This window comes from Giraffa tippelskirchi, chromosome 12 (assembly GCF_054371585.1).
Source record: "Giraffa tippelskirchi isolate mGirTip1 chromosome 12, T2T-mGirTip1v1.2.pri, whole genome shotgun sequence".
Taxonomy (NCBI): domain Eukaryota; kingdom Metazoa; phylum Chordata; class Mammalia; order Artiodactyla; family Giraffidae; genus Giraffa; species Giraffa tippelskirchi.
In genome coordinates, this window is record NC_137286.1 from 19,671,966 (window position 1) to 20,606,781 (window position 934,816).

At 39.4% G+C, this 934,816-nt stretch overlaps 3 protein-coding genes and 3 long non-coding RNA genes across 13 annotated transcripts; 4 read left to right on the plus strand and 2 right to left on the minus strand.

Annotated features, from left to right (window-relative positions):
• The first annotated feature begins 2,668 nt into the window (after positions 1-2,668).
• Positions 2,669-615,438, plus strand: LOC145528812 (uncharacterized). 8 transcript variants are annotated; one of them, XM_081547827.1, is made up of 12 exons: positions 2,731-2,791; positions 43,180-43,272; positions 94,419-94,560; positions 104,780-104,851; positions 137,457-137,514; positions 138,848-139,850; positions 142,157-142,229; positions 336,792-336,917; positions 373,751-374,312; positions 426,255-426,297; positions 520,601-520,674; positions 539,728-541,825. In XM_081547827.1, exons 6-9 carry the CDS (start codon positions 139,770-139,772, stop codon positions 373,843-373,845), a joined length of 375 nt encoding a protein of 124 aa, XP_081403953.1. In that variant the 5' UTR covers positions 2,731-2,791; positions 43,180-43,272; positions 94,419-94,560; positions 104,780-104,851; positions 137,457-137,514; positions 138,848-139,769; the 3' UTR covers positions 373,846-374,312; positions 426,255-426,297; positions 520,601-520,674; positions 539,728-541,825. The 8 variants fall into 8 exon arrangements, 1 of the variants encoding a protein (XP_081403953.1); XR_014070713.1 differs by lacking the exons at positions 2,731-2,791; positions 43,180-43,272; positions 94,419-94,560; ... (3 more) ...; positions 142,157-142,229; positions 539,728-541,825 and adding exons at positions 91,307-91,493; positions 127,694-127,831; positions 593,410-593,584; positions 608,324-608,437; positions 612,396-612,461 and having other exon boundaries at positions 373,751-374,301; XR_014070710.1 differs by lacking the exons at positions 2,731-2,791; positions 43,180-43,272; positions 94,419-94,560; ... (2 more) ...; positions 138,848-139,850; positions 539,728-541,825 and adding exons at positions 91,307-91,493; positions 199,120-199,311 and having other exon boundaries at positions 520,601-520,866.
• Positions 570,118-572,076, plus strand: CLEC14A (C-type lectin domain containing 14A). The gene has a single exon (XM_081547826.1). It carries the CDS (start codon positions 570,174-570,176, stop codon positions 571,644-571,646), a length of 1,473 nt encoding a protein of 490 aa, XP_081403952.1. The 5' UTR covers positions 570,118-570,173; the 3' UTR covers positions 571,647-572,076.
• On the minus strand, positions 584,627-904,465 carry LOC145528813 (uncharacterized). The gene is made up of 7 exons (XR_014070717.1): positions 904,110-904,465; positions 882,108-882,186; positions 829,698-829,813; positions 821,858-821,925; positions 680,122-680,224; positions 586,073-586,275; positions 584,627-585,363 (listed from the first exon to the last, which is right to left on the minus strand). It is a non-coding gene; the product is annotated as an uncharacterized LOC145528813 (long non-coding RNA).
• Positions 620,264-622,645, minus strand: SSTR1 (somatostatin receptor 1). The gene is made up of 2 exons (XM_081550345.1): positions 622,585-622,645; positions 620,264-622,152 (listed from the first exon to the last, which is right to left on the minus strand). The coding sequence occupies exon 2, from the start codon at positions 621,806-621,808 to the stop codon at positions 620,636-620,638; it is 1,173 nt and encodes a 390-aa protein (XP_081406471.1). The 5' UTR covers positions 621,809-622,152; positions 622,585-622,645; the 3' UTR covers positions 620,264-620,635.
• On the plus strand, positions 689,406-701,118 carry LOC145528815 (uncharacterized). The gene is made up of 2 exons (XR_014070719.1): positions 689,406-689,536; positions 700,110-701,118. It is a non-coding gene; the product is annotated as an uncharacterized LOC145528815 (long non-coding RNA).
• On the plus strand, positions 809,622-828,577 carry LOC145528814 (uncharacterized). The gene is made up of 3 exons (XR_014070718.1): positions 809,622-810,191; positions 827,956-828,093; positions 828,423-828,577. It is a non-coding gene; the product is annotated as an uncharacterized LOC145528814 (long non-coding RNA).
• Positions 904,466-934,816: the final 30,351 nt, after the last annotated feature.

Here is a 934,816-nt window from a genome sequence, read left to right on the forward strand (position 1 = left end):
GATGTGGGGCGATTTTAAGAAATTTTAAGAAAATCTCTAGGAGATTCTGTGTTCTCCTTTGTATTGGAAACAAAAATGAACATGTCCTTCAGATGATTGTTGTGTATATTATATCTGTGAAGTACATAGTGTTTGGCTTAGTGACTAACACTGTCATTAAAATAATTACTATAAATCATTGTTCCTTATAGCTATTGGTCATACTGGGGGCTCTGTGTGGTGTTGGGCAAATGATACACATATCCAATAAATTGATCTTATTATGTATTTCTTCAAATATCATCCTTTTTTTTTTTTGGCCTATATATGATTGGCCAAGATGCAGACATGTCAAAATTCTCTACTACTATTGCGTTGCTGAAAATGTATCCTTGTATGTCTGTGGACATATTTCCTGTGTATGTTTTCAATACAATCCTAGTTGGCATATAAAGATTTGACTGTTGTCCATGTACTAAGGACTATATCACTTATTAATGTAAAATAATCCTATTTGCCTTACATAATGCTTTTGGTCTTATATTCCTCTTAATTTGTTATTAGTATTTTCATCACTGCTTCTTTCTCCTGTGCCCTTGTTTTTCATACATTTTCCTTTCCTTTTACTTTTTTCCTTTTTATGTCACTTGATATTATATGGGGCTCTTAAACACAGCAGTTTGGGACTCGATCTGCAATCCTTTGACTTAAATATGTTTGGTGTTACCTGTCATCTTGTTTCATGTTTTGTTTTCCCATTTCTGTGTGTTTCCATTGTTTTGAAATATGGATCTAATTTTCTTTGCCTTTATCTTCCTTCAGAGATAGTCACATACATATTTAAATTTTGCTAGTGGTACTTAGCTTTCAAAGTTTTTCAAAAGTATTCATAAATCTACATTTCTGTAACTCCCAAAGAGTAAAAACATATCTTTGATTACCGTTTAGAGTGGTTTAAACTCCACTCCAACTTCTCCTTGAGGATCCCTGGGGGCTCAATGGTAAAGAATCTGCCTGCAATGCAGGCGATGTGGCAGAAGCCATAGGTTCCATCCCTGGGTTGGGAAGCTCCCCCGGAGAAGGAAATGGCAACCCACTCCAATATTCCTGCCTGGGAAATCCCGTGGACAGAGAAGCCTGGTGCGCTACAGTCCCTGGGGTCTCAAAAGAGTCAGACATGACTTAGCTACTAAACAACAACTACTATTTTCTCCTTGCTCGTTACCCCTCACCCACCCAGTTCTTCTTAATGAAATCTGAGTTTTAAAATTTAGATTATCATACAAATTTTAAAAATATTGTTTCTTTCAATAATGTTTTTTTCTAATTGTAGCATCAGGAATGTTTTGATATTGCTTTAGTTTCTCTTTTTAAACTCTTCCTAGATGATTAAATCCATCTTTCAGTCATTTTTGGAGTTCTGGAACACTTCTATGTTTACTTCTTTCTAGGCTTCTTCCCTTGGCCAATTGAAATTGGTTTTCAAATGTATATTTTTAAAAAGGTTTTAAAAATATGACTATAGTCTCTGAAACACCCGAGTTTGTTTTATTGCTTTCACAAGTATGGCGACAACTTGGCTGTATGTATGAGAAATGCTGCCTGCCATACCAGTAAAGGAAGGATGCCGTGGCCATCAAGAGAGAGGCCACTACAGCCACGCCCAACCATGCTCCCTGAGGGGATCCAGGATGGACAAAAACAGGACACCGACCCTAGACAGTCTATCAAAGACAGGATTTCAATGAGCCCAGACTCTTGCATCTTCCCCTACATAGAAACGTGCTAAATTAATTAACTTCAGATGTCTGATTTTCTTTAATTAACAGTGATCTTTTGATATTCCAACCACCTGGTTTTTGTTGCAAAGCTTATATATACCCTAGCTCCTCTCTAACTTCTGCTGGAGCAGTCTCTTTGAGCTAGCTGAAAGCTTGGCTTAAGTCCTCAGGAAATTTTCAGAATAAGACACAATTATCAAATTTTAGGCTTTTTTTTTTTTCCAGTCAACAGCTGTGTATAAAATTCTTGGATCACCATGAATTTCCCCTCAGGTGTAGCAGAGCAGAGACAAAGTCGTGCACACCTGCGCCTCAGAGTGGCCTGGTCCCTGCACTGGCACCATCGGTGGCCCGTTGGGTTGCTGCCTTTTCCCCAGCAAACACCTCTGCACTGACTGGGCTTTGTCCTTCAGGCTCCAGCACTGAAGGTGAAGAGAGCAGAGAGGGCTTGCGGAGGACCCGGCCCCTGACTCAAGGTCATCTGGGTTCCCTGGGGGACGACTGTGCAGGGCACGGCCCTGGTTGAGTCCCTGCGGCGCCGGGTCACCAGGGCCAGGCAGGCGGCCGACTCCTTAACGTGGTCTATGTGCTTCGCGAAAAGCCGAGGGCGACCCACGTTGATGACTGGCGCAGAGTAGCAGTGGGCTCTGTGGAAGGCTGAGGCTGTGTACGGAGCCGGGCTCTGTGCACCTGTATCCCCCCGGCGCCCCAGGCCGCAGCCCCATGGCCAGAAGGCCTGTGCGGAAGAGGCCGTCCGGTGCTGCGCTTGTACAGCCCACCCGCCGCCTGCGCTCCGAGACGTGGTCTAAGACCCTCTCTGCCACGCCCGACTGCTGAGTCTCAGGTCCTGATCTTCTGCGCAGCTCACGTGCAGTCCCCACGTGCCGCTACCGCGGGAGGTGGGTCACGGGAAGCAAGCGGGTCACGTGTGGCCCCTGCGGCCAACCAGGAGCTCCGGCCGGAGCCCGGCAGTCTTAGTGTAGCTGGTGTCCGCCCGCAGCAGCGCCTTGTGCCCAGGCTCGGCTCCGGTGGTAAGTGTTTTGTACTAAATATAGGATGGCTTTGATTGTTCATTGTTTCACAACCTAGTTATATCCCATAGAGATGCATGATCTGCTTTGAAAGGCTTTTTCGCAAAAGAGGGTTAAAAAAACATACGGGGTCATACATTCTGAACAAAATAACTAAAATAGCATACTATTTAAGGGTCATTGTCGTTGGTTATTTTGTACTTTATTCTGTAGAACAAGGGCAAACAACCTAGAAATTAATTAGTGTTTCTTACCAGAGCGTATGATTGCTACTCCCAGTTAATACCAAGGTAAACTTGACTTTCTTTTATAAAGAACATTAAGTAGAAGGTGTTTTTTACCTCTTCAAGCATGACTTAAAGTTTTTTTTAAATCAATTTTGGACTCTGTAGTAAATATTGAATATGTCTGGTTTTGTAATAAATGACTCATAGTTGTTGGTTCAGGAAAATCTATATTTTTAATTCTGTTTAGTTTGAATAAATGCTTTTTGTAATGAGTGCTCATGGTTAGAATTCGATTAAATGAACTCTGGAAAAAAACAAACAAAAAAACCCAACCAAAAAATACCCCCAAACAAATAAATGAAACAAACAAACAAATGAAAAATGAATTTCTCCTTAAATATTTTAAAAGATTTTTTTTCCTCTGTCCTTTGGCCTCGAGTGTTGCAGTATGTTTTATTTTAATCCAGGACAGGAAAAAAGAGGGGGCAGTATTGTATAGTGTTTCAGAGGACTGACTTTAGTACTTAAATCTCACAGACAGAGATTTAAGGTTTCTATCTGCCACTCACCTACCTACCAGTCATAAGATCCTGGGTAAGTTAGGCTTCAGTTTTCCCACTAGCATGAAGGAACCCAGTGATGGTATTTAACCTCATAGAGTTATTGTAAGCATTCAGTGAGTTAATTTGTATATTTAGCCCAGTACTTATTGTTCTGTGCTGTGCTAAGTCCCTTCCGTTGTCTGACTCTTTGGGACCCTATGGACTATAGCCTGGCGGGCTCTGTCCGTGGGATTTCCCAGGCAAGAATACTGGAGTGGGTTGCTATGCCCTCCTCCAGCAGATCTTCCTGACTCAGGGATTGAACCTGCATCTCTTAACATCTGCATTATCAGGTGGGTTCTTTACCACTAGGGACACTTGGGAAGCCTTCAGTACCTATTACGTTACTCATTTATTTACTTTATTTTCCCTTCTTTCTGCTGGGGCTTTTTTCGAGAGATGTCAGTTGTCTGAATTTCAATCTTTCCTTTTCTCTTTCTTCTGCTGTCATCATGTTACCTCTTATTGTTTTATATTTTATAAGAGTATACAAGTTCAGGAACTTCCCTGGTGGTCCAGTGGCTAAGACGCTGTGCTCCCAGCAGTGGGCCTGGGTTTGATTACTGGTCAGGGAACTAGATCCCACATGCTGGCACAGCCAAATAAATACTAAAAAAAAAAAAGGTATACAAATTCATTCTTTTTTTCCTTTATCAAACCTTCATTTTCTCCTAACCTAGATTTAATTTTGTTAATGTGTTTCCAAAACTTTTTAAGAATCATGAAATGTAATGCACATACAGAAAAGCATATATCCTAAATGCACACAATGAGAAATTCTAAGAGAATAAACCAAAGTTTATTCTCTAAGAAGGAGGTTAGAAACAGAACATGGTGGCATCCCAGGCGTCTCCACATGCCCCATCCCTAGGACAAACTCTTTGTTCCTTTCAAAGGTAATGGTCTTCTGACTTTGATGGTAATCACTGCCTTGCTTTCTGTTTTTTAATCATTTGGCAGCCTACATATACATCTCTAAATGTCACAGTTTAGCTTTTTGACTTTATGTATAAGAAATCAGCTGATGTGAATTTTTTGTCTGGCTCCTTCCATAAGTCATTGTATTTGTGGCATTCGTCTTTGTTGGGGTGAGTAGGTGTAATTTGCTTCATTTTTGTTGTATTTGTGGCACTCGTCTGTGTTGGGGTGAGTAGGTGTAATCTGCTTCATTTTCGTTTCTGTATGGTAGGTATCTCATTGTTATGTACATCGCCATACTACCCTGTCCACAGGGGTTGGGTTGGGTCCACATAGTTGGGTTGACTATGGTTTTTGGCTACTAAAAAAATGCTGCTATAAACATTCTCTAAAAAATTTAAAAAGTACAAATTATATACATTTTAACGTACACACCATGATGATTCGATGTACATATACATAGTGAAATAATTACCACAGTCAAGCTAATTAATATATTTTTCTTTGTATAGTTTCATTTTTTAAATGATTAGATTTTTTTTTTTAATTTATTTTAGTTGGGGGCTAATTACTTTACAATATTGTAATAGTTTTTGCCATACATTGACATGAATCAGCCATGGGTTTACATGAGTTCCCCTTCCTGGACCCCCCACCCACCTCCCTCCCCATCCCATCCCTCTGGGTTATCCCATTGCCCCGGCCCTGAGCCCTTGTCTCATGCATCGAACATGGAATGGTGTTCTGTTTCACATATGATAATATACATGTTTCAATGTTATTCTATTACTTATTATTATGATTAGAGTACCTGAAATCTAAGCAAGTTTTTAGTATCCAATAGAGTATTATTAACTTTAAATTTGTATCCTGGTGCACTCGGTGATATTTCTTAGGGTAAATATTATATATCCACTAGAATGTTTGTTGGCTAATAGAGCACACAGATAATCAAGTCTAGTAGATATTTTCAGACCATTTACCAGAACAGTGCTGTGTGCTATAGTGCTTTTAATTTCCTTAAAACTATTCATTTGACCCTCTCATTTCACCCTGCTCTTTCCTTGTCCAGATTCTCTTCGTTAGATCAGATGTCTTTTTATATTGTTCTTGAAGACTAATCAGAGTTTGGAAATTTTCTACTGGAATATGAAGAGTTTATTTTCAGATGTTAGGTCTTTTTTTCCTGGACTCTCATATATGTTGTTCTCTTTTTCTTTATCCTGTATTTTTTCCCCTCATAGACTCATGTTGGTTTTTTCTCCTTTTGTTTCCTTGAACAAAGTGAGATGAATCCAAACTCTCTATTTGTCATCAGATAGGGTGAGTAGACTTTTTCTTACCTCCTCACTCATATCTTCCACAAACTGTGTTGGTGTATTGATATGGTTCAAAGATATTTGGGTATGATCTCTTTTTCACAGGGTATGTGAAGGGCCGGTTGCTGCATTGCACTTTCAGCCCAGTTTCCCTTTTCTAAGCGGGCGTTTGTTCACTTGACATCCCGTTTGTCTCTAATGCTTGATTCTGTGACATGTGAATCGCTACGGTGCACACAAGCTATGATCCTCAGCATTGGTGTTCATAGCAGAGAACACAGATGTCACCAGTCCCTGCCCCCATCTCCTGCCACCTCTGTACACATGCTTATTGTCCCACTACTTTCTGGTGCTTACTGTCTCTGCCTGGATGCAGAGATTTGGAGGAGTGAGGTAGGGAAGGGGAGCCTTGTGTGGTTTTGTGTTTCACACACAGAAAAACACCCAAGGGGCACAGAAGGCTTCGTCTCTGTTGGCTGCATTCTTTTTTATTTATTTTTCTTTTGGGCTGTGCCGGGTCTTGGTGGCTGCGCTGTGGCTTTCTCTAGTTGTAACGAGCAGGGGCTACTCTTGTTGCCGTGTACACAGGCTTCTCATTGCGATGGCTTCTCTTGCTGTGGAGCGCAGGCTCGAGGCACGCGGGCTTCATTTTTTTGGACTCTGAGTCAGGGGACTGAAAGTGGGATAATATAAATATCTTTTTTGAATTTTAAATGAATCTACAAACCTTGGTGTGGGGGTTAGTGGTTGGCAGGAGCCTGAGGCAACCCTCTGGGCAGCTGGTATTATTCTGTCTGTTGATCTGTATGCTGGTTACACAGACGAGTTTGGTTTGTGAAATTCATTGAGCTATATGCCCTAATGATGTGTGAACTTTTCTATACGTTACTCCAATAAATAGTTTTTTTAAAGGTTAAAAACAATTTTTGGTCATGTATTTTTTTTTCCTTAAGTGGCTTCTTTTTCATGATTCACACCAGAGTATGTGGTGTGATGAAGAGCAATTAGGTTTTTCTCAGTGTATTTTCAAATGCCTTGGGCTTTGTGTTGATTCCACTGATTGTGGCATGAGGTTATTGATCACTTCATTGTGAGTGCAGTGGATTTAGTTTTATATTTCCATGGGTTATTAGTGAAGACATAGGAGCATCTTTTTGGAGGCTGTTAACCAGATTCTAACGCACTCCAGTATTCCTGCCTGGAGAATCCGCATAGACAGAGGAGCCTGGCAGGCTTCAGCCCATGAGGTCACAAAGAGTCAGACATGACTGAGTGACTAATCACAAAACCAGATTCCACACTGATCTGGAAATTATAACACATTATATTTAATTATCAAAGTAGAGAAGCAGGGCAAGGTATATATGCTTGAATCTACTGTACTATAGCAGCTGGAAACATTATACTAAAGATGCATTAGTATCTGTTCAAAGAACCAAGCCTAAATCTACCTTGTTGTTGTATGGGGTAATGGTACAGTTTTAGGCTGACTGCTGAGATTTAAAAACTCACCTTTTGAGATACTAAACTGGTTTTACACAAGTCAGCATTAAAGAAGATGGTTGATGACATCTAGTGAATTGAAGATGTCAAGATAGAAAGTCCACATAATTAAAAATGTATCATCTTTCACATACCATTAGCATGACATGTGCTCTGAAGGGTAAAAACTAACAGTTTTTCCTGAATTAGTTATATTTTTAAATGGACCAGAACAGTAGTTTTCAAACCTGACTGTGCATCAGAATCAATTGGGGAGCTTGTACAAAGTACATATATTTTTGCTGTTACACCAGACTTACTGAGCCAGCATATACGTGGATGCACCCGGATATGGGTCAGCATTGTGATGCATTGGACTGGGGCACATAGCTTCTCTTCTTGCTTTTCTAAGCTTCTGGGATGTTATTTTTTCTTTTTTCATGCATTCTGCTTTTTCTCAATCCACTCTTTATGAGTTTTTTTAAAGATTTATTTTATTGAAGTATAATTAATTTAGTGTTGCATTAATTTCTACTGTATAGCAAAGTGATTCAGTTATACATATTTTTGTGTACATATATGTACATTCTTTTTGTATTTTTTCCATTATGGTTTATCACAGGATATTGAATATAGTTCCCTGTGCTATACAGTAGGACCTTGTTGTTTAATCCCTTCGATACATAGTAGTTTGCATCTGCTAACCCCAAACTCTCAATCCATTATCTTTATGAGTTTTTAATGTTATATTTGTTGCTATGGCAATTTTGTAGCAAAGCAATAACAAATCAAGAATTTCATTCATTCATTAATTTACTCAATCAATATATATTTTCCAGGTACCTTTTCCCAGTTATCTTTTATTACATTATAAATCTGAAAACTTAATTGCTTAAAATAGTAAGACTTAATTTTCTTATAGTTCTGCAATATGGGGTCACCTGGAGAGTTCTGCTGATGTGCTGATGGTCACTCTGGTGGCTCAGTCAACTTGTAGGTCAGGTGGGGCTTGGATTAAATAGGGACACGAAGATGGCGGGGCCTCTCTCTCTCCAGCAGAGTCGCCCAACTTTTCATGGGTTCAATGGACTCAAAAGCAGAAGTTCCAGGTCTTCTCAAGGTTTAGCCTGGGAACTGGCACAGTGTCACCACCACTGTATTCTATGATTAAAGCTAATCTTGAGGTGTACACTAGTTATGGGGAGGGAAGCACATGAGTATGTTTAAATCAGGAGTTTTGGGTCACTGGGAGCCACTGGTATATTAATAATAGATTGTCACAATGATTTCTGCTGTGGTAGATATTGACAAAGGGGTGGAGATAGAAGGAAGTGAAACTGTTGTTGAAAAGTTACGTTCTAGTTGGAGATAAGGTGAATATACAGGTATTGTTAAATAACGCTGAATTAAGGCTATAAGACCTTAGACAAGTGCCAAATTCATCCTAACAGGGGATAGAGGGTCAGGCAAGGTCACAGATATGTGGTAAATGAGGTAGATTCTTGATAGACAGGTAGGAGTTTCCCTTGGAGGAAGAAGGTAGGTTGTGTGCCTAAGTGATCATTAAGTTCTATAATAGTTCACACTCCTCAGCTGAGATGTTTTTTAAAGTCCTTTCTGAACAGCTGCTTTGTTTTAGAACCTTTCTAAGCCACCACCAGTCCACAGAGGCATTTCAATTTGTTGGGCAGGGGTTAGCTCAGGAGGGAAAGAACTGTGGGCATGTGTGTGGTCAGAACAAAAAGGATAAAACTTGGCAAATCAGGGTTAGGGTTATTTTAGGGTTCGTCTACCTTTAGAAGAACATGCATTTGTAGCTTTTGCAGGAATGATGCCTGTATTTTCATTGCTGGAGTTTTCCAAAGGCCCAGTTTTCCTAAGGCTATCTTTTGTTCCTTAAAAAAAAAACTTTTTTTTTGTTTATGTTGAGGTAACATTGGTTTATAACATTATGTTAGTTTCACATGTACAACACTGCATTTCAACTTCTGTAATGGCTACAGGGTGCTCACTGCCAAAGCTTCAGTTTCTGTTCATCATCATACAGTTGATCCTCTCTATCCATTTTGTTCCCTCCCTCCCTTTCCCGCTGGTAACCTCTACTCTGTTCGCTGTATCTACTTGTTTGTTTTTATGTGGTTTGTTTTGTTCATATAGTTTGTTTTTCTGTTTGTGTTTCCTTTTTGCATTTCGCATGTTAGTGAAATCATATGGTATTTGTCTTTCTCTGATTTATTTCACTTAGCATAGTGCCCTTGAGGTTCATGTTGTCACGGATGGTGAGATTTCATCTTTTTTTTTTCTAATGACTGAAAACTATCATCTTTTTAATGACTGAAAAGTATAATATACATACACAACACACACACTGCACCTTCTTTACCCATTTACGTGTTGATGGACATTTAGGTTTCCATATTTTGTCTAATGTAAATAGTGTTGCATGATCATAGGGTTGCTTGTATCTTTTTCAATCTGTTTTTGTACTCTTTGGATTAGAACTACTGTATTATACTTCTGTTCTTTTTTAAAGGAGTCTGAATACTGTTTTCCATTGTGGCTGTGCCAATTTACATTCCCATCAGTAGTGTATATGGGTTTCCTTTTCTCCTAACACTTGATATTTCTCCTCTAACATTGATATTTCTTATCTTTTTTAATCTTCTGTTTTAAAATACTGTTTGCCCCACAAAGTAGGATTTTCAAATTTGAAATTCTATTTTTGCAAAGAGACCAATAGTCTCATTGTTCTATATCTGACTTTATATATGGAGCTTGAATTTTTAGTCACACCATAGATATTTGATGCTCATAAATGACCTGACTTGACACACAAAATCTCCATCCTTGAGCAAGTATCATGGAAAGAACAAGCATTTAGTGCCAAAGGATCTAGGTTCAAGTTCAGATGCTTTAAGTTCTTTAACTTCTCTGGCTTTCGGTTTTCTTAAAGTGAAGTGCATTTCTATAATAATATAAACTTTCCTAACTAGCTCATCAAGTAGGGCGAATTAAATGACATAATGACACATAAATTACACAATTATTCTCAAAACAATTTGAAAAAATGAGTACCATATATATGTTTTTTAGCTACCTCAGTTCCTTTATAGAATAAAAGAATATTGCTTGCTATTGTTATCCAGTATCTGAATGGTGTTAACTGAATCAACGCACAAATTTAGAAAAGCTCCCCTCCCCTGGATCAACTGGTTATTTGACCAATGTGAGGCTGACTAAATCATAATGTAACTGTTAGCTAAATTAACCACATGTGTATTGGTAACCTAAAATTCAGTTTGCTAGAGATAGACTTTTAAATCTGCAGAAGATGTTTTCTTGGTATCAAGTGTCAATGGCTTCAATTCTTGAAAACCCCAGTGAACACGGCTAAATGTTTTTTGTAGGCTGTCAGACTGAGAACAGCTTTGAAAGAGCTTAGTACACTTATGTACCATCACACTGAAAGCTCAACTGGTTATCACCTTTCATAAAATGAACCTTCAAGCGGAAGTTTAAACTTGTCTTATTTACTTTTTGCTTTTATCTTATTCCAGTAAAGTCAGAAGAAGGTCCTTCTTAAAAAACCTGACATACTCTACAACAAGGGTTGGCAGAGTATGGCCCCTGAGCCACTTCTGGCTCCCTGCCTGCTTGTGTATGATCTGCAAGCTAAGAATGTATTTCTCAGTTTTAAATTGTTGAAAGAAAAATCAAAAGAAGATAATATTTTGTGATACATAAAAAGCATCTGAAATTCAAATTTCAGTACCATAAATAAAGTTTTATTGGAACTCAGCCACGCATATTCATTTATGTGTTGTCTGTGGCCGCTTTCATGCTGCATAGTTGAATAGCTGCAGTAGAGACCATGTGGCCCACAGAACCTGAATTTGTACCATCTGCTCCATTACAGATAAAGTTCACTGGTCCCTGCTGTAGGTTCTTCAGAAAGGAAGCCGAGCGTCTGGAATTTTCCCTACAGCATAAGGAGTGGCTGACATTTGGGATTTCCAGATAGGGAATCAGGAGCATCTGGGGTCTGTCACCCTTGAAAACACTGTCTGTTGTCCCCAGAGATGAAAATTTCCTCCACTGTTGATGGAAGTATCCAGCTCTATAGAGCCTCTGAGGCTTACACAGGGCTTCTCTCTCTCTTTTTGTAAAAGGAATTTTCTTATTCAGTGAGTGTGTGTAGAATATTCACTAACAATGTGTGTCATAATAGGTTGGAAGATGAAAAATAGTGAAAGTCTCTGATTTCCAAGAACTTACTGTCTAGGTGAATGACGCATATAAATCATCATTATCGACGGTATTGGTGCTAACTTGAGAGGATGATTTGTGTGTGTGTGTGTGTGTGTGTGTGTGTGTGTAGCACTGTTGGTTTTGGTATCAGAATCCCTCCTTTCTTTTTGAGATTCTCCCTTCCTCCTTTTCAGTGAGTGGATTTTGGGTAGAACTGATCTTGATCCCTGTTCGAGAGGTGAGCATCTAACTCAGGGCTGGGCCTCCTACCAACAGCCCTGGGACTTCTCCTAGAGCTCTGGGAAGGAGAGTCCTTTTCTCCTGGGATTTTCAACTGTTAGGATTATATAAGCCACCTTGTAGGGAGAACTTGCTTGAGAGAGAAAATGCACAGAGGGAAAGCAGAGCCAAAGGGATGGAGAAGGAGGTAGAGAGTCCACTGACACTGTTTGAACCTCTGGACACAGCTAGGCCTTAATTCCTTTTCTTTTCTGCCTTATGAACCAGTGCAGTTCATTTATTAGACTTCTTGCCAGTGAAAGAGAAGAGAATGTGGGCTTGAGTACCAAGATGAGTTTTATAAATAGAGTCGGAGAGTCAGAGATCAAGATCAGAGGGAGCTATGCAAACTGGGGAAGTTGATGTTGAAGAAGTGGACTTAGCTGGGCTGGGAAGGATGAAGGTGTAGGCTGAGAAAAGGAGGATGGAAGGGCAGAGGAGAAGTGTATGGAAAGAAAAATTTCTTCCATTAATGAAATGCAAGCAATAACATGTGAGAGGGAGTAGATTAAAGCAATCTAAAAGCCTAGTTAAGTCTTGCAGAAGTGGAAGTTAACTAGACTTCTTATCCCAAATCTTCATGCCTTCAAACAGTTCTTTTTCATAGTAAAGGCAGGCTAAATTTTCTCTTTGAACAGTATTTAGGAAGAAAAATGAAATGGAGAAAGAGAAAGACAGTAGTTATTAACTAATTCTTTCAAAGAGTGGTCTGGATAATAACAACAACAAAATGCTTTGCATCCATCCGGGTTGAACAGGGCACCTCTGCTCAGTCCACCTGAGTTCAGTGCACCTCAGGGTTCAGTCCAGCAAGTCTCACAGACACAGTAACACCAGGTACAATAATGTCAGATCTGGCCTTTAGCATTTAAAAGGGAGATTTGACCTTTAAATTTTAAAGGAAATGAGAAACAAAAGGATTACATAATTAAAAATCTGTTTCTGTCTCTTAAAAGCAATTCAGTTTAGGTCAGGAGCCAACAGGCTCCCTTTCCCTCTAATTGTTTTGTCTTGGCTCCTGGAGCCCAGTTCTTGTTTCTCCTGTGAATAGCTCATTAGTGGTGGGCAGATGTTCCCATTGGGTGTGCCATGTTAAGGGGAAATAATAGAGGCAGCATTGTCATCCAAGAGACATTAGTACTGGCTCCAAAATAGAATGATAAACGAGAACGTGGCCTCTTTCACGCCTCTTAGCAGCCAGCCCCCAGCTAGGGTTTGTTTTCTATTTGACCTTTTTGGTAAACGTGCTGTTAAGAAGCACGGGACAGGGACTTCCCTCTCAGTCCTGTGATTCAGACTCAATGCTTCCAACACAGAGGACAAGAGTTCCGCCTCTGGCGGGGGAACTAAAAGCCCATACGCCATGTGCCCCACCACACCCCCCAAGAAAGAAAAGCATGGGGCAGAAATGTTCAGTCCTGTTCAGTTGGTAGGATGCTGAGACTGTCCCCACCTACCCAGGTCATCTCACCTTTAACATTCAAAAAGAGAGAAAGTAGAAATATTAAAAAATATCATGGAGATGGATGTTTGAATATAATTAATATTAAATCAAGAGTAAACCACTAAACCAATCACTTGTAATTCTGAGGATACATGACAAGTCATTGAAAAGTATAAAAGATTAGTTAAAGTTTTTATTTTTGACTAGGTAATAAGTAACAAGTTTCAAATGTAAAACAACACAAAGAGGTTTATCTCTGTCTCCCATCAGCTCAGTCATTATTCCCCACAGGCAAACACTGTTAAGTTTCTTATTTACCCTTTCAGATAATTTTTATGCACATGGAAGCCAATCTGATATATCCTTTTGTGAATAACTGGCTGCATACTTTATACATTTTCTGCTTCTTCATTTTCCTTTTTCACTTAATAACACGTTAAAGATGAGAAGCCTTATGATTTTAAAAGAGCACTATATGTGGACTCTAGAGGTTTATGTACAAATCTCATCACTGTATCTATAGCATAACATTGCCTGCTTTTAGAAAGAGACACTAGTACAAAAAAAGCAAATGCTGGGTAACTACTTGAATGATAATCTTCAGCCACAACTACTCAGTTTTCTTTATGGCAGCCTTCTTTATTTTTTACATTTGTAAGTCATATCTCTTATAGAAAAAAAAATTGAAATAAGCAAGAAGAAGGAAACCATTCATAATTTTTGCCTCTCAAAAATATCCATTTTCATCTTGGTGTTTATTGAGACTCTTCCCTTCTCCTCTTTCTCCTGTAGTTTTCTCCTTCTTTCCCTGTGGATACATATACATTTATATGTGCAAACATACATGCTTTAAAAAGGAGATCAGATTGTTCATGTAGTCTGTGATGTGATTTTCTCTTCTAACAACTGTCCATGTCAATGAAAACAGGTGTATACAATAGCTTTAAATCACAGCCAGTTACTCTAATGCATGGACCATCCATAAATTATTTTACCAGTTACAGTTCAGCAACTTCATGCATTTACTATCATAAACAGCTTCAAACTCTACAACATTCTTAAGTGCTTAATGTCTTATTGACAGGAGATATTCAGATACTTTGCCAAAACACATTTATTTCTCCTTCATTCTGTCCCCCCACTTCTTTTCCTCTTCTCACTTCCCTGTGTCTCTTTCTTTTTTTAGAAACACTTCCATTAGCAATGTATTTCATTCTGTTCTGGTAAGATACCAAGCCTGAATCAGGATGGGCAGCTGGCTAAGGAGGCTTAAGAGGATGCTTTAACAGCTGCTGGTAAGGAAGAGTGGCTTCTGCCTCGCCAGCTCCCCATGGTCATTAAGGCGGTGTACAGCCCTGCCTTTCCACACGCCCCCCGCAAGCTGATGCGTGTCATCCTTCTCTGATGGTGCCTCTTTTCTCTTTCAGAGTTTGTCTTGACACAATATTTTCATGAAAGCTCACTAGTATAAAAATGCAGCCATGTGACCTAAATAATTATCCTCCCAAGGTGATTATTTAGAAAGACAAGACTTGTTTGGATGCAGAAGTTCTGATATGTTTGTTCGAAACAAGAAGCCTCACTATCTTATACTAATGTTAGACGTTTCATCAGCTAGAGTCCATAGGCTGCAGGAGTTGAGACTTACGGGAATTAAACAAAATAAGGACTACTTTACCTGAGCCTGCTGGAGAAGAAAAATACACTGGAATAGCGTGAGAACAGCCATAATTATATCAACATTATGTCTTAATTTGCATCTCATCTTCCAGGCAGGTCATGCTGGGTAGCAGAAACAATTAGCATTTCATAATGTAGTAATCCTGTGTTCTAGAAAAACAACCCACATGTGAAAGCCAGACTAATGCACAGAATATGATGCTGAACTCACCGGCACCGTGTTTGGTTCCGTTAGTGCATGGGTTGTCCTTGCTGAGGCAGGGGAAGCACAGAGAGTTTGGAGATAAGGGCTTCCCTCTTTCGAGGAAGATGCACGCTAGTGTAGTAATTTTCCTTCTGCTCTTTCAGTGTGGTGTTGGGTATTTGTGTGTGTTCACATCTGTGCTTTTGGGCTCAATTCTCCATTCTTTCTCAGTTAATTAACAGTTTCTGTGAGCACAGTATCACAGAGGCAGGAGCCTTTGTTGCTGACAAAGGCTGTACACCTGAAACTAACACAACATTGTTAATCACTCATACACCAATATAAAATAAAAAGTTAAAAAATAAGAAATATGGAGGAATTTGAACCACTTAACAAGAAAGAGACATCCATTAAGTTGTGTTTGAAGTGAGAGATCCAGTTTACTTATCCCTTTGTGATAACTGACTTATTGTCATCTCCCAGATCACCTGGCCTTAAGGTTTGAAAATTGGGGTGTTATTTCCTAGCTATGAGTTGTTAAAGTAAATAATCTTTCTCACTTCAAAGACAACTTAGTAGATGTCTCTTTCTTGTTAAGTGGTTCAAATTCCTCCATATTTCTTATTTTATTTTTTAAACTTTTTATTTTATATGGGAGTATAAGTGAGTAATTAATGTTTCAGGTGTACAGCAGAGTGATTCAGTTATACGTATACATGGATCTATTCTTTTTCAAATTCTTTTCCCATTTAGGTTGTTACATAACATTGAGCAGAGTTTCCTGGGGTATACAGTAGGTCCTTGTTGGTTATCCATTTAAAATAAAGCAGTGTGTGCGTGTCAGTCTCCAGTTCCTCCATATTTCTTAAAAGAAGTACTGTGTATATGAATGAGTCATTGATACTCCAGACCTCATCTTTCTAACCATTTTAATGTGGCATGAAAGTGATAGTGTTAGTCACTCAGTCGTGTTCGACTGTTTGTGACCCCATGGACTTAGCCAGCCAGGATCCTTTGTCCATGGAATTCTACAGGTAAGAATCCTGGAGTGGGTAGCCATCTCCTTCTCCAGCGGGTCTTCCCGACCCAGGGATTGAACCTGGGTCTCCTGCATTGCAGGCGGATGTATTTTTTTTTTTAACATCTGAGCCACCAACTGCATCTGAGCACAAGACTTGCCTGGAATTTAATTCTAAAGGTTTTCAGGTCTTCTGGCTAGATAGCCTGCATTTGCTTCTCTGGATTCCCTTTCCTCTCTTCTCCATTCTGCTCCACATCCCAGGAGGATGACCTGTAGAAACCCTTCAGTGGGCTTCTGTGACTTCTGGTTGGGTTCAGCCCTGGCAGGAAGTTGGAGGGAGGGAAGTTGGGGTGTTGACCTCCCCAGCTCGCTCCCTGCAGACCAGTGTTACAAATCATGATGAAACAACTGAGTGCCTACTTTAGATTAGGACCTACTTGCCACCACTTCCAGAAGATAGAGAAAAAGCAGAGCCTTTTTGTTGTTTCTTTTAATGTTTCTGTTGTTAATTCCTATGGAGAGGGACAAAAGTGAATGACATTATGAAAGTCTAAGAAATCTTATCTAGGTCTTCAAGTTGTTGTTGCTGGGCTGTAGTTCCTGACTCCTTTTTTTGTAAGTTATAACAAGATCTTTGTGTTTACTCATATTGAAAAATTATGAAGAATAACAATTCATTTCTAGGTTGACTTCTATATATATTTAATTTTAACCCCAGTAATAGTACCATACAGAATGTATAGCCCTCGGCCCCTCCAACATGGAAAATATGAATGGACATATGTGGCATGGTTGCAATATTCAATCTGGTCTTTTAGCCATCAGTTTGAGGCTCCATAAAATCGATTTAGTGGAGACAGATATTGATCATGAAGGCAGCTAATGCAAAGAGATCAGCTCTGCCCATTTCTCCTCATTTTCCCAACAGCTCCTCAAGGTCAGGGACTGGGTCTGCCTCTTTCTGTAAATCTTCATTAGGTGTAGGACAGGATGTCCACAGAGGGAGACCTTCCAGGTGCCCTTGAGAGAGGCGAAGCTATTAAAGGACTCGGTGAGTTGTTTTGACTAAAAGTGAACACAGCATCTTGAAATAGTGACTGGATAAACCTGACTGAAAAAAACATGCATGTGAAAAAGTGGGAGAGGTGAGATTGCAATTGTGGGTTGAGAATAGCCCAAGGAAAGCCTGGAAAACCAGGTCAGAGAGCTGGAACTCTGTAGAAAATGAAAAGGGATTAAAGGGAATTCCAGATGTATTTCTCTTCCATATACTGGAAGGAAGCTACAGGGAGCTTGGGAGGGAAGAAAGACAATTTAGAAAAACTGTCTTTTCTCAGTTCTCGTCTGTCTCATGTCAGTTCCGTGAGGGCAGGGGACATATATTTTGTTCCCTGCTGCACCCTCAGAGCCCACTGCAGTGGCTGCACAGGATGGGTCTTCTGGAAATGCCCATCTCCCCTTCTTTTCAGGTTTTTATAGAAAACTTATAGTAGAAAGAGCTAAACTCTCCACCTGTTTTTGTTTTTAATCCCAATCAGGTAACATTCTTTGTTTTTCCACTAGGATGCTTAAAATCTCCTTGATAGCACCTTCATCTGGTTATTATAGTTTTCTTTTTTATTTACACTTAAGGGAATGCACCTGATGTAGTTTTGCATTTAATTTTTATATTTGAGTTTTGATACTAAATATTGTACTCATAATGCCATTTTGTGACATAATGTAAAAGCTCATTTTATTTTACTTTCTATTTTTTAACTTTTCTAGCTTTTTGCCAGGGGTAGCATGCAGGATCTTAGTTCTCTGACCAGGGATCAGATGCATGCCCCCTGCTGTAGAAGTGCAGGGTCCTAACTGCTGGACCTCCAGGAAAGTCCTTAAAGCTCATTTTAAAAAAGGAAATAAATTTACTTTGTTTAAAGCTTAAGACATCACATTTTTATAGTAATACATTTTGTATATGCATACATATTCATGTCTTGTGGTAAATTCCCAGGGGATTATATCTGAAGTAAAACCCTCAGGGACATTTTGTGTGTTAAAGATATAATTATAGTGCCAAACTACAAGCAGATCTTTTCCAGTTTAACCAAGGATGGACCTCAGCTTACATTTTTCATTTTATTTCAAGATATATTAGTTTAGTAAAAAACTCAAGGAATTAAGATATTCAAAAATTGATCTTTTTTTTTGGTTACTAAAGCATCATAAGCCAAAATTAATGTATGTTAGTGGTGATAATTTGTCTACTCAAGCATTTTAGTCAGAGAGCATTAGAGTTTCTGAAGAAAAGTTTCAAAATTATTTAAAATGTAATTCATCTTAAAAACCACATTGAGAGCACTGTTTTTACCTGTCATTTGCATTTTACTTGCCTGTCACTCACACCATTAACTCCGCTGAGACATATGTGCAAAGATGCATTTTTCCTATGACCATCTGGTACTATCACACTGACAGTCACTTACCTGGTTACTAGCCGTACTGTGTGGTTGTCACATTTTTTTCTTGAGAATTAACTTGATGGGCTAATTTTTAAGATTTACCAATAACGTGGGCTGAATTACAAGCTGCCACTAAAATAGCAAGTCTTTATAGGATGGGACCTCTTTTTCTTGCTACAGAATCTCTCTTTAATGGGTATCTTCTGCCTGGAATGTATGTCCCCTTCTTTGTCTGTTTCAGTCTTGCTTTTCTATGTTGCCTGATACCCAGCGCACATTAAAATATTTGTTCATCGAATGAATATGTTCGATAATTAACAGGAGAGGAGATTTTAAAGCCTGAGGAAGCAACAGAAAATAAGTTAGTGTAAGTGTGTCCATTAATATGACACACCAATTATATTCAGATAGGGTAAAGTTGTTAGGAGGCTAAAGGGAGCTGGCAGTGTTTTATTTTCTCCAGGCTAAGGAAGATAAAATCCAGTAACTACCAGGGTCATGTTGGGGGGAAAACATACCAGAGTAGAAGAGATACTGTGAAAGCATCAAAAGGATGCCTCTTTTCTCTCTCCCTCCTGCTCCTGTTCATTCATGCTGACCGCTGAAATTGGTCAGGACCCATGCTTGGGGTCTTAATAGTGGTGTCTGAGATGTTGAGTGGGAGTGGGTTGTCGCTGATTTTGTGAATTTGCTTAATCAGATTTCATTTATCCTGTAGTATATTTGCATACACGGTTGCTGAGAAATAATAATTTATCTTTTTTTAAAAAGTGATCTTGATCCAGAATCTTGAATTCTGATTATATATTGTGGAGATCATCAGGCTTGTCACTGAAACTAACAGCAGTAATCTGGGATTGGAGAAAGTATTCTTAGCGAGGATCTTAATATTAAATGTAAAAATCTTAAAAAGAAGATCAATGATCCCTAGGATTAGAAGAGACTAAAGTCCCTAGTGGGTGAGACATAACATGGCCTCTGCTGTTGACTCTACACATAGTAGTTGCTTAAAAAATGCTGCTGTTATTTGTATTTCCAAGTGCTGAATTTTGAATTATCTTTGGGTTATATAATTACAGCCTCAAAAATGATATATTTGTAGATTTTTTAAAAGAATGTTAGCATTTCTATTTTTTATTTATGGAAGGGAAATAAACCTCACTCCTTGTTTTTATTCTTCCCCAAAGTTAAGTTACTCTTGGTTACATTGGATGCCTTGGGACTATTTGTTAAATTCTATTTGGGCTCTTATTGGTTGGCAGGAGGGCAGGGGTTATGGTGCATCATTTTGAAAGAAACCTACTCTTGATCCTGGGTTGTGAACAATGGTTTACTCTGTTTTCCCTTGGCCACCACTGTCACTGGAAGCACAAACTATCTTTTGAGTAAAAAACAATTATACACATCTTGATTATATATTAATTTGTCCAGAAGATGTCGATTTGTTTTATAACCCAGATATTGAGAGGAAAGGATAAATCTGTGGAGATAAAAGTAGCATTTGAAATAAAATTTCTTAAATTCACTGATCTCAGCTTGTCATTCTTATTTGAAATGATAAAAAAAATACCTTAGGGAAGAATGCAGATTCTGACTAATGATTAAATCTGAAGGCAGCATGGGACAAAGGAGTTTGAAACTCATATTATTTTATTATTGTCAATAGCAGTCACACAGACAGACAGGAACACCTAATAGATACCTCCTTCAGTAAATTTATGAGTTAATCTGAATTAATCTTTATAAAATCCTGTGAGCCATCTATACCTGGACACTCCGCTGAGCAATCCATGAGAGGCCACATGGCTTTGTCGTAATTAGAAAGGAGAGTTGGAGCATGGTGTGCTGTGTGCAATCATAAAGAAGCCTCAGTGCACTCTGCTGTGATTAAAACGCCAAGATATACAGAGAAAGAACAAAAGGCTCTATATTAGAATTCTCTGGCATGTTTAAGAATGAATTGAGTGGCTCAGACCTAAAGCTATCATACAGAACATTGATTAGTCAAAACACAAATGTGAGCAGGCCCCAGACTGCCGTTAAGAAGAATAGACTAGCACCAACGCTGTACTGACGGGGCTAATTTGACTAAACTCTGAGGCAGGCGAAAATGTGAGACTCAGTTTCCTTGTCTCCAAAATAAGACTTTTGGATTTAGATGATCTGATAAATATCTTTTAGGTTTAAAATGTCATGAGGGTATATGTCTAAGATTTAGGGATTCTCCATTTTCTTGGCTTGTAAAATGTCTTTTTGGGCTTCCCTGGTAGCTTAATGGTAAAGAATCCGCCTGCCCAAGTTCAGTCCCTCGGCCGGGAAGATCCCCTGGAGAAGGAAATGGCTACTTACTCCAGTATTCTTGCCTGGGAAATCCCATGGACAGAGGAGCCTGGTGGGCTGCAGCACATGGGGTTGAAAAGAGTCGGACATGACTGAGCAAATCAACAAGAACGGCAAACCACAAGCTGTCTTTCGGGCTCCTCCTCCATCTGTGAGATGTCAGCCTTTCCTCCCCATCACGCCTTGCTAAGGGGCTTCACCAGTATCTGTCTCTCACTCAGCCATGGATGTTTTTATTTTCTCTGTCTCTCTCCTCTCATGGATTCTTCTCCTTCAGGACCTCGTAGGCCAGAAACGTAATTTGTTCAAATGATGATTTTAGTATGTTACCTCTTCCAAAATAGATCTCCATTTACAGAGGGATGTATGCATGTTTCCCTTTCTTATTTCCTTTTGTCCTTGCAGCATTAAAATTAGACAGTGAAGCTGAATTCTCTACTCTCAGGAAAAAGACGTATACAAAAAAGTAGAGAGAGAAGGAAAGACTTCACTGAGCTTCTGTCTAGATTTAAACAACAACAGCAATGGTACTAGAGGGAATAGACACAGAATTCCTGGATTTTAATCGCAGGTGTTAGTTGCTGCTTCAGATAATGGCTTAGAAGCTCCTGTCAGAATAACCTTTCCATAGATAACTATAAACACCACATAAAATGGAAAACACAATCATCTGAAGGCATTAGAGAGCAAAACCAAAGTAGGCACGTTTGTATGTGTTTTATACGGACATTTAGAGGAAGGGACCAGCACTGAGTGGGTTTTCAGTTTCTTATATTAATAGATTTTAGCCTGGAGGAAAGTCCCAGGCTGGCACACTCAGAAACCAAACCATGGATAGTAAACCCATAGCTTTACTGGGCGGAGAGGGCAGTGGCAACCCCACTCCAGTACTCTTGCCTGGAAAATCCCAGGGATGGAGGAGCCTGGTAGGCTACAGTCCATGGGGTCGCTGAGCGACTTCACTTTCACTTTTCACTTTCCACTTTCATGCATTGGAGAAGGACATGGCAACCCGCTCCAGTGTTCTTGCCTAGAGAATGCCAGGGACGGCGGAGCCTGGTGGGCTGCTGTCTATGGGGTCGCACAGAGTCGGACACGACTGAAGCGACTTAGCAGCAGCAGCAGCCTTACTGAGGACAGGATTTGAGATAACCCTAGCAGCTGAAGAGTAAGGCAGGAAGTAAGAGCCATGGAGAGGGAGCCCCAAATTCTTTGTATCAGTTGCCCAAATATCTAGATGGGCCCTGAATGACACATAAAGAGCTGAACTGAGATTTCAGAGTTTCGAGTTTGAGTTCAGCCGAGGTAAGTTTTTGTCAAAACAAACAAAAATAAATCTCTCTAGAGAAACATAACTAATCAGAGTCTCTGTAATGTATCATTTATCACATCCAGGTCAATTTAAAATTATTAGACACAAAGAGACCTGAAAATGTGACTCACACTGAAGAGAAAAACTGACCCAAAGATAGTTGGATGTTGGCTTTAGCAAACAAAGATTTTAAAGCAGTGATTATAACTATGTAAAGGATATAAAGGAAGATACTTCTGTAATGAATAGTGATATCTCAGCACATATACTGAAATTACAAAAAAGAACCAATTTTTACTAACCAATTCTAACTAAATTTTAGAACTGACAAGTATAATACATGAAATAAAAATTCACTGAATGAGCTTAATACTTGATTGAAAATGACAGAAGAGTCAGTGAACTTTAAGATAGATCGATAAAAATTATCTCTTCTGAAGGACAGAGAAAAAAGGTTTAAAAAAATGAGCAGAGATCACAGACCTGTAGGGCAGTATTATGGCTGATTCATGTCAATGTATGGCAAAAACTATTACAATATTGTAAAGTAATTAGCCCCCAACTAAAATAAATAAATTTATTAAAAAAAAAAATAAAGTAGGTTGAAAATAAATGGATGGAAAAAGAGATACTGTGTGAACTATAACCATAAGAAAGCTGAGTAAACTGTATTAATATCAGATAGACTAGACTTCAAGACAAAAGTTATTATTAGTGTTAAAAATGTAACAGTCATAAATGAGTGTGTACCTAATAGTACATGAAACAAAACTGGACAGAATTAAAGGTAATAGCAACCACTAGGCACTTGAGAGTTTTCTAGATTCCCAAAGCTTTTCTTACTGTTATTAAAATTCAGAGGCTGATGGACTAAGTACAAATAAAATGAACCTGAAAATAGAAAGAATGCAGGATGTGGATATTTATAGGGAGATGCCCAGAGTGTAAAGATTTGTGCTGTATTTCCCATAGCATGGTACAGGAAGATGGAAAACAAAGGGGAGAGAAATGGATAATCCTAGGGAAGCCTCACTGAGTCCTCAGATTTTCTGAGCCTGCAGGGCCATGCATAAGTGCCGAGAGGGTTGGTAGGCTAAACTAGGGCCCAGGTCTGATTGAGGAGGTTTCAGAATATGCTGCCTTCAAGACTGGACTGGAGTTGAGGCAGGAACTGAACTCATATTTATCAGACACCAGTGCATGATGCCCTGTGACCAGGTAGGTGAGCTAGACGCTACTGGACCAGGTACTTCAGCTGCCAAGATTTCTTATGACCACCTTAGGAAGTTCTGTTATCTTCAGAGGAGAAGGAAGGTGGAGGGGAATGGGAAACTCTTGAACTGATAGAATACCCAGTGAGACAGGTATAAATCAAAAGTGGCAAGACTAAGGAATTGAAAACATTTTTTAAATGTTGAAATTGAACAGCTTGTAAAAGTACATAAAATGTATGTGTAGAGTTTAACAAATCATTCAGATTAAGAAATAAGACATTGTGAGTACTTGAAAATCTTTTAGTATGTTCATTCATGGTCACAGCCCCCTTCCTTCCTCTTAATGGTAACCACTATGTTGATGATTGGCTGTTGTTTCTTTTTTAAAAAATAATTTTACTACCTACATAAGAGCAATCATGCCATGATTATTCTTGTATGGGGCCATGATTACATACACACACATTTCTATAATATGTGTAACTAGGAATGACTGCTGGGTCACAGGATATGAACATCTTTGCCATTACTGAATTTTGTCACACTGTTTTCCAAGTGGTTCTACCAGTTTTCATGTCCAGTAGTGTATGCAAAGAAAAAGAAAAGCATGAAGGCAAAGTGGTTATCTGTGGAGTCCTTGAAAATAGTTAAAGAAAGAAGAGAAGTGATAAACAAGGGGGAAAGATAAAGATATATTCAGTTAAATGAAGATTTCCAAAGAACAGTATCAAGAGATGAGAAGACTTCTTCAATCAACAGTGTATAAAACTAGAAGAAAACAACAGAAGAGGAAAGACTAGAGATCTCTTCAGGAAAACTGGGAATATCAAGGGAGCATTTTGCCCAAAGGTGGGCACACTAAAGGACATACATAGTAGAGACCTAGTAGGCACTGAAGGGGTCAAGAGGAGATGGAAAGACTACACAGAAGAACTGTACAGAGAAGATCCAAATGAACCAGATTGCTCCGATGGTGTGGTCAGCCACCTAGAGCCAGATATTCTGGACAGAGAAGTCAAGTAGGCCTTAGGAAGCACTGCTATTAATAAAGCTAGTGGATGTGATGGAATTTCGGTAGAACTATTCAAAACCGTAAAAGATGATGCCATCAAGGTGTTGCATTCAATATGTCAGCAAATCTGGAAGACCAGCAGTGGCCACAGGACTGGAAAAGGTCAATCCTCATCCCAATTCCCAAGAAGGGTAGTACTAAAGAATATGCTAACCATCGGACAGTTGCACTCATCTCCCATGCTAGTAGTTCAGTTCATTTGCTCAGTAGTGTCCGACTCTTTGCGACCCCGTGGACTGCAGCACCCCAGGCTTCTCTGTTCATCACCGACTCCCAGAGCTTGCTCAGACTCATGTCCATGTAGTTGGTGATGCCATCCAACCATCGTCTGTTGTCCCTTTCTCCTCCTGCCTTCAATCTTTCCCAGCATCAGGATCTTTCCTAATGAGTCCGTTCTTTGCATCAGGTGGCCAAAGTATGGTTATGCTAGTAAGGTCATGCTTAAAATCCTGCATGCTAGGCTTCAGCATTATGCAAACCAAGAACTTCCAGATGTCCAAGCTGGGTTTAGAAAAGGAAGAGGAGGCAGAGGTCAAATTGCCTACATTAGTTGTATCACAGAGAAAGCTAGGGAATTCCAGAAAGATATCCATCTCTGTTTCACCGACTACGCCAAAGCCTTTGACTGTGTGGATAATAAACTGTGGAAAGCTTTTAAAGAGATGGGAATACCAGACCATCTTACCTGTCTCCTGAGAAACCTGTATGCGGGTCAAGAAGCAACAGTCAGAACCCTATATGGAACAATTGGTTAGTTCAAAACGGAGAAAGAAGTACGACAGGGCTGTCTGCTGTTACTTTGTTGAGTAACATGCTGAGCACATCATGAGAAATGCTGGGCTGGATGTGTTACAAGCTGGAATCGAGATAGGTGGGAGAAACATCAATAACCTCAGATATGGGGATGATACCACTCTAATGGCAGAAAGCGAAGAGGAACTAAAGAGCCTCTTGATGAGGGTGAAGGAGGAGAGTGAAAGAGCCGGCTTAAAACTAATTATTAAAAAAACTAACATAATGGCATCCAGCCCCTTTACCTCATAGCAAATAGAGAGGGGAAAAGGTTGAAGTAGTGAGGTTTCCTCTTCTTGGGCTCTAAAATCACTGTGGATGGTGACTGCAGCCATGAAATCAGAAGACATTTGCTTCTTGGCGGGAAAGCTAGGACAAGCCTATACAGTGTGTTGAAAAGCAGAGACCTTACTCTGCTCACAAAGGTCTGTATGGTCAAGGCTGTGGTCTTCCCAGTGATCACATATGGTTCTGAGAGCTGGACCATGAAGAAGGTGAAGTGCAGAAGATTTGATGCCTGCAAACTGTGGTGCTGGATAAGACTCCTGAGAGTCCCTGGGACAGCAAGGAGATCAAATCAGTCAATCTTAAGGGAAATCAACCCTGAATACTCATTGGAAGGACTGATGCTGAAGCTGAAATTCCAGTATTTTGGTCATCTGATGCACACAGACAACTCATTGGAAAAGTCCCTGATGCTGGGAATGATTGAGGGCAGAAGGAGAAGAGGGCATCAGAGCATGATGAGATGGCTGGATGGCATCACCGATGCAATGGACATGAACTTGGGCAAGCTTCAGGAGATGGTGAGGGACAGGGAGGCCTGGCATGCTGCAGTTCGTGGGTCACAAGGAGTCGGACACGACTGGGTGACTGAAGAACAAGCGTATGCAAGTTTCCGTTGTTTCACATCATTGACACCTCTTTTTTCTGGTATGTCAGTCTTTAGTTCTTTTTTTTTTTTTTTTGCCAGCAACGCTTGCAGTATTTTGCAGTCTTCATTCTAAGATGATGACTTTCCTTTCCATTTCTCTGAGAAAATAGAATAATCAGAAGAGATATGCCACATTCCCATCACTACTTCTACTTGCATACCTGCATCAGTGCCCCTGCAGTTTGCCTTTCCTCCCATTATTGTGGAGGAACTGTTCGTGCTCTTAACTGTGACAGTCATCCCACTTGTGCCTTAGATCCCATCTTTTGCATTTACTCAGGGATATTGCTGCATTAATTCTGTCCTCTTTCTTCTGCACCATCATTTCCCTTTCCTCTATTGGATTGTTTCCATTAGTAACAGACAGGCAACTATTTCTCCCAACTTAAAACAACAGCAACATAATGATAATGCAACAGCCAGCAACTGCTCCATTTTCTGCTTTCCTCTGTGAAACTTCTACAGAGTTGCTTCTGCTTGCTCTCTCCAGTTCCTCACTTCTCATTCTACTCTTGTCAGTCACCAGTGACTGCTGTATTGCTAACTCCAGTGATCACTTCTCAGTCCTTATCTTACTTGATCAATCAGCAGTATTATTATCACTCTTTCTTTAAATTTCCAGGATACTTCTACTTTCTTGATCTTCTTTGCTGGTTCCTCTTCATCTTTCTCATCTCTTAACATTGGATAGTCTAGACCTCAGTACTTAGATTTATTCTTTATTTTTTCCCTCTTCACTGATAAACTTATCCAGTCTCATGGTTTTCAGTAGTATAATTAAGCTCACAGCTCCTAAATTATATTTCGTTTCTGAACCTGTTCAGGGAACTCCAGATTTGTTTATTCAGTTACTTGAGAGATTAACTTGGATGTCTAATAAATTCCTTAACATGCCTGAAACCAAACTCTCAATATTTTCTAGAGTTGTTATACATGTGTTTTGTGCAGATTAGAGAAAGACTTATCTTTCTCTAAACAGAAGCTCCTTGTGCAGGGTGCACAACTTTGGCTCCCCCCGCCTGTTTTTGCAACTTTTCCTTCCCCTAGTTTTCTTTTCAGCTAATAGCAGCTCCATCTTGCTTGTTGTTTTAGTCAAATATTTTTGAGTTATCCTTTGCTTCCTTCTTCTTTCCAGCCATTTCCAATTAACCAATAAGCCCTGGTTGATATATTCAACTGGAGAAGAGGGAAGAGATTTGTAGTTATAGGAAAGCAGAAAGACAAGGAGGCCAAAGAGCATGAAACACATTTGAGGCAGCTCTTCAGCCTTGCCAAGATTCCAGCCTTGCCACTGGAAATGTCTACCTTTCTGTCTTTCATAGCCCAACTCATCTTTTACAGCTCAGCTCAAATAGGATCTACTCTGTTGAAATTTTTTTAACACTGTTTTAGGACCAAACTATTCTTTTTACTACTTTTAATCCTTTGTGTCGGTTTGGTTGTTGCCTTGGTTTCCTTATCTGTATGTACAATGCAGGCATTGAATTACCCAATTCATAGCTTTATGAGATTAAATGAATACTTATAAAGTGCTTTGAATAGCACCTGGCCCATGGGTAATATAAAAAAAAGTTAGCTCTTTTGATAATGCTGATGATGTCACTGTCTTTCTAGTAGATTGTGTGTCTCTGAGAGTCAGTGATGTTATCTGAGTCACCTTTGGATGCCCGGCTTTTTTGTTTTTTTGCTTGAATTTATTAATTTTATGCAAAAATTTCCTAAATGCCCACATTTATACAGGTTGGGAAAAGCCCTTTTTGGGCCACCTAGACATATGACATTCTACAATACACTTTTCAACATGAAAAAAAGTATACAATATTTTGAGTCCAGGTGCCTAAAAAGTTGCGTGTTATTTTCTCTGATGGGGCAGTGCTTCGCAGTCGGCCTGGAGAGCAGCTGTAGTCTCTGTTTGTGGGACTCATCATTGCAGTTGTCTCTCGGTAGCTGGGTATCTGTGGGCAACTGGGTCCAGGCTCTCTGTGGGTTCCAAAACCTGAGGATGCTCCATCATGTTAAATGGCACTGTACGGTCAGTCCTCTGAGCCTGTGGATTCTTAATCCAGGGATTCAGCCAACCGGAATTCTGTCTATGGTTGGTCTAATCTGCTGATGTGAATACCTTAGCATACTGTTAGGCACAGAGTAGATGATCAGTGTTTATTGAAGAGGTGGATTCATAGTATTGGGCATGCAGATGTGATTGGATAGACGTGGGTACGTGGAGGCAACAGTGGTGCATTGGAAAAAATGATGGAATTAGATTTTATGGCAAAGCTCTGGCTCAGACTTCACCAGTTGCATGACCTTAGGCAAGCCCCTTAACCTTTCTGAACCTTAGTTTCTTTAGCAGAATATATCTCAGGGTAATATTTTAAGGACCACTGGAGGTAATGCATAAAAAAGTACTTGGTAATCTATAGTTTATGACGCAAATTAAGGTTGTTTTGGTATTAAGGTTTGTAATTCAAAAAATATACCTAGTGTAATTATAGAGCAATGAGACTTAGTGTAAATTGTATAAGAAAGTCAGTCCTGTCATTTTATGCTTATGTTTGTTATATTATCTATATGGATCTCTTGACTCTTCGTCTGGAAAGGTGATGAATGGCTTATGATTACTTTTTGTGCACATACTGGAGGCTGTGAGAACATTTCCACACTCCGTTCCCAGAAGGTTATTTTTTTTTTGGCTTGCTTGAGTAGTCACAACTGAAGTCTGTTGTTCTTTTCTACATGGGTTCTTAGTTTTCTCCCTTAGAAAATCAGTTTGTGAAAAATTATGTAGGTTGAGCACAAGCAAACATTTTGAAAGTAATTTGTAGGATTAAATTTTTAAAAACCTAATTAAGTCAGTGAGATTATAGCTTTTTTCTCCCCCAAAATAAATTGCTGGATGAAGAAATCTACATGAAAATCCCTGACACTTGACTAGCTTTCTCTTAGGTGAGTTTTTTCCCAGTCAGTTTGTGTACAGTTATGAGTGGTCAGCTTGAAATCTTATCAGATAGAACCCACGCCTCCCACTTTCCTCACTGCTGTGGCTGCTCGTGCTGGTGTTTTCCAGCAGATCTTGGCTGTTAGGTCTAGTGCAGTCTTCGAGCAGAGAGGGGCTGCTCAGATACAAGCTTTTTGCTCATGCAGCTGCATCTTATCCCATTTGTTAAGGGTTTCTTCCATGTCTCCTCACAAAAGTAAATAAAGAACTATTTTTGTATTCTGCTGTTATCCTTTTAAACCTGGCCATGTTGAAACATAATAAGCCTAGTTTCTATGTTGTAGTATTGATTACATTTCAGGCCCTGGGTATTGGTGATCTGTCTCATCGTTTGGTGCTTAGCAACATTGATGACACGACCCAAGGAGCTGTGAGTGTCATCTGTGGCAGTTGCAGATTTTACAGTCATACTAAGGCTTATATATTACCATTTTTTTTTTCTGAAGGATGTGACCCAAACATGACTACCTTGCAACTCTTTAAGGTATTTTATTGCTTTTAAACTTATTTTGAGACTAACTGTAGTTATGGTGGTTTCAAGAATATCTCAGTGTTGTTAGAGTAACCCTCAGTTGAGATTCATTCATTTCTTCATTTCACCCAGGAAGAGTTATATAGAAGGATCTCTGCTTATTCTGTGTGAGAAAACAATATCTAATATGATAGGATACATAGTTTTTTATTTTTAAAATTGAGCCAAAGTTCTCATATATTCTTGATAATTCAAATTTGTGATTAGGGAAAGCAACATGATATCCAAATTCTAGTTATAAAGTCAGATGACTCTTTAGTTCCTGTCATGTGTACGTGTATGTGTGTATATTTAACACTCCTTTTCCTGGGGCAGTGAAGACCTTTGACTCAGAAGAGGAAAGTCAGGAATCAGCAAGGAAAATTAGCTTATCTTTCCACATAGGTGATATTGCTTGCAGTGCCATTGGCTACAAAGAATATCCTGGAGGTCCTCTTGTAGGAAGTGGCAGCTTGACCTGTTTTGAAAGATGAGTGAGAATGAACTGGATTCAGAAGGTGGAGGGTGATATTGCTGGCTGAGGAAGGAGTGTATAGAAACACAGCAGGAAATATCACATGTAATTGGGGAATTGTATTTGGTCTGGTGGGATCAAAAAGAGAATGTAGGGGAATGGTGGGAATGAGCCTAGACGCACAATTGGGCAAATAATTAAGTTGTTGCTGAAGTAATTGTCATCAAGATCATCAGTAACATCATCACCACCTTACCCTCACACCCACCATCATTGTTATCATCCTGACAAGTTGCATACCAGGCTCAATTAAGGAAGCAGCAGAAAGGCAGATGTTGGGGCAGTCTAATCTACAGTATTTGGGGACTGCTTTGATGTGGGGTGACTTATGCGTAGATGCTACTACTACTACTACTAAGTCGCTTTAGTTGTGTCCGACTCTGTGCGACCCGATGGACGGCAGCCCACCAGGCTTCTCTGTCCACGGGATTCTCTAGGCAAGAATACTGGAGTGGGTTGCTATTTCCTTCTCCATGCGTAGATGGGTTGTTGTATTTGGACTGCTTGTGGGACATCCAGTAGAGCTGTCAATCAGGAATATGGGCACGCGGGACTGGAATTCAACAGAGAGGTCTGGGATGCAGATGCATTTTCAGAATCATACTTGAAGCCTTTCTTCTTGTGTCTCTTTTTTACAAAGTGTGTAGGAGAGGAAATAAGAGAAGAGAGAGCAAGTTATATTTTTGGGCTGGGGGGCTTGAAAAAAATGTTAATGTTGTGGAAAGGAAAAAGGGAAAGAAGAGAGTTCATAAAGAGGGCAAAAAGGACTAAAGGGGAATTGGAGAAAATGTGAACAGCAGAAAGAAAAAGAAAGTTCTTTTTTTTCTTTTTTAACTGAGTGCCTGTTGTGTGTAGTCACGTGCTAGATACTGAAGAGACAGAGTGAAAGACTGTGTTAGGTGTTGTGGGCAATGCATGATGAGTCTGAGAAGAGTTCCTGTTTTCAAGGAACTCACAGGATTTTAGTGAGGAGAGGCACATAAGCTGCTAAGAAGAAGTAATAGGAGGGAAAATGTAATGGCACAATGGTAATAAATTACTCCTAAATGGAACTGGAGAAGGCTTCTTGGAGATGATAACATTTAGGTGGACACTGGGTGGAATGTCTCTCAGGGGAAAAGAGAGGGAGGACCTTTCTCGACTGGTGATGGTGCATGAGTGTTATCTACTAAATTGTGTTCCCACCAAATTCATATGTTGAAGCCATAACCACCCTCTGACTGACTATATATTTAAGGAGGTAATTAAGGTCCATTGAAGTCAGAGGGTGGGACTCTTAGAGGACAGATGTCTTTATAAGAAATGAAGGAGACAGCAGAGCTCTCTTCCTCTTCATGTGCTCACAGAATAAATTCATTTAAAGGCATAGCAGGAAGGTGGTTGCCTGCAAGTTGCAAAGAGAGCGTTCAGAAGAATCTGAATTTGCTGACACCTTGATCTTGGAGTTTTTGCTTCCAGGATTGTGAGAAAATAAGTTTCTGTTGTTTAAGCCAGCAGCCTACGGCGTTTTGTGGTGGTGGCCAGAGACTAGAACAGTGAGCAGCTCATAGAGGCACACAGTGTATTTAAGGGAAGATGAGCAGCTCTGTGAATCTGGAGACAAGGACATAGGAGGGGGTGTGGTGGGAGATGAGAGAGTTAAGTGCATTCTTTGCGTAACTGTATAACCTTGAAGGCAAATGGCCACTTGGCTTAATACCGCTTGGGTTTTGAATACTGATCATAGGGTCCTGTGAGCAAAAGGAGCAGAACTGGGAAAATTTGGGGGCTCCTTAAGGAGGAGCAGAGCTAATGGTCAAAATAGATTTACGTCACAAAGGCACTTGGAGTAGCCACCCCTTATAATGAAGACCTGAAAATTTAAGATTGAAATTAAAACATGAAACATTTCTTACATTTCCTAGTAGACAAGATCTGTTACTATATAGACATTAGATATGATCTGTTTCATTTTGTGATTTTTGGATCTTTGGTTAGTAGTATTTGAAAATCAGTTTAAGGGTAGCATTGAAAGCACCATCCAGGTGACTATATTCATTAATTTTGTTAGTGTCAGTGAATGGAATGCTTACACAGGCAACCTCACTGAACCCTGGTGAAAATGTTCCTTTTCCGTTGTATTGAACTTGTGAGTTTCAGTGTTGATATGTTGGTTGTTAATGCTGCTGCTGCTGCTAAGTCGCTTCAGTCGTGTCCAACTCTGCGCGACCCCATAGACGGCAGCCCACCAGGCTCCGCCGTCCCTTGGATTCTCCAGAAAAGAATACTGGAGTGAGTTGCCATTGCCTTCTCCGGTTGTTAATGCTAGTCTGGGCCAAGTCAAAGTCCTGTACAATGCAGCCAGCATTCCCTTGAATAATCAACTCTCATTTAGAAGGAAATGGAAAGTTGTAGATTAAACACTAAAGGGAAAGTGGTGACAGATGTTTAATTGGTTGCTTTCTTGTCACTTCTTAATGTGTGAGATGCCCTTACGAGAAGGGCTAGAGTAGACTGAATGGAAACAGCCATTTAACTATCCTCTGACTCATCCTTATGATAGTATTCATTTCTCATTTTATTTCTAATGTATTCACTGTTTATTACAATTTTCAGCATCTGATTGTAGACAAGGAGTAACTGCCCCCCATATATTTGTCATTGTTTGAAAAGACAATATTGAGTGAATTTTATACTCTCTCATCACCCATGAAGTACAGAAAACTAAGCATGGCCCAGCCTTCAGAAGTTCAAAGAACTTGTTGCTTTCATCCTGCACCCTTCAGATACTTCTGACCTCCTCGGATGAAGGTCTGTTATAAACACACAAGCCAGGCACACTGTTCGAGCTGATTTTCTGTAGTGTTCTTCAAGACTGTCAACAAGTTCTCTTCCTGTTTCTGCCTTTCATTTTTGATCTACCCCAGCCTCTGAAACCCATCTTTCTGGCCATGACCTTTGGCATGAACTTGGGATTTGTTTTCTGGCTTTATGCAATAATAGCTGCTAGTAAAAGTATACTTCGGTCTGTGGAGGGGACTGACTGGAGGATTCATCACTCTAAAGCCCACCTGCTGAATGGGGTCATATATATAAAGAATTGTGCGTGGAACCTGGCATCAGGTAATGGTATATGTTTCAGTAAATGTTGATCCCTTGCAAGTTTTCCATGCTTAGCATTTTCAGATGTCAGAAGGAGAGGATGGTAGAGGAGAGACAGCTGGCTGTTTGTGTACAGAATCAGAATTGAGAAGGGAGATTTTGGAATGTGAACATTTTTTTTTCTTTCCTTTGATCCATCACAAGATCTAGTTAATTCTTCCTCCTAGACGTGGCTACTGGAGTTGGAAACGTGTGTTCAAATCAAAACTCATGAGCTATGTGACTCGGAGAAAATTACTTAATGTCTTGTGCCTCATCTGTAAAATGGAGATAATAATAGTACCTAACTGAGAATCGTTGAGATGGGTAAAAGACATCACATGAAAAGCACCTAGAAACGGAGCCTGGTTGTTAATGAGGGCTTAATAATATTAGATACTACTATTGTTCCTATTATTTTCTTGTTATCCACAAAAGTACCTACCATGTAGAAATTTTTTTGTTATGACTGTTGTTATTATTGTTACCCACATTAGTAATTTTCTGTAGACATAAGTGAAACAAATTCAGGGGTACTGTTTTCTGCATTATTCAGTTCAGTTTAATCGCTCAGTCATGTCCGACTCTTTGCGACCCCATGAATCGCAGCAGGCCAGGCCTCCCTGTCCATCACCAACTCCCGGAGTTTACCCAAACTCATGTCCATCGAGTTGGTGATGCCATCCAGCCATCTCGTCCTCTGTCATCCCCTTCTCCTCCTGCCCCCAATCCTTCCCAGCATCAGGGTCTTTTCAAATGAGTCAGTTCTTCACATCAAGTGGCCAAAGTATAGGAGTTTCAGTTTCAACATCAGTCCTTCCAATGAACACCCAGGACTGATCTCCTCTAGGATGGACTGGTTGGACCTCTTTGCAGTCCAAGGGACTCTCAAGAGTCCTCTCCAACACCATAGTTCAAAAGCATCAATTCTTTGGCACTCAGTTTTCTTCACAGTCCAACTCTCACATCCATACATGACCACTGGAAAAACCATAGCCTTGACTAGACGGACCTTTGTTGACAAAGTAATGTCTCTGCTTTTTAATATGCTATCTAGGTTGGTCATAACTTTCCTTCCAAGGAGTAAACGTCTTTTAATTTCATTGCTGCAATCACTATCAGCAGTGATTTTGGAGCCCAAAAAAATAAAGTCTCTCACTGTTTCTACTGTTTCCCCATCTATTTGCCATGAAGTGAAAGGACCAGATGCCCTGATCTTAGTTTTCTAAATGTTGAGCTTTAAGCCAACTTTTTCACTCACCTCTTTCACTTTCATCAAGAGGCTCTTTAGTTCCTCTTCACTTTCTGCCATAAGGGTGGTGTCATCCGCATATCTGAGGTTATTGATATTTCTCCCAGCAATCTTGATTCCAGCTTGTGGTTCTTCCAGCCCAGCGTTTCTCATGATGTACTCTGCATATAAGTTAAATAAGCAGGGTGACAATATACAGCCTTGACCTACTCCTTTTCCTATTTGGAACCAGTCTGTTGTTCCGTGTCTAGCTCTAACTGTTGCTTCCTGACCTGCATACAGGTTTCTCAAGAGGCAGGTCAAGTAGTCTGGTATTCCCATCTCTTCCAGAATTTTCCACAGTTTATTGTGATCCACACAGTCAAAGGCTTTGGCATAGTCAATAAAGCAGAAATAGATGTTTTTCTGGAACTCTGTTGCTTTTTCGATGATCCAGCAGATGTTGGCAATTTGATCTCTGGTTCCTCTTCCTTTTCTCAAACCAGCTTGAACATCTGGAAGTTCACGGTTCACATATTGCTGAAGCCTGGCTTGGAGAATTTTGAGCATTACTTTACTAGTGTGTGAGATGAGTGCAATTGTGAGGTAGTTTGAGCATTCTTTGGCACTGCCTTTCTTTGGGCTTGGAATGAAAACTGACCTTTTCCAGTCCTGTGGCCACTGCTGAGTTTTCCAAATTTGCTGGCATATAGAGTGCAGCACTTTCACAGCATCATCTTTTAGGATTTGAAATAGCTCAACTGAAATTCCATCACCTCCACTAGCTTTGTTCGTAGTGATGCTTCCTAAGGCCCACTTGACTTCACATTCCAGGATGTCTGGCTCTAGGTGAGTGACCACACCATTGTGATTATCTGGGTCGTGAAGATCTTTTTTGTACAGTTCTTCCATGTATTCTTGCCACCTCTTCTTTATATCTTCTGCTTCTGTTAGGTCCATACCATTTCTGTCCTTTATTGAGCCCATCTTTGCATGAAATGTTCCCTTGGTATCCCTAATTTTAATAATTTATGCATTGTTAGTCTTAGTTAAATGGCACATGCATTTATTCATGTGTATGTTACTAGACCAATAAAAATGCACAATCTTATTTCAGCTTTTATTTTTGGCTTCTCTTTTTCAGAACCACCAGAAGCCATCTCCTAGACAGGTGAAGCCACTTATCTCTTTGCAGCTGCATGCAGAGACTTGGCAGCCAGCATATGAGATGCTTGGCTGAGACAAATTTTGTATTGGAGTCAGATTTACAGCATGATGCCTTGACTGCTGATGCCTTGAAATGACCCATTTTTCTCCCCAGGCTTTGAATCTTTTTTGCTGGTACTGGACCTCTGCTCGTTGCTTCCCCCACCTATGGATCGTTCTCCATGAGTTACTGCTTGCCTGTCTTTCCTCTCACTGTGAATTGTTTTTGAGTCCTAGCTCTTGTCTGTAAAATCTCATCCCTTGTCGTGTTCCTGGTTTCAAGTAATTGCATACTGTTTATCTTGCTAGCCTGGAGGCTGACCCTTCTGTCTTGACTCTTGATTCTCACCTGGCCTCATATTATCGGTAGCCTCTCAGTCTAAACATCTTCCTGGTCCTACTGACCCATTACAACTAATTCTGCCCAGGTGACCAAAGCCTTTCCTGAAAAATTGCTGTGGCAGATACACACCGGCCAGGTTTAGTTGCCATTTGGTAGTTTGTTCTAGAACATTCTGAGAGAATTCTCTGCCTTGCCTTTCATGAGAAGTGAGTCAGTGTATATTGTTCATGCACAAATGAAAGGTGGCTGTGAATTTTTATCCTTGAAAATGGATCCTTGCCCTGTTGGGGGAGGGGTGTGGGTCAGAGAAGAGGTCCTAGTGACCTGGCAGACCCATACACATACATTCTTTACCCCAAATAGGGGGCATTTCTTGTTTTGTTTCCTTCTACCCCCCAGATCTGTATAGTGCTGGACACTTTTTTGAGAGAGTAAGTTTTGTTTGTGTCACAGACTCAGGGAGTCTTTGATGGCTTGTGACAGGTATTGAAAATGATGGGACTGGGGTGCTGACAGGTGACTCATGCATATGGATGTCTTCTGTGATTGTACATAGCAGTCTGTCTGGGGTTATTTATGGTAGCATTGTCATGGCGATCAATGAGCAGTAAACAAGGCTCTCAAAGCCGTAGGGAGAGTTTTTACAGCCTTTGTAACCAACTGTGGAACCTTTAATTTATTTGTTTGTTTATTTAATTAGTTTTTTAAAAGTTAGATTCTCTATTCTTTTTTTAAGTTTTTATGAAACAAAACTCTGAAAATTAGGAAGTGTAAGTCATTGCCTATTTTCTTATAAAATTTACGGGTTAGATCTTTTTATTTGTGTGCTTAATAAGTTTTCTAAACAGAAAGGTACAAATTATATTCAAAAGTTAAAAATAATCTTGGTAACTTTTAAAAAATTAATTAATCTATTTTAATTGGAGGCTAATTACTTTACAATATTGTAGTGGTTTTTGCCATACATTGACATGAATCAGGTATGGGTATACATGTGTCTGTCCACCATCCTGAACACCCCCCTCACCTCCCTCCCCATCCCATCCCTCAGGGTGGTCCCAGTGCACTGACTTTGAGTTCCCTGTTTCATGCGTCGAACTTGGACTGGTGATCTATTTCACATATATTAATATACATGTTTCAATGCTATTCTCTCGAATCATCCCACCCTCACCTTATCCCATAGAGTCCAAAAGTCTGTTCTTTATATCTATGGCTCTTTTGCTGTCTCACATATAGGGTCTTCGTTACCATCTTTCTAAATTCCATATATATGCATTAATATACTGTTATAGGTGTTTTTCTTTCTGACTTACTTCACTCTGTATAATAGGCTCCAGTTTCATCCACCTCATTAGAACTGATTCAAATGCATTCTTTTTAATAGCTGGGTAATATTCCATTGTGTATGTGTACCACAGCTTTCTTATACGTTCTTCTGCCGATGGACATCTGGGTTGCTTCCGTGTCCTAGCTATTGTAAACAGTGTTGCATTGAACGTTGGGGTACACGTGTCTCTTTCAGTTCTGGTTTCCTCGATGTGTAGGCCCAGCAGTGAGATTGCTGGGTTGTATGGCAGGTCTATTTCCAATTTTTTAAGGAATCTTCACACTGTTCTCCATAGTGGTTGTACTAGTTTGCATTCCCACCAACAGTGTAAAAGGGTTCCCTTTTCTCCACACCCTCTCCAGCATTTATTGTTTGTAGACTTTTTAATAGCAGCCTTTCTGACTGGCATGAGACGATACCTCATTGTGGTTTTGATTTGCATTTCTCTGATAATGAGTGATGAGCATCTTTTCATGTGTTTGTTAGCCATCTGTATGTCTTCTTTGGAGAAATGTCTGTTTAGTTCTTTGGCCCATTTTTTGATTGGGTCGTTTATTTTTCTGGAATTCAGCTGCAGGAGTTGCTTGTTTATTTTTGAGATTAATTGTTTGTCTGTTGCTTCGTTTGCTATTATTTTCTCCCATTCTGAAGGCTGTCTTTTCACCTTGCTTATAGTTTACTTTGTTGTCCAAAAGCTTTTAATTTTAATTAGATCCCATTTGTTTATTTTTGCTTTTATTTCCAATATTCTGGGAGGTGGGTCATGGAGGATCCTGCTGTGATTTATGTCGGAGAGTATTTTGCCTATGTTTTCTTCTAGGAATTTTATAGTTTCTGGTCTTACATTTATATCTTTAATCCATTTTGTGTTTACTTTTGTGTATGGTGTTAGAAAGTGTTCTAATTTCATTCTTTCACAAGTGGTTGACCAGTTTTCCCAGCACCACTTGTTAAAGAGGTTGTCTTTTCTCCATTGTATATTCTTGCCTCCTTTGTCGAAGATAAGGTGTCCATAGGTGCGTGGATTTATCTCTGGGCTTTCTATTTTGTTCCATTGATCTATATTTCTGTCTTTGTGCCAGTGCCATACTGTCTTGATGACTGTAGCTTTGTAGTATAGTCTGAAGTCAGGCAGGTGGATTCCTCCCGTTCCATTCTTCTTCCTCAAGATTGCTTTGGCTCTTCAAGGTTTTTTGTATTTCCATACAAATTGTGAAATTATTTGTTCTAGTTCTGTGAAAAATACTGTTGGTAGCTTGATAGGGATTGCATTGAATCTATAGATTGCTTTGGGTAGTATACTCATTTTCACTGTATTGATTCTTCTGATCCATGAACATGGTATATTTCTCCATCTATTTGTGTCATCTTTGATTTCTTTCATCAGTGTTTTATAGTTTTCTATATATAGGTCTTTTGTTTCCTTAGGTAGATTTATTCCTAAGTATTTTATTCTTTTTGTTGCGATGGTGAATGGAATTGTTTCCTTAATTTCTCTTTCTGTTTTCTCATTGATCGTGTATAGGAATTGGAGAAGGCAATGGCAACCCACTCCAGGACTCTTGCCTGGAAAATCCCATGGACGGAGCAGCCTGGTAGGCTACAGTCCATGGGGTTGCAAAGAGTTGGACATGACTGAGCGACTTCACTTTCACTTTTCACTTCCATGTATTGCAGAAGGAAATGGGAATCCACTCCAGTATTTTTGCCTGGAGAATCCCTGGGACCAGAGGAGCCTGGTGGGCTGCCGTCTATGGGGTCACACAGAGTCAGACACGACTGACGCGAGTTAGCAGCAGCAGCAGCAGCAGCAGCAGTATATTGGAATGCAAGGGATTTCTGTGTATTAATTTTATATCCTGCAACTTTACTATATTCGTTGATTAGCTCTAGTAATTTTCTGGTGGTGTCTTTAGGGTCTTCTATGTAGAGGATCATGTCATCTGCAAACAGGGAGAGTTTTACTTCTTCTTTTCCAATCTGGATTCCTTTTATTTCTTTTTCTGCTCTGATTGCTGTGGGTAAAATTTCCAAAGCTATGTTGAATAGTAGTGGTGAGACTGGGCACCCTTGTCTTGTTCCTGACTTTAGGGGAAATGCTTTCAGTTTTTTACCATTGAGGATAATGTTTGCTGTGGGTTTATCATATATGGCTTTTATTATGTTGAGGTATGTTCCTTCTGTGCCTGCTTTCTAGAGGGTTTTAATCATAAATGGATGTTGAATTTTGTCAAAGGCTTTCTCTGCATCTATTGAGATAATCATATGGTTTTTATCTTCCAATTTGTTAATGTGGTGTATCACATTGATTGATTTGCAAATATTGAAGAATCCTTGCATCCCTGGGATAAAGCCGACTTGGTCAAGATGTATGATCTTTTTAATATGTTGTTGTATTCTGTTTTCTAGAATTTTTTTGAGTATTTTTGCATCTATGTTCATCAGTGATATTGACCTATAGTTTTCTTTTTTTTGTGGCATCTTTGTCTGGTTTTGGTATTAGGGTGATGGTAGCCTCATAGAAAGAGTTTGGCAGTTTACCTTTCTCTGCAGTTTTTCTGAAAGAGTTTTGAGTAGGATAGGTGTTAGCTCTTCTCTAAATTTTTGGTAGAATTCAGCTGTGAAGTCATCTGGTCCTGGGCTTTTGTTTGTTGGAAGATTTTTGGTTACAGTTTCATATTCTCTGCTTGTGATGGGTCTGTTAAGATTTTCTATTTCTTCCTGGTTCAGTTTTGGAAGGCTATACTTCTCTAAGAATTCATCCATTTCTTCCAAGTTGTCCATTTTATTGTCATATAGTTGCTAATAGTCTCTTGTGATCCTTTGTATTTCTGTGTTGTCTGTTGTGATTTCTCCATTTTCATTTCTAATTTTGTTGATTTGATTCTTCTCCCTTTTTGTTTTTTTGATGAGTCTGACTAATGGTTTGCCTATTTTATTTATCTTCTCAAAGAACCAGCTTTTAGTTTTGTTGATTTTTGCTATAGTCTCCTTTGTTTCTTTTCGATTTATTTCTGTCGTAATTTTTATGATTTCTTTCCTTCTTCTAACCCTGGGGTTCTTCATTTCTTCCTTTTCTAGTTGCTTCAGGTGTAAAGTTAGGTTATTTATTTGATTTTTCTCTTGTTTCCTGAGGTAAGCTTGTATTGCTATGAACCTTCCCCTTAGCACTGCTTTTGGTGAATCTCATAGGTAAAATCAGATTCTTGATTCCTGTCCTTTTCCAGTGTTCACATTTCTGTAAATGATACTTTTTAGCTGAAATCTTTTTTCTTCAGAGTATTTATATGACTATATTATATATTTATATATGTTTTTTAATCTGTCTCCATTTCCAGTATGTTAATCCCACAGGAGCAGGAAACCTAACTGTCCTGTTCATAGTAGTATTGCTAATACCTAGGGTAAAGACAAGCACATAGCAGGCACTGATATGTATTTGTTGATGTATTGCATGAATGACTACTTAAAATGCATTAAATAGAAAAGGATGCATAAAGTGTTACCACTGATTAACTCTTGAAGGCAGAATAAGGTGATATTTTAGAGCTCTTCTATGTCTGTGTGCTTAGTCACTTCGTCACTCCATCATGTCCAGCTCTCTGCAGCCCCATGGACTGTAGCTCTCCAGGCTCCTCTGTTTATGAAAATTTCCGAGGAATAATACTTGATCAGGTTGCCATTTCCTCCTCCAGAAGATCTTCCTGACTTAGAGATTGAACCCATGTTCTCTCATGTCTCTGCACTGGCAGGTGGATTCTTTACCACCAGCACCACCTGCGAAGCCTGAGCTCTTCTGTTGTCCAGTTTTTCTCACTAATTATTAAAATTGGTGTAGAGAGACTAATTTGTAAATTCACTGAATTTTAGAAAGTCATGTGTACTGTTATTTTTAATAGTCAGAAAAAAAAGTAAAGAATGAAACTGGATAGTGTGGTATAATAAAGTTCACTTCAGTTCAGTTGCTCAGTTGTGTCCAACTTTTTGTGACCTTATGGACTGCAGCACGCCAGGCTTCCCTGTCCATCACCAATCCAGAGCTTACTTGAACTCATGTCCATCGAGTCGGTGATGCCATCCAACCATCTCGTCCTCTGTTGTCCCTTTTCCTCCCGCCTTCAATCTTTTCCAGCATCAGAGTCTTTTCAAATGAGTCAGTTCTTCCCATCAGGTGGCCAAAGTATTGGAGTTTCAGCTTCAGCATGAGTCTTTCCAATGAATATTCAGGACTGATTTCCATTAGGATGGACTGGTTGGATCTCCTTGCAGTCCAAGGGATTCTCAAGAGTCTTTTCCAACACCACAGTTCAAAAGCATCAATTCTTTGGTGCTCAGCTTTCTTTATAGTCCAACTCTCACATCTATACATGACTACTGGAAAAATCATAGCTTTGACTAGACAGACCTTTGTTGGCAAAGTAATGTCTCTGGTTTTTGATATGCCGTCAAGATTGGTCATAGCTTTTCTTCCAAGGATCCAGCGTCTTTTAATTTCATGGCTGTAGTCACCATCTGGAGTGATTTTGGAGCCCAGGAAAATTAAGTCTCTCACTGTTTCCATTGTTTCCCATCTGTTTGCCATGAAGTGATGGGACCATGGCAAGTGATGGATGCTGTGATCTTAGTTTTCTGAATGTTGAGTTTTAAGCCACCTTTTCCCTCTCCTCTTTCACTTTCATCAAGAGGCTCTTTAGTTCTTTTCACTTTCTGCCATAAGGGTAGTGTCATCTGCTTATCTGAGGTTATTGATATTTCTCCTGGAATCTTGATTCCAGCTTGTGCTTCATCCAGCCCAGCGTTTCGCATGATGTACTCTGCATATAAGTTAAATAAGTAGGGTGACAACATACAGCCTTGATGTACTCCTTTTCCTATTCGGAACCAGTCTGTTGTTCCATGTCCAGTTCTAACTGTTGCTTCTTGACCTGCATACAGATTTCTCAGGAGGCAGGTGAGGTGGTCTGGTATTCCCATCTCTTTAAGAATTTTCCACAGTTTGGTGGAGAGTTCTGACAAAATGTGGTCCACTGGAGAAGGGAATGGCAAACCCCTTCCATATTCTTGCCTTGAGAACCCCATGAACAGTATGAAAAGGCAAAAAGATAGGAAACTGAAAGATGAACTCCCCAGGCTGATAGGTGCCCAATATGCTACTGGAGAACAGTGGAGAAATAACTCCAGAGAGAATGAAGAGATGGAGCCAAAGCAAAAACAACACCCAGTTGTGGATGTGACTGGGAATGGAAGTAATGTCCGATGCTGTAGAGAACAATATTGCTTAGGAACCTGGAATGTTAGGTCCATGAATCAAGGTGTAGTAAAAGGACTGTATTATTAATACATCATCAGAAGATCAAGCAAAACAATCATAAATATTGACAACAAAGTAAATTATTTAGTTCAGCTATCACTCCAGAGAAATAACTCCTCCTAAGATGGCAGTGTACTATCCTTGGAGAAGTCTTGTTTCATAAAAACTGTATCAATAAGGTTAAAATCACAGAGTATCTAATTTTAGGAAACTTTGGTTCCAGTTTCCTTCATTCAAGTTGCATTTGTTTTTACCTTATTCTAATTTCAATTTTTGTTTTTCTGATTTTAGAAAAATAGTTGGAATTCTTTATGAGATTGAAATTTCTGTTGTGTTGAATGAAGCCAGGCTTATACTTTGGAGATCTTGTGTTCATCCCACAAGGTATATGATATGATTTTAAACTCTTTACCCAAAAGAAGTCTTTGTACCTCTTTGCACCAAAAAACCTCTCATCCTATTTTCTGTATTTACATTGTTTTATACTGTGCTATAAATTCCTAGTAAGCCAACTATACTTATGTTATTAACTTTGGTCAAGTACCATTCACTTCTCTATAATTAAAAAATGTTACTTTGAATCTCAACACGTGGAGAATGGGAAGGAAAGAATAATTTACAAGGAAGAGTGGAAAACAATCCTTTCATAATATATTATTACTTCAAGTATACCCTAGGGTACTAAATATGAAACAGCCTTGATGGTACATGTTTGTTAAATCCAACAGATAATGACATATGTGTAGCTGTAATGAAAAAAGAACAACTCATTTTAATAGCTTCACTAAAGTAATATTACCTCCAGCATTAGAAACATGATATTTCTCTGAGCATATGCAGTTATTTTATAGAAACAAAACTACTGTTCATGGATGTTAATAAGATAGTTTCTGTCATGTACGTTGTCTTTTTAATATTCAGGTAAAAGTCTTGTTAAAATGACTGAAAACATGCATATTTGGTTATTAGTTAGCATTTGAAATTACAGTAGGTATTCATGATAATGCTTTGGGGCTAATTTAGGTGCAATTATGGAATCTTACGACTGTTCATCCTAAACAGCACATGTAGTCAAATAGATAGTTATAAAACAATTCTAATAGGGCAAATAGCAACATAGGCATTCCTATCTTTATTCCACAGTATGTCATGGTGTTATTATATGCTTCCAAAGGGAACTAAGAACTATTAAAACTATGACAAGGATAATAACATGTCCTTAAAGCAAAGCTCTTGCAGCAGATTGGGTTTTCAGTCAGTCTTTCCTTCCTCCCTCCCTCTCTTCTTTCCTTTTTTTTCCTTCAGTAACTGTTTTTGGAAGGCCCATTATCCATTACATGCTATACTGGCTCCTGGGAATAGAGTAGGGAGTAAAACCTTTCTAACCTTGTAAAGCTTACAAACTAGGAGAAGACACACACATATTTATTGGGTAGCTAGTCTGTGCCAAATACTCTCCAGTAGTAAAAACTACAGACAAGGGCAATGAGGTGGAAAGCACTTGGTATGCTCCAGGAACAAAAAGTAGGCAGACATGATCAGTGGATTGCATTGGACCAGAGTAGAGGAAGAACATAGATCATTGCAGGCATTGAGTGAGACAGAATGATGGCTGGAGCTCGGGTAGTGGCAGAGCATCTGGAGAGAAGGGAACAGATGTCAGATCCACTAAGGGGGGTATAATTGACAGAATATTCAGAGGGTACCCTCAAAATATTGAGGTCTTTGACTTTGCTGATCCCTCAACTGCTGCTGCTGCTGCTAAGTTGCTTCAGTCGTGTCCGACTCTGTGCGACCCCATAGACAGCAGCCCACCAGGCTCCGCCGTCCCTGGGATTCTCCAGGCAATAATACTGGAGTGGGTTGCCATTTCCTTCTCCAGTGCACGAAAGGGAAAAGTGAAAGTGAAGTCGCTCAGTCGTGCCCGACTCTTAGCGACCGCATGGACTGTAGCCTACCAGGCTCCTCCGTCCATGGGATTTTCCAGGCAAGAGTACTGGAGTGGGGTGCCATTGCCTTCTCCGCTGATCCCTCAAAGTCTACTTCAAATCTGATTTTCCACAAAATTCTGATAATTTACAGTTAAAAACACCATTATTCACTACATATGCGGTCAGCTTTATGTCCATTGTGATAGACATATAGTGGCTTTTATTGTTTTGCAGTATATCTTTTATCTACCAGCTTGTTAGCTTTTGTAACTTTGTTTTATATAAATTAGTAATAGTATTATATATGATGGTGATATAATTTATAAATACATATGACTTCCCTGGGTGGCTCAGTTGATAAAGAATCTGCCTGCAATGCAGGAGATGCACGTTTGATACTGGGTCAGGAAGATCCCCTGGAGAAGGAAATGGCAGTCCACTCCAGTATTCTTGCCTGGAGAATCCCATGAACAGAGGAGCCTGGTGGGCTATAGTCCATGGGGTCGCGAGAGTCGGGCATGACTTAACTACTATACCACCAACCACCATCAAAAATATATATATTTAAATCTTGAAACCTAAAAAATGTAAATCAGTGAACAATTAAGGATTTTGTACAGGTACTCTTTTCCTGGGGATTTTTAAAATAGAAAGTCAATTTCCACTACATCCTGGCACTACTTTTAAAGAGAGCATTTGTCAGGACACAAATCATAAAAAGGGAACAGAACTAGGGCTTCCAGAGTAAATCATTCTATTTCCTCTACAAGTTTTATCCTGTCTTTTATTTAGAACTTGGATAGACCCTCAGATATTCCTAGTATAGTAGAGTCATAGCACTAAGCAGACTTAAGGAAGGGAGGCTTTATTAACTTCATCTTGCTTTTTGCTTCATTTATAGACCTTGATCCTAATTCCCTTTTCCTTGAAATCTCTTTTGGACATTATTCTATACTTTTTGGAAAATCACTAAAGAATTGTTCCTGAGAATCATAGGAATAATCTTATGAGCCCTCAGCAAGACAGTTTTAAGGTGAATAATACCAGATTCTCTGCTTCAACAACAATGTTTTATCTTCTGTTGAATCTTCATCTCAGTGATTTGCAATGGTAGTCATCAAATAATATGATGGAAAAAGGGATGTGGCTGGAGATGAGGCCAAAGAAGGATGGATCTTGACAGATGGAACTAACTTCAAAGAGAGGAGAAAATTGATTTTCGTTTGTGCTAAGTGTACTTGGAAATAGGTTGTAGTCTTTATCCCATGAGTGTATTAGTCTTCATATATCACTAAGTCCCTTGGGTAAAATGGCTACTACCACTGCGGTGCTTGTCACATCAGATTTATCTAATGCATTTGATGCAGAGTTTTATACTCCTCGGTCAATGTGGCATATGAATCCATCTTTTTTTGTGTGTTTTTAAGGCCTTATCTCGGCCAAAAAAATCTGTATTAAAGTCTCTAGAGCAAACCTCGGAGAAAGGTACGTGAATATTGTTCCAGGTTGATTGTTATTGGAATGTAGATGCAGGACTTCCTATTGTGAGATTAATGAAGAAAATCACCCACCATTGTCCACGTTACTTGGCAATTTATTCTCTCCATAATGGAGAGAAGTAAAATTCAAAGAACAGCAAAGAATGCTTAAAGGGACTCACTGGAACTGATGAAATAGTAGGACTTAATAAATGAAATTATAAAGGTTAGATCTGCACGAAATCTTAGATGCCATTTAGGTCTGTCTTTTTATTTTACTGAGAATCACAAATCTGGATAAAATCTCCTTTACCCCAGAGTCATAGCCAGCATCCCTTTTGTAGGGGCTTTAGTTGGTTTAGAGCTGGGCTGAGACTCAGGGAGGGTCATGACTCCCTTTATCCTATTCTTCGTGTCACCCTCATCTATCTTGAAGCTTGAAGTATTATTACTTATTGAAATAATCTGTGAGGTGCCTCCCTGTCTAACCTCCTTCCTGTCCTTTCTTGCTACACCCTCTCTACTTTCTGGTGGGTTTACTCATCTCCTGGGACCAGAGATGCATCAGCCTGTGTTGGTTCTTACATTTGTCAGATGAATGCTCGTTTCTTGAGAACTCACGCCCTTCCCCTGCTCTCAGTCTACAGTCAGCTCCATTTGACGGCCTCTATTCTGCGCAGTCAAATCCGACTTAGGCCACAGAGATTTCCCTTCCTTCTCAGTCCTGACAGATTCATGGTTCCTCAATTCCTAAATGGTTTGCAGTTTCTAACTGTGATTCCCAAAGCCCAGCCAGTCTTCAAAATAACTGGTAAGGTTTTTAAAAAAACTTATGTAAAAATTTATTTTAAATATAGATTCTTGGGCCCTACTTCCAGAATTCTCTTTTGAGTAGGTCTGGAGTAGAGCCCAGGAATCTACTAAAAAAAATCCTCACTCCCCCTCCCCCCTAAATAACTTCTGTGTGATTTTCATGAGCAGGTAGATTTGGGAACCAATGATCTAAAATACTTACTAATTTAAAGTTTGTCCTGTGTGAAGGTTTTTTTCATGTGAGTTCGTTTTAAATTCCAACCTGCAAGGTGAACCTCAACCTGCAAGGTAGGATAGTAGAAAGGGAGGAGAGTGGTCAGATCTGTTTGTAAAAGGAAGTGAAGTTTTTCTGCAAAAGAAGTGGTGGGAAGGAAGCAGGCTCCTTGAAACCATAGCTTAGTGTCTATGATAAGACAAATCTGGTGAAAATTAAAATGAAGGGAGACTCTTAAAGATATTTCTTAGTTAATAAGCATCACTTGATACTGTGAAAGAAAAAAGTGCTTTAAAATCTAGCACAGCTTATAGAGTTTCAGTGTATATGTATTGTTTGGACCTTAGCAAACACTTCTGGGGACCTTTTCAGTATTGCCTTTACTTTGTTTCTTTACTAAATTTCCTTGATTCTCAAATTTCTGTATGTGTCCGAACATCCTGGGGGCTTGGTTAAAACTCAGTCCTTGGATTCAGTAGGTCTGAGTTGGGGTTTGAGATTTGCATTTCTAACGTTCCCAGCTGATGCTGTTGCTGCTGGTTCTGGTTCACTGCTGTAAACTTTTTGTTTTTCACTTGACTTCTAGGACTTCTTTCTCTTGCTGCCCTGGCCAGTCCTTCTAGGTGTTCTCTGCTGAACACTCCTCTTCTTTATTAATTTGAAATTGTGTCACAGTATTGGGGAGTGCTCAGTTCTCAGACTTCTTCTCTATGTACACTTACTCCCTAAGTACACTTACTCCCTAAGTGTTTCTTTCCATTTTCGTGGATTATATACCATCTATATAAGCTCAAATATATGCCTGTAGCCCATCTTCTCATTTGAATTCCAGAATTCTGTGTTTACTTGTCTGCATGGTATTTCCACTAGGGGTCAAGTAGGCATCTCACAGTTCACTTGACCAAAACTGAACTCCTGATTCCACTCCCCAGCCTTCTCTTCTTCCTGCCCTCTTCATCTCAGGAACAGACACAGTTGTTCAAAAGGCTACAAATCTTGGAGTCATCTTTAGTCATCTTTGTTCTCTAATCTCATGTCATCCAATCCTATAAACTTTACCTTCAATATATATCCTAAATTTGATCACTTCTCACTTTCTGCTCCAAGGTGTAGCCGGTTCCTGAACCATTAACAAGGAATCTAATCTACTCATCTCTCATCTGGATCAGTGTGGTTGGCTGCTAGATGGTTCTCTCTGTCTGTTCGAAACATAACAGCCAGAATTCTTTAAAAGTATCAAGTCAGATTATCTCAGTTACCTGTTAAAAATCTCCAGTGGTCCTTAATCACACTTGGAGAAAATTCCAAGTCCTTATTGTTTGCCTCCAAGGGCATGGGTGAATTTGCCGCTGGTCACCTCTCTGATCTTGACTCTAGACCATACTATATGAATTTGCTGAATGAATACATTTGACAACATGCATTTATGATAGATGGGTTTGGAAGTTTGCATGAATGCAGTAAGAAGACTTTAAAAAATAAGAAATGACTTTACAAGTAGTAAATGACAATGAAGATTAAACTTGGAAATACAGTACATAGTCTATATAGATCAAGGACATAAGCTCAAAGGCCTTTGGCATCAACAGGCCATGTGGAAGGATAAAATTGTTAGGTAAGACCTTAGGCAATGGCAAAGATGCTGGTGGACTGGGCAGTGTATCCTGGCCCAAAGGTATCCAAATCCATTAACAAGAAACCATCCACACTATGTTAGCCAAAGCTAAAACCAAAAACACTTCTAAATGCAGAGCAGAATTCTGCTCCAACTGTCAGTCTGCAACTGCTGACAGCATACAAATTCTATGATAATGTAATTGTAGTCCTTCTAATTACTTTTATAAATGTAAACGTGTGGTATAAGTCACAGAAACTGCACTGAACAGGGAAGGTGTTTAGCCTTTAGGGTTCTAGAAGATTCTCATTGACACATCTGTGATTCTGGACTAATTAACTGTTGAGGGATTCAAGTCATTCATATAGATAAAAATGTCTCTCCTTCGGGTACAAACAGATTTATGTTTTTAATTCCCTGGGATGCACGTGCCTTTTAAAGTTATAAGTAATAAATATGATATTTTAAAGCACTTTGACTTAGAAAAAAGTCTCTTTTTGCATGTATTTTATTTTTCCTCCTTTTTTCTGCCTAAAGAAACATAGGCATGGTTTCAGCCACATCGTTCATTTTAATCCATGTGCTGTCCATAGGAAATGCATAATGAATGTATTGATGAATTACCATGCAAGCCGAGAAGCAGCATGCTGGTTTGCTTGAGGATTCAATTAAAGTTGAACAATGTTATTTTGAATAATCAAATGCTGTTTTGAATAAGAAATTCAAGTAAACAATGCAATTAGTAAAAAGTGATGTTGATGAAGCTGAGTAGGTCTACCTTTATATATTTATATTAAATATAATTATATATATCTCAAAATTTCAGAATTGAAAAAATAATGGCTTGTGGGAATGGAAAATTTATATTGGAATTAATAATATATTTCTGAATAACAGCCAAGATGTCTTTTTAGTTTGCAGTAAGTATATAACTTTCCTTGATAATATAGGTTTAATAAAATTTTAATGTTTTTATAGTGCTATGTTTAGTGATAATGTTGAAGATTATCCCTGCCCAGTAGGCTGCTGTGTTAAATGTATATCTGTAAATAAATAACATGTATGTCCCTGTTTGTCCTCTCCATAAGACTATTATACTATATGTATGATCTGATTTTTTTTCAAATAGGAAATATTTGAGCTAAGACCTGAAGATTAGAATTCACAGACATAAGAAATATGGTTGTTGGGATGTTTGTGAAAAGCAGAAATGGACATTTTTCATAGGACTTGACTAGAAATGTGGCCAGGGAAGTGTAGTCAGTAATACCTCAGGGCAGAGAGTCCCAGACAGAGAGTATCTGAGTGGAAGGGAAGGGCTGCTACTGTCACGAGGCAGCCTTTGACGTCACCTCATTGTGTTGCTGCTTTCTGCCCACTTTTGTTCTCTTCTAACCCCTGCCCACCTTCACTCTCTTACAGTCCCTGCCCGGCCACCTCCCTAGATCTTGAAATGGTAGCATATCAGATTGTGAATGACAGTTTGAATCTACTCATGTCTTTATGAAATGAAAGTTACCGGTAATATTGAAAAAAAGACCAACTTTTCAAACATTGTGGGATGTTTGAATCGTGCGTGTGTTAGTCACTCAGTCACGTCCGACCCTTTGTGACCCCGTGGACCATAGCTCAACCAGGCCCCTCCATCCATGGAATTCTCCAGCAAGAATACTGAAGTGGGTTGCCATTTCCTTCTCCAGGGGATCTTCCCAACCCAGGGATTGAACCCGGGCCTCCCACATTGCAGGCATGCTCTTTACCATCCAAGCCAACAGGGAAGAAATTTCTATAATTTATGATGTATAATTATATCTAATAGTTTACTGTTGTATAGCTTGGTTATTAGCAGACTGGTAAAGGTGCCAACACTGAGAGCACTCCAGGTCATAGGTGGTTCTCATGGTATCTAAAGTGATGATTGAGCTAGAGCCACAGACAAAATGGCAAAGTAGAAGTTAACTTTGGTTCCCACCCACTACTTCTTTGGTTCACTTTTCTAGCAGTCAGAGGAGAGGATAGTGATCTTCATACTAAAGTCGTCTTTGATAGGTCTGGCTTGGGGTTAGGTGGATGATGGCGTCACAGAAAAGCAGAGGTAGTGTGATGGTGGCATGTCCCAGGCATGGACAGGGACTTTCTGAAAGGGTGGAGGAGTCATGGTTTAGAGAGCAGTTGTGGAGTGAGGAGGCTCCTGCACCCTTCTCAGCTCTGAGGGATCTGGAATGATGAGCAGCCTTTACCCAGATGGTTGTTAGAGAAGTGGAGTCCTTAGTGGGGAGCCAGGAGAAGCACGTGGGGTTCAGAGAGGCTGTTTCTGCGTGCTTGCTCAAAGGGAAGCGAGCCGCATCTGGGTCTCAGCATGCCAGCTGTCATGGGTGAAGAGAGAGGATTTTCCAGTCAGTCACTGGTAGTCTGGGCTCTTACTCATTCTCTCTGGGCATTAGTGGAGGTGCAAATAGCTAAAAGGCAAATCTGTTGTATGGATCTGCTATAATTGCCCTCCTTGGACATACCCTTTGTTTCAGAATAGTTTTCCAACCCCACGTCATAATGTAAAAGTTTATTCTCGAAGTGGTGCAGATCTCATCTATGGGGGATAACAAGATTCTTGGCTTCTGCTTTTCCCTTTATTGTTGCTCTCCTTCCACTGTGCTTCAGATTGCTTAAAGAAAAGAGGTCAACCACCTGACTACCCCATTCCTGAACTACTGCCAACTGTTGGTAGATGCACAGCATCAGCAAGAACTTCCAAGGCCTCATTTGCTTTATAAAACCTTAAAATCACTTAGTGATGCTTATCAACAGCTAATATTAATGGATAATTTTGAAAAACACAGATGTCTTCCCAGAACTGACAGCATGAAATTAGTGTAGACTGGGCCTTTTTCTTGTTAGAGAATGTTCCTAAATCTTTATAAATGTTTTTTATAAAGTGGTTGTTTATAAAAATTGTTGCTAAACAGGCCACAGAAAATCTGATAGATTTGTTTGGATTGTGTAGGCACCAATCATCAAACTGTCATCTTTAACTATGAGATCAGCCCCCTGGAGTGAGCTGAGAGAAGAAATTGTGCTATATATTTACTCTGAACACAGTAAATACTGATGGCTGCTTTGGTTTTATTTTTGATTTTGGTTGAAGTCAAAAAGTTTTGTCTGAACAGCCCTTGATTGTTAAGAACTCCCTGTCTGGATACATATAGCAGTAAATATTGTATTCTTTGAAATTTTATGCTTAAATTTAATAGTATTTACCCAAGTACTTATTACACATAAAACTCTTCAAGCTAAGCATTTAGTGGGATATATATGTATATACATTTATATAATTATAAAATATATTATATATATATATATAAATTTCAAACTTCAAATTGGATCTTAAGTGTTTCTGAATATATGTATATATATGGTGGCGGTGGTTTACTCTTGCAACCCCATGGACTGTAGCTCGCTAGCCTTCTCTGTCCATGGGATTTCCCAGGCACGAATGCTGGAATGGGTTGCCGTTTCCTCCTCCAGGGGATCTTCCCAACCCAGGGATCGAACCCACAGCTGCTGCATTTTAGGTGGGTTGTTTACTGCTGAGCTACCAGAGAAGCCCTACACCCCCCCCCCACACCCCCCCCCACACCCCAGAGAAGCCCTACACACACACACACACACACACACACACACACACACACACACACACACACAGAAGCCCTACACACACACACACCAGAGAAGCCCTACACACACACACACGCACACCAGAGAAGCCCTACACACACACACACACACACACACGTACCTGTATCTGTGTATATATAGAACAGCAGAAAAGCAGAAATATTATCTTTTAAGATAGCTGGTATGGTAATTTTTTTTAAGAGGCTGATTGCTTTCCCTGAGGAGGAATTCACTGATCATCTTCTTGAGGGATCTGAGCGCATATTGTCAGAGCTGAGTGAGAAAAAGAGGCCGGGGCTCCCTTGTGCGGGATTCCTTTGTTTTAATTATACCCCAGTGTTACCCTTGGCTTTGCTTGGAGCTCCTCCAGTTTAGTAGTAAACTTACTTTCTGCCTATCCCATGTTTGCTGGAAGGAGGGGAATTGGGACTCTATTCTTGATGCAGAGTTTCAACAAAGCCCTCATTGTTAGTCCTGTGCCACACTTCATCTGTGAGGGAGACTGTTTCTTGTTCCTGAAAATTTCTTGACCATCTGCTTATCAGTTTCCAAAGTTTGTTGACATTATTTACTGTCATTTCCTTTACCAGACTTCTTAGTATTTTGGGTTTATTAGTGTTAATTCCTTTACTTTTATCTTTTGGGGTTTTGAGAAGAAGCAGAGATAATCCCTTTTACACAAAAACGTGTGCAGTTACCTATATTTAACCCTGTGGGATCTTTGAACACAGCCTCAATAACCGACATCTTCACAGCATTGTTCCCAGACCATTGCATGTGTCATGTGTCGGTTGGAATGATTCTCAGCTTATCTCATCTGTGCTGCGTATTGACACAATCAGAAATTTACTGTTAAATAGCACCTGCCATATATCAAGTCTGAAGGACAGTACATCATTCTGTGGGGTATTTTTGTGTCATTATATGCTGTAGTGGCCTTGGTACCTTCTCTTAATACTCCAATGTGGAGAGTAGAATCTGAAGTGCAATATAAGATTTTAATAAGACATTCAGTTGGCTTTTAAGGAATCTGGACTCCGGGTACTCCACTGAGGGAGCTAAGAACACACATCAGTAACTGTAATTCAGCAAATGAAATACCAAGTACTACATAGTAAGTCTTGAGAAGGTACTCTGAGAATTCAGAGGAGGGAAAAATTATTTGTGATGGGAAAGACATGAAGATCAGTGATAAGTGGGTATCATACCTGGAATAAAAAGATGAATAAAAAGGGCTTTCCAGGAAGAAGGGGAAAATGTAAAAAAAGAAAGGACTGGAAACTTGAACACTTGAGTATTGCATTTACTAAAATTCTTTGCTTTTAAGATACCAGATGTTGAAAAATAATCAACTGTTTTATGTATTTTTAGGAAAGGAAAAGCCCCACTCCCAATTAATCTATGAGACCATGTATTTTCTTCATAATTTAAATTTCATTCTTATCAAGAGGATTCTTTTAGATTTATATAGACATTTTATCATATTTTATTGTGCATTCATAAAAAGGAAAATATAGACAAAATAAATTGAGTAAGTTATTTCAGGTAGGTTTTAAAATTTAGAATCTGATTCTTCTGAATCATTAAATCATGTAGAGTTTTTGGGGTCCACATTCTTTCAAAAGGTGTTATCCTTGTATCTTCAGGTGCTTCAGTGATACAGCAGTTCTTAACAGAGTGCTTTACTCTTGACTTTGTATTTTATTCTAAGTCACAGATCTCAACTTTGTGGGTTTTGATTCAGGTCTCATCTTGACTTTATCAGGAGATAGCAACAGGAAGTGCCTTCTTGATCTTACCAGAAGGTGTTAATGGAAGATTTTCTCATAATGACCAGGACTTTCTTTAAGTGATTCTCCTGTAATTTGTTGTCTGAAGTGTTGAGGGGTTGCCGTTTTTTCTGGTTCATGCCACTAGGAATAATGACTGAGTTCCTGTATGTGCAGGCAATGAGAGTTTGCCATGACTGGCCTGACTGGAAGTGGTTGTAAGAGACACCATTAATATGAGGCATACACCCTGATTATAGAAATGTTAATGTATGAAAAACTTAACATCTTAGAATTAATGAGATGTACTGTGATTTGAAATTAAGAAGTTCTTTGTTGTAATTGAGGGATAGCTGTTTCCCTCAGCTTTTGTAAGGTCAGAGGTGTCCTGTACACCATTATATGCTCCGAGCCTAGCATGATGCATGGCCCAGAGCAGATGGGCATAAATACAAATGGAGTAAATGAGTAAAGGATAAGAAAGGGCAAGTGGGTCTCTTTGTCTAGAGATACACTGTTCAGTATGGTAGCCACTAGCCACATATGGCTATTTAGAATTCAGTTAATTAAAATGAAGAAAACTCAGTTGAACCAGTGATACTTCAGGTGTACGATAGTCATAGATGGCTAATGGCTACTGTATTGTACAGTGCAGTACATTTCCTTCATCACAGAAACTTCTTTGGATAGGCCTGGTCTGGAACATGAAGGAGAGTACTGAGAAAGGATGGAAAGGGATTTTGGAGATTGATAGTCACCCTGGGAAATTAGACAACATGATGCTCAGTCAATTGAAACATGAAAATACATGTCTGGAATATCCTTAAAATAGTGTGCCTAATTTTTTTAAACTGAATTTATCAGATACTGGAGTACTGAAGCTCTGCAGCATGAATCTTTCTAAGGAATTCTTAGATTCTTCTATCTAGCAATAAGAAAACCCCCAAAAAACTACTGTAAGTGCTGTGTAGCCAGGAAGTATTGTAGTTTGTAAATTGCAGTTGTCAACTTTTGGTTTCTCCTGTGACTTACTCAGAAGCTTTCAAAACTGTTTGAGGCAGGGTTGTGTGTATGGTAGAAGGTTTAGAATCTTACGGGCAAGTTAGCACCAAGAGGGATATAGTAGAGATTAGAGGATACAGTGAATATAGTAGAGATTAGAGGAGATGGAAAATTCAGGGAACCAAATATGTACTTACATTAGGAAAAACACCCAGTCTTTCCCTTGTGAGGGGGAGAAACCTGCTCTTCACCTCGTGTGTCTTTCTTTCCTGAGCGTCTCCTTTACGTTCGCCCTCCTGCCACACTCCACTCTCACAGCACTTCTGACCTCACACGTGTGGACTTTTTCCCCCACACCAAACAATTCTGTGACACCAGTTGGGTGTCCTACAGTTTAACTCAGTTCTGACACTTGCTGGGAATAGTGTCAGATCACCACGTTAAGGGCTCAGTCCCACAAGACTGTCCCCACTTCAGATGCCAGTTGCAAGTCCAGGTTGTCACCTGTGCTTTCAGCAGATTGGCTATAACTTAGAGGTTCAGATGACCCTTTCCTGGGGTTGGATTAATTTATCAGAGTGGCTTATAGAACTTAGAGAAACACTTACTTATGTTTGAAAGTGACAGTGAATGTCGCTTAGTCTCACAATTTTCTCTGTGTAGAATTCAGATTTACTTTTAAGCTAAATGGTTCTCTAAATCACTTTTTTTGTTTGTTTGTTTTGGTGAGTGCTGAGAAAATTTATTATGCATTGTTTTTTGTTTGCAGGTGAAAAACACACTTACTCTAAATTAATTATAAAATTAGGACCCATCCATAGCTCAGCTAACTTCTTTATGTAACTCAAGGCACTAAATAAAATGGGAATCTCTCCTTTTTTTGTACTCTGTAAGGTGTAATCAGCTATTCCAGCAGCTATGAGTATTTCAGCAGCTAAACAGCAGGCTTCTCTGAGGGTCTTTACTTGGGCAGAGCGGCAGTATGACCTTGGGGCTAAGAGCGTGGACCCTGGAGCCAAGTGGACTGGGTCACATCCTCGCTTTGGAGCTGTGTGACTTCAGACAAGTCATTTATCTCTCTGTGTGTCAATTTTAGTCTTTAAAGTGCGGATGATAGCAATAGTAGTTCTGTTGCATGATTGTTACGAATATTAAGTGAAAATATGTATAAGATCATTTAATAAAATGAATAAATAAGTAACATGGTAAATAAATAAACAATAAAAGCTTAGAACAATACTGGGAGCAGAGTAAGCCCTATGTACATGTTTGCAATTATTTTCTGATATCATTCCAGGTGTCTTCTGCGAGGCTGAATCATTGAATGTCTTTTAGGCACGTTCATTTTCATTCCCTTCACAGGAACTTATATCTGGTATGACAGTATGATCTGTGCATGGAGATGGCAACAAAGGAAAGTTTTACAAACACATTTTCTATACCCTTTGGGGAGAATTGAGCCCAGAAGATAGCAGATTTTATTGTGATAGTTTTCTGCAACAGAATATTCTGGTTAACAATTTAGTTCACAGTTGTTTTGGGGGATGATTTGACATTTGTAAAGTGAAGTACAGGAATGTCACTTGAAAGACCACATGGTGTGTGTCAGAATCTGCCAAACAAAATTCTAGACAATTGGAATAGACATGGAAGGATACAGAAATGCCTTTGTACTTTCATGACCCAGGTAGCCTTCCCACCTTTTCTGTTGTAGCACGAGCAGTTACTTACATCCCACGTATGTGACTCTCTGTGTTAATTTTGTGAGTAAAAATAAGAAAACAAAAGGTGGAAGAATTCTGTTGGACATCTAAATCTATATTGTACTATCTCCCTGATTTAGTAAGTCTCTCCCTTTTATTTAGTGATTATAAAATAAACACTTGTAAAAGTATTTACAGCTTCTGGGTAAACTTATCAAAACATACATTTCATGAATTCTTTATTGAAACGGAAAGCAGATTGGTGGTTGCCAGGGTTCAAGGGGAGGGTGCAGTAGGGAGTAACCATTGAATGGGTACAGGATTTTGTCTGCAGTGAGGAAGATGTGTTAAAAATAGAGAGAGCTTGTGGTTGTATATATTTGAAAGTACTAGATGTCACTGAATTTTCACTATAAAATGGTACATTGTATGGTATGTGTTTCACCTTCATAGTGAGAAAGCAAAAACCAAACCAACACACAGACAAGTTTCCAAGTCCCAAGTTTCCCAGGCTATGGCCTCACAAAACAATAGGCCATTTGCTTGCAAAACAGAACAGAAAACAGAAGGATAATCTTGTTATTTAACGTTTAAAATTGTTAGGTGTGTTTATTACTTTCCTGGAAGATCATGGTTTATATTGCCACCTCTGAGGCTTTGTGACTGCAAATGTTTGCTGACTTAAGGGGAATGTCAACAGTTCTGTTTTCTTATGTCATCTGTATAGTTTTTGCTCACCAGTATGTTGTTTTAACTTTAGATAAAGATATTTTTACCTCTTGTAAGAATAGATTTGATTGTGTTACTATGTTCCCTTAACCATGGCTTATGGGATTTAATAACTTGCACTGTATATATTTTTTGGTTTACTGTTCTCTCTTCTATCATGTTATGAGTATATATTTGTTAAATCTGAAACATGTAATTTAGCATCAGTGGCATGCATCCTTTTGGTATGGTGATCAGAGACTTGTCTTATAGCAATAAACAAATTGAGACATGAGTGCAGTTTCTAAGCTAAGCTGATGATGATGTTGATTTATATTGGCTCATACTTAATCTCTGGGAAGATATGCTAGCTTATACAAAAGCTTTTAGCAACTAATATTGCTTTAAAAAATCTTTTAAAGTCCTGTGACTCAGGATCCTTGGGCCCACAAGATGATGCTATATAGACTAATGGTTTTTGTAACCTAAGAGTCTGTGTTGAATCTGCAATTTATTGCTGCTTTATCCAGTTCAGGTGAAAGTATTCTCAGTTTATGGGAGAGCAACAGATGTTTAACAGAAGTCTTTGGCCTATTACCATAGTCCATCTGAAAAAGAGACTATGATCCTTTGAGTCTCAGTCTCCTACTTGACTCACTTTAGGTTTTTTAAAAAATATTTATTTGTTCAGGTCTTATTTGTGGCATGTGGGATCTTTGATCTTCATTTTGGCATGCAGGATCTTTTTTTTTCAGTTGTGGCATGCAAACTCTTAGCTGAGGCATGTGGGATCTAGTTCTGTATGTGTGTACATGTTAGTCACTCAGTCATGTCGGACTCTTTGCAACCCCATAGACTGTAGCCTTCCAGGCTTCCCTGTCAATGGAATTCTCCAGGCAAGAATACTGGAGTGGGTTGCCATTTCCTTCTGCACGGGATCTTCCCAACCCAGGGATTGAACCCGGGTCTCCCACATTGTGGGCAGATTCTTTACCATCTGAGCCAATGTAGTTCTCTGTTCAGGGATCAAAATCTAGGCCCCATGCAATGGACCACCAGGGAAGTCCTACTCTAGATTTAAATCCAACTCTTTCACCTACTGGCTGTGTGCTTTTTGATAAATTGCTTAATCGTAATCCTCAGGTACTACTTTAGTGTTGAGCTAACAGAAGTACCTCAAATACAAGGGTACTGCTCAGATTTCATGTGATAAGTATAAACTGCTTAAAGTGAAAGTGTAGTCACGCAATCATATCTGACTCTTTGTGACCCATGCAGGCTCCTCATTCCATGGAATTCTCCAGGCAAGAATACTGGACTGGGTAGCCATCCCCTTCTCCAGGGATCTTCCTGACCCAGGGATCGAACCCAGGTCACCTGCATTGCAAGCAGATTCTTTACCATTGAGCCACCAGGGAAGCCCAACTGTATATTGGCTTCCTTGGTGACGTGGATGGCAAAGAATCTCCCTGCCAATGCAGGAGAATGCCTGCAGTGCAGGAGATGCTAGTTCAATCCCTGGGTTGGAAAAATCCCCTGGAGAAGGAAATGGCAACCCACTCCAGTGTTCTTGCCTGGGAAATCCCATGGATAGAAGAGCCTGGTGCCGCAAGAGTCGGACATGACTGAGTGACTATACAACAAACAACATTTGTTGTTTACAGTTTACAACATTTGTTGATATACAATTAGCACTTGGTTTATTGTAGTTGGGTTTCCCTGGTGGCTCAGCTGGTAAAGAATCCACCTGCAATGCAGGAGACCTGAGTTCAATCCCGGGTTGGGAAGATCCCCTGGAGAAGGGAAGGGGTAATTATTTGTTTATCTAGAAAGTTGATCAGTATTTCAGTTCTGCCCTGTTGGCCCTTTGCTAGTTGGTAAAAGATACGGGTATTTTATCCTTGCTTTTGAGACATTTGGCACTTACCTAGAGGTCTTTCCCCATTTCTGTATTAGGGAATCTTGAAAGATGAGACATTGATAACTGAACTCTTAAATTTCATTGCTCACTCAGAGGGAAAATTTATTCTAAGTCTACAGCTGAAACTAATATAGGCAGTAATCATATGCATCAGAAATTAGTCTCACTCTTGTCTGGGAAGAATGGGATAGGGGGCTTTTAAAAGACAGTCTGGTTTCTAGAGTTACCAGTCGACATCTTGTTGTTATTTTTCAGCTTGTAACAGCAGATAGAACTTGCAGCAGCCATCCTATAACCTTAAGGGAGAAAATCATACACCAAGAAAGGCAGAGCAAAAATATAGAAGGATCTGGGTCCTTGGCAACATACGAGCCCAGTAGAGATTCCTTTAAAACTTGTGGCTGGAAATAACGGAATCGCTCTTGAGTGAGGTAGGCTTTTGGTACTTGCTGCTGAATGCAATCTTAGCAAATTCTTCAGGTGCTTTCTAGTGACATTTAGTTAGGGACATTTAAGAGGTATAATGATTTAATTCCACGGAGTGACTCTCATGGTGGGCATATTGAAAATAAATTTTGCTGGGACTTGGTGTCCTTGAGCCTTCATCCTGGCTGAGTAACCAAGTAGAGAGCTAACCTTCTGCCTGTACTGACTCTGTGGTTGCCTCCTATTAATTTTTTAAATTTATTTTTAATTGGAAGATAATTGCTTTATAATGTTGCTGGTTTCTACTATCCAAGAGTGTCAGTCAGCCCCAAGTATTCGTATACCCCCTCCCCCTTGAACCTCTTCCTCCCCCTCTAGATTGTCACCAAGCAGCAGGCTGAGCTCCCTGTGCTACACAGCAGCTTCCCACCAGCTAGCTCTGCTTCACACGGCAGTGCATATATTTCACTACTACTCTCTCAGTTCGTCCCACCCTCTCCTTCCCCTGCTGTGTCCACAAGTCCATTCTCTACGTCTGTCTCTCTATTCTGGCCCTGCAAATAGGTTCATCAGCACCATTTTTTAAGAGTCCATATATATATGTGTGAACGTGTGATATTTGCTTTTCACATCCTGACTTACTTCACGCTGTATAACAGGCTCTAGGTTCACCGCAAAAAGGAATGAATTTGAGTCAGTTGAACTGTGGTTGCCTCTTAATGTAGTTGTGTTTCTGTGGTGAAGCTAGCTAGTGGAACAGGGAGTCAGTTGAAAAATTATGTGAAAAAAGAACCCTTTCCACTTTTCACACAAAAAGAATCTTTGTTGTGTATTTAAGCAGTGCTTTTTTATTGAGATATTTAGCTTGGTCAGTAGAAAGTCTAGTCCTTTGTAGTTAATGACATTAAAATGTTCTCTTTTTGCGCATTTATTTTCTGTCCGTGGATCTGTTAATCAGCTTTTTCTTTGCATTGCCCCAGTACCAGGTCACTGTTTTGCTCCAGAGGCACTGTTGTGTTCTATGGGACTTGTGCCCCTAGAATTATGCCACAGCAGTGCTTCTTCTGGGGGAAATGATGGCTTCTACCTTGAAACCACATATTACAATGGCTTTTCCTAAAGTATTTCTCTTCTTTGCTTATGAGATGACAAAACTTTGCCCAGCTCAGCCTCTGTTGGTTCCACTTATTCATTATTTTTGGAAATGGTCTGTTTTCTGGCAAGGATACACATTAATCTTAGGCAAGTGAAGCATTTAGTATCTGGGCATCTTTAACTCTTTAATCATTTAATCAAATGGTTGGAGAGAGTATTGATTACACCTTCTAGCCTGGAGAAAATGAGGAGTCCATCATGGTTTTTGGTCGGCATTTCTCAGAATTTTTTTTCCACTCTGCGTTTTTCAATGGTTTCATTGTTTGCTGTTCTGTCTCATTCTTAAGGTAGCCAGAATACTATTTTTTTTTGACTAAAGTGAGACTCAAGTAACTGAATTTCTAATTATTATTGTGAAATATTTTCATTATCTTCCATGATTTTCTCTTCTACAGAGTAATTGCCCTGAGTTTGTCAAAACTATTGATTTTTTAAAAAAATTGGTGTCCCTTGTTTGTTATTTAATGTTAAATAACATGTATCTTTTTTGTTCTTCGACAAGAAATTATTTCCCATGTGTAAGCTTTGTTCAGCTTGCACTTAGCTATTTTTATTATTCCTGCCTTCTGTTCATCAATTTAGTGTAGAGTTATTGGAAAGAACATAATGAACTATACTGGAATTCAATTAGAGTCTGTATTTTAACATGTTATGCCTCCCTATTTTGACAGGTTTCTTGGATGCACAGCAGGGAATTAGTATTTCACAAATGTGCAATATGCAATTTTCATATATTTGATTGAAAAGTTAATTTTTATGTGTAGGGAAATTTCGAGATAGTTGCATTTGGTAAATACTACAGCTATTATTGAATGAATCTCTTTCACATGATAACAAAGCTATAATGTTTCCCATTTGTTATTTTAAAAAAGTCCTAAAGACAAATTGAGGCTTTTCTATGTGTTGTTTTTTTTTTTTTTTAATTAAAAAAATTTATGGTTGGCTGTGCTGGGCCTTTGTTGCTGCATGGGCTTTTCTTTAGTTTCAGGGATCAGGGGCAACTCTCTAGTTGGGCTTCTCATTGTGGTGGCTTCTCTGTTGCAGATGGGCTTAAGTAGTTGCAGTATGTGGGCTCAGTAGCTGCAGTTCCTGGGCTCTAGAGCACTGGCTCAGTAGTTGTGGTGCACATGGTTTCTTTACCACTGAGAGAAGGCCTGTGTTCTGTTTTACAGACATTTCAGGGTTGTTTGCTGAAATCCTCATCTTTTCAAGTTGTATTAGTGCTATAATTTTAATCCTCTTACCAGGGCATCACAGTGGACAAGTCACTTCATGCTGGAAGAGAATTAACCATTTATTTTTGTTTAACCCATTTTGTATACTAGTACTTTTTTGTGTCCTGATTATGTGATTTTTAAGTCTATTTTTCATACAGCTCATTGATGTTGTTATTCAGTCATCCAGCCATGTCTGACTCTTTGCAACCTCATGGACAGCAGCACCACAGGGCTCCCTGTCCCTCACCATCTCCTGGAGTTTGTCCAAGTTCATGTCCATTACATTGGTGATGCCATCAGCCATCTCGTCCTCTGACGCCCTCTTCTTCTGCCGCCCTCAGTCTTTCCCAGTATCAGGGTCTTTTCCAACGAGTTGGCTGTTTGCATCAAGTGACCATAATATTGGAGCTTCAGCTTCAGCATCAGTCTTTCCAGTGAGTATTCAGGGTTGATTTCCTTTAAGGCTGACTGGTTTGATCTCCTTGCTGTCCAAGGGACTCTCAAGAGTCTTCTCCAGCACCACAGTTTGAAGGCATCAATTCTCCAGCACTCTGCCTTCTTTATGGTCCATCTCTCACAACTGTACGTGACCACTGGAGAGACCATATCCCTGACTATACGGACCTTTGTCGGCATTATTATTTACTAATGTGTGTGCTGTGCTCAGTTGGTAGGTAGTGACTGACTCTTTGCAGCCCCATGGACTGTAGCCCACCAGGCTCCTCTGTTTATGGGATTTTCCAGGCAAGAGTACTGGAGTGGGTTGCCATTTTCTTCTCCATGGGAACATTCCAATCCAGGGATCAAACTTACATCTCCTGCATTGGCAGGTGGATTCTTAAACACTGAGCCCCCTAGGAAGCCCGTCATTAATAATAGACTCCTTTAAAGTAACAGATTTTAATTATAAAAGCAGCATGCAGTTAAAGTATAGATAAATAAAATGAGGAAATGTAAAATTCATCCTTAATCCTACCACTCAGAGATAATGATGAATTTATTATGCATTCTTAGAGTATAATATTAATATTAACTATATAGATTATTACAGAGGTGAAATCATATTATCCTGACTGTTTTGGAGTCATCTTTATTATTTAAGAGATAGTATACACCTCATCAGTTACTATTTTTAACTATCATTACAGATAGGAATTAAAAACTTTATTTCTGTAATAAAATACATGTTTAATATATAATAGTAAAAATGTGGATGGTAGTAATGAAAAAACAATGGTTAATATAACCATACAGAGATACATTTTGATATCATTTTAGTCTGTATGTACTTGAGTTTTTAAAAATGAATGTGTATCATACTCAATGGTAAAAGGTTGATGGCTTTTCCTCTGAGGAACAAGACAAGGGTGTCCATTCACCACTCTTATCAACACAGTATTGGAAGTCCTAGATAGAGCAGCTGGACAAGAAAAAGGAATAAAAGATATCAGAATTGGAAAAGAAAAAGTAAAATTATCTCTATTTGCAGATGATATGATTTTATATATAGAAAATCATAAAGACTCAACCAAGGGAGTGTTAGCTCTAGTCAATGAACTCAGTCAAGTTGTAGGATACAAAATTAACATATAAAAATCAGTAGCATTACTATATACTAACAATGACATTTCTGAGAAGCAATTTATAATAGCATCATAAACAATAAAATACTTAGGAATAAGTTAAATTTAAGGAGATGAAAACCTCTGTGCTAAAAACTGCAAGACATTGATGCAAGAAATCAAAGGAGACACAAATAAATGGAAAAGTGCCATGTTTATGGATTGAAAGAAATAATATGTTAAAATGTCAATACTACCAAAACCATTTCTATAGATTCAGTGTAATCCCTATGAAGATCTCAGTGGCATTTGTTATATAAGTAGAGAAAACTCTCTTAAAATAGTCAAAGAAATCCTGAGAAAGAAAAAAGTAGGAGATTTCACATTTAGATTTCAAACTCTACTATAAAACTATAGTCATCAAAATAATATGGCACTGGCATTTGTTGTTGTTCTGTTACCAAGTCTTTGTGACCCCATGTACTGCAGCACACCAGGCTTCCCTGCCTTCACTATCTCCTGGAGTTTGCTCAAACTCATGTCTGTTGAGTCGGTGTTGCCATCCAACCATCTCATCTTCTGTGGTTACCTTTTCTTCTTGTCCTCAATCTTTCCCAGCACCAGGGTCTTTTCCAGTGAGTTGGCTCTTCACATCAGGTGGCCAAATTATGGGAACCTCAGCTTCAGCACCAGTCCTTCCAGTGAATAATCAGGGTTGATCTCCTTTAGGATTGGCTGGTTTGGTCTCCTTGCTGTCCAGAGGACTCTCAAGAGTCTTTTCCAGCACTGGCATAAAAATAGACAAATAGACCAATGGGGCAGGATCAAGAGCCCAAACATATATGGTCAACTATAGTATTTGACAAGCGAGCCAAGAATACTCTGTGGAGAAAAGTTAGTCTTTTCAGTAAATAATACTGGGATAATTGGGTGTTTATGTATAAAGGAATGAAACCAGACCCATATCTTATACTACTCACAAAAATTAATTCAAAATGACTTAAGACTTATATGTTAGACCTGAAACCATGAAACTCTTGGAAGAAAACATTGGAACAAAGTTCCTTGACATGGGTCTTGGTAATGATTTTTTTATATGATGCTTAAAGTATAAGCAACAAATGAAAAATAAACAAGTGAGGTTATATCAAGCTAAAAAGTTGTGCATAGCAAAAGAAACCATGACCAGATAAAAAGATAACCTACAGAATGAGAAAAATATTTTCATATTTTGATAAGGGGTTATATATCTGATATATATAACCCCATATATCTGATTGGAGAAGGCAATGGCACCCCACTCCAGTACTCTTGCCTGGAAAATCCCATGAACGGAGGAGCCTGGTGGGCTGCAGTCCATGGGGTCACTGAGTTGGACACGACTGAGCGACTCCACTTTCACTTTTCACTTTCATGCCCTGGAGAAGGAAATGGCAACCCACTCCAGTACTCTTGCCTGGAGAATCCCAGGGACGGGGGAGCCTGGTGGGCTGCCGTCTATGGGGTTGCACAGAGTCAGACACAACTGACGCGACTTAGCAGTAGCAGCAGCATATATCTGATAAGGGGTTAATATCCAAAACATAAAGAACTCATATAACTCAATAGCAAAAACTCAAATAACCCAATTAAAAATGGGCAAAGGACCCAAATAAAAGATCGAAGAAAGAAGGTACATGAAAAGCCAATAGGTACATGAGAAATGCTCAGTATGACTAGTCATTAGGGTAATGCAAATTAAAACCACAATGAAATATCACCTCATGTCTGTTAGAATTGCCATCACCAAAAGGAAAAGAGATGACAAATACTGGCATGGATGTTGAGAAATGGAATCCTTGTGCACTGTTAGTTGGACTGTAAATTGTCACAGCCACTATAGAAAATAGTATGAAAGTGCCTCAAAGAATTAAGAATAGAACTACCATATGATAACAGAAGTTTCACTTCTGAGAGTAACAGTGCTTTATGAATGTATAAAAGTTAAGAGAATAAATCCTAAGCATTCTTATCACAAGGAGAGAATTCCTTTCCTTTGTTCTTTCTTAAAAAATTACATGTATATGAGAAGATGGATGTTAGCTGAACCTATAGTGGTAATCATTTAATAATATATGCAAATAAAATCATCATGCTGTATGCCTTAAATTCCTGCATTGATGTATGTCAATTATTTTTCAATGAAACTGGAAAAAATATGTGTATATATGTCCATATTTATAAACAATATACTTTATATTCTGTTTTATGTGTGCATTCAGTAAATTGTATGTAAAACTTTTATTCTATAGACATAACTCTTAATAATTATGCAATGATTATACAGTACATTTACATTATTTTACATGCTTCCATTGACCTTGCTGAACATATGTATTTCAGTATATGTTCAGCTTCTGTTGGGTAAATTGTAAGGTTTTTGACAGAGAATGTCAAAATGCTCTTGGAAAGGTTGTACCAGTTGACACTCTTGGCAGCAGTCTGTGAAGCTTCTTTGTACTTCATGTCCTTACTATCACTGGATTTTTCCGAGTGCCTTTGACTGGAGCTAACAGGAACCGGAAGATGGCATGGATGCAGCATAGCTTGGTTTCAAATCTTGGTTCTGATGCTTACCAGTTTTGTGACACAGAGCACCCCAGAGGGCTTCCATTTCTTCATCTGTAAATTCAGCTAAAAATGCCCGTTTTACAGAGTTATTCTGAGGATTAAATGAGATAGTAGATATAATGCATTTAGCTGTCTCTGACAATTAAAAAGCAGTAAACAAACATTAGCTGTTTTATTAATTACATATTTAAAATGATGTGTTGATACATTGGTTTGATGTTGTCATCTTGTTGGTTTGTATATTGTTGCCTCTTAGTTTGTTATAAACAAAATTTTTTCTGTTTGACTCTTAACCATCTTACCTGTCTCTTGAGAAACCTGTATGCAGGTCAGGAAGCAGCAGTTAGAACTGGACATGGAACAACAGACTGGTTCCAAATAGAAAAGGAGTACGTCAAGGCTGTATATTGTCACCCTGCTTATTTAACTTATATGCAGAGTACATCATGAGAAACGCTGGGCTGGAAGAAACAAAGCTGGAATCAAGATTGCCAGGAGAAATATCAATAACCTCAGATATGCGGATGACACCACCCTTATGGCAGAAAGTGAAGAAGAACTAAAGAGCCTCTTGATGAAAGTGGAAGAGGAGAGTGAAAAAGTTGGCTTAAAGCTCAACGTTCAGAAAACTAAGATCATGGCATCTGGTCCCATCACTTCATGGGAAATAGATGGGGAAACAGTGGAAACAGTGTCAGACTTTATTTTTTGGGGCTCCAAAATCACTGCTGATGGTGATTGCAGCCATGAAATTAAAAGACGCTTACTCCTTGGAAGGAAGTTTATGGCCAACCTAGATAGCATATTTAAAAGCAGAGACATTACTTTGCCAACAAAAGTCCATCTAGTCAAGGCTATGGTTTTTCCAGTGGTCATGTATGTATGTGAGAGTTGGACAGTGAAGAAAGCTGAGCGCCAAAGAATTGATGCTTTTGAACTGTGGTGTTGGAGAAGACTCTTGAGAGTCCCTTGGACTGCAAGGAGATCCAATCAATCCATCCTAAAAGAGATCAATCCTGGGTGTTCATTGGAAGGACTGATGTTGAAGCTGAAACTCCAATACTTTGGCTACCTCATGCAAAGGGTTGACTCATTGGAAAAGACCCTAATGCTGGGTAGCATTGGGGGCGGGAGGAGAAGGGGACGACAGAGGATGAGATGGTTGGATGGCATCACTGACTCGATGGACATGGGTTTGGGTGGACTCTGGGAGTTGGTGATGGACAGAGAGGCCTGGTGTGCTGCAATTCATGGGGTCGCAGAGAGTCAGACGCAACTGAGCAACTGAACTGAACTGAACCTACCATCTTAAAAAATCATGTCATATATCTGCTTTATTTTCTAAATCTTGTATCAGCCCCAAACAAATCCTGACCTAAGATATGAAATGTTACAGCACCATAGGGACTAATCCTGCATACCTTATAGAATGAGCCACTGACATTAATCATCTCTTGCAAAGCTAATTAATTCAGAGAAAGGAGAGCAGCTGGAGAGCATTTCCTTTGTAAAAGTTTTAACAGCCATAACAACACTTTATTTGCAGAGCATAATTGTGGACTCCAGAGTCTAACTCCATCCCTCTAAATACACGGCAGCACATCTTTCAACAGCATGAGGTAGTTGAATGCTGAGAAATAGCCACTGGCAGACTCAGCAGGCACAGAAGTTTGTGTGGGTAGGGTGTGTTTTCATAACAAATTCAAAATTGAGTTTTTAGCTAAAAATTTCAAATGAGATAAAAATGATGCCATCTTCAGATGGTTCTACTGGCACTACAAATCTAGTTTTGAGAGCATCAGTCAACTCTGCATAGATACTCCATTCAGTAGTGGTGTGGACAAAGGGAATACCTCAGAGCAAAGATGCCAAGAAAATGGAAGTCCGGTTAGTCTAAGAACGAGTAGAAGGAACCTGAAATGTTCAGCTTGTAGAGAAGATTTATAGAAATTATAGTAACAGACTTGGTCATAGTAACAGATGACACTTGCCCCATCTTGGGTAGAAGCAGGACCAATGGGAAAGAAGTTGCTTCATCTTTAGAGAGGTAATATATTCAGGGGTTCTGAGGAATTTGTGGTCCTGATAAATTGTTGATATTTTTATGCATAATTTGTGAAGCAACCAATTTTTATCTGAATGTAATCATTTCTTTTCATAGACACAGGTATATTAGATTTTGCTTCCTCCCCACCTCCCTCCCTCTCTTCCTTCCTTCCTTTTTTTTTTTTTTTATAACAGTGTTGGGGACATTGGGAGAGCTCAGTTTCATAAACACACAATGATACTAATGCGTGTGGAAGAAACATTGTCTGGCCCAGTAGAATCTACTAGGTCAGTCCTGAGATGGGACAAGGGGAATCTGCTGCTTGTACTACCTGAGTACATATGGCTTTAAAGCAAAAAAAGACACAGCATTCCTCATTACTGTGTCCTAGAGGGCCTAAAAACTGCACTTGTGTACTGAGGCAAAGATGCCACCTAGCATGATGTCCTACAACAGTGAACACTCAAAAATATTCAGTGATGAGAGGGAGGGGAAGAAAGAGAATGATGAGGATGATGGCTGTGAAAGCAGTGGATGGAGGTGATTACATGATAGTGATGACAATACTTTCTAGTTTTGAAAATTTAAGGAATCAATTTTTATATATTATGGGTAGAATTAGGACTCTTTGGGGAAAGGCATCATCCTGGAGCAGATTTTCAGTTTCTTTTCAAGCAGTAAATTTTTATATGATAAAATTCAACTGCAGGTTTTATCTGATAGAAGTCAGCTGTACCCTCTATTTTTTGGGCATCCTGTACACTTGTCAAAAGGCCTTGGGCATCAAAACTTGGATAGGGATTAGAGGCACTATAGCAGGCCTGGCCTCAAAAATTCAAAGTTGAAGGGCCTAGAGAGGGAATGAAACCAGAATTCTGATAAAAGAAGCATCTTAGCCTTCAAGCCAAACCACACCTAGAGCCCTACCGAGGTCCACCACCCAAGGAGTTAGTGTGTCCCCAGAATCCACCAGGAGCTCAAGGCCAGGTAGTTACGTTCTTGACATCTTGGTGCCGCCCGGGAGTGAGCCCGTCGTGTCGCCTCTCTGCTTTTCCTTCATGCTTGCTCTTCCTTTCTTCCCTCCTGGCTCAACTTTCCAGGGCTGCCCTTTCTTCCAGCACTTTGACCTACATTCTGACCTTTTAATGCTAGCAGTAGCATTAAATATCCTAATCGTAATAGATTTTACACCCAGAAATGTAATACTGCCATGGAAACATCTAAAATATGCGACATTGGCTTAAGGCTGATTGGTGGTCAGTGAGAATTACTGGAGGCTGAAAAACAAAGATTCATTCAGTACAAGCTCCTACTGGGTGCCTTGGTCAAGGTAATACAAGAAAGAAATGAGCTCAAGTGGGGAAGCAGAAATGAAAGAGCATAGAGGAACGGGTTTTTCTATTCAGACACTGTTATAAGTTTCTTTAAATAGTCCTTAGTTCTCACAAAAAATCTGTGAAATTTACTAGTGGTGTTTTTGCACATAAGGAAAAGACCTAGGGAGTAAATAATGTGTCCCAGATCAGCTAGTAAATGGAGGAACTTGGACCTGAAGTCTTGCTATTTAAACTCCAAAATTTACCTTTTCTAACAATATTCTCTGGTTAATTTTCAGAATTTGTTATGTACTCTGGCATCTGGATTACAATATTTCTCTTTCCCTTGAACTCCTTTCAATCTGGTGGGGCTAGTGATAAAGAATCTGCCTGCCTGCCAGTGCAGGAACCATCATGAGATGTGAGTTTGATCCCTGGATCAGGAAGATTCCCTGGGAGGAGGGTGTGGCAACCCTCTCCAGTATTCTTGCCTGAAGAATTCCATACACAGAGGAGCCTGGGGCTGTAGTCCATAGGGTCGCAAAGAGTTGGACACGATTGAAGCAATTTAGCATGCATGCATCTGTCAATCTGGGTGTTTAAAATATCCATCTGGACAATCCCTCCAACTCCCCAATTTGCAACTGTTTTTGCCATTTTTTATATCATGATCTTCACCTCCACACCACCTTGGTATGTTACTCACAAGGTCTCTTATAACCTTTCTCTCCTCTCATTAAAGAAAAAAAGACTTAACAAACAATTCCATTTTGCAAACAGAACCACAAAATTTCCTGCTTCCGTAAATACCACATTCTCGATATTTCTGTTCAAATCCTTCCAGTTTTTCCTTTGGTCTATCATTCCCCCACCTTGTTTCTCTTTATTAAAAAAAAAAAAAACTATCTAGGACCTGCCTTACCCAGTGAGTAATTTAAATTATTCTCTCACTGAAACTTTCAGCTCTCTTCCTGTCTGTTTTCCATGGCACCCGCTTATCAAATTTGCAACTCTAGACCAATGTAACCATCTGCCTTCTGATCTCACTCACTGGAGAAAACTGAACAGTTGCATCCATTGGTAAACTCCCAATTATGGCTTCCAGTTGTGAAACCATGGTCTCTTGGCTCCAAATCTACCCTTCTGTACTCTGCTGTGAGAAATGGCGTATCTGTGCTGGAGCTGAGACACTGAGAGCTTCATTTTCCCCATTCTGTAGTTGATCCATAACGAACACGAGGGGACTTGGATAGGAGCAAACCTATTCGATACTCCAGCTCTTTTCAGGGTAAAATATAATCTTATCATTTCAATCCATCATTTTTGAAAGTTATAGGATGAGGTACTAATGTGAGTTAAAGAGCTCTTATTTTAGATAAGAATATTAAAAATTGCAAACTTTAATGTACTCTAAATGTAATACAGGTAAATGTAATGATCTAAAATATTTAGATCTATTTATCAAGAAACATGAACTATTTTAAATTGATAAGTTAGAATGAGGCTTTTCAACAAATAATAAATTGAAAATGACATTATTTTGTGTTCGATTTTAGGATAAAATAGATATTTAAGAGTAACTTAAGTTCTGACATTTTGAACGAGTTAAAAGCCTTCAGAAGAGTTATAAGAATGGGACAAAGAAATTTTTTCCTTTGACCCTTCCAAGAGCAGGCTGAAGACATAATGCCCCATCACATTATTTGGAGGTATCTAAAATAGAAGAAAATATGTGCGTGTTTTAAAAAACCTGATGTATGGAGTTTTTGCATTTTGTGCTTTAAATAAAAAGCATTTGCTTTATTTGGTATCTTTTTGTGTGTTCTGTTTCCCCTCTGATGAGAAAACGTTTTCTCCTTCTCTTTTGTAAGCACTTTTCTGTACTGCTTTGCAGGTGTGGATAACCTTTATTTCCAATGAGTTAAAATACCACATTTAATGTAACTGTCACTCTGTTTCATCTTGCATCCTAAGTCGTGAGTACTAAGTCACTTCAGATGTGTCCGGCTCTTTGTGACCCCATGGACTGTAGCCTGCCAGGCTTCTTGGTCCATGGGATTTCCCAGGTAAGAATACTGGAGTGGGTTGCCCCTTCCTACTCCAGGGGATCTTCCTGACACAGGGATGGAATCTGCATCTCTTAGGTCTCTTGCATTGGCAGGTGAGTTCTTAACCACCAACGCCACCTGGGAAGCTCTGTTTCATCTTCTTAATCTTATTTTTTTTAAGTATTGAAACCATCTTGAGGTACTATATAAAAATCTTTATCAGAGGATGTAATTTCAGTTCAGTTCAGTCGCTTAGTCGTGTCCGACTCTTTGCGACCCCATGAATTGCAGCACGCCAGGCCTCTCTGTCCATCACCAACTCCCGGAGTCTACCCAAATCCATGTCCATCGAGTCGGTGATGCCATCCAACCATCTCATCCTCTGTCGTCCCCTTCTCCTCCCGCCCCCAATGCTACCCAGCATTAGGGTCTTTTCCAATGAGTCAACTCTTCGCATGAGGTGGCCAAAGTATTGGAGTTTCAGCTTCAACATCAGTCCTTCCAATGAATATTCAGGACTGATCTCCTTTAGGATGGACTGGTTGGATCTCCTTGCAGTCCAAGGGACTCTCAAGAGTCTTCTCCAACACCACAGTTCAAAAACATCAATTCTTCGGCGCTCAGCTTTCTTCACCGTCCAACTCTCACAACCATACATGACCACTGGAAAAACCATAGCCTTGACTAGATGGACTTTTGTTGGCAAAGTAATGTCTCTGCTTTTAAATATGCTATCTAGGTTGGCCATAACTTTCCTTCCAAGGAGTAAGCGTCTTTTAATTTCATTTTGAGGTGAAATGTGAAAATTACTATCACTTTTATGCTAAATTTGTTGCTAATGTTGACGTTTCTTAAACTTGCTAAGTTTAACCAATAGTCCATAATGGGTGTAAATTAAGCAGGTGACTATTGAAAATAAAAGGACTCTACAGCTGTTTGGTGGCCACGTGCACTCTTGCAGCTGGCTGCGTTCAGCAGTGTGGGAAATAGGGTTGTGGATGTGCTCTTTGTGTCCCTGCTACTGATACCCATGCAGACTTGGATCATTCTTGGAGGCTCTCAAAATGCTGTTTTAAAGCTTCAGGAGGTTCATGCATTCCAGGTTAAGCCCCTTTCCTAAACTGTTTTTTTTTTTAATTGAGATATAGCTGATTTACAATTTTATATTAGTTTCAGGTGTACAACATAGTGATTCAAATTTTTTACAGATTATACTCCATTTAAAGTTATTATAAATTCTTGGCTATATTCCCTGTGCTATATTATACTATTGGCTTTTATAGTTTGTAACTAAATTTAGAAAGTGGCAGAAAATGGTTAATTCCAGAGCAATAAGAAATCAGGTATTCACTTTTATTTTTTTTTTTAGTTTCTTTCTTTGACAAGAGATTTATGAGAACAGATCTACTTCTGAAACATAATTTTTATCACCTTCAAGACTTAGAGGATTGATTAAAATGATTTATCAACAAATAACCATTAAAAAAAAACTGATTTCAAATTAGTCTTCAATTTTCCTGTTATACAGCAAGTGTTTATGTCAGAAACCAGGCCAATGTTTTATGCTTTCTGGGCACCCAGGTTCTGAATTGTCTGGGGCATGTGCGTCAGTCTTGGGATTTGTGATGGCAAGCATCCTGACCTTTAATAGTAATAGGGTGATTTGATGGTTATCTGATTTCTAATGAAAGTGACTTTCAATTTCTACCTGGTGAGCTGATCAATTTGAGATGTGCTTAGCAGTAAGGAGGAAAGTCAGATTTCAGACTTTGCCCACAGTGCCTGTTGGGCTTTGTGTTGAGGACGGTGAACAGAAACCAGTCCATTTTGTGGTGAGAGTCCATTTGGAAAACTCAGAGAAAAGGCTGATCTTAGATGAAAAATGAATAAAGCCAATGACTGAGCTCAAAGACAGTGAGAAAAAGAGTAGTTAATTATAAGACTGAGTCTTAAGGATTTAATAATGATAAATAATAAAGCTTAATTTAAAAGGCATAGAATTAATCATTTTGCAGCTCAATATTCAAAATGTAAAATTATCCTATATTTTAGATAAGAAAATCATTAATTGATATATTTTGTTCCAGATAATATTTTGGGGTTTTTGTTTTGCATGTTATTGTCCTGCTTAATTTTTAAAATATTTTCTCAAGAAGGCATTGACTATACCATTATCTAGATAAAGAGACTGAGGCTTTATTAAAGCAACAAAATTAGGACCTGATACAGCAGAAATTTGAACCCAGGACATATTGGTGTGACTCCAGACCCATGCAATTTCCATTCTCTGTGTTGCCTTCCTGTAGGGCCTGGATGGTAAATTCTTGGGACTTCCATTAGAATGAGTCACGTTACTATTGTTTGCATTGCGTTAGCTCACGAATCTGTTTTTTAAGGTTTATTTTTAAATTGAAGAATAATTGCTCTATAGAATTTTGTTGGTTTCTGCCATACATCAGCACGAATCAGCCATAGGCATCTGCGTGTCCCCTCCTCCTGAACCTCCTTCCCACCTCCCTCCCCCTCCCAGCCCTCTAGGTAGTCACAGAGCCCCAGTTTAGCTCACAGATCTTAATGGCTTAACACAGTAGACCTTGATCTCTCATCATGTCAAGCCTAAAGGAGGAGGTGCCCTAGGTTTTAGTCATCAGACTCCCATTGACAGTGGCTCTGCCCACTTAAGCATGTTATTGCTTCTAAGGTTCCTGGAGGTGTGGACATTTGGCTGCCAGATTTAGCAGATACAAATACTGGATGCCGTGGGAGGAGATCACTGAGAGGACCTGACTGCTGGTTGACCTGTGAGCTGGATCCAGGCGTGGCAGGCTCCTCACCCCAAGCCTGTCCTTGGAATGTACGCTGTCTGCCACTGCCCCCACAGGGGGAGCCACTTTCAAGGGTGCAACTTGGGGAGGGAAGTGTGTTGTTGAGACTGTCTGGGTGATACATGGGACTAAACCCAGTTACAGCCTCTGTGTAAACTTTAAAGTGAGCGAGGAGATTTACTCATCCTGTGACCACCCAAGGCAGGCCAGGTAAGTAGTGTCCTTGCTTATTAAACCTGCCGCCTACCAACCGGGAGCAGGCTGCCTCTTTTTTCAGTCTGTCTTTGCCCTCTGTGCCCGGAGATTGCAAACTGACAAAAGGTGAGCCGGACAGGCGACCAAAGAACTGGGTCTTGGGACCGAGGCATCCCTGGGGGATATCCCGAGTTGGCCATCCACCTGTCTGTGGGGCGGGGTGGCTGCGTGTGAGATGCTGCAGACCACTGTGTGAATATGGGAGTGGCCCCCAAGACACTGACTGCTTTAAGGTCCTGTTTGAGGACCTGCACACGGCACTGTAGCGTGGAATGGAAGGAGATGGGGTGCTGTGTGCTGGGCTGGCCTCTGCTGAGGGCAGCTGATCTGGACACTGATACTCTACCAGAGGCTTAAGCTCAAGTTAGACAATCAGGAGGAAATCGGAGATGAGAGAAGGACTTGGAACTGTGCACTACTCTGCTGGCGTTGGGGCTGGCAGACAAGGTGGAAGAGCAGGATGAGAAGTCAGAGACCTCAGTGTGCCGTTTTGCAAAGCCAGGAGAGCGCGGACTGTCTCGGATTGAGGTGTCAGTGCTTGGGATGCTAAGAGGTGGGAACCCTGGGAAAGTGAGGGGAACAGAGAGGAGGATGTTGTGGTGATTGAAGTGAAACGGACAAGACGCTGCATGCTGTCTGCTCCCTGATCCAAAGGAAAGCCAAAGCACAGTGACAGCCACAGCGGTGGGACCGTCCTGGGTTCAGGAAGCATTGACGATGAGAGAATATGTATTCTGCTGAGCTTATTGACACAGCTGCTAGGTTCCAACAAGAGGCCAGGAAAGTGTCCAGGCCAGGTTTCGTGTGGCTGTGGAATCGGGTGGGGGTGGGAGGCGGTTGGTGGCGTTTCTCTGATGAGTGGGGGAGGCAGAGAAAATGAACAGCATGACCACACACCCTGCCCTTGGCTGTGCCTGCACAGCGGGGTTGGAGTGGGGTGTTGGGGTTCAAGGTACTCTTTCCCTCATAGATTGGGTTATTCTAGCTTGCAAGGACACTTGGCTCAAAGAGGGGGATCTTCCTGAGCACATGGGATCCTGGAAATCTGTAGAGAAGGTACGACAAATCCTTAGGGAGCTGGGAATGAAACAGGCCATCTCTTGTCTCTGAAGGCCCTGACTGGGCCTCGTTCATGGCAGGATGAGGCCAGGATGCTCCATTATGCCCCCAGTACCTGCTCTAGGATCCTCTAGGACCCATGGTGAGCCCAGAAGTGGCATAAGGTATTTATGATGTTGGGCAATCTGCTGCTAATCTGGGGGAAGCTGACAAATAAGTATGGGAAAGACCCAAGACACAGCAGGAGCTTGAAAAGCCAGGAGGCTATCCCAGTCAGCTGTGAAGAAAGAGTCTGGTGAAAGTACCCTGGAAACAAACGTGGTTTGACCTCATTGCCAGTGGGACCCTCCATAAAAGGATAGTCCAGCAACCCAAGGGCTGTGCTGCTCAGCCCGTGACAAGCCTTACAATCTGAATACCAGTTCAGCTCTGCCCCACCGGCTCCTGCCGTACCTTCTTCCCTGCCTACTCCACCAGCGGCCTCAGGGACGCAGTCCTATTGGGTGTTGCCTCCCATGCCCTGGGTTGAGAATGCAGGCTCGTTTTCCCTCCTGAGGATGAGCATTGAGGGCAGCTGGAGGCCTCATGCTGAGCTCAGTAGTCCCTGGTCCCCCAGAAATAAGTGAAAGCTAACAGCTTTGGTTGATACTGGGAGAGAATACAGGGCATCTCTCAGGAGTTTTCTGGTGCCCTTAGTACCATCAATAGTTACAGAGGGCACACGGTTGCCATTAAGGAAAGGTTTCTTTGATGCCGCATCCTGGGTGTTCTGGGCTTCCCAGGTGGCGCTAGTGGTAAAGAACCAGCCTGTCAGTGCGGCAGACTTGAGAGATGTAGGTTCGATCTTTGGGTCAGGAAGATGCCCTGGAGGGGGACATGGCAACCCACTCCAGTATTCTTACCTGGAGAATCTCATGGACAGAGGAGCCTGGCGGTCTACAGTCCAGGGGGCCACGAAGAGTCGGTGACGACCAAAGGGACTTGGTGTGCGTGCGCTGGGCATTCTCCCCTGTGAGAATATGAGATTTTTAATCTCTCCAATACCAGAGGACAAATTGAGCGCTGATATTCTACAAGGTCAAAATCTGCTAACCTCCGGTGGCAAATTCTGCCTCCAGGTCAGAGTAATCAAACCAGTGCTGAGGGGATGTTCCAGCTGGGAACCAGTAAATCTACCACTCCTGGGAAGAGTGGTAGCTGTCAAACAATATAAATTGGGAGTTGGGCATAAGGAAAGAGGAGAAGCTATCCAAGAATTGTGCTGAGTGGGTATTGTACACCCCGCACACAGTGCTTTCAGCAGCCTCGTATGGCCCGTAAAAAGGACAGATGGCTCACGGTGGATAACTGTCTTCTACCAAGAAATTGTCATTAACCACAGTGGCTGTGCCCCAAAGTGCCGTCACCGTAGATCCTTTGCTCCTGGTCCTAGGAGTAACTGTCTTCTACCAAGAAATTGTCATTAACCACAGTGGCTGTGCCCCAAAGTGCCGTCACCGTAGATCCTTTGCTCCTGGTCCTAGGAGTGTACTGTGCTGTACTACACTTAGTCAGCGCTTTTTTTCAATAGACTCCTGGCCTCTGAGTCACAAGACCAGTTTGTCTTCACAGGGGAGGGGCAATAATGGGCCTTTCAAGTGCTTCCCCAAGGCTGCCCCTGCAGTTCATGTTGTGGCATGGGATGATAGCCTGAGATCTATCTCTGTTCTCCTTCCCCACATCAGTGAAACGGGCCCATTGTATTGATCTTATAGTGCTGGCGTGTGAAGACTTACCTCTGCTGCAGGGCACTCTGCAGATGTTTCTGGAACATCTTCCAGGGAGAGGATGTGTCCTGAACCCACAGATAATTCCCACGCAGTTTTTGGGAGTCATCAGGTTGGGTATGACAAGTGTTGTCTCAGAAGCTGGGATTGATAAGGTGCCAGCCTATCCAGCCCTTAAGAATGTGAAAGAGGAGCAAGCCTTCTGGGGATTTTGGGGTTTGCTAGGACTTCCACTTCCTGTCTGGCAAAGTGCCTTCTTCCCTGAATGCTACCTGGGTAAGATGGGCAGGTGTGGGACCAGGGATCAGGGCAGGAAGCCGCCTTTGGGAGGACAGTACTGGCAAAACAGATGAAAGTGCTGGGCCTCTCCCAAATAGGGCTACCATTTGAGTTAAACATGTCTGTGATTCCATTTTGAGCTAGAAACAGAAAGAGAGAATCCCTAGGATATTGGTTCCAGCTCTGGAAAGGGGCAGAAACCCAATATACCTTCACAGGGGAATAGCTCTTAGCAGTGTACACAGCACTCCTGCCTAGTTTTTAAGTGTTAGTTGCTTAGTTGTGTCCTCTTTGCAACCTCACAGACAGTAGCCCGCCAGGCTCCTCCGTCCATGGAATTCTCTAGGCAAGAGTACTGGAGTGGGTGGTCATTCCCTTCTCCAGGGGATCTTCCAGACCCAGGGATTGAACCCATATCTCCTGTATTGCAGGCAGATTCTTTACCGTCTAAGCTTCCAGGGAAGCCCCTCCTCCCTAGAACCTCTTACAAAGGAGCAACAGATCATGGTAAGAACTCCCCTTACCATCAAAGGGTGGGTTGAGGATATGTCTCATTAACCCACCTCTGCCATGGCTCAAATCTCCACTTTGGCTAAGTGGCCTGTTTGCAGCAGAGGAGCACCCTGTCCACCACCCACTGTCCCTAGAAATGAGGGTGCCGTGTAGAGTAGGTAGAGCCTTTAAATGCCCCCACCTCTGTATCTTTGGCAGCCCCTGCAGCCTGTAGAGAGGGAGTAGGGGAAATGCCCACTGATGCCTGGTATACAGATGGGTCTGGTTGCAGCAACACAGTCACATATACTGAAATCACTATTCAGTCAAACACTGATGCCAACTGGATGAAAACAAGAATGAAGTGCAGTAGCCAGTGAGCTGAACTCAGGCAGGTTTGACTGGTGATCACAGAAGAGCCTGGGCCATACACTTTGGGCTGTTCTAAAGGGATGGACCCTGTGTCTTGGACAGTTAGAAGCTGGAAGGTGGATGATCATGGATAAACCCTCCCGCGATCAGGGTATGTGGTAAAACACCTGGGCTCCCCTGCTGGAGCCTGAGGCTGTCCTCACGGTCTTTTACATCGTGTCTCACAGGCGCTGACACCCTCGGCAGTCAGGATGCTGATGCCCTGGTCTGATTGTGAGTGCTAGCAGCTGACCCTTCGGTAGATACGGCTGATTGGGTGCATAGAAAGAACACCCACTGCAGCTCCTGGTTGGGAGGGCATAGTGCCAAGGATGCCGAATTGTCCTTGAAATATGGTGACTTGGTTAATGCAGTTAACGGCACGGCCTGTGTATTCTAAGTAACACCCGAGGCAACTGCCAGTGGAGTCTGCGGCCATACATTAGAGTTTCCAACCAGTGAAGGGTTGACAGATTACACTAGCCCCCTTCTCCATGAGTGAGTTCTCTAGGTATGCCTAGGTTTGTGTGGACACCAAGTCTGGCTTAATGCAAGCTTTTTCCTGTCACCGAGGAAACCAGGCTGCTACCACTAGGGGATTAAAGAAGCTGAATATCATGTGCAGATACATTGTCAAATGGATGGTGATCAGGAATTAAATTTCAAAAGTCATGATATACAAGACTGGGCAAAAGAACGTGACATTGAATGGAGGGTCCACCTCCCTATAACCTGCAAGCAGTAGAGTTGGTAGAAAGGAAAAATGGAATCGTAGAGCAGCAGATTAAATTGCTAACAAGTAATCGCCTTGGTCATGTGGACTAAAGGACTATCCCAGGTTTTGACACATTTCAATGATCAGGCAGACTGGGGCCCTTGGCTGAGACGCCCGATACCATAAAGGTCTGCGTGTGATGGGAGATGGCCATTGTCCTGACTCTCATTGAGGGTCAGTGTGCTCTGCTGCTGAGAACACCACGTTCTGTCACCCCTGGGAAAGGCGTTGACTATGGGGATTTGCAGTGTGCTCTCCTGTGAGGTTGGATGAGTTACTTAGAACCTCTGGGTGAGAGGGGAACTACTCAGTCTCCATTGGGAGACTGCTGTGAACTGGACCTGTTGAAATGCACTATACCTGGAGTGGAGCACACACCACTGAAAGAAGGGAGAAGGTGGGGATCCTGGCCTGGGGCATCCCGCCCCCAGCCCATCTCCTCATACCTGACAGTCCTGCCTCCCCCTCCATAGTGTGTGGTCTGCACAACCAGGGCAAGTTCCTAAAGCCTCAGCCACATTAACATCTCAGGACCAGGCCTCAAGTGTAATTTTGGTAGAAGGAGAAGACATCCCCATACAAGTTCCTACTCAATATCTGTCTTTTCCACCTTAGACTTCTGTTCCTTATAGTGCACATAGAAGCTCTTACTAAGTTCACCCCGCAAGCTTTAAATGGTAGCCAGAGAAGCCTGTCCTTACTGAGCACTGAAATGTCTTAATGAGAAAGGCTGTCCTGAAGATGTGATGGTCTTGGACATTACTGCCGCCTCACCAAAAGGCACCTATGCCGTTATCCAAACAATGCTGTTTGTTCATCCCTGATGAATATGGCAATGTATCATCTTTATTAAATCACATGAGAATACACGTAAATGCCCTCAGTGGTCTGACCTCTAGTGTAGGGCACTTATTAAACCAGTGATTCAGGTCATGGTGGGAAAAATCATTACTTATTTTGGGAATCATTATTTTAATCTGTGTTTTCTCTTGCATGTACCTGTACCATTCCTATGGGGTCTGCCTCCGTGGTAGCGAGATGGCCACCAAACAAGCCATCTCTGTGCTAATGAGAGCCCTCGCTGACAAGCTCAGGGCACTTTTTGAAGAGGGAACCAGTCAGGAGTGGGGAATGTTGGAGAAGGTCATTGAGAGGGCATGTCCCATGAGCTGGGCCCGAGTGACTGGAGGCTTCCACCCCCTGCCCTGTCCTTGGACTCTGTTCTGCCCACCATTCCCACAGTGGGAACCAGGGTCAAGGACACTTGTTGAGACCATCTGGATTGTATATGCGACTGAACCCAGTTAAGCCTCTGTATAAACTTTTAAGATTCCAACAGGTGGGTGCAGAGAGCAGTTTGTCTTACCCAAGACAAGCCTCATGTTTAAGTTCCTTTGTTTAAACTTCTAGCTGCCCGCCTGGAGCATTCTGCCTCTTTGGTCTCTCCTTGCTCTCTGGGTACTGGGCCAGTTTGTGAACCAGCAGTCACTAGTTGAGTTTGAATTTCAGATAAATGATGAATAGCTTCTTTTTTAAGAAATTGAAATATAATTGATTTATAATGTGCTAATTTCTGTTTAGCAAAGTGATTCATTTATATATATACTTTTAAAAATATTTTTTTCCATTATGGTTTATCACAGAATCTTGACTATAGTTCCCTGTGCTATACAGTAAAATCTTGCTATTTATCCATTGTGTGTGTGAATAATATGCATATAATAGTTTTCATCTGCTAATCCCAAACTCCTAGTCGATCCCTCACCCACCCCTTCCATCTTGGCAACCACAAGTGTGCTCTTTACGTCTATGAGTCTGTTTGTCTCAGAACAGTTCAAATAACTTCTTAGGATAAGTATGTCCAATGCAATATTTGGGATATTTACATTTTTGATGCGTTTTATTTGCTAAATCTGGGAACCTGAATGTCAGTGCCCCTGATAAATATAAGTAAGTCCCAAATATTTCTTGGGACATGCTTACACTGAACCATCATTTGTTGTTTTTCTGAAATTCAAGTTTAACTGGATGCTCTGCATTTTATCTGGCAGCCCTAATTGACCTCAAATGGAAGATGGAATGGTGGATGAGCATGGAGCACCTCTTGGAAGGTGTTTATAGGCCAGGTCTGAAAGTGGCATACCTCAGTTCTGCCCATATTCCGTTGGTAACAATCTGTCTGTGTTATAGTCTCACCTAGATGTAAGAGCTAGGGGTTGAAAATGTAGTCATTGAGCAGACATTTAGCAACAGTATTATGCATGGAAGGCTGGCACAAGTTGTAGACAGCTAATCATTTCTGCCTCAGCACATGGGCAGATATCACATGCCAGATTCCAGGTGGGTCTGTGTCTGCATGTGGAGGCAACATGTCATAGTAATCGAGCACTTTGTCCAGACAAATCTAGACTTAAACCATAGGTCATTTCCCAACTAGCTGTATAATATGTGGTTTGGGCAAGTTGCTTTAACTCACTGAGTCTATCTTTGCATTGATCAAATGGAGATTAAATAGAGCATCTTGTGAGAGTTCTTATGAGGTTTAAATCAGATAATCCATGTAAAGTGCTTTGCACAATGTCTGGGAGCACATCATGGAAGCTACTTCTTCTCTGGGTCATAGATATTGTCATTCTGTTTACTTTGTATCTTTTCTGTTCCTAATTTTTCTGATGTCTTGTTCAGTTGCCCAGTTGTATCCGACTCTTTGTGACCCATGGACTGCAGCAACCCAGGCCCCCTGCCCCTCTCCATCTCTTGGAGTTTGCTCAAGTTCATGTCCATTGCATCGGTGATACTGTCCAGCCATCTCATCCTCTGACACCCTCTTCTTCTGCCCTCAATCTTTCCCAGCATCGACTTTTCCAATGAGTCATCTGTTTGCATCAGATGACCAAAATACAAGATTCTGATGTCTAAGAGAAGGTAAAAATTAGTTTCAAACCGACACTGTAGAACTGGTAAAGCCTGGTTTTTAGGTGCTTATTTTGTGAATTATGGCAGAAAACAGAATTATAATTAAAAAATATATAAAGGTGGTAAAAGTTAATATGCTTTGTGTTGATAATAATTAAAAACTATGGAGAAGCTGAATATCTGCTTGGGTAAGGAAATATTTTCAAGACAGGAAAACTGTTAAAAATGAATGATAAATAATGAGTATGCATTACTTATCAGATATAAATATTTACCTAGTTTATTCATACACACACAAATTGTTACTCTGACTTCTCATTGCACTGCCTTATAACTTTTTCTGAGCATGCTTAGTGCTTAGAACTAAAATTATGTCATTCTTCAGAATGATGGGTCTTATGAAGATTTATCTGTCAAGTAGCCAGCTGTGTAATGGCAGGTCATTCAGATTCTTCCTCTTCTCACTTTAATTTACTTTCGAGAGAGGAATGGTTGGCAAGGTTTAAGCAAGCATGATAAAGACTAATTAAAGAGTTGTTCCTCAAATCTCCTTGAAATTAGAGGTTGATTCACTGAAATAATTCATATTTCATAACCCAAAATAAGCAAAACTTTGAATCTTTGCAAGAAAATTGAAGAGCTATATGGATTACCCAGTTCTTTGCTGTGGAATTGTGCAGTTGAATTTAGAATATAATAGAATTTGTGTTTCCAATAAAAGCAACTCAGAACAGCTTTGCATCATAAAACTAAATTAGACCATAACTCCCTCTAATTAGTTTGGATAGTAATATTTTTAGTCCTTAATCACACCTTTTAGTGACGAATTCTGAAGTCTTTAGAATAAAGGTCTATTGTCTTACATCCTTGGAGGGGTAGTTCTTGAGAGGGGGTGGAAGGGTAGTTCTTGAGAGGGGGTGGAGGGGTAGTTCTTGAGAGGGGGTGGAGGGGTAGTTCTTGAGAGGGGGTGGAGGGGTAGTTCTTGAGAGGGGGTGGAGGGGTAGTTCTTGAGAGGGGGTGGAGGGGTAGTTCTTGAGAGGGGGTGGAGGGGTAGTTCTTGAGAGGGGGTGGAGGGGTAGTTCTTGAGAGGGGGAAGAGTGACACAAGAGGTGATCTAAGGAATTTTTTTCATTGTTGAAATATGGAGCTATTTTATAACTACTTGTTCAAATTTTTGCCATGTACTGGAGCTGCCTTTTCACGCCATCCCAGGGTGTAGAGACAGCAGAAGGAACACTGCCCAGAGGGACCCCAGAGAGGAATGACCCAGGCAGGAAAGGTGGTTCATCTGTAAGATTCATTGGCCTGCCTTTGCTAGTGGCTCCCACTACTCACTAGGGCGTTTCTGTGATAGCGTTCCTTCTTTGAAATGGGCCAGAAAATGGATGTTGTGGAGAACCATAAGAAGTGGCAAAGAGGTGACTGGACTACTCAGAATGACTTGAATTGAGGCCGGTGAATTTTATACACATCACCCAGTTGTTTGCATCAGCCTTTCATTTCATTTCCAGAACCTAGTTTGTGAGTTTTTAAAAATTGAATACTTAGAAGTATGATATAACTGCTCATATATATTCTGAATCATGATTAATGGCAGAACATATGATAATGGTCATATATTTCATTTTCTGGAAACTTCGTTAAAGTTATGAATATCATTTGTAAAGTTGTACAGATATCCTGTGGTGGCAATAGCTGTGCTATGGGGAAAAGCCCTTCTCTCAGATGATTTTCTATATCTGCTCTCCTCTTTTCAAGAACTTGTCAACATTTACAGATCAATTCTTTATTGTGTGTAAAAGCCATATCACGTTCCTTATTGTAGTCTTCAAATCTGTCTCCCCTTGATACCTGCTATTTCCTAGGCTGAGAAAAGTGTCGTTAGACTATCACCAAGGTTTGGTTGCAGCACTTTAGAAGCAGTGAGGAGATGTGAAGATGGTGAAGCGATTGGAGCATCCTCAGGGAGATATTTAGATGGAATCTCTGAGAGTATGTTTCAAACCAAAGAAAAGAAAAGTGAGACAGAAATTATTCTTTGATTTCTGTTCAGTGTAAATCTCAGGACAGGCTTATCAAAAGCAAGTTTTTTGCTTTGCAGTTAAAGGCCTGAGTAGAACAATGGGACTTGAATCTTCTCAGCAGTGACATTTTCATCAATGACATTAAGAATGTATTGAAAACCTGAAGGGCACATGAGAACAAAACAGAGAATGTGTCTGTGGATAGGGTGAGGTGGGTTTTGAGGATGGAAACTGCTTGGAGGGCTGGGGTCAGATGTTCTCAGAAGACTGGCAGTGATCCCTTTAGACATATTTATAAAAAATGGTGAAAATTAACTAGGCAGGCTTATCTGTTCCTATTGCCCTAAATGAGTTTTATCTTCCAAATATGTTTAAACAGTAGGTAGCTAGGTTGGGAAAGGAGGAGCCCTAGTGATAAATGTGCTTAGTCTTCTGTTTTGTTGTTATTGAAAAGTTGAATTAAACCACAGATTCTGGGCAAATCATTTTAGTATGATTAAAAACATTCATTATGTTTCCCTCCTAAAAGCAGCTTCCCTAAAGCATGGAAAAATGTTAAAAATGCATTCACATTAAAGTCTGATTCTTTTTCTAAACTGGAGGACACAAAAGCACATTAAAATTTTTTTCCAGTGAACAGTCATTAGAATAATTAGGAATTTGCTGGTGATGAGTGTCTAGAGGGAACATGACCCTACCTTATCTTTTAGTTTTCTTCTCATAAAAACAACATTTGGTGATAACCCAATCCCTGTGATTGCAATAGAAAGTTTATAGCAAGTAAAGTCCATGGACATTGAGGTTGACTTGACCTTGAAGTAACAATTCCACATTCCTACAGTTCATGAAAGGGAGGAAAAAACTTTTAAGTACATGATTACTTAGACCTTGTTTGTGAGTTATTGGTCTCACCTGTATTTCTGTATGTCCTTATTTCTTTTTGTACCATTTCATGTCTCAGCAGCACCTTTACCATATTTTTATTACATGTTATGTGTAGAGCATTGTTTTTTTTAGTAACAAGTAAGATGTTCTTCCTCTCCCAGCTGCAATCCAGCTGAGGTCAGATATTGACTGGTGGATCTGTAGATAGCATTATTAAAGAAATATCAGCTAGGAAGAGGAAACACCCCCTGAAGTTAATGGATTAGCATAATAGTTTTCTCTGACTCATATAAATTCCAGAACCCTTTGTGGTAGACAGAATAATGCCCACCCTCACCCCCCAAGTCCTAATCACCTGAACCTTCCATGGCAAAAAGAACTTTGAAGATGTTACTGAGTTAAGGATCTTGAGATGGAAAGATTACCCTGGATCATCTGGGTAGGCCTAGTGTAGTCACCAGGGTTATTCGAAGGGAAGGAGGGAGGCATGACAGATGCAGAAGGCATGTGATGACAGAAGTAGAGCGTCCAAGAGAGAAACTGAAAGATACTATGCTGCAGGTTTTAAAACCTGGAGGGTGGGTCCATGAGTTATGCAGATGGTCTCTACAAGCTCTAAAAGGGAAAGAAACATTCTCCTCTTGAGTCTCCAGGGAGATACAACCCTGCTGAACCTCTGTAGGACTTCTGACTCCTGAAATGTAGGGGAATGCATTTGCATTGTTTTAAAAAGCCGGTAAATTGGTGGTGATTTGTTACAGCAGCCACGGGAAACTAATATACTTTCCATGTGGTCATCCAGGGACCCAGTCTCCTTTTTTAAATTTTCTTTTTTGTTTGTTTTTTGCTCCCACCCCATGCGTTTCTCTACCAGGAATTGAACCCCTGCCCCCTGCCTTGGCAGCGTGGAATCTTAACCACTGGTCTGCTGGGGTGGTGCTCCAGTCTCCTTTCTTTTATGGCTCCACCAGACCCCAGGCCCTTGGAGTCTGCTACAGTCAGCCAGTAGGTGGAGAAACGATGAAGGATGGTAGTGGGAGGTTTTTTTGCACCAGGGTGATATGTGGCAAACACAGTTTATATTCACATTCCATTGTTTTCACTCATGCCAAGATGTCATACTGACTGAAATTCTCTTTTATACTTTATGATCACTTTTATCAGTCTGAGACTCTTCTTTATGTCATTATACACTCCTGTCCATGCAGCTGCTCATGCTAGACATCTGGTAGTCATTTTTGATACCTCCGCCTCTCCTCGTCTCCTACTTCTAATCTGTTACTGAGTCCTGGTGCTTCTACCAAACCTCAAATGTATCACTTTACCTCATCTCCACTGCCACCATCCTCTTCCACATACCCATGAGGCTACAGTCAGTGTGGCTGTGCATTCAGGAAGACGATGAAAACTGCTTGGTGAGTAGGTAGTCTGTTTCTGCAATAGATGCCAAACTGAGTAATCAGCTGCTGGTCATTATTTTTTCATCATAGCCATAATTTGATATTGAATTTTAAATAACTTTAGCTTTTCAAAGTGTTAAATATTGTGAGGGTGAGTCTTGGTGTTTTCCTCATTTTAAGGATGCGTTAAAGGTCTGTAGTGACCTCAAGCCCTTGAGATGAAGGCAAAAAGATAACGAGCAAATTAAAAAAATTACATTCATGCCTCTAATGGTAAATTAACTTGACTGATATGAGCCAGGAAGCCTGGGGTAGAAGTGAACAAATTCAAATAATTAAGTTCACGCTCTTTCTGAGAAATGATTTTGCCTTCATGTCTCAGCACTATTGATGAGATATGTTGGGCCATGAGCATCAGCCTTGCTTATTACTTTCTTCGGTGTATTGAACAAGTTAACGCCCTGGGGAGCATGTGAGTAGATGCTGTGAGCCTTGAAATATTACTCTGCCACACTTTACCAGATGAGTTTGATCTGAATACCAGATGGTGGCACCTCATTTGTATCTTCACAAATATGTGATTCTTTTATTTTTTTCTAAAGAAGAAATATGCATCATACTGATCCCAGAAAAATATAAAAGTGATTGTATTTTTCTACAGTCTTGCCTCATCATTCTGTTTTAAATAAGTCATATTACAACATTTCTTGTTCAGTTGCTCTGTAGTATCTCTTTGCAACTCCATGGACTGCAGCATGCCAGGTTTCCCTGTCCTTCACTATCTCCTGGAGTTTGCTCAAACTCATATCCTTTGAGTCAATGACAACCATGTATTACAACATATATGTTTAATGTATATTTTAAGATTTTAAAATACTATTTTGAAATATTCCTATATTTTTTATGCTATCAAGTGACATGTGTTCATACTAAAACAAGTAGAAGGAATAGGTAAAAGAGTCCATCATACTGATTTAGAAAATACTCAGTTCAGTCACTCAGTCATGTCTGACTCTTTGCGACCCCATGAACTGCGCAGCACACCAGGCCTCCCTGTCCATCACCAACTCCCTGAGTTCACCCAAACCCATGTCCATCGAGTTGGCGATGCCATCCAGCCATCTCATCCTCTGTCGTCCCCTTCTCCGTCTGCCCTCAATCTTTCCCAGCATCAGGGTCTTTTCCATTGAGTCAGCTCTTCGCATCAGGTGGCCAAAGTATTGGAGTTTCAGCTTCAACATCAGTCCTTCCAATGAACACCCAGGACTGATCTCCTTTAAGAAGGACTGGTTGGATCTCCTTGCAGTCCAGGGACTCTCAATGAGAATCTTCTCCAACACCACAGTTCAAAAGCATCAATTGTTCGGCGCTCAGCTTTCTTTATAGTCCAACTCTCACATCCATACATGACCACTAGAAAAACCATAGCCTTGACTAGATGGACCTTTGTTGGCAAAGTAATGTCTCTGCTTTTTAATATGCTGTCTAGGCTGGTCATAGCTTTTCTTCCAAGCAGCAAGTGAGTGTCTTTTAATTTCATAGCTGCAGTTGCCATCTGCAATGATTTTGGAGCCCCCTAAAATAAAATCTCTCACTATTTCCATTGTTTCCCCATCTACTTGCCATGAAGTGATGGGACCAGATGCCATGATCTTAGTTTTCTCAATGTTGAGTTTTAAGCCAACTTTTTCATTCTTGTCTTTTGCTTTTATCAAGAGGCTCTTTAGTTCTTCTTCACTTTCTGCCATTAAGGGTGGTGTCATCTGCATATCTGAGGTTATTGATATTTCTCCCGGCAATCTTGATTCTAGCTTGTGCTTCATCCAGCCAAGTGTTTCTCATGATGTACTCTGCATATAAGTTAAATAAGCAGGGTGACAATATACAGCCTTGATGTACTCCTTTTCCTATTTGGAACCAGTCTGTTGTTCCATGCCCAGTTCTAACTGTTGCTTCCTGATCTGCATACAGGCTTCTCAAGAGACAGGTCAGGTGGTCTGTATTCCTATCTCTTTCAGAATTTTCCACAGTTTATTGTGATCCACACAGTCAAAGGCTTTGCCATAATCAATAGAGCAGAAATAGATATTTTTCTGGTACTCTTTTGCTTTTTTGATGATCCATCAGGTGTTGGCAATTTGATCTCTGGTTCCTCTGCCTTTTCTAAAACCAGCTTGAATATCTGAAAGTTCATGGTTCACGTATTGCTGAAGCCTGACTTGGAGAATTTTAAACATTACTTTACTAGCGTGTGAGATGAGTGCAATTGTGTGGTAGTTTGAGCATTCTTTGGCATTGCCTTTCTTTGGGATTGGAATGAAAACTGACCTTTTCCAGTCCTGTAGCCGCTGCTGAGTTTTCCATATTTGCTGGCATATTGAGTGCAGCACTTTCACAGCGTCATCTTTCAGAATTTGAAATAGCTCAGTTGGAATTCCATCACCTCCACTAGCTTTGTTCGTAGTGATGCTTTCTAAGGCCCACTTGACTTCACATTCCAGGATGTCTGGCTCTAGGTGAGTGATCACACCATCGTGATTGTCTGGGTCGTGAAGAACTTTTTTGTACAATTCTTCTGTGTTTTCTTGCCACCTCTTCTTAATCTCTTCTACTTCTGTTAAGTCCCTACAATTTCTGTCCTTTATTGAGCCCATCTTTGCACCAAATGTTCCCTTGGTATCTCTAATTTTCTTGAAGAGATCTCTAGTCTTTCCCATTCTATTGTTTTCCTCTATTTCTTTGCATTGATCGCTGAGGAAGGCTTTCTTATCTCTCCTTGATATTCTTTGGAATTCTGCATTCAAATGGGTATATCTTTCCTTTTCTCCTTTGCTTTTCACTTCCCTTCTTTTCACAGCTATTTGTAAAGCCTCTTCAGACAGCCATTTTGCTTTTTTGCATTTCTTTTTCTTGGGGATGGTCTTGATTCCTGTCTCCTGAACAGTGTCACGAACCTCCATCCATAGTTCATCAGGCAGTCTGTCTATCAGATCTAGTCCTTTAAATCTATTTCTCACTTCTACTGTATAGTCATAAGGGATTTGATTTAGGTCATACCTGAATGGTCTAGTGGTTTTCTCCACTTTCTTCAACATAAGTCTGAATTTGGCAATAAGGAGTTCATGATCTGATCCACAGTATTTGGTCCATATTCTTCTATAAATATATTGATGTATCCTTCTCAGGAGCCCACCTTTTAAAGTATTCTTACCTGTACCCAAGATGCTATACTGAAAAACCATTTTCTTCAGACTTGGTGATCTTCTTATCAAACGCCTTCGTATCCACTTCATTATAGGATACTCCCGTGTACACAGTTCTTATGCTAGGTATCTGGTAGTCATTTTTGGTTCTTCCCTCACTTTTACCTCCCACATCCAATCTGTTAACTGAGTCCTGTTGATTGTAACTATCTTTATCCAGTTTCTTTCATCTCTGTTGCCACCACCTGCTTGCTCGTCCATGCATGTATTTCTTCCTGCCTAAAATACTTCCCTTTCTCCATATCCCTGTCCCTAGCTCTCCCAAGGCTACTTTCTTACTCACCATTACCTTCCTAATAACTATTTGCCCTTTAGATTTCATTTCTTGGTATCGTTTCTTCCAGGAAGCCTTTTTGGATTAATGCACAGAGACTGCCTTCTGTATGCTGTCTTAGCACCATATGCATATCTCTGTCATACAGCTTAATACCACCGTATTGCATTTTGTTTACTTATCTATACTCTTCACTGTGTTCCTAATGCTTAAAAAATTGCTCCCCTTGCAGGATGGTCATACATTGTTGAATGGATGAATAAATAAAGTAGGAAATGAAGCTGAATGGTTAAATGGGATCAGTTTTGACCTCTGAGAACTGTATCGATTTTTTAGTAAAGGAGTGATGTAGAAACACGTAGCTTTGGAACTGGCAGTATTATGGAGGACAGATTGATAAGAAATGAGATAAAGTAGAGAGTCCTGAGATTGTTGCTTGATCTCAGAGTGAAGTAATGAGGACATTGACTTTTGTTATTGGGAATAAGAAGGTATGAATGTGAGAACGCTCAAATGAATAAACAAAGACTTGCTCCTGGTCACCGTGGGGTTAGATAATATAAACAGAACTCTCATGGTTCCATTCCAAATAACAGAGAGAGGACATTTCAAGAGAAGAGGTGTGATGGTTACCAGCTGGAAGGACACTTTGAGGAAAAAATGTGGACAATCACTAAACGTAGCCCTTTTCTTTCCTGCCACCTGCTCTTCAGTAATGTAGCTGCCTGGTTGAACTCCTTCTGTTCGGGTTACATGTTGTGGCCAGCACAGCAGGTAGGGATCGAAAGTGTTCATCGCACAGTTTGGGAAAAAGAAACTGGAGACAAAATTAAAGGTTTAAAGATGGGACCAGGGGACTCAAGACCTCTTGGGTCAAGAGCCCTGTTCCTCGGAGCCACATCACTTTTATTTAGTGTCTTGGCAAGCAGAAAGTATCTGTTGTGCTACGATGAAGTCAGCCTCCTGTGTCCCCGGTCACGTCTCCCGTTTTATTGATTACTTCAAACTATTTTTGTTATTTTTTTTGTACAAGAGGTATCACCTAGCTGGAGGTCATGGACCCGCACGTGCCTTGGGAAAACACCTCAGTGTGTGCACAAGCAGCGCTCTGGACTTCCACTGCCCCAGCGCTCCAAGGCCCACACTGTGTTTTCTCTTAGCTTAGCAGGGCGTGATAACCCCAACTGATCAACCGGATGTACTTTTATTTGGGTTATGCTGTACTGCTGCATTTTGCTTTTATTCTTTTCCCATGGTGATTTTCTCATGGCTTAGCCAGAGCCACAGGTGGCTGACTGTTGACCCCTACAGTTACACAGACTTCCCAGGGGGAGGGGAATCTCACTGTCCCTCTGGGTGGTGTATTTATTCTCCCAAGAGCTGCTTTTTGTTTTTCTTAGTTTGCATTTTAACACAGATTAGTTTCAGAAGTAATATAAGGAACTGCACACAACACAATCTGTCATCCAAAAGTTGGAAAACAGAGCCAGGAAGTTAATTCCTGGTGTTTGCAAATACTGAGGAAACACTCCCAAACAACATATGTACTTGTATGTAGGTCATGCAATGGATCATAATTATAAACAATAACATTTTTAGCAAAAAGGAAAAAAAGATGTCAACAGAAAGCCATAATTAATGAACAAGTATTTAAAATTGGCTTACTATACTCAATGTATTACTGTATTCAAACAATATATTGAATGTATAACTATATATCAGTAATTACTATTGTGTAGGATATGTGTGTGCAAAGAGTATTGTTTGATGTATGTGTAAGGAGTATAAAGAGTAATCTTTGCTCTCATGGAGCTTATACAGATGAGAAAGTAAGTTGTAGTTTTGTGGAAGTATAAATAAAAATACGACAGTAACTGATTTAATGTGTAGTTGTATGATTAATTAAGGCTTTGAGTTTTAGGTAGCAAGTCAACTCAAGGAGGAGAAGGCAATGGCACCGCACTCCAGTACTCTTGCCTGGAAAATCCCATGAACAGAGGAGCCTGGCGGGCTGCAGTCCATGGGGTCACTGAGTCGGACACGACTGAGCGACTCCACTTTCACTTTTCACTTTCATGCCCTGGAGAAGGAAATGGCAACCCACTCCAGTACTCTTGCCTGGAGAATCCCAGGGACGGGGGAGCCTGGTGGGCTGCCATCTATGGGGTCGCACAGAGTCGGACACGACTGACGCGACTTAGCAGCAGCAGCAGCAGCAACTCAAGGAAAATTAAGCAACAAAGGGGAATTTATAGTGAGGAGACAGGACTATATCACAAGAGCGGGAATGCATCAGGGACTCTGAAAAAAAGCTGGAAAGATTGGAAAGCCATTAGCTCCTTTCTGTTTTCCAGCCCCTCACCCCTCAACTGACTCATTTCCTAAGGTGCTCCAGAGTGCCTATATTGGCATGTGGCAGACTGGTTATTTGATTCCAAATCAGATTTTCAGTTGAAGAAATCTGATTGTGTTAATTGGATTGAGCATCCATCCTCAGTCTCACCAACCATCGTGTGTAGAAATAGAGCTGTCAGGGTTCGGAGACCATTTTCAGAGAAGATACCCATTATAATGTAACTATTTTGTTTAGGAGTATCTATCCTTATTTTTATCATCAGTCAGTGTGGCTGAACCATTAGATTCCAAATGGATGACAGTTTCCGGGGTTGGAAAAATAATGAGGACTTGTCATGGTGACCCATGATTTGGTCAGAATTTCTGTTTTGTGCTGTGGAGATTTTTTCTATCGAATGGATGTTTGCACATACATTAATCACAGCTACTCTTGGTGGGAATGTCACTCTGCCATCTGTCATATTAGCTAATAGTCATGCTTTTCTTCCCTGTATTTCAAAGTAGTGTAGGATTCCATCTTTGTTACCAAATTAACTTTTATTAAGTATAGCAGAGACAGCCTCAGCATTGAGGACAGGTCTGTAAATGCTCAGGAGAGCACAGAAATTTTATTACTTATGTGTGGTTCTCGCTCCAAGTTTTAAATTATTTGCATTCTCCCCATCTTCAGTTTCTGATAATGTGATGCATTTGGTAGGGAAGTATATGAAAACTGTGGTTCTTTCAAAATGTCTTCTAATGTGACGTGGGACAAAGTGGACACAATGGCAGTATAGCGCAGGAGATGGAATGTTTCATTATAATTCAGATGGCTTGAACTGAACGCTGAGAAAATCTTGGGTGGTTATTAAAATTGTCCTTGACAAGATCTTGATAAGGAGGTAATGTGTGTGATGGCATTTGTTCAAGTTGCCTTTTGAGGATTCATTTACTTGATGTTAGTTCCTTAACCTTTTCACTAGTTTATTACTTAAATACATACAGCCAAACTTTTTATCTGGAGAGTCTATAAGAAGTACTGAGTATGGTTTCATGTAGGACATGTAGGTATAATGATTCTTTTGTATTACCTTAGAAAATGGAAAGGCCCTGGGAAAAATTAAAATCAAAGAATTTTTTTTAAAGAAACTTCCAATAGGAAACTTAAAAATTAAAGAGGACTTTTATGTTTGTATGTTCAGAAATAAAGTCAAGCTATTCTTTTCTCATCTTTAAATGAACTTTCAAATGGGTGAAAAGCTGTTAACCACAGGGTTTGAAAGTAATTGGAGAATGTAATATGAAAAACACTTTATATTATTAAAGTCCAGGAATGTATATTGCATACAACATATTTGTTTCCAGGTAGAATGCTTATTCCTTCATTCATTTTTGGCCTGGCCATGGAGTTCCAGATGCTTATGATCTCATGCTAGGAAAATGAAAGAAGTGGAATTACAATGAGATTTCTAGAGTAAGAAAGTGTTTCTTCTTCACTGTGGATCAGGTGAGTGAAACTGATGGGTCCTGAGCTGAGACCTTGCTATAAAAGTAAGACCTCAATTTACTACAGCTTTAATGGCTCTTTTTCTGGGGGCTCATGTCGATGTAAGTGGCATAGCGTGTGACTTATCTGCTTCTCAGATCAGTGGGGGGACTTGAAGAAGCTGAAGCAGCAGATTAATCTGGTTCCATGTGGAAATTAATGCCTGGAGCCTGAGTGACACAGCTTAGCATCTTTCTGTGTCCCTGGGCTACTTGCTGATGGCATTCTTCATTTATTCACACAACACATTTTTATTAAGAATCTAGCAGTGGCTCAATCCATATATGTCAAGCACTCTAGATGTGCATTGATTTAAGATTCTGACTATAGATTAACAACACCAAAAACTGCCTAAAACAGGAAAGAAAGGGAAAGGGAAAGTCGCTCAGTCGTGTCCAACTCTTTGCGACTCCATGGACTGTATAGTCCGTGGAATTCTCCAGGCCACAATACTGGAGTGGGTAGCCTTTTCCTTCTCCAGGGGATCTTCCCAGCCCAGGGATTGAACCCAGGTCTCCCGCATTTGCAGGCAGATACTTCACCAGCTGAGCCACAAGGGAAGCCTAAAACAGGGGTAACAGGTAAAACAGAAGCTTATGAAAAGGCTTCTAAATCTCAAAAAATTCATTGTTACATTGGTTAGATTTTAGAGTTTGTGTCTGACTCTGACACTAAATTGTCTTGATTAATCTACATCAAGGATTTGCCTCAGTTAACTTTGTAAAAACAGTTAAATTTGTTTTAGTCTTAGAAGATTTGTGCTATAGTTATGCTTGAATTATAATTCACCCCAAGTATTGAATACACACTATGTGTAAGGCATTTTGTTAAATTCTCTGAGGACAAAAGTACATTTGTGTGCTGTGCTAAGTCACTTCAGTCCTGTCTATTTGCGAGGCTATGGACTGTAGCCTGCCAGGCTCCTCTGTCCATGCAGTTCTCCAACAAGAATACTGGAGTGGGTTGCCATTTCCTCCACCAGGGGATCTTCCTAACCCAGGGCTTTAAGGAACCCATGTCTCCTGTGTCTCCTGAATTGCAGGTGGATTCTTTACTGCTGAGTCAGCAAGTGGTGCATTGTTCTTTTTCTCAGAGTTCATGGTCTAATAGTGAAATTGAGATGTATGAAAATATAATAACTCCTAGTGGACTGTGATAAATGCACATACAGCAAAATTAAGTTTAGCTGTGTGAGTTTATAGTTTCATATAATAAAGCAGCTCCAAATACCATTTTTGGAATGATTTAAAGTTTTCCTTGTTATTTTAGATTAAGGAGAGCCTGTGTGTGCACACAGGAGCACATGTTTACACTGGTGTGCTGGTGAAGGCACTTCGCTATGTCCATGTGTCTTGCTGGATTCTGTGTGTGATATAGTGGAAGGCAGAGGACTAGATGTGATTTTTCTTTATCTTTCTGTGTGACATTGGGCTTATCAGATATCTTTGGGTGTTGTAAATTGAGGGTGCAGGTAATTCTCCTGGGTAAAGGATTGTTCTCTAGGTCAAATGAGTAATCAGAAAAGGTATTTTGGAAATGATTAATCAACTCTAAGGAAATGTTTTCCTTTAAGGTATTCTGTCTAATTCTATGCAAGCATTTAAATATTATGAAGGGTAGTTGCTTTATGATGATAAAATGTTATAGTTTCCTTGTACACATTAAAAAGCCATAAGTGTTTTTAATTGTCCTTAATTCTCCATGGCATGTTCATTTTCATTCTTAATGACTCCACATGGTTCAAAATTAATTTGCATCCTTATCCAATGTCATATCATGGCTCTTCGATATACTTTGATATACTTGCAGAATTCTGTGATAAATCTTAAGATGCACAAAGATTTTCTTTATGTGCATATTAATAACTAATTATAAATATGACCCAAATTTTATAGTCTTTATCCCCCACCTCATTCTCAAAGGATAATCGTATATAGCTTTCACATAATAACTAAAATACTAGACTCAATTGAAATAAAATTAATTCTTATAAATGAAGAGATTTACAAATTCTAGGTCATGTAGGACAACTGCTTCTTAGTAACCCTTAATTTAATGCCTGTGCTGTGCTGTGCTTAGTTGCTCAGCTGTGTGTGACTCGTTCCAACATCATGAACTGTAGCCCACCGGGCCCCTCTGTCCATGGGGATTCTCCAGGCAAAAATACTGGAGTAGGTTGCCATGCCCTCCTCCAGGGGATCTTCCAAACCCAGGAATTGAACCCAGTCTCCCACATTGCCTGGATTTGACTTAACACAAAATTCTTCTGTGGAATGAGGATACACTGCTGGACTTTCCTGGCTTGCTGGTGGATGAACAGACTGAATAAGGCTTCAGCAGATGCTCTTTGGGACTTCATTTTAAATTTTTTACATAGTTGTTATGATTTTAGACTATCTAGTCAAAAAATCATTTTTTTTTTCTTCTCTAAGCGGAAGAATTGATGCTTTTGAACTGTGCTGTTGGAGAAGACTCTTGAGAGTCCCTTGGACTGCAAGGAGATCCAACCAGTCCATCCTAAAGGAGATCAGTCCTGGGTGTTCATTGGAAGGACTGATGTTGAAGACGAGACTCCAGTACTTTGGCCACCTGATGCGAAGAGCTGACTCAATGGAAAAGACCCTGATGCTGGGAAAGATTGAGGGCAGGAGGAGAAGGGGACGACAGAGGATGAGATGGTTGGATAGCATCACTGACTCAATGGACATGAGTTTTAGCAAACTCCGGGAGCTGGTGATGGACAGGGAGGCCTGGCATGCTGTGGTTCATGGGGTTGCAAAGAGTCGGACACGACTGAGCGACTGAACTGAACTGAACTGAAGGAACCACAGAGCCTTAGCATGATGCTGGGTTATAGATAGGATGGAGAAGTCAGATAGTAACTGGAAGAGGTAATGAGGAGGTGACTTTGGAGCTGGCTAGGAGATAAGGTGGCTTCTGGGCTTCAGTCTTGAGTGGAGAGACACAATGCAGAAGGCAAGAGCACTATTGAGTCTGTCAAACTCTTGGGTAAATTGAAAGCGTCTTTTCTTAGCAGGAGCCATCAATTTAGGAAAGGAGCAATTAGGTGACAGCAGTAGGATACTGAAAAAGCAATTCTCGCCTTTAATTTGAGAGTCAAACGAATAGGAGAGAAGTGATGGTAAACTAAGCAGTCAGGAATTGTTCAGATGTGACTCTATAGGGTAGAAAGATACTAATCTGTTTTTAAGGAGGAGATTTTCAGGCTTTTTTTAAGAAACATAGTTCTTTCTTCCAAGTGGAATCTTACATGGCTTCTTACATTCCCTGTGTACCCCTTTCATTTATAAAAGAAGTTAAAGTACAATTTCTGCAATTTGAACCGGGGAAGGGGGCCCATCCAAACTCATCTTACTGACATTCTCCCTGGGGACCGTCAAGTAATCTCTTGGAGCTTGAGGGTTCCAAGACCACAGTTTAAAAACTGCTACCTCAAGTTATAAAGGAAAACAAATGTTGAGACCAGAAATACTACTAACTCTATAACTTGGTCAATTTACCTAACCTTCTTAAACCTCGGCTTTCTTATCTATAATCTGGGCTAATACTGTTTACTTTGTATGGTTGATGGGAGGATTAAATTAGATGAGCTAATGGATTTAAGATGCTTAATACCATGCTTGATACATTGCAATGACTCAGAGCAATCAGGTATCTATGAGACTCAGTTCAATTTCATTTATCAAATTGTTTTTGAACCTCTTGCTTCCAACTGAAATAAACCATGATGTGTCAGTTATTAAGTTACTGTCTCTCTCAGCTCAAAACCTACCATCCTCCTCTTGCCTACTCTGTCATGTCAAAGCTGGAACTCTGTGTATCACATTTCTGCTTAATCAGCAGTCTCCGTGTTGGGCTCTGCCAACAGGGGCGCCAGCGAGAGTGCAAGCCGGTGGAGGGAGAAGGGACCTGCGCCTTTCTGTTGGTTCGTGCAGGCTTCTTGACTTTGTCAGGGTCATCCTTACCTCAGTTTACCCTGGCCACGGCAGCTGAGTCCAGCAGCAGCAGTTGAATCCGGTTTTCATTTCACTAATACTGGCGGGATCAGCCTTCTCCAGCTCCCTCAGAGACACCAGCCTCAGGAAAAAGAGTGCCCCCACCTCAGCGGTCTGGGTCCTGGGCACACGAGGCCGCCCTCAACAAGCTTCTGAATTTTAATAATGCCCCCATCTTCCTGCAGTTGTTACTCTGTGATAGCTTAGAGTTCTCTCTGCCTTTTCAGCTATTCAATATACGATTAAAAATCACCCATATTAAATTCTATTAAAAATAAATGTGGCTTCTCTGCCCCAGCTGGACCCTAACAGATACTGACACCTGTTCCCTCCTTTGTTTCCCTTCTGGGATTTGTTTTTGGGTCCCAAGTGTCTTCATAACTAAGTGGTGCGTGGTAAGTCCACGCACACGGTAAGTCCAGGCAGCCTACTGACTAACACTACCTGAGTATCTCTCTTTGGATTCCACCACACTCAGTATTTCCCAACCTGTATTCATCATCTTTGCTCATTGCCACACGTGCAATGAGTTCCTTCTTTATATTGGTCTGCAGCATCAGTGTGTGCTTTTATTCATTCATTTGCTACACCATGTGACTAACAGGATGTTAGTTCTTGTTTAGTTCCCATACCAGCGATTGAACTGTGCCTGCAGCAGTGACAGTGCGGAGTCCTAACCACTAGACCACCAGGGAGTACCCTCAATGTGTGCTTTTGTATGCATGGAATTCACAGTGCTCTAAACTTGACCTTTGTAGCAACTGAACCAATGTGAACAAATGAAAATTACTAACATCTTGAAACTTCAAGTTGTTTTAGCAGCTGAGATAAATTTTTGTTTTCAAGATATTAATTCATTTTAGAATTTGAATCTTTAAAAGTTAATAATCAGAACAGATACACTTGATTAAGAATTGGGAAACCCAAACCCTGTTCCTTTTGTTTCAGACATTTTCACAACTCATTCGTCTTTCACTTTCTCCAATAAAATGGGATTAGAATAGTTGCTCCCATATATATCAAAATAAATTTAATATATACATGAACATACACATTAAATAATGTAGCAAGTTATTATGATTTAAAAAAATTTAAAATTATGTAAAATTTTAACATATTTTAAAGACTTTTCCCTCTGACTCTAATGAAAACAGATGGGTCCAAAGCACCATCTATAAAAGGAGCGTGAACTATACTTAAAATTTTAGACAGTTCCACTTAACATAAGAAATTCATTGCATTTCACCAAATAAATATTATTGCCTAAAACTTGGGAGCATTTGAATTACCTAGTTATTAAATAATTACCTGACATAATTGTGTTTTTTTGAGAAGCTATTCCTGTCTTGCATAACTGTGTTTGAAAAAAGGAGTCTTTGGTATAAAAGAGTGATGCAGCAACTCAATTTCACTGGCATAGAGTTGGGGGAGGGATGAAGAGTTATTTTATTTCTAATAGGGAATGGGTGAGGGAACAGATCAAGTGATGAATTTTAAATTATTTCAGTTTTCATGCTGGATCAGTGTTTGCTATTGCTGAAATTTTTCTTGAGTAATTTTAGTTTTGAGAAAATTAGAATTGATTTACTAGTAATGTAGATTCAGAATGGAAACAACCAGAAGCCATGCTGAATAATAAACTAAAATCTAGATTTCTTGTCCCAGTGTTTAAAAGTCACCATTTTTTGAAGAAAAAAGTGAACTGTGGTTAACCCAAATGTTTATAAGAGTGGATATGAATTATGTCTATAGTGTAGCAAGAAAAACTTGATGCCCATAATGTGCCAGCTTATTATCAAAGAATTCAGTAAAACTCCAATGAAATTCCAAATTGTTCTTCCTTTTAGATATAGTTAGGAATTGAAATGCCATCAAATGAATTCAATTCTGCATGCAGTGAACCAGTTATTTTTATTGGAGAAACAAACAATTATATAAATATCTTCTGTGAGCAAACAGGCAGTTGAATTTCAATGATTTAGATAGCTTTCTTTTCAATTAAAAAGATTATGGAATGAAGTTATAAGGAAATTCAGTAAAAATAATAAAAATACATTTGTAACAGATTCCAGCAGTTATTTTAGGATAATGAGATGTTTGGTTTCCTTTTCTGAGTTTTTTCAGTATAGTTTTTTTCAGTTTTTTCAATAATTTGAATTATTATTCATTGGCCTCCTCAGATTTTCAAATGTATAAGGATTTCTAAGAATATATATCAATATATATATTTCCTCTGTATTATGTTTAGCTACAAAGAAATGCCAGTCATTTGGCAAACATTTATGAGTTTTACTGTGTTCTGTAAACAGTCGTAGGTCTTGGGATGGGGTTGAGGTTAGAAGATAGGGGAGGAGGTACAAAGATGAGGACCACGGCCCGATCAGATAGCCTTTACAATGAAATGTGGGAACCCTGCAGTTTCATAATTCACCATGAGGGAGGGGATGGGGAGGGAGGTGGAAGGGGGGTTCTAGAAGGGGAAAACATGTACACCCATGGAGGATTCATGTCAATGTATGGCAAAACAAATTAAAAAAAATAATAATAATAAAAAAAATAATAGGAAAAAAAAATTCACCATGGTTCTTAGGGAAATAGTGGGAAAAAAATGAGACAATTGGAGTTAAGAGTTCTTTATTTTCCATGTTGGCCACTTTCTGGCCATAGTCCTATTGATTTTGTGTTTGTCTGTCAGAGTATGCCCAGAAACCATAACTTGGAAGAGTGCATATGAACTTATCCACCTGTTATTACCCATCTGTAGCAAAGAGAAGGTCACCAATACCTTTCTCCTTTTTGACTAGACCTTATGGAAACAGTTGATTCCATCAATGGGATCTGCAGCTGGGAAGATGCTGAGCAGGGCTCACCACCTAGAGGGGTGCACAGCAACCCCGAGGCCTCTCTGTGATGGCTTGGCCGGTTGGTTTGGAAGTGATTCTATCCTGTGGAATCACTGTTTCTGCTGTAAACAGATGTACCTGTGTATTATGTTTAAAAATAAAATAAGGAAACTAGTGGTACATACATATACACAATGGAATATTACTCAGCCGTAAAAAGGAACACATTTGAGTAAGTTCTGATGAGGTGGATGAACTTAGAGCCTGTTATACAAGGTGAAGTAAGTCAGAAAGAGAAAAACAAATATAGTATATTAATGCATATATATGGAATCTAGGAAGATAATATAGATAAACTTATGTTCAGGGCAGCCTGAAGATGCAGACATAGAGAACAGACTTGTGGACACAGGAGGAGGAAGGAGAGGGTGGGATGAATGGAAAGGGTTGCATGGAAACATATACACCACCACATGTAAATAGATAGCCAGTGGGAATTTGCTGTATGACTCAGGGAACTCGAACCATGGCTCTGTGACAAACTAAATGGGTAGGATGGGGTAGGAGGTGGGAGGGAGGTTCAAGAGGGAAGGGACATATGTGTACCTCTGACTGATTCATGTTCACCAGTATTGTAAAGCGATTATCCTTCAATTAAAAATGGACAAATTAAAAAATAAGTAAAGTAGAAGCCAATATTTGACATTAGTTTCTGCTTTATTGACTATGCCAAAGCCTTTGACTGTGTGGATCACAATAAACTGTGGAAAATTCTGAAAGAGATGGGAATACCAGACCACCTGACTTGCCTCTTGAGAAATCTGTATGTAGGTCAGGAAGCAGCAGTTAGAACTGGACACAGAACAACAGACTGGTTCCAAATCGGGAAAGGAGTACGTCAAGGCTGTATATTGTCACCCTGCTTATTTAACTTATGTGCAGAGTACATCATGAGAAACGCTGGGCTGGAAGAAGTACAAGTTGGAATCCAGATTGCCGGGAGAAATATCAATAACCTCAGATATGCAGATGACACCACCCTTAATGGCAGAAAGTGAAGAAGACCTAAAGAGCCTCTTGATGAAAGTGAGAGAAGAGAGTGAAAAAGTTGGCTTATAGCTCAACATTCAGAAAACTAAGATCATGGCATCTGGTCCCATCACTTCATGGCAGATAGATGGAGAAAGAGTGGAAACAGTGGCTGACTTTATTTTTCTGGGCTCCAAAATCACTGCAGATGGTAACTGCAGCCATGAAATTAAAAGATGCATACTCCTTGGAAGGAAAGTTATGACCAACCTAGATAGCATATTAAAAAGCAGAGACATTACTTTGTCAACAAAGATCCATCTAGTCAAGGCTATGGTTTTTCCAGTAGTCATGTATGGATGTGAGAGTTGGACTATAAAGAAAGCTGAGCGCCAAAGAATTGATGCTTTTGAACTGTGGTGTTGGAGAAGACTCTTGAGAGTCCCTTGGACAGCAAGGAGGTCCAACCAGTCCATCCTAAAGGAGATCAGTCCTGAGTGTTCATTGGAAGGACTGATGTTGAAGCTGAAACTCCAATACTCTGGCCACCTTATGGGAAGAGCTGACTCATTGGAAAAGACCCTGATGCTGGGAAAGATTGAGGGCAGGAGGAGAAGGAGATGACAGAGGATGAGATGGTTGGATGGCATCACCGACTCAATGGACATGAGTTTGGGTAAACTCTGGGAGTTGGTGATCGACAGGGTGGCCTGGCGTGCTGCAGTCCATGGGGTTGCAAAGAGTCGGACACGACTGAGTGACTGAACTGAACTGAACTGAGAAGCCAGTATTTGACATTAGTATGAATCTTTCAGGGAATCTTTCATTCATTTGGTCCTTCCTGAGTTCTGAAGCATCTCATACAGGGGAAAACATGCTAGTGCCACACTCTGGGGACATGATGAAAGACTTGGTCTCTATCCTCTGAAAGCATGGATTCTATCTAGGAGGAACCCGTTTGTACTGTGGTAATGGCTTATTACAGAATGGCTTTGGGCCAAGTTTTTTCTATGAGGTTGCTGAACTTCTATACGTGTTTTGACCAAATTGAGCATTTTCCACAAGGCACTTGACAAAGTTGCAGAACAAAGAGCAGACTTGGTGGTATGGAGTGATCTATTTCATATATGACCCTCCTGATCAGAGCCATAAACTTTGCGGGTCAGCCAGTGCATTTCCCCCTACAGGATAAAACCATCTGGGGGGAGGGAGACTCAGCCATATGATCTCTGTCTCGCCCTCTCCAGTTAGGTGATGTTAGAGGAGAAAAGATTGGAAATGATTAGCATGGAAGAGATATAATGACTCTGTGATTAGGTCTCAGACTTCTTCATAGAGCTCCCCATGCCTCTCCTCCATACACACACTCATGCTAACTCCTGACTGGTCCTTGTTAACAGCAGGGCTGGTACACCTCGGCTGTAGGGCAGAATGGGGTATAGCTATCCTTTCATTTCTCTTTAAAGCACAGAAAAAGGAGGCTAATTGCTCAAGGATATAGACTGGTTATCAAATCAAAACTTTATTTTTTGTCAGGTCTCAACCATCAGTTCATTGTTATCACATCAGACTCATAAAACATTAACATGTCTTCTATTTTTCTTTCTAAGGACCTTTCCAAGGACCATTAATAGTGTAGTAATAGTACACATTAATAGTGTACTAGTGATATTAATCGGAGAAGGCAATGGCACCCCACTCCAGTGCTCTTGTCTGGAAAATCCCATGGACGGAGGAGCCTGGTAGGCTACGGTCCATGGGGTCACTAAGAGTTGGACACGACTGAGCGACTTCATTTTCACTTTTCCCTTTCATGCACTGGAGAAGGAAATGGCAACCCACTCCAGTATTCTTGCCTAGAGAATCCCAGGGATGGCGGAGCCTGGTGGGCTGCCGTCTATGGGGTCGCACAGAGTTGGACACGACTGAAGCGACTTAGCAGCAGCAGCAGCAGTGATATTAATAGTGTACATTGAGAAAACTTCCAAACATAAACTGACACTTTGTTTTCCTTTTCTCATCTCCAAGATGAGCTCATTATCCAATAGAGCTTTTAAGAAATGTTCTTTATCTTGTTAAGAGAGACCATAGCGCATCTGCTATGGTTTGAATGTTTGTGTTTCTCCCAAATTCATAGGTTGAAATCCTAGCCCCCAAAGGTATTGGTTGGTGGTGTCTTTGGGAGGTGATTAGATTAGGAGCTGGAACCCTCATGAGTGGAATTAGTGCTCATATAAAAGACCCTCAGAGAGCTCTCTTGATTCTTTCACCATGTGTGGATACAATGAGAAGGCTGAAATACAGAAGAGAGCTCCTACCTGACCATGCTGGCACCTTGATCTCAGACGTCCAGCCTCTAGGACTGTGAGTAATACATTTCTATTGTTTATAAGCTACCCAGCCTGTGGTATTTGTTATAGCAGCCTGAAGGGACTAAGACAACATCTCTGTTATAACAGTAACTCGAAGCTGTCTTTGAATGTATACCTTTAATAGTGTCCTTATCTCTCAGTGTTGCAGAATCTGCTTCCCTTCTTCCTCATGGACCCTAAGCATCATGAGTGCAGAGATCTTATCTACATATTTTCAGCACCTGGTATGGTGTGTAACTCATGGTAGGATCCAATAAATAGGTGGTGAGGCAGTATTTGTTGAATGGAGTGAATGTTTTAAAAAATTTCCAAGTTAGAATGGAATTCCATTGTATGATTTTTGTTTGATTCCAATTTGAAAGAAGTCATTTTCCTTGTCTGAAAGATTTGATAATGTCATTTTATAATCTTTTGATTAAATCAAACGTACCAGCATTTCCTTTCAAATATTTCAGCTTATTGTTCTGTAATTTAGTGATCTCTCTCTTGGTAATGAGGAGCTCTGAACTCTAAAAGACAAAAGCTCTACATCATTCAAATGTATTATACTCAAAGCAAAGTTTCTCTTCAGATACGAATACTACATTTCTTAAATCAAATGAAAGTTAATATTAACATTCACTGAAAAGTTTTTGTTCCCGTTACAAGCCTTTGACTTTCATTTACTCGTGACCTATTTTTTTCATGACATTTAAGTAGATGATGCCCCTTTTCAATGAGTAATGGGGAAAAGGAGGTAATGAGGCATACGTGGAAAGAGGTAATACAGATGGAATAAGTGATACAACTATGACATTGATATTATCACCATAATCTGTTTCAACATGATGATTTAAGGTGATTTATTAGTATTGATGGTATTTATTCACCTATAACCTGCTAATAAACATAGAATGATGAGTCATTACTGTCAGGGTATGAGCTTCCTCAGAGTTTTTGTTAACGGCCAGTGATATTTACTGTGTTTTGAGGTGGTTGTTCATAAGACTTGAAAGAATTTGTTGACTGCAAAATGTAAAATAATAAACTTTTTCAGATGATTGTAATGGACAAATCTAGTTAATTTTGAAGTATACACTTAGTATTTAATGTCATAGATTAATTTTTATGTGCAAGCAGTTATTAGGTTTAAAAGCTATTCTCAAGCAATAAAATTTACTCATTTTAACAATTTTCTTTAATTTAAAAATATACTGTTCTCTTCAGATCAGATATACAAAGCTGCTGCTGCTAAGTCGCTTCAGTCGTGTCCGACTCTGTGCGACCCCATAGACGGCAGCCCACCAGGCTCCGCCATCCCTGGGATTGTCCAGGCAAGAACACTGGAGTGGGTTGCCATTTCCTTCTCCAATGCATGAAAGTGAAAAGTGAAAATGAAGTCGCTCAGTCGTGTCTGACTCTTCACAACCCCATCGGCTGTAGCCCTCCAGGCTCCTCCATCCATGGGATTTTCCAGACAAGAGTACTGGAGTGGGTGGCCATTTCCTTCTCCAGATGTACAAAGCATGTATTTTATAAACATCAATATCTTTCCAAAGTGATTGGCTGTGTTTTTCTCAAGGTTCAGTAGAAGATTAGGAAATCTATAACTTATCCAATGACTAAGGATAAAAATTGCCATCAATTTTAGATTTATTCTTTGGATATTATGTCTGTATCTCTATCCTAATGGCTAGATGTTCCAGAAATGAGTTGCCTCCATCCTGGCTTGGGACTTATACTCAGGTGGAGGAGAGGGAGAGGGAGAGGGATGGGTCGGGACCCTGGGATCTGTAAGTATTGAGCTAACATGTAAAGTCCTGCTTCCCATTTCTTTTTCAGAATGTGATAGATACTATTGGGATAAAAATAATTCTCTGGGATGAAATAAAATGAAAATTATTCTAGCATTAGTACTAAACTTCTGATTAGTTAAATATGGCAGTGATTGATGAAAATGTCCATTATTGACAGGAATGTTAGTAGTGGAAAAATGTTTTCAACCTGTCTGTGAGACAGTATTGCATTATTACCTAGTTATTTCATTAAAGGTAAACATTTTATTCTCTAGATTCATATTTCACTTAGAGTCAAAGTTGAAAAATATCGTAATTAATCTCAATGGAATTTGTGTCTCTGTTCCGATAAAGGTCATCTAAATTTTCCCAGATGTTATGATTAATTTTCATTATTGCTTTTAGCTTATCTTTCTTTCTAGTTCCCCATTTTCTTTTTTCTGATCTCACCCTGTTCTATCAGAACGAATTCCATTTCTTATGTAAGAAACAAGGAAGGATTCAAATTACTTGCAATTGTAGAGTTTGTTTTGAACCTTGTTCCCTAGTCCTTTTTTTGGCTGTGTGTCTCCATTTTCTGGGGCTTCTCAAGTGGTGCTGGTGGTAAAGAACCTGCCTGCCAATGCAGGAGATGTAAGAGATTCAGGTTCAATCCCTTGGAGGAGGGCATGGCAACCCACTCCAGTGTTCTTGACTGGAGAATCCCGAGGACAGAGGAGCCTGATGGGCTACAGTCTATGCGGTCACAAAGACATGACTGAAGTGACTTAGCAGCATCAGCAGCCCCATCTTCTCCTCTTTCAGAGCCTTGTTCAGTTTACTTTTACTATTGTCTTTTACATTGAGCTGTTTGGAAAAATGAAAGCCCTGAGTCTTTCAAATATTATTCTTGTGGCGCCCAAATTTTCTGAGCGTTAGTAATTGATCCTTTCATTTCCAAGCTTAATTTGCAACTGCTTTCCTCTTGGACTTTATTATGGATATTAATGGAATTTTTGAAGTGATTTTACATAAAGTGAGGATTATGAGTAGAATGTTATATTGAATTTAAACTATCCTGACCTTCCTAATTTGTGAGACTGTTTAAAGTGATTTTTAAATAGTAGGGCACATGCTTTACAAAACTGGTTTATTACAAGATGAAGGAGCTAGGAGAATGTACTAAGCAGTAACTTGTCAGCTCTGTATAGATAATGCTGTGTCCTGATGGTGGAGCTAAGGAGCTTTTGTGGGAGGGGAGATTAATATTTTACCAGACTAGAGAATATATCCAAAATATTTGGAGATTTGAGAAATGAAAACTGACTAATCATAGTGATTTATCTAAACCCTTTTTGAATTCACTAAATTTTTAGGCAAGTAGGTGTTAGGTACTACTTCAAGAAGGCTACTTCACTTTATTCATTGGTGTTTATTTATCTTCAAACTATTTCAATCATTAAGAAAGATTGGCTTTGGTAAACAAGTGTATGTCCATTTTTCTAATGTTCTATGATCAAGATCACATTGTAGCACAACCTTTATAACATATTTAAAAATATTTTTAGTAAGAAATATTTTAGACATACAAAATAATCGTAAGCATAATGTATAAATCAGGGTCCTGAAAAGCTAGGACAATTTGTGGAGAGCTTAATAAGGAATTATTAACCAGGTTAAAGGGCTTCCCTGGTGGCTTAGTGATAAAGAATCCGGCTGCCAATGCAGGAAACATGGGTTTGATCCCTGAGTTGGGAAGATCCCCTGGAGAAGGAAATGGCAACCCACTCCAGTATTCTTGGTTGGGAAATCCCATGATAGAGGAACCTGGTGGTCTACAGTCCACGGGGTCCCAAAGAATCAGACACGACTTAGTGACTAAACAAAAACAACAAGCCCGAGTTTGAGGAAACCTGGGTGACTGTGTTAGTGACCGTCGGGCGGCAGGGCATAGCAGCTGGTTGTTACCCCCGGCCTGGGGGAGTGTGGTGGACAGCCGCTGAGATGGCCCCTCCCACCCCCTCTGCCCAGTAAGCAGGGTGTTCATGCCCTTGTGTGTTCCCTTCCTCTTGAGTGGGGGCTGGACCTAGTCACTCGCTTCTAATGAATTGAACTTAATGGGACATAACTTCTGAGTTTAGGTTGCAAAAGACTTGCTTGTTGTATCAGTTGCTTTGGAGGAAGCAGGCTGCCATGGCTTCAGCTGCCTATTGAGAAGCTGTTACTACAGGAAGCTGAGATTCCTCAGCCCAGCAACCTGTGACACCATAATGAGTGAGCTGGAAGTAAATTCTCCCTCAATTGAGTCTTCAGATGAAACTGCAGCTCCTGTTGACCCCTGGCTTACAGCTTTCTGAGAGAACTTGAGGCAGAGGGACTCAGAATCTGTGAGATAATAGATGTTCATTGTGTTAAGCTTCTGAGTTTGTTACGTGGCAGTAGATATCCTATACAGAGGGAGCAGTTACTGGAGGCAGAGGACTGTGCGGAGATCTCCTGTTAGGAGCTGTGACTTTCAGTCCAGGGTCACACTCAGTTTGCAGGAATCTGGGATTACAGGTACCCTGACTTCAGTTCCTGTCTTTTCGATCCTGCTGGAGCTCCATATTTGCCAGACCCAGAGATAAGGCAGGAGGCAGACCACCTGGGTGTGCCCACCATGACTTGACGAAGAAGGGGTGAAGAGGCAAGTGGATCTGGAAGCTATGTAGCACATGCAAAGAAATGAGCCTTTTTGTACTTACCATGCGACCTGAGAAACCGCTGTACTTCTTACTCAGTCTAAGAGACCACTGTTGTAAATATAATTGAAATCCTCTTTCCCTTCCCTGAGTGCATTCTTATCCCTTCACCCAGAAATAGTTGTGATCTTCATTCTGGGGTTTATCATTGTCATGTAGGCCTTCATTCTGACTATTTAAGTTTCATGATCAGAGTGGCCTATAGTGCTCCAGGAATGTGCTAGAACAGTGTCTCATTCTTTGATTCTCTTACCTTGTTACTTTGGCAAATGGGATCGCTGATCTTTGTGCACAAAGGTGGCCCTCTTCAAATTCTGCTGGCTGAGCTGAAGAGTAACACTGCTCTGTTCTTTCATCAGTGGAGATGTCAGCAAATGTTTACTGTAATGGTCTAAAAAGGAAATACTTTAGGCTTTGTGGGCTGTATGGTCTCAGTTCCTGAGAGACCTCTGTATCAAAGTGTTCACCTCTGGCATCATAATGGAAATCAACCATAGACAATATGAAAATGAATTGCTGTGACTGTAAGTTAAGAAGAATTTATGTACAGAATCAGGAGGCAGGCAAGAGTGGGCCCCAGGGGATGCATCCTTGGTCTCTAGCATCCCTGAGGAAATGACAGTGGGATTAGTCATCCTGGTGTCACACATGACCTCCAGAGGAGGAGATAGTTTTAAGTATGAAATCCGAAAACAGTCATAGTCCCCTGGGAGAAGCAGCTGTGTTTAGGGTCTCCTCTAAGAATGGGCAACACCAGGGAGAGGGAGGTACGCCGGAGCCCTTAGGGGAAACTGATCTCTAGGAGGGAGCAGGGGATGCAGGAAACCAGGGGCAGCACTGGCTCAGGTTGAGTCAGAGGCAGGGTGGGTGATTTGGAGAGTGAAACAGCACAGCCAATGCCCGTGGGCTGGTGTGGGTGATCACGTGGGTGGTGGCTTGACTGAGATCTCAGAGATGTATTCCAGAGGCACGAGTGCAGTGCACTGTGGGCAGCACAGAGCTGAGTGATTCTGGGACCACAAGCAACAACCTGCTCTAACACAGTTTAGAGCATCACTGAGCTGACTCCCGAAGAGCCCTGGTGGGGGACAAACCTGGGGAGGTTTGTGTGTGTGGATGTAGGGGGTTGGACATGAGGTTCTGTAGGGAATTTTGAGCTGCCAAACTTCTGATCAAACTGTTGTGGGACACTTCTGTGCATGCGTGTTCATCCACTCAGTCGTGTCTGACCCTTTGCGACCTTGTGGACTATAGCCCACTAGGTTCCTCTGTCTATGGTATTTTCTAGGCAAGAATACTGGAGTGGGTTGCTATTTCCTTCTCCAGGGGATCTTTCTGACCCAGGGATCGAACCTGCATTGGCAGATGGATTCTTTACCACTGAGCCACCTGGGAAGCCCCTCCTGTACCCACAGGTGATGGGTAAGGGCACAGTTTGAGGTCCTGGGGCATGTGAAGATTAAATAAGTAGCTGATGGTGTTTTCCTTACACATGCTTCCCAGTCTTTACGTACCCTGAAATGTCAGTTTTGCTTTTGTTTCTTCTTTTCTTTTTAAAACTTACGATTTAAAAGAGTTCTGTGAAACACAATCCTGCAGTATGTTCTGAAATAAAACAAAGGAGTTCCATAATCAAAGTTTTTTAAACAATGACGTTTCCCTCTAAAAGAAGAACTCAATTCCTGGGTATAAGATATGGAATTAATAGTATTTTAACTTTGTTGCTAAGAGCCAAATGTTGGAGTTCTTCCATTGGAGAAAAGTGCTTCATTTAAAGTAGTTGGGAGTGGATTGGCATGGATTGGAAGGAAAAGAAAACCCAGTCTCTTCCTATGGATTCACAACATATGCTTAGAGATTATGAGAGGCCTTAGGGTAAAAATAGTAACTATAGTGAAAATCTGTCAAACTGGGTTTAATTTAGAATTTTCCAAATTTATTGGGCCATATGTCTCTTTTCTAACATCCACTGACCTTCTGTAGAACCAGTGTTCTAAGGAATAGTTTTTGCCTTTAATCCATTTCTCTAGTTGTGATCAAACCCTTTGGCATGGGGTTGCAAAGAGTCGGACATGACTAAGCGACTTCACTTTCACTTTTCGCTTTCATGCATTGGAGAAGGAAATGGCAACCCACTCCAGTGTTCTTTCCTGGAGAATCCCAGGGACGGCGGAGCCTGGTGGGCTGCCGTCTATGGGGTTGCACAAAATCGGACACGACTGAAGTGACTTAGCAGACTTTATTACAGGTTTTCGCAGTCTCTTGATATTTTTGAACATCGCCTCTAAGAACTTTAGATTTTGACTTCAAAGGGAACACGAGGATCATCTTGATAGAGGGTTGACAGGGCTTGGTAACGGCCTCGGTGTGGAGAGTGGAAGAACAGAATCAGGTAACGCTCCGGCTGCCGGCTTGTACTCCTGCCCAGATGGTGAGGCTTTTTCTGGAATGAGGAAGTCTGCAGAAGACACAGGTCAGAGATGTGTCATCAAGAGCAAAGGAGAAGCCAGCTGGGTCAAGAACTGCTGAGAAATCAAACTGAAAGGTGGGAAAGAGAAAAATTATTTAGCTCTGTGCTGGATGAGGCACTATGCTTAATGCTTTAATACATGTAGTTCTTATAAAAATCATAGGGAGAAGATATTGCTTTATAGATGAGAGAATTGGCTCAGAGAAATTATGTAACAAACCCAAAGACAAACATCTAGTTACTGGTAGCAGGAATTCAAACAGAAGTCTTTATTCTCTGAGTGTACTCTTCCTTCCCAAACTCTCTCTTTCAGTATCAGTGTTTGCATTTTCATGTGGCTGATCAGCAAGTTTTGACCATTCACACTTCAGCTCAGTTCAGTCTCTCAGTCATGTCCAACTCTTTGCGACCCCATGAACCGCAGCACTCCAGGCCTCCCTGTCCATCACCAACTCCCGGAGTCCACCCAAACCCATGTCCATCTAGTCATTGATGCCATCCAGCCATCTCATCCTCTGTCGTCCCCTAATGGGACTGGTGATAGAATCAAGGTTCGATGCTGTAAAGAGCAATATTACATAGGAACTTGGAATGTTAGGTCCATGAATCAAGGCAAATTGGAAGTGCTCAAACAGGAGATGACAAGAGTGAACATCGACATTCTAGGAATCAGTGAACTAAGATGGACTAGAATGGGTGAATTTAACTCAGATGACCATTATATCTACTACTGTGGGCAGGAATCCCTTAAAAGAAATGGAGTAGCTGTCATAGTCAACAAAAGAGTCCAAAATGCAGTACTTGAATGCAATCTCAAAAACGACAGAATGATCTCCATTCGTTTCCAAGGCAAACCATTCACTATCACGGTAATTCAAGTCTATGTTTTGACCAGTAATGCCGAAGAAGCCGAAGTTGAACAGTTCTATGAAGACCTACAAGACCTTCTAGAACTAACACCCAAAAAAGATGTCCTTTTCATTATAGGGGACTGGAATGCAAAAGTAGGAAGTCAAGAAACACCTGGAGTAACAGGCAAATTTGGCCTTGGAGTATAGAGTGAACAGGGCAAAGGGTAATAGGGTTCTGCCAAGAGAACGCACTGGTCATAGCAAATGCCCTCTTCCAACAACACAAGAGAAGACGCTACACATGGACATCACCAGATGGTCGACACCAAAATCAGATTGATTATATTCTTTGCAGCCAAAGATGGAGAAGCTCTATACAGTCAGCAAAAACAAGACCAGGAGCTGACTGTGGCTCAGATCATGAACTCCTTATTGCCAAATTCAGACTTACATTGAAGAAAGTGGAGAAAACCACGAGACCATTCAGGTATGACCTAAATAAAATCCCTTATGACCATACAGTGGAAGTGAGAAATAGATTTAAAGGACTAGATCTGATAGACAGACTGCCTGATGAACTATGGATGGAGGTTCGTGACACTGTACAGGAGACAGGAATCAAGAACACCCCGAAGAAAAAGAAATGCAAAAAAGCAAAATGGCTGTCTGAAGAGGCCTTACAAATAGCTGTGAAAAGACAGAAAGTGAAAAGCAAAGGAGAAAAGGAAAGATATACCCATTTGAATGCAGAGTTCCAAAGAATAGCAAGGAGAGATAAGAAAGCCTTCCTCAGTGATCAATGCAAAGAAATAGAGGAAAACAATAGAATGGGAAAGACCAGAGATCTCTTCAAGAAAATTAGAGATACCAAGGGAACATTTCATGCAAAAATGGGCTCAATGCAGGACAGAAATTGTAGGGACCTAACAGAAGCAGAAGATATTAAGAAGAGGGGGCAAGAATACACAGAAGAACTGTACAAAAAAGATCTTCACGACCCAGATAATCACGATGGTGTGATCACTCACCTAGAGCCAGACATCCTGGAATGTGAAGTCAAGTGGGCCTTAGAAAGCATCACTACGAACAAAGCTAGTGGAGGTGATGGAATTTCAGTTGAGCTATTTCAAATTCTGAAAGATGATGCTGTGAAAGTGCTGCACTCAATATGCCAGCAAATATGGAAAGCTCAGCAGTGGCCACAGGACTGGAAAAGGTCAGTTTTCATTCCAACCCCAAAGAAAGGCAATGCCAAAGAATGCTCAAACTACCGCACAATAGCACTCATCTCACATGCTAGTAAAGTAATGCTCAAAATTCTCCAAGCCAGGCTTCAGCAATACGTGAACTGTGAACTTCCAGATGTTCAAGCTGGTTTTAGAAAAGGAAGAGGAACCAGAGATCAAATTGCCAACATCCGATGGATCATCAAAAAAGCAAGAGAGTTCCTGAAAAACATCTGTTTCTGCTTTATTGACTATGCCAAAGCCTTTGATTGTGTGGATCACAATAAACTGTGGAAAATTCTGAAAGAGATGGGAATACCAGACCACCTGACCTGCCTCTTGAGAAACCTGTATGCAGGTCAGGAAGCAACAGTTAGAACTGGACATGGAACAACAGACTGGTTCCAAATAGGAAAAGGAGTCCGTCAAGGCTGTATATTGTCACCCTGCTTATTTAACTTATATGCAGAGTACATCATGAGAAACGCTGGGCTGGAGGAAGCACAAGCTGGAATCAAGATTGCCAGGAGAAATATCAATAACCTCAGATATGCAGATGACATCACCCTTATAGCAGACAGTGAAGAAAACCTAAAGAGCCTCTTGATGAAAGTGCAAGAGGAGAGTGAAAAAGTTGGCTTAAAGCTCAACATTCAGAAAACTAAGATCATGGCATCTGGTCCTATCACTTCATGGCGAATAGATGGGGAAACAGTAGAAACAGTGTCAAGACTTTATTTTTTGGGGCTCCAAAATCACTGCAGATGGTGATTCACACTGCATAGGATAATAATTTTTAGCTCTAACTTCTTAGCCTAGTACTGCTACATTTTGACCTGGTTATTCCTTGATGGAGGGTGGGAATAGACAAGATATTTCCTATAAAGATTTTTGGAGGAAGACTAATGAAATTATAATTTATTAAAAGGAGGCTATAAAATGTAACTATCGGGGAATTCATCCTCTATTAATACAAAAAATATGGCATGCCATAGTTCATTCTGAAGTTTATTGCCACAAATATTGAAGAAAGCATGTTACAACATTATATTGACATCCTACATCCACCAATAACTCAAGTACTAGGAAATTTTGCACTGCTGCCAGTCAAACCATAATTCTTGGTGTAATTCCCAATAAATGTTGAAAAACTGATGGATGAAAGCAGTGTGATGTAGTTGAATATTTGAGCAAGGAGGTGTTCTTGCATGTAACCAGACTGTTCTAGAAGGTGTTTAAAACTTGCTTTCAAAAATGAGTCTGACCTCTTCAGATATTTTTCCTTGGGATGTTCTAATATGTTGCAATATAAATAATTCTAGGTTGGCCAGGTTGACTAGTGTCAGGCCAAACTTCTCAGTTTTGTCATAGGTAGGCTGTGAAGTGTGCTTCCCTGGTGGCTCAGACGGGGAAAGAATCTGCCTGCGATGCAATAGACCTGGGTTTGATTCCTGGGAAAGGAAGATCCTCTGGAGAAGGGAATGGCTACCCACTCTTGTATTCTTGCCTGGAGAATTCCACGGACAGAGAAGCCTGGTGAGCTACAGTCCATGGGTTGCAAACTGAGTGACTATCACACACAGGCTGTGGAGTTGATGATTACAAGCTGGTTATTCCTGTGTGTGCAGCACCATTTGCTTCTACCAATTGTTCAGTTATTTCTCAGATGATTATATTTGGCTGCTTAAGCCCCAGATTTTTATAGAATCATTTAACTTAAGATTCTACTACCTAGTAGGCTGAACCACAAGAGTATCATTTTAGTTTATCATTTTTTATATAACAAAAACCCTTTTGTGTACATTTCAGGGAAGGAATATGGAATAAATGAAATCCTGGCTCTACAGCTGCTATGCTAGGGTCAGTTGTTTTGAAATAACACAAACTGGCACATCGTGGAAGCTCAATAAATACAGTGGTTGATGCTTTTGGTGTTATGGAGAGTGTTTAATGTATTAGGTGACTGTTCATCCTTTTCCCTTCTCACAGAGATACCTCTGATTTGATCTGTGCTGCCCATGCCTCCCAGAGGCAACTGCTGTCCTTCTAGGGGACGCAGTAGAGTATAATGTTGGGAACAAGACCTCTGGAGCCAGCCTCGGTTTGAATCCCAGCTCCTGCTAGAATAACTGTGTGACGTGGGCAGGTTGCTTAACCTTTCTGTGTCTCAGTTTCCTCAGCTGTAAGATGAGGCAGATGATAATAGTGGTCCCTACCTCATAGGGTTGTTATGAAGTTGTTATGTGTGGCACATAATAAATAAAATCCTGGGAAGCTTAAGTCACTCTCCTGACTTGGAGTCTATCACAGATCTGTTGTTTGTACCTTCACTCTGCTGGTGGAACTCACTCTCACAGTTACACCTTGGATCCAGTCACCGCTAGGAACTCATCTGCTTTTTGACCACCACCTTCCTCTTTTTCACTGTCCTACTTCCCAAGTTCCGTCATCTTCAGCTCCTGAAGATTTGTGAAGATTTCCAATTTCTTGACATTTTCTTTTGCCTTCTGCTGAGTTAACTTTCTCCTCTCTTTTACGTGAATGTTCTAGACCTCTACAGCCAGCACATTCAGTTTTCTTGCCCCATATGTTGTACAATGTCAAATCCTGGGTCAATCCAACAGAAAGTCTTCTCTGGTTTTATTCTTGGGCTTCTGAACGTTGATAGAAACCAGGAACAGGGTGGATTGATGTCACTATAAAAAATTAATGTGTCCAATCCTAAGTTGATCCACACAGTCCCTGGGTGATCCTTATAGTGCCTGTTTCAGCTCCCTTTTCTACTTACTGTATCAAGTTTTCCCAACATTTATGACTTTTCTCAGCCTTCTACGCCAGACCTTTTTCCTTACTAGTGCCAGGCGGTATGAACACTGTTCACTTCTACCGCTAATTTTTCAAAATAGTCTTCTTCAGCATATATTTTTTAGCTCCCTCCTTTTTCCGGAGCCCAAGGTTAGTTCCACCGCTGATTCTGTCTGCTTTCATTGCCTTTGGCATTCCAGTCCTGCAGTGGCCTCTTTTAAGTCTTCTGCATTTTGAGTCTCTTACTTAATACACCCTAATACTATGCTTATGTTTCGTTCATCTTACAAACCTAACCTCATGACTCTCTGTTTCCCTCTAGTTGATGCTCCCTTGTGAAGCATGGCTGAATTGTCTTCAGTTCCTCATCTCATGTGTATCCCTCAGCTTCCTGCATCTGACTTCCCTCTTATTTTACCAGTGGCCATCTGTTTGCTGATTCCACGGGACCCTTATCCTCCATTTTACTTGACCACTTTACTGTATAGTTAGAGATTTCCTATTCAAAACTCCTTCTTGTGTTTCCCTCGTTTCTGGTTTTCCTGTTCTGGCTGCTCATTTTAAAACTCTGTGGCCTCATTTCTCTTCCTGCTTCTTAAATGCTCAAAAGGGTTAGTTTCCCAGTTTCTCTTCTGACTCACAAGCTCTACTTACATACTTTATTCCACTTTAAAATCAGCCCATAAACCAAAGACTTCTAATTTTATACTCTAGCTCCATATCCAAATCGATCATGTGATTTCCTAGACCATTAATAAACCCAGACTGATCCTTATTAATGAATTCAGAGCTCTTGTGATCTGGCCTCTGCTTACCATTTAAGCCTGATCTCCTGACACATCTGTATTCTGGACACATCTGGTTCTCCAAACGCAATGTGCTGTCTCAGTACTTTGAACATCCTTTCTACTCTAATTCACCTAGAAAGCTCCCACTTGTCTGACAAGACCGGTTCAATTGTCACCTACTTTGTGAAACTTTCTCTGATTCTTTTTCCACTGTTTCTAGCTCAATTTCATAATGCTCCTGTGTTGAAGTATCCTGTTCACATGTCATATACCCATTCCACCATATGGTAAGTGTTTATGTGTCTGCTTGCTCTAAGAGGATATGAGCTGCTTTAGGCAGGAATTTAAGTTTTGTGTGTTTTAATCTTGTGGTCATGTTTATCCTTATATCCTAATACATGGCACAGAGCCACCGTACAGGGTAAGGACACAAAGATGTTTACTGAATGAACACAATGACAATGCCTTCTGTCATTCTGAGTGTTATCACCTACATCTACTCTTGCCCAGCATAACTCTCCTGTACCCTTGAGGACACTGGCTTCAGCACTTCCGATAGGGGGATTTAAGGACTTTAATCACAAAGGGTTTTCAACTCATCTGGGTCACAAGAATAGTTTTGTACACTTTTTAAGGCAATGTGTGTGTATATTTGTAATTAACCATAAAATATAAGTCCTGATCCATGTACCAAAATTTTGAAAGACATCAAAGAGAGGTTACCTTAATGAAAGGTTGAATTGCCAGTATACAGGGAATTAGGCAGCAGGTCTTTCCAGAAACCCAGCATGTACAAGCGTCAGCTTTGTCTTCTGATTCTGTTTTGAGTGGGATTTTTTTTGTCTGAGGTTGATGCTTTGGGAAATTTGTGCTCTTCCCTGGGTTGAGTGGGGGCTCTGAGTGTGTGCAGATTGCTGACTTAATGAGTCATGGGCTGGCCATGCCTATAACATTGGTGCCTTGCATATACTTTGTGCTCAGTATGAGTGTGCTGAGTGAATAAAGGAATGAGTCAGCATACGTTTGGTGGCACTTCTTGTGAGGAGTGAGGAGACGTGTAGTGATAGGATGTGGCCCATGTGTCATAAAAGTCTGGTCTACATGCGGTCTCCAGCTGACATTGGTATCTGTGAGGATTCTTCCCTTTGGTCCAGAGCTCTTGAGAGAGGAAGACTTGCTGGTGACCTCTGGGCTGGCCTCCTTTGGGGACACAGCTATTCTCCTCTGTCCTCAGCTACAGGCTTTAAAAGATAATTGACCACCTGTTGTTTTAGCATCTCAAGTTCCACAATCCTGAGGACTGTTCTATTTTGCTCCTCTTTCACCTCCTTGGGGCCCATTTCCTTTAGAGAATTGGAATCTCAACTGAATTAAATGAAGTCTTAACTAAAACAAACCTGTCAAATGCTCTAAACAAAACACAAAGGGAAATATATTCAGCTTCTAAAATGATATTATTAATAATAAACATAAAGAAAACAAGCATTTGAAATAATATAGATGAGAGTATTTTTGTAGTTGTTGCTTAGATAATTCATGGTGGTTAGATTTTAAAAAGTAGCCTCTACTCCAGTATGTCAAAGGAACTAGGTATTAGATCTCTATGAAGTTTTTCCTCTAAAAGAGCTTACATGATTAGTACAAAAACATAGAAATATTCAGTAATTAAATGAATTCTTGACTGGGTTAAGTGACAAGTAAATTTACTAACACTGGTAATTTACATGGAAATTAGAGAAATTGCATTCCACTGAGATTTTTTTAGAAATGATTAAACATGTAAATTCAAATTTAAATTATTCATAGCTACAGTAGTTGCAGTATTAACTTCAAGAATTATTAAAAGTAAATGTTTTGCTAATTTGACAAACCATATATTACATTTATGATAATCAAAGCATTTCAAATCTTTAATATGAGTTGTAGACCCCAAACCTTCCTGCCCTACATTGCCACCAAATAGTCTAACTGTTTCATGACCTCTCCATAAGCCTCCTAAATTTTTTATAACACGATGAGGACCGGACTGTCCCTGGGGTGAATCTTTCTTTGTGAAGACATTTTCCAAGGGGAAATAAGCCCAGAAATAAGATTAATGCTATTCTGTCCATCATGCTTAATATTTTAGCACATCTGTTATTTTTTCTGCTTCTAAATTCAGAGGATAGGCTATTTCTGTTCCACTCATAACCCCAAACAGCTTTGGAAAAAACCCCAACTTTATATAGTAATCCTAAATTGGAACTGTAGTGTCTAGTTGCTTGCCACAGCTGCACAGGCAGAGTGCATTCACCCATGTTTGGAGACTAAATGCTAATCTGTTATGCGTCTAACTTAGGAAATAAGAGACATTTCATATTCAACAATCTTTTCTTTCTTTGACACCATCAAAAGATTTGTCTTGTGTCTATCACAGATAAAGTCATAAGTCAATTAACGTTGCTTTCTAATCAGCACATCAAAAGATTGATTTAGGGTACCATTTCATTAGGAGGTCTCAGCACATGAAGAGGATATTAATGTTAACTCTCAGCCTTGGGAATTAGAGTATGCACAAACATAAATGATCACTTTGCTAAGTTTAACAAAATTGTAGGTGTACAAACTGAGGGATGAAATTAGCCATAGACTTTTAGAGATGCATTAATTAAACACACCTTTAAGTTGGTACCAGAAGTATCAATATAGACAAAGTGCACCGATTTCCTTGTTAAAGATGGATGCCAGCTGCTGCAAAGACATTCCATCTGACATTTCTACTTCTGCTGTTAAAGGCTGACCCATGTTTATCTGAAATACTCAGGTAATAGAGGCTAAGCTTCTTTTTCTTAACTGAATTTTGAAGACAGTGATTTTTGCTTTGTATTTCCATACACTGAACTGATGGCTTCATAGGGGAATGGATCAAGTGATGGAGACTAGTGATAGCCTGAATCTTTTCTAAAATACCAGCCTGGGAGTTTCTTTTGGTTTGTAGATGGTTTTGTGCTGGTTTGTAAAATGCATTTTGTGTTACTTGTGGATTTTAAAGATTGAGTACATCTTTCTCAACTTGCTTGTTGGCCAGCAGAAGTAGACAAAATTGAACTTAACCAATGAAGGGGTTAATTTTAAAGGTAATGGGAACAAATTTATGTGGGAAATGTTTAGGAATAATAACAGGAAAGAGTTTAGGGAGAAAGTGTAATTCATGACTATGGGGGAACAAGTTTCCCAAAGAGAGGTGTGATTAAAGAAAATAAAAGACTAAATTAATAGGGAGTGTAAAATTTTACAGAGTGTCTTACTGTTGAGTTGAGCCACGTCATCTGAGATTTTCTTTTCTCAGCCACCTGTGTCACACATAGCTGAAAAAAGCAGTGTGGGAAAGTTCACACCACCAGAGTAGGAAAAAAATCATGTTTTTTTGGGGTGGCAAAAAGTGAGACAGTTCTTGGCTGGCTGTTCTGGTTTAAGAGAATCTGGTGAAAGGAGCTGCAAGGAAAATCTACTTTTCTTCTTGAAAAGCTGATTTTCTCCAGGAGAAACCCTGAGGTGAAAATTGCTACTTTCACACTACCCTTTATATTATATTAATAAATGCCACTCTGTTAAGTAGTAATTAAAATAGTACTTGTTCAATTCTGTTTTATCACATATTGTAAAAAGAGTGGAGATAAAACTCTCATACTGTCTTTTTGGATCTTTTAATCTTTGGGCTTATAAATGTATACAAACAAATTGGATTCTGTAGGGGTTGTTATATTTATTTATTCATTCATTCAGTATTTATTTATTGAACAGTAGGTACTGGAAATATCATGATGAGAGATAGTCTGTTTCCTTGGGAACCCACAGTCCAAAGAGGGAAGACAGACAAGTATATACAAAATTGAAATACAACGTTGGGAGCTCTGCCTGAAGTATGTACAAGACAATTGGGAAAGATTATCAGGGAATAATTCACAATTACAATTTTAGGGGAGACTGAGGTATTGACAGTCAAGCTAGGCCTTCAAGGTCAAAGGATTTTTCTGGATGAAAACATGGACTGGGCATTCTAGGCAGAGTAAAATCCTGGAGGCATAAAAAGGCTGATGGGTTAAATGCTGTGATAGGCTTCCTTTTCTCCCTTTAATGGAATTTCTTCTTGAAGGATATATAGTTTTAAAACATCTTTAAATTCTGAAATGGGCTTGGTTATGGAAAAGAGCAACAGGAGTTGTCTGGTTATAGGGACCCATCTGGGAGGGTAAATTTTCACTGGGGATACCAAGTAGGCACATTTGTTGCTTTGATGTTGGTGAATTTTATTTGCCCAAGTAGAATGGAGGAAAACAGTGTAGAGTGATGTCTGGAAAGTAAGATGAGGCATTCAGGGAGGGTTTGGGTCCTTAATGGTTTGTGAAAGAGATTATCAGAACCACAGCTCTAAAAGAGAAGCAATTCAAACGCCAAACATCCTAGTGTTTACCAGCAGGAGATTTAGTTTGTACTGCAAGGGAGTGTGGACTTACCCCAAAGCAAATACACAGTTGTGTGTGTTTTACTCTGCTGAAGGCTCTTGAAATCAATTTCTAACCCATAAAATAGAAGTTTCCCAAACCAAATCCGCTATAGACTTTATCTCTGTAGAAAGGCCAGAGCTGTTACAGGAGGGCAGGATGGTAGATCAGGAGGCTTTTCTGTTTAAATATTTAAATAGATTTCTATTTGAACAGCTAAATGAAACCAAACTCCCTTTCTTATCTCAATAATTAAAAAGAAAATTGCTGAGCTTTCTTTGCCAAGTGTTCGTCCCATTTCCCCCTTTCTTGAGCATTCTTGGGATATTCAAGTGCCTTTGGTTTGGCTTCTTTTTGGAATAACGCAAGCAGTCTCTCAGCAAGCCGTATTTCCAGAGTAACCATGGCCCTGACTTCACTGCTTCTTAATGAAGAACAGACTGACTTAATGATTAATTGCTGCATAAATGGCACTGAACCATTCCTCAAAGGGCCTGCTCACTGAGAGGGAACTTTCTGGGGTTCAGCACTTTTCTTCCTATAACTGACAGCTGGAGATCTATTTCTCTTAATGATGTTTGTATCCGAAGATGCCTCTTTACTTGTATTAGGCAGGAAAGTTTTAATTTCTTAAAAAAAATTTTATTAGACTCTAGTTGATCTACAATGTTGTGTTAGTTTTGGGTGTATAGCAAAGTGTATCAGTTCTATGTGTACATATATCCACTCTTTTTAAGATTATTTTCCCATAATAGGCCATTACAGAATATTGAGTAGATTTCCCTGTGCTGTATAGTAGATCCTTATTAGTTATCTATTTTACGTATAGTAGTGTGGGAGAGTTTTAATTTTTGATGTTAGGTCTTATCTCTCACAATTTCCCCTGATAACATTTTCTGTGAATTTTCCTCTCTTCATTTTTTCATTATTTTTGTAATTCATGATTGTTTCAGAAAAAAATTAGAAAAATGCAGATATACACAAAAATTAAGAATAGCTGAAAGTTTTGCCATCTACTGATTACAGTCATTAGCATTTTGATATATTATTCCTGACCTTTCTTCTTAAAGATATGTGTATATGAAATATGTATTTACAAAATTAGAAATACATCACATTTAGGTATATGTATATGTAACCCTGAGTCGGGAAGATCCCTGGAGTAGGAAATGGCAACCCGCTCCAGTATTCTTGCCTGGAGAATTCCATGGACAGAGGAACCTGGCAGTCTACAGTCCATGGGGGTCACAAAGAGTCGGGCATGACTGAGAGACTGAGCGTGCGCGCGCGCGCACACACACACACACACACACACACACACACACACACACAGTGTATGTGTGTATGCATCTTACTGTTTTAATCTATTATTGACATATTTTCAAGTATAAATTTATAGTTTTGCAGAACCAACGATTGGGACCATCAGTTCTTTGAAGCTCTTCACTTTCCCTGGGATCATGGAACTTTGATGGCATTAATATTTTATATTTCTTTGGTACAGTTATAGGTCCCAGCAAGATTGACATAAAGCCACTTAAAATTATGGACATAATAAAAATGATACAAATATTAAAGCAAGTCAGGACCTCTATAAAACACCTATAAAGAGATTTACCAGTCTTTGTTTCTTGTTTAATATCCTGCTTATCCTTTACAACCTACCATGAAAGTGAATATTTTGCACTACTGGCCTTCTGTAAATAGTTTATGACCCTGGGGTTTTCTGGGGTCCAGCACACCAGGGGTTTAGAAACACCCTTTCAACGAAGACCAGTCTTGCACGGTAGGTTCCAAATTTGCGTTTGTTTTTAAAAGGATACCAGCAGAGGGCAGCGCTCCTCCAAGACATAACTCACCACGGTTAAGGGCTGCTCTAAAAATACAAACCAGCACACTATTTTACTGGAACATTATTCGCCTCTTAGTGAAATATTTTAAGAATATAAAGTCCTGACATTATATGATGCAAGCAATATAGCGAGAGTGAAATATTTATTCATTTAATAAACTTTTATTGGTCTTGTACAAATGCCATGCAGTAGAAATATTTGTATATATATTTATATAAATGTAACACCAAATATGCACAAGACCAGGGGCTTCCCAGGTGGTGCAGTGGTAAAGAATCTGCCTGCCAGTGCAGGAGACCTGGGTTTGATCCCTGGGTCAGCAAAATACCCTGGAGTAGGACATGGCAGCCCACTGCTGTATTCTTGCCGGGAAAATCCCATGGACAGAGATGCCTGGCGGGCTACAATCCTTGGGGTCACAGAGTTGGATGTGACTGAGTGACTGAGTAGTACACAGTGGCTAGCCAACACAATGTACATACGCAGCATGGACATCAGTGTTGACTGACCTTATCTATGAGGCCATGCTCGCTTCTCACACAAAAAAGATGATGCTAGAGGAAAGGAGGATGATAGAGAATTCGTAGGGAGGCTTTAATTAACTTGACAGGACACATGACACATGACAGGACAGACCTACTGTTAGACCTGAGTTGTAGCCCAGAGGAATCATTTCTGGGGGAAGACAGTGTAGAACTTTGCACTGAACTATACCTTCCATGTTTCCAACTGCTCAAGCCTCTTGCTTAATTAACACACGTTTGTATAGAACGGTGAAGACATTCAATCTGCTAGAAGAACTAATTATTGATGATTCTTTTATATTTAAACCCCTCTCTTTCTGCAGCTGCTTTAGGTCTGTATTTTGGGAAGTATTCACAGGAATTACACAAAGGAGCTAGAATGGTGTGTGTTCATGACGCTTAGATAAAGTTCCTTGGTCTTTGTTTTCCTCTTTTTGCTTGTCTAGATCAGGAAGTAGTTGGCAACCAACCACAACCAAGGTGGCCACATTTGTTTTCTTTTGACTAGTCTTTCCCTAATTGGATAATCATCTGCTGTATAGTTTTAAATGAAATTTAGAGGATCTTCCTCAGCAAGGAAGGAACCCAGAAGCCAAGAAAAGGGAGACTGCCGAAATAGGAGAAAACCAAACTGCTGTTGCAAAGAACCTTCCCATCCAAGTGACTAAAAAAAAAAAAAAAATCCCACAAAAGCTTTTTCTTCTCTCCTGTTAGGTTGCAGGCAGTGGTGGGCTGCAGGTGGACCATGTGGTCATTCAGGAACTCAAGCCCTTTCCAAGTTGATAAGTCCCAGAGTGCCAGTTATCACTTTATTGCCTTTAAGCTCCACATTCACCTTTCATGAATACGTATTCTGTGATATTGAGCAGAATTCCTTTAAGCATCTTTCCTTTCTAGCGTGCAAGATACGAAGCTTTCTCAGCAGAGGGTGCTGGATGGACATGGCTGGAGGGAGGGGCTGTGTGGTTTCTGGTGGTTGCTTGGTAGGTCAGCAGTGTGGGTATGAGGACATCCAGTAGAGTTTTGCTCCGAATGTGCACCAGACTGAGAGGTCCTTGGCCACTTACAGACTCAGATCGGACTGGTGATAATTTCCCGGGGACCTGCTTCACACAGAAACCGGCTCCTGAAGGTCCCTGCCTGTGGAGGTGCCATGATTCCCTTTGCAGACCTGTGCCCCAGGCCCACTCCACCTGTGTGCCTCTGCCACCAGGCTACCAGCTGCCATTGCCTGTGCCTGCCTGTGCTCTGGAGGGATGCTTCCTCCTCTTCTAGTGGCAGAGACTAGCTCTGGCTTGGGCAATCAAGAAAAATTCTCTCCTCTCTGGTGGGCTGAACTCTACTTCTAAATGAGGTCTGAATCCAGCCTTAGGGAAAGGGGCCCTTTCTAGGCTGGACTTGGATGTCCTCCCCCAAGGAGGACCCACTCTAGGGTCCCTTAGAGTGTTTTGTTATAGTTACTTGTTTATCAGTTATTGTTTATAGTTATTTGTTTATTTGAGTTTAATAATCCTTGGTTTAAACTTAAACTTATCCTTGGTCTCTGTTTCTGGATTGGATCCTGACCGGTACATGTGACTTTATCACCTCTTAAGATTTTGTCCTCTCATGGTCAAAACTGGGCTGTAATGTTCAGGTTCCAGCTGGTGGAAGAAGAAACAGAGCTTGGAGAGCCCTTGGCTACTTTTTGAGGCTCCAGTCTGAGGAGCATATTGCTTCTGCTGACATTAGGTTGGTGAGAGTTAGTCCCAGGCTGCACTTAACTGCAGGGGAACAGGAAAGTATAGTCCAACCATGTGTCAAAGAAGAAAGCACAGTAGATTTTGGTGGATGACTGGTAGTCCACCATAATTATATAAAAATAAAAAAAAAAACTCTATTGCAAAAGATATCATAGGCAAAAGAGAACCATAGACTAAGAAGTAAGTTTGTAACTCATATATAAAGATTAGTAGAAGAGTTTTGAGGGATGTTAGCCACTTACCAGATGAAAGGTTAATATCCCTCAAAAGTGAAAGTGTAAGTGAAGTCGCTCAGCCGTGTCTGACTCTTTGCGACCACATGGACTGTAGCCTACCAGGCTCCTCCATCCATGGGATTTTCCAGGCAAGAGTACAGGAGTGGGTAGCCATGTCCTTCTCCAGGGGATCTTCCCAATCCAGGGATGGAACCCAGGTCTCCCACATTGCAGGCAGGCGCTTTACTGTCTGAGCCACCAGGGAAGCCCATATCCCTCAAAGGTATCCCACAAATTGATTAAAATAAAAAACAAGCCAATAAAAAAGAATAAATACAGTAGAGGAGATATTCAACCTCAGGAATAGTTAGGGAAGTACAAATTAAAGCAGTCATGAGATACTACTTTCCATCTATCTTATCAGTAAAAATTAAAGAGTAACAGTAGCCATTGAGAGAATATGCACTCATTTCTCCCTAGTAGAACTATACATTTCTATAACATTTAGGAAAAGTAGCTATATGTCTAAAAATAAATAATACATGGGCTCTTTTACTGGTGAGCCCCATTTTTGAAAATCTATTTCATTGAAATAAAAACTCCAGTATGTAAAATGTTTATTGATGTATTATATAGAAGCAAAACTCTGGAAGTAACCTGAAATTGTATTACATCCATACTATGATTTATTATTCAACTGTTAACAAGGATGAATCTGTCCTAAATTTCTGATCTTTATATCCATTATATATACACAAAGCCAGTAAAAGTAATATTCAGAATAACATGTATAAGAAAAAACATTTCTGTGCAAGTAAATAGCCAAGAAACTTTATACATGTATACCTGTGTTTCAGTATGTTTTTATGAAAAATGTACAGAGGATGTATGCAGTGCTGTCATGGAGAGCAAATAGAGAGGGTTTGGAGGATGATTAGTTAGGTTTCACTGCTGGTGTGAATCTTTTTTCCTTTCATTATTTTTGCAAAAGAGAGAAATGGAAAAGAAACATGCCCCTTGACAGGTGAAAAATTTAATCCCCGACCCCCACCACCTGCAAACCACCAAGGCCTAGAGAGAAAGAGCTCATCTGAGTTTCATAGTTGAGTTGTAAACTTTGCAGTGTTTAAGGAATGGTTAGTTTTCTAGAAATCTGATTCACTGAAACCCTTGGGCCTCGGGAAAGCAAATCAATACCTGTCTGTCTGCCTTGGTGGTTGGTTTTGTTGATGCTGTTGTAGACATGTTATTTTGCTGATACGGAGAAAAAGTAAGCACTTCCTAAGAGTAATGGGGAGCTAATTGCAGACCCAGGATGGAAACTCTCCATCATCAGATGCCTGAGTTACTCTTTGTTTTCAAATTCTCCTCTTCATCACAGTGTATGTTTCTACATGTGAAATGAGGTCATTGAAGGAGCCCTGAGTCACAAAGAGCACGTTTGACGTTGTTTCTCTTGTGGTGGTTCTTGAAGATTTTGCCGTTTCCTAGAATAAGGATGTGGAAAAGTCATCACGTGGTGAGTTATTCTCGATTCCCCCCTCTTCATCATCTCTCTACCCCCAATCTGCTCTTAGGTCCTGTTAGTTTTATCTCAAATATCTCTTGACTATATCCATCTCCTAATTTCTCAGATGGATTATTCAAAGAGCCTCCTGCTATGTCTTCTGTCTTCTATTCTTGCCACTTACTGAGCATCTGGAGTTTGCCAAGCTCTGTGCTATTTATTCTCTATAGAGCAAAAAAGATAAAATTTTAAGCAAGAAAATTAGATCCTGTTTCCCATTGTGCTCAGAAATAGTCCCCAACTCTATGGTGCCCTGTCCGGCTTGCTCAGCCTGCCCCTGCTGCTCCTTACAGCCTCATCTCGTGCCTCTCTTGTCTTCCCTACCTTTGTATCACGTGGAGTGGTCTTTACCTTCAGTTCCTTGAACAAACTGAGGGCTTTCTTGTCGTCGGGTCTTTTAACCATTCATTTTGCAGAAATATTCTCTCGGTTCTGATAAAGGCTGACTATTTCTCATCCCGAGATCTCAGCTTAAACATCAGCTCCTCAGAGAGGGTTTTCATGCCCACCCTATCTAAAGTAGATGTCCTCTACTCATTATTTCCTACCATAGCATCTTTTGTTTTGCTTCACCTACTTATTTGTTGGTTTCCTTATACTTTTGTCTATAATCTCCATGTGAGTATGGGTCATGTATTTTTTTTAAACTTTAAAAAAAATTTATTTATTTAAATAAATTTATTTATTTTAGTTGGGGGCTAATTACTTTACAATATTGTAATAGATTTTGCCATACATTGACATGAATCAGCCATGGGTTTACATGTGTTCCCCTTCCTGGACCCCCCACCCACCTCCCTCCCCATCCCATCCCTCTGGGTCATCCCATTGCCCCGGCCCTGAGCATTTGTCTCATGCATCGAACATGGAATGGTGTTCTGTTTCACATATGATAATATACATGTTTCAATGCTATTCTCCCAGAACATCCCACTCTCACCTTCTCCCTCAGAGTCCATAAAATTGTTCTATGCATCTGTGTCTCTTATTCTGTCTCGCATATAGGGTTATCGTTACCATCTTTCAAATTCCATATATATGCATTAGTATACTGTATTGGTGTTTTTCTTTCTGGCTTACTTCACTCTGTATAATGGGCTCCAGTTTCACCCATCTCAGTAGAACCGATTCAAATGTATTTTTAAAAAAAAAATTATTTATTTTTAATTGAAGGATAACTTCTTTACAGTACTGTGTTGGTTTCTATGAAACATCAACATGAATCAGCCATAGGTTTTGGGTCATGTATTTTTTCTTTGCTCAGACCAGTGCCAAACAGTGTCTGGTCTACAGTAGATGCTATTAAGTGAAGGAGGCTACACTTTTCCTTTAGCGTAATCTATAATACATTCTTCTTCTGGTTAGGAATTTCTATATCTATATTAATTTAATAATGGATAATTCCATTTTTTGAGGTTCAGAATAAGAACTTTCAAATGGGATTCTTCTAGTTTTCCAAAGTGCATAATTTAACGTTTATAGTTAGATACCCTAGTACCTTTAAAAATGTTAATCAATGTTGACCTAGAAATTTGCACATTTTTTTTAAGTTAATGTGTTGACAGTATTTCTCGTTATAGGTTCTACTTAGTAAAATATGTGCACCTGAGGATTTACACAAACTTTATTTTCCCCCTTGAACCAGAAAGAGCACTAACCTGTAGGCCCTCTGTAGGTCCTTGATCTGTTTTCCGTTGCAGACATCTCTGCCCCTCTCCAAGATTTCCCAGGACAGATGAGCTGGAGAAAAAGTTTAGCCTGTGTCCCAGTGAAGACTGTGGCTTGTAGCTTAGTCAACCTCGACTCATGGTGCTTTCTGATTCCTCAGGGGATCTATACGTGTGCCCTGTTGAGATGTTATCAAGTATGTTTTGAGTCTCCCCACCCATTTTCTGCTTCATCTTACCCCCAGCTCCCAGCTCAGTGCTATATACCTTGGGCTGAGATAGGAACAGGCCCTGAGACTTCTCAAGCAAAAATGCAGCATTGTTGCATAGCAGGCAAGAATTCAGTTTAACCTGGCATAAACCAGCTTCTCAAACTCGTATTTTCCGTAAATCCACCTCCCTGCAACTTAACTATCTCTATTAAAGATGCCCCTCTCCTCTGAGTCACCCAGGCTCAGTTATTTTTCATTTATTCTTTTCATCCCTATGTGAAATCAGGTGTTTAGAACTTTCAGTTCTATCCTGACAGCTTATACTTCTGTTTCTTTTGTTTTTGCCTCTACTAAGTGTTGTATTGTTATCATGATTGCTTGGACTACTACAGTAACTTCCTAACTGGTATTCACCCTTTTTTCTGTTTTTCTCCTTTCCCCAAGCCATGCTACGCACATACTGGCAGATTAATCTTCCTAAGCATGGCTCTGATAAAGTTACTTGTTGCCAAAAGGAATTCAATAGCTGTTGATTAGTTATGGGTTGAGTCTGAGCTCCTTGCTGCTCTGCTCAGTGTGGCTTCAGCTCGCATTGCCGTCTCACTTCCCTCTATTGCGTATGCACTCTGTGTCCTGCTCAAATCGGACTTCTGTGTTTCCCGAACGTGACCGGCCTTTTCCTACTGCTCCCCTTCATTCACGCAGTATTTGTCTACTGGGTTGTCCTCTGTCATCTCCGCTTGCTGAAATCATATCTGATTATTAAGATACAGTTCAAAAATGTTGCTTGCTTCATGGCTCTTGCAATAATTCCCTCAGTGCAGAGCCACCTCTTCCCCTTGTTCCCATTCTTAAGGCGGGCCTGTTAGTTTTCTCGTGCTGTCATAACTAATTTGGAGAAGGAAATGGCAACCCACTCCAGTATTCTTGCCTGGAGAATCCCAGGGATGGCGGAGCCTGGTGGGCTGCCGTCTATGGGGTCGCACAGAGTCGGACACGACTGAAGCGACTTAGCAGCATAACTAATTATGACAGACTTGGTGGCTTAAAACAGTAGAACTTTATCATAGCTTTGAAGGTGGTAATTCTGAAATCGTGATGTTGGTAAGGCCATCCTCTCTCTTAAACAATCTACGAGAGGATCCTTCCCTGCCTCAAGTGGATCTTAACTTGATTACATCTGCAAAGACCCTAGATAGAAATAAAGTAACATTCACAGGCGCCAGGAGCTAAGATTTCAGTGTATCTTTTGGGGGGTGGTGGTGGTATGATTTAACCCACAACAGTAGGAGTTTGTTTTTTCTCCTTCCTGGTTTAGTCTTGACTTCGCAGACGCAATGCGGCTTTGTGTTTTGGACAGGAAGCCAGAGTTGGTTCTGCTTACTTCAAAGTACAGCTGTCTCCTTGAGTCCAAAGTGTTTTCTATCCCAATTCTGATCCACAGGCTCAGAGAGTTCAACCCACTCCAAGTCATTGCATAGCAAAGACAGCTGGCACCCTGTCTAGACTCCACCTGCGTTCCTCACCAGGCAGTCTCCAGGTCTACGGGTATTTTTAGTAGAACTTGATCTCTCTCTGTCTGTCTCTCAAGGCTGAATTATAGAAACCTCATTTCTGCCCTGTCAACCAATTTATCTCCTTTTTCTCTTAGAAAAAATGTTTTCATACCAAAATGTCACATTTCTGTGTTCTATGTTCACTGCCTGTGTTATTCCAGAAACATTTCTCTGGCTGTGATGAAAGTATGCAGACCTCAAGGCAGCCCCTTGAGGATGTCCAGAGTGGGGAGACCCAGGTTGGGGTGTGACATATTGCAAGTGGACTCCACAGTCCAGGAAACTGGCTCGTTCAGTATTTTACTTTTGGCATGAATCAGGTTAATGTGTTGAATGAAAAACAAACTAGGTATGCACTTAGGTGGGACAGATGTCAGAAATAATTTATTGTTGGTATTCTTTGTTAGTTATGAATCATTAAGAACTATTTCTACAGCCTTTCTTAGCTTTGAAAACTTGATCGGATGCACTAACCAGAATGGCTTTTGTTGAATAAGACTTAGAATTCCTTTCTTAGTACAAAAATGCAGTCTTATCATTACATATTTGAAGAGTTACACAGAAATTGGGGTATAATCATATACAAGTACATGGAAACATTCTAGTAGAAAATGAAAACATATGCCTGATGAAAACAGTAGGAAACATGTCAGCGTTTTATAATAGAAAATTGTTGGAAATAACCAAAAATGGACTTTCATAGTGTAAACAGTAAACAAGTTCTGTTAAAATCAATGTCTTGGATTTTTTGTTTTCATGCTCAGTGACAGTTTAACATCAGTTGAAGTTAGCTTCCTGCCTGTGACAAAAAGAGGAGTCATTTTATTCTGAACTATGTATTTTCAGCCTCCTCTTTTTGGTATGAATCATTAATATTAAAGTTGCTGTTGACAAAATAAAAGGCAGAACTAGGAATGGAATACATTAAAGAAAACACTATGTTGCACATATGATGTGGAATACTTAAATAGATGAAATAAAAGCTGCTCTTTTGCAGAAAGCTATTCTTCATGAAACTTAGTGCCAGGAAAAGATCAATGTCTTCTATTTTTAGTTCTCTCTACTTTGTTCCTCTAAGGGACAAAGATGCTACACAAGTCCTAATAGAGTGAGACAGTAAATCCAATGTTGTCATTTTAGGAGTTTTTTATACCTCTCCCGGACAATTATATTTAAGTGTCCAAATAAAGATGGCTGACTTTCATACATTTGGAAGAGCAGATGACTTTTCTTTATCTATCAGTTGACTGTTCTGACTAATGGAGACCCCAGATGTAGCCAATGACCTTTTCAAACAAGGACAGAAGATAATAAAGGAGGTAGTGTGGGCTATTCCACTTCTCAGTAGAAGAAATAGCACAACTAGGGTTGTGCTATTATGGGTTTACTGCAGTTTGATTTCTTTGGAAAAATGGATGGTGATGAAGTTGGAGTTAAAGAAGTTCCTTTGAATTCCCAGTTTGAAACCATCAGCCTGGGATTTGTCTCAGCACTAGAATTCTATGATCAATCATCTTCATTCTTCCTCTTCTGGGACTTAAATTTTGCCCTTAGATTTGGTTGAAAGGTACCCTTGTTAATACTATCAAAGGGACTTGAAAATTGCTTTGGAGTTTTGGGATCTAATTTGACTGGGAAATAATAGAATCCAAGACTTTAAAATCTAAGTGAAACTGAACTTTTTATGAGGCAAAGCTACATTTGAAATCCTTTCGTCTTGATTTTGCTAAAAATTAAGGCACCCAAATTAGGGTTGTCAAAGTAGAAGAGACCATAGGTGAGTCTCTTGTCAGAACTCTGATTTTACAGCTGAAAACAAGCAGGAAAAGTGACGTTCCAAAAGCCACTAAGTTTTTGTTTAGTGTAAGTGACAAGATAGCATATTCCTTTGACTTTCAGCCCAGTAACCTTTGTGACACACATCTTGGTTAGAAGCTTTAGATTTAAAAAATGTTGTTTTCTACTCTTTCTGTGGGGTACACACTGAATTATGCTGTGCAAATCCCCTCTCCTCAGGACTAAAACATTCACTTTTACCAATTTCTGGGAATGTTAGTAGCTGACAGCCCTCACCTGAGTCTTTGGGACTTACCCTTGGCTGAAGAGAGCTGTGTTCATCATGGTCATCCTCACTTCCTGTTAGGGAAGACATCCCACATCCAAAGATTGGTCCATGTGGAAATAGAGCTTTCTACCTATATAAAAGCTATATAAAAGGTTGTCCTGTCCCTCCCAACACAGGACAACCTCAAAGGGTCATTCCAGCTCCAAAGCTTCTTATGGGATTAGCTGAGGCTTTTGTTGAGATTTTATTTTCTTAGGCTCCAAAATTACTGCGGATGGTGACTGCAGCCACGAAATTAAAAGATCCTTGCTCCTTGAAAGAAAAGCTGCAGTAAACCTAAACAGCGTACTAAAAAGCAGACATCACTTTGCTGGCAAAAGTCCATATAGTCAAAGCTATGGTTTTTCCAGTAGTCATGTACAGATATAAGAGTTGGACCATAAAGAAGGCTGAGTGTCAAAGAATTGATGCTTTCGAATTGTGGTGCTGAAGACTCTTGAGAGTTCTTTGGGCAGCAAGGAGATCAAACTAGACAATCCGAAAGGAAATCAGTCCTGAATATTCATTGGAAGGATTGATGCTTGAAGCTGAAGCTCCATTACTTTGGCCACCTGATGCAAAGAGCCAACTCATTGGGAAAGACCCTGATGCTGGGAAGGATTGAGGGCAGGAGGGAAAGGGGGCAACAGAGGATGAGATGGTTGGATGGCATCACCGACTCAGTGGACATGTTTTTGAGCAAACCCCAGAAGATAGTGAAGGACAGGAAAGCCTGACGTGCTGCAGTTCATGGGATTGCAAAGAGTTGGATGTGACTTAGCAACTGAACAACAGCATTGTTGAGATTGCTGTAAGTTTCTCTTCATTGTCTGCCCGATCTTGCTGTTTTCACTCCTCTGCAAGTGTTGATCCTGAGAGCACACCTCAATAATTGTCCCCCACATGAACCTCCACCTCAGATGTTCTCTCCGGAAACCTGGCTTGTGGTTATCTTCTAAGTTTGGATTGCTTCCAGCTGGAAGCAAATCCAAAACCATACATTGATGGAAAGAATCAATGTATGGTTTTCCCCAATGGATCTTAAGCCTAGGTTAGTGTCATCATCCAAAATAGTGTGAAGTGTTCCACTTGTTAATTTAATCCATTATAAAAAGACACCGCCTTTAGAGATTATCTTTTGTAGCTTGGTGCCTTAAAATGTGACCCCTTCTTCACTTTCATAATTAGTGCTGAAAAGAGAAAAGTTGTAAAAAGGTGACTGATTAAAAGAATAAACAGAAGAGCAAGAAGAGAAAAAGAGCTCAACAGTCTGTCTTAAATATAAGAATTCATTTTTTCTTCTACTAAAAATAAAAAGAGATATTCTAATCTCTGTGGCTTTAGATCTGGACAAATCTCACTGCTAATAACTTAGTAACTTAGTGGCTGGGAACCTGAATACTTAATAAATAGTGATTTATTTTTATTCTAACAAAATCTTGATTCTTCCCATTTCTATGGAGCCAAGACAGAAGTGATTCAATATGATCCAAACTCACATTTGCATAGACCACATTGTGTGGTGGGACTGACTTGCTACACCCATATCTACCATGGTTATTTTTGATATTCAAAATAAAATACATGTAGAAACAATGCCAGGAAAGTAGAAAAGAGAACAGTTTCAAAACAAAATTCCTACCAGCTCTCTTTCCTGTATAATTGTGCAAATAAAATTATGATCATGGACTATAGATTTTATTTTGACCAAGTTCATGCTAGCAGTATGCAATGAAGAACTGAAGCAATTATCTGCATGATCAAAGTATTATATTACTTTCATCTTTAAAAAACAAATTATTATGATTATCAGGATATGTGTTTCAATTACACTGATTACTCTATTGAGGGAGATCAGGTCAAAGTAATTTCTTTCTTTTGTTCTTGATTTTCCCACAGTTAGACAAACAGGGAAATGGTATTTCCATGACTGTAATTCACCACAGCACGAGGTCAGGTCAGGGAGAAGAAAGAACAGTTGTTAGTAAAATGTCTAATGTGGACAGGGAACTTGGCCAATACATTCATAAATTAACTTGTTTACTTAAGTGAATTTATCAGCACACCTTTCTCTCCCAATTACCCTTAACATTTGGTTTTCAAGGAAATCCTCCCTGTTGGCTTACGCACCTGCTTATGACTCTTCTAATTTGAAAGAATAAAAAATTCCTAAAACAGACCTCCCCAGATCCTGTTTCTCTGCCATTCCTCTTCTGTCTCTGTTGAAGCTCAGTAAATGTTATCCATGATAAGTGTTATTATTATCGTCAGTCCTAGGTATTGAAAAGTATGTTTGCTGCTATTAGGAGAGGAAACTGTTTTCTCATTATAAATTGTACCTATTTATCTTTGATATACAGCAATGATATTAATGTTTGGATATGTAATTTTATCTGCTATTTATTGAGTTCTCCCATTAATTTTATGAAATTTACAGTTGATAATTTGGTTTCTTTTCAATACTTTTGTCTCATTTTTATTTCATGCCTCATTTTATTGACCAGTATTTTTAGAATAATGTTGTGTAATAAGGGAGCAAAGCATACTTTCTTATTTTATTTATGATTTTAATGAGAATGCTTCTAGTATTTCACTACTAAGCATGTATTGACCTTTTGGTTTGGATAGATATTATCATATTGAGAAATTCTCCTCTTTTTTTTGCAAAACAAAATAATTTTTAATTACTTGGCGTTGAAGAAAACATGACATTTTTAATTCTAGGGAAATTAAGAGACAGCACAAAGTAAAAGTATAGATTAAAGTTTTAAAAGATTAAAAATCAGTAATAATGGTAGTGAATGGGTCTTGAAAATTGCTGAGGCAATAGTGGGTGAGATTTTGGGGGCAAATGAAACACCTAATTGTTTATGAATAAGAGACTAGCATGTAGGGGGATAAAGGTGGGGTGGAAAGTGATACATATGTGTTTACATAACTTGTATTTAAAGTTGGAGTATAGTTGCTTTACAGTACTGTGTTAGTTTCCACTGCACAATGAAGTGAATCAGCTATATGTGTGTTTATATATCCCCCCACCCTTTGGGCCTCCCTCCCAATTCCCCTATCCCACTCATCTAAGTCACCAGAGAGCACCCTCATCACTTATCCCAAACATTTTATATTTTGTGTTATTCTCTTAGGCTTTTAAGTCTTTTCTGTATTGATTGGGCCTCTATTCGTATATTGTATTTTTTATTTGTTGTCTTTCTTGAATAGAATTTCCAAGGATATATATTTATTGGTTTATTAAAGGTCAGATCTTAACATATGTATATCAGTACTATTTTATGTTTTCTAATTTATTTCTCTATTTATTAATTTCTACATTTATTTTTTATCTTTCTTATGTTTTCCTCATTTATTTGGATGTTTTATTTGTGTAGTTAGTTAATTTATTTTTATTCTCTACTGTTTTTTTAATGACCAAATCAAAACATTTATGGTTACATTTGCTTCTACAAATAAGTTTTGTCACATAGCTTAGTTTTGTTGAAATAGTGTACTCATTGTCTTTATTTTATAAATAATATGATATAGATTTCTTTTTCACTCTAATATTTATATGGAGAAGTTACTTTTTTTCCTGTATGGTTTTTATTTTTGTTCAAACTCTCAAGATTAATATCTAGCTTTATCACTTTGTGTTCAGAGAATGTGGTCAGTCTGGTTTCTGTTTTGGGGGATTTATCTAATTTATAGCTTAGAATATAATTGTTTTGTAATTGTTTCACTTTCCAAAGCAAATGTAGTCTCTGAGAAGGACTAAAGTTTGATATTTGCCTACAAATTCAGTCTTATTCATTATATTTGAACACATCTTCTTCTCCACTTAATTTGTTAGGGGCTGAGAGAGTTGTGTAATTATATCTGATCCTTGTGTTTAATTTGAGTTCCAGTGCTCATAACAGTTCATGTCTTTTATATCTTTATTGTGGTTATACTTTTGGTAAAAGCTTCTTGATTACATTTAATACTTTTTGCCTTGAATTTATAAAATCTGAAATTAATGATTATTTCTGTTGTATTTTTTACTAGCTTTCCCCTGAAGTTTGTACTCAATTAAAATTTTTTAATCATCTTCAATTTGTTGTAGGTGAGTTTATTTTAAATCAGCTTATGATTACATTGTTATTGTATTTTTAACTTTGATTTAAAAATGGTGTTTTGATATGTCACTGACATATCATACAATTTTTGAAAACATGCTAAGTGAAAGAAATCAGTCACAGAAGACCACATATTGTATGATTCCATTTGTATGAAAGACCCCAAATAGGCAAATCTGTGGGGACAAAAAGTAGGTTAGATTAATTTTATAATATAGAGTCTTTTAAAAAATTTTTAAAGATCCGGTTGCAATTTTATATTAGTTTCAGGTATACAATATAGTGATTCAGAATTTTTATAGATTACACTTCATTTAATGTTACTACAAAATATTGGCTGTATTTCCCTGTGTTGTATAATACATCCTTGTTGATTATCTATTTTATACATGGTAGTTTGTATTACTTAATCCCCTCCCCCTGTCTTGCCCCTACACCCATCCCTCTCCCCACTGGTAACCACCAGTTCTCTGTATCTTTGAGTCTGTTTGTTTTGTTACATATATGTATTTGCTTCATTTTCTAGATTCCACATATACGTAATAATATAGAGTACACTTGTCTTTCTCTGCCTGATTTACTTGCCTAATCAGAATACTCTTTAGGTCCATCCACATTGTTTCAAATAGAATTTCATTCATTTCTATGGCTGAGTAATATTTCGCTGTATATATATGTATACCAAATCTTTAAGTATAGTTTTTTAAAATTTATTTTTATTGAAGGATAATTGCTTTACAATATTGTGTCAGTTTCTGCCATATATCAATATGCATCAGCCATAGGTATACATATGTCCCCTCCCTCTTGAACCTCCCTTCCACCTCCCACCCCACCCCACCCCTCTAGGTTGTCACAGAGCACTGGTTTGAGCTCCCTGAATCATACAGAGAATTCCCACTGGCTATCTTTTTACATATAGTAGTGTATGTGTTTCCATGACACTCTCTCCATTCATCCAACCCTCTCCTTTCCCTCCTGTGTCCACAGGTCTGTTCTCTAAGTCTGTGTCTCCATTGCTGCCCTGCATATAGGTTTATCAGGACCATCTTTCTAGATTCCATATATATGTGACAACATACAGTATTTGTTTTTCTCTTTCTGACTTACTTCACTCTGTATAATAGGCTCTAGGTTAGTCTACCTCATTAGAACCAACTCAACTGCATTCCTGTTTCATGGCTGAGTAATACTTCATTGTGTATATAAGTAGAGCTCTTTTTTAAATAGAGGGCTTTATTCCTGCTTCTTATATTGTATATAATTAATTTCTTTTTGGAATAAAATATAATGAATTAAATAACTTTTAAATACATACAGATACAGTTCCCGAAGAACGTTTTCAAGTTGCCTGCCGGTATGTGTTGGGTCTTCTGTGGGCTAGATAATTAGGAAACTGGCACATTCATGTGAATTGAGTGAGATTTCCCAGAGGCCACCTCCTCCTTTCCAGATGCCATCTGACAGTGTATGGTTTGGGATTCTGGGATTTGTTCTGTGTGATTAGATGTTTCCTGCATGTGTTTATTACATATTTAACAGTGTCTTAGCACTTTAAAGAGATATCATGACTGGGCAACACAGCTGATATTGCACAGATACCCACTGTGGAAAATACAGAGGAAATTGGCTGCATTGAAGAAGGCAAAACACATGAGTAATAGTAGTCAGTGCTGCCAAGTTGGTAGCGGAGAGGTAAGTCTGGGGCACCACTGATACGGCCAGAATTCCTATAAAGGGAAAGATAAAGAATAAAGCAGCCAGTAATATGACCAGTGATATTTACAGCTTGCCTGGACATTTTCAATAGATCTTCCCCCTACAAACTCCTCATTTTTTATGGCCCTTATTAAAATATCAAAAAGACATGTCTGCTTTTTCCAACCTACTGAAACATATCCCTTTGCCTCTTATTTATTATAAGAAAATTGTAATTTATTTTGATTTTCTTACTGCTTCGTATGAATCTAAATAAGGTATAAATTGAGAGATGAGTGTTTTATTATTGCCGATAAATGTCTGATCTCATGCTGGGCTGAGGAAGCTACGGCAGAAACTCCTGGTAGATTGCTAGCTGCCCAACCTAAATTCATTTTCTCCTTTATCCAAGGAACAAAATTCTTATTTGTCTGCTTGCATGTACGTGTAACTTTTGCAGCTGGCCAAATTAAAGCTAGCCTTCTCTGTGGCTGGGTGCATCTATGTAGGCGAGCTGGAACGAGAAGTAAGCACTGAGCTTTGAATGAGGCTTTCAGAACATCTTCAGGAGCTGCCTCGGCTGAGAAGCATGTCTCCTATTGCCTCCTTTCCTGTTGCCTGGAAGGTATATGTCAAAGCTATGGTTCTAGCAGTCATTTTGTCTATGGGATGGCCTTGAGAATATGTTTTAGTTAGTGGACCATGAAGACAGAGGATGCTTGCCCATGGAAAAGCCATTAATAGTCTTGGACTAGATATTATGGACTTCTCATAACTGATGTAAACAAACTGTTATCTTGTTCAACCCTAATTTTATTTTTTTCCTAGTACATTTGCTGATCTTAACAGATACATTAGGGCTTGTCTGTGGCTATGGGACACTAAACACAGGCAAGCCAAATTTTGTATTCTGGGTGAGGAGAGGTTTTAAAACATCTGAAGTATATAGGGAAAGGCTCTGGATAAACAACTAAAGATGAATCTGAAGTGATGAAGTGAGAGTGAAAGTCACCTAGTAATGTCTGACTCTTTGCGACCCCATGGACTGTAGCCTGCCAGGCTCTTCTGTCCATGGAATTCTCCAGGCAAGAATACTGGAGTGGGTTGCCATTCCCTTCTCCAGGGGATCTTCCCAATTCAGGGATCAAATCTGGGTCTCCCGGTTTGCAGGCAGATTCTTTACCATCTGAGCCACCAGAGAAGCCCCTGAAGTGATGAGATAAAGCTAAAAGAATAACTCTGTGTGGTATTATATGATAGAGAATAAGCAAGTCAGAGCCAACAGGTCTGGAGGGAGAGCCTAGTAAGAGCTCTGAGAATCAAAATAGAGAGGGTTTGTTTTATGACTCAGCTGTGAATCAGCTTGAGAAGTAAAGGGAAAGCATAGTCTGATCCTTTGCATCATTGGAGCAAATCTTAGAAAAACTTCAGTGTAACGTAGATTGTTCAAAATTTCACTGAACGATGCTCTAGACTGTTCAGGCACCTGAACACAGCTGCGTCAGGACTACACCACCTCTTGCGTGAAGCCTGACGTTTCCCTAGGCTCAGAAGTTTAGAGCCCAAGGTAAAGGACAGGCTCTTAGTGGGTTGGATAGAATAGTACTTGTTTAAAGATGGAATAAATATGGGACTTCCCTTATGGTTCAGATGGTGAAGAATCTGGCTACAGTATGGGAGATTCGGGTTCAATCCATATGCCTGGAGGAAAGCAGTTGGAGATGAGTCTTGGGGATGCAAAGTTTCATCACTCTGAAGGGTGCAGGTACTGCTTCTCCAGCTTTCACTGTGGGCAGGTAGTTTAGGTATTTGGGAAGGAGAGTCAGGCATGACTCCTCCTCCTCCAGGCGTGTCTTCTAAAATTTAGAGCCCAGGGGAGATTGTAGGAAAAAATCAGTTGTCTGTCAGTGTGTCCAGAGAGGTACAGTATGTTATTGATAAATAAACTGGTCTGCTGCTGCTAAGTCACTTCAGTCGTGTCCGATTCTGTGCGACTCCATATACGGCAGCCCACCAGGCTCCCCCGTCCCTGGGATGCTCTAGGCAAGAACACTGGAGTGGGTTGCCATTTCCTTCTCCAGTGCATGAAAGTGAAAAGTGAGAGTGAAGTCGCTCAGTCGTGCCCGACTCTTAGCGACCCCATAGACTGCAGCCCTCCAGGCTCCTCCATCCATGGGATTTTCCAGGCAAGAGTACTGGAGTTGGGTGCCATTGCCTTCTCCGAAATAAACTGGTCAGGGTTGCTATAATATAAGAAAGTGAGCCTTCTGGGTGAGTTAATCTACTCAAGTTCCATGATCTCTTACTTGAAACCCTTCAATGTGTTCTGGAATTTCAAAATATCTTGAATTTTAGAAAGGATGAATATTGCATATCGTATAATATTCCAGCAGAGTATGTGGCACTAAGCTGTAGTCCAATTTATTAATGTTTATGCAACAAAATGACGAATATTAACACTTGAGGAATTAAAAAAACCCTATAAATCATTTCACATCACTTTGCCACCAAATGATTTACAAGAACATCTTTTCTGTTTTTAGAGTTTTATAAATTTGACATTGTGGTTAAGGCACTATGGACCATTCCTTCTGGAGGAGCATTCTGTTCGTGTGAGGGGTTGAGGTCTGATATTCAGTTCAGTTGATTATAAAACTGTTTCTCTTAAAACATGGTAACCATTTCTCCATTGCCTATGTATATTTATTTGTATATATTATTGTATATTTCTGTATTTATTTGTAGTTAACTTGTTTCTTTGCCTAAATGATTATTAGATTTTTTAAAAATTATAGTTTAAAAATGTGCCAGGATATATTTACTTATTAACTTGGGTGTATGAGGAGTTCTTTAGATATGTATACATTTCATCTAAATAGGTATTTTCCTTGATTTATTTCCTTTGTACTAATTGTTGTGCTTTCTTCTTAGGGCCCATCTGTGGTTCTTGGTTTGCAGCTTCGTTCTTCATCCTCTGGATCTAGTATGTCCTCCCTGTCTCCAGGTATTAACCCCTGTTCTTCATGTTGTGGAAGAACTTTTTGTACTTTTTTTTTCCAGAGCAAATTCCACAGTAATGTACATTTAACTCTCAGTGCCTTGTTAGCTTTCTTACCTCATATTTTCATTTTCATTTCAGTCTTTTGTTGTTGTTGTTGCTTCTCCTTTAATCCCTTTATTTTTTCATGTCATCTCAACATATTCTTAGACTTTCAGGTGTTACATCCTATTGTCAAAAGTTTTTTAGAATGTTATCTTGGTTTCTCTAGCAAATTATTTTCAGAAGTCTGCCCATCCCCAGAATCTTTAAGATAATTTTGTTGTTGTTGAAGTTAAAAAATTAGATCCCAGGGGACTTCCCTGGTGGTCCAGTGGTCACCTCTGCACTTCTGCTGTTGAGGGCGTGGGTTTGATCCCTGACTGGGGAATTGAGACCCTACATGTTTTGTGGTGTGGTCAAAACATAAATTAGAAAAAAACAGATTCCATGCTATTGTTGTTTTTCTTTTAGTTTCTACTACTGGATCTGCTCTTTGGGTCTAGGTGTCAATCTTAGCTCTTAGATTTAAAGCAGTAAGGCCAGTTGATGGATGTAGCCCAGTTCTGTGTCCGTCAGGTATTTATATGGGGCAGCTCTGCTGGACATAACTGTGATTGTGTCCCATCCCAGTGCTTAGTTCTCTGATGCTTTGAGACAACAGGGAATACAGAAACCACAGCTTTCCTCTTGCACTGTAACAGGGCTCTTCCTGTCTTGCTTTGCTTGCTAAAGTTCATTTGTGAGACATATTGTTTCAGAGCAATGAGCCATTTTTAGGCCTCTCGAATTTTCTGACTGGATTATTTCTGGGCGTTCATAACCCTGGCAGGTAGGAATATGTTGTGTAAGGGTGGAGGTGAGGGTGAGGGAGGAGGTAGAGTAGGGGTTAGGAGTATGTGGATAGTTCAGTAGCACTTTACTGTTTTAAAAATCAGCAGTTTTGTCTAAGGTTAATTGTCCATTTTGCTCTTTGGTTTATATGTAGTCTCTGAATAAAGGGATAATGGAGAGGGACAGTTTTTCAGTTTTCTTTCTGGTAGGAGGGGATTTACATTTCATGAGACAAAAAATGGGTTATGTGACAATTGTTTCATTTTTGTCTCAATCTTTCTCATTCATTTATTCAGTCTATATTTATTTAGTCCCTACTATTGCTAGGCTAGGCATGGCTTCCAAATGTTGGGGATATAACAGGAAACAAGAAAGTGCTGTCTCTAATGGAGTTTATTGCCTAAATAATAAAGAGAAATATATATATATAATTTTAGAAAATGAGCTATGACAAACCTAGACAGCATATTAAAAAGCAGAGACATTACTTTGCCAACAAAGGTCCATTAGTCAAAGCTACAGTTTTTCCAGTAGTTATGTATGAACGTGAGAGTTGGCCTATAAAGAAAGCTGAGTGCTGAAGAATTGATGCTTTTGAACTGTGGTGTTGGAGAAGACTCTTGAGAGTCCCTTGGACTGCAGGGAGATCCAACCAGTCCATCGTAAAGAAAATCAGTCCTGAATATTCATTGGAAAGACTGATGCTGAAGCTGAAACTCCAATACTTTGGCCACCTGATACGAGGAACCAACTCATCTGAAAAGACCCTGATGCTGGGAAAGATTGAAGGCAGGAGGAGAAGGGGGCAACAGAGGATGAGATGGTTGGATGGTATCACCAACTCGATGGATGTGAGTTTGAGTGAGCTCCGGGAGTTGGTGATGAATAGGGAAGCCTGGTGTGCTGTAGTTCATGGGGTTGTAAAGAGTCAGACACAACTGAGTTATTGAACTGAACTAAAGTGGTATGAAGCAAATAACACAGGATGAGAGTATAGATAGGGGTAGTGGTGACTGTAGTTAAGGAAAGGCTTTTTGAGAAGATTGTCTTCCAGTCTTAGTTTTTGGGAAAAGTATGAAAGCTCAGCTTTTTCAAGGTTTTCAGTAGTCATAGAAAGAATGAGATGTTATATCAAGACCTGGAAGGCATTTAAGATGGGAAATATCTGAAATCATTTTCATGGCAGTGTTTCATACCTTCTCTGTGTGTGTCCTTAATTAATTGGTGAAAATTTTTAACACTGATGACTGGATGCTGGAGAAGACTCTTGAGAGTCCCTTGGACTGCTAGGAGATCAGATCAGTCAATCCTAAAGGAAATCAACACTGAATACTCATTGGAAGGACTGATACTGAAGCTGAAGCTCCAATACTTTGGCCACCTAATGTGAGGAGCTTACTCATTGGAAAAGACCCTGATGCTGGGAAAGATTGAAGGCAGAAGGAGAAAGGGATGACAGAGGATGAGACAGTTGGATGTCATCACTGACTCGATGGACATGAGTTTGAGCAAACTCCAGGAGATAGTGAAGGACAGGGAAGCCTGGCGTGGTGCAGTCCATGGGGTTGCAAAGAATCAGACACAACTTAGCGACTGAACAACAATGAGTTGACCACATGCTGTGATAGTAATGGAGTTAATATTGGAACTCAGACATTCAGATTTCCTTGTGTTCTCTGTTGAACCATCCTTTTCCCTCATTTTTACCTTTTCATAAGAGCATTAAAGCAGCTATGTGTTTTTCCTTTCAGGTTAGATTTTCTAGTGTCATAACTCCTTTGATCTTTTCTCTAGACCATTGCAGGGTGGATGTGGTGCAGTGAAATGTGTTGGACTTTTAAGAACTCACACCTTTCAATGTGTTCCTGTGAAGAACACTTGGCTAGGAAGAAAGCTTTCCCTAGGGATAAGGACAGAGCAGATGTTTTGTCCTAAAGTTAGGAGATGTTTTACTTCCTATCAGAAGGTAGCTCAGAGTTATGAAGTTAGTTTCAGTTTTCAAAAAAATGTCTGCCTACAACATAAATATTTTATGAGCTTTAAGGATACTGTCACATAAAATAGATGTTTCTACAAAATTGCATTTTATAATAGTGATATAACTTATGGGATTTTTTGAGATTCATGGTTTTGAATATTTGTACTGTGTAGCAGGAGCACATGGATCCAGATGTAGCAGGTAGTTCTCATTTCTCTCTAGAACTCTCCCTTTAAATCTCAGCACTGCCTTTTCAATACTGATTATCAGACATCAATCTCTTCTATCACTTTCTAGTTTGGTCATCACCAGTCACTCTCATGGTTATGACTGTTCTATTTCCTAGGATTTCTAGAAAACATTTTCCATAACTGGACAGGGTCTTCGGTTTGTTATGTCCTCTCACAATTGCCCCCTTTTCATTTTAGGGAGAAGAGGGGAAAATTGAACAGGAGAGTGGAATAAGAACATTTTCCTCTAGTCTTATATTCATATATTTTCAGGAAAACTTTTAAGGCGTGTTTATTAAAGGGAAATATAATACTTGGTTTACAAAGATAAAGTGCAAAGGAAGTAGTTTTCTTAAAGTCCATTAATTTCACCTGCTTAACTTTTATGAGACTGTGGCCCTTTATCTTTCTTGGACAACTTCCCTGGGACTCTTTCCAGACTTCTGAGGGCCCCTTACACTTACCTCATCCTTCTGTTACCATTCACATCCTATCTCTTCCTTTTAGTGTGGGTTAGTTCTTGTTTCTCCAAGAGGTACTTATTTCTACTGTCTCCTTACATTCACCTGTCTAGTTCTTTAGCATTTGAGCTAATTGCCCATTAAACCTGGAACCCCAATTATTAGATGCTTCAAAATAAGCTTTCTTCCTAAGTAACTGTCCTGACCTTAAATTTTTCTATGTGGTGAAAGGATATGCAGGCATCCTCTTGTACCAGAGAAAGGGAAGAAAAACCATCAGTTAAGCTTCTATCTTGAAACAGTCTGAATGTGTTTATGTTGTCATGGATTTTCAAAGACTTAAAATTGACTTCTCCATCCAAGTCATTTGGAGCTCTTAGAATACTCAGCCAGTCAACGATTGTTTTTTAAGTACTAGTATTGTGCCAGGCTCTGAAAATACAAAAATGGACAGGAAAGAAAGAATCCTTTTCCTATAGTAACTGCTGTTCTTATTTGAGAATTAGACTGTAAATGCCTGAACCAAAGTAGTATATAAGAAGCTTTTAAATTCATCATTTCTGAATATATAAGTATCACATCGTCACATCATGCACCTTAAACTTACAGAATATTGTATGTCAATAAAGCTTATAATATGCAGAAATGTTAGGTTCCCAATCTGGTAGTTGTTAGAGCAAAATTATGGGCCAGAGATCTCTGGGGGGTGGGTAGCAAAACAGCTCAAAAAGAGGACGAACAGAGGAAGGTAAGTACACACAGTGAATACTGCAACCTGAGAGATCGGCCTGAAATCATGGATCCTGACTCCCTGTTTGGTCACCCCAAATAAGTTTACTTTTTTTCCCCAAATCATGCAGCTGACACTTCTTGCTGAGAATAAGAGGAAAGAGTGAGTGTTTTTTTCCTATAATCAATCAATCGCTAGTGAAAAATAAAATGAAGAACTTGAAAGTTCTTCCAGATAGCATATGTATGTCTTTATAGGGAAGTACTTTGCTATTAAATCAATCTGTGCAGTTTGGCCAGATAATTCTCCTTTCTAAGTTGATTTTGTGACTGAACTTTTATTATATTTTGAATGTGGTATGTAAGTAAGACAAATGTAAGATAAGTTTGGAGAAGGATAGTATTTGGCGTTATGTTTATTGTATGCAGTTAGATATTTTTTCTATTTTGAAGTCCTATTCTCTTTGTTCTAACATTTATCTTTCATCTTAAAAAATTTTAACAGGAAACATTTAAAAGGAGTTGTTTTACCGTGACATCTCGGCCAAGGCACTTGTATTGTGGCAGTTTTCTAACTGTGGTCAGATGAGGTGTGAAGTACTTCTTCACAGTAATAATGATGTTTGGCTCTCCCAATTTGTCTTTTCATGTAATTTTAATGGATGTACTCCATATTCACTTATCCCTTGTTTTCCTCAGTCTATGCTCTTTTTAACCACTTGCTTCCTAGCGGAGCATGGAAAGAATGAACTCCTGAATCACTCGTGTCACTCAGCAAGGTCAGTTATGATTGAGTCAACTGGAAACTGTCCTTGGAAGTCAACCTGAATACGTTAGGCCAATAACTCCAGTTTCTTCTAAAGAATAGCAAGGAACTGATATCTGACTGAAGTGTGGAGGAAGGCGCCACGCAGGTGGGAATGCCAGGGCTGATAGAAGGGCGTGGTAAAATGAAGGCCCTCTGTAGAGCAGGGGAGCGTGTACTTTTCAGGTACAAGATTTGGAGTCCGACTTGGTTCACATGTGGTCTCTGCCACTCACCAGCTGAGTGATTTGGAGCAGATCCTTTCTGAACTTCAGTTCCTTCATCTGTGAAACAGAGACCTTGATGTATCTGCTATATATGATGACTGTATTCTTTAAATGAGTGTATTTGTAAGACACTACATATGTAGAATAGCACAAAGTAAGTGCTCCATATGTATAAAGACAAAAATAAGAGAGAGAGAGATCCTGTCCTAATATATTTTAGTTTTCACACTTTCACCTAATAAGGAGAAAACACTTCAAGGATATTGGTTAAATACTCAAAATGGAGTTAAAGGTGGACTGTGCAATACAGCCTAGTTAGAAGAAAGATGGGAAGGGCAGTACTGAAGAAGCATCCAGGTACTGACTGTTTCCTAGCATCTAAATTGGATCAACCAATTTAAATATCTGAGTATTTTCAATAGTCCTGTATAAGGCAAGCATCCATAATCGACCACTAGTATTTAAATTTGTATTAATAAGGAAAAAATAAAATCAGAATACTTCAGAGGGAAAAAGTTATTCATGGGTTGACATAAAAGAGATACAGTCTTATAGTATATCAGGTTCAACAGCTCTCTTTTTCACAGATCACTTTGAGTCCTTGTCTTCTGATTCGATAGACACTTTCTGTTTTGCTTTCTCGTCGTCTAGGGCAGCACTCTGGTGTTCGGTGAATATTCATGATGACTGATTTCTGCCCAGTGACAGCACTGCACTTAGACAGAGAGGTTCTCACTGCTCATTCAAAATCTGTAGACCATATAGGGTTATCGTTACCATCTTGGTCGACAGAATAAGAGACACAGATGCATGGAACAATTTTATGGACTCTGAGGGAGAAGGTGAGGGTGGGACGTTCTGGGAGAATAGCATTGAAACATGTATATTATCATATGTGAAACAGAACACCATTCCATGTTCGATGCATGTGACAAGAGCTCAGGGCCGGGGCAATGGGATGATCCAGAAGGATGGGATGGGGAGGGAGGTGGGTGGGGGGTCCAGGAAGGGGAACACATGTAAACCCATGGCTGATTCATGTCAATGTATGGCAAAAACTATTACAATATTGTAAAGTAATTAGCCCCCAACTAAAATAAATAAATTTATTAAAAAAAAAAACAAAAAACAAAATCTGTAGACCAGAATTAAAAAATCAGCCTGGCTAATTCACGTGCTGAAAAATAATATGTTTACACAGAATGCTTATTTGGAATATACAGATCCACAAAATTCCTTTTAAAAAAATTTCAAACATAGCAATCATATTTAAAAGGGGGGTTTCCTGTATAATTAAAGCAGCTTGCCTACCTTCCCGTAATGTCAGGAAATTAGCCTCATACGTGAAAGGACCCTGCAGGTGTTGTTTCCTAATTTAAGGGACAGTAAGTCCTTGATAGGTTTCTCTTTGACTGTTCACACGTTAGAAAAGCACTCTGTATTAAGATGGGGTGGCCCATTGCTGAGGGATCTGGAAGAACTTCATGATGCCAGCGCAGCAGCTGGCAAGATAGTTACATCAACACCTAACAAATAATCCAGCTACTTAACTGATGTGCTGCAGATTTTAAAATGCAGAGAATGAAAATTTTTGGAGTTCAGTCATTTATATCTAAACTTGAAAACATTGCCTTGGATTCAGAATATGCCAGCCGAGTTGGAAATGTGAATGCTGGCAAAACCAGTGTGCATTGGTGAGTTGAGATGTAAATGATCAGAGAATTTCAAATTTCTCAGTGAAAGGCGCTATTGCAAACAAAGGAAAGAGGTATGAAGTCTGTTGGTACCAGATTGTGTGACCATTTGTAGTTATTTTAAAAATGTCATACCTCTCAAGGCTTTTTCATGTTAATCTGTGTGTGTGTGTGTGTATGTGTTATATGGTGTGTTTTGGTGGAGTTAGGAAGAGGGTTTGTCAATAAATTCCTACTTTAATGATAAACAAAACCACACCAGAGTGGTATGGCTTAATCAGAAACCTGGGGAAGAGAGGATTAATTTGGGCCTACGTGGGCTTCCCTGATAGCTCAGTTGGTGAAGAATCTGCCTGCAATGCAAGAGACCCTGATTCTATTCCTGGGTTGGGAAGATCCGCTGGAGAAGGGACAGGCTATCCACTCCAGTATTCTTGGGCTTCCCTTGTGGCTCAGCTGGTAAAGAATCTGCCTGCAATGTGGGAGACCTGGATTCAATCCTTGGGTCTGGAAGATCCTCTGGAGAAGCGAATGGCTACCCACTCCAGTATTCTGGCCTGGAGAATTCCATGGACTGTATAGTCCATGGGGTTGCAAAGAGGCTGATACAACTGAGCAACTTTCACTTTCACATGTTCCCAGATGGCGCTAGTGGTAAAGAATCTGCCTGCAATGCAGGAGATGCAAGAGACATGGGTTTGATCCCTGGGTCAGGAAGATCCCCTGGAGGAGGGCATGGCAACCCACTCCAGTATTCTTGCCCGGAGAGCCCCATGGACAGAGGAGCCTGGCAGGCTACAGTCCATAGGGTCACAAAGAGTTGGACATGACTGAAGTGACTTAGCATGTATAATACATCTTATGTCTATTTTCTCATAATTAAGAAAATAATTTTTTAAAAGTATAAGATTGTTTTGAAAAAGTCCACATTGTTATCTTTTGTCTCTCTTTGGTTTTTTTTTCTCCATACTAACTCATGATCCTCATTTTCATAAGCCAATTGGTCAATGTTATTTTATATGAGGAAGAGGTTATTCCTAGAAAATTCTGGGGTTCTCGTCAATAATTCATCTTGTATAATATCTAAATAGAAAGGCCTTTTGAAACCATGAACAGAAAGCTTTTATGTTTTTTGAGCATCTTTACTGAAATTACTTTTTACTTGACACTTGTAACTTACAGGATTTCAAAAGTAATAAATTCGGAATTTTCAAAAAATTAGAAATATCAATATGCTAATAACTGAATTCTTTCAATTCTCAATATTTTTAGGTCATAATTTTAATAACTTGGAGTTCAATTCAGTCACTCAGTCGTGTCTGACTCTTTGCGACCCCGTGAATCGCAGCACGCCAGACCTCCCTGTCCATCACCAACTCCCAGAGTTTACACAAACTCATGTCCATCGAGTCGGTGATGCCATCCAGCCATCTCATCCTCTGTCATCCCCTTCTCCTCCTGCCCCCAATCCTTCCCAGCATAAGAGTCTTTTCCAATGAGTCAACTCTTCGTATGAGGTGGCCAAAGTATTGGAGTTTCAGCTTCAACATCAGTCCTTCCAGTGAACACCCAGGACTGATCTCCTTTAGGATGGACTGGTTGAATCTTCTTGCAGTCCAAGGGACTCTCGAGAGTCTTCTCCAACACCACAGTTCAAAAGCATCAATTCTTCGGAAGCGTGACTTTGTCTTCTAGCTTATATTTTTTTTGGTGATGTAAAACCCATTTTCTTTTATTCAAAAAATTTCACTTTAGGTCCTAAATTTTCCTGAAAATTTCCCTTATCTCATGTAGACTTTGATTTCATTCTTGGGTCTTAATCTGCTTGTTAAGTTATATACTCAGGCAACTTTGTGATTTAGAGCCCTCTTATAAAACAGTCTGAAAAAGGTCAGATTTTTGGTGTGCAGTTCAGAGAAGTTTCATAAAGTTTAAAGCAGACATGAAAAGGTTATACATTTATAGGTGTTTTCTGTTTTAAGCACATTTCAGTATAGCCTATAATACAAATAAGTATAAAACAAGTCAATTTTTTATCCTTCATGGTCCTATAAAAATTACCCACCGGAAGTGGTTTTTCTCTCTTCATGGAAGAAATCTGGGAGGGCCGCAGGACTTTTCTGGTGGCTTTTTAATAGTCCTAAAGTCACATCAAGTTCTTGATAGTCTCAGCTCAGAAAATAGATACCCAGTGTCAATGGTTCTCAAAACTCTTTAGTGTGATTAAATATCAACTTTTCCTCCTCTCCTGGAAAGGACCTAACACTGAGGATAGAGGGCAAGAAGCTTTTTGTTTTCTCATATACTTCCTGTTAACCAAAATTTCAGAAATGGATACCTGATTGACATAGAAATGCTGTTTATTTGGGGTTTGTTAGGACTGCAGCCTGGGAGACAGATTCAAGGAACACTTGAATTGTGTTCTGCCAGACTTGAAAATGAGGGAGGCTTATAAAGACAAAAAATCCTGCAAGGTTATAGTTAGTTAAATGAGTTATTTATCAAGAATTATAATTGGAGCTGGCAAGAATTAAGTAAGGACTGGTTGAGGTCAGAAATATTTGCATAGTTAAATGGGGAGACCCTGAGAGATGGCATTTGGTAGATTTTTTCTGAATATGGCTGGTGGTGTCCTTGGGTTTGGTACAGTTCAGTGAAGTTCAAGTTCTCATTGTTGCAGAGACTGTCTGAGACCAGATCCTTAATGGCTATTTGACTGTTTTTGTATGCCTGAACTGTGATTACTCCATTATAATTTCAATTTGTAATCATTCCTTATCCATTTGCTAGTTTTGGAGTGCAGGGGGTGGGGAGGAGGATCTGGACATTTTCACTTGAACAGGAAGTGGCACATGATGGTGATATGCTGTAATGTAAGAGCCTACCAATTAGCTTTCTTGATTGTAACGTAAAGTGCCTGACACTAAGCTTTTGATTGTGGAGACATACATTTCAAAGACATCCATCTTAAATAAACCCATTGCCAACAACACTAGATACTTACAGAGCTAGATTGGTCCACCTATGTAGTTCCTCCTCTTTGGAAAGCTCTGGTTGACCTAGGTAACTGACCATTTGGCATCTTGCTTTTCCCTTCCCATGCTTTAATTCCTGCTCTTATGTTTTAAGTTCACCAAGAAAGAGTGAACCTATGAAACCCTGGGCACCTCTCACCCTCAACCCCAGAAAATGCAGTGCCCCAGGTCTACAGTCTCTCCATCTCTACCTGTGATGCCTCAGGCATGCTGTGTATTCCCCAGGACCTGTCAGTAACAGACCTTGTGTTTTCAGAATTCCCTAATGGTTGTTGCTGAAGTACATCTTGAAATCATAAGAACCCCAAGGGCCAGATTGGCTGCAATACTGGCTTCAGTGGGGTAAATGTCTGTGGCAGCTCTGCACAGGTAGTTCTAGCCTAGGTGACTGTCCCAGGCATTTCTAGTGATGGCATCACTGTTGATAGGCTGATGGGCTTGACAGACATGTAAGGCTGCCCTAACCCTGCAGATACTTTTGTGGGCACATCATGCCTCCCTCATGGACTCCTTTGCCTCTGGGTTGCTAGTTCTCAACAGCTCCTTCCTTCAAGACCTTGGATCGTTTGTCACCGCTCCTTCTTTCTGTGTAGAATTTAGATGGGTAGGACTTAAAACAACTTCAGACTGTTTCACCAGAATAGTCCACATCAGGAAATTCTCCCACATTCTTTAATCCACTGTGGGAAGGCAGAGCTGTTTCTTTCTAGATTAAGAAGCAGATCTTCAATTTGCAGCGGCCAAAGTGTTGACCACCTTGTCACTCTTCCTCCTCAGATTTTCTGGCAGGAGTGTCACTGTGTTTCCCAACCAGACAACAAAGTGACAGTATTTTGTCATAGACAACAAGGACTGATGAGATCACGAACCATTTGATGTATATAATTTGCAGTAATTGACTCAATGAAGACATGGAAGCAACTTTAAGATAATTTTTTATAATGAGATTTTTACCTTAACTATAAATATTCAGGACTCTGCTTAGGGCTTCCCAGGTGGCTCAGTGGTAGAGAATCCACCTGCCAATGCAGGAGATGCCAGAGACACGGGTTCTCTCCCTGGATTGGGAAGATCCCCTGAAGTAAGAAACGTCAACCCACTCCAGTATTCTTGCCTGGAGAATTCCATGGACAGAGAAGCCTGGCGGGCTACAGTCCATGGGGTCTCAAAGAGCCAGACAGCACTGAGCACAGCACGTACTGTTTGCATGGTTTGAGTTGGTGGATTCTAGATCAACCACAGAATGGATGATCTCTGTAAAACTGATGATGTGAAGCGGATGTCCCACCATGGTTCTAGGTATGCCAAGATGTTGATCCACTCATTCCTCAGGGTGGCCAGGAGGGACTTGGTACAAATTTTATTATCTTCTGTGTATGTAATAAAAATGTTGGGAAGACTTGTACTATACTTCATGTTAATGAAAGAAACATTAACATGAAGGTTGAAAATCAGTTAAAAAAAATTGAACTTAGTAAAATTTCATTATGGGCTCTGGATATGCAAATTGCTATTAGTAATTACTATGATGAGTGATATCCAGTGTCAACTCTATATAAATGTCAGCAATTAACAGTATATATTATATGTTTTTGTCATCTCCAAAGCTGACTGGTTTCTACTTGTTTTGAAAATATGTCACTCTTATTAAGGAAGACCTATAATTTGTCAGCATCAATCATTTTCAGATTCTGCTACATAGGGTTTAGGTGACAGGTTTTACAGTGCTAGCCAAAGTTTAAAGTCTCTTATTTGATGACACAAAAATTCTGTCACATAGATAATTAGCAATGATCATGTACCTTTGCTAAATCTTTGGATGTACCAGTCATTTTCATTCATATTATTCTCATCTAATCATATTTCTACATTAAATATTGGGCTAAGTTTTATCAAAATTGTCCAACTAGATTAAAATTTTTTAATATTTTATGGAAGTGAAATCTTCATTGTTTTCATCATTATATGTACAAAAGATATTTATTTCCTTAATTTTATTTGTGCAGAGATGCTAAAGATAATGACTAAGTGTAATCAAAGTGTTTATATCTTCTAGTAGATCAAATAAAGAAACATTTAAAAATTTTAATGTACTTTGATATTAAAAAAGAACTCTACATTTCTTTTGCCATTGAGACCATTGAATTACCCTGCTGGAAGCCAGATTCAGTTCTGTTAAAGTTTTCTAATCAGGGCTGTGAAGTTAAGACTATCTTTTCCTACCTTATTCTTCTAAGGAGATTGAAGGAGTGTCTCAGTGACAGCTCCTAAAATTTTAGAGAGGGAATAGAGTTCCAGAGTGAATGATTTGGTTCTCATTAAGAATTTTAAAAATTGTGGAAGATGGAGAGTCCACTAAGTTTGACTTGTTCATTTTTCCCTCTGATTCAGAATTACTTCCGGATAGAAACTTAGTTGAGCAAATTGACAGGTGTAGTGAACTACTGTCAGGCGGACTGCTTTGAATGTGAAGGGAAACATGCTTTCCATTTTCTCCCTATTCTTAAGAGTGATGCAGAGTTTTGATGCACAGAGTAGGCTCAAGTGATGTTTATTGATTGAATGAACTAAAATTTGTAAATCCTACATATGCCACCTTTAAATGACACTCAAATAATGAAGCACTCTATTCAATAGTCCCGTGACATCAAATACTTCCCGAATTGTACCATTTAACTTAAATGTTTTGATGATTTTAGATGTAATTAAAGAAGTATAACTTGTACCAGCTTGAACATCTGGAAGTTCACGGTTCACGTATTGCTGAAGCCTGACTTGGAGAATTTTGAGCATTACTTTACTAGCATGTGAGATGAGTGCAATTGTGTGGTAGTTTGAGCATTCTTTGGCATTGCCTTTCTTTGGGATTGGAACAAAAACTGACCTTTTCCAGTCCTGTGGCCACTGCTGAGTTTTCCAAATTTGCTGGCATATCGAGTGCAGCACTTTCACAGCATCACCTTTGAGGATTTGAAATAGCTCAACTGGGATTCCATCACCTCCTCTAGCTTTGTTCGTAGTGATGCTTTCTAAGGCCCACTTGACTTCACATTCCAGGATGTCTGGCTCTAGGTGAGTGATCACACCATCGTGATTATCTGGGTCGTGAAGATCCTTTTTGTATAGTTCTTCTGTGTATTCTTGCCACCTCTTCTTAATATCTTCTGCTTCTGTTAGGTCCATACCATTTCTGTCCTTTATCGAGCCTATCTTTGCATGAAATGTTCCTTTGGTATCTCTAATTTTCTTGAAGAGTTGAAGCTGGTTTTAGAAAAGGCAGAGGAACCAGAGATCAAATTGCCAATATCCGCTGGATCATCGAAAAAGCAAGAGAGTTCCAGAAAAACATCTATTTCTGCTTTATTGACTATGCCAAAGCCTTTGATTGTGTGGATCACAAGAAACTGTGGAAAATTCTGAAAGAGATGGGAATACCAGCCCATCTGACCTGTCTCTTGAGAAACCTGTATGCAGGTCAGGAAGCAACAGTTAGAACTTGACATGGAACAACAGACTGGTTCCAAATAGGAAAAGGAGTACGTCAAGGCTGTATATTGTCACCCTGCTTATTTAACTTCTATGCAGAGTACATCATGAGAAACGCTGGGCTGGAAGAAACACAAGCTGGAATCAAGATTGCCAGGAGAAATATCAATAACCTCAGATATGCAGATGACACCACCCTTATGGCAGAAAGTGAAGAAGAACTAAAGAGCCTCTTGATGAAGGTGAAAGAGGAGAGTGAAAAAGTTGGCTTAAAGCTCAACGTTCAGAAAACTAAGATCATGGCATCTGGTCCCATCACTTCATGGGAAATAGATGGGGAAACAGTGGAAACAGTGTCAGACTTTATTTTTTGGGGCTCCAGAATCACTGCTGATGGTGTCTGCAGCCATGAAATTAAAAGACGCTTTCTCCTTGGAAGGAAGGTTATGGCCAACCTAGATAGCATATTTAAAAGCAGAGACATTACTTTGCCAACAAAAGTCCGTCTAGTCAAGGCTATGATTTTTCCAGTGGTATTATATGGATGTGAGAATTGGATGGTTAAGAAAGCTGAGCGCCGAAGAATTGATGCTTTTGAACTGTGGTGTTGGAGAAGACTCTTGAGAGTCCCTTGGACTGCAAGGAGATCCAATCAATCCATCCTGAAGGAGATCAGTCCTGGGTGTTCATTGAAAGGTCTGATGTTGAAGCTGAAACTCCAATACTTTGAGCACCTCATGCGAAGGGTTGACTCATTGGAAAAGACCCTAATGCTGGGTAGGATTGGGGGCGGGAGTAGAAGGGGACGACAGAGGATGAGATGGTTGGATGGCATCACCGACTCAATGGACATGGGTTTGGGTAGACTCTGGGAGTTGGTGATGGACACAGAGGCCTGGCGTGCTGTAGTTCATGGGGTCGCAAAGAGTCGGACACGACTGAGCGACTGAACTGAACTGAACTGAACTTGTATATAATGCCTGATATGGATTAAGATCAACAAAATAAATTGCATTCATTGAAGCATCCTTTATATAGTTTCTTCATAATGTAATAAACATTTCCTTCTCTCATCAATTTTAACACTTATTCAATGTATAAAGTCACAAAGTCCAAATAATGCAGCTTGGGATATACTCTGACAGCTTCACAATTATACTCTAGTGGCTCAAACAGAGTGTGTAAAAGGCACCATAAACTTTAGTTCTTATTGATCAGTAATTACGTTTTCACAGTGAGAGCAGCAAGAAAATTCAGAACTTAGGTGTCTTCTTAACATGTACATGAGTCGTGAGATGAAAAAATTGAGAGATTTAATGAAAACTAGGACTTCTCAGAGAAGTATAACGATAATGACCATCTTTTCTATACAGTCATTAGGTTCTCGAAGGCACAAAGGCAGGCTTGATTTTATACTTGAGAGTACTTACCACGATAGACATCTCACACTGAAGTGTTGGAGTTTACTTTATTTACAGGAGGAGTCAGTGACACAGGCACATTTTCCTGAGAAACCGAGGCTGAGATGGGTATTTACATGCTGAAAGTTCGTTGGGAAGTAATCCAGGGGATCGACAGCTGTGGGGTAGTGAAGGAGGCAGGACTGAGAAGAAGTCAAACTCCAGGGCAGTTGTGTGATGATTTTTATATGTCAGCTTTACTGGGCCATGGGGTACCCAGATATTTGGCTGAACATTATCCTGAATATGTCTGTCAGGGTATTTCTGGATGAGATAGCGTTTGAGTTAGTGGACTCGGTAAAGCAGAGTACCCTTCCCATGGTAAGTCAACCTTATCCAGTCTGTTGAAGACCTGAATAGAAAAAAAAGGCAAAAGTAGGGAGAACTGATTTGTTTTCTGTCTATTTAATTTGGGACATCAGTATTCTGCCATTGGACTGAGCTTTAGAGCATTAGCTCCTTTGGTTCTTAGGTCTTCAGACTCAGTGAAGTACACCACTGGTTTACCTGGGTCTCCACCTTGAAAATGGCAGGTTGAGGGACTTCTTGGCTTCCATAATCTTGTGAGGCAACTCATTATGATAAATTATCATATATATATATATATATATATATATATATATATCTCCTATTGGGTTTATATCTCTGGAGAACATTGACTAATACAAGTTCTAACGGGGGCCTCCATTGATCCCACAGAGAATTCTGGAGCAAGAGTGGCACTTGAGAATTCGCCCTAATTAAGACACGATAGCTGAATCTTTGCGCCCCTAGGGAAGAGGTATGATTTTGAGTGAGGTGGCTCCCTTTGAGAAAGGAAAATATGGGAAAGGGACTCAGCTGAAAGCTGTGGGCCACCAGCACTCTCAGAAGTTGGGAGAGTGAGTGATTCGGTCCTGGAGGAGGAATCTGGGCCTTGCACAGTGGTGTCTACTACTGTGTGAGTATGTGTGCATACTCAGTCGTGTTAGACTCTTTGCAACCCCATGGATTGCAGCCCATCAGCTTCTCTGTCCTCGGAATTTTCCAAGTCAGAATACTGGTGTGTGCTAAGTTGCTTCAGTCATGTCTCTTTGCGACCCTGTGGACTGTAGCCCACAAGGCTCCTCTGTCCATGGGATTCTGCAGGCAAGAATACTGGAGTGGGTTGCCATTTCTTTCTCCATTACTGGAGCGGGTTACCATTTCCTACTCCAGAGGATCTTCCCAACCCAGGGATTGAACCCGAGTCTCCTATGTCTACTGCATTGGCAGGCGGATTCTTTACCACTGCACCACCTGGGAAGCCCGTCTGCTACTGTGGGTTATCATATGAGAAGTCAGTGGAGAGAACTATATCTGGAAGTGGAGTGGCTTTGTCGGACTCAGAAGCCACCTGCCATTCTCAAAGCAGTGTTTGTGGAGGAATTGTAACCGAGCAGGACCCTGTGGGTACCTTTGTCAAGTTTATAATTAGCCCCTTTATTTCTTTTGTTATTTAAAACTTATTCTCCTCAAGATTGAGGAGAATCAAAGAAAAGGAGGGGAATTGTAACCAAGCAGAGCAGGACCCAATGGGACCTTCCTGGAACAGGCCTTCCCCCATTTCCTCTGCTGTAGCTTCTCGGGGAAGTATCTAGATAATAGTATTTGATGCAAATTTCCTAAGTTGTTTTGCAGATGTGAAAACCGCCCCACCGGTGGAAGAATTACTTGATGACTATGAGCACCTGTAGACCCAGGCCTCCTGGAGCCTAAGGACTGATAACATTAACCCCTGTGATAATGTCTACCACCCTGCTGCCTCCCCATCAGCTAGTCATTGAACTGTTCAGGAGTTGATCACGTCACTCTCATCGGCCCTTTAAAAAGATTTTACCAAAACTCTGTGGGAAGCTTGAGGTTTTTTAGGACATGAGCCACCTCCTGTCCTTGCAATAAACCTTTCTCTGCTCCAAAAAAAAAAAAAAAGCAATGGAGGATATGGGTTCAACAAGTAGCCTTTTTTAGTTCCTCAAAACCTCGATATATTATGTTTTGCAATCCTTTTGGAATTTAAAGTTGGAGTTTTGAGAGATATAGAGCCTTTTCTAATAGATGTTGAGGTTGCTTTTTTTTTTTTTTTTTATCAATTACTCTGTTAGGCACGATTCAGTATGGGATTACAACAATAAATAAGAATTAAGATTTCCCCTAGGTTATTGACAACATATTGAAGTGAATTTTCAGTAGTGGAATAGCAAGCATTTTGGTAGATTATGGGTGAAGGATGGACTTATTTCCATTTTGAAGAGTTGGTTTTCAGTGCCTCCCATATCCCACTGCATAGATGGTTAACACACTCCTCTTATTCTCAGAGTTATCTTTGACACTTTCATCAGATATGTATCTCTTTTGAAGTCTCTGAACTAGCAGGGAGTAATAATACTAGCACTTCTCTAGCATTTTGCAGTTTACAAAGTGGAGTATACCTTCATCATTATTAGCAAATAAGAAAACAGAGACCCAAAGAAGTTGCATAGTCCGCTCAAATTCTACCAGCAGAAAGTGCTCAAGTTCCACTGCCAGAAAGTGGTAGAAGCAGCATTTCAACACGATATGGTCTCCCTGTACGACTCTGATCACCCTGTGGAACTGCAGGGGACCTACAGGAGGATACTTGAGCGCATATCCTCCCACCAGGTGAATCCCCTTTGTCCGAAGTTTTCCTAACACCACGGAAGTAGTTAGTGAAATTATGAGAAAGAGTATTATGTGTGTGTGTGTGTGTGTGTGTGTGTGTGTGTGTGTGTGTGTGAGAGAGAGAGAGAGAGAGATTGATAAATCTTATTATAAAGTATTTCCTTATCTTTTTTCAATTCAAGTGTGTTTCCTTTGAATTTGTTTTCTAGATGAAGAAAATTCACTCGTACCTCCTCTACTCATGTTTTATTTCCTTTTCCACAAAGTCCTATTTTCTAATCTTGTTGCTCTAACCATATCCTGCCTTTCTCTTAGAGCCTGGAGATCAAACTGGAGGTCTGAAGTTTTATTTCTTGTACTCATAACCTTGCAAAGGAAAAACCATTGCCAAATGTAGTTGAAAGATTACTGTCTTAAAAACTTTTTCTTTTGAGGTAATTGCAGATTTACTTACCCTTGCAAGAAACAGTACAGACAGGTCTAGTGTACCTTCACACAGTCTTCCCTGGTGTAACATCTTGTGTACCTGTAGCACAGTAGCACAGCCAGGCTTACTTTTTATAACTTGCTTGATGTTCGTGCTAAAGAATCTATTTTGTATTGTGTGGCTAATTCATTCTCTTGTTAGAGGCAGTCAGTTCAGTTCAGTCACTCAGTCGTGTCCGACTCTTTGCAACCCCATGGACTGCAGCACGCCAGGCCTCCCTGCCCATCACCAACTCCTGAAGTTTGCTCAAACTCATGTCCATTGATTTGGTGATGCCATCCAACCATCTCATCCTCTGTTGCCCCCTTCTCCTCCTGCCCCCAATCCTACCCAGCATCAGGGTCTTTTCAAATGAGTCAGTTCTTCGCATGAGGTGGCCAAAGTATTGGAGCTTCAGCTTCAGCATCAGTCCTTACAACGAATGTTCAGGACTGATTTCCTTTAGGATTGACTGGTTTGATCTGCTTGCAGTCCATGAGTCAGAGGCAGTAGAGTGATTGTAATCTTTGGAGTCAGAACTAAGTTTGAATATGAAATCACTGATTGGAAGTTAGAAAAATTGCTTCACTTAGTTTCCTATTTTGTGCAGTTATTGTCTTAATATAAAAACATGTCATAAAAAGCAAGTTGTATTGAGTGTAAAATCTATGTAAATTATAGAGAACTATGCAAATGATGGCTTTTATTAGTATAGTTTATTGCATACTGTGCCTAACATGATGTTTGGGGGTAATATAGACAGCAGTTTCTTGCCCATTGTTTTACCAAGGAAAAATTAAATAAAATTATTTATACAGTTTCTTTCAATGCCATGGTGGTTAAAATCTATTATGTTATGTTTTTTCTGTTTTATAAATCAATTATAAGAAAAATATCTGGAGGAAGTAACAAAGAATCAAAGTTAAGATCATTTGCAATTCCAGAGCTGCCCTTTTTTTTTTTTTAGATAAATAAGACATTTTACCTTCTAAATAATCAGATAATCTTTTTCACCTACATAAGAGGTCTTAGGTGACATCACTGGCCATTGATTTAGGTATTCATCCTTAAATAGTATCCTTTATGTGGAGACCATGTGACAGAAATCTTTCATTTCTCTATTAATAAGTTTGTGCTGTTTCTAGGTTACTTTTTTTTTTTTAACCAGTGAACATTGAATTTTATAACAGAGCATGTTTAGTCTCCTTTAATTGCCTATTTGGTGGGTCAGAAACAGATGTGTAACCCATCTTTAGAATTCTGTGAGGGGATGGAACTTCTTGGCAAGCTTTTTTTTTTTTTCAGTACTAAACTTACTCAGGGCGCCAATTTTCTCCCCTACCCTCATTTTCCCTTCATCTCCATTTCTTTATTTCTTGTTTTATATTTTTAAGCCTCCTTAAATCCTTTATGGTGCAAGGTGAAGTTGACATAAATAAATAATAGCAGTGTCTTAAACTTCAGCCCATGAAGATGTACAGACCACTCATTGTAGCTGTGTTTGTGTAGTAGGTGCTGCCTGTGCAGAAGGAATTTAGTAGTTGCTCCAACATGCTGTCCACAGACAGTTTACAATTCATGAGCCTAAAATTAAATTGATATCCTAAAAATCCTCTCAAAGGGAAAATGTGCTTTAAACTTCAGTTGTAAACATGATAACTAATTGTGGGTAATAACATTCTGGAAGGTAAATAATTACGTTGAAGTATTATCATGTGATTTCACAATGCAAGGGGCTCAGCCCTGTGAGCAAATATTAAAATGTAAAGTATGAAGCAAACACAGATAGATTTGTCAATTTTATATGTTTGAACAATCAGGTTTGCCGCTCACTGTTGCCACAGCAACCAAGCTGCCTATGTGAAGTAAGCAACTAAATTTCATTGCTCCTTGGTGTAAAAATAGCAGCTGTTAATGGTTCTCTCTGTTGGAGCACATCATAAAAAATTTTAAATATACCCCCACACACTGTTATTCCAATCCCAAGCCAAAGCTGATGGTCAGTGAGGGTGACCAGCCTTTTCAGTTTGCCTGGGACTGAGGGGTTTCCCAGCACATGGGACTTCCAGGGCTAAAACCAGGACAATCCTGGGAAAACTTGAACAGCTGATCATCCTACCAGCCCTCCTCAGTAGTTAGAGTCACATTTTATGTTGCCCACAGGCACACCTTATTTTGTGGAATAGAGTAAGTTATGAGCAGGAAAACAGTACTATGCAATGCTATTTGGGGATATTATGCAGCGTGCAGGAAGGAGAGTCTAAAGGCAGGGAGGCCAGTTAGAAGGCTGCTTCAGAAGTTCCAGTATGAGGTAACACAGATCTGAAATGGCCCCCTCACTTGAATAAATGTGCCATGTCACACCCTAGTGTGTGATTATAAAATAAGGCGATCCTTCCTTTCTCTAAAATTAGGATGAGATACAGAACTATTAAGGCTTCTCAGGTGGCTCAATGGTAAAGAATCCACCTGCCAGTATAGGAAATGCAGGTTTGATTGGAAGATCCCCTGGAGAAGGAAATGGCAACCCACTCCAGTATTCTTGCCTGGAGAATTCCACAGACAGAGGAGCCTGACAGGCTACAGTCCATGGGTTGCTAAGAGTCAGACACGACTTACTAAACAAGAACAACAATAGGCCTGTTAACTTGATTGTTGTTGTTGTTCAGTCACTAAGTTGTGTCTGCCTCTTTGTGACTCTATGGACTGCAGCCCGCCAGGCTCCTCTGTCCTCCACTATCTCGCGCAGTATGCTCAGATTCACATCCACTGAGTTGGTGATGCTGTCTAGCCATCTCACCCTCTGCTGTTCTCATCTGCATTTGCCCTCAGTCTTTCACAGCATTAGAGTCTTTTCCAATGAGTTGGCTCTTTGCATCAGGTGGCCAAAGCATTGGAGTTTCAACTTCACATCAGTCTTTCCAAGGAATTTTCAGGGTTGATTTCCTTTAGGGTTGGCTAGTTTGATCTCCTTGCTGTCGAAGTAACTCTCAAGAGTCTTCTGCAGCACCCCAATTCGAAAGCATCAGTTCTTCAGTGCTCAGCCTTCATTATGGTCCACCTCTCACATCCATACATGACTACTGGAAAAACTGTAGCTTTGTCCAGACGGACATTTGTTGGCCAAATGATATCTCTGCTTTTTAATATGTTATCTAGGTTTGTCATAGCTTTCCTTTCAAGGAACAAGTCTCTTTTAATTTCATGGCTGCATTCACGGTCTGCCGTGATTTTGGAGCCCGGGAAAATAAAATCTGTCATTTTTTATTTGTCTGTCACTTACTTATTTACTGTCACTGAAAAATAAAATTTCCCCCCTTCTCATTTGCCATGAAGTGATGGGACCAGATGCCATGATTTTAGTTATTAGATGTCTCCAAAGGTATGCCTCATATAGGCCCACAAATCAGCCTATTTGCTGCCATATGACATCTGCTTTGTGCTGCCCTTGTGCCCTCTTGTCCATGCCTACTCCCTACAAAAGTGTTTTTGCTGCTGCCAGTCTTGAGATGCCAGTGCCTATGCTGAGAGTGCTCCCTTTGGATGCTTCCAAAGCCACTGCTTCTTGGAGTGGTGAACATTGCTGTTAATATTTTTCACTTTTTAATTTTATTGAAATATGGTTGATTTACAATACTGTATTAATTTCTGCTGTATGGCGAAGTGACTCAGTTATGCATATATATTCTTTTCCATTGTGGTTCATCACAGGATGCTGAATATAGTTCCTGTGCTATACTATAGGATCGTGTTGTTTATACATTCCGTATGTAATAGTCTGTACCTGCTGGCACTTCTGATTAGTGGCATCCTCTCCAACTCTGGGTCACACTTTGTCACTTTGACTCCAGTCCAGTTCTACTCGTGCCGGAGTCACAGAATCTCTAACCTTTTTCTCCAAAGAGGCTCAGAGCCAGCTCAAGAGAAGGGCCAGTACCATTCTGTCCCCTCCAGGGCCCTCATCTTTCTAACAGCCCGTCTCCAGTAGAACTCTTTCTTCCTCTCTATTTACAAAACCAAGGCTCCCAAGTTTATTAATGAAGACAACAGGTTGGAATGGGGAGAATGAAAAGGAAGAAACGAGATGTTGTTAATAATTTTTGAGCAAGGACTCAGCCTGCCAGAATCACTGTTTCACAGACATTGTTAAGGATAGAGTGGCATTCTTTTTTTAAATTGAAGTATGGTTGATTTATAACATTAGATTAGTTTTGTGTATACCACATAGTGATTTGATATTTTTATAGCTTATAGTCCATGTAAAGTTATTATAAAATATTAGCTATATTCCCTGTGCTGTACAGTACATCCGTGTACCTAATTTTATACCTAGTAGTTCATACCTTCAGTCCCTTTCCCCTATCTTTCCCCTCTCTCTACCCCTCTCCTCACTGGCAACAATTAGTTGGTTCTCTGTATTTGTTTCTATTTTGTTACATTAATTTATTTAATGTATTTTTTTAGATTCCACATGCAGGTGAAAACATACTGTATTTGCCTTTCTCTATCTGCCTTATTTCACTAAGAATAATATTTCATTATACATGTATATGTGTGTGTGTATATATATATATATTTATGTGTCGCACAGTATCATCTTTATCCATTCATCTGTTAATGGACATGTAGGTTGCTTCCATATCTTGACTACTTTGAATAATGCTGCTGTGAACATTGGGGTGTATGTATCTTTCTGAATGCGTGTTTTCATTTTCTTTGGTTATATTCCCAGGAGTGGAATTTCTGGATCATATGGTAGTTCCGTGTTTAGTTGTTTGGGAAACACCCATACTGTTTTCCACCGTGGCTGCACCAGTTTACATCCTGAGGTGGTGTTTTTCACTGGCGCTTCTCATGGCCAGCATCATAGATATCATTGAGTGCCCTGGGACATACTTTTGCAGCAACTCCTTTTAAACAAATACGCACCACGCTCTAATTCACCACTAAATACAAGCTCTGATGTAGGTCAAGACTGTAAACACAAGAAAGAGTTGCCTTTGTAGGAGAGAGCAGAGATTAGAGCTAGAGGCAGTGTGGACATCTGACTGCTGTCGGCCCACTTTGGATCTTCGCTTTTCCCTTTGAATCGTGCCTTCCTCTTGAATTTGTGTTATGTTACGGTGTATTTAGTAGCTCCTCCTTCTCCCTTCTCCCAGTGCTACATTTTCCTCTCGAATAGAACCCAGAGCAGAGGGAGGCATGAGGTCAGCTGCTTAAGTCTTCTGGCCCAGTCCTTAAAGAAGTGAAATATAGTGGCTAAAATCCTGGGTGTAGACTGTGTGGTTAATACATCCTAGTTTTTTCCTCTCTGCCTTGATTTCCTTCTTTTTAAAACAGGGATTAAAAATCACAACTAGAGCCAAGTGAGAATTATATAAATTACTATGTGCAGCAGTTAGAATAGAGTCAGGACGTAGGGAGCACCGTGCGTTTGCTGTTACTGTCAAGCCAGTTGTTTGGGAGCAGCTGTGCAGTCTCATGTGGCAGAGACCACTCACCAGTGCCAGGCATTCCACAGACTCTAAGTGAAGTGAACGTCGCTCAGTCATGTCTGACTCTTTGCGACCCCATGGACTATCATGGAATTCTCCAGGCCAGAATACTGGAGTGGGTGGCCTTTCCCTTCTCCAGAGGATCTTCCCAACCCAGGGATCGAATCCAGGTCTCCTGCATTGCAGGCAGATTCTTGACCACTGAGTTATCTGAGACAACACAAAAGCTAACAAATGCCTTCTTTTAGGTGGAATCATTTAGGTCTTTACAAAGATGGCTATAGCTGATGGTGTGTAGGGGTGATTCTTGTGTTAGCATTTTTTTATCACCTACTTTTGATTGGACTTCCCTTGTAGTTCAGCTGGTAAAGAATCTGTCTGCAGTACGGGAGGCCTGGGTTTGATCCCTGGGTTGGGAAGATCCCCTGGAGAAGGGAAAGGCTACCCAACGAGTTCAGTATTCTGGCCTAGAGAATTCCATGGACTGTATAGTCCATGGGGTCCCAAAGAGTCAGACATGATTGAGCAATTTTCACTTCACTTCACTTACTTTTGATTAGAAACACAAATGATGATCAAGAACCCTTGCATTAATTTAATAACACCATGTTCTAATATTGGATAAACCAGATAAAAATGTTCAGATTATATAAGTAGAAGAACATTTCCAGTCCTCTAAATTGAAATTTTGGTATGAAACACAAATTACCCAAGGTTTTGCCTATCTGTGGGTAAAAATGAAATTCACATCCATCATAAAATAATATTAACATAATATTATTATATATGTTAACACAAGGCTTCCCTGGTGGCTCAGTGGTAAAGAACCTGCCTGCCAGTGCAGGAGATGTGGTTCGATCCATGGGTCAGGAAGATCCCCTGGAGAAGGAAATGGCAACCCACTCCAGGATTCATGTCTGGAAAATCCAATGGACAGAGGAGCCTGGCAAGCTACAGTCCAAAGGGTCACAAAAGAGTCAGATACGACTTAACGACTAAACAACAACATAGCAACACAATAATAAAATAAAGTGGACATTGATAATGTATGCGCTACTGGTGGTGTAGCTCCACTTCTGCTAATGCCATGGAAGGTGTCTCTTTTCAAGTATTTCTAGCACGTGCCCACAGAGTGCCTCTCACGGACTTAGGAATAGGTCTCCTCAGGTTTTTCCACTTAACGTTTGCTACTCTGAGAGCATCTGAAGCAGTGCTTCACCATTGTCCTGCCCCACTGTCCTTCCCAAAAGAGTTAATCCCTTCCAGGAGCATTGTCTTTTAGCAGTCCTTGTGGTGGGAGGACAACATTCCCTTCCCCTGTCACTGAGCGGAAGCCGTGCGGTGGTCAGAGGAGGACCGGTGAGAGGTGCCTGCACCCACAGAGGTGAGGCTGCTCTATGGCCTGCACAGTGGTGACACTCGTGTTCAGTGGAGGCTCTCCTAAGGAACCTCTCCTAAGCCTGTGAATTACATGCTGTATTCTGCTGGCTCCATTTTCTTCCCCTGTGTACCTCCAGGCAACACAAATATTGAGCTTACTCAAGCCAGGGGTGAGGAAAAACCTGTAAAGACCCAAGAATGGACACCTAGGCTGTTCCTGTCCTTATGTCTAATTTAATGCTATTGCATATCTCCAGTGTTAGAGTCAATACCAGCTCTTGAGTAGGCCCACTTAATGCCATCATTAATCCCAGGGGGAGATGTTGATGATAGAAAGACAGTTTCTCTTTTTCTTGACAGCCAATCTGCATTTAATTTTTTCTTAATTTCTACTCATTCTGTTTAAAGTCTTTGTGGTGTTTACAGTTTATGGAAAGAGTGCTTGTAAGCTGTTCTTTCCTTAGGCAAGCTAAATGTGTTAAATGATGTTATTTTTCACATAGACATCAATTCTTTTTTCCAGGTTGCTTTTGATGTTCTTCTTGGAGCTTACGGCAGTCTGTGTATATTGAGGTAGACCTCAGTTTACAAAATAAATGTATTGCTGAAGATTGTGTTCAGAATTCTCAAATTAAATCCTACTGTTATTTTGACTGATTCATAAAATTGGAATTGTGTTTCCCTGCGGGTGGAGGGAAATCCCATAAAGATCTTAATTAAAACTTTTGTTAGAGAAGGGGTGAACATCAAGGCTACTTTTGTACTGTACTACGGTACTTCCTGGGTTATTAGTTTCAGTGTTGGTTAATTTGAGGTTTCACAATAAAACTAGGCTGTCCAAACATTTTCCATGGTCTTTTGGCATAGCAGAAAAATACTGGCTATCTTTCTAAGCTAGTTGTAGTACATTTGCTAGTTTAACAACCTCTGGCTTTTGGCCCAGGAGAGATGGTACCAAGAACCTTTTTTTTTTTTAAAAAAAAACAATGCCAGTTAGACCTAATGAATACATTTTAGACTTTTGAGGATACCTGGATATTGAATACCCTGGTTCTGTTGCCTCCATGAGAATATTCTTTGTTTCTACTGTTGCTCTATTGTTGGGTTCTGAAAGGTGATAACGCAATACGAACGTGATACCACTGAGAGTTGAATAACACTTATTCATCAGTCTAAAGATGTGATTTTCCCTTAACTTCATTAATGTGGTTTTGGTCAGTTTTACATCTAGCTGATTGATTTTTGTTACCAAGAGAATGTTTATTTCCCGTGTGTGTGTGTGTTTGTGTGTGTGTGTGTGTGTGTGAGAATAGGGAGGAAGTAACTATACACTCAGCTATAGACGGTAAGCAGACAGGAGCTAAATATAACAACTGATAAGAATGAGAGGAAATACTGTATTTAGAGAACATCCTTGCTGAAAGTGCTAGATGGAAATAAAAAACAAGTGGCTGTTACTTTTCTATAAATAACTTTCTAGTCACATTTCTCTTCTCCTTGTCTATCTTACTGTCCCACATCCACATTATTTTTTCTTTTCTGTTTTATTTTTTAGTTGCGGCCTGTAAAATCTTCTAGTTTTGTCATATGGGATGTTTAGTTGCAGCATGGGATTTCTGAGTTGTGGGATCTAGTTCCATGACCAGTGATCGAATCCAGGCCCCTTGCATCGAGAGCGTGGAGTCTTAGCACCAGAGAAGTCCCCATATTATTTTCTTTTTATTAATCATATTTTTTAGTTTTTCTGTCCTCTACCACATGCCTGACTTCCTCAACTTACAGTCTTTCTGATGGCTGGTGGGTGTTACGTTAGACATCGTGCACTTTCCTACATTTTATGTTGACGGGTTTTAACCACGTTTCTGAGTATGGTTGGCAACATTTAGCCTCTTCAAGGAATAAAATAGAAGGAACATGTAAAAGAGATGGCAAGAAGATGAAGGGATGACTGGGACTGGAGAGCAGAAAATGGGTGATAAAAACAAAAAGAAACAAGAAGTTCATATTAGTCAGTGTGAGAGTGACTGTGAATAGACATTCAGAAAGCTCAAAATAATCTCTCTTATTCAATTGCTCTGGGACTTGACATTCCATGGAGATAGATTGATCCTGAGGGTTCACTCCATAGGCATCCTAATTTTTTTTTCATTGAATTATAGTTGGTTTATAATGTTGTTCCAATCTCTGCTGTATAGCAAAGTGACTCAGTTATACCTATATAGACATTTTTAAATATTCTTTTCCATTATGGTTTATCACAGGATATTGAATATAGTTCCTTGTGCTCTGCAGTAGGACCTTGTTGTTTATCCATCCTTCATATACTAGTTTACATCTGCTAATCCCAAACTCCCAGTGCTTCTCTCCTCCCCTTTGTCAGCCACAAGTCTGTTCTCTATGTTATAGGCATCCTAATTTAAAATTTAAAATGCAGACATTCTTAACACGTGCGGGCCCTTTCCAGAAAGTCTTCCATGATAAAATACATTTGAATACGAAGTCACCTATTAGGGTAATTATTCTCTCTTAGGTAGTTAGGATCTGGGCACCGAAGGAAATGAAGGTTTGAAAAAAGTGACCTCATCTGGCCCATGGCTTTAAAAACCATCTGTGTGATGATGGTTCCCATTTCATATCTTCACTTCCAACCCTGAACTGTAGACTGCCTACTAGACATCTTTATTTGGGTGTCATTAATTAGTGTCTCAAACTCAGCAAGTTTGGATCTTCCAAGAAGCAAATGCAGAGATGGGGTTAGAGGTGTGTTCCCCCTTACTGGGAAGAATGCTTGTGAGAAAAAATAGGGGGTGGTTACTGGAGGAGAGTGGGAGGCCCAGAGGAGTCTGGAAGAGTTGTCAGACTGCGGTGCCGGGCTGACCCAGGTAGGGTTAGAGGGAAGGAGGAAAGGTTGGGTAGGAAGTCACACACTTTGATACAATTCTAAGAAAATTTCTGCAAGGTTACTGTGCAAAGTCGGCATCAGAGGAGTCCTGCATCTCTTATGAACGGGCATGACAGTATCCCTAACAGTTATCAGCGGGGAGTAGTCGGGAGGAAGCATGACCTTGATGCAGATTTGGTCCAGGGGCTGGGCCATCCATCAACACACGCCCTACACTTGGAGATCTGAGAGGCATGGTTTTTTTTTTTTTGAGAGGCATGTTTTCATGGTTGCCGCATGTCCCTAGACAAGCTTTGGATTATTCCTCACATCTATCACTCCAGAAATTCTCCTCTCCCAATTTCTTCTTTCAGTCAGTGTTGGCTCAACTCCACTATCTGCTTGTCAGCCCCACTGTCATCTAGTCTAACATCTCACTTCTGCTATTATCCATGTCTCTTTTTCACAAAAAGCTGTGTTCCCTTGAAAATACAAATCATCTCATTACCTCTATGCTCAAAATGCTGTCATGGCTTCCCATCTGATTGAAAATTAAGTTCAAATTCTCTACCAAGAGCTTTATTCTCTTTCAAGAACACAAACTCATCCTTGCCTCAGGGCCTTGGCACTTTTGGTTGCCTTGGCTTTGAGTGTTCTTTCCTCAGATATTCCCAGAGCTCATCCTTTCAGGTCTCTCCCCAAACGTTACCTGATCAGAGCATCCTTCTCTGGCCAGTTTATATTACTCAGTCTTCTTCCATAAAATTCAGTACCATATATTTATCATTTTGTATTAATTGTCTGTTTCCCCTAATTAGAATATATGAGCTATGAGGGCAAAATCTTTATCTGTTTTATTTACAACTATTTCCTTAGCACCTGTCATAAATAGATTTTAAGTAAATATTTATTGAGTGAATAAATACAGTTTTAAAATGTACAAAATTTGGACTATACTGACCATATATTCTGTTTCATAGCATTACATTTTATAATCTACATTTATGTAGTATATCATAAACATTTTCTAGTACTTTTAGTGTTCTTCTACAGCATAGTATTCCATTTTATGACTGCAGTTAATTACATTTTATGGATGTGCTGTAATTTACTTAACCCCAATTATATCCAAAATTTTTGACTCTTATGTGAATAATATTATAATGAACATCATTGCCCTTAAAATCAGTGGGGACATTGACTAAATGTATCTTGCTCATTATTCTATCCCCAGTGCCTGGTAAATACTTTTAATTGAGTGAATGTATAAATAAATATGTAGAAAATATTTGACTCATTTTGTTGTTTCTTTTTTTTTTTTATTATAAATTTATTTATTTTAGTTGGGGGCTAATTACTTTACAATATTATAATAGTTTTTGCCATACATTGACCTGAATCAGCCATGGGTTTACATGTGTTCCCCTTCCTGGACCCCCCACCCACCTCCCTCCCCATCCCATCCCTCTGGGTCATCCCATTGCCCCGGCCCTGAGCCCTTGTCTCATGCATCAAACATGGAATGGTGTTCTGTTTCACATATGATAATATACATGTTTCAATGCTATTCTCCCAGAACGTCCCACCCTCACCTTCTCCCTCAGAGTCCATAAAATTGTTCTATGCATCTGTGTCTCTTATTCTGTCTCGCATATAGGGTTATCGTTACCATCTTTCAAATTCCATATATATATGCATTAGTATACTGTATTGGTGTTTTTCTTTCTGGCTTACTTCACTCTGTATAATGGGCTCCAGTTTCATCCATCTCAGTAGAAACCGTTGTTTCTTAAGGTAAAAGCTTATAAGTTGAATCATCACTTTTTAAAAATTTGAGGTATAGTTTATAATATTACATAATTTTCAGATGTATAGTATACTGATTAGCAATTTTTAGAGTTTGTAGTTTATAGTTATTATAAAATAACTACATTTGTAGTTATTATAAAAATAATAGTAATTATATTATTAATAATAGTAGTTAATAATATTATAGTATAGTATAGTGTAGTATTAATAATAGTAGTTATTATTGTTAATAACTAATATTGGTAGTTATTATTAAAATATTGGCTATATTCCCTGTGTTGTATCATATAGCCTTGTAGCATTTATTTAATTTATAGTTAGTTCAGACCATCTCCTGCCTCTAATTTGCTCTTCCCTGCCTCTCTCTCCCACTGGTAACCATTAGTTTATTCATATATCTGTGAGTCTGTTTCTTTTTTATTATATTTGGTAGTTTGTTTTATTTTTTAGATTCCACATATGAGTGGTAATATATAGTATTTGTCTTTCTCTATCTGACTTATTTCACTAAGCATAATACCCTCCAGGTTGTTGTAAATGGCAGAATTTCCTTCTTTTTTATTGCTGAGTAGTATTCCATTGTGTGTGTGTACATATATACATCCAAAATGTGTGTGTATATGTATGTATGTATGTGTATATATATATATATATATATATATATGTATGTATATAATGTGTATATACACACACACACACACACATATATTTTGGATGTATGTAGTATACACACACACATACCACATTTTCTTTATGTATTTACCTGTTGATGGATGCTTAGGTTGCTTCCATATCTTGCCTGTTGATTGTAAGTAAGGCTGTTATGAACTTGGGAATGCAAATGTATTTTTGAGTTAGTTTGTTTTCTTTGGATATATTCCAGAAGTGGAATTTCTGAATCATATGTTAGTTCCATTTCTAGTAAAATTTCCTCTTGAGGATGGTCACTTTATGTTTCCACCAGCAGATTATGAAGTGCTTACTATTTTGTTGAAAACATTCAACAAAGTAAAACATTTCCAATTTGACCAATGACATTATCTCATTTTAATTTGCTCTCTATCATTAACAGAGAAGTTACATTTTCATCGTAGATTTATTGACCATTTGCATTTCTACTTTAACGAAACACCTGTTCTTGTCCTTTGATATTTCAGGTGTGGTGGAAAGTATGGTTATGAGGCCTGGTTCTATCATTCATTAACTGTCTTGTTTTCATAAGTAACTTAGCTTATCTGAACTTCAACTTCTTAACCCTAATGCAGGAAAAATAGTGGTGCCTGTCTCCTGGGGCTTTCTGTGCAAGTTGACAAGGGATCTGGGCTGGGGTTAGCCTCATGCTTACAGTGCTCTCCTTACTGTTAGGATGGCCCAGGGGAGTTGGTTGTTAAGAAAAAAAGTTTTTTTTTCTCTTAAGTTGTAGTAAGGAGTAACCGAGAAAAGGCACGTAAAATGCACAGCACAGTTCCTGGTTGCAGCCCTGTGGACTGTAGTCTGCCAGGCTTCTCTGTCCATGGGATTCTCCAGGCAAGGATACTAGAGTGGGTTGCCATGCTGTCCTCCAGGGGATCTTCCCGACCCAGGGATCAAACCCAAGTCTCCTGGGTCTCCTACATTGCAGGCAGATTCTTGACCACTAGCGGCACCTGGGAAACCTTTCTGGTACAGAGTAGGTGCTAATAAATGGGAATTCCTGTGGCTGCTTTACTTTATCTCTGTTACACTGTGCTCTTCTGGGGGTGAGTAGCCATATTTCACAAATCATTGGAATCCTGGGGTCTCGTGGAGTGCCTGGGATACTAGTAAATAGTAGAGCTTTAGCTACTCAATCAACGTTTGTTGTAAGATAAAAGATTGTATAAACTTTTGGTAACTGGGGGACTCTTGTCTTAGCTAATGTCTCTGTCTCCTGATTCAGCTCCTTGTTCATCTTGTCTTAGAGCATCTAACTCGGGTTCCCAGGCCTGCTTGACCTCAGGTCAGCCAAGCTATGGCATAACAGTTTCATACTACTCAACAGAATTTTCAGACCTGATTTCTTCCTAGAGAGTTGTGGGCTGTTTATGAGTTGTTAATATAGAGAGTCAATAGAGATGTTATTTTACGTGCTCTTTTTCCCATCCCATAGGTATTTCATTGCACATTGTTTCTCCATATCTAAGAATATCCTTATTATGTTTATTTAATCACTTGGGAAACACCCAGGAGAAAGCAGAATTGCATTTATCCATAAATAACCAAGGGAACTTCGATCACTGATGGCATTTTTTTTGCCCCTCCAGATATCCTTTAGAGAGATGCCTTAGAAAGATAGATAATGAAGTATGAGTAAGATGGGAAAAAAGCCAAAGACACTAAACATGCTTTGGAAAATAAATCAGAGAAAGGACCTAAATTCATGAAATCAAATCTTCCATTAAAATATTTTTTTTCTCCCTGATGCCATTACCCATTTAATTTCACTGTGCTGGTCTGTTGGGGTTTCTAGAGGTCTCAGTTTAATTTAAGAATTTCTTATGGCACCAACCAGCAAAACCAGAAAGCCCAGCACAGTGAATCCTTTGACTGCACTAATTATATTTATTGAGGCTGTGTTGAGACAGTGGTCAAGCTTCCTTTTGGGAAATAGTTACTTGATGGGAGATTTAACATTTATAGTTGACATTCCTCAATTAACATAACTATGGCTAGAATCATTTTTCTTTTTTATCATTCTTTGCCATGCCTTACTTAGTCACTAATGCCGTCTGCTCTGAGCAACCTTGATAGATGAGGCAACACGCTTGTAAATAACTGATATATTTGTAGTGCTTGCCAAGTAAGAAAGGAATGCGTCTTTGCATTTCAGTGTAACTGGAACAGATGTCTGAACATTTTAAAATGTGGTTGATGTTGCAAATTAAGATTTTGGTCATTAGAATAAATTAAAATTTCTACCTAATCAGTTTATGATGTGGTAGTAAACAGTGTTCACATGGTGGCCCTCCTGACAAGTCACCGACCATCTGGAGAAAATGCAAACATCCCTCTCCAATTAATTGTTTGGAAGTTTAAAAAATATGCAGTATAGAAATATTTGGTCTCCACAAAGGATAATAGGCTCAGTAGTATGTAACATAACTCTAACACAGAAAATATAAACTTATTGTGTAACAGTACAGAGATGAACCCAAGTCGTTTGTGTCTTTATTTAGCTGGTTTATCTATAACATGACTAGTTTCAGTTTTAAGAATATAAAGTTATATATTCAAACACCAAGATAAGACAGCTTTTTAAAAGTGAGAAAATAGAGGTAAAGGGAAAATATTATGCCTGGAAGTAGAATGTCTGGGCAAGAGGCACATAGTAAAAATATGCTGTGCAGTTTTTTTTTGTTTTTTTTTTTTTTGCCAGAGGAAGGTCATAGTTTGAGTGCTGAACTTTCTGGCAGCCAACAAATGGAAGGAAACATGATTCGTTACATGATTCACCATGTTCACAAGATGAAAAGAAAACACGTTGTGTAGAAATGCAACTATTCCTGAAATGGAGACCAATGAGAATACTGACTTGACTGATCCTTGACTGATCCTCATGAGAGTACACTGCATAATTAGGGAACAGTATTTCAGCTCCAAAAATATCCTTACATTAAATACAGGGAGTCACTTCAAGGACAGATTCTTAAGTTACCCTAACATAAGCCAAAGGCATCGTGCTAATGTGCAAGCGAAGATCTGCACAGTGTGTGTGCAGTGAGTTCCAGTGGGATCTAGGGTTCTGAGGCCACCAGAAGCTGGCTGTGTGAGCAGGGAAGATACTCAGCTCTGTTTGTGACCACGCAGTGCTTCCTAAAAGAGAGGCTTAAACTGAGTGTTGAAAGCAGAGTAGGGGCACCCAAGGTAGATAGGCTGGTATGCTATTTTGTAACATTTAAATGATAATTTAATTTTGCTTCAGTTTTCTTTTATTATTTTAGGTAAAGATTTCTTTCAAAATGACATTTGTTTTTTCTTTTTGAAAATTTAAAAGACATGGTTTTAGAACATTTAAAAAGATGAAAGTTTAAAGAAGAAAATAAAAATCACCCAGATATAAAAATGATTACTGATTCCTATATTGTTTGTTTTTTTGTTTGTGTGTTATGTAGGTACATATATGTGTTTCAAAATTGAGATCATACTGTATGTATGATTTTGTATGCTATGCTATGTCACTTCAGTTGTGTCCAACTGTTTGTGACCCCGTGAACTGTAGCCCAGCAGGCTCCTCTGACCATGGGATTCTCCAGGCAAGAATACTGGAATGGTTTGTCATTTCCTTCTCCAAATATATGATTTTCCACCTTTTAAATGTAACATTATATCTCTTCTTAAGTACCTTTGTTTGAAAACTTTAAATAGCTACATATTATGAACATTCATAGTCATTTTGGTGGTTTTTATTGTTTTCTAAGTAAAGCCATGCTGTGGTAAACATTCCAGGGCATAACTTTTTGAATAACTTCTGATTATTTACTTCAGATAGGTTTTCTACGTGTGAAATTATTGAGTTAAATAATATAAATATTTTTAAATCAGTTGATAACTATTGGCGAATTGAAGATGTTTCTGCTTTAGTTTATATAAAACTTTGTGCTTATATGTGTATTTTTCCTTTTATTTTTTATTTTATATTGGAGTGTAGTTGATTTACAATGTCGTGTTAGTTTCAGGTGTACAGCAAAGTGACTTGGTTATACATATACATATATCCATTCAGTTTTTAGATTCTTTTCCCATGCAAGTTATTACAGAATATGGAATAGAGTTCCCTGTGCTATAAAGGAGGTCCTTATTGATTATCTGTTTTAGTGTGTATATGTCAATCCCAGACTCCTTATTTATTGCTCCCCTCTCTTTTCCTCTTTTTTTTTGAAGTCTGTGAGTCTGTTTCTATTTTGTAAGTAAGTTCATTTGTATCATTTTTTTAGATTCCACATATTAATGATATCATACGATATTTGTCTAACTTTTCACTTAGTGTGATAATCTCTAGGTCTATCAGAGTTGCTGCAGATGCATTATTTCCTTCTTTTTATGGCTAAGTAATATTCCCTTGTATGTATATGTCACATCTTCTTTATCCATTCATCTGTTGATGGACATCTAGGTGGCTTCCATGTCTTGGGTATTGTAAATAGTGCTGCAATGAACATTTGGGTGCATGCGTCTTTTAGAATTATGGTTTTCTCCAGATATATGCCCGGGAATGGGGTTCCTGTATTATATGGTACATATTATATACGTACGTGATTTTACTTGTCTACACATATGTCTTTGGGAGTTTACTTTATTCTTGTAATAATCACGTGTATTAGTAAAGTCACATTTTTTTTTTATAGAAGAGAAAACCTATATAGAGAACAAATGACTTGCCTGAAGTCACAAAAAGTATCTATGTGTTTTGCTTGCAGTGAGCTGTTTTGTTTTTCTTCTTCATTCTGCTTGAGTAGACATTACAATGGTATTTTAAAAAATTGTTTTCTTCTTACATGGAAATCACAAGATGGCCTGGTGATTTATTTTGGTGTTTCTTTTTATTATTACCTTGCCTTCTAAATGGTAAAGTTATAGATGAATTATAAAACACCCCTTGGTGGAATGGGATTGCTTAACAGAGATATGAATTTTTCTGCAAGATAAATTATCAAGGTGATCTAACAACAGCAGTAGCAGTCTCTGCTAAGACTGTCCTGAAAGGATGCTGGCACATTTCAAGCATAGTGTTGAGTGGCAGTGATGATGGAGCTTCATTTGGCAATCCCAGGTGGTGATATTCTTTATAACAAGGAATGGTGAAATAAGGCAAATGCATCAATGGTTCGACTAAATAAACATTTTCACTTCAAACACTGCGTTGTCACAGTAACGTCTGTTTATTCCCCTGCATTACTCTATTTCATAGAATTCCGCAAATTTCGTTCCAGTGTTTTTGTGAAGTCACATATTGAAAGAAACATTTTGCTCCTTGGACACAATCAAAATGTGTGAGACAGCAGCGTCCTGAAGTCTGCTTGTAATACTTTTTTTGGTTCTGTGTCAGAGGCAGCTTCATAGGAGAGGCCAGTTCATGTGAGGTCCCCTGATCGTCCAGGACACAAATGGGGCTGCACCTGAGAATCCTGCTCAGGACTTGAGATGGTAAATAGTGAAGTTTGCTTCTGCTGCTGTTGGTCGCAAAAGGCTTTGAAGATGAGAATATTCAATGTCTGTCTTTCTTTCTTTCTTTTTTTAAATGAGGCTGTGGAAAAGGACTCGGATCTTAAATGTGAAAATGTGAATCTAAGAGTCTTGATCCATCAGAAGTTGATCACCTTGGAACAGAACACATTGCCATCTATAAAACTGGGAATGCAGTGGCTTTCAATTTTAAAAGTCTTTCAGGGTACAGTTTCTCTTAGTTCTCCATGCAAATGTATTCCAGTCAGATAAGGGGGAGGATCTGTTATCTGTACAAATTTAATTGTAACAATGCATTTTCTTTAGTTTATTAACACTTATATAATCAGCATATGAGTAGATAAAAATCCATCTGGACATTCTCTTTGGTCATGTATAAATGGTATTAAAATACAGTATTTCTCCAAATGCAGACTTACTGGATAGCTTCCCAAAGGAAATGCACAGCCCAGTGGTTTTAGTGCATGAGCTCATTAGAGTGTGGCTCATTACTGTGGAGCTCAAAATACAGGACACATACAGGACATCTGTGCTCTGAGTCTATTACCGAGTTTTGGTTTGTCTTATCTCTGCAGCAAGGGGTGTCACTGAACCTGGTGATTACATCTCAGTAAACTGCTGGTCTCTTCTTGTCCTTGCAGAAAGCTGTACCCTAGAGTTGTGTGAAGCTGCCTGTTCACGCTCCAGGTCTCTTCAGCAATTAATACCAGTATGTGTGAACTGATGTTTTACCTAGTTTGTAAGAAGTTTGCCTTGTCCCCTCTCAGCAAGTTCCGCTTTCTTCTAGTAAAGCCTGGGGTTTCATATCTGGGCAGATTCACACATTTACTTTAATTTTGTTTCTGGATATATATTGATCCTTTCTTGTGGGAGTCAAGCCACTGTTTTATTAGGAAGCGGAAGCTTTTGTTTGAAAAACTAAATCCTCTGCCTTCAAGGAGGCCTCAACAAGATCTTGTTATTTTTTAAATAAGAATCTTTAACGTCATTTTCTACTTTTTGCTTTGGTGCATCCTTGTTATTTTGCATTCATTGCTGCTATTGTCAAATTGGCATAAGTTTTCTAAGTATGTATAATGCTTGCTGGGTTTTGGAAGGCAGGTAGCTTCCTTTGGAAAGCTGGTTATTTAATTAATAGAGGTAGGAAAGAATAACACATGTATATTCGTAATCCTAACTGGGAGTTCATCTATATCAAAAGCTGGGTGACACTTTAAGTATTGTGAGAATTTAGAGATTGTACAGTGGGTGAAGCAGCTTGGAAAGAACATAATGTGTGGGGTGAACAACATACTGTGTGGTGTGAAGAAGCCGTTTGATTAGGGTGGGGTGAGAATGGCAGGGATCTATATTGAGTGGTGGTGGGAAATATATATAGGGTTGGTGAGGCCTCAATGCTGAGGCCAAAGAGTTTGGTTTTGATTTAAAAGTAACAGGAATATATATTATCATTTCTGAAATAGGAAGATGACATAATGACTTTAGAAAGATTTATATGACAGTGTTGTGTAAAAATAATTTATAGAGGGAGAATGTAAAGGCAGGGTGAAATTTTATAAAGTCATTATTCATCTATTTCATGGTCTTCCTAAAGGTGTCCTAATTTGCCCTTTGGTTTATTGTGTATTCTTAGGGTACAGATATTAAGCTTGTTGCTTGAGATTGTCCTTAATAATTGACAAAGCTGATCTATAATGCTCTGCACTGATCAGCTTTTCAACACTGTGCTTGTGATTTACCAATGTATATTATTTTAAGGAGGGGCTTCCCTGGTGGCTCAATCAGTAAAGAAACATCCTGCAATGCAGGAGACCTGAGTTCAATCCCTGGGTCTGGACAATCTCCTGGAGAAGAAAATGGCAACCCACTCCAGTATTCATGCGTGGAGAACTCCATGGACAGAGGAGTCTGGTGGGTTACAGTCCATGGGATCACAAAGAGTTGGACACGACTGAGTGACTTTCACTTCATTATTTTCAGGAGTCTTCAATAGATGGCTTACACTTGCTTTGTGAGTAGATATGTAGAAAGTTCTGGAACCATTTTGAAACTGTAAAAGTCAGAATAGGCTAAGTTTGCTGAAGTAACAAGCACCAACCAAATCTCAGTGGCTTAACACCATAAAAGCATTTCTGGTAAATGTCTATTTATGCTGACTATGGTGAGTCATTGCAGTGACTCAGTGAGGTCACTCGGGCCCTTATCTCGCTATGTGCCTCCATACTTGCCAAGGCAGGAGAAGAGGAACTTGGAAAATTATGTACTGTTCCTTAAGGCTGGAGGGATACAGCTAAGTTTTAGTCACATTTCCTTGGCCCATGGAAATGACCTGGTTATGCAAAACTTCAAAGTAGCAGGGAGTACTATGCCATCATATGCCCTAAATAAACGAAAACAGGGTATGTGTTAACATCTGTGATGACCACCACAGATATATAACCTCTTTCAAAGCACTCATGAGCATTGAAAGACTGATATCTTTCAAATAAAATTATTTTACTGAGAAGTATTTCATCCACTTCTTAGGTTTATAGGCTCACAGGCCCAGAGCAAATTAGAATTTTAATATAAATGGACAAAGTGACCCACAACATGACTTGAATATGATTCTCCATTATGAAATGGTAAGTATGAGAAGAGAGTGTAAAAACTTCTTGTCATGGAAGTTTAGTAGTAGACCACACTTGTGTTCTATAAATTTGAGTTCAGAAAGGTCAGTATCTTTTGAACATAAACTTTAGATGGTGAAGCAATTTAAAGAGTGTATCAGTTCAGTCGCTCAGTCATGTCCGACTCTTTGCGACCCCATGGACTGCAACACGCCAGGCCTCCCAGTCCATCACCAACTCCCAGAGTTTACCCAAACTCATGTCCACTGAGTCAGTGATGCCATCCAACCATCTCATCCTCTGTCGTCCCCTTCTTCTCCTGCCCTCAGTCTTTCTCAGCATCAGGGTCTTTTCAGATGAGTCAGCTCTTCTCATCAGCTGGCCAAAGTATTGGAATTTCAGCATCAACATCAGTCCTTCCAGTGAATACCCAGGACTGATTTCCTTTAGGATGGACTGGTTGGATCTCCTTGCAGCCCAAGGGACCCTCAAGCGTCTTCTCCAACACCACAGTTCAAAAGCATCAATTCTTCGGTACTCAGCTTTCTTTATAGTCCAACTCTCACATCCATACATGACTACTGGAAAAACAATAGCCTTGACTAGATGGACCTTTGTTGGCAAAGTAATGTCTCTGCTTTTTAATATGCTGCCTAGGTTGGTCATAACTTTCTTCAAAGGAGCAAGCGTCTTTTAATTTCATGGCTGCAGTCACCATCTGCAGCAATTTTGGAGCCCCCCCAAAATAAAGTCAGCCACTGTTTCCACTGTTTCCCCATCTATTTCCCATGAAGTGATGGGACCGGATGCCATGATCTTAGTTTTCTGAATGTTGAGCTTTAAGCCAACTTTTTCATGCTCCTCTTTCACTGTCAACAAGAGGCTCTTTAGTTCTTCTTCACTTTCTGCTGTAGGGGTGGTGTCATCTGCATACCTGAGGTTATTGATATTTCTCCTAGCAATCTTGATTCCAGCTTGTGCTTCATATAGCCCAGCGTTTCTCGTGATGTACTCGGCATAAAAGTTAAATAACCAGGGTGACAATGAACAGCCTTGACGGACTCTTTTTCCTATTTGGAACCAGTCTGTTGTTCCATGTCCAGTTCTAACTGTTGCTTCCTGACCTGCATACAGGTTTCTCAAAAGGTGGGTCAGGTGGTCTGGTATTCCCATCTCTTTCAGAATTTTCCACAGTTTATTGTGATCCACACAGTCAAAGGCTTTGGCATAGTCAATAAAGCAGAAGTAGATGTTTTTCTGGAACTCTCTTGCTTTTTCAATGATCCAGCAGATATTGGCAATTTGATCTCTGGTTCCTCTGCCTTTTGTAAATCCAGGTTGAACATCTGTAAGTTCATGGTTCATGTATTTCTGAAGCCTGCCTTGGAGAGTTTTGATCATTACTTGGCTAGTGTGTGAGATGAGTGCAATTGTGCAGTAGTTTGAGCTTTCTTTGGCATTGCCTTTCTTTGGGATTGGAATGAAAACTAACTTTTTCCAGTCCTGTGGCCACTGCTGAGTTTTCCAAATTTGCTGGCATATTGAGTGCAGCACTTCCACAGCATCATCTTTTAGTATTTGAAATAGCTCAACTGGAATTCCATCACCTCCACTAGCTTTGTTCGTAGTGATGCTTCCTAAGGCCCACTTGACTTCACATTCCAGCATGTCTGGCTTTAGGTGAGTGATCACACCATCGTGATTATCTAGATCATGAAGATATTTTTTGTACAGTTCTTCTGTGTACTCTTGCCACCTTTTCTTAATATCTTCTGCTTCTGTTAGGTTCATACCATTTCTGTCCTTTATTGAGCCCATCTTTGCATGAAAAGTTCCCTGATTTTGTTGAACAGATCTTTAGTCTTTCCCATTCTATTATTTTCCTCTATTTCTTTGCATTGATCACTGAGGAAGGCTTTCTTATCTCTCCTTGCTATTCTTTGGAACTCTGCATTCAAATGGGTATATCTTTCCTTTTCTCCTTTGCTTTTCACTTCTCTTCTTTTCACAGCTCTTTGTAAGGCATCCTCAGACAACCATTTTGCCTTTTTTGCATTTCTTTTTCTTGGGGATGGTCTTGATTCCTGTCTCCTGTACAATGTCACGAACCTCCATCCATAGTTCTTCAGGCATTCTGCCTATCAGATCTAGTCCCTTAACTCTATTTCTCACTTCCACTGTATAATCATAAGGGATTTGATTTAGGTCATACCTGAATGGTCTAGTGGTTTTCCCTACTTTCTTCAGTGTAAGTCTGAATTTGGCAATAAGGAGTTCATGATCTAAGCCACAGTAAGCTCCCAGTCTTGTTTTTGCTGCCTGTATAGAGCTTCTCCATCTTTGGCTGCAAAGAATATAATCAGTCTGATTTCGGTGTTGGCCATCTGGTGATGTCCATGTGTAGAGTCTTCTCTTGTGTTGTTGGAAGAGGGTTTTTGCTGTGACCAGTGCGTTCTCTTGGCAAAACTCTATTACCCTTTGCCCTGCTTTATTCTGTACTCCAAGGTCAAATTTGCCTGTTACTCCAGGTGTTTCTTGACTTCCTACTTTTGCATTCCAGTCCCCTATAATGAAAAGGACATCTTTTTTGGGTGTTAGTTCTAGAAAGTCTTGTAGGTCTTCATAGAACTGTTCAACTTCGGCTTCTTCGGCATTACTGGTCGAGGCATAGACTTGAATTACCGTGATAGTGAATGGTTTGCCTTGGAAACGAACAGAGATCATTCTGTCGTTTTTGAGATTACATCTAAGTACTACATTTCAGACTCTCTTGTTGACCATGATGGCTACTCCATTTCTTCTAAGGGATTCCTGCCCACAGTAGTAAATATAACGGTCATCTGAGTTAAATTCACCCATTCCAGTTCATTTTAGTTCACTGATTCCTAGAATGTCAAAGTTCACTCTTGCCATCTCCTGTTTGACCTCTTCCAATTTGCCTTGATTCATGGACCTAACATTCCAGGTTCCTATGCAATATTGCTCTTTACAGCATCAGACCTTGCATCTATCACCAGTCACATCCACAACCTGGTATTTTGCTTTGGCTCCATCCCTTTATTCTTTCTGGAGTTATTTCTCCACTGATCTCCAGTAGCATATTGGGCACCTACTGACCTGGGGAGTTCATCTTTCAGTGTCCTATCTTTTTGCCTTTTCACACTGTTCATTGGGTTCTCAAGGCAAGAATACTGAAGTGGTTTTCCATTCCCTTCTCCAGTGGACTCATTTTGTCAGACCTCTCCACCATGACTCATCCATCTTGGGTGGCCCCACAGGGCATGGCTTAGTTTCATTGAGTTAGACAAGCTGTGGTCCATGTGATCAGATCGGCTAGTTGTCTGTGATTGTGGTTTCAGTCTGTCTGCCCTCTGATGCCCTCTTTCAGCGCCTACTGTATTATTGAGGTTTCTCTTATCTTGGACATGGGGTATCCCTTCATGGCTGCTCCAGCAAAGCACAGCCGCTGCTCTTTACCTTGGACGTGGGATATCTCCTCTCGGCCACTCCAGCACCGCACAGCCACCGCTTGCTGCTTAAATAGTGTATAAGTAATCACAAATATTTATTACATAAACACATGCTATGTATGCCTACATACTTATATATTACTTAGTTAACAAGTGAAGAATGAGTGATCCGTTGTGACTATGGATCTCTGTATATTTAGCATATATCCTGGATGACCTTGAGAGCATAGTATATGAATTTTTAAAAATTTATTTCTTAATTCGAATATAATTGCTTTACAATAATCAGTATATGAATTTTTAAACTTTTAAGTTACAGTATGAGAAGGAACCTCTTTTAAATTTATTCCGTAATTTCTTCAGTTATGTGCAACATACAATTTACCATTCCTGATACAGTTTGGATAGTATCTGTTTTATCCTGAAATCACAAATTCCATGAAGAATCATTTTATTTGATGAAATTGAGAGAGTCAATTCCAAGGCAGGTTGATAAGAAGTCTGGGGGTCCCCAAGGAGAGAGGGGTCTGGGATTCTCAAGGAGGAGGAAAGGACAAACTTTTTTCCCCTCTATATTCCTTTTCTTAGTCACATAAAACATTTTTTTTTTTAAGTCTGAAACTGATGATTACATAACAAACAACTCAGTTTAAACTCTGTACTAGGGATTATACAACAACAGTGTATCCTGCTGGAGGACAGTTTCTCCTTCCTGAAAACCTTCTGACTAATCCTGATATCATAGAATGTATATTATGGGAGTGGGTCTGGTAGGGTCTTTCTGTTGTTAAATTCTAATACTGTTATCCTAAAATGTAAATTGTGGGAGTGAGTCTGGTAAAATTTTCACAAAGTTGAGACATTTTTTTGGTTTATTGTAATAACTAATTAAAAAAGTATATAACTCCCTTGCTAATGCTGGCAAGGTGGGGGGCATCCTTTGTCCCCCTTCTGATGTCTATGTCAGACACTTTCTCTGTCCCTTCTCATACTTTAGTAAAACTCTGCTACACAAAAGCTCTTGAGTGATCAAGCCTGGTTCCTGGTCCCAAAGCTAAATATTCTCCGGAGAGCATGAATCCGACATCGTTCACCATAAGCTATCAAAATTAAAGTGAGGTCCATAGGGGCTGGCTCAGAAGACAGTCCTGACAGCAGGCTGTGGGCTCCATGTGTTAAGCAGCATCCCTCTGTGGCCATGTCTGGTGATCTCCAGTCAGTGCTGAGTGCTTCAACCCTTTGTGTCCTTAGGAGTAGCTACTTGAAACCTACTGTGAACACACGCAGTAATCAAGTTCGAGCCTCTGCTAATAGGTATGAATAAGTATAAACTTGTGATTTGTAATTGTTTACATATACCCATATATTTGTATAGCAAAATATGACCTATTCCACTGATGTAACTTGGGTAAGCTTAAGATAAACGCTGACATTTTAGGTTTCGGGTATTGAGGTTAATGTTGCTAAGAACATTATGCTACTGTTTGGAGTGGAAGAGAATGCATAGCCCTTCAAGATCGTGTAGAGCAATTGTGTTATTCTAATGCCAGTACATTGACAATAATACTAAGCTCAGTATGTCATTCTGTTTTGTTAATAATTATGTTGGGGATGCTTGTAATAGTTATGAGTTAATAGATGGTGATTACACTGACTATGGTATAATAACAATAAATATGAAAAGATAATTTTATGTCAAGTTTCAGAACTGAAGTATAAAATTGTGAATCGGTGACTGTTAAGGATATAAAATAAAGGGTGCTTGAATGAGTAATATACCTAATTTTAGCTTCTCCATTTAACCTGACTACAAATGATTTTCAAATACTCAGTAGTAAGTGGACACAAAGCTATCCCAAAGCTCTTGAAAATTGCAAAACATTGATGGCACCAAAAATCACCCAATGCCATGTTATTAGTACCTTTGGTGATGTAGTTGAGCTGACCAACTTAGAATGTAGACATCTCACTATGGATTCTCCATAAAAGACTCAGGAAAATTACATATTTCAGAATTGTTTCATCAACATGCAACCGAGTGTGTTCTGTACTTTCAAAAGAACTGACTGTCGGTAATGATTACAAAATAATATGTGTTTCTCCAAATGCATGTGTGTGCACACACATAAGGATGAAACTTTGTCAGCAGTTTATGTTAAAATATCAAAATTGGTTGTCTCCTTGAGATTTTACACTGCAGAATATATTAGTTTGTTTTGACAGCTTTCAGGTAGGCTTCACAGCGTGACCTTCTGCCTCTGTTGTCATTGGTAGGTTACCACCTTGAGGATTCATCTCAAGTGTCTCCTAAGTATGAATGATCTTAGCTCTTGTTTTCCGCTTATTCCTGTCTCTGGCTTTCTTCCATTCTCCTACAAGATTTTCCTGGGAAGTTGCATTATTTTCATTCTCTTTCAGTTCAGTGATGTTTCCTATAAGAATGCAACTTAATGTATGTGGATGTTGCAGACAAGCCACGAAGGTAGGTGAGGCATCGCAGGATTAACATAGGTATACCTCAGTGCTCCTAATAGGATTCCTATCCTAGCCACTATTGTACACACACATACTGATGGATAGGTGAGGAGGGGAGGTGTTAAAGTAACTGTAGATTAGGTCCAAGTTGAAATTGCTCATGCTAAGCCCAGTGTCAGCAACCAAAACTTAAATTTCTATGCTTGACTTTCCCAGATAACAAAGGCATAAGTCAACTGATCAACTCTTGTTGGCTCAGCACAAGTTACCAGCTCCAAGATTTCCCTTTGCTCTGTGTAAGAAAAGTAATCCAACTTTAGCCAGTCAGCAAATGCCAAATATAACTTCTTTGTTCCTGCTCACTGTGGTCAGTAAAAATCTTTTGGTTTGTACAGCTCATTGGAGCTCCTTTCTATCTGCTATACTGCATGCTGCCTGATTCATGAATTGTTTGATAAAAACTTACAAGATCAGTAAGTTGTATGTGGGAGAATTTTCTTTTAATAGAAGCAGGGACTTGGAAATGCTGTAGGTGGTATGAGGGCAATCGACAATGGAGTGAAATCAAGATGGTTTAGAATGCTGGTGGTATACTAGGTACCTTTTCCTAGGTTGCCAATTACGGAGATACATCATCTTACTGCATCATGCATATTAAGGCTGAGTCTGCTTACACTGATGTATAGAACCACTTCTGCAGATCATTTAAACCAAAAGGAAAAATCTCACTGCTCTACTTGAATTTTCTTGATGGTGTAAGCAAACATGTATTTTAGGTCATGAATTATGCTTCTGCATAATTTCTAATCTCTTCTCTCCATCATTATACTTTTTTCCCTTGAGCTTTTCACAAAACAACATTTGGGTGAAATATAAAAGGAATAGAAATGTATATCAGAGACTTAGATTTATCTTAGATTTATGTCTTATTATTCAGGTTACCACCTAATTTTCTCTGGGGATATCACAATTTTGTGTACACCCTAGATACACAGCCATTTGCTTATTTTCTTTGTCACTGTGTATGATATTTGCTATACACTTTGGGAAATGCCTCTCACATTTAGGAATGTCACTAGCCATCTACAAAGGGATAATATTTATATTTTTTGACATTTTTAATTTAAACTTTAAACTTTTAGAATAGAATCCACTAGCGATTGACATACAATGTCAAAAAAGCCTAGACTGTCTCCATTGGCTATGAAAGTTAGAAATGGGATAGTGTGGATAATATACAAAAGCCGTTCTTGATTGAGTCTGTATTTTGTCCATTTGTGCTATTTGCAGGCATATAATGCTTCTAATAAAAAAATTAAGGTCACATTATGGAAACTCAGAATAACAAGGGAAATTATCTTATTTTCTAATTCTTCCCTTTGACTCTGCAACTCTTCCTCCACCATGTGGAGAACATTATTAACATAGATTTATTCCACTTAGGCTAAGCTTTACCTATGCCTTGGGTTCATTGATTATTTAGTGTATGTTTAATTTAGAAAGAGGAGGTGGGAGCTGACATTCTGGGTTTTAACAGTGGGATTTGCATATGTGTGGGCACACACATGGTTGGATATGCAAAGGGAAGACAAAGGGAAGGGGAAGACAGTTTTCTCAAGTTGTTTACCCTTCCAGCTCCAAGTAAACTGTACACTTTCAACACATTCAGATGAAAAGCCAGGGACAACCTCTGGTAAGGGTCTTCCCAGGTGGCGCTAGTGGTAAAGAACCCGCCTGCCAATGCAGGTTCAAGCATAGGGTAGGGAAGATCCCCTGGAGGAGGGCATGGCAATCCTCTCCAGTATTCTTGCCTGGAGAATCCCATGGGCAGAGGAGCTTGGCAGTCTATGGTCCATAAGGTTGCAAAGAGTTGGACACAGCTGAAGTGACTTAGCATGCACCTCTGGTGATTCTCTGCAAACTGCAGACCCCTCTAGGAGATCATTGAGATTTGAGTCTAAAAAGATCAAGTGATTCCTGCCAGAGGCTTTTTTTTTTTTTAATAAATTTATTTATTTTAGTTGGGGGCTAATTACTTTACAATATTGTAGTAGTTTTTGCCATCCATTGACATGAATCAGCCATGGGTTTACATGTGTTCCCCTTCTTGGACCCCCCTCCCACCTCCCTCCCCATCCCATCCCTCTGGGTCATCCCATTGCCCCAGCCCTAAGCATTTGTCTCATGCATCGAACCTGGAATGGTGTTCTGTTTCACATATGATAATATACATGTTTCAATGCTAAAAAGAACTCAAACAAGATATCATATAATCTCCTCACTGTACTACTGTTTTCATGACAGACTTTTATCATATGCTTTGATAAGAGTTCAGATGGTTCTCGATACCTAGTGCCACTTTTGCTGATTCCCACTTGCTGAGGCTGGTAAGCTGGGGAAGGAGGAGGCCTGGGCAGGACTTAATCAGAAGTACTTACTTAGAAGTGATTAGAGATAATATCACTGCAAATAATACCAGACTCTTGTGAAAGAAGTGAAGGTCACACATAGACATGATTCAAATAACGAGGGTACAGTTAATGCAAACTAAAGTTATGCTGGGACCTGTCAGTGCTCCCAATTACCTTTGGATCAAGTAGATTCTGATTAATACTTCCTCAGAGGTTCTCTTGGATCTGTCTTCTGCCTACAGCTCCATCTTTTTTTTTTTCTGATTCCTAATTCCAACTCTACGTTAGGCCAGTGAACTTTATCCATCAACAAGATCCATCCACTCAGAGTCTTGCTCTCTGTCACCTCTAAGCCTGTATCCACAGACGCTGCCTGGCTGACCGTCCAGCTCAGGGAAGCAGCACTTTGTTTAAAGGGAGAGTCAAATCTCTAAGGAGAAATGTGGAAGAGGCTTTAGCAGCCAGCTAAGATTTTCCAGTTAGAGGAACACTTAAACGACATGGAAAAAGAGAGAACTTTCAAGGAACAATAGGTAGCTTCCTGCATCATTCACTTCAGTTCAGCCACTCAGTTGTGTCCGACTCTTTGTGACCCCATGGACTGCAGAACGCCAGGCTTCCCTGTCCATCACCAATTCCTGGAGCTTACTCAAACTCATGTCCATTGAGTTGGTGATGCCATCCAAACATCTTATCCTCTGTCATCCCCTTCTCCTCCTGCCTTCAGTCTTTCCCAGCATCAGGGTCTTTTCTAAGGAAATCAGTTCTTCGCAACAGGTGGCCAAAGTATGGGAGCTTCAGCTTCAGCATCAGTCCTCCAATGAACATTCAGGACTGATTTCCTTTAGGATGGACTGGTTTGATCTTCTTGCGGCCCAAGGGACTCTCAAGAGTCTTCTCCAATACCACAGTTCAAAAGCATCAGTTCTTTGGCACTCAGCTTTCTTCATAGTCCAACTCTCACATCCATACATGACTACTGGAAAAACCATGGCTTTGACTAGACAGACCATTGTTGGCAAAGTATTGCCAATCTGAGGTTATTGATATTTCTCCCAGCAAACTTGATTTCAGCTTGTGCTTCATCCAGCCCGGCATTTCACATGATGTTCTCTGCATATAAGTTAAATAAGCAGGATGACAGTATACAGCCTTGACCTACTCCTTTCCCAATTTGGAACAAGTCCATTGTTCCATGTCTGGTTCTAACTGTTGCTTTTTGACCTGCATATTTATTTGCTTCTTGACCTGCATTTATTAAGGGGATGTTGTTAAATATGATCTGTACTTGATGACCTAGCAACTCACTTATAGATATATAACCAAGTGAAATGTAATTCCTGTACATTTTCAGCAGAGACATGAGTAAAATATTCATAGTACCAATATTCACAATTGCACCCCCCCACCCCCAAGTAACCCACACACCCACTAATGAGAAAGTAAATGAACGCAGTGTATTTTAATCTTACAGTGGCAGGTTATAAAGCAATCAAGACAATATGGTAACATACAGTAATATGGCTGAATCTTTTTTGATTGCTTCAAAAACTATTAAAGACTATATTTCAGAGCAGTTTAAAGATTCACAACAAAATTGAGATGAAAGTACAAGAGGTTTCATGTATACCCCTGCCTTCACACACACATATCCATTAGTAAAATGTCACACAGAGTGTTTTTTACTGTCCTAAAAATCTTCTCTCTCCATATTCATCTCTCCCCCATGAAACCCTGGTTCAGACCACTTATATTCTTGTTTTCTTCATAGTTTTGCCTTAATATGAATGAATCTTAGCAATATAATGTTAAGTGAGAAAATAAGACCTAAAAATTACATACAAGGTGATACATTTATGAAGTTAAAACAACTAAAAAAAAAAAGAAAAAAATTAGGAATAAGTATAAATTCAATACACTTATATAAAAAGGAACTCGGAGAATGAGTAACATGATATAGGATAATGGTTACCTGTGGTGGAAGGAGTCTGGGTATTAGGTTGCATCGGGACCATAGAGTTGCTGTAGATTAATGTCAGGGTCCTACCTGTGATCATGGGTGTTAGATTCATAGCTGCTTATTGCATTGTTAAAACTAACGGGACTTCCCTGGTGATCCAGTGGTTAACACCAATGGTTAAAACTTCGCCTTCCAATGCAGAGGGTGTGGGTTTGATCCCTGGTAGGGGAGATAGGATCCCACATGCCTCATGGCTAAAAACAGCAGAACACAAACAACAGAAGCCGTATTGTAACAAATACAGTAAAGACTTTAAAAATGGGTACATGGAGAAAATCTGTAAAAAGAAAATAAAACTGACTAACCAACCAAGTAACTAGAAGTGAGGAGAAAAGAGCAAGTCCAGTGTAACACACTGTGTCCTCTTAATGAGTACCCATGGGAAGATTTTCCTCCAGATTGAGAAATCTGAGCTTCTTCTGATAGAATGCCAGTTTTTTGTCACATTAACTCTAAGAGTGTTCTAACTGAATGCACGTCCCTCTTTTCTTTGACTGCTGGAAAGCTCAGAGTCAGATTTACAGGCCACCTTCAGTAATTATACAAGAACGTATGGTATACATTTTTGTGTCTAACTTGAATTTTGATTTCATCTTATTATTTTACATAGTTTCTCTTAGTTTTGATTTTTTTTTTGGTCTATGAAAAAATACCTTTTCTGGTATGTTTTTATATGAGCCTATATGAATTCCCTTTACTTAGAGAATATAAATGAATAAAAACAGACTTGCCTGTTATTGGACATTATCCAGTATCATTTCATGAGAATGAGGATGATTTCTGGCGATGGGTTTGTATATCGTTCCATAGGTATTGTGTTTATTGTGTTTTCCAGTTTGAAGGAGAGGAAGTCAGCATGTTTGTTAGGATTCATCTGGGGAAATGTACTAGATGGGTTCTACTCAAATATAGACTTTTATAATAATTTTAAGCAGCTCTCTGGAATAGCCATCATACTATGAAAGTCATCTCTTAGTTGTACTAGTTATATAGATTTTAAGTTAAACTATAACTTCGGAAAATGATGTAATGCATTCAAGGGTTGAAGACTGGCACAGGTTGAGAAATGGAATTGTTTTTTCTTGGGACAAGCGTATGGTCACTGACAAAACCTGGATCTAAGTTATTGGAAGTAATGTTTCCTTGAGTCTGGATTGATGGCCTGTTGACAGTAGACTTGACTCTCTGGCAGAGAAAAATTTCCACATGGGAAATAATCTTATCAGAAGATGGTCTTGTCCAGGATTGGTTTGTTTTCATGGTTTCCCCTAAAAGGTGCTTACCTATCTAGCTTCAGGGTCATGTTTACAAAATTAAGAAAACTAACACTTTCCATTGCACTATATTTTAAAAACTATTAATATTTTGGATAAACATGCTATTAGGGAATATATATCACATTCTTTGATAAATTTATAAATTTCTAGAAAAAAATTTGTAAAAATTTGCCAATGACCAAATTGCAATATGTGCACTGAATGTGATATCTCTGAAATCATCTGTGAATAAAATTTCTGCTTGATACATCTTTATAACTTTTTTTCTATTTGAAATCAAAGAATTTAGCTGTTTCTTGAGTGTATCAATAGTTTGATATATAAATGACATTAAATGGAACACTAGTAGAAGCATAATTTTATTTTGAAATAAGCAATAGAGTTTCAGGAGATAGTTTCTTCTAATGTTATAATATTTAGGAAGAATTAAACATTTAGATATCTATTTCTTCTTCATCACAGTGATGTAGCAGAAACCCAGTGCAGAAGGAAGAAAGCTTTTCTTATATGCTAGTGTGTGAAGTGAATTCCTGGCATTTCAAGACATAATTGGTACAAGGCAGTTAGTTTATTTGAGAACGTGTTGCTAATTAGACTAAAATCCACAGTAGCAACATTTAAAAGGTTTTGCTTCTTCTAAACTTCTGCTGCTGCTGCTGCTGCTGCTAAGTCTCTTCAGTCATGTCCGACTCTGTGCGACCCCATAGACGGCAGCCCACCAGGCTCCGCATCCCTGGGATTCTCCAGGCAAGAGTACTGGAGTGGGTTGCCATTTCCTTCTCCAGTACATGAAAGGGAAAAGTGAAAGTGAAGTCGCTCAGTCATGTCCAACTCTTAGCAACCCCATGGACTGCAGCCCACCAGGCTCCTCCGTCCATGGGATTCTCCAGGCAAGAGTACTGGATTGGGGTGCCATTGCCTTCTCCAAACTACTTCTAAAAGTTTTGCTTCTTCACCCTGCCATAGATAGTACCACATTTATCAGTCATTCTAAGGGGACAGAATTTTAAAATACTGTTTGTATGTGAAGCGATGTGGGAGGTGTAGTAGAGAATACAAAGATTAGTCAAATATAATTCCTGCCTTAAAGAGAGTACAATTCTTAGTAATAAGGAGACCAACATGTGCATATATTGCAAGGATGTAATGGTGTAAGAGCAGTATAAGGTGGAAAGGCTCATACTGGTCTTGCTAATCATAAAGGCTTTTCTGGATAAGGTAAGCATAAGCCCTGGTTTGCCTGGGATAGTCCCAGTTTTTATCTGTCGCACCGGGCTAACTATTAACAGGATCCAACCTCCACCCTCCATTCTCAAAAGCATTCCAGTTTGGAAGGTAAATTATTTGGCCATTCTGTTTATGGAGAAAGCAGCATTTAAAATTGTTTTTGAAGACCGAATAGGATTTCAACAAACAGAGCTTCATATTATGGGGATGCCAAAGATGGATTGATCAGTACATATCTGGAGGGGTGTGGACATCAGGGAAAAAGCCAAAGAAAGTGTTAAAGAATGTTAATACCCCTCTGTGGGCAATGTGAAGGAAGCAACATCAAGAAAAGCACAGGCATAGGAACTGCACGTTACACCTGGAGAAGTGCAGGTCACGGGTAGTGATGGGTAAGTGGTGGGAGATGAGCCCAAGCAAGTGGTCAGAGGCCAGGCCTTTGGAGGGTTTGCATACATGCAGGGGAAACAGGACTTCATCTTGTGAGGAATGAGAGAAGTGGTGGTAGAGTGTCATTGAAACACTTCGGTCCAGAGTGTTCAAACTGAACACTTGGTTCAGTTTGGTGTTTGGACCAAACTGAAGTTTGCATCCAAAAATGTGGTGACAGCTTGAAAAATAGATTAGAAGAGTATGAATTTAGAGACATTAGAAGGTGAAGGTGTTAGTTGCTCAGTCATGTCCAACTCTTTGTGACCCCACGGACTGTAGCTTGCCAGGCTCCTGCTGTTCATGGAATTCTCCTGGCAAGAATACTGGAGCAGGTAGCCATTCCCTTCTCCAGGGGATCTTCTTGACCCTGGGATGGAACCCAGGTCTCCTGAATTGCAGGCAGATTCTTAACCATCTGAGCCTTTAGAGACATTAGAGCCAATTAAAAGACCATCGCAGTTGTTGAAATAAGAAAATAATTGAGGTCTGAACCATCCAAAAGAATTTCTCTTAGCTCTTGACCTGCATTTAATTCTGCTTTTAAAACTGAAATTTAAACAAAACTTCAATAGTTATAAAAACTTAGCCTGAATTCATGAATTTAGAAAAATAAACCTTATTTTTATTGACTGGAATTAAATTCATTTTGTCACGCCAGTGACTTTAAAAAACTTAAACACCATTCAATGTGTTGTTTAGCTTATGAGCATGGGAAACAGAATACATTATGTTTGCAAATGAATCCTTAAGGTATGTATATCCATACGTGAAAAGTGAAGTGTAGTATTTATAATTGTGTTATCTCTGTAATTCAGAGTTTAAGCACTTAGACATTTTTGAGAAAGGCAGGAGTTTTAGATCTTAGCTGGTTGAACAATAGCCTCAATTCTCCATTCTGTTTTCTGTTTAAAGGATCTTTGAATAAAACAAACTTTGATGGGAAAGGCCTTAGGATTTTGTCTACATCCTCTGCCTCCCCCTGATAAAGTGCTCTGTATAGTGAGTTGGCAGAAGGAAAGAGTGAAACTGTATTTCCTTAACAACTCATGTTCTTTTGGTTGATCATAAAGACTTCCCAGGTGGCTCAATGGTAAAGAATCTGCCTGCCAATGCAGGGGATGCAGATTCGATCCCTGGATGGAGAAGTTCTCCTGGAGGAGAAAATGGAAACCCACTCCACTATTCTTGCGTGGGAAAAATCCCACAGACAGAGGAGCTTGGCGGGCTACAGTCCATGGGGTCAAAAAGAGTCAGACTTGATTGAGCATCTGAGCACACACTCCCAAAGCTGTAATAACCCTTTGAGCCCTGGATGACTCGTAAAAGTGCAGTACGACCTTAGATTTGTGCCCTCCTGATCTGCCTTTAACCAAATGGGTTGATTGCTTTTTTATATTGCATTTTCATGACTACAGTACGGCTAAGCAGCCATTTTGTTCTTTGTGGGATTTCAAAGAGAAATGGGCTGTACTGAATATATGCAACACATGTACTGTGGAACTGAAGCAGTTGCTGAATAATTGAAGATATAGACATTGTTCCTGAAATATCTGGATATTTGAAGAAAGAAAAACTCTTTTTTGGTTGACATGAATTATCTGAACTATCGTTTTTAATCTTTCATTTTGCTTGGTGTGCATAGACAACTGAAATGTTTACTTAAAGGCTTGCTTTAGTCTTGCTTTCCAATCTCACTGCTTTCTGACCATCTCTGCTTCCTCATGGGATAGAGGCAGTTGTAAGCCTAAGATTCTGTGATTTTTCCCACCAATCTTAGCATCTACCTAACAATGTTCATTCAATTTGCTTAACATAAACTTCACCTTCATCTTATTCAACTTTCCTAGGGATTAATGTAATACTTTACACACTCATTTCATTTAAGCAGTAAATATATTTAATTGAAAAAAGCCTCACTTAATGGGAAAAAAGCACAGAAAGTATGATAATATATACTCCTTACTGAGCACCTGTTATATGTAGGGCTTTTTACATGAGTTAGCCAAAGTAATCTTTATAGCACCTTTGTTAGACAGGTATAATTATCACCATTGTATATTGAAAGTGCAGAGATTCTCAGGACAGGGATTGAACCCATGACCTAGTTTTTATGACACTCTGCCTTCACAAACACTAGGCTGTATTTCATGCAGGCTTTTGAACCAGTAAGAGGTGATGAAACAGATTTTAAAATGTAACTTGTGGAGTTGGTCTTATGTGGGACCCCATTTTCTTGAGAGCTTTCTGTTATGTTCTCATCTGCTTATTCTAACAAATCTCTAACAGAGATGGAATAGTCCTTTAGTTCTGCAATAGGCTTTCCTGGTGGCTCAGTTGGTAAAGAATCTGCCTGCAGTGCAGGAGACCCAACTTCAATCCCTGGGTTGGGAAAATCCCCTGGAGAAGGAAATGGCAATCCACTCCAGTATTCTTGCCTGGAGAATTCCATGGACAGAGGAGCCTGGTGGGCTACAGTCCATGGGGTTGCAAAGAATCAGACACGACTTTCACTTCAGCAAAGGTGGGAAGATTGTCATTCTGACCTTCTCATATGCACACGTAGAACTGACTTGTTGTAGAACAGCATTTCTTTGTCTAGCAGGTCTATGCAAAGGAACTCGGACTTTTGTTATTTCAAAGGATGAAAATAAATAGAAATAACCTTAACTCTTTATAACCACTCTTTTCTTTCTTCATAAAATGGGTATCTTATGTGTTGGGTTGTTACTAGGAGTCTAATAGCTCACACATAAATTGCCCTATCAAAACCCAATGTACTACCGAGCTCTTTTTCTTTTTTTTTTTTCCTACCGAACTCTTTGAGATAATTTAAAAAATCAAATCCAGTCTGAAATTCACTCTATATTAATATTTTTCCTCTCTGTGTCTCTGAGTTAGATTCATTATCAATTCAGCACTGAAAAAGATAACAGGAAATTGCCTTAATAAATATTCTGACCTTCTTTACTTTAAATACATGAGAATTTTGGAAAAGGCTTAAGTGATGCCCAGAACTGTGAGGTTTTTAAATGGGAGAATTAGCACCAATTCTGAAAAACATGACCAGTCTTGGCTTTAAAAAATAATTGATTTTGGTTATATTGAAGAGAGTTGATTAGACTGTGTCTAGTTGTCAGACTCATATATCACGTTTACACTAACCCTTATTTTTTAACACTTGCTGAGCAAATTAGCATTACAGAAAAGGAAAAAAAAATGGGGTATAAATAACAGTGGAGTTCGAAAAGATGCTTGTCTTTAATACATCCATATATGTATCCTGAATATTTAAATCTTGTCCCTGAACCTACAGATAGTTCTTCTCTTCACTGCAAATATTATTTTGGCTTGAATGTTTGCTCTACAAGATGATAAATGAGTCAAATTAGCTCATCCTTGGTTGCAGTCTTTCCAGACAGAGCAGCTCTTGAGTTTCTATGGTTTTGAAAGTTAAATTTTTATATCCCACATTAGCAAAACCTGTTCATTTTTTAGCATGATCCTACAGGGTAAGATTTTTATATAACTGGAAAATTTTAGACTTGGAAGTCTTTGTACCTTATATAAACTCATAGGTTGTATAAGAATAAGGAAGGCAAAGAACAGGAGATATCTGAAGATGGTCATGAAAAGTGAGGAGACCAGAATTACCAGTTACTGCAGAGGAAACTGTCATTGCCACAGCCAGGCCCACAGGCTTAAAGCCACAGAGAGCCAGATAAATTGCTTATAATCTCTATCCTATATGTTTTATATTGAAACTCTTTTTAGTTTAAGAGGTGACATCACAGAATCATAATAACAATAGCAAATATTCACTGAGTGCTCTGTGCCGAGCATCTTTCTAAGCCCTTTATCAGTAGTACCTGCGGGGTATGAACCATGATTAGCCCCATTTCACAGATGAAGATACTGAGGCACAGAAAAGCAAGTCACCAAAAATCACGCCAATTAATGGACTTGCTATTAGATTTTAGGGTGTTGATTCTACACCTTGTATTGGTTACCCCTAAATGTTAACTATGAAGAAGAAAAATTTTCATATTCACTTCTCTTCTCAGTATACCTTCTGTGGAAGTGGCCTTACTGATAGCTTTCTGTGCTTTCTGTTTCAGGTCTTGACCTAATTTTTATTGCCAGGTCCTTTTCTGCTTACTTAGCAGCTTGCCTGCTTTCTCCTGTTTGCCAACCACCAGGGAGAAGATTTGGGGGGCTTTCCAGGTGCTGGGTTGGTGTGGGATCTGACCCAGCAGTCTTCATGGGACAGTGCAGCACAGCCACGCCTTCACTGGCAAGTTCATGGGCTCCTCCCCTCATGAATAGTACTGTGACCTTCTCATCTAAATCGAGGCTGTGACTTGATTCTAGATAATCCTGTTTCTTTATCCTTTTTCCTTACCCAGATGATCAAGGTTTAAATTTATTATGAGTGTAATAAATAAAACTTGCAGAATCTTTGGGATTGTTCAGCCTGTGGGAGTAAAATATGCCTTAAGAGTGACTTCCTTAGCACAGCTGATAGTCAAGACAGATGTTGATTCTTTCTCAGCGCGGAAGCTGCAGCCTGAATATAGTTATGATCAAAACCCGAAGCATTTCACAGAGCCCACCCGTGCTCTGAAGAGTGCAGACCAACTATTCAACATTTATACTCTAGGAAAAAGGAAATAACTCTCAGAAGCGTCCAAAGAGAGTGTGTATGGTGATCCATCTGTAAATATGGCTTGTTTACAATATAATCGTTTAGAAAAGAAGGATTATTTATAGGCCTTTCTTGCAGATGGTACATGGCTGGCGTATGGATGAATTTGCATGCTATTTGTGCTACAATTCATTGAGTTCACACTTTCATGACATAGGTGTTGAGCCATCTGAAGGCTATAATGAAAACAATAGCAAATCCATGTAGAAAAAAATGTGTACTGTCATATCCCCTTGATGATTTCCTTTCCTTTGAGAATTACCAATGGTAAAGACCAATAAGCTAAGAGATATTTTATTACCTACTTCCCTCCTTTCCAGAACTTTTTGAGTGAAGATTGTTTTCGTGTGTGGCCTCAGCATTTGAGCATCTTGAAATCAATGATGCCTCATATCTCTGCAGAATAAAGAGAGGTATAACTCTCTGAAGTTAAAAGATGCCTTTGAAAAGCACACACACTGGACCAGAAGTGATGGTGGCGAGATGGGATAGAAGAGGCTTGTTTAACAGAAAGTGAGAAGACCCTCTGTAGGGAAACTGCATTCCAGTTAGAAGTTGAAGAGGAGAAACATTTAGACGTGAAAAGATTTCTGGGTAGGTAGTTTAGGTTTTGCTGTAATTAACTGTGAGAAAATAAGTCGGTTACCCTCTGTGAGCTCTATTTAAAAAAAGAAAAAAACTGAGAATGATCTGCCTGTTTCAGAGGTGTGTTGTGAGGACCAGACAGAATGGTGCTTTGTGAAGTAGATATTGAAATGTGTTCTCATTAAATTTAGTTGCATGAGATTGTGCTCAGCACTTCAGGGGATGAAATATGAATAATACTTGGACTCTCACCTCAAGCTAATTGGGTAAGATAAAATAAGCACCTAAATAATTATAACTAGTAGATTGCAAAACCAGTAAATTGTTTTATGCAAGTCAGAGTGATTTTCACCATTTAAGATAGGATGTCTCTACCGCAGTGGCTCTCAAATCTGTTGTGCGTTAAAACATACCTCTGGGAGCTTTTAAAACATTTGAATGCCCAGCTCCCAGTTCCAGAGATTTTGATTTAATTAGCCTGATATGCCCCATTCACCTCCTCTGCACATTCTCATTAAAAAAAAGCAAATGCCCCAGATGTTTTTAATATTCAGTGCTTCTCAAACTTTAACTTCATCAGAATTACCTGTAGAGCTGTTAAGCCTTTGCTAACTGGGCCCTTCCTCAAGATATTCTGATTCACTAGATCTGGGAATGGGGTGAGAATTTATAGCTTCTCAGAAGTTCTTGGGTAATACTGATCATCTGCAGATCTACTGCCGAGCCAGTACATGCGTTTAATTTTATTGCAATGCTGTTTTATGCAGTACACATATGTATTTTTTCTGGCTGAATAAAGTGGGCGTACACACAAGTCCATCCATTGGTCAAGTGGTAGGAATAGTTTCACAGGTGGAAAAATCAACACTGGGACCAAGTGAAGAGAATCTCACTTGATAAACAGATAAACCTGCTGGGAGAAAAATGTCTTCATACAAAGAATGCCCACTTACAGATTTACTAGTATGAAATTGTCCTCTAGGAAGAGAAGGGATGATTTAGGGGTACCTGGTAAGCAATGATGTGTTCAATAAAGGACATTTCGAAAGAAAGTTTTAGATTTGGAAGGGAGCTCAGCTTCTTTTTCTCTGGCAATATCTCCCTAAGCAACAGAATGAATGATTCACCTTTCCAATTCCTTGGGTATCAGAATAGCTAAAGCAACATAGCATAATTTTCAGAAATAGAACCCTATTAAACTTTCACAGCCCATGTAAGATGCCAGTGAGAAAATGTGCAGAATTGATCATTGTGTCTTTATTACTTGAAGAAGGATAGAAGGGCACTCAAGGTTGATTTGAGTGTTAGAATGTATGAATTTGTCTATTTCCTGAAGAGTGTAAATCCTAAACGTCCATGAACAGCAGTAACAGGAGACTCTAGGGGCTTCAGTCACCTTGAAATTAGGAAAATGAGAAATTTGCCTTGCCGATTTCTTCCCGAGGGTGAATAGTTGAGAGCTGAGGCTTTGCAGATGTGTGGACGGAATAACAGCAGTGAGAAGAGCTCATACTTTCCTATTTTATCACCTTTTTTCATCATAAGTATGTTTTATGAGTGAAAGACAGGAGGCTCTTTGCCAGTGTATCCTTTTTCTTTGCCATACCCCACCAATCACAGATTGACTGAGAAAAAAAAACAGGTTTTAAATAGCTATTAAAGTCAAAATAAAGGAAAATTGCAGTTGAAAAAATATCTGATAACCTTAGTGTTAAGCATGACAAATAAAAACAGCAATATATGAACTTTTCCTTGTATTGCAGTGGAATAGATAAAACCCAAGTAAGATTTTTATAGACTTTTGCTTCTCCATTCAGAGTTGCAGAGGAACATCTGTAGTCTTACCAGATCTGAATCATATTAGTTCAGGATAACACTGTTTAAGGCAAGAATATTATTAAGGAAGACTGAGATGGTTAATAGGGTATAAATGGAGATTATATTTTGAAGCTGCCATTATGATATAGCTTATATAGCCTACAGTGTTCAAAAAGCCTTTTATAAAGGATCACTTAAAATAAGACAAAAGACTAGAAATGATAAAATAAATACTAAAGTAGCATCACAGGCACAGTCATATTTTTTCTCTTTATCAAGTTTATAGTGAAAAAGAACTTGCAGCAGCAAAGTTCCGTGTTTAAATAGGGGCTTAAATGCTTGCAAACCTCTTTTTCTGGGCTGGATTATATCCCGTCAGGTAAGTTGACATGTGAAATCTGGCACTCCGGAGGAGGTCTTTATTCCTTGGCTTTCAAAAACATCATTTACTTTTGTACCTCGTCCCAGTTCTTCTTGCTCTTGTCCAGTATACAGACTTCTCTTCTTCCATGGCATCATTCTCTTTCCCCTGTGTCCACACCTCTTTCAGACATGCCCGCATAACTTCAGCGATAACTTCTGTGTTGATGACTCCTTAGCTCTTTTCCCCAGACCCAGAGGACTTGCTTAAACTCCTGTGTGTGATCGCTGCTTGGCTAATGCCTGGTTAGCTCTGTTTTGTGGGCCCTTGAATTCAGTGTTCTGATAACCACATGCTTGTTGCATCTTCTGCATCCCCTGTTTTGGTTAATGGTGGCATGATTCTTGCTGCTGAAGCCAAAAACTTGATAATCATAAAGAATGGTCCCTCTTTCACCTCCTTCAAATGGTCATTAACTTCTGTTATATTCTACTAAATGTCTCTTGAATCTTTTACCATGACTCTTTAAAAATGTTAATTTTATTAAATTTTAAAGATCAAATTTATTAAGTTTAAAAGATGTACAGGAAAGTACAAGGAAGAACAATAGCAATCATCCATCCTGTTTTCTTCCCATTCTTACTGCCTTCACTACTACCACCTTCAGTTCTTCACCTGGAGTATTCCAGTAGCCTCCTTATTCTGTTTTTATCCTTGCCTCCCTAAAATCCAGCAGCCAGATTATTTAAAAATATGAGTCAGGTCAAATCATTCCTTGCTCAAAATCCTCTCTTGGCATCTTGTCTCATTCAAGGTAAAAACCAATCTGCTTACAAGAGAGCCCTAAAAGACTTTTTATTACTGTCCCACTGTCTCTTGACTCTTTGCCCAACTCCTCTGACCTCACCTGCTACCTCCCTCCCCCTGGGTTTTCTGTGGTCTTGGAAGATGTCAAACATATCCTCACGTAAGGTCTTTGTCCTTGTTTTGTCCTTGCTGCTCCTTTTGCCTGGAGTACTCCTTCCCTTAGATATCACCATGACTTGCTCCTTCCCTTCTTCAAGTCTCTGCTCAAATATTACCTTATCATGAGGACATTTCTAGCCACTCTGACTCTAGAGCATTTCATCTCACCCTCACCTGGAGTAAACATCTGATTTGTCACCCAAAACAGGATGCTTTTGAGATTGAAAAGAAACCCCAGTCAGTTAGGAAGTTGAAACAAGAGTCATAAATTGGGACTGGCCCTAGCAAACTGGGGCATCTGGTCATCATGCTCTTAGACAGACTTTTTTTTTTCATAGCCCATCTTATCACTTCCTAACATAGTACATGTTTACTTTCAATGTGGTCTTTGTCTGTTCTCCCTTCCTTAAAGCTTCTTGAAGAAAGGGAATTTGTTTTCTTGGCCATTGTATTTTCAGAACCTTGGACAGTACATTATACATAATGATGCTCAATAAAGATTTTTAAATAGATGAATGAATAAATCCATAGCTCTGGGATCCAGAATTAGCCACTGCCAGCATCTTGGAATATTGGTTTTTATTTTTGTAAAAATGATAACCATGAGTTATCAAATCAATGCTGGAAAGTACAGCCCTTTCCCTCCCATCACATCTCCTAGAAATTCTCATTAAGTAACTCTTATTCTAAATATCTTCCATGTGGATAGAAGATAGAAAAACTTTAATAAAAATAAAGTCATATTATTGATTGTATTTTCCAAATGATTGGTATTGCTAATTTTGCTTGTATTTAAAAGTAGAAAAATAAATGAGTAAAATTAATTGTTGAAATTCAAATAAATATTTATTTCACATAGAGACTTTATTTCTTAAGTAATCTCTTTAAGAATGGAAAAAGGGAATTTTCAAAGCACTGAGTGGTTGAAGCCATTAAAAAAAAACTGTTTTGATTTCCTGCTTTGAAAGATGAAAAAACTAGCACTCTTATAATTTGTACACTATTTTGCCTCCCTCCTGAGTTTTATTAGTTATATTGTTTTTGCATTGAATGGATATAATAGTTACAACTCCCATGGTTGCTTATCATTGGTTTTATATTTAAACTGATTCCATCTCACTACCAGTCTCTTTATTACAAACACTTTATTCTGAAGATCTTTATATCTATCCATCACCAATTTGTTGAATTTCACCATTAGGCAAACTTTCTAAGAAATGCCCATGGCTACTGTATTATTTGAGTTATGTTTTTGGGATACACTTTCTTACTGAACTTAAACACAGTGTGTCCTTATCTTCCAGCATCTGATGTTACAGACACAACCTGCCATCTTTTACCTTGTGAAGAAGGTCCATACTCCCTCCCCTTACTTGGTTTTTGTTTGCCTGATTCTACAGTTTTTTTTTTAAGTTAAAAAAACTGGATTTGTTTTAGAATTGAGTGTTTTGTTTCAAAATTTCCTAGAACACAGTGTGCTGTTTTTTATCTACATGCTCAGTTGTTTCTCCATTTTTCAAAAATTTTCTTTTATTTTACCTTTGGATGTTTTTCATTCACTGAATTCTGTTGGGTTGATCAAAAAATTCATTCGGGTTTTTCTATACTATGTTATGGAAAAACTTGAATGAACATTTTGGCCAACTCCATATGTCAACACATTACCCTTGTGTTGGATAATTTTTGTATTCTATTTCTATTAGCTTTTGCCTAATAGTTTTACTCTGGCTTTTAGTTTTGAAGGCACTGCGATGATCTTATCCCTTTTCTGTGTTAACTAATATGACTTTTAGCTGTGTCTATTCTGCTCCTTGTTTCAAATTAAATTATCTCATTTCATTCTTTTATCAACTAGTCTTTGGACTCTTTGTTAAAAATTGATTTTCTTAAATTGTTTTATGACATGAAGGAGTTAATTGTATTGTATTGTTTTACTCTGTTGTTTAAATTATTTTTTTCTTATAGCTTGGTTTCTTTTCTTGGCTTTTGCATGCATATTCTTTGCATATGTTTCTGTAATATCCATGCCATTTCATTTTACCTTACTCAAGCTTGAGTGGTTCTGACTAGACAGTCTTTTTTAATCCGATATGATACAGGTAACTTGATCCTCTTCCTAGAATACCTTGAAAGCCGTTCTTTATTTTTTCTTTCTCTCAAGTGGGGTGATATTTCATTCTCTCCACTTTCCTGTCATGAAAGGAAATGGCAAGGGAGAAAACTCAGCATTCTCAGAATATTCAGGCACTGCTCTTTCTCCTGAAAGAGTGTTAAATGCCACGAAGCAGAGTTCTACTCCCTCACCTGGCAGAGGGTGTCCCATCCTAGAGCTTCACCATCACTTTTACAATAACGAGTAGCTCTGGAGCCTTCACTTCTGAATGAATGTTAGCACCATTTCTACCTTTCCTGGTTTTACTTGTTTCTCGTCAGTGGTTTCCATTACATTTCAGGAAAATGAACCAGATAGGGATATCCAATCTGCACTCTTTTTTCCAAACAAGATCTGCCATTCCCATACATATTCTTTCTGCTCCAGTGAACACCAGACTTCTTGCAGAGAGCTGCTGCCTTATGTTCTTCCTCTCTCTATACATCTAAAATTATTTTTCCTCCACCTAACATGTTCTTTCTCTTCCCCTCTTTGTCCTCTTCTTTGCCATTGCCTTTTCTGACCAGGGAACCTTTACTTATCTTTCTGTGTTAGTCGCTTAGTCGTGTCTGACTCTTTGCGATCCCATGGACTGTAGTCTGCCAGGATCCTCTGTCCATGGAATTCTCCAGGCAAGAGTACTGTTGTGGGTTGCCATTTCCTTCTCCAGGGGATCTTCCTGACCCAGGGATTGAACCCAGGTCTCCTGCATTGCAGGCAGATTCTTTACCATCTGAGCTATAGGGAAGTCCCCTTGCTTATCTTTAGCGACACAGCTTAAATGCAACTGTTCCCTTGAAATTTAAACACTTTTTTTTGATTCCCACAGATTTAATATGTAGACTTTTATCACATTGTGATAATGTATTTGTATATCCGTTTCCATACTAAATTCTGATCACTCTCTCCCTGCTGAAATGTTACTTAATATTTGCTTGTGGAATAGGTGAACAAATATCTAGCAGAATGGAATGCTTTCTCAAGTCTTAAGTGTTGAAATATGCATTTAAAAAACCACCTGCAACAGCCAAGGACCTTCATGTCACAGTCTTCATGTCACAACCACCTTGAACAAATATGTATTGTGCACATCTGGGTGTGATAGATCAAAATCTCTAAAAATGAAGAGGTTCATAGGTTGCATATTCTTCATTATCCTTGCCTTGTTTTTTAGGATGATCGTCACTTTCTCAGGAGACATTTACAGGGCACCTAAAATAATACCACCTTATACAGGGATCTTCAGGGCAAATACCTGTGATTTTCTTGGTTTGGCCACAGTGCTTATTCACTAATGACAATGAGAAAATGCCTTTAGAGGATGGAGGAACCCTGTGTCTCCTCAATATAAGTTACCCTACAATGTGAGAAAATTGATAACGCCTTTCTCTTCTCCTCTAATGAACAACATAATTAAATATTTCATTTATTTTCTGAAATTACTTATTAGGGTCTTTCTCAAACAATGGCATTTAAAAAGAAGATTACAAGAAACAATGACTGAAATTATTTCCTACAATGCCTTTTGACTATCAGAGAAAAAATATAAATAAAAAATACAGCTAGAGATCCTTAGTAAGTGGAAAAAGTGATGCTCAACCTAGAGTTGAGGATATTTTTCAAAGCAAAATAGCTGTATCCATTATCCTGCAATATGCAATAGTGTTAGACCACAAAAGACATTGACCACCTAAAATTTATCACAAATGGGTAGTTAGTCTAAAGTTTCTTTCAATTTGAAAGTTCTTATACTCTGATGAAATTAATGCTTGTCTACCAAATGTCAAAAATGAACTTAATTTAGTACATCAAACTTGTAACAACACCAGCAGACACTATTGTCACATGCAATTAGATATAAATTAAACTGCTTTTAGAAAGTGTTCACAGGACATCAATAAAAAGCTGAGTTATTTGTATTACTCATATAAAAGGACTAGGTGAAGAACATACATCAAAATGAGGTTGTATTCCCCTTAGTAAAATGGGAGCTATATTTGTTATCCTTATATGATTAATAGAGTAAAAATTAGCCTAAGGTTTTGAGTCATAAATTTCTATTGCTATGTGAATTAGATTAGTAATTACCAAACTTGATTCAAATCCTCATCTTTTTGGATATGGACACAACTTAGGATCAAGGTGGGTAAATATTTTGAGTGAGCCAGTTTCTCAATAATATCTGGAGCAATTTTTTCCCAATAGTATAAACAGTACTTGAGACTCTTCTCCAATTGTTTAGTATGTCTTCAGTGATCCACCTAACATTATAACTAGAAATACTTATTTTTAGACATCATTTTGAGGTTCTTTTAGGATAAATATAAGCAAGATTGATGTGTAAGGTCACTTCATTGTTACTCTTTGGTTGTCTAGTAATGTGCACATGATACTCAACCCACTATTTACATTTCAATCTTTAGGATCCAGTAAAATTCATCAGTGGCTTTCCTTTCTCTAGAACTTCCTCACACTGACTCTAGAGTATTATTTACTGCAGTAGTTTCTGCTGCCTAATAACTCTGCTGTCAGTAACAGATATCATGATGATGAAGTTGCAAGTCTTTAAGTAGCCCCTATGGATTATATAGTAAAATGCTATTTGGTGTCATTCAAGTGAATTTTCGTTTGGAGATATGATTTTTAAACTTTCTATTAATTCACTTTACTAGCATTAAAGACTATTTCTGTCTTTTATTAAAAGGGTCTCATGCTCTTTTATGTAGTTGTGTCAAGTATGCTAAATAATTTTTGACTTGTTTAGCCGTTTTTGGAATTAAAAAAATAAGAATAATATTTCACAGTAGAGACAATTGTAACTATATAAACCTGCTGGGATTTAAAAACACCTCATTCAATCTCTGACACTATGCTTCCATATGGATGTTGTATTACTCATCCTGAATGTGTCATTTGCTTCTAGAATCTGATTTATATGTCTATGGAAGTTGAGCATGTTCCCATTGCAGCCATGAATAATGAAAGTTTTGAAAATTTAGCCAGTAGCATCAAGCTGCTTGGTTGTATAAGCAAGGGTAAAAGAGACTTTGAAACAAATAAGCTTTTTTATTATCACATTAAATATATATGTTACAACATAAAATATCTCAAGGTTTTACACTGCACGTACATAAGACCTTGAAGATGTCTTTTTACAGAGTACAAAACCTCATAAACTGTTCATCTGACCAAAGAATATCCATCTTCCCTTTGTGATGGAGGGAGAGAACTGAGTATAAGACCATGTCTAATGCAAACAGTTCTTTCCTCAAGGCATAGTTCTCTGAAATAGTTCACGTTAATGGCTGCCTTCATTTATGTAGTCATTGTACTTTTGTGGATGAATCATGATGACACGGAGAGAGGCTCTGAGAAGGATGAGGGCATGGCAGAATGATTTAACAAATGTAGAAACTTCTGCTCCATCACAGAATTGGTCTTGGATCAGGTTATGTCCACACACGCAATCTAATCTGAATGTTTTAATTTGTCCAGTGAAATTGGAAATTCACCCTATCCCACCACATTAAGACCAAAAACATCTCTTTTGAAATAGTCCAGAAAGATTCTTTGTGTGTTACGCAGCCTTGGCCTGTCCAGAGATGGTATGGACCTAACAGAAGCAAAAGATACTAAGAAGAGGTGGCAACAATATACAGAGGAACTATGCAAAAAAGATCTTAATTACCCAGATAACCACAATGGTGTGATCACTCACCTAGAGCCGGACATCCTGGAATGTGAAGTCAAGTGGGCCTTAGGAAGCATCTCTACGAACAAAGCTAGTGGAGGTGATGGAATTCCAGTTGACCTATTTCAAATCCTGAAAGGTGATTCTGTGAAAGTGTTCCACTTAGTATGCCAGCAAATTTGGAAAACTCAGTAGTGGCCACAGGACTAAAAAAGATCAGTTTTCATTCCAATCCCAAAGAAGGATGATGCCAAAGAATGTTCAAACTACTGCACAATTGCACTCATTTCACATACTGGAAAGGTCATGCTCAAAATCCTCCAAGCTAGTCTTCAACAGTACGTGAACCGAGAACTTCCAGATGTTCTTCAAGCTGGATTTTGAAAAGGCAGAGGAACCAGAGATCAAATTGCCAACATCCGGTGGATCATCGAGAAAGTAAGAGAGTTCAAAAAAAACGTCTACTTCTGCTTTATTGACTATGACAAAGCCTTTGGCTGTGTGGATCACAACAAACTATGGAAAATTCTTAAAGAGATGGGAATACCAGACCACCTTACCTGCCTCCTGAGAAATCTGTATGCGGGTCAAGAAGCAACAGTTAGAACTAGACATGGAACAACAGACTGGTTCCAAATCGGGAAAGGCGTATGTCAAAGCCGTATATTGTCACCCTGCTTATTTAACTCATATGCAGAGTACATCATGTGAAATGCTGGGCTGCATGAAGCACAAGCTGGAATCAAGATTGCTGGGAGAAATATCAGTCACCTCAGATAGGCAGATGACACCATCCTTATGGCAGAAAGTGAAGAAGAACTAAGGCGCCTCTTGATGAACGTGAAGAGGAGAGTGAAAAAGTTGACTTAAAACTCAGCATTCAGAAAACTAAGATCATGGCATCTGGTCCCATCACTTCATGGCAAATAGATGGGGAAACAATGGAAACAGTGAGAGACTTTTATTTTTTTGGGTTCCAAAGTTGCTGCAGATGGTGACTGTGGCCATGAAATTAAAAGATGCTTGCTCCTTGGAAGAAGAGCAATCACCAACCTAGATAGCATATTAAAAAGCAGAGACATTACTTTGCCAACAAAGGTCCATCTAGTCAAAGCTATGGCTTTTCCAGTAGTCATGTATGGATGTGAGAGTTGGACTGTAAAGAAAGCTGAGTGCCGAAGAATTGATGCTTTTGAACTGTTGTGTTGGAGAAGACTCTTGAGAGTCCCTTGGACTGAATGGAGATCAAACCTGTCAATCCTAAAGGAAATCAACCCTGGAATATTCATTGGAAGGACTGATGTTGAAGCTGAAACTCCAATACTTTGGCCACCTGATGGGAAGAACTGACTCATTTGAAAAGACCCTGATGCTGGGAAGGATTGAAGGCAGGAGGAGAAGGGGATAACAGAGGAGATGGTTGGATGGCATCACCAACTCAATGGACATGAGTTCGAGCAAGCTCTGGGAGTTGGTGATGGACAGGGAAGCCTGGCGTGCTGCAGTCCATGGGGTCACAAAGAGTCGGACACGACTGAGTGACTGAACTGAACTGGCCTGTCAAGGATATCAAGCACTGTTCTCATTTCTTTACAGCAGTCTATTCATAAGAATGCTCTGTGCATATTTTGTGTTACAAATACAGTAATGTTTGACTCAACAACTATTCAATAATGCTGCTTTTAGTTAGGCTTAAGAATTCTAGTTATATTTAATAGGGTTGTGCATGCTCAGTCACTCAGACGTGTCCAACTCTTTGTGACCCCATGGACTGTAGCCCGCCAGGCTCTTCCGTCCATGGGATTTTTCAGGGAAGAATACTGGAGTGGGTGACCATTTCCTACTTCAGTAGGTAATAGGTAAAAAATGTCAAAGCTGATTTATGTCCCAGTTACCTGCTACTTTTCATTGTAAAATTAAAATCACATGAAATAGGACAGTGTTGGTTTGTCTGACTTTGCTGAGCTATGAGAAAGAGGTTAAAAAATTAAAGGCTATTACTTTTTCCTACAAGCTGGGCTTATTTTTCCCTAATCTTGTGATGAACCTTATACTATATTTATTCATAGATGGGGATTAAGCAAGAATATAAAGCTGGAAAAAGAAAAGGATAAAAATGTAATGAGAAAACATAAAAGGAACATAAATAATAAGAAAATATAAAAGGAAAAGTTTTTATCTATGGGTTCTTTTTCTAAATAATATCTGATGACCAACTTGACTGGTGAATTACTCCGCCCCCTCCCCCTGACCTCCCCGCCCCCTCTCCCCTTCACTTTCACTCCTCAGCCCCAGTCCCAGCATCTTAGTTGACTAAACTTAAACAGTTATTTTGTTACACAAACATTCTCCATAAGGAAGTTATGTTGGAGGGAAAAAATATAACTCCAGCCTATTTTAATACTTTTATGAAGACATATATACATTTATAAAGAGCATATAGAAGTGTTTTGAATGTACCAAAAGGTATACATGTTTACTTTTTTCATCAGTTTTATATTTTTAAGGTTTATTATGGTTATATATTACTTTTTCTCAAAGAAAGGATTAAAATAAGAGTCAGTGCTTTTTTTTTTTTCTTGGAAACTGATGTGCCAACATTTCTTCATCATTCTGAAAGTTATTTTTTCATTGTCTGTGCAGTAAAAGAATTGCTCAGTTCAGTTCACTCATTGAGGAGAACAGTCAGATTGGTTGAAAGAAAGTAGAGAAAAAGCTGCAGCAGGCCTTGGCATTCTGTACGCAGGGCAAGTCTGACTGCTCCAGCCTGCTCTCACTTCTCACGATCTTGAGTTCGCTTCTTCTTCTGATCCGTATTTGGGCTACATAACTCACACTCTGTCCTCATCTCTTCTCCTTCCTTCATTGATGGGCAGTTTGCGTGCATGTGTGCTAAGTCGCTTCAGTTGTGTCTGACTCTGTGCAACCCCATGGACTATAGCCCACCAGGCTCCTCTGTCCATGGGATTCTCCAGGCAGAAATACTGGAGTCAACTGCCATGCTGTCCTTCTGGGGATCTTCCCCACCCAGGATGAAACTTGTCTCCTGCGTCTCCTGCCTTGGCAGGCAGTTTGATGCCACTTCCCAGGGCCACTTGGAAAGCCTGATGGGTAGTTTGGTTTAGTATAATTTTAGCCTCATCACCAAGGCAAGAGTTATTCTTCTTTCTATTCTGGGACTCAGAATAGGAATAATTTGAGACCCAGGGGAGATTCAGAGACTCCCAGGTACTCTCTGATCCTTGTATTTCTACCCCTTCCCTACTTCTGAATTCTTATGCCAGTGTGTAAGTACCAGTCACCTGGAGTCATGCAGTTGTTGCAGGAGAAGTAGTTTGGATATAGATAGCCTAATATTTGTCTTTCTTACCAATTCCTCAATGTAAGCTAACTCAGTAAAGAAAATAAAATGTAGAGAAAGAAAGAAACAGATAAATTAAGTGTGTGTAAGGCACCTAACACAGTGCTTGACACATAGAAAGTTCATAAGAAATGGTAGTTATTGTGGAGCTCTAAATGTGATAGTGGAGTTTATTTTCAAGTTTTGTTTATTCTTATATTTCTATCTCAAATTCAGGACATTAAGGAAAGGCCAGGAAAATGTTTTTGTTTGTTTGTTTGTTTAGGCGAGTAAAGAATGGGGTACTGCTTTCTGAGTCACTGCTCTTTTCCCTTTTACTGTTGGGGGCAAACAGGATGCCTGGGAGCATTGCAGCACTAAGTCCCAGAGGACAGAGAAAGGTGAGAGGCAGGGAGAGAAGTGAGGAAGGAAGCTGCTGTCACTGCTACAAATGTATAGCAGGTCCATGGTGGCTCAGACAGTAAAGAATCCACCTGCAATGTGGGAGACTTGGGTTCAATCCCTGGGTTGGGAGGATGCCCTGGAGGAGGGTATGGCAACCAACTCCAGTATTCTTGCCTGGAGAATCCCTATGGACAGAGGAGCCTGGCGGGCTATAGTCCATGGGGTTGCAAAGAGTTGCACACGATTAAGTGACTAAGCACAGCTCACGATAAAGAGAATCACTGATGGCAGCAGCTGTTTTGAAAAAAAAGACGGTTGGCAGGAAAGAGAATTATATAAGGAAAATTTGTTCTTGATTTTCTTTTCAAAAATGTGTGAGGGATAAGAAAAGCACTGTAAATACAATATACTTAACTCATATTCTATGATTTATTCTTTAAAGAACAAATATCATTTGGGACTAGGTATAAAAAAACTAATTCATTTCCATAACGATCACACAACTTTGTTATAATTGCATACTTTCCAAGTGACCTTTAAGCTATGATAATGTTTGAAGTTGGCTTTCCCAATGGATGAGTTGCAATTATAAGGCAATAGCTGTAATAGCTCAGGTCACAAGTGGAATAATTGAATATCATTAACAATGACATTTGATTACGCTTCTTCATTTTTTCCAATGATATGTCAGGTTCCTTGTGAAATCAGAGACCGTGGGGATTCATTATTGCTAGAGTTGATGGTATTGCAATTTTATAACCATCTAATAAATTAGCATTTAATACTGAGGGATTTCATCTTAAACTATAAGGTTGCTTTTGTTTTAAAGAAGACTTTTGCAGAAGAGAAGCAAAAGAAATCATTTAGAAAATTCAGGAGATAAAAACCCTATCCTAGCAAGTGAATCTTGGATCTTTGTAATTGTTTGGTTTGTCAGAATATCATTTGTGGTTAAAAAAGGTGGGGGAGAATTAAATGTCAGAAATCACCAAGTCAAAATTCTCTTGACTTCACCAGTTTTGTACTCTGCTGTTTCTAGTGTTTTTTCACATACTTCTTGCTCCATCCTGGTTATTCTTGTTCTTTTGAAGTTCATTTCCCATGCTAAAGCATTAGTTGCTCAGTCATGTCTGACTCCTTTGCGACCTCCTAAGAGAATCCCTTAGAAATTAAAAGACACTTGCTCCTTGGAAGAAAAGCTATGACCAACCTAGACAGCATATTAAAAAGTAGAGACATTACTTTGCCAACAAAGGCCTGTCTAGTCAAAGCTATGGTTTTTCCAGTAATCATGTGTGGATGTGAGAGTTGGACTATAAAGAAAGCTGAGCACCGAAGAATTGATGCGTTTGAACTGTGGTGTTGAAGAAGACTTGAAACTCCCTTGGGCTGCAAGGAGATTAAACCAGCCAGTCCTAAAGGAAATCCGTCCTGAATGTTCATTGGAAGGACTGATGCTAAAGCTTAAGCTCCAATACTTTGGCCACCTGATGGGAAGAACTGACTCATTTGAAAAGACCCTGATTCTGGGAAAGATTGAAGGCAGGAGGAGAAGGGGACGACAGAGGATGAGATGGTTGGATGGCATCACTGACTCGATGGACATGAATTTGAGTAAGCTTCGGGAGGACAGGGAAGCCTGGCATGCTGAAGTCCATGGGGTCGCAAAGGGTTGAACATGACTGAGTAACTGAACTGAACTGGAGAGAATCCCTAAATATAAAGTTCTGTGTAGTCAGAATTCTCTCAGAAATGCAAATTTGTATGTCTGTCAAAGAAAAAATGTTTATCACATTTTTATCATTTGATTGTTATTATTTTATTAGGTCAGGCTGGTTTGGGTTAGGATCATCACAGCCTGAGATTTTTGTTTTAAATGTTCTTTAAATTAACATATTGACATATATTTTTGGAATTCCATATTTTGGCTTTTCCATCAACCAGAGTCTATTTTGGGGGCTTAAGGGCATTGTTTCTATTTAAAATGAAAGGAACATGTAAATCAGGCTCAAATGGCTAATGCATGTGTGCGTATATACACGTGTAACTGCTTTCACCATAGTATGTACCAACAACTTGCTATAATGAAGGGTTGGGAGTTCATCGTTGATAAAACATAAAATTTCTGACTTAATGGAGGCAATTGCAGAGCACTTTGCTTTATTGTTAAATCTAATATTTTAAAGTAAAATGATTTATTTCTCATTCTTTTACTACATACCTTTAATATCTTTTCTTTCAGAAATAGTAAAGTCAGTATCATCAAATATGTGGATGAATTTATAATAAAACATTTTACATTTTATTTGTTGACATTTAGTCCTCTGAAAAGAGTGCTTAATTTAGTATTAAGTGGAAATGGGTTGTTTTCAAAACAGCAACAACATTGTATTGCACTGACATGGCTTCATGGTTGTCCTCTAAAAGCCAGATGACTGAAGGATTTGTACTGCATATGGAAATGTCAGCTGTGGTCTGATGTATCAATGAATGTTTACTTCTCTAATCATTATTCCAGAGTTGCTTTCACTTTAAGATTACATCTTTAATATCGCATGAAAAATTTAGACAAAATTTGACAAATTTGGTAGTACCTCCTTATGGTTCTTTTGGAGGAAGGGGGCCTGATTTATTTGCATACTTATCTAATGTCAACGGTTTTGATTTTTATTGCAGATAGATTTCATTGCTGTTAGTTTGACCACTGTATTCAAACCAGTTAATTATATTGATATGAAGATAAATTTTAAAGGAGACTATAAAGTTAGCGATGTTTATAGCTATATGAAGTCACATTTTCTAGCATGTTGTTGTTTAACCTTGAGTTACTAACATCAAGTAAAGGTGAGGGTGACTCTTTTTTTTTTAATTTATTTTTAATTGGTTTCTGCTGTACAACAGCGTGAATCAGCTCTAAGTACACATATATCCCCTCCTTCCTGAGCCTCCCTGCGTTCTTTGCATCCCAGCCTTCTAGGTCATCGCAGAGCGCCAAGCTGAATTCCCTGTGCGATACCGTTGCTTCCTACTGGCTATTATTTTACACATGGTGGTGTATAGACGTCAGCTCTGCTCTCTCAGATAAGGGTGATTCTGAAGTAAAAGCGCACCAGGTGATATGAGTGACAAAGCTGGCCGCTCATGGATGTCTCAAAAAGCATCTATATCTACATCAGTGGGTATATTTTGAGGCAGCTGAAGACTGGGACTGTATGACCAGAGTAGATCACCTTGGTTGTGGGAACATGGTCCTCAGAATCACTTTGAAATATCACTAGAGTCCAACAGATATTTTCTCAAGACTTAGAAGACATTAAAATATTTTAATTTTTTAGAAGTTTAGAAATTTAGAACCAGGAATTTTTAAACCTTTTCATTTTCAACCCCGATTCTTAATATTTAGGGAGAAAGAGAGAAAAAGATTGGCAAATGAAAGAGACAGAATTCAAATCCTGGTTATTCATATGGTATCTCAGGTATATAGTTTTCTGGAAATGAATATACACAGTATTAATCTTCTTACATGATGGCAAAGTAATAGATCTATCTGAAGCAAAAAGTATTTTTAATATTTTGCCAAAATTGTTATTGCATCTGTCTATCATCTGTCATTTGTTGCTGAACCATTTAGATACAAGGTGAAGAAAGATATCATGACACTTCACCCCAAAATATTTCTGCATCCATCTTACATGCCACAATGCCCTTGTCACACTGAAGATGATCAACAGTAATTCAGTCATACCAATTATAAACTTTTATATTCAAATTTCTGTAATTTTCTCCAGTATGTTTTTAAGAGCTGAAACGAGTGTTTTGATATAATATTATGCCAAGTGAATCAAATTCTCATATCCATGTCATAATTATATTTTGTCTAAATAGTCACTGGCCACTGAATAGACTTGTTTCCATGGTCCCAAGCCGCCAACTGAACCCAGTTGAGTAATTTGCTGGAATGAGGAATACTAACTGCCAAAACCAAAGAATGTTAATCAGCTACCAGCCTGACTATGATTTCCACAGTGCTAATCACTTGGAAAAATTGCCTCTCATTGGCTCAGTCTATAGATAATTACTAATTGAAAAGCATTTAGAATAGTGAGGAGGTGTATTAGCATGTTAATAGGTCTTTGCACCCAAAGGCTTGGATAAAAAATTATGAAGACTGCATTAGCCAGATGGACAGGATTAATTAGCATGCTGCTATTACCTGGCATCCTGTGGTGGTTGAGGGTAGACAGAGTGACCATAACCATTTGGCATTGTCTGTTTGTCCTTGCTCTTGGTGGTGAGAGACGGGGTTTTATTCTATAGTTAGAGCACTAACTGAGAGTCAGTAATTCTGGATACTAATAAATAGCCAAGCATTTAGTCCTTTTGTACTTTGGCTAAAATGTATCTTCATGTGCTTCAATTTCCTTCATCTGTAATAAATGAAATGGGAAACTCATTTAATCTCTTTATGCATGTTTTGTCATCTGTAATATGAAGAAGCTGAACTAGAAAATCTCTAAGGTTCTTTCCATTTGAGATTTTATGGGACTGTGTAGATTCATGCCTGGTAACAGATCTGGAATGGGAGGAAAAGTAGGCTAAAAGCAAGAACATTTCACTAAGCCAATATTTCCAAATGAAAACAGCCTATAAACAAATATACCAGGGCTGCTGGTTTTATGTTTCCCAAGCCACGCAGGCTGCCTTTTTGGCCTCCTGCGTAGATATCCTTCTCAGATACGTAGATGGTTGTCTTGCTTATTCTCTCCTAGAACTGTCATTTCTACCCAGGTACTGTGGGAATCCTGAGAAGAGAGGAGAGAGGAGCATGGGACACTCTATTGAATTCAATAGGAAGAAGGGATGTTACTTCCAGATTTCTTTATCTGTGGTTTCAGTTGTCTGAAGGTAAAACTATTTGACAGAGTAAAATTTTTCTTCAGTTATGACATGAAGGATCTAGTTTGTGTTAAAGGAATATTTTCTTCAATGAAGACTTTAATGAGAGATATTTCTCCTGTTGAACATAATGACTAACATTAAATGAACACTTCTATTTCACAGGCATAGGGTTAAATGCTTTACAAAGATTATTAGTATGTTATAGTTAATCCTTATAAAAACAGCATGCCATTGGACTTTTAATAAATAGCCTCATATAATAGATTAAGAAACTAGAGCCTAGAGAGGTTAGGCCCCTCAACTAAGCAAGAGGTGGAGCTGGAATTGAAAGATAGGACAAGCTCTTAAAGTGCTCACTGCTATTCCTGATGCTATATCTAAGGTTATAGAAGGCTTGGTTCTTTGCTAAGCAATATCTACAGCTCCATATCTCTGATAAGAGACCTGAAAGTTTCAGAAAATTCTAAAAGTTTTCCTTTGTCTTACTTGCTCGTTAATTGTTAATTGCTCCTGTTGCCTGTAGCATACACCTCAGTAGCTTCTTAACTTTCTAGGCTGATGTTGTAGAAGAGATTTAAGAATCGAAGGGTTGGTTGCCGAAGTCCATTCTAGTTTTGAAGGTCTTTAACAAGGTCCATTCTAGTTTTGAATGTCTTCAACTCATTTGCTACTCATGGCATACATACACGTGAGTTAAGATAAGGATTTCAGTGCTGGCAATTAGCCCCATCTCAGTGGATGTCCCTCACCCGTCACTTTGATGTCTCACAGTTAATAGGCAGCATTGATAAGGCATGTTCAAAAATCAAATACGTGAGGTGTTACTTGTGTAGACGGTCCGTTGTTCTCTGTCACGATGAGATAAGGGACAGCACCGCTATGACCGTGGTTTGGTCAGGAGCCCAGTGTCGCGCTCCTGCTGTGTTTTGTCGGCTCCCCAGAGCACCTTTCTCTACTCTAACAGGGACTCATTAGACTGCATGACACTTAAAGAACAGAATTCAGTTACAACTTGTGGTTTTATTTGAAGAACTTTTTTTCCTATACATCAAAATTTAATCAAATTAAAGAATGGAGGAAATTTGAAAGATGTATTTAAATAACTATTTCGATAATAATTAATTGTATATCCATAAAATACATGGCACTTCACTGTTCATCTCAGTTAAAGTACCCTGGTATCTGTCCCCAAAATGACTGACTCCATTGCTGTAGATCACTGATAACCTGGTGTATTCATCGGTTCAGATATTACTACAAAATACCAAAGACTGGATGGCTTGAAACACAGCAATTTATTTCTCATAGTTCTAGAGGCTGGGAAGTCTAAAATCAAGGTGCCAGCAGACCTGGTGTCTGGTGAGAGCCTGCTTCCTGAGTTGCAGATGGTCTTTTTGTATTTTCATAGGAAAAACAGAGGGAGAGGAAGCAAGCGCTTTTGCTTGTGTCTCTACTTATCAGGGCACTAATTCCATCATGAGATGAGGACTCAACACTCATGACCTAATTAACTCCCATCTCCTAATACCATCTTACTCTGGAGGGTCCAGGAACATGCAGTTCATTAATCTAGTTAATATATTAGTAATAATAATGGTAACTTCCATTTATCAAATACCTCCTTTATCCCAGATCCAGGGCCAAATATTTTAAGAATATTGTCTCAGTTAATCTTCAAATAGCCTGATGAGAGAAATACCAAGTTTTTTAAAAATTCTTTTTTTTTTTAAATTTCTTTTTAAAGGGAAAAATAAAACAGTTAAAACAAGTTGAACAGTAAAGAACTTAAAATGAAAAGCAGTTTTGCACACTATTTCTCTCTACTGCAAATTCCACTCTTCCCCAGAGGTGACCTCTTTTAACTGTTTCTAATTCCCTTGAATATTTATTTTTAAAACTTTAGATGTACGCTAATTCTTCTGTTTAATAAATTTAGTGAGCTCTATATTGTGTTATTCCATTCATATGAATTGTTCCGTTCATCCAGAATTGGCAAAGCAACAGGGGCAGAGAGCACATTAGTGGTTTCCAGGGTCTGGGGTAGGGGAGAATGGAGAGTGACTTGATTGCTTAGTGGGTATGGGGTTTCTTTTTGGGTTGATGAAAATGCTCTGAAGGTAGGTAGTGTGATGGTTATGCACATTATGAATATCCTGGTAAATTATACAGTTTAAAATGGCTAAGACAGTGAGTTTCATGTTGCGTGAATTTTATCTCAATAAAAAAATTATATGGCTCTCTAATTAGAAGTCACCTATGTTATCCTTTAACTTATCTGTGTTTCATACTTATATTATTATTTTAAATGATTTTTATCATCTTCTTTCTAGAGTTGAGAAAACTGAGGCAAAGAGGTTAACTTTCCCAGTCAGTTCAGTTCAGTCACTCAGTCGTGTCTGACTCTTTGTGACCCCATGGACTGTAGCACGCCAGGCCTCCTTGTCCATCACCAACTCCCGGAGTTTACTCAAACTCTTGTCCATTGAGTTAGTGATGCCATCCAACGATCTCATCCTCTGTCGTCCCCTTCTCCTCCCACCTTCAATCTTGCCCAGCATCAGGGTAAGATTAGCCAGTTCTTCGCATCAGGTGGCTAAAGTATTAGAGTTTCAGTTTCAGCATCATTCCTTCCAATGAACACCCAGGACTGATCTCCTTTAGGATGGACTGGTTGGATCTCCTTGCAGTCCAAGGGACTCTCAAGAGTCTTCTCCAACACCACAGTTCAAAAGCATCAATTCTTCTGCGCTCAGCTTTCTTTGTAGTCCAACTCTCACATCCATACATGACTACTGGAAAAACCATGGCTTTGACTAGATCGACCTATGTTGGCAAAGTAATGTCTCTGCTTTTTAATATGCTCTCTAGGCTGGTCATGATTTTTCTTCCAAGGAGCAAGCATCTTTTAATTTCATGGCTGCAGTCACCATCTGCAGTGATTTTGGAGCCCAAAATAATAAAGCCTGTCACTGTTTTCACTGTTTCCCTAGGTCTTATAAATAATAAACATAGCATTTGACCTGAAGCAGTGACTAAACAACAAAAAAGTGTATCCCCACAGGCTGCATGTATAACCACTGTTTTCACCATTGCCTTCCTAGATGGCACTTTTGGTGGCTGAAACTATGTAAGTGAAAAGGGAGTTGACTTTTGATAAATCTTGTAATTGTCTAGAGACAGAAAATTTATCTCATACGTTGAGGAATTTTGCTGAAAAAAATGATATTGTTTCATTTCACCATGATCACCCTAATTATTATTAGACTTATATGTATGCTTTACTGCACATGAAAATAGGAGTCCACTAGTGGATTGAAGAAATGCCATTAAATTGATTGAGGGATTTATTGAAGTAGAACCAATGCAGTTTGGTGCATGAAGGGGTTACAGTGGCTTCCTTTCAATATCTGTTTAAAGAATTGATTTGAGAATTAAGCAGTTACAGGTTTCTCTTACATTTATGCATGACCCTTGACTGCTAATAGTATGAGTCAACTGTATTCCATTAGCGATCTTAGCAGCAAAGCTAAGATGTATAATTGATTGTTGGTGTTGAGTGAATATGTCTAATAAGCAGCTGGAAAGGAAGTGTCTCTATTCAGTTTCCAAAAGTGATAGAAGTAGCCTCCTTTTATCATTGCAGTGAAGGGCAGGGGAACACACACAATTCAACAAGCATTAGATTCCAACAGTGAAACCACTGAAGTAGGTTTTGTGGGGACAAAGATGTACAACACATACCCACCCTTGAGAAGTTTATAGTCAATCAGATTGGCTGGCAAGATGTACATACAATGTGGAACTCCTAGGGTACCTCGATTCAGGGTAGAATCAAGCACGTTCTGTTTTCTGTAATGCCGGTTATAGTACTAAGAGAATCTAGAAATATTTTTTCTCTTGCTCTTAGTGTATAAAATACATTCTGTCTTATTTTTTCCCCCCAGCTTAAATAAAATACCTCTCCCCACCACATCCCTTTTCACATACAAATACACCTTTTGAAAAGAGTGTGGCATGGTTTTTAGGAGTATGAGCATGGAAGGTTTTGAATCTAGTTTCTGTCTTTTGCTAACTCCTGAAGCTTGGTTGAATTACTTAACTTCATTAAGCCCCAGCTTTCTTATTTGTAAAATAAAGAAACTATTGATTGTTAGCTTATAGAATTCTTGTCAGGGCAGAAAAGATAATGTAAAGCATCTAGCAAATTGCCTAATATATGACAAACAGTGACAGCTTTTATTATTGTTATTAATAAGAACATTGAAGAAATTCTTAAAAATGAAATATTCCTGAATCTGATTCCCAAACTCAGCAATTGAGAACATTTTGGTGTATTCCAGTCTTTGAATATATGTGAAATTTCTTAACAAACATAACTGTAATTTCTCCATTAGCTCAAAATATCGATCTTTTCCAATGGCAAGGATTCCATCTAATGTACTTCTTCAACCCCTTGTGCACAGTGGGAATCTAATAATTATTTGTTGACAAAATAAGTCCTCTCTTGACTCTCTTCCTTGGTTACCTTTAGCTCTCTCCTGCCTTTCACAGATAAACTTTCTAAGGAGTTACCTGTACTTTTGAACTCCCAGATGGTCCACAGAGCACAGTGATTGAATTTTGGTGTCTACCACTTCCCTAAGTAGCACTTACCAAGGTCATCATGCCTTCCTTACTCCTGCTTAAAAGATGCTTTCATCCTTACCTTCTTTTTTTTTTATAATCCTTACCTTCTTATTGACCTTGGAGGCACTTGGGTGCTGTTAACTGCCCCTTCCTTCTGAAAATACACATTCTGGGTTTTCCTGTCACTTCTCCTTTCTGTGTTAGCTTCTCCAGGGTCTTCTCTAACTTTACAGTCAAAATGACTTCTATGTGATAAATTGTGTTCCACCGAAATTCATGTATCAAAATTCTAACTCCTGGGGGCTCAGGATGCAACTGTGTTTGGAGATAGGGTCTTTTAAAAGGTAAAGTTAAAATGAGGTCATGTGGGTGTGCCCTAATCAATCTGACTGTTGTCCTTGTAAGAAGAGGAGGTTAGGGGACTTCTCTGGTGGTTACGAACCCACCTTCCAACGCAGGGAATGTGGGTGTGATCCCTGATTGGGGAACACGCCACAGGGCAACTAAGTTGATGTGTCACAACTAAAGAAGCCTGCTGCAACTACTGAGCCCAGGTGCCGCAACTAGAGAAGGCCTTGCACAGTAACCAAGACCCAGAAAGGCCAACAAAGAGGAGGTTAGGACGTAGGCACAGACGGAAGACCAGGCAAAGGTACAGGAAGAAGGCGGCTGGCCACAAGCCAAGGAGAGGCCTCAGAAGAAGTCAGCTGAGCTGACATCTTGTTCTTGGACTTCTAGTTTCCAAAACTGTGAGAAAATTGTCTGTTATTTAAGCTGCCCAGTCTGAGGTGTTCTGATAATGGCAGCCTTAGCAGACTAATGCAGTGACCTTCCAGACAGTGAATCTGATTGTGTCACGCCCCAGTTTAAAACTCTAAGCATTCTCTACTAAGCTACAGATCAATAGTAGTGTTCTTGCGACAGCTCACTTGGCCTTCCTGACTTGAGCCCTGGTTTTCCACTTGTCACCACATGCCATTCATCTTCGTGGTCCAGCCGTTCTGCACTGCTTTCCTTGGTACTCAGGGCTCCTCCTTCTGTCTGACACCCCCCTGCTCCCCTCCTTTTCCTGACAGCTTCTCTTGGCTAACTTTGGGGATCCTTCAGAAGTCACCTTGGGCACTGCTTTCTCCTTAGCCTTGCTGTGGTCACCTAGCCCTAGCCCCTGCATTTACTTCCATCCAGCACTATCAAACTGCCAGAATTACCTGGTTGCTTGTTTGTTTCCCCTCGTGGCATGTTCCTCCCCCAACCATCCTGCCGTAAACTTGATGGCAGGGAAAACATTCCCTTCACTAGTGACACCAGGGACTGGCAGAGTACCTGGCATACGTATGGTGGGAACTTAAGGTTTGTTGAATGAATGAGAACCTAATGCTTAGCAGAAGAGAAAAACATTTTCCTATTTCTGATTGTTAGCTTAAAAACATTGGATAAGAATATTAAAGTTACTAATTTTGTACATCCGACTTTGAAAAATTGTCCAATCTTCTGTACTCAAGTTCTTGGACTCTTTGTTCTGGGAAGTACCCATGGCCATGAGAAAAATTCAAAACAGACAGCATATCAGTGTGAAATGGTATTTTATTGTATCTTATTCCTTCCATCCCCACCCTCCTCACCTCCCTCTCTCCTTCTCTTCCTTCCTTTCTTCCTCCCTTTCTCCCTCTCTATTTTTGGCCTATGTAGAAACCAGTAAACAGAAAAATTCAAAATGTGTAATTTTGGAGATGATCAACTACCTTTCTGAAACTATGTAAAAGGGGGGCACATAAGGAAAATGAGTCCAAAAAGTTTGGTTTTCGTATGGTAAATTTAACAGATATTTTTAGCACTGGAGGTGTCATCAACCAGAATTGCTAGCTTAGAAATTTTTTTTTTTAATGCTGGTGAAAGAGAGTGGGTGGATTTGCACATAACAAAACTCTGGAAGAGTTTTCTGTGTGGACCCAATTCTACAAAAGTACTTGGAACCTAGGATATGTAACTCTTTCAAAACCTTGGCATTAAAAGTTTGGCAGTGCACACCATTCAAAGGGGAAGAAGGCTCTGCATTAGAAATAGCTGCATGGCCCTAAAGAAATAGTTGTGGTGCTGGCAATGAGCCAGAATGAGAAAAAATTTCATCTGCTAATGATTAACATAATGTTTATTGTTGAAGCTAGTTTTCTGTTACAGCAGAGTTGTAGCTCAGAGTTTCTGAATACACACATGCACACACACACATATATAGGCCTCCAGGCACAGTCAACATTTAAATTTTTTCAAGCATCCCACGCACTGAGGATATTCATAAGCATTGAACTACAGAGAGTGAAAACTGAAACTTAGCAAAAAGATACAGACCACCGGTATATTTTAAATTTTAAATATAAAGAATGGAACCCCCTGTCCCAAATAAACTGGAGTATTACAAGTTACTCTACATTTTTTGAAATAATAATAAAATCCGGGAAAATCAAACTATTCTTTAGTTTGAAATTAAGAACAAAACCCAAAATACCAGCTTCTAAAAGCTCTTACAAGAATACCCTTCTATGTATTTAAAAATATTTGCTTTGCTGATTTTTTTTTATTTTGTTGACCACACTTGACTTATGGTACCTATAAAAATTGACACGCTTTGGTGTCCGTGAATTACCAGAGCAAAATTTTATCAGAGCCTGATGCTGAAGCACTCTGTAGTTACTGTTATCAAATGCTGAATCTCATTTTAAGGATGATAAAAGGCCCCTAGTATTAAAACACTAGCTTTATAGATGATAGATGAAAAATGTATTTTGTGATAGAACATGACTTGCTTACTATGGAAATATCTCCAGCTGCCTAGAAACGTTGCCTGGCAACCCTGGAAACACAGAAAACCTAATATCCTCTTCAAGTTGCTTGTGGGTAAAGGGATTATTAAAAATATCAGTTAAAAAAAAGGACCACAAAGTTTTTTTCTCAGGCACCATAACAACTAATACTTTCTGGTTTGATAGTGCCTCTAGGCCCCTTTCCCACACAATTTCAAGTGGTTTGCTTGTGCTCTCCCATAAATGCTCGAGTTTCTAAGTCTCAATAGTACAGAAAAGAGAGTGCTTTGCAAAGGTCATGCCCTTGCCATTAGAGGATTGGGCCCCTCCCGCCCCCGCCGACTCTGGGCAGCTCTTGGCCTTGGTGAGCAGCAGCCAGCCAGCAGTGCCCGCCAGCTTTGATTGCTGCCTGCTTTCCCAGCTGCCAGCTTCCTTCAGACCCAACAGTTTCTGGGAGGATTGCAACTGATTTGTAGTTGGCTGCCACCCTGGCTTGTCTGCTGATGGCCAAGGCTGTGGGCAGCTTGTTCCTGGAAGAGCACCCTCACCTCCTGCCTTCTGGTCCGATGCCTTTGTTTCTGTCTGCACGTTCCACTCAAGTGATGGCACATAACTCTGAAAGGCTCTTGCCTCCGTGGCAGGCAGATGTGTGCTCCGTTGTTAGCAGAGTAAAAGGGCCACATGGGCTGTGGCTTTACTCTATTCAGAGTCCCTGTTTTGTTCACAGGATTAGAAAATTGTCTAGTTGGACAAATATATTGATGAACGTTTTTGCATCACAGAAGATAAATCTTCCTAAGTTAATGTGAACAAATGAGTTGTTTCCACACTGAAACTGAATATAGCTTTGAGTGTGAATATATTCTCCTGATCACCTTTCAAAAGCCCATTTCCACTTGGATTGGAACTACTCTTAACAATTATAATAGCACTGGCAATAATAAAGATAGCACTTTAATATTTATATTACTCCAGTGTTAGTCACTCAGTGGTGTCCGACTCTTTGCAACAATCTGTAGATGTCTTGGACACCTGTGTTCACATAAGATCTGCCTAACTGCCTTTGAGAGGGGCAGTGTTATCTCTGTTTTATAGCAGTAAAAGGGTTGCTAAAAGAGGTAAGATGACTTGTTCAAAGGTCATTAGCTCGTAAGTGTAAGGAGGGTTCTTGAGCCTGAGCTTTCTGGCTTCCTGTCCAGTGTGATTGTTAACATTAACTGGTGAATAGACGGGAGGCCCATCTAAAGGAGAAAGTGCAGATGTGAGTGATATAAAGACCCCTGGACTGGAATCTCCTTTATTATTTGGGGGAAATCCCAAGCTCTGTGGACCTGGACTTCTCCTTCCATTATATTGAGTTAAATTATCTCTGAATCTTAACATTCTTAATAAAGAATGAAAGTGGCATAAAGCAAGCCACAAACCGGTAACCATGGCTGTGAAAAGCTTCAGACATAGTGATGGCACGTTGATGGTTCCTTAAGGAAGCAATTCCTGTTTTCAGAATCAGTTTTCATTTAATTTCTTTTCATCAAAATTACTTTTTCATCAAAAGCCTGGAGAAATGAAACTTATCAGTCCTAATTTCCTGCCCCTTTAATGTTAATGCGGTGCTTACTTTTGCCCTACCTTCTGCTAAGCACTTCCTGTGTGTTACCGAGTTAATCATTTCAGCAGCTCTAAGAAGGGGCTGGTGTAATATGTCCATTTCATAAAAGCTGCAGTTCTGATGGTTGTGTATCTGAATTTTCCCCAAGTTCCACAACAAAGAAGTTTCAGAACCACGATGAAGCCTGGCAGGCGGACCGCCATCTAGGGCTTTTGCTCACTGGAGATGCTTCACTCTCTCCAGGGCTTGACTGTGAGGGGACACTGTGTGGCTGACTCTTTAACAAGGAGGCCTTCATTTTAAGAGTTCATTTGAACTTGACTTATCTATAGTCAGGATGGATTCTGCATGAATTTACATGGGTTTCACTATATATCATTAAGACCTGGGCCATATTATATTCCTTCCTTTCATTTTCAATATTTTTTCTAAGGTGGGCCTCCTCCTCTACCCCTGTCCCCCACCCCCAGACGTTTACATATATTCCATTGATATGCAAGAGCTTGACATGGACTCATACATAAATGATGCAATTACAATTTTTTCCTCTCCCAGTCACCTGAACTAGAAACCTTCTGTGAGCCTGCTCATAGTTTGGCTTACTCAAAGGTAGACTCATTATAGTTTCAAGAAACCCTCAGGCCAGATACTTTTTCCTAAATCATATAGCCCAGAGCTTCTAACAGTGTGGCCAATGGACACATGTATCACAGTCATCTGAGGATCGTTTTATCATTCAGAGTTCTGAGGACTACACCTCAGCCCAATGAGTCATAGCCTGGGAAAGTGTAATCCTGGACTCTGCTTTCTTAACGAACTGCCCAGGGGACTGCTGAACACTCTTCAACTTAGGAATCCCTGAGGGGGCATCTTATGTCCTTAAAAAAAAATGAGTTGCACGCATGGTGCATGATGCCTACCTTCTCCATTTCACATCTTCCTTCTTTTCTACCTGGCATGGGAGCTATAAGGGCCTCCTCACCTTCTCTCCATTTATCTCTTGCTTTTTTCTGCTCTCATTTCTTGCGGCCTCCTTTCTGCCTCTCATGTAAGGAAGAACCAGAGTTATGCAGGAAAGAGCTATTTGCTCTCTGAATATGTGCAGAATTTATATAGCACTTGTATAACTTTCAACTTGGTAATTGTCCAGTATGGTCTTTGAAGAGGTGCTGTGCATACTTCACAGGCAGCTGAGTTTCAATTCCACAGAAATCATCAGTCATTCCCCCTTCTGGGCTGGATGCTGGCATCTCTGTCAGTGAGAGTCACTAGACCTTGAATGTGAACATTCAGGGAAGATGATGTTCCCGTCAGTTGCCAGGTAAGGTACAGATCTACAGCCTTTTGAGCCTCGTTCAGACTGGCCTCTCACTCTTTCTCCACTTATTTGATTTCTTTTGCTTTCTTTTACTCCCTAGTTCCCATAAGCCATACCCGTACTCATCCCATGAAGAACTCTTTTATTGCATGCTTCCTGTAACTCGTCTGATATCCATGGTAACCAGGCCACAGCTAGAACAAATGCCACAAAGAGGTCCCTTGGAAGGACTGGACTGTCTGTATTCTTATAATCTCTGTGTGTGGCTGTTTACATAGAAAATGCCAGAGCCAGAAAGAGAGAAGTAGGTAGGTTATGATGTACAGAGCTCTACTCCTCTGCCATTGCTTGGGTTTGGTAACTTCATCTCTGGTTTAACTCAAAATCCTCATACCTTTAAGATTGAACTGGCTGTTCACAAACACTGGAGTGCTTGTCTCTTTCTGTCTGCTCAGCAACATAAAAGCATGATCCAGAATATGTTCTCACAGCTCCTTTAGGCTCTCCTGGGAGGTGAGGGCTGTATGGGGAAGGGTACTGAGAGTCTGGGTCACATTGCGTATTCTCTTCCTTTGGAACATCCCAGTGAGGAATCATTTAAGAGTGGAATATTGCTAATTTAGCTTAACTCACAGTTATTCTATCATCAAAAATTTAATAACAGAGCATTAATAACCATCTGTAGAATTCTCTGGGAAATGTAGCTGAAGGACCAAGGAGTTTTGTCATTGAACTGGTAGACTAACCATAATTTTTACTTGTGTCCTTCCCTCTTTGGATCAACCATTGGGCATTTGCTCCTGTGTTAGAGGAAGCGTAGAAGAAAGGTCCCTCTGTTAGGAAGGGGCTAACAAGCTCTTTCCATTTCCTTTTAATTTCAGGATGTGCATTTTATCTGACCCTGACACTGTAGGCCATCTCCCATGTTGTGCTCAGCCGCTCCGTTGTGTCCAGCTCTTTGCAACCGCCAGGCTATTCTGTCCATTGGATTTTCCAGGCAAGAATCCTGGAGTGGGTTGCCATTTCCTTCTCCTTCTCTCATGTTGTACTAGCTACCTTTCCAAGCATCAGCCCTCCTGTGTTCCTGAACATCCTCTCTAGTCTGGCAACTTGCTGTTTTATATATGCAGCGTGCTTTCTCCCTTTCATGACCTTCCTCATCCTGTTCCCTGTGCTTGGAATGCCTCCATTTCCATATGTCTCTTTTTTGAAGCCTTTCCTGATCAATACCTTCCCTTCTCCCTGCTTCATTATCCAATGAACTCATTCAGCACGTGTCCACTGCATGCTTATTGCATGAAAGCCTAGGTTGGGTCTTCATGATACAGCAAGAATGAAGACAGACCTGGTCTCTGTTAGTACAGAGGTGTGATTCTCTGTCTTTGGAACCCTATCTCACTTTGCTTACTTTGCCTTACAGCCAAGTGTGTTTACTTATTACCTCTTTTTATAATTCTTATTTTGAAGCAGTTTCAAAGTTACAGTAAAGTTAAATAGTACAAATAGCTCATAAGTATCCTTCACTCAGAGACTCCATTTTAGTTACTGTCCTAGCAACAGGATACAATATAAGATCATGTTTTACCCTTAGTCACCATGTTACACCCTTAGTCATCATGTTACTCAGATCTCCAACTTGGAACAATCCTTCAGTCTTTGACTTTCCATGAAGAGTTTAGAAGATTACAGGCCAGTATGGGTTTGTGTGATGTTTCCTCACAATAAGACCTAGAATTTTGGGCCAGAATTTTCATAGAAGTGATGCTGTATTCTCATGTCATCCTTTTTGGGGCCGTTGCTGATCACCTTGTCTCATTGCTGGTGGCATTAGCTTTCATCCTTCATTGAAATGGTATACCCTGGGTTACCATTGTAAAGTTACCTTTCTTCCTCTTTGTGCTGATAGATACTTTGTCAAGAGACACTTGGAGACTAAGTAAAATCTAGTTACTCAATCCATATTGATCTACTCATTTTAGCATCCATTGATATTTCTTGCCTGAATTATTTGCTCACTCTAATGGCTACCAAATGGCAAATTTTCTAATTCACTGCTTACTAATTGGCATTCTGTACTATGTATGTATGTGTGTGTATTTATTTCAGTGTGTACTCAAAGATTTATATTTTATTCAATGAGTTATAGTAGTTAATTACAATTGTTATTTATTTTGATGCTCAAATTGTTTCAGATTGGGCCAGTGCAGCTTCCTAAAGTTGGCACACCGAAAGACTATACCTGCATCTTATTTCCTTGCCCTCACCACCCTGGAATCAGCCACTTGTCCAAGTCCTATTTTGTTTGCTTGTTTTAGTGGAGGAGTGGCATTTATTAATAAAAGGCAAGAACTATGTTAAGTGGGCTTTATTACTACTCAGATGTTGCTGCTCTTAGGCCCTCTTAGTGGACAGAGCAAGGGAGTCTATGTAAGTATATAATATACACATACATAAACCTTACATACTGCAGACTTGTATCATTTATATATATACATTTACATCTCTACATATTTCTCTTTTTAGATATATTTTAATCATCCCCCCCACCAACCCCGACCAGCACTAGTTTTCTCTGCTTCTCCCTTTTCATATTTGTACCTTCCTCTTCTGACAGTAAAAGGCCAGGCTCCCATTATCCTCCATGGATTTACATATTGACCCAATTACCCAGTCTCCTGACTTCCTGGGCTCCCACACTGCTCTGGTGGGCTCCTTTATGTTGACCCTGGATATCAGGGAGGGGGAAGGAAGGCAGGTTCATCACCTTTTGTGGGTGTGTAAACAAGAAGGTGCTTTTTAAAAAAAATCACATCTTGACAAATTGTAAAGTGCCTCTCATTTGTCTCTTTTTTATTCATACATACAGAGATAGATACATAGATACAGATAAGTGTAAACTTGTTACTTTCTGTTAAAATCAACCGATAAAAATGATGACTCTATTTGAATGAAGATTTCATAAGCTTTTTTTTGTTTTTACCTTCTTGTCTTGACACCAAGGGTACCACTTAACAATAGTCATTTGCATACATGTTTTGTTCCTACCCCAGGGCTCTGAGCTTCTTGAGGTCAGAGGCTGGCTTTTGTCTGTTCTTGAGTCAATGGAAACCCTTGCACAGTGTTTGGAGCAGAATATGTCCAATTTGTTAAACTGGTTGTTTTCCTTCTCTCAGAACTGACCAACTGTTCTGCAGAATTGATTGAACTTATTCATTATGCTGACATTGCATGCAAGTAGCTTCAGTCTATACAAATATTTCACCTGTAATGTCTTAGGAAGCTTGTCAGAAATGCAGAGGTCAGAAGTTTATACAATAGAAAATCTTTAATAAACAGGATAATGTCCTTAGTTTGGAAAACAGGAAGAAAAAAATGTGAATGAAACAGAGAGGCATTATAGAGATTCATATTTACATAAATTGTTGAGTATATTTACTTTTTCTAGCACATGAAATTCTATGCAGCAAATAAATTCTGTTCAAAATAGAAACAGTCGATTAAGGAGATATATACATTTTTTTACAGTGAAAATTATAAAATAGAATAACAGTAAATTATAAAAAGTAAGTTTTAAGCTTAACAATGACTTGTTATAGGTATAATTTGGCTTGAAAATTTCACATTTCACACTGCTGGCATCATGCCTGGTGAATCTTCACCAAGTTTTGAGTGCCTGTTTATGCTGTGTTCAAGTTTTGTCAGCGTCAAGTCCTGCTATAGGAATTCCCCTCTCCCAGTAGTTCTGAAGACTGTCTGTAAATCAGTTATCATTCTTATTATCACAGCCATCTTCTTCTTTTGAAATCGACCACTATCCTATTTGTTCTGATATGGATAAAAATCAAAATAAAAACAAAACCCCACTCAGGTACCCTGTGAGTCATCTGCCCCTACCCACCTGTTCCCATGTCCCCATGCCCCTCTCCTCACACTGCCCCTGGGGAAAGGCTGTTCCCCTGACATTTTTGTTTTTTTCCCTCCTCAGCTTTTTTCCAGCCATCTTCTTAAGATGACTTCAGAGTGAGTCTTCCCTGAAGTTTTCCTTCATAACCACTGTTTTCACCTCTCTGCTGGCCTCATAAATTAGATATTAGACCCAATTAATTTATAGTCTACTTGAGACAGATTAAATAAATGATGACTGACATCTGATAGCACATCAGCTAAGGTTAAAAATGCAGTTTACAGCTCATTAAACTGCACGGAAAAGTCAGCCTTTAATAATTTTATAAACTACTAAGCTAGGTTGCCAAGAAGCTTCTGGTAGACTTGCTTGAGGCAGAAATGTGCACATATATATTTGAAGAGACTAAACAAGATATGAATTAATGTCCTCCTTTTTCCTGGCAGTTCAGTTCAGTCACTCAGTCATGTCTGACTCTTTGCGACCCTGTGGACTGCAGCACGCCAGGCCTCCCTGTCCATCACCAACTCCCAGAGCCTACTCAAACTGACGTTCATCATGTCAGTGATGCCATCCAACCATCTCATCCTCTGTCATCCCCTTCTCCTCCCACCTTCAATCCTTCCCAGCATCAGGGTCTTTTCTAATGAGTCAGTTCTTTGCATCAGGTGGCCAAAGTATTGGAGCTTCAGCTTCAGCATCAGTCCTTTAAATGAATATTCAGGACTGATTTCCTTTAGGATGGACTGGTTTGATCTCCTTGCAGTCTAAGAGACTCTTAAGAGACTTCTCTAACACCACAGTTCAAAGCATCAATTCTTCGGTGCTCAGCTTTCTTTATAGTCCAAATCTCACATCCACACATGACCACTGGAAAAACCAAAGCCTTAACTAGATGGACCTTTGTTGACAAAGTAACGTCTCTACTTTTGAATATGCTGTCTAGGTTGGTCATAACTTTTCTCCCAAGGAGCAAGAATCTTTTAATTTCATGGCTGCAGTCACCATCTGCAGTGATTTTGGAGCCCAGAAAAATAAAGTCTCTTACTGTTTCCATTGTTTCCCCATCTATTCGCCATGAAGTGATGGGACCGGATGCCGTGATCTTAGTTTTCTGAATGTTGAGCTTTAAGCCAACTGTTTCACTCTCCTCTTTCACTTTTACCAAGAGGCTCTTTAGTTCTTCTTCGCTTTCTGCCATAAGGGTGGTGTCATCTGCATTTCTGAGTTTATTGATATTTGTCCTGAAAATCTTGATTCCAGCTTGTGCTTCATGCAGCCCAGCATTTCTCATGATGTACTCTGCATATAAGTTAAATAAGCAGGGTGACAATATACAGCCTTGACGTACTCCTTTTCCTATTTGGAACCAGTCTGTTGTTCCATGTCCAGTTCTAACTGTTGCTTCTTGACCTGCATACAGATTTCTCAGGAAGCAGATAAGGTGGTCTGATATTCCCATCTCTTGAAGAATTTTCCATGGTTTGTTGTGATCCACATAGTCAAAAGCTTTGGCATAGTCAATAAAGCAAAAGTAGATGTTTTTCTGGAACTCGCTTGCTTTTTCTATAATCCAATGGATGTTGGCAATTTGATCTCTGGTTCCTTTGCCTTTTCCAAATCCAGCTTGAATCTGGAAGTTCATGGTTTATGTGCTGTTGTAGCCTTGCTTGGAGAATTTTGAGCATTACTTTGCTAGCGTGTGAGATGAGTGCAATTGTGTGTTATTTTGAACATTGTCATTGCCTTTCTTTGAGGTTGGAATGAAAACTGACCCTTTCTGGCCCTGTGGCCACTGTTGAGTTTTCCAGATTGCTGGCATATTGCGTATAGCACTTTCACAGCATCATCTTTTAGGATTTGAAACAGTTCAGCTGGAATTCTGTCACCTCCACTAGCTTTGTTTGTAGAGATGCTTCCTAAGACCCACTTGACTTCGCATTCCAGGATGTCTGGCTCTAGGTGAGTGATCACACCATCATGTTTATGTAGGTCATGAAGATCTTTTTTGTACAGTTTTTCTGTGTATTCTTGCCACCTCTTCTTAATATCTTCTGCTTCTGTTAGGTGCATACCATTTCTGTCCTTTATTGTGCCCATCTTTGCATGAAATGTTCCCTTGGTATCTCAAACTTTTTCCTGGCATTAGTGAGATATTCTAGAATTGAAGATGGACACCTATCTGGTTTGTGAAATTATAAAAGATGTATTTGTCTCATGGTGTTGTCTGCATAATGGGAGTAGACAACACATTTCATGTTCCACTTACAGGGTTAGGCTTTCATGGAAAATTATATAGATAAAGTGTCTCTGGACAATATAAAATCTCTTCCCATTCTCTCACAGTTTAGCCTTTTCTGACTACCGTGCAACTCACATCTTATAGAAAATGGTGGCTACCACTCTCTGTAGAAAGGGAAAATTAAGCTGTAGATTTGTCCTTAGTGGCCTTTCTTTGGTGATCTTCATTCCCCCCTCCTGAGTTCTTTACAGTCAGGGATATACAGCCTGCACTGGTGAGAATTAAAATTGTTCTGCCTGGATTAGTGTGCTAAGAATAAGTGTTTGTCTAGATGTCCAGGGTTTATACATCAGAGACTTGGTGAAAACTGAATCTAGTTGTGAAAGAATATTCTTTTAGGGTAAAAAAGATGTGGATTGTGATCTTGGTTCTTTTCCTTCCTAGCAAGTTTTTTCACCTCTCCAAGTCTTTGTTTTCTTATCAATCAGTTGAGGATAACAATAGCAGAGAATGATTGTGAGGGTCCAATGAGATAATGTCTACAAACTGCTTCACCCAGTGCCTGATACAGAGTAAATGTTCAGGAGTGTTAGCAACTATTAAAACTGTAGAAGACATTTGTGGAAGAGGAAGAATTGCAACTTTAATATCTACTCACACCGTATTCTCTGAATGAGACTTTAAAATTTTAGGTCAAAGGATAATACAAATTATTACAGGGGAAATAATAAGCTCTTATATAAAAATATGAGAAGTTAGTGGTTGTTAAGTAACCATCTTGAAAGAGGAACAGATGAGGAGAGGGATGCAGGCAGACAGTGAGGTGTCTTTGGGATATTCACTGCTTTCCCTCATTCTGGATGCTCTTCCCTTTCAGTTTGGATCTTTCATGGGGAAGTCTTTAGGATTATAATTTTAAGGCTTAATCAACTCCTGTTACTAAACGACAAAATACAACATAATGACCCTACATAGAAGTCTTCATTATGCCATGCAGAGGGTCATACTTTCATAAACAACTCACTCATTTAAAGTTCTTCTGAGTTTGAGTTCTTGGATATCTGGCTAATGGTGTAAAGCCAAACCTAACTGATGTTTTCAACAAGCTTCTTCTTTGCTTTAAAAAAGATGCTTTCCGGATTGCTTGAATGTCTAAAGGTATTTAATTTATCAGATCATTTATGATGGTAATAATAATAAAAACATACTTGTTTAGAGTATGCAATTTGGTTAAACAGATGCTTGATAATTTTAAAAGCTGTCAGAGCATTTACTTGCCTGTGTGCCAAGTCACTTCAGTCATATTCAACTCTTTGCGACCCCATGGGTGATAGCCCACCAGGGCTCCTCTGTCCATGGGATTTTCCAGGCAAGAATACTGGAGTGGGTTGCTGTGCTCTCCTCCAGGGGATCTTCTGACCCAGGGATTGAACCCACGTCTCTGATGTCCCCTGCCTTGGAGGCAGCTTTTTTACCACTAGCACCACCACCTGAGAACCCCATTTCCTTATGGCATCACAATTTAAAATAAAAAATAAACAGTCTGTTGAGCTGAAATGTTGGGTGCAATAGATGTAAAAATAAAGAATTTAAGGTACTGAAAGGTAACTTACTTTTTAGTTGCCATACTTGTCAGTAGGTCTGGTTGGGGCTCAGAAGGGATTTAAGATGTGTCCGTGTGGTCTCAGAAGGCTGAATGTTTCTTATGACCTCTACATTTCCATGTTTCCACTCAAACCACACCTCCGTGTACTCAGGAGGTCATACGGAGCACCTTACAGAGATCACGTGAAGAAAGATGTCATTGGCCATAAGGTTTATTCTCGCCCTTGTTTGTGGCTATCTCATAGCCCTTGTGATATCTCATTTCCTTTCAATAAACAAAAAATAATTTTTCACCATGGTCAATACGAGTGTATTCATTCACATAATAGAAATAGATTGTGAGCTATCTTACAGAAGTTTCTGGGCAGAAACACTTTTGAAGCAGACTCTAAGCTAATGGGAAGAGCTTGTCAAAGTCCTAGGTTAGATTAGCTCTCTGAGGGCAGGGCTGGTTAGGGATAGTCTACAGCAGCTTGTCATATTCTGCTGCCCAAATATAGTAAACACACCCATTGGGAAACAGAACTTAAAGATGGTGCCATCAATGACAAATCCAGCCCGTCAGCGTGCAGTGATCACTGTTCCCACCATCTTGGTTCTACTCTTTCATTCTAAGGGGCAAATGAGTTCTGAGAGTATTTATGTTCTATTCGGACTAACTAATTGAGATTTTGGCCTTTTTCTCTGGTTGCCTGTTCCTTTACTTAAAATTAATTTGTTACAAGGCACAGTGAGTTAATTAGTATGATTAGCTCCCTCATCTCCACGCTTGCATTTTTAAGAACCTTAAAGTCAAGGTACTGCTTACACAGATGATTATTTGCAGACAGTTAATTCTTGAGTTATCGTCGTGGGATGACCATTATCATATCATTAGCATGTCTTCTATTTCTTGATTCACTAGGAAGAAGCATTTTACTTTTACATCCTTGGTGGTGGTTTAGTTGCTAAGTTATGTCCAACTTTTCAACTCCATGGACTGTAGCCTGCCAGGCTCTTCTGGCCTTAGGATTTCCCAGGCAAGAATACTGGTGTGGGTTGCCATTTCCTTCTCCAGGGGATCTTCCTGACCCAGGGATTGAACCCCAGTCTCTTGCATTGCAGGTGGAGGTTTTACCAACTCAGCTACCAGTACATTCTTAGAACTTACATTATCAGTAAATATTAGTGATAAGCTTTCTGCTCTGTCAACATTTTTGTGTTATATACTTTTGAAATATGAAATTTAAAATTCCAAAAGAATTGATCTCCTGTTCATTAGTTTAGGAAGATGGTGGTGGTCAGCTTTTTAATTCATTCATCATAATGAATAATCACTGAGTTTTTAACACACTTGTTGAAAATTTGAAGCTGAGTGGAAAAGTGCACCACTAGGGGCCACTCTGATCTTAAAGCATAAAACAACTAATGACAGTTGCAACAATGACAAGGGAAGTGATAGCAAGAGAAAATCTATCTGTAGTGAGATAGATGTAGTTTGTGTGACTTTAATATCTTAAATTTGGGACATCAGGTTTCATGCTTGATGAGGATTTTTCTTCAAAAGTGATGTTTTTCAGATGTTACCCTTAAGTACTTTTTATTAGCTGACATTACTAAATAATTTCTGAATTCATCAAATTTGGAAATACTGCTAACTTTCACAGAGAAGAAACATTTTGTTTGTTGATTCCAAGACAGGGAATAATCAATTTAGCACTGATATAAATTTTTACTACCACACTGGGCAAGCTATTATATATTCTATTCTAGCTTGATTACCCCTAAAGAGATAATAAGATTATCTGACTCTCAGGAGTGACATAAGAGAGAGTTGGTTAAAGTGTGCAAAGTGTCCTGATGACAGTAACTGTTAAATATGATTATGTAAAGCAATGTAATGATAGTAAAATCAATGAAACACTTGAATGAAAGAGTTGTTTGGTGATCAGCCTCATATTAAAACATCAGTCATATATGGTAAGTAAAAGTTCTCTCTCTGTAGAATATTTCTATATGAGGAAGGCAAATAAAATTTCCCAAGTTGTTAATATTTGACTTTAATCACTGGTTTGCAAACATCCACTTGAAGTTCAGACTAATCTGATCAATTTAGGACTTCTGGGGGAAGAACTGTGAGGGGGTTCTTTTCACCTAGAAGACTTTACTGGGGAAGTCTATGAAATTCTTGATTTTAATTGTTAGCAAAACCTAAACTTATGTATGCAGGTTAAGCAGATATGCATATTTGGAAGTTCATACCTTTCATAAGAATCTCAAAGAAACCTATGATCTAAATAAAGGTTTTTCTCACTGTCCTGGGGTTTTCGATGGTGGCAATAATTAGCATCATATAAAAGGGCTTGGTTGAGGGCAGAAGCAAGGGAGAAAGAATATCAAAAGCACTTTTAGTGGGGGGAAAGTGATGAAAAGTTCACTGGTGATCTAAATAGGATCTTTGGTCCTTGCATGCATTGTAGCATATGTGACTTTACATGTATAAGAGGACCAATAATTTTTTTTTAAGCTATTTTTAGACTCATATCTTCCTCCAACTGCTGCTTTTTTGTTTCTGCCCTTTCACTCTCAGAATTGTGCTCCACTATTTTCTAGCTTTCCTGAAAGCAAGGGCCTGATTGAAGCAAATCACTATACCTATCAAAATCATATTGTATTGCTCGATGATGGATGGGCCAGTGGGTGGGCAGCAGTTATAGAGTGATTTTTCTTGGACTTGGAAGGTTTCCAGGGAGAATGAAGAGGGAAGATATGAATATTGAGGAATAGGCAGAACTTGTGGATTCACTAAAATAAAGAGACATTGCTTTGTGGAAGCCTCTGTTGAGATGGCCAGAGTGCAGTGTAGGTAAATGAGCTGGCTACAGTCCTAGCCTAGAGGGAATCAGAGCTTTCTTCAGTAATGGCTGGGATTGTGTCTGGAGACACATGTAAGAGGAAATTCATATTTTCTGATTGGCTGACTTTGAAAAGTGAATGCTTTCACATTACAGTAGCAGAGAGATTTGGGGCACTCATCTCTGTCCACATCTGAGTAGAATACTGATCCATGCCTGGCTTCAGGCTGTTCAGCCAGTCAGTTTCAGGGCCAACACTACTTCTGACGCTCTGCCCATTCAGATGGGGCAGCTTCTTTTTGGTTGTCTTTATTAGGTGGCTCGACATTGCCTTTTCTGTGCTTTTCTTCTATTACGAGCTCCAACACAAAACAGAATTATTGAGTCTGTGTGGTCCTTGGCACCTAATTATTTTCTTGTCTCACATGCTGCATTGATATATCCAGGTTTCCTAACATGTTTAATTACAGTTCACTGTGAATTTAATTTACTTAAATCTTATTTTTAATCAATCAGATGTTTAAAACATTAATAACAACAGCATGTGAAGATTGTACTAAAGATTATAATTCAAGAGAGTATATCTACTTAGACTATTAAACAGTTATTAATGGTAAAGAAAAGAAAGTAATAACAGAAAAACATACTTAAATTGAATTAACTACATGCCAGGTACTGTTCTAAGCACTTTACATTTTTTTACTGATTTAATTGCCACAACAAATATATGAAGATGATACTGAGGAAGGATAGAATTTAGATATAATAGAGTGTTATACTAAAGTCTTATTTTAAAAAGAGAAGCAAATACCTGGATATAAATGAGAATAGCACCTTTAGTTTGGGCTGTTGTATGTCCTTATTTAGAATCTCAACTTAAGGTCCCCTGAGTTTGCAGCTGTCAGTTTACAGCTGACAACTGTCTCACCTGGTCTGTCAGTCAGATTCAGAAAATAGCAAAATTTTCAAACAGTTCATTAAAAAATCAGGCTGTAGGAAGCAAATGTCCACATATGGAATGGCTTCGGTCTGTTGAGTAAGGAGAAGAGGACTTGATGAGAGGCTTCATTGCTGTGTGAACTTTTCTCTAGTTGAAGCGACCAGGGGCTACTCTCTAGTTACCATGCGCAGGCTTCTCATTGTGGTGGCTTCTCTTGTTGCAGAGCATGGGCTCTAGGATGTGCGGGCTTCAGTAGTTGTAAGACATGGGTTCAGTAGTTGCAGCTCCTGGGCCCTAGAGCACAGGCTCAATAGTTGTGGAGCGTGGGCTTAGTTGCTCCGTGGCATGTACTATCTTCCTGGATCAGGGATGGAACCTGTGTCTCCCACATGGCCAGGTGGACTCTTTACCACTGAGCCATCAGGGAAGCCCTCAACTTACTTTTTGTCACACATTTTTGGAGGGCATTGGGAATTAACAATAAACCCCCGTTGAGCTTATTATATATGGACTTCCTGGAGTTTCCATGAGCAAGAGGGAAAACCTGTAGGAGGAGAAGGCTTGGTTTGGAGTGGGGAGAAGATTAGGAGCTCAGATTAAAGATGCTTAGTTTGAAGTTTCGATTAGATATCTTAGTGGAGATGTTGAGCAGGAGGTTGAATATATAAATCAAGAGTTTAAGTGGGAGCCTGGGCAGAAGGTATGAACTTGGGAGTTTTGGTAATTATTAGTGCTATTCACCACAATTTCCATTTTCCCATTTAATATGGTTTCATCTTACAACTGTACTTTTCTAGTCCTGGTGGTCCTATGACCTGCTCTGTCCAATTAAAGTAGAGTGGGAGTGATGTGTCTTACTCCTGGGTGGAAGCTCTTGCAATCAGTGCACAATTTGCCGGGGTGACTGGCAATGCTTCAGATGGTAGCAGCTCTATCAGCTTGTGTCCAAGAGAGGGGGCAATGTGGGGTAGATCCCCTAGGTAACCTACTGTTGACAGGTAACGTGAATGAGAACCTTTTATTAAACTACTGAGATTTAGAATGGTTTGGTTACAATGGCATGACCTAAATAGGAGTCATGATAGGTAGGCAGATAGATGTGGATATACATATAGACAAGTATAGGAAAGAGCAGTTCCAGAGCAAGTAAGCCTGGAAGTATTCCATCATTTAAAAGTTGGGTGATTAGGAAGCAGCAGCTAGGAGACTGAGAAGAAGAAGCTTTGGGGAAGATGTACCCTGAAAGTCAAGCAAAAAAAGTGTTTCAAGGAGAAAATAGCATTCAACCATGTCAAAGGTTGCTAATTCAGGTAAGAAGAGGAACATGGATTTTCATTGTAGATATCATTGGAGAGCTTGGCAAAAGCACTTTGGCATGAGCATAATCTGGAGTGAGATTAAACAGGAAGAAAGAAATTGGAGAGAGCAAGTATATTCATCTGTTTCAAGGTGTTGAAATGGGGCCATAGTAGAGGAGGGAAGTGGAATCATGAGTGTTTCTTTAAAAAAAAAAAGATGATAGAAATACTGCATGACAAGTCCCGATGGGCAAATTAATGATGTAGGAGGGAGGAGGGATTTATGAGCAGGAGAGATGGAATTGGATCTAGTGTTCAAATGGAGGGTTCAGGCTTGTTAGAAAAGTGCTGGTCATGAATTTAAAGTAAGACCAATCAACACAGTTGTATGTTTTTCTCCAGACACATTCAGCTGTGTGGCTTCAGGTGTGGAGTAGATGAAGAGTTGGATTCAACTAGGAAGTGATGACTTGATTACCGTTTTAAAGTGCATTAGTTATTCTCAGTGTGGGAAATCAATAAGAGGAGTGGGTTTAATAAAAGTAAACAAACCATCAGCTGCCCTCCCCTGAGATATTTGAAAGAAGATATTTCTGACCATTTAGGGCCAAAAGAAACAGCAGCAAAAACAATAGCTGTGAAAGTGTATTTCTCAAGAAGGTTGAATGGTTTCTCTTCCTTCTGGTCTTCAATAAAAGACTAACCTCTCTCTGACCAGAAGGGGTTATAGGTCCTTAAATAAAGAAAAGTAAGTAATCAGACTTGACGATCCAAATATCTCCTGATTCTGATTGTGTTAAAAGTAACTAATAGCTTTTTGTGTGTTAGTTATTCTTTTACTCTTGGCCAGTCCAGCATATTTAATCAGTTTTTGACAGAGGCCTTTTACAATGGCAAGAAATAACATCAGCCTGGGGTTTTTTAATCTAACTCCAGCTAGTTATTGGCCCAAGTTTTAAATCTGTGTGGAAAATCCACAGTGAGTGAGATTAAAGCAATGAAGTGAGAAAAATGAAAAAATTTCATCAGAGGGAAATGTGTCCCTGGTCAAATTACCAATTCTTAGGTGCATATATAACAATTTAGCAACAATGAGTTTTTTGCAATAATTATAACAGGCCTTGGCAAGGAGTTTTAGGTTAGAAGAGAATTTCTGTTTATTATAAATCAGACTGTTATGATGTGTTTTATTCAATTTGTTGGAGTTTCATCTGGAACACTGAGTCAATCCACTGATGAGGGGAAGAGACATTGCAGAAAGGAACAAATCTGGGTCTAGTTGGCTGTATGAGCTGAAGTCAGCTGTGTCCCACTTGTTTGGAGTGTTTATATGAAATAATATTAGGGCTATTTATATGAGATAATATTAGGCAGAGAATGCTGGGGGAACATTGTTGAAACCATGCAAAGCCATGTTTCAACTATATCTTTGAAACTGGCTAGTTTTATAGTAACAAAAACACACTTATGATAGCATGTTAAGCGAAGTAACCGAGCTAGCTATTTTATGTATAATATGCACTCAATTGTTTTCTTTAGAAGGTATGGGAAAAAATACTAGAAGGAACTGTATGTTAACAATGTTTGTCTTTGAGTGTGTGTGGTCAGGCCATTCAAGGTGACTGTTTTCTTGCTCTCTGTAACGCCCTTGCTTGGCCAGTTTCTGCGTCACCTACACCCTACTCGCAGGACTTTCCAGTCCTCTTAATTTTAGGGCTTACTCAGTAACTGCCTCTGTGCTTGTCCCCTGCCCCAGCTACTGGTTTCCCTGGTAAGTGATGAGCCAACCTGACATCAATTCCTCACTTCTTCCTATAACTGGTAACCTTTCCACATTCCTCCCTGCCCTTGGTGAATGCTGCTGTCTTCTGTCCACAGTGGGGTGTTGCTCTAGGACTTTGATTAGGACTTGTAAGTTTCCCTCTGTTGGCTGTCTCCCGGCACTTTCTTTGGTCTTGGGGCTGGGCAGTTACACGGCTTGCTTGCGTGAGGATTGCAGCCCGACAGTAAGATTGGACCTTGAAGCATTAAATTTCAAAGACAAAATATTGGGAAAAATATTTGTCAGACACTTTTACTGAAAGTAAAAATTATTTCTGGATTTATTTTTTAATTGAATATTGTTTGTGTTATAATTTGTACACATACATCCTGATAATGGAGATTTACTATATGGTTTTTGCCTCCAGCACTGCACCAATGATGGCAGGATATACTTTTAGATATAAATACTGTAAATTCTGTTTCAGGAAACCCACAGATATACGTTTATAACATATAATGTATTTATTGAACAAATGTTATGTGTCACGTACTCTATTAGGCATTGACTATTTCAGACACAGTGTCTAACCTCATGGAGCCTGCAATCTAATGGAGGGGGTACAGGCAGACCTCAAATGTATTGTGGGTTAAGTTTCAGACCACTGCAATAAAGTGAATATTGCAATAAAGCAAGTCACCCAATTTTTTGTTTCTTTCCCAATGCATGTAAGAGTTACGTTTACACTACAGAGTGACTATATATGTACATATATCATTCAACTAAAAAATGCTAACCATCTTCTGACAATGCAGGGTTGCCATAAACCTTGCTCTAAAAACTGCAGTATCTGTGAAGGACGATAAAGCAAAGTGCAATGAATGAGGTCTGCCTATATTAGTTTTCTGTGGCTGCAGAAGGAATTGTGATGCACTTACAGACATAAAACAGCCCACATTTATATCTCAGTTTCTGTTTTTGGGGAGGTTGGTCCTCTGCTCAGGGTCTCACATGGCTGCAATCAAGTTGAAGGTTTGGCTGCATTCTTGTCTAGAGGCTCAGCTGGAGTTGAATTAGTTCTCAAGCTTACTTGGTTGTTGCTAAAATTTATTTCCTTGTGCTGTGTGACTGAGGACACTGGCTTCTTGCTGGCTGTTGGACAGAGACCATGCTCAGTTCTCAGCTCCTTGCCATGTGGGCCTCGCAATGTGTGGGCTACTTACTTCTCCAGAGCCAGCTAACGAGGGAGGATCCCTGGAGTGAGTCTGTAAGCAGAATGGAGTCCTGTATAATGTAATGTAATCACGGGAGCGATATCCCATCACCTTTGTATAAAGTCTGTTGGTCAGAAGAAAGCCACAGCCCCCAGAAGCAGCTAGTCATTATCACTGGCCACTGGGGCTGTCCTGCTGGGAGCACTCTGAGGGACCTTGTAAAATCCACCTGAGAGCTGATTACAGCTCTCTCAGGGTTGGTCAAGGGTTGCCCCATGCAGGGAGAATTCTCACTTCAGTGGGTGTAGACGTTTCAGTTCTCAGAGGTGTCTCTCTTGGGGGCAGCAGAGAAGCCCGGGAAGGACAGTGATAGCTCCCTGGAGCAGCTGAGGTGAGGTGTGATCAGGTATGTGCAATGCCAGTTGCCACAGCAATGACTGCAGTTAAAGAGGGTCCAGAGGATATGAGCTGGGGAGGAGTGCTGATGGGCACAGCAGCGAATGGGAGAGCTGAAAGTTAAGGCTTTCTGACTCCAGCTGGATCACCATCTCCTGAACTTTAATAATAAACCTTTTTTTTTTTTTACAGGTATTTTCTTTCTTCTTTGCGCTGAAATTCTCTATTTGATTCTCACTGCTTTTAGTAAAAACACTTAACAGTAGTGCTTCTCAGAATCTAATGTGCATACAAATCACCCAGGGATCTTGTTAAACGGCAGATTTTGATTCATTACATCAGTTGTGGTCTTCTAGTCCGCATTTCTAACAAGCTCCCAGGTGATGCCGATGCTGCTGGTCTGCAGACCACACTTTGAGTAGCTTGGTCCTAAGGTAAGAATTGAAAAGGCATAATTAGGTTGTATATTTGAATGAATTGAATAAAATAAGGTGTGATGCACCTTGAAGTTGCTAACTCAATTTCAGACAGAGCCTTTATCAAACTTACTTGCTTTCTTTGTAGCCTGAAAGTTTATAAAACCTTTTGAATTTATTTCAAATGATGATTTGAATAATATTGCTGTATAAACCTCCTAAGGAGGTTCATAATGCTTTTTATAATCTTGGCCATCTGATCACTGCCTTCTGGGGGCACTAGTTCCTTACAGGAAAATAGTAATATACTAGTAATGTGAAAAATCTAATACTCCCCTCAGAACATCATTTCTTCTCTACACGTACATCCTCTTTACAAACTGCATTTCTTAAACTGAAATAACAGTATCATTAGTGTATACTGAGCCTTTTGCAGCTTTCTCTCTACTTCCTAATGGGATAGACATTGAATTTCAAAGTCCTGCATCACCTGCTGAGAAGTTTTATTCTGGGAACGTTGCATTTACTACTGACTGGTTCAATTTGATTAGATTTTCATTCATAATATTTACAATTCCATAGAAGAACTAAATGAAGTAATCTCAGAGATCCTATCAAACATTTGTGTAGTTCTCTAAAAGATGGGTTTAACTTGTGCACTGTGGTTTCTGAAGAAGCATTTTGAAAGGAAATATGTAAAAACATACCTCTAAAGTTTAGCTAATTGAGATTTTAATGTTGTGATGTGATACAGAAGATAAAGAGCAGACTGGAACCATGGAGACTTAAACCCAGTTTTTTTTTTTTAATTTTTGTGAAGGTGCCTTTTCTTCTCTTGGGTTATTATTTATTTGCTCAGTGTTTAACACACATCTATTGTGCATCCACTGTGAACGCTGACATGGATTCCAGGTATGCAGTGAGGAACAAAACAGAGCTCCTGACCTCATGGAAGTTACCCCTGGGGGGAAGGTGGATATATAGAGGAAGTAGACACACAGATCTGTGTTTGATTGTGTAATACAGTAAGTGCTATGAAAGAAAGTCTCCCTGTAGAGTCCTAGGTCAAGAGAATGCTCATCATATTTGAGAAATTAAAGAAGCCATGTCTCCTGAGGTGTGAAGCCAATGAGGATAACATTAAAAATGCTTTTATAATGCTCTTAACATACTAGACCCCATGCCAAGAGTTTTATTGACCTTAAGTTTTTACTACCACCTTGTGACATTAATACATTTATTGTCTTCTTTTCATAGATCAGAGGCACAGAGGGGATAAGCAAGTTGTCTGTTGTTTCATGGGTAGAGGGTTTGAACACAGAAGGTCTTCATCACTGCCTTACCAGAGGAAGAGGGCAGGGCTCGGGCAGGTCACACAGGCTGGCAGCTTGGTCTTCCCTTCGCTTTTTATAGTAACATGTGGCTTCAAAGTTTTAATCACTGTGTGAAAGAACAGGAAGTTACCTGACTTAATTAGATAAAAAGAGTAGTGAAATAAAATAATAGTTTTTCATAAGACAATGTGTAAGTAAACTTTCAAAATGCACAGCCATATTGTCATTTGCAAAGATTTCTCCATGAAGGGTTGCATGTGGAAGAAAATAGCCACAAAGTATTTTCACATCTTGGCATGGATGATTCTTTTTCTGATCATGGTATTAATATGCCCTTCCTATAATTCATGAAGGATGTGTAACATACAACCCAATGAGGAGACCTAGCTCTTTTGTGTTTTCTAAGGCAGGAAAGCTGTGCAGGTGAGTTTAAATGTCATAGCAAGCAGGTTGTGAAGAAATGGGAGTGTTGTATTTTTTTTTTTTTTTTTGTCATCCAGTGTAGATTAGTTTTTCTGTGAATTTATTTTAAGCTTTATTTAATTATTATAAACAAATATATTTAAAATGTTTAGATTTAATTTCCTACTTATGCCACATGCATTTCCCAGCGTAGAAACCAAGCCTTTGGCTATATGATTGCTGTCATAGTTCTGCAAGTGACAGAGCTGTGAAAGAGAGCACAGCAAGCGCAGGGCTTCTTCATGTCACACAGAGCAGTCCAGAGCCTTCAAGCAGCGAGAGTGTCTGATGAGAAACTCAGAAAGAAAGAGATAAGGGGATCTGAAGTTTCATGGTCTGCTTTCCAGGGCTTTATCTTTTGTGACTGGGTTTTAACAAATGTCATGGTTCATAGTGAGCAGAAAGAGAAGGAAAAACATGAGTAAACTACAAGCCGGGTGATATGCCTTCAAGAAGCTTTAAGTTGCCCATTGGGATTTTTGTTTATCATAGACTTACTTGGATTTTCCCCTTTAAGGATGAAAAGCAAAGTTGAGATATCAAGTGAATTCCCCAAGGTAGTAGATCAAGGTGGTAGCAGCAGAGTGAGAACAGGTGCCCAGCTCTCCTGACTCTTGGGCGGTGCTCTCTGCCGTGGGGTCTGGCATTTGTGTGGGATGGTGTGCTTTAGGGTTTCTTCAGACAGAGGGCATGAAATTAGAAATACAGTACCTGGTGTTTAAGGAAAAGACATACCCAGAGAACACAGAGAAGCCAAAACTTATGATATATGGGGTTTATGAAACAAAGATAGTTGATAAAAATAAGATGTATGAACAATATCCTACTATTGGTCTTAAAAATAGTAAAACATCTTGGTAAGGTGACACCCATGATCCTTCTTTCTGACTTAATCTTTTTAAAGACTAAAACACCTTCCAAATAGATATTTTGCATTTGAAAAAGATTAGGGTCAGTTCCTGAATTCATTATGCCCTTATCCATTCTTGCTCTCCTCTTTCCTATGAGAACCCAGAATGATCTAGTGGTGTGCTCCTGTGTGAAGCCCCCTCAGGCCCCACTAGAGCTGTGATGCCCCTTGGGTCTGCAGTGGGAGAGGTTTGTGCAGGGTGCAGGGAATAAGCCTTTTATTATTGCTGTGTGCCTGCAATTGGAAACAGGGACAGTGATAAAATACTTCTCTGTACTGGGGCTGACTGCACCTTCCCCTTCCATTTGGTTTACCCCTGCCTTAGGGAACTGTGAACAAGCCAAGTCCAAGGGAAGGGGAAGGAGAGAGGTGTAGGAATTTTCACCTGGATGCTAACATTTGCTTCTCTACTAGTCTTCAGACTGGCACCTAGAACATCCAAGAAAATCAATTAAACAGTGAATAGTACTAATGTAAGATATAAGATTTTGTTACCAATGTTAATAGAATAAAACCATAACTAAAAAGTTTTCCTTTATATAGTAGAAAATATGTATAAAAGATAACAAAAAATGATCACTTCCATAGTAACAACAAAAACTTTAAAATATCTCAAAATAAATTTTACCTCCAAGGCATAAGATCTATATGAAGGAAAACTAAAACTTTACTGAATCGCCAAAGAAGATGTGAGTAAATGGTGGGGCAGATCATAGTCTTGGTGGAAAAGGTATTTCTTCCCTCTATCAGTATAATGCAATTTCAATAAAAATCCAATAGAATTTAAAATATGTACTTATTTATGTATTTGTTTTTATTTTTGGCTGTGCTGGGTCTTCGTTGCTGCCTGCAGGCTTTCTCTAGTGCAGCAAGTCGGGCCTACTCTTTGTTGCGGTGCTCTTGCTTCTCATTACAGTGGCTTCTCTTGTTGTGGAGCACAGGCTCTAGGTGCATGGACTATTAGTGAATATAATAAGTGCTCAATAAATGGTATTTATCATCAATAATTAATATTGTAGATTCCTGTTTTTAAAATTTTATTTTGTTATTTTTTCCAGTTTTGTTGAAAAGTAATTGATATATATGACTGTATAAGTTTAAGGCATACAGAATGATGGTTTGATTTACATATATTGTGAAATGATAGCCATAATAGATTTAGCTAGCATTGGTATTCTTGTATAGATACAATAAAAAGAAAGGAAAGAAGAATAAAGGAAAAAGTTTCCCTTGTGATGAGAACTGTTAGGATTTACAATTAGCAGTTTTCCTATGTATTGTATCATAGAGCAGTGTCAGCTCAACTTTCCTGTATGTTGTATCATAGAGCAGGGTCAGCTGTACAACATGTTGTACATTGCATCTCTAGTCCTTATTTATCTTATAACTGACAGATTGTACCTGTTGACCACCTTCCTCCAATTCCCCCTCACCCCTTCCCTCACCTATGGTAACCCCAAGTCTAATCTCTTTTTCTATGACATTGTTTTTGTTTTATTATTTGTCATATACAAATGAGATCATAGTGTATTTATCTTTCTCCAACTCATTTCACTTAGCATAATACCTTCAAAGTACTTCCATGTTGTTACAAATGAGAGAATTTCCTTGACCTTTATGGCTGAGTAATATTTCATTGTATTGTATACCACAACTTCTTTACCCACTCATCTACTGATGGGCTGAGTGACTTCACTTTCACTTTTCTCTTTCATGCACTGGAGAAGGAAATGGCAGCCCACTCCAGTATTCTTGCCTGGAGAATTCCAGGGACGGCGGAGCCTGGTGGGCTGCCGTCTATGGGGTTGCACAGAGTTGGACACGACTGAAGCGACTTAGCAGTAGCAGCTACTGATGGGCACTTACGTTGTTTCCATGTCTTGGCTATTGTAAACAGTGCTGCTATAAACATGAGATGGCAGGTATCTTTTATAGTTAATGTTTTCATTTCCTTTGGCTGTATTTCCAAGAAGTAGAATTGCTGGATCATGTAGTGGTTTTATTTTCAATTTTTTTGAAGGTCCTTCATACTGTTTTTCATAGTGGTTATACCAGTTTACAGTCTCACCAGCAGTACACAAAGGTTCCCCTTTCTCCACATCCATGCCAGCATTTATCTCTTAGCTTTTTGATAATGACTGTTGTAAAGATAGGAGGTGATAACTCATGGTTTTAATTGGCATTTCTCTAATGACTGGTGAGAGTTGAACTGTGAAGAAAGCTGAGGGCCAAAGAATTGATGCTTTTGAACTGTAGTGTTGGAGAAGACTCTTGAGAGTCCCTTGGACTGCAGGAAGATCCCACCAGTCCATCCTAAAGGAGATCAGTCCTGGTTGTTCATTGGAAGGACCTGATGTTGAAGCTGAAACTCCAATACTTTGGCCACCTCGTGCGAAGAGTTGACTCATTGGAAACGACCCTGATACTGGGAAGGATTGAGGGCAGGAGGAGAAGGGGATGACAGAGGATGAGATGGCTGGTTGGCATCACCAACTCGATGGACATGAGTTTGGGTAAACTCCGGGAGTTGGTGATAGACAGGGAGGCCTGGTGTGCTACGATTCATGGGGTCACAAAGAGTGAGCGACTGAACTGAACTAAACTGAATGACTAGTGATGTTGAGCATCTTTTCATGTTCCTGTTGGCCTTTCATATATCTTCTTTGGAAAAATGTCTATTCCCAAATGTCCTTTGCCCATTTTTAAACTAGATTATTATTATTACTTGCCATTGAGTTGTATGAGTTCTTTATGTTTTGAATATTAACCCCTTATCAGATGTATGATTTGAGAAGACTTTTTTCCCATTCAGTTGGTTGTCTTTTCACTTTGCTGGTGATTTCTTTTGGTGTGCAGAAGCTTTTTAGTTTGATGTAGTCCACTTATTTATTTTGTTGCTCCTGTTTTAGGTGTCATATTAAAAAAGTGTCATATTAAAAGCTTCTTGACCCATGTCAAGGAGCTTTTTTCCTATATTTTCTTTTTTGATGGTATTCTTTTCACACTTCTCCTTTGCTCATGCATTGATTTTCTAATTTTGTTTAGTTGTCTGTGTTTTCTTGTAATTCACTAAGCTCCCTTAAGAGAATTATTCTAAAATTTTTGTTTGACAGTTCATAGATCTCCATTTCTTTTGGGTCAGTTATTGGAGTTTTATTAGTTTTCTTTGGTCATGTCATATTTACCTAATTTTTTGTCATCTTTGTTTCTTTTATTAATATCTGCACATTTGAGCAATGAGGTTCCTGCTCTAGACTTTACAGATTTGCTTTGGAAGATATAGTTCCTTACCAGCCAGCCAGTTTGGATTTCTGGGTGTGTCTGCTGGTAATGTCTTTGGTTCAGTGGAGTCTGCTTTTTTGGGCTGTTTTGGGTTGAGGCTTCTGTTAGAGCTCTGAGATTAGAGGGGGAGGTGTGAACCCTGGATAGACTTGGCTTCCTACCCAAGTGAGGCTGTAGAATGGGTTCCATGGCTGCCTAAATTCTCTGATCAGATTTCCTACCTAGTTAGGACTGGGCACTATATTCAGTGGTAGATGTTCTGTGAGTTAGTATTTCTGCATTGGCAGGGTGGCAGGCCATGCCTAGGGCCTATACAGCCCACTGTTTGGGGGCCCAGATCACGCCTGAGTGTGCAGTGACTTCCCTGATCAGGGGAGGTTTGCTCTGCAGATGAGGGGAGCCATGTGCTGTGTTCTCTGGTCGGATGCTACCGTAAGCAGGGCTGTGAGATGGGCCACACAGTTTCCCGTGTGCTCTGGTTCGGTTCCCTGCTTGGGCAGGCTGAAGGCTGTATTTAGCAACAAGCAGGACAACACATTAGATTCTCTGCCTGGCCTAGCAGGAGAAGCAGCCCTAAAACTGGTAAAACTTTTGTTTGCTGTCTTAACTCAAGCTGACATGCACTGCTAGTATTCTGGCTAAATAGGGCCACTGGTTTTGCTCTGCAAATTATTGACTCTGTCATCCTCTTGGCGTGACTGCTGATGGGCTGCTAAGCTTCTAGGAGTTGTTGCCTGTTCTTTTGGTCAAATGGGGCCTGAAGACACTCTCCACAGCAGGTAGGGCTTTGTCTCAGTCTTCTTGCCTGGACTTGAGAGGCATGGGGAGGGGCCGCTCCAGGCTACTCTCAGTTTCCCAAACAATCCCTCCTGTTAGGAAGGGCCTCTAGCTACCATCAGCCTTGGCTATGAATTCATCTCCCTGCTTGTGTGCAGCACAGGATGCCTCCGTGCCTGGTATAGCTTTGCTCAGGGGGCCGCCAGCTCCGCTTTCCTGCCTCTTGGCTTGAGCGCTGATGGGCTGCCCAGCTCCCAGGAGTTGTCACCAGTCCTCTGGTCAGTAGGGGCTGGAAGGCACTGTCCACAGTGGACGGGGCTGTGACTCAGCACCCTGCCTCCATGTGGGCAAACCAGGCTCCAGGGTCAACAAAACTCATTTGAGGATCTGATTCAGAGAGATCTGGACTCCACTCTGTTCCCTGGTCAGACTGCACCCCAGCTTGGTTCTGCAGGTGAACAAAGCCACTGGTTTGGGTTGCTGCTTGGGCATTGCAGGTATGAGCTTGATCTGCCATGGTCCATGTGTTGATTGTTGCAAGCCCATCTTCTTCTCTTTGCAGGTGAACAAAGCCACTGGTTTGGGTTGCTGCTTGGGCATTGCAGGTATGAGCTTGATCTGCCATGGTCCATGTGTTGATTGTTGCAAGCCCATCTTCTTCTCTTTTGTCACAGTCACATTCCCAGTATCTGGGCCCTGCAGATGCCCCTAAAATCCCCATGGGGGAGGCCAGAGTAAGGGTTTCCAAGAAGTGACCCAGAATGCTAGGGGAAGATTATTGTTCCCCCGGGTTCTGTTTGTCCACTGCAGGAGCCAGAGGCTCAGCTGGCCCAGTGTTGTCCTGGGGGAGGAGCAGCAATGCAGGGAACGTGTAGCCCGTTCTCTCAGCCTTCTAGTGCAGTCTGTCCTTGTCTGTGAAGTGCAGGGCTTCTTCAGCTCAACCCCCTGCTCGAAGATTCTCTCAGTAGGGTCTTGTTCTTGTTCCTGAGTAGATGTTAGTTTTTTTTGTGAGGCAGAGTCAAGTCAGGAACAACTTATGTTGCAGTCTTGGTGATGTCACTTCCTATGCTATAGTTCTTTAAATGGAGATATAATTGACGCATGACATTGTGTAAGTTTAATGTGTTGTACAGTGTATGGATTTGGTACGTTTATATATTGCGATATGATTACTGCTGTAGCATTAGCTAACACCTCCATCATGTCACCTAATTATCATTTCATTTTGTGGTGAGAACATTTAAGATACAGTCTCCTAGCAACTTTGAAGTGTGCAATACAGTGTTGTTGACTAGAAGCACACTGCTGTGCATTAGATCCCCAGAACTTACTCATTTTCTAACCACAAGTTTGGACCCCTGGTAACCACTGTTCTACTCTTGTTTCAGTGCATTTGGCTCTTTCTGCACATGCGCTCATACAGTATTTGTCTTTTTCTGTCTCTCACTTAGCATAACGGTCTCAAACCCCATGCACGTTGTCGTATTTAGACACTGCAGATTTATTTATTTCACAATTAGGAACAGATGATGACTATTATGCATTTTAAAAAGAAGTTCAGAAAGTTGAAGCAAAGTGAAAATCAAGTGTGAGAATCACTGGGACATGAACAGAGTACATCAAATATACCCCATGAAGTAGCAGCCTGCAGTAGTAGTCCGATTAAAAAAGAAAATCACAATATAACACTTACTGAATTCTTTCTCCGTGCTCACACTGCTTTAAGTACTATTCAGTTCTTTTTTCACCCCACGAGGAAGGTACTACTTTTATCATAATTTTACCAATGAAGAAACTGAGGTACAGAAAATTGAAGTTACGCATTCAAGGTTGTAGAGCTGATAAGCAGCAGGGCTGGGCTATGAAGCAGTCTAGGTCAGTCTAACCACTGTACTAGACGACCTTCTCATGGGATGAGCTCTGCATGAGTCATGTGTGATAAAAACAAATGAATTGCTTAGGACAGGCGCAACAATTCTTGATGCTGAGACAAGAAATCCATTTCTCCTGAGTGGCCTCATGAAAGTGACACTTCTTAGTTTAATGATGAGCATCCTCAACAATATCCTTACAGCAGACACACTGATAAGGTTCACAGAGCTGTTTATTATGGTGCTCTCTCAATGTGAGTCTATGGCCTTGCATTATACAAGTCATTGAAAGCCTTTATGTCCTAAAAGAGCCCATAAGTAGAGAGTGAACTGAATTGGTTACTGGAGGAACACTGGCACAATTAAGAATCTTTAAAATAATTCTCTTTTGTACTGAATCATCTTTAAAATAATTTAGAGGAATCAAATGATTGGGGGTTTTGCATAAACTTGAAACTCACTCGGGACTGCTAAAGGGGGTAAGAAATCTCACTCACGGGAATAAGATCACAGTTTCTACTATTTTTCAAAAATTTTGATCTGTGAAAAATTCAAACTGTAAGATGTTGAATGGAATAACATAAAACGTTGAACACACTTATGAAATTGAAAGTGATCTTTTTGGTTTGCAGTGGGAAAAAGGATATTCATTAATTTGGTGTACTGCTGCTGCTAAGTCGCTTCAGTCATGTCCGACTATGTGCGACCCCATAGACGGCAGCCCACCAGGCTCCCCCGTCCCTGGGATTCTCCAGGCAAGAACACTGGAGTGGGTTGCCATTTCCTTCTCCAATGCATGAAAGGGAAAAGTGAAAGTGAAGTCGCTCAGTCGTGTCTGACTCTTCTCGACCCTATGGACTGCAGCCCACCAGGCTCCTCCGTCCATGGGATTTTCCAGGCAAGAGTACAGCATGTGAATAACTCAGTTGTCATAGAGTTTAAATCTCTGTCAGAGGTTGGCCTCTCCAGAAGCAGACACTGAGATGGAGTTTGGGTGTAAAATGGAAAAGGAATGGAAACATAGCAGGATTGTTTGCATGTGTGTGGGCTAAGTCGCTCAGTCATGTCCGATTCTTTGTGACCCCACGGACTGTTGCCTTCTAGGCTCCCTGGTCTATGAGATTCTCTAGGCGAGAATACTGGAGTGGGTTGCCATTTTCTTTTCCAGGGGATTTTTTTTTTAATTTCTTTATTTTTAATTGATGGATAATTCCTTTACAATATTGTGTTGGTTTCTGCCATACATCAACATGAATCAACCACAGGTATACATATGGCCCTTCTCTCTCAAACGTCCCTCCCACCTCCCACCCCATCTCACCCATCTAGGTTGTCACAGAGCATGGCTTTGTGCTCTCTGAGTCATATAGCAAAGTCCTGCTGGCTATCTGTTTACATATGGAGTGAGTATGTTTTCAATGCTACTCTCTGCATTTGTCCAGCTGTCTCCTTACACTCCTGTTGTCACAAGTCTCTTCTCTATGTCCGCATCTCCACTGCTGCCCTGCAGATAGGATCTCCCAACCTGGGCATTGAACCCACATATCCTGTATCTCCCTGCATTGGCCGGAGGGTTCTTTACTGCTGAGGCACCTGGGAAACCCAGTAGGATTGTGCACGTTGGGGAAAAAATGGCCTTACATTAGTACATATATATTGCTTGGCTGGATGCAAATTGCCCTGCAAAGGTGTGATCTGCAGAGAAGCATCTCTTCCCAGCTGAGGCCAATCCTGAAGGAACTGACCCCTGGAGGCTGACTGCTGACTGTATTTCCCACAACTGGGCATAAAGTCTTTCCTTTAAAGGGGCTGTAGGTAATGCATCTCTGTTTCTACAAAAATAAGAAACAATTCTCTATACTATTTTTAAGAGATAGTAGAAACATTAGATTTTTTTTTTGGTAAGTTTCAAATCTGAAGTAGGAAGTGACCTTGAGAAATTTGGGTCTTACTAAGATAATCATGATGGTGTGATCACTCACCTAGAGCCAGACATCCTGGAATGTGAAGTCAAGTGGGCCTTAGAAAGCATCACTACGAACAAAGCTAGTGGAGGTGATGGAATTCCAGTTGAGCTATTTCAAATCCTCAAAGGTGATGCTGTGAAAGTGCTGCACTCGATATGCCAGCAAATTTGGAAAACTCATCAGTGGCCACAGGACTGGAAGAGGTCAGTCTTCGTCCCAATCCCAAAGGAAGGCAATGCCAAAGAATGCTCAAACTACCGCACAATTGCACTCATCTCACATGCTAGTAAAGTAATGCTCAAAATTCTCCAAGCCAGGCTTCAGCAATACGTGAACTGTGAACTTCCAGATGTTCAAGCTGGTTTTAGAAAAGGCAGAGGAACCAGAGATCAAATTGCCAATATCCGCTGGATCATCAAAAAAGCAAGAGAGTTCCAGAAAAACATCTGCTTCTGCTTTATTGACTATGCCAAAGCCTTTGACTGTGTGGATCACAATAAACTATGGAAAATTCTGAAAGAGATGGGAATACCAGACCATCTGACCTGTCTCTTGAGAAACCTGTATGCAGGTCAGGAAGCAACAGTTAGAACTGGACATGGAACAACAGACTGGTTCCAAATAGGAAAAGGAGTACGTCAAGGCTGTATATTGTCACCCTGCTTATTTAACTTATATGCAGAGTACATCATGAGAAACGCTGGGCTGGAAGAAACACAAGCTGGAATCAAGATTGCTGGGAGAAATATCAATAACCTCAGATATGCAGATGACACCACCCTTATGGCAGAAAGTGAAGAAGAACTAAAAAGCCTCTTGATAAAGGTGAAAGAGGAGAGTGAAAAAGTTGGCTTAAAGCTCAACGTTCAGAAAACTAAGATCATGGCATCTGGTCCCATCACTCCATGGGAAATAGATGGGGAAACAGTGGAAACAGTGTCAGACTTTATTTTTTTGGGCTCCAAAATCACTGCTGATGGTGATTGCAGCCATGAAATTAAAAGACACTTACTCCTTGGAAGGAAGGTTATGGCCAACCTAGATAGCATATTTAAAAGCAGAGACAATACTTTGGCAACAAAAGTCCGTCTAGTCAAGGCTATGGTTTTTCCAGTGGTCATGTATGGATGTGAGAGTTGGATGGTGAAGAAAGCTGAGTGCCGAAGAATTGATGCTTTTGAACTGTGGTGTTGGAGAAGACTCTTGAGAGTCCCTTGGACTGCAAGGAGATCCAATCAATCCATCCTAAAAGAGATCAATCCTGGGTGTTCATTGGAAGGTCTGATGTTGAAGCTGAAACTTCAATACTTTGGGCACCTCAAGCGAACGGTTGACTCATTGGAAAAGACCCTAATGCTGGGTAGGATTGGGGGCGGAAGGAGAAGGGGACGACAGAGGATGAGATGGTTGGATGGCATCACCGACTCGATGGACATGGGTTTGGGTAGACTCCGGGAGTTGGTGATGGACAGAGAGGCCTGGCGTGCTGCAATTCATGGGGTCGCAAAGAGTCGGACATGACTTAGCGACTGAACTGACTGAAGCCTGTTTTATGGCCTTGCCAGGTAGTGCTAATGGTAAAGACCCCCGTCTGCCAATGCAGAAGACATAAGAGATGCAGGTTTGATCTCTGGGTTGGGAAGATCCCTTGGAGGATGGCATGGCAACCCACTCCAGTATTCTTGTCTGGAGAATGCCCATAGACAGAGGAGCCTGGCAGGGCTACAGTTCATAGGGTCACGAAGAGTTGAACATGACTGAAGTGACTTAGCTCGAGTGCGTGCAAGTCTGTTTTATAACTATAACCAATAATAACTTATTGCATTAGTTTCCTGACACATATGTTGAGAGTGGGTGGCTGTTCAAACTGAATGAAGAATCATGATCGTTGTGGGTACCTACTGGTATGTGGTCAGTTTCTAGTGGGATTAGTGAGTGTTTCAGTCTGCTTGGGTGCCATAACAAAATACCACAGATTGAGTGACTTAAACAACAGAATCTTATTTCTTAGAATTCTAGAGATTGAGAAGTCCAAGATCAAGATGCTGGAGAGAGAGCTTTCATTCTGAGGCCTCGTTTCTTGACTTGAATGTAGCTGTCTCATCTTGCTGTGTGCTGACATAGCCTTTCCTGAATACGTGTGCGTGGAGGGGGAAAGAGAGACAGAGATAGAGAAAGAGAGGGAGAGAGGACAAAATATGAATCTGAAAGCAAGAGATCCCTCCCTTCCTCTTCTTTAAAGGCCATGAGGCCTATTGAATTAGAACTCCACCCTTATGATATCATTTAATCTTGATCTTCAAATACAGTAACATTAGAAGTTAGGATTTTGACATATGAATGTTGGAGAGATATAATTCAGTCTGTAACAGTTGGTAAATAACTGGAGAACAATGCTTAGGACAGGGGTAAGCAAACTGTAGCCCATGAGCTGAATTCAGCTGGTGGTCTATTTTTGTATGGACCATGAGCAAAGAATGTTTTCTTACATTTTTTAATGTGTTAAGTTGCTTCATTCCTGTCTGATTCTTTGTGACCCCATGGACTGTAGCCCACCAGGCTCTTCTGTCCATGGAATTTTCCAGGTAAGAATACTGGAGTGGGTTACCATGCCCTCCTCCAGGGAATATTCCTGACCCAGGGATTGAATCTGCATCTCTTAGGTTGCCAGCATTGGCAGGCAGGTCCTTTACCACTAGCACCACCTTTATAAACAAAAAGTCAAAAGATATAATATGGGGCATGCTATATGTAGCCCACAAAGCCTAAAATATTTACTCTTTGACTCATTACAGAAAAAGTTTATCAATACCTGGCCTAGAGTCATAATCAGACTTAGTTGCAGATAAACTTTTTGAACCCAGTTTCTACAGCTCAAAAAAATGAGAATTAGAAGTTATGTTTATTACACTCCTTTGTTATTGTTCAGTCATTCAGTCATGTGTAACTAACTCTTTGCGACCCCATGGACTGCAGCACGCCAGGCTTCCCTGTTCTTCACCATCTCACCAAGCTTGCTCAAACTCATGTCCATTGAGTTGGTGATGCCATCCAACTGTCTCATCTTCTGTCATCCCCTTCTCGTCCTGCTTTCAATCTTTCCCAACATCAAGGTCTTTTCCAGTGAGTTGCCTCTTTGCATCAGGTGGCCAAAGTATTGGAGCTTCAGTATCAGCCCTTCCAATGAATATTCAGGGTAGATCTCCTTGCAGTCCAAGGGACTCTCAAGAGTCTTCTCCAACACCACAGTTCAAAAGCATCAATTCTTTGGTGCTCAGCCTTCTTTATGGTATAACTCTCACATCCATACATGACCCCTGGAAAAACTGTAGCTTTGACTATATGGACGTTTGTCGGCAAATAAACATCTGTTTAATGCACTGTTTAGCTTTGTCATAGCTTTTCTTCCAAGGAGCCAGCATCTTTTAATTTCATGGCTGCAGTCACCATCTGCAGTGATTTTGGAGCCCAAGAAAGTAAAGTCTGTCACTGTTTCCACTGTTTTCCCATCTATTTGCCATGAAGTGATGGGACTGGATGCCATGATCTTAGTTGTTTGAATGTTGACTTTTAAGCCAACTTTTTCACTCTCATCTTTCACCCTCATCAAGAGGCTCCTTAGTTCCTCTTCGCCATAAGGGTGGTGTCATCTGCATATCTGAGGTTATTGATATTTCTTCCAGCAATCTTAATCTTCCAGCTTGTGCTTCATCCATCCTGGCATTTCTAATGATATACTCTGCATATAAGTTAAATAAGCAGGGTGACAATATACACAAACAATATGCTTGATGTACTCCTTTCCCAATTGGAACCAGATGTTCCATGTCTTGTTTTAACTGTTGCTTCTTGACCTGCATACAGGTTTCTCAGGAGGCAGATCAGGTCGTCTGGCATTCCCATCTCTTTAAGAGAATTTTCCATAGTTTGTTGTGATCCACACAGCCAAAGGCTTTAGCATAGTCAGTGAAGCAGAAGTGGCTATTTTTCTGGAATTCTCTTGCTTTTCCTATGATCCAACAGATGTTGGCAATTTGATCTCTGGTTCCTCTGTCTTTTCTAAATCCAGCTTGAACATCTGGAAGTTCTCAGTTCACGTACTGTTGAAGACTAGCTTGGAGGATTTTGAGCATGACCTTTCCAGTATGTGAAATGAGTGCAATTGTGCAGAAGTTTGATCATTCTTTGGCATCCCCCTGCCTTGGGATTGGAATAAAAACTGACCTTTTCCAGTCTGTGAGCACTGCTGAATTTTCCAAATTTGCTGGCACGTTGAGTGCAGCACTTTCACAGCATCATCTTCTAGGATTTGAAATAGCTCAGCTGGATTTCCATCACCTCCACTAGTTTTGTTCGTAGTGATGCTTCCTAAGACTGGACTTCGCACTCCAAGATGTCTGGCTCTGCATGAGTGATCACACCATTATGGTTATCTGGATCATTAAGGTCTTTTTTGTTTAGTTCTTCTATGTATTGTTACTGCCTCTTCTTAATATCTTCTGCTTCTGTTAGGTCCATACCATTTCTGTCCTTTATTGTGGCCATCTTTGCATGAAATGTTCATCAGTTGGGGCAGCAGATAACTGTTTCTTTCTTTTAAGGTTATATATTAGTTTATTTATTTTTACTGGAATATAATTGCTTTACAATATTGTTATGGTTTCTTTAATGGATAATCAAAGTGTGAGGATCAACCCAGTTGAAGCCTCTTGAGTTGTATTCGTAGTCATTTTAGGCTTTTCGTTCTCAAAAATGATGGCTCATGTACCCAGTAAACAGTGGGTGAGCAGCATGCAGCCTCCTGAGAGTAGTGACAGAGATGCCTTGGAAGGGCTGGTTAGGGGGAGTGCCTCGACGAAGCTGTAGGTGCCCGAGAGATTGGTAATATGAGTGACAGGAGTGCTAAGGAATGATGAAAGTATAGGTGAAACTAGAGTAATCTAGATGGTGGTCTAGTAGAGTGACCACAAGAAAGGAGGCCATGTGATGAGAAACTTGATTGTGTTGTGGCTGATAACTTTAGAAACCCAGATATATATATATATATTGAATGCTTTGGGAGGGTCTGTTTTATTGAAGTTTTACTTTGTTCCTTTCAAGCAATAAGAAATTACTGGAAAATTACAGGCCATTCACATTTAAAGGATTTTACCCTGTGGACCTTACATGGTCAGTGCTACCACCAGGTAGAATTCTGGTCTCTAACATCTTACTATCCTAGAATCAATAAGTAATATGTCAAGGCTAATTGGGAGTCTCTAATGAGGAAAAAGAATAACAATCCAAATGATGGGATAAGATAATCTCTGACTGATTGCACAATTGTATAATAGATATGAGATCAAGGATAAATTCATTTGTAAATTCCAAGTGCACTCAACAGAGTTTAACAAAAATATAATTTCAGATCTAGTATTTTAAAAGTATGTTTCTTTAAAAATTCCAGTTATGGCTCCTGTTTTTCTTTAGGTTATTTTATTAAAGCAACCAATAATTTGAGGCCATAGCTACAACTCAGCTGAACAAGAACTCAATTCTGTAAAATGTTTTTTGCTTCATGGTAGAATGCTGCTGATATGGCTTTAGTTTATACCAGCTTCACTGAACTTAACTTGTTTAAGCAGAAAGGATCCTGCCCAAATCCCTGTTGCTTGACAACCCCATAAATGCATGCTGGGTGTTGACTGTTACTTTAGAAAGAACTCCTTAGTTGATCATTTGGTTCAGCGACCCGTGTTATAATTTTTTTTCTCATCTCATGCTTTATTACCCATTCAAAATATTTTATTAGAACAGAGAACTGTGTCCATTTTGTTCTTGAGTTTTTACTCAACTAGACTCACTGTTTCCTCTTAGAGAAAATTTCACATAAAGGAAAATGAAAGTGAGCATGGTAAATTTTATTTTATTTAGTTCTTGGTTGATGTTTTCTACCAACTGAATTTCAAGGGCATTCACACAAAACTTATGCATTTATATATTAGCTATGTGAAAGTGAAAGAAAGTGCCAGAAAAGAATCCAACATAAACTTTCAAAAAGGGGGAAAATTTACTGAATATTAAAGGTCATCTAGCTGCCTGAAGAGTTGTACAGAAAAGGTCAGCTCCTGAACAAGGCAGAGTGTAGAGGTGCATGAAGTTGTCCAAATGTTTCACCTTTAAATCCTCTACAAGAGTGGCAGACAGTAGAAAAGATTAAGGCAAAAGACCGAATAACATATGATGTCCTGAATGTTTGCCAGGAGTGTAGGCTTCTCTTGGCTTGTTGAGGTTAATAGGACTGGAAGGAAAGCTTCTGTAACTGGGCTCTCTGGTCAGCCACGGAGGGGGAGAAAGATTCAGTGCTCACAGTTAATGCTGTCGTGCATCTTCCATTGTTTTCTTGTGTTAGGCATTCAGTTGTGCCCGACTCTTTGAGATCCCGTGGGCTGCAGCCCACCGGGTTCCTCTGTCCACGGGATTTTCCAGGCAAAGATACTGGAGTGGTTTGCCATTTCCTTCTCCAGTTGTTTTCTTAGAACTATAATGAAAACAAGGGTATGGCAGGTCATGAGTTTTCAAAAAAAATCACAGGAGTTTCAAGATTTATTGTTAGCAGGGATATTTGGTCAGGGATTTAAAAACTAAAGTATAATTTTAAAATATTGTATCTTCTGTTGTCGCAGATATATTTCTGGTTAGTTTTTCTCTTTTATATCAGCAGCTCTCAATTGTGTATGATAATGGGGTCGGGGAAACATGAGAAACAAATCCAAAGACAGGAAATTCTTAGTTCTCAGTGGAGCCCATAAGCCTGTATCTTCCAGCATTCACCTGTGACTCTTAGCTGCTGATAGCTGTGTCTCATTTCTTCATTTCTTTGTTCATTCTCTGTTAAAGATGTGTGCTGTGCTTCATCACTCAATTGTATCCGATTCTTTGCAACCCCATGGACTGTAGCCCGCCAGGTTCCTCTGTCCATGGGGATTCTTCAGGCAAGTATACTGGAGTGGGTTGCCATACCCTCCTCCAGCACATCTTGCCAACCCAGGGATCGAACCCAGGTCTCTGGCATTGCAGGTGGATTCTTTACCATCTGAACCACCAGGGAAGCCCCCTGTTAAAGACAGTGGTGGACAATAAAAGAGCCAGAAAAATAAGGGTATAGGGCCTAGATAATGAATCAATTAACTGGGTAATCAGGCCTTATAATTTCATGACTCATTATGCAGTGAAATACTGCATTTGAAATACTGACTATTCGTTTTATAAATTATGGACTTCCCTGATAGCTCAGTTGGTAAGGAATCCGCCTGCAATGCAGAAGACCCTGGTTCAATTCCTGGGTCAGGAAGATGGGCTGGAGAAGGGATAGGCTACCCACTCTAGTATTCTTGGGCTTCCCTTGTTGCTCAGCTGGTAAAGAGTTCATTTTATAAATTTTAAAGAAATTTTAGATCCTAACGCAGTCTTTACTTTTCAGAGCAACTTTGACTTGGACAATACAATCTCTTAGTTTTACCCAAGGAGAGGGTGTTGTCTCAAATAATACATTTCATGAAAGTAGAGATTAATTTTATATTGCTAAGGGGAAAAACTAGTACCATTTTTCCCATCATTCAATGCAAAACTCATTATTTATTGAGGTATGTTCTATGTACTATAGCACTACAGAAGAGTTAATGAAATTTGAATGTCTACCATCATGGACATTTGGAAGAGTACCTGCCAGACCCTGTGTAGGTTTTGTATGTGTTTTTATACATTTAACAATAAAAAAGGAGGAAGTGGTTGTTACATCCAAATCTTTGTGGACTTTAAATAAGGATTATTATTAGTTATCAATGTTATTTTAGAGTTAGTTCTAGACTCTTCATCATGGCATTTAAGGCCCTTGAATATCTAATCTTCATTTTCCAGAGCATGAATATATGCCTGCTGCCACCTGCATTTGACTTTTGTCAATTTTAGTTGAGATTCTGCTGGAAGTGACCTCTGGGTTTCCTGGTAATCAGCATAGAGAATGGGGCACCAACTTAATGATTCTGCGTTCTTGATGCTGGTGATTTGAAACTCCATATTGGATGATAAGAACTGTTTTGGATGAACTCTGTTTGTAGCTGCCCCTGCCCATTGTGGTAGGATTGCAATTTTGTCTTCTGCATTCTTTTGAGCTAGTGTCTCTAGGATTTGAATCTTGTATATACTAAATTGGACTTCTACTCTCTGATGAAATAGTTAATACAAACTAGAGTTAGTTTATGTGAGTCTGTCCACAGAGCATGTGTTGGTATTCTTTAAAAGAATCATACCTACCTTAACATTAAAAGTATTTTCTTCACTAAATGTGGCTGTCATGATTTTAGAGTGAAGATAGATGGATATAATTTAAATGGATATAATTTCTCAAATCTTTAAGCCTCAGCTAACCCTATTGAGCCTACACTTTTATTTCAAGATGTTGAGGCGGGGAATTCAACTGTCACAAACTCACAATAATACTCCTTCAACATTTATAGTCCTTGGCACTTACTCCTCAAAGGTAAAGGACACCTTAAGTGGCATTATTTTGGTTTCCAGATTAAAGAAAAAGTAATTCAGAAATCTCCCCCAGACTCTTAATTTTCTTTTCAGAGAACATACAGATGTAGAAAGGAGAATGTACTAAACCTCCATATATTGATAAATCTCATCCAATTAAAACAATACTAAACACATGGGTGATTTTGTCTTAACAGGTCGTCATCTGGGGTTATTTTGAAGCATGTACCAGACATAAGTTAATTTCATTTTAAAGCATTTCAGTATGAGTATATCTAAAGACCCTTTTATCTTTTATATTAAAAGAAAGTGACAGGTTATAAGTTCTTTAAAACAACCCATATAAGTGTGTAGTATTAACATATTTTCATTTTTATTGGATAAATACTTTAGTGGGATTGCTGAGTTTTATGGTTAGTGTAGATATAACTTTATAAGAAGCAAACAAACACTTTTCCAGGTGGATGTACCATTTTGCATTCCCACCAGCAAAGCTGAGGAGTTCCATTTTCTCCATATCTAGTTCATCACTTGGCACGATCAGTCTTTTTAACTTTAGTCATTCTAGTAAGTATATAGTTTACTTCTCATTGTAGATACAATTTGTCTTTCTCTGTTGAATAATTATGTTGGATGTCTTATATTCCACTTACATATCTACTTGACAAAGTGTCTGCTAAAATCTTTTGCTGATTTTTATCAGTGTTTGAGTCAGTTGTTGAATTGAAATGGTTAAAAAACATAGTCTAGATACAAGCCCTTTATCAGAGGTAATTTTTTTCCTTTTACTTATTTGCTTGTGTTTAAATTGAAGTATCAGTTCAGTTCAGTCGCTCAGTTGTGTCCGACTCTTTGTGACCCCATGGACTGCAGCATGCCAGGCCTCCCTGTCCATCACCATCTCCTGAAGTTTACTCAAATTCATGATATAACATTATATTAGCCTCAAGTATACAGTATAATGATTCAATATTTTTATAGATCACAAAATTATCACAATAATTCTAGTTAACATCTGTCATTATACATAGTTACAAATTTTTTCTTGTGATTAAAACTTTTAAGATATATTCTTTTAGAAACTTTCAGCTATACAGTGCAATATTATTAACTGTTGTCACCATGCTATACATTACATCCCCATGACTTATGTATTTTATTGCTGGAAACTTATACCTTTTGACCCCCTTCACCTATTTGCACCCCCCACAACCTCGGCATCTACTAATTTGTTCTCGTTGAGTTCAGCTTTTTAAAAAATTCCACATATAAGTGATATTATGCAGTGTTTGTCTTTTTCTGTCTTATTTCTTGAACATAAGGCCATTAAGACCCATCCATATTTTAATAAATGATAAGATTTTCTTTTTTTTTTATGACTGAACAATATCCCGTTGTATGTATGTACCACATTTTCTTTATCCATTTGACGATCAGTGAACGCTTGGCTATTTCCATGTCTTGGCTATGGTAAATAAATAGTGCTCCAGTGAGCATGAGTACGTTATCTGTTTGAATTAGTATTTTCATTTTCTTTGGACAAATACCCAGAAGTGGTATTTGTGGATTGCTGAGTCATATGATGATTCTATTTTTAGTTTTTTTTGGGGGGAATCTCCATACTGTTTTCCACAGTGGTTGCACCAATTTACATTCCCACTAAAAAGGTGGGAAAAATAGGGTTCCTTTTTCTCCACATCCTCACTGAGACTTGTTATTTCTTGTCTTTCTGATAACAGGCATTCTGACAGGTGTAAGGAAATATCTTGTTGGGGTTTTGACTTGCATTTCCCTCATGATTAGTGATGTTGAGCATGTTTTCATGTGTCTGTTGGGCATTTGTCTGTATTCTTTGAAAAAAATGTCTGTTTAGATCCTCTGCCCATTTTTCAACTAAATTGTTTTGCTATTGAATTGTTGAGTTATGTATTTTGAATGTTAGCCCCTAATCAGATATACGATTTCCTAATATTTTCTCCCTTTCAGTAGGTTGCCTTTTTACTTGTTGATAGTTTTCTTTTCTATGCAAAACCTTTTTAGTTTTATATCATCTTACTTGTTTATTTCTACTTTTATTGCCTTTGCTTTCAGTGTCAAATCTAAAAAATCATTGTTAAGACCTGTGTGAAGGAGCTTATTGTCTGTTTTCTTCTAGAAATTTTATAGTATGATGTCCTATGTTGAATTCCTTAATCCATTTTGAGTTAATTTTTGTTTATGGTGTAAGATACTGGTCCAGTTTCATCCTCTTGCATATGGCTGTCTGGTTTTCCCAACACCATTAATTGAAAAGACTGGCTTCTCCAGATTGCATATCCATGACTCCTCTGTCATAAATTTTGTGTGAATTTATATGTGTGTTCTAGCCTTGTTCTTTCTCAAGATTGCTTTGGTTATTCAGGGTCTTCTGTTGTTCCACATTAATTTTAGGATTGTTTATTCTATTTCTGTGAAAAATATCACTGGCATTTTGATAGGGATTATATTTAATTTGTAGATGTCTTTGTGTAGTATGGAAATGGCAACCCACTCCAGTGTTCTTGCCTGGAGAATCCCAGGGGCCAGGGAGCCTGGTGGGCTGCCGTCTATGGGGTCGCACAGAGTCGGACACGACTGAAGCGACTTAGTAGTAGTAGTAGTAGTAGTATGGACTTTTAAAAAATTAGTTCTTCACATTTGAATCAGTTCTAATGAGGTGGATGAAACTGGAGCCCATTATATAGAGTGAAGTAAGTCAGAAAGAAAAACACCAATACATTATATTAATGCATATATATATATGGAATTTAGAAAGATGGTAATGATCACCCTGTATGCGAGATAGCAAAAGAGACACAGATATAAAGAACAGACTTTTGGACTCTGTGGGAGAAGGTGAGGGTGGGATGATTTGAGAGAATAGCATTGAAACATGTGTATTACCATATGAGGAATAGATCACCAGTCCAAGTTTGATGCATGAAACAGGACACTCAAAGCCGGTGCACTGGGACAACCCAGAGGGATGGGATGGGAAGGGAGGTGGGAGGGGGGTTCAGGACGGGGACACATGTACAGCCATGGCTGATTCATGCCAATGTATGGCAAAAACCACTACAATATTGTAAAGTAATTAGCCTCCAATTAAAATAAATAAATTAATTTAAAAAATTAGTTCTTTAACCCTTAAGCATGAAATATTTTTCCATTCATTTGTGTCTTCTTTATTTTCTTTCATAGAGTCTTATAACTTTCAGTGTATAGATCTTAAACCTTCTTCGTTAAATTTATTCCTAGGTACTTTATTTTTCTTGATGACATTATAAATGAGATTGTTTTCTTGATTTCTCTTTCTGATAGTTTATCAGTGTAAAAAATGCAACAGATTTTTTTGTATTCTGCTATTTGTATTTGTATTCTGCAACTTTAATTTGTTTATTAGTTTTAATATTTTTTTGGTGGTGTCTTTAGGATTTTGTATATGTAGTATCATATCATCTGCAGACAGTCATGGTTTTACTTCTTTTTTTCTAATTGGAATGCCTTTATTTCTTTGGCTTGCTTAATTGTGCCAGCTAGGACTTCCATTACTATATTGAATAAAATTTGTGAGAGTGAACATCCTTGTCTTGTTTCTAATCTCAGTGGAAAACTTTCATCTTTTCATCATTGAGTATAATATTAACTATAAGCTTGTCATATATGGCCTTTATTATGTTGAGGTATGCTTTGAGCACACCTTTCTCCCACTTTGTTGAGAGATCTTGTCATAAATGGATGCTGGATTTTGTCACATGCTTTTTCTGGATCTGTTGAGACGACTGTATGATTTTTTCCCTTCATATTGTTAATGTGGTATATCAGATTGTTTGCTTTGCAGATATTGAACCATCCTTGGAATGAGCCTGGAATAAATCCCAGTTGACCATGATGTATGATACTTTTAATGTATTGTTGAATTTGGTTTGCTAATATTTTTTGAGGATTTTTGCATCTATGTTCGTTGGGGATATTGACATGTACTTTTATTTTCTTATGGTATCCTTGTCTGGTTTTGGTATCAGGGTAATTCTGGCCTCATGGAATGTGTTCGGAAGTGTTTCCCCCTCATGTGTTTTTTTTTTTTGGGAAAAGTTTGAGGACGATTGATGTTAGTTTTTAAAAAATGTTTGGTAGACTTTTCCTGTGAAGCCATCTGGTCCTAGATTTTTGTTTGTTGGAAAGTTTCTGATTACAGATTCAATCTTCTTACTAGTGTTGACCTGAAGCAAATAGATTGTCAATTATTTCTCCAGAAAAGATTTTTTTTCAGGATCCAATAGAGAATTGCAATTAGGGATCTGTAACTTTGGTAAGCCACTTTGAAAGTCTGTACACAGCAAGAGAAGGGGAATACTTTTATAAGGGATAAAAGGAAGCTGGAAGAACTGTAGTAAGCAGAATCCGTGGCTTTTTATTGTTTAAGCCCTTGCCAGGAAAGAAAAGAAGTCTTTCATCTTCCTATTGGGCTCTGCTACAGTCATAGGGTACAGAGTTCTCCATTCAGGTCTCCCAACTCTACTTAACTGAGCTTTCTTTTAATTAACTTTGTACATTTTCCTCTCTTCATCAAGCTCTTTCTCTGAAAGCATTGCTGGTCAAGAGTCAGTTCTTCTAGTTTTAGCAGCCTTTCTTCCCTCAGGGTCAGGAAGGACCTTTCTTGGGTATAGTGTCTCATGTTGGAAGGAAAGTACATAGATCGGAAACAAATAAATGTTACATTCAAGTAACAAGGAGGGTCAGAAGGGAGAGCTCTCAGACACTTCTTATTTAAAGTTCATGTGTTATCATTGAATTGGAGAGCATCTAAAGTGTTTTGACATGATCAAAGATTTGGTGGTAAACTTTCCACAGACATGGTCTGGGAACCTTGAGAAAGCTGTCTCATCAGATGTTGCCTGCTTCAACTCCAGGAAAGCTTTACTTTGGGTTACCAAATGATATGCAGGTCTAGTCAGGCTTCGGAGCTTTCTCTGAGTATGTCATATTAATCCAGGAGTCTGTTCCTTGGAATTTTTGATCGCACAAGGTTTGGTTAGCAATTCTTGATAGGGTCCTTTCTAGTAAGTTTGAAGAGAGTTCTTCTGGAGGTGTTTTTCCAATAGATGAAACCTGTAGTTTGCAGGGTGTGATGCTTTAAGGTCTTTTTCTCCTGAGGGTGCACTGTGAAAATATGGTTATTTTCAGTAGAAGCAATTAGAAGCTTTTAATATTGGAGTAGCTCTCCTTTTATCAGCTGTGAATCAAAAGAAGCAAGAACAAGTGCATTGGGCATCCTGTGACCATCTCAAAGGGTGAGAGTTTATGAATTGCAAGAGAGGGCGTATCTGGGAATTAGAAGAACCAGGGTATTGCTTTTGGCCAAGGCATTGGGAATACATCTACAGATTTTGCCATTTGAGTCTTCATGATGCTGTTAGTGTGTTCAGTTAAATCAGAGGATTGGAGATGGTAATCACAGTGAAAATGTTGTAGGCCAAAAAGGCCTACAGGGCCAAAAGCAGACTTTTGAAGCACTTGGCCAATAAGATGGGTTCCTACATGATTACAAAGTTTGAAAGAAGTTCCCCAGTTAGGGGTATTCTTTTCCAAAAGACTTTAGCCACAGAGGAAGCAGTAGCCTGTCTGAAAAGGAAAACTTCAGTCCAGTGGAAAAACACATAGACCATGATTAAAACATATTTATATCCATTAGATGGAGAGGGTTGTATGAAATTCATTTGCCAGACTTTGAATTGTCTGTGAGGCAGCATAAAATGTCTGGGAGCTAACCAGCCAACAAGGACCTACTGTATAGCCCAAGGAACTCTGCTCTATGTCATGTGGCAGCATGGATGGAAGGGGAATTTAGGGGATAGTGGATACATGTATGGACTTCCCTGGTGGCTCAGATGATAAAGAATCCACCTGAAATGCAAGAGACCTGGGTTCAATCCCTGGATCAGGAAGATCCCCTGGAGGGGTATTCTTGCCTGGAGAATTCCATGGACAGATGAACCTGGCAGGCTACAGTCCACATGGCTGGGTCACTTTGCTGTGCACCTGAACCTGTCACATCATTGTCAATCAGCTATACTCCAATACAAATAGAAAGTTTAAAAAATAATAAAATATAAAAATATTGGAGAAAAATATCCAAGAGCAGTATGAACAGGCTTCCCTGAACAAATAGGATGAAGGAGGTAAGGATTTTCTGTGGCCTTGGTAATATTTTCTTACCAATATTGGTTCACAAAACCTCTAATTTTGTCAGTAGATCAATGATTTAATGCATGTATAGTAGTGAGGAGTGGGAATTTCAGAGTTTCTTGTAGGACTGAGTTGTTATTTAGCCCAAACCAGAGTTTTTCCCTTTTATAAAAAAAAATCGTTGAAGTTCCCATCTTGTTTTTCATTTTCTGAAGCCAGTTATCAGGCTAGATTTTCTAAATTATCATTTTGGGAAATATTCCTTTGGACCATGACAGAAGTTTGGCTTCTGTTGGTTCATTTAAGGTCATTATTTCTTATAGAAATGTCGGCAAGGTGATTTACCTTAGCTTTCAGGGAGTCAAGTTTAGAATGCCCTGGAATTTTAATAATAAAAGTGGCAGGTGAAAGTATTGCATTCAATAATTTCCAAGCACAGGGGCCATTTCTAATTGTGTTTCCAGTGGAAGTAAGGAAGCCACATTATTTCCACAACATTTCAAAATCATGAGCTATTCAAAAGCACATCTACTATCAGTATTAATATTGGCAATTTTGTTCTTGGCCAAAGTGCAAGCCCTTGAAAGGGTGTATAATACAGACTGTTGGGCCAAAGTAGCCATAAGGAAAGATGCTGACTCAGCTATATAAAAGGAGTTGCAATAGCATACCCAGCACAATATTTGCCATTGTCATCTTTTAAAGAAGAACCAGAGTGAACAATGAAAAGACAATGTTGCATAGTAGAATTTCCTGTAGATCTCTATGATGACAGATGTCAGAAGGTGATCCATCAGCTTTAAGCAGTACTGAGGTGTTTTGTTGGTGACAGAGCGGACAAGGGTAGGTGTGCTCAGTAGCTCAGTCATGTCCAACTTTTTGTGACCCCATGGACTGTAGCCCACCAGGTTCCTCTGTCCATGGACTTTTCCAGGCAAGAATACTGGAGTGGGTTGCTATTTCCTACCAGGGGAATCTTCCTGACCCAGTGATTGAACCCATTTCTCTTGTGTCCCCTGCATTGGCAGGCAGCTTCTTTACCACATGTCATCTGGGAAGAGTAGCCAGGTTAAGGTTATTACAACATAAATGTGAGGATCAGTTAACAAAGGGTGAAGCTGCTGACTGAGAAGTGTTGAGTGTGGTGACAATTCAGAAGGGCTTCTACAGCATGAGGTACAAAAATGGTTAAAGGGGATCCCACAGTGATTTTCTTAGTGGCTTTAATCAAAAGGGCAGTGGCTATAGTGGCAATAAGGAAAAGGGATGTCCCAGTGCCACAGAGTCCATTGCTGACTACGATACTAAGTGGGTTGATGGTGGTCCCACTGTTTTTGGATGAGTGACCCAAGGGCATTTGTTGCCTTTTCATGTACAAAAAGGAAAAAGGGAATCTGATAATTGGGATGCCCAAGAACAGGTGGGTTTCTTCAAACTCTCCTTGAAGGTTTTGAAGACTGTATCTTCCAGTTATTCCCATAAAATGGGATTGGGGTTGTTATTGCTGAGTAAAACTTACAGAGTTTTGGCCATAAGAGAGAAATTTAGAATCTGGTTTCGGTAATAACCAGCTAGCTTGAGGAACCCTCAAGTTGGTTCTTAGTTTGATACTTTAGGAAACTTAGGACACTAGGAAGTCTATCAGATCTAGGTGTGGCATTGTTCTCATTTCAGATGCCCTAAGTATCAAACCTGGGTTTGAAACTGCAGTTTTTCTTTGGTAACTTTTCCCCATTAAGGCATAAATAAGTTACAGTAAAGAATTTTCTTTCAATGGGAATGGATGTTAATAATGTATGAGTGTTAGGTACAACATGGTGTCAAAGGATAACAATGCTATTTATTGCTAGGAGGTCCTAGACAAACCTCCACTCTTGCCCCTTATGTTTTCTAAGTGATAAAATGAGTGTTACAGGGGTTAATACAAGGGATGATGAGGCCTTGAGCCTTATAAACTATTATGTGATTTATGCCTTGAAGGGCTTCTTACAGGGCATTTATTAATTCTGGGAGGAGGTCTGCCTGAATTTTGACAAGAGGTGTGCTGTGAAATTTGCCAGTGTAAGTTGGAGATTTTGCCTGTAAGAAAAGTGATAGCTGATTCAATAGAAATAGATGATCAGTGATTCCAGAATTTGTTCTAGTAGAGATTTATTTGTTTGGATGTGGAACAAATAAAAGGTGTCACAGGGTCATTTAATTCACCAGGTGGAATACTTTGGTGACCGCTTTCAATTTCGAGAATTATTTCCCTCTGTTGGGAGAAAGAAATTCTGGCATGATCCTGCTCTTTGAAGTCTTGGCCTGAGAAATGGATAGAGATGGGTGAACTAAGGAGAAAAGAGTGTGCATCTCTCTCAAAGGGCCTAAGTAAGAGGGAAAAGACTTGGAGACAGGACTTCTTGAAGTTCGTTAGACACCCCTAGTGTCTGTTTTAGTACTCTAAGGCAGGGACCGTGCTATGCTAGTGGGGCTGAGCACCAAGAGCATGGCTCCACTGTCAGTTCGGACTAGAGGAGGTTCACCCCCAATCTGGAGGAATGTTTCTGCGAGCCAGGGAAAGAGGAGGATTGGGAAAGGCCTTGTAGTTCCTCAGAATTACAACAATGGAATTAAAATGTTGGAGAGTCTGGTTAGAGGCGGAAGGCACCTAAAGTGCTTACATTTGTAACATTTCACTTTTCAGTGCCCTGGCTCTTTACAATAATGGCAGAAAGTAGGTGGTTTTGGTTTCATTTAGGGGTTTTCATTTCATTTTCTGGAGTTGGAGACTAAGAATTTTGGCAGGCTTCTTTCCAGGTGACTCATCTGGAGTATGAGAGAGCTGGTTTGCCAGATAGACTAAATCTGAAATGGACATAGTTTCCCAGTGTATCCTGGTACCTTTTGTTAGAAGTGAAAGTTCCCAATTCAGCATGTTAATGAACATTGAGTTAAAATCACCTCAGGTGGAATTATCATCTGAAGGAAGGCCAGACTTTTCTTCAAAAAACATTCTGAAGTTGATTGTAATAATCACGAGAAGTTGATCATCAGATTTTTGTATACACGCCTGAATTTTGTTTGTTAACAGATTTTGGAAAAGCCCTAGGAATTGCTTGATGAGGTTCCCTAGCAATTGCTTGAGCCTGCCTATATACTAAGTTAGAGGGCTGAGCTCTCAGTTGTAATTCTTGAGACCTTTCCAAACTTCCCCACTTAGTGGCTTTTATATAATGCTGATCCTGGCCTTCCCCAACAAGCATATGAACTAGCTAATATAAGTCAGAGAAACCAGTTTGATAAACTCTAATGTCTATATTAAATTTCTAAGAAAATCTGTGAAGATCTTTGGTACTTTGGGAAAATCTTTGTCTATGGCTGTCAGTTCAGCTTTAGTCCAGGGAGTAGAAAAAATTAAAGGCTTAACTTCTAGATTCTCAGAAAGCTTAATTTTTAAACAGACAGGTTCTGACAAGTTCAGAGTAAAAAGGACTGGGAAGAGTTTCAGAGAAAAGGGGAGATTTGATGAGTGTGGGGGATTTGAAGGTATAGTAAAGACATAAGGAGTATAGGAGGGAAGGAAGAAGATGGTGCCAAAAGTGGAGTCTGGCCACAAGGAGCCAAGGGAGAGAGAGAAGATGGAACCAGAACAGGATCTGAGACAAAGAAGCTAAGGAAGCAGAGCCCGAGGAGACATTTTATCTTTCTTTAGTCATTTGTTTGCCTCAGTTAATATTAAAAAAGTCTTTATTTTGCAGAGAGGCAATTTTAGACTCCTGCTAACAGTGAGAAGCCTCAAGAGAGCAATTGAAATAAGCATTCACTCAGTTCTGGGAACTTGTGAATTATTGTAGTCCAATTTGGAGATTTCAGACGTTCCTTATAATGGCCCTTAATATTGTAAATGTCATTGCCTTTAGTTCAGTTCGCCCATTTAGTTAGAAATGCACATGAGGAAGAACCATGGTTTTTAAACATAAAATTGGCCAGAGTCCCTGTGTGTGTAGTGGGGTGAGGGGGTGCCCTCAAAATATAGATAACTGGAATTCCATTTCCTAGAGGGTAAAGAAGTTTCAAATAGTTTAAACTGTTTACAGCACAAATGGCTCAATTCAAATAACTTGCAAGCCTGAATACCAGTCAATTCAAGGGAAACAGCTTGGTTCCAGAGGAGCCAGGCCAAAGGTTTTTTTTTTTTTAGCCAGTTTCAAGAGAATAGCCTTTCAAAATGAATAGATTGAAGGCTGAAAACCTGACCCCATTTAGAGAAACAACCCTATTCCTGAAGGAAAAGGCCAAAGTTTAGCCAGCTTCAGTGAAACCGTCTGGTCTCAAAATCAGATTGAAGCACCACACATGTCCTCACATGCAGAATAAGATCTTAAGCAGAAAGAGGTAACCTTTAAATAGATCCTGAATAAAGCCTGGAAATCCTGAATAAAGCTTCAAATGTTAAGAGGGCACGAATTCAGATCCAGGAGGAAGACATACCTTCAAACCTCAAGATCAGCAAGAAGGCAGTGAGCAGTAGTGGAATCAATTGTGGGCACTGCATCTGTCTTCTCATCAGCCCCAGAGCTGACGGGGGTCTTCTCTGGCCCTTGCACAGGCCACCAAAATGTTTACCTAAAATAAATAGTTGGCCAGATATTTTTCCAGCAAAGATGGGTTTATTTGGGATCAGTAGAGAATTGTAATTCGGGGTCTGCAACTGTGGTGAGGTATGTGTAAGTTCCCACATGCCAAGGGAAGGAAAGTACTTCTCTAGGGAGGAAAAGGAATTTGGGAGGGCCTTAGTAGACATAGGCTTCCCAAGTGGTACTAGCAGTAAAGAACCTGCCTGCCAGTGCAAGAAGTGCAAGAGATGTGGGTTTGACCCCTGGGTTGGGAAGATCTCCCGGAGAAGGAAATGGCAACCCACTCCAGTATTCTTACTTGGAGAATTCCATGGACAGGGAGCCTGGCAGGCTAGAGTCTATGGGGTTGCAAATAGTCGGACACGACTGAAGCAACTTGGCACACACATAGTAACAAAGAGTCCCTGGCCTTTCATTGGCTGAATCCTTGCCAGGAAAGGAGTCTTTCTTCTTCTTGGGCTTTGATATCATCTTAGGGCACAAAAGCTCTCTCTTTGGCTCTCCCTACCCTAAATGAAATTTCTGTTGATTATTTTTTACACTAGCTCTTCTATTCATGATTTATTATTGATATGTTGTGTGTTTCTAGGAATTTAACTCTTCTAGGTTGTAAAATTTGTTGCCGTGTAATTGTGCATGGGAATATTTCTTGTGCTGTAAACTACTTTATCTGACATTGATGTAACCAGGTTTCTTGGTATATCTTTTTTATACATTTTTCTTTATCTATGTTTTTATATTTAAAATTGATTTCTTAAAAGTATAATAAGCCTCTACTATTTTTATCCAACCTCTGCCTTTTGATTATTTAGACCATTTAATTTAATATAATGATTCATATAATGGGTATATATCAACCAATTTGTGATTTAAGAAAAATTTTTGTCCCATCATTTTGGTTCTTTTTATCCTCTCTTCCTGCTCTCATTTGAATTGAATATTTTTGATTCTCCTTTTCTTTATCATTCTCATATATGCCTCTTTGTTTTATTTTTATTGTGATTGATCTAAGCTATACAATATATATCTTTATCTTAGCACAATTAACACTCAAATGTTGACATTTCTGTTGGCAGTGGAGTTCATCAACTTTTGTTGGAATTAAGTCTATTTTTAAAGGATGTTTTTTCCTGGGACTAGATCTCTATGTTGAGAGTTTTTTTTTTTTTTTCTTTCCTTTTAGCACTTTAAAGATGTTGCTGTATTATCTTCCAGCTTGTACAGTTTCTTATGGAAAATATTTAATCAATCTTACCTTTACTCCTCCATATATAGTCAAAGCTATGATTTTTCCAGTAGTCACACATGGTTGTGAGAGTTTGACCACAAGGAAGGCTGAGTGCCAAAGAAATGATGTTTTGAATTGTGGTGTTGGAGAAAACTTGAGAGTCCCTTTGACAATACGGAGATCAAACCAGCTAATCCTAAAGGAAATCAACCCTGAATATTCATTGGAAGGACTGATGCTGAAGCTGAAGCTCCAATACTTTGGCCACCTGATGCGAAGAGCCAACTCACTGGAAAAGACCCTGATGCTGGGAAAGATTGAAGATGAAAGGAGAAGAGGGCGGCAGAGGATCAGATGGTTAGACAGCATCACTGACTCAGTGGGCATGAATTCAAGCAAACGCTTGGAGACGGTAAAGGACAGGGAAACCTGAGGTGCTGCTGTCCATGGGGTGGGAAAGAGCCTGACACAAGTTAACGACTGAAAAACAAACAAATACAATGTGTCCTTTTTTTCTGTGGCTGCATTTAATATTTTCTCTTTATTACTGTTTTTTCAGCAGTTTGAGTGTGGGCTTCCTTGATGTGGTTTCATTTATGATTGTTCTTCCTGGGATATTCTGAGATGCTTGGATCCCTGGGTATATTAAAAAACTCAGAAGGGTCTATTGTTTTACCCTACTTGCAAGCTAACAAGTTAGCTTACCTTAGTTTTCAAGGAGTGCCTTATTTCTCACACCAAAAGTAACTAGAGTATGAGCATTTCTGTCAGTCGCATTTCTGTCAGTCGCATTTCCTACAAGGTAATGTGAAGAGGTCCATGCAGCACCTAAACAATTCAAGTGAGCAGTGTTATAGGCAAGGATCCAGAGCTTCGGGAACTGGAATCTTTTATAACGAGAAACAAGCTACCTTCCCTTTGCTCTAAAGGGTGATATTAATACTGTTTCTATCTTCCAAGACTGTTAGCAAACCTACCCTTTTTTTCCCCCAGAAGGAGACACTATCTTCCAAGGCTGTTTGATATACAGACATCTTTCAAATGCTAATTCAGAACAAAGGTGGTTAATGTAAACTCTGAAAAAATGTGAAAGACCCAGGGAGAATTATTTCTCTATGGTACATAATTTTCATCAATTCTAGCCTTTCTTATTTTCTTTTTCTGGGCTGTGCTGGCTTTTTCCTGCATGAGCTTTCCCTGCAGTTGCAGTGAGCAAGGACTACTCTCTAGCTGCGGTGTGCGGGCCTCTCATTGCAGTGGCTTCTCTTATTGGGGAGCACGGGCTCTAGGGCACGTGCGCTCAGTAGTTTTGGCTCCCAGGCTCTAGAGCACAGGCTCAACAGTTGTGGTGCATGGGCTTTATTGCTCTGTGGCATGTGGGATCCTCTTGGATCAGGGATCAAGTCTATGCCTGCTGCATTGGCAGGCGGTTTGTTTACCACTAAGTCACCAGGGAAGACCCCTCGCCATTGTTTTTTAATTTTTTCTCTGACTCCCTACCTCTTTTAGTACTTCAAACATACATATTTTAGAATGATCGATGCTTTCCCACAGAACCCAGCATGGTTTAGTTGTGAGTTTTTCTTTCAGTATTTTTTTTTTTTTAACTCTGCTTATTTTGGGTAATTTCTATTTCTGTCTTTTCAAGTTTGTCTTCTCTTCTGCAATATCTAATATATTATTAGTCCATTACAGTGCTTTTTTATTTTAGAGATTTTATCTCTTGAAGTTCCATTTTGTATTTTCCGTTTATCTTTTCATGATATGGATGTTTCCCTCTACCTTCTTGAACTTATGGAGTATATTTATAGTCAGTATTTTAATGTCTTTATTGGCTAACTACATCATCTTTGTCATTTCTGACTTTCTGTTGTTAGATTTTTTTCTGGTTATGGTTCATATTTTTCTACTTCTTTGTTTGCCTTGTGATTTTGTATTTTATGCCAAACGTGATTTTTACAGTTTGGAGTGCTAGGTATTTTCTTTTTATTCTTTTAAATAGTGTTGAACTTTTTACTTTTTTTTTTTCCTGTTATGCAGTTAAGTTACTTGGATTCAGTTTGTTCCTTTCTTGGCTTGTTTATAAGTTCCTTAGAATGGGTCCAGACCAGCCATTGTCTAAAGCTATTTTATCTCCACGACTAGGATGATACCCTCCTGGGAATTCTAACTGATGTCCATGTATTATGAAGTCTTTACACTTTGGACTGTGAGAACTCAAATGATTCTTAGCTTTGTGTGAATTGTGGCTTACTTCTCTCCACTGGTTCTTTTCCTACCATCAGAGACTTGCCTTTTATTTACCTATATGCCAGTGGTTGTCAGAGATTCAAGGGAATCCGTCTGCAAATCTCTATTTCTCTCTCTGTGCAGCTTCTTCTTTGTTACTGTGCGTCGCAAACTTTAGCTGCCTTGGCCTCCCTGGATTCTAACCTCTATCTCCTCAACTCAGCAAGGTTGCAGGGTTTCCTCTGGGCTCTCCCTCCTTGCAGGGCCTGGACACTCTGGCAGTAAGTGGGGGCAGTAGTAGTGAGGCTACACTCATTTGTTTCTTTATTCCTATTTATCACTGCTCTTCACTACTTGTTGTATAATATCTGAAAACTTATGTATATTTATTCTTGTTCTTTAGTTGTTTATGTTAGGCAAATCATATTCTTTTTATCTCATCATATCTGGAATTAGGCGTCTGTCATTCCTTCTTAATTTATTAACTGGAATAATTCTAAAAGAGTAATTTTCTTTCATCAACTCCTTGGGTATCCTTTGTACAGTTTATTTAAAAGAGGCTTGATTCTTTTCCTTTGCTAGTTTGCAAAGTGATGTGTTTGTTTCCTAGTACCTTCTAACGGAGACCAACAAATTTTAACATATTATGAAATTGTAATTATATTTTTATGTGTCTTAGTATATTGCAGTTATTATTCTTATTGATGCTTAATTTCCTTCATCTTTGGCCAGTAATAGACTCTGCAGTTTCACTCTTGTATCCTTTTGACATAATATTATTAGTCTTTTATACTACCTTGCTTTTCTGTCATGACAAGACCTATTGTAGATGCTAGGAGACTCATGGATTCCTGATATCATATTTTCATGAATTTTTTCCAGTCTGAGACTGCCTATGTGAGTACAAGTTGGATATAGACAAAACTGCATCATTTTTGTTGCATCAGCAGTTAATTAGCCTATATGTTCAGAAGTTAGTAGTAGATAACTATCAAGTTCTGGAAAATAACCAGGACATTACACAAATCAGAGAGCATCATTTAGTGATGAAATTATGAAAGATAGACTGGTTAATTAAATTATGGATCATTTTTTAGACAAAAGAAATCAGAGGGATAGCACCCAGGACAAAACTGAAATGGAGAGACAATTAGAGTAAAGATCTGGAGGGGCTGGATAGAGTGGCAGAAACCTAGTTAAAAGGAAAGGAATTAAAAACAGAAACATCTGGTAGAAAGGGTATGTTTAAAATGGTGGCTAGAAGGCAGAGCCTACGAGTCCCCAAGTCACTGGAGCTCCCAGCAGGAGGGAACCATGAAGCGTACTTAGGGAAACCTCATTATATTCATCATAATGTCATAATAAATACATCTGGGTGAATGAAGCTAATGATGAGTGACATGAAGCTATTAATCTGATCCGGATTTCCTCTTTGTAGGTAGGTCTACAGCTAACAATAGCACACCACTCCAGTACTCTTGCCTGGAAAATCCCATGGACGGAGGAGCCTGTTAGGCTGCAGTCCATGGGGTCGCAAAGAGTCGGACACGACTGAGCAACTTCACTTTCACTTTTCACTTTCGTGCATTGGAGAAGGAAATGGCAACCCACTCCAGTATTCTTGCCTGGAGAATCCCAGGGACGGGGGAGCCTGATGGGCTGCCGTCTATGGGGTCACACAGAGTCGGACACGACTGAAGCGACTTAGCAGCAGTAGCAGCTACAGCTAACACAGAGACAGAACCCTTTTCTTTGATAATCAGGGAAATTCTCTTCCAGGGTGCTAGACTCTATCCCTCTTAATTTTTCATTTTATACTGTGCAGTCTAGTCCTCTTGTGATAGTTAAGTTAAAACACATAGTTATTAAGTGTCAACTTAGCTGGAATCACAGTGTGATCACATTTCTCTGTATTTGCACCCACATCACTGTGATTAGGTTTTTGGCTCTTGAAAACACTCAGAAAAATCTGAAACCAAGAGTCTCTTGGATGGTGTCGTTGGTATAGATGGCATCTCATCATTCCAGTTGGATTCCTTCTAGTGGCACTCCCATATGGTAACTTTAACTGCAGATTGGAGAGTAATGCTTTCTGTCCTATACACCTCCAATATAGATACTTAAAAGATTTCTTAGAGTTAAATAAATAAATATTTTTCATATATATACTGCTTTTGAAGCACTTAATTCTGATATAAGCCTAAATAAGATACATGTGATTGAACATCAACTATGTTTTGTTGATTTTATTTGATTTAATACTTAGTTTTATTCATAATTTCCTGATTGTTTTTGATGTTTATATATCACCTTTGCCATATAGGTATGCTCTACTCTTTTTTTCCTTAGTATTGGAACATTAACTGGAAAAATTTAAAGTAGGTAAGAAGGCATTTTATATGGTCATTTTATATTAATTTTCTTTTTGGCTATTATATTGCTTAACACTAAAAAGATTATTCCATAAAAGAAAATTGACTATAAAGTAAGCCTGCTGGATAACACGATTTCAAATTCTGAATCAAAAGGTTGGCTACCCTCATTTTCATTTTATCATTTTACATGATTACATTTGCATTATTTGAATACATGTTCTTTTCTCCTATTTGATTATGCTTTTCTTTGAGTATGGTGATATTATTTTAATTATAACAGTTTATGTGCATTGAATGCTTACTCAGTACTAGGCATTATGGTAAGCATTGATAAAGATTATTTTATTTAATCCTTATAGCAACCTCATAAGGATAGGAATTTTTATGACACTTACTTGACAGTTGTGAACATTTAGGATTAAAGCACTATTGTAACTTGCCCGAGGGCAGACATTCGGTTTGCAAACCTGGGCTGTTTGATACCAAAGTCCATAATGTCATACACTGTGCTAAACTGATGGGGATATTAATAAGAATTACAATACTTGTGTTTAACCACTGATAGGTTAAATGTATGTATAGATAGATACACATATAGATATAGATAGAGTGTGAGCAAGAGAGCAAGACACACATACGTGCACAAACACATACACATTGTGATTATATTTTAAAACTAGTCCTGGAAATTGTGTTTCTAATGTTTATTTGGGAAACTTCGTATATTTCTGGTTTCTGATTTGTACTTTTTTTTAAAAGTTTCTTGTGGTGCTTGGAAAGCTCTGATGTGCATCGATACTGAAATCCTCCACATTCACGGAGAGCCTGTTTAGAAAAATAAATATGCTAGTGAATTTATTAAAAAAATGAAGTTATTTTTAAAAATCGTTGGTGATATGGAAAATTTTCAAAGAACCATCCACTTACTCACTCATTTATTTATCATCTGTATAGCATGTTGACCTCCAGATGTGAACTTCCAGATGTTCAAGGTACATTTAGAAAAGACAGAGGAACCAGAGATCATTTTGCCAACATCCACTGGATCATTGAAAAAGCAAGAGAGTTCCAGAAAAACATCTACTTCTGCTTTATTGACTACGCCAAAGCCTTTGACTGTGTGGATCACAAAAAACTGTGGAAAATTCTGAAAGAGACTGGGAATACTAGACCACCTCACCTGCCTCCTGAGAAGTCTGTATGCAGGTCAGGAAGCAAAAATTAGAACTATACATGGAACAACAGACTGGTTCCAAATCGGGAAAGGAGTATGTCAAGGCTGTATATTGTCACCCTGCTTATTTAACTTATATGCAGAGTACATCATGTGAAATGCCAGGCTGGATGAAGCACAAACTGGAATCAAGATTGCCGGAAGAAATATCAATAACCTCAGATATGCAGATGACACCAACCTTATGGCAGAAAGTGAAGAAGAACTAAAGAGCCTCTTGATGAAAGTGAAAGAGGAAAGTGAAAAAGTTGGCTTAAAGCTCAACGTTCAGAAAACTAAGATCATGGCATCTGGTCCTATCACTTCATGGCAAATATATGGGGAAACAGTGGAAACAGTGAGAGACTTTATTTTCTTGGGCTCCAAAATCACTGCAGATGGTGACTGCAGCCATGAAATTAGAAAATGCTTGTTCCTTGGAAGAAAAGCTATGACCAACCTAGATAGCATATTAAAAAGCAGAGACATTACTTTGCCAACAAAGGTCCATCTAGTCAAAGCTATGGTTTTTCCAGTGGTCATGTATGGATGTGAGAGTTGGACTACAAAGAAAGCTGAGTGCCGAAGAATTGATGCTTTTGATCTGTGGTGTTGGAGCAGACTCTTGAGAGTCCTTTGAACTGCAAGGAGATTCAACCAGTCAATCCTAAAGGAAATCAGTCCTGAATATTCATTGGAAGGACTGATGCTGAAGCTGAAACTCCAATACTTTGGCCACCTGATGCTAAAAACTGACTCATTGGAAAAGTCCCTGATGCTGGGAAAGGCAGGAGGAGAAGGGGATGACAGAGGATGAGATGGTTGGATGGCATCACCAACTTGATGGACATGAGTTTGAGTAGGCTCTGGGAGTTGGTGATGGACAGAGAAACCTAGAATGCTGCAGTCCATGGGGTCGCAAAGGGTCGGACATGACTGAGTGACAGAACTGAACTGACCTGATAGCATATTGACACAAACATACTTTTCACAGACAGAAAACATGTCTAGGAAGATGTATAATGAGGTTTTTTTTAAATAGCAAATTATTGACAGTGACATTTGCTAATTGTTGGGGCTAGGGGTGTTTTAAATTTTTTCTTTCTTTTTGCTTATTTTTTTCCAAGTAAATATACTGAATATATATTGGGATAGACATAGGAGAAAACAAAGAGAGATTGTTTTTTAATTTAGAGAGCTGTTAACATTAAACATGATCCTCCCCTGTGGCAGAGCAATTTAGGGCTAGCCTTTTAGAGGTCACTGTTGGGGTTGGGACTATTTAGTAATGAGATACTCTTAGGGCACAAAACTTAAGGGTGTATCAAAAAAACTCAGTAATAAAAAGAATAATATTTTAAAAAGAATATTTGAAAATATTCAATATTTTATAATATTTAAAGAAATCAAATTAATGCAAAAAACACACTCTGAACAAAATATCAAAAATTTAAATAAAGGCAGGTTCAGACAGGACTGTGATTAGAGATGAGTCAGGTGAATTGTGGTAAATCCTGTGTTTATGGCTCATTTTTAATAGAGTGAATTAAAGTTTTCAATAAATTTTATTTCCATAGGGCAGGAAAATTAGTTACACAATTAACTCTAAGAAAAATTCTTTGGCTTCTTATAGCTCTGCAATATTTACTATGTACCCAAAATAATGCTTACTGCAGTTCTTATAGTTCTGTCCTTAGGTGACTGAAGGTGTTTCAGAAACTGTCTGTGGTATAACAGACATGGCTTGTCATTTCTCAGCATATATAAAATACATTTCCTCAAACATTTTTTTTCGGTGAGCAACTCACTATAATATAATAGCTTTGTACAAAACAATTTCTTGTGAAAGAAGATGGTACCTGTGACTGAGCAGTATTTGTTGAAGTGCTCTTTAGGGAGTTCATGTTTTGTCTGTCTCTTTGGTCCTTTTAAATAGAGAGAACAAAATAGACCCCAATCCCTGTGTTTCTGCAGTAAAGGTATTTAATCGCTTTTGAGTAGCAGAGGTTTCTAATCTTTAGAGCGAAATCAATATGATGCTCTTTTAGAGACTTCTTTCTAATGCAAAGAAAAGAACCTTAAATTATCAGTGTTTTCACTTAGAAAGAAGATGGATGTAGAAAAAAATTGTAATGGAAGGTGAGAATTCATGTTTCACAGATAGTCGTTAGGTTCTTCTTTTTTTTTTTTTTTTTGGTTAGAATTAGATTAAAAATTTCCCCAGTCATATCAAAGTCGAAGTGTCAATATCTCTGAACAGCTGTAGGTTGTTTCAGAGTAGATGCTTTCTCATTTTTTTAAATTTATTTTTTCTTTTCTCTTCATCTCTTTTTTCTTAACTTCGTAAAGGGCTTTCCAGAATTTCTTCCTCCTCACTCTACAGCAGAGAATTTGCAAAGTGATTTATTTAGACTTGTGCGTCTTTTCTGATCAGAACACCAAAAATGATGTCTTTCTTGGGCTATGCTTACATGACATGAGAATAACTAAAAAGTGAAAAATACTGCAGCTACCCTCATGCCAGCCAAGCAACAACAAAGAATTCTCAGTTAGAAAGCTGCCTAAATCCCTTTCCTACAGTAAAATGAAAATCTAGATTCATTTTAATAATATTTTTCACAACTCACTATTCCCATGATAATCTAATCAGCATTGTCAGATTGCCAGTTTAGTAATTCAAAGGTTGTTTCCATTAATTAGTTTTATAACCAGATGACTTGACTCTCCTGCTGCCATATGAAAACTAGCAGAGATGAATATGTTGTGCTTAACAAAATAAATAACTGCTGAATTTGAAAAATGGAGTCAATTTGTCTTCTGTCTTCAGTGGCAGATGCGAGATGACAGCTAAATGAGTGATCAGTCCATGTAAGGGGAAAATGTACATCAATATTGCCAACAAGTGCCATCGGACACACATACATAATTTGATAGGCTGACATACTTCTGTAGGTAAGCAATGTAAAAGCCACTAAAATTATGGTAATCTTGATCTATGGTGAGGAACTTTAAGCCCTTACTCATTGATTTATCTAAGTACTGAGTGCTCAGGGCTCAGTTGTGTTTGACTCTTTGCGACCCCATGGACTGTAGCCTGCCAGGCTCCTCTGTCCATGGGATTTTCCAGGGAAGAATACTGGAGTGAGTTGCTGTTTCTTTCTCCAGAGGATCTTCCCAATCCAGGGATTGAATCCATGTCTCTTGCATTTCCCGCATTGGCAGGCCGATTCTTTACCACTGAGCCCCCTGGGAACACCCATCTAAGTACTGAAGGAGTCTGTCTAGTCAAAGCTATGGTTTTTCCAGTAGTCATGTATGGATGTAAGAGTTGGGCTATAAAGCAAGTTGAGTGCCAAAGAATTGATGCTTTTGAACCGTGGTGTTAGAGAGGTCTCTTGAGAGTTCCTTGGACTGCAAGGAGATCAAACCAGTCCATCCTAAAGGAAATCGGTTGTGAATATTCGTTGGAAGGACTGATGTTGAAGCTGAAGCTCCAATACTTTGGCCACCTGATGAGAAGAATGACTCATTGGAAAAGACCCTGATGCTGGGAAAGATTGAAGGCATGAGGAGAAGGGGATGACAGAGGATGAGATGGTGGGATGGCAAAACCAACGTGATGGACACGAGTTTGAGCAAGCTCCAGGAGTTGGTGATGGACAGGGAGGCCTGGCGTGCTGTAGTCTATGGGGTCGCAAAGAGTCAGACACGACTGAGCGACTGATCTGAACTGAACTGACTGAAAGTTTGAGTCTTGCCCTTGGGCACTTTCTCACATACCTTCTATTCAGGATCACTTCCTTGGCAGGGTCCTCAACTTTCCTCAGGCCAGGTGACTGTTAAAAGGCACAAAGAAGGCATCCCTTCCAGGTCCTGAAAGTCATTGTGAACACAAACTCTCTCCTGCTCAGTTTTCATTACCCTGTACAGATTTGTCAAAAGCCTATGTCATGCCAGAATCTAACTTGGGGACTAGTGCTACACAGATGAACAGTTGACTATCAAAATCCCATTGGAAAGAAATGAAATTTATGGGAAAACATATTGACTGTATATTCTTCAACAGTACTGGTTCCAAACCGTTTGGTGAGTCACAGACTCTTCTGAAAAAGGAAAGCGTTTATACAGGTATTGCTCCTTGGAAACTTCAGATATGCACAAACCTAACTGAATTTTGCATTCAATTTTTTTGTATATAATTTTTCTGTCAGTATAAGGATAGATGGATACGGACCCCAGGTCAAGAAACGGTTCTAGCTTTTCTCATTTTTATACATTCAGGAGCAGACTGGCCCTCAGGCCACTTCTTTTTTTCTTCTGTGGAAGTCTCTGTAACCGAATTGCTGTACAGTGTTTTGCTAGGCGTGGTACATGGTGACTTTGGTAGACAACTGACAATCTACAAACTGACAATGATACTGTATCTACTATAGGAGTGTTTTTGAATACTTTGCTTACTGTACTTAAATAGTTGTCTTATCAGGAACACAGAATACATTTTTCTTCAGAACTAGTACTTAGAAAATTTGCTTTTTGAGCAACTGGATTGATTTTATTTTAATTACAGACATAGTGAAATTGATTTGTATTAATATTTTCTTGGGTGAATTATTTGCTGGAAAGCACAGAGACAAATTTGCAGTGTATCTCCAATAGTTGCTCAGTTGGTATCTTTGTTTCTTTATAGCTCACATTATTAAAGAAAAAAATGAAATCCAAGTGAATTAACTTGGAAAAATATCCATGATATAATGTTAAAACATGAGTTGCAGACTAATGCACAGAATAGGATAGCATTTTTATAAAACAAACAGCCCCCTTATGTATTAGTATGAGGATAGAAAGAAATTGTAAATGTGAATTATAAAAGAAGGGAAGTTAGAATTGGAGAATCAACACGGGGAGAGTGAACTCTTTGTTACCTTGATATTTAATTTGTGACAACAAGCATGTTTCAGTAGAAAGATTAGCCCCGTAAACAATCCGCATTCTCAAATGAATTAGTTTCTGTCCTTCTAGTAAGGGGGTCAGATGTGTAAACTGGCCATTACAGTGTAATGTGGTAAGGAGAGTGGCAGAAAGGGCTGCTGCCACAAGCCAAGGAACACCAGGAACCACCAGAAGACGGAAGAAGCGAGAGACGGGATTCTCCCCAAGAGCTTTCTTCTTTAGAGTGTGGCCCCAGAATGCCTTGATTTCAGGTGTCTGGCATCCAGACGGGTGAGAGATTGAATTTCTGTTAAAACCACCCAGTTTGTGGTTGGTTGTTAGAGTTGTTCTAGGAAATGAACACAGAGTTTAATAAGAGAGGCTTGGGTGGGAGGGTGGTTAGTGAGGGTGACCAGCCCTGAAGGGGACACTGCTTTGTGCTCTGACTCCTTACTTCTTCCACTTTCTTCTTTTCCTCTGTCTTGGATTCAGAAGGTCCTTCCTGATTCCCATGGGAGCAGGATCTAGAGCCCCCGTGTTCCTGGTGTTGGCAGTGAGCACATGGACACAGCGTGTGGGGTTCATCTGTGAGTCAGAAATCACTTGAAGTATAGAGGAATTTAAAGAAACACAGGCATAACAACTAACCAGTGTGGTGATGGTTATTCTTTGCTTAATTGTAAAAATAAGGCCTGTTTGCCATTGGGAGTATCATTTGCAGAGAAAAAATTAATAAATTTCTTAAAAATGTCTTATAATCATGTTTGCACAATTGATTTGCTTAGTAAATTATTTTGTAGAGATGGTACAAACTTAGTCCCAACCTGGCTAATTTATGAGAGTCTAATTTAGTTCATTCAAAATTATTGACACTTTATTGTAGATAAATGCAAATCACATATTTGCTTTTATGTTTGCACTCAACTTTATTGTAGGTCATATAAATAGAATAAATTAAGAGAAAATACCTTGGGACAAATAATGATATGCTCAAATACACTGATGTGCAGCTTGCTTCAAGAGTCATTTTTGCTAACCTAAAAACTTTTAATCCTTCTCTATCTTTATGGAAAATGTGTATCTCTAGTTACTAATTAGAATGCTCAATTTAAAAAATGTTGAATTATTCGCTTTTAGCTGTGTTCCATATAATCAGTGATTGCATTCTCTTAAAAAGCAGACATAATCCTAGTAAATAAAAGTGATTGAGACTTCCCTGTTGGTCCAGTGGCTAAGATGCCAAGCTCCCAAGGCAGGGGACCTGAGTTCGATCCCCGGTCAGGGAACTATATGTCACATGCTGCAACTAAGTTTGCACATCACAACTTAGAGATTGCATGCTGCTACTAAAGATTCTTCATGTGGTCAGTCACTCAGTCATGCCCAACTCTTTATGATCCCATGGACTGTAGCCCGCCAGGCTCCACTGTCCATGGGATTTTCCATGTAGGTTTGCCATGCCACAACTGAAAGATCCTGTATGCTGCAATGAAGATTGAAGATCCTGCATGCTGTAACTAAGACCCAGAACAACCAAATATACATATGCACATACACATATACACACACACACATATATTTTAAAAAGTGATTAGAACATCCCTAGAACACTGCAGACTTTGTTCTTTCTATTTCACTGTGGCATCTGTGAACAGCTATAGACAGGGGCTGTCTCTGAAATGCAAATGGTGCTTTGGTTTCATATGAGGCAGGAGCTCCTTTCAGCTGTAGAAAGAGGGAATTCTGAAGCTCTTTCCCATGTTTATACAGAACTTTTAATACCTCCTTGCAAGGGGAAAAGTCCAGATGAGTTTATAACTGCTTTATTATTATATTATTATAATTCCCTTTAAACTATATTATGATAATTCTTTATTCTCTGTAGTAAGGTAATTTTTGTCATCTTTCTTCTTGTTTTTATTCTTCTTTTATTGTCCTTGGTATTCCATTTGTGTTTTTGATACATGATGATGTTTTTAGTTTGGTTCTGTTGTTACCATTGCTAAATTTAAAACTGAACTCTATGAATTAAAATTGTTGTTCATGAAGTGGATAATAAGTAGATGATACACAAATAGATCAATAGATAGATGGCGAGGGAAAGATGCATGGGGGTAGAGTCTCTCTTTTGATGGTCTAAGGTCCTTTTTTTTCATTTAATTAGGTAATATAGTCCTGTGATGAGGGTTGCTCATTATCTACTCCATTCACTTTATCGATTCAATTTATTTACTTGGTAAGACAAAGATGATAAAATGCAGTACTACCTTATTGAATGTGCTTTATAAACCATGAGCTCTGCTTGTAACATGTTGGTCAAGGTCCATTAATTAATCTGGAAAGTATTGACTAAGCCTCCAACTTCTCACTTTATAAAATCAGCAATACAAGATAAGGCTTAGATATGCAGAGAAGGTCTGGCATTGGTGAGAGATTGTGAGACATATGCCTTATGTCATTTGAAGTCAGAATCACAAGAGAACCAGAGAACCAGGGAGTGACATAGTAGATTAAAGACTGGCACTAATTCTGGGGGAGAATTAGAAAATCTGATTTCTACAGATGTTTGGAAACAAGATTTTAAATAGTTGTGAAAGAAAGTTGTGCTCACTTTTATAGCTGCATTATAAATGTAAGAATTCTTGAAAGGACTTATAAAGCAATGAAGCACTTGAGTACCTTAAAGGAAATTTAGTTTTGCAGAGAGAGGTCTGTAGACTCACTTAACCTTAATAAATGAAATCTTCAGCAACAAGCTGTAGGAACTCTGGAGGTAAGAGAGTGACTCCCGTTGGATGTTCGCTTAAGGCTTCTAACTGGGGTACATGGGCAGCTGTCTCTCATTCTTCCAGATGCTGAGATTGTGCTTGGTGGCAGGTGGGTAAAAGCAAGAATGCCTCAGGTTGCACTGAGGTAGATTGCTTTCAGAGGAGAAAGTCAGAGTAGCGTAGTAACTATATAGTCTAGATAGGTCAGACTCCTTGTGTCAATTCTGTCATCTGTGGGATTGCTCATTCTGCTTTCCCAATCTTCAGCCTCCATAGGAGTGGTTCTCAAGGCATAGTTGCTAGGTCAGCAGGATGAGCATAATTTGGGAATTGATAAACATGCAAATTCTTGGACCTCACCCTGTATCTACTGAATCCAAAACTCTGGGGTGGATCCAGCATTCTGTGTTTTAACAAGCCCTCCAAATGATTTTGATCCATGCTAGAATTTGAGAAGCGTGGATCCCTGCTATTCTCTCTGCTTGTTTTACTTTCAAGACCTGATTATTTTTTTTTTCCTTTTCTTAGGAGCCTCCCACATTTACAGGACCTAAGAAAATACCTCGTACATACGATGTACTTGATAAATAGTTGCCTTATGAATGCTCAAAACTCTCAGAGATTTTGAAAGAAAGGATAATGTCTTAATTTGACTTTCTAGCACCCTCCCAGCCATGGTACTTCTGATCACCTCTGCCCTTCACTAGAATTGCTTTTGTGTTTTATGTCATACAAAATTTCAAGTGTTCCATAAATAACAGCAAAACATGGAACCTGCTCTCAGGGAGCTACAAGTAGAGTGTGGCAACCATCTCAAAACAATTACACTAAAGTGTGCAGGTGATGTGTTTATGGTGAGCATTCTTCCAAAATTTCTTAGAATAGGATCATCATAATTATTTTATGTACTTTTCCTCAGAAATAACTGTATTTCTCTCTGATTACATGTTCCACATTTTGGTTCAGAAATTACAATGCCTATGGTCATAATAAAGCTAATGAAAGAAGGAAAATGGGTATTTAGAGAAGTAAGGATTTTAATAGAATCCTTAAACTGAAGAAAAGACACTCAAACCATTCAGGTATTTTGACTTGGGTTAGGAACAGGGTAGTAGTTTGAGAATTTGGAGAGCTATGGGATCCTTCCAATTTAATACAATTACTTACAGCAAAGGGACGTGTGTTGGAATGGTACAAGAGTATGGGTTGAAATCCCAACTCTACATGTATTTGCTGTATTAATTTCAAGTTATTTAATTTCTCTGCGTGCCCAGTCACATAGCTGTATCTGACTGTGATTCCATGGATTGTGGCCTGTCTTCTGTCCATGGGATTATTTTTTGAGCAAGAATACTGTAATAGGTTGCCATTCCCTTCTCCAGGGGATCCTATATACTGACTTCTATGAGTTTTCCAATATTTGACCTTTGTAACCCACAAAAATGGAAATTTCACATGATTCAAATCAATATCTACCTCAAAGAATTGTGGGGATTTGTGAAGTCAGTATATAGGATGCCTGGTATATATAAATTTATATATAAATGTTCTGAATTATTTTTCAGAACATTTTTAGTGTGGAAGGGGCCTGGGTGTTTTTTTTTTATCCTGTATTTACTACTTACGTGGATGTAAAGATGTAATATCTTATATGTGTGTTGTTAATATTTTAAGTATTCACAATTTAGTGTTGGTACTTGTCTTGAAATGAATTTTGAATTGCATAGAGCACTTACCCCTATTTTGCTTTGGTTTGAGCAGGGATAAAAATAATGTAAGGCTGTCAGCCTTTGGTATATTAAAAAACATTATTCATGTTTTCATTTAGGCTCTTCTGCAGGACACAAAGCCTGAGCAATGGGTGTAAAATGGCTTTAACCCGTCAGCAGCAGCCCTGTTTCCGCTATGGAGCATCTCTGCTAGGCAGGGGCCTGTCACATCTGTGTCCGTGCCATACATTCCACACTGATTGAAGTTCAGTCCCCAAATACCAGTTAATAATAAGAAATAGTTGGTTTTCAAGGAGGAGGCAAGAATCTGTGATAATGCTTTATAGAAAACAATGTCAAAATTCATGACTTGCTGCCTGTTTGGAAAAGAAGGCAGAAAGAGAGCTGGACATGCTGCATGTTTTTATTCACTGAAAAAATAGTCTTTGCAGCATTATTATCCTTGGGTGTTGGCATTGAGCAGGGCTGGTGGAAAGGCTTATTTCCATCTTGAATCTTTATCCTCGAGTTAGGGTTGTGTTGGGTTTTCCATCGCTTGGTAACAATATCCAGTTCTAGGTTGAAAACTCATGGGACGTCTTATGGTTGCCAGAGAAAATCATCTAGAATGTGTCATGCCTGCCATTTGTTCAGGCAGTATTTTGTTAATACTGATTCTCTTTTCATTTCTCTTCTCTCTCAGTCAGCATTTAAACAGTTGTTGTTGAAGGAGGAAGAGACGTAGTGTCCTCATGCCTATCTCACTTCTGATTCATCTTTCTTCCCTCGATGAGATCTGCAAAAGAGTCTCAGTGATTGGAAAAACGGCATTTTGAAATTTCAGCTCTTTCTTTCTGAAATTTTGTTTTTTGCTTCCAACCAGAAGGTAGATGGTGTAGGTGTGGTGGAAAGAGCTTAGAATCAGGTGGTCTCACTGACTCCTATTGATTTCACTGGTAAAATAAGGGGGTTTGGATTATATTATGAGCATATGAATAAATGTTTCATGAAGTCCTTACTAGCTCCAACAGTTCATATTGCAATCTAACTCTATTTTATCTTAAATGAAAGAGAAACATCGCTCTTCTCAATAGCTTTCTTGCTGTGACTTTGGAGACATTACTGTTTCTTTTAGCAGCTAAGGATGGCCTCACTATAAAAACATTTACAACTTGACTCTAAGTAAGAAGCATAGAGTAGAAAGAGCATGAGATTTTATGATCCTTTTGAGTCCTCAGTACCTGACACATAAAAACGTACCTGTTAAATTTTTTGCTGAATAAGTCATATGGGAAGTTAGGAAGTGTGGATTCTATTGCTGAAGCAGGCTGGCTGTGTAACCTCAGCCAGGTCATGACGGCCACCTGGGCTTGTGGTGGGGAGGCTGTCCTAGGTGCCCACAAACATCTTTCCTAGGTTTAAAAGTCCGTGAATCTGGATCCCCAAACAAATTGCTTTTTAAAAGCTTTGTTTACACTTTTCCATAAGCACTCGCATTTTGAACATTCATGAAATGGAACACAGTTATGTTTTAGGATGAATGTTTAAACTGGTTGCAATGAGAACACCGATAAATGTTAATTAGATTAACCAGCTCTCATCTGGAAACTCACAGGATGGAAACACTGATGCTTTAGTTTGGTTCCATTTTGAGGAGCAGAGCTGATGTAAGGAGGGAAAAGGGCACCAGGGGAAGAAAGGGTAGCATGTAGTGGTGTTGAGCATGGGGCAGTGGAGCACTGAGAAGTGTGAAGACAGATGCTGGCGGGGTGGGAGGAGATGTTGAAGAGAGGAGCAGGGTACCTTGTGATGTCTTTGGCCAAGATACAATCAGGCAGAGTCCTGGTGCTGTGTGCCACATATGTACTTGGCTGCTTACTCTTCCATGTGGGTTTGTGGCCACTAATTCTTAGCAGTCATGGTCTAGTTGTTTGTACTTTCAAGATTTGAGTCCCAGCAATATGGGTGCATGCTTAACCTCACTCTGCTTCAATCTCTTCATTTTTAAATTGGGGACAATAATGGGGATTATGTGACAGTATGTGCAAAATACTTAGGTTAATGTTCCATGAATGTTAGCTTAATATTAATAAACATCAAAACATTAGCTATTATTATTTTTATTATTACTACTACTATCACTCATTCTTGGAGAAGGCAATGGCACCCCACTCCAGCACTCTCGCCTGGAAAATCCCATGGACAGAGGGGAGCCTGGTAGGCTGCAGTCCATGGGGTCGCTAAGAGTCGGACACGACTGAGCGACTTCACTTTCACTTTTCACTTTCGTGCATTGGAGAAAGAAATGGCAACCCACTCCAGTATTCTTGCCTGGAGAATCCCAGGGATGGGGGAGCCTGGTGGGCTGCCGTCTATGGGGTCGCACAGAGTCGGACACGACTGAAGCGACTTAGCAGCAACAGTAGCAGCAGCAGCAGCATCACTCATTCTATTCTTTTAATAAGAAATAGACCAGCTCACTGCTTAAATGGAAGCATGCAGAGTGTTGGCAAGGTAGCTCCTGCTTTCATCCCAATTCAGTTCAGTTCCGTCACTCAGTCGTGTCCAACTCTTTGCGACCCCATGAACCACAGCACGCCAGGCCTCCCTGTCCATCACCAACTGCCGGAGTCTACCCAAACCCATGTCCATTGAGTCAGTGATGCCATCTAACCATCTCATCCTCTGTCGTCCCCTTCTCCTCCTGCTCTCAATCTTTCCCAGCATTAGGGTCTTTTCCAATGAGTCAGCTCCTCACATCAGGTGGCCAAAGTATTGGAGTTTCAGCTTCAACATCAGTCCCTCTGAAAAAAACACTTTCCTCTCATGTGACTTTAATTCATTTTATGGCAATCTCATTCTCTTGGGCAAAATATTTCTCTCTTACTGTGATACTCTTTCAAAATGGAAATATTCACTGTGGGAAGCATATTAAGTCCATAAGATATTAATATTATTATGAAATAATATCTAGAATGTCTTTTCTGTTTGATGAGAGAGAGCAAATGAATATGAGTGACTTGAAAGGTGGAGTGAATTAGATCCAGGGAGGGGAAAGGATTATGTCCTTAAAGGGCAATAAGAAAGTGGAAGTGAGTAGGAGGACTAAAAGAAAAGCAGCCATCAGCAAGGAAAAGTGTCTCTATTTCAGACTTCTGTTCGCAAAAAGGCTGCAATTAGTAGACTGTAATTTCATGAAAATTTAGATACAAGACAATTTTTTGTAATTCCCACAGTAATAGCCTTGGGACTTAGTATTTTTTACATCTTAAATTGAATCTTCATTTATATTTGCAAGAAAAATCTGCAACTTCTCTTCCTTTGGATATTTTGTTGATATCTCCAGTTTTCTGCCATTTTTGTATATTTAACAGAGACACAGTGGGGCTTGCTCATTATGGATCTGATAGTAAAACAGGCTGTAAAAGATAAAAGAGGTGGAGACCAAAACATCACCCAGGGAATTCTGTGGCAGAGCATGTGATTATAGGACCCTGCAGTCAGAGGGCTCTTGAGGATGATTAATTCTAGTCATCAGAATGAACAGAAATATGGATATTGGCAAAGACAGAAGCTATGTGGAATATCTTAAAGGTGATTTCAGAATGGAAAGTCTTTATATGAAAAATTGGATTAACATCGGATTATTTAAAGTCAGTGCATTTTGGAGTTATATACAACCATGAGTAATTTAAAAGCTAGCCTTTGATGGAGAGGAGAGGCATTGGTCTTTCCCCTTTTCTCGCATCACCTTTACATCCCAGAAAGCAAGTGCTGCTCCTTCCATCAGTCCCTTCATGGTCTCCTTGTACAGTCTAAGTCCATTTCCTCCAGAACACTTCTCTTCATGCTGCTAAACATGGCTATTATTCTTACTTCCTAACTATCTGGACCTCTTTATGGACACTCTAAATTTGTACCTGTTTTTCTTGTATGTTATTTGTCTGCATATCTAGATTATAAAGTCTTTGAGAAAAAGAATTCCTATATCCTATACAGTGTATCATTAATATGGGCATAATAAATACTCAATTGTGGTCGAGTACAAAATTCACTTTTTATAGGGAAAAATTTAAGAGTATCAATCCAAATTAAAATGAATTTGTCTCCCTGGAGTTGGTGACTTGAGAGTAAGGAATGTCATCATATTGACTAAGCAATTGCTAGTGATAAACCAAAGTTCGAGTATGTCAGTCAAAAATTTCATTTTAAATCAAAAGCAATAAGACAATATTTGACTCCATTGGTTCACGCATCATAATGATACTTGCCCAGTGTATTATTCTGTTTTCTTTGAACTGAAAAATTTCTGCTGATATCAAAGTTTTGGGATTTCCAATGTACTAGAATGATTTTTCTTTTTTACCAATAGGCATGGTTATTTAACTTTAAGGGATATTTTAAATATAATTTATTTCTAAAAATTCTCGGAATGCTAAACAAATTCTTTAAGATTTGGCATGTAGTTCATGCCTCTTTATCTTAAAACCTTATTTCCTTTCACACAATCCAGTTATGTTTTCTAATGATTTATGTAATTATCTGGTGTCTAATATTTCCCTAAATGTCCTAGAACTTGAGGGTTGATTTTAAACAAGTGCAGTAAGACTCAGAGAAGCCATTGGATCCAGGAGAAGGAGCATCATGTTAGAGGGTCTGGGCTGTGTCCAGAGTCTGGCCCATTCTACGCAGACAGTGGCTGAGGGCCTTGAAGTGGTTTCTCTTTGCTACATATCTGAATGAAACTTAGTCTAGAGTATCTGAGGTCTTTAGTAAAAACGTCTTACCCAACATGGGTGGACTTAACCTCTTGGCCTGGAACAGGAGGTTCACAGGCCTCACCTTCTCTGAGGATCATAGCCGGGAGAGCAGGTCTGGCTTTATTCACGTAACTGCCCCCATGGGGTGGGGCAGCATGGACACTTTCTCTCCCCAACTGCACTGCTTTGCTTTTCTAAAGGACTTACAAGATACAAGATCCTTGGGTAGCAACACTGCAAGAGTAAAAATTTAGTAGAGGAGGGACACAGAATACATGAATTAGTATCAACAGGTTTCCTTTTTTTTGTTTTTCTGTTTTGATCGAGATTTTGCTTTGGACTATCTAGAACAAATCCTATGGTGATTTATATTTTGCAGTGTAAACATTGTAGGATGTCCTATCCTATAATGTTTCCAGCAGTATTGTTTTCCTGTGATGACATCTTAATCAAATCCAGCTCTCAGTGCATTGTGAGCTTGAATTCATCACTCTACTGCTCCCTCAGTCCATGTGTATTTGTGACATAGGTGTCCTTCCCCTATGACGGCATCTATCTCAAACTTTCAGAACACCCAGATCAGGGGAGGGGAAGTTCTGTGTCCTGAAGTTCTGTGTCTAGAACTTTTTTTTCAGTTTTATTGAGATGTAATTGACTTATAATGTTGTATAACTTTAAGATGGGAAGTCCTGGTGGCCCAGTGGTGAAGAATCTGCCTGCCAATGTAGGAAATGTGGGTTTGATCCCTGGGTCGGGAAGATCCCCTGGAGAAGGAAATGGCAACCCACTCCAGTGTTCTTGCCTGGGAAATTGCATGAACAGAGGAGCCTGGCAGGCTGCAGTCTATGAGGTTGCAAAGAATTGGACATGACTTAGCAACTAATTACAGCTTAGCAACTTAACAACAAAAAAGATGTGCGCATAATAATTTGAAATGTATGTATATTGTGAAATTATTACCACAATAGAGCTACTCATTGTGGCATTATTCACAATAGCTAAGATATAGATACAACCTGTCTAAGAATGAATGGATAAAGAAAATGTGGCATCTATATATATATATATAGACAATGGAATATTATTCATCCATAACAAAGAATTGGAGAAGGAAATGGCAACCCACTCTAGTACTCTTGCCTGGAGAATTCCAAGGACAGAGGAGCCTGGCGGGCTACAGTCCATGTGATCACAAAGAGTCGGACACCACTGTGCGACTAACTGTATAACAAAGAACAAAATCTTGCCGCTTGTGACAGCATGCGCAGACCTAGAGGGCACTATGCTAAGTGAAACAAGTCAGGGAGAGAAAGATAAATACTATATGATCTCACTTATATGTGAAATCTAAGAAGTCGCACTTAGCCTTCAGCCTTTCTTTAGTCTCCTAGGAGGGCAAATTACTGCCCCTCCTCCTCTTGCCCTCCCTGCTCCAGCCTCTCAGGGCGGAGTCCCACCATCTGCCAGCATGCTCTGCTCCTACCTCCAAAGAGAGCAGAGCAATACCCTTTGCATATTTTTAAGCTATTGATTTTGCCTGATATTTAGTATTTTTTGTTGTTGTTGACGTTCAAAGCTTCCTTAAGTAACTTGAAAGGATGTATTTGAAACAGAAATATGCTAAGTTTGGAACTCCGTATTTAATATTTAAATTTTCTTTAGAATTCTTATTTGCATGCTATGTTGTTGCATTTAAGAGATAAAAAAAACCAAGTCAAATAAGATAATATATTTGGAAAGTGAGACACCATATAAATCCAAGGTATATTAATAAGAACCTGGCAGCCCTCCATGAATGCCAATATTTCTTAATGTATAAATTTCCTATGATGCATTCAAAAGATAAAATTGATTAAAATAATCATATAAAATGTGACACTAATTAATCTAAAACATTATATGCTATTTTAATAAACATTTATTCAGTATTGTCTATGTGCCTGGGTACTGTTTTAGAACTAGGGATATTTAAAGAATAATCATACATGGCCTCTGTTCTCCAGAGCTGTTCTTAAGAGCTCAGAGTCTAACCAGGGACGTTACAAGGATAGAATTAACCACTTTGGGGTAACAGCATAGGAATTCTAAGAAGATTCTTATTCTTGAAGCTCTAGGAATGCTTTATATTGAGATCCCCTCTTTACAAAGCTAAGTGGTTTGATACCAGGCTACACAATGGATTTAGAGCTGGGTTGAATACGAAGTCCCAGCATTCATGTTTTTTTCTCTTGTTCTTCATGCTGAAGCTACATAGAACTGAAATCCCAAGCAGCCCACTGGGATTAAACTTGTGAATTTAATATCAGACTGGAAGGTGAAGGCCACTCTACATCTCAGATGAGGCCCTACAGCCTATAAATGAGCTGAAGTTCACATTTTTCTGGGTGTCCCATGTTTTCTCTGACAGCCCTGTTCCGGTCCAATACATGACAGCTGGCGGTGAGTGCTGAGGAGAAGGTGAAGCCAGGGCGGACCATGAGGAGTGCTAAGAAGGTGGGGAGAAGGGGCTGCTGTTTACAGCAAGATAGGAGGACAGGGGAGGCCTCTCTGAGGCCGTGTTTGATCAGAGACCCGCAGGAGGTAGTCAGTGAGCCATGTGGCTGTTTGGGGGAAGGGCATTCCCGGCAGCAGGGACAGCAAAGGATGCTGAGGTGGGAGTGTGGCCGGTACTTTCAAAGAATAGCAAGAGGGCTGGAGGGCTGGAGTGGAAGAGCAAGGGGAGGAACAGCGCTGTAGGAGGTCAGAGGAGTAACAGGAGCCAGATGGCGTAGAGCATGTCAGGCCGTTAAGAAGACCTTGTTTTTAACTCAGATGGGAAGACATACGAGGATTTTGAAAATAGTGGTGACATGATTTGAATTTCTACTTAAAAAGTATCACTTTGGCTGTGTGTTAAGAAAGGACTGAAGGAGGAATTTGGGAGACTCTAGTAAAAGCCATTGTAGTGATCCAGTAAGTAGTGGTGGTGACTTGGCAAGACAATGGCAGTAGCTGTGATGGTGATAAGTGATTATGTATCACCTACCTGTATCTGAATATATTAGAGAAATTGAGAGAAGGGAAGCTCTTGTGAAGCCCTCTTTGTTAAAAGATATGGCAGATGGAGGAGCATGTAACATGACTGGGGACCCCAGGTTGGTTTCTAGGTGGAGGTGATGGAGTTGAGCCATGGATGCTGACTGAAGTTGTACTTGTGGAAAAGAGGATGAGAACCAGTCCATTCTGCTTCTTTCTCTTGTTCCTACTGGTGAAGGACCCCTCCTTCTATCTGAAGTCATTCCTACTGTTCTGTAGTTCATTCCCAAGGAACTGTTGATGACTGTTGCTCTTCCAGAGGCAAAAGTTCTGCCTCTAAAAAATAATAATGTTTTAATTTAATATGTATTGTGTGTGTTAGTTGCTCAGTCATGTTCAACTCTGTGCTACCCCATGGAGTGTAGTCCACCAGGTTCCTCTGTCCATGAGATTCTCCAGGCAAGAATACTGGAGTGGGTTGCCATTCCCTTCTCCAGGGGATCTTCCTGACCCAGGAATCGAACCTGGGTCTCCTACATTGCATACAGATTCTTTACCGTCTCAGCCGCCAAGGAAGACTGATATGTATTATAGATAATATTAAAATAATACGATTTATCTCATTTGTTTATAAACAGCTGTGATTCTCAGTTTTTCCTTTTTATTGGCAGTGTGTGAACTTCATACCTCCCATTACATATTTTTTGATATTATTCTGTTTGAGAACAAACTACTTTAGCAGGATAGTATCCTAGAGTTGCTACAGCTTTTGAACCCCATTGTACATGTGAGGAAGTAGTTCTAGAGCATAAAGTTATTTACAGCTGTACTCCCTGCCTCTTACAGAGGTCTATGTTACATGCTTTAGTTTTGAATTGTTCTGAACAGTCTTTTGATTTTAAAATTTTATTTTCCCCAGTATACTTTTAGGAGATGAAAAATCTAAACAAGAAAATATTTCATAATAGGAGATTAGCTGTGACTTAATATTGTCTCCCAAATACACTTGATCCTATGGACACTAGTTCCTTCCTTCCCTGGTGAGGGAACTGTTTCTCTCCATCCTAACCCATTTTGCTGATCCTCTGCCATGTTCATTTTGTTCTTTCTAGGCAGAGGTGAAGGTGACACTGAGGTTTACATTTTTTTTTTTAATGTGAAACAGGTGTGGATAAGCTCCCACCTCAAATTTTCTTTGAAGGAGGAAATACATTTTCCCTGCCAGAAGATGTTATTAAGAGATTAAATAAATTTTAAAGAGTGTATTTATTTTAATAAAAAATCCTATTTAGTTTCTAAATGGTATGTATGCATTTGTATTCTACATTATAGAAAAACAGATAGTACAATAGCTCTGGATGGATATTTGATCACTCTTCTCCATACACAACTGTAAATGAGTGACAAGCAGATGGTGTCTTATTATCTCCATTGGAGAGCTTTGAATGCAGCCTGTAAGCCTTTGAATGGTCTGTTTTGTATCTAGATGGAAAACGTTTAGCTCAGCCTTTTTTCCCTTCTTTTTTTGCATAGACACATTACTAGGCTGTATTAATTCTGAAGAATAAACTGACTCCTATCTCTATACTTGGAAAAATGCTCACTTTGGGAATAAGGACATAGATTTCACATTGTGGATTTGGAGTCATAATAAACAGCAAAGGAGTGGGAATTTGAAAAATGAAGTCAACAGGAAATATGTCAAAAACTAATAAATGTTGATATTCAGTTCAGTTGCTCAGTTGTGTCCAACTCTTTGCGACCCCATGAATCGCAGCACGCCAGTCCTCCCTGTCCATCACCAACTCCCAGAGCTTACCCAAACCCACGTCCATCAAATCGGCGATGCCATCCAACCATCTCATCCTCTGTCGTCCCCTTCTCCTCCTGCCCCCAATCCTTCCCAGCATCAGGGTCTTTTCCAATGAGTTAACTCTTCACATGAGGTGGCCAAAGTATTGGAGTTTCAGCTTCAACATCAGACCTTCCAATGAACAACCAGGACTGATCTCCTTTAGGATTGACTGGTTGGATCTTCTTGCAGTCCAAGGGACTCTCAAGAGTCTTCTCCAACACCACAGTTCAAAAGCATCAATTCTTCGGCGCTCAGCTTTCTTCACCGTCCAACTCTCACATCCATACATGACCACTGGAAAAACCATAGCCTTGACTAGACAGACCTTTGTTGGCAGAGTAATGTCTCTGCTTTTTAATATGCTATCTAGGTTGGCCATAACCTTCCTTCCAAGGAGTAAGCGTCTTTTAATTTCATGGCTGCAGTCACCATCAGCAGTGATTCTGGAGCCCAAAAAAATAAAGTCTGACACTGTTTACACTGTTTCCCCATCTATTTGCCATGAAGTGATGAGACCAGATGCCATGATCTTAGTTTTCTGAACGTTGAGCTTTAAGCCAACTTTTTCACTCTCCTCTTTCACCTTCATCAAGAGGCTCTTTAGTTCTTCTTCACTTTCTGCCATAAGGGTGGTGTCATCTGCATATCTGAGGTTATTGATATTTCTCCCGGCAATCTTGATTCCAGCTTTGTTTCTTCCAGCCCAGTGTTTCTCATGATGTACTCTGCATATAAGTTAATGTTGATAATAGACACAGGCAAATTAATTAAGCAGAAGCTTATTCCAGTGGCTATTTTATGAGTTTTTTGGTGGATTAGGCCCATTATGGGTGGAGCCCATCTCTTAGTCATTGCCTGATATTGTACTCTCCACCCTCCATACCATTTTTGCACTCATACCACCTAGCACCATGCCTACCTAGAAGGAATTTCATTAAACTTGTTGAATTATTGAAAATAATTGATTTTAGTTTAATTGGTGCAACATATGAGCTTTTTGTGCACTGGATTCATATGGTTAATTTTTCAATGTATCATGAAATATATTGATGCTTATACTTTAATTTATGATGACTGCAAAGCTTTAAATGTCTAAGAGAACTCTGTTCTGATGTAATGTAGTCTTTTAATAAAAAGTATTAATTACAGGGATTTATAAATGTAGTTCAGATTTTATATTTCTGTAAGTCTTTATATATGAATATATGAGCCAGTAAAATAACTCCTGACTTGCTCCAAATATTAAAAATTTACCTTGATATTCAGATCGATAGCATTGGATCTGTTCCACACTGTATTAGCTTAGGCTGCTATAACAAAATACTGTAGATGGAGTAGTTTAACAACAGAAATTTATTTCTCACAATTCTGGAAGCTGGGAAGTCCAAGATCAAGGTGCTGGCCAGTCAGTTTCTGATGAGGGTTCTCTTCCTGGCTTTCAGATGGCTGCCTCCTCCCTGCGTTCTCACATGTCTGTACACAGGCAGTTCACCTCTCTTTGATATCTCTCCTTATAAGAGTAGTACTCATATCAAGAAAGCTCCACCTTCCTGACCTTTTCCATCCTAATTACCTCCCAAGGGACTCATCGCCAAGTATCATCCCACTGGGAGCATCAACACGTACATTTTTGGGGGTGGGGCACAAATACAGAGTTTGTAACACATGCAGAGCACATTTCTTATATATCTATGGTGACGACCCTGACTTCTTCCTGTCAGCTTCTTTGGCCTTAGACATTCATGCTGACCCCTAAGATGAGATAAGAGAAAGAAAATAATTGGTGAATGAGGAGAATGAAATGAAAGTACAGTGGTGGAACCACTTAACTTAGATGACAGTTGGGAGTAGAACCAATAAAGGGGTCAGAATGTTATTAACCAATGGAAAAAATTTTTAAATCCTAAAGCATATGAGGCTTAGTCAGACAAAGGATGACAGTCAGTGTACTGAAATGGTGTTGAGATGCTTGCCAAAGAACTTCTGGAGCAGCCACCACAGCAGATACCAGCCTCAGGGTACCCACATGCTTCTCTGGGAGTATATCAGAGATGTGTGAGGTCTAGGTGCTAACAGGTGTTTGCCTCTCTTCCCAGAGTTTGTCTGCCCCTAAAGAATTCCAGGTCTATATCTCTGTGTGGTTATTTACTAGTTGTGGTAGCCACAATACCCCAGCAATTGCTTTGCTTCAGTAGTTCAGGCAGATGTAGCCTAAAGAGCATCTTCTCAAACTCCTCAGGTCACTCTGTCTAGGGTGTGAAGACAGCTCATTAGCTAAGAGTTTTTACCCTGGCTTTGTAGTGATGACAGGGACATTAAGAGTCTGGAGTGTAGCTGCAGAGATGTGCAGCCTCTGTTAATGAGAACATTGGACATATTATTTTAACACTATAATATAGTTAGTGAAGCAATGTTTCCATTAGATAAAACTTTGGGAAGTCTTTATCAGTCCTAATAGTCCCTCTAGACCTAATAGAACACCAGAATATTATTTCTCATGAGATCTGTCCAGCAAGATTTGAGTTTTCTTTCTTAGTGATATCACTGGTGCAAGCTACCATATGAGAGAAAGGTCAACCATAGGACAAAGAATTAAGCTTGTGAATCCTACCCTTGGAATTCTTCCTGGAGTGTGTCTTTTTCTACTAGTTTACTCTGTTTCTGGAATTAAAAGTCAGTAGCTGTGGTTAGGAGAAGCTATTGATTATTCAACTACTGTGCTATTTTGTACACTATTAGTTACCTCTGTTAATGGGAGATTCTTTAGGTTAGGAATCATGGGTTATTCACTAGTGTATCTGAAACATTTAGCATTTCACTGAATGGAATAATCATGAATGAATGAGATTTTTCTAAAAACAGAGGCAAGATTAGTTCTCAAGAGGAAAGTTACAGTATTTATATTCCTTAACTCTGAGACAAATGAAAAAACCCTTCCTTTCAAAATTGGCATCAGTGGCACACCATGTTCACATCAAAGGTTGATTTTCTCCTCTCATTTCCTTTCAGCTTCCTGTAATGGGATGATTTTAATACTCATAACAGATATCATATATTGCATACTTATTAGAGTTTAAGAACTATGATATACACTTTAAATTACCCTAAAGATAATAACACTGGAAATAGTTATTATATAGCTCTTGCTATGTGCCAGATACTAAGTGCTTTATATATAGCTACTTAATATCAGTTCCATATTGCAGATGGGAAAACGAAGGCATAGAGAGGCGTGTATGGACCAGTCAGCTGGTAGTATGCAGTCAGACATTGAACTTAGCCTCTGTGCTGGCTCCTTTAAGCCTTTTTCAGTGCTGTCTCCTGTGTGCTAGGCTGCCTCCAAGGCTGTCACTGGTCCTTCTGGTCCTTTGGTGCAAATTAGAAAGAAGCACGTCTTCCTCAGTAATAAGAAGTTTTACAAACATAAAGCCATTGTTTAGGAATTATGCAAATTAAATTATTAAACATAAAATTATAGATCTTTTGAAGTTTTAGTCAAACTTTGGAAAAATAGCCCCTGGGATATAAAAGTTTATTTCATAATACACTTCTTTCTTTATTGGAAATTGAATTACTCATGACAAATTGAATGCTTTCTCCAGTATCTCTTTTTCTGTAGAAATGGTTCCTAGATTTGTGCGGCATCTCTTTTGTGATGTGTTAGACCTTAAGGGGTTTATGCATTTTAATATTATGAAGATATTTTTCCCACTGATGACTAATATTGAAAAGGTTAAATATGTCCTGAGAGCTACAAAAGTATTTGGATATGAGTCTGGTAAATTATTGCTGAAAGTACATATATGTGTGTATATTTGAGATATTTATTCTTCTGTGCATAATGCTTTTGAAGAAAAATCTGCCCATAGTATGCATGTTGTTATACAAGTCTTTAAAAAAATATAGTCAATGAAATCGACCCTCTTAACAAAATTTTAAGTGTACAGTGCTGTTCGTAGTAGGCATAATGTGATACACTGCATTTCTAGAACTTTATCGCCTTATATAACTAAAGCTTTAAACCTGTTGGATAGCAGTTCACTGTTTCCCCTTTCCTCAGTCTCTGGCAACCACCACTCACTCTGTCAGCTTCTGCCATTAAAAGACGTGTAGCATAACCGATCAATCACCAGAGAGAATGTCATATTTTCACGAATAAGTCATTTTTTAAAATAAATTTAAATTACTGATATCACAGCAGTATTATATTCTTTCCTATGGTCATTAGTTAATTCAAGTTGTAAATTTTTACAACATTGCAGTAATTCACATTTGTTATAATTTTCAAATTATATATGTCATCTGAACAGTACTCAAACTGTGGTATGCATTTAGCTCATCTGAGATCATATTAAAAAAATGCAGATTCTAACTCAGGAAGTCTGGTGGGGCCGGAGACTCTGCAGTTCTAACAGTCTTGCAGGTGAGGGTGATGTTGCTATAGTTTGTGGACTTTGTTAGCAAATATCGAGAACTATGAAGAGGCCATGATACTCTTCATTTTCATAAGCTTTTCCTTTAAAGACAGTGTTGTCATATCCAATATAAGAAAGAATTGCTTTTGAAACAATTTTAGATCATAGCTGGGCTAATAGAGGGATTTATAGGTGAATTAAATCTTCCTCCTTTTTCTGGTAATTCAGTGTTAGAGAAATTGGTGTCAGAGCCAGGAAAATTTTCAACTGGTTCAACATCAGTGATATCATTTTAGTAAACAGCATTGCTTCATGTTTCTTCAAAGAATTTCTTATTGCTTTGAAGAACATTATTGATTAAGGTTTGGTTCCTGCACATATGCATATAGCATTAAATAATATCAGTGTTGCAAGAGGCTGAAATATTTAATGGCAGTTAATTTTTGTACTGCCAAAACTTCATAGCTAAGAAAAGTCAATTGCTGTATTAAGTGGGTAATGATATAGTAATCTCCAATTTATGCCTAAGTAGTATTTATTTTGTATGTTATTGATGGGAAATGAATATTTGTTGTTACATAATGATCTGTGTCATCATGAAAGTATTTGTAGATTTAAGAACTCAGAAATATTCTGATCCAGTAAACAAATAGCAGATGGTATGGGCTGTGTTATACAGCATCAATTTAACCTGTGCACTAATACCAATAAAGAAATTTTTGCTCACATTTTTGCTCACAAGACCTGTAATTTCTTGTGCAAAAGGACAGATTATTTTAGATGTTTGACCAACAAGGCCTTTTGACTATCAATCATGTTTGTTCTTTGTCAGGGAATATCCTAACAAAATATTCTGATTTTGTTAGGATAAGATACAATGCTGCTATCTGTTAGAAAACTGTCATAGTTCATAGGCAAATTGCCCATATTTTGAGTCAGTAAAGTTAAAAAGTATGTCAGTAGTTCAAAATGGTAAAATTGTCTCTGATACGAGTGATGACCTCTTGAATATGGCGTCTCTGTGCCTGTGTGCATGCTCAGTTGCTCCAGTCATGTTTGCCTCTTTGCGACCCTGTGGTCTGTAGCCCACCGGGTTTCTCTGTTCGTGTGATTTTCCAGGCAAGAATACTGGAGTGGGTTGCCATGTCCTCCTCCAGGGGATCTTTAAAGTGCATAAATTGACAACCCTATGTGGCAGCCCTGGCCACCTCCCTCGGCATCTTCCATCCCAGGGCTGTTTTCTCATGGTGTTTCATATTGAGATTGTAATTAGTGGTTAGATAGTGGATGGATAGTGGTTCCCTCACTCCTGGCATCTCCACTTTCCAGATTAACCTCAAAAATTCAGTTGTAGAAAACCAGCTATGACACCTGAAGTCTCTCCACATGCAGTAGTGATAAGATCTGCCTGCGTTTCTACATGGAGGCCTATTGGGGAGGGAACTGATGTTGGTAGATTTTCCATCCATGGAATTTGTAGGTCAGCTGTTGAGCAGAAAGAAGGGGAATTCATGCAGGTCTTTGAACAGTCTTGATTTTCATGTGATCTTGACTAGAAATGCCATTTTGTGGTACTAGTATCATGGCTGGAATGAAACGGGAATCACCTAGTCCCCCCTTTGCTCCAGTGTAGGAATCTCCTTTCTAGCTTCCTTGAGTACCTCCCTTTTAGCTGAGGCTTTCCAGTGATGGGCTGCTCAGTAGTTCATTTCATTCCAGAGGCCCAAGTCTATTTACTAGAAGTATTGACCATATATTAGGGTATCTTAATTATCAGTTAATTAATTACTGGTTTGTAACTTTATTCAAATAATTTTTTTTCTGAAACAGTAAAACTTTGATCTTCTTCAAACATATTTATCAAAGGTGAATCTAAAGTCCACATTTAGCTACAAAGAAATATATAAAAGCAGAATATAGGAATACAGAACTTCAGAATTGGGAGAAATTATATAATGATTTATATTTGAGGTTTTCATTTTCCCCCTCCCCCCACAGATGTTTAAGTATAGTATTCCCCTTGTGTGCCAACTTTAAATATCAAACGAAAATCTCTTCTAGTGTAAGAGCTGAATTGCTATCAAAATCCCACTGATAATAAATACTCTGTGGAATGTAACTGGTTGTATAGAAATGTTTAAGGTCATTTAGTCTTATTAGCAATAACGTCAATCAATATACACTGAATGCAGTGGATGCTCACAGAAATCATTAAGCTGATTGTCTTTGGGGAATCCATGTTGCATATTTCTTTTCCAATTTACTATGCTCTGTCCGAGGCTGCCTTTTCCCCTTCTTTTTCTGGTTCTTTTAATATTTTCACTTGAGATCCATAAACATCTAGTCAGAATTTAAATTGTGGAAGGATCCTTATGGGAACTCTAGCTCTAAACTTTCTTCTTCCTTTTTAATCAGGCCCCTTTTTTTTGTTGTTCCTCTGAAAGATTTGGGCTTAGTTTGAATAAATCATAATCATTGTCGTTCTTAGCTGTTAACAAGAACAAAATGTGGCTTCATGCTGGCCAGCAGTTGTGGCGGCAAGAGCACGTGGCTGCGCTGTGCTGCTGAGGAGGGCTGTGAGCTTGGCAGCTGTCTGACGAATTTGGACCCACCCTTCCTCTCAATTATTCCTGGTGGGGAGGACAATTTACAGAGTGTAAAAAAGGGACAATGCGCCCTATAATGGCCAATTGCAACTTGGCCTCAGGCTTAAGGATGTGTTTAGAGCACTATTTCCAGAGGGCACACAGAGGTATCAAAGCTGGAGCAGTTTTTCACCAAAAGTTTTACCCACCTTTCAAATACACAGTCTGTAATAGTTCTCAAGACATTGAGTAGGAAAGTTGGAGTCACAGTGAAAAGAAATCCTCATGGTTCTACTTTTTCTTTGATTCTTGCTTCTTTCAACTGTCTGTGTCTGTATATAGAAGCAAAGCAACAAATATTAAGTAAATGCCTATGGAGAATTCTTGAAGGAAAATAATCAAGCTAAGAGAAAATCCCTACCTTCTATTAATGTATGGCCTAATTGGAGGTAAAAGGATGAGAGAATCATGTGTGAAAAATTATTCAGGCTCAATATATTTCTCTGAAACACAAAAAAAAGAGCAGGGGTTTATAGCAAAGAAAGTTTTATGTACATTGCAACAATTTACTTTGAATAGCATCACTTTAAAATACTGTGTCATACTAACTCCATTCATTACATAAATATTCTGATGGTGCCAGGTTGTTTTTTTTTTTTAACCTCCTCCAAATTCTATTTTTCGGGTGATCTTTCTCCTGAAAGTGATGACAAAAACTAGTCGGGTCATATGTTCTCATTTATAGTTCAGAAATTTTTGTCACTATTTTAGTTTTATATTTTCTGCTAACTTGAGTGTGACCCTAGGCACTCCTCTTCAGTTCTGTATTTCTTGGATTCCTAATCTATAAAATAAACTGCTTTATCTGGTTTATCCCTGAAGTACATTGAGGTTCTTAAATGCAATGATTTTGATATTTATATACAGAGGATGAGATGGTTGGATGGCATCACCGACTCAATAGACATGAGTTTGGGTAAACTCTGGGAGCTGGTGATGGACAGGGAGGCCTGGAGTGCTGCGGTTCATGGGGTCACAAAGAGTCAGACACGACGGAGCGACTGAACTGAACTGAACTGATATAGGTAAAATTCTTTTGACCTTAGAGATTTTTTAGTAGTGTCTATCCAGATCTTGAGTTTTTTCCTTAAAAGGTTCTTTTAATTAGAAAAGTAGTTTATGCTAGTCAAAGAAAATTAAAATACAAATGAGAGAAAAAAGGCCCACCTGCCAGAATAACTGAATAATCATATATGCTTCCCTTTCCACTTGTTCAGTGGCTAAGTCATGTCCTACTTTTTTGCAACCCCATAGATCATAGCCCACCAGGCTCCTCTGTCTGTGGGATTTCCCAAGCAAGAATATTAGAGTGGATTGCCATTTCCTTCTCCAGCGGATCTTCCTGACCCCAGGATCAAACCTGCATCTACTGTATTGCAGGCGGATTCTTTACAGAGTCCCAGGGCTTTGCACTTATACTGTGTCCCAGTGCAGTGAGAGTCCTAGTGATGGTGATCTGACGGCACACCTGAGAGATTGTCACCGCACACTTTTCATCATCCTGGGCACTGGATACTGCCTGACCAGTGAGTGATCCAGTTCCAGAACCTCTCCTAAAGGGCCTGCTTTCTAAAACCATTAAAAAAATTTTTTTTTTTACTACTTTCTTCTCTTTACACTTTATTGATATGAACCCTTTTATCATGATTTCAGGATTTTTCTTCTTTTCTGACATAAGCACTTATTTTTCTCTCTAAGCAGTTTGTTAATTGCATCCCACAAATTTTGATATGCTGTGGTTTTAAATTTTCATTCAGTTCTAAATATATTCTAGTTTTCTTTGTGGTGCTTCTTTGACCCATAGCTTACTTATAAATGTGCTGTTTAATGTGTAGATACTTACAGATTTCCAGAAAATTTTCTTATTATAATTTCTAGTTGTAGTCCGTAGACTGTTGTAGTCTGATAAATACTTTGTAGGATTTTAATCTGCCATTTATTAAGACTTTATCTTTACCATTTACCTCTCTTTATTTTTTTGTATAGAGTCAGATTTTCCTCTGGTATCACTTTCCTTCTGCTTAAAGAACTTGCTTTAACATTTCTTGCAGGGCAGGAGCTAGTGATAAATTCTCTTAACTTTTATTTTTCTGAAAAGTATTTGTCTTTATTTTCATAAGATACTTGTCTAGCTGACAAAAGAAATCTAGGTAATGAGCTTCTTTCTTTCAGTGTTTTAATAATGTCTATTATATTCTGGCTTGAATAGTTTTTGATAAGTATGTTGTCATTTAAATCATTGTTTATATATAATGTCTTTTTTCCATCTGGCTATTTTTATGATTTTATTCATGGGTGCTTAACAATTTGATTCTGATATGCCTTGGCATTTTTAAAAATAGTTCTTCTAATTGGCATTTATTGGGCTTAGATCTGTGTTTTTTTATGTGCTCTTTCATCAACTTTCAAAGAGGCCATTGTTTATTCAAATATTTTTTTCCATTCATGCCTATCTTCTTCTTACGCCTCAATTACATGTATGTTAGAATGCCTGATATTGTTCTTCAGATCACGGATGTTCTGGGTTAATGTTCATTTGGATGGTTTCTATGGCTGTGTCTTCAAATCTGCTGATTTTTTCTTTTGTGGTATCTAATAAAATGTTAATTTCATCTGGTGTATTGTAAATTTCAAGTTTATTTTTCATCTTTAGACTTTTTTTAAAATATACCTTCTATTTCTCTTCTCAGACTGCTCACATATCCCTCCCTTCTTAAAATACAAAGCATTTTAACATCCTTGTTCACTAGTACTGTCATCACTGTTTCTATGTCTGTTTTTCTATTGGTTGATATTTTCTATTATAAGTTAGTTTTCTGCTAGTTGCATGGCAGTTTTTTATTACATATTAGATATTATAACTTGTACTTTTCTGGCGTTAGATTTTGTTTTCCTTTTAATATTATTGGATTTTATTTTTGTATGCAGTGTATTTACTTTATATCAGTTGGAGTGTTTTATATTTATAGCTAATGTAGCCCCACTATTTAGGCAACATACTTTTGAAGATTTTACTTGATTCCTCACCTATTATAAGATCACAAACTCTTCCCAGATCTGTGTGCCTGGCTCTGTGTTGACCCTCCCCCCCGGCTCCCCGCTGCATCCTGGTAACTACCTCCCAGGACATAAGCTTGGTCAGTAGTAGGGCTCTTCTTGCTTGCTTCTCTTCTTTCATGGATCACAGTCTTGTCTTACTTTTTGTCCATTGTCTTAAAATTGTCATTTCATATATTTTCTAGTTGTTTATGGTAGGAAAGTAGCTATTGTCCATCTTGGTTACCAGAAAAATCTGCATTATTGTTTTTAGAAGTATATATTCATTTTGTTTAGTCTCTCAGTCCTGTCTGACTCTTTTGTGACCCCTTGGACAGTAGCCTGCCAGGCTCCTCTGTCCATGGGATTTTCCAGGCAAGATTACTAGAGTGGGTTGCCATTTCCTCCTCCAGGGGATCTTCCTGACCCAGGGATTGAACTCACGTCTCTGTATCTCCTGCACTGTAGGCGAATTCTTTACCGCTGAGCCACTGGGGAAGCCCTTAGAAATATAGTTTCTAATAAAGTGTGCTAATTACAGAATATTCTCAGTTTAACTTCAGTCTTGCAAAAGTGTTGATGCTTGTTTTAGGACCTTTATGGTTTTTGTCTCTTTGTTTTATCAATTATTGAAAAGGTGTGTTATGATTACAAATGTGTCTATTTCTCCTTATCATCCTTTAACATTTTGCTTTTTATACTTATAGTTTATGTTATTAGCTATTAGAATTATGTCATTGTTATATTTAGTAATGTTTTATCTCCTATTGAATTGAACCTTCTGAAATGTGAGTGACCTACATGCACTAAATGTATAATTAAACCCCAAACCTTACAACTAAACCTTACCCCAAACCTAGGATGACAAATAATCATCCTATTAAAATAGTAATAAATTTCTTCTCCATTTCTGGTAAAAAAAAATTAGTTAGAAAACTTACATATATATACACATACATACATACACAGAATGACTTTCTTTTAAAAATAAGTATTGCTTTGGAAATACTTCTAAGAAACTAACTACCTTAAAATAATGGTATGTATTTTTTATATAGTTTCTTGTCAAAGACTTTCTGAAGTAATTTTTTCCTCTGTTGCAATTTCAACTGATAACCTGGGACATGGAAAGAATAAGTATTTTATCAGTACTCAGTCACTTTTTGTTTTTTTCTACTTCGCTTTCAGAAAAGAGGCAACCAAATTTTAAAGGCCATCTCACATGTAGCAGAAATGTAGCAAAATTGCAGAATATTGATACACACAACAAACATAACAAATTTCAAGCAGATTTTGATGACAGAAGCAAGTAGTCCTGTAGTCAACATAAATTGGTAGTGAAAGATTGAGATCTTTGATCATGATCACAAAAGAAAACCTAGAATGAATATGGCAGAATAGAAAATACTGAAGTACCTCACAGCACTCCAGTCCTTTGTAATGTTGGAAGATCCTCAAATCAGAGTCTGAATCCTTGATTTCATTTGCTGGGTTATGTTTAACCCCTCAAATCTTCTATGAATGTAACAAAGAATATAAGTGAATAATCCTGCCATCAGATTTTCTGCATGTTGCATTTTTATGTCACATTTTGTCATTAAATCTTTAATTTCCCCAGAAGTAAGCTACTTTGCTGCTGGTACTTGCGCATATCTTCCATCTTTACTTTCTTAGGAATTAAAATCAGGAGTATTGTCAGGGTCTCCCTAAGAAGTCGCCATATCTGTTCTTTTTCAGGATTTAAGAGATGATTGTCTTGAATGTCACTGCAGATGGTGACTGCAGCCATGAAATTAAAAGATGCTTGCTCCTTGGAAGAAAAGCTATGACCAACCTAGACAGTGTATTAAAAAGTAGAGACATTACTTTGCCAACAAAGGTCTGTCTAGTCAAAGCTATGGTTTTTCCAGTAGTCATGTATGGGTGTGAGAGTTGGACCATAAAGAAAGCTGAGCGCTGAAAAATTGATGCTTCTGAACTGTGGTGTTGGAGAAGACTCTTGAGAGTCCCTTGGACTGCAAGGAGATCAAACTAATCAATCCTAAAGGAAATCAGTCCTGAATATTCACTGGAAGGACTGATGCTGAAGCTGAAACTCCAATACTTTAGCCACCTGATGCGAAGAACTGACTCCTTGGAAAAGACCCCGATGCTGGGAAAGATTGAAGGCAGGAGGAGACGGGTATGACAGAGGATGAAATGGTTGGATGGCATACTGACTCGATGGATAAGAGTTGGAGCAAGCTCTGGGAGTTGGTGATGGACAGGGAAACCTGGTGTGCTGCAGTACATGAGGTCACAAAGAGTTGGGTACAACTGAGTGACTGAACTGAACTGAACGGCCTTGAATGTAATGTGCTTATCATTGCAAATTTCTTGAAATGATTCATGAATAACTGGGATATTCCTCATCTCATCATAGCCCCTATTATTTAAAAAAGTAAATGGAATTTTAGAATGCTTGCTTTCTGCAGAAAATTGATTCAGTATCTACTCTGATAGCTGGAAACCATGGTGGCCCCAGAGGTTTAATAAAGAACCTGAGGCCTGCCAAGTGTCCCCAAGTCTTGTAGACTTGCCTGTTTTGACTTGGCGTTCTTGACTTCCAAAACATATATCATGCCTCTTAAGTCAGCCAATGCTCACAGGGCATAACTTTTCCCAAGTTTTGAATTTGTATCCTGTAATTCCTCATTATCTTGACATAGTGAAAGTGTTAGTTGCTCAGTTGTGTCCAACTCTTTGCAACTCCCTGGACTATAGCCTGCCAGGCTTCTCAGGCCATGGAATTCTCCAGGCAAGAATACTGGAGTCGGTAGCCATTTCCTTCTCCAGGGGATCTTACTGACCCAGGGATCGAACCCAGGTCTCCTGCATTGCAGGCAGATTCTTTACCATCTGAGCCACCAGGGAAGACCATCTTGATATATCTTTGATGCTTTTAAGATTTTTAAATAATATATTTAATCAAGCTTTGTGTATCTTTTTCCCCCAGAGTGTGATTTGATTTGTTTAAATTACTTAGTCTTTTATTACCTGAAGCAGAAATCTCATGCCTTTCATTCCATGTTCTTGACTTGCTTTTCTTTCCTGTCTTCCTCTCTTCCTCCCTCTCTCTCTCTCCCTTTCTTCCTTCCATCCATTTTTAAAATATTTCAAAAGAGTACATGGAAAGTTAACCTTCAGAATTCTTGTCATTCTTTTGCTTTCACATTTGATTGGTAGTTTGATTATGTATAGAATTGCTAAAAAATTGTTAAAAATATTAAAAATGATAAGTCATTTTATTTCAGAATTTTGCATACTTTATTTCACTATTTTCAGCATTTATTGTTGCCAATGAGAAGACTGATACCATCCTGTTTTGGGTTCCTTTTTATCTATAGTGAATCTTCTATTTCTTGGGAAAGCTAGCATTAGAAAAGCCCTCTTAATATAAATCTATTTAAATTGAATTGTTGGGGGAGTACTGTTTTCTGATAAAAAATAAACGATAGCATAGTATGATATTTTCTAAGTTTGTATTTCACTTTTGGCACAATCATAAGGATGGTAATTTCTGCAAAAATATTTCAAGACTTCCCTCCAGAAGCCTGTCTTAAAGCCTTTGATTTTTAAATGAATCTCTTGAAGACTTCCCTGGGGCTTCCCTGATGGCTCAGATGGTTAACAGTCCACCTGCAATGCAGGAGACCCAGGTCCAATCCTTCCTGGGTCAGGAAGATCCCCTGGAGGAGGGCATGGGAACCCACTCAAGTATTCCTGTCTGGAGAATTCCATGGACAGAGGAGACTGGCAAGCTACAGTCCATGGAGTCTTAAAGAGTCGGACATGACTGAGCTTCTTCTTGTCTTTGACTCACTTTGACTTTTTTCTTGCCATTCTTCTGATTGGTTTTCTCCTCATCCAGCCTTAACTGATCTAACTCTTCTAATTCATATTTAGTAGTAGCTTTGTTGGTGACTTGGGTCACCCCTATGAAGTCTAACATCTTTTCAAGATTTGCAATTTTAAAATCAATTTGTGCTATAATTTATTAATATTATTATACATTTATTAAATATTTATGACTTGCTTATTTTAATCATATATATATATATATATATATTACAAATTCAATAAAAGATTGACCCAAATAGACTCTGATATGATTGGTGAGGACAGATGTTAGTGTGACGTGGCCTGAGTATTTGAGTCAGGACTAATTTTATAGGTGGCCAATATGTGTAAAATTTTTGACCAATGACTGCTTCCCTGTGCAATCTCCTGGCTATAAGAACTCAGATAATGAATACAATCAGATAACAGAGAGCTTCCACAGTCCTTTCCTGGAAGTTTCTGTGATATTCTCTTTATCTTTGGTGTGTTACAAAATTTCATGGCGATATTTCTAGGTATTGGTCTTCTCATTTATTCTGCTCAGCATTTGCTTCTTTCAGTGTGAAGCCAGGTGTCTGCAGTGCTGGAACATTTGCTTCTTTGCTTTTATTTTATCTGACAATATGATTCATCTCCTTGCCATTTTCTAAAGATTTTAATAAATCTCTGGTCTGCTAAGGTCTCTCTCTCTCCCCTCTTTGGTGCTTCTGTGTGCTTGCTAGCTTTTGTATTTCTTGATTATCCTTTATACAGGCATTTTTGAAGAAGACATAAAAATCTATGTCAATAGTCTACTATGTAGAACCAGAAGAATCAGGATTATTTATGTTAGATGCAGAGTGCTTTTGAATAAAAATCTCAGTCTCTCTCTCTTTATGTATATATATATCCAATAATAGAGATTTGATATATATATATTTCCCCATACCAAATACATACATATATATATATATATTGCCCCATACCAGATCTGTCGCTCTCTCTCTATATATATATATATCCACACACCAAATTTCTATTACTGGATATTTAGGTTGTTAATGATTCCTCATAATTGTTTTAAAAGTGCTTCATATTAATTTTTGATATTTCTGATTTTAAACTCTCCCTTTCCTCTGGATGCATATAAAAATTTCTACAGAAAAAATGCTATTTTAACTCAAACTTATATTCTATAGCAAACAAATATTCCACTCTTTCTGAATGGGAGAGACTGACTCCTTTGGGGCCAAATAAGAAGACTGAATATGAAAGGCTTTTGACAGCCAATCTGGAGAGGCATGAATAGTCAGAGAAAAGTCTCCATTTTTCAGCAGTGTAAACTCAGCCTAAAGGAGAGAATGATATAACTGCTGACATTGAGAGGCTTACATGCTAAAGGCAACGAAATTTTCCCCTCGCCGAAGGGTCTGGCTGTCATCCTCAGGAGTGGTTGAAAAGGGAGCAAAGGGAGACATTCTTTATTAGGGGTCGTTGAAACACGAGGTCAGTAGAAGGGGGTTTTGGCTGCCTATTAGGAAAGAGACACATTTTAAGATATTATTTATGGATAAAATAAATATTTTGAATATGAGCCTCAAATCAGTTGTGCTCAACAATCTAACATTGATTCAGTTTTGAAGTTTTTCATCATTGATTTACACAACAGGAAAATGAGCCAGAAAGTATATGTTGTTCTAACGGTAAGGTGGTGGTGTTGTTCTGATGGTAAGCTTAGCTAATGACTAAGCTGCTGAAATCTTTATTAATGGAGTGACATTCAGAGCTCAGATATTTAAAAAAAAAAAAATAGCATCATAGTCTGTAGAAGGGCTTCTCAATAGGATGTGGAACATTAATCCTCCAGATAGCACTTGTTTCTTTAAATGCTCCACTGCTCCAGATTAATCAGAAGGGTGGATGTACTGAACTTTAAGTTGCAGCCACGCTTTCTCCCAGGAGCTCTAGATGGCATGTTCCAGGGGAAAGAGTGGCCAAGATTTACGTCTTTGTGTCCACAGTCAGAACCCAAAAATGGTATAAAAGAAGCTTTTGGTAAAAGGTGAAAATTACTATCGCTGTAAATTAATAATCAAAATTATTGAAATTGAGCACAACTCAAGCTTTAATTTTCTTTTTCTTTAATTTTGTTAATTAATAGATAATGGTTCTCCTGACCAACGGCAGGTAAATCTGCTTGTCTGTTAAGAGGTACCCCTGTTGATCTAGTGTCTTATCTTTGAACCAGTGCTAGGCTTTCCAGGGAAGTTCTGACTATGAGCTGACTCAGGAGCAGAAAGCTCTAAAGCTACTCTGAATCAGCTGGCATGAGGTGCAGTAAAGAAGATTGGGCCAGGAGTCAGAAACTCTAGGTCTAATCTTGGCTTAGCCACATTCCATCTCATCTGTACAGTGGGGTTAATAATGCTAGCTCTGCCTAACTACAAGACTGTGAAGAATCAGTTCAGTTCAGTCACTCAGTTGTGTCCAACTCTGAGACCCCATGGACTGCAGCATGCCAGGCTTCTCTGTCCATCACCAACTCCTGGAGCTTGCTCAAACTCATGTCCATCACATTGGTGATGCCATCCAACCATCTCATCCTCTGTTGTCCCCTTCTCCTCCCGCCTTCAGTCTTTCCCAGCATCAGGGTCTTTTCAAATGAGTCAGCTCTTCACATCAGGTGACCAAGTACTGGAGCTTCAACTTCAGCATCAGTCCTTCCAGTGAGCATTCAGGACTGATTTCCTTTAGGATGGACTGGTTGGATCTCCTTGCAGTCCAAGGGACTCTCAAGAGTCTTCTCCAACAGCACAGTTCAAAAGCATCAATTCTTTGGCGCTCAGCTTTCTTTATGGTCTAAATAGGACTAATGTATGGACAATGTGATAAAACAAGGTATTAATATTTTTACATACACTGGAGAATTTCTGGGATCCCACTTTGAGAAAGAAGAAGAAAATGCCTTTTTGTCTCTCTTCCACTTATAGGTTCCTGGGTATGTTAGTTGGCTCAGGATGATATAACAGACTACTGTAGATCAAGTGACTTTATGAACAGAAATTTGTTTTCTCCCAGCTCTGGATACTGAAGTCCAAGATTAAGTTTCTGGCAATTCAGTTTCTGGCTCAAGCCTTCTTTCTAGCTTGTAGATGGCCATGTTCTTGTTATGTCTTTACGTTGCCGTTAATTTTCCATGCTTTTTAGTGTCTCATCTTTTTTTCTTTTTAATTATATTTAATAAGGACACAAATCCTATCAGATCAGGGTCTCACTGTTACAACCTCACCTAACCATAACTACTCCAAATACAGTTGCACTGGTGGTTTGAGCCTCAACATATGAATCTGCAAGTGGGGGAACACAAACATCCAGTCCCTAACATTAGAAAAGATTATACTGATCCAGGACCTATAGCCGTGGACTGATAAATGTCAGTGCCTCAAATAAGGCATCAACAGAGAGAAAAATGACCATGTGCTAATGATTTGCTTTCCAGAACTTCTCAATTAGCTTGTCTGTGAAGACTCTTCCACTCTTGGCTGGTACTTGAAAGAAGAACAAAATGCTTAAAATTTTGAGATGCCTCTGCTAAATACTTTTATACAGTTTGGATGTTGTCAAAAGCTTTTCAGAAATATTGGATTCAGACATCTGTACTAGAGTCATCATACTTAATTGTTTTTGTTGATTGTCCCATTGCATATTTCTTAAATAACATCAGTTACCTACTTTATGTTTGTGGAACCTATGCTTTAAGGACAGAAAATAAAATGATGCAATTTTGATTCAAAGTGAGGTTCCTCTATGTCACCCATACAAAACAGTGGAGAAAGATCTCTTCTTTAAAAATAAATGTGTAAAGGAGGAAATTGAAAACAAAATATTTAGAAAGATGCATTCTTTTAGCCCAGTTAGCACCATTTGGCATTTATGTTAAATGCATCCTAACACTTTGCATCCTAACACTTTGCATCCTAACACTTAGGATCCTGGGTGGGAGTAGGTGCTATGGTGAGGTGACAGTGGATTGTGTCCTACCTTAGGGCCAGGGAACAGCTGAAGGGGAGCTCATTCTGAGATAATGGGGTCCCTGAGAAGACAGTGGTTCCAGGAGCATGGGGTACTCATGAATCAGGCTCACTTCTGAGGAATCTGCCAACAGGCACAGGCGTCCTCATTCTTGGCTTAAATTCAGAGTGTGTCTTTGTCTTTGGGAGGAGGATTGTCCTGTATAAACTCGTCTGCTGGCCAGGCTAACATGGTAAAGAACTGGGCTCAGAGAACAAGGCAGAAGCTTAGTGACCAGAACTGTGACACAAGGTCAGGCTAGAATGTATGAGTGACTTGCTTCTGAGACTGTGGAGGGGAGAGTTTTAATTCCTCCCTGAGAGGTAGAACATGATGTCAGGAATTTGGGCTACTCAAAGACAGTTCTCCTGCTGCTCTCTGGCTAAGTTTTAGTTTTTCTGCCTTTTTTGGGCTCAGAAGATTGATGTGTGTTAGCCTCAAATGACAGAGCTATATTTTCTTAGAGAGACTTTTCAACAAACTTTAAATAACTTTATAGTTGTGTGTAATTTTAGGCAAAGCTCCTGAGGACTGATAATTTACCAAGGTTCACAAAGCATTTTTAAGAGCAGAGTCAGAATTAGAAGATAAATCCATTTTCCTTAATGAAAAATATTAGAAAACAATCATATAGATACAGACAGTTTTTGCTGTGCTATGTAAGAACCCAAGAGCCTCTTGATGAAAGTGAAAGAGGAGCATGAAAAGTTGGCTTAAAACTCAACATCCAGAAAACTAAGATCATGGCATCCTGTCCAGTCACTTCATGGCAAATAGATGGGTAAACAATGGAAACAGTGAGAGACTATTTTTTTGGAGCTCCAAAATCACTACAGATGGTGACTGTGGCCATGAAATTAAAAGACGCTTGCTCCTTGGAAGAAAAGCTATGACCAACCTAGGTAGCATATTAAAAAGCAGAGACATTGCTTTGCCAACAAAGTCCGTCTAGTCAAAGCTATGGTTTTACTACTAGTACTTTGGCCACCTGATGCAAAGAGTTGACTCATTGGAAAAGACCCTGATGCTGGGAAAGATTGAAGGCACGAGGAGAAGGGGATGACAGAGGATGAGATGGTTGGATGGCATCACTGACTTGATGGACATGAATTTGAGCAAGCTCTGGGAGTTGGTGATGGACAGAGAAGCCTGGCATGCTGCAGTCCATGGGGTCACAAAGAGTTGGACGTGACTGAGCAACTGAACTGAATGCATTATTTAGTTTGGTGAGCATCCTTCTTTATGTTTCTGAAACAGAGTGTTAAATGAGACTCCGTCTTGGTTTTGAGTTGAGGCCTCAAAGCTGAGAACAAAACAGTATTTGCTGAACATCCCTACAGTCCAGAATGAAGTGCTGGGGCACCTGTGCTAGACACACTGAGGATGTGGTCATAAAAGTATGAAAGCACGGAGTGGATACAGTGGGACTGCTGGACTCTGAGGTACTCTGCACCCCTCCCCTCATTAAGGAGGAGGACAGCCAAGTGCTTCCTGCTCACCTCAAGCTTGTGGGAGGCAGAGCTTGACGGTGGAGAACTGAGGACCCATGGATTGGTATCTTCCTCAGGTTTAAGGGCTCTGAGGGTGAGAAGCCATTGGGCTGGGTTTGGGAAAACCTGAGTTTCCACCAGTGGCTGGGTGGTGGTGTTGCCTCAAAGGCCATGCAGAGGAAGGGAACATCATGAGAGCAAGTCTTCGGAGGCTCTGTAGGTAGTGGTGGTAACAGATGGCTGTTGATAGGATTTCAGCAAGAGTCTGTGTGGAGTGGGTCACCAGAGAGCTGGGGCTGAGGTTGTTGGGGTTTGGAAGAGGCCAGTGGAATTATAGGTATCACCTCTGTCCTGCGACATGCAAGGAGAGGCTTCTGATGAGGGATTCTGAATGTCTGAGAAATCCTCGGAAGTACCTTGAGAGTGTAAACATACACTCAGTCCAGACAACAGCCCTCCCCTCACTCCCAGGGGTTCAGGAGCCATGGAGCAGGGTGGGGCTGTGTAAAGTCAGGCGAGGAAGTGAAGCAGATGCCAGCGATCACACTGGCTGCCCTCGCTGCAGGCTTCCTGGGCTGCAGCAGGCTCGAGCTGGGGACACTTTAGCTTTGAAGGTTGTGCACAGTTTGATTATTGCTCTAAATTACATTTTTCAGATACTGAAAGAGAAAGTTCTTTTGGCTAAAAGTGACCTGAGGACTTTTTAGTATGTGAGAGTAGTCAGAAAAAAATTACGAGATTTTCTTGAGATTTCATCCTTCAGTAGAGAAAGAACTAGTCAAAACAAAGTAGTTTAAAGGAGTGTGTGTGTATGTGTGTGTGTGTGTAAATGGAGGGAGAGGGCAAAGCATAGTAGTAGTACAAATCTGTACTGTTTGAGGTGATGCTTAGTCAGGTAAATGATTACACCTTTGTGGCACCCTGGATAAAATCCATCTGGTATCTATCAAGCTATCTTGTTAGAGATAAAATAACCATGCTGTCGCTATAAAGTAAGCATCCTGAGAATCAGTTTGATGTCCTTTTCTCTATCATATAATACAATGTCTGTCATATAATAGCTGCTTGATGAATATTTGTTGAATGAGAAGCTACTTGAAGGTAGTAGCGCTTGGTGCTTAGTAATTTAGGTTCTGAATTTATAGAAACATGGGTTCAAAGCCCGGTTTTCTCATTTGCTATCTCTGTAATTTTAGGCAACTTTTAGATGTTTATTTGTGCCTCGGAATCCTCTGTTGAAGATAAATATAGTGTAGTAGTATAGTAGCGCTACCTCACTGGTGTTTCCCAGAATTATGTCACATAATGTGATAGGATATAAGCACGTGGCCTGACTTGTTAGGTAGGTGCTCTCATTATGTAAATAGACATCGATTATCCTATTTTGTAAACGGATGCTGCATTTCAGACTTCTCCCATAAAGAGCTGATACTCTGTCCAGATACCATTGAGTTGAGTTAAATGTGAGCAAAACTGAAAATGTTGCCTTTACGAGTCAAAGTGCTTTCTCCTTCCCTTCTTCCTCCCTGTCTTCCTTCCCTCCCTCCCTAATTTTTAACCGTCTTACCTTGAATGAGGTATGGTGAGGCCAAAGCATCAATGGAGAGAAGCCAGAGGGGGCTGTATAGTTTGTTGGGCTCACAGACCCGTGGGCAGAACACAGCACACAGAACTAGGGTCAGCCACAGGCAGAGGGAGAGAGAGACCTGCGGGCAAGTGCCTTTATTGTGGTTTCTGAGGGAGAGAACGCATGGGGCAGGGCAAACCGACTCAGGTTTGGCTAATTTGAACCATGCCAGCCGACTCGGGGCGGGGGCATGGGGGCTGTTACTGACTGCTTGGTCCCTGACCCTGGGGCAGTTAGAGCAGGTGTATATTGGCCCCAGCATGTGAGAGCTGATAATGGAGGTTAATTGACTGCTCGAGAAGCAGAAATGGCCAGCCTCTAGCCAGTGCTTCAAAACTGGGTCAAGAAAGCGTTTAAAAAACCTCTATCACGTTGCATAGAGTCACGTGTTAGCAGGAATTGAGGCTGAGGTTTCTGCTAGGTAGGAGAAATCATCGCGTGCTCATTGTACTTACTGAGTACTGCAGATGCCCTCCACCAGTTCAAGGCTCTAGCAGCCTAATACCATTCTCCTCAATTCTCTTTTAATGTGTGGTAATGTCCGCCTAAGGGGTGAGCAAAAGGATTATTGTTACTTAATGTTTGCTTAGCACAGCACATTTGGGAAATGTTTCAGAATACCCTATGAATGAATTCTGAGGCCCCTAGAAGTTGCAAGTATGTCTAAATATACATATTTATTGCACATTTTCCCACTAAAACCATTGGGTTTGCATAAACCATAGATTGGCTCATAAGTATGAAGGCATTCAGTTTTTCAAGTCAGCATCTTCTCTCTGCTGTCCTGTTAGAATATATGTCACCAAACAAGGGAGGCATTGAGGAAACATGATGTTTATGCTGTTTATGCTTATGCTGTTTTACTTTTGTTGTTTCTTTGTTTTGTGCTTTTGGAAAAAATGAGAGAACAAAAGGAGGTGGAGATGGGGAGTGAAAAGTTCAATACAGTGTAAATTTGTAGTATTTACTGATTACAGTAGAAAACATAAGTCCTCTTGCCTGTTATTTAAAAATAGATCTCTGAACACGTCTCCCACATTCCTATGAAAAGTAACAGCCACTCTAGTGTTCCAAAGAAACTCCTAGTTATTGGATTTCTATAGTGAAGAATTATTTCAAACCACCTTACCTTGCTTTTAAAGACTACTTGCAATCTTGATACATTTTCACATTACTGGAAGTAAATTATTTTTAGTTCAACTTGTCACAGTTGACAATAAACCTAGATTCTGTTTTGAATGTACATTTTCTATAAACATCTAATTATATAGCCAGTCCGAAGATATGGTCTATGGTTTTTTACATAAACTGTAATAAGAAGGAAATTTAAATATTATGAAACCTCTATTTTATAAGCTTCCTGTTACCAGACAAATATGTCCACTCATATAAAAAGGATATTTCATTTAAAAACTTGAAGTCACTGAGTAAATACTATTATAGTATGCAAATAATTCAGATAAAATTTATACACTTAGAAATATTCTTACCTACTAAATGAAAACTTAGAATGAGCTGCAGGAATAGTTGTAATAACATATACAGTCTGTATGTTCACAGATGACATTTTATTCTTAAGGTTTGAAACATTCAAAGAACCATGGAGTATAGAAAGAGTGCTTCCGGAGTCCTTTCCTAGTCATTACCAGTCATGTGACCTGGGGCAGATTTACCTCTCTGAAGGTCATTTCCTTTTCTGAAAAAGAGGGAAGTATATGAAATAATCTCTAAGGTTTCTTATATAAATTGCCATGATTTTCCTTTTATAAGTTATTTTTAATTTAGGAAAAAGTAGATAAAATGTATGGTATGGTATAAAATATGAATTTCCTTGTATAACAGGAAATCATGAACTTTGTTGTGGCATGAATTTTTTTTTTCTCAAAGTGTACAGTTGGAAAAGCGGAAAAGCGCTGACATTTATATGCATCTGTGAAATCATTGCCACAGATTTCCTTATGCCTTTCTTTCCTCCTCGTCCTTCTGTTGCCCATATCTAGGCAACCATTGATGTACTTTCTATTGCTGTAGTTTAGCTAGCATTTTGTAGAATTTTGTGATAAATGAGATCATACAGTATGTGCACTTTTTTTTTGGTCTGGCAGTTCTGTCACGCAGCATGTTATTTTGAGATTCATTGGTATTTTTGAATGTGTCAGCGGCTTAATTTTTTATATTGCTGACTGTTATTACATTGTAAAACTATCACAGTTTATTCACCTTGTTGATAGATGTCTGCATTTTTTTGGGTTTTTATCTGTAATAAATAAAGCTGCTATGAATATTCCTATATGTCTTTGTATGGGCCTATACTTTCTCCTAAGTAAATATCTAGAAGGGAATGGCTACCTTTTATGGTAGATGTCTGTTAAGAAACCACAAAACCTTTTTCCAAAGTGATTGCACCATTCTACATCCCCACTAGTAGTGATGAGAGTTCCAATTCTTCCACATCCTCAGTGACAACTGGTATGGTCAGTCCTCGCATTTTAGCCATTCTAGTGGATGTGAAGTGGTATCATATGGTGGTTTTAATTTGCGTTTTCTTAATGATATATGATGTTGAACATCTTTTCATGTGCTTATTTGGCCTCTGTATATCTTCTTTGTTGAAGTGTCTGCAGAGATTTTTTTTCCCCATTTTTAACTGGATTGTGTATTCTCTTATTGAAATGATTTGAGAATACATGAGTCTTTATGTATTGTGGATTCTTACTTTTAAAACTTACTAGGTTTGGCCACAGCAGTACTCAGTCTAGAGCTAACAATCACCCAATATTGAGGTAAGACCCTTCTATGTTCTCTGCCAAATGCCCTGTGAATCATGAGGTTGCCTGGTCTGTTTTGGTAGGAACAGGCGTTAGTCACTGACCTGTGGGGAAACCAGGCACTGTTACTTCTAACTCTTTGGAGTAGCTCTTTCCCTGGCCTTGAGTAATTTCCTTAAGAGTATGTGTTGATCAGGAATCAATCAAATACTTGGGGAGAACTACCTGCAGTTCTCCTGAGTTCCCTTTCCGTGCAGTTTCCGTCCTCTGGCCCTCTATCCTGAGATTTCTAGGGGCTTTGATACTCAACTCAGGGAGTCCGCTGGCTCTTCTTGATTTCCCTGCCTACTGCATTGTTGGAAACTCGAGACAGTAAACTGGCACGATTTGTGGACCTACCTTGTTTGCTTCCTATTTCTTAGGGATCACTGTCCTTTTTTATCTGATGTCTAGTGCCTCAAAATTTTTTTACATGTTTTTGTTGTTTTATTTTCTTTCTTTCCTTTTATATTTTTTTAATTTTGATGTTTCAAGCAAGAGGGTGAATTTGGTCCCTTTTACTACATCTTGAGCATTCTTTGGCATTGCCTTTCTTTGGGATTGGAATGAAAACTGACGTTTTTTAGTCCTGCGGCCACTGCTGAGTTTTCCAAATTTGCTGGCATATTGAGTGCAGCACTTTCACAGCATCATCTTTCAGGATTTGAAATAGCTCAACTGGAATTCCATCACCTCTGCTAGCTTTGTTCATAGTGATGCTTCCTAAGGCCTGCTTGACTTCACATTCTAGGATGTCTGGCTCTAGGTGAGTGATCACCCCATTGTGATTATCTGGGTTGTGAAGATCTTTTTTGTACAGTTCTTCTGTGTATTCTTGCCACCTCTTCTTAATATCTTCTGCTTCTGTTAGGTCCATACCATTTCTGTCCTTTATCAAGCCCATCTTTGCATGATATGTTCCATTGGTATCTCTAATTTTCTTGAAGAGATCTCTAGTCTTTCCCATTCTATTGTTTTCCTCTATTTCTTTGCATTGGTCACTGAGGAAGGCTTTGTTATCTCTCCTTGCTATTCTTTGGAATTTTCTTAAAATCTTAATGTGAGCCACTGGCCATATTTACTTGCTCACAGTCTCACTGTTATTAACATTTTGGTATATATTCCTCCAGTTCTCATGCTCTCTTTTTTTTGGACAGGTTTATTGAAATACAATTCAAATACTATATAATTAACCAGTTTAAATTATGCAGTTCAATGATGTTAAATACAGTCACAGATGTGTGCAGCCATCACCACAATTAATTTTAGAATATTATCATGTAACGAAAAATTCTTTATTTATCACCCTTTCATCCCCTACTTCCCCCACAGTACCCTATCCTGTTACCCAGCAACCACTAATGCACTTCCTGTCTCTATAGTGGTACCTCTTCTGGACATTTTATATAAGTAGAATCATGTAACATTTACTCTTTTGTGATTGACTTCTTTAACTTAGCATGATTTTTCAAGGTTCACCCATGTTGTTGCATGTATCAGTATTTCATTCCTCTTTATAACCAAATATAAACAACAGATACTTGGATTATTTCTGTCTTTTGGCTGTTGTGAATAGTGCTGCAAATAACCCTGTATGAAATATGCACACATATTTGAATACCTATTTTTAATTGTTTATAATCTATGTCTATGAGTGAAATTTCTGGATTGTATGTATCTTAACTTTTTAAGAATTGCCAAACTGGTTTCCACACTGGCTGTATCATTTTACATTCACACTAGTAATGTACGGGTGTTCAAATTTCTCTGCATTCTTGCAGATACTTCATTTTCCAAGTTACAAAAACATAGTAGGTATGAAATGGTATCTCCTTGTGTTTTTGATTAACAGTTCCCTAATTATTAATATGGTGAGCATCTTTTCATATACTTTTTGGTCATTTGCTTATCATCTTTGGAAAAATGTTCAAGTGTCTTGCCCATGTTTTAATCTGATTGTTGAATTATAGGAGCTCTTTATATACCCTGGTTATTACACCATTATTACATATATGGTTTGAAAAAATTTCCTCCTATTCTATGGATGTCTTCTCACTTTCTTAGTAGTAATCTTTGATGCACAAAAGTTTTATTGTTTTATTTTGTTGTTGTTTTTCTTTTTTAAATTGTGTTTATTTATTTTTAATTGATTGATGATTGCATTACAATATTGGTTTGATTTATGCCATATATCAACATGAATTGCCATAGGTGTACATGTGTCCCCTCCCTCTTGAACCTCCAGCTCACCTCCCACCCTTTCCCAGCCCTCTAGGTTGTTACAGAACCTCAGTTGGGTTCTCTGAATCATAAAGCAAATTTCCATTGGCTATTTATTTTACATATGGTAGGTATATGCTTCCATGCTACTCTCTCCATTCATCTCACCCTCTCCTTCCTCTCCCCTGCCCTTGTCTATAAGTTTGTTCTCTATGTCTGCATCACCATTTCTGCCCTGCAAATAAGTTCATCAGTACCATCTTTCTAGATTCCATATACATTTGTTAATATATGATATTTTTTATCTTTCTGACTTACTTCTCTCTGTGTAATAGGTTGTAGATTCATCTACCTCATTAGAACTGTCTCAAATGTGTTCCTTTTCATGACTGAGTAGTATTCCATTGTATACATGTACTACAGCTTCTTTGTCCATTCATCTGTTGATGGACATCTAGGTTGCTTCCATGTCCTAGCTATTATAAATAGTGCTGCAGTTAACACTGGGGTACATGTATCTTTTTCAGTTGATGCACAAAGGTTTTTCAAATTTTGATTAAATTCACCTTACCTATTTGTTCTTTTATTGCTTTTGGTGTCATAGGGCTTTTCAGGTGTCATAGTGGTAAAGAATCTGCCTTGCAGGAGATACAAGAGACATGGGTTTGATCCCTGGGTCAGGAAGATTCCCTGAAGTAGGAAATGGCAACCTGCTTCAGTATCTTGCTTGGAAAATTCCATGGACAGAGAACCTGGTGGGCTACAGTTCATGCGATTACAAAGAGTCAGAATTGACTGAGCACTACTCCAGTTTGGTGTCATATCTAAGAAAACATTGCCAAATCTAAGGTCGTGTAGATTTACCCCTGTTTCCTTCTACCAGTTTTATAGTTTTTATGCTTACATTTAGGTCTTTAGTCCATCTTGAATTGACTTTTGGAAGTGGTGTTAGGTAAGGATCCAACCTTACTTTGTTGCATGTGGCTATCCACTTGTACCAAAACCATTTGTTGAAAGGACAGTTTTTTTTCCATTTTATGATTTTAGTATCCTTGTTGAAAACCAGTTGACCATAAACAAATGTCTTTATTTCTGGACTCTAAACTCTATTCCATTCGTCTATATGTCTATCCTTATGCCACTCTGCACTGTTTTGACTACTGTAACTTTGTGCAAGATTTCAAGTTAAGAAGCACTAGTCTTCCTTCTCTGTTCTTTTTTCAAGGTTGTTTTGGCTTTTCTGGTTCACTGGGAATTCCATTATGAATATTAGAGTCAGCTTTCCTTTTTCGATAAAGAAGTCAGCTGAAAATCTATTAAAGATTGCGCTGAATCTGTAGGTCAATTTGAAGAATATTGATGTCTTAATAATATTGTCTTCTAGTTCATGATCATGGAATGATTTCCATTAATCTACGTCTTCTTTAATTTCTTTTGATAATGTTTATAGTATTCAGAGAAGGCAATGGCAACCCACTCCAGTACTCTTGCCTGGAAAATCCCATGGACGGAGGAGCCTGGTAGGCTGCAGTCCATGGGGTCGCAAAGAGTCGGACACAACTGAAGCAACTTAGCAGCAGCAGTAGCAGCATAGTATTCAGAGCATAAGTTTTGCATTTTACTAAGTTGGTGCCTAAGCGTTTTTTTCTTTTTCAATGCTATTATAAATGAAGTTTTCAAAATTTCACTTTTGGATTGCTCATTTGCAGGTATGTAGAAATATAATTGATTTTTATATATTGAACTTGTATCTTGCAAATTTGCTGAACTCATTAATAGTTTTCTGGAGGATTCCTTAGGATTATTCACATACAAGATTATTTTACCTGTGAATAGAGATAGTTTTACTTCTTCCTTTCCAATTTAGACAAATTTTATTTATTTTTCTTGCCTAATTGCTTAAATTAGAACTTCTAATGTGATATTGAATGGAAGTAACAAGAGCATACACCCTTATCTTGTTCCTGATCTTACAGGGAAGGCGTCCAGTTATTCACCGTTAAGTATCCCCTTAGCTTTGGGGGTTTTGTGCAAGTCCTTTATCATGTTATGGAAGTTCCTTTGATTCAAGTTTGTCTAGTGTTTCTATTATGAAAAGGTGTTGGGTTTAATCAGATTATTTTTCTGCTTCTATTGGGATGATCATGTGTTTTTTTTTTCTGTCTATAGAGGGTATTACATTGATTTTCAGATGTTAAATTACCCTTGGGATAAATTCTACTTGGTCATAGCATATAATTCTTTTATTATGTTTCTAGAATCTTGCCAGTATTTTGTTGAGAGTTTTTATATCCATATTTATAAAATATATTGGTCTGTAGTTTTCTTTCCTCATAATGTCTTTGGTTTTAGTATCACAGTAATACTGGCCTGAGAATGAGGTGGGAAGTACTCCCTCTTCTGATTTTTGGGAAAGTTTGTGAAAGATTGGCATTCTTTAAATGTTTAGTAGAATTCATCAGTAAAGCCATCTGGGCCTGGATTTTTCTTTGTGGGTAACTTTTTGATTGCTAATTCAGTCTTTTTATTTGTTATAGGTCTGTTCAGATTGTTTTTCTTCAGTTGGTTTCAGTAGTTTGAAATGTAACTTAAATGTACATCATAATTTTACATATACTGTAGATTACTTCTAGGCCTTCTAGTCTTTTGTGTAATCATCAGTCTATCAGTTCTTAAGACAAATATCATACTGCTTTTACTTATTATTATTTTAGCATTTTTAAAGCCTCTAGTAACTAGAAAAGAAACTTCCTTCTTGTTATTTCTTAAACTTTTTTTTGTTGGCTACTTCTGTCAGTTTATATTCCAGATGACCATTAAATCACTTTGTCACATCACCTCTGTTCCCTCTGCCCCCCCCCAAATTTCTTTATTAAATCTGAGATAAATTCATATACTGTTCTGAGAAGGACTGACAGTTTTCAATATTTTATGGACACATTGTAGGTACTCTGCTATCCTCTAACTTATTTTTATGTGTTGCTGGCCACCAGACTCTTGAACTTCTTGAGGTGCAATGCTTTGTGACTCTTTCCTCTTCTCTTTCTTCTCACTATCCTCCTACACCTGGGTTTTATCTCTAAACAATCTCTTGCCAGTCGGTCTTATTCCCCTTCAGGCTTCTCACAGAATAAATATTTTTGTCTATCTCCTTCTTAGAAGCATGTTGACTACCAACTGTTTAATTCAATCAAATAGACCTTTACTCTGATTCCAAAGATTTCTTCAACTGTCATTTGGTATTTCTGTCTTACTCCCACTTTAAGCCACATACTATTCTACCTCCCCTGAACTCAAAATTTGTGTCCTTCTCCTGTACCTATTGGTTTATATTCTCTACTGTAGCAAAACAAATCTATTCGCATTTATTTATTGTAGCAAAGCAAAATTTACCAATGTTTACCTACAGGAGACCATACAGTCATTCTATCTTGCAGTATTTGTTACTTAATCTTGTCCATAAAAATGCATATCCTCTCCATCTTCCAACCCCTGCTCAAAACACACTTGGGACAGGAAGTATGTTTATTTTAATGCTACTCTAATCATTCTAACAGTTTTTTATAATGATATTTATCTAATTATAATTGATTGTATAGATGCCTTAAGAAAATACAATGTACAAGCATGATAATATATATAAAATCATGACTGCTTTTATAAAAATGATGCACCACTGGATTCATTTAAATGTTATTTTATTTTCTGGAAGCTATAAAAATTGAAACAGAGAACTCTTGTTTCCGAGAGTGAAATCACTACATACTTATAAATCAGTACTTACAACTAAATAAAATAAATTGCTTTAAAGACATGGAAGAATGTTAACTTTCATATTACATTTAAAATGTACAAAATTTATTATTTAATACTTTGGCATTATATATTCTTTATAAAACTATTTTTCGGTATTCATAGTTACAAAACAGTTACTGTGGGTATAGTCTTTTAAAAAAATTTCTCTACATCAGTCCATGAGAAGTAATGTATTAAGATCATTGTGTCATTAGAGAAGTTTCTCACCTAAATTCACCCAGTGTGGGTATTAACATAGAGCAGGGGAGAATAAAAACAGAGAGGGATCCGCTTTATCTTATGGTAATCAGAAAAGACTTCCAATAGATAATACTTACTGTGAGTTTTGAAGGAGAAATAGAAGTTAGCTAGACAGTGTGGAGGGAGACATGAGTGTGTCAAAAATAGGGATGGCATATGAGGGGTGTGTGTGTGTGCACATGCGTGAGAAAAGGTGACAATTGTGAGAAACTGCTAATAACTAGTACTGCTGGAACAAAGGCTGCAGATGAGATTATAGGGGAAATATGGTCTGAAAGCCAGGCTGGGCCACGTCACGAAGAGGTATGTAAACTATAACAAGAAGTTTGGCCTTTATTCTCCAGGCAGTGGAAACTTGCTTGTGGTGGTTTCCGTTGGTATATTATGAAGCAAAAAACTGAAATTCTGCTTCTTATATATGGGCAAGGCAACTTTATTTATATATTTATTTTTTTAAAAACAGCACAGGCCCTCCTCTTATGAGAAGAGTGTCAGCAAATCAGGTTCACAACTGACTTCAGTTTTTCTGAGTTCCTTAGATTTTGTTCCTTTGCAAAGTACTTTTATCTTGTTTTCAGAAATCCAAGTATAGATTGTTTACTTGCTTCCAGCAGCTATTTTTTTCCTTCACAGATTGTCTTTGAATGTGCCTTTCAAAATGGTGTTTTCCAATTTGATTCTCAGAAATAAGGCCCTGAGCATAAAAAAACATGAATTTTTTTCATAGAAGCAAGTGAGCTTTGTTTCTTTCCTGATGCACACAGACGGTTTCAGGATGTATCAATGCTGAGAGCCATTTACAGGCAGAAGTTGTTTTGATTGTTGGCAAGCCCTAGAGGAAAGAGGAGATTAATGTTCCATGTCATTCCAAGCATCAGATTGGAGGAAGGATTTGTAACTATGATGAATGTTTTAGTTTCAAATATAAGAGAAACTTAACACCTTTGGCTCCATCTGTGCAGTGAGTCAGTGATGACTAGGAAAGCCCCTAGGGCCTCAAGGAGGGGTGAGAGGCTCACTGCTTACATTGTGATGAGGTGGGGAAGGAGCAGTGACTGTTCTCCAATCTTTTAAATTCATGACACTTTTAAAAGTTACTTCGTATAATTGTAGAGTTATTTCTTGAGGGTTTCCTTGTTTGTTTGTTTTTGGTGCAAAGTCAAGAAGACTGATAATGAAATTATGAGGAAGTAGCTCCAACCATTGAGGAGTGAAGGATGGAGACCAGCCCCTGTGTCTTCACTGTTAAGAATGTGCTCAATAGAACATGAAAGTTGCACTGCACATCAAATCCCCTATCTGATCATTTCCTTAGAAAGTCTGAGTGACTGACTCTTTATGCCATACTGTGACTTGGGAAGAAAAGTGGCAAAGAGGGGAATAGAAAGAAGGGTTAAACTTGAGCGTTCAGAAGGTGATTTTGTGAATTAACTAGTTTGGGAGAGGAAATGTACCCTTTGTAAAGTAGGCTATTCTTTTTTTTATTTTTTTGATTGTTTCTTATAATTTTTGTGTAAAGAACTTTACAAATATCAGCTTAAGATGGCTGAAAAAAAAAGATAAGGAAAAGATATTTTGTTTGAATTGAAATCTGGGGCAGAATTTAAAAAGGAGAATCATATATCCTTAGGATCCTGGTAAAATAATGGTCATGGAAACCACAGTGAGAAAGTTCTGCAAAGTGAAGTTTTGGAAGTAGTTAAGGATCACTTGTACAGTTACCCTTTCACCAAAAGATTGTCCCCTGAGTTCTTCTCTGCTCAAAACTGGAAGGGATCTATATAAACATGGGAGGCTATTTCCTTGGAAAACTCACTTAGACCTTAAGAAACGTGCAAGAGACTGTTTCAATAAGGTTCATGAAAACAGCATCAAGAAAAGGAAATTACTTGCTTTAATAACTCTGACATTATTGATGTTGTGAATGTTTTGCATTCTCTTTGGTGATTTGCATACAGATGGGGCCATGTGGAGTTAGAACTATGTTCCTTTGTGTTTCTTTCCTTTTCTACCAGTATAGGAAAATGAATCAGATGTGCAGATCAAATTGCCCTAAAACAGCCAGTGATTTTATTAGTTTTAGAGAGAAGTTAATCTAAATATAGCACTGGGATTCGAGTTGGAAGGATAGTGTTCTGCTTAACACTTTATCTTGACCTAGCGAAACTTACATGTTGCCATAGGATTTAGGAGCTGATGGAGCTTAAAGATCATGTGGTCTTAGTGGGGGGTTTCCCAGGTGGCTCAGTGGTGAACAATCCGCCTGCCAAGCAGGAGACATGGGTTTGATCCCTGGGTCAGGAAGATCTCCAGGAGAAGGAAATGACAACCCTCTTCAAAATTCTTGCCTGGGAAATTCCATGGACAGAGGAGCCTGGTGGGCTACAGTCCCTGGGGTCGCAGAAGAGTTGGATATGACAGAATGACTAAATGACAACAAGTCCAAGTGGATCAGGACTTCAGTCTCCCGACTTTGAGTCAACTTTTGCCTCTACATTGTACTTTCTCTGTTTATAATGTGGAGAGCACGGTAGCTATCACTTAAGTTTATGTGTGTGTGTGTTCAGTTGCTCAGTCGTGTCCAGCTCTTTGAGAACCACATGGAATGTTGCCCACCAGGCTCCTCTGTCCATGGAATTTTCCAGGCAAGAATATTGGAGTGGGTTGCCACTTCCTACTCCAGGGATCTTCCCGACAAAGGGATCAAACCCACGCCTCTTGAATCTCCTGCATTGGCAGGTGGGTTCTTTACCACTGCACCACCTGGGAAGCCCAATCAGTTAAGTTTAAAGAACTTAAAAAGTAGATGACCATGGCAAAAGGAACTCATCCCAGCCAATTTAGAATATGTTAAGTCCTCTATGAATGTTGTAGTCAGTTCATGCGCTACTATCTGAATGGAGAAACTGTTGCACCAGACATCTTCTCTACCTGTCCGTGTAGACTTGAGGACCCTTGAATCTTTGAAGCCTTTAGGAACACATCTTAACATTTCAGACATGTCAATACAGAATCTTACCAATATTAACCATTCTGAGTCTCAAATTTCTCTTTATAAAATGAAGTATTAAAAGTTGTCCTTTTCTCTTTTAAGAGTGTGATTTTTGTTCATCATTCCACCTGTGTCGAATGCTCTCTGCTTCTTTTCTTTACTTGTCCTTCCTTGAAAACTCAGCTCAAACCCCACTTCCCCAAAGTTTACTCATTTCCTCAGCTTCATTTAGATTGCTATTCAATTCTATTTTTTTTTGTAATTTGTTATATTTATAAACTATACACCATGAGTGTGTGCGTGCTTGGTCACTAAGTTATGTCTGACTCTTTGCAACTGCATGGACTGTAGCCCTCTAGGCTCCTCTGTTCATGGGATTTTCTAGGCAAGAATACTGGAATGGGTTGCCATTTCCTTCTCCTTCCTAAAGCAGGGATTGAACCCACATCTCCTGCTTGGCAGGTGGATTCTTTACCACTGAGCCACCAGGGAAGTTCATACTCTATACAGTTCAGTTCAGTCACTCAGTCGTGTCTGACTCTTTGCGACCCCATGCAATGTTATTGTAAAATGTTGACTATATTCCCTGTGCTGTATTTTACATCCTTATGGCTTATTTATTTTATATCTAGCAGGTGTACCCCTTACCTGCTTTACCCCTACCTCCACCCCTCTTCCCTCTGATAACCACTAGTTTTTCTCTGTGAGTCTGTTTCTGTTTTGTTATATTTGTTGATTCATTTTGTTTTTAGATTCCACATGTAAGAGAAAACATACAGTATTCGTTTTTCTCTATCTGACTGCATAATACCTTCCAGGTCCATCCATATTGTATTCAGTTCTTCTGGTTTGTTGTGTTTTTCCTGCATTGTGCTTTTTAACAGTGTAATACTTTATTTAAGTTCCAAATTGCAAGCTTTTAGAGAGTGGAAACTATGACCTCTCCCAACTTTGCATTTAATTTAATGGATCTCAGAGTGCTTAGTACATACTATATTTTTAGTAAATAATTATCATTTTGATTTTATAAGGTAATATAAATTTTTTTTACAAAAGCACTTTGGTAAAGCTTAGAAAATTGAAGTGTACATTAAGACATTTCTTTTCAAAGTGCAGCACATTATTTATTTTCTTAACTGGGTCTCTTACTATTTTAGTTTGAAAGTATAACTATAATATACACCTATAGAATTAATATCTTTAATATTAATTTATCTTTTGTTTTAAATAAACTCTAGCATTATAAAAATGTAGTCAATTATTTTTGGTGGCAGCTTCCGGGTTCAAAATTTTATTTTATTTACTTTTTTATTTATTTATTTTAGTTGGGGGCTAATTACTTTACAATATTGTAGTGGTTTTTGCCATACATTGACATGAATCAGCCATGGGTTTACATGTGTTCCGCATCCTGAACCTCCCTCCCACCTCCCTCCCCATCCCATCCCTCTGGGTCATCCCATTGCCCCAGCCCTGAGCATTTGTCTCATGCATCGAACCTGGAATGGCATTCTGTTTCACATATGATAATATACATGTTTCAATGCTGTTCTCTCAGATTGTCCCACCCTCACCTTCTCCCACAGAATCAGTCCATCAGACTGTTCTATGCATCTGTGTCTCTTTTTTTGTCTTGCATATAGGGTTATCATTACCATCTTTCAAATTCCATATATATCTTGAATTTGTGTTCAAATGATAGTTTTTATATTAAAATTAAAATTCTGAAAATAAAATATAAATGTGTATATAAGCTGGAAATAAAATAAGTGTATTTTTATTGAAGCGACTCTAAAGAACTAGTCCCTTCAAAAGAGATCAAAATAAGAGACTACTTTGTTCTATACCTACTAGATAAAATGGTAAGTACAAAGGTGTAGCTAGTGTCCATTAGGACTTAGAATCTTATGAGGTGATGAACTCTGGGTTTTTATGGGATTTATTTCCCAACCTCTGGTTCACATATATTTCATTAAGGCATCTAAAGTACTTGCTATTTTTGGCTCATTAGCTGCAGTCAGCAAAATGTCATCAGGGTAATGGACCAGTATATTCCTTTCTTAGCGCTGCTGTAACAGATCACTGCAAGCTTAGTGTACTCAAACCATACACATCTATTATCTTACAATTGTAATGGTCAGAAGGCCTAAAATCAAGGTGTTGACAAGGCTACATTCCTTCTGGAGGCTTTACGAGGAAATGCACGTCTTTGTTTTTCCCAGTTTCTCTAGGACGGCTGCATTCCTTCACCTTGTGTCCCTTCCTCCAGCTTCAAAACCAACAGGTGGACACACCTGCAAGTCAGGCCTCTCTGTCTCTCTCCCTCTTCCTCCCTCTCCATCTCTGTCTCTCTTACTTTTTATTCCATCATCATGTCTTCTTCACTCTCTTGTTTTCTCTGATCCTCCTGCCTCCTCTTAAAATGACCTTGTGATTATATTGAGTCCACCTGGTTACTTCTGGATAAACTCCCTTTTCAATATTCTTAATCATATCTTCAAAGTCTCTTCTGTCAGGTAGGTAAAATAGTCACAGGTTTTGGGGATTAGGATGTAGGTATCTCTGTGGTATCATGTTTTCTTCTACCACAACCTGTATGATATTGCCTGGAATGCCAAGATAATCAGATCCCCATGGGCCATATTATGGCAGGGAATACAGTTGCTGTATTGATGGTTCTGAGGCATACTGATGACCCTTCTAAGTAAAGCAAAATTTTTTTCATGATTCTTAATTGGCATGGAGAAAAAAAGCATTTGGTGAGCCAGTACCTGCATACCAGGAATCATAGTTGGTGTAATTTGCCCCAATATAAATATTATTTTGGAATAACAGCTACAGTGGAGTTAACACATGGTTATTTATGATTGTTGTTCAGCCGCTCAGTCGTGTCTGACTCTCTGCAACCCCATGGACTGCAACACGCCAGGCTCCTCTGTCCTCCACTATCTCTGGTAGTTTGTTCAAATTCATGTCCTTTGAGTCAGTGATGCTATCTAACCATCTCATACTCTGCCACCCTCTTCTCCTTTTGCCTTTAATATTTCCCAGTATCAGGGTCTCTTCTGATGAGTTGGCTCTTCACATGTGATGGCCAAAGTATTGGAGCTTCAGCTGCAGCATCAGTCCTTTCATATATATTCAGAGTTAATTTCCTTTAGGACTGACTGGTTTGATCTCCTTGCTGTCCAAGGGACTCTCAAGAGTCCTCTTCAGTGCCACTATATGAAAGCATTGATATTCCATGGTAATTCTCCAAAAAGTATCTACATTCTCTCTCAGCTAGAAGAAATTAAATGAGGATCCTCCCCTTCCCATGAAGAGATCTTGCACTGGGTATGGGTCTAGTAGAAATAAGGGGTGGTTGGGGTAATTGGCATCCCCATTTAGGAAATGAGCCTTCAGGATAATGAGCATCCTGCCTGGGCAGCTGTTCCAAGTGAGGTTATTATGATTTTATGCAAGGGAAGGCTACCTCCCCAAACATAGGAGAGCAGACTTCTTTCACTAACAAAAGATAGTCAGAGTGGCTTGAGTTTTTAAAATTCTCAGTTTCATCTAAACCCGAACAGATGCCACTGTCCCTCCCCTGAGCTCCAGCATCATATTTAAAGACCCAAGCTAAGCTCTTCACTTTCTTTCTTTAAGCAAATCAGTGCACTCAGGAGAATGAGCCCGCATCACGGTCCTTGCTGTTGCCTCTGTTGACATCAAGCTCAAGTGCAGCAGTCACTGGGATCTGCCAAGGAACTCGATCACAGGCATCCAGAGACGGTAATTTGATGAACTATAATGCCACTACGTGTCTTAGATTATTCATATCCCATTTCCCTTTTGTAGGAACTCAGTATTACGTTTAAGTCTAAAGACAAGATCCATACTGAATCCAAGACCAGAAGCCTCTGTATTGCTGGGGAACTTGATGGAAAGGCAGATTCCCAGGCCCTGTCCCAGACATACTGAATAAGAATCTCCAGGGGGGAGTGGCCAAGGATCTGTGATTTACAAACTCTCCAGGTGATTCTGAGACATGCTAAAGTTTGAGGAGCAGGAACCAACCCTAGGTTTGCTGAAAGAGCAAAGGGAAGAGGTTGTAATTATTAAAACTTAGAGTCTTAGGGGATGAGACTTCACTGAGCTGAAACTAAGACCTTTGAGGAGGAGATACTGCTTGGTGATGCTGGAATCCCTGAAATCATGGGATGTTCTCCATGGGCTTGGGATCCACACCTCTGTGGATGGTGCTGATATCTCTGTGGGTAGGGAGACAAGGGGGCTGATTTTACATATTCTAGAGAAACTGCAAAATGATTCAGCTGCCTCTGCAGGAAGGAACTACCACTGCTGAGGTAAAAAAGCATGGTTGGGATGATATTCACAGAAACTGCAGGCCAACAAATCACTTCTACATCCTCTGGACTTTCATTCTCTCTCTAGTGACCATTTAGAATTGCCTAATGTGGATCCAACTTGCAATGCAGAAATGTTTGCCAGGACCCAGCCCAGAATCACTAAGCAGAGTATAGATGGGTGGGTTTGAAACAGAGAGACAGAAGACTGTGTCAAACTTAATAACCAATAGAATTAATTGTTGGTGCGTCCTCTCTAATTTATTTGTAAGAATAAATATAAGAACTTTTTAGATATTAATAGAGAATAAATTTTAAAAACAATTTCCCACTTACAGTCTTTCAACCAATGGAGCCATGTAATAAGTACATAAATAATTATTTTTGGAGATGTGTATTAGACCCTGTGTGTGGGTTGAGCATCCCTTAAGACAGAAATGGCTTTGCTCTTGAAAGAATGCATTTTACTGGAGAGGAATTTTAGTTCATGTGTATCATGTTATTGTATTGCAAACTCTTATCACCTATATTCATATGTGTGAATTGTTATTTTAAAACATATGATATAGCTAAGTTAAATGCAAAAATACTTTGGAAGCAGAAACTGATAAAATACTGCAACCGTTTTCTTGATTTCAGCTGTTTGTGATTATCAAAAGGGTTTCATTGTTCTTTTTGATTTTAATAAGCAAAAGGCATAAATGTATACATATGAATAAATTTAATAGTAAAGTTCTAAGAATTCAGTAGATGGATGCTCTATAGAGTACCTCTAGCTGTGTGACTTCACTGGTGATTGCCTGGTACACATACCACTAAAGTTCTTGTATAAATCCTTTAGTCAAAACCAAAAATAGACTTGGAAATAAAGTCTCAAAGTCTCTTCATAAGGAAGCTGAAGAGTTAGTAAAATAGTTTTATTCCTGTGGCCAATTCTTGAGTCAGGAAGACCAGGTTGGCTAAAGGGGTGGAGGAGGTGATTTTATAGACTTTGTTTACAAGTGGCTCCAAAGATTTTTCTTGAATTTACAATATATGTTTATTTGAAGTCCCCCAAAAGAGATATATATATATGAACATGTTTCTATCATCTTATAAATGAAGAGGGAAATGAAATACAGATTTTCTGATTTCCTTGCCAGAGGCAAACTTCACTCCAGCAAAATAAACACAGATGCAAGGCACCATTCCATCTAAACCTCTTCAAAAGTTCATGGATATTTTCCCTTGAGATGACTAGTTCTAATGCTCAGTTTGGGTTTAAAATAAGCTATTTTTTATATCCTTTTCAAGACAGTGGACTTGGTTTAAGAGTAAAGCCATCACAAGTAATAAAATATGTACTTTAACTTTCAGCTACAATAAACTATAATACTGTTACCTTGAAATGATAAATCACTGTGATATTCAAAGACATTTTTATGCATTAACTTTTTTTTTGGTTATTAAGACAATCCTATAAGATAGAAAGGGCATGATTATCACCATCATCTTAGAGATGAAGAAACCAAGTCCTCAAGAGGTTAAGTGATTGCCTAAGAACATACACTGATAAATGGTAGCTTTATATCTGGGGCACAGAAAGAAATTTTCAGGTATAATTTCAGATGTATAAGTACTTTGCAATGTATTTCCAATAAAAAATAAGAAAAAATATATTTGAGGAAAAAGATATGAAATATGGAACAGAGACTTGCTGATGAAGTGGATTAGAGGTCCCAGAATACCCTTTGCTAAAAGTAGATCTTGCCCACTGCAGTACTTATAGAGTTAATGACTTGGATGAAATGAAACTTGTCTTATTGGTGTATCTTAAGAATAATTACACTCTTGTGTCAATGCTTTTGAGGGGCCTGTCAGAAAAATAAGGCAATCTTCTGTACTTTCAGCTTAAGAATTCACCATTTTCCCTCATCCAAAAGACATGGACTTTAACCATGTGTTAGTTCAGGACCTCAAGCAATCTTTCAGCTGAAGATTTCACTCTGGCAATAGAAGCAGTCTTAAAACTACTAAAACATTTGGCTTCTCTATGTCATTTTTGGGTTATTACTGTATATTTGTTCAGGCTGAAAAAAGATAATTTAGTTCTCGGAGTAGGTTTATACAAGTTTTCAGTTTCTCATCCCAGAGACTTGACATGTGTGTCATCACTAACAAAATGTCTGGATTGCACTGTGCAATATGTAGCCACCAGCACTTCCATTTAAAGTTGAATTGTGTGTGTGTGCATGTGTGTGTGTGCATGTGTGTGTGTGTGCACGTGCGCACTCAGTTGCTCAGTCATATCTGACTCTTAGTGACCCTATGGACTGTAGCCCGCCAGGCTCCTCTGTCCATGGAATTCTCCAGGCAAGAATACTAGAATGGGTTACCATTTCCTCCTCCAGAGAATCTTCCTGACTCAGGGATCAAATCCACATCTCTTGCATCTCCTGCTTTGGCAGGTGGATTCTTTACTACCGTGCCACCTGGGAAACCCCAAATTTGAGTTATTTAAAATTAAATAAATTTAGTTCCTCAGTTGCACTAGACGCATTTCAAGTGCTTGATAGTCATGCATGGCTACCATACTGGACAGTACAGATAGAGAACATTTCTGTAATCACAGAAAGCCTCGTGAACAGCACTTGTCTAGATGGTTTTTCAGAAGACACCTCTTGCTAAAATACCATCTTAAAGGAGGCAAACTCTACTGTAAAATGTTTTGTTCCTGCATCAGTTAGCAGCATGTTCAGCTGTAAATCACAGAAACAGAGAGATTAAACACAGTCTTCTGTGGTTAAAACAGAAGCCTTTCCCTCATGGTTGAAAGATGGCTACTTTGTCTCTGGTCATCCCATTCCTATTTAAGTTAAGAAGGAGAGAGGAAATATGTCACATCTGTCAGGAAGGCAAAAGCTTCCCCAGAAATCCCTTAGCCAACTTTGGCATGTGTCTTAGCCACAGGATTTTCTGTTCCCACTTGTGGAAGATGGTTGGGAATAATGGATTGGAAATCATGATTGGGAAAGACAAGAACAAATGATAGAGAAACAGAGATAACATAGATAGAGAAATTATGTCTGTTCCTGAGAAGCAGTGTGATGAAGTGGAGAGTGGATAGATTTTATTTTGCATATGGTTGTAATTCGTAGGTTGAGCAGGTCACTTATACTAAGTTTGATCATCTGTAGGATGGAGATTATTGTGAAAATTCAAGTGAGATGACATATGTGAAGTGTGCCTGGTGTGGTAGCCGCTTTTGTTTACATATGTTGTGCAGAGTACAAACTGAGGTCTCATAAGTTATCACAGTGAGTATCATAACATATGAAGTATTAACATGAAGTATTAGCCTGATTATATACTTATAAAAAATACAAGTCGTTTGTTTAAATCTAGTGATGTCAAACAGCAACATGTGCTGTTTCCCTGAAGTTAAAAATTACTGAGAAGGATTAAATATTTAATTTTTTCCCTTTAAATTTCTCCTAGTTAACTTGCAGATCTGGATATAATTTATAATAAAGTTGAACTCTGCTCAGTGAGAAACTAAATTGCCTCAGAGAAGAAGCACATATGCAGAGGGAGGTGACCACAGGAGCAAATATGGGAAATGATGACAGGCGGGCGTTTCTGTATCCTGAGTGACTTTAGGAAAGGAAGACGGTTGTCTAAAGAAACCAGCTAGGCCCCAGAAGCAGCCATTCTGGAGAAAAAAGAAAGGGCTGATAAAGATTTATAAAAGAATAAAACCTTCCCTAATATTAACAACAGCAACCTTGAAGCCATACAACCATCTTTAGGATAAGCAGGTAAAGAGAAAAGTGCACTGTTAGAGTAATTGTTTTGAATTGATACTGGACTTTTTTCCTTGGGTATAGAGGCCAACTGGGGCCCAAATTAGCTTAATGATGCCTACGACAAAAGGAGTAGCACAAAGGAAACAGGTGTATCTGAGAAAAATCTACAGCAAATAGATTGAGAGCAGACAGATGGAGAGGAATCAGAAAATTCTAGGTTTCCTCTGTGAAATTAAATGGCTACAGATTCTACTGGCTCTTTCAGTACAGAAATGATTTGAAAAAAAGGGGACAAAAAGGCTATTTCTTCTCTGTTGCTGTTATTCAAATTGAAGTCTTCCCGAAGCCTGTCTTAGGCACCCTGCTTCTGAGACAAGACTTTACTTGGAACCCTTGGTACGTGTGGACAGCAAGAAGGAATTTACAGAAGGGTAATCAGAATGACTGAATGATGTGACATTAAGAGGAGTGATGACTAAGTCTGGCTAAATTGTGAGAAAGAGAGTGATAAGCATTTTGTTCTAAATTGGGAAAGCAGTAAACAGTGAGGGCCAATGGGAATTATTTGCTGCGTTCCTTAGGGCATAATGAAGCATAAGGAGGTAAAATGAAAGTAAGGAGAATTTACTGAGTATTTGAAATACCTCCTACCAGGAGCAACTACAGGTTAGCCTTCTTAGAACAGGCTTCATTTAGCAAAATAGGCTTTCTCTAAGATTGAATACCATCCGCCACCCTGTAGAATCTTTTCTTCTGGAGAGGCACTGTGAGCACTTTTACTGGAGATTTAAGATTATTTTAGGCTAGCACTAGAAATAATGTTGCAAAAAGCAGTTTTCTGTTGCTTTACATATTCAACAGTTTAAAACAGTTTGCTCTGTTCTTCATTAATGAACATTGCTTTGGTTTGGGTACCAACAAAACCAGAGATGGAAACAAGGGTTTAGGTGTGTGTAATTTATTTGGGAAGTGACTTCAGGAAAGACTCCGTTCAGGAAGAGGAAGGGAGGGGGCAGAGTGGGATGGGAGAAGGAAAAGCCCATAAAGGCTGCCTTATAAATGTTCTCGCCTATGTAGACAAGGCAGCTTAACTCACAGAAGGCCTTCCAGAGCTCTCTCTCTTAGGTACGGGAGGTGAGAGTTTTATCCACTGGCCCCCTTTGCTGTTTGTGGAGGGTTACCATCCAAGATGTTAATTTCCCAGCACTTTCAGAGGCTGGCTTCCCACAGGGGTGGCAAAAGATCCCATGCTGAAAAGCAAAGGTTTCATGGGAGTGAGAATCTGCCAAGGCAGAGGTCCCCAACCTCTGGGATCTAATGCCTGATGACCTGAAGCGGAGCTGATGTAATAATAACAGAAATAAAGTGCTCAATAGATGTAATGCACCTGAATCATCCTCAAACTGCCACCCCCTACCCGAAGTGAATGGAAAAATTGTCTTCTGTGAAACCAGTCCCTGGTACCGAAAAGGTTGGGGACAACTGTGTCAGGGTACATGGATCTGCCCAGCACAGATGTGGCTAAAATCAGAGGTGCCAGCAACATCTGCTGCAAGTTCAATTTACCTCTTGAAGCCCCTGACTCATCAGCTTCAGACTGACTAAAAGGAGGGCAAGGCACTTTGTATGGCAACTTTGACTCTGCAATGTCAAAGATGGTGCCCCCTTCAAAGCTTACCTTCTCCCATCCTTGCACCATCTGCATACTATCTTATTGTGCCCCCTTGGGTCTTCATTAACTGCCAGACCATTTTCCCAGTTGTGTGCAGAAGTTATAATTTTATGTGTTCCCATTAACTTTTTCAGATTTGGCTCACCCAATGCAGTGCCAAACAAGCAGCTACTTCATGATTGATTGTGCAACTGTGTCCCTAGTAAAGTGATTTACATCCAGTTTACATTAAATAAATGTAGGCTGATTAGTTTGTTTTTCATTTCTATGTATTTTTTTTAAATAAAAAAACAATATGTGCACGTGATAATAACCCAAGCAGTGTAAGAATTTATACTACAATGAAAGGTCATTCTTCCTATCTTTCTTCTCTGATATAGTGATTGTTAATAGTTCTTTATTAATTCCAGAAGTTGTTTCTGGATGTGCAGTCATATTTATATATTCATTAAAAATGCAAATGGAATTATGTTGTCCACATGATCTGTACCTTACTTTTCACTGAACAAATATGTCAAAGATGGTTCAATAATAGCACATACAGACCTACCTCATTCATTTCAATGGCCATCTCATATTCTATTGTGCAGATGCACTATTCATCAATCTGACTTTTCTCCTTTCCAAAATATTTCTAGCACTATAATAATCATAACATAGTAATTAATTTTCCCACTTTATCAGCCAAAAGAAACTCAGTTATGCTGTGATGTATTCATTCTTTGTTATGGTAACAAATTACCACAAACTTTGCAGCTTAAAACAAGACAAATTCATTACCTCTCAGTTTCTGTGGGTCAGAATTCCAAGTATGAGTGTGGTGGGTCCTGTGTTCAGACCCTTGCAATTATTAAAATCCAGATGTCTGCTGGGGCCGCAGTCTCATCTGAGGCTTGAGCTTCCCTTCCAAGCTCACTGGCTGTTGGCAGAGATCATTTCCTTGCAGCTGTGTGACTGAGACCTCCATTCTCTTGCTAGCTGTCAGCTGGGACTGCTTTCAGCTCCTAGAAACTGCCCTTGTCCATAGGCAATTAAAAACAAGATTGTTTCATCTAGGCCAGTAGGAATGTCTGCTTCTGCTGCTGTTCTTTTTTTTTTTTTTTTAAAGGGCTCACCTGACTTGGTCAAGCTCACCCAGAATAAGGTTCCTTTTGATTAACTCAAAGTCAAATGATTAAGGATCTCAATATCTGCTTTTTTATTTTTTTTACGTATTATGAGAGGGATAGCCTACCATATTCATACTCAGGGGATCTTGCCCACACTCAGGGTGATAGGATCATGAACACCATTTAAAGAGTCTGCCTAATACGTGTAGACTCGTAGGGGCTTTCCTGGTGGCTTAGCAATAAAGAATCTGCCTGCCAATGCAGGAGATCAGGGTCCAATCCCTGGGTCGAGAAGATCCCCTGGAGAAGGAAATGACAACCCACTCCAGTTTTCTTGCCTAGGAAATCCCATGGACAGAGGAGACTCACAGGCTATATAGGCTATGGAGTTGCAAAGAGTCAGACACGACTTAGTGACTAAACAACAACAACCACGTGTAGTAAACATCTGCAAAAAATCGAGTAATTCAAAATAACGAAGGCTTGTTTTGCATGGGATCGCAAAGGAGTTTTGCTCATTGTCATCATGCAGGGATCTATAACGATGGAACATGTGCCATTTGAACATTACTGTTGGCCCTGCCAGTGGCAAAAGAAAGATCTGGAGGGCCTTGCCTTGTTCATTGGCCAGAATTACACGAACCCACCCAACCACATGATGACCAGAAAGCACAGTACCACTATGTGCCTGAGAAACTGAAATATCCAGCCAATCATTTTTATCCACTTATATACCTAGGTTGTTACAGATGGACTAATGTGATACTCAAATAGCTTCCTCAGAAAGGTTCTCTCAAGTATTCACATTCAATAGTCCTTGCTGTTGGAAGGACTGATGTTGAAGCTGAAACTCCAGTACTTTGGCCACCTGATATGAAGAACTAACTCATTTGAAAAGACCTTGATGCTGGGAAAGATTGAAGGCAGGAGGAGAAGGGGACAACAGAGGATGAGATGGTTGGATGGCATCACCAACTCAATGGACATGAGTTTGAGTAAACTCCGGGAGTTGGTGATGGACAGAGAGGCCTGGCGTGCTGCAGTCCATGGGGTCGCAAAGAGTCAGACACGACTGAACGACTGAACCGAACTGAACTGAGCCCTTGCATTCCAGTTTGAGATGCCTCATGATCAGCTAGTGGGGGATTTCAAAGGATAGCTGTAAGGAAGGTAAATGTTTTGACTCTTTCTTCAAAGAGTAATCTGTTTCTTGAGGTGAGCCTGTATTGCTATGAATCTTCCCCTTAGCACTGCTTTTACAGTGTCCCATAGGTTTTGGGTTGTTGTGTTTTCATTTTCATTCGTTTCTATGCATATTTTGATTTCTTTTTTGATTTCTTCTGTGATTTGTTGGTTATTCAGCAGCGTGTTGTTCAGACTCCATATGTTGGAATTTTTAATAGTTTTTCTCCTGTAATTGACATCTAATCTTACTGCATTGTGGTCAGAAAAGATGCTTGGAATGATTTCAATATTTTTGAATTTACGAAGACTAGATTTAAGGCCCAGGATGTGATCTGTTCTGGAGAAGGTTCCGTGTGCGCTTGAGAAAAAGGTGAAATTCATTGCTTTGGGGTGAAATGTCCTATAGATATCAATTACTGGTCTATTGTATCATTTAAAGTTTGTGTTTCCTTGTTAAATTTCTGTTTAGTTGATCTGTCCATAGGTGTGAGTGGGGTATTAAAGTCTCCCACTATTATTGTGTTATTGTTAATTTCCCCTTTCATACTTGTTAGCATTTGCCTTACATATTGTGGTGCTCCTATCTTGGGTGCATATATATTTATAATTGTTATATCTTCTTCTTGGATAGATCCTTTGATCATTATGTAGTGTCCATCTTTGTCTCTTTTCACAGCCTTTGTTTTAAAGTCTATTTTATCTGATATGAGTATTGCTACTCCTGCCTTCTTTTGGTCTCTATTTGCATGAAATATCTTTTTCCAGCCCTTTACTTTCAGTCTGTATGTGTCCCTTGTTTTGAGGTGGGTCTCTTGTAGACAACATATATAGGGGTCTTGTTTTTGTATCCATTCAGCCAGTCTTTGTCTTTTGGTTGGGGCATTCAACCCATTTACATTTAAGGTAATTATTGATAAGTATGATCCCATTGCCATTTACTTTATTGTTTTGGGTTCGAGATTATACACCCTTTCTATGTTTCCTGTCTATAGAAGATCCTTTAGCATTTGTTGGAGAGCTGGTTTGGTGGTGCTGAATTCTCTGAGCTTTTGCTTGTCTGTAAAGCTTTTGATTTCTCCTTCGTATTTGAATGAGATTCTTGCAGGATATAGTTATCTGGGCTGTAGATTATTTTCTTTCATCACTTTGAGTATGTCCTGCCATTCCCTTCTGGCCTGAAGAGTTTCTATTGAAAGATCAGCTGTTATCCTTATGGGAATCCCCTTGTGTGTTATTTGTTGTTTTTCCCTTGCTGCTTTTAATCTTTGTTCTTTGTGTTTGATCTTTGCTAATTTGATTATTATGTGTCTTGGGGTATTTCACCTTGGGTTTATCCTATTTGGGACTCTCTGGGTTTCCTGGACTTGGGTGATTATTTCCTTCCCCACTTTAGGGAAGTTTTCAACTATTATCTCCTTGAGTATTTTCTTATGGTCTTTCTTTTTTTCTTCTTCTTCTGGGACTCCTATGATTTGAATGTTGGTGTGTTTAACATTGTCCCAGAGGTCTCTGAGGTTGTCCTCATTTCTTTTCATTCTTTGTTCTTTTTTCCTCTCTGTTTGATTTATTTCTATCATTCTATCTTCTACCTCACTTATCCTATCTTCTGCCTCCATTATTCTACTGTTGGTTCCCTCCAGAGTGTTTTTGATCTCATTTATTGCATTATTCATTATATATTGACTCTTTTTAATTTCTTCTAAGTCCTTGTTAAACCTTTCTTGCATCTTCTTGATCCTTGTCTCCAGGTTATTTAACTGTAACTCCAATTTGTTTTCCAGATTTTGGATCATTTTCACTATCCTTATTTGGAATTCTTTATCAGGTAGATTCTCTACCTCTTCCTCTTTTGCTTGATTTGGAGGGCATTAATCCTGTTCCTTTACCTGCTGAGTATTTCTCTACCTTTTCATCTTGTTTATATTGCTGTGTTTGGGGTGGCCTAGAAAAGGAAGAAATGAATAACCTCAGGGTTAGTAGAAGGAAAGAAATCTTAAAAATTAGGGCAGAAATAAATGCAAAAGAAACAAAAGAGACCATAGCAAAAATCAACAAAGCCAAAAGCTGGTTCTTTGAGAAGAAAAATAAAATTGACAAACCATTAGCTAGACTCATCAAGAAACAAAGGGAGAAGAATCAAATCAACAAAATTAGAAATGAAAACAGAGAGATCACAACAGACAACACAGAAATACAAAGGATCATAAGAGACTATTATCAGCAACTATATGCAAATAAAGTGGACAACTTGGAAGAAATGGATAAATTCTTAGAAAAGTATGACTTTCTAAAACTGAACCAGGAAGAAATAGAAAATCTCAACAGACTCATCACAAGCACGGAAATTAAAACTGTAATCAGAAATCTTCCAACAAACAAAAGCCTGGGACCAGATGGATTCACAGCTGAATTCTACCAAAAACTTAGAGACGAGCTAACACCTATCCTACTAAAACTCTTCCAGAAAATTGCAGAGAAAGGTAAACTTCCAAACTCATTCTATGAGGCCACCATCACCCAAATACCAAAGCCTGACAAAGATGCCACAAAAAAAGAAAACTACAGGGCAATATCACTGATGAACATAGATGCAAAAATCCTTAACAAAATCCTAGCAAACAGAATCCAACAACATATTAAAAAGATCATACATCATGACCAAGTGAGCTTTATCCCAGGGATGCAAGGATTCTTCAATATCCTCAAATCAATCAATGTAATACATCACATTAACAAATTGAAAAATAAAAACCATGTGATTATTTCAATAGATCCAGAGAAAGCCTTTGACAAAATTTAACATCAGTTTATGATAAACACCCTGCAAAAAGCAGGAATAGAAGGAACTTTCCTCAACATAATAAAAGCTATATATGACAAACCCACAGCAAACATTATCCTAAACGGTGAAAAACTGAAAGCATTTCCCCTAAAGTCAGGAATAAGACAAGGGTGCCCATTCTCACCACTACTATTCAACATAGTTTTGGAAGTTTTGGCCACAGCAATCAGAGCAGAAAAAGAAATAAAAGGAATCCAGATTGGAAAAGAAGAAGTAAAACCCTCACTGTTTGCAGATGACATGATCCTCTACATAGAAAACCCTAAAGATTCCACCAGAAAATTACTAGAGATAATCAATGAATATAGTAAAGTTGCAGGATACAAAATTAACACACAGAAATCCCTTGCATTCCTATACACTAACACTGAGAAAACAGAAAGAAATTAAGGAAACAATTCCACTTACCATCGCAACAAAAAGAATAAAATACTTAGGAATATATCTACCTAAAGAAACAAAAGATCTATATATAGAAAACTATAAGACACTAGTGAAAGAAATCAAAGAGGACACAAATAGATGGAGAAATATACCATGTTCATGGATCGGAAGACTCAATATAGTGAAAATGAGTATACTACCCAAAGCCATCTATAGATTCAGTGCAATCCCTGTCAAGCTACCAACGGTATTTTTCAGAGAACTAGAACAAGTAATTTCACAATTTGTATGGAAATACAAAAAACCTTGAATAGCCAAAGCAATCTTGAGAAAGAAGAATGGAACTGGAGGAATCAACCTGCCTGACCTCAGGCTCTACTACAAAGCCACAGTCATCAAGACAGTATGGTACTGGCACAAAGACAGAAATATAGATCAATGGAACAAAATAGAAAGCCCAGAGATAAATCCACACACCTATGGACACCTTATCTTCGACAAAGGAGGCAAGAATATACAATGGAGAAAAGACAATCTCTTTAACAAGTGGTGCTGAGAAAACTGGTCAACCACTTGTAAAAGAATGAAACTAGAACACTTTCTAACACTATACACAAAAATAAACTCAAAATGGATTAAAGATCTAAACGTAAGACCAGAAACTATAAAACTCCTAGAGGAAAACATAGGCAAAACATTCTCTGACATAAACCACAGCAGGATCCTCTGTGACCCACCTCCCAGAAGATTGGAAATAAAAGCAAAAATAAACAAATGGGACCTAATTAAAATTACAAGCTTTTGCACAACAAAGGAAACTATAAGCAAGGTGAAAAGACAGCCTTCAGAATGGGAGAAAATAATAGCAAATGAAGCAACAGACAAACAATTAATCTCAAAAATATACAAGCAACTCCTGCAGCTCAATTCCAGGAAAATAAATGACCCAATCAAAAATTGGGCCAAAGAACTAAACAGACATTTCTCCAAAGAAGACATACAGATGGCTAACAAACACATGAAAAAATGCTCAACATCACTCATTATCAGAGAAATGTACATCAAAACCACAATGAGGTACCATTTCACGCCCATCAGAATGGCTGCTATCCAAAAGTCTACAAGCAATAAATGCTGGAGAGGGTGTGGAGAAAAGGAAACCCTCTTACCCTCTTGGTGGGAATGCAAACTAGTACAGCCACTATGGAGAACAGTGTGGAGATTCCTCAAAAAACTGGACACAGAACTGCCATATGACCCAGAAATCCCACTGCTGGGCATACACACTGAAGAAACTAGAATTGAAAGAGACACGTGTACCCCAATGTTCATTGCAGCACTGTTTATAATAGCCAGGGCATGGAAGCAGCCTAGATGCCCATCAGCAGACGAATGGATAAGGTACATATACACAATGGAATATTACTCAGCCATTAAAAAGAATACATTTGAATCAGTTCTCCAGTGGATGAAACTGGAGCCTATTATACAGAGTGAAGTAAGCCAGAAAGAAAAACACCAATACAGTATACTAACACATATATATGATATTTAGTAAATTGGTAAAGATAACCCTGTATGCGAGACAGCAAAAGAGACACAGATATATAGAACAGTATTATGGACTCTATGGGAGAGGGCAAGGGCGGGAGGATATGGGAGAATGGCATTGAAGCATGTAAATTATCATATGTGAAACGAATCGCCAGTTCAGGTTCGATGCATGATACAGGGTGCTCGGGGCTGGTGCACTGGGATGACCCAGAGGGATGGGAGGGGGAGGGAAGAGGGAGGGGGATTCTGGAAGGGGAACACATGTACACCCATGGCGGATTCATGTCAATGTATGGCAAAACAAATACAATATTGTAAAGCTAAAAAATAGATAAACTAAAACAAATCAAAAAATAATTAAAAAAATTTTTTAAGAAAGAGTAATCTGTTTTTATATGTGAAAATTTCATATCTGAGAAAGTTGTTAGTTGAAGATTGTCTGACAGCTTTGAGTTTCTCAGCTATGGGCTTACTAAGTGAGTTTCTGCTTTGTAGTAGTTGACCTTGACAGCACCCAGATCTCCAGGGAGGAGATAGGCGATTCAGAAAATGAAAGAAGGTAGTGGGTAGGATACATGATGAGCAGGCAGCAAAAATCTGTCAATAATAACAGAGGCTGGGTAGGAGTGTTCTTTTCTGAATTACTTTACAAATTACTTTGCTAGCTTCCTTTGCATAATCAGAATCTTACGAAGATCCTTGAAGTCCAGCATCCTGTTTACCCTGTGATATCCTTTCTAAGTGAACATCTAGTCCCTATGTGAATGTATCCAAAAACAGGGACCTCACTACCCCTCCTATGCAATGTATTTCTTTTGTACCAGTAAAAGTTTCAGTTACATACAGATGTAGAAAATATGTACAAGTAATCTCTGAGGACGTAACATCTAGCTTAAGCAATGATGAATGTTTGGCTGTTCATGTTCCAGCTATCTCCCATCCACATTTTCTTGTTCTGTTTTAAAACAAATACTATATATCAACGTATTTAACTCATATATGCGCAAGTGAGTGTATGTGTCTAGTATGTAAAGACTTACTTTTTGATATTTATTTATTTATTTGGTCGTGTCAGGTCTTAGTTGTGGCATGTGGGATTTCCCTTGTGATGCACAGACTCTCGAGTTGTGGCATGTGAACCTGGTAATTGCAGCGTATGGCCTTAGTTCCGCAGCATGTGGGATCTTAATTCCCTGACCAGGAATTGAACCCACATCTCCTGTATTGCAGGGCAGATTCTTAACCACTGGACTACCAACACAGTCCCATAAAGACTTCTTTTGTCCATTACTTGTCAACCGTTTAACTTTTAAGTAACTGTACTCACGAGAAACTTCTTCCTTGTGCATTGTGTTGAAAGTTGCTGCCATAAATTTGGCTCATTGATCCTGATTTGTCTTTTTGGAACAATGCAGAATAACCATTCTATTTTTCATTCAACTCTCTTGTAATCAGCAAATATTAAATTCTATCTATGTGGATTATGATAACTTCCTTTCCTCTCTGCCCATCCTAAGATTTTTGCCATCAAACATAGTATATTTTATTTAACCATCAGGCCTATGATGAGATTTCTTTACTATCTTAGCCAGGTTTTTCTGAACACATTCCAAATGACCAAAGTCTGTCTTAAAATGAGTTATCAGATCACAACTCAGTCATATGGAGACTGTCTGACTGCTGAAAGGTGCAGTAGACTGTTCCCTCATCTGGATACACATGCAGATACATTTTTTAATAGAAGCACTTTTGACTCATATTATGGGCTTCCCTGGTGGCTCAGATGGCAAGTAATCTGCCTGCAATGCGAGAGACCTGGGTTTGATCCCTGGGTTGGGAAGATCCTCCAGAGAAGGGAATGGCTACCCACTCCAGTATTCTTACCGGGGAGAATCCCATGGACCGAGGAGCCTGGGAGGCTACAGTCCATGGAGTCACAAAGAGTCACACACCACTGAGCAACTAACATTTTCACTGACTCATATGTAGCTTTTCGTCATCTGAAACAACTTGATATTTTTTACATACATTTTTACAAAAAGACTTCTTTTGATATGTACGGAATTGATTTTGCGGAATCTAAATTCAGGCTTAACATTTCTATCCTGTTTGAATTTTATCTTATTAGTTTCCACTTGTCTCAGTTCTGTCACTCAACAAATTAGCCAATTCTCTTGGTTGTATGCTATGTAGACACTTAGTCTGACTTCTAGATCTATGCATAGTTGGTAGGGAGGCAGGAGAGTGGGGTAGAAATAAGCCTGGGTTGGAGTCAGATGGCCTAGAAAAAATAGTTAAATCTGTGTGCTAGCTGTGTATCTTAGGTGAATGCCCTTAACCGTTTTCACTGTCTTTACAATGGAGGATAAAATAGTATCTACTTCATAGAGTTTTTGTGAGGAATAAATTATTAACATACAAAGGTGCTTAAAATTCCCTAGCCAAGAGTAAGGTTTAATATATAATTAATAATTAAACATGTTAACAGAGCTGAGTCAAGGGCACAACTTGGAGGCCAGGCTGTGAGCTAAGTCACTTTAGTCACGTCCGATTTTTTGCAACGCTGTGGACCATGGCCTGCCAGGTTCCTCTGTCCATGGGATTCTTCAGGCAAGAATACTGGAGTGGGTTGCTATGCTCTCCCCCAGGGGATCTTACCAACCCAGGATCGAACCCATGTCTCTTATGTCTCCTGCATTGGCAGGTGGATTTTTTACTATTAGAGCCACCTGGGAAGCCCTCGGAGGCCCTGGAGCAACACTATTAATATTTGGAAAGAGTCATGCAATCAGCTAAGAATTCACCTAAATGTTTTGTTATCTAAATGTTTCTGTTTGTTATATATGGTTGCCATAAGCTGCTGCTGTTTAGTTGCTAAGTTGTGTCCAATTTTTTTGCGACTCTATGGAGTGTAGCCTGCCAGGCTCCTGTCCCTGAGATTCTCCAGGCAAGAATACTGGAGTGGGTTGCCATGCTGTCCTCCAGGGGATCTTCCCAACCAGGGATTGAACCCATGTCTCTTATGTCTCCTGCACTGGCAGGTGGACTCTTTACCACTAGTGCCACCTGGGAAGCCCAGGTTACCCTGTAAGACTGTAAAAATGCCTGTTGATGTTAAGATGTGTTATTTTTTCAGTCTTTTGATTAATTTTCACATCAGTTAATTAATTACTGCCTAACCAATATAAAAACCTTAATAAAAAAATCAGAAGTCAGTTTACTTTATATCTTTTGAAAATGAGATTGTGGCCATCATATTGGCCCTGAAATAAGGACAAATATCTCTTCAGCTACTGCCCTAGTCCTGAGCAGCAGCGCTGGGGCATGGAGGGGGGTCTTCATGGATGGTTGCTTTTCCAGTTTACACAGAAATGTCCTGATGTCACTTGAGAGAAATTAGTTGCTAAAACAGTGACTTAGGTGAGTTCATAAGCAGATGATGGTAATACTGGGGAGGGGAAATTCCTTTTGATTCTTCTGGCTGGTCTAGCAATTACATTGACACAAGGCATATTAACAGGAGGAAAAAAAAAACAAATTTAATTTTGTACGCATGGAGCTTTCATAGGACCCAAAGAAATGACCAGAGCTGGCAGCTTTTATACATTTTAGACAAAGAAGCAATAAATTTGTGAATTGACAAGACAAAAGGGTTTGGGTTTGGGGTAGTAGATTAGTAAATAAGGTTTGTGTATACAGCTGTCTTGGCCTTGGATTTCCTTTCTCTAGTGATAAAGATGTCTCTTTACTTCCTGGTCTAGAGAGGGTAGCTTTCAAATAGGAGATTTATTTCCTGCTTTCAGGCATACAGAGGAGGATCAGACTGTCCTTCTTGCATTGGCTGTTTCTTAAGTAACTTTAATTCAAAGTAATCAATAATATACCAGAGTGGCAAATTTGGGGGCAGCCTGTCCTGACCCCCATCAGTGAGTTTCCCTGAAAAGCAATGCCCATCCCAAACTAAGAAAATAATATCCTGGGACAGATTGTTTGTAAAACAGCAGCATAGTATGGACAAGAATTGTTGCCTGCCATATCAGTAAACGAAGGATGTTGCAGAAGCCATCAGCCACTGCAGCAACCCCTTCTCCCCACACCGTGTGCCCTGAGGGAACTCAAACAGGACTCTGGCTCTGGATAGTTAAGGGGTATATCAAAGGGATGATTTCAATGAGCCCACATGCTTATATCTTCCCACACAGAGAAAAGTGCTAAAATCATTAACCTGCGACCTTTGATTTTCCTTTAACTAATAGTTATCTTTTGATGTTCCAACCACCTGCTTTTTGCTGCAAAAACTCCTGTATATCCTGGCTCCTCCCTTACCTCTTGGGAGCAGTCCTTCAGAGCTATCTGCGAGTCTGCCTCCCAGGCTTAAGTCCTTGGCAAGTCTGCTGACTGCCATCTGTTTCTACAGAACACTAAAAGATCTGGGTGGCTTTTCACAAAATAGGGAGGATGCCCATATAACAACCACTGTAAATATTGCAATGGTTTAACTTAAAAGAGAGGCCAAATACTATGTCATAAGTCAATTTGGGGAGAAATTAGGGGTTAAGAGAAGCTGGTAACTGGTAAGAGACTTTTTTTTTTTTTTTTTTTTTTGCATAGGCAGGTATCATAAAGTCCAGTTAGAGGAGTGTTTGGCTGCCAATTGATAAAGGCACACTTTATCTTCTAAAATATTTTGGAAAGAAAAACAAAAGGTGAGCCCTACATTGATATGCTATTCTGTTTCTGTGCTTTTCTTTCCACCACTGATGAGGTTTGAAATGTAAAGCCAGGCTTAAATGGACATACTGTTCCATTGGTGAAATCACATTGGGATACAGTAATAACACTGGAATATAGTACACTGTAGGCAATAACAGATTATAGGAATTATTAGAAGTGTCACATCTATGATCCAGACAGTTAAAAAGAAAACAAAAACAATAATGATGGTATTTAGTCCTCTGCATTTCAGTGAATTTTGGTGATTTTTTTGTGAATTTTGGTGATGTTCAGTGAATTTTGGCTTTAGCGCCCCAAACCTCTTTTCTTGCAAATATCTGCAGATCCTACAGAGAATCTGCCTTCTCTAAACTCTAAGAAAATAAAAAAGCCAGATGCTTATGCTGAATGACCTCTTATAGGGGAAGCTCTATGTAGTGTGGCCAGAGCGAGACAACATTGTGAATCTATTCGTTTGTATCTCGGACATAGAATGATAAATGGGGTGACCAAATAATTTCTTATAAAACTGAAAGTCATTTTAACCCTACGGTAATTATTACCATTATAGGAAATAACTAAATTGGCAGCATTAATTTTTAATTATTTCTATTAAACTTTATTTAAAAATGGTTAATGATTCTTTTATTCATGGCAAGTAATAGATCTAAGTATATATATAATGAGATACATACAATTATTTTAGTTTAATAAAGGAGTATCCATCTTCAATTAATTTTTATAGCATTTTAAATTTAAGAAACTCTAGGTATTGATATACAGCTAAATGAAGTATGAATTCTCTTTTGCTGCTTAAGACAACATTCTGGTGCAGAGCAAGTATAACCTTTTCATGAATTAACATGCTTATTCTAGTTGCTATGCAGTTTAGGAATAACTCTTATCTTCAAATATATTTCTCATTTCCCATGGTTTCAAAAATTGCCATCAGACATTTTGTATTTCTGTTTTTCAATACCCTGTGTGATTTCACTCATTAGAAACCAGGGATTTTGCTTCATTATTATCACTCAACTGGAGTAGGTGAAAAGGAGCATTAAAGCAGGCAGGAGCCAGGAGGCTAGTTCTACCCAAGCATTGCCATATACTTGTGACAGAGCAAGACATTTAATTGCATTTTTTTTTGTTTGTTTGTTTAAATCTGTATGATTAGACTGTATAATTTTTTGAGGCTCCTTTCAGTATCAAAATTCAATATTTGTTTTTGGCTTTCTTTTATTAGTATTTATTCTACCGTTTCCAATCTGACAATTATTATTCGTAATGGTATGAAAGGAAGCAAAATAGTGGAATATTTCTATTTCTTTTCTCTCATCAATCAGTATTATACCATATGCTTTAAGGTTTAGGCCAAGCTCTGCTCATTTGTTTCTTTTTCTCTTAAGTCTTGCTTTAAAGAAGGGTCTTTTTGTGGCTTCAGAAAATTTTGCTAAGCCTTGCAATCAGACAGAACCAAGGCTGGGATCTCAGTTCTGCTTTATGCTAGATGTATGAAGTTGGCAAGGCTATTGAATTCTCTAGAATTTAGTTTCCTCATTAATAAACTGGGATACCATTAGTGTTTACCTCATGTGATTGTTGTGGGGATTATGTGAAAAAAAGAAACCATAAAAAGTGCTTAGAACAACAGCTAGCCCAAAGAAAGCCCTTAAGAGATGCTATTTTCTTATTTTTGCTTCTTATTGCTCTCATCATTTTCATCATCATTTTTTTTTATTATTATTCAGAAAGTTAGTTTTGAAAATATTATTACTGGTTTTTCTTTGCTTCTTTGTACTGAAAGGCAGTATCAATAATACCTCTTCTGTGTGGGTAATTTCACAGTTTATAAGCTATTTTTATATGTCTTATCTGATCTTTATAATAATGCTCTGAGTTGACAAGGGTTAGTTTCTCCGCATTACAGATCGGAGAGTCTCAGAGAGGTTGAATAGCTTGTCCAAAGGATGAGTGCGGGTGATTGTGGTGCTCACTCCCCTTGCCCCACAGTGCCTAGCACAGGAAGTGACAGAGGTGGCCCACATGGTACTAGCAGGGAGGTGATAACATCAGGCGACCCTGTGACAGAGCTGTCCGCAGTGAATATCAGCACTGGAAAGGTGAAAGCTTCTCTAAAGAAAACTTTACATATTTGAGAGAACACTGCAATTTTATTATAAAATGTGAATGTCGCAATAGAAACAGTGTAACTTTTTTTTTCTCTTGTATACATTGGCTTGTAAATAAGGTTTATCTCTCAAAATTTGTTAATATCATAATATCATATTAGAAAGACAGTGTGGAATGTGGGGTTCTAGAGGCATTTAGAAGGGGTCCTGTGGTGGGAGTTGGGAGTAGTGAGTGGTCATTGGACAAAGAAAAGTCTCTAGTTGTGCCTGGGTGTGTTTGTTTGCAAGGAGACACACAGACCAGCGTGACAAGTCACACTCTGATTCATTTGTCACATTTTCCTCCTTATTTGTCTTCTTTTAGTCAGGAGGAAAACAGCTGTTCTTGTCCTCTAGGGCACTTTACTGTGGGAAAATTTTCACCAATTGGAAGAAAATGGAAAAAACAAGGAAAGCAAAGTGAGCTTTTCATAATGCTAATTTTATGTTTCAATTTTTATAACTTAGTTAAGAATTTCGTGTTGTTTTGCTCTTTAAAATTGTCCTTTTCTGAAATGATAGCAATAGTAGTTGGCAGTTTATTTTCTTTGATATGCTAATCAGGCCAAATAAAAAGTTGGTAACTATACACTGGCTTTTGAAATTGTACTGGCTTGTGGAATTGGAATTGGTTTGTGGGAGACATCCCTGGCAGAAGGCACATGCCAGATTTCTCTGTGGGGAGCTCTTCGAAACTGACTTGGCCTGCTCCCTCCACTGACCCAGCTCCCCCGACTGCTGTACTCTGAATGAATAGCCATCTCAGTGAATGAAATGTGATTTAATTGAGTTCCTCTTGAAAAGCTGTCTGAGGAACTGTGAGATGTGACTGCTTTGACTGACCTTCCCATTTTCTCTTCCTCAAAATAAGTTGGATTGACAGGATTCAAAGGAGACATGAAATTAGTTCTTACTGGCTGATTCAGCAACAAAGCCAGGAAGCGGAATCTGCTAAGTGGAAAACATTCTAAGACTAGGAAGGAGAGATGGTATGAGGCAAGCCTGAACTGGCTGAGAAAGTTTCCCCATTCCTGCAGCTGATAAACTACTTCTGTCACTGAACGAAATGCTGGTCCCAGTCAGGACCCTTTTGGCACAGACATGTTCACACTGACGGCCAGGTGCAAGAACAGATAGCATTTAGCCAGCACCCTTGATAAAAGTTTTCCAAAGAGCTACTGAGGCGTCAGCCATTAGGGAAGAATTCAGTGATGGTTTATTCTTAAAAACCTAATAACCACTTCCACCACAGTTATTTCAGACTTTAAAACAAAAATCAGGTGAGATAAAACTGTCTGAAAGGGAAAGTTGACATTCTTCTCTTCCATTTCCTTGTAGTGCTGCAGCTGTGCAGCCCGAGACTCTAATAAAGCCAATTCTGCTCCGAAGATCTGCAAAATGAGGAATTGGGATGTTCTCTTTGTATTAACATGTCAATTTGGGAGGATCTACCCTAGTTTTTCCCTGCTGCAACTGAGCACTTTTTCTTTAAAGGAAGAGAAAGTGGATCTGCTTTCTCCTCTGGTAACTGGAACGGAGAAGATGAGGCCGAAGGAAGACTTCAGGCATTACCAAAGGGAAGGTGAACTGGCATCTCTTCTGCCGCACTACATTCGAAATTGTAGGCATTTGCCCTCCCACCCCATCACCTAATAATGAAGTCAGGCAGTACATCAAGACCTCAGATAAAAGGCCTATTAGGCATGCCTGTGATTAAAGTTGATTAGCTAGAAGTCACTGGGAATTTTGAGTCCAAGATCAGTGGTGAATCAAATCCAATTTGCATAAACTACGAAGTGCTTCATTAAGGCTAATCATTTTCCTCTGTCCTTTGGTAATACATCATCCTTCTATGGGGTTCATTTAGATTAAGCTTGAGGATGTTGCCTTTAGCTTCCTCAACATTGTTAAGATCACTTTAGTGATGCTCTTTGGCCTCATCTTCTAGGACAGTACCTGTCTGGGGCCTCACCTCAGAGCTGCATCCTTGAGCAAGCTTCCTAGAAATTTAATGATAGATTCATTAGGGTCCATGTGCCAGCAGCCAAGACTCATGTGATGATGAAGTGTACATCTTTTAAAGTACCAGGAGAACAAACCATGCTTGTTTAAGCTGATGAAGTACTCAGGCCACATAGTGCATTCTGCTGAGCCAACTTGATCATTAAATAATTTTACAAACCCTTCTTGAAATGAGTCTGTTTATACCCAGGAAAATTGACCAGGTTTAAACTTCCAGAGCTCATGTGTAGCTCCTTCTTCCTTTGCAGTCACTGTGAGAATGATGCGCTGGTCGTTTTGCCCTAAAGGATTATTTCTTCATCTCTCCTGTCATTTGTACACTCTGCTCCCTGTGCCTGAAGTACCTTCTCCTCCCCTCCCACAGCCCTCTGTGCTGGTGCCTGGTGAAACATTTATCACACTGCAAAACCAATCCTTTTTTACTTATTTATCTCTTCTTCTCCTTGGAAACAGGAATTTTATACCTAGCCCACAGCTGATAGTAAATGTATATTGGGTAAAATGTGAATTATGAGATGGTAGCTATAACAGCAGCCTATTAAAAGAATGATGTTGATCTCTGTATATTGGCAGGTAAAGATGCCCATCACATATTTCATAGTATAGCTATTGGAAAAAAGCAAGCTGAAAAACATGATGTATAGGATGATCCCATGTTTGCTAAAAAAAAGTGCTTACGCATATATTCATAGAAAAGGCAAAAATTGTAAATATGCAGGGACAGGATCTGGGATGTAAATATAGGTCTTTTACTTTTAACTTTATAAATTTCTATATTATAATTTTACTTTAAACTTTACAAATTTCCATATTTTAATTTATTAAACTGAGCCTACATTACTATTGTAAGTTTAAAACTTAATAAATATAAATAGTTTTTAAAACTATAAATTATAGATCCTGGTTTCTAATTATTATTTTGAAAAATACTATATTAATTTTCCAGGGTGGCTGTAACAAATTACCACAAACTGGGTTGTTAAGAACAACAGAAATATATTCTCTCATGGTTCTGGAGGTTAGAAATCTGAAATGTAAGTGGAACCGTGTTCCCTTCAAAGTTTCTAGAAAAGAATCCTTCTTTGCCTTTTCTCACTTCTGGTAGTCGTCAGTAAACCTTGGCATTCCTTAACTTTGGACGCATCCCTTAAAACCCTGCCTCTCTTTTCACATGGCCTTCTCCCTGGTCAGGGCACTAAATTTCCTCAAGCCATGTAGTGTGGTCAAAAAAAAAAAGAAAGAAAAATTTATAGTTCTTTAATATCATTTTTGAAATAAAAATATTTATATTTACATATTTATTATTGTTAGTATTTTTTAATTAAGGTAAAATTGACAAAACATTTTATTTTGATAGTTTTAGATGTACAACATAATGATTCAATCTTTGTATATTTTATGAAATGATCCTTGCTGTAAGTCTTGTTAACATCCATCAACACATAGTTATAAGTTGTTTTCTTGTGATGAGAACTTTTAAATATATTCTCTTAGCAACTTTCACCTATGCAGTACTAAACTGTAGTCACCATGCTGTACATTACATCCCATGACTTACTTATTTTATAACTGAAAATTTGTCCCCTTCACCCATTTTTCTCACTCCTTGCTCCTTGCCTCTGGCCATCACCAGTTTGTTTACTTGTTTTCTGGTTGTTTTTCCCCTGCCATGTGGCATAAGGGAAGTTCTGCCACGATGGATCAAACCCATGTCCTCTGCAGTAAAAGCACCAAGTCCTAACCACTGGACCGCCAGGGTTCATTTGTTTATTTGCTTTTTGTTTGTTTGTTTTTAGATTCTACATATAAGTAAAATCATACAGTATTTATCTTTCTCTGATTTCTTTCACTTAGCACGGTGCCCAAGGTCTATCCATGTTGTTGCAAATGGCAAGATTACATTCTCTTTTGTGTGCGTGCTGAATCGCTTCAGTCATGTCTGACTCTTTGCAACCCCATGGGCTGTAGCCTGCCAGGCTCCTCTGTCCATGGGATTCTTCAGGCTATAATACTGGAGTGGGCTGCCATGCCCTCCTCCAGGGAATCTTCCTGACCCAGGGATCAAACTCTCATCTCTTATATCTCCTGCCTTGGCAGGTGGGTTTTTTACCACCTGGGATGCCCCACATTCTCTTTTATGTCAGAGTAATTTTCCATTGTGTGTGTGTATATATATATACATGTATTTTTTTTAATGTATATTTTTCTTTATCCATTCATCTACCATTGGACACAGTTTGTTTCCGTATCTTGGCTATTGTAAATAATATGGGCATGCATATATCTGTTCTAATTAGTGTTTTTTATTTTCTTCAGGTAAATACCCAGGAGTGGCATTGCTGGATCATGTGGTAGTTCTCTTTTTAGTATTTTGAGGAATCTCTATACTATTTTCCATAGTGTCTACACCAACTTACATTTCTACCAATGGTGCATGAGTGTTCCTTTATCTCCATATTTTCACCAACACTTTTTATTTCTAGTTCCCTTATTTTTTATATTCATTCCACAAATATGATTTGGCCAGCTTTTGTTTGCAAGGAACATAGCGTATCTAAATCCTCTTATAGAAACAATATTAGAACTTACATTTACCAAGCAGGGGATCTGGATATCATTAAAAATTCTACAGGGCAATAATATGTATGAACCAGGACAGAAGGTAAGCTTATGGTCAATAGTGTACAAAGCTTATCAGCATTATACCTTTCCCATTGGCAAGTTTCTTCCAAGAAATTGGGTTCTTGAATTTTTTTTTTTTGCTAGTGCAACCACAATCTTTAAGGTGGAAAATTCATTGATGTCAATCATCAATTTAGCTTTTTCACAGCTTGCAGTCAGTTATCAATACTTACTATTCATGCTGTTTTCATAAAGTATCCTTTTTGTAGTGCAGATTTCTGTCCCTTCCCCCAAAGGGCTTAAATCCCACATGGAGAAGAAAAGAAAATGCAAGAGGAATTCTGAATCTAATTCATGAGTTTCTTCATTTATGTGGTATTCATGTCGTAGTCAGAAAGTAAGAGCTAAGTTTGAAAATTCACCAGCTAAAAGAAAGTGGTTTTATGTGGCAAACGAACTGTCCCTCCCCAATCCAATCCTGGGGAAAAGGTTAGTGCATTTCTAGTGTATGTAGGACAGTTGTATCATGTCAGGTAGAAGTATGACCTTGCCTTTTTTTTTATTTGGAGTTTCAGTATAATTTAAGGAGATCTGCGTGGGTGCCAAGTTGACACTCTGTTTTCACATGACCTTCTCTCCTGTGTGTCTCTGTATTTTCACATAGCTTTCTTAGAAGAACACTAGTCAGTGGATTTAGGTGATGTGATTAGTTCATTTTATGTATCAATTTCGTTAGAGCACGATAACTAAATAGTCAGCCAAACATTATTCTAGATGTTTCAGTGAAAGTATTTTGTAGATAACATTAACCTTTACATGGATAGATATTGAGTAAAGCAGACTGCCCTCCACAATGTGAGCAAGCCTAATCTAATCAGTTGAAGATCTTAGGAGAAAAAAAACTGGCAACCCTGAAAGAAGAGAGAAATTTGCCAGCAGCAAATGGCTTTCAGATTTGAAATGCAATATCAACCCTTTACTGCATCTCTAGCCTGCTGGTCTACCCTGCAGATTTTTGGATTTGTCAGCCAATCTCATGAGCCAGTTCCTTAACATAGATATCTACCTTATCTGTCTTTCTATCTACTTATCTATATCTATTATTAATCCATTCTGTTTGTTCATTGTCTCTGTGATGATTCCTTGGCTAAGAGAAGTTGGGGGGAGACTTCTACTGAGGGGCAAATGGGTCTGATTACAAAGCTACTGCTAACAGAATCTCACATTTCCCTCAGTATCCCCGAATGTGAGCCATTTATTGGTGTTGAAACTCTGGGGGAGTTCCCTGGTGGTCTAGTGGTTAAGTGGTTGAGAATCTGCCTGCCAGTGCAGGGGACACGGGTTCAATTCCTGGCTCAGGAACATCCCACATGCTGGGGAGCAAATGAGCTCATGCACTGCAACACTGAGCCTGTGCCCTGGAGCCCGTTAGCCACAACTACTGAAGACCGGGTACGTGGTCTGTGCTCTGCAACAAGAGAAGCCACTGCAGTGAGAAGCCTGCACACCACAATGAAGAGTAGCCGCGGCTCGCCACAACCGAGAAAGCCTGCATGTAGCATCAAAGACCCAGCACAGCCAAAAATAAATAAAATTAAATTGAAAAAAAAGAAACTTTGGTTGTTAGTACAAATTGTACATGACACTTGTTTAGATGTCCTAGTGTTCAGGAGGGGAAGATCTTATCATAATGTAAGCAAAAAATAAATATGATTGCCTGTATCTTCTTTCCCCAAAGGTTGAACACCACCACCACCTCAGGAAAAGGAAGCTTGGCCCACAGCTGATGGGAGAAGTAGAGAGAGAGTAGCTGGCTGCATTCAAATAGGTCTTGTGCCTTTCCTCACACAATCCTTCTCACCTGGTTTGGCTCAAACCAAATCTTTGAGGCTTCCTAAACCTGAATGGGTTTTTCTTTCTACTCCAGGTTCTCCTTGGAGACTGTCCATCTTTCTCTTCTCTTTCACAGCAGAGCTTCTTGAGTCTGTATCTCCAACACATTCTCACCTCACATCCTTCCATACATGACTCCAGGCTTTTGTCCTCATCACACCACAGAGGCTACACTCATCAAGATACCCGGTGATCTCCACATTGCCAGATTCAAAGGTCACTTCCGTATTCTTGTCTTCCTTCATGTCTCTCTGGTGCTAATGACTTTGAAATGTGTTTTCTTTGGGCTTCTGTTGAGTAGGGTTAAAATGGGGTTTCCTCCTACATCATTCCCTCTTCCTTCTAGAATATCTTTATTGGTATTTCTGCTCTTAACCTTGAAAATTTAAGAGTATTTGAAAGCTCAGTCCTGTGGTCAATCTCATTATGTCATGCAAGTAATCTCCAGGTCTGTGACTTTAAATACGATCCATATGCCTCACCAGTCTACATTTTCAGTACTGACCTTTGCCTTGAAATCCAGGCTTGTATTAATATATCCAGTTGCCTTCTTCATATTCCACCATTTGTTCTCTCTTTTAAAAATGTAATCCCTGATCTTTTCACAGCTAGTTCCTTCTTGTTATTTAAACCTCAACTTATATGGTTATAAACTTTATCAACTCTCTGTCATCTATTACCAGTAATATCACTTGATTTTAGTTCTATGTATAGCTTACACCAGTATCTGATATCTTTCTTGTTTGTTTACTTATTTATTTGTGTTTTTGTGTTCATAACTTTAAAAATTCCCTGAGATTATAAGAGTACCTGACACAGACTAGGAGCCGAATAAATATATTTTTGAATGACTTGATTGAAAGATTATCACTTATAGCTCACAATTTAGCATTTAAATTTCTAATGCCATGTGATATTTTTGCTGCTATTTATATATTTATCTGAACATCTATAGATTTTATATTCCTTTAAAGGAGAGGTTAGGTCCAAATGGTGCATGGCAAGTGTTCCCGCTTTCAGATGGAAACCCTCTGACCACAAAGAGATGAAGTCTAGCAAGAAAAGCCACCAGATGCAAATTCAATACTCCCTGTCCAGCCCACTTGGTTTCTCTCCTTAACGTCCTGCTTCCACTAACAATCCTCTTCTTTTGACACATCTGTCATAGAGATTGTCTTTCCCAATGCAGGTTTACTCTCTGTCACTTCCTTTGACTGATGTTTGCAGTTAGAGTGACCATCTTCTAGCCCCTTGGTTGCTCCCTTTTGAAGGCGAGTGAAACTAGAAGCAGGAACAATATCTTATGCTTATTTTTCTTGGCATTTGTCTTTATTTCTCCTTACTTTTGCAGGATAATTTTAATGGATATTAAATTCTAGACTGGTGGTTTCTTCTTTCAACACTAAATAATTCATGCTGCTCCACTTCTGCATGGTGTCTGGCTAGAGCTCCGTTGTAATTCTTATTCTTATTCCTCTGTAAGTAGAGATGCTCTTTGGTTAATTTGTTTTTATTTTTTATCCCTCTAGCTCTGTTCAAGATTTTCTCTATCTTTGATTTTCTGTGATGTGACTATGATATGCCTAGGGGTGTGTGTGTGTGTGTCTGTGAATATTATATGAATATTTTATTTATATATATATATATATATATATATATATATATATATATATATGGTATTTATCCTGCCCCATGATCTCTGAGCTTCCTGTTTCTGTGGGTTGTCATCATTCATTTTGGAATTCTTAGCCAATATATTTCAAGTATTTATCCTGCTCTGTTTTTCTTCTCCCTCTGGTATTTTGATTATTATATACTTACATTTTGAAATTTTCTTACAGCTTTGGGATGTTGTATTTTATTTTCTTTTTTAATCCTCTTTTCTCTTTATATTTCAGTCTTGGAGTTATCTCTTGACCTATCTTCAAGCTCACTGATTCTTCAGCTGTGTCCAGTCTACTAGTGAGCCCATCAAAAGCATGCTTCATTTCTGTTATAGTGTTTGTGATTTCTGACAATTCCCTTTGATTCTTTCTTAGTTTCCATCTTTCTGCCTTTATCATCCATTTGTTCTTGCATGTTGACCACTGATTTCTTTTTTTTAGTATGTTAATCATAGTTGTTTAAAATTCCAGTCTAGGCCTGATAAAATCAACATCTGTGTCATATTGGAATCTGATCCTGATGCTTGCTTTGTTTCTTCAGAGTGTGTTCTTTTTATCTTGTATTTTTGTTTTCAAAAGCTGAATGTGATGTATTGAGTAATAGGGCCTGAAGTAAATAGACCTAGTGTAGATTTTTATGTTAATTTGGCTAGCAGTTGGAGTGTACTTATGTTGTAGCTGTTGATATCGGAGGCTCTAATTCCTCTAGTATCTTTGTTTTTGTCTCCTCTGTTGTCCTTGGGTTTCACTAAAAATTTCTTCTTAAACCGAGTCTGAGTGTTACAGTTTTTTCAGCTGAATTCACTGTTATTATACTAGGATCCTGTTGGTGGTGGTAAGGAAAGCAGGAGGGATAGCATTTTATAATCTTATTATTAAATCTCAGTCTTTCAGTGACCTTGGGCCCCTGGGCTATGACCTTCATGTATGTTTCTTCCTTTTCCCAACCTTTGAATGAGATGAAAGCTAGAAGGGGAGGAATGACCTTCTTCTGGGTGGGATAAAGCTCTGGAAAGTAGGTCTTTGTTACAGAAAGCACTCTGGCCTATTTCACAATGCTTATGCTTGGCCCTCCCTTGCCATAACCACAAAGTCCTTTTGCTTGGCTCTTCACTGATGGGAAGAAACTGGTGAGGTTTCTGGAGTTGAAATTCATGCAAATATAAGGGCTTCCCAAGATCCTGCAGTCCCAGGATTTTCTCACTCTCGTACTAGTCCATATTCTACCTCCAGCAATTCATCAAAGTTCAGTTCAGTTCATTTGTTCAGTCAAATCTGTCCAACCCTTTGGAACCCCATGTACTGCAGCAGCACGCCAGGCCTCCCTGTCCATCACCAACACCCGAAGTTTACTTAGACTCATGTCCATTGAGTCAGTGATGCCATCTAACCATCTCATCCTCTGTCGCCCCCTTCTCCTCCTGCCCTCAATCTTTCCCAGCATTAAGGTCTTTTCCAATGAGTCGGTTCTTTGCATCAGATGGCCAAAGTATTGGAGTTTCAGCTTCAACATCAGTCCTTCCAATGACTATTCAGGACTGATTTCCTTTAGGATGGACTGGTTGGATCTCCTTGCAGTCCAGGGACTCTCAAGAGTCTTCTCCAACACCACAGTTCAAAAGCATCAATTCTTCGGCACTCAGCTTTCTTCATGATCCAACTCTCACATCCATACATGACCACTGGAAAAACCATAGCCTTGACTAGATGGACCTTTGTTGACAAAGTTATGTCTCTGCTTTTTAATATGTTGTCTAGGTTGGTCATAGCTTTTCTTCCAAGAAGCAAGCATTTTTTAACTTCATGGCTGCAGTCACCATCTGTAGTGATTTTGGAGCTCCCCAAAATAAAGTCTCTCACTGTTTCTATTGTTTCCCCATCTATTTGCTGTGAAGTGATGGAACTGAATGCCATGACCTTGGTTTTTTGAATGTTGAGTTTTAAGCCAGCTTTTTCACTCTCCTATTTTACTTTCATCAAGAGGCTCTTTAGTTCTCCTTGCTTTCTGCCATAAGGGTGGTGTCATGTGTGTATCTGAGGTTACTGATGTCTCTCCCAGAAATCTTGATTCCAGCTTGTGCTTCATCCAGTCCAGCATTTCTCATGATGTACTCTGCATATAAGTTAAGTAAGCAGGGTGACAACATACAGCCTTGACGTTCTCCTTTCTCAGCTTGGAACCAGTCCGTTGTTCCAAAATTGATCAAAAGTACCGTATAAATGTTACTACAGTTTATGGTCCCAGTGGCTTCCACTTCAGTTCTCAGCTGTGGCTCTCCAGGATTTGGGGTGGTGGCTTGCTCTGCAACCTCAGTCCCCTGCTGTGTCCAAGAAAAGTTATTGATTATCAGTTCAACAATTTCTTTGCCTAAGGATGGAAGTGATGATTTCCAAGCTTTTAACATGTTGAATCCCAAACTGGAAGCCTGTGTATCTTTTACAGTACCTCCTGCTGTGCTTTACAAGAATTGGCACACCATGTCTTTGCTTGTGTTTCCGCCAGTGCTACCGGGCCTGTTTCCCCACCACTTCCCACAGCTGCAGAGGACACTTTTTGCCAAGGGAAAAGAGTTGGAGTTTTGGTGTGCAGTATTTTAATGGCTGCCAATCACTTAAATATAGGCACTAATTTCGTACTTAGAGTGAATGATAGATGACAGCCAAGACCAAGTAGGATTGTCCCACTCAGCTTCTTGTTTCCTTGTGCCAGAGGTGTATATTCATGCTATTGCAAAAGCAAAAAAAGGGAAAAAATTCAATAAAAAAATCCACACTTGTCTGTTGGGCTGAAGCATCAGCTTACTCAGGACCAGCTTACACCAGAAATGATGTCTCAGGTATATGGAATCTTCTCTGAGGCATGATTTTTGAGATTTAGAAACACTGTGAAGACTTCAGTTTTCTTATTTATGGTTTTGCTTCTTGCTCAGTGGTAATACCTTTCCCTCTTTCTTTCCTTCTTTACTTTTTTCCTTCCTTCCCTCTTCCTTTCCCCTTTTAATATTAATACTTAGCATGTTTATGTAAAGTTAAATGTTTTACTTGTTAATGTTGGCTATTAGCAGGGTAGGACAATTTAGCTGAAGACAACTGCTGGTGAATCTTTTCAATACTGATTTGAAATGCAAATTAATATAAGCAATTACCAGATACTATACATAGTTTTTAAATGGAAGGTTTTAAATGACATTTCCCTGGCAATCTGTGTAAATCTCAAAGATTAGGCATTCTCTTTATTCAATAAATAAATATGCATCCAAAGCCCAATTTGAGGTTGCCATCCCATAATCATTCTTAATTGTAGCCAGCTCTGAAATAAAGATGGCCTTTTCAAATAACAGTTACCTAAACAATTTCTTCTTATTTGAGAACATGTTTGTAAAGAGAGATAACTTATGTGTTGGGGTTGGGTTCTGATGGCCTCAGAGGATGAAGATTAAAATGATATTTTAGGGAGATGGATATTTTTTCCTCAGTCAGAGAAAGGGAACTAACATTTATTGAGTCTTTTCTGTGTTGAACACTTTATATTCATTCAATATTCAATGAATATTGCCTCAAATATGCAGATGATATCTCTTTAATGACAGAAAAAGAAGAACAAAAGAACCTCTTGATGAGAGTGAAAGAAGACAGTGAAAAAGGTGGCTTGAAACTCAAAATTTAAAAAGAAACAAAACTAAGACCACAACATCCTGTCCCGTCACTTCATGGCAGAAAGAAAGGACAAAGTGGGAGCAGTGACAGATTTTATTTTCTTGGGCTCCAAAATCACTGCAGATGGTGACTACACTCATGAAATTAAAAGATGCTTGCTCCTTGGAAGAAAAGCTATGAGAAACCTAGACAGCATATTAAAAAGCAGAGATATTACTTTGCCGACAGAGGTCCACATAGTCAAGCTGTGGTTTTTCCAGTAGTCATGTCGAATGTCAGAGTTGAACCATAAAGAAGGTTGAGCACCAAAGAATCGATGCTTTCTAACTGTGGTGCTGGAGAAGACTCTTGAGAGTCCCTTGGACAGCAAGGAGATCTAACCAGTCAATCCTAAAGGAATTCAACCCTGAATATTCATTGGAAGGACTGATGCTGAATCTGAAGCTCCAGTACTTTGACTACCTGATGCAAAGAGCCTACTCGTTGGAAAAGACCTCGATGCTGGGAAAGATTTAAGACAAAGGGAAAAGGGGACGGCAGAGGATAAAATGGTTAGATAGCATCACCATCACCAACTCAATGGACATGAATTTGAGCAAACTCTGGGAGACAGTGGAGAACAGAGGAGCCTGGCATGCTGCACTCCATGGGATCCCAAAGAGTAGAATATGACTTAGCGACTAAACAACAACAGCAGCAACAACTACCATATTCGGCCATATATTTTAATTGCTGGGGATGCAATGGGAATAGGACAGGAAAGGTCCCATTGTCATGGGTCTTATGGGAAAATAAAATGAATCCAGAGAATGATAAGTACCCTGATGTGCGATTGAGAATGGCTGGGTGAAGAGAGGGTGCCCATTTGATAGAGCAAAACATGCAAGGCCGTTTTGAAAAGGTGACATTTGCATTGAGTTATTGAAGAGTCAGCCAGCCACTCATTTTATAATTTTCACAACTTGAGACAAAGATAACATTATTTCAGCTGGTACAGGCAAAGAAATTAATTGCTTAACTAGGTTAAGTCATTTAAAGTTGCACAGACTTCAAATCCTATTCCAGTTGCCTCCAAAGCTCCCTGCCCACTACAGCCCACAGGTCTTTGCTCACCAATTGGCTCAGGTTTAGGCAGAGACAAGATCTTTGTTTACCTAATCTTTAAGTTTTCATGGAACAGAGAATTTTCTAATAAAACTAACCCCAATCATCTCTTTTTTCAGTAAGAATATTCAGTTCAGTTCAGTTCAGTCGCTCAGTCGTGTCCAACTCTTTGCAACCCCATGAATTGCAGCATGCCAGGCCTCCCTGTCCATCAACAACTCGCAGAGTTTACCCAAACTCATGTCCATCGAGTCGGTGATACCATCCAGCCATCTCATCCTCTGTCATCCCCTTCTCCTCGTGCCCTCAATCCTTCCCAGCATCAGGGTCTTTTCCAATGTGTCAACTCTTCGCATGAGGTGGCCAAAGTATTGGAGTTTCAGCTTCAACATCAGTCCTTCCAATGAACACTCAGGACTGATTGCCTTTAGGATGGACTGGTTGGATCTCCTTGCAGTCCAAGGGACTCTCAAGAGTCTTCTCCAACACCACAGTTCAGAAGCATCAATTCTTCAGCACTCAGTTTTCTTCACAGTCAAACTCTCACATCCATACATGACTACTGGAAAAACCATAGCCTTGACTAGATGGACCTTTGTTGGCAAAGTAATATCTCTGCTTTTCAATATGCTATCTAGGTTGGCCATAACTTTCCTTCCAAGGAGTAAGCATCTTTTAATTTCATGGCTGCAATGACCATCTGCAGTGATTTTGGAGCCCCAAAAAATAAAGTCTGACACTGTTTCCACTGTTTCCCCATCCATTTCCCATGAAGTGATGGGACCAGATGCTCTAAATGTTGAGCTTGAAGCCAACTTTTTCACTCTCCTCTTTCACTTTCATCAAGAGGCTGTTTAGTTCCTCTTCACTTTCTTCCATAAGGGTGGTGTCATCTGCATATCTGAGGTTATTAATATTTCTCCCGGCAATCTTGATTCCAGCTTGTGCTTCATCCAGCCCAGTGTTTCTCATGATGTACTCTGCATATAAGTTAAATAAGCAGGGTGACAATATACAGCCTTGATGTACTCCTTTTCCTATTTGGAACCAGTCTGTTGTTCCATGTCCAGTTCTAACTGTTGCTTCCTGACCTGCATACAGGTTTCTCAAGAGGCAGGTCAGGTGGTCTTGTATTCTCATCTCTTTCAGAATTTTCCACAGTTTATTGTGATCCACACAGTCAAAGGCTTTGGCATAGTCAATAAAGCAGAAATAGATGTTTTTCTGGAATTCTCTTGCTTTTTTGATGATCCATCGGATGTTGGCAATTTGATCTCTTGTTCCTCTGCCTTTTCTAAAACCAGCTTGAACATCTCGAAGCTCATGATTCACTTATTGCTGAAGCCTGGCTTGGAGAATTTTGAGCATTACATTACTAGCGTGTGAGATGAGTGCGATTGTGTGGTAGTTTGAGCATTTTTTGGCGTTGCCTTTCTTTGGGATTGGAATGAAAACTGACCTTTTCCAGTCCTGTGGCCACTGCTGAGTTTTCCAAATTTGCTGGCATATTGAGTACAGCACTTTCACAGCATCATCTTTGAGGATTTGGAATAGCTCAACTGGAATTCCATCACCTCCACTAGCTTTGTTCGTAGTGATGCTTTCTAAGACCCATTTGACTTCACATTCCAGGATATTAAAAAGCAAAAAAAAAGACCACTTAATTTTCATGAGAGATATTTTAATTACAAAATCATTAAAAGGATATTTCCTGAGATTTCAGGCCTTACTTTTAGTTGAATACAGTTAACTTTATGAAACACACATTATTTTATTTTTGTTTTTTTTTAACTTGTTTCACAGAGAATCACTAGAATCACAAAATAAAAAGACTCCTTGAGAACTGATGGACTCAATGACCTGCAGGTTTACCTCCAGCCTTGAGGCCCTTGGATTGATGCAAACTCCCTAATCTTGCTGTTGTAGATGCTCTTCACTGAGGATAGAAACTTGCCTCTAATTGAATCAGTCCAGCAAAGGGCAGGCAGGTCATCCTGACCTAAATATTTCTAGTCTGAGTGTTTTCCTTTGAAATATTTATCTATTTGGGAAGAGAAGATGATGCATTCTCTGTTCATTAAAAAGTTCAAACATGCCTTAAAGCTCTTTACAAAATAACTCTCAAGCTGGTTTTCTGTGGGCAGTTGTTCATAATGACTTGAATAAATTAAGAGATAAGATTCATTACTTTTCCTGTTAGTTAAATATATGGTTAGAAATGGCCATTTGGACTTGTGTTAATAGACATGTGTGTGTATGTGTTTCTTTGTCATGAATATTCAAGTATTGATCAGTTTATAATACTGATGTATCTGTATTTCTTTTTCTAACCATGAACAGAAGCACAACTAGGAAATATAAAAGAATAAATACGATTTAAAAGCATATTGAAAACATAATGATAATGACAGAGGCAATAATTGTATACCAGAGCATCAATTGCATCCTTGAGGCCATTTTTACAGTGTTTCAAGTACCTCATTATATCAATTGTACCAGAGTTCATCTCATTGAGAAACAGGATAAGAAGTATTGGACTCAAAGATCAATTGAAATATCAGTTCTGTACATAAGTAAAATAGCAGTGATACAAGCTGAGTGCATGGCTCTTTTCCTTTTTTGTCAATATAGCTATTACTAATTTTCCACTATTTTATCTCCCTTTCTAAGGCTTAATAGCATGAGCTAAATACCATTGATTTCACAAAGCAATTGAAGGGATAAAGAGACATACAAGTTATTAAAAATGTACTGGGGTGGGAGATGGGAGGGAGCTTCAAGGACTAGGTTGCAAGGGTGGGGACATGTGTATACCTATGGCTTATTTATGTTGATGTGTGGCAGAAACCCACACAGCATTGTAAGGCAATTATTCTCCAATTAAAAATAAATACATTTTGAAAAATACCTAGAAAAATGTACCAGACACAAGTGAATACATTCTAATTTAATATTAAGAAATTAGAGTTAGTTTGAAGCCTTTCCTATGATTGATGTTTAATATATACATACACATATATATGTATGCATTTTTAATTTCAAAAGAAGTTAAAAATGGTAGAAGGAACAAGTAGGAAACATATAAAGACACTAAGTCACCTGTAATCCCGCTACCAAGTTCAACACTATTTGTGTTTTTCTGAATTCCTTCCTGTCTTTAATATGTATATATTTATTATTATTTATTAAAGATGTCATTATTAAAACAGAATTATAATGTGTACATAATTTTCTACTCTTTAATATTATGAGGCATTTTATATGATAAGAAATATTTCTCATATATATGCTTTGTATGATGTCCTAATATTTTATCACATAGATATTAAACTTTTTCTAATTAGGCTGCCCTTCTTAGACATTAGGGCTTCCCTTGTTGTGGCTCAGCTGGTAAAGAATCCTCCCGCAAGCGGGAGACCTGGGTTCAATCCCTAGATTGGGAAGATCCCCTGGAGAAGGGAAGGCTACCCACTCCAGTATTCTGGCCTAAAGAATTTCATGGACTGTATAGGCCATGGGATTGCAAAGAGTTGGACATGATTGAGTGACTTTCACTTAAACATTAAGGTTATTTTCAATTCTTCCTTTTAAAAATTAATGCTGCAGTGAACATGAGCAAAGATTACTTTGTTTGAAATTTTGAAATATTTCCTTAGATTAGATTTCCATAAGCAGAATTGCTGTATTAAAGAATTTAAACCCTGCTAAGAGTTTTTACAGAAGAAACGTAGAAGTAATCTGCTGGTGTGGTTTAGTAATTCCCACTTCTCTGTACCTTTACCCTTTCTGGTATTATCTCCGAAAAAATGAGTTTGATAATTTGATAGATTTAAAAAACTCATTATTCTACTAATTTAAATTTCCTTCCTTTTTTTCTTTTTTAGTGAGATTCATTTGTGCATTTATTCACAAACATTTCCATGAAACATCATATTGGCAGAACTGGCTCCCGTGGCGTGTGACTCGGCCTTTTGTGTGAGTCCCCAAAGCTCGGAAGGACCTTGTGCTCTCTGCCACCATCTTCCCTGGCGGGCTTCCCTGGCTCAGACGGTAAAGAGTCTGCCTGCAGTGCGGGAAACCCAGATTCGATCCCTGGGTTGGGAAGATCCTCCGGAGAAGAGAATGCCAACCCACTCCAGTGGTTTTTCCTGGAGAATCCCATGGACAAAAAGATGGTGGGCTGTAGTCCATGGGATCACAAAGAGTCGGACATGGCTGAGTGACTAAGTATGCACCCTTGACACCATCTTGGAATTTTGTCTTTGAACTTAACGTTTTGTAAGTGAAGTCTGATGGAACAATGAATATAAGAAGAAATACATGCAATATGCGTATCAACTTTTCCCAATCACTCCATCTGCACAGAGTCCGTGATGTCTCATGAGCACAGAGTTCTGGAGGACCCAAGATGCATGGAAGTTCAGGGAGACTCAAAGTGAGTTCAAGGTAAACATGGTACAGCTATAATTGAGTAACCAGGGGGGGCGGTGCTGACAGCTTCAAGTGGCCATGCTTTTTGTTTATACCAGGACTTTCTTCCAACGGAGAAAGTAGGTAAAAGTTTTCAAAGTAACATGAGCAACCAAGAAACCCTATCATATCCTTTGTCACTCACATTGCTTTCTTGTATATGCCAACCACTTACACTGAAAATGGTGGCAAAGAAGGAAAGAAAAAGATAAGACAACCTGTGGTGGTTTTTTTCCCTTTAGTCCCTTGGTGTTTTTTTTTTTCCTTTAGTCCATTTCCCTTTAGGTCTGGAAATGAGGCAAGAGATTGTGACTTTTCTTGGAGGCCTGATCTCAGCCTTCTCCTTGACCTTTCTCTATCACTGTTGATTATATTATGCAGTATTCTTGTTGGCTCTTTAAAGATCTTGCCTTTAGGGATACGTATGAAATGTGTGTGTGCCATATCCATAGATCACTTTGAGTCAGGCTTCCCTGGCTGCCATTCCAACTTGCTCCCCATTTTGGATAGTTATTTCCACCTTGTCTATGATGATTAAATGATATCTTTTGGCTTTTCCTACTTAGGGTTCTGTACTGTTGCTGCGGAGCCCAGATCTGCAATAGTTTCTCTATTAGTACTGATCGCCAGAGAACCACACCTGAACTTCTGAATTTTTCAATGATGCTCGTGACCCCTCACCTGATCCTTCCTTATTGCCTTGGCAAGGGGAATGCTCCCAGCTGTTTCTAGACATGTAGTCAGCTGGTGAATTTTATGATCTTATATAATAGTTCTGTTGATTTCTACCTTCACAGCCTGTCACAGAAATTTGGGCATACATTTGATGTGGGCCATCACTGTTTTCATGCTTGCGAAAGCCATCCCATCAGTGTATTTAAGCCAACTCAAGAATCCCTTCCCATGGTACTGAATTGAGAGACAGTGAGTGAGTCCACTAGTAAAAAACTTCTCCCTTAAACCACTTTATATTCTTCATCCCCAGTAGATCTGCTGGTACCAACTGTCTTGGGAAGGTTTCTAGAAGAATGAGATTCTTGTGGAAGTTATTTACAGATGGAGAAACTATTCTCTGGAGAAATTTGTAAGGGAATGAGGGAAACATCATAGAGCAAAAGAAGCCAAGCAAAGATGTTCAGGAGGAACATCTTTGGCCTAGCTTTGGCCTCTTCTTGTGCGGAGCCAAATTCACATTCCCATGAGGAGTGTGAATGTTGCTATAGAAGGTATCCTTCCAAAAGACAAGGGCTTTTTTTTTTTTTTCCTAACACTCTTACATCAGGTAAGGGGTAAGGTGTAATCTCTCAAGCATCTTAAGGCAAAATGACTCTCATCAGCTGAGGACAGGCCTGCTGAAAAGGGTACCAGCAGCTGGGGGATGGGTACTCTGACCCAGTTAGGGGATCTAGGTGGTACACCAAAACCAGAGTCTGTTTGAATGGATATGCTCTCTATGTGTGGAAAGAATCTCTATACTCTGGTTTCAGTAATACCTACATTATAGTCATTTGGAATCTGAGACTAGGACTTTAAAAGAAATGCGATATTTTCTAATTTGGTTTATAATGCATTTCACTGGGTGTGTAAGGACTAAAATGGATATTTCCTACTTTGCAAATAGCTGAGGCACGTGAGATGAAATTCAACATGCAGATTTGTGAGGTTAGTGATAATTTTGTGCATCATAAAAATGCAATGATTCAAGGATCTCTTCGTCCTAGTTTTTCTAATGAGATTTTGAATTGTACAAACGAGTATTATGTGTATTTTATTACCGAACATAGTCTGAGGGCAAAACATCTAAGCTCTAAAATAGCCCAAGGAAAGCAGGTAAATAATCTTATTCTACAGTAATTATTGCCTTCTTTCTATGTTTAATCTGTGATTTTTGTGTGTAATTCTAATCCATTCATTGTCCTGGCTGTGCAGTATTCTATTGTATGAATATAACAACAGTTATTTATTCTTTTTAGATGGACATTTTGGTTGTTTCCAATTTTAGGTTAATACGAATAATCCTCCTGTGAACTTTCTTTGTGTATATGTGCACATGTTTATCTAGGGTATACTGTATGAAGGATAGGAGGAGACATAGGATAGGGTATCTTTGGGTTTTCTAGATAATTTCAGACTATTTTTCAGTATAGTTGTGCTCGTTCCTCAGCAGGAAGATTGAGGGCAGGAAGAAAAGGGGGTGACAGAGGATGACATAGTTAGATAGTATCACCAATTCAATGGACATGAGTTTGAGCAAACTCCAGGAGATTTTGAAGAACAGGGAAGTCCATGTGGTCACAAGGAGTTGGACATAACTTAGCAACTGAAAAATAACAACATTCCTCTGCAACACTTGGTATTGTCAGAATTTTACATTTCTCTACTTGAATGTTCATTGACATTTGATTTTTAAAGTTTATGGATATAAAATATGCTTATTATCCATTTGGATTTCTTCTTTCATGAAATGTCTATTTAAATCGTGCCTGAATATATTGTTTATTAGCCAAGTGGTGTTAAGTGAGCCATGTCTCAATTTCCTCATCTATGGAATAGGGTAGGAAAATCAGACTCCAACATCTTAACAAAATAGCACCAACTTGGCTTGCTGCCTCTGTCCAAGGTGGAGAACTACATTTACCTGAGTCACCTCTTCTCCATGCAGGGTTGCTGTGAATCAAAAAAGGAACTCACATAAGATTTGGAAGGTGGAAGCAGAACAGGGATAACTTGGAAGCCTGTGGTAGACAGACACAATGATGAACAGACACAGAGGAATTGAGTGGGTACCAGCCAGTCATTGTCCGCTTCCTGTTTTGCATTCAGCTTACTTTCCAGACAGCTGGTCTTGCTAATCAGCAGTGGTCCTCAGTCTCCCACCAGGCACTTGGTCCCAGACCCACAGATGGGGTGATTTTCAAAGAGGCAGAAATTTCCCCAGGGTAGAAGTTTCCATAGAAGAGGTAGAATTCATAGAATCTGCATGGTTGCTAAATTCCCCTCCTGTCTGAGATGACTTCCAGATGACATGATTAGTGATGATTTTCTACTCTATCTTCTTCTTTCTCCTTCCAGACCTTCATCTGCCCAGCTCCTACCACATCTGTGTAAATCTTCATTCCTATATATAATCCCTTATTGTAATACCTGTTGTAGTGGTTCTCATATCTTGATTTAACTCTGACTGATAGAACAGTTTTGACAGTGCAGTAAAATAAACATGCAAAAGTTCTTTCAAAGCTCTAAATTGCTATTCAAATGTAATTACTGGGTTGAGCCAAATAACGGATTACTGATTTTCTTATATAGAGGAACAATTTGGTGACATTTAAAGCAAGCCAGCACAGGCTGTATGGGCAGCGTGCTTCACGAAAACATTTTATTTTGTCATTTGTCTGACTTGGGCACTTGCTTGTTATCACATTGATGCCGAAGTACTCCATCTAACTTTCCTTTTCAACTAGATTGCTTAGGAAGTAAGAGGTTGTAAAAGGGACCTTAGAGGCATAGAATCTCTGAAACATGTCAAGAGTTCTCAATTAATATTTAAAGTATAGAATATAGGGAAATATCTAGAGGCACATATCCGGAACTCCTGAAAAGATATAGACATAAAGTAAAAATGAATTTTTAAAATATATAAAAATCTTCTACTGCAAATTGCCCTCTTTTTGGCTGCCTCTGTGATACATTAAGATTGAGCCTGGCAGCAGGTCATTTTCAAAACTTGTCAAAATCTTAGATTTTTTTATATTATTTGTGACAGTTTTATCGAGTCCACTGAGCTAACTTATAGTTTTGAAGATCGTAGTTTTCTGGTTAATAGAGCAATAATTGGTCAGCCAAACAGTGAATTTCAGCAGCTGCTTTCATTACTTAATGGCCAGAATAAAAATAATAGGACTATTTGACCATTCAAGATTTCAAAACTGACACTTCTGTGATCATAAGGTACCTTAGGGAAGCATAGATAAGACTTTGTGAGCAGAATATTCAAAAGGTAGTTAGGGTAAGAATAGTGAAAGGAGGGTGCTAAAAGGCATGATGTTACTCTAGTATAAAGAGTCTAAATAAAACTCTGTTATTAAACATCTTTCACTATCACTTATATCTGATAGTATCTTAAATTTCTCTTTTCTTCTAAAGATGTGCTTCTCAGTTAATATAATACTCTTATGTGCAAGACCTGGTCTGTACCTAGAGATGATTCCAATATAATTTCTGTCACCAAAAAGCAAGCCTATGACAATGTAGGAGAATAAAAATCTACACAGACTGTAAGAAAGCAGATGAACAAGGTAAAAGAAAAAAGATTTAGAGATTGATGGACATGACTGGGGGACAAACTGAATATTGAGGAAAAAGGAATCTAAAATGGATTTGACCTTTCTGGTTTACTTTAGAAGAAAATGATTGCCACTGGTGGAATTATATTACCAAGGAAATGAGAAGTGAGTTTGAAGTACAGATTGGAGCACTGATTTTGAGTATGCTAGCATCTCAATCGGAGAAGGCAATGGCACCCCTGTCCTGTACCCTTGCCTGGAAAATCCCATGGACGGAGGAGCCTGGTAGGCTACAGCCCATGGGGTCGCAAAGAGTCAGACACGACTGAGTGACTTCGCTTTCACTTTTCACTTTCATGCACTAGAGAAGGAAATGGCAACCCACTCCAGTACTCTTGCCTGGAAAATCCCATGGACAGAAGAGCCTGGTAGGCTGCAGTCCATGGGGTCGCAAAGAGTCAGACACGACTGAGCGACTTCACTTTCACTTTTCACTTTCATGCACTGGAGAAGGAAATGGCAACCCACTCCAGTATTCTTGCCTGGAGAATCCCAGGGAGGAAGGAGCCTGGTGGGCTGCCGTCTATGGGGTCGCACAGAGTTGGACACGACTAAAGCGACTTAGCAGCAGCAGCATCTCAATTAATTTTGCTCAAGAAATCATTTTGGAACTTCCAAGTAGTTGCAAAATTGTGCACCAAATTCAGGAGAAAGGACAAGGTATAGGATAACACCCAGGTAGTTGACAGAGAATGAGATGGTTGGATGGCATCACCTACTCAATGGACATGAGTTTGGGTAAACTCTGGGAGTTGGTGATGGACAGGGAGGTCTGGCGTGCTGTAGTCCATGGGGTCGCAAAGAGTCAGACACGACTGAGTGACTGATCTGAACCGAACTGATTTTTGCGTAGAATCTGTACTTAATATTAGTACCAGCATTAAGATTAATAGAAAATATCTCATTATGGATCATATAATAATTTTTAATAGGAACAAAAATATAGGTATGATCCTTTCATGTTATACTCTTTAGCTATGAGGAGCAGAAGAAAAAGCACTCTTTTATGGGTGGTCAGAAAATGTATAAACTGAAAAAAATATGAAGAGGTGGAAACTAATGATCCTTGGTTGTGATGATTAGAAGACATTTCCAGTAGACAGTGGGAAAAATTAAATAAAAAGTGATAAGTGAATGAAAGGCAAGAATGGAAACACTTAAGGGACCTAATCCAAGTCTTTAGTCTTAGAAAACACTACTGTAGTTAATATACCAGTGTTCAGAATTATTTCCTGAAGTGTTCTAAGCAATATTTCTTTTCTTTGTTTATTTTTCTCTACTCTTGTCTTATGAGTAGAGAAGTATGTATCCCCCCAATATGTTGAAGTCCTAACTTCTAGTACATATAAATGTGACCTTGGACAGAAGATCTTTGCAGACATAATCAAGTTATGATTAGGTCATTAGGATGGACCCTGGGCCAGTATGACTGGTATCCTAATGAAAAGGGGAAGATAACTAATCTGAAGACAGAGACTCACTGTAGAGGAAGAGATTAGAGGGATGAAGCTGCAAGTCAAGGGTCCCCAAGGAAGAACCACAAGAGAGTGAGTTCTATTGTTTTAAGCTACCAATTTGTAATACATTTTTTAAGGCAGCCCTAGGAACCAAACATCCCTTGTTTCTTTCTCTCTTGTATTATCTCTTCACTTAACCAGCAAATATTATTAAACATCTACTCTACACAGTCACTCTGTTGCTCCATTTCCCAGCTTTCTAAATTGGCCTCTTAAGACAACATTTGGCATTTACAAGATTAATAATTAAGAAGAAACAGCATGGTGCAGGCTACTTTGCTTGATCTTTTTCCCTCAGTTCTACTGAAAATGTTCCCAGTTGTGTCATCTTTGATGAAGAATGATACATATAGATGAGTATTTTCCAGCATTTATGGATTCTTAGCTCCAAATGTATGCTAAAAGTGTCAAGTTGCTACAGAACTCTTAGAGAAATGATATGCCTCATGCTAGGGTTGCAAGACTTGTTTCTAAAAAAGTGGTAAGTCCGGCACTGCAGTTTAGCATTAACTGGAGAATCAGAGTCAGAAGGTGTAAAAGACTTTTCAGAGGAAGATCTGAGAAGAAGAATACAATCAGAGAAGACTTCAAGTTCTTTAAAAAAATCTTATAGGTGATTTATATCTGCGTTAGAATAAGGTACGAGGACTAGACCATGAGTATGCTGGCTCTTTGAATAACGATAATTGCTACCCTTGATGATCAAGCAGTAAAGACATACAGCTCTTATGGTGTGTTAGCATATTACACTTGTGGTATCAAAAGTGCTAGCCACAATTTCCTCCAGTAACTTAGGAATTAGATCTGGTAGACAGAGTGCCTGAAAAACTATGGACGGAAGTTCATAACATTGTACAGGAGGTGGTGACCAAAACCATTCCCAAGAAAAAAGAAATGCAAGAAGGCAAAGTGGTTATCTAAGGAGGCCTTATAAAATAGCTGAAAAAATAAGAGAAATGAAAGGCAAAGGAGAAAGGGGAAGATATACTCAGCTGAATACAGAGTTTCAAAGAATAATAGCAAAGATAGATAAGAAAGCCTTCTAAAATGAACAATGCAGAAAAATAGAGGAAAACAATAGAATGGGAAAGACTAGAGATCTCTTCAAGAAAACTGGAGATACCAAGGGAACATTTCATGCAAAGATGGGCACAATAAAGGACAGAAATGGTATGGACCTAACAGAAGCAGAAGATATTAAGAAGAGGTGGCAAAAATACACAGAAGAACTATACAGAAAAATTCTTAATGACCTGGATAACCATGATGGTGTGGTCACTCACCTAGAGCCACACATCCTGGAATGTGAAGTCAAGTAGGCCTTAGGAAGCATTACTATGAACAAAGGTACTTAGGAGATTGAATTCCAGCTGAGCTATTTAAAATCCTAAAAGATGATGCTATTAAAGTGTTGCACCCAATATGCCAGCAAATTTGGAAAATTCAGCAATGGCCACAGGACTGGAAAAGGTCAGGTTTTATTCCAATCCCAAAGAAAGGCAATGCCAAAGAATGTTCAAACTACTGAGTACAGTTGCACTCATTTCACATGCTAGCAAGGTAATGCTCAGAATCCTTCAAGCTAGGCTTCAACAGAGCATGAACCAAGAACTTCCAGATGTACAAGCTGGATTCAGAAAAGGCAAATGAATCAGAGATCAAATTTCCAACATCTGTTGGATCATAGAAAAGACAAGAGAATTTCAGAAAAGCATCTACTTCTGCTTCATTGATCTACATGAAAGCCTTTGACTGTGAACAAATTCTTAAAGAGAAGAGGATGTCAGACCACCTTATCTGCTCCCTCAGAAACCTGTATGCAGGTAAAGAAGCAGTAGTTAAAACTGGACATGGAACAATGGACTGTTTTAAAATTGAGAAAGGAGTACATCAAGGCTGTATATTGTCACCCTGTTTATTTAACTTCTATGCAGAGTGCATCTAGTGAAATGCCAGGCTGGATGGCTTACAAACTGGAGTCAACATTGCTGGGAGAAATATTAACAACATCAGAAATGCAGATGATACCACCCTAATGGCAGAAAGTGAAGAGGAACTAAAGAGCCTCTTGATGAGGTTGAAAGAGGAGGGTAAAAAAGCTGGCTTGAAATTCAAAATTAAAAAAAAACTAAGCTCAGTCATGTCCAATTCTTTGTGACCCGTGGAACTGTGGTCTATCAGGCTCCTCTGTCCATGGGATTTTTCAGGCAAGAATACTAAAGTGGGTTGCCATTTCACCCTCCAGTATATCTTCCCCACCCAGAGATCAAACCTGCATCTCCTGTGTCTCCTGCAGTAGTAGACAGATTCTTTACCCACTGAGCTGAGAAGCCATGCTTCTCAGATCAAGGCATCTGGTCACATCATTTCATGGCAAATAAATGGGGAAAAAAGTGGAAACAGTGACAGAGTTTTTTTTCTCAGGCTCCAAAATCACTCTGGACTGTGATTGCAGCTATGCAATTAAAAGGTGCTTGCTCCTTGGAAGAAAAGCTATGACATTGGGGTACACGTGTCTCTTTCAATTCTGGTTTCCTCAGTGTGTATGCCCAGCAGTGGGATTGCTGGGTCATATGGCAGTTCTATTCCCAGCGTGTACCCCAATGTTCATCGCAGCACTGTTTACAATAGCTAGGACATGGAAACAACCTAGATGTCCATCAGCAGACGAATGGATAAGGAAGCTGTGGTACATATACACAATGGAATATTACTCAGCCATTAAAAAGAATACATTTGAATCAGTTCTATTGAGATGGAAGAAACTGGAGCCCATTATACAGAGTGAAGTAAGCCAAAAAGAAAAACACCAATACAGTATACTAATGCATATATATGGAATTTGAAAGATGGTGACGATAACCCTATATGCGAGACAGAATAAGAGACACAGATGCATAGAACAGTCTTATGGACTCTGAGGGAGAAGGTGAGGGTGGGACATTCTGGGAGAATAGCATTGAAACATGTATATTATCATATGTGAAACAGAACACCATTCCATGTTCAATGCATGAGACAAATGCTCAGGGCTGGGGCAATGGGATGACCCAGAGGGATGGGATGGGGAGGGAGGTGGGAGGGGGGTTCAGGATGGGGAACACATGTAAACCCATGGCTGATTCATGTCAATGTATGGCAAAAACCACTACAATATTGTAAAGTAATTAGCCCCCAACTAAAATAAATAAATAAATTTATTAAAAAAATAAATAAAATAACAAAAATATTTCATTTATTAAAAAAAATTAAAAAAAAAGGAAAGCTATGACAAACCTAGACAGCATATTAAAAAGCAGAGACATTACTTTATCAACAAAGGTCTATGTAGTCAAAGCTATGGTTTTTCCAGTAGACATGTGTGGATGTGAGTTGGACCATAAAGAAGGCTGAGTGCCAAAGAATTGATGCTTTCTGACCGGTGCTGGAGAAGACTCTTGAGAGTCCCTTGGACTGCCAGAAAATCAAATGAGTCAATCCTAAAGGAAATCAACCCTGAATATTTATTGGAAGAACTGATGCTGAAGCTGAAGCTCCAATACTTTGGCCACCTGATGTGAAGAGCGACTCATTAGAAAAGACCATGATGGTGGGAAAGATTGAGGGCAGGAGGAGAAGGGGGCGATAGAGGATGAGATGGTTGGATGGCATCACTGATTCAATGGACTTGAGTTTGAGCAAACTCTGGGAGATAGTGAAGGAAAGGGAGGCCTGGTGTACTGCAGTCCATGGAGTGCAGAGTCAGACACGACTTGGCAACTGAATGACAGCAACAACTTAATTCTTATTCCATTATTGACTTAAGCATGCCATATTTTAGGGCTGATGAAATGCTAAGAATGTAGGAAATGCCATGTTGGAAACATTTCTCCTGAAGAAATCCAAAAGGAACAGGAATCAGTCTTCATAAGTGACTCTATAAAGAATCAACTACAAAATTTAGGAATTAATTCAATGTTATGTTTTTTGGTTAGATCTTTCTCTAAGTGCCATAAATTACTCTTATGTTTTAATTTATAGCAACATGGATCAATTATTATAGCTTATAAGAAGGATTGAGAACCAAGGCAATACAAAGATTTTTCCCCCAGGCATCAGCAATCCAAATGATGTAAATCATTTTGTTGAAAGCATATTTAATATCTACTCAACATCTCTTATATTTAGCAATTCAGTAATATACTGTTTATTCCTTTCTGACAGCATTTTGATGAGTCATACCTACCTAGAACGGTTTATTCTAGACATACATATCTTCTTAGACCCCAAATTACAAAGATATGTGTCAGGTCTTCATTGCACTGATGGAAATAGGAAGTATAAAAACATTTTTCACATTTCTGACTTCTGAGTCTATTTAATTCCTTAGAGTTGAATACTATTGCAACATTTTGGTATAACAAACCAGATAGTATTAAATAATCTGTTTTCTAAGAGAAAGTAGAAGATGTAAATCTTGAAGGTGGATGAAAAATTCTGAATTCATTCTCAGAAAAATTCAGGTGATGGTCTATTGAGTATACTTTTTAGAAAACTTAATTTCTAAAGACAGAAACCATTCATAATAGTTCTAGTTAGGGCCAAGTGAAGCTTAAAATCTAGAAATGACAAATTTTGGATTATAGGTCTGGTCTATACTGTGTTAGGTACTTTCATATAAATATCTTTTAAAGATTTGGCTGGACTATGTTCACAATAGGGACTCTAAATTGATCCATACAGAGTAGCAGCACAGACATTGAACAGTGAGTCAGTGAAGGGGGAAATTACATTGAACTTTTTATTTTCCACATAGAAAGTAAAATATTAAGTAACAGACAAATGGGAGAAAATTTGGGATTGTTAAGACCAGTGTTAGATATTCATGCAGTCAGTCCCTTCCTGGTATATCTTTACCTTACATTGATCGTGACCCTAGAAAAAAGCATCTGCTTTAAGTAATGTAGGTGGAAAAGCTCTAGTGAGGAATAAGGTTGGAGAAGATGTTGAAGGTGGAGAGCATGCGTCAGCCAAGGCCTAGGAAATACTCAGCATTAACATTTCTAGAGTCTTCCATAGTCCCTTCATAGCATTAGTCACTCAGTTGTGTCCAACTCTTTGCGACCCCATGGACTGTAGCCTGCCAGGCTCCTTTGTCCTTGAGATTTCTCAGGCAGAAATACTGGAGTGGGTTACTATTTCCTTCTGCAGGGGATCTTCTCAACCCAGGAATTGAACCTGGATCTCTCACATTGCAGTCAGATTCTTTGCTGTCTTAACTACCGGGGAAGTCCGAGAGTCTTCCAAGTGACCCCAGAATTATGGACAGTTATCTGGTCTCCAGTGTGCTAGGATCACACAGAGATCATTAATACAGTTGAGTCTTGAATATACATGTCTAATACTTGGCTGGAAATTAGGCTATTGAGAATATATAGGTACAAATGACGTTTGGCAGCATGAGGCAACACAGATAGGCAACAAAAGAAAACTTTCCTGATGAACTTGGTGTGGCTTCCTAGGCTTCTGATACCTACCTACTACAGTTGGCACATGATGAACTGATTTTCCATTCCGTCCTAAGGTGCTCATAGGCTGCACATGCCTAGGCCTGGAAAAGGGTTAAATCTTCGATGCAGAGCTGTTCAGTTCTTCCAATTGAAGAGTACCAAACTGGAGTAAGACAGACATCAGAGGGGGTTGATGCCTCTTTAACAAAGAGTTGGACTCTGTCAGTCAGAATCTATGGTAAGGCAATAATGGCACATGTGCCATAAGTTTCCCATTCTTGAGTTAGAGTATAAGCTTTAGAGGATGAGATTGTGATTTATTCATCTTTGTATCCTCTCCAGCTAGCACAGGACTCTGAATAAAGCTGATGAATAATAAATATTTGTTGATTGTGTTGGCTATCTAACAATTTATGCAAATGAAGGAGCTAGTGTCAGTGAAAAATGTGGAACACTTAACAAGAATTTTTATTCCTTTGGCTTTCTTCTTTGAGAACAGTCTTTGACATTACAGGACATAATCAGAGTTGGAGAACAGGCAGCTAAAGGTTGAATCTGCTCTCAAAATATCATCTTTGTAGTGGTAAAATAAAGCACTGATACTGAGGTCAGAAGAGCAAAGCAGAATAAAACGATGGCTGAGTACTATAAGGGAGAGGGCTGTGAGTGGCTTATTATCATAGGCTGGCTCATTGATTTAATGATCATGCCATACACTGAGCTACTGAATGTTCACTGTACTTAAAAAGAAATTTGTCCTCATCAAAGAATGGGGAAGTGCAATTCCAGCATAGGATTTGAAGGCCAAATTTCGAGTTGTAAAATTCAAAATGATTCATTATTTATGTCCTTATGCTTTTGTCTCAGTCTTGCTATAAAATATAAGCCCCATATATTCTTTTTAGAAGTCTCTTTTTGTTGCTGTTCAATCTTATCTCCTTCTTGCACGAATTACTCATTAGAATTTAGCTTCTTCCTGAGCCTCAGTAACATATTTTGGTTACTGGAATGTTATTAAGCATGATATTTTGTGGTCAGCAATAATTACTATGTATGAGTAATTTATTAATAGGTCCTGCTTGAATCAAGGGAATTTTTGTTGTTATTGGTTTTGGAGTAGGAAGTTGAATACTTCAGGGATTTGGATATTTAGTCCTTGACTGAATAAATGATATAAAATTGAGTTTTAGTGGATTCAAAGGAGAATGTAATCTTAGTTTATTTCTTGGAGAGCAAATGTCCAGGGCCAAAGGATATTGCTATAGGATTAAGAATGTTGTTTATACAGTTGCAATGACATTTGCTGTTTTTAGTGCTTTCTCAAAATAATTTCTTCTAAAGTAAAAAATGCTGAGAAGAATTCAGAAGGCCTGAATACCAGAGTGCCTGAGGGAAGATCCAAAACACCACCACCACAATCTCTTCCTTGCTTGGTCTCTCTCTCTCTCTCACACACACACACACACACACACACACACACACACACACACGTGTGTGTGTGTATGTGTGTGTGTGTGTGTGTGTATGCACAGGTACATTCCCTTTCAGCTTCTGCTGTTAATGACCAGCATGGGGCTGGGCTATTTGCCACAATCAAAATTAAAAACTTAGAACTCTTGACACCTCTCATCAATTTGATCTTTCCAATTTCCTCAAGCTAATGAGGGTGATGGTTTTATTTGACACTTAAATATTTAGGAAATGCGTTAATCTAACAATGTGACAAGATAAATTGGGTTTAAATAGAAAAAGAATGTGGTCCGTTAATGGAAGCAAATGTATTTCTAAGACAAACACAGTTCATCTTGTTCCCCTGTGTATTTCCATGTGGGGGCCCTGTAATAATTAATGTTTAAGAGAATAAAATAAGGAAGAACATTTGATCTCCAAAGCCTTAAGGAATTTTATGTTTCTGTGAAATATTTCCTTATGTTGCTCATCACTTGATTTGAATGTGAAACCAATTCCAGCCCTCTAAATCAAAGTATTTGCTAGACTCAGTAGGGGAGATTGAGCATATAAAAATTATTAAGAAAAGCCATAAGCAATGCAATTTGCAAATGTGAAAATCTGTGCAATGCATCTGTAATATCCCCACACATTACTATCATCTCATTATCTTCTGGTGGCAGATTTGATGCTTGTCCTTGGGAACAAACTTGTAGTATATAACCTTTGTCTAGGTTTGGAGACCTAGAACTTGAATGTTCATACTTAGCAGAGACAACAGTTAAAGATGCTTAGGTTTGGGAGATATGAATGTAAATTCATTTTTTAGTAGTCTTGAGACAAGACTGTCTTATCAAGGAGTGAGTTATTAATCCTAAACAATGATGTATGTGTCAGTCGCTCAGTTGTGTCTGACTCTTTGTGACCCCATGGATTGTAGCCCACCAAGTTCCTCTGTCCATGGGGTTCTCCAGACAAGAATACTGGAGTGGGTTGTCATTTCCTCCTCCAGGGAATCTTCCCAACCCAGGGATTGAAATAATGATGACTCCTGGCCTAGTCCTTAGTTTAGTCACCAGTCTAATACTTTAAACCCTATTTAGCCTTTTGAACTTGTACAGTTAGAGTGATGTTTGTTAGCAGTGGTATGACTTTGGGAATGAAATAAATTGCTTGTATCAGCATTTTTAATCTTTTTTTTTCTGATTTGGAAATCATAATTTACATTTAAAATTTGAAATAGCATTGTCATTGCTTTATGAACATTCCTTTATTCATTTTTCAAATCGTTATTCAGAGCCTACTTCATGCTTGTTATTATAAGGCATTAAAGAAAGAAGTTGAACTCCTGGTGGTCCAGTGGTTAGGAAACCACCTTGCAATGCAGGGGGCATGGGTTCAAGCCCTTATCAGGGAACTAAGTTCCCACATGCCGTGGAGCAGCTAAGCCCATCCACTGCAACTCCTGAGCCTGTGCGCCACAACTAGAGAGTCCGCGCACCTCAAAAGAGATCCCACATGACCCGGTGAAGGTCCCTCATGTCACAACCAAGACCCAACACGGTCAAATAAATGAATATTTTTTTTTAAAAAAAGAACTTGTGTTGCTTCTTTTACAGACCTTATTAACTGATACAGAATAAAGATACATATGTATATATATTCACACATAGTCATAGGCACAAGACCAAAAGTTATAAGATACAATATGTTATGGTTATGAAAAGGAAAAATTGATTACTCATGGCTGTGACAGAAAATTTATTAAAATGTTGCCATGTGTTAGTATTTGTCCTTCAGTTCCCTAAGATAACCAGATCTTACAGTGACGCCTCCCTTTGGTGAAGGCTTTTCTGTAGGGCTGGCTCTTATGCACTGCCTTTCTGACTTTTTTTGTCCTAAAGCATGAGCTCATCAAAGAGATGATGCTGAATGTCTGGGTCAATGAGAAGAAAAAGTGATTAATTCCTTTGTAACAAGAGCAAGCATTTGGAGGGTGGAGTAAAACAGAATCTGGGTTGCTGGTCTGTACTTAGTGTGGGTCCCTCTAGGGAATGTTAGGCTCCCAGAAGGAATATCTGTGTGTGTGATCCACTTAAAAGACAGGATCCCAGGGGCTGGGGTAAAAATTTCTGGATTTTACATACTCACAGAAGCAGAACCATCTGATTGAAGGGAACTGCGTTGGGTGGCATGTACAATTAGAATAATGTTTGATAGCAGTTGAATGACTTTGGGAATAAAATAAATTGCTTTTATCAGCAATGAAGTGTAAGCCAGTATGAACCTATGACATGAATGGAGGGGTCTCCCTAGCCCCATATCCCTGAAACAGTCTAGCCGGGGAGCACCAGTAATTTCTGAGAGGGATGAGGGCTCAGGACCTGATTTGATTTGATTTAGAAGAAATGCAATAATGTATTATTTTTTTTTCATGTGAGCTTGTGGACTGAATTTTATGTCTTCTACATAGAGATTTACTAGGCTTTACTGTCATTCTCTGCACAGACCAAATCTGCCCCATAGACTGACTCATTCTTCAGAATGAGGGCCAGTATGTTTTGAGACAACTTCTGAACACTTGGTTATTATTCAGGGAAGAGTGGGGGCTCTCAGGAGTCACTGATTTGGGGTAAACCAATGTACTGGGTTAAAAATGACTTTGAAAATCTTTGGAAAGTTATAAAAGCTCTTGACAAGAGGAAGTAAAAGAGAAAAATACCCTCTAAGACCTTGTTTATAGGATTTGTATCTCTATTTTTTACAAAATAATAACTTGAAAAGGAGGGTCATAAAAGATAGACTTAGAGTCTCCGTGTCGACTTAGATTTTTAAAGGAGGGAAGGTGTACATTGCAGCCGCTGTTGCAGAATCCCATGGAAGAATTACACACAGCAGCACATGTAAATGTGGGTACCTGAGTCATAAACGGATGCAGTGGGACAGCTGGTGGGGAAGGCTGTCTGACTGAAGAAGGCAATATGACCTTTCAGAAGGAGAATTTATAGACATGAAGATATCACTTAGAAGAAAACTTGATCCTGGAGCACACCTCAGAGGTATTGTAGCAATGGCAGGCGGCACCGAGGTCCCGGTGGGCAACGCTGTAGGGTTCAGAGCAAAGGGGGCCCCTAAACCATTTGGTGAAGCACCCTAAGAATATTGATAAGCACTGTACAAAATGTCTGCACATATACATAGGGAGGCTGGGTTTCTGTGAGTTTCTGGATTTCTGGGGCACAGGAACTGAGCTGCTGCAGGAACGATGTAGTCAAGGAATGTCAACAGAAGCCCCTGAGGATCAAAGAAGCCCCTTTCTACCTTTTGCATGCCCAGTTTCAAGAAACAGGGATGCCAGAATGGAAGGCAGAGCACGTGAAGTTGGCTTTTTAGGATAGATCATACTTAGGTACATAGGGAGGAGAGAACAGGATGCACAAAAACCCAAAGCAGGAAATCTCATGATGTAAAAGGAAAATGGTCAGATATTTAAATGATTTCACAAGTCCTGCATGACTGATTCTCCAGAATTAAGTGCTGATACTCTGCTCAACTACACCAGGCACCTTCCTGTGCTCTGCTGTGCTCGGTCGCTCAGTCGTGTCTGACTCTTTGCGACTCCCATAGATTGTCACCCACCAAGCTCCTCTGTCCATGGGGTTCTCCAGGCAAGAATACTGGAGTGGGTTGCCATTTCCTCCTCCAGGGAATCTTCCCAACCCAGGGATCGAACCCAGGTCCCCTGCATTGCAGGTAGTTTCTTTACTGTCTGAGTCACCAGGGAAGCCCCACAGGGCATTTGGAAATACCATCCCTCAGCTTGGAATATTCCTTTTGTTTATTCTCCTTTTACCTGACTAACACCTTACTGAGTCTGGCCTGTACGTAATTTTCACAAAGTTTAATACCCAGAGGCTTGGTGAGGTGCTCTGTTGTTATTCACTGTCATTGCACACTGTATATTTGTGCTGTGTTTAGCACAACTGTTGCCAGTGCAGGAGATCCAAGAGACACAGGTTCAATCCCTGGGTTGAGCAGATCCCCTGGAGTAGGAAATGGCAACCCACTCCAGTATTCTTGCCTGGACAGTTCCACGGACAAAGGAGCCTGGCAGGCTACAGTCCATAGGGTCACAAAGAGTCGCACACATCTGAGCGACTGAGCACAGACAGAGCAAAAAGCATAACTATATTTAACTTTTGAGTAGTTAATTTTCTTACTATCTATCTGTTTTGCTAGATTCTAAGCCCCACTGGCTCAGGCACTGTGTCCCTTCATACCGAATCCTCAGTACCTATTACAGGGCCTGGCTCAAAGCTGGTGTTCAGTAACTATGTCTTGGATGAATGAATGAATTAGGCTGAAACCTGAGGTATGCTCTGAAGGTTCTGAGAAATTAGACTGGAGAGATAGGCGGCAATAAAACTGTGGAGTATCCTGACTACAAGCCAGAGGAGTCTGGCCCTTTGCTCGGCCCCCAAGAACCTTGGAACATTATCAGCGTACATAGTGTCCTGCTCACATTCCAACAATTGGTAGGAAAGTTGCTCTTGGTAAACAATTTCCAGGTGTACAGAAACTACCCAGGAGACGTTGATAGCCGTAAATTGTTAAGACAGGAAAGTGTAATGGAGGAAGAGACAAAGGCATTGACTTTTATGGAATCATGTTCTTTACCTCAAGCAACAGATCCAGACCACCAGCAAAGTAAAGAGAAAACGAAATGTCCTTAGAGGGGCTCTGGGAAAGAAATATTTTCTCCGAAGTTAGCTCAGTCTAAAACTGAAAAATTTCATCGGAATAGAAATGACCTAGCAGTTGATTTCCTATAGCAGTGATTCAGCTTTTAGTAGAGTAGAAGGAACAGAAGGTCACTCTGATCTTAGCAGCAGGTAGGCACTGCAGCCTCAGTGCCGCGTGGCCTAGTCTCAGTTCCTTTATCTGCCGGTGGCTGTCAGCATCCTCAAATCTTTGTTAGCAAGATCCCAACAGTACTCACCATACGTGAACTACTAGGACCTAATTATTTCAAATATTACACCCAGTGACTTTTTTGAGAGTACCTAGTTGGTCCTTGTTGTTTTTTAGTCTCATCCAACTCTTTTGTGACGTCATGGACTGTAGCTCACCAGGCTCCTCTGCCCATGGGATTTCCCAGACAAGATTACTGGAGTGAGTAGCCATTTCCTTCTCCAGGGGATTTCCTGACCCAGGGATCAAACCTGTGTCCCCTGCGTTGCAGATGGATTCTTTACTGCTGAGCCACCAGGGAAGCCAGTTTAATCTAGCCCCAGATTAAAGCAGGATAAAGGCCTGTTTTTTCTGGTTCCAACAGATGTCCAACTCTGTCATATCCTTTCACTCTCATGGTCTAAATGAACTCATGTCTTAGGGCTCAGAGAAACTGACAGACAAATGCGGAGAGCAAAGGAGGGTGAGTTAGGCCCATTGTCCACAGCCATACATGCCTCAGCCACCCTCACATCTTCTTGGAAACTGTCTCCAGGCCTTGAAAAGTTGCAGAGAATTAAAAAAAAAAAAAAAAAAAAAAAACAATAAGAAGGAGTAGTCCTAATTTAAATATGAAAATTAACAATGCTTGCTATTATTGCGTGCTTATGCTGCAGCAGATAGTTTAAATACCTTTTATAGATTTCTCATGTGATGCTCCCAATAATCATTTGAGGTGGGTGCTAGCTCTGTTTAACACATCAGGAAACTACAGCTCAGAGAAATGATTAGGCCTTGCTTAGGACCAGACCTGGGCCTCTTTAGTTCATGACTCTGTGGTTAGGGAGGAAGAAGAAAGGGTGGAGTATTGTGGCCCTTGATCCTCAATCATTTTTAAGGAAGATTGAGGATATGATTAAGAGAGTAACTTTCTTTTGAAATCACTGGATACAAATTAAACACTGAAAAGGAAAACTCAGCAAGGCTTACAAATCTACTGTCAAGTAATACTAGGAATGAGACATGATGTAGGCTGTCGTGTTTGAGTGGGTGGAGGAGAGGGCACATGCAGGGTTGCATCAGGGTCAGAGACCAGACGAGGAACACACAAGAACGTAAATGTGTTCCGCTAAGTTGGGAGGGACAGCCGTAGGTTGGGGGGTTAGGCAGCAGTTGCTAAATAGGGAAGTTAGGTCATGTGAGGCTAAGAAATCTGGGGTATATAAAACAGATAACTAGAGTTACTAAGATAATTTAAGCAGGGAAGTAACTAGTGAAAAAAAAAATGTGTTTGGAAAAATAATTGGCAGCGCAGGTTGAAGTAGGCAAAGCGACTTAAGTCAAGGAAACAAACAAGGTTACTATTACAGCCATCCATGAACGAAAGGGAGAAGTTTGAGAAAAGATGCTTATGAATGAAAAGGAAGGGAGAGGTAGAAGAGATGTTACGAATCTTTACACAGCTTAAGAATTCTACCTGTACTATATAATTACTACTTTAAATTAAGAATACTAGGGAACTGAGTTAATTTATGGACTTCCCTGGTGGCTCAGGGGTAAAGAATCCCCCTGCTACTGCAGGAGACGCAAGTTTGATCCCTGGGTCAGGAAGATCCCCAGGAGAAGGAAATGGCAACCCACTCCAGTATTCTTGCTTAAAAAATTCCATGGACAGAAGAGCCTGGTGGGCTACAGTCCACGGAGTTGCAAAAGAATCAGACACAGCTTAGCGGCTAAAACAAAAAAGTACTTTATGGGTATCAATAATACCTTTGAATCACTAGTAAACCTTTCAAATTGTTACTTTCTTTAACATAAATCGTTATTTAATTTTTATAAGCTTTAGTGTACTGAAAAGCTTCTAGGTACCCTACAAATCATGCAATTCAACATGATTGCTACTTGGATGGCTTGCAAATTGGTCAAGCTTTTTGTTCTATGTTTTGAGTTCTCTACTCTCAATCAGTACACCTTTAAGAATGATAAATTTATCTGGAGAACTCATGTCTCACACAACATAGAGGGTTATTATGATGTTCAAAAGAATCAAGGTTGAAGTGATCATTTAAAAATAAAACAGTGGCATTTTCTGCTGAAGTGATGATTTGTTGAAAATTACACTGCTGTTATCTGAAGCTGGCACAAACAGCTGTATTATCATTTGCATTATTTCTTGTGCAAAACGCTAGGGTTTACATTCTGGTCTAATACCAGCCTAGAGAAACACGTTTTACATATTAACTGTAAACAGAGGCCGGGTTATAGGGAAGCTGGAAGGAAAACAAGTTCAACATACGCTAACCCCAGGGAGGGTGGATGGCTGGCTGTGTTTCAGTGGGCCCTGCCACGGATGGCTTAGACAGGAACTGAGTCACGTCAGAGTTTACTTTTTTTCGGTTTATTGTTTAAGCAGTGCAGTTTCATACACTTCCTTGAAATCTCTCTGAACTTTCACATGGCTTATATTCACTTACAAGGGTTTATTTACTCAACGATAATTTTTGAGACCCCTGCTGTGTGTAGAGCCCTTCTTAGGGTGAGGCATCTGAAGGGTTGTGTGAGGAGAAGCAGCAGTAGTTCCTGTGGATGGAAAACTCCAAGAAAGCAGATTTAAAAAGAGAGAATCAAAAATACCATGGACCATGACATGATGGCAGATAAGATTAAAAGAAACCAAAGGGATACAGACAGAATTGCTTGATGAGAAGTCTGGGAACCTGGATCCTAGTTTCAGCTGGGAGACTAAGCTGGGCCTTAAAATTATCATCTAAACACCGGATGATCTTGAAACTCCCATCCAACCCCAGAGTTTTGTAAAATTAGGAATTGGGTTAATACTCAGTGTAGAAATTATTTTATTAAAAAAATATTTTTTCTGAAGTCAGTGAAAATTCATGAGTTAGCATTGTTTAAATAAACTTGGAGGATTTTGCATTGTTCATTTAAACAACCAAGTATAGATTTTTTTTTCTGTTGCAGCTGAAGCTCAGGAAATGAATGGTGTTGTTTTATGTATTTTCTATATAAGCTATAAACCCCACATGATAATATTATATTTTTGTTTTAAATAATCCTGTGTATTTTAAGTAAGTTAAAAGAAAAATATTGTATTACAATTTACAGTGTTCTTCATTCATTCCTAAAGAGTCAGTCTTGCTTTTGGTTGCCTTTTTCTCTTCAGCTTGATGAATTTCCATTAGCATTTCCTGTAGTGTAGTTCTGGTGGCAATGAATTCCTGTTTTTGTTCACCTAAAAGTATATTTATTTCACCTTCATTTTCACATGATATTGTTTTTGAATATAGAATTTCAACTTGACAGTTCTCTTTCTTGTATCACTCATCTTGAATAATTGATATCTATACAATTCTAAACCTAACAACTGCAGAATGCATATTATTTTCAAGCTCAACTGGCACAGTCACCAGAATTAACCATGTGGTGTACTGTAAAATAAATCTGAATGTATTTTAAATGATTAAACTAATACAGATTTATGTACTCAGACCACAAAATATTAAAACAGTGAGATATACATGAAGATCCCAAGTATTTGAAAATTATAAAACATGATTCTAAATCAATGGGTCAAAGGAGGAAACATACTGAAAACTAGAAAAGACTTCAAATTACATGGTAATAAAATATAACCTATGAAAATTTGAAGAATGCTTATAAAGCTGTGGTTAGAAGGAAATTTACTTTGCTTTAAATGCTTATATTATAAAAGAATAGAGTTCTAAAATTAGTAATCCAATATTTCATCTGAAAATACTAGAATAAGAGTAGGCCCAAAAATAAGAAAAAGAGAAGAAATAATAAAGATGGAGCAGAAATCAATAAAGTAGAAAACGAACAGAGAAAATTAACAAGCCCAAAGCTAGTTCTCTTAGATCCAGTAGAGAACAGAGGTCACAGGGCAAACATTGGAGAGACAGACAGGAAATTACTGAAAGTCACATTTTATCAGAGCAGAACCCTAGTAATGAACAATTAGATTTTGAAATAAAAATACAATATTATTTACACCCAGTTCAGTTCATTCGCTTAGTCGTGTCCAACTCTTTGTGACCCCATGGACTGCAGCATGCCAGGCTTCCCTGTCCATCACCAACTCCCAGAGCTTGCTCAAACTCATGTCCTTTGAGTCAGCGATGCCATCCAACCATCTCATCCCCTGTCGTCCCCTTCTCCTTCTGCCTTCAATCTTTCCCAGCATTAGGGTCTTTTCCAATGAGTCAGTTCTTTGCTTCAGGTGGACAAAGTATTGGAGTTTTAGCTTTAGCATCAGTCCTTCCAATGAATATTCAGGACTGATTTCCTTTAGGATGGACTGGTTGGATCTCCTTGGAGTCCAAGGGACACTCAAGAGTCTTCTCCAACACCACAGTTCAAAAGCATCAATTCTTTGGTGCTCAGCTTTCTTTATGGTCCAACTCTCACGTCCATACATGACTACTGGAAAAACCATAGCTTTGACTAGATGGACTTTTGTTGGCAAAGTAATGTCTTTACTTTTTAATATGCTATTTAGGTTGCTCATAGCTTTTCTTCCAAGGAGCAAGCGTCTTTTAATTTCATGGTTTCAGTCATCATCTGCAGTGCTTTTGGAACCCAAGAAAATAAAGTCTTTCACTGTTTCCATTGTTTCCCATCTATTTGTCATGAAGTGATGGGATCGGACGCCATTATCTTAGTTTTCTGAATGTTGAGCTTTAAGCCAAGTTTTTCACTCTCCTCTTTCACTTTCATTAAGAGGCTCTTTAGTTCCTCTTTGCTTTCTGCCATAAGAGTGGTGTCTTCTGCATATCTGAGGTTATTGATATTTCTCCCTGCAATCTTGATTCCAGTCTGTGCTTCATCTAGCCTGGCATTTTGCATGATGTACTCTGCATATAAGTTAAATAAGCAAAGTGACAATATACAGCCTTGACATACTCCTTTCCCGATTTGGAACCAGTCTATTGTTCCATGTCCAGTTCTAAATGTTGCTTCTTGACCTGCATACAGGTTTCTCAGGAGGCAGGTCAGGTGGTCTGGTATTCCTATCTTTTGAAGAATTTACCACAGTTTGTTGTGATCTACACAGTCAAAGGCTTTGGCATAATCAATAAAGCAGAACTAGATGTTTTTATGGAATTCTCATGCTTTTTCTGTGATCCAACGGATGTTGGCAAATTGATCTCTGGTTCCTCTGCCTTTTCTAAAACCCGCTTGAACATCTGGAAGTTATTGGTTCTTAGAACCCCCCAAAATGAAATCCTTAAGTATTAAAATTAATAGTGTTATTCAGTCATGTCCACCTCTTTACAACCCCTTGGATTGTAGCCTGCTAGACTCCTCTGTCCATGGAATTCTCCAGGCAACAATACTGGAGTGGGTAGCCTTTCTCTTTTCCAGGGGATCTTCCGACCCAGGGATCAAACCGAGGTGTTCCCTGCAGGCAGATTCTTTACTGTCTGAGCCACCAGGAGTATGTACAAAATCTGTAGGAGGAAAAGTACAAAACTCTGATGAAAGAAATTAAAGAGGATCTAAATGAATGGAGAGATATTTCATACACATGGATAGGAAGACTCTATATTGTCCTTATTTCAGTTCCTCCTGAATTGATTATTCACTTCCCTACAATCCCAATCAAAACCCCAGTAAGTCATTTGTCGGTATCAATAACCTGATTCTCAAGTTTGTATGGAGAGGCAAAAGAACCAGAATACCCAATACACACTGAATGGAAAGGGAAAAGTCAGAGAACTGACCATACTTGTCCTTGAGACACACTGTAAAGCAACAATAATCAAGATAGGGTAGTACTGGTGAAAGAATAGACAAATATATCAGTGAAACAGAGCAGAAAACACAGAAATACACCTTGACATATAGAATCAACTGATCTCTAACAAAGACAATTCAGTGGAAAAAGGACAGTCTTCCCAACAAGTGGAACTAGAGCGATTGGTTATCCACATGCTGAATCTAGACACAGACCTTACATTTTCCACAAGATTTAACTCAAAACAGATTGTAGACTTAAATGTAAAATGCAAGAGTGTAAAATTCCTACAAGATAACATAGGAGAAAAATCTAGGTGTCCTTAGGTGTGGCAATGAATGACCTATTTGATATAGTAGCAGAGGCATGATCTGTGAAAGAAAGAATTGGTAAGCTGGACTTCATTAAAATAAGAAAATATTTTACCTACAATAAAACACTGTTAAGATAATGAAAAGACAAATCAAAGATAGCTAGAAAATCTTTGCAAAAGACATACATGATAAAGGACTAGTATCAAAAAAAAAAAAAAAAACAAACTGAGAATTCGTGAAACTCAACAAGGAGAATATGAACAACCCAAAAGAAGATAATCATATGACAAACATGCATATAAAAGTTGTCAGTGTCATTGTTGGTAGGAATGCAAATGGTTCATCCACCTTAGAAGATAGTTGGTAGTTGCTTACTGTACTAGATGTACTCTTACAAGATGATCCTGCAGTTGTGCTCCTTACTAGCATTTACACAAATGAGTTGAAAACTTACATTCACACAAAAACTTGCGCATGAATTTTTATTTCAACTTTATTCACAATTACCAAAACTGTAGAAGCAACCAGGATGTTCTTTAGTAGGTGAATAGGTAAACTGGTTAGCATAAATAAAATGGAATATTGTGAAGCAGTAAAAAGAAATGAGCTATTAAACAATGGAAACACTTGGAGGAACTTTAATGCATATTGCTAGGTCAAAGAAGCCTGTCTGAAAAGGTTACATACTGTATGATATTTTGGAAAAGGCAAAAACTATAGGGACAGTACAAAGGATCAGTGATTGTAGCAGTTTAGGATGAGAGAAGGAGGATGAATATGTAGAGCACAGGAGAATTTTAGTGCGTTGAACCTATTCTGTATGATACAGTCCCAGGGGATGCATGTCACTATCAAAACCCATGGACTGTACAACACAAAGAATGAACCGTAGTGTAAGCTATGGACTCTAGTTAATAACAATCTATTTATATTAGTTCATCAATTGCAACAAAAATACCACATTAATAGAAGGTGTTGATAATAGGGAAAACTAGAGATGAGGGTATATGGAAACTGTATTTCCTCCTGTTTTCTGTGAACTTAAACTAAGAAAAAATGAAAGTGTCAGTCGTTTAGTCATGTCTGACTCTTTGCAACCTGATGGTCTGTAGCCCGCCAGGCTCCTTTGTCCATGGAATTCTCCAGGCAAGAATACTGGAGTGGGTAACCATTCCCTTCTCCAGGGGATCTTCCCAACCCAGGGATCAAACCCAGGTCTCCTGCATCGCAGGCAGACTCTTTACCATCTTAGCCACCAGGGAAGCCCCAAACCTAAACTGGAACTGCTTTCGAAAACAAAGTCTACTAATTTAAAAAAATAAATTGAAGTATCCCTAATAGGAATCACCAAGACCAAAAGAGAAAATATATAAAAGTCACAATATTAACCATGAAGACAAAACAAAACAAAAATTCCCCAAACATCACAAACTCCCAAAACTCACTCATGAAGAAACAGGTGTCAAGAAAGAACCAGTATCTAATAAAGAAATTAAACTTTTATTCAAGATTTCCCATGTAGAAAACTCTCAGCCAGATTCCTTCACTGCTAAATTCAAAATTCTACTAAACATTTAAGGAAGAAAGAAGAGCACAGCATCAAAAAAAGTTGCAAAAGCATCAGAGGAGGGAACATTTACCAACTAATTGTATGAGATCGGCATTAGTATAATACTGAAAGCAGACATTGGTGTTAAAGAAAAAACTAGGAAAGTAGCCCTCATGAACATATACACAGAAATTCTTAAAAATTTAATCTAGTTATATATAAAAAGGATACTACATGATCAAGTGGGGTTTATTCAAGGAAATGGTAATATAAAAGAAGGAAATTCATGTTGCTATTTTGATAGGTGAAGAGGAAACACTATACAAAATTTAACCCCTACTCGTGATTTAACAGTTATAAAACTGCAACCCCAGGGAACTATTTCAGTCTTAAAAAAATATGTATGGAAAAACTTATGGCTAATGTCACATGTAATGGTTGAATATTAAATGTTTTCCCCTTATAATCAGTAACAAGGTGAGTAAGTCTACTCATACTACTTGTTTCAACATCGTATTGGAGGTTCTGGCCATTACAATAAGGCAGTTTTTAAAAAGGGATAAACTTAGGAATGAAAAAAGAAAAACTGCTGTGATTTTTAGATGGGATGTAGAAAATTCTTAAAAATCTATAAAACAGTTATTAAAAATAATAAATGATGTTATCAAGTTTGTAGAATAAAAGTCACTCCATTTTTATATATTGAGAGCAAACAATAGGGGATAATTGGAAAATGAGATTATTGACATTGGATTCATTATTCATTATTAAAGAAATTTAAAAATTTATTTATGATTACGCTAAAACTCACAAAATATTGCTCAGAGAAATGATAGAAACCTTAACCAAATGGAACTATAGTACTCATGGACTAAAAAACTTCAGATTGTTAAAATATCAATTCTTCCCATATTGATCTATAAATTCTATGTAATTTCAACAAAATATAGCAATACTTTTGAAAATTGATATACTGATTCTAAAGTTTATATGAAAATTTAGATGACAGAGTAGTCAAAATACTTTTTTAAAGGATGAATTTGGAGGTCTTACATTTTCTGATGTAGAGCCTACTGTACACTACAGCATGTAAGACATTGGAGGATTGTCAGGAGGATAGGGACAAACATGAATAGGAAGTCCAGGAATAGCCCACAAATGCATGGTCAGTTGGACTTCACAGGTGGCCAGTGGTTAAAGAATCTGCCTGCAATGCAGGAGACACAGAAGACATGGGTTCAGTCCCTGGGTCAGGAAGACACCCTAGAGGAGGGCATGGCCACCCACTCCAGTATTCTTGCCTGGAGAATCCCGTGGACAGAGCCTGACGGGCTACAGTCCACAGGGTTGCAGAGTCTGAAGTGACTGAGCACATACACTCAGCTAATTAATTTCCAACAATTCAGTGGATGAGAAAGTCTTTTCAAACAAATGATTCTAAAACAATTAGGAAGACATTTTTAAAAAAGGAGCATTATTAGCCCTTACATCACACCATACACAATGATCATTAGCTTTAAAAGAGTAATAAGTCTAAATATAAATATAGTGCTATAAAACTGTTTAAAAAGTAGGAGGAAATATTCATGAGAAATGAAAAACTAAATTGGACCTTATAAAAATTCAAAGCTTTTACTCTTCAAAAATATCCATTAAGAAAATGAGAAGAGAAGACACAGGATGGAAGAAAATATTTCAATATGTATATTTGACAAAAAGGACATGTCCAGAAAAAGAACAATTAAAGCTCATTTGCGAGAATGAAAGCAACCCAGCAGAAAATTTGACAAACTTCTTGAATATTGGCTGCACAAAATAAGATACACAATTTGCCAGTTTGTATATCTCTCATATCCTGGTGATGGAAATGTAAACTGCAGATCCTTTCGTGAAAACTGTAGGTCTCTCCAAAAGTTTAATATATTAATAGATACAGTGCTTGACCCAGCCATTCTGATCTTAGGTATTTACATCAAAGACAAATGAAAATAAAAATCCTTTCAAAGCTATCTGCTTGACGTCGCTTTGTCTCTTTAAGTCACAACTATGCCTCTCTATCACAGGACTATGAAAATATACTTGTTTTCTCTTGATCATTGATCCTGGGCTGACATTCCTGACTCCTTTCTGAAAATGGTCTCATTTTACAGCCAACATTGGGTTTGTTTAAGGTCTTTAATAGACTAGTGCAGGACCTATGGCCTGAGCGTGAAGATGGTGAACAGGGCAGTTTAGTAATGGGGGCTGAGTTTAGGTATAGATCTATTCGGTATAGATGTTAGATGGTAGTGGAATACAGTGCTAGTGCATTGGAGTCAGTCAGACCTGGATTTGGATATTCAGTGTTTTTTATCTGTCAAATGGGCTTTTATGTGGATTAAATGAGATTATAAGTGTTTTGCAGAATACCTGGCATCCAAGTTCTCAAGAAATCATGACTCTTACCATAATGACACAACAAACTAAACCCATTTATCTCTTCTTGCTTAAGGTAGGTTTTTGTTTGTTTGTTTTGTTTTTTAAGCTTTTATTGAAGTATAATTGATTTACAATGTCATGTTAATTTCAGGTGTATAACAAAGTGAATCAGTTAGGCACATACATATATTCACTCTTTTTTAGATTCTTTTCCCATATAGGCAGAGTGTATTTACAGAGTATTGAGTAGAGTTCCCTGTGCTATATAGCAGGTTATTATTAGTTATCTATTTTATGTATGGTATTTTATATATATATGTGTGTGTGTGTATATATATATATATATATATATCTCGATACCAATCTCCTAATTTATCCCTCCCCCACTTTATTACCTGATAACCATAAGTTTCTTTTCTACACCTCTGACTCTAATTCTGTTTTGTAAATAAGCTAATCTGTGCCCTTTTTTAAGTTTCCACATAAAAGCGATATCATGATATTTGTCTTTCTGTGTCTGACTTACTTCACTAACTATGACAATCTCTGGGTCCATCCATGTTGCTGCAAATGGCATTATTTTGTTCTATTTTATGACTAAATATGGCTGAGTATTGTCCTAGTATGGACTTCTGCCTCCTCATTTACAGTGGGTGCCAGAGCTCTTTATGTCAAAGTCCAAAAATGGTTTCTCAAAAGCTTTATTTTTTATGCTAAAGCTATATCAATGGTTTTCTATGGACTCAAGATGGCAATCAGGAGCAGAGACTGGCAGAATGAGGAAATGGTGTATAGGTGAGGTATAAAAGTAAACCCAGCTAAATCATGGGGTAACCTTGGACATGTTCTCAAGAGTCAGAGCAAAATTTCTAAAGTTGAAAGTACCTATGGAAACATTTTGTGTTACCAAAAAACATGACCGACATGCTTTTATAATTTGTATAATAAATTTTCAGTGACAAAGCAGATGAACCATTGCTCAATGGCTTACACTGTCAAATCTTCTAAATACAGAGTTGACTTTCAACCTTTTAACTGCCATCTAAATTATAATTGATTTCTCTTCTGGAAAAAAAAAAGTCTCCTGTATATATGTACCATATCTTCTTTATCCATTCCTCTGTTGATGGATATTTCAGTTGCTTCCATGTCCTAGCAATTGTAAGTAGTGCTGCAGTGGATGCATGTGCCTTTTTGAATTATGATTTTCTCCTGGTGTATGCCTAGGAATGAGATTGGTAAGTCAGATGGAAGTTCTATTTTTAGTTTTTTAAGGAAACTTCCTACTGTTCTCCATAGTGGCTATAAGAATTTATTTAATACATTCCCACCAACAGTGTAGAATTCTCTTTTCTTCACACCCCCTGTAGCATTTATTGTTTGTGGAATTTTTGATGATGACCATTCTGACCAGTGTGAGGTGATATCTCATTGTATAATAGTTTTGATTTGTATTTCTCTAATAATTTATATTGAGCATGTTTTCATGTGCTTTTTGGCCATCTATATGTCTTCTTTAGAGAAATGTCTATTTAGATCTTCTGTCCATTTTTTGATTTTTTTTATAATATTGAGCTGCATTAGCTGTTCATGTATTTTGGAGATTAATCTCTTGTTGGTTGCATCCTTTTCAAATATTTTCTCCCATTCTGAGGGTTATCTCTTTGTTTTGTTTATGGTTTTATTTGCTGTGCAAAAGATTTTAAATTTAATTTCCTGACTCTGTGAGGTGGATCAAAAAAGATCTTGCTGCAATTTATGTCAAAGAGTGTTTGCCTTTTTTTCCCTGTAAGAGTGTTTATAGTGTCTGGCCTAATATTTAGGTCTATAATCCATTTTGAGTTTATTTTTGTGTATGGTGTTGCTGCTGCTGCTGCTGCTAAGTCGCTTCAGTCGTGTCCGACTCTGTGCGACCCCATAGACGGCAGCCCACCAGGCTCCCCCATCCCTGGGATTCTCCAGGCAAGAACACTGGAGTGGGTTGCCATTTCCTTCTCCAATGCATGAAAGTGAAAAGTGAAAGTAAGTCGCTCAGTCGTGTCCGACTCGTAGCGACCCCATGGACTGCAGCCTACCAGGCCCCTCCGTCCATGGGATTTTCCAGGCAAAAGTATGGAGTGGAGTGCCATTGCCTTAGAGAGTGTTCTAATTTCATTTTTTTAACATGTAGCTGTCAGGTTTTCCCAGTACCACTTATTGAAGAGACTGTATTTTCTCCATTGTATATTCTTGTCTCCTTTGTCATAGATGGGGTGGCAGTAGGTGCATGGCTTTATTTCTTGGCTTTCTATTCTGTTCTGTTGATTTATAAAGCTGTCTTTGTGCCAGTACCATACTTTTTTGATTATTGAAGTTTTGTAGTATAATCTGAAGTCAGAGAGTCTGATTCCTCCAGCTTCATTCTTCTTTCTTAAGATTTTTTTGACTATTCAGAGTCTTTTGTGTTTCCAAACAAAGTGTAAAAAAAGGTTTTGTTCTAATTCTGTGAAAAATGCCATTGGTAATCTGATAGGGATTGCATTGAATCTATAGGTTGCTTTGGGTATTATAGTCATTTTCACAACATTGATTCTTCCATTCCAAGAACATTAGAATAGGTTTTAAAATTAAATTTCTGGTTTTATTTCTAGTACTGATGAGACAAAAGTCCTTTGGGACCCTGAATTAATGAGAAACAGTCATATACTGGACAGGGTCTGGACAGGAACATGAGTGATGCTGAGAGAAAATGCCAGACATCACAGGGGTTTTCTCAAGAGAAGAGGTGGTTAGAACAAAGTGATGGTTCTACATATTTAAGAGCATGGTTCTTGCCATTTTGAGATGTATCAGAAATTTATTATGGGCAGAAAAGAGTGTGGTACTGTGGCCTTTAAAATTTTCTATTTAAATTTCTGGTATTTGGAAGTTCCACTGTGGGACTGAGCTATTGAAAAGATCAAATTCATTCCTTTCTTCATTGTGACCTTCAATTTTAAGAACTCAAGGTGAGAAAAGAAGTTCTTCAGAATTGGGTACTTGGTAGTAGATTGGTAAAATGATGGCAGGAAGACTTTTCTCCATATTCAATGGCATGAAACAATAGATAAATATTCAAATCTAAATTGTATATATATATATATGTGTGTGTGTGTGTGTGTGTGTATGAAAGTGAAAGTGTTAGTTGCTCAGTCATGTCTGACTCTTTGCGACCCCATGAACTGTACCTGTGTCCATGGAATTCTCCAAGCAAGAAAACTGGAAGGGTTGCTATTCCCTTCTCCAGGGGATCTTCCCGACCCAGGGATAGAACCCGGGTCTCCTGCACTGCAGGCAAATTCTTTACCATCTGAGCCACCAAGAAAGCCCTGTATGTATGTATGTATGCATGTATATATAGAAATGTTTCATAAGTCTGATATTCATTTTTATGTATATGGATCATTAACATTTTCCAGTTGTCCTTTTATTTTCCTTTGTTGTTACAAAATCAAAGTCAAGCCAATATATGCATATTTCTAGTTAGACTGATTTTTTTAAGCTGCATTAACTTGAAATTCTTGGTGAAGATGTGCATAAGGTTGTGAAGGAACCATGCTTTGTATTGAATATGTAATTAGTAGCATGATGTGCGAAACATAATTTGAATAATGAAAATATTGGCTCTTCACAGAAGGAAAATAAATCAAACTCATCAGCTGATAGCATTCACTGATTAAGAGAAAATGAGGAAATCAGATGAGAAATCTTGAACAGAGGATGCTTTAACAGGGGGATTTATGTTCCACAATTAGGTGTTTAAGAAATAAAAGACAGCTGATATTATGACCTTCCACAATTTGATTGAAGACACATCCATGAATATGTGTTAACAATGGAAACGATCACAGCTAAATATGAAGATGTTAATTCCGTTCATTTTAATTGAAATCATTATTACCAAAGTTGAAGAAAATATTAAAATGTCACCTCTAATCCCAGTACTCAATCACAACCTTTCATCTTTTTGCAAGTTACTTTCGAAGCCTTATCTTTAACCGTTTGTATTTATAGTTGTAACACATTTTCTAATTCAGCTGTTTTATGAATAAAATCATTTCAGACACGTTTTTATTATTTCTACATGGCTTTTTAAATGCCCTTTTAAATGGTTGCATAATGTACTATTAGCGTGCTTACTATAATTTACTAAAGCAATCTTGCTTTGTAAGAGATTTGCTATCTCCAAATTATGTCATTTTAAATTAAGTATTGTAACTTTGTATCTAACCTACAGACATGCAGCGGTCCGGCATCAGATGTGTCATCATTTCAGTGTCAGAGAGTAGAGCCACTCCGAAGTCTAACGGAAAAGTAACTCTTCAGTTACAGATACAGATAAGAAAGAATTATTGGACAAATGGTTAGAATGAATCTTTACAGGATAGGTCCCCATTTATATTCACTTTTGTGTTCCATGGACTTTTTTTTGTTTGTTTTTTTTTACTGTTGAAAAGAGAAATGATACTGGAGGTGAGTTTTAATGATAAATTTTAAATTTTTGCTATTTCTGAAACAAAATAATTCCTTAGATTCAGTTTTCAAATAAAAGCACTGCCTTCTCTAAAAGAGAAAATACTGTTGCAAAAAATAAAAATATATTGAGGCAAGATGAACAATATTTTTGAATTATTTTAATTATTTTAATTATTTTAATTATTTTAATTATTTTAATTATTTTAATCTTAGCGTCGTTGATTTTATCTGATCCCTTCCAGAAGCAGGACTTGAAGAAAGTGAACTGCCTGAAGGCAGAGTGGAGTGGGGGTCAGGAGTGAAGCGTTAGCATTTGACTGAAGGAAGGAAGTCAAGGAAGAGGTATTCTAGTATCCAGGATAAGCAAGATGCAGATCTGCTTGTTCAGTGCATTGTGGCCTAAAAATAAAGATAATCGGCATTGTTAATTATGCTATTAGTTGCAAATCTATTGCACATTAACAGGAGTCTTATTTCATGGTTCTTATGTAATGAGAAATCTTAAGAATTCCTTTTAAGAGCTGAACAATGCACTTTGGTCTTGGGGGAAATCACATACAGTATGTGGCATTGGATCAACAATACATATTCAAAGTTAGTATTGTTGTGGTGGACTCATTACATCATAGATTTGCTTTGGGTACACCAGATCTCTCCCAAATTTGTAATTAATTTTACCCTTTTGTTTGTCTTAAAGTTTATGTGGAAGGTCTATATTTAGAAGCATCATTTAATCCTGCAAATAACTGTGGCATGTAAAAACTCAAGAAATAACCAAACTGTCTCTGTAGAACAAAGAAATATACCACTCTGTCTAGGATCTTTTGTCAGCACATCAAAAACATTTTAAAGCAAGTTGTCTCATGTCAGGCTGTCTAGTAGCTTTCAGGCAAAAATTATATTTAGCAGGATGAAGAATGGCCTAGGTCAAATGAAATCTTAATTTGTAGCATAATGCTGGGAAAACTGAGATAGATCTAAGATGTCATTTTGCCAGAACTGAGTGTAACAGACAGATTCAAAGATGGTGATATAATATATTGCCCAAAAGAAAAACCTGTCAGAACTTTTGCTTCTTATTTGTTCTCTTTTTATGAATAACATCTACGTTTTTATGATTATAAAGGTATCACATAGTTATTATAGAAAATTCAGGATATATAGGAAAAGTACAGAGAAGAAAATAAAAATCAACTGCACCCCCCGAAACAGGAACATCTGTATCCTTGGCACAGTCAATGCAATACCACATTCCCCCTGGAGAAACTGGTTGGTTCAGGAGTAAGTAAGTGACTTAAGACTGGTAAATTAGGTCCAGTGAGACTAAGTCTTCATTTTCTCCCCAAAACTATGATGGGAATCTAGAACTGCCAGAATTACAATGTAGCATCCCCAAGGTGACCTAAACTGAGTAATGGATAGAAAAGTCCTAAGTCCTGTGACATGATTTTGAGCCCCAAATCTAGCCATGCAAGAAGCCAACAACTCCTGGACTTCTTAGTCCTGTAAGTCAGTAAGTTTCACTTTTTTCCCTCTGTAGTAAGTTAGTTTAGGGTGTGTTGCCACTTGCATCCAAGAGTCTTCTGGTTTATGGGCCCACTGAGTGAACTTCCAGACTATGGAGTTCTTTGTCAAACTATTCTGTGTAACTAGCACTTTGCTGAGAAACATGGAAAAGAAAAATAAAGAAAATAGTTAATTCTTGTCTAGCCAAGACTGTAGTTAGATCTCACTTCCATTGTCTCTGTCAATTTATTGATTCCTCGAGTGATGGAATATCAAATATGGAATGAAGATTAGAGATTCTCTAATCCAAGGGCATCAAATATGTGGCTCTAGTGCTACAAAACCCTCCTCTCTTGTCCAGGGAAGACTCTGCTCATTGATCATGGCACTCAACCAACTGAACTTAAATTTGGCCTTAGGACTATTGTTAGTACAGCATTACAGAAAGTCACAGCAATCGATTGGAGTCAGTTCTCAAGACAAACCTATTTACTACCCCTACTGAGTCCATTCCCCTCATTTTAAAGATAGATAAACACAGTACCGGGAGGGCAGGGGGAGTTGTGACTAGTTCATGATCATCCCGGAGAAGGCAATGGCACCCCGCTCCAGTACTCTTGCCTGGAAAATCCCGTGGACGGGGGAGCCTGGTAGGCTGCAGTCCATGGGGTCGCGAAGAGTCCATCGCGACTGAGCGGCTTCACTTTCACTTTTCACTTTCATGCCTTGGAGAAGGAAATGGCAACTCACTCCATTGTTCTTGCCTGGAGAATCCCAGGGATGGCGGAGCCTGGTGGGCTGCCGTCTATGGGGTCGCACAGAGTCGGAAACGACTGAAACGACTTAGCAGCAGCAGCAGCAGCAGCATGATCATCCAGGATAGTTAGTGACAGTAAGCTATTTTTCTGGTTATCAGTAAGATCTTCCAGGTAGTTAAAATTATCATCTGTAAAAATAATATGACATGCCTTATGTTTCCCATTTTAAAATAGTTCATACCTGTTATAAGTTGTATCAGCCACTTACTGCTAACAGATAATTACAAAAATCTCGGACGTATGTAACAAAAGCCATTAATTTTCATGTGGCTTTGGCACGGTTGGGTGGCTCTTCTGGTCTCCGCTGGGCCCAGCTGAAAAGGGTTAAGCTTCAGGTTGCATCTGCCTCACATATCCCATCCTTCTTGGACCAGTGGGCTAGCCAGGATATGTTCTTTTTACAGTTGGGACAATGTAACCACAAAAGAAGTTTTCAAGTCCTAGGCTACTGGCAGTCTGTTACCATCTCAATGGCCAAAACAAATTACATAATTAAGCCCAAAGGCAATAGAGGAGTACACATTCTTCTATAGCAGAAGCTGTAAAGTCACATGGCAAAGTGGACATAGGAAAGAGTGAAAAATCAGAGTCCAAAATGCAATCAATCATATAAATCAGGAAGGAAAAGTATAGGATACTATATATAAATGGAAGGAGGGCTAATCAAGTTGGGGTAGGGTTTTCTTTACCAAGGCTTTCTTTAAGGAAGTCATTTATCAGGTAAAGAGGTAAAGAAGCTCTCATGCAGAGGTAACAGTTTGCATAAATACTCTCTGTAGGAACAGAGAGAAGGCCAGAGTGTCAGAAGCTTTGAAGGCATAGGGTAGAACAGTGGGAGATGAGATGGGAGAAGTGATAGGGCCAAACTATTCAGGTAAGTCTGGTAGTTTAACTGTTTTGTGAAAAGTGGAATGTCATTGGTGTTAAGTAGAGAAGTGACATATGTAATTTGCATTTGGGAAAGATCACTGACTAGGCCGCAGAGAATCAATTGTAGGAGGCAAGAAGGAAATAGTAATAGCAAATAGTAGACAGATGCATTCTTGCAAGAGAGACCTGTATTTGATGCTACTTTTAAGTAGGTTGGAAGGAGTGAGGACCAAGGGAGGTGAACACAGTCAAGAGAGAATCTGAGGGTAGAATCAGCAGGACTTAGCTTCTTAAACTGAAATCCCTCTTGCTCTCTCTCTGCTTCAGCTACACTTCCTTTCTTTCGATCTGTGTGCTTGCCAGGCACCCGCTACCAAAGGGTCTTCATCATGCCCTTTGTTATACCTAGTATGCTCATTTCTCCATTCTTTGCTTAGTTTAACTCTTCATCATTCTTCAGATTTAAATTCCAACATCAATTCCATAGAGAAGAATGATCTGATCTTTCAAAAAGAATTGTGATGGGTGCTCATAGCATTATATGCCTCTTCTGCTTGATGTAGTAGAAATTTCACATCTGTTTTATGATTATTTGATTAGGGCTTATATCTCTCCACTAAGCCATGAACTACATTGATAGATGTTGTATTTGGTTTTATTTATCAAGATGTTCCCAGCTCTGATCTCATTGTCTGTGTATGCAGTAGTTACTTAATGTATGTGACTTGAACGAATGCTTCTGAATGGAATATTTGGATACATATTGGTTATATCAGTGTTTAAGTTGATCAGGTAGTATAGGGGACAATACTTTTGAAGTTAATTTCAGGCTAATAACAATCAAAATGAAATCCCCCAAAAAAACTGAAAATTAAAACAGGAAGTAATTTTCCAAGAGAGAGGAATAAAATAACTTAGAATTTAGGCAGAAACTGAACATGCTACTCTACCAAAGCCTTGATGCCTGCAGCAAGGGCACCTCTTTGACCTGATGAATATGATCAATACTCTCCAAAGATTGAAGATTAAAAGTAAGCCACTGAGTTGCAATAAGAATCATATTAAAATTCATAGTGCTGCTAAGTGACAAGAAGTCTGTTAGAGCAGAACCTAGGTAAAATTTGCATTTGCTCTGGGGCATTACATTGACGTCATGTTTCCTCCACACAGTCAGTGAACAGAGGCCGCAAAAGCCCTTGAGAAGGGCCACTCCTGAGCCTTGAGGGTGCAACAGAGAGATTAGGGAGAGCGTTCTAAAGTAATCATGGAGCGAAAAACAAATTGCAATACCTCGCCATCAACAACAAGAAATCACAGTAAACTAGTCTGTCCCAGAGGCCATTTAAATTTCCATAAACTTTTGCTTCATCCTAATCCCTATACCCTGAAGACTTGTGAGTTTTTCATTATGGTTTTTAGTTTCCTATTCCAGAAGACTCCAAAAGAAAACATGAGATGGCAGGAAAGAAGAAATGAGCTTAGAAAGTAAATGTTATTTGTAATTTCGGATTTTTTAATGACGTATTTTGGGTATATCTGTGTTAATTTTGCTGCAAGAAGCACAGAGTAGAAAGAGCTCTCATATAGATGCTGGATGCTCTGTGCCCACTCTCTTGGATCCTCAGTTACTGCTACTACTGTTATTGGTATTATTATGATTATTACTATTAGTTGGACTTGTAGTTGATAAGGTTACTGGACTGCAGTCAGTATCTTTAGGTCACAGTGAATCTTTCAGAATATTTTCTTGTGTATCACAATTGTAGACAAGTAGTGTAATTTGATGTATCCTTATGGTCTGCTATTTCTTCTGCCTTACTGCATTATTCTTAGACTGGCATGGGGAGTTTGCCTTCCCTCTGAAGGGTTACCATGCAATTTAGAGTCCTGGAAACTTCAAACTAAGCCTTTAGACTCATTGCAAGTGAGATCTTTTCATACAATTGAGATGAAGAAACTTATAAAGTTGTTCACAGTGGCCTTTGTTAAATAAGACGGTGCTTATGGAATTTTCATCCTAATGAATATTTTTATCCTTATGCTATTTTTAAGTTTCCAGACTCATAACTCCTACCTGTTCTTTATTCTTTTTTTGATAACTATTTCCAAATATGTGTATATGTATTGCCTTGAGATTTTATATTTCATTTGAATTCAGCTTCTTCTAAATTACTTTTGTGGTTGTTTGCAATAAAGTCTTTTTTAAGATTTGGAGACCAGAAAAAATATGATTAAAAAACTCTGAATGTGATTTTTGAGACATATTGAATAAGTATTAAGAAAATGAACATTCTATCAATGATGAAACTTACTGAATGTGAAATATTTCATTACTAAGTTACTGTACCTAGAATGACAAATTAGAGGTGATTTAGGGTATGAAAATGAAGACTTTTTGAGCTACGACCTTCTTTAGAATATTCTTCTTCATCAGCTGGGCTCAGTCACCCAAATCTCTAGATTCTAATCCATGCTAAGGCTTTGGGGACGTAATCAAAAATGTAGTCTGCCATGGTAACAGAGAATATGTCATTGTTTTATGAACAAGGATTATGATTGTTGGTAATTATTTACTCATGAAGCCTAGAAATCAAAGCTGCCAGTATTTGTTAAGATTTCACTATGTAGCCATAGGTTTCTAGAAAGCAGAAGTAATGTGCTTTGGGGGAACTTCAGGTCAATGATGAAAAAATTTAAGAGAATAGAGAATCAAGAGGCAGTTCTGTGTTAAAACCTGTAAGGATACAGAAAAGGAGAAGATTGTGGCTTTGAAGTTGGAGGAGGAGGAGGTAGAACTTGGCAGCTGTGAAGATTGTATAATCCATGAAGGGCTGGATGAGATGGAAGAGGGAAATGCTTATAGGGAGTGAGGAGAGGAGCATCTCAGCTAAGCAAAATATAGCTCTGAGTAAGGCATGTGTAAAGGGGATTAAAGTAGAGGGGATTAGAAGTATAAGCATTGAGAAAGGAAGTGGTGATGTGTGGCTTCAAGGCCATACATCACTTCTCCCTTCTTTGATGCCTGTCCTTCACTTTTTTGTTGTCAGAGAGACTTTGATTTACAGGGAAAGGGGTTTGATTTGATACTGAGCAAAGGAATTCATGAGGAAAATGAAATGTGTTTGAGGAGGTATAACAAGGCAATTACCCAAGGGTGCAGAAGAGAGGCACTAGAATTACTATGATTAAGTAGGAAGTTACTGCAGCAGTTCAGTGTAAAATACTGAAGACCTAAACCAGGGATGGTAAACTTTTTCTGTAAAGGGTAAGATAGTAAATATTTTAGACTTGTTAGGTCATATGGTCTCAGTGGCAACTATTCAATGCAATATATAAATAAATGAGCATGACTGCATTCCAACAAAACTTTGTTTAGGAAAAAAAAAAACTGGCAGAGGGCTGTATTTACTGACTTCTGGCTAAACCACAGTGCTGTGCTGCACTGCGCTTAGACACTCAGTCGTGTCTGACTCTTTGCAACCCCATCCACTGCAGCCTGTCAGGCTTCTCTGTCCATGGGGATTCTCCAGGCAAGAATACTGGAGTGAGTTGCCGTGCCCTCCTCCAGGAGGTCTTCCCAACCCAGTGATTGAACCCAGGTCTCCTGCATTGCAGACAGATTCCTTATCAACTGAGTCAGCAGAGAAGCCCAAGAATCCTGGAGTGGGTAGCTTATCCCTTCTCCAGGGAGTCTTCCCCACCCAGGAATCGAACTGGGGTCTCCTGCATTGCAGGCAGATTCTTTACCAGCTGAGCTACCAGAGAAGCCCCTAAAACTACAGTGGTGACATGGAAATGAAAAGAAGGAAACAATCTGGGGTGTTGAAAAAAATATCATATTCTCAAATCTGCTTGAATAAGAGTGGGTAGGAGAGGAAGGAGCCAAAGATTTCAAACAATGCATCAGTCTTTGAAAGAGCAATGTGGAATCAGTTCATCAATATGGACATGATAAAGGAATTGATTAAAGTCATTTGTCGAAAGAGAATGAAAGGTTAAAGACTGACTATTGAAATAGCTGGACATGAAGTAGTGACTGGCCTCTGAGATGGTGTCAGTATTGGTTCTTGATCTGGTTGCTAATTTCACTGGAGTGTATAGTTTGTGAAAATGTATTGTTGACTAAAATATATATATATATATATATATTTATTTATTTATTCACAACCTCTAAGTTGAGAGTTGTTTTACTTGGTGGGAATTTTTAGGACTTCAAGCCTGGGAGGCAACATCTCAAATAACCCTGCGAGAACTGCTCCAAGGAGGTACACAGGGAGCTAGGACATATAAAAGTTTTGCAACGAAAGGTAGGTAATCAGGAACATCAAAGATTACTGTTAATGAAAGAAAATCAGATATCCCAAATTAAAGAATTAATGCTTTTCTATATGGGAAGATGCACAAATCTGGGCTCACCGAAATCATTCCTTTGGTATGCACCTGAGCTATCTGGGGTCAGTATGCTGAATTTTCACATCTTGAGTTTCCTCAGGGCTCACCTTAGGGAGAGGCTGCAGTTAGACTGGTGCTAGATGGCAGGTATTCTTTCCTTCCTGAGTTTCACTGGGCTCACTGGCTCATGTTGGAGGACTGCAATCCCTGATGACTGTGACATCCTGTGTTTACTGATATGATAGGCAGTATTCCATTAACAATCTGAAGCTAAACAATTAGGCTTTTTGTCTTTTGCTTATTTTTGTTATATTTCAGTAAACGTTAAAGTGATTGAAAGAGGAAGTAAAACCAGGAGGTAAAACCAGTTCTTCTGGAAGTAAAATCAGAAGAACAACATATCACAGAAACTAAGGGAGGGTAGAAGAGAAGGGACCAATTGGTTGGGCCAAAGAAAGAAGCAAGGTTGCGATAATGTTGGAGAAAATGGGTTTAAATTTAACTAGGAGGTAAGAGATTACCTCCAAATAGCAGCTTCAGTGGAGCATTAGATTGAAAATTAAATTCCAGGTTTTTAAGCAGGAAAGAGGGGTTAAGGAAGTGGAGCTGTTTATTTAGAAACTCAAGGACAGTGGTTGTAGAGGAAAAGACAAAAGTAATATGTAGTGAAGGGAATAATAGAATGAAGTGGGGGTTTTATTTCTGATTGTCTTTAATGGAAAGTGTTATGTATGTTTAAGAAAAATGGCAATTAAATGAGTGTAAAAGCTTTGAAGATGTGAATAAATGATGGAGAATATGTGGGACAAGATAAGCTAGATCAGAAAGATATATACCTCCAAAAAACAAAAGAGTAGCATAATCAGAAAGAAAGGCAAGGTAAATTCAGATAAGAAGTTATTTTAAAGAAGGCCAGTTCTATGCATGGTGGTAAAATCATCTGCTGGTTTTGTTTGAATGTGTGTAGGAGAGTTGATTTGGAGGTTGAAGGAAAGAGGAAAATCTCTGTAACTTTAGGAGCAAGTTAGTAAAAACTGGGTTAGGTATGGTTGTTAAAGAATATGATGCATTCCCAAGACATTACTCAAAGACAAAGGACATTCCTTAAATAATTGGCTTGCATTTGACAACTATGACTATGAATGTGGTTGACTAGCACATCAAGTTAGACAAATTTCTGTAAACAATATCATTATTGTATTACAGGGCAAACCCCACTTATTGGAAGATTCATCATAATACCACAAATTTTCCTTTTAGTATACTTTATTTTATAGACTTGATATAATGAAGTTGAAAAAGATATCTGGCATAACTAATTTATAAAACAAAAATTCTAATATTAAGATCAAAACTCTAAGCTGTTTTAAATTTACAAAAGTAATAAAATGAACAAATATGGTATGTACACACACCTTAAAAATTCAGCAATATTATCTTAAAGAGGATTGTGTTGCATACAAAGACACAGTACCATTAAAATCAGACTCCCAGTTTTAATGACTGGATGACTAGATGAAGCACAAACTGGAATTAAGATTGCCAGGAGAAATATCAATAACCTCAGCTATGCAGATGACACCTCCCTTATGGCAGGAAACGAAGAAGAACTAAAGAGCCTCTTGATGAAAGTGAAAAAGGAGAGTAAAAAAACTGGCTTAAAACTCAGTATTCAAAAAACGAAGATAATGGCATCCAGTCCCATCACTTCATGGCAAATAGATGTGGAAACAATGGAAACAGTGACAGACCTTATTTTCTTGGGCTCCAAAATCACTGCAGATGGTGACTGCAGCCATGAAATTAAAAGACACTTGCTCCTTGGAAAAAAAGCTATGACAAATCTAGACAGCATATTAAAAAGCAGAGACATTACTTTACCGACAAAGGTCTGTCTAGTCAAAGCTATGGTTTTTCCAGTAGTCATGTATGAATGTGAGCATTGGACCATAAGGAAAGCTGAGTGCTGAAGCACTGATGCTTTTGAACTGTGGTATTGGAGAAGACTCTTGAGAGTCCCTTGGACTGCGAGGAGATCCAACCAGTCCATCCTAAAGGAGATCAGTCCTGGGTGTTCATTGGAAGGACTGATGTTGAAGCTGAAATTCCAATACTTTGGCCACCACATGCAAAGAGTTGACTCATTGGAAAAGACCCTAATGCTGGAAGGATTGAGGGCAGGAGGAGAAGGGGACAACAGGATGAGATGGTTGAATGGCATCACTGACTCAATGGACATGGGTTTGAGTAAGCTCTGGGAGTTCGTGATGAACAGGCAGGCCTGGCGTGCTGCGATTCATGGGGTCGCAAAGAGTTGGACACGACTGAGCGACTGAACTGAAATGAACTGTATGTTTATTTAAGTGTTTTTATAACTTGTAATTCACTTTGAAAATATGCCAAACTCCATCAAATCCAGTAAAATTAAGGCTGTGAGGTAATAAATAAAAATCAAACCACATTGTGAAATTACATTATATGAGTATAATTGGATACACCTAGCTGCCTCATACTGATAGTTAATAAACATTTTTTCAGATTGAAATACAATTATCAGTTCCCACTGAAATATATATGCAAAATTGATGAAATAGTTGAGCCTTAATGAACAGAGATATTTGCATTTCATTACTGTGTTGTATAATTCTGCTCATAAACCTTGTGAAATACTTTTAATGCTCAATTCATTGCAGATAAAAGTGAAAATATTATTTTAAAAATCTATGCTGAAGTGTTTTATTCCTCAGCAATATCCTTTTATGAATACTTATTTTCTTTCATTTCAATAAAGTGGATTGAACCAAAGTAAGATTGCAAATTTAAAGTTCCATAACTTTATCAATTACTCACTAAGGGCCATGAAATGTTTATCAGTCAGTTGGATCAAGGCAGCATTTTAAAACATGCACATGTTTAAGTAACTTCTAAGGGTAGTGTACCTTAACTTATTTTGATTGGTATTAACTCGTCTAATAAAGACTGACATTATTTACAACTTGTGGGTCTTACAGTTTCATACCAGTGTTGCTGAATATTGAAGGATAAATGACTACCATTACAGTAATTTGAAATTTTTTCTGTTGTTACTTTAGCTTTTTACTTCAGGGATATCTCAGACCTCCTCTTTGTTCTCATGATACTCTCAAAGGAAATGAAGTATCAAGATACTCCAACTGGACCTTATTTTCTAGGGATAGAAATCCTTTCCTGAATGTCAGCTTGTTTGTGATTATGCCTCTTTTCTTCCTCTATTCCCAAGGAGAAGTGGGTAATTCTTATTTTGAGATAATGCTTACCCCAAAATAGACTTGTATGGTCAGCCTAGTCAAGCAGAGTTCTAGAGACTGAGACCAGTTTTTATTTCTCAGTCCTCTGTCTTTAGAGTGGAAGACATACGTTCAACGGTTCTTTTCTTGGTTTGGAGTCATAACTACCAACTAGAGGTAGTAACGAAAGGAGCAGACATACAACTTCATCGTGCTTTAAGTGTAATTGTGATTGGAAAAAGTGAATCTCCCTTTAGGTCTGAACTCAATCAAAGCATCTTTCATTGGAATATGTGCCCCAACTTTCTCTCTATATACTCCCATCCTTTCTTGTCTTACTATACTTCCTTCATAGCACGTATTGCTGCTGCTGCTGCTAAGTCGCGTCGGTTGTGTCTGACTCTGCGACCCCATAGACGGCAGCCCACCAGGCTCCACCATCCCTGGGATTCTCCAGGCAAGAACAATGGAGTAGGTTGCCATTTCCTTCTCCAGTGCATGAAAGTGAAAAGTGCAAGTGAAGTCACTCAGTCGTGTCCGACTCTTCGCAACCCCATGGACTGCAGCCTACCAGGCTCCTCCGTCCATGGGATTTTCCAGGCAAGAGTACTGGAGTGGGTTGCCATTGCCTTCTCCAGATATATAAATGTTATATAAATATGTATATGTATATTTATTTACCCTTATCTCCCATAACTGAACATAATCTATGTGTGATCAAGGACTTTGTTCTGCCTCAATCACCCAGAACAGAATGGGCACTCAAAAAATGTTCATTGAACAAAGGTATGTGCAGTAGACATACCCTAATCTCCAGTGAGTCTTATTCTTGCATAATTTCCTCCCCTTAAGTATACACAGAACTTGTGATTTGCTTCTAGCCAATAGAATATGACAAACATGAAAGGATTTTTCAGATTTGGTTAAGGTCCTAAATCAGCTGACTCTTGAGTTAATGAAAAGGAAGATTGTCCTGGATAGATCTGACTTAATCAGGTGAGATTCTTAGGAATCTCAGTGCCTTATTAATGTCACTATTTAATAGCCCATATTTTATTACTACCACCCAGATATTTATGGATATAAAACAAAGAAATAAGGTTATCAGAGCTACTTTATATATACATTTATACTTTTAATTTTAAGATTTAATTAATAGTTATTGTAAACTTCTTCAAGAGATGACAGTTTAATTAGTGTAGTAAGACTTTTGAACAAGACAAACTATCAAAGCTACATGTGAACAGATATAAGAGTACAGTGCAAATTAAGTTTATGAGGATAGATTGGAACAGTTTAAGGTACAAATATGAGTTAAAATATTATAATTTAAACTTCTTTTCAGAGTCTTCTTGCCTCTACAGAATTATTTCTACTAAATTTTGTTTTCTGTATATGGCCATTTGTTAAGTATTACATTTTATATAATGTACAATTTCATTCAAACCCTTGAGGGCAACTATGTATATGTATGTGTGTGTATACACACACACACACACACACATATATATATATACACACACAAGACTTATCTCCATGGTTATCTTAGTGTAAGTCCACTCACATTCAAATTCTTGAGCACTTCTAAGACTGTCCATTCATTCATTATTTGTTGTTTCCTGGTGTTCCAGTCTCATCTCTCGTTTCTGTCCTGTGCTCCAGCTGCATTTAGTTTCTTGCAGATCCTTAACGTGCCAAGCAATTTCATTCTCTATCTTGTGCCAATCTCTCTGCATGGAAATTGCCTCCATGTCTTTCATCGCCTACCTCGAGTCTGACCTTCTCCTTGATGACTTACAGAAATGGTCACATCTTTTTTGATGTTCCAACTTATAAATCTTCTTCAAATATATATGCTAACAGCTATCACAATAGGTTTCATGTCTATATCCTCTACTTGACTGTAGGCACCTTTAGACTAGAAACCGTCTGGACATCTCTGTAACCTCACACATGCCATCTTACTCATGACACTTACTGATAAGTGCTCATTAAATATGTGGTGAATGAATGATTGAGTAAGAAAGGTGTGCCCTTCTCATTAGTATTTTACTTCCATTACTTTGAAGAATTTATGTTTATTATTATTTTTTTAGGAAAATATGTATTGTTTACTGTTTTTTTGTTGTGGTAAAAGTCACATAATATAAAACATACTATATTAACCATATTTAACTGTACAGTTCAGTGGCACTAAGTACATTCACATTGTTGTACAATTCTCACCATCATCCATCTCCCAATTTTTTCACTTTCCTAAATGGAAACTCTGTCCCCATTAAACACTAAGTCCCCATTCTCACTCCACAGTCCACCCCCTGCTGGCCCCTGGCATCTACCGATGTACTTTTTGGCTCTATATAAATAGAGTCAAACAGTGTTTGTCTGCACCTACTGTATATTGGAACGCATTTTTAAGGTTAACTTTATGCTTATTATTTTTATAATCGAAAACCTTTTTTATCCACAAAAAGTAATTATTTTCCTCCTTTAGTTATCTTACACTACTACACCCATTCTAGAAAAGCATTTGGGGATACTTAGATGAGTAGATGCTACCATTGGCCCCAGCAGCCTATTTCCTGGTTACGCATCACAGGGACATTCTCACACAGGCCCATGATGGGGCATGTAGTAGAATCTTTATCACAGTCTTATTTGTGATAATAAGGAACTAGAGGCCAGGTAGTTGCTCATCACTAGGGGAACAGATCGGTAGCAGCATAATGTAGAGGCACATTATAGGCTATTATGGAGCATTCAGAAGCAATGGATAGATGTCCAGAAATATGAATATCTTTAAAAATGTAGTGCATGGGTGCATGCTAAGTCGCTTCAGTCACGTCCAACTGTTTGCGACCCTATGTACCGTAGCCCGCCAGGCTTCTCTGTCCATGGGATCCTCTAGGCAAGAATACTGGAGTGGGTTGCCATGCTTTCCTCCAGGGGATCTTCTTGCCCAGGGATTGAACCCGTGTCTCTTATGTCTCAGGCATTGGCAGGTGGTTACTTTACTACGAGCACCACCTGATAAGCACCTTAAAAATGCTGGGCTGAGTTCAAAAGTAATTCTCAGAATGTTATCTACAGAATGATGCTATTATTTAAATTAAAATACATGCACATAACAATAGAAGACTCACGATAATACACACATAGGAAGGATATACCTCAAACATTTTTCTACAAGAGAGAGAGAAATGAGAAGAAAGTGAGTGAATGCAATGGATTAAATAAATCAATAAATTAAAGGAATGGGCCAATAACTGTAACTGTAATAACTGTAACTGTAACTGTAATATACCATGAAATTACATTATGAATAACTCAGTATTTTGAACCTGAAGTACTTTCACCCACAAACACAAAAAGAAACTTAGAAAGTAAAAAGTAGTAGAAAGGAAATTTTACATCATTTTTCAAAAATATAAGTAACCTAAATAGAATAATCTGGAATATATAACATAATAAAAATTGACCTAAGTGGAAACAGAAGTCAAGAATATCAATAACCATAGGAAAAATTAAGTTGTCAGAGAACTAGCTCTAACAGGTCTTTAAGAGCTCTATGAGATCTTTTTATATAGATAGTTCACATACTTGTTAAATAATGCTGTAGAATAGAAAAATACAGAAACTTCCAAGATCATCTTTATTCATTTTATACAACACTGATACCAAAATCTAACAATGATGGAACAAAAAGAAAAATAAAGCGCTCTGGTAAAGACTGCGACTCCCCTCTTGCCTCATATCTGGGCAAGCTGATAACAAACCCTGAGCATTCCTTCCCCTGGTGCCAAAGTTCAATCCCTGTGAACCCTGTGTGCAGGCACCCTGACCCAGGCCCCACTCTCTAAACACAGTAAAAAGCAAAACACTTGTGCCTTTCTTCACTCAAGTCATTTTGGACTGGCCCTGGGGCCTGCCTTGCTCTCCCAGAAACCCTTTGATATGAATAATAAATCTTTTCTTGCCCTTTTACTGCACATGTGGCATCATCGGCCTTTTGATATCTGAATCAGTTTTAGCTGGGGAATTGATCCTACCCTCTGCAGGGCAACTACAAAACAGTTGGCATTGTGAGACCAGAGGGTCTTCTCTTGCTCAAAGCTAAAAAGTAAAGGGGCGTGCTCAGTCGTGTCCAACTCCATGCGTGTGACTCCATGGACTGTAACCCACTGGGCTCCTCTGTCCATGGAATTCTCCAGGCAAGAGTACTAGAGTAGGTTGCCATTTCCTATGTTAGAGGATCTTCCTAACCTGGGAATTGAACTTGTGTTGTGTCTTCTGCAAATGCAGGTGGATTCTTTACCACGGTGCCAGCTGGGAAGCCTGCTTTCTCTTGCTTAATTAAGATTTGGTAATTGCCTCAACTGCCTACTGGAGAGCATGTGTTTTGCGTTGTGTTGCTGTGTGACGTTCTGTTGATTTTGAGTTGTGTTTTGCTTTGATGTGTTTGCTGAGTCCTACCAGACATCTCTTACAGATTTAACTAATCAAGTCAGAAGTTTCAATAATAAGAAACAGGAGTGTGGGGTTTGAGGTCCTTTTTAAAGTGGCTCTGGGTTATGGCTTTTAACCTGGACCTCTCTGTGTCTCATTTCCAGCATAAGCTATGGCTGACTCTAAACTCAGGGGAGCAACTTGTTCTCTATGACCATTGGTTGCATGTCTCAAGCAGAGGTTAACACCCTAGGCAATACTTGAGCCATGTTGGTTGCTTTATGAGAAAGAATAGTCATCATGTTGCATGCCCAGGTCTATTTTCCTAAATTCAGAGACTCCTAAATTATGAGTCCTCACTAGGACTCATAAATGCCTTAAAATGTCTCTTCTGCTGCTGCCCATGCCTCTATTGCTATAAAGATCTTGATGCTTACAGGGTATAAATTCCCATGGCACCCCATAGCATGGACCAGAGGACATCATCATTCTACTGGATAACTGTAAAACAAACTGACAAATACTGTGGGTTCATTGAGTACTGAACTACGAACATCATGTGATTAATTCAAACCCAACTTAATCTCAAGGTCCCTAAACCCATAAAGCAAACATTCATCCTGGAAGAGGCCTTTAGCTCTAGTGTTACTTATTTGGGACTCTGGAGATGTAACTTAGAAATACTGTTAAGATAGAGAGGACTCCCCTGTCCCATATAGTGTATCCAGTAACCAGACCAAAACAAAGTAAAAGAAAATGATCTCTTCAGACAGTGGAAGGAAACAGGAACTATAGTAGGGGTCTGTGATTTGACCTAACTAGAAGTTTAAAATTTATGGAAAGAATTTATGCCAAAAAAGATAAAACACTGGCTATTATATTTGGAACCTAACAACAGAGGTAAAGATAAATAATATCTATCTATATATTTTAAAGAATTGGCTCATGAGGTTATAGGTGCCTGTAAGGCCCAAGAGATAGTGAGGGACACGGAGGCCTGGTGTGCTGCAGTCCATGGGTCGCAAAAGTTAGACACAACTTAGTAATGGAATAACAACAGCAACAAGGCCCAAGATATGCATTTGGCAAGCTGGAGACTTAGGAGAACCAATGGTGTAGTTCTAGCCCAAAGTCTGGCATTTTTGAGGCTCAGGAAGAGCTCATGTTTCAGTTCAGGTCTGAACGCAGGAAAATAAGAGTTCTAGCTTGATGTTTCGGCTCTATCCTGAAGCAGTTAAATAGGACAAGTTCTGTCTTATTTGGAGCAAGGACAACTTTTTTGTTCTATGCAAACCTTCAGCTGTTTAGATGAGGCCCACCCACATTCTCCAGGCCAGAATACTGGGGTGGGTAGCCATTCCCTTCTGCAGAGGATCTTCCCAACCCAGGGATCAAACCCAGGACTTCCGTGTTGCACGTGGATTCTTTACCAGCTGAGCCACAAGGGAAGGCCAAATTAAGACTCACTGATATATATATATGTGTGTGTGTGTGTATGTGTGTGTATCTTTCCTGTGTTTTATTCTTATTACTGAACAAATATGAACTAGCTGTATAATAAAATATTTAAATACACAAATAAACTATTACATTTTGATGCATTACTTTTCTGCTCTATACCTGTATTCAACAAATTGGGTAAGCATTGTGTTTGTGTATTGCTTTGTTCATCTTAGTATTTTAATTATAGTCATGTCATTTAAACTATTTGAGAGAAGAATTTTAAATGTCTGCATGAAACTTCATTATTTGTATGAACTGCACTTCATTTAATCATATTCTATTGTTAAACAATGGAAATATTTCAGTTCAGTTCAGTCGCTCAGTCGTGTCCGACTCTTTGCTACCCCATGAATTGCAGCACGCCAGGCCTCTCTGTCCATCACCAACTCCCGGAGTCTACCCAAACCCATGTCCATCGAGTCGGTGATGCCATCCAACCATCTCATCCTCTGTCATCCCCTTCTCCTCCTGCCCCCAATCCTACCCAGCATTAGGGTCTTTTCCAATGAGTCAACCCTTCGCATGAGGTGCCCAAAGTATTGGAGTTTCAGCTTCAATATCAGACCTTCCAATGAACACCCAAGATTGATCTCTTTTAGGATGGATTGATTGGATCTCCTTGCAGTCCAAGAAACTCTCAAGAGTCTTCTCCAACACCACAGTTCAAAAGCATCAATTCTGCGGCACTCAGCTTTCTTCACCGTCCAACTCTCACATCCATACATGACCACTGGAAAAACCATAGCCTTGACTAGACGGACTTTTGTTAGCAAAGTAATGTCTCTGCTTTTAAATATGCTATCTAAGTTGGCCATAACCTTCCTTCCAAGGCGTAAGCGTCTTTTAATTTCATGGCTGGAGTCACCATCAGCAGTGATTCTGGAGCCCAAAAAAATAAAGTCTGACACTGTTTCCCCATCTATTTCCCATGAAGTGATGGGACCAGATGCCATGATCTTAGTTTTCTGAACGTTGAGCTTTAAGCCAACTTATTCACTCTCCTCTTTCACCTTCATCAAGAGGCTCTTTAGTTCTTCTTCACTTTCTGCCATAAGGGTGGTGTCATCCGCATATCTGAGGTTATTGATATTTCTCCTGGCAATCTTGATTCCAGCTTGTGTTTCTTCCAGCCCAGCGTTTCTCATGATGTACTCTGCATATAAGTTAAATAAGCAGGGTGACAATATACAGCCTTGACGTACTCCTTTTCCTATTTGGAACCAGTCTGTTGTTCCATGTCCAGTTCTAACTGTTGCTTCCTGACCTGCATACAGGTTTCTCAAGAGACAGGTCAGATGGTCTGGTATTCCCATCTCTTTCAGAATTTTCCACAGTTTATTGTGGAAATATTTATTTATAATTTATATATATATATATAATTTATTTATATATTTATAATTTATATATATAATTTATAATTTATTGTGGAAATATTTATAATAGTGAAAAATTGGAAACACTGTGTTGTACATATATTTTGATTCATAATTCTGAATCTCTCCTTAGGACAGATGTCTGGAAGTAGAATTACTTAATCAAATTAAAGATGTTTTTAATATATTTATATATTTTATTTGGAGGATAATTACAGTGTTGTGATGGCCTCTGCCATCAGCATCAATTGGTCATAGACATACATGTATCCCCTCCCTCCCCACCCCATCCCTCCAGTTTGTCACAGAGGACTGGCTTTGGGTTCCCTGCATCATATATCAAACTACCACTGGTTATCTATTTTACATATGATAATGTATATGTTTCAATGCTAGTCTCTCAAGTCATTTCACTTTCTCCTTCACTGTGTCCAAAAGTCTTCTTTATTTCTGTATCTTCTTTGTTTCCTTGTACTTAGGATCATCGGTACTCTCTTTCTAGATTCCATATATATACGTTAATATATAGTGTTTGTCTTACTCTTTCTGACTTACTTCGCTCTGTATAATAGGCTCTATGTTCATCCACCTCATTAGAACTGACTCAAATGTGTTCCTTTTTGTAGATGAGTAATATTCCATGTGTATAAGTATCATAACTTACTATCCATTCATCAGCTCGTGGGCATCTAGGTTGCTTCCATGTCCTAGCTATTGTAAACAGTGTTGCAGTGAACACTGGGGTGCTTGTGTCTTTTCCAATTAGGGTTTCCTCAGGATGTATGCCCAGTAGTCTCCTCCAGCATCACAATTCAAAAGCATCAATCCTCCAGTGCTTAGCCTTCTTTGTGGTCCAGCTGTCACATCTGTAGATAAGGAATGTAAGTCATAGAAATTAAGTGTTTTGTTTGATGCCACAGACCCTGGCATAATTGAAAACTTGATGACTTTCCATAGTCCTGGGATCCCAGAATGGCTGGATAGCATGAACGAGCCACTTACAGGAGCATCTGGAAACGTGATAATGATAATAATGGCATTTTCCTCCATCCGTTGAAGTGCCTCACCTTGTGGAACTGACTGTGTCTCAAAGACCTGCATCTCCCATCATTTGGCTGTATCTTATGTTTTTACTAACAACGCGTTTGAAGAAGGCTATGAATAATCACGCACCTCGGAGTTAGTCCTGTACTAAATGAATCCTCAGGCCCTCCTTGCTCTCCCTTGTTCAAGTTTTACAATTTTTAAATGGTATTTGTAATTTGTTTTGTGACTTTAATGCATGATTTGCATTGATGATTTATCCTCATTAGAGAAAGGGATAAATTTGTCTGTGTACTCACCATGTAGAATAGCAAATTAACAGATGTTAGCATTTGATCAAATTTGCCATGTGTATTATATATTTTCAGTAAGGAGTTGAAACCCACTTTATTCTTACTTTCTAGGTTTATTCTTCTGTCTCTACAAGCAACCCGTATAAAGAATTTTGTGAGTACCTTTCTGACTTACTTTTCATATTTATATTATGAAAATAAATATACATTTTATGCAAATAGCATATATAGAGGCATATATCTTTGAAACAGATGGCACTTATATATATATTTTTAAAAATCAATGCCAAAATAACTATAAAGTGTTTCATTATATGCCACATATGTATTGAGATATACCTGTGTTTCCAGTAGTCTTGTTTATTCATTTCAACAACTATTTATTACCATACTGAACATTTAGGGCTTTTCCACTTTTTTCCATTATTACAAAAAACAGTGTATTTGTAGTAGTTGTCAAACTTAAATAATACTCAGAGCCCTAAAGAGTTTTTTTATGTCAGTTTTATCTACTAATATTTATTGTGTTAAACTCACAAATTAAAGGAATATATTCACAAATTAAAAGAATGTCATTTAAAAGTAAGAATGATAAACTAGTTCTGTGCTAACAGAAATAATATATTTTTATGAAAAGCAACTGTATTGTATTTGGAATTTGTAAGAATTCATGTGTGGTGTGCTACAGGCAAACTGCAGCTAGTGGGCCAGATTCTGTTCACGGCTATTATTGTACATCCTATATGCTAAGAATATTATTTACATTTTTAAATGGTTAAAAAAACCAGAAGCAGAACAATGTTTTAAAACGTGTTAATGATATGAAATTCAAATTTCAGTGTTCATAAAGCAAGTTTTATCGGAATGCAGGCATACTATTTGTTATGTAATGTCTGTGACAGCTTTAGCGCTACAAGGGCAGAGTTGAGTAGTTTATTAAACAAGGGCTAAATGTTGAGATTATCCAAATTTTTTATAACCTAGTTTTGTTTGTTTGATCTAGTTTATTGTATCTCTTTTAAGCATATATTGCTAAATTATACAATCCATGCTAATATTCTCTGCTTTTTAATAGATAAATTTAAAGTACTTATTGCAACTGCTAAAATATTTGGACTAATTTATTCTAACTTTGGGCTTCCCTGGTGGCTCAGATGGTAAGGAATCTATCTGCCTGCAATGCAGGAGACCTGGGCTCAATCCCTAGGTATGGAAGATCCCCTGGAGAAGGGAATGGCTACCCATTCCAGTATTCTTGCCTGGAGAATTCCATGGACAGAGGAGCCTGGGGGGCAACAGTACGTGGGATCACAAAGAGTTGGACATGACTGAGTGACTTACATTTAGCACACTTATTTCAACTTATTTCATGTTTTCTATCATATTACTTATTAATGTCTACCTGTTCTTAACGGTTTTTATTTCCAATTCTGGATGAATATATGTCTCTATTGTATTTTTCCTCCTCTGAGTTTAAAAATTATACATTCTGTTTCTATTTTGTTGACAGCATTTCTTAACATCTAAATATATATCCATATATATTTAAATTAAACGAGATGTGAAGATAATCAGTATCTTTAACTGTTTCTTGAACAATATGATGGCTTTGGATTACTTTAGCACTGATCTTCTGTACTCTGGGTTATTGTTGTCTAGCATGTGCCTGTGTATGTGTGAAGTCGTTTCCGTCGCATCTGACTCTTTGTGACTCTAAGGACTGTAGCCTGCCAGGCTCCTTTGTCCATGAGATTCTCCAGGCAAGAATACTGGAGTGGGTTGCCATGCCCTCCTCCAGGGGATCTTCCTGAGCTGGGGATGGAGCCCAAGTCTCCTAGGTATCCTGCATTGGCAGGTGGGTTCCTTACCATTGGTGCCACCTGGTAAGTGCTGTCTAGTATTTAGTTCTACCTTATTTTGAATTTCCTAATCTTCAAGAAAATTAGAGATACCAATGGAACATTTCATGCAAAGATGGGCACAATAAAGGACAGAAATGGTATGGACCTAACAGAAGCAGGAGATACTTAGAAGAGGTGGCAAGAATACACAATAGAACTATACAGAAAAGATCTTCATGACCCAGATAATCACGATGGTGTGATCACTCACCTAGAGCCAGACATCCTGGAATGTGAAGTCAAGTGGGCCTTAGGAATCATCACTACAAACAAAGCTGGTGGAGGTGGTGAAATTCCAGTTGAGCTATTTCAAATCCTAAAAGGTGATGCTGTGAAAATGCTGCACTCAATATGCTAGCAAATCTGGAAACCTCAGCAGTGGCCACAGGACTGGAAAAGGTTAGTTTTCATTCCAATCCCAAAGAAAGGCAATGCCAAAGAATGTTCAAACTACTGCAAAATTGCATTCATCTCACACGCTAGCAAAGGAATGCTCAAAATTTTCCAAGCAAGACTTTAACAGTATGTGAACTGTGAACTTCCAGATGTTCAAGCTGGATTTAGAAAAGGCAGAGGAACCAGATATCAAATTGCCAACATCGTTGGATCATCAAAAAAGCAAGAGAATTCCAGAAAAACATCTACTTCTGTTTTATTGACTATGCCAAAGCCTTTGACTGTGTGGTGTGTGGATCACAATAAACTGTGGAAAATTCTGAAAGAGATGGGATTACCAGACCATCTGACCTGCCTCCTGAGAAATCTGTATGTAGTTTAGGAAGCAACAGCTAGAACTGGACATGGAACAACAGACTGGTTTCAAATTGGGAAAGGAGTATGTCAAGGCTGTTTATTGTCACCCTGCTTATTTAACTTATATGCAGAGTACATCATGAGAAATACTGTGCTGGAAGAAGCACAAGCTGGAATCAAGATTGCCAGGAGAAATATCAATAACCTCAGATATGCAGATGACACCACCTTATGGCAGAAAGCAAAGAAGAACTAAAGTGCCTCTTGATGAAAGTGAAAGAGAAGAGTGAAAAAGTTGGTTTAAAATTCAACATTCAGAAAACTAAGATCATGACATCTGGTCCCATCACTTCATGGCAAATAGATGTGGAGACAATGGAAACAGTGACAGACTTTATTTTTGGGAGCTCCAAAATCACTGCAGATGGTGACTGCAGCCATGAAATTAAAAGACAGTTGTTCCTTGGAAGAAAAGTTATGACCAACCTAGGCATCATATTAAAAAGCAAAGACATTACTTTTCCAACAAAGGTCCGTCTAGTCAAGGCTATGGTTTTTCCAGTAGTCATGTATGGATGTGAGAGTTGGACTGTGAAGAATGCTGAGCAGCGAAAAATTGATGCTTTTGAACTGTGGTGTTGGAGAAGACTCTTGAGAGTCCCTCGGACTACAAGGAGATCCAACCAGTCCATCCTAAAGGAAACCAGTCCTGAATATTCATTGGAAGGACTGATGTTGAAGCTGAAACTCCAATACTTTGTCCACCTGATGTGAAGAACTGACTTATTGGAAAAGTCCCTGATGTTGGGAAAGATTGAGGGCGGGAAAAGGGGACGACAGAGGGTGAGATGGTTGGAGGCATCACCACCTCGATGGACATGAGTTTGAGTAAACTCTGGGAGTTGGTGATGGACAGGGAGGCCTGGTGTGCTCTAGTCCATGGGGTCACTAAGAGTCAGGACTGAGCGACTGAACTGAACTGATTGTCAAAATACATTCCATTGTGTAAATATGCTACATTTTGTTCATACAGTTTACCAGGTGATGGACAGGTGGGTTGTTTGCATTTTTTAACTACCTAAACACTGCTGCTATAAACATTAGTGGACAAGTTTTCATTTGGATGTATGTTTTCGTTTCTCTTGGCTATATCAAAGAGTAAAACTGTTTAGTTATGGGGTAAGTCTATGTTCACTATTTGGAGGAATTGCCAAACTGTTTCCTATAAGTGGCTGCCACAATGTTAAATTTGTATTTGTAATGTGTGAGGTTTCCAGTTTCTCAGTGCTCGGTACTTGTTGTCCTTTTGCTTATAGTCATGCTGGGGTGTGTGTGTGTGTGTGTGTGTGTGTCTAAAATAGCGCTGTATTTTTATAGCTCTGTTGTTCAAAAGTGTTTTTATTTTTGTGGCTTTCATTGCTCTTGCACATGGTGAGAAACTGATTAGTAAGGTTTCGGCAAAAAAGTTTTATTATTTATTTAATTTTAATTGGAGGCTAATGACTTTACAATATTGTGGTGGGTTTTGCCATACACTGACATGAATCAGCCATGGGTGCACACGTGTTCCCCATCCTGAACCCCCTCCCACCTCCCTCCCCATCCCATCCCTCAGGGTCATCCCGGTGCACTGGCCCTGAGCACCCTGTCTCATGCATCGAACCTGGACTGGTGATCTGTTTCACATGTGATAATATACAGGTTTCAATGCCATCCTCTCTTTTGTGTTAGTCGCTCAGTCATGTCCGACTCTTTGTGACCTCATGGACTGCAGCCTGCCAGACTCGTCTGTCCATGGGGATTCTCCAAGCAAGAATACTAGAGTGGGTTACCATTCCTTTCTCCAGGGGTCTCCTGCATTGCAGGTAGATTCTTTACTGTTTGAGCTACCTGGGAAGCAGAAAGAATACCTTCTTACATTACTAGGAAAATTTCCTTTCACTTAAATACATTACATGGTGATGGTTTTAAATTTCCGAAAAAGAAAGGAAAATATGTTTGTGTAATCCTGAGAATAATTGAATTGTTTTAGTTATTGTTGCTTTTTTATCCAGAAGGAATAAACCATCCATATTTTAATAAATTAAAACCTTAAGAAACCTATTTGCATGAAATAAGAACCATAATAATGTACCTTTGTTTCTGAGATTTTTTTCCAATGTACTTATACTAGTTTTCATGAAATCCTTAGACAAAGGTAATCAGTGATCTACAGGGAAGAAATAGCAGCAAAATTTGGTGTCTTTTAAAAGACTGAATAATAAGTGACGTAGGTTTCCTGCATTTTATCCTGTTTGTTTAGGCAGGGACTGATCTAGAATTAAGGTAAATGATTTCTGACTTTTCATTCATTCATTCATTTCAGTTATTAAGCACCAAGCAAGAATTGCATTGCATTGCATGTTGATAGGCTGGGGCTAAGCATTTGCATTATAAAGATAAGTGACACCATATTTCTACCTTCAAATTACTCATAATCTAATGGAGAACAAAGAAAAGTAGACAGAAATTTATAGTATACTCTATTAAAGGTAAGTTCAGAGAATATAGAGAGCGCATAGAGGGTATCATGTCCTGTTTGGAGGATTGAAGAGCACGGAAGCCCCTTCAGTGTCTCGGTTCCAAGCCATATTTTAAGACCCTCCAGAGACGTCACCTAGAAAGTAATCATTAGATCGAAGTGTCACAACGTTCTCGTTTCATGATCTTTGTTTGCCTTTGTGGGGAAGTTGCAAAGTGAAAGAGCAGTGTCTTGGAGTGATCACTTCTGGGTCTAAATCATGGCTTACCCACTGAACGGCATTGCCACCTTGAAAAATGGCTTCATTTCCCTGAACCTCCATTTCCTAATTTGTGAAATGACAGTAATAACAAGGCAATTTGTAGGTCTAAATGAGACAACATTTAATGTGTTGATAAAATTTCTGGCATTTAACATGGTTTTAAATCCATGAACATTCAATAGTGTTCATTAGCTTTTTAACTCATTGCCATAACCAAAATTATTAATAGTAAAACTCAAAAACTTTAAACAAATGTGAAATAATTTAGTTCTGTGGAGCAATATTTTAAAGTACCTACAACACTCAGGTTGGTAAGGCAATTTCTCAAGTTTCAAATAGGCTTCATTGCAAAAATGTATGTGTAAATCCCTTCTTTGAATCTCATTAGCACTTTTTCACACATAAATAATGTTACTAATCAACAGAACCATCATAAAACATTTATTGAATGCATATTTTTGTATTAATGATTCAGGTTAGAGCACAAAAATCCTATTAAACCCACAATGTAAGTGAAAGACAAGCAATTCTTTCATTTGCTCCTTCATGCCTTGCAACTTAATCTCTTGGTATAGCTGAGTTCATGGCCATTTTCACCACTTGTGTCCCTTTTTGCAAGGTTTTAACAGACAACAAAATTTATGCAAACTTGTATGCATTATGCATTTTAACTCTACATAATGTTTTATTAATTTTACATTGGTTCTTGGTATTTTTACAGTTTTACAATGACTTGGTAATTGGTGTGGTGGATTATCACATTTATGAAATGCTCTGAGAGGTCTCATCAAAGCTTTAATAACTTTATTCATTTCATTCAACAAGGATGCCTATTATGGTCTAGCTCTGTGCTAGGTGTTAGATATAACTAATACATAAAGGCATTTTCCAGCTCTGCAATTTCTGTGTAATAACAAAGAAAATACACTGCCACAGTATGCATGAAATGGGCAAAACACCAGCTTTTGCTTGGTTGATGTTTACAGTATGCAAGCTCTCATGTGGTGTCGTCATAATACCTTATTGAATATAAGAATACACGTGTGTAGTATTGTTTGCAATGTGTCAATTATTATATAAGTGGTTGTGTTGTGCTTAGTTGCTCAGTCGTGTCTGACTCTTTGTGACACCGTGGACTGTAGCCTGCCAGGCTCCTCTGTCCATGGGGATCCTCCAGGCAAGAATACTGCTCCAGGCAAGAATACTGGGGTGGGTTGCCATGCCCTCCTCCAGGGGATCTTCCCAACCCAGGGATCAAACCCAGGTCTCCTGCATTGCAGGTGGATTCTTTACCAGCTAAGCTACTAGGAAACCCCATATAAGTGCTTGTTATAACTTAAATTTGATTTATTATCTATTTTAAATTATTTTTTAACAGAAAGATCTTATTAATCTTCCTTCAAGCTTTTTGTTGTTGTTCAGTCACTAAGTCAGGTCTGACTGTTTGCAGTCCCCTGGACTGCAGCACGCCAGGCTTCCCTGTCCTTCAGTATCTCCCAGAGTTTGCTCAAATTCATGTCCATTGAGTTGGTGATGCTATCGAACCATCTCACCCTCTGCAGCTCCCTTCTCCTTTTGCCTTCAATCTTTTCCAGCACCAGGGCCTTTTCCGGTGAGTTCAGCTCTTCACATTAGGTGGCCAAAGTATTGGAGCTTCAGCTTCAGCATCAGTTCTTCTAATGAATATTCAGCATTGATTTCCATTAGGATTAACTGATTCTATCTCCTTGCAGTCCAAGGGATTCTCAAGAGTCTTCTCCAACACCACAATTTGAAATCATCGGTTCTTCAGTGCTCAGCCTTCTTTATTTTGGATAACTACAATTTAAAAAATCCTGAAATTATAATCTATCACTTTAACTATTGGCATTTACATCCTTACATATTGTATTTTCATAATACTATGCAGCTGGAATGTGTCACAGAAACACAGGAACAAATTAGATGCTGAAGTTGATATAAAAGTGAAACTATTATTAACTGCTCCTGTTTTCATATTTTTGCATTCAACTAAATATACCTAGGGGCTTCCCAGGTGACTCAGAGGGTAAAGAATCCTCCTGCCAATGCAGCAGATGCAGGTCTGATCCCTGGGTCAGGAAGATCCCCTGGAGAAGGAAATGGCAACCCACTCTAGTATTCTTGCCTGGAAAATCCCATGAACAGAGGAGCCTGGCGGACTACAGACCATCGGATCTCAAAGAGCTGGACATGACTTAGTGACTGAGCAGGAGCACAAATACATCTTGCGTTCCCCTTGAATCAGTCTGTAGTAAGTAACATTCTTAAAGATTCAGCTTATAAAAATACATTTCTACTAAATAGTTTTGCATATTTTTTTAAATGTTGGGATTACCTGTAGATTTTTAAAGATTTTTTTTTTCTGAAAGTCTTCTGCAAACCCAAACCAAGGATATAGAACAAAAGCAAGTTATTTGCATCATCATCATTGTCACCATCATCATTAATAACAAGAAATATAACAATAAGGAAAATATACAGGAACTCCACACCCATGCAGTCCTTTAAGAAAGCAATGAGGTGAAAAATAATGGAAAATATTTCCACTAACTAAATGGAAAATTTTCAAAGGAAAAAAATGTATAAATATACCTTTGTGACAGATATTGCTTGAGATGATTTATAAGTTATTCAAATTATATCTCTCCCAAGTCTCTTCTAAATGCTAAGAAGTTAAACAAGAATATTGAATTATTAATTAATGTTTAATATAGATATTTTATATTAGGTCAGTTTTATGATATGGTTTATTTGTTTAGGTAAATATATATAGATTAAGATATAGTGAAGCTCTTTTGATGATTGTAATATATGTATATATATAAAACCACTGTATATTACTTTTATGCCCAATTTAAGTGACTGGAAGTATAATTTTACCATAAAATTATACATATAGTTAGTATTTTGTTATTTTTATCACCATAAATGTTTTGTTATTACTAAGATTCATTGGATAGCGTGTCTTCCTCCTCAGTTATACCATTATTCTTATGGAAACATATGATCCCCTTCAGGGCAACCTGCCCTATGTTGTAATTTCCAGACACTGTATTGAAAATATGGAATCCTTACAAAAAATATTTGCACTAAAAGTAAAATTAATTCTTTTTAAATTATTAGTCATTAAAAGCAGAATAAAATTAAATAAAACATAGTAAGGGATTTCCTTGGTGGCTCAGATGGTAAAGAATCTGCCTGCAATGCAGGAGATCTGGGTGAGATCTGGGTTCGATCCCTGGGTTGGAAAGATCCCCTGGAGAAGGGAATGGCAACCCACTCTAGTATTCCTTCCTGGATAATTCCATGAAGAGAGGAGCCTGGCAGCCTACAGTCCATGGGGTCACAAAGAGTCAGACACGACTGAACGACTAACACACTTATGAAAACATTGGATACTGACATTTGAACCAAAATAATTAAGCAATCTGTTTCATGGCTGTTGTTGTACACTCAAGAGATAATTTTGTATCAAAGTCCTGCCTTTTCCATCTCTGTTTCTTATAATGCACTGTACATCAGGTTAGATGGTTAAAGTTTTGAATATTTGTCATCAGAAAATCAGGTGAGCCTAGAAACTTGTTACAGTTATTTTAAACTACAACCAAATTCCCAGTCCTGCTGGGAATGAGGCTACATACAGCTGACTAGCAGCGCCTCTTTGAACAAGGCTTGGGGTCACATACCTCAGATTCCACCATCCACATAATGCTTGCTGATGCACTGATTTCCAGCCTCCCTCACTCACCCACATTTCCTGTGGCATTGTGCTTATGGCTTCCATAGGTGATGCACAGAGATGCGTATTATTCCTATATTTGTTGTAGTGAGACTACTGCTTAGGGCAGGGGATGACCTTGAAGGTGGTGGTTCTGAAATCTTGAGGCAAATCTCAAATGTTTCTCCAGTGAAGTCTCATGCTTACCCTCTGTAGAAGTAATAACAAACTTTGTTTTACTCCTATCGAGTTGCCTTATCTAAGCAAACATCATATTTACCTTTCCAATCATGCAAATGCCATTGATGGCGGAGTACATTTTTCTGGAAAGGGATTTCCCCTCTGCCATTCTTTCTGTAGCTGCGACAAGCAGTAATCCATGGGTCATATGTATGCATTTAGCATAGGAGAATGGTTCATGGGGCATGCATTGCATTTCTTTAGTTAGGAGCCATGAACTACAAACTCAGAATGTGGCACTGATAAAACCTTGCTAGGCTTTATCCAAAGGGTAAGTTAGGTGCGTTCCTATGGAGGGTAAATGGATGTATGAGAGGTTTAACTTTCTTCCTGACTCACTGTAGGAACCTCCAGGCAAAATAAAGCATCTGGGGTGTGTTAGTTGGAAAGCTAATCTTAACTCATTTTCCCTCAGTAGTGCTGTGGGAGGGCAGCAGGTGAGGAGGAAAGGGAGAGAAGAAAAGAAGGTATGGTATTACCAAGAGGTTGCAAAGTTTGTCAGAGCCCTATTTCTATGATTTTTCATTGAACATATTCTTCCAAACTTAAGGGCCACTCCTCTTAGGCAAAACTGAAAAAAAATCAAAAGGGGCATCCAGAAATCTTGCCCTAAAGGAGACCCAGCTGTGCAGAGTTTTTCACTGATGCTACAAGTTTCAGAGAGATAATGAAAATGCATGAAGGTGACCAGGGTGGGGACTGTGGCGAACGGAACACAGGTCTCAACTGAAAGTGGCTGCTGCCCATTTCCAGGTGACTGTTGGCAGGTAGACTTGTGGGCCACGTGCTGACAGGTCTGTTGATTTTTTTCAGCAGAAGTGAGGTTATGTTTCCCTGTGAAATCAACTGATTTTTAAAGAGAGAGTAACTACATTTTTAACACTGTATAAAGAATACAAAACCTGTCTCTGGGTTGCCAACTTATCCCCTCTGAGTTATCATGAGGGATGTCAAATATTGCTGTATGTATCAGTAAGGATGCTTTGAGCTGCAAACCCGACAAACAAGGAGGCTTTTTACTAGTTTCCCTAGCAGTCACAGGGTTGGTTCTGTGGCTCAGTAGTGTTTTCTGGAAGTCAGGCTGTTTTTGTCCTCTGTTCTTCCATCCCCAGCATTTGGCTTTTTATCCTTTGACTTGCTGCCTCACAGCTGAAACACCCCCTAGCATTTCATCTTCACACATCCACATCAGAACAGGTGAGAAAGATATCCTGCCGTATCCCTCTCCCTCTATCAAAGAAGAAGTATCCCCCCACAGCCCCCTACCCTCACCAAACACCCCAAGAGACTAGCCCTCACCTTGCAGGCCAAATACAAGAGAGGCTGGGAAGGTAAGCAGCTGGCCTTTTTGACCTTAAGGTAGGAGGTGGGCAAGGAGGATTGGCAATGGATGCTAGGAGGTCAGCCAGGGTGGTGTCTGCTGTATCATCCAATCGTTATAAACTTTATTTCTTTCAGCTGTACTCCCATAGCTGACTTATGACTTATACACTGAATAATATCAATATATTTGCCCTTCAGAAAGACAGAATATCATGGCTAAGGAAAAGTCACAACTTCAAGTTTCTAGTTCTTGATGGAAAAGGTCATGGCAGCCTTGCTGATGTCATTTATTATTATTTGGGTTTTCAGTTAATTAGGAGGTGGAGTCATAGGGAAAATGTTTTCAAAAGCCTTAGGGCAATCTATTAATTTTATATTTTAAAAAAAAGTAAGTGAGTGTCCCGAGAATGCTACTTCACTTCCGTGGGTATTGTTCACCAAAAACCCTGACCCTGGCCTAACCATTAGAAAAACTTCAAACAAACCTAAATTAGGGACATTCAGAAAAAAAGAAAAACCTAACCAGTGCTCTTCAAAACTGTCAAGGTCATCAAGGACAAGGAAATTCTGGGAAACTGTCACAGCCAGGAGGAGTCTAAGGAGGCGTGATGACCAAGTGCCATGTGGTATTCCTGATGGGACCTCAGAAAAGAAAGAGGATTTTAGGGGAAAACTAGCAAACTCTGAATAAATTATCAAGTTTAGTTAATCAGTGTTGGTTTCTTAGAATTGAAAAATATACTCTGAGAATATAGGATGTCAGCTTGGTAAGAGACATGGGGAATTCTCTGTACTGTCTTTGGAGATTTTCTGTAAATTTTGTAGAAAAACAACCACGTGGTTTTCCTCCTAGTTTCCCAGCAGAGCTCAGCTGTCAACCTCTCCGTACTGCACAGGTTTGGCATCAACTTCATTCTGATGGGAAATCTTCTAAACAATGAGTATTTGTATTTCATGTCATATTTATTGGTAAGTGGTATTTTAGGGCAGCAACGTCTGTTATCTGTCTAGATTATTTCATTGTAAGGAGTTTTATTGATATTTTTCTTTCCTACATCTCACTCTGTTGTGAATTCCCATAAATCCCCTTAGCCACTCTGTTACTTTAAAGCCCAGGTAACACTTGCTGAGTTTTAACTAGTTCACGTCTTCTTCCTGGAGCCTTAGTTCTAACCCCCTTGCTCTCCTGACTTGCTCATACCCTTGATAGAATTCAATAATGGTTTAGAATGGCAAATCCTTTCCCAGGGTCGGTGTCTTTGGAGGTTTAATTGAATAGTGTGACTTTGGATCCTTGCCTGGAATTTTTATCTTCCTCTCTCTGGTGTCCAAAAAAAAACAAACAATGGATACTGATCAAACTTTGTGAATTTGTAGGGTAAACTAGAGCTCTAATAAACAAGGCAGCATCAGCATAGGATGACAGGATATTCGAGGGAAAACAGAATCAAGTACCAAATCAGGGATGAGGACATAGAAGTAGAACTAAATAGAATCTAAGTATTTTGAAGGACTTCAAGTTTTTGAAATCTCAGTGTCTCCCGTGACTGTTTACATCATCGTTTTCTCTTTCTCAGAAGGAAGATTTCTTATTCTTGTTTTGAAGGCATCAGTGAACACTATTGAACCGTGTGGGTAGTCAGAGATCTCAAAGTATAATATATAGAAACTACTCCTACAGGCTCCTGAACCCTACATTTCTTTTTTCAAAGGATAGTTTCCAGTCCTCCCCAAATGGAATAGATATCACTTAAAGAACTCAAATAGAGGTAAAGCTTTTTGATTTTTTTTTAATCACTGTAATCAGATCCAACAAATCAGTTTCTTTTCCTGCCATGCACAAAAAACAGCAAATGTGTGTATAGAAGGCACATTTTCTAAATTGCCCAAACTGATAAAAATTGGATTTCTATTACTTTCTTCTTTTTCTGGATGAATTGGATGGATGCTACCACAGACTGTAGCCTACCAGGCTCTTTTGCCCATGGGACTTTCCAGGCAAGAATACTGGAGTCGGTTGCCATACCCTCCTCCAGGGGATCTTCCTGACCCAGGGATCGACCCATGTCTCCTGCATTGCAGGTGGATTCTTTACCAGCTGAGCTATCAGGGAAACCCCACCTCATTCACAGAGATCACATTTTCATTGTTCTCATTCCCTACTTTGTCGAAGTAACAAGATCCTCTCCAAGGGAAAGTCTTCCTCACATGTTTCTGCATATTGGGAAACCAGGATATTTCTTACTGTCTTCATTCCTTTTCCAGCTAATCTTGGGTTGTAATTCCCTGAAGTTACAGAAAAGAACCTTTGACAGGATGAATATCTCTTAGGAAAGCGTATGAGTGGTTGATGATAGGAAACACTACACGGTTCTTGATAGCTGTCACAGATCTGTCTGCTGATGTGAGCAGCATGCGCAAGACACTTATATATGTTTTGATTCCGCGTGTACTTCACATGCCATATAACTGTATCTTAGAAATTTCTAACTAATTTGACTATGACTATCCTCTTTGTAATATATAATATTGTTGCCTATTAGCAAGAAAATTGGTGATCTTATAACCTATTGGAAAGAGCACATAATGATAGAATCTTTAGGAAGACAACTTAGCATATTGAAATACGTATATATATATATATATTCAATATATACACATAGTGAAGTGAAAGTCGCTTAGTCATGTCCGACTCTTTGTGACCCCATGGCCTATACAGTTCATGGAATTCTCCAGGCCAGAATACTAGAGTGGGTAGCCTTTCCCTTCTCCAGGGGATCTTCCCAACCCAGGTATCAAACCCAGGTCTCCTGCATTGCAGGCCGATTCTTAACCAGCTGAGCCACCAGGGAAGCCCCATATATATATTGAATATATACATATATTCAATATAAGGATATATTGAAATCCTTAAAAGTGTATACTTTTTGACTTAGTGACTTCGTATGTAGAAATTTAGCCTAAAAAAATTAAGGATGTATATAATATTTAGTTATAGCAAAAATGTTTGTTAATAGCATCATTTTTAATATAGAACAACTTAAATCTTACACAGTAAGGGCGTGTTTAAATTACTTATAGAACAGAGTAAAATACCAATACCAATTTATAAGTTGTATATTTGTTCACATAAAAATATAGTCATAATATATTAACTAAAAACATTGACAAAAATGGAAAGGTAGTGTAATGCATATGTATACATAGTTTCTTTAATCTGAGTAAAATGAAATGATGTGAAATTTCAGTAGTTATTCTTTCAGTTCACTAGTGCTATTAAGTGGATATATTCTTTATCTTTCACAACAGCTTTTGAAAGACAGTGGTTAATATTTGCCGGTGATATTATTTATTAAATCTGTTGCCTGGACTCAAATTCCATTCATAGGTTGCTTGCAATTATTCAGTGATTCCTCTAGGGGTCTGAAATTCTCAGATTGTGAACTGCTAATTTATTTTAGAACTTTCTACATATTCTTAAACTAAGTATCTTGGTTTAATTAATTCATGCATATCTCTTAGCTATAAATTCATTTTTAGTACTAAATTTCCTCTTCTTGTGTAGCTGGGCAGGAACCATTGTTTTGCTCAGCTGAAATAGCTGATTCGTATTACCTAGACACTTTTTTTTACAGTCATGGCTCTTAAAATGTGAAGAATCCTCTAAAACACAGTTCAAACTCTACATTTCCATAGTCTTCTCTGATCATACATTCCTGACTACATTCTTAAAAATAAGGGCTAAGCTATAAATTTCTTTTCATTTCCCACTGCCACATCTATCATATTATCTTGTATACATCAATTGTTCAATAGTCACTCTTTGAATTAGTAATTCAGTAGTGACGGTGATAAAGGAAACTCGAGTGATCAGTTTAAAGCCACCCCCTGAAGAAGAGGCTAATGAATAACACCGTTAGTAGTATTCAAATACAGTTGCTACTATAAAAATAGTCATGTAATTTTTACAGTTGCTTTAATTTTTAAAAAAATGCGTAAGGGTGCTCTGCAAGTTGAAATCTTATTCTGTGTTTTTGGCATTAATTAAATAGCTATTTAGATAATATAGTCTGTAAAGTCCCTGTCTCAGTGAGAGTTATGCATGATGTTTAAAAAAAAAGTGGGAGGGGAATCTACCAACATTTAATAAAACAACATGCTCTTTTTACTTGGAAAAGGCTCAGTGACTGACTTTACAACCTTCATTCCAAAGTTCTCTTAATTTCTTGTAGCTTGTGGGCTGAGATTACTCATATCTGAGACCTACTTTAGAATTCACTTGCCAAAAATAAAAGTTAAAAAAAGATGAAGGGTGATTATGGAATCTTGCTGCTTAATCATAAAAGTCAGAAAAATATGTCCTGATACCACTCTGATTTTCTTTTTTAAAGAAATAACAGATGCTTAATCACATTTAATTAAGAGAATCGTCTTTGTCTCTCTAAAACCCTTTCATCCCTTGCGTTCCTATCTCATACTTACTCTGTCATTTTTAATTTTGTGCTCTTGCCGCTAATGTGCATTTTCCTTATCCGCCAGTGTCATCTGCCCACTGCCTCCAGGAGAGCACAGCCTAATCCGTCTCTCACTAAGAACGCCATCTGAACAAGTTGTTATGAGACTCTTACTTTGGCACACAGGCTGCATTATTTATTCAGAGCTGATAAGGAACAAAACACATGGTTGAGTTTCCTGAGCGTCACTGTTTAACACCTCCGCAAGGCTAAATCTTTTCAAACATAGTTTGTTCCACTTGTTTTTGCACTTTCTTCACTCGTTTATGTTTTGGAAAATGGTTCAACTAAATGGCAGACAGATAATTTGTAGCTTTCAAGCATTCAGTATATTCTGTAGGTTCAAGTAATATAATCAGGTGTGTATGGGCTCATATAGAATTTTCTGCCATCTTACTCAGAACCAAGAAGCACAATGATAATGCAGCTTATTTTTTCCCTTCTAATTTTTTTGTTTCCTGTAGATTATCTCATAAAGTTTGAACCTAAACATCACAGAATCTTCCTCCATAACTGATGACTCTCATTTCTATTCCATTTGCTTGGAAACAAAGATTTTTCCCTTATAATTACCACGATAAGCAAAACACAATTTAATATTGTTCCCAGAATAATTTCCTCCGCAGGGTTTGCCAAATTTTGTGAAACAATGACAAATAAAGTTAATGTTCCCATTTTAAATGTGTGAATTTTAACACTGTACCCTTTAACAGCACATGGGTATCAGATTATCACAAAATATACTTTTTTCTCAGTGTACTGATGACCATTTTGCCACTTCTATACACTAATTTAATGTTCAGTTTCTGTGGCAGTGATCATTCTGTTGGGTAAGCTATAACCTCACCAGTATAAATGTTTACATTGATATAAGGCTGATTCATTTAGAACTCATTCGCTTAAGACAGATTTAATTATGAATTTCCCTGTATAAGTTGCTATAATTATGTGTATCATTTATCAGTCTTGTGATGTTTAAGTTTCTTCCTCTTTGAATGTGAAGCATATTTGAAAATTTATTTTAGACCATGTGGGTATAATTCATGACATTTATGCTGTCAGTTACTAATTTAAATGCTGGTAAAAATGAAGACACTGGGAAAATCCGATATTAACTAAGAATTTACTCCTTACATTTTTTTAGATGGGTTGTTAATGTCACAAATGACCTTAGCCAAGGTAGCAATGTTTGATAGCAGTCTTTTGAAGAACAATGATATGAGAAAGCTTAGAATTACATTCTCACTTGGTTAGAAAGAGAGATATGAGAGAAAGTGGGTGCTTTGCAATGTTGTAACTCAGTGGTTAAGGTGCTAACAACAAGCACATTACTCTAATAATAATAACATTCTGATCATAAGAAGCCAATATACTAGCTAATGTGATAAAATATATGTGGAGGGATTTTATTTTTTTCCATTTGTTTTTAATATTTCCAACTAGAAAATTAAAATAATACCCACCCATTTATCTGTTTCTCAAATTTAACAGATTTTAATATTTCATCCTATTTGTATCTGATCTCTCTCTCAAATAAAATTTTATGAATGTACCTAAGTTCTAGTTCATTTATCTATTTTCTTCCTCCCCGAAGAATCACTATCCAGAAGGTGGGAGACATCCCCATGCATGTTTTGGTGCTTTTTCTATTTATGACTATATTCATAAATAATATATATTGTTGCTGTATTGGGCTTCCCTGGTGGCTCAAACAGTAAAGAATCAGCCTGCAATGTGGGAGACCATGGTTCAATCCCTGGGTGGGGAAGATCCCTTGGGGAAGGGCATGGCAACCCACTCCAGTATTCTTACCTGGAGTATCCCCATGGAGCCTTAGGGTTGCACAGAGTCAGACATGACTGAGCAACTAAGCACACGTTACTGTATTATATATCTGTGTATATTTTATATCTGTGTATATTTATATATATATATATGTATATATATACATATATATATATATATATATGTCAGTTCAGTTCAGTCACTTAGTCATGTCCGACTCTTTGCGACCCTGTGAATCGTAGCACGCCAGGCCTCCCTTTCCATCACCAACTCTCAGAGTTTACCCAAACTCATGTCCATCGAGTCGGTGATACCATCCAGCCATCTCATCCTCTGTCGTCCCCTTCTCCTCCTGCCCCCAATCCTTCCCAGCATCAGGGTCTTTTCCAGTGAGTCAACTCTTCGCATGAGGTGGCCAAAGTATTGGAGTTTCAGCTTCAACATCAGTCCTTCCAATGAACACCCAGGACTGATCTGCTTTAGGATGGACTGGTTGGATCTCCTTGCAATCCAAGGGACTCTCAAGAGTCCTCTCCAACACCACAGTTCAAAAGCATCAATTCTTCAGTGCTCAGCATTCTTCATAGTCCAACTCTCACATCCATACATGACTACTGGAAAAACCATAGCCTTGACTAGATGGACCTTTGTTGGCAAAGTAATGTCTCTGCTTTTAAATATGCTATATGCTATCTAGGTTGGTCATAACTTTCCTTCCAAGGAGTAAGTGTGTTTTAATTTCATGGCTGCACTCACCATCTGCAGTGATTTTGGAGCCCCCCAAAATAAAGTCTGCCACTGTTTCCACCATTTCCCCATCTATTTCCCATGAAGTGATGGGACCAGATGCCATGATCTTAGTTTTCTGAATGTTGAGCTTCAAGCCAACGTTTTCAGTCTTCTCTCTCACTTTCATCAAGAGGCTTTTTAGTTCTTACTCACTTTCTGCCATAAGGGTGGTGTTATCTGCATATCTGAGGTTATTGATATTTCTCCTGGCAATCTTGATTCCAGCTTGTGCTTCTTCCAGCCCAGCGTTTCTCATGATGTACTCTGCATAGAAGTTAAATAAGCAGGGTGACAATATACAGCCTTGACATACTCCTTTTCCTATTTGGAACCAGTCTGTTGTTCCATGTCCAGTTCTAACTGTTGCTTCCTGACCTGCATACAGGTTTCTCAAGAGGCAGGTCTGGTGGTCTGGTATTCCCATCTCTTTCAGAATTTTCCACAGTTTATTGTGATCCACACAGTCAAAGGCTTGGGCATAGTCAATAAAGCAGAAATAGATGTTTTTCTGGAACTCTCTTGCTTTTTCGATGATCCATCGGATGTTGGCAATTTGATATCTGGTTCCCCTGCCTTTTCTAAAACCAGCTTGAACATCTGGAAGTTCACGGTTCACATATTGCTGAAGCCTGGCTTGGAGAATTTTGAGCATTACTTTACTAGCGTGTGAGATGAGTGCAATTGTGTGGTAGTTTGAGCATTCTTTGGCATTGCCTTTCTTTGGGATTGGAACGAAAACTGACCTTTTCCAGTCCTGTGGCCACTGCTGAGTTTTCCAAATTTGCTGGCATATTGGGTGCAGCACTTCCACAGCATCATCTTTTAGGATTTGAAATAGTTCAACTGGAATTCCATCACCTCCTCTAGCTTTGTTTGTAGTGATGATTCCTAAGGCCCACTTGACTTCACATTCCAGGATGTCTGGCTCTAGGTGAGTGATCACATCATCGTGATTACCTGGGTCGTGAAGATCTTTTTTGTACAGTTCTTCTGTGTATTCTTGTCACCTCTTCTTACACACGTATATAATTCTATATGTATCTCTTTTGCAGTTTCCTTGATTTTTTTTTACTTGACATTATATTTTTGAAAATTAAAAATACTGGCACATTTTTAGCTACCATAGTAACATTCCAAGGTGTAAATAAACTCTAATATATCCATCACAGGTAGTTGTTTCCTTTTCATATTTTTTCAGTATTTCAGTGGACAACTCTGCTGAAGTTTGAGTTAAAGACATTCAGAGCATCAGGGTTAGATAGGGAATTTTACTTAAAAAAAATCAGAACATAATTCTCTGCACACCTGTTTCTGTTTGAATCTCCCACTTTTGATTGATCCTGTGTATAATCATGGTTAGTTGTGTCTATGTTAAGTTTCGTCTCCTTAAGCTAAAGACTATACATTTTTTCAATTAATTGCTATTCTAAGCACCTACAATGATAACCATGAAAAATGACTTTTCTAAAAGGCAATGTTTTATAGCACTGTAGAAAGACATCTAGATTTAATTCACTGCTTTAGGTAACTTGTACTTTATATATTTATATTCTACTTGGTTTACTTTATGACTTAGAGTATTGGAAAGAGAGAAGGAGACATTTTTTTCTCTCTTGTTTTAGTTGTGATTTTGTAATATGTTGCACCAGTAAAATTTATTCCCATTTCTTGCAATCTGTCATAAAGTGAAAGCATTATATGATTTACTTGAAAGGAAGAAAGCTGTTTGTTCCTGAAGGTCATTTAAAGGGCTTAGAAAAATAAATTAACTTGAAGTGATTTTTATACCACTTAATTATCGTTGATCTTAGCAAGAATAAAAATTAAACTGAGTAATTTTTCCTCGGATAAATTTAAAATATCTTCAATCCAATTACGTTCTCATATATTGGAGCAACTTAAAAAGTGCATTCCATCTCACTGCCTGGTGCTGGTGTGAGAAGGGCTGTTAGAAACCCCAGAAGGATGGACACTATCTGCCCCTGGTGCTCAGAGAACAGCTCTAGCCCCAGCCCTCTAGCCCTCCTGAGAGTGTGGTGTGGGAGCACGGTCGTGCTCTCTTACCACTGGCTTCTCAGTGGCCACGGTGAAAGTTGTAAATGATGAAGTGCCACTGGAGAGCTGCTATAAATGGGTCTTTCTCCCTATAAATCTGACCTCTGAGTGGATGATATTGGGAGATTTTTGAAGGAAGTAATTGATACATCATTCAACTTAAAGTTAATTCCAACCATTTTTTTTTATCTTATGGATCTGCTAGATACACTCTATCCTTTCCTCTGCAGTTCAGAATAAATATTTTTCTTAATATTTTCTTTTGTATTGAAGTATAGCCATTAACAATGTTGTGATATATTCAGATGGACAGCAAAGAGACTCAGCCATACATACACACGTATCCATTCTCCCCCAACCCCCCCCCCATCCAGGCTCCCACATAATATTGAGCAGAGTTCCCTGTGCTGTACAGTAGGACTTTGCTGTCTGTCCATTTTAAACAGCGATGTGTACAGGTCCATCCCAAACTACCCCTCACTATCCCCCACCCTTCCTCCTGGCATAAGGGGAGAATATTCAAAATGTATTTTTAAGAAGTGTGGGGACAGGATACATTTGGCAGAGTATTCTTAGTTATATAAATACAAAAAAAAAAAAACAACCCCACAACTCTTTGATGACTTCAAACCAATCTGGAAGGATAATTCTTTTAAGACAAACTTTTCATTAAGACAGTCACCTCTGCCATGTGGGAAGATATTCTTTAATCTGTGGAGCATGTCACCCATATGGAGCTAAGAAATTATATCAAGTAAAATAAATATCACAAGGAAGGAAGGAAGGAGAAGGTTCATCATTCCCTTCATCCTGCAGCACCAGCGGGCAAGTGTTCTCTCTCCTTAGAGAGCTGTACCGAACTAACTCTGGTTTTTAGATTTTAGTAGTTACTGGAAAGAAGAGTTTCTTGGTGATTACATCTGTGGTTTCCTAGAACATGGGGTTTCCCTGGTGGCTCAAATGGTAAAGAATCTGCCTGGAATGCAGAAGACTTGGTTTTGATCCCTGGGTCAGGAAGTTCCCCCGGAGAAGGGAATGGTAACACACTCTAGTATTCTTGCCTGGAGAATCCCATGGACAGAGGAGCCTGGTGGGCTACAGTCCACAGGGTCACAAGGAGTCAGACACAACTGAGCACTAACACTCCCTTTTTACCTAAAGCGTAGGAGATCTTTAAAAAGTTCTGGCTGTCACCTACTCCCTCCAAAAGGTCAATTTGTTACAATCCATTGATTTATTAGAACCCCAGTGTAATAGGAATTAAGCCTTTTATTGCAATACTCACTGTATCCATGCAAAGAGTACTTAGTAGGGTGAGACCAGTGTCCGCCTTCACAAATGACTGGCTCTGGGCAGAACTTGTTTATAAAAGCCTCCTCAGGCACATTTTAGAAAAGACTTTTAAGAATTAATATGTTGGACTAAACCATAGATACATATCTACTTACTCTAAAATGCCTGTTTTCGGTTTTTTTATTCATAGATTATATTGTATAGAACCCATGCATTGAGACCAATATTACAGCCTTTAGAATAAATATCACTCTTCCCAAGAAGACCAAGCTCAATGCGAGTCACTTGTCAGCCTCAAATGTCTTAATTGCTCAGTCATTGGTCCAAGGCTCAAGGCTAGATGTATTCTGACCTCCTGGCTTGACAGGTGAGTTTAGTTTATCACTGTTGCCTCATTTCTGATGATCAGAGCAGGAAGCTGTAACTATCAAAATTCGAAGTAGTTGTCAGAGTTAGAAAACTCACCTTAGTCAGGCCAGGTAGAAACACCCTACATGCGCGGATTACATGGGTGCACTCATGTAAAATGCTTAAACCTGCCTGAATTAAGTAAATGTTAGCAGTTATTAGAATTATTTGCTATTCTGAATGAGTCCCAAATGATGAGTCAAGTCAATAAGGTACATTTTTGCATAAGAATGTAGGAAAAATGGGCTTCCCAGGTGGCAGTAGCAGTAAAGAACCTGTCTGCCAGTTCAGGAGACATGAAGAGATGTGGGTTCAATCCCTGGGTTGGGAAGATCCCCTGGAGGAGGACATGGCAACATACTCCAGTATTTTTGCCTGGAGAATCCTATGGACAGAGGAGACTAGTGATCTCCAATCCATGGGGTCACAAAGAGCTGGACACGACTGGAAGTGACTTAGCACGCACGCACATAGAAAAACTGTTCCCCAAACTGATCCTGCTGCCTGAGTGGGTAGAGTAACTTCATAATCCTGGACAACAAATGGCTCAGAAATGGTTTTCTTTCTAGGGCTATAAATATATGTCTGAGCTATTTTGAATATCAAGGCAAAACAAACGCATTTGTTCATCCCCACAATGACTGGCAATCTGTGAGAAGCAAGTGAAGATGTTCTTTGGTTTTGGAAGTTGTAGGATAATGGAGTTTCTAGCCAGCCAGTTTATTTCAGAAAGCATGTTCGATTTGCACGTGTAAAAATAGTCCTTCCATTGAATCCCAGAGGGGCTTGATTTCAGTAGCTTCATAGAAATGCACAGAGACGAGATTGTTCTAAGAAATGAGCTCTCTGAAAATGCCGTAGCATTCTGGTTCAGCATGGTCACTTGCTAACTATTTTTCATATTATATCTAGCCTTCTTAATACCAAGGGTCTTTTTAAAATGCCAAAGATACTCCTCCAAAAATACACATGAATCAGTCATTTACATTTGCTCATAAAACTCTTTTGCCTTTTCAAAGAGCACTGGGTTGGAGACAAGGACATCTTTTCTATCTTTTTACTGAGAACCACTCACTAAGAACACCATATAGTTTCTCTAATTTATTTATGCGAGTGCATCCTGGGGCACTGCTCGCTTCACACTTTAAAAGACTGAAAATCTATTAAGCCTTTAAATATCAGCCATCCTGCTACCTGATATTTTATACACTATGTGGAAGAATATTGTGACTCTCTACTAATCTTTTCCCATGATCAGCCCTGTCCAGTCATAAATGTGTGTCTGTTTTCTCTTTAGATGATCATCGCCTATCTATGTTTCTACTGTGTGCTAAGTTGCTTCAGTCATGTCCGAGTCTTTGTGATCCTATGGACTGTAGCCCACCAGGCTCCTCTGTCCATGGGATTCTTCAGGTAATAATACTAGAGTGGGTTGCCATGTCCTCCTCCAGGGGATCTTCCCGACCCAGGGATCGAACCCATATCTCTTATGGTCTCCTGCATTGGCAGGAAGGTTCTTTACCACTAGCATCACCTGGGAAATCCATGTTTCTACTAGTTGACTTTTATTAGAGGAAGGTTTTTTTTCCCATCTCAGTTTTAATCATCACCACCACAGCTCCTTTTATCACCCATCTGGCTCTCTGATCTCCACTTGTTATTTTCTTTCTTCATCCCCTAATTGGCTTCTTTCTTGCTTTTTCTCTCCCTTGTGCCTAAGTTCATGACTCTCCACTGATCCATCACCAAAGGCTGCCGTTTCGTGGGCATGAGGAAGAGGGGCTTATCTTCTGTTTGTAATGAAGGCACTGAGCATGGCACATCAGGTGTGCATCTCTTCATGGCTGTGTTCTTTCTTCCTGACCATTCAAGGCCCTTTGTGAGTATTGCTTCTGGGATAGAGGAGTACTAGAAATTTGTGTGTTGCATAGGATTGGTATCTGGATCTCTGCTGGAAGTGGTGATGGTGCTAAGGTTGAAACTTGCAGAGTGTGGTGAGGTAACAGGTTAGAGTAATACTGAGATCAGGAGCTGAGGTTCCCACGGATCAGAGAGCCACAGATGGATAGCACCCTGAAATGAAGAGTAGGACCAGGAAAAGAGATGACATAGGCTAGAGAAGTAGAGAAGTGGAGGTTACCCCAGATCCGTGGGCTTCCTAGAACCCCTGGAAGATGGCAGAATGCAGTCAAGCCAAGTGTCCCACAGTTCAGGAACCTGTGGTGGACACTTTAAGAGAAGCACACTGGTTCACTCTTCACTTAAGACCTGAAAGAATCTTGCTTTGATGTAGGCCTCAGGGGGACAAGATTGGCCTCATATCGGGACTGGTAGCCAGCTGAGAGGCTGCCTGTGGGACTGACACTGTTCCCTGAGACATATTCAGAAGTAATAGATCCTTGGTCATGAGTCACCCCCACCAAAATGTTGCATAGTCAACAGAGTAAAGCTCAACATTTGCTTGAGTTCTGGTCCTAAGAAGGAGTCACAGCTCCTTCAAAAGAATTGGGAGGGATTGATGAATTTTCACTTAAATTTTCCCCACGCTATTCCACGTCAACTGTTAAAAGTGTACTGTGTTGATGGAACAGGGGATTGAAGAAAGGTGATGCTGACGAAAGTTAATTGTAAGGTGATGCTCCACAAAAAATTATCTAATCATTGCCATTCATACAAGTAAATGCTAATCCTTAAGTTTTTTCAATTAAAGATCACTTATTTCAGAGATACATCTGTGATAGAGATAAGACAGACCAGGCATCTGAAAATAGTTGTAATTTGTGTGTGATTGTGCTGTGTCTTTGTGTAATAAGTTATAATGTGCAGACACCAGACCCTACAGAATTCTGTCTCTATACCGAAGGAAAAAACTGAGGCCATTTTTATTTTAACATTCATTCTTCATCATTTCCACAGGGTATTTTTATTTCAGATGCTTCACTCTTTTCAGAGTCCATAAGTCTCCTTAGGAAAAAAAATAAATAAAATTCATCTTGGGGAGGTAGAAATCCCACACTGAATCTTACATGATTCTTTTTCTGGTCAAGAGATATTCAAATGAGCTCAGAGAAAAGATGAATATTTTGCATTTTACTGCCTTATGCTCTACATTTCAAAGATAATCCAAATATCTAAGATGTGTTTTCAGTAAAGCCCCCCTTGCCACATTCAGTGTCCTTGAATACCACTGAGTGTATCATCAGTTTTCTAATATGTGTAGCTGAGGAAAAAAAAAAAAAGCTCTAACAGCCAAAAGGCTGTAAAACATAAATACTCCCTATAGTGACAGTAAGATAAACGCAGAGTCATATTAGTGACACTGCCCTGGAGGCAGAACTCTCTGCTGGAACATATCGTGTGTTTAATGAAAGATACAATCAGACAAATTAAACTCCATATTTTGTTCATATCAATGCAATTCTCCTTTAGTCCTATCCTTCTACAAGAGGCTGAGTTCCGCCGCTGCTCTCCCCGGCCCACGTTGCCCTTCTTGTTCTTAAGAGCACAAGTAGCTCATCCACAGAGGGCTCAAGACATACAGAGAGCTGCTGCCACCCAGGAAAGGAGAAATCGCCTGGTCATTGTGGCAGATCATCATCAGTCTTCTGTTTTTCTCAGCTAACCACCAGCATGGTTTGTCTTTCGAATCTAGAAGCAGCTCAGAATCCTGGTGAGCAGGAAGGTATACAGGTAGCGTCCCCTCGCTGGTCCTCACTACTGGCCCATTGTCAGGGAAAAGGAGGTCTGAATTTCCAAAAAGATGGTTAGAGGAGAAGGAGGAAAGAACAAATAGAACACGAGCTTTAATGGATATATTTGAATAGCACAGCTTATTAATTAAAAGTTCATCCAGCCCAGGTCACGTGTACGTTGTATGCTGCTGCTACTGCTGCTAAGTCGTTTCAGTCGTATCCGACTCTGTGCGACCCCAGAGACGGCAGCTCACCAGGCTCCGCTGTCCCTAGGATTCTCCAGACAAGAATACCGGAGTGGGTTGCCATTTCCTTCTCCAGTGCATGAAAGGGAAAAGCGAAAGTGAAGTCGCTCGGTCATGTCCGACTCTTAGCGACCCCATGGACTGCAGCCTACCAGGCTCCTCCTTCCATGGGACTTTCCAGGCAAGAGCACTGGAGTGGGGTGCCATTGCCTTCTCCGGTACGTTGTATAGCCAGGCCCTTTTCCTCACTTCAGTCACACTTGGAGGGTATGGACTGAACTTTCACTCTGCGTCTGATTCTTTACTGTGGTTCTCTCAGGACGCTGGCCTTTTGTTGTAAGTCTGTCTCTCTTGTAGAAAGTGTGTGGTTATGTTTGGCTTTGAGATTCAGTAGGAGTCTTTTTCTTCTCATTGGAAAAGGCAGACCTTGTTGACCTGAACAGAAATGTTTGTTCTTAGTTCCATCATTGTATTTTATGTTATGCTTCTGTTTTTATTATGTATAAAATATTTTACTTTCCTTTTCTCCTAATGATTGACTCTGTGCAGTATACTTAATCCTCTATATTTTTGGCTCATATATTGATTCCTTATTATGAACAAGAATCAATTTAAGCTATGTACATGTTTGCTATCTTCTCTATTCCCTCTACTACCTGAATTTATATTGATTATATATTTTTATTAGTGGTTATTCTTATATTTTAAATATATATATATATATGTGTGTGTGTGTTAGTCTCTGTCGTGTCTGACTCTTAATGACCCCGTGGACTATATAGCCTGCCAGGCTCCTCTGTCCATGGAATTCTGCAGGTAAGAATACTGGAGTGGATTGCCATTTCCTTCATATATATTCTTTTACTTCTTGTTTTATCTATTTAATATCTTTTAACTGTTTGGCTATGAAAGATCAGCTGACTTACACTGACTGTCCTTAACTCTCCCTTCTCTTACTAACAGTTGTGATTTTTATTGTTTGTATTGTTAGGGATTGAGACATTTACGTTTCAGTCTGCAATTAAAAAATTTACTGTTTGTTTCTCAAGTCCTGAAATTAACTGAATTTAATGATCACAGCCATGCCTTTTACCATAAAAATCTAAAACTTACTCTCTTCACATTTTCAAGAATCTCAGGGAATGTATATTCGTTGCGTGTTTTAAAAAGTTTATCTTCGGCCTTTATACCTGATCAGCATTTTGTCTGAACACATAAATCTCATTTTACTCTCCTTCTTTGAGAACTTTTGTAGGCACTGCTCTGATGCCTTTAGGGAACTGTTAGATTCTTATAAATTTCAGAATACAGTAATCAGGCAATTAACCCAGAAATTCCACTTCTAGGTATTTACCCAGGTGCAATGAAAACATGTGCTGTGCTGTGCTTAGTTGCTCAGTCATGTCTGACTCTTTGTGACCCCATGACTGTAGCCCACCAGGCCCCTCTGTCCATGGGAATTCTCCAGGCAAGAATACTCGAGTGGGTTGCCGTGCTCTCCTTCAGGGGAAATGAAAGCATATGCCCCTGCCCAAAGATTGTAGGATGTGAATGTTAGTAGAAACTATATTCACAGTAGCCCAGGGCTAATGAGACTCCAGTGCTTGTCAGAGGTAGAATGGATGGGCAAGACGTGGTGTATTCACACAATGGAATATTACTCAGCAATTAAAAGGAACAAACCTCTGGTACACATATCATCATGGATGAATCACAGACATCATATGAAGCAAACTAAAGTGAATATAATCATGGCCAAATGCAGGTTTTTATATCTTTCCACAGGAACAATACTGCCCCAAAATCCAGGGACCTCATTTCTAAGCTTTAATGTTCAAATCAGCTTGTGAAACTCCAAACTTTTTGGGAGAATTACTTTCACCATCTGTAAAAAGGATAAGCTTAGATGACACTATTTTCACTTTTTTGAAGTTCTGATATCCAGAGAATTTACTAATTTGTAGTCTACATGAAAAAACATTGATAAATCTTCCGTTCCCTATAATGTATCCCTGTATTATAATTTCTAATGACATTCCACTTTTAATACAGTGGTTTCTAAACCATTGTGTAAAATTGCTACATATCCTAAAAATGAAGAATCCAGGTCTATTAGTGAATAAGACCAAGTTGTATCAGATTCACCAATCTATTTAATTATTCATTTATTGTTAATTATTTTCTTTTGCACTCTAACAATAACCAAGCTTTTCTTATATTTAGTTTCTAATTCAGCAAGTACATATTGAATGTCTACCTTGGAACTATATACAGGCCCATAAATCTGCTTTATTACTGGTTAGGGAATTGACTTTATTATATCTGTTTCCTTCTTAATGAGGCAAGACGTGTGAAAGGTGTCTATTCTTTATAAATGAACCTAAAGTATCCTCCAATTATTATGATCTCTCTACACGCTGAATTTTTCTTTCCTCCAGTGAGGTGTTTCTTCATAAAGGAAATTGAGACTCATGGAAGATGTAGCTCTTAGAGAAAAGAAAATAGAAAAGAACATAATAGCAAACATCCCTAAAGGTATTAATGATTTATGAGCCATACACAAGGTCCTATTTAAAGCCATAATTCATATATAGGTTATGGTTACTTAGAAGAATTCTTTTTACTTGGTGAAGGAAATATGCTTTATTCCAAAAGTATTCCATTCAATTAACTGACATTTCTTGCTAAACATTGTGTTTCTCCTAAATACAAAACAAACAAAAAATACACACACACATATTTTTCTTAATATTTTCTCAAAGTCAGAAAAGTGTTAGTTGTTCAGTCATGTCCCACTCTTTGCAACCACACAGACTATAGCCTTGCCAGGCTCCTCTGTCCATGGAATTCTCCAGGCAAGAATACTGAAGTGGGCATTCTTGGGTATCTTCCTGACCCAGGGATCTAACCTGTGTCTCCTGCATTGCAGGAAGATTCTTTATTGTCTGAGCCACCAGGGAAACTCAAAAACATGTATAAATACCTTTCTGGGAAATATATAAGTAAGGACCCAGAGCTTCATGTCTGAAATAATTAGTGTCAAACTTCTTGGATTGGAGAGAATGACAGATGTCATATTTGTTCCTAACCCTTCAGCTTTTCCTATAATCTCATCCTTTGCCCTTTGACTTTGAGGTTTCACCTCGTAGGAGTAGAGTGTATGTCCCATCCCATTGCAGTTGTGAATTACTGTGAGCGGTATACTGTAGGTGGGAATGCCAGTGTGCCAGTTCTGAACTCAGTCTTAAGAAGCAGCATGATATTTCTGTTCACCCACTTGCCACTTCTGCCATTGCCACGAGAAAAGGTCTCAGGCAGTCTACTGGTCTCCCAGCAATAAGAGAATGTGATGTACAAGTGCCCCGGGGTCTGCAGACCAGCCCCTGTGGTATTTGTTTATTGTTGCCTGCCACTATTCTGTGAGGGTGATTTATTACAGGATTATTGTGACAGTGGCTAACTTAGTCAGGCAAGGAACACAGAAGACAGTATCACCTCCTGAAGTTCATTTTAACGGAAATCTCTCTCAGATATGATACATAGGTCAAGCAAATGAAGAGCTCTTCAGCATATAATAAAGGTATTTTCACCATGCCATAGATTTCAGTTTTCATTTTTTTTAAGAGTAAGAGATTGCATGACAGCTTCTGAAACCTCCTAATTATTTAGTTCATTCAAAAGCAGCAGATGTGGATCTGTGTGTGTAAGATATACACATTCTATTGTATTTTCCTGTGAGATACAAAACCATGTAACACCTTTGTAGACTATAAAACCATGTTGCGGAAGTCTTCCTGGATGATCCAACCCTTCCAACTGCAGGACAGACACAGTCTTCAAAGGAGACACTTGCAAGTGTAATGAATAAAACCTAAAAACACTATTCTACATCTTGGGAACTATTGAAAAATACATGTGTGTGAGAGAAAGAGAAGGGACAGACTGCTTTTTTAACAGAAGAATATAGTACGCACAGTTCAGCACAACTTAAGAAACAGTCCTGGGGAAACCTAAGTTGCAGAGGCAAAGAAGAACAAATTGAAAAGAAACCATTGACAAATCAACGACACATAGACAGGGCAAGAAATAAAAGATGATAAACATTGCAAGCAGCTGACTTCCGGTACAGAGACCACCCATAAGCTTTCATTCTCACAAGGCCAAAGGCAGGTAGCAAATCAACTTATCTGTGCAGAAGGAAAATGTCAAAAGGGTCAAAATGTCCTCTGATATCCACTTGAAAGGAGAGGTGAAGGAAGGGATAAGGTGAAGTAGGATAGAGGCAGAGACTCAGAGTAACACCAGAGAGGCACAGTGACAGGGAGGGAAGGATGGAGGGAAAATGGGAGTCTTGTTTACTATTTTAGCGAGAAGGACACGCACTCAGCAGTGTTTATACAGACGAAGAAGATCATAGAGTCCTATAGGCAGGACGAGAGTGCAGAAGTCTTAGTGGGTAGACTTGAGGAGTGGTCAAAGAGAGCAGGCAAGCTGCAAATCGCTGTTGGAAGCCTGATAAGAATGGAGGACAAATTAAAGAAGGAGAAAAGTGAAAACAAACCAGAACACAAAAGCTTATTATTAGTGGAAGCAATTAAAAATATTAGCAGCTGTGGAGAGTTTAATCTTGTATTTCCCAGAAAGAAAAGTTCCTGAATCTTTGTGAAACATGTACAATACCCTCCAAGCCATAACTGTATTTCATTTTATAAAACTCATTTTTAAATATTATTTTCTTTTTTGGAATATAATAGTTATTACATTCAAAAGAATTTTTTGTTTCTACATACACACACACACACACACACACACACACTCATGAATTATAAAGTACAGTAATAAAAAAGTTTACTCACAGACACACCATCCAGACCAAAGGACCAGAACAATATAATGATTATGTGTCTACGAATGCACTGTACTCTTTTTCCTTCCCTCTGGCTCACTTGCATAGATAACCTTTATCTTGAATTGTCACATTACTTTTCTGAACCATGTGTCCCCAATGAGATTTCTAGGATTTCCCTACCAGGTTGAGTTGCTGCTGCTGCTGCTGCTGCTGCTAAGTCACTTCAGTTGTGTCCGACTCTGTGCAACCCCATAGACTGCAGCCCACCAGGCTCCCCTGTCCCTGGGATTCTCCAGGCAAGAACACTGGAGTGGGTTGCCATTTCCTTCTCCAGGTTGAGTTGAATATATTCCAAAACTTGTTTTTGTTTTTAAACATCAGGAAAGAATAAAAGATCCAAATCAATTCAATATTCTTACATTCCTTAACCATCCGCTTTCCTGTGGTCTCTTGAACTCTCCACCCCACCCTAGCTCCCTGAATGTTAGCATGTTGTGTTCGCATAGAAGCTTTACTTACCTTCACATAAAGGAGTCCAGATCCCAGGTGGTCTAACTGGCAATGCTGAACTCTTCAGATGGGATTTCACCCCTCAGTGGTACCCAGAGAAGTGACCTTTGGGAGTCAGAAATATTTAGTAATAATAGCCAAAGCAAAACCAAGGCTGTTTGCTAAACATAGTATGGATTTGAAAAAATAATGTTTTGCTACTTCTTGTAATGTATTTGCAATTTTATATATATATATATATATATATATATATATATGTACACATACACACACAAATACATCCTCAAGCCCTTTCTGCCTGTAGCATCCACATTTACTTTGCAAGATTTACAGATACGTGTGTTTAAAGGCACCATGATTTCTTCTTTCTGGGACTTACACCATTTTAAATATTAAATATTAAATGACTGGATTTAATAGTCACTTAGCACTTGAAAATAATAATGATGTAGAACTGGAAAAGAACTTCCTTAGCAGCTGAAAGAAAAAAGAAAGGAGAGGGGACAGAGACAGACACGGAAGGAAAGAGTGTGTTATATTTCACTGTGTATCGTTCTTCTACTTCTTAATTCAGTTAATTCATACAATACTACCCGTTTTGTGCAGTGTCGAGGTTTCTAACTTGTATGACTCATTCTTCTTGAGAAAAATAAAATTTTCTACTTTTATTTGCAAAATGTCTTCTCCTGAGGTAAACCCAAATATGTTTATATTTATCTCAGTACTTCACATCTGATATAATGATCACATTTGCTATATTTAAAACAGAAGTCAAATTGTACATAATACAGCTAATATAATGTTTTGTTCTTAAAATAAAAGGGTGAAACTAAATCCCTGAGGAACATCGTGTGTCTTGTCCTCTGCAGTAGGCCAGTCTCATAGTCAGCTCAGAGAAGAGAATGTAACAAGGAGCCATAAACTGTCTCCCTTGGAAAGGATAAAATTATACAGTGTCTTTGAAAGTGCTTAGAAATTTTAATATATATATACATGTCAGGCATAAAATGCACTGCTCTATCTAAATGATCTTCCAGGAAATCTCAGAAATAGATATTCTAGTAAACTCCTGAATTTTGACTCAGTATATTTTTGGTTCAATATCATTACAAATAGCCTTATTGAAGAAAGATACTCTCGGTGACAAAAATATTTTGAACCCTTTCTCTGATGGAAGAAACAATTGCTGAAACTTTGTGTTGGTGAAATAAGTATAAAATCAGCTGATTTTTTAAAGATCAAAACTACTTCTCCAAATGTGTCCATTTCAACCACCATAAGGGCAGAAATTTCTCCTATTGACCTCTATGATGCTCTTAATAGTGAAATATGTTCCCTTCCCACCCCCTTGAACTTCCCTTAACCACCCCAAATCCCTTATTTCACAAGATTGCAGAATTTTTGTCACTATGATTTTTTTAAGTGTGTTCAATTACTTTTTCTCTAAATCAGATCATCCAACTGTGAGCTTAAATATCTTAAGCTTTACAAAAGGCAATTATAGAATACATTTCATTGTACAATCAATAAAATACCAGAAAACTCAGCTCTTGATCTTATATTTGAGCTAAGGTAATTCAGGAGAAAGGTCTTTATTATTTGCTTTTGTGCTTTCAAAGCATTATGAAAAATCTATAAATATAATAATTACCTTTTAAATAGCTGTTCCATCTTCAAAGCACAAAATCTTTGACTCAGTTTTGCCAGATAATCAGTGAAAACTGACATAGATTACTGCTGCCTTTTTTGTTTCATTTGTCAGTATGGCTTATCACTTAAGCTTTTCATTCTATATTCAGCACATAAATGAATGAAATGTAGTTTAAAATGAAATCTATTCCTGTTCATGAGAACATTCACTTATTAAAGATTAAGTAAAAGTTGAAGAGCGTTTAACTTACCTTGAATACAAAGAACTTAGCTTTGACTATTTAAACACTTAAATATTCAATGATTGATTTTCACCAATAATCAAGGTTTGATACATTGCTAGATATATCGGCATATATGTTTTCAAAAATTAAGTCATGTGGGACTTACGTTGATGTTTTAGTATTTGGGGAATAATTTTATTTATTTATTTGGCCATGCCATGCGACTTGTGGGATCTTAGTTTCCTGACCAGGGCTGAAACCCATGTCCCCTGCAATGGAAGCACAGAGTCCTAACCCATTGGACCACCAGAGAATTGCCTGAAATAATTTTAGAGAGTGATTTAGATAATCTCTTACCAGTTCGGTAATCTTTGTGTTCAAATACACATATAAAAATTAGAAAATTTGTTACTCTCTTTTGTACTTACACTATCGTATGTTAGTTAAATTAATGTGATATATTCTTACTTGGCATTTTTTTCTTAGTTTAAAAACTTAACTGCAGAAAGATTAATGAATGATTTTTAAAATCTATTAGAAAGAAATAATAGCAAACTTCTTTCATTGGGAGTTACATTTCATGCTGCTGGGAATCCAAATCTATCTTTCTTTCTACCTTATGAATTTTCCTTCTGATAACTTTGTATAAAATGAATTTTAGAAAAATTATATTTAGTCCAGAAAGAAATGAATGACATTCACGTAGTCAAACAAATTAAAATGGCAGAACTTGTTTTATTATTGTGCATCTCTTGGAATACTGTGCCCTGAAATAATTTTCACATTTAGTCAAGCTACTGCATAAGAGAGCAGTGATTAAAACATGTGAAGCATCGTCTTTAATTATGCCTAATTTGTATGTTGCCTGTAAACACTGTTGAGAGGATCTCAATTGGGATAGCATAACACATATTTAAAGTAATATCCATAATTCCAGAAATTTTAGACTGTAATGGGACTTGTTACATAGACAGTGTTTTGAGATTAGCCTTATTTAGAGAGGAAATGTATAAGAATATCAGTAAACAATATGAGGGTTAAGAAATTTTCCTGGGTTATTAGCAAACAATCACCTCTTAGATATATTGATAGTGAAGATTTTTTTGTTACTGATAAATATTAATATAAAGTCACTTTGAATTAACATGACATTTTCCTTTGCAAGAACTCTAAAGACTTGCCATTCCTGTTATTTCAATAATATTCTTGTGGAGAGTAGGTAGAGAAATTTTAAATCTGTCATCATTGTGCTAAGTCATTTCGGTTGTGTCCGACTCTGCAACCCTATGGACTGTAGCCCACCAGGCTCCTCTGTCCATGAGGATTCTCCAGGCAAGAGTACTGGAGTGGGTTGCCATGCCCTCCTCCAGGGGATGTTCCCAACTCAAGGACTGAACCTGCGTCTTCTATCTCCTGCATTGGCAGGTGGGTTCTTTACCACTGGCACCACCTGGGAAGCCCTTTAAATGTGTAGAATTCATTATTTTATGGATAAGTGACTTTGAATCAGAGCTAGTGTTCGAAGGACACTTAGATGACATTGTGCCCAATGTTCCCCTCAGTCTCTCCAATGGGTAGGCATTCATTCTCTACTTAAATATGAAAAATGACAGGAAACTCATTTCTTCACAAGGCTCTTCATTCACTTGTGACTTGGGTTGATTACAATTGCTCCAAAAATCTCCTCTCTCCACTGAGACATTACCTACATCTTTATGACTTCTCACTCATTAATCTTAACTTTGGCTTTCAGGGTCATGCGTTAGGATTCACTCTCCAAGCCTCTGCAGAGGCTTTGAGCTCTAGTAGAAAGAAAAAGGGGCCACAGACCTGCATACCTGGAGTCGGCCCCGATTGCACCACATTCAGCAACTCTGTGCCTCAGTTTCTTCATCGGTAGATTAAGAATAGCAAGGCATGCCTACTCTCCCTCCCTGAGTTACTCAGCTATTGTGAAAATAAAAAATAGCCTGTGGAAAGTATTTTTTTATGAAATATAAATTGCCATGCACGTTGGTCATTATTTGCATGAATAGTTCTTCAACTTGCATTCCCCTCTAAGTCTCCCCTTCTTTAGGGCAAACATGCCAGGTATCCATAACTGTTTCTCTGTATGACATGGATTTATATTTCTCCACCATTCTAAAGCCTCTTTGGTTTGTCAGTATTTCTGTTCAGATGATTTCTGGAAGGATGACAGTGCTGTGTGCTTACGTTTATTTTGTCATTTAATCCTCAAAACATCTATCATTATCTCAGACAAAAAACCAAGGCTTTGAGAGGTTAGCTGTGCTGTGTGCTCAGTCGTGTCTGACTCTTTGCAGCCTCTTGAACTGTAGCTCATCAGGCTTTTCTGACAATGGGATTTTCCAGGCAAGAACACTGGAGTGGGTTGCCATTTCCTGCTCCAGGGGATCTTCCCAACGCAGGGATCGAACCTGCGTCTCTTGTGTCTCCTAAGTTGCCACATGGGTCTTTACTGCTGCTCCATAGAGGTTAGAGAATATGCCAGAGGTCACTCAGCTAGGAGGTGTTAGGGCTGACAGTCTAACTCAAGCCTGATTTGCGAGCCTGCACTCTCTGACGTGATTCTCTGTGCTCGCCACAGGCATAGTGCCGTCATTTTTCCTTTCAATGTTTGATCGTTGAGTACATTACTCTAGATACTTGGATATAAAAGTTGACAGGACAGAGATTGTGTCCTCAAAGAATTGTCCACAGCGTAATAGAGACATTAAAAAAGGAAATAAATGACTGTCAAAAATGCAACGTGGTAAATGTTGTAACGGGTGAGAACAACCGCACCATTATCTCCTTGTCTGAGTGCTCTATTTTCACTGATGCAGCTGAAGATTATTTTATTTAAAAGCATTTCTTGTCAACTAGCACCTGGATGACAAAGTCAGGGCAGCATTCACACAGAAGACAGAATGTACCTTACCAGGCACAGCATTGAAGGGACTGGTGACTCACAGGGTAGGTTAAACAAGGTAGGCTATCATGTGCTTTCAGACTTTGGGATTCTACGAGCTTGAGCTAGAGTCAAATAAATCCTGAAGTCATATTTACTTAAACTAATATTCCTCAACCCTACACATCTGCAGTTGATTGTTTAGAAGCTTAAGTGCAAAACTTGACATTTCTCCCTTATGAGATTCCTCCCTGTCAGATGTAGTTCGATGTGCTTCTGGAAACTGCTATTATCATCCAGCATGACCGCTGTCAAGTCCAACCCTGTGTCTTCTGTAAATGTTATCTCCATGCCCTCTTTGTCCTCATTCATCCAACAGAATTTATTAAGCATTTGCTCTGGGCCAGGTGCCATACTGATGCAGGTAGAAGAGAGACTCTCAGGTCAGTTAATGGAAAAGTACAGTGTCATGGTCGATGCCATACTTGAAAGGTGCCCAGGGACCTAGGGGAACATAGGGAAGGTGGCACCCATTCAAGGCTGTGGGTGGGAATGGGGCAAAGGGGGAGACTGACTAGCTTGGTTTTAAGACATGTGCAGAGGTGAGAGGGGGACAGAAGCGGAGGAGCAGGCTGTGCACAGCGAGAAGCGTGGGGAGGGTGGAATTTAAGGGAGTGTGAACTTGTTCAGTAGGGCTATGGTATGGGGAGGGAGGGGGCAATAGAAGGATGCTGGAGGGTCTTTCAAGAACCATTGAATTCAGAGCACCAAACAAACCATAACTGAGAACTGACTCCAAATCCACATTAGTGAGCCCCTTTGTAAGTTCGGTCTGGTCTTTTGGCCAAAGGATTGTATTATTTACTCATCCTCGGTGCTATTGTGTAGGTCAGGAAGAAGTATAGGGGTGTAGGGGAGGAGGAGAGAGGGAGGAAAGAATAATGAGGAGAGAAAGAACAAAGAAAAGAAAAGGGACTTCTGACTACAAAGTATAAAAATACAAAACTGCGAGGGAAGCACTTCAGGCAATAGAGTGCACCTTAAATGCCAAAAATGAGAGGATTATCTGGAAGGATGCCAAACTCGCAATCTTGAAGCAACAGGTTAATTCTGCTCCTGAGAAGCCTCATATATTGTGTGTGTTTATTTAAAATTAGGTAAGAAACTAGAAGTAGTTTTACTACAGCAACTAATCTATCCCAATGTAAAAATAAATTCTAAGCACACGCTCTTAAAGGTACTGTTGCTCAACTGATAAGATTGTAGGAAAACAAGTCCTGTGTTAAACCCACTTAATTTTTGATTAGGAATGATGGGAGAATCTTTAGAAATCTTGATGAAGAAAGCTAAGGACAATTTTTAACCATCATTTATCCTAATTCCATCAGTTGCTATGTATGGCTAATAATAAATTGTCACCAAGATGTCTTGATTTATTTAAGTTTTCCATGCATTGTGGCAGTAAAGTAGAACCAAATTAATTAGATAGTAGTTTAAAACCACTTGAATAGATTCATAATAATCCAGGTTTCTTCTACCACATAACCTATGGGACTGCCCAAAAGTTCTGTTCAAATGAAACACGGAAACTTTAGAAGACTTCAGGAATTCCTTGTCTTCTTTATTTTTTTCAAAAGTACTTTCATCCTTCAGGAATTTCTGGCTATTTCACACTGCACTTAATAACTGCTGGGCTTTATTGATGACTCAGCTGGTAAAGAATCCACCTGAAATGCAGGAGACACAGAGACAATCCCTGTGTCTCTGTGAACCCAGGCACGGGTTCAATCCCTGGGTCGGGAAGATCCCCTGGAGAAAGAAATGGCAACCCATTCCAGTATTCTTATTCTAGCCTGGAAAATTCCATGGGCAGAGCAGCCTGGCAGACTACAGTCCATGGGGTTGCAAAGAGTTGGACCTGACTGAGCACGTATGACATATGCACGTCTGTGTGTGGAATGGAACATGGAGTAACTGCTGGGCACTGACATCATGAGGTCTTACGTATATACCTATATGTCTATACTCATACAGACACATAGATGTATACACACACACGCATATATATGTATGTAGTTTTGAAATCTTATATATGGGCATGGGCATTTTATCTCCCTCTCTAGATTTCAGGTTAAGAGAAATTGGGGGAAACACCCTGGACCAGTGTTAGGCCTCTTTTCTCTGATTGAACATCAGCCAAAGAAGAATATATACAAAATATACTATATGTGTTGACGCTGAAGTTCTCTTTCTGTAATCACCTCTCAAAATATTAGAGCTAGTTGTGAACAACCATATCCTTTTCATGAAGCTTTTCCCTGAAACACCGGGAAGTATGTTTTATACACCTTTGTCTTCTCATTCGAAGGCGCCACTGTTTCCCTGTCTTCATTTCTCTGTGATGTTCTCTGGTGGAGCTACCATCATTCCTGAACCACCAGTTTAGATTGATTTTAGCTGATCCTTTTATATGTAAAGCATGCAGGCAGGGACTCTACTGTGCACTGATTCTTTTATTTCCAGTGGCCTATTCAAAGATTTAAAAAATATTTCTCCTAAATCCTGCTGTTAGGCATTTCTTTTTTAAAAAAATTTTTACAGTGCATTTCTGTTTGAGCCGTTATCCCCTGCATTACCATCCTCTTAAGCACATTCTGCTGATAAGTTTTCCTTTGTTTTGACTTTTTTTGTGTGCATAGGAGTACTTCATACTGATCTGTATACTTAAAATTGAGATATGTAAGAAAATATGGAGATATATCATGATAGCAATGACGACTGCATTTTGCGCAATTTTTGAAACTTTAACCGCCCATAATCCTAATTTCATCTTCTTCCTCATCAAAGGATATCTGCTTACTTCATCTTCTATCTATGAATTATCAGTACAATTGAATTTTCATTGTTTTCTCCTCCTGAGTTAACCTTTTATTTTCTTGCCTTTTGTCTAAATTCCCCGGCATGCGTTTAGTTCTCTATGGATATCTGCCCATGTTATATCTGAATTACCACATCATTTTCTGTGTCCCAATTATATACGACAGAGACATCCAGCACTTCTTATGCTTTCTTATGCAAATAAGCAAATAAGCATTGTTCTTCCTTGCTGTGCTATCCTAATGTTCTACCTAATGACGCATTGGCTAGCACCTACTGCAGGTATAATGCATGCTTACTAAATAAATGGATAAGAGCTCTTATCCTCAGCTGGGCTGGGCTTGCATATAGATTCAAATTTACCTTGTCGGTTGAACAAATACTACTTTCTTAGCCCATGCACTATATATTAGGCCTTAGCAAACATCATCTGGTCTAACTTTATAATGCACAATCCTCCATAGTACAGATGACAACCATGTTACCCTTCGTTCACATGAGTTGAAGTTCCACAAAGTATAAAACATGAATTTTCACATATATTCAGCGATTGCCCTTCATGAGAGACAGATTTTAGATGTTTCTTCTGTAACTGACTGTAAAATGAATGGCCAGATGTTTTACTTAGAATTAGTGAAAGCAAGTAGGTGCTGTGTATGGCATATGGAGGCAGAAGACTAGAATAGGACAGGATCTGGAATTGAACTTCTGGATTCAAATCCTTTCTCCCTCTCTTATTAGCTTTGTTACTGTTATCATCGGAATCATGTCCCTTCAAAATATATATGTTAAAGTCCTAACTCCCAATGTGACTGTACATGGTGACAGGGCCTTTATGGAGGTAATTAAGGTTAAATGAGGGCATCAAGATGGGCCCTAATCCAATAGGTCCAGTATTCTTGTTAGAAGAGGAAGAGAAATCAGAGTGCTCACGAGCTCTCTATACACAGAGGAAAGATCATGCAAGGACGCAGTAGAAGGCAGCTGTGCACAAGCCTAGAAGAGGGGCCTAGCCAGAAACCAACCCCACTGGCCCCTTGATCTTGACCTTCTAGACTCCAGACTATGAGAAAATATAATTTCTGTTATTTAAACCATTAATCTATGATATCAGGTTATGGCAGCCCGAGCAGACTAATGCAGTGATCTGCAGATTATTTAAGCTTTTTATCCTTTGTTTTTTGTTTTTTCTTAAATTATAAACTAGGTATGATAATACTGTCCTACACCTCATAGAACTGCAGAAAAGAGATAATTAGATGATGTGCTTGGCACATAGTAAGTGCTCAGAAACCATTAGCTACTGTTATTACTTCACTGAAAATCATCCACTGTGACCTGTTTCTGGTGACTGATAGTCAGTGAGTCACACTGGGGACAATTAGGTTAGGAAAAATTTAGCCAGTAAGAATTCTGCAAAGTCCTGGTCCCTCCTGGTACGTGGTTGTCCTTGCTAGCTATGGAAACTCCAAATATGCTGTAGAAATAATTGATGAGGTGCTTTATAGGTACATTAATCAATTAAAAAGACAATTTACCCCTGGCTAGGAAGTAATTATTATTAATTAGTAATAAATTAATAAGGTTACAACCATACAAAAAAGAGTGGGAAAGAAGGTGAAAAGGCAAGGAATATGAATCACATTTTGCAAAGAATGTAAATCAGAAGGCTCAGCTTGCAAACTGATAAGCACAGATGACTTTAGAGAAATTCACCTTGCCTCATGCACAGTTTTCACCAGGATCTCCTTCAGACAGAGAGCTTCCTCTGCTTCCATATCACAATTCCTGCTTTCATCTCTCTGTTGAACTTACTAAATTGGAGATGGACTTTCTCTGGTGGATAGCCACATATATTAAAGAGCCCCATTCACTTTAATTTCTTTGTCTCTCTCCACTGGTCACCTTGATACATGATGTCCTCAAAGCTCAACTGGCATATCTTTGTGTATTTTTGCCAGAAGAGTTATTGTCCATTTCAAGCTTTTATTGTTGATCTAACTATAGAAAACCTTCTCTCCACCTCCTGCGTCCCTTAGCTGCTTCCTCTTGGTGGTCCATTGCAGTGCCTTCTGTTTGGACCCCTGTCACTCAACTTATGTAGTAGGATTTCTGCAGTTTGGGTTGGTGTTGGCGTTGACAGCGTTCTCTTTTCCTAATATCTTCCCTTTCTCCTTTTTAGCACATCAAGGTGAGCAAGCCTTGTTTCAAGACACTGGTCACTTCTTCCTTTCTTCAAGGTGACTGAAAACCGCGAAACATTTGCCCAGGCTACCCTACCCTACCTTTGCTGAAAATAGTTCTGAGGTCATTCATATCACTCACACATTCTTCTTCAGATCAGAAAATTAACTGTGTTCACTTTATGAATTGTGACGTCTGCAGTTAAGTCTCATGACTTTTCCTTTTCAGAATTACATCAATGGATCTGTTCTCTAAGCATTTCTTTCTCTTTACAATAGCTCTGGAAAAACATTTCTGCTTTTCACAGTCACTCATTAAAGTCCATTTTGGGGTCATACCTACATCCACCTTCATTTCGTGCCCTTACGCAAGACTGTGACATGTCTGTCCCTTTGACCTATTTTTGTGTGTATGTGTGTGTTTTCATGGCTCTGATCATATCTATATTGGTACCACCCACTTAATGAGTCCATCTTTATTCTTTCTGCTTTAACTTCTTTATTTTTCTCTAAATGTCTCTATTAATTATATCTGCAGGTGCGGACATCTGTTTCACTCCTTGTTAACCTTTTAAGTTGCCCCCCCCAGACCTCTCGCATCTTGAGAGTGGAGTAAGGCTTACCTACCCTTACTTACCTCTCATATTATAAATGCTTTATTTTAAATAATTTCTTGAGGGATATTCCATATTCGTAGTGTTTGCATTAAGTATTGTATTATTATGGACAATTCTAGATATTTGGGTTTAATGAGCCAATTTTTTATTACTTCCCAACCCATTCCACATTTCTATAAACGAATTTGATTTCTCCATTCAGCATTACCCATCTTAATATAGGCTTGATGCCATATTATTGAACACATTTTCCTTTTTATATTTCTCTTGGGAAGTATAAACTTTCACAAATTTGATCTTCCCTCACTTACTTTGTATCCTCAACTCTGTTTTCTGAACAAGACCACATATCTTTTAACCATAATCGTCATGGAGAGATGATGATTTTTTGTGTGTGTGGCTTTGAGAGAAGGAAGCTTTTTGTTGCGGAGAAACTGTCATTCTCCTCATTCTTGTGTTTTAATGAAAGGATTTTCAATCCAATTACCGAGAGAATGACGTATTGAAGGAAAGTTCCTATACTGAACTTCTTATTGAATTGGAGAATAACTGCAATGAATTCACTGCATCTCATAGCGGGAAAAAGAGTAACCCATCTGATTGGTGAGACTGGGAATGATGGAGAGCTCGATATCCACTGAGCCCTGGTAGCCAGGGGCTGTGGCTGCGCTGAAACCTAGGGCCTTGGCATGACCCTCCCATGCCTTTGAACTTGACTTTTGAATCATGTACCGCTGCTGCTGATTTACGTTTTTCCACGGAGTGGACATAAAAGCAGACTCTCCCAAGTATGGTAGGAAGCCTGCTGTTCTCCAGCTCCCCTGATGGGCCTGAGTATTTAAGTGAGAGAGATAGAAGATCCACAGACCAGGCTCAGTGAGTACAATGGGAAGACCCCTCTGTGTTCTCCAGCCACAGTAATAACAGTGTGCTGATTACAGCTTATGAATTAGCCAGTTACCCCAGCTTTCATGAGCATTCACTGTTAGCCAGCATGCAGAACTCAGAGGAAAAGGGACACGTGATGGTATTTGGACACCAAACCCCAAGTGAATCTTCTTTAGGTTTAGCCTGTGTGTGTGTGTGTGTGTGTGTGTATGTATAATTTGCATATACTGTTACATTTTAAAATGATTTTAGACTTATAGGAAAGTTGCAGAGGTAGTACAAAGAGTTCTTGTGTGTCTTTCACCCAATATCCCTTAATATCAGCATCTTAGCATAACTGTGGTATATTTATGAAAAGTAAGAAGCTAACGTTGCTGCAACACTATTAATGAAACTACAGACTTAATCCTACTAATATCCTTATTCTGTTCAGTATCCAGTCCAGAATTCCACACTGCATTAGTTGTCATGTCTCTTTAGTCGCTTCTGGCTGTGATGGTTTCTCTGTCTTTCCTGACCTTGACATTTTAGAAGAGTATTTTTTCAGGAGTAGCATGTCCTCTGTTTTGGGTTTGCCTGATGCTTACTCATGTCTTATTACTGATAATGATGACCTTGACCACTTGGTGACTGAGAAGGTGTCTGCCAGGTTTCCTCACTGTTACGTTACCTTTTGTTTGCTTTGTAATGAGTATTTGCAAGAAATTTCAGGGCTGTGCAAATATCCTGTTTTTCCATGAACTTTCTCACTAATGTTGTGTTCGTTGGTTGATTATGCCCATAGCACTTATTACTACAGTATTCTAACGGCATTATCTATTCTCCTCATTTCTTTGGCATTTATTAATTGGAATTCTTCTGTAAGGAACAGTTTTCCCTTCTTCCCCATTGATTTAAGATTTAATCAGTTATTTACTTTTGTCAGTGTATGATCATGAATATTTATTTTATTCTTTAGATCTTGTTTTATTTTATCTAAAAAAAAATTTTTTGACCACATTGCACAGCATGTGGGATCTTAATTCCCTGATCAGGAATTGAACCATGCTCCCTGCATGGAAATGCAGAGTCTTAACCACTGGACCACCAAGGAAATCAGTATTCTTTGAATTTTAATCCAGTATTATCATCATTTGGGCATCATTTGTGGATATTTCAGTTAGCTTCTATATCCTTTTGACATGATACCATCTTTTTGTAAAATAAGTTATTTTAATTTAGAAGAATTTTAGATTTACAGAGAAGCTAGAGTTTGCATGAGTTCCCGTACAAAACAGATGAGATGCTAACATTATAACACAACATTATAAATCAACCGTGTGTGTGTGTGTGCTCAGTCACTCAGTTGTGTCCAACTCTTTGAGACCCGTGGACTATAGCCCACCAGGCTCCTCTGTCCATAGAATTTTCCAGGCAAGAATACTGGAGTGGGTCGCTATTTCCTACTCCAGTGATCTTCCCGATCAGGGATCGAACCTATGTCTCTTGCTCTGGCAGGCGGATTCTTCACCACTGTGCCAAATCAACCATACATCAATAAAATTAAAAAGAAAAGGAAAAAAAGACAAAATACCTTTCAGCCTATTTCCCCCACTGTTAGCATCTTACCACAGTACATTTGTCAAAACTAAAAAACCAATTCTGTGTTACTATTGACTAACTCTACTCTTTCTTTGGATTTCAGCAGTTCTTTCATTGTCCTCTTCCTGTTTGGAGAGCCAGTCTAGTGCCTCATACCGCGTTTGGTTGTCATGTCTCTGAGTCTTCTCTTGAGTCTTTTCTGGTCTGTGACAGTTTCATGACCTTGACGGTGTTGAGGAGTCCTGGTCAGGTATCCTGCAGAATGTACTCCATTCTGGATTTATCTGATCTTTTTATTATGATTAGAATGGAATTTTGGTTTTTTGGAAGGAATAGGAGTGAAATGCCCTTCTCCTTAAATTAGAGGGGACATGATATCCACATGAAATCACTATAATAACATTAACCTTCATCACTTGACTAAGGTTGTGTTTGCCAGGTTTCTCCTCTGTTCTGTTGAAACAAGTCACTACGTGTAGCCCACCCTTGTGGGTAGGAGGTCTAGGAAATCTAAATCCAAATCTAAATCTAAATCCATTCTCTTGACTTGGAGGTATCTATAAATAATTGCAGGTACTATGTAAAATTCTTCTGTGAAGATTGCTTGTCTTTTGTCCCCATCAGCCTTGTTTTCGCACTAGGAACACATCCAGTTTTTCTTCTCTGAGTCCCTTAGGCAGCGTCTCCGGGTTTCTGCGTCCTCGTTTGTGTATTTTCTTCCTGTTGATTGTCCTTACTCCATGTGTGTTTTTAATTAGTGCCGCGTGGATTCGTTCGATCTCTGTTTCCTTCCCTTTTTGAGGCGTCTCCTCCACACGCCTCAGGCTTTGATCGAATGCCTAGGCTGTGTTGCATTTTAGCTGACCGTCTCCGCCTCTGTTACAGCTGCTCTCTGCTTTCTTTTCACCACCACCATTTCTGTGGATGCTTTTCTTGCATCTTTCTTCCTAACCTGAGGATTTTGGTCCCAGACAGAGTGGTCTCTTTTGACTAAGCTCTCCTAGCATCATCCTGCCATGATTTTTCTTCTTTTTTTTCTTTTGGCTCAGCTGTTGTTTATCTTCAGCTTCTCTATTTTCCTTCCCTTTTTCACCCACTCTGCCATCTGGAAATCAATGTATTTATTTTCTCCTCTTTCCTCTTTTTGTGGTCCTCCAAGGAGTCTCCTTAGAGTCAGTGTGGCAGGCGTTACTTGCCTATTTGCTGGACACCCCATTTCACCGTGGTGACCTGGTCCTTGTGCAGCTCTGCCTGTCTCCCTCTTAATTTGCTATGTTTCACACATATTCCTTTTCTATATATTTCTTTTCCTCTTCACAATTAACTTTGTATGACAAATGTGTTCTTGTTCTTAATACTGAAAAACACATAAACAGTAATTATAATAACCCTCCTAGTAAAGGTTACTATCACTTATTAAGTACTCAGAGTGTGCCAAGAATTGTAACCCACTCCGGTACTCTTGCCTGGAAAATCCCATGGATGGAGGAGCCTGGTAGGCTATAGTCCATGGGGTCGCAAAGAGTTGGACACGACTGTGCGACTTCACTCACTTCATGTTCATAGACATACTTAATTCTCATAAGATATTCTAATCATGTCCATTTTATAGGTGGAAAAGTAAGACTCAGAGAGTTAACCAACTTGCCAGGTTCACGTAGTTAATTTTAAAATTCCGAGACCATTTTCCTTACCATGCAATTCTGAGTCCTTCAGTCATTATTCATATTAATCTTGAGCTATCTCTATAGAATATCTTTGGCTCTCTGGGTAGCCTATGAATTCTTGATCCTATTTAAGTAAGGGCATTCTGATTTGTGGGTAAACTTATTCTCCTCTTGCTGTAAAATTTGAAGTTCCCATCAAAACAATGACCTTGAATAATGACCTTGAAGAATTTACTATACCCTTCATAAAGATGGTTTTATGTAATCCTCTTAACAACTGTATGAGGCAGACACTAGTATTATCTCCATTACACATATAAGAATATGAATTTCTAAAGGATTTTGTTAATCTGCTCAATCCACTTACACAAGCAAGTTAGTGGCCAAACTGGAATTTGAACCTGAACTTGGAGCCCTACTCTTAAACTAATTCGCTATACACTGTACTGTTTCTCAGGGCTCGCCCTAAGCTTGTACTGCTTCCCCTAAGTTACCTGTGCATACATTATCCATCTCCTTACCCTTTCATCCTTAGTCTTAACTAAGAAGTATCATGTGGGAAAAAAATTTTGAGGTCTCCCAAGGTTAAATGAAGCATTCCATTTAGAAAGCATCATTTAACATATTCTCAGACTATGATATCATATTCATCTCCCAGACCATTGAGGGCAGTTAGTCATAATGGAAGATTAAGAGTTTTAAAAGGTATTAGTCATAAAAGTAAAGCGATCATAGCATCCTGCTTTGATTCACAGATTCTGAGTAATAAAAAGATAGTCACATTAAGCACACAAATTCATTTCTAAATGACATGTTCTTAAAAATTTCTAAGTATTAGTAATTTTTAGGATGCTGTCTCATCAAGCATCTTGAAATTTCATTACCACAGATTTTAAGGAATGCTTAAACACTTCCATTTGCTTGCAATCTGTTCAACATCAGGTATGATAAGTGAGTCAGGGATTAGGACTTGAAAATCCTTGAGATTACACAGATATTCATTATTAGGGAATTGATCATGATGGAATTTAACCTGTTACAATGAATTGGTGCACGTTTTCTAAGTGGAGCAGAAGCTTGAAAATTATTTAGCAATTTCAGTTGTATGGAAAGCCATGTATATGAAAAAAAAAATCCACTTAACTTCCAAAGAACAGTGAATTTGAGAATTTGAAGAGATAGAAAATTGTAGAAGGTGAGTTGAACATACTATCCGATAGTTTTGTGCCTGAATTGCTACATTTATAGTATCTAATAGAAAGCAAGGATAATGGCAAAATGACTGAAATATAGTGTGAGTGATACGTTACTATCCGAAAACCTTCTAAATGATCACTCCTGCATCAAAAAAATGAAGGTCTTGGCTGTTAGTGCTCCCACTGTAATGAAATGTACAGGGAACTTTAGCCCCGGCTCTCCATACACTTCAAGTCCCTTGATTCTAGGATAATGCCACAATATAAAAACGATCATTTCTGAAAATAGTCAAAGCAGCATTTACCTCTCAGACTATCCTTCCCAATAATCCCGTTACTACTGATGACATCCTTACTATCAATGGCAGCCAAGTATCTTCTAGTCACCAAGAGATGTGGAAGATTTTAGGTTGTCACTGAATGGTGATTACTGCACACACATTGTATAAAATCCCAGGAGTACGAAGCGATACATTACAGAGGATCTCTTGTTCCCATCCTGGCCTCTTGTGCCCCTGTTTTTCTCAAGAGGCCACTGCCGTTGCCAGTTTCTTGCATGTGCTTCCAAAGGTACTCTGCTCTTTTCCACAAGTGGATTTCAGAGTGATGTGCAGCACCTTTAAAAGAATTAACATCTTTATTGAAGCATAATTTACACACTATACAATTAATCTATTTTTAAGTGAACATCTGATGATTGGTAGTAAATTTACAGTTTCCAGTCCTGTGACCATTGTGGCAGTCCAGTTATTATAACATTTACGTTATTCTAAAAAGATCCCTGGTGACCATTTGCAGTCATTCTTCTTCCCACCCAGCCCCAGGAAACCACTAATCTACTTTCTGTCTCTGTGGATTGGTCTTTTCTGGACATGTTATATAAATGCAACCTTGTAATATGTGGTCTTGTGTGACTGGCTTCTTTCACTTAGCCTAATGCTTTTACAATTCATACATGTTGTAGCATATGACAGTACTCTTTTCTCTTTATTGCTGAACAGTATTCCAGTATGGGTATACTACCTGTGGTTTATTTGCTAATCGGTTGATGCCCCTTTTGATTTTTTCCCACTTTTTGGCCATTACGAATAATGTTGTATGAATGTTCACGCACAAGTCACACATGTGTTTTCATTTCTCTTGAGTTGATGTGCAGAAAGGGAATTCTTGGGTTGCATGAAAATTATACATTTAACATTTCTGCAACTGCTGAGCTGTTTCCAAAATGACTATGTTATTTTTCTTTCCCAATAGCAAGTAAAGGGTAAATTCAGATGGCCTGGGTGGCTCAACACTTTCACATTCCCAAGAAAGCTCTGTCTTAGGAACAACCCTTGGCTGGCTCTTGGGTGGTAAATTCTGAGTTCTTGGAATATTCTGCCTAGAAGGGTGTTTTTGTACGCCTGATACTTTGGGTCACCAATTTGATCGGATACTTTATGCTAACTGCTATTTACAGAGAACATCTGTTTTTGCTCTGAGGAGGGTAGGGGAAGGGTCTGAGTAGCTGAGGTCAGTGGCACAGACGTGACATGCCTACATAGCCAACTCCCAGTAAAAGCCCTGGACACCAAGGCTTGGGCGAGCTTCCCTGCCTGATTACCCTTTGCATCATTGCTGAAAGAATTATGTGTGTCCATGTGACTCCACTGGGAGAGGACACCTGGAAACTTGTAACTGGCTTCTCCTGGACTTCACCCATGCACCTTTTCTTTTTGCTGATTTTACTTTGTATTTTTTCACTCTAGTAAACAGTAATCATGATTGAGTGTAACAGCTTTTCTTGGTCTTGTGAGTTCTTTTAGCAAATCATCAAGACTGAGAACCCCGACATACAAACCCATTTTTATATTTTGCTGTTCATGTTATTGTTACTTTATAACACATTTATAATAGATTAAGAAATTATCTCCTATCTGCAATATAAACTGTAAAAAATTTTTTTGTTAATTTAGTTTTTTTTTCTTTTGACTTTGTTTACACTGCTTTTTGGGCTTCCCCAGTGGCTCAGCAGTAAACAATCCACCTGCAATGCAGGAGCCACAGGAGACACAGGTTCAATCCCTGGGTTGGGAAGATCCCCTGGAGGAAGGCATGGCAACTCATTCCAGTATTCTTGCCTGGAGAATCCCATGGACAGAGGAGCCTAGCAGGCTAAAGTCCATGGAGTCACAAAGAGTCATATACGACTAAAGTGACTTAGCAGTCACACACGCACAGTGCTTTTTTTAGTCAATGCAAACAAAAACTTACTACTTTTGTAGAATCTAATTTATCATTTTTATGGCATTTGTGTTTTGTGTCATAATTAGATAGATTTTTACCAGTATGATTCTACTGAGATATTTTGTATAGTTCCTTTGGAATTTTTACATCTTTAATCCATATCAGGAATCTGTTTTGGTAAGGTCTGAGGTAGGGACATAAATTAATTTCTTTCAAAATTGCTCACCATTATTACACCGTCACTTACTGACTAGTTAACCTTTAATCTATTAATTTGAAGTGTCTCCTTTGTCATATATTAATTTTTCAAATGTATGTTGGCTTATTTTAGAATTTCTTTTGTTCTATTGATCTGTTTGATTTTTCATTTAACAGTGCCAAACTCTTTTAATGTTTCACTTTATAATTTTCACTATTTTGTAGGGCTAGCTCCCCCTTTCCTTAGTCATTGCTTTTCTGTTTCAGAAATTTGGGGGTTATTCTTGCTTTTTAAGTTTTTATTTTAGTTTTAACTTTTTTATCTCATAGCTCCAAAATACATCCTATTGGCATGATGAGTTAAATTGTATCAGATTTATAGATTAACCCCACACGATGATGAGTCTTCCATTTATGGTCCAACTGTCACATCCATTCATGTGAGAGTTGGACCATAAAGAAGGCTGAGCACCAAAGAAATGATGCTTTTCAACTGTGATGTTGGAGAAGACTCTTGAAAGTCCCTTGGACAACAAGGAGATCAAGCCAGTACGTCCTAAAGGAAATCAACCCTGAATATTCATTGGAAGGACTGATGCTGAAGCTGGAACTCCAGTACTTTGGGCACCTGATACAAAGAGCCGACTCCTTAGAAAAGACCCTGATGCTGGGAAAGATTGACGGCAGGAGGAGAAGGGGATGACAGAGGATGAGATGGTTGGATGGTCACTGACTCAATGAGCATGAGTTTGAGTAGGCTCTGGGAGATGGTGAAGGACAGGGAGGCCTGGTGTGCTGCAGTCCATGAGGTCGCAAAGAGTCAGACATGCCTGAGCAACTGAACAACAACAATGCTGAATCTTCCTACTTGAATCAATCGTATGTTTTCTGTTTGTGAAAATCTGTTTGTTTCTCACAGGTGTTGTAGATTTTATTTCATATAACACTCAAGAATCTTTAGCTAAGTGTATTTTCGCTTCTATTGCCTTGTCTTATCCTTCCATAGTGCAGATGAACTCTGCCTGTGTCCTTGATTTATAGAAGCAATTGCTTTATTTAGGTTTTCTGTTTCTTGACCATATGCTTGTTTACCCATCTAACATGTGGCAACATTATTCTAATAAGTGTTCTTCTTCGGTCATATTTTAATTTTCTTCACTCATTTTCTTTCCTCACAGGGTATTTATATAGATTCTATTCTATCTTGGATGAGATGTTTCTTCCCAGAGAAGTTGTTTTCAGGAGTATTATTAGGAATATGGGGAAGGTAACTGCGACACAGTGTTTGGTGTGTGAGTGGGTTCTTTTAGTCTTTTCTTTACTTGAGGTAGCTAAAATAGGACCCGTGGGACCGCTAACAATGCAGAATACTTCCTTTTCACCTGACCTCAGCTCCAGTTTCTTATAAATACGGTTTGTCTGCATGATTCCTCACTTCCTACATCTCACCTCACTTCTAGGTCTTTCTCGGTAAAGTAAGTCCAGTAACTCCTGCTGCCAGTGCATACACACATCCGTGTTACACTGTTGTCTTAGATTACTGTGGCAAGCTGTGCTTGGCCATATTTTCTCACACCTATATTCAGCATCTTCTCACAATCCTATTTGACCTCCCTCCTATAGTGTGATTTGGAATTAATGACGTCTCCAACTTTTAGTGAAGAAATTGTCACTTTTCTTCTTGTTGCTTTTGTTTGGTTTCGAAGAGGAAAGTAAAAATTGCCATTTTTATTTCACAATTTAAAAACCGAAAGTCTCCCCTCCCTGTCAATACTTAGTTCTAAATAACATTTTGTGTGTGTGTGTGCTCAGTCGTGTCTGACTCTTTGCAACCCCATAGACTGTAGCCCACCAGGCTCCTCTGTCCATGGGATTCTCCGGGCAAGAATACTGGAGTAGGTTGCCATTTCCTCCTCCAGGGGATCTTCCCAACCCAGGGACTGAACCTGTGTTCCCTGCATTGGCAGATGGATTCTTTACCACTGAGCCACTATTGAAATATGTTTTTTGTAGAGAGTGTTCTTATGTGGCTGGGAAGAGTAAGGACTGAGGTAGAAGCAGTAATGCTTTCTGAGTTCCTTCTGATGATCTGGAGACACTCAGGTAACTTGGTTCCTTATTTTTCTGTCCAGGAGCCCCCTTTTCCTAAATTTTTCCATATTGAAGGCATAGAATTTTCCTCTTTTCTCCTTCTTCCCTTGGTTCTTCATTAAAACTCTCTCTAGCCAATGAGAAAAACTGGGATAAGTTAGCTTATTTTACATTTAGTAATTTCCTCCCTGGACTCTAATGCTGCCCTCTCTAACCTTGGACCATCAGTAAGCATTGCATATCCCTCTTTTGAAACCTATAGCACATTCACCTTGTCATCTGAGATATATGGAAACCCATGGGCTCTAGCTTGTTAGGGTGATTCTCCTCCAAATGGAAAATGCCATTTCATCCCACTCATTGGCCAAGGCAAGTCCAAGGGCTAGTCCCGAGTTTAATGAGGGAGACGGTATAGGCTTCCCCCAGGATGAAGAGAGGAAGTAGATATTGGTGAGTAGTGGTACCATCTAGCACATTAACAAGCCCTTGTTGAATGCTTGCTGTGTACCAAATACTTCCAAGAGTATTCCACCAAGGGGGGGAATTAAGCTCCAAGGAACAGAATTATATTAGCTCTGAGGTTTCACACAATGCTGAAATTCTCAGAGTTACTTTTATACATTACATCAGAATGTTTGCCTAGTTCAAGTATGCTCATAATCAAGTTTGATGGGAAAGGGGCAATAATATTTCTCAAGGTGGTTCACTTTGAGGGAAGGTAGAAATGGTGGTGGTGGGGAAGGTTGCCGCAGTCAGAGAACTACATAATACAGACGCTGGTGTCCCTCATGCTCCAGCCTCTCTGTACACATGTGCTGTTTTATCCTATGTTGACCCTAACTGAGAATTCAGCACTTCCAGTCTCCTCCAAATCCATCTACAAACCTATGGCAGTCTGTTTGAGCTGCTGTAACATTTGGGTAGCTTGTAAATAGCCGTAGTGTATCTCTCACAGCTCGAGAAGTCCAGGGTGCCAGCACAGTCTTGTTCTGTGGGCCGTCATCCTGGTTCATAACCAGCTTCTTCTGGCTGTCCTCACGTGGTTGGAGGGGGCTACGGATCCTCACAGATCCCATTCATGAGGGCTTCACCCTCAGGACCTAAGGAAACACTTTCCAAAGCCCCCACCTCCTAAAACTATCACGTTAGGCATTAAAATTTCAAACTGGGAGGTGGGGGACACAAAAATTCAGACCATAGCATCTCCCCCAAATCTTACTAAGTTTTATAGTACATTTTCCCAAAGGAAGAAGAATATTGTGTTTATATTATACTCCTCAACCAATGAATTGGACAACCCATTGGGCTTCCCTGGTGGCTCAGACAGTAAAGAATCTGCCTGCAATGCGAGGGACCCAGGTTCAGTCCCTGGCTTGGGAAGATCCCCTGGAGAAGGGAATGGCACCCCACTCCAGCATTCTTACCTGGAGATTTCCATGGATAAAGGAGCCTGGGGGCCACGGTCCATGGGATCACAGAGAGTCGGACATGACTTAGCGACTAACACTTTCACTTTCAACATGTATTTGTTTTCTCCCAAGACTCATTTATTTCCCTGGTGGCTCAGATGGTAAAGCATCTGCCTACAATGTGGGAGACCCGGGTTCGATCCCTGGGTGGGGAAGATCCTCTGGAGAAGGAAATGGCAACCTACTCCAGTATTCTTGCCTGGAAAATCCCATGGACGGAGGAGCGTGGTAGGCTACGGTCTATGGGGTCACAAAGAGTCAGACACGACTGAGCAACTTCACTTTCTTTCTTTCAGGACTCATTTTGGCTTCCCTATATTAAGAGCTTCATTCTGTCTCTTTTGTTGCTCCAGACCCAAGCTTGCCAACTCTCTAACTTTCCTTCTTTATTTCAGTTGTTCATTCTCCTACTTAAGAACAACAAAATTTCCTCTTTGCCTTATGCGTAGCATATTAGCAAGCCTTGTTTGCTGCAGTCCCGCACCTTTGGTGCTTCCTTCTCTAATGACTCCTCAAGCTTTTTTTTTTTTTTTAACACAAACAATGACCTCTCCAAGAAGTGTTTTGGTGAAAAATCTCCTATATCCCCTTCTTGTTGTGTTAGTATGAGGGAGCCCTTGGGAACATGAGAAGGGAAGCTGAGACAAGGTCAAATGTAATTGCAGCCTTTTACAGAGATGTTCATACTGGCTCTGACATGTCTAGAAGCATCATCCTTTCAGCCCTACCAAATCTCCTTGCAATCAGATATAAGAACACATGGTGATTGAATGTCAATATTGTTATGTGGCAAAATCTTGATTAGGAAGAGCAAGAGGGTTTAGAGCTGAACAGATCTGGGCTCACATCTCAAAACCATTACTTCCTAGTTGAGTCATCTTTGGTAAATTGCAAGCTGCTTAATCTCTCTCAGTGTCTCCTTCATCTCACACACACGCGCGCGCACGTGCATACACACACACACACACACACACACACAATGAAAGTACATACTTCATCATGTAAGGATGAAAACGTGGGATATACAAAGCATCGAGAACAGTGTTTGGCTCTAAGTAGGTGCTCAATCAGTGGAAATTGGTTTTTACACCTCTAAAGGAAGAAATAACTACCTTTCTCATTGGCAATTTTTAAATCTTTATTCTTTACTAAGTGGCTAGATATATTCAGGATGATCATTAGCTAAATTAAATTTTCAATCTTCACAGGTATAATGACTGTAAGATCTCAATTCTCTCAACTCAGTATAATAATTAAGTCTTGTTTTTAAAGATTTGGCAGCTCCAGTTTCAGGACAATGGAGCCATTCTTGTCATCAATGACCAGCAAAAGATGATACATGATTAATTTGCAGGTTATATTTTAATAGAATCTGTTGTAAAAATAAAGTCGAACAATGGAATTGGAATTGTTTTCATGTAATACAGTGTCCTTTGATATTCATAACTATCCCTTTGGATGAGTAGAGTTCATGTGATTATCTCCAGCACGGATGAGGAAACCAAGGCTCAGACGCACGAACAAAGACCTTTGGAAGCTAAATCTTAGGTTTTTTTTCTCTATATTGTAAAAATTTCATTAAATGAAATAATGAAAATGAAAAGCTTCATAAGTTATAAAGGATTGTGAAAATATAAGTAATTACTGTGATTGTTCTTATCTTGGAATAGACAGTCTAATAAGTACTAGAACTTGAAACTTGCCATTTTCAGTTCAAACCAAAGCATTTAATTCCATTACCAAAAACTTCAGAAGGTTCTAACTCTTCCCAGAATACCTCCATCTTGGTTTTCATTCTAAACTAAGGATCTACTTTTCTTCTAGGCCTACATAATGAGGTAGGAGTTAGAAGAGACCTGGTCTTTAAGACCTTCTTTGGAGTCCTTGAAGAGGTGGGTCGTTGAGGACCAAAGTCCCCAGTAAGGATCAGCTAAAAGCTTTGTAAAGAGAAATGAGTTTAACCCAAGAGCCCCCAACCTCCAGGATTAAATGCGTGTTGATCCAAGGTGGAGCTGATGTAATCATAATAGAAATAAAGCACACAATAAATGTAATGTGCTTGAATCACCCTGAAACCACCCCCGCCCCCACTCCCACCTGTGGAAAAATTATCTTTCATGAAACCAGTCCTTGGTGCCAAAAAAAGGTTGGGGACCACTGATTTAACCCACACAACCATAGGCTGCGAATACAGAATTGGATACTAGAGTTCTGTGGATTACAAGGTCTCTTCTCCTTAAGGTCTTTTGTTCAGAGTGGAATTTAAGGACCTTACAATTTGTTGATGCTTCTGCCTTCCGGTCCTCCTTTCAAGTATGTGGCAAATACATCTCCCTACATTAGTCAGTTCTTCCAGTGTATTATATGGTTGATCCTGTGGGTTCATCTGCAGGGTTATAGTCACAGTAACTATTGACTATTAAAGCATTTCTGAAAGCACCTTGCAAGTCTGTTTTACATTATTGCTTTAGTGCACTTTTGTAAGTCTATTGTTTTTATAGAATTCCTGGAAAATAGACAAGGCCTGTTTTCCCTTTAGCTAAAAGTACACTGATTTCACTTATGGAAAGAATCTAGATTATTTCTAGGTGAGTTTAGTCAGCTTTGCTCTTCAGAAGAGAGAATACAATCTTGAGGGAATACATTTACATGTAGATTTTTAATAAAAATCTCCAGTGTCTTTCCATCCATAGACATTCTGAATAATTCTCAGTATGTTTTCTTTTTTGACAAAATCGAAGTGGCCATTTCAACTTTTAAAAATATCTTATAAAACTGACTTCAACACACGGAAGTTCAGCGTTGTATGTGTCTGTCAACTTAGCTTCAAAATTCAGGTTTCAAAGGCATTTATTTTTCTCTTCCATCATGTAGCAGAGGGTAGGTGGTACAAGTTTTTCTGAATTACTGACAGAACCAACTAATCGGTTATCTCCTGACTAAACTTTCCTCACCATGCACCCCATTGCAGTCCCCAAGAGTGAGCCAGGCGCTGTCACTCGCTGCTGTCTCTCTTCCCACGTCTGAGACATGGAGAGCAGGTGGAGGAAAACAGGTCATTCAAGTGCAAGAGAGCCAGGTGACGTTACACTGTTGCCCCCGTATCCCTCACTCCATTGATAGATGTTTAGAATCTGTATCTAAGGCTCAGTGGGAAAGAGGTTTGCCAACTACTGCATCAGGAGGATTTTAAATAAAAATGCGAGATAACGGTCATGAGCTGAGTTGTGTTCCCCCAGCCCCCAATCATGTGTTTCCGTCCTAACCCCAGTATCTCAGAACGTGATTGTATTTGGAGAAAGGGTCTTTAAAGAAGAAATTAAGATCAAGTGAGGTCATTAGGAGGAGATTAGGACACAGACACACATAGATAGCTGACCATTGAAGACCTAGGGCCTTCCGGTGGCCATGCACAAGGGAATCAGAGAAGCCGCAGAGGAAACCAGCCCTGCTAACTGATCTGGGAGTTCTAGTCTCTAGAACTGTGAGAAAATAAATGTCTGTTGTTTTAAGTTACCTAGTCTGTCATGCAGTCCTAGAAAACTAACACAGTAAAACTAAACATGCACACACACACATTTAGATTACTTTAGAGTCTGTAAGCAGAGTCCCTAGAAATAGCGAGCCATTGCCACTGATTCTGTTGTTACTCCTGGTCCCCATCCTACCAAAAGTTGAAAGGTATATTCTCTATAATCCCTTAAAAGGACTACGGGAGGAACAAAGATTGGTGTTATCTCTAGGAGGTGAAAAGCCCTTCAACCCTCCGTCTTCACTTCTACATCTCTCCCTGATGATAAAATAACAGAATTGAGGGTTATCTACCCCTATGATTACTGTGAAGACTGTATGAGTGTGCATGTGTATGTATGTGTGTGTGGCATATACCTGTTAAGGACACATAGTAAGCATTATGGGTTTGCCTTATTGTTACTTTCATCGTCATAGGCTTCTTGAAAGAATTTAGTAAAGCAAAATACATAAACCATAGTCTTCTCAACATTACAGATATCCAATAAGTTAAAGCTGGTATATTGACTTGTTGTAGTTAAAAGTACAAGCTTTGGAATCGACAAATGTTGGTTAGAATCCAGGCTCTTTCTTTCCTTCCCTCCCCCCAAAGACTGCTTCTCTCTCAGTCTTTCCATCTCAGTTAATAGCAACTCCATGCTTCCTGTTCCCGAGGCTAAATGTCTCGGTGTCATCCTTGGTTATTCTTTTTCTTGCAAGCTTCACAATGTGCCATCAAACCCTGTTGATTTTACCTTCAAGATATATCCAGAAACTAAACTTTTCACACCACCTCCCCTGCCAATACCACCGTGGTCCAAACCACTGTCATCTCTCTCCTGGCTTATTATCAACATCCTAAACAGTTGATAAACAGTTTATCCTGTTTATAAAAGTTTATCCTGTTTATAACAGTTTATCCTGTTTATAACAGTTTATCCTGTTTAACAGCATCCTAAACAGTTTTCTTATTTCTTCACTTTCTTCCTTTTGTTTTGTTCTGGATACAGCAGACAGAATCCTTTTAAAACATTTCACTCCTCTGCTCAAAACTCTCCAGTGGCTCTCCAAGATAAGAACCAAACTTACAATGCCCTACTAGGCTCTATGTAATCTGCATGCCCCCTTACCCCTGCATTACCTAGCTGACTTCATTTCCACCTTCTTTCCCCTTGCTTGCTCCTCTTGGGCAATACCAACCTCATTAGCTCCTCATTAGCTGCTTTTTGAACAAAGCTGATCGACTTCTGCCTCAGAGCCACTGCACTTGCTGTTTCTTCTGCCTAGAACATTCTCTTTCTCACAACTCTCAGGATGCAGTTTCCCTGGGAACTCTACTTAAATTTGCATCCCTCACCCAACTGTCTTTATCCTCATCTTTCTAGATTATTTTTTCATAGATTGATCTCCTAAAACTCTATTCATTTCATTTCTGTCTTGTCAACTGTCTGTTATTCCACACTATAATGTAAGTTCTTGAGAGGAGGGACTATTATTTCTTGTGTTAATTGCTGAATTGCCAATGTTTTGAAATACTAGGAAAGATTAAGTGGTGGACAAAAGGAGAGTTGTAAGAAATTTAAGGAACTTAAACAACTCAGCTTGTGGGTTTTACTATTTTCACACATTCTGGCACATGTCAATAAAATATTTAGTTCTCTTTTTCCAGAGAACTTTTTGTTGTTGTTGTCGTTCATAAATAAATAGACTAGAAAACCCTCATATATATATAAACAGTGATAATAATAATAGAATCCATTTACTGTGCATGCATGCTAAGTCTATTCAGTTGTGTCCAACTCTTTGATGCCTCGTGGACAGTAGCCCACCAGGCTCCTCTGTCCATGGAATTCTCCAGGCGAGAATACTGGAGTGGATTGCCATGCCCTCCTCCAGGGGATCTTCCTGACCCAGGGATCTAACCTGAGTCTCATGTCTTCTGCATTGGCAGGCAGATTCTTTACCTCTAGCGCCACCTGGAAAGCTCTCCATTTACTGTATATTTAATATATTCAGGAATATATTATTTTGTAATTAAAAAATGCTAAATGTATTTCCTATTTCAGAAGTAAATGGCAGATCTGGGTTCAATATATGGATTTAGAATCCGTATCTAGTAGTAACTGCAAAACCTGGTTCTTATCATTCCTCTGATGTACCACCCAATTATTAGTATAATTATTCCCTTTGGGAATATATAACATATTCATCATTATTTGAAATAAAATTCCTAGAAAGTAATAATTTTATAGTATGAATTTAATAGGAAGTTTTGCATTTATTTTTGGAAGCTGTTAGCTGTTTCTTGTCTAACTTGAATATAAGCCAATAGGCAAGGGCCAATTATGGGTTTGATTTAAGACTACTTCCCCTAAATGTTCCTGCTTCCCTCAAAATGTTCAAAACTGATGGTAAAATAATTTAGTAAGATATAAGATTTCATAGGCTTTGTGTCCTAAAGAATTTGGCTGGTCTTCTTCCTTGGTTCCTAGGAGGTGACCTCTAAACCCTTGGGATTTCCTGAGTAATAGAAGTTTCTTTGTTAATTATAATGGGTTTGAAGATAGTTTATTAACCAGATGTTTCAGGATGGGGGCCAATCATGCCAGAAAAACCACTCATGTGATTGGAGGGTTGGAACTTTGAGCTTTGAGACTGCCAGCCCAATCTCCAGGCAGGGAAAGGCTGTTAGAGATTGAGTTCAACCTTGGAGCTAATGATCCAATCAGTCATGTCTACATGATGGATCCCTGATAAAAACTGCGGACACTAAAGCTCAGGTGAGTGTCCTTGGTTGGCAATACATTGTACCGCCACACATCCATGAGGAGGTTAATGTGTCCTGATCATCCCGTGGGGTAGAGGAAAATGTAATTAGCTTCATGTTTGGAACACTCCCAGACCTCACCCAATGTAAACTTGCTCTTTGACTGATCCTGACTTATATCCTTGTGATAATAAAATTATAATCTTTACTATAGCACTTTTCTGAGTTCTGTGAGTCATTTTAGTGAATTACTGAAACTGAGGGCGTAGTGGAAACCCACACATCTTTAGCCAGCTGGTAAGAATTGGGGGTATCCTGGGGACTCCTAAACTTGTGGTTGATATCTGAAGGCATGACAGTCTTGTGCCCTTAACCTGACAAGTTTTGCCCAACTCTGGGTAATTGGTGTCAGAAGTCATTGCAGCTTGCTTTCTCTTCCTCTATCCAAATATTTAAACTTCTTTTAATAGAAATATTCCTGAATAAATACTGGTGATTTTTAACATAAGGCATCACTTCTCCTTTGTTGAAAGGAGAAAGTACGTTAACAGTGACAGATTCATTCACATGATTCATTTTGCAAGATAACTGGGTTGTCGTGGTCCCTTTGAGAAGGTACAAAATCTTCAAAAGCTATATCTCAAATATCTAAGGACTTTACTTTGAATCTTCAGATGACTTTAAAATTAGAATTCTGATAAGAGGAAGTTGAAGCTCATGATCATTTCCATAGACAGGTGAAAAAATAGATTGCCATGGTTTCATCCAGAAAGTACAAAATGTAGAAGATCTCTGTGTGTCTCTAAGATAGATTTTAATTTAGTTTCAAGATAAATTTAAATAAAGATAATAACATAAAGCAACCCCTTATGGCCATTCTTAAACAATGGTAAAAATAAACCTGAACACACATTTCTCTTAATCTGAAAGATGTTCTTGTATATTTTATTAAATGTAGCTTTGAGAGGCTCAAAGAATTATATGCTTTATTATTAATACTTCCTGTAAGACTATTAGAACTACAACCAGAAAAAAATAATCTCATTTATTCTTCACTCAATCATATCATTGAATGTTCCTTAAAAGAAAGAATAATATTTGAAACTTCTCTTTTGCTATTGTTTGCATGAGGATGTCACGATTTTTAAATGATACCATTTTTATATACATAGTTTCATTGGATAAGTCAAAGAGTATATAGACTTTTTATTACTTTTGGAAGTAGCTGTACATCATAGGTTCCAAATGACACAGACATGGCATAGACAATCCTAATGGATCCTTGAGGCATCTCAGTTCTGGATGAGATTGTGTTAAAAAAGACTTAGTTCAATAATCAAAGATAATTTTCAAAGCATTTCATTTCTTACTGGAAATCAGGAATGATCCAATTGAGAACTTAGACTAGAACGTTTAAAACCCTCTCCCTCCATTTCTCAATCTTCTTGTACACAGAAGCCTCAGAGTTTTTACTGGTAAAAACCTCAGAGGATCTATAGCACCCAGCTTCTAATCATCATTCTCTCCCTCTGCTCCAGCCCCCTACATCTCTTCTTGATCTCTAAATGATGAAGACCAACCCAACCTCCTATCCTACCCTCTTCATGAAAACCCTGTCACTTTAAGAAAGGAGATAAGTGAAAGGATTGGGAAATTAGATTTAAGTTGTCAGGGTGCTCTTTTTCAGATTATTATAGTCACTGCTATTAACTCAATAACAGTGATGATTGTTTTCCTTCACATCTTGTCTTTGGTGGATCTGTTCTAATGTCCTCATTCACTTTGCAAAGTCTACATGAAGACATCTAATATTCTAAATTATATTATACACAAAAGTAATACTCAAAAAAGCCAACAGATTGCTGATCTAATGATAAATGCACTTCTTGAAAGAACTGTTTATTTAAGAAGGTTTTTTATGATACATTCAACTCATACACTGTCACCATCACTGACAAGCATCTAGCTCAGGCAAGACCACTTTGTTAAACATATTACTGACATTATTTCTTAATAAATGTTGAAACAAGCACCTAGGTGGCCAGCTGAATAGCTTGCCTGCTGCTTGTTTAGTTATTTCATGGGACAAAGCTATTAAATGAGAACATTTTGACAGAAGAATGTCTCTCAGTGTGAAAGTAAATGCCTCAGATTTGCCTCTTATATATATATATATATATATATATATATATATATATATATATATATATAAGCATGTTTCAAAACACTTTCCCATTGTCATTGTTCCTTTAATTAGACTAGGTGCAGTTGGATTCAACAATTGGGATGCTGGCTGGTTGACTTGATTATTGTTATTTATTACTTTTTTATCCCACCCAAGTAAACTATCTCCTCACCCACTGTTAGCACATTCTGTAATTTTCCTCCCAGGAGGTGGAAAATTTTGTTTTTTTCTATCACTGCTTGTTCTCCATTGCTTTATTGTTTTAACAAAACTTAACCAGATTTCAGCTCTATGAAGGTTTTAGTTAGAAGGTTTCTGTTTTATCTTCACTAACATTAGCCTTTTTGGTAATTACATGGTTCATTACAAAAAAGACAGGCTTTGTTTGATTGCTGCACACTTTTATTGTTTTTGTTTATTTGTTTTTATATTCAGCACACTTAAAAGGAACTTTATTATCCTGGTGTTCTCAGTTACCTGGTGAATTAGCATGCAGTTTGTTTACTAAGGATTGCTGGTAGCTTCTGGAAATGTAGTCATTAGAATGTATTCTCTGCTACTTAATTGGGTGGAAATTGTATTCCTGGTTATTTTACAGTCTAAAGATTACATTTTAATGTAACTCTCAATGTTGTTTTTCTGTGTCGTCCTTTTTTAGGGGGTGAAATTACTCGATATGAGCTGTTCTATCATGAGGAAAAAGCTGTTCTAAAACTGAGACAGCTGGTAAATGAACTTGTGAAATTTCAGGAGAATCAAAAATTTCATTGTCATAAAATAGGACTGAGTAACAGAAACATTCTTAAGGTTAGGTTGTGGGACTGGGTGGCCCACAATACAGAAAAGACCCAATTATCTGATATTCACAAAACTAGTGCAGAACTTTTTGATACTGTGTTACATATAGATAATTGGTAATTGGTGTTTGGAAGAATAACCTTAAAGCAATTCAAATATTTCAGGAAATAGCAAATAAAGACTCAATTATATTGCATGAGATTTTTAATGATTAGATTTTATTATGCTCAATTATTTTAATCATACATTGTTTACATATACAGTATAATGTTTTATACTATATATATAGTATGTATACATAAACAATATAATATTTTATGTATTGATTCTTGAATAATGAGAAGTTTGCATCTCTCAGTCACTTGGGACAAATTAGTTTGCTATGATGAATGCCTGTAATTTAAAGGAGTCTGAAATCAATCTGTTCTACTGAATTTTGCTCTATAGCGGATGACATCTCCAATGAGTTCCAGTTTATTATACATGAACGCTATGACAACTATAACAATTAATCACTACTATCACTGTGCATTTTAAGTTCTGATGGCTATGAACTGAACTCATTAAAATAGTAGAGGACTCACTGACTTTGCATCAATTGGTTCTTAGGATAGAAATTTGTCATAGTTATGATATGCATCCATATATGTTGTTTTCTCGACTCTTATTCTGTGATCTATCTCTGGTCCTTTCTGATGGCTAGCCAGCGTTGCAAGCATTGACTTAATTCCTACTATGCAATCATAGTATCAGGGATCGCAGGCAGAGCCTTACCCGCTGTACCACCAGGGAGGTCCTCTGCCTCTGTCTGCAGGTGGTCTTCTCTCCTTTTCTTATAAGGAGGATACAGCAGTGGTAAAGAATCTGCCGGCCAATGCAGGGGATGCAAGAGATGTGGGTTTGATCCCTGGGTCAGGAAGAGTCCCTGGAATAGGAAATGGCAAACCACTCCAGTATTCTTGCCTGGACGATCCCATGGACAGTGGAGTCTGGTGGGCTACAGTCCATGAGGTCGCAAAGAGTCAGACAAGACTGAGTGACTGAGCACATGCAATCATAAGCAGCTGAAATCAGAAAACTATATAGGAGAAGCCAGCATCTTCAGACTTCTCTGACTGCTGTTTTCAGCATGTTTACAGGTTTCTTCTTTTGATTGTCTACCATCCCGGAGTGACAAGATAGGATTCCAAACCTATATATACTTTTATGTGTATGTGTGTGTGTGTGTATGTGTACACCTTCGAATATTATCATGGGAAGTCCTTAATATTTTAAAAATTATTATTTCTGTTTAGTAACTAATCTTAAAACACAAGCACATTTTCAGAAATCTAATGAATAAATGATAAATACTGCACCACTGCAGTAAAAAGTATCTTCTTTAGGGGGAACTGACATGTTAGCCAGATCCAGGCAGCAAAATAAATTAATGATTCATTCAACAACTTTACCCTGGGTGGCAAGTAAGCATTTTGCGCTCATGCAATTAGATAAATAAAAAAAGAAAGGTTACCTATTCTGTTATACTTCTCTCAGATTTTTAGCAGTTGAGCTGTATTTACAGAATACATATTGATTAATTGAACAATCAATTGAACTTGATTGATATTTTAAAGCAAACACACCCACCTTTACCAGGAAAGAGTGATATAATCCAGTGTTCTTTATGATGAAAACTACGAAGACAAAAAGTAATCGGATTGATGTGTGAGGGGTCTGATGGACAGGTACTCAAGAAATGAGTGAGTGAGCATGTCTGCAGCCAGTAGACTGGTTCAGCCATTAACCCTGTTGTCTGAAAGGGGCCAACCTCACATGCCCCAGACTTCATTATGTGCTTCTCTGAGGGAGCAGTCTTTACTGTGGCTAATTTAATTAGTATATCGTATTCCTACTCCCTTATAATTTCAGGATCTATATTAATTTGGCCAGAGAGTGAAATGAGTCCATTTGAGTTCGAGCCATGAGAAAAAGAATTGCCGAAGTCGATTTGTAGTGCACCTTTTGTCCTCTGAAGGGGGCTCAGGAGCTCTGCCTTTCTTGTCACCTCACATGAGGGCTTTTGCTGTTCCTAAGAGTAGTCCAAGGCCATGACTGTGCTTCAAGCGGGCAGAGTTTCCCCGGAGGTTGAGGACGGCTCCTAGTCACACAGCCCTACCTTAGATGCCGTCTCCACTGGACTGGGGACGTGTCATGGGATAAGCGGACAAGTCTGCTTCCTTTAGAAGCTAACACAGGCTGACTGGGTATGGTACAAAGACTGTCCTAATGGTCCAATCTAAATTAGATTGGATTTGGGGACCCAAATTCTAGATATAAACTGTTATTTTAATTGGGAGACTTCACAGGAAGGCAGGATTTAATGATTCAGGATTTCAATATTCTTGGACCCTTCTGTCAAAAGTATTCTAGTTTCACCTTAAATTCACCATCACTTCCTATGATAACATACCCAGAGAGACATTTAACTACTTAAGAAATACTGTTTTAAGCACAAAATAACACCTATTTCTATATACTATCTGATAATAGTAGCTAATATTCATGTAGTACTTACTGTGTGTGCCAAGCATCATGGTAAGTGCTTTGCATGGAATACCTTATTTAACCCTTAGAACACTGTGTAAAGTAAACATTATTATCCCTTTGTACTAAAGCCAGAAATCTAGGGCTCCCCTTGAATACTCACTTTTCCTGCATCCAGTTAATCCCTATGTCCTTTTACATCCAGAGATTTCTTGGCTTCAGGCTCCTTGCTTCACCTCTGTTAGGCCATTATGATCTTATACTCACATTACTGTAACAGACTTCTCACTGGGTGCCCAGATTTCAGTGTTCTCTCTTCTCTGGTCCATTCTGTACCACAGCAAAAATGGTCTTACGATACAAATGAAATCATGTCAGTGCTTTGCTTAAAATCCTGCTGTTCAGTTCAATTCAGTCACTCAGTCGTGTCTGACTCTTTGTGACCCCATGGACTGCAGCACACCAGGCCTCCCTGTCTACCACCAACTCCCAAAGTTTACTCAAACTCATGTCCATTGAGACAGTGATGCCATCCAACCATCTCATCCTCTGTCATCCCCTTCTCCTCCCGCCTTCAGTCTTTCCCAGCATCAGAGTCTTTTCAGATGAGTCAGTTCTTCCCATCAGGTGGACGAAGTATTGGAGTTTCAGCTTCAGCATCAGTCCTTCCAATGAATATTCAGGACTGATCTCCTTTAGGATGGACTGGTTGGATCTCCTTGCAGTCCAAGGGGCTCTCAAGAGTTTTCTCCAAACCACAGTTCAAAAGCATCAATTCTTCAGCGCTCAGCTTTCTTTATAGTCCAACTCTCACATGCATACATAACCACTGTAAAAACCATAGCCTGCTGTGGTTTCCCATAATAATGACGTAAAAGCACATTCTGTACCAGAGGCTACAGTTCTTGTATCCTGTGTGCCCTGTTTACGTCTCCACTTCTACTCTGTTCCCATCTCATCATCTTCTAGTCACACTGGTCATCTTCTAGTTCTTTGAACGGGCCAGGCACGTTCCCTCTTCCTGGTCTCCACACAAAATCTCCCGTCTGAATGGAATGGCCTCCCCCTGTCAAGTGGCTGATTCCTTCTTTCAGGAACATTACCTCCTCACCGAGACCTGCTCTGACCAAACTGCCTAGGGTAAGTTTCCCCATTTTCAATTTTTTTAATCTTAGTCCCTTCTTTATTCTTTTCATGAAGTAAATTACCATGTCAAGTCATTTCATTTATATGCTTGCTTGTCTTTTCGGGGGGTGTGGACTGTGTCTTCCCCTAAAGTATGTGTTCCAAAAGAGCACATCCTGTCACTGTCTTCTCCATCACTGTGCCCTTAGGACCAACTCATACAGAATGAAAGATGTTTGATAAATGATCTTTGAATGAGAGTGAATTGTTCCGACTTTGAATTTTTTATGGACGTCATATTTAAAACAGAAATTTGTGAGGGTGAACATCAAGTTACTAAATTTACTTTTTAACAAATAGTACTATAACATTAAAAACTTTATGTGCATATATATATTATATTTATAAACTATATTCTTGTTATTCATGATAGTTGTGTTCTATGAACTTGTTGGTAACAGTGAATCAGCAAATACTGAATCATTACTCCCAGAGGAATTATAAGATTAGTTTCCTAAGAGGCCTCTGGTCATACATAACATTTTCATCGGTCAGTCATACATAACCTTGTTTTATGTCTATTTCTGTTTAAGGACACCTTATTTAATATATACTGTTGCTTTATTAACGTTGAACTCACAGCCAAACAGTGCTGTAACTTTTGCCTGACAAAGTTTATCTAACACATGCATTTTCTCCATAAGCACATCACAGCCTTCTGGTGCTTGGGGACACTAGAAAGCGCTTCTACACTATGCTTGGGAGCCATTTTTAATTGCAAAATCATTAATAAAAAATACAAAAATACAAAGAATATGTCATTAAATGGACTGTGAAAAGGGCATGTTTATGGCATGAAAGCTGAAATAAGAAGTCAGAGAGCATCACCGTGTTTGACGTTGATGAGAATGTGCCCATTGGGTGGTTCAGTTTTTTCTTGGCTTGATGTGTGTCTGTGCATTTTAGCAAGGAGGCAAATTCATAAATAGATGGGATCCAGAAATAATGGGGATAGACTCTGTGGAGAGGAACTAGTATCATCATTATTCTTAAAAATAAAGTTTAAAAGTTACATGAACTTTACTTATGTAAAGCTCATCACATTTTTGTTATTTTTCTCATTGATCATGAACCCATTAAAGCTTCATCCTGTGAGGACAGGGAAGCATTGCCCTGCATTAGGCTAGCTAGCAACTCATTGTCTCACCAGACTCACCAAATATAACAACAACTTGTTTTAATAAGGTTCATGGTAAATATTGATAAATACATGGTGATTTTAAGAGATTATCGTATTTTGAAAGGATAAAACGATACAGAACTGGAGTTCTGAAATCTAGCATCTTCCTGGATTGTATCTGGTCCTTATATATATATAATTTTATTTGTTTATTTATGGCTGTGCTGAGTCTTCCTTGCTGCATGGGCTTTTCTCTATTTGCAGCAAGTGGGAGCTACTCTCTGGCTGCAGTGCGTGGGCTTCTCATTGCGATGGCTTCTCTTGTTGCGGAGCATGGGCTCTAGGGCATGCAGGCTTCAGCAGTTGCAGTTCCTGGGCTCAGGCTCAATAGTTGTGATGTACAGGATTAGTTACACCACAGTATGTTGGATCTTCCTGGAGCAGGGATCGAACACATGTCTCCTACATTGCCAGGCGGATTCTTTACTACTGAGCCACCAGGGAAACCTCATATCTGGTCCTTGTCTTTGACCTGAGAATGACCACATCCCTTGACTGAGTGAATACACCAAAACAGAGACCTTTTGTGCTTCATAACCATAGTGTAGCAGGCTTTTCCTTTTTATACTTTTTTTTCTTATTGCAAAAGCAGTACATGTTCACCACAGAGAATTTTGAACCTATAGGTAAGCAAAAAGAAGCAAAAACAAGTTAAATACATCACCCCTTTCTTGCATGCAGGGTTCATCACTGTTCATTTTTCTGTACATGTCTCCATGATCATTTTCCTAAGCCTACACATGCTGCTTTCTATTTTCCATGAGTTCAGGAGCAGGGACACTTCCTCTTCTCCAAGTCTTCACTGTAGGAGAACTCAGTATAGTTCTCTGATCTGACAGCCCATTTGCTGGGGTGGGGTATATAGGCACTGACAAAGAAGAATCCATTTAGCCCACTATTTTCAGATGGACTCCTGGAAAAATCAGAGTGTCAGATTTGAGAGCACAGTGGTATAGAGTTGTCTCTTAGAGTCAGAGATCTGACAGTTTGTTTCTTCAACTTGTATCTGTTTTTAGTTTACCTCTTCATGATGACAGGTCTGGGACACAGCTTATGTGCACACCCCTGAATAGACTATCTTTAGACAGTTGAGACAAGTAATTTCTTCTCAGATGCCAGGGCCAGACACCAACAAGCTACCAATACAAAATTTTAAGAAAAGGAAGTCAAATTTTAATGCAATTCCCGATCTAGATGATTGAATACTCTCTGATCCCGGAATATGAAATTCCTTTAGAGAAGGCATGTAATACTCATATGAGTTATGGTATTTTTTCATATGTCTAGTTAGATCTGCTATAATACATTTTTAGAAAACTTGAGGAAGATAAGCCTACAATTTTATATTCTATTAGGCTGTCCCTTCAGCCTTCCCAGTGACAATTTTAGAGAAGTCGATTACTAAGCCAGCAGTAAGCTCTTGAATGATTTGATGATACTGGCTTCAGGTAAGTCTGATTTTGATATGGCTAATAAGCATGTACACACTGAAATGCATTCTTGAAGTCTGCTAGAGATATGGATTACATATCAGGAATACATTTAAAGTAATTCATGAGATTCTTGTCAAATCAGTGGTCTGGCACTTTATATGATAAAAGAATAAATGATGATTGATTAGTAAGCATCACATTTAATTACAGAGAGTTTCCTCTAAAAGCTCTTCTGTTATGTTGCTTGGACATGCTGCCTTGATGAAAAAGCACATTAATTTGCCCCTAATCATGATGTCTCACTCACACTTAACGTAGAGAGGTCTGTTTACTCTTGTGCTGTGCACCAATTTAAGTTCAGGTGACCCACGTTACTTATGCTTCATCTACTTTTGCTTCTGGCAACTGCTGTTCATCATCTGGCAGATTTGGAAAGGTGGGTAAATTTCCTGTTGATACCACTGTATGATGCTGGACATATTTACATTTTATATGTCATTTTAATCACCATTATTTGATTTTATAAATTTAGTAATCATATGGAGTATTGAACTGTGGTGTTGGAGAAGACTCTTGAGAGTCCCTTGGACTGCAAGGAGATCAAATCAGTCAATCCTAAAGGAAATCAACCCTGAATTTTCATTGGAAGGACTGATGCTGAAACTCCAATACTTTGGCCACCTGATACGAACAGCCAACTGATTGGAAAAGACCCTGATGCTGGGAAAGATAGAAGGCAAAAAGAGAAGAGGGCCACAGAAGACGAGATGGTTAGATAGCATCACCGACTCAATGGACGTAAAGTTGCACAAACTCTGGGAGATGGTGAAGGACAGGGAGTCTGGCTTACTGTAGTCCATGAGGTCGCAAAGAGTAGGACATGACTTCGTGACTGAACAGCAACATGGATTGGTAGAGTCAGATACTGTTTTGGTCACTTTACAGAATGAAAATAAAAGTTTAGAATTCAATGACCTATTCAACCTATCAGAACTTGTAAATTTTAAATCCAGATAATATTACTTCCTCACTTGTGTATTCTCCCTGAATTATATTTCTTTTTTTCTGTACTTTAAGGAAGTAAAGCTTTTCTTTACTTTCTTGCTTACTTTACTCTTTGCTTTTTCTTTTTGAAAAATTAAATTTTGAAAAACCAGAAAAATCTTACCAAGTGACCAAAACCTACCTTCTCGAGGGTAAAATTAATTATTAATGTGAGATATGAAAGATATGGAAACTATTATTTTGAGCCAAATCCTAAAATAAATAAAAACACTCTTGTTTATTTATAATATTATATTATTTATAATATAATAGGCATGGATGCCTATTACTAAAATGTCTTTTACACTATAGTAATTATAAATATGCTATCAAATAATGAATTTCATCCAATTAAAATTTAGAAACATTCAGTTAATTATCAAGGTGCTTCACAAATAATGGAGTTTAGAACTAGTTAAGGTAGTAATTAGAAAAATCTGAATAATACAGATAAGGTCTGCACAAAGTAGAAATGGAAGTAACGGGTAGAGAAACAGATAAAAGATAGGTTAGATTAGGAGGAGCTAGAGGAAGAGATAAAAGAGAGGTTAAATTAGCAGTTTTCAGTCTGCTTCTGACACTTTAATTATCTGAAGGGATGCTGCTAGATTCTCAACAAAAGTTTCCCAATATAGTTATTTCCATTAACTATAGTCATTCCAAGTATACCCATGCACACATCTTACTGCTCATCCATAATAGGTGTTACAGACTCAAAACAGTGACATAGTATCACCTCTCCAGGGAAGTTTGGAAGCACAAGCTGATATCTTGATGTGATGCATGGTCACGTGCCCTTCCCTACTTGAGCAGAGTCCCATGGACTGCTCTTCGATTGTGAAGAAATGAATCCCCTCCTAGAGAGGAATGCTCGAAGACCTTCTTGCTGTTTCTCTGAAGATCCAAGTCATCCCTCCCCAGGCAGGCTCCTTCCTAGAGAACGAGCCCCGAAACCCTGCCCATGACCTTAAACCCAGGGCCACCGCTAATGAAACCTGAGCCAATCAGACTTCATTAAGAATTTGAATTCTAACTCAGTGTGGTGTATCAGCTTGAAAAGGAGACTGTGGAGAGCTGGGAAAGGCTTTTTTTATTTTTCTACCTCATGAGCACTGCAGTAGAGAAAGCTAGACAGCAGTGAGAAACAGGCAAGGAAAGCAAAGATTGCATTTCACTTTGACCAGAGAGAAGAGAGAGAATTTCAACTTTCCATTCCCAGTTTCCCTGTTGGGACTTCCTGCCAACTCAGTAATATATCTCTATATTACTTGGATAAGGAATGCTTCAGCTTCAGCTTAAATAAGCTTCTATTTGTTCCAAGTAAATGGTCCTTGATTATGGTAAGCATGACCTGATTCAAAAGTAGTAGCAACTCTGTGCAAAGGAACATCTCCTACCGGCCCTACTACCTGAGATAGGACTTCAATTGAATTCAATTCAGGTACCCTCACCTCTACCAGGAGGAAATCACCCAGTTCACTCAGACTGATGCCCTTTTATCAGGGCTTGGAAAGCAGTTCTGGCATGTGTCTTATTCTTGCTAAAAAAATTTATAGAATTTTCAGCCTGTAAAGGAGCCTTCAGTTCAGTTCAGTTCAGTCGCTCAGTTGTGTCTGACTCTTTGTGACCCCATGAATCGCAGCACGCTAGGCCTGCCTGTCCATCACCAACTCCCGGAGTTCACCCAAACCCATGTCCATCGAGTCGGTGATGCCATCCAGTCATCTCATCCTCTGTCGTCCCCTTCTCCTCCTGCCCCCAATCCTTCCCAGCATCAGGGTCTTTTCCAGTGAGTAAGCTCTCTGCATTGAGGTGGCCAAAGTATTGGAGTTTCAGCTTCAACATCAGTCCTTCCAATGAACACCCAAGACTGATCGCCTTTAGGATGGACTGGCTGGATCTCCTTGCAGTCCAAGGGACTCTCAAGAGTCTTCTCCAACACCACAGTTCAAAAGCATCAATTCTTCGGCGCTCAGCTTTCTTCACAGTCCAACTCTCACATCCATACATGACTACTGGAAAAACCATAGCCTTGACTAGATGGACCTTTGTTGGCAAAGTAATGTCTCTGCTTTTTAATATGCTATCTAGGTTGGTCATAACTTTCCTTCCAAGGAGTAAGCATCTTTTAATTTCATGGCTGCACTCACCACCTGCAGTGATTTTGGAGCCCCCCAAAATAAAGTCTGCTACTGTTTCCACTGTTTCCCCATCTATTTGCCATGAAGTGATGAGACCAGATGCCATGATCTTAGTTTTCTGAATGTTGAGCTTTAATCCAACTTAATATGATATCAAATCTAGCATCCTTGTTTCAGAAGTGAGACAACTAAGAAGTAGAGAGATTAATTCCCTCATTCAGGGCTTGGGACGTTCTCAGCCCGAATCTCATCACTTGGCCTCTCTCCTCAAGCTATTGATCGAAGGGTCTTTTAAGTTTTCTTGCCTTGTTAAAACAAGAAAAGAAAAAAAAGAAAGGTTCTTCTGCCCATAAAACCCCCAGGTGACTTTATGCATTCATTTAGAATCATGTTATAATCATATATGAAAAAGTCAGAAGTAACAGCGGCTTAAACACATGACCACGTATTGCCTTTTTGCTATTGAATCCTGGAGCGGGTTGCCATCTCCTTCTCCAGTGAATTGCATTTACCTCACATAAAATCAGTATGAGCATGTGCAGTTCTCCAAATGTAGTGACTGCATGGTCGCCAGGGACCCACCTTGCATTTTTATTTCTACTCTTCCATTCTTGGTATTTGAATTTCATCCTCGAGTCACCTCAGTCATCCAATATGGTGTTTGGAACTCTGTCCATCTAATCTGCATTCAGGGAAGCAAGATGTAGGAAAGAGGAGGGGGAAAGTGGCGCATCCTGGCTGTCTGTCTTCTCCACCTAATAGCTCATATTGTAGGTCATAGCTCCGTTTAATGGCCACTTTAGTACCAAAGCTGAGAAACACATCATTTCAGCCAGGCACATTACCATCTGATGTAATCAGAGGTCTCTTACAAAGAAAGAAAGTGTAAATGGATACTGAGACAGCAGTTAGACATCTATGCCATATCATCCTAGAATTTTTGTCACCAGTTCTTCCTTAAAGGATATCTTTAGTGGGCATCTCAAAATATTGCCAAAAATTAGATGACATCCTAAAACTGCAAGAGGCAAAGAAATCCTCCCCAAGTTCCCTCCTAGTGCTATAAGAGACCCCTAATGCTGTCTGAACCTCTGCCTAGTTGTCTCCACTCGCCACGCACTGACTCCTTTCATCCTCTCCTGCCAGGGATTTTGCTGCAGCACATATTGACACTGGCAAGACTGAAATATGTTCTACTTACTGTTAAACAGCTTTTGCATGTTGTTATAGGACTCTAAGTAGGAGAAAGAGACTCTTAGGTTAGTGGGAAAGCAATAGGCATACGTCATCAAAAAACCATCTGTAAAATGGCAGATAATAACGGTACCAGCCTCATAGAAGTTTTATGATGATCAAATGAGTTAATGCATGTTCAAAGCACTTCGAACACTGTTCTGAAACAAAATAATTGCCCTCTGAGTGTTTGTTATTGATATTACTGATTGTTATTTTATCATTATTACCACATGGCTTTTTTTTTTTTTTTTTTTTAATACTGAGAAATATTTAGTGGGAAGCTAGGAAGAAGATGGTTTTGTCCCCAGAACTGAAATTGCTCCCAGGAGAGTCACTAATGGGTATAGATGACAAAGAAGAGACATTGTGTTCGAGAAGCCACTGCTCAAATGATTTCTCTAGTACCTGGTTTATCAAGCTGCTCAGTCAATAAAGCTGTCCCTTGCAGTGTGAGTGTTGGGAGATACTCTTCCTGTGAGGGGAGGAGTGCCACATCCCGGGGGTCCTTCCAGCCAACAATGGGGATGAGGTGGCTCTGAGGGTACTTGGAAGAGAACCAGTACTCCAAACCAAATGGGAGACATGCTAAGCTGCTTCTTCACAAGTCTGCATCAGCCCATTCCTGGCAAGTTGGTTTCCAGATATCTCTGGGTGAAGCTTTTGATGACTCACACTTGAGTTTCTTAACTGCATTACAATAAACTACTTATACTTTTGTGGGTTGCATGGGAATTTAATGCTGTTCTAAATTAAGTAGAGAAGAGAACAAGAATGTGTTAATTATATGCAACAATGAACCAAGTGTAAAAGCTGAAGTTTTGAAGTTTATTCTTTGAAGCATATTCCTAATTTTTTTTTTTTTTAATGAAAGTAAGGAAATGATGAAACCACTTAATGCTTGAAAAACCTGGGTCGCTGTTAGAATGGTACTTTGAAGGCTGTTAACTTAGTCATAATGGAGAGGCTGGTATGCCCTCGGTAGTGACAGTAATTAAAGTCTCTGATTTGGAAGTCTTTTTAACCATGATATGGCTCTAAAAGTGTGTGAGAAAATTCCTAGAATTGACATTTAGAAAGAAGCTGAGTGACTTTCTGTAGCCTGAGTAAATCACTTCCAGTGCACAGTGAGAATTAGAGACAAGGGCAGGAACAAGAATTATAAGGAAAAAGAGATCTGGGGTGAAAAGGAAACATATAATTCTATCAAAATGGTTTTTACTGAAATGCCACAAAGGCCCATTCACCTGGCAATCACTCTTTGCAACAGGGCTAGGAGAGAGAAATTGCAAAGCTTACAAGGACTGAAATTCACTTCAGATACCTCTTTGGTTTTTCTTTGTCCAGTTGGATAAAGATAAAATGAATTTTTGAATATGATTTTCCATATCCCACTGTTGTTTAAATCATAAACTACATCATGTGAGGAATACAAACACTGGCCACTTTTTATCTGAAGAGAAAGAAGGCAAAGATTATCAAGCAACATCTCCAACAAAGATGATATTGGCATTCGGGAAATTAGTCTGCCTTTTCCATAACTACCTTCCCTCTCACTCTAGGGCAACTCTCTCTCCTGCTTTCTCAAAGGTGAGTTGGATTCCTCAGTGAAAAATGAGAATCACTCTTACCACCTATCTCATCGATTTGAGTCTAATCAAGGTTCAATATATATTAACTGTGTGTTTCTTTTGCATGTCAAGTGAACAACAGCATCTGTTGAATTTGCACATTTGCAGTATAGTCTGGAATATAGGAATAGAGATACCAGTTATGATATGCTTCATAATCTTTTCATTAGTTGCTCAGTCATGTCCAACCTTTTGCAACCCCATGGACTTGAGCCACCAGGCTCCTCTGTCCAGTGGAATGCTACAGGCAAGAATATTGGAGTGGGTAGCCATTCCCGTCTCCAGGGGCTCTTCCCGACCCAGGAACCGAACCCGGGTCTACTGCATTGCAGGCAGATTCTTCACCGTCTGAGCCACCAAAGTCCTATATTAATTGATGATCATTTCCTAGTTAGTAATCAAGATTTTACCTGATCAGAAAAAAATAATTTCCGGAGTGGGGGCTGGAAAGTTAAGTAGCAACTCTCAATCTGGCAGACAGAGAAAGACCTGAGAGATGCAGATTGTATCTACACACTGCATTTGGATTCTAACGCATGCCTGAAGCCACTAAGATGAAGACTCTTTCCAAAGGAAGGAGAGCTTCCCTGAAGGGAGGAATGTGGGAGCTTGCTGGCCTGCAAGCTGACAGGGTAGGAGGAAGAAAAACAATGCTCAGATGAATCTGTGAGCTTCTATAGAAGGAACAAGTATCACATGAGGGAAGGGAGGAAGTTGTGGGAGGTCCATGATGACTCACTTGGGTTAAGAACGGGACAGTTGGCCTGAAATGACATCTAGAATATCCACTGCCTGCTTACCAGTCACAGAGCCTGGGTAATATTAAAAACAAAGGGTATTTGAGATCAAAAAGCAGGACAAAGTGACTTTGAGGTCCTAGAAAGATATTTCCTGTCTGACTTTGGCTGGCAGCTGAGATTCTGACTGGAGGCTTAAGCCCCTGGGTCCTTGCTTTGCAAGGCAGCTTTTCTTGAAAGCTGGAGCCTGCCCAGTTTCCTCCTGGCACAGGCTGTGGTCCCATTTAAGTTCTTTAAAAAATGCTTTAAAAAACTGTTGTATTATTTTTATGTTCTGTTAAGAGTCGGACACGACTGCAGCGACTTAGCAGCAACAGCAGAAATGCCTATTGTAGAGGGTTCAAGGACTTTGAGGGCTGATCAATGTAAAAGAAATGCCATGGAAGGCAGTGACATACAGGGCTGTGGGAGGGGAAGTCCTTCACAATCTGAGACCTGCAGAGGCTTCAGGCAAGGGGGCATCCAGAACGGGAGGGAGGAGGGAAGAGACTCCTGGGGGAGGGGAAGATCACAGAAAGGCTTCCACCTCGAGATAGTGTTGCTGTGAAATGTCAGGGGGAGTCTCTGGGTCCAAGAGCCCCAAAGGGCCATAGCAGCTTGGGATCTTATAACCAGAAGGCTCTATCTTATCAATGGATAATGATGGGCTACCGCTGTCCAGTGAAGGTGCATAGGGTAAGCAGAGCAGACAGGCTTTAAATAGCTAAAAATCTGCTTGCATGGTCTATTTTAAAAACAATTGGATGTGTTAAAATTTGAGTTTGGTGCTGGGGGGGCTTTTGAGCTAATGTATCAGCAAAGGAATAAACAACCTCGTCTACGCATAGACGCCATCTTTCATTCTTTATATAACACCTGTGATAAATGTTTAATATAAAATATTCGAACAGTACAGCAAATAAAACGAAGAAAGTAAATGCAACTCCATATCCTTCAACCAATAAATAAGTACAGTTAACATTCTGATCTTTATTTACATTTCTCTCTCACTCTCTTTCTCACACACACACACTCCAATATAAACAATTTTATGTAAATAGAATCCCATATAGTATCAAGCTACTAATCCCTAACTTTTCTTGATTCAACAATACTATTACATGCATAAGCATCAATCCATATTGTAATTTTTATTTTTGCATAGAATTTTATTGTATGTTCATACTCTAATTTATCTTTTAAAATCCCTATCAGTGTGTATTTCAGTTTAATATGATAATTAATGCAAAGAATTCTTCAACTACCATCTTGTGTATTGTTTTCTAATTTCTGTGAATTCATAGAAGTGGAATTACTAAGTCCAGGTGTATGAATATTTAACATTCTTGATACCAATTGCCATATTGCCTTCCAAATTTTTATTAATTAACTTACACTCCCATGTTTATTTAGATTAAGTTAGGAGACTGTCAAGAAGATTAAAATATGAAATGAACTGAGATGTATAAAAGTTGCTGTGAGTGAAACTGCATTCTTAAAAATGTGTTTGGAACAAGAAGGTGATCACAAAAAGGATAAATCCACAGTCCCTTCACTCTTAGCAGATGGCCCACCTTGGACTTTTCAGAGAAAGCAGAGGCAACGGGGAGTGAAGGTTTTCAGCCTTCAGTTTACCCTCAATCTCAGTTCCATTCTGGGTCACCTGCTATGTTCAAGGAAGGGTATTTACACTTCTTCCTGAAGTTCTTGGTTTCACAGTATTTCATAAATTTGTCACTTTCTCACTCTCCCCATCAAATACTTTAAAACTAGAAACCTGTTCAAAGCAGCTTTGCTCTAAAAGCAGTATCCTTGACATACAGTCCCTTCAAGTCCTCGCCTGGGGCAAGAGAAACGTTTGCCAAGCCCCAAGCATGTGAAAATGCATATGAAAATACCAGTACACGTTCCTATCCTGAGGAAGCATTTCTGAGATTCTTAAAAAACCTTGTCATACTTTTGTTATGTACACCAGACTCATGATCAATCCAAGTGATAATTTATAATCCTCCCTTAACTGATTAGAATTTAGTGCATAGAATCCTTCTCTTGTGGAATAAACTCCTCTTTGGCTTCCCTGCTGGCTCAAGCAGTAAAGAATACACCTGGAATTCAGGAGACAAAGGCAACATGGGTTTGATCCTTGGGTCAGGAAGATCCCCTGGAGGAGGAAATGGCAACCCACTCAAGTATTCTTTCCTGGAAAATCCCATGAACAGAGGAGGCTGATGGACTCCAGTCCATGGGGTTGCAAAGAGTCGGACACAACTGAGCACTCAGGCAAGCAAGCCTATAACTAACTATAACATAACTTGGCCTCATATCTAATCCTTCCTCTGTCAGCTTGTGGAGACCCACTGAACTCCCCTTGAATGACCTAGTTTCCTTCTGCTTGGCAAATTCAAAACCAAATTCAACTCAGGTTTGCTCTGGTGGTCCTTGTCTTATTCTTTGACCCCGCCTTCTTTTATTTCCTTGCAACACTCAGGAGTGGTCTACAGGTCCTGCCTCTACTTTCTCCCTTTCCCCTTATTTTTCATCCCACTGAAAAATGCTTTCTGCTTATACCAAACTAGCTGATGCTGCTTTTGCAAAAGTCATCAAAAAGTACTTCTAATTTACTAAGTCAGTGGTTTATTTTTACTCTGCATTCTAGGTGATCTTTCTGAGGAATTTGAAAATTTCTGCCTTGAAATTCCCTCTATCCTAGTTTCCTCAACACTATTCCCTCATTGATATGATATGCATGCTTAGTTGCTCAGTTATGTCCGACTCTTTGTGACCCCATGGACTGTAGCCCATCAGGCTTCACTGTCCATGGGGTTTTTTCAAGCAAGAATACTGGCATTGGTTGCATTTCCTTATCCAGGGGAATCTTCCCTACCCAGGGATCAAATCCAAGTCTCCTGTGTCTCCTGCATTGCAGGTAAATTCTTTACCCACCTAGCCATTGAGGAAGCTCTCCTCTTGATGAGAAAGAGGAGAGTGAAAAAGCTGACTTAAGACTCAGCATTCAAAAAACTAAGATCATGGCATGTGGTCCCATCACTTCATGGCAAATAGATGGGGGAAAAGTGGAAACAGTGACAGATTTGATCTTCTCAGGCTCCAAAATCATTGGAGATGGTAACTGCAGCTATGAAATTATAAGACACTTGCTCTTCGGAAGAAAAGCTATGCCAAACCTAGACAGTGTATTAAAAGGCAGAGCCATCACTTTGCTGACAAAGTCCATGTAGTCAAAGCTATGGTTTTTTCAGTAGTCATGTACAAGTGTTAGAGTTGGACCGTAAAGAAAGCTGAACACCGAAGAATTGATGCTTTCAAATTGTGGTGCTGGAGGAGACTCTTGAGAGTCCCATGGACTGCAAGGAGATCAAACCAGTCAATCCTAAAGGAAATCAGTCCTGAATATTCATTGGAAGGATTGATGCTGAAGCAGAAGCTCCAATACTTTGGCCACCTGATGCAAAAAGCCGACTCTTTGGAAGACTCTGATGCTGGGAACAATTGAAGGGAAAAGGAGAAGGAGGCATCAGAGGATGAGATGGTTAGATAGCATCACTGACTCAATTTAATGACTTTGAGCAAACTCTAGGAAATAACGGTGGCTCTGACAATAAAGAATCTGCCTGCAATGCAGGAAAACTTGATTTGATCCCTAGGTCAGGAAGATCCCCTGGAGATGGGAATGGTGACCCACTCCAGTATTCTTGCCTGGAGAATTCCATGGACAGAGAAGCCTGGTGGGCTACAGTCCATGGAGTCACAAAGAGCTGGACATGACTGAGCGACTAACAGTTTCACTTTCACTGGGAGATAGTGAAGAACAAGGAAGCCTGGCACACTGTAGTTCCTGGGGTCACCAAGTCAGACATGACTTAGCGACTGAACAACAGATTCCCTCATTATTTCCCTTCTACCTCTGACTTATTCTTCTTAGCCTTTTTCTCTCTCTGGTTTCTCTCCTTTAACTATTCCCTCAAACCTAAGGCCTCTGTATCAGTTGGTTTTTTCTATATAACAAAGCACTCCAAAGCTTCAAGGTATCAAACAATGATTTATTTTACTATCATGTCTGCAAGTTGACTGGAGATCAGATTATCTAGCCAGAGTTCAGCTGGGCTTAGTTCCAGAGACAAGTTGACTCCAGATCATCTCCATAATTCTTTCATTCTCTACTGTCTAATAATAGGCTGGCTTGGGGCATATTCTTTTCATAGTGCTGGTGAAAGTACAAGAGGCTAAGGCCAGCCATGCTTGCACATTTCAGACTTCTGATTATACTGAATCTGCTGACATCTCACCTCCTAAGTGAGTTACATGGGCAAACCCAAAAACAAGGGATAAAAAAATATCTCGGGCTTATCATGAAGCCATGACAAGGAGTGGTTGCATACTACTACTAGTGGTAATCAAAGAATTGTTACTAGTAACTTAACCTATTAAATACATCTTAACTGCCTAGAAGGCTCTGTGTGGTCTGACCTTAACTACGTCTATAGACTTGCTCCTTGACACTTCCTCTTCATTACAAAGTTCCAGACACAAAGCTGAATTTTGGTTCCTTCAACACCAAGCTCTTTTTCTTAGTCTAGTCAGTCTTCAGGTTTTAGTATAAATATCACTATCTATGGAAGTTTTCCCAGTCTCTCCAGATTAAGTCATATTCCCTTGTTATATCTGCTTATAGATTGACACAATTTTTCTTTGTTGCATTTACCATGCTTTCGATGACATCATCTGTTTGTTTATATATTTGATATCTTTCTCCCTCCCTGGAATTTAAGCTCCATTATTGTAAGGTTTGGCTTTATTTTGTTAAATATTGTATTCCTAGGGTTTCTTATTTACCTATCATATAATAGATATTCAATAAATGATGCAGTTGGGACTTCCCTGGTGGTCCAGTGGTTAAGACTTCGCCTTCCAATGCAGGGAGTGCAGGTTCGATCCCTGGTTGGGGAGCTAAAATCCCACATGCCTCAGGGTCAAAAAGTCAAAACGTTAAAAAAAAAAAATGAAATGTTGTAACAAATTCAATGAAGACTTTAAAACAATTTTTAAAATAATAAATAAATGATGCAGTTAATGAATCTATGTGTTATTCTTAGTTTCATCCATTTCTATGACTTAAACTTTCACCAAATCTGAATCTAGAGTCTCAAAATCTTTCCTAGGCTCAGAACAACATTTCCAATTGGATATTCCATGGCAGCTTCATACCATACATGTTCAGAAGTCAACTCTCTTTTCTCCTCCTGTTAGTGGAAACATCACAATTCACCTGACTACCCCCAGTGTCAGCTTGACTGGGCTTCCAGGTTCCCAGGTATTTGGCTGAACATTATTCTGGAGTGTCTGTGAGTGTTTTCGAATGAGATTAACATTTGAATTGGTAGATTGAGTAAAGCAGATTGCCCTCTCTGATGTGAGTGGGCCTCATCTAGTCCATCGAAGGCTTGCAGAGAACAAAAAGGGCAAGCAAGGGAGAATTTGCTCTCTCTGCCTGACTTTGAACTGAGTCCTTGGTCTTTTCCTGCCTTTGAATTTGGACTAGGACTGAAAACTATCCTGTCTGCTCTCCTGGTTCTCAGGTCCTCAGAACTGGAGTAGAAGCATCAGTTGATACAATCGGCTCTCCAGTTTATCCACTGCAGATCTTGGGACTTCTCAGCCTCCATAAACATAAGAGCAAAGTCCTTATATGATCTTAATCTCAATCTATGTCTCTGTGTGTATATATATATATATATATGTATGTATATATACATACATATATACATACATATATATATGTGTATATATACATATATGTGTATACATACATATATGTATATATATGTGTATACATATATATACATACATATATATACACACACACACACATAGATATGCATAGATATATGTTTATATAAATATATATATATAGTTCTCTAGTGAATTCTAAAACACCAAAGTCCTGAAAAATTGTCCCCAGCTCCATACTTCCCTCAACCTTTATGCATAATTTGTCTCTAAAACCTGATGCTTTTTTCTTCTGAATGTCTGTTTAGTTAGCATCCTGACTTTTCTTCTCTATCATGAACAATATTGGCACTAAAGAGGGTAGAAAAATGTTGTTGGGAAGGAAAGGAAGTCCAAGATGAGGCAGAACAATCTCAGAAAACACCTGGTGGTTCTAAATGTGTTCCGAATTTCCTGGCCGGGGTGAGTCACATCCTTGAGAGTGGAGAACATATACAAATGATACCTCCATAGGAATTGCTGAGAAAACTGTTTAACAAAACATGAGATAAAATAGAAGAGTGGAAAATTAGAGCTGGAAGGCAGGACTTTCACAGGCGATTGAAGGTCTCAGTTGAGATGATATTAGAAAGACTTAAGCTGTAATATCCCACTGGCTTTGGGGCCAGGATTTCCAAATTACCCCTTTCCAAAGACAGTACACATGAGTATTCAGCATCGCTATTTGTAAGCTCTCACCAGTAAGTACACAATGTGATAAATGACACTGCCCAGAAGTAATGATCAAAAAGAAAAGTAAAAAAACTGCGTATTTTTTTCCTTACAGAATATACTAGTATAGAATACTCTAACATCTGCATTTGACATTTACTTGTTGACTCTTTTGGGGGTGGCAGGAGAGGGATTAGGGAATGACAGTACCCCTTCCTCTTGTTTGACACAGTGTAGTCCACCATCCACCATTATGACACACTTATCATTTTGCTTATTCTTGGATCTGGATAAATTTTATAAACATCTATCTTTATTTATGAGCATTTACCTTTATCCAAACTAAAGTTTTGTATTAAAAACAACAGCCTTGGAAATGTAGAAGTTAAGGATGTCAGAATGCTTTCGTCTACATCATCAGTTTGTGTGTGTGTGTGTGGTGTGTGTGTGTGTGTGTGTGTATTTAGGGTGTAGCTATGTATTTAGTGCTTGTTTACCTTTCTGGGATCTCATTATTCAGTCTGTATTGAAATGTTTGCCTGAACTGGAAATCCCAGGGAGCCTCAGCTTGGCGAGTCACATGCTACAAACAGAAACGATGAGTAACGGCAGGTGTGGTTAGAAGGGGACAGAGAGAGGAGCCCTTGTAAGTATGATGACAACAAGTGGAAGTTTAGAAAAAAGGTAGAGGATGTGTTTCTCTAAGATACTTGTGGAGATGAAATAGGACATCTTTGCAAAATAGCTGTTATATCAATTAATTAGCGTGAGGGCCCCAAAATAAATTATTTTCACAGACAGCTGTGTCCAAGATCTAGAAATCAAGCTCCAGCCTCTGCTTCCATATTTATTAGCAATGACCATAAGTATTAAATTGTTGCAAAAGTAACATGTAGTGTAATGGAACAATGAAAAGAGGAATCCTTCTTATTTAAAAATCATGATTCCATGACATTAACTAATTATATACTTTTAAAACCTAGTACTCTCCAGCCACTCTTTGCTCTATTTGTCTACCTTCCATTATCTCTTTCTTTCTTCTTTCATTTGTGCCTTCATTTGTTCAATGAATATCAGGTGCCCACTATATAGCAAACACTGTTCTAGGCACAGGGACTAAAGTAATAAACAAAAAGCACACAAAACCCCTGCCCTCTTAGAGTTTACTTTCTAGCAGGAAAAATAGACAAGGCTAGGGAGGGTCTCACTGAGGTCATTTTGAGAAGACAGGAAGGATGTGAGAGACTGAGCCTTGTGGGTATTTAGAGGGAGAATGATTCAGGAAGAGAAATAACTGCAAAGTCCCTGGGATGAGAACATGCCTGGTGTGTTGAGGAACTAGCTAGGATGTCAGTCGCTGGAGAGGAGTGAGCATGGGAGAGAGTACTAGGAGTTGAGTCAGAGAAGTATGGAGTGCCAGAATATGTAGGGCCTCATGGGCCATTCGGAGAAGGCAATGGCACCCCACTCCAGTACTCTTGCCTGGAAAATCCCATGGACTGAGGAGCCTGGTAGGCTGCAGTCCATGGGGTCCCTAAGAGTCAGACATGATTGAGTGGCTTCACTCTCACTTTTCCCGTTCATGCACTGGAGAAGGAAATGGCAACCCACTCCAGTATTCTTGCCTGGAGAATCCCAGGGATGGCGGAGCCTGGTGGGCTGCTGTCTATGGGGTCGCACAGAGTTGGACACGACTGAAGCGACTTAGCAGCAGCAGCAGCAGCATGGGCCATTGAAAGACTGTGGCTTTTATTGGGTGTAACATAGGAAACAAATGAATGTCCTGAATTGTTTAAATAAAATTCTTATTTTCAGTATATTTATACTTATATAATTCTAAAAATATACAAAAATTGACGAGATAGTATAACGATCTTGAATAATCTCCTATAATGTGAATATCTTATATGACCATAGTGCATTTTCCAAAACTAGGAAGCTGACACTGGTTCAGTGCTACTAACTAAACTACAGACTTCACTGGGATTAATCTATTTTTCCACTAATGTCCTTTTCCCTAGATTCTGATGTAATTGAGAATACCGTGTTGCATATAGAAGTGGAGGGTTCTCAGTGAAGGGCTGATGTGACCTGACCATCATTTGACCATTTACTCTGGCTGCTGTATATGTGCTTAGAACCCATTTGCTATGTACAGAATTCCTACTTCACTTGTACCAAAGTGATGAGTACCCTTAATACTACTATCTAGTAGGAGATGCTGTTCCAGTGCCTTATCCAGTGATAGATGCTTTTCATTCAACCTGTCATTAAGTAGATGCAGCCCATGGATTCCCAGAAGCTGTTAAGGTAAATCAGCCATGCATTTGAGAATATACTTAAAGAAGTTCTTATATGTTAGACAGAAGAAACTTGGGCTCAGAAATAGTATCATTGTTCAAGAGCTCAGATCAGTTACCCAGACATGGCCTATAGCAGGCCATGTTATGTTCATGTTAGAGGGTACAATTGAGTTCGCTTATTTGGGGTCCAATTAGGTAGCACTTTGCAGTATTCACTATTGGCAAACTGCTTTCACAAATATTCCTATAATCAATAAAATACAAAATACACTATAGCAGGCATTATCTAGAATAGACTTCCTTTCTCAGATTTATGTGTGTAGAGAAGGTCAAAGCACCCTGGTTAACGTAATGTCTGAATCATGCAGTTTAAAGCACCATGTGCTCCAACCACATGTTTAAGTAATTACCTTTAAAGCCAAGTACTGATGAATTAAATCTCACAGTTGCACAGACACCTCACTATCGTTTCCATTACTGTTAATGCGCTGTTCCATTTTCCTGGTAAGCTTACTTAGAGACCACATAGTTGTCCAAATAATAGGTCCCATTTTTCCTTAATATTTCATGCTGAGGTTTGTTGGTCTCTTAATGAATTCCATCAACCGTCAGGGAGACATTTACTGATGATGTGAATAAACCGCCACCTACTAAAATGACCCACATAGTATCCTAGAAAATGTTTTAAGTTCATATTATTTGCTTTTCACATTTTTGGCTTTTGTGCACTTTTGCTAACAATTTTAGGTGATGCAGTTTAAATAATGTTTTAAAAGAATTTTCCTGAAAATGAAGTATTTTCCTTTTTATTAGGGTATCCACTTACATTTTAGAGAAGGAAATGACAACCCACTCCAGTATTCTTGCCTGGGAAATCCCATGGACAGAGGAGCCTGGCAGGCTACAGTCCATGGGGTGGGAAAAGAGTTGAACATGACTTTGCAACTAAACAACAACTTATATCTTAGTATAATGATATGTTATTGCCTTTTTACTATGGAAATATCAGAAGTTTCTTCTCTTTTGAAAGCTTATTAAGCACATTTTATCCTGCTTAAATATTATTTAATGGTGGATATATTCTGAGGTTCATCCAAGAAAATCTCCTAAAGAATTAAGAAATAGAACATAGACTTGTATAAGGTTTATCAAAAATTACTTACCTTAATTTCAGGTAAATTGGCAAAGTAGATATTTGGAAACTAGTATATCTGGATAAATACTGAGAAATGATTGAAATAAGGTAATTGAAACAAGCAGTGTTATGTTTTATGCAAATTTTACATTGAATTGCAATAAAAAAGTAATTTTATTCAAGGTCGGCTATGGAGGTCAGCTATGGAGGCCATGGTTCTTATTTTCACAATTGCCACATATGAATTTGGGTGGTGTCCCTTTTGGGGTGAATGTTAGAAGCTAACATTTCATAGTGTTTAGCCATAAGTCCTTTTTAACTTACGAATCTAAACCCAAAAGCTCTCTCTCTCTCTCATTGTTCTACCTTCACTCCAGTTGAGAGGAAGATGTGAGCTACGTTATCTGCCTTTCTAGATGATCTTCACATGCTATATTGTCTTTACTTCTTTTTCTGAATAAACACATATTTTGGTTAGTGTCAAATTGAATTTAAACAAATTGAGGCTTAATTCCCTCATAAGATTTTAACATTTGAAATTATAGATATTACTGCAATCATAATAACTTCTGCAGCTGAAATGCATATTGAAAATTATGTGTTTTGCACTAAGAGTACTTTCATCCCTTGATGGATATTGGGCACATCTGCTTGGAAATCTGAAAATACCAAGAGGTCTATTCTTTCCTTTTTGTTGTTGTAAAAACCTCCTTACGGAAACTATTCATTGAATATGTCAGTTCAAAATTCTTATTGTTGTTCGGTTGCTAAGTCACGTCCAACTCTTTGTGACCCCATGGACTGCAGCATGCCAGGCTTCCCAGTCGTTCACTATCTCCCAGAGTTTGCTCAAACTCATGTCCATTGAGTCAGTGATGCCATCCATCCATCTCATCCTCTGTTGCCTGCTTCTCCTCCTGCCCTCAATCTTTCCGAGCATCAGGGTCTTTTCCAAAAGATCGGCTTTACACATCGGAGTTGTGTATTGGAGTTTCAGCTTCAGCATCAGTCCTTCCACTGAATATTCAGGACTGGTTTCCTTTAGGATTGACTGGCTTGATCTCCTGGCTATCCAAGGGACTCTTTTATGTTTGTTTATCTTTTTTAATTAGTGTTTTTTATTCTTTCGGTAAATATGCAGAAATAGGATAGCTGTCCAAGGGACTCTTAAGAGTCTTCTCCAGCACCACAGTTTGAAAGCATCAATTCTTCAGTGCTCAGCTTTCTTTATGGTCCAGCTCTCACACCTGTACATGACTACTGGAAAAGCTATAGCTTTGACTATACAGACCTTTGTCAGCGAAGTGGTATCTCTGCTTTTTAGTACGTTGTCTAGGTTTGTCATAACTTTTCTTCTGAAGAGTAAGCGTCTTTTAATTCCATGGCTGTAGTCGAGGTCTTCAGTGATTTTGGAGCCAAAGAACATAAAATCTGTCACTGTTTCCATTTTTTCCCCTTCTATCTGCCATGAAGTGATGGGTTCACATGCCATGATCTTAGTTTTTTGAATGTTGAGTTTTAAGTGAGCTTTTTCACTCTTCTCTTTCATCATCATCAAGAGGCTCTTTAGTTCCTCTTTGGTTTCTGCCATTGGACTAGTATCATATGTATATCTGAGGTTGTTGATATTTCTCCTGGCAGTCTTGATTCCAGCTTGTGATTCATCCAGCCCAGGATTTTGCATGATGTACTCTGCATAGAAGTTAAATGAGTAGGGTGACAGTATACAGCCTTGATGTACTCCTCTCCCAATTTTGTCCAGTTCTAACTGCTGCTTCTTGACCTGCATACAGGTTTCTCAGGAAACAGGTAAGGTGGTCTGGTATTCCCATCTTTTAAGAATTTTCCACAATTTGTTGTGATCCACACAGTTAAAGGCTTTAGTGTAGTTAATGAAGCAGAAGTACATGGGGTTTTTGGAATTCCCTTGCTTTTTTCTATGACCCAATGGATGTTGGTAATTTGATCTCTGGTTCCCCTGCCTTTTCTAAATCCAGCTGGTACATTCGGAAGTTCTCGGTTCATGTACTGCTGAAGCCTAGCTTGAAGAATTTTGAGCATTACCTTGCTAGCATGTGAAATAAGTGCAACTGTACTCAGTAGTTTGAACATTCTTTGCCATTGCCTTTCTTTGGGATTGGAATAAAAACTGACCTTTTCCATTCCTCTGTCCACTGCTGAGTTTTCCAGATTTGCTGGCATATTCTGTGCAGCACTTTAATAGCATCATCTTTTAGGATTTGAAATAGGAGCTGAAATTCCATCACCTCCACTAGCTTTGTTCATAGTAATGCTTCTTAAGAACCTCTTGACTTCACCCTCCAAGATGCCTGACTCTAGGTGAGTGACCATACTATTTTGGTTATCCCAGTCATTAAGACCTTTTTTGTATAGTTCTTCTGTGTGTTCTTGCTACTTCTTCTTAATATCTTCTGCTTCTGTTAGGTCCTTGCTACTTCTGTCCTTTATTGTGCTCATCTCTGCATGAAATATTTCTTTGGTATCTCCAGTTTTGTTGAAGAGATCTCTAGCCTTTCCCATTCTATTGTTTTCCTCTGTTTCTTTGCATTGGTCATTTAAGAAGGCTTTCTTATCTCTCCTTGCTATTCTCTGAAACTCTGTATTCAGTTGGGTGTTTTTTTCCTTTTCCCCTTTGTCTTTCGCTTCTCCTCCTTTTTCAGTTATTTGTAAAGTGTCCTCAACCACTTGGCCTTCTTGCATTTCTTTTTCTTGAGGATGGTTTTGGTCACTGCCTCCTGTACAGTGTTAAGAATCTCTGTCCATAGTTCTTCAGGCATTCTGTCTACCAGATGTAGTCTCTTGAATCTATTTGTCACCTCCACTGTATAATCATAAGGGATTTGATTTAGGTCATACCTAAATGTTCTACTGGTTTTCCCTACTTTCTTCCATTTAAGCCAGAATTTTGCAATAAGGAGCTCATGATCTGAGGCACAGTCAGCTCCAGGTCTTATTCTTTCTGACTGTATAGAGTTTTTCCATCTTCAGCTGCAAAGAATATAATCAATCTGATTTCAGTATTGACCATCTGATGATGTCCATGTGTAGAGCTGTCTCTTGTGTTGTTGGAAGAGGGTGTTGCTATGACCAGTGCATTCTCTTGCCAAAACTCTGTTGCCCTGCTTCATTTTGTACTTCAAATCTAAACTTGCCTGTTACTCCAGGTTTCTCTTGACTTCCTACTTTTGTATTCCAATCCCCTATGATGAAAAGAACATCTTTTTTTGGTGTTAGTTCTAGGTCTTGTAGGCCTTCATAGAACTGTTCAACTTCAGCTTCTTTGGTCTGTTCTCCAGAGCAAGACCCATTTTTCCTACTTCGAGATAACATTGTCCAACAGAATAATCTCCCACAGATGTCAAAAAAGAGGTGTTTTTTTTTAATGGAAATGAACATATGTATTTACTTACCTTTATCTAGCTATATGATATCAAAGCCATCATTACTGTGAGTTGCAATCAGTAGGAGTCTTTAAAGAAGTCATTGTATAAGAGTAATATGGTAGCTAATATTTATGTAAGACTTGTAGACCAAATAGCATGATGATTACTTGTATTTCTTTGGCTAAAAGCTGGACACTTTCTTAGGTCATCCCTTGTGCCCAGTGAGACATCTTGGAAGTAGTCAGCCAAGCTAAAGCATGCAATTGTAAACCATGGAAAAAAATTATACATAACGCAATGGGAATTCTCTTTGTAAAATTCCTATCTATGACAGCAAATTCATTAGCATTATCATTTAATTTTAACCAAAGATGCTAACTGACCCATAAATCATTAAGATTCTCAGACTTAAATATACAGATTCATACACTCACCATAAAATGTATATCAGCTCTAGGATCTCATGGAGAAGGAAATGGCATCCCACTCCAGTATTCTTGCCTGGAGAATTCCATGGATGGGGGAGCCTGGATGGTATGGTCTATGGGGCCGCAAAGAGTCAGACACGACTGAAGCGACTTAGCACTAGGATCTCAATATCTCAATGTGTCTTATGCTCTATGAAAGTAACTTTTGAAATAGAATTTTAATATCTGAAACAAACTAAGACTTATCTATTATTTATGCCTATCTAGCTGTGTAGCCAGTGATTTGAAAAATCAATAGCACATGAACAAGTTCATATACAAATCAGAAACCCACTTGAGTCAGTATGATTCTGAGAGTTTTCCACTTCACACATCTTGCACCCCAGCACTTTAGTTCAATTTTATGGGCTTATTTGCCCTAGAGGTCTAGGTTCAATACTTGCAATTATCTTTCAAGATAATGCCCTTTTAGTAAGTCTCACATGTCCCATACTCTAACCAAAATGTTGAACTGCAAAAAAGTTGCTTCTTGATTGTAAGCATTGAATAATAATGAGAAAATGTTTATGCACAAATAGGTTTGAAACCAAATAGACGACAATTCTCTGGGTGTTACATTAAGTTCACATTTACACATGTTTTCAATAAAAATGAGTATATTGTTTAAAACAAGTAATATAAAACTGAAGCTGAACAAGAAAATTCGAATGTTGGGAAATTATAATTGCACAGTTTATTTTTAAATATAAATTTTCATTGTGAGAAACTCCAGTATCAGCACTCCTTCACCACCTCCACTATCTTCAAACCTGGACCAAGTTACCTCTTTTGATAACTGCAGAGGGAGACTTGCTGCTAAGATCAGTGTTGTGCAAGGGGCCAATATGTCACAGCATTCATATAACTTATCATCATTCTCAAAAATTCAGATTCCTTTATGAGTTTTGTTTCAGGACCAATTTCAGTCTTCCCATCTAATCTTTCATCACTTTTGAGCAATTAGTAAATTGTTTCTTTTAATTTTGCCTCATTTCCTTATTGTTTTTTTTTCCAGAAATAGGAATGCAAATAATGAAGAGACCAAAGATAAATAGTAATATGAGGAGGATAAATAAATGCTTCCCTAATTTGAAAGCAGTCAATTATATCTGAATTGTCCTTGTTATACCTTGTTATACTGTAATCCTGTTGGCTTTTATAGCAAAAAGAAATCATCCCTTCAGTACTAAAATGTAAAAAATGTTCCTATCAGACAGAAAATATTGAATGGTTTACATCACATTCATTTATATTAGTGATCAGAAAAATCCACTGAAATAAATTAGGTAGCAGAATGTCATATAAAATTTTATCTTTAAAGGTTACTTTGGCATTCGGATCAATTGATCTTAGATGCAATATTGCCTCAGGCTTTTATCTTACTACTTAAGAAAATAATAAAAATAGATGACTTACTGTCAGACATAAAACAATTTCCTTAGTGGACAACTTCATTTTAAAACTATATTTTAGTTTTATCCATATTTAGGCTTTCTACTAATGTCTACTTGAAAAAAATTTCAAATAAAGCTTTTAGTTTAAAAGAATACTATGTCATGTTTGAGACTAATTAGTGGCTTGCTTTTGTAAGGTCATATTATTACAACTTTTTAGAGAAAATGAATTATAATAGTTCAGTAGATAATGTTTTTTTCTGGAACAGCCCACTCTTCTGTGTGGGGGATGAAAGATAACAATAATGCTACTTTTGCAAGAGTTTGGAGGAGAAAGGATACATATATAAATGACTGATACCTCTTGCTATCCGCCTGAAATTATCACAGCATTGTTAATTGGCTCTACTCCAATACAAAATGCCACTTTTCATTTATGTATATAGCTCTTTCCCCATCAATAAAATGCATTTAATTATGCAAATATTTACTGAGCCCTTATGATGTGCTAGAAGCAGTTGTAGACTCTTAAAACTACAATTCACTTTGAATATCTTATCTATAAAGATTTGTTTTCCTTAGAAAGCTCTATTTAATAGTAACTCTTCTTTGGCTGTTAAGTCTCAAAACATTTTTTTCATCACCTTTAGATATTCACCACTTATATCACCTATTGGATGTAGAAATGTTTTTTCACTTTCAAAAGTCAGAAAGAACTCTTTTTTAAAAAAATACCTGTTTTGCTTCTCATATTTCATGCAACATCCACAATATGATTCAGAAGAATGTTTGTAATGATTACATAGAACTTCCCCTGAAATTTCTACAACTTTATTTTTGTTCTAATTGCAGTCTTAGTAACCTTACTCAGTCACCAGTCGTGTCCGACGCTTTGCGACCCCATGGACTGTAGCCTACCAGGCTCCTCTGTCCATGGGATTTTCCAGGCAAGAGTACTGGAGTGGGTTGCCATTGCCTTCTTGTTAGTAACCTTAGGAAATTCCGATAAGGAAAGTACAGGATGATACCAAAATAACCCATTTAAAATGAGGAAGTGGTGGTTACTTATCCTTCGCTCAGGTTCAAAAATTGGAAACTCAGGACAGAGGCATCTAAATCAGAGCCAATAAAGCTCTAAAGAGGTAATGATTTATTTTCCTGCATGTTTTTCAGATTATTGATTGATCCCAAGGTCATGTAATATTTTTTTACAATTTCCCTTTAGCTTTGTGCCAGTGGCAATTGCTATTTGTCACTAGCCTTAGAAAGGGATTAAGAGGTTAGAGAGTTCGCATGTGGAAAGTGACCTGCAAGAATACTAATGATATAATCGTGCATGTGGGGAAGGATATCGCATGTATGCATTTAACAAATCAGGAAGCTAAAGAAGCTAAGAAGAAGCTAGAGAATTTACAGTAAATTATATTAAACAGCTCCAACAGTAAACTTAGAGAACTGCTTAATTTTTAATCTAAGACCTTTTTGAATTACTTTTAAAAGTCATTATTAACATTTGAGGCTTGCTTCCTTTCTCTTTTAGTGACCCAAAGTAAAATACAAGATTTTAATATTCATATTAAATATTAATACTTCTTTTAGGGACAAGTTTTCAAACCAACAGGCTTTGTATTTATACTCCCTGGAAATTTCTTTCATTTTTTTTCTGTGTGTTCAAATTCCTGGCTAGTGATCTACTAAGAATAGATTAAGGAACATATTCAGAACTGGGGATTATCAACAGAAACTTTAAACCAAAAACTAACACTAGGTTGTGGGATTGCATTTTCAGGGAAGCAGCTTTTAATATTAAAGCATTTCACTAACTCAGTTGTCTTCCTTAAGTTTGCTGATATTCATTCTGTCAGAATTTAGCAACTCAGTTTCTTGAATATGGTTCAGAAATATGTGGTGCCTGTGTTAAAGAAAAGACGTGGATGTTTTGTAGGGTGAGAGGCTTGGAAAAGGGCTGTAAAGAGAAGTTTGGGTAACTCTGATATGATCTTTGGGTCTTCACTTTCTCGAATCACCAATGTTTTCTCCTCTTGGTCTCCCTAAACCCATTAAACACCTGCATTCTAAAAGAGGGGAGCTTCCCAGGTGGCACTAGTGGCAAAGAACCCTCCTGCCAATGCAGGAGACAAAAGAGATGTGGTTTGATCCCTGGGTTGGAGAGGTCCCCTGGAGGAGGACATGGCAACCCACTCCAGTACTCTTGCCTGGAGAATCCCATGGACAGAAGAGCCTGGTGGGTTACAGTCCATGGGGTCGCAAAGAATCGAACAATGCTGAAGCAACTTAGCATGCACGCACACATTCCAAAAGAGTGTCTCCAGTAATGTCCAGTGGTCTGTAAACCCCAGGTTAGGCCTGTGCACCCCAGGTTAGGCCTGTGCAGGGCTCTCTCTGGAGTCTTGACCTCAACCATTCCTATTTCTGGCTTTACAGGCTTTCACAGCCTCCCTTCTGTCCTAGATTGTGGATAGCACAAAACCTTGACTATAGTGAATGATATAAAGGTGGCTTAAGTTAACGTGTAAGTTAACGTGGCTACCTACAGTCTACTCAAGAGTACCTTTCAACCATCTTTCTTGATCATTTGGGGCCAACTCAGTGGGCTGAAGCTCTGAGTTCAATAGGATGTTTAGAAAGAGAAGTTCCTCATGGTTCACTGCTGTGTTACCACTGCCACCCAGAGTCAGGAACTCCATCAGATCTCTAGCCTCCAGCCCAAGCTCCCTGAAAATGAAAGTCCTCCCCCCAAATACTAATTTTCTATGTTCAGGGCCTTCTGAAACTGCACTTTTAGTATCACAACAACCCCCAGCCATTGGTACTTTTTATCCTCTACTCTGGGCTTCCCTGGTGGATCAGATGGTAAACAATCTGCCTGCAATGCAGGAGACCCAGGTTCGATCCCTGGGTTGGGAAGATCCCCTGGAGACCCACTCTAGCATTCTTGCCTGGAAAATTCCATGGACAGAGGAGCCTGGTGGGCTACAGTCCATGGGGTGGCAAAGAATCAGACATGACTGAGTGACTACTGTTAGCTCTGTTATTTCATCTGCAACTTGGAGGCTTGTGTGTTGTAAACCCACAGAGGAAAACTTAGAAGTTATATAGAATTAGTCTTTTTTTCCCTCCACCTAGGAGAAATTGTTTTGTTTTATTTTATTTTTCTGGCAAGTCAGTTATATGTTGCCATAGGGATGAAAGGTAAGAAAAAAATCTAACCAAACAGGAATATGACTTTTCATATATATATATAGGCACTTTCACCTGCCTTGTGTAAAATTCATTCAACTCAACAGATATTTATTGAATCCCTACTATGTGGCAGCCATAATTATAAGTTGTACATATTATCAGTGACCAAAAGAGATGGACTGCTTACCCTCATCCAGCTCATAGTTACTTCACAGGGTATTGTAGTAATTGACACATGTAATATACTTGGCATAGTGTCTGGCATTTAAAAACTACTGAAGATACAGACTATGTTTAATAGAAAATAGGACATGTTCCAGGTTGAACTTAATTTAATCATCATTTGTCACTGCTCTGATGAATATTGTAAAAATGAAGGCTTTAGATTGATACTTTTTAAGTCAAAACATGAGAAAATATATTCTTAGAGTCAGTTGTAAAATGACATTAATCTAACCGTTGATATTCTGATTTTCACAGCAGTAGCCTAGTAATAGTATTAACTTCTGCTGCTAAGTCGCTTCAGTCGTGTCCGACTCTGTGCGACCCCATAGACGGAAGCCCACCAGGCTCCCCCGTCCCTGGGATTCTCCAGGCAAGAACACTGGAGTGGGTTGCCATTTCCTTCTCCAATGCATGAAAGTGAAAAGTGAAAGTGAAGTCGCTCAGTCGTGTCCGACTCCTAGCGACCCCATGGACTGCAGCCTACCAGGCTCCTCCGTCCATGGGATTTTCCAGGCAAGAGTACTGGAGTGGGGTGCCATTGTATTAACTTCATTCTCACATAATTTACAAAATTTAAATGTTAGTTCTGTTACAGCTGCCTTTTCCCATTTTTGAATAATGCTGAGATCTCATCTCAATGGTATGATCTCTTTCCTGACACACATTTGATGAAAAGAATTCTGTGAAATATTTTAAAACGCTTTGAAAAAGAGAAACTTGACAATATGATTTTCATTATTAAAAAATGCTCCAACCTTTCAGGTAATGCTTTCATTTTTTTTTTTTTTTTTTTGCTGCAGATGAGACTCAGTTGAAAATAAGGTATTCAATTACCTTTTGATCTTCTAAATTTGAAGATACCTGACAACCTGAGGTAAAAGATTGACACTTTTAATAATAATCACTTTGCTTTATATTAAAATCCTCAATAGCATAATAAGAATATTATTCTTTATTATATAAGTAAGCCCTTAAGGGAACTACAAGGACCAGAAAGTGAATCATAATTGAATATTATAAAATTAGTAGCATTACCAAACAAGAAGAAAAAAAGCATAATGAAAGTTAATTTTTATAATGATTAGAATAATACAACTGTAATGCAATCAGATGACATGCAATACACACACAGCAAGAAACAATCCATATTCATTTCAACCTATTATAATAATAAACATGAAGGAAAAAAGTTCTTCATCACATATATTATGACCTTATGAAAGTAGCACTAGTACTACCTGGCAGTAATGACAATTTTTCTTAATATATTCTTCTTTTGATTGGACATATCTATCCATTAGGAAGCAACCTAATACAGAAAACAGACTTTATATTCCTATGTGCTTTTCCTTTTGAGTTCCAAATAATACTTTTTTCAAAGATGATTTAATTTTTCTCCGTATGAGTTTAGGTTTGTTTTTAAAATATCTCAACTCATTACAAACAAGCCAGGATGACTCTGAGATTTATGTTAAGGGCAGTGTCTTGAAGTTTGGTGACCAGGTTTCTAGACCTAGCCAGTGGTAGACCATTTTGTTTATTTGTCAGAATCATTACAAACCTACAGAAAATTTCTGCACAATCCATAAGCCCTATGATGACTCAAAATGCATAAATGGGACACATATTTAAGACAAAACAGTTCCATTCTTTCTGTTTATATCCAAACTCTTTTTACAAAGACTGTTGTCGTAAGATGCAACATCTCATTAACCTCATTCCACAGATGGAGAAAAGGAGGAAGGAATTGTCTGTTTGCCATTTTACTATCATCGGGTTGATAGAATAGTTTGTGATTTGCCTAGCAGAATCACTTTAGCAATTCAAAACGGGGTGTAATCTCTTAGACTCTGTGGGCAAGTACAAGCTGTGGTTAATGGAACTTCTTTCAAGATAATTTGGGTGCTCTAGAGATCTTCAGAGAAGCTTTAAAAAGTGGCATTTTGGAAAGAGATGGTGTAAAAACTATGACTCTCGGATATTTTCTGTGTGATACCACAGTAGGGGATATGGCAATCAAGAGGTCACAAGGGATCATTTAGCAAGTCTTTGGAAAGGCTTTCCTAGTCACACTATCACATCATGATACTTCATTTCTCTACATAGCACTTATTAACATTGATTTTTTAAAATGTAATTAACTTAGTTATTGTCTGTTTCCCCTTCGTAAAATGTAAAGGTAGCTGAAGAGGTGACATTTAAACAGAAATTAATGTGATAAGAAAGAGTCCAGGAAGCATGGGGGGAAAGCCTTGCAGCCAGAGTAAGAATAGCTCATCAAAGCCCTAGCTGAGAACAAGCTGGCCATGTTTGAGGAAAAGAAAGGGCAGGGTATCTCGAGTAGAGCAGGGGGGAATCGTGTGGAAACATCTGCGGAAGGCAGGCAAAAGCCAGGTTACATGGAGCTTGGAAAATCAGAACTAGAGGTCTCATCGTACTCTGAGTTAAATGATCAGCTCCTGGGGGCCGCCAGTAGGGAGGGCATTCAGCTGGAGTGATACAATGTCATCACAAAGAATTGCATTTAGTCTCTGTACCAAGAACACACTGTGGGAAGTGGGGGAGGAGTAGAAGAGAAAGGCAGTTAGGAATGCACTGAAATATTCTAGCTGAGAGACGTCATTGACTTGAACATCATTCCATAGGAAGAAAGTGGTGGAGCTGGAGAGAAGTGTTAGGATTTAGGGTACGTTTGAAAGGTCGAATCACTTCGACTTAGAGGTGGACAGGAAATGAGACATAAAGGAAAGAGATTACTCCACTCCATCTGTTCTCTGGAAGCGCTCGATTGTTCTTGTATTTTTTTGTGTTGAAGTAAAACATTGCAAGGTCAGTTTTCATTCCATTCCCAAAGAAAGGCAATGCCAGAGAATGTTCGAACTACGGCACGACTGCACTCATCTCACATGCTAGCAAAGTAATGCTTAAAATTCTCCAAGGCTTCAACAGTATGTGAACCGTGAACTTCCAGATGTTCAAGCTGCATTTAGAAAAGATAAAGGAACCAGTGATCAAGTTGCCAACATCTGTTGGATCATCGAAAAAGCAAGAGAGTTCCAGAAAAACATCTATTTCTGCCTTATTAACTATGCCAAAGCCTTTGACTGTGTGGATCACAATAAACTGTGGAAAATTCTGAAAGAGATGGGAATACCAGACAACCAGACCTGCCTCTTGAGAAACCTGTATGCAGGTCAGGAAGCAACAGTTAGAACTGGACGTGGAACAACAGACTGGTTCCAAATAGGAAAAGGAGTACATCAAGGCTGTATATTGTCACCCTGCTTATTTAACTTATATGCAGAGCACATCATGAGAAACACTGGGCTGGATGAAGCACAAGCTGGAATCAAGATTGCCAGGAGAAATATCAATAACCTCATATATGCAGATGACACTACTCTTATGGCAGAAAGTGAAGAAGAACTAAAGAGCCTCTTGATGAAAGTGAAAGAGGAGAATGAAAAAGTTGGCTTAAAGCTCAACATTCAGAAAACTAAGATCATGGCATCCAGTCCCATCACTTCATGGCAGATAGATGGGGAAACAGTGGAAACAGTGGCAGACTTTATTTTTTGGGCTCCAAAATCACTGCAGATGGTGACTGCAGCCATGAAATTAAAGGACGTTTACTCCTTGGAAAGAAAGTTATGACCAACCTAGATAGCATATTAAAAAGCAGAGACATTACTTTGCCAACAAAGGTCCATCTAATCAAGGCTATTGTTTTTCCAGTAGTCATGTATGCATGTGAGAGTTGGACCATAAAGAAAGCTGAGTGCCAAAGAATTGATGCTTTTGAACTGTGGTATTGGAGAAGACTCTTGAGAGTCCCCTGGACTACAAGGAGATCCAACCAGTCCATACTAAAGGAAATCAGTTCTAAATATTCATTGGAAGGACTGATGTTGAAGCTGAAACTCCAATACACCTGATGGGAAGAGCTGACTCATTTTAAAAGACCCAGATGCTGGGAAAGATTGAAGGTGGGAGGAGAAGGCGACCACAGAGGATGAGATGGTTAGATGGCATCACCAACTTGATGGACATGAGTTTGAGTAAACTCTAGGAGTTGGTGACGGACAGGGATGCCTGGCATGCTGCATTCCTTGGGGTTGCAAAGAGTAGGACACGACTGAGTGACTGAACTGAACTGAACTCTGCATAGAAGTTAAAGAAGCAGGGTGACAATATACAGCCTTGATGTACTCCTCTCCCAATTTGGAACCAGTCTGTTGTTCCATGTCCGGTTCTAACTGTTGCTTCTTGACATCTGCTGTTGCTGCTGCTGCTGCTAAGTTGCTTCAGTCGTTTCCGACTCTGTGCGACCCCACGGACAACAGCCCACCAGGCTCCGCCATCCCTGGGATTCTCCAGGCAAGAACACTGAAGTGGGTTGCCACTTCCTTCTCCAATGCGTGAAAGTGAAGTCGCTCAGTCGTGTCCTATTCCTCGCAACCCCATGGACTGCAGCCTACCAGGGCTGCTCCGTCCTTGGGATTTTCCAGGCAAGAGTACTGGAGTGGGTTGCCATTGCCTTCTCTGTTCTTGACTCATGTGCACTCAAATCTGGTGTCTCAGTTGTGGGGAATGTGGTTCAGATATCTGATGGAACCTTCTGGAAAACTCCAACCTAAAGGTGCCTGTAAGAAATACTTTCTGTAACTGGAAATTTACCAAACCCACTACAGTATGTAGACTATGCCTAGAAGCAAGAATGGACTATTTTTAAACACTTCTGACAAATGAGCACGTGAAGACATGCAGGTCATTTCCATGTAGTAACATGAGAGAAACATAATTGATTCATTGCTCTTGGAAATTTTGATGAGGCAACTAAATTAACTGCAATGCAATTTGATTATATTTTTTAAAAATCAGTAGTAGACAGCCAAGGTTTAGTATAAAGGCAGAATGTGAAATGGAAGATCTGATTCCAGGGAAGTTCCAAATATTTTTTTAACTAGATGTGTGTCTTTGGAGAAGGTGCCTAAATTGTCTGAAATCTAATTTTCTTATCTTTAAAGTGGGTAATGACCAGAAAGCCTTCAGAAAAGAATGAGATGGTACATGGGAAAATCTTTGATGGTCTACATGCCATCTACTAATAATGAGTTAGTAAAAGCATAATTTAATAGAAAAAGGAAATGTATGTATAGGTCCAGAAAAATCATAGCCATGTTGCATTGTTGTTTTCTATTACTCATCACCCATTGCACTCCACTAAGAAATTATTCTTTTCTGGCTGACTCCTTTCATACTGGCAACTGTTGTCATGGTTCTTGTCTCAGACCCCTGAGAGATGTTCTGAATTGTCACTTAGATAAATTTGGGCACCCCTCCATTAGTGCTGAATTCCAATAGTCACGGAAATTACAAGTTGTCCTGTTCCATGTGGCAGCTGGTAAGCAAATAGCATCCTCAATTTTATGTCATAACTTAGTACTTGAGAATTGGCAGATTAAAAATTCAATAGCATCATTCACTACATTGTCTTATCAGCAAGCCACCAGTGAAAGGATCAGGAAGTGTACATCGCACGCCTGTCATAAAAGAGCAATTCGAATTTCTTCCTTAGAAAACAAAAAATATCGGTAAATAAATATTTGAGAATGCATAGAAAATAGGTGAGTAGAAAACTATGCCAGAGGAGAAAAATGTGTAATTTCAAGTATTAATTATATATATTAACTAGTACATAGGATAATTCTTTTAAGCTTAGAAAAGAGATCAAGGTTAATTTTATTACCAAGTGCCCTTGGTCCTATTCATTTAATAGTGAATACATAATCTATCAAAGTACAAAAAAATTTTACAGCAGTTTAAAATCACTTTAACAAGGTCAGAAATTATGTTTTCAGGTTTAATTTCTGAGTAAGTACAATGTCATGATTTTAGTAACAACTAAAAATAAATTTAGACTTTTGAGCAATTTTTTTTCTGAGGGAACACAGAACCTTGAAAATACCTTGGGGGAAATTACTTACCTCTCTGGAAATTAATGAATCCTTGTAATATTCCTGGAGGATTAGGGATGTTTTCTAATTCTGCATTGCAGGTGGGAAACCAAAGAGCCTGGCCAATAGTTTCTGTTTCCAGGAGTCTTAGAACACTCTTCCCTCTTGTTTGTCCTTTTCACCTAATACAAAGAGGGCAGATAATAAATCTGTGTTGTTTGTTTAGGAATCTTGTTTCAATCTCTGAAATCCCTGGGCATACTCTCTGGACTATTTAGAGCTAAATGAAAAGCTTAGTTTCTTGTATGTAACACTGTACTTTTCTTTCCAGTTATCTAATGTCCAACTTACAGGATTATATACCCCCACGTATGGTCATATGACACACTGCCATCAGTCTGGGCCATGGGACTATTTGCCCAATGGAGTGTAAACAGAAGTCGTCTATTCTATGTCCGAGCAGAAGCTTCACAAACCATAGTGTACTTCAGCCATTTCTCCTCCCTTTGCAATGACAGTGTCACATCCAGAGGCACTGCTGCTTTTAGCCTGGGTTACAGGGATGAGAAGATAAGTAGAGTGGAGCTGCAGGGGATCCACAGATGACTCGTAACCTGAATAAGAAGTAAATCTGTATCGTTATAAGTCGTTGAGATTCTGCAGCTGTTTGTTAATGCAAATAATCAAGCAAAATTTGGTCATTCACACTGCTTGCCACACGGCAACAGATTTAAAATAAATGACTGTAAGAACTAATGCACAGAAACAGGTATTCAGTTGGAAATCTACATAGAAACTTTATATTTACACCTAGTTCTTTGTCACTATATTTTCATCATGGTAATTACAGTATTGTTCAGGTACTTGAATTAAAAAAATGTGTCCCTTATAAAAGAGACAAAGGTTAAGCTTCAGTGTAGCATTCAACTATAAAAAGGCAGATGAAGTTTAGTAGACTCTTGGCATTTATGGATTTAAAATTGACCACATACAAGCATTATTAAATCTGTGACTTGTGGTGGTTTGGAGGTTTGCTGAGGCATCTGTTTGAATGGTGTTCTTGATGAGCCTGTAGGGAGAGTCTGCCACTGTGCATGTCATGGAGCTTGTGGGAAGGCCTCGTCCAGTGCTCCTCAAAGCACAGGGCCTGAATCAGCAACCTCAGAGTCACCTGGGACCTTGTTAGAAATGCAGATTCCCAGGTTTCACCCTAAACTGATTCAGGCAGAAACTCTTGGAGTTGAGGCCTGAGGCCTAGTATGGCCTCAACTGCAAGGAGATCCAGTCAATCCATCCTAAAGGAGGTCAGTCCTGGGTGTTCATTGGAAGGACTGATGTTGAAGCTGAAACTCCAATACTTTGGCCACCTCATGTGAAGAGCTGGCTCATTGGAAAAGACCCTAATGCTGGCAAGGATTGGGGGCAGGAGGAGAAGGGGACGACAGAGGATAAGATGGTTGGATGGCATCACTGACTCGATGGACATGGGTCCATCTTCCAGCCTTCCCAGTGATTCTGATGCTTGCTAAGATTTGAGAACCCCTATCCGGGTCATTTTCCGTGAAGGCCTTTGCTACTCTCTCTACTACATAATGGAGCAGGACCTAAAAATTGGCATTTAAAAGCTTCCTTGTTATTCCTGATACAGGTGGCTCATTTTCACTGCCTTATACTTTAAGAGAGAGAGAATGTAGTAGTATTATCAGAATATGTTTTCACAGTGTAAGAGTGGACATTCAAGATAACGAAAATGTGGTGTATATATTTACAATGGAATATTACTCAGCCATACGAAGAATGAAATAATGCCATACGAAACAATATGAATGGACCTAGAGATTATCATACTAAGTGGAGCAAGTCAGACAGAGAAAGAGGAATATCATTTGATATCACGTATATGCGGAATTGGGGCTTCCCCAATGGCTCAGCAGGTAAAGAATCCACCTGCAATGCAGGAGACACACAAGACACAGGTTTGATCCCTGGGTTGGAAAGATCCCCTGGAGGAGGGCATGGCAACCCTCTCCAGTATTCTTACTTGGAGAATCCCATGGACTGAAGAAGTTCTAGTGAAGTTCTAGTCCCTGCTTTTCTCAACTGCACACTTCACTGCCTGCTTATCGAGTGGTGCTGACGACCCTGCAGAGGAGGGACTAGGAAGACAGCAGTCTAGGAGTCAGAAGTTTGGAAAATAGCTTCCCAGGGGCAGACTCTTAAATTAAAACATGAAGGCAAGTTGGAAAAGGTAGCTTTGGGTGGGGTGTGAGTCAGGATGAAGAAGAATATGAATGAACATGAACGTGGCTCAGTCTCTTGGAGACCCTATGGACTTAACAGTCCATGGAATTCTCCAGGCCGGAATACTAGAGTGGGTAGCCTTTCCCTTCTCCAGAGGATCGTCCCACCCCAGGGATCGAACCCAGGCCTCCCGCATTGCAGGCAGATTCTTTACCTGCTGAGCCATAAGGGAAGCCCAAGAATACTGGAGTGGGTAGCCTATCCCTCCTCCACCGAATCTTCCCGACCCAGGAATCAAACCGGGATCTCCTGCATTGCAGGCAGATTCTTTACCAACTGAGCTATGGATAGTAGTTAAAAAAACAAACCAGCAACAAAAAACTAGAACTAAAACAGCAAGAAAGAAAAGAAAGAAGGGAGAAAGGAAAGGGATCATCAATCAGTTTGTTTTAAAGTTTAACTTCCCATCTTTTGTGCCAACATTGTGCTCATATTAAATCAGCACCTGAGGACCATCATCTGCTGCTGACCTTCATGCAAGAGAACTATTTCCTGTGGTTAGAATGCTAGTGCCTTGGGGTCAGGAACCATGTCAGTCTTGTGACCACCCTACTCTAAAAATTGACAATCAGTGAACCCAGAAGCAACTTTACTGTGAAGCTAAGCCCTGCTTTCTTCCTTGCAAGGTCACCTTCAATATACAGAATTTTATTTTTGTAATTTTTTATTATTTTTCTTAAAGAAGGCCCTGAAAATAAGCTCCAGATCTCCTCAAACATGGATCCACCTCTGGTTATGAGGCTATAAACCGAGGTGAAATATTCTTGGACAAAGGTCAGTGAGATCATGGCAGGGAAAGGATTAAATCAATATGTAGAAGAAAATCAACCGTACCTATTGACTGACTGGACTGTGGAAGGAGGAGAAAAAAGAAACAAAAAGTGAGCAATTCCATTTCTTTCTTTGATGGTATTATTAAGTTCAAAGATAAATCATACGTAACAAGTTCTCTGGATATCAACTCATATATATAGAAGGCATCTCAATGATTCAGTTCTTTCAGAAGTAGAGAAATAGCTAAATTCTACTATAATTAGGTAGATTACAAACTGGTTAAGTGACTGTACCGCATCAAACTGAAAGTTTAACATAAATCTAGAAGTTTCTAGGAGTGCATCAGTTGCCTAGGTAATCTCTGTAACTTTTCAATATGTTTGTCGTTTGGACCAAATTACAAGCATATGACTCAGTGTATTAGCATATGTGATGTGATTTGTAGAAGACCAAAAATTTAAGCTAAAAACTCAAAAGGATGATGAATTCAACTCTGAATCATTTTAATTGGGATACAGGACTGGACAGCATCATTGTTAAAACTGCCTGAGCTCACTTCATGTCAAATGGTGGTGTCCACCTAAGGTCATTCTAGGCCACAGGAATAGCAATGGTTTCAGGACTCTAGAATGAGGGGAGGATGGGAGCCTCATTTAGCTCCAGAAGGTTCACTGTTGTCTTCACACAGTGGGTGGTTGATATTTTCTGTCTGAAGATAGGTTCTGTTTAACCCCTCTGAGGATAAAACTAGGATGAATACCAGCAGCTTTGATTTTTATTATAATTACTTTGTAATAGAAATATAAAAGGTAGAAGTGTGATAGTGAGTTGCCATTGTGTGTTTAATCGTAGGCTGGAAGACAGTCACTTACTAGGCATTTTTAGGGGAGATTTTTAGGGGAGGTAGTTGATTATTTCATGTAATTTAAGATATTTTTTTAAACTCAGCATTTTGCAAGATTCTTTTACTCTATGACTCCTTGATAATTTTTACTTAAATTCTGTGTTGTTGATCCAGCTCCTTCTGAGATGCTTTTCTAACTACTAGAACTGGCAGCAATCTGCAGCATGTTCCTTTCTGTGTTTCCGGAATTTTGTCTCATGGATCAAAAGATAAATTCTTACCAAGAATGAATCTGCTATTTATTTTTCTGTTCAAGGAAAATTCAGTTTACTCATCTAAATAGTTAAAGCTTAATAAAGGACGTTTCTGGCAAAATTAAAAGTGTTAAATAAATTATCTTCACAATATACAGCATACAGATATCTATAGGGCTTCCTACGTGGCTCAGTAGGTAAAGAATCTGCCTGCAATGCAAGAGACACACGTTTGATCCCTGGGTCAGGAAGATCCCCTGGAAGAGAGCATGGCAACCCAGTTCAGTATTCTTGCCTGGAAAATCCCATGGACAGAGAAACCTGGCAGGTGGCAGTCCATGGGGTCACAAAGAGTCGGATAAGACTGAAGCGACTGAGAACGCACACACATAGATATCTATGGTGAAAGGCCCTGTTGAGCTTATAAACAGTAACCTGATCATTCTAGATTTTTCAGTTCAAGATTTTATTTAAAAAAAAGACCCTGTAGTCATACTTTCGAAGAGTTCTCAGCCAAGTACCTATTCAATTAGCATTAATAAAACATAAAATGAACTAACTTTTGCCCAAAGAGTTATGCTAGAAAACATTCTTTTAAAGATGATTTTTCTCTTTGATGAATTAGCCAAATTTTCACAGTAAAAATATTTGGGATCTTTTATTCCTTGGCCTAGTAACAATTAATTATCTTAAAGGTCAATGAATAAAAAGGACATTCAATAACAAATGAGACAATAGAATTAACTTTAATGAGCAGTTATGATTACTGAAGCATTCTTTTATAAACTAACTAAGAATGATGACCAAGTTTAGACTTAATTTTATTATTTCTATGATAGAAGCTAATTAATTCTTTAATAGAATTAAAATGGAAAAAAACTCCTATTGATTAGTTGAAATTATTTAAATATCATGAACAGTCATGGTAAAAGGTAAAACAAAAAGTCAAGATGAGGAATCAATCATGTTTAGAAAATAACCAAATCAAATAGTGTATCTAACTGAATAGAACCATTATAAATAGAGATCAAACAGAAGAGTATTATTATAGCATTTAGAGTATATTTGTCCCCCAACATCTTTGTAAATTAGGATTTGTCCTATTGCTTCACTGAAGTCCTCACAGGAAACTTGGAAATACAAGACTACAGTTGGCCTCTGGGTTACACCTGGCAGTTTATTCTTTGCAACTGAAACTATTCAGGAACACTTGCAATCTGAAGGCTTTCAAAGAAGCCAGTGGAGAAAGATATATCCAATAAAAAGCAATAAGGTTGTACTTGTTGTCATTCAGTCACCAAGTCATGTCTGGCTCTTTGAGATTTCATGCACTGCAGCACGCCAGGCTTCTCTGTCCCTCACCATCTCCTGGAGTTTGCCCAAGTTCATGTCCATTGAGTCAGTAATGCCATCTAACTATCTCATCCTCTGTCACCCTCTTCTCCTTCTGCCTCCAATCTTTCCCAGCTTCAGGGTCTTTTCCAGTGAGTCAGCTCTTTGCATCAGATGGCCAAAGTGTTGGAGTTTCAGCTTGTACTTAAATGACTCAATTTCTAAATTATCCATCAAATGTGGAATAAGCTGTTATTGAGTAGTGGTCTACCATATTCTATTACAATCAATATATTGTTGCTCAGTTGCTCAGTCCTATCTGACTCTTTGCGACCCTATGGACTACAGCATGCCAGGCTTCCCTGTCCTTCACAACATCTCTTGGAGCTTGCTCAAACTCATGTCCATCAAGCTGGTGATTCCATCCAACCATCTCATCCTCTGTCATCCCCTTCTCTTTCCACCTTCAATCTTTCCCAGCATCAGGGTCTTTCCCAATGAGTCAGCTCTTTGCATCAGGTGGCCAAAGTATTGGAGTTTCAGCTTCAACATCAGTCCTTCCAGTGAATATTCAGGATTGGTTTCCTTTGGGCTTGACAAGTTTGATCTCTTTGCAGTCCAAGGGTCTTTCAAGAGTCTTCTCTAATACCACAGTTCAAAAGCATCAATTCTTCCACACTCAGCCTTCTTTATGGTCTAACTCTCACATCCATACATAACTACTGGAAAAAAACACATAGCTTTGACTAGACGGACCTTTGTTAGACCTTTGTAATGTCTCTGCTTTTTAATATCCTGTCTAGGTTGGTCATAACTTTCCTTCCAATGAGCAAGCATCTTTTAATTTCTTGGCTGCAGTCACCATCTGCAGTGATTTGGGAGCCCAAGAAAATAAAGTCTCTCACCATTTCCATTGTTTCCCCATCTATTTGCCATGAAGTGATGGAACTGGATTCCATGATCTTAGTTTTTTGAATGTTGAGTTTTAAGCCAGCTTTTTCACTCTCCTCTTTTACTTTCATCAGGAGGCTCTTTAGTTCCTCTTTGCTTTCTGCCATAAGGGTGGTGTCATCTGTGTATCTGAGGTTACTGATGTCTCTCCCAGAAATCTTGTTTCCAGCTTGTGCTTCATCCAGCCTGGCATTTCGCATGATGTACTCTGAATATAAGTTAAATAAGCAAAGTGACATTATACAGCCTTAACGTTCTCCTTTCCCAATTTGGAACCAGTTTGTTGTTCCATGTCCAGTTCTAACTGTTGCTTTTTGACCTTCATGCAGGTTTCTCAGGAGGCAGGTAAGGTGGTCCCATCAGGACCATCCTCTCAGGAGGCAGATAAAGGTATTCCCATCTCTTTAAGAGTTTTCCACAGTTTGTTATGATCCACACAGTCAAAGGCTTTAGGATAGTCAACATGTGATAATCAACATGTGATAAAGTCTTAAGAACTTACTTTTATAGAAACAATAATAGGAAAATATGTGGAATTTTAGGTTCTTGTTTTAATGAAGTATCTAAAACAAGAGCAAATTGTATACTTACCATAGGTTTTAAATTTATCCTGATTGCCTTTTATTATATTATCATTACCATCACCATCATATACTGTATGTACTATAGTAAAATTATGTTAATATTTAATTACTGTCATGGAATCTAATGTTGATCTCACAACGCACCTGTAGTGCTGAAAATCCAGTAGGATCTCAGTAATAGAAAGAAAGTCTCAGTAAGTAGTTGAAAGACCCCTATGCAGTTATAGGGCTTATATTCACTATAATGCCATTAGCAGGGCTCTAGAGTATCAGCTAGACAAATAAGAACTAGAAGGTTTAGTGAGTCATTCCAGAAGGAACCACAAATCAAGCACAAACTGGTTTCTCTGCTCAAACGCCATCTTCTTCAAGAAACCTTTTTGATCACCGATCTAATTCTTCACCATCTGAGCCACCAGGGAAGCCCCCATTGTTTTCAAAGCATTCATCTTTACCTGATGTTGCGTATCAGGTTGATCTGTTTATTGTCACTCTCCTCTGCTAGAATATAAGTTCCATGAGGACTGAGGTATTTATTTGTTCATAGTCCTTCAAGATGAAAAAAAAAAGCCTCAAAAAATTGGTGACTTTCAGTAAATGTTTATTAAATGAATGCAACTCAGGGGAGGTAGACTATCTGCCAGTGGATGAAAGTGAAATCCTTCAGTCTTGTAGGCATTTAAGATACTGAACACCATTTACCCAGACATTGCTAAAAGCATAAAAATAATATAAATTTCCCTGAACCCAGTTTTCTCAGTGTGATAGATAAATAAAGAGTCCCAAAAAACCTGTAAGCATCCTTATGAAAAACAATTATACTCCAAATTTTGTTCATAAGTAAAAGTCTAGTTTCTTTGGAGTTTCTCTTCTACTGAACTTACTATAAAAGCACCATCACCAATGTTGAAATAATTGAGTACACACAATCAGAGATAGATAGGTAGAACATTCTAAGCCATTAGGATGCAGTTAACAGTCCACTGATCTCAAGAGTGAATTGACAAACAAATTCAGGAATATTCTGGGAATAATTAGTACTAGAAAAGTTGATCTGAATGTAGAAAGAAAACATTTATAATACATGAGATATTTTTAATATGCTCGTGAAATTTTCAGCATTTATGATTGTGTTGAGGTTAATTATTTTGGCAAAGGAAAGGATTTGAGAACTGTGACAATCAAATCAGTCAGCCACAGGATGCTGTTTACTCCATTACTTGGGATTTTCAGTAAGTTTACACAGTGCTTGTGGGACTAGCAAGCTTCAGGGTTTTATCTCATGGGATCGAGAACCGATGGGGGAACTCACTGAAGAGAACTGTTGATTCTCACATCCTGTGTGGGAGGGAAAAGAAAAAGCATTTACTGAAAGTAGACATTGCACCAAACACTGAAGATCATCTGATAGCAACTGAAGCAAAACCAGAGATATCATTGCATTGAAGCAGCAATGTTTTTGGTAGCAGCCAGTTTGATTTAAGAAATGGAAGTATCTGTGCTTCCTTTCTGTGAGGGTAGTGGGTACTGTTTTTGTTTTCTTTCCTATTAGTCAGGCAATCATAAAGCAGTAGTGAAAAAAAAAAAAACTTGGTGATAATCCTGTGCCCTTAATTTTTACGAGAAAAACATAGTAAGTATGTCATTAAAAAAAACAAAAAAAAACTGTGATAGGTTCTTTTTGACATATAGGTGATGGCACTTCCCTGAGAAAAGGAATGTTTTTCCATAAGCAGTCAAATACCCCTACTGGTACAATTTCAGGACTCTGACACTATAACCCGTTTTGAAATTTGATGAAAATGGCAAGTTAGTATAGAGAATGTAAATTTTAATCCAGTCATCATTACTCTGTTTGGTCCTGTTTACTTATGCCTTTTAGCTTTTTGCTTTTAAAGCACCAGTATTTTCATCCTTTCTTAGTTTCATTTTTTTCAGCACTGTGCCCTTCTGTTGTGTGCAAGCAATGCTCACTTCCCTTCCCACTCCCTGCCAACCCCATATCTTATTTGCTTTGCTGTTTATAAAGAAGAACCCAACTCAGTGTTTGACATGCAGTAGGCAGTTTCTGAGTTCAGATGTCCAACACATGCCTCTAACATTCTTTTCCTAACAGTCCCTATTTTATATAAAAATTAGCTTCATATTTAACATCAAATGGGAAAAAAGAAAACTATATTATGGTATAGCAATATCATGATAAAGCATTGTTATAAATAGACATTATTCTCAGAGTTTTAACTAGAAGGCATTAATGCCTGTCTGCTTTCATACTCAAAGCCTGAAAAATATTCTGCATATTTAAAAAACTTAGTAATGAAAGTCTTGCTTTGATTTTCCTCCTTGCTTAATTTTTTAGCACATTGTAACTGATTTTAATTTCACTGAGGTAGACAAGGCTGTGGTCCGTGTGATCAGATTGGCTAGTTTTCTGTGATTATGGTTTCAGTGTGTCTGCCCTCTGATGCCCTCTTACTTGGGTTTCTCTTACCTTGGACGTGGGGTATCTTTTCACTGCTGCTCCAGGAAAGCGCAGCCACTGCTCCTTACCTTGGACGAGGGGTATCTCCTCACAGCCACCCCTCCTGACCTTGAATGTGGAGTAGCTCCTCTAGGCCCTCCTGTGCTCACGCAACCGCTGCTCCTCGGACGTGGGGTAGCTCCTCTCCACCACCACCACTGACCTCAGACGTGGGGTAGCTCTTCTCGGCCGCTCCTGCGCCGTCGCAGCCTGGCGCTCTCGGCTGCCACCCCTGCTTATTTAACTTATATGCAGAGCACATCATGAGACACGCTGGGCTGGAAGAAGCACAAGCTGGAATCAAGATTGCTGGGAGAAACATCAATAACCTCAGATATGCAGATGACACCAGCCTTATGGCAGAAAGTGAAGAGGAACTAAAAAGCCTCTTGATGAAAGTGAGAGAGGAGAGTAAAAAAGTTGGCTTAAAGCTCAACATTCAAAAAACTAAGATCATGGCATCTGGTCCCATCACTTCATTGGAAATAGATGGGGAAGCAGTGGAAACAGTGTCAGACTTTATTTTTTGGGGCTCCAAAATCACTGCTGATGGTGATTGCAGCCATGAAATTAAAAGACGCTTACTCCTTGGAAGGAAAGTTATGACCAACCTAGATAGCATATTAAAAAGCAGAGACATTAGTTTGCCAACAAAGGTCTGTCTAGTCAAGGCTATGGTTTTTCCAGTAGTCAATAATGGATGTGAGAGTTGGACTGTGAAGAAAGCTGAGCACCGAAGAATTGATGCTTTTGAACCGTGGTGTTGGAGAAGACTCTTGAGAGTCCCTTGGACTGCAAGGAGATCCAACCAGTCCATCCTAAAGGAGATCAGTCCTGGGTGTTCATTGGAAGGACTGATGTTGAAGCTGAAACTCCAATGCTTTGGCCACCTCATGCGAAGAGCTGACTCATTGGAAAAGACCTTGATGCTGGGAAGGATTGGGGGCAGGAGGAGAAGGGGACAACAGAGGATGAGATGGTTGGATGGCATCACCAACTCGATGGACATGAGTTTGGGTAAACTCCGGGAGTTGGTGATGGACAGGGAAGCCTGGCATGCTGCGATTCACGGGGTCACAAAGAGTCGGACACGACTGAGTGACTGAACTGAACTGATTTTAGCATATTTTGTTTTTATTTTCAGAGAGTTATTTTAGTCCTGTCTTTTAGTCTTCTATTTGACTTCATACTTCATTCTTTTCCTCCCTTTTCATTTTCCTGATTGAAACTTGATATATTCAAAGCAGGAAATGAGTAAGAATAGTTTTCCAGGTTATTTCCTGAAGATAAAACCCAGCTTCAAACCCAAGGAAAATAAAAGTGAATTTCAATACCCAATTAAAGACTTTGAGCAACAGAACAATTTGAGAACTTTTTTATCAAGTTGTTTTACAATGCCTAATTATTCTTCAAGACTTGGTAGCTGGCAACTCATTAATGTTCTGTACTCTTCAGGTCACTGAGTGATTTTTACATTTTATCAACTGAAGGTTGATAAAGGTTTTGAGCATTGTAATTTTCCTGTAGCACTAGCACTTTGGATTACAAGAGCAGCAGCAAAATTCATCTTTCTTCTATTTTATTGAGGCAACATACATCTTCAAAATGTCATACTACTAAGCTTAGGTCAGGCTGCTGGTGGCTTTCTTCCCTCCCTCCCTCCCTATCCTCAAGTCCTCCACATTCCCCACTCCCCTTTTCAGGTTCTCAGAAACCTCCTTCACATACTCATAGAGCAGGGATTCAATATACAGCGCCCTCATCATGGTTAACTTAAAGACCTTAACTCCTTACTGTTGATGACTACAATATGTAGCTGGCTCACCCTATAACATCAGGCTTCCCATAATCTTGCAGATTTCATGAGATGAGAGAGAGGGGATGGCAGCAAAAAATATTTAGAACGCTTCTCCACAATCACTCTATGAAAAGGGCACATTCATAAGAAAAAAAAAAATATATTGTTGTTTAATCGCTAAGTCATGTCTGACCCTTTGCAACCCCATGGACTATAGCCCCCCCCCCCAGGTTCTTCTGTCCATGGCATTTCCCAAGCAAGAATACTGGAGTGGGTTGCCATGCCCTCCTCCAGGTGATTGTTCCAACAAAGAGATTGAGCCTGCATCTCCTGTGCTGACAGGCATATTTTTTTTTTAAACTGCTCAGCCACCAGGGAAGCCCTAAGGAAAAGATGCTTCTTCTTCAAGTCGGGTAGAAATATTGTAATAAGTGAGGTTGTAGAAAGGGCTGTGGGGCAACAGATAAAACACAAAATCAAAGGATCATGTAGGGGAGGGGATGGCAGAATGGAGAAAGGCACTGATCCTGGGGACCTAATCCCTCTAAAGTAGTCCAGGAACATCTCCATCTCCAGTCTTTTTCTGAGTCACATGTCTTCTGGTCAAGGAGGCTTGTATGTCATCTAACATAGCTATTTTCAAACAAAATTTTCTTTCCTGGCCTTGGGAATTATTGTCTACATGATTTCAAGGTCAAAATACTAAAATTATTGAGAAATGTAAACAGCTGGTTTGTTTTGCTTTGTTCTAAAAAATATTAGGCTAAGACAAGTTAGAAGTGTCTGAACATTACTGAAACATGAGATTAAGTTTCAGTACATTAGTATCTTAGACATTTTGAAACAGTGCTTCTGAAATTATCTAGAGATTGAGTTGCCATTAAGAAAAATAAAAATTCCAGGGCTATCTACAAGTGCAGAATTGTACAGTTGAAAAAAAAAGTAAAAAGGAATGTGATGTGATTTCTGTACTTAACAGAGAAGGCACATGCCAAATTGCTTTATCAGATTCTGGAAAATAAGAACTGTGTTCTATTTTATTTTATTTTTTTTTTTTTCTCTTGCTAGGATCTGGGAGAAATAGGTTCTGATTCATTCCCTTATTCGTTAATTCATTCAACGAACCTTGCCCATTATTGCTGCTCACCCAGTAATTCTTGCTGGGTAAAGGACAGGATAAAGAATTATCTTATCATCTGAAAACTTCTTGGTAAATTTGGTAAAGGGCTTGGTGAAACACACTGCTGAGCCCTCCCCTTCACTAGATTTGAGTGGAGGCCAGGAATATGCCTTTCTAACAGGTCTCCAGGCACTGCTGCTGCTGTTCTGAGGTTCAGACCTTGAGAGTTCTACTGTAGGCCACCAATGGTTGTCATACAGATTTTGATTGAATAGGTGAAGGCATGTACTTGCTCTTTCTGTGTATAAATATGTTGGTTACTTTGACCAAACTGAAGTATGGTTGTTTCTCCCAAATGAAAAATGTCTAGCGTTCTCCAGATCAGTGGGAAGTAATCAGTCAAGTAGCACAATTCTTGTTAGCCTTTTAGGTTACCTGCTGCGGTAACACTTCACTGCAAGGCTTTCCCCAAATTCAGCTGACGCAACAGGATCTAGCTCAGGTGATGGGTACAGGTGGAAAGGTCAGTGCCTTCAGGACAGGAAGCTCTCGGGGAAATGAGAGTTGTGCTAATTTAAAGAAAGGAAAGTACAAAATGACTGTGAGAGCTGAGGGTCCCTAGTTTGCTGTTTTGTTACAGTCTCTCTTACAGCCATTTTGTACTTTCCTTTCTTGCTGCTACCACCACTCTCACTTAAATCTTAAACACAAAATCTTTGCCTGGATCGTTGACCCCTTGATGTGTGTGTGTTCGTTACTCAGTCGTGTCCGACTCTTTGTGGCCCCATGGACTATAGCCCGGCGTGCTCCTCTGTCCTTGGAATTCTCCAGGCAAGAATACTGGAGTGGGTTGCCATGCTCTCTGCCAGGGGATCTTCCTAACCCAGGGATCGAACCCAGGTCTCCTGCATTGCAGGTGGATTCTTTACTGTCTGAGCCACCAGGGAAACCCAAAGGGAATTTTGTCTTTCCTCATCCCTGTATGTTAGTCTTATGCAAGTTCGACTCCTAAACTGCTTTTCTTCTCACTTTATGTGCTCTTCCTGGGGCACCTCACTTTCTAAAGCAAATTCTGACATCTATGAAGTCCAACATTCCAAGTCCACTTTCTTTCGCCCAAATTTATTCTAATTCCAAGTAGCTTTTAAACAATTTCATTTAGATGTTTCACACACATCTCAGCTGGTCAGAAGAAACCCAGAAGGTTGGCTGCCTAGACATCTCCCAGGGTGGAATGGGGTGAATTTATCATGGGTCAGTCCTGAGCCTCAAGCCTTGTAGGTTCATGAACCTGATCTTGTCTAATACTCTAAAGTCAGCTATAGATAGGGGAGCTGAATAATTCCAGTGAGTTTATAAGAAACATTAACTAAATTTCCAACTGTATAATACAAATATAAAAATTTTCATCTGGATCAGTGTATCTGCAAAAACACCTCTCTCTCTTCTTTCTGTCTTTCTCTCTCCTTCTCTCTCTCTTTCTTTCTCCAGGTATCAATAAAAGAGGTCACGTGACAAGCAGAACTGGAGCTCTGACCTCACTGGAGATATTATATCCAGAGAGAAACCAAGTCTGTGCCCCATGTGAAGGGTTACTTGTCTAGTAGTGTGCTGGATGCTGTCTCCATATTCTGCCTTTCTTATCAATGAAAAGTGTTGAACACACACCACCACCACCTCTACTGTGACAAGTTGTCTCCTCAATTTATCCTGTTTCAGGCTAGCACAGGGAGTTGTTAGACTATCCTATGGTAATTATGTATATGCCAACACAGCTTGGTTTTTTATTTCATAATTCTGGTTCAGAAAATGTCACATTTACCATGTATCTAACTAACCTTATTCACCAAGTGTTATTTTACACACTGACTCTCATGTTCTCGGGGTTCCTTGTCTCCACTCTTGTATTTTCTGTCTTGGTTAATGGAATCACCATGTGCCGTCCTTTGGAATCCCAGAGCTATCCTTTCACTTTCTTCTGTCCCCCTGGCTACCACATTCAATTAAACACCTGCAGTAGCCTCCTAACTCTGTTCCTTTATCCTGTCTTTCCAATTCATTCTCAATGCTTCTGGCAATGTCAGACCCAACCTGCCGTTTCCTTATTCAAAGTTTCCACTGACCTCTATTTTTAAACTTCTTAGTTTGAAATACATGCTATTCTTGATCTGAGTTCTATAGACTTCTTCAGCCTCATTTCTACCACTTATCCAGATGTGTATCCCATGCTGCAGGCATACTGAATTTCTGTCAATTCCCTGAATTGCCATAACCTTTCACCATGCTTCAATACCTGTGTTCACCCCATCTGGACTACTCAACCTTTCACTTTCTCTTTAGTAAGCTCCTGGCCATCCTCAGAAATTCTGTTCCTTTTATATCACTTCCTTTTTTTTTTCAAGATGAACACCATTCAATATAATAATTATACATGTTTATTCTATAAACATTTGGAAAACAGAAAAGAATAAAAAGCACCCATAATTCCAACAATTGATGATAATCTCTATTAACGTATTTGTCATTCTTTCCAATTTAAAAAAAAGAAAAGTGTTTTTTAATGAAAAACAAGTACTTTTTGTCATCTTTTTACTTTGGTATCAACATATATGTTTTATATACAGTGGTTTATTTCTTATTATTTCCTTATATTTCAGGTACACAGAGTTAATTGTACTCTCTAAATCATAACAGAGTAGAGTGAATTACTTATGCAGAGCCCTTCTTTTATTTAATTTATTGATACACTGCCACATTGTTTTTATAACTATGTAGCAAATTCTACTTTGCTCTTCATTTAGAAATGGTTCCTTAGTTGCTCATCAATGTTTGTAAATATGTTTTATAATTGTTTTGTGGCTTTCTCCAAAATCTTTATGAAACTTTAATTAAAATAACATCAGAATTGTCAACTTATCCTTAAATTGTTCTCATTCATAAGCATAACTTACCTCTCCGCTAATTCACAACTTTCTAAATATTCTTTTGTAAAGGTTTTTAAAGTTCTCCATAAAGATCTTTTACTCTTTATTTTATTTTCTAAAATTTTTATAGTTTTTGTTGCTACTGTATCATTTTCTATTTGAATTTTAAGTTGTCTATTGTTGCCAGAAAGGAATATGGTAAATTTTTATAAGTTGATATGTTTTTCAGTAAACTTGTTAAGCTCCTATACACTAATAAATTATCTGTCAATTTTGTTTATTTTCTATGTAGATAATCATATGTTTGCAAATAACAATGGTTTTGTCATTTTCCTTCAATTATCCTTTCCTTTTATATACTGAATTGACCTGGATGTCCAGGCTATATTATGTTGAAGCTTTGTGGAGACAGCAGGCACCTTTGTCTTATTCCCAAACTGAAAGGAAATGTGTATAATATATTTTTTGTTGTAGAATGTACTGTAGGCTTTGGTTTAGAGGTACTGTTAAATTAAGGAAGTTTTCAATTTTTCATTTTTGAGGTTTATTCTCTTAGTCTCAATGAAGTATTAAATTTTATCAAGTGCCTTTTCTGCATTATTTTCTCTGTTAATTGTGATACATTTGGTAAATGACATTAATAAATTTCCCTGATGTTGAACTTTTCCTTGCACTCCTGAGATAACCCCTCTTAATTATATTGTATTATATTTTTAATATCCTATGAAATTCAGTTAGCAGTGATTTATTTAAAATTCTCCGTGTTAATAAGTGAAATAGACTTATGGATTTTTCAATTTTTATAAAACTGTTCTTATCTAGTTTTGAAGTCAAGGTTATACTAGTCTCATAAAATGCTTAAGCATCTTTCTCTATTTTATTATCTGAAATAATTTTTAAAATGTAAGTATTTTCTGTTCTTTGAATGTTTGATGGAAATCACCTCCAAAACATTTTTTGGTTAAACATATCTCTTCCTTCCTTCCTTCCTTTCTTTCTCTTTCTTTCTTTTAAAGTATTGGCAAAGTCTTTGAATATAATTTCAATACCTTGAATAAGTACTAATCTATTCAACTTTCAAAATTTATTCTCATGCTCATTTTGGCATTTCTAACTTCTTCAGAGAAAGTATTCACTTTATTCATTCACGTTTATTGAGGAATAACACTGCATCACATTCTCTTTATTTAATTCTGTATGATAAATTCTGTTATATTTATATCATGTTACTCATAATTGCAGCGAGTGTCTTTATTATTAAACGGTTTTCAAGCATTTTTTCCAGTTATCTTCCAGTCTTTGGATATAATGTGATTTATTTAACCAGTCTGGTAGCAGATTGTATTTTCCAGAGGTAGCCACAATCTATGTATTATCCCACATGCTCTTGACACTCATTCTGTTAAGAGTTAAGAGACTAACCCAACAGATGGGGTTGGAATCTTCCACATTTTTCCTCAAAGCATTTCTTTTAGTAAAAGATTTTTTCCCAAATTTGGCAGCTGTCTGCTTCATATTTGGGGTTCCTACCTCCATATCCAACTTATGGCAGTTTTAAGATTTATCTTCACTGACATTAAAAAATAGACAATAAAACCGTGATTTATCAATATCCCTCAGGGGCCATTTGCAACAGAAGTCACATAATAGAACCCAAATCAATGGACTCAAAGTTCTCTAGTATCAGTGTCATCTTTCAGGACATAGTGGTTCCTGATCTCTTGCACCCAAACCATGTTTCTGGCTCATGCTTTCTAAGAAGGAACTCTTGACCTAATGTTTTTCATAAATGTTAGCCTTATTAAATGTTTAAGCAGCTTTTCCTTCTTTTAATAACGTCTCTCTCCTTTTTAATTTTTTGCTTCTCATCTGTGAAAGAGTGTTAAAGAGCAGATATGCACTTCAGAAACTGTGAAGGGAGGCACAGTCTCATTTAGGAGTTTTATGGTCTCAGATTCCTGTAACAAAGAGAATAATTTCTCTTGCAGGATATACTTTAAAAGGTTGTCAACTGAGACAAGGAAAAATTCCTTGAAATAAAAATTAGAGGATATGAGCACTTTGGAAACTCTTATATAATTATCCTTATGAAAGGCTGCTCCTATTATAAGTCCTATCTGTAGATCTAATTTTCCCAGAGACAGGCATTTAGAACAGAGTATAATTATTTAAGATGGGCCATGCTGCCATTTCTTCAAGGAGAATAAAAGCAAAAATCCTGCACAGAAAAAATCTCCAATTCAAAAGTTGAAAGCTAATCTTGTTTATCTCATTGTTACATTGTTTTTATGTAAATAATCTAAAGAAACAATCCAGATATTGCTTAAAACTGAGGTAAATTTGAGCCTGTATCATAAATAAAGACTCTTACGATTTTGAATACTATGCTGTTGCTCAGTCGTGTTTGACTCTTTGCTACCCCATGGACTGCAGCCCACCAGGCTTCTTTGTCCATGGGGGTTCTCCAGGTAAGAATACTGGAGTGGGTTACCATGCCCTCCTCCAGGAGATCTTCCCAACCCAGGGATCGAACCCGGGTCTCCTGCATTGAAGGCTGATTCTTTACTGCCTGAGCCACCAAGGAAGCCCAATTTTGAATACAGTGTAGTTTAAAACTGATATGATAATTCAAGATAATATTCCAGAATGATTATTCAAGAAAAAATTGTCTAATGCAATTATGCAATTGATGAGTTAGTATACTCCTAACCATATAGTGAAAAAGTTTATGTCTCAAGGATATCCTTAATTCTTTCCAAAGTTACTTTGTTCCAAGATTTGTATATTTCTTATCATATCAGAATCTTTGTCGTCATCATTAGTCACAGTGTTTATTCAGTCCTTGTGTGAATATCCTTGATCTGAAAGTACCAAGATAAGCTTCCTGGAGACTTAAACTTCTCTCCTTTAAAAAAAAAAAAAACTTTCCAGTAAACACTGAGAGTTGTTTTGGAGCACGATGCAACTGCTTTCCTCTCTCATGAACTCTTGTGCTTTAATGAGTCATAACGTTCGAATAAACTGAAGTTTAAACAAGAAAGGTTTGTGAACTGAGAATACAGATCCCTGTTACAGATCATAGGCAAATCTAAAAGTCATTAAATATTCTGCATTTATTCTAATTTCTGCCCTGGCTTCCCATGAAATGAGAGGAAATGGATATGGATATGTAAATATAAATTTTCCTTTCTAAAGCATCTGCTCTAACTGGGTCAGTGACAGGGTTATGCCTGTTAAAATGATGAGTTGACCATATGCATTAGCTTTCATTCCTTGCTCAAATCCCAGTAACACAACAAGACAATGATTTTTTAAATAGCTTAATAAGGACAGAGATAATTGGAGAGAACACAGTGGTGGCAAATTGTGGGAAACTGGAAAGCAGATGGGCTAGAAAGTTAAATCTGAAATTGCCAGTGGGCATCTGAGAAGCAACTTAATTTTATAGAGAAGAATTTCTCAAAAGATTCAAATTAATGATACCTCTAAATTAATTTATAACTGATAGTCTTTTTAAAAAGGAGTGAAAGCCTCAGGTCCTCTCCCCTTTCCTGTGAAGCTGGATGGCAGAGCCTCCTCATCCTAGGAGTTTTAATCTCTGCAAAGTATAAAATATACTATCTCCTGACTTTGGAAGATTGTACGTTAAAATAGAAGATAAGCAGCCAGACTTTTGCCCTCCAGATCGGAGGTTAGAAGCACCTTCTCTGAGGACTCTAACTAGTCTAACTAGTCCAGAGGAAAGACCATTAAACACTAGCTGACAATGGAAGGTCTATGATAGAAAGGCCCTCAGATATCGGTCACATACTTGGACACACAGCTTTCAATGCATTGTTTAGTCCGTTACTCTTCAATCCAAAAGAGCAGACCAGATTCCTATAATATTCAGAGAACAGGACAGAGGTAGGTTTTAGAAGCCAATGTTGGCGACACAGAAGATTCTAAAAATATCCAAGAAGAAAAACATAGGTTTTATAAGAAGACTTAAGAATGGCTTGGATATCGTTAAAACAACTGGAATGTAGAAAAGAGTTGAGTAATAACACACAACACCGGGCTTCCCAGGTAACTCAGTAAAGAATCTACCTGCCAATGCGGGAGATGCAGGTTTGATCCCTGGGTCGGGAAGATCCCCTGGAGAAGGAAAGGCAATCCACTCCAGTATTCTTGCCTGGGAAATCCCATAGACAGAGGAGCCTGGCGGGCTACAGTTCCTGGGGTTGCAAAAGAGTCAGACACGACTGAGCAACTAAACAACAACAACAATAACTCACAGTACTAAGGGAACATCTTTTTCTTCCTAAAACTTGAGACCCAACAAATACTCACTAAACGCATGAGTAAGCCAAAATCATTGTCAAACACGCAAGGTCTCCCTGGAGGATATGCTCCATGAAAATGAAGAAGTAAACAAAAAAGAGAGTGAGAAAGACACATATAGACAGGGAGACAGACATAGGGGCCAGGAAGCAAGAAAACAGGACAAGAGAGAGACAAAGGTAGAAGCAGTTTCCAAGACTGCGGAACTCTAGCAGACTCAGAGATGCATCCATCTATGGCCTCTAAGAGACCTCTTCAAGAAGGAAAGGCTAGGACTCCAGGGTGCTTAATGAACAAAGAGCAGATTTAGTAATATGGAAAACTGGTGCATGATATACTTGAGCTTTCTATACTATCCTTGTGACTTTTCTGTGAATCTAAAACTATCCTAAAACAAACATAGAACCATAACAACAGATGAGAGTCAGGAAAGTATGCACATAAGTAGTTGGTGGTGGTCAAAGAAGAGTTAAGTCCTCATTCTCCTTCAGTCTAAAACTGGAATATCTTGAAGTTAAAATATAAACGTCTTATTTAACGACATGGAAAAGTGTTAAGTCACTCTCATGTCCGATTCTTTGCAACCCCATCGACTGTAGTCCGCCAGACTCTTCTGTCCATGGAATTCTCTAGGCAAGAATACTGGAGTGGGTTGCCATTCCGTTCTCCAGGGGATCTTCTAGACCCAGGGATTGAACCCGGGTCCCCTGCATTGCAGGCAGATTCTTCACCATCTGAGCCACTAGGGAAGCCCTTAACGACATGGAGGTCAACATGAAAATACAAAGCTGTGGGAGGGGAGTGGGAAATAGGGATCAGTAGTCAGGGGAGTATTGGCTTAGTAACAAGACTTGTATGCTGTTGACATTGCCGTGTGTATGTATTACTTGATGAAAATAGAAAATTGATTTAAACAGAAAAGATGCAGTTGCCATATATTATCCAGATTTTCCAGGGGAATTTTAATGTCCAGTGATCTTTTCTATTGCCCCTCATATTCCCTTATTAAGTCATATCTATGCATTAGAGAAGGAAATGGCAACCCACTCCAGTGTTCTTGCCTGGAAAATTCCAGGGACGGGGGAGCCTGGTGGGCTGCCGTCTATAGGGTCGCACAGAGTTGGACACGACTGAAGTGACTTAGCAGCAGCAGCATGCTGCTTTAAGAAATAATTCAATTTGGAAAATTCAGGCACTCTAAGACGAGAAATCCCAGCAGTTCTATGTAATTTGCTTATTTATTATTTGCATATAAATAACACTACTGAAATTATGTCCAAAAATATTATTCTTCATGCTGAGGTTGAAGAAAATTGTTTATTGTTTATACCAAGTACTTAATTCCATTTTCTAAAAGTGTATGTTATATTAGGTCCCATTTTGTAAAAGCAAGGTTGAGGACAAATTCAAGAAGTTTTACTGTATCTTCTTTTTTTAATCACATATTCCAGGATACTTGTGTTTATACTTTTCCAAGTACCTTCAAATATAAATATTCTAAAAATACTTGAAGATGGATCAAGGAAATGTTTACTGTAAGAGTATTTATTCTGTGGCTATTGGAATCATCTTTTGACTATAACTAAATTATTTACATATGGGTGAAAGTGGGGATCTATTTATGCCATTTCTCCTTCATAAACAGAAGTTCAGATAAATCCTACTTATCTTTAAATTATCTATGGTGCTTCTGGAAAGAATCAAGTCCTCCTCTATATATATATTGCACTTGGAATTTTTTCTCTGGTTGGTATAACTTGAGTCTCTCACTTTTATCTCAGAAAACAAGATGTCTGTGTGGAAGTGCCATTCTTCTATGTCAACAGGTTCCTTCATCTGTTTAGTGAGCCTGGGAACAATATGCACGTGTCTCACGTTGATTCAAACGCGTTTCAGTAGCTGTGCCCTTGAAGTGTCTTTGCATTATCGCCAACACGCCTGTCCTCCTTCAGTTCACACCACGCCGCCTCTGCTTGATATCTTGCTGTCATCTCTCTACCTCACACAACTAAACCAGCAAGGCTGAATTGTAATGGGTGGATAGAAACCTGGTGGGAGAAAATGGAAGTGAATTTTAAGTCAAGATTAAATTTCCCCTGTAGGATTCCAACGGAGAAGGAAATGGCAACCCACTCCAGTACTCTTGCCTGGAAAATCCCATGGACAGAGGAGCCTGGTGGGCTGCAGTCCATGGGGTTGCTAAGGGTCGGACACGACTGAGCGACTTCACTTTCACTTTTCCCTTTCATGCACTGGAGAAGGAAATGGCAACCCACTCCAGTATTCTTGCCTGGAGAATCCTAGGGACGGCGGAGCCTGGTGGGCTGCCGTCTATAGGGTCGCACAGAGTCAGACACGACTGAAGCGACTTAGCAGCAGCAGTAGGATTCCAAAGGAATCAATGGGTCTATGGCCTTAAGTTTTTTCTAAGTATCTACAAGTGAACTACTTTGATTGAACTATCAGGAGTGCATATGGTTGTGAATAATTTTTAGAAATAAATTTTTATTCAGATGATAACAAGAGGATTTTGCAAATTAACTTATTTCTCCAAAATTTTTTTTCCTTAATGAGAAATTGGGCAATACCTGAAAAGAAATACATCTAGACTATTTTCTAGACCTTTCAGAATATAATAATGCCCAAGTGATTGTGACTCCCACCTAACTTTTTCTTTTATTAATAAGAGAGGGATTTATCATGAATCTGGATCACATATAAAGCAGTCTCTGTTACTGTCCAAAAGATACAGCCATAGAGGAAGGAATAAAGGTATTTAGTTTAATCATGTTGTTCTAGGCCTGTAGACTAATGAAATCATGTCAGAGGTGGGAAAGGGTTAGGAGAAACCTGCCTGAACATCTGGCTTTGGCAGTAGCCTGTCTACCCATAACCACTCTCTTTCCCCACGTTCAGTCCAGATCCTTCCCTCTATACTTGTCTTACATGCTAACCCTGATACTGTGTCCAGTAGAGGAGCTCTCATTCTGTTCTGAGCAAATTCTCCTATATTTGGAATGTTTTTTTTCACTAATATTCATTGAAAACTGGTAGTCAAAAATAATAGCTACAATTAATTAGGTCCTTACTTATATGCATTATCTCATTTCATCACTCTATGAGTGCTATTTTTATCCTATTTTACAGTTGAGGAAATTGGGTCTTGAGAGGTTAAATGAGTTGTCCAAAGCCAGAACACAAGCTGGGGCCTAATTAAATGGATGTCAACTCCTGTGCATTTAACTTCCATGGTACATGGTACAAGGCCACTGGTCATCCCAAGTCCATACTCGTCACTTCCACTACTGCTTACTTATTCCCGTTGTTTTCTGAAAGCCAGTCAAGGTCAAAGCTCTGAAGAGGTTTTATCTTCTGGGGAAGACTTCTCTCTTATCAGCATCTTCTCTGGGGACTCTCTTCTGAAGCTTCTTCGTTTGACTTCATGACACATTTTATCATAGAATCTTGGTTTTCCTTCCCCTCTGACCTTTTTATGCCTTCTCCTTTTTGTTATCTGTGGTCATTCCCCTAGGCTTATCCTTAGCTCCCTTACCTCTGGTCAGTACATTTTGTTGCTTTTGATGAAATTTACATAAGCACTGAAGACGGATCATTTCACATCCTGTCTTCTAAAGTATTCGCTATCTAATTTGATAATATTCACTTCTGCTATAAAAACCTCAAAACAAACAAGATGGATGAAATGCACAAGAAATGTTAAGTTATGATAGTAAGTGGGTAGCTTGTGTTATACAGGCAAAAACACATGGCATATGTGGATAATGAGTAAACAAGTAGCCTATGAGACATAGTCAGAATGAATACAGAATTAGTGACCTGCAACACCAAAGGAATATATGATGGAACAAGTGAGAATGTTACTTACAGACATAAAGAGACGTGTAAGGCAAGTCATAATCATGCCCCACCCACAAACCCAGCAGAAGTGCTGATATTCCTTTCAAAGCTTTTAGTGTTTTATTTGAACTTCTGGTTTGCTACTTTTCCTGCCGTGTACACATCCTGTGTTCGCATCTAGTCTGAAAGCTCCCAGAAGGCAGGCACAATGACCTATGCAAACTTCACTATGGGGAGCATTTGGCATCCAGAGCTGCTGCCTAATACAGTTGAATAGTTCACGGCACAACCTGGGCGCCTCGGCTCAAACTTAACTGCCTCTCTTTGGTTGTCATTTTCATAAAGCTGTCCAACTGTGAAATCAAGTTCTCTCAATAGTAAAACCTGTGTGTCACCCAGGTAGAAAGCGCTTCTTTTCCTTTTACTGAAAATAAAAAATAAATAAAAATAATTTATACACATATGCTGGTGCATTGCGCATACACACTATTTTTAATGTACTGAGAGTATGTTGCATAGAGGCAGGACAATAAAGCAGGTAAAAGCACTGACTCTCGAGTTCAGTGCCAGGCTTTGAGGCCTGGATTTGTAACTGCCTATCCCTGACACCTTGAATAACCTTCTTTTTCACCTACCTTCCCCAGAGCCCCTATCTATGAATGTTGGGAAAATAGAAATGGTACCTAGTGTATAGGGCTAGTGTATGGAATAAATGAGCTAAAGCAGGGGAAAAGTGCTTAGAACAGTGCCTGGCAAGTGGTAAGCTGTCACTACATCTTGGCTCTTATTATAAGAGCTACATATCCTACAAAGCCATTTTAAACAGACTTCTTTCTCTGTACTGTGAATAACCTTCCAGCCAGAACTGTTTGCCTTTCAAAACCAGATTCCAGTCTCACATCCTCCCTAGATAAGTGACTACATGCACACTCATTATCAAGGCCAAGAAAAGCTACAAATAATGCTGACGGTCATTAACTCTAATAATACTCCTTTTATGTTTGCTTTGTCCTGTCAAGTTTATGAACCATTTTCACATTCACCGCATCATTGGATTTTCACAACACCTCTGTAACAAAAGTGGCCTGCTATTATTTCTCATTTTTGAAAGACAAGAAAACTAAAGCACAAAGGGGTTAAAACGGCTTGCCTTTGGTTGCCTGGAGGATGACCATGAGCTCAGAGAATTGTAACTTCTGACCGTGGACCTTCTTTCTGCCCAGCACTGGATGAGGAGGCTCTACTGACAGATCTTCAGAGCTAAAATAGCTTAAAGCCTATAGTCCCTGACTCTCCCCAACACTCTTTTTCTGTCCTTTTTTTTTTTTTTTTTTTTTTTATAAATTTATTTATTTTAGTTGGGGGCTAATTACTTTACAATATTGTAATAGTTTTTGCCATACATTGACATGAATCAGCCATGGGTTTACATGTGTTCCCCTTCCTGGACCTCCCACCCCATCCCATCCCTCTGGGTCCTTTTTAAAAGAATAAGAAGTACCTTATTGTTTATTTTCCTCAAGATTTTGCTACTAGGATCCTCCTTCCTTCAAGATGATCTTCAAGTTCTGAGAAAACAGAAAGTAGAGCCCACTCAGGGCTTCCCAGGAGCTAGTGGTAAAGAACTTGTCTGCCAATGCAGGAGACATAAGAGATATGGGTTTGCTCCCTGGGTTGGGAAGATCTCCTGGAGGAGGGCATAGCAACCCACTCCAGTATTCTTGCCTGCAGAATCCCAGAAACAGAGGAGCCTGGTGGGCCATGGTCCATAGGGTCGCACAGAGTCAGACGCAACTGAAGCGACTTATCACAGCACACACAGAGATCCCTCACAAAAACTGACATTTTCCTCATTCATACAGTGCTCCATTTAAGCCTAGTGGCTGCGTAACAGAGGAGTTCAAGCAGCACTGACTCAGAGATGCATTGTCTGGGTGTAATTCGTCTTTACCAGTTACCAGTTTCGTGACCTTAAGAAAGTAACTTAACTTCCCCCTGCCTCAGTTGCCCCATCTATAAAATGGGGAGAACATATTGCCTTCCTCATAGGGTTCTTGTGATGATTGTAAGAAATAATATGTGTAAATTACTCAAAAGAGCACCTGACAAAATAGATGTGTGCTCCTGTTATTATTATGTGTGAGAAAAGAGTCTTTAATTCATTCTCCTTTTGACTGGTTTTGCTCCAGCTGCCTACTGCAAGAACTGTCTCTGTGTGAACCAAAATGGCCAGATCGCATAAATCCTCAAATGCTAAACCAATGTACTGCATTGCATCTCTCACATCAGATCTTTGATTCTCCCAGAGCTACTCTCCTTTGCACACCTTGAATTAAAATATCCATGGTCTCACATTGTCCCCAAACCTATCTCAACGAGTCTATTTCCTGACTTTTACCCTCGTCACCATGATCCCCCTCCAGTTTTGCCTAAGGAATATGTTGCTATGGCAACACTCACCACCCACAGTGAACAGTCAAATTTCATTTCTCAGATACAGCTATTAAAAAATAAATGGTCCATGTAACATTCTTTGTGTTTGTTTCCCTGTTCATTTGTGAAATCTCCTACCTGTTTGATGCATTCATAAATGTAATAAAATACCCTTTTTAAACATTTGATCAATAATTTGTTAATTCAACAAAGACACTATTCAGACTCTCAATGCTTTATAAATAGCTTTCCATCAACATGAAGTTAAAAAAAAAGTCACAGTCATAAGCTACTTCAGTCCTAGATTTCGTTTAGTCAAACTGCATCTTATTTTGTAATAGGAACATGAAATGAACTGTTACATATTATTTGCTAAAAAAAATTCTGCCTCTTTAATTTTTAGAGCCTGAAGTAAAAATGACTTATTTAACTGAGTCAGAAACAAGAAGAGGCGTGTAGGATTTCTCCCTCTCTTCAGTGGCCTCCCCACCAAATCCATTTTTATTTCCCAAATGGAGGACAAACTAATAACCCATGGTATGTGTACAAGCCCTGGCGAACATCACACATTTCTAGGATATTTTTCCCAGTGCATGGCTGGGTAAAACCCAGTCCAGCCCCCAGAAGTGGGATGTCATGTGTCAATAGCAACCATGTTTAACTCCTTTCCACGCCTGACTCTCCAGCCTTCTCTTGGTGAGTCCTTAAAAAGTTGAGTCTCTCTTGCTGTGGAGGCCTGGGAGTGGAGGTAAGGAGGAAGCTTTACCCTATCAATGCCATCTCTCCACTCTGTTGGTAGATAGAACAGCAGATGAATAACCAGAAGCCCACCCCTACCCTTCCCTTCATTCTCCCACTTTCCCCATCTCACCACCCCCTCCAATTCTCCTCTCCTGTCTCTGATGATACCTCACACTGGTGATTATTAATCATAATCGGAACAGCATTTGACAAGTATACATATGGATATGATATCACTTGAAGTTTAAGGAAAGAATATAGCTCAGAAAGTTTTAGGACAATGCTCTTATAAGAACTTTTTAGAATAAAACGCTTAGGAATTTTGATCACATGCCATTAAAAATCAGTGTCTATAACAGGAGGTTTTCATTTCTCTAAACTGCGAGGCCCCTTTTGTGTTTTAGCTTTACTGGAAAATCTCAGTTAACTCACTTAAAACATTAAAAACTCTTTTATAGATGTGGACAAGGGAAACAAGGATAACTGATGGGAGCATATAAATTAGAAAGCACTTGAAAACTCTGCTTATAAGATTATAAATGTGGTATGTAATAAGGAGTGTGCTGATTTTGCCTGATTCTGTGTTAAGAGATGTACTCTGAATTTTAAAGGAAGATGCACTTCTTTATTTAATCCACAGAAAATGACTTAGGGATTCGTCCAAAAATTCTAAATATCAGACAAATCCTTCCTACCATACCGACATTTTCTATTAAAAAAGTGAGTAAATACTACCACCAAAAATCAATGAAGTAATTCCTTTTGAAGAAGCAGTGTGGGTAGGTGGTAGAGAGACGATGGGTATACATCAAGGAAACAGACATCACACTAGACAGCAGCTGGGCACGGTATGAGGTGATTCCCCATTGTGGAAAGTCCAGCTTTCTGGTAAAAGAGGTTAGCGAGTGGTTCCACTCTTACTGGGAAAGAATGAAAAGATTTCTCTTGTTGAAAGTTGTTCCAAGTGGATTTTTTAAACAATAGATTAATATAATTTTTGACCTGTCATAACTATTGCTTTTTCTTTTATATCTAGGCATTATACCCTCTGGGGATTATCATTTTAAACAAGTTAAAAAGCAGTTAAAAGAGATAAGATTTAGGGAGTTCCCTGGTGGCTTAGTGATTAGGATTCCGTACTTTCACTGCTGTGGCTCAGGTTTAACCCCTGGTCGGTAACTGAGATCTTGCAAGCCATGCAAGGTGGCCAAAAAAAAGAGGAAGAAAAGAGAGAAGATTTAAACACAATATAAAGAAAAAAATATTTCCTCCTCATCTTTGGGATGGGAAGAAAGTGAAGCAATTTCCTGAGAAGAGGTGGTGTATCTAAAATCAAAGGGAATTTCCCAATGGCGAAATTCAAACTAAACCCAATTTTAGCTAAAGAGCATCTTGATTGTTATCTTAATGAATCTCAGGTGGAGATAGTCGTTACCAAATTCAGCAGTTTCTAGTATTTGGCTTTTTTCAGTGAAGACTTCAGAATATTTTAAATTAAGGTATTAGTACAGTATACCCCGATGATGATTCAAAATACAGAGTTAAATTCACCAAAATGCCATTGCAGGCATGGGGTTAGGCCCCCAGAGTGTATTAGTAGAAAGAAGAAACAAAGCAATTCTCTCCCTCACTATGTCAATGGAGGATTCCTTTTCCAGGGCTCTTCTTGTGTCCAGTACTAATAAAAGGGAACTCCACTTGAATTTCTTTGAGAGTGTACACAGTTTAAATCTGGGATCATGTTTAACTTGTCTGCTTTATACTTTAGACAACTAAAAGATTTATACCTTGAAGCTATTTTTTGTCCAAATGCTTTGAAAGGAGAGCACATGAGTGCATTGAACTCTGTGAGCAGTGTCTAATGTAATGAATGGATGATTTAACATGGGATTAACACTCTTCTCACAAGAATACCTCTGGTGTATACAGACCAAGGTCTCAAAACAAAGGCAGCTAGCCCCCGAAGGCAACCAGACATTCTGATTGGTCAGATAAAGCCAGCATTTATTATTTGAATTATGAAAAGGCAAATCATGGTTCTCATCAGCCTCCAGCGATAAAACAGGACCCATGGGCTTCCTTTATTAGTTGTTGATATTAATCAGACAACCTGCTTACTGCTATTCTAGTTGCTCTGGAGGGTCTAGATTCAGTCCAAAGTATCAAATTAATGACCATGAAATGCAGTTGAAAAACTACGACTGTCACACAGGAAACAATAGCAAATAATACGAAGTGGTATTATTCATACAGCAAAGGCTCCTGCTTCTGTTAGAGAGAAGTGAGAAGCAACATAGATTTTTTTTAAGTTGGGATAAGGAGTAGGATGGAGAAGGCAATGGCACCCCACTCCAGTACTCTTGCCTGGAAAATCCCATGGACGGAGGAGCCTGGTAGGCTACAGTCCATGGAGTCGCTAAGAGTAGGACACGACTGAGCGACTTCACTTCCACTTTTGCCTTTCATGCATTGGAGAAGGAAATGGCAACCCACTCCAGTGTTCTTGCCTGGAGAATCCCAAGGATGGTGGAGCCTGGTGGGTTGCTGTCTATGGGGTCGCACAGAGTCAGACACGACTGAAGCGACTTAGCAGCAGCAGCAGCAGCAAGGAGTAGGAAAAAGAGGGTACCTAAGTAGATCTGTGCTTTGTGATAACCTTGGATGAAGTGTGGGAGTCAGCGTGTGCTCAGGTGGGGGCAGGTAGGGGTGAGTAACAGGAGTAGAGACCAGGTTCAGAAGCTAAGAATCTAAGCTAGATTCTAGAACAGAGGTAATGAGAACAGAAGGAGCACAAAGGATACATCCAAGAGACGTGGGAACCATAGGAAAGAGTAATCCATTGGTCATGGAAGAGAGAAAGAGGAGGGTTCAAGGATATCCGTGGTTTCTCCTTTGGACAAGGATCTTAACCTGAAATAGACAGTTATGGGAATTTTGGCATGAAATGATGATAACTTCAGTCTAAAGGCAGGACAGTTTTGATGTTAGAAAACTCAGAAGCGGACTCATAGACTTAGAGAATGAATGTACGGTTATCAAGAGAGAAGGATTGTGGAGATGTATAGATTGGGAATTTGGAATTGACATGTATACACTGCCATATTTAAAATAAAATGTCTTTCCATGGAAAAAATACCCTTAGGCAAATACTGTGGCTGTAGGTCAGACTTCTTACAGAACTCAAGGCTCCATTGACTACAGGGATATGCGTATAAAACTGATGCCTGTGCTGCCTACCATGTTCTCAGCACCCAACACCCCTGAAAAGGAAGCTCTAATAGTCACTTTAAAATGTTGGCTTGAAACTCAACATTCAAAAAACTAAGATCATGGCATCCAGTCCCATCACTTCATGGAAAATAGACGGGGAAACAATGGAAACAGTGACAGACTTTATTTTCTTGGGCTCCAGAATCACTGCAGGTGGTGACTACAGCCATGAAATTCAAAGACCTTGGAAGAAAAGCTATGACCAACCTAGACAGCATATTAAAAAGCAGAGACATTACTTTGCTGACAATGGTCCATTTAATCAAAGCTATGGTTTTTCCAGTAGTCATGTATGGTTGTGAGAGTTGGATCAAAATGAAAGCTGAGCGCTGAAAGATTGATGCTTTTGAACTGTGGTGTTGGAGAAGACTCTTGAGAGTCCCTTGAACTGCAAGGAGATCCAACTAGTCCATCCTAAAGGAAATCAATCCTGAATATTTATTGGAAGGATTGATGCTGAAGCTGAAGCTCCAATACTTTGGCCACCTGATGCGAATAACTAACTCACTGGAAAAGACCCCGATGCTGGGAAAGATTGAGGGCAGGAGGATAAGGGGACGACAGAGGATGAGATGGTTGGATGGCATCACTGACTCGATAGACATGAGTTTGAGCAAGCTCCAGAAGTTGGTGAAGGACAGGGAAGCCTGGCATGCTACAGTCCATGGGGTCATAAAGAATTAGACATGACTGAGTGACTGAACTGAATATTCACTTGAGGGTTCACAGACTTGATGCTCAGCTACCATTCTCCTTCACTACTCCAGTAGAATTTGATCCTGTTTCTACTACACCTGCCTATCCTTTGTCTTCAGTGTATCCTTGCCCCTCCAGGACCAGTGGGTCAAGCATATGTTCTCTGAAATCTTCTTTTACAGCTCCCTATTGCTTTTCTTTATAGCACTTATCACACTTTGTAACTATCTGTTAATTTTCTTATTGTCTTTCAGGAGATCATAAATTCCTTTAAAGTGAAGAGATGTTTCTATTTTATTTATCACTAGATTTTCAATACAGGACTCAGTGTCAAGGATGTGGGAGATGCTCAATAAATATACATTGAATGAATGAATGATGAGTTCTCCATTTCAGTTCCATTGCCTTTGATGCTCTGTATACCTCATGGATTCTGTTTCCACGAGCAGAATTCCGGTAGTCAATTGTATGTGATTGGAGAAAGTGAAAGATAAAAGCATGATGGAAAAATATAAGTGGATTTAATGTCTCACCAGAGAAAGGAGATGAACAAGGGAAATGTCAGTGACTCAGACCTGTGTGACTGAAAGCTTTCTCTCTGTCATCTCGTGCTATTGGGGAGTGCTACATTACAGGCCAGGAAAAAAAAAAGAAAAGAAAAGTTCTATTTTGGTAGTTGAGTTGGTGTTGTAGTCAAATTCAAGTTACAACAGGCTGAATTATATGGTAATTCTATTTTTAATTTTTCAAGGAACCGCCATAGTGTTTTCCATAGCAGCTGCACCATTCTGTATCACCACCAGTAGTCGACAACTGTGTGAATATACTTAAGATTACTGAGCTGTATGCTTAAAAATACTTAAGATGGTAAATTTTATGTCATGTCTTTTACCACATTTTTTTAAAATGTGAGGTGTTCATTGGGTGCCTACAGTGTGTTGCTACTGCAAGGAGATTAAACCAGTCCATCCTAAAGGAGATCAGTCCTGAATATTCATTGGAAGGACTGATGCTGAAGCTGAAACTCCAATACTTTGACCACCTGATGCGAAGAACTGACTCATTAGAAAAGACCCTGATGCTGGGAAAGATTGAAGGCAGGAGGAGAAGGGGACAATAGAGAATGAGATGGTTGGATGGCATCACTGACTCCATGGACATGAGTTTGAGCAAGCTCCAGGAGTTGGTGATGGACAGGGAAGCCTGGCGTACTGCAGTCCTTGGGGTCGCAAAGAGTCGGACGTGATTGAGGGACTGAACTGAACAGGGTGCTGCTAAGCATCTCAGCTGACAGATTCCTTGAATGATACTGGAACATGTAAGCCCCAGTGTTTCAGTGGAGAGCCTCAAGGGGAGAAGATGGAGTGTTGAATAATAAAACTCGTTCTAACCTTATCACTACCGTGAGTTTTCATCCAGATGAATTAAGTATTCTCATTGTTCAAAAAAGCCTGAATATCAGTTTTAAATTGACTATGAAGTAGTAAGAAAAAAATATTAGGAAATTTAATATATTTTATTTGGCCTTCTTTGTCGCACTTACTATTTTGTTTTCATTAAGCCGCCCCAAGCTGAATTTAAGATAATTTTATCTTCTTTCATCATTTGATTGTCCTATAAAGCCTCCTGTGCTCCAATTATTAATATTGATGGAATGTCAGTAACTCAAAAATATCCAAAGGATATTGGCCTCTAACACTGCCCTCATATTTCTGTGCTCTTTTAAAAGAATACAGACTATTCTCTTGAGCAGTTTCAAAAGGTGAAGGGAACAAATTTCCTGAATATAAACATAGACTCAACAATAAGAATTTTATATGTATTCCCTTTTGACCAATATATATATATTACAAATAAAGTATATATATTTTATAGATAAAATATATTTTGTGGGTGTATATATAATATTATATATATGTATAAAATATCTCAGATGGAGAAGATTTGGAGAAGGAAGAATCTATTCCAGGCTGAGAATTAACAAAGGTAAATGTTTATTCCAAGAGAGAGGCTGGCAAATTGAATTCTTACCCCTTATCTTTAAAGAGGGATAAGGCAGAGCTAATACTCCGCCACAGGAAGAGAGAGTCAGAGACAGGCCAGGGGAGCTGCCCTCCCCTGCTGGACTGGGGCTCCCGGGTATAGGCAGAGTCATTGTGTGCCTGTCTGTCTGTTGCTGAGCCTTTTCTGAATTCTCTCAGTACAGAGAATGGAAGAGGGTTTCCTGCTCTGCTGGCAAAGCCTTCTTTGTGCTGAAACCCCATTCTCTCCACAGTCCAAATATTCACAAAGGAGGTTCAGGAATGAGTGAGGAGGGATTTCCACAACCTTTTCCCTGATGGCAAATATTTCTGCTGGTTTTCCAAGCCACTGGGCAGAAGACCCAAAGCCCATAAGAGGCATAATGCAACCTTCCTCCAGGTCTCCCTGTCCTGGTCCTGAAGGCACATTCAGATACTAACCCAAGAATGCTGCAGTCATTCAAGACTACCCAGCTTGTAATGGACAACGCATTTCTAAATCCCTGCCTGGCTCTCCACTTTCATCTCCTGCAATTCAGGGTGACCCTGCTAAATCGAAGACCAAGAAAACTATAATCCTCAAGAGGATTCCCCAGTGAGATTTCCAATTAGCACCTATCCAGTCACACAGAGTGAATGAGGGAGGGTTATTATTAAACAATGACATATTCACAAATACACTTAAAACTGTGAATTCCTATGCTAAATATGAGGTATTGAAAGTAGGTTGGTACAAAGTATTCTAATCTTCCAATAACTGTAAAGCCAAATCCACAGCAAGACCATTCATAAAAGGCATAATTTAGCAAAAATATAGTAAGCATGATCTTCAGTATTTCATAGATGTGTGTGGCTATAGTATAGCAAGCAGTACTTTTCCTAGTCTCCCCACTATAATAAATCATGTCATATTACATGAATGCAGGACAAAACAAAGAGGCAGAGTACCAAAAAGATATATGGCATCCAATTTTATTGAATACATTTGCCGAAATCACTGCTACTTTAAAACAAAAATTCTTGATGATAAATCTGAAAGTCAAAGATCTTCTGAAGGTAATGGATTTGAAATGTCTTATAATAGTAAGAATAAATCACATTTCTGGAATAGACAAGCCAGTATAGAATCTGTTATGCAGGGGTGTGTGAATTTCTCAGATACACAGCCCTTAAAATAGGCCAGATAGTTAAATCTGGCTAATAATAATTTCAGGGTCCCTGCCTCTACAAGGTAAATACTAAGGTACCTGCTGATTATCCCTAGTACTTAAAAGTGATAACGGATAAGCCTAATGGGATTTGAATATAAGTAGCTGTGATTCCCCCCCCCCTCCTCTTCCAGCTCTTGTGAAGTGAAAATTCCATAGGCGCCAATAGAAAGGCACACTTTCAGACTTGCCTTATGACCAAGCACACTTCCCATACAAATCCTACCAGACCAGATCAGGGTATGAGAAAGCGCTGGAACAGGCACCACAATAAGCTGTCTAGAGACCTAAAGAGAAATGCCGCCCACTTGGTCACAACAAGAATTTCTTAAAACAGGAGGACTAGTACTTCCAATCACTTTGTTAGGAGACACACTAGCCAATGGGCCTAGAACTGCTGGCCCCATGGAATAATGATCTGATTCTTGACAAAAAGCTAGAAAATTCCATGTGTTCGCTTATTAATATAGAGCATCTTTGCTACATCCCCGGCACTTTATGCCTGTGTCTACACACATGCACGCTATGTGTGAGTGTTATTTCTTGAATGCCTACCATAGACCAGCTACATTACTAGGGACCTGGAATAAATGCTGAAGAAGAGACACTCTACAACTGCTTCCTTCAAGGAAATTCAGCCTAGTGGAGCAGTGTTTCTCAAACTTTTAACATGCACACACATCATCTGGGGATCTTGTTAGTGTAAAAATTCTAGTTCTTTGTGTCTGGGGTGGTGCTGAGATTCTGTGTTTCCAAGGCAGGAGACACAAGTGATACGGATTCGATCCCTGGGTCGGAAAGATCCCCTGGAATTGGAAATGGCAACCCCTTCCAGTATACTTGCCGGGGAAATCCCGTGGACAGAGGAGACTAGGGGGGCTCCAGTCCATGGGGTCACAAAGAGTGACCGGCCAAACACACACACAACTACTCCCTTTTAATGCCAGTGTTCTTGGCATTTGTGTAGCAAGGTACTGGAGGACATAGACATCATATCACACAATTATAGAAGGGAAAATTACAAGCATCCATGAAATCAAATAGAGTGGGGAACCTCATATATATTTCAGGGCTTGGTGAGGGGATGTTTAAGCCACAGGAGTTTAGAATGTGGCAAACTGAGTTATTGAGACCACCTGTAGTGAGTGCTACATACACCTTTGGTGTCTTTCTGCCTGAAGGTATTTCACTCTACATCAGAGTGTGCAGGACCTGGTTCAGGGATTGTTGGGAGTGCCTAAGGCCAAATACCCTGGAGCTACTTGCTTGAAGCTAGTTGGTACAGCTTCACCACCCACTGGTGGGACACACTTGGGTTTCATAGATTTTCAGATGGTTCCCTGCAGTATTGGTCCCTAGTTGCCCACAGTCATAACTCATTAACTTCCCTGTCTCATTTGTTGCCAGTGACTTCTGCCTCACCTCCAAATGAATTACTATGAAGAGCTCCAAAATCCTTGTCTCAGTGTTTTTTTTTTTTTGAGGGAACTTGAATTAAGAAATCATCCCTGTCAGAGAAGACAACAGCAATGAAATATACACACACTCATGTTTGTCTGGAGAAGGAAATGGCAACCCACTCCAGTATTCTTGCCTGGAGGATCCCAGGGATGGGGGAACCTGGTGGGCTGTCGTCTATGGGGTCGCACAGAGTCGGACACGACTGAAGGGACTTAGCAGCAGCAGCATGTTTGTCTATATGTGTACACACACACAGACACACAACACCAGGTTGAACTCTAAGGGATTAGAAAGAACATGGAAACCTAAGTGAGCACTGAGACTGCCTACTTTTGACCTTGGACGTTTGCCACCAATCCTGGTGATCTTGAACTTTCATAGCTTTACAAGGAGAGAAGAACAAATGTCCAAACTCACCCCCACCCAAGGAAACCTAACCAATCAGCTGAGCTGAATCCTCAGTGTCAGGATAAACCAGAAATAAACCTCTCCTAAGGTCAGAGAACTGCAGGAGAAGTTATCTCGGGATTGAACAGAGGAGAGAGGAAATATCTTAACGAAGTTGTAACCAGAAGCTGCGTCCTATTCCCTGACTGGGATGGTGGCTTCTTGTTTATTATAAAACTGTCCACAAGTATTTCAGGTACTTTGTATGTACATTTTATCCCACAATTTTTAATGATGTAATTTTGTAATTTTTAAAAATCTAACAGACAAGAGAGGAATGAGGTCAATAAAAGGAAATCATATAAAAATTATGAGATGTTTTGGAGGAACAGAGAACAGGCTAGTGTGGCTGGAGTACAATGAGCAAGGGGGAGAATGGTGGTGGATTCAGTCATATATTCATTTACTCATCTGTGACAAGTACTGCCTTATGGAGCTTGTGCTGAATGAGAGACAGGCTGCTGCTGCTGCTGCTAAGTCGCTTCAGTCGTGTCCGACTCTGTGCGACCCCATAGACGGCAGCCCACCAGGCTCCGCTGTCCCTGGGATTCTCCAGGCAAGAATACTGGAGTGGGTTGCCAGTTCCTTCTCCAGTGCCTGAAAGGGAAAAGTGAAAGTGAAGTCGCTCAGTCGTGTCCGACTCTTAGCGACCCCATGGACTGTAGCCTACCAGGCTCCTCCATCCATGGGATTTTCCAGGCAAGAGTACTGGAGTGGGGTGCCATTGCCTTCTCCGGAGAGACAGGCAGGAACAATCAAATAAATGAACAAGATAATTTCTATGAATAAAACAAAATAGGTTGGTATCACAGAAAGACTGGAACTAGAGAGTTAACTTGGTGGGAAAATGGAGATTGGGTTGCCTTGAAAGGTCTCACTTAGGTGGTGACAGAGAGACCAGAGACCAGAGAGACAAGAGGTTAACCTAGAAAGAGAAAGGTCTCAGCAAGGCTTTGAGCTTTATTTTATTTTAGGAGCAACAGAGGTATACACTGAAGAGAGACAATCAGACTAAGGCTCTTAAAGATCATACAGATGAGTCTGAAGAATTCATATGGGATTCAGAATGATGGGGGCAGAATGGTAAGAAGATATTTGATAGGGGTGGACTAGAATGATCGAAGTGAGACATAAAACTAGATCATTCAAAGTATACTGTAGACTGAGAATATTCCTTACACTTACCTCTGGTACAGACACTTTCCCCTGAAGGAAATCACTGATCATGGAGTCCTAGCATTCTGGCTCTAATGACTGAGCAGATGACTGACATATTATTGAAGCTTGATCAATCAGAATCTTTTCCTGGGATTTTACTAATGGAGCTAGAGGAGAAGGCTCCCCTTTAGTAGAATGTTACAAGGGTATACCATGAGAACTGCCAGTTTTTTTGTTCAGGTCTTTTGAATAAAGACAGAAGGAATCAGGAGAGGATGCAGCCATGAAGAGGAAAGAGAAAGGGAGAGAGATTAAGACAAACCCTGGTGTGGCTGAATCTCCTGGCTGCTGTGGTTTTGGCAGTATTCCGTTCGACTATTGGAACTACTCCAGGAATTTCCCAGTTACAAATCATATAATTCCTTTTAGCATTAAGCTAATTTGAGTTGGATTTCTGTCAATTACAATAAAAAAAAAACACAACCCATATAAGAGGTGAGGAAGGTGATGGTAAGCATCTTAAGGGATAGATGTACCATTTACTGAAATGATGAAGGCGAGTTGAGAACCTGGCTCAGGATGTAAGAACCAAAGTTATGTTTAGGAAATGGGAATCTGAAATACAATGCTGCTGCTACTGCTAAGTCGCTTCAGTCGTGTCTGACTCTGTGCGACCCCATAGACGGCAGCCCACCAGGCTCCGCCGTCCCTGGGATTCTCCAGACAAGAATACTGGAGTGGGTTGCCATTTCCTTCTCCAGTGCATGAAAGGGAAAAGTGAAAGTGAAGTCGCTCAGCCGTGTCCGACTCTTAGCGACCCCATGGACTGTAGCCTACCAGGCTCTCCGTCCATGGGATTTTCCAGGCAAGAGTACTGGAGTGGGGTGCCATTGCCTTCTCCGCTGAAATACAATATGAGATATCAAATACTAAGTACGTGGTGGATATATGAATTTAGAGCTTAGCTGAGAAAGCGGTATGGATTTGTTTGGGAATCACTGGCATACAGATGATATCCAAAACCATAGGATAATATGAGATGAGATTACATGAAAGAGAGTATCCAGAGGAAAGAGAAAAGGGCCCAGGACTAGGACCTGATCAGATAAATGCAAAACTTTAAGAAAAAGGTTTGTAATTCACATACCATTCCCCTGCTTCCATACAACTGTAGTTTGTTTGTTTGCTGGATGTTATTAGCTATCCCTACAAGTTTCACCTTCATTGTGATCAGTCAGAAAAAAAAGGTCTGGGTAAGAGGGGTGTGTGTGTGTGTGTGTGTGTGTGTGTGTGTGTGTGTGTGTGTAACTTTAAAGTAGTGAGACTGATTTTCAAGTGTAGCATATAAACTGGCTCTGTAGGCAATTTAAAAAAAATCTTAGTAAGATAAATATTTATACTTTAGAACTTGGTAGGCATTTGGATTATAACAAGGCTTTTGTGTGCATGAGTCATTCCTCCATTATTTCGTGATTATAAACTTGGCAATGGGGACATGTACTAGTTCTGTAATGGCCACCAGAGAATAATTTTCTGTATTACCTCCAGGGCACACGGAACATGATCAGCACTGCCTCTGTTTAGAGAGCAGGTTGAACGAAGGAGCATAAAGTTTAATGTCTTTTAAAATTTCTTGTTTCTGTAGTAAACCAAATGAGTACCTGTTATTGTGACCTACGCTTCTGAAATGAGTGACTGTATATAAATGTATGCAGATGACTTAAAGACGATGCTACCTAAGAGAAGTCTTTACCTGTTCAAGTGTATATGTATTTGTTAGGTTAAGAGTCTGTATGATCTGTTGCATTAAGGGTCATATCATACATCTTGATTAGGCCATGTACATAATATGATTAGACGCTGTGTTTTCAGAAAATAAAATTACCAAATTTTATCCTTCTTTAAGTACTATCATGTATACTTGACACTTAGAATTTAAAATTTACTCAGTTTGAAATATAAAGATAATGATCGTTGATCATTTTGTTAAGGTTCAATACACATTTTGTTATGGTTCAATACAGTTCTAAAAGGCAATGAATCTTTACAATTCTTGGTCTCTAGCTTAGATTAGCTTCTGAATGCCATGTTCTCCTAATGGAATGTTGTTTCCTTTTCAATTTCCTCTGAAGTATTTTTATATATCTTTGGTGAACTCTGAAATATGCTAAGACCCAGATGTTGTTTTCTCTCAACAGTAGCAGAATTTATTCAGTGAGATTGACAACTTTATAAAGTTATAATATAACTTGAATGTGATTAGTGAAATTTTATCCTTCTCCATCATTGTTTCTGACATTTTAAAATTAATAATCAAATGAAAATATTGGGCTAAACTTATTCTCTTTTTATATGGTCTCTAGTTCTTTGGATGGGGGTGACTTTGTATAAATGAATGAACAAATAAATATCACATGATTCTAAATAATAATACACAGATTGTCTAAAAAAGAAACAGAAATATTTTATTTATTATGCTTTTTCAGATTAATAATTAGCTTACATTTAGAAATGTGTTACCTTCAAAAGAATGTGGGATCAAAAGGAAATATACTGACAATGTTTCTTGAAAATATAACTAGCATCTTATTTTGTTTATACTTTACATTTTGGAATTCAGCTGCTCAGAGTCAGATTAATTATAATGTTTGGTTCATGTCATTCATCATTTGTCCATATAAAGCCACTTTATTTTATTAATTATGTAATTACTGATTTTTAATAATGGAATAACCTCCTACGAACCCACTATCCAAATCAAAATCTAGGACGCTAACTACAGCCCACATCAAATACTGTTTCTCCTACTGGAATACTGATCAGATTAACTCATATTGCTACTTGCAACTATATTTCATTCATTTTGATTGCTATATAATATTCATTGAGTGAATCTATCATAGGTTATTTATCTGTCATCTGTTCCTTGACATTTGGATTGTTTTTTTTAATATGAACAATGCTGCTATCAGCATCCTTTTATATGTTTTCTTGTATATGTGCAAGCTTCTCTTGAGTATATACCTGAGCATGAAAATTATACTGGGGTAAACAGTATATAAATGTTCAATTTTGGGAAAAAGTCACAAGCTTTCCCAAAGTTGTTACTCTTATCTGTAATATATAAAAGAGGCTATAGATTTTCACTTTGTTTTGAAAGCATTTCAAATATTTGGAAGCCAGTGGAGGTAAAATGGTATCCTATTATGATGGTAAGAGCATTATTTGAAAACAAAAACAGTCTGGGAATAAGGTTTACTTTTTTTTTTTTTTTGGCTGGGCTGGTCTTCATTGCTACTCTAGGGCTGTCTCTAGCTGCCCTGAGCAGGGGTTACTCTTCCTTGTGGCACTCAGGCTTCTCATTGCGTGGCTTCTCTTGTTGTGGACCGTAGGCTCTAGGGCATGGGCGCTCAGCAGTTGTGGCTCTCAGACTTAGTTGCCTAGCTGCATGTAGGATCCCCCCAGATCAGGGATTGAACTCATGTTCCCTGCACTGGCAGGTGGATTCTTAACCACTGGACCACCAGGGAAGTCCTAATGTTTACTTTTGAAGTGATCAAAATGTCTTGGAACTGATAGAGGTGATGGTTGCGTAACATTGAGAATGTACTAATTAATCACCTTAAATGTACACCTTAAGATGGTTCATTTTATGTTATGTGAATTTTATCTCCACTTAAAAAAAAAAAACAAAAACCACAGGCTCTGAGTTCATCCTTGCTCACTTGACCCCAGACCAACTATCCATACGTGATCTCTGGACTTCAGTTTTCTTTTTTTTTTTTAATAAATTTATTTATTTTAGTTGGGGGCTAATTACTTTACAATATTGTAATAGTTTTTGCCATACATTGACATGAATCAGCCATGTGTTTACATGTGTTCCCCTTCCTGGACCCCCCACCCACCTCCCTCCCCATCCCATCCCTCTGGGTCATCCCATTGCCCCAGCCCTGAGCATTTGTCTCATGTATCGAACATGGAATGGTGTTCTGTTTCACATATGATAATATACATGTTTCAATGCTATTCTCCCAGAACGTCCCACCCTCACCTTCTCCCTCAGAGTCCATAAGACTGTTCTATGCATCTGTGTCTCTTATTCTGTCTCACATATAGGGTTATCATTACCATCTTTCAAATTCCATATATATGCATTAGTATACTGTATTGGTGTTTTTCTTTCTGGCTTACTTCACTCTGTATAATGGGCTCCAGTTTCATCCATCTCAATAGAACCGATTCAAATGTATTTTTTTTAATGGCTGGACTTCAGTTTTCTTATCTGAAAAATGGGTACATAAGTAACAGCAACCTCCAATGGCATTCATGAGCACTAAACCTGCAACTGCTAGAATAAATATTCAATCAAGTGAGCTGTTAATAAAAAGCAATAATAAATTTAAAATAATAAAAATTAAAACATCCATTCATTTTTAGTTTTCTTAGGTATATTATACATTTCAAAATATGTTAGTGGTATATAGGTCAACTGTTGTTATTCAGTTGCTAAGTTGTGTTCGACTATTTGTAACCCCATGGACTGCAGCATGCCTTCCCTGTCCTTCACTGTCTCCCAGAGTTTGAGCAAACTCATGTCCATTGAGTCGGTAATGCCATTCAACCATTTCTTCCTCCGTAGCCCCCTTCTCCTCCTGCTCTCAATCTTTCCCAGCATCAAAGTCTTTACAGTGAGTCAGCTCTTTGCATCAGGTAGCCAAAGTATTGGAGCCTCAGCTTCATCATCAGTCCTTCCAGTGAATATTCAGGGTTGATTTCCTTACGATTGACTGGTTTGATCTCCTTGCTGTCCAAGGGACTCTAAAGAGTCTTCTCCAGCACACAATTCGAAAGCATCAATTCTTTGGCACTCAGTCTTCTTTATGGTCCAACTTTAACATAGGTCAATACAAAGTAATTAATTATGAAATGATATATGTCTTACTTTGACCTGATTTGTTTTTCTCTTTTCTCATATAATCACAGGCATGGCCAGGACCGTGATAGGCAATCATTATGGCCATATCTCTTCTAATATCCCACCTCTCTAGGCAGAATGCCCATAGGGAAATCATGTATTTACTGTAAGTTTTTCAATCATTTACTCTTTCTTACTCTGGAACCCTCACCTCATCTCAAGTGATTTTTAAAATATCTAAGAAATTTCCACTGACTAGATTTATAGAAAGTTTTATTTTGTTAAAATATACAGTACTGTGTAGACACATTTACAAACATGCAGTCATTAGACTGCAAAGGTATAGAGAGCTGGCCTAAGTAATGGGGTGTTTTTAAAATCCATTCAGTTAGATTTCTAGGTTTCTGTGTTCCTTAACATACTTAATTTAAATGCAGAGTCATGTTTAAGGTGACTCTCTGGCATCTGAAATGAAGGACCAATGAATGTCCTTTAAATGAGGAAACAGCAAGGGTAGGAGAGAAATCCTGCCGCAAAACTCCACAGTCAGCAAAAGCATCATAAGTGTGATGATGATTCTTGGTGTTCGCTATCATTTGTTAAGATACAGTACGTAGAATTCCCAAAAGGAAGAGTGAGAGTAGCAGTGAAAGTGATGTGGTTGTTGTTGTTCAGTGGCTTGGTCATGTCTAAAGTGAGGCAGAAGTACGCAACTGTGGTCTCAAGAGCTTCCCTCCTACCCCTCCTTACTAACCTGACAGTCCAATCCAGGACCAGTGAGTTTAAGAGCCTGGTGTGCATTACCTGTGGAAGCAGAACTTTCATTCTGATTATAGATATTTACAAGCATCAGGCCTGGTTAAGAGCACTTAGTTGAAACTATGAACTTATGATTGAAACTTATTTGGTCGCCGTGAGCCAAGGCAGACAACAATTTTCTAAAATGATGCATTTTGTCTAAATTGCTAACAAGAAAATCCTTTCACAGACGATGCCCTGTTTAACTTTATTTATTCACCTTTAATTCTTCTCTGCTTCCAACTGAGTTGAAATGTTTGTATTAAAACAAAACAGCCCTTGGAACTCTGAAGAAATGGACCCATCTCTTTTTAAGCTTTTTTAAGCTGCAGGGTATTTTTTACAGTATATAATACACATGCTAATGTAATAAATATTTTAATTTCTTAAGGATATTGAACGCTAGTGTCCCTTAGAGAGGACTTTTACAACTTACTGCTACAAATATTGTCACTTAATCATAGAAGAAAATGACATTAAAATAGTTCAAGGATAAAATCCTATGTGGGGCAGTTCTCAAACAGGCCATGATATGATTTATATATAACCTATAAGCTTGAAGAAGTTATGAATCAATATAGTGGCAAGGAAACCTAACAGTTAAGATCAATGACTGTTATTTTTCATTTAGGCCTAGAAACACACTTCCTTTCCTGAATAAACTAATAAGTCCATTTCAAAGAGAAAGAAATGGAAGTGAGAACAAAGTTGTAAGGCAAGCCTTGCCTGAAGAAACAGGCTTTCCCTTTTCAGACACCAGAAAGGAACTTCTTTGACCAGATTTCGGTTCAGTTCAGTCGCTCAGTCGCGTCCGACCCTTTGCGACCCTATGGACTGCAGCATGGCAGGCTTCCCTGTCCTTCATTATCTCCCGGAGTTTGCTCAAGCTCATGTCCATGGAGTCGGTGATGCCATCCAACCATCTCATCCTCTGCTGCTCATCCTCTGACTAGCAATTCGCACTCCAAAATCGGCTTCGACAGCACAGGGAAGCAGAGCCTAGGAGAGACGGGGGTTACATAGTGCTGCCTCTGCTGGCGAGAGGAGGTGCTGATACTTCGCACAAGATTCCCCCACCCCCCATCCCACCCCCAACCCCGAGTCTCGGGACCGGGGGAGACTGGAGCCGTCTAGAAATTGTCGTGAGGCCAACTCCGCGGCTCCGGACGGAGCACAATGGGCGGGCGTGGGCGCTCAACGAGTTCCTCTTCTCCAGCCCTTCCTGCCAGTGTTCGCCAAAATGTTTGGGGGTTTGAGGCTGCGAAACTCCCTAAGCGGGGGGGGGGGGGGGGGGGGGGGGACGGGACGATAAACGCTTCTTCCCAGGGGCGATTTTCTTTTCTATTTCTCCGGCCCTGACCAAGGTGTTCGACCTTCGGGCGGACAGCGTTCCCCCTGCCCTGGAGCCAGCTGTGTTCCTGACCCCAGAATAAATCAGGGCTGCCCGCGGGGCCTCGCAGAGCTCCGGACACGTTTCCTGTCGCGGCCTAAGGGAAGCGGCTTGCCGCCGGGACCCTGGAGGGGAGGCTTGGCGGTCGAGGGGACGGGCGGGGGCGGGATGGGGGAGCGGGAAGGGGGGGCAGCCAGCGGTGGGAGGCGGTGCCCGCGCTCCCGGACAGCCCCACGCCCTCGGACGGTACAGAACCAAGCTGGGAGCAGCTGTGGGCGCTGGGCCTGCAAGATGAGGCCGGCGCTCGCCCTGTGCTTCCTCTGGCAGGCGTTCTGGCCCCGACCCGGCCGTGGCGAGCACCCCACCGCCGACCGCGCGGGCTGCTCGGCCTCGGGGGCCTGCTACAGCCTGCACCACGCTACCTTCAAGCGGCAGGAGGCCCAGGAGGCCTGCAACCTGCGCCACGGGGTGCTCAGCACGGTGCGCGGGGGCGCGGAGCTCCGCGCGGTGCTCGCGCTCCTGCGGGCGGGCCCGGGGCCCGGAGGGGGTTCCAAAGACCTTCTCTTCTGGGTGGCGCTGGAGCGCCGGCGATCCTACTGCACCCTGGAGAATGAGCCCTTGCGGGGTTTCTCCTGGTTGTCCCCCGACGTCGGCGGGTCGGAAAGCGACACGCTGCAGTGGGTGGAGGAGCCCCTACGCTCCTGCACCGTTCGGAGGTGCGCGGGACTCCAGGCCACCGGGGGAGTCGAGCCCGCGGGCTGGAAGGAGATGCCATGCCACCAGCGCGCCGACGGCTATCTGTGCAGGTACCAGTTCCAGAGCTTGTGCTCCGCACCGCGCCCCGGGGCCGCTTCGAACTTGAGCTACCTTGCGCCCTTCCAGCTGCACAGCGCGGCGCTGGACTTCAGTCCCCCCGGGACGGAGGTGAGTGCGCTCTGCCCCGGGCAGCTCTCCATCACGGCCACCTGCACCGCGGACGAGGCCGGCGCGCGCTGGGAAGGGATACCCTCCGGGGCCGAGCTCTGCCCCTGTCCTGGGAGGTATCTACGGGCTGGCAAATGCGCTGAGCTCCCTGACTGCCTAGACGACGTGGGAGGTTTTGCTTGCGAGTGTGCTGCGGGTTTCGTGCTGGGGAAAGACGGACGCTCCTGTGTAACCAATGGGGAAGGACAGCCGACCCCAGGAGGGACCCAGGTGCACACCTGGCACCCGCCAGCCACTGCAGCCAGCCTCGCGCCGAAGGGAACCTGGTCACCCAGTGTCCAGGAGAGGCCGGGAGAGATACCCTATGCCCCTGGACAAGGCAGTGCAACAGCATCTTTTCCTGAGATCCCTCGGTGGGGAGCACAGAGCACGCTATCTACCCTTCAAATGTCCCCTCAAACAGAGGTAAAGGCGGACGTGAACTCTTCAGGAACAGCCATTCCCAAGGTTAATGCTACGTCTTCCTCGGACAACCCCCAGGCTTTCGATTCTTCCACCGTGGTCTTCGTACTTGTGAGCATGGCTGTAGTAGTGTTGGTGATACTGACCGTGACAGTGCTGGGGCTTTTCAAACTCTGCTTCCACAAGAGCCCTTCCCCTCAACAAAGAAAGGAGCCTTTGGCCTCGCTGGGCACAGAGGGGGATGCTGAGGCGGCTCCTCTGAGCTCCAGCTCTGCACGTTGCACGGACAATGGGATGAAGGCCGGGGACTGTGGTCTGCGGGACAGAGTAGAGGGAGCCTCGTTGACTGGGTCCTCTCTTGGCTCTGGTGACACATAGGGAAACGGGAGATGGTGAGCACTCCTTGTGAGTAGTTTTTCACGTTTAGTGAAAAGGGAAAAGAGGAACTTATTTGTGCAGCTGACAATTCCTACAGAAATTCTTTGTCCCCTAAATTCCCTCTATTCCACTGAGGAGCCAGATCTGAACTGAACACTCCTTCCATGAAGATGGAGGAAGTGGAAGGGCCTCAAGGTAGTAGAAGGGGGCCAAGATCCTACTGGGGAGAGCTATTTTCTTGTGTTTATTCTGGGGAATTTGGAGCGGTGGTTGAACTTTTTATGACAGGGGAAGCAAATAAAGTTTTTTTATTGTTGTTTTTTAACCAAAATGGAAAGGAAACCTTCTGTTTACATTGTACGGGCTGGGAGTATATTGGTTTGAAATTCCCAGGCAAAAAATAAAGGATTGTTGATAACCCAGACTCAAATATCGTTGGTTTCCCAGAGGAGTAATTATTCAGGAAGACCAGCAGAGGGGCATGCTGGGAATAGCAACAAGACTGCCTCCTGCCTTTACAGGAAGGAGAAAGTCCTTGTAATGAGGAGTAGATCTTTAAGAACTTTTTCCTTGGTTCTTTTATACTTTATTTTCAAAGTCATTGTTACTTGCGTACTCTGCTATAAATCCAAACTGTAGTGTTGCCAGAGTGCTGGCTCTAGAAGCAAATTATAGTTGACCACCAATTCAAGTGTTTACTGCGTGTCCTTGCTCAAGGAAACACATGATTTGTGTTTCCTTCTTCCATTGTTTGTGCCTTTCTGTGTAATACCTCCCCAACCAAATAGACCTTTCCCAAACATCAGGATGCTGATCCTCACTTCCGATTATGGCGATGTTAATTTTCAATTAAAGCGTTACTGCTGAGTATTGATTTGAAATCTTCCGGGTACATTAAAGCAAAAGTAAGCAGTGTTTCCTACAGAGTTGCTAGGTTCTTGAGCACTGTTTAATCCATGGAAAAATTTGAATTCCATACAATTTCCTTCCCCCACTTCATGAAAGTATGTGCAATGACCATACGTGCCCATACTGGGATGATTACAGGTTAACAAGATTCTACGTGGGCAAAGGCACGTAGAATAGGCAAACAGCTTACCATAAGAATTAACAGCATAAGAAATCAGTGGGAAATACAAATATCTATCATCTTATTAGGACTTGGGATATTAGAAAATTGTCTAAATGGAGCATTCTTCTAAAAAATAATCAAGACATAATGATAATCACTATCTAGTGGGACTGAGGCCACCCTCCCAGAAAATATCCCACTTCTATTAATATGCTAACACTTTAAGACTAAATATTTGAGGGTTGGTGCATGGATGGAGATAGAGTAACAAGCTCAGTAATCAAGAAGATTGGAAACAAGGAAGAAGTTTACACTATGATTGACATAAAATCATTGGGATGTTCTTGAGTATATAATGTATTAGATATGTACATATATACATTATATAGAGTACTGTAACATTAAAGGAATAAAGTAATAGGTAATTTGCTTCGTATACTAAATATATGTTTAAACAGTTAAATTTAAGCAATATCACAAATGAATTAAGAATTAATAACTTTCAAAGAAATTTTATGTAAAATCATTTCACAAGGATAACTAAAATCAGGTAAGTAAATGGCTTCCCCAATGTACCCAACTTGTTTGAATGCATGTGTCTCAGTTCACCTCAGCTGTAGTATCTTATCTTTGCTCCTTCCCATAAAACCTGTTCACAGAGAAAGTAACTATTTGAATAGAATATATGGTACTTTCTTTTGTAAGGTGAAAAATATCCTATCTATAAGGGAAAGGCTACCCACTCCAGTATTCTGGCCTGGAGAATTCCATGGACTAGCTACAACTGAACTGAATGTAAATTATCTATAACTAGTACTATCTATATCTAGAAGTATTTATATCCACCTCTGTGTATGTGTATACCCATACTTTGTCTTAAAGTAGGTACTTGTGCCATTGTTACAATACAGTAGAGTATGCATCACTAATTTATTATGCAACTTGCCTTTGGTGACATTACAAATTTGGGGGTCCAAATGCCCTAGTGAAGAATAAATAGGTGTCAGCTCAATAACTTAACTGCTACTCCCTATTACTTCCCCATATAAGTAAATCAGGAAAGAATTACAGAAAACTGTATGTTTTTACATTTGACTTCCTGACAGATAGCAATTGCAGACCAAGCTCCATATAATTTTGTTTGCTTTCTAACTGTGACGTTTTTCATAAAATTTCGAACCCATGGCAGAATCGAGCCAGCCAAGCATGATCTCTTAAAAACTCTGTTAGGTTAAGGTCAGTGTTCTTCCCCAGAATATTTCTCTACTATCGCTTCTTCATTATTTCTCCAACCTCTTTGAGGTTGATTCCTTTCTTACTTACAACCTCTGCCCCTGCACTTATCTCACAGCTGTCTATTCAGTCATTTTCTTAGAAGGAAAACTTAGAACCTGATTTACAGTCTTTTTCTCTGGCCAAGTCCTGCTGTCATCTTCCATAGTCTCTGAGTCCTCGCGTATGACTCTTCCAATGCCTGTGCGTTTCAGTTCCTTGCTTTCTTCACTTCTAACAAGCTCCACTTTACTTCAGCCTCCACTCCCACAGCCACACCTGAGCCTTTCAGATGATTTTGAAACTGCTCTACATCTGAAATCACAAATGCAATGCAGGCATTTGTGTGGGCACGCACATGTTCAGAGACCTACTAGATCAGTCTTTAGAGATTGGGCTTTGGAATCTCTCTCTATAGATTTTAACCTCACCCAGGTAACTCTGATTTTAAACAAAGTTTGCAAACCATTCAATGCAATTGTGTGTACCTCAGCACAAAAGTTTCATATTCTCTTTTCTCCATTCCCTCTATGTCTGGAGCATAGAGGGTGCTTAATCAGTAAGCAGAATTACAGTTTTTTATTTCATCAAGTCTCGCAGGGATGTTGAAGTGTCCTATTGTAACCATGTCCTCTTGATAATTTTGCTGTAGTCGTTTTCTTCTACTTCTAAGACACTTTTGCTTAAGCTCATCCAGAATAGGATGGAGAACATCTATCAAGCTATGTAAAATGGTGGTGGGAGAGGTGATAAGCTCCTGTCTCTCATTTAAAAGCATATTGTAGTGGTTATGATATTTACATCACTAAAAGAGGTTGTTTAACCTAAGAGCAAAGAGTCAAATAGTTGCTTTTGAATTCCAAAGTAGGTTTTTGATAGTCATAAAAGAGAGAAAATCTTGAAAGTCAATGAAAAAACGTAATTTTCTCCTTTTTCATTTGTTTCTTTTCATAAAATAGAATGAAGACACAGAAAGTTACACAGAAAAAATGTATGGCTTGGTGAATTATGATAAGGGGAACACCTTTGTAACCATCAGACCACAGGGGCCAAGAATAGAACTTTGCCAGCCACCCCAGGAGCCTTTCCCTATGTCCCATTCCAATCACAGCCCCTTCCTCAATTCAGAAGTAGCCTCTATTTTGACATTTGTAGAAATCACCTTCTTACATTTGTATGGTTGTATTACACAAGTGTGTATCCTTAGACATTGTGTTTTAATCTTACACAATTTATACTTTCTTTTTATTTTAACATTTTTATTTATAATTTTTTGTCCATTTTTAAGTCATTTCAGACTTACAGAATTTTTACAGAAATAGAACAATTCCTAAATACCAATTACCAAGATTCCACAAGTGTTAACATCTTATATAACTACCATACTATTATCAGAATCAGGAAATTACCACTTACACTACTATCATACATATCACATATCACACATATACATGACATATCAGTCCATATCATTAGTTCACATAGATCTTCCTTATTCCTTGTTGCAGCTGTGTGGTATTCCGTTAGGGGGAGATACCATGTTGTATGCACATCCTATGTATTTTTTAAAAATTTTTATTGGAGTACAGTTGATTTACCACGTTGTGCTAGTTTCAGGTGTACAGCAAAGTGAATCAGTTATACATATATCCATTCTTTTTTAGATTCTTTTCCCATATAGATTATTACAGAGTTTTAAATAGGGTTCTCTGCTACACAGTAGATCCTTATTAGTTATCTCTTCTTATACATATATAGTAATATGTATGTGTCAACCCAATCTCCTAATTTATCCCTCCTTCCCCTTCCCCCTCGGTAACCATAAGTGTGTTTTCTACATTTGTGGCTCTGTTTCTGTTAGATTACCTTACTAAGTGAAGTAAGTCAGACAGAGAAAGACAAACATCATGTGATATCACTTATATGTACAATCCTATGGACAGAGGAGCCTGGCAGGCTACAGTTCATGGGGTCTCAAGAGTCAGACATGACTTAGCGACTAAACCACCACCATGTATTCTTAGCAGTCTATTTTCAAGTATCTTTTGATTTATAGATATGCTCCCCTTCCATCCCATTCCTCCTTCTTATAATTTTCATGTTGAAGAATTTGGGGTGTTAGACCTGTCCAGATTACCACAGTCTGAATTTTGCTGATCTCATACTCATGATACATTTTGACATTTTCTTCTGTCTCCTATATTTCCTGAAAATTGCTACTTAGATTCAGAGGCTTGAACAGAGTTATTTGTCATATCTTTGACAAGACTAAATGCAGTGGTGTGTTTTCTTAACAAAAGCACATAATATCTGTTTTTTACTCTTAGCAGTGACTGATGCTTAAAGCGTAGATACATTAATTCATCAGGGTTACAAAATGGTGCTTATTTTTTTTCATAAATTACCTAGGAACCTTTATAAGGAGACACTTTCTTTCATTTACTAGTTGGTTATCAAAGTATACATGTCATATGTAAGAAAGTCAGAATAAATACTTATTTCTTTATGTTCATTAATTTTTAGGTAATTAATTTCCCTATAATCTTCAAAAGATCAATTATATTTTAACTATTAAGATGAATTTACAATACTAAACATATTTGATGGGTTCCAATCAATTGCCATTCATATTTTTATTGAAGCTCAAATTATCCTATCTTTGGCCAATGAGAGCTTCCTAAGTTGACCCCTGAGTCCTTTTGACATGATTCGAGTGTCCTTTGATGATTTCCTTGCCATCTGGTGTGACAAGACTTTCCAGGCTCATTATGTATATTTCCTGCCCCAGATCTGGAATTAGCCCTTTCTCCAGGAAGTCTTGGTGTCTCTTAATGAAAGATGATATTTCAAGACTGCAATCTGGGCTCTATAAGGATTTCACTGCTATAGAATTGGTCATTGTTTCTAAGCCTTTTCAGAAGAAAGATCTGGAAAGTGTCATAATTCCTGAAATAAGATAGACATCTACCAGCAAGAGAAAGAAAAAAATATGTATAAATAAAACAGAAGTATTCAGGTAAGTTTCCCTAAGTGGGCATTTGCTCACTTTCTCACTGGGCATATGCTTTGGGTGCGGTGGGGAATGTGGTGATAGAAACTGGACAGACTGGAGGATAATGAATGTAAAGAGAAATGATAACTTACTTCCTAGGGCATGTCCCAGGGGACTGAAAAATCTCTCAGAGAAACCACAGTCAAACTTGGTGCTGATGTTGTAGAATAGCAGTGTCTAAGGCGGATATCTAGATGGACGGACCAGAGGGAAGCATCACAGAATGGTGTGAGAGAGAAGCTAAAGTGTCTTTTGTCTGAGAGTTGTCCTATGGATCTTGTGAAACCTTAGGGTTGGAGCAATCATGACACTGAATAACCTGAATAGACCCAAAACACAAAAATTAACTGAAAGGGGAACTGGTACCTTCCTGTCACAGATGTAGACAGCTGAAAAACCACTGGAGACTGTACGTCCCACTATAACCAGGCTGGACAGATCTAGTGACCATAGGACTAATTATCTATCCTCCAATGCCAGGGTAATATATATACTTCCTAGAACTTAGCTTTTCCCCATGGATACTTGCAGAAATGAAAGGAAGAGAATCATAGAGTGACCAGTTAACCAGGAAGCACTAAGTAAAATCAGAAATACATAACTTTGCCTCTGTGTGGCAAGATTAAGTTTTCTGTCATCAACAGAAATGATGCTTAAGAACTGAGTTCTGTTACTGAGAAATAAATAGATTTCTATTCGTACATATGTTTCATTAGCTTTTATTTTAGAAAGAAGTGTACATGCTTTTAACTTTATAACTTAGAGGTACTGTTAACTGCCTCATAAAATTGTTATGAGAAAATGAATATAGAGACTTATTACAGTAACCTGGAGTAGAGTAGAGAAAAGTCAAAGGTGTTCGTCACTCAGTCATGTCCAGCTCTTTGTGAACCCATGGACTGTAGCCCTCCAGGCTCCTGTGTCTGTGGAATTCTCCAGGCAAGAATACTGGAGTGGGTTACCATGCCCTCCTCCAGGGGATCTTCCTGATCCAGGGATCGAACCCACATCTCCTGCACTGTGGCAGATTCTGTCACAAAGGAAGTAGAGTAAGCACTCAAATGCCCTAGTGGCAGATTGAGGAGCGAAGCTATCAAGTGCCCTCATCATGATATTTATAAAGGCTTCCCTGGTGGCTCAGTTGGTAAAGAATCCATCTGCAATGCAGAAGATTCTGCCTGCAATGCAGGAGACCTGAGTTTGATCCTCTGGAAAAGGAAATTGCAACCCACTCCCATATTCTTGCCTGGAGAATCCCATGGACAGAGAAGTCTGGCAGGCTACAGTCTGTGGGGTCACAGGGTCAGACACGACTTCGTGACTAAGCTACTACTATTCAGACAGAGCTGTAGGAAGTCTTATTAATGTCATTATAAAGTAATGAATGTAATTCAAGAGTGCTGAGAATCAGAAAACAAGTCTACCAGTCTGTAACCCTGAACAACAACAAAAGCATTTAAATATATCCAAGGAGAGCAAATGCTGCCCCTAAGATAAACATACTTTTGCTCTTTCTGCCAAGTATGCTAACTTGTTATATGATATGAGGATGTGATGGGAGTTAGTAGTAATACTTATTATTTAAAAAATGATCTTTTTCCAATTCTCATATTTTTCTTTCAAATGGCAGAACTGGGAGCATGCAGTGTCAGCCAGTGGCCACTAGATGAGCGGATATTTAATGTAACCAGAAGCCTCTTTCTCAAAGCCTTCGGTAGGAACATGTCCTTAATATGAACCACTTCAGTAGGTAAAGTTTCCTGGCATAGTAGTGTCTCAGGAGGCAGAGACTGTAATTTAGCACCTGGACAAGCCCCATGTGGCCTGACTGTCTAGTGCTGTGATCGTGGGTCCCTTAACAATGTCCAGGGTGTCTGTTTGGCCAACACTACTACTACCAGGACACTGTGCTTGTTTTAAAGTATTTTCTTTCCTATTACTCCCCTCATCAACATGTATAGCAAGCTCTTAAAAATGATAAACCATAAACAAACTCCTTTACATTCTTTTTGCAAGAAAGTTGAATATAAATTGAGAAGAACAAAACAAAATAATTCCAGATTTCTCTGATATATTGTAATATCCATGTAGTACTTTTTATGGCTCTATAATATCCTACATAGCAATTTTTTATAGAAAAGTAATTTTTTTACATGTAGTATATTGTTTTATATATCCTTACAACATCCCTGTGGAAATGGGGAGGGATAGATGGGTAGAAATCTGTAGTGTCTGTGACAGTTTTTCTTAAACTGAAACTTGCCAAATTACTGAGACCGTTATATAGCAAATCTGCCAGATTTTTCCTTTAAACAGGAGGTTCTCTTCCTTGAGAGGGTAAGAAGCTAAGGAGATTTTTTTATGGATTGCAATCTCTCTGTTCCTAAGGCTGAGTCACATCTGACTGAGCTCCTCAGGTTTATGTGGAAGCTAGCTCAGGATTACACCTTCTTATCCATGCCTCTCCTGTATTTGGCAGGTGACTCAAGAGTCATGGACTAATGCTAGGAAACCCTTGCTCTCAGCTGCCTTTGTCTGTACCCCCTCACACCACCTTTTCCCTATTTGAGATCACAGAGTAGGCAGGAGTGGGATGACTAACCCTTCCATTTACGATCTTGACATTCCTCTCAATGATTTGAGACTTAATCTCATTGTTATATTTAATTTTCCTCTTGCACTGCCCTTCCCTTTGGAATATTTATTCATCAAGTCTCATAAAAGTGTTACTTGCTCAGTTGTGTCCGACTCTGCAAACCCATGGACTATAGCCCTCCAGACTCCTCTATATGAAATTCTCCAGGCAAGAATCCTGGAGTGAGTTGCCCTCCCTCTCCAGGGATCTTCCCCACCCAGGGGTCGAACCTGTGTCTCCTGCATTGCAGGCAGGTTATTAACTGTCTGAGCCACCAGAGAAGCCCCTCCATTAAGTCTGTCATCGTAGTTTAGTCGCTCAGTCATGTCCAACTCTTTGCGACCCCGTGGACTATAGCCCAACAGACTCCTCTGTCCATGGAATTCTCCAGGTAAGAATACTGGAGTGGGTTGCCATTTCCTTCTCCAGACGATCTTCCCAACCCAGGGATAAAACCCATGTCCTGCATTGCAGGCAGATTCTTTACCGCTCAGCCACAAGGGAAGCCATTAAGTCTGCCCCATCCTAAATCACTACCACAAACAGAAACCTTATCCCCTTGCTTTCCCCTTTTCCTCTTCATTTCTCTCCTCCTGGAGAGTTACCCCAGCCTGTTATCAATGTGACCTTCATAACACACCACTGCATCTTTCAGCTCTGTGGCTCGAAAGGATGCCAGGCTTTCTCCTTGAAGTCCACGCTCCTGAGCCTCACCCAGGGCCCCCAGACCTTATCGGGTTGCTTCCTGTTTTATTCTGGGGTGTTTTTTTTGCCACACTGAGTTGCTCAGTGTTGGTTTATTGTAGCTCTGTAATTTTAACACAAATTCCTTCTACCTGGAACGCCAACAAATCCTAGTTTAAATGCTGCCTCCAGCAAGATATTTTTCTCCATCACCTGAGGCTCAAACCAATTCTCTGAACTCTCTCATCACTTCATTTAAATTATTCTTATTTTAGCTACCAGTATACATATTTTTCATTGCCTCTACTACATTGTACGCTGTTGAACTGAGAAACGACACCTTACAAATTTTGTAAAGAAACAAATTGCCTTTACATTGCAAGCTATAAATAGAGGTTTTCTAAATAAATTATACATAGGCAGAAATGATAATAAATTTTTTTAAATGAATATAAATTTTTATATTGAATAATCAAGTTTCTACACTTTTTAAATCCTTAAAAATAATTTAGTAACTATTATTGTTGTTGCTCAGTCACTCAGTTGCGTCTGACTCTTTTTGACTCTGTGGACTGCAGAACTCCAAGCTTCCCTGTTCTTCACTATTTCCTGGAGTTTGCTCAAACTCATGTCCTTTGAGTCAGTGATGCCATCCAACCATCTCATCCTCGGTCACTGTAATAACTATATTATGTATTATATTTACTCAAAGCTCTCCCGGATTCCTTATAAAAGTTTTCACTTCATGATATATATGTATTAACTCAGACAAGTTTGCGATCAGTTTCTCTGATATGTATCCCGAAAAGTCTGACTTTCTTCATATCCACACATACCCGCCAACATCGCTAAGAACTGAAACACTCTTTCTCCCTAGACCATCTCTTTTCTTGTAAAGATATGCCTAAAATATGAGCCATCCAGAGGGCATCTGTTTCTCCTAAAATCCTCCAACACCTGCCTGTTCCATGCAGCCTGCCCAACATCCTCCCCTCTGAAGATCAGTGTCAGATGTCCTGATAGCTCCAACAGCAGTTTTGCCATTGTTTGGGGGAGTAAAGGTGGGAGCAAATCCAAGGCAGCCAGTGACCCCTAAGCTAAAGCATACATGGCCATGGGCTTGGTCCCTGGGGATAAAATCCCCTGGCAGAAGGGCCTAGCCAACAAGATAGTCCCACAGCTGTAACTTGGGGAGAACAGGGTCTCTGGGCACACTGGCTTCAGACACTTCAGAGTCTATGGAGCTAGGATCTTTAGTGCTCCCAGCCAGCAATACCAGTCCAGACTCAATAACCCAACAAATTCATGATCCAAAGGTTAGAAAAGGAGAAAACAGAAATTAAATGTAAGATAATTTAGACATCTGTAGTCCTTTTGCTCTCACCCAAAGCCTCCCCCGTTACTGTCTCTTCTTGAGCACCCACTTTTTCACCACACTCAGGTCCCTTTGTTTCCTTTCTTGACTTACAGACCAAAACTGGAACCAAGTGAGGAGAATGCTGGGTGAGTATTTCCAAGCCTCCAAAGCTGAAGGCAGACCTCTGCTCTCGTTGAGATTGCCTTTTGGTCTCAGTGCCAAGACCGCAGGTGGCACGCGGGAGGTGGCTGTGTCTCTGTGAGTCCATGGTCAGGGCCGCAGACCACCAGGCTAGTGTCTTCCCGGTGATCTGACTCAGAGTGCCTTCTGCTTCTGCAGGGCTCTAGCTCCGCTCTTACTCTGAGGCAAGAGTGATAGAATTAAGAGCACGTAGTTCTCTCCTTTTCACTTACCAAGATCTTAGTGAATTAATTAATTTGTATGTATTCATCATCTGTATCACCTTTAATATATAGGTCCTGTAAGGGCAGAGACCGCGTCTGCCTGTTTTTTTCCACATCCACAGTGTCAGGCATGTAAATGGTACTAAGTCCTTATTGAATAAATGGAGGAATAGGTAGATGGTTTGAAACACAACTGAAGAGCAGGGCGGGTGGGCAGAGATACTTTTGCTGAGCTCTTCTGAATACATTTGCATTTGACTATATATACACATGTACATGCACACATCTTTTATCTCTATAGCGCTTTAGATGTTGCCTATGTGCCTCTTCTCTAGACCTCTGCAATTGCAACCATGCCATTCCTTCAGGGATGTATTCCTTCTACCACTCTCTGTCTGTGCTCCATAGCTCAGTCGTGTCCAACTCTTTGTGACTGCAGGGACTGTAGCCCTCCAGGCTCTTCTGTCCCTGGAATTTTTCCAGGCAAGAATACTGGAGTGGGTTGCCATTTCATAATCCAAAGGATCTTCCCAACCCAGGGATCGAACTCTCGTCTCTAGGGTCTCCTGCATTGGCAGGAACATTCTTTACCACTGAGCCACCAGGGAAGCCCTCTCTAGCCCTCCAGTTATCCTCTACCCTGCCCTTCCTTTGGATGATCTGGCATCTTCCTGTCCCTTATTATACATTAGCCCTTACAGACAGTTCAGGAGCTCCACTAGCAGAATAGTCCACAGGAGGGCAAGGCCCACTTGACAGTTGTATTGAGGACTTGTCCTGTTTACCATAACATATGCTGGAAAAGATCAAAGCTGAGCGGAGGTCTGTTTGGGTCTTGCACAGAATGTGGCTCCCCAGGCTATATCTTCATTACAGACAACACCTGCTCTCCAGGCCTCAGCTGCCTGCTCCACATTCTCCTATAGATTTCCTCCCTCAGGGCAGATAAAACAGGGCATCAAATTAAACTCATCACAGGTGTCTTTTGTAACATTTATCTCTTTAATGATACAGTGCTTATTTCGGAATTCTAGGCTGGAACCCTCAATTGCTCTTTTCAATCATTTTTTTCTTTTTTTTTAAGATTTTTTTTTGATGTGGACCATTTTCAAAGTCTTTATTAAATTTGTTACAATACTGTTTCTGTTTTATGTTTTGTTTTTTTGCCACAAGACATGTGGGATTCTAGCTCCCAAATCAGAGATCTAACCAGCACTCCCTGCATTGATTGGAAGGCAAAGTCGTAAACTAGCCAGCCAGGGACGTCCTTCATTTCTTTCTTTAACCTTAAATTCTCCATCACCGATTCCTGTTGATCCTCCCTTTGAAATGTGCATCAGATCTGCCCTTTTGTGTTGAGGACTACCATTGCCATCCCAGCCTAGATTTTTATCACTGTAGTCCCAACTTATTTTTTTTTTTACTTTAATATTTATATCTAAACTCACTTACCAAACCAGTACCAGTTTAAACTTTCTGTGACTCCCTTAAAAAAAAAAAAAAAGCGAAACAGCTTATGCTTATTTTCAAGCACATGAAGACTCAAAAATCCATGACTGACTACTCAAAATGTGGTCCCACCCTATGTACCGGTCCAATCTTGTGTCCCAAGATTCTTGTAGACACCCATCAGGCTTGCCTCATTCCCCAGGGAAACAACAAAGATGTGTTAAGCACATGCTTTAGTGCCAGGCCCAGTGACTGGCACTGGAGGGAGATAAGGCAGGATCCAAGACAGTCTTGATCCCTGTCCTCATGAACCCTGCAGTCTGCCTCGGGATTTTCCTTCCTTCTCCATGTCTGCCAGTAGGGCACTGCCACTGAATATACTCTCCTTTGCCATCATACTGCTGACTCTTCATATACTCAACCAAAGAAGGGCTTCCCTGGTGTCTCAGTGGTAGAGAATCACCTGCCAATGCAGGAGACGTGGATTCGATCCCTGATCCAGGAGGATCCCACATTCCTCGGAGCAACTAAGCCCATGCACCACAACTGTCGAGCCTGTGCTCTAGAGCCCAGGAACCACAACTACTGAAGGCTGGGTACCCTAGAGCCCAGGCTCCACAACAAGCGAGTAGCCTCCACTTGCCGCAACTAGAGAAAAGCCTGCACAGCAATGAAGACCTGGCATAGCCAAAAATTTAAAAAAAATTATTAAAAAAAAAAACCAAAGGGTATTTATTGGCCATGTCATTTGGGGTGGGGGGGTCATCATTCTAGGCAGGGGAAACTTCAAGTCTGGAAGTGAGAGATTACATCTTCAGGACACACCTTGCACAATGCCTGGATGTGGGTAAGTAGCCCAAAACCCTTGACTTTATATATATATATATATATATATGTATACTTTTTGGCCATGCCCCGAGGCATGCAGGAGCTTAATGCCATGACCAGGGATCAACCTGTGCCCCCTGCATTGGAAGTGCAGAGTCCTAACCACTGAACCACCAGGGAGGTCCCTCTGTATCCTCTTAAAATGAATGACACCTAATAAAAGGTTGTAAACAGAGCAATCTGAATTCAGAGGAGAGAGAAAGCAGAATATTGAGGAGTTTGCAGAAGGCTGTGCTTTGGAGGATGTGGGCTGTGCGCAGAGCAAGGCGTGGGAGAACATTCCAAGCAAGCGAAGTGCCGACTGCCCCCCATTACCTGCCCTCTCTGTTTCCATAGTGATGGAGTATACACAGCCCTGCTGGCCCTTGAACCAGGACTATCTGTGCAACAATGTTCTCATCCATAACATGTGAGCAGAAATCAGGTGTACAGCGTCCACAGCATCTGCTTTAAAATCAGAGGGGGATACGTTATGCTGTGGAATAAACAGCACAAGGTTATTTCTTGCTCACAAAAGTCTGTTGCAAGCCCAGGGGCTTCTTCACATTCACTCAGGATTCGTGCAGGTTTCCTTCTCAGATTGTTAACAATGAGGACAAACTGAACGTCGGAATTTGGGGCAGAGAAAGGTTTATCACAAGGCCATGCAAGGAGACATGGTGGCTCATGCCTTGAAAAGTCTAGAACTCCCCAAAGAGTTTCAGCAAAGCATTTTTAAAGGGCAGTTGAAGGGCATGGGTTGCAGGTTACGTGGTGGGCTGTGCACAGTTCTCTGACTGACCGATAGTGAGGCAGCAGGGTGGTGTCCAGGGGGTTACATCATCAGTCTTTAGGCTCCAGGAGGCCTGGGGTATGTGTTCATGGTCTTCAAGTACTTCTTCCATTTGGTGGGGGGTTTTCACATCTGCAAAACAGTTCAGGAAATTTGCATCAAATACTAGTATCTGTGTACTTTGAGAGGAGCTAAAGCAGAGGATATGGGGAAGGCCTGTCCCAGGAAGGTCCCATAAGATCCTGCTCTGTACTTAGTCATGTCTGACTCTTTGTGACCCTATGGACTGGAGTCCACCAGGCTCCTCTGTCCATGGGATTCTCCAAGCAAGAATACTGGAGTGGGTTGCCATGCCCTGCTCCAAGGGATCTTCCCAACCCAGGGATCGAACCCAGGTCTCCCACATTGCAGGCGAATTCTTTACCCTCTGAGCCACCAGGGAAGCCCTTCTCTGCTCAGTTACAGATTCTCCTCAATCTTTGATTCTTTGATTCTCCTCAATCTCGAGGAGAACAGATTTTTGAACAAGAAAAAGAATACAGGTTCAAATAGAGAGGTTAATCGTAAACTTGACAAAGGTACCCCACAGGATCCTGTCACATCTGCTCATCAACATGTTTTTTGGTCATCCTGGCAAGGGGAGCAGGGGCTGGAGAATCAAGCCCATCAGTGAAAACCTTGGCACGCAGGTAACTCATGCTACACTAGCTCCTGTCCCTCTGGTCAACACTAGTCACATGGCTGTCCCTAATCACACGAATGAAGAATTGTAATCTTCCATGTGCCTATCAGTAGAAAAGAACTGGATACTAGTAAATATTGTTATGTCTATTACACTTACACAAAATGAAGGTGTGTGTCATCAACTTAACGTCTCCTTTCTGAAGGCTGAGACACATGTATGCATTGACCAGTCTTTGACCATGGAAATGAGGAAAATGCCCTTGAGGATGGTGGAGACACAGGATGAAAGAAACTCGAGGTGGTGAATGGTTTCGTGGGGCAGAACCACTGCACCAACCTGGGTCGTCCACTTCCTGACAACTGTGGGAGACAGAAATGAACTTCCATCAGGGTGGAAGCCTGTGGAAGACTTCAAGCCCCTGTGTCTTGAAGTCTCTCTCAGCAGCTTAGCCAAAACTCCCAACCAATATAGGCAGTGGCGTTAACTGGAGTTACTTTAAGTAAGGGAGTAGCATTGTGGCTTTAAAATAAACAAAAGGAATGACCAGGGAAAGTCCAATGCACGTAGCAGGGCACCCAAAGCCAGTGCTCTGGAATAAAACCAGAGGGATAGAGTGGGGAGGGAGGTGGGAGGGGGGTTTAAGATCGTGGCTGAGACATATAGTTCAGTTCAGTTCAGTCGCTCAGTCGTGTCCGACTCTCTGCGACCCCATGAATTGCAGCACGCCAGGCCTCTCTGTCCATCACCAACTCCCGGAGTTTACCCAAACCCATGTTCATCAAGTCGGTGATGCCATCCAACCATCTCATCCTCTGTCGTCCCCTTCTCCTCCCACCCCCAATCCTACCCAGCATTAGGGTCTTTTCCAATGAGTCAACCCTTCGCATGAGGTGGCCAAAGTATTGGAGCTTCAGCTTCAACATCAGACCTTCCAATGAACACCCAGGATTGATCTCTTTTAGGATGGATTGATTGGATCTCCTTGCAGTCATATAAATGTATGACAAAAACCATCATATAAATGTATGGCAAAAACCATCATAATGTAAAGTAATTATCCTCCAATTAAAGAATTAATTTTAAAAAATAAACAAAAGAAGCAGCAAGACACATCTGTCTGTTCCAACCCAATGATAAGCTTTGAGCTAGTATGAACTAAAAAACAGAAAACTTTTTTCTGGTTTCTGTAAGATCTAGCATATTTCTATATTCAGAGGGTATTCTTTTGTGGATAATTGTTGGCTGATTGATAGATAGTAGGAAGAAACAAAAATACGAGAAATCAAAGCTCTAGATCTAACTATACTGAAGTCAGTTGAGTCTCCAAAATATAGCACACAGCCTCCAAACTGAGAAGGACATATACCACCTTGACACAGAAAAAGGTTTAGACAGCCAGTCTTCTAACTGAAAAGGAAGGAATACTTCAGTGAAAACCATCCATTGCCCTATTGCTTCTCCAAAGGCACAATGTGAAATGCTTTAACCCTTTGAGCCACTAGAGCAAAAGAGCATGACTACATAGGAGAAAGTATTGTTTGTTTGCTAAAGTTTTATTTTATTTATATTATTATTATTTCTTTTGCTTTTTAAGTTGCAACAATAAGAGAATGGTTAAGGATTCTCAATGAAGACAAGCTTCTTTCGATTTTTCTTCATAAGTGATTTTCTATTCCCCTGTTTCCAGGATGATTAGGGAAGGTATTTGTTTTGACAAGTAAGGTCATAATTACACCCAACAACTTTTTAATACTCCATTTAAACATGCAAAAGTTCCCCTGTTGGTTCATTAGAAATATTATATTAAAAGTATTAATGTTATAGTAATAATAAAACAGACTACAGTCTCTTCTTAGTCAAGATTAACTGAAATATGCATCAACCACAAGAGGGCTAATATCCTGATCTCATATCCAGATAAATGTCAGTGAAATGATAGCTTTCAAGAGGCTGCACGAAATAATCTAAAATAAAATGCAGAATTAGAGAACTGACAAAATAACTGGGGGAAAAGTAAAAATGAACATGATGATAAACAATGTATTTATAACCAAAGTAACTCATAATGAGATATTTCTATTTATTTTAATCTGATCACTACCCAAGTTTTCTATAAAGTTGGTTCTATAAACATTTATTTCACTAGCCTCATGATGAAATTATTATAAATATGACTTTAACCAAAATCAGTGGAGGGAAAGCACGGATCCAAGGACAGTGTTGCCCCTGCAGCCCTGGGTTGGGGTGCTGACCATAGGAGAGGCAGTTCTGGGGTGTCTGGGAAGGTAGATGGGGTGATGCTAACTGAGGTGTGCATTTGACCCCTGGAAATCAGAGCTGGATCTTGGGGAGACTGGATTTCTAGTCCCTAACCCTGACCAGCTGTGGAGCTTTGGTGTTGAGATACAAGGGGACAAACTCACCCACTTACGAACCAAGTCAAACAGGAAGAGGAATCGGAAAACTATTTCCTTTTAAACTAATGAAAGATAAGGCTGCCATGGTGGCTCAGTGGTAAAGAATCTGCCTGCCAATGCAGGAGTCACGAGTTCCATCCCTGGTCCAGGAAGATACCACATGCCAAGCAGCAGCTAAGCTCATCCACAACTACTGAGCCTGTGCTCTAGAGCCTGCAAGCCACAACTACTCAACCCACATGTCCTAGAGCCCGTGATCTGCCAGGAGAGACGCCACCACAATGAGAAGCCTGTGACCCGCAACTAGAGGGTAGCCCCCACTCTCCACAAGTAGAGACAAGCCCGCACAGCAACGAAGTCCCAGCACAGCCAAAAAACTAAGAAAAGATGGACTTGAGAACAGAGCTTACATGTGTAGGCACCATGGCCCTGAAAATATGGAACCTGAATTAGACAACCCTCCGTCACGATACCCAGTCAGAAGCCCAACTAGCCAGCTGCGGGCCTCCCACGGCACAGCCTAATCCTGCATACTTGGGGGGAGGATGAGCAGAAGGCGCACGCCCTGTGACAGAGCCCCACGCTAAAGAGGTGCTGAGGGCTGAACCCACACACCTACTTTCTCTCCAACTCACTCCAGTCAACTCACTCCACCTCCAAGGGGAAGTAAGAAGGCAGGAGTGCTTAGGAAATATTCCCTCTCCAAAGAACCCAGAGGAGTGAAGACGAGACCCCTCCCAAGGTGAGTCACCTCAGCTTTATAAACCTCAGTTTTCCATCTGTGAACAAATAATTCCAGTGTATCTTTTAGCTCTAATATTTATGATTTTAAAAAGTCTTTGAGGGGCATGTACTCTAGGACTAGAGTAGAAAGGACAGCACTCTCATGGGTCACTTAGAATGGGGAAGGTGTTGCTGACCTAAGTGTATGAACTGTATGTCATCATATGATTTTATCATATTTCAACAACTATTTATTGAGTACCTTCTATGTTCCAGTGAACAGAGTGATTAAAAAAAGCAGATCAGATCTCCACCTGTCTTCCCAGAGCTTACACTCTAGTGTGTGTGATGTATGGGTGCATGCATAGTCGTGTCCAACTCTTTGCGACCCCATGGACTGTAGCCCGCCAGGCTCCTCTGTCCATGGAATTTCCCAGGCAATAATACTGAAGTGAGTTGCCATTTCTTACTCCAGGGGATCTTCCTGACCCAGGGATCGAAACTGCATCTCTGGCATCTCCTGCATTGGCAGACAGATTCTTTACCACTAGTGCCACCTAGGAAGCCCACACTCTAGGGAGGAGAGATATTAAATAAGCAAGCCCATGAAAGTGCAATTACCAAATGCAATAAGAGGTTTAGAGCAAGAAAAAGTGGAGGGTGGTAGTTGGAAGGAGGACAAAAAACAAACTTCCAGGCAGAAGGAATAGCCTGTGCAAAGGCCCTGAGGTTGAGATGAATACAGCACTTTTGAGATGTTAGACAAAGACTCTGGCCAGAGTTCAGTGAGGAAGAACCTGACTGATACACAATTTGCATATGGTGGTACCAGGCAGGCAAGGACATTATAGAATATGCCAAGAAGCTTGGATTTTATTCTGAGAGAATGAAAATCCAGTGAAGAGATTTAAGCTGGAAAATATGCTCTAAATTATGATGCTAAAAATGACTGAACTATATGAAGAATAGATTTGGAAGAATTTAAGATCAATACCCCCATGAAGTAATGTAAGCCACCTGGCAAAGTCACAGAGGAGAAGGGAGAGGGTGTCCTTTGGGCCTCTGGAGTGTAGCCCCAGAGCGCTTGTGTCACAGTCATCACTGGTAAGAGCTCTTGACACCTACATGGGTCATTAGAGCCAAGCTGGTTAATAACTGACAGTTGGGAGATGATATTAACCTATCATTTCATATACTAATGTTAACACTATTTAGTGCTTGGTTCAAAGGAGTAGAGGTGAATTTTTATCCACGGGCCCCCCAAATAAAGTTTATTCCTAATAGATATTTTCCCTAGTGGCTCAGTGGTAAAGAATCCACCTGCAATGCAGGAACCACAGGGGATGCAGGTTCGATCCTGGATTGGGAAGATCCCCTGGAGAAGAGCATAGCAACCCACTTCAGTATTCTTATCTGGAGAATCCCATGGACAGAGGAGCCTGGCAGGCTACGGTCCATAGGTTCATAAAGAGTTGGACACGACTGAAGCAATATAATACATATACATGAGGTCTTTTAGATTAGAGGAGATGTGAGAACTGTGTTGGGAGAGTGAGACCAAACTGGCTGTCTAAAGTGTATGTGCCTGGATAAAGTTCCCTTGTCTTCGTAAAAGAAGGGGTAGAAGAATTATTGGGGAGATTTTTTTTAATTGGAGTATAGTTAATTTACAATCTTGTGTTAGTTTCAAGTGTACAGCAAACTGATTCAGTTATACATATATATATATACTTTTTTAGATTCTTTTCCATTATAGGTCATTACAAGAAATTGATTACAGTTCCCTGTGCTATACAGTAGGTCCTTGTTTACCGATTTTATATAGAGTGGTGTACATATTTTAATCCCCAACTCCTAATTTATCTGGGAGAAGATGGTTTTTATCTTAATGTTGTACTTCAGACCTTGAGTTAGTTACCTTTATAAGCAATAGCTAGAGGTAACACCTCCTTTTACCTCACTGTGCATGAGTGTTAAGTCACTTTAGTCACTGGCTCTTTGAGACCCCATGTAGCCCACCAGGCTCCTCTGTCCATGGGGATTCTCTAGCAAGCATACTTGAGTGGGTTGCCATGCTCTCCACCAAAGGATCTGCCCATCTCAGAGATCAAACCCATGTCTCTTGCGTCTCCTGCATTGGCCGGCAAGTTCTTAACCACTGGCTGTCCCCAAAGTGCTATTGAGTCACCAATGGCAAAAAAAAAAAAGTGTCTATAAAGCAGAAAAATAAAGAAACAAACAAAAGTGAGAGCCTTTGTTTACTACCTTGAGCTCCTCCTTAAAGGAAGCACTGCTAGGACAGCATTCCTGCAAGACAGGTCAGCTGACTATAGGCTCCTGGGAGCTACAGGTGGGAGAGTTACCTCTGGTCATTCCCAGTCCTGAGACCACCTACAAGGAACCCCAACTCTGTTCACTCAACTCAATCACCCAATACTTAGAGTGCCTCCAATGACCCAGGCCTCAGTCAAGAAAAAATAATTTTTTTTTTTTTTTTTTTCTGCAAAGAAACAAAGCTTAACTGACTTTAGAGAAAAGGGAGTTTATGGGTTCATGTAACTCAAAAGTGCTGAGTAAACAAAGCGAGCTGCAGGCAACACTGGAGACAAACGCTCCAGTGGTTTTGGGGGGGATCCATTTGAACTGTGGTGCTGGAGAAGACTCTGAGAGTCCCTTGGACTGCAAGGAGATCCAACCAGTCCATCCTAAAGGAGATCAGTCCTGGGTGTTCATTGGAAGGACTGATGCTGAAGCTGAAACCCCAACACTTTGGCCACCTGATGCAAAGAGCTGACTCATTGGAAAAGACCCTGATGCTGGGAAAGATTGAGGGCAGGAGGAGAAGGGGACGACAGAGGATGAGATGGCTGAGTGGCATCATCAACTCAGTGGACATGGGTTTGGGTAGACTCAGGGAGTTGGTGATGGACAGGGAGGCTTGGCGTGCTGCGGTTCATGGGGTCACAAAGAGTCAGACAGGACTGAGCGACTGAACTGAACTGAACTGATTCTTGGTTCTGTTTTCTTCCATGTTCCCTGAATTCTCATGAGTAGCTCTCCTTAGAGCTGATGGTCCCCAGGCTGGCTCACAGTATAGCAACTAAAGTGAAAGTTGACTTTCCCCTTCACAGTAGGAACAAAACCCCTAAGATTGGCTCTAATTAGACCACCATGTGCAGATCTGAACCAATCACTGATGGAAGGGGGCTGGCCAGTGACTTGTGTTGTCACTTTGACCCATCAAACTTAAGTCATGTCCTTACTCACATGGGGCAAAGTGGGGAGGTTCATCACCATCCAGACGACATGGCCAAAATTAGAAGACTACAAAGAATGTGGCACAGCGATTCCGTAAAGACACCTTTGTTAGAAGAAAGGTGATGGTAAGGCAGTAGATGTCCAAGGTATTTAAACGTCACTGGCACGGAGAACAAAACAACCTTGCCCTCACAAACTGAATGCAGGAAAAGAATGGTTCCACCATGCAATGCCATACATAATGTAATTAGGCTGATCACACATCTTGGCTAGCCAAGGCAGTCATAGTTTACACATGGTGTCCCAGCATAATTATTAACAATGGACTACCTTTGTCTCAGAAATTCCCTGGTTTGGACATTGTGTGTTATGGCCACTCTAACAGTGACTGATGTATCTTCAAATGCACATGAAAGAAGGGCAAGGGGATGACTGACTGGGAGAGAGGTGGCGGCAGTGGACTGGAAAGGCTTCATAAGGAAGGCAATGCTTTCCCTGCACATTGAAGAATGTGTTGACATGCTCCAGAGGCTCTAGATGCTAAGAGGTTCCAAGTACCAGGAAAGGCAAGGAGGTATGAACACTCATTTAGGGTAGAGGAATTGCTCCCATACTTCTGTGATCCAACAGGATCAAAGATGTGCAGAGGAAAGGGTTGGGGCAAAGGACGGGAAAGGTGAGCCAGGTAACTGGCCTCTGACCAAACGAAGAAGCACCACATAAAATAAAATGAGGGACTTCCCTGCTGGATCAGTGGTTGAGAATCCGCCTGCCAAGGCAGGGGACACAGGTTCGAGCCCTGGTCCTGGAAGATCCCATGTGCCACGGAGCAGCTAAGCCTGTGCAGCTAGAGCCTGTGCTCCGCAAGGAAAGAAGCCACCACAGCGAGAAGCCAGCACAGCTCAACGCAGAGCGGCCCACACTCACTGCCGCTGGAGAAGGCCCGCACACGGCAACGAAGACCCGCAAATATAATAGTATAAATAACTTTCACAAAAAAAATGAATTACCCAAACTTATCAAGTCTGGAAGTGAGCTAGACTTCCATGGTTTAGAATAGAAAGACAAAAATCTTCCTTTTATTTCTGGTCCCAGGAAACACTCTGAAGTATGTTGAACCTGAGAAGTGAATTTAGAAGCTTGTTTCACTTCACTTAGATTCATGACACCTGCTGCTGAAGATGTAACCCGGGCTCAGAAGATGAAAAACGTCCTCTGTCAGGCCCAGACATATGTTACTGGTTTGGATCACACGTCATCTGTGACTCAGGTAATCATGAACGTGAAATGAAGAAAAAAACAGTTGTGTTGTATAATATGTTCTCTGCTTATCCTCCTTGTGAGATACATTATTTTAAAAGGACAGATAGAAATGGATGTATCTTAGGGTATCATCAGAGCCAATACATTTGGCTTAAGAGAAGTGTGTATTTTAAGTTGTTTCTGTAAATTTTACCCCAGATATACTGATAATTTTGCATTATTAGCTTTACACAGCCAAAGAGAATGTTCATTCTTTAGTGTGAAATGATGTTCACAATTTGAGAGGGAAAAGGAAATTATAAATATGCAATGTAATCTATGGGAATGTAACTTCTTCCCAGTCTAGTGCTTCCTAGTCATTGTTTCACAATTCTCCATATCTCCCTACAGTGTCAAAGTTTCAAACAAGCAAATCTTAAAATGAATAATGGAGTTGAATATACTATAATTTCAAACACTTGTGTGTTTAACAGCTAGTTATTCCCTAGAGTACCTCTGTGAGTGGGTGAGGTTAACTGTCTTTATATAATAGGATGAAAATGAAACATGTGTGTTAAACTCGAATCAATCCTGTCCCTTTCTAGCTATAGCTGTTGGTGGAACAGATATTATAGTGTCCACATGATATCACTTATTTAGATTCAAAGAGAGTAACTTAGTCATTAATACTGATAACCTTGGAGTTCTCCAGGTGGAGCTAGTGGTTAAGACCCCACCTGCCAAAGCAGGAGACAAAAGAGATGCGGGTTCAATCCCTGGGTCAGGAAGACAGGCTACTGTCCATTGGTCGCAAAGAGTCAGACACGACTGAAGCAACTTAGTACGTGCGCACAGATAACCCTCGGGGTTCTGTAGTGAGGTGGGTGTCTCTGTCCTCTTTGTACTTGTCCCTCCCGAAGCCTTCAGTCATCTTTGTCGTTCATGTCAGACTGTCTCACCTCTCTTGTAGCTGCCATCTGCTGACCTCTTGGTACCTTCCTTTGTTCACAGAAGGTGTCAGTATGTGAATCTGTTGTTTCTACTCCTTCAGCTATTATCTTTATTGATGTCTTCAAGATCCTTGAGAAGAACTCCTTGCTCACATGGCCTTGCCCCCCCTCACCTTCAGTGGCCTTTTCCCCTAGTTTGTAACACTACCCACTCCCACAGGTAGACCCTGGACCTTGTTATCGCTGGCTACTGTACTGTCCCTGAGTTTTATATCCGATCGTTAAACCTTACTCCCCTTCCTGTTCTCTCATCCCTACTCCGGCTGTGCTTTGATCACACCAAGCTCTCTAAATCATCAATCTTTACTCTTGTTCATTCTTCATGATCTCTCATTTTTCTTTATTCCTTATTCAACTATATCATACTGTATGCTTTTTTATTCAGTTTTTTATTGGGGTATCATTGCTTCACAGTGTTGTATTAGTTGCTGCTGTACAACAAAGTGAATTAGCGATATGTATACCTATATCTCCTCCCTCTTGGACCTCCCTCCCACCTACCACCCCATCCCACCCATCCCAGAGCACCAAGCTGAGCTCCCTGTGCTATACAGCAGCTTCCCATTAGCTGCTTTACACATGGTACTGTATATATGTCAATCCCAATCTCCCAATTCACCCCACCACCGCACCACCTCCCACGTCCACACATCTGTTTTCTATGTCTGCATCTCTATTCCTGCCCTGCAAATAGGTCCATCTACACCAGTTTTCTAGGTTTCACATATATGACTTAATATATGGTACTTGGTTTTTTTCTGACTTACTTCACTCTGTATGATCGTCTCTAGGTCCATTCACTTTTCAAAAGTTAACTCTCTTGCCCTCTTTTCCTTCCAGTTCACTTCCCCCCAGAGAACTCTAACCCTGGTTGTACCACTAGCTCTTACTCCACACTGGCCACAGAACAAGTCTTCAGAAAAGCACGTGCTTTCTGTTGACCGATTCCAGTTTAAATTCATGATCATGGATCCTTACTGGGTCTTCAGTACTGCTTGGTTATCTTAATACTTTAATAATGTTCACTTCCCACTCTTCGAGATGAGCCCGTGTCATAATTTTCCTGTCTCCTCAAACCACCGGTCTCCACCCCAGGGTGCGGCACAGCCTCGGTGCACCTGTTTTCTTGCACCTTCCTTTGTAAGACATGAGTGTGCCAGCTTCCACCGAAGTCACCACTTGGGCACAAGCTCTCCAGCCCGGGCTTTGCTACTCCATGGGACCCTCTTCCTGGAATATCCCTACTTTTCATCACTTTATCCTTCTGGACTTGATTACTCCCACTAGCATAAACATGTTCTCTTCCTCCAGCTCGTGCTATATTTTTCAGCTCCTTTTCAGAAGAAAACTTTCCAGAAGAGTTGACTGGAGTTGCCTCCATTTCCTCCCCATTCCTGTCTTTCCTCAGCCCACTCCAATTGGCCTTTATCCCCATTCCTTTGAAACTGTGCTGTGTTAGATCAACAACCACCTACGTTCTATCCAATTTAATGGTCCCTTGATCATCCTTGTCTTACGAGATTTCTCATAAGCATTTGGCACAGGTGACAAATCTTTACAGAGACACTTGCCTCTCTTGACTTTGCTCCTTTCTCACCAGCCACTTCTCCTTTCTTGCTCATCCTCTTCTGCCCAGTCCCAGTGTGTTCCCAGAATACGGCATTCCCATATTAGGTCCTCAGCTGGGAATTCCCTTTCCTTCAACCTCCCACATGTCATTTAAGTCTTACTTAAATAGAAGCCCTGCAGAAGGACATTTTCTGACAACTCAATTTTAGTCTTCCAGAAACTCTATCTCATATCACCATGTGCTATCTTCACAATAGCTCTTAATATACTTATACTTGTTTATTGTCTCATCCCACTAAAAATTCCATGAAAGTAGGGAATTCATCTGTCCTGTTCACGGTTCTAAGCAACTAAAAAGATTTCTTGTGTGAATGAGAAAATTAATATTGGCTTGCACAGTAAAAACTAATACTTTTTCATTAACAACTACATCTTCTTTGCATTGCTATGATTGTCAAAACATTTGATGCCATGTGAATGGAAATTTTTTCACTCATCCTCAAAATAAGATTGGTTTTCTTTTCCATTTAAACTCGAAGAGGGTCTAGAATTCAGTAAAGTTTTAAAAATCACTGCATTTACTTCAATCTTTGTTTTTAAATGCTAACTTAGGAACTGTAATACTTATCCTTTATAGGTCAAGACCCACTCTTAAAAAAAGAAAAGCCCTTCGCTAGCAGTGACAGTGTTGGTGTTGTTGTTCAGTCGCCAAGTCATGTCCGACTCTTTGCAACCCCATGGACTGCAGCACACCAGGCTTCCCTGTCCATCACCAACTCCCAGAGCCTGCTCAAACTCATGTCCATTGAGTCAGTGATGCCATCCAACCATCTCATCCCCTGTGGTCCCCTTCTCCTTTTGCCTTCAATCCTTCCCAGCATCAGGATCTTTTCCAGTGAGTCAACTCTTCACATCAGGTGGTCACAGTATTGGAGCTCCAGCATCAGTCCTTCCAGTGAATATTCAGTGTTGATTTCTCTTAGGACTGACTGGTTTGATCTTCTTGCTGTCCAAGGGACTCTCAAGAGTCTTCTCCAGCACCATAATTAAAAAGAATCAGGTCTTCAGTGCTCAAACTCTCACATCCATACATGACTACTGGAAAAAACATAGCTTTGACTATATGGACTTTTGTCAGCAAATAATGTCTCTGCCTTTTAATATGCTGTGTTGATCATAGCTTTTCTTCTAAAAGGATGAAGCATCTTTGAATTTCATGGCTACAGTCACCATCTGCAGTGATTTCGAAGCCTAAGATTTCTAAATAAATCATAGACAAATACGCCACAAGGATGATTTTGTCTAATCCAAATTAAAGCTTAAATGTTAAGGTTTAAATTTAAATATACTTAGTCATTTAAGTGCAGTTCTAGATTATTTTTGTGGCATTGTTTAATGCAAAGAGTATTAATAATACATATTCCATAAATTATGTGAATTCTTTCGTTTACTTATAACTTTGACTAATCATTTCTCTAAGTCTGGACACTGAGATGGAAAATAAATTTTAGAAATGAGAATCTAGAAAACTTGAGTGAATTTTTAATTTAGTTTTTCTTCAACCAAAATTAAGTCAACTAAAATAATCTGTCAATCATTAATTACACAATTCATGAAATTCAGAGCAATTTTTCATGATAACCTGAAGACTCATGTGCCTTTGTAGAAACCAGAATTTGCTTAATAAAGATAACAACACAGGGTCTTGCCAAATATCTCTTAATATGTGAAATAAATGTGTTTTCTCAACGTCATCTCATTTTCACACCAAAGAACTGCTGACTCTGAGCACTATAAACAGGACAAATAATATTCCACCCTAAAGAACAAAGACAGGCCTTTTCAGGCCAATATAATGATGACTCACACTGGTTTCATTAAAAAGTCAAATACCAGGTAAAAAAAATACTTTTAAGGATTTTTTTTTTTCATAACTCCTCAGCAATGCAAAGTATTATTAACCAATATCACTTGTCTAGGGTTGTTAATCCACAGTTAGGGCATTAGTCCAGTGAGGAAATAAAGTGAATACAATCTTTTCAAACAAGATACTAATTTAAGGATACACACTTACAAATTTGCTGTCAAAATTTGTTATTTTTGTAAAAGAAATGAAGCATGGTTGAGAACAAGCAATTAAAACAAAGATGCAAAACCAGGTTATTTACAAACTCATGTTATCACTAATCTTTGATTTCTAAGAATAATATTTGAGCTTTTAACTTACTGGACATAATATTAAAATATGTGTCTTCTAACTCAGAAGTAGCCTTCAAATGGTGATAAAGTATGATCATAAATAGGAGTAAATAGGTGTGACTTTTGAAAAAATATATTCCCAGTACTAAAAAGTCATATTATATATTACCAAAGAATTGAGAAATAAATTAAGTCAGATTCTTAAGTGTTTGTTTTCCTTCTGTAATACTTTTGACCAAAAAAAAAGATTTCCTATTTCTAGAGAGTTATTTGCAAAATGTCTTCTTTTTTTTTTTTTAATAAATTTATTTATTTTAGTTGGGGGCTAATTACTTTACAATATTGTAATAGTTTTTGCCATACATTGACATGAATCAGCCATGGGTTTACATGTGTTCCCCTTCCTGGACCCCCCACCCACCTCCCTCCCCATCCCATCCCTCTGGGTCATCCCATTGCCCCGGCCCTGAGCCCTTGTCTCATGCATCGAACATGGAATGGTGTTCTGCCCCACATATGATAATATACATGTTTCAATGCTATTCTCCCAGAACGTCCCACCCTCACCTTCTCCCTCAGAGTCCATAAAATTGTTCTATGCATCTGTGTCTCTTATTCTGTCTCGCACATAGGGTTATCGTTACCATCTTTCAAATTCCATATATATGCATTAGTATACTGTATTGTTGTTTTTCTTTCTGGCTTACTTCACTCTGTATAATGGGCTCCAGTTTCATCCATCTCAGTAGAACCGATTCAAATGTATTTTTTTAATGGCTGAGTAATATTCCATTGTGTATATGTACCACAGCTTCCTTATCCATTCGTCTGCTGGTGGACATCTAGGTTGCTTCCATGTCCTGGCTATTGTAAACAGTGCTGCGATGAACATTGGGGTACACGCGTCTCTTTCAATTCTGGTTTCCTCCGTGTATATGCCCAGCAGTGGGATTGCTGGGTCATATGGCAGTTCTATTCCCAGTTTTTTAAGGAATCTCCACGCTGTTCTCCATAGTGGCTGTACTAGTTTGCATTCCCACCAACAGTGTAAGAGGGTTCCCTTTTCTCCACACCCTCTCCAGCATTTATTGCTTGTAGACTTTTGGACAGCAGCCATTCTGACTGGTGTGAAATGATACCTCATTGTGGTTTTGATTTGCATTTCTCTAATAATGAGTGATGTTGAGCATCTTTTCATGTGTTTGTTAGCCATCTGTATGTCTTCTTTGGAGAAATGTCTGTTTAGTTCTTTGGCCCATTTTTTGATTGGGTCGTTTATTTTTCTGGAATTCAGCTGCAGAAGTTGCTTGTGTATTTTTGAGATTAATTGTTTGTCTGTTGCTTCATTTGCTATTATTTTCTCCCATTCTGAAGGCTGTCTTTTCACCTTGCTTATAGTTTCCTTTGTTGTGCAAAAGCTTTTAATTTTAACTAGGTCCCATTTGTTTATTTTTGCTTTTATTTCCAATATTCTGGGAGGTGGGACATGGAGGATCCTGCTGTGATTTATGTCGGAGAGTGTTTTGCCTATGTTTTCCTCTAGGAGTTTTATAGTTTCTGGTCTTACGTTTAGATCTTTAATCCATTTTGAGTTTATTTTTCTGTACGGTGTTAGGAAGTGTTCTAGTTTCATTCTTTTACAAGTGGTTGACCAGTTTTCCCAGCACCACTTGTTAAAGAGATTGTCTTTTCTCCATTGTATATTCTTGCCTCCTTTGTCGAAGATAAGGTGTCCATATGTGCGTGGGTTTATCTCTGGGCTTTCTATTTTGTTCCATTGATCTATATTTCTATCTTTGTGCCAGTACCATACTGTCTTGATGACTGTGGCTTTGTAGTAGAGCCTGAAGTCAGGCAGGTTGATTCCTCCAGTTCCATTCTTCTTCCTCAAGATTGCTTTGGCTATTCGAGGTTTCTTATATTTCCATACAAATTGTGAGATGATTTGTTCTAGTTCTGTGAAAAATACCATTGGTAGCTTGATAGGGATTGCATTGAATCTATAGATTGCTTTGGGTAGTATACTCATTTTCACTATATTAATTCTTCCAATCCATGAACACGGTATATTTCTCCATCTGTTTGTGTCCTCTTTGATTTCTTTCATCAGTGTTTTATAGTTTTCTATATATAAGTCTTTTGTTTCTTTAGGTAGATATATTCCTAAGTATTTTATTTTTGTTGCAATGGTGAATGGTATTGTTTCCTTAATTTCTCTTTCTGTTTTCTCATTATTGGAGTATAGGAATGCAAGGGATTTCTGTGTGTTAATTTTATATCCTGCAACTTTACTATATTCATTGATCAACTCTAGTAATTTTCTAGTAGAGTCTTTAGGGTTTTCTATGTAGAGGATCATGTCATCTGCAAACAGTGAGAGTTTTACTTCTTCTTTTCCTATCTGTATTCCTTTTATTTCTTTTTCAGCTCTGATTGCTGTGGCCAAAACTTCCAAAACTATGTTGAATAGTAGTGGTGAAAGTGGGCATCCTTGCCTTGTTCCTGACTTTAGGGGAAATGCTTTCAATTTTTCACCATTGAGGATAATGTTTGCTGTGGGTTTGTCATATATAGCTTTTATTATGTTGAGATATGTTCCTTCTATTCCTGCTTTCTGGAGGGTTTTTATCATAAATGGATGCTGAATTTTGTCAAAGGCTTTTTCTGCATCTATTGAGATAACCATATGGTTTTTTTCTTTCAATTTGTTAATGTGGTGTATTACATTGATTGATTTGCAGATGTTAAAAAAAACCTTGCATTCCTGGGATAAAGCCCACTTGGTCATGATGTATGATCTTTTTAATATGATGTTGGATTCTGTTTGCTAGAATTTTATTAAGGATTTTTGCATCTATGTTCATCAGTGATATTGGCCTGTAGTTTTCCTTTTTTGTGACATCTTTGTCCGGTTTTGGAATTAGGGTGATGGTGGCCTCATAGAATGAGTTTGGAAGTTTACCATCTTCTGCAATTTTCTGGAAGAGTTTGAGTAGGATAGGTGTTAGCTCTTCTCTAAATTTTTGGTAGAATTCCACTGTGAAGCCGTCTGGTCCTGGGCTTTTGTTTGCTGGAAGATTTCTGATTACAGTTTCGATTTCCGTGCTTGTGATGGGTCTGTTAAGATCTTCTATTTCTTCATGGTTCAGTTTTGGAAAGTTATACTTTTCTAAGAATTTGTCCATTTCTTCCAAGTTGTCCATTTTATTGGCATATAGCTGTTGGTAGTAGTCTCTTATGATCCTTTGTATTTCTGTGGAGTCTCTTGTGATCTCTCCATTTTCATTTCTAATTTTGTTGATCTGATTCTTCTCCCTTTGCTTCTTGATGAGTCTGGCTAATGGCTTGTCAATTTTGTTTATCTTCTCGAAAAACCAGCTTTTAGTTTTGTTGATTTTTGCTATGGTCTCTTTTGTTTCTTTTGCATTTATTTCTGCCCTAATTTTTAAGATTTCTTTCCTTCTACTGACCCTGGGGTTTTTCATTTCTTCCTTCTCTAGTTGCTTTAGGTGTAGAGTTGGTTGATTTATTAGATTTTTTTCTTGTTTCTTGAGGTACGCCTGTATTGCTATGAACCTTCCCCTTAGTATTACTTTTACAGTGTCCCATAGGTTTTGGGTTGTTGTGTTTTCATTTTCATTCGTTTCTATGCATAATTTGATTGCTTTTTTGATTTCTTCTGTGATTTGTTGGTTATTCAGAAGCGTGTTGTTTAGCCTCCATATGTTGGAATTTTTAATAGTTTTTTTCCTGTAATTGAGGTCTAATCTTACTGCATTGTGGTCATAGAAGATGGCTGGGATGATTTCAATTTTTTTGAATTTACCAAGGCTAGATTTATGGCCCAGGATGTGATCTATCCTGGAGAAAGTTCCATGTGCACTTGAGAAAAAAGTAAAATTGATTGTTTTGGGGTGGAAACTCCTGTAAATATCAATTAAATCTAATTTGTCTATTGTATCATTTAAAGTTTGTGTTTCCTTGTTAATTTTCTGTTTAGTTGATCTATCCATATGCGTGAGTGGAGTATTAAAGTCTCCCACTATTATTGTGTTATTGTTCATTTCCCCTTTCATACTTGTTAGTATTTGCCTTATATATTGTGGTGCTCCTATGTTGGGTGCATATATATTTATGATTGTTACGTCTTCTTCTTGGATTGATCCTTTGATCTTTATGTAGTGTCCTTCTTTGTCCCTTTTCACACATCCTTTATTTTAAAGTCTATTTTATCCGAAATGAGTATTGCGACTCCTGCTTTCTTTTGGTCTCCGTTTGCATGAAATATGTTTTTCCATCCTTTCACTTTCAGCCTGTGTGTGTCCCTAGTTTTGAGGTGGGTCTCTTGTAGACAGCATATATAGGGGTCTTGTTTTTGTATCCATTCAGCAACCCTTTGCCTTTTGGTTGGGGCATTCAACCCATTTACATTTAAGGTAATTATTGATAAGTATGATCCCGTTGCCATTTACTTTGTTGTTTTGAGTTCGTGTTGAAACATCCTTTCTGTGTTTCCTGTTTAGAGAAGATCCTTTAGCATTTGTTGGAGAGCTGGTTTGGTGGTGCTGAATTCCCTCAGCTCTTGCTTGTCTGTAAAGCTTTTGAATTCTCCTTCATATCTGAATGAGACCCTTGCTGGGTACAGTAATCTGGGTTGTAGATTATTCTCTTTCATTACTTTAAGTATGTCCTGCCATTCCCTTCTAGCCTGAAGGGTTTCTATTGAAAGATCAGCTGTTATCCTTATGGGGATCCCCTTGTGTGTTATTTGTTGTTTTTCCCTTGCTGCTTTTAATATTTGTTCTTTGTGTTTGATCTTTGTTAATTTGATTAATATGTGTCTTGGGGTGTTTCGCCTTGGGTTTATCCTGTTTGGAACTCTCTGGGTTTCTTGGACTTCTGTGACTATTTCTTTCCTCAATTTAGGGAAATTTTCAACTATTATCTCCTCGAGTATTTTTTCATGGCCTTTCCTTTTATCTTCTTCTTCTGGGACTCCTATGATTCGAATGTTGGGGCGTTTCATATTGTCCCAGAGGTCCCTGAGGTTTTCCTCATTTCTTTTGATTCTTTTTTCTTTTTTCCTCTCTGCTTCGTTTATTTCCATCATTCTATCTTCTACCTCACTTATCCTATCTTCTGCCTCCGTTATTCTACTGTTGGTTCCCTCCAGAGTGTCTTTTATCTCCTTTATTTCATTATTCATTCTATATTGACTCCTTTTTATTTCTTCTAAGTCCTTGATAAACATTTCTTGCATCTTCTCAATCTTTGTCTCCAGGCTATTTATCTGTAACTCCATTTTGCTTTCAAGATTTTGGATCATTTTTATTATCAGTATTCTAAATTCTTTTTCAGATAGATTCCCTATCTCCTCCTCTTTTGTTTGGCTTTGTGGGCATTTCTCATTTTCCTTTACTTGCTGAGTATTTCTCTGTCTTTTCATCTTGTTTAGATTGCTGTGTTAGGCGTGGCCCTTCTGTATTCTGGTAGTATGAAGTTCCTCTTTATTGTGGAGGTTCCTCACTGCGGTTGGGGTTGGACAGGTGGCTTGTCAAGGCTTCCTGGTTGGGGGAGCTTGTGTCGGTGTTCTGGTGGGTGGAGCTGGATTTCTGCTCTCTAGAGTGCAATGGAGTGACCAGTATTAATTTTTGAGATGTCTATGGATTTGGTGTGCCTCTGGGCAGCCTGTATATTGATGCTCAGGTCTATGTTCCTGCGTTGCTGGAGAATTTGCGTGGTATGTCTTGCTCTGGAACTTATTGGCTCTTGGGTGGAGCTTGGTTTCAGTGTATATATGGAAGCTATTGGATGGTCTCTTATTAATTAATGTTTCCCCTGGCTTTCAGTCTTATTCTTGCAGTAGCCTCAAGACTTCTCCTTCCATACAGCCTCAATAATAAAACTTTTAGGTTAATGGTGAAAAGATTCTCCACAGTGAGGGATACCCAGAAAGGTTCACTGAGTTACATGAAGAGATGAGGTGGGGGAGGGGGGGTTTGAGGTGACCAGGAGGGGAAGAGGGGAATTCAAATGTGGAGCGAGCAATCTAGCCAGTAAGCACTTCCCTCTGTGCTTTCCACAGTTTGGAACCCTCCGAGTGGTTCACAGAGATACATAGAGAGGGGGGAGGAAGGTAATAGAGGTGAGCATGAGTAGAAAGGGAGGAATCAAGAGGGGAGAGAGAGATCTGGGCAGTATCCTGTTCCTGAAGTGTTTTCCGGTACCCAGAACACCCTCAGAGATTCACAGAATTGGGTTGAGAAGAGAAGGGTGGGAGATAGAGGTTCCCTGGGGGAGAAGAAAGAGCATCAATAGGGGGAGAGAGTAATCAGGCCAGTGATCACACTCCTGAGTAAAAATGGATCCTAAAGATTGGGTTCTTAAATGTACAAAATTGATATCAAATATGTAAAACAAAGATTAAAAATCTAGAGTAGAGGTTAGACTCTTATAAAACTTACAATATAAAAAAAAAGAAAAAAGGAAACAGTGTAAAAAGAAAAACAGTAAAACAGTAAAAAAAAGGAAACAGTAAAAAAAAGTAAAACAGGAAAAAAAACATTAAAAAAAGAAAACAGTAAAGGTATGAGATATATGTATGTAGTTTGCTTCAAAAATAGGGGTTTTTTTTTTTTTGCAAGTTAATAGTGGGTTATGAAAATGAAAGTTAAAGGTGTAATAGAGGACTTGAAGAAAAAGGAAGGAAGAGAAAAAAAATTTTTTTTAATTAAAAAAAAAATTAAAAAAAAAATAATAATAGTAAAAAAATATATATCCCGGACTTTCTCTGGAGCTGTTGTGAGCAGTGTGGGATCTGCTCAGTTTCAGATAGATCCTTATTCCTGCTTATACTTTTTAAGATCTATAGGTCCTTTTCAATGCAGTCGGTATTAACTACAGGGATCTTAATCTGTTGGCCTGTCCCTTCCAAAGCGCTTCCCTCTGTTTATTTGGCTTCTGTTTGGAGATCTCTTCAGTATCTAATTTCCGCCCTGCAACAAAGCGGTGGAGGTGATCTCTTTAGGTTCGCTTGTTCAATCGTGCTGTGGGGAGGAAGGAACACTGCAAATCTGGCGTGTGTGTGGTAAGCTCGCAGTGTCTCGGCCGCTCTGGGTTCGCCCCCGCTCACGGCGTGTGTGCTTTCCCCGTCTACCCTGCTCAGGCTTCAGGTTACTCGGCCGGGGAGCGGGCCCTGAGCTGCGTGCACTTCCCAGGTCTAAGCCGCTCAGGTTCAGGCTCCCGGTTACTCCACAAAGGCACAGACTCGGTTTCGCCCGCGGCTTGTGCCGTTCCCGGTCGGAGCTGCTCAGGCGGCCAGGAGTTTGGCGAACGCGCTCTCCCCTGTTGGGGCGGTGCGTCTTATCACCTCCCTGGTCCCCGCCTCGGTTTACGGGTGCGCCGGGCTCCGGTGTGCTTTGTGTCGGTTCTGGGGAGCTGGTCTCTGGCTGCGACCCTCCCGGCGGCTGTCGACCCTCCGGGATCTCAGGCAGTCTTTGCTTAGAAACTGGGAGCCTGTTTGCAGTTTGGTAGGGGGTGCCCTCTCTGGAGCGGAGTTTGCCCCTTTCCGGCTCTGGCGGGCCCCGCCTGCCCGCTGTGTCCGGCGGGGGATGGGGCGGTCCGCAGCCGGCTAGCTCTCCTCTGGTATCGCTCAGTCCTTTGTTCTGTGAGCGGGCCGGCAGTGCCTTAGAGTTGGGCTTTTCGCGGGATACTTCTCTCTCTCTGGCTGTCCCACAGTTTAGGTTACTATCTCACGTTAGCTCCCTCAGATTGCCCTCGGGGCACTCGGGCCCGGTCCTTACCCTAGGCAGTGCCGCCCGCTCCTCTCCGTTCAGCCCCCACTTGCTGGTGGCGGATGATGCGAGCATCTGGGGTTCTTTGCTGGGAGTTGCTTTAGGCACGTAATCTGTGGATTTTATTTATTTTTTCCTCCCAGTTACGTTGCCCACCGAGATAAGAAATCTTCCCCCACACCCGCCGGTGAGAGGGTTTCCTGGTGCTTGGAAATTCCTCCTCTTTTACGACTCTCTCCCCGGGACGGGTCTCCGTCCCTAACTCTTTTGTCTCTCTTTTTATCTTTTATAATTTCTCCTACCTCTTTTGAAGATAATGCGCTGTCTGTGTGGAGGCCTGACGTCTTCTGCCAGCCTTCAGAAGTAGTTTTGTGAAGTTTGGTCAGCGTTCAGATGTTCTTTCGATAAATTTGTGGAGGAGAGAGTGGTCTCCCCGTCCTATTCCTCCGCCATCTTAGCCCCGCCTCTCGCAAAATGTCTTCTATTTCACACTATTTGGTCAATGTTTATTTTTCTAGTGTTATGCAGCTTATGGGAAACAAATGAAATACTACATTTATTTGAATTTTTATTCAGTGTTGAGTTATACTTTTATACCTCAGCTAAATATTGTTTTGATATATTAAATGTAGACCTCTACATTCTCCCTTTATAGTCTTATCTGTCATTTGATCTTTTTCCAAGCCATTAGTCCTTCATTTCATTTTTTCTATCATGGCTTTACATATCCAGTGAGACCCTACGATTTTTATCCAAACACTAATAAACCACTTTTTGAAGCAGCTTCTACTATAGCCAGGAAGTCATAATAAGGATAATGGAGTAATAGTCACTGTGTTCACCACCACACGATTCCTACCAGTCACAAGCACAGCTTCCCCAAGCCCCAGCATGGTCTCCATTTTAATAACGGTTAATGAGCTAAAGTACTGGAGAAACGTAGTCTCCTTTTGCTCAGGGATTTTGTATTCCATACGCCAATCATGTGAGAGAACCAGAGGGAGATGCAGTAGAAAAGGCTATGATTAAGAAGGTTATGTATTCTTTTTTTTTTTTTTTTTCTGATTTAAATAACTGCTGGGGCACGAACCAAGACCCAAGGGAGCTACAGAAACTTACACATTTACAAAATCGGGTTCCCATGAAGAGAAGTGTCTTGCAGGAAGAATGTCAGGATGAATATTTCCCATCATATTTGAAAATGATACCAGTAAAAGAGGGGTTGACAACAATGCTCTTGTACTTAGGAGAGTTACAGAAGGCTTCTAAAGAGCCACTGGAGTGCCAGGCAATTCTGATGATGGTGTGGTGCAATTTTAAGGACCAGAGAAGGTCCCATACTACAAAATACACCTCCACCACTTAGAGGCTGATCACTGCACCTTAAATTTCTTCACTGGAAATACAACACTTTCCTTTAAGAAGTCTTTTAAAAAATCTACAGTTGAGATTCAGTACCGGTTAGTGAAACCACCTGTATCAGAAACCTTGTTTCCAAATGATGCTTGGGCTTTATTTTCAAGTTTCCTAAGCTGGGCATTAGGGATGTATGGTTTTCAGAGTCTTAAGCAGGCTCACTGTGCAGCCAGGTTCAGGAACCATTGTTATTATCTCCCATTAGGAAGCCAGCATGCTTAGGATTAAGGAATGCATAATAACCCAATCATAACTTGTACTTTAGAAAAGATGGTTGAGGGACTTCCTTGGTGGTCTAGTAGTTAAGAATCTGCCTTGCGATGCAGGGGATGTGGATTCAATCCCTGGTCAAGGAACTAAGTTCCCACATGCTGTGGGGCAACTAAGCCCGAGCGCCACAACGAAAGGTCCTGAGTGCCACTGCAAAGATTCCGGGTGCCGCAACTAAGACCTGATGCGGCTTAAAAAAAAAAAAGCTTGTATTAAAAAAATGATTTAAAAAGGGGAAAAAAAGGATGGTTTGTTGGTGAGAGAGTCCAGAAGACTAAAAGAAGCCCTCAAGATGTAAGTAATGGCCGCAATTACCAAAATCAGTGACTTTAAGACTTTACATTGTCTTAATATATCCATCAATTTAATGTAATGGTATTTTGCTGAACGCTTAGAAAACTCACCATGTGCCAAGTCTTATTCTGAGTACTCTACAAATATTAATTTATTTAATCTCCATAACAACCCTACAATGTATGTTCTTTTATTAATGTTTCCCCTGTTTTACAGATGAGGAAACTACAGCTAAGGTGAAGATATGAAGTCATTTACCCGAGCTATTAAGTGGATGAGCTTCACAACTCCAGCTCCTAATGCTGGGTCCTATGACCATTCAGATGGCAGGTAAGGCTCTGAAGAATCCAAGATGAATGGCCCAGAGGGAACCTGTAGACTGACTAATGGAATACAGCTGAGAAATCAGGTTCCTGCCATCAGTGCCTTAGGAAGAGAGGTTGAGAGTTAGGTCTTGCCCAGGCAAATCCTGGCTGACTTTCTCTCTCCTCATGCTGCTCACCATCTTTGTAAGAATTCATCTCCTGGCTTACCAAATACGTCTCCTTGGCTTCCCTAGTGCTTTTTGCTAGAAAATAAATGATAGGAAAGCTTGAATATACATTCAAGTGGAGTCAGTTTTATTTCCTTTTGAAATGGGATGTAACTGGATATTGGTTGTGATGATTCTAGAGATTCTCATTTTGGAGAAGGTATTGCCATAGGAGTAGGATTGGAATGGGTGCAGTCATCAATTTAATTCTTTATAGACCCAGCCTTAGTTTGCAAATGAGATGAGAGATGCAGCTGCAGGTGAGAGAGCACTCATTAAAAAAAAGAAAAACTTGGCAGACCACAGCTGAAAAGTGTCCACAGCTGTTTGAAATTGTGCTTTGCATATTTACCTCTTTTGTTTTGCATGCTACTCCTTCTGCTCATGGATTCAATGAGATAATTTACAAGAAGAATTTATAAGAAAATAAGTTGTTTCCTATTTTTATAAATCACTTTTTAATATTTGAGAAGAATTTTTTCCTGAGTTTCTCATGTTTCCTTAACTAGACTCTATTCATTTGACTAATTCAGGGTATTTTATTTAATTGGTATCCTGATAAATGACATGACCTCTAAATTAGCAGAGTACCAGATTAAAAGATTTAGTTTAATGCTTTTCAATTACTTTACACTGTTGTTACAGTGGAGCCGCTTACCAGTTTAAATAGAGAGGGAGAAAATTCCAACTGTTAACTAGTGTCTTAAAAGCTATTTGGGCTTACCAGGTGGCGCTAGTGGCAAAGGGCCACTACCTGCCAACACAGGAGACATAAAAGATCTGGGTTCAATCCCTGGGTGGGGAAGATCCTCTGGAGTAGGAAATGGCAAACCACTCCAGTATTCTTGACTGGAGAATCCCCTGGACAGAGAAGCCTGGCAGGCTACAGTCTATGAGGTTGCAGAGTCATACACCACTGAAGCAATTAATGTTACTTAATTATATAATTCCTAATAATTGGAATATGTTTAGTGTATCTTCATAAGTGAAAAGAAAACTGTTTCTTGTTTTCCTTGTTCTTGAACTATTGTTATCTCTGATATTTATATAAATGAGGATTATTAAAGTGTATTAAAAACGCTGAAAAGACTGTCACTTTGCTAACATTATGGGACAGAAATTACTTTTATTCCTATTTTTTTTAATTAAGATATATGAGGCATGAGTGGATAACCTGCCCATAGTTCCATAACCACTAATATTCAAAGCAAGGATTCTAACGTAGGCATTCTGATTTTTAATTCCACCTACTTCATCACAGCTCCCTCTTGAAGCAGTTCTTGACATGGCCGCATTTAACTTAGAGGTGAAACTGGTGTTTCTTGTAGGCAATCTGATTGTCTCTGTGAGAATTAGGTCCTTTAATATTTACCAGTAATTTATTTCATTTCTTTTTCTCCTTAGGTTCAGACTGTGAGTAGAGTGGTACATTTTGACATTTGATTTTGGACACTATGATTTGGAAAACTGGAGGCAATAGTCAGACTTTTCCCATTTCCATGTAGTTTGTGGAATTGAATCTGTGTGCCATGTAAAAGGACTCTTTATCTGATAGTGTAGAAGAATCATATTCTTGGAATTGATAGCTATGCTTTTTAGTCCTGGTTCTGCCAAGTGCCAGCTTTAACATGCGGGAAAAGTGGCAGGTGGTGGGGGGAGGCTGTGTATATTTTTTGTATGTTTCTCTCTATATATATATTTGTTTTGCAAGAGAAATAGAGACTTCCAGTTAATAGGAATCTTGGTGAAGACCAAATGAGATAGCATGCAAAGCATCTGGCAAAACGTATCACTTACCAAGTAGGTACTGAAAAAACGCTACTTCTCTTTTCTTTCCTGCCTACTCTGCTGCTATATTTTAAACTCTGGACACTGACAGTTTTATGTAACTGCTATAAAATCTGAGGGGAACTGAAACTGTCAGTTTAATTCATGGGCGTTGGTTATCTTCATGATGGTATTTCAGGCCCCAACTATGTAGCACACATATATTTGTAAGTTTCAGTAAAACAGAAGGAAGTCCAAATATCTGGATATTATTTACTAATCATTGGTACCCATTTCTGGCTGTGGTGGGCTATCTTATTTCTATTACCTAAAACTGTATTTAAAGCAAACATTTTCCCAATTGCTGATGACAGAATGTAGCTTGAGCCAGCCTCCAGACCTTTGTATATCACTCCATGTTATTCATATGTGTTCCTGATCTCAATACGATCTTCAATATGCTTAACTGTATGCTCTGCATTACAGTAAAATGCCTTTATAAGTTTATTTTTAAATGTATTTAAATAATGTTATTAATCTTATGGGGAGGTAATAAATTGTTACTAATGTGGAGTGCTATCTAATTATTCTTGTTTTAAAGATGTAGGATCTGATGCACAGGGTGATAGATTTCCTTGAGGTCATATGGAATCCATGAGTATAACTTGTGAAATATATTGAATTTCCCAAATAAATAATATGAGTATTCCTTATCATTTCATTACATAAATAAAAATGAATTTTGCTCAGCTTTCATATGTGCTTGTACTTAAAGAAATGAAGTAAAGTTTTGTATGTTTAAATTATTTAATACTTAAATATATGACTAGATCAAACAGAAGAATTTTAAAACCTGAATCACTTTTATTTTCTACTTTCTCTTTCAGATATATTAATAATGGAATTTTATATCCATATATATATGTGTTGTTGTTCAGTTGCTCAGTTGTGTCCAACTCTTTGCAACCCCGTTGACTGCAGCACACCAGGCCTCCCTGTCCTTCACTATCTCCCAAAGTTTGCTCAAACTCATGTCCATTGAGTTAGTGATGCCACCAACCATCTCATCCTCTGTCATCCCCTTCTACTCCTGCCTTCAATCTTTCCCAGCATCAAGCTCTTTACCTATGAGTCAACTCTTTGTATCAGGTTGCCAAAGTATTGGAGCTTCAGCTTCAGCACCAGTCCTTCCAATAAATATTCAGGACTGATTTCCTTTAGGATTGCCTGGTTGGATCTCCTTGCAGTCCAAGGGACTCCCAAGAGTCTTCTCCAGCACCAGAATTCAAAAGCATCAATTCTTTGGCATCCAGCCCTCTTTATGGTCCAACTCTCACATCTGTACATGACTACTGGAAAAACCATGCGTGTGTGCCAAGTCACTTCAGTCGGGTCTGACTCTAGCCCACCCCAAGGACTGCAGCCCACCAGGCTCCTCTGTCCATAGGATTTTCCAGGTAATAATACTGGAGTGGATTGCCATGCTCTCCTCCAGGGGATCTTCCCCACCCAGGGATCGAACCCGAGTCTCTTCAGTCTCCAGCAATGGTAGGTGGGTTCTTTACCACTATTGCCACCTGGGAAGCCCAGGTGGAAAAACCATAGCTTTGACTATACAAACGCTTGTCGGCAAAGTGCTGTCTCTGCTTTTAAATACACTGTCTGATATGTGCACACACACATATCTGGCTCCTAAATCTGTGCTAGACAGCTGTCGATTTTTATTTAATTTTATTTTTGCCACATATCTTTCGTCATCGACTTGGGGTAATTGTATACAACTTTTCTTCTTGAGATCTGTCCCATTGCCCCTCCCTCTTCTGGGTGGAGTTGACACTCCCAGCTCCAAAAGTGGAGTGTATCACTCAGGCGCAGCCAACCATAATCCCCAGGCCCGGCTAATGGGTGCAGTGGTAGATACTATCGGGACCTGGAATTTTATTTTATTCTACTTACAAGCTAGTAAGTTAGTCTGTTGCTATTTCATAGAGGCCGGCAGAAGACACAAGATTCCTGGGTCAGAGACAGAGAACATCATAACTCAGGGTGCAGCCGGTAAGCAACATGATTAGCAATAGTTCCATCTGTCCTTGATTCTCACGGGGCTGAGGCAGTGTGAGCCCAAATGGATGCTGGGCAGTGATGGGCCTGGGTCACAGCTGAGGGACACTGATCTTGGGGAAACCACCGAATTGTAGTAAGCAGTAATCAAGCCTTCTCTTTGCCTTTACTCAAGATTGCTTGCTGAAAACAAAACTCTGAGAAATAATCGAGGTAAAAATTGGTCAGCGCCTCATATTCTTGCATACCCAGCAAGGTACACGGAGGGCGAGGGACACGTGGAGGCCCGCCTCCCAACAGATAAATGATCTGAGTCTAATCAGGGAGAATCATTTTTACTCTTTCCCCTGAAATCTGAACCTGGAAAAATATCGTTTCAGTTCTCTGCAGCTGTCTGTAATTACACAGGAATAGCCAATCTGAGAATAGAGCCAAGATTGTGAAAAGTCAGAGATGAGAAAAGGAAACTGAAAAAAAAAAAATATTGTATCGAGTTACGGATCAAGTACACCATGAGTTCTTTAAGAATTTTCAGTTTGTGAGCTAATTAGGTTTTCATTCATTCACAACTAAAAGAGTCCTGACGGGTTTGGCATTCGACATGGGTTGTCTCATGATATCAGGTAAAGGAGGTATTATCATCCTGATCTGACAGACTACCTTGCCCATTATCACCCACTGAAGAAAGCAGAGCTACATCTGCTGATGGCAAACTCCATGCTCTTAACAGTTAAACTGGTAGTTCTCATACTTTTAAGTACTTTAGAAATACCAAAGTTCATCCCAGACCTAATGAATCAAGGTCTGTAACATAGAGCTTAGAGAATATGCATTTTCATCGGTTCTTGGGTGATTCTGATGCAGGGCTGTGGGCCACTTGTTAAGAAATGTTTGCTTTGGAAACAGATGTAATTTCAAGGATACAGCTGGCTGCCTGACCTTCTCATACTACGTCCTTATTAAAAAGCCTTGCTTCTGGAAAATAACACCCGAAGCCTTGTCAGTGAGGTAAACTACAAATCAAAAGAAATCCTTTTCTGAGAAAAGCTCTATTGGGAGAGATGAGGAAAGTCAGAAAATGAAGAGTACTAGGCTGAAGGGAGAAGCATTAAGAAATGGGAACTTGAAAAGAAGGTGGTGGGCAGAGGCCTGAAGCTCTGTTTCACCAATTATTACCTAAAAAATTTCTTTTGGCTTCATTAATTAGGTTGTGTGTGTTTAAGTTCAGATTCCATACAGAGTTTATATAGAGGGAGACCTGAGAGTCTATTGCAAAAGATGTGCAGACATCTGGTTGATTTGCTAGTTACAGTGGCTCATTGGACATGAAGGAGGATGTTTAACTTAATTATTGACTTTGAATAGACATTTTGCCACTGCTAATAATATTACCTAGATTAATGAATTGTTCAAGGGTTATAGAGACAGAAAGAACACTATTGGGAGTTACTGTTCATCAATATTTGGACAGCCTTTCCTAAAAGTCTTGCCAGTCATGTGTGTTATTGTAAAATATTTTCGTGCTTGCCTATGATGTCTTAGAATTTTTTTCTCTCCCTCTCTTTAAATGAAGTATTAGTTGTCTTTGGAAACAGATATTATTGTGAAAGTCAGAACTTTTTCTGTACATGCTATTCTACAGCATCTCCATAGTACGTCTTCCTCCAAGTGGACTCTGATACATGGTAAGTCTTTCTTAAATTTTTAAAGCTGGGAGCACTGGAGGTCATCATCTGTGTCTTGTCCGGGCACGTAGGTGCTGAGGAGGGGCATAGAGTCAAATTCTACTTCAGAGATAATGTGTTAGCTGATGGCATTCCCTATTTCTCATTTTCTTTTATATTTTTTGTCCAAACAAAACAGAAGACTTGAATCAGTCTGGCTTAAAGAAGTATTTATTTTCAGAGTTTTAAGCTCATTATTACTCCAAAGAATTTTAGGAGGATGCCTATAGTCTCAGCCTTAAATAAGTATAATATTTCCAGCTTTAGGCCAAGAAGATTGCATTTGATATATGTTTTGACAATAGTTAAGTTCATCATCAAAGTGAATGTTTTACCAAAGGGCTTTTAAAAGCTATAACTCCTTTTGCAATGATGTTTTTCTCCACCCAACAGTTTGACAAGCAGGTGTTTTGATATTTTTATTTGAACTGGTTGCTTCTGTTCACATGCTTTCTCAACTATATCGTCATTGCAGAAACATCCTTTTTCTTATGGGTAAAATCAGAAGCTGGATTTTGCTTCCAGGAGTACATTCACTATAGTACCCCATCTTGAGATAGTCAGCAAAGCAGTAAATAACCACTTACAACATTATCTCAGCACTTGCCTCGCTCTTGGAAGCCATGTAACAATGCTGAACCTCTCTGCCTTCTTTTAACACCAACAAATGAAATGTGTTCAGTGAAAAGCAAGATACTCATCTGAATATGTGGAAGAGGCTCTTATGAGCTTAGAGGTGTATGGTGCAGCAAGAGAGCAGCTTTGTGATACCTTGTTTTTAAAGCACACGCCACTGTAACAATTATGTGATTGCCTATCAGTCATAACAGTTAAGGACCTAACCTCTTTGATGTGGCATGCTGGTATAAAGAAGGGATGAGCAAGATAAGATTTGCAAGACATAACCCTACTAATGAAGTGTTTTTTCAAAGACTGATATAAATACGTCATCTTTATTAGTTGTTTAAAATAAACTGGGAATATATCACAATTTTTTAAAATGTATTTTCTATATTATTCCCCAGGAGAACTCCTTGCTTTTTTATTTCTCAAGCCCAAACTATACAGTCAGCATTTTTCAACGGTCACTGTTAAATTGGATGAGGCATCAAAGATTTTCAAATGTGATCCTGTCTTGGGGTATTGTGAGAGAAGATGACCTCAAAAACTCCACCCTGAGAACACTGAGGTTCCCAGTAAGAGAGAGTGTGGACATTAAACTGATACATTTTATGTTCCTCCATAAATCATGTTTCATTGCTGTGTCTCACCCTGAGGTGAGGCTCATCACCAACTTCTAGGCCATGCGAAAAGGCTTGGAAATAAGAGGAGGCTGTTGGGGTGGGGGTTGCACAGAGATTTGCCAAATCCTTTTTCTCCTGCCTCAATATATCAATGTGTGCACGCTCAGTCCCTCAGTCACGTCCGACTCTTTGTGACCCCATGAACAGCAGCTGCCAGGCTCCCCTGTCCATGGAATTTTCCAGGCAAGAATACTAGAGTGGGTTGCCATTTCCCACTCCAGGGGATTCTCCCATGTCTCCTGCATTGGCAGGCAGATTCTTTACCACTGCGCCACCTGGGAAGCCCCCAACACATCACAGGCTAAAACTAACTGCATCCCTATTACACTAGAGGAAAAGCATAGGACTTGAGTACTTTAGTCTTAGTGACACATCAAAGGCTAATCAATCTAAAGGACTCAAGTCCTATGCGCTTTGTCTAATGTAACAGGGAGGCAGGGTGTATGGAATGTTTTTAATGAGTGAGGTCGACCTTTGTCAGGAGAAATGCAAAAGACCTGAGACAGAGCTACAGAAAAATTTACCAGCCCGAGGAGATCCTGAGGGTCACCAGTCTAGAGCCACTAGATTCCCTCTGGTCACTGAGCCAAGAGGCTCACCATGGGGCTGCCTGCTGTGGCAAGGCCAGGTCACTCCTTGGCAGAGGCACAGTCTTGGCAGAGATCCCAGACTGGGAGGCTGTATGAGGACCCTGAAGACACTGAGAGGGCTGTAGCCTACAGGAGTTGAGGCATGACCCTCACCAAGCTGAGAAGTCAGATCACAGGCTCCGGAAGCTGCAGATGTCAACAAACTGCAACCAGGAATCATCCCAGTGGACAAATGCCGTCTTCCCAGAGATCAAAGGGCAGACAGGACCCCTTTCCCAAGGACCCCACCTCATCCCCTCCTCCATTAGGACACGAAGCCTCTCCCAGTTCACTGTAAAGCCACTTTAAAGATAACAAAAGAGGAAAGGGAAGCCAGCGAAGAGACTATTGAAACATGTTTAAATAAAATTTTGAAATTCTCTGAAAATGACTAAATTATCAGCTCAGCTGAATGTTTGAACAGTTATTTAATTTTTCCTCCCAGCTAACCAGCTGGAAGAAGCTTGGATGGTCAGATGAATTAAAACAAAAAGAACAGAATGTTTTCTCTGCACATCGGAGTTATGAGTTCAATTTGCCACCTTGCTATAGCTTTTAAAAATAATGAAAAAGCAACAGTTCATCTATTCTTAATCATACTGAGATTATGTGTAGAACTGTAAAGCCTAGAGTTACAAGGCATTTGAAGGTATTTGAAACCCACAATCCCCCCACCCTGGTTCTGGAATCACTGCTTGGAAAATACTCCTTTTTCCTTATTTTGCTATGAAAACAAAATCTGTTAAAAAAAAAAAAAAAAAAAAACTCCTTTAGTACCTTCTTAAATTCTTCCAGGGGTGGAAATGGCCATCACTGAAAAAAGCACAAAATATGTCTTTCTGTACCATTTTTCTAGATTCCACATGTATGCATTACTATATGATAACTATATGATAGTTTTCTCTTTTTTACTTACTTCACTCTGTATGACAGTCTCTAGGTCCATCCACGTCTCTGCATATGGCACAATTTCATTCCTTTTTATGGCTGAGTAATAAATATTCCATTGTATATAGGTATCACATCTTCTTTATCCATTCCTCTGCTGATGGACATTTAGGTTGCTTCCATGTCCTGGGCATTGTAAATAGTCCTGCAATGGACATTGGGGTGCAGGTATCTTTTGGAATGATGGTTTTCTCCAGGGATATGCCCAGGAGTGGGATTGCTATGAAGTAGATGGCTGGTGAGGACCTACTGTATAACATGGGGTGGGGGGGAAGGAGGGGTACAATCTGTTTGTAAGACGTGTATTAAGGTCATCTTAAAGATGCACTCCAGTATACATTAGGTGAGACAAGTACTGTTTGATCCCACTTATACAAGGTACCTAGAACAGTCAGATTCATAGAGTCACAAAGTCCGTCAGTAGATGCAGTGGGCCAGGGGATGGGGGTGGGTGGGAAGGGGGGATGAGGACTTAGTGTTTAATGGGGACAGAATTGCCATTTAGGAAGGTGAGATGGATGATGGTGAGAGTTGCCTAACAACATGAACGTACTTGGTGCCGTCAAATTGTACAGTTAAATATGGTTAAGATAGTCTGTTTTCTATTGTGTGACTTTTCCACAATTAAAAATATTTGAAAACCTCTTTCTTCTTTTAAGTTGAGATCTGATTTTTTGTATTTCCTTTATCCATTGCCCTTTGCAACGTCTTTAGGCCATCACTTTTTTTCCTTTTCCATTACCTTTCCCTGGGATGTAAATTAGGAATTACTTACTCCCACAACAAAGTCTGAGGTCATAAATGAGGGCAGACAGTAGTTTAATCTGTGAGAGATTGTGATATCATCTAGTTAGTCTGGTAAACACAGCAAACCATAAAGAGTACAACCATAGAGGAAGTAGCACACTGTTTCCTCTCCATACTGACTCAGTTTTTTTTCTTTCTCAGAATTAACAAACTTTAAAAAATAGGTAAAATTATACCTCAATCTTGGTAAAAATTCCAAAGGTAATCAGAAATCTTACTTTTAATATCTAAATAAAACATAGAGCAACTAAGCCAGTATGTGTGGTCTTGAAGTAATCTGTTGCAACAGGATGATTCAAATTGCAAAGTCAGACAACTTGCAACAACATAATACATTTGTTTATTTAGTTAATATTACAATGGAACCAAGTTAAGAGCACTAGATTTGTGTCCTCTGAAGAGGATAATGATCAAGACTTTTATTTGTAAATTTCACTGTCCTTAACTATTAAAAATCTATTTTCCAAAGGAGTAATAATATGCATGATTTTTAAATGACAGATCTAAGCCTTCAAATTTATGACCCAAAGCACATTTGTTCATTAAATAAAACTTTAAGGGACATTGTAACTCTTGGTTACTGCTTTCAGGAAAGCACAATGTTCTTGAAGCAAATATACACAAAACATCTTTCCATAGTGATTTTCAACCATTGTGTATCATGTTTGTGATGAGGGAACCTGAGAACCCCAGATGCTGAGAACTCCTGAGTGTTGTAATACACTCTGGTTTACTGAAACAGTCAACCAACAATCATATATTTAATGCCTACTATGTAGAAGCCAGCATCCTAAAGCAACCCAGGAAATACAAAGAAGTAAAATTATTGGTCTTTGCCCTGCTCAGGCTTCCAATGAAGTTGGTCAGATAAAACACAGACACAAATTAATTTACTTTCAATGTCTTCAAAAAAAGTGCCGGTGTTACCTAGATTGTATGTTAGAATCACCTATGCTGGAACCTAGAAGAAGCAGGTACATAAGCAAGGACATCCTCAATGCCTGCTAAAGTCTGTCTGAATCAGGATGTGGAGTTCCAAGTTTGAGGGCAGGCTGTTTGAACCCTCATATCTAAAGTATTCTAGCCAGTCTCACACCTGTCACTGTTAGTGACTGTGTTTGGCAATTGCTTCATGGACTCTTGACAAGGGAGCAAGATAAATGTATCTAGTATGTGAGTCTATTTTGATTTGAATATAGTATATATATATTGAATACATATATATATAGATATATATTCGAATCATATCGAATCAATCGATGTTGAAAGCTGGGACTTTCCACTCTGCCTGGGAGGAGGCTAAACCACATTATTTAAAACAAGAGACTACATAAGAAAAGTAGGAACAAGTCTGCAAACTTCACTGAGGACAAGCCAAAACAGAAAGGCTAGAGGAAAGAATCAGAAAAGAGGGCCTAGCAAAAAGGAGAGGTTTTTGAGGGGACTTTGGGGGTCCCCTGCCACCTCCAGGCCGGCCCCACCGCCAATATCCTGAAGAAAAGGCCCTTGGCTAGGGCAAGTAGAGAAAAGGAAAGCAGAGACCACACTTTTCAAACACCACAAATAAATAAATAAATATGTTAAGCAAGAGAATAACTTATTAGGCACCGCTTGAAAGGCAGCAGCCCTCAGGGGTCGGGCAGGCCGCACCCTCTAGCCTGCAGGTGGCGGTGACACGGTGGGGATTGGCCGAGACTGGGAAGGCATCACCCGAGGTCCCCACCCGGTGCCTGTTGCGACTCTTGGACGGGCACCTCCAGGAACTAGGGTGAGGGAGAAAGCCTAGTGGAGCTGCACCCATGCTCCCGGTTGGCCCCCGGGGGCAAGCGCACCCTGTCCCGCCTGGCCTAAGGCAGACCAGCGCCCCGGAAGTCCCCAGCGCTGGGTCTTTGAAACCAAAAGCGCCCTTTGTAAACCAGGCGGGAGGGTGACTTCCATTACAAGCCCTCCTCCCCCACCAAACCCCGGGATCTTTTTTAAAACCCCTAGTCACTTGTTCTCAGCTCCTTTTTGCTCCAAAGAGGGGGTTTGGATAAAGACCGCAGAATGCCTGGGGCTCGAAGCGCGGGACCGATTTTACTAAGCACCTGGCTCCGCTCTGGGTGGATGGAGAGTCGGGGGGAGGTTTGGGGATGCGATGCTCGCGCCTTCCTTCACTCGAGAGTAGGAGGAAAGACCCGCTGCCCAGATCTTTCTCTAGTCCGACTTCCCTGAAAAGAGGGCTGCGGAGAGGGAGAGCAAGGGTTCTCCAGGCTCCGCTAGGGGCATCAAGCAGAATCCTGGCGAGCGAGGGGCGCCGCAGGGCGCGGCTGAGGGTGAGCTGGGTTTTCCCGAGGGAAACCTGTGGCGGTAACCGTGGCTCAGCTTAAACAGAAACAACGGCTGGTGGGGCTGAGGGTCGGGCCGAGTTGGAGACGTTTCTAAGTTCACCACCTGCACCTGCAGGACCGGGCAGAAAGAAAGACCGAAACTGCCCTGGGCGGGGGGAGCATAGAGGGATGCAGAAACGCAAGCACAGGGGAGGAAGAAGCGGAAGAGGGGCCCGCTAGTCTTCCCAGTTTATAAGCAAAGCTCCGGGTCCACGTTTGTCTCGCGCCTTTGCCGGGTCTCCACCTGAAGCGCACAGTGTCCGGGCCCCACTTTTATTCTCGCACCCCGACGCCTGGGATCCTTTCGCCTCTCGCATCCGGCCTCCCTTTCTCCTCATCCTCCCCGTCTCTGGGCGCAAGGCCCCCACCCCGGCTCGAACCCGGGGCTCAGAGGGTCGTGATCCTGGACGTGCAGGTGCCATTACGGAAGACGCCGCCGGACTCCAGGTTCTCGGGCTGGAAGTCCTCCACGCTGTAGGCGCGGCTCTTGAGGGCCGTGGCGTAGTAGTCGACCGGCTCCTCGGCGGCGTTGTCCATCCAGCTGAGGCAGAGGATGCGCTGGAAAGAGCGCTTGAAGTTGTCTGAAAGGAAGCCGTAGAGGATAGGGTTGGCGCAGCTGTTGGCGTAGCCGAGGATGACCGACAGCTGGCTCACCGTGGCGTCGTCCTGCTCCGCAAACACGTTGACCAGCTGCACCACATAGAAAGGCATCCAGCAGATGACAAACACCATCACCACCATCATCACCATCAGGGTGATCTTGCGCTCCGAGCGCTTACGCTGCTGCCAGCCGGCCTTGAGGGCCACCATGCGCATTTTGGCGATGATGAGCACGTAGCACAAGCAGATGGCCCCGACGGGCAGCAGGAAGCCCATGAGGAAAGTGTACAACACGAAGCCCACCAGCCAGCGCTGGGCGGGCTCGGGCATGAGCATGTTGCAGGCCACCGTGCCGTCGCTGTTGGCCGCCGTGCGCGAGAAGACCACGATGGGCAGAATGACGAGCAGCGACAGCACCCACACGCCCAGATTCACCACCTTGGCCACGGTGGGCCGGCGGTAGCGTGCGGCCTTGATGGGGTGCACCACGGCCACGTAGCGGTCCACGCTAAGCACAGTCAGACAGTAGATGCTGGTGAACATGTTGACTGCGTCCACGCTGAGCACGAGGCGGCAGAGCAGCGCGCCGAAGGGCCAGTGGCGAAGCAATGTGGAGGTGACCAGGAAGGGCACGCTGAGCATGAGCAGCTCGTCGGCGATGGCCAGGTTGAGGATGTAGATGTTGGTGGCCGTCTTCATCTTGGCGTAGCGCAGGATCACGTAGATGACCATGGAGTTCCCACAGAGCCCCACCAGGCACACCACGGAGTAGATGAAAGAGATGAGGATAGCGCTGCCCTGGCCCTCGCTCAAGGTCCCGTTCTGGGACGCGTTTCGCCCCGGTTCCTCCATCCCGTCTGCAGCGCCGGCCCCGGGGCCCCTGCTGCCGCCGCCTTCGCCGCAGCTGCCTGGGCTGGGGCTAGGAGAGGAGGGAGAGGAGGCGGTGCCATTGGGGAACATCTCAGCTGATGGGGGCTGGTGGGGCTGCCGGGGCTAGGGCGTTCTCCGGGCGACCCCCGCCGCTGGCGCCCTCACTCGGCACCCCGGCGGTCCGCCCGCAGCTCGCAGCCACCGGGCGCCTGGGGAAGCGCTCCGCGACTGCAGGAAGCGCAGCTCCGCCGCTGCTGGCGGAGCGCATCGCCCGGCGGCTGCCTGTGCGCAGCCGCTCGCAGCTCCTGGGCGCCCGGGCACACGCGAGCGTGGAGAGGGGAGGCCGGGAGACTGGAGCCCCGCGCCGCACAGCCATTAACTGCCGCGGCTGTGGGCTGGCGAATGATTAATAGACACCACCAGCGCGTCAGCAGCTACGAAAAGGGAGGGGGGCGGGGGGCGGAGAAAGAGAGGAAGGTAGGCGATAGAGGTGGCTTATCACCCTTCGCCCAATTTTTCCTTCCCAGTTTTGAGCTCCAGTCGACTAGAGCAGCTGCTTCCGGGGTTCCCCACTACCCATCCTTCAGGGAGACCTGGGGAGTGCCTCCGCTTTCCTGGAGGGTGGGTGGGAAACAAAGCTGTACATCTTATTGCCATCCCACCGGGCTCCTAGCCAAAGCAAAGCGTGAAGCCGACCTTAGGCACAGATGATGTCTGGAGTTCATCTCAGTTTCCCTCAGTTGCCGCCCCGCCCTGAGGGACCCCCAACTCCACGCGGATCCAATCGTCCGGAGCCCTAACCCCCACCCCCCACCACCACTACTCCCGCCCGCCCTTCCCCTCAGACCGGCTGCGGAATTCCTTACCCAGGGCGCGCTACCTCCAGACCGACGCGCAGCTGGCCCGTGCAAAGTGCCTGTGCGGTCTGGCAAGCGCGGTGACGTTCTCCGTGAGGTCCCTCTCCTTTCCTGGGGCGGGACCCCAGCACAGGCGCCCACTCAGATGTCTGACTCTGAAGAGTCGCGGAAACTGACCCTAAGCCGCCAGCGCGAGGAGAAGGAAGGACAGCAACCTCGAGTTAGGGGCTTCTGCCTTACAACCCCGCAGGCAGCTCTTGGCGGGCGGGAGTGTTCGGGGGCCGGGAGAAAACCACTGCGAATCTCTTAATACAACTGGTAGTGCCCAGAGCCCCCTGCGTGCTCCGAGCAACAGCGACTGCCGAAAGGAGGACGCGCTGCTGGGAGCGGAGGAGCCCAAGCCTAACCACCCCCCCCTCCCCCGCCCTCCCCCGCCCTCCCCCATCCAAACGTGCCAGGCGCGGCATTGAAAATCCATCTAGGTGTTCGCTGGGGATAGATACGGCTGCGCCGCTTGGAAAGGCTCCGCCCGAGTCCCTGCTGTACTTTGTACCCGGCAGAGTCGGCGGGCCCCGGGGGAGGAGAGTGTGAAGGCCTGGGCGAGCAGGGGTGCCAGTCGGGGTCCGGCCGTGCAGGTGATCGGACCTGTCACCAACTCCAGGAACAGCAGGAGGTCGGACCTTCACGACTTTCCGTGACATACCTAAGATTTCAGCCTTTTTTGAGCCCCCTGGGTGTGTGCCCCGGCTGCTGTTTACGTTCCTAAACCTTTAAGAGACAGAACTCGATGTAGGCACGCCTAAAGCTCGCTGACTTTATTTAGGAACTGAACAGTTACTATGTTAAAAAAAAAAAAAACGAACAAAGAAAAAAAACAGTTCAGTTATCATGACTTAACGGTCTGTTAGGACTTCCCACTATCCCTAATCTGGGTTCCCTTGCGCTTTCCAATTCTTCCAGTCCGAAAAAGAATCACTCCAACTGCCCATTTCTTTTCAAGATCCCCTCAAGTCCTGGTCTGAATCCTGTGGGTTCCTAGGAAAACTGACCCGCAGCATCCTAGTCCTGCGAGGGGGGGGGGGGCTCTTTCAAGATTTAGGTATGTGTCCAGTTTTTGTTAGTTCTTCCTCTCAACCAGGAAGCACCCACTGTCCTGTGAGTCTCATCATCCCTTCCATCAGTACCGTTTACAATAAGGAGAGGCAAACCTAAACAGAAACTAAACTCCTCATCAAGCATATTTGTGCCAGACAGTGTGGAATGCAGAAATTGGAAGGGAAAAAAAAGTATAATTTCTATTTTCCCCTCGCTTTATGCAGGTATCATTTGCATATATGTTTTAGTTCTCAAAACTAAGTGCTCCTCAAAGGAAAAGAATACCTTTTGTAGTGTGTTGATTATAGCAATCAGAGATAAAAGAAAAGATGACAGACTCACAGGAGCGTGTGCGATGGACACTGAATTATTAATGAGAAATGTACTGGGAAGAAATTCAAAATTTCCTAAGAAATTTCCCAAGCTGTTTAACTCATTGCTTTACCTCAACAAATTACTTTATCTTAGGTAGCATGTGGAATTCATGGTTAATTTTATTTCCTTTTCCTTAAAAAATACGGCACATATGGAGAAAAAATAAAAATGTTCATTGGGTTGTTATTTTTTTTTTAATGGCTTTTTTTCCCCCAGAAAAGCTTTTAACAAGCCAAACTTCATAATGATTTAAATGTCCCTTTGCTGATCCCTGACTAAAGACACCTCAGGGGGCTGGCATTTCAACAGTCATCATCTAGACCCCTTGATGCTGATCATGGCTGCTCCAGTGGCAGTGGGTGATGAGAGCCCGTAAAGCACAGCTCTACTGTTCAGGATCTCATATGTTCATCTTAAGGAAATCTTCTCTCAATATACTGGTAGCCTCATACACAAAAAGAAAGAAGACCTCATGTGAGCCTGCTTTTTTGTTACTTTGTTAAGTGGTTTCTATGATGAATTTTAAATCCATGAAAAGAGGTTGACAGTGAGATGCTACTTTACACCCCCTAGGGTGGCTATAGTAATTTTTTAAGGAAAAGAAAAATAACAAACGTTGACAAGCATATGGAGAAGTTAGACCCCTTATATGCTGCTGGTGGGCATAAAGAATGATGCAGAAACTTTAGAATAATTGATGATTCCTTTCCTCAAAAAGTTAAACTTAGAATCGTCATATGACCCAGCAATTCCACTCCTAGATATTTACTCCCCCAAACTGAAAATAGACACTTGAACAAAAACTTGTACATGAATCTTAACACCAGGACTATTCATAACAGCCAAAAGGATGAACAATACCAATATCCATCAACTGATGAATGGATTAAAAAAAAAAAGTGTGGTATATCCTTTTATGATCCATCCACAAAAAGGAATATGAAGTAGGAAAATGGCAAACCACTCCAGTATTCTTGCCTAGGGAATCCCATGGACAGAGGAGCCTGGCAGAAATACAGTCCATGGGGTCACAGAGAGTCAAACACGACTGAGCAGGCACTCAGCATAAAAAGGATTGAAATTTCAACATGTTACAACATGGACAAACCTTGAGAATATTATGCAGAGTAAAAAAGAATCCAGATACAAGTCACGTACTGCATGATTCCATTTATATGAAACATCCAGAACAGGCAAATCCAGAGAGACAGAGCAGCTTACAGGTTGGCTGCAGTTAAGGGGAGAGAGAAGGGGAAACAAATGCTTCATGGATATGGGGTTTCTTTTTGGAGTTATGAAAATTTCTGGAACTAGATAGTGGTGGCATTTGTACAATGTTGTGGATGTACTAAAAACCATTGAACTGTACACTTCAAAATGGTTAAGAATATGAATTTTATGTCATGTGAATTTTACTTAAATAAAAAGAGAGTTTGAGATAGACAGGAGCCATGCCATGTTATCTAATCTTTTTAGCCATGTATTTCTTAACACTGTATCTGTGAGCTAATCCAAAACAAACAAAAACAACCAAGCAAAAGGCAGCAAGCTTCTGGGCTAAACAACATGTGTTTGGAGTTGCAACTGTTTTAAAATTATATTAAGAGAAGGCGCCTGGTTAGGAATCTGCCTTCCTCTCAGACCTCAATTTAATGTAAACATTTCTTAAAGACACAAGAATGCTACTGTAGTCGTCGGATCATTAGAATGTGTAAAGAACACAGCCTATGTTTCATGCTCTGATTAAAAACTTTCCCCCTTAATTTATTACATCTCTAAAGGCTTGAAAAAGCTTAGAATAAGCTTGTTTTCTTTCATTTCTCCCTTATTTGCTTACCATCTTTCCTATGCTTGTGTGATCTGAACATTTCTCCATATGAGAGGAGAAAGAAGATGGCTTTCAAGAGGAGGAGAATGAAAGTCCTTATTTAGGAAACTGCAGATTCTCAAGCAGACTGATTTTCTTCCCCCACCTCAATTCTCTCCTACAAGGCGCACTCTACCGTGCTGTCAAGTACCAGGCGTACACTTTGATTAGTGTGTCTATCACATTGTACTGTGATTTTTGTGTGTATGTACTTGTCTGTCCCCACTTCCCAATCTGTAAGCTTGTTCAGAACAGTGGCTACATTTTATTTATCTTTATATCTGCAATACCCAGCACAGTACCTGGAAAATTGCCTAGTACCTCCTTGTTCTTTTTTTCCCCATAGCATTCCATGGATAGTACCTTCTTTTTTCTAACCCATAAACTGTAGACACAAAGAAATGAACTTTGGGTCTCTTGCAAGAAGAGCTTTAATATCGGTGTAATATCACCATCTGTAGTAATTCCTTATACTTTTCAACCTTCTAATTTCAGTTCGCATGTCCTATATCCACAGTGATCATGCTGATGACTCTTTCATTGATCATTCTTGGTCTTAAATTTCCTGGCAGAGAAAGGGCTCTGGAAAATGGGTAGTATGTACTTTAGTAGCTAATGATGGTTATTTAATAGTATCATGCAGCGTGAAAGCCATTATATGTGGAAGATTGTTTCTTTCTAATTGCAGCTCTGTGTCCCAGTTGGTTTGGTGAAATAGTAATTATCAGGAACTCAAACGCTGCTTCTGTCAAAATCGTTACTAATATGTTTTTTTTTTTTTTCCTCAATTGGAGCCTACGGTGATCCTCAAACGAGCTCCTGTAATCCATGCTGGTGGTAAAGGGGCTGGCTGGAGCCAAGGATTAAAGGGAACGAACGCTTCCTGGAGTATACTCTGTACTGGCATCATCAGAAATGTTTACACACACCTGTCTGGGCAGATGGGCCCAAGGTGGCTATGAGGGTGAGCACCACTCAGCAACATGACCCACAGAAGAGGTGTATGTCACTTAAGGACCATCTGTCATTAAGCAGTTAACATGATGACAGTCTGATGAAAAAGTCACCAGAGTGCAACAGCGGCTAGAGGGCTAAGCAGCGATCCCAGGCGTCATTTCCCAGCGAAGCCCCAACGCTTCTGAACAGTCCCGGTGGCCTGTGGTTCAGATCATCACCAATCTCGGCAAACCCGCCGTAGCTGGATGATGATTTTCCTGTTGCCTCTTGTGAAACAGTAGGGCCTTGTCTTCTTTTGTGTGCTCTCAAAAATACACAAAGATGTGCATGCATCTTTGCCTTCTGCTGGAGGCAGGAAGAGCAGGTGTGAGTGGTGAGCTCAGAGCCAGTGGGAGTGGTCCAGGAAGGGAAGCCTGCTCACTCCCTCCTTCTAAGGACCCGGAGCCTCACCTACACGAGGCCCTGCCTCTGTACTCCCTTTTCTAGGCAATTGTGATGGTGGGGGTATGGGGACATAGCACTTTACTTTGACCTTGAGGAAGCAGTCTGTGTGACTGCCTGACTCTTCCTTTCCTGTTAGGAGAGACAGGTGAGAAGATTACACAGTCCGGGTAGGACCACCTGGCCTGATCAGAAGTCACCATTCTTTGACAGCTGTCTGGGTGAACTGAAATTCCACTACTTAAGCAATTAGCTATGGGCTTCCCTCATAACTCAGTTGGTAAAGAATCTGCCTTCAATGCAGGAGACCCGGCTTCGATCCCTGGGTTGGGAAGATTCCCCTGGAGAAGGAAATGGCAACACACTCCAGTAGTCTTGCCTAGAGAATCCCATAGACAGAGGAGCCCAGCAGGCTACAGTCAATGGGGTCGCAAGAGTTGGACACGACTTAGCGACTAAACCACCACCACCATGCAATTAGCCAGAGCACCGGTTTCTGATTCTATTTCCTATGTTGTTGTTGTTTTTTTAAAAAACATAGAAGTAATATTTAGACTATAGAAGAAAACAGACATAATTATATAATTGTATTGTATAGGGCTGGGCTTCCCAAGTGGCCCTAGAGGTAAAGAACCTGCCTGTCAATGCAGGACATGAAAGAGACGTGGCTTCAGTATCAGGGTTGGGAAGATCCCCTGGAGGAGGGCATGGCAGCCCACTCCAGTATTCTTGCCTGGAGAATCCCATGGACAGAGGAGCCTGGCAGGCTAAAGTTCATCAGGTTGCAAAGAGTCAGACATGACTGAAGCGACTTAGCATGCACGCATTGTGTATAGTCACTCTTGGTCCCCGTGTCTTAGTGAGGAATAACTAGAAATTAATATCGGAATTCCATTATGTATGAATAATACTGTATTTTTAATCAAAACTAAGTAATTTATTCATTCATTTAACAAATATTTATTGAGTACCCACTGAGTAGCAGGCACTGTCCTAGGCATTAGAGATTCAGTGGCAGAGACAGAACTAGTTTCCGGTGGAATTCTAACAAGGCAGGAGAGTCAACACATGGACAAATGGATGATGTAACTGCATTTAGTGATAAATTCTAAGAAGATAAGTAGGGATGAGGGGCCAGAGAGTGCTGGAGAGGTGGGTGTACTTGACCTAGGTTAGATCGAAAAGGCAGGGAAGGTGATGATGCAAGAATAGCCCCAGAGGACCAGAAGGTGAAGGAACATACTTCAGTCACAGCAGCACGTGTGCAATGGCAGTAGTTTGGCTGATGTCGGTGCCAGGCACGCTTCAGTTACGCCCCTGCACCCCTCCTTTGTTTTCTTTTGACTTCCTAAAATCACAATAACTTGGAGAACACCTTTAGATCTCATCTGGACATCTCTTTGAACCCGGTGAATCCCAGTGACTATTTCCATTGAGTTTTCCGGGAAAGTAGGCTAGGGAAACAACAGCCTCCGTCGAGCACTGCCCATGCGAGGTTTCTCCTCTGGGGCTGTTCTCCTGGTTACACGGGCATCTGTGAGCAGATAAGGAAGGAAAAGGCCAAGAGTTCAACGTGTGAGAGCCAATGCTAGAACTGAGAAAACTTCAAGGATGCATCTCTTCTTCTCAGTGAATCTGAAAAACTCCTTCCTGAGCGGTGAGGCACAGCCACGCGTGCTCCAGACCACCTGCCAAGGAAGAGCATGGGGACCCCTGCACTCAGCCATGAGAGGGGGCCAGTGTGCTGCTGGGTTCTCACGTCCGCAACTTCAAAACAGATGAAAACGAGGATCTGCTTTGGACCAGAAGTGTATGCAGATAAACATATTAGACAGTAGGTTGAAGGCAGGCAGGCTAGGGGGCTGGGGTGGGGAGGGGCAGCTTCTAGAACATGGGGGGGACAGGTGGGCTTGGTGTCCTCTGTAATCACACTTGGCATGCAACTGTCTACCATAACAATTCGGAGTAAAAACAAAATCCTGGTTTTCAGTCGTCACGTCTCTCTCATTAGTGATAGTGCAAAATTCACACGTGAAGTAACAAAGACTCAGGTGTCGATAATTAATGATTCGATGATTAATTATTAATTGACTCCACACTGCCGAAAGAACACAGTCCCTATGACTCCCTGCCCAGAGGTCCCAAGCCCACTTCTGGGGCCTGTGTGGCTAACTGCACGGCAGGTACACACACCTCTAAGCTGGAGGGGAGGCCGAGGGATGACTGAGGGACGATAAGGCAGATGAGGAATGAACTTGGCTGCGGGGACCAGGATGTGTCTCCTCATGTACATGAGGCTACTCACTGGGCAGGACAGAGCCAGGGGTGGAAACTCAAGCGGGCTGGGCTGCTGGTGGGCCAGGTTCCATGGCAGAGCTCCTGAGGTGTGCGGGAGTCTACATTTGATTTACCAGGTCATCATGAAGTTAGGATGATAGTGCATGTTTTATTAAGAGATTCTAAGCTGGACTTACAACTCTCAAGATAAGCCAACCACACAAAACAGTAAACAGTTGGGTCTCTGGGGAAACTGTGAGCACAGATGTTCCACCCAGGCCGCTGAACATGGAGAGCAGATGCCCCAGCAGCCATTGCATCCTTTTCTGCCCAGTCCTGTGGCCCTTCCCCATTCCAGAATAGAATTTTGCTCCTACTCTAGTTGAAAAGCAACATATTACATAAATAACCATTGACGCAAAGGGAGATTCAGGCCCTTGGAAGAATGATCAGGAGTGAGGTGTTCTAGAAGTATGGTTGACATCTGGGCCCCAGGTTTGCCAGTAATCAACAGTCTGTCATACCTTTAACAGTGAAAATCTTTCATGGGGCAATGCATGCTAAGTTGTTTCAGTCACGTCTGATTTTTTTGCGGCCTCATGGATTGTAGCCCACCAGGCTCCTCTGTCCATGGGATTCTCCAGGCAAGAATACTGCAGTGGGTTGCCATGCCCTCCCCCAAGGGAGCTTCCCAACCCAGGGATCAAACCGGTGTCTCCTAAGGCTCCTGCATTGGCAGATAGGTTCTTTACCACTAGTGTCACCTTTGAAGCCCTGAGGGGGCAAAGGAGGCATTAAATATATTTCCTGTATGTGATACAATTGAACAGTAATTAAACACTAAAGCTATTGTTGCTGATGAATTTACAGACAGAGAAAGATATTCAAAACATTGCTGTGTAAAAAATCTATTTCAAAACTATATGAACCCATTAAATACACACACACTCCCCAACTGAGCATATGTCTGCATAGGCCTGAAAGGACAATTACTAAGGCATTGAAAGTGATTATCATGAAGCAGTTGGGTTATGGATGTCTTCATCTCCCTTTTGTACATAGAGATTTTCTCATTTTTCAGCCATGAGTGTGTATTGCTTTTGAATAAGATAAAAGTAATAAAAGCTTTTTTTAATTAAAAAAAAAAAAGACTCTAGGCCATAAAGTGGCTGCTCTATTTTACGGGGCATTCACCGATTTATTTCTTCCGTAATTATTTTTGCTTTCAGAAAAACACTGATAAATTTATTCTAGAAATTAACATATTGTGATGCAAATTCAATAGCAAACAAAAGGCATCCAGTAGAAGGTGATAGAAGGAATGGAAACAGGAACTGGAGTAGTATACTGTCTTCCAGAGACCCTTATAGCCCCATGGCCACGTGATCTCTCGAGTGTGCCTGAGTCTGTGTGCCCATCTCCTGGAATTGCTATTGTCATGTAAATCACAAGAGAATGTTTCTGAAAGCAGGGTACAATTGTCTACTGCCAAACTTCGGAGTGTAAATCATGCATTTTCCATGAATTTAACCTTGTGCAGATTATTTGACCTGTTTGTGCCTCAGTTTCTTCTTTTGTAAAGTAAAGATAATGCATCTACCTGAGATGATTGTTAAAAGAACTAAATATGTTTAAAATGTTTACAGCCATGTCTGGCATGTGATAAGCATTATCTAAGTATTTAGTATTCCCCTGCTATCTGAAAGAAGAGCATTCCTTTGAAACCTTTCATAAGCTGAAATGGCGTAAAGCAAAGAAGCAGTTACCTTAAGACACATCTTGCTAACCGATGCACAAAATAAATCAAGATAAAACACAGATGCTCACAGACACAATTCAAAGCTAGGGTGCTTGATGCCGGGATGTTGAGTGTAGTTCCCAGGGAAGGACTTTGTCAGTCGCTCCCTCTGTGATTAGTCCTGTGGGTACATGGTGCCTCTACAAACCATCCATTGCAAAACAAATACTGAATGCAATTATAGTTTTGCTTTTTGCCTTTTTTCATGGAAGCAAAAATCCTCTTCAGATTCCTTTCCCTTACAAAAACAGGTACTAATACAGGTCTTTCACAAAAACGATATGGCATGAATCGAACTTTCAAAATGCAGGGAGTACCCATATATTAGTAAAATTATGCCTTAAGTATGAATTACAATGCAACATTATTTTTTAATCAGTCAAAAGAAGGTAAAAATTTTGTTTTTGCCTCTTGCTGAGAACTTAGGTCTAGCATGCACCTATTCAATGTAAGAAATATTTACTGAGCAGTGACTCTGTGCATGTTACATATTCTTTCTTTTCCCTCCTGCCTACACAGTCTCATAATTCAGCACTGTGAACTGTGTTCCACTCGCAGGCTTTTAGGGCATGTCACACATTCAGCTAAAATAACTCTAAAATGTTAAGTCACTTCTATCAACGTTATACCCACAGTGAAGCCAGTTCATCCACAGCGTAAGGATTTAAACTAACCACTGCATTCATTGCTTCAAACAACCCAATTGTTATGCAGGGACAGTCTGACTTGACTTTTCTTTTTGTCTCAATTGCCAGAGAGGCCTCCAAGACCCCAAGCTGATAACTATAGTTGGAAAATGCTTTCAAATTCTTTTTTTTTTTTTTGACCGAGCTGAAAGGCATGTAAGATCCTAGTTCCCCAACCAGGGATCAAACCCATGCCTCCTGCAGTGGAAGACTGGTGTCTTAAACACTAGACCACCAGGGAATTCCCAGAATATGCTTTCAAATTCTGAAGAGAAGTGCTGGTCCACCCCTTTCAACCATCACTCCCTCCAGGCTATATCTAAGAGTAGAAAGGAAGATCGAGGGAGATTATTCTCTTAGAGAGCTTTGTCAGAATGCTGTGCATTTCCCTCCCACACAAGATGGAAAGTGGCTTCTCCCCAGTCAGTAAAGCATAGGGGCCTCTATAAAACCCCTTGGGGAGCTTGTCGGGTGTCCTCTGAGGTTGGTAAGACACAGAGACTGGTTGTTGTTGTTGTTCCCTCAGTCGTGTGTGACTCTTTGCCACCCCTCGGACCGCAGCACACCACGCTTCCCAGTCCTTCACCATCTCCTGGAGTTTGCTCAAACTCATGTCGGTTGAGTTGATGATGCCATCCAACCATCTCGTGCTCTGTCGCCCCCTTCTCCTTCTGATTATTATTTGGAAAATTTGAAGGTGAGCAGGAGATCTGCTGGAACTTCTTCAGATGACAGAGTGACGAGGAAAGACCACAACTGGAAAAAGCTGAAAGCGAGGTAGAGGCGGTGTTTCTGGTGACCTGGGATGGACAGATCTGCAGGCAGACGGGTGGGAGCACCAGGAGGGACTCCGGCTCCCTGGTGGAGCGAGATGAACTCAGCAGGAAGGTGTGTACCAGGAGGAGGGGCTGGGGGGGCACATGACCAGCTGGTGAAGATTGCTGGGCAGGCCAGAGAAGGGCACGGGGAAAATCTCCTGAAAGATGTGAGGGCGATGCTGAAGAACCCACCAAGAAATCCCACAAGAGAAAGAGCCACTCCCAGTGGGCACCCATGTGGCGATTAGAACTGCCAATCAAGGAAGAGCTTTTGTGTCTGTCATATCTGTTACAGCTCTTCCCTCTCCTTCACAGGCACCAAAGGCAGAAAAAGGAGTAAGAGAAAATAATGTAAAGGAATAATAAAGACTCTGATAAGCTGCAAGGATATTTTGTACAACACAGAAAATATAGCCAATATTTTATAATAATTGTACACGGAGTATAATCTTTATCACTATGTTGCATCTCTGTAATATATAGAGTAATATTATACATCAACTATACTGCAATTTAAATATTTCCTTAAAAAAGAAATAATCAAGAATCCAACCACTCGCCTCTTCCCTTATTATAGAATCCAAACATGGGTCAGGCTGAAGCTGGTCCAGGGACAGGAGCTTTGAGTTGAACCAGAAATTAAAGTTTCAATTTAGAAAGAATTGCTTTCTGCAATGTCTAAAAATGAGACTGCTAATATCTGAAAGTGAATAAAAAATTGATGTGATCCATGCACATTAAGACTTTCCACCCAGTTTTATGGTATTTAACCCTTCCAACCACACTATGAAGAAGTTTCTACTCACTGCCCTCATTTTGCAGATGAAGAAATCAAAGCTCAGAGAGGTTGAAAAACAGGCTCAAGTCACACATCTATATTCAGGGCTCAGGTTTGCTCAGAAATCTAGGAGAGGGCTTATCTTATTTATCTTATCCACCATGTCACATTTCTCTTGTCTTAGGGCTTACAGAGGGGTTTTCCAGGTAGCTCAGGGGTAAAGAATCCACCTGCTCAAGCAGGAGACACAGGTTGGATTCCTGGGTCAGGAAGATCCCCTGGAGAAGGAAATGGAAATCCACTCCAGTATTCTTGCCTGGAGAATTCCATGGACAGAGGAGCCTAGCAGGCTACAGTCCATAGTGTTGCAGAGAGTCAGATAATGACTTAGCGCCTAAACAGCAAAACAGGGCTTACAGAGCTCACTCAGTGAAAATATGCTTTTGACATCAAGAAGTTACATAATCAACACACCTGTCATTTTGTGACTTGTGTTTTCCTCAATGAATCCAACAATTACTTCAGTTTTCCCCTTTATTTATATTGTCTAATCGTTTGAAAATAACAAATGTGCCCTTGATTAGAAATTTAGAATAATGTCTCAAAAAAAATTAGCCTTAATAAAATATTACAAGCCATTTAAGATTGAGCCATTGATATGTCTGCATCAAAGAAAATGCATTTTTTGTTAAATGCTGGCCACCATTTCTCAGTTCTAAATGTGTCATAGTCAGCACTATAGGTAACTTAGCATTTTGTTTTGCTTGAGAATTTCTGTGCAGTTTTTTCTGCTTTATTCCTGTGTTCTTGTCCTGCCTTACTTTTGCCCAGCCTTGGTGGGTCAGCAGAGTCACTAGATTGAGGGGAAGGACTTGGAGCTGCTTTGAAATTTGTACTGACTCCACAAAATTACAGCCAAAAGGTATTCCCAGGACAAGGAGAGGGATTGCTGCTGAAAGAAAATCAATTAAAAAATAAATAAAATTTTCTTCCCTAGAGCAAGTGCATGCACATTTCAAGTGGTCTAGGGGCTTTGCACTTGGACTTTGGTTGACTTGACTGACAGCTGTACTAGAATTGAGAATATACAGATGCCAGATTCATTCTAATAGAGGCACATTCTTTCCTAACTGAAACGCTAAGCTTCTCCTCACTAAACAAGTGGGAAATCAGAATTTTCAGTCCATAAAAATGCCTTAACTCACTAGAGGGTAGCCACAGAAGGGGAAAGAAAAAAAGTAAAACTCAATATTCACACTTGTGCCTGAGACGAGAGTAAACCAAAACAATTCTACTTTAGGACTGGAATTTTTTTTCTGTTAAAGAGTTTAATTGCGATGTTTTCATCTCTAAACTTGAGATTCATAGATCCGCTTTTCACACCTGCAACATTTTAGCATCTATTTATTTTCTTGGAAAATTCTATCCCATTCTCTTCATGAGAACACATGCTCTTAAAATCCACCAGGGGGAGATTTTAACATTGAGAACTTCAACAGAGAACTTCTGGGTTTGATATAGCTGTATTTCAGTTGACAGCTGGAACAACTTAAATTTTGAACTAAGCCTCTACAATAAGGTTTACTTACATCTTGATAAAGCTACTCAAGATATTCCAGCTATATTAAAACCAGGGCTGAGTGGCTAGGTAGAACTGATGAAATATTGCTCCATCTTGTCAGAGAATACACAGGTGTCTGAGTGTGTGTGGGGAGGAGAGCTGGGTGTGGATGGGATGAGCCTTTCTGTCTCTAAAGGGGAAATCAGAAGACAGAATAATCTCAGGCCACTGTCACTATGTACACGGTCGGTAATTCCTAGTTTCTGCTGATAGATACATAATACCTCGATTCGGTTCCTCAGGGCAGGCTTTGACACTACAATTCTCTATGAGAATAATAAAAGAAGAAATGAAAAATGTATATAAGGGATATTTTTGAGACAGTTTGTTTCACTTGGAGAGACGTGATATTATTGCAGAAATCTGGATAACCAACATCACTGTGCCTTGTCCAATCACTTGTTTGTATCGAGCAGCAATAACCTGGTGCCATCAAACTTCCAGTTAATTTTTAAAAATAGGTGATCTCTAGAAAGAAGTCTGTAACAGGAGTTGAGATGCAATGTCTTTTCCAAAGTTTGATTAACTCCTACTAACATGTAGGGGTGTCCCTAATGCTCCATTTAACAACTGCAGTTTTATGAATTTTTTTAAAAAATTGAAAAACAGGCTATAAAGACCACTAGTGCTGGTTCTAATACAGGTATTCCCCTTTCTGCCATTTTCAGAGGTGAATTTCTGCTACATACAAATGTCTCAAACATTTCTGCCAATGAATGAACTTTTTCATACTCTTGAGTGAAAAAAAAAACAAATATACATATATATTCTTTTCCCCAAGCAGTACAATAAACAAACTAAGCAAACTAAGCACATCTTTTAAAATATTATGTGAGTGGGTTTTCTGGGGTTTTTTTTTGAGATTTGACTTAATGTTTTATCCCTTTATTTCCTCAGCGCAGTAGGCAACACACTCTCAGGTTCTTGCCTTGGTGTGGTATGTGGCTGGCTTCCTGGCTTTTATTCTGCAGGGCTTAGGCCACCTGAGAGAATATGGTTTGAGAAGAAATATTTCTCCAGAATGAAAGGAGCTCTCCAGCACCATGACGGGGTCAGGGCAAGGGAGAAGTCTGTGGGTTCCCAGGATAGAAAGGCTTTGTTGCTGGCAGAGCTCAATGAATACAACAAGACCTTGGAGACATTGGCCAGATCCTGCAGAGTGGAGGCCTGAGTTTAGATCTGGGGCCGCCAGTCTCCCCCATGAGTGTGTACTTGGAACAAGCATGGGAGCAGCAAAGTAATGGGCTGTGAAAGCTGCTCCCTGGATGACTGAGCTGTAACTGATGGTCACCAACAACTAAGGTCCAGATGGGTCTCTAGAGACTTTAGATCTGGGTAAGAAATCACAGCCTTCAAGGGAAAGAAGCACCAGGAAGAGCAGGAAGGATTTCTCACCAACTTTAGAAAAATCTGGGCCCTAAACCTGAGCACCAGCCCTTCCAGGTAGCTCATGTCTTTGTCCTACCCCGCATGTTCTTCAGGTCAGAACTCCCAAATGTCAGCCCCTCTTAACTGAACTGCTTTCCCTATTCTGACTAAGCCCAGGATGCCTTACTCCAGACACTTTCTCACTGGTCCTCTCCATGTCCCGGCAAATGTGGATAGGACTGCACAGGGTGAGAATTTTGCTGGGCATCTTCTACAACTTCCCAGCCAAATCCCCACCCTCTGCAATCCTATCCACATTCTCCATCTCTAAACCCAAGCTCTGAGTGGCAACTAGAGAAATTACTCAACAGCACTGGACTGGTACTACTGACAATCACGTTTCACCTCAAATTTGGCCTGTGACCTTCCCTGACAAGCTTCTGATCAGTCTCTACACAATCCCCTTTCCTGTTCCCCACGACTGCCACTTCAGACCATGCTACTCCTTTCTAATACCCCACTTCACCCTGTCCTTCCTTAACTCTCACCTTCTGGGCCTCCGATTTCATTTCACAGGAAAAACAGTTCCTCCAAGAGACAGAAACTCCTCACGTTCATTCACTCTGCTCCCCAAACTTAGCAACATCCAAACTCATTTTTCTCCTCGTCTTTCTCCTCTTGGGGGAAAACGTTTGTTGTTGTTGTTCAGTTGCTAAGTCATGTCTCTTTTTGACCCCATGGACTGCAGCACACCAGGCTTTCCTGTCCTTCATTATCTCTTAGAGCTTGCTCAAACTCAATGTCCATTGAGTCAGTGATGCCATCCGACCATCTCGTCCTCTGTTGCCTGTCTCTTCCTGCCTTCAATCTTTCCCAGCATCAGGGTCTTTTCCAGTCAGTGGGCTCTTTGAACTAGGGGGCCAAACTATTGGAGCTTCAGCTTCAGCATCCGTCCTTCTAATGATCCCTTTCTTAAACAAATCCTCCGCTTTGCTTTGGATCTCTTTCCCTTCAGCTTCTTTGGGGAATTCCTTCACAGGTTGTCCCCTTTCCTTCCTGTGTGGTAGACTTTCTCTTTACTTTTCCTCCTTAGCATCAGCAAGGATAACAGTAGATAACATTTATTGGTTTTAGGCATTTTGCATACTGCCAAGGACTTTCCCTAATTTCATTTTATTACCTTTTTGTTTAAGTTTAATCTTACTTAATTCTCACAAGCATAGGAGGTAGGGACACGAATCTCTCCACTTAACACATGAGGAAACTGCAAATTAGAAGATATTTTTTGTCCAGCATCTCATAGCTAGTAAATAATGTATTTCAATTCAGTTGTCTTTATTCCAAAAGATGCAATGTTCAGTTATACACACACACAAATATTCTTAACAATTGTGCTTTTCACTTAAAAAAGTCCTCCATTGACCCTCCTCTGTGCCCCTATATTTGGCACCATATTTCCTTCCTTCCATTCAGGACCAACTCTTTAGAAAGAACAATTGACGCTTGGGATCTCATTTTCTATCTTCAGTCTGCTCTTGTTAAGGTCATCACTATTGTTTTGCTAAATATAATGAAACATTTCAGACTTTGTATTAGAGACTTTACAGTTGCATACAACAAGGTTGGTATTCTCTCCTTCTGTATGATTTTTCCTACCAATGTCTCCTTGACATTCGCTTGCCAAATTTTCCTCTTACCTCTTTACATGTCAGTTAAGTTGATGTTCCCTGATGTTCTTCCCTCAAGCATCTTCTCCCTCTGTCCACTCTCCAAGAAAAATCTCAGGCATTATCACAGCTGCAACTTTACCTTTAGGCTGATGACTCACATGTCTGTATCCCCACCTAGGTCTTTCCTGAGTACCAACTACCTACTAGACACCTTCACGTAGATGGTCTAAGTGTATATCCAACTCAACATTATCAGTTGCCACCTTCTCTTCAAATCTACTTATCACAAATTTATTCTACTAAAATGCATTGATCAGTTAGTTTATGCCAGGTACTTGTCTAGGGTCACAGCATTGAATAACAACAACAAAAAACCCAACAGGCTGCTTTATGTGATCTACATGCTAATGGGAAACATTGTGTTTCCATCTGTGTCTGCCAGGATTTGATCAGGGAAGTAGAATCTATAAATATTACAGATTAAGAGATTTATTATGAGGCTTCCCCTAGTGGCTCAGCAAGTAAAGAATCCACTTGCAATGCAGGAGATGTGGGTTCGATCCCTGGGTCAGGAAGATCCCCTGGAGGAGGAGGGCATGGCTATCCTCTCCAGTATCCTTATCTGACAGGGGAGCCTGGCGGGCTACACTCCATGGGGTCACAAAGAGTTGAACCAGAGTGAAGCAACTGAGCATAGCACACAAGGGATTTATTATAGCTATAATACCTTACACAGTGATGGAGGAAGCTGGGAACACTGCATTCCAAGCGAGAGAGTTGGAGGAAGTTGAGAAAGTTACTAAGCAGGACTCCTGAAACCAGACTCATCCACTTGTCAGAGTAGGACCTTAAGAACTCATGCATCAGTGGAGGGACAGCTGCCTCTTCCCTCCCTGCGTCTAACCTCCAGGACCTTCAGAGAGTAATTAATGGCTCCTGCTTCATTTCTTCCCACTTTACCTTGACAACCTATAGCAACAGGTTTTAAAGTGAAAGTGTTAGTCGCCAGTTGTGTCCGACTATTTGTAACCGCATGGACTTGACCCTGCCAGGCTCTTCTGTCCACAGAAATCTCCAGGCAAGAATACTGGAGTAGGTAGCCATTCCCTTCTTCACGTGATCTTCCCAACCCAGGGATCTAACCCAGGTCTCCCACACTGCAGGCAGATTCTTTACCATCTGAGCCACCAGGGAAGATTCGAACCCAGATCCATCTGTCTTCCAGTGCCCAGCTCTTGTGACCTTGGACCCCAGCATTCAGGTGAGAATCTCACAAAGAGAAGAGCGCAGTCTCTTCCCTTACTCCCCCTCCCCAGCCCAGCCTCCACCTTTGAAGCTCTCCTCGTCCACCTTGAGTGTATAATCCTCAGTGGTCTCCATCAGACTGAAGAATTTGCACCTGGTTGGGGGCGGGTGGCATCTCCACCCTGGGCGGGGCGGAGAGGAGTGCGTAGATGCTGGCTGGGTGCCTCCCTGTCCCCTCAAGCCTCAGCTTTCTCCCCCAGGACAGTGGGGGTGTGTACAGTCTTAGCTCAGCTAAACTGACACAGTCCAAAACTACCACACTCTCATAAATAATACATAGCTAAGTTTGCCATTGGTGTTTTAAATCTACTCTGGCAATTTCTATCTTTTATAGCTAAGGAAAGAGAGAAGAAATATCCAGAATACACATCTCAAAGGAGGATGTGTTTTTCACACAAACACAGAGGAATGGAGGAATAATAGTGAGGAGGGGGCAGTGGGAGACTTGGAAGAATGAGAAGCTCATCAGAGAGAAATTCAAGGTCCTCCGTATGGAGCTCAGTTTCAATTATGGCAAGAATAGTAGCTTGAACAGTGTTTAACCAAAACTGAGGTCCACCCAAGACCTCAGTATGTGATCTTATTTGGAAATAGCGTCTCGTCTCTGCAGATGTAATCAGTTGAGGATCTTGAGATGAAATCATCCTGATCTAGTTGGTGGTAGTCTTCAGTTACTAAGTCGTGTTCAACTGCTTTTGACCCCATGGACTTTAGCACACCAGGCTCCCCTGTCCTTTGCTGTCTCTCGGAGTTTGCTCACATTCATGTCCATTGAGTTGGTGATGCTATCTAACCATCTCCTCCTCTGTCTCCCCCTTCTCCTCCTGCCCTCAATCTTCCCAGCATCAGGGTCTTTTCCAATGAGTCAGCTGTTCGCATCAGGTGGCCAAAGTATTGGAGCTTCAGTTTAGCATGAGTCTTTCCAATGAATGGGTCCTAAATCCAATGTAGTGCTTTTTAATATGAGCAAGGACACAGAGAGATACACAGGAAAGGTGACCATGTGAAGACAGAGGCAGAGACTGGAGTCATGATGCCACAAGCCAAGGAACACCAGGAACTGCCAGAAGCTAGAAGAGGCGAGGGGGGATTCTCCCCTAAAGACTTCAGAGGGAGCACAGCTCTGAAATATCTTGATTTTGGACTTCTAACCTCCAGCCTTCTGACCTCTAGAACTGTACGAGGAGAAATTTCTGTGTTGTAAACCACCAAATTGTACTAACTTGTTACAACAGCCCCAAGAAACTAATAAAGTAAGAATAATTCTGCAAGCGTATTGCATCTGTGTGAAGAGGGTGAGTTTTATCATCTTTCTTTAATTTCTTAAATATTTTATATAAAATGCTTGCCTTCTCTATTTTTAATAAATCCATTTTCTCCTTAGACTAGTCAGAGAGGATTCAGCACTCAGAACCCTGGTGATACAGATGGAGGAGCGAAGTGTGTAAAAAAAAGTGCAATGGAATTGTCTGCAAGAGGCTGTTTAATTCTTTAAATCCCTGTCATGCTAATTAAATAATGTTAGACTATGAACTTAAAACCTACCTACTCTATCTTACTTATGCTGACATTTTCTTCCGCTGTATTAAAATAACTCTACATTTTAAATTTGCTGATTGCATATGCTCTGTGTAGATTAGGGAAGAAAAGCCACAGAGGAAAGGAAAGGCTGTGTAAACTGTGTACCTCTGGAAGAGTAATATTCCCCACCCTCATTTACTTCCCGTGTTGTGCCAGATGACTGAGAGCCAGGAAAGGCACAGAAGTGTAGAACTTCAGAAAGAGAAGCTGCTGGAAAAACCATCTAATGAATGAAAGTGTTAATCGCTCCATTGACTCTTTGTGACCCCATGGACTGTAGGCTGCCAGCTTCCCCTGTCCATGGGATTCTCCAGATAAGAATGCTGAAGTGGGTTGCCGTTTCCTTCTCCAGGGGATCTTTCCAACCGAAGTCTCGCACATTGCAGGCAGATTCTTTACCATCTGAGTCACCAGGGAAGCCCACTATCTGATACTTGTGATAATTTCCAAATTTTACAGCCTGGTGCTGCTAAAAACCACATCTGTCTTCCTGAAAAACAGCACTGGCACATTTAAACTCAACCATCATTTCCACACCAATTCTTCTCTTTCTCGGGCTTAAGGCTCCATTTTCTTTGACTAACGTGATTTAACTCCCTGCCCCCTTTTAGGTTCATCTCCTCTGGCTGTGATCCGGTTGGTAAGACTGACCGTTCTCTCAAAGCTGAAGGACTTATCCTCCCATGATTTCCGGCAGTGACTTCATGCAGGGTGTGTATTTCCTCACCACCCACAGATTCTATCAGAACTCCCTTCTCCACTCTCTAATAGCCTTAGTCCAATAGCTTTAGTCTCGTTACAATGTATATTTCGGTTCCTACCCTGGCTCAATTGGACAGTGATCATATGAAAGACAAGTATAATGTCTTTTATATTTGTATCCTCAGTGGAAAAAAAAAAAATAACATTCCTGGCCGCATGCTGCTGCTGCTAAGTCGCTTCAGTTGTGTCCGACTATGTGCGACCCCATAGACGGCAGCCCACCAGGCTCTGCCGTCCCTGGGATTCTCCAGGCAGGAACACTGGAGTGGGTTGCCATTTCCTTCTCCAGTGCATGAAAGTGAAAAGTGAAAGTGAAGTCGCTCAGTTGTGTCCGAGTCTTAGCGACCCCATGGACTGCAGCCTACGAGGCTCCTCCGTCCATGGGATTTTCCAGGCAAGAGTACTGGAGTGGGGTGCCATTACCTTCTCAGGGTTTAATTACTATTTGAAGTGCAACCAAAAAAAAAATGAATGGATTGTAAAGATATTCTTAGGAATGGTCTTTGGCAACTGATATTTCTCATGAAGGGCTTCCCTGGTGGCTCAGTGATAAAGAATCCACCTGCATTGCAGGAGATGAGAGTTCGATCCCTGGGTCAGGAAGATTCCCTGGAGAAGGAAATGGCAACCCACTCCAGTATCCTTGCCTGGAGAATCCCATGGACAAAGGAGCCTGGCGGGCTGTGGTCCATGGGGTAGCAAAGAGTCAGACATGACTGAAGCAACTAAGCACAGCATAGATACCTCTATCTGTGAAGTGACTAAGGAGTCAAAAAGAATTCAGAGTCATATATAACCAAAACTTTGGTGTGTTGTGTGATCAAACTACCTCCAAGAACTCAATAAGAATCACATTAGAGAAAATAAGCCTTAGTTCTATGGAAGGATCAACTCTGGATGGGGAGGACCTGGACTGGACGGGGTCTTGCCTAGTGCAGACCAGAGTCTAGACATTGCTCAGGATGGCACTTCTCTAACAATGGTCATACATTCACCAAACAGGTAAAGTAATTAGAGTTGACCCTTGAACAACGCAGGTTTGAACTACACATGTCCACCTATACTGGGAGTTTTTGTTTTCAATAGTAAACACTACAATACCAGAGGATCCATAGATGATGGTTGAATACTTGGGTAAGGAACTGGGGACTTGGGGGATCTGTGGATTTGGAAGAACCATGCTGTGTAAACAGAAGGCAGGCTATTAGTTATACTGGATTTCTGACTACAGGGAGGGCTGGTGTGCTTAACCCCTGCTTTGTTCAAGGTTCCACTGTGGTATGGAGGGGAGGGTGATAAGTTACAGTGTGAGATTTAAAGTGGAGATTTTAAAATTTAAATTTAAAGAGATTTAAAGTGGATCTCTTTAAAGTGAGATTTAAAGAGATCTAAAGTGGAGGTTTTTTTGAAGCAGCTAGGAGAGTGGTCCAGAATGGCAACGAGGAGAATGGAGAGCACCTACCCCACTTCTAGGTCCAGAAGTTAAAGTGGGGGAGAAATAGCCACTATTTGCAAAGGTTCCAAAGTAGAAGTGTTCTTAGAAGAAAGCCAGGTTTATGTCAAAGCAGGGTGAAGATCTTGAAAGACATAGAGGAAATAGGGAATGTGGTGTTACAGGGAGCACAGTTCACAAGACCACCCTCACTTCTGAGACTAACTGTAAGTTCAGAGAGTTCCCCAAACCCCCGTAAGTTCTGAAAATTCACCCAAAAGACTCACAGAACTTATTAAATGCTGTTATCCCAGGAAAAGTTTATTACAGGGAAAGGATAAGATTAAAATCAACCTAGGGAAACAAGATCAAACTAGTCAATCCTAAAGTAAATAAACACTGAATATTTATTGGAAGGACTGATGCTAAAGCTGAAGCTCCGATGCTTCTGTCACCTGATTTGAAGAACCGACCCATTGGGAAAGACCCCGATGCTGGGAAAGATTGAGGGCAGGAGGAGAAGGTGGTAACAGAGGATGAGATGACTCAAAGGTCTTCCCTCATAGCTGAGTCGGTAAAGAATATGCTTGCAATGCAGGAGACCTGTGTTCAATTCCTGGGTCAGGAAGATCCTCTGGAAAAGGAAATGTCTACCCACTCCAGTATTCTTACCTGGAGAATCCCATGGACAGAGGAGCCTGGCAGGCTACAATCCGTGGGATCGAAAGAGTCGGACATGATTTAGCTACTAAACCACCACCACCACTAACTCAATGGATATGAGTTGAGCAAACTCTGGGAGATAGTGAAGGACAGGGAAGCCTGGCGTGCTGCAGTCCATGGGTCGCAAAGAGTCGGACACAACTTAGTGACTGAACAACAAGGGAAGAAGTATCTAGGGCAAAATCCAAGAAAATACCAAATTTGGAGCTCCTAGTTGTTTCCTCCCATTCAGTCATGGACAGCTTTACTTTCCCAGAACTGATGTCTGATGATAACATGGAGCATTGCCAGGCAAGGACACTTACCCAAGCCTTGGTGTCCAGAGTTTTTACAGGAACTCCAAAACATAAGATTGGGTGACTGACCCAGTGGCTGATCTCCAGCTCCAGCCTCTCAGAAAATCAAGCTAATACTGTGTGACCCAAAGCCTGCACCCTAAATCCCGCTGCTATTTATCTGACTTGCCAGAGGCCAGCAGGCAAATAAAAACACTGCTATCTGGCATGTCCTGCTAAGAGTTTAGAAAACATACCTCCAGAAGCCCAACCACGGCCAAAGCTCAGATCTCCCTTTTGGCAAGGGTAAATTCTTTACTATACAGGGGACTGTACTAATGATTGCCTTTTAACATTGTATCATAAGTATTTGTACTTATGTGTGTCTCCTACAACGGAAGTAAGATCCTTGAGATCAGAATCCAGGCAATATGCAATGTCTCCATGTTGGAGGAACAAGAGTAAACATCCTCCTCTATGTTTGGTGTGGGTCTATACAATATATCGAGTAACCTCAAATGCCATGGTCCGGGAAAAGTGATTTTACTTATTCTTTTTGAGGAACATGAATCTTTCAACTTCACTTATTCCTTTAAATGAGAAAAAGCTTCTATTTTATCAGTGGGAAAGTCTCTGAAAGAACACTGCTCTGAAGCATCCATGCTCTATACTTTGAATGACAATGCATTGAAGGATTTCTTCAACTTCAGAAGGATAGTTCTCTACAGTGAGGTCTTGATGCCTAAACCAGTGCATATTTTATGAGGGGAGAAAATGAATGAATTTGTAAAATGTTTCATGGCCTGACAGGCATCTGATTTACCTCAGCACAAAGAAAGATTAAAACTGCTCTCAAAGGCAGATGTCAGCTTATTTGTTTGACTAACAGACTTATTCTAACCACTCACCTCTCTCATTACGGCTGGGAAAATGAAAGAATGGCTGGAAATGAAAGCATAAAAGAATGTGCATAAAAGGCTAGAGTTAAATGGAATATATCAGAACTTCTTTTGATGTTTAAGTCCCCAGGTTTGAATTCTGTCACTAAGCAAAGCACTTCAGAAGGTGAACCTTGCCATTATTAAAAATAGCTAAAGAATATAAAACACCCTTATGCAACCAGAGTATAAAATATTTCGAGGTATTAGAAAAATCACTGTGGAAAGAGAAAGGATTACCATTCCTCCAATTCTTCCTACCCTAACAATGGTGTTAAATCCGTGTAGTCACCTAGAACATACCACTAATTCTATTCTTCAGTCTCCATCCAAGGTCACGTTTGGTCTTCCCATGGAACATAATGTAAGGATTAAGGACATTGTCGAGTCTTTTTTTCTTCAAAGAAGAAACACTTTCTCATTCTAAGTATTTTGGACATGATTTTCACTCTCAGGAAGCAAAGCAAATGGCAATTAGCAGAAACAAGTAAGAAAGTGACAACCCATTTTGTATGGGAGGTCATACACAATCTGAGGCCAGGAAGCCATATTGGCTGTGCTCAGTAGCTTCAGTCATGTCCAACTCTTTGCAACTCCAGGGACTGTAGCCCACCAGGCTCCTCTCTCCATGGGATTTTCCTGGCAAGAATACTAGAGTGGGTTGCCATTTCCTCCTCCAAATCACCTATTTCATGATAAACAACTACCATGACAGCACCTAGTTCAACCTGATTGCTTCATTAAGGCTCTCTGATTTGATCTGCTAGAGAGTATCTTCAAGACAATCTCAAGGCAGATGTGACTATTAACAAAGCTCTTATTACTGATTTTTAGTTATTTCACTAGAGATTATACATTCACAACTTACTATAGCATTCTTACAGTTACTATCGTCCCACTTCAAGTAATACATGAGAATCCTGTGCTGTGCTCAGTCGCTCAGTCATGTCCGACTCTTTGTGACCCCGTGGACTGCAGCCCACCAGGCTCCTCTGTCCATGGGAGTCTTCAGGCAAGAAAACTGGAGTGGGTTGCCATGTCTTCCTCCAGGGGATCTTCCCAACCCAGGGACTGAACCCAGGTCTCCTTTTATTGCAGGCGGATTCTTCAACATCTGAGCCACCCCTTCTGGCTGGAGGGGGTAGCCTGTCCTTTCGCCAGGGGAAATTCTCGACCCAGGAATTGAACCAGGATCTCCTACATGAGAATCCTATCAGGGTATAATTCCATTTATTCCACAATTCTTTATGAAATTATTACCATATATCTTACTTCTTCATACTTTATAAACTTGATCACATCAATTTTATTTTTATTTTGAGCAGTTAGTAATCTTTTAAAGGAATTGAGAGGAGAGACAACTACATTCATCCCGGTATTTACCATTTTTAGTGCATTTCGTTCCTTCTTATTGATTCATGGTTCCATATGGTATCTTTTCCCACTAACCTTAGCATTTCTTGTCGTGCAGGTGTGCTGAGATGAAATTTGTTGTTTTCACTCCTCTAAAAATGTCTTTATTACACTCTCATTGTGAAGGACATTTTCACTCTGTATAGAACTTTGTTTAATGTCTTTTTTCTCTTTTTCCTTTTAGCTTTTTAAAGATATTATTCCACTTTCTTTTGGCCTGCATTTTTCCAATTTCTCAGCCATCGTTTTTACCTTTGTTTGCCTGTATGTAATGTGTATTTTTTCTGACTACATTTAATATTTTCTCTTTATCAACAATTTGATTATGATGTGCCAGGATATGGTTAGCTTTATGTTTACTCTACTTGAGGATTCCTAAGATTTTGGATCTTTAAGTCAATGTTTTTACCAAGTTTTGGAAATTTATGGCCTTTTTCGTATATTGTTTCTACTCTATTAACTTTTTCCTTTCCTTCTGGGACTTCATTTGTTAGATTTGTTAGACTTCATTTGTTACACATTTGTTAGATTGTGTGTTCTTGTACCACAAGTTCCTAAGACTCTTAATTTAATTGCAAGTCTTTTTTTCTCCTCATTTTCAAATTGGATGATTTGTATTGATCTGTCTTCAAGTGCAATGACCTATTCTTTACAGTCTCCAATTTCTTATTAAGCAAATCCAGTAAATTTTTCATTTGAGATTTTGCTTGTAAATTCCAGAAATTGAATTTTTTAGAGTTTCAATTTCTCTGCTGACATTTCTCTTATACTTATTCCTTAAGTTCATCTTTTCTTTAATATGTCTGAACACTGTTATAGCTCTTTTAAAGTTCTTGTCTGACAATTCCAATATATGGGTCATTTGCAGGATCTGTTTCTGTTGACCTCAATTCACTTGACTTCACATTTCCCCTCTGCTGATTCACAAATCTAGTAACTAACTAGTAACAATGTCATATTGGACATTATATGATTATTATGTCTTCATTATGTTGCCTTTGAAAAAGTGTTGAATTTTGTTATATCAGAGGGTTAAATTATTGAGAAATCCTTTTGTTTCCTCCCGGCTTAGTTTTATTTTTCATTATAGGAAAAATAAAACATTCAAACATCTCCTGGCATTTTAAGACCTCCTGCATCTCTCTTGTGCAACAGCTCTCAATCCCACAGCGGTCACCCTCTGCTAGGCTTCACTGATCTATTTAGGTTTTTTTTCCCCTTAGTTCTGGCACTAGTGGTAAAAATCTGCCTGCCAATGCAGGAGAAGCAAGAGACTCGGGTTCAATCTCTTGGTTGGGAAGATCCCCTGGAGTTGGAAATGACACCCTACTCCAGTATGGTTGTCTGGAAAATTCCATGGGCAGAGGAGCCTGGTGGGCTACAGTCCACTGGGTCACAAAAGAGTCAGACATGACTAAGCAACTGATAACACACACACACACACACACACACACACACACACACAGAGCATGCTCCTTACATTAAAGTCGTCTTTTTTCCTTAGATGTGGCCTTTTGAAGATTCCAGCTAAATAAATGAGGTACACAGTAAGGCTTAAAGAGCATTCAAACATCTCCTGGCATTTTAAGACCTCCTGCATCTCTCTTGTGCAACAGCTCTCAATCCCACAGCGGTCACCCTCTGCTAGGCTTCACTGTTCCTCTCCATACATGTGTGCAACCACACTCTTAGCTCAGGACCTCCAGTGAGGATTCATGAAGCACCATTTCCACATAGATCTGCCCTTTCCCATACTCTGTCCTTGAGCTTCCAGTAGCTATTGTGTTTTAAGCGCTTATATCTGCTCTCTGCATTTAATGAGACCACTAGCCTCTGTGTATGCTCCACTGCCCTGAGCTGTGCTCTGGAAAACACCCCAGGCAGGAGCCAGACAAATATCATGCTCATCTTGTGTTACTTACTTTTGTCACTGATAACAGTTCTGAGTGGTCTGTGTTCAATGCCTGAAAACACTTGTTTTGTGTATTTGTCCAGTTTTACAGTTTCTTGTGGCAGGAGGGAAAGTCTGGTACCCTTTACTTCACCAAGGTCTGAGGCAGAATCCTGATTTTCCTTTATGCCTGCCAACATGGGTCAGGCAAGACTGTAAAGGTCCAAACTTTGACACTATGCCATAGATTGTTGGCAACATATTCAGTATGTAATCATTTCTCAATGAATATAAATAAAATGTTTGGCATTAAATTGAGCTGGAATTCTTTGATAAGAATAAATTTTCTATTGCTAAGACCTCTAAAAACCTCTATTATTCCTGCCAGATATACAGAGTATGGTGCTGAAATTAAAAGGTTTGATCTCATGAGAATAAATGTTATATAGAATTCAATTAAAAGTGAAAACCTCATTGCGATCTTGATCGTCCTTAGGCTAACTTTTTATATCATCATTTATAAATGAAATATAAAAATTTAATCATTTAGGTAAAGTTAAGTCTGCCCAATGCCCCAAATACTCAATATATTGAATACATCACTTTTTATTCACATATACCAAATTTGTACAATGGCTTCATGAAAATTGTTAAAACTGGAGTACTTCCATGAATACACCATGCTTAACAGGCTTATTTTTATTCATTAATGAGGAGACCCAGGGGAAAATCTTCTACTAATACAAACATATTAGTTGTTGAACTAAGATAAGCAGTGAAGTCATTATGCTTTTATATAATCAAAAGATATTGAGGCCTTGATAATATTTCCATTCATCTAATCAGAATAATTACAATGAATATTTGAGTTTTGTTGAAATTTTACTTTTATAAGCCTTATGTGCTGCATGCTAGGTTGCTTCAGTCGTGTCAGACTGTGTGTGACCCTATGGACTTAAGCCTGCCAGGCTCCTCTGTCCATAGGATTCTCCAGGCAAGAATACTGGAGTGGGTTGTCATTTCCTTCACAAGGGATCTTCCCAACCTAGGAATTGAAACTGTCTCTTGGATCTCCTGCATTGGCAGGCAGGTTCTTTACCACTAGCCAACCTGCGAAGCCCTATAAGCCTTATAATGGATGTTAAAAGAAAAATGTTTTTCTTTTTGTCATAGCTTGATGCCTCTCTAAAAGTTGAGGTCTGAGTAAAAGGAAGGGAAGACTTTTCTTATCAAGTTCTATGGTAATAACATGAAGGAAAAAAGTCATCCCAAATCTGCTGTTTGTAATTGTGTCTTGATTGTTTTTAAAAGAAATTTTTAAAATGAAAATGCAAGTAGACTTGTACCTAGAGGTTTGCCAACATATTAAAGGTTATGTATATTAGTTACACATTATATTTTTCTGAGACCAGGATATGATACCAAATAAACTTTTTTCACTGATCATTCATTAATTTTTGCTCAGTCTACAAACACTTATTGAACATCTACTATATGGGTAAGATATGGTTCACTTTGTTTTCTTTATGTCAGTTGTAAAAAGTGGTAGAATATTTAGGGATAGCTCTGGCCTTATAATTAACCCCATTTGCTGAAACTTTTCCACTTAGGTACAAAATTACAAATAGAGTAATTTTTACTTATCTAAACTTACTGCTGGTTCAGATCAATTCTCTCCCATAAGTTTTCTCCTATTCATCCTTTTCTTATACTTTTAAGTGTTCAGAAAATTAGTCTGTTTTTTCCTGATTATTATTACTGTCGCCCGCCATCTTTTCCTTTAATTTTTCAGTCAATAAATATTCACTGAGCACCTACTGCAAGCCAATAACTGTTCAAAGTACTTAGGAACAAAACAGACATCAACCACTTATCCTCATGGAGCTTATATTTTAGAGGAAAGAGACAAAAAATAAATAAGAAAAGTATATGGTATTTTAGTATTAGTAGTAGTTCTTGCTCAGTCGTTTCCAATTTTTTGCGATCCCATGGACTGTAGCCCACCAGGCTCCTCTGTGCATAGGATTCTCCAGCAAGAATACTGGAGTGGGTTGCCATTTACTTCTCCAGGGGATCTTCCCAACCCAGGGATCAAACCCAGGTTTCCTGCAGTGCAGGCAGATTCTTTACTGTCTGAGCCACCAGGGAAGCTGGAATATACTATGGTACATTATAAGGTGATAAATAAGGTATAGGGAAGAGAGATGGGGAATAAGACCTCACTGACAAGGTGACCCAGAAGAGGGAGTGAGTCATGCAGAGGTTCGCAGAGAAGAGAGCTCTTAGAAGTCAGAACTCTCCTGAGATAGAATTCTACAGTGTTTCAGGAAGAGCAAGGAGGTCACTGTAGCTACAGTGACCTGAACCTGCAAGTATCTGAGGACTATCATATAAGAAATGGGACAGATGGTGTAAGGCCTTGTGAGCCATTGTAAGGGCCATGCGAGATAGGGAGTCATTGCAAGGACTTTGAATAGAGAATTGATACGACATTTTAAAAAGATCACTTTGACTGCTGTGTTGAACACTGAAGAAGGGCAAGAAAGAGAGCAGAGAGATGATTTACGTGGCCACTTTAGTAATCCAGGCAATGTACTGTGATGACCAGAGTGGTATTAGGGGAGGTGGCTAAAAATGTCACATTCTGGGTAAGTTTTGAAGGTATAATTGACAGGATCTGCTGACCAATTGGAAGCAGAGACAAAGAAAAGAGAAGAGAGAAGGGTTGAGTTGGAAAAGAGAAAGAGTTGGAATGATTCCAGTGTCATGTGCTTGAGAATTAGAAAAAGAGTTTCTATTAACTGACATGCAAACAACTACAGGTTGAACAGGTTTGGTTGGAAGGAAGATAAATTCTATTCGGATAAGTTATTTTTGTGGTGATTTGTTAGACTTTCCCATTGAGAGGTCAGTAGGAATTGAATATGGGGTCAGGTGGTCAAAGAACTGAGGCAGGGGCTGGAGATATAAATTCAGATGTCATCAACATATAAATAGCATTTAAAGCCATGAGGTCAGACGCGATCAGTAAGGGAATGAATAATGTTACGAGCCGAGAAATGAAGAAGAGCTAGGAAAGGAAACACGAAAGGAACAGCCAGTGTTACAGCAGAGAAACCAGGAAAGTCTAAAGTCTTGGAAGCCAAATGAGCAACATGTTTCAAGGCAAATGCTGTTAAAAGCTATAGTCCTCAAAGAAAATGAGGACTAAGGACTTACTTTGGAGTTAGCACCGTGTTTGACACCTGTGACCTTGACATGATTATTCTCAGAGGAATACAGAGGCAAAAACCTATAGGGAATGTATTAAATTTGGAGACATCAAGTTTGCACTAATATTTCAAGGATTCTTTTGGTTTTTGTTTGGTTTTTTTTGTACTGATTATTCTTTTTTTTTTTTTTTTGTAAAGTGGAGCAGAAAAATGGGGAGGCAATTGATGGGGAAATTAGAATAAAGAAAGAATTATTTTTAAGATGGGAAAAATAAAGCTCGTTTGCATGCCGATGAGAATGATCCTAGAGAGTAGAAAAGAGAACAGAGAATTGAGGAAGTAATTGTCTTGAATAAGCGAAAAGAATGCACAAAGCCTGGGCTTTAGCACAGAGCGTGAACAGTGCTTCTGTAGTAATTGGAGGAAAATGCTGGCTTAGAATAGGTGTATGGCTGCTTGTGGAAGTTCCCTCTGAACGCTTTGATTTTCTCAGGAAGTTGATAATTTCAGCTGTGAGTGAGGATCAAGCAGAGCTTTTTGGAGTTTTAAAAGGAAGGAAAAGGTGAAATAGTTGTCCAAGAAAGTGGGAAAGTGAACATCATGAGGAACTAGATGAGGGCCTAACAGTGTAAAGGACCTCCTAGAGTTTAGTCATTATGAACTTAAAAATAAATTAACTTGTCTGATTGTGCGTTTTACTCCAACTACACTTAACCATGGCATGGCATGGAGATAGATTTTTATCAGGATTGTGTTTTAGTCAAATAAGTAAACCAAAGAGAAGGCCATGGAATTGAGGGAGTTTGAAAGGGCATGATTCTAACGACTGACTGTGGAAAACAATGTGGCACAGAGGGGCAAAGGTCATGAAGGAGGTGAAGGAGAGTGCAAGGTAGTAGCATCAGTGGGCTATAGGTGCTGATGGAGTAGAGAGACAGTCTACATTTTTGACCTTTCCGTAGATGTGTCCCAACTGTTGAGCACACTCACAGTGCACACGCTCAGATCAGCATAGCTACGGCAATATGACCTGGTTTCAATAAAGACATGATTCCATGTAACTGTCCAGGCACTCTGAGAATTTTCTCAGCCTCAAATAACACATGTGAAAAAAAGCACTGGGTGCTAGACTTTTGGAGTAAGTACAGAAGATGCACAGATAAAAAGATATGGTTGTTACCTACAGGTAGTTTACAGACTCGAAGAAATAAAGGCATCAACCAGGGAAATTTAAGCAGCCTTCATTTATTGTGGGACCTCGTAGAGATGTTCGACTGCTGAAGTTCTGAACCATAAAGTACATCCTTCCTGTAGCTCTTCTTCCCAGGAGTTTCACACTGTTCTAAAGAGAAACATTCACAGAAGTATTCACTTCTCTGGCCTGCACCATTTCTTCACGGCTGTTATATGCTTTCCTCCATCTTCCCTTGCTTAGTCCTTTCTGCCTAGCTGCAAGTGACAGCTCAATTCCTGCTTATAATGTAGAGATATTGATCCTTAATCAATTAACCATCATAAAGTACGATTACAATGAGTGAGCCAAACATCCAACAGGGGCAGAGTACATGGTCTGCAGCCCATCAGCCTCCTCTGTCCATGGGATTCTCCAGGCAAGAAAACTGGAGTGGGTTGCCATGCCCTTCTCCAGGAGATCATCCCAAGCCAGGGATCAAACCCAGGTCTCTCACGTTGCAGGCAGATTCTTTACCATTTGAGCTACCCAGGAAGCCCCACAGAATTGAAAGTAAGCACTATATAAATATAAATACTGCAATGCTTATCTTCAAAGAATTTTTAATCTCAAAGAGATGATGCTAGGCACTTACTGCTACTACTAATGTATAATCATTTACAGTACATCAATAAGAGCTTATATTACCAATAAAATAATAAAGCAGTTTATAAGGAAAATCATGGTCCTGTAATATAGCATAATCTGTAGTTGTCATAATTATTTTAGACCTCAATTTCAAATGCATAATGGTAGAAAGGAATGTAGTCAGGAAGCAAATATTATAGACTTGAAAATCTCTAAAAATGCCAGCACTATTCAGGTGAAACAGCATGTGCCATTCACTGTAGGGGTTAGGAATACCACCAGCACACTCTAGAGTAACACAGGTCCCTCCTAAATTCTTTTCCTCAAACTTGACCTCCCAGCTCAACTCTTTATTCTGAGATCTTGAAAATGCTACTATTGTGCTCTTGGGAATGATTTCATGCAGCTAAAAATACTGAAAAATAATTGTTAAGAAATGAAAACAACACACACAGTACAGCCGAGAAAACACAAATTGTTTCTCATAGACAAGAGAATACTTTATAGCAATAATCTAAAAGTAAATCTAAAAAGCTACAGATCTAAATCTAAGATTTTACCACAATTCAAAGTGAGCATAATAAGAGAAATCAGGAAAGTCCTCAAAATATCAGATAGATAGTAGTTTCTGACCAATCCAATGAATAGCTGGGTTAAATATTCTTAATAGCATCCCCATACTCATCCTAGTTTGGTAAACTGAAGCTACATGTTTGCTACTTAAATATCTCACAGTGGTTACATCCTTTCATTACCAAAGTTTTCAAACATTTTTGGTCATATTAGCAAGAAAATGAACATAAGAACAACACTTCTCTTTTGAATACCATGGGAAAAGTGACTGGTACACATACATTTTCTTCAAAACGCTAAATATAAGTGAATAAGAGACTGATTGAGGTTCTCTTTCTCTTGCCAACTCCTAAACATTGCAAGGTATGCTGCCATGTAGATGGTGCTAGAGACCAGTGTCTTCCTGTCTTGGTCTTGAGGTATTATGGAAAGAATGTGGGACCAGAGGAAAGAGGCCTGGGTTGTCATGACCACTCACCACTGAGTCAAAATCTTTCAAGGCCTCAGTGTTTACATCTCTAAAAAACTTACTTGCTAAACCTTGATTTTTTTTTAAATAAACAAAGAAAGAATTTATGAGTGAATAAATACATTTTGGTTCACATAAAAAACCAGAATCTCAGTGACAGACCTTCAGTTATTTAGGAACAGATACGCTTGATTTTGTAGCTTCCCTTGTGGGTCAGCTGGTAAAGAATCCGCCTGCAGTGTGGGAAACCTGGGTTCGGTCCCTGGGTTGGGAAGATCCCCTGGAGAAGGGAAAGGCTACCCACTCCAGTATTCTGGCCTAGAGAATTCCATGGACTATATAGTCCATGGGGTCACAAAGAGTCATACACGACTGAGCGACTTTCACTTTCACACTTGATTTGTCCAAGCTCATTGCCTGTTTTCTCTGAGCCGTTAACACATAACTTCATTTCTTACATGAGAAGATGTCTTAGGCACTTGCTAAATACCTAACTCGACAAAATAAAGATATAATTTTAGACACTGTTCCTAAATTTGAGGAGTTTGGTGCTTTAGTGGAGAGTCAAGATTTCAACATATAAAGTGTTTATAGAGTTCTAAGTCTATATTTGACCTCTTCACATAGTTTTTGGTATAAACTTTGACTTCAAATATTAAATTAGAATGTCAAGATATTTTCAAATATGGACAATTTGCCAGTTAGAATTGGTGAAGCATGGTGATACTATATTCTCATTTTAATTCAGTCACACAGTATCTTTTCTTTTCTACAAATTACATACATTTTCTAACTTCACATATAACATATAAATGTTTAACCTAGCATTTGTGTAAGAATAAGAGAATATGTGCTTTTCATTTCTATTTAATGAAATTAGAAACCAGTTTCTTTCAGGTTCAGCCAGTAGAGAGTAGACATGATGCATCTTATTCTTGGTCCTTCCTCTCATGCTAGGAGTCACTTTGATCTGCATGTTTCTTGGTTTTTGTTTTTTTTTTTTGCTTCAAGGAAGCACTGCAAAATGAGCAATTTTTTTTTTTTTTTTTTTTTGGTTATTACTTGTTCACTTAATTACAATCAATTTAGCAATTTGGAAATGCTCTTAGCAAATTTTAAAAGCCATTTTTCAAAGTGACAGATATGTGTGAAACATTGTACATGCTAATAAAATGCTGATCTATTTTTTATGTTCTCTGCCTTTATTTGTTTCTGATTCACTGAACACACATTCCTTTCATTCTTGTACATAATTATTTTCTCTCCTTTTTAGTTCATATAAGAAAAATTTCAGACCACTGTAAATATGTTCTTAAATCCAGAGATACACATTTTTCTGAGATTTAAAAATATAGTGAAAGAAAAGGAAATGCCATATGAAGGCCAGAGTTGGAGTGAACATAAAGCAAATTTAAATCTGCCATGACTCTTCATGAACGTGTGATTTTTATAACAAGCTAAAAATACTTGGCATTTTTGTCACCTTCAATCAGCAAACAAAAAATGCTCAAGATAATGAAAATAGTCAAGATAAATGAAATTTATTTTGATGTGAAAATCAAGATAATCACATGCCAGAGAGAACATGTACTCAAACAAAGCACTGGGCCCCAGCCATTGTGAGCATTGTCTGTGGATTGTTTTTTAAACATGTGTTCAGTGTCCATAATGCACGGGAATTGAAAAGTACAAAGGCCGCACAATTCTACCATCTAAAGTATGACAGTCAGTATGACGGGTGTTACCTAAGAGTCACACTAAAAATGCATTTCTGCCAATTGGCTCATTTTAAATCAACTTGGAAATTTACTTTATATGTTTTAAAAACACTATAAAAAATAAAACAAAATCCTGTTGTTACTACAAGACCACTTACTGATGGAAAGAATATGTACTCTGGAGCCTAACAGATTTAAGTTCCCAATCCTTTGGCCAGACTCAATAAGGATGTGACCTTGGGCATTTTATTTAGTATCTGTGGGCCCCAGTTGTAAAACTGGAATGATAATAGGCCCCCCCCATAGGGTGCTGTTAGGGTTAAATGAGAAGATATCTATGTTCCTCATGTGTAGGAGGCCTACAATCCAGGAAATTCATGTCTCTTCCCTCCCAATAGTGCCCACCCTCTGTCCTATGCTATTGAAACCAAGTCCCCCTAAAATAAAGTCTCCCTAAAACCAATTCCTCTGTCATGTTTCTGATTAACTTCTCTACTACCATTGTGTTCTCCTCAAGACTAAGGAGTATCAAAGAAAAGGGAAGATTGAAATGGAGCCGGACCCTGTGGGCCTTCCCACGTTCAAAAGCCTTTCTGTGTCCACTTCCTCACATCTTTCCTGTTTGTAGGGAAAAGGCGTCAACCTTCTAGACCTTCCATGAGTTCCCAAGCATTCAAACAGTTACTAATTAGAGAAGAGAGGGAATGCAGAAACAGAGGAGGAGCAGTTAAGAAACAATGTGAAGTGAAAGTCGCGTCTAACTCTTTGCAACCCCGTGGACTATACAATCCATGGAATTCTCCAGGCCAGAATACTGGAGTGGATAGCCTTTCCCTTCTCCAAGGGATCTTCCCAACTCAGGGATCAAACCCAGGTCTCCCACACTGCAGGTGGATTCTTTACCAGCTGAGCCACCAGGGAAGCCCAAGAATACTGGAGTGGGTAGCCTATCCCTCCTCCATTGGATCTCCCCAAACCAGGAATTAAACCGGGGTCTCCTGCACTACAGGCAGATTCTTCACCAACTGAGCTATCAGGGAAGCCCCTAGATAAGCCCCTGATATTGTTAAGAAGCAATAGTGCAATGATAAAGCTGGTCCTTTTCATACTATTCATGGGGTTCTCAAGGCAAGAATACTGAAGTGATTTGCCATTCCCTTCTCCAGTGGACCACATTTTGTCAGAACTCTCCTCCATGGCCCATCCATCTTGGGCGGCCCTCCACCACATGGCTCATAGTTGCATTGAGTTAGACAAGGCTGTGGTCCATGTGACCAGATTGGTTAGTTTTCTGTGATTGTGGTTTTCAGTCTGTCTGCCCTCTGATGGAGAAGGATAAGAGGCTTATGGAAGCTTCCTGATGGGAGAGACTGACTGAGGTGGAAACTGGTCTTGTTCTGATGGGCAGCCCATGCTCAGTAAATCTTTAATCCAATTTTCTGTTGATGGGTGGAGCTGTGTTCCTTCCCTGTTATTTACCTGGGGCCAAACTATGGTGGAGGTAATGAAGATAATGGTGACCTCCTTCAACAGGTCCCACGCATGTACTGCTACACTCAGTGCCCCCAACCCTGCAGCAGGCCACCTCCTCTGGAGACTCCCGGACACTCCCAGGCAAGTCTGGGTCAGTCTCTTGTGGGGTCGCTGCTCCTTTCTCCTGGGTCCTGGTGCACAAGGTTCTGTTTGTGCCCTCCAAGAGTCTATTTCCCAGTCCTGTGTAAGTTCTGGCAGCTCTATGGTGGGGTTGAAGGCAACCTCCTACAAGAGGGCTTATGCCATACCCACGTCTGTTGCACCCAGAGCCCCTGCCCCTGTGGCAGTCCACTGCTGACTGGTACCTCCACAGGAGATGCTCAGTAGTTCCTCCTTAAGGGATATATGTAACAAGATATCTCTTGAGTTCTTCTACACCGTCTAAGGCCCCCACCCAGGTGGAGAATGGTAACTTCAGGCTGAGCATAAGCACTTGGACCCCAGACTGGTTGGAACCAGAAGAGTGATAATTGAGATTCCTGGGACACAACCCTGTTACCACACCGCCACCAAAAGGAAAGCCACACACCTGTTGATCTCCTCCCAAATTTTGCCTATAAAAGACTCTTCCCTGAAAATCTCTGGGGAGTTCAGGTCTTTTTTTAAAGACTTTAAATTTTAAGTTTAATTTAAAACTTAAACTTTAAATTTTAAGTTCAGGAGTTCAGCATGAGCCCCTCCATTCTCCTTCCTTGACCTTGCAATATATCTTTTTCTACTTCAACAGATTTCATTTTCTTGGGCTCCCAAATCACTGCAGATGGTGAGTGCAGCCATGAAATTAAAAGATACTTGCTTCTTGGAAGAAAAGCTATGACCAACCTAGACAGCATATTAAAAAGCAGGGACATTATTTTGCTGACAAAGGTCCATCTAGTCAAAGCGATGGTTTTTCCAGTAGTCATGTATGGATGTGAAAGTTGGACCATAAAGAAAGCTGAGCACCGAAGAACTGATGCTTTTGAACTGTGGTGTTGGATAAGACTCTTGAAAGTCCCTGGGACAGCAAGGAGATCCAACAAGTCTATACTAAAGGAGATCAGTCCTGAATATTCATTGGAAGGACTGATGCTGAAGCTGAAACTCCAACACTTTGGCCACCTGATGCAAGGAACTGACTCATTGGAAAAGACCCCGATGGTGGGAAAGATTGAAGGCAGGAGGAGAAGGGGATGACAGAGGATGAGATGGTTGGATGGCATCACTGACTCTATGGACATGAGTTTGAGCAGGCTCCAGGAGTTAGTGATGGACAGGGAAGACTAGCATGCTCAGTCCGTGAGTTTGCAAAGAGTTGGACACGAATGAGCGACCAAACTGACTTCAAACTCTGGTATTTCAGTGTGTTAGGCCTAACTGTGCATCAGGCACATGAACCTGGGTTTGATAACATTGGTAGTTATAGGGCATACATCTTAAAGTTTGGAACAAATTCAAATCTCTAGTGAGAGTTTTGAGCAAAAGCTAGAAATGTAATGCATCAGATCAAGTAATTCCAAATTCCATTGTAATTCCAAATAACATGATTTTTTCTTATAAATGTCTTGGCTTCAAATTGACTTTGTACAACTGGATGATCCAAGACAATGATGATTAGGTCAAACTGTCTATTCTTTCAAAAGCAGATGGCAACTCACTCCAGTAGTCTTGCCTGGAGAATTCCATGGACAGAGGAGCCTGGCTGGCTAGTCTATGAGTCTCAACGAGTCAGACACAACTGAGTGAGTATCATCATCATCATTTTTTCAAAACCTCTCTTGGAAATCACTCTCTTATTTATTTTTGGGTCTTTGTTGCTGTGTGTGTGCTTTCTCTAGTTGTGGCGAGCAGGGTCTACAGGCGTCTCATTGCAGCGGCTTCTCTTTGCTGCAGAGCACCGGCTTTAGGAGCACAGGCTTCAGTACTCGTGGCATGTGGGCTCAGTAGTTGTGGCACATAGGCTTAGTTGCCCCTCAGCATATGGAATCTTCTTGGACCAAGGATCGAACCCCTGTCCCCTGCATTAGCAGGTGGATCCTTTCCCACAGTACCACCAGGGAAGTCCAGAAGTCACTCTCCTTAGCTGGGACTGGCAGATTGCATGAATATGATTTGAGAATAAATATATGTTGATTGCTTTTGTCTCATAGATGAGACTGTCTTATTACCAAATCATTTTAACGTTTCTTTATCTAAAGTGGGCTACAATCATATGCCCTGAACAACAAATAGCATTTAGTGAGTTTTCAGTAGTACACTCAATATTATTCTGTTTGAAGCAAATTTAACATAAAGAAATCTTTACTTTTCAAACAAAGAACTGGGAAGAGGACCTAACTGATATTTACTACACCTCTATGATATGACAGTCATTGATTGAGGCATTAAAATACTATTTCAAGCTCATGCTCTTCCCGTGGCATCCTATTTCCTTAGGGAACATGTTAGAGACTGTCTGATCCTAATAACAAAGGAATGTAGCCAGGAAGCACCTGATTGTGTCTGGTGATCTCCCTTGATAGTATCAGGAAAATATGAGACCCACATTTCTAAGTGGAAGATTTGGAATCTGATAGAATCACAGAGAGAAAAACATACCATATTCCCCTGGGTTCCATCTGAGACCTAGTGAAGAGAGATCAGGAGTTTCTCAAAGTGGGTTCTCTGGAATGCAGAATTCCAAAAGATACTTTGTAAAAAAAAAAAGAGAGAGAGAATTCTGTAGTCAATTCGGAAACACATCATACTATATCCCCATCTGTCTTGGATGTAATTAGCATACTGAATGCAAATTAGCATATTGAAGGCTGTGAGTAATGCTAGAGGGGAAAAAAAAAACCGTCAGCCTTAAAAACACTCAATATTCCCTACTCTGCTCTTAGAAATCCTTTTGCATATAACTCACATTGTTCTGCAAACAAAATAGACCGTTTTACCTCTCAGAAAAGAAAGACTAGTACATTCTGCTTCAAATTCACACATACAAATTGTTTATACAAGTTGAGTTAGTTGAAACTATTAATAACATTCCAGATGTTTTAGGGTATTTTTTGCTAAGAGCCCTTTTTAAAAAATGAGCAAGCATCTGAATAGTTCAGACTCCCCAAACCCACAAAGTCTTCAGTTACTCCAAATAAAACTTGAAAAGGTCTTTTTCCAAAGTGTCAGAATAAGAGCTATGTTCTGGTCTCTAACGCAGTGGTAGAAATTCTGCTTTTGCAGGCAAGATTGGTGTGGGCAGAGGCAAAACTATCTCAGCACAAATCATGGTAATTGTATATCTTTCGGCTTAAATGCTGGAGCAACACTAAATTATTTACCACAAACTTAATGAAAACATAACTAATGTCAGACTGCAAGTTTCCACTAATGGAGCTGTACTCTCTGTCTTTAAACTCTCATCACCCATCGCCTGGATTGTTAAACCTTCCTCATCTTCACACCTAGTCTCTGTCATTTAGTAAAATCAATGGAAAAAGAAGGCAATGGTCAACACGACACACGTTTTCATTTTAACTCTGCTCCTAAAAGAGAATGACAAACATAATTTTCTGTCTACTGTTAGAGATGTCGTGGTTTAGACATCATGTCAGCATTTAGAGATTCCGGGACAGTGTCTGGCACAGCTGTGACCTCCATCTGATACCCTCCTGAAAGTGTTAGTCATTCCATCGTGTTTGACTCTTTCCAACTCCATGAACTGTAGCCCACCAGGCTCCTCTGTCCATGGGATTCTCTAGGCAAGAATACTGGAGTGGGTTGCAGTTTCCTTCTCCAGGGGGTCTTGTTGACCCAGCGATCGAACCCAGCTCTCCTGCATTGCAGGTGGTTCTTTACCATCTGAGTCACCAGCGAAGCCCGATACCTTCCTAAACAGAAGGAATTGATTGCTACAGCATCAGATGACCTAAAATCTTGGGGCATTCACCATATATTTATTGGAAGCAAGTCAAATGCTTTTCATAGATCTTATCCTTCTGGAAAATTTTGTAAGCTTGGTAACTTTGTGTAAGTTAGCATCCTGGGCAGCATGAAAAGCTGTTTGGTAACATAATTCATAACATGCTTCTTTTAAAAGTAAATGTAAATTATTTTTAAAAAGCTAAAAGTTATTTCTTCTTCTCTCCTCCTGACCTATCAAGGGCAGGTATTGGTCCCTATTGGTTATAGGCACCAAAGGGGTGAATTGATTTTAGTGTATTTAAAAGTGATAAAACCAACAAAAGGCTCATCTGCTTTTATTATCACCACACACCATTGTCAGTGCTAAGCATTGTCAGTGATAAAATACTCAGCATTGAGAAAAGCACTGTATTGGCTTATGCTCCAACAATTGTTATAGTTACAGCTGAGTTTACTGATATATCCATAAAGTTCACATTGGTACATTTTTATTGTGTGTGTGTGTGTGAGAGCAGGCGTGAGTGCACGCTAAGTCATGTCCAACTCTTTGCAACCCCATAGACTGTAGCCCACTGGCCTCCTCTGTCCATGGAATTTTCCAGGCAAGAATATTAGAGTGGGTTACCATTTCCTACTCCAAGGGATCTTCCCATCCCAGGGATAAAACCCACATCTCCTGTGTCTCCTGTATTGGTGGGCGAATTCTTTACCACTTCATCACCTAGGAAGCCCTTATCATTTAATAAAAACTAATTTCTACATGGACGTTAATTCAGAGAATTTCCAATTATACTTTCCCTCTAGGACTCGGAAGCACATTTCCAATACAAGAATAAGTTTGCCAGAGATCAGAATTATTTAAATTTGCTTCAGGCTTAGTTCGTGTCTGCAACCCCTGTGGTATTACATATTTCTGTATTTAAATACTAGATTGGAAATAAGCAGTGACATCACAGTGATTGTAAACCTGAAGTAATAGAATGTGAGTTTCTTCAATCCTGTCATTCTAAGTACAGATCATTCTCTTAATCTTCTGGATTTCACCCTTTGGAAGAGTTTTGTGTGTGTGTGTGCCTTCCTCTTTTTCTTTAAGAAAGGATGTTAATATAATTAAATAGTATTAACCCATTGCTTTTTTTCCCTTTCTCTTTTTTTGGGCTTAGTATTTAATTAATTTTTGCAGTAATGAATATTTATTTTCTGGCCATTATTATTATCATATGTTTCATTGCATAATTGTCACTGAGAACCATTTCATTATATAAAGTAATGTTTGTTGAAAAGTGATCTGCCCTGGTTGTCGAATATGCTAGGGATGCTGCTCTCCCATTTGAGAAGTTTCATTCATCAGTATGTCTTTTAGAAAATAGGAGCAGGCACAGTGCTTTGTAAATGATTCGTGTACCTGAGTTCTTCAGATCATGCCCCATACTTCATCCTACATTATGAAGCAAAGACTAGGTTGTTTGAGTTGGATATAGTCTTCTTTGTGGGAGTCTTGATATTTGATGCATTCCTATTTATATCTCTGGCCTGAGGTCTTTGTGATAGAGCTCAGGTGGAGTTTTAAAGAGTGTTGATACAAGGACTTAGAAGAATGTTTCTGAAATACCAGACAAAGTGCCCCTCACGTGGGCCACTGTAGACAGAGAATTGAAAACAAACAAGCAAACAAATGAAAAACAAACAAAAAACCCCAATGAGTCTCAGAAAAAGGCTCACAAATAGAAAAGCATGGAGAACCAAGACAATCTGCAGATCTAAACACCAAGTCAGAGAGTAAAATTTCCTTCAAAATCATCTAGAATAGTGATGTTCAATCTTTATTGGTTAAAAACCATTGTCCTAGACATTAGTAAATGTTTGGGGTCCTCTCCTCAGAATATCATACATATTAACACAAGACATATATTAATACAAACTTTTATGACATCTCATATATATATGGAGCTTCACTACTCAATCTTTCTAGTCTGTATTCAGAAACTCTAGTCTGGTTCAGGGATGATGGGAATGGCTCACAGAGGTGGAGGGATCCACCAGCATTCCTGGGATGATCTCCTTGCCTCAGTCTAGTGTTTTGCATCCTACTTTTAACCCTTGCTGAGTAATAGGCTCATAAATAAACACTTACTAAAATAAGATCAGGCAATAAATTTGCAATATACAAATAATTCATGCATTGCTAAGTATTAGTTCCTAGGTCGGGAAGATCCCCTGGAGTAGGAAATGGCAACCCACTCCAGTATGCTTGCCTGGAATTTTCCATGAACAGAGGAGCCTGGTGAGCTATAGTACATGGGGTGGCAAAGAGTTAGACATGACTGAGCAACTAATACTCAAGCAATTCTTTTAACCTTTTGTATCTTGTTAAAATATTCTGTATATGTAATACAGGGCTGTTGATAAGCACTGGACATCTGAACCACAATCTCTTCATCTTTCAATAAAGAAATTGATCACTGCTTGGGAGAATTATATCAAATACAGTAGGTTCTCAGTAAATAATGAGTTATTATTATTCTCATTATGAGTAAGGTGAGCAGATTCTTTACCATCTGAACCACCAGGAAAGCCCAGGAAAAACCCTAAAGATCACACAATCTACAAACAAGAAAACTGAGACGTTCTTTAGGGATATGCAGCTAATTCACAGCAGACTACTGGTAAAGAACTCACCGATAAAATGTGTATGCTTCTCAGGTCCTCTTTTCCCAAAATTTTTATCACCATGCCACATAGGCTCTAGGAACAGAGATAGTCAGCCCCTATATGCATAAGGAATGCTTTCTCTCTTTCATAGGATTTCTTGCATTCTTTTAATTTTAAATTTTTGTCATTTTTTTATACCTAGCCCACCTGCTTGTGTGTGGTATGTGTCTTTCTGCTCATATCTCCGGCTTTTTTAAGACGCCCTAATCAAACATTGGTAAGAGATCCACAGGCACTAACTGAGGAAGTCCAGGCCTCATGCCCAAGATCAAGAGCTCCAAATAAACACAGAGGCCAAAATTTCTCCTGGCTTAGAAACATAAAACTAACATTCTGCCTAGACCAGAAAAGGTGAACCTGAAATCCAATTACTATGATGTGTGCACAACCCCCCCACTCTTTTGACACCCCCCCCAACTCTCCCTCAAAGATGGGGAAGAGGACTTAGAACTTTTGGGAGAAATGTGTTAGAAAGAAAACACTTCTCTACTTATCGATCACTATTTTCATTCAAGATCGCTGGGTCAGGAAGATCTCCTGGAAGAACTGGCCCCCCAACTCCAGTATTCTTGCCTGGTGGGCTACAGTCCATGGAGCTGTAGAGTCAGACGTGACTGAGCACAGCATTCACACAGCCTCTGCCTATCCCATCACCATTTTATTCTAGGAAAATTAGGTTAACAACAATTTCCAGAATGGCTTGTTATCAAGGGAAATGGCTCTAAAACTGAGTCTCAGAAGCCGTGTATAGAAACAGATTGGGCTGAGGCAAGATCTGGATTGAGGAATGGTCAAGGTGGAGGAGATTAAGAGAAGAGCTAGAAAAATGCCATTTGGTGAGAGTTTCAGGTCTATTCCAGCAGCAATTAGAGAACCAGACCCTTTCTCCTTGGCCACTACCTCACAGCTTAGGGGCTAGGCCTCCAGCCCCACCAAACAGGGCTGGAATCACGTGAGTGTGAGTGAATTCAAAATAAAAATGACCCAGCAGAGGGAGCAGCCTTACGACTAACGACTTGGAGAAAGCGAAGGTCAAGCACTGTTTCTTATTTGTTGGAGAATGCTTTTTTACCAAATGCTTTCACTTTACCCTTCTCTATAAATATTGTAGGTGCTTTTCTTTGATATGTACTTTCTCCAGCATATTTCAAAACCTAGGGGAAAAAAATCTCCTGAACTTTCTAATGCTCTCCTCCAAGTAAACTATAAATGCCAACAGTGCTTTCAAGCTTTCTGCTGTCATAGATGGGCCAAGATTTTTCTATGCTGTGTTAATACCTGAACACAAGTTCTTAGCTAGCTGGCTCACTATTATTTAAATCCCTGTTATTTAAATCAAATGAAATAAATACATATATACCTACTGTGTGTGCCTGATATTTAATAAATGCTCAACATGTATCTAATGCATGAATAAATGTATGACATCCTGAGCTAGATACCAAAATTTAAAATAACTGATAGAAATCTGATTTAACATTATGTTTCTCAAATTATCTTTTTCTTTAAAGTGGTTCAAACAGAATGGGTAATACATATGCTTGCACATATGGCAAAATGTTTAAAAATCGGAATTGCATCTTTCAGATATGTGGGTTTTAAGTCCCACCTTCTATGCACAGAAAAACAATAATAAGAAAATAAGAGGAAAACAAAAGTATTACCCTTTGTATTTGAGCACAGTGTAAACACTGATTCTACTACAAATGTGATATTGCAGCTCACTGAATCATGTCCCAGTGGACATGACCTATTTTTTCATCACATTCTGGAAATCCCAAAGAAACAGCCATCCACTTTTTCCTTTTATCTAATTCATTCTAACAGATTTACCCCCTATCTGTGTGTATTGATGTTGTTTCAGTGTTCACACACAGCTTCCTGGTGGGCTGGGGCAGTGTACTTCTAATTCTTCCTTGTACAATATTTTCCCCATCATATTTTAAGTCCCACAACCACACAAAGGCTGTTTGATTGATTTCTGGTGCATAAAGCCAAAAATCAGTCACCTACCCCAACTACCTGTGTATAACTCTTTTCAATTTTCATTTTCACATAGCTGAACAAAATGCTTCTGAGTAAGAAGTAGTATTTCAATAATTCCTCCTTGATAATGAATAATATTTCAATGAATCCCTCCTTGATATGGCCATTTAATTATTTTTCTTGTTATAAAAAATTCATCAATGATCCAGCCTTCTATGTATCACCAACCACTTGACACCCAATGGTAATATAAACTGCTCTTTATTAATTTTATGCATAATTAAAATTTCATTTGAAAGCACCAGATTATAAAGATGAGGAAAGTTAAAGCCAGACAAATTTGAAAGTAGTAATAATTACACTACCATTTTCATCTGAAATGAATGAGAAAGCTAAATACCTTTTTAAAGATTTCATTAAATCAAGTTGTTAATGAAAAGTGAACAAAGCTAAAGAAGAATCTACCGTTGGTAGTGAGGACAGAGGCAACCCCAGAAGAGGTTGCCAAACAATTTAGCCGTTTACGTGCAAACACCCAATGAGAAATCAGTAAGATTCATACATTTAAAACAAGTCTTGCCCCATATTTATCAGTGTCTTCGTAAACATGGCAACAGCAATCAGAGAATTCATTTTTTACTTTTTTAAAATTGGTACTAAAATATGTAGACTCAATTTATAAATTTTAATATAAATATATTATGCAAAAAAAGATCAATAAAATTGAATTTTGTAATGAAAATATTTACTAACTGAAGTCTTTATTGACATTTAGCTTTAAGATGAGGTGTTAGCATAGTACACTTTTTACTGATCAATAATTATTTAGGATAATTTCACTGTTTTGGTTTGTGTGTTTAAGTAGCTCATAAAAAGATAAGCTTCATCTGCTCATTCAGAAATGTTAGACTTGTTGAATTATGTTATTGATCACTGGGAGAAAGTCCGGTACCTTCAGGTACATTAACATTTTAAGTTCACTAAGGAGTCAATAGAAAATTACAATAGGGCTTTAAGTAAAATGTTGGATGACAGGTGGCTAGGTCAGCATTTCCACCTTTAGGCAAATTCATGCCCTTGGTCACCTTCACTTAAGTTGTTTTGGAAGAAATCACCCATTTGTTTTCCATGCACACTAGTGAGAAACTGAAGAATAAGAACTAGGACACAATCCATAATGGCATTCATCCATTCTCATGTGAACTTACATTTGCCTTTATTTTAAGTTACAGTAGCCTTGTTCCCTTATGTGTTGAATAAATTGTTGTTCTTCCAGAGTTAGAAGAACTCTTTTAGGTCAACAAGGTGACATTTCCCAAACTAGAGTAACAAATTATTTAATGGATTCTGGTCTGCCTAAAAAAGTTAATATAGATGATTTTTTTTTTTTTTGCTTCTCCCTTTAACAGAATATGGCCTGAGATCATTGTGGTTTGTTTCATTCTAAAACAAGGAAGAGCTGACCATTTTTTACCTGTTAAATATTACAATTAAGATGGAAATATTTTATTAAAAATAAATGTGAAAACTTGGGGGAGAAACAATGACTCTGTGTTTCTAAAATCCTAAACTGCAACGCTCAGGTCTGTGTATATGGCTCAAAATATCACTTGGCAACATGAAATAAAAATAGCAATTGTAAGTTTACAGGCTATGCCTATAATTTTCAAAAAAATATTTAAAAAATCACACTGGTTGACAAGTGTAGAAAAATAGGCAAAAAAAAAAAGCAGAAAAAATCTATCAAGTCATGTAAGAGTTCTGGCCTCATAACTTAAAGATTAATAAAAAAATGTTTGTAAGGCAAAGAATAGGGGGAGAAAATATATGAGATGAAGAAAATTGAACAAGAAATATTCCTTCGTATACGTCTTGTAATTTTACAGCTGTATCTAGAATCATAGAACTTATACTGCCCAGGTCGTTGACATTTTTCAGATAATAAACTAAAAATAGAGTAGGTGTGAGGCCAACAAACATCTTCAAGTCAGTAACCAGATTTCTGGCTGGTGCTATTATGTTTCCCCCCCTCCATTCCTTCCTCTTGTTCTGATCAGTGTGGCCAAGCTTTGTTACTGTAAAAGCTCTTAAGAAATAAGCACTATCTACCATAAGGAACCTCAAACTGAGTTAAGGAGATGCATAGAAGATTAGTGAATGGCTATACCCACAGATCCAGGCATCATTTTTTGGCAACCAAGTCAATATAAGTTTTCATAAATAAGATTTTTCTGTTGATTCTCTCACTATGAAAACATTGGCTTTCATTGTTAGAAGCAATTTCGTCCAATTTCTCTCTACATAGGAAATGCTATAGAGTTCATTCATGAATAAGCTCATAAAGACAATGCACTTTTCTCATAAAGAAATGCACTGTACAAGCTAGAAGAAGAAGCAAAGAGCAAACACATGCCGAGGAGAAAGGAGCTGGCCCAGCAACATAGCTCGATGCTCTCCAAACTGTGGTTCCACCCTACTTGTGTAAGAAATAGCAGCCTCAGTGGATGCTGGCACCTTCATCTTGCATGACCTGGAATTTTATGCAAACATATGGTTCTGCATGATGCTCTTGAAGAAAAAGTAGAGGACTTGTTATCCCAGTTATCAAGTCTTAGTATAAAAGTATAGTAGAGAACTTCCCTGGTGATCCTGTAGTTAAGAATCTGCTTTCCAATACAGGGGACATGGGCTTGATCCCTGGTCAGGGAACTAAGATCCCAAATGCCATGGGGCAACTAAGCCCGTGTGTCACAGCTACTGAGCCCACACGCTCTGGAGCCCTCAGGCCACAATTAGAGGGACGCCTGAGCACCAAAGATCCTGAGTGCCACAACTAAGATCTAACACAGCCAAAAATAAATAAATAAATAAATAAAACTATAGTAGGTATGGTAATGTGGTTTTGGCACAGTCAGCTCAGTCACTCAGTTATGTCTGACTTTGTGATGCCATGGACTGCAGCAAGCCAGGCCTCCCTGTCCATCACCAGCTCCCAGAGTTTACTCAAACTCATATCCATTGTGTCGGTGATGCCATCCAACCATCTCATGCTCTGTTGTCCCCTTCTCTTCCCGTCTTCAATCTTTCCCAGCATCAGGGTCTTTTCCAATGAGTTAGTTCTTCACATTAGGTGGCCAAAGCATTGGAGTTCCAGCTTCACTGTCAGTCCTTCCAATGAATATTCAGGACTGATTTCCTTTAGGATTGACTGGTTTGAGCTCCCTGCTGTCCAAGGGACCCTCAAGAGTCTTCTCCAACACCAGAGTTCAAAAGCATCAATTCTTCAGCACTCAGCTTTCTTTATAGTCCAACTCTCACACCTACAGGTGATTACTGGAAAACCATAGCTTTGACTAGATGGACCTTTGTGGGAAAAGTAATATCTCTGCTTTTTAATATGCTGTCTAGGTTGGTCATAGCTTTTCTTCCAAGGAGCAAGCATCTTTTAATTTCATGGCTGCACTCACCATCTGCAGTGATTTTGGAGACCAAAAAAATAAAGTCTGTCACTGTTTCCATTGTTTCCCCATCTATTTTCCATGAAGTGATGGGACCAGATGCCATGGCCTTAGTTTTCTGAATGTTGAGTTTTAAGCCATATTTTTCACTCTCCTCTTTCACTTTCATCAAGAGGCTCTTTAGAAGTAGATGTTTTCCTGGAACTCTCTCGCTTTTTTGATCATCCAGTGGATGTTGGCAATCTCTGGTTCCTCTGCCTTTTCTAACACCAGCTTGAACAACTGGAAGTCCATGGTTTTGGCACAGGGGCAGATAAATAGAAAAAATATATTAAATCGTAGAAACAGACTCAAACATGTATGAACAACGGATGAAGGAATGCTCTGACATTACAAACAAGTGGATAAATGATGGATTTTGCTATAAATTATTCTAGGACAACTGGCTATCCATTTGAAGTCAAGATGGGGAAGAATATGGATGCTTATCTCCTTCCCACTGCCCTATGCACATATAGAGGAAAATCAGCTCTAGGCAGACTTAAAACCTAAAGTAAGAGGCAAAAGTACAAAACTTTTAGGAGAAAATATGAGATAATTTTTTTAAGACTTTGGGGTAAGAAATTTTAACAATCCACAAAATGCCCAAGCTATAGCTGAAAATTTTTCAACCAATCACATTAAGAAATTTTGTCCATCAAATACTATAAAGAGAGTGAAAATACAAGACACAGAATAGGAAGAAGATAGTTTCAATTAATATAACTGACAAAAGACAACAGTTCTATAGATAAATACATTAAGGTATATTCAATAAAACAACAGTGAAAATCAATGAACTGTCACTATATGCACAACACAAATCTCCAAAATAAAGCAACAAGTCAGGAAATTATCTATTAAGTAAGTTTCAATTTACCCAATGCTTACAAACAAGCAAAGGTAACATGGGATAAAACTATAAAGAACCCAGGTGGATGTTTATTATAAAAGGCAAGATAGTGGGGGATAAGGAGGGAATGGAATTGGGGAGGGACATAGAAGGGAACACCTAAAATACTGACAAAGGCTCTACTTATTCTGGATAAAGAATATATGGATAATCACTTTATTGAACCATAAATGCATGTATAGTTAATACACTTCTGTAAATGGAAAAGGTAAGTTACTTTTATCCTTATTTAGAATTTCTTATTTTCTGCAGGTTTGGGAAATAAGTAAGGTACTTAATTAAGAAAAGGTAATCTTCAAAATTGGAGAAGATAGGCTAAGACTATATTATATATATATGTGTTTGGCTTCGAACTGTCTTTCCAATAAGTCCTGGTTAGAAATTCAGTTTAATTCAACTCACCCAACATTTATTACACACATTTATTATTGTGTAGCTCTAGGAAAACAAAAATAAAAAGAGAGAAATTTTTTCCTAAGACAGGCCACCATACTTCTGGGGGGAACGTGCCACCCTATTCTTATCCCTGTTTTGTTTCATTTTAGTTTACAAATATGCCATTTGTATTAATGCCTGGACTTGTTCCATATGGGTATATTTTCTTAGATACTTAACTCTAAGTTCAGTTAGTATAACTGAATTGTCAGAAAAGTTATCAAATGTAAACTTGAAGGAGGATGGAAAAACTAGGACTAGAACCCAGTTCACTTGACATTTCTATCATGGTTTTTTAACATATGACAAACATTTCCTTGGAAAGATTTCCAGCTTGGTTAGAGTGTGTGTGTGTGTATGTGTATGTGTGTGTATATGTGTGTGTGAGTGAGTGAGAGACAGAAATATTCTTAATGTCTATATTTATGAGTTCCTTAAGGGCAAGGGATATATCTTCTTCATCTTTGAATCCACAAAATCTAGCAAAGAGTCTGATACTTTACTAGGATATAAATATAACATATGCATGGTTTTCATCCATTCAAATACATATGTTTTGATAAGTATTATGTATGTGTTTATACATGCATATGCATATATACATATATACATGTATATACATACACTCACATAAGAAAATCTGGGTAAATAAATTTGTATACATACACACAGAGTGAAATTATACAAATACAATGTGCAACTTTCTTTTGATTTTTATATACTCCAGATTATGTTAAGTGCTTTAACTGTACTGACTCCTCTGGACAAAGGACCCTAAAGGATGGGTACCCTTATTATCCCCTTTTGCAAATAAGGAAACTGAGACAGAGCCAATATGTAAACCCCGTCAATTCACTCCAGAGTGATGCTCTTGACTACTGTACTATGACAACTCATAAGAATGAAAGCTAAAATGTAGTGCAATTCAGTTTAATTCAACTCACCCAATAGTACCACTATTGGTCAAGTATTATAGTTAGCTCTACAAACACAAAAATAGAGATAGGTTTTTTCCTAAGACTGGCCACCAACACCCCATCAACATGTTTAGTTTCAGCTCCATTCTAGAATGGAGCTCTTTGCTCCATTCTAGCCATCTGATAGAGGCCTATCCTATCCAACTACACTATTTCATTCTCCTAGAACCAGTAATTGCTTTGGGAGTGAGCCCACAGATCATAGATCAGTGAGACCAATTAGAGTTATCTGGAGTTGATATACGGATGCTGGTAAAATGAAGTTGAAAGAACTTCCCTTCCCCTTGGCCTGCTAAATACAGAGGGTAAACAGGGGAGGGGAAAGTATGTGCATTTTCCCCAGAAAATGCTTATCTGCAGGAAAAAAGGATAAAGTCAGCATACAGTGGGAACAGACATAGGAGCTAGAGAGAGTGAGCAAGAAGCCCCACAATGCAGATTAATCCCTGGGATTCAGCCAAACTGAAAGCCCTTGCACTCCCCAATCGTTGTTTAGTTGCAAAGTTGTGTTCAACACTTTGCTATCCCATGAACTGCAGCCAGGCTCCCCTGTCCTTCACTATCTCCCAGAGTTTGCTCAAATTCATGTCCATTGAGTCAGTGATGCTATCTAACCATCTTATCCCCTGCCACCCTCTTGTCTTTTTGCCTTTAATCTTTCTCAGCATCAGGGTCTTTTCCATTGAGTCAATTCTTCGCATCAGGTGGCCTAAATATTGGAGCTTCAATTTCAGCATCAAGCATCAGTCCTTTCGGTGAATATTCAGGGTTTATTACCTTTACGATTGACTGGTTTGATCTCCTTGCTGTCCAAGGGACTCTCCAGAGTCTTCTCCAGCACCACAGTTCGAAAGCATCAGTTCTTTGGGGCTCAACTTTCTTTATGGTCCAACTCTCACATCCTTACATAACTACTGGAAAAACCATAGCTTTGACTAGACAGACCTTTGACAGCAAAATAATGTCTCTGCTTTTTAATATGCTGTCTAGGTTTGTCATAACTTTCCTTCCAAGGAGCAAGCATCTTTTCATTCCATGGCTGCAGTCAATGTCCACAGTGATTTTGGAGCCCAAGAAAATAAAATCTGTCACTGTTTCCACTTTTTCATCATCTCTTTGCCATAAAGTGATAGGACTAGATGCCATGATCTAAGTTTTTTGAATGTTGAGTTTTAAGCCAGCTTTTTCATTATCCTCTTGCACTCTCATCAAGAGGCTTTTTAGTTCCTCTTCACTTTCCAGTGTTAGAATGATATTATCTGCATATCTGAAGTTGCTGATATTTCTCCCAGCAATCTGAATTTCAGCTTGTGATTCATCCAGTCCAGCATTCCTCATGATGTACTCTACATAGAAGTTAAACAAACGGAGTGACAATATACAGCCTTTTGGTACTCCTTTCCCAATTTGGAACCAGTCCTTTGTTCCATGTCCAGTTCTAACTGTTGCTTCTTGACCTCCATACAAGTTTCTCAGGAGACAGGTAAAGTCGTCTGGTATTTCCATCTCTTTAAGAATTTTCCAGTTTGTTGTGATTCACACAAAAGCTTTAGCATAGCCAATAAAGCAGAATTAGATTTTGGTGTTTTTTTTTTTTTTTCTTTTGGATTACATTGTTTTCTCTATGATCCAACAAATATTGGCAATTTAATCTCTGCTTTCTCTGCCTTTTCTAAACCCAGCTTGTACATCTGGAAGTCCTCAGTTCATGTATTGCTGAAGCCTAGCTTGAAGGATTTTGAGCATAATCTTACTAGCGTGTGAAATGAATGCAGTTGAATGGGAGTTTGAACATTCTTTGGCATTGCCCTTCTTTGGGATTGGAATGAAAATTGACTCCCCAGTGAGTTAATAAACTGCTTTCTACTGAAGCTTGAAATCATCTTGTTCCTGTGACAAAAATAAACCTTAGGAGAGCATCTGCCTCTCTACTCAAGCCGGCAAGTCAGAAGACTAAATTACAATGTATTTTGGTTATGGATAAATAACTTAGTAAAGTAACTTTTCATTTTACTATCAGGATAAACACCAATCATGGATTTAACAGAATTACAGATAACTCATATTCCTTCTCTTGACCTATATAGAATACTATGATTTACAGAGCAGTAAAGGAGAGATTGTTTCCTCAATTTCCATAAAAGAAAAGGGAGCTGGGGAAGGTGAGCATTGTGAAGTGAAATTGTTCACATTTGGGAAAACTGTACTAGGCAAAGTTCAAGCTATCTCATATAATACTTTGTACTGATAAAAAATGAGATAAGAATACACATCTCAAAATAAAAATGTTATAGTTATAAACACAAGAAATTCAGAATCAGCCAGCTGGCCTGGAAAATGTTTTCAGGAAGAGAAAGCATTAGCTCAGATACCCCGGTCCCCTAAAAGGAGGAAGCTCAAGCCCCTACGCCAAAGCTGAGTTCTAAAGTGTTGGGTTAACAGGTGGGCCTTTGTGTTACTCCACACCCATGTTATGTACCCAAAACTTTCACCAAAATAATAGCAATTCAATATATCTTTGGAAACAAAGCTCATTTTTCCGAAGACTGTCCTCAACATAATATATAGAACAAAGATTTATTTTTGTTCTACCACTTGTTCAGTGGGAAATGTGTAATGATAACTGTGAGTACCTTCCTTTTTCCAGCTGCACTTGTTTCTTAAGTCGCTTGGGCAAAAAAAACATCTCTGGAAAGGCTAAGATCTGGGATGTTCAGCAATGCAGACTGAGACACTGGGACCAAAACAAAGACCTGTTTTTCAGACCTGGAGCTCTGAATCAGAGCCAAGATTTGCATGGAGGGGCTGAGGCAAGGACCCAGTGTACTTGTTCCCTATTGCGGCTATAACAAATCACCAAAATTCATTATCTTACAATTCTGGAAGTCAGAAGTTCTAAAATTAAGGTGTTGGCACAATTTTGCTACTTCTGCTGGCAGTCAGGGCTTCGTTTCCTTGTCTTTTTGGCTTCTATGAGGACCCTTGTGACTGCATTGGGTCCACCTGGATAACAAGTATTCACAGATTCTGCAGATTAGGATGTGTACATATTTGGGGACAAGGGGTGAATTATTTCATTTACCGCACATAGATTTGTGGCCCCTTTACTGAAACTTATCCCAACTAAGACCAAGATATGAGTTGTGGATCTAAGCTGGACTGGGAGTCAGTCCACCTGTAGTCAGGAAGAAAAGGAGGGAGGGGTTGGAAACCAAATGAAATTCAGTGAGTATAGCTGTAAATTCAGTGTTAAATTGCTTTTAGCCTCCAGCTTGCTAAAATGGGTTATTTTTTAGGGTTATGTTGCATTAATTTTTTAAATAAAATTATGCAAAGTCATTTTTACTGTCTGGCCAATATATACTGACATTCAATTTATGGCATAATAAAAAAAGTAGATTTTGAAATTATCTAGACTGGATTTTTCAGTCTCAGTTCTTATATTTATAACTGTCATCTTGGGCATTACATACACTCTCTCTATTTCCATGTCCTCATTTGCAAAGTGGTGATCATTTCTACCTCATAGGATAATTCTGAGGATTAAATGCAATAATTATGTAAAGTGTTTACTTAGCACACTGCCTGGCAATTTAGCAAGCATATAGTTTCAGCCCTTCTTTGAAGCACGTGAGCCTTCTGGTTTTTTGGCAGAAATCACATTTTAGAAACTGCCTGAATATTGATTGTTAATCAAGAAGCTCTGTTTTTCTTTTCTGCTTTTAAAGTCCTCTTTTCTTGAAAGTGCGAATATCTATAAATATACTTACTTAAATTTTTCTTTCCCCTCTGCATTAGAGAAGTTCTAACTCCAAAATTATTGGTGCAACTCACCAGATAAATGAAAGTTCGATTACAATTAGTTTGAATAGGATATTTATGCTTCCTTTTTAAAAACTAAAACCAACATCTAGCATTTAAATTGGTAGAATGACTGGATTTTGATGACTACAATGATATTGGTTCACCTTCAGAAACACTTTCTAGTTCTTTAAAGAATCCCTGGGGAAATATACTGACAACTTCCTGCAGTCCAGTTGTTTGACTGGCTTAAATGCCTCCCACATCCCCAGTGGTTTGGGAAATCTGTTATTTCCAGAAGCCTTTTGTGTTATGTCCTTGCTTTAACAAACTGAAGCTTCCTTGTAAAGAAAAGAACACATTGTATGCTTACAGTGAAGCTATCAGCAACCTTCTTAAGATTTTAATCTTAAAGAAAAATGTTCTTAAATATTTTAATCTTAAATATTGCCTTCAGCAACTTGAAAACTTACGTGTTGAAAATGAAATTATAAAACTTCAGCTGGTCTTGGTGGATAGCTGCTTTGAGTTCAGTTTAGAGTCCACAGCCATGGATGAATGTTTTTTTCAGAATACTGAAGCCTCTTATAGGGATCTATTGCTATTTATTGTAATATAAATTAATAACTCCGGGAGACAGTGAAGGACAGTGAAGCCTGGCGTGCTATAGTTCATGGGGTTGCAAAGAGTCAGATACAACTGAGCAACTGAACAACAACTTCGGCACTGCTGTTCATTCTACTAGATTTTGAATGGCATATATTACAAGTGTCTGTATTGTGCTTCCTTGACTCGCCAAGAAGGACACCAACACAGTTCTCTAAACAATGATCTTCTCTGCACAATGATCTAGGGTTTGGCATATCTGAATGAGCTTTTACTTTTTTGATGAATATACATATCTGCTTTTCTTACCCAAATGGTTAAAGCATTGGTATGTATTGAAAACTCCTCCTTTGACTTGAGAACGTTAGCGACACAATTTGTTTTGCTGGATCCTTTTCCTGGATCATTAAAATGATCAAGTGTAGTTCAGTTGAGAGGCAAATAAGAGTCCTTTGTGGGAAATCCTCCATAATAGAAGCTTACACAGCATATGAAAAAAAAAAAATCCCAAATGTTCTCTGTTGAGACAGATGGTGAAACTATTCAATGTAAGCCACAACGCCTCCATTTGTAATATTTAAACATCTGAATAGTGACTGATGGGGCTTCTTTAGTAATACAATCATCTCATAAAAAGTCTTGCTCTTAAGTATCATAGGAGTAGAAAGAGACCTTATTTTGCTTTGTGTTTGGCCCCCTACATAGTCAATAACACCACACTCCAATACACCTTCAGTACATTGTTTTACTGAAAAATAAAATGAATGTCTCACAGCATGTGAACTCTAAGCAGAGTAATATAAAACATCAAAATTTTCAGTGGGCCCCAAAGCAGACATTTGAGGTCTGCTCAAGTTTTGTTGTGGAGGTTGGATTCAATTGTTTGCCAAGACTATTTGAAAATGAATTTATGCTGCCAGCTGCTGCCCAGCTTTTATTGCCAAATAAAACACTCTACCTTATTATAACTAAAAATTGACATAAATAACCTCCCCTTCTCCTGTAGCCAATCCAATAGGGAGGTAGCAAAAAAGGAAAAAGTTAAAACAAAAAGTCAAGGGAAAAGAGAAGCTCAAGACCATGACGTTGCAAAATTTGGGTGCTGAAAATAGAAGCATGCAATTCAGCGAATCAGGCTAAACGCAACCTTTGCTTTTGTTGTGGGAAAAATGGTTTAAAAATGGAGATTTTACTAATACAATATTGTCGCTTTTATTTATTTTGGCTTCATTTATAGAAATAAGTTTCTATAACTTATTTGAGTTATAGAAACTCAAATAAGTTAAAATCATATCTCACATGATGGCTACTCAGTAAAATGCATAACTTTTGAGGAAGTTAAATTGGTCCATCAAGGAAAGGTGAGTTTCTTGTCTTGTAAAAGAAAACTTTAGTGATATATATATTTGTGTGTGTGTGTGTGTGTGTGTGTGTGTGTTTGTGTATTTGCGCTTAGTTGCTCAGTCGTGTCTGACTCTCTGTGACCCCTTGGGCTGTAGCCCACCAGGCTCCTTTGTCTATGGGGATTCCTCAGGCAAGAATACTGGAGTGGGTTGCCATGCCCTCCTCCAGGGGATCTTCCCAATACAAGGATCGAACTCAGGTCTTCTGCATTGCAGGCAGATTCTTTACCATCTGAGCTACCAGGGAAGCCCAAGAATACTGGAATGGGTAGCCTATCCCTTCTCCAGGGGAACTTCCTAACCCAGGGGCCTCCTGCATTGCAGGTGTATTTTTTAATCAGCTGAGCTACCTGGGAAGCCCTCTTTTTTTTTTTTTTAACTATAGTCTGACTCTCAGTCTTGCAGAATAAGAGACTAAATTTTGTATACCTGTGCACTCAAAGGTGAACTGACAATTAACCAAGCTTGCAAGGTAATGATGTCAACCCAGAACACTTGCATATGCAAGACCAGCCTATCTTTCTCCAGAACCAGAATTACATGGGAAATAAAATTATAATCATATAGTTAATTTAGTAGTTAATTAATTATTAATAGCTGTTACAGGAACAAAAATCCTTAAAAATGTTAATTCTCTATCTGTTGGAACAATGATATTGGAAGTCAATTAATTGTTAGAAAGTTGACTATTAATTCATATTACTTAGGGTACAGGCTAATACATTATATCAGAGAAAACCTGTCAAAAATCTAGAAACCATAAAAACCTAAACCAGATCAGTAAAATTGTATTTAATGAGAGTTTCATATGCTCTAAAGAATAGTTCATGAATTGGGAGTCTTCAAAAGCTGAGAAGTAGTTCAGAGGCATGATGTTACAGGATGGCTTATAAAGTGAAAATGAGGAGTGGCTTAACACTGGCAATGATTGGTTGTTACAGTGTGGGTTCTAGATGGTGGGAAATTGGTTAAAAGTGATTATCTTCCTTCATTTTAGGAAGAAGACAAGTATATTTTATGATTATCAGAGTCATCTGTAAGAAATAAGTTTATTTTCACTTATGTTGATGAAATAAACTAGATTTAATTTTGTTTACACAGCTCAAATAGTGTTGTCTGCTTGGGGTGTTTCAAGTCTGGTCTCCATTTTATTTTACTTTAACAAATGCCAGAATACCATGGCTTTCACATAGCAGCCCAGAACCAGACAGGCTACTCTGCTCCAGAGGCAGAGAGACCCAGATTCTGCCATGGTGGCATTCCATTATCCCTCGAGGCTGCCCTTGTCCACATGGACAGAACTGTCTCACAATAACTCACATCCTCCGACTGGAGGCAAGTGGGCAAGGGGGAGGGGGCAAAGATGTATCATTGCTTTAAAGCTATGATCAGGAGTCTCACATGCTCTGATACGTGAAATACTCTGATATGTGAATACTCCACCCACATTATTGTTTTAAAGCTATGATCAGGAGTCTCACATGCTCTGATACGTGAAATACTCTGACATGTGAATACTCCGCCCACATTTTATTGTCCTGAATATTGTAACATGACCAACCTCCAGAGAAACTGGAAAATGTAGTCTCTAAGGAGGTGGCTGTGTCCTGCTAAAACTCAGCCATGGAGCAGAGGTGAGCAGATCTGTTACTCAAAGGATGGTTTCTGCCAGAGTCTGCTATCTAAACAAGGAAAGTTAGATGAACTAAATGCTTAACAGAATCAGGCTATTGTAAGCTAGTCCAGCTATAATTGGTATACACAATTTATAAGTATTTAATACATATAAGTATGTAATATATATAAATACATAAATACTCAGTCTGCTTCTTCCTCATTGATTTGTGAAGCCTCCTTTGACATGAAACAGGTATAATATATAAACTTCAACTGTTCCTACCTCTTGAGGTTGGTATGAAGATTACATCTCAGGTCTTACCTTTTTCCTCTAGAAATTCTTCCAGGCAACTCCTAGGTTCCTTATAGCCCAACATACACTTCTTTATGGGCTTCCCAGGTGGTGCTCGTGGTAAAGGACCCACCTGTAAATGCAGGAGACAGAAGAGATGTGGGTTCAATCCCTGGGTGGGGAAGATCCCCTGGAGGAAGGCATGGCAACCCACTCCAGTATTCTTGCCTGAAGAATCCCATGGACAGAGGAGCCTGGCTACAGTCCATAGAGTCGCACAGAGTTGGACACAGCTGAAGTAACTTAGCACACACGCATGCATCCTTTATTCATAAAGGCATCATGCATCCTTAAGATCCTTGCTTATTTATCTGCCTCTGCCATTAGCCTATGAAACCCAGTGAGAACAAACTTTTAAGTTTTCTTGTTTACTCTTTTACCTTAACTCAGTATGTGACACATTATATAGACCAAAATATTAGTTAACTGACTGATTCAGGTGCCAACCTGGTCCACGGAGGCAGTTTATGGGGTGGGGGAGGCACATTCCTGAGCATCCAGAGGCAACGGAAGAAAGGAGAGGATGCTGAGAGGTTTTCAGAGAGTGGAGCACATCTATTTCCCAAGCTTGGTCAGAAGCTCCATGACTGTGGATAAGTAAAATTAAGGAAGAGTATCTTTAGATGAATATAATGAGGGAAAATTAGGAAACAGTTGAGCTTCGTAAGTGATCACAAACAATTTCTATAGCTGACCCCCGTTCTTTTATTGAGAGTAGTACTTGAGGCTAGTGCTAACCCCTCCCCCATCACGTGAGGAGATTGTGGGTGGAGGTGAGCTCCACTCCTATTCTAGGAAGAGCTTTGCAATTTTTCACTTGTGCTTATGATGTACACAAGATGAACCTGAGGATGGGCTTCAGATTGGCAGTGTGTCACTTGGCACACTGGTTGTACATCTGCAAGGGAAAACATCACTGCCAGTTGTATTTATAACCACACAGAAGACGCATCACTGTGGAACCTGGCTGGCATGGCTGTGGCTTGGCATATGGGCCATCAGGTATAAAACAAGTGATCGGGTACTTCTGGGGTTATCACTATGGCTGTTCAGTTCTTTTAAAAATTCCTTGTATTTCAGAGGTCTTCGAGGACTGAAAGCTTCTACAGACATATTTTTTTATCCTCTTCTCCCATATCAAAAAGAATCCAAGTTTTGAAGAGAAGATAGTAGTTTTATCCCATCCTCTCAGAAACTCCATGTGGGAAGAAATTAACAGGGAGGTAGAGTTTAGTGAAACACGTGGGGATTTTTTTTTACCACCCTCAGAGCTGTCTAAAATGACAGTAAACTAACTGTCTCTCAAATATTGAAATTCAATCACTTTCAGCAGAAGAGGAAAAGCTAGATCTTAGATTTCAGCAGTGATTTGGGATAGAGAGGACATGATGACCTCTAAATTCTATTCTGATTATAAAATTCTATGATGTAACATTTTCTTGATGACTCAGAGGAACATGATGAATGTCAACGATTGCACCGCACAATCTGCTGTGAGGGCCTCAGGGTCTGAGGTGAATTCAGCTGCATTGTCTATAACGCCTTGCTCCAGGCTTGGGTGCTTTTGCTGTCAGTTTGTATCCTTCTGCCCCCAGATTGATTGATTATATTCTTTGTAGCCAAAGATGGAGAAGCTCTATACAGTCAGCAAAAACAAGACCGGGAGCTGACTGTGGCTCAGATCATGAACTCCTTACTGCCAAATTCAGACTGAAATTGAAGAAAGTAGAGAAAACCACTAGACCATTGAGGTATGACCTAAATAAAATTCCTTATGACTATACAGTGGAAGTGAGAAATAGATTTAAGGGACTAGATCTGACAGACAGAGTGCCTGATAAACTATGGACGGAGGTTCACGACATTGTAAAGGAGACAGGAATCAAGACCATCCCCAAGAAAAAGAAATGCAAAAAAGCAAAATGGCTGTCTGAAGAGGCCTTACAAATAGCTGCGAAAAGAAGGGAAGCAAAAAGCAAAGGAGAAAAGGAAAGATATACCCATTTGAGTGCAGAGTTCCAAAGAATAGCAAGGAGAGATAAGAAAGCCTTCCTCAGCGATCAGTGCAAATAGAGGAAAACAATAGAATGGGAAAGACTAGAGATCTCTTCAAGAAAATTAGAGATATCAAGGGAATATTTCACGCAAAGATGGGCAAAATAAAGGAAAGAAATGGTATGGACTTAACAGAAGCAGAAGATATTAAGAAGAGGTGGCAAGAATACACAGAAGAACTATACAAAAAAGATCTTCACGACCCAGATAATCACGATGGTGTGATCACTCACCTAGAGCCAGACATCCTGGAATGTGAAGTCAAGTGGGCCTTAGAAAGCATCACTATGAACAAAGCGAGGGGAGGTGATGGAATTCCAGTTGAGCTATTTCAAATCCTCAAAGATGATGATGAGAAAGTGCTGCACTCAATATGCCAGCAAATTTGGAAATCTCAGCAGTGGCCACAGGACTGGAAGAGGTAAGTTTTCATTCCAATCCCAAAGAAAGGCAATGCCAAAGAATGCTCAAACTACCACACAATTGCACTCATCTCACACGCTAGTAAAGTAATGCTCAAAATTCTCCAAGCCAGGCTTCAGCAATACGTGAACTTCCAGATGTTCAAGCTGGTTGTAGAAAAGGCAGAGGGACCAGATATCAAATTGCCAACATCTGCTGGATCATCGAAAAAGCAAGAGAGTTCCAGAAAAACATCTATTTCTGCTTTATTGACTATGCCAAAGCCTTTGACTGTGTGGATCACAATAAACTGTGGAAAATTCTGAAAGAGATGGGAATACCAGACCACCAGACCTGCCTCTTGAGAAACCTGTATGCAGGTCAGGAAGCAACAGTTACAACTGGACATGGAACAACAGACTGGCTCCAAATAGGAAAAGGAGTACGTCAAGGCTGTATATGGTCATCCTGCTTATTTAACTTATATGCAGAGTACATCATGAGAAACACTGGGCTGGAGGAAGCACAAGCCGGAATCAGGATTGCCAGGAGAAATATCAATAACCTCAGATATGCAGATGACACCACCCTTATGGCAGAAAGCGAAGAAGAACTAAAGAGCTTCTTGATGAAAGTGAAAGAGGAGAGTGAAAAAGTTGGCTTAAATCTCAACATTCAGAAAACAAAGATCATGGCATCTGGTCCCATCACTTCATGGCAAATAAATGGGGAAACAGTGGAAACAGTGGCTGACTTCATTTCTGTGCTCCAAAATCACTGCAGATGGTGACTGTAGCCATGAAATTAAAAGACATTTACTCCTTGGAAGGAAAGGTATGACCAACCTAGACAGAATATTAAAAAGCAGAGACATTACTTCGTCAACAAAGGTCCGTTTAGTCAAAGCTATGGTTTTTCCAGTGGTCATGTATGGATGTGAGAGTTGGATGAGGAAGAAAGCTGAGCACCAAAGAATTGATGCTTTTGAACTATGGTGTTGGAGAAGACTCTTGAGAGCCCCTTGGACTGCAAGAAGATCCAACCAGTCCATCCTAAAGGAGATCTGTCCTGGGTGTTCATTATTAAGACTGATTTTGAAGCTGAAACTCCAATACTTTGGCCAGCTGATGTGAAGAGCTGACTCATAGGAAAAGACCCTGATGCTGGGAAAGATTGAGGACAGAAGGAGAAGGGGAAGACAGAGGATGAGATGGTTGGATGGCATCACCAACTCAATGGACATGGGTTTGAGTGGACTCAAGGAGTTGGTGATGGACAGAGAGGCCTGGCGTGCTGTGGTCCATGGGGTCACAAAGAGTCGGACAGGACTGAGTGAGTGAACTGAACTGAACTATCCAGACTGGTCAGTTAACAAGCTACATTTTGACTTCTTATCTAAACTGAAATCTTTGGCGGGCAAGAAGCAAATTTACTTTGAGTATATAGGGCAGGGCTTTGGCCTGAAGATTCCACCCAATGAATATTTTGTGATATTCAATGAATGATGAGTGATTACTTAGGATGGAACTTCCCAGGTGGCACTAGTGATAAAGAACCCACCTGCCAATGCAGGAGATGTAAGAGATGTAGGTTTGATACCTTGGTTGGGAAGATCTCCTGGAGGAAGGCACAGCAACCCACTCCAGTATTCTTGCCTGGAGAATGCCATGGACAGAGGAGCCGGGCAGGCTACAGTCCATAGAGTCACAAAGAGTTGGACATGACTGTAGTGACTTACCACAGCACAGCACACTCTTTATTTACCACTGCTTAGAAAGAATCCCCACTCCATGCATTCACCCCAAATCCAAGCCACAAAGATCCCTTGCCCTTGTCTGAGCAAAATACCTTGTGCTAGATTCTTCCTGTGGCTCTAAATTTCAACTGTTTCTTCCCTGTCTTTCCAATGCCTACTCAACAGTTAAGCTCCCATTTAAATATCATCTCCTGTGTGAAGCCTTCCTTGGGCATGATTCATTGCTTCTCGTACGCTCTCTTAGAATTTTATGCATACTTTTATCATGTAACTTTAATATTTTACCATAGCCATTTGTTCCCACTTATTTCTCTAGTTAACTCGGAGCTTCTTGAGGACAGTATCCTACCCCCAGTGCAATGACTGGCATATCATAGGTGCTCAGTAGACATTGAGTGGCTGAGTGACTGAACGAGGCAAATTAATGTAATGGAGAAAGCTCATGGATTTAAGGCATTTATCTCAGGAGGCATATCTGCTTGCTTTTTTATTCCCAACTTTGACATATCTCTAAAAATCTGATGTCTGAATTAACAGGTTATGTCATACTACAGTGAGATTAACGGGAGGTTCACACACTCACACACACACACACACACACACTCTTTCTCTCTCTCAAACACCCTTATTACATTTTAAATCTTTTCTAGTTTGGCACATTTCGAAAAAAATCATTTTTTATCACTTTAAGTGTTCTATTTCTATGAGATAAATGTATTGTAAAAAAGTCAATTCTATTATCATTTTAAAATGAAGTTAAAATTGTATTTTGAATTGTATTGTACTGTATAGAATTGTATAAGGTATGGTCTACAGAGAGTTTTGTGCTCTAAATGTGAAAGAATATGCAGCTAGAAGAGATTTATCCACAATGTAATAAGTTCTTGGAATCATTACTGTATAAATACATTAGATACGGGTCACAAAGTGCACAAATCAGGAATGCAAACACTGCCTCTTCCCATCACCCTGTCATCAAATCATTTCAGATATTTTATTCAAAGAACAATTTAAGAGTCAGTTATCGAGAAACAGTTTGTGTGTACCCCTTTGCTACAAGAAAATTGTAGAAAGTGAGCATGAAGCCCAAACCTTAAAAATCAGTCCTGTTAATTAATGACAGCTGTTTTCACATAAATTTGACTGTCAGATTCTGCCATTTTCCTGCATTTCTGGGAATTTATGAGATCATTTTTGGCACTTGAAATGTTACTGGCAATTCTCTCTTGGTAGGAGGAGGAGCAGGTGTAGCTAGTTTTTCAGCATCATCACACCCACCCTGGCTCACCCCTGCATCAACTCTGCAGTTTTCCTGAGCCAAGAGGACTTGGTGGACCTTGTCTTGGTGTTTGAGAACACCTGTAACGAAAGGGTGATTCTGTGTCACAGGCCAATGGAAGAATTTGACAAGAAAACAGGAGTTTCTACTCCTCCTTTACATGAACTACTTATTCCTAACCATGGATTTCCAGCAACACAAGACATTTCCAATTATATCAGAGAACAGTTTTTAAAACAAAACAAAAAACCATTTAAATTCAGTCTTCTTTTTCAAACTGAACTTTTAGGGCACTATTTAGAAAAGAGAATTGTGGCTTTGGATGAGAACAATACAATTCTAAAGACATACATTTGTACAGTAACAATCAATCTTACACAAGAAATATAATTTCTTGCCAATTGGCTTTGAATAGATTTTTCTCATATAACTAACTTTATTCACTTTGGAATGAGAAATCAAGTTGTTATCTTGCTTCTTTGAGTAATTTCAAGTCATTTGAATTGAAAAGATAAAATATCTTATAGGTTAGAGGGAGTCATTAACTTTTTAATAGTTTAGCAAAGTTGTAAATTGATTGATTGGGGCTTGGGATGAATTTTCCCAGGTTGATAATGTTCTACATGGGGTTGGTCCACAGACCTACTGAGAAAAAAGTTTTTAAAGTGTAGATGACATGAAATACCACTAGGTTTTATTAGGACCTAATTACTGTAAAGATTATGATTCCCTTACACATGATTCAAGATTATACATTGCCTTTTTCAAATGATACACATTTTGTCTACATCAAACAATTAAAATAAACCCTTTAGATTTTCTGACTACAAATAGTTTAGATAAGTATACACAAAATGAAGACAAATTCTTTCCATTTCTTGGACCATAACTTGCTGATGCCTTCAGCAGGGACTTAATCAGCCTACTGCATGATCAAGTACTGAGCACTCATACGTAACAATGCTTAGATAAAAATGGATCTTCAGTTCCACATTAGGATGTCTGGTGCATCTCACAATGTGAGACAAGGTCTGTTGCAGACTCAAATTCTCAGCACTTAAATTCAGTGATGACCATGCAAGCTTACACAGTGGGTGAAGGTGGCCATATTCAGAGTCTTAACTCTGGACCCACTAAACAAGAAGTAACAGGATGTCTGTGGCAGGTATCCCTGGATTAATGGTTGAGAAACCTGCCTACTAATTCTCTGTGTGATTTAGAATAAGTATCTGGACTTCATTATGAGTGTATTGGCACTGTGTGGATCACAATAAGCTGTGGAAAATTCTGAAAGAGATGGGAATACCAGACCATCTGACCGGCCTCTTGAGAAACTGTATGCAGGTCAGGAAGCAATAGTTAGGACTGGACATGGAACAACAGACTGGTTCCAAATAGGAAAAGGAGTACGTCAAGGCTGTATATTGTCACCCTGCTTATTTAACTTATATGCAGAGTACATCATGAGAAACGCTGGGCTGGAAGAAACAGAAGCTGGAATCAAGATGGCCAGGAGAAATATCAACAATCTCAGATATGCAGATGCTGCTGCGGCTGCTGCTAAGTCACGTCAGTCGTGTCCGACTCTGTGCGACCCCATAGACGGCAGCCCACCAGGCTCCTCCGTCCCTGGGATTCTCCAGGCAAGAATACTGGAGCGGGTTGCCATTTCCTCCTCCAGTGCATGAAAGTGAAAAGTGAAAGTGAAGTCGCTCAGTCGTGTCCGACTCTTTGCGACCCCATGGGCTGCAGCCTACCAGGCTCCTCTGTCCATGGGGTTTCCCAGGCAAGAGTACTGGAGTGGGGTGCCATTGCCTTCTCCGGATATGCAGGTGACACCACCCTTATGGCAGAAAGTGAAGAAGAACTAAAGAGCCTCTTGATGAAAGTGAAAGAGGAGAGTGGAAAAGTTGGCTTAAAGCTCAACATTCAGAAAACTAAGATCATGGCATCTGGTCCCATCACTTCATGGGAAATAGATGGGGAAACAGTGGAAACAGTGTCAGACTTTATTATTTTTGGCTCCAAAATCACTGCTGATGGTGATTGTAGCCATGAAATTAAAAGACAAAAATTAAAAAATTAAAAAAAATTAAAATTAAATTACTCCTTGGAAGGAAAGTTTGACCAACCTAGATAGCATATTTAAAAGCAGAGACATTACTTTGCCAACAAAGGTCTGTCTAGTCAAGGCTATGGTTTTTCTAGTAGTCATGTATGGATGTGAGAGTTGGACTGTGAAGAAAGCTGAGAGCCGAAGAATTGATGCTTTTGAACTGTGGTGTTGGAGAAGACTCTTGAGAGTCCCTTGGACTGCAAGGAGATCCAACCAGTCCATCCTAGGGGAGATCAGTCCTGGGTGTTCATTGGAAGGACTGATGTTGAAGCTGAAACTCCAATACTTTGGCCACCTCATGTGAAGAGTTGACTCATTGGAAAAGACCCTAATGCTGGGAAGGATTGGGGGCAGGAGGAGAAGGGGAAGACAGAGGATGAGATGGTTGGGTGGCATCACCAACTCGATGGACATGGGTTTGGGTGGACTCAGGGAGTTGGTGATGGACAGGGAGGCCTCGTGTGCTGAGATTCATGGGTTCGCAAAGAGTTAGACACAACTGAGCGACTGAACTGAACTGGGACAAAATTTCAGCACCTCTAAGAGCTCTTACCACACTTCTACAAGTGTTTTTCCCATTTCTTGGCTGAGCAGAGTTCCCTGGATCATTAAGCGGTCCATAGGCAATGATTCTAAAATAGAGCAGAAATGACTAAAGCATCAAACAATGGGTCCCATTAGCAAGTCTTGGCAAATGGGGAAAAATTCTAACCTGTAACCAGAGAGCCACCTGCAGATGTCAGATTGCTATTTATCTATTTCATAATTTCCACATGTAAAGTCTTAACCCTATTCTAAGTATCTAGTATTATTAATAATATAATGAGTCAATATTATTTAAAACAGATTTAAGCAAATAGTTAATACTCCTAACTTTACTGATAGAGTTACTCAATAGACAGCAGAAGTCAGTTTGATGGCTACCTAGATCCATTCTTTAAAAAAAAAATTCCATTTCACAACTCTACTTTATCAAAGTGACTTTTACTCATTAGACAGTATATTGCAAAATGTTTATTATAATTTCATCATCTTTCATGAATCTCAAAATTTTCCTGAAATTTAAACCAAACTTTGGGCATGAGAATGCCTTGCTTTTCTGTTGAAATATTATCCCTGTGTTAAAATGGAAGCTAACATTAATTGCCCATTTCTTTTGTATAGGTTTTATGCCAGCCAGAACTTAGCAGACCTAATGAGACCGTCAGGCATTATTATTACTTCTATTTTATACATGAGTATTTGAGACACTTGTCACAGGACACATATCCAGCAAATGGCAGAACTGGAATTTTACCCAGGTCCATATGATGAAATAGTATCATTGAATAGAGGGAAGAAACGCTGGTCAGTTTGTATGCTTCAAGATTCTTCAGTTTAGTTTTTGGTTTGCTCACCGATGCTCCATAGCAACCAAATGTCTAGCCCTTGGTACCTTGAAGCCTAACTGGGAGGACCTCAGCAGATCCTCTGCCTGTAGTTGAGATGCCACTAAATGACTGGGCATCATTAACTAGTGCAGCTCCCTTGATAATCTGTCTCCATTCTCTCTTGTTTTTTAGGTATGAAGTGAAGTGAAGTGAAAATCACTCAGTTGTGTCCGACTCTTTGTGACCTCAAGTTCTATACAGTCCATGGAATTCTTTAGGCCAGAATACTGGAGTGGGTAGCCTTTCCCTTCTCTAGGGGATCTTCCCAACCCAGGGATCGAACCCAGGTCTCCCACATCGCAGGCGCATTCTTTACCAGCTGAGCCACGAGGGAAGCCCAAATAGAAGTCAGTATAATTTATTCTAACTCTTCAGAGAGGCTGTGAGAAATTGATACTCTTTCATTCTCACAGATTCCCAGGAAACCCCTACCACTTGAGGTAGTTTCCACCAGAGTGGAAATCGGTGTCTCTTTTTTTTTCGAGGGGGGGGAGGATACTTCTGAGTTTCCCTGGTGGCTCAGACAGTAAAGAATCTGCCTGCAATGCAGGAGACCTGGGTTCGATCCTTGGGTCAGGAAGATCCCCTGGAGAAGGCAATGGCTACCCACTCCAGTATTCTTGCCTGGAGAATTCCATGGGCAGAGAAGCCTGATGGGTTATATAGTTCATGGGGTCCTAGAGAATCGGACACGACTGAGCAACTTAAGACTCTGGTATACCCTTGATTCTTAGAGCAGGGCAGATCAGTCCAAAGGGCTCACTTTTTGTTAGAGTTATAAAATGTATGATCCAGTTTCAAAGCCAGTCTGTGTGACTGAGTCATGACACCAGCAATTTATCCACCAAGATGAGACTCTAAGTTGGAGAAAGTAAACCTGAGAGCTAACATTGCACAGAGACCTCTGGCATTGTCAATTGTCACTTTATTTTTTTAAATAATGCCAAAACAGTTCATACGTTACATTTATAATATTTAACTCAACATATCTAAGTAAACAGAAATAAAACTAAAGTTTAACTATGTGAATCTTTAGCTTTAGTTATCTTGAAAGAATCTGAAAGTACACATTTCCTTATTTAATGGTGAGACATATGAGTCACCATAGTACAAAATTAGTCATGACTGAAAGACTAGCTTTGAATAATTATATTCATGACAAAAATAATGATATTACCATAATATAAATCTGCTCAATAAAGGGCATGTACTCATATAATTTTATAGAGCAAAGAAATCACTGGTGCAATAAATGTTTCTCAGCTACTCCTTCAGAACAGGGATATCATTTTTCTCAAATAACTCGAACATTGAAAAATTCATATCTGATGATAGCCTTTCACTTTTGATCCCAGAGAAAATCTCTCCACATATTTTATTTATTTTACAGTAGACATTCAGACGTATTTTTACTTTACATTCACTGTGATTAACAGAATTAACTGCCAAGCTCAGACTAATATTAGTGTTTGATACAATTTTCATTGTTTACATTAAAGAATCATACTATTTTCAGTAAAATTTTATGTTAGGTAGTCACATAATTCTTCTTATTTGCAGTTCATGTAGTAAGGTGTGTGTGCTAAGTCACTTCAGTTGTGTCTGACTCTTTGCGACCCCATGGACTGTAGTCTACCAGGGACCTCTGTCCATGGGATTCTCCAGGCAAGAATACTGGAATGGGTTGCCATGCCCTACTCCAGAGGATCGTTCCGGCCCAGGGATTGACCCTGTGTCTCTTATGTCTCCTCCATTGGTAGGTAAGTTCTTCATCACTAGCGCCACCTGGGAAGCTCCTATAGTAAAGTATAAGTTACTAACACTAACGGCTTCACCAATTCCCAGGGTTTAATTAGAATGCCATAAAATGTATACAGAATGTGGAAACACAAAAGCACACCAAAATAGTGCTATGATTTTAGAGTCAGAGAAACCTGTATTAAAATCCTTTACAAACCACTAATTCACTATGAGCACCTAATAGTTGCTGTAAAATACAAACACTGCTCCTTACATCTCCACAATATAGACTAAGGTTACCTATCGTGAGGCCACTAGTGGGTCCTCTTGTTCAAAATTCTTCTTGTACCATCAGTTTTAGGGAGACACTGTTCATTCTTTACCAAGTGATTCTTTTATTGATCTTCAAACTTCTTTTTGAGTCCATTTTTTGTACCACCAGTAAAGTTCAGTTCAGTTCAGTCGCTCAGTCATGTCTGACTCTTTGCGACCCCATGGATTGCAGCACGCCAGGCCTCCCTGTCCATCACCAGGTCCCGGAGTTTACCCAAACCCATGTCCATCGAGTCAGTGATGCCATCCAACCATCTCATCCTCTGTCGTCCCCTTCTCCTCCTGCCCCCAATCCTTCCCAGCATTAGGGTCGTTTCCAATGAGTCGACTCTGCATCAGGTGGCCAAAGTATTGGAGTTTCAGCTTCAACATCAGTCCTTCCAATGAACACCCAGGACTGATCTCCCCTAGGATGGACTGGTTGGATCTCCTTGCAGTCCAAGGGGCTCTCAAGAGTCTTCTCCAACACCACAGTTCAAAAGCACCAATTTTTCGGCGCTCAGCTTTCTTCACCATCCAACTCTCACATCCATACATGACCACTGGAAAAACCATAGCCTTGACTAGATGGACCTTTGTTGGCAAAGTAATGTCTCTGCTTTTAAATATGCTATCTAGGTTGGTCATTACCTTCCTTCCAAGGAGTAAGCGTCTTTTAATTTCATGGCTGCATTCACTACCTGCAGTGATTTTGGAGCCCCCCCAAATAAAGTCTGACACTGTTTCCACTGTTTCCCCATCTATTTCCCATGAAGTGATGGGACCAGATGCCATGATCTCAGTTTTCTGAATGCTGAGCTTAAGCCAACTTTTTCACTCTCCTCTTTCACTTTCATCAAGAGGCTCTTTAGTTCTTCTTCACTTTCTGCCATAAGGGTAGTGTCATCTGCATATCTGAGGTTATTGATATTTCTCCCGGCAATCTTGATTCCAGCTTGTGTTTCTTCCAGCCCACTGTTTCTCATGATGTACTCTGCATATAAGTTAAATAAGCAGGGTGACAATATACAGCCTTGACGTACTCCTTTTCCTATTTGGAACCAGTCTGTTGTTCCATGTCCAGTTCTAACTGTTACTTCCTGACCTGCATACAGGTTTCTCAAGAGGCAGGTCTGGTGGTCTGGTATTCCCATCTCTTTCAGAATTTTCCACAGTTTATTGTGATCCACACAGTCAAAGGCTTTGGCATAGTCAAAGGCTTTGGCATAGTCAATAAAGCAGAAATAGATGTTTTTCTGGAACTCTCTTGCTTTTTCAATGATCCAGCAGATGTTGGCAATTTGATCTCTGGTTCCTCTGCCTTTTCTACAACCAGCTTGAACATCTGGAAGTTCATGGTTCACGTATTGCTGAAGCCTGGCTTGGAGAATTGTGAGCATTACTTTACTAGCATGTGAGATGAGTGCAATTGTGCGGTAGTTTGAGCATTCTTTGGCATTGCCTTTCTTTGAGATTGGAATGAAAACTGACATTTTCCAGTATTTATGAAATATGAAAGATGTTGTGTTTTTCTTCTGCTTAAAATCCATCCATCCGTGTATCATCCACTTATCTATTTATTCTTTATTATATTGTCTCAGGTCACTTCAATGGTTTTGATTTACAATTCAGCTCTGTAGTTTATTATTTAATATTTTGTGTGATTCAAAGGAAAGTCAATACAAGCTATAAAGTGGGGGAGAATTAAAAATTGAAGATACATTTTCCCATTTTTTATCATTTAAAGAAAAGTTATCTTAGATTATAAAGGTTACAACTGCATTCATCATGTTGTGATCTGTTAAAATTTTTGGATACAATTATCTGAAATTAAATAAACTCATGCTTGCAACATAATTTTTAAAAAATACAACACAATAAGTCATTCCAAAATGAAACTCTCACATATCATGTACAAGTAATTCTGGTTTTATAGTATTATTAAAAGTCCAAATATAATGAGATACTCTTACAGTGGACACAGATGCTTAATATATGCTTGATTATCCACCCATCCATTTGTTACTCGAGAAGCCTGTGCTGGATTATCTAGTATGATCTCTTCTCTATTCTCTCATTTCAGTATTGAGAGGTTCACTAATTAGAGGTTCAGTATTAGAGGTTCACACCCCAAACCTAGTCTAAAGGGAGTCAAGACCCTAGGCTGCCATAATCACTAATGAGAAATGTATGCTTTAGATTTTAATATATCAAGCTTGCAAATTTAGAAAATTATATACTAGGTAGGATGCCCTAGAAACTATTCTGTATTATACTTTTTAATCTAAGAAGAAATAACTTTTAGAATGTAATATACTTAAGCAGTCAGGTTCTCACATCTTCAGTGCACTTAGAACATACATAATGATTTTTTAATTCTGCTTGTCCTTTTCCAAAAACAAACATCTGTTTTGCTATAAACACTGACAAAGATATACATTTTAAGCAATCCAGTTACTTTTACTCCAGAAATTATCACAAAGCTCAGAAAAAAGAGCATATTTACAGAGCAGAGTTTAGTTTTCTCTTGCCCCGCCCCTGCCATCAAGACTGGATACAGTGAGATATTTTTCTTTATTTATTTTAGGATTTCTTATTTTGGCCTTTTCTTTTTTATTAAAAAAAAAAGCCTTTAATATTTCTTATAAGGCCATTTTAGTGATGATGAACTCTTAGTTTTTGCTTGTGTGGAAAACTCTAAGTCTCTTTCAATCCTGAATGATAACTCCACCAGGTAGAATGTCCTTGGTTGTAGGTTTTCTTTCTTTGAGCACTTTATTTTTTTTAATTAATTTATTTATTTTAATTGGAGGCTAATTACTTTACAATATCGTAGTGGTTTTTGCCATACATTGACATGAATCAGCCAAGGGTGTACATGTGTTCCCCATCCCAAACCCCCCTCCCACCTCCCTCCCCATCCCATCCCTCAGGGTCATCCCAGTGCACCAGGCCTGAGCACCCTGTCTCATGCATCGAACCTGGAGTGGCGATCTGTTTCACATACGATAATATACATGTTTCAATGCTATTCTCTCAAATCATCCCACCCTCGCCTTCTCCCACAGAGTCCAAAAGACTGTTCTTGACATCTGTGCCTCTTTTGCTGTCTTGCATATAGAGTCATCATTACCATCTTTCTAAATTCCGTATATATGTGTTAGTATACTGTATTGGTGTTTTTTTTTCTGACTTACTTCACTATATCATTCCACTCCCTTCTGGCATTCAAAGTTCCTTCAAGTGTACTTTACATTGCAGTTATTGTATTCTTCAGTTCTGATTGGTTGTTTTAAAGCTGTATATATACAGTGGACTATTACTCAGCCACACTATTTGTGACAACGTGGATGGATGGGAAGGTTATTATTCTTAGTGAAATAAGTCATACAAGGATAAATACTGTATGCGTTCAATTATATGTGGAATCTAAAAAACAGAACAAATGAAAAAATATAGCAAAACAGAAACAGATTCGCAGATATAAGAACAAACTAGTGGGTTGCCGGAGGGAAGTGGGAAGGGGGAGTGGTGAAATAGGTGAAGGGGATTAAGAGATACAAATGGCCAATTATAAAACAAATAAGTTACAGGGACATGATATATAGCACAGGGAATACAGTTCATGTTTTACAATAGTTTGTATGATATGTAATCCATAACACTAGTGACTATGTTGTACACCTTAAACTAATAGCACTTTGTAAGTTGACTCTACTTCAATAATTTTTTTTTAAGTGGGTACAAAGCCAATTGTTGGGCACTATTATGGAAGTTTGCTGTCCCTGTTAGTACTTTCTTCTTTCTTCCTCAGTGACATTACATCTCTTGCTTTAGAATTCTAATGCAAAAATCACATAGGTTCAGATGTAAACAGCTCACTTACAGGGCTTCAACATCTTGAATTTGCCAGAGGATAAGATGTGCTCCTTCCTAAGAGAATATAATTCTTAAATTAGAGAAGAGCTTCTCAAGTGTAGTAAACTTTCAGAAACATTTGGAATCTTTGTGAGAAATGCCCTAAATCCTGATGCCTAAATGCCCTAAATTCCTAAATTCTTGATCATGCAGATTCTGACTCAGCAGGTCTCAGGTGGAGTCAAGGAACCCAGTCAGTGAAAATTAACCACCAACCTAGAGAATGACTCTTTAATTATAGATTTCAGGCATCAGTGACTAAGTCAAAGGTTCTTTCTGACAAGGCTGGCATCAGGTTGTGGTGATAGTTTTAAAATTGTTTACTCTAGGGAATCAGGAGATTAGGCTAATGTGTTTTGTGATTTCAATGTGAAATAATTGTAATTGATCATCTTTAAGATCTGGTTTTCGATTTTCTACTTTAGCCAGCTTTATAATTAACAAATAATAAATGATGGACTGCTCCCAGAGAGCTAGTATTGCCTGTCCCTTTGTTGTTTTTTTTTTTAATTAATTAATTTATTTTAATTGGAGGCTAATTGCTTTACAATATTGTAGTGGTTTTTACCATACATTGACATGAATCAGCCATGGGTGTACATGTGTCCCCCATCCCGAATCTCCCTCCCACCTTCCTCCCCATCTCATCTTTCAGGGTTGTCCCAGTGCACAGGCTTTGAGCATTTCATGCATCAAACTTGGACTGGTGATCTATTTCATACATGGTAATATACATGTTTCAATGCTATTCTCTCAAATCATCCCACCCTTGCCTTCTCCCACAGAGTCCAAAAGTCTGTTCATTATATCTGTGTGTCTTTTGCTTTCTTGCATATAGGGTCATCATTACTATCTTTCTAAATTCCATATTATGCGTTAATATACTGTATTGGTGTTTTTCTTTCTGACTTACTTCACTCTGTATAATAGGCTCCAGTTTCATCCACCCCATTAGAACTGATTCAAATGCATTCTTTTTAATAGCTGAGTAATATTCCATTGTGTATATGTACCACTTCTTTCTTATCCATTCGTCTGCCAATGGACATCTGGGTTGCTTCCAACTCCTAGCTATTGTAAGCAGTGCTGCAATGAACACTGGGGTACACGTGTCTCTTTCAATGCTGGTTTCTTTGGTGTGTATGCCCAGCAGTGGGATTGCTGGGTTGTATGGCAGTTCTATTTCCAGTTTTTTAAGGAATCTCCACACTGTTCTCCATAGTGGCTGTACCAGTTTGCATTTCCACCAACAGCGTAATAGAGTTCCCTTTTCTCTGAACCCTCTCCAGCATTTATTTTTTGTAGACTTTGATAGCAGCCATTCTGACTGGTGTGAGGTGGGACCTCATTGTGTTTTTGATTTGCCTTTCTCTGATAATGAATGATGTTGAGCATCTTTTCATGTGTTTGCTAGCCATCTGTATGTCTTCTTTGGGGAAATGTCTGTTTAGTTCTTTGGCCCATTTTTTGATTGGGTCATATCTTTTTCTGGTATTGAGCTGCATGAGCTATTTGTATATTTTTGAGATTAATTCTTTGTCAGTTGCTTTGTTTGCTATTATTTTCTCCCATTCTGAAGGCTGTCTTTTTACCTTGCTTATAGTTCCCTTTGTTGTGTAAAAGCTTTTAAGTTTAATTAGGTCTCATTTGTTTATTTTTGCTTTTATTTCCATTACTCTGGGAGGTGGGTCATAGAGGATCCTGCTGTGGTTTATGTCAGAGAGTATTTTGCCTACATTTTCCTCTAGGAGTTTTATAGTTTCTGGTCTTACATTTAGATCTTTAATCCATTTTGAGTTTATTTTTGTGTATAGTGTTAGAAAATGTTCTAGTTCCATTCTTTTACAAGTGGTTGACTGGTTTTCCCAGCACCACTTTTTAAAGAGATTGTCTTTTCTCCATTGTATATTCTTGCCTACTTTGTCACAGATAAGGTGTCCTTAGGTGCGTGGATTTATCTCTGGGCTTTCTATTCTGTTCCATTGATCTATATTTTTGTCTTTGTGCCAGTACCATACCGTCTTAATGACTGTAGATTTGTAGTATAGTCTGAAGTCAGGCAGGTTGATTCTTCCAGTTCCATTCTTCTTCCTCAAGATTGCTTTGGCTATTCGAGGTTTTTTGTATTTCCATACAAATTGTGAAATTATTTGTTCTAGTTCTCTGAAAAATACCATTGGTAGCTTTATAGGGATTGCATTGAATCTATAGATTACTTTGGGTAGTATACTCATTTTCACTATATTGATTCTTCTGATCCATGAACATGGTGTATTTCTCCATCTACTTGTGTCATCTTTGATTTCTTTCATCAGTGTTTTATAGTTTTCTATATATAGGTCTTTGGTTTGTTTAGATAGATTTATTCCTAAGTATTTTATTCTTTTCATTGCAATGGAGAATGGAATTGTTTCCTTAATTTCTCTGTTTTCTCATTGTTCGTGTATAGGAATGCAAGGGATTTCTGTGTGTTAATTTTATATCCTGCAACTTTGCTATATTCATTGATTAGCTCTAGTAATTTTCTGTTGGTATCTTTAGGTGACATGTAGAGAATCATGTCACCTGCAAACAGTGAGAGTTTTACTTCTCCTTTTCCAATCTGGATTCCTTTTGTTTCTTTTTCTTCTCTGATTGCTGTGGCTAAAATTTCTGAAGCTATGTTGAATAGTAGTGGTGAGAGTGGGCATCCTTGTCTTGTTCCTGACTTTAGGGGAAATGCTTTCAATTTTTCACCATTGAGGATAATGTTTGCTGTGGGCTTATCATACATGGCTTTTATTATCTTGAGGAATGCTCCTTCTACGCGTGCTTTATGGAGGGTTTTTATCATAAATGGATGTTGAATTTTGTCAAAGGCTTTCTCTGCATCTATTGAGGTAATCATATGGTTTTTATCTTTCAATTTGTTGATGTGGTATATCACATTGATTGATTTGCAAATATAACCTTTCAATACTGAACCAGGAAGAAACAGAAAATCTTAACAGACTCATCACAAGCACGGAAATCAAAACTGTAACCAAAAATCTTCCAACAAACAAAAGCCCAAGACTAGATGGCTTCACAGGTGAATTGTACCAAAAATTTAAAGAGCTAACACCTATCTTACTCACACTCTTCCAGAAAATTGCAGAGGAAGGTAAACTGCCAAGCTCATTCTATAAGGCCACCATCACCCTAATATCAAAACCAGACAAAGATGCCACAAAAAAAGAAAACTGCAGGCCAATATCACTGATGAACATAGATGGAAAAATCCTCAACAAAATTCTAGCAAACAGAATCCAACAACATATTAAAAAGATCATATATCATGACCAAGTAGGCTTTATCCCAGGGATGCAAGCATCCTTCAATATTTGCCTGTCCCTTTAAATTGAATATTGCTATGGACATTAAGTGGTTTTCCAAGTGGTGCTAGTGGTAAAGAACCCACATGCCAATGCAGGCAACATAAGACCCCCTAAAGAAGGAAATGGCAACCCACTCCAGTATCCTTGCCTGAAGAATCCCCTTGTCCCTGGAGAATCCTGGACAGAGGAACCTGGAGCGCTACTGTTCATGGAGTCACAAAGGGTCAGACACAACTGAAGTGACTCAGCATGCATGCATGGACATTTAAACAACTTCTATTTAAGATCAATTCACATATCAGTTAGAAGCTGCTGCTGCTGCTGCTGCTGCTGCTAAGTCGTCTCAGTCGTGTCTAACTCTGTGCGACCCCATAGATGGCAGCCCACCAGGCTCCCCTGTCCCTGGAATTCTCCAGGCAAGAATACTGGACTGGGTTGCCATTTCCTTCTCCAATGCATGAAACTGAAAAGTGAAAGTGAAGTTGCTCAGTTGTGTCCGACTCTTAGCAACCCCATGGACTGCAGTCTACCAGGCTCCTCCATCCATGGGATTTTCCAGGCAAGAGTACTGGAATGGGGTGCCATTGCCTTCTCCAATTAGAAGCTAGCCCTTTTTAAATAAGGCATTTAAAAAGGAACTTGTGGTGGAAGTTAGTATCTTAATTTTAGAAATGGAGAATAAGGGTGAAAACAAAACTGACAATTATGGGAGCAAATTGAGTATGATGTGGGAATGATACACTGTCCCTTGGGAATTAATGGCTGGGAAGGATTATTACTAGGGAATCTGGGCTTATTTTTCTGTTCCAAGATTTGAATCACTGAATTTAAGCTTTATGTCATGAACTGTAGGTGACAGAGTTACTTTCCCTTCAACATTCATCAAATATTAGAGTTTGACCTTGTATGAGACTCAGGGAGACGTGGGTAAGAAAACTATTCCACTTTGCATTCATAGTTTCAAGAACTTCAAGAAATAAGTGGTAAAGAAAATGCAAACATGCCATGTCATCATTTTGTTTGCTTACATAGTCCAAGCAATTTAGAATTAGAAAATATGTCACATTCAACTCTCCCCTAAGGGAAATACCCTAGTAAGATTGAATGGTTTTATTGTTCATTATTATTGTTGTCTTATGAGCATAAACTTCATTAAAAGAGTGGAAATAAAATAACACTGGGATTGTTCTTTATATAACCAAAGACACATGAGCTCTGAACTGGCTATAATTAACTTTGTGAGCTTGGGCAAGCTTACTTCACCTCTAGCTTGCAGCTTCCTCATCTGTAAAATGAGGAAGTTAGACTGGACAACTGTTAGCATGCTCTGTTGGTGGAACATGGTGAGAAGTGGCTTGACCTGACTCCTGGTACAGGCAGGATGGTTGGCAGTGAGGGGCGGTTATTCATAGAATTTGTACGAGGATGTGTTTATACATTTTACACAAATGCACTGCCTTACCAGGACAGATCACATTTTACGAAAGCTTTAACAAGCATGTTAACTCTTCCTAGCACTTTGCTTACATTAATTCATTAAACACAATAAAACTATAAACTATGTACTATTAATACTGTCATTTCCATTTTACAGATAAAGACTTTGAAGCACAGAGAGGTTAAGCAATAAGCCCTGAGTTACGCAGCTAGTAACTGGCAAAGCCAAGGTTTGGATCCAGATTGTGTGAGGCTCCAGGGGATTTGGATGCTTAACCACTGTGCTGTGTCACCTCTCTGCTAGGCTGTGTGAGGAACTTGTTTAGATCTCATTGCTAAAACTGCATATGGGTGTGCTGAGTGGGGGACTGGCTGAGACACTGATGTGGCATCAATAACTTTATTGAGAAGTTAAAGCAGGGTTGCTGAAGCAGAAGTGCAACGTCTGTTACAGGAAACCAAAATGGTAGTTTCACCAGGCACAGCCACACTGATGCCTAACAGCTGTCACGAGCCCTTTCAAGGCTGGGAGTAGTGAGGAGCTGATCGCAACATCTAATCTGATGATGCTCCCAATTTCATGACCCTCCACAAGTCCTTCATGAAGTGCTGCATTTGTAAAACATACCGAGACCACCAAAACTGCTGTCTCTCTAGCTTATAAACCAAACACACAGTCTGCCTACGATTACATGTGCTTTCCCCCACCCAAAAGTTCAGGCTAACTTAAAAAGCAGCATTGACAGTGAACAGTCTAGTGTTGGTCTTACTATAATGGAATTCTTTTCATGTTTTACTGTTAATTGTGCATGAGTGCTAAGTCACTTCAGTTGCATGTGACTCTTTGAGACGCTATGGACTGTAGCCCACCAGTCTCCTCTGTCCAAGGGATTCTCCAGGCAAGAATACTGGAGTGGGTTGCCATGTCCTCCTCCAGGGGATCTTCCCAACCCAGGGATTGAACCCATGTCTCCATGTCTCCTGTGACTCTGCATTGCAGGCAGATTCTTTATCTCTAAGATGCTGGAAAAGTCCCACTGTTAATTGTATTTGACATTAATTTCTGAATTGTGAGCTTTTATGCTAAGGATCTTTCTCTTCCACCTTTCAATATTTCTTAGGAATATCTGTTGAATTTTACTAAATACTTTTTTGGTACTTATAAATATTGTCATATCTTTTTTTTTACTCTATTACTTTAATATTAATATTTAATGAACATTTCTATTATTGAACTGTACATACCTTTCATAACAGGGCATGTTGGGCTACTTTAAAATAGGGGTATTAAAAAAATAAAATAAAATAAAATAGGGGTATTATTACAATTTTGTAAATACAGAAACAAAGTAACTTAATCTTACCAAACAAAACTGTGCTAACCTATAATACAGCAGAAACCACTGAAGCAATCTCAGAATCATTTTTGAAATGATTTTCATTACATGTCCATTTCTTCTTTTGTCTGTCAAAGGTTCATTTCTTAGTAAATTATTTTCCTAGTAACTAAATATTTAGATCCACAAAACAAAGTAAAGTATACTAATTCTGTGAGAATTTTGCTCTTAGGAGATTCTTAACCAGTGGAACCTCAGCTTAGAAGGTTACCTCTCTGCATAGGAAAATTCAAGATGTGAGAAGGGACAGCTCATAAGCATACAGGCTCATCCATCATTTTTTAAGAGAGATTAGACTAAAGGGAAAAATCAAATTTCCCCTCAGTTCAGAGGTAGGTTTTCTGTGAGATTAATGCTTTGGTTAAAGATCTCCTTTGTTCCTAGAAAACAAATGAAAAAAACACTAAAGCAATTGGTTCTGACAAGAACAGAATCCTTATCTTTTCTGGACACAGTAGGCAGAAGAAGGTGGGTACCTGCTTTCTTTGTGGAAGATTAAGTGATTTTTAAAGGTTGAGAAATTGGAAAGCTCCCTCTGAGAACTCCAGACCTGAATATGAGACAGGCTATGCCTCCTTCAAAAAAGAAAGCAGAGCACTCAGCTTGAAAATGTGGGTTTGGGACTCAGAAGACCAAGTCTTCCACTTACTATCCATGCAACTTTAGATAAGTCACCTAATCTCTCAAAGGCCTCAGTTTCTTTATCCTTAAAATGGTGAAAATAACACATTCTCCTAAGGGTGAACCAAACAATGTACAGTACTTAGTTCAGTGTCTGGTACAGTATAAGGTACTCAGTGAGTGCATGAATGGTAAACTGCTTCAATTGTGTCTGACTCTTTGCAACCCTACAGACAGTAGCTCTCCAGGCTCCTCCTGGGATTCTCCAGGCAAGAATACTGGAGTGGGTTGCCATGCCCTCCTCCAGGGGATCTTCCCAACCCAGTAATCGAAATCACATCTCCTGTGTTGGCAAGCAGATTTTTTTCCACTAGCGCCACCTGGGAAGTCCCCAAAGTACTCAATAAATGTTAAATAAATACACATACATATGCTCACAAGCATACATTTTGAAATATTTTTAAAGCTTCAAGAAACAACCAGAATTTCCTTGCTGAGTCCTCTGGTTTCAAGGATACAGCTGAAGAAGTGCCCTGAGACATATGGATTGTTAATCTAATCCAGTTAATCCAGTCTCTATGGGGTAAGCAGAGCTGTACCTAAAAGCTTGAAAGCTGGGGGAATGACTCTTGTGAAAATTTACCAAAGGGCATGTTTACCCCAGTGAACAGACAGTTTTTGCAGCACAGAGGTCTTCCTCATAGGAGGATTTGACTTCTTTCTGGCTTAAAAACTAGTGACAAATCTGTGCTATAAGCAAGAACACACAGAAAGGGAGAGGGTAACATTAAAATATTCTGCCCCCACCAAAATTCAAAAATTAGTATATTTAAAATTAAGAATTAACTATTGATCAAATTAAGTATCTATGGATGGAATTAAATGTTCTTACTAAATTATGACATACTGGTAAAATGAAATATTGATCAAAATGATTTCAAAATTAATTTCACCAAATATGACACAATAAGAAGGCAGCCTGGTCCGTAAGGAACACCATACTTGGGACAAGTGGACTCTCTCCTTGGCTTCCCCTTTCTGAGTCTGTGGAACACTTCAGAGATATTTATTAACCCAGCCGTGAGACCTCTCCAGAAAGTCATCACTTTATTAGCCTTACTTCATTCCCACCTGGGCGAACTGGGCAGGTGAAGCTAAAAGTTCCCAGGTTGCTCTAGAATTCTCCCATACCAAATTGTGGCAGAGTGCCTCACACTGTATGGCTCAAGTGGAAATTTCCTCTTGATGTTTTGCAAGCCAGCTGCCCAGGTTCTAGGACAGCCAGAACCAGCCCTAAGGAAGTCAACCAGCTCTGAAGCCGCACCAGCCATGGTCCCTGCACCTTGGTTTGCTTATTCATGGAAGGAAGAGATGACCAAATTCTTTTCCAGGCCACCTGTGAGTCCTTGCATTTCCACTCTGAGAACCCAAAGCTCTTGCCTTTGGGGGGGAAAAAAGTGCAATTAGGTTCCGTTTGGAACGGCCAAATTAGAATCAAAATGAATATGAAGAACCAGCATCTGTGAATCTTTTCCTAATGGATGTATAACTGGGTTTAAAGTTTCTGACACATTTAGACTGAATGCTAAGTCACCCGACCATCTGGCTCTAGGACAGTTATGCAAAGGGCTGCTCCCCACCTGTGCACGGAGAGCATTTTTATTAACATCCTGCTGGGCAGGCGCACGCATAAACAGACACTGTGATTGGTCCAAGGTCAAAAGCCAAAAAGATTTGAAAAACAGTTGGACTGGGAGAACAACCAAATAAAGCCCGTTTCTGGTGAAAATTATGTCTGTGAAGCAGCGAGGTGCAAGTAAAGAAAAGCCAAAAGACTGAAGCAGGACAGTACAAAGACTAGCCTTTTGCTTAGATTTAAAAGCATAACTATACTGAAAGCTTAACTGTCCTTTCGTAAATCCATTTCCTTTTCACAATTGCTGGTAAGAGATGACTTTGAAAATGTTCCTGATCCTGGATATGTTCATATTAGCACTGCTGGTCACCATCACCTGACTGTTTTTGCCAGTTGTCCTTTGCAAAATGTCTGTTTGCCTGCAAAAATGTAGTCCTTGATATACATATCAGTGCAGTTCAGTGCCTCAGTCTTGTCCGACTCTTTGCGACCCCATGAACCGCAGCACGCCAGGACTCTCTGTCCATCACCAACTCCCAGAGTCCACCCAAACCCATGTGCATTGAGTCGGTGATGCCATCCAACCATCTCATCCTCTGTTGTCCCCTTCTCCTCCTGCCCTCAATCTTTCCCAGAATCAGGGTCTTTTCCAATGAGTCAGTTCTTTGCATCAGGTGGCCAAAGTATTGGAGTTTCAGCTTCAACATCAGTCCTTCCAATGAACACCCAGGACTGATCTGCTTTAGGATGGACTGGTTGGATCTCCTTGCAGTCCAAGGGACTCTGAGAGTCTTCTCCAACACCACAGTTCCAAAGCATCAATTCTTCAGCACTTAGCTTTCTTTATAGTCCAACTCTCAAATCCATACATGACCACTATATATATATATATATATATATATATATATATATCATATATTTGTGCTTCAGAGATAACTCACTCTAAGTTTGATTACTTTTCCTTAATTAAATATAGATTTCTATGACTCCCAGGTGTCTGGAACAAATCTGATTAAAAACAGGATTCCCACCCCCTGTGCTAGGCTGAGACTGTTCTGCTTTGTTTATTAGTAGGATGAGCACCTGGATGGTGGTCTACACTAGCACACACTCAGTCCATGAAGTCTCTCCTTCTCCAATTTCCTCCACTGGGTTACTGATTCCTTTAACAGGGAACACAAGTAGAAGTATGCCTTAAATTTAGGTATCACTGGGAGAGGTGATGTGATGTGTTCCCCTGGAATTCAAAGAGCCAGAGGACTAATCCCCTCTTCCATACTTCACAAAAAGAATTTTATCTTCCTTGAATATTTCTATATCATCCCGGGAAAAAAAAAAACACATTATTTCCCAGAATACTAGAAATGAGACAGATGTATGTTTGATTTCTCAATATGTCAGAGCCCATGAGGTAGGAACAGAGGTTCCCATCAACTTGTGGGCTGTGGCTCAATAGAACAGCTACTATTTACATGATCACCTGCTAATGCCAGGCATTGTTTTCAGTGTTTCTCATCTACTGTCTCATTTAATCTTTATAACACCTCTTCAAAGATGGCACAAAGGAATAACTCCTGTCTTATAAACGAGGAAAATGAGGCTGTGTTGGGTTGGAGCCGCCAAGAAACAGATGCCTATTTGGGATTAAAACCACAAGAATCTTATCAGGGAAAATGTCTGAATGAAAGGAAAGAGGAAAAGAGCTGGGAAGCTGAGAGAGCCAAGGAACCACGAGCTGATTCTGTCCTGGGTGAGGGAGAGAGGGAGAAGGCACCCCAGAGTGCTGTGGAGTCAAAGAAAGGTTCTCCAGGGTCTTTGGGATGGTCAACCAGGGAGCTCCGTGAGCCGAGGTCACCAAGGTGTCCCTTTTCTCCTGGGGATGCGTCTGCCTTGTGATGGCTTTTAGGTGCTGGGACCCTGCATTAGTTATTCTCCCCAAGGTAGGGGGTCTGCAAGACTCCTTCTCATGGCTGCCCAAGAGCTCAGTCAGCTTAATCTGCTCCATATCTCACAGCTAGCTAGTGGCAAAGGAATAAGACGTGTCCATCCAAACTCCATCTCCACACATCCAGATATATATGATGAGAAGCCTCGAGGTGCCCTGCACCAGGCATAGGCCCCTTCCGCGGTCTGCATCTCACTGCAGACTCCCCGCTCCACAAAGGCAGGCAGGCACCCTGAAGGTGCAGTGTCCAGGGAGGGAGCGGGGGGTAGGAGAGAGCCCCTGTCAGAGTCAGGGCCTTGCTATTGCGTGCACTGCTCTCCTACTGCTTTAATAATTTGTTATAAAACAAACAAAGTCACCAGGGGAATTGCTGCCAGTGGATAATGGCCTCCTGCTTGGCAATTAAGCGCTGACATTCAGTTTTGCCTCACCAACCACAGTATACTGCGGCTTCCTGTCCCTGTGTTCTCACCCACGAGCGTTTTCTGCTGATCAAATTTATTACCCTTTACAGCAGATCTTGACATTCTCTTCCTTTTCAGCCTGCTGGCAGAGATGTAGAGAATATCATTTTTAAGCTACCTGTTCTTTCCAGGCTGGCATTCACAGGGCCCATGGAGAAACACAAGCAGATTTAAATAAAGCACAAAAGCTCTAAACATTTAGGTTGGTACGAAATACCAGTTGTCAGGGGATTCACTAGTGAGACAACCATTTCAAGCGGATAAGGAAGCAGAGACTTGTGAAAGTCCCTTTCGTGTTATGCTTCCCTAGTGATCACTTAACTCAGGTTCAAGTTCATAAGCCTGGACTCAGAGTTGATGTCCTGTGACATCTCACAGGATCGCTCAGCTCAGCCTAGCAGGATTAACCCTCTAGACCTGCAATCATGTTTCAGTTCTTTCATCAGTAAAGATTTTTTCCTGTACCATCTACATTTCCTTGGTAGGTTCAGAATCATTAAGATACTAACTATTCCCTAGAAGTGGCTACTTTCTTAGAAGCCCAGGGACTTAGAACTGTGTGTACATTAGCCCAGGCTCTGAAAACTGCACACCTGTTCCACTGGAAAGAAGGCAAGTGGCACCTTCCCCAAGTATAGCCAGTGTTTGAAATGTCTGTGCAAGAGCTAGGATGACAAACTCCCGAGGTCTCAATTCCCTCATCTGTATGTAACTTGAGAGCAGTAAAATACATGTTCTCACAATGGATTCTGTGATAACCAGGAGGTCTGATAAATGGGCACAAGAAATCCATTATTCCCTCTCATTTCTCTACACCAATCTTCTTGGCCCTAGTAACAAGCCAACCGCAGTGGCTGTTAAAGGTCCAGCCTTCAGCATCTGCGGTCTCCAGCCCACAGCCACCTTTTCCTCCTCCTCAATCTCTTCATTGCCTCCCTGGTTTTCTCTCTCATCGCTTTGCCACCCTGTTAGCCAAATATAACCCCAGAGATTCATTGTGTCATTGGAAGAAAACAAATCTGTTCTACAGTTAAATGCAAACCACCTTCAAGTAGTTACACAAGTTATTATGTGTGTGTGCTAGGTCACATCAATCGTGTCTGACTCTTTGTGACCCAATGGACCATAGCCCGCCAGGCCTCTCTGTCCATGGGACTCTCCAGGCAAGGATACTGGAGTGGGTTGCCATGTCCTGCTCCAGGGGACCTTCCCAACTCAGGGATCAAACCCACGTCTCTTATGTCTCCTGCACTGGCAAGTGGATTCTTTACTGCTAGTGCAACCTGGGAAGACCAAACAGGTTATTATGAATTCACACTAAATTTTAAAAGACATAGGCAATCCTTTCCTGGGCACAAAGGCAAAAAGCCTGTGTGTTGCAGAACCAGGGATGAGGAGGAGTTTGTGTGGGAGGAAAGGAAGTCATTCACTGAGCATCAAGTAATGCCAGGAAGTATACTACGTGTTCTGCTCTTTAATAAATTATTGTGTCATTCTTTCAGAGTTCAGAAGCACTTTGTACGTTTTCACACAATGCAAACAGCCTGGTCTATATAATAAAGTCAACTTTATTCATATCACTCCACCACCACCCTCTTCTTCTAAAAGCAGCATCCACAATGGTTTTGTTGTATTGATTCAACAAATATGTGTTGACTATCCACTTTTTGTCAGACCCTATTATGACAAAGGTGTGCTTTTGGTGTGCCAACTAAAGAGACAAAAATACCTGCCTTCCTGGAGCTTCCATTCTAGTGGAGGAAGACAAACAATTTAAAACTAAATAAGTAAACTAAATATTATATCCGAGATGATAAGAGCAATGGAAAAAAACAGAACAGGAAAGGGGATAGAAGGAACTAAGACAGGTGTGGGCTAAGGCAGGTGAACAGTTTTGAATAGTGCCAGCAGGAAATAAATAGCTTGCTGACAAGTCAGCACTCAAGTGAGTATATGATGTTGATGAAGTGAGTGAATACATCTTTCCCTAATTTTCCCAGTTCTTATAAATATTCCAAACACAAATGCATGCATATGGCTTGTCTTAATGCTTTTTACACGATGGGCTTGTATTACACTATACACATTACTTTGCAACCTGTGTTTTCACCTGAAAAGTAAGTCAATGGGTAAAAAGACAACTCTCTAATTCATTCCTTTTAATAACTATATAATTTTTCATAGTTGTGTATACCATACTTTACACATATGTTCTTCTGAAGATGTATTCAGGTTATTTGCAGTGTCCACACACTGTGTGATCCTCTTTGAAAATGCAAACAATGTTGTGAAGTTTTCTAGGTTTTATTTGTTCATGCCAAAGTTCTAGATACTTTCAATATTCTATCTATTTTATTCAGGACAACTTAACCGAGAGCTAGGTTTAGTCTCTCCTTTTCTGGAAGCAAAGAAGCAGACATTTGGAAGAGTTAAGCTGGTTTCACATGGCCGTTTAGCTACTGAATAGGAAAACAAAGATTTAACCTCAGGACAGTATGATGTCAAAAATTCTATGTTCTTTCCAAAATCATACCAGATCTCACAGCTGAGGACAGAGAAGCAGTACCATCCCCAAGAAAGTGAGGAGAGTAAGAGCAATGAAGTCCATTTTTCATAGCTCTGAATTTATTTAACTTAACGACTGCCATTTATTTTGAAACTATTCCCTTCCTATGTTTCTGGTGATAAATATACTTGCTTTAATGAAATAAGGTGACAGTAGCACTCATCTCACACGCTATTAAAGTAATGCTCAAAATTCTCCAAGCCAGGCTTCAGCAATACGTGAACCGAGAACTTCCAGATGTTCAAGCTGGTTGTAGAAAAGGCAGAGGAACCAGAGATCAAATTGCCAACATCTGCTGGATCATCAAAAAAGCAAGAGAGTTCCAGAAAAACATCTATTTCTGCTTTATTGACTATGCCAAAGCCTTTGACTGTGTGGATCACAATAAACTGTGGAAAATTCTGAAAGAGATGGGAATACCAGACCATCTGACCTGTCTCTTGAGAAACCTGTATGCAGGTCAGGAAGCAACAGTTAGAGCTGATCATGGAACAACAGACTGGTTCCAAATAGGAAAAGGAGTACGTCAAGGCTGTATATTGTCACCCTGCTTATTTAACTTATATGCAGAGTACATCATGAGAAACGCTGGGCTGGAGGAAGCACAAGCTGGAATCAAGATTGCCGGGAGAAATATCAATAACCTCAGATATGCAGATGACACCACCCTTATGGCAGAAAGTGAAGAAGAACTAAAGAGCCTCTTGATGAAAGTGAAAGAGGAAAGTGAAAAAGTTGGCTTAAAGCTCAACGTTCAGAAAACTAAGATCATGGCATCTGGTCCCATCACTTCATGGGAAATAGATGGGGAAATAGTGGGAACAGTGCCAGACTTTATTTTTTTGGGGCTCCAAAATCACTGCAGATGGTGAATGCAGCCATGAAATTAGAAGACGCTTACTCCTGTTATGACCAACCTAGATAGCATATTTAAAAGCAGAGACACTACTTTGCCAACAAAGGTCCGTCTAGTCCAGGCTATGGTTTTTCCAGTAGTCATGTATGGATGTGAGGGTTGGACGGTGAAGAAAGCTGAGTGCCGAAGAATTGATGCTTTTGAACTGTGGCGTTCGAGAAGACTCTTGAGAGTCTCTTGGACTGCAAGGAGATCCAATCAGTGCATCCTAAAGGAGATCAGTCCTGGGTATTCATTGGAAGGACTGATGTTGAAGCTGAAACTCCAATACTTTGGCCACCTCATGCGAAGAGTTGACTCATTGGAAAAGACCCTAATGCTGGGAAGGATTGGGGGCAGGAGGAGAAGGGGACGACAGAGGATGAGATGGCTGTATGGCATCACCAACTCGATGGACATGGGTTTGGGTAGACTCCAGGAGTTGGTGATGGACAGGGAGGCCTGGCGTGCTGCGGTTCATGGGGTCACAAAGAGTCGGACATGACTGAGCGACTGAACTGAACTGAGATGGTGGACAGTATTGTCTAATGAACATATCAAAAAAGAAAAAAAAATTTCAGTCCTAGCTTTGTTCTACAAATATACCTATTTTAATGTTCCATGAACCCCTGGAAGCACTGGAGTAGCGAGTAGGGGAGGCAGTTTCCTGGTCTAGGCAGCCAGACCTGAGCCCCTCCCAAGATGTGCCTCTATCTATCTAGCCTGTAAAATGGAAATCATAATACTTCTCAACTCCTTACTTGTAGCCTGTTTTTATTTTGCTTAAGGATAGATCAATGCCTATTTACTTATCGATAATATCTGAAGAAAAAGATTTAACAAAATCCTGTGGATAACAATGTAGTTTCCAAGTTTTGGAAAAAATTGAAGCTGAGTAATATTTGGAGTCAAGGACTAGGTAACTCAGCTTATAAATAACAATAATAATAGAAAACATTGATTAGAAATTTATTATATTGTCAAATATATATCCTGTTTAATATGTTTAGAAAACTTTCTGTTTACTTGTTCGATTGAGCTAAGGTTTTTATGAATTGGTATATTTGAGTTTGACTTCTAATGCTAGATAAAGTTGACCTGATGATATTCTTAATATGCAGGAAACATCCCTCCACTAATTCTGGAAATCGATATACTCCCAAAGCTAGAGTGTTTGAAATTGAGATGAAAGAGAAAGAAAGAAAGAGGAAAGAAGGAAGGAAGCAAGGGAAGTACAAGAAAAAATAATTTTAACAGCCTAACATGATATAAAATAGCCCAATGAAAAGATCACTTTTCATGTACATGTGATAAAAGAATGCACTGCTAAGAGAGAAATTTATAATAATCTATATGGAACTGCTTGGGTTTCCCAGGTGGTGGTAGTGGTAAGAATGCCCACCAATAGAGGAGATGCAAGAGACACTGATTCGATCCCTGGGTTGGGAAGATCTCCTGGAGGAAGAAAATGGCAACGCACTCCTGTATCCTTGCCTGAAAAACTCCATGGACAATGAAAGCCTGGTGGGCTACAGTCCATAGCGTTGCAAAGAGTCCAACATGACTGAGTGAGTGAGCACATATAACTGCTTGACCTCTTAGTTAGCTGAACAGTTAGATCCCATAATCATATAGCATCAACTTTAACCAAGATGCAAGTCATATTAGGAAACTATTCTGGATTTCCTGTTTGCTTTGTTGTTGTTGTTGTTGTTGTTCAGTCATTCAGTTATGTCCAACTCTTTGTGACCCCATGGACTGCAGCACACCAGGCTTCCCTGTCCTTCACCATCTCCTGGAGCTTGCTCAAACTCAGGTCCATCGAGTCGGTGATGCCATCCAACCATCTCATCCTCTGTCGTCCTCTTCTCCTCCTGCCTTCAATCTTTCCTGTTTGCTTGTTCTTTAGTAAATGGAAAGTGTGGAGTCCAGGGATCACACTTTCCATTTGACTTTATCAAACTAATGATTTCTCTAGTAAAGAGCTGAATTGACTGAAATCTGGGGAAAAATAAAGCCTTGATAGGAGTGAATGTAAACCCAGAGTGACAATGCCTCTCAAACACACATATTTCCCCTGAGCATAAAGGAACCTAGAGTGCAAGTTCATCTGTAATTACAACAGAGAAACATCTAAACAAAAGATGTTTAGATATTCAAACAAAAAGTCTGAAAGCAGTATGTGCCCTGAGACTTACAGTCTTAACCTGCTCTGCTGGGTAGAGTTAGCAATGCGCCCTAACTCTGTCACTGTCAGACCTGGAGTCATTAAAGAATTAAATTAAAGTCATTAAAGAATCAAAATGCGAACTGAAGCAAGAAAGAAGGAATGGATGTTGAAGGCATTTTCAGAAGCTCCAGCTGTTGTTATCACTACTGTAAAATGAACACTCAAGCACAGAAGCCCCTGATGGCTGAATTTAGCCCATGCACTATGCAAAAAAACAAGAGCCTAAATTTGGCATTTTGAAAACATTTTGTAACTAGAAAAGCAAAAGCAAAGAAATGTGATAGCTCTGATTTTGTGCTTTTTAACATTTGAAAAGGTAAAATATCCTGTTTCTGAAAAAAAGTTGTAAGTTTTCTGTGTTTACGTTAAGGCTCTGCCATAGGCCTTACTCAGAAAAGGAGAAATAAACATGCCTTACTGTTTTTTCAGAGGTTGGGTTTTGTGTGTTAACATGTTACTTCTATATAAACATTAATCTGTATGCTTTATAGATTTACTATAAATCTATAACTGTGGAGATAACATGCAACTTGGTAACTACCTAAATAGCAGGACTTTCCCTGGTGGCTCAAACAATGAAGCATCTGCCTGCAGTGCAGGAGACCTGGGTTCGATCCCTGGGTCGGGAAGATCCCCTGGAGAAGGAAATGGCAACTCTAGAATTCTTGCCTAGAAAATTCCATGGACGGAGGAACCTGGTGGGCTGCAGTCCATGGGGTCGCAAAGAGTCGGACACAACTGAGCGACTTCACTTTCACTTTAAATAGCAAGATTTAAGGGAACAGAGAGACTGCAATTAGAAGCAAAGTTAATTTCATATGTGCTTATGTGGAAATGCTATCAGTCTAAAGAAAAATCTATGTCTTCATGATAGATAACGTAAGATAAAGTTTAGATCCTATGCTTCCCAGTTACCTCAATAGTACTAATTGGTCTCAGGAAAATCAATACTTTAGATGTTGCCAGAAATTGCCAACCTGCTTCAAGAAAATTTCTACAACCAAGTTTCCCTCTTTACTTTGTTTTTGATCAGTTGCTAAGTCACGTCTGACTCTCTGTGACCCCATGGACTGCAGCACGCCAGGTTTCCCTGTCTTTCACTATCTCCTAGAGTTTGCTCAAACTCATGTCCATCGAGTTGGTGGTGCCATACTTAGGCTCCCTTAGAACCTGCAGATGGAAGTCAAATATGGTAGGTTCTCCATTTACCATATAAGGCAGTAGGTTTCTCTACTACCGTTGCAAATCAATTGTATTGGCTTCTTTATTCTCATTTTTTAGTTATAGATTGGTCCACAATCTTCCAATTAAAAGTATAAGATGCTTATATAATGTCTTTAAATAGTTCAAGAGCTCACTAGTTGGTATTATTACAAATTCATGAACTTTGGTCAATGCAGAGAACAATTAACTGATGTCAATATAAAAAGTGGAGACCAGAAAAACTCCACTCAGCTTTAGAGTGGAAAACTTGCATGACAATGTTAACTATCTTTGTCTTTCAAAGAGACCCTAGAGAAGGGAATGGCTATCCACTCCAGTATTCTTGCCTGGGAAATCCCATGGACTGAGGAGCGTGGTGGGCTACAGTCCATGGAGTTGCAAAGAATTGGACACAACTGAGCAACTAACACTCTTCCCACACACTTTCACTTTTATTCTAAACGATACATACTGGTTTATGTTATGAATTTATTCCCAGAAAATAAAGAGTACTCTTAAAATGGTATTATTTTCCCCTCAGGATTTGAGGGTTTCCAGTTCTCAGTATTGCTTTTGAAAACAAAACTCTTCTTTGGGAAAAATTTTAATAAAGAATCTATGTGACTTCAGGGTCTCTCCTTCCACCCCACAGGGCACAGGGCACTATATATATTGCAAAAGATTTTTTTATGTCTTTCCTACCCAACACAAAATTTAGTTTAAAAATAGCTAGGAATACTAGGGGAAAAATAAAGAGCAAAACAAACACACCCACATAAAATATACCTGTAATTAAAATTTTAAAAGGAAAAAAAAATGAATTTTCCTCTCCTATGGTTCATTTTCCCCAAAGTAGCTACAGCAGTACTGGTAGTGGGAAGAAAACAGACTTGGACTGAATTGTACAGCACTGGTGTTTTGATCCAGTGGAGGCGAGTTCCCAGGCTTCTCCTCAGGAAGAGCCTGTGTCTGCCCTCATTTCAGGCAGAACTTTTTTCACCTTACAAATTCAACACTGGGTTACTGAGAAAAGCTATTTGTACTTATAGACTGACCTTTCTACAGTCTGCTTTACATTTCTGCAGAAGTAGGAACCATTGCAAATGTTTGTTAAGATCTAATTTTACAACATACATTATACAAAGCATTCTATTCTATTTAATTAAGTCGCCTCTGTGTTCTCGAGTTAGCTAACTAGGACAGCAGGAACCTATCAAGGTATCAGTAGTTCAGATTACTGGCACCCAAAGATTTCCAACTGTGTTCTGGGTCACACACACAACTTATCCTTCAATGAAAACCAGGTTCCTTTCCCTGAAAAAAAAAAAAAAATCCTCTCCTAGTGGGATCTGTCATTTTCACCTCTCAGCAACATCTTGATTGTTTTTTTTAAAAGAACGTGCAAGAGTATAGATGTAAATCTATAAATTCAAAAACTATTTCTCATGGGAATCTGTAAGAGCTCTGAAAATTGCATGCAACTAAAATAGGAGAGAAAAAAATAAGCTCTTGTTGATTTCTTTTTTCTTCAGAAGTGTGACGGTATGCACATTAGAATGGAGCCTCCTATATTTAAATTGATGATCCTGATGTTTCAAGCCAAACCCATGAAATACTGTCTTTCAGTAATGATACCTCTTCCTTGTTCATAAATGTTCGAATCTGAACGGTCTTGCTTTTTTCCCCTTACTATTGTAAGAGCTTTGCTTCTGAGACACTATGAGATTTTAATCTTTATTTCATCCATTAGGCCACTGATGGTTTGCTCATTTGTTTGCTTGCTTTGGTAAAATATGCATCATAGAAAACTTACCATTTTAAGTGTATGGTTCAGTGTTGTGTAAACATCACTGTCATCCATCTTCAGAACGTTCTCCCCAAACTGAAACTGCACCCATTAAACAACTACCATTCTAGTTTCTGTCTCTGTGAATTTGACTGTTCTAGGTATGTTATGTAGGTGGAATCATGCTGCTTTTGTACGTTAGTGCCTGGTCCTTTCATTTGGCCTAATGTTTTCAATGTTTCTCCATGTTGTAGTGTGTGAAAGCTCCATCCCTTTATAAGTTTGAATACCATTTCATCTTACGTACCACATTTTGTTTATCTATTCATCCATCAGTAGTTATTTGAATTGTTTCTATATTTTGCCTTCTGTGAATAATGCTGCAGCGAACATTGGAGTACAGATATCTGTTTGAGTCTCTGCTTTAAATTGTGTGTATGTACCCAGTTGTGTCCACCTCTTTGCAACCATGGACTGTAGCCGGCCAGTCTCCTCTGTCCATGGGATTTCCCAGGCACGAATACTGGAGTGGGTTGGCATTTCCTTCTCCAAACAACTGGAAATAACACAGTGATAGCTACAAGTCAGTTCCTTTTTTTTTTTCACCTTTATCCCACCCACCCATACTTTATTAGACTCTACCTCTAATAAATCTTATTTTGAAAAGTAAGGTAGTGGTAGTTTTAAATTTTTACTTTGAAAATCTAATAAAAAGACTATATTTGGTTTTGTAATTCCTTTTTTTCCTGAGAGCTGATATTCTGGTAGCCTTGGGCTTTCTGTCTGCTATTTTGTTATTATTGTTGTCAATTTCCAGGCTAGAAATGAAAATATATTGTGCAAAGGTACATAATATAATGATCCTGAACTTTACAATAATTGCTTTTATGTGTCTTTCATAGATTTTTCCCTCTAATATATATATATAACCTAAGTTACTAAGATTTTAAAATGCAAAACTCCTTCTGGAAGTTCCTTATCACACTTCAAATAGCTTTCTGTTGATTAGCATGGAGACTGTTAGTTGAGCTGTCTTTGGTAGAAATGTTGCCAACTATGCATATTTGCTGCAGAATGGCCACAATTCATGAATAGCTTACCACCGCCCATAATTTGACACTTGGAATTGGGTAAAATCAATTACTTTTTTATAGTTCATGATATTTTAAAATTATTTTTGATGCCTAAGATTTTAAAAGCCACGTTAAACTAAAGCATATGTCCTTTTAAAATCCCAGCAATCTGTCATTTAATTGACTTGCTTCCGATTCTTTTATGCAAACAGCGAAAATGTATAAGAGGATGTGAGAGTTTTCTGCAGTATATCACATCATTTTCTAACATTTAATGGATGTGACTTCACAAATATTTTAGGACACAGTATAGGTTTTAACTTCACTTTATTTTGCCTGTACAATTAAAGTATAGAGCTGGGTGCACAATTTAATAATGTTGCTTCTTCCCCTCCTGTAATCTCAAATTGGATGACTAAATTCTTTCTCACAGTGGACATTTGGTCTATAAAACTATGCCTGGAAACCAAACTCTCATGAGACTGTACATAAGTGATGTGGGTTTTAGATGCAATCTGGATATCATCGCTGCCTTTATGACTAGGTTAGCTTTCCTAAGCTCAAAATCATGGGTGAGCCTTCAGTTACACACCTAACAGGATACAGTTCTCAAACACCGAGACCACCAGGAAAGGGAATCTTCGAGTCAAGTGGCAGTAAACACTCAAACTCTCTAAATCAGCTACTATAAGGAGCATAAGGATAGAGTCTGTGTCTAAACTGTGTTAGCTAATCATAAGACTTAGTATCGTGACTTGAGTGCAGTAAACACTAAAATCATAACATGATAGAGTTCTTTCCTTCTATCACTTAACAAAATACAATCCATCAAAAGTATGGTGACTGTCTACATGTGTCAGGCACATGGCCAGCACCAAGATAAGATGGATGATATAGAGTCTGCCATCAAAGGGCTCACAGTTTAGCAGAAGAGACAGGCATATAAATAAATTAACTACGTGCTATGTGCTCCAAGAGAAGCAGATAGAAAGTGCTATAGGTACCCAAGTAAGATAGCAACAGATTTTATCATCATCATCATCACTACCACTATCACTATCCATGTTCTACATTTAGGAGTAAAAATTACCTCAAATATTATAAGATTAGAATGTAACTTTATAGCTTTTCCAATACTTATAATAAGAAGGTCTGCATACACGTGCAAATACACCAGAGTGTGTGCTATTTTATGTGGCACTAAATGTTCTCTTCATGCCCCTCTTGACTAGTGATACTTGTGGAAGATACAGTTGTGACAATTGTTAGTAAGATAGGTGACTAGGCACCATTTAATACCCTAATCTCATGATGGGAGATGTCATGTACTCTAAACAATGCACCATTTCACACAATATTCTTCCTGACAAACAGAAAAGCTATGACTATCCCTCATCTCAGCTTTTACCTGTGAGAGTAGTACATGAAATATTCACAGATCATTTCCAGATATTACATTTTTAGCAGCTCAAGTTTAAATCATACAAGTAATTGCCCTGGAGGAAGCTCGATTCCACTCTGACTCAATAATTTTTCAGAGTTCAATTTTGGTTTCCTCATTGCTTCCCTTTTCTTTCAATCCGACCCCCTACCTTCCGACAGCAGCCTGCTGCTCTGACTCCAGGTGGGAGAGCCTGCCATTATCCCTCAAGGTTAGCTTGGAAGCTTTTACAATCAGGTGAAATAATATTTTAACTCTCTCCCTGTCATCCTCTATTACCGTGATCCTAACTAGTGTAGAAAATGGCATTTCTCAATTTGATCAGGGAAGAGAGAAAATGAGGCTAGAGACAGATTAAGAGTTATATAAACAGATTTAGAATATCATACGTGGGTGGTAAGGTGGTTAGCATTTAACAAGCACCAAATAAGTGCCAGACACTGTGAGGAGGTATGTATATAGCACACATCACATTAACAAATCTTGGGAGGTTAGAATTTGTGTCTATAGTTTAACAGAAGATGAAAATTGAATCTCAGAAAGTCATTAAGCTATAAAATGGTCAATACAGGATTCAAAACCAATGAGAATATTGAATGAATGGCAAGTTCAAAATGGAGTGATGGGGCTTGTGACAGTATGAAAAGTCTGAATCTGAACCTTGGGAAGCACAATATTAAAGTAAGAAACTGGTTTCAAGTAGATAGAAGTTGAGGAGAGAAACCACCAGTTGCTAGAGCCCTCTAGCTCTCTGACTCTTCTTTAAAATAGGATTTGTGATGATCGTAAATTAAAAGAACCAGAGTAGAGCTAAGAAGCCAAGATGACAGCTCAGTGTTCTACTGGATTAGGAATGGGGGAATTACTCTTACATAATCTAGGTATGAGTTTTAAGCAAAAAAAACAAAACAAAACAAAAAACTCTTAAAAACTCAACATTCAGAAAACTAACATCATGGCCTCTGGTCCCACCACTTCATGGCAAATAGATGGGGAAACAATGGAAACAGTGACAGACTTTATTTGGGGGGGCTCCAAAATCACTGCAGATGGTGACTGCAGCCATGGAATTCAAAGACATTTGCTCCTTGGAAGAAAAGATATGACCAACTAGACAGCATATTAAAAAGCAGAGACATTACTTTCCCAACAAGTTCCGTCTAGTCAAAGCTATGTTTTTTCCAGTAGTCATGTATGGATGTGAGAGTTGGACTATAAAGAAAGCTGAGCACCGAAGAATTGATGCTTTTGAACTGTGATGTAGGAGAAGACTCTTGAGAGTCCCTTGGACAGAAAGGAGATCCAACCAGTCCATCCTAAAGGAGATCAGTTCTGGGTATTCACTGGAAGGACTGATGTTGAAGCTGAAACTCCAATACCTTGGCCACCTCATGTGAAGAGTTGACTCATTTGAAAAGACCCTGATTCTGGGAAAGATTGAGGGCAGGAGAAGAAGGGGACGACAGAGGATGAGATGGTTGGATGGCATCACCGACTCAATGCACATGAGTTTGAGTAAACTCCGGGAGTTGGTGATGGACAGGGAGGCCTGGTGTGCTGCAGTCCATGGGGTGGCAAAGATTCGGACACAACTGAGTGACTGAACTGAACTGAATCTAGGTCTGAAGATATTTGTTAGCTTGGGAAAAAACAACCATTCATTGGTGACTATGGGGCTTCCCTAGTAGCTCAGACAGTAAAAAATCTGCCTGCAATGCAGGAGACCTGGGTTTGATCCATGGGTTGGGAATATCCCCTGGAGAAGGGAAGGCAATCCACTCTAGTATTCTTACTTGGAGAATTCCATGGACAGACCATGGGGTTGCAAAAAATTAGACATGACTGAGCGACTTTCACTCACTCATAATGAAAGCACCTATGGATGACTGATGTTAATGACTCAGTGGGTAGCCAAAATGGACATTCTAAATGTGTAAGGAACAGTCATGCACACAAACATCTTACAGAAATGAAATGAACTTGATATGCTGAATTGGGAACAAAATTGAATTCTTCATTAATAAGCAACATCACAGACTTGCTAATGACCTCAGGCAAATCATGCAGACCCCACAATACTGTGTCCTTATCTGTACAACAGAATGGTTATATCTGCCACTAATATATCACAGAGAAGCTGACTTTTTAAAAAATCAATTGTTTTACAAGTGGGAAACTTTCATTATAAGATTTTTTCATCAGATCACTGACTAATCAAAAATATATTGTGATGATTAATCTTATGTTTCAGTTTGGCTAGACTATAGGGAACTATAGGGAACAGTTGCTTAGTCAAACACTAATCTAGACGTTCTGTAAAAGTATTTTTAATACATGATTAACATTTACAATAAATTGCTTTAAGTAAAGCATAATGTGGGTGGGCCTTATGCAATCAGATGAAAACCTGAAGAGCAAAGACTGTTTCTTGAAGAAGAAAGAATTCTGCTTTCAGACTGTGTTTCTACCCTTCAAAGTCAAGGCTACAACACCAGCTTTTACTTCAATTTCCAGCCTGCCAGCTTGCCCTATGGATTTGAGACTTGGCAGCAGTCATAATCATATGATCTTCAAATCTCTCTAGATATAAATACATATATAGATATTAACTATTATCCTATTGATGTTACTTCCATATTTTGAGTTCTTTGCAGAGATGTTTTTAATTCACAGTACTCTAAAGTTGTTAATATCTTTTCCCCCTGATTTTATTAAGTGCTCTGCTAATGATGTTTATTTCAGTGATCAGCAATTATTAGGAATATACCTAGTTCAAAAGAAAGTAAATAAAAATGAAACATCAATTTTTATACATCTATGAATGAAATTTGAAATTCACAGAAACTTATGGAAATAGTGATTACTTTATCATTTAGACAGAGAAGATTTAATCGTGTATTAGAAGATAATATCCAAATGAATAAATTTTCTTTTTGGAAAGTAAAATATTCCATAAAGTTTTGAAATAAAAAGTAATTTGCATTTTTTATTGAACAATGCCTCATATCTAGCTGAAGATTTATATTACTGATGTCTCAAATGCACTAGCAAGTCTTTTGTTCACTCAAATATTTGCATCAGCTTGATCAACTTTACTTTCAGCTCAATTCTTCTTTGATTTAGCACATGAAAGGAAAACATCTTTTTATTTGATTTAAATGAATTTAAATTTGAAATAATTGATTTCTTTTTATTCTTTAGAATTGAAAAACTCTGAAATGAGTTTTATTTGAGTCCAAATTATTCATTCATTCATTCATTTAAAAGCTTAATATATGGGATTTCTCTGGCTGTCCAGAGGCTAAGACTCTGTACTCCCAATGCAGGGGTCCTGGGTTCGATCCCTGGTCAGGGAACAAGATACCACATGTCACAATTAAGAATTCACATGCTACAACTAAAGATCCTGCAAGCCACAACTAAGTATAGCTAGGTCTTAAATAAAAAAAAAAAAAAAAAAATTAAATAAATAAAAATAAATTAAAAAACTTAATAATCAGTATCTATTGCAAGTATTGGATCTAGAGGATTTTAAATATCAAGAGGGGGACCAAAAGTCCTAGGCTATGGTTACTACCCTATAATGCTTACCCTCCCTTTGAGGAGACACTGCACACCTGTAGTCTAATGACTAAAGAAGCTGCATCTAATTAAATCTCATGATAAGATGTAGTATCAGTAAGTGCTACAGTAATTTGGAGAAGAAATCTATGCATGTTTAGTGCGAAAAACAAAAAAGTATCCCCTGGCACCCAGGCGCTTGCCTGATATTATCATGCTTTGGTTCTGTTATGAGTTATCTTTACACTCACAGTAATGCATTGATGACTTCTTGCCAAATATAAACAATTTCACAGAACATTAACAGCAGACAAGGCGACTCTTCACGACTGTAATAGATCAAGACAAAACCAAGACCACTCTGCAAGCATGCCTAAACACAAGCAAAACATGAACACTGTCCAAACCACAAAAGTGACAAGTCATTCCCTATCTGGCCAATATGAGTAACTATTATTTCCCCTCTCCTCCTTTTCTTTCACAATTTATTAAAGAAAGAAGGTGGTTTGTCCTGTAGAGCTTCCCATGAAAGTTACCCTAAAAAGAGTGACTGTTCCTGCTTTACTGATTTCAGTGCTAGGCTTGAGCTAGCCTAATTTCCTCCTAGAGAAGATTTATTAAGATAGTCAGTTCAGTTCAGTTCAGTTGATCAGTCGTGTCCGACTCTTTGTGACCCCATGAATCGCAGCATGCCTGGCCTCCTGTCCATCACCAACTCCCGGAGTCTACCCAAACTCATGTCCATCGAGTCGGTGATGCCATCCAACCATCTCATCCTCTGTCATCCCCTTCTCCTCCTGCCCCCAATCCTTCCCAGCATCAGGGTCTTTTCTAATGAGTCAAATCTTCGCATGAGGTGGCCAAAGTATTGGAGTTTCAGCTTCAACATCAGTCCTTCCAATGAACACCCAGGACTGATCTCCTTTAGGATGGACTGGTTGGATCTCCTTGCAGTCCAAGGGACTCTCAAGAGTTTCTCCAACACCACAGTTCAAAAGCATCAATTTTTCAGTGTTCAGCTTTCTTCACAGTCCAACTCTCACATCCATATATGGCTAATGGAAAAACCATAGCCTTGACTAGACAGACTTTTGTTGGCAAATTAATATCTCTGCTTTTTAATATGCTATCTAGGTTGGTCATAACTTTCCTTCCAAGGAGTAAGCGTCTTTTAATTTCATGGCTGCATTCACCATCTGCAGTGATTTTGAAGCCCCCCAAAATAAAGTCTGACATTGTGTCCACTGTTTCCCCATCTATTTCCCATGAAGTGATGGGATCAGATGCCATGATCTCAGTTTTCTGAATGTTGACCTTTAAGCCAACTTTTTCACTCTCCTCTTTCACTTCCATCAAGAGGCTCTTTAGTTCTTCTTCACTTTCTGCCATAAGGGTGGTGTCATCTGCATATCTGAGGTTATTGATATTTCTGCTGGCAATCTTGATTCCAGCTTGTGCTTCATTCAGCCCAACATTTCTCATGATGTACTCTGCATACAAGTTAAATAAGCAGGGTGACAATATACAGCCTTGGTACTCCTTTTCCTACTTGGAGCCAGTCTGTTGTTCCATGTCCAGTTCTAACTGTTGCTTCCTGACCTGCATACAGGTTTCTCAAGAGGCAGGTCAGGTGGTCTGGTATTCCCATCTCTTTCAGAATTTTCCACAGTTTATTGTGATCCACACAGTCAAAGGCTTTGGCATAGTCAATAATGCAGAAATAGATGTTTTTCTGGAACTCTCTTTCTTTTTCGATGATCCAGCGGATGTTGGCAATTTGATTTCTGGTTCCTCTGCCTTTTCTACAACCAGCTTGAACATCTGGAAGTTCACATATTGCTGAAGCCTGGCTTGGAGAATTTTGAGCATTACTTTACTAGTGTGTGAGATGAGTACAATTGTGCGGTAGTTTGAGCATTCTTTGGCATTGCCTTTCTTTGGGATTGGAATGAAAACTGACAACCATAGCCCAAATCCTGTAAGTCTTTTCTAATGCCTTCATTTCCCTTGCTGCTATGGTAATTAACTCAAATTGTTAGTTAATAATAATTAATGCAATAATGTATATAACACAGTACAAATGTGTTTATGGTGGTCTTTGGCTAGAGAGCATTGGAAGTTAAACTCAAGAAAATGAGGAAAAGTGAGATTGAACTTAACAGATCTGCAACACGAGCCATGAAAAGTGTAGACAGGAATGACAGGATATATTAGCAACAATATTTGGAAAAAATAAATCATAACCATGGACTTCAACAGGGCATGTGGGCCTATTCTGAGAGGACAGTCAATTTCTGAAACTCACAGCACATGTAAGTTTTGGAAAAGGTAAAAGTGAAAGTGCCACAAATAGAAGCCCAGGATGGACAAGAGCCTCTGGGCCTGCTGAGGTTACTAAAAGTAAGAAGTTGTGAGAAGCAAGTAATGTTAGTTATTAATAATTTACCAATGGTGAGAAAAACTGATGCGTGGATTGCTTGGGAACTAGTCTATGAGTTGGTACTAAAGTAATCAATGAAAAGAGATGGAGAAGCAAGGGGAGGAGAACAGTGAGAACAGAAGCATGTAAGAAGCAGTTGCTCAAATAAATAGCAGCTATGATGGTTAATTTTATGTATTAATATAACTGGGACACAGGTGTCCAGATTAAACATTATTTCTTGGTATGTTTTTGAGGGTGTTTCGGATGAGGTTATAATTTGTGTTTGCTGTTGTTGTTTTGCTTTTCAAAAAATATTTATTTTCCCCAGTGGCGCTAGTGGTAAAGAATCCACTTGCTAATGCAGCAGATGCAAGAGGTGTGAGTTCAATCCCTGGGGTGGGAAGATTCCCTGGACGAGGGCAGAGAACAAAAACAGAGGAAGGGAGGACATTACCCTTCCTGCCAGCCTGTTTGAGTTCTGCCCTTGGGCTTGGATTTACACCATTGGCTTTCCTGGGTCTCCAGCTTGCAGACTGTAGCTCATGGGATTTCTCAGCCTCTATAATCATGTAAGCCAATTTCTCATAATAAATCTCTTCCTGTACATAGTCTCTCGGTTCTGTTTCTCTGGAGAATCCTGACTAAAACAAAAGCCTTGCTTATTCCTCTTTCAATCCTCAGGCTTCTCATCTTTAAATACAGATAATCTCTACCTTGCTGTGATATGAAGATTAAATATATACAGTAGACTTTCAAAAAGATGCTCATTTAATTATTTATCCACTCATGTTTGTGTTTTCAGTTCAGTTCAGTTCAATCGCTCAGTCGTATCCAACTCCTTGCGACCCCATGAACCGCAGCACGCCAGGCCTCCCTGTACATCACCACCTCTCGGAGTCCACCCAAACCCATGTCCATCAAGTAGGTGATGCCATCCAACCATCTCATCCTCTGTCGCCCCTTCTCCTCCTGTCCCCAATCCTTCCCAGCATTAGGGTCTTTTCCAGTGAGTAAACTCTTCGCATAACGTGGCCAAAGTATTGGAGTTTCAGCTTCAACATCAGTCCTTCCAATGAACACCCAGGACTGATCTCCTTTAGGATGGACTGGGTGGATCATCTTGCAGTCCAAGGGACTCTCAAGAGTCTTCTCCAACACCACAGTTCAAAAGCATCAATTTTTCAGTGCTCAGCTTTCTTCACAGTCCAACTCTCACATCCATACATGACCACTGGAAAAACCATAGCCTTGACTAGACAGACCTTTGTTGGCAAAGTAATGTCTCTGCTTTTTAATATGCTGTCTAGGTTTGTGTTTAACAAATATTTATTAAACCCTGATTGTGGATCAGATATTGTGCTCAGTAGGTAAAGGACAACTGTGAAATAGCTTTGGGTTTGAACCACCTCTTTTTCCCACTGCCACTGTACTCCTTTACCTAAACTCCTAAACAATTACCATCCTTCTTAACTGGCTTTCCTGCCTTTCATATCTTTACCTGCCCCTAGCCATTTCCAACATGCTGATGCCAAAACAAAGTGCCAGCCATTGTTTTCCAGTTTGAACCCTTTAGAAGGTCCCCCCTGCCACACACATACAAAATACAAATTCCTTGGCACAACATTTAGAACTTTACACAATTTCTCTCCAATCTATTCTTCTAATTTTATTTCACTACTGTCCTTACATGGGACTCTTCATGAAATTAAACATGGCTTCCGAATATATCACAAGCTTTCTGTCCTCATATCTTACATGATTTTCTCTGCTTGGAATGTCCTCCCCTAGATTTGAATGGTCATATTCTACCTATCTGTTGCATGAAATTATTCTCAAGTTCTTCATCTCTAAATAAGTCCTTCCTCCCTACACTATAATACATGTATTATATATATATATCAGAATATATATAAATAAATATATATAAATATATATAATGTATATAAATACCTATATATCAGACAGATCATTCTTGTTTCAGTGAAGAGACCACATTGCAGAAGTCAGACTTTTTCTTTGAGTTTCATTGGTATATCATGCTTTGGACAACACAGCATTTGCACTTGCTTTTGTGAGAGTTGGACTATAAAGAAAGCTGAGCACTGAAGAACTGATGCTTTTGAACTGTGGTGTTGGAGAAGACTCTTGAGAGTCCCTTGGACTGCAAGATGATTCAAGCAGTCCATCCTAAAGGAGATCAGTCCTGGGTGTTCATTGGAAGGACTGATGTTGAAGCTGAAACTCCAATACTTTGGCAACCTCATGTGAATAGTTGACTCATTAGAAAAGACCCTGATGCTGGGAAGGACTGGGGGCAGGAGGAGAAGGGGACAACAGAGGATGAGATAGCTGGATGGCATCACCGACTCAAGGGACATGAGTTTGGGTAAACTCTGGGAATTGGTGATGGACAGGGAGGCCTGGCTTGCTGCGATTCATGGGGTCACAAAGAGTCGGACATGACTGAGCGACTGAACTGAACTGATGGAGAAAAAAAGGCACACCAAAAGTTTCCAGGGCATGCTCTCGGTAAATAGAATTTCTACACTTAAAGTATAATGTTATTTGATGCTTACAATTATTAACCAGACCTACAGATAGATTCTGAATCAAAGAAAAATTCAATATATTTTCATTTATTTAAAAGCCCCTAGATCGGTCATATGTTCCAAGTGTTTCTAAGTTAAATTTAACACATGAAATATTGCTATATTTTAAAAACATTTTCAATATTGATATTGAAATAAAGATAGTCTGTAATTTCAAACAAATGTTGTCAACTGATCTTCACAATATATGTCAAATTCAACCACTTGTTACTTTCTCTTGTGCCTCGATTTTAATCCAAACCATTATTTACTCTTGCCTGTATTTCAATTGAATTAACTAATCATCCTGTTTCCATTCCAGTCTCCTAAAAGTATACATCCCACTCAGTAGCATATTTTATAATACAGATCAGGTTTATCTTTTCCTGTTCTTAACTAGTCTGTGCAAGCCATCTATTGCTCAAAATAGATAATCTAATCACTAGAGGTATAAAATAGCTACCATTTTATTTTGCTCAGAAATTGTACCAGGCACAATGAAGATTGTTCACCTTTGCTTCCCAGTGAGCCTCAGCTGTGGTCCTCTGAATGGCTGGAAGTGGCTGGAACAATTCTACTAGGGCCATATGTCTGGGGCTTTGATTCTTCTCTGTCTAATGTCTACTGTGGCTGGATTGATCCAGATGACTTCCTCACTCATGTCTGGCAGCTAGGCTGGAATGGATGGAACATTTAGGGCTGGCTGGACACCTTCCTATGCTCCTCTTCCCACAGAGCTCTCTGCATGATTAGTTTGAACTTCCTAACAACCTGATGATTCCAGAGTTGTCAGACTCCTTATATATCAGCTGGTAGGTTCCAAGGTATATGAGCAGAAGCCTCAAGGCTTCTCATGACCTGTTTTTGTTTCCAAATATAACTTCTGTAGAAGAACCAGAGATCAAATTGCCAACATCTGCTGGATCATTGAAAAAGCAAGAGTTCCAGAAAAACATCTATTTCTGCTTTATTGACTATGCCAAAGCCTTTGACTGCGTGGATCACAATAAACTGTGGAAAATTCTGAAAGAGATGGGAATACCAGACCACTTGACCTGCCTCTTGAGAAACCTGTATGCAGGTCAGGAAACAACAGTTACAACTGGACATGGAACAACAGACTGGTTCCAAATAGGAAAAGGGGTATGTCAAGGCTGTATATTGTCACCCTGCTTACTTAACTTATATGCAGAGTACATCATGAGAAACTTTGGGCTGGAGGAAGCACAAGCTGGAATCAAGATTGCCAGCAGAAATATCAATAACCTCAGATATGCAGATGACACCACCCTTATGGCAGAAAGTGAAGAAGAACTAAAGAGCCTCTGATGAAAGTGAAAGAGGAGAGTGAAAAAGTTGGCTTAAAGCTCAATATTCAGAAAACTAAGATCATGGCATCCAGTCCCATTACTTCATGGGAAATAGATGGGGAAACAGTGAAAACAGTGGCTGACTTTATTTTGGGGGGCTCCAAAATCACTGTAGATGGTGATTGAAGCCATGAAATTAAAAGATGCTTACTCCTTGGAAGGAAAGTTATGACCAACCTAGACAGCATATTAAAAAGCAGAGAGACATTACTTTGTCAACAAAGGTCCGTCTAGTCAAGCCTATGGTTTTTCCAGTAGTCATGTATGGATGTTAGAGTTGGACTATAAAGAAAGTTGAGCACAGAAGAATTGATGCTTTTGAACTGTGGTATTGGAGAAGACTCTTGAGAGTCCCTTGGACTGAAAGATGATCCAAGTAGTCCATCCTAAGGGAGATCAGTCCTGTGTGTTCATTGAAAAGACTGATGTTGAAACTGAAAAAACTCCAATACTTTGGCCACCTGATGCGAAGAGCTGACTCATTGGAAAAGACTGTGATGCTGGGAAAGATTGAGGGCGGGAGGAGAAGGGGACAACAGAGAATGAGATGGTTGATTGGCATCACCGACTCAATGCACATGAGTTTGGGTGGACTCCGGGAGCTGGTGATGGACAGGGAGGCCTGGCGTACTGCGTTTCATGCGGTTGCAAAGAGTCGGACACGACTGAGTGACTGAACTGAACTGAACTGATAACTTCTGCTGCATTCTATTTAAAAAGTCACTGAGGCCAGCCCATATTCAAGGGGAGGGAATTAGAGTCCTCTCAATGGAGGGATTAGCAAATAATTTTGGGCCATTTTTAGTTGACTACACTTCTCATTTTACTCAGAGTCCTTACTTTTTAAGGTTGTTTGATGCCCTGTACCACCTGTTTGCTGCTACTTTTCCAGTCCCATATATTATTCATCTTCCCCTTGTTATCCTCCTATCTGTTTCTCAAATGTATGTTACGTTCCTATCAAGGACCTTCTCATTTCAGTTTTCTGCCATGCCTATTTCCTCTGCCTGGAGTTCTTGTCCCCAGATAATTGTAGAGCTTACTCCATGCTTCATTCAAGTGTCTACATACATGCTGTCATCTCTACAGAGGTAATCCTTGACCACTTTTGTCACTCCATTCCCCAACTCTTGATTTTTCTGCATTGCACTCATCTATCATAGTATACTCGTTCTTCTGTATATTGTATATTTCACTCTCTAGTGTGTAACTTTCAGAAGCGCAAACACTCTTTTATCACTGTAGCCACAGAGCCTAGAATAGTGCCTGATATTTACTAAGTGCTCAGTGAATACTTTTTTTCATGAAATAAAGGAACAACTCTTAAAACCAGCTGTAGATCTGATTAATAAAATCCTGCCTCTATAAAGTATATACACAGGGGCTTCCCTGGTAGCTCAGTCAGTGAAGAAACTGCCTGCAATGTAGGAAACCGGATTCAATCCCTGGGTCAGGAAGACGCCCTGGAGAAGGAAATGACAACCCACTCCAGTATTCTTGTCTGGAGAACCTCATGGACAGAGGAGCCTGGCAGGCCATAGTCCATGGGGTCCAAGAGTCAGACACGACTTAGTGACTAAACCACCACCATAGAGTATATACTGAGATATCTTTTAGTTATTATATGTCTGTTGTAACTGAGACTATTAAGATTTGGGAGTAAAAGTGCCATTCTCAAGAGGCCAGTTGGAGCTGACACCAAATCAGAACTGGTCTTGAACAAACATGTGTCTTGGTTCTTTTTTCTAAATTTAATTTTTATTTTATATTGGGGCATAATTGATTTATAATGTCATATTAGGTTCAGGTGTACAGCAAAGTGATTCAGTTATACATATATCCATTTTTAAAAAATTCCTTTCCCATATAATTTATTACAGAATACTGAGTAGAGTTTCCCATGCTATACAGTAGGTCCTTGTTGATTATATATTTTATAAACAATAGTGTGTAATTGTTAATCCCAAACTCCTAATTTATCTCTCCCCCATTACTTTTCTTCTTTGGTAACCATAAGTTTCTTTTCAAAGTTCATGAATCTGTTTCTCTTTTGTAAATAAGTTCATTTGTATCATCTTTTTAGATTCCACATATAAGTGATATCATATGATATCTGTCTTTCTCCGATTTACATCACTTAGTATGACAATCTCTACAACAATTCATGTTGCTGGAAATGGCATTATTTCATTCTATTTTATAGCCGAGAAATAGTCCATAGTATATATGCACCGCATCTTCTGCATCTATTCCTTTAGGAATTATTGACTATTGTAAATAATGGTGCTATGAACATTGGGGTATGTGTATCTTTCTGAATAATGTTTTCCTCTGGATATCTGCCCAGGAGTGGGATTACTGGGTCATATGGAGCTCTATTTTTAGTTGTTTTTTTAAATAAATTTCCATACTGTTCTCTATAGTAGCTATACCAATTTACATTCCCACCAAGAGTGTAGGAGGGTTTCCTTTTCTTCACATCCCTTCCACTATTTATTGTTTGTAGAGGTTTTTGATGATGGCCATTCTGATCAGTGTGAGGTAATACTCAATTGTAACTTTGATTTGCATTTCTCTAGTGATGTTGAGTATCATCAGAACAGTCATGTGTCCTGATTGTTTATCTGGTTCATTTAGAGAATACAAAATGCACTCTAATCAAGACAAATACAAATGATAAAAAGTCAATATATTTTAGAAGGATAGATGTCCTAAGGCATAATTATTCATGATATTAACAGAGAAAAAGATTTAATAAACAGGAAAATCACTAATGATATGAACCATTCTTGTAAAAGGTACAGCTATAAGGAGTAAGCTTGGTGGTTGCTACATTAAAGAGTGTTCTTCAGAATATGATTCTAAAATATAATTAGAGTGCTGATTTTTAGAATGACTTTCAATTGTGACTCACCTTATTGGCTATTATTATTGCCTTTTAAATAACCACTTTTATAGGCTAAAGTAATTATTTTGTGCAAGATCTGTTGTGAAGAAGTTTGATTCATTTTCATTTACTATTTACTTCTCTATGTTTTCTATATTACAAAACTACCTCTGGAAGAGTTATTGGGCAATAATCATTTGAGTCTTGTATGTAACCCTGTATTAAAATTGGGAAGGCAATATTCTGTTTCTACTCGGCTGGAAAAACCCTTGTACCATTACTCTGCATGATATATTTAGCCCACATTGGACTGACCAGTCAGGAAATTGTTTATATAAATTCTATGGTCTCTTGCCTGAAGAAAGGGATCAAATTGATTATCTGTGTATTGTATTATACTGCACCAGGCAGCGATGTCTACAAAAAATATATAGGCTATTAAATTCTGGGGTTACTTGCAATTGATGACTTCTAATGTTGATAACATTAATACAATAGATATGTCCATGTCATTATCCTATGCTTGGGATAAAATCTAAAACCTTTCCACCATAAACCAGTGCCTTGAAAAACATAATCTTTGAATCATCTCTCTCAGAATTAGCTGGAGTGCTTATTTGAAATGCCCTAATTCAGTTATACTGCATATCTGGGGGTAGGAGCCACAAGTTTGCATTTTGACCACTTCCATCTCCATCAGGCAATTAATCATGTACCATTAAAACCACTTTAATATATATTCTAAAAACCACTACTGTATGCCAATGTAGCTGTGATGGGAAATTATGTTCAAACAAGAAGAGAATAAATATGAGTTTAAAAGTCATTAACATCTATCATTTCTTCTTTTCTCAAGAAAACTTTTAAGTATGTCCTTGCCCCAAGACCTAAAAAAGACAGAGTCGAGGGTCAAAGAGACAAGGAGAGGACAAGAAAGGGTATCATTTGTGGTTCTCTGATATTTGGTAGGACAATGCCCCCTGCCAGGTTGCAAATCTATTACAACATAGGGAACAGCATAATATGGTGGGTCGAAGTCTTGACTTTGTAGTCACATCCTGAAATCAAATCCTGATTTTGTCATTTCCCTTTTAACTTTCCCTTTTGCACTTTCTAATTCATTTTTCATACAGGAGGCAGACTGACACTTTTAAAATATAAATAGGATAATAGTCACTATACCTACTTACACAATCTTGGTGTTTTCTCATTTCTCTTAAACTATTAGAAAAGCCAAACTCTCTTCTGTATATGACAAGACCCACTGAATGATCTGTTTATTTCTTCAGTGCTATCCAAATCCTTTCTCCCATGGTTCACTATCTTCAACTCAAATTAAACTATTTTTATTCCTAGAAAATATCCAGCTCTTTTCTGCCTTAGAAACATTCGTGTAAAGGCCTGATATGCTCTACGGTAAATCTTTGTTTAGATTTTGCCCTTTTATCCACCTTGTCTCAGCCTAAACATTGTCTTCTTAGACAAGCCTTTGCTTATCATACTATATAAGTAAATTCTTCCACCTGAGAAAACATATTTTCTGCGATTGTAGCCTAATGTAATATAAAGTGATCAGCTCTGGAACCAGAGCACCTGCACTTAGAACTAAGATCTAACAAATACACTATGATTGTAAGTGTGTGCTCAGACGTGTCTGCCTCTTTGCAATCCCATCAACTGCAGCACACCACACTCCTCTGTCCATGGAATTTTCCAGGCAAGAATACTGGACGGGGTTGCCATTTCTTCCTCCAGGAGATCTTCCCAACCCAGTAATCGAACTGACATCCCCTGCACTGGCAGGAGGGTTCCTTACCACTGAGTCTCCTGGGAAGCCCATTACTATGATTACTATTGTTATTATCAATGTGTCACAATATGTCCTCAACTTGTATTTACATATTAGCTATATTTATTTGCTTATTTATTACCTTTTAGTGTAAGCTTTCTTCACCACAATAAGCTCCATAGAAGCACATTTTGGCTCAGGTTTGTTCACTGCTCTAAACCCTGTTCCTGGCTAAAAACTTGGGAGATGCTCTCAAAATAGTTCTTAAAGGAAGGAAGGAAGGAAAGGAAAGGAGATTTAAGTGGTAGCTTTTGTTGGGGTTATTAGTCTAATTAGTAATAGTGCTATAAAATTCCGTGTCATGTTATATTTGACTGAGTTTGAAGTTCTACCTACACCTAAATGGGCTCCTGGAACATAGTGCTTTAATCATCTGGTACTGATGATTAAGTGCCAGGATATCGGGCACTTATCCAGGATACTGGGATATCCCAAGATATTGGGCAGATAGTTACTTAATCAGTGTTCCTTATTTCTAACACATGCATGGACCTAAAGGGAATTATGCCTAGTGAAACAAATCAGACAAAGATAAATCCTTTATTTTTCACTTATATGTGGAATCAAAAAAATAAAACAAATGAATATGACAAAACAGAAATGGACTCACAGACATACAGAACAAACTAGCAGTTACCAGTGGGGAGAGGGAAGAGGGGGAGGCCAAGGTAGGGGCAGGGGATTAAGATATACAAACTACTATGAACAAAATAGGTAAGCAACAAGAATATATTGTATATCACAGGGAAATATAGCCATTATTTTGTAATAACTTTAAATGGAGTATAATCTATAAAAACATTGAATCACTATGTTTTACATCTGAAAGTAATATATTATAAATCATATATAAATATATTATATAATATTAATATATAATGTTATAAATATTATATAAATAATATATTATATATAAATATTATAAATAATAAAAAAAATTAAAAAAATCAGTGTCCATTGGGTTGAATTTCTCAAGGAATAATGCAAGTGAGAGGGTTGCAGCCAGTAGAAAGAAGGTTTATCCTTTTATCCACATATAAAGCATAATCATGTTTTTCTATAAATAAAATCAGACAACTAGAAAAATGAGGCAGTGAAAAGGAAGCATGAAAAGGAATAGATACCAATACATTTTGCGGGATTTTAAATTAGAAAAGATTCAACAGCTGAGAAGTATGAACACAGTTACAGACAAATATATTATTAGATCATGTAAAAGTGTGAATTTTATAATTATTCACCATCAAGTGATGTGGATAATAGTAAGAATATTACTATTGCAGAAGGATTTAAAACAGCAAGAACAGGTTACTATTTCTAACTTGTTCTCATTAGCAGTTTTGCATTTAGTTAAATTATCAGTTAAGCCATGAGATCAAAACTTTCCAGCTTTCTGTTCTTCAATTCTCATATTAAATATTTGCCGAATTTTGTTCTTTCAACATTCTGAAAGCTTCCCTCAACTATCCTTCCTTTTTTCTTGGCTCAGTCAGGTCCTCCTTACCTTCCCCAAGGCCTTTTTAAAGTTCTCCTTACCTTTGGTCTCCCACCCTCTTTAATCTGTAGAGCTCTCTTCCACGGCATCACATTACCACTAGACTCCACACATGTGATTGCAGCCCCTCCCTGTTCATCATCCTAGGTCACTGTTCATTACCTATCAAATAATGCCAACCATGAACCTCACTTTCCTCACCCATTCCCTATCACAACATACTCACAACCCACTCACCCTCTGCTCTACCCCGTTCTGCCTTTCTACTACAGTGCTCTATGCTTTTTATGCTTTGTAGTTTTAGTTATTATTTTCCCTCTGCCTGGAATTTTCATCTTTCCAAAGTCCAGCTGTCAAAAGCACATCTATCCTTCAAGACTCAAATATTACTTTCCACTACTGCCTTGTCAAGATTCCTTCAGTCAGAATAACTCTTCTCCCTTCCATGTTTCTATACTACTTAACAACCTCACTGTCTTTCATATAACACAGGTAACGTTGTATAGCTCCTCTACTTGATTATAAGCTAGATAGAAACCATACATTATTTAGCTTGCAATAATCCACAGTACTCAGTAAAGTGCTCCACACATAGATATTGATCTGTTGATCAACAAGTCCTAATTAAGCTGTAGTGATTCAACCCAATGTAATCATCTGAATAACACTTTAAGAAACCACATTCCAAAACTTATAAAATACTGGGACATGTGTTCTATTATTTCAAAGTCAAGACAGGACAGTCTTCTCATGATTCAGAAGATCATATCATTAGAATAGAATAGTGGCTTGGGAATGGAGAAAATGAATATACTTTATGTTTCCATGTTTGAATAAACAAATTCTTATTAAGTGCCTATGATATGCTAGGGATAGGAAATACATATGAAAATGGTCTCTGACCTCAGAGGTCTGTAGTTTAATGAAGGAAAAAGAAAAGTGAAAGTGAAAGTCACTCAGTCGTGTCTGACTCCTTGTGACCCCACGGACTATACAGTCCATGGAATTCTCCAGGCCAGAATACTGGAGTGGGTAGCCTATCCCTTCTCCAGGGGATCTTCCCAAGCCAGGGATCAAACTCAGGTCTCCCACATTGCACGCGAATTCTTTACCAGCTGAATCACAAGGGAAGCCCAAGAATGCTGGAGTGGGTAGCCTATCCCTTCTCCAGCGGATCTTCCTGACTTAGGAATCAAACCAGAGTCTCCTGCATTGCAGGCAGATTCTTTACTAACTGAGCTATTAGGGAAGCCCTGATAGCCCTGGTAAGGGAAAAAGGCATCAATCAAATAATCACATAATTAAATCAAATAACCCATATTGTAAATATACAAATGTGGAAAGTTTTAAAAACTTAGGTACTTGGTATTATGAATAGATCCAGTCAGAGTGGGGAGTAGGCTTCTGCATTGGAGGTGATAACTGGGGTGCTGAACTGATGTCCGACAGATAAAAAGGAGTAAACTAGTCAAGAGATAACGCTAAGTCTGAGGGAAAGCATATGCAAACTATAACAGAAGAGAGCTCTGGAGGAAGCAGAAGGCAAGCTTGAGGGGAGTAAGGTATACAGAAATCCAGGCATATGGAAAGGGGTCCAAGCTTGGAGGGCCATGTCCTGGGTTTTGGTCCTTATTTTTAAAGTATAAGAAAGCCTCTAGAATGCTTTAGGAAGAAAAGATGTGGGGTAGGGTGGAGGAAATGAGAACAATTCAATTTGAATTTTAGAAAAAGATTTCTCAAAGATCCATTATTAGATATTTGATTTTCAAAATGGAGTTGGTTCTGGCTTGAGATCTACTATTCATGTCTAGGGAATTTTCCCAACCCAAGGATCAAACTCAGGTCTCTTGCATTGTAGGCAAATTCTTTACTGTCTGAGCCACCACAGAAGCCCTAGCCTCCCCTTTCTATTTGAACCAAAAGCTCTTCAATCTAGCTTTCACAATCCTCTGTGATCTGGTTCAACTCTGTCTTGGCCCATTCTTTTTCTCATTGCCTCGAAGTTTCTACCCCTTTCAGCTGGGTCTCCTGACCCTTTCCCACAAAGACTGTGCAGACTCCGTGTATCCAGTCACCATTCAAAACCTACATAATTTTTAGGTCCAGCTTGCTCTTACTTGTGCCTGCGTCACTTTTCCCTGTCTCTATCAGCTCCTGTAACTAACATCAAGAAAACAAAGCATGACATCACATTATTTCACATGTTACTACTTTATTCTTTCATACGCAAACTATTAACTTTCCACCATGCGTATTACCTCCTCAAGGGAGAGATTGGATTATGAGACTGATTTTTTAGCCCCTTTCAGTTATTAAGAAAAACTGCATGAAAATAGTAGATATTCAAGACATACTTAAATAGGTCTTCCTTGAATGTTCACAGTCCACTACTGGTTCAGTTCAGTTCAGTTCAGTTGCTCAGTCATGTCCGACTCTTTGCAACCCCGTGGATTGCAGCATGCCAGGCTTCCCTGTCCATCACCAACTCCCAGAGCATGCTCAGACTCATGTCCATCAAGTCAGTGCTGCCATCTAACCATCTCATCCTCTGTCATCTCTTTCTCTTCCTGTCTTCAATCTTTCCCAGCATCAAGGTCTTTTCCAATAAGTCAGTTGTTCACATTAGGTGGACAAAGTATTGAAGTTTCAGCTTCAGCATCAGTCATTCCAATGAATAATCAGGACTGATTTCCTTTAGGATGGACTGGTTTGATTACCTTGCAGTCCAAGGGACTCTCAAGAGTCTTCTCCAACACCAAAGTTCAAAAGCATTGATTCTTCAGCACTCAGCTTTCTTTATAGTCCAACTCTCACATCCATATATGACTACTGGAAAAACCATAGCTTTGACTAGATGGACCTTTGTTGGAAAAGTAATGTCTCTGCTTCTTAATACACTGTCTTGGTTGGTCATAACTTTTCTTCCAAGAAGCAAGTGTCTTTTAATTTCATGCCTGCAATCACCATCTGCAGTGATTTTGGAGCCCAAAAAATAAAGTTTGTCACTGTTTCCATTGTTTCCCCATCTATTTGCCATGAAATGATGGGACCAGATGCCATGATCTTAGTTTTCTGAATGTTGAGTTTTAAGCCAACTATTTCACTCTCTTCTTTCACTTTCATCAAGAGGCTTTTTAGTTCTTCACTTTCTGCCATAAGGTTGGTGTCATCTGCATATCTGAGGTTATTGATACTTCTCCCAGCAATCTTGATTTCAGCTTGTGCTTCATCCAGCCCAGCATTTTGCATGATGTATTCTGCATGTAAGTTAAATAAGCAGGGTGATAATATACAGCCTTGACATACTTCTTTCCCGATTTGGAACCAGTCTGTTGTTCCATGTCCATTTCTAACTGTTGCTTCCTGACCTGCGTACAGATTTCTCAGGAGGCAGGTCAGGTGGTCTGGTATTCCCATCTCTTTCAGAATTTTCCACAGTTTATTGTGATTCACACAGTCAAAGGCTTTGGCATAGTCAATGAAGCAGATGTAGATGTTTTTCTGGAACTCTTGCATTTTTGGTGATCCAACAGATGTTGGCAATTTGATCTCTGGTTCTTCTGCCTTTTCTAATCTAGCTTGAACATCTGGAAGTTCACGGTTCACGTACTGTTGAAGCCTGGCTTGAGAATTTTGAGCATTACTTTGTGTTCATGTGAGATGAGTGCAATTGTGTGGTAGTCTGAACATTCTTTGGCATTGCTTTTCTTTGGGATTGGAATGAAAACCGACCTTTTCCAGTCCTGTGGCCACTGCTGAGCCTTCCCAGAAGGTAACTGGGGAGGACTTGAGAACAAGTATGGAAGCACTCTGGAAGATTTGTGTAAGGAAGGTGAATGCTGTTTGAGGTCAACATGGGATGAAGCATGAGTCTTAAAGTAGAATTAAGAGACCAAAAAAAAAAAAAAGTTTTGAGTTGTTGTTGTTTAAGTGCTAAGTTGTGTCTGACTCTTTGCGACACCATGAACTGCAGCATGCAAGGCTTCCCTTTCTTTCTTTGTCTCTTTTGGGTAGGGAAATTTATAATATAAATTTCTTCTATATTAAAAAAACTTTTCTTACTTTGAAATGATTTCAGACTTATGTAAAAGTTGGGGGAAAAAGAAACAGTTCAGAAAGTCTGCATATACCCTTCACCCAGTTTGCCTTTAGAGATCATGCAAATATACATGGTCTCCTCAAACTTCCATTTGGCATCCATCTGTGGACCTTTCCTACAACAGTTATGTTTGCCTAATGATGACTTTCCATTTTTTCATTCCTTCTGTATTATTAACTGGGATTCTTCTGTAAGTAGCTTTTCCGTTTCCTCTGCTTTCTTTCTCACTGTCAAAGAAAAAAGCTACAATGGAAGAGAACCATTACTCCTAAAATTTGCTGTCTGCTTTTTTGAGGCCTCATGGTATATTTAAGTTTAGACTCTTGGAGATCCTCTATTATTGAAATTGGCACTCAGTCACGGTCAGATTAAATGCTCTCAGGTGACAGGACATGGTCTCGTAACTTGCTTTGTGGGTGACAAGCATGCTATGGTACTCACAGAGGCTTAATCAGCATTTACAGATGATATCTAACAAGTAGGCACTGAGTTTGAAAAAAAGATTAAATAGCAAAGAAGTACTTAGAATTAATACATAACATTTGAGTGACCTTTCTCAGGTGTAATCATTTGGAGAGGCAAATAATTTCCCTCTTGCTACAATACTAATAATGGGCTTACTTGTGAAAATATGCTTTTGCTCTTCTACTCAAATTTCATATCTATACCCTATTTATGCTTGTTGAATTATGAAATAAGTGACTGGGTCAAATATTGATCTATATATAAAATGATAGCTAGTGTTCTGCCTTTAAGGTTTCAATATATTTTTACTTCCACTATTGCCAAAGAGGTAGAAAGCTATTGCTGTCTTCATTTTACAGATGAGAAATAGGGTACAGTAATTAATTGACTTGCCTGAATTTAGGTTCCTTGTCCCTTCCACTGGGCCATTATGTGAACTTATCATCACATTTATTTTCTAGCTCATTGCTTCAACGATTTTAACAGACAGCCTACATAACGGTTTAATTTGTCCTAAAGAACTGAACTGAAAGCATTTGCACTTATAGCAGGACCATGCTTTTGCACTGACCCAGGTCATGAAGAAGATCAAGCTGGTTTTGTTCAACACTACCAAGTGCTACAAATCCAGATCCCCAAGCTCTTCTGGGGTCCACAGATGTCCTGTGTCACTGGGGGTGGAGGGGATGTTCACAAAGTCACAGGAGTCTTATACTTAGGGTGCTCTGTGGATCATGTGCTGGCTTCTGTTGAGGAACGCTCTCACCAGGAACTAATAAAAGAACTGTTAGCTTAAGCCTAAAGTGTGGGGTCTGCAGTGCCCATGGGATGGAACAATGGGCCACTGATCAACACTGACGCTGCCATGTCCTCACTCCCAGTCACCCCAGACTCCTCTGTTTCATTATTTCCCCTCTGATATTCAGTCCGGCAGAAGTGGAGTAGGGGACATTTGTTTCTTACTCTTGGGATTTTATCCAAAATATTTTGACTCACCTACCATAAGCCCTTGGCATTTCCTCAGGGTACACGCTTTGAGATTCAAAGTCAGGAAAAGACTCCTTTCCCTCTTCTACCTTTTTACTGTCTTTTTTTTTTTTTTCAGCTTCAAAAATGAAAAGAGAATGATCTGACTGCCCAAAGGAAAGGTCTGAAACTTAAAGGAAAACGCAAGAGGAAACCTGTCAATATTTCATGAGAATTCACTCTCCAAATACTACTATCTTACTGACTTTCTGCAAGACAAGCCAGGAGAAGATGACACCACCAAAAGCAAAATGAATAGATCGCCTGTTGTGTGACCATACTGAAAGGAATTTTACAACTCTGAAGGAAAGGTTTGGGAATGAATTAATGGTACGTACACAGGAAACTAAACAGACAAAATATAAGGTAATTAGTAACTATGGGAATACAAAGTAGATAGCTCAACCATAAACAATATTTACATAATAATACTATTATAAACACTGAATACTAATTAAGCCAAAGTTGTGATACACATAAAGTCACAGGCTGGGGAGTAATTTGGTGGAAGGTGAGGCAAGTAGAAAAAAAAAAAAAAAAGTCGCTCAGTCGTGTCCAACTCTTTGGGACCCCATGGACTGTAGCCTACCAGGCTCCTCCATCCATGGAATTCTCCAGGTAAGAATACTGGAGTGGGTTGCCATTTCCTTCTCCAGGGGATCTTCCCAACCCAGGGATCTAACTGAGGTCTCTCACATTGTGGGCAGATGCTTTACCTTCTGAGCCACCAGGGAAGCCTGAGGCAAGTAGAAAAGACAGACTCTAAACCTTCTGTGGGTAAAAGTCAGTAGATAATGTCCAAAATAAAATCATTGACAAATATCAATATATGCATGTTATTTCATAATACAAAGGTGTAATAAATATCCAGTGTGATTGCTGACACAGCAGAATAAGCATTCCCCAGGAATAAGAAGAGGCAAAGCCCGGGACTTCAGTTTTTCATAATAAGCTTTGTAATTTTTTAAACTACACGCATTTATTTATTCTTCACTAAAAATTACTTTTAAAAGTATTTCAAATCTAAACTGAAGAACTGATAGAATCTGAGTTAGCCATAGTTTTGCAGTCTCTTAATCTTTTGTTTCCTTAAAACAAAAGTAATATATGTACTTGAAATGAAATTAAAAATTAGAGAAAAGTATAACTTGGAAAGTGAAAGCCTCCTGGAATTCCACACCACTCAGAGAACGCCGGTGCAGCCAGTTTAATGAGTAATTCCTGCAAAGAAATTGTTTACCCGAAAAAACAATCATACTGTGGAAACTCTGCAACTACTATCTTTATTCTCCAAAAGATCCTTGACGTCCTCTTATATCAGTGTTTATGGTTTTAATGGATATATAGTATTTCATATTTGGGTGCATGTCACACACAAAATACACCATTGTCTGGTCTACTATAGGGTATTAAATTATTTATCTGTTGACTTTTCCCATTCTTCAACAGTATTTAAATGACTATTCCATACATATTTGTTGTTGTTTAGTCGCTAAGTTGTGTCTGGCTCATTTGCAAACCCATGGACTGTAGCCCACCAGGCTCCTCTGTCCATGGATTTCCCAGGCAAGAATATTGGAGTGGGTTGCCATTTCCTTCTCCAGGAGATCTTCCCCTATTCAGGGACTAAACCCATGTCTCCTGCAATGGCAGGCAGATTCTTTACCACTAAGCCACCCAGGAAAGCTTGTACATATATTTTTGTGTAATTCTAAAAGTGCTTCGGAAGTAGAAATTTTTAAAGTGAAAACATTGGCTCAAAAGATATGAGCACTTAACATTTTAATGGACATTGCTAAATAGTCCTTCAAAAACAGTTTTGGGTAGTTCCACCAACACTGGATATGAATGCCCAGTATATTTATGCTATGGATCTTTATATTCTTTATATAGGACACTACTAGAAAATTAAGAATTTTCGTTTATGATGCTAGGGACTCAGCTGTGTCCAAAATTGGTATATTTAAAACCTAATCTTCAGTGATTATATTTGAAGAAAGGGCATATGAAGAGGTGGTAAGAGTTAAATGAGGTCATAAGAATGGGGCCTGATCTGAAAGGGCTGGTGTCACCAGGGCCGTTTCTCTGCCATGAATACATTGAGAATGTATATATCTGGCAAGCCTTATAGAGAGTTCTCACCAGAAACCAACTCTGCTAGACCTTGGTCTTGGATTTTCTAGCCTCTAGAACCATAAGAAAATAAATCACTGGTATTTAAAACATGTAGTTTGTGGGTTTTTTTGTTATGCCAATCCAAGCAGACCAATAGATAAGGCATTTCACTTAAAACTCATGTCAGTGTGGTACCACTATCTCCAATTTATAGATGAGAAAACTAAGAACTTGTCCAGGTCAGAGAGTTTTTAAGTGGTGATACAGGAAGCAGACTGTAGCTCCTTTGACTTGCAGTCATGTAATTCTTTTCACTAGAGAAGAGTAGTCTTGTTTATTACAATTCCAGCTCACCCAGTAACTTCTACTATTGGAAACATAATGAAATCATAAAAGGATTGAGCTGGAAAGTTCTTTGGAGATTATCTAGTACAACAAAGGAAGTGAGGCCTGAAAGAGTAATTGACCCAAGATCACACAGCTAGCTAATGGAAAAACTGGGATTGAAATTCAATTTGACTTCAGTTTAGTGTTCTTTAATTCTGACACAGTCATATTTCAGTTACATTTTTTAATGTACAAATTATTCCTTGCTATGAGAAAATCTATAAATATAGTTATTTTACAGGTCACAGACTTTATCTTATAAAATAGAGATTGTCCTTTAAAATCCCAACTGGATTTATTTTGATGCCCTTTGATAAAATGCTATAGCACGTAATGGCTAATACTTGTTTCCATTAAAAATAAAACCAGTCAGGACTATATTCTTTTATATATGGTTCTATTACAGGACTTAGGGGGCTTCCCTGGTGGCTCAGTGGTAAAAAATCTGCCTGCAATGCAGAAGACCCTGGCTTGATCCTTGGGTCAGGAAGATCCCCTGGAAAAGGGAAGGGCAACCCACTCCAGTATTCTTGCCTGGAGAATTCCATGGACAGAGGAGCCTGGTGGGCTACAGTCCATGGGGTCGCAAACAGTCAGACGTGACTGCGCTACTAACACTTTCACTATTACAGGACTTAGTTCATTCAGGGACTGAAGGCTTCCACATCTCATTTCCATGCTAATTAAGACATTGGTTTCTTCAGTCTTTGGATATGTGCAACAGGAGATGAGAAATGCATCTGTTTCCTGTGTATCAGGGATGAAGCCCAATATTCAGAATGCAATAGAGTAATTTTCTGGTGATGGAAATCCCCACCAGGACAAAAAAGAAAGAGTCTCTGTTGGGAGCCAGAAATGCTCAAAATAAGCAAAGTAAGAGTTACTTTTTGAAAATAATTATCTTCCTCTACAAAGTGGTGTTGTTGCTGTTGCTGTTGTTGTTTAGCCTCTAAGTCATGTCTCTTTCTGACCCCATGGACTATAACCCACCAGGCTCCTCTGTCCACGCGAATTTTCAGACAAGAATACTCAAGTGGGCTGCCATTTTATTCTCCAGGGGATCTTCCTGACCCAGGAATTGAACCTGAGTCTCCTGCATTGGCAAGAGGATTCTTTAACACTGAGCCACCACAGAAGCCCCATAGACATCTTTAAATTATTATTTTATTTTTCCCAAGTTAGCTTTCACATTTAGTTTCATAGACTATCAGAGCTGAATTGAAATGACAAAGAGAAGCCAATCACTTCAAGTCTTTTCTACCTCCCTGCAGTACAGCGCTTTCAGTAGCTTGGTGATTCAGTGGAATATATGGTGTACAATGGTGGTATTAGGAGCAGAACTAAAAAGTAACATTGATTCACTGAATGTCTCCAAGATTCAGTAGAACTTTGGACTAGAAACAGCCTGAAGAGATCTGCCTCATGTTTTTTGTAGTGTCGAGGAGAAAAACTGAGCTTTTAAAAAATCTTTTAACAATAACGTAAGTATTTACTCAATCGACAATGAGTTGCACTTACATTTAGTGAAGTAAATACAATCATAATATTACTTCTAGTAACATTCTCCACAGGAAGCTGATTATCAAACTATTTCATTGTTCAAAATACAATGCTTTTCTCTACTCAGAAGAGCACACAACAGAAGAAAAGCAACAGGAAGCAAGAGAGTGAAGGGAAGAGAGAGTTGGAAACCCTCCCTGCACATCACAGTCACTTGTCCGGGAGCAAGCTTTTACAAAACACAGGTACACACAGCCCCCGGAGATTCTGATTAAGCTGGTGTGGATTGAGACTAGGCATGAATCTCATGCTCAGCTTAGGTTGAAAACTGCTACCATATGAGGATGAACAAACAAACATGAAGGCATATAAAACATCTCAGTGACCTTGGGAGAACTGCAGAGAATAGGCACCTCTGTTATCTTAGAGGTGGCATTGTTCTAAGGACAGGGTATCCTATCCCCAAAGACAGATGATGATGATCTCGGAGTCTTGAAAAGGAAACAACTGGCTGTACTGCCTGCTTGTTTTCTGAGCTTGAGCAAGGTACTAACAGTTGGTGCCTCAGTTTTCTCATCTGAAGAATAGGAATTGTGGAAGGATAGGAATCTGCCTTATCAGGTTATCATTAGGATAAAGTGAGATCACGTAAATGGTTTTGCTCAGTGTCTAATACAGAGTAAGTTCTCAGTGCATGTTATCTATCCCATTGGGGAAAGTAAGGAGATCATTTCTTTGCCTTTTAAGTACTTACTAGCCAAAATATTTACCAAAATTAAAGGTTCAACCAAACCGTAGTACATATATTATAGAATAAGAAAAGCAAGTAGATGTGGTCATTTAATGATGAAGCCCTAATCACAAGTGCACTCAGATTACAGCAGAATCCCTCATGCAAGCCCTGGCAAAGAGTGTGGATGGTGCAATACCGACCTCTCTAAGAGAAAGAGTAGCTAGAGCAAATGTGTGCATGTGTGTGATGTTACTGCTGTTGTCTCAGTTGAGAAAACTTGAGCAGATCTATAGACTGAAAGGAAAGAGCCAAAATGGTAGTGGGGAAACCGAAGATGAGACGTATTTGACGGACCAAGAGCCTTGAAGTTGCAGGAAGTCACGTGGCAGGATTGAAGTGGAAGGAAAGAGCATTCGAGCTATAAAAGCAGATCAACACGTAGGCAGGGCAGGTGAGTGAGCTGAGCGGGTTCTCCCTTGGTGGTCCTTATTTTCTCTGTGAAATAGGAGCTGAGGTAGTCTGCAGAGGTTGGAATGGGAGGAAAGGAAGGGAGCAGGGGAGCTTTAAATAGCTGCTGGGGAGGTCCCCAGAGCCGCAAAGTATCCCTTACTGCAATAAGTCATTTAGATGGTATTCCTGATTTGTCTTCTTGGCAGATTCTTGAAAATTTGCAGCCATTCGGAGATAATTAGTTTCCCAAATAGATCCCACTCTGGGAGAACCAATATTGCATTCTTTTAATGCAGGCTTTTATAAATAGCAATAAAACATTCTGCCGTCTAACCATAAAGAAGAGATGACATAAAGTCCTCTGTTCATTGAAACGGGAGATGTTATCTTCTAAAACGATGCTGCAAAATACTGTTGCCTTCATACATTGTGAGTTCCTTCTAAATAACTGTCTTTCGGTGGAGGAAGCAGAGGTTAAAAGCTGCAGTTTTTAAAACCAAGATTTTATTTCTGTTTTTAAATGATTAAACTTGTTTCTGTTTTGAAGTGGAACAAGATTTTTTAAAAGGAAAACAAACTACACAAGAAATACAAAAATAGAAAAGTCAAAAATGTTAAAAAAAAAAGCCATTTTTTGCCATTTTTGCCATTTTTCTGACTTAATTTAGTCAAAAAAAAAAGAAACATGTATTTCATGTAGTTTGAGCTAATGAATAAAATGAATAAAAGGTCAAAGAGCTGAGGTAAATAATAAAAAGAAGCATAAAAACAATTGAGAGAGATTAAGAAAGCATTGGAGCAAACCACTTTGCACATAGAATTTATGCTAAAGGCCATAGGCAAGCCAGAACTGGAAAATTATAGTTGAAAGCCTAAATGGTACAGTGATGAGAAAACAGCAAAGGCCATGAAACAGCCCTTCAGGGGTCTAATCTCAAGTGCCTGAGAAGATTAGAGCTTTAACAAATATAGCACTGATTCCAAAGACGGCCAAAACAAAATGAAAGTGGTCGCCTCCAAAAGGAATCAGAGACCCACCCGATCTGGGGGGAAAAAAAGAAAATTATAATAAATTATAATAAGAATGAATAATAATTGCTTTTTTTATGTATAAGTACTGAGTATCTCTCTAATATCTGTTGCTACGTTTTCCATTCATGTCATTATGGAATTCAACTCATTTCAATAAAAATATCTACATTACCTGAACCCAGGCTGTGAAAATATAAGAGGTATACATATATACATGTATGTGTGCTCAGTCCCTCAGTTTCATGTCCATTGCATAATGATTGTTGGTTGGTTGGTTGGTTGGTTTAGTTGCTAAGTTGTGTCTGACTCTTGCGACTGCATGGACTGTAGCCTGCCAGGCTCCTCTGTCCATGGGATTCTCCAGGCAAGAATACTGAAGTAGGCTTCCATTTCCTTCTCCAGGGGATCTTCCTGACCCAGGGATCCAACCTGGTTCTCCTGCATTGCAGGCAGACTCTTCACCATCTGAGCCACTATCTATTGCTGTAATAACAAATTACTCCAAAATATATTGGCTTAGAATAAGAATGAGCATTCATTATCTCATACAACTTCAGTTCATCAGGAATTCAGGAAAATCTTAACTAAGTAGTTCTGGCCCAGAACACTAATCAGTTTGCAGCCAAGATTTTGACCAAGGCTTCTGTCCTCTTCAGGCTTGACCAGGCCTGGATGATCTGCTCTTATGGTGGCTTGTTTGCATGGTTGATAAGTTAATGCTGTCTGTTACCAAGTTCCTCAGCACATGTGTTCTCCATAGGGCTGCTGGAGCATCCCCAGGATGTAACAGCTGGCTTCCCCTACTGAGTAATCCAAAAGAAAATAGAGAAAAATCCACAACGCTTTTTATCACTTTACCCTGGAAGCCATAAATCACTTCTACCACATTTTATTCATTATAAGTGCATCACTAAGTCTAGCTCACATTCAAAAGGAGAGAAATTAGACTCCACCTTCAGAAAAAAAGAGTGTCAAAGAATCTGTGAACATATGTTTAAAACCATCACATCCATGTAGGTCATTATTGCTGCTCATCAGTATGTTCAGTGCTTCCTGACTCTGGGCACACTGAAAACAGTGAATTAATTTCCTGCTCCCTCATGTTGGGTGGGGCCATGTGACTAGATCTGGCCAATGGGTTGTGAGTAGACTATTCAGTAAATACTTTTGGAAAATTGGCTATTTATGTGGAAAAAGATAAGCCATTATTCATGTCACTGCCAAAAATAAAATGCAGATGAGTTAAAGAAGTAAAGAAGAAAATCAGTAATGTAAAAACTTTCAAAGAAAGTTTATAATGTTTCATGATATTGGAGAAGAATTTCTTGTTCTATATGTTTGTGTTTCAAGACACAAATATATAAAGATGAAATTTATCTTCAACAAAAGACTTAACCAACAAAGTGAAAGGTAAGAGACAAGTTGGAAGAGGACATATGTAACCCATGTAATCAGCAAAGAATCCAGAATATATACAGAAGTCATAGAAAAACCATAAGGAAAAAATAATGGATCAGTAAAAAAATAAATAAACAATGATACAATAAGACAAATCACAGAAGAGGAGATGAATGATGTTCAATATCACTAGTTAACCAGGAAAATGCAAAATGAACTACAATGAGATACCATTTGGCACATATCATGTTGTAAAAATTCAATCTGAGAGCAGAAACTCTTAACCAGGTAGCAATTGCTGGTGCAAATGTTAATTAGTACAAGCATGATGAAAAGCAATAGAACAAAAGCCAATAAAATTTAAAATATAGTCTACAACCCAGAAGTTCCACATCTACTTCCACCTTCTTGACCTTGGCGAAGCACAGGGAAGATGTGCACAAGGAGACACTGTGAAGACGCTTCCTGAAGCACTGTTTAGAATAATAAGAACCTGGAAATAGCTTGACAATTTCTCAAATGTAAAATGGAATATTATGCAGCAGTTAAAATAAATGAACCGTATCTTCATTTACCAGCATGGCAAATGTACCATGTTGGTAAAATCTCAAAAATCAACAATGAGTGAAAAAGCAATTTGCAAAGTGGCATGCATAATATGATCTAATTTATGTAAATTTCAAAATATGTAAAACAATGCCACATAGTGTTATTGAATAAAGAAATCAGAAGAAAAGATTAAAAACCCTGTATGCATTTCAAGGTTGAGTTTACCACTAGGGAAAAAATATAGGCAAAGGGACTGGGGAGTAGAAGAGAGGTGGTTTGCTGTATCAGGCATTATTTTCTATTCTCTAGAAAGAGATGTGAAGCAGATATAGAAAAATATTACTATTAGCTTAATATTTATTACTGAATGCATATTATTGCTATTTTTCATAACATCCAGTGTGTTTGAAGAAATTTCAAATTTGAACACTAAAATTTTGTTTTAAGAAAACCACTGGACTAGATTATCTCAGTTTCTTATGATATTAAAATTTGTGATTCTAATGGGTACAAGGATAATCCATAAATCATGATGAGTGACATAAGATTCTGGGCTTTAAAAATCAACCTACATTAGCAACTCCTGTAAGATAAATTCTGTATATGACATACCAAAGCCACAGTCCCTGGAGCAAACTCACTGATGCCTCTGGCCCAGGGAAGTCCACATGCTACCCAATGTTCTGTCACTTTACAACAGGTTAGTGCAATTGTTTCATTTCTGGAGAATATCTTTCAAATCATTTATATGTATATCCTCAAAAGAAGTAAAATGGTTTGCACTCTACTGAGTGTTTCCAACTGATAGAGGAAAGTTTCTGTTTCAAAAGAAATAGGTTCAAGGTATTCAGTTTCCTCTTTACGAAAAAACCAATCCAATCACATTTGAATTTATTAGGAATGAAAAACACATATAAATCTCCATCATGTCCTAATTTCCAAAGAAGGTTTTGAGAAGAGTGGAAAACATATGAATTATACTTTGATTATAACTGTCACTTCCTGGACACAGCTGGATTACAAAAAATTGTGAAATTGCTTAAATTTAAAAAAAAAAAATCCAAACATTCTAGTTTTGCTGACAAGAGAAAAGTCTAACTTTTTCCCACAGGAAAGAATCTTATTATGTTTCTAACCACATTTGGGGCTGGATGGGACTGAATAGTGTAGATAAGCCTCCAATGTTCCAGATGCTTATCCTGAATAAATCCCCAAACTTTGAAGGGACTGCCTGAAAGTTAATCTTTTTCAGCTTTGAGCTTGAGATGGCCAATGCTGCTACCACTGCTAAGTCGTTTCAGTCGTGTCCAACTCTGTGTGACCCCATAGACGACAGCCCACCAGGCTCCCCTGTCCCTGGGATTCTCCAGGCAAGAACACTGGAGTGGGTTGCCATTTTCTTCTCCAATGCAGGAAAATGAACAATAAAATAGAAAGCTGATCCATTTTCCAGTCTTTTCCATCATTATAGTACAATATCAAGAGCAATATTAATTTAATCCATGATGTTTCTACACTGGGTGCAATTGCATATTTATGAATGAGAATGTGTACGTGAAGTATTGCTTAAAAATATCTTCTCTATCCAAGGACTCAGAATTACTACCTATCAATAGCAGAGGTTTGCAAATCTCCATACTATGGACTGTGTTTTGGATTTGGGCTAAAACAATCAGGAAAAAAATTATTGAATTATCCTAGTCATAAATTGTCCGTTCTAATTTGTCAAGATTATTTCTTTAAACCACTTTCTTCTGTTTGTCTATCTTTCATTCATTCAGTAACACATCAGTGTTTTCTGAGTACCTACACTGAGCATATTCTATACAAGGCATTCCACAGTTAAGCCTATGAAATTATAAAGCAACATGTCATTTTCTGTTTTCCATATCAGTTAAGCTGCAGGAAAATTAAGTCACAAAATTCTTAGTGAAAAGTATGATTTCAGTCCTATTTTCTGATCCCTGGTAATACTGATTGGTGGTGATGATTCTCTATCACTGCAGTCAATGTACAGCCAGTAACTCAGCAAAATTAGACAGAATGTGACTACAAGAGGAAATCAAAATGATTTGTGAAGTAAGAATTTATCACATTTTCCAGGAAAAACCACACAGTACCCTGAAATGAAAACCATTAGAAGAAAACTGCATTTTATTAGCCTGGTTTTCTAAGGATGATTGGGTTATAAAACTAGTTTGCCTTGTTTTAATTCTGTCCTCCACCCTCTGTCATATATTCTCACATTGTTTTGAGTGTTTCATGATTGTTTTGGAATCTTTATGCTGCTGCTGCTGCTGCTGCTGAGTCGCTTCAGTTGTGTCCGACTCTGTGCAACCCCATAGACGGCAGCCCACCAGGCTCCCCTGTCCCTGGGATTCTCCAGGCAAGAACACTGGAGTGGGTTGCCATTTCCTTCTCCAGGGCATGAAAGTGAAAAGTGAAAGTGAAGTCGCTCAGTCGTGTCTGACTCTTAGTGACCCCATGGACTGCAGCCTACCAGGCTCCTCTGTCCATGGGATTTTCCAGGAAAAGTACTGGAGTGGGGTGCCATTGCCTTCTCCTGGAATCTTTATGAGAAGGGAGAAAAAGAAAACACAAAACATTTTTTTAGAATATTGTTAAAAGAATGGAATATTATATCAGATCCTTCACTTATTTCCTTTCCCGAGGAAATTTCAACAGAAACCCCAACCTCTACTTACCTCACAAACATACTTTCTGTAGTTATACAATGACTATATGAGTCCATGTTCAGGACCATATGATGGTGTTAATTCTCAGACTGTCACTACACTCATGACACAAAGAGTGGAAGACTGAAAATTTATATGTCTGTGTGGGTGTGCACGCGTGTGTCAGCATGTGTGTTTCCATGCATGCATGGAGAGAGAAAGAGACAGAAAAAAAGAGAAAGAGTGGGAAATAGGAAAACAAAAAAGTAAGAGGGGAAATTATTTGAAAGAAAATAAAACAGCAGAAATCCTTCTTGAACTACTATATGCCAATTAAAATTTATGGTAGAAATTTCACCATGAGGTAAAAAGAGAAAGAGCTGGAAATGAGTTCTTTTTCAAACAAATGAACTGAACAGAAAAAGAACTGGTAGTTCTTGTTAACATGGCAATAGTTTCACAACTATCAATAAAGAAAATTCTATGAATAAAGTGGTCTGAGAAATGAAGTGTACGGTTTGGAATGACAACACGGCCAACACTGTGGAGGGGTTCAGTGTGCTCCCCTCATGGCCCAAGGTAGGTAGTCATCTGTATCCTCAGGGTCAACCAACTGTGGATGGAAAATGTTAAAAAAAATTTTTCAAAAAGTTCCCCAAAGCAAACTATTTATATAGCATTTACAGTGTAGCAGGCGTTACAAATAATCTAGAAATGATTTAAAGTATATGGGAAGACGTGTAGGTTACGTGCAAATACTAAGCCACTTTACATAATGGACTTGAGCCTCCGAGGATTTTGGTATCCATAGGGATGTCCTGGAACCAGTCCCTGGCGGATACCAAGGGGTGACTGTATCTTAAGGTTATATTCACAGTTACCTGAAGTCTATATGTGCTGATTTCTGACTCTAAAATACCAGAACAATGAAATTAAAAAATTCAGAATCTGCAAGTTAAAAGGAAATACACACCCTGGTGGGAAAACTATAGAATAACCAACACTGTAACACAATTTGGTAAAACTATGAGCTTTCATTGGAAAAGACCCTGATGATGGGAAAGATTGAGGGCAGGAGGAGAAGGGGGTAACAGAGGGCGAGATAATTGGATGGCATCAACAACTCAATGGACAGGAGTTTGAGCAAACTCCGAGAGATAGTGAAGGACAGGGAAGCCTGGTGCGCTGCAGTCCATGGGGTTGTAAAGAGTCGGACACAACTGAGGGACTGAATAACAATTAGCCTTCGAGACTGAGAGTGCACTACCATCCAGGCCAAAAAGCAAGCTACTAAAGGCTGAATACAAACAGTCTGGCCTTGGATTATCAACAAAGAATTTTTATATTTTAGATGATAGGGAAACTATTATATATATGTATATATTTATGGATGTGTGGAAAATATCTAAAGGATATGTAATGTATTCTTTCAGTGATATTGTACTGGTGATTTTTGGGAGTTGAAATGTGATCCTGTGGGTTGTTTTTTCTTTTTAATTTACTGCAATGTGTATGTATTCTTTGTAGTACTAAAATGTTAAGAAAAATAAAAATAAAATAGCAAAGTCATAAAAAAAGAGATAAGAAAAGATAGTGGAGCACACTCAAAAAGAAAGGAAACAAGACACAAGAAAATTATATGAATAAAATAGTTTGATTTTAAACCAACAGACATTTATGTATTTTGAGGAGAAAACAGAATTACAAAACCCAAAAAAGAAAACTCAAGAAATAATTGAACAAGCCATGTAAAACTGAGGGACGGTAAGCTTTGAATTATTTTGAGAACAGATGTAATGTTAAATAAATTACAGATACAGAATGTAATGATACCAATGTTATGAAGTCAAATTAAGTTATAATCTAACTAACAAACCTTAGGAAGTAAGCTCCAGAAAATGGCAGAAAAAAGCCCTTAAATTTCTTCCTTTCATGGGGTAGAATCAGTAGCTTCTAACTGTGGATGATGAAGTAACAGTAACTTAAGGATGTTTAAATGTATAAATATACTTCCAGGAAAAGGAAAATAATAAAAATATAGATAAGCAAAGAAAGGTTGATAATACCCCCAAATTGCTTTAAAAAATTATAACATAATCAGAATTTTTGTAATATACCTAAAGCAATGCTCAGTGGAAATTTGTACCATGTTATTCAAGACTAAATACTAAAAATAAGTTAATAAAGTTATATCAATACAGAAAAAATCAAAAGTAAAAGTAATTTTTTCTATAATATAAATAAAACAAGAGAAATCATGAGCAAAACAAGAAGGGTTCTTGGAGCAGTGGAGAAAACAACATGAAAATAGGTAACTGCCAGCAAATCTAATAAAAAGGAAGAAATTAGAAAATTGCAAAGTTAGAAATAATAAATGAAAAATGATTAGCAAAAATATTTTGCAAAATTATTCCTATAAATTTGACATATCTGGATAAACTAAATATTATTTCTAAACAATTTTAGAAAAATATTACTAAAATTAACTCCAGAAAGCTAAAATTGACTATTTAGTTTTCAAATCCGATCATATTCTGATGAGTCTAATAAGAACTTGCCTTCTAAGGAGAAGAGTCCAGAATGCTTTAAAAATTTAAAAAGTTGAATATATCTGTGAATGGGAGAGATCATTTCAATGTTATTTACAGTGGTCCAGAAATAACTAGTAAAAGAACATCTCAAAATACTCTTTCCCAAGGCAGCATAATGTCAACACAAAATCTCAACAAAATAGCCCACAAAAAGGACAACAGATCAGTCTCCTGTATAATGAATAACAATGAAAAGTATTCCAAGTAAAACTTAGCAAATACATTTCAATAGCACATTTAAAGATCAATACACCATAAACAAGTAAGCAGGTTTTATTCAGAAACATAAGCATGATCTATGGAAATCCATCATAGGAAACCATTTAATAATAATTCATCATTATAGGTAAATTATAAACAAGTTATCATTTCTGTAGATAATAAAAATACTATTTAGTAAAATTCAAAAATTCCTGGCTACATTTGGAAAGGAGCCTTTAATAACTGGTATACAATTGGTAACAGATTTACTAAGCAAAACATCTTTTAATGGTTAAACATCAACATTCAGAAAACTAAGATCATGGAATCTGGTCCCATCACTTCATGGCAGATAGATGGGGAAACAGTGGAAACAGTGGCTGACTTTATTTTTCTGGGCTCCAAAATCACTGCAGATGGTGACTGCAGCCATGAAATTAAAAGGCGCTTACTCCTTGGAAGGAAAGTTATGACCAACCTAGATAGCATATTAAAAAGCAGAAACATTACTTTAACAACAAAGGTCCGTCTAGTCAAGGCTATGGTTTTTCCAGTGGTCATGTATGGATGTGAGAGTTGGACTATAAAGACAGCTGAGCACCAAAGAACTGATGCTTTTGAAATGTGGTGTTGGAGAAGACTCTTGAGAGTCCCTTGGACTGCAAGGAGATCCAACCAGTCCATCCTAAAGGAGATCAGTCCTGGGTGTTCATTGGAAGGACTGATGTTGAAGCTGAAACTCCAATACTTTGGCCAGCTGATGTGAAGAGCTGACTCATTGGAAAAGACCCTGATGCTGGGAAAGATTGAGGGCAGGAGGAGAAGGGGACGACAGAGGATGAGATGACTGGATGGCATCATCGACTCGATGGACATGGGTTTGGGTGGACTCAGGGAGTTGGTGATGGACAGGGAGGCCTGGCATGCTGCGATTCATGGGGTCGCAAAGAGTTGGACATGACTGAGTGACTGAACTGAACTGTCAACAGCTTAGCCATTAGGTTAAGAACAAGGTAAAAAAAATTTTAGTTATTATTCAACATTGTTCTGAAAGTACCAATCAATTCAATTATCTAAAAGGGAATAGATAAGAGTTTTAGAGGAAAGGAGTAGCAAAACTATCTATAGATGACATAACTGTTACCTGAACAACCCTAAAGAATCAAAAGAAAGATAGCATGAATGAATGAAAGAGAGAGGGGGTGGGGAAAAAAAGAAAGAGAATGAGAGAAAGAAAGAGTGAAAGATACAGGAAGAGAGGGGAAAAGGAAGGCAGCAGGAAAAGAGGAAGGGAGAAAGGGAGGGAGGGAGCAAAGAAACTACAAAATATTTCAGTTAGTTGTTACAAAATTGGTATCCTAAAAATCCAGTTGCTTTCCTGTATAAAAACTATAGCCATTTTAAAAATGGCAGTGTAAGACAAGATCCTATTTGCCAACACCAATACTCATGTAGACACAAATATTCATGTACAACTTGGTAATAAAATAAGAAATTGGTAGGGAACCTCACAATTTTCTTAAGAGTCATAAAAATATGAACTATTGGAAATATATACGGATTCTTGGTTTTAAATATTCAATAATGAGCCGACTCATTGGAAAAGACGCTGATGCTGGGAAAGGTTGAGGGCAGGAGAAGTGGGTGACAGAGGATGAGATGGTGGGATGGCATCACTGACTCAATGGCCATGAGTTTGAGCAAGCTCCAGGAGATGGGGAAGGACAGGGAAGCCTACAGGTGTGCTGCAGTCCATGGGGTTGCAAAAAGTCAGACACGACTTAGCAAATGAACAACAAATAAACATTACAGTTTTCTATAAATCAATCTAAATACACGGTGTGGTAACATTTTTTTGGTAAAGAGACAAACTATTTTTCAACTTTAACTGCTGAAGGACATTATGCTAAGTGAAGTAAGCTGGACACAAAAGAACAATATCATATGATCTCACTTATATATGAAATCTAAAAAAGTTGATTCTTAGAAGCACAGTAACAATGATTGCCAGAAGCAGGGAGGTGGGGGGAAAGAAAGATATTGATCAAAGGGTACAGAGTTATAAGTTGTGTAAGATGAATAAATTCTAGAGTTTTAATGTGCAGCATGGTAACTAGTTAATAATACCATATTATTTACTGAAAATGTGCTAAAAGAGTAGGTATCAGGTGCTTTCACCACAAGTTGAAAAGAAAGTGTTAATCTCTTAGTCATGTCCAACTCTTTGCCACCCCATGGACTGTAGCCCACAAGGTTTGTCTGTCTGGAATTCTCCACATACACATACACACACAAAATTATAACTATGTAAGGAGACTGATACGTTAATTAGTTTCACTGTAGTAATCATTACTGGGGCTTCCCTCATAGCTCAGTTGGTAAAGAATCTGCCTGCAATGCAGGAAACCTGGGTTTGATCCCTGGGTCAGGAAGATCCCCTGGAGAAGGAAATAGCAACCCATTCCAGTACTCTTGCCTGGAGAATCCCATGGACAGAGGAGCCTGGCAGGCTACAGTCCATGCAGTCGCAAGAGTCGGACACAACTTAGCAACTAAACCAACCAACCAACCAACCAACAATCATTATGCAATGGACATGAATTGGGCAAACTCTGGGAGATGGTGAAAGAGAGGGAGGCCTGGAGTGCTGCAGTCCATGGGGTCACAAAGAGTTGGACATGACTGGGCTATTGAACAACAACAGTAATCATCTTACTATGTACAATATCAATTTATAATGCACAATGTATATAAAGACTTCATGTTCTATACTCCAAATATACACAATTTTTAGTTTAAAAATAAAATTTTAAATAAAGTTTAATTGGGAAATATATATATATACAAGAATAGCCAGAAAATTCTGAAAAAGAACAGTTATGAGGGTGCAGGGGTGGAGAGCAGAGGGAACCGTAGGTGGTAGCCAGATTATGGAGTGGTTACAAAGAGCCCTGAAATATAAACTAGTTAGCTACAGTTAGCTTTTTAAAGAAAGAGTAAAGCTGAATTCTTCCTTCACTCTTCATATGAAAATAAATTTCAACTGGTTTAAACTTTGAAGGAAAAATAATGAAATTACAACCATAATAAAGAACATATCCCAATTTTTCATAATTCTGAAGTTGAAAAACTTTCTTAATCAAGACTAGAAAATTCAGAGCCATTAGAGAAAATCCTGGTAAATTCCCCTCATGAAAACTTAAAACTTTTGTGTGGCTAAAACCAAATAATATAAACAAAGACAAAGCCAAAAAAAAAAAAAAAAAAAAGAAAGACAAATTGAGGGAGAATATTTGCAATATATTCAAAAGTAAATGCTAGTCTCCTTAAAATATAAAACTGTCCTAAAAATCTATAAGGAAAATACCCAAAATCCTTTAGAAAAATGTAGATTAATAAGCATTTCACTGAAAAATAAACACATATGGCTTATAAGCAGATGGAAGGATGCCCAATCCTTTTCATAAATAAATGTAAATTAAAGCAAAATAAAGATAGCAGTATTTAGCTTCCAGATTGGCAATAGTTTGATAGTATACAATTTTGGCAAGATTGTGAGGAAAAAGGCATTATCACACACTGGCAGTGGGTGTACACAGTGTCATAACTTCCTTAGAAGGCAGTTTGACAGTGTCTATGAAAGCTAAAAGTGCATATCCTCCAACTCAGAAATTCAATCTTGAGGAATTTATCCTATATGTAGACTTTCACATGTGTGCAACTGCAAATGTATCCCCCAAAACACTTTGGACCATAGTTTGCCATATTAAAAAATAAAAACAATTAGGAATGACTGTAGTATTCATCCAGTTAGAGGGTTTAATGGGTACTAATCCTGGAACTCCACTGCCTGGGCTATTATCTGGGTGGCTCCAAAATTTCCTAGCTCTGTGACCCTGAAGAAGCTTCCTAACCTCTCTGTGCCTTCATGTCCTCATCTGTAAGGTGGTGTTAAAAGAAGTATCTATTTCATAGAATTGTTGTTGAGAATAAATGGGTTAAAACATATTAAGTGCTTTTGACACAATATGTATCACATGGATATAAAAGTATATATGATATTTGTAATATTTTAACATTGTCATATTTTAATTATATTTTATTTGCAATAATATTTTAAAATTATAAAAATTTGTAATTATTTTAAATTTTCATATTTTAAAATTATTTTAAAACAATGTAAGTTCATTGTTTGTATGGAAAAATCTACAAGATATATTGTTACACTCAAACAATATGAGCAAGAACAGAGTGCATCTTATGCTTGGAGGTATGTCCAAAGAAATATGTGTTCACATAAATCTCCAAAACAATATGTGAACATCTAAATGCATCCCACGCTTCTCACAGGATGCACAAGAACTGCTGACGGTTGTTGCCCAAGGGGAAAGTGTTCACGATCTGAGGTCAGAAGCAGATATTTTAGTGTATACTTTTGCATGGCTTGACATTTTTACCTTGGAACTACATTAATTTTACAACTTAAAAATCTATGTTGTTATTTTTTAAAGAAATTGAAACAGAGAGCTAATTAAAAAGGTCCTCACATTAAATTATAGTTCTCAGCCTTATTCAAGAATAATGTCATAGTACACAACCTCCTTTTTCTATCGGATGCCCTTCTGACTTATGATTACACAGTCCATCAAACTCCAGAAAACAGAGCAATTGGCATAATGAAAACACCAAAGTGTTTTGTGATTAAAATGCTTATCAGTGGAGATAACCCCCAAAAATTCCAAGCTTGAAAATAGAAAGCAAGAATTCTCAGCACAAATCCTCAGCTCACTCAAACATCCCACAATTGGTTCCTATATGCAATGTACATATGTGCACAAATGACTTGTCTTTCCACAGGCTTCCATTTTTACATATGATTAAAAGGCTATTTACTAGCAACCTTACATGAGCTATTAAAGTTTATTAAAACTTGAAATCATTTCAAGTTACATAAGTACAATTCTGTTAGCATTCAGTTCAATAAGGAAATAAAAATGAATAGGACAGGCAGGACACAGCATGTATATTCATTTTTATTGCTGTGTAACAAAGACTCCTCCCCAAAAAACAATAGACATTTATTATTTCACAGTTTCCATAGGTCAAGATTTTGGACACAGTAGAGCTGGATCCTCTGCTCAGGATGTCATAAGGCTGCAGTTAAGGTGTCAACTGGACCAAGTTCCCATCTGGAGCTTGGGCTCCTTTTCCAAGCTGATTTAGAGTGTTGAGAAATGTGTTTCCTGGTGGTTGTATGATTAAGGTCTTGCTGGCAGTTGGCTGTATACTGCTCCCAGCTCCTACAGGACTCCCTAGGTCCTTGTCTCAGGTCCCTCCCCATACAATGTCCCATGGTATTCAGCTTACCTCTTTCAGGCAAGCAGGAGAAGCTCTCTAGTCTGCTAAGAAGGACACTTATTTTAACCTCACATAATCACAGGAGTGACATTCCAGAACCTCTGTCATATATGTAACCTAGTCTTATCAAGGAACTGACAACTCTTTGCCGTATTCTATTGGCCAGAAGGAACTACATGTCCACCTGCATTCAAGGGGAAGGATTACAAGAAGCTGTGATTCCCCAAGGTCATTTTAGGATGTGTCTGCCTTAGCATTCTACCTGAGAGGCCAGTCAGGAAAGTTTGAGAATTCTTATTAGTAAAGATATTATAAGGGATAAAATAATTTAATGCGATACACTTAGAGATGAGTATGTCAAGGCTGTATATTGTAACTCTGCTTATTTAACTTATATGCAGAGTACATCATGTGAAATGCCAGGCTAGATGAGTCAAAAGCTGGAATCAAGATGATCAAGAGAAATATCAATAACCTCAGATATGCAGATGATACCACTTTAATGGAAGAAAGTGAAGAGGAACTAAAGAACCTCTCGATGAGGGTGAAAGAGGAGATAGAAAAGGCTGGCTTAAAACTCAGCTTTCAAAAAACTAAGATTGTGGCATCTAGTCCTATCATTTTGTGGCATGATGGGGGAAAAGTGGAAACAGTGACAGATTTTATTTTCTTATTTTCTTATTTTTTTATTTTCTTGGGCTCCAAAACCACTGGATGGTGACTGCAGCCATGAAATTAAAAGATGCTTGCTGCTTGGAAGGAAAGCTATGACCAACCTAGACAGCATATTAAAAAGCAGAGACATTACTTTGCTGACAAAGGTCCATATAGTCCAAGCTATGGTTTTTCCAGTAGTGATGTACAGATGTGAGAGTTGGACCGTAAAAAGGCTGAGCACCAAAAAATTGATGCTTTAGAACTGTGGTGCTGGAGAAGACTCTAGAGAGTCCCTTGGACAACAAGGAGATCAAATAAGACAATCCTAAAGGAAATCAACCCTGAATATTCATTGGAAGGACTGATGCCGAAGCTGAAGCTCCAATACTTTGGCCACATGATGCAAAGAGCCTACTCACTGGAAAAGACCCTGATACTGGGAAAGATTGAGGGCAGGAGGAGAAGGGGGCGACAGAGGATGAGATGGTTGGATGGCATCACCGACTCAATGGACATGAGTTTGAGCAAATTCCAGGAGACAGTGAAGGACAGGGAAGCCTGGTGTCCATGGGGTTGCAAAGAGTCAGACACGACTTAGGACTGAACAACAGCAACAACTTACAGATGAAAACAATGTCAACATCTGGGAGACTCTCTAGTGTGACAACATCAGTTGATACACTATGTGGTAGTGAGAAAATAGTAAATAAATATTTTAGTGGATGCAAAATATTTGAATGGCCATGTTCCATAAACTGTTTTGATTTTTGCCTTCTAACCTATGCCAGCAGGTAAATTTTAAAATAAACACACACATACAAAACAGCCATACTTCCAGAAAGTATCAATTTTCTACTGAAAGTCACGCCTGACATTTGTATATAATCCCTCTGGGAATTCTTGGTGTTTTTTAAAATGTTATTTCTTCAAACCCTGACATTCAGAAGATAGCAGCCACCTGTTCAGAAATAGGTCGGGAGATAATACCCAAAGGCATAGGCTAGTGAGTCTCCCTATCCCATCCTCATTTCCTTTGTAGTCACCTCTAGAGACATGCCCTTTTCTCCAGTCACTGAATTTATTTGAGAAAGATTAGAACTATCAAGTTCAATTGAGCCCTGGAGAACGTGATTAGTCACCTTGCCAGAGTATCACTTTTTTGCTTAGAAGATGGTTTAAAAATAATGATTAAATTCACTTTCCGTAGGAAATTATTGTAGGCTGGTTAATAATGTGTATTTATTTATAAGTATGATTTAAATATGTACATAGCTTACCCTTGAGAACTATAGAAAGCACAGGCTGAAACAGGCCAAGCACTTCAAACAGGGATATGAAGGAAATACACACAAATTTCAGTGAATGAGAACAGTTCCACATGTGGCTTTTCTTCCTGCCCTGCTTTTGCAAAACTGAACAAAGTCTGGGAGGTAAGGGCTATTTGAAGTCCCCTTAATATCTGAGATCACAGGATCCAATCTATATGAATGCCAACTTATCACTTATACAAAACAATGATTGTGCTCTTAGAAATGACATTGACATTTGAGTGAAATCCCAAGATAAAGCTAAGACACTAGCTGTACCTAAATTATCTTTAAATAATTCTTAAGTAAAATTCAAACGCTAGCATTGCCTATTCCTGGGTCTTAGACAAATGGTACCCTGTGGCCTGAAAATGCCATTCACAATGACTTTTCCTCACAGATCCCTTCTCAGACAACTTGAGTTAAAACTCAACTCTTTCCCATTAGCCTTTTGACCTTAGGCAGGTTACTTACAACCCGTAAAATAGGGGTAATTGTACAATCTATAAAGTTCTCTAAAGTTAAAGAGATAAGGTATGCAATTGTTTTTAACAAAGTGCCTCATAGGTTCATAGTAAGTGCTCCTTAAATGCTATTATTAATAACACTATATTAGAAAAAAGATTGTCAGGGTCTTGCATGGACAAGTCTGTAGTCTCATTAACAAGGCATATGCAAACTTTCTGGGTTTTGAGGAGGGACAGTTTGAGTCTTGAAATACAAGATAATATAATGCTGATAGACGTGAACATTTCTCTATGTGTTAAAATTATGTTGTTCCTCTTTAAAGGCTACCTGCATTTTACACAATTAAAAAAAAAAAAAAAGATATTTCCTAAGGTTCCTGTTTCATGAGTGCTGCAAAGGTCCAAAGAGAATTTTCAAGGGATAACATACCTGAGTCAGAGAAGCACATGCAGCCACCTCTTACTCTTGGTGAGAAAACTGCTAGCACAGCATTACTAATTATTGTCAAATAAGAGAAGTTTGTCTTCTTAACTCCATTTTGCATAGTTCGCGCTCCTCTAAAGGCCTCTCTCCTCTCTGTTTCTTCCTCTCTGTGCTCTTGTACACTCTGAATATCTCCCTCATCCTCATTCTCTCTCTCTGTCTCCCTCTCCTGTCTCCCTGCCTCCCCTCTCCCCCGTCTTGCTGTCTGGAGCTGAGTGGCAGCTGCTTCACAAACTCCATACTCTGTCTTTCTCAACCTCTATGGATTTGATCATCTCATTATTGAAATTCAGTGTCTTTTGTTCACATCTAAGGCAGATATTAACATTTTTATTGAAAACCAAAGTAATTCACTTACTCTGAATTCTCTGCTGCTGTAAATGACAGAAGAGACCCTCTTGCCAAATGCAGTCGTTTCAGAGGTTTTATTACATTCAAGAAGGAAAAGGTCCAGGTTAAAATGAAGTTAACAGATTTGCTGAAGGGCATGTTTCTACACACAAGATAGTGTTTTTCTTTCTAACATATTTCTTTCCTGAACTCTGTGATCTCACTCTACAGAGCTGCCTGTTATAAGGCGAAACTCCAGATCTGAATTCTTGATGGTGCCTTGGAGCAACAGTTTTGGGGTTCCAAACCAGAAAGTCACCCTTTTATGCACAATGCCCAGGGCAATGATCAATATTCTACTTCCTTCAGCTGGATATTTTTCTGAGCCCAGGGATAATCAGGGAAGCCACACTCCAGGTTCATTGTCAAAATCAAAGGGCCCAATCACAGGGTATTTGTGAGTCTCTGGGAGCACACAAATCCTCTCTGCAAGGTTCCCACCCTTCAAGAGGCTCCACAGATTTCCCTGCTCTGAATTAAATAGTGACAAAGCCATCCTCAGTACCATTACTACCTTAAGGGGTGTCAGGTTTGATGAAATGAACCTGGACACAGAGGGGGCCCTGGGATATTAGGCTTATCTCAGGGACCTCCACTGCAGACAAGCTAAGGTAACTTAGAACACCTTAAGACCTTCCTCCTCTTCTCAGTAGCTTCCTTAGTCTAGTAAACAGACTGAACTGGAATTCAGGAAACTCAGGTTCTAATATGCCAGATCACTTTCTGGCTTTGAACTTTCCATCTTCTGAAACTCAAGGTTTTCAGTGGAAATAGAATGACTATAAAAAAGGAACATAAACAGCAACCACCAGATAGTGTTTGTCTAGTAACCCCTGAGGAGTTCCTCAGGAACCATTCCTAAGTATGAGCCATTCTTTCTTGTATCTTTGTATAATTTATATGTCTTGATACCAAACCAATCTATTTGAGTGCTTATAAAGAGCAAATAAGACAACGCATAAGAAAACTTCTGATAAAATGTAAACACCATATGAGATTTTCCAGTCTGCACTCCAAAGCCCTATTCAGGATCCAAAAAGCACTTGAGAGCCAGAAGATCAGCCCAGAGTCTCCTCATCATACCCACCAGGCATACCCATGCACCCAGAAGTACCTGCAGAGGTTCTGAGCCCCACCACAGGGAAAGCAGGCAAAGTTCTTGTCCGATGCCTAATCTAGAGGTGGATGATGCTGGTGGTCTAGGAAAAATTTATCAAAAGAGAGAAGGTAGGGATATGATCAGAATACATAGTCTATTCTTTCCCTTGTCTTTTGCAATTCCTATAGACAATTATACATCTCAATCCTGGTCTTTGGAGTTATGAAGATAAGACTTAACAGCCATGTCAATCCCAATGATCCAATTCATCCCACCCTCTCCCCATATCCACATCATTGTTACATCTGTGTCTCTGTCTTTGCCCTGCAAATAGGCTTCTCTGTACCATTTTTTAAGACTCCACATATATGCATTAATAGATGGTATTTGTTTTTCTCTGACTTACTTCACTCTGTGTGACAGTCTCTAGGTCCAGCCACGTCTCTACAAATGACCTAGATGAGTGGGACTGGGGGGAAGGGTGGGGGGGCAGTCCAAGAGCGAGGGGATATATGTATCCTTATAGCTGATTCACTTCATTGTAGAGCAGAAACTAACACAATATTGTAAAGCAACTATACCCCAATTAAAAAAAAAAAACACGACTTAACAGCTAATTTCCCTCAAACTTAGGTTCCTGGACTCAGAATACATATACATTTGATTTTTCTATAAGATGTGACTCTAATCTGAAAATAAATGCAAGTTAGAAGATGGGGGAGAGCCAGGAAACAGAAGATCAGACTTTTCTTAAGGGAAATCTACCAAACATGCAGAAGATGGAGGCTTCAATATCAGAGTTCATGCTTTAAAGATGCTTAGTCCTGTAATGAGACTTAATGAAAGATTAGCCCTTGAATGGAAACTATTTCCCTCGCAACTCAGGGCATCTGTGTTTATTTAATGACTTTGCTGATTAAAAAACATCTCAGAAGAGACCACATCTCTTGCTCGGTTTCCTTTCATTACCAGAGGTGTAGATACCAACCTTAATGAAGCAATCTATAACTTTGATGGTCCCCAGAACCCTCAACTCTCTATGTACAGAACTGCACTCTTTATGTCTCTTATCCCTCTCATATCTTCCACTTCTGATCACTACAAACCTTATTGAGTCCTTTATCACACCTCCAACAGCCCAAATGAAAAAAATTAAAATAGGGAAAATAATCAACTTCTTTCTCAATTTCATGTTTTCAAATGCAGTCATCAGATCCTCATGCTCTAAACTCCAAAACACACTTGATTTCACATCCACTTTTCTTCATCACACTACTACTATTTTAGTTAAGATGGCAATCATTCCTCACTGCTTATTGGAATTTAAGCTGCCATGCTACATAAACTGCACTATGATTTTTTGTATCATTGAGAAATAAAGTAAAAGATTCAGGTTAATCTAAAACATGGCACCAATGGTAAGATAAATGCAGACTTCAGAAACAATAAAATGTGGGGAAAAGAATGTATTATAGAACTAGCAAACTGCAGTACATTGTCACCTCCTAATGTCTCTCCTTTTAGTCATTCCTGCCCTCCATTCCATTCACATTCCATCTAGAATGTTTCTCCAATCACAGGATCATGGTGCTGTCTTGCTTAACACCTTCAAATTATTCTCTATATATACAGGATAAAGTCTGGCAACTTTCATGCAATATACAAAGCTCTACTGATTTCTCCAACTCTCAGTGCTGTTCTCTTACTCTAAACTCCAGCCATGCAGAGCCAGTTACAGATTCTGAAAACAAAGACAAGTTCTGTCCAAAGTTCACATTTTGCACATACTCTTCCTTCTACTGAAACAATCTTCTCAACCCTTCTAACCCCTACTCAACCTTCAGGTCTCAGCCAGCTCAAATGTCATTTCCTCTTGAAGCTACTTCTGACTTCCAGAACAGGTCTGGGTATCTCTTCTGTGTTCCCATAACATCCCGTGCTTAACACACATCACACCCATGGAATCTGCTCCTTTATCTCTCGGTCTCTCCAGAGAATCCTTGCGATCAGGGACTGTGTCCTCTACACTGACCCATCCCTAGTGCCTCACACATGTGCCTGACACCTAGATATTTGTTTAAAATTGACAACACATGAGGAACCAGTGAGAGGTTACCAGCCAAACAATTACACCAGCCATAGAATTTTTCTTCAAAAAATTCACAGTTGGTTAGATGTCTACTACTTGAATCAAATATCAAATCCCTACCAAAAGTTTCTCATCAATGAGGACTTCCCTGATGGTCAAGGGGAAGATGGTCAGGGGTTAAGATTTCACACCCCCAAGGCAGGGAGCATAGATTTGATCACTGGTTGGGGAACTAAGATTCAACCTGCCACATGGCATGCGGAAAAAAAAGTTTCTCATCAATGGATTAAATACACTGTGAATTCCAATCATATGTCCAGCTAGAGTTAGATGCTGTTGTGTTTTTAGGGAGACCATCCTGGAGTTGGGGAGAGAAAGCTAGAAAATTAGGGTGCTAGCTTGAAAAGAAAACAGAAAAAAGCAATACAGGATAGTGTAGAAGAGCCTAGTTTATGTGGCAGATATGCTCATTGTTGGAACTGAAAACTGTAACAGTCATAGAAGGATTCATTGAGGAAGACAATCACTCTTGAGCAGTCTCTAGAATGAAGTGCACAACTCAGACTGATCACATTTAGGAGGAACTCTTGTGGGCTACCAAAAGGAGGCCCAGCTGTCATTTTATTCAGTTTACACTATCTTGGTAGATTAAATGAATCTTTCTCAAAGGGATTAGAATCATAGATTTTGGGAAATGTGTGTGTTAGTCACTCAGCTAGTCACCCTTTGCTACCCCATGGACTATAGCTCACCAGGCTTCACTGTCCATGGGATTTTCCAGGCAAGAATACTGGAGTGGGTTGCTACTTAATCCAACTCTTTGTGATTCCATGGACTGCAGCCTACCAGGATCCTCTGTCCATGGGATTTTCCAGACAAGAGTACTAGAGTGGGTTGCCATTTCCTACTCCAGGGGATCTTCCCAACCCAGGGATCAAACCCACATCTCCTGGTCTCCTGCACTGGCAGGCGGATTCTTTACCATTGAGCTACCTGGGAAGTCCAACTTGAGATGAACCTATTAAATTCTCAAGCAGGTTCATTCTTCTCCCTTCTCACTCTAACACAGACTTTCTATTCCTCCTGCATTATTTTGCTATTTAGTTTAGGGGGAAACCTACATAAATCCTGAGGAAGTCTAAGGATGATTATTCTGAAAATAGAGAATTGAAGCAACACTCCACAGAACTATCTGTGCAGCCAGCACTTGCCAATTTCAGCCAATGTTAGCAACCCATCAATTTCTCCTACAAAAGTCACAGTGACCTGCAATTGAAGAGTCACTTTGCACCACTTAATCAAAATGATAAGCATGTCTTTGATGACATGATGTTAGAATAGTTGGCCATGGGTTTGCTGAGGTGACAGCCCATGGGTCTAATTGAAATGGCAAATTCCCCCTAAAGAGTTTTTAAAGGCTGCTTTGATCTCTGTCTCCACGTTTCTCTATTTTTTTCTTAATGACAATACTTGAGTTACTAATATAAAATTCTACCTTATCTTACTTTGTCAAGCTCATTGCTTACTAGAAAACAGTTACCATGAATTCAGAACTGGGCACACCATCACCCTGGAGCCTGAGATAGTGAATAAAAGTCAGGTAGGACCCATGGCTGGAGTGAAGTAACTGTTGGGATAATCAGGTGTGTAGCTGATAAAAGGTTTCAGTTCAGTTCAGTCGCTCCATCATGTCCAACTCTTTGACACCCCATGGACTTGTAGAATGCCAGGCCTCCCTTGTTCATCACCAACTCCCGGAGCTCACTCAAACCCATGTCCATTGAGTAGGTGATGCCATCCAACCATCTCATCCTCTGTTGTCCCCTTCCTCCCGCCTTCAATCTTTCCCAGCATCAGGGCCTTTTCTAGTGAGTCAGTTCTTCGCATCAGGTGGCCAAAGTATTGGAGTTTCAGCTTCAGCATCAATCCTTCCAATAAATATTCAGGACTGACTTCCTTTAGGATGGACTGGTTGAACCTCCTTGCTGTCTAAGGGACTCTCAAGAGTCTTCTCCAACACCACAGTTCAAAAGCATCAATTCTTTGGTGCTCAGCGTTCTTCACCGTCCAGCTCTCACATCCATACATGACTACTGGAAAAATCATAGCCTTGATGAGATGGACCTTTGTTCACAAAGTACTGTCTCTGCTTTTTAATATGCTGTCTAGGTTGGTCATAACTTTTCTTCCAAGGAGCAAGCATCTTTTAATTTCATGGCTGCAATCACCATCTGCAGTGATTTTGGAGCCCCCCAAAAATAAAGTCTGACACTGTTTCCCCATCTATTTGCCGTGAAGTGATGGGACCGGATGCCATGATCTTAGTTTTCTGAATGTTGAGTTTTAAGCCAACTTTTTCACTCTCTTCCTTCACTTTCATCAAGAGGCTCTTTAGTTCTTCTTTGCTTTCTGCCATAAGGTTGGTGTCATCTGCATATCTGAGGTTATTGATATTTCTCCAAGCAGTCTTTCCTGTCATGGTGGCTAACATGTCATCTTTGTGGATATACCTCTAGTTTTCAGTCGAATCCCAAAGAAAGGCAATGCCAAAGAATGCTTAAACTACCACACAATTGCACTCATCTCACACCCTAGTAAAGTAATGCTTAAAATTCTCCAAGCCAGGCTTCAGCAATATGTGAACTGTGAACTTCCAGATGTTCAACCTGGTTTTAGAAAAGGCAGAGGAACCAGAAATCAAATTGCCAACCTCTCTTGGATCATTGAAAAAGCAAGAGAGTTCCAGAAAAACATCTATTTCTGCTTTATTGACAATACCAACAACTTTGACTGTGTGGATCACAATAAGCTGTGGAAAATTCTGAAAGAGATGGGAATACCAGACCGCCTGACCTGTCTCTTGAGAAACCTGTATGCAGGTCAGGAAGCAACAGTTAGAACTGGACATGGAAAACAGACTGGTTCCAAATAGGAAAAGGAGTACGTCAAGGCCGTATATTGTCACCCTGCTTATTTAACTTATATGCAGTGTACATCATGAGAAACACTGGGCTGGAGGAAGCACAAGCTGGAATCAATATTGCCAGGAGAAATATTAATAACCTCAGATATGCAGATGACACCACTCTTATGGCAGAAAACGAAGAAGAACTAAAGAGCCTCTTGATGAAAGTGAAAGAGGAGAGTGAAAAAGTTGGCTTAAAGGTCAACATTCAAAAAACTAAGATCATGGCATCTGGTCCCATCATTTCATGGCAGATAGATGGGGAAACAGTGGAAACAGTGGCTGACTTTATTTTGGGGGGCTCCAAAATCACTGCAGATGGTGATTGCAGCCATGAAATTAAAAGACGCTTGCTCCTTGGAAGAAAAGTTATGACCAACCTAGACAGAATATTAAATAGCAGAGACATTACTTTGTCAACAAAGGTCTGTCTAGTCAAGGCTATGGTTTTTCCAGTGGTCATGTATGGATGTGAGAGTTGGACGGTGAAGAAAGCTGAGCACCGAAGAATTGATGCTTTTGAACTGTGGTGTTGGAGAAGACTGTTGAGTGTCCCTTGGACTGCAAAGAGATCCAACCAGTCCATCCTAAAGGAGATCAGTCCTGAGTGTTCATTGGAAGGACTGATGTTGAAGCTGAAACTCCAATACTTTGGCCACCTGATGTGAAGAGCTGACTCATTGGAAAAGACTCTGATGCTGGGAAAGATTGAAGGCAGGAGAAGAAGGGGATGACAGAGGATGAGATGGTGGGATTGCATCACCGACTCAATGCACATGGGTTTGGGTGGACTCCGGGAGTTGGTAATGGACATGGAGGCCTGGCGTGCTGAGGTTCATGGGGTCGCAAAGAGTTGGACATGACTGAGCGACTGAACTGAACTGATGCATCATTTCTACATCATCTATTTTTAACAGAATTTCCACTCCTGTGGTCCTTAGCATCAACCTCTCATCATTACCAATAACTACATATTCTTCCTTAGACTTAATTTTATATATTGTCTTTTTAATAACCCTATCTTCCGACCTCATTGCCTTTAGAACCTGTTTCAATGTTCTCACAATACCATCTTGATAGCTAATATATCAACTATCAACCCTTACCCTGTCCTTTTGACATCCTCTCTTCTTCTTGTTCTCAAATTTTGTGATCAATTATTATAATCACTTCTTTGCATACACTGAGAAACTTTTATCTTCAAACAGGTTTGTTGGTGATATATTCTTATTCCTTTCAACTTTTGTCTATCTGAAAATGTGTTTATTTCATCTTTATTTCCAAGAATCTATCTATTGGATATAAAATCACAGTTTGAATAATTTTTACTTTGAAGGTGTTTTTAGTGTCCTATGGCTTATATTATTTCTGATGTGAAGTCAACAGTAATTCCTTGTTTTTCTATACATAATGTGGGTTTTTTCCCCTTACCTTTTTCCTTTAAGGATTATCTTCATCACTAATTTTCTTCTTCTTTTTTGATTTTGGAATGCCTTGGTGTGGTTCTGTATGTGTTATTCTTGTAGTTCCTTGATATTAAGTCAGTTTATAATTTTCATCAAGTTTGGAAATTTTTAAATGTTTTATTATTCAAACATTTTTATGCTCCCTGCCCCCCACTCTCCTCCCATTCTGAGATTCCACTGACTCATATTCTAATCTGCTTTATTTGTCATATAGGTCACTGAGGTTCACTTTTTTCCCCAGACATTTTGCTCTCCATAATTCACTTTGGATAATATATAGGATATATCGCAATGTCATCAAGTTCACTGATATTTTTTCCTACCGTGTTTACCTCTTTTAATACAAGCCAGTGAACTTTTCATATATATGACACTGTATTTTTTAGCTCTATGATTTCCATTTGGGTCTTTTTTCTATTTCTCTCATTATTTTATACTTTCCCTCATAGCTCATCTATTTTTAAAAGTCTTAGTCTATCTATATTTTATTTACATCTCCAGTATTTCTGTGTCTGTTTGTAGACTTGACTTTTTTCTCCTGGTAATGCGTCACATTTTCTTGTGCCTTTTTTTTTTTTTTTTTTTGGTGTGTTTATTATATTCTGGACATTTTGAAGGTTATGCTCAAGTGCCAAATTTTGTTTTCATTCCTAAAAAGGTCTGAACATTTTTTTGTCAGGTAGTTAAGTTACTTGTGAATCAGCTTGATTATTTTGAGGTTCTTTTGAGGTTCTGCTAGGGTGGATTTAGTTTAGACCTACCACTAAGACATGAGCTTTCTTGGGTCTTTATTGAATGTCCCAAGTGTTCATTGAGGTCTCTCTTCTTTGGCTAACTGGAACTGAATGTCTTCCATCATGACATAATCTATGAGAACCACAGCCTAGAGCTTTCTGTCTGTTCCTTTTCTAGTGTTGTTTATGGTGGAATATTCAGCAACAGGATAAAAACAATCCCTAATCCTTTCCTGAGTTATTTTTCTGCTAGTTTCCCTAAAAATGCCAGCCACCTCAGCCTCCCTCAGCTCTTCAATCTTTTTCTTCTCAGCTAACAGAGAGACTGCAGTGTTATGGTTGGGCCCCTTCCCTTCCCAGGTGACACTAGTCATAAAGAACCCACCTGCCAATGTGGGAGACATAAAAGACATGGGTTTGATCCCTGGTTCAGGAAGCTTCCCTGGAGGAGAACAACCCACTCCAATATTCTTGCCTGGAGAATCCCATGGACATAGGAGCCTGGCTGTCTACAGTCTATAGGGTCACGAAGAGTCGGACAAGACTGAAGTGACTTAGCACTCACATGTAAGCACTTTCCTGTCCTCTGGTCTAGAAAAGCCTCCAGGCCAAAATCCAAGGAAAATGTAGGGTTCATCTCACTTGTTTCCTCTCTCATGGTGATAATTTTCCCACATTTCCTGATGTCCAGTGTTTACAAAAGTTTCATTTATTTCTTCTGGTTTTCCTGTTGTTCGTGGTAAAGTCTCATTCAAGTTACTCTAACATGTACAGAAGCAAATGTTCTGAGTATGTTCCTTTTTAAAGTAGGTGCTTAGAACAGTGCCACAATTCAAAAGCTGGGTGGCCTCATCTCCAGTAAAGTGGTCAAGAGGAAGCATGAGGTTAGAGGTGAACAAGTCTGGGCTTGAACTCTGGTTCCACTATTTACCAGTTGCGTGATCTTGAACAAGATCCTTAACCTCTCTGTGCTTATGTCTCTTTTATTTTGTCTCCTCTTCTCTATAATAGCAGTAATAATGACTGCAATGGTGGAATAGCTAATATTTAGATGAAATATTACACATAGAGAGCTTACAGAGATTGTTCAAGTTTAACTTCCTCAGTGAATGACTACGACTGTTTCAGTTTTCAGTGTCTCTCTTTCTTCTGAGTGCCAATAATGGGCATAATCTGCCACACATAATTAGATTCTTTGTATCTATCCTGTTTGCTTTTTCTCTAATTGTTTTATTTTCAAGCTTGCTCCCTAATTGTGTTTTCCAAAGTGGTTTCCCTAAAAAACACAACATCCAACTCCAGTTAGACATATGATTGGAATTCAAGATATAGTTAATCCACTGATGAGAAACTTTTGATAGAGATTTGATATTTGATTCAGATAGTAGACAGTAGAATTCACCAACTGTGAATTCTTTGAAGAAAAATCCTATGGCTGGTGTAATTGTTTGGCTGTTAATCTCTCACTGGTTCCTCACGTGTTGTCAATTTTAAACAAATATCTAGGTGTCAGGCACGTGTGAGGCACTAGGGATGTGCCAATGTAGAGGACACAGTCCCTGATCGCAAGGGTTCTCTGGAGAGACCGAGAGATAAAGAGGCAGATTCCATGGGTGTGATGTGTGTTAAGCACGGGATGTTATGGGAACACAGAATAGATACCAAGACCTGTTCTAGAAGTCAGAAGTAGCTTCAGGAGGAAATGACATTTAAGCTGGCTGAGACCTGAAGGTTGAGCAGGGGTTAGAAGGGTTGAGAAGATCATTTCAGTAGAAGGAAGAGTACGTGCAAAATACGAAGTTTGGACAGAACTTCTCTTCTTTGTTTTCAGAATCTGTAAGTGGCTCTGCATGGCTGGAGTTCAAAGTAAGAGAAGGAGAGTGTCAAGAGATGGAGAAATCAGTAGAACTTCGTATGTTACACTAATGCTGTCGGATTTTATCCTGTATATATAGAGAATAATTTGAAGTGTCTTAAGCAAGAAAAACAAAACTGTAGCTTCACAAGATCAGGCACCTTTGTCTTGATATAGCTCAGGTGTTTAGAACAGTGTCTGAAACAAAGTTATGCTCAAAAGAGATGTGCTGGATGAATGAATCTATCTGTACATCAATTACAAACTTGGAGCCTTTCAATATCATTACCAAGACAAAACTGATTTCAAGCCCATAACATGTCAGCCCTATTACTCTACTATTTTTATGTTGCCCATTCTCCCTTAATCTTCAAACGTTTCAGCCCATATTCTACCCATTTGGCTCACATTGATCTGTTCTAAGAATTTTCTTCTCCATATTTTCTAAAAACATATGTTCCTTATCTTGGAAAAACCAGAAATTAAATTACCAATCTGTAATATTTGAGATAGTTTCATTATAATCCATAGGAACAAATGCATTTTGTCTTGATTACCATCATATTTGTCTTCATAGACCACTGTATACCCTGCTGCAGACTGCTCAAAGTAAAAACCTAGTTAGCAGTTTTAGCAGAGGTTCTTAATCTGAATTCTTAAGGATATAATGATAGATTTTTAAGAACGGTAGTGCCCTATTTTGATTTCTGTATCATTTCTTACCACCTGTCACTTTAAAATTCAGGGTGCTGAGTGGAGAGCTCCTTGAGGGGAGAGGCTGTTATTTCTCATCCTCCTGTCACTAAACCTCATCGTACTGCAAGACACATTGTAGATGCTCAGTACATGTTTGTTGAATGAAAGTTAAACCATCTAAATTTATTTGCCAAAGGCCCTCCGAGAAGGTGATCTCATTCAGGAGCCAGGACACACACATAAAAGAAAAGTAATATGAAGCAGTAAAGCCTGGAGATGTGGAGACTGTCCCCAGAGTACTAAAACTGTCCCAGTTAGCTGTACCCTGCAGAACCCCAGGCTACAGTCACACTTTTAGAAAGGTGAAATATTAGATATGGGTTTTCTTTGGTTATTTACATCTTGAATATTCTAGGGAATAAACCTATTTTTGACATATAGAATTAAGGAAAAGCGGGAAAAGAAAAATATTTTAAAACGGATTTTACCTGCTTCTATTTCTTATCTAAAGGCACAGTTTCCTAAAACTCGTTTATCAAGACAACATAAATGATAAATGAAGCAAATGCCAGGTTATGTAGCCATAGTCTAAAAAGCATTATTATGAATATGTTTCTAGTGTTCTCAAAGCAAAATGACCTTTTAACTCCATCTTTCTTCATCATGAAATCTTCGGAGAATCGCACGTAGAGAAAGAACTTTGGACCTGGATTCAGAAGAGTTGAATTTTAAGCCCAGTTCTGCTTAATCTAGAGAAATGGTATTGAGGGACCCATTTGCAGGGAAGAAATGGAGACACAGATGTAGAGAACGGACTTGTGGACACAGTGGGGGAGGGAGAGAGTGGGACAAATGGAGAAAATAGTATCAACACAAATACATTATCAGGTGTAAGATGGAGAGCTGGTGAGAAGTTGCCGAGAAGCACAGGGAGCCCAGTCTGGTGCTCTGTGATGATCTGGAGGGATGGGATGGGGGAGGAGAGGGAGGCTAGGGAGGGAGGGTATGGATGTATAATCGCGGTTGATTTGCGCTGTTGTATGGCAGAAACCAACACAACATTGTAGAAATTAAAAAATATATTTAAATTTAAAAAAAAAGAAAAAAAATAGCTTTATGTTTTGGGGTCTTTTTACTGAGGGCTTTGGTTTCTTAGCTATAAAATGACAGTATATCCCTAGATACTTACTAAGTTCTTTCAGGAACTAAATTGGATGACAATCATTCTATAGGTCCACCATTGACTACTATAAAGCAAGTTACAGTTAGAATGTTTTAAAAGAGTCAAACTCCAAGTGAAAGACATTTCGATTCATTATGTCTTTAGGAATTCTGTTCCTTCTCCATATAATCAAAAGTGAATACAGCCTGAGGGATAAAACAGAAAAATGCATCATCATTACTGTGATTAAATAGAAAAAGCCCCAGAGCTGGCTTGCTGCTGTATAAATCACAAATTAAAACTTTGTTATGGACATTCATATTCCAAGAATAGGCTTCTCCCATAGGATATTTCTACTGATTACTGATCATTTTATGTAGAAAAAGAGACGTGTCTATTTTAGTTGATGTTGTATCAGTCAGTTGTTGGTTGCATGCAAGGAGGGCACACTCAGCTATCTAATCATAAAGTGGGAAGGACATTGGGGGTTCCCATGGCAAGGCTTAGAGAGCAGGCAGAACCCCAAAGAGGTCTGAAGGTTTCATAGTTTGGACCACAAAGGATCCATGCCCTTAGGCAGGAAAAATCTGGTTCCCAAAACATTATTTTCATCTTGAATCACTCAGAAAAAATCTCCAGGAGCAAAGTGCCTCCTGCTCTTGGCTGAACCAAGGACTGGCCCCTCAGATTAGGAGCCAGAATGGAAGTCTGAAGCCAGAGAACATCCATCCTTCCTGAACTAGCTATAACAGAAAAGTTTCACAAAATGGAAAGGTGGGTCCTACAGGCATGTGTTGGGAGAAGGGAGGAGGGGAGAGGTATGTGCACAACAGTAAAAAAAAGAAACAAAACTCGATGTATTGTTCAATATATCAATATAAGAAAGAAAATTACACACGCATACTTTCGTTTAATGGATTAGTTGACAAGTCATAAACATAGAGTTAAAAGCAACTGTAAGTACTTTAACAGGATTTGTGGATTTTTGTGTTTTAATTACATAAGTAATACATGAATAATTTAGAAAAAAGTCAAATATTACTTAAATATATAGAGCAAAAGTTAAAAACGTAAAAAGTAAAAAAATTTCCTTTAAATTCCCCCAATATAACTTCTTTTCCCAAAGGTAACCACTACCATCCATTTACCGTTAAGTTTTCTGGAACGTATTTCTATTTATAAATATTTATCAGTGAAAATATAATTTATATGCATACCCCAGACTGGGGTTCTCACCTCAGACAAGGAAAGAGCTAAAATTTCCTGCTTGTCTCTAGCCCACCCTTTCTCATTGCTTTTTATTTTGCCTATCCCAGAAATCACACATTTCTGACATAGAATACTGGAGGATAAAAACAGATGTTTCTTTGAAATAGCAGCTCTTCCTAAGGAAAATATGCACCTAACTAAAACATATGTACATTTATGTTCATGTATATGTGTATATATAAATATGTGTGTGCAAGTGTGTGCTTTTATACTACAAACAAAACATTTAGAAAATAAAGGCAAAGAAAAAAGGAAAAATTTTAAATCTTCCAAAATCCTCCAGCCAAAAATAACCACTGTTTATACAAGATTACACCATTTTAAAAATTCCTTTTCACTTCAATGTCTAGTCCATCAAAGAAAATTATTCCACAATATAGATTTTTTTTTACATTGCCACAGACTCAATTCTCAATGTATTTTCTAAACTTAACTATTAAAAATGTTTAAATGTCTTCTTTATCAAAATTTCCACACAAGCTTCATCACAATGCAATGAAGGCGATCAAGCAAAATAAAACACAAATGGTTCCTCTGTATTGCAGTCCCGGCACTACTCTGACACTGTGTGAGAAAGTCATTATGAAATTCAAGTTTTGACTCACTGAATTTTATCACCCCATCTATGTGGATCAGAGCCTTCCCCAAGGCAGCTGAATCTCTAACCCAGATGTTCTACTGGCGCTCTTTCATCCTGGTCTGCTCTAGGATTGACTGGCACTTTCTCTCCACCCCACTCGTGGGCCAACCCACTACCAACCCAGCAACAATGGAACATTAAAGAGGAATGATACCCAGCAGCACTCTGTTGAAAATGGAAATGAGAGTCTTCATTAATTCATAAAATCCAGGACTGCATATGAATGTTTTCCGCAGTGATTCCCCTCCCTGATTAAATCAATGACTAAAGCAGTGCTCACAGCCATATTATCCAGACCATTTGCTTGGATCACTTCCTCTGGTTGAAAGCAAGCATTTGTGCTTTCACGCTCAGGGTCGGAAAGGTAAAGAAGTAAGTTTAGATTCAGATGAATAATGCTCAATTCACACTGAGATGGAGGAAAATACAGTTCCTTATGGTCCAACTGTGTGGCCCTGAGCAGCACATAAATGCTGGAAAGAGAACAGGCAATGCTGCTGAAGGAGGCCTTGGTCCAGTTTCATAGATGTGGTGCCTTGTATATGTCCTGTTAACTGCTGACATCTGTTCATTGGCCATATCCTTGCCAGAGCTCCAGTATGAGGGCATTTACAATAAGGATATGTAAACATGGCGCCCTGAAGCCAAAATTTTTATCTCCACTGAAACACAACCTCATAGATCATTTTGGAAATGTAAAAAAAAAAAGAGAGAGAGAGAGATGAGGATGGGGTTAGAAGAATCTGCTTTAGTGAAATGGGAAACAGATAAATAGTTTTAAAACTCCTCTATGCCATAATCAACTGCCACAGTATTAAGACTAATAAATGGTGATAGAGCCCAGTGTGGATGACCATAAAAGTAAGTTTTAAAACACAGAGTTTGAATAATAATTACACACATTTGTTTATATCTATATGAAGGCTGCCCTCAGTGTCAGGTTCGAGGTGTGAGGTGGCAGGGTTGTCTGTAATTCATGCCTCACAGCAAGACAGGTCTTTTTATGTCAGAAACCAAACGTGAGATTACCTGTTCTTTTAAACATCAACGTGGCATCTGGCACCTGAATTTAAATTGTGCATTATTCATCCGTGGTTCAACAATCTGATTATTTTTAGATAGGAATTTAAGGTAAAATGACACCTGGGTATATTGAGAGTGGCCTGCAGCTGGAATCCAACTATCACAGGCAGCATTCTGGCATTTGCTTGAGGAAAATATCATTTTCAAAAGGCAGGGGTCAGCAGCAGCAGGTCACTAAGAACTGCTGCAGGAAGTCACTGATTCTTGGAAGCTGTGACTGGTGTCTTGACACCCTGGAAGTTTTCCCAGACGACTTGGCTAAAGCAGATAAAGTTCCCTTGCTCACATGTATTTCCTTATTGATGGTGGAGGACGGAAACAAGGGAAGACAGTACCTTGGATCTGCTTTTGCAGGGAACAGAACAATACTTGATTCATTCAGTAGGTTATCCAACAAATGTTCATTGAGTATTTACTATGTACCCAGCATTGTATTTGATGCTATACAATGGTGAGAGAAAACACATGTTACCATGTCTTCATGAAGCATAAGGCTCAATGGGTAGCATTAACATTAATCCAGTAATCATGTAAATATAGAATTTCCACATGATAAATGCTGCCAATGAAAAGTCTATGATACTATCAGGGCAGACAAGGGGAATTTTGTATAACCAAGGAGATAAGACAGGATATCCCTAGAGGGGAGGCAATTTTCAAGTCTGCAAAATGAGCAACATTAAGTGAATGGAGAGGGAGATCATTCATACACTTGGAATAATATGTGCAAAGGCCCTGAGGCAGAAGGAGCACACACATTTGGGGGACTGGCAGATCAGTGTAGCTGACACAGAGAGTGAGGATGGGCTGTTTCGAGACAAGCCCAAAGAGGTAGGAAGTGGCTCACCGTAAGGCTTCTAAACTCTACCAAGTGTTCATATTTTCAGTCATGCAGACAAAACTGGCGTAACCTTACTTTAAAAAGAGGCTACAGGTATGTATAAAAGATTACAGTCAACATATATTGATTTGCTAGCTTTACGAAGAAAGGAACAACACTAGGCTCTGAAAACGATGCCAAAGGAACACAACTATCTGTGTCCATAACACACAAGCAACTAACAGATGGTGGATTGTGACCCTTGTTGTGAGAGAACATCTTTAAATAATATAAAGATTTACTAGAGGAAGAGATCATACAAGATGACAAGAGAAAATGGAATCTGGGGAAAACTTCATAGAAAAAGCTCAATGAACAGTCAACCAAATTTCTACCAGAAGAAACAGAGTGCCTGGGGTTGGTACTATTGATAAAGGTATCAATGTGAGCAAAAAAATCCAACACTAAAAGTAGACCATGTTCTTCATCTTTAGAAAAAATGGTAGAAACTCCAGGTAAGTTGTGTTACAGGTTATGCTTGGAGATGTTGCAATACCTTTATTAAACTCTTGAACTTAAATCTCAATGGATCTTCAAAATAATGCTATGAGAGAATACTAAGCTTTAGCAACAGTTTCCATTTTACTGAAATCTAAGAGAGGATAAATCATTTGTCCAAGAACATACAATCAGCTATGATTAACCCAGGTTTAAAATATAGGTCACAAATCTCCTTCACTGATTCACAAATTTCATTCATTCAGAATCTGTCTTTATAATTTTGACCCATCTGCCCATCACTTTACTGTTACACACTTAACTGTTTCTCCTTTAATTAACTTATTCTTTTTCCTTAAAAAAATTTTTGGAAGGAAATTTTATATCATTCCCTTAAATGAAAAACCAGTATCATTTGTCACAAATCAAAGGAAACCATAAACATAAAAACTTTTAAAAGAAAATAATTCTTTAGATATTATTGTCTTTAAAAGAGCATGAAATATGAACATTCTCCCTGTTAAAAGAGAAATTAGCAAATATTATAAAGGTGTTAAAAAAAAAAAAAACATGCTGGATGAGGATCTGGAGAAAAAGAAATATTTAAATGCCCCGGCAGGTGGGAGTATTAATGGGAATAACCACTATGGAGAGAAACCTGGCAATATTTACGGAATGCGTGTGTATACACATGATACATGCACACACATATATAACGTATATAAATATATATATATTTATATATACATATATAAATACATGTATTATGTGTATATATTAATATATATATACACATAGATGCATTATTTTGAACACAGAAATTCTACCTCTAGATGTATACCCTAGAGCAGGGATTAGTGAACTTTTTTCTATAAAGAGCCAGATAATAAATATTTTAATCTTTGCAGGACATACAGTGCAAGCCATACATCTCTGCTGTAGTAGTGTGAAAATAGTCACAGAGAATAAGTAAACAAATGATCCTGATTAAGCTCCAACAAAACCTTACTTATGGACACTAAAATTTGAATTTCATACAATTACATGTCATGAAACACTACTCTTTTGGTTTTTCTCAACCTTTTTAAAACTGTAAAATCCCTTCCTAGTTCACCAACTTTACAAAACAAGTGACCAGCTGGATTTAGAAGCCTGGACTGTGTTCTGCTGACTCTGCCCTAGAGTAATTCACTTGTATGCGGATAAGAGAAATGTACAACTAACTACAGTGTGTCTTTTACAGGCATGCTTTGAATAGCAGCCTTAGTTTAGGTTCCCAAGAATAGATCCCAAAAAAAGGATTAACATTCACATAGTTTATCTGGGAGGTGATCCCAGGAAAAACAAGGCAGAAAAACGAAGGGTGCATGATCAACAAACTGCCACCACGGCCAACTGAGGCAAATACTGGTGGGAAACACCCCCTCAGAGTTCTTCATAGAGGTATGAAAAGAGCTGGGGCATTTATCCACTAAATTCCTGCTATCGTTGAATGAAGACTGCTGCAGGCTCTCTGGCATTTCAACTTACGCTGAGAGCAGGCTGCGTGTGCTTAGTGTATCAGAACAAAAATCCTCCAGCGGGGTGCCACTGGAAGCAGGCTTCAGCCTAAAGAAGTAAATGCCAAGGGCAAAAACTAAGCATACACTAAAAAGCAAAATTTATAAATGAACCTGAAAATGAATAAATTGCCATTTGCTCACACAAAGGAATATTACATATCAAATGAATGGTGTAGATCTGTATTAGTCAAGAATGGATACATTTCAACACATGACACTGAGGAAAAATGGAATTTCTATCATAGTAATTATAATAGGCAACATTTTTATGAAGCTTAAAAGAATGCATAACTGTAGCAAATTCACAAATAGCCGATGCATTTGGAGAACAGGGTGAGGAAAAGAAGTAAAGTTACCCAGAGGACCACAGCTTTACCTGTACTCTCGTTTGAAAATAAGAAAAAAAAAAAAACATGGTAACGTTACATATGAAAAATACAGGTGTGGTCACATGTGTATTCATGCTAATATTTCTATATTTTTTTGTGTGTTTGAGATTTCATTTAAAAAAAAGCTTTAAAGAATTGAGTTAACCTATAAACATGAGTTGGTCTTGTCAAAAGAGCCAACCTTTAGAAGGGAATGAATTACTTGTGCAAAAAAATAAAATAAAGCTTTGAGAGTGCTTGCTGTAGAAGTTTTCAATATTCTGTGTTTTCAGAAATATCATTGACTTTGGTAGAGAAGAACAGTATGGATATGAAATATGTAAATAGTTTTTATAGTAAAATAGCTGGGAAGATTAAGAAATAGCTAGCAAAGTATCTTGAAAAAAGTGCTCCACAATGTAAACTAATGTAACTATTACTGAAAGACAATGACATATTTAAATGTTCAAACATTTGGTGTTAGTTATTGAATATTTATGAAAATGACTGCCTTATCTTTTGTCAAACCAAAACAAATTCCTTTTTCTCCTTTTATCATCTTTATTATGTTATAATTTCAGTTTTTTTTATAAAATTTCATGCATATTTTAAACATTTGAAAGTATCAACAACTGCAACTTTTAAAATATTGAGTGTTTATGCTTTGTAACTCATTATTTATGACAAAGAAGCAAAAATAAGTCCAACAAATATCAACTGTTTACAGTTAACTAGCAGTATGCCAAGTGCCTTAAATATATAATCTCATATAATCCTTAACTCAACCTTGTTATATAGACATATTAGCATCCCTGCCCAGAAACAGCTCAGTGTGACTTGCCCAAGAATATAAACTTAAGACCTGTGGTGGCTGCATTTGAAATGAGTCCCGTTTGTTCATTCTGCATCTTTACCCTTAATCATTTAGTCACAATGCCTCCCCAAAGAAAAACGTTTTTAAGTCATATTCTATCATACAAAGCGAGGAAATATAAAATTTTGTTTTGACATTTTTCACACACAAAAAAAATGGCCATTACTAGATTTTAGAAATCTTCTCAGTCATCAGCTCCATTATCATGATTCATTGCAATAAGATTTAAATATTTGCCATCATTCACTTTCACAGAACCCACTGCATACTTGTAAAGTTCACAAGTTAAATTATACTCTGCAGGAGGGTTAAGATAACAGTATATTCCTGCTTGCCATGAATTTAAAAGAGGCTCATTTTAAGAAAATTCTCTCTCTGAGTATACAGATTGTGAGGCCTGGGATTCCTCCAGTAAGGGTGATGCCGCTTCTGGCATTCACAGCACCTGGCCAGTGTCTGACTGTGTCCTGTTCCTTGCCAGGCTCAAAAAGCGCATATAAACGGTGTCAGTGAGAAGCCTGACTGTCAATATTGTGTTAGCAACAGGTGAATGGGTGTTGGGCTGACTCAGCACAATTCCACAGGTTTCAGACAAGCTAATCCCAAGATGTGACTGCTGTCCTTGCCTCTTACCTGAGATATGACCCTGCAAGCTGTCTGGTCAAGCATCTACTAAGAATAAATGGTGTACTATTTAATCAACAGTTTGTGGTACTAACAACCCTAAAATCTTTGTGGCTTGTAAAAATATTTATTCCTCAGGGGTTCAGGTCAGCTGCAGGTGTATTGATTATATAAGTAACCAGGTATGGGCCTACCTAGTCTAAAATGGGTTCGCTGGGCCAGCTTTGTATGTCTCCTCATCTTGGGATCTAGTCTAAAGGAGTAGCCACTGCCTAGGGCCTGGTATCCTTGTGATGGTGAGCAGGTGGTTAAGGGTAGACAGAGAAATCATACAAGCTCATTTAAAACTTCTGCTCTGACATGGTTTGCCCCCTATCCAGACATATTCCAGTGACCAAAGCGTGTCACATGACCATGGCCAAAGTTAGTGGAACAGGGGCGCACGCTCCTCCTATAGGGAAGATACTGAGAAAACTGTGGCAAAGGATAAGCATGTAAAATCCCTCCTAATAGGAGGAAGATAGTAATTAGGAACAATAGTTCAACAAGCTTCAGTAGGAGAACATATCAAAGAAGAAGGAGCAGAAAAAAAATATGTATATACACACATATATTCACACATAAATGGGCTTCCCAGGTGGCTCAGTGGTAAAGAATCCGCCTGCCAACGCAGGAGATGCAGTTTTGATTCCTGGGTTGGAAAGATCCCTTGGAGAAGAAAATCCACTCGAGTATACTTCCCTGAGAAATCCCATGGACAGAGGAGCCTGGCGGGCTACAATCCATGGAGATCGCAAAAGGGTCGGACACGACTTAGCGACTAAACAGCAACAACATTCACATATAAATTTATAAGTATTATAGTAGTCAACTTTTCAGCTAGTAAAAAAGTCAATTTTCTAAAATTAAAGCCATCAAAAGTATAATAATACTTGGAGGAGAAATCTCATGGAAGGACTTCCAGCCTCTTTCAACTCCATCATTCACTTCTCCCAGGAAAGGGAATGATAGATGCATTTAGAAGTGTCTGTGGGGGACTTTCTGGTGGTCTAGTGGTTAAGACTTTGCCTTCCAATGCAGGGGCTGTGGGTTCCATCCTGGTCAGGGAGCTAAGATTCCATATGCCTCATAGCCAAAAGGCAAAACATAAAACAGAGGGAATATTGTAACAAATTCAATAAAGACTTTTAAAAATGGTCCACATCAAACAAACAAACAAGCTAAAACATATGGATCCTTAAAAAAAAAAAAAAAGAAGTATCTGGGAATTACACTTAAGTACTTGGGCTCCTTTGGAGCAGCCCTCCTAGCAGGAGAGTATCCGGTCTATTCTCTTCCATGGTGCAAGATGCCTGTCCCTGGCCAGCTGTGCCAGTGACTGGATGGGTAGATTTTACTTAGAAGGGAATTAGTAGCAAGTCCACTATAGCCCTTCATCTAGTCATGACTTCAGTCCAGCTGTGATGAGTAATTTGAGGTCCACCTTTCAGACTTCTATGTCCATTTCTCACAGGTTCCTCTCTTATGCAGGGAAGAATAGTGTTCTTTTATTGACTTTGCCTCAAAACTCTAGTAATAAAAATAATAGTAGACAATATTTGCTAAATACCTACAGCTTAAATATATGATCTCATTTAATTATCAAAATAAGCCTGAAAAATTTTAAGTCCATTTTAGAGTTGAACAAACGAAGCCTCAGAAGAGCCATGTGATCCTCTCAAAGTTACACAGCCAATAAATTGATACACTTGAGTTTTCATGCCAGGTTTATTGGAAGCCACAACTTAAAAGCTTTGTCCTAGCCCTGAGTGCCTCTGAGGGTGGTGGAGGAGAGCAGGGAAGGCACGATATGGCAAAGTGTCTGAGGTGTTAGGTGTTTTTTATTTTTTTGGTTTTCTTATCTCTTTGCTAATTATATTGTTAATAATTTAGACATGTTTTACTCTAGCGCTTTTTCATCTTAACGTGAGTTTTGGTAACTTGTAGGTATAGCTCCAATTTTGTTAGAAGACAGTGATAAGTTAGGGTTTGCGTGTGTGCTAAGTCACTTCAGTAGTGTCCAACTCTTTGCAACCCTATGGGCTGTAGCCTGCCAGGCTCCTCTGTCCATGGGATTCTCCAGGCAAAATATTGGAGTGGGCTGCCGTGCCCTCCTCCAAGGGACCTTCCTGAGCCAGGGATAAAACCTGCATCTCTTATGTCTCCTGCATTGGCAGGCAGGTTCTTTACCACTAGCGCCACCTGGTTTAATTTAAAGAAATTTTCATTTAGTTTAATTTTACGAATATATACCTATTCTCGTATAAGAATATACAATACCATTACACAGAGAAACAATGGCCTTTTGTAGACTTTCATTCAAGGAGAGCCACCTGGATCTTGTAAAGTTTCCTACAGTGCTTAAGCCCTTCAGCTACTGACTGCTGCTGCTGCTGCTGCTGCTAAGTCGCTTCAGTCGTGTCCGACCCTGTGCGACCCCAGAGACGGCCGCCCACCAGGCTCCCCCATCCCTGGGATTCTCCAGGCAAGAGTACAGGAGTGGGTTGCCATTTCCTTCTCCAATGCATGAAAGTGAAAAGTGAAAGTGAAATCGCTCAGTCGTGTCCGACTCCTAGCGACCCCATGGACTGCAGCCTACCAGGCTCCTCCATCCATGGGATTTTCCAGGCAAGAGGACTGGAGTGGGTTGCCATTGCCTTCTCCATCAGCTACTGACTACATATTTTCAATTGTGATAATTAGATCTGTGACTTCTGTCTATATCATTATAGAGGTCTGGATTTAGCCAGATATAAGGTAAGAAAATTTTCATCAGTTACAGATGGTAGGATTTTTCTTCTTTACTTGATATTTTGATATTTACTTGATCCTTTAGAAAGGATATATACATTTCTTTTTAGGCTTACTGGTTTTAATTGATGATAATATGATATCATGTCTTTTTTTCTTTCAGCCCTGAGATTAATAAAATTTATTCCTGGAAACTTCCCATTCATATAATTGCTATTATCTCAAAATCTTCATATAGGGGAAAACCCCACTAACCTCAATTCCTTCTGCCCTTTTCTCCGTGTTACTTGTCAAACCGTTATTGGAAATGAGCTTCTGACCTTTTTTTCTCCCACACTACTTCTAATAAAGATGCTGCCACATGGCCGTATCCTAGTAACTAGGTTTTACAGTGAGAAAGATGATTAAGAAACAGTCCAAGATAGGGCTGATTTTGACCATCAGCAAAGGTAATTTGCTAGTCTTGTTCTCTTTTTCAATTTCCATCATTTAGATGGATAACTGATCTAAGCTTAATGTCCTTTCTGATAAAAAAAAAAAAAATACACTGTCCTATAGGCCCAAATTAGCGTATTTTCTTTTGATTACCTTGCAGAACTCTTATTTGCTCTCTCTTCTGAAAAGCTTAATAATTCATAGAAGGCTCCAGAGGAACAAAATCACTATGTGTGGCTGAAAAATCCCTGCTGAGGATAAACGGTAGGCTTCAAAGAATTTTTTGAATAAATAATCAAGCTAGAAACTCCCATCTTGCCTCTGAACTGCTGCATAGGCATTTCCTCACTCATTTGAATTTGCAGGGACAAAAAAAAAAATTAGTAGTCATGAAGGCAGGTACTAGAGATCAAGACATTTCTGCTTTTTACATAGGAGTCCTCCACTTTCAGTGTCATAGCTTGCTTCTCTGCTCCTATATTAAGACCATGAAATTGGATGAGGGAACCAAATGTACTCTTCTCAAACAGTTTTGAGAAGCAGCGAGGTAGGAATATATAGGTACCTGGGAGAAGGACCCTCTGCCCTTGGAGCTGTCTGCTGGACAGAATAGGAGGGGCTTGGGAGGAAAGGCCTGAGAGAGCTTGTGGCTGTGTCATGATCAGACATTTTTGCTGCCTAGGTCACAGAGGCAGATGGGCACCCTGACCCAACTCTTACTTCCTCCCAGCCTGAGCTTGGCTTGTCTCTGTCAACTTGAGTTTGGAAAGCCATATCCAGGCAGAGTCCAGAAGCACTAGGTTTGAACACAGAGGTGGGTCTTCAAACACCACTCCTCTCACCTTTGTTGCCCTTTCCAAACTCTAGCAGCCTTTATGATGGGACTCACTGGGCTAACAGTTCCGTGAGAGTCAGATCAGACATCCAGTTAGAGTATGTCATCACGAGAGTCACACTTCTCCAGAATATTCTTTACCATAATGTACCTAAAATTAATTTCTCAGAACTGCTGCAAGTCTTTCCTGGAGATACACTTTCCAGTTCTTTGGTGGTGGTTGTTTCTCTTCTTTCAGTGGAGTCAGCCCGCCCCACAGTAACTTGGGATACGGAACCCCCTGTTGGCCAGTATTTCAGCTACAGTGACATTCCCTTCCTAAACGCTTCAGGCATCTGCTTCTTTTCTTTCTTTCTTTACTGCAAAAGGGCTCCATATGTCTTGGTTTATCACAGTACATTTGCAGCCACAACAGATTAAACAATGCCAATTGAGATCCATATGGCAAAATAGGAAAATTCAAATCAAATTTATAGCTCTATAATGCCATTTTTCCTAAACTTTGGACTTTTACATAGCAGCATCCTGCTTTTTGTCATATCTTCCACCTGTACTGTGAGTTATTTGAGAATTTTCACTAAACTGACTCACATTTCTAATTCTGAAAATTAACTTCAAAGGAAGTTGCCATAAATGTAACAATCATTCACCATAAATAAAAAGGAAATATGAAATAAATATGTAATCACTAGAATTCAAATTTTTTCATTTCCCTGAAAATCATCTTGCGAACTAACTGGTTCTAAAAACTTCTCAGACAGATTTGAGGAGGCTTACAATTTACAGATTTCTCTAGTATATATTGTTTTATCTAATGTTCACAAAAATCTTATGAAATTAGCTAAGTAGGTACAACCATTCTCATTTTGAAGACGAGAAATTGGTATTGGCTTCAAAAAATAGAGTTCTCACGCTGAAAGAGACCTTGCTATTGTTTTCATCTGAAGCCCAACTTTTCTGATTTCTCGCAGTTGACGTGTGACTCCTGGGATCATTTGTGATCTGAGCCTAAAAGTCCAGGCTTTAGATTTTTTTTTTTTATGTCTGTATGAATTGGTTCCATGTGTACCATAAAAAATCCTTCTTGTTGCTGTCCACATTTTGAATGTACCAAAGCCGTGCCAAAATGATACAGTTGAAACAACTGATAATTGAACACTGAAAAATTCTTCATAACACCAAAATTGTATTTGGTGAGACAGATGGCATTTTTCTTTTCATTTTGTGGGTTAAAAAAAAAAATCAAGAAGCATTTAAATAATTTGCTCCAAATCAAATATTTTTTCTCAAATTAGGAACAAAAACAGTTAAAATGGAACTTAAGATTGTTCTTTTTAAATTACATTAGAAAACAGGACCACTGTGTGAAACTCCTCATACTAAAAAATATAAACTATTTAACTGGTATAAAATTCCTTAATGATTTCTTCATTAAATTAATGAAGAGGTAAATTGTAATCATATAAAGCAAGTAGTGAACCTAAAATTTCAGATAGATATTTTAAAAATATGAGACACCAGCTACCCTACTTACTAGTCAAATGAAACAGAAGACATTACATAGATGCTCAAACAAAAATTTCCATAAGAAAAAGACTTGTCATTATTATCATGCCATTGAACGGTACATTAATTCATTATACAAATAAATAAATACAAATAAATATGTTCTTAACAAATGCCCACGACTTCTATAAATCTAATTTTTATAAATATAAATGTCATTTCTCCTTCCCACCTCCCTCTGCCCGGTTTCACTTTCTACTTCTGCATCACAGAGATAATCACTGTTAAATTTCTTTTAGACTTTCCAGGAAAATTTGAGGTATATTTATATTCTTTGGGGTTTCCCAGGTGGCTCAGTGGGTAAAGAATCAACCTACAATGTTTTTAGGCAGATAAAATCTGAAAATATTTTTATTCACACTATACTGATTCACTTTTTCTTGAAAATCACATATCTTTTCATATCATCTATACAAATCTTCAGTGTTCTTTTAATTGTAGCAGAGCGCCCTATGCAACCATTTAATCAGTGGTTGGCAAATTTTTTCTGCAAAGGGTCATATCATAAATACTTCAGGCCTTGTGAGCTATACATCTTTCACAGCCACTCAGTTCTGCCACAAGCAATACCTAATTGATGGGTGTGGCTGTACTCCAGAAACACTTTATATGCAAGCTGGATTTGGCCCATAGATCAAGGTTTGCTGACCCCTGATTTTTACAATCAGCCATGAACTGGTAGAAATGGTTATTTCCTATTTGCTGTTATTAAGAACACTGCTGATATGAAACTCCATAATGCAAACATGCTTGCTTGATCAAGGTAGAATGAATCTACTACAGAACATTTAAAATATTGCTTTAAAAGTGAGAAGACAATCTTGTATATTCCGGGCTTCTTTCCATCAAGTCCGTATGGTTTCTCTATGGACAAAAGGATATTTTTCTGTCTGGGTCCTTTCTTTGTCAATCTGGTCTCTTTCCTTCCCTAACGATGGCTAAGTGAAAATACAGAGACTCATATCTGTTATTGTAACTATTTCCTCTTTGCCCTGATTTGTGTTTTCTAGAGGTTAGTGACAGAGTGTTATTCCTTTGGGAGAGAATTGTCTAACTTAAAGGTAACACATAAAGGGAAATACCTGGAGCAGAGTTGAGTGGAGACTAAATGCAATGCCTGTCTTTCTCTTTTCTTTTTTCTTTCTGCTTCTTTTACTACTTTTTCCTTTTTTTTTTTTTTTTATTTTGAGACTCTTTGTGACTAGGTGAGCTTTAACCAGGATAGTTCCATACAATAGGAAGTTTCTGGAATCAGCTTTTAACATTTAAAGACCTCAAAGACATTTCTATAAGTGGCTTCAAAGGATGAATAAGTTAATACTCTCAACTAAAGGGTATTTGGGAAAACATCAGCTCACATGTTATCAGTGGACAGTGGGCACAACTGCTTCTGCTTCCATGACTTAAACGTTTATATGGAGGAAAAAAAGTTTATATGATGTCTGGCAAGACTAGAGTTAGGAACTTCTGTTACTGCTCCTCTACAAATGGTCTCATGATCAGCCCTAGCAGACATATGAATTTTAACCCATTTTTGCTCCCTTTATCCCTGAAGTGCTCATTGGGGATGTCATTACTAACTAGAGCACTTCTATTTCCCCTATTTACCACTGCTTGAAAAAATTAAATCCCTGAGTCCTTGATTCATCATCATTCCATCAGATTTTCAGGCTGAGGTTTTCAAACAAATATCTTTGTGTTTAGAATTTATTGAGTTCATGACTAAAGGTCTCACCTATAAAGGGGAACACTCACCATCTGAAGAAGGTCCCAAATGGCTGAAGAGGATGTAAGCACCATGAAGATTCAGTACTGAGATAGCAGTTAATATTAATCTGGGTCTGAAATTTAGCTTGACTGAAATCCAGTCTGGTTCATTTGATGCAGGCAATGTCATGATATACATGGTTGTGCCTTTTGTAATGAACTAGTTTATCTTAAACCAGTGTTATCTGGATGGAGGTTCATGACACTGTAGAGAAGACAGTGATTAAGACCATCCCCAAGAAAAAGAAAGGCAAAATGGTTGTCTGAGGAGGCCTTACAAATAGCTGAGAACAGAAGAGAAGCTAAAGGCAAAGGAGAAAAGGAAAGATATAAACATCTGAATACAGAGTTCCAAAGAATAGCAAGGAGAGATAAGAAAGCCTTGCTCAGTGATCAATGCCTTTATGGAGGAAAACAATAGAATGGGAAAGACTAGAGATCTCTTCAAGAACATCAGAGATACCAAGGAAATATTTCATGCAAAGATGGGCTCAATAAAGGACAGAAACGGTAGGGACCTAACAGAAGCAGAAGATATTAAGAAGGGGTGGCAACAATACACAGAAAAACTATACAAAAAAGATCTTCATGACCCAGATAACCATGATGGTGTGATCACTCACGTAGAACCAGACAACCTGGAATGCAAAGTCAAGTGGGGCTTAGGAAGCATTACTACGAACAAAGCTAGAGGAGGGGATGGAATTCCAGTTGAGCTATTTCAAATCCTGAAAGATGATGCTATGAAAGTGCTGCACCCCATATGACAGCAAATTTGGAAAACTCAGCAGTGGCCACAGGACTGGAAAAGGTCAGTTTTCATTCCAATCCCAAAGAAAGGCAATGCCAAAGAATGCTCAAACTACCGCACAATTGCACTCATCTCACACGCTAGTAAAGTAATGCTCAAAATTCTCCAAGCCAGGCTTCAACAGTATGTGAATCGTGAACTTCCAGTTGTTCAAGCTGGATTTAGAAAAGGCAGAGGAACCAGAGATCAAATTGTCAACATCCATTGATCATCAAAAAAGCAAGACAGTTCCAGAAAAACATCTACTTCTGCTTTATTGACTAAGCCAAAGCCTTTGACTGTGTGGATCACAATAAACTGTGGAAAATTCTGAAAGAGATGGGAATATCAGACTATCTGACCTGCCTCTTGAGAAATCTGTATGCAGGTTAAGAAGCAACAGTTAGAACTGGACATGGAACAACAGACTTGTTCCAAATAGGAAAAGGAGTACGTCAAGGCTGTATATTGTCACCCTGCTTATTTAACTAATATGTAGAGTACACATCATGAGAAACACTGGGCTGGATGAAACACAAGCTGGAATCAAGATTGCTGGGAGAAATATCAATAACCTCAGATATGTAGATGACACCACCCTTGGGGCAGAAAGTGAAGAAGAACTAAAGAGCCTCTTGATGAAAGTGAAAGAGGAGAGTGAAAATGTTGGCTTAAAACTCAACATTCAGAAAACTAAGATCATGGCATCTGGTCCCATCACTTTACGGCAAATAGATAGGGAAACAATGGAAACAGTGACAGACAGACTTTATCTTTGGGGGCTCCAAAATCACCGCAGATGGTGACTGCAGCCATGAAATTAAAAGACACTTGCTCCTTGACAGAAAGCTATGACCAACCTGGACAGCGTATTAAAAAGCAGAGACATTACTTTGGCAACAAATGTCTGTCTAGTCAAAGCTATGGTTTTTCCAATAGTTATGTATGGATGTGAGAGAAGGACTATAAAGAAAGCTGAACACTGAAGAATTGATGCTTTTGAATTGTGTTGCTGCAGGAGACTCTTGAGAGTCCCTTGGACTGCAAGGAGATCCAACCAGTCCATCCTAAAGGAAATCAGTCCTGAATATTCATTGGAAGGACTGATGCTGCAGCTGAAACTCTAATACTTTGGCCACCTGATGAGAAGAAACTGACTCATTGGAAAAGACCCTGATGCTGGGAAAGATTGAAGGCAGGGGGAGAAGGGGAAGACAGAGGATGATATGGTTGGATGGCATCACCAACTCAATGGACATGAGTTTGAGCAAGCTCCGGGGAGTAGGTAAAGGACAGGGAAGCCTGGCATGCTGCAGTCCATGGGGTCACAAATAGTCAGACACAACTGAGCTGAGCTGATCTGGTGCATCCCACCTATGAAGAAGGTTAAAACTCCTTTTAGTTCATCCACTCTGAGCCCCTCCCCCTATCTGGAGAATATCTGTATTTTCTCACTAGTGTCTCACTCCCTTCTCTTAAGTCTATGAAGCCCAGGGGTTTTATGCAAATAAAGAAGGTCAGTCCTAGTTACTAATCAAAGAAAAGGCATCAGAAAGTCTCACTAGTCTCCTTAATTGTATTTGTTACTGTTGCTACTAAAAGTCAGAGCCCAGTCATACTTTAGTGATCCAGGCATCAGCTACACAGAAACTAGGTTTTCTGAAGGCAGTTTCTCAGGAGAGAGCAGAAAAAGGCAAAAATTCTCTTCCCAATATTACAACTACCTCTGGTCTCTCCACACAAAGCCTTATGGAAAACTGGAGACCATCTCCCTAGGGGATGGGCTCTTTATGCTAAAATTGTGCAATTATCCCCAAAGGAAATCAAGCAGATATGGGGAGGGGGAGAGTGAAATGTATCTGTTAGGTTAACATAACCAAAAAAAAGAGGGTGAGCCAGTCTGCATCACCTGGATAGACACCCCGACGAGCCTGTAGTCAGATATTGCTAGCAGTCCCTGTTGCTGAAAACACATATTAGCTCCTTCAGAAAACCCCAGGAGGGATTTTTGGATAGGTTCCTAGGTTGACCCAAGTAATCAGTTTTGGATGTGGAGAGAAATCACTTTTATTATATATAACTGCTCCACACAGACTGTCACAAAGCAGTTGCCCCTACTGTCGGCTGGAGCAGGCTGCAGGTGATGAAACCACTCTTTCCAGCTACTGTCCACCCTGCCTGCGCTGTGTGCTGTGCTTAGTCACTCAGTCGTGTCGGACTCTTTGCAACCCCATGGACTGTAGCCTGCCAGGCTCCTCTGTCCCTGGGGATTCTCCAGGCAAGCATACTGGAGTGGGTTGCCAGGCCCTCCTCCAGGGGATCTTCCCAACCCAGGAATTGAACTGGGGTCTCCTGCATTGCAGGCAGATGTCCACCCAGCCTGCCCACTGCATAGGGCAGAAGCCCATAATCAACAGGGTATCACCCTTAAGGATGCTGAGGGACACAGACATTGCCAGGGCTTCAGGAAGGATGAAAATATGTGACTAAGGTAACCTAGGGTAAAAATAATACTTTTGCCTCAGTCTGTGACATGTGTGTGCACACACACACACACACACACACACACACACACACACACATCAGACCTCTTTATGATGTCAGAAATGCTGTGATTTGGGCTGGCTCTCTAGAACTTCTTTAAGGCCTGAAATACCAGTTCAGAATTCAGAACATGGCTTTCCTTCCAGTTGGCTTCATCTCAGGACTAGTGTAGGCAGGGCCACCCCAGTGCATCAGACAGAGCTTAACAACTTTCTAACTCACAGGAAACCTATCAAAACCTAGGGCACCATGTCCTTGGAAGGCTCTTTAATCCCTTGACAAAGCTACCCATCTCTTCCCCAGAAACTTTTGAAATGGAGATAGGAAACAGAATCCAGAACAGTCAGAGGAAGAATCCTGACCTTACACCTGCATTAGCAAAAGGAGCCACTCAAGTGGTCTTCCCCAAAAAACATTCTTCTCCAGAGTGTCCTGAATATCCTGCTCTCTAGGAACTTTTATGACAACTGCTGCTGCTGCTGCTGCTAATTTGCGTCAGTCGTGTCCGACTCTGCGCAACCCCATAGATGGCAGCCCACCAGGCTCCGCCATCCCTGGGATTCTCCAGGCAAGAACACTGGAGTGGGTTGCCATTTCCTTCTCCAATGCATGAAAGTGGAAAGTGAAAGTGAAGTCGCTCAGTCAACTCTTACTAAATACATACATATTTTTAAAGTTCCACATCTCCAGGCATTCCATTACACAGTGAAGTAGTAAAGATATTTAGTTATTTATTTGAGCACATGATTCTATAATAAATGAATTAAGCTAGCAGAGAAGAAACTAAAATTTCTACCACTGAGTTGGTTCATCATCCATATTGAGTCAACAGTACACAGCTAACAATTCCATGATATTTGTTTTGGAACTACTGAGAGCATAAATATATGATTTCTGCTTTATATGGAAGTTTAAATAATATATTTCTCAATTTTCTTCTGACCAGTAATCTCAGCAGTCATCAGGTATATTCCCTTCCTGCTCATCCTCATCAAGACCTTGCGTCTGGGTAGCATCTCTGCCAAGGGTCCCTCCAGTGAGAGCCTGAGTCATTGAAAGCAGTCATGTTCAAAAGCTTCTCTTACCTTGAGCCCCAGTACCCCTTATTGGTATCTACATTTGTCTTTGTTTTCACTTTGGGGTTCACCCAAAGTATAATCTCACCCTCAGACCACAGCCATTTTGAGTGTTGGCTGGGCAGCTTCCCTGGTGGCTCAGTGGTAAAGAATACGCCTGCCAAGCAGGAGATGCAAGAGACACTGGTTCAATGCCTGGGTCACGAAGATCCCCTGGAGAAGGAAATGGCAACACACTCCATTCTTCTTACCTGGAGAAGCCCATGGACAGAGGAACCTGGCGGGCTACAGTCCCTGGGGTCAGAAAAGAGTCGGATGTGACCGAGCAACTAAACAACAACAACAGGCATCTCCTAGGTTCTTCATAAACTTTATTCCTCCAGGTTGAAGATCTCTTGACCGTTTCAACAAATCATCATATCATACAGTTTTGAGTGACTCCACCACCATTTCTTGCTCTCTACCAGTGTTAAATAAACTGAGGTATATTAAAATTTTTAAGAGCATATTTAAGCAAAGATTAATTCAAATAAAGCAGCACCAAACTGCAAGTGATTAGAAGCACAGGAGCCAGGGAAAAGGACTTACACAGAGAAACTGCAGAAACCAAGAAAATAAATTACCTGATTGGCTGTAGCTTAAAGCCTAGTTGGCTATTTGTGGTTGGTTGTCTTCAGTGTTTTGATTTTTGTAACTTGGAGACATTTATAGGCTGAAAGTGTGATTTGCTTGCATAGGTCACCATGCCATTAGAGCCTTAGTGGCAAAAACCATTCTTCTAGGGTATTCCATATGTTGATCATAATAATAATGTTCATGAGAACAACAACAATAATATGTAACAACTACACACAAGGACTGCTCTGAGTGATTTACACACCCTTACCGCCTCAGTAATCCTAATGCAGTTGGAGTTCTCCAGAAGCAGATGCTGGGAAAGAGTTTGAGAAAAGGAGGCAGCTGGGGAGTAAGGTGTTTATTAGGGATCAAAAGCCATAAAAGGAAGGAAAATCTGTAAAAGGAAGCACAACTGCACAGAGAGAAACATTGAATTGCTACACAGGTCTGGCAAAACCTCAGCCAATCCGGCAGGGGTTCTGAAGCAATGACTTAATGAAACCATAAAATTCAATGAAGCAATGAAAGTTATCTCTAATGGGGCCAAATGGCTGTCCTTTGTACAACCTGCACACACACTGCTCAGTCACTGGAGGCAGACCACTGGGAAAGGGTGGGGCCTCAGGTGAGGGGACTCTAGCTAAGTCATGTCTGACTCTTTGTGACCCTGTGGATGGTAGCCCGCCAGGCTCCTCCATCCATGGGATTCTCCAGGCAAGAATACTGGAGTGGGTTGTCATTTCTGCAGCTGAGGCAGAACCTAAAGGCAGTCCCTGCAGTGCCTCCCAGAAGGTCTGGACAGCACATCTCCATATCCGCCACAAACCTATACTTTCATTCTTTCCATTTTACACATAAGGACACGGAAGTGAGGCAGGTTAAGCAATTTACCAGGATAATGCCGCTGGTAACTGAAAAATATTGATGACAGCACTCCCTCTACAGCTAAAATGATAACTATGTGCACTCACACTGAACAGCTAGCTTACTTGTCTACACTGCACCAGGCAAAGCCCTAGACAGTGAAGAAACTCAAGAACGGTAAAAGGTCTGCAATTTTGCCCTACTTTCAAGCTAACAAGTTAGCCTGCCCCATTTCATGGATGTTGGCAGAAGATACAAGACCCCGGACTCGAAGGAAAAGGCCTGATTATTCACAGCATGGCAGGCAGGATGAGCTTCACATTCACACCCATCTTCCTTCCGTCCTCAGCCCAAGCTGATGGCAGCCGATGTGGAAGGATTCCCTGGTGGATGCTGTGCACTCAGTGGGTTTGGGTCACAGCTGAGGAACCTGGAGTTTCGGCAATCCCATCTTTGAAAGGGGGTTGCTAGAAATCTACTCAGCCTTTGCCCCATGGGAGATATTTTTATTATCCTGCTCAGAAAAACAGCCTCCCTCTGCCCCTCAGGGCATGTGAGACACAGCATGTTCCCAGGCCGTTTGCTATACAAACATCCTTGAAAAGACAGTTCCTGGCAAAAGTTGACATGAGACACAGAGAAATGCCATGGAAAGCTGTCTCCCCAAAGATAGAGGAAAGTGGCATGACCCTGGCCCTCCATCCATCTAGAAACAAAACCAAAATATTATTACATAATACTGTGAGAATTGCTATAATAGGGATAAGAGTAGGAAGTGACAGGAACTTGGAAGAGAAGACCTCAGCAACTGGTTAATTCCGGGAAAGCCTTCATATACTAGGTGATTTTTTTAGTCGGGTGCTATCAACCAGACTGTGAGTTCATTGCGTGGGGCAGTCATCATGATTGCTGTTTAATAAGTTTCTAGAATTGAATAACATTTGCAGAAAATAGGAAGGAAGGATAGGATACTTCATGACCATAAAATTTACCAGCATGTGAAGGGTATGAACTTTTGCGTAATGAAAATTTGAATCCTAAAGATCTTAAACTTTGGCAGAATGATGGAGATAGAAACATTTGTAAAATAGCTTTAAGAATTCTAATAATCTTCTTCTCCTCATTTCTTTTATATCAAATGGTAATGCCCAGTAACTGGAACAACTATTCACCATCTTTGATATTATGATTAATACATCTGAATGCCTATTGCTTTTCAAAATACATTTTAGATGAATATTTATAAATATATAACATGAAACATGCATTTCACCCAGTTTGCAGCATTATCTAACAGATCATTACAACTTGTTTGCAACTTTAGCACTGACTATGTTAATTTGCTCCACATAATCCCATTTTATAAATTCCAAGTTAAATCTGTTGTTTTATCTTAGTTTATCCTGTTTTGTCTTCTCTGGAACAAGGTGCCACATGGAGGAAGATCTCTGACTCATTGAGTTTCAGTCTTGGCACTTTAGAAAACCAAGTAAAGATACTTTTGTTAGATTAGAGAAGAACAGGCTGCATTCATGTTATACAATGATAATTAAGAAATAAAGGAAAAGAAAGGGAAACCAGAGAGGAAAATTGAAGTTCAAAATCTTTTCTGCAATCTTTTGAACCCCAAGAGTCCTCTACGCAGGTAGCTATAAAAGGAAATGCAAAGACTGAAAATGCTTGCTCTTAAATCACTTGCTACCCTTTTCTTTTAAACACTGAAGAAGAAAACTACCCTTCTTGATATTGCACATACTTTGCAGAGCACATTAGAAGAAGCATCTTCATGTGTGGACCAGTGGCATGTACTCCACATACCACTGAAGCTAGTTTATAGCTTTATGACCCTGTGTTCTTTTCTCTGTGTCTGTCTCATTCCCATCAATGACCAGGCCTAGACTTCATGAAGAAGACAGGAGCCCCTGGGCATGAGCTCAATTCAACTGAACAAATGCTTATTGCATGCTTATCACATGCAGTACTGTGCTAACTGCAAGCAATTCAAAGACAGATAGGACATAGAGCCTGCATTTGAGAAGCTTGCTTTCCCACCAGCATCATTTCTTCCACCTAGACATTTATTCACATCCATTCCTTTCCTTCCTTTTTCCTCCATTCTGAGCTTTCCTGAGACCAATCCTTCATCCAGAACTCTGAATTTACATTCTTCCCTCATTCCCTTGTCTATGACTCCATCTGATTGAACCTTATAAACCTATTTTTTAATGGCTAGGATCAAAAGTAGATAGAGGTACAGATGAAACAAGAATGACAGAATATTGACAAATTTTGAAGCTGGGTAGTGAGTTCATGGAGGTTAATTATACCACGTGCTTATTTTGCCTGTGTTTGAAGTTTTGCATTTAAAAAAGTTTTATAAAGAGCTATGCCAACCAGAGAACCACCTGAGTACTATCGACTTTTTTAATCTCTCACTGACACTGGTCATATTTAATGTAAATATACAATTTTTTTTCTACACCTGTACTGGTCCCCTCTTGTGGCTGATGCTTACTCTGGGTGTAGAAGGAAATCTGAAAGGAAGCAAGGAGGGTAAATCAACACATATCTAATTACATCTCATCTTGTTAAAACTCCTTTGTTGGCTCTTTGAAGAAAAAATTCAAGTTCTTTAAAATGACAATCATGACTTTGTATAACTTCCCACCTTATCTCACTTATGTTCAGGTCCACCTCACTCAATTTTTGTTCGTATTATCTATATGGGCATTATCAACTTCTTGCACCTCAATGAATTTGCCATGAACTCTTATACCTTCTTGACCTTACAAAAGTTAATCTCTTCTGCCTGGAAAGACATCTTTATCCTCCAGGCCTCCTGGCTAATTCTTACTCATCTTTATCACTATAATGAAATACTACAGATATGTATTATCCTGCCAATCCTAACACTCTATTGTGTATGTCTGTAACTCACATGTTTCTCTACTAGACATGAGCAGCTTGAAGGCTGAGATTGTGTCTTATGTATTTTTTCCTATTCTCATCACCAGCCCAATGATTGCAACTTAGTGATGTTAACAATTTTTGTTAATTCAACCAATGAATAAAGGTACACAATACGCTAAAGACATAGTCATATTATATACAAATAAAAAGATAAAATTAAGAAGTACCAGAAAACATGTGTTCCAATGACTCACTTGAATTTCTTTAAAAACCCTATAGTGCCTTAGTTCAGTTCAGTTCAGTTGCTCAGTCATGTCCAACTCTTTGCGACCCCATGAACTGCAGCACGCCAGGCCTCCCTGTCCATTACCAACTCCCAGAGTCCACCCAAACCCATGTCCATTGAGTCGGTGATGCCATCCAACCATCTCATCCTCTGTCATCCCCTTCTCCTCCTGCCCTCAATCTTTCCCAGCATCAGGGTCTTTTCAAATGAGTCAGCTCTTTGCATCAGGTGGCCAAAGTATTGGAGTTTCAGCTTCAACATCAGTCCTTCCAATGAACACCTAGTAAGACATTATTTTAGGGCACAGGGTAATGATGAAACAATGTCTCTGAGCTCACAAAGCTTGCATTCTGTTTAGGGTACACAGATAATTAAAACAGAGAATATAGTATCAAGTAGTGGTAAGTCTTATGAAAAAGATTAAGGCAGGATCAGTGTTAGTGGGGGATAACAGACTATAATAGACTGCTGTATATATTTAGGTGTTCCTATGTTGGGTGCATAGATAATAAGCTTTTCTGGGGAGGTGATATTTTCGCAGGGACCTGAATGAAGAGAGGTGACAAGCTAGCTGTTAATTAGGAAGAAGAGCAGTCTGAGCACAAGGAGCCAAAAGTGAAAAGGACTAGGATTGGGAATTTCAACAACTAGGAAATCTTGTGCCAAAACCTGAAATTCTACCTCCAGAAAGATGTATCCTTTGGGGTCCTACAGGCTTTTCTTTCTTCACTATTTTTCTATTAAAAATCAAACACTGCTAGGAGCAGTGACATTTCAAGTAAAGATTAATTAACAACCTGCAGAGAATAAAACAAGAGTAGGAAGGGGAAGTGAATTGCAGAGCAGATCCTTGAAAGGAAAGACCAGGGGGCACTAAGCCTTGCCTGTGTCCCTGCTGCATCTACACAGGTCCTAGACAGAGATGATGATGGACTGAAATCACCTAGGTACAGGTGAGATGGGAAACATCCTCCCAGTCATGCACACCTGTCTCCTCTCATCCACACTGTCCGATCAGAAGGCAACCTCTAGACAGCACCAGGGTCAGTGACATCAGGGTCTGGTAAACTCAGATCCAATCAGTCACTATAAAGAAAATAGAAGAATCAATTTTGTGTGACTTTGAGCAAATGATCCTGCTATGGCGAGACAGAAAAACGTGGTCCTTAGGACTCCAAGAGGCTGTTAGGTTCATAGCAGTGACTTTGCCACTGATACTGCATAGCTGTGGCAGTAACTAACAGAAGGGTCAATAACACAGGCTCAGGAGGCCAAGATCACTGATCCTGTGAAATGAGGAAAATGTGATGCTCTTTCAGACTCTTCAAATAATCAACAGAGCAATAAGAGGCAAATAAAGAAGTTGACAGGTCTTAGCCAACAACAGAGAGGCAGGGACATCAGCCAAGAACATGTGTCACAGAAGGAAGGTAACTTACCATGCACACCAGTGAGATGATCAGAATAAGATTTCTACTCATGTGTTAACAGAAACAGCCTCAACACCTAGTGTCCCACCACATACAAAGCACTATGCCCGAAGTGCGTTCTAACTTTTTTTCATTTAATTCTGACAAGCACTTACCTATCACGCATAGTTTGTACATAAGGAAACTGAGGCTCAAAGCCACATGCACAAGTGGTACAGCAAAGGCAGACACCTAGATGCATTTCTAATTGACATATACTTGACATACAATGTTATATTACTTTCAAGTGTACAACATAGCGATTTTACATTAATATACACTACCAATTGATTGCCACAATAAGTCTTTTATTTATTTGGGCCCTCTTTTTTTCTTGATAAGTTTGGCTAAAGGCTTATCACTCATACTTATCTTTTCAAAGAATCAGCTCTTAGTTTCATTGATCTTATCGACTGATTCATTTTTTAATCTATTTTATTTATCTGATGTTTAATGTTTATTATCTCCTTCTACAAATCTTGGCCTTTGTTTGTCCTATCTTTAGGTGTAAGGTTAGGCTATTTGAGACTTTTCTTATTTCTTGAAGTAGGCCTGTATCTCTTTAAAGTTTCCTCTTAGAACTGCTTCTGCCATGTCTCTTAGATTTTAGAATGCTGTGTTTTCATTTTTATTTGGTTCAATATATTTTTCTTTAATCTCCCCCTTGATTTCTTCAGTGACCCACTGGTTGTTTAGTAGCATATTGTTTAGCCTCCACATATTTCTGTTTTTTCCAGATTTCTTTTTGTAACTGATTTCATTTCATATCATTGTGGTCAAAAAATACGCTTGATATCACTTTACTCTTCCTAAATTTATTGAGACATTTCATAATCTAACATGTGTTATGTTCTGGAGAATTGTTCCATGTATACTTGATAAGAAAGGGTATTCTGCTATTTTGAGGTAGAGTGTGCTATATATATCATTTGGTCTAAAGTGTTATTTAAAGCCAATGTGTACTTATTGATTTTTGTCTGCATGATCTATCCATTGATGTAAATGGGTACTAAGTTCCCCTACTATTATTGTACCATTGTCAATATCTCCCTTTATGTTTGTTAATATTTGCTTTATATATTTAGGTGTTCCTATGTTGGTGCATAGATATTTATAAGTGTTATTTCCTCTTCTATTGATCCATTTATCATTATGTAAGCCCTTCTTTGTTTCTTGCTAGTCTTTGTTTTAAAGTCTGTACTGTTTGATATTGCCACCTGGCTTTGTCTTTCCACTGGCATGGAATATCCTTTTTCTTTCCTTCACTTTCAATCTGTGTGTGTGTTTGCATCTGAAGTGAGGCTCTGATCTCATATATGCAGGCCTTATATTTTTTGTCCATTCAGCCAACCTATGTCTTTTAATTGGAGCATTCAGTCAATTTACATTTAAAGTACTTATTTATAGATACCTACTTAATTCCACTTTATTCATTGTTCTGGTTGTTTTTCTCATTCTCTGCTCATTTCTTCTCTTGTTCTCTTTTCCTTTTGATTTGATAATTTTCTCTAGGGTTATTATGTATTCTTTTTTTTTATTTTTTTGTATCTATTATAGGTTTTTGGTTTATTGTTACCAAAGGTTTACATATAACAACTGATGTAGACAGCAGTCTATTTTAAGTTGATGGCTACTTAAGTTGGAGCCCATTCTAAAAGCACTACATTTTTATTTTACCCCTATGTTTTGTTTTTGGTGTCATATTTTATATATATTTTATTTTGTATATCACTTAACATATTATTTCAGATATAGATAATTTCTGTACTTTTGTTTTTTAACCTTCCTACTAACTTAATGGCAACCCACTCCAGTATTCTTGCCTGGAGAATCCCATGGACAGAGGAGCCTAGTAGGCTCCAGTCCATGGGGTCGCGACTAAACCACCACCACCACTAACTTTATAAGTGGTTGACTACTACTCTTACTATATTATTTTTAATGTGTGAGTTTGTTTTTTTTCTTTCATAATTTTCTTGTTTCTAGTTATGGCCTTTTCTCTTTAAGGAAATCGCCAACATTTTTTTAAAGCTAGTTTAGTGGTGATGAACTCCTTTAGCTTTTTGGTTCTCTTGCTTCAAGTCTCTGATGATCCTCATCCAGAATGAGACCAAACGGGGTGGAGAATTCTCCACGTTCCTTCTCACCTTGCCCCTCTTCTACCCAATTCCTCCCCAGCCTTGTTCCTTTTCTTCTCGTCTGTTTCAGAACCACCCTAGCAGAGTGTTTTGTCAGCTTGAGCAGTAGAACCAGGATGCCTACATCCTAGCTCTACCACTCAGTCCCTATGTGACAATGGACAAATTACTTAACCTCACTGTGTTTCTGCTTCCTCCTCTGTAAAATGAGAATGGTAGTATCTCATAGCATTTAAAGCCAGGCCAGCTCTCCATAATGAGAGCTCAGTAAAGATTGCTATTATAGTCACATTTCTTTCCCCTATCATGTTGGGCAAGCACTGGTCGACTGGATCATCCACTATCCCAAATCCTCCTTGTCTTGCTTCTCTCTTCTGCACCAATCTCCCTAAAATCTCCCCATAACCTTGCCCTCAGCAAACAACCACTCTCTTCTGTCTCCCTTTCCTTTACTTCTGTGTTCTGTGTGCCACTGCCTCAGCTAACAATGTCCAGGACAGTCTAGAGTTAATGCCCCTGCTGCCCTGGAAGCTGGAAGAACTGGTGGGGGCCCCAACCCTTCCTGGAGATAAATAGTTCAAAGACACATCCTGTGAAACTCTTGCAGAGTAGGAAGCAGGAGGGCTTTGTGGAGAGATTACAGAAGTCAGAGAACACAGAAATTCATAGCAGGTGCCATTTCTTTAGAGGCCAAGGACTCCACTCAGGAATAATAATGAGCTCTGGCCTAAGCACCCATATTTACATGACTGCTTGGAAGCAAAAGAAATCTATGCCAGCTAGTGTTTCAGGCTGATTAAAAGCATGTTCACTTGCCTTATCCATATGTACTATACCCCTTCCCACTCACGCAGGCCAGAAAATGTAGTTTCCCTTTGAACCAGGCCCCTTCAGTCAGAAGAGCTCTTGGCAGGCATAGTCACACATACATGTAAACACACACACAGACACACAGACACACACACACACAGACACACACACACACAGACATATACACAGACAGACACACACACACACAGACATACACACACACACACACACAGACACGCGCGCGCGCACGCACACACACACACACACACACACACACACACACACACACACACACACACACACACACACACACACACACACACACACACACACACACACACACACACACACACACACACACTCTGCCCTCTGACTGTCCCAGGTCTTGAAAATTCTCTCTGGAAGACCCACATCTTTGATGACACAGACTGTGAAAGGTGATGAGTCAGTCATGCCCAAATTGAAAATGCCTTTCTTCAAGTGACTCTTTAATAAGATAATCTAATTCTTTTTAAAGGAAAAAGTAAAACTCCCTATATCTCACTCACTCTCTCAACATAAATATTATGAGGCCTTTTATAGTATAAACCTTTGAAATTATTCCCCTCTCTAGGGAGTTACACTTGGCACCTTTTGCATCTTATGCTATGAATTATTGCAAAAAGTGAAATGGTAAATCGGAAAGGATGGAAAGGAGAGGCAAGATGGGGCACAACTGAATCGGTTTCCTGTTAGCCCAGTGTATAGTCCTGCCACCAACACACCCTAGGGTTACTGACCGTATTCCTTGATGCTACATGACAGGAACTATTATGCTTCTAAACTCTGACAATATCTCTGTATGATCAGAGCAGAAAGAAGTCTCGAGGGCTGACCCATAGGTTTTCAGTGCCCAAGCCCTGTGGAACCCAGAAGAGTGACTTCCACCCTATAAAAGCTCAACAAAATCCTAACTAGGGTGGTGCTTCCTAGTTTTATGAAGATCTTCAACAATGAGTATGTACAGAGATGTCAAACTCAAATGGTTATTGGAGCCAGGAACTAATAGATATGATTAAAATGTTGGAGGTGAGAACTGTGGCAAGCTGGAGTGCTAACAGCCCTCCTAAAGGCGGTTTTGCTACTCTGTACCAGCTGATGCTTGCTGTACAGGAATGCAAGTCTAAAGCTGCCAGATACTTCAGGTTTTTTTAAGAAACAGGAAATAGTATCTATTGATAATTAATTTAATTTTTTAAAAAAATCTTCATGCAAATAAAAAAATCAAAAGTTGAGTTGTAGGCCCTCAGCTTGCAATCTCTTACCATAAAAGGTCCATGTGCTTGTCTTAACAAGGATAAAGTTATTTATTGTCTTGGTACCCCTAATTCTCTAACCATAAAATGAAGATAATATCTTTCTAATGCGATTTTTGGAGGATCGAACGTATTACTTACTACATGGTAAGCATGGTATTTGGCACATAATAAGCATCATGATTCAAAATTATATTTTAACACATTTCCCTAGATCTATCTAAATGAAATATGTAGTATGTAAGTCATAAGTCCCATGTTTGATTGTATAATCTCAATAACCTGTCAAGCTGCATTGGAAGAGTATCCACTCATTTTCACAATGTGTGACTGTAAAAACTGAGTCAGAAAGGAGACAATTTGTTGTTCAGGTTCACTAAGAGTCACCGGAAGGAACAGGAAGAGTCTCGCTGTCTCAGGATACACTCAACAGGAATGCACTCCACTATGACTCAGCAGTTTTCCTCATGGTTCTCCAGGTCAAAAAGACAAGGTTTGTAAAGGTGATGAACAACCTCAGCCTGTAAGCAGTCTTTAACTGTGGTGTTCAGTTTTTTTATCTTTCAAGATAATTTGCAGAGTTTCATGATAGACCTTCCATTTAGCATCACTTGAGGACACATTTTTAAATTGGATCTAGCTAAAGTAAAAATCCTTGAAAAACAGGAATGCACACGCCAGAGTCCATTATAAAGCACGGGTATTCAAACTCAATAGCCCCTTGTTTCTCAAAGTGTGGTCCTGGGGTGGCAGCATCAGTATTACCTGGGAGCTTATTAGAAACACAGAATCTTGGGCCTCACCTACTCACTGAAACAGAATGTTTCCTCCCAGGGGATCCACGCACAAAATAAGACCTAAGAAACATGATTAAATAAGTTATTCCTATAATGTCCTGGAATTCGTGTGTGATCAAGGAAAGGGATAGGAAGGAAGATAGAGGAATTTCACCTTCAATATTACAGGGAGGGTTTTTACTGTTTGATAACCTTCTCAAGGAACAAAAAAAAAATTCTTTGAAAGCCATCCCTCACCATCTGTTCAATTATAGTCATCTAAAGATTCCAAATATTCCAAAGAAACCTAAAGGTTTATCCTAGACTGAGGCTCAATTTGCTGGGAGTTGCTTTAGGCTGAGACTCTGACTGGGGTATTGCCATCCTTCAGCCTTGCTGCTGGGACCTGCTGTTCACCCCTTCAAGGAGAGAAAGTGAGTCCAATGCTTTGTTGGTGTGGCAACAAAATCAGAGCAAGGAGCTAGGTCCAGTTTGCTAGGAAATATCACTGACAGCCTTGCTCATTCCCAAGGGATGACCGAAGTAGGTAGGTAAGTCATACTTTTTCAAAAATGAAGAAAAGAAGGAATGAGGGAAGAGAAGATGAGAGGGAGGGAGAAGGAATGAAGGAAGAAGGGAAACAAAAATCATTGTCAGGATATTTACATGCCTCTCCATTGCCATCTTTCCTTTTTTTTCTAGCTGTTGAAAAGCCAGTGCTTCTATGAACCATCCTGGGCTAATCATAAATAAGAGAGATATGCTGTCAATGAACCTCCTGAAAGTAGCTCAGGAGAGACATAGGGCTTAATTTATGAGCTGGAGACCCACCTCGCGTGTAGAAGTCAGCCACATTTATTCCTCCTCCTTGTGTAGACCCTAGGCAGGCACACACTATTCATTTATGATGTGTTCACTGCCAGCCTAACGTTCAGGCATGGAAGGGGTAGGTATTGGTCCACAGTCTGGCTTCCATTCCCTGACTATTCCTTCTCTGTCCTGTCGGCATGGCTGCATATTAGTGAATACTCTCCAAAGGCTCCACAGCACGTGACCAGCCATCAACATGGCCCAGCGGCTCTTACTATAAGGAAAATGCTAAACTCCACTCTTTAGAAGAAACAGGTTGTAAAATCAGCTCATAATATTTTATAAATTGCCTTACATTTTCCTATAAACCCTCTGTTTTTGTAGATAATACAGATATTCCTGAAAAACAGCATGTGTGCACACACATTCCTTGTTTGAAGAAATCTCTCAGAGAAGAATTCATAAAAATATAAGTTTACTAGTAACTCAACCAACAAGCTGTAGCACATTGGTTTAATTCTTCAAGTTCTTCAGGTTTCACAATACTCCACAAATATTTCAAAATATCATCTATGAGTCTAACATCCTGCTAGTTAACCCAAATCTTCATAATTCTTCTTGGAGGAAAGAATCAATTAGCTATGTTAATTGTCTGTTATTATTTGATCAGTATAAGAGTGCCTCGGTATAAAACTAGCTCAGTATTGAACACATACGTATATGAACAACTAAAAACATAACACATCCTAGTTGAAAGTCATTTTTCTTTTAATAATTGAGCCTTCAGGAACATTTCCACAGAAGGCATTGTCCCTGTAACATAAGCCATTGAATTGAAGGAAAGCTTTTTGTCAGCTCAGCAGAGCCTTGGCATGTAGGAAAGCCAAAACTCTGTCTGGGAGTCAGAGAGCAAACCGTCAGGGTCTCCAGAGAACCTTGTTGTACGTGAACCATCATTTCATTTTTTAAAGCAACTCTTTTGGACGATTTCTGATCTGAGCATGAGGAAGGGGCCCCTGTTCACACACCCCCTGAAAAGGAAGCACGAGGAACAAGTTTGGTTCCTTCAACTCTCCCCTGCCTGTTATTCCCTGTCTCAGCCCCCTTGGCTTCTCCTTAGCAGAGATCACAATTTGAAACTATTTTACTATGTGTCAGCTTGTCTGTAATTTATTAGTGATTATCATCCTCCATCCCCCAAACTCTAGGAAGTTAGGGCTCACACTGCTCTAGTTCTTTGTTTTACATCCAATGCCTAGCACACTTCGCAGTCCATAAGAGGAGTTAATCTTTTTTAATTAAAAAATGAATGAAAGTTTTGCCAAAGTAAATCAATGCTGAGACAGCGAGGCTGCACCCCCAACCCCACATCACCTGTGTCTCGCTCCCTCTGATGGCCAAGACTCACACTTGTTGTCAGGGTTTCTGAAAAATGAGGCAGACACCATCTCCACTCCTTAATGAGATGCTTGCTTGTAACCCTGCAATATCACTGCAGTGAAAGCTGAGAACCCAGAAAGTTTCTGACAGGAATGACGCCTCAAAAAGATAGCATTATCAAATGCACTTCTTACACATTTCCAGCGAGTAGCACTTCTTTTGTGGTTTGGGAAGAGCAAGGAAAGAGTAGCCCTTAGCTATCATTCTAAAACTCATAGCATTCCTTTCCCAAGAGAGCCTGTGTCATCCACCTTGCAGATGATGAGCCAGGTTAGATTTCCAAGGTAAACCCTGAAGTCGTACCCTGAAGCAAGGCACCCTCAGCGCTGTTTGCTCATGGCTTGAGCAGCTGGACCAGCATCCAGCACACAGCACACAGGGACACTTGACTGTTGATGAACAAAAAGGAAGAATTTCCCTAATTCTTGACTATGTAATTAACTTGTAAATGCCTAGAAGTGAAAATAATATAGGGAAAAGCTACAATTTAATACATCCAGTAAAAAGCTTTGAATACAAAGTATTTGTGGCAAGAAAAACATTGAGTCAAAAAACTGGGGGAACAGATCCAAAAAAGTTAAACTCATGGATTTTTAAAAATCCTGTAAGAATTAATGGTATATAAGGACTTAACAAAGATTGTCTGAATGTATACATTATCATGGGCTTCCCTGGTGGCTCAGTGGTAAAGAAATTGCCTGCAATGCAGCTGACAAAGGAGACCCAGGTTTGATCACCAGGTTTGGAAGATCCCCTGGAGGGGGGCATGACAACCCACTCCAGTATTCTTGCCTGGAGAATCCCATGGACAGAGGAGTCTGGCAGGCTACAGTCCACAGGGTTGCAAAGAGTCGGACATGACTGAAGCAACTTAGCATACACGCATATGTTATCTATCATACATTCCTCTGAAGCCTTGATTTTTCTTTATATAAAATGCTGAGAGTAATTTCTCACACTGGACCAGACTAGCTTATGTTTTCTTTTCTAGGTTCTAAATGGAACTGAATGCTTCAGTAATTCATTTTTGTTTTTCTGCTCTACCTTGGCCCTGGCTCTCTGGTTCTCTTTGGGTCAAGTTACTTCTGTAGCCAAAGGGAAGCTCGTCATGTTCTATAAAGCAAAGGGCTAAGTATTGCAGATAGAATGGTTGGATGCACTAATTTATTGTATGTAAAAGTATATGAGTCTTTCGATAATGTATTTAAATGACATCCTACCAGTGTGCTGAAAGGAAAAATATACTAGATGAGCAAAAGAATCACTGAGAAAGAAAAGAAAAATGGTGAATGGTAGTCCTGACTCTCTTGTTCCCAGGTAGAAGAATGGACAAAACAGTCCAGAAAAATACCTGGCTGACTAGGCCACTGAACCGGGGAGTAACCAACAGAATCCTGCTAGTGTTCTGTGGTCATCCCATCCACTGTGGAGATGGTCCTCCTCTCTGTGACTTAGAGAGCAGATAAGTGCCCTGACAAGAAGTTAAAGCCTCTTAAACATAGTCACATCCTCCAATACATGATTCTGTGCTAGAATAGTGCAGTTTGAAATGCCAGTATTCTCAATCTCCTGCAAACAATGAACATCTTTAAGGCACTAATTTCTCTGCGCCTTGTTTTCCTAGTCATAAGTGGGGGGATACTATTAGTGATGACCTCATTAAGTTATTGAAAATATTAAATGTAAAGCTTTTAGACAAGGCATTGACATGTAGAAAGCATATGTGCCTGAGATCAAATTGATGATGATGATGATGATGATGATGATAACAACTATGATGATGTTTTCCTTTTCATATAGGAAGGTACTTCCCTAGCAAACTTCAGTGACATAAAGAGATAATGCATTGCTTTTTCAGTGCTAGGTCATTGTGTACGTTTGTACTATTGACCTCAATTCTTCACCTCCTCTCTATAATCATGCTTTACTTACTTATTTTGGCCAAAGGGATGGGGTGTTAGAAATGACATTGTGTTGGTGTGACACCCAGGCCTCAAGGAGCCTTGAATGTTTTGCTTGCCCCCTTTCATTTCTAATACTGCCATGACACAGATATGCAGTGGGAGTCTGCTGGGCCAATGGGACTAAGAGATATATGGAGCAGATCAGAAGATCTGGAGTGTGTCCTGTGTCTACTATTATGTGCCATTGAGATTCTCTAGTTGATCATTATGCAGCAAGTTAATTCAGGCATACTCCATACATTAGTGAAATTAATAGAAATAACAATGAGAAGAATATGCAATAACAGGGCAATAGAAGCAAACTTTGCTTTATTGAAGTGTGCATGTGCATGTGTGTGTGTATGTCAAAACTTAAGGAATTTTATAATACCGGTCAAATATGGCAATTCCATATGGTTCAACCTAAATATTCCACAGTTTGTAAATTGTGGCCACTACTTAAAATACATTCATACGTAACATATACACACTACTACATGTTAAATAATCAGCAAAGACTTACTGTGTAACACAGGGAATTCTATTCAATATTCTGTAATAACTTAAATGGGAAAAGAATCTAAAAAAGAATAGATATATGTATATGTATAACTGAATCACTTTGCCGTACACCCGAGATTAGCACAACATTGTAAATCAACTACACTTCAATAAAAACTTAAAAATAAATAAATAAAACTATGCAAACAAGGAAAGAAAAAATTTAAATACATTTATTTATCAGTTGGATGGAGAGGTTCTTAAAATTAAATAAGGAGGGGGTTTTCAAACAGCTTATCACATAACTGACATTCATTAAATATTTACTGGAAAGGTTATTGAATAAAAACAAGAGACCAAACTATACTTTGCATTTGCATCCTGTTTGAAGGAATTCTCTAAGAGCTTTATAACATGGGCAGATATTTTATGGATCCTGAGCAAGCTTTGCTCAAGAGCAGAGAAGCTTCTAAAACCCAAGAGTTCTGTGTCCATTGGCTACTAGATATTTTCCTTTTGGTTACATCAAATTCAAGTATAAATGTATTGAATATTGAGAAGTAATTGCTTTCTCCTTTTCAGAAAGTAGGTCAAATAATACAAATCAGTGTTCTATATTGTCAAAATTGGGAACGGATCAAAACATCAATTTTCTTTCATAAGATGTATTTGTGCCTTGTGGATATTCTCAAAATAAAAACTCTTGTGGTGATATTGGAGAACAATTTACTAAATGGGGTCATAGTTTTCTGTTACTATCTATTTGTGGGATTAGTGCTATCATCCCATTATCTAGATCCAATCCATGCCTAATAAATATATGAAAGAAAAGCATCTTGTTCTACTTCTCTACACCATTTGTGTCATGCTTACATCACAATGTTTCCTCATTCAAGTACTGGTGTCTGAGTGTTTACCAGATTTAAGCATCCCATCACAATGTTTAGCTTAAGAATCTCATCATGTTGTTTAGCTTAAATGGATAAGTCAGGCTGAAATAAGTTGCTTATAAACATAAGATGACTCTTCCATTTTTAACTGCCATGAAGAGTTTTACTATTGTGAAATGAGCAACTGTTGTCAAGCTGCTTCCTCTCATTGAGTATAAAATGATCCATTTTAGTAACCATGGTTATCACCAACATTCTATCAGTCTGAAGCAGATGCATGCCCATTGTTGAGGGAAAGGGCTGAAGAGCATTTACTTCCATGCTTGCATTCCATTTTTAATCCAACAATGCCTATTCTAAAAACAGGCATTGATGTACTTTTCACCTCATAGTCTGCCACTAGCTTTCTCTCCTGCTCTTGTCAGACAGGACAAACAACTGGGAACATACACACACACACACACACACACACACATTTTCATGCCCCTAGTGATGAGACAGAACAAATCTCAGACCAGTTTTCTCCAAGCTCCTAGACAGCTGGGTGACATTCAGCTATTTCCTGGCAGGTAAGTGGAAAGCAATGGCAGATTAGAATGTAGCTCTGAGATAAACAAGGCGCCACTTTCCCCAAATCAAGACATTTAACTTTCCTTTCCTCTGCACTCTTCCCCTCACCACAGAAGTCAGGGGTCCTTTACCAAATTGGCTACAATGCAAGAGGGACTGGGTGAGCTATGGTCATGTGTGGTCATGGAAACCATATAGCGAGTGTGTCATTCCATGCTGCAGGCAACAATCACCAGGAAGCAAAATATACCAGATGAGCAGAGAAGTATAAAAGCTGTATGTTTATTCCAAATAAGCAATTAAGATACATTTTTAAATTTCTTACTATACCAGTTTCTAAATCTAGGCACTAAAGCTGATATCTTTATCCACCTGAGGAAAGTTGTACATTTCTGATGATGGTTTAACTACAATGCTTTAAGGATCTATAGTCCTTTACTAATTTTAAACACATTTAGAAACTCGATCTTATTTGATCCTTGCAACAACCCTCAACAGCAGTTTCTGCAGAAGGTTGGTACCTTTTATAAATATAGAAGCTGAGGAGCAAACATCAAATACTTTCCAAGATCAACCTCCTAACTCTCAAAGTAGTGTTTTTCTATCCTGCCAGCACTGCATTGAGTCTGCAGAAAAACAATCATGTGAGATCCTCCGTGAAAAGGGTACACAACATGTATTCTTAGTCTAAAGTCTTGAGAAAGCCTAAAATAAAAGTTCCTTAAATGGTTTAACTCAAAAGTTCCTTAATTTATTGTGCATAAAACCCATTTGTTGTTCAAATTTTATAAGCATCCAAGAATTACCTCTTAGGTCATATTTTGGGATTTTATAAGTTTCTCAAAGCAAGGACTATATTTTATTCAAGAGTGTATTTGAGTGATGTTATGGACTGAATGATTATGCACCCCGCCCCGTCACCTCCCATTCATATATTAAAGTCCTAACCTCTAACACCTCAGAATGTGACCTTCTTTTGCAAGAGGTTCGTTGCAAATGTAATCAGTTAAAATAAGGTCATACTGGAGTGTATTAGTGGGCTCCTAATCCAGTATGACTTCTGTCCTAATAAAAGGGAAATTTTGGACACAGATACACACACAAAGAAACACCACATGAAGATGAAGGCAGACATCAGGGTCATGTAGCAAAAGTCAAGGAACACCAAAGACCACCAGAAAACCACCAGAATTGAGGAAAGAGACGTGGAACAGATTGTCTGTCACAGCCCTCAGCAGGAACACATCCTGCCGAAGTCCTGATCTTAGACTTCCAGCCCCCAAAACTGTAAGACCATAAATTTCTGCTCTTCTAAGCCTTCTTGATCTGTGTTCCTTTGTTAGAGCAACCTTAGGAAACTAACAGAGGTGATAAGAACAGAGTATAGTCATTCATTTCCCACTTTCAACAAATACTAACAAATACTCAGGGAGGATGAAAAGTCCCTGTCCTCACAGAGGTGACATTCTAGTGGGGAAGATAAAATAAATAAATGCAAAATATAATTTATCTCTATTTACAAGAGGAAATTGAGGCTCGGAGATTGATATTTTGTCCAAAATATAAAGTCTTATCCATGAGCACAACAGGGAATCCCAGAAGATGCATTCCCACTAGCATGTCAGTCTGTGTACATCCAGTGTTCAAAGCCTCATCTCTAAATTGTATCGCTAAATAACATGAAATTCTCTTTCCCGGCTCTCATTTACCAAAAAGTATGAGATCTTGGCAGAGTGAAAGTACTGGATTTGAAGTCGGGGAACCTGGGCTGAGTTTCTAAGTTGCTTTCTGTGCAATCCATTACATTATTTTAAACATATGAATCTCAGTTTTCTCATCCACAAAATAGTACCTACTCCATAATTTCCCAGGTGGTGCAGTGTAAAGAATCTGCCTACCAATGCAGGAGACCCAAGAGACATGGGTTAGACGCCTTGGGTCAGGAAGATCCCCTGGAGTACAAAATGGCAACCCACTCCAGTATTCTTGCCTGAAGAATCCCCGAGGACAGAGGAGTCTCGCAGTCTCTTTGGGGTTGCAGAGTCGGACACGACTAAGCACAGCACAGATTATCTTTTAGTATACGCTTTTAACTTCCTGGTTGTACCATATGATTATTGTGAAGAGTAACTGGTGATAAACACCCAGAATTTAATTCTTCTGAATCTTTCATTGGCTCAATCTCATAGAGTCTAGACATCTCTCACATAAATTTGTTGTGTTTATGCTTTGCTTTTGTGTTTTGGTTCTTTGTTTGTTTGGTTTTGTGTTTTGGCTCCTGGTTCCTAATTTATCTACTCAGAGGTTCTGAGCTTGTAACCACATTTGGATTTCAAGGCCATAAGTTGTTATTGCTTGTGTTCCATGAAATGTATATTAAAGTGCCAACTATCTCTGTATTCCCACGCCTCTCCCCACCATTCACACATTAGACAGATAATTGAGGTAACACCCCTTTTCCCTTGAAAGTGACTCATTATCACTACTTGAGGAAAATGTGGGAACAGTGTCAGATTTCATTTTCTTGGGCTCCAAAATCAAAGCGGACAGTGACTGCAGCCGTGAAATTAAAAGATGCTTGGTCCTTGGAAGAATATCTATGTCAAACCTAGACAATGTTTTAAAAAGCAGAGACATCACTTTGCCAACAAAGGCCTGTATAGTTAAAGCTATGGTTTTTCCAGTGGTCATGTATGGATGTGAGAGATGGACCATAAAGAAGGCTGAGCGCCGAAGAATTGACGCTTTCGAACTGTGGTGCTCGAGAAGACTCTAGAGAGTCCCTTGGACAGCAAAGAGATCAAACCAGTCAATCCTAAAGGAAATCACTCCTGAATATTCATTGGAAGGACTGATGCTGAAGCTGAAGCTCCAATACTTTGGCCACCTGATGCAAAGAGAGCTGACTCATTGGAAAAGACCCTGATGCTGGGAAAGATTGAGGGCAAGAGAAGAAAGGGACGACCGAGGATGAGATGGTTGGATTCCATCACTGACTCAATGGACATGAGTTTGAGCAAACTCAGGGAGACGGACAGTGATGGACATAGAAGCCTGGCGTGCTGCAATTCATGGGGTTGCAAAGAGCCAACATGACTTAGTGACTGAACAACAACAACAACAACATGGAAGGTGAGGGTTGTCTGGGTAACAAGGACCCCACATACATATTTATACATGCAATACCATCTGCTTTTCCCAACTTCTGCTGTTTCCAAATATAACATCCATCAGCCAGTCCTAAAGAAATAGAAATAAAAACCTAAAGCTAGCAGAAGAAAGGAAATAATAAAGACTAATCCATAGATAAATAAAGAATTCTAAAAAAGAGAAAATCAATGAAATCAAAAGTTGGTTCTTCAAAAAGTTCAACAAAATTGACAAACTTTAACAAGATGGACTGACTAAGAAAAAAAGAGAGAAGACTCAAATTATTAAAATCAAAAGAGAAAGTGTAGATGTTACTTAGATTCTACAGAAATAAAAAGGATTATAAGAGACTGCTATGAATAACTGTAAACCAACAAAGTGGATAACCTAGATGAAGTGGACAAATTCCTAGAACCACAAAATCTACCACGACTAAATCACAAGAAATGAAAAATCTAACTAGACCTATAACTAATAAGGAGATTGAATTAATAATCAAAAATCTCTGAAAAAAGTAAAGCCCTAGACATGATTGCTTCACTAGTGAATTCTACCAAATATCTAAAGAATAACTAATGCAATTTCTCAAACTTTTCCCAAAAATTAAAGAGGAGGGAAGATTTTTCTCACTCTTTGAGGCCAGCATCACCCCGATTCCAAAGCCAGATGCACACATTACAAGAAAATGAAACTATACCCCACAACATTTGTGAACATTGATGCAAAAATTCACAACAGAACACTAGCAAACAGAATTCATCAGCATATTAAAAGGATTATATAACATAACCAATTGGGATTTATTTCTGGAAGGCAAGAATTGTTCAATACATGAAAAAAATCACTGTAAAAAAAATCACATCAATACAATGAAGGGAGGAAAAATATGATCATCTCAATTTGACAAAATTCGCCACCTTTTCACGATAAAACATTCAGTTAAACTAGGACTAGAAGAAAGCTACCTCAACATAATAAAATATATGTATGAAAAACCCATAGCAAATGTCATATTCAATAGTAAAAGACTAAAAGCTTTTCCTCTAAGATCAAGAACATGGAAGAATGCCAGTTTTCAAACTTCTGTTCAACCTTGTATGAGAACATCATAATAGCCAGAGCCATCAGGAGAAAAAAGAAAGAAAGAAAAATCCAAACTAGAAGAAGAGAAGTAAAATTATCTCTATTTGCAGGTATCTCAATTGCAAGACATTTATATATCTTATATGCATAAAATCCTAAAGATTTCACACAAAAAGTTTTTAGCACTAATAAATGAATTCAGCAAAGTAGCAGTATACACAGTTAATACACAAAAATCAGCTGCATTTCTATAGACAAACTATGAAAAATTCAAAAAGAAAATTGCAAAAACAATTCCACTTACAATAGCATCAAAAAGAAAACTTAAGAATTAACAAAGCAGATGAAAGTCTTGTACAATGAAAACTACAACACATTGCTTAAAGAAATTAAAAGAGGCATAAATAAGTGGAAAGACATCCCATGTTCATGAATTGGAAGATTTAATATTGTTAAAATACTACCCAAAGCAATCTACAGATTCAGTGTAACTGCTATCAAAATTCCAATGATGTTTTTGCAAAAATAGAAAAACCCATCCTAAAGTTCATAGGGACTCTCCAGGGGACCTGAATAGCCAACATAATCTTAAAAAGAAGAACAAAACTCAAGGGTTCACACTTTATGGTTTCAAAACTTACTACAAGTCTATAGTAATGAAACAATGTGATATTGGCATAAAGATACATAAATAGACCAATGAAATAAGTCGAGAGGCCAGATAGAAATCTTTTTTATATGTCAAATTATTTTGGGCAGGGGTACCATGATCATTAAATGGGAAAAGTGTTTTCAAAGGAATGGTGGTGGGAAAATTGGATAGCCACATGCAAAAGCATGAAATTTAACTCACCTGATGCCATATATAAAAATTTACTAAAAATAAATCAAGGTGTTAATGAAAGCCCTAAGACAATAAAACACTCAGAACAAAATGTAGGGAAAAAGCTTCAGGACATTGTATTTGTCAATAATTTCTTGGATATGACACCAAAGGCACAGGTAACAAAAGAAAAAATAGACTGACTGGGTTTCATGAAAATTGAAAAATTTTATGCATCAAAAGACACCATCTACACAGTGTGAAGGCAACTTGCAGAATGGAAGAAGATATTTGCAAATCATATACTTGATAAGGGATTAATAAGCAGAATACATAAAGACTTATTAAAATTCAACAACAACAAAAACAACGTGATTCAACGATGAGCAGAGGACTTAAATAGACCTTTCTCCAAACATACACAAATGGTCGATAAGCACATGAAAAGATGCTCAACATCACCAATTATTAGGGAAATACAAATTAAAATTACTATGAGAAAGAAGAACTAAAGAGCCTCTTGATGAAAGTGAAAGAGGAGAGTGAAAAAGTTGGCTTAAAGCTCAACATTCAGAAAACTAAGATCATGGCATCCGGTCCCATCACTTCATGGCAGATAGATGGGGAAACAGTGGAAACAGTGGCTGACTTTATTTTTCTGGGCTCCAAAATCACTGCAGATGGTGAGTGCAGCCATGAAATTAAAAGACGCTTACTCCTTGGAAGGAAAGTTATGACCAACCTAGATAGCATATTAAAAAGCAGAGACATTACTTTGCCAACAAAGGTCCGTCTAGTCAAGGCTATGGTTTTTCCAGTAGTCATGTATGGATGTGAGAGTTGGAGTATAAAGAAAGCTGAGCGCAGAAGAATTGGTGCTTTTGAACTGTGGTGTTGGAGAAGACTCTTGAGAGTCCCTTGGACTGCAAGGAGATCCAACCAGTCCATCCTAAAGGAGATCAGTCCTGGGTGTTCATTGGAAGGACTGATGTTGAAGCTGAAACTCCAATCCTTTGGCCACCTGATGTGAAGAGTTGACTCATTGGAAAAGACTCTGATGCTGGGAAAGATTGAGAGCAGGAGGAGAAGGGGATGACAGAGGATGAGATGGCTGGATGGCATCACCAACTCGATGGACATGGGTTTGGGTGGACTCTGGGAGTTGGTGATGGACAGAGAGTCCTGGCATGCTGTGGTTCATGGGGTCAGAAAGAGTCGGACACGACTGAGTGACTGAACTGAACTGAACCATATCACACCCATTATAATTGGTACTATGAAAAAAACAGAAAACAACAGGTGTTAGCAAAGTTACAAAGAAATTGGAACTCTTGTACATTGTTGGTAGAAATGTAAAATGGTATAGCGTCTGTGGAAAACAGTAAGACAGTACCTCAAAAGATTGAAAACACAATACCCATATAATTCAGCAAGTTTCCTTCTGGGGATATACCTAAAGGAATTGAAAGCAGAGTTTCAAAGTGATATTTGTAAACCCCTATTCATAGCAGTTATTCACAATAACTACAACATGGAAGCAAGCCAAGAGTCCCTCAACAGATAAATAAACAAAACGTGGGATATACATACAATGCAATAACATTCAGCCCTTACAAAAGAAGGAAGTTCTGACACGTGCTACAACAACATGGATGAACTGCAAGGGCATTATGCTAAGTGAAATAAGCCTGTCACAAAAAGACGAGAACTATATGATTCCATTTATAGAAAGTACTTATAGTAGTCAAAATCATAAAGACAGAAAACCTAATGGTGATTTCCAGGAGCTGGGGTTAGAGGAGGAATGGGAAGTTATTGTTTATAAAGTTTCAGTTTCACAAGATAAAAAGAGTTATGAGGATGGATAGTGGTGATGGCCACACAAAAATGTGAATATATTTCATACCACTGAACTGGGCACTTTAAAACAGCTGATGGTAAATTTTGTTGTTTGTATTATACCACAATAAAAAATGTATAATTAATTGATTGGTCTGATTTTTAGCAAAATATATAAAAAATTGTTAAGTTTGGTAATACTATTGGAGTGTCAAAAGAACTCAGAATTACCATATTTGTAGTTTATTTCATTAGAGTATGAGTTTTTTGAGTACTTGAATGAAATTTTCTGAAAAAATTTTTAAAAGAATTAGTGATATTTTTATTATACTACTATTAACACATTTATATTTTAAATGCTTAGGATAACTTTAGTCTCTAAGTCGTAAAAGATTTTTAAAACCTCCCTTAAAAGTAGTTGCTGAAATGTCCTAAATTTATATGTAGAATCATATTTTAAGTAAAATTAAGAAAAAATTAGATTCATCATACTATTACTTTAATACATCAAAGGTTAATTTAAACATTCAAGTAACCCCTAAAGAATCTTTATTGTTTGTATGTGTTAGTCGCTCAGTTGTGTCCAACTCTTTGCTACTCCATGGACTGTGGCTTGCCAGGCTTCCTCTGTCCATGGAATTCTCCAGGCAAGAATACTGGAGTGGGTTGCCATTTACTTCTACAGGGGATCTTCTCGACCCAGGAATTGAAACCAGGTCTCCTGCATTACAAGTGGGATTTAAAAAGCTGTTTTCAAGGCCACCAAAATAATCTGATTAAATGTATTTATCATTTTTCATGATTTCTCCATACACATTTTTAGAATAACCTGCTGCTGCTGCTGCTGCTAAGTCGCTTCAGTCGTGTCTGACTCTGTGCGACCCTACGGACAGCAGCCCATCTGGCTCCTCTGTCCACGGGATTCTCCAGGCAAGAAAACTGGAGTGGGCTGCCATTTCAAATGCACTAAATAAAAAGAAAATTCTAAAGATTGCAAACACGAATACATAAATTTACACCTCTTCAATGCACAGAACATTTGGCAAGCACAACAAAAGTGTAACCTATCCACTACCAATTCTGATTACAGTAAATAGGATTCATGTATGATCAAATGACCATGATTCACTGAGTCATCCCAGAAGTCACAGTGTGGAGTTGCTTGATTCATGTTTCTTTAGCTGTATGGGTAGGAAAGCAGGACATACAGAAATTACGAGGGCCTTTGCTGTCAGATGACCTGGATTTTAAAGCCTGCTCCACCACACACTCTGTGAGACTTCTAACAAGTTACTTAACTTCTCTGTACTCAGTTTCGTCACTTGTAAAACCTGTACTTACTTCATAAGGGAGCTGTGAGGTTTACAAAACCCAGCAGATATGATGTACTTAGCACAGCAAGCACCGAACACATACTTAGGCATTCAATGAATGTTGGCTGTTGTTGTTGTTTATTATGATCATTAACAAGAAAGTGTTACAGATGTCAATTTCAGTCAGACATCCTCCAGGAGATTTAAGCAATTATTTGTCAAAATTCATCAGGAAGGCTTGATTTGGAAGACTTCTAAATCTATCTTTCTATGTTTCAATTTCTATGACTTTTCAGTAGCCTCAGGGCTGGTGATTTAGCTCATGGAAAATGCCTGGTTTAAAAAGGAGAAAAAGCATGTGGCATTAATCTCTGGTTTCAGGTTTAAACCCTAAGGCTCTAAGCAGATTCTCTTGCTTCAATTATGTGGAAGATTAGCAGTTAACAGATTAATGTCTTGCTTTGTCTCTTGGCCTTTGTTTGAGGAGCAAAAGAAAGAAAAGTGAAGTCGTCCCTCAGTTGTTCGTGTCCAACTCTTTGCGACCCCATGGACTCTTCTGTGTCCAACTCTTTGCGACTCTATGGACTGTTGCCCACCAGGCTCCTCTCTCCATGGGGATTCTCCAGGCAAGAATATTGGAGTGGGTTGCCATCTCCTTCTGCAGGGGATCTTCCCAATCCAGGGATCGAACCCAGGTCTCCCACATTGCAGGCAGACTCTTAACCCGCTGAGCCACCAGGGAAGCCCACAAAAACAGCTGTAAAGACTTGGCTGGAACTATAGGCAGTCCCATCTCTAACTATTTGGCTCTTGATTGTGAGGACTAATATGGGGAATGAGAATAATTTCTAATAGCTACTTTTGAATATCATAATAGCAATTACAGTAGTTCACCCCTTATCCACAAGGGATATATTCCAAGACCCCCAGGGGATGTACTAAACTCTCTCTATACACACTATGTTTTTTCTCATACATACAGACCTATGATAAACTTTAATTTACAAATTAGGCACAGAAAGAAATTAACAATAACTAATAACAGAAGTATAACAATATACTGTAATAAAAATTATTTTATAACTTTTCTCTCTCAAGATACCTCATTATACAAATTTAATGCCTCTTAACCAAGCACTTATGCACTGTGGCTGTAATTTTTGCTGTTTGAGATGTGACAGCAAAACTAGCATGAATTTCTTTTTCCTTTTTCACAGTTTCATAGACAGAAGAGTCATTCCTCACATAGATCTTAGCAATCTCAGCCTATGATTATGTTTTTCTTTCCTTATTAAGTGGAGAACTGTCACTTTTTCACTTGAAGCACTTCACAACTTCTCTCTGGCATATCCAAATTGCCAGCATTACTGCTCTCATGCTTTGGGGCCATCACAGTGCTTGTGGTGGTTCAAGTGACTCTTATTAAGTAAAATAAGAGTCACTTGAACCACCACAAGCACTGTGATACCACCACAGTCAATCTGATAACCGAGGGAGGTTCTGAGTGACTAACTGGCAAGATATGCTGGACAAAGGGATGATTCACGTCCTGGGAGGATTGGAACTGGACCTGAGTAATTCCGTCGCATTACTCAGAATGGTGTGCAATTGAAAACTTACAAACTGTTTATTTCTGGTATTTTTTTCCATATAATGTTTTCAGACTGTGGTTGACCAAGGGTAACTGAAACTGTGGAAAGCAAAGCCAGAGATGAACAGGGACTATTGAAATTTTTTAGCACTTGCCATCTGCCAGCACTGTTCTTCATACATTAACTATTTACGTACTATTGAGAGCTATTGATTTAAAGGCACTAACTTTACCCACTCATTTAGAATTTCTCCCCTCAGCAGTGTTTCAGGCAGAGTATTTCAAAGAATTAGAGGATAAATAAAATTCCACAAAGCAAATGTGTAGATTAGGCTGAGAAAGAGTACATGACGCAGTCAGCCTGGTGATTATTGAGGATCATGTGTAGCTAGTTAAGAGACTGAAACTGAAAAACATACCCTGCTACTATCACTCAACTGCATGATACCCAAGTGGTCACCGTGACGCAGACCCAATCTACCATAATGAAGCTGAACTCAAACTTGCTCTTTCTGTTCAGAGGAGCCATTTCTCATTGATTCTTCCCTCTGCCCTCTGGAAAAAGAAAGCTCAGGAGGATTTCTGTAACAGGAAATGAAAAATGTGCTGAAATTTCTTGTGGATTAAAAGATATTTCTTTATTTAACCCAAGGTTAACATCTAGATGGTCAATCTGGACTTCTGGAGAATGTGAAAGTGTTAGTCGCTCTGTTGTGTCTGACTCTTTGCAACCCCATGGACTATAGCTCATCAAGCTCCTCAGTCCATGCGTAGAGTCTTCTCTTGTGTTGTTGCAAGAGCGTGTTTGCTATAACCGGAGCGTTCTCTTGGCAAAACTCGGTTAACCTTTGACCTGCTTTGTTTTGTACTCCAAGGTCTAATTTGTCTGTTACTCCAGGTATCCCTTGACTTCCTACTTTTGCATTCCAGTCTCCTATAATGAAAAGGACATCTTTTTGGGATGTTAGCTCTAGAAGGTCTTGTAGGTCTTCATAGAACCATTCAACTTCAGCTTCTTCAGCATTACTGGTCGGGGCATAGACTTGGATTACTGTGATATTGAATGATTTGCCTTGGAAACGAACAGAGATCATTCTGTTGTTTTTGAGACTGCATTCAAGTACTGGATTTTGGACTCATTTGTTGACTATGATGTTTACTCCATTTCTTCTAAGGGATTCTTGCCCACAGTAGTAGATATAATGGTCATTTGAGTTAAATTCACCCATTCCAGTCCATTTTAGTTCACTGATTCCTAGAATGTTGATCTTCACTCTTGCCATCTTCTGTTTGACATCTTCCAATTTGCCTTGATTCATGGACCTAACATTCTAGGTTCCCATAGGTGCCCAATATGATAATGGAAATCAGTAGAGAGATAACTCCAGAAAGAGTGAAGAGATGGAGCCAAAGCAAAAACAACACCCAGTTGTGGATGTGACTGGTGATGGAAGTAAAGTCTGATGCTGTAAAGAGCAATATTGCAATAGGAACCTGCGGGGATTCTCAAGACAAGAACACTGGAGTGGGTTCCGATATCCTCCTCCAGGGGAATCACCCCAATCCAGGGATCAAACCTATATCTCTTAAGTCTCCTACATTGGCAGCTGGGTTTTTACCACTAGCACCATCTGGGAAGCCCCTGATATGACTGTACCTTGTGTTTGTTTACCCTCAGGTCCAGTCCGATACAGGTTGTGTAGTTGTGATTTGCCCATATGTTTTAAAAGAGATCTCACTGATTATATCCACCAGGGAAGTCCGATTATATCCATAAGGTTAAAATACCATCCCAGTCAGGGTTGCTTTACAGAAAACAGAAACTACTCTCCAAAGAAGTTTAAGAAAAGAGATTTGGGTACTTACAAAATCAATGGCAGAGCTCTAGGTTGGACTTTGAGGAATGACTCCCATCAAACCACTTCAGAACTGACCTGCCAAGAGCATGACCAGAAAATGGAGCAATCAGAAAACTGCCCCTGGGGATTCTGACTTCAGAAACATAGTGTCTTTGTGATGCTCCAAGCCCCACCTCTCAATGCCTACAAAGCTAATGATTGGACAGGAAAATTCCACTATAGGTTAATCCAATGTCTCCACAACTCTGTTTTCCAGAAGAAAACAAGAGGAAGGAAAGTTGAAATGTAGCCTCTAATTTCAAGCAAGTGCATTTGATTGGTCAAATCTTATCATATATATATCCTTATCAAAGGAGTCCAAGAAATTAAAATTTTAACATTCTAGTTGTTTTACCAGGCAGAAAGGCATATTAGAAGAGCATTTTCAAATTCTACATTGCAAATTACTTGTAAGTCATAAAATCAATTTATTTAATAGGCCATAAAATAAATTGATTTTTAATGAAATGGAATACAATATATTCCTATGTAGTAATGGAAGATTGTTTTACAAAGTCTTTTATTTCAGAGGTGTGTATGTACTTGGTTGTGATGTAAAAAGATCACATGGACCATATGGACTAAAGCCAAAAGTTTGATACCCACTGAAGGGCAAAGAAGGTAGGATAGATTTTGAGCACTAACATACCAACATCTAACATAAGCTCTATGAAGAAGAATTTATATCTAAACTAACTGTGTTATTTTTCTATGGCTGCTATAACAGGCTACCATAAATGTAGAACTTAAAAGGACACAAATTTATTATCTTACCCAAAATGGGTCTCACTAAGCTAAAGTCAAAACATTGGCAGGGCCATACTCATGTCTGGAGCCTCTAGAAGAGATTCCAGGTCTCCCTGTTACCAGTTGCTATAAGCTGCCCACATTCCTTGGCTCGTGGCCCTCTTTTTCCATCTTCAAAGCCAGCAACACATCAGGCCAGGTCTTTCTCAGGTTGCCACCTCTCGGGTTCTCTTTAGCCTTTGTCATCCCCTTCTAAGGACCCCTGTAATCACATTGGCTCCATCTAGATACTCCATGACAATTTTCCTATCTTAAGATCAGCTTATTAGCAACCTAAATTCCATCTTCAACCTTAATTTCCCTTTGCCATGTAGCCTAACATGTTTGCAGGTGCCAGGGATTAGCACATAGACATCTTGAGAGTGAGGGGTCATTATTCCATGTCCCACACTAACCAAACCAAATTAAAATCAGAGGAATGTCTATGCATCCTCTAAGGTAAGAAAGAAAGGTGCAACTGATCTTGTAATGCAGAACTCTCACTTTTCTGTGCTTTCAGACCCAAGTTGGATGAGAAAAATGCATGATTTTCTTATAAGAAAACATACAAATATACATATGTATGTATATATATATGTGTGTGTATGTGTATGTGTGTGTGTATTTGTATTCCCTTCTCAAGGGGATCTTCCCAACTTGGGGATCGAACCCAGGTCTCCTGCATTGCCGGCAGATTCTTTACCATCTGAACTACCAGGAAAGTCCATATACATACACACACACACACACACACACATACACATATATATATACATATACATATATATATATATATATATATATGTAATTTCATTAGTCCCCTCTTTTTAGGATGCTTTCTGTTGGTTCCCTAGTAGGAAAAACAGTAAAAATAGCTAATTAACTTTAATATTCCCTCCCCTCCTCCTCCCCAGAATCAAATTTGAAATGCAATTTTACTTTAATACCAATCAGTCCATCAGCAAATTTATACTACATCTTATATATGTTGTCCATTCTTCTTGAAACATTTCTTTGTGCCAAAGCCCCCAAATTTTGCTCTCATTCTCAGAGAAGCCTATGGAGCTTCACACCATGAAAGGGAACATATTAATTTCTGACAGCTCCCTGTGTCCTCTCTGCTGTTCTACCACACAGTTGCTTATATGGCATAGTTCTTATTGTTATTATTGGTTTGCTGTTTGGTTTTAGGACTTTATGGAGTGTCTCACTCTTCATTTTTTACAGAGGCATCTGTCTTTTTTGTTATTTGTACTAGTGGTGGTGTTTATTTACCTTTTTCCCAATTTTTGAGGGGAATTTAGGGAGATTCAAAGGCTATGTCATCACCATCTTGCTTTTTCTCTTGTTATTTAAACTGCACATAAAGGATACAAAGATTCCTTTTCATTCACCAGTATCTCTCACAAGACCTCATATCAAAACACACCCCAGAACCACAAGGAGATACTATCTTACACCATTAGGATGGCTATTATTTAAAAAAAAAAAAAAAAGTGTTAGCAAAGATATGAAGAAATTGGAACACTTGTAGACTGTTAGTAGGAACGTAAAGTGAGCAGCACTTTAATCTACCCAGCCGCTCAAGCCAAGGAGGGGTCTAAGAGTCATTCTTGATGCTCCCACTTTACACCTAATCCATCATCCCTGTCATTCTAGATAACTCCTAAATCTACCCACTTCTCTCCATCCCTCTGCTTTTATCTTAGGTCTCTCACCTGCACTATTTTTCTTCCACCAAAGTTTGTAACAATCAAATTACCATACTTCAGCCAGACAGAGATGTCTAAAATGGAGAATTGATCGCTTTACTTCCTCAAGAAAGTTCAAAATCCTTAAACAGACTTACAGGCAAGGACTATATAACCAGATCACTGGCGATCTCCCCAGCTACATCTCTCATCACCCAATTCATGCTACATAATACTATATAATACTTTCCATTATGTCGTATTAGTCACACTACAGACCCTGAGGCTGATCTGGGTTCCAGATGAGTCAAACCACTCATGGATTTGAGAGACATTCATACAGCTCAAGGGTATCACTCTTCTGCCCTCTTGCACTACTCAGCTATACTCTTTATTAAATGCTTTTTGATTTGTGCTGTGAAGTCTTTGGCCATGATTCACCAGGCCAACCAAGTACATTAATATCATGAAGGAAGATATAATGGACTTTTAACAATATAATTCCCCAGAAAAAAACATAACATATTTCAGTCTCTGAAATGTTCATCTTTTTATGATGCAGTAATGAAAAGATAATTTGAGCTTTCAGACATTCCAATCACATTTTTCCATAATCTGCCCTCTCATGCACTCTATTGGCCTTATTCTCTCTTCATATATTAGGAACAAAAAATAATAATAAAAATTTCATTCCTCATGCACAATTCCACATTATTCTGGCTGAGAAAGCTTCTTTTGAAACTTTGTCTTGCTTTCTTAGATTTTGCATTTTTTTCCTCTTTCATCTTTGCTCCATTAATCTCCAAGTCTTCTCCTTAGCACTGATGCCTCAACATTAATGAGCCTCAGGATAGCAAGGGAATTAAGCCACCTGACCCTTCCTGTTCTCCTTTTGACCTAGTTGAGATGCTATCCTCTGCTTTTTGAGAGTAGAAGTAAAGGGAAAAAATATATCAAATAAACTAGGGAATTGCTTAACATTGCTGGGCAAACAGAAACTCCTAAACTCAATAATGAACAGTGGATTTACATATAATTTCTTTTTTCAGACAGCAATCTTATGGGAACAAACAGTTTATAGTTAAACTTACTGCTTTTTCCTCCCTAATTCCCCATTCTCAGAGATTCCATCCAATCTCAAAATTCAACTTGAAATTCCACCCTGCCAATTCACAACTCTTTATCATCGGGCCTGACATTTCATCCAAGACCCAGTATTTCCAACCATAGTTAAGGTCTTTCTATATAAGGTTCCTGCCATTTCCATAAACACAGAATTTCTAAACGGCATTCCTCCCACATCTAAAGCCCCTATTTTTTGTTTATAATATTACCGGCCTCTCAGATACCAGGGTGCAAGTTATTCTACTGAGCCCCTAATATTTGTCTCTGTGATATGTTCTAGGTCCATAGAAATGAGGTATAATCCTCACCCCAACATGCCCCTAGTCCATCCAAGGAGAGTGACAAATAAACCAAAGTAGGTGCGAAAGTCTGAAAAGGTCACCCTGTGATCACAATTTACTTTTCTCTTTCTTTCATCCTTGATATTCAACTTTTCACCAAGTGCTGCTGTATTTTAAGCCAATGTTTATAAGATTCATTACTGATACCAGGCTTCTTTCCAACTTGAAATCTTGAAGCTGTGTTTCCCATGTTTTCCAGCATTCAATCAGTACGATCCAAGCATCTTTGGTTTTGTCTAACAACACCCTACCTTTGCCCCTCAAGCTGGCCTTTTTTTCCCTAGCACCTTTAAGATTTTACCTTTTCTAACAAAAACATGTTCTTGTGGAAGAATTTCATAAGAAAGAAAGAAAGCTGGACTAAGACCTGTGCTCTGGTGCCAGTTCTGACAGAAGGAGTCAGTATCAAGAGAAATCACCTCACCTCTGTGCCTCGTTCTCTTTGTCTATGAAATAAGGAAATCGAACAAGATTGAACTCTGTATTCAGTCCTCCTATTTCTAACATTCTTATATTCATATTATTACATACAGGGTGATTAATTAACCATTGGTTAATAAATAAGTCCTAAATTGTTACTTCTTCTTGAAGTAACTTTATTTTAGCAGACATAACACTTTAAGCAAAATAAATTAGCCTAACGATTATATTTTCCCCTGATATTCGAGAGAAAGAATTTGAGAGAGGGAAGAAAAGGTGAATGCTGAACAAAACAGGTTCCTTTCCTCATGTGGTCAACCTGGCTGCCTATAATTATCACTCCATGGCAATAACACAACTATAAGATTTTACAAAGCCAAGCATTGGTAGTTAAATCACGTAAGAACAAGAATTCAAGCAAAACCTTCATTTCAAAGCATCCATTGGTCTGACTACAGTTCAAAGTTATTTCTGGGTCCAATAAATAACATTACTGTTTGAGCAAAGGCATTTCTGTGATTCTTTTTCAAAAACTGTTTGAGGGCTTCCTGCCATGCCATGGGGGTTATAGGAACTTGCTAATTACTGGTCCAAATAACCAAGAGGTCAAGAAGTTGAAAACACAATCCTGAACAGAAATGTAACAGTCATTTTGCTTTTTCAAAACACCAAAAAAGGGCAGTGGAAGCAGATGTTTGGCCTTTGAAGAACAGCTTCCAGAGAAATCATAACCCAAGGGCTGAGTAATACCTCTTGGAAAATGAAAGACTCAGTAACCCACAGGGGAGAATCCAGATCCAACACTCCAGCCTGAAGGTAAAGGGCAAGATGTTGTGCATTTCACTGGAATGACAGGTATAGCTACTACCTAGAAAAGCCATCTTGTTGAATTAGGTCTTTCTTTATCATCTCTTACGTTACAGGGGTGAGATCATGAGCATAAAACAAAGGAAACCACAGGAGAATATTTTCAATGATGAAGCACCCAGTGAAGCATGTAATCAAGTGGAAAACTGTCAGGGATTACTTATTGTGTCTGTACAGGACAGGACACTGGTTTAATGGCTTTACATAAATGGGAAAAGACAACTTCGTAATTGACTTAGTACAGCAGTAGACAATGTAGAAAAGATACTTCAGGAGGCAACAGGGCATTGAATACAATCTTAGGGATGCTGAACGCTTAAAGGTACTGAACACTGAAAAGCATAAAGAGTTGATCAGAAGTTATTCTTTCAATGATGTATGTATTTTAAAAGGACATTGATTTCCTAGAGTTTATAAAATTGGCTGACCTGATAGCAAACCACTGAGTCTATCTCTTCTATTGCCAACAAGAAGCCACTTTTTGTTCCTTGTAGAAGAGTCTGGAGTAAGTTTCTCTGGACAATCTTGCAAAACAAGAAGCAAAGTGTTGAAGGAGAGCAGGCACCCAGGAAAGGCTTGAAACCTAAGACAAGTGTTTGCACTCCCCCCTCTTCAGAAACAATGTAAATACCACTTTGCCCTACAAATTAAATCCCCATAACTCAAAAGACCATGGAAATGTAGTAATGCGATTAGGAATTTTATTGTGTCTAAGTCTACCTATAATAAACAGGTCACTGAAAAGATTTCAATGGAAATATTTTGTCATTTAGAAGAGCTTGTTGTAATATGAGGCACTGAAAGCTCTAACTTCTCTATGCTGTCTCAAACCACAGAGAAAGAATAAAACCGAGGGACATCAGGACTCAGTACCAGAAGGTGATGACAACATGCTGCAACCTTCTGTTCCAACCCAAGAGGCAATAATCAAGTACAGAAGGAGAATTTTGGAGCAACAGTAGTGGCAGAAGGGGGTGAGCAAGAATTGGATTTTTGTATCATGGAGTTCCCTGTCCTTTCTTCCTCCCCTTCCTTCAAGGCTTCTCCCCATCGAACTTTTACTCCAAATGCCAAAATTACCTTATCTTAGTTGCACTGGGAATAAATTCACACAGAAAACAAACTGCTAGTAAAGGGAACGTGGTAGGACCCATTTCTTCACAATAAGAATCCATTTTGTAGCAAACAAGGGCAGAGAACTAACCAACCAAGGAACAGAAAAGATTGTGTAAGGTGAGAATTTTTGTTAAGTTACTGTTGGTCCCTTAATTTCACCACCTCTGTTTTTCCTTTATCTTTACAGTGGGATGGAGAAAAGCAATGTTTACTCAACAAAATTTTCATTTTATTATTGTTATTATGTGTGAAACACTTTGGTCATTACCAAGATGAAACGTGGACTTCCCTAAAGGATTTGTACTCTTAATAATAAAAAGAAATCCAGACTTCCTTCCTGAACAATTCTGTCTTCTGGGCTCCATCACATCGCCCTCTTTCTCTGTTCTCACCTTTCTAAGAACATTATTTCCGTGTCCATTTTGCGTTTTCCATTAGCTTTTTCAAATTTCACAAATTACAAACTGTCCATTTCTAAAACTTCAACTAATACTTTTTTGCAGTTTACTCACCGATCTACAATATCAGAACCCAGCTATTTATCAAAATTCCATTTCCTTATTTCAGTTGCATTCTGGACCATCTCTAGGCGACTATCCCAAAGGCATGCACCCCTCAAAATGTCTAAAACAGAATTTATTTTCCTATTCCCCTTTTCCCTTTACCTTTTCCTATCTCTTAGTTTTATTTCTTCCTGAGGCAAATCCCAAGACAAGAATTCCAGAGCAAATAGTTTATCTGAATGGTGATCCAAGAAAGACTACTTAAGGATTAGAGCAGTGAGACCAGGAAGAAAAGGCGGCAAAAAAGGCTGAGTTGTCAAACAAGTTACCAATATGGGACTCTAGAGCTATATCCCATTGGGGAACTCTGGGAGTAGCATATAAAACTCAGAGTACCCCACCTGTGGTGAAAATGTGCCAAGGCATTTACCCACAATGGACTTCCCAGGTGGCACTAGTGGTAAAGAATCCACCTGCCAATGCAGGAGACACAGGGGACATGGGTTCGATCCCTAGGTCAGAAAAATCCCCTGAAGTAGGAAATGGCAACCCACTCAAGTATTTTTGCCTGGAAAAGTCCACAGGTAGAGGAGCCTGGCAGGCTACAGTTCATGGGGCAACAAAGATTAGAACACAACTGAGCACCTGTCAAACAATGGTTGAGGGGTATTACCAAAACATTAATTCTCCAGCACGTCCCGTGGTCCCATGTCCTTTGCCTCTGCCACCAGAGAAGGCCTTCAGGCACTGAAAACACACTTCAGCTATCAGGCAGTGTTCTGCATCTCGGTCAAGGCACCACACCACAAGAGATTCCAGCTAGAAACCTTACAATCATCCACGATTTCTCCGTTTTCTTTATCCCCCACTTTTACCTAGACCCCCAAGTCCCATTGATTTTACTCCCATTATGGGGTTAACTTTGTTGGGCCTTCTCAATCCTTAGGCTATTGCCTTACCTCAGTGTGTCAATGCCTGTCTTATAATATTGCCATGAATGGGTTTCTATCTGGTCTTTGTCCTCCAGTTCCTTCCTTAGAGCTGCCAGCAGAGTCATGTATCTTTTATACTATTCCTGGAGAGATAAGAAGAGTAATAACAGGCATTAAGGCTAAATGCCCTTTCTTTCTATGCCAGGAACTGGACTAAGTATGTTACATGCATTATCTCACTTAATCCTCACAATGAATTTATAAGACTTTGCCGACTAACATCTGTAGAGTCAAAGCTATGATTTTTCCAGTAGTCATGTATGGATGTGAAAATTGGACTATAAAGAAGATTGAGCACTGAAGAAGTGATGCTTTTGCATTGTGGTACTGGAGAAGACTCTTGAGAGTCCCTTGGACAGCAAGAAGATCAAACCAGTCAATACTAAAGGAAATCAACCTTGAATATTCATCGGAAGGACTAATGCTGAAGCTGAAACTCCAATACTTTGGCCACCTGATGCGAAGAGCTGACTCATTGGAAAAGACCCTGATGCTGGGAAAGATTGAAAGCAGGAGGAGAAGGGGACGACAGGATGAGATGGTTGGACGGCATCTTCGACTCAATGGACATGAATTTGAGCAAACTCCAGGAGATAATGAAGGACAGGGAAGCCTGGAGTACTGTAGTCCATAGGATCCCAAAGAGTCACACAACTAAGCAACTGAACAACCACAAAAAAATGGTTTTTATCCTCATTCTACCAATGAGGTCACTGACACTTAGAGAAGTTAATAAAGTCAGAGCTAATAAGATCAGAGAAGGAATCTAAACCCTGGCAGTGTGTCTCCAGAATTCTGGTGCTTAATAATTACATGATACAGATATTGCCACTATACTCAGTCATTCGTTTAAAACGCAAACCTAATTATGACATCCCCCCCACCCCCAAAAGCCCAGCCCCATGAATGGCTTTCTAACACTTCAATGATCAAAGTCTTAACTTTTAGATATGATACCTCATCGTGCACTGGCCTCAGGTTCTTGCTTGTCTGTCTCTACCTGCACTTAATATCACATAATGTTAGTTAATTAATTTGAGCCACAAGGAACAGGAAGCAGTGTGTTTGATTAAAATATGGAGTGCTTTGAGAAGAGGCATAGTTAATAAGCCTGTGTTCATATCACAGAGGCCTTCTATAAATCACTAGATCAAAGGGGCTCTATGTCCCTCCAAAAGGCTAATCCACCTGCCTCAGTCATCAGTGGTTCTAAAAAGTGGTCAGGACTTTCAGTGTGACACCATGGCCTGAGCCAGCGGGGAGGCTGGTGACCTACAAACAAGTCCCCTAAGTCCTTACAGTCACTAGCAGGTGCTGTCTGGCTTCCTGCTATTCCCTTCCCCTGCCTACTCACGCCCTGCCCTTCTCTCCATGGCCATTCCAAATGTGTCTTCCTCCACTAGGTCTTTGCCTGCTGCCCACATCTCTCTTACTCTGCTCTGAACTCGAGAGACTCAACGTCTGTCAACCAGCACTGCCTTGTATTCTTAGGAGGTCATTTCATTTTCCCCTGAAAGTGGAGCCTGAGTACATAACGGGTTAGAAAGTGTCTTGTATTTCACTGAATGCCCTCCAGCACCTCGCATGTAAATGATTTTCAATAGACAGTTGAGTGAATAAATTAGATTCTTTCCAAGCCTGTGATGTTTTAAAATCCTAACATTCTCACATTTTGAATGTATCTACCATAGTATTAATAAATTATACATATCACTGTCGAAAGAATATTAAATTCTGAAGGTCAAGTCAGGTCTAATTAATAATAAGCAATAGGCAATATTTCATATATGAAAGTGACCCACTATCAGTAAAGCAAACATTGTGAAAGTTAAATATTCACAGGGCTGTCTGTTATCAGACTAAATGGTGTCATGGGTGGTTAATATTGCACAGAACAGTTCTGTTATCCTGTTAACAGGACACTGATCAGCCACCACACCCCTGCCAGTTCCCCTGCTCCATCTCCTCTTCATGATTCTGTAGGTTAGCACTGAGGAGACAGACACAGTGAGACCTATCTCCCTGACAAGGAGTAAACACTGCCAGTAGGTAAGTAAGAAAATTACATGTTACAGAAGAATTCATTTCCCAGTGTCAAAAGCCTATGCAGATTGTTGAAGTTTGGGGTCTGTTCACACTGCTAATACCTTCATACGAGATGATTAGAACTTTCTCTTCTGAGGAGAGAGGTGGATGTGGAATTACATTTTCAGGATGAAGTCAGCATTTTGCCATCAACGTGGCCAGAAGAATTATGTTCCACTAGAGGACACATATTTCTGCCGTGAAACATTATGCAGCACAGAGGTGGGAGAAATGGAAATGGACCCTCATTAGAATGAGGATGCCAGCATGTGGCTGGAGACAGAGGCAGCTTTCCTTCCCAGCAGAGAACTTCGCTGATGAGTGGGAGGAAGAAACTCTTGGTGGCAAACTCACAGTACTCCAGAACAACATGTTAAATCCGCTCCAAGTTCCCTTGGTTCAAAATCAGTTTTAAAGAAAATTCTGTTTCAGTGAAGATAGCTCTATTCCCCTGCGATGCTGCTGCTAACATAAAATCCAGCATCAAAAGACACACTTGGTTAACCAGAATAGGTGGTTCTCTTTTAAAGAACAATAGGGCTTCCCCTGTGGCTCAGCTGGTAAAAAGTCAGCCTGCAATGCGGGAGACCTGGGTTTGATCCCTGGCTCGGGAAGATCCCCTGGAGAAGGGAAAGGCTACCCACTCCAGTCTTCTGGCCTGGAGAATTCCATGGACTGTGTAGTCCATGGGGTCCAAAGAGTCAGACACGACTGAGCAACTTTCACTTTTTCTTTCACTTAGCCTCAAACTCTGTATAATATTCATGAAAATGGTAAAAGTTAGTATAAGAAAAGTTAAAGAGGAGAAAGAAGAGGAGAGCATGACGATGTCTTAAATAGCTTTTATAGGCTAGTGACAAATACAGACTAAAAAATTATTTCAAAACCTAAAAACAGCCACTAATTGAATGATGTATCCTTCCAAATAAGTGCTGAGATTCAAGAAAATAAATCATAGTCTATTTAGAAATTCATTTGGGAAAAAACATAGAAAGAATAAGCACTGTATAAAATATTTAGAATAAATTTCATACCATGATCTAGCAACTTCATTTTCAGGAAATTGACTAAGAAAATAATCACTGATGCAGAATTGTTGGGAAAGATTGGAGGAAAAACTCTATTCATATGATGGTCTATCATGTGACCCTTGTGGAGACCATGAAAATGTTTGTCACAGACCTCCAAGTCCAGGAAATATAATTACACAAGGGTCAACCTGGCTGCTGCATTCTGACACCCATTGTTTCACCTGCACTGAAGCTGTCCCTCCCAAGGCCTGCCCCCCACTACTGACCAAGAGACCAAGGACTAGGACAGACTCATTCCTCGTCAGCCTTGCATGGAGGTATGATGGCTGTCCCAGTCTCATCTGACTCCTTACCAATTTTTTCTTCCATAGGCATTTCTAATAAAATCCTCGCAGGTTTAATCACACCTTGGTATTTGCTCCCCAGAGGATCCAGACTAAGACACATGAAAAGATGATTTGAAAAGATAATTTAATTTCATATTCTAATTTTAAATTGGTGCTAGAGAAAACTCTTGAGAATCCCTTGGACAGCAAGGAGATCAAACCAGTCAATCCTAAAGGAAATCAACCCTGAATATTCATTGGAAGGACTGATGCTGAAGCTGAAGCTCCAGGACTCTGGCCACCTGATGCGAAGAACTGACTCATTGGAAAAGACCCTGATGCTGGGAAAGATCGAAGATAGGAGGAGAAGAGGATGAGATGGTTGGATGGCATCACCAACTCAATGGACATGAGTTTGAACAAGCTCTGGGAGTTGATGATGGACAGGGAAGCCTGGCATGCTGTAGTCCATGGGGTCACAAAGAGTCGGACATGACTGAGTGAATGAACAACAAATTTTAAATTAAATACTTCATGAAATAGGACATTTTTAAAAGTAAGATGCAAACTCTATGCCCCAAATTAGCCAGTTATTGTGAAAGAATAAAAGAAAAAGACACATTCATACGAAGATACACAGAAAATAGAATAAGTAGAAATATACCAAAGTGTCAAAAGTGGTTATTTTGGGGTAGTCTTTTTATAGGTAGTTTTAATTTGATTTTATGGATTTTTCTGAATGTTGTAAGTTATCTAAATGATTGTTTCATTTTTAACTTTAAAACATGATATAACATCATAATTTAACAAAATATAGATTCTATAGAAATATGAAAAAATAATAACTTGGTTGCTATAAACTGAAGGTTATGTCCCTCCACAAACTCATATCTTGAAACCTAATCCCCAAAGTTTTGGCATTTGGAGGTGAGGCTTCTGGGAAGTTGATTAGGTTACGAGGGCAGAGTCCTCATGAATGAGATGAGTGCCCTTATACAGGAGATCCGAGAGAGCTCCTTTGCCCCCTCTATCATGTGGGGAGACAGGAGGATGATCATCTATAAAACAGAAAGCAGGCCCTCACCAGACAATGAATCTGTCCATGCTCTGGTCTCTAGAACTATAAGAAATAAATTTCTGTTGTTTAAGCCACCCAGTCTGTGGTATTTATAGCAACTTGAATGGACTAAGATACTGGCTAAGCATTAAAAATGGCTAAATTCAGAAATATGATGCTTCCCTAAAATAATCTAGGTTTTTTTGTTGGTGGGTTTATTTTAAACTGGAACTTCAAAGAGAAAGTTAGGTTTCTTGATTCCTCAGTACTTTGGTGAATTTCAATATGTGGGTTGAAATCACTGTCTTAATGCTAGATCGATATGAACTATCTGTTTAAAGTTTATGAACAAATGTGCCACTAACTGGGAGAATCTCTAGAAAAGCAAAAGAAGACATGGAGCCCCATACTTCCTTTTACAAGCAAGTAAATCTTGTTCTTGATTTAATTTAATTTATGTAAAATAGAGTCTTCTACCCAGTGGCTCAGTAAAGAATCTGCCTGAAATTCGGGAGACCTGGGTTCAGTCCCTGGGTTGGGAAGATTCCCTAGAGGAAGGAATGGCTACCCACCCCAGTATTCTTGCCTGGAGGATCACCATGGACAGAGGAGCCTGGTGGGCTGCAGTCCATAGGGTCTCAAAGACACAACTGAGCAACTAACACTTTCACTTCACCAGACTTGATGATGAGTCATATGGATGACTTGTTTCTGAATGCTTCAGAGGTGAAGGCAGTGGAGAGAGAATGTGTGTGGATGTGATAGAGAGAACTAGTTTATGTTTGGTGTAGGGCTGGTATGGAAATCAGAATTTTATCCTCAAGTCGACTCTGAGAGATTGGCAGTGACTATCTTTGTTGGAAAGGATTCTGAGGCAGCATCTAATTTAGCTGGGAACAGTGGTGTGATCAATGAATGATGTCTGCCTAAGTATACTTATAATCTCTGGGATAACATGATAAGCAATGTACCATTTATCTAGCAGTTTTTCTGTCAATACATTATGTGACTTCTTCGTGAAAACTGTATTTAAGTTCTTTCAGCCTGTTATTGATCAAAAGCATTATGCTTTTGTGTTTTACTAAAAGATGTAGATTTTTAGGTTGGTTTGTAATACAGACTAACTAATGTAGTTGAGGATAGGATGATATTCAGTAGGAGATTATTGGTTGTAACTCATAAACAAGCTGAGAATAATGAACATAGGATACTAATGAGCTACATTTTGCAAACTGGTCATTTTTATGAGGGAGGAGGGAATTAGTCATATAGTGTCAAATTTTAGTAAAAATAGTTTCTGTATTTATACACCACACTAAAATGTTTGCTACTGCTACTGCTGCTAAGTCACTTTAGTCGTGTCCGACTCTGTGCGACCCCATAGACAGCAGCCCACCAGGCTCCCCCATCCCTGGGATTCTCCAGGCAAGAACATTGGAGTGGGTTACCATTTCCTTCTCCAACTAAAATGTTTATTGTCATGTTAATTGTCATACTGTAGTTGTGTCATCTGAATATTTAATACAAATCATGGTTCATTGTACTTATTTTTAAACCAAACACATTGATATACTGTGATTTGAAAACTACCACTACCCAGGGATATAGAATGAGTATATTTTGTAAGTTATTATCATTCAGAATGGAATCTAGAAGTGTTAGCCTACAAGTCAAAGTCAAGATGGGATCTCTAGCATTTCACAGTGTGGAACATGGGCTAGCTGATCAGAATCAAATGAGGGACTTCTTGACAATGCAGCTGCATGGTTCCCACTCTCTACTGTCTCAATCAAAATCATTGGGTTTTGATACAACAGTCTATAATTATACAAGGCTGTTTGAAGTTGCTGGTCTCTTAATTTCAAATGTATTTCCAATATCCTGAGCTTGACTCTCCTCTTCTTATGATTGCTGGTTTTGATATCATATTTGTGTGTGGATGGTTTCCTACCTTTACTGTATGTTTGGTTTTACCAGTGAGCTTTTGCATTTGTAATTTTGTTTCTAGCTGTGGCCTTTTCTTTTCTGCCTAAAGAAGCTCCTTTAGCATTTATTGTAAAGCTGGTTTGGTGGTGCTGAATTCTCTTAGCTTTTGCTTGTCTGTAAAGCTTTTGATTTCTCTTCCAAATCTGAATAAGAGCCTTGCTGGGTACAGTACTCTTGGTTGTAGTTTTTCGCTTTCATCATTTGAAATATATTGTGCCACTCTCTTCTTGCCTGCAGAGTTTCTTTTGAAAAATCAGCTGATAATCTTAAGAGGATTCCTTCACATGTTATTTGTTGCTTTTCATATTTTCTCTGTCTTTAAATTTGTCAGTTTGATTAATATGTATCTCAGCATGTTCCTCCTTGAGTTTGTCCTGTATGAGATTCTCTGTGCTCCATTTCCTTTCCTATGTTAGGGAAGCTTTTGGATATTATCTCTTCAAATATTTCTCAGGCCTTTTCTCTCTCTCTTCTCTTTCTTGGATGCCTTTAAAGTGAATTTTGGTGTATTTAATGTTGTCCCAGAGGATCCTTAGACTGTCCTTCTTTCTTTTCATTCTTTTTTCTTTATTCTGTTCTGCTGCAGTGATTTCACCAATCTATCTTCCAGCTCATTCATTCCTCTGCCTTATTTATTGGTTGATTCATTCTAGTGTATTTTTGTTTTGAATTATTGTATTATTCATCTCTGCTTGTTTGTTCTTTAAGTCTTCTAGATCTTTGGTAAATATTTCTTATATCTTCTCTGTCTGTGCCTCTATTCTTTTTCTGAGATCTTGGATCATATTTACTCTCATTACTCTGAATTCTTTTTCAGGTATATTGCCTATCTCCACTTCACACTTCTGGAGTTTATATTGTTCCTCCATCTGGAACATATTTTTCTGCCATCACATTTTCTCTAACTTGTGGTCTCCATTCTGCAGGCTGCAGGACTGTAGTTGCTCTTGCTTCTGATGTCTGCCCCCTGGTGGGTGAGGATGGTCCAAGGGCTTGTGCAGGCTTCCTGGTGGGCTGGAATGGTGCCTGCCCACTGGTGGGTAGAGCTGGGTCTTGCTCCTGTGATGGGCAGTGCTAAGTCACTCTTCAGTCATGTCTGACTCTTTGCAACCCTAATGGACTGTAACCCACCAGGCTCCTCTTTCCATGAGGTTTTCCAGGCAAGAATACTAGAATGGGTTGCCATTTCCTTCTCCAGGGAATCTTCCTGACCCAGGGATCAAACCTATGTCTCTTATGTTTCCTGAATTGGCAGAGAGCTTCTTTACCACTAGTGCCACCTGGGAAGCTCAAGCTGTTTCAAAGGGTGTGTTTAGAGGTGGCTGTGGGCTCAGAATGACTTTACATAGCCTGCTTGCTGATAGGTAGGCTGCATTCCCACCCTGATGGTTGTTTGGCCTGGCACTGGAGCCTGCAGGCTGTTGGGTGGGGCCAGGTCTTAGTTCCAAAATGGCAACCTCTAGGAGAGCTCACACCAATGAATATGCCCTGGAGCCCCTGCCACAAGTGTCCCTGTCCCCACAGTGAGCTATAGCTGATCCCTGTGCCCTGGGAGACGCCCCCAAGACCCATAGGTAGGTCTAGCCCAGGCTCCTAGGGAGTCACTGCTTTGCCCTGGATTCTGGTGCACACAAAATCTTATATGCATCCTCCAAGAGTGTAGTCTCTGTTTTCCCCAGTCCTGTGGAACTGCTGCACTCAAGCTCTGCATGCATGCATGCATACATGTGTGTTAAGTCACTTCAGTCACGTCCAACTCTTTGTGACCCCATGGACTATAGCCCACCAGGCTCCTCTGTCCATGGGATTCTCCAGGCAAAAATACTAGAAGGGGTTGCCATGCCCTCCTCCAGGCCTACTGGCCTTCAAAGCCGAATGCTCTGGGGGCTTCTTCTCCCAATGCCAGGCCCCCAGGCTGGGGAACCTAATGTGGGACTCAGAACCCTCACTAGTGTGAGAGAGCCTCTGTGATATAACTATTTTCCAGTTTGTGGGTCACCACCTGGTCAGTTGGAGAAAGAAATGGCAACACACTCCAGTATTCTTGCCTGGAGAATCCTGTGGACTGAGGAGCCTGGTGGGCTGCTGTCCATGGGGTCGCACAGAGTCGGACACGACTGAAATGACTTAGCATGCATGCATGCATTGGAGAAGGAAATGGCAACCCACTCCAGTTTTCTTGCCTGGAGAATCCCATGGACAGAGGGGCCTGGTGGGCTGCAGTCTCTGGGGTCACACAGAGTCGGACACGACTGAGGCGACTTAGCAGCAGCAGCAGCAGCGCTTGGTCGGTATGGGATTTGATTATATCATGAAAGCACCCTCCATACCCCTCCTACTGCTTATTTGTCTTTGGATATAGGATATCTTTCTCCCTAGGTTCCAGTCTTTTTTGTCAATGGTTGTTAGCAGCGATTAATTTTGGTGTTTTTGCGAGAGTAGGCGAGCTCAAGTCCTTCTACTCTCCCATCTTGTCCTCTACTTCGCCTTCAGCAGCAAAGTGTCCTCATCAACCAAATGAGCAATGCCAATGTGGGGCCCACAACTACTTACCCGATGGAAGAATCCCAGGTTTAGGCGGGGGATAGGCAGAACGCATGTAATATACAGATACTGCTTGACCCTTTAGAGACTGTTCTCAATGGATTTCCCTTTTTGCTGAGTTTCAGTGCTTCCAAGGTCTTGGCAGCTGGTAAGTGAAGAATAGAGGGAGGGACCAGGGACAAAAGTGCCTGGGCATGTGCCCATAGGGTAGATGCCTACGGGACCCCTCAATCAAAATCACTGGGGACTAGCTTCTAGAAATCTACATTTTTAACAGACACCCCACGTGATTCTCATATATACAAATTTGAGAACTACTCATCACTCCCAGGCACTCTCCCTACTTCCCCATCCCCACCATTACCCTCATCTAAAAACACCAACAGCACCTAGATTGCTCTCTAACCCAAACATAATTCTCTAGATCAAATTCTGAGAAATAAGCATACTTATTCCTCATCCTGAATACTAACAATCTTCCAAAGAGATGTTGTCAGTGTGCCCAAAAAACCTGAAAAGGTGTTGCTGGCAGGTTTACTTAAAATTGGGGATTCTTCTATTCTTGTGTTCTTACTTGGATAACCTATATTCTTTTGGAAATTAAGGCATCTTTCACAATGTGAAAGTCAATTCAGGAGCATTTCCATTACACTTTTTATAAATCTGACTTGAAAAGCAGTAGGAGCAGTAGGAGTAAGAACACTAGTAAATAAGAGTCCACTGTATCAAATGCTTTTCCTTTATCAAGTCCTATGTACTTTATATTCACATATCCTTAGACTTATAAGTGTCTGAGTTAGTGGTTATATTCAGACTTTCTTAAGACTTAAACCACTTCTTTCACATAGTTGCCATAGTGCTTTACCCCAAGCAAAATGCTGTTCCTTCATATCTTGCCCCTCACTCTTCCTCTCAAGCTGCAAAATATGAATTTGGAGGAAGCCTTCCTCTTTACAAAGTCTCAATTGAAGTATAATGAACTTTAAATGACACCATATCAGCAAATACAAAGGAAAATTCCTAAAAGGGTATATCATCTAAGATGATTTATGGCATGGATTATTCTTGGCTGAGGTAGGAAGACACATTTAACAAGAAATGCCTAGCATGTGCTGTTTCCATAGCAGCAGATGTACCAAGCTTCTAGGATTGTGCCAAGACTCTTTCTTCCACTGTGAACCATGTGAATTTCCTACTAGAGACTACAATGGGTAAAGATTTTGGTCCTTTGACACAGGGGAAAAATATTATTTAAGGTTTTGAGTATATACTATCTCTGGTAAAAAAGACAGATGGCTCCATAAAATGTGCAATAAAAGCACTCTCTAGGGTCTTTTGAAAGTTAAAATATGTGAGAAATCATTGTAGTGCCATTTGGCCCTTGAGGTTGTGAGTCTGTCAGCATTTACTTCCTAACTTCTGCATTTTTCTGTCCTATTTGGGCAACATTAGTGGTCTACATCACAAAAAGGAAAGCTCTGTCCAGAAAACCATCTTTTCCAAAAAAGAAAAATATTGCTTTCATCTAGGACCACAAATTTTTTTTTAAATTTTATCTCTTAAATAAGACAAAATGCTTCTTTTGAGATACTTTGGGGGTGCTTTGAAATTGTGTATGATGGGGAGATGTTGAACACTGTATTAACATATTCATTTTAATCAGGAAAACACCTCACTAACTCCATGTTTGTCTCAAACAACTCTGGCAAATAAATTCTTATCTCTCCTCAGAAAAAGTGCCTATTAGGCCTTACATGGAACTTTCAGGCCAAAAGATAGAACCAAAGATGGGACAGGGTTTAAAATAAGAAATAAGCCAGTGATAAAGGCACAGACCTGAGAATCAGGAATTCTGTGTTCAGGCTCTGCCATTAACAAGTCATGGAATCCTAGGCAAGACTGTGGATGGATCCAACCAAAATCTCGTCAGCTTTCTGGGGGTGGAATGCTGCTGTAGAAACACAGACTGCCAACTGGCAATATTACAAAACACTCAGTATCCCTGCTCAACTAAACCCTCACCAGTGTTCAGCAATATTATACTACTACAGAGAGGGAAACTTTTAAGACTTCAAATGAAAAGAGAAACAGGGACAGATGGGTTATAAAAGCGGATGGGATGTCAAAGAGAGCCTTGGTCAGAGACCATGACCTTCACTACCCTAATGTGTGAAGTTCACATCTTCTGCCATCGATCCTGATGTCTGTTGTAGTCCTAGTGGAGCTCTCAACCTGAGGGGCTCCATGGACATGCATCCGATGGCTGTGCATCCCCTGAAACTGTATGGAAAATTAGGGGCTTATGTGTCTTCTCCTGGGAAGAGGAATCATTGCTTCCTTAAGTTGTCCATAGAGATTCATGACCAAAAATGATTTTTACATACTAAATAAAGAAAAGCACGTTACCCTGAAGATGATCTCCACACCAGCCTGAAGATGGTCCACTCATCTTTGAATCTATAGTTCTGTTCACGATATACTTCAAAAAAAATTTCATGAAAGAATGAATGGATTAATGAATGAACAAATAAATGCACAAACCCCGTTTGGGAATACATTGCTGGGCACTGAGAAGCAACCTGCCCCTCAAGTAGCACACCTAATCAGGAGCCTCAGTTCCTCAAATGAGCTGTGATCTCTGCTTCCCTGAGGCAGTTTGTGAACAACATCCCTCTGCTTTCCTTTCTACAAGATACGGTGCTTAGTATTATCGCCCACAGTCAATTAGCTTCAATGGAAAAATGAAATCCATCATAATATTCATTTTTCTAATGGAAAAGTTAGAAGCAATCTTCTCTGAAATAGGGCCACGTGATAAAGGACTTACTGGAATAGAGTTGAAAAGGAGAGCATGATATTCTTGAGTCACCACATTAGGGTTGTAGGAGCCAACACCGAGCCAGAAACATTTGTCCATCAGTCTATAAGCCAAAGGCTTTGGGTTTCAAGTCTGCCCATAATTTGAGCGGTCACTAAACTACTTCGGCTCCTGCGCACAACCCAAGAATACAGACAGGTGTCTTTGGCTTGTTTACTGCACTTGTTTTTCTCACTCTGGTCCCATTCCAACCAGGAGCTGTCTTTTTCATGTTTCCATTGCTGACATTCCATCTCCCTGACCATTTTCCAGGCAGGCCCCACTGATAGAGCTCTCAAAGCTGCCTTGTAGATAAGTCTGCCTCTCTGGTTTCTTCAAAAATCTTGATGCTTATTATGCATAGAAAAGTCAAATTTCTGCCTCCATCTTCCAACCCACAACACAAGACCAGGTAACTGGAAGGTTCCTGCTGCTTCTGTGAGGCTGTCACGAGACTTCTGCTGCAGGACGGCATGTAGAACCTACAAAGCACTTTGGCTTCTCATCTGCTGCTTCTCTGTATACACCATCTTTAAAAATTTAAAGTTCTGTCTTTCAGGGCAGTTGTACTTAAAAGACTGACCTTGGGCAGGACAATTCCCTCACTCCAGCTGAACTGAGGCAGGCCAAAGGACACAGCTCCTTGAAGGTTCATGCATGCGTGCTCAGTCATGTCCGACTCTTTGTGACCCCATGGGTTGTAGCCCGCCAGGCTCCTCTGTCCACGTTGAAGGTTCAATTGTGGTCAAAAATCATAGGTTCTACACATATGCACTAACATACAATGTTTGTTTTTCTCTTCCTGACTTACTTCACTCTATGACAGACTCTAGGTCCATCACATCTCTACAAAGGACCCAATATCATTGCTTTTTATGGCGGAGTAATATTTCATTGTATATACGTAGAATCTAGAAAAATGGTACAGATGAACCTATTTGCAGGGCAGGAATAGAGACAAAGACGTAGAGGATGAATGGGTGGGCGCTGTGGGGGTTGGGGTGGGATGAACTGGGAGACTGGGATTGATGTATATGCAAAACAATGGCTAATGGGAACCTGCTGTATAACACAGGAGCTCAGTTCAGTGCTCTGTGGTGAGATACCAGGATGAGGGGGGTGGAATCTAACAGGGGGATATATGTATACATATAGCTGATTCACGCTGTTATACAGCAGAAATTACTACAACATTGTAAAGCAACTATACCCCCAAATAAAAAAAAATAAATCATAGGTTCTAGGTATAGGACTCAAACCAGGCTTTCATGGGTGTGAAGAATGAAGAGGTAATCTAGCTATCTCCAGCACACACATGACATTTGGGAATACTCACTTTATATAGGCTTAGGTATTTGAGTGGGGTACCTCAGCTCAGCCTAGTTTATCTTATCCTGCCTAGATCATTCAATAGCTGCCTATCGAGTACCTATTTTTTATGCCTGTGTTATTTTAAACATAAGGAATAAAAGTCCTTACATCAAGAATTTTATAGTCTAACAAGACAATGAGATAAGTGTGATAAAAAAAAAAGTTTATTACAATGAAGTGTGTTCTATTAGTTAATATTTTTCTAAAAAAGATTGGCCATTATCATTAAGCAAGAGAAATAAATGAGGCAAAAAATAGAAAGGAAAATACAAAATTATCATTACTTAAATGATATGGTTTTATAACCATAAACCCAAGAGACATAACTAAAAAGCTATTAGACACAAAGAGATAATGCAGTAAAATCTTTGGTTACAAAATTAATGTCCCCAAATTGATTGCTTTCTTATATACAAATAATTACTGCCAAGAAAATACAAAGAAAAGATAAAACAGTTAAAAAATATAAGAAGTATATTGGGTCTAGGTGAAAAAAAATTTTAATTCTACTAAGAGATACAGTGCAATATGAATTGTATGAAATAAAAAGATACCTCTTCATAAAGAAGCAAAATACAAATATATCAGTTCATCAGTTATTCTTAACATAATGTATACTATTAATGAATTACTATTTTAAGAGTACTGTATTTTTCTCACCACACTATGAAACTCACACTAAGACGTTGGTATTGACAGAAGAGTAAACTGACAGATCAACAGAACAAACTTGAGAGCTCAGAAATAGATCAAATATATTTTAATTTAGTATACAAAAAGTAAAAGTATTTTATATCATCAGGGAAAAGATAGATTTATCACAAAAAAAAAAAAATGGCCTGGCACTGGGCAAAACAAAAAAAGTAGATGGCTAACTCACTCCTTCAACAAAAATAAACTCAAGATGAATCAAAAATATAATCAATAAAAAACTAAAAAACTAAGAGATAACAAAAGCCAAGACAGAAGAGAAATTCTCAGAGAGGTCCTCAGAGGACAAGTACAATATGTGTAGATGGGGCAGTGGGGAGCTGGAAGTGAGGGATGACACAGTGGGTAAGACATGGTAGGGAAATGCCGTACCCTCCCAAGAAACACCACATTAGAGGCTAATAGAATAAACAGGTCATTGAGAATGGACTAGCAGTTTCAGCCATAACATGTAAAAAACTTAGAATTCTTCACCCCATCCTCACAACAAGAAAAAGCTGAACAAGCTGAAAAAGCTAATAACTTGTCTCAAACCCATGAAAGAACTGGGCTTTTCAGGGCAAACCACCACAACCAAATCTGAAGAAACCGGCAAATCCAAGGAGTCACGGTCAAAATCTGCCTCGCTATAGCAGAGGCCATTGGAGCTGTAAACTAGTAACACTTGTGTTTCTAGTAGGAGGAAAAGAAGAATTCTTATGAAGTACATCCAGAGTCTTCCATATAACAAAGGCCTGCTGCTGCTGCTAAGTCGCTTCAGTCGTGTCCGACTCTGTGCGACCCCATAGACGGCAGCCCACCAGGCTCCGCCGTCCCTGGGATTTTCCAGGCAAGAGTACTGGAGTGGAACAAAGGCCTACTCCCCCAAATAAAAGATTACCAGAGCTTGTTTCAGAGCCCTGGGACTCCAGCCCTGACAGCCTTCCTGTCTCTTCTAAGGGAGGTAGGGGAAAGAAGAGAAGCTATTAAAAAAAAATTGTGAGTATCCCACGCCATAAACACAGACCCATAAAATATCATATCAGGGACTCTCAGTGTGATATCAGTGGATTATAGCTGAAAAGCTGCAAGACACAAATCCTCTAGGAGGAGAAGGACTTAGGGAAATGTGAAGTCAAGAGGGGAAACAAAAGCAGGGCACCAGAGGAACTTAAAGCGTTTGGCATCTTCATCAACAGCAAATACAGCCCAACTCTATGTTAACATATATTATCACAGTGAAGGCCTATTTCCCCCAGCTTCTATTATCCAATAAAACATGTACAGCTTCCAACCAAAAATTCCAAGGTGCATCAAAAGGCAGGAAGAAATACTCTGAGGAGAGAAAGTAAGCATCAGAAACAGACTTAGATATGATACTCATCTCCTAAAAGAAACAGAAGAGGAGGGAATATTCGTTAATTCATTCTACGAAGCCAGCACCACTGTAATACCAGAAATACAGAAAGATGGTACAAGAAACAAAAACTACAGACAACTATTTCTCATGAATATAGATATAAAAATCCCCAACAAAATATTACCAAATTGAATCTGACAATGTTTAAAAAGAATTATACACCATAACCAAGTGGTATTTATTTCTAGTAGGCAAAGCTGATTCAACACTTGAAAATCAATCAATATAATCCATCAAATAAATAGGCTACAGGATAAAAATCAGGTTATTATGCCAACTGACACAGACAGGCATTTGACAAAAATCCAACCCATTCATGATTTTAAAACATCCAGCAAACTAGGAATAAAGGAGAACATCCTCAATTTGATAACATCTACACAAAAACATATGTTAACATAATATTTAATGGTGAAATAAATACTGGCCACTTGCTCCCCAACACTGAAAATAGATGAGGATTTCTCTCTCATCATTTCAATTCAGTGTTATCCAATAAGTACTAGCTGGTGGAATAAAACAAGAAAAAGAAATAAAAGGTATACAGATTAAAAATATCTCTATTCACAGGAGATTATCTGGGCAGAAAATCTCAAAGAATTATCAAAAAACTTCTGAAACTAATAAGCAAGTTTGGCAAAGTCACAAGACATGAAGCTAATGCAAAAAAGTCAGTTACTTTTCCTTATACATACCAGAAATAACCAATTGGAATTTGAAATTAATAAGACAGCACCATTTAGAGTAGAATCCCTCCAAAATTAAATACTTCGATTTAAATCTAACAAAGTCTGTGGAGGACCTGTAAACAGAAAAGAATGATAAAAAAAATAAAAGAAGATCTAAATAAATGGAGCAATAGTCCATGTTCATGGACTTGTAGACTCAATACTGTTAATTAGGATGTCAATTCTTCCCAACTTGATCTACAGATATAATGCAATCCTAATCAAAATACCAGCAAACTATTTTGTAGATATCAACAAACTGATTCTAAAGTTTATATGGAAAGACAAAAGACCTAGAACAACGAACATAATACCAAGAGGGAGAAGGGGTGCGGAGGAGAAAGAGGAAAAAGAAGATGGAGAGGAAGAGGGAGAAGAGGAGGAATGATGTTGGGGAACCAACATTACTCTATTTAAAGACCTATTTTAAGGACACAGTAATAAAAATAGCATCATCTCAGCAAACAGATACATAGCACAATGGAGTAGAATAAAGCCCAGACTAGACCCACACAAATATAGTCAACGGAACTTGGTCAAAGGCATAAAGAGAATTCAATGGAAAAAGAGCAATCTTTCCAATAGATGGTGCCAGAACAATTGGATATGAATATGCAAAAAAATCAATAAACCTAGAAACAGATCTTACATTTTACACAAAAAGTAACTCAAAATATATAATAAATCTAAATGTAAGATGCAAAATTATAAAACTTACTGAAGAAAACATGGGAGTAACTGCACAATGTTAGGTTTGGTGACAAGTTTTTTAACACAGCACCAACAGCATAATCCACAAAACAAAAAGCTGATAAAATGGGCTTTATTAAAACTAAAAGCTGTATCCTTTGGTGAAGACACTCTTAAGAGAATGAAAAGAAAAACCACAGATAAGGAAAAAAATATTTGCAAAACATGTATTTGATTAAGGATTAGTATCCAAAATATACAAAGACGTCTTAAAAGCCAACAAAAAAGCAAACCCCTCAATTAAAAAAATAGGAAAAAGATCTGAACAATGCCTCAAAGAAAATACACAGATGGCAAATAAGTGCATGAAAAGATTCTCAACATCATTGGTCATCAGGCAAATTCAAATTAAAATGACAATGTGATAACACTAAACATGTATTAGAGTAACTAAAACCAAAAGCTGACAATACCAAGGACTGGTGAGGTATGGAGCGACAGGAACTCTCATTCATTGTTTAGGGGAATGAAAAATGGTACAGCCACTTTGGAAGACAATTTGGCAGAGTTCAGTTTCTCACAAAACCAAATGTAGCCCTACCATGCAATACAGCAACCTCACTTTTAAGCATTTTCTTAACTGATTTGAAAGCGTTGTTGTTGCCTTTCAGTTGCTAAGGTGTGTCTGACTCTGTGCGACCCCATGGACTGCAGCATGCCAGGCTTCCCTGTCCATCACCGACTCCTGGAGCTTGCTCAAACTGATGCCCATCGAGTCAGTGATGCCATCCAACCATCTCATCCTCTGTCATCCCCTTCTCCTCCTGCCTTCAATCTTTCCCAGCATCAGAGTCTTTTCCAATGAGTCAGTTCTTCGCATCAGGTGGCCAAAGTATTGGAGTTTCAGCTTCAACATCAGTCCTTCCAATGCATATATTCAGGACTGATTTCCTTTAGGATTGACTGGTTGGATCTCCTTGCAGTCCAAGGGACTTGCAAGAGTCTTCTCCAACACCACAGTTCAAAAGCATCAATTCTTTGGCACTCAGCTTTCTTTACAGTCCAACTCTCATATCCATACATGACTACTGGAAAAACCATAGCTTTGACTTGACGGACCTTTGTCATCAAAGAAATGTCTCTGCTTTTTAATATGCTGTCTAGGTTGGTCATAGCTTTTCTTCCAAGGAGCAAGCATCTTTTAATTTCATGGCTGCAGTCACCATCTGCAGTAATTTTGGAGCCCTAGAAAATAAAGTCTGTCACTGTTCCCACTGTTTCCCCATCTTTTTGCCATGGAGCAATGGGACTGGATGCCATGATCTTAGTTTTTTAAATTTTTAGTTTTAAGCCAACTTTTTCACTCTCCTCTTTCACTTTCATCAAGAGGCTCTTTAGTTCCTCTACACTTTCAGTCATAAGGGTGGCGTCATCTGCGTATCTGAGATTGATATTTCTCCCAGCAATCTTGATTTCGGCTTGTACTTCATCCAGCTTGACTTTTGCATGATGTTAAATAAGCAGGGTGACAATATACAGCCTTGATGTACTCCTTTCCCAATTTGGAACCAATCTGTTGTTCCATGTTCAGTTCTAACTGTTGCTTCTTGACCTGCATATAGATTTCTCAGGAGGCAGGTAAGGTGGTCCGGTATTTCCATCTCTTGAAGAATTTTCCACTGAGAAGATCCTCTGGAGAAGAAAATGGCAACCCACTCCAGTGTTCTTGCCTGGAAAATCCCAAGGACAGAGGAGTCTGGAAGTCTACAGTCCACGGGATTCCAAAAGAGCTGGACATGACTTAGCAACTAAACAACAACGTAGAACTTTATAGCACAAAGAGCAAACTTCAATGTATGTAAAATTGCTTAAAAATCACTTTAGGAGGTAGTAGGATCCAACAGAGAATGAAGGATGTGGCAAAAGAATCTAAATGTCTTACAAATATATGAAGTAACTTCATTACATGAAGCAACGTGAGTAGGGGAATAAAGTGGCAGCCTAAGCAATTCTGGAAATGAATGGAGTCCATAAGGCTTAAAGGCCATAGAAACTGTACATCCCATTGGAGTACGTGTTAACAATTCTGAAAGCACAGTACGTGAATGCCAGAAGTGAAAAATTAAGTAAATAGATGACAGAAGGGGGAAGTGGAACCTTAGAGATAAGCAAAGGGAGAAAACTAGAATGATCTATGAAATAATAGAGTTTGAAACATCAATATGAACTCATTAAATCAATTGTATCACATAGATACAGTTGGTTACATACACAGTTATTTTCTGATAGATGTATATATGTAGATTCGGAGAAGGCAATGGCACCCCACTCCAGTACTCTTGCCTGGAAAATCCCATGGACGGAGGAGCCTGGTAGGCTGCAGTCCATGGGGTCGCTAGGAGTCGGACACGACTGAGCGACTTCACTTTCACTTTTCCCTTTCATGCACTGGAGAAGGAAATGGCAATCCACTCCAGTATTCTTGCCTGGAGAATCCCAGGGACAGTGGAGCCTGATGGGCTGCCGTCTATGGGGTCGCACAGAGACGGACACGACTGAAGCGACTTAGCAGCTTAGCAGTATATATGTAGATTAGAATACACACATTAATCTCCTGTTCTTTCAGCTGTGAGAGCCAACTGCTCCTTGGGGAGCACATTCAGTGCCCAGATATTGCTTTCGACGTTGTCCTTCAGGAAAAAAAAAGAAAGCAACAGGGCCCCTGGAAGAAATGGCTGATTCTAGCATAGGGGCAGGAAATATACAAGATGAGCCTAGAATATCTTGTACTATCAGCAAGTAAGGAAATGCTTTACAGAAGAAAAGAGTAATAATAAATAACAATGATGTAGGTATGTCAAAGGGATCTAGGAGCCAAATAAAAGGGTTCCCAGTAGAACTTTGAGCAACAAACCTGGAAAATGTGAGCAACCAAATTAATAAAGTACTATTAGTTTATAACTCAAAATATAAATATGCATGAGCACACATGAATCCCTGATGATGTAAGTGACTGAATAGAAAAATAATTTGGGGAGAACAGACAACTTTTCCCAGCAGAATTCCAAATAATATGTGCAGATATGCCCCAGTTAAGGAAGTGGAGCCTAACAACCCACCCCTTAAGTACGAGCTGACAATAGTGATCTCTTTTCTTTCTTTTCCACAGTATACAGAAAGGGGGGTGGGGCAGAAGGGGTAACTTTACAGCATAAGAAACCTGAATGCACAAGGCAATTTCTAAAATTCATTTCAAAAAGCCATAGCTGGTTATGTATTTTTCCCAAATGTACTTTTTCTGGATATGAAGATTACTTTTTATGTCTTTGAAAAGTACAAAATATCTATGCACTTCTAAAAATGTTTCTCTAATGGAAGAGACAAAATATGAAAAACACAGCAACCTCTACCACTATCCCCACATTCTCTTAATACCCAAGCACACCCACAGAACAGTTGTAAACCCTAAAAGAGATGATCAATACCATATGTCTCTAGATTCACCACTGAGTAGTGAACTGGAAGGACAAAATCTTGTCCTTAATCTCATCAAGGAAGAAATGCAATAAATATAAACCCCTTCCCTGCTTAAAAGAAAAGAATATTTTCATTTAATATTTAGCCAACAACTATTTAAAGAAAGGAAATTAAATTAGAAGTACTGGATTCCATGAGCCTCTCTGCCTAGAAAATACTAATTTATTCAGTATTTTATAAAATGAAAATCTTGATGAATTAAAATATCCAGAATTATATATTTATCTTGGGGAATGGAACCCCCTCCAAAAGTTAGCAAATATGTGTCACCGCTATGCTTTTCCTTTGTGGGATCAGTTCTACTCTTAAGATGAAATTTTCCTTGACTTTGTATGACTTCCTATGGACAGACATACTGTTTAGCTTGAAACTGTTATTCAAGTAGAATTTTAGTACATTGTGTCTCTTTTTAGGGAGTGACTCAAACTGAGCCAGAAATCCAAATGTAACGGCAAGAAAGATACTAAGCGATACTAAAGGAGGTCAAGCAGTAATGTTATATTTCATACCCTGCAGATTCTGTTTTCAAAGTTCTAGCTCCCTATTGAATCCAGTGCCCTCAAACTAAAATATAAAATCCACTTAGAGAATGGTAATACAGTAGTAGTCGTAGTTATTTCAGCTGATATTTCTTGAATACTTAGTATGTGCTAGGCAATACTATAAACTTCAGCTGATAACACCCCTATGAGGTTAGTATATTTATCATCCCCATTTTACATCTTGGGAATGGAGAAGCAGAGAGATTACGTGATTGGCCTAAATTCACACAGCTAGTGAGTGACCAAGTCAGGATCTGAGCCAGGCAGCCCAGCTCAAGGACCCTGCCACCTGCCCATCAAGGTCCTGTGGTCAGCAGACCTGAACCTGGATTCCCATTCTGCCACTCTCTGTTTAACCACCCAGAGCTCCTCTAATCTGGCTCTTTAATTGAGTCTATCACTGCCTACTCCTCAGGCTCTGATGGGAATTTGAGAAGGCCAAGGAAGTGCCTTGCCACAGATTCAGGTCAATGGGAAGCATCTGATTACAATTAGACAGGCACAAAGCTATGAAGATGCTTACATCAGGTCTCCTGTCCTTGAGGAGCTCCCCTTTGGGAGAAGAGGACCTGTAATCCCTCACTGAGGACACACGGAATTGTCTCTATGTCTTTCTCATAACTGTATGCACACTGCATCCCTTGCTTTGTTTTATGACTTCCTCATAAGTGAAATGCAACTCTGGATGGTTGACTTCCAGGCTTGTTCTTTTGCCTTCTGCCAGCTGCGCAGTTGGTAACAGCCTCCTAATCTGGTGAAAATATATTATTATTATGCAGTGCTTTCGGAAAACAAAAGATAATGAACATAAAGACAGTAGGGCTCATCAGCGGCAGATCTCAGGTTTAATGGTGTTACACAGTGTTAAAAACAAAACAAGGGGCCCAAAATGGAACCACTTATGCTAAGCTCCCACATCCGTAAACTGAGACTTATGTTAATTACAGTTTTGGCTCTACCAGAAATGGAATCATAAACGAACCACTCAGGAATCACCTGATCAGCACTAGTAATCTGCCTGATAGACCCTTGCCATCCCCTAAAGGAAAGTAAACTTGCAATAACCAACCTGCTTTATGGCCTAGTATAACTTCCTTGTGCCTGCTCCCTTCGCCCTATAACAGCCTTTCATTTTGTACAATTCCTCAGAGGTCCTGTCTATCCACCAGATTGGGTGCTGCTCGATTCTAATCAGTTTTTGCTTAAATAAACTCTTAAAAATTTTTAATATGGCTCAATTTATCTTTTAACAATAGGAAATTTTATGATGCCACACAATAGGGAATCCATTCCCAATGACTCTCAGAAAGGATTTTAAAATGTCTCTCTTACCACTAACAAAACGGAATACCAACTGTAACTCAAAGAGATCTCACCTCCATGAGGGCACACAAATACACAACAGTGAGGATACAGGAGAGCTCAACATCATGAAAACAATAACCAGCATTGTGCAGAATATACTGAAGCAGATAAAACTTTCCATCTAAATTCATTGTTATTACAAAAGACAGTCATTTACTTTTTTTTTTTTTCTTTTTTCCTTTATTTTTTTTTTTTATAAATTTATTTATTTTAGTTGGGGGCTAATTACTTTACAATATTGTAATAGTTTTTGCCATACTTTGACAAGAATCAGCCATGGGTTTACATGTGTTCCCCTTCCCGGACCCCCCACCCACCTCCCTCCCCCTCTCATCCTTCTGGATCATCCCATTGCCCCGGCCCTGAGCCCTTGTCACATGCATCGAACATGGAATGGTGCTCTGTTTCACATATGAAAATACACATGTCTCAATGCCATTCTCCCAGAACGTCCCACCCTCACCTTCTCCCTCAGAGTCCATAAAATTGTTCCATGCATCTGTGTCTCTTATTCTGTCTCGCATATAGGGTTATCGTTACCATCTCTCAGATTCCGTATATATGCATTAGTATACTGTATTGTTGTTTTTCTTTCTGGCTTACTTCACTCTGTATAATGGGCTCCAGTTTCATCCACCTCAGTAGAACCGGTTCAAATGTATTTTTTTTAATGGCTGAGTAATATTCCATTGTGTATATGTACCACAGCTTCCTTATCCATTCATCTGCTGATGGACATCTAGGTTGCTTCCATGTCCTGGCTATTGTAAACAGTGCTAGTCATTTACTTTTGATATCCTATAGATTCTACTTGAAGGATTCTAGCCTCCTCCCATTTGTAAGCCCAGTGTATTCACACTGAAATATAAAGCCACTCTCAAAAAAAGGCAGTATAGCAATAATAATAGTAATGGTTATTTAAATGATATTATTGAGCACTTACAGTATGTGCCAGGTAATACTGTAAACCCATTTAAGCTGATAACAGCCCTATGAGATGTTTCATTATTATAATTCTTACTTTATATCTTAGAAGTGAAGATGCAGAAGAATCTATTACATAAACTATACAATATAAACAGTAAAGCAGGACCTTTGAATGAGATTTCAATGATTTGATATAATTTTATAAGAAGGAGCAAGGAGATTTTCAAAACAAATCACTCGGTGAACATTCTTTTTTTCTTTTGTCTGAGTAACATGGATCAGAAGAGAAATATATAATGTTAGAGGATGGATACCAAGTTAGTTAGTAAAAATACAATAGTTTTCCACAGTTGGAAAGATTTTAGGGGGAAACAATGCAATAAAATAGGAGGAGACCACAAAACATTTGCGGCCTTGGGCTCTTAGACTGCAAGGAGGCCAGTAAAATGGATACAGAATTCAGTGAGGCTGAAACCAGACGATGGAACCCTTTCTCATGCTACCACTAAAATTAAAAGATACAAATGTAGATGAAGTAAACAGAAACCAAGGGAGAGTCTCAAATGCCATCTTGGCAAAAAACCAGGGCATGATTTGGGAAGGCTACTGAACAGGAAGTATAGGACTGGGCAGGACAGGTATACTCAGAACTTCATAGGTAGTGCAGACCTGTCGTTTTCTTTTCTGAATAGGTCAAACCAGTGTGAATAAATGTGGAATGACAGTAAATATATATGTCGGTTTCTGCCCTTGTTCCTGAGACAGAGCTCCTAAGGCTGTTATAATTTCCTGAGTAATGGAAGTGCCTGACTTCAAGCTCCTACATCCCTTGGAATTTTCTTGGTAATAGAAATGATTTTTGTTCTAAAGTGACTCTCTGTGGACTCTTGGATGGGGGCTGATCACCAGAAAGACGAGGCCATGACACCAAGGCAACTGAAGAGCTGTCATCCAAGTGGTTTTGCAGGTGATGGAGTGTGAACGACATGCTTGTAATGAGGCCATAAGAGTGTCTCCTGGCCAGCCCAAAATAACATGGTACAGCATTGAAGAGGGCTCAGACTCTTCCATATGCTGGAGAGAGCTCAAGCCAGTGAAGTTTATGATAATCACTGCTGCGGTAACCATATTCATGCCTTTAGAAGTATGATGTCTGAAAATTTTTAAACTATATATTTGGAAGGATATGCACCAAAATGTTAATAGTGGCTGTTTTTGGATGATAGGGATTATGAATGACTCATTTTCTTCCTTTACATTTTTTACTTCCCCCAAATGTCCTGTAACTAAATTTTATATTATTGATATAATGTGACCAGCAAACAAACACACAATGTTATATGAAAAAAAAAAAAAATACTCGAGGGGCTTCAGTGCCATTCAAATGCACCCAAGGGATGTTAAGCCTTCTCAACAAACAATCTCACAACAGAGTAGAACAAAGGAAATCTAAACACTTGGAGACCCAAGATTGGGAGGACAATTCTCCCCAGGAAGATCTAATTCTCTTCATTTATCACCAAAATAAACAGTAATATCAGTAAATATCATCTCAGATAGACATCCAAAGAACAAATAAATTGGAATTAATTGTACTGAATTCATGACTTTGAAGACTTTTAGATAAGGAAAATATAATTTATAGTCCATTAGATGTGCTATATCTTGTTTGAATTACTGTAATGTGCAGATATAGATAGCTATATATAGGGATATAAAAACAAAACATAAACATAGACATGGAGTATACGTAGGATTAGATGTACGTATGCATTTATCAGGGATCTCGAATCATACTTGAGACCCACTCCTATATTTTCCAGCATATCCTCTTTAGTTCCTTACCTCAAACTTATTACATTCCCCAAATTTTCAGAACCTCTGGCTCAGTGGTAAAGAATCTGCCTGCCAGTGCACGAGATGCAGATTTGATCCCTGGGTCAGGAAAATCCCGTGGATAAAGAAATGGAGAAGGAAACGGCAACCCACTCCAATATTCTTGCCTGGGAAATCCCAAGAACAGAAGACTACAGTCCATGAGGTTGCAAAGAGTCAGACATGACTTAGCGACTAAACAGCAGCAGCAGCAGCAACAATCTTAAATTTCAGCAATTATTAAACAGTCCAGTCCCTAGACAACTTTCATTTTATTTCTTTTTATGTCTATTATATATCCATAATAGAAGAGAAGTATGCAGAGTTCAGGAGGAAAAATATGTTTTATTTAAGACACCAAAGATTTATAGCCAAATAAATAGCTGAAGGAAAATTACTAAATAGGCTGCATATTATGTTTAGCAATTTAGATAATAAATTCAAGATACTTGAATAATCTACACTGAAAATATCTATACTTTGAAAAATCTACAACTTTAAAAGACATCAGCAAATGATATTTGATAATAAAATTTTATTTGCAAATGAATTTTGTGAATCACATTATATTAAAAATCACCTATTATCTTATGGTTTAATATAAAATGTATTAGTGTTGATCTCTGTATATATTATTTATATAGCTATAGATTAATCCATAATTCATAAGGAAAAGTAGTCTTAGTCAATATCAATAACTAAAACTTTTGTACAATTCCTAAAAAGTAATATATATTTATGAATTATATTACAGATATGTATTTATTTAAATAAAATACCCCCAAATATGCTATTCATCTCAAGTTCAATTGCATATCACATATAAATAAAGAATGTATTTTAGGTACAAGTTCTCCACACAATAATCTTACTACAGTCATAGAATCGAAAAACCCAGCACAACTACATTTTACAACTCGGGGGCACACTCACACAGCAACCCTGGACAAATACCACATGAAAAATTGTACAGAGATGGTCAGTTATTGTTTTCTAAAGCATGAAGCAGAATAACATCCTCTAGTTTAACCTCTGGAGTTACTAGTTTCTCTTCTTTCCGTCACTGACTGCTTATTTTGTGTCTCCTTATCTAATTGCCCGTTTTCTCTGGTCTTTAATAAGATTCCACTGTTTCTGGCAAAGCATTTGTGCTAATAATTTCCGGCTCAAGGTCTCTCTATAGCTGCATATGAATGATGACTTGTTTCTTTGCTAAGAGCTCATTTGCTGGATTGTAATTTTGGTTCAAGAGGAATTAACATTTTGTAAAACAGATGGTAGATAATAATTCATCACACCTTGAAAGTTTCGATGCTGCTGCTGCTGCTCCTGGAAGGAAAGCCAGGTTCATTTGACAGGTGTTCCATTGCCACTTACTATTGTTGAAGGTGATAGAAAACTTCCCTCTCCTGCATGCCTTGAAGTTTTTGCAAAATTTGTAATACCCAAAAGGCCCTCTGGGTTGGGGACAGAATGTTCCTGTAGGGCAAGTCTTTCTGTGTAAATACCAAAAAAAAAAAAAAAAAAAGGCAATCTCTGGTCTTGTTCATCACTTCTGTAGTGAGAGAGAAAATTACCTAATTTTCACTAACTTTAAAAATACTCTCCTTGCCAAATCAAACCCAGAGCTTAAAACATTTCTAAAGCACCTATTCTGACTCAACAACTAAGAATAAGGCTGAAAATTTTATTTTAAAAAGATCAACTAGCTTCCACAGCTAGACAGTTGTTTACAAATTCAAATCTTCAAAGGAATTACACTACAATGTTCTAAGCAGATTCAGGGCATGTTGAACTTCAACCTCAAAGCTTACTTTTGAGGATTTACTCTCTTCTGGGCATTCTGAACTGCACATAATGAAGAGGCAAATCTAGGAGGGAAGTTCCCTCCAGAATGATGCAGAAAAGGTGACAGGCTGGAAGGTTCTAGCATTATCATGGCAGAAGCTGAAGACTATATTCAATTTTATTTGTTTTTATCCCTAAAAAGTCCTTCCCATTCTGATTTTGGAACTCAGCTGTGAAGATTAAGAAGTGAATCTCACAGAGGTAAAAAGCAAACTCTAAGAATGCAAACCATACCCTCTAAGGACATAGACAAGAACAAAATTCTTGAAGCAAATAAAGGAGCATCTATGGCAAAAATACAGGCATTTATCCTCCAACTCCCCTTCTCCAGTGGGTAAGTCTGAGGGGTGTTCTACATTGTACTCCAGAGCTTGCCAATATGATCGCATCCCAGTGGTAAATTGGCTGACTTGCTCTATATTTGTTTCCTTCTCTTGCTTATCTCATGTCTCCATTCCTTTCTCAACCCTTCCTTCGATTATCTCCAAAGAAACTACTTTCACACAAATCCTTGTCTCAGTGCCTGCTTCTAAGAAAACCCAACCTAAAAGTATGTGTATGCCCATGAGTCCCTCTGCGCTATTTGCAGCTATTGGAAGGAAGGTTATGGCCAACCTAGATAGCATATTTAAAAGCAGAGACATTACTTTGCCAACAAAAGTCTGTCTATTATACAGAGTGAAGTAAGCCAGAAAGAAAAACAACAATACAGTATACTAATGCATATATATGGAATTTGAAAGATGGTAACAATAACCCTATATGCGAGACAGAATAAGAGACACAGATGCATGGAACAATTTTATGGACTCTGAGGGAGAAGGTGAGGGTGGGACGTTCTGGGAGAATGGCATTGAGACATGTGTATTGTCATATGTGAAACAGAGCACCATTCCATGTTCAATGCATGTGACAAGGGCTCAGGGCCGGGGCAATGGGATGATCCAGAAGGATGGGATGGGGAGGGAGGTGGGTGGGGGGTCCAGGAAGGGGAACACATGTAAACCCATGGCTGATTCATGTCAATGTATGGCAAAAACTATTACAATATTGTAAAGTAATTAGCCCCCAACTAAAATAAATAAATTTATAAAATAAAAAAAAATAAATAAAAAAACAACTCTTGGGAAAAAATAAAAATAAAAAAAAAATAAATAAAAGCAGAGACATTACTTTGCCAACAAAAGTCTGTCTAGTCAAGGCTATGGTTTTTCCAGTGGTCATGTATGGATGTGAGAGTTGGACGGTGAAGAAAGCTGAGCGCCGCAGAATTGATGCTTTTGAACTGTGGTGTTGGAGAAGACTCTTGAGAGTCCCTTGGACTGCAAGGAGATCCAATCAATCCATCCTAAAAGAGATCAATCCTGGATGTTCATTGGAAGGTCTGATGTTAAAGCTGAAACTCCAATACTTTGGCCACCTCATGTGAAGGGTTGACTCATTGAAAAAGACCCTAATGCTGGGTAGGATTGGGGGTGGGAGGAGAAGGGGACGACAGAGGATGAGATGGTTGGATGGCATCACCGCCTCGATGGACATGGTTTTGGGTAGACTCCGGGAGTTGGTGATGGACAGAGAGGCCTGGCGTGCTGCAATTCATGGGGTCGCAAAGAGTCGGACACGACTGAGTGACTGAACTGAACTGAATAGATAACAGATGCAAATAAGATTAGAGTTACAATAAATGCTATTAATAATAATTATTATTAATTATAATAATTATTACAATTATTATTGTAAAATTATTATTATTCTATTTATTACAATTACCATTATTATTCCCTCTGAGAACACCCTGTTTCTCTCTTTTCTACAGTGGTAGTCAGTAAAGAATAAGAAGCAGTATGAAACAGTCCAAGAATGTAAAAGACCTCTAGTTCTCCTGAAAAGGGGCTGCTTAGTTATAGATGGAGCTCAACTTCATCCATACTATGTAGTAGTTTTCTAGGGCTACAGTGACAATAACCACAGATTTGGTGGCCTAAAACAATAGAAATTTCTTTGCTCACAATTCTGATTCATGGATGCCTAAGATGCTCCCTCTGAAGACCCTAGGAAAGCAGCCTTCCTTGCCCCTCCTAGTCTCTGGTGACTCCCAGCAATCCTGCAAGCCTTCCTTGGGTGGCAACTGTATCGCTCCAGTCTCTGCCTTGGTCTTCACATGCAGTTCTTCCTTGTGCGCCTCTCTGCCTCTTCACATGTACTCTTAGAAGGACACCACCCATTGGATTTAGCACCCTCTCCCTGCCCCAGTCCAGTATGATCTCAGCTTAACTTCATTACATCTACAGTGACCCTATATCCAAATAAGATCACTTTTAGATACAGGAGATATGGATTTGAAACTATTTCTTGGGGCATACAGTTCAACCCACAGCATGCCATATCTACCAGTTTAACAGAAAAATCAAGTCAGAAAAGTCACTACTCAGAAAAATCAGTTGTCAGAAATCCAGAAGTCCAATATGCAGATCAAGTCTAACACAGGCACTTTAAAAGATGCATATGAGTTTAAAGAATAATGTCTTCAGCATCCCCGAGATTTCCAAAATATGATGTAGCTTCTGTACTCATTGAAAGTGAAAGCTGCTCAATCATGTCCAACTCTTTGTGACCCCATAGACTATACAGTCCATGGAATTCTCCAGGACAGAATACTGGAGTGTGTAGCCTTTCCCTTCTCCAGGGGATCTTCCCAACCCAGGGATTGAACCCAGGTCTTCTGCATTGCAGGTGGATTCTTTACCAGCTGGGCCAGAAGGGAAGCCCAAGAATACTGGAGTGAGTAGCCTATCCCTTCTCCAGCGGATCTTCCTGACCCAGGAATTGAACCAGGGTCTCCTGCATTGCAGGCAGATTCTTTATCAATGGAACTATCAGGGAAGCCCTTCTGTACTCATTCATGTATACCAAATATGGTGATGGTGATGATGATGATGAAAATATTGATGGTAGTGATGATAATTCTAAAAATCTACTCCAGTCAGGAATATAGGCTTTGGCTTAACTAGAATATACAGAAAGTTCATGGCCAATTCTTTATACTTACACCTGTGGTCTTATTTTACTTTCTAGGCTGGTTAGAGTCCATAGTGTATATATCTGCTTTGAGAATTGATTGGCTGCCTTGAATCTCTATTCTTCTCTCTCCTAAAAATAGTGAAAGTAATTTTGACATGACAGTGTCTTCCGTAATGTAGTGAGAGTCAAAAGAAGCAGTTTAGCAACCCCTCACAGTCCCTAAAAGCTGAACCATGTTTCCCTCATTCTGAGAGATGCAAGTAGCCAAGAAGAAAGCAGCCCATGACCTTTTCACCATCAGTCCCCTGAACTGTGTGCATCCCTTTTCTCATCGTTACAAGCACATCTTTACAAGTGCATCAGGTTTCCAAGTGAAATATTCCCAGGTTCTTGAGTAATTCACAAACCAGTCATGGCATTTGAGTCAGATGACTGTATGCTCAGCTTTTTTGATGCAATTTCTCTTTTGATTACTAATGAGAAGGCATTGAAAAGGAAAGGGAAGGTTATTGAACAACCAGAGCAAAATGTTCATCGCTAATTGTCTGAAAGCCTGATGAGCTAGCATCCTGATTAGCACAAGCCTGGAAAAAGCACAGAGTAAAAACTGGACATTTATTCTTCAGTTAGAGAGCTGAATAATTACTGCCTCTCAGATACCCTGGGGAGCAGCACTTCAACTTTATCACTCCTTAAGCAAAAAAGTAATCTAAAAGACGAAGAAGTGCCCATTTAGGGTCTAGGAACATAGCCTCAAATGCTCCAGTGTGGAAGGCACTTCTGACTTTTTTTTCACTTTTATCTCCTAATCAAATTAGTCTCCTGCTGAGGTAAAAACAAAAAGAGCAGTCCACAAAGTTATATATGCAATGCTATCTCAATTATTTTAAAATGTACACAATATTTTTAAAAGAGAAGAAAACACAACAAAACACTCACTGTGGTAAATCTTTGAGGATGCCATTATGAGTATTTTATTACTTTCTTTTCAATCCTTTTGTGTTTTCTATGTTTTCTACAGTGAGCATATATTTTAGTATTTTATCAGTAATGGTTTTAATATATGTTGAGTACCTATAATGTACATGACACTATGCCAAGAAAATTGCATATATTATTTCATTTTATTCTACTGAAAGGGGCAAAAAAGAACCTATGTAGGAAGTATTAACACCATTAGATAACTTGCCAAGGATCACTTTCCTGACATATGGTAGAGATGGGATTCAAAACCAAGTCTACACAAGTTAATTCTGTCCCCCATGGACAAGTTTCACAATCAGAGAAAAGGGGCTATTCCAAAAACAGTATCTGCTAAAAAAATTCAGCTGCATAAATTTTAAAGATCTTCTTGGCTTTATTCAACGATTCATGAATTGGGCAGTATCCAGTCTAGCAGATATAAAGGAGCTCTGAAGAGCTGTACAAAATAAAAGACTTTAATAAGCAGAAAGGAGCAGAACTAAGGAAGTTATAAAAGGCAAAAAAGAGGACTGGTCACCGCAAGCTAACTTTCCTTTAAGGGACAGGGGACTATCAGGCAGATTACCTAACAGTGCTGATTAGGCAATTCCTGATTGATGGGTTTAAGATTCCATTTCTAGGAGAGCTGAAACTATAATTAAGTCTAAGTTTGGTGATGTGGGGCTTAGCATAAGCGACTCCATTTGGGGGCCTGTTGTGTTCTTTTTTCATAGTATCTGAGACAGTAAGAAGAGTGGAATCAACCTGTTTAAAGCAAGCTTCCTAAAATGCAAACTAAACAATATGCCCAAAGAGGATAAAAATCTGTAGAAATAATTGATCTGTTTTTTTTTTTAATATTTATTTAGCTCCTTGGGTCTTAGTTGCAGCACTCAGGATCTTAGGGCTTTAGTTGTGGCATGCAAACTCTTAGTTGTAGCATCTAGGATCTAGTTCCTTGACCAGGGTTTGAACCCAGCACCCCCCCGCATTGGGAGTGTGGAGTCTTAACCACTGGACCACCAGGGAAGTCTCTATCTGAGTTTTACTCAAGGTCAATTGCCAGATATTCAGTGGTATTACAGTATGAAAATGCATATTTGCCATCCACACACTTGATACAGTGCCTGGAAATCAGTAGTCATCACAGGCAGATTCTGCAAGTCTTTGAGGAAGGCCCTCACTTTGACCTGAGCCTGAGTCGATCTCCACCACTTACAAAGCTTTATGATCTCAGTCTGTTTATTTGTTCTTTCTGAGATTCCATGTTTCCATTTGTTCATTCATGTGTCTGTTAATTCAGCACATGTTTCTTGTGTGCCAAGGATGGTAGGCATTATACTAGGCCCTGGGGTGAGTGCAGTCAGTAAGAGAGACATGGCCTCTGTCCTCGGAGCTTCATCTATGACCAAAGATAATGATGTTTGCTTCAGTTGGGGTTGTTGCTAGGACTGCATGAAATAAAGGGTCTGACGCAGCACTTGACATTTGGAAGGTGCACAATAAATTTTACCACTGGTATAATCTCAGTTTTTCCAGCTATAAAATGGAAGTTATCTTATTCAACTTGAGGGGATGTGAGAGTATTGATCCCTATAATCCTTTAAAGATATATCTGTACCTGTACAGAAAACACCTTGATTTTTAAAAGATGCTTCAGAGAAACCAAGATCAGAGGATAAGATGAGAATATAGATACTTTATATAGGATTGTGATAAATTCCACTTACTTTTTAAAAATTTTGGTTTTGACTATCAAAATTCATAATATCATATTTAAAACTCCATATAAAAATTGAGAACTCACTAGGAAAACTCTAAGAATATTTATGTATTCTTAGAGTTCTATGATAGGTTTCCTATCATATCATAGTTCTATGATTAGTTTCCATGGTAGGTTCTATGATCTTAGTTCCTATGATATAAGAAGGGAAAATTTTGATAACAACAATGTTAATTAAGCAAGTTCCTACTTGTTTTTTTAAAACATTTGCAGGTAGATATCTTGAGATCTAAGTCAAAGTAAGCTCTTTCTCTGACCAAGAATGTGTTCCACTACATGTGTCAATGATATATAATTCCTCTAATGCACATTCAGAATCTTGTGAGAACAACATTTGAGGATATATGAAAGAGTTTACACTGACTTTCTCTAATACTCCAAAAACACCTTCTAGTACAGTTGGACATCTAGTCCATCAGCCACTGAAGCTGGAGACATTAGGCAGTACACCAAGTTATACTAGTAAGTGTCAAGGCCTGAATGTGAACCCCATTGTATGACTTCAAAACTTAACCTTTTTTGATAATCCCACACCCATGCTTTAGCAACAGGAAATTCATTACTTCCCAAAGCAGCTCACTGTTTCCTTTAAAAGCTCTTAGTTCCTTCTAACATTAAGCTGTAATCTCACCCCTTCTAGTAGTCACCATTGGGTCTAGTTTTAACCGTCAGTTTAATTAGTTCACCTAATGCCTCTTCTGCTTAAAAGCTCTTCAAATATTCAGAAACGCCTTTCACTTTACCTCTTCTCCTCTGCCAAGTTCTGCTTTCTGCACAACCAAACAGCCCCATTTTCCCGCTGTTCCTTACATCACTGTGAGTCCCTACATTCTTCCTACTCAGTTCCAATAATCAAAGTCTCATTTGTTTATATCACTTTGCAAATGTGATGCAAGAACTGAAGACAATACCACAGGTGTGGTCTGAAGAGTACAGAGTTGAATTTCATTATTGCCATACTTGCCCTACATATCATACTTCTATTTATGTAGCTCAATAGCAAATTAGTTGTTTTATTCCAGCTACTTCATATTGCTCATTCACATAGTATTTGCTATAATTATAATAAAGCTGTTAGGTCTTTGTTACATGTGTAGCTATGAATTCACATTTTCAGCATCCTATTCTTATGTCTTGCTAACATGACCTTTTCCATGTTACGCTAAACCTCACTTCCTTCTTTACCCCCAAGAATTCGCTCTCATCATCAAATGGTCATTCTGGTGTTGCTAAAGTTATAGACTATTGCTTTCTAGACATGCTAGCTTCATGGACACACTACTTGTTTGCAGAGCCCAGCACTCAGATGGTCCCCTCACTCAGCTAAATACTCTCTTGTCACCATCTAGAAATTATATATTTTTTAATTTTATTTTTATTTGTATCTCCTAATTTATCCCTCCTCCACCAGTTACCCCCTGGTACGTAAGTTTGTTTTTTATATCTATAATTCTATTTCAGTATTGCAGATAAGTTCATTTGTACCCCCTTTTTAGATTCCACATATAAGTAATACCATCCATCTAGAAATTCTTAACAATCTTATTTACCTATTAAATTCTTAATTTATCTAAATGTAAATATAGTGACATGAAACAGTAAGGTAAAAAAAATATACCATGACAAGTCAAAATAAAGACCAGAAAAGAAAGGACAAAGCATTATGTTTCAGCATGATTAATAACCCTTTTTCTTGCCTTTTGCAAAAGAGGCCCCACATTTTTGTTCTGCACAGGGTACTGTGTCATCAGTCCTGCTTTCTCTCTCCCCAGTTAACTGTCTCCAAACTGCCTCATCTTATCAAAACATCTTTGTTCATTCCTTGTTCTCAGCTTGGAAGATAAACAAAGAAAACATTATTTCCAAGAAATTTTAAAATGAAGGCTCTATTACAAGTTTGCAAAAGTTCTGGAAATTGTTAACTGATTTATCATTTCCCATACAGACCATACCAATGTCAGACCTGTTGCATTTTTCATTTCTTAACTTCATGCCTTGAAGGATATCTGGCAGAGGAACCTTGAGACACTAAATGCTTTTCTAGAGACAAGCAAAGGAGTAATAGTTAAAAACGTATTCTGACATCAGTCCTTTGATGAAGGTCACAGAACTCTGCCTTCCAAAGCAATGATCGTTACCGGTGTTATTGCACATGTAGATTTTGGAACGTGCAGTTGAAATGCAGTCATAACAGTGAAAGTCTCTGATTCTTGTTCTTTCTGATAAAGCTCAGTATCCACTGCCATTTCCTCAGCAACCAATGAACACTCGCTAACCTGCTCTGATTCCACCCTGGTCCTGTCCGGGCCTTAGAGGACACTCACACTGAAAAGTCAGATCAGCATCACTCTTTATGCATGTCCTCATCTGTAACATTTCCTCAAGCTAGTATCTCACTTCTTAAAATACGCTTCCCTCTCTTACCTATTTGCCCCATATTATCTGGAAGGTTTTACTTAAAGTTCCGTTTCCCTGTGAAATTTTCCTCCTCTCGCCACTAAATTTCTTGCATTACTCTTTTCAGACTTTCTACTTAGAGGCCATACATCTCAATGTCTTAATAAGATCCAATGTATCCATTTCATAGTTAGAGAGCATCCATAGTTCAAGTCACTGAAGGCTGATTAAAAAATGTCTAGGCATGTATATCTATTAAAGATTGACATCATCCATTCAATGTAACAGAAAGAACATTAGCTCTAAGTTTAAATTCCACTTTTCCTGTTTTCTAGTACATTGTCTTTGAAAATTCCTTTACCTTTATGAACATATATGTTTATGTGTTACATAACACCCATCTGGTAGGGGTGTTACAGATCATGACAATCAATAAGTACAATTCCTGGCACAGAACAAGCACTTACTAAATAATAGCTGTCAATATTTGAAAGCACACCACCACTACTTGCCTGATTATTCAACATTTCAATTCAAGTCAGCACTAAAAATAGATAATGTTTTCTATCACCAATCAGTTTTGTGAAAGATAGAGAAGTCTTTGATGCCTGGGAAGGCTGTTATAAGAGAATAACATTTGTTAGTGAAACAGAGAACACGTTGGTGAGAACTAAAATGAAAATAACTGCTCAGTAGACTAGAAATAGATATGTGGATGTACTAAGCAGAGTCCAATATGTCCTAGGGTATCAAGAGTGACCTCATGGTCTCTTGGTTCCTATAGCAAGAAAGATATAAAATAACCTGTATTTCTTCTGAAGTTCCCATGAGGAATATCTTGACTGCCCCATTCCTGTTGGCCAGACATTCTAAACCCCTACTGACCTGGAGCAGATTAAAAATTATAGCACATAGATGAAATTTATGTGACAGCCTCATGAATCATTTTTCTCACCTCAGTAACCTTCGTCCCCCAAATGCCATTTTTTGTAAAGTGTATCAACATTAGAGAATTTAACAGGTTGTCTTCATTTTGCTTATTTTTCCAAAATCCTGGTCTACAAACTTTTTGGCCTTTCAGCTACAGGAATTATTTCTCAGGGATACATAAAAGTGTCAATGTTACCAGGCGGTCTGATGATGCATGGCATACTTCTTGCTAGAGCAAAGGCGATGGAGAAGGTATTGCTTTGAATCAAATACTGACACGGGGCCAAAAACTGTGGCATGTAATACATTCTCCGATGGAATAGGTTACAAATGTGTGGGGAGTTGTGACGATGCACGCATGAGATGTATACCGCATGTCAGGAAGGCCAATTCGAACTTTAAGATGAGAATTTGAAGAACCTCTCAGAACTGTACTCATGTTAGCTCAATTGGGAATTTTAATTAAAATGCATTGCACATATGTTTGAAGCACTTAGGGGCGGCAATAAGGGAACATGTTTCTCCTCCATTTGGCTAATTTCTGTTTATCCTTCAGATTTCAACTCAGCAATTACCATCTTCAAGAAGCTCTTTGTGATCCCCATTGCATTCCTCAACATCACCACCCACAACTGCTACCACCAGCATATTGTTTCCCTTGCCACTTACAACCACCACCACCACCACTACAGCCCGACCTAACCCTTGTGCACATCTCTTAATGCGGCTATATCACACTACATTTGTTTAGTTCTGGCTATTCTCTCACTGGACTTCCCTGGTGGCTCAGGGGTAAAGAATCCACTTGCCAATGCAGGAACCCCTGGGTCAGGAAGATCCCCTTGAGAAGCAAATGGCAACCCACTCCAGTATTCTTGCCTAGGAAATCCCATGGACAGAGGAGCCTAGCAGACTACAGACCATGGGGTTGCAAAAGAGTCAGACACAACTTAGCAACTAAACAACAACATTCTCTCACAAGCCTTATTTTTTGGTGTCAGAGACTGCTTTTCTTATCTTGCCTCCCACCCTAGCACCTGATAAAGAGCCTACTTAAGAGTAGGTATTCAAGAAATGTTTCCTGGATGAACAAAGATAAAAACAGAAATACTGTACAGAAATGCTTGCAATATGGAGTGTCTTCTTTTTAACAAATTACAGCCAGATTCTCACAGTGCAAAAATTACCTAGTAACTTCATTAATTCTTTCCAGCCACTAAGGAACACTAAAGAAGCAATTTACTGAATGATACTCTAGTGACCAGAAAGAGGTAATGTGGCTAATTCCAAAAGAAGTTTTTCATGCAGAGTTTGCCCACAGGAAAAATATGGCTAAATGCTTTTTAAGACCACAGATTGGCGAGCAGTAAATTAACTCAGCCGGCTGTCTCTCCTGACTGCCTGAGAAGTTCATATACGGTGGGTGTCACCTGCTGGAAGACAGTTTTGAAAATCTGTTGGAAAAAAAAAAAATCCCACTCTTCCATTACCTTTGGGGCTTAGCTGGATTTCTTTTTTTTTTTAATGAATTTATTTATTTTAGTTGGGGGCTAATTACTTTACAATATGGTAGTGGTTTTTGCCATACACTGACATGAATCAGCCATGGGTTTACATGTGTTCCCCATCCTGAACCCCCTCCCACCTCCCTCCCCATCCCATCTTAGCTGGATTTCTATACATAGAAATTCAGGCTGGGCTCTAACAAGGGTTTTTTAATTGCTCACAAATGACCCTTGAACAATAAAGGGAAAAATTCTGAAGTTATTTTGTTCATTTCTAAAGATTGTTCCTTTTCTTTGTGAGACTTGCATATATTTTAAAGACAATGGAAGAAACAGGAAAAAGAGAGGAAGTGAGGCAGAGAAACAGGAAGAAAGGTAAATGTAGAACTTTTAAAGTGTATATGTGTGTGTGTGCACACGCATACAAGCCCAACATCACATCAGCTATTACTCCCCAAAACCACAAGTTTGGAATCCACTCATGTGCTCTATCTGCTTCTAATTCTACCACTAACGATGTGACATTAAGCATGTACTTTTACTCCTGTTCCTTTTCTGGAAGTCTGGGGCACAGTGTTGTTCATCTACAGGTTCCTTCATGTTCTATGATCTTACAGGCTTCTACAAATAAGCATCAAGTATTCTGTTTTCTCAGCTCTCTGCCTCCCTTTATGAGAAAGCCAAAGGTTCAGGTGGAGAAAAGGACTACGAATGAGCACCTACCCAGGGATCTCAGAGGTTGCTGTTTAATATTTTTTTAACTCACAGTGAAAGAGAAGTTGCTTTATTCTGCTGCCAACTTGAGGAGAGTTATAAGCACCATAACTATGTTTGAATTTTAAGTCCTTTATCAATCAAATTCCCCCACAGTTTAGTGCTGATCTCACTCCAATAATTCAATACCTTACCACAAAAAGAACATCAGAAACACCAAAGACAAGAGGTACATGGTTCTCCTGGCTGTCACTGTCACCTACCCCTTTAGTCAGAAAAGATACATGTAGTCCAGGAAATACATAAAATATATGGAATAGTAAAATATAAATAAGTTCACACATCTATTCATTTACTATCCAGCATTCACCAGGGAGGGAGAATTGAACCAATTTTCACTCCAGCCCTTTTCTCAAATCAGGGAACAAACGTAAAGAAAGAGGGGAGGGAAAACGTGGCAGAGAAGAAAAGCAAAGGTTGATTTTAATTACGTACACTACATATGACCATGCTTTCGTATTTCATTTATTTACTTTGTTGTTGCTTTTCTACTGGGTTGGCTGAAAGGTTCATTCAAGTTTTTCCATAACATCTTATGGAAACACCCAAACAAATTTTTGACCAATCCAATAATTAATGTTATTAGTATAACTGTGTGTGTGTGTATGTTTAATTCCAAAGTGCTTCAACTGACAGATCTTCCTGTCCTTGCTGAGGAATCCAGAGCAGCTGCATATTCCAGGAGTCAGGAGCAGAGGGACTGACTTAGGAAGCTGGGCTGAAAGCGTGTAGATCTGGGACAGTGAAGAAAGTCAGCCCCTTGGAACAGGACTGAACATTCCTTTTCCACCTGGGTATACCCTTGTACCCTTAGATGGGCTTCCCTGGTGGCTCAGACAGTAAAGAATCTGGCTGCAATGCAGGAGACCCAGGTTCAATCCCTGGGTCAGGAAGATGCCCTAGAGAAAGAAATGGCTATCCACTCTGGTATTCTTGCCTGGAGAACACCACGGACAGAGGCGCCTGGCAGGCTATAGCCCATGGGGTTGCAAAGCGCTGGACATGACTGAGCAACTAACACATGTCACATACCCTTATTTATTTGAGCCTTCAAAGCTTATTTTCTACAAGATATTAAATAATTTGAAACTCCTAACTGTTGAGCTTTTTATACACTCAGTGCACCCATTCATAATATTATCAATAGTAGGATAGAAGTAATGAACTTAGGAAAATATCTACCAGGGATATGAGACAATAAATTCTCCTATCGGTATGTGTATTATTCTCTATAACAATGTTTTTATAATGGAAAAACATAAATACAGCTCTCATAATAATAGAGCTTTAAAGCTTTCAGTCTCTCAAAAGAGGGGATGTTTTTCATCCCTGTTTCCCAATATGAGCAAAGGATTCCCTGAGGCACATGAAATTAACCCCGCAATAAACCAGTGATGCACAAGTATAACAGCTCTCCGAATAAAAAAGCCCTGATTTGCAGTATTTGTGACAGGATGTAATTTCTATGATAAAAATATTTCTACCATGGCAAGTTAAAGCTACCAAAGTTTTAACAACTTGCAAATACTTGATTACTGGAAAACCAGTTCTGAGAGCCAGTGCAAGTCAATATAAGCCAGTTCCAGCACACCAGCATCACATAAAAAAACAATTCAAGATTTCCTTTCAGAAAGTAAACTCTTCTATTTAAATAACTTGAATAAGTCAATCAGACTCCACAATTTCCTCCTTCTAGATTTTCGAATTCTGACTTCCTAAAAATGTCACCAAAATATCCTATCAAAGAGCAATGCTGAGCTTATTGCTTATTAAGGTATGGGAGGGGCTTCCCAGATGGCTCAGTGGTAAAGAATCCGCCTGCCAATGCAGGAGATGTGGGTTTGATCCTTAGGTCAGAAAGATCCCCTGGAGTAGGAAATGTCAACTCACATCAGTATTCTTGCCTGGGAAATCCCATGGACAGAGGGGACTGGAGGGCTACAGTCCACGGGATGGCAACGAGTTGGACACGACTGAGCACATGCGCAAGGTATAGGAGATCACTTCCTTGAAAGATGCTTGGTAGCATTGCAGAGGGAAGAGAGCAAAGGTAAGCTATTTAAAAGGTTTTCAGGGTCTGGTTTAGGCAGGTATTTTTTTCTTTTATAAAGGCAGGAGAGGGCGAGTTTGATTAGGATAGGTCAAGTTTTTGATATAATAGTTTAGGACCACTAAATACAGCAAGGCAAGGGTTTCAAGTGAATCTTGAAGAAAAAAACGTGGCTCAGACAGTAAATACTCTGCCTGAAATGTGGGAGACCTGGGTTCAATCCTTGGGTCAGGAAGATCCCCTGGAGAAGGAATGGCTACCCACTCCAGTATTCTTGCCTGGGAAATCCCATGGACAGAGGAGCCTGGCGGGCTACAGTCCATGGGGTCACAAAGAGCGACTAACACTTTCACACACACATCATCCTGGAAAGGAATATTTATTCTGATGAGGGTATACTGAGTAGTCTAGTGTTCAGTTCCGTGGGTTTGGGAACCCACGTCTCTTATGTTTCCTGAACTGGCAGGTGGGTTCTTTACCAACTGGGTCACCTGGGAAGCCCAGCCTGCCCTTAAATAGGGATCTTGTAAACTCACTTTGGGCTTCCCAGGTGGCACTAGTGGTAAAGAATCTGCCTGCCAGTGCAGGAGATGCAGGTTCAATCCCTGGGTTGGGAAGATCCCATGGAGTAGGAAATGGCAACCCACTCCAGTATTCTTGCCTGAAGAATCCCATGGGCAGAGGAGGCTGGCAGTCTACAGTCCGTGGGGTCGTAAAGAGTCAGAAACTACTGAGCAACTGAACTACCACCACCATACTTACTTCAGTACAGAATACTGCATCATTCATTAGCCTAAAATGCATAAGGCTAGGTATATTGTTAACATGGAAAGATTTAGGAATATTATCATCCCTATCATGTTTTATGGGCACATAAACAGTGAAAGTGATTTCAAACACTTCTGTAAGAAGAGGCATAAAATTATGATCTAAATGAAAAGATTATTATTAATTTTTCATTAACAGTGCCTCCTTTTCCCATTTTTCTGATAAAATCAAGTCACTATTTATTCCACTTTTTCCTTTATTAATTTGAGGCACCTTCCATTTACCTACCTGCTCTCATAATTAGATGCATGTCTGTGTCTGCTGATAACTGAAATAAAATACTGAGTGTTTTCCCTCATAAATATACTCCTTCTGAATAAAGTGATACTTTTATTAGATTACTTCATGTTCCCTCCTCCTGCCCCATGAGACATTGGGAATACTTTTACTCTGACCCCTCCATCCCAATTCTTGCTTTTGCAGAGATAGTTTGCTACATTTTTATGCTTTTTTTATTCTAGAGGGTTATTTGACTTTTCTTGTAGTAGATTCCTTCCATTTCAAGAGTCTAGATTCAGCTCCTAACATCATACACTTCCAGGCAACTTATAATTCTCTATTTAATGGATAATTTAAATTGATTCTCCCTGCTTTCTCTCTTCATCCTCCCTTATCTTACTTTCTGATATGGTTCATTTCTTGTTTAATTGGAGTCTTTTACTAAGTGGCCTTCTGAGAAGGAATACACAAGGGATAACTGAAGCTCCTTATACAAAACTTAAACCTTATTTATTAATAGTGGGCATATCATACCTGATTAAATGAGATTTATTCTCAGATATAACACTACAGATTTAGATTCAGTTGCACAATTTGTCCAGTTATATTCTGGTGAAAAGGAGAACAGACTTTTACTGAAGCTCTGTAAATAATATCATTGTTATTAAAGAGAGAACACTAAATAGAAGCATTTCTGAGTTCTGAAGGGTCAATTTTATATATATATATATATATAAAATATGAAACATTAAAAATGCCAACTATATTTCAAACAAATAACCACAATTTAATTTCCTTATCAATTTGTCTAGTCCCACAATTTAATTCCACTTGATCCAAGGCCAAATAGTCTTCTTTCATCATATATATCTGCTTCAAGACTGGAAAAAGTCCTGGAATTCCTAACATCCCACTGGTAAAATCTGAAAGTCCCCTAGGCATTGAGAGCTTAGAAGTATATATCCAAGTATCTGTTCTTTAAAGTGTCAATATAGTAGGTGGTAGAGTCCATCACCCATGAGACTCTACAACTGTCCTCCTTTGTTGAAGATGCCTTACACTAGTCTGTAGTATACAGGAAAGCCTTTCAGCTAATATCCAAGGGGAGCTGAAACTTGTTCAATAATGAAACTGAATGACTGGTCAACAATGCAGTGACTAATAGTATCAGAATGGAGGAAAATAAGATTCTCTAATGAAGTACAGTACATAGCCATTTCATAAGGGTTTTTCATAAGGATCATTGTTTTTCTTGCAAATAGAAATAATGAGAGTACCAATAAATCTCAAGGGCTTTCTTACAAAATGTACAATTTCTGAAATACTTATCTTAATAACATTTTACTTATACAAATTTAACAAGGGAAGAGTCAGCTTGTCTTCTGATTTAACAATTACTCCATATAGTTCTTATAGTCATATCAAATTAATTGTGAAATATGGATCATACTAAGCATTCATAATTATTTCTATCATTCTTAGAGGTATAAAGGTAAGGTATAAATATAAGGTAAAAAATAATAAATCTTTTTTATCTTCAGGGTCCTCTTAACTCTCAAATACAGTTTTAGATGTAAAAGACATACTGATTTTATTTTTCTAATTTTAGGGTCTAAGTCAAAAGAGTTATTAGAAGAGATTTGAAGACTTAATTAAGATAACATTATGGATACTGAGAACTAGTACCTGGCTATCTATTTAATCAAAGTGTCAATAAGGTATTTTAAAATAACATCAAGTAGGGTATATTGGGCTTCCTTGGTGGCTCAGCAGTAAAGAATCCTTCAGGAGACTTGCAGGAGATACGGGTTCAATCCCTGGGTCAAGAAGATCCCCTGGAGAAGGAAATGGCAACCCACTCCAGTATTCTTGCCTGGAGAATCCCATGGATGAAGGATTCTGGCAGGCTACAGCCCATGGAATCACAAAAGATGGGACTGAGAGACAAAACAACAAACAGAATGACATGATTATAAGGAGTTTTGATTCTCTCACAAGTGAAAGATCTTTGTTCATTATTTTTGCTTTTTAAAAAATAATTAAGGACATTACTAAAAAAAAAAGTCAATACAGAACAGAAAAAAATATTCTGATGAGATACAGAGCCTCTATTATTTGAATATATTTTACAGAGGATACACAAAAACATTTTTCAATCCCTTGTTAAGATTAATTTATTATTTTAATAGAGAGAAAGCTAAATTCTAATTTTTCATTAATATATTTGAAAGTAAAAGATTCACAAGCTCCTTTTCATTCCTTCAATTATCCCATGACCAAATTCTTCAAAATTGAACAAATTTGCCAAAATGTTTAATAAGTCATAGCTTCTTTTCAGAGTAAGCTATTATAATTCAGGGCAAATGAAATCACTTTCCTCAAATTCTCAACAACTTGTTCTACATACTCATTTTTGTCCTTCCCTGTGCTCTCTTGAGAATGTTCTGGGACAAACTCACACCCTTTAATGTGGGATTAAATCACTCTCCTTTTTTCTTGAAAAAACGAAAGTACATATACAGTTTCATGTTTCTCACACTGCGGCTCCTACTATACTTTCAAACATCCATATTAATTGTCACTTTTAACTAAAATAGCTTCTACTTCACAGAGCAAACTGGAAGATAGAAAATTGAGAAATGTATCGTACTTAAGAATTTTATCAGTCTAACAAAACTCATGAATACTAATAACAAAACTTTTTCCACATACACTTCCTTTACACTGTCATAAATGACAAAAATAGAACATTCATTAAATCATGAATATTCCAAAGATATAGCAATACTACAGTGTATCAAAGTCAGATGTAAAAGCATATGAACTTGAAATTATGCTAGTAATCCATGTTTTGGTCTCAATCGTACTTATAAGTTATCTGTGTGTCTATTGATTATCTTCTAAATAACAATTTTTTAAATTCCAAGATTTTAAGTTACCTACCGATCTTGGAAATGATGTTCAAACTGACACACTGCAAATATAATTACAGCTGTAAAAGTGTTTGTCAGAATTGTGAAAACAAATTTATAATTTTATAATCTTAAACACTATGAATCGATAATATTAATTTATTTGGTTGATAATCCAGAGTAATGGATCTAGGAAGTTTATATTAAACTAGTCTCCTTATGAGAAGACATATCCAAATCATGTTTTAAGAAATACACTGTATTATAATGAAAACTGATAAATAAACATTTATTAAATCAGTATAATTCATTCAAAGATTCACTTTTTTATGTAAACTTGGATTCTTAATATGCTTCTAAGCTTGCAGTTTCTGTAAGAGAGATTTTTTTCCCTTCATATGCCTAGTGCATTTAAAGTAGTAAAAGATTAGTTATTTATTTTTCTATGAATTCTAGGAATATTTAATTTATATAAGCACTTGTTCATCTCTAAAAACCAATCAGAACAGAGTTCCTTAAATTTATTATACACTGTAATCTAATTTATTAATACCCTCCAGAAGTAAGAAAATATTTCACATTCACACACAAGAGGTAAAGGATTTTCTGAATTACAAACACACAGCTTTTAGCCCAGTTGTACAACTTCAACTGCAGGTCAAAAATAAACCCAGAAAGTCAAAAGTTCATCAGTCTAGATTTCAAGAGCCATTCATTACTCTTCCCAATGGTCACCAAATATTTTTCAACTGATTTGAGCTCACAAGTAGGAAAAGATCCCAACAGATCAAACCCTCACTCTTCAGAGACTAGATCTCCACCATCCATTTGACAAAGATCACCAAGGGTCAGGCCATAAAACCAAATTCCCAACCACTACTGCCACCAATGGGGAATGACTTTACTGACCGTGAAGAATTGATGCTTTTGAAGTGTGGTGTTGGCGAAGACTTTTGAGGGTCCCTTGGACTGCAAGGAGATCTAACCAGTCCATCCTAAAGGAAATCAGTCCTGAATATTCATTGGAAGGACTGATGCTGAAGCTGAAACTCCAATACTTTGGCCACCTGATGCGAAGAACTGACTCATTTGAAAAGACCCTGATGCTGGGAAACATTGAAGGCGGGAGGAGAAGGGGATGACAGAGGATGAGATGGTTGGATGGCATCACCGACTCAACAGACATGAGTTTGAGTAAACTCCGGGAGTTGGTGATGGACAGGGAGGCCTAGTGTGCTGCAGTCAATGGGGTCGCAAAGAGTCGGACACAACTGAGCGACTGAACTGACTGACTGACTGACCAACCATGCAGGAACCGGAAAAAGCAAAAACACAAAATCAAGAGAGAGAGAAATCTGAAGAAGCAGAGCATCTGCAAAAGCTAAACTTCTATTGCTGCTTGACATTTACTCCAGGGGGCAAGAAAAGAATGCTTGAGCATAAGCATCTCCAGAGGTGACTTCAAAGAAGCAGCCCTTTCAGCTGAGTGCACTTGGGCATTTCAATGGAGGATCTCCAAAACTGTTACAAGAATCATTTTCAAAAAGGTAAAATCACAATTCTCATGCAATAGGAGCACTTGCCAATGATTTTTTAACTCATGAAAAATAAGAGAAACAGTAAACTCTTTGAAAGAGGAGAGAGAGAGAGCAATTCAGTGAGGATTCAGAAAGGTAGGCAGAAAGAAAGAGACAAAAAGGAATGTAAAGATAAAATTGCTGAGTTAGATACAAAACTGCTTTACATCTAACAGAGTCATAAACTATATCCCTTGGGGGAGTGCCTATTCCATGAAACAGAAATTATTTTCATCTCTACCAGACAAAAATCTGTATATTAATTTCAGCCACTACAGACTTATAGAATACTTCAGTCAATAAAAAGTCAAGCCCAGCCCTGCACAGAGAAAGCATCCAATAATCCCTTTGTCATAGTCCAACTTTGGGATCATTTTTTTCTAAGAGTTCAAGAATTTCTACCATATCTCAATATATCCTTTTTTACGCACCCTACTGAAATCTGGGGAGCCCTTTCAGAGTACAGATTTAGATCTTTTTTCAAATCAGGGACAGTTAGCCTACAATGCTGTGTGCAGCTATTGGGAGGAGGGTATGAGGATGGAGATTGTTCTTAAAATAAGCAGAAACGAGTGAAAATTGAACAGTTTGACTAGAAAGGATAAACCATGCCATGTTTAGCTTGAAATAAGCAAAGTGCTCACGTCTAGACTCCCAGCTTCACTGCCAAATCTCAGGCTGGCATTAGAACCAAGTTGTCCTCTCTACCATTTGTTCATCACTCAGTGAACTTGTTTACCTGGGTTCTTTAGTTATATTTTGTTATCCTTCAGAGGGTAGGATATTTATAGAATGGGTCAAGTCCAAAGCCATATTGAGTCAGAATAGAACTTGGTAAAATGAGAGGAAAGTTAGAACTTAGGTTTCTACAGAATGAAGAAGGCTGTTTGGATTTTTTTTTTCTTTTTTGCTTTTGGTTTTTCTCACATCTGCTGCAAAAAAATGAACCCGGGGGCTACCCTGCAATGGGACCCTCTCCTAAGGATGCCTTAAAACAGCACTTCTGTAGGCCTTAGGTCAAATTGTTCTCCTCTCTGACTTTAGTAGTCTAACTTGGGTGTCTTTTCTTTCCTTTTTACCCACTGTGTACATGAGTTTAGAAGACAGACATCAGCTAGGACTCTGGGCTATGTTTTAGGGGTTGTGGTTCTTAGCATGCTTGTTAAAGTTTACCTCAATCGCTTAAGTCTGACTGCTGGATAAGAAAAACATTTTTGTGGCATATTGTGATACAGCTCAGCTCCCAAGGAAAGTAAATTTAAGTTTAGAATTAAACCTCCAGCTATTTACAGTTTATCTGTACCTGAATTTATCTTTTACATATCACCTTTGCAATCTGGTGCAGAGTTGGGAGACTGATTACTAATGATACCCTACTTAAGATAATGGGCCTGGCTTTATAGAGGTGGAGAATGACACATCCTTTAAGATTACATAAGGCAGCTCTAATGGCCCTAAAAGATTTTACTGCTTCAAAAGAAGAGACAAACTGAAAGCATTGTCAATATCATTAGAACCTTGCAATGGGTTTGAAGATTTTCCTGTCTTGTTCCTATTTGATATCCATAATTATTCAAAGATGCAATAAGAAAACAAACCTTACTAAATATTTAAATGGTAGCTTGAGTCTACTTCTTTTCCTTTACAAACAAAAAACACTGCTTGCTTTTACTTTTACTGACTTATAACTTTAATATCATTTCACTGTTTTATAAAAATACAAAAACATAAGGAAGGATATAAAAGTTATCCATAGTCTCTGTAACTAGAAGTAACCTCTGTTAGCATTTTGCTGAATTCATACATATATGCATAAAGCTAATGAGTTCAGTCATATCTATATATTCATTTTACTAAATGATTTAGACAATGTAGAGCTAGTTTTTAAGTAACACGAACTTTTTTCAAGACTCTATTTGAATTTATATTTTTTCTAATTACAAAATCCAAAAGTAGCATAAGTTTTAGTTTAACATTCCTTTATTTCCCGATTCTTGCTAGTACTGCCCAAGATTAAGTGCCTAAAATATTATAAAATTGTTTTTCATTCTGTATTCACTTTAAATTTTTATTCTTATATTTCATTTGGGTAACAATTTAAAATAATTACTTGGGCTTCACTCTATACATATATCTGACATTAGTGCTCTCATCCTGGTCCTTTAGGACAATCTAATTTTTTTTTAATTGACGTATAGTTGATTTACAATGTTGTGCTAGTTTCTGGTATATAGCAAAGTGATTCAGTTATACACATACATATTTTTCCTATTCTTTTCCATTATGGTTTATTATAGGATACTGAATACAGTTCTCTGTGCTGTACAGTAGGACCTTGTGGTTTATCTAATATTTTATATATAGTAGTTTATATCTACTAATCCCAAACTCCTCATTTATCCCTCTCCACCCCTCTGGGCTTCCCTGGTGGCTCAGATGGTAAAGAATCTGCCTGCAATGTGAGAGACCCAGGTTAGACTCCTGGGTCAGGAAGATCCCCTGGAGAAGGGAATGGCAACCCACTCCAGTATTCTTGACTGGAGAATTCCATGGACAGAGGATCCTGGCGGACTACAGTCCATGGGGTAGCAAAGAGTTGGACATGACTGAGCAACTAACACTAACACCACCCCTTTACCCCTTTGGTGACCATAAGTTTGTTTTCTATGTCTAAGAGTCTGTTTCTCTTTTGTCATTAAGTTCATTTGGGGGATTCCCTGGGGGTCCAGTGGTTAGGACTCCCTGCTTTCACGGCCGAGGGCATGGGTTTGATCCCTGGTCAGGGAACTAAGATCCCACAAACAGCCAAAAAATAAAAATTTAAAAACAATTTTTGAGTCATATATAAAATAATCTATTTTATTTTCTTATCCTTAGAAGTATCTTTCATTTTTCTAGATTAATAACTTTGTTTTTCTACTGGAAATTCACATTTTCACCAGCATATACCTGATTTTTTTTTATTTTCCTTGAAACATTTTCCTCAATCCATAGTGTCAGTTATTTTTTTCATATCCAGAAACTTTTCTTTACATACTTTGATTATACACTTATTTATACATTCTATTCATTTAGTCTCATCTTCAAGGATGCCAGTTATTCACACCTTCATGTTCCATTCCCCAAATCTATCATTTTACATTTTCTTCTGCATTATAAAATAGATTCTACTTAACTATCCCCAAGTAGATTTTAATTCTGCAGAGGAGTTTTAATTTTTATGGATTCTTTTCTTAACATTGGTAGCTCTTTTTTTCACTCTTTATCCACTCTCTCTTCAAATACTCTTTCACAGATACCCTTCTTTTTGCCTTTTAGTAACTCAAAGCAGGTATATTTTAAATTTCCTTCTTTTACTATGATGACGTTTCACACATACTTTTTTTTTTACACACCCAGTTTGCTCCAAAAGCAATTGAGAATGTATCCCTCCCCTCTTCCCCAAGAGTTTTATATATTTATTTATTTTTGGCTGTGCTGGTTCTTCCTTGATGCACAGACTGCTCTCTAGTTGTGGTGCACGGGCTTCTCATTGCACTGGCTTCTCTTGTTGTGGAGCATGGACTCTAGGGTACACAGGCTTCAGCAGTTGCAGCTCGCAGGCACTAGAGCACCAGCTCAGTAGCTGTGGCTCACGGGTTTAGTTGCTTTATGGCAGGTGGGATCTTCCTAGTCTGGGCATCAAACCCATGTCTCCATGTCTAGTTGGTGATCATGAAACATTAGAAACCTCTGTATATGTTTGGGGTTTTTAGGTCACTTTTTAGGAAGCTATTTAAGATGAAGGAGTATAAAAGAAGATAAAATAATATCAAAAGTATGCATAATTCATTATATTTTAGTCCATCCTGGGTAATTTTATCAAACAAAATGTATAGCTCTTTCTATTTCTGTAGGCTGTTTCTTGTAATTTTTGAAATTAAAATAATGGCCAGTTGACTCAACACTGCACCAGAAGTTAGGGACCAAGTCCTAGTGAGCGTGGGTGTCCTCAACATTTGAGACTGTCGGGACTCACAGAATCTCTGCTTAGTGAGACAGTATACCAACCTTTGGGCTGTGACTGAGTAATCCTTTGTGTGGTGAACAAGGTCACCAATAATGATCACAAAGGTCAACAGTGATAGAAAAAAAACTGTTGTGGATAAGTTCAGTTGTTAACCTCTCCCTGATAGGGTGAGTTGCTAAGGGGTGAGCTCAAACTTCTGTTTGAGACTTCCCTTAAGTCTTAACCTTGATAGAATTTCCATTCTCTCCTCCAAGCATCCTCTGTCTCTAAGTTGCATCATGAATATGGTAGATGAAGGAAAAAAATTTTCTGGAATTAATATAGACAGAATATTTTGTATTTCTTACTATACTTCTTACTTATGCACAAGTGCATGACTAACAAGCAGAAGTTCTAAATAGAGATTCTGAGGGATTGATGAGCTGTTTACTTTCTCATGTCATCAATTATCATGGCCAATAAATCAATCGCACTGATTGGCTCCCTACAGCACTGTGTAGGATGCATTTCTTCATCCATTGATATACTGCCATTTACTGTTACTCTTTAATGATCATTATCTGGCCAGGTTCCAGTACCCAGTGAATCGGCAATGCTTCAAAAGTCAACTAGACTAAAATCTTTCTGCTTTTGTATTTTTAAAGTATCAGTTCATTCACTTAACTAACATCAACTAACTACCTTGTCTAACTTTTACTTCAAGCACTGTTCTAGACTTGTGGGGATTATATCATAGTCCTCGCTTTCATGACAGTATGTGAATAATTATCATTTGAGCTAGTGTTTACAAAACACTGCACAAGAAACACAGTAAAATGTCACAGAGATACAAAAGTAGGAATAAGTGCTTTCCTCTGAGATTAGAGAACATTTCATAGAGGACTTAGTATGTGAGTTTATCTATAAGAGTAAGTATAGATGACATTAAGAGGTGATGGAAGGATGCTCCTAGGAAATAGAGTAGCATGAAAATGTATATGGGTATTTTTTTTTAAAAAGGCAAGTAGCACAATTTGAGTGGTAGGGTAACTAAAGGCAGATAGAATAAGATGTAATTTTGGAAATGTAGGTTTGAAATAAGTCAGGAGACACTTTGAGTGAATGCCAGCTTAAAATGTTCAAATATCCTTTTGCAATCCCTCCAGAAAATAAAATAAATTTTGAAATTTTATTTAAATTCTATTTGCCAATTATTCTATCTGAAAGAATTGCTCGTTTGCAAGGGAAATGTTTTCAAAATCTACAGATTAAATGTCCTAAAATATCAATTGAGTGTTTTTGTTAATAAATTGAAATTTCTCCGGTTTCACTAAGTACATTATATGTTAGAGAGCGACACCTAATGGTAACATGTTATTTTACAGCCAGTTCTATGATTCAGGAGGAATGATAATTAAAAGGATAGAAAGGGGTAAGGCAAGCTCTCCCAGAAGAGAGACTTCTCTGGACTACAGTAAGGGCTATGATGACCCTAATGGCAGTAAGAAGAGATGGCAGGTGTGTGCGAAGGGCCCCATATTTCCTGAATTACTAAGTTCTAATGGAACACAAATTATCAGTCAGCATTTGGGATCCTCCATGCTTGTGTTCTCTGCATCCGCCAGATGATAACAAGCCTAAAGTATTTTTATCTAAGGATAGTATAAGAGTGAAAATGTACATCTGTCTAATACTAGGTTCTTCAGATCCCCGGGAATTATAATGCATGATGCTTTCAAATCATGGTGCTGGAGAAGACTCTTGAGAGTCCCTTGAACAGAAAGCAGATCAAACCAGCCAATCCTAAAGGAAATCAACCCTGAATATTCATTGGAAGGACTGATGTTGAAGCTGAAGCTACACTATTATGGTCACCTGATGCAAAGGGCCAACTCATTGGAAAAGACCCTGATGCTGGGAAGGATTGAGGATAAGAGGAAAAGGGGGATGACAGAGGATGAGATGGTTGGATGGCATCACTGACTCAACGGACATCAGTTTGAGCAAACTCTGGGAGATAAAGGACAGGAAAGCCTGGCGTGCTGCAGTCCATAGATTTGCAAAGAGCTGGACACAACTTAGCAATTCAACACAGCACATCAAAAAGACAAACCCCAAATGTCCAAATGTTTGTCTAACATCACACATAACAAAAATGTATAAGAATGGTCACACATTCTATCACTTGTGTCTTTCTGAAAAAAGGAGGTAACATCACAAAGTATCATAAAATGCCTTCAACCCCCAGAAGTTACTCTTCCACTACTTCCATTTCAAATCCCAGGGCAGCATCTGCCTATCCATGGTCATGACTTTATGCTGGAGGACCTTCTCCTTTGCTTACATCTTGTAAACGGAGTGGGGGATGACCCAGGCTAGGATACACTCCCCAAGCACATGGTGTGTGGGGACAAATACAACCCATTAAAAAGTCACACAATGACTATGATAACCTCCAATGCACACATTCTCTTGATCCCCCTTCTAAGACTGGCAAGCTTAGAAAAAAATGTTCAGTTGTTAGATGAACAGAAAACTATTTCTCACTTACTCTCTGCCTATGTTTAGTATGAAGATCTGCCATCTCTCTGATTGACTGGGACTCTGGGTTGCAATCCATAAATCCTGGACTGGAAAAGAAAAAGCAAAAGTTAGCACAGAGCACCTAGGTCATTTTAGGTTCTCAGTTTGCATTCTACTCACATCTTCAAGCAGTACAAAAAAAAAGAAAACTAAAATAATCCTCTTTGCTTATATGATTCTAACTGGGTACACTTCATTTCAGCTTTTAGCTCAGGTTTTATCATTTTAGCTTGCACCATGACTTTGAATTACATTTCTGTTAGAATGTAAGTTTGTGGATACCATTTTCCAAAATGACATTAATTTAATGCCAAGTATCGGGCTGTTATGTGCTCTCACAGAATTATGTACAAGGAAATGGCTGACAAAAAAGAAGCAACCTTTGTTTCCAATATCAAGTGTTTGTTTTTCCTCTACATATGCATTCTAAGATAATATTCTTATGCACATTAGGTTCACTCTAGTCTCTTAGCTTGACTCAGCAAGATTTATATTATATAATGCCCAAAATAGACATCAAACATTTTCAATTCCTATTCTTATTTACACTGTAATCTCCCAAGAACTTATGAAACATTGGAGGAAGGGAAGGATGTTCAAATATACAAGGACCATCCTAAGTCATGAACACTGGCTGGCAATGCAGATGGAAGTATTATCATTATTGAATCTGGAGGGATTTGATGAGAGTAATCAGAGTATATAGGTGCCAACCGCCTTTCCCAGCCCCCAGAGGCAGAGGTAACTAGTATGGATGGAGGGACCTGATGTTTCCTAAGGTGGCCCTGCATGTTAATGGCTCTGCCAGGACAGGCTCCTTGGTGGGTTGTAAAGAAAAGAGCAGGCGGAATAAGTGTTCCCAGAAGGATGCTGACCAGTCAACCAGGAGAGGGTTCTTTCCAGCTGGTTGGAAGCCTGCCTCTGTGACAAGAATAATCCTAAAGCGACTGATTCTCCCTTCATCTCTCCTGCTTCCCCCACCTCTAGCAGAATAATGTTCCCAGAGAGAATCACAAAAAGATAGTGATGCCTCCTGTCCACAAGCTTATTAATTTACTTTTGCAAGAACACCCCAAGCCCAATTTTCATTCTCCTCTAAAACCACAGCTTGGGGGCTTCTCTGGTGGCTCAGTGGTAAAGAATCTGCCGGCTAATGCAAGCGACACGGGTTCGATCTCTGGTCTGGGAAGATCCCACATGCTGCAGGACAACTAAGCCCATGCACTACAACTACGGAGCCTGTGCTCTAGAACCTGGGAGCCACAACCACTGAGCCCACGTGCCACAACTACTGAAGCCCGAGCACTGTAGAGCCTGTGCTCTGCAATAAAAGGAGCCATCGTGATGAGAAGCACGTGCACCATAGCTAGAGACAAGCCCACACAGCAGTGAAGACCCAGCACAGCCAAAACTAAATAAAATTATAAAAAAAAAAAAAAAACAACTCACAACTTGGGCAATATCCCTTGTAAAATTAGCTAACAAACAGCTACATAAAGTCTGTACCACAAGAGTGCCACTCACATACAAGAACTTCTCAACTTTTCTTGGCCATGTTGCGGTGCATGAATTTCTTTAAACAATATATATTAGTAACTTATTTTTAAATGAAATCTGAACTTTTCTGTCTTTTGATGAATGAAGTTAACCTATTCACATCTTGCATGAAAGTAAATATGCATGCCTTACCCCTTTTGTTGATTTTAGGTTTACTCTTTATTATTCTTTATTGTTGTGGATCCATCTGTTCACAGTGGTCTCCAAACACATACTCTAGAGTAGCACCATCCGACAGAACGTTCTGTGGGGAGGCAATGTTCTCAGTCTCTGCCACCCAATTCAGTTACCTGTAGCCATGAATGGCTATCGTGCACTTGATACGTGGTTACTGCAACTGAGGAACTGAAATTGTTATATAAAGTAATCTTGGTTAATTTAAATGGTCACATGTGGCCCGTGGCTACTGCAGTGAACAGTGTAACCTAGAAGCTTTGTCAGCTTGGTAAACGAGGAGAGGAGGGTCCCCACTTGACAGGCAGAAGCCAGCAGCATGAGTCTAGCCTGCTTCGCCAGTGATTCCAGAGCAAAGGCGGGTCCAGGTAGTAGAGAGGAGAAGAAAAACTCCATCTTCAAGGGGCTCTGGGTCAGCTCTCCAGATATCTTTTTTTCTCTCTGCAGACTCCTGCCATCAAGAGCACTAAAATGTATCATCTCCAGGACTCTGTCTCCATGACACCGGGAAGCCCTCTGGTTAAGGGATCTCTGCCTGATGTCTTACTGAAGATGGTGGGTAGACAGTCCCCTTCCTCAAGCATACTTGACTTCCTGCTCTGCTTCTGGCCCTGGACTCAGAACTGTGGCTCTCCAAGTTAAAGAGAATGTAGGATTGGGGAGTTCATTGGGAACCACACACAGCAAATAGGCTGGCTCCTTTTCAAGAGGACCCAGAGGCGTCCACTTGCTGGACCCTGAAAAAGCTGCAAAACATCTCTCATTTCACTGTAGGCTTTGAGGAGGGACCAGCCCTCACTGTTTCTGTCTCTCAACTCTCCACCAGCATCCTAGGTGTTCTCTCAAGCTTCCTCCTGTAGTTGTTATCTGTTCCAGTAGGAAATGGGAATGGGGGCTCTCAAGCCTGTCATATTCCTAGAATCTCCTCCAGCAAATTCTCTGCCAAAGTGTTACATCTTTATCCTAACTACTTTCCAACTGAATAACTGAGGAGTTGGAAATACTAGACCATTTCAGCCTGGGTCCCAGAGGCCTGTTCACCTATGGTTGGACGGAGCTTTTCTGAAACTTAAGTTTCCCTACATTCCACCGAAGGCAATCTTTCCCTGCTGAACATGCTCTGTCCTCTGTGGCAGCTCCCCTCCTGACCTCTCCTTCATTTTTTTTCTTTTTGGAATGTATCTCATTCATTATTAACATTTTAGAACTACAGGAGACTAAAGCCTAAGTCCCCAAATTTACACAGGTGAGGTAAAAGAGTCACAAGGAAGGACAAATAGAAAGCCTGTAGGCTGTCACATTCCCTTCCTCTCCGACACCATCAACTGTAGAAACCTTCCCTACTGGCCTCCAAATCTTCCTCAACAGAATACTCCAGGCAGCCTCTTCATATTTAATCGTCAATGTGATTGGCATCATACAGTAAGCCCATTTGCTGATCCAGTGTTAAGTGATGTTAGAATTAAGACTGAGACCTGAACTCAGGTCCCCTGTTTCTCAGGCCACTCGCCTCTCCACCGCCTCACCATGCTGTGCTTATGGCCAAATGTCATGTTTCCATGCTTCACAACCTCCCAGCCACATTTCATTAAAGTGAAAGGGAAGTCGCTCAGTCGTGTCTGACTCTTTGCGACCCCGTGGACAGTAGCCTACCAGACTCCTCCATCCATGGGATTTTCCAGGCAAAAGTACTGGAGTGGGGTGCCATTTCCTTCTCCAACATTTCATTAAGGGCTAAGTTTTCCAGAAAACACCTAATCATGCTTTTGTCTTTTAACTTATTCTTCTTAAAGAAGGAAAACATCAATGGGTTAAAAAAAAATCAAAATTTGGGAATAGCAGGTGCAAACTTCAATATATAGAATGGATAAATAACAAGGTCCTACTGTGTAGCACAGGGAAATATATTCAATGTCTTGTAATGATCCATAATGGAAAAGAATTTTTACAACACCAAAAAAAATCAAAGCAATATAAAAGAATAGTCTGAGAAGTCACGCTCCCACCCTGTCACCACCTACACCATCCCTCCACTTTTATCAGTTGCTCGTTTATCCTTCCAGGGTTTCTTTGTGCAAATACAAGCAAATCAAATATATATTCTTATTTTCTGCCCTGGTTATACACAAAAGGTAGCATATTATATACAATTTTAGCACCTTGCCTTTTTTAATTTAATATATTCTAGAAATGGATCTTCCTCATTTTTCAGCAGATACAAGATCATGTAACCTTTGACATTTAGCTCCTTCAAACAGGATCCAATGTGCAATACACACCTTCTTAAGTCCTGCTTTTGTCCTCTCTGAAATGCAATGCCACTGGACAGTTAATGTCTAAGTGGCCCTTTCTGCATAACCTTGAAGATCATTCCTGATTCCTCCTCATTAGGTGAAGTTTTTTCTATTATCCAGTAGTATGGCCAACACTTGTATTTTAAAATAAACTTAATTAAAGCCACCACTCTTTTGAGAGACATTTTCTTTTAAGGCATGGAGATACACACAAATCATCATAATGGCATTGACAAGAATTCAGAATTCTGGAGTCACCGAGTAGAAACCTGGAGGCTTCAGAATTGATTTTGTTAATAAAAGTGGAGGCCTAGTTATTACACATCTGCTCCTAAAATTGCTCTCAGTTCCACGTGCAAAAAGCCCTCAGCTTCCCTGGCTTGTAGGCCCCTGGTAGAGCCCTTTAGATCTGTGGGACTGCTCCAAAATTAACCCACCAGACTGAGCACTGATTAAATGGGCCCCAAAGTATCCACCCATACTCTTTTGTCAATTGCCCTGTGTGTACCTGGTCATTAGAAGACAGAGTAGAGTCTGTGGTCCATGTAGCCTCTTGTACTTGGATCTTTATTACCTTCTACGTATGAACAAATCACTTACGCATTTTTTAGTGCCTTTGAATTGTCCTGATAATACAAAATGACCCCTCCCTAGAAAGCCAGCATCTCTCTGAGAGAATAAATGTTGGGGATATTATACAAAGCAAAGAAACAGATTTAAGGAGACATATCCTACATACCCTCATTTCCTTCCCAACACTTCTTAGACAGCCAATTTCTTTTAACAAAGGCTAAGAAAATAATAGAGGAGCCTGGTGGGCTACAGTCTCATGGTTGCAAAGAGTCGGACACGACTGAAGTGACTTATTGGACACGACTCCATATGGATGGAGACAGAGAATAACAAGCCCTTGTAGCTTGGGTTCTTGATGCCAGATAAGCAGAGACGTCACACAGAGACTGTTTTGCCTCTTTCCTACCACTGCTCCCAGGAGGCCCAGTGGTAAAGAATCCACCTGCCAATGTAGGAGACACAAGTGATGCAGGTTCAATCTCTGGGTCGGGAAGATCCCCTGGAGTAGGAAATGGCAACCCACTCCTATATTCTTGCCTGGAAAACTCTACCGACAGAGGAGTCTGGCCGCTACAGTCTATGGGGTCACAAAGAGTCAGACACGACTGAGCATGCATGCACGCAATACCACTGCTCCCCAGAAAGAGACAATGTGGGGGCTCTGTGAGGAGAGCATGCCAGGCATCCAGCAGGGCCTCAGGATGGAGCAGACACCAGCAAGTCAGTCTAAACACTAGACAAGAACATTAGCCCTAACAGCACTAATTAGTAATTTATTTCTTCCTTGTGTAGCTGAGCACTTAATGATCTGAATCTTGGGAGGTAACTGAGTAATAGGTCACTGCTGGACAAGCCATCTTGACTTTAGAAGTTGCTATTGTTTTTTACATTACCCTCAAGTGCCATCATTAAGTTGTGAGCAAAACCAATTTTCCTAATCATCCCCAATCTCGCCACCCCTTCTTCACTAGAATAATAGCATCAACAGGCTTCACAAATTGGGCATCTGAGATTTAGTTGAATTAGTAACACCTCAAAGATCATTTATGGCTGCAGCAATCAGCCTCCAATTTCATCTAATTAGAGAGCAAGATTATTTCCCTAAATCCTCACTAATATTTTGAGTTGACAAACAATGGAGAAATCCTGATAAAGACAATAAATGAGTTTCATAAAGCCACTGCTTTCCTGTTCCCTCTTCAATAACCTGACCGCTATGCCCCGTGTGCAAATTTAAGTGTCGAGAACAGAACACATAAGCATTTGTCACAGCAGTCATCAGCCAAGAAAGCTCTGAAGAAACTGCCCTGAACCAGAAACATTTTAACTCTGGGGCTGCCATCCACCAGGAACAACGCTACTGCTTTTACGCTTAAATTCTTAAACAGTCAGGGGCAGAGACAAATCTTGCTTGATCCCCCATCATGACATTACTTAAGTATTTGCTAAAGCTAATTTCTCCCAATAAATTATAACTCATTTCTCTAAATTATTTCTCAAATACACTTGCGTGTGTGCTAAGTTTCTTCTGTCCCATCTGACTCTGTGCGACCCTATGGACTATAGCCTGCCAGGCTCCTCTGTCCATGGAATTCTCCAGGCAGAAATACTGGAGTGGGTTGCCATGCCCTCCTCCACTCAAAGACACTGCTGCTGCTGCTGCTAAGTCGCTTTAGTCGTGTCCGACTCTGTGCGACCCCATAGACAGCAGCCCACCAGGCTCCTTCGTCCCTGGGATTCTCCAGGCAAGAATATTGGAGTGGGTTGCCATTTCCTTCTCCAGTGCATGAGAGTGAAAAGTGAAAGTGAAGTCGCTCAGTCGTGTCTGACTCTTCGCGACCCCATGGGCTGTAGCCTACCAGGCTCCTCTGTCCAGCACTTAAAAAGATGAGGATGTGGAAATCTGATCAAGCCTGCTCTAGTTTGGTAAATAACAACTTTTTCCATCTGAGACATCTGTAGGCTATGTCTATTTTGAGCACATGTGCTGCATGCCAAGTCGCTTCAGTCGTGTCTAACTCTTTGCGACCCTATGGACTGTAGCCCACCAGGTTCCGCTGTCCATGGGATTCTCCAGGTGAAAATCCTGGAGTGGGTTGCCATCTCCATCTCCAGGGGACCTTCCCGACCCAGAGATTGAACTCACATCTCTTATGTCTTCTGCACTGGCAGGCAGCTTCCACTTTATCACTAGTGCCAACTGGGAAGCTTGAGCACATGTGAGGATATTAAAATTAATTTAAAATTGGATGCAGTGTTGGCAACTATGCCCCATGGGTAACAAGATGAGAAATTATATAGCAGATGCACAGAACAGAGGGTAGAGAAGAACTGAATGAAGAGGAGGAAATAAATAGAAGACAGCAAAGAAGAGAAGGATTAAAGGGGGAGAGAGACCCTGCTGAGGCTGTCTTGACAAAGAGCGTGTGAGCACTTGTGGACTCCACAAGGGGGTCTGGTAGGTCAGGACCTGGGCTGGCTGACAGAGTCCTATAAATGTGTCTGGCTTTGTCCCAAAGCTCTTAATGCACAGGGACCCTGGCAGGGTCATTCTATACCTCGACTTACTTGGCAACATTATTCTGGAAGATAAAGGGAGAGACTGTATTGGGGAAGCAATAAGAAAAGCGGTGTCCAGTGGGATACTGGGGAATCTGGGTTTCTTCTTCCTCAACAGAAGCTCAGGCTGGGTCCCTTAACATTTGTCCTCAGCTGTATTAAATGCGTCACCCACTTCTGCCATTCGAAATCAAAGGAATGCAATGGGCAGAGTTTGCAACTTGCTTTCAGGAAACTTAAATGTCTAGTCATTTATTTTAAAGCTAATGACTCCCTTTCAGGTGTGCAAACTTACATTTCCTAGAAATCTGGAAAGCCACCTAAACCTCTTGATTTTCTGAGGACCAATATTATAGCTTATTAAGGCAAATGTCAACAAAGCAGAGAGCGCCTGCCCATTGTTTTCCCACTCTCCATAAGAGCAAACAGCACTCCCGTGGGAGTCTGGAGACCTGTTTATTTTTCAACTGACAAAGGTGAAAGCTATTAAGTGGTGGAGCCAGCTCTAAGCTCCATTGTATCAGACTCCATCATGTCCCACGCTTGCTCCCTGACCTCTAAACCACACATCAGTCAGTCCTTTGTACCCTGATTAATAACCGAATATTTTTCAGACTTCACAGATATCTGAGAAATGCCAAGATGCTAAAGAACAAGTCAAAGGGTCCCACCTTCTGCTGATGGCTGCCTGCCTTGTGTGAAGTCATCCTCAACTTTGTGGAACTGAGGACCCTTTTAATAGCTAATATTTACTAAGCACTAAGTAAGCTGTGTGCTATGTTCTGAACACTGCCTGTGTATCAACTCATTTATCATTCACAACTACTCTGAGAAGTAGTCGTCCCATTTTGCAGATAAGGAGACTGATTCCTAGAAAGGGTAAGGGGTCCAAGACCTCACCACAAGTGGGTGGGGGTGCCCAAGTATAGACTGTGGTTTCAAATTTTACCTCCTTCTGTAAGACCTAGCCATCATCTGCCTGTCTTCTCTCTCTTCTTTTACACACACACACACCTTTTTAACATAAAGGAATTATACCCACGATACAGCTCTATAATAAACAATAGATCTTGAAGCTCTTTCAATGTCTATGCATATTGATATGTCATTCTTCTAAGAGATGTGCATAGTCAAATGTCACCTTGTCTGAGGGTGTTCCTGGCCGTCTTTATAAAATAGCACTCTCCCCACCTCTGTCATTCTCATTCCTTATTTTCTTCTCAGCTTTTGTTAACACAGACACATATTTATTTGTTTACCATCTATCTCCCTCCACCAAAAGGTAAGCTTTATGAGACAGAACTTCCTTTTTTTTACTGGTATATTCCCAGTCTATACAGCAGTGCTGGCACCTCAGAGACACTCAAAACATCTCTTGAATGAATACTGTTGAGATCACCCTTCAAAAAGACATTATCAATTTACATAATCACAATAGTGTATGCGAGCCCACTAACCCACACACTTGCTAACACTGCCCATTGTAGGATTTTCAGATTTTTGTTAATCCAAAAGCTCATTTTAATCTACATTCCCTGAGACCTTGTGGAGTCAATTACCTGTTCAAATACATTTTTCCCTTTGGCAGTTGGACCTGATTCCTTCTTATCTATTTATAGGAGCTCTTTATACATACTGGGCATCAATCCTCTGTATTTTATGAGCTGAAAATGTTGTATCCTCTCCTGTCTCTCCCGGGCCACTGGTTAGGCATGGAAGGGAAGCTTTGACTGACTCCTCAGGGAGCCCTGTCACTGGGTAGAGACCAGAAGTTCTATGGACTAAACCTCCTCGTGAGCTGGCTTGTTTCAGATGACCTGGGCCTTTCCAGAACCATTCAGTCAGCAGCTACCATTCCCTGAACCCTACTCTGAATAAAAAAAAAAAAAGATTCCCAGGATTGTGCTTCCTGCCAGGCCTTGCAAGAGAGCACTGTATTGAATCAGCTGCCATCCAACATCATGGGGTCGAGATTAAACATTGAAGGAATATTGTTGGAGGACACGCTGCCCATCTAGGCCTTTATATATTCTCTCCAGTCTAATTATCTGAGAACTGAATTCTTGGCCTCTGCTTTCCTGAAGTCACTTTAGCTGACCTCCACTTATCCGGCTAGCTGGTTAACAGCTGTTCCTGATTCTCTCTGAAAATGAACCGAGGAGAGCCCAGGGCCAGCTGAATGCTAGCAGCTAACAAATCCAAGCATTTCTGTTTTGCCCGGTTATTTGCTTGCCCAGATTCCGTTGTGTTTTTTTTCTCAAATCTATTTATACTATTTAATTTTGTTGTTATAATTCATAATTTGTATTATATAAAGTAATCAAAATGTAGGTGAACAGAGATTAGTTGTTCCTACGAAAACTTGGTTGATTGCTTTGGATACATCAGAAAATTAGGTGCTAAAAATTGGTATGAGATAACTATTAAAAAAAGGGGGGTGGGAGGGAATGTCCAAAAATGTAGAAATGTAGAAGCATTCTTCCTTCAGATCGGACTGTAAAGAAAAGGCCCAGGCTCTACATCAAAATACATCTCAGAAACTGCACCTTTCGTTATAATAAAATGAATATCATATGCATGATTTTTTTATAATTCTCTGCTTTCGTACACTTTTATAGTGACTGATCCTACTCACAGTGTACTCTGCGGATGGCAGCAGCAGCAGTAGAAGCTTATTACAAATGCAGGATATCAGGCCAGCCCCGGATTTACTGATTCAGGACCTACATTTTAAGAAGTTCCCCAGGTGACTGAGCACACTGCACTTTGAAAAGCACCTATCCACACGGTGGTTTCCCTCTGATTTTATAAGGGACACTAAAAATAAATTTATGCAGTTGAGGGCTTTTCTAGATACTAAATTCAGCCCATGTCAAAAATGTCTTTTTAAATTTAGGGATAGGAAAAGCTTCTTCCTTGCAGACAGTAATAATTACAATATCAACCTTAACTTCCTTTTCTGTTTGACCACAAGGAAGCGAAGCTCATAAACAGTTTTTACTCTGCTATGTCATCTGTTCTTGTTTTCTTATTTTAATTAGTATTTCTCCTAGTGGGGTAGCTTTTATTTACATTTTCTTATTTCATTGTTATATGTTTCTTAACATTTATTTACTTTATTGTTTTCCCTAACATCATTTATGGAGAAACATGAGGAGATTAAGAGATGGAGACACTCCTCAGTCTACCACTGAAGAGCTGAATGTAAACTGACCCCACCTACCTTCCTGACCTCAGCTCCTGCTCCCACCTACTCAGACATCAACCTCTTTCCTTTACTGAAAGATTGTTTTGTTTTTTTCTTGAACTCTTGATCTCTCAAAATTCAGCCCAAATTATATCTCCTTTTGTTAAGGTTTCCCCTAGTCATTCTGGAGCGAAAGTCCTTCCCCACTAAACTCCAAAAGCACTCTGTTGGTACCACCCACCCCACCCCACCCAACACAAATTCACAGTCAGGCTAATGTTGAGTCCTGCTGATGCGTCTTCAAGAGTACTTTGAGGGGAAGGAACATGTATCATCTGGGTACCTACCACACAGTAAATGCTATAAATGAATGAACAAATAAATGTCCAATGGAATGGATTAACTACATATGATGAGAGTTTCATTTGGTTTAAATTCTATTAAAAAAAAAAAAGATTTGACACAGGTAGCCACCAACCCGATCAGTAAAATAACACATTACTTTTACATTTTCTTCTTTACTTGTCATTTAAAGAAAGTCATAACCCAGAATTTGTTTGAGGGTCTGAAAATTGTACTCAAAATATGTAAGACAACATGTACAATGTCAACTTTCAGTCAAGCCAGTGGGTAATTAGGACGCATGGTAGGCTGGGTCAGATGTCTGTGTGCAATTTGGATGGGTGATAGAAAATATTTCCATCTTTACCCAAACCACACTGCTCACCCGGGGCTTCTGGAACCATTTCTAAAGACTTACAGACCTTTAGCCTTTTTAGGCCAAAAGCTCCCCATGGACTGGCTCCCAACGATCTGCAGGGGAACAAGGTAATGTTGACTTTGGTGGCTGAGAGACAGTGTAAAACAGCAGCAGAGAGACAGCCTGGCACACAGCCAGCCAAGAAAATGGGACATCTGTGTGTGAGCCAACACATCCCGCTGACCTTGAGCTGAAGGCATGAACCTTGGCAGTGATCATTAAAGGGCTCAGACTCCCTGAGCGGAGAACAAACTTCACTCCCCTGCAAGTGCAAGGAAGTAGCCCCTATCACGTTCACCAGCCTGGCACACACCGTCATCCACAAAGCCAGCTTTGTGATGAGGAAACATGCAGGACAGTAAAGTTCATCAATTCTCTCACCTTCTACTGAGATCAACTTTGTCTGACAGAAATGTAATGCAAGCTATGAATGTAATTTTAAATTTTCATAAAGTTTAAAAGAAATAAGTGAACTTAATTTTAATAATATGCTTAAAACAGTAATAATAAGCTATATTTAGCCCCACATACATAAACTGCTAGCATTTCAATATGTAATCTATAATTTTAAAATTATTAATGAGACAGTACATCCATTTTACATACTAGGTTTGTGACATACACCATCTCATTTTGGACTAGCCACATTTGAAGTATGCAATAGACACCACAGGCGGCTAGTGGTTACAATCCTGGACAGTACAGACTTTAGACACTGAAAATGCAAAAGTGGCAAAGCAAGCATTCATAAATGATGGGAAAGGTCCTGGCTTTGAAGACCAAGGTGCCGAGCTGCGTTCTACTCCTTGGCTTACAAGCTAGCTCTTGGCACAAAAGAGGCCATTTAACCTCTCTGAGCTGCTTCTCATTAGAAAAATGTTGATAAGTAATCTCTATCTTTCAAGTTGTTGGGATGAATATATAGAGGCCCTAGCAGGACATGGGCCCCCTTGGACATTCAATAAGTGATTGTGGATATGATAATAAATCCAGAGAGAAGGACTCCAGCACTGGCTGTGAGAAAAAAGTGAGAAATCCCTCCGAAGAATGTTAAATCCTCTTATTTTTCCTGGTTTAAAATCACAATAGTAGAAGAGAAAGATGACAGTTTCATTCTGCTATTTTCTAGCTTTACAGTATGTTATTCTCATAGGTTGTACTCCTTTCAGGAAAATATACAGATTGGAGAAAACCACATGTTGTTTTCTTATCATCTTCAAATCAGGGAGTCAAAACATTTTGAATGTGCAACAAATCAATAGTTAGAGAAGTCAGAAGATAAATATCTTTCACCAAGCAATGTTTCACCTCATACCACCACTCACACAAAATGATTTCATGATCAAGAAATGCAAAAGAAAGTGGCTAGTGTCAAATAGCTAAGTATTGGGTCAGCCAATGAGTTTATCTGAGTTTTTCAGAAAAACCCAAATGAACCTGTTGGCCAACCCAATAGATACCTGAAAATGTTCAGACTTCTTGGAGCCCAGGTCACTATAGAATTTAGCATCTCATGTCCTTAACTGTCCTTTTCTCTTCTGACATCAGTGTGTGTAGCTGGAGTCTTGGGAATCCAGTCTACATTTTTGCTGTATTAACAAGAAGTATTAGAAAATATCTCAGAAAGGGAAAAGAAGTTAGACATTCAGGAAGTAGGAAATTGTTCTAGAAGCAGAGTTGTTTTACATAATTTTAGTGGAAAAAAAGATTGCCAAGAGACAAATTGTGAAGAGACAATTTCCTTTTGCTGTATTAACAAGAAGTATTAGAAAATATCTCAGAAAGGGAAAAGAAGTTAGACATTCAGGAAGTAGGAAATTGTTCTAGAAGCAGAGTTGTTTTACATAATTTTAGTGGAAAAAAAGATTGCCAAGAGACAAATTGTGAAGAGACAATTTCCTGGCCTTAAGCAAAAGAAGAATAGGATCAGTTAGGTAGGTGGAAGTGGAGCTTGAGAGATATAGGTATTCACTCTCCTCCAGAAAACTCTAAGGTCAAAATAATTACTAGAGAGCCCTAGGGAAGAATATATATTATAAAGTAAAGACACAGGGTGTGGGGGGCAATGTTCCAAGTCACTGTGCTGGAGGAAAAGGGAATGGTCTTTGATGGACAAGCAGAGCAGCAAGGTAGGAAAATGAAACTAGAGGGGAGATGCCAGAGTGACTTCCTGGGATGCAAGAATAATTGGAAGACAAGAATGATCTCTCCTTTCAGCACAGAAACAGAGCTATAGGAAGGCACCAGTAAGAAGCTGGGTCAAAGTCCCTGCAGCCCTTAGAGAGGTCAGGGCGGGGCACATTGGGGCTGTGGGGACAGAAAGACATCCTGTGTGGTAGGAAGCAGAGAGGAATCTCAGTTGTGAAGCTATTTACGACAGCATTCTTTTAGGCTGACATCGTTAACTAGTAATCATTAACCATCTTTTATATTCCTGCCTCCAGCTTTCCACCCTTTACCTGGTTTTTTGTTGTTTTTATCTTTAAGACTGCCATTGACAGAAATTTAAGAAGAACCTGCCCTTGCCTCTTGTGGTTGTTCAGTTGCTTGGCCGTGTCCGACTCTTTACAACTCCATGGACTACAGCCAGCCAGGCTTCCCCATCCTTCACTATCTCCCAGAGTTTGTTCTTGTCCACTGAGTTGGGTCTGTAGGATTTCAGAGTGAGGAAATCCTACAGACCCAACCTATCAAGTGGTTAGATGAGAAGGTACTGCTGGTGGGGAAAAAAGACATTTTGGAAAAAAAAATTTTTTTTTAACAAAATTGAAAACAATACTTCTGTAAGAATGATCATTTCCCACAGGTTTTTTTTTTTCTTTAGGAGGTTTGAGACGGACACAAATTTTCCAAAAGACTCATAAAAGTTGTTAGCCAGGTTCAGAACAAGTTTCACCACATCGTTCCTTGAGGTCAAAAGCAGTAAAGTGTGACTCTTACCAAGGAACTCCTCTCTCCTCACATTGTTTGGCCAGTTTGGTGCCTCTGCAGCCACACGGGATAAAGCCAAAATAAACTCTCCACGTAGTCTCATTCTGCCGAGGACTAAAATCTACACTTAACTACAGTGTCAAGCATTTTGAAACTGCTCTGGGTCTTGTTGGCAAGTTATTATCTATCAGGACATCTGGAATTAGCAGAGGAAGGCACCACCTAAAGCAATGGCTTTTAAATCTTTTTTCTTTAACCTCGACCCACAGTACAAAATAATTTTGATATTGTGACCCTGCGCGTGCATACATAAATACACAAAAATATACATAAACTGAATCAAGAGAATCACAAAACAGTTCCTAAATACCCTTGGTGCTCTCTAAAATATCAATCCATGGTCTATTTCATCCAAAGATAAAACAAACTTGTTGCTGCCCACTGTAATTGGTCACTGCCCATTAGTGTGTCCCTAACCCTGTTTGAAAAACACTAAAACTTGTGATCTCACTTCCCAAGTTGCTACTGTGACCTGTCTATTTGCAAAGCCTTCCACCATCCAATCCCATCTCTGTATCTTGTTCCTATTTCTGCTAACACAGCTTTTAAAATAATACAATAGCTTACTTTTATTGTGTACCTATAATGTGACAGTTTCTGTACTAGAGACTATGTGTACAATATCTCTACTACTAACAATAGAAATATGATAGTAGAAATGAGTTGTTAGTAATAGAGACATTATAGTAGAGATGTTAATTATTAGTAACAGAGAGTGACATTAGACAGATGAAGAAACTGCGCCTAGATAAGTTAATCAAACAAGTGAGTGACTGAGCTAGACGTGAACTAAGCGGGTGTCACCCTGAGCCCTTTCTTTTTCCAGTGAAATACATTGGCTCCAAGTGAGCATGGCTTCTCACTGACCCTCCACTCAGTCTGCCTGGCACCGGCCCATGTTCACGCTGTTCCCCTAGCTGGGAGGTCCTTCCAGCCTGTTTCTGGCAACTCACATGAGCCTCCTAGTATTTCTGGACCCACTTCAAATCATGCTTTTACCAAAAATCTACCCGGATGGTGCTGGCCCTTGTTCTCCTTCCTTCCCCCTCTGGGAGGCAGAAAATCTCAGAGGTTACAGGGGGAGCAGAGGAACCATACTGTGAGTTTCATTAGTTCAGTCACTTAGAGTCTGGTGATGGTGGAAACCTTCTGTGTTCCCCTTGCCTTTTCTGAAAATGGAGATAATAACTGCTCCTACCCACCCAGAGGATTGCTGCCAGGATAAATGAGTTAACAGATAGAGAGTAACCAGGACAGAATCTGGTACATTTGTTGTTAAGTCACTCAGTCATGACCGACTCTTTGCAACCCCATGGACTGCAGCACACCAGGCTTCCATGTCCTTCACTATCACCCGGAGTTTGCTCAAACTCATGTCCATTGGATCGGTGATGCCATCCAACCATCTCATCCTCTGTCATACACAGTAGGTGCTTAATAAATGCTACAATTATTCAGTTGTACCACAATGAGACTTCATCGTATCCTGTCCTATCCCTTAATTATTTACCAAACATGTATGTATTTTCTTTCTTTGACTAGAATGTAAACTCTTCCTGGGCAAGATGTACCACATTTAAATCTATAGCTATGCAATACCAGGCCCACATTTAAGAAATATCAGATTTAGGCATTACAAAACTGGCCAATGCCAGATGATGGATTTTTTTTTTCTTTTTAGCAAAGGAGCAACTGATGAGGACCTGCTAGCCTTCACTTTTCTGAAGGTAAAGCCCCAATACGTGGCATGTGGGATTTTAGTTCCCCAACCAGAGATCAAAAACTCAGCCTTTGCACTGAAAACCAACATCTTAAACCACTGGCCTGACAGTTAAGTCCCCTGAAGGTAAATATTTGTTACCTTGGGAGACAATTTTGTTTTGGGAAACTCTCTAGGATGGTTTTTCAGTTCCACACATAGAAGTGTTCCTGAGGACTTCTGTGATATAGATGTGGCTCTGTGCTCTGCTTAATGACTGAAAGTGAAAGTGAAAGTCGCTCACTTGTACAACTTTTTGGGACCCCATGGACGTTACAGCTATACAGTCCACTGAATTCTCCAGGCCAGAATACTCAAGTGGGTAGCCTTTCCCTTCTCCAGGGGATCTTCCCAGCCCAGGGATCGAAGCCAGGTCCCTGCATTGCAGGTGGATTCTTTACCAGCTGAGCCACAAGGGAAGTTTAATGACTAACCAGATATAAATTTCATAGATACACAAAATTTTACATTTCTTTATTTTTCTAAAACTGCTGTCATTTTAACTCTTGAGCTTTTATTTGCACTTAAGTTTACTTAGTCTCTTCAAATTTAATGCTGTCATTCTAAATATGAGTCTCTCTCTTACTTCCCTTTCTTTCCTCCTTCACTGGGACAGTCTAAGTTCCTAAGCCCAACCAGAACAAGGACAGAGTGAGAAATAGGCCAAGTAATTCTGCACATTTTTTCCAGCTCTGGGCATTTAATGAACCTGTGAATGTGACTCTCAGAGGTTAGTTTATTATAGGCACCTCTTCAGAAAACAGGACATTTTAAACACACTCAATTAGCCACTTTCTTTGTCCCTGGTTTTCTTTTTAAGCTCACCCAGTTTTGTTCATTCTGCAAAACTCCTGCCCCCACCATAAATACTTTGCAGTAAAGAAGAGACAACTGAAGGAAAGGCAAAGACCTCCAGCCTGCTTGACTTTTACCACCAGTCATACTAAAAACACATTTTTCTCGTTACACAGAAACATAAAACAACGCGCGCACACACACACAAGGCACAGAGAGAAACCACAAAGAAAAGAATCATCCAGACCATCTAAAGAAAATCACATGTTTTACTGTATTTATTATTTTTCCTGAGAAGTAAAAGTGTGAGAGCCCTTAAGATATCTGCTGCAAGGACATTTCTGTTCCACTAGACATGCCCTTGGAGAAGGCAATGGCACACCACTCCAGTACTCTTGCCTGGAAAATCCCATGGACGGAGGAGTCTGGTAGGCTGCAGTCCATGGGGTCACTGAGTCGGACACGACTGAGCGACTCCACTTTCACTTTTCACTTTCATGCCCTAGAGAAGGAAATGGCAACCCACTCCAGTACTCTTGTCTGGAGAATCCCAGGGACGGGGGAGCCTGGTGGGCTGCCGTCTATGGGGTCGCACAGAGTCGGACACGACTGACGCGACTTAGCAGCAGCAGCAGCAGACATGCCCTTATTGATTTTGATGGCACCTAAACACTGGTCTCCCTTCTAGAACTTCATCTGGTAAATGCTGATCCTCAGGACGTGGTTTGGATCCGCACTCTCACTCCCGTGTTTGCTGGTCTTGCTCAAGGAAGACTGATGGGGAAAGAGGAAACGGGGAGAGACATGACAACTCCCTGGGAAGTGGCATTTTTTATTTCCTAGAATGTGACTTGAATAGGCTTTGGCTGAGGGGTAAATCACCCTCAAACTCTACCTGCAAAGAGGGCTTATACAAAGTTCTAGAAGAGCCTGGACACTCAGTGGATGCTCAGAATTCTTGGCGTTACAACCCGTTATTGTATGATTTTGCTACAGAATCCCTCAGTGTGTTATATGGCCTGTGTTTATGTTGGCACAAATAGAAATATATAAATCAGTGTACAATTGGCCAGGACTGAGGATTTTACAGCTTCCTTTGAAATATCGGTAGCACACTAGAACTGCAAAATCAGATTCTTGGCTTCAGCCCAATGCAATCGGTGCTAGTGTGGCCAGGGTAGTACTTAGTGTGAGTTTAGAGAAACTTCTTTTCAAAACCACATACCCACTTTGGTTTTTGCACTAAGACTGGTTTTCCTGGGATATTTCTGAAGACTACATCTGCTACCCTCAGCTGTGAACTCAAGTGGTCAGTTAATGTGGCCCATGGGCTTGACTGTCCATGGAGCTTATGACAAAGACAGACATTAAGCACTGTATGTTCCCTGGTGACTCGGTAGGAAAGAATCCACCTGCCAATGCAGGAGACACAGGTTTGATCTCTGGTCTGGGAAGATTCCACGTGCCGTGGAACAACTAAGCTCATGTGCCACAACTATTGAGCCCATGCTCTAGAGCCCAGGAGCCACAACTACTGAGTCCATACGCCCTGGAAACCACGTTCCACAACAAGAGAAGCCACTGCAACGCGCAGCCTGCTCGCCGCAACTAGAGAAAAACCTATGCAGCAAGGAAGACCCAGCACAGCCAAAGATAAACAAATATTTTTTAAAGTACCGTATGAAATATTATTTATGTAAAATAGATAGTTCTGTTAAGAAACCTTAAACAGTGTATTTCATTCAATAATTTTTCAATAATAGACTAATATTATCACTAATACAACTTTGTAAAGCAATTATATTCCAATACAAAAGTATCTTTCTTCGACTCTGCTGAAAGCTATAAAATTATAAATGCCTCCTACTAAGTTTTCAGAGATTCTAAACAATCCATCTGCCCCTTCTAGAACAGTGTAAGTACTTCCTCCGGAAGGAAATCTTTTTGAGCAAAATCATTCTTCTGAGATACTTCCTGCCAAAGTAGAACTCTCCCTTTGAACTTCCCTTTCCAGTGATGCTATCCAGGGATGAACTGACATCAGTGCCTGCTTTAAGCCTAAAGAAAGACATCCTTAACCTTGAAACACTGGAGGCTTATTTTCAAAGAAAAAGCATCACTTCACATGGAGTCAGAATATATTATGGGGGAAAAAAACTTCAGAGAGGCTATGACACTTTGGAGCAGGGAGCTGGCTAGGAGAGAAAAAGCAAGGACCTATTTAGGGAGTTGACAGAAACAAACACAGTCTATAGGCAGAGTGGGAAGGAGGAGACTGGGTCTCCTGCCCATCTCACTGGATGCAGTGGGACATGTCTATCCTAGAACCTGGGTCTGAGCAGTTTACTCCCTAAGAGAGTCGTCATCACACACATAGATGTGGAGAAGCAAAGAGTGAGAAAGTGATGAGCCATCCCAAGGACACAGCGCCTACACTCAACCCAAAGACTTGTCCTCCCCAAAATGGTGCCATGGCCCAGAGATCCAGGGTCAGCTTCAGTCTATATAACAACAGCATGCCGGTGAGAACAAAACGGTCATATCGTGTGATTCCCCTGAGTTTAACTCCCCAGTGTCTCCCATTGTTCTAATGATAAATCCCCGACTAAGTTCCAGGTCCTATGAAACCCTGCAGATCTGACCTGCATATAATTCACAGGTCCCCTCTTGGGAGCCTTTCCCTCCATCCTTGTGCTGGAACCACGGTCACCTTCCTAGTGCTCCCACCCTGCTCCTGCTCCTCTCAGGAACTTCTCTGCCTAAAATGCTCTTACCCCTACTCTTCAACAACTCCAGTATCCATTAAGTGTCATTCATTTCATGGATGCCAACCAACCTATCCTCCATCACCCTAACTTTCTCTTTTAGCACTTGATACAATTGTATTAAATCCTAATGTCTTTAATGACTTGACTTAGACTGGAAGATCCATGAAAGCAGGAAACGTACCTGCCATAAAGTCTCAGCACCAACACAGTGTTGGACTCATAGTGAGTGCTTGCCAAATGTTTGCTGACTGAATGCCTGAGAATGAACGAAGTTGTGCAGGAGAACATGGGAGAGACTTCAGTTAATAACATGTTCTGTTTTTGGCATTCTGAAAACTCCTCAGATTAATGTTTCCTAAGTACCCATTCAGCTGTACACAGAGATTTTATAAATTATAAACAAGATAGAGCTTTTAAAAACTTGTTGAATAATTTTAGTCTATCTTCAAAGCCAAAATATGACATTTTTATTAATAACAGTGGGAGGAAAGGAGAAAATATGCAGAAGGATTAAAATACTGTAGCACAATCCATGTGCTATGCCTTTCTACCATTTGACTTAATGGACTAGTTTTAATTTAGTGAATTTTAAAACTTAGAACTCCAATTATGCTACTTTCTCCTCTCTGATATTGTAGGCAGTTGTCCTGGCATAAACAGAGCAGAAAAAGGTATCTGGGCAAGAATTGATTATTACCAGGTAACAGGACTGGAACAGGTATTAGAGTGATCAGAGATAATTACCAAGTAGTAAGATTTATCTCGGTGGTGCTAATGGTAAAGAACCCGCTTGCCAATACAGGAGACATAGGAGACCTGGGTTCGAGCCCTAGGTCGGGAAGATCCCCTGGAGAAGGAAATGGCAACCCACTCCAGTATTCTTGCCTGGAGAATTCCATGGACAGAGGAGTCTGGTGGGCTAGAGTCCATGGGGTCACAAAGAGTCAGACACGACTGAAGCAACTTAGTAGGCACTGCACCAACACAAGACTGATCTCAATTCTTTCCTGAAGTCTAGTTGAGTTTGATCTAGAGCAGTGCTTCTCCAGATTTCATGTGCACATGAATCACTTCAGATTAAACTGCAGACTCTTCTTCAGCAAATGTTCAGTGAGGTCCAAGATTCTGCATTTCTAACAATCTCCTAGGTAATGTGTACACTATTAGTTCAAAGATCACAGTTAAAGAAGTAAGGAAGCTTAGAACAACTGGACTGGGCAACACAGACTGGCACATGTCAGAGGCCACATTATTTCCCTGAAAGAAAAGATTTTTTTCACTGAGCTAGAGCCCAAAGTGCTAAAAATAACTATTTCATTATGAGACTGGTGGAACTTAGGTCTAAAGGGTGAACAGTAAACACCATCTGTCGCCAGCAGAGGGCAGCAGAGGGCAGGGTAAATTGCGCAGGACTCCTCCCACCCCCACAACAGCCCAAACACCCCTGAAATCAGTAAACCTAATTAAGCTCAAAACAGAACACAGGTAAGAGAGCAATTGGAAAAGCAAGACGCTGATAAAATCAGCGGCAAGGAGAGAGATGTTCACACAGGCCAGAACAAACTCTAAGGAGGGAACACTTTGTAGCAGTGGCACCTGGTCGGGAGACCCAAGCTCCAGTTCAGACAGGAAAAAGGAGCAGTGCCTTTGGGCCAGCCACTCTCACCAACAGCCTTGATTCCCTTGAATCCCTCCGCGGTAAATCAGGAAAAACTGCAAAAAGGGATCTCCAGTGGGCATTTTCAATCTTCACATCCAATGATCGGTGCTCCTGGTTCTGGGTTTGAGAAAACTGGAAGGATCCCTATTCTATAGGCAAGGGGTGGGGAGTCAGAGGGCCGACAGAGCCCAGGGTGAGGTGGCTGGTCCCTTTGCTGGGTGAAGCCCAACAAGGCTTCGGTTTGCTCTGAAAGCTGGGGTTCCTTGGTGGCTGTGGGGGTTTTTGGTTTTGTTTTGTTCTTTACTCTGTTAAAAAATTGCATGCAAATAGTTAAAACGTAAATAGGACTAAAAGGCTTATAACCGAAACAAGTTTCTCTTCCTCTTATCCTCCTCATCCTTTTCCTCAGAAGCAATGTCTTTGAATTCTTTTCGTTTCTTCTCCAATTTGCCTCTCTATTTCCAAATAATATATGATACAATCCTATTACTTGATCCAGCTGGGCTTCCCAGGTGGCGCTAGGAGTAAAGAATCCACCTGCCAACGCAGGTGGCTCTGGTTCGATCCCTGGGTCAGGAAGATCCCCTGGCGAAGGAACTGGCAACCCGCTACAGTATTCTTGCCTGAAAAGTCCCATGGACAGAGGAGGCTGGTGGGCTACAGTCCATGGGGTCACAAAGAGTCGGACATTACTGAGCACTACTACTACTATTGGCTTTTTACTCTGGCATATTAGATACTAATTCAATCACACCATCTCTTCCCTTCATTATCCTCCAAAAATAATCTGTCTTATTTTTTGAATCATATCTACATTTGTCACCAGCAAAGAAAGACCATTAGCAGTTCCTGGGAAATTAAAGTAAAATCCCGGTAATAAAACACAGGCTAACCTTTTTCTCTTCCTTTGCGATTCGTTTCACTTCATGGAGGGCCACACACAGAGGCCTCACATCCAGCCCTTCAAACCAGAGTTCCCAAGTCCACAGGCTGCAACTGACACAGCCAAACGACTGCCGAGGACCAGGTACAGCACTCAGTTCAAGATGGCGGCGGCAGGTCGTTTGCAGAGACGCGTCGCCTGTGCTGGGATCTAAAGCCGGAGCAGGACGCCTGCCCCAGACCCAGGAGAGCTCCGCCCCATTCCTGGTGCCTGCAGAGAACCCAGCTGCGCAGCCCCACCTCGGCCCATGGGGAGAGCATGCCCTCTAGAGCCCAAACACAGGCCTCTCCATTCTCTTCCTGTTCTGCGCGTGCGCGCTCAGTGTCTCCGACTCTTTGCAACCCCAAGGGCTGTAGCCCACCAGGCTCCTCTGTCCGTGGAATTTTCCAGGCAAGAATACTGGAGCCAGTTGCCATTTCCTTCTCCAGGGGATCTGTTCCAACCCAGGGATGAAACCCTTAGCTCTTCTGCACTGGCAGGCCGATTCTTTACCTGCTGAGCCACCTCCGTTCTCTTAGGAAAAAACAAAGCTTTCCTTTGCTTCTGAATCAAACCTGGTCTCAGTCCATTGGCTTTAATGACACGGAGCAGGAGGACCCTTGTTGGGGCCAGACTGGAAAGTGTTGGTAACGTAGTCACTGTTTTTATTATGACAATATAAATATTATTTAGGTAGCATACTATGTCAAAGTAATATACTGTGATTACACTTGGTTTCTTGTACAACCTTCTTCATTCTTTCTGGGATTATTTCTCCACTTATCTCCAGCAGCATATTGGGCACCTACCGACCTGGGGAGTTCATCTTTCAGTGTCCTATCTTTTTGCCTTTTCATACTGTTCATGGGGTTCTCAAGGCAAGAATACTGAAGTGGTTTGCCATTCCCTTCTCCAGTGGACCACATTTTGTCAGACCTCTCCACCATGACCCGTCCATCTTGGTTGGCCGTACACAGCATGGCTCATAGTTGCATTGAGTTAGACAAGGCTGTGGCCCATGTGATCACATTGGTTAGTTTTCTGTGATTGTGGTTTTCTGTGAGTTTTCTGTGATTGTGCCCTCTGATGGAGAAGGATAAGAGGCTTATGGAAGCTTCCTGATGGGAGAGACTGACTGATGGGGAAATTGGGTCTTGTTCTGATGGGTGGGGCCATGTTCAGTAAATCTTTAATCCAATTTTCTGCTGATGGGTGGGGCTATGTTCCCTGTTGTTTACCTGGGACCAAACTATGGTGGAGGTAATGAAGATAATGGCTACCTGCTTCAAAAGGTCCCATGCATGCACTGCTAACACTCAGTGCCCCCAGCCCCACAGCAGGCCACCACTGACCCATGCCTCTGCTGGAGACTCCTGGACTCTTATGGGCAAGTCTGGGTCAGTCTCTTGTGGGTCACTGCTCCTTTCTCCTGGGTCCTGGTGCACACAAGGTTCTGTCTGTGTCTGCCAAGAGTCTGTTTCCCAGTTCTGTGTAAGTTCTGGTAGATCTATGGTGGGGTTAATGGGGACCTCCTCCAAGGGGGCTTATGCCATACCCAGGTCTGCTGTACTCAGAGCCCCTGCCCACATGGCACTCCACTGTTGACCCGTACCTCCCCAGGAGACACTCAAACACAGCTCTGTCTCAGTCTCTGTGGGGTCTCTGTGTCCTAGTGCACACAAGGTTTGTTTGAGCCCTCTGAGCGTGAGAGTTTGAGTAAACTCCGGGATTTGATGATGGACAGGGAGGCCTGGTGTGCAGCAGTCCATGGGGTTGCTAAGAGTTGGACACAACTGAGCGACTGAACTGAACAACCTTCTATTTATTCCAGAATTAATAATTGTCCTTTTTGTATTTTGCTTACTTTACTTTGACCATCTGACTAAGCATACCCCAGGACCTCTATAAAATGTCCCTTCTGAATTCTGAAGACAGTTTTCCACAAAGGAGAATTTGTCAGATTGTTCTGTTCCACATTTTGGTGTTAGATCCTGCTTCCTAGATCCCATCCATTCTTCTTTTTTGTTTTTCCTCATTTCAGTGGACCATATCATCCATCCAATAACATCCAATACCCTTGTGTCAATGCCTCTTTGGTCACTGTGTTTGTCTAAGACACATTCTCTAGTAGATTCCTCAGGAAGAACTCACAGAACCATTGCTTCCTCATTTTTGGCCTGGTCATGACAGCAGGTCTGAACTCTGTATTTTGTTTGGCTGGGTATAAACTCCTTAGCTTACATTTTCCTTCCTTCAGTATCCTAATTGTTAGTTCATTGTTTTTCTGGCATAACGCATTGCTCTCAAACTGCCTGATGAAAATTTATTTCCTTTCCCTAACACATGAATTGTCTTTTAGCCTGGACACCTTGAAGATTTTTTCTTTTCCTTCAAGTCCCATATGCCTACTAGACTATGTATCAAGGTTGACCTTTTAGAGGTCAGTTTCCCAAATTTTTGCTTTTAATCTGAGGCTTGAAATCATCTTTGGTTTCAGGAAAGTTGTCTTGGATTATAGACTTTAGCATTTGTTGTACTGGACTCATTTGATTTTCTTCTTTGAGGATACCTACCACCTGTATATTGGATCTTCTTTGCTAATCCTATCAGTCTCAAATTCCATTTCTTCATTTCTGCTTGATTTAAAAATTTTTTCCCTTTCCCCTCTTCTATTTCACTAAGCAACATCCATGGTGGTTATTTTCTTTTGTTTTCCTCCTAGTTTCTGTAGCTCTGAAATTTTTTCTTTTATCTTTACTTCTTTTGTGAATCCCGTTGTTTCACATTTAAATGTCACTTTCTCCAGTGTCTCCTGAGTTTTCCTAATTCTGATTCCCGTTGTTCCCTTATAATTTCTACCCATTTCTTTTAGCTTTTTTTTTGAAATATTAGTTTACAATTGTCATTTGCTTTGTGGGAATATTTTTCTAGAATCTTTCATTGAGTGGGGACGTTATTCTACTTCTTATTTCCTTGCTTTTAATAACTCTGTATTGATTCACTCCCAATCTTTTTCTGCTGCTCATTTTTCACAGGGTTTTACTCTACTTTTAGAAAGGAGGGTTGAGTGGATAGCTTTTCTAATTTCATAGCACTAGGATTCCCTCTTGTGTTGTTTTTGAAGCGATAAATATCAATATATGGCCTTGAGCTTTCTGAGACATACTTTCTCTGTTTCCCCTCTCCCATTTTCATCAGAACTTCTCAATCCTTTTTCATTATTTCTGTTCATAGTTCGGATTCTACTCCCAGCAGTTTCTCCGCAGTGCAGAACTTTGCCTGGAATAAGAAGGGAGCTTTTGGTTTTTCATTTCTAGAGTTGGCAGCACCCAGATTACCCCAAGTTCTCTCTCATTAACCATAGTCTCCGGCTCTAGTCACAGATTTAATTCAGAGTCTGATATGGGAATTTTAAACATTGTGGTCTTTTGACCACATCTCACTGTAAGCCAGGATGTGTATGCTGGTTCCACTGCTTGTACCACATTCCAGTCCCAGGGTTGACTTGAGCATGTGTCACTTTAAGAGGCAAAGTTTGAAAGGACTGGAGGAAAGTGACAATAGCGACATTTATGAAACCCCTTGAATCCCTCTCCACATGAGAGCTGCCAGAACAACTATTAACCTTGAGTTTTTGTTTTTCCAGTGTTATTTTGAATAATGGCAACTCACTGGATCCATGGATTTCGTTTTGCTCTCCTTGCTGTTCTGCCCAAGACCCGAGTTTGAGGTGAGTCTGTGATCTCTGGCTTACATAATCCACATTTTCATCATTTGTAAATAGGATAAAGAATAATACCACAGAGTTATCAAAATCAGATGAGATGATGTGGGAGTTTAAACTTATGAAATTGCCTATGATTTAACCTGACATGTAAAAAAAATTATAAACTGTAAAATCATATGCTATTGTTAGTTATTTCAAACTTGATTTATGAAATATATGGAAACCTGTAATTTTATGTTTAACCACATTGTGCCAAATATGCTTTTTTTTTTTCCTGCCTCTTCCAACAGAAATAGCCACGATTTTTGGATTTCCTTGACGGTCCAGTGGTTAAGAATCTGCCTGCCCATGTAGGGGACACAGGTTTGATCTCTGGTTGGGAAAGATTCCACATGCTTCAGAGCAACTAAGCTGGTGAGCCACAGCTACTGAAGCCTGCCTGACCTAGAGCCTATTTGCTGTCAACAAAAGCATCTGCAGTGAGAAGAAGCCCCTGCACCACAACAGAGAGCCTGGCTCCCTGCAACCAGAGAAAGCCCTCAGGTAGCAAGGAAGACCAAGCACAGCCAAGAATAAAAATAAATTTAAAAAAATATTTTTTTAAAGAGTGAAGATTTTTATCTGGCTTCTTCCGTGCCATTTCCTCACTGTCGAGTCTGGTGCCTGGCACACCGGGTAGGCACTGCAGAATTACTTGATGAATGAGTGAATGACTTGTGCTAACGTTGACTTGAAGCATATTGTGAAAGATAGAACGAATGAACAAAACAAATTCTGATTAGGCGGTTGTTGAACTGGGCCTGTGTAACATCCTCTGCCAAACTTTTCCTTCCGCATCTCCGTTTGCTTTGCATCCCTGCCAAAAAAATTACATTGGCCCCTGCTGTGGAGCCGGGACAAGGCAACCCCTCCCCCCACCGCAGGGCAGCTGCTCCTGCAAAAGGCAGCTGCATTGGGCACCCAGCCTCCAGCCTCCAGCCTCCAGCCTCCAGCCTCCAGCCTCCAGCCTCCAGTCTAAAATACAGAAAGCCTGAAACAATGCGCAGAGTAGCCGGGCTGAGAACAAGGGACAACTCTGTCCCTCTCACTGGCGTTTATGGAAGGAAGCCTGGCTGTTTTTAAGTAAACAATCTTGCTTTAATGGAGCAATCTGTCAAAATAAGCCTAGCTGCTTGGGCGTGGGGGGGTTTGTGGGGGAGAGGGTGCCGCACCGCTTCCGTCTCCCGTGGGAGCTGTTTATTTGAGAAGGATGACAAATGGGAGTGAGGCAGAAGCCTGCGGTAATGACACTCAAAGCAAGAAAAATAATAGCGTGTGGCTTAGGATGGGCTCATCTTCACTCGATGTATAGATGGCTTTTGTGTGTTTAAAAAGCCAGCCCCTTCTATTTGCATCTCAAACACCCCCGCCCAGGAGCAGAAGAGCTCAGGCGCTTTACTGGCAGCTTCTGGTCCATGGGTTTTGCAGGAACAGGGGAGGTAATGAAGAACAGATGAATGAACCAAAGTTTAGTCTCTACAGGTTTTCTCCCTCTTCTACTAATGGAGGTGTGACAAAAGCACTAATTTGCTTCATCACCACACAGTGCTTAATAAATGAGTAACATGTTTGCATCGTGAGATGCATGGGGTGGGACCCGGTGCAGAGAGGCGTGGAGGGCAGAAATTACCAAATACTCACATGAAGACTCACATTTTGGACTTTACTCAGAATATTCGCTGCTTATGAAACGACACAATGAAAGGGCCAGGTGTAGTTTAACCCTTTTAGTTTGTGCCAGGACCTTGAATTCTTTGCAAAGAAGAAAAGGATTTAATGTAGGCTGCAAACGCTTTAATCAAGTGGCTTTCTTCGCATACCGTGAAAGCATTTTGAAACATTCAAGTAGGAAAAAAAAAAGTCCTTATTTTCTGAAAATATAACCTCTTAAACACCCAGGACGCTGCCAGACCAAGTCCCATCAAGTAACAAGGCACAATAAGAAGCTTAAAAAAGGTAAGGATTAAGTTACATTTGTATGAATAAGCTCATTTTTGTTGTTCTGGTCTCAATCTTTAAATGATCCTATCTCATGCATGTAAGGTGTCTCCTCATTAAATTATACATTAATATTCTCAGTGTGGGTCCCAGGGAGACCCAACATGTCCCCAGGGCTCACCAACCTTTGGAAAGAACCACATCAATAGCAATCACTCAGAGTTCACTCGCCCAGCCCATCGTCCCCACCTGCAGACACGGCCCCTCACCCCAACCAGGTGCTCCCGGGATGCCCTGGGCTCCTCTCTCATGGAGATGGGAAGTCTGCACCTGCTCCCTCCACATGAGCAGATCCTGCCCCACCCACTACTGGCACCTTCTGAGAGGATGCCATTCTTGTCCCAGGACTGTCCCCAGGCTCCCAAATCTACAAAACACACCAGCTGCTAAAAGATGCACATTCCACCATCCGCCCCCCCACCCCCCACCCACCCAGCCCTCTCAGGTCTGAGCCATGCTGGTTCTACAACAAAAATGCCAGAGGTCCACTCATGCCAGTTCCCTGTCCCACTTTGTTTCTTGGGCCTTGAAGCAGCCTGACCTTACACCTCAAGCAACTAGAGAAAGAAGAGCAAACAAAAGCTAAAGTTAGTAGAAGGAAAGAAATCATAAAGAATAGAGACCAAAAATATGCATTTATAGCAGAAATCAACAGAACTAAAAACTGGTTCTTTGAAAAGATAAACAATGTTGATAACCCTTTAGCCAGACTCATCAAGAAAAAAAAAAGAAGACTCAAATCAAGAACTCAAGAATTTTAGCAAAGCAGTATCAGTGTTAATCCTTGTTAATTCTTAGTCTGTCTTGAATAAAATGCCTCATTGGGAGAAAAAAGAAAGAAACTGCCTGACTTGTGCCCCCCATTTCACAAAATCTTTCATGAAAACATCGTCACTGCTTCTCCCTTCTGCCTCTCCCTCCACCTGGGATATAAGACCACAGCCTGGGAATGGAATAAATGCCCCTCCTCCATCACCCAAAGGAGCACAGGTGTCCTCCTCCCAAGAAATATTAACGTCCCTATGCAAATTCACTCCTCCAGGGCCTTCCCTCCATTTGACACACATGCCAAGATGCACTTGAATATCAAGAGGAGAGTGTCGAATCCTGCCTCACTGTCTCTCACACCCAGGCACTAGGTCCTGCAAATAAATTTTTCCCTCTAAAGCTTCACCTTGACCTTCCTTTCCTTCTCACCTGCCATCCATCTTCATTCCAGCTTCATATTTCTTTGCCCCTGGCTGAACTCAGAAGCTCACTAATTGGAATCACTCCTCTGTTAATTCATCCTAAAAGCTGCTTCGGAAACAAAAATCCTTAGATGCTGTCTTGAGCACATCAACTGCTTGCGGCAGTTTCTGAAGTTTGATTGGCCGTATGAATCAGGCCTGTTACAGAAAGCGTGCAACCTTGGAATCAGTCACCACGGTTCCAATCTTAGTTCTATGCTTGAATAACTTTTGTAACTTTAATTGCTTTAAGCCTAAATTTTATCATCTATAAAATGTGATATTAATATAGGCTTCATAGGGCTACTGTGGGCTTCCATGGTGGCTCAGATGGTAAAGAATCTGCCTACAGTTCAGGAGACCCAGGCTCGATCCCTGGGTTGGGAAGATCCCCTGGAGAAGGGAATGGCTACCCACTCCAATTATTCTTGCCTGGAGAAATCCATGGACAGAGGAGCCTGGTGGGCTATACAGGGACACAACTGAGCGACTAAGACTTTCACTTTTAGGGCTATTGTAAGAAAAAATTAAATAATATAAAGTGTTTTTTTTTAATGTGAAAATACAAACTTGAAGAATAATGTTATGAAAATGCAAGTACTTCCTCTTGGAAATAAAGTCCTCCATAAACTGGCCACCACTCACTTTTTCACCCTTTGCTCTAATTACTCCCATTTCCAGCCCTTCTTCCTGGACTTTTGCATCTGTCTCTTGCCCTACAAATGTGTCTTTCACTTCTAGATAACACTATTTGCTATAATAGATAAAACAAAATGTCAGTGGCTTAGTACAAGAGAACTTTATTCCTTGCTCAGTTAAAATCCAAAACATGTATTCCTACCTGGCAGGTGTTTCTCCTCCAAGTGATAATTCTGGGATTTGGGATCCTTCCATCTTGTGGCCCTACAACCATATACACGTGGTTTCAAGGGTGACTCCAGAGGAAGAGAGAACAGGGAGACTCGTGAGTGGAGGTTATTACAGGTCAGGCATGGAGGAGCACATAGCAGAACTGAGTCACATAGCAGCATCTGATATAATCCAGGAGCGTGTCCGGAAAGAAGAGGACACGGGGTTGGTGACCAGCTGGTTACTCTGTGCCATCCCCGCAGACATATATATATATTTCCCAGACTGTATTCCCCAGATACATCCTTCAAAAACCAGCTCAAGTCTCATTTTTAATTCATGAAGTCCTTTTGGAGCAATCTGACTGATGATTTTATTCTCTGAACTCAAACTCCTAGCATACATTGATTATACCAGCCTTTGACCATTTGCCTCTTTTGTTAAATCACACAAACTTACATCAAATCTTTTTCTTCTTCAACTCAGAGATATAAATCTGGTCCCATCCTCCTTGATGAAACATTTCTTGCATCAACATCCATAATTTCATGCTTCCCCCTGTCTCCTGTGAGCTCCAGTGCAGGCTCAGTGCTTTTTCTGCTGAGTAACTGTGAGAGTCCCCCAGGTAATGATTCTTCTGGGAAAGTGGCTGGGAGGCTGCAGTCAGGCCTCCAACTTCAACTTCAAATCCAGGAAGCACTGGCTGGGGAAGAAGCTGACCTCAACCCAAGAGCTTCCAAAGTTTCTAAAGCCTCTTCAGCTGCCAAGTTATATGATGTTAACAATTAAGACATAAAACATGAAAGATCGGAATTTATACTTGCTTGTCATCAAGAATACATGGTAAGAAGTACCTAGTGTCGGGTACTTCTCGACAGGCTTCCTAGGTGGCGCTAGCAGTAAAGAACCAGGCTGCCACTGCAGGAGACATAATGAGATGTGGGTTCAATCCCTGGGTGGGGAAGATCCCCTGTAGGAGGAAATGGGAACCCACTCCAGTATTCTTGCCTGGAGAATCCCATGGACAGAGGAGCCTTGTGGGCTAGAGTCCATGGGGTCTCAAAGAGTTGGACACGACTGGAACGACTTAGCATGCACACACCTAGTGGCTATAGAGATTAGCAGTAATAATAGGAGTTAAATTGTTAGGTGATGTTGGGAAGAGTAGAAGAGGTAAAAATGTCTCTGATCACTTTTGAGTGTTCACTAGTCAGACACGGTCATGTATTCCATTTTCTCCCTAGAGATGGCAATATGTGTTCTTGTCACTCCTGTCTGTTGGTGATGTTGATTTGGGGAACAATTAAGACTCTATAAGATGAAAATGAGGAGATGGAAGAAAATAAAGGAGCTTGATTCCACAGTAGTTGCTTATAGAAATTTAAAATATGAAAAAAGTACTTAGCAGAACTCCCAAAACCCACTTGTAATTGTAGGATAGCCTCCCATTCCCTCTCCTCTCCTCTCATCCTCAGACACCCAGATCTCTCAGGAATATTCGGACATCCCAAGGTTCTGAAATCTCTCGAGAAGCCCAAAAGGTAGAGTGACCTCCCTGCTCTCCAGCCACTTCAGCCACACCGAGTGAAGCCTGCCACGCTCTGGGCAGGGGAGCTGGCTCAGCCCATCCTTCTGAACAGACTGCAAACCTCACTTCTCGTTCCGCTGTTGATGGCACGGAACAGTGTAAACTAAAGGCTCCTTCACATTTATTCATGCAGCTCCACTCCTGCCCTGTTGAGGTAACAAGTGCCCAGAGACAATTAACTGATGATTCATCCTCCAGGACGCCTGCTAAGGCAGGCTGCCTGGCTGTGAGTGAAAACATACTTGAGCAGTAGCTGATCTTTTCCTTTGGTTGAGGACCAAGTCAGACCAGGCATGGCTTTGAAGTTATTTCTGTCTCAGTGGATTAGAGATATCAAAAGAAGCAGCTCCACAAACCCCTACCAAATATTTACAATTCTGCGCTAAACAACCTCCACCGTACCTTAACCTTTACTGTCTTGTGAAATGCTTGCCAACCTCCCTGCCAAACACATACACTTGCCAGCGTAGGAGAGAGGGCAGCCGCTCAAAGGAAATGAAGTGCAAACGGTAAAGGATCCACTGTCTTTGTCGTAGAGGAGAACGAGGCCTTTTGTTGGTGACCTACCTGCAGAGGGGGAGACTCTGTCTCCCCATTACCATCACCCCCCCCAACCACCATGATAGTTCATTACTTCTCCACTGGGGTGTTGAAGAGACAAGTTCTATATTCAGCTCAGTGAAGTTGTGGGACTTCCCTGAAGGCATAGTTTCCAAATGTGCCAAAGGGTGGCCATCGTCAGTGCAGGAGAGACACAAAACAATAGGTTAAACCACAATGGAGGCTGGTGACGGGGCGGTCGGTGTTTCCGTCATGGAGAGGACCGCCACACTTTGCATGGTTTATAGTAAACCTCCTTCCTCAGAGGTTTTTCAATGAAACTGCTCATTGTAGAATTCTCCGGTTGCTTCTAAAATGCTGTAGGGATTAGTGAAATAGATGACTGATGTATTGTCTGTTTTTCAGACTCCTTACTGTGAGCACAAAAATCTCAAAATAAAAAGAGAAGGATAAATGATAATAATAAAGGGTAAATGAAAGGAGCCGGCAGGTGGGATACCACGTTGCTGAGGCAGAGAAGAGGAGCAGGCCAGCCCTGGCTGCAGTCAAGCCCACAATGAGATACATTATGGAGACTCATTGTAGGGTCTGCGTTGGTGAGGTTCCCCCAAAGGGCTTCAGTCAGCAACAGAAGCTTCTGGCAGAGAAGTTACCAAAGATAGAGCTTTAGAGAAATAGATGGCAGCCACTGAATTAACAGTCACCAAGGTTTGTTCATGAATCCCCCTGACACAGTACCCAAGGACCCCCAGAACTGACTGTGAGACTGTGTGCGCGCTAAGTCGCTTCAGTCGTCTCTTTGCGACCCTATGGACTGTAGTCTGCCAGTCTCCTCTGTCCATGGGATTCTCCAGGCAAGAATACTGGAGTGGATTGCCATGCCCTCCTCCAGGGGATCTTCCCAACCCAGGGATCATACCCCTGTCCCAACAAATCTCCTGCATTGGCAGGCGGGTTCTTTACCACTAGTGCCATGATGATTACTTCAGGAAAATTAATATTTATTTTAGTAGCCAAGAAAACTCTTGAATACAGGGCCAGGTTTATGATGAAACTTTACAGTAATTCCTGTTACAATAATATTCAGTAGTATATACAAGCAAGAAGATGGTTCATCAGCTTTCAGTCCTAAACTTTTTTTTTGTACTCCCCAGGACACCGTTTCAGGCTACCGGCTTTCTGTAGGCTCAGGGAGTAAAAGCTCTTGAATAATAGCTTCTGTCAATCATAATTAGGAATGTCCATCGGCTGGAAGGAGGGGTAGGGCCGGCACAGTGAATGATTATTATGTAGAAAGTGGTTCTCAGCCAGCCTTACCAACAAGAGGCATGTCCTCCAGGAAGGCCTTCTGGCTGCCCCACAGTCTCTCCTTGCCTCTGGGAGGGGCAGCTTCTTTCATAGCTCACGGTCCCCAGGCAAGTATTCTTAATTTCCTCAAGTAATTTATAAAGTCGTTGATGCACAACCTCATTCCTGAAAATTGGTGAAAACATCTTTTTCTACAGGAGTATTTTCCATATTATGTAAAAATAATAGTAATAGCCCATAGATATTGAGAGCCTATTATGAGGCATTAAATACGTAATAAGCTCAACATACTTTATTTTGCACATTTTAGAATATGAAATGGGAGTAATGGTCATAACTCCATGAAATCTACCCAGGACCTGTTAGTGGTTATCAAAAGTAATAATCTCTATTTATAGAAAATGCTTCCATGACTCCTGCTGCAATTTATGAATATTTGCTTTTAATTTCAGAATTGTTTACAGTTTCAGAATTTTGAAGAGACTTAAAAATTCAATGTAACTTGTTCTCTCTTTTCAGAAATGTAGAAAGTACATCTTTTTTCTACAAAAATGTAGAAAAAGAATTTAGGAAATGTAAAGACAATTCTTTAATCCCTTAATCCCACCATTCAAAGATGATGACTATTATTAATATGATGTTGTATATATTCTTATAGATAGTTATGAAATTGAGCTATGATATAGTTTTTAACAGAGAAATAACATTTGATTGTATAGATGATAATTCATTTAACCTATATGCTTTTATAGATATAAAATGTTTCCAATTTTTTAATTTTAAAAGTATAATGTTTATGGGCATGCTGTCTAAATATCTGCTTACATTTCTAATAATTTATGACACATTTATAAAAGTCTAATTTCTGGGTTCTTCTGTGTATTCTTGCCACCTCTTCTTAATATCTTCTGCTTCTGTTAGGTCCATAACATTTCTGTCCTTTATCGAGCCCATCTTTGCATGAAATGTTCCTTTGGTATCTCTAATTTTCTTGAAGAGGTGGCAAGAATACACAGAAGAACTGTACAAAAAAGATCTTCATGACCCAGATAATCACGATGGTGTGATCACTCACCTAGAGCCAGACATCCTGGAATGTGAAGTCAAGTGGGCCTTAGAAAGCATCACTACGAACAAAGCTAGTGAAGGTGATGGAATTCCAGTTGAGCTATTTCAAATCCTCAAAGGTGATGCTGTGAAAGTGCTGCACACGATATGACAGCAAATTTGGAAAACTCAGCAGTGGCCACAGGACTGGAAGAGGTCAGTCTTCGTTCCAATCCCAAAGAAAGGCAATGCCAAAGAATGCTCAAACTACCGCACAATTGCACTCATCTCACACGCTAGTAAAGTAATGCTCAAAATTCTCCAAGCCAGGCTTCAGCAATACGTGAACCGTGAACTTCCAGATGTTCAAGCTGGTTTTAGAAAAGGCAGAGGAACCAGAGATCAAATTGCCAATATCCGCTGGATCATCGAAAAAGCAAGAGAGTTCCAGACATCTATTTCTGCTTTATTGACTATGCCAAAGCCTTTGACTGTGTGGATCACGATAAACTGTGGAAAATTCTGAAAGAGATGGGAATACCAGACCATCTGACCTGTCTCTTGAGAAACCTGTATGCAGGTCAGGAAGCAACAGTTAGAACTGGACATGGAACAACAGACTGGTTCCAAATAGGAAAAGGAGTCCGTCAAGGCTGTATATTGTCACCCTGCTTATTTAACTTATATGCAGAGTACATCATGAGAAACGCTGGGCTGGAAGAAACACAAGCTGGAATCAAGATTGCCGGGAGAAATATCAATAACCTCAGATATGCGGATGACACCACCCTTACGGCAGAAAGTGAAGAAGAACTAAAGAGCCTCTTGATGAAAGTGAAAGAGGAGAGTGAAAAAGTTGGCTTAAAGCTCAATGTTCAGAAAACTAAGATCATGGCATCTGGTCCCATCACTTCATGGGAAATAGATGGGGAAACAGTGGAAACAGTGTCAGACTTTATTTTGGGGGGCTCCAAAATCACTGCAGATGGTGACTGCAGCCATGAAATTAAAAGACGCTTACTCCTTGGAAGGAAGGTTATGGCCAACCTAGATAGCATATTTAAAAGCAGAGACATTACTTTGCCAACAAAAGTACGTCTAGTCAAGGCTATGGTTTTTCCAGTGGTCATGTATGGATGTGAGAGTTGGACGGTGAAGAAAGCTGAGCGCCGAAGAATTGATGCTTTTGAATTGTGGTGTTGGAGAAGACTCTTGAGAGTCCCTTGGACTGCAAGGAGATCCAATCAATCCATCCTAAAAGAGATCAATCCTGGGTGTTCATTGGAAGGTCTGATGTTGAAGCTGAAACTCCAATACTTTGGGCACCTCATGCGAAGGGTTGACTCATTGGAGAAGACCCTAATGCTGGGTAGGATTGGGGGCGGGAGGAGAAGGGAACGACAGAGGATGAGATGGTTGGATGGCATCACCAACTCGATGGACATGGGTTTGGGTGGACTCCGGGAGTTGGTGATGGACAGAGAGGCCTGGCATGCTGCGATTCATGGGGTTGCAAAGAGTCGGACACGACTGAGCGACTGAACTATTAATTTCTAGGTCAAAGGATAGGCATATTTTAAAGGGCTTTGATGAGTATTAACAAATAATCCAGAAAACTTAAGACCAATTTAACTGTCCTCTTGCAATGAATGAAAGTGGCCATTTTCTTGAACACTAGATAGTAATATTAATTTTATTATTTGAGTAATTATTTATAATGCATATTATTAATGCATTTTCTTCCTTTTGAGTTATATTCTTTGCCCATTTTAAAATTCATATGTTTGGGTTTTTTATGGGGAGTGGGACTCATTTTATGTTTAACAAATATTTATATATTTTACAAATATATTTTAATATGTTCTATTTTATCATTTTTATAGTATTTTTTATATACAGTTGTTTAAATTTTCACATGGTCATATCTATCCATCTTTCTCTTTCATGATTTCTGGACTTAGATTTAGAAAATCTAGCACACTCAAAATTACATAAATATTCAAATTTTTATACTATTCTTATGAATTTATGTTTGACTTTTCAATTTTTTTTTAATCCATTTGGAATTTATTTTGGCATGTGGTGGTAAAGAAGTCATTTGTCCTTGTGTGTTTTGCAAGCAGTCTAGATGTCCCACATTGTTTGGTAAAAAGTTCATTCTCTTTTCACTGTTTCCCCTATTTAATTATGCACCCATTTTTTTAATAGATAAACAAACCAGTTTGAGGACTTTCTGTTTTTTCTATTTTAGCATTGTAACACCTCGTAATGTCAGATATGGTATGGTGAGGGCCTCATGATTGGTTTGTTTTGTTCCAATAGAATTTGTGCTAGTTCTGCCTATTTATCCTTTAACATTTTTCAAGCTATTAGGAAATTTTAAACCATTTTAGAAGGCATATGGGCTTCCCTCATAGCTTAGTTGGTAAAGAATCCACCTGCAATGCAGGAGACCCCAGTTTGATTTCTGGGTCGGGAAGATCCTCTAGAGAAGGGATAGCTACCCACTCCAGTATTCTTGGGCTTCCCTTGTGGCTCAGCTGGTAAGAATCTGCCTACAATGTGGGAGACCTGGGTTTGATCCTTGGGTTGGGAAGATCCCCTGGAGAAGGGAAAGGCTACCCTCTCCAGTATTCTGGCCTAGAGAATTCCATGGACTGAATAGTTCATGGGGTCGCAAAGAGTGGGACATGACTGAGCAACTTTCACTTCACTTCACTTCACTTTAGAAGGCATATAGAATATTTATATCTATATAAGGCATATATCTTTACTATGTATACCCATGTATAAACTTGTTTAACATTGATAGCGTTCAACAATATGTTGGTGAAGTTTGTGCAACTAACATGTGTAGCTGTAGTCTTTCATTTTCATTGTTTCCAAATACTCCATGGTATGAATGGGATGTATCATTTAAATTATTTATCCATTATTTTGTGGATGAAGTTTTATGTGGTTTCTTTTGCTATGAACACTCTTGTCCTGTTACACATATATATGTAGATATTTCTTGAGGATATACAATGATCTGAGTTGTGGGATTTATACTCTTCAACTTTATATTGAGTGTCCTCATGCTGCTCTCCAGAGCGGTAATAGATTTACTTTGCTACTAGCAGTGTATAAGAGTTTTCATTGTTCCACAGCTTCATAAATTTTAGTCTTTTCAAGTTTTTAAACTTTCACCAAGCTGATCAATTTATTCTTCCAGATGAACTTTGTTGCTGTTCAATCACTAAGTCATGTATGACTCTGCAATTCCATGGACTGCAGCATGCCAGGCTTCCCTGTCCTTCACTATCTTCTGGAGTTTGCCCAAACTCATGTCCATTGAGTTGGTGATGTCATCCAACCATCTCATCCTCTGTCTCCCCTTCTCCTCCTGCCCTCAGTCTTTCCTAGCATCAGAGTTTTTTTTCCAATGATTTAGCTCTTTGCATCAGGTGGCCAAAGTATTGGAGCTTCAGCTTCAGCATGAGTCCTTCCAATGAATATTCAGGGTTGATGTCCTTCAGGATTGACTAGTTTGATCTCCTTGCTGTCCAAGGAACTCTCAAGAGTCTTATCCAACAGCACAGTTCAAAAGCATCAATTCTTTGGCACTCAGCTTTATGGTCCAACTCTCACATCCGTACTGGAAAAACCATAGCTTTGACTATAATGACCTCTGTTGACAAAGCAATGTCTCTGCTTTTTAATATGCTGTCTAGATTTGTCATAGCTTTTCTTCCAAGGAGCAAGCGCCTTTTAATTTCATGGCTGCAGTCACCATCCACAGTGATTTTGGAGCCCAAGAAAATAAAGTCTTTGACTGTTTCCACTTTTTTCCCATCTATTTGCCATGAAGTGATGGGACCAGATGCCATGATCTTAGTTATTTTGAATGTTGAGTTTTAAGCCAGCTTTTTTATTCTTCTCTGTCACCTTCTTCAAGAAGCTCTTTAGTTCTTCTTCACTTTCTTACATTAGAGTAGTATCATCTATATATCTGAGGTTGTTGATATTTCTCCTGGCAATCTTGATTCCAGCTTGTGGTTCATCCAGACTGGGCATTTCACATGATGTACTTTACATATTAGTTAAATAAGCAGGGAGACAATATATAGCATTGACGTACTCCTTTCCCAATTTGGAACCAGTCTATCGTTACATGTCTAGTTCTAACTGCTACTTCTTGACCTGCATACAGGTTTCTCAAGAGACAGGTAAGGTGGTCTGTTATTCCCATCTCTTTAAGAATTTTCCACAGCTTCTTTTGATCCACAGTCAAAGGCTTTAGCATAGTCAATGAAGCAGGTGATTTTCTGGAATTCCCTTAGTTTCTCTATTATCCAAGAGATGTTGGTAATTTGATCTCTGGTTCCTCTGCCTTTTCTAAATCCAGCTTGTACATCTGGAAGTTCTCAGTTCACATACTGTTGAAGTCTAGCTTGAAGGATTTTGAGCATTACCTTGCTAGCACATGAAATGAGGGCAATTGTACAGTAGTTTGAACATTCTTTGGTATTGCCTTTCTTTGGAATTGGAATGAAAACTGACCTTTTCCAGTTCTGTGGCCACTGCTGTTTTCTCTAAATTTGCTGGCATAAAACTTGCTGGCATATTGAGTGCAGAATTTTAATAGAATTACCTTTTAGGATTTGAAATAGCTCTGTTGGAATTCCATCACCTCCACTAGTTTGTTCATAGTAATGCTTCCTAAGGCCCGGTTGACTTCACACTCCAGAATGTCTGGCTCTAGGTGAATGACCACATCGTCATGGTTATCCAGGTCATTAAGACCTTTTTTGTATAGTTCTTCTGGGTATTCTTGCCCTCTTCTTAATCTCTTCTGCTTCTGTTAGGTCCTTGCCATTTATATCCTTTATTGTGCCCATTTATATCCTCTATTGTGCATGAAATGTTTCCTTCAGTTCAGTTCAGTTCAGTCGCTCAGTCGTGTCCGACTCTTTGCAACCCCATGAATTGCAGCATGCCAGGCCTCCCTGTCCATCACCAACTCCCGAAATGTTCCCTAGATATCTCCAATTTTCTTGAAGAGATCTTTAGTCTTTACCATTCTGTTGTTTTCCTCTGTATCTGACTCTTTGCGACCCCATGGATTGTAGCCCACCAGTCTCCTCTCTCCATGGAATTTTCCAGGCCAGAATATTGGGCAGGGTTGCCATTCCCTTCTCTAGTGGATCTTCCTGACCCAGGGATCAAACCCTGATCTCCTGCATTGCAGGCAGATTCTTTATCATCTAAGCCCCAGATGAACTTTAGAAGTGTGTTGTTAAGTCCTAATAGAATTTGTAACTTCATATATTTGGGGAAATTAGCACATGTGCGCATACACACAGAACTCTTCTCATCTAGGAACATGATTTTTCTTTCCCATATTTCTTTTGCCTCTTTGTACTTTTATGCCTTTTCATAGTCTCGAATATTGCTTAAGATAATTCATATGCACTGCATATTTTGTTTCTATTGTTAATGAACTCTTTTTTCCAAAAGGTATTTTTAAGCCCAAAGTTTACTTTATTCTTTTACTGACTTTGAATATAAGTAGATTAGTGCCCTCAAAAGATGGAAAATATGTTAAGAACAAATAACTGAGCATATCCATAGCATCATCTAAAATGTCAAATAAAAGGTCAGCATTGAAATTAAATTTCAATACCATTATAAACACTGCTGGTCCCCTTCCTTTGATCTGCACCACTCTCCAGAAGCCTGATTTTTTAAAAGTCACTTTTGATGACTCCTCCTTCTAATAGGCTAGTATCTTGAAGTGATCTAGAATTCACCACATGGAAGAGTGGGCAGAAGGTAGGCAATTTCTTTGGGATTCACCTGCCTGGAGCACTCTTCACACCTTACCAGGTTTCATTAGTAGTTGTAAGGACAGTGCTTAACCTTACCAAGGTTAAGCTTTAACTTTAACCATGTGCTTAAAACTCAAGGACATAAAAGAAGGTAGGAGTAAGAATGGGGCCTCCTATCTCAAGACTCCTCCCTCTCTATCTGAGCATCCATTTCTTCATCTATTGAAGTTATCAAGTACCTGCTATAGGTCAAGGGTTGGGTCTGATGCTGTTAAAGTAGAGGAGATAATATGAAAAGAGCCTAAGACGTAGTTCTGTCCTCAAAGATCATACAGGCTAACTGGAAAGAGAACCACTGTGCGTGAAGAATTCAGTTCAGTACCCTTAAAGAGTACTCTCATTTTTTCTATAGTACTCTAAAGCTGCATCCAATTATAGGGACAGATAAATAGATAAGCTAGAGATACATAAAATACTTGGGGGTATTTTAGCTTCTACATCATCCTGTGAGTTGGAACAATGGGAAATATTCTTTTACTATCACAACTGGAGAGATGACCTAGTTTAATGCTGCTGTGTCTCAACAGTGACAGCCAGGTACAAACCATATCATTATTTTTCTGGGGTCTCTGAGTCTGTGCTTCCTGCCATTGCCACCCACGGCCCCCAGTTATGGGTTGTCCTGAACTACAGCACTTTTCTCCCTACCTGGGGGAGATACTATGTTGAGTCCCCAGCTCTGTTTAAGCAATCTCTGGAGTGAAACAGTAGACTCACCTGCTTCTCAGAACTTTGAAAGGAGTAGGAAAAAAGTCCAGAACCCTGTGTACCTGGGATTAATTTGACCTCTGTTTTCAAAAAAAAAGTTCCTCCCTCCAACCTCTTGCTTTAGAATGACATGGAGTAACATCTAGGGGGAAAGAGATTAGTCTGTTCATTTGTCTTGCATTATGGTGCACATCATTAAAGACCAAATACAAAAGATATACACACAGTCTTGAAGATTAGAAATAAATTGCAAGCTATTTTGATTCTTCAGAAGGAATTAATAGTATCACATTCCTTAATCTTTTGTAGAGGATTTACAAAGTGGTTTCATAAATATGATCTCCTTTAATTTCCACAACAACCCAGTTGGGTAGGCTGAGCAGGTAATTCTATTCTCATCAAATCCATAGACCTTCAAAGGCTAGACGGGACTTGAAGACCCAATCCTACAAACAGGCTCCAAGCAGCTGAGCTGACACAACTGGTAGAGACGAGACTAGAAAACCTAGTTCTGACAACCAGATCCATTGCCTTTCTACTAACCATGATGCCTCATCTATCTCAAGTAGGGAAAGATGAAAGTGGTCATTTAGTCTGTAAAGGACCACAATGGAAGGAAGGAGAGAGAGCAAGGTGCTCAAGGGATTTGTTAATAGAATATTTTATGACCACATTACCTGAGATCCCCACATTCAAAATTACAAGAGAGTGAGGTATTTGTGTTGTTCAATCACTAAGTTGTGCCCAACTCTGCAACCCCATGGACTGTGGCCCATCAGGCTCCTGTGTCCTCCACTATCTCCCAGAGTTTGCTCGAATTCAGGTCCATGATGTTGTCTACAGAACCTGGTAAACCTCCTGTGGCTCGTGTTCCAAAGCTACAGTTGACGCAAAAGTGAAAAGCCCCACATTTAGCCTCTCCAATTCCAAGGGAGCATTGCTTCCCAGGCAGTGGATCCCACCTGGCTTTCTCAGGGGATGCCTGGGTCTGGAATTTCAGAATCTCTGAGAAGGAGGGTCATCTCTAAGACTGACTGGGATGAACAGGACCCAAAGTTAGCCCCAAATCTTGAAACCTCATTAGAAAAAAATTCCACCTTTAATGGAACCAAATTTTACATTTCCCCAGAACCAATGCCATGGGGGAATAACAAAGCCAGAGCAAGAATAACTTTCCAGCCCTGCATCCCTGAACTAACATTTTGTGAGCCCATAGATGGACGGACAAAACCAGGCAAGGTGACAACCAAGCTAGGAAGGGGAACCTTTTTTTTTCCTGAGGACCCCTGTGTCTACTTTCATAGTAATCAGCTGACATAGGAGATGCGAAAGTGAGACAGGCTGCCCAAGGACTGTACGGCAACCTCTTTCCCCTCGTGAGGCAGGGTAGGCCTGTGGCCTCCTAGCTAAGCTCTTTACTTGGCACATCACCAGGCATTTGGGACAGACAACTGGATCGCCATGCCCCCATGACATCAACACTGTTCAGACACCAGAGCGAGTAAGACGGGAATTTGATCCAAAGATTGGTTTTGGAGAATCACACTCAGACTGGAAGGCTGAGCCCCTGAAAAAGATCTGTCTCGCCAGCTGGCCAAAATAAATACGTGCAAAAATAAAAGAAAAGGAGAGAAAAGCAGATTATGAATAGTTTTTCCAGACATGCAATTCTAAACCTTAGTCCAGATATGCACTTCAGAAAAAAAAAAAAAATTGCCCTAGTCTTTTAAATTATTTCATCTCTGGGAACAAACGTATCTTACTGCAAATTTAGTTTGATTTAGAAAACTGACACAGGGTGAGATCAAGGAACTTATATGTATTTATGCAGAAGTTTATTATTATGAACATTAAACCACATTAATATTAACATGAAATGCACATCACTTGACTATTACTTATATGAAACATACATGACTACCTTCTATATCCTGGCAGTAAGTTCTGACTTTTTGCTGTGAATTTACTGACATCTATGTTCATGTTTTAAATTCCATTTTTTGTTTTGAGAGGTCAAATTTCACCCCGCCCATATTAAGTTACTTATTTCTATAACTATGTATCAAGTGCCTTCTCTATGCTATGCTGTCTACTACTGAATTCAGGACTTATTTTTTTTTTATGTTATGGAGAGGAATCAGAGAGAGAAAGTGGGGTTCCCCATGGGGAAATATAGCTTACAAGAGACTTGACTGTTTACAATGCTAATTTTCATGTAACTTAGAAAAGTGCATATGGGATTTGGAGATGTTTTAATTTTCCCATTAAGAAGAGATAGGTATTATCACGTTCTGCTCATAATGACCAAGGTCATACTGTATTTTGAAATAGTAGCACCCATTGGGTGTTTTCAATCCCACAGTTTCCAATAAAAACAACATCAGTGAAACAAAATTATTATGAATAATATATTAATTATTATGTGCTAGAAGTTTAACAGTGATGATATAACTAGTAAGTAGACTTTAAAAGTAAAGTCTTCAATGGTAAAGAAATACTAATACTATAATATTATGTAAAATGGAAAAAGATATTTTTATAATTAATTGTTATATTCCCTTGTTCTAATATTCTCAGGCCTGGGAGGGCAGAATGTTTACAACCAGCATTATAATCCATATCCTAAATAGCTTTTTGATGACACTGTTCTTTGGTTAAATTATGTCACACAAAACCTCCCAGATCTATATTTCTATCTTTGTGCCAGTACCATACTGTCTTGATGACTGTGGCTTTGTAGTAGAGTCTGAAGTCAGGCAGGTTGATTCCTCCAGTTCCATTCTTCTTCCTCAAGATTGCTTTGGCTATTCGAGGTTTCTTATATTTCCATACAAATTGTGAGATGATTTGTTCTAGTTCTGTGAAAAATACCATTGGTAGCTTGATAGGGATTGCATTGAATCTGTAGATTGCTTTGGGTAGAATACTCATTTTCACTATATTAATTCTTCCAATCCATGAACACGGTATATTTCTCCATCTGTTTGTGTCCTCTTTGATTTCTTTCATCAGTGTTTTATAGTTTTCTATATATAAGTCTTTTGTTTCTTTAGGTAGATATATTCCTAAGTATTTTATTCTTTTTGATGCAATGGTGAATGGTATTGTTTCCTTAATTTCTCTTTCTGTTTTCTCATTATTGGAGTATAGGAATGCAAGGGATTTCTGTGTGTTAATTTTATATCCTGCAACTTTACTATATTCATTGATCAACTCTAGTAATTTTCTAGTAGAGTCTTTAGGGTTTTCTATGTAGAGGATCATGTCATCTGCAAACAGTGAGAGTTTTACTTCTTCTTTTCCTATCTGTATTCCTTTTATTTCTTTTTCAGCTCTGATTGCTGTGGCCAAAACTTCCAAAACTATGTTGAATAGTAGTGGTGAAAGTGGGCATCCTTGCCTTGTTCCTGACTTTAGGGGAAATGCTTTCAATTTTTCACCATTGAGGATAATGTTTGCTGTGGGTTTGTCATATATAGCTTTTATTATGTTGAGATATGTTCCTTCTATTCCTGCTTTCTGGAGGGTTTTAATCATAAATGGATGCTGAATTTTGTCAAAGGCTTTTTCTGCATCTATTGAGATAACCATATGGTTTTTTTCTTTCAATTTGTTAATGTGGTGTATTACATTGATTGATTTGCGGATGTTAAAAAAACCTTGCGTGTACCCCAATGTTCATCGCAGCACTGTTTACAATAGCCAGGACATGGAAGCAACCTAGATGTCCATCAGCAGATGAATGGATAAGGAAGCTGTGGTACATATACACAATGGAATATTACTCAGCCATTAAAAAAAATACATTTGAACCGGTTCTACTGAGATGGATGAAACTGGAGCCCATTATACAGAGTGAAGTAAGCCAGAAAGAAAAACAACAATACAGTATACTAATGCATATATATGGAATCTGAAAGATGGTAACGATAACCCTATATGCGGGACAGAATGAGAGACACAGATGCATGGAACAATTTTATGGACTCTGAGGGAGAAGGTGAGGGTGGGTCGTTCTGGGAGAATGGCATTGAGACATGTGTATTGTCATATGTGAAACAGAGCACCATTCCATGTTCGATGCATGTGACAAGGGCTCGGGGCCGGGGCAGTGGGATGATCCAGAGGGATGGGAGGGGGAGGGAGGTGGGTGGGGGGTTCGGGAAGGGGAACACATGTAAACCCATGGCTGATTCTTGTCAATGTATGGCAAAAACTATTACAATATTGTAAAGTAATTAGCCCCCAAGTAAAATAAATAAATTTATTAAAAAAAAAAAAAAAAAAAAAAAAAAAAAACCTCCCAGAGAAACAAAAAAGAGCACAGTAATGAACAAGATATATAAAGCTCAGAAACTCCTTCAATAGCCTTGCTGATCTGCTCATCCATTACTGAGCATGTTTTCAGAGCAGCCACTCTGACCTTACTAACAAGCATCTTTTGAGAATCACAACTGTCATAAAAGGAAAGAGACCTTGTTAACCAAGAAAGTTCATATCCCACAGAAGCCTTGCACATTAAATATTGCATAATCTATTCACAAGGGAGCAGGAAAATCAATATTGTAAGTCCAGTAATCTCAAATAAGCTAAATGAATGTTTTTGTATTTGGATAATAATGACAAACTTTGAACCCTAAATTATGAGTAAACATTTTAATACAAAGCACCTAAACACTTTCCCTTACTTTTGACAATTTATTTAAGACTGTTTCTATGCCTTTGATGCCTGACTCATTTACACGAGTTATACTACAAATGAAAGTCAAAGAGAAGATGCCTTTATTATTATGGCAGCTTGCTGTTTAATACCAAATCTCTACATCCAAATAGCTAAAAAAAAAAAAAAAAAGCTTGTTCTGAAAACTCTCAAATCAAAGACATTGGCTAATAGGGGGTGAATAATAACAAAAACTTCAAAAACAAATTCACTCATGTTGTACTGATGCTGCATCTATATGGTTCACGTGTTTAATTGTGTCTCAGTAGGTGCTTACCCACATCAATGATGTGTCCTTTTGTGGTAAATCTCATATTCATTACTTTTGTTTAATAGTATCTAGCACAACATGAAGCCCATTTAATAAGAACCTTTGATGATGGTTACAAACCCACAGCAGAGCTCCCAGTTACCACAAGGGCATCTAGTTTAAAAAAAAAAAACAAAAAAACTTTTTAAACAAACTTACAATCCCCAATAACAAAAATTCTAGCACTGACTTGTCACTATTTTTAAGCACTCTTTTTTTCAATCAGAAGGAAATTGTTCTGAGTAATGCAGTGCTTCTCAAATTTGAATGAACAGACAAAACACCTGTAGATTCTGATTCTGGGGTGAACCCCGAGATCCTGGGTTTCTAATACATTCCCAGGTGAGAGCGATGCTGTTGGTCCAGGAACCGCAGTTTCTGTAGCCAGAGTAGAGGATTATTTCTAGGAAACCAGTAAAAAAAAAAAAAGCCTCAGCACCTTACTAGAGTGTTCCTTGAATTTTAATATCTTACTATAAAGATGCTATCCCAAACACGACCTACCTTCTGAGTTAAATTAAAGAATAACTGTCACTGTGGTGAAGACAGATCCTTCAAGTGGAAAATATAAAACATAAACCAGTCTGGCTCTAAATTAAAGGAATTAAATGTATCCTTCTCCCACTGAAACATTCATTCATTAATCAAACATCTGTTGCACGTCAAGAAAACACCCCTTGTGAAGCGAAACAAAATAAGAAAGGGCACAGACTTTGTATTTAAGGAGTTAACTGTACAGTAGGAAAAATGAAACATCTTCCCTCAAACACAAACAACTGTACACCCATCGAGAAAGGAGGCGGTGTCCTTGAACAAGTGAAGAGCAGGTGCTGGAGAGGGGCTGGAGAGATGACTCACAGTTGTGTGATTCAGGGCTTCCTAAGCGGGTGGGAGTCGCCCTCTGAAGGATGAGCTGAGGGGAACAGGCAGATGTGGAAAGTGAGGAATGGCCCCACAGAGGTGCAGAGAGACATTTCAGGGGATTGGTTAACATTTTAATTTCTACAACCAAAATGCTTCATATTTAACACTTGAGAGCAAGTTTTATTAAAAGATTCAAAGATTAGACTGCAGCTTCTCAATCTCTGGAGTTCACAAAGTGGGGTTTCCAAACCAGCAGCATTAGCACCCCCAGAAACTCCACAGAAATTCAAGTTCTCAGTCCCCACCCAGGACCTCCTGAATCAGAAACTCCAGACCAGGCCCTAGAAATCTGTTGCAATAAGCCTTCCATAATTAAACTGGAAACTCTCTGGACTAGATCTTCTTTGTTTCAGTGTGGATAGGAATCTCTCAGGAACTTATTGACATGCAGAGTCCTTGGGTGCTTCCTAGACAATCTGCTTTAGTACAATTGAGGAATGGCCTGAAATACACATTTTTAATAAGCATTCAAGCCTACTCTGACCCAGGTGGACTATACACCCCATTTTGAGAAGCTGTGAGTTAGAGTATGATCTCAGAACAGGAGATGAGGGAAAGAAAAAAGTTTCTGTGGAGAGAGTCAACAAAAACAGGAAAGGAAGAAAAAGGAAACAGCTCTTTGTCTATCAGTATGAAAGCAGCCAGTAAGGAAAGGGTTTGATTCTGAATGCTCTGGAAAGAAAATGAGATCCGGAAAGCTGATACCTACGTAACTCACACATTTCATAAAGTGTGATGGACAGTTCCACTGGGATTTTTCAATAGCCATAAACAATTCCTCTTTTATAACAGAGGTCTCCGAGTATGACTCCTCTTGACATTACAAGTGTAGAGAAATCGCTCAAGTTCTTTGCCTGACGCCCAAGAATTCGATAAGCCATTGCCATTTTTAAAAGACTGTCATTTATTGCTTGTGGATCACAGGAGAGCTGAATGGCAGAAATTACTCTGAAAGCCTTGTCCTGTTTAGAGAGTTAGGTCACAAGAGCCATTTCCCCTCAGAGGGTCCTTCCGTTTTCCTGTAAACTTCCAGGGATAAATCTCAGAGAGACTTAATCTCCAGAAAATAAAAGTTATGGCTCCAAAGAAGCTACAGCCCTAGAATATAGTGAGGAAAATGACTAGGTTTTAAGGTTGAATTTTATCCTTTAGTCTTTCTTATTTTAAAACAAAATTGAGATGCTTACTTTGGGTCTAGGGTATTCCAAACAGAAGATAAAACATGGAGTTCCTCAAGAAACCATATTATTTCTGGGTGCCAAGAGACTGAGTTTCTGGGGCACAGATATCCCCAAAACCTGCAGGCTGCTGACAGGCAACTCCTCTGAAGAGGGCAGGGCCTCAGTATCTGTCCTCCCTAACATGGCTTCAAGTCGGAGGGAAGAGCAGATGCCCTGGAGTCAGTTTGTTCAACCGCTTAATTGATGTGACTTTAAGCAAATTACCTCATCTCCCTCTGCTTCCGTTTTCCCATCTATAAAATGGGTGTGTTAATCATAATAATTTTATGGGGTGGTTGTCATAATTAAAGAGCTAATACATGTAGAGCATTTAGAAGCGGTCTTGACATTTGAGGAAGCAGTTATGTGTTTTTATTATTCCACATAGTTTATATAGCATAGAATGGATCCAAGCAGATATGAAGATGGCACTTAAAACATCAAATAAAAATACACGTATTGTTGAAAGGACTTTGAGAAATGAATTACTCATCAGGTTAGTCAAACGTGCATTACATCAAAATTTAAAAAAAAAAACTCAAACAAGAGGAACTTCAGCCTTTGATATCTGACTTTATAGGTATTTTCATTTTAAGGTATTTCAGAAACAATGTTTATCAAATTCCTCTGGTTGCCAGGGTTTGTCTTATGGCTCCTCCCTTAAGTGTGGAGCCTCTGTGGGCCATCTAACCTTTCTGGACCCAAGTTTCCCCATCTGTAAAATGGGCTCATGGACACCCACTATGACGGGAGCCTCGGTTGCTGAGTCCCCGTGCTACTGGAGGCTGCTGCTGGCTCCCAGTGCCCAGCAACAGAGGAAGCTAGATGCTGACCTCTGTGGGTCTATGGCACATCCCAGAGCAGCCACCCCAAAGGGAGAGATGTCTCCAAAGTCTTATGTTTTACTGTAAAGATTCATGTGAATTTTTCAAGTTCTATTCCATGACTTTGCTGTATCTTTTTATGTCTAAATTGCTTTCCAGGGGACTTCCCTGATCTGCCTTCCAGTCCAGGGGATGCAAGTTTGATCCCAGGTCAGGGAACTCAGATCCCACATGCCACAGGGCAACTAAGACCACATGCCACAACTACTGAGTCTGCCAGCCACAACTCGAGAAGTCCAAGCACCACAACATGCCACAACTAAGACCCAATGCAGCCAAATAATAAATAAGTCAATAGACACTTTTTAAAAATAATAACAATAAAAATAAGTTACTTTCCAGTTAAATCGCTTAAATTTCTCCCTCCTCTCTCCCTCTGACACTCCTCCAGTAAAATTAATATGCATTGGCTACCCACTTATATCCTAATGGTAAAAACATCCCAGGTTCAGAAACCCTAGAGGAAAGCTCTATACAAAAATCACACTTCTAAAACCAAACTACACTAAAAAAGTTTAGTGGATAGAAACTATTTCCTGGATTGCCAAGGACTTTCAGTTCTCCAACATTTCCACCCTGCCTCACCTTGTCTACTCACCGTCACAGATCCAATATAGTAAACACACAGCATGGGAATTGAAAGCAGGAGATGCAATACCAGAGAAGCCAGCATTCGGTGGAGATGAGAGTACACCGCAGAGCTATTACACAACTCATACATTATTCAGGGTAAATTATACCCTGAAAAAGTGTGTTGAGGTGTCTCCCACATTTCAAAGGCACAGAGTTGTACTACAGAATTTGGAAATTTCCTGAATAGGGCTCCAAGACTTTAATAAAATCATTGCTCTATCATTTTTAAGGAAGAAGACCTCATCTCTAGTTTTTTGTGTAATATAATAAATCACCTTAAATTAAACACTAAAATTCTTATCGTGGTCTTCAGATTAAAAAGACAGATTTGTTCCTAACTTGTAAATCAAACATACTCAAATGGCAGTCTCCCAGTCTAATAACTTTAGAATATTGTTATTTATAACTGTATTAAAAAAAACAACACTTACTACTGTGTAACAGTCATATAAAATATTAAACTCCCAGTTACCTTTTCTTTTTTTAAGTATAAGTCACGTTGATCTATAGATTTATATGAGTCATCTATGGGAAGGTTATAGGAAAAAAAAGATATGTTTGTTAAAACATAAGTATGGATCTATCCCTTAGGTCTCTGAACCACACAAGAAAAAAATCATACTTTAAAGTATCAAATAATAAAATATATATATTGTAACAATAAATGGAATTGTCTAACCTATTAACCAATGGAAGTAAGATTAAAGAACATTTTTATATTTGGAATGTAAATGATCCTTTTTCCACTTAGAGATTTCTTTCTTTTAAGTGATGGCTATAAAATTACAAGTATCATCAGCATAAAGCACTGGCCTCTTAAGATTCCTTTCTCTATTATAATTTGTGTCATGAAGTTTGATAGATATATTAAAGCAAAGTTCAGTGGTTTTTTTTTTCTTCTCATCAGAGGCTTTGGAGATCTTTCTACTTTCAGAGAAGAGCTCTAAAGTAAAGCAAAATCACTACATGAATACCTGAAAACTAATATCTTCCACTTTTGCAAGTAAATTAAAATTGTAGTTGCTGGGAAGATAAGATACCTCAATTGACTCACAGGTTGGAACAGCAAATTTTATAGTTTCCTTGGAAATATAAGTGACTATGATCATACCATCTGTATAGCAGAAAAAGATTTTTTCAAGACTAAGTTCTTCCAAAGAGATGGTGATGGTGAAACAGGGACCTGAGCTGCTTCCTGAGCAGGACCTACCTCAACCAGCTGAACTCTAAAGGGAGCCTGCAGGCCAGCTCTAGCTTGAAGACACCCAGGGGAAAAGGCAACGTGCATCTTTTAGTCATAAATGTTGCTGCAAATAAGTTACTTAATTTAGTGGGTAGGAGACACAATTTTATATTGTTCCTATTCTAAAGCCAAGACACACTCAATGATTTAAGCAGATCAGAAAACACAGAAGTGTCCACTAAATATTCAACTGAGCTTCTTTTAAACCTCCCACACACCCTTGACCAAAAACCCTACACCAATCTCCACAGGTACTCACTGTTAAAGCCTGGTGTATTCAAATAATTTAAGGCTTTTAAAATATATTTAAGAGGTATATTCTTTATATGTTACAATAAAGTGGAATTATACTATATTTTTCTACATAGTGAAAGTCAAATTATCACTCAAGATTCTAGACTAGCATAGAATCAGAAAGAAAAGAAGTAGTTGAATTACCTTAATGGCTTAGTGGATTAAAACTATGACAATGGTACAGTCCATTTACTTTATGGGGATTAACTAACAAGAAGTCAAAAGATTGTTCCTATCCACTCTTTGGAGCACTAGCTCAGCAGATAGAACCAGGAACAAGCATATAAATGTTTGCACTCTGACCATTCCCTGCCCCAATTTTAGGTTCAATATCCACCATGCCCCCCTTGATTAGTGCAAGATTTCTTTTCATAAAAGGAAATTTAAAATTTGTTATAGCTCTTATTCACTATACTTGATTGGGTTACAGCTTGATTATGTCATAGCATCATCCAATTATAAAAATTACAGTGATTAGCTTAAGATGTTAATACATCATAATTTCAGACGTTTCACCCTCATCACCTTGACAGTATTGTTTTTAAGCTACCTACTTGTTATTTTTACAGCAGACTGAGCTCATTCACTACATCTTGGTTTTTCCTAATTTCATTTTCTAAGGTATTCATCTTACAGTTCTTCTACTCACAGATATTAAATATGTTGCACTGAAGATGAATGTAGTCACTGCTTTGACCTTTAAGAGGCTATGCCTAGAATCTCACAGATGTCCACTTTATCATAGAAATGAATAGTATGGTGTTGGGTCATAATGGCGTGCAATGTGAGCATCCAGAGTTGGATTTTATTTAAGGAAATTCATCAAATACTTACAAAGCACCAGCTATGTGCCAGGAACTGTGGCAACCACTGGCGACACCATGGTGAATGAGACAGGCCTAATCCTTGCCTTCGCAGAGTTTCTAGTCTAGTGGGGAAGACAATCATTAAACATGGATCTACAGATATGAAGGGTGTTCTAAAAGAGTAGGTAGCAGTGCCATGGAAGTGCAGAAAAAAAAGATCTAAAACCACCCTCCTGGGGAGAGAAAATCTCTTCTTGAGAATAAATTCCCCGGGCAAAGATGGATGAGGAGAAGAAGAGATGTTGAACATCGGAATCTCACAGTAGATGGTCAAAGTGCCTGCTATTTTTGGAAATCAGTGATTCTCAAACATTAACTATCAAAACATTTTTAAGCCACTGGGAAACCTTGGCGAGTGAGAGCTTCCCACTAAGAAGGTAGACAGGCTCTCATAGCTCAAGGTTATTGCTTCTAGCTCCGATCTGTCTGTCCAGGCACAAATCAACTTCTGCTCTTGTTCATGCAGAGGCATTAGATGTTTTTCCCTCCCTCACTGTGATGTCTCTTCCAGCTATACCCATCTAGAAATAGAGAACAATGTTTCTTATAATGTGATACAAGGAACACGGGTGCAAAAAGATTTCTGTGGATAGAACAAGGGACAAACATTAATAATTATGCCTTTTTTTTTTTTTTACAAATTCCTTCTTGCTAAATAAA

Coding starts and splice junctions, on each gene's coding strand:
- LOC145528812 (XM_081547827.1), top strand. CDS start 139,770: ATGAGGCTTTCAGAACATCTTCAGGAGCTGCCTCGGCTGAGAAGCATG. Junction 139,851..142,156: donor CCTTTCCTGTTGCCTGGAAG/GTATATGTCAAA, acceptor CTTTCTTCTTAG/GGCCCATCTGTGGTTCTTGG. Junction 142,230..336,791: donor TATGTCCTCCCTGTCTCCAG/GTATTAACCCCT, acceptor TCTTTCTTTAAG/CAAATCAGTGCACTCAGGAG.
- CLEC14A (XM_081547826.1), top strand. CDS start 570,174: ATGAGGCCGGCGCTCGCCCTGTGCTTCCTCTGGCAGGCGTTCTGGCCC.
- SSTR1 (XM_081550345.1), bottom strand. CDS start 621,808: ATGTTCCCCAATGGCACCGCCTCCTCTCCCTCCTCTCCTAGCCCCAGC.